Raw genomic sequence first — 1133003 nt, 5'->3', positions numbered from 1 at the left:
ATGTAATGTCTCATGTTATTTTGGTTTACCAGGGTACTCATCGAAGATAGCCTGATTGAACCCCAAGAACTTTATATGAGGTGGTTTGTGCGATCAAATTTATGGAACACTGGCTGTATACAGGGCTGACCTTGTGCATTAACTTTGTACAGCAACTATCACACTGACAGTGTTAACAAGAGTGCAAGAGAGCATAATGTGAAGAGTAGCATTGTGTGCAGAACTGCGAGGGGCCTATTTTGAACACATGTTGTGATGAAAGGTGCAAACAGTATTTTTACATATTATGATTTTCCTCTCCATATATATGTTCGTGGTACATGCAGTAACCTAATATACAGCAGAGTATGTATCTGAAGCACCTGGTGCATGTTGGAGAATAAACCATATTAGCTTGATAATTGTGACTCAGTATTAGGCATTTGAGGTTGTTCAAATGTAACAATGCCACATTGTTAGCTTCCAGCACATCAAGGCAATTCTTCCAACAAAATTCTGACACCTCAGCATTAGTCCATTAGTAGTTCATACAGAATCACCATAATCTTGTTATGGTAAAATCAATTTGCACAAACTTATCGGTCTGTATAACAGTTACCATGTTCTCCATTTTCTCTTTGCTATTCACCAATATTAGAAGTTTATTTCTCAAAGTTATACTGTACAATCTTCTACAGAACCTCAGTTGAAGCAGTTCAACTCTTCGTAGATGGTGTATGATTATTTTAATATAATTTCTATTTACTGCATTATGTTCATCAATTTCCTTACCATTTATCATATGGACAAACAAGCAGTAGCAGTAGCAGGGTATGATAACCGAGTGTAACAGTCGTTGGCTTCTTACCAAGGCAGCTGCAGTTCATATCCTAATCAATATTTGTGATATTTTTGAAATGAACGGTCTCGTCTCTGTGGTTCAGATTCTGCATAAAATGGCAAGTCCTGTGGCTCTGATCATAGTATCAACAGTTGTGTAAAACTACAAGTTTGCTTGCATTTTTGTTTAACAAAAATCCACATTCTCCCTTGCTGTAAAGACATATGTTCACAAGGTGTGACTTTTGTCTTCTTATAACATACACGATTTGAAAGTGGGAATTTGTCAGTTTTATTTGTTGCAAGCTCAATATTGATCAATATGAAGGTTTTCTACCTCTTGTCTTGAATGCATAGGACTTGTTCCAAATAAACTGTAATTTTTTTTAAAGGTTCGGGCACATTTTGTTAGTATAGCCTTCACCATTAGAGTCTTTGATGGTTATGTCTAGGAGCATGATTTTTTCGCATAAATTTATGTTCGATTTCACGAAAAGGAAATAATTTTTCGTGCTATTTCACGAAATAGGGCTGACCCCATCGCTTCAGTTTTGCGTTAATCATTTCCTAAAATTATTTACACAAAGTTTAATTTGTGAGATTATTTATGTGAAAGACAGATAAATGAATAAAGAGAAACAATATTGATAATCATTCATTATTCCTTATCTAATCTTGATTAGAACTATAATATAGCTCTAATCAAGATTACATTACAAATTACCCTTTCACCCTACATGGCCGTAGCTTTCACTCTATATGGCCATACCATTAAGGGATTTTATAGCATATTAATATGAAGAGATACTTCTGTCGAAATGAGAAATCCTTATTCTGTTTCTGATATTGGAATACAATTTCAAGATCGTTATTTTCCATAAATATCGCTGCATTTTTGCACTTATCGCAAAATAAGTAAATTTTGCTTTAAATTGGCCTTGTCGCTTTAATTTGCTGTAATTTACGAAAACAAAGTCACTAATTTCTTAACCAGAATCATATGATTCGTTATGATATCTCAAAATCGCTTCAAAATATTTCTTGTCGCGCTTATTGTTAATGCGAAAAAATCATGCCTCTAGTTACGTTCCTTATCTTGAAATGCCAACATACAGGAATAGCTCCTGTAAGTTTTGAATGACTTGTTCCTTCAAGTGCCTGTAATTGATTGTTGACTAATATTTACGGAGTGTGTTGTTGAGGTTTCCATAATGATCAAATGTCATTTAGTGATAATTTAGTCATAATTGATCAAGTTAAATATTGCATGTTCATTGAGGAATGGATGTATGGATGTATAGATAGAAGGATGCAGTAGTACCACTTAATGAAGTATGAATGTGTAAATAATATTTCTTATAAAGACATGCATTCAACTGTTTGTTATATAAGGATTAAATTGTACCATTCTGTAGTAATTTTTTTAGGGTCACCTAATTATTTTTACATGAGAGTAATACAATTAGTTTCAAGGCTTATCATTATTTATTTTCCAGAAATGCAAGAATGTTGAGAACACTGTAGACAAATTCTGTTGTTCAAGTATGTATTTTGTGTATGGTCTTAGCTTCCATTTGTTTTACATGGCCCCACAAGACAAAATCCAGGGGCGTATGATCAGGTGATCTGACGGGCCAGGGGACAGGTTTTCACCAGCCTATTCATTATTATTCTTATTATAATCATCATAAAATATCAAAGCCATCTCAGTAAACAGTGCTGATGATAATATTTATTATTAATCACAAATAGTCGTATCAGCACACTATTTTAAATCCAAAACTGGTTTTTGGACTCTAAGGTCCATCATCAGTGTTCAAATTGTTTACATCAAAAATTATTCTCCGTTGTACTGATACATAAATACCAGATGATCCACCTGCCCTTTGCGATGTAGTTTTATGCAACATGCTGCGTTTACTACAGTTCTGAAATACATCAATCCATCTCCTTAAACTGGGTTAAATGAGATGTGTAATTAAGGGCTAGAAGATGACAGGAATCAAGAATGCCACTATTAATTCATTATGGGTACCCTGTATGAATCCATAAAATGAGCACAGATACAGAGAAAACTTACCTTACAACCAACTGGAGGTGCGCGCGCGCGCGCACGCACACACACGTGCAGACACACGCACACACCAGGAACAGGTACTGTGTAGGCTGGGAATGCCTGCTGCATGTCAAACCTCACAATAGCTTACTTGGCAGGGGTGTGGTCGAAGATGTGATAGTGGGCAGTGCTCAAGGGTACAGAGGTTCAAATCCTACGTAAGTAATTGTTCATTTTATTTTTCCACCAACTGTCTGGGATGATGCAAAGAATGATTTGTTTATTTGGCCCTGTAAAGGACCGTTGGTATTGTTGTATATGGTATGGAGCTGGTTTGGAAGAGGCTATGAAACATGCGAGCGGATTTCAGTTACCTATGTCGTTTAATGCAGCACCTGCTCGAACTGACGACCTCTGTTGTCGATACAGAGCTGTGTGCGATGTTGTAAGGGCCGCCTGGCACGTTACAGCATCTCCAGTGTAATGGATCGGCATGCCTCAGTGAGAGCTGTCTAAAGTGTCCAGGATTGGCCAGCTCCTTTGCATACACCATTTGTTTTACATGGCCCCACAGGACAAAATCCAGGGGCGTATGATCAGGTGATCTGACGGGCCAGGGAACAGGTCTTCGCCGGCCTATTCGTTTATCAAGATACGTCAAATGGAGATGGTTCTGAGCGACCACCGCTGCGTGTGGTGGAGCTCTGTCACATTGAAATCACATCCTGCAGCAGTCAAGGAGGGGCACATGTTCCAACAATGCAGATAGTGTTCTCCTGTCGGATGGCCTTGAAAGAAATAGGGGCCAATGAGGTAATCACTCATGATGTCACACCATACTTACACCATACTGTAAATGAAAAGCTGCCTGTTGTACCCTATGGTGATTATCCACACTCCATCAGTGCATATTATGGTGATTAATGGTTGCATTGTTGTGGAACAGTGCTTTGTCCGTAAATAATAATAATAATAATAATAATAATAATAATAATAATAATAATAATAATAATAATAATTGTCCTTAAATAAGATGGTCCTAAAAAGGCAGGATCGGTATCCCATGCTGTATGGTCCATTGACAGAACGCCACCTGGGCTTCAAAATCCTGACCATGGAACTCCTGGCATAAGTGCAGATGGCATGGGTGAAACCGTTGGGTATGCAATATCTGCATAACAGACTTCCTGTCTCCTGTAAAATTGCTCTTGTGCTAGTAGGAGGGTTATGCTGGATAGTGTCCAACATAACTCCTTCATTGTGAGCAGACATCACGGGATGATCTCAGAACAGGCTGTATCCTTCCCAGTGATGTAGTAGACCGCAGACATCTTTCCACACTCCAAAATGTCATGCCTGTTGGTTGTCGTCTATCCAGTTAACGTTCTTAATACAGGTGTTGTGTCTGGTATGCATTCTTTCTAGCTTCTCCATAGATGAAGTAACATATCCACATATTCATCACTGGAATACATCACAAGGAAGTGAATAAGCTTTGTGTTTTGTTGTGATTTGTCTCGAAGGAGGGGAGTTCGCACAGCTACATACCTACCTGCCATTGCGTGTTGATATAATTCTAATGGGCACACATTGCTCCACCTTTGTCCTAAGAAGCTTGGAACATATAAGGTAGGTAACTTGCTGCCTGGTGTCCTGGCCACGAACCATCACATCCTTATCGTCATCCAACCCAGCTTCATACCCTATGCCATGACACCAATGGCCCTTTACAGGGCCAAATAAACAAATCAGTTTGTGGAAACTATCAAGTATGCAACCTTGCCACATCTCAGGCAATTCATGGTAAAAGAAAAATAAAATGAAATGACTTATGTAGGATTTGAACCACTATACCCTTGAGCATTGTCCTCTATGACATCTCCATCTGCATCCCTGCCAAGTGAGCTATTGCAAGGTTTGATATGCAGCGGGCAGTTCCCGGCCTATACAGTACCTGTTCCTGGTCTGTGTGTGCACCACCTATTGTAACCATGTTGCAGTAAGTCTGAATGAGGTCTCCAGAGTCTGGAAAACCTACCTGCCATTGCATGTTATTGTTTACCCTACCTGTGCCCTACAAAGCTTGGAACATGTACAACGCAGTTAACTGGTTGCCGGTGTCCTAGCCAGAGACCATCATCTCCTGTTGTTAGGTACAGTTTCCTTGTATCTGTGCTTGCTTTACAGGTTCGTTCGGGGGTACTTTTAATGAATTAATAGTGGTGCTCACAATTCCTGCTATCTTCTAGCCCGTAATGACACATCTCGTTATATTAGCCCCAGTTTAGCAAGAGAGACCGATGTATTTCAGAATTATAGTAAACATGTCGAGTAATTTAATTTGCAATTATTTCAATGTCCTGAGGGAAGAAACGTTAAGATGGGCAAATAAACTACTGCAGACATCTGGACACTCGAGTCCTTATGTATTTGAATTTTTCCATTTCGTGTCTTAATTTTTTTAAAATGGTTTTATATCACTCGAACACTTACTGGCTTTTGCTGACTGTAAGATCGGGAAGGTGGCAGGTATGGTAGGCCTACAGCCCTGGTATTTGCCCTGTGCGAAAATGGGAAAACTAACTTCAGGGCTGCCAGTGCTATGGTTAAAGCCTACCATATCCCAAATACTAGCATACAGGTACGCGATCAATACAGTGTTGTCTGTTGTTTTCAGCGTTATTCGTAGCATATGCATGAATTGAAACTACTCTCATGACCGTTACTGTGAGCATTATTATTACAGGATGTTATAATATTGATTATTATAGTTTTGTATTGTATTGTGAATAATATAGTGTTGAATCCTCATTTATTCAAATGTTTTATGAGCTCCACGGATGTTATGTGTGGTTAAGAAATAATATCTCTAAAATTGTATGATGAGAACCGGTCTTAATGCACTAACTACTGAACTTAAACCTTGACTGGTCACATGGTAAACTCTTGCCAACCATATTTTCTGAACCTGTCATTATGAGATGGTAGCTGTTAAATACCAATATACTTCTCTGTAGTTAGCACACTCAGGATTCACATATTTTTAAACTTTATTTGATATTTCATCCCAAAACCATATTGAAATCACAGTTACAAGATGTGTGTATTCCCAGTGTCAAAACAAATCTTTAATATTGTAGCTAATATGACCATTATTTATGTACTATAATGTTTCATTTAGATCTATAATTATTTATTTTGTGCTCGCTTAGTGTTTAGTAGTATTATAGTTCTTGAATAGTGTTTATTCACTTTGCTTCTCTATCATATCTGCAATGTCACAGACATAATCGTGCCAAACAAGTGTACAATTTACTCATCTTCATCTTCTACTACCGGTACTTACATTTACATACATCACACTACAAACCATCACGGAAAGACACAGTAATGAATATATCCTTCCCCATAGGTTTGGTGTCAGGAAAGAGATCCTGCTGTAAAAGCTAGGCCTAATCCACACATAATGCCAACCCCAAGTAGTTGGGAATGTGTGAGGAAAAAGAAGTGCATCAATCTTATTTTTGTTTGGGAATTCCTCTTAATCTTCTTCTAGTTTATATGGAATCAGAAAAGTTTGAGTATTCATTGGTAAGGTGGATATCTGTGACATGTTAGCGCATAGAGCTTTTGTAAGTGATTTCAAAAGAAAAGTTATCTTTGGATTTTTTGAATTAGACTAAAATAAAATGTGGCCATTGATTCCAGCTATGTTTAGCAACATAGATCGTACAACCATGGCCCATCTTTTCGTTTCTGGAGCAACTCCGTACTTACTGTTTCTTTGTTCTATTTCCACCATTGAGATCAGTCATAAGGAGGATTCCAATAAGAGTACAAAGTTCTTCCCTGCATGTTTCTTTTGTATTCCTACCTGGAGAATATGTTTTGTGACAACAAGTCATGAATGTGTCAGTTTGTGTACTACTTTCATCATTCATTTCACCATGTACAGTTTTGTTGAAAGCTATCACTTATTGCATAATGTCCTCAACGTATCTCTTTGGTCTTGGTGCTTGTGCTTTCATTAGCCCAATTAATTTGGCCATTTTCTTCAACTTAGGGACTACTTTTCATCACCACTTATAGGTTCGGTTCCATTTCTGAATCACTGTTATAATATCTTACTGTATTTCTTTTTTTTTTTTTTTAATCACCCAACTTCCTCTTCATCAGATATTTCATTGAGACTTTCTACTGCATTTGCATTTTTTAGAACCCTTTGGAGTTCCTCATTGTGGATCCTTCAGTGAACTTAAAAAAAAATCTGGCAAATAGTTGTTGATAGATGCAAAGAGATTTTCACCCCAACAACACTAGTAACTCACTTACATTGCTCGTTATGTGGTTGACTCTGTCAACCAAAAGGAGCAGTGAATAAAATAACCTGAATAGCTATTGGTGTATGACATCCTGCTGGTAGCACTAGTCATATAAGCAGTTAGTTTGTGAGTACGGAGATTAATAGTTGCACAACAGAGGGCATTTTAAGTATCAGATAAAAAATGGATTGTGGTTGACTCAGTACATCAATGCATTCAGTTGAGGGTTAATTCTAAGTTTGTACAGACAAATGATTATGCTTTTTCACTTATTTACATGCCCATCTAATGATATTCCTTGTTTATCACTAATGATGCAGAAAATGTTAAATATGAGATTCAGGGCTGATGTATCATTGGCGTCCTTGCATTAATTACTCTCATGGGTTTTGATCTCTGGCTTCTACCTTTCATTAAGTTGTGTGGTGGTATAGCCTAAGATGTTTCATATAGTAACTAAATTAACAAGGTTAGCATCTTGCTACGTGTTCTATAACTGGAAATATGCTGTGATAATTTTTGTACCATCCATGCTTTTTAAATGATGATGACATTAGTAAGGCTAGCGGCTTGATAATTGTTCGATAATGAACAGTATGCTGTGATAATTTGTTTACATTTTGAATGACAATGAAATTTATTTTGGAGCCTTATTTAGTCTCAGTTAGCCTTAATTTATTTTTACATTATAAGTAAATTCTGTTTTCAAATGAGAGAACTTGAAATAATTGTATCATTAATTAGTTTTACTTTCATGAGCTGAAGATGTGGACCTCTGACATAGCTGTTAATGTTTCCAATTATGAAAAGCAATAAGCATTGATCTTTGGTTCAGTCTTGCTGAACATTTTTAGCTCTCTTCTGATTGGAATAAATCAAGATGGTTCAATAAGTAAGGTAAAAATACCCATCATTGTGTAAATGTTTCCAAGTTGTACATAAGCATACATGTATAATACACAGTGTGGAGTTGGTACATATTATTTTTACAGATAGTCACCATACCTGCCTGATTATTTGTTTTAATTATATACCACGGCACGTATCTCTGCATAGAAGAAATCAGATTAAGTGCCAGATGTCATAACGTGATGCTTTGCTGAACTTCACCATCAGGTCATAATCCTCCTCCACTTGATGCTTCGTCTACGGTCTAGAAATATACTTTAGTGCCACATCACATCCTCGAGTTACGCTGTTTTTTTTTCGAGAGTGTAATCCTGATGTAAACATGGTATATGTACACATTCGTGGAAGAAAGAATTGTGATTTGCTGAGCGTGTATTATCAAGTCTCGTGTTCAGACGTACAGCGCTCGGCATTGCGTACAACAGTACGAAGATTTGAACTTCTGACTAAACATATTTCTGTGTACAATACCTAAGTTGGACGAGGAACACGTTTTGAGGTGTTTGAAACTAATCAGAGGAGTTTAAAGGGAGATATTCTGCTGAAGTATGAGGAATTATTCATTTATTTATTTATTTATTTATTTATTTATTTATTTATTTATTTATTTATTTATTTATTTATTTATTTATTTATTTTCTTTCGGAATAGCCTGTGTAAAAAAACCACACACACTAAGGCTACAACACAAAATTACACATGTAGGAAGGTTTACGTTAGGGCATCTGTCTGGATTGTCCCCCCGATAGACTCTAACGTAATATAATACCAATAAGCCAAAAAACTAACATTTGAGTAGAGTTCCTGTCCTGATATAACATAATCGAGCATGTCAGCCGGAACTGTTGATAATCCTGTAACAACATCTATCGAAAAGGAACAACTCAGAAAGACAAGAAATACGGGCAATCGTGGACATAACAAAAATAAGAAGTCCTTGCATACCAGTACTGTATATGTTTACCTTTCTTAGTCCTGAAGATGCTCAATTCCTTCCATATTACATCTCATTACTGTCACTGTGTGATCAGTTGCTGCTATTCTGGGCGCTATCAATGATGATAAACCTCTCCAAAACATCATATTTTAAGCCGTCTAGCTACCACATCTCGTAGTCTTCTTTCTTTGTGTGTCGAATGCAGTCCATCCATTTATCTGCGGTCACATTTTCAAGGGAGACCTTCTGCACAATATTTCCTAATTTCACATAAATATTCCCGTCTCCACAGCACAATATCTTCTCTAACCATTAATACAGGTTTACATTCTTTTTTAACAAACAGGAAGCCTATGTCTTTTAAAAGCCTGTACAGCATAGTTAAACTGTGTAATACTTCGTGTAAAGTAGCTGGTTCATTCTGAAAAAAAGAATTTGCGAATTTTCTTTTTAATTCAATTTTTGAAGATATTTCGACCCTTTGAGATCGTTCACGTCCCTTTCTGGGCATTGTTATTTTCCCTGTCTTTCTAAACTATGCCCATACCACACAACTCTGCACTTAGTTCCTCTACCTCTTTTACTGCTAAATCTGGATTCTGTTCACGTAGTTTATTGAACACATTCACAATACACTGAGCTCTTACATACTTCACAACAAGCGATGGCCCTACCTCTTGCTCTATTTCCCTCACTATGATTACTGACTCACTGGCGGCTTATGTAAGATGCAAAACCTTAACTCCACTCTGTACAGCTTGGGGCTTCCCCAGCAATACGAGGAGACTTCCCATGTTACACCACACCGTGTGCGTCTTCATTTCACGTTATTTAATCACTGTTTTATAAACAAGTGCAAATATACATGTATATGATAAACATATTTTAATTTGATTACATATTCTTCAAACTCTCTAAATATAATAAAATAAAAATTAATGTGACGTACTACCTCTCTTTGAGCTCATATACAGTTGATGAGTGCGACGGTTGCTTATCAATAAACTAAATCTATGTCCACGTGCAAAGGCAAGCTGCTCCGCCTATTTGTTTGTTTCAGGATTAGGGGAGAGTGGGACACATTGAACTGGAAAAAATTACTGCTGCTCATCCAGTAATTTTAATACAGACCTGCGGTTTTCTCCCTTTTGAAGTTCATTCATTCAAGTATCAAATGCCCTTATATGAATACACTATGAATAGTAGTTTCTAAGCTGCATGGGGCCGATGACCTTCGATGTTAGGCCCCTTTAAACAACAAGCACCATCATCATCATCATCATCATCATCATCATCATCATCATCATCATCATCATCATCATCATCATCTAAGCTGCATGTCTTTAAATAAAATTAGGTAAATGGTTCATTCAGCCCCACCCTTGGGGTACCATGAACCAGTCTACAGAGTTTCATTAGAAGAACTTAATTACAGAGTTATTTCCAAATTTAATGTAATCTTCACATACAATCCTCTTATAAATCATATAACTAAGCATACAGGCATTCAACCATGCATACACATTTGAAATTAACGGACTTCAATGGACTGGAAGTTAATTCCAAATTTGAAGTATGATATTTGCCTCTTTGTCAACCCCTTTTCAGTAGGATTTGGCAGCACATATACTATATTGTTTGCTGGAACAGATGCCTCATCCCTTACCTGAGGAAAAAATAACTTTCCACCCATTTTCCACTCTTTTTCAAAAATGACACCTGATAGTCGCCTGCATCATCCTTCGGTTTCATTATTTTCCCCACATAGTAAACATACTTTGTTTTTCAGTTCAAACTTGGTCAGAACAAAATCATCTGTTTCTGAAGATTTGTCCAAATCCTCAAAGTTGTATTCGGATTCATCAAACTCATCCAGGTTGGCATCGCTCTCTTCGTACTGAACTTCACTGTCCTCTTCCTCAGATTCCTGCTCATAAAGCTTCCGTTTGACCTTTTTTATGGGATGTTTTTGTGGCTTTCGACAAATTTTTCTCCAGTGTATCGGTTACAATTAAACTTCGCCCTTTCTTGCGTTTAGGCCTGCTCTTCTTTCTGTTCTCAGATTTTGGATATCCTCAAATTACTTATGGAGAAAATCCTTTAGGAAAAGATGTTTGAGTAGGCCTATCTTGCTGCTGATCCTGTGACAGGCTAACGCTGCTAGAATTAGCATCTGACATTCCATTATTTTCCTCAACTCTGTTTGTCACCTCACTGACCATATAATCTTCATTGGTGAATATGTCTTTATCAAAAGGAAAAGTTCCAGTTTTTTGAAAGGCAGAACATACGTTAGAGGGTGTCATAGATTTGTCATGAGCAATTTTAACACATGCAGCTACATTGAAAATTGTAAGAAGAATACCGTTACTTTGTAGGAGTTTTGGAATTTAGTGCAGAGTAATAACTTCCCTTGAATGAAGAGAACACGCACACATCTAGAGGCTGCAGTTTGTTTGAGGTATGTGGGGGTGTAGTCAGCATAACAACTCCATTGGCCTTTGCTAAATCTATTTCGTCAATAGACAGCTGGCTTTCGTGATTGTCTAAAATCAGAAGCGAAGGATTATCTTTGCTACTACTGGATTTATGAATGACATCCACAAAGAGTTCACTGTTCATCCAGCCGGTGTTTGTAGCTAATCCGAGGATGCCTGTCAGTGCACTACTTGTCATATGTTGCTTAAAATTTACTTGAGGAAATACCATTGCTGGGGGCAAGAAAGTACCATTCACACTAATTATGCAGCAGGTAGTGACCAAGACACCACGTTCACCACTAGTAGCTTGAGAAACCTGTTTGGTTCCTTTCTGTGCCACAATCTTTGGAAGTCTCTCTGGTACAGTTGAGGTACTGGTTTAATCTAAATTAAAGACCCTGGTACCATCAGCAAACTCAGGATACCTCCAGTACAGTTCTTTCAAGTTGTTGAAGAAAGTCGAAACATTATACCGATTAAAAGGCGTTGCCCTGGACAAGCTGCAGCCTTCTGGGGTTCGGATACTTAAACTAGGATTTTGTTTCATGAACCCATATAACTAGTCCACACCTGTCATTCCCTCATTCCAGTTCCCTGGAATTATCAGACCATTTTTCACAGCCAGCTCACACGCTAAGCGCCAGCATGTTTTGGTGTCAACACAGTAAATACCTTACGATTGTCATAGTTTGGTGTCAATCTTCCACCAGAATCACTTTTCATTTTTTGGATGTATCGTCGAAGAGTAGGGTAAGGTATTGAATGAGATTTAGCTGCTTGGTGAACCGACATTCCAGTATTCAGAACATCCTGTACAGCATCTTGCATTACATCGCAGTGGCGTATCCTGGAATCTCCACTGAGGCATGCAACTAGTAACCATGCAGTTAACATAATGTATTAAGTAAATTTCAATTCTACTCACCCTAATTACATGTAGGTGAACTCGAGCCAAACAGTTTTACTGTAAGTTTCTGGATTGAACGTGCGTACACAATTGTTTTTTTCTGTTTTTAAATTTCTGAGCGTCCGCCTCTGTGGTGTAGTGGTTAGTGTTATTAGCTGCCACCCCGGAGGCCCGGGTTCGATTCCCGGCTCTGCGCCTCTGTGGTGTAGTGGTTAGTGTTATTAGCTGCCACCCCGGAGGCCCGGGTTCGATTCCCGGCTCTGCCACGAAATTTGAAAAGTGGTACGAGAGCTGGAACGGGGTCCACTCAGCCTCGGGAGGTCAACTGAGTAGAGGTGGATTCGATTCCCACCTCAGCCATCCTCGAAGTGGTTTTCCGTGGTTTCCCACTTCTCCTCTAGGCAAATGCCGGGATGGTACCTAACTTCAGGCCACGGCCGCTTCCTTCCCTCTTTCTTGTCTATCCCTTTCAATCTTCCCATCCCCTGCAAGGCCCCTGTTCAGCATAGCAGGTGACGCAGCCTGGACGAGGCACTGGTCATCCTCCCCAGTTGTATCCCCCGACCCAGAGTCTGAAGGTCCAGGACACTACCCTTGAGGCGGTAGAGGAGGGATCCCTCGCTGAGTCCGAGGGAAAAGCCAACCCTGGATGGTAAGCAGATTAAGAAGAAGAAATTTAGGAGGGAAAGTAGAGGTCTCCCGGCTTTAACTATTTGAATCTTTTCATCAAATGAACGGCCAGTAAATGGCTTTTCAAACTGATTTACAATTATATCCGTTTTAGACTCTTCGATCGTTAATACCACATGTGCGCAAAATATAATAAAACACCGAAAACGACGAATAGCATAGGAACAGCACACACAGAATAAACTCACTAATCAGCAAAAAACACAATGAATTAACTCACTAGTTAGCCACAACTCAAGCATTTGTGGTAAGTCACCCCAGCGGCATTGGTCAGTTTCACCACGAGGGGGGGGGGGTAATCTGTGGGTCCCGTTCGCTGTAAACATGCCGACTTTCTCCAAGTTGCTAACAGATGGCAGAGGGTAGCACGGGTATGGGGTGACAAATTCTGACTAAGTTTCAATTGCAGCGACATCGTTTGGAGGGTTTCAGAACTACGTCTGCCACCGAATGCAATTTTAAGATTGAATGCCTTACATCCTTAACTCCTCCATTTGCTGTCTCTTTCTTCCTAGAGTGGAATAGACGGCGAGACTACACCAGCACCACACGTAGTCAAGCATCGGAACTAGTACAGTTGCGCGGACCTTTTGAACTTCTGAGAGATGAAATCGTTGATATTTGACTTGAAACAACCTAAGATCGTACATCAGACAGTTCTTTGTGTTATCATAACGCATGCAATGAATGCCTTGCATTCAAGGAGAATACGCCCCTGTTACATCGTGACTAGTTTTACCTCTACCTGTCTTTCTGTGATATGTACGAACCATCTTCAAGCCTGATAAAAGAAAATAAGACTAGTTAAATTATGTAAATGAATAGACATTACCAGCACCTAAGTATTTACCCATGCTGAGAAACCCACAAAAGGACACATGGTATTTAAAACCAAACCAAACCAAACCCCATGGTACTACAGCCCTTGAAGGGCCTTGGCCTACCAAGCGACCGCTGCTCAGCCCGAAGGCCTGCAGATTACGAGGTGTCGTGTGGTCAGCACGACGAATCCTCCCGGCCGTTATTCTTGGCTTTCTAGACCGGGGCCGCTATCTCACCGTCAGATAGCTCCTCAATTCTAATCACTTAGGCTGAGTGGACCTCGAACCAGTCCTCAGGTCCAGGTAAAAATCCGTGACCTGGCCGGGGCCTCCGCGTAAGAGGCAGGCACGCTACCGCTACACCACGGGGCCGGCTTCACACATGGTATTTAGGGAAAATTAAATCACTTCAGGGGCACAATGAACCATGGCTCATTATGCCCCGGGAGAGCTTGGCTCAATTTTCTCCAGCAGTACATATTTTATACAAAGCTATTTTGAGGTTATGTGTGAACAGTGTTCATGTTTTAAGATATATAACATTAAAACACAATTCTGATGTTATTATAATCATTTACTTAAACTGATTTGCAACCAATCATTTGCCACCAAATGTTAATCTACCAAGTTCTCAGAAAATTACTTCACTGAAGCCGTAACCAAATAACACATGCAGAGAGCTAATGGCGGTAACCAGATGTTGCAGAAACAATATGCAAGTAGGTAGAGCAGGTCTGCCAACATACCCAAAGTGAGAAAATAATTTCTTTATTATATACTGAAGTTATGTAACCTGGTTCATAGTGCCCCATGGTTCAATGTGCCCCACTTTCCCCTAAACTCTCTTAAAGAGAAGCACAGCTGTTTCAGAGCTGTGGAGTTATCGTGCAGCGATAACTCTGGTCGTTATCTATGACTTTTTCTGGTGTTTGTGCCAATTAGACCTAGAACTCAGAGCACATTACACACAATTTTTCTGCCAACTCCACCATTTTACAACTGTTGTGAAGTGCGGTCTAATGCCTGTTAGGGAACGTGATGGTGTACTTCCTCTGACTTGGCCCTAAATTGAAATGAACTAAGGAAGAGTACACATGTGAGAGATCTTGTTATCCTGCTTCTTGAACCACCTGTATTTAATTCTCTTTGTGATGCAAACTGTGGATCTTAAATTTTATAATGGCTTTATAATATTTACTCTAGTGTATGTATCACAAGATAATCTAAATAAAGCTACCCATGGCAAGTGATGTTTATTTAGAGTGTTTCTACCTTAATTCTTACTGATGTTACTGAAGCTAATACAACATTTCCTCTTATACAAATGCAACTTAGCTAGCTGCGTAGTATAATTGGCTAAACACATACCTTCTTAGCTCAAGGTTGTAGGATCACATCCAGAAAACGTCGCTTGACACCGAGTGAGATGGCAATATGATGGCCATGACAAAAATGGCGGACTTTGAGGTGACGCTGTGAGTGTGCTCCGTGTTTATCCCACGCTAACTGCATTTATAACCACATATATAGTCCGTACGTCGTGTGAAAAGCGGTGTGAAGTAGTAACTAGTGTATGTTGGAAGATGCCTTCAGTCAAAGGTGCACATGAAAGACTGGATAAATTTGAAGCGGCTGTGAACAGGTTCGAGGCACGCCTAGAACTTGTTGATGGCTCCCAAGCTTCCAGCACAACCAACCCTGCTGGTAACTCCCTAGCTTCCTTGAGGCAGAAATTCATGGAATTTAGGTCCGCGATAACCAGTGAACTCAAGTTGCTTAGAGATTAACTAAACAGTCTTTAACATAAACTGGAGGAACAAGACGAGCTATTGGATGTGGCAGAGCAGTACAGTAGAAGAAACTGCTTGCTGATACATGGTATCGCCGAGGAGCCAAATGAAGACATTTATAGAAAAGTGAAGGACGTGTTCTCCAAACATCTAAAGTTGGAAGTGCCCATGGAAGGGATCGACAGAATCCACCGAATTGGAAAGCCTCAGAGGACAGCAGCAGAGGTACTAACAGCGGGTAAGCGGCCCATTGTCGTCAGGTTCGCTCGCTACTGGGAACGTGAGCGCTTGTGGGGTGCTAAGCCCAAGGTCAAAGACACGAAAATCCTGATCACTGAACCGCTGACAAGAACACGTAGGCAATTTTAAATTCTGCACGGGACCGATTCGGCATGAGAAATCTGTGGTCACTAGATGGTCGTATCGTAGTTCTGCTTCCAGACGGCACTAAGAAGATTATTACCACGAATGCGGATTTGAAATCTATAAAGTTTTAGTGGGATAAACGATAACAACTATGTTTCTTGTAATATTGTTGTTATTATTATAGTGTTCATAAGAATGTGTGAATGTGTGTGTAAGTGCCAGCAAGTGATTGTCAGCTATCTCATTCTCCAGGAAGTTGAGGTGAGTTCCCTTCTATTAAATAGCATGCATTATTATGTTACAATCTACTTGTTGGAATTCTTAGTATTCAGCTGGACAGTTATTGTGCTCCTGGACCTGACCTTGGCAGTGACGGTATCATTAATCCCTCCCTCCCGGGCTCTCCCTTCTCAGCAGGTACTTTGTTGAAACAAGCATTGTCGTCCTTTTCTCAAAGCCTACAGTGTTGCCATGTAAATGCTCTTGCTGTTTCGGCGCATTACCACGAAATGCAAGCAATACTAACGGAACATAATTTGCATATACCGGTACTTTGCATCTCTGAAACCTGGCTGACTCCTAGCATTCCGTCCTCCATGGTTGATATCGATCGATATGATCTAATACGTTTCGATCGATCGGATGGTAGGCGTGGAGGCGGGCCAGCGATTTACTGTAGAAATTATCTAAAGAGCAGAGTGATATGTACATCTTCCTAGGGTGTACGAACACGGCCGGAATTCATGTTCGTCGAAGTAAATATTTACAGACAAAAGGTGACGATTTCTGTCATATACAAACCGTCTGGTATAACAGATATGGTCGAATTCGAAACGTATTTACTAGACTTCCAGGCTATTTATGAACACATAATCATTATGGGTGACTTTAACTCTAACCATTCCAAAAAAATTTTCAAGCAAACTTTTTACGTCCTTTACTTTGGCGGGATTCAAGTTTACTCCTGGCAATAATTCAGGTGGCATTAGCATATCTCGCAGGCGTTTTCCCTTTTTCATTACGGATTTTCCTAAACCGATGTCTGAGTTGTAATGAGGTTCTCCCCATAAGGGTGACATTTCTCAGTGAGTCTGCTAATAACAAATCGTTTCATTGAAGAAAATTCAAAGTGCCAAGATGCAGGCATTTTCATCATATTTTCAAAAACCATTTTCCAATTGTTCACCGAGCAGTCTCTGCCAAACTTGAAGACTTCAGCATGTTTGCTAAAGATGTCTTCATATTCTGCTGGATTACAGATTATAGGGCATTTCCGTATCTCTCTCGACTTGAACAAATACCCTGTCAGAGGGTAGAAATGAGTGGCCTGTCATAGGAAAGACCAATTCAACACTTTCTATATTAGGCGGAGCTGTATGTGTCAAGAAATATGAGCACATTGCAATCATTGTAGAATTGCGGTTCTGTCCTCCGCAGCCATCCGCACGAATTCGTATAGTAGTGAAGTTTGACAAATCAGTTTGTGATGATGGTAAACTGCAGATGACGTTTCATTAGACCCCTTGTTGAATTCATGCTCCAGCCATGTGTATGTAAAAACATTCTCTTTTGTCAACTTGGCATGTGAGGTACCCCTCACAGTGGTAAAATTATAGGTGTACAATTGGCGAATGTAACAGCCAATTTGATCTGGAACTTTTGGATTCACAAGATTCTTTTGGCAGTCAAATGAAAATATTGCCATGCTGTCCCTTTCTTCTTGGAGCTTTTTGAAAAAAGCTGCAGCCCTTAGTTTGTGTACTCTAAGTTCCAAGATTAAATCATTCTTAAGTGATACGTTCGAATTTTCATGTTTAATTTTCTCCTTGAGCTCTAATGCACTTTGAGCAAGCGTCAGTAAGTGGTGTTCCGAATCCTATGTTGTTGCAACGCGTAAAAATTTCACGGAAGAACCACCGCTTCACCCTGAGTTCTTCAGGTGATTTCTTGTTATACATTTTGTAAAGCTTAGCGATGCTTAAATTTCTGGGTAGATACTGTCTGACCAGTGACTTTCCGCGGCAATAGTGACTTTCACAACACTGCAAACCTTCAATGAAACGTTGCACGGAGTGCCTCTTTTCAGTGTACTCTGGTTTGATCCTAGCTCCTCCCCTCTTTTCTATTGGAATTTTCCCTGTCGTGAAGTGATTTCTGGCAATCCTCTGAACCCGATCTTTGCTGACATGCAATACATTCAAGAATGTCTTTTGGCAGACCTGAATATGAAACTGTTCTGTATTAGCAAGTTTTATATACCTTCCACAAAAGAGCAATATTTTCGGTCATCTTAATACACTCTATTCACAGCACAAAACTGCATGAAAGACTAACACAGTTTAAGAACAACTCAAAGAGTGGAAAGACTGGCATAAAACGCGGGTAAATTATAGCGTGAGTCACGAGCTGAAATTATCAATTCCTATTGGTTGATTGTATATGGCGAGTTTTGGAACGACAAGCGCCGTGGATAAGGCGAGTTATGGAACAATAGCCTAAGTTTGGTGACGGATTTCTATGGGAAATGGCGAGTTTTGGTGCTTAATTTTGTGATAGAACTATCACAAACATAATCAAGAAGGCAATGCTACCTCTAACTCATTTTTTTTAAATGGATAAGACGAGTTTTGGAACGGACCGCCTCAAATATTCAACCTACCCCAGTTAACTGCACCGACTCACCACCCTCCCTTCCAGTCAATCCACCATTCACATTTCAGTGTCACAGAAAATAAGGTTAAAAAGGCTTTGTACTCGATTAAATCAAAGGCTGCAGGTGTAGATGATATTACTTTTATACGTAACATTGTGGGTGTTGTCCTGCCTATACTGACGCACATACTGAGCTACTGTTTACTAAACGGAACTTTCCCAACTGTCTAGAAAACAGCCAATATTATACCGGCACCTGAGAGTTTAGCCCCACAATCACCCTATGACTATCGTCCTGTGTCCATACTCCTTGCGCTTTATAAAGCCTTTGAACGTTTAGTATACGAGCAAGTTCTGGAGTACCTAAATAAAAATGCTCTTTTGGACCCTTTGAAGTCTGTATTTAAGAAGGGTCACAGTACCGCGACAGCACTTTTGAAGGTTACTGAAGACATTAGAAACGTTATGGAAAAACGACTGCTCACTATATTTATCCTTCTTGACTTCAGTAGCGCTTTTGACACTAGAAATTCAGACTGTGATAAAGAAAATGGAACTTCTAAATTTCGACCTGGCTGCGCTTAAGTTTTCTAGTTCTTATTTGAGTAACCGTCAACAGGGTGTAACAGTAAACGACAAGGCGTCTAAATGGAAAATGAAACTTAGTGGTGCCCAACAGGGCAGTATTCTACGGCCCTTACTTTTCTGTATTTATATCGATGACATACCATCTGTGACAGGAAATAACACACACCACTTCCATGTTGACGATCTTCAAATTTATCGACACTGCAAGACTTTAGACTTAGATGAAACAATACAAGATATTAACAGTGACCTCCGACGACTCAGTATATTTGCACAACGAAATTCTCATTTACTAAACTCCACAAAATCTCAGGCAATCATAATTGGATCACGAAAATTACTGAACTGCTCAAATAGGCAATCATAATTGAATCACGAAAATTACTGAACTGCTCAAATAGTGTTGCAACCACGCCTATCCTACGGAATGGTAACATTATTCCCTACAATTAAACTGTTAAAAATCTGGGCGTAATTATGAATGAAACACTTGATTGGTCTGATCACACGAATAAAATCTGTAAAAAGGTTTTTGGAGTGTTTCACCCTCTTAAATGACAAAAGGATGTATTTCCATTTGAGCTAAAGGCCAAACTAATACAGACACTGGTTCTCCCTATTCTTGATAATTGTGACGTTGTTCTAGTTGATATGACGAGAGAAGAAACACCTAAACTTCAACGAGCACTGAATTCCTGCATGCGTTTTATTTACAATATCGGGTACGGTGTTCATATCACCCCATACTACACTGACTTAGCAAATGTCATGGGATAGCGTGTGGGGCCTCCTCTGGCCCTGCGAACTGCAGTGAGACGCCGTGGAAGTGAGTCGACAAGTCCCTGGTAGTCATCTGGACGCAGCTGACACCAAATCGTTTGCAGAGCGGCCGCCAGTGCTGGTCTGTTCGTGAGTGCAGGATCCATGGCACGGAGCCTGCGTTCCAAGACATCCCAGATATGCTCGATAGGGTTCATATCGGGGCTCCTGGGTGGCCATGGCAGTCGTTGGATCTCCGCTGCATGTTACTGGAACCATTCCCGGGCGACGTGGGAGCGATGTGGCGGCGCGTTATCATCTTAAATCACCGCAGAACCGTCTGGGCGCTGGAAAGCCAAAAATGGGTGGAGATGGTCTCCGAGCAGCTGAACATACCGCTTCCATTCAAAGTCTCTTCCAGAACAACTAGGGGCCCCATTCCATACCAGGAAAATGCACAACAGACCATAACAGAGACACCAGCGCCCTCGACCACACCTTCGAGGCAGGCAGGACCCAACGCTTCATGTGGCCTGCGCCATACACGGTGCCTCCCATCGGCATGGTGCAGTTGAATTCGTGATTAGTCCGACCATATCACGTTACGCCATTGTTGCAGTGTCCATCCCTGGTGACTGGCGACAAATGCGCGTCGTTGTGCCCAATGACGCTGGGTTAACAGTGGCACCCGTGTGCGGCGCCGGCTCCCATACCCCATAGAACCCATGTTCCTACGGATTGTCCACTGGGAGACGTGTCTAGCACGGTCTGTGTTGAATTGAGCCGTGATTTGTTGCACGGTTGCCCGTCTGTCACTATTGACAATCCGTTTTAGATGTCGCCGGTCACGGTCATCGAGGGTGGCTGGACGGCCGGTCGTTCGTCTGTTGTGGACGGTGACACCCGCATTCAATCATTCACGATACATCCTGGACACGGTTGATCGTGCGAAGCCGAATTCCCGCACCACTTCCGAAATCGCACTTCCCATCCGTCGGGCACCGACCACCATACACCGTTCGAACGGTGTCAGCTCACGACGATGTTCCATGTTACACCTGTCACATGCGCAGCCAATGCTCACAAGTAGTGATGGGCAGTCTGAGACGAGGTCTCGAGATTTCTCGGGATTTCTCGAGACATTATTTCTCGCGAGAAATTTCGAGAGATCTCGAGAACGTTGTCCCCGCATTGTGCAGCGAGCAGCGGGTCGTAGGTCTACAGGTAGTCGAAGGTGAATGTTGTTCGTGCCGAGTATGCGAATAGCCAACCACGGGCCTTCTCAATTTCGTACATACGTGTCAACAAACGATTAGAGCGTTCATTTCTACCCAGGTCTATTTTGACGCAGTATTACATAATTATAAAGGATACGAATTCTGGCATTGTATGCACTGATAGGTACACGAATGAGTGGTTTAAGTACAGAACATGACGGCTGCTGTAGGTACACGTAGGGTACCTGGATACTAGAGGCGAGCATTAGTCGAACTCGAGACGAGGCAAGATGCGCCTTGCTACATATGCAACCACCATTACGCATGAGTGGAATGTGTAATCTAAAATGCTTCAGTTTGCTCCAATTCTTTCGACAGGTGTACATCGTTATCAGACCCCACATTCAATAACATATGAAGACTGCTTGTTTACCGATATTTTAGTGACGAAGGAAATAATTCCTTACAATATTATAGAGCAGGGCCTCTCAAACGCCCAAAATCTCACGCGTGCAGAGCGAGGCGCAAGAGCTCCGTGCACTGCGCATCGCTGCCGCTCGGCATGGCTCGGATCAACGCTTCGTCTCTGGGCTACTCGGCTAAGCTCGGCTCAACTCGCCTATACTCGGCTCAAGTCAGCCCGGATTTGGAGCGCTACGGGGCAAGTGGGGCAGAGGGAGACAGGCGGAGCGAGCGAGACAGGCGTGAGGAAAGAGAGAGTAAGCGCTATTGCTCCAAATCGAGGAGTGGGGGTCTGCACTCTGGTCAACCAAGCCAAGTCGTCTTTTGCACCGTGCACAGTGCATGCACCACGCGCATGCACCCTGAGAGGCCCTGTTATAGAGTATTCGCGTCATAATTAGGTACTTCGATATATGACGGTGCAATGTGAAATTGTGTCTAGTTGTACGCGAAAACTTGAAGACGATGTCCGAAACGCAACGTAAGTCGTGGATGTCTGTTATTTTGAAGAGATGTCACATAGCACAGCCCGCTGTGTTGCTTATTCAAAAGAAGTAAAGTACGTCGGCAGAAATACTTCTGGGATGATCCGGCACTTACAAACGCATAATATAAATGAAGAGGACTCGTCACAGAACACCGCCGGCCCGGTCTGCATCACAAGAAGCTACTCTGCCGACAACGATTGTGAGGCATCCAGGTTGGTTTACATCCTAATAACAGTTATTAACAAATTATACGGGTTATTCAGCTAAGAGGTCCACCTGACATAACTCGTGAACAGTTTAAGATACTGGCATTCTGTCTTCACTTTCGTTAATGGTATTAAGGAGCTCATAGGTCAACATGCAGTGCTGTCCTAGGCTTTTGGCAAAATTTATCGTAACACACGTTTCCATATGAGAACTGATGATGATAACTAGCAAGGTTACACACGTCGCCCAGCTCGCAGCACACGAGAATCGGTCTCGAGAGCGTTGCCCATCACCCCTGCTGAAAGAATTGGAACAAAGTCGGATATTTTAGATTACACGTTCCACTCAAGTGTAATGGGGGTTGCATATGTAGCAAAGCACATCTTCCCCGTCTCAGGTTCGAATAATGCACGCCTCTAGTATCCAAGTAGGTGTACATCCTATCTACAGTGTTATTCACAAATTATGCATGGTTATTCAGCTAAGATGTCCACCACAAATAAATCGTGAACAGTTTAAGATACTGACATTCTGTTTTCTCTTTCGTTAATGGTATTAAGGGGTTCGTAGTTGAACATGCAGTACTTTTCCAGGCTTTTGACAAAATGTATTGGCTCACACGTTTTCATATGAGAACGTTATTTCACGCAATAACTGCCAATGATATACTATCAAGTTTACTGTCGTAGTTACTGGTACGTCGCACAGCTTGCACTTTAGGCGGATCGGTCTCGAGATTCTCGCGAGAGTCTCGAGATCTGCGACGTCAGTCTCGAGAGTCTCGAGCGAGAGCGTAGCCCATCACTTTTCACAAGGTCTCCCATACAACTGCCGCTGGCACAGGGGGCGTGTGGTGCGCAGACAACACTATCCGCTATCCCATGACATTTGCTCAGTCAGTGTATTAGGCTCTCTCATGGCTGAAGCCTGATAAGCGTCGGCAGCTACACATTTTTACGATGGTGCTTAGAGTGTTAACTGAAAGTCAGCCACTGTATATTTCTTCTAAAATCACCTTCTTATCATCAGTTCACAACTTAAATGCACGTTCCAGATCCTCTCTTTCTATTCCAGTACACCGCACAAATAAAATTAATATACTGTATCGTTTGTAGTGACCGGCGCCAGATTATGAAATTCCCTGCCAGCTCAGGTCAGAGAAACTAGCTCTTTACAAAGATTCAAGGTCACCTGCCGAGACTACCTGCTGAGAACAGCTGACTAAATGGTTGAAGTATGAATGTGTACGTGCCTGAGGATTAGTCATTATTAAGAGTTTTTAATATTAATTAGTTTTAGTATTAACTTAGTAATTTATTTACATTTATTCTCAATTCTACTTATTTGTAGTCTTAACTATTTTAAGTATCTCAGTATATTATTTAAGATTTTGATTAGTATGTGGTTAATTAAGTTATAGGCCAGTATTTATCTGGTGTGAAGATGGAAAACTATGGAAGAGAAACTTTAGGGCTGCAGAAAGTGAGGCTGGAACCCAACATCTCCCGAATGCAAGTTCACAGCTATGCAACCCTATCATATTTATTTATTTATTTATTTATTTATTTATTTATTTATTTATTTATTTATTTATTTATTTATTTATTTATCCCTTTTTTACACTGGGGAAGTTAGGGCTCGAGGCCCTCTCTTCCACTTAAGGTCACGATCGCTTCCCTCCCAATTCTAGCCTTGTCCTACCTCAGCGTTGCCATATGACTTATCTGTGTCAGTGCAACGTAAAACAAATAGCAAGAAAATAGAAAGGATATTTTAACTCAACATTTAGTTCTTGGAGTCCCAGAACTCCTAATATCTGCACAAAACACATGTGAAATTTACTTTTGACTTTTAACATCTGTCCGTAATTCGTGTAGCCTCTGTTTTCAGTCCTTGCACATAATACACTCTTGGTATGGAAGTCCTTATATTTTCATTACATTACTCGTCTATACAGAAACTTTCATGAACATCTGTTTAATTTATTGTTCGTATCGCGACTTGGTTTGAGAAGTATCGAGCTTCTCCAAATTCAGTTTCCGTTTGGTAGATCGAAGGTTTTTTCTTTATTTTGAGCACTTGTTTTCCAGAGCTAATTTGTAGGGAGTGGCAGTGATTTCTTCAGAACTTCGTTGTTTTCGACCACTTATGGAATATACATAAATGACATTCACTTCTTTCTGGCTGCAGACATTTTCTTGTGCCTGGTAAAGTGGCTTTGTCAATTATTTGCTTCAGCAAATTTCGATACCTGAAATTTGCAGTGAACACTTGCTTTAAACGGTCTTTGCTATGGTCATCTGGCTGTGGAAAGCTTCCGTCCATCCAATATTGGACAGTTAAGCTAGCCTACTCCATATTTATTAGGCATAAAAAGGCTTTTATTTTCTTCCCTATATCTTCAAGCTGCATTCTTGAGTGTATGGCATGTGTCTTGGGTTTTCCTTCTATACACGCGAACCGTGTACGTGTACGTTACATAAATAGCAATAAAAATGTGTATGCGGCGTTTTTATATATCGCCTAGCAAGTGGGAAATTAATCATGTCAAATAGTTCGCTTAAGACATGCTCTTCGTTCCGAAGATACACATTTCATATTGTAATAGTCCAGACCAGGGGTCTTTAAATGGTGGACTCCTGTCAGGATCTGGACCCCGATGCCTTTTTTCCCGGACCTGTTCGGTTTACACGATGTCAAGAGTAGGACAGAAAGGGAAAACATTACAAATATTTTAAAGAACGATGTAGAACCCATGCGTGCCCTGGCCTAAAACAGTATTTTTTCCATAAATGACAGAACCGAATATTGATGAAATAAGAGTGAGCAGGTTTCCTATTTGCTCCACAAATGACATTGGGTGTTTATTCTGATTTTTCTCTAGTCTGCAGCCTCTTCCCTACCTCAGTTAGTAGTTAGCTCTTGCTTGCTCTGCACATGAATTCAAAAATAACGGGTGTAAGTTTTATTTTAGTGAAGTTTTATGTGATGAATGTCTACAAGAGACGTAAGGTGAACTCTGAAAATTGAATCTTGAAGCCTGAAAGGGAACTGCATTTTTTAGGTTTGCCTAAACATAGAGACGCAAAACTGACATGTTTAATATGCGGTCAGACAGTTGCTTTGATTAAGAGTGGAAATTTAACCCAACATTTCAACAGTAATCATTTCAGTTACGACCAACTATTTCCATCTGGCAGTGATGCAAGAAACCGGGAAGTTAAACAGTTGAAAGCTTCACTAGAGGCAGGTCAAGGTGTATGAGACGAGTTACCAAAGGCAACACAGGCGTCCTTAAATGTATCCTGGATTTTAGGTAGGGCAAAAAAATCATATGTCAGCTCAGAAACTATGAAAGTGTCTCTTGTTGAAACGTCAGCCCGTTACTTCCTAAGCGGTGCGAATGTGATTCAAGTCGTGAAAAGAATACAAGTTGTCTGCTTCTACAAATGTGCGCAGGGTGGAATTGTTATCAACGGATGTTCGTACTAAACTGAAGCAGGAAATGAATGGCGCCCCTATGTGCTCTGTGGCTCTGGACGAATCTTCAGAAAGGACCGACTGCGCTCAACTGTGGTATATATTCGTTTCTTTACTGGTGTTCGACTTGTGAAAGAATCGTTTGGCTTCAAGACTGCTGAATGCTTTCGTGCGGAGTACATATTGCTGTTGCACCTGCAAAAACCATTATGTGAAATATTTTAGCTTAGAAATTTGGTCGGTAATGGATCAGTATTGTCAAGGAATCCTCGTTCTTCATAATATATGTGCTGCGGGTCAGTCTTTCTCACATAGCGGTTTCCGCAGGCGCAACGGCGATGTATCAGACACGCTGCACCATTATGTCAGAGTGTGACATGAAATGCGAAAATCTGTTATCGGTAGCAACAGATGGTGGGTATTCTTGCATGGGCAATAGTGGCCTGGCACATCATATGTGAGATCAAAATAGTAATCTTGTGTTTTACCACTGCATAATTCGCCAAATTGCATTGTGCAGTCAGTTGTCTCCTGAGTTGTCTGATGTTTGAGTACAGTCATTCGTATACTTATTTTTCACGTGAGGGATCATCATTGACACACACACACTCCAGAACCTTCCTTGAGGAACTTGGTGCCATTCCGCAGTTCTTTTGATTTACAACAATGTTAGCTGGCTTAGCGAAGGAAACACGATTCTTTGAACTGAGAGACTAAATCAGAAGTGGACACAATGGGTGTGCCGTTAATGACAGTAACGAGAAATGTCAATTCATCAACTTCCTTGACGAAAAAGAAAAAATCCAGCAGGTTGATTTCTTGAGTGACATATGCTACCACTTACTGTAAATAATCTTGCCACTATATCACAGGGACCAAGAATTTGGTACATGAACCTCATGATGCTGTACGACTCTTTCGAGGTACTGTAAGTTAGATCTTTTTATTCGTGATCTGAGGGAGGATGAAATTAATTTTCCTTAACTTCGTTCGGTATCTTGTGACGAAGGTTTGTTCCGAATATTGTACCAGCTGAAGAAAGAATAATGGTGTACCAAAGCAATTGAGTTGTGAAACTTTCGCAAGGGAGAAGATGGAAATGCTACAGCTGTAGATGACAGAAAAATGGACAGAGAAAATTGATACGTCATTTTGCGCAAGTTTTCGAAATACAGTACATGCTAACAATTGTGGGGTCAAGATGTGTACGAATTTATTTATGATTTCCAACATGAATATCCTCAGATCCAGAATAACTAATGAATATTTGAGTGACTGCTTAATCTTTGCTAGAACTTCGTACACTACACACTTATAAAAGATTTTACAAAACGAGACATGCCATTTCTCTCACTGATGCGGTTGGGTGTGCGAAATGTGTATTTCAAACGGGCATATTGTCTCTGATTTAATAATATTATTGATCTAAGCTCTTATCTCTATGTGCATTTATTGTATGTATTCACTCCACTGGTTGAAATTTTAAAAATGCGTAGAAGTACCGTGCTGATTGATACTAATGTACACTATGTTTACTTTTATCTATAATTATTCGGAGACACCAATCACCGTAAGCAAGAACAGCACATGTCTTACTCAACCAAATATTTGGACCGTACAACCCCATTATTGCAATATTACCATCAATCCGGACCACAGAAAAAATAATTGAAGACCCCTGGTCCAGACTATGCCAAGGGACAAGTTTGGCACCGAGTGACGACCATGCCCCGCATAGGATTGGGAACTAAAACTAAGTGATGTCCTTGAGTAGAGGCCAGAAGCAGAGTCCTGCAGTGAGGCTCACCGCGCAGCACTCGTAAACCCACGGAGTCTGGCAGCCCAACCCATGCAGTGCCGTCCTCTTCTGACGCGACCGCTTACTGGCCCACAGTACTGGTTCCACTTAGCCCACCGCACTGGGCGGGCTGAGTAGTCTACCCTGACTACTTCCTCGCAATTACGCGTGCGCCGTTTACAACGTAATGTTCATTTCACACTTCTATTCGGATCGCTCGCTATACGAATTCCCGTACGCTAACGACAAATTTTAAAGTCCGCTAATCGAAGTTTGAAATAAAACGATAAAGATATTTTCTGCACTGAAATAATAATAATAATAGAGCACGAGCAGAATATTCATTAGAAACTCTAATATTCGTCCGCAATTGGCATCACGTTAACTGAAAATGAATCTAAATAACACAAAGCATATTTAAGGTGGTGGTGATAATTGTTTTAAGAGGAGGTACAACTGCGCAACCATTCTCTATTAACGCTAATCAGAGAGAAAAAATGGAAAGGATCCGACACTTCAAAAAATGAAGATATCGGCCAAAGAAGGTTAATGCAACGAAAGGAGTGAAAATGAGACTCCCTACGCTTCGGATGTCCTAATACCGTCGCAGTCGGAAAAGAACAAGAGTTGACCAAGGGAGATCGGATAGGATAGAGGAAAGTGAGGAGCCTTGCCCAAGTAAGTGGAATCAATGCAGGACCCATGATCACCAATTTACACTCCCAAGTTAAGAGTCACTGGGTCCCCTTTTAGTCGCCTCTTACGACAGGCAGGGGATACCGTGGGTATTGTTCTACCGGCTCCACCCATAGGGGATGCATATTCAAGGGGCCTCTCTCGCGCTGAACTAAAACACAAACTAAAACGATATGGAAAAAACCTGAACACGGCTTGTACTTAGTTGATGTGGATAGTTTATTGGTCATTGATTATTGGTGGTGGAATTACTGTGTGTAAAAAGAAGAGCATCAACATTGTCTTGTGCAGAGGAGCCCAACATGCGTTGAGAATGAAGCGCACTGAACTGAAATTTCTCTCTGAAGCTGAACTTGATGCTGGAAATTTTGGAACGTTTTGTCTATTTGTTGTGCAATAGGATGCTATATATTCCTCCACTGCACAGTTTTGGTTTTAATGTATTTCCAGCTCATCTCATGGAATAGGACCACCTTCAACGTCAGCCCACGAAGCAAATTTCGTTATTTTGGCAGATTGTCGAATAGTCCTGGAGTTTGATGACCCGGGAAGTCTAAAATGTTCGTGATTCATACACGCCTTGTTCAGATCGTTCAGTACACAAAATGAACGTCTTTCCCATCACTGTCAACTACAGGCTTGAATACCGACCAAATACGACTTTTGATATTCGGATCCGGTTCAGAAGTCTTGTATTGTCTGGTTTCTAGTTTCTCCTTTACTTCACGTCTTTTTGCCAAGGTTTCTTTTCTTTTGAAGCCACAGTCCGCATTCATTTTCGAAAACAGGATGGACGAGAAAGTCAAATAGAAAACCACAGCAAACGTGATGTCTCCACTCGACCGTAATGCGACATACTCCGCTGACACGCAGTACAGCAGTCAGCCCATAGAACTACCACAGCGCTGTCCTTGGCTCACCGCGTACGAACGACATAGCGCTGCCCAGCCCGACCCGTGCGATGACGTCACGGGCTTCGTTAAGGCTCTGGGCTTCGTATATTCGAACCTTCTAAACCCCATTTCCGTCTATTGGCGAAGCAGATCATGGGCTAGGCCGCTGTGCAGGACTCTGGCCAGAAGTCACACTATGAAGCACATGGTTATGTGGGTTTTACATCCCTCTGTACGCTGATCGCTGATACTACAAATCAGGAATCATAATATTTGTTTTCAGGACTCTATAACATAAAACCTATGCAAATTATTGTAAGAAATGCAATGAAAAGTGAGATATGTCTGTTTAAAATGCAAATACTGGAAAGGGAACATGTTCCGTTCTACACAAGTGCCCATGTTCTCGCAACTAGCTGGCTTCTAAAGAGACAAATTACTTCAATATTCTCCAAATAATACCTGTGATGCAGGAGCATAGCCAGAGGCGGGGGGGGGGGTTAGAACCCCCTTCCCCTCCATGAAATTTTTACATAAGAAAATACAGAAGCTGACAATAAACAAGTTAAAGTCGACCCAATGGGTTGGCTCTTTTTAACATTCACAGAGACGTAATGTAAAACGAACAGATCTCTTGATTGTAATCTGAACATACCATTCGCTGTCTTGAAAGTGGGATAGGGTGGTTGATCCTATGTCCGGTCGCCTTTGCTACCAGAAATTTACCTGGTGCCTATTTCTTTGCTGGCTGAGTGAACCTCAGGATCATGTACCTCTTCAGATTTCTCATTTTATCTCCAGATGGGCAATCCAACCCACATCATTCTGTGAGGACCTTCTACTCCTTCAACGTCTGAAAAATCATAGAGCCGTGCTGAGTAGCTCGGACGGAAGAGCGCTGGCCTTTTGAGCCCAGCTTGTCAGGTTCGATCCTGGCTCAGTCCGGTGGTATTTGAAGGTACTCAAGTACGTGAGCCTCGTGTCGGTAGATTTTCTGGCACGTAAAAGAACTCCTACGGGACAAAATTCTAGCGCCTTGGCGTCTCCGAAAACCGTAAAAAAGCAGCTAGTGGGGCGTAAAAACTATTATCTTTATTATTAAAGAAAATGACCCAAGTTACTTTGAACGGACGTTGTACTGTAGCACATTGCAGTGGTTGGGAGAAGATGTAGGAGGTACTGTTAAAATCACTCAACATTATGTTGAAAGAGGCTCCAGATGGATTGTTACTGTACTGCACCTTTATGACGTTTGTTCTCCGGCATGCAATCTCCTCGGAAGGCCTTCCAGATCGCAGGCAGAATTGCACGTTTGGCAAGGGATTGAATGCTGACACTGGTAGCCCAACACTTCTTAGGAACAAGAGTCTAGCAATTCTTTCTACCAGAAGACGATTCATTTTCTTAGTAAACTAAATGTTCTTTAGCATTCTGAAGTAAAATCCGCAACAGAATCTATAATTTGCACCAAACTACAAGGTGCTGGTTGTTACACGTTGGTGTCAATAAATTCCCTGAAGATATGGAGGTAGTTTTGCTTGTCATCAAGAGGGAAATATACCGGGCGAGTTGGCCGTGCGATTAGGGGCGGGCAGCTGTGGGCTTGCATCCAGGAGATAGTGGGTTTGAACCCCACTGTCGGCAGCCCTGAAGATGGTTTTCAGTGGTTTCCTATGTTCACACCAGGCAAATGCTGGGGCTGTAACTTAATTAAGGCCACGGCCGCTTCCTTCCCACTCCTAGGCCCTTCCTATCCCTTCGTCGCCATGAGACCTCTCTGTGTCGGTGCGACGTAAATCAAATTCTAAGAAAAAGAAAGAATTATTCACACAACTTGTAGATGCTTGTATTATACAGCTGGAAAGAGTTAGATTTCGCCCTAGGAAGTTGCATTGCAACAGTGATAACTTCATACCTCCTGTACCAATCTGACACCACTGCACTGCATAAATAAATCATTGCAGCGGAATTCTTAAGGCGCCACACCACAATATTAGGGTGAACTAGCCAATTAGAGGACAAGCCGCGATATTTTGAAATTAATGAATCACAGCAGCGGAATTCTTGAGTTACCACACTGAAGTGTGGTGTGAACAAGCCGCAAGCCGGGAAATTGTGAAATTAACTAATCACATCTGAGCAACTGTTGAGTTGGATGTCCATAGTTTTCAAGAAAACTAAACATCGGGGACATGTTTCAATAAAGGGAATAAAATGCAATTGAAAATGTCAAAATATTTGTAACAATAACTCTAGCCTAACTAAAAGGGTTTCCAAAACCTAAGAAATAATTTCAATGTTTGATAAAGATGACAGGTGTATTTTCAATTCGAGGTACATTTTTTGTGGTAAGCTAACAGCATATTTTTATTTATGTTGGTGTGACGAACCAGCTCATACCAGCCCTACTACAGCATTGCTGTTGAGCGAAAACACTACACTGCGCTTAGCCAGCCAGACATGTCTGTTGCTTTGACGCTACCATTCGATCCACCTTTCATGCCTGGCATCGGCATACTGCCTTTTTCAGACATCTAAGTCATGTATGCGCAAATACCAAACCATTCAGCCCTCAAGGTTAGCAAACACCATGTAGTTCGCAAAGAACCGGTGGATGGAAGCACAACCGGACAATGCGTTCAGTGGTGTTTGCTGCATGTTTTATATGTACTTTACACTAAAATAAAAGATAATGAATTACACGATTTCACATTTAATTACACTTCCTTTACATTTGTAATACTTTACTAAAATCTAGAGACGTACATTCAACCGCACAAAAATTGACCGGTAAATACATATTTAATTTTATACATTCTCGGAACGCGAGGATTGTAAACTGTGGATAGCCGGTGGCCGAAGATATGATACTTGGAATCGTACTACCTGCATAATACGTTTGTTCACCGTGGTTTAAATGAACGTATTTTGAAAGGACGTCATTTTATGCGTTGGCTATTTTTTTTACAACTTGTTTCTCGTCGCACCGGCATAGATAGGTCTGATTGCGGCTATGCAGTAGGCAAGGGCTGGGAGCGACCATGGCCTTAATTTATGATGCTTGTTTTTTATAGGGGCTTAACATCTAAGGTCGTCGGCCCATGGCCTTAATTAAGATACAACCCTAGCTTTTGCCTGGTGTGGAAATAGAAAATCACGGAAAACCATCTTCAGGGCTACCGACAGTGGGGTTCGAACCCACTATCTCCCGAATGCAAGCTAACAGCTGCGCTACTCAAACCGCACAGCCGCATGCTCGGTCGACCAATTTTTGTGTGGGTGGGTGTACACTGTCAAACGGGATCTGTATTTTGACTTGGCATAGTTTTCGTGAAAAATGTTACTCACACAACGAAATAGAAGCAAGAAATAGCCAAACATTCGGCTACAAATCTTAATTTCGCCGAGCTGAGTAGCTCAGGTGATAGAGCAATGGCCTTCTGAGCCCAACTTGGCAGGTTCGATCCTCGCTCAGTCCGGTGGTTTTGAAGGGGCTCAAATACGTCGGCCTAGTGTCGGTACATTTACTGACACGTAAAAAGGTATCCTGCGGGACGAAATTCCGGCGCCTCGGCGTCTTAGAAAACCATAAACATGTAATTTGGGGGACATTAAAGCAACAACATTATTAACCTTTTTTTGCTAGTGGCTTTACGTCGCACCGACACAGATAAGTCTAATGGCGACGATGGGATAGGAAAGGCCTAGGAGTTGGAAGGAAGCTATTTTTTTGCTAGTGGCTTTACGTCGCACCGACACAGATAGGTCTTATGGCGACGATGGGATAGGAAAGGCCTAGGAGATGGAAGGAAGCGGCCGTGGCCTTAATTAAGGTACACCCCCAGCATTTGCCTGGTGTGAAAATGGGAAACCACGGAAAACCATCTTCAGGGCTGCCGATAGTGGGATTCGAACCTACTATCTCCCGGATGCAAGCTCACAGCCGCACGCCTCTACGCGCACGGCCAACTCGCCCGGTTTGGAAGGAAGCGGCCGTGTCCTTAACTAAGGTACAGCCCCACCATTTGCCTGGTGTGAAAATGGGAAACCACGGAAAACCATCTTCAGGGCTGCTGGCAGTGGGATTCGAACCCACTATCTCGCGGACGAAAGCTCACACCCGCGCGCCCTTAACCGCACGGTCAACTCGTCCGGTCATTATTAATCTTAATTTCGAGTGCTTAGCAACTGCAACGTATTTGAATATATTTGCACCTATCTTATCGTGTTAAAGATGCTCTAAACTGCCTGTTGCTGTCTCTTGATGGATCCGGTACTTCTTGCATTTGTTTCTTGGCACAGGCCAGAGTAAAATGTAGTTTCCACTGAAGTTTCATCTCACACATAGCTGTGGCAGGATGGAAGCTACGGCGGTATGGGTGGTGCTGAGTAATGACATTCGGAACACTACTGGTGTATGGAAGAGTTAAGAAAGGTGTTACTCAGAGGGTCCGTCGTGGTTCAATAGCACTTTCTGGCTTAGTGAATAAAATAATGGTAAACTACCTCACTCCTAATCTTGCCTAGTATGCCTAATTTTGGCGTCGTTATCGGTTTGTGTGGTTTTCCTATAACCGCCAAACCTCTAGTGGTGCTATTTGAGAATCTAACCAGCCCCTGAACTGAAGGCATAACAGACAGATCTTTAAATGTCAACCTTTCTTGACTAATTTTTATTCGATCTTGAAAACCAGTCTTAGCAGCATGCCACTGGGCGGGAACACAGAGGAAGATTTGTAGCCACGTAATACCCTTTGACTGCACACCCCTGGTCTCTTGATGAGTATTCATGAGATGACATTTGCTTGTAGATTCATGGAGTCGGACGTGAAATTAAATGAAATGTGGAATACGATGTTCAAGCTCGCTCGTGACTCATTCCGTGATGTCTTGAGTAGTTGACCCGTGAGATCGCTGACACAGACGTACAGTATATGCTGGTGTACAACTGTCATTCGAAGGACAGTCTTCTGTAATTTCTATAGGCTATAACTTTGTCAACAATAATCAACATGAGTCCGGGCCTGTCTCCTGTATACTGTGTTACCTAGCCTGGTCAACTCTATTAAGTCTTGCATGGCCGTTGTGCTTCTTGATGGATAACCTCAGTTCTTGACTTTTCTTCTTGTTTGTGGTGGTGAGGGTTCAGGTATTGCCATATTACGTCAGGATAGGATGTCTGCATCCTTTATTCATTCAGTGCACTCTGGAGCCACATCAATATGGAATCTGGGTAGAGAATTTGGAACCTGTGTATCACCTTATCGAACTGTCTTAATATTTCTGTAGTAACTTCGAAAATGTCCCTATCCTTTCCAAAACACGACCCATTTCCTTCTTCTCAAGTTTTTCTCCTTAAAATTACGTTACCTCTACGAGGTCCAAGGGTTGATTAGCAGTCTCCCGCTCAGCTGGTCCATATTCCATTTACAGCGCTGACACAGATGAATGACACTTTAGTGTGAAAGGTGGAACTGGGTACGTTCAACATCATTAGGCTAATTGACATAAGGAAGACCAGTCCCGCTCTAAACCTTCCTGGAAGTGGTTTTCTATAATTTCGCGCTCGAACTCGACGTGAATGGTAAGATATTATCTAAACATCCTTCCCATTTCTCTACAAATACATTCGCTATACGGAGATCACAACCGGGCGAGTTGGCCGTGCGCGTAGAGGCGCGCGGCTGTGAGCTTGCATCCGGGAGATAGTAGATTCGAATCCCACTATCGGCAGCCCTGAAGATGGTTTTCCGTGGTTTCCCATTTTCACACCAGGCAAATGCTGGGGCTGTACCTTAATTAAGGCCACGGCCGCTTCCTTCCAACTCCTAGGCCTTTCCTATCCCACGTCGCCATAAGACCTATCTGTGTCTGTGCGACGTAAAGCCCCTAGCAAAAAAAACAAACGGAGATCACACTATACGGGGTATTTGTCCACGCTGTTCGAAGTCCCAAAAACGAAACACCTCGACAACAACAAAAGTATTCAGTACGGACAATAGGTAGATACGCACACATCCCCATGAACGTTACAGGGGCAGTGTTTTCCATTTGTAGTGCTAGTGAATGCAGTATGGTTCCGGAAACAAGCCGTGAGGAAGCCTCTGAGAATGAACTATGTTGGATAGAACCTTGTGTTGTGTGTCCGAGTAATAGAAAATGCTCTGTGGTTAGCTTCTCCGTACGTACATACATAGACCTACATAGGGTGAATTGCGTAAAACTACCACCGTGAGTCCAATCCAATCAATACTGATCTGCATTTAGGGCAGTCGCCCAGGTGGCAGATTCCCTATCTGTTGCTTTCCTAGCCTTTTCCGAAATGATTTCAAAGAAATTGGAAATTTATTGAACATCTCCCTTGGTAAGTTATTCCAATCCCTAACTCCCCTTCCTATAAATGAATATTTGCCCTAGTTTGTCCTCTTGAATTCCAACTTTATCTTCATATTGTGATCTTTCCTACTTTTATAAACGCCATTCAAACCTATTCGTCTACTAATGTCATTCCATGCCATCTCTCCGCTGACAGCTCGGAACATACCGCTTAGTCGAGCAGCTCTTCTTCTTTCTCTCAATTCTTCCCATACATATATTTGAAACGAGATGTGCAATTGATGCGCTGTTTTCACAAAATGGAAGTTGATACAGGGGCTCACAAATATAGCCCATACAGCGATTCCAGCAATGCTCGAAAAGTTTTTTTGGAGTTCTAAGTTTATGTTTTCTTATAAAGAACAATGCCTATTAACACAAAGAAAGTAAAAGTAGTGATGGTGAGAATCACAATGAATTTTATTGTAGGGGCCCTGGAACAAAATAGTTGATGAAATATATAATTTCCATCTGGGAGGCTGTTTGCTTCAGTTGACCGTCCATTGTTAGGATATGTGTGGCTCCCTCAGCCGAACCGGTGAGTTCGTTATTGTTTACGTTTTTTTGTCGTGTAATACGGATTGCATTACGACTTCCTAGTCAGTACACTGTAGTATTGCACTGAAGGAAGTCGTGTGGGATAGGCTAGATGCGATCGTATTTACAAACGCGGAATAAGCCGACATGATCCTAGTGTATGGTGAATGTAGAAAGAATGCCATACCTTCGTACAATGTGTACGCTGAGAAATATCTGATGCGTGTTACCCATCTCGATGCTTATTTGCGAATCTTTGATCAACTACGTGAAAATGGAAGTGTTACACCTCGAAAACGTTCCCGAAATAAACAAGTGACAGGAAAAGTGGGTGAAATTAATGTTCTAGTAGATCTTGCTGTAGATCCCTACATTAGTTCCCGGCTGTCGCGAGGATAAATGACATTAGTCAGGCAAGTGCACTACTGTTTTGCACCGTCATATGTTCCATCCATACCCAGCTCGATAGCTGCAGTCGCTTAAGTGCGGCCAGTATCCAGTATTCGGGAGATAGTGGGTTCGAACCCCAATGTCGGCAGTCCTGAAAATTGTTTTCATTGGTTTCCCATTTTCACGCCAGGCAAATACTGGGACTGTACCTCAATTAAGGCCACGTCCGCTTCCTTCCCACTCCTAGCCCTTTCCTATCCCATCGTCGCCATAGGACCTATCTGTGCGACGTAAAAGCCAATTATTTTAAAATTGTAGGTTCCGTCCGTGCCATGTCCCTCTCCGTCAACAGCTACATGGATACGATTTTTCATAAACCTGTCAGATTTTGTGGAGGGTTATTAAGACATGATACACGGGAGATGTCATGCATTTTCTTTACGGTCGGAGCAACTTTTACAATTCATGGCTAAGTCAACCTTAGAAAAATGCACGATTGGTCTGTAAACAATTCCCATTGGCTTCCTCAAGCGGAGCGACAACGTCCGTGGAACTTTAAGGTGTGGTGCGGAATAGTGGGTCATTATCTCGACAGCTTGTCTTGAACAAATGTTTTGCCGATCGCTGGATTTTGCGAAGAAGACCCGTAGGCTGGCCAGTCAGTTCCCCGATTTGACACCTCTAGATATTTTTCTGTAAGGAAAGGTAAAGAATGTTGTCTGCAAGGATATATCGACAACACTGGACGACATGAAACGCTGTATTGGAGCAGCCTGTACGGGCATTTCTTCTGAAATGCCACGTCATGTGCAGCGATCTTTACGTGAAAGACTGGAAGCATGTATTTTGGCTCACGGTCATAATTGTGAGCACAACTTGTAATCGTACACCTACGGGCGAGGTAGGCACACGTACCTACCTTAGTAGTGGTCGGTCAACTGGAGCATACACCACTAGAATGACGATACCGAGCTCGATAGCTGCTGTCGCTTAAGTGCGGCCAGTATCCAGTAATCAGGAGATAGTGGGTTCGAGCCCCACTGTCGGCAGCCCTGAAGATGGTTTTCCGTGGTTTCCCATTTTCACACCAGGCAAATGCCGGGGCTGCACCTTAATTAAGGCCACGGCCGCTTCCTTCCACTTCCTAGGCCTTTCCTATCCCATAGTCGCCATAAGACCTATCTGTGTCGGTGCGACGTAAAGCAAATAGGCAAAAAAGAAGAATGACGATATTTCATGAACTATTTGTACTACGACTCTTCAACAAAAGCCATTGTAATTCTAATTGTCCCTTCTTTTGTTTTCTTAAAGTTAGCAGGCATTTTTCCATTTAAAAACATAAACTTATTGCTCGAGCCAACGGCCGTAGCCGTGTTGAAACACCGGATCCCGTGAGATCTCCGAAGTTAAGCAACATTGGGCGTGGTCAGGAGTTGGATGGGTTGCCACGCGCTGTTGGAGAGGGGTAAGGGAATGGAGGAGCGGAAAGGAACTGGCCACTCTACCGCACGTAAACTCCGGCTCAGGAACACCTCTGCGGAGGTTCGGACCTGCCTTCGGGCAGAGTAACCCTTACCTTTCCCTATTGCTCGAAAACGACTTTATCACAGCTAAACAACTCGTACTGTTTAGCTTCCTCGCTCAATTTGATCTGTACAGGTAATCCAGCTAAAAGGAGCAGATAGTTCAATTCACAAAAATCCGAACTCATACAGTACACTCTTGTTGACAATTCATAGTACATCTGCTGGCCGACTTACAGTATATTGAGATATCGACGTGGCGAACAGCACGTATCGTCTGCGGTAGCCTGCTAATCTATGGCGAGGGGTATTTCGTCATTTATTTGGAGTGGTATACTATGAGTGCCAAATCTTCTCCAACTACAGGTTCAATCATTATCTAATCGCTGTCAAAATCCGTTGCCAGGCAACGGTATTGAGTTATTTATCATGACATAACAGACAGGGAGAAAAGGTGTGCCTCTTAAGCCTGATGTTGCAGGTGTCAAATGAAACCTTCTGGAACAGTGGTTCCCAAACTTTCCAGTCCGCGGACCCCGTGACGCAGTGAGTTCTTCCAACTCACTGATGAGTATCTGTAGCGTCCAACACGTTCCTTGCTTCTGCATAACTGGATAGACTGAGAAAGCAAATCTGTCGTGTACGTTCAATTTTATGGTGTATGGAGCAGCGATGTTTATATGCAGCATGGGTCATGGACAGGGGAATGGGATTTCTGTTGAGACAGATAGTACGACAGAGCTTACTACTAGATTTCCTGGTCCGTCGGTAATACGCCACTTGTCAACCTTGGTCGTTATCTTTGATAGCACTGTTTACTTCCAGGTGTACGCTCAATTCTGTGAGCCACTGTATATTCGAGATATTCCTCGTCGCGACTCAGTTGTAACAGAGGCAAATGTGCGTGCCTTAGGGACAACCTTCCTCATAGCAATATATACTGGTACTGTATATGTCGACTGCAGGTCGAAACTAACTAATGCGTAGAAAGAGTCAAATATATGTTGTTGGTGTTCAGGGGAAAAGTGTCGAAAACATTTATTCTTATACGGACATGCTCCAAATGTGGGACATTTCTTTGGAACTACATTTCCTTTACTGTGTATGTATTCTTCCTCTTTCGATCGCTTTTCTTTTCGAATGTTCCGTGCCTATAGTTTTTCATTCCGGACCCGTTTTCTTCCTCGCCGAAGTTCATTAGCGGTAGCAGTACTACGATCTCCCTCCGATGTATCCGTGATTGATGTAGTCGGTGTGGTATCATTTCGTGTACCGGATTGATTGGGCTCTTATAACATGATACGTAACTCATCCGATGCATTACTCATACGCCGGCTGGGTGGGCAAGGTGTACATTCTACTTCCGAGTCATCGGTATTAGTTTCAGATCCAAATATTTCTGAAATGGAAATGTTTTAGACGGGTACTTATTCGCAAAATTGTTCATATCACGTAATTAAGGAACTATTAGTCCGACAACGCAACATAACAGGGCCGATTACCTACATGTTAGGCCCTTTTAAACGAAATACCATCATCATCATCGTCATCATCATCATCATCAGTGGATGAGCTATGTATGCTCTAAAACAATGGGTGCTGAGTCAGCATTTTCCCACGAGGTCATTGACCCTCGTTGAGTAGTAAGGCAATGTACAGTCTAACGCGAGGTCATTGAACCCTACCTGAGTAGTAAGGCAATGTACGTTCCAAAGCATTGAACGTGGAATAACGTCATGACCTTGCGTACGAGAGCAAGCCTAACCTCACAGACTCCATTAGAGGGGCCTAATTTGTCAGGGAATGATCTGGGGCGCTTTTGACCCCCTAGGTGAGGTTATGACGACATACGCATACGTACGAGTGCAATACTAACCTCGCTGGCCAACCTGGAGTGCTTTTGACCGCTAGATGAGGTCATGACGTCATGCCCTTACGTACGAGGGCAATGCTAACCTCACGGGCCACTTTGGATGAACCGAATCGGACGGGTCTCCCTTGAAGGAGCCGAGTCGGAAAGGTCACGGACCCCTTTGGAGGGGCCGAATCGATCGGGCGTCCATGGAGGAGCCACAAATCGGTTAGGTGACCTGCAGATGAGGTTAAGATGTCATTATGACGTGTTAACTTAACCTTGCGCACGAACGCTAACCTAAACTCACACACACAGGCTCCCCATGGAGGAGTCCAATCGGTTAGATGACTGGTAGTTGAGGTTATGACGTGTTAACCTAACCTCGCTACGAGGAACGCTAACCTAACCTCAGACGGGTTCCTCGTGGAGGAGCCGAACTAGTGAGGTGACTTGTAGATGTGGTTAACACGTGTGTTAACCTAACGTTGGCTACGAACGGTAACCTAACCTCACACAGGTTCTTTGTCATTTCCCCCCTGGAGTAGTGATGGAGCTGTGACGTAATAAGCGCAGGCGATTTAAAAATGCATGCTTATCTTTACAATCGCCCTCTAGTATACATCAGCCTCCCCACTTTAAGAATACATGCGAACATCAAGAAGTACTCACTTTCTCCACCGGAGCGGTGCAAGCGTGGCCAGTCAGAACGAGCGGCACGCAGTTCCCCACAGCTGTTAGGCCTACATTCTGATGATTTTCCTGTTGATCGGCTTACTGTTTAAGTATTTCACCCTCTCAAAACGTTCAGTCACTTCATCTCCAATGTTTTTTTAAGATACTCGGGATAAGAGTTTTGCAGATTACCTGACCTAATTTCTCAGCATGATTAGAACTGTCATTTGAGTTGCACTTTAAAATCTCCGAACTCTTCAAAACAGGCAGAACTACGGTAGTTAAAGTCGTAACAGCTCCAGTATTAACAAATTTTGCAGCTTCACACACGAAATCATGAACAATGTTTATAATCCACACCAACCGTTCTGATGGATAGAAGAAGACATTACACCGATCTTGCTTAAAAATTATGTCCATTAGTGGAGAACTACATTTTTCTTGTTGAATTAGGCTACGGAATGATTCACAAGTTACTTCTTTTCTTATTTCCTTCACAACGAAACCTCTGAGGAAAGCAAGCGATGCAAGTTTAATAGACACTACCTCCAGACCTGTAAAAGAAATAAGGGTATTAAGTAATAACAGTATGGTTATTATTTAGAATATTGTTATCTAATAACCAACCGTAAATACATTTTGTAAAAGTGAGTATACGTACAATGCGGCTTGTGAAGATTTTGCAGGATTTCTGTCACTATTCCTGGAATGTTAGGGATCACTTCCGATGGGACTGATTGAGATGACTTGACACAGCTAATAACATTCATCTCACGAGTATGCTGATTTCGCCGTTTCAAAGGAATTCCTATCTTCACTATTTTGTTGAGGGCAAGTACTACAGCCCTTGAATCCAGCATGTCATTGTTGCCTGGTAAGCTCTCCTCAAAGTGCTAAAGAACCTTTTCTAGGGAATCGCTGTTAAATACTCTAGTTAGCACAAAATAAAAGCCAGACGACAATAAGTATCGGATACAGAGAACTGTAGAACACGTAGTTAGCCGAATAGCCTCGTAAGTTTCATTGCTGAGAAAACTCGCTCCTTGCTCATGGCATGCTTCCTTCACATCCTCAAGATATACCAGAAACTCACTCTCCAGCCAGTGAAGCCTGTCATCATCTGTGTTGAAAAAATGGACCTTGTCTGGGCAAAACTTAGCGTTGTTGTGACTGCTAACGTTATGGATATTGAACCATTTCAGAATCATTTTCATGAAGTGTATAGTCGCTGTGCAGTCTTGGAACAAATGGGCTTTTGGATGTCCAGAATGTTTTTGGAGATATTCCAGAGCTGTTATTACTGGTGTAGAAAATATGTCCTTCGCTCGTTTCACTTTCATTTTTTCTATGCTGTTTGGGCTTACATGTTTTCGAGTCAGAAAGCGACAGGTTTTACCACTTGACTTGCTTGCAATTCATATAAATTCTTCACGTGAGAGCCACTTATTGTGTCTTCTCCGTCAAACATGGTCTTCTCTAAAAATGTGATTCTTACGTTCTAATGTAGCATTGGTCAAATGCAAGAAATAAGGGTCGGTTCTGGTTATTTGGGTGAGTAATTTGTGGCTTCAAAATCTTGCTATTGGAAAGTCGTCTTATCATATTGACATTGGTCTTATTATCGGAAACTAGTCGTATTACAAGAAATCCACAAGCCTCAATCTCTCTGTTAACAGACAGTGTCAGATTATACAGTCCCTTGCCTGAGATTCGTTTGGTAAAGAAGTACGCGGCTGGAAGTCTGTACTTAGTGCATAACCCCAATATCATAAAACAAACCAAATTATTGGCGAGAATTTCAGATTCCCTCACATTCTTGACGTTCTTAATTTCGGATATAGTACTATCTGGAACAGATGTGGTTTTGTGATCAAAGAAAGTATCTAGCTTTTTGTCATATTGCAATTGCTGTTTTATTGCCATTTCATTCACTATCAAGGAACATACTCATTTAGCCTCATTCAAACGTTCAGATTCTAAGGTTAATCTCTCTTTCACAAGGTTCGTAACTCCTGTGTCGCATGAAGTATCACCCAAATACCTGGGCAATGTGCTCTTAGAAGGCAATATGCATTCCCAAACTATACTGTGTTATACCGTGGATTCTGTCCATCTCAGAGAGCATTTCTCAAAGTTCGCCTATTTGTTCAAGAAGGAATGAAGACTTCGCATTTGAGGGATCATGCTCGGCTGTTTTAATTATTCGTGACAAGGCTTTATGATAATTATTGTTATAAATCTCCAACTCTTGATTAGTTTTATTCATTTGGTTTTCAAGCCGTGAAAGTTTAGCCCACGCTCTCCACAATTTTAGTCGCAATTTATTTGTTTCTATTTTGAGTAGCTTCTCGTCTAAAATGTCGCACTGGACATCAACGGAACGATGAAAGTCATGATTTGCGGGACACTCGTGCAGGGAAACATTTGAAGTATTACTTTCGTCACAGCTTGGCTCAGTTGATTCATATTTCCGTTTCTTACCTTTGGGAATGACTGAATGTTTTATAATAGGTCTACGTTCTGCTTTGATCTGTTGGACTTTGTAGGATAAGAAGGGAAAACAGAGGGAACAGCAGCATCCTGCAGTTTCTTAATTTTCAATCCAGGTCGATAGCCTGACTCACGAAAATGAAGGCTACACACCACAGATGATATAGAATTTAAATTGGGCCTGAAGTCTGCTCTTGATATAGCTTTAAGCCATTGTTCTCTGAGGTCAGTTCGGTTGGGAAATTCGTGAAATGATACTCCTTTCACTTTACTACTCCGGCTTAGCAAGGCACGCAGCAATACACCATTGCTATTGATATATAGAAACCTGCAATAGGACATTAATATGCCAAGTTAATGTACCCTATGGCAAGATCGTAAGCAATAACTAATTAAAGCAAATATGTTACGATAGCCTTCAGTGAAGTAAGAAATTAGATTAAAAGGGTATGAGAAACTCGAACAGTGCGCGAGATTTAAGCATGTCTTGTAATTACTTCTTTTAATAAATTACTACCATTACATACCTTCTTATGATGAAATAAATAGTCTTTACTTCCACTAATATCACAACTCAACAAAATCTCAGTAAACTACACAAAGAAACGACACTCTAACGTGCCTTCAGCGCGGGTCTCGTCCACGCTTCTAGCGCCACAGCGGCCAAAGTAGTCCCTACGTGATATTCGCAAAGAAGCACGTAAGCCGAGCGAAGTGGGAAGGCTGAGAGGTATACTAGAGGGCGATGTCTTTACATAACCGAACGCGCAGGCCTTCTCCTGACAGCTCTGACGACACAGCGTGACAAATGTCTATCAGATCCCGCTACATACATATCTGTGCGCTCTCGTGGCGGCTTTGTGAGTTACCGGACGATTTAAAAACGCATGCTTATCTTTATACAACCAAACGCGCAGGCCTTCTCGTGACAGAGCCGTGACGTCACCGCGTGGGTGATTTAAAATGCGGACTGCTGGCTAAGGGTGCATGACGTTGTAACAACCTAACGTGCGTCCATTCCTTTTCCCGTTTCTCTACGGTGTTGGGTTTGTGGTAGGATGAATCCGTTAAGATGGATTTTTTATAACCGGATGCCCTTTCTGACGTCAATCCCATCAGGAGAGATAATAAGGTGAAATGAATGACATGATATATGATAGTAGGAAGGGAGAGGGTAAAACCCGGTAGTGGCACATAGCCATCTCCTGTCGAATAGCATCGAGAGGTCTGCTCAAGGCTTGACGTCTCCATCCGACGGACAAATCATCATCAATAGCGCTATATGCCCTCACTCCATATGAGCACTGCGGAGAGGATTGGAATTTAATCAAGACTTTTATGGGCACGCAATCTAGTCATTAGAAATTGTATACAACCACTTACCACCGGGTGAGTTGGCCGTGCGGTTAGATGCGCGCGTCTGTGAGCTTGCATCCGGGAGATAGTGGGTTCGAATTCCACTGTCGGCAGCCCTTAAGATGGTTTTCCGTGGTTTCCCATTTTCACACCAGGCAAATGCTGGGGCTGTAACTTAATTAAGGCTACGGCCGCTTCCTTCCAACTCCAAGGCCTTTCCTATCCCATCGCCGCCATAAGACATATCTGTGTCCCTGCGACGTAAATACACCAGCAAAAAAGTAGCAACCACCTACCTTACCCTGCCAGGCTGAATGGCTCCGACGGTTGGCACACAATATATTAATTAGAAATTGTGTACTACCACCTACCTTACCCTGCCACGCTGAATGGCTGGGACGATTGAGACGCTGGCCTTCCGTCGCAAACTTTGCAGGTTTTGATCCTGGCTCAGTTGTGTGGGAGGGGTGAGGGGATACATATCAGCACACTCACGCGGCGTCTTCGTGAGTCTTCCCGCTGGAGACGTAAGAGTGCGCTCTTACGACGACTTACTGAGGTAGTAGAATAACTACAACTGACCCTCTGTTAAAAGTAGAACTGATCGTCACGTGAATACGTGTTTCAATGCATTTTCTTTAAAATCTATCTTTCTTATGCAAGATATAGCATGTTACAAGTAACCTTTTATGCGCATGTACATCAGCTCGGGGGTACACTCTGACGGTGAGTTTGCAAGTTACTGTAAAACGGATTACTCACACACTCTGTTAGCCGTGGGAGAAAGTAGGGTTGAGGGGTGCACTATCTATCTAAATAAATGACAAGCAGTACTTCATCCTTCGGATAGGTGTCGCATGCATGTATGCATGACGGATGACATAGGCGTTATTTTTAAACTTTTGCATGTATTTGTTTAGAAGCAAGGGGATACTGTGCGGTCGACATCGAAAAGAACAAGAGATGACTAAGGGAGGCTGGATGAGAGCGTGGTAAGAGACGAACAGCAGTTATGATAAGAAGAGAACTAGAAGTTCTTCAGCCTACATCTTCATAAAAAAAATGGTGACGACTAGGAAATATTTGATAGGTGTAAGGAAGCAAAGGGAATGCAATAAGAAGAACATTTTAATGGTAATGAAATATTTATTGTGTAAATATTTACAAAATTAAACACACTACTACCGTTTATACTACAGTCTTTGTTATGCTGCCCACAAGGTTGCTGTTCTCCTTAACATCTCACAGTGAAGAGGTAGCATGCTTCCAAAATTGTAATGCCCCCTGAGACATTCCAATTAAACAAAATATTTATTGTATATGAAATTAAGTTTTCAAAATATATTATACTATGCTTGTTGTGCTTCGCAAAGGAGTTGATGCAGTTCTTACCTTGATGTCATCCATGTGTTTACTTCCTTTCTGAATCATTATCAGGTACTGTAAAGAAGGGAAAAGTTCATCCGTACACTGTCTACAGTTTACAATCTTCGGATTAGGTATATCGCAATCGCATTCGATGTGATTTTCACTTCGATGCTTGTAGTGTCGTCGACAGCGTCTGCACGAAGCTACTGTAGAGAGGTAGGATGTCCCAAAAACATCTACGAAAGGAGCTGCGTACGTAGATAAAAATCTCAGTGGTAAACAATGAATCAGATGTTTTGGCATTTGATATGCGGTTCTATGTTTATAGAACATCTTAATAGCCTCACTTGAGTGAGGTAAATAAGATGTACCGTATTAGTTTCTCTGGTAGGCGAACAGGATGATCATTCTCAGTTTTGTTTGTTATCAAAACGATTGTCTGTAACTGTGTTGTCTTATTCTTCTTTCCGTTACTTAGTGTACGGTGTAGAAGCACACACTAATGAGCATGATGAAGGGCTATCCTTATTTACAGTCTTGTAACAATATTCGTTAGTGGGTGGTAAGTGACATCACTCATATGCATAATAAGACAATAGGCTGTTGTGTTAGTAGGAATATTTTCAGGTGTTTCAAATTCTAAACGAATATCGACATGAGATTCTTTTATAGATTCTTCATGACAAGAACAGTCTATAACTACAATCGGTGTTTTATTTTTAAATTCTTCAGGCTAAAATAAGGGACGATCTTCTTTCTGATAATACAATGATTGGAATTTACAAACCATGTTATAGAGCAACCCAAATTTATTTGTGACAAAATTAATGTCCATGTTTTCGTAGGGACACGTAATTCCGTTGAGTTATATTCTAATATTTCTTAATTTACAGTGATCAAACTGTAAGCTATCTTTTTCATGGTTGAATTTGCGATGGGTTTGAAATCCACAAACAAAGGCTTTTTAGTAAAACGTGACCTTTTAACAGCGCAGGTATTTGTAGGTGGTAACACTGGATACTCATGCAGCTCCCAAGTTCGAAAACGTATAGGTAATGGTGTATCATTTTCTACAATCTTGAGCAATCGAAGTTCTCTCGATCAGAAAATGTTATATGTGGAATCTTCTACAATGTACGATGAAGAGTAATTTTCGAGTCTACTGGTGATTCTGCTGCTTTAAAAGAATTGTAATCACTTCCATCACGAATAAGAATTGCTCTTGTTTTGCGTTGATGATAATACGTCTAAAATCATCAGCAAAGCCGAGAATATCTTTTAATGATAACATACCAGAAAATGTACCGCCCTGATTAATCATCCACTTGTTATTAGCTTTCGGGCACCATCCTGCCATCCGTAAAAGATTACTTTCTTCATCACTATAAGAAGGGTAGAGTTTCATTACACTTGTGATAACAACATTCTTCGATCTATCTATTTCCACATTATTTTCTTCATAGTGCGCTTCAGGAAAGAGAAAAGCTAGACCATGGTTGTTTAGCTGAGATGTGCTTGGTCCACTTCCATCTGCCTTATCTAGGCGTCCTTCAACATAGAGGTAGCTTTCGTGTGGTAGGGTGTATACATCTTGCTGATTAGTGATAAAGCCAATTTCATCATTGTTATTGAGTCCAAACGTAAGAAGTCGATAGGAATGAAGCTCATCTCGTACTACACCTTCATGAGTTCCTACTGTGTTCAAAACATCTAGCATTTCTTCCATTTTGTTGTAGTAACGTATAAAATAATCTAGGAGAATCTTCTTAAGGTCATCTGTTAACTCGCTGAGTCTTCGCAAACATTTAGTATGTCTCCTGAATGTACAGCACACCGTGTTTTATAGATTTTTTCGTACTGGTTTAAGATGACGTTTGTAAGCTACGTACGTACAAATGTCGATCTAAATTAATGAGCTGATTATGTTTTTTTCACAAGCCTAAGTGTGATGTTACTAATGTGTTTTACACACACAGGATGATAAAAAAACTACTGACAGTTTCTCACGAATAGTATAACCACTTTCCTATGTAATAATGAAGTTGTGCTAGACGTGTGAAGGTTGTTGATTACTATACAAGTCTGTAATAATATTACAAGTGATGTTTACATGATGATCATCGAAGAGTGTTATAGGTTGATCAGACTCGTAAGGTACGTTAGGTATGAGCTCTCTTGGTGAAAATCCAAGCAAAGGTCCAATCGAATCAGGTTGTGATTTGAGGTCATTCTTGAATGAAGACTCAATAACACATTTATGTGTAATGTTGCTCACTGTAATCGAGAACTTGTAATTATTATTACTAAAACTCTCATCACTAAACTGTTCAATTAACGTACTTTCAATGTAGTCATGAATATCGTCTACTGAATAACTGCCTGACAGTAGCGTTAGCACATACTCATCGTAATAGAACTTGTTTACGCCATCACGCACATTATAGATTTTATTGTAGCTTCCAAACGACACAATTCAAAGACTATGTGGCTGATGACCGAGTTCGGTCGGTGGTTTAAAGTAGACGGTTGTTTCGGGCCCTTCTGCGCGTACAGCGAAGTTTCTTATACCGTTGGTCATCACGTGCACACGGATGCTCTTTGTCTACTGTCTGGGTTTGATATAAGAACATAAGACATAATCGTCCGCACATGCGTGTATTGAATTTTTGCACACGGGTTTTATTGTAAACAATGTTTGCACTGCTTCCGAAATAACGTATGAGCTCAAATGGAGGAGATAAGTCTCCATAGCTATAGAAATACAATACTTTAGATTTACGTTTTGCGTAGACAACGTAATGAGTTCCAGGTCCGCGAGTGTTGTCTAAGTTAATTACAGCATTCTCACGTTCACGTGGGCATGCTAGTGTTTGATCGTGCATATACACACCGCGAAAATAATGAATTCCTAGTTGTTTAGCAATCGTAAAAACTTCTTCGTGGGTTAGAGGTCGATGTGGCAGTATATTCAGTACACGTTTTTGGTGATATGTATGGCGCTAGCTTCATGTGTACGCATTTGCGTCGTAATGCAATTGCCTCCATTGTCTTGTTATGGCGTTCACTCTCTTTCATTTGTTGCTTCGCTTCTTCTACAGGCTTAACAGTCCCTAAAGCTGCTAGTCCAGCAAACAGCACAGGAAAAAGTCCTCCTCGTTTTGGTACAGGAATAATTCGTGCACGTTTACAAAACATTGCTCTACACTATGGAGAAATTCTCGTTCTTGCTGCGTGTAGTGCCTTAATAATGGCTACTCGCGGATTGTATTCCCCTGGAGTAGCTTTTCGTGCAAACTTTACAACTTCTTTCCATCCAACAGTTTTAGTTTTCTTCTTCATAACGTTTGGATATCGTTGTTTCACCATTCTGTACACGACTTCACTCGTCAAGAGCGATTTATGAACTGACAGTTACTTGTTGTTTCATTTATATATATTACTATGGGCTACTTTATTGTTCAGTTAACATGAAGATTATGAAGAAGCGGGACTCTACCTGTTAGTGACATAGTGTCACATCTGTTACCCACTTCTGGTACAACTACACAAAAACGTCATGGAACGTTGTTTCCTTTTACTATTCGATGTATTATACCTGACCCATCGGAATGCGGGAAGCCAAATCCTTTTCTCATACTCATTACCCCTTTAAATGGCATACGTTTCGAGAATATTTATGTTTTCGCAAAGTCACTCTATCAACCACTATATGCTATTATACAAATTGTAATGCACGATCTGGTTAAAGATGGTTTGAAATATTTTCAATATAATGCACGTGAGCAAGTACCATCACCGGATGATGTGCTTCCCAATTCTATTATGGTCTTTGACGATGTCGCTACAGAATAGTAACACGTTATTCGCGCATAATTTAGTATGGGACGACATACAAATGTATATTGCTTCTATTTATGTCAAACTTATTATCGTGTGCCTATGCAGTTAATGCGTATTTTAAACGTCTAAGTAACAATTGTCGTGAACATTGTAATTTTGACTCATGACCTGTTATGTTCACAATAAAGTAAATCTTTCTCTCTCTCTCTCTCTCTCTCTCTATATATATATATATATATATATATATATATATATATATATATATATATATATATATATATTGTACCGGGAACACCGCTACGAGAGAAGTCCGAAGTATGTTTGTTGAACTTCGCGCGAGGTGGAAGGTAGGCAGCCCGCCGAACGCAGTGACGTACCCAGCGAGTGACGTGGCCGCCGTAAGCCAGCTATCCGCTACCATATATGGTAATGATCCAGCTCGTCCTCAAAAGTACATTTTGAGCTAATTTATCGCTATTTTGACACTGCCAACTTAAAAGCCTTTACAATGGACATCATCTCTTAAGATTTCAAGAAAATCCACCGAGTATTATAGAAGTTATAAGGGTAGATAGTACCCGAGTTCTAGAGACTTCCATGCGAACGTGTATAAAAGGAGGCCCACCCGACCTACGAATTCGGTGTCTGTCACTCCGCCGTCTCTGTGACACGGGTGACAAGAGAAGTGTTGTGCGTGTCGAACTTCTAGTCGACAGTTTGCGAAATCCAAGTTCGGTATTTTCTCTAAGCGTTGTGCCTGAATGGGACTTTACTTTTGAGAGCATCGTATTGGAACTTTGTCATATTGCCACATTGGGACTTTGTTTTTTTCGTGTGTCGTGATTGGACTTTGATGTTTTCTTAAAGTGCCATATAAGAACTTTGTTTTTTTTCTGAAGCGTCTCATTGAACCTTAGTTATTTTCGCCAAGTGTCGCGATAAGACTTTATTATTTTCTTAAGGTGACGTACTGGAACATTGTCATCGGAACTTTATTTTCTTCGAGTGTCGTGTTGGGACTTTAATATTTCGACACGTTGGAACTTTATTTTCTTCGAGTGTCGTGTTGGGACTTTAACATTTCGACACCACGGAACTTTATTTTCTTCGAGTGTCGTGTTGGGACTTTAACATTTTGGCACATTGGAACTTTGTTATTGGAACTTTGTTTTTTTTGAAGTGCTGCACAGGGACTTATGTTTTGATTCTTAAAGACTGTGACAATTCAGAATACGCATATCGCGTTCCCAGAAAGCCTAGAACTTTCCAGTATTTTGAGTGGTCCATAATTTATGAAGTCAGACTTTTTCTTTCAAATATTATTTTCTTTAATGGCTATTCACTTCGCCTGTTAATGCAACAGGACAGTTTCCGAGTGCTACTTATTCAGTTCATTGTCAATATGTTTTAAATCTTCAGAACTATGCATTTAGGACTGCAGTGACAGTAATCCTCTAGAACATTCTGACTTATAGTGAGTTTGCATTATGAACTTGCATTTCTACCAGTACTTGTTCTTCGAGTGATTATTCCAGAACGTTTTGATTTAATATCTAGAGTGCAATAACCATAATTAAAGGGTCATATCTGTTCAGACAGCGCCCTGAATGTGTGGAGTGCCGTGCAGGAAATTCAAGTGTGAATTACGTCTTGAATCGAACCCAGGAACGTGTGCCAATCTTCGAGACATTCCAGAACGTCGGGACATTCCAGAACGTCGAGACACTTCCAGAACCTCCAGACATTCCAGAACTCCTCATCCGAGCAGGTGTGGTCCCTGCCCAGTCAATGTCCAGCACCATCCCAGGACTTGGAGGTACCAACCAGCCACGACACTTCCACGCTGCTGTACGAAGGTGATATGAACTTGCTTTTGATGATCAATAAACTCAATTTATCAAAATGATCTCTCAAATTGATGACTATACCTCTCTCTGTACCAGCTCCAATGATAAAGCCACTCCCTAGGTTAAGAATCATGCTCGTTCATTTAATATCAAGCGCCTTAAAGATATGAACACATTTTTACGGGTACAGAGAGGAGGTAGTATACGTGGCGCCCACCTTTAGGGGCCAGATTTCATTGGAGCTTAACATGAAAGACTTACATACAGCTCAAACTATGGTGACTAAATTCAATCAGAATAGGAGTGTTTTCAAATTTCAGTGGACACTAACTTAACTGAAATATAAGTGCATATTATAAGTGATTTGGTAGAGGTGATTTGCAAAGACTTGGTTTAATTAATGTGTGTTGAAATATTGGCACTAGGACTTAAGACTTTGAACTTTTGACTGAATGCAAGTTTCGAAAATCTTAAAAATATTTTTTTGAAGTGTGTCAATCATTATTTCTGTACTTGGTACTAGCGTTATATATTTTAATAAAATGGAGGAGATTATGGCAGCGATTGAAGCCTTTAGGCTTAGTATGAAAGTAGCAAATGAAAACTTAGAACACCGACTTACTGAGTCCAGTTCTAATCTTGAACAGTCATTGAGAGAACAATTAAATGAGTCTAGTTCTAATCTTGAACGTCAACTTAATGAATCTAGTTCTAATCTTGAACGTCAACTTAATGAATCCAGTTCCAACCTTGAACGTCAATTTAGGGAATCCGTAGTTCAAATTAATGCTGAAGTAGATAAGAAGTTTGTAGAAGCGAATGCCAACCTAGAACAAAGGCTTACTCAGGCTGGTGCTCGCATTGAACAAAAATTTAAAGAGTCCAACGCTAGGGTAGATGAAAAATTTTCCGAAATCAATGACCAATTGAAAAGTAACATGGAGGTCATGAAAGAAGAAATTAAAACCCAAGTTGTAGCTCTTCTTAAAGATGACTTCAAAGCCATTCTCCCCACTTCTCAGGCATTTGCTAAAGAGATGGAAGGCTTAAAAACTCAGTTACAGGAATCACATTCACAATTATCTTTAGCCCAGGTTAAAATAGCCTCTATTCAGGAGAACCTTAGAGATACGCTTAAAAATGACATTCAAAGAGTAAACAACGAAGTCATTCTTCTAAAGAGTAAACAGGGAGAGTTTGATAAAAAATTTACATCTCAATTAGATACTACACACACTCAGGTTACGCGTATATGTCGAGACGTATCCGAATTAAAAAAGGATCTCCAAGATGAAGTTAAAGTAGTAGAAGATACTATTAAACAACAGGTGAAGGATGTTAAAACAGAACTACAAGGACAGATAGAAACCCTTGGTAGTAAAGTCTCTAATTTAGAACTGAAGGATACTCCCTTATTTTCTTCTAGTCTATTAAAAACTAATGAAAACGCAAACATTACCACTATCATCCGAATGACCGATGAAAAACCTGCTAAATTCTCTGGGAAGGAGGAATACACCGCTAGGGAATTTTTACTCAACACTGAAGAATATTTTCAAGAAAATGAAATCAGTCCTGATCGACAGCTTCGTGTCGTTTCCAAGTTACTAGAGGGACGCGCTCTATCATTGTATTCCGCTTTTAAATCTTGCTTTAACACTTATTCTGAATTCAAGGAAGCTCTATTGAAGCGTTTTTGGAATTCAGAGACGCAACATTTAATTAAGTTGCAGTTGTATGCTAAGAAGTACAATACTTCTATAAACACATCCCGTTACTCAGATTATTTCATCGGGCAACTTAAGAAGATGCAATTTTTGGATCCACCATTGCCTGAGCAAGAGCTGATCCAGGCGATCACGTTGCAATTCCCAGCCCAAGTTCAGGAGATTTTGGTAGCTGCTAACATACAATCTTTAGAACAAATGGATGGGATACTTCGTAGATTGGACACAGCCCACGCTCAATGTTTACCGAAAGAGAGTAAGACTAAAGAAATGACTACCAGTCCTGTCGCCATTGTGACACAAGGACGTCCAGATCCGGAAGTACCAGAGGAACGGCCTACATCACGAAACACACCTACCCGATATCGAGGGTATAAAGGACGGCCGGACCGAGGGAAAGTGCCATACCAAAATAGATTAATATGGAAAAAGCCAACAGAGGCCCAACAAGTAGAGGATAGGGTTTCTTATCGAGATGAATTGAATAGACGATGGCGAGATACTCAAGAGTACTTGAAAGAACAGCGAAAGGGCGACGATCAAGAAGGAGCCGCCTCGCTAGAGTATCAGCAAGCCGCTGGTAAGAAAAACGAAACGCCTGCCCCGAACCCTAACACAACGGGTGCAAAAAAAACTCCAATGTTTTCTTAAGAAGATTGCCTGAAAATGGAAGGAGGGAAGAGCCGCTCCCCGTAACTCAGGTACATTATTGGCACGTAGAGGACTCGGAACTGCTCCATGAAAACATGACACCGTCTAGGCCAAGAATCTAACGTAGCCTGCCAGTAATCACCATTAGGGTTGGCAATATTAAAGTTATGTCACTGGTAGATTCAGGAGCTCAAGCCTCACTTATTTCAGCCAGACTATTAGAAGCCATAAAGGAGAGACGTGATGTACTTGTGATGCCTTTTTCCCAACTTAGGATCAAAGGGATTGTTCCAGATAAGTGCATTAAATGTAAACTACAGACTTTTATGGAATTCGTCGTGGGACATGTTCAATTTGAGCATGTTTTTCTAGTAATCTCTCAGATGAAATTCAATGTTATCCTTGGATCGGATTTTCTCATCAAATATGGAGGAGTGATTGATTACACAGCAAATGTCATTACATTTTATAACGTTGACCCTGTAGAATTACAGCTGATCGAAGGAGACGACGGTCGGATACAAGGGATAGATACCCCGCAAGAAGAATTCGATGTTGGAAATAGCGATGCTGCGCCAGTCGGAGATGAAGAGGGTGATCCCGAAGAAGTGGGACCCGTCGAAGATGTACCCCTGATAGATGAGATGTACGACGACGGTCCAGACTATGTCAGCTCCGTAATCAGTGTGATTGAAGACCCAGTGGCCAACAAAGACGTTGCGGATTCAGTCAAGGAAATCTTCGAAACTTATCCAGACGTGTTCAATGATAAACCCGGAGAGATCCGAGATTTTAAATATCATTTAGATGTCAAGGATACTTCCACTTATAAAAAACGTCCCTATTCCATAGTATGGAGATGCAGAGCATAAGCAAGAACACACATCATGGAACCGCCGAGGGAATATATAATGCTTCTAACTTAAAAACATACTTCGAGAGAGAAGCCTAAAGAAAATCCTTGTCGAATTTTCTTTGCCCTAAGAGGGGGGGACATGTACCGGGAACACCGCTACGAGAGAAGTCCGAAGTATGTTTGTTGAACTTCGCGCGAGGTGGAAGGTAGGCAGCCCGCCGAACGCAGTGACGTACCCAGCGAGTGACGTGGCCGCCGTAAGCCAGCTATCCGCTACCATATATGGTAATGATCCAGTTCGTCCTCAAAAGTACATTTTGAGCTAATTTATCGCTATTTTGACACTGCCAACTTAAAAGCCTTTACAATGGACATCATCTCTTAAGATTTCAAGAAAATCCACCGAGTATTATAGAAGTTATAAGGGTAGATAGTACCCGAGTTCTAGAGACTTCCATGCGAACGTGTATAAAAGGAGGCCCACCCGACCTACGAATTCGGTGTCTGTCACTCCGCCGTCTCTGTGACACGGGTGACAAGTGAAGTGTTGTGCGTGTCGAACTTCTAGTCGACAGTCTGCGAAATCCAAGTTCGGTATTTTCTCTAAGCGTTGTATCAGGACTTTATCATATTCTTGAAGTGCCTGAATGGGACTTTACTTTTGAGAGCATCGTATTGGAACTTTGTCATATTGCCACATTGGGACTTTGTTTTTTTCGTGTGTCGTGATTGGACTTTGATGTTTTCTGAAAGTGCCATATAAGAACTTTGTTTTTTTTCTGAAGCGTCTCATTGAACCTTACTTATTTTCGCCAAGTATCGCGATAAGACTTTATTATTTTCTTAAGGTGACGTACTGGAACATTGTCATCGGAACTTTATTTTCTTCGAGTGTCGTGTTGGGACTTAATATTTCGACACCACGGAACTTTATTTTCTTCGAGTGTCGTGTTGGGACTTTAACATTTTGGCACATTGGAACTTTGTTATTGGAACTTTGTTTTTTTTGAAGTGCTGCACAGGGACTTATGTTTTGATTCTTAAAGACTGTGACAATTCAGAATACGCATATCGCGTTCCCAGAAAGCCTAGAACTTTCCAGTATTTTGAGTGATCCATAATTTATGAAGTCAGACTTTTTCTTTCAAATATTATTTTCTTTAATGGCTATTCACTTCGCCTATTAATGCAACAGGACAGTTTCCGAGTGCTACTTATTCAGTTCATTGCCAATATGTTTTAAATCTTCAGAACTATGCATTTAGGACTGCAGTGACAGTAATCCTCTAGAACGTTCTGACTTATAGTGAGCTTGCATTATGAACTTGCATTTCTACCAGTACTTGTTCTTCGAGTGATTATTCCAGAACGTTTTGATTTAATATCTAGAGTGCAATAACCATAATTAAAGGGTCATATCTGTTCAGACAGCGCCCTGAATGTGTGGAGTGCCGTGCAGGAAATTCAAGTGTGAATTACGTCTCGAATCGAACCCAGGAACGTGTGCCAATCTTCGAGACATTCCAGAACGTCGAGACACTTCCAGAACCTCCAGACATTCCAGAACTCCTCATCCGAGCAGGTGTGGTCCCTGCCCAGTCAATGTCCAGCACCATCCCAGGACTTGGAGGTACCAACCAGCCACGACACTTCCACGCTGCTGTACGAAGGTGATATGAACTTGCTTTTGATGATCAATAAACTCAATTTATCAAAATGATCTCTCAAATTGATGACTATACTTCTCTCTGTACCAGCTCCAATGATAAAGCCACTCCCTAGGTTAAGAATCATGCTCGTTCATTTAATATCAAGCTCCTTAAAGATATGAACACATTTTTACGGGTACAATATATATATAAGAGTTTTGTCTGTACATTGCCCAGAATTTGAAAAGAATGGTATTTCTGTATCGGTCATGTCCACAGTAACAAAGAAATGCATTTTTTTTACTTTTCCGTAATTTCTGTCTGTCTGTCTATCTGTCAGTATGTATGTACACGCATCACGAGAAAACGGCTGAAGAGAATTTAATGAAAATCGGAATGTGAAGTCGGGTGATGAACCTCTACAATCTAGGCTATAAAATATTTTATTCACTCTGAGTGAAATGGTAGTTTAGGGGAAGGCCTGAAATTTAATTCTCAAATATTCATGTTATTGGTGGTCGTGTCTTAATGAAAATCGGTATGCAAAGTCGCGGTAATAAGTCGATATAATCTAGGCCATAAATAATTGTATTTACGCTGAGTGAAATGGTAGTTTAGGGGAAAGCCTGATATGCAATTCTCAAATAAGTTATTCATATTATTAGTGGTCGTATCGATAAATACTACATAACTAACATAACTTTAGTTATGTCGTAAGTTAGTAGTAGTTATGTAAGAAGTTATTAAATTTCCGATCACTTATGTCTTGTACATTGTTACCATACCGCATATAATCACAGAGATTTTCATGAATTTGGATTTTTGTTACTAAGCCCATATCAGCGCCGAGTCACGAGAAAATGGGTAAACAGAATTTAGTGAAAATAGGTATGCAAAGTCTGCGAATAAGGAACTACCGTCTACGATATAAATAATTTTGTAAGACGCCCTAATATCACAGAGTCGAAAGAAAACTAATGTGAAAGCCTGCAATATAGCAAGCTCATAAACTTTATCAACAATAACATTACATTGACCATTGTTTGTTGTGATGTGCTTTTTGTCTTCTGTTTCCACTCATCCCCGATAGATAGGATTACTGCAGTGTACCGAGGTTATTTTAATTTGCTTTATGTCGCACCGACGCTGGTAGGTCTTATGGCGACGATGGGATAGGAAAGGAATAGGGGTGTGAAGGAAGCGGCCTAGGCTTTAATTAAGATGCAGTGTTGTGTGACTGGTGTGAAAATGGGAAACCACGGAATACCATCTTCAGGGATGGCGGAAGTGGGGTTCGAATCCACTATCTCCCGGATGCGAGCTCACAGCTGCGCGCCTCTATCCACACTGCCAACTCGCCTGGTCATGCCGAGTGTAACAGCCTGCCTGTATATTGGCGGGAAGTAGCTGGGGAGTTAGATAACTTTCTTCTTTAGCATGCCATTCCTCTGGTTCATACATTTTCCGATATTATTGGTACGTAACACACGGGTTCATTATAGCATTCGAGCTATTCAATCCCTACTCGGAGGCACTGATTGGAATGTGTAGTGTGAATATTTAACGGAATAATGACAGAGGAGTGTTCACGGCAGTCTGCGACCTGGTTATTCCAGCTCTGGAACTTTGGACTCTTAGATCGGCACCGTAGTACTCTTCGTTGAAAATGAGAAAGTGTGCGGTTTTTTATTTGATCGAGTATTTTATATGATAACATTGCTTTCAATCGCTACATTCCTACTGACATTTTTGTAATGACCTATGTTGAATTCAGTTAGGAAAACCACCAAATCAGTCTTTCTGAGAATCCCGTAGCGAAGCACGGGTACATCAGCTAATAAATAAATAAACTCAAATATTATTATGCTTTTTCGGCAAGATGAGCGCAAAATGTGACATATGTATGATGATCATGTTAACACTGATATGACATTCAATGACTTTAAACGTAGGTGTGCTACATGCTGGTCATCACATCGTTACGTCTTTTTAGTTATTGATAAAGAAAGTGATGTTCATTATGGACGATATTGCATGGGTTTGGATAATTTTATATGCATCAACACAGAGTTACAGACCCCACTTGATCAAAAACCGTCATCACGACAACATCCAGTCAAGAGATTACACAACATATAATCCGTGCTCAAAACAAAATTCGACGAAAATTTAAAGAGCTTAAACGTGTTCAACCAGACACTGATTTATTTCTGAAAACGCAACTAGGTACACCACTGAAAGAAAATTTTAATTCTACTTCATTGCCCAAGTCTACTACAAATTATGTTTCTATGCAAACATCTCATGATAAAGAGAAACAAGAACAAGAAAAGCCTGAATAAGAAGAAAAAGAAGAAGAGGAGCAGAATGAAGAAAAGGAGGAGGATAGGGATGAAGAAGGGGATGAGGAAGAAGGACTTAACGATACTTCACCACCTAAGCGAGTTAATTTTTAATCACATATGTTATTGTTGAAGCATCTACTTCATCAACGCAAGATCTACCTTCTTTGACTAAGGTTATGATCACACCGGAGTATCGTAATCAGTTGAAGACTTTTATTCAAAATACCTATGGATCTATCTTTGTTCTTAGGGGCAAAAGATCTCTATAGGTCGACGTCCCGAACAAATAGCATTTTAAAATATCTTTGCTCTTTATATAGGAAAACGCTTTACAGGACAAACTGACACAACCTACGGTATTCGCTATGAAGACGACTCTTTCTGGATAGGTAATGCAAATGTTAAGATTAATGGCAACAGTCTCATCGTAAAAGGTGTTACCTATAAACCTACAAAAGTTACCTTAGAACTTCTTTTCTCACGAATACCTGACAAGGATATAGTTTAACAAGATGATTTTAAAAATATAAAGTAATTCTTTTTGCTACTGACGCAACACGACGTGATTACCAGAGAACACAAGCTGTAAATGCAAATAAGAGTCGCAAATATCGAGAGTTTATTTCTAAGCTGTTTCCGTCGCCTGAATCGACTGCACGTGCTCTTAATATTATCTACAAGCCTTTATTGCCGCATGTAGACGTAAGGTGCTGGAATGACCCTAACTTACTTGTAGAACGATTACAATTGCAACTCCAAAGAGCTTCGCAAGATGCTGGTCACACACGTCATAAAAAAAAATTCTAGATACAGAGAAAGAATTACGTCATGCGGGGAATTATTTAGTAATGGCTCGTCAGGATAAGACCTCACCCGTAAAGATAAGCATCGCACACAAGTCACATAAACTAGCTCGTCTCAACTACTATCGCAGACGCGTTATTACACGTGGTAAAGGCGATCTCTGGCAAGCAGACTGAATAGAACTGATTCCATATGCCCCTGGCAATAAGGGGTATAAGTATCTACTTACTGTCATCGATGTGTACTCTAAATTTGCTTTTGCACAACCTGTGCGTTCTAAGACAGCAGCTCAAGTTAAGGATGCATTTAAACATATTGTTCGACAGTCAAGACGCTACCCAAGGCTTCTTCAAACCGATGAAGGTAAATGGTCTTACAACGAGAATGTTTCTTCGTACCTCAAGTTACTTAGCATTCATCACTATCTGTACAGCAGTCTCAAGGCAAGTGTTTTAGAACGCTTTAATTGTACATTCAAGACAATGATGTGGCGAGAATTTACAGCAAATTGTTCTTATCGTTGGACTGAACTGCTAGCAAGACTCGTGTCTACCTACGATACACCTCTTCGCACTATCGGCACAAAGCCACATCTTGTCACTAAGAATACATCACGCTTAGATGCTATTCATCTTGGCAAATGCAGCAAGTGCTGTAGTTACACCTATGTCAGAACTGATTCCGACAAATGTCGCTATGAGGTGCCACTCCATACCGCTTCGTACAAGATCTTATATTAGTTTCGTAAACATTAGTAAGTGATAATGAAGTGGTTATAATATATTCACAGTCATTCATTGCAGTTTTAACGTGCTTGGGTGTGCTGGAATCGACAATATTTCGGTCAGTAGAATTACTTCCACGTTATCACTGGCTTTTAGTCACTGATTCCACTTGTATGGTGTCATCTGTCCCCGTCATCTGTTTAGCTTATAATCTCCTCGGAGAATGACGCCTCTAATGTAGATGTATCTTGCAATACGGCAAATGAATCGTGAAATAAAATAGAACTCTAATCAAATGGATTTCCATCAGGCCCAAATTGATCTCTCAGTGTACCGTAGCTACAGTGTTAAGATCTCTTTCGTCAGGCTTTGAATCATGAGTCCCACCAACAGTTAGTTAACACCCAATTTGAAATGATGGAGTATTTACCATTAATATTTTCATTTGTATTAAATAATAAATATCTTAGGTACCGGCATGCATTTAATATAAGCCTGCTGAATAATAAATGTCGATTTTTCATTGATTTTTTATGTTATTATATTCTTTAATCGGTGACGTGACGTGTAATAAATTCCCAATAAACATAAAACATATAGACTTAATTAAAAATCTTGCAGAGAACTGTAGGTTATGTCATCTTATCTGTGTCAACGCACTTCACACCCTGAGTCAGGATTAGCTCGCCACGTTCGATTGAAACTCTCAAGTGGTCTTCATGTCAGCAGTTGTCAATGCATGTTGCGTGGTCAGTGTAAGTAAAACATCTCAAATTACTAGTCCGTTGCAGTTATTTTCAGTTCGAGGATTACATTAGGGAACTACAGTACTAATGAAAAATTGAGTGATATGGCTATTTTCTTTTGGCTATTGGAGAACGCAGTTTGTTATGCTTTCGTGTTGTCCAAGTTGTGCCATGAAAGCCCGGAAAAAGTGGAATTCTTGAAGGGTTTGGCATCTGATCAGGCGAAATTACATGTCAAAGGAGAATAATAAATGAGTGAGTTCCCAGAGGGATGCGAGCAGGAATAAGCAACATTTTGCACGTATGACTCGGCGTCGAGGTACGGAAGAAAAACTGAAGAAACGGCAATCTTGCTGTACATATCCAGCATCCTTGAAGAGATAAACGGCATATGCGTGTTTTAATTAGGAGTTTTCGGTTTGTTTGCAGTCTACTAAAAGAACCTGCGAGAGTTGCAGCGTGAACAAATGGATATCGCACCATCAGTGCAGAACTTCAGTGCCGGAATGATAGGTTCCAAAGTGCTGCACGTTTTCATTTATGTGATTCTTTTCGTTTACACTCGGTGTGTTCTGGATCAGTGAAACGTGATCTGTTTGGTAATTGCTATGTATTTTTATAATTTTACTGACGACAACGATCAAGGTGAAATTTTAGACAATGTTTGCGCACTGTGAATAAGAAAGGACGAGACATATATCTAATATTTGCATTATTACATCGTACATATATCCATATTATGAGAGATTGTTACATGCTAATCAGATTGATTGAGATAACTGTGCATATATTTGTCAACTAATTTTCATTTAGAAAACTTCTGCTAGTAAAAGTAACTAGATATTACCAAAATAACCCTAAAATCATTTGCGTAGAGACGTCTATTGTAGGACGACAGATACTAAACATGAGGATATTATTACCAGAGCTTATAAATCTGGACTTAAGTTTCCGGAAACTCATGAAAGTTAACAGCGCAGTTAAAGTTACAACTCAGAGGTAACTGTGGTGTACCAGAAACCGGCCATTAATATCAGATAAAAGTGATATGCTATCTTTACTATACAACTGTTTCTTTCACACTATTGTCATTTCGACACTGCCATTTACATATGTTCTTCACCTCCCGGCATGCACTGCGACGCAACCAATCAAAGAGCATGCACACCTGGCGTGAAGACTGTTTAATTGTTTCTCCATTATGCTCCTTGAGAAGAGTTTAAAATGATGGATATCCTAATTCATGCATGACGATAATTTCACATGTTGATGGTAAATACCCAACCATTCCTACTTTCCACAACCCTTTAAAAAAACAAGATCTGCTCTTGACAAATGAGCGTTCATGATAATAGCTAGAAAGCGATAAGGTATTCCTTTTCCTTCCCACTGCAGACCTAATTTTTTCTGTCCAATGTGTCCGCTTTTTGTCTTCATCTGTTTGAAAACAGTAAGGAAAGAGTGGGCTAAATACTAAACTGACGAGTTTTGGAGTCCACAATACAGTGCAATCTAACACAGTCACCTCATTGAACACAAATGTGTTTCCGTTCATTTTAAAGCCTCGTACATCAACTATTAATGTTCTTGTTATGATGGAATAAAGCGCTCTGCGCTCTACTCTTTACCACAGTACCTTATAGACTAAAGAAAATATTTTCACTTATAGCATATATAGAGGCTTGAGTTTACTAGAGAGTTTTAGGAGGAGGAAGAGAAGGAAGAGGAGGAACGTTGGGAGTTATTTGTCCGTCGAATGGAGACGTAAAGCCTTGACCCGACCTCTCGATGTTATTCGACAGGAGAAGGCGATGTGCCACTACCGGGTTTTACCCTCTCCCTTCCTACTATCATGCATCATGTCATTTATTTCATATTATTATATTCCATGATGAGGTTGACGTCAGAAGCGGCATCCGTTTATAAAATTCGATCTTGACAGGTCCAACCCGTGTCCCGTTTCTCTACAGTGTCGTGTATTAGGTGAGGTTTACCTGCAAAGTTTGCGACGGAAGGCCAGCGTCTCAACCGTCTGAGCCATTCAGCCTGGCAGGGTAAGGTAGGTGGTGGTATACAATTTCTAATTACTAGATTGTGTGCCAACCGTCTGAGCCATTCAGCGTGGCAGGGTAAGGTAGGTGGTTGTATACAATTTCTAATTACTAGATTGTGTGCCCATAAAGCCTTGATTAAATACCAATTCTCTCCCCAGTGCTCGTATGGAGTAAGGGCATATAACGCTGTTGATGGTGGTTTGTCCGTCGGATGGAGACGTCAAGCCTTGAGCAGACCTCTCGATGCTATTCGACAGGAGAATGCTATGAGCCACTACCGGGTTTTAACCTCTCCCTTCCTACTATCATATATCATGTCGTTCATTTCATCTTGTTACCTTCCCTGATGAGGTTGACGTCAGGAAGGGCATCCGGTTATAAACAATCCATCTTAACCGACTCATCACACCACAAACTCAACATCGTAGAGAAACGTTAGGTTATAACGTCATGCACATTTAGCCAGCAGTCCGCATTTCAAATCACCCTCGCTGTGACGTCACAGCTCTGTCAGGAGAAGGCATGCATTTTTAAATCGCCCGCGCTTATTACGTCACAGTTCCGTCAATATTCCAAGGTACGGCAAAGAGCCTGTGTGATGTTAGGTTACCGTTCGTGGCCAAGGTTAGGTTAACACACGTGTTAACCACACCTACAAGTAACCTCACTAGTTCGGCTCCTCCAAGGGGAACCCGTCTGAGGTTAGCGTTCCTCGGAGCGAGGTTAGGTTAACATGTCATAATCTCAACTAGCAGTCACCTAACCGATTGGGCTCCTCCATGGGGAGCCTGTGTGTGTGAGGTTCGATTAGCGTTCGTGCGCAGGGTTAGGTTAACCCGTCATAATGACATCTTAACCTCATCTTTATGTCACCTAATCGATTTGTAGCTCCTCCAAAGGGGTCCGTGACATTTCCGATTCGGTTTCTCCAAGGGTGGCCCCTCCGATTCGGTTCCTCAAGGCCCGTGAGGTTAGCATTACCCTCATACGTAAGGGCATGATGTCATAACGTCACCTAGCGGTCAAAACACTCCAGGTTGGCCCGTGAGGTTAGCATTGCCCTCGTATGTATGCGTATGACGTCATAACCTCACCTAGGGGTTCGAAAGCACCTCTTATCATTCCCTAACTAATTAGACCCCTCCAATGGAGTCTGTGAGGTAAGGCTTGCTCTCGTACACAAGGTTATGACGTTATTCCGCGTTCAATGGTTTATAACGTACATTGCCTTACTAAAGTAGGGTTCAATGACCACGCGTTGGAATGTACATTGCCTTTCTACTCAACTAGGGGTCAATGACCTCGTGGGAAAATACTGACTCAGCATGCATAGCTCATCTACTATCTTAAGGAACAAGACACCATCTTTATCTTGAAATGCGGCTTCAACAGAGTCATCAGAGCATATTGTTGTTCAGTAGCACACACACACAAATGAACGTTCCACGTGTGTGTCGGCCACAATGCTGCTAGCATCTATTGCATTTGTCTCTTTCACTGGCTGTCACGTGCTGTATGATGCATGGTACTGTACGATGTACCACCGGCCTACTTTCTATGCATAAACTGAGCAATAATGGCCTATGTGGCATACGCCATTATTGCGTTCGGTTTATTATGGAACTTCACGGTGCACAAACAAGATCGTATGCTACCACGTTGTGCATGTTGTCCAAACACATTTGTGGCCATTGCAGGACATGAGGGTATTGTATAAAGGGACATTATGTGTGAATATCTTTAATTGTTTTCCAAAATGTGGGTCAGGCCATTATCGCACTGATAGCCTCATTTAAGGAAGCCTTAATTTATTGATCTTGAGGGTGAAGGGGAGCCGATCTTCATGCTGCGTTTTGTAGTACAGTCGAAAGCAGGAAAGGAAGTAAGCAATATTGCCTGTAGTCTGCCAAGTTGGGATGAGCTTGAACTGGACAGGAGTGCAGCAGCCTGCCTGTAGTGTTGTTTACGTACGACCAGCTTACCTGCCTGCTGTCCAGGCAAGCATAGGCAAGTTGAAAGCGGAATCTGTACACCTCTGTAGACTACCAAACGTCAGCTAGTTGTAATTGTGAAAACTCGAGTTTTAATGAACGGTCAGTTGAAGGTTCTGCCAAACGGTATTCTTGTAGCATAAGAGAGAGGTTGGTTGAAAGCCCGTCAACAAGAGGATTCCCAAAAATCACTTCCATCCTTCACTGTGAAATATTTCCTAGCTGCAAGTAAAATTACTACAAATGTGACTCGAGAACGTTGAGGATCTCCTCATATCTGGGCGAAATCTGCACCGAAAGAGAATTGCTCGAAGATTTCAGACACCAATCTCCCATTCCACAGTTTCAGATCTTTTATTATTCCTTTGGTTTTGGATGCTAGTTCCCTCAGGCTTAAACAAGCGTGTATTCAGGTGGATGAAGATACCAGTAACGTATGATAGCTTAAAAATCCAGTGAAGTTGCACATTTTAAGGCCGAAGTTGGAATCAAACTAAGAGAGCTTGAGTTCATTCCTCAGTTCAACAAATCCGTCCAGTATGTTTCCACGGGAAAGTCATCTTACTTCACAGTACATTGACAATTTATTCTGGCCACTCCCCATTTCTTCACAGATTATACCAAATAATAAAGAATTTAAAAGGGTGCGATTTAATGAAATTCACAAGGCACAATTCGTCAAGGCAACTATTGATTTGGTGGTCGCTTCTTTGCTGTTAACGCATCTCTGTTGATACAGCAATCAACCACACTACGAACTGTGCTATAGTTTATATCACAGCAACTAGTCCATATTTCCTTCCACAAATCAATTGTCAATCACGAAATTATTCACAAACTTAAACAAATCTGCTGATGTGGCATGTGGTGATAAATATTTACAAGAAGTAAAATTCTCATGCAATTTATTTTCATAAACATACAGGATGAAAGCAATTGAATCTGCATTATTCACAATGGCAGTCGTTTTATCTAACTACATTCTCACAACAAGAAATACTAAGGTAGAGCGTATAGCACGACCAGGGATTGTACCAAGAAAACAAGAATAATAGGAACCAGATCACTTACCGTGCAATCCCAATAGAAGGTCGTCGCAATTTGTAGAAGCAACAGGGCCAAGAGACCAGGCGAATCAATAAAACAAATAAATTAGCTAAAGGCTGGAATAATAACTACGGAATAAATTTGAAAGAAAAGAAAACTTTAATTAACAAAATCTTCAAAAGAAAAATAACCGACCTCTCAAACTACAATTGATTAAAAATTTAAATGTTGCAACTGGATCAATTAAAAGGGAAAATTAACTGAAAATTAAACCATCAAGGTCGATGCATTAATTAAAGAGAATCAAATGACAATTAAAAGCTATAAATTCTCAGTTACAGTCTTGAAGATGAAAACTTCTCCAATGACAATCTCGGTCATACTCTACCAACCCATATTACTTCAGTAATCTTCAAGAAATAATCCAAATGAAGGTACATAATCCACAAGAAGGATTAACTAAGAGAACATTACATCAGAAACCGAAACTTAAATCACTTGAATATCACCAAACAGCAACCGGGCCACCACAAGGCGACAAAATCAAGACCATTACATCACACGGTTCTAGCCGTCAATAATCAACTCAGATCCTCGCCTGTCACAGGCAACAGGACAACGCCCACCCACGTGTGCATTCTATTACATCGTACAGAAACAAAACAGAGTCACCGTAATTCAAAATGGCTACGCCAGTACCGAGTAGCCCAAAGAAAAGTTTTCATCTTAACAATATTCAAACATTACCTAACACCCTCGTATAGGTTTGAAAAATTTAGTAATCAGAAAATTATATTATTATTATTAAAAGGGAAATAAGAAAAATGAATTAGGTTGCATCGATACTACATACATATTTAGTTTAGCGAGGAGCTCCCCAAATATAAAAACTTGCTTCATGCGCATGAAATCTTAAGTAACAGAACCAAAAGTTAAAATTAATATCATAGTTACCATCGAACCTTGAAACCCCAAATCTAGATTGAATTTTACAAGCTCATAACCAGACCAGTAGGAAAAGTCCTTCACTTTAAATACACAAAACAAATGTCCGAAACATTAAATATTCCATTTCTCAGATATCATAGCCATAAATTTTCTCCATGTCTTCAAACGTCATGATTAGTAGTTTCTTCGGCGATATCAACCCAGTTCAGAAGTACATATGAATCTACTTACGAGGTCGGCTAGTTAGAAGTGAATAATCTTTTCAAATGACAAACCAAACTACGAGCCTAAGGCTCAGGTGGGAATCCTTTAACCCGGATCGAAATTCACCAACATCTTCTTTTCTTGAATAATTAACTTGTCGTTAAACCACAACCAAGAGCTTAGCTTCAGAGCGTCTCTTCAATTCAGTCCCAAGAATTAAAAAAACAAAAACGCTCAGACATCATTGTCGAGCACGGTGCCTCGCCAGGTAAACTTCACGTTTCGCAGACAGATCGCAGCACACACTAGCCACCTCGTGTTTCTATAACCAAGTCCACCGCAAGATGGCTCCCCATGCGCAAATCCGAGAAGGGACCATGGTATCTCGAACTCTTAATTCGTGGACACGCACAACATAATATTAAACTATATAAATGGAATCCAATATATGTAGTTCTAAGGTAATGGAGTAATACAACTCCATTACAACATAGCAAAAATATGCAATTTTTAATTCTTTTTATCTAAGTCTTCCGAACATTTTCGGCAATTTCATCTCTTATTATATGATAATTAAACTGAACTCAAAGACCTTACGTTTCTCACCCACAACGCCGAGGCCATCATCTGAGCAGCGGGTTTATTTATTCTTCGTCAATAGTGTGTGTCATTCCTTTTTCAGCGATGAGTAGAGACACTTCATATGCATTACTGTCACCGCTGATTGTGTACCTATTTATTTCGTTGCGCTACTAAACAGTTTTGCCTTAAACCGTTTGTGTATTTTAAAACAAAATCTGGGTGTTTTGTCTGCATTAGCTGGGAGAGTTTTGCTGATTTTATGGTTTAATTTGATAGAGCCAGAGCAACCAGCTGAATCTTTTCTGCCGTGGATCAAAACAAAATCTACCAATTTTGGTGCCAAACCAGCTACCTACTGTATAATACTTTATTGCTGATCACAGATTCCTCGCTCAGTCCGAGGGAAAAAAACAGACCTTGGAGGGTAAATAGATAAAGAAGAAGGAGAAGAAGAAGAAGAAGAAGATGGCAGACAACACCACTATACCGCGTGGTTCACCAGCCCCTTATTTTATCGGTGGTAGGTAACCCAACTAACGCGTATATCATAGTCATCCGAAAAACATTAGTACCTGCTCTGTTATGGCTTTAATACAACTATATCGTTTATATAATGCTCGCGAATATGGTAGACACCATTAGCGGCAGTGTTATTTCTATTATTTAAGCTCTAATGAATGTGTAAAACGATCACAGCTGCGAATAACACTATCTTACGTTTGGACAGGAAGTGTCTATAAAGACTACAACCTGCTAACTCTGCACCAGGGCTCGCGGTAGCGATGGTGGCTAAATCACGCATCAGTGCTATTGTATCAACCACGATGTCTGATAGTAGGTTCGATTTGCAGCCTGGTACACTTTTTTTTCGATTAACGCCGTTTGCAGTGACTGTAATATGGCCAGATGTCGTGCTATTCCAAAGAGTAGGGATATTTTTATTTGGTCCTGAATAGGACCGCATTTTTCCGATGTTACGTAGCCAGGTTGGACTACGACATGACGGTCTGTAGGTAGGGAGTAGGGTACCTGGTATATTCAGTGTAACAAGTGTTCGAAAAGTTGATCGCCTTGGTTTATGCAGATTTCAGCATGACGTTTTAAAGACATTCTTGCACTTTGTAACATGTCAGGTGTAACAGTTTGGCATGCCTCGGTGATCAGTTGTTGAAGGTACCCAGGATCTTCAGGCTACTGTTTTAGTGACTCCACAGGAAGAAGTCAAGTGGCGTTAGATCGGGTGATCTGGCTGGCCAGTGAACAGGTCCTCCTCTTCCTATCCATTTATTTGGATATGAAGTATGAAGATGGTTCCGGACGACTACTGATCCGTGAGGTGGAGCCCCGTCCTGTTAAAACCACATTCGTAATCGCTCACGCAGTGGCACGTTCTCCAGCAACTGTGGGAGTTAATTTTGAAGATAATGAATGTAGTGTGCTCCCGTTAGATGTCCGTCGAAGAAATATGGTCCGATGAGATAGTCATCCAAGATTCCACACCAGACATTTATTCCCCACTGCACTTGAAATGGGCCCTATCTTACCCAATGTGCATTCTCCGTGCACCAATAGTACATATTGTGCCGAATCACGACGCCATTGTTGTGAAATCGTGATTTGTCTGAAAACATGGCTACGCTACTGGTCAACCTGCGTAATGCCCATTGGCAAAATGTTAATCTAGTATCGAAATCACGTCTGAAGAGCTGCTCGTGTAACTGCAGATGGTATGGGCTAAATTCATTGTTATGCAGTATACCCATGACTGATGATCGGCTAATGTTAGTCTGTTGTGCAAATGTCTGAGTACTAATATGAGGGTTATTATGGACAGCGTCCAAAAGAGCCTCTTCATGTGGAGCAGACGTTATAGGAGCATCTCTAACGGGAGGTACCCTTCCATGTGTCAGTGTTGACCGCAATCTTTTTTCAAGGTTTCGGAACGTATTAGTAGTCGGTAGTCTTCTCTCAGGAAAACGTCGTGATTGGGACGTTGTGACTGGACTGCGTTCTGCCTTGTTTCCCCATAAATGAGCAACATATCAATGTATTCGTCACTGGAATACATCGTGAGTGAATGAATACGTGATGTGAAGTGACCTGGGTCCGCCTCTGTGGTGTAGTGGTTAGCGTGATTAGGTGCCACCCCCGGAGGCCCCGGTTCGATCCCGGCTCTGCCACAAAATTTGTAAAGTGGTATGAGGGCTAGAACGGGGTCCACTCAGCCTCGCGAGGTCAACTGAGTAGAGATGGGTTCGATTCCCACCTCAGCCATCCTGGAAGTGGTTTCCCATTTCTCCTCCAGGCAAATGCCGGAATGGTATCTAACTTAAAGCCACAGCCGCTTCCTTCCCTCTCCCTTGTCTATCCCTTCCAATCTTCCCATCCCCCACCAGGCCCCTGTTCAGCATAGCAGGTGAGGCCGCCTGGGTGAGGTACTGGCCATCCTCCCCAGTTGTATCCCCGACCCAGTGTCTGAAGCTACATCCACCCTTGTATGAGTCGAATTGAACCACACTGGGCTTGAGTATTCTGCCGCAAAGAAACTGAGAGACAAAGCAGATTTCCTCAATACTGTTGGAGGTGCGTCCCACTTGGTCGAGCGAAGTTTACGGAAGATATTGTTCCGGGCTGAGAACTTTTGTCCAGTATGAGTATTTGTGCAGTGTGTCCTGTATGTCAGGGTGACTCGAAAGTACTTTGGTAAAAAATAATGCTCCAATCGCCACCCATCCCATTCCACATTCAAGTGCCTGTTAGCTTCCCGGTTCCTAAGATGAAATGCTCATACCTGGGCCTTAGCAGGGTTTTGAACTAACAGATTTTTCTCATAATTTGATAGTTCTCCAAGTGAGGCAGCCATTATCCCTCCAATAGTCTGGAAATCATCACCTTGGACAGCCAAAGCCAGATCATCGTCTTAAATGTAGCTCGTAGTGAGAGGGGGTCGTGGTTGGTCATTCGTATTGTACCAGTAAACGATAACCCCAACTAACTTGTTATTTAAAAGAGCATGGATGAAAGTTCGCAAGGCGTCTCCCAGGAAAAAATAGCTAGGGCTTGGTACAGGAGAGTAGGTTCTATGTGCAATAAGTGGAGATGTATTTTGAATATTTAATTTATTAAAAAATATTGGCAAGTGGAAATTCATATAACCTTGGTGCAGTGAACCGCCATCTCCCGAATCGCCTTCCCGAATGGTTTTCCAGGAAAACTCGTACTCCCAGGATCCTCTCGTCACCATGGAATTGGACTCGTACTCCCAAGTCCACTTAGCAGCACAGAATCGAACGCGTACCTCGTTCCTGAAGGTCCCGAATTTCTCGAAGATCTGCGGCGATCTTGATGCGGGGTAATCACTCGTGACTTAACATTATACGAGTGTCTACAGTCGTACAGTCCCACGACACGTTCGTAATCACCTGATACCAAAGACTGACTTTACCAGGCGAGTTGGTCCTGTGGTTAGAGGTAGTAATGGGCAGTCTGAGACGAGGTCTCAAGATTTCTGGAGATTTCTCGAGACTAGCGCAGGCCCTATTTCTCGCGAGAAATTTCGAGATATCTCGAGAGTGTTTTCCCCGCATTGTGTGGCGAGAAGCGTGTTGTAGGCCTACAGGTACACGGAGCTGAATGTTGTTTATCCGGAGCATGTGAATAGCAAACCATGCGCCTTCTCCATTCAGTAAATACGTGTCAACAAGCGACTAGGACGTTCGTTTCTACCGGTGTCTATTTTGACTCTGTATAACATAATTATAAAGGATACGCATTCTGGCATTGTGTGCAGTGGCAAGTACACGAATTAATAGGATAAGTACAGAAAATGATGGCTTCTGTAGGTACACCTACCCCCCTTGGATACTAAAGGCGTGCATTACTCGAGACGAGGCGAGATTCACCTTGCTGCATATGCAACCACCATTACGCATGAGATGAACGTGTAATTTACAATGCCTGAGTTTTCCCAAATTATTTCGACAGGTAGATGTACATCGTTATCAGACCCTACATTCAATATCATATTACCACTGCTTGTGTTTACCAATATTTTGGTGACAGAGGAAGTAATTCCTTAATATGTTATAGAGTATTTGCGTCGTAATTAGGTACTTCGGTATATGACAGTGCAATTGTCTAACATTGTACGCGACAATTTTAAGACGATGTCCGAAACACAACGTAAGTCGCTGATGTAGGTTATTTTGAAGAGATGCCACATAGCACAGTCCGCTGTGTTGTTTATTCAAAAGAAGTAAAACACGTCAGCAAATTATCTTCTGGGATGATCCGGCGCTGAAAAACACATAATATCACTGAAGGTAGTGCTGGGCAGTCTGAGACGAGGTCTCGTGATTTCTCGAGACTAGCGCAGGCACTATTCCTCGCGAGAAATGTCGAGAGATCTCGAGACCGTTGTCCTCGCATTGTACAGAGAGCAGCGTGTCGTAGGTTCACAAATAGAAGGAGCTGAATGTTGTTTGTTTGGAGTAGGCGAGTAACCAACCACGAGCGTTCTCCATTCCGTAAATGCGCGTCAGCAAGCGACTAGGCCGTTCATTTTTACAGAGGTCTGTTATAAAGGATACTCATACTGGCATTGTATGCAGCGGCAAGTACACAAATTAGTGGGCTAAATACAGAAACTGGCGGCTACTGTACGTCCTACATCGTTATCACTAAATTTATCAGACCCCACATGCAATGCCCATTTGACCAGTGCTTGTATGTACCGACATGACGGTGACGAAGGAAAGAATTCCTTACATTATTATAGAGTATTCGCGTCATAATCAGATACTTCGGCATACGACTGTGCAATATGTTGATTGGTCTAATTGTACGCGATACCTTTCAGACGATATCCGAAACGCAACGTAAGTCGTGGATTTGGGGTTATTTTGAAGACACGCCACATAGCACAGTTCGCTGTGTTGTTTGTTCCAAAGAACTGAAATACGTCAGCAGAAATACTTCTGGCATGATCCGGCACTTAAAAGCACGTACATCTCAGTGAACAGGTAGAGAAACAAGTTCATAGTGAAGTAGCTGCCGCAGTGCATGTTTTCTTGACCACCGACATGTGGACATCGATGAACTGTGAATCGTACATGACCGTAACAAGTCTCCACAATGAATGGGCCATGCAGAGTATATCGCTCGAAACATTTCGATTTCGCCAGAGACACACGGTGTTGAATATTAGTGAAGCACTGGATACTGTAATTACAGACTGGGGGATAGGTGGAAAAGTAATATCAGTTGTTACGGATAATGCTGCCAACATGACAGCTGCTATGCATTTGGCCCTTAGCGGAGGTCAGGGTGTGCAACACGGGTCATGCTTAACGTAGCTATAAAGAAAGTTCTTGTGAGCAATGAAGTGTTATCAGCCGTACGGGAAAAATCGAGAAAAATAGTGTCATACTTCAAGTCCAGCTGCACTGCTAAGGAGAAACTAACAGAGACACAAAAACAGCTTGAAAACCCTGAACACAAGCTCATTCAGGAGGTGGAAATGTTTAGGAAGCTGCGGGAGTAATAGTAGTGTATTGCAGCCTGTATGGCAGGTCTCCGTGCAGGCATTGAATGTCTGTCGCATAAAGAATGGCATCTTCTAAATGAAGCCCTCCAGATATTGCAGCCATTTGAACACATTACCGCAGAGATGTCAACAGAACAGCATATTTCGATATCTAACTAATGTTATACCTATCTACAGGCAACTTCATTTGGCGCTGTCAAGGGGAGGCGGGAAAACAGGGACAGCGCACCAATTCGAGAATGACTTGCGGGAATCCGTAAATATAAAGCTAGGTGACCGTGAAACCTATCTCCTATTCGCCACCGCGACCATTCTCGACCCTCGTTTCAAAGCGTTGCCATTCACGGACGAACATCATGCGACAAGCGCAGTGGAATATTTGACGACACAGTGTACGGCTGTACTGATCAATACATTGAGTCATATATATCAGATACCTCAACCAGTGAGCAATGCACGCCATCATCATCCGATGTATTTTCAGTATGGGCATCATATGAAACAGAAGCCATAACGCTGCAGCCGATGCTGCTGTAGAGATGCAGCGTTAATTTGGAGAAGCCTGTGTTCAGCGCACAGACAATCCTCTACAATACTGACGCTGTAACAAGAGCCGATATCCAACATCGAGTGATTTACCCAGGAAACACCTCTCCATACCGGCTACATCAGTTTCGTGTGAAGAGATTTTTTCCAAGATTGGTTTTGTGATTAATAAACACAGAAATAAGTTGCATCGGAATCTCATAGATAAACTTATATTTTTGAATAAGCATTATGTGGCTGAGACGGTGTAATCAAGTTGCATTGTGATGAAGAAGTCCACATTATTGTTACTAATTAATTATTCATTCCATAAAGCAGTTTGGTGGGACAATGTATTGCAGATGTTTGGGGCATATACAGTATAATTTCATAAGTATTTATAAATTAAATTAATGAGAAGGTTATTCGCATTAGGAGGTATATTGTACAGTAAATGTGTTGTTGTTGTATTCTAACACAAAGAATATTGTATGTGGTCTCATGTGTGTGAAACATTTACATCGTAAATTATTTCATCACATAATTATCGAATGTTATTCCTTCATTGTCTGGTTTTCACCTTGCAGTTCATGACGTATGTTAACGTCTGGTTTGCAGTCAAATCTTCTGTTTGTGATATGTTCAAAGAACCCAGCCGAGTAAATAAATAAATAAATAAATCAATCAATCAATCAATCAATCAATCAATCAATCAATCAATCAATCAATCAATCAATCAATCAATCAATCAATCAATCAATCAATCAATCAATCAATCAATCAATCAATCAATCAATCAATCAATCAATCAATCAATCAATCAATCAATCAATCGATCAATCAATCAATCAATCAATCAATCAATCAATCAATCAATCAATCAATCAATCAATCAATCAATCAATCAATCAATCAATCAATCAATCAATCAATCAATCAATCAATCAATCAATCAATCAATCAATCAATCAATCAATCAATCAATCAATCAATCAATCAATCAATCAATCAATCAATCAATCAATCAATCAATCAATCAATCAATCAATCAATCAATCAATCAATCAATCAATAATGCTTTCGCGCTCAATATTCCTCATATAAAACGAATTTGGCCGTAATACTCTTATTCAAGTCGACCCAGTAAAGCAATAATTTATGTACGAGAACTCTTGGATTATAGAGGTCGTCCTAATGCCAAGTTAGTCATGACTAGAGGCCGGGTTTGGAGGTACAGTAGTAATGGTATTTGTGTTTTATACCGAGCGTGGTATGGTAAGGCATTTAATTTGACCTCGGTTCTTAAGCCATAAGTTCTAAACATTTCTCGTGGTTATACTGTAGCCCTATGGTGAATAACGTTTCAGAACTTATGCAGCAGGATTTTAACAAAGAAATGTTGGTGCACACGTTACCATATGAGAACATTTCACGCAATAACTGCTTATGATATACCATCAAGTTTACACTCGTACTTACTGGGACGTCGCATAATCTTAGCACAGGAGAATGATTGGTCTCGAGAGCAACCCTGTCGAAAGAATTGGAGCAAACTCGGGCATTTTAGATTACACGTTCGACTCATACGTAATGATGGTTGCATATGCAGCAAGACACGTCTTGCCCCGTCTAAAGTTCAAGTACTGCACGCCTGTATTACATCCCATCTACTGTAGAGTTATTCACAAATTATGCATGATTATTCAGCTAAGATGTCACATCAATTGATTCGTGAACAGTTTAAGATACTGAGATTCTGTTTTCACTTTCGTTAATGGGTTCATAATTGAACATGCATGACTTTTCCAGGCTTTTGCCGAAATTTATCTGCAGACACGTTTCCATATGAGAACATTATTTCACGCATAACTGCTTATGATATACTATGGAGCTTACACTCGTACTTACTGGAACGTCACACAAATCGCAGCACAGGAGAACCGGCATCGAGATTCTCGCGAGAGTCTCGAGATCTGTGACGTCAGTCTGGAGAGTCTCGAACGAGAGCATTGCCCATCACTAGTTAGAGGCGCGTGGCTGTGAGCTTTCATCCGGGAGATAGTGGGTTCGAATCACACTGTCGGCAGCCCTGAAGATGATTTTCCCGTGGTTTCCAATTTTCACACCAGGCAAACGCTGGGGCTGTACCTTAGTTAAGACCACGGCCTCTTCCTTCCAACTCCTAGGCCTTTCCTATCCCATTGTCGCCATAAGACCTATCTGTGTCGATGCAACGTAAAGCCTCTAGCCAAAAAAACTGACTTTAATTGATGTATGCGCACAACACGCAGTTTGAAGTATGCCAAAACTTAACTTGACACTTGCAGACAGAATTTATTGAATGTTAAACTGAATGCCGTTCATTTGTAGTGCACTGTCTGTGCTTACTTGCCACAACGAATAATAATATTGTCGAACTTGACACAAAAATTGCTATTTAAGAGTTTAACCGTAAGACACTGCTAATAGCGATGAAATAAATAATAACGTGTCAGTCACTCTTAGCATAGTGAGTCTCGTAAAATAATAAAGTCACTAAAGAATATTTAGAAGTAATTATATACAAGTATGAGCAGAAATCAGTTCGAATCCAGTTAAGATAAACACCATGATGGATTATCAGTTTACGTCGCTTACTTTTAACAGTGCGGTTGGCACAGTTTATCGTACTCAAAATTTATCACCAGTTAAGGGGCACTTGAGTGTTGAGTTGCAAAAATAGGGCAACACTTGTGTTATCACGATTAAATATTTTAAACACCTTAAAAATATCACAGTTACTGAAATAATGTTTTAACACTTGCATAACAATGGAGTGAGTTAAACACTTCACTTGGGTTTGGACCGAAGAAAAATTAAGTAGCGTAGTTTGAGAATTACACGCAGTTCGGTTCTCGACGTGAGAACTTACACGTCGCGCTTGATAATTACTACGTTGTCACTCGACTCTACTGTTGACAGACAGAATAACAGAGGGTCTGGCCATGCAGAGACCTTGTCGAAGAATGCTTGTCTATTGCTGTGTAGCCCCGCCTTTTAAATGGTCAAGGCCTACACGTCATACGATAACGTGATTATTTTTAAGGTGGATTTGCTCGAAAATCTCTCGATGGATTTTTCTTGACATTTGATGTTGATGATGATGATGATGATGATGCTTGTTGTTTAAAGGGGCCTAACATCCAGGTCATCGGCCCCTTTCTTGAGATACCGGGCGAGTTGGCCGTGCGCGTAGAGGCGTGCGGCTGTGAGCTTGCATCCGGGAGATAGTAGGTTCGAATCCCACTATTGGCAGCCCTGAAAATGGTTTTCCGTGGTTTCCCATTTTCACACCAGGCAAATGCTGGGGCTGTACCTTAATTAAGGCCACGGCCGCTTCCTTCCAACTCCTAGGCCTTTCCTATCCCATCATCGCCATAAGACCTATCTGTGTCGGTGCGACGTAAAGCCCCTAGCAAAAAAAAAAAAACTTTCTTGAGATTTGATAATGGAGACGTTCTTGTAATTGGCTGCAGAATGGCGTATCTCCCAAGACGATAGACCATTATTAAAGAAGTTTTCTAAATCTCTAAATTGCAAGTTCTCGAATGAGTGATTCATTTTTCCAGAAATCCAGTCCTTGTCAAGGCAAGTTGATGTGTTTGGGCGGGTTAGTCTACCTCGCTCCTGCATCTACGTCATTCACAGCTGTTTGTACACATGCTCGCTCGTTCTAGCTGATGTTAACACATCGAGTTTGGAGTTCTCGGCGCGCGTGATGATTAACCGACATCGCTCTTAATAAATTCGGCATGTACCGTGCGTTCCTGGTACAGTATCTATGTTAAAGAGCATAGGGACAGAAAACTACCCTGTGGAAGGCCACTGTTTTGGACTCTCTATATACAATTCCTGCCTTGGAACTCAATAAGAAACCTGCGGTTCTGTAAGAGAGTCTCAATGATCTTTGTGAAACCATACTCCTTTGTTATGTAGTAAAGCTTCTGTGGTGCACCGTATCACATGCCGCAGTAAGGTCCACGAAGACCACGCTAGTTACCATGCGTTTCTCCATCCATCCTCAATGTAGTGGGTGAGATTTAAGACCCGTGATGTACAGTTCCTACCCGATCTTAGACTTGCTTGTTCCGGGTTTCTACCTTCGAAGTCATGTGCTCAAACAGGGTCGTCGCAAATATCTTATAGAGGTGACACAACATTGATATCAACCCATAGCTTCTGTCATCTGATACATCTTTACATGGTTTCAGGATGGCAATCACTCAGGTCTTTCTCCAAACTTTTGGTATTTGTTTACTCCTTAGGCAGTTCCTGAAGAAAGAAACAACGAACTCCTTCGCCATGGTACCGAAGTATTTAATCTGCTGCACTCTCATATCATCCAAACCGTTGCCTTTCCTGTCTTGGAATTCTTGATAGTTCCTTCTAGTTCATTCATGGTGATGTCTTCTGTGAGGTCACTAGTCTCCATGTCGGGTTGTCTTTCGAAATTTGCTCTGCTTATGCGTCCTCCAATGTTTCCGGCGAGCAAAATTGACCAGCAATAGCATCCGAAGACAAGTTGATATGCACCGGGGCTTTAGTGAAGTCATTGTTAAGCCTCTTCAAGAGTGTCCACGCCTTCTGGCAATTCTCGGACATATCCAGTCCTTCGAGCGTGGAAAGTCAACGCTCTCTTTTGTTCGCGGCTAATGCTATTGATAAAACCTATCCTTTACGAACGTTCTCTTCTCCAAATGGGTATCGATCAAATAATTCTATATATTCAGGTAACAGAACTGACATGTCTCTATTGAGTCCAGTAACGTAGTTCGTGCCGCATCCTCGAGGAGTCGATAGTCTTGAGCTCTCCTTCAAAGCTTCCACAAACAGATCGTAATCGTCTGTGGAGTTACCTATGTCAGAATACAGATCGATCTTTGAGCCACCGAGCTCGATAGCTACAGTCGCTTATGTGCGGCCAGTATCCAGTAATCGGGAGATAGTGGGTTCGAGCCCTACTGTCGGCAGCCCTGAAGATGGTTTTCTGTGGTTTCCCATTTTCACACCAGGCAAATGCTGGGGCTGTACCTTAACTAAGGCCACGGCCGCTTCCTTCCAATTCCTAGGCCTTTCCTATCACATCGTCTCCATAAGACCTATCGACCTATCTGTGTTGGTGCGACGTAAAGCAAATAGCAAAAAAAAAAAATATTTGACCTACGCAGCCTCTGCCCGGATTTCATCTGCCGCGGAGTGTATGGATCCCACTAAACCGAGTGAGCACTGGGCATGGAAGAAGTGGCTTTGCGATGCATTCTTGGGTCCTTCGACCTTCTCCGAGCTCTGACTCTGGTCAAGAATAGCAGGCAATGCGATATATCACCTCAGGTGCCCACATAGTGACTTCCGCAGAACTATCGACGACCTTCTGACAGCTTCAACAACGGCTATTCAGTGGCCGCAACAACTGGATAGCCTAGTTTAATTTTCAATTTTCATCTGTTAATTTATATAACTTATTTACTTATACTTTACATTATTTCTGTGTTTTTAATTTTTTTTTGTATATTTCTGTATTGCAGATCTCTCTCTCGATTTCTACTTTATGTTTTACCTTGACTTTGGTTTGTAAATTATGTGTTGTTTTCTATAATGTTTCCTTATTTGTGCGCGGCTCAACTTGTACCACAAGCTAAAAAAAATGATATTAAAACCTATATCAGATATAGCATCTTCCCAAAATATAGTGAACAATTTCCAGTCAGCTTTCTTGAAATTAAATCGTCTGCGGAAAGGTACACACATGGGGCGCACTGCCGCAATAACCTGACATATTATTGGTCGGTGCTGCGAAATTGGTATAGGGGGGCCGTCACCCTTCACACACTGCTGAACGATTCCTTCGCTAACAAAAATTAGGTATGGATTTTATCCCCGCTTCCATCGCCCGCTGTTAAAAGAAGGCAATTTAGGCGTCATGGATCCAAAGTAGCTAATTAGTCCCTGCCCACTCCAACACTGCCTCTCCATCTTCCTTGTTGTGTTCGTATCCCCATACAGAACTATGGCTGTTGAAATCTCCAATCGCGATATGAACAATCTGACTGTTGTAATTCCGTGGCCACTGGAAGTGGAATACAATGCCAGGTGGTTTATACACAGATGAAACGGAACACTGATTCAGCTCAACTGTAAGAATATCTACACCAACATCCCCGCGCGAAATGTCAGTGAGCAGGACAGCGATACCCGGCTTAACAAAAATGACACTACCATAACATTGATTCGGTGTCTCTACCATTAAGTGCATACCGGTAACTCTTGGACGACGCTGATTACTGTCTCGATGCGTTCCTTGAACACAAAGGATATCACAACCATGTATTCTACAAAGGTTCTGCAAAACTTCTTTTACCGAAGACATTCCCTCGACATTTATGGACATAATTGTCCACAATAAGGCTTACTAAATAAAATAAAACTTCTGATGAAAGATCAAGTTGTCAAATTACATGTGTGATGGAACATATATCCCCCCCCCGCATTATATACCGCCATATATCATTACGTCTATTCTGTGTTAAATTATTCAGATTGTATGTTAAATAAAGAAGCATACCGAGCTTGATAGCTGCAGTCTCTTAAGTGCGGCCAGTATCCAGTATTCGGGAGATAGTGTGATCGAACACCACTGTCGACAGTCCTGAAGATGGTTTTCCGGGATTTCCCATTTTCACACCAGAAAACTGCTGGGGCTGTACCGTAATCAAGGCCACGCTCGAGTCCTTCCCACTTCTAGCCCCTTCCTGTCTCATAGTCGCCATAAGACCTATCTGTGTCTGTGCGACGAAAAACCAATTGTAAGAAAGTGCTTATTGCGTCTCGTTAGCTCTATATAAGAGAAAATTTAAATGGCATCATCACAGTCTGTATCGACTCCACAATCAGACAATAAGAATAAGGTTTTGGAGATTATCAAGTCCGTGTGGTTTGGATTGCATCTAAAACAAGAAGTCCATGGCCTTTACAACGTCATCACCATTCACTTCCTTTGTTATCAAGTTCAATTAAATTATGAATCTCATTGAGAGACGGGAATCGAACCCGGGTCTGCGGGGGTGGCAGCTAATCACATAAACCACTACACCACAGAGGCGGATATTTACTTAACTTATTTATATAACTACGCGCTATTCCTATGCTTATGCATTCACATAGACGGCAGTGTCTCTCACTTCATATATTTCGTTGTGTGTGCTCCCGAGTACAGAATTTCATTCCAAAGCCGGTTCTTCCTTATTGATCCCACCCCAACGTCATCCTTCCTGTGATTGCTCAGATGTCAATGCTGACAGATACTGTATCATTTGATCTGCCTTGGAGGTTATTTGAAAGGCTCCTGCCTTATCGCTTCCATCTCGGCTCAATGGTCTGGGGATCATGGGCGGTTTTTGGAGGATTTTCTAGGTAGGATACAATAAGTTAATCTTCAAAGTCGATCAGAGATAAACTTTCCCCATTGCTAAGTACACTCACATTCACAACTACATATACAGTATATATGGAGACATAACGAGCAGTGATACAACTGAAGACCCGTGCGGTTAACGGCGCACAGCTGTGAGCTCGCATCCGGGAGATAGTGGGTTCGAACTCCACTGTCGGTAGCCCTGAAGATGGTTTTCCGTCGTTTCAAATTTTCACACCAGGCAAATGCAAACGCCACGGCCGATTCCTTCCCATTTCTAGGCCTTTCCTATCCCATCGTCGCCATAAGACCTATCTGTGTCGGTACAAGGTAAAGCAAATAGCAAAAAAAAAAAAAAAAAAAAAAAAAAACTGAAGACTGCAGCATCATTGGTTTACAATACAGTATATTCCGTAAGAAAGAAGGAAGGATTCACAAGAGAGATATTTGGACCAAACCATGGGTGTTTCTGTTCTGTTTCTTCATTTTTAGAAAATAATAATAATAATAATAATAATAATAATAATAATAATAATAATAATAATAATAATAATAATAAAAATAGAAAAATACTTTCAGGCAATTGGAACCCCACAGGAAATTATTCAAGATTGACTCCAGTTCAAAAAAGCAGTCAACAACCATAATTTTGGTGAGATAATGAATACGAGGACCAATAAATCATGGACTGAAGATCGAAGGAAAATATTCAGTGCCCAGATGAAGAGATTTTGGAAGAAGAAAAATCAACATCAGCTGGATAAGTTCTGTCGCGCTCCTCAGATAGGCATAACGCTGTAAATAAATAAATAAATAAATAAATAAATAAATAAATAAATAAATAAATAAATAAATAAATAAATAAATAAATAAATAAATAAATAAATAAATAATGTTATTGATTTTACGTCCCAATAACTACTATCACGGTTTTTTGAGATGACAAAGTAACGTAGGTTATCGTCCTGCATGTGGTCTTTTACGTGTTTGATTATTATTATTATTATTATTATTATTATTATTATTATTATTATTATTATTATTAAAATAGCATAAGCAAAATTATGTACTGACATCCAGAATGGCTATATAATTTACCGTGCTAGATGTCAAATCAAACCAAACTCTATGGCACAACAGCCCCGAAGGGGCTTGGCCTACCAAGCGACCGCTGCTCAGCCCGAAGGCCTGCTGGGTACGAGGTGTCGCGTGGTCAGCACGAGAATCCTCTCGGCTCTTATTCTTGGCTTTCTAGACCGGGGCCGTCATCTTACAGTCAAACAGCTCCTCCATTGTAATCACGTAGGTTGAGGGGACCTCGAACCAGTCCTCAGACTTGGTCGGGAATCGAACCTGCGATCTCCTGGGCCGGCCGTGTTAGCTGTCACTGTCAGAAAATCAATATATTCTCCGGTATGCCCGGCTTTTGCACTGTCACTAGTCTGTATGTTGAACGGTTTGCCACTCAGCATATTTTGATGAAGATATTTCACCCTCACTTATGCAGGGTGTCACAGCCAATCCAGATTGGATTGAAGATCGTCCGTATCGCTCAAGGCCGATCAAAACCAGCGTGGTTTCTTCCGTATTTAGGGTGAACTTCGGCATTTTGAAGGCCGATTTAGTTACCCATCTTCATTCCATGAGCTGAGGACGTTGAATTCGTCTTCTAAGAGAGCTTTTTGGGGTAGAAATGGCTGGATGTCTAGATCTGAGTCTGCTTCGTTCCACAAGCGGTATGTTATTTAATATTGGAAGCTGATGGTAATATGATAATCTTTTACGAGCCTGTGAATCTACCGGCACGGGGTTGAAGTACCTGAGCACCTTGAAATACCACCGAACTAAGCCAGGATCAAAGCTGCTATGTTGAACTCAGAAATCCAGCGATTTGCCGTCCGACCGATGGAACCTGGCATGCAGAAATGAACCAGTCTCATGCAGGGGGAAAATCAAATTAACTGAAAGCAGATACAGTACCATGTTCTCCGTTCTGCTGAAGATAAATGTGTGATTTGCACTTGAGAATATTCCCTTGTTCTGATCTGTATAGCAAAGCGTTATTATAAATTCAACCCTTTCCGAACTGGATATATACCCACAAGTAGAAAGAGATAAGAAGCTGTCCGGCCGAGGCGGTAAAGGGGTGCTCGGTTCGCCCGGAAGGACGTGGGTTCGAATCCCCGCCAGGAAGTCGTAAAATTTAAGAAACGAGATTTCCACTTCCGTAGGTGCATGTGGCCCTGAGGTTCACTCAGCCTACACCAAAAATGAGTACCAGGTTAATTCCTGGGGGCAAAGGCGGCCGGGTGTAGGGCTAACCACTCTAACCCATCACGTGCCGAGGTTAACAATGGTGGAAGCCTTTACCTTCCACTCCTCCAAGGGCCTTCATGGCCTGTATGGAGGTGAGTTTGCTTGCTTCATGTATCGCATATCTATTTTTACGAACGAGATGCTATGATGTCCATTTATCCACTTATGACTATGACTATTTATACCGCCAATAAGACACATTTCTATAAAATAAAATGCCATTTATCCACTTCGATTACTACTAATAATAATAATAATAACGGCATGTGACCTCCGGAGAGACTTGGTGCAGGTCTTTCGAGTTGACGACTGACAGGCGACCTGCGCCTCGATGAGGATGGTGCCATATCTGTGATGAAGATTCTAATGCTTAAGACGGCACACACACCCAGCACCCGAGCCATCGCAATTAACCATTGAAGGTTAAAATCTCCGACCCAGTCGGGAATCGAATCTGGGACACCTTCGATCAAATTTCAGCATGCTAACCATTTAGCCATGGAGCCGGACATTTATTCACTCATAAATATGAAGAGACGAGATTTGCATTTCCTAATGCATGCTCCACCATATTTGTAAACGATTGATTGCTCGCTCTTTCACCAGATCTCGATAGATAGCATTGTGTTACGAAACGCAGATGGAGAGGAGTCCATAAGCACGTAAGGATCTCTTAAAAAGTTATAAACTGATATGAAACATTATAAAGGAACTACACCATAATTGACTCTAACTGTGAATGGAATCACAAGATCATCAGCCCATATATGTTCAACGTCCCCTTAACTATCGAATTTAAGAAATCTAAGAAACGAGCCTTGAAAATGTTCTCATTAAGGCTCCAGTAAATCTCAGCTGCACCAGGGTTCGAACCTCCACCCTTGTATACAAGAAGTGGGTGCCTAACAAACAGAAGTACTGTCTGGATCCCCTTAATATTGTCACACCACTGATACTAATCATATAATATATAGCGTATTGCACAGCCCACCTGCCCCTTAACTTAATTACCAAGTATCGATAAAGTCTGTTTAGTCATTTTCACGTGATATTGAGAACAAACAAACAAACAAACAAACAAACAAACAAACAAACAAACAAACAAACAAACAAACAAACAAACAAACAAACAAACAAACAAACAAACAAACAAACAAACAAACAAACAAACAAACAAACAAACAAACAAACAAACAAACGAACGAACGAACAAATCTACTAACTGATCAACTAACTACCGAATTGACTGGCTAACTAACTAGCTAACTAAATTGAACTGAACCTTCTTTCGACTTATGACCGAGATAAAAACGAAGTAGGAGACAGCAATTTGAAGCAGTGACCTGCAACAAAGCGAGCGCAGCATTTTATCATACTCCCGTCACGAATGCACTGAGAAGATGGGTTGTGATTTTCACGAGAGCTACCTAATGTTACAGATGAATAACGAAGTAACGTTCATAACGAGCGCTCCTGGGAAATGAGAGCGATATGGTGTAGCTGAATGCTCCTGCAGCTCTGACCAGTAGGTCTATACTAATTTAGCATCAATATAAATGTTGATGATGCTAGAATAATGTCGACCTCAAGTAGAAGCTCAGACACTGCTTCTGCTGATGGTAAGAGAATGCAAGGCACTATGTGAAAATTATATGCTGAAAAAAGATTAAATCAAAGAGAGTTTATAGTAACAGAAAAAAATGGAAAAAAAAGCAGTTAGAAGCTCTGTTTGGACTGAATTCGGATAGGTAAGGGTTGATAATACTTTCAAATATACGGGATTTATCCAGTGCCTCTCATATATAGGGTATTTCATGTAAACTCAGACCGATCGCACCGTGTTTGTACTCCGCGCTACGGCAGCTGCTTCAGCCGAACTTACGTCGCGCGCGGCCGCACTGATTTAAGCGTGTATACGATCTTATAAGAGATGCTGGAAGTGTCGTCCTTATTGGATTATACAGGCACTGTATCTGGTAACCACATTCTGAATGACGCGAGCGAGTTCTGCCACTGTAATGCTTCTGATTTCTTTCGTAATATTTTCTTTCAGTTTCTACAATGCGTGAGGATTTTTTCGATATACTTTTTTCTTTCAGTTTACCCCACAAGTAAAAATCACACGAGGGGGGAAATAGACTAGCACTAATCACCCTGTCTGCAAACACTTCCGAGATTATAAGAAGGGAATCTTCTGCTGCATGAGCAGGGGCTGAATCTTGCTGACCGGGCGAGTTGGTCGTGTGGTTAGGAGCGCACAGCTGTGAGCTCGCATCCGGGAGATAGTGGGTTCGAACCCCACTGTCGGCATCCCTGAAGATGGTTTTCCGTAGTTTCCCATTTTCACACCAGGCAAATGCTGGGGCTGTACCTTAATTAAGGCCACGGCCGCTTCCTTCCCATTCCTAGGCCTTTCCTATCCCATCGTCGCCATAAGACCTATCTGTGTCGGTGCGACGTAACACAACTAGCAAAAAAAATCTTGTTGAAACTACTCACGAGAGTTTTCCTTTTTCCGTTAACTAATGGAAGAACGGCGTCAAAATGCCATGTTGATAGCTCTCTACATTTACTGTCGTCTCGAAAAAAATAGGCCCAATTATTCGTCTTGCACTAACAGCACACCAACACCAATTTCCTATCATAATGAGCGACTTCATAAACACCACTAGGACTTTCTGCACACCAATAGTGAAAGTTATAACTGTTCAAACGACCATTAAGATGAAAGCAGGCTTCATCCGAAAAGAACACAAACTGTGGGTCGAATAAACCAATCATTCAATGATGCAAGGTAGCACTCACAATATCTCACCCTTGTGGCTGGATCAACAGGTTTTAAATAATGAGCCCTCGTAAACTTGTACGGTTTGATGTGTAACAGCTTTGTAGCTCTCTGTGCAGAAGAAACCGAAACCTCTACTTGTTGTTGTAATTTTATGAGTGATTTATTCGGTGACGGTTCAAGATTCGCACTAATGCCATGTAGCTTTTCCTCTGTTAAAACTGTTCGTGTGCGCACATGTTTCTTTATTGAGCACTGTAGATATGACGTACACGATTCCAACTGTCATCGGGACTGTCACCAATCAAGCTAGTGATCCCGGACCGAGCTCGATAACTGCAATCGCTTAAGTGCGGGCAGTATCGAGTATTCGGGATATAGTGGGTTTGAACCCCACTGTCGGCAGCCCTGAAGATGGTTTGCCGTGGTTTCCCATTTTCGCATCCGGCAAATGCTGGGGCTGTACCTTAATTAAGGTCACGGACGCTACCTTCCTACTCCTAGCTCTTTCCTGTCCCATCGTCGCCATATGACCTATCTGTGTCGGTGCGACGTAAAGCAATTTGTAAAAAAAAGAAAAATCCCGAAGTCTGTGGATTAAACACTAATTTCGCTGATTTTTGAAATTTTCTTTCTCACTCCTTCTCATCCCCAATACCGATGGGAGCTGAAGGTGGATTTCAAAGGCGTCCAGAGCGTCACTATTCATCTCAGCGATCCAGAAAACTATGGATTCGACGACGCTTATACTGGTTGTTTTCGATCATTTTTACGCGTCAACCCACACCCCACATTATATTTTTCTGAAAATAAGTTCTACGTGGTATTAAATTTGGTTGAAATTGACGCACACAATATTCATTTATAGGACGAGGATTAAGGAATTGGAATAATTTGTCAAGGGAAATGTTCGGTAAAATGTTTTAAAATGTTTAAGAAAAGGCTTGGTAAACAACTGATAGGGAATCTGCCACCTGGGCGACAGCCCTAAATCCCGATCGCTGATGGTTGGTTGATTGATTGATTGATTGAAATAAATGCGCCCTGATTTTGGATTATTGGACAGCATGTAAGTACACCGCTTGTTTGGAATATATCCCTCAGGGGACGACCATAGAACTTTTTTCAAATTCTCCCTATGACTATAGACATGATTCGACCCCTCCATAGATTCTTTTCTAGTCAATCGAATGCACCACACAGGCAACTAACGGACATATTGACATCGTGTAACCTTCTACATTTTTAAGCGTTTCAGAGGGATAGTATTCTGAAATGACAGTGCTTTGTTCAGTTCCAGTTTTGTTCACAAAAGTTGTTAGTATTCTATAATAGTGGGAAAATACACATTCTGAATATCGTAAATGGTCTATCTCTTCCAGGTTTGTAATCTCGTCCTTGTAACAGTCCAGGCTTCTCCAGCCCTACTAATTTAATATAATATCATTTTACGCGATATCATTTGATATCAAGTTTATCCGCCATCGGCAATTATTTGTAATAACATATTTATTCAACGTCAATAATTTGTAATCAAGGCTTTTTGGAATCATATTGTATATAGGATAACATCGTTTTATTATTTAAATTATTATATTATGTAGGATAAGAATTCATTATGTTGTAAATACGGTCAATATGTTGAGACATAGCTGTTTTCATTTCATCTCATATTTGTGCATACGGAGGGTTATTCTTGAAGCTTGGGATTTTGCGTGAGTCATGGGTTTATTTTATGACCAAGGCTAGTAAACAGCGACCCGTGCGCGAGGCTTGCAAGCTGGTCAGCTATATCATCGCCACGCCTTCTGGACTTGTCGAGGAAGAGAAGGGGAGTTGATGCTTCTATCTATCGAATCAGATACTTCGTTGTATATGAGTTTTGAGATTGAACTGTTACCAAGAGTGGGGGTGAGCTCGGACCTTACAACCTTACAAACTAACTACGAGATACTCCATCACTACTACTTCTACTGTGAACATCTACTTTGATTTTTGGAACAGTGTGTGGTCGCTCCGCGACATAGTTATTTTTGTACAATGTATTATCGCTTCGATACAGTACTCAGCTGCGGTAATGTTATCGGATCTGCGTGAAACGAAACAAGCTTACGGCTTGTGTTATTTTCAGTAAATATTATGGACGAAGAACTATGTTTAGTTCAAGTCTACGTAATTTTGGTACAAGTCTGTACCGTATAAATAGTATAGCTCAGTTGGATTGAGATTTCTACTAATATGGAAAAATTCATATCTCTGAATTTTCTCCTCATACGATCAACGCTGATCAGTTTTTACAAGTATAGGGCCAATGTCTAATTTAAAGACTAGGCATGTAGGGAGTGTTAGTCCAGATAGCCCGTACCATATCAGAGAAGGAAGGAAGGATGTCCATGGAGCAAAGTCTACATCGAGAAGGAGAGAACGAGTAACCACGGAAACCAGATGACGTCAACGAAAGCTGCAATTGGTGAGCTTCAATTAGATAAAGCAAGCAATAGTAAATTCAGTAAATTAAATTATAAATTCCTCCACGCTTTAAGGAAACTTTTCCGATTCATCTCATTTTTTTGTATAATAAATTAATTTGTATTTAATATTGCGTTAATGTTCTTTCTTAAGCGATACTTAATGGTTAATTATTTAAAATCCTACCCCTGTGATTTAAGTATAAGTCTCTATGCTAGTAAATATAAATTTTGGTTTACAGTTTTATTTAAAACTGTAACCATGGCGCCCAAACATTACATAGAGAAATGGGGAACCATGGAATGTTAATTGTTTCTATTTGCGTGGCAATTTGCGGGCAACCCACAAATAGTTTATTTAATATTCATGTGTCCCAAGATAATAACTTCCCTTTTGATATTACTTCAGTGTTGGAATTGCTCTTTTTCACATCATACTCGCTACATCTCTTTTCTGGTTCCAAGATATTAGATGGGAGGCTTTCAGCACATTAAGACGAAGTCTTCAAGTACTTTGAACCGAAAACTCACTCTACCATCAATTCTCACTGCATCCCAATTGTCAACATAAATATTTTTGATTGACGACGGCCTCCCAGTGTAAAATGATCGTATTGGTTACGTTATCGGCTGCAGACCTGCCGCGTTCAGACGGTTACGGTTACACTCATAATCCCATAACCGCACAGTTAGACTAACATCATTTACCTTGGTACTGTGACATATACCTTCTCTAGATTTATGAAATGTAACTGTCTATGCTTCTCGTAGCAATATTTTAATTATTTGAAGCGTACTGAAAATCTGCTCCTGACATCCTCCCTGTGGTCCGAAGGCACACTTGTTTTCATCTAACTTAATTTCTAGTATTCCTATAAGCTGTTATACTAGAAATATAATTTTAGGATTTCGAAATGAATGAATAATTGGTATTTGTGCGATTAGAAACTGAAACGTAAGTTTCAAATAATTTCTGAAAATTATTGAAATTAAAAAAAGGACTCATCCAAACTTACCTGGTCCGTGGGTGAAAAACTGTTGCAGTAAACCACTATGGTCTGCTTATGTTGGTAATCGTAATGCTGTGAAAGTTGTTGGGGAACTGTGATTTGTGTTTTGAAAACGAATAGAATCCCGGGCATTACAGAAGTCAGGAAGGGTATCCGGTCATAAAACTTGGCCATTCAATATCAATTATCTGCCCGAATAATATGTAAAAAAAGCTAAGAAGAACAATTGTGTCCGGTATCGTTGCGAAACAAGAAAATATTTTTTCTCAGCGATAACGACTATTTTGCATCCTGTATAAATATTGGCTTATTAGGCAAGTGTCTGGCAATACATTCTCGGAATCCTTAGACGAAATAACGTTAAATATTAAGTAAGGCCCTCATGAATCACTTTTAAATAAAATTGGGTCAATTTCCCAAGTAATCGCGCCATGCCGCACACTTACAAAAGATATGTGAAGGGCGTTCTAAACAAACTCACAATCCTGTCTTATATATTTTTTTGCTAGTGTCTTTACGCCGCACCGACACAGATAGGTATTATGGCGACTATGGGATAGCAAAGGCCTAGGAGTTGAAAGGAAGCGGCCGTGGCCTTAATTAAGGTACAGCCCCAGCATTCGCCTGGTGTGAAAATGGGAAACCACGGAAAACCATCTTCAGGGCTGCCGACAGTGGAATTCGAACCCACTATCTACCGGATGCAAGCTCACAGCCGCGCGCCCCTAACCGCACGGCCAACTCGTCCGGTCCTGTCTACTTTAAGAGAGCTTTAAGTGAAATTCGAAATGGGAGGCTTTCCATTCGGAAGGTACCTGAAGTGCATGTGGTTCTCAAAACATTTGAGTTTCGTTAGTATGTGAAGGTCTATCAAGAATATTGTTAATATGTTTGTGTAGCATATTCAGTGGGCACATTAGAAAGAAACAGGCTTCAAAAAATAATTTTAAATTTAATAATTCAAAGTTTTCATGGATGAATATTATTAAAATTAAACATTTAGAGCTTTTTTTATGCTAGTTGCTTTACGTCGCACCGACACAGGTAGGTCTTGTGGCGACGATGGGACAGGGAAGGGCTAGGAGTGAGAAGGAAGCGGCCGTGGCCTTAATTAAGGTACAGCCCCAGCATTTGCCTGGTGTGAAAATGGAAAACCACGGAAAACCATTTTCAGGGCTGCCAACAGTGGGTTTCGAACCTACGATCTCCCGAATACTGGATACAGGCCGCACTTAAGCGACTGCAGCTATCGAGCTCGGTCATTTAGAGCTTTAAAATGAAGCGTATGAACATACAAAATAATTTTAACAAATTCTATGAATACATATGCTTCATTGTTCCTTTTTAATAAAATGATGAATGTTTGCACAACCTTTAAAATTGCAAACACCGACTCTCAACTCTTATAACCTTCGACTCCCCACTACCCAAGTTCAAGGTTGAAGATGCTTTCCCGCTTAAGGCTTGCAGTTTGTTGCACGCACATTTTCGTAGACTTCTTTATTATTTAGACTTTGAAACAAACATTTCTAAATGAGTCATCAGTCATCACACTCAGCACATAGTAATAAACACAATACCGAACATGAGTGAGTGGATAAATCGGTTGCTACACGAGCTGCTGGTCTTCGCTGAGAGTGCAGAGGGAGCCTTCATTACGCGCGACTGAATCCAGGAGCAGATACTCGCGAGTACACATCTTATAACCACTGCCGCAGACTGATATAAAGTAACAACGACAGCGAAGGGGCAACTTAAATCCTTCCGCCTCTGTTAATGGAAGGAATTATAAGTTCTTTAGTTAAGATAAGTTAGACGTCAGCTCAGAAGCCAGAGACTAGCATTACAAAACATACCTCGGAGACAGTTGTTAGTGATTTTTATCTTTGAGACGTGATTTAAATGGTGCCTATATGCTCTTTTCTGTCAGAAGTTGTGACAGCTGACATAAGAATGTAGAGGATTGTGCATACTTACCTGCTAGTTATCATATAAAGGATCAGGAAGTGAAGCGTGTTAATAACATTAACGATCTTGGTATTATTTTTAGTAATCAAACTGGTCTATCTTTCAATGAGCACGTGTTAACAACGTCATCAAGGCGTTTAAAACGTTAGGCTTCCTCAAAAGAAATCGCAAGAGTTTTAAATCTGTTGTTCTATTGAAATCCCTGTATTTCTCGCTTATACGATCTAGTCTAGGGTACTGCTCTGAAGTGTGGATCCCTTCACAGCCTTAGAGCGACTACAGATCAGATTCTCAAAATGGACCAGTAAAATGTGTTTGGGTATCAAGCTGTCATCGATAGATTATGATTTGTTTTGTACAAAGATGCGTATTGAGTCTCTTAGAACCAGGCGCAGGTATGTCAACGCACGTTTCATACACAAATGTATCGGTATTTTCCTTGACTGTACCAATTTACTCCAGTTGCTACCAATTCATGTTCCTTCCCGCAATACCCGACAGGCTGTCACCTTTCACTTACCCAGGTTCATAACGGAATCACACAGGAACTCTTGGTTTATGCAGGCCCTAAGATCCCTGAACGAAATTAGCGGGATGGTGGATGTATTTCACTTGTCAGCTAGTGGAATTCGCAGACATCTTATGGACGCTTTATAGACAGAGTGTTCCTTGTATCTTGATCTGCACATTTGGTAACTGAAAGTTATACTCCCTTCCTTCTTTCGGTCATTTCAATTGTATAAACACTTTTCTGTTTTCATAATTTTTCTTCCTTATGTGTTTTGTAAATATATATTATATATTTCTTAGTTATAATTAGTAGTAGTAGTAAGTTCTGTTAATATTGTTATTATTTGAATGTGTTACATCATCTGTAATTGGAGAATTAATAACTCTGTTGATGATAAATAAACAAATCAAATCAAATTTATTTTCATTGCTATTGATATTTCGTATTCATCCCACAAATTTTATCTATCATACCCATGTTATTTTACATAATATAATAGTCTTTATCTTCCCATACTTCCATTTTAATGTCAACGTCTGTGTGATGGGCAAGTTCAGTCACCCCTTTAACAAAGATTCGTACTGATGTGCTCCATATCCAACGTTCTATCAGGTGAACAACTCTCACATGAGACAGGAAATGACGGTCATTTAGTGACCAGTGATATTGTATATTTTTAAGTACGCCCTTATCGTTTCAGTTGAAGTAGAAGGGACATTTTCCATGTTTAAGGCTCTCTTAGCCGACAATCGTCAAAGTTTCAGTTTTAAAAACTTACATTAAGTGTTTATTGTATACTACAATTCATTAAGTGAAAATCAAAAATAACAAGTAATTGATGAAACCGCATATTCTAAGTTTAAAAATGTATTACAATTATTTAGATAAAATTAATAGAAAGTTACATAATATCATGTTCGGTCTTCTACGTGGGTACACTTGAATTAAATTATGAGTGTGACATTTAATGTTTACTAGACTAAATAATGAAAAAATCGAAATATGTCTTCCAATTAAACAAATTTATAATATACAATTTATTTTTAGGTATTGTTTGTGTTTGTAGGACTTTTTGAAGGATTTTTAGGTCATAAATGCCTTATTTATATGACAGGTTTTGGTAATGCATTGGTTAAAAAATCCTAGCCTTATTTATTACCCTCTTACAGCATTTTCTATTGCATAAATTGTCACCTTAAGGTCACAATTTTGGACATGTCTACCTCGTAAGACATGTCGTATTTAATCTATGTATAACTAATTGTTTATTTATTGTACGGAATAATAACAAAAATGTAACTGAAATCAAACATAAAAAGAGCAATGAAAATACATAAAATGTACAGTGACGAAGTCACAGAGAAAAGTCCAGGTTTAAGATGTAATTAATAAATAATTAATTTGCCATGAAAAAGAGTGGAAGTTCACCATGGTACGCTCGTAAGGGGCACTCTTGGCTGTTGTGTTGGATGGTCTGTCGTGCCGCACCACAGTTGCAGTAAAATTAAACAGTAAGTATGTGCTTTAAATGACTATTTAGTATATAGCCTAGGTGACACGGAAGTGGTTAAATTCCAGAGCCAAATGTGAAGTCAAACTGTCCTTTTACTCAACTTTTGCTTGTTTGTTTGTCTCTAAATATGTATCTGCGTTCGGTTATACCGTTGCCTACGAGATACACAAGGCCGGGAAATACAGCACTCTACTCGTCCTCGAGATACTCCCGCAAGTGCCGCTGGAGTTCTTTACTGATCTGTCTCGCCCGCTCATTGCAACACGTTCGAATATGAAAAACTATAAATATTAATTAAAACTAGTAATTTCAGAAGGCAGCAAACAGATATGAGATCAAAGATAGACCAAGAGCAATTGTTTGACTTATTTTCTACAACGTATTTCTTGCAATATGCTTAAACGAAATAAGTAATTCACGAAAGAAGCAGAGAAATCTGATAGCGAGTTTGTCACTTCTTACCGATTACTTTAATTGTGCCTCAGAGTATCCTATAAGCGGATCGAGATTGCGGTCATAAATAACTTTGGGTTCAATCGTCCTTTCACCAATTATCAGCGATCCAATCTTTTCCTCCGCACATCTGATATTTTGACATTCGTATTGAAGCCGCTGTTTGGTGAGCGATGTTATGCCCGTTACGCAAATATTTAGCGTCGTTTCACCGTATTTCTCTTTTTTTCTCCCGTAAAATTAAATTTATGTTCGCCTCTGTGGTGTAGTGGTTAGTGTGATTAGTTGTCACCCCCGGAGGTCTGGGTTCGATTCCCGGCCCTGCCACGAAATTTGAAAAGTGGTGCGAGGGCTGGAACGGAGTCCACTCAGCCTCGGGAGGTCAACTGAGTAGAGGTGGGTTCGATTCCCACCTCAGCCATCCTGGAAGTGGTTTTCCGTGGTTTCCCACTTCTCTTCCTGGGAAATGCCAGGATAGTACCTAACTTAAGGCTACGGCCGCTTCCTTCCCTCTTCCCAGCCTGTCCTTTCCACTCTTCCCATCCCTCCACAAGGCCCCTGTTCAGCATAGCAGGTGAGGCTGCCTCGGCAAGGTACTGGTCATCCTCCCCAGCTGTACCCCCCGACCCAAAGTCTGGTGCTCCAGGACACTACCCTTGAGGCGGTAGAGGTGAGATCCCTCGCTGAGTCCGAGGGAAAAACCGACCCTGGAGGGTAAACGGATGAAGAAAGAAGAAGGAAATTAAATTCGTTCTAACAGGAATAAAGCTCCTAAATGACCAATTTTAGCATGCTTTTCAATTTGGTTTGCTTTTTGGTCAAGTTCAGATATCGTAAAAAAATTCTGATTTCATTACCCGTATCCTACTTCTCAATTTACAGATTATTTTCTGTAATCTGGTATTTAATTTTCTCATCCGTATATTTTTTAGATTTAACAGAGATGCTCGTAGACTTTCCTTGATATAGAAACGAGACTTTTACTCATTTTTCGTTTGTGGCTGACGTATGAAGATATGGTATGTTCATCGTTATCTGAATCGGAACTTTTACTAAATTTTGATGGTAATACATCATTTTTGGGAGCTGGACGCTTCCTGCGTTTGACATTTTCCTGTTTGTGAACAGGATACACAATGAAAACAGAAGGAAGTTTAGTTGATGTGCTTACACTGAAATCTGTTTTATGCGAAGAATTGTTAGGTACCTAAAGAGATTCTACTATATAACCTTGCGTAGAAATAATTTGCTTCCATTTATCTCTTAAACCGCACTCGGAAAGGAAACTATGGAACGTCAATTTTCATGCTTTTTTAGTGTCATCCGAAATACAGAGAGGTACACAACAGTGCACCTTCTTCTCAACCTCACAGACACTCACCGACGGATACAATATTCACAATAAATTGCACAAAATCAACACAGCATCACAATTATGCCGCATATCACAATGTTAAAAGTCCGCCAAGAACAGAACGGAAACATGACATCTAGCGGCCAAACTGTGAACACGGTCGGGCCGCTTTTTCAGCGACAAATTAGTAGCTATGTCCCGGCCTTGTATATCTCCTAGGCAACGGTTATACATGGAAAACTGCTGGAAAGATTATTTGCTATTTTCCACCTAACGATAAAGCAAATAATGCTGTGTATAAAACTACCTCAATTAAACAGCTAAAATGTGTCACGTCTTCGCCTATGCGAACAAAATTAGTTTGCGAATGTAAATTTTAAAACAATAATGAGGGCAGTATCATTATTTCCATGTAAGTGGAGATCGGAAGGAACTGTATTTAACTTCCACATTTCTTAAGAGTAAGTCCAAATGGGGACTAAAAAAATGATACCATTTCGACTTCCATATTTTTGGAAATATTATAACTCGTCGGTGATTAAGAAATAAACATTAACATCTACGAACGAGTATTTTTAACATTAGTCACCACCGGAAATATTACGTCCCAGGAATTTTCGTCTAACCTCAGCCATTGAAGGTTTACCCAAGGTTTAACAAATCCACCTCTCGACAATAGCTAAAGCTGTTACTCCTTTTTGTCCCCCTTAGTGATTTTTTTTAGGAAACTTAAATGACACAGTAGCTCGAATTCGCAAAACCTGGTCGACGCAGGCGGAGCCGTGGGCAAAAGCTAGTATCTGATTAAAAAATTTCATTTACGACATGAGAGGTAGAAACTGTCCGCTTCTATGTTGTAGTGGTTAGCGTCATTAGCTGCCATCCCCAGAGGCTGTGGTTCGATCCCCGGCTCTGCCACGAAATTTGAAAAGTGGTACGAGGGCTGGAACGGGATCCACTCAGCCTCGGGAGGTCAACTGAGTAGAGGGGGTTCGATTTCCACCTTAGCCATCGTCGAAGGGATTTTCCGTGGTTTACCACTTCTCCTCCTGGCAAATGCCGGGATGGTACCTAACTTAAGGCCACGGCCGCTTCCTTCCCTCTTCCTTGTCTATCCCTTCCGATATTCCCATTCCCCCACAAGGCCCCTGTTCAGCATACCAGGTGAGGCCGCCTGGGTGAGTTGCTGGTCTTTTCCCCAGTTGCATTCCCCGGACCGAAAGTATCACGCTCGAGGAAACTGCCCTTGTGGCGGTAGGGGTGGAATTCCACTCTGAGTCCGAGGCAAAAACCAACCCTGGGGGGTAACCAGATGAAGAAGAAGAAGAAGAAGAAGAAGAAGAAGAAGTGAAATAAATAAAATAAATAAATAAATAAATAAATAAATAAATAAATAAATAAATAAATAAATAAATAAATAAATAAATAAATAAATAAATGAAGGCTTTGGACTCCAACGGGACCTGCAAGTGGAAAGCTAGCTACCTTGTAGTTTTAGCTGACTGTTAACATGCCTATCATAGTCACGGAAACTCGTGACCATTACGAAGGACGCGGCTTCCCTTTCAAAACTCGCACATGTTTTGACCGGGTTTCGACCCGTGACAGTCTTGCTAAGAAACTAGTGTTTGTAATCCACAGGTATCACGTCATTCAGGATGTAAATTATATCTATTAACCATAACATGAGTTATGGTTTATAGTTTATAGTTTATAGCTTATAGTTTATATTTGCAATAATCCGTATGTTTCCTATTCGTTCGAGGACTAATAGTAATTAATTGCAATTAATAATATTTTGGTCCGCCTCTGTGGTGTAGTGGTTAGTGTGATTAGTTGCCACCCCCGGAGGCCCGGGTTCGATTCCCAGCTCTGCCACGAAATTTGAAAAGTGGTTCGAAGGCTGGAACGGGGTTCACTGTGCCTCGGGCGGTCAATTGAGTAGAGGTGGGTTCGATTCCCACCTCAGCCATCCTGGAAGTGGTTTTCTGTGGTTTCCCCCACTTCTCCTCCAGGCAAATGCTGGGATGGTACCTAACTTAAGGCCACGGCCGCTTCCTTCCCTCTTCCTTGTCTATCCCTTCCACACTTCCCAACCCCCACAAGGCCCCTGTTCAGTATAGCAGGTGAGGCCGCCTCGGCGAGGTACTGGTCATCCTCTCCAGTTGTGCCCCGACCCAGATTCTGAAGCTCCAGGACACTGCCGTTGAGGCGGTAGGGGTGGGATCCCTCGCTGAGTCCGAGGGAAAAACCGACCCAGGAGGGTAAACAGATAAAGAAGAAGAAGCAGAAGAATAATATTTTGAAGTATTGATAACGGGAGTTTGACTTCACAACTTAACTTTATCCTAACAGTTACTTACCGCTAGTTATTTAAAGCAGCCCTATTAGTAGTTTTATTGTTGTCTAGCTGCACTACTCGCGCTGACGGATTGGTGATATTTCCATGTCAGCAATGCTCACCAGTGATGGACTAAGCGCCTCCGCAGCGTAACGGTTAGTGCTATTAGCTGCCGTTCTCGGTGCACCGGGTTCAATTACTGGTACTGACAGATATTTAAGATTTGTAAGAGGTCTGGTATGTGGTTAGAATGGTGCAGGCAGCTCAGCTCCATTGCGGGTGTGCCTAAAAGAGCTGCACCCCCTCGAGAGTAGGGCACGAATTTACTTTACGGTAGAAATGTATGGTTTGTGTGAACCCCAATGTCAACAGACCTGAATATGCTTTTCCGTGTCTTCCCATGAACATATCAGGAAAACAGCAAATATATATATACTAGCAAGATACCCGTGCTTCGCTACGGTATTATACTGAAATTTATAATTGAATGTTTATTGTTTTATATATAATCCGCCAAAATTCGCGATCTGATTGGTTTTTTGGGCGAATCCGCCAAAATTCGCGATCTGACTCGTTTTCTAATAGATTACGGCAAGATACCTCCCATTTTTAATCTTTCTTTCCAGCAATCGATTTCGTACTTCCCGGGGTAGGTCCAGGTATTCCACCCGGTCAGTCGGGTCTCTAAATCTTTGCCATTTTTCCTATAAGCATTTTTAATATGGATCAAATCTTTCAGGCGATACGGCGTGGTGTTGTCTTGGGTGCCTTGACGGTACTGAACCCGTGGCCGGACTGCATTCTTAGACATTACCCGTCCAGGGCCCGTTTCCAGCGCGGTCCGCACATTTGACGACGGTCCAGAACATTATTATTATTATTATTATTATTATTATTATTATTATTATTATTATTATTATTATTATTATTATTATTATTATTATTATTATTATTATTATTATTATTATTATTATTATTATTATTACGTATGTTCTGGACCTCACAGCAAGATTCAAGACCGCTACTTGGCGGTAAATTACATCTGCTACCATTGTCATTGTTGACAAAGTGACCAGCACCATTGTCGCGCGTAGGCAAGTGTGCGGGATTTCTGGCGAGACGAATGACATACTTCCGTGCATTATTGACCTTATTATAGAGGTGAACAATTTCACGGTCAATCTCATTCCTATCGTTTATTTCAAATGTGTTTAAATTTTTATTCATATGCCAGGAGAATTTACTGTAATCTAAGAACGTTCTGCGAAGGAAAAGATGGCTGTTGAAAACGAACCCAGGAAAGATTTTAAAAAATCGTTTTGTGATCAGAATAAGTACATCGAAAATCTACAGCCTGTTTCCAGTCATTCGACAGGGTCAGGAATGGAATGAATAAAGCCCCATCTAGCGGCGACTATAGGAATTGTGCCGGCTGCCGAAGCACTCATCTGGGGCAATGATCGATGAATGACAAATGAAATGAAATATTGGACAGTGTTGCTGGAGTGAATGATGACAGGGAAAACCGAAGTATCCGGAGAAAAACCTGTCCCGCCTCCGTTTAGTCCAGCACGAATGCTACATGGAGTGACCGGGATTTGAACCACTGAACCCAGCTGTGAGAGGCCGGCGCGCTGCCGCCTGAGCAACGGAGGCTCCTTATAAGTACATTATGAACAGTAAAATCAATTGGTCTCACCTCCTATTACACCCCACCGCAGTTACGTTTATTTACCCCCCTCCCAAAAAAAAGAAGGCAAGTTTCTTTATGTTTAAAGGAGATTCCAAACACCAGTGTTCACGTCTATTACCTTCAGATTTGTGATATAAGTATCCCCATAAAAATAATTAACTTTTTTCACTTCCTTTCACACTCCTCCCCCTCCCCCTAAGTGTATTTTCCAGCAAAATATACTTGTTTCTTTAATAGTAAAGGATCTACTAAATAGCAATTATCACGACTCAGTCTTTGATTTATGTGTCCTCATGAAAGGAATTCAACTCTTTTTCACTCCCGCCCCCAAGATGGTTTTCCCCCCAAAACGCATTTTCCTTTGTTTTTAAAGGAGATCAAAATACCAATTTTCACGTCCGTAACAACTGTAGATTTTATTAGATGTACGTATTCTCATACAATTAAGTCAATTAATTTTTCAATTCTTTCACCCCTCCCCCTTCATTGGATTTTTCGAGAATACGTGTTTCTTTACTTTTAAAGCGGATTCCAAATATCAAATTTCACGTCTGTAACATCTTCATTTTTGAGATATCAGTCGCCTAATTAAAAGAATTCAGCACGATTTTCAGTCCCATTTACCCCCCCCCCCCCGCCTACCAAGTCGTATTTCCGAAAACTAAAAATACACGTTTCTTGATTTTTAATAGAGATAAAAATACCATTTTTCACTTCTGTAATATGTTAAGTTTTTTGAGATATACTGTAGAAATTGTCATTTTAAAGTTTCACCCCTTCTTAGTTCCCCTTAATTGGAGTTTCGAAAAACAAATCACCTATGTTTCTTTACATTTACAGGAGATTCCAAATACCCACTTTTTACCTCTGTAACATTTTACGTTTCTCAGATATTCTGTAGATACAGTCTTTCAAAAAATTCACCTCAATTTGTCACCCTGTTTAACCGCCATTAATTGGATTTTCCAAAAGAAAATACGTGTTTCTTAATTTTTTAAAAGAGATCCCATATACAAATTTTCAGTTCTGTAATATCTTCAGTTTCTGAGATATATGTATCCTCATTAAAGGCATTCAACCCATTATTCACCCTTTTACACCCCTCCTATTGGGATTTACAGGTAACAAAAAATATGTTTTCCTTTATTTTTAAAGGAGATTCTAAATACCAATGTTTACATCTGTAAACTTTTAAAGTTTGAAGATATAGACACACTCATTTTAAAAATCCACCCCCCTTTTCACCCCCCTTATTTGGATTTTCCAAAAACGAAAAAATACCTATTTCCTTATTATTAAAGTAGATCCCAAATACCAATTTTCAGGTCTGTAATATCTTCAGGTTCTGAAATATAAGTAGCCTCATTAAAGACATTCAACCGGTTTTTCACCCTTTTCCACTCTTCCTATTGGGATTTTTCGAAAACAAAAAAATACGTTTTTCTTTATTTTTAAAGGAGATTCTAAATACCAATTTTTACATCTATAAACTTTAAAAGTTTTGAGATATAGATACACTCATTTTAAAAATTCACCCCGTTTCAGCCCCCATTAATTGGATTTTCCAAAAACAAACAAAACATACGTGTTTCTTTATTTTTAAAGGAGATCCCAAACACCAATTTTCAGGCCTGTAATATCTTCAGTTTCTGAGATACAAGTATCCTCGTTAAAGGCATTCAAACCATTTTTCACCCCTTTTCACCCCTCCTATTGGGATTTTCCAAAAACAAAAAATACGTATTTCTTTGTTTTTAATGAAGATTCTAAATACCAATTTTTACATCTGTAAACTTTAAAAGTTCTCATATATAGATGCACTCATTTCAAAAATTAACCCCCTTTTCACCCCCCATTAATTGGAGTTTCCAAAAACAAAAAATACGTGTTTCTTTATTTTTGAAAGAGATCCCAAACACCAATTTTCAGGCCTGTAATATCTTCAGTTTCTGAGATATAAGTATCCTCATTAAAGGCATTCAAACCATTCTTCACCCCCTTTCACTTCTTCTACTGGGATTTTCCGAAAACAAAAAAATACGTGTTTCTTTATTTTTAATGAAGATTCTAAATACCAATTTTTACATCTGTAAACTTTAAAAGTTCTGAGATATAGATGCACTCATTTTAAAAATTCACCCCCTTTTCACCCTCCCATTAATTGAATTTTCCAAAAACAAAAAATTACGTGTTTCTTCATTTTTAAAAGAAATCAAAAGTACCAATTTTCAGGTCTGTAATATCTTCAGTTACTGAGATATAAGTACCGGTATCCCGATTAAAGGCATTCAACCCCTTTTTCACCATTTTTCACCCCTCCTATTGGGATTTTCCGAAAACAAAAATATACGTGTTTCCTTATTTTTAAAGAAGATTCTAAATGCCAATTTTTACATCTGTAAACTTTTAAAGTTTTGAGATATAGATACACTCATTTTAAAATTTCATCCTCCCTTTTCACGCCCTTAGCGACGGAATATCCAAAAATCCTCTCTTAGCGAGCACCTACATCTTAATATGAATATATCTCCAAAATTTCATTTCTTTATGTCCAGTAGTTTTGGCTCGGCGATGATGAATCAGTCAGTCAGTCAGTCAGTCAGTCAGTCAGTCAGTCAGTCAGGACAAGTTATTTTATATATATATATAAATGCGATATAAAATGATGGAAATGGATATTTTTACAACTTCTGTTATTTACAGACATTAGGAGGAAGTAATAGAGGACGCCTAGCCGAGGCGGTAAAGGCGCGTTCGTTTGACTCGGAAGGATGTGGGTTCAATATTTTCACTTCACGGGCAGCACATCGCCGGTTCACATCGTTCGCTCAGCGAACACCAAAAATGAGTGTCAGCTTAATTCCTGGGCGCAGAGGCGGCCATACGTAGAGCTAACCACCCTACCCGACTAAGTGTCGAGTCTACGAATAATGGAAGCCTCCAAGGGCCTTCATGGTCTGTACGGGAATAGCTTCTCTATTAGGAAGAACTAATATTAGCGGAAAAATTTAACATCTGTGAAAATGTAAAAATCGCAATTATCTCAAAGATGGTTTCTTCGTATGTAAAAAAACACGCGGAACATAAAATAGTAGAAATGATTATTTTTGCCAAAGTTTTATAATGTGTAGTTTTTTAATATCAACCAATATCCTGTTTTGGTCCCATGAATCCGGCTAGGCCACTATATACTAATAAATAACCTAGTGCATAAGCCGGCTGCCCTGAACTTAAATACCAAATTCCGAGTTGTTTCCCGTGATGTACAAACAAACAAAAAAACAAACAAACAAACAAACAAACAAACAAACAAACAAACAAACAAACAAACTAACTAACTAACTAACTAACTAACTAACTAACTAACTAACTAACTAACTAACTAACTAACTAACTAACCAACTAACAAAATAGGCACAGACAGAAAATAACAGAACTGAACCTACTTTCGACTTTTGTGTAGGCCAACCTAATCTATCTATATATATAAAAGAACATGTCCTGACTGACTGACTGACTGACTGACTGACTGACTGACTAACTGACTGACTGACTGACTGACTGACTGACTGACTGACTGACTGACTGACTGATTCATCATCGCCGAGCCAAAACTACTGGGTATAAAGAAATGAAATTTTGAGGATGCATTTATATTAAGAGTGTAGGTGCTCACTAAGGAAGGATTTTCGGGTATTCCGTCGATAAGAGGGTGAAAAGGGGAGTGATATTTTTAAATAAGGATATCCATATCTCAAAAACTTCAACGTTTACAGGCATAAAAATTTGTATTTGGAATCTTTAAAAATAAAGAAACACCTGTTTTTTGTTTTCGCAAAATCCCATTAAGGGGGGTTGAAAAAGGGGGAAAATTGGTTGAATACCTTTTATGAGGATACTCATGTCTCAAAAACTGAAGATGTTTCAGGCATGAAAATTGGTATTTGGAATCTCCTTTAAAAATAAAGAAACATGTAATTTTTGTTTTTGAAAAATCCAATGAATAGGGGGTGAACGGGAGTGACAAACGGGGTGGAATTTAAAAAAATATATATATAGGACTACAATATATCTCAGACACTTAACATGTCACAGAGTTGAAAACTGGTACTTGGAATCTCCTGTAAAAGTAAAAAAAAACAGATAATTTGTTTTCGGAACATCCACTTAAGGGAAACTGAAAAAGGGGTGAATTTTTAAAATGGACATATCTACAGAACATCTATGGTTCATGTTTGTGGATTACTGTAGTCATGTCCTAGTTCGTGAACCATGGGCAACGGCTGAGTGGTCTGGTAAGTGGTCCTGAGAGTCTGGATACCAGTTGCTATGGAATGGGAGTGGGCATGTCGGACATATTCTGAGTCGTGGCCCTCCTTGTGCTCAGGCGGCTAGGACTATACAATTCACCGGTGGTCCATAACCCGTTAGAGGAGAGATCCTCACTTGGACTATGTGCAAGTAGGGTAGCATCCTGCTTCATGAATTTACCGAGCTCAGAATATTTTAAGCAAGCCTCGGACCTGTGGGAGTAATGGAGTCCCACTCCCATTTGACAGACGAGGGCCTCCTCGGAAACAACTTGGCGAACGAAATGGAATTCGATGGGGAGCTATCAATATTAATGGGGCTTGTACCGGGCGGTACACCTCCACTCCGCTAATTTAAAATGTGCGCCAGTTGAAACTCCTCTGCTGGAGGAAGTCTGAACTTTATCTACGTTATTAATTCTCTACTTTCTCAGAAGATGTCACTACCTGTAAATTTTGGAGTTTTAGAACTGTGTCACTTTTGATGTGTTTTTGTTTCGCTTGAAGTAAGAAGTGTGAACTTTCTCTTCTAGAGGACACTACTGAAGATCTACAATAGTGCAACCTAGTGCGGAGTCAAAGAACTTTTTTTTTGGAGAAAATTTAATTTCAAGAGTTTGTTCTTTGTTAAATTTCTTTCTGTCATTGTTTAAGTTGGCAATATTTACCCCTTTCTTCCCCTTGTTATGAATGTATCCAATCCCGAATTTCTTCTATTAATTTCTGACCAATCTGGTGTATCTTCCCCCAACTTGAATCTGTTGCGGGGTCCTACCCAATAAAGAGTTTGTGGGAGGGTGTTTTCTTTCCCCTAACGCCTAGAACCTTCCGCGAGAGGATATAAACTGCTGATTTTCGGGTCTCCGGGCCACTTCTGTTCCATCTTTCAGTGTGTTAAGTACATAGCAGGGGGCGGGAAGCGCCTCTTTCTTCGGCAGCGGTCAACAACAAGGTAATGGCCGATTAATAACTTCTTTCTTTGCTAGCTCAGCAGTTTAACTTTCGGGGCGGGTTCTAAGCGTTCAACCATGTAACCTTTTCCTAAAATGTAACTACTCTTTTCATATATTCCCTTTTAAAACGAAATATCGGGATAGAGAGTGCTTAACCCTCTCGAGCTCCCACTCACATCGTCTTGAGGTGAACTTATTTTTCTCAACCAATTCTTCCGTAATGTAATGTAAATTGCTATTAAGTCACCTCTGTAGTATGGGATTAGCCCTTGTATTAACGGCCTAGTGCCAAGTAGGTCTTAAGCAAAGTGTATTAGGAGTGCAAATTCGCCTCCTCTCAAATTGTATTTTAGAGGTCATGTATTAACCTTCTTGTCATTTAACAGACCTCAGTAGGTTGGGTATTTTACCCCTGTGTATTTGTCCTTTGAGGACAGCTTAAAGGTGGAGTTCGGAGTGGCCTATGATAGGCTTGTATTTTAGGGGGAAGTTGCCCTTTCTTGAAAATTGTGTTTCTGCCTCAAGGAGGCTTTTGGGTGTAATTGGAAGCAAATGTTTCTGGCATGTTTGGGGGTTTTCGGCCCCTTTGTTGTATGGTGTTCATTGTAAGGTTGGGCTCATTGCTCAAGAATTATGTTTCTGACTTTTGAAGCCCCAAATGGGGTACCTATGTAAATGTATTTTTCAATCGTGTTTCGGCTACTAAGTACCTGTTCTATTTGTTGTTACCTAATTTCAAAAAGAAAATATAACCTGGTTAAATTTTAAAATTAATTTCACTTTAGTAGCTTGAGACCTATTCACCACCCAGCACCTTCTTTCATGCATAACTACCACAAAAACACGGTAACAAGTGGTAGCAGAGCGTGGTTGAATGGGTCTCAATTTAGCCCCTTTTGACGGCTAAATATTGTTTGTTCCGAACTCTAACTATTTTCCCAGTTGCTGGAATTTTTTGAGTTTTTCAAAATTGTTCTGTCACCATGCCCGGCCCTCGCGATGTTCTCCATCTTAATTATTTGCGCAAAGAGGAGTTGATCTATGAATTAACTATCAGAAATGTGCAATCTGGAGGCACGGTTGCAGTAGACACTAACAAGCTTAGAGAGTCCCTAGATTTGCCCATTTCCATCCCCAATTTGGGAGAGAAAGAAATTGATGACTCTCTTTCCACGATCGTCGAGAATATTACTGGGCTAGCTTCTGTAGTTAGTTTTTTTGATGAAAATGATCCGTCTCCGAATCAAATTAAGCGTGTGCAAGGCAGGCTATATCATTTTTCGAATAGGGTTAACGATCTGTTGTCTCTAAAACTGAATGACGTTCAGAGGAAGGAAGCTAGTACGCTCCTGGAAAATATTTCCGAATTATCTAGTAAGGTCACTCTATTGTTGACTGGGGAAGTTCCTCCCAAATCTGATCAACCCACCATTGTGAATGCAGGTAGTGAGGAAGCGCCTCCCAAGGGAGAAGTTAATAGGATAACCGTTGCTGCTCAAACTATCCCTGCCCCATTGGACAACGAATCTGAACGTCGTGCATCATTGAGTAACATCCGTTCTGAATTAACTTCCTTGCCATTGAAACCTTTACCTACTATGTCACCTGGGTTTAGCAGCTTGCCTCATCCATTGGCAATGTTGCTCAGAGGTATTTCTAAGTTTTCTGTTAATACCACCAGTGATGAAATTTCATTTTTAAGATTTCTAGTTGAATTTCAGGATCATGCCCTTGTGTTTTCTCTTTCTCCATGTCAAATTTTGCAAATTATTTATCCGTATGCTATTGGTATTCTCTCAGATAAAATCGTAAGAGCCATTGCCGAGCAATCATCTATTGAGGATTTCCATGCCCATTTGCTAGCTAATTTCATCCCGGCTAGGGCTAGGTCCTCCCTTATTCAGAAGTACTATTATCGTGTACAGCGCTTGGATGAAAACTTGGCTGATTTCATACAGGACATTAAGTTTTACACTAGGGTGTTTGCCCTTCATTTTCCTGAAGATCAGATTGTACAGGCTATTGTAGAAGGCATTTCACCATCTTATAGGTCATACTTGTGTTTCGCGGCGTGCCCGCAAACTTTCTCTGAACTTGAAGCGTTGGCCGTCTCAGCGGAAGGAGTTAGGTACGCCGATTCCTTGCGTGTGGCAAAAAAACCTCCTCCTTCGTTTAGTAATACTCGGCCTCCACCTCGCCGACCAGTCACACCCCGTAAATGTTATGCTTGCGGGTCGCCTGACCATCTTCGCAATAAATGTCCATTGGTCAAAAGTAGTAGGGCAAATAATGGAGCTGGTTCAGCACAAGGCTGTTTTAAATGTGGGGCCTTCTCACATATCGCCAAGAATTGCCCAAACTCGAATAGCACCCCCTCCTGCTCAACTTCTGGTGCAAATTCGACCTATGCCAATAATAAAAGGTGACTAGTGGCTTCGGCTGAGTCGACTAATCCATCTTCCCGAGACTCAGCCCCTGGTAAACAGGTTGTAAATGCAGAGAACGATCAGCCTTCAAATTCATCTTTTGAATGCCCTAAAGAATGTCTTAGGATTGCGGCGGATACCCCCGCACCTGTTCCTTTTCTTAAGATTGAGTTAAATAACGAGCCTATAACAGCTCTCTTAGATTCAGGCAGTGTTTGTTCGATTATTTCGGCTGAATGGTATTCTAAATTGGAATCGGTTTGTAAACTTCCTGACTATGTCTCTTCTCCTGTTCAATACGTTTCGGCTAATTCATCTCCATTAGAAATTCTAGGTTCCTTACTGGTCAAGATTCGTATTTTTAAGTTTACATGGAAAGTTAAATTGTTTGTGGCCAAGCAATTGTCTTGCCCCATTATATTGGGAGCTGACTTTATTTCTCACACTGGTCTTGTGCTCGATCTCCAGTCTAGGTCGTGCACATTCAAATTTGCTTCTAATTGTAAAATCCCACTATTAAAGTGTAATTCTGTGTCATGTTCGTCTATTTCGCCTACCCAGGATGAGATGTTGTTAGACCTTAGACATCTAACTGAGGAGCAGGCTGATAGTATTCGCAAACTGTGTCAGTCATTTCCCGAGGTGTTCTCTGATACTCTTGGTGTTACTGACCTTATTGAATACAAAATTGAGGTCACGGATTCGATTCTTGTCCGTTTTCCACCTTATAGGCTATCTCCACCTAAAATGAAGGCTCTGAAAGAAATCATCGATCAGATGCTGAAGGACGGTATTATTAGGCCCTCTAAGTCAGCGTATTCTTCACCTATTTTTTTGGTCCCGAAACTCCAAGGAGGCTTCAGGCCTGTCATTGATTACAGGGCTCTCAATCGGAAGGTGGTGTTGCAATCTGTGCCCCTTCCTGACCTTCATTCTTGTTTTTCATGGTTTCGTAAGGCCAAGTTCTTCACCATCTTGGACTTGAATCAGGCCTATAATCAAATTCCCCTTGCCGAAGAGTCTAAACATCTTACAGCGTTTGCCACGGACTGGAATTTATTCGAATACAACCGCGTGCCTTTCGGGCTCCCCACGGGAGCAGCTGTACTCACTAGGCTACTAGATAGGGTCTTCTCCGACATCAAATTTGAGTACTTATATCACTATTTAGATGATGTCGTCGTATTTTCAGAGACTTTTGAAGAACATCTAGATCATCTGCGAGAAGTTCTCGACCGCCTTCGTAAGGCTGGGTTAACGGTTAAGTTGTCCAAGGTTGCCTTTGCTAAGCCCTCTATGTCTTTCCTAGGGCATATTGTGTCACCTGATGGTGTAGCAGTCGATCATTCTAGAACACAGGCCATTCGTGATTTTAAACCTCCCAAGGACATTAAAGGTATCGCCAGGTTCATTGGTATGGTGAATTTCTTCAGGAAGTTTATTCCTAACTTCGCTAATAGAGCGGCGCCCTTAAACATTCTTCGTAGGAAAGGCATCAAATTCGAGTGGGGACCTTCTCAACAAGCCGCTTTTGAAGACCTTAAATTAGCTCTTTGTAATGCCCCTGTACTTGCTATGCCTGATTTCTCGAAGACATTCATTGTCCAAACCGACGCATCGTCGTCAGCAGTAGCTGCAGTCCTTCTTCAAGAGACTGAACTAGGGAGGCGACCCATCGCCTATGCATCTAGGACTTTGTCGGCTCAAGAAGCCAAGTATTCCATCTATGAGCTCGAAGGTTTGGCAGTCTTATTCGCCTTAGAGAAGTTCCGTCTCTATCTGGAACATGTTAAATTCGACCTGGAGACAGATAATCAAGCCTTAAGCTGGGTCTTAGGTAGGCCGCGTCGTACTGGTCGTATAGCCCGCTGGGCCATCCGTATTTCTGCCTTCCAGGTTGATGTTAGACATATCAGAGGTACCGAAAATGTTGTTGCTGATGGACTCAGCCGTATGTTTTCAAACGACGTCGAGACCCAAGAACCGGTCGACAGTTCATCACCTCCCGAGTCCATACTATCTGATGTTAATGCCATCTTAACGGATGCCCCCATGCTCTTTAGGGATATCGAGAAATACCAACGTGAAGATCCGACGCTGGCTCCGATAATGGAAACCCTTTCTTCTGGGGAACATGTTGTCCCTTATGTTCTGAGGAATGGTGTTCTATGCTGCCCTTCGAGGCATGATAAGATGATGAAGGTTGTTGTTCCAGCGGTTCTTGTACCTATGATCTTCAAATATTATCATGAGACCCCATTAGGGGGGCATCTTGGAATCTGTAAAACTCGTGAAAAGATTCGTGAAATGTTCATCTGGAAAGGTATGGACGGTGAAATCCGTGAACTAGTAAAGGCTTGTAAATCCTGTTTGATTAGTAAACCAACCATGTCCACCAAGGTAGGCCTCTTGTCTTCTCAGCAAGCGTTGCGCCCCATGGAACGCCTGTATATTGATTACGTAGGACCATTCCCCCAGTCAAAGGGTAATGCCAACAAGTTCATCCTTGTGTGTGTGGATGGTTTTACCAGATTTTCTTGGTTATTTCCGACTAAGCTGGCTACCGCTCAGTCTACAATTACTTGCTTAAATTCTATTTTTGCTTCTTTTGGTCCGTGCCAATATATTGTATCTGATAATGCTAAGGCTTTTACATCTAATCTTTTTCGTAAATTCTGTTTTGACTTGTCCATCTCTCATGTAACTACTTCTGCTTATTACCCTCAACCATCTCTGGCTGAACGGGTTAATCGTAATCTCAGGTCCGCACTGATTGCCTATCATCATGATGATCATTCCAGGTGGGACACGTCCCTGCATTGGTTAGCTTTTGCTTTGAATTCAGCGGTTCATGAATCACATAAATTCACTCCAGCTTCTTTGATGTTTAAGTTTGTTCCCAACACGCCGCTCTCTAACCTCTGGTCTCTGAGTGACATTCTGCCTGAGACAATAGATCCGGATAATATTAAAGATCTTTGGAAGAAGGCTAAAGCTAATCTTAAAGTATCTCATGAAAAGGTTAGAGAAAGGTATGATCGTGGACGGAGACCCACCCCTTTAAAGATAGGTGATCAAGTAATGGTCAAAAATTTTGTTCCCGCGGGCAAGCTTGCCCCCAGATTCCATGGGCCATGTGTTATTCTCGATTTCCTTACGCCAGTTACGTTGTTAGTAAGCAATCCAGCCACCGAGAGGATATTTAGGGTTCACCTGTCACAGGTGAAACCAGTGTAAATTTTGTGTCAACTTGCTTCATATAATTTGAAAGGAATATGAAGGTTATATTTTTTTTGAGTTACACTCTTAAGGCATTCTGCTCCTTCTATTTTATTTTATATGTAAGCATTTCTTGTAAACCTCCCCCGATTGTTAAACTGCCATCCTGTCCTTGCCACGGCCATTACCACGCTCCCGTCTCCTGCTCCACTACACACAGTGGCTGGCTTAGATGAAATGCCATGGATATCTGCACGCCGCTGGCCCCTCAATCTCTCTACATGCCTGTGCCCTCAAAAGAAACATGATGGTCCAACACAATTCTGCGGCCTAGCTTTAATGTTTCAGTGCCCCCGCAGCCGCGCGGCGCTGTGCCACGGCTGAGTTCGAGGACGGGCCCCCTCGGCCCCAGCGAGGACGACATGTGCACGGCGAGCCGGAGCTCTCCTCCCGGCCAAGGCTGATGTGCGGCGCACGACCTGCTACTTGCCCGCAGCCTGTATATGTTCACCGCGGGCGCGGCGTGCTTCAACACCTCTGCTCCCCTCATAGTGCGGGCGAGCGGTATCTCAGGGTACTTGAGGGGTCCGAGCGGCCTCCTTTGGACGCAAGCCGCAACGGCCGGTTTGGCCATCCCACTTCATCACCATCAACTACATGAACAGTTACTATAAGTAATGACTACACTTGGGAATTTAACTGCAATATTTGGTGGACAATGCAAAATTTTTCATCACCTTTAAGTATTAAAAGTTTATCTTCGGAACTCAACTTCTACAAACATAAAGACTGTACTTCACCTGCAACAACAAATGTTGAAACTAAATCAAACCAAATTAAGAAATCTTATAAATGCTTCTGCAATCAATCTTCATATCCACAGCATAACTTGGACCTTGTTTCAAACAATTTCATGTGTCACCCCTGGAGGAACTTTTGGGGGGGGGAGGTCTGTACCGGGCGGTACACCTCCACTCCGCTAATTTAAAATGTGCGCCAGTTGAAACTCCTCTGCTGGAGGAAGTCTGAACTTTATCTACGCTATTAATTCTCTACTTTCTCAGAAGATGTCACTACCTGTAAATTTTGGAGTTTTAGAACTGTGTCACTTTTGATGTGTTTTTGTTTCGCTTGAAGTAAGAAGTGTGAACTTTCTCTTCTAGAGGACACTACTGAAGATCTACAATAGTGCAACCTAGTGCGGAGTCAAAGAACTTTTTTTTTGGAGAAAATTTAATTTCAAGAGTTTGTTCTTTGTTAAATTTCTTTCTGTCATTGTTTAAGTTGGCAATATTTACCCCTTTCTTCCCCTTGTTATGAATGTATCCAATCCCGAATTTCTTCTATTAATTTCTGACCAATCTGGTGTATCTTCCCCCAACTTGAATCTGTTGCGGGGTCCTACCCAATAAAGAGTTTGTGGGAGGGTGTTTTCTTTCCCCTAACGCCTAGAACCTTCCGCGAGAGGATATAAACTGCTGATTTTCGGGTCTCCGGGCCACTTCTGTTCCATCTTTCAGTGTGTTAAGTACATAGCAGGGGGCGGGATGCGCCTCTTTCTTCGGCAGCGGTCAACAACAAGGTAATGGCCGATTAATAACTTCTTTCTTTGCTAGCTCAGCAGTTTAACTTTCGGGGCGGGTTCTAAGCGTTCAACCATGTAACCTTTTCCTAAAATGTAACTACTCTTTTCATATATTCCCTTTTAAAACGAAATATCGGGATAGAGAGTGCTTAACCCTCTCGAGCTCCCACTCACATCGTCTTGAGGTGAACTTATTTTTCTCAACCAATTCTTCCGTAATGTAATGTAAATTGCTATTAAGTCACCTCTGTAGTATGGGATTAGCCCTTGTATTAACGGCCTAGTGCCAAGTAGGTCTTAAGCAAAGTGTATTAGGAGTGCAAATTCGCCTCCTCTCAAATTGTATTTTAGAGGTCATGTATTAACCTTCTTGTCATTTAACAGACCTCAGTAGGTTGGGTATTTTACCCCTGTGTATTTGTCCTTTGAGGACAGCTTAAAGGTGGAGTTCGGAGTGGCCTATGATAGGCTTGTATTTTAGGGGGAAGTTGCCCTTTCTTGAAAATTGTGTTTCTGCCTCAAGGAGGCTTTTGGGTGTAATTGGAAGCAAATGTTTCTGGCATGTTTGGGGGTTTTCGGCCCCTTTGTTGTATGGTGTTCATTGTAAGGTTGGGCTCATTGCTCAAGAATTATGTTTCTGACTTTTGAAGCCCCAAATGGGGTACCTATGTAAATGTATTTTTCAATCGTGTTTCGGCTACTAAGTACCTGTTCTATTTGTTGTTACCTAATTTCAAAAAGAAAATATAACCTGGTTAAATTTTAAAATTAATTTCACTTTAGTAGCTTGAGACCTATTCACCACCCAGCACCTTCTTTCATGCATAACTACCACAAAAACACGGTAACAAGTGGTAGCAGAGCGTGGTTGAATGGGTCTCAATTTAGCCCCTTTTGACGGCTAAATATTGTTTGTTCCGAACTCTAACTATTTTCCCAGTTGCTGGAATTTTTTGAGTTTTTCAAAATTGTTCTGTCACCATGCCCGGCCCTCGCGATGTTCTCCATCTTAATTATTTGCGCAAAGAGGAGTTGATCTATGAATTAACTATCAGAAATGTGCAATCTGGAGGCACGGTTGCAGTAGACACTAACAAGCTTAGAGAGTCCCTAGATTTGCCCATTTCCATCCCCAATTTGGGAGAGAAAGAAATTGATGACTCTCTTTCCACGATCGTCGAGAATATTACTGGGCTAGCTTCTGTAGTTAGTTTTTTTGATGAAAATGATCCGTCTCCGAATCAAATTAAGCGTGTGCAAGGCAGGCTATATCATTTTTCGAATAGGGTTAACGATCTGTTGTCTCTAAAACTGAATGACGTTCAGAGGAAGGAAGCTAGTACGCTCCTGGAAAATATTTCCGAATTATCTAGTAAGGTCACTCTATTGTTGACTGGGGAAGTTCCTCCCAAATCTGATCAACCCACCATTGTGAATGCAGGTAGTGAGGAAGCGCCTCCCAAGGGAGAAGTTAATAGGATAACCGTTGCTGCTCAAACTATCCCTGCCCCATTGGACAACGAATCTGAACGTCGTGCATCATTGAGTAACATCCGTTCTGAATTAACTTCCTTGCCATTGAAACCTTTACCTACTATGTCACCTGGGTTTAGCAGCTTGCCTCATCCATTGGCAATGTTGCTCAGAGGTATTTCTAAGTTTTCTGTTAATACCACCAGTGATGAAATTTCATTTTTAAGATTTCTAGTTGAATTTCAGGATCATGCCCTTGTGTTTTCTCTTTCTCCATGTCAAATTTTGCAAATTATTTATCCGTATGCTATTGGTATTCTCTCAGATAAAATCGTAAGAGCCATTGCCGAGCAATCATCTATTGAGGATTTCCATGCCCATTTGCTAGCTAATTTCATCCCGGCTAGGGCTAGGTCCTCCCTTATTCAGAAGTACTATTATCGTGTACAGCGCTTGGATGAAAACTTGGCTGATTTCATACAGGACATTAAGTTTTACACTAGGGTGTTTGCCCTTCATTTTCCTGAAGATCAGATTGTACAGGCTATTGTAGAAGGCATTTCACCATCTTATAGGTCATACTTGTGTTTCGCGGCGTGCCCGCAAACTTTCTCTGAACTTGAAGCGTTGGCCGTCTCAGCGGAAGGAGTTAGGTACGCCGATTCCTTGCGTGTGGCAAAAAAACCTCCTCCTTCGTTTAGTAATACTCGGCCTCCACCTCGCCGACCAGTCACACCCCGTAAATGTTATGCTTGCGGGTCGCCTGACCATCTTCGCAATAAATGTCCATTGGTCAAAAGTAGTAGGGCAAATAATGGAGCTGGTTCAGCACAAGGCTGTTTTAAATGTGGGGCCTTCTCACATATCGCCAAGAATTGCCCAAACTCGAATAGCACCCCCTCCTGCTCAACTTCTGGTGCAAATTCGACCTATGCCAATAATAAAAGGTGACTAGTGGCTTCGGCTGAGTCGACTAATCCATCTTCCCGAGACTCAGCCCCTGGTAAACAGGTTGTAAATGCAGAGAACGATCAGCCTTCAAATTCATCTTTTGAATGCCCTAAAGAATGTCTTAGGATTGCGGCGGATACCCCCGCACCTGTTCCTTTTCTTAAGATTGAGTTAAATAACGAGCCTATAACAGCTCTCTTAGATTCAGGCAGTGTTTGTTCGATTATTTCGGCTGAATGGTATTCTAAATTGGAATCGGTTTGTAAACTTCCTGACTATGTCTCTTCTCCTGTTCAATACGTTTCGGCTAATTCATCTCCATTAGAAATTCTAGGTTCCTTACTGGTCAAGATTCGTATTTTTAAGTTTACATGGAAAGTTAAATTGTTTGTGGCCAAGCAATTGTCTTGCCCCATTATATTGGGAGCTGACTTTATTTCTCACACTGGTCTTGTGCTCGATCTCCAGTCTAGGTCGTGCACATTCAAATTTGCTTCTAATTGTAAAATCCCACTATTAAAGTGTAATTCTGTGTCATGTTCGTCTATTTCGCCTACCCAGGATGAGATGTTGTTAGACCTTAGACATCTAACTGAGGAGCAGGCTGATAGTATTCGCAAACTGTGTCAGTCATTTCCCGAGGTGTTCTCTGATACTCTTGGTGTTACTGACCTTATTGAATACAAAATTGAGGTCACGGATTCGATTCTTGTCCGTTTTCCACCTTATAGGCTATCTCCACCTAAAATGAAGGCTCTGAAAGAAATCATCGATCAGATGCTGAAGGACGGTATTATTAGGCCCTCTAAGTCAGCGTATTCTTCACCTATTTTTTTGGTCCCGAAACTCCAAGGAGGCTTCAGGCCTGTCATTGATTACAGGGCTCTCAATCGGAAGGTGGTGTTGCAATCTGTGCCCCTTCCTGACCTTCATTCTTGTTTTTCATGGTTTCGTAAGGCCAAGTTCTTCACCATCTTGGACTTGAATCAGGCCTATAATCAAATTCCCCTTGCCGAAGAGTCTAAACATCTTACAGCGTTTGCCACGGACTGGAATTTATTCGAATACAACCGCGTGCCTTTCGGGCTCCCCACGGGAGCAGCTGTACTCACTAGGCTACTAGATAGGGTCTTCTCCGACATCAAATTTGAGTACTTATATCACTATTTAGATGATGTCGTCGTATTTTCAGAGACTTTTGAAGAACATCTAGATCATCTGCGAGAAGTTCTCGACCGCCTTCGTAAGGCTGGGTTAACGGTTAAGTTGTCCAAGGTTGCCTTTGCTAAGCCCTCTATGTCTTTCCTAGGGCATATTGTGTCACCTGATGGTGTAGCAGTCGATCATTCTAGAACACAGGCCATTCGTGATTTTAAACCTCCCAAGGACATTAAAGGTATCGCCAGGTTCATTGGTATGGTGAATTTCTTCAGGAAGTTTATTCCTAACTTCGCTAATAGAGCGGCGCCCTTAAACATTCTTCGTAGGAAAGGCATCAAATTCGAGTGGGGACCTTCTCAACAAGCCGCTTTTGAAGACCTTAAATTAGCTCTTTGTAATGCCCCTGTACTTGCTATGCCTGATTTCTCGAAGACATTCATTGTCCAAACCGACGCATCGTCGTCAGCAGTAGCTGCAGTCCTTCTTCAAGAGACTGAACTAGGGAGGCGACCCATCGCCTATGCATCTAGGACTTTGTCGGCTCAAGAAGCCAAGTATTCCATCTATGAGCTCGAAGGTTTGGCAGTCTTATTCGCCTTAGAGAAGTTCCGTCTCTATCTGGAACATGTTAAATTCGACCTGGAGACAGATAATCAAGCCTTAAGCTGGGTCTTAGGTAGGCCGCGTCGTACTGGTCGTATAGCCCGCTGGGCCATCCGTATTTCTGCCTTCCAGGTTGATGTTAGACATATCAGAGGTACCGAAAATGTTGTTGCTGATGGACTCAGCCGTATGTTTTCAAACGACGTCGAGACCCAAGAACCGGTCGACAGTTCATCACCTCCCGAGTCCATACTATCTGATGTTAATGCCATCTTAACGGATGCCCCCATGCTCTTTAGGGATATCGAGAAATACCAACGTGAAGATCCGACGCTGGCTCCGATAATGGAAACCCTTTCTTCTGGGGAACATGTTGTCCCTTATGTTCTGAGGAATGGTGTTCTATGCTGCCCTTCGAGGCATGATAAGATGATGAAGGTTGTTGTTCCAGCGGTTCTTGTACCTATGATCTTCAAATATTATCATGAGACCCCATTAGGGGGGCATCTTGGAATCTGTAAAACTCGTGAAAAGATTCGTGAAATGTTCATCTGGAAAGGTATGGACGGTGAAATCCGTGAACTAGTAAAGGCTTGTAAATCCTGTTTGATTAGTAAACCAACCATGTCCACCAAGGTAGGCCTCTTGTCTTCTCAGCAAGCGTTGCGCCCCATGGAACGCCTGTATATTGATTACGTAGGACCATTCCCCCAGTCAAAGGGTAATGCCAACAAGTTCATCCTTGTGTGTGTGGATGGTTTTACCAGATTTTCTTGGTTATTTCCGACTAAGCTGGCTACCGCTCAGTCTACAATTACTTGCTTAAATTCTATTTTTGCTTCTTTTGGTCCGTGCCAATATATTGTATCTGATAATGCTAAGGCTTTTACATCTAATCTTTTTCGTAAATTCTGTTTTGACTTGTCCATCTCTCATGTAACTACTTCTGCTTATTACCCTCAACCATCTCTGGCTGAACGGGTTAATCGTAATCTCAGGTCCGCACTGATTGCCTATCATCATGATGATCATTCCAGGTGGGACACGTCCCTGCATTGGTTAGCTTTTGCTTTGAATTCAGCGGTTCATGAATCACATAAATTCACTCCAGCTTCTTTGATGTTTAAGTTTGTTCCCAACACGCCGCTCTCTAACCTCTGGTCTCTGAGTGACATTCTGCCTGAGACAATAGATCCGGATAATATTAAAGATCTTTGGAAGAAGGCTAAAGCTAATCTTAAAGTATCTCATGAAAAGGTTAGAGAAAGGTATGATCGTGGACGGAGACCCACCCCTTTAAAGATAGGTGATCAAGTAATGGTCAAAAATTTTGTTCCCGCGGGCAAGCTTGCCCCCAGATTCCATGGGCCATGTGTTATTCTCGATTTCCTTACGCCAGTTACGTTGTTAGTAAGCAATCCAGCCACCGAGAGGATATTTAGGGTTCACCTGTCACAGGTGAAACCAGTGTAAATTTTGTGTCAACTTGCTTCATATAATTTGAAAGGAATATGAAGGTTATATTTTTTTTGAGTTACACTCTTAAGGCATTCTGCTCCTTCTATTTTATTTTATATGTAAGCATTTCTTGTAAACCTCCCCCGATTGTTAAACTGCCATCCTGTCCTTGCCACGGCCATTACCACGCTCCCGTCTCCTGCTCCACTACACACAGTGGCTGGCTTAGATGAAATGCCATGGATATCTGCACGCCGCTGGCCCCTCAATCTCTCTACATGCCTGTGCCCTCAAAAGAAACATGATGGTCCAACACAATTCTGCGGCCTAGCTTTAATGTTTCAGTGCCCCCGCAGCCGCGCGGCGCTGTGCCACGGCTGAGTTCGAGGACGGGCCCCCTCGGCCCCAGCGAGGACGACATGTGCACGGCGAGCCGGAGCTCTCCTCCCGGCCAAGGCTGATGTGCGGCGCACGACCTGCTACTTGCCCGCAGCCTGTATATGTTCACCGCGGGCGCGGCGTGCTTCAACACCTCTGCTCCCCTCATAGTGCGGGCGAGCGGTATCTCAGGGTACTTGAGGGGTCCGAGCGGCCTCCTTTGGACGCAAGCCGCAACGGCCGGTTTGGCCATCCCACTTCATCACCATCAACTACATGAACAGTTACTATAAGTAATGACTACACTTGGGAATTTAACTGCAATATTTGGTGGACAATGCAAAATTTTTCATCACCTTTAAGTATTAAAAGTTTATCTTCGGAACTCAACTTCTACAAACATAAAGACTGTACTTCACCTGCAACAACAAATGTTGAAACTAAATCAAACCAAATTAAGAAATCTTATAAATGCTTCTGCAATCAATCTTCATATCCACAGCATAACTTGGACCTTGTTTCAAACAATTTCATGTGTCACCCCTGGAGGAACTTTTGGGGGGGGGGAGGTCTGTACCGGGCGGTACACCTCCACTCCGCTAATTTAAAATGTGCGCCAGTTGAAACTCCTCTGCTGGAGGAAGTCTGAACTTTATCTACGCTATTAATTCTCTACTTTCTCAGAAGATGTCACTACCTGTAAATTTTGGAGTTTTAGAACTGTGTCACTTTTGATGTGTTTTTGTTTCGCTTGAAGTAAGAAGTGTGAACTTTCTCTTCTAGAGGACACTACTGAAGATCTACAATAGTGCAACCTAGTGCGGAGTCAAAGAACTTTTTTTTTGGAGAAAATTTAATTTCAAGAGTTTGTTCTTTGTTAAATTTCTTTCTGTCATTGTTTAAGTTGGCAATATTTACCCCTTTCTTCCCCTTGTTATGAATGTATCCAATCCCGAATTTCTTCTATTAATTTCTGACCAATCTGGTGTATCTTCCCCCAACTTGAATCTGTTGCGGGGTCCTACCCAATAAAGAGTTTGTGGGAGGGTGTTTTCTTTCCCCTAACGCCTAGAACCTTCCGCGAGAGGATATAAACTGCTGATTTTCGGGTCTCCGGGCCACTTCTGTTCCATCTTTCAGTGTGTTAAGTACATAGCAGGGGGCGGGATGCGCCTCTTTCTTCGGCAGCGGTCAACAACAAGGTAATGGCCGATTAATAACTTCTTTCTTTGCTAGCTCAGCAGTTTAACTTTCGGGGCGGGTTCTAAGCGTTCAACCATGTAACCTTTTCCTAAAATGTAACTACTCTTTTCATATATTCCCTTTTAAAACGAAATATCGGGATAGAGAGTGCTTAACCCTCTCGAGCTCCCACTCACATCGTCTTGAGGTGAACTTATTTTTCTCAACCAATTCTTCCGTAATGTAATGTAAATTGCTATTAAGTCACCTCTGTAGTATGGGATTAGCCCTTGTATTAACGGCCTAGTGCCAAGTAGGTCTTAAGCAAAGTGTATTAGGAGTGCAAATTCGCCTCCTCTCAAATTGTATTTTAGAGGTCATGTATTAACCTTCTTGTCATTTAACAGACCTCAGTAGGTTGGGTATTTTACCCCTGTGTATTTGTCCTTTGAGGACAGCTTAAAGGTGGAGTTCGGAGTGGCCTATGATAGGCTTGTATTTTAGGGGGAAGTTGCCCTTTCTTGAAAATTGTGTTTCTGCCTCAAGGAGGCTTTTGGGTGTAATTGGAAGCAAATGTTTCTGGCATGTTTGGGGGTTTTCGGCCCCTTTGTTGTATGGTGTTCATTGTAAGGTTGGGCTCATTGCTCAAGAATTATGTTTCTGACTTTTGAAGCCCCAAATGGGGTACCTATGTAAATGTATTTTTCAATCGTGTTTCGGCTACTAAGTACCTGTTCTATTTGTTGTTACCTAATTTCAAAAAGAAAATATAACCTGGTTAAATTTTAAAATTAATTTCACTTTAGTAGCTTGAGACCTATTCACCACCCAGCACCTTCTTTCATGCATAACTACCACAAAAACACGGTAACAGGGCTTATGGAAGAAAGAAGGTAGAACTGGCTGAGTCAGCAAAGAGGATGCATCTGGATGTGCTGGGAGTAAGTGATATTCGGGTAAGGGGAGATAATGAGGAAGAGATAGGAGATTATAAAGTGTACTTGACGGGTGTTAGAAAGGGAAGGACAGAGTCTGGGGTAGGGCTCTTTATCAGTAGTACCATTGCACGCAACATAGTTTCTGTTAGGCACGTAAATGAGCGAATGATGTGGGTAGATTTGTCAGTGGGAGGAATTAGGACAAGAATTGTGTCCGTGTATTCACCATGTGAGGGTGCAGATGAGGATGAAGTTGACAAGTTTTATGAAGCATTGAGTGACATCGTGGTCAGGGTCAACAGCAAAGATAGAATAGTGCTAATGGGCGATTTCAATGCGAGAGTTGGGAATAGAACTGAAGGATACGAAAGGGTGATTAGTAAATGTGGGGAAGATATGGAAGCTAATAGGAATGGGAAGCGTTTGCTGGACTTCTGTGCTAGTATGGATTTAGCTGTTACGAATACATTCTTCAAGCATAAGGCTATTCACCGCTACATATGGTAGGCTAGGGGTACCAGACCCATAATAGACTATATCTTAACCGACTTTGAATTCAGGAAATCTGTTAGGAATGTACGAGTTTTCCGCGGATTTTTCGATGATACAGACCACTATCTGATCCGTAGTGAACTAAGTATCTCTAGGACTAGGGTAGAGAAAGTGAAATCTGTCTGCAAACGAATAAGGGTAGAAACTCTCCAGGACGAGGAAATTAGACAGAAGTACATAGATATGATTAGTGAGAAGTTTCGAACAGTAGACAGTAAGCAGGTTCAGGATATAGAAAGTGAATGGGTGGCATACAGGGATGCTGTAATAGAAACAGCAAGGGAATGCCTAGGAACAACTGTGTGTAAAGATGGGAAAAGGCGAACATCTTGGTGGAATGATGAAGTGAGAGCAGCCTGTAAACGTAAAAAGGAGGCTTATCAGAAATGGCTCCAAACAAGGGCCGAGGCACACAGGGATTTTTACGTAGATAAAGAAACAGAGCGAAACAAATAGTTGTTGAATCCAAAAAGAAGTCGTGGGAAGATTTTGGTAATAACCTGGGAAGGCTAGGTCAAGCAGCAGGGATACCTTTCTGGACAGTAATAAAGAATCTTAGGAAGGGAGGGAAAAAGGAAATGAACAGTGTTTTGAGTAATTCAGGTGAACTCATAATAGATTCCAGGGAATCACTGGAGAGGTGGAGGGAATATTTTGAACATCTTCTCAATGTAAAAGGAAATCATCATGGTGGTGTTGCAAACAGCCAAGCTCATGGGGAGGAGGAAAATGATGTTGGTGAAATTATGCTTGAGGAAGTGGAAAGGATAGTAAATAAACTCCATTGTCATAAGGCAGCAGGAATAGATGAAATTGGACCTGAAATGGTGAAGTATAGTGGGAAGGCAGGGATGAAATGGCTTCATAGAGTGGTAAGATTAGCGTGGAGTGTTGGTAAGGTACCTTCAGATTGGAAAAAAGCAGTAATTGCACCTATCTATAAGCAAGGGAACAGGAAGGATTGCAACAACTATCGAGGTATCTCATTGATTAGTATACCAGGCAAATTATTCACTGGCATCTTGGAAGGGAGGGTGCGATCTGTCGTTGAGAGGAAGTTGGATGAAAACCAGTGTGGTTTCAGACCACAGAGAGGCTGTCAGGATCAGATTTTCAGTATGCGCCAGGTAATTGAAAAATGTTACGAGAGGAACAGGCAGTTGTGTTTATGTTTCGTAGATCTAGAGAAGGCATATGACAGGGTACCGAGGGAAAAGATGTTCACTATACTGGGGGACTATGGAATTAAAGGTAGATTATTAAAATCAATCAAAGGCATTTACATTGATAATTGGGCTTCTGTGAGAATTGATGGTAGAATGAGTTCTTGATTCAGGGTACTTACAGGAGTTAGACAAGGCTGTAATCTTTCACCTTTGCTGTTCGTAGTTTACATGGATCATCTGCTGAAAGGTATAAAATGGAAGGGAGGGATTCAGTTAGGTGGAAATGTAGTAAACAGTTTGACCTATGCTGACGACTTGGTCTTAATGGCAGACTGTGCCGAAAGCCTGCAGTCTAATATCTTGGAACTTAAAAATAGGTGCAATGAGTATGGTATGAAAATTAGCCTCTCGAAGACTAAATTGATGTCAGTAGGTAAGAAATTCAACAGAATTGAATGTCACGTTGGTGATACAAAGCTAGAACAGGTCGATAATTTCAAGTGTTTAGGTTGTGTGTTCTCCCAGGATGGTAATATAGTAAGTGAGATTGAATCAAGGTGTCGTAAAGCTAATGCAGTGAGCTCGCAGTTGCGATCAGCAGTATTCTGTAAGAAGGAAGTCAGCTCCCAGACGAAACTATTTTTACATCGATCTGTTTTCAGACCAACTTTGCTTTACGGGAGTGAAAGGTGGGTGGACTCAGGATATCTTATTCATAAGTTAGAAGTAACAGACATGAAAGTAGCAAGAATGATTGCTGGTACAAACAGGTGGGAACAATGGCAGGAGGGTACTCGGACTGAGGAGATAAAGGCTAATTTAGGAATTAACTCGATGGGTGAAGCTGTAGGCATAAACCGGCTTAGGTGGTGTGGTCATGTGAGGCGAATGGAGGAGGATAGGTTACCTAGGAGAATAATGGACTCTGCTATGGAGGGTAGGAGAAGTAGAGGGAGACCAAGACGACGATGGTTAGACTCGGTTTCTAACGATTTAAAGATAAGAGGTATAGAACTAAATGAGGCCACAACACTAGTTGCAAATCGAGGATTATGGCGACGTTTAGTAAATTCTCAGAGGCTTACAGACTGAACGCTGAAAGGCATACTAGTCTATAATGATAATGTATGTATGTATGTATGTACAGAACATCTCAAAAACTTAACATTTTAAAGGTATGAAAATTGGTATTTTAATTTTTAAAACTAAGAAACATGTATTTTTTTGTTTTCGGAAGAAACCGCATAAGGCGCTGAAAAAGGAGTTGAATTATTTTCATGAAGATATTACATCTCAAAAACGGAAGATGTTACAGACATAAACATTTGTATTTGGGACCTTCTTTCGAAATAAAGAAATACCTATTCTTTTGTCTTCGGAAAAAACACTTACGGGGGGGGGGGGGGTGAGGGCGTGATTGAATTGAAACATTAGTTGATTTCTTTGTATGAGGATACTCATATCTCAAAACTAAGGATGTTACAGATGTGAAAATTGGTATTTGTAATCTCTTTTAAAAACAAAGAAGAATGTTTTTCTTGTTTTTGGAAAATCAATTTAAGGAGGTTTGAAAATAAGTAAAGGAGTTGAATTCCGTGCATGAGGATACTTATATCTTAAAAACTGAGGCTGTCAAAGTCGTCATAGTTGGTATTTTGAATTTCCTTTCAAAATAAAGAAACACGTAATTTTTGTTTTCGGAAAGTCAACTTAAGGGGGAGAGGGGTGAGAGGAAGTGAAGATGAATTTGAATTCTTTTTATGAGAATATTTATATCTCAAAAACTGAAGGTTGCAGATTGAAAATTGGTATTTGGAATCACTTTTAAAAATAAAGGGTCACGTGTTTGGGGGGGGGGGTAAGGGAATTGTATTCTTTCATGGGGATGCTTATATCTCAAAAAGTAAAGACGTTACAGACGTGAAAATTGGTATTTGGAATCACCTTTAAAAATAATGAAACACGTATGTTTTTGCTTTCAGAAATTCCATTTAAGGGGCTGAAATGGATTGAAAAATCGGGCGAATTTTTAAAAATTATTATCGGTATAGCTACTATATATGTCAAGAACTTAACACTTTAGAGACAAGAAACATGGTAGTTGGAAAGTCCTTTAAAAATACAGGAACAGTTACGTTTTTGTTTTCGGAAAAGGCACTTAACGGAGGTAAAAGGATGTTGATGAGTGAGTTGAATTATATTTATGAGGATACTTACATCTCAAAAAATGAAAATGTTTTAGACATGAAAATTGGTATTTGGAATCTCCTTTAAAAATACAGAAACGTGTATTTTTTCGACTTGAGACAAGACTGTTTCTCACATGTACATTTCTGTGTCGCATGGTCGTCTTAGCCCCAAAAAGCAATACCTCAAACGTGATTTACGAAGATTTTCTGGGACAAATGAAACTGTATTCTTCGGTGAGTTTTTATACTTTAGAACTTTCAGATAATGTCTTCGTACAGTGCCGAGGAACGATTGCTTTTATCAAACTACGAAATCGACGCGAGTGAAGCCGCGGGTAACTGCTAGTTAAAAATAAAGAAACATGTATTTTTTGTTTTCTGAAAAACCACTCGTGTGGAGGGGTAAAAGTGACTGAAAATGGGGTTGAATTTTTTTTTTGCTAGGGGCTTTACGTCGCACCGACACAGATAGGTCTTATGGCGACGATTGAATTCTTTTAATTAGGATACTGATATCTCAAAAGCTGAAGATGTTACAGAAGTGAAATTTAGTACTTGGAATCCCCTTTAAAAATAAAGGAATAAGTAATTTTGTTTTCGGAAATCCCCCTAAAGGGGGAGAGAAATTGAAAAATTAGTTGAATTATTTGTATGAGGATACAATTATCTCAAAAACGAAAGATTTTGCAGACGTGAAAATGGGTATCTTTAATCTCCTTTAAAATTAAAGAAACACGTATTCTCGGAAAATGCAATGAAGTCGGGAGGGGGGATGGGGGAGGTGAAAGATTAAAAAAATAATTGAATTAATTGTAAGAGGATACTTACATCTAATAAAAACTAAAGTTGTTACAGACGTGAAAATTGGTATTTGGATCTCCTTTAAGAACAAAGAAAAAACGTTTGGGGGGAAATGATCTTGGAGGGTGGGGGTGAAAAGTGTTGAATTCCTTTTAAGAGGACACATACCTCAAAAACTGAAGATGTTGGAGTCTTGATAGTTGGTATTTAGAAGATCCTTTACTATTAAAGAAGCAAGTATTTTTAACGGGAAATTCACTTAGGAGGGTGTGGGGGTGGGGGGAGTGTGAAAGGAAGTGAAAGAAAGTGAATTCTTTTTATGGGGATACTTACATCTCAGAAATGAAGGTAACAGACGTGAACATTGGTATTTGGAATCTCCCTTAAACATAAGGAAACACGCCTTCTGTTTTTTGGGCGGAGGGGGAGGGGGGCGTGTGAATCAACTTAACGGCGGTTGGGTGAAAAAGGCGTTGAGACCAATTGATTTTACTGTTCATAATACACTTATTCTGATCATAAACTGATCATTTTTACTTCCCTGCGTTCGTTTTCAAGAACCATCTTTTCGTTTGGAGAACATAAAGTTAGATTACAGTAGATTCTCCTGGCATATAAATAAAAATTTAAACACATTTGAAATAAGCGATAGGAATGATATTGACCGTGCAATTGTTCAGCTCTATAACAAGGTCAATAATGCACGGAAGTATATCATTCGTGTCGCCAGAAATCTCGCGTATTTGCCTACGCGGGACGATGGTGCTGGTCATATTGTAAGCAATGACAGTGGCAGCAGATGTAATTTACCGCCAAGTAGCAGTCTTGCATCTTGCTGTGGGTTCGAGACCATCAATAATAATAATAATAATAATAATATTAATAATAATAATAATAATAATAATAATAATGTACCGGGAGGTACACCCCAAAGCCGCGCATTCAAATTCAGCGCCTAAATGAACTCCTATATTGGTAAAACATTGAAACTGAAACTACACCAACTTAGAACTTTACTCAGAAGATGTCACCACAGAAATATTGAGTGACTGTGTTATTGTGAAGTTTCCTAAACTGACTGAATTTCCACTGGTTTTTTTGCCTCATTAAGAAGTTTGGACTTTCTTCCACAGATGACATTACCAAAAAACTATGATCACGCACCCTGGTGCAAGGTGTAAGAAGTTATAATTTAAAGAAGTTTTGTATTTCTAGGTTTTTGTAACTGATTGATGTTTATTTATTTTTGGGTTGGCAATATTTCCTTTTTATTTCCGCCAGTTTTGAATCTAGCCAATTACTAATTTTTGTCATTAATTTTCCACCTATCACAGGCTTCTTGTTCGATTCTGAGTGTTACTTTTGAAATCTACAAATAAAATTGAGAGGGTGTGGCTGGTTTAGTCTTGAATGATCTCGATCCTTCCCTGAGGGTTTATAAACTGCGGTTTTTCTCGTTTTTTGGCCAATTGATCGACGTCTATCTGAGCGAGAGTGTTAAGCAGGGTGCGGGCGGCCTCTTTCGTCGGCAGCTAGAACATCTACAAGGTAATGGCCACATAACTTCATTCCTTCTTGCTAACTCCGCAGTTTAACCCGAGGGAAAGGGCCGACTCTTTAGTATGTAACAACTTTCTAAAATGTAACTTTCTTCCGGTTAACGTTAAAACTTCATAAAATCTTTAACTATAAACCGGGGATAGAGAGTGATGTACCCTCTCGAGCTCCCTTTCATCTTGGTTTGGGTTGACTACGTTTTTCCCTAACTGTTTTTCCTACTATAACGTGTTAATGTAATTTCTATACGAGTCACCTCAGTAGTTTGGGAATAGCCCCTGTTTCATCGGTCTAGAGTCCCTTAGGTTATCTTAGTGTTCATATCTAGGAGTGCAAGTATACGCCTCCATTCATTTTGTGTTCGGGCTATTAATTTAACCTGTTATTCTTATTCCACGAAGGCCCAGTAGGTTGGGTATTGAATACCCCTGTAAAAATAAGTTCCATTTGTAAATGTTGGTTTGAGAGACCAGAGATTGATGTAATGTTGCCTTGAGTAGGCAGTAAGGAACCGAGAGCCTGTTAGCTCTTTCTCAAATTTTGTTATTGTAAAGTGTGCCTCTGGAAGGCTAGATATTGTTAATTTTAGGAGCAAGTGCTCTTTGAATTAGGGGATTTCTTCACTTTACTAAAGTTGTTCTTTTTTGAATAGTAAATTTGAGCTGGGAGCTCAAGAATTGTAAAACGAGGGGCTTGAAGCCCAAAATCTGACACATTCACCAATCTTGTACATTTCCTTGACTTGTTTTATGATTGTCATTGTACCTGATGCTTCATTATTATGAAAAATGGTTAAGTTTGAGGTTCTGAAAATATAACCTTCAGTTTAAGTTTTTAATTAATGTTGATATTGTAGTTAGACCCATTCAAGCCCGCACCTTCTTTCATCACCTCTGCGTTCCACAGATACCCCGGAACAACAACAACAACAACAACAACAATAATAATAATAGTATTCTGGACCGTCGTCAAAATGTGCGGACCGCGCTGAAAACGGGTCCTGGCCGGGTAATGACTACGAATACAGTCCGGCCGCGTGTTCAGTACCGCCAAGGCACCCAAGACGACACCACGCCGGATCTCTTCAAGGAATTGATCCATATTAAAAATGCTTATAGGAAAAGATGGCAAAGATTTAGGGACCCAACTGACCGGGTGGAATACCTGGAACTAGCCCGGGAAGTACTAAATCGATTGCTGGAAAGAAGGATTGAAAAATGGGAGGAACTTTGCCTTAATCTCTCAGAAAACGAGTCAGATCGCAAATTTTAGCAGATTCTCTCAGAAAACGAGTTAGATCTCTAATTTTGGCGGATTATATATAAAACGTTAAACATTCAATTATAAATTTCATTATAATACCGTAGCGAAGCACGGGTATCTTGCTAGTTCGAGATGTAAACGAAATATGGTATGAGGTAGAAATTTGTTGTGCACAGACAAAATTATAATTTTATTTGGTACCTAAATATGAGAGGGCAGAATGCAATTATGGATATATTCATAATGAAGGTGTGACAGTCTAGAAATCGTATTTATTCCGATAATTCGAGCACGTCTGTACATTCATCATGAAATCCAGACAACACAGCGCATTAATATTCACGAACTCGAGGGACCACCGTCAGCTATCATTGATTTGGTGTGCTATGGTTTCGAATTGCATTTCCAAGTATTGTGCATTTCTCACGCCTAGAGTCACTTCCATCCCAACAATGAATTACATTTACACGTGTCAGAGCAGATATCAGGTCCATTTCACACAGATGTTAAGAACATGGGTTTGATGGCCACCGTGCACACAGGCCCTAAGTTACTACATGATTCGTAGGTTCACGGCCGTCGGTGTTATTAAATCTTAATATACAATTTACCTGCTCCATTAGGTTATGTAATAGAACCAGGCACATATTTCATTTGAAATCAGTTGGGCTGAGTGGCTCAGACGGTAAAACATTGGGCTTCTGAGTCCAACATCGTGGGTTCGAGCCTCGCTCAGTCCGGTGATATTTGCAGGTGCTTCAGTACGCCAACTTTTGTCGGTGAATTTATCGGCAGGTTAAACTACTCACGCGGGCAAATTTTCACCTCGGTGTCTTCGACAACCGTAGAAGTAGTTAGTGGACGTAAAGTTGTTGTTGTTGTTATTATTATTAATGTCCGACTCCTTGGTTGAATGGCCAGCTATGAGACCTTCGGTTCAGAGGGTCTCGTATTCGATTCCGGGCCGGGTCGGAGATTTTAATAGAGTGTTATTCATTATTCTGTCTCGGAGGCTGGCTGTTTGTGTTTGTTCCAACTCTCTCCTCTTCATATTCAGACAACACACCACACCACCAACTACCAAAGAAACACGCAATAGTGATTACATCCCTCCATATAGATTTGCCGTCAGGAAGGGCATCCGACTGTACAACAGGAAAAATCCACATGTGCAACACAGTTCTCACCCGCGACCTCATAGGTGTGGGAAAAGCGACAGAAGAATATTACTATTATTATTGTTCCGGAGTATCCGTGGAACGCAGAGGTGAAAGAAGGTGCCGGGGTGAATGGGTCTAACTACAATGACCAGAATTGAATTAATACTTCAACAAAGGTTATATTTTTTCATTAAGAAGAAACTTAACAAATTTCCACAAGGGAAAAATAACAATCAGGGACAATGCCAAGCTAGAAACTAGATTAGGAAAAATTCAAGATTCAGAACCTTAACACTTTGGGCTTTAAGCTCCTTGTTTTACAATATTACAAATGGAAGAAGAATTACTTGGTTAAGGGCAGAACTCCCCAATTCACGGAGCACTTGCTCCCCAAAATACAATTTCTAGCCTTCTAGAGGCACTCTTTACAATTACAAAACTTGAGAAATCGATAACCGGCTCTCCGTTTCTTTCAGCTTCCTCGAGGCAACCTCAAAAATCTTACACTCTCTGGCCTTCCATGGCTCCACTTACATTTTGAAACAGGGGTATCTCGTACCCAACCTATAGGGCCTATGTGGAAACGAACAGGTTAATGAAATGGCCCAACACACAATCTGAATGGAGGCTTACACTGCGCTCCGAGATAGTCAGAACTTAAAATCCTGAGGTGCTTTAGGCCGACGAAACAGGGGCTATTCCCAAACTACTGAGGTGACTCGTATATAATTTACTTTAATACATCACAGGCAGAAAACCGTTACAAAACGTAGTCACCTCAAACGAAGATGAAGGGGAGCTCGAGAGGGTACATTACTCTCTATCCCCGATTTACAGTTAAAGACTTTATGAAATGTTTACATCAGCTGGAGGAAAGTTACATTTAAAAACTGTTGTCACATACTAAAGAGTCGGACCTTTCCCTCGGGTTAAACTGCGGAGGTAGCAAGAAAGAATAAAGTTATGTGGCCTTATAGATGTTCTAGCTGCTGACGAAAGAGGCCTCCCGCCTCCTGCTTAACACACACACTCCGAAAGGTGATGATGAATTAGCCAAGAAACGTGAAAAGCCGCAGTTTATAAACCCTCAGGGAAGATTCGAGATCATTCAAGACTAAACTAACCACACTCTCTCAATTTTATTGGTAGATTTCAAAAGTAACACTCAGAATCGAACAAGAAATCTGGATAGGTGGAAAATTAATTACAGAAATTAGGGATTGGCTGGATTAAAAACTGGCGGAAAGAAAAAGGAAATATTGCCAACTCAAAAATAAATGAACATCAATCAGTTACAAAAACCTAGAAAAACCTTTAAATTATAACTTCTTACACTTCGCACCAGGGTGCATGATCATAGTCTTTAGTAGTGTCATCTGTGGAAGAATGTCCAAACTTCTTGATGAATAGCAAACAAAACAAGGATAAACAGTTTAGGCAACTGCACAATAACAAAATTACATCATATTTCTGTGGTGACATCTTCTGAGTAAAGTTCTAAGTTGGTGTCGTTTCAGTTTCACTGTTTTACCAATAGAGGGGTTGGTTTAGGCGCTGAATTTGAATGCGCGGCATTGGGGTGTACCTCCCGGTGTTATTATTAAGGCTAGTAATAATGTTGGAATTACGAACTGAATACCCTAGCACGCATGATGTAATACTAAACAGCGATCATTACTCTGGTAGTGGACTGTAGTTTGGTTATGCACGTGATTAGACCATAGGGCCGAGACATTCATCAATATTACACGTAATAAAACTTGTATTTAAATTATTCATGCTTAGCACATTGGAGACCGTGTCTTAAGGTGGCATATGGGTAGGCAGACCGCCATATTTTGAAGGTTTATAAAAAATTGTAGAAAATAGTAGGTAGGTTGCAATTGTTTTACGTATATATTATCAAAAAATTAAAAGTGTTTATTCTACAGATTAAAAAGTTGCATTAAGATCTATTGAATACTTTTCACATTACATAATTTCCAACGGCATGTCTTTTGCAACAACAACAAAATCTGACCAAAAAGTCTTACATTTAATGATCTTGAGAGTGGAATAGTTTGAAGCATTCAAGGACACAAAGTGCTACATAACACATTGGATACCATCAGCATGTCACTTTTCTCGTTACTTTCCCTTTTTCCGATTTTCCTTTATCTGCACAGGCTTTGCAAGTGCATCCAAATCACCAAAATTACGGTACTCGGCGAATGTGAATCAGTCCCTGCCTTTGAATTATCATCGCTTGCGTCACTTCGTTCTAAATGAATCTCCAGTCATATGAAGATCATGAAACATTAGCTAAATAAACTACAAAGAGCAACATCATACCTGGGTGGAACATGATAGAATACCTTCATCACTAACATGAGGTTCGAAATCAGGGTCTAGACCTGAATCATCTACCTCTTCTTCTGAACCATTGTCATCAAAAATCTCTATAATTCCATTTTCATTCAATGATCCAATCATAATAGCATAAACAAAACGCAGTCTAAACACTTCGCACAATGTAAACAAACTCCGAAAGCGCGCGCTTTGAACAACTGGAAGCGAGGCTGGAAGCATGGAGTGTAGAAGTGAACTCGATCAAAAATAAGCTGCTATAAGTTCAAGAAAACAACGACAGAGGACACAAACGCACGGTATAGCTGTTATAAAAGTTTTTTAAAGTGGTAGGTATAGTTTCCGCCCGATTCTCGTCGTGGCTGTGTTGAAAATATAACAAATACGAGGGCCCGAGTTAGCCTCGGGCGCGGTCAGTCTGCGCTGTTACCCCACCCCGATACACACTCGGGCTCGGTCTCCAATGTGTTAACAAAATGCACAAACACTATTTACACCTTAAAGAATAAAATGGAATGCCTGTATGGCTATTGATTGAGACCATGTGGCCGTGAATGCGTGTCTAGACGACATGTTGTCGCTATCAAGTTTGTCTTGTCGATGCCGGAAACCAGATGCATTCTGGTCACTCAAACGAGACGCTGACAAGAGCGCGCTCTGTATAAATTTCCTCTGAGAGGACAAAACATTCTCCCCTCTGTTGATTGCATTCCATCAAGACAAAATACAGTTTCAATGGAAATAACACTAATATAAAAATACGAAAATGTCACCAGAATACAAGCACATCAAAAATAGTGCACTTAAATTAACTTCAGTCATTAATAAATTAACATGGATAAAGTGAAACGTAACTATACACTGGTGTGCAGGTTGATGCATTCAGTTTTGTTCACACCTCCACAATAAAAGCTATTGAATTGTTCATCTTAAATGCAACATTACACGCCAATCAACCAACTGACACTGTATGGAATCATATTGACATTAAAAAACACTACTCGATGGGAAGGGGACACAATTTCACTATTGGTCTCTTGAAATTTCCATAAGCAGTTTTTATGGTGACTGCTCGCACAAGTCCATCGGAACCTGGGTGAAGTTCTTCGACCACACCTAATCTCCACTGAAGTGGGGGTAAATTGTCCCCCTTGATAACTACCACTGATCCACGTCGTATATGGTTTGCTGGGAGGTCCACTTTGGCCTGTTTTGTAGTTGGGTTAAGTATTCCTTATGCCGTCTGGTCCAAAAGTGTTGTACCATTTGCTGCAACCGTTTCAATACTTAAAGTTTATTACTAGGTTAATTTAATTTCGTGTGGCTATTTCTAGCCGAGTGCAGCCCTTGTAAGACTGACCCTCCGATGAGGGTGGGCGGCAACTACCATGTGTAGGTAACTGCGTGTTATGTGTGGTGTATGAGTTGAAGGAATGTTGGGGACAGCACAAACACCCAGCCCCCGGACCATTGTAATTAACCAATAAAATTTAAAATCCCCGACCGGATCGGGAATGAAACCCGGGACCCTCTGGACCTAAGGCCAGTACGCTGACCTTTCAGCCAACGAGTCGGACTATTGCTAGGTACAAGTGTCAGATTGGATTCAAGAGAGGAATTTAAACTGCTTCTGGCAAGAAAATGACCTGGCGTTGAGGGTTGAGGATCAGTAGGATCTGAGGATAGGACTGTAGGTGGACGAGAATTTAAACAGGCTTCAATTTGATTGAGCACATGACTAAGTTCTTCATATGTTAACGATGAATTTCCGACAACTCAATGCAAATCATATTTGACTGACTTGATGCCAGCTTCCCATGATCCTCCAAAATGGGGTGAACGAGGTGGAATGTAGAGCCAGTTGATACCCTTGTTTGTCAGATTGCTTACAACTTCCTCTTGATGCTGCTGTGATGCCATGAATTGGCGAAGATCTTTTAATTCTTTATCAGCTCCAATAAATGTAGTAGCATTGTCGCTGTAGATATCTCCGGGCTTTCCTCTTCTGGCTATGAAACGGCGAAGTGCGGCTAAGAAGGCATCTGTGGTAAGACTGCTGACTACTTCCACATGTACAGCTTTCGTCGTGAAGCAAACAAATAGTGCGATGTATGCCTTCATACGGACATTGCTCCTCTTGTTAATTGGGCGAAGTAGAATTGGACCTCCATAATCAATGCCATAAACACTGAATGGACGTGCTGGTTGAACTCTGTGCTCAGGATAGTTAGCCATGAGTTGATGACTAGTTACGTCTTTCAATTTGTAACATGTTACGCATTTGTATACTTGCTATCTGGCTACGTTTCTCCTTTCAAAATGCAATAACGTTGACGAAGGATTGCTAACAACAATTCTGGTCCCGCATGAGAGAGTTTAAAGTGTTCATGTTTGACAATTAGATTTGTCAAGTGATGTTTTGATGGTAATAAAATTTGATGTTTTGTTGAGAATGGGAGCGACATGTTCTTCAATCTACCAACAAATCTAAGTACATTATTATGTAGAAATGGACAGAGATTTTTCAGCTGACTCTTCCTCGATACAGTGCCTTCCTTCTGTAAGTCTTTGATTTCTTCACTGAATGACTCCGCCTGAGCTATGCGAATGCATGACATTAATGATGACTGAAGTTCTTGAAATGACAAGGGTCCCATTCGTTTATTGTTTGGCTGTTTGGAGTTGTGAGTGAATCTGCTACAATATGCCAGAACTCTTTGTAGTTTTGTCGGTGAAGAAAATCTTTCGATGATGTCATTGCCTTTAATGACAAGTAATGTTGCTACTGTTCACTGTTCCAATGTGGTGTGACAACTTCCATCGATGACTTGGGGCTGCGGCAGGTTAAGCTGATGCGCTGACAAGCATGATGGACCTGACCACCACAATGTGGACTGTTATAACTCTTGAGGTTCAACTCCTCGAGAAATTAAATATTCAGGGTTTTTGTGAGATGAAACTTGATGCCAATCTTTGACATTACTTAATTGCTGAATTTCTGCTACTCTGTTGACTACAAATGTTTTCCAACGCGACGAAGGAGAAGCCAACCATGATACAACACTGGTAGAATCTGTCCACAAATGAGTTTCATTAATTTCAAGATTTAAAATTGGAATGGATTTTTAAGTAATTGAACCAACAATGCAGCTGCAAGCAATTCAAGGCGAGGGAGTGTAACCCGTTTGACTGGAGCCGTTCTGGATTTTGAGCACAACAACTTGACACTTACTTCTCCCTGTTGATTGATTGATCGAAGGTAGATGCAAGCTCCGTATGCTGTTTGAGAGGCGTCTCAGAAACAATGCACTTGAATGTGACAACACACACCTGCTCCTAAAACATGTCTATTCCCTGAATGTTTTCAATGAGTGTCAAATTGTTCTGAAACACCTTCCATTCTACAGCTAAGTCTTCAAGTAATATTTGATCCTAATCGAGATTGTGTAACCACAATTTCTGGAGGGAAATGTATATTATTACTAATGGGCTGATGAGTCCTAATGGATCAAAAATTGAAGCTGCTGTTGATGTAGTGGTGCGTTTAGTAATGTCACTATTCCCTAGAATGTGTTAGATTCTGTTTGCTACTAAGAATTTATCTGTCGTAGGGTACCATGATAATCCTAAATCTTGTATGGTGTCATCATTATCGAACTGGAAAGGTAAGTTAATTTCTCTGTCTTCAGGTGGAACAGCAGAAAGTACCATAGCTTGATGATTTGAGCACCATTTCCTGATGGCAAAAGCACCTTTGTTGAGTAAAATTATGAGTTTAGTTTGCAATTGTAATGCTTCAGCGATGTTGGACGCACCACGCAGGGCATTGTCAACATAAAAATTCCATTGTAAAACCATTGATGCCAATGGAAGTGAAGATGCTTCATCTTATGCCAATTGTTTGAGGCACTGTGTTGCCAAATATGGAGCTGAAGCTGTGCCATACGTGACAGTCAATAATTCGTAAGTCTTGATAGCTGTTTGTGGCGATGCCCTCCAAAGAATTCTTTGCAACCGTGTGTCATTTTCATGAACCCGAGCTTGTCTGCACAGTTTTGTGATGTCTCCAGTAAGTGCAATGTTTTGTCCTGAATCTCAACACAATGGAATAAAGGCCTTGTTGTATAGTAGGCCCTACTAACAATGTATCATTAAGTGACACTCCAGTAGTGGTTCTGGCTGATGCATCAGAAACTACTCTGACTGAGGTAGTTGTGCTTTGTTCAAATACTGAATGGTGTGGCAAGTAATAATGTTCAGAATCATCGGCTACATGTAGGCCTACCTCCCTCATGTGACATATCTGTTCATACTCGGTCATGAAGTTCGCATACTGTTCATGCAATACTGGATTTTTCTCGAATTTTGCTTCCAGTTGGTAAAATCTTTATTTTGCATATCACGAGAAATGCCCAAGGGAGAATGAGTTGCTGTACGAAGTAACCTGACAACGAATCGTCCTTCAGGAGTGCGTGTGTGTTATCCTTGAAGTGATGTAAACACTGTCGTTCTTCCTGAGTTTTAGGTTTGGTGTGCAATTCTTCTATTTCCCAAAATTTACGAAGTGGCGTGTCGAGTTGACCTTCCTTTTTGACAAAGAGAGAAGTGACTGTGTTGCATGCGGGATGGCTGTTTGACTGAGGGCATTTGCCAGAAATTATCCAACCCAGATGAGAGTCCTGCTGTACCACGTAATCACCTGCACGTTTTTTCCCATCTGCCTTTAAAATGTTAAAAAACAGCTCTGCGCCAATGATTAAATCTACCTTGCCTGGACTGTAGAATTTATGATCGGCTAGTGTGTTGTCACTACGTAGGTTCCACGATTTGTAATCTAACTCCATGGAAGGCATTTCTCCTGTGATGGCAGGAACCACTAAACAATTTATGTTAGTGTTAAAATCTGATGCTGTGGACTGGAGGTGAATATCTACACTGTGTTTCAGAGTTGATGAAGAGTTGTTAATGCCTACAATAGAAGTGTTGTCTTCTTTACATTTTGAATTTAATCTGTTGATATTTAGTGATGAGATGAGTTTGACTCCCACTGTCCAAGAGTCCTCGAACCTCACGAAATTTTCCACTGTGATTCTTGATTTTGACAATAACTTTGGATATCAACACATAAGAGGCTTGCAGTGGTGTCTCAACGGCGCACTAGGCACCAGCGTCTTGCAAAGTTGTAGAAATCCAATTGATGAGCCCACTGCTACACTGGGGCGAAATGCTGGTAATTTCACGAATGAAGAAGCCTAAACAGCGTAAATGATTTTAACATTTGCAATCGATGAAACTGAATTATGGTTTCCTTCTAGGAACCTTATTTAGAGATATAAAGGCCAAAGACAGGCATGTATACAAGTGGAGGTACGTGTTTCCCCCAGTGCACCGTCACTGCATTGTCCTACATAAGAAGCTTGCAGTGGTGTCTCAACGGCGCACTAGCCGCCAGCGTCTCGGAAAGGTGTAGCAATCCAACTGATGAGCCCACTACCACACTGGGGCGAAACGCTGGTAACTTCATGATTGAAAAAGCCTAAAGAGTTTAAATGTTTTAACAACACGCATGGTTTGTTTCTAGCACATGGATTTTCATTCTTGGTAGTTGTGTGAACGCTAGCAAATACCACCTTGTTGTTAGAAGTTGTTTCCTTTGTTGTGCTAGATGTGTGATTTTCAAGATGTAGTAATGTGTTGTGGGCCTTGTTGCATTTGTGAAAGTGACTGGATGTACACTCTGACGTTTCATGTGATGCTTTAAGACAATTTACACAGAGTTTATTGTCACGAGCATATTGAATGCTATTTGATACTGTTAACTTGAGAAATGTTTCACGTGCAAAACGTCCTGGTGCATGATCTTGTTCACAAGAAGAGCACTGATTTTTAATGCATGCACTATGTGTACAGGATGACAGTTCTTTCTTGTGTGAGCTTTCTTTTTTTACCGCGCACCTTGACTTGGCTGACAGACATTTGCATGCTTTCAAGGACTTGGCAGCGATGTGTTTGAGGTTGGAATTTTTTCTGGAGTCGGTTTCTAGTTCTCAGCCCCTCCTGGTTTCATAATCAAGATGATCAACAACATGTTGTGACAATATAACTTCTTTGAGAGGAGTATCTAATTTCATTGCTTTAAGTGCTTGTAAGTTACTTGAGAATGTGCCAATAAATTGCCTGAGATCTTCGCAGGTTTTATTTTCCACTGTTGCAATGTTTAAGATTTCTCTAACATGCTTTGCTGCTATAAGTCTCTTGTTTTGAAATCGATCACAAAAGAGGTTCCAAACTACCGTATAGTTTGTTTCAATAGTTGGAAGGTTCTGAATTAATGCTTTAGCTGAACCCTGAACTGCTCCTAGTAAGTACTGAAATTTCTGAGTGGATGCTAGACTGGAATTTTCATGCACCAATAGTTTGAAATTATCTTCAAACGACATCCAGTCTTCATAGTTACCACTAAACATGGGTAGTTTCATCGCGAGTAATTTGATGTTGATAGTTTCGTGCGAAGAATGTGAAGTGTTACCTGTGGTACTACCGGCATTTTCGTGTTGGTCTGGCGACAATAATACCTTGCATTTTTTGCCTTCAAACTGTACACAGTGTCATCTACTTCATCTCTGTCTACACCATGATCTCGTTTACTATCTTCCACCTCAAGCTGCGATTGAACTAATTGGTATGTGCTTTCTAAATAAATAAGTGCTTCATATGTGACCCTAATTTAAGGTTTTGAGTAGTGTCGTACTTTTCGACAAATCTTTTGATTTTTGTGATTCTACCTTTCAGATAACCCAGTTGCTTGATTAGCTTTGCGATTTCGTTCTCATCCATCGTAAAGCACCGACTCACACAAATGTAAATAATGCAAGATAAATGCAATTAAAAGGAATATGACCTTGTAAAGTGAAGAGTCCCACGTTGCATTGTATGATGTGTCACACGCGTTTCACTTTTACCGTGTAATATCGGGCCCGGAAATGGACCAAACAACGTTGGAATGACAAACTGAATACTGTAGCACACATGCTGTAATACTAAACAGCGATCATTACTCTGGTAGTGGACTGTAGTTTGGTTATGCACGTGATTAGACTATAGAGCCGAGTCATTCACCAATATTACACGTAATAAGCCTTTTATTTAAATTATTCATGATTAACAAAATGCAAAAACACTATTAACACCTTAAAGAATAAAATTAAATACCTGTATGGCTATTGATTGATTAAGTTTGAGGCCACGTGGCCGTGAATGCGTGTCTAGAAGACATATTGTCGCTGTCAAGTCTGTCTTGTCGATGCCGGAAACCAGATGCATTCTGGTCACTCAAACGAGACGCTGACAAGAGCGCGCTCTGTATACATTTTCTCTGAGAGGACGAAACAATTATTATTATTATTATTATTATTATTATTATTATTATTATTATTATTATTATTATTATTATATGAATACACTGCTTTACTGCATAGGTGGTGCACTTTACAAAAGAGTTGTTTGTACGAAAAAGAACTAATACATATTATTATAGCTTCAAAGCTCAGAAAATTAAAAAAAAATGTCACACTTGGATCTAGCAGACCGTTTCCTACTATAACTACTCTTGTACTGATGGTACAGGCAGTGCTGAACACGTCTCGCAGTGTCTGCATGGACACGAATCAACATTTCAGGTCTCACGATTTCTTTGTTTTAATTGGTCATCATTTTTTGGCTCAGTTTCGTACACATTTGATTTGATACATCCCCACAGATATATGTCCAGAGGGAGTGAGATCAGGCGATTGTGGTGGCCACTGCCAGGGTCTACCACGACCTATCCACCATTTAGGATATCGTGCATCAAGATGTTCCCTAACGGCTTGAATGTGGTGGGGTGGTGCACCATCATGCTGAAACAAATGTTACAGTACTAGCTGCAGTGGAATATCTTCTAGAATGTTTTTCTACAGAAAAGTCGATCTCTAAATATTCCAGATAACGCCTACCGGTGAGCCTAGGGGCTATAAAAACAAGCTTAATGATGTAGTCTCTCAGAATATAGCACCGCACATTAATCCCCCACTAGAGTTAGCATATGCTGCGCTCGAACCTGAATACTTAGAGTGGAGATTGTGGGTGTGGGCGGTGGAATCATTCGAAAAGTAACGTTCATCGCTCCACAGGCTATTCATGATAAGGAGTGGATCTTGTTTTAATGCCGTGACCATTTTCGGCAATATGAAAAATGAAATGGCGTATGGCTTTTAGTGCCGGGAGTGTCCGAGGACAAGTTCGGCTCGCCAGGTGCAGGTCTTTTGATTTGACACCCGTAGGTGACCTGCGCGTCGTGATGAGGATGAAATGATTATGAAGACGACACATACACCCAGCCCCAGTGTCAGAGAAATTAACCAATTAAGGTTAAAATTCCCGACCCTGCCGGGAATCGAACCCGGGACCCTCGTGACCAAAGGCCAGCACGCTAACCATTTAGCCATGGGGCCGGATTTCGGCAATATGTTACCCTGTGATAAAAATCACCTCCATGGAGTTGCTGATGTAGGTGCGCCTTATATGGGTGCCATATTCTCTCCTTCAGGGTCCTTGAAATTTAGGATACTCCTTGCTCATCTGAAGCTCTTCTTTGTCTTATGCAACATTAAACATTTGCACGTATGCATTAGTATTTTATCATCAGAGTAAAGTGTAGTTCATTCCGGCCCCGCAGTGTAGGGGGCAACGCGGACGCCTGTCACCCGGCGGCCCCGAGTTCGATTCCCGACTGGGTCAGGGTTTTTTAATTGTAAATGATTAATATCCCTGGCCTGGGGACTGGGTGTTTGTGTCGTCCTTAACGTTTTTCCTCACATTCAACACTGTACACTTCCTCCATTCCAATTACACGCAGGTTCATATCACATGGTGCAAGTAGGGGCAAAATATCTCTATAGATCGATGCCCCGAACAAATAGAAAAAATAAAAAAAAAGTAAAAAGAGGTGAAGTTCAACTTACCGTGTGAAGGATTGCGTTCAACGTATTGCAGTGCATTATACACAATGTCAGTATCGTTGCAGACTGGTCTGTCCCTGCTGTTATGTGCCTTGATCTATCCTTTAGCTCTGAATTGCAGCTCTGTTCGGCGATATACATGCTTAGAAGGCAGACGTCTATTCGAAAACTTCTGCGCGTACCGTCTGCGAGCTTCGGCTGTATTCCGACCAGATTTTCCATAGAATAAAATGATGTCTGTGTATTCGTCGTTGCTGAACACACTAGCCGTTGCCGATATGCAGCTAGCAAATGTAGTGCTGCTGTACACGCATGCACAAAAATGGTGCTCCAACATAAACAATCAACACTGCCCCACTCCAGTACTGAAAAGGAGGGAAGGGAGTGAACAGATGGTGCTGAATGCACAGTGTGTGTATTGCTACACATCCACCACCGTGCCCATTTCAGCCACAGCAGTTTTTAGCGGGCTGTCTACCTGCAGCAATGCGTTAAGTAAGGAGGTGGGGGACGCCATGCTTTGTTTATATCGGGACACTATTGCTGTGCATGCGTGTACCATATAGCAGCCTAGTACTATGAGGTCGAAAACAAGGTTTACTGATGCAACGGGGAGCATTAGACGGGTAGCGCTGAGGAACCTGCTGCGAGCTACCATCCCGTTTTTTCTTTTCATATTCTGACGTAACCTGCAAGCTGGAAGTATTGCCTCTATAAAAATCAGTTTCTAGATATCCCATTTAGCGCTGGTATATTGGGTGGCTTAATAGCCACTTACTTTTTTCGGAGATAGGCAACCCAACTAACGCGTATATCATAGTCACCCGTAAAACATTAGTACCTGCTTCCTTTCCTTTCTTAGTCCGTTTACCATCCAATGTTGCATTTCTCTCGGACTCAGTGAGGGGTCCCACCTCTACCGCCTCAAGGGCAGTGTCCTGGAGCGTGTGACTTTGGGTCGGGAAATACAACTGGGGAGGAGGACCTGTACCTAGCCCAGGCGGACTCACTTGCTATATTGAACAGGGGATCGGGGGAATGGGAAAAATGGAAGGGAGAGGGAATGAAGAGGTCGTGGCCTTAAGTTACGTAGGTAGGCCTACCATCCCGGCATTTGCCTGGAGGAGAAGTGGGAAAACACGGAAAACAGCTTCGAGGATGGCTGAGGTGGGAATCGAACACCTTCTCCCCTCTTCTCAGTTGAGACAGAACCGGAAATCGAACCCGGGTCTCCGGTGATGACAGCTAACAACACTAACCTCTACAGGCAAATGGCGGGATGGTACCTAACTTTAGGCCACGGCCGCTTACTTCCCTCTTCCTTGTCTATCCCTTCCAGTCGTCTCCCCCCCCCAAAAGAAAAGGCCCCTGTTCAGCATAGCAGGTGAGGCCGCCTGGGCCAGGGCCTGGTCCTGGGCAAGGTACCGCTCCTCCTCCCCAGTTGTATCCCCGATTCAAAGTCTCACGCTCCAGGACACTGCCCTTCAGGTGGTAGAGGTGGGATCTCCCGCTGAGTCCGAGGTACGAGCCAACCCTGGAGGGTAAACAGATTAGGAAATAAAGAAAGAAAGAAAGAAAGAAAGAAAGAAAGAAAGAAAGAAAGAAAGGAAATCAGAAACAAAGAAAGATATCATCCTGTTCCAAAGAGTGAATTTTTATTTGGTCCTGAAGAGGAGATGGTACGTAGCCAGTTTGGACTATGACATAGGTAGGATATACGGTAACCTGTATATTGAGTGTAACAGGTTTATGCAAGTTTCAGCATGACGTTTTAAAGACATTCTTACACTTTGTAACATGTCAGGTGTTTACAGCTCGGCATGCCTCGGTGATCAGTTGCCAAAGGTAACCAGGATCTTCAGGTTCCTGTAAATACACTACCTGCTTTAAATGACCCCACAGAAAGAGGTCAAGTGACGTTAGATCGGGTGATCTGGTGGGGCAGAGAACGGGACCGCCACTTCCTATCCATTTATTTGGATATGAGGCATGAAGATGGTTCCGGACGACTACTGATAAATGAGGTGGGGCCTTGTCCTGTTGAAGCCACATTCGTAATCGCTCGCGCATTGGCACGTTCTCCAGAAACTGTGGGAGTTCATTTTGAAGGAAATGAAGGCAAAGTGCTTCCGTTAGACGTCTGTTGAAGAAATATGGTCCGATGAGGTAGTCACCTAAGGTCCCAAACCAGACATTTACTCCCCATTGCACTTAAAAATGGGCCCTGTCGTACCCAATGAGGATTCTCCGCACTCCAATAGTGGATATTGTGCCGATTCATGTCGCCATTGTTGTGAAATTGTGATTCGACTGAAAATAGGACTCTGAACAAAAAGGTTGCATTATTGATCACACTGCGTAATGCCCATTGAAAAAAACGTTACCCTAGCATCGAAATGACGTCCATGGAGCTGCTGGTATAACTGCAGAGAGTATGGGTGAAATTTATTGTTATGCAGTATACGCATGACTGATGACCGGCTGTTGTGCAAATGTCTATGTACTAATATGAGGGTTATTCTGGACAGCGTCCAAAACAGCCTCTTCATTTGGACCAGATGTTATAGGAGCATCTCTAACGGGAGGTACCCTTTCAATTGATCCAATCAGGAGAGACATGTAATCACGCGAACTAATAGTACTTACGAGTGAACCTTAAAGTGGGGCACATAGGCTTCATGTATCTGGTAATGATATTATTCCAAATGCAATGCAATTGGCTTAACGTCGCACCGACATAGATAGGTCTATTGGCGACGATGGGATAGGAAAGACCTAGGAGTTGAAAGGAAGCGGCTGTGGCCTTAATTAAGGTACAGCCCCAGCATTTGCCTGGTGTGAAAATGGAAAACAACGGAAAACCATCTTCAGGGCTGCCGACAGTGGGGCTCGAACCCACTATCTCCCGGGTGCAAGCTCACAGCTGCGCGATCCTAACCGCACGGCCAACTCGCCCGGTATATTCTAAATGGAAGAAATACATAACATTTCTATAAACAACGCACACTAGTGAAATACATTCTCTAGGACCATTATAAAACACCAGAAAACATTATTTTTGTGGATTTATTACATTTAATGAAATTGTAGCATACGATTTCTGTAAAAAAAATTGCAAGAACAGATTGAAGTAGGCTGACTAAAAGTTGCAAAAGATTTTGAAGTGCAAAGGGTTAATATGGCCAAGAGATTGAGGAAAACCATAAGAATAAGAGACAGCTGCGTGTGTTTTGTGGGTGTAGAAAACCTCGAGAAATGAGGAGGCCATACGGATCGACGCTGGAATCAAATGTTGCTTATTATAAGCAACCGAATATATTTATGCCAATACCCGGAAAAATCCCTTTGACGACCATCCATGGAACGATTGGGGGAGTTGATCATTTCCGGTATTTTGGCGAATGTGTTCATCCCAAAGGTAGAATCGGCACCTCTCTCATAGAAGTATGTCCAAAACTCAACGCAGCCTGTCAACCATCGCTCAACCGATACAGCTAGAAGTGCATTTCGAAGACTGCCAAGATCCGTGACTACAGAACTCTTGCCAGAACCTAGTTTCTATACGCAACAGAGAGACTGTTAATGAACAGGAAAGGTACCGTGTAGATCTGGAAGTAGATAAACAGGTAGACAAATATATAGATAGAGAGATAGATAGATAGATAGATAGATAGATAGATAAATATATTTATTTATCATTAACAGGTTATTTGCCAAATTACAGATGATTCAATAAATTAATATATACAACAAATACACTTTAGATAAATAACACTAATTTCCTAAAATAACAACCAAGTTTAAGCTAAGTCTAGAGATATTTATATACACATATTTACGCCACCTTACATAAATAAAAGAAGAAAAGAATAAAAATGAATGTCCTTAAATAATTGTCATGAATAAACTGCATCAAGAGACATTTACAAACACATATTTATATATTTTACAGAGAATACCGGTACCTTACATTCATGAGGTCGTTGGGGAGCGTCTAATTTTAGACGGGGGGTGAGTGAAACAGGTCCGCTGATTCACCCACCTCATTAAGTGATTATAGTGCCCTCAGCAGCCATGAGTTTGCTCGAGTTACAGTTCTCACTTTAGGCAGATGAAAAAGTTTAAAGCCATGTTCTTAGGAAAGTTCATGGATCCGAAATACCCTCTGAAGGAACCTACCGACTGAAAGTGAACAGTGAATTCTACCGACAGTCGGCAATGGCTAACACCGGCAAGTGACGAAAGTGGCTGAAGTTCTACGGACACATTTCACGAACGGACAACAACAGGTTATTTGCCCAATTGTAGACGATTCAATAAAACAATATATAAAACAAATACACCTTGGAAGAACTTCTCACAGATTATGTTGTAAGACTTTGACTGGATTACGCTGTATTTCTGATCATGATGTCCTAGATCACTGGAAATTCTGTTACATATTTAATTCTTGGTCCCGCCACTCAAAAGTACTAAGTCCCAAACACCACTCTCACAGGAGAGAAAACAAGAATTTTTTCTTTGCTACTTGTTTTACGTCGCACCGACACAGATAGGTCTTATGGCGACGATGAGATAGGAAAGGGCTAGAAGTGGGAAGGAAGCGGCCCTGGCTTTAATGATGGTACAGCCCCAGCATTTGAATGGTGTGAAAATGGGAAACCATGGAAAACCATCTTCAGGGCTGCCGACAGTGGGGTTCGAACCCACTATCTCCCGTATGCAAGCTCACAGCTGCGCGCCCCTAACCGCACGGCCAAGTCACCCGGTATAAGAATTATTAGCCATGCTCAAGGGATAATGGGAACGAAAGCGAATTCCCAAAAATAACTTTGTCATAAGTGCTCCCAAGTGGCCTTATAACTTATCAATAAGAATACGGAAAATCGAAGAGCAGTGAGAGTTGATAGCAGAATAAGTTTATGGTTAAAAGTACTATTGTTAAAGTATACAACCAAGGGTATAATTATTCATCCTTATTGTACATAATTACCGTGGATCATCTACTACAATATAAGAAAGAGCAGGGAGGCAGTAAGGGCGTGCTTTGTTCATCCACAAGGACGTGGTTTCAATTCCCCGTCAGGAAGCTGAGAAATTTAGAAACGATACCTTCACGTTAGGAGAGGCATTAGGCTCTGGAATGTACTAAGTTTTCAATAAAAATGAGAATAAGTTTAATTCTCGGAGGCAAGGACAGTCAAACACTTAAGCACTTAATGCCTCTCGCTTTCTATCTATGTCGGTGCGACGTAAAGCAACTTGTGAAGAAAAGAAAACCACTCCCACTCTTCCCGAGGACCTCATGGTTTGTATTGATGGAGAACGATAGCACACCTAGAAGTATTATGAACTCTGTGTAGAAGACCAAGAGGATCGGGAATACCAACGAACACAGCGCTACGGATGGACTCGGTCAAAACTTTCATAGCGGACCGGTCTCACCCCTGCGTATATTCTCACTCAAGAACCAACAACGCGTAGCAAACAGAATGCAACCAAATATGGTGGTTCAATACCAGGTATCAAAAATACCTATATAAATTATGTTTTTGCTCTTATTTACGGATTAGTTTAGCTACTTCATTTTAAGAGACCAATTCCTACGGTTTTGTATATTTTTCCTTCTGATTTAAGATATGCATTTTGTCCTTACCTGGTACTGTTTCGTTACTAGTTGAATGTCGCACTAACACATCGAAGGTTTTGGCTACGGAAGGATAGGAAAGAGCTAGGACTGGGAAGGAATTGGCCGTGGCCTTAATTAAGGCACCGTCCCAGCATTGCCTGGTCTAAAATTGAGAAACTATGGATAATCATATTCAGGGCTGCCGACGATGGGATTCAAACCCACCATCTCCCGAATGCAAGCTCACAGCTGAGTGACCCTAACCACAAGGCCAGTTCGCTTGGTGGTACTGGTTCTTAAGTGACAGTATAAACTGAGTCCATAGGAACTAGTGATTCGAAACTGTAAGATTAATGGTATGAGTGCAAGTAACATGGCTCTGCTTCTCGTTTCATTCTTCTAGTGTTTGTACTAATTAGTACCATTGAAAGAAGGAGTTCCGTGTTCGCCATTTTATATACACATTATATCAAAATGATTATAAAATAAGAAATGATTAGGATTTTTTTGCTAGTGGTTTACCTCGTACCAACACATGAAAGATTTTCGGTGACCCAAGGATGGGAAAGGGCTAAGACTGGGAAGGAAGTGGTCGTGGCCTTAATTAAGGTTCAGCGCCAGCATTTGTTTGGCGTGAAAATTGGAAACCACGGAAAAACCACAGGGCTGCCGACAGTTGTATTCGAACCTAACATCTCTCAAATGCAAGCTCAAATCTACGCGACCAGAACCGCACGGCCAACTCGCTCGGTAGGATAATATTTAAGCATGTAAATATGTTTGGAAAATTGGTACAAAGTAACTGTATTAACGCTGTTCAGAAGTATAATTTTAAAGTATGTGGAAACGTTTCAATAATTTTGTAGTGATAAATTTATTATTATTATTATTATTATTATTATTATTATTATTATTATTATTATTATTATTATTATTATTATTATTATTATTATTGTTACGGAGTTTTGGTGGACCAGCAGAGGTGAAAGAAGGTGCTAGGTGGAATAGGTCTCAATTACGAAATTTAAAGTTAATTTAAAATTTAACAAAGGTTATATTTTCTTTTCAAGATCAAGAAATAACAAGCACAACAGGCACCCAGTAGCATATCAACAAATTAAGAAAGTACAATTACAGTTTGTTACTGGATTTGGGCTTCGAGCCCCAGACTCACAATCCTTGAGCAATGAGCCCAACTTTATCTATATACAAAGTTCAACAAAGGGGCAGAAAACCCCAATCATGCCAAGGAGCACTTGCTCCCAATTACCCAGTAAAGCCTCCTCGTGGCACACAGAAAATCCACTTTTAAGAAAGAGCAAACCCGCTCTCAAAGTTCACGCCTATTCAAAGGCCACACCAAACTCCACCTTCAATCTGCCCTCCAGGCGCACAAGAACAGGGGTAACAATACCCAACCTACTGAGGCCTATTCAGTAAAGAAACAGGTCAATTACATGGCCCAAAATTCTGAGTTGAATGGAGGCGTAACTTGCACTCCTAATAAATTTTTAAAACCTATTTGGCACTAGGCCACTTATGCAAGGGCTAATCCCATACTAAAGAGGTGACTTGTATAAGAAGACTTAATTACATTAAGAAAGGAAGAAACGGTTGTGAAAACAAAGTCACCTCAAAACAATAGGAGTGGGAGCTCGAGAGGGTTAGGCACTCTATCCAAATTTATAGTTAAAGAGCCAAAATTTACCAAATGTCTATTACATTTTAAAGATAGGTTACATTAGAAAGGTTTCGAACCTGCCCCGCGGGTTAAACTGCTGAGTTAGCAAGAATTGAAGTTATTAAAAGGCCATTACTTTATGGATGAACTGCTGCCCGAAGAAAGAGGCGCTTCCCGCCCCCTGCTACATAATCACACTAGGATAGATGTTACTGAAGTGGCGAGGAGACCAGAAAATCAGCAGTTTATAAACCCTCGTGGAACATTCGAGACCTTCCATGAATGATTACAACCCGCCCATACATTTTTATTGGTCGGCAAAATATTACAAGTCAAAACTGAAAATGACATCTAGGATTGGTGGAAAATTAATTACAAAAAATACTCATTGGTCAAATTCAAAACTGGCGGAAAGAAAAGGGTTATACTACCAACCCAACCAATGTCTGAAAGAAATTTAACAAAGAACAAACTTATGAATACCAAATTTCTTCAAAAAAAAGTTCCTTCACTTCGCACTAGGGTGCAAAATTGTAGTTCTTAAGTAGTGCCATCTAGAAGAGAATGTTCACACTTCTTACTACAGAGCAAACAAATACACATCGAAACAGACATAGTTCAGAACACTTCAAAATTTACAGTAGAGACATCTTCCGAGAAACTTTTGATTTAATACAGATTGTTAAAGTTCATGCTTCCTCCTGTAGAGCGATTTCAACTGGCGCAATATTTGAATTCGCGGCGTGGAGGTGTACCGCCCGGTACAGACCTACCCCCCCCAAAAGTCCTTCCAAAGTGGTGACACAGGAGAAAACAAAAAATTTGTTTTTTTAAAAAAAGTCCAAGTTATGATGTTGATATAGAAATTAATTGCAGAAGGATTCACAAAAAAAGGACATACATTTTTCCGTATCTGAAGTTTTCTTAAATTGGTTTTATCCAGTTTCAAAATTCTTTGTAGTAGCTTGTGATGAAATGTCTTTATGCTTGTAGTAGTTGAATTCAGAAAGAAAACTTTTAATTCTTGAAAGAGAAAAAAGGAATTTTCTAAGTCCACCAGATGTTGATGTTTTAATCCAAAAACGTAGTAATTGTTGATATGAAATGTCCATGTAGCTGATTAAGTACATTAGTTGCCTATTACTTTGATGGCGAGACCAGCCGCAGCAGCTTGTGTCCAGAGGAGGCCGCTCGGACCCCTCAAGTACCCTGAGATACCGCTCTCCCGCACTATGAGAGGGGTAGTGGTGGTGAAGCACGCCGCACACGCGACGACTGTTTACAGACCGCGGGCAGTTTGCAGGTGGTGCGCCGCACATCAGCCTTGGCCGGGAGGAGGGCTCCGGCTTGCCGTACACAGGTTGACCTCACTGGAGTAGATCGGGCCCGTGCTCCACTACAGTAGCGGCACGGCGCCACACGGCTGCGGGGGCACTGAAACATTAAGATCTCGGCGGCAGAATATTGTTGGACCATAACGATTTTAGGGTACAGTCTTTGTGGTGAGGCTGAGGGGCCAGCGGCGTGGAGGTTTTTATTTCATTTTAATTAGCCACTGATGTGTTTGAGCAGGAGACGGGAGCATGGTAATGGCCATGGCGAGGACAGGATAGCAGTTTAACTGGTCGGGGGAGGTTGTACATTGAATTTTTAAATACAAGGAACCTAATTCAAGGGGCAGAAGGCCTAAAAGTGAAACCAAAAAATATAACCTTCCGAATTCTTTCAAAAAGTAAAAGAAAAAACAACAAAAAAACAGCTAAGTTAGCGCGGAAGTTACACAGGTTTCACCTGCGACAGGTGAATCCTAAATATCCTCTCGGTGGCTGGATTGCTTAGTAACAACGTCACCGGGGTAAGGAAATCTAAAATAATGCACGGCCCATGAAATCTGGGGGCAAGCTTGCCCGCGGGAACAAAATTTTTGACCATCACCTGGTCACCTACCTTCAAATGGGTGGGTCTACGTCCACGATCATATCTTTCCCTAACCTTTTCATGAGACACTTTAAGATTGGCTTTAGCCTTCTTCCAAAGATCTTTAATATTCTCCGGATCTATTGTCTCAGGTAGAATGTCACTCAGAGACCAAAGGTTAGAGAGCGGCGTGTTGGGAACAAACTTAAACATCAACGAAGCTGGAGTAAACTTATGAGATTCATGAACCGCCGAATTCAAAGCAAAAGCTAACCAATGCAGGGACGTGTCCCACCTAGAATGATCTTCATGATGATAGGCAATAAGAGACGACCTCAAGTTACGATTGACCCGTTCAGCAAGAGAAGTTTGAGGATAGTAAGCAGAAGTAGTCACATGAGATATGGACAGATCAAAACAGAATTTACGAAAGAGATTGGATGTGAAAGCTTTAGCATTATCAGACACTATATATTGGCAAGGACCAAAAGAAGCAAAAATGGAATTCAAACAAGAAATGGTGGACTGAGCGGTAGCCAGCTTAGTCGGAAATAACCATGAAAATCTAGTGAAGCCATCTACACACACAAGGATGAATTTATTGGCATTCCCCTTTGACTGGGGGAAGGGTCCGACGTAGTCGATATACAGACAGTCCATTGGGCGCGATGCTTGATGAGAAGACAATAGGCCTACCTTGGTGGACATGGTGGGTTTACTAAGCAAGCAAGATTTACAAGCTTTTACCAATTCACGGATTTCTCCGTCCATACCCTTCCAGATGAACATTTCACGAATCTTTTCACGGGTTTTGAAGATGCCTAAATGCCCCCCTAATGGGGTCTCATGATAGTACTTGAAGATCATTGGTACAAGAACAGCTGGAACTACAACTTTCATTTTTTTATCATGCCTCGACGGGCAACATAAAACACCATTCCTCAATACATAAGGGACGACATGTTCCCCAGAAGAAAGGGTTTCCATGATAGGGGCCAGCGTCGGATCTTCACGTTGATATTTCTCAAGATCCCTAAACAACATGGGAGCATCAGTCAAAATGGCATTAACCTCGGGTCGTATGGACTCGGGAGGTGAAGAACTATCGACCAGTTCATGGGTCTCTACATCATTGGAAAACATACGGCTTAGTCCGTCAGCAACCACGTTTTCAGTACCACAATATGCCTCACGTCAAACTGGAAGGCAGAAATTCTAATGGCCCAGCGGGCTATACGACCCGTACGACGCGGCCTAGCTAAGACCCAGCTTAAGGCTTGGTTATCTGTCTCCAAGTCGAATTTGACATGTTCCAGATAGAGACGGAACTTTTCTAAAGCAAATAAGACTGTCAAACCTTCGAGCTCATAGATGGAATATTTGGCTTCTTGAGCCGATAGAGTCCTAGAGGCATAGGCGATGGGACGCCTCCCTAGTTCAGTCTCTTGAAGAAGGACTGCCGCTACTGCGGACTACGACGCGTCGGTTTGGACGATGAATTTCTTCGAGAAATCAGGCATAGCAAGAACAGGGGCATTACAGAGAGCTAATTTAAGATCTTCAAAAGCGGCTTGTTGAGAAGGTCCCCACTCAAATTTGACGCCTTTCCTACGAAGAAGGTTCAAGGGCGCCGCTCTGTTAGCGAAGTTAGGAATAAATTTCCTGAAGAAATTCACCATGCCAATGAACCTAGCAATACCTTTGATGTCCTTAGGAGGCTTGAAGTCACGGATGGCCTGTGTTCTAGAGTGATCGACTGCAACACCATCGGGCGACACAATATGCCCTAGGAATGACATAGAAGGCTTAGCGAAGGCGACCTTGGACAACTTCACAGTTAACCCAGCCTTACGAAGGCGATTGAGAACTTCTTTCAGATGATCTAGGTGTTCTTCGAAGGTCTCCGAAAATACGACATCATCAAGATAGTGGTACAAATACTCAAACTTGATGTCGGAGAAGACCCTATCTAGCAGTCTCGTAAGCACAGCTGCTCCCGTGGGGAGCCTGAAAGGCACGCGGTTGTATTCATACAAATTCCAATCCGTGGCAAACGCTGTAAGATGTTTAGATTATTCAGCAAGAGGAATTTGATTATAAGCCTGATTAAGATCCAAGATGGTAAAGAACTTAGCCTTTCGAAACCATGAAAAACAAGAGTGAAGGTCTGGAAGGGGCACAGATTGTAACACCACCTTCCGATTGAGAGCCCTATAATCAATCACAGGCCTGAAGCCACCTTGCGGTTTCGGAACAAGGAAAATAGGGCGATGAATACGCTGACTTAGAGGGTCGAATAATGCCATCCTTCAACATCTGATCAATGATCTCCTTCAGAGCCTTCATTTTGGGCGGAGATAGCCTATACGGTGGAAATCGGACGGGGATGGAATCCGTAACCTCAATCTTGTATTCAGTAAGGTCAGTAACACCAAGAGTATCCGAGAACACCTCTGGAAACGACTGACACAACTTACGAATACTATCAGCCTGCTCCTCAGGTAGATGTCTAAGATCTAACAACATCTCATCCTGGGTAGGCGAAACAGATGAACAGGACACAGAACCACATTTAAGTAAGGGGATTTTACAATTAGAAGCAAATTTTAATGTGCACGACTTGCTCTGAAGATCGAGCACTAGACCAGTGTGAGATATGAAGTCTGTTCCCAATATAATGGGGCAGGACAAGTGCTTAGCCACAAACAATTTAACTTTCCAAGTAAATTTAGAAATACGAATTTTGGCATTTAAGGAGCCTAAAATTTCTAATGGAGAAGAATTAGCCGAAACATATTGAACCGAAGACGAGCAATAGTCAGGAAGTTTACAAACAGATTTCAATTTCGAATAGCATTCAGCCGAAATAATAGAACAAACACTGCCAGAATCTAAAAGAGCAGTTACAGGCTCATTATTTAATTCAATTTTGAGAAAAGGAACAGGTGCGGGGGTATCCGCCGCAATCCTAAGACATTCTTTAGGGCCTTCAAAAGCTAAATTCGAAAACTGAGTTTTCCTTGGGAATTCGGCAGTTTTACTTGGGGCTGAGCCTCGGAAGGTCGACCCAGCCGAAGCCACTAGTCACTTGTTATTATTGGCCTTGGTGGAAGTTGCACCAGAAGTTGAGCAGGAGGGGGTGCTATTCGAATTTGGGCAATTCTTGGCTATATGGGAAAACGCGCCGCATTTAAAACAGCCTTGAGATGACCGTGCTCCATTCCTTGTCCCACTAGACTTGATCAATGGACATGTATTGCGAAGATGGTCAGGCGACCCGCAAGCGTAACATTTACGGGGTGTGACGGGTCGGCAAGGTGGAGGCCGAAAACTACTAGAGGATGGAGGGGGTTCTCTTGCGACACGCAAGGTATCGGCGTATCTAACTCCTTCGGCTGAGACAGCCATAGCCTCTAACTCGGCAAAAGTTTGCGGACGCGACGCAAAACACAAGTATGATCGGTATGATGGAGAAATACCTTCCACTATGGCCTGAACAATTTGATCTTCGGGAAGATGAATGGCAAATACCCTAGTATAGAATTTGATGTCTTGTATGAAGTCTGCCAGGTTTTCATCAAGACGCTGCACTCTATAATAATACTTCTGAATTAGAGATGACCTAGCTCGAGCTGGAATAAAATTAGCTAACAGATTGGCGAGGGAAGTCTTCTATGGATGACTGTTCGGCAATTGCCCTAACTATTTTGTCCTATAGAACACCAATAGAATACGGGTAAATAATCTGAAGGATTTGACACGGAGAAAGAGAAAAAACAAGGGCATGGTCTTGGAACTCAACTAAAAATCTTAGGAATGAAATAACGTCGCTTGTGGAGTTAACGGAAAACTTTGAAATCCCTCTGAGTAACATAGCTAGTGGATGGGGTAAACTGCTGAAACTAGGTGACATAGTAGAAAGGGGCCTAAGTGGCGGAGAAGCAGATTCCGAAGGTGCCCTATTTAACACAAAGGGTGGAATGGACGTGCGACGATCGGACTCAGTTTCTAATGGGACAGATGTTCGTTGGGTAGTCACCTCAGTACTACTTCCTTCCTCTTTAGAGGAATCCTCCACATTTACGATATTTACAACCATAGGTTGGTCGACTTTGGGAATTGCAGATCCAGATAACAACTGACTAACTTACTAGACATTTTGGACAAGTTTTCGGCAAGGGCACTAGCTTCCTTACCCTGAAGGTCATTTAACTTCAGAGACAATAGATCACATACCCTGTTATAAAAGTGGTACAACCTGGCCTGTACTCTTTTGAGTTGCTTAGGAGATGGATCACTTACTTCAAAAAACTAACTACAGATGGTAGCTCAGTGGTATTATCATTGATCGTGGAGAGAGCGTCGTCAATCTCTTTCTCTCCCAAAGTCGGGATGGTAATAGGCAAATCAAGGGAATCTTTTAGCTTATTAGTGTCTATCGCAACCGTGCCTCCAGATTGAACATTTATAATGGTTAATTCATAGATTAATTCCTCCTAGCGCAAGTAGCCGGGATGGAGGACTTCGCGAGAGCCGGACATGATGACAAAAAATTAACAGTTTTGAAAAATGTGAAAAAAAAGTCCAGCGACAGAGAAAATTGTTAGAGTTCGAAAGCAAAGCAATGTTTAGCTGTCAAAAGGGGCTAAATTGAGACCCATTCAACCACGCTCTGCTACCACTTGTTACGGAGTTTTGGTGGACCAGCAGAGGTGAAAGAAGGTGCTAGGTGGAATAGGTCTCAATTACGAAATTTAAAGTTAATTTAAAATTTAACGAAGGTTATATTTTCTTTTCAAGATCAAGAAATAACAAGTACAACAGGCACCCAGCAGCACATCAACAAATTAAGAAAGTACAATTACAGTTTGTTACTGGATTTGGGCTTCGAGCCCCAGACTCACAATCCTTGAGCAATGAGCCCAACTTTACCTATATACAAAGTTCAACAAAGGGACAGAAAACCCCAATCATGCCAAGGAGCACTTGCTCCCAATTACCCATTAAAGCCTCCTTGAGGCACACAGAAAATCCACTTTTAAGAAAGAGCAAACCCGCTCTCAAAGTTCACGCCTATTCAAAGGCCACACCAAACTCCACCTTCAATCTGCCCTCCAGGCGCACAAGAACAGGGGTAACAATACCCAACCTACTGAGGCCTATTCAGTAAAGAAACAGGTCAATTACATGGCCCAAAATTCTGAGTTGAATGGAGGCGTAACTTGCACTCCTAATAAATTTTTAAAACCTATTTGGCACTAGGCCACTTATGCAAGGGCTAATCCCATACTAAAGAGGTGACTTGTATAAGAAGACTTAATTACATTAAGAAAGGAAGAAACGGTTGTGAAAACAAAGTCACCTCAAAACAAGAGTGGGAGCTCGAGAGGGTTAGGCACTCTCTATCCCAATTTATGGTTAAAGAGCCAAAATTTACCAAATGTCTATTACATTTTAAAGATAGGTTACATTAGAAAGGTTTCGAACCTGCCCCGCGGGTTAAACTGCTGAGCTAGCAAGAAATGAAGTTATTAAAAGGCCATTACCTTATGGATGAACTGCTGCCCGAAGAAAGAGGCGCTTCCCGCCCCCTGCTACATAATCACACTAGGATAGATGTTACTGAAGTGGCAAGGAGACCAGAAAATCAGCAGTTTATAAACCCTCGTGGAACATTCGAGACCTTTCATGAATGATTACAACCCGCCCATAAATTTTTATTGGTCGGCAAAAGATTACAAGTCGAAACTGAAGAAGACATCTAGGATTGGTGGAAAATTAATTGCAAAAAAATACTCATTGGTCAAATTCAAAACTGGCGGAAAGGGGAGTGTTATACTACCAACCCAACCAATGACTGAAAGAAATTTAACAAAGAACAAACTTATGAATACCAAATTTCTTCAAAAAAAAGTTCCTTCACTTCGCACTAGGGTGCACAATTGTAGTTCTTAAGTAGTGCCATCTAGAAGAGAATGTTCACACTTCTTACTACAGAGCAAACAAATACACATCGAAACAGACATAGTTCAGAACACTTCAAAATTTACAGTAGAGACATCTTCCGAGAAACTTTTGATTTAATACAGAATGTTAAAGTTCAGGCTTCCTCCTGTAGAGGGATTTCAACTGGCGCAATATTTGAATTCGCGGCGTGGAGGTGTACCGCCCGGTATAATTATTATTATTATTATTATTATTATTATTATTATTATTATTATTATTATTATTATTATTATTATTATTATTATTATTATTATTTGCTTTACGTCGCATTGCCGCAGACAGGTCTTACGGCGACGACGGAATAGAGAAGGGCTAGGAGTGGGATGGAATCTTTTTTTTTTTTTTTTTTTTTTTTGCTATTTGCTTTACCTCGCACCGACACAGATATGTCTTGTGGCGACGATGGGATAGGAAAGGTCTAGGAAGTGGAAGGAAGCGGCCGTGGCCTTAATTAACGTACAGCCCCGGCATTTGCCTGGTGTGAAAATGGGAAACCTTGGAAAACCATCTTCAGGGCTGCCCACAGTGGGGCTCGAACCCACTATCTCCCGATTACTGGATACTGGCCGCACTTAAGCGACTGCAGGTATCGAGCTCGGTGGGATGGAATCAACTGTGGCCTTGATTAATATGCAACTCTATCATTTGGCGAGTGTGAACTATCTCCTGAATGCAAGCTGATAGCAATGTGACCCAAACCGCGCAACCACTCGTTTGGTAATTTATTTTTATTTTTATTAATATATAAAACATAATAACTGTTTAATTTCAATGGGAAAGTAAATACATTAACATGAAATATCATTGCTGTATAGACATAAATATTTTATTACCTCTCGGCAGTATTGGCATCCCCCAAACTTTTGCGCTCTGGGCTCAGGTTCATCGGAGCCGATTATAAATCCGGTGTTGTGTCTCGCAGTACTCTACCTACCGACATACCTCCAAATCCTACTTCCTGTTCCCTCCTAATGAAACGCTTTGTTGTGAAATTGAATGGGCTTCGAGAGCCTGTTGTGCCATTCGAGGTTCGGTACAATTAATCGCAATAAATATTGGAGTGCTCGCAATCAATGAAAGACCTCCTACGGCTGAGGGACTATTAAAGGTGACGACATGAACGATCGCAACCGCTTGTTAAAAGTCCTCTATTTGCATCCCATGAGTGAGTTTAAATAGAAACCTTTTCACTGGACTATCGCTACCGTGTTCTACACTTGTGTATGAAAACTTCCTGGCTTCTATTCCCGACTGCTTTAAAGGATTCTCAGTCTCTCGAACAGAACTGGGAATTGGCGGGTTTGTTTCCCCACTTTTGGCCAAAAGGTACATGTTCCTGTATTTTTAAAGGACTTTTCAAATACAAAGTTTCTTGTGTCTAACATGTTAAGTTTTTGACATATAATGTAGATATACTGGTACTCATCTTCAAAATTCACACGCTTTTCCAATTCTTTTCAGTCCCTTAACTTGATTTTCCGAAAACAAAAAAATACGTGTTTCTTTATTTTTAAAGGAGATTCCAAATACTAATTTTGACGTCTGTAACATCTTCATTTTTTGAGATACTTTATTATTTTTCTCCAGATCTACAGTAACGAATACCCATTTGATCCCTTAAATGAGAAAAATAACAATGTTCAGCCTAAGCCAAAATTCACTCTTCAAACTCCACATACTGTACACGAAAGAGTTTATGTACAGATGTTCCATGGAGGAGGATGTCACTCCAGTATATATATTTAGCTCAGAAACAATTAGCAAATAAGGAAATTCCATGTTTTCTAGCCCAGTTCATCCTTGACGGGTCCAGTTGTAGCCTTCTTCTCCTTTCACCACCAACGAATTTCAACAGATAGTGAACCCACCGTGCCTAAAGTGAAGTACGCTTGGTGAGTTGGCCGTGTGGTTACGGGTGCGCAGCCCTGAGTTTGCTACCGGGAGATACGGGGTTCGAATCCCACTGTCGGCAACCCTGAAGGTGGTTTTCAATTTTTTCCCATCTTCACACCAGGTAAATTCTGGGGCTGTACCTTAATTAAGGCCACCGCCGCTTCCTTCCCACTCCTAGGCCTTTCCTATACCTTCGTCGCCATAAAACGTATCTGTGTCGGTTTCGACATAAGGGAAATTGTAAAATAAAATAAAATAAAATGAAGTGCAGTGGAGGAGTAAAAATAAGAAATTATGTGAAAGAGTTCGGTGAAGAGATTTAGTACTGACGGAACAATTCTATTTTTTTTAAAGAGTCTGAAGTTAAGGTAGCGGCTGTGAATGTGAATGCAGAGCCTACTGTAGCTCTGTCAGTTTGCTGTAATATCGCTCATCCCTTTTTGGTACTTAAAACGTTTAATGTTAATAATATTCTCAATATTTGCTACTTATCACTAAATTCCATAAGTCATATTTTATGATTCTTCGGTCATAGTTAGCTAGTTTTTAGAGCATATTTAGTACTTCTTTATGTCATAAACTTTCGAACCCTACATTACAAACCGCGTTCGAATATCTGGTGCTATCTCACACATCCTGCATATGCTAACCACTAACACATGTATTTTTTTTAACTTGAAGCGTTCCAGATAGAAATATATCATCTCCTCAATGATGTGCGCGAACTAGAGAACCTCTCAGTATGCTTTACTTAACGCTATCAGTATTGGGCAGATTTCCAAGTTGTAAATTCATTGTCTAATAGTGTCGCACCAAACACGATCTATGCTCGGTTCATATTTTCCGAGCATGGCCATGACCCAAGTTTGCTTTTCAAAGGCGAGGAGAGCTTCGTTCGTTCGTTCGACCTTGCCCCTTGATACTCGTTCCTTCACGCGCTGTCACAGGTAGAAGTGCTCGCCTCCCTCCGTTCATGTTTAGCCGTACTCTATTAAGTTTGTCTTGCGTACCTTTATCTCTCGAAACATGACTTTTTACCTAAATGGGAATGAAAGTGGCAATAGTTAAACTCATACTTTTAGACTGTTTTTACGCTATACCGGACTGGGGCTGCCTCGTATTTAAGCAGAACTGCAAATAATACAGTAAAGCTGAGACAGGCAACGCATACCCAGCGGCATTCAAACAGTAAGGGAAACGTTTGATCTCCCTAGCCACTCATTGGCCTAGCAGGGGCTGATTTATGACGGTAGGGGGCTTTAAAACGGTACTTCTCATTCCCCAACAGAAATCCTTACAGCTCTCTTGCCAATGCACTTCTTAAGTAGATGTCGGTCTCTTTTTTCATCTCAGACACTTTGCACGTGCTTTGTTCGCTGTTTGAAAGTCTTGGATTATTTCTTTGCTTTGTCAATTAATAATTTTGTGAAGTGTATTGCGTTTCACTTAGCTTCCAGCAATAATGTGGAGACCGTAGGAATGACCCCTGGAAATTAACGCATCAGAAAATCCTGAATTAAATGTGCCAGTGCACGCAAACGATCCTCAACCGAGCACCTGTAGCAGTGATATTCCACCGAGTAGTACTGGTTCCGTGTCCGCGAGTGACACTCAGCCGGCTAGCAGTGGTTCCTCGCCCGCGAGTGACACTCAGCCGGGTAGCAGTGGTTCGTCGTCCGCGAGTGACACTCAGCCGGGTAGCAGTGGTTCCTCGCCCGTGAGTGATACTCAGTCGGGTAGCAGTGGTTCCTAGCCCGCGAGTGATACTCAGCCGGCCAGCAGTGGTTCCTCGCCCGCGAGTGATACTCAGCCGGCTAGCAGTGGTTCCTCGCCCGCGAGTGACACTCAGCCGGCTAGCAGTGGTTCCTCGCCCGCGAGTGATACTCAGCCGGCTAGCAGTGGTTCCTCGCCCGCGAGTGACACTCAGCCGGCTAGCAGTGGTTCCTAGCCCGCGAGTGACACTCAGCCGCGTAGCAGTGGTTCCTCGCCCGCGAGTGATACTCAGCCGGGTAGCAGTGGTTCCTAGCCCGCGAGTGATACTCAGCCGGGTAGCAGTGGTTCCTCGCCCGCGAGTGATACTCAGCCGGCTAGCAGTGGTTCCTCGCCCGCGAGTGACACTCAGCCGGCTAGCAGTGGTTCCTCGCCCGCGAGTGATACTCAGCCGGGTAGCAGTGGTTCCTAGCCCGCGAGTGATACTCAGCCGGGTAGCAGTGGTTCCTCGCCCGCAAGTGATACTCAGCCGGCTAGCAGTGGTTCCTCGCCCGCGAGTGACACTCAGCCGGCTAGCAGTGGTTCCTCGCCCGCGAGTGATACTCAGCCGGGTAGCAGTGGTTCCTCGCCCGCGAGTGATACTCGACAGAGTAGCAGTGGTTCCTCGCCCGCGAGTGATACTCAGCCGGCTAGCAGTGGTTCCTCGCCCGCGAGTGACACTCAGCCGGCTAGCAGTGGTTCCTCGCCCGCGAGTGATACTCAGCCGGGTAGCAGTGGTTCCTCGCCCGCGAGTGATACTCAGCCGGGTAGCAGTGGTTCCTCGCCCGCGAGTGATACTCAGCCGGGTAGCAGTGGTTCCTCGCCCGCGAGTGATACTCGACAGAGTAGCAGTGGTTCCTCGCCCGCGAGTGATACTCAGCCGGGTAGCAGTGGTTCCTCGCCCGTGAGTGACACTCGGCCGGGTACCAGTGGCTCTGTACCTGCGAGTGATATTCAACCGAGTAGCAGTGGTCCCGTGCCCGCGAGTGACAGACAGCCGAGTAGTAGTAGTTCCGCGGAGAAATGAAAGGCGACTAAAACTTTAAGCAAGCAAAGTCAACGGCTGGTATGAAACGCATTCGAATACGTTATGAAGAAGAACGCACACAAGGGTTATATTTCGGAGACAGCTAAAATGTTGAATATTAATAGGAAAACTATAAGTAAAATGGTAAAGAGGGGACCTGCAACTCCGATAAGTGTGGTAATAATAGGGTTATTTTTAATAAAATTGATGTTTTTTGCTCTGACTTGGTGAAACGCGAGGTATATACATTCTTTACTAAAGGTAAGTCAGCAACCGTACAGGAACTGTTAAAACATTTGAAAAATGTGTGTGGCTTTCCTTATGAAAAATCTACTCTACGACAGCTGTTGATAAAACTTGGGCTTTGTTTCCGTATTCTGAGCGACAGAAAACATATTGTAATGGAATCTGCTGGAATAGTCCCTTGGCGATATAAATTCATAGACCGTCTGCGGAAGTAGATGAAACTGGGTGCGATACTCATGACATTGTGAAGAAAGGGTGGGTTGATGGAACTTGTAATTGCATGTTGAAAGCACCAACATCGCGAGGCAAGCGTATTATGGTATTGCATGCTGGAGGCAGTGAGGGCTGGGTTGAGAATTGCCTTTATTTGTCGACTAAAACATCGGAGACTGTAAAGCTGATAGCCATGACGAAATGACAGCTCAAGTTTTCGAAAACTGGTTAAGTCACATCTTCTGCAGAACCTACCACGTGACCGAAAATGGGTAATCGTGACGGACAACGCAAGCTATCATTCGCGGCAGCTGATTAGGTTCCCTTCCATGAACACTAATATTAAGGACATTATTAGTTTATGGAGTACAATAACATTCCCGTGCCAAAACCTATACCCATCAAGGCAGTTATGTTGCAGGAAATCAAATCAGCCAATATCAGTAAAAGGTACGCTGTAGAGGATATCGCAACCTCATGTGGATACGAAGTGTTGAGACTCCCTCGATGTCACTGTATTACAAACCCCATAGAAATGATCTGGTCTCAAAAGACGGCGTATGTTAGGAAAAATAATGTTACCCCAACTTTGAGTGTTAGTGTGTGTCAACTTCTGCGTGAATGAGCTGGAACGATCGGTCATGAGAAGTGGCCTGCTTGTGTTCGACGCACCGTTAAGACAGAAGAGAAGTACATAAAACGCGACACGGATAGCAACCAAGATGAATTTGTGGATTCACCTAGCAGACAATGACGAGGACGACGAATAGAGGTAAAGTAAATACTGCATTTTCTAAAATAGCTAAGTTTACTTTCTATTTTATGTCCGAACTACATACTCCGATATTTATTATTATTATTATTATTATTATTATTATTATTATTATTATTATTATTATTCCAGTCTATAGTTCGTGATTTTACTTTTCCTTTACCGGGCGAGTTGGCCGCGCGGTCAGGGGCGCGCAGCTGTGCGTTTGCATGCGGGTGATAATGGGTTCAAGCCCCACTGTCGGAAGCTCTGGAGATGGTTCTCCATGGTTTCCCATTTTCATACCAGGAAAATGCTGTGGAAGTACCTTAATTAAGGCTACGGCTACTTCCTTCCCATTCCTAGGCCTTTCCTAGCCCATCGTCGCCATAACACCTATCTGTGTTGGTGCGACGTAAAAGAAATTGAAAAAAATTGTTGTACTTTTCCTTTCTTTACTGAAAGCGAGACACTTAATATTTTAATAGGCCTACTTTGATATCAATTTAAGTTTAGTATTTTTTTTTGCTAGGGGCTTTACGTCACACCGACACAGATAGGTCTTATGGCGACGATGGGATAGGAAAGGGCTAGGAGTTGGAAGGAAGTGGCCGTGGCCTTAATTAAGGTACAGACCCAGGATTTGCCTGGTGTGAAAATGGGAAACCACGGAAAACCATCTTCAGGGCTGCCGATAGTGGGATTCGAACCTACTATCTCCCGGATGCAAGCTCACAGCCGCGCGCCTCTACGCGCACGGCCAACTCGCCCGGTAGTTTAGTATTTTAGGACACCTATTTGTATGCACGAAGCCCAGGAGATAACTTTCAGTTTTGAAAATATGTGTGGTATTCCAAATGTAATTTGTGCAATAGATACAACGCACATTCCAACTTTACCCCGAACAGAAGGTTATCGTGATTTTCTTAATCGCCCGGGCTGACCGTCTTATAATATGATTGCAGTTGCTGATCATTTATGCAGGTAAATATATTTACTGGCTTATTATATTTGTTATTTCGACAGAACTTTAATGATGATGATTTTGTCAGAACAAACATGGAGTGTGTGCGTTTTCAATACGATCTCAGTACGATCCACGTTTACATGGAACTCAATTCGAACCGAGTACGATACGATCCCAGATTTTACGGTATCGACCTTGAGACTCATTCCGAACTGAGTCCCCGTTTACATGGCGTTTTCAATACGGGAAGGGTACTCAGATCGACCTGAATCCTGCATGTAAACGTACTAATTGGATCGGGCGATACAACTGGAGAGGATGACCAGTATCTCGCCCAGGCGGCCTCACCTGTTATGCTGAACAGAGCCCTTGGTGGGGGATGGGAAGATTGGAAGGGATAGACAAGGAAGAGGGAGGACGCGGCCATGGCCTTAAGTTAGGTACCATCCCGGCATTTGCCTACGGGAGAAGTGGGAAACCACAGAAAACCACTTCCAGGATGGCTGAGGTGGGAATCCAACCCATCTCTACTCAGTTGACCTCCCGAGGCTGAGTGAACTCTGTTCCAGCCCTTGTACCAGTTTTCTAATTGCGTGGCAGAGCCGGGAATCGAACCCGGGCCTCCTGGAGTGGCAGCTAATCACACTAACCACTACACCACAGAGACGGACTGTAACTGTAGTTACAGTTACAGTGTATAAATAGCCTCTTATTTCCTGGGTTGTAATTGCCACATATATTACAGTTTTAGTAGAAATGTAGTACATTACTTAACGATAATACCCCCCCCACCCATGGCACTACAGCCCCAGAAGGGCCTTGGCCTACCAAGCGACCGCTGCTCAGCCCGAAAGCCTGCAGATTACGAGGTGTCGTGTGGGCAGCACGACGAATCCTCTCGGCCGTTATTCTTGGCTTTCTAGACCGGGGCCGCTATCTCACCGTTAGATAGCTTCTCAATTCTAATCACGTAGGCTGAGTGGACCTCGAACTAGCCCTCAGTTCCAGGTAAAAATCGCTGACTTGGCCGGGAATCAAACCCGGGGCCTCCGGGTAAGAGGCAGGCACGCTACCCCTACACCACGGAGCCGGCTAACGATAATAGAGTTTCTTGTTATTTCTGTAAGCTATAAAAATGTGACACTGAAAATGTTGGTGCAACACCCAGCTTCAGATACCACCAGCCGCCACTGTCATAAACTAATTATTTATTCTTAAAGTCCGGCTCCATGGCTAAATGGTTAGCGTGCTGGCCTTTGGTCACAAGGGTCCCGGGTTCGATTCCCGACAGGGTCGAGAATTTTAACCATAATATTGGTTAATTCCCCTGGTACGATGACTGGATGTATGCGTTCTTCATCATAATTTCATCCTCATCACGACGCACAGGTCGCCTACGGGCGTCATATCAAAAGACCTGCACCTGGCGAACCCAATTCCTCGGACACCTCCCAGCACTAAAAGCCATACGTCCTTTCATTTCATTTATTGTTATGACTGTTACAAATTAATAACAAGTCATTGACTTGGTCTGGGTCTAGCTGACTCCTACGACCCGTTAAAAGCAGTGCAGCTTTACTAAAGTTCCATTCGCTTCTTTCACTGGTTGCTGGAATGCACAACATACGTCTGGCAGTCACTTCCAGAGTCGGAAGACTGATTACATGCTCCTTCCACCAGCGCAGTAGGTCGTCATCATCTTCACCAGCATTCATATCGTAGTACATCCCTACTTCGTCACGAGCAGCCGAGCTGTCGCTTAACCACTCACTGAATTTGTTCTTTTTCTCCAGAGGCTCTTGTATTCTGGTCGAAGCATGCACAATGCGACGTGAAGGATCTACAGAGAGAAAAAAGGTAAAATTAGAAATATAGAGATGCCAGATCGATGTTGGAATACAATTACTTAAATAACTACACACAGCAAGTTATATTACGAGTTCGAACCCCACTGTCGGCAGCCCTTAAGATGGTTTTCAGTGGTTTCCCGTTTTCACACCAGGCAAATGCTGGGGCTATACCTTAATTAAGGCCACGGCCGCTTCCTTCTCACTCCTAGGCCTTTCTTATCCCATCGTCGCCATAAAACCTATCTGTGTTGGTGCGACGTAAATCAAAACTGTAAAATAAAATGTCAAAATGATATTACGAACTTGATGTATCAGATGTAATACAGATACGTCTGACTTCGTCCATTGAGGCCTTCCTTAAACCTTCTTCTAACATTTTCAGGTGGCGAAACGGAGGCCATTTACATGTGTCAATTTTGTGTACAGTTGTTTTTTTTTTTGCTATTTGCTTTACGTCGCACCGACACAGATATGTCTTATGGCGACGATGGGATGGGAAAGGACTAGGAAGTGGAAGGAAGCGGCCGTGGCCTTAATTAAGGTACAGCCCCGGCATTTGCCTGGTGTGAAAATGGGAAACCACGGAAAACCATCTTCAGGGCTCGAACCCACGATCTCCCGATTACTGGATACTGGCCGCACTTAAGCGACTGCAGCTATCGAACTCGGTATGTGTACAGTTTTGATCTGTACCTTTTCACTTAAGATTTTGTGAGCTCCGATGTTTATTTTATGGATTTCCTGAAAGTAAACTCAAGGTTGAATCCACCTCTGTGGTATAGTGGTTAGTGTGAGTAGCTACCACACCCGGAGGCCCGGGTTCGTTTTCCGACTCTGCCACGAAATTTGAAAAGTTGTACGAGGGCTGTAAAAGGATCCGCTCAGCCTCGGGAGGCCAACTGCGTAGATGGGTTTCGATTCCCACCTAGCCATCCCGGAAGTTTCTCCGTGGTTTCTCACTTCTCCTCCAGGCAAATGTCGGGATGGTACCTAACTTAAGGCCACGGCCGCTTCCGTCCCTCTTTCTTGTCTATACCTTCCTATCTTCCCATCCCCCACAAGGCCCCTATTCAGCATAGCAGGTGAGGCCGCCTGGGCGAGGTACTGGTCCTCTTCCTCAGTTGTATCCACCGACCCTAAGTCCCCCACTCCAGGACACTGCCCTTGAGACGATAGAGGTTGGATCCCTCGCCGAGTCCGAGGGAAATACCAACCCTGGATTATAAAGGGATTAAGAAAGAAAGAAAGAAAGAAAGAAAGAAAGAAAGAAGAATATCTAGTTTCAACGTAATATTAAGGTAATTACTATATGCATATTACTTAAGTGACATAAACTGCAGTAGTAAATCATTAACAAATTACTCACAGTCTGATTCACTGACTGATCAGTGCTGCCGCAGTTTATGGAACTATGAGAGCACTGAGTGAATTGTTGGTGCTGCTTCATGTTGCAGGTCATCTGTTGCTTCTTTGAGTGGTTTAATGAAAGATACCATTTGTTTTGCAACCTCATAACTGAAGCCATCTACATTTTGCAAGGCATTATGGTTTTGCAACAATTTGATCATACTGCTTAAAAACAGACTGTAACATCCTCATTACTTCTTGCTGTACCGTTGTTTGAAGTTGAGCAGCATGACCACTTTTTTCCAGATATATCACCACAGCCTTTGTGGCGTTTATTGTGTATACAAATACAGTAGCATCTTCTACAAGAAATCTCGTCTCACAATATACGTGCGCAAGTACAGTGAGCAGCACATGGTAGACGTTTATGATCTTCAAAAGCTTTCTTTGTTTGAACCCTGATCTGTTACGAAAAACATGTCTTTATAATCACACTGAGGAATGTTTAACTCGGACATTCTTTCGTAAAAGTCCTAAATTATACTTTCACTTATTTTCTTTGTATCCTGAATTTTTTTATTAAAAAACACATTAGTGAACAGTTTCCACTCTCTGTCTATACGCTGGGTAGTCAGCGTCAGATAATGGATCTGGTCCACTGATCTCTATACTTGGACCGCTGATGGCAGTTCTCCGCTGCAGGAGAAAGTACGCCAAGTTGAGCGCGCGGTCCGCCATGTTGGTGTACCCATCCTAGAGCTCTCCTTATGGGGAAGCAATGATGATATAATAATTTTTAAATCGCAATTAATGGCGCATTGGAATAACTAAAAATATAGGAACATGTTCACTCAAAGCAGAAGGACATTGGGAACACCGACAAGTCATTCCGAGGTCAGCAAATCTCCAGAGTAGCAATAAAAATGAGTGTATAATAACGGCCGACAAATATTAACTTAGGTGCTGAATACATGCAATTAACGATCGGTTACACAATAAGAGTTAAAAACAGTTTCTGGAAATATTGGTGTAAATTTTATGCATGTATGTCACGAAATTATGCATTCTTAAGTGGAGGTATGACTGAATTGTTCGTATTTAGAGCCAAAAACTCTGGTTTTTTTATTCATGCAAAAATAGCCATGTGCTTCCTCTTTCAGAAAATGTTTTTATTTTAGTAATTCCGGCTTGTTTAAAGCTTGTAGAAGCCATTTAATATGAGCCAGCAGGACGTTTAAAAGCCCAGAACCACACCCACTTTACTGTGTGTTTTTCGCTAGATATTCAAGTATTTCGCGGCGTATTTGCCGTAGTACACTTAGGCATGCTAACAGCCACTTGTTTACTACGTAATCGATACAATTACGTTATGTTAGGAAATATTATAATTTGAACTGACGGAGAGAATGTCATACCTCTTCAAAATTGTACTCAATTTATATCTGCCACACATGCATACTTTGAAAGTTTAAATATATTATGTATTTGTATTATTTACATTTAGGAATTCGTATTTGTGTTAATCTTAGTAGTACACGAATGGCTCTCTTGTTTGTTTATATTTTACTAACATACAGAATTAACATGTGATTTCAATTCAGCGAGGGAAATATCTAAACTAGTGATTTTTCATTGATGTATTTCATCTTAATTCCTTTGTAAATGTGTGGGGTATTGCCATAACACATCACAGAACACCCGTGGAACTACAATCAAGAGGCCTGGCGTCCCTGAACTAAGCATAAACAAAGCAAGCGCGCTCCTCGTGGTCTACTGCACCGTGCGCTCGCTGCCATCTTACTACGCCAGTCACCTTATATTCGGCTTACTGCTACCCAAGCTACCAGCTATCCATGTATAGAGATCAGTGATCTGGTCGTACTGGTCAGTCTGCATATCAGCAGTAGCCGAGCAGCATTTGTCGTGCATGGAAGAGATAATCAAAGACATTACTTCACTTCATATTTCATCTGCCTTTGCTTGGATGTTTTTTACTAATGGTGGAAGAATGTGGTAACACGATCAACAACAGGGCTATCTAATTTTCCAAAATTAGCAACGATATTAATCAGTTCTTGCCCTAATTATTTAATGCCTCATCCGGCAACAGCGTTAAACGGTCGCAAATCTTTGGCACACATTTAAACACCCGCGCTATTTATGGATTACTTTGTATTGCCGGGAAATGCTTGGCGAGAAGCGCTAGCATTAAATTTGCAAACGTGCTTTTATAAATGAGTTGTAGGCCTACAGGATTTATGTGTTTTATTTACAAGTTGGTTTACGTCGCACCGACACAGATAAGTCTTACGGCGACGGTGGGATAGGAAAGGACTAGGAGTGGAAAAGAAGCGGTCACGGTCTTAATTAAGGTTTGCCTGGTGTAAAATGGAAAACCACGGAAAACCAACTTCAGGACTGTCGACGGTGTGGTTCGAACCCACTATCCCCCGAATACTGGATACTGACTACAGCTATCGAGCTTGGTGATTTATATGTTAACAGTGCATTGCACGTTTCACAGAAAACAAACCCTGTGTGCTGACTGTCTGTAGTGACCACAAGCTGGAACTTCTTGCAAACATTAGAACTGAACCCATCTGTCATGATTAGTTTATATTCACTGTTCTGAATTTTTGACTCTAACGCTGCCCGTCGATTCACGCGGCATGGTGAATTTCAGCTCAAAACTAATGATTAGCTCAACCATTCCATCGCAATTTTGTACCTCCAGATTCCCGGCCTTTGCTCTTTGTAAACAAGGAATTACCCATATCTGGATGAACCACAATTCTTCCAACGTCAGTAAAGCATGCGATGTCATCCTCCCTTGTCAGCAAACTTCGCTTCGTACATGCCCTCTCGAACGAATTTGGGCAAACTCAAGCATTTTATGTTACACGTTCTACTCATGAGTTATGATGGTTGCATATACAGCAAGGCACATAGTGCTCCGTCTTGTTAACCCGACTCAGGTTCGAACAATGCACGCCACTACAGTGTAGTGAACTATAGAGACACCGCCTCGGAGTAACATATCAAGGGGCATTATTCATCCTCTTTTGTTTGTTTGCTAGTTGCTTTACGTCGCACCGACACAGATAGGTCTTATGGCGACGATAGCACAGGGAAGGGTTAGTAGTGAGAAGGAAGCGGCCGTGGCCTTAATTAAGGCTAGCTACTTGGTTTACGTCGCACCGACACAGATAGGTCTTATGGCGACGATGGGACAGGGAAGGGCTAGGAGTGGGAAGGAAGCGGCCGTGGCCTTAATTAAGGTACAGCCCCAGCATTTGCCTGGTGTGAAAATGGGAAACCACGGAAAACCATCTTCAGGGCTGCCGATAGTGGGGTTCGAACCTACTATCTCCCGAATACTGGATACTGGCCGCACTTAAGCGACTGCAGCTATCGAGCTCGGTTCTTAATTAAGGTACAGCCCCAGCATTTGCCTGGTGTGAAAATGGGAAACCACGGAAAACCATTTTCAGGACTGCCGACAGTGGGGTTCGAACCTACTATCTCCCGAATACTGGATACTGGCCGCACTTAAACGACTGCAGCTATCGAGCTCGGTTTATTCATCCTCAAAGCAGGAAAATAATTTATAACGTGCTAAAATCTTGTAAAGAAGAGAAGAAAAAGAGAGGTTTAATTTTACTCTGCATAAAGCAAATGACCGGGCGAATTGGCCGTGCGGTTAGGGGCGCGCAGTTTTGAGCTTGCATCCGGCAGATAGTGGGTTCGAGCCCCACTGTCGGCAGCCCTGAAGATGGTTTTCCGTGGTTTCCTATTTTCACACCAGGCAAATGCTGAGGTTGTACCTTAATTAAGACCACGGCCGATTACTTCCCACTCCTAGGCCTTCCTATCCCACCATCTCCATAAGACCTATCTGTGCCGGTGGGACGTAAAGTAATTTGTAAAAAATAAAGCAAATGAACGGTTAGCAAAAGCTCTGGGTATGAGTGAGAAATTACAATATTGTTCATGACATTATTGTATGCAGCAAAGAAGAAAACTAATATCCATGGAACGAAAGCTGCATTTAGAGAATATTAAAGGGAAGTAGAAAGGGAAAAAGTTACTGCTAATTGTATCTTGAACGTTCTATTAAATTACGCATTATTCAGACCGAAGACCTTTGAAGCGAATGGCCTCGTGGTGCCCATGGTCGTTAAGGCGCAAGTCTCTATAATCTGACGCCGTAGTTAACCGATTCAAGCCCCGTTGGTGGAAGAAAAGGTCAGCATCAGAATGTTGTCTGGCATGGTATGAAAGGTGCTGGTATACAATTTCCAATCACTAGATTGCGTGCCAAAAGCCTGAATTTAATTCCAAACCATTCCGCAGTGTTCACACGGCGTTATCGAATAGACTATGATGCTTTTGATAGTGATTCATCCGTCGGATGGGGACGTTAAGCCTTGAGCAGACATCTTGGTGTTATTCGACAGGAGTACCAACACCGGGTTTCATCCTCTCCCAACCTCATCACGATCATCATCTCTTTCCCTTTCCCCCCCCCCTCTCTCTCTCTCTCTCACACACACACACATGCACACACGCACGCACGCGCGCAAGTCGCCTATGGGAGTCAAATGGAAAGACCTTCACTAGGTGAGCAGAACATGTCCCCAGTCACTCTCGGCATTAAAAGCCATACGTTAAAATTAAGAAAAAAGAAGAACTTTATGGGTACCGGAAAAAGGGAGAATTTTTTATATCCTGCGCTGGGTGTCTGTCTTTCTAGACGTATACAATTTTGTTACTTTGGTCCCTTTCTTGTCCCATTCCCACGGGCTCCCATTCCTAACAAGTACACGTCACATTGTACGCCCTACCATTATGCATTGTATTTCTATTTATTGTGACCGAGCTCGATAGATGCAGTCGCTTAAGTGCGGTCAGTATCCAGTAATCGGGAGATAGTGGGTTCGAGCCCCCACTGTCGGCAGCCCTGAAGATGGTTTTCCGTGGTTTCCCATTTTCACACCTTAATTAAGGCCATGGCCGCTTCCTTCCACTTCTTAGACCTTTCCTATCCCATCGTCGCCATAAGGCATATCTGTGTCGGTGCGACGTAAAGCAAAATAGCAAAAAAAAAAAAAATTCTTGGGAACACCTTAACCCGCAGGAATCAATTGGAGATCATTAGAAATATAAACGCATCACTAGTGACGTCATATCGTCGCTACTATGTCAAAACCGCGAATGTGACAATGCTCCTTCTATCCATTATTTCCCCTACCGGTCACGCCTCCCTGTCGCATATTGATATGCAGTCCATTAGAACAATTTTCGTTGAGTTCATTTACCTATGCGCATGTGTAAAGGAAAATGAACCTTAAACACATCATGCTGTAGGAATGGGTAACTACGTGATGCAAACATATGTTCCTACAGTACGGTTCAGTAAGGTTCATTTTCGTTTATAGACACGCATAGGGAAAAGAACTCAACGAAAATTGTTCTGATGGACCGCATATCTGGAAGGCGTGACCCGTTTTAAGGGAAATAATGGATGGAAAGAGCATTGTCACATTCGCAGTTTTGGCAGAACAGGGACGATATCAAATCTGTAATGAATCATGAAATAGGTAACCGAATTGAATGCAAACGAGTAGCCTGTTGCACCCTCTGTGGTTATCTGGGGAGAGTCACATATATGGTACGGGTTGTGGACAGGTACAACCCCAAATATCTATGCAAATATCACAGCAAAAGAGGAAACTTGATATTCGTTTGCGTTCTTACCTATTACTGGCTCTTCTCATATAACTTATCACCAGACCCACAGTTTTATGAGCAATTTCAAACACTTGGACGAGACGGTCCATTTCGCAAATATCACTTTCATTACTCGGGTTTCAAGGCACGACCGCTTTAGCGAGCAGATAGATGCTATAAACTCAGCTATCACGCCCCATGTGAAGTGTGTGCTCAGCCTTTACGTGTGGTAGAGTGATACCTCTCTTTCCGCTTTTCTGTCGTGAATCGTATCAAAGGAGTTTCCATTTTCCTCACGGCTTGGACATCCACGTATGATAGGACTTGATGAAGTGTCTATTACTGTATTAGGGCAGCGGTGGTCTTCCAGATTAATGCAAGGTCGAGGCAGATGTAGCACAGTGATTTGTTCACTAGATTCCTACAAAACCGGTCCTGAGTCGGATGCAAGAGGTTTTCGAAATGAAAAGTCACATCCCAGTGGTACGGATTTAAAAAAAAAATCTGTTGGTCGACTGCTTACGACTTATGGTGGTTAGGTGTAAAATTTCACGCAAGTTTCTCATTAGAAAAACTTTATTTTATTTTATTGGATATTTCTTGTACATTTGAATAACATTATGTAATGTATAGTGCACCCGTCCAAGTCTAAGTCCTATCCAGCATTGATCTCAGGGGTGTTTTTTAAACAAATAAAAACATAAAATTAAAAAAAAAACAATGTTGGAATCTCCAATTTAAATATGGGCGTCAATAAATTAGTGCTACAGGGTTGAACGTGGCGCGCAAATTATTAACTTTAAAGCTCATCATTTTAAAAAATTATACTAACACAGATCACAAGGGATAATTGGGCGGCTCCCTTCTAGAAAAAGGGGACGGATATTTAAACGGCCACCAAGAGTTTACCGTTCCACAATAACAAGAACTTGGAACTGTGTCCTTGCAAATGTTTAAGTAGCACTTTATTTAAAGAATTGGAACATACACATCATTTGTTAATTCTTATTTGCCCCTTATTTGGCAAATCATTCCAGAAATGTTACATAAATAAATTTGACCCATCCACTTGGGTGGTTGAACCGTTGATTGCGGAGGGTTGAAACCGCGACCCTCGTGATAATACTGCGACAAATGTGGTTGAGACCCGTACCTGTTGGAAAGGTGAGCGCGAGCACATAAAACATCGTCACCTTCACCTTTCCCGAGATGAGACCAACCCGGGATTTTACAATACCATCCAGGGTTCCTACCCGAGATATGCTACTGTTAACGGAAGGGAAACGACAAGGGGACACTAACCTAAACATACATATGTAGGGGTATGCCATCAATATTATCATAATCTTAGCTTACTATTTACAGCATCTTTTCATTATTACTTCATTTCGCCAGCTGACTTCCCTTTCCACTGTCAATATATCATCCGAATTAATCCTTCATAATTTATTATTATTATTATTATTATTATTATTATTATTATTATTATTATTATTATTATTATTATTATTATTATTATTATTATTATAATCATTGGAGATCATTATTATCTTAACCCGTAATCATCATAAATTTAGTATTTTGATTTCATTTTTCACCATGATTATAATTCTCAATAATTATCAATTGTTTCACAGCCGTTATATATTACTGCTACTATTAATCTACATCCTTTACGGTTCCGATCCTGTTTGGCACGTGGCGATCAGTTAATTCACGATTTACTTGTATTACAATATTTAAATTTTTAATTTCCAATCTTTAGAATTTAGGTACCCATGTTAAATCCCATATGAATAACCAAGATCCGATTTCATATCGGTCGGGACACAATACCGGTAGTCGAACCAAAACCTTACTTTATTTCGTACTGTCATTCATTTATGGGACACCATGTTATCCCAAGCCAGATCTCAAATCCTATCGCACCTCGCGGCTGGGAATCTCCACCCAGTCCCTACGAGTGCTAAATTATACCTTCCTTCTCATTTGAAGTCCATTTATTCCTCTGGAACTCTTCAAATCATTTTATTCATTAATCCTCGGTGCGTGGACTCTTCTGCCACTCATAAGACTGGGATCGGCATATAACATCGACGCAGACCTCGGAATTAATCTATTTCATCATCAACATCAGTACGATTCAATTTTATCTCACGCCGGATTCTTGTCCCGCACGACTTCCATAATCAAAATGAGCTTAACCCACTCTGGGCCTTCAACACAGTGTCTCTATCACTTCTAAAACAGTATTGTGATTACCGTATTTAAGCGAATAATCCCCGCCATCGAGTAATCCCTGCACCCTAACTTTAGGAAGGCTGATTTTGAAAAAAAATAATGCCAACATTGACTCAAATAAAACCCGCACCCCAATTTCGTGCCTAATTTTTTTTAAATATGCGGGTATTGCTCGCGTAAATACAGTATTATTGAGCCCAGAAACATTACTAATAATTATTTAAATCAATTTTACTAACCGAATTAAAGACTTCCACGTGCCACATGTTATCTCCACATTTAATTAAATTTGAAATTATTCTGTAACTCCGGCCTGTGCCTTATTGACAAAGTATTATTATTGCACACTCATTTAGACATAACCCGTGTCCATTTCTCACTTCGATATTTCTCATGATTATTGATGTCTACTGGTAAAAATTTCACGGCACAAATAATCATTGATATTAACATTCAAAACAATCGGACATCGTTCCAGTCTTACAATATTGAAATTTACTGGCAACCCTCTACCTCTGGATAACCGTACAACATGGCTTAATATCTACAAAATCTGTGAGAAACTGACCAAAGTCAGACAAACACATCTGGACCACTTCTAACATGAATTTTAATTTATCTATAAGTGAATCATGCTCCTTCATAATTAATAATGAACGCATCAAGCACTTGAAAAATACAAAACCAACCCTAATCTACTGTACTAAATTACACAAGAATAAAAAAGAGTAGCCGCCTCTGTGGTGTAGTGGTTAGCGTGATTAGCTGCCACCCCCGGAGGTCCGGGTTCGATTCCCGGCTCTGCCACGAAATTTGAAAAGTGGTACGAGGGCTGGAACGGGGTCCACTCAGCCTCGGGAGGTCAACTGAGTAGAGGTGGGTTCGATTCCCACCTCAGCCATCCTCGAAGTGGTTTTCCGTGGTTTCCCACTTCACCTCCAGGCGAATGCCGGGATGGTACCTAACTTAAGGCCACGGCCGCTTCCTTCCCTCATCCTTGCCTATCCCTTCCAATATTCCCATCCCCCTACAAGGCCCCTGTTCACCATAGCAGGTGAGGCCGCCTGGGGGAAGTACTGGTCATACTCCCCAGTTGTATCCCCCGACCAAGAGTCTGAAGCTCCAGGACACTGCCCTTGAGGCGGTAGAGGTGGGATCCCTCGCTGAGTCCGAGGGAAAAGCCGAACCTGGAGGGTAAACAGATGATGATGATGATGATGATGATAAAAAAGAGTGCTTGATACAATTATTTACATAGACCACAAGTTCAAGCCACCGGCAGGTCTGCATATATAGTCAAATGGGGAAATTGGAACTGCTCACTCTAACGTGACCTTTCGCGATCTCGTTGAGGGTGTGAAACTCACATAAATACCAGTTCAGGCGACTGATAAGACACTCTGTGAGAATGTTATTAGAACCGTCACTCCGTCAGTACGTGTAAACTACTCTGTGAAATGTATTCTAGCCATCGCTACGTCAGTACGTGTCATCAGGCACTCTTTAAAATGTTGTTCGAAGCTGTTACTACGTCTTTATGATAGGGGGATTATTGCCTATCTATCTGAACGACTCGCACGTCGTAATGAGGATGAAATTATGATGAAGGCGACACATACACACAACCCCCGTGCCAGTGAACGGCGGTTATTTTATACGGGTAGAATTCAAGTCCTTTCCTTACAGCTTTGTTTGCTGTAAACTTGGAGTTTCCGGAATCCTGTGTTAACTTGTGCGCTGATTTTGTAGGACCACGCAGATTATGTCCAAGGTTTGATCAAGTTTATCATCCATTAAATCGAAAGCCTACTACTTCTTGGTACGTCGTGAACTGTCTAGCCAGTGGAACTGTCTATCTATCTGAATAATATGAGCCGTGAAGCGGCTCGCTTCACGTTCAAGTTACCATATTAAATTATATGATTTTCCCCCGCTAACACTAACAAATCTACATAAACAAATTGGGATTGGTACTCAACTCTGCCTGTTGTTTGCTATGCCGAACGAAGAGCCCCATGTCCCTTTCCGGCTTAGCCCTGGATACTGGTAGCTTTCATGTCAGCTTGAAGTAGTAATCCAGTGCACTTTGGAAATTTGCACCATTTTTTCACTTATTAAACGTTTAACATTTTGACAATTTACACTGAGAGCTATTTTAAATAACAATTTACACTTCTGGCCTTCTATCTGACCCGCTTAATTTACACATTCATTCTTCTCGGCACTTTAGTAACCGGTGATATATCGTGATCACCTTATCGGCCCGGCGCTCACTCGTTCGAATGTGGCACTTACGTAATATCAACGTCCGCGCGACTGACCAGGTATCTCCCGTATCTGAAAATCTGCAGGCAAAACTTCATGGTTCCAGAATTTTCTTTCCTCAATCCTAACACAGTAAATTTCACTTTCACCGAGCTCGATAGCTGCAGTCGCTTAAGTGCGGCCAGTATCCAGTATTCGGGAGATAGTAGGTTCGAACCCCACTGTCGGCAGCCCTGAAAATGGTTTTCCTTGGTTTCCCATTTTCACACCGGGCAAATGCTGGGGCTGTACCTTAATTAAGGCCACGGCCGCTTCCTTCACACTCCTAGCCCTTTCCTGTCCCATCGTCGCCATAAGATCTATCTGTGTCGGTGCGACGTAAAGCAAATAGCAAAAAAAAAAAAATCACTTTCACTCATTTTTGCAAACGTTTGTAATTGATAGCTAGATGCCGGTAGGCAATTACTGCTGGTAACGATACATGTATGGAGGCAATAAGTCCCTCTATCATAAAGACGCAGTAACAGCTTCGAACAACATTTTACAGAGTGCCTGATGACACGTACTGACGTAGCGATGGCTAGAATAAATTTCAGAGTAGTTTACACGTACTGACGTATTGACGGTTCTGATAACATTCTCACAGAGTGTGTCTTATCAGTCGCCTGAACTGGTATTAATGTGAGTTTCACACCCTCTCCGAGTTCACGAGAGGTCACGTTAGAGTGAGCAGTTTCAATTTCCCCATTTGACTATATGCAGACCTGCCGGTGGGGCTTGAACTTGTGGTTCATCTGTGTGATTATACACTTCTTGCTTCTGTGTAAAATCTCAACGCATTTCGATCGCTGGTAATTATAATACTTAAGATTTTTTGCTCCTGTATTTTTGGCGAGAACATTCACGCCATTATTCACGTCCATTGCTTTAAACCATTCAGAGAACAGAGTCACTGATTTCTGATAATTACAACATTAAATCTCCATTAATTGAAAATGAAAACCTAAAACCTGTTTTCCAGTCATTGACCGGGTCAGGAATGTAATGAATGAAGCAGATATAGGCTGTTAGTACGATGGGGTCGCCACTCCCAAAGTGATTTATTAATGACTGATAGATGCTATGAAATGAGAATGGAGAGTGTTGCTGGAATGAAAGATGACAGGGAAAACCGGAGCACCCGGAGAAAAACCTGTCCCACCTCCGCTTTGTCCAGCACAAATCTCACATGGAGTTACCGGGATTTGAACCACGGTATCCAGCGGTGAGAGGCCGACGCGCTGCCGTCTGAGCCACGGAGGCCTCCATTAATTATCAACTTTTAATATTAAGTCATACTTCTAAACTTTTCCTCATTATTCTCGCTACAATTACGAATCAAATCATAAACAGTTTTGCGATTCAGACTTGCGGAATTAGGAAATTGCGTACACTAAAATCGTGTTCCATCACGTACACTCTCCCATCAGTAATGTCCGGCTGTACGGTTAGCGTGCTGGCCTTTGGTCACAGGGGTCCCGAGTTCGATTCCCGACAGGATCTGGAATTTTAATCATAATTGGTTAATTCCACTGGCATGGGGGTTGTGTGTATGTGTCGTCTTCATCATCATGTCATCCTCATCACGACGTGCAACTCGCGTACGGGAGTCAAATCAAAAGACTTGCATCTGGCGAGCCAAAATTGTCCTTGGACAACCCGGCACCAAAGGCCATAACTCATTTCATACTTTTCCCCTTCAGTAGTGAACATTAACCTTTTTGCAGTTTGCTTTACGTCGCACCGACACAGATAGGTCTTATGGCGACGATGGGAGAGGAAAGGGCTAGAGGTGGGATGGAAGCGGCTGTGGCCTTAGTTAAGGTACTACCCCAGCATTTTCCTGGCGTGAGAATGGAAAACCACGGAAAACCATCTTCAGGGATGCCGACAGTGGGGTTCAAACTCACTATCTCCCAAATACTGGTCACTTGGAACATTAACTTTTCACGAGCATTCTCTCACACTGTCACCTATATTCTGTCTAAACGCACGCACACACCATTTTTCAATGCTCACTCTTCTTCCGGAGGATATCTATCCTTCACATTCACTTTCTTTACCTTTGCCATCCAAGGAAGTGCCAATAACCCGGCTTAGCTACTGCAGCCAAATTAATGTTTTCTCCATCAGCAGACCATGACTAGTCTCACATCGGAGAAGATGCCATGGTGCACTGTATTTCGTATATAATACTTTTGCCGTATCGTACGTATGCCTTGCGTATGTCAAGGCATATAACTGATATATTATCAACTGGCCGATTAATTGAAGATCTCATTCTTCACGTGTTTCAGTATACAGCTGTCAAAAATAAAAATGATCGCATTCGTGAACAGTGAATATTTCCTATGTTCCACTTCGCATCACGGTGCGGTTACACAATCCATGCGCTCGTAGATGAACTATGGTGTTTAACGAGGAGTCGTTCAATATTTGCTTCTCACGGAACAATGGCAAAGCGCTCAATTAATAAAACAAAGGTTGTGAGATCGAGCTTTTTTTTTTCTATTTGCTTTACGTCGCACCGACACAGATAGGTTTTATGGCGACGATGGGACAGGGAAGGCCTATGAGTGGGAAGGAAGCGGCTGTGGCCTTAATTAAGGTACAACCCCAACATTTGCCTGGTGTGAAAATGGGAAACCACGGAAAACCATCTTCAGGGCTGCCGACAGTGGGGTTCGAACCCACTATCTCCCGGATGCAAGCTCACAGCTGCGCAACCCTAACCGCACGGCCAACTCGCCCGGTAGCTTTGTTTAAGCTATCTTTTTATATGCCTTGACATACGCAAGGCATGCGTACGATATAGTACACACAAATCATTTGAATATGAAATACATTGCGCCAAGGAGTTATCAGCGGTATAAACAATATACCGCCTCTGTGTTGTAGCGGTTAGCGTGATTAGATGCCACCCCCGGAGGCCCGGGTTCGATTCCCAGCTCTAGCACGAAATTTGAAAATTGGTACGTGAGCTGGAACGGAGTCCACTCAACCTCGGAAGGCCAACTGCGTAGAGGTTTTCGATTCCCATCTAGCCATCCTCGACGTTTTTTCCGTGGTTTCTCACTTCTCCTCCAGGCTAATGTCGGGATGGTACCTAACTTAAATGATATAGATGTTGATTCCCATAGGGAATCTGAAATATTTGTCCTTAATGAGCAAATTTATAATACCAATATAAATGGTCCGTTATTGGACATTATAAATTTTCCAGCTAGCTCATTCTTGGTTGCCAGCGTTTCGCCCTCGTGTGCCATCTTGCCTGCTTGGCCATCAGATTTTTAGTGATGAGACAAAGTCTCTTAGTGCATTGGCACTGCCGGTGGCTCCAGTTAGCCTACGCAGTGGCCTCCACGGTATGCACTAGCCAGCGTATTGGTAGGTGTGCTAGGTACCAACTGATGAGCCCGCCCTGGCACACGAGGGCGAAACCCTGGCAACCAAGAATGAGCTAGCTAGAAAATTTATAATGTCCAATAACGGACCATTTATATTGGTATTATAAATTTGCTCATTCAGGACAAATATTTCAGATTCCCTATGGGAATCAACATCTATATCATCTGATGGCCAAGCAGGCATCAATTTTTAGTGATGAGACAAAGTCTCTTAGTGCATTGGCACTGCCGGTGGCTCCAGTTAGCCTACGCAGTGGCCTCCACGGTATGCACTAGCCAGCGTATTGGTAGGTGTGCTAGGTACCAACTGATGAGCCCGCTCTGGCACACGAGGGCGAAACGCTGGCAACCAAGAATGAGCTAGCTGGAAAATTTATAATGTCCAATAACGGACCACTTATATTGGTATTACCTAACTTAAAGCCAAGGCCGCTTCCTTCCCTCTTCCTTGTCTATACCTTCCTATCTTCCCACAAGGCCCCTGTTAAGCATAGCAGGTTAGGCCACCTGGGCGAGGTATTGGTCATCCTTCCCATTTGTATCCCACCCAAAGTCTCACGCTCCAGGACACTGCCCTTGAGGTGGTAGAGCTGGGATATCTCGCTGAGTCCGAGGGAAAACCAACCCTGTAATAATAATGTTATTTGCTTAACGTCCCACTAACTACTTTTACGGTCTTCGGAGACGCCGAGGTGCCGGAATTTAGTCCCGCAGGAGTTCTTTTACGTGCCAGTAAATCTACCGACACGAGGCTGTCGTATTTGAGCACCTTCAAATACCACCGGACTGAGCCTGGATCGAACCTGCCAAGCTGGGGTCAGAAAGCCAGCGCCTCAACCGTCTGAGCCACTCAGCCCGGCAAACCAACCCTGGAAGGTAAACGGATCAAGAAAGAAAGAAAGAAAGAAGGAAAGAAAGAAAGAAAGAAATATAAACAATATAATTATTAAGTTTCGAACAATATAGATGCATGATACTGTGTTATATTTTTCTTCTTGTATTAGTGTATTGCACTACCTTGTAAATAAATAACGTAAGAAGGAGTGACGAGGATTTGAAGGTAGGACGTCGACATCGAAATACCGACGTTCTGCCGACTGAGCTATACGGCATTTAATTCGCACTGATTCAATTCAGCGCATTCGCAGAAACACTACACTTAACATTCATTCAGTTTATATTCTGATTCGAAATAAACTTTCAACCTGTTAGATGTTGAGTACAGAATGAAAACGGCCAACGCGATTATCTCCACTGTTACCAGATAACCTGTGTGTCTTACTGGTGCCCTCCTCACGAGACTGACAAGAGGACACAGCTATGGTGTTATCGATTTCGTTCAAACTTTGGGAGCTTTATCTGCGTCAAAAATAAACACATACGTGTCCGACAGTTTGTGCCAATAGAAACCGGTACTTATGAAATGAAAATGAAAATCCACAGCCTGTTTCCAGTCATTTGATCGGGTCAGTAATGGAATGAATAAAGCCCCCATCTAGCGGCGAGGATAGGAATTGTGCCGGCTGCCGAGGCTGGTCACACTCCTCTGGGCCAATGATTAACGAATCACAGATGAAATGAAATGATTGTGGAGAGTGTTGCTGGAATGAAACATGACAGGGAATCCCGGAGTACCCGGAGAAAAACCTGTCCCGCCTCAGCTTTGTCCAGCACAAACCTCACATGGAGTGACCGGGATTTGAACCGCGGAACCCAGCTGTGAGAGGCCGGCGCGCTGCCGTCCGAGCCACGGAGCCTTAGAAATCGGTACTTACACGAGGAGAAAATGGCGTTTTAAATTTATCAAACTGCATACCAGTTGGCAATTTGCAGGCCGGTATTTGTAGCACCGTTGGTTTAGGAGTCAGCGTCCGCGACATCCACAAGGGTATCTCGTGCTCGAGACGCAACAGGGATTTAATATTTACCTTCTCTTTTATTTTCTATTCCCCTTCTCTTCTTTCTTTTATCACTTACCGTATACAGTATGTTTTGTCTTGCGGACTTACTGTAGGAAATACGCTGACTAAATGCTAGATATATCTTTGCAGTCGTTCTATGCTGCCATTTCCCCTACTTTCTTACAGATAAAGGATAAAAATAGAAAAACAAGACACAGAAAAGAAAAGATGATGTCCAAACAAGACGACTGCTGCCTTCCAGAAGATCTGGGAGATCGTGGGTTCGAGTCCCACTGTCGGCAGCCCTGAAGATGGTTTTCCGTGGTTTCCCATTTTCACACCAGGCAAATGCTGGGGCTGTACCTTAATTAAGGCCACGGCTGCTTCCTTCCCTGTCCCATCGTCGCCATAAGACATATCTGTGTCGGTGCGACGTAAAACAAGTAGCAACAACAACAACAACATTCAGTCAAAGAGCCGGATGCTATCACACAAAGTAACAAAGTTTATGTCTGGAAGTGTAAAATATGTCGCAACATTCTGAAGTGCAATTGCGAACTCAAACTGTAGATTAATGTGCAGCTAGTCGCCATTTTCTTCCTGTTATCATCACACGGTCACTAAAGATTTCCCCTTTCCAAATGTTTCTTCTGGTAGGGAGCGTGATCACCCCCGCCTCCCACCCCCCAGCCGCCCCTCGCCAAGCCGCGCCCGCCCCTCACGCCTCGACTCGCCTCGCCGCAGCACCAGTCGCCTCTTTGCCGTCGTTACGGTCTGTCACGGGGAGCGAACAGCTGCTATCACATTGTGGACCTGAGGGCCAGGACCTTGTAGGACACCTCATCGGCCCCTGAGTAAGGTAGGAATCGATAAAACATCAAAAGGGATCAATTATTGTGTTCTACATGTTTCGAATTTCCCTGTTAACTCGGCATTCTGCACTGAAAGTATTTATCTGGCTGTAAATTAGCACGAACATCTGGTGTTGATTACCTGACTAACGCGCCCTGGAATAAATTTGTGATACGCTCCTCTCCGTATTTACCTGGGCTATTCATTCGCGGGAACATATGGTATCTCGAGAAGGCTAATTGCATTTTTGCGTGTCATCTAGTTGACAATGTGTCAAGCCAGGTGTAATAGCGGTACGTTTAAGATACGAGCTTGTGGCGATATTTTACTGATTCAACTCAGAACTTTGATCCTATATTATAGGTCCGCTCACTCTACCGTACTAACATCATGGTTTCGTATGTATCTATAGTGATGCATCGATTGTTCATGTTTGAAGACTTTTTTATTGTTCAATTTGCTTTAAGTCGCACGGACACAGATAGGTCTTATGGCGACGATGGGATAGGAAAGGGCTGGGAGTGAAAAGGAGGCGGCCGTGGCCTTAATCATGGTACATCCCCAGCATTTGCCTGGTGTGAAAATGGGAACCCACGGAAAACCATCTTTAGGGCTAGCGGCAATGTTTAAAGAATTAATCAACTTATGGTTTACCGTGTGTGACAATATCTGTGTACAATGTTATCATGTGTATGTGCGTGCGTGTATAGGGACTGAGATGATTGATACACTACCACGCTCAGAGAGCCAATTTGTTTAACGAAAATGTTCTGATGAAGCCGAAGGTGAGGTACAGGGGCTTGCCTCGAAACTGGACTCGCTCTGCTAACGTTGACATTTGGTTTGCACTCCAAATCGGGGAAAAACAGCTGACAAAATAAACGAGTTAAAATCTCACTTTCTGACATTCTACTAGTGGCTTTCCGTGGTTTTTCCCTGTAACACTAAACAGATGTCGCAATGTTATAATAATTTCGTGTGGCTATTTCTAGCCGAGTGCAGCCCTTGTAGGCAGACCCTCCGATGAGGGTGGGCGGCATCTGCCATGTGTAGGTAACTGCGTGTTATTGTGGTGGAGGATAGTGTAATGTGTGGTGTGTGAGTTGCAGGGATGTTGGGGACAGCACAAACACCCAGTCCCCGGGCCATTGGAATTAACCAATGAAGGTTAAAATCCCCGACCCGGCCGGGAATCGAACCCTGGACCCTCTGAACCGAAGGCTAGTACGCTGACCATTCAGCCAACGAGTCGGACGCCGCAATATTACTCAGCCTATATGTTCCAGCTAGCCTCACTTTATTAAAGAAGGCGTACCGCTGAATCAGGACGCTGGCCACTAAAAGCATGGCAGTCAGGGCAAACAGCTGCTAGTGACGTACTTTATCCTAGGTCAGTGTGTTGTATGCACAGACGTCTGTACAGTATAAACAGAACATTGCAACCGTGGAATACTTGTAAATGAAGGTTCCTTCGTTTAATTCATATTGCATGCAAAATTGAAAACAACGTCTTTAATTAGGTATCTCGTAATGAGGTTACGAGAAAATGTATTAAAAAGTAACAAGCATCCTGATTGCATAAATGTCTTCCCCCTTAAAATAAAACGAATGCGTATGCCTGGATAATTTTCATACTCTTGTGGAAAAAGACAGGGGTAGAGGAGAACGTTTGTACAATGATACATATAAAACCAACAGCAACAGCCCCGAAGGGCCATGGCCTACCAAGCGACCGCTGCTCAGCTCCGAAGACCGCAGATTTTGAGGTGCCGTGTGGTCAGCACGACGAATCCTCCCCGCCGTTATTCTCTGCTTTCTAGACCGGGGCCGCCATCTCACCGTAAGATAGCTCCCCAATTTTAATCACGTAGGCTAAGTGGACCTCGATTCAGCCTTCAGATCCAGATAAAAATCACTGACCTGGTTAGGAATCGAGCCCGGGGCCTCCGGGTAAGAGGCAGGCACGCTGCCCCAACACCGCAGGGCCGGCACAATGATACGTATAAATATATTAATTCAGAACCGGTTTTCGGATACTTAGTTTCATCCTCAGTGAGTATATAAAATTAAAATATTAAACTCCACATAATCGTAATTAATATAACTCTTAATAGGTAGATAATAAAATGTATGAGACTAAACAAATACTAAACGAAATATTTCCCTTGCATGTACTGCATTGTGGCTGTTCTAATCTTGTTTCGATTATTTTGACCCCAACATTTCTTTGAATATTTAGTTTTATATTAAAGGAAGTTACAAATTCTAAGACTCCTCCTTAAATTGTTGTCAGTGAGCTTTTTCAGTACCGAGTGTTTAGCATCTTTAGCAGAGTAATTCTCTGTTCACTGCCTTCTAAAGGTTACGGGAGAGCTGACCACGACAAAACAGTCTGGTCCTTGCCACCAAATGACTCAGTTAGTCATGCCTGCACTAAAGACATCACAGCCACGGACTCCACACACTTTCAGATTATGGCGAATATTGACCATATGTCAAAAGGTACCAACAACAGCAATAAGTTAATAATAATAATAATAATAATAATAATAATAATAATAATAATAATAATAATAATAATAATAATTTCTTGCCCAATTATGCGAAATGAACAATGCAGTACGTCACAGATGGTAATTTTTGTCGCTTGAGAACCTCAAAGTCGATGACAAAAATTTCGAGAATCTCATTATAGGGTGGTTATACATTTCCATTTCAAATTCGAAGGGTTTGTAGAAGGGAAAGAATAGGTGTCATTTTGAATAGGAACCGATGTTCGGAAACATCCGATTTCCGTGTTCCTTGTACAACAAATTCAAGTCAGTCTTTAAATCTCTCGCTTCTGTTGGGTGAAGGAGCGCTTACATCTTCTTTCTTAAGTCTTAATCTGTTTACCCTCCAGGGTTGGTTTTTCCCTCGGACTCAGCGAGGGATCCCACCTCTATCACCTGAAGGGCAGTGACCTGGGGCATGAGACTTTGGGTCAAGATTACAACTGGGGGGAAGGCCCAGTACATAGCCCAGGTGGCCTGACCTGTTGTGCTGAACAGGAGCCTTGCTGGGGATGGGAAGATTGGAAAGGAAAAACAAGGAAGAGGGAAGGAAGCGGCCTTGACCTTAAGTTAGGTACCACCCCGGCATTTGCCTGGTGAAGTGAGAAACCACGGAAGACCACTTCGATGATGGCTGAGGTGGGAATAGAACCCCCTCTACTCAGTTGACCTCGCGAGGCTGAGTGTACTCCGTTCCAGCCCTCGTACTACGTTTCAAATTTCGTGCAGAGCCGGGAATCGAAGCCGGGCATCCGTGGAGTGGCAGCTGAACACACTAACAACTACACTATAGAGGCGGACGCGTTTACATCTACACGGTATTTCCCCGATGATAAATGCTTTCAAGGACTCGGGAGAACGATACATATATCAACACAGAGTTGGCCGTGCGGTTAGGGTCACTGTAAGCTTGCATTCGGCAGATAGTGGGTTCGAATTCCACCGTCGGCAGCCCTAGAGGTGATTTTCCGTGGCTTCCAATTTTTACTCCAGGAAAATTCTGGGAGTGTAATGTAATTAAGGTCACGGCCCTATCTTACCAATCCTAACCTTCTGCCATCCCTCCGTTGCCGAAAACGCTTGATGTGTTAGTGCGACACTAAACAAGTAGAAAAATAAAATATCAGTCTGAGATAGGAAATACCCGCCAGGAAATGTCTGTCACTGGGTAAAATCCAAATGTTTTGCTGGGTAATTTTAAACGTGAGATTTAAAAACGAAATAATCTTTGCATGGAGTTTTAATGCCTCTTTTTAGCCGCACTGCATTCACACGCTACGAAGTCATGTACAACAGCTGTTCAAAATAGCGTCCCCCTGCTTCGACAATATCACAGTAAGTTCTAGCGCATCTGGCGTCGTTCTAGCAATGTCACTAGTAGATAAGATTCGCACCAGGTGCTCCTTATCAGTCCCTACAAGTGTCTAGCAGACAACTCTACAAGGAGAAATCAGTTGGGATCAGATCAGACGGACGAGGAGGCCACGCAACAGAATCTCCGCTTCTTATCCACTTTTCCAGGAACGTCTGGTTAAAGTGTTCTCGAGTAGCCTGTGAATTGGGCTGGGGCCGCATCATGTTGAATCCGCAGGCGCTGACAAATTGCAAACTACGAAAAACGGCGGTGGAGTATAAGATGAGACTGAGACGTTTCTGGATCGGCGTTCCTTATCTGATATTGATACATGTACCCTTCTCCAGCATTCCTGAAAGTCATCATGATCATCATCATCATCATCATCTTCACAGAAATACTCTGTATATATCAAGTGTACATGTACTTGTATGCAACCGGTTGACAAGATGCGGGGTGCTGTTGGCACGTCATGTCTACCCTGCCTCTCACACTACTGCTACGAAAAGTGACAAAAGGAATACGTTTCTTTTATTCTGCCTTTAATATTAGACATTTCTGCCAAGTTAGTGAACGGTCGAATTCACTAATGTGTTACTGTCATCAAGCTAAGTGACGGAGACCCAGATTCAATTATACATTTTCTACATTAACGCTAGCACTGTACACTTCACTATACTGGAATACTTTGTGATTCACGGCGGTTAAACTCAACTATGAGGTATTCTATCAGGATTTGCTCTGTTTTGTGCTAGAGTTCTGCATAAACTGGTTTAGAATCTGTTTTACTTCGTCTTCAACCGCCCAACGAACATAATGCGACGATTATACTCGGCCAAGCGTTTAATAGTGGCCGGTCTTGGCCGTATACCGTCGCTTAAAAAAACACTGTTAAGTAGCTAACGGAATACTCAAAAGCGTCGGTTCACTATCACGTAACTAGCATGGACAAATAAGTACAGAAATTATGTTTATCCTCGTAGTTACAAATTAAGTTAGCTTATTTTATTCATAATAAGAGAGCAATTTCTAAGACTTCAGGACAATTTTTACAGTTTTATATGTTTTTATCCTTCTGGTGTGAAATTTCCATTTTGTTCCTTAGCGGTGCTATAGGTTATATCTAAGATTAATATTATACCTGAGGGTAAATTGATTCTAAATATATTTGCCGCTTCTCGTTCCATTCTTGTAGCGCGTTTACACAGTTTACATTCACTAGAAAACGAGTTCTCTGTCCACACTTTTATACATTTATTATCCGCCCCACACCACTCCCTTCTCCAACATACTATATAGTAATTACTACGTTGTTGTTGTTGTTGTTGTTGTTGTTGTTGTTGTTGTTGTTGTTGGTGGTGGTGGTGGTGGTGGTGGTACTAATCCACGGCAAAGAAGCCAATTACCTGGCAGGACACATTTGACAGTTACAGAAGATTCCACATAATCAGACACGTCCAGATTTTTTGATTGCATCCGGGAGATAGTGGGTTCGAATCCCACTGTCGGCAGCCCTGAAGAGGGTTTTCCGTGGTTTCCCATTTTCACACCAGGCAAATGCTGGGGCTGTACCTTAATTAAGGCCACGGCCGCTTCCTTCCAACTCCTAGGCCTTTCCTGTCCCATCGTCGCCATCAAACCTATCTGTGTCGGTGCGACGTAAAGTTACTAGCAAAAAAAAGATTTTTCGAACCACGAAAACGTGTGGTGTCTGCCAATACAGTCTGGGTCAGACTTTTATTTAATCTGTGGCCTACATACTCTGTCTTGCAGGGCTCTAACATGTTGACCAATTCTAAGAATATGCATATGAGAAGTTGAAGTATTTCTCGGAATTCGAACACTTATTCTCCTGCATTTGGATCGTCGCTTTTTTTTGCCAGTCGCTTAACTTCGCACCGACACAGATAGGTCTTATGGCGACGATGGGACAGGGAAGGGCTAGGAGTGGGAAGGAAGCGGCCGTGGCCTTAATTAAGGTACAGCCCCAGCATTTTCCTGGTGTGAAAATGGGAAACCACGGAAAACCATTTTCAGGGCTGCCGACAGTGGGGTTCGAACCTGTTATCTCCCGAATACTGGATACTGGCCGCACTTAAGCGACTGCAGCTATCGAGCTCGGTCATTTGGATCGTCAAGAGACTAATATCTTTCATAATACTAAAGGACTTCGGCAATAATTTCTAGTGACGTTATCTATTCTGATGCAGCTCTTAACAGGCAGATCCTCCGACAATAGTGGGCGGCAAATGTCGTGTGCGGCGTGATGGAACTGTGGGAGTTGCAGGACGTTGGGACACCACAAAGACTCAGTTCTTGAGCCAAGGAAATTAAATTTTTAACATTAATATCCTTCGACCCAGCGTGGAATTGAACCCAGAGCCTCTAAGACAAAAGATCAAGAAGCTAACCGTTCATCTACGGAGCTGGATAAAGACTTATGTGAAGTAGAAGGAATCTAGGATGTATCTCAAATATCAGTGGTTGCGTATTATGTTAATAAAATTTCAGGTGAAATAACCGCGTGGGAAAGGGTTTAACTACACATGTACAGGTACTATAAACAGGATGACTATGATTTGAGGAGTATTATGTACACTGAAGGAAATTTTAAAAGAGACACAAAAAATGATGGGAACCAAGTCAGGCAAGTAATCACGACGCAGTAAAAGTATAATTATTCTAAGTTATACATGCACCCAGGAACCATGAAAAGTGAAATATTTCTCATACGATTTTACGAAAGTCGAAATAATATTTTGAAATAATATGATCCGCTCAGTACAGTAATAGGGCATTTTTAGTGACATTAAATTACTTAAATTGTCCGCCTCTGTGGTGTAGTGGTTAGCGTGATTAGCTGCCACCCCCGGAGGCCCGGGTTCGATTCCCGGCTCTGCCACGAAATTTGAAAAGTGGTACGAGGGCTGGAACGGGGTCCACTCAGCCTCGGGAGGTCAACTGAGTAGAGGTGGGTTCGATTCCCACCTCAGCCATCCTGGAAGTGGTTTTCCGTGGTTTCCCACTTCTCCTCCAGGCGAATGCCGGGATGGTACCTAACTTAAGGCCACGGCCGCTTCCTTCCCTCTTCCTTGCCTATCCCTTCCAATCTTCCCATCTCCACCAAGGCCCCTGTTCAGCATAGCAGGTGAGGCCGCCTGGGCGAGGTACTGGTCATACTCCCCAGTTGTATCCCCCGACCAAGAGTCTGAAGCTCCAGGACACTGCCCTTGAGGCGGTAGAGGTGGGATCCCTCGCTATGTCCGAGGGAAAAACCGAACCTGGAGGGTAAACAGATGATGATGATGAAATTACTTAAATTAAATGATGAAATATTGTAACTGCAGGAGACTAATCCTTTTATAAGAAATATAGTGTATTATAGATAAAAACGTGTGGCAAATTGCAGATTTTCATATTAAGTGGTCCTTCACCTGAAATCTTGCTCCATCATTCTACTGAAACTGAGCTCAGTCTATCCAGTGTTGTCGTAAGTGCCATATTTGCAGAGTATCTAACAACGAACTTCCATTGTACCCAACGTAACTAGATATTTACAGCGATATTTGAGTGGACAAAATACGATTCCAAACGACACTCGCTTTCAAAGTCGTATTTACGCCAGGAAAACATACAGTATGATTTGATTTCTCAGGAAGAAAGAGCATGTGGAAAAACACGAAACCGCTCGAACTCCGTACTCTTCATATAACAACTTAGGTAGAAATATTCATTCAGTTAGCATGAAAAAATACTCCAGAAACGATTAAACAGATACGTTTGAATATGTATCGGTTATTTTTAAAGCCCCGTAAGTCACCCATGTTCTCTTTTTGTAAGAAAATTAACTCATTGTTCTATAGCCTACAGAAATATCGTATGTTTGGTCTACGGCATGGATGTAAGAACACTATGAACATCAACGTGTGCGCGCGCATAAGACCATGGTCTTATTTAAGGTACAGCCCCGGCATATGGCTGGTGTGAGAATGGGAAATGATGAACAACCACCATCAGGGCTGCCGACGGTGGGATTCGAATCCATTACCTCCTGAATGTATGGTCACAGCTACGTGGCGCGAACCTCGAAGCTAACTTGTTCGATGTCCCGAAACTCCTTAAGTCGATGACTGACAGGGTTTCTCTACGTAACTATGATGGCATTGTTGACTATAAAACCTGGTGGCCTCCACTATTCGAGAATACTCTCTTGTCCTTCGAATCTCATAAAGTCAGTTTCTCGGGATATGAATGAAAGTAACATTTCAGGTACCGGGCGAGTTGGCCGTGGGGTTAGAGGCGCATGGCTGTGAGCTTGCATCCGGGAGATAGTGGGTTCGAATCCCACTGTCGGCAGCCCTGAAGATGGTTTTCCGTGGTTTCCCATTTTCACACCAGGCAAATGCTGGGGCTTACCTTAATTAAGGCCACGGCCGCTTCCTTCCAACTCCTAGGTCTTTCCTATCCCTTCGTCGCCATAAGATATATCTGTGTGGGTGCGACGTAAAACCACTAGCAAAAAAATAATTATAACCATTTCGTATACTTCAGGGACCATATTTGTGTAGTTAGAGATCATCTGTATATTAATGGCCTTATAAGCTGCAACTTTACGCTCCTTAACAGTATATCACTGGGACTGTGATGCAAAATAAAATGAAATGGCGTATAGCTTTTAGTGCCGGGAGTGTCCGAAGACATGTTCGGCTCGCCAGGTGCAAGTCTTTCGAGTTGACTCCCGTAGGCGACCTGCGCGTCGTGATGAGGATGAAATGATGATGAAGACAACACATACACCCAGCCTCCGTGCCATTGGAATTAACCTATTAAGGTTAAAATCCCCGACCCGGCCGGGAATCGAACCCGGGACCCTCTGAACCGAAGGCCAGTACGCTGACCGTTCAGCCAACGAGTCGGACACTGTGATGCAAGAAAAAATGTGCACTTACAGTCTTCCAATTAATGCAAAAAAAGGAGGATTTAAAACAAATTGAAGGATAACTACCCAATGAAGTAGAAATTCAAAGATTCTAGGGAAATATGAATGATATCATTATCACACAGTAAAATGGACTGAAAGGAATTATCATTTATTAAACATTTTCTGTGTACTGTAGTTTCATACAACACATTTTCTCTGAAGTTTCTTAGCACGATCTATATAGGCTACAGTATATAAAGTAAGTTTTGTTTCTACATTGCGCAGACTTTAAAAAGAATGATATTCCTGTATCGGTCGTGTCCACAGTAACAATAAAATGTACTTTTTAATTTTCCTTTTTCTCTGTATATATGCATGTATGTATGTTTGTATGTATGTATGCGCATTAAGAAAACTGGTTGAAAAATCGATTGAAAAGTCGGGGAATGAGGCATTACACTCTAGGCTATAAATAGTTTTATTCAAGTTGGATGAGATTGTAGTTTCGGGGAAGGCGCCTGAAAAATGGAAATCCATACCCTGTTTCTAGTCATTCGAACGGATCAGGAATGGAATTAATGAAGACCCCCATCTAACGGTGGGTATAGGAATTGTGCCGGCTGCCGAAGCCTTTCACACTCCTCTGCTGCGATGATTAATGATTGACAGATGAAATGATGTCGGAGTGTGTTGCTGGAATGAATGGTGACAGGGAAAACCGGAGTGTCCGGAGAAAAACCTGTTCCAACTCCGCTTTGTCGAGCACAAATCTCACATAGTGACTGGGATTTGAACCACGGAACCTAGTGATGAGAGGCCGGCGTTCTGCCGCCTGAGCCATGGAGGCTCTGGGAAGGCGCCTAAAATTGAATTTGTAAATACCTATGTTATTGGTCCTACCGAAAAGTAGTACATAACAAAAGTTATAGAGAATAATTTCCGATCATTTATGTCTTAGAGAATGTTATCGTATCGACTATGATAATAGATTTCATGAGTTTGTACTTCAGTTCCTTAGTCCATATAAAGATCTTCATTGGGGTAATCACATAAATGGGATTGTAAATAAAGGGTACAGATCTCTGCACATGGTTATGAGGGTGTTTAGGGGTTGTAGTAAGGATGTAAAAGAGAGGGCATATAAGTCTCTTGTAAGACCCCAACTAGAGTATGGTTCCAGTGTATGGGACCCTCACCAGGATTACCTGATTCAAGAACTGGAAAAAATCCAAAGAAAAGCAGCTCGATTTATTCTGGGCGATTTCCGACAAAAGAGTAGCGTTACAAAAACGTTGCAAAGTTTGAGCTGGGAGGAATTGAGAGAAAGAAGGAGAGCTGCTCGATTGAGTGGTATGTTCCGAGTTGTCAGCGGAGAGATGGCGTGGAATGTCATTAGTAGACGAATAACTTTGAGTGGCGTTTATAAAAGTAGGAATGATCACAATATGAAGATAAAGTTGGAATTCAAGAGGACAAACTGGGGCAAATATTCAATAGGAAGAGGAGTTAGGGATTGGAATAACTTATCAAGGGTGATGTTCAATGAATTTCCAATTTCTTTGAAATCATTTAGGAAAAGGCTAAAAAAGCAACAGATAGGGAATCTGCCACCTGGGCGACTGCCCTAAATGCAGATCAGTTTTGATTGAAAAAACGCCGATAAACTGGTGATGGTTTTTGCCATGGTTGTATTAAAGTGTAAACCATGTGGCCACCGGTCCATATCGATTAGGAAAATTGTGAAGATGATTATAAAACATCGAAAAAATCGTAAAGGAAGAATCGCTTAATTAACGAATAAGACAAGAGAGAGTCAAGAAGGGCGGCCTTTCTTTACCCACACATTAGATGCTTTAATATTACAGAGTCGGAAGAAAACTAAATGTGAAGGCCTGCAATATCAAAAGCTCAAAAACTGATCAACAATAACGTTACTTTGACCGTTGCTGTGATGTACTTTGTATCTTCTGCTGCCACTCATCTCCGATAGATGGGATTGCTGCTGCGTCCCGAGTAAAGCAGCATGCCGGAATATTGGCGGAAAGTAGGTATGGAGTTACATAACTCTGCACGCGCTATATTATTGTTCCGTCAATGATGGATATACAGCTAGATCATTCATTCTTCTTCTTCTTCCTCTGCCGATTTCCCCACCTCTGTGGGGTCGCGGGTGCGAACTGTGTTGCACATGTGGTTTTGGCCCTGTTTTCCGGCCGGATGCCCTTCTTGACGCCAACCCTATATGGAGGGATATAATCACTGTTGCGTGTTTCTGTGGTGGTTGGTAGTGTGGTATGTTGTGTGAATATGGAGAGTAAAGTGTTGAGACAAACACAAACACGCAGTCCCCCGGCCAGAAGATTAATCGGAGGCGATTAAAATCCCCGACCGAAGGCCTCAACGCTGACCATTCAGCCAATGAGTCGGACATTACATTACTAACTGAAATGTGAATCATTTTCTGAGGAGGAGAACAATTTAATTAAACATATTGTTGTGATAGATACGTATCAATTTAAAACTGGAATCTGAATGTATTGTTCATTTATATACGCTGCACCGGGCGAATTAGCCGTGCGGTTAGGGGCGCGCAGCTGTGAGGTCGCATCCGGGAGATAGTGGATTCGAATCTCACTGTCGGTAGCCCTGAAGATGGTTTTCCGTGGTTTCCCATTTTCACACCAGGCAAATGCTGAGGCTGTACCTTAATTAAGACCACGGCCGCTTCCTTCCCATTCCTAGGCAGTTCCTGTTCCATCGTCGCCATAAGACCTATCTGTGCCGGTGCGACGTAAAACAAAATAGCAAGATGAAGTATATACACTAGCCTGACAAAAAGAAGTTAAGCACCCAGAAGAAGTGGTCCAATATTATCCTATTTCGGCATTCATGCATACCATTGATGTGTGAGTAAATAAAATTTCCAAGGATTTCCAAGGATGTGTAGAACGCTTACCAGAGTGCATTGGTGACAGTCAAGCGAGAAGTTCAGAGAGGACTACGTACAGTACGAAGCACCCACGATGCCTCGCAGACGCGTTAGACACCATATCCACCAACTGACGGCATTGTGGGACTGCATGAGACTGGTTGGTCGTATCGTGCAAATGCCAGGCATGTGGGCCATTCAGATGTCACAGCGGCCGATGTTCGACTCAACGGGGTACATGAGGGAACCCAATCACGTCGTGCAGGTTCGGGTCTACCTAGAAACACCACCCCGAGGAAAATGATGAAATGGGGTATTAATTTTTTTTTGCTAGGGGCTTTACGTCGCACCGACACAGATAGGTCTTATGGCGACGATGGGATTGGAAAGGCCTAGGAGTTGGAAGGAAGCGGCCGTGGCCTTAATTAAGGTACAGCCCCAGCATTTGCCTGGTGTGAAAATGGGAAACCACGGAAAACCATATTCAGGGCTGCCGATAGTGGGATTCGAACCTACTATCTCCCGGATGCAAGCTCACAGCCGCGCGCCTCTACGCGCACGGCGGTATTAATTTTAGTGCCGGGAGTGTCCGAGAACATGTTCGGATCGCCAGGTGCAGGTCTTTTGATTTGACACCTGTAGGCGACCTGCGCGTCGTGATGAGGATGAAATGATGATGAAGACGACACATACACCCAGCTCCCGTGCCAGCGAAATTAACCAATGATGGATACAATTCCCGACCTTGCCGGGAATTGAACACGGGCCCCCTGTGACCAAAGACTAGCACGCTAACCATTTAGCCGTTATCCGCGAGCATATACTGGAGACTGCAACATCCCGTGAATTCGCGCACAGTGTCCCGATGACTCACATCCGCCGGATTGGGGTCCTACCACCCAATGCGTCCGTTGCCATTGACACCAGAACACCAACGCCTGCGTTTCGAGTGGTGCTTTGCCCGGGAGGCATGGGCAGAGGACGACTGACATCGCATCAGGTTCGGTGATGAGCCGCGCTTCTCTACAACCTCCGATGACCACCGTGTGAGGGTTTGGCAGCGTCGAGGGCAGAGGGCAGATACTGCCCATATTGTGGAAAGACACACAGGCGTAATCCCTGGCATCATGGTGCAGGAAGCCGTAGGATCTGCGTTCAAGACACCTCTAATAGTGCTTCGGCAGTCTTTGATGGCACAGCGATACGTCACAGATATTCTGCGTCTGTACGTCCTACCCCTGATGGTACAGCAACTTGGGACAGTGTTCTAACAAGATAATGCACCTCCACACACTGCCTAGAGCAGGGATGGCGAACCTTTTCCAACTGGTGTGCCATTTAAGTCTGGTTTATTATTCTCAACTGTCTACTGTGCCACTTGTTATTTTCCTTTGGAATGGCTACCCCACCCCCAAATCCCCCATCCCCTCACACCCCCACCGGCTTCCATCCCTAATTCCAAATTATGTTTCATAATAATATGTTATTACATGTATATTGTAAAGTATTACATTTGATTTCATGTTCCGTGGCCGTACCTTGCCAATACCGCACAAATACATTTTTAAATTTGTAAGCGTTAAAGATACCAAATATTATTTATAAAAAAGTATATTAAGTACCCACTGTAACACACTTCGTCATTAAGTATTATTAGATATAGAGTCCGACTCGTTGGCTGAACGGTCAGCGTACTGGCCTTCGGTTCAGAGGGTCCCGGGTTCGATTCCCGGCCGGGTCGGGGATTTTAACCTTCATTGGTTAATTCAAATGGCCCGGGGGCTGGGTGTTTGTGTTGTCCCCAACATCCCTGCAACTCACACACCACACATAACACTATCCTCCACCACAATAACACGCAGTTACCTACACATGGCAGATGCCGCCCACCCTCATCGGAGGGTCTGCCTTACAAGGGCTGCACTCGGCTAGAAATAGCCACACGAAATTATTATTATTATTAGATATAGAAATAAAAATTTCTAATATTGCCAAAGGACTTTATGTGAAATATCGTTCTCAACTTTAGTGTGAAACTTGTTGCTGAATCATAGTAGCCATGTCATTTATGTCTTCATTAACAAGCAAGAAGCACTTAGGTCTGAACCAAGATGGTTTCTAACTGTTGACGTTCACTGTAGAAAATAGATGCTCGCAGGCGTATGGGTAAGTAGCGCTGTATCAAGTTTCTTCATGACCGAGGCTGTTCCACTGTTCAAAGTATTAAATTCTCCCGTTTCTCGAAAGAGTATGCAGCATCAAAAGCACACTTGTTTTTCACCAATGCTTTACAAACTTGTACGAATTTCTTCACCCATGTACTGCTTTCTTAAAATTCAGTCAATTCCATTTCTAAACTGTCAGTATCTAACCACTCAAAAAATTGACCTTAATATCACTCTTGTGTGCAATATGAGGCTTTGAAATGAAGTGCGACAGTTTTTACAAATCTCGAAATTTGGATAATCTCTTTGACAACTATTTGTCTTACAAAATTCAAAATAATAAACAGTTACACAACACACACAAGCCAAACTCACTAGTTGACTGATGTGGGTGAGTGAATGCCTCGCCGGCTGCATCTGACATTTATCTCTATCAGTGTTGCCACAATGCACGTCCGAATAGAACTTGAATTTAGATTTTAGGTACTTATTTCTTTAACCTGAAACACTATGACTATACGATGCATGAGATATTATAGTCTATAGAACAAGACGTGCATAAAAACGTTTGTATGTGCATGTGGTGTGCCACCGAAATCGTGTTTGCGTGGCATAGGTTCACCATCCCTGGCCTAGAGCATGTTCAGGTCCTTCCGTCGTCAGCAAGATCCCCGGACCTCTCCATCATTTTTTTACAAGCTGCTTTACGTCGCAACGGCACAGATAGGTCTTATGGCGACGATGGGATACGAACAGTCTAGGATTGTTAAGGAAGCGGCCGTGACCGTAATTAAGGTACAGCCCCAGCGTCTCCCGGATGCAAGCTCACAGCTGCGCGCCCCTAACCGCACGGCCAACTCGCCCGGTTCTCCATCATTGAACACGTGTGGGATGACATTGGAAGGGGATTCCGTCGCAGTACCAACCTCCCTTATCCGGAGGGACAGCTGCAACAACTGTGGATGAACTTGCCTCAGGAGAGGATCCAAAGGCTTTTTGACATCATTCCGAACCGCAAAAGGGCATACATTGTGGCCGGAGGTGAGGGGGGGGGGATGCGACACCCTAAGGACCTGGCGCCAACATTCCACCCGTAACTGCCAACGGCCTCGTCTTTTTCATTCCGTATTATAATCTATATAATATATAAAATAACTTGTCCTGACTGACTGACTGACTGACTGACTGACTGACTGACTGATCATCACCGTGCCAAAACTAGTGGACATAAAGAAATGACATTTTGTAGATACATTCATATTGCAATGTAGGTGCTCACGAAGGGAGGATTTTTGGATATTCTGCCGCTAAAGGGGTGAGAAGGGGAGTGAATTTTTAAAATGCGTATATCTCAAAAACGTAACATGTTACAGACGTAGAAATTGGTATTTGGAATCTCCTGTAAAAGTAAAGGAACACGCATAATTTGTCTCCTGAAAGTCCACTTAAGGGGAAGTATTAAAGGGGGTAAATTTTTATAATGAGCATATATACAGTATATATAAAAAACCTAACACGTTACAGACGTGAAAATTGGTATTTGGAATCTCCTTTAAAAATAAAGAAACACGCATTCTTCTGGGGTGGCGTGTTAGTACATCAACTTATGAGGGGTGTAAAAAGGGTTGAATACTTTTTATGGGGATGCAAATAGGAAGTGGACTTAAAACAATACACCGGTAAGGGGTTTTGACTGGGGAATGAGGAATGATGACAAAAATATTCGTTTATATTGCACCCATAAGCGATTTTGCCTAATTTAATTCATAATAAAATTGAATATTTCACATATGAGATACCACAGTGAGGCTGTGAAACTAGCAGGCACAAAGGAACTTTCTGGCGCCAGTCAGACGGCGAGAGAATCCACGAAACTCTTCTCTAGACACGACCAGATTGTAAACCACCCATCCAATAAATTTTATGACACCGCCGGGGAGTGGTCACTTGCTGTTCGTTCTCATGAGAAAAGCACGCGGTGAAGCCTGACCTATTTAGCTAGGACAATAGAGGACCAACGACAGTAACCGCCAATTCGTGGGAGGAAGCGGATGCACCACGTTTTGGAAGAGCGCGAAAGTCTCAGCCAATCAGAATATTCTAAATTTGAATGAGCTGTCATACCGGGAGATCTACTATCAGTATCTCGCGATCTGAAGCCCGATGTGGTAGTGAAAAACAGTGTCCTAACTTCTTTATAATATTTGGTGAATTATCAGTGCCAATCTGTGGTTAATCAGTGCCTAATTAATAAAATTCAACTTCGAACGGAGGAGTAATAGAACCCAGAATAAGGAGCCATCATGGCTGAACGAGGCCATCCACCGGAAGAAAATAACACCAGTGACGCGCATCATCGTGTGGATTATTCTATGATCATTTCCCGCGGCGCAATATCACATGTGAGTCGGACAGAATTTAGGAAGTTTTGAGTATAAATTTTGAAAACCATAACCTACGGATGTACGAGAAAGCGCTCCTGAGGACTAGATTATTACGCCACATCCCTTCCACGGAACTATTTTCCTGGTGGTGGGAGGAAATTTTATAAAACCCAGCAACCACAGGGTCGAACTCTCAGTCGAATTCTCAGTTACTCTCAGTTAACTCTCAGTGTTTTGAGTCTTACTCAGTTCTTCGCACTCAGTGTTTTGAGTTCTCAGTGTGAATCAACTCTCAGTGTCTTCGAAGTTCTCAGTTCACAGTTGTTTTGAATACTCCCAGTTATTGTCTTGAGTACTTTAGTGTTATTTCAGTATTCTTAGTGAATCTACGTTTTGACAGAGTGACAGAGTGTGTCAGCAAAATGCATTTTAGTCAACTTTATTTTGGCTGGTACGAAAGCGATTAGACACTTGTAGGCATTTTAGGAAGCCTTGTATTATTTACTTGGGAGAATATGCATTTCATAAAATGAACACTTTCACAGACTTTTACTGTAAATGCAGGGAGTGTAGGCAAGAATTACACTTTCAACTTAAATGAACTCACATTACTAGTCGAGGGAAACAAATTCATGTTCCAGCAGATTTACATAAAAACATTTCTAACCAGTGGGGAGTGTTACATGTGAGATCAGTATATAATTTTCTCCACAACATAAACGGTATTTAGCTTGTTTCTACCATTCTACAAACTGTTTGGCAAGCTAGATGTTTACAGGCAGAAACTAGTAAGACAAACGGGAAGGTGATTGACTTTATTCAATGGAGGCCGCAACAGCAGACCTTGAGGGAACAGTTATGCCCCAGTAGGGTTAACGTACTATAAGCTGTAGGTAAATAGAGCTGAGGGATCGTCGGAAGGCCAGCAGGTGTTTGCAGGTAAAGAGCGAGGCGACCTTCATCTACACAACAGGCAGGAGGCTGCAGTGGCATCTTCTAAACTTTCACTGGAGTGAGAGAAATGCGAGTGTTTTTGTGCTAATATAATCGTGTGTCACGGCATGGCAAGAATGTGTCAAATTTGCGTGTGTAATAAAAATATGGAATACCACATCACCTTGAAGATGGAATTCTAATTTACACCATGACCGGGACCGGTGGGTGAACTGACCTGCTTCCACCATACAGGTATGAGCATAATTAAATCATGTAAATAATATGTAGGACCGTGGCAAAATCGATGATCAGTGTAGTTTAGAGTACTAGGTAGGGTTGTAAATAATTCACAGTTTTATAATACTGCTAGGAATAATAATAATAATAATAATAATAACAATAATAATAATAATAACAGTAATAATAATAATAATAATAATAATAATAATAATAATAATAATGTTTATGTTGCACTTTCAGATAGGCTTATTTTTGTGCACTTTGTTTAAGTAGATGTTTGTTTGCGTGTCTTCATGGTTTATTTCTGTAGTATGTCATTTTGACAGTTAGGCAGCTTTTGATTTTTGATCTACGAGTGTAATGTCAGTTTATTATTATTATTTCATCTGGATTTTAGATCGATGGTTTTTGAGTCACATATTTTTGTTGGAGTTTTGATGTTATGGACACCGTCGCGATGATTTCAAGGTTTATTTTCATGGTTTTTGCGCATTTCAGTTTGTTTATGTTGCGGAGTCATCCTTCAGATGACCGGTTTTGTTGGTATTTATCCCGCGTATTTTTGCGACGATTTTTGGTTAGACGCGAATATTTTTCTGTAGTTGCGGTTGCGCACGTTTCAACATTTGTGTTTTGAGAGGCAATCTCGTCACTTGTTTTTTTTTTATAGTAACAATGAGCGCCATTGATGAGTCAGCTCTGTGATTTTTGTGATGTGTTAACAGTGAATGATCGAGAGATCGAGCTAGATGATTAATATCCCTGATGATCTACGTTGATGATGGAAATATGATATTTGAACCATGTCTTGAATTTACATGAGAAGTCGTAATGTGCACGACAGATATTTTTGCCCGCCGGGTACGAGCGAGGCTGTATTGTGGGAATAATGAATTATAATGACGTCGCGAATTAATGAGGAAATAGAAGTGTGAAATGAAGAATTTAACCACGTGCGTTAAATCTGTTACGACATGGGTATGATACTACAGGCAGGAGCCTGTATTTGTTAAATAATTCCAGGGAGAATAGATGCTCGACAAATAATGCTAGCCAGTGTACAATGTGGACAGAGCGACGAGTCAATGTGTTTTGAATATTTATGTAGAGTCACGGATAACGTGAAATAGAACAGTAAATTTTTCCATCAAGGTTAAATAATATTATGTCCAGACAGTTGTCGTCTGAAACTTGAGATTGCCGTCAAATTCGCAATATTTTGCTACTCGCAGCGGGGTATGTTTTCTGGTAACTCCGAGTTTGTTTTGCGCATTTCTATCCTTGTTAATTTCCAGTAGGCCGCGATGGTGGGATCCAGTTTGTTATTGTTTTCTTTCTGAGTGCACCTTTGACCGTTATTTGTAGGACGCAAGCGTATGTGAATTATTTATATTTTGTTGTTGTAAATAGATAAGTGTAGCTAGGCTAGTTTGTTTTGATTTCTGTATTTTTTATCGGAGCAGATTTCTCCGTTAGTTAACGTAATGATGTAAATTAGATGTTAGATGTTAGGTTTATAGGTCATCGATTCTGTCACAGTCGAAATAGTAGTGGTATGCTCATACCAGGCATCCAAGTAATTACCAAACTTTCTTTTAAAATCCACTACATTTTTATTTTGAAATGAAGCGATCTTTAAATAAACCAATTGTATAAAACTGCCGCAAGAAATGGTAAATAAGATGGTATCTGCCTCCATCTAGTGGTGATACCACAAATATGAATTTATAATGAAATGCAGTTAGCGGCAAAGTCAATAGAAATTTTAATGTACAAAGATCGCTGTCATTCGATAATGTTAACATCAGGCACTTGGCCTAATTTTGTTTTATTTTAAGAGTCCAGTCTATCACAGGCAAGCAAGTGGAGTCTAACGTAGATGAGTGGTTGGATACACTCAGAGTGATGTTTCGATAATTGATTTGTTTAATCATGAGGTGTTGTATAAGACAACGGTTATGTAGGAAATGAAAGAGATGTTCATGGTTGTTTCGTTCTGTTTTCTAAGAATTATTTCCTTAAGTGATACACTTGCTTAGTGCAGTCCAAGATGATTTAAATTTTGGGTATTTTTACCAAATGAGCAACCTGTTATAAACATTTAATAACTCTGATAAGTCAGTGGATTGATCGACGTAACAGAATTTAATTTACTTTATTGTGAGTCAACTATTTTAAATTCATTAATTTATTTTTTGAGAGATAGTTTCTCTGTTATATAATTTTTGTATTTCAAGTAGGTGGTCGTTCTGACCAGAGTTTTATACAGAGTCATTTTTATTCAACTTGAAGACAATGTCAAGATAGTCTGGCATATTTTAATTAAGGTGTTTGACCTTCAGTCAGTTTATTCAGGCAGTTTATGTTTGTTTTGTAAGGCAGACCTTCAATTTTTAATATTTTATTTAGTCACTTTTATTTTCATTTGTTTACATTTTTCACTAGTTCAATCTACGTCCATTTTAGCACTTTGCATTTTATTTGAATAAATTAGTCTTTTATTTAAATTTTAATTCAGTCTTGGGTACCGTCATTTTAGTTAGTTTACCCCTTCTTTTCATCTCCTTCACTCCTCTATCAGCGGGTGGCCTCTCCGGGGATATCGAACGGGCACGACTGAGAAAGAAGAGTCTACATGCAGCGGTGAGTATGATTTATATGTCATTTATTACAGGAGCAGCCGGCGCAAAGAAGAAAGAAGAGATCACCACAGTTGGTGCCTTAAAAGGGCACAATATGAAACCGTTAGAATTACGAAGTTAAAATGTCAAATGATATCCCAGGTGTTAAGTAACAGAAGGTTTGAAACAAATTTACCCCTTAGAGAGTTAAATATGGGTTAAGATCTGGAAACAAATATATTAATACGTTTCTCCGAAACGGTTTAACGTACGAAGACAAAATTCCAAATAGGGGTATATATTTTAAATCCTAGGTGTGAAATGGGAAATATGTTTAAACATTCCACCGCTAAAGTGTCAAATGAGGGTAATTCCATAAGCTAAATTATTCATCCCTCCAAAACCGTTTGGCCTACAAAGTTGTAATTTTACGAGACGGATTTTCTTTTATGTCCTAGGTGTAAAATTACCGTATACTTCAAAACATTTCTCCCGTAATTTTAATGAAAATGAAGTGAAAACCTACAACCTGTTTTCCAGTCATTGACCGGGTCAGGGATGTGATGAATGAAACGGGTATAGGCTATTAGTACGATGGGGTCGCCACTCCTAAAGTGATTTATTAATGACTGATAAATGCTATGAAATGATAATGGAGAGTTTTGCTGGAATGAAAGATGACAGGGAAAACCGGAGTACCCGGAGAAAAACCTGTCCCGCCTCCGCTTTGTCCAGCACAAATCTCACCAGGTTTTGAACCACGGTATCCAGCGGTGAGAGGCCGACGCGCTGCCGTCTGAGCCACGGAGGCCGTAAGAAGTAAAAAAACACTAAAACACAATATCTATTGTTCCGAAACTGTTTCAGGCACGAAAATAACTTTTTTTTTTGAAGGGTTGTCTTCTATATCCCAGATGTTAATAAATATTTCGAAACATACACCCCTTAAAAATGTATTCATTCCTCCATTACTGTTCAACGTACAAAATCAAAATTTCACAGGTTGGTCGCTTTTACGTCCTAGATGTTAAATCAGACATTGTTTAAAACATCCAAATTCTTCCGTACGGCGTTCAAGTGAGGGGTGAATTATAAAATAAACAATCATTCCCCCAAAACTGTTTGACGTACGAACTGAGGATGTATTTTACAGGCTCAGCTGAGGGTGGACTCTCCAGTATCTTAAACACTGAATAATAACTTTCATTTTAAAGCCGTTGCGAAGCACAGGTATCTTGCTAGTCATTCAATAAAGGTTGCTATTGGCTTTACGTCGCACCGACACAGATATGTCTTATGGCGACGATGGGATAGGAAAGGCCTAGGAAGTGGAAGAAAGCGGCCGTGGCCTTAATTAAGGTACAGCCCCGGCATTTGCCTGGTGTGAAAATGGGAAACCATGGAAAACCATCTTCAGGGCTGCCGACAGTTAGGCTCGAACCCACTATCTCCCGATTACTGGACACTGGCCGCACTTAAGCGACTGCAGCTATCCAGCTCGGTATTCAATAAAGGAACATGTTCTTTCAGCATATACAGTTTCATTCACTTTCAACTCCTTCTGGGTGCTTAATTTTATTGTCAGGCAGTGTATAGTGATCGAACATTCATCATCAAGGGACGAGCACTTGTTCACTTCCAGTTTTCCATTCCTCGCTTTCAGAACTTACCAAGTAGGCTATGCTTTTTACGAGAGTGGATATATAGATGAAGAACCTGCTCCATTCACGACTCGTAAACAGTAGTGTTTTGATAGTACCGGTGGCAACTCCGATGCTTGTAAAACGCTGCCTTTTACGCAGTGTACTCGTTGTATAAATGATTAAGGTTATCCTGCTGTTATTGATGTGCACAGACATGTAACACAAAACTGAAGAGATTCAAAATGCATTAGCCAAATCATATCTGCATTTCCTTAATATGTGGTTACATGACATATGAAGCCTGACGACTTTTCAGTGCATGGACATCCGCGAAAGCGAATGCGAACTTCACTTTTGAAGTCCACAATGTGTCTGCTTTCTACGTGCAGAGTTTCATTAAGTTGCTCATTTACACCCGTACACTTCACTCGTGGCAACGGCCGTAGCCGTGTTGAAACACTGGATCCCGTGAGATCTCCGAAGTTAAGCAACATTGGGCGTGGTCAGGAGTTGGATGGGTTGCCACGTGCTGTTGGTGGGGGGTAAGGGAATGGAGGAGTGGAAAGGAACTGGCCACCCTACCGCACGTAAACTCCGGCTCAGGAACACCTCTGCGGAGGTTCGGACCTGCCTTCGGGCAGAATAACCCTTACCTTTACTTCACTCGTGAGTCTCTCAGCTCAGCAACTGAGAATTAACACTCCTCAGGCAATTTTATACTGTGTATATAGTCCGGCTCCATGGTTAAATGGTTAGCATGCTGGCCTTTGGTCACAGGGCTTCCGGGTTCGATTCCCGGCAGGGTCCGGAATTTTAACCATCATTGGTTAATTTCGCTGGTACGGGGGCTGGGTGTATGTGTTGTCTTCATCATCATTTCAATCTCATCATGAGGCGCAGGTCGCCTACGGGAGTTAAATTGAAAGACCTGCACCTGGCGAGCCGAACTTGTCCTCAGACATTCCCGGCACTAAAAGCCACACGCCACTTCATTTCATTCACTGTGTATATAGAAAGGGTTTATCCACTATTTTATGGCGTTATAAAGGGTTATAAACTGGTGTGCTTGCACTATGAATGACGTGGAATAAGGAATATAAAAGCTATTTCTTGAGCTTTGTAAATGAGGGCTAGATGGACGACAGTGTAAGCTAGCAAGAAAGAGCGCAAGGTGTCGCGATTTCCATGACACCAACTGTACAGCCTCTACCATAATTGCAGTGTGTAAGGAGGCGCTGTTTTATTAGTACGTACTGTACTCTTTTCTCGGAGATTAATCAGTGTCAAGACTCTCCAGCTCTTTCCTCGCAAAGCAATGAACTCTTTGACGTGTTCACTACAGTCCTAAATGAACTGGATGATATATCCAACCCCGTAAGTCGAGAATTGTAGACTTATGAAAAAGCGAATAATAATAATAATAATAATAATAATAATAATAATAATAATAATAATTATAACAATAATATAATTTGCTAATGGTTTAACGTCACACTAACACATCGAAGGTTTTCGGAGACGGAAGAATAGGAAAGAGGTGGGATTGGGAAGGTAGCGGCTGTTGCCTTAATTAAGGTACACGCCGAGCATTTGCCTTGTGTGAAAATGGGAAACCAAGGAAAACCAGCTAGCAATCAATCGTACATGATTATGCTAATAACTTCTGCAAACAGTAAGCTTCGATCTCCTTTGCATGTGTTGGTTGCGAAGTAAAAATGGAAAGTTTCCTGAATACTTTTCAGATCCATTTGAAGTAATCAAGGCCTTTGTACGGTATATACAAGAGCAAATACGGCGAAAAGCCGCCATCACGACTTTCGTCACGACGTCCTTTTTCAAGCGGGCAAAGAAGAAATTAAACTCCTGATTGGTGACTCCTAGAGTTGGTATAGTAATAGAGATGGAGTTAACACTTCTTACTTTAGGAAACGCCGATTTTTCATTGGAAAAATGCCTGGAAAATATATTGATCTTGTTCAATCTCTTGAAGTGTATTTTTCCCTTCATACAGAAATGGTGTCAAGCACATTACACACACGACGGTTCTCTCATCCTATCACCAGATTGCAATAAATGGCACAGGGATAATGTAATCATCTTCCTGGTGAGGTCGAACAATCGAACTCCTGGCAAGGAGGACAATGATGTTGGTAAAATTACGCTTGAGGAAGTGGAAAGGATGGTAAACAAAGTGCACTGTCATAAGGCAGCAGGAATACATGAAATTAGACCTTGAAATGGTGAAATATATTGGGAGGCAGGGAGGAAATGGCTTCATAGACATAAGAGTACTAAGATTAGCAGCGAGTGTTAATATGGTACCTTCTACAAAAGCAGTAATTGCACCCATCCATAAACAAGGGAACAGGAATTATTGCATCTATAGAGGTATACGAGGCAAGTTGTTCACTGGGATTTTGGAAGGGAGGGTGCGATCAGTGGTCGAGAGGAAGTTCGATAAAAACCAGTGTTTTTTCAGACCACAGAGGGGCTGTCAGGACAAATACAGTAGAGACAATACGCGACACTCTGCGAGATATCGAGGGACAGCGATTAGAGCTCTGTCTAGCGGAGTGACCTGAGAGTTACTAATTCTTTCATAAGAGCACGTGTATTTGTTTGTGAAGTTTTTGGGGTTATTTATGCGTTTACATTAAGTGGACATAAGTAAATAGTAGCGAGTGTCATTCCTTTATATCTCCTGTCAATATGAGTGGAAAGATATGTGCTGCGTTTGGCTGCAATAACTATGAAGTGCAGGATTCGCGGTCTTTCTTCCGTTTCCCTCGTGACAATAAAATGTAAGTAAATACTGTGTTTGCATATATATTCTTCCAGTTACAAGGATATTTTTATAGAAGGCCTACTTCCTAAACTTCTGACCTGCGCGACCCATATTTTAACTGGCTTAAAATATATTAAGCTTATTTTATTGTACAGTGCAGCAATTAACCTTCAATACCGATGTGTTGTTGTAGGTGTGATCTGTGTGTGGGTTTTGATTTAATTCAGGAAAATGTATATGCATATGTGTGTGGCTGGTTGTGTTCCAAGTTACCCCATTTGGAATGCCGTAATGCGTTGTCAAGCACTGAAGAAAATATGGGTGATTTAAGAAATGTGATGATGATGCAAACTTGCTTTACCCTAATGTAATGGCAAGTATTGCTTATAGGGAAATTTTGAATGTTTTAAGGCTAAATTTATATACTTTCTTTCTGTTAGTAGGCTTTATGTTAAAAGGAAAATTGTCCAGCTCTTAAATGTAAATTCATTGAATCATGTGTGTAAGGAATGTGCCGATATTTTTGTTGACAAGTGTTTTAATATAATGATACAATGCTTTTAAATGAGAAAAAAGAAATATCTAGCCGTGAACGTTCAGGCAGGAATTCTAAAGCTAAAAAAGTAATGCATAAATGAAAGATCAAGCCCTTTCACAGCAGTCCATTTCACGTCTTGATTATATGTCTAATTTCAGTCTTTAAAAAATAACCTGTTAAATAATTCTTCATTCATTTACCCAGAATTGCTTTAACAACTTTGAAGTTAATATTTTAGCAACACTTCCTTTCTGGACGTAATTTATTTATCCATTTCCGTATATACATTTCCATTGATATTTGAATTTAGCGCGAATTTTCAGGTCAAGCCACTAGGAGCGCCACTTGCAAATTGTCTCCCATTTTAACAAGGCTAAATCCGGAAGTGTCGCGTATTGTCTCTACTGTATTTGGTTAGGATCAGACTTTCAGTATGCGCCACCTAACTGAAGAATGTTACGAAAGGAGTAGACAGTTATATTTATGTTTCGTAGGTCTAGAGAAGGCACGTGACAGAGTAGCCTACCGAGGGAAAAGGTGTTCTCTGTACTGGGGGACTATGGGGTTTAGGGTAGAATATTAAAATAAGTCAAAGGCATTTAGAGTGTCTATTGGGCTGTAGTGAAAATTGATGGTAGAATGAGTTCTTGGTTCAATGTACTTAACATGGGTTGGAAAAGGCTGTAATCTTTCACTTTTGTTGTTCATAGTTTACAGTGATCATCTGCTGAAAGGTATTAAGTAGCAGGGAGGGATTCACTTAGGTGAAAACGCAATAGGCCTAAGCAATCTGCCCTATAACGGCGAATTGTATTAATGGCGTACTATGCCGAAGGCCTGCAGTCTAATATCTTGGAACTTGGAAATAGATGGAATGAGTATGATATGATAATTATCTTTTCCAAGACTAAATTGATGTCAGTAAGTAAGAAATCCAAGTAAATCCAGTAAGAAAGAAATTCCCGGTACTGCCAGAAATTTTTTGGGGAGTAATTATCGCAGCGGATTACCTGCTGGATTCCTACCCGGAAGGCTAAGGTTCGAATCCATACCGCAACTGGATTGAGATTTTAATCTCCAAAATCACGTGGCGTTCAGAAGGGCATCCGGCCTAAAACCCCCGGTCAAAGCCAAAATGATCCCGCGGGCTCCATAGAGCCCAGATATAACTGTTTTATGCTGAAAAAGCTTTTATATAACCGGCTCCTTGGCTGAATGATCAGCGTACTGACCTTCATTTCAGAGGGGCCCCAGGTTCGATTCCCGGCCGGATGGAGGATTTTAACTGCGCACGATTAATTACTCTGGCTCAGGGACTGGTTGTTTGTGTTAGTATTAATACACTTCTCTTCATCTTCGTACAATACATCACACTACCAACCACCACAGAAAAACAAATTAGAGAATACTGTACATTCCTCCACATATGCTAAGGCTGGCGTCAAGAAGGACATCCGGCCGTAAACGTGGTCCAGATCCAGATCAAGTGAAGACAAAAATAATTTGAGAACAAGGCTAGGAAGGAAAGGAAGATCTGTGTACCAAATCATATGAATATACTCTATACTAAGTAATATAAAATAACATTACTGACAATTTTTTTACACTTGGCTTTACGTCGCACCGACACAAGAAATGGAAATGGCGTATAGCTTTTAGTGCCGAGAGTATCCAAGGACAAGTTCGGCACGCCAAACGCAGGTCTTTTGATTTGACACCCGTAGACGACCTGCGCGTCGTGATGAGGATGAAATGATAATGAAGACGTAACATACATCCAGCCCCGTGCCAGCGAAATTAACCAATTGTAGTTAAAATTCCCGGCCCTGCCGGGAATCAAACCCGGGACCTATGTGACCAAAGGTCAGTACGCTAACCATTTAGCCATGGAGCCGTACGCACCGACACAGATATGTCTTATGCCGACAATGGGATAGGAAAGGGCTAAGGGTGGGAAGGAAGCGTCCGTGGCCTTAAGGTACAGCCCCAAAATTTGCCTGGTGTGAAAATGGGAAACCACGGAAAATCATCTTCAGGGCTGCTAACAGTGAGGTTCGAACCCACTCTCTTCCGAATGCGAGCTCACAGCTGCGCGCTCCTAACCACAGGGCCAACTCGCTCGGTTTACAAACAATTTCTTTTTACTTAAATCACATTAAAACTGTTAAAATTTGTTTTCATATTCCCATATAAAATAACATTCTTCACGGAACAGGAGGTTTCTGCCCTGGTAGTACTTGCTCCCCGCTGTTCCTCAGCGTCCTGATTTTATTCGGAGATGGTGTATGCAAGTTTTCAACTCAGACTCGTAAAAATAGATTCTGCTACATTATTCTGGGCGGGTGGGTTGGTCCATATGCCCCTTCCCTCTCCCTCCCTCTTGTCATGGGTTCACTCGTTTTACTCATAGTGCGGACGTAGAAAGCCTCTCTTTCCATACATTGAGAGATGATTGAATATCGGAGTCCACTAATAGCGGCCCTCTACTCCAGCAGAAATGCTGTGGGTTTAAATTCCCTTTATCTGTTAATGGTGTTAATCGAATCCGAGCCGCCTGAATTTCGATTTAAAAGGATGCTTTAACGTGCCAGTAAATTTATTGATATATTTAAACATTGCAGTTGTTCCTATACATGTGACTAGCTTTACAAATATGTACAGTAAATCTGAATTTAAATTGAAAAATCTGAAAATTAATATTCATTAAATAAAATACACAATCGTCGAACCTTGTACTCACACTTACTTCTTACCTGCTTACTTACACATACGTTATTTGAAGGGCGCCAGCTACCACTCAGTGCAGCAATAATAGAATGAGAATCTTGACTATCTCTAGGGTGTGGGGTAATAAGCTTACTTTTGACAACATACCATATAAGTTCTGGGAAAAGGAGATTGGCGTTCGGTTTCCCCATTAAATTTGAGGTTAAGAAATTCTACTGTATAAATGAAACGAAAGATTAATTTGATTGAACAAAATATATTCTTGAAATTATATATAAAAAATAGTAAGTCTTGTTACGATAAAACAGATGAGAATATGAAATTAAGACATTGCAACTGAAAGAAACTAGGCATGAATTTGAATTCTTCTTGACCGGACATTTAACAATTTATACGAAATATATCCCTCACTGTTTCACTTGACTGTACCTTCAACACTTTGAGTGTAATTACGGCGTATTCCTTAGATCTGCTGTTTACTGTAGATGTGTCAAGCCTAATTTGGTGATGTATCCATGTGACTGCTTCTTCTGCATCCTGATGACTACTTGGTAAGTCTATCCTTCTTTGACTTCGTGGTAAGCCTTCCCGTCCGTATCTTCAACTAAGAGACCGACCAACTGTAACCTCATTCTCTCAATGACCAATGAGTACTGAATCACTGAGTCCTCTCCTTCCCGTAGACTCCCGTTGACTTAATGACCGACTGAGGCCTCTGCATCTCGTTCACACTCCGACCAACTGTCGCCTCTCCTTCCGATTGAATAATGACAGACGCTACAATATGCAGCCACCTTTTATAGACGTTGGTTGACGCACCTACGTAACCTCCAGAAATAACAATAATCTACTCCCACCTCGCGACAGACATTACATGCAATGGTGAAATAGCCTGGGGCTCCCTAGGAAACTCAAAGACCGTGAGCGCATCGCTAAATACTCACGATGACGTAGCTATGACTCTGCATTTACTCCAGCAGTATTGCACAATGTAGCAATGTCATATCCACATCTGATATACAGCAACTCTTTACTGTACATGTATTTAGTGTTAATCTACACACACGTATATATGCATACACTTAACTACAATCACGCAAGCGACAAGCATTGCAGAATAGAATTGAACAAGAATGATAATACAACAGTAGTAATCTCACAGATAAAATAATAATAATACGGACATAATAATATTAATGATACAATAATAATAATAATAATAATAATAATAACACAGATAAAATAATAATAATAATAATAATAATAATAATAATAATAATAATAATAATAATAATAATAATAATAATAATAATAATAATAATAATAATAATAATAATAAAATACAGATATCATTTTGTAACGGGATTTGAACCGTTACAACATCTTTAAACAGAGCCCGGGTTCAGTCTTGGAAAATGGACAGATGAGACAAGCGTCACGTCAGCTGTGCCGTATGTTTCATTTATACTGCGGAATTTACTCGTAGGTGCAGCAGATTCTTCTCACTTCTCTATTCATTGCGGTCTGAATTCAAACATATTACTGAACTGGGCTAGACGCCAAATGTTATTGGAACACAGTGCACGGAATCTCTTGGGAGAGATTATATTTTAAAGTCTTTTCTGGAGGTGATTTAACGTCGCGCTAACGCATGCATGGCATTTAGTGGTCCACGATCCACAAGTGGTCCTTGCCTTTAGCGCCTTTAGTCCGTCATTCCTTCATACCGGGCGAGTTGGCCGTGCAGTCCGGGACGCGCAGCTGTGAGCTTGCATCCGGAAGATAGTGGGTTCGAACCCCACTGTCGGCAGCCCTGAAGATGGTTTTCCGTGGTTTCCCAGTTTCACACCAGGCAAATGCTGAGGCTGTACCTTAATTTTTTTTGCTATTTGCTTTACGTCGCACCGACACAGATAGGTCTTATGGCGACGATGGGATAGGAAAGGCCTAGGAGTTGGAAGGAAGCGGCCGTGGCCTTAATTAAGGTACAGCCCCAGCATTTGCCTGGTGTGAAAATGGGAAACCACGGAAAACCATCTTCAGGGCTGCCGACAGTGGAGCTCGAACCCACGATCTCCCGGATGCAAGCTCACAGCCACGCGCCTCTACGCGCGCGGCCAACTCGCCCGGTGTGTACCTTAATTAAGGCCACGGCCGCTTCCTTCACATTTCTAAGCTTTTTCTATCCCATCGTCGCCATAACACGTCGGTGCGACGTAAAAAAAACAAAAAAACACTCACATTGTTTCATACAAACTTTAAAACCAAAAAACCAAACCCCACGGCACTTAACGCCCTTGAAAGGGCTTTGGCCTGCCCAGCGACCGCTGCTCAGCCCGAAGGCCTGTAGATTACGAGGGGCCGTGTGGTCAGCACGACGCATCCTCTCGGCCATTATTCTGGGCTTTCTAGACCGGGACCGCCATCTCACCGTCAGATAGCTCCTCAATTGTAATCACGTAGGCTGAGTGGACCTCGAACCAGCCCTCAGGTCGAGAGAAAAATCCCTGACCTAGCCGGGAATCGAGCCCGGGACCTCCGGGCGAGAGCAGGCACGCACGCTACCCCTACACCACGGGGTCGGCTCATACAAACTTTACAGAGTTTATGTAGATATATTCAAACAGTTTTCAGTGTCCAAGCTCAAGAAATTAAAATTACTTGCAGATAACCGTTTGTCTATATTCACTGCTACTTAGTCCTGTAAGCAAATGTTTTCGTAATGTAGGTCCTTGGCTAAATGCTCAGCGTAGTTCTGTTCGGTTCAGAATGCCCGGGTTCGATTCCCGGCCAGATCGGAGATTTTAACCTTGGCCCGGGAACTGAGTGTTGGTACTGTCCCCAGCATCACTGCAACTCACACAGACTATCCTCTGCTACAACAACACGCAGTATCTTATACACGGCAGATGCAGCCAACCCTCGTTGAAGGGTCCACCTTACCAGGCTAGCAGTAGCCACGCGAAATTATTAATAACTATTTTCTAAAATGAATCATGCCATGTTGAAGTACAAATTTCGTTTGACTGACCAACATCTGTTGGCTTACTTGAAAATGATGGTGATGAATATTGATTTTACGTCACACAAATAATTTTCTGTACGGATTGCAAGCTGATTATCAAGAGATTCAGTGTTCTCCCATCCGTGCACTAACACATGAAGGGTTTTCATCGACGTAAGGATGATAAAAAGGTAACGATAGGGAAAGAAACAGCAGTGACCTTAATTGTTTGGTTTGAAAACTGGAAGCCACGAAAAACCAACTTCAGGGCTGCCCATTGTGGGGTTGGTAACGACTACCTGCCGAATGCAAGCTAATAGCTACACGGCCCGAACCGCTTTGTATTATTATTATTATTATTATTATTATTATTATTATTATTATTATTATTATTATTATTATTATTATTATTGAAGTTGCTTTACGTAGCATCGACACAGGTAGGTTTTATGCCGACGATGGGACAGGAACGGGCTAGGAGTGGGAGGGGAGCGGCCGTGGCCTTAATGAAGGCACAGCCCCAGCATTTGCCTGGTGTGAAAATGGGAAACCACGGAAAACCATCTTCAGGGCTGACGACTGGAGGGTTCGAACCCACTACCTCCCGAACACTGGATACTGACCTAGCAAGGTGAGTATGTGAGAATTTATGCATATTTAAGAACCTTAGATTGTCAGACTCATTGACTGAATGGTCAGCGTTGAGGCCTTCAGTTCAGAGGGTCCCGGGTTCAATTCCCGGTCGGGTCGGGGATTTTAATCTCCTTTGATTAATTCTTCTGTCTCGGGTAATGGGTGTTTATGTTTGTCCCAAAATTCTCCTCTCCATATTCAGACAACACACCACTCTACCAACCACCACTTAAATACTCAATAGTGATTACCTCCATCCACATTGGGTTGGGGTCAGGAAGGACCCCCCCATGGCACTGCAGCCCTTGAAGGGCCTTGGCCTATTAAGCGACCGCTGCTCAACCCGAAGGCCTGCAGATTACGAGGTGTCGTGTGGTCAGCACGACGAATCCACTCGGCCGTTATTCTTGGCTTTCGAGACCGGGGCCGCTATCTCACCGTCAGATAGCTCCTCAATTCTAATCACGTAGGCTGAGTGGACCTCGAACCAGCGCTCAGGTCCAGGTAAAAATCCCTGACCTGGCCGGGAATCGTACCCGGGGCCTCCGGGTAAGAGGCAGACACGCTACTCCTACACTACGGGGCCGGCGGTCAGGAAGGACACCCAGCCGTAAAACTGGGCGAAATCCACATGTGCGACCTCACAAGTGTGAGAAAAAAATATTATTTATCAACCTTAAATTCATGTAAAGTTGTAGTTGTGGTAAATTGTACTTCACGATTCTCTTCTGAAAATAAAAAAGGAAGAAGGAAAACAACGCAACAACCCTTAAAATATTTGAACTACATAGGTTCAAATAATTATACTTTTATTTAACTTTTAAAACGTTAAACCAGAAATTAAGTTTGCAAGGTAATAAAACAATAACCTATTTTTACCTTTATAATCACATTAATGGGTTTCATGTATTTCAATTTACACTGAGAATTTATGTATTGATATTTTTGAAACGACAGCGGATTATTTTCCCGTTACTATCCAGTCGCGTCAAGCCATAAAACGGCGGTATGTATCACTGTACCCGTCCGTCTGTTCCTTCCCTCTGTCCTCTGGCATGAAACTCCATGTCCAAAATCAGTTTTCCTCCTTATAACAGATTGAGAAAACTACTCCCTGTTAATAACTATCAAAGCACGCGCTTCGTTTCAAAACTCTGACAGGAATATTCCTAATCTGCACGGAGGGATAGTCACTAAAGTTCCATACTCCATGTGTAATTTGCAATAATACCATAACCATAATGAAAACCATAATCTCAAAATCAGCTATGAGGGGAACAATTTGGCGAGCCTCTCACAAAATTTCACGGATCCCCAGGGGATTTGTGGTCCACTAGAGAAACGATGCAATAGACATACCGACTATCTTGTCTTCTTTACTGTAGTACACCGTCCGCACGAAGTGCTACTGTGTCTAATAACTTGAAGCGAACGTAAGGAATAACTTCAGTTCCCTTCGTGTGGTTTCTTATTGGTACTGTCACTGTGAAACGGCATGTTTTCATGCGGCTTAGTACATAGCTAAAAAAAGGTCCGAATCAAGCACGACTTTGAGCTAAGCTTAACCGACGCCAGGGCACCAGAAAGCAGGTTTGAAACAAAACACTCAGTACAGTACTTTATTCCAACATTGTAAATGGTATTCAAATATAGCAAAATATACACACCGATGAGCCACTACATTATGACCACCTACCTAATACGATGTAGGACAACGTTTTGCTCATAGAACCGCGGTATCAACTCAGCGAGGTGGCGGAACATATCCTGGGGTACCTGGTACCATAACCGCAACAGCATGTCCTCCAATTGGCGCAAACTGCTGGGTGGATGTAGTACGAAGCAGTTTCTCAAATTCGAATGACAAATGTTAGATGTTCTTCGAACCCGTCCTTTATAATCCTAGCAGTGTGGCAATGCGTATTGGGCTGTTGGAACTGGCAGTCACCATCAGGGAACACCGTTGACATGAAAAGATGGACTTGTTTCCCAGTAATGTTCATATACCGCAGGGCCTCTCAGGGTGCATGCACCAGTGCATTGCGCTGTGCATGATGCAAAAGACGACTTCGCTTGGTTGACCAGAGTGCAGATCCCAACTCCTCGATTTGGAGCAATAGCGCTGTTTCTCGCCTTCCCCACGCCTGTCTCCTTGTTACTCACTTGCTCCGTAGCGCTCCAAATCCGAGCCGAGTTGAGTCGAGATTAGCCGAGTCATCCCGAGACGAAGCGTTGGTCCGAGCTGAGCCGAGTGGGGCTTATGCACTGTGCAGTTTGCATGCGTGAGATTTTGGGCGTATGAGAGGCCCGTATATAATGGATAGATGTTAGAGAATGGTATAACGGAATAATGGTTCCCCGTGTGTCCCATGAAGACATCGCCCATGTCGTCACACGTCCTCCACCAGTCGGTCCCCACCCGACTGTGCCATAGCCTCCGACGGAAATCGGCATACACGCGCTCGGCCGTCGACGCGATGAACCAGGAATCTGGGTTCACCGAACCAGGTGACCTTTTGCCAATCATCCACACTCTAGTGGCTTGATTTTAAGCCCACCTCAGCGCTGCATTCACACAGCCTTCGGGTGCGACTGGATCGTCAACTCCGCAGTCCCATGCGAAGCAGTGTTTGATGAACCGTGAGCCAGAAAACATTGGCCTGGCCATCACCTTTGCACCTGTTGGCAATTTCTCGAAAGTCTCCGATGGCCTCTGGCATTAATGATCCGCTGACGACATAGGGCTAGACGAGGCTTCGCTGTTTGCCTATCGTTATACTATCTGCGATACGTACTCACAATAGCGGCACAAGAGCAACCCACAAACGGCGCCGTTTCAGAGATGCTGGTACCACGGCGCCGTGCCAAAACAATTTTCCCTCTATCAAACGCGGAGAGATCGTCCTCTTTCGGCATTATTAGGCCGGAGACACTACTAACAGCAAGCCTTTAGACCTGTCCCATACTGTATATCATAGTTGCGCCAGAAAAAACCGCCTTGTGACCACTATGTATTGGAGAAATAGTGACCTGCAGTACGTATCTCGTTAAGAATAAGAATTCATTGAGTATCGTCGCACACTTTTGATCTTCAGATGACAGATTCTTACCAGCCAAAGTTCTAAGCAGAATATTTTCACACAGTTTTTCGCAGGCGCAACGACGGTATACCATGCTACTAGCATGTCACGTGTTACTTTTCCAGCCCCAGGCGCACTAAATGTTTCCGGGTTGAAGTTGTCATGATGCAACGTTCATCGGTGTATTCTACAATCATGACAAATAGATGACGAAGTGTAAATTGAGGGCCAGGGAACTGAATTGATTTTCCCAGAATTTTATAAGTTATGTTCCCAACGTCGATATCCAGGTTTACAGAATCAATTCAAGGTTAGACGACAGTCATGCGAGAAAAATATCGACGCAGATAAAACATTACAGCATAGAACGAACTATACACATTTTAAAACGTATTTCCTTGACCTCAGGTTTTAAGATGACCGGGGAGGTGAAAAGATATGTACCCCTCACATAGTAGTGGAAAGGACTTGCACGTTCTGATTTGACGATCAGTTTGTTTGAGAAATTCGTTAATGCCACGATAGACTTAAACTGGGCGATTTAAGAGATGATACTACGGCGTTCGGAGTCTCTGTGACTCAGGCCGCAGCGTGCCGGCTCCTCACCGCTGGGTTTCGTCGTTCAAATCCCGGCCACTACACGTGAAATTTGTGCCGGACGAACTGGAGGTGGGACAGGTTTTTTTCCAGGTACTGCGGTTTTCCCTGTCATCTGTCATTCCACTCATTCATTCATTCATTAGAATAAGAATGAGAAAATTTATTTTCTAAATTATGGAATGCGTATGTTAGAGTATGCAGAATAGCATCAGGGCAATGTGAACATGTAAAAACTGAAAACTGACTTAATAAGTTTTGTTCGTACACCCACTATATAAATATACATGTTCCGGACTGAGTGGCTCAGACGGTTAAGGCGCTGGCTTCCTGAGCCTAAGTTGGCAGGTGAAGGTGCCATAATACGTCAGCCCCTGCCGATAGAATTACCAGCATGTAATAGAACTCCGGCGGGACAAAACACTGGCAACTCATCATCGAAAATAGTAAAATAATTTAGCGAGAAGTTATTAAATATACATGTATCATAACTGAAATTATATTTATTCACACCAATAACATATCTCTTATTTTACGTATAATCACAAGACTATATTCGACATTTCGTAATATTTGTCTCAATAAGGAATTAATAATAATCAATTGGCGTTTATTAATCACAAATAAACTGGGTTTTATCAATCAAATGAAATGAAATGAAATGAAATGAAATGAAATGAAATCAATGTTCTGCATTTGGGGTGGTTGCCCAGGTGGCAGATTCCCTATCACTTGTTTACCTCACATTTACATTTATTTGTAATTGCTTATCTAGCTTTTTCTTAAATATTTTCAACGAACTTGGAAATTTATCGAACATTTTCCTAGATAATTTATTCCAATCACTTACTCTTAGCCCTATAAATGAACATTTGCACCAATCTGTCCTCGTGGATTCCAAATTTATCTTCATATTAATGACTTCCTACTTTTTTCTGTTTGCTCTTACGTCGCACCGACACAGATAGGTCTTACGGTGACGATGGGATAGATAGATAGATAGATAGATAGATAGATAGATAGATAGATAGATAGATAGATAGATAGATAGATAGATAGATAAATGTCTTTATTGGCGTAGTTAAGGCCATTGGGCCTTCTCTTACACTAAACCAATTAGTATACATTAAAGTCATAAGTAATACTACAGTAATTGATACTAGAAGACACAATAGAAGACACAATTAAAACACAATCAAAACACAACTGAAATAAAATTCCACCACAGTGAGGCATACATACAACAGCAATAATAATAATAATAATAATTGTACCGGGCGGTACACCTCTACACCGTTTATTTAAAAGTTGCGCCAGTTGAAACTCCTCTTCTGGAGGAAGGTTGAACTTTATCTATTCTATTAATTCTCTACTTTCTCAGAAGATGTCACCACGTGGAAAATTTTGAGTTTTTGAACTGTGTCACTTTTGATGTGTTTTTGTTTCGCTTGAAGTAAGAAGTGTGAACTTTCTCTTCTAGAGGACACTACTGAAGATCAACAATAGTGCGACCTAGTGCGGAGTTAAAGAACTATTTTGTTGGAGAAATTTTTATTTCAAGAGTTTGTTCTTTGTTAAATTTCCTTCTGTCATTGTTTAAGTTGGCTGTATACCCCTCTTTTTCCCCTTAGTTTGGATCTAGCCAATCCCGAATTTCTTTAATTAATTTTCCACCAATAATGTGTTTCTTTTTCCTCTATGTAGGGGTTTCTTTTCCCGAACCAATAAAGATTTTGTGGGAGGGTGTTTTCTTTCCCCTAACGCCTAGAATCTTCCGCGAGAGGATATAAACTGCTGATTTTGGGGTCTCCGGGCCACTTCTGTTCCATCTTTCAGTGTATTAAGTACATAGCAGGAGGCGGGAAGCGCCTCTTTCTTCTTCAGCCGTTCAACACCAGGTAATGACCTATTAATAACTTCTTTTCTTGCTAGGTCGGCAGTTTAACTCTCGCGGCGGGTTCGAAGCGTTTTCCATCATGTAACCTTTTCCTAAAATGTAACTACTCTTTTCTTCTATTCTCTTGTAAAGCTATATTATGGGATAGAGAGTGCTAACCCTCTCGAGTTCCCACTTACATCGTCTTGAGGTGAACTTATTTTTCTCAACCAATTCTCCCGTAATGTAATGTAAATTGCCATTAAGTCACCTCTGTAGTATGGGATTAGCCCTTGTATTAACGGCCTAGTGCCAAGTAGGTCTTAAGCAAAGTGTATTAGGAGTGCAAGTTCGCCTCCTCTCAAGTTGTATTTTAGAGGTCATGTATTAATCTTTTCTCACCTAATAGACCTCAGTAGGTTGGGTATTTTACCCCTGTGTATATGTCCTTTGAGGACAACTTGAAAGTTGAGTTTGGTGTGGCCTGGGAGAGGCTTAACTTTAAGAGCGATTGGCTCTTTTCTAAAACTGAGAGTTGTATGCCTTGAGGAGGCTTTGCTGTGTAATTTGGAGCAAGGGCTCCAGGGTTTGATTGGGGCCTTCTGCCCCTTTGTTGAAATTGGTATATCGTAAAGTTGAACTAGTTGCTCAAGAATTGTGTTTTCAGGGCTCGAAGCCCAAATTCTTTAATCCCTGTAATTGTACATTTCAAGTTGTATTTCGGCTACTAAGTACCTGTTCTATTTGTTGTTACCTAATTTTGAAAAGAAAATATAACCTTGTTAAATTTTAAAATTTAATTTCTCTTTAGTAGCTTGAGACCTATTCACCACCCAGCACCTTCTTTCATGCTTAACTACCACAAAAACAACGGTAACAAGTGGTAGCAGAGCGTGGTTGAATGGGTCTCAATTTAGCCCCTTTTGACGGCTAAACATTGCTTTGATCCGAACTCTAACAATTTTCTTAGTTGCTGGAATTTTTTGAGTTTTTCAAAATTGTTCTGTCATCATGCCCGGCCCTCGCGATGTTCTCCTCCTTAACTACTTGCGCAAAGAGGAGTTGATATATGAGTTAACTATCAGAAACGTTCAATCTGGAGGCACGGTTGCAATAGACACTAACAAGCTTAGAGAGTCCCTTGATTTGCCCATTTCCATCCCCAATTTGGGAGAGAAAGAAATTGATGACTCTCTTTCCACGATTGTCGAGAATATTACTGGGCTAGCATCGGTAGTCAGCTTTTTTGATGAAAACGACCCATCTCCTAATCAAATTAAGCGTGTGCAAGGCAGGCTGTATCACTTTGCAAATAGAGTTAATGATCTATTGTCTCTAAAGGTGAATGACGTTCAGAGGAAGCAAGCTAATACGCTCCTTGAAACTATTTCTGAATTGTCTAATAAGGTCACTCAATTGCTAACCGGCGAAGCTCCTCCCAAAACTGATCAACCCGCCACGGTGAATGTAGGTAACGAGGAAGAGCCTCCTCAGGGAGAAGTCAATAGGATAACCGTTGCTGCTCAAACTATCTCTGCCCCATCGAACAACGAATCTGAACGCCGTGCGTCATTGAGTAACATCCGCTCTGAATTAACTTCTTTGCCCTTGAAACCTTTAACGACTATGTCACCTGGGTTCAGCAGCTTGCCTCATCCATTGGCAATGTTGCTTAGAGGTATCTCTAAGTTTTCCGTCAACACCACCAGTGACGTAATTTCATTTTTAAGATTTCTAGTGGAATTTCAGGATCATGCCCTTGTGTTTTCTCTTTCCCCATGTCAAATTTTGCAAATTATCTATCCTTATGCTATTGGTGTCCTATCTGACAAAATAGTTAGAGCCATCGCCGAGCAATCTTCTATTGAGGATTTCCATGCCCATTTGCTAGCTAACTTCATCCCGGCTAGGGCCAGGTCCTCCCTTATTCAGAAATACTATTATCGGGTACAGCGCTTGGATGAAAACCTGGCAGACTTCATCCAAGATATTAAGTTTTATACTAGGGTGTTTGCTCTGCACTTTCCTGAAGATCAGATTGTGCAGGCTATTGTAGAAGGTATTTCGCCATCCTACAGGTCATATTTGTGTTTCGCGGCGTGTCCGCAAACCTTCTCTGAACTTGAAGCATTGGCCGTCTCAGCGGAAGGAGTTAGATACGCCGATTCTTTGCGTGTCGCGAAAGAACCCCCACCTTCCTTTAGTAACACTCGGCCTCCACCTCGCCGACCAGTCAATCCCCGTAAATGTTATGCTTGCGGGTCGCCTGACCATCTGCGGAATAAATGTCCTCTGATTAAGTCAAGTGGGACAAGGAATGGAGCAGAGTCATCACAAGGCTGTTTTAAGTGTGGGGCCTTCTCACATATCGCCAAGAATTGCCCAAACTCAAATAGCACCCCCTCCTGCTCAACTTCGGGTGCAAATTCCAGCTATGCCAATAATAAAAAGTGACTAGTGGCGTCGGCTGAGCCGACTAATCCATATTCCCGAGACTCAGCCCCTAGTAAACAGGTTGTAAATGCAGAGAACGACCAGCCTTCAAATTCATCTTTTGAATGCCCTAAAGAGTGTCTTAGGATTGCGGCGGATACCCCCGCACCTGTTCCTTTTCTTAAGATTGAGTTAAATAACGAGCCTATAACAGCTCTCTTAGATTCAGGCAGTGTTTGTTCCATTATTTCGGCTGATTGGTATTCTAAATTGAAATCTGTTTGTAAACTCCCTGACTATGTCTCTTCTCCTGTTCAATACGTTTCGGCTAATTCATCTCCATTAGAAATTCTAGGTTCCTTACTGGTCAAAATTCGTGTTTTTAAGTTTACATGGAAAGTTAAATTATTTGTGGCCAAGCAATTGTCTTGCCCCATTATATTGGGAGCGGACTTTATTTCTCACACTGGTCTTGTGCTCGATCTCCAGTCTAGGTCGTGCACATTCAAATTTGCTTCTAATTGTAAAATCCCCCTATTAAAGTGTAATTCTGTATCATGTTCATCTATTTCGCCTACCCAGGATGAGATGTTGTTAGACCTTAGACATCTACCTGAGGAGCAGGCTGATAGTATTCGCAAACTGTGTCAGTCGTTTCCCGAGGTGTTCTCTGATACTCTTGGTGTTACTGACCTTATTGAATACAAAATTGAGGTTACGGATTCGATTCCTGTCCGTTTTCCACCGTATAGGCTATCTCCACCTAAAATGAAGGCTCTGAAAGAAATCATCGATCAGATGTTGAAGGATGGTATTATTAGGCCCTCTAAGTCAGCATATTCTTCGCCTATTTTTCTAGTCCCGAAACCCCAAGGAGGCTTCAGGCCTGTCATTGATTACAGGGCTCTCAATCGGAAGGTGGTGTTGCAATCTGTGCCCCTTCCCGACCTTCATTCTTGCTTTTCATGGTTTCGAAAGGCCAAGTTCTTCACTATCTTGGACTTGAATCAGGCCTATAATCAAATTCCCCTTGCCGAGGAGTCTAAACATCTTACAGCGTTTGCCACGGACTGGAACTTATACGAATACAACCGCGTGCCTTTCGGGCTCCCCACGGGGGCAGCTGTGCTCACTAGGCTACTAGATAGGGTCTTCTCCGACATCAAATTTGAGTACTTATATCACTACTTGGATGATGTCGTCGTATTTTCCGAGACTTTTGAAGAACATCTAGATCATCTGCGAGAAGTTCTGAATCGCCTTCGTAAGGCTGGGTTAACTGTCAAGTTGTCCAAGGTTGCCTTTGCTAAGCCCTCTATGTCATTCCTAGGGCATATTGTGTCACCCGATGGGGTAGCTGTCGATCATTCTAGAACACAGGCCATCCGTGATTTTAAACCTCCTAAGGACATCAAAGGTATCGCTAGATTCATTGGTATGGTGAATTTCTTCAGGAAGTTTATTCCTAACTTCGCTAATAGAGCGGCGCCCTTAAACCTTCTTCGTAGGAAAGGCATCAAATTCGAGTGGGGACCTTCTCAACAAGCCGCTTTCGAAGATCTTAAATTAGCTCTCTGTAATGCCCCTGTACTTGCTATGCCTGATTTCTCGAAGAAATTCATCGTCCAAACGGACGCGTCGTCGTCAGCAGTAGCTGCAGTTCTTCTTCAAGAGACTGAACTAGGGAGGCGACCCATCGCCTATGCGTCTAGGACATTGTCAGCTCAAGAAGCAAAGTACTCCATATATGAGCTTGAAGGTTTGGCAGTCTTATTCGCCTTAGAAAAGTTCCGTCTCTATCTGGAACACGTCAAATTCGATCTGGAGACAGATAATCAAGCCTTAAGCTGGGTCTTAGGTAGGCCGCGTCGTACAGGTCGTATAGCCCGTTGGGCCATCCGTATTTCTGCCTTCCAATTTGATGTACGACATATCAGAGGTACCGAAAATGTTGTTGCTGATGGACTCAGCCGTATGTTTCATAACGACGTCGAATCCCACGAACCGGTCGACAGTTCATCACCTTCCGAGTCCATACTATCCGAGGTTAATGCCATCCTAACAGATGCTCCCATGCTTTTTAGGGATATCGAGAAATACCAACGTGAAGATTCGACGCTGGCTCCGATAATGGAAACCCTTTCTTCTGGGGAGCATGTCGTCCCTTATGTTCTGAGGAATGGTGTTCTATGTTGCCCTTCGAGGCATGATAAGTTGATGAAAGTTGTTGTTCCAGCGGTTCTTGTACCTATGATCTTCAAATACTATCATGAGACCCCATTGGGGGGGCATCTTGGAATCTTTAAAACTCGTGAAAAGATTCGTGAAATGTTCATATGGAAAGGTATGGACGGTGAAATTCGTGAACTTGTAAAAGCTTGTAAATCTTGTTTGCTCAGTAAACCCACCATGTCCACTAAAGTAGGCCTTTTGTCTTCTCATCAAGCGTCGCGCCCCATGGAACGCCTGTATATTGATTATGTCGGACCCTTCCCCCAGTCAAAGGGCAATGCCAACAAGTTCATCTTTGTGTGTGTAGATGGTTTTACAAGATTTTCCTGGTTATTTCCGACTAAGCTGGCTACCGCTCAGTCAACCATTACTTGCTTAAATTCTATTTTTGCTTCTTTTGGTCCGTGTCAATATATTGTATCTGATAATGCTAAGGCTTTTACATCTAATTTATTTCGTAAATTCTGTTTTGACTTGTCCATCTCTCATGTAACTACATCTGCTTATTATCCTCAACCATCTCTGGCTGAACGGGTTAACCGTAATCTCAGGTCCGCACTCATTGCCTATCATCATGAAGATCCTTCCAGGTGGGACACGTCCCTGCATTGGATAGCTTTTGCTTTGAATTCGGCGGTTCATGAATCTCACAAGTTTACTCCAGCTTCCTTGATGTTCACGTTTGTTCCCAACTCGCCGCTCTCTAACCTCTGGTCTTTGAATGACATTCTACCCGAGACAATAGATCCGGATAACATTAAAGATCTTTGGAAGAAGGCTAAAGCCAATCTTAAAGTGTCTCATGAAAAGGTTAGGGAAAGGTATGATCGTGGACGGAGACCCACCACTTTGAAGGTAGGTGACCAGGTTATGGTCAAAAATTTTGTTCCCGCGGGCAAGCTTGCCCCCAGATTTCATGGGCCTTGTATCATTCTCGATTTTCTTACGCCGGTTACCTTATTGCTAAGTAATCCAGCCACCGAGAGGATATTTAGGGTTCATCTGTCCCAGGTGAAACCGGTGTAATTTCTGTGTTAACTTGCTTCATAGTATTTTGAAAGGATATGAAGGTTATATTTTTTTTGAGTTTCACTTTTAAGGCATTCTGCCCCTTCTGTAATATTTTGGTTTTAGATGTAAGCCTTATGTAAAACCTGCCCCGACCCGTTAAACTGCCATCCTGTTCTTGCCACGGCCATTACCACGCTCCCGTCTCCTGCTCCACCTTACACTGTGGCTTCATAATAGTAAATGCCATGGATATCTACACGCCGCTGGCCCCTCAACCTCTCCACAAGCCTGTACCCTCAAAGAAGATGATAGTCCAACACAATTCTGCCGCCTAGCTTTAATGTTTCAGCGCCCCCGCAGCCGCGCAGCGCCGTGCAGCGACTGGGGAGGGGGATGGGCCCCCTCCTCTCCAGCGAGGACGACATGTGCACGGCGAGCCGGAGCTCTTCTCCCGGCCAAGGCTGATGTGCGGCGCACGACCTGCTACATGCCCGCAGCCTGTATCTGTTCACCGCGGGCGCGGCGTACTTCAACACCTCTGCTCCCCTCATAGTGCGGGCGAGCGGTATCTCAGGTTACTTGAGGGGTCCGAGCGGCCTCCGTTGGACGCAAGCTGCAACGGCCGGTCTGGCCATCCGACTCAATCTACATCAACTACATGGACAGTCACCATAAGCAATAATTACATTTGGGAATTTAACAACAATATTTGGTGGACATTGCAAAACTTTTCTTCACTTTTAAGCATTAAAGGTTTATCTTCAGAAATTCAACTCCTACAACAGAAAAACTTTACTGCACCGGCAACAACAAAATTTTGAAATTGCAACCAAATTACTAAAATCTTATAAATGCTTCCGCAATTAATCTTAATATCAACATCAAAACTTGGACCTTATTTTGGAAACAAAGTTTATGTTCTTCTGTGTTACCCCTTGGAGGAACTTTTGGGGGGGGAGGTCTGTACCGGGCGGTACACCTCTACACCGTTTATTTAAAAGTTGCGCCAGTTGAAACTCCTCTTCTGGAGGAAGGTTGAACTTTATCTATTCTATTAATTCTCTACTTTCTCAGAAGATGTCACCACGTGGAAAATTTTGAGTTTTTGAACTGTGTCACTTTTGATGTGTTTTTGTTTCGCTTGAAGTAAGAAGTGTGAACTTTCTCTTCTAGAGGACACTACTGAAGATCAACAATAGTGCGACCTAGTGCGGAGTTAAAGAACTATTTTGTTGGAGAAATTTTTATTTCAAGAGTTTGTTCTTTGTTAAATTTCCTTCTGTCATTGTTTAAGTTGGCTGTATACCCCTCTTTTTCCCCTTAGTTTGGATCTAGCCAATCCCGAATTTCTTTAATTAATTTTCCACCAATAATGTGTTTCTTTTTCCTCTATGTAGGGGTTTCTTTTCCCGAACCAATAAAGATTTTGTGGGAGGGTGTTTTCTTTCCCCTAACGCCTAGAATCTTCCGCGAGAGGATATAAACTGCTGATTTTGGGGTCTCCGGGCCACTTCTGTTCCATCTTTCAGTGTATTAAGTACATAGCAGGAGGCGGGAAGCGCCTCTTTCTTCTTCAGCCGTTCAACACCAGGTAATGACCTATTAATAACTTCTTTTCTTGCTAGGTCGGCAGTTTAACTCTCGCGGCGGGTTCGAAGCGTTTTCCATCATGTAACCTTTTCCTAAAATGTAACTACTCTTTTCTTCTATTCTCTTGTAAAGCTATATTATGGGATAGAGAGTGCTAACCCTCTCGAGTTCCCACTTACATCGTCTTGAGGTGAACTTATTTTTCTCAACCAATTCTCCCGTAATGTAATGTAAATTGCCATTAAGTCACCTCTGTAGTATGGGATTAGCCCTTGTATTAACGGCCTAGTGCCAAGTAGGTCTTAAGCAAAGTGTATTAGGAGTGCAAGTTCGCCTCCTCTCAAGTTGTATTTTAGAGGTCATGTATTAATCTTTTCTCACCTAATAGACCTCAGTAGGTTGGGTATTTTACCCCTGTGTATATGTCCTTTGAGGACAACTTGAAAGTTGAGTTTGGTGTGGCCTGGGAGAGGCTTAACTTTAAGAGCGATTGGCTCTTTTCTAAAACTGAGAGTTGTATGCCTTGAGGAGGCTTTGCTGTGTAATTTGGAGCAAGGGCTCCAGGGTTTGATTGGGGCCTTCTGCCCCTTTGTTGAAATTGGTATATCGTAAAGTTGAACTAGTTGCTCAAGAATTGTGTTTTCAGGGCTCGAAGCCCAAATTCTTTAATCCCTGTAATTGTACATTTCAAGTTGTATTTCGGCTACTAAGTACCTGTTCTATTTGTTGTTACCTAATTTTGAAAAGAAAATATAACCTTGTTAAATTTTAAAATTTAATTTCTCTTTAGTAGCTTGAGACCTATTCACCACCCAGCACCTTCTTTCATGCTTAACTACCACAAAAACAACGGTAACAATAATAATAATAATAATAATAATAATAATAATAATAATAATAATAATAATAGTAATAATAGCTAGTTATGATATTGTAGTAGCACGATCACTGAAAGGCCAGAAATTCACAGGTCACTCGCATCCTGTTATACCTCTTAACACTCTTTTAAATGACACTGTAGTTGGTATTCCTCTGACGTCGTCCGGTAAACGATTCCATTCTCGTGCGGCAGACACCGAGAAGGAGCTGTTATATGCGGCAGTTAGATGGTGAGGGATGATGAGCAGGTTGGATGTTTGAGCCCTTGTATGTCTGTCATGAACATTCGAGAAGTAATGGAAACGTGAAGAAAGGTAAGATGGGGAAGATGTAGTAAGAACTCGATGGAGGAGAGACAAAGTATGATGGTTACGACGAACATGGAGTCGCGACCACTCTAATTTTAGGAAAGATGGTGACACGTGGTCAAATTTTCCTAAATTGCATATGTATCTCACACATGCATTTTGAGCGCGCTGTAGCCTTAGGGAAAATTGCGGCCTGACGTCATTGAAAACAACATCACAATAGTCAAAATATGGCACTACATGGGCTTCAATTAATTTCTTTTTAAGCTTTATTGGGAATATATGTTTATATTTATATAAAGAATGTAAAGCTGAGTAAACTTTTTGACAGATATGTAAGACATGTGCAGACCAAGTCATGCGATCGTCCATAATAACACCGAGATTCTTCACTTGTGATACAAAAGGAATTGGAACATCCTGCAGGATTACTCTTGGCAACGGACATTTAGTTATACTTGTTATTTGACTTTGATGGCCAAGAAGGATTACTTGAGACTTTGTAGGGTTCAATGTCAGGCCGTGCTCAGCAGACCAATCACTAACAGATTGTAAGTCAATATTTAGTAAGTCGATATTTTTCTGGAGGTTTCATGCTGTAGAGTCGGTGTAGAGTTGAAGATCGTCAGCGTACATATGGTATTTGCAATGTCTTAAATTGGATGATATGTCATTCACAAGGAGTGCGAAAAGAAGAGGACCAAGTACAGAGCCTTGAGGGACTCCTCTCTTCACGTGGCGCCACGAGGAAATGATTCCATTATTACCTTTCACACATTGTTGGAATGGGAAGGAAGCGGCCGTGGCCTTAATTAAGGTACAGCCCCTGCATTTACCTGGTGTGAAAATGGGAAACCACGGAAAACCACCTTCAGGGCTGCTGACAGTGGGGTTCAAACCCACTATCTCCCGGATGCAAACTCACAGCTGCGCGCCCCTAACCGCACGGTCAACTCTCCCGGTTTTCCTACTTTTAAAGGCTCCACTCAAGCTTATACTTCTACTTATGTCATTCCACGCCAACTCACCATTGGCAGCTCGAAACATACCACATCTCGTCTCCTTACGCACAAGTCTTCCCAGCCCAAAGTTTGCAACATCTTAATAACACTAGTCCTTTGTCGGAAATCTCTCAGAACATATCTTGCTGCTTTCCTTTGATGTTTTTCTAGTTTTCGTATCAAGTAGTCCTGGTGAGAGTTCCATACTCTGGAGCCATACTCTAACTGGGGCCTTACCAGAGACTTAAACGCCTTCTCCTTTACATCCTTACTACAACTCCTAGTTACTATCATAACCATGTGAAGAGATTTGTAATCTTTGTAACTACCTCGTTAATGTGATTACTCCAATGAAGATCATTCCTTATATTAACACCTAGCTACTTACATTGTTACCCATGAGACACTATCACCCCATTAACACAGTTATTGCATAATTACCAGTGCTATTAACTTGCACGAAAGGAATTATGACTCTTATTTCTTTCTTAATCTGTTTACCCTCCAGTTTCCGGCTCCATGGCTAAATGGTGAGCGTAGTGGCCTTTGGGCACAGGGATCCTGGGTTCGATTCCCGGCAGGGTCGGGAATTTTAACCATCATTGGTTAATTTCGCTGGCACGGGGGCTGGGTGTATGTGTCGACTTCATTATCATTTCATACTCATCACGACGCTCAATTTGCTTATGGGTGTCAAATCAAAAGACCTGCACAGGGCGAGTTCGCCGTGCGGTTAGAGGCGCGCTGCTGTGAGCTTGCATCCGGGAGATAGTGGATTTGAATCCCAATGTCGGCAGCCCTGAAGGTGGTTTCCCGTGGTTTCCCATTCTCACACCTGGCAAATGCTGGGGCTGTACCTTAATTAAGGCGACGGCCGATTCCTTCCAACTCCTAGGCCTTTCCTTTCCCATCGTCGCCATAAGACGTATCTGTGTCGGTGCGACGTAAAGCGAATAGTAAAAGGGATACATGATACTTGAGAAATAAGTTTCTTTTTTGTCGAGTCAACTAATACTGTTTAATAATGTTAGGTGTTCAACTACTGTTGTGAAACCATCATTCACAGTCGTCGAAAGGGACACTAAACTTACTCGCCATCTAGCCGCGAGATACGTTGTTGGGAAAGGAGTATCAATTTTTTTTTGCATCATTACTTGTGTAGCACCCTTTGTCTTCTTCATGTTCCGTACCCATGAGACAAGAGCGTTGAGGTTGAATTGTGATCTCTCTGAGCAGGAAAGGAATCCACTTTTATAAGATCCTAGGGGAGAATTTCGGATGGATTCGAGTATACTCGTGGCTAATTTCGAAATATTTTGAATATCCAGATGTAAATTCAAACATGGATTGGTACAGTGGAATGCCCAGTAAACTGGAGGGAATTATCTTGTTATTCCCTTGGCCAAAGATGGAAAGATTGCGCTAGACCGTGGGAAGATACAAAGCCACACGGATATGTCGACATATTGGGAGAAAATTATTTATCCAATCTACATATTTGCATTTTAGCCGTTTAGAGGCAAATTAAAATTATAAAATCATGAGATTCATATTCATTGAATTTTTCTGAACATTATGGATATCAACAACAAAGGAGAGACCCGTGGGATAATGGAATTGTCTAATATGGTGCAATCTTTATATCACTTCTCGCGCCAAAAAGCGGATACACTAGTATTGACGACTGAGGCCCGGAAGTCAAGACCTGTGTTTCTCTTGGTCACTTATGTGCGGATGGTGTCGGATACCGAAGATTAGTCATCGTAAGAGTGATACCAGCGTAGAAGGAGTATGGTAAGAACTGGTGGAGTATGAAATGAAATAAATACTCATTATCGTGTGAATATAATATTTGCCAGTGTTTGGCGAGGGAAAAAATATAAAATCAACGGCTTATCTCGGCACGCTAATTTCAATACATTCCTTTTGCCTGTTAAATGTTTCGGTTGGTGTAAATATGCAAGTAGGAATAAGAAGTGAATTGATAATAAATTGTTATAAGTGTACAGTGTTTTATGTAGATATCATATAAAGGTAAGCGTATCCAAGAAGAGACGTGTGAAATAACATTGAAGATTCATATATATTTGTTAAGCATTGAAATTTTCAGTGTGTAGAATGTAAGGAATAAATTGATTAATGTTGTTAATTAAGAATCTCCGAGAATAAATGTGTGAAATGTGCATAGTGTGCGTCAACATGGCGTGTTAAGCCATGATTGAGCGTTCGGCGAACGGCAATGTCTGATAATATGCCATTGCTCACCAGTAATCGAGGTGGATGACATGATTTGTATTCTCTAATGTGTATTCTGCATCCTTATGTTCTGTGTAAATAAGGGCTGAAGTTTCAGGCCTATAGTTTGTTGTTTTTCTTTGCTTTTGTGAAAGTATTTAGTGCTATGTGGCAGAGATGTTTCGCGTGTAGTCGGTAATGAGAAGTTTGCGTAGATTTTATGTTATAATCCCAAAATGTCAGACTATTATTTTAAATCGGATTAAAGAAAGTATCAGATAAAGGTGAGTTCTATGCCAGTTTATCGTTAAGGAATTATTGCGTCAAGGTTTCGTGTCAAATTACAATGTTAAATGTAGTTGAATGTAGGTAAATTTTGTTTTGTAGGTATCGGATAGAGATATCGTAATGTCTAAATTAAGTCAAGATCGGTGTGATATTCCTGTCATTTAAAATTAGATATTTGTTAGAAGTTCGTTCTAGTAGTTTACGTAATTTCAATACGACGGCGAATTCGTGAAATAAGCCACGATATATAAATGAAATATAAAATGAAATGAGATCAAGGTGGGCCACATAAAATTGTGAAGAAAAATATTCTGAGATCAAATATAAATCCAATAGTCACGATGAGGAAAAGACGAACCAGTAAAGACAGTGTTAAATAAATGAGTGGAGTTGAATTTCGGAATGACCGAGCTTGATAGCTGCAGTCGCTTAAGTGCGGCCAGTATCCAGTATTCGGGAGATAGTGGGTTCGAACCCCACTGTCGGCAGCCCTGAATATGGTTTTCCGTGGTTTCCCATTTTCACACCAGGCAAATGCTGGAGCTGTACCTTAATTTAGGCCACGGCTGCTTACTTTCCATTCCTAGCCCTTTCCTATCCCATCGTCGCCATAAGACATCGTCGCCATAAGACATGTCTGTGTCGGTACGACGTAAAACAAATTGTAAAAAAGAAAAAAACAAGTACGGGATGAAATAATAGTGAATGAGTTCGGGGATGATGCCTGAGGAAATAATGTGTTAGGATGTCTTGAAAGGCATTTACAATGTCCAGGGTTCGAAGACCGTTTGGTTCAAGGAATTACATGATCTCAAAAAGGTTAGATGTTATGAGAAACAAATTCATTTGAAATGAGTGTATAATAATCCTGCTTGTTTCAAAGAGATTATTTCCATGTAGAACTATCGCAGGTGTAAAAAAGACAAGTGTAACATGACTAGAAGGACTGGCAAGCTGTTAGCCCGAAGGGATGATACTTTTAGAATACTGTGAGCCCGTTATCAGACGATTGACTGGGAATATTTAAGAAGGTGAAAAGAAATAATAATATTATATAAACCTCGTAAATGGTACACACGATATTTTGTGTACTGGATTAATGGTTTTTGAGAGGTGGAAAAGATTGTTACAGTGAAATCTTGACCCAGTTAGTTTGTTGTTGCAGTATATTATTAGTGTGTGTTGTGGCGAAGTTATCGAATGGTACAGGTAAATGACGGCACTCGCCTGTCACGCACCAACAGTTGGGATTTGTGGTTTAGTTATTAGGTGGTGTCAGTTCTGGTTGTCTGATGGACCTTCATGTTATTTGAGTTGTACAGCAGTGGTCTGTTAAAACGTAGTGATTGCGGCTGGACTCATACGTATTTTTATTAGTTGGTTAGTGTACCACTCGGATAGCTATAAGTAATGTTAATATTTTAGGGTTAAAATGACGTAACGATTCAGAAAATATTTTCTCGTGTCATTATTTCCATACCTTGTAATAGCAAAGAATTAACATACACCACGGGAGAGATCACTAGTTTACAAAATTAGTTTATGTTTGATGATAGTTGTTTTAGTGACACTCACGAGTTCAATTACATGGTTACTTCAGTCTGCAATGATCAGTGTACGGTTTATTTTCAATGTTCATTATTCAATTAGATGGTTAGCTCAGTCTGCAATGATCAGTGTCCTGTTTATTTTCAATGTTCATTATCCATGTTAGATGGTTAAATCAGTCTGCGAGGATTTGTGATTAGTTTATTTCAGTGAGTTAACATTTTGTGGATAATCATGACATGATCAGTTTAGTCTGCGATGATAGTGCGTTGGCTAGATTTTATTGGTGTTGATCATTGATGTTACATGTTTGAGATAGAATTTAATTCTGTTTTTGATAGTACCGATCATAGTTTTTGAGTAGCACATTTCTCCAATAGTCAAGATGATGGCTGTGATTACTGAAATAAGTAACAAATCGTTCTTCTATATGAGTGAGACGTTTCTCCTTGTTTCTTACTACAGTAGTGGTCGTGATTATTATAGTGAAGTATATTTTCCACATTTTGATGAAAACCATTTGCTTAATAAGTTCGTTGCTATTGATGACATGGTTCTTATTATGACACCGTCCATTGACGTTACTCTTTTCAGTTTGGTTTTGTCGGTACCGTTCATAAACGGTCGGATTAAATTAATTTAATTATTATTTATGAAGTGATAAGGTTATTTTTCAGAAATCCGTGCTTATTGGTTTATTCAATTTAAATTAGTCTATTATAATGTAACATAACCTGAAAGTTATTTGTGTGTTAACTTAAATGCAAACTCAAGCTTTTAATTACATTTTATAAATATTGCAGTTCAGTGGAACAATATTTTACATAATTTCAAATAATTAATTAATACACTAACTTTATTTCTGGGTGTCTGGTTGTGACACAACATGGTGTGATCACGTGTTTTACAGAGATCTCAGGGATTGTTAACATTGAATTTTGGAGCACCATGCCTTGCCAGGGAGCAAGTTAACTTGCGAAGTAAATGCTTTTTCTGTGTATAATTAACCGGTTCAAATATAACCGGAGGTTGTTTCGGTTCAATTAAGGGTCCATTCGGTGGTTGATAATATCCTGCGTGGTATTTTGTGATCGGTGGATAACCATAGTAAAAGAAAAATTCGGGGCCCGGTTACGGAAACTGAATCTTCTCGGACCAAGTGAATCGACCAATGGCGTTACTTGCAATCCGATAACAATTTTCAGGATTTTCTCTTTTCATTTTTTGTTTTTTAATTCTACTCTGGAATGGCAATTACCATTTAACTTAACTAATGAGAAATAAAACTAATTTTTCTGAGGTCTTCATTTTTATCCATATTTGTGTCAAATTTTCTGTCAGCTGTTTCGTTAATACAAAAAAATATTCGACGCTTCATATCTATTGGACATTGCCGACTCGTTGGCTGAACGGTCAGCGTACTGGCCTTCGGTTCAGAGGGTCCCGGGTTCGATTCCCGGCCGGGTCGCGGATTCTAACCTTAATTGGTTAATTCCAATGGCACGGGGTCTGGATGTATGTGTTGTCTTCATCATCATTTCATCCTCATCACGACGCGCAGGTCGCCTGCGGGTGTCAAATAGAAAGACCTGCACCTGGTGAGCCGAACCCGTCCTGGGATATCCCGGCACTAAAAGCCATACGACATTTCATTTATTGGACATAGTATTAATTCTTTTATAATAAATCCATTTTAGCCCACTTCTTGAATTTTACATCAAGTGATAATTAGATATCCTTGTGCCACCCACCGATTGATGTCAACAAGTGACTGAAGAACCCGCAACCCCCTGAGAACGGAAGAATCTACATTTTCAAGAGCCAGAGGCAGATGTTGACAACTGGTAAGCAAGGGAGCTGTTGGTCTAAGAGAAAGTGAACTCTCACGATCACAAATGAGTGTCAATTTGTTCAGAAACAGGTTAGCCAAGGATATCCACGTTTTACGTGCCTTGGACCTTCTATTTTATACCACATGGACGTGACATTCGATTTCAAAGAGTCCAGATTCTTTGGCCGCTATTCGAACTTCAGCCGTCTTGGTGAGAAACCAGTGATTATGCCGTGCCCCTAACCACTATGGCTTGATTTACCTGCCACAACCGATACCTTTGCGTACAATGCACTTAAAATGAAACAGAATAGTCAGACTACTTAGTTGAATGGCTAGCATACTGGTCTTGGGTTCTGATGACCCCAGGTTCAATTCTCGGCCGGGCCAAGGATTTTAAATGGTTAATTCCTCTGGCTCATGGACTGAGCGTTTGTGTTCATCGTAATACACTTCTCGTCAGGTAAGTACAACACAGTACACAATCAACCATCACAGAAACATGAAATAGAGAATAGATCCCACCGTACAATATTATGAAGGGCACCCATCCGTAAAGCAGTCACGTCCATATCACGTGCCGACCCCAACAAATTGGAAAAAGATAAGAATAGAAGATAATCTAACATTTTTAAGACATGAAATACGGTTTTTCACAACGGTGAACACATCCTTATGGAGGATATCCTACCTACATAGCCATGCGAAGAGATTAATTTGATGATGGAGCTTTACATTACGACAAAAATTCACCACCTCCATTGAAATGCTATCCATGTAACGAACTAAAGTCCTAATCCGAAATAAGGCCTTCTTTTTGCTCTTAATATCTGGCTGGTAATTTGAATTTAGCAACCACTTGCTAATTATTTCGTTCCATGGAAAACGGCAAACCAGAACCCAATCAATGTAAAATAGACTTCGCTATTGACGAATTTAATTGAAATTACTTTGGAGCTAGTTGATGAATGTGAGCCAACAGGTGAAATGCAAATGCCGCATTTCACGTACACCATTGTCTACGCAAGGACAATACACATGGAGCACAGACAACATTTGAACTCGACTACATACGTCTATACACTTTCAATAACCAATAACCAAGGTATTGTCTATGGATCTGAATTATTGTCAGGTATAATTATTCAAGCTTGAGTCCTGCATAAATTGGTTTAGACTCGGTTCGACTTTAACTGGTCAGCGAACATAAGGCCACGGTTGTACCCAGCAAAACGTTTCATAACAAACCCGTCATTTCTCGCGTATACCGTCGCTTAAGAAACAACACACCGGGCGAGTTGGCCGCGCGGTTAGGAGCGCGGAGCTGTGAGCTTGCATCCGGTAGATAGTGGGTTCGAACCCCACTGTCGGCAGCCCTGAAGATGGTTTTCCGCGGTTTCCCTTTTTCACACCAGGCAAATGCTGGGGCTGTACCTTAATTTTTTTTTTTACTATTTGCTTTACGTCGCACCGACACAGATATGTCTTACGGCGACGATGGGATAGGAAAGGCCTAGGAATTGGAAGGAAGCGGCCGTGGCCTTAATTAAGGTACAGCCCCGGCATTTGCCTGGTGTGAAAATGGGAAACCACGGAAAACCATCTTCAGGGCTGCCGACAGTGGGGCTCGAACCCACGATCTCCCGATTACTGGATACTGGCCGCACTTAAGCGACTGCAGCTATCGAGCTCGGTGTATGTACCTTAATTAAGGCCACGGCCGCTTCCTTCCCATTCCTAGGCCTTTCCTATCCCATCGTCGCCATAAGACCTATCTGTGTCGGTGCGACGTAAGATAAATAGAAAAAATAAGAAACAACACCTCGTAGTTAACAGAATACAGCCAAATGCGGCGGTTCTTATATCTTGTAACTAACATGGACAAAGACGAACAGAAATTACGTTTTTTAGTTTTGGTCGAGCTATTTCATCATAACCAGGGCTAAGATTATGATGATATGTCATCTTTTAATTGGTTCACTGCAGACATTGCTAACCTGTACATAAATCCTGATCGTAGTTCGCACGTTGTAGACATGCTAATTTATTAGATCATTTTTGTCATTTTTGCCATTTTTATTTTTAGGTAATTTTCTAAAATTGTACGTCATTATTTGGTCATTTTTCGGAATTTATAAGGCTATTTTTTAATTGAGTAATTTTCTTACATGTTTGAGGATTTTGAAGCATTTACGCGCGTGGAATTGGATAATATCTCAACTTTAAGTGAGGATGAATATGGATTTCTGAGAATCTTCACAACGCTATGTCAATCTGGGGACTACAGAATCTTTGTTCACCACTTCCCTCTTAGAAATATCCTCATTCCAGGAGAGATATCTCCAACTGGAGAAGTATTTCCCGTGAACAGTCGAGATTTCTGAAGAATTGGAGCAAAGTTCTCTGCGAAACGAAAACAATTTCACCTTGCTTTCTTGACATGGCAAAAGACCAGAAGCTTATTATAATATCTACAGGGTGTCGCAAACCTTTTGGGTCAAATTGAAACAGGTGATAGTGGGTCCACAACCGATTATATTGAGATAGGGAACCAATGGTCGGATATGCATATTTATTGTGTGATGGATATACACAGTGTAAGCATATGTGTCGCACTCTCGAAAAGATCCCGGGTGTCTATACACTGGAAGAGGCAGTGGTTGATGAACAGCGTACACTCCTGACCACCAAATTGTCGTACTGTACACAACTTAGCCCATGGCACGTGTGTCATGTGACGACCGCATGCATCGAACCGGCGCATTAGCCTGTGCCGCACGCACACTATTGGTGTCAGTTGTCCATTGCATCAGATAGCTTTTGATGTGTCCATGATGAGGTGTGTTACTGTGTACAGTGCATGACGCATAGTCAAAGATGGAACGTTACTCGTCACGAGAGTTGGCAGACATGCAGGATGTAGTGCCCGTAAAGCAGCACGAATGTACAGAGAGCGCTTTCCCAACAGGCGTCATCCTAATTGGAAGAAGTTTATATCCGTGGATACCAACAAATACAGTAGAGACAATACGCGCCACTTCCGGATTTAGCCTTGTTAAAATGGAGTGGCGCTCCTAGTGGCTTGACCTGAAAATTCGCGCTAAATTCAAATATCAATGGAAATTTATGTACGGAAATGGATAAATAAATTACGTCTAGAAAGAAAGTGTTACTCAGATATTAACTTCAAAGTTGTTAAAGCAATTCTGGATAAATGAATGAAGAATTATTTAACAGGTTATTATTTAAAGACTGAAATTAGACATAAAACCAAGATGTGAAATGGACTGCTGGGAAAGGGCTTGATCTTTCATTTATGCATTACTTTTTTAGCTTTAGAATTCCTGCCTGAACGTTCACGGCTAGATTTTTCTTTTTTCTCATTTAGAAGCATTGTATCATCATATTAAAACTCTTGTCAACAAAAATATCGGCACATTCCTTACACACATGATTCAATGAATTTACATTTAAGAGCTGGACAATTTTCCTTTTAACTTGAAGCCTACTAACAGAAAGAAAATCTATACATTTAGCCTCAAAAACATTCAAACTTTCCCTATAAGCAATACTTGCCATAATGCCATTACATTAGGGTAAAGCAAATTTGCATCATCATATTGTTTCAACAAAATATGTACATTTCTTAAATCACCCATATTTTCTTCAGTGCTTGACAACGCATTACGGCATTCCAAATGGGGTAACTTGGAATACAACCAGCCACACTCATATGCATATGTATTTTCCGGAATTAAATCAAACCCACAGATCACACCTACAACAACCCATCGGTATTGAAGGTCAACTGCTGCACTATACAATAAAATATGCGTATTATATTTTAAGCCAGTTAAAATTTGGGTCGAGGAGGTCAGAAGATTATGAAGTACTATAAACATCTCTTTGTCACTGGAAGAATATATATGCAAACACAATATTACTTACATTTTCTTGTCACGAGGGAAACGGAACAAAGACCGCGCATTCTTCTCTACTTCATAGTTATTGCAGCCAAACAAAGCACATACCTTTCCCCTCATGTTGAGAGGAGATATCAAGGAATGACACACGCTACTGTTTAATTATGTCAACTCACTGAAAACTCATAAATAACACCAAAACCTTCACACACAAATACACGTGCTCTTATGACAGAATCAGTTGTTCTTAGGTCAATCCGCTAGAGAGAGCTCTAATAGCTGTCCCTCGATGTCTCGCTGAGTGTCTCGTATTGTCTCTACTGTATTTGATACCATCTTAAGAGAGACGGGGTCGTTCACGCCACAGAGAGCGGGTCAAGTTTTCCGCCACAGACATGTCCGAACACCATAATTTGAGGAGATGCTTTAGGATCGTGTGGCCGATCACCCGTCATCTTGCCCGTGAAATGGACACTTCGAAGGTACAGTGTGGAGGGTACTGGCGGAACAGGTATTACACCCCTGTCATAAGGAACGTGTGAAAGCACTGGGACCAACGGATTTTGAGCCCCGCGTTCACTTCTGCCAATGGGTTATCCACCGCTATGCTGTAGTGCCGAACTTTGTACAGGTTGTATTGTTCACGGATGAGGCCTTTTTCACCCGTGATGGTATTTTCAGCAGCCGCAACAGCCATGTCTGGAGTGAGGACAGTCCCCAAGCCACCCACATCGGTGACCAACAGCAACTATTCTCTGTCAACGTATGGGCGGGCAATGTCCAAGATCACCTAATAGGACCTTATTTGCTGCCTCCCCGTTTTACCGGTCCACGTTACCTGGTGCTCATGCGAGCTGTGTTGCCACAGTTCCAGCCCACTTTGATGTTAGTGTCCACGAGCACCTGGCATCGTTGGATTGGAGGTGGGAGGTCCTGTCCCATGGCCAGCGCGATCACCGGATCACACACCTGGGCTTTTTCCTCTGGGGTTACGTCAAGTCGTTGGTGCATGAAACCCCCATAGAAACGGATGAAGGCCTGCTTGCTAGGGTTCAAGCTACCTGTCTTCTGGTTCAACAGACACCAGGGACCTTTGAGAGAGTGTGGCAGACCGTTGCCATGCATCCATTGAGACTGGCGGTTGTCACTTCGAACATTTTTTTTGCTATGGGCTTTACGTCGCACCGACACCGATAGGTCTTATGGCGACGATAGGATATGAAAGGCCTAGGAGTTGGAAGGAAGCGGCATTGGCCTTAAATAAAGTACAGCCCCAGCATTTGCCTGTGTGAAAATGGGAAACCACGGAAAACCATCTTCAGGGCTGCCGAGAGTAGGATTCGAACCAACTATCTCGCGGATGCAAGCTCACAGCTGCGCGCCCCTGACCGCACGGCCAACTCGCCCGGTACTTCGAACAATTGCTAGAGCTACGTTGTTGTTATGCGGCGTACGCTGTGTGTATCCATAACACAATAAATATATGCACTTCCGACCATTGGTTCCCTATCTCAGTGTAATAGGTTTTGGACCCACTATCACCTGTTTCAATTTGACTCAAAAGATTTGAGACATCCTGTATTGCATACAGGCTATACCAAATCGATTAATAAATCGATTGTAAAATTTCATTTACAATTTGTGTCTAAGTTTTCGGATCATTTTACTGAATTTTTGTGGTCATTTTATAGATAATTTTTTAAATATTTTAGGTCCTCAAAATCCTGGCCCTGATTTATTGTTAAATCTTCTGGACCATTTTGCAATATTTAATATGCACTGTTCTTTCTGGAGTAAAACGTTCATTCTGTCCTTAAATGGCACTGGGTTTTAAGCTGCGATATACTCTTGCTTGTGTCTTTGGATATTTGCTATTCCTAACTCGTACCTGTACAGTTCTAAATTTCATAATAATGCACTTTTTGCATTCTTAATATATTTTAAATGCGTTAACAAAGTGTAAGTCTACATCTTACTCCCGTTTCCTGATACGGGATCAAGGATGAGATGAAATAAAATTTTATGATCTAGTTTCTACGGCCGGATACCCTCCCTGAAACAAACTTCAGTTAGGGAGATGGTGATAATGAACTGAATGTTGGTGAATGAAATCGAGTATGGAGGTGAAAGGAGTCGGCTGTGGCATTTGCCTGGAAGTGAAAATGGGAAACCACAGAAAACCATTCTCTGGACCAGCGACTCTGGGGTTCGAACCCATTCGTCTGCCGAATACAGATTTCTTTTTACTATTGCTTTACGTCGCACCGACACAGATTGGTGTTATGGTGACGATGTAATAGGAATGCGCTAGGAGTGGGATGGAAACGTCCGTGGTCTTGATTGAAGTAAAGCCCCAGCCAGCATATATCTTGTGTGAAAATTGAAAACCATTTCAGGGCTACAGCCAGTGGGCATCGAACCCACTATCTCTCGACTGCAAGCCGACAGCTACGCGACTCAAACCGTGCAGTCGCTCGCTCGATGCTAAATATGGAGCTTCGTAGTGCGTTAACACGCGCAGCTAATTCACTCGGTAATTGTGGTAAAAAAATAATTATATTAATTAATGACTAGTGTGTAAAAATTGAAAAAAATCATTTTCATAATAACAATAATAACAAAAATTACCGTATCGTATGGCTATGGTGGTGGTGGTGGTGGTGGTGGTGTACTACAGTATTCTACGATAAACACGTGAATTACCTGAAGGGACCCATTCGAGAGAGACATAAACAGACTCGGCCGAATCCTTCATATTCGGTTGTATTATACAATAAAATGATATGGCGTATGGCTTTTAGAGCCGGAGATCCCAGGACGGGTTCGACTCACCAGGTGCAGGTCTTTTTATTTGACTCCAGTAGGCGACCTGCGCGTCGTGATGAGGATGAAATGATGATGAAGACAACACATACAACCAGCCCCCGTGCTAGGGGAATTAACCAATGAAGGTTAAAATCATCGACCCTGCCGGGAATCGAACGCGGGACCCCTCTGACCAAAGGTCTTCACGCTAACCATTTAGGCATGGAGCCGGACGTAGTATATAATTATTTTACTGCACAGAACTTTTTTTCGGTTTTATGACATAGACTGGCATCAGACGAAATAGTCCATGTATGGGCAAACCCGAAGCACTTGATACGTAACCCGCAAAGCCAGCAAATACTACCTGATTTGGGATGAACCGATGAGGCACAAATCGACAACGATTACTGTGTTGGTTGCTGATTCTTCGACAAATACTGTTTGCAATTTGTATGTACAATTTACTACAGATTACAAAAATTTACTTTTAATTGCATATCCTGTACATTTGCTATTATTTCATTAAAATCTAGGTTCATTTCGGCCACCGACCATTATTCTGGCTTACGATAAAAAAGTGTGACCGTCGAATGATTTCTGACCTTCCGCAATGCCATTCTCGTTGTTTCCGCGAACGTCAAGAACCACTAGATGTTCGCGAACCAGAATTATCTATTCATGTTTTAATCTAAGTTCTCCATACTCGGTCACTCAGGACTCTAATTCATGTTTTCCCAAAGTAAAAGAGACTCTCAGTGTCTCGACTAAATGTTCCAAGTTCAAAATCCGGATAGAGCATTATTTAAGGTAAAAGAGGAACAAGTCGATCCAGTGCCTTCTTTCACTGACTGAGTTATGATGTTACATCTAATGGAATTAACGGATGTAGTTTAAAAATGAAACCATTCCTGATAAATAAGTAAAATAAACTCATATGAAATCAATTAATTCCTGCACCGTACTTTGCATTGGGTACTTAAACCTCAAAAGGGTGTTATGGGGTCCCTTTCAACACCAGTGAAGTTGTATACCCTTACCTCTTTCTCTGTTCGTCATTCTAAACGGTTTCTTACAAAATCTCATCGACAATAACATTCAACTACCTCACCCACACTCCTACAGATCTCTCAGTTAAAATACTAACCGATGTCCTTAATGAATGTAGCATTACTGTATAATCTCATAAATGAAATATATTATTCCCAATATAGTAAAATAATAAATAAATACCACACGACCAAAAATACTCAAGCTAATTCACCTAATCGTCGCTGCCGGGACAAAACCTCTTATGCGATAATATTTTTGGAGATATACTGACCCGCAGCACATACATTATAAAGAGCGAGAATGTCTTGACCATATTCACACAATATTGCACCTTAGATGACAGAACCTTACCGGCCAAAGTTCTGAGCTAAACTATTTCACATAAGAGGTTTTGTCCCGGCAGCGACGTAATTTTTATAAGAAAATTAACAGTACAGAATACTCAACGATTGGAATATAGAAGAATCACAATTTTATGTTAAGAGGGCTTAAAAATGATGAAATCACACAAAAATAAAGTACAATGTCAGACTATTAAATATACGTACTTAATCGTCTCCCAAGATCCCAACCATATAACCAAAATCATAATAATCTAATCACAAGTGCACGGATATACAAAACTGCTAAAGAATGTGGTTACTGGGCAAAGAGCCAACGCAAAGCCCAATAAACGACCCGAAGGAGAAGAAGAAGATGCCAAATGTTGATTCGTCTGTGTTCTCTGTGCACAGCCACAATTTCGCACGGTGCAACGCCGTAAGTCTTTTTTTTAGTTTGGTTTGAATATTGGGCATTTATGACTCCTTGGCTTGATTCCCAGCCGGGACAAGTTTTTAATCTTAAATGTTTTATTACCTTGGTTTGGGGACTGGTATTTGTGCTGTCCTTAACATTCCTGCAACTCACACACTACACAAAACACTATGCTCCACCACAATAACTCGTAGATTCCTATACACGGCAGATGCCGCCCACCCTCGTCGGGGGATCTGCCTTACAAGAGAAGCACCAGGCTAGCAATAGCCATACGAAATAATAATAATAATAATAATAATAATAATAATAATAATAATAAAACCTTTTTATAATATCCTTCTTTTTTCCTTTTGTTATTCCAGCGTTGCAGCGGGGTCTGCATAGTCTGTGTGATATCCAAATGTAAAAACACAGTTTACCTTAGGCAGCCGTAGCGAACACACATCGTCCTGTGCTAGCGGAGCGACCCGGTGAACGTATGTGAACAAATGAGTATCTTTTTTTTTTTTTGTTAGGGGCTTTACGTCCACCGACACAGATAGGTCTTATGGCGACGATTGGATAGGAAAGGTCTAGGAGTTGGAAGGAAGCGGCCGTGGCCTTAATTAAGGTACAGCCCCAGCATTTGCCTGGTGTGAAAATGGGAAACCACGGAAAACCATTTTCAGGGCTGCCGATAGTGGGATTCGAACCTACTATCTCCCGGATGCAAATGAGTATCTGTTCGTTTCAAAACTTGATGAAGAGTCTGTATAACCAGTGTATTAGCATAGGGTTATAATTAATTTATTCACCCACCTTGAACAATGGAGAAACCACCCGATAAAGGGCCAAGTTTTAAAGACTGCATTACAGATTTGTTATGAAGACCCTCAACAACATCTCGTCAACAACTGCTACCCCATACACTGAACAACTGCAACAGCCACAGCAGCAGAAATATTCAGATTATCAGCTCCAAGACAACTTGGCATGCGAACCTGATTATTGTATATCAAATAACCCACCACTACAGTCACCTAATACAGGTATTGGGGACAATCGGTCTAATTTTGCTACTGAATGTGATCCCCAAATTAAACGGTTTTGCTGAAATGAACGTAATAATGACACCGAAAGTGATTCAATGTTATTCGATTCTACTTCCAGGCCTGAAACCACAGACACCCCTGAGAGTACAATCATCTTGTATTCCACTGCCAGACCACGTAATACTCGTCTCAGTTGTCCAGTCAGACCACAGCTCATCTTAAGAACAATAACAAACCAAAGAACAACACTAACCGTTACAGCCGTCTAGACAATGGCTCTTGCTGCGTAATATTAGAAAGTTTAGGGCAGTCCTTTGGATATCTGCACTCCATGGCAATGGGAATAATATCAAGCGAACGTTTTTTTTTTTTTTACGGAGGTCCCCGTAGCCCGCTCTCCCGCCGTGACCATCGACTCAATCTATATGGCCTCCGACATGCTATTAATTTCTAAGAAGAAAAGAGATAGCTGGGTAGAGTGGGAAGTGATACAAGGAGTATCTGCCTGTTTCCATGTCAGACACGTTACCAGGCGAGATTGTGTTAGGTATATGGTGTTGAAGTATGCTATTGAAGGGTCAGGGAAAAAACACATAGGCAGAAAGAAGAAAGAGCCTACATGTAAAACCTGACATCTTTTGGAGAGCACATGCAAGGATGTGGGCTGGAAAAAGACCAGAGCTTGTGTTAGTTAGGAACAGGTAACCTGCACAAAACAAAAACCCATTCCTCGCCATTCCATCGCCTGGGGATCAGTCCGTCTAGACACTGCTGTGACTAGCGCGGTCCTTGCCGGCTGCGGAGCCATGCGTCGAGTACCACTAGGGCCCGTCGCACGGCTCCACCTCCTTGGGGTACCTCGTACCCTGTCTCCGATCCCGGAGAATGAGGCCAAGCCCGCCGAGGCGGGTGCCTCCTGGAAGGGGGTGGGTCATGGCGCCGGGCCTCCTTCCTCTCTGCCCGCGCCATGGCCCGGTAGGCAGGGCAACTTCGATGGGGGGCCGGGTGGCCCCCCGAGCAGTTGGCGCACACCGGCACCTCCCTAAGTGCTGCACAGGCCGTGTAGTGGTGATCACCACCACAGCGGTTGCACCTCACCTCGAGCCCACAGCTGACCTGACGGTGGCTCCACCTCAGACAGCGTAAACACTGCAAGAGCTGCTGAGGGGGACGTTTAACTCTCACCTGACTGCCGCTACCCGCTGAGGTCCTCTCCTGATTGGCTCATCGGTTGACTGCTGTCCTGGGAGCAGTCTTGGGTTGCGGCTCGGCGGCCCTCTCCTGAAGAGCCGGCGTCGCCTTCTGCTTCCTGGTCCGGCGTTGTCTTCCCGGGGGTTTCTTCTCGGCAGGGGAAGAGGCCTCGTCCTGGTGGCCCTCCTCCCGGCCTGGTGACCCCGGGGTAGCTGGTGGCTCCGCTGCGTCGCCGTCTTCTTCCTTCTCCTGGCTGGCGGCGGTGGCGTCGGTCGGTGCTAGCTCTCGACTGCGTTCCCGGTCCTGTGGGGCGCACATCGAGGTCTGCAGCTCGACAGACTTGCAGGCAGGCTGGGCCTATTCAGCAGCCTCAGAACGCCAGGGGGCGTCCTTCTCCACTGCTGTGCTGCTCTCCACCATCACGGGCGCTTTCCTGGTTTGCGCCCGGGTAACAGGCCCTTCCTGGTAGGCCTGTGTCTGCGACCACTTCGCCTTGGTAGGTGGTCGACGATCCTGGTTGGCTGCCTTGTTGGTCTGCGTGTACTTCGTAAAGTACAGCTTTCCAACTGGGGTCGCGCCGTCGCGTCGCTCGGGAGCGCCGCCGTCGTCCTCGTTCCCCGGCTCCGTCTGCGTGGCTGCCTCGTGGTAGCTTGGGACGTCCTGGTGCTCCCTGAGTCCTGGTAGCCGGGCAACCTGGAACTGCTGGGACGCGCTCTCCTCGTAGGCCTTGAAGCTGGCTGCGTCGTTAGGGCGAATGATGATCGCCCACTCAGGGACCATATGGCCGATGATCGGCAGGAGTGGCTCTCCGATGGACTCCGCGGTCGCATTGAGGTGGTCGAATACTCGGAGCGTCCCCTGGTGGTTGTCTTCCCTCCACCGGTTGAACCTCACCAGCCCCGGTAGTTCATAGCGGGGGACATCCACCGTATAGAGCGCGTCTTGTAGCTTCTCGAAGGCTGCCTCGTAGTCGTGGTAGACGAGTCTCACTGGTAGGGTCGGCTTCTCCATCCTGGTCCTCCTGAAATTAAACTCTTGGAAGAGAAACGCGAGCACTTAGAAGTGCTCAGCTCAGACAAAGCTCTTTCGAAGTCGTACTAATAAGTACAGCAGCCCGGTTAGCATTTAAGAAGTACTGTGCGCCTGGCAAGGAGAGAGAAAGCAGAGCGAGAGGCACGTACGTCCTTCCGCTTCGACAGTCAGCTCGTCCTTCATCAAGCGAGCGTCTTGCCTGTAAGCAGGACATAGTAAATACCAATTCTGCAGGAATAAACAGGTTACTATTGAAACTACCACTAGTGTTGTAGCGAATCGCTCTGTAGAATCGAAACTCCTACAGCAGAGGAACTAACATCGCACCGCACCACACCATGCACAGACAGGGTATAATCAAGAACGTTGACGTGATGCATTGCGAGGAGGAAATAGTAAAGGAAATACAGAGTGCCTTTCGTGTAGTAAAAGTGAAGCGTTTTACAAAACAGAATGTAGCGAATGAAAGACTGTATAAAGATCAATAACTATCTATTTACTTATTTTCCGTGCTCAGTGCCAGCCTGAATATATTTATATTCATGGAACTAGATGTGCAGTATTCCCGTAAGGTTTACCTGTCATTCAATGTCAAAAGTGTCTCGGGTATAATCATGCTGCTTCTGCTTGCCGATCAGCCGTACGCTGCAGTCCGTGAGCAGGGCCCCATTCAACAAGAGTGCTCGAGCAGCATGCCACCTTACCGCGTCCACTGTCACATTTCACGCTTGTCAATATATAGAAGCTTGCCCACCGTAAGCGCAATTTCTGTGCTAGACATGCCTGTGTACGAGAGCGCAAGTTGCTTCCCCTCAGTCGGCTTGTACTTCCCCACGTTGCTGACTCAGGGCTGCGCACGCATAGCGGTGATAGGCTCCAGTTATCTATTTTGGTCCACAAGTAATGGTTGAGACATTTAGCTGTAGCATAAGGACTGACACAGTAGTTCATTAGTGTGTGTTTGTGTTTGTGTACTTGCGTATCAACATGGTTGCTCGAAGAGATGCTGCTCTTATCATAGCCTATTACCTTTAAGTATATAAAAGCATGACGTATTGATACAGAGGCGATATAGTAGCGGCACAGTATTCGGTATTATTCTGCTTCATAATTATTCATAGGAATGTAGAGCATGTTAAACCTATAAACAGTACATGCCCATTATTCTGTACTGCATTGTTTATGGCAACCTTTAAAGTAATTATATATTATCCTTGTACACGGTGATTCCAAAGCATGCTGTTTAGCGCATTTCATACAAACCCCGTGTTGGACACATTTAATTATGTATGTCCTAATATAAATGCATTGTACGGAGTAACGTAGTTACGAAAGTGTAATGTACAATCCTCCAGGCTTGCGCTATCTGATTACGTCCTGGGCTAGCGCTCGTGACAGCTGTTTCTCGTGCACGTAGAGTTGTCAGCTCGTAACCTTGAAATGGCTTAGATAGACTGTCCTGAACACAAGAAGTGGACTTAACGTTAAACACGTCATGGCTCACCATTTATATCACGCAAGAGTGCTCGTAACTTGTACCAAACCAGGGTACACACGTCCACAGTAAACCAATCTGTTACATGTTGGCGAATGCAAGATGAATTCCCCTCCTTACCCACTTCTAACTCAACTGTATTATAACAGACTGGAATAAAACACTTTTCTCCCCATAGTAAAAAAACAGCATTTAAATACCACGGGCCATACAGTATCAGCGTCAGCCCATTTGGCTGCCTCAGCACAGGCTACAACACGTCAAATTAACCTGCTTAACTCGATCAAACAAACACGGTGACCTGTTCGTGCTCAGCCCACACTTGTACACTATTCAACACTTCCTTCAAACTCTGAACGTACTTATATCCCTCAGCACCTGCCAGTAACGCCTGTTTCGCACAATCTGTAACCCCCACCAGCACCGCACTCAAGCATACTTCGCCCAGCCAAAAGCATTCCCCAAATGTGTACAGTCATCGCCATCGAATATTTTAAATCAAGATGCAATACGTCAAATGATCACTAACGTCTTCAATGTGGAAGATTGTCTTCACATTTTTACAATGGAATGCGCGAACTGCTAAGTAAATCGAGAGTCCCTACAACGAGAGCTACGCACCCGAAACATTCAAATTGCTCTTCTCTGTGAGACGCGACTTCGGCCCCGAGTAGTAGTGACATATAGAGGTTACCACATTTCACGGAACGATATATGAGATGGAGACGGAGGCGTAGTAATACTCTGCAATATCATTTAATAACATTACAGTCGATCATGCAAATATACCAAGTTTTGAAACACTTGCAGCCTGAGTGGAAGTGCTCCAGAGACATCTCATGGTAGTTCCAATATATTGACTCCGAAGGACTATAATTAGCGCAAGAAGATAGAACTGATTAATTAGTCACCTAGAGCTTCCCTACGTACTTTTCGGAGATTTCAACCCACCCAATACTGTCTGGGGATGTGAAATGTATGGCCCATACCGGAACACACTTTTGGTTCTAATTGAAGATAACAGTTTAATTATCCTTAACGACGGATCACCAATCCTAGTATCGGTCCCGGACCAAAGAAAATCTTCAAGAGATCTTACTTCTTCTCCCCACCAATAGCCACAAATTACACGGATTTACAAGGGGTAGATATCTGACATGATGTTTACTGTTTCCAGTGCTCTCATGCTGATTCAAATATGAAAATCGTTTTGCTCTATCACGTCAGATTTTGAAGATGCTGACAGTTTTATTTTTCATGCAGCAGCGCTCATCGATAATTTGTTCATAGTTTTTCGTTATTTTTCATGCAAAGCCGAATATTTTCATTTGCATCATATTTATTTTCAGTGACAGTGGATGTTATGGGGCCCACAGGTTGCATAAATTCATCAGATCTCTTTTGCTACTTGTGCTGTTATGTAGCAAATACGCGCCATGTGGTGCATTTGCATTAATCTTAGCTAAAGCCATGTTCTCTAGCACGCCTAGTAGCAATCAATGCTCCAGTGAAACTTCTGTCTGCGAGTTTGTTTCATTGATACAATGTTAAACGTTTGTAAATGGTTGATGTCGTGTATCTCAAGAACGATGGGTGAAAGGGACAAATGGTTTGCGTATTTTGAATCATATTTCAGTTGTCTTAGAACGCGTGTTGGATACCAAGATATCCACTGAAAGTCATTTTTTGTTGATCAGTGTTATCAGCAGAAAACCCTACCAGATACTATGGGCTCCAGCCATTATCCAATATAAATTTCTAACACACACCAAATTACATCAACCTGCTTCGAAGTATAATTTTCAAAGAGCAGATTGGATTAAATACAGGTAGTGTAGAGCTAATTTAGATACTGAAACTATCATTCCAGATCCATTACAAGAATACGAGGCATTTCTACGTCTCATCAACTTAGCAGCGTCGCTAGCCTTCCCACAAGTAAGACAGACCAACAATTACAATAGAGGTATTTCCTTGTTAAAAATTACCTACAAGATCCACTCTGTAGCCCAGCTCAATATAATCGCCATACGGCTAGACTCACAATTAGGGGAATAGCAAGCTGGTTTCCGTAAGACTAGATCTTGCCCAGAACAGGTACGCAGTATTAAGGCAGTTCTCAATTACAAAAGCCGAGGTGGACATCCCTGGGTGGTGGTCCTAGTAGATTTTCGGAAAGCTTACGAATCTGTGGAGAGACACCATTTTCTCCATACTATGGGAATTCGGTCTGGATGTGAAGACGCTACGATTAGTTCAAGCCACTCTGAGGAACACTACGTCCAAGGTCAGGTTCAGAGGTGAACTATCCGAAAGCTAAATAAAATTCAGGAAACTCAATCGTCAGAAATTACCAGTGTTCGCTCCAGTGCGGCATGGGCTCTTCAGTTGGATGCCGCACCTTCACAGGACACTGGTCGGCTAACACGCCGGTAGCGACACCACTGCAATCTATACATGTGATAAGCACAATGCAGTGCCGACGTACTAGGAAAGAATTGTATCTCCACTTGCTATATGTGCCCTCCCGGGCTAGCATGACCAATCAGAACAGGAGTTATACAGGGTGACGGTCTCTCCTGCATTCTCTTCAACTGTGTCCTGGAAAAGATCATTAGGGAATGGAGAACGATCTCATTGTCCCATGCCTACCCTTGCTGATGACCTCATTCTATTGGCGAACAATATAGAGGAGGCTACCTACTACTTAGTCTTTATAGTGTAGTGGTTAAGACTGGCTTGCCGATCAACATCTAGAAGACTGAATTTATGACCAATATCAAGGAGGCTACTTCTACATTTCCTCTCACAGACGCTACCATACGAGAAATACCTACAGCTAAGTACTCGGGAGAATGGATCTCTGCGAATCAGAGCGAGAACCTAGCCATAGATGCCAGATGTACAAAGTTTGAAAGGGCTTACCACTCCTGTCGCAGTATCTATTCATTTAAGTGCCTCTCCAAGAACCTCAAACTCAGACACTACAACTCGGTCGTCAAACCATCTGTTCTGTATGCTTCCGAGTGCCTTGTAATGGCCAGGAAGGGCCCATTCAGAAAGCTAGAGTTAAGAGAGGAAGATCCTGAGGAGGATATTAGGACCAATCAGAGAGGAAGGAGGCATTTACAGAATCTGCCATAATGATGAACTGTATGAACATCAAGAGGACATCGTCACGTCTATAAGGAAAAGGCGCCTGACCTTTTATGAACACTTGGCCCGTCTGGATTCCGAAAGACTCACCAGCAGGATATTCACAGTAACAGGAAGAGGCAAGGCTTCTAAGAACAAATGGATCACATCAGTTAAGTCGGATATGCAACAACTAGGTATCCCACTGGGAAAAACTCATGACTGTTCCGTCAAGCCATCCGACACGGAGTTTTCCCAACGTCCCTTACAAGTAAGAAGATTACATTGCATGTGATAAATATAATCTTGTATTGATTAGATGGTAAATTCAATAAATTAACTTACTGATATTATTCCATTCAAGTAAGAAGATTACAGGAACTAAGTGGACAGAAGAGAGAAAGCTGGCTCATAGTCAGCAAAATAAGGAGTAGTGGTAGAAGGAACAAGAAATAACTTTACCGAAGATTCGATACGAGCCCCGTGGTCCTCAGTAGGCCTAAACGACAAAGAAGAAGAAGAAAGGTGTCGAATTAGAAAAGTACAGATACTTTGGCTGAAATTTCTACACATGAGGAAATATGGTGAATTTCCTTTTAAAGTGAGCTACGAGTGCCCACTTCAAATCTCTTATATAACGTACATATTTATACGATATGATATGTATATAATAAGTTGTAAATGGCATCCTTGGTATTTCGTATTTTATTTCAATTAAAATTCAATGTCCTACAAGCGAAAACAGAGTTTTATTTCTCTTTACTGTGAAAATGTGAAAAAAGCTAGTCACAATGACTCACCACTTCACAGAATATGCTATAACAGAATGGCGGTGAACAATATGAAGCTAAATTTCGGCTGCAACGAGCAATATATTCTCTATCAGCTCACTCATGATTTAGGAACTAAGAAAAGTTAAAAATATGATCAATTAGCCAGTAATTAAGCTTGTAGTGATTATTGCACAAAGTTGTTGCTATCCTTGCCGTCATCATGTTCATTTCTTTATTTCTCACTATCATTAATCCAATCTCATTATGATAATATAACTAATTAGTATATATACTGCTATATTTAAAATTTTTAAAGTATGCTGTAATTGGGGACTTGTTCTCTCTGTTGTATGCTTTTCATTAAAATGAATGAATGAATGAATGAATGAATGAATGAATGAATGAATAAATGATTAAATAAATAAATAACTTAACGCGTATTAATGGATTGCCTAACTTCAAAATTATAAGAGGTAGCTGGTTCACCTGGTATATATTTCTATATATATCATATATTAGCTTCCCTTGTTCCTTGTGTTGTGAAATGATTTTATATTCATGTTTCATGCATTTTCTAACCTTGTTTGTGTGCCACTCGTAAGTAATTTAATGAATACGTTAAATATTATTTTACACATATCGTATTTACAATTCTCATGAAAATTGCAATTGGGAGTTGTGACTTTTTTTGTGTTCAAAGCCAATAAAAATAAATAAATAACAAAAACTAACTATGATGTAAAAATTGCACATCCGTGAACCAGCAACTGCTGGTGAAATGAAAGACTTTATTTGCGGATTAATTCAATATTCCTGTAACAATTGGTCTACTCATTTAGTATTACATGGAGAAGCCTTGCTAGTAATGACTGTCTCGAATAGAGTTGCACCGGGCGAGTTAGCCGTGCGGTTAGGGGCACACAGCTGTGAGCTTGAATCCGGGAGATGTCGGCAGCAACTAAGATGGTTTTCCATGGTTTCCCATTTTCACACCAGGCAAATGCTGGGGCTGAACCTTAAGTAAGGCAACGGCCGCTTTCTTCCCACTCCTAGGCCTCTCCTATCCCATCGTCGCCGTAAAACCTATCCGTGTCGACACGACGTAAAGCAAATTGAATAAAAAGAGAGAAAAATAAATTGCAAATAGTCTTGGTACAGCGCCAGGGAGCGCATGAGATCGGTTGTCACCGCATGTTTACTACTAGACTGAAGGTAATGTGTTAGGAAGTAGGCACTCTTCACGATATACCGTTTCTTCACTCCCAATATCGGGAAGTCCTTTTATGTTTTAATAATTTGAAAAAATTACGATCAGTATTTTTCACAGAAAAACCTAGTTTGCTGCTCCCATTAAATATTTTAAAAAAATGGTGTTCGAAAGGTGCGTAACTTAGCTACCTGATATTTGTGGTCATTTGAATAGTCTTAACGCCGTTTATGCAAGCGAAGGAAGAACGTATCCTTACATAAAAGAACGAAGTAAGTGGATTCTTATGAAAGATCAAAAGATATAAACCAAAAATTGAAACTGATGATCTTGATCTACATTCTCCCTTAGTTTATACTGATCCTAAGATAGCTTTCACCCCCTGCGGGTGGGGGACGCACATGTAGAATACACCCACGGTATCCCCTGCCTGTCGTAAGAGGCGACTACAAGGGGCGACCAAGGGATGATTGAATTAGAACCGTGAAACTACTCTTGATTCGTACCATCATGCGGGGAACACCATGGGTTGCATGTACTTGCGAGTAGTATCACTAAATTGGAACGAAATAGGTTTGTGATTAGTTGCAGTAAAAAGCCTGGGCTGGTGGATTCCAGTACCCGTGCGTTGTACCCATGTGAGCAACACCGCGGGTCTGGGCGTAGCCTGTGAGTTGTACCGCTATATGAGCGGCACCGTGGGTCAGCCTTGCCTGTGATTGGTACCCACTATGTGAGGAACACCACGGGAATACCGGCGCCCGTGACTAGTACACCTAGGTGAGTAACCTTACCGGTTTGCGTTGGCTATGAGTGGCGCCGTTGTGTGAGAAACACCATAGGTCTGCGTTCCCTGTACGAATTGCAATACTTGTGAGTAGTACCATCTTGTGTGGAACACCGTGAGTCTTCGCTACTTTTGATCAGTACCCCAAAATGACAAATACCATGGTTCTACTTTACTCGCGACGTGTACCTTTCTGTGGGGCCTTAGACGTGAATTTAGCACCGATTCAGACATCAAGCATCATTGTGCTTTATAAATGGTCCCTTGGTCAGTAATACTCTCATTAACTACCTTCTTTTTGAGTCTGATCCACTGTTTTTTTTGTAGGGTTCATGTCCATCCATTCATTCTTCATGACATTTTGTTTTATTTTGGTCAGTGGATGAATTTGAATTTTTTGTTACTTCATTTCGTACCATTAGGGGCCGATGACCTCGATGTTAGGCCCCTTTAAACAACAAGCATCATCATCATCATCAAGATAGCTTTCTGCTGATTTTAGAGGATATTTTGTTTTTTGGGAACGTTTCTCTTCTTCAGTATGAACTAATGTGACTAGGTCCGCAATCCTTTTACTTAACTATTTGAGACAAATTATACATACTGTTAACAGAAGCAGACGAGTTTACTTAACTCTGAAGCTAAAATTTAGGGGGATACACCTCAGAGAATATGGAAAGTTCCCTGAATTTGGCCCGTTCTAAAGCACCATGTTCAATTTCATATGCAAATATCAAGTTCTTCTCACCGGCTGCATAACTCGGTTAACAATGCACTTATCTCTTGTGCTTTTAGTAATAATGATGTTATTGGCTTTACGTCCCACTAATTACTTTTACGGTTTTCGGAGACGCCGAGGTGCCGGAATTTAGTTCCACAGGTGTTCTTTTACGTGCCAGTAAATCTACCGACACGAGGCTGCCATATTTGAGCACCTTCATATACCACCGGACTGAGCTAGGATCGAACCTGCCAAGTTGGTGTCAGAAGGCCAGCGCCTCAACCGTCTCAGCCACTCAGCCCGGTTCTTGTGCTTTTAGGTTGAAAGATCGAATTCCGGTGTAGTTCATTGTCATTCAAGATTGCTTAAATGCCAGAGTCCCATTTCAGTAGCCTACGTTAAACGGTACGTTAAGGAGCCCCTTTCCAGGAGTCCCGTGTCTGTGTTTCCAACTGGGTAGGACGGTTTAAGGTCTGTTAGTGGACTGCGATGCGCGTGCTGCAACCCTCACAATATTGCTAGCTAATTCCCGGAAGAATAATGAATTGGCTGCTGAGCTTGACTTGACTTTTCAGAGAGAAGTTAATCAGATAAGGTCGATTAATTTGTCTTCCATTAGAGAGAAAACTTTTTTTACTGCAGTGAATTCTTTTGTAATTCAGTTACAAGTGACTACAGTCGGGGAGCTGTGCTTCGTTCACTCTGAGAGAAGGACGGAGAGAGCCTGCGAGTATTGTGAACGATAGGTTTGTAGATCGTAGGTACCATAGACTAAATAATATTAACATAACGTTCAGGAATGATAGATTGTAAAATGTTGGCTGACATCATCCTTACAGCTCAGAGCAATTCCGAAGCTCTCCGACGGAGGTCCGCCACTTTTATTTTCACAAACTTTGAGGCGGACCATATCCATTTAAGGGTATTCTACAGTGTTATGGGAAACAAAAGTGTTGTGACTGTCGTAGAAGTTTAATTTCCGATGTCAACTTCTGTCCAGATGATTCCAGGCTGGACTTATGACTCTGGAACAGGGCTGATGCAACCTTGTGAGGACATGGTGTCGTGGGTAAAGAGAAATTGCATGAAAACGATTTGGTCCCTCACCTTACACTGCCCCAAGAAAGACAGCCGTCCTTCAGTAGACCGTAGCCCTGCAAAAGTTACTGAGCAATCAGTTTTGTGTTTATTTAGCTTCATGCTAAATTTTTCTTTAACCGGCCCCGTGGTGTAGAGGTAGCGTGCCTGCCTCTTACCCGGAGGCCTCGGGTTCAATTCCCGGCCAGGTCAGGGATTTTTACCTGGATATAACGGCTGGTTCGAGGTCCACTCAGCCTACGTGATTACAAAAATTGAGGAGCTATCTGACGGTGAGATAGCGGCCTCGGTCTAGAAAGCCAAGAATAACGGCTGGGACGATTCGTCGTGCTGACCACACGACAGCTCCTAGTCTGCAGGCCGTCGGGCTGAGCAGCGGTCGCTTGGTAGGCGAAGACCCTTCAGGTTAGGTTAGGTTTATATTTTCTTTCTCTGTGCCTCTTTTTCAGTTCATCATTTTTGCTAGCGGCTTAAGATCGTACTAACATAGAAGGTGTCCGTCTAGTTGGCTGAATGGCCAGCGTACCGGCCTTCGGTTCGGAGGTTCCCGGGTTCGATTCCCGGCCGGGTCGATGATTTTAACCTTCATTGGTTAATTCCAATGGCCCGGGGGCTGGGTGTTTGTGCTGTCCCCAACATATCTGCAACTCACACACCACACATAACACTATCCTCCACCACAATAACACGCAGTTACCTACACATGACAGATGCCGCCCAACCTCATCGGAGGGTCTGCCTTACAAGGGTTGCAGTCGGCTATAAATTGCCACACGAAATTATTATTGTACCGGGCGGTACACCTCTACTCTGTTTATTTAAAAGTTGCGCCAGTTGAAACTCCTCTTCTGGAGGAAGGTTGAACTTTATCTATTCTATTAATTCTCTACCTTCTCAGAAGATGTCACCACGTGGAAAATTTTGAGTTTTTGAACTGTGTCAGTTTTGATGTGGTTTTGTTTCGCTTGAAGTAAGAAGTGTGAACTTTCTCTTCTAGAGGACACTACTGAAGATCAACAATAGTGCGACCTAGTGCGGAGTTAAAGAACTATTTTGTTGGAGAAATTTTTATTTCAAGAGTTTGTTCTTTGTTAAATTTCCTTCTGTCATTGTTTAAGTTGGCTGTATACCCCTCTTTTTCCCCTTAGTTTGGATCTAGCCAATCCCGAATTTATTTAATTAATTTTCCACCAATAATGTGTTTCTTTTTCCTCTATGTAGGGGTTTCTTTTCCCTAGCCAATAAAGATTTTGTGGGAGGGTGTTTTCTTTCCCCTAACGCCTAGAATCTTCCGCGAGAGGATATAAACTGCTGATTTTGGGGTCTCCGGGCCACTTCTGTTCCATCTTTCAGTGTATTAAGTACATAGCAGGAGGCGGGAAGCGCCTCTTTCTTCTTCAGCCGTTCAACACCAGGTAATGGCCTATTAATAACTTCTTTTCTTGCTAGGTCGGCAGTTTAACACTCGCGGCGGGTTCGAAGCATTTCCATCATGTAACCTTTTCCTAAAATGTAATTACTCTTTTCATCTTTTTCTTGTAAAGCTACATATTGGGATAGAGAGTGCTAACCCTCTCGAGCTCCCACTCACATTTGTTTGAGGTGAACTTATTTTCTCAAACTATTCTTCGTTTATGTAATGTAAAGTGTTCTTCTCTAAGTCACCTCTGTAGTATGGGATTAGCCCTTGCGTTAGTGGCCCAGAGCCAGATTAGGTTTTAAAAACAAAGTGTATTAGGAGTGCAAGTTCGCCTCCTCTCAAATTGTTATTTTAGAGGTCATGTAATCAACCTTCTTTTCATGTAATAGACCTCCGTAGTTTGGGTATTTTACCCCTGTAAATACGTCCTTAGAGGACAGCTTGAAGGTAGAGTTTGATGTGGCCTTGTGATAGGCTTACAATTTTGAGAGCGGATCGCTCTTTGAAATTTGTTTCTGTATGCCTCGTGCAGGCTTTATGTGTGATGTTTGGAGCCAGTGCTCCTGGGCATGAATGGGGTTTTCTGCCCCTTGGCTAAAATTTTCTTTGGGAGTAAGGCGGGGCTGATTGCCCAAGAGTTATGAAGTAAGGGCACTGAGCCCGAACCCAGTAATCTTGTACCTACATTTTTGCTACTCTGTACCTGTTATGATTGTTATCTCTTGTCTTTGAAAAGAAAATATAACCTAGTTAAATTTTAAATTAATTGTACATTGCACGTTAATTTCGTAGCTTGAAACCCATTCACACCCGCACCTTCTTTCACCTCTACCTACCACGGATATCTCCGTAACAAGTGGTAGCAGAGCGTGGTTGAATGGGTCTCAATTTTGCCCCTTTTGACGGCTAAACATTGCTTTGATTCGAACTCTAACAATTTTCTCAGTTGCTGGAATTTTTTGAGTTTTTCAAAATTGTTCTGTCATCATGCCCGGCCCTCGCGATGTTCTCCTCCTTAACTACTTGCGCAAAGAGGAGTTGATATATGAGTTAACTATCAGAAACGTTCAATCTGGAGGCACGGTTGCAATAGATACTAACAAGCTTAGAGAGTCCCTTGATTTGCCCATTTCCATCCCCAATTTGGGAGAGAAAGGAATTGATGATTCTCTTTCCACGATCGTCGAGAATATTACTGGGCTAGCATCGGTAGTCAGCTTTTTTGATGAAAACGACCCATCTCCTAATCAAATTAAGCGTGTGCAAGGCAGGCTGTATCACTTTGCAAATAGAGTTAATGATCTATTGTCTCTAAAGGTGAATGACGTTCAGAGGAAGCAAGCTAATACGCTCCTTGAAACTATTTCTGAATTGTCTAATAAGGTCACTCAATTGCTAACCGGCGAAGCTCCTCCCAAAACTGATCAACCCGCCACGGTGAATGTAGGTAACGAGGAAGAGCCTCCTCAGGGAGAAGTCAATAGGATAACCGTTGCTGCTCAAACTATCTCTGCCCCATCGAACAACGAATCTGAACGCCGTGCGTCATTGAGTAACATCCGCTCTGAATTAACTTCCTTGCCCTTGAAACCTTTAACGACTATGTCACCTGGGTTCAGCAGCTTGCCTCATCCATTGGCAATGTTGCTTAGAGGTATCTCTAAGTTTGCCGTCAACACCACCAGTGACGTAATTTCATTTTTAAGATTTCTAGTGGAATTTCAGGATCATGCCCTTGTGTTTTCTCTTTCCCCATGTCAAATTTTGCAAATTATCTATCCTTATGCTATTGGTGTTCTATCTGACAAAATAGTTAGAGCCATTGCCGAGCAATCTTCTATTGAGGATTTCCATGCCCATTTGCTAGCTAACTTCATCCCGGCTAGGGCAAGGTCCTCCCTTATTCAGAAATACTATTATCGGGTACAGCGCTTGGATGAAAACCTGGCAGACTTCATCCAAGATATTAAGTTTTATACTAGGGTGTTTGCTCTCCACTTCCCTGAGGATCAGATCGTGCAAGCTATTGTCGAAGGGATTTCACCACCCTACAGGTCATATTTGTGTTTCGCGGCGTGCCCGCAAACCTTCTCTGAACTGGAAGCATTAGCCGTCTCTGCGGAAGGAGTTAGGTATGCCGATTCCTTGCGTGTGGCGAAAGAACCCCCGCCTTCCTTTAGTAACACTCGGCCTCCACCTCGCCGACCAGTCAATCCCCGTAAATGTTATGCTTGTGGGTCGCCTGACCATCTGCGGAATAAGTGTCCTCTGATCAAGTCAAGTGGGACAAGGAATGGAGCAGGGTCATCACAAGGCTGTTTTAAGTGTGGGGCCTTCTCACATATCGCCAAGAATTGCCCAAACTCAAATAGCACCCCCTCCTGCTCAACTTCTGGTGCAAATTCCAGCTATGCCAATAATAAAAAGTGACTAGTGGCGTCGGCTGAGCCGACTAATCCATCTTCCCGAGACTCAGCCCCTAGTAAACAGGTTGTAAATGCAGAGAACGACCAGCCTTCAAATTCATCGTTTGAATGCCCTAAAGAGTGTCTTAGGATTGCGGCGGATACCCCCGCACCTGTTCCTTTTCTTAAGATTGAGTTAAATAACGAGCCTATAACAGCTCTCTTAGATTCAGGCAGTGTTTGTTCTATTATTTCGGCTGATTGGTATTCTAAATTGAAATCTGTCTGTAAACTCCCTGACTATGTCTCTTCTCCTGTTCAATACGTTTCGGCTAATTCATCTCCATTAGAAATTCTAGGTTCCTTACTGGTCAAAATTCGTGTTTTTAAGTTTACATGGAAAGTTAAATTGTTTGTGGCCAAGCAATTGTCTTGCCCCATTATATTGGGAGCTGACTTTATTTCTCACACTGGTCTTGTGCTCGATCTCCAGAGTAGGTCGTGCACATTCAAATTTGCGTCCAATTGTAGAATTCCCTTGTTAAAGTGTCATTCTGTATCCTGTTCATCTATTTCGCCTACCCAGGATGAGATGTTGTTAGACCTTAGACATCTACCTGAGGAGCAGGCTGATAGTATTCGCAAACTGTGTCAGTCGTTTCCCGAGGTGTTCTCTGATACTCTTGGTGTTACTGACCTTATTGAATACAAAATTGAGGTTACGGATTCGATTCCTGTCCGTTTTCCACCGTATAGGCTATCTCCACCTAAAATGAAGGCTCTGAAAGAAATCATCGATCAGATGTTGAAGGATGGTATTATTAGGCCCTCTAAGTCAGCGTATTCTTCGCCTATTTTTCTAGTCCCGAAACCCCAAGGAGGCTTCAGGCCTGTCATTGATTACAGGGCTCTCAATCGGAAGGTGGTGTTGCAATCTGTGCCCCTTCCCGACCTTCATTCTTGCTTTTCATGGTTTCGTAAGGCCAAGTTCTTCACCATCTTGGACTTGAATCAGGCCTATAATCAAATTCCCCTTGCCGAGGAGTCTAAACATCTTACAGCGTTTGCCACGGACTGGAACTTATACGAATACAACCGCGTGCCTTTCGGGCTCCCCACGGGGGCAGCTGTGCTCACTAGGCTACTAGATAGGGTCTTCTCCGACATCAAATTTGAGTACTTATATCACTACTTGGATGATGTCGTCGTATTTTCCGAGACTTTTGAAGAACATCTAGATCATCTGCGAGAAGTTCTGAATCGCCTTCGTAAGGCTGGGTTAACTGTCAAGTTGTCCAAGGTTGCCTTTGCTAAGCCCTCTATGTCATTCCTAGGGCATATTGTGTCACCCGATGGGGTAGCTGTCGATCATTCTAGAACACAGGCCATCCGTGATTTTAAACCTCCTAAGGACATCAAAGGTATCGCTAGATTCATTGGTATGGTGAATTTCTTCAGGAAGTTTATTCCTAACTTCGCTAATAGAGCGGCGCCCTTAAACCTTCTTCGTAGGAAAGGCATCAAATTCGAGTGGGGACCTTCTCAACAAGCCGCTTTCGAAGATCTTAAATTAGCTCTCTGTAATGCCCCTGTACTTGCTATGCCTGATTTCTCGAAGAAATTCATCGTCCAAACGGACGCGTCGTCGTCAGCTGTAGCTGCAGTCCTTCTTCAAGAGACTGAACTAGGGAGGCGTCCCATCGCCTATGCATCTAGGACTCTATCGGTTCAAGAAGCCAAGTATTCCATCTATGAGCTCGAAGGGTTGGCAGTCTTATTCGCCTTAGAAAAGTTCCGTCTCTATCTGGAACATGTCAAATTCGACCTGGAGACAGATAATCAAGCCTTAAGCTGGGTCTTAGGTAGGCCGCGTCGTACTGGTCGTATAGCCCGTTGGGCCATCCGTATTTCTGCCTTCCAATTTGATGTACGACATATCAGAGGTACCGAAAATGCTGTTGCTGATGGACTCAGCCGTATGTTTCATAACGAGGTCGAGACCCATGAACCGGTCGACAGTTCATCACCTTCCGAGTCCATACTATCCGATGTTAATGCCATCTTAACAGATGCTCCCATGCTTTTTAGGGATATTGAGAAATACCAACGTGAAGATCCGACGCTGGCTCCTATAATGGAAACCCTTTCTTCTGGGGAACATGCTGTCCCTTATGTTCTGAGGAATGGTGTTCTATGTTGCCCTTCGAGGCATGATAAGTTGATGAAAGTTGTTGTTCCAGCGGTTCTTGTACCTATGATCTTCAAATACTATCATGAGACCCCATTGGGGGGGCATCTTGGAATCTTTAAAACTCGTGAAAAGATTCGTGAAATGTTCATATGGAAAGGTATGGACGGTGAAATCCGTGAACTTGTAAAAGCTTGTAAATCTTGTTTGCTCAGTAAACCCACAATGTCCACTAAAGTAGGCCTTTTGTCTTCTCATCAAGCGTCGCGCCCCATGGAACGCCTGTATATTGATTATGTCGGACCCTTCCCCCAGTCAAAGGGCAATGCCAACAAGTTCATCTTTGTGTGTGTAGATGGTTTTACAAGATTTTCCTGGTTATTTCCGACTAAGCTGGCTACCGCTCAGTCTACAATTACTTGCTTAAATTCTATTTTTGCTTCTTTTGGTCCGTGTCAATATATTGTATCTGATAATGCTAAGGCTTTTACATCTAATTTATTTCGTAAATTCTGTTTTGACTTGTCCATCTCTCATGTAACTACATCTGCTTATTATCCTCAACCATCTCTGGCTGAACGGGTTAACCGTAATCTCAGGTCCGCACTCATTGCCTATCATCATGAAGATCCTTCCAGGTGGGACACGTCCCTGCATTGGATAGCTTTTGCTTTGAATTCGGCGGTTCATGAATCTCACAAGTTTACTCCAACTTCCTTGATGTTCAAGTTTGTTCCCAACTCGCCGCTCTCTAACCTCTGGTCTTTGAATGACATTCTACCCGAGACAATAGATCCGGATAACATTAAAGATCTTTGGAAGAAGGCTAAAGCCAATCTTAAAGTGTCTCATGAAAAGGTTAGGGAAAGGTATGATCGTGGACGGAGACCCACCACTTTGAAGGTAGGTGACCAGGTTATGGTCAAAAATTTTGTTCCCGCGGGCAAGCTTGCCCCCAGATTTCATGGGCCTTGTATCATTCTCGATTTTCTTACGCCGGTTACCTTATTGCTAAGTAATCCAGCCACCGAGAGGATATTTAGAGTTCATCTGTCCCAGGTGAAACCGGTGTAATTTCTGTGTTAACTTGCTCCATATTATTTTGAAAGGATATGAAGGTTATATTTTTTTTGAGTTTCACTTTTAAGGCTTTCTGCCCCTTCTGTAATATTTTGGTTTTAGATGTAAGCCTTGTGTAAAACCTGCCCCGACCCGTTAAACTGCCATCCTGTTCTTGCCACGGCCATTACCACGCTCCCGTCTCCTGCTCCACCTTACACTGTGGCTTCATAATAGTAAATGCCATGGATATCTACACGCCGCTGGCCCCTCAACCTCTCCACAAGCCTGTACCCTCAAAGAAGATGATAGTCCAACACAATTCTGCCGCCTAGCTTTAATGTTTCAGCGCCCCCGCAGCCGCGCAGCGCCGTGCAGCGACTGGGGAGGGGGATGGGCCCCCTCCTCTCCAGCGAGGACGACATGTGCACGGCGAGCCGGAGCTCTCCCCCTGGCCAAGGCTGATGTGCGGCGCACGTCCTGCTACATGCCCGCAGCCTGTATCTGTTCACCGCGGGCGCGGCGTACTTCAACTCCTCTGCTCCCCTCATAGTGCGGGCGAGCGGTATCTCAGGGTACTTGAGGGGTCCGAGCGGCCTCCGTTGGACGCAAGCTGCAACGGCCGGTCTGGCCATCCGACTCAATCTACATCAACTACATGGACAGTCACCATAAGCAATAATTACATTTGGGAATTTAACAACAATATTTGGTGGACATTGCAAAACTTTTCTTCACTTTTAAGCATTAAAGGTTTATCTTCAGAAATTCAACTACTACAACAGAAAAACTTTACTGCACCTGCAACAATAAAATTTTGAAATTGCAACCAACCAAATTACTAAAATCTTATAAATGCTTCCGCAATTAATCTTAATATCAACATCAAAACTTGGACCTTATTTTGGAAACAAAGCTTATGTTCTTCTGTGTTACCCCTTGGAGGAACTTTTGGGGGGGGGAGGTCTGTACCGGGCGGTACACCTCTACTCTGTTTATTTAAAAGTTGCGCCAGTTGAAACTCCTCTTCTGGAGGAAGGTTGAACTTTATCTATTCTATTAATTCTCTACCTTCTCAGAAGATGTCACCACGTGGAAAATTTTGAGTTTTTGAACTGTGTCAGTTTTGATGTGGTTTTGTTTCGCTTGAAGTAAGAAGTGTGAACTTTCTCTTCTAGAGGACACTACTGAAGATCAACAATAGTGCGACCTAGTGCGGAGTTAAAGAACTATTTTGTTGGAGAAATTTTTATTTCAAGAGTTTGTTCTTTGTTAAATTTCCTTCTGTCATTGTTTAAGTTGGCTGTATACCCCTCTTTTTCCCCTTAGTTTGGATCTAGCCAATCCCGAATTTATTTAATTAATTTTCCACCAATAATGTGTTTCTTTTTCCTCTATGTAGGGGTTTCTTTTCCCTAGCCAATAAAGATTTTGTGGGAGGGTGTTTTCTTTCCCCTAACGCCTAGAATCTTCCGCGAGAGGATATAAACTGCTGATTTTGGGGTCTCCGGGCCACTTCTGTTCCATCTTTCAGTGTATTAAGTACATAGCAGGAGGCGGGAAGCGCCTCTTTCTTCTTCAGCCGTTCAACACCAGGTAATGGCCTATTAATAACTTCTTTTCTTGCTAGGTCGGCAGTTTAACACTCGCGGCGGGTTCGAAGCATTTCCATCATGTAACCTTTTCCTAAAATGTAATTACTCTTTTCATCTTTTTCTTGTAAAGCTACATATTGGGATAGAGAGTGCTAACCCTCTCGAGCTCCCACTCACATTTGTTTGAGGTGAACTTATTTTCTCAAACTATTCTTCGTTTATGTAATGTAAAGTGTTCTTCTCTAAGTCACCTCTGTAGTATGGGATTAGCCCTTGCGTTAGTGGCCCAGAGCCAGATTAGGTTTTAAAAACAAAGTGTATTAGGAGTGCAAGTTCGCCTCCTCTCAAATTGTTATTTTAGAGGTCATGTAATCAACCTTCTTTTCATGTAATAGACCTCCGTAGTTTGGGTATTTTACCCCTGTAAATACGTCCTTAGAGGACAGCTTGAAGGTAGAGTTTGATGTGGCCTTGTGATAGGCTTACAATTTTGAGAGCGGATCGCTCTTTGAAATTTGTTTCTGTATGCCTCGTGCAGGCTTTATGTGTGATGTTTGGAGCCAGTGCTCCTGGGCATGAATGGGGTTTTCTGCCCCTTGGCTAAAATTTTCTTTGGGAGTAAGGCGGGGCTGATTGCCCAAGAGTTATGAAGTAAGGGCACTGAGCCCGAACCCAGTAATCTTGTACCTACATTTTTGCTACTCTGTACCTGTTATGATTGTTATCTCTTGTCTTTGAAAAGAAAATATAACCTAGTTAAATTTTAAATTAATTGTACATTGCACGTTAATTTCGTAGCTTGAAACCCATTCACACCCGCACCTTCTTTCACCTCTACCTACCACGGATATCTCCGTAACAATTATTATCGAAGGTGACGCAAGGGTAGGAAGTGAAGGTAGTAGCCTCGGTCTTCATTAAGGCAGAGCTTGGCGTTAACATGCTAAACCACGGAAAAAATCTATTTTGATCTGCCGACGGTGTCTCCAGTTCATCTACTGTTTCGGCTAAATACAGGGAGGTCGAAAACAACGTGAATCGCGTATATCAGCATCAGAGGGTTGGTCATACTGATAATTTGAAAGAAATAATTCGGTATCCCTCGCCGTTGTAATTTCATCAAGTGCTGAAATTAGCCAGTCACATCACTTCACGGGCGAATTCAAAGGGACTTAGCGAGGCTCTGTCGGTAAATCTGCACGTGGCTTAAGGCCGGGATGAGAATAAAACTTCACCAGGGGATGGGCTTCAACAGGGACCTCCGAGCTGACAGGATTGCAACAAAGCAAGTACACTACGGAGACACTGGCTGAAACCCACGGTGTGTTTGTGTTTGATGGCTCTCAAGCCGGTCTTAAGTCACGGTGTGTTTCTGTTTGATGCTGATTTCTCAGCATGGCTCTCAAGCCGGTCTTAAGTCACGGTGTGTTTCTGTTTGATGCTGATTTCTCAGCATGGCTCTCAAGCCGGTCTTAAGTCACGGTGTGTTTCTGTTTGATGCTGATTTCTCAGCATGGCTCTCAAGCCGGTCTTAAGTCACGGTGTGTTTCTGTTTGATGCTGATTTCTCAGCATGGCTCTCAAGCCGGTCTTAAGTCACGGTGTGTTTCTGTTTGATGCTGATTTCTCAGCATGGCTCTCAAGCCGGTCTTAAACCACGGTGTGTTTGTGTTTGATGCTGATTTCTCAGCATGGCTCTCAAGCCGGTCTTAAACCACGGTGTGTTTGTGTTTGATGCTGATTTCTCGGCTCGGCTCTCTAGCGGCTCTTAAACCACGGTGTGTTTGTGTTTGATGCTGATTTCTCGGCATGGCTCTCAAGCCGGTCTTAAGCACGTGCAGATTTATCAACACCGCCGTGCAAATCCCATATGAATTCGCCCGCATAGCGATCTGATTGCCTGAATTCAGCAGCTGATAAAACTACGAAGGTGACAGGTATGGAATTACTTCTTTCAAATTATCTATCAGCATGACCAAACCTCTAACACTCATACATCCAGTTTACGTTATTTCTGACCATACTGTATACAGGGAATAAAGTAGTATGTGGGATCCACACCAGCAATGGACAGGAGACATCAAATCAGAGGGAAAAGCCTATATGAACATGCGACATTTTGAATCGCATTTCCGAGTTGGCTTGCAGTATTGGTAGACATGCTTGGACCATCTGCGGCTTGAACACAAGCATGCAGTTGTAGTCTCGGGAAATCTGGTACTCTTTCAAACGTACCGGGAGTCTGTGGGGATCTTAGGCAGCCATCTTGCGTTTTATTCAACAAACTCCAAGAATTGCGCTTCGAGGGCGACCGTTCGACATTAACCTATCAACCAAGTCTTTCACTCGCTTTTGAAACGCCCTTGTATTTAGCAGTCATTCGTGTAATCGTTCTTTGGATGATGACTATTGGGAAAATGTTCGGCGTACAGACAGACGTCTTGCTTCTGCTGGATTACATTCGGCGAGTCCATACAACAAATGCATATCTGTTATATCCTGGTTTAAATGAGTCGTCTATCTGCAATACCGGCCATTTCCAAATGGTAAAATTTCTTCAGGAAACCGATACAAATACAGTATATAAAATCTAAATAATGAGATTTAAAATTACTTTTATTTGCGTAATCGCTTATAAGTAGCATTGAGTCCGGCTCCATGGCTAAATGGTTAGCGTGCTGGCCTTTGACCACTGGGGTCCCGGGTTCGATTCCCGGCAGGGTCTGGAATTTTAACCTTAATTGGTTAATTTCGCTGGCATGGGGACTGGGTGTATGTGTCGTCTTCATCATCATTTCATCCTCATCACGACGCGCAGGTCGCCTAAGGGAGTCAAATCAAAAGACCTGCATCTGGCGAGCCGAACTTGTCCTCGGACACTCCCGGCACTAAAAACCATACGCCATTTCCATTTCAGTAACATTGTAATTAATGTTGCAGAATACCTGTGTTTTATTTGGAGATGGCTGGTTTTGCAAATAGACGGCTCCATTTTGTCTCGTCTGGCACGCAACATCGTACGATCTGCTTTTGATAAGCGTACAATGTGGAATGAACCACCTAGTAAATAGCTCGCGTGGTTCCGAGTATGGTGTGGCTGAAAGTGTACACACATCAGTCTGTATAAGGCGAATCAGTGACCGTTTGCGTGCCTCTGCTTCCCCACTAATGGGCAAGGTCCAGCAGTACGAGCGCCCTAATGAGAACTCGTAAAGGAGGAACAGTCTGCTTTCCGTCGCACGGACACATGTAGGTCTTATGGCGACAATGGAATAGGAGTGGGAAGTAGTAATAATAATAATAATAATAATAATAATAATAATAATAATAATAATAATAATAATAATAATAATAATAATAATAATTGTTCCGGGGATTTTTGTGGAACACAGAGGTGAAAGAAGGTGCCGGGGTGAATGGATCTAACTACAATTGAATTTAAAACGTAAACTGAAGGTTATATTTTCAAAACACAAAATTTAACAATTTTACAGGTACAAGTAGCAATCATTAAACAGATGGGGAAAAATCCAAGATTTAGAATCTTAACTCTTTGGGATTTATGCCCCTAGTTTTACATATCCTGAGCTACTAGCTCAAATTTACAAAAGAGCACAAATTTATACAAGGGCAGAAATCCCCTAATTCAAAGAGCACTTACTCCCAAAATTACAACATCTAGCCTTCAAGAGGCATTCATTAATCTTACCAAAACTTTGAAAAAGAGCTAACAGGCTCTCAGTTTTCCCAGCCTATTCAAGGCGACATCAACTTACAATTTCTGGATTATACAGGGGTATTTAATACACAACCTACTGGGCCTTCATGGAACAAGAATAACGGCTAAATAAATGGCCCGAACACAAAAATGAATGGAGGCGAAAACTTGCACTCCTAGATATGAACACTTAAAACCTAAAGGGCACTAGGTCGATGAAACAGGGGCTATTCCCAAACTATGGAGGTGTCTCGTATAAGAATAAATTAAAACATTACGGAAAGGAAAAAAAAAAAAAAACAGTTACAAAACGTAGTCACCTCAAACCAAGATGAAGGGGAGCTCGAGAGGGTACATCACCCTCTATCCCCGATTTACAGTTAAAGATTTTATGAAGTTATTACATAAGCCGGCAGAAAGTTACATTTTTAAAAATGAAGGTTACATGGTTAACGGTTTCGGACCTTTCCCTCGGGTTAAACTGCGGAGCTAGCAAGAAATAAAGATGTTATGTGGCCATTATCCTGTCGATGTACTGCTGCCTGATGAAAGAGGCCGCCCGCCTGCTGCTTTGACACACACACTCAGTAAGATGACGATCAATTGGCCAAGAGACGTGAAAATCCGCAGTTTATAAACCCTCGGGGAAAGTTCCAGACCATTAAAGATTAAACTAGTTACAACCTCTCATATTTATTGGTCAGTTTAAAAGTTACACTCAAAATCGAAGAAGAAGACTGTGATTGGTAGAAAATAAATTACAGAAATTAGGGATTGGCTGGATTCAAAACTTGCGGAAATAAATAGGAAATATTGCCAACCCAAAAATAAATGAACATCAATAAATAAATAAATCTTATGAATACAAAACATCTTTGAATTATAAGTTCTTGTACCTAGGACCAGGGTGCATGATCATAGTTTTTTAGTAGTGTCATCTATGAGAGAATGTCCAAACTTCTTGATGAATGGAAAACAAAACAAGTAGATATTCACACAGTTCAGGAAACTTCACAATAACAAAATTACATCAGATTTTAGTGGTGACATCTTCTGAGTAAAGCTCTAAGCAGGTATAGTTTCAGTTTCACTGTTTCACCAATAGAGGAGTTCATTTAAGCGCTAGATTTAAATGCGCGGCTTTGGGGTATACCTCCCGGTACAGTAATAATAGTAATAATAATAATAATAATAATAATAATAATAATAATAATAATAATAATAATAATAATAATTGTACCGGGGGTACACCTTTTCTGTCCTGTTAAACTGCGCGCCTTCTATAAGACTATCTGTGTTACGGAACTTGAACTAATGTAATGCAAGATACTTGAGTTTGCAACTGTTAGATGTCTCTACCATCGGCCTAAGTGCCCCCCCTCTGTCGGGATTAAGGGCAATTAATTCTTTAGGGAATGTCAATTTTTGTTTGTGACGATTGTTTTGTTCTTATGTTAAGGTTGTCAATAATTCTGACCCCCTCAAACTCCCGTATCTAGCAACCAATCAGAAATTTTGTAATTTTTTTCTCTAGTTAATCAGAAATGGGAGTGTGTACAGGCATCCAGCCTATCTGTAAAGAGTTCTGGAAACTTCACCTCGAAATGCTATAAAAGAAGGGCGTTTTGAGGCCGTATTGCCAGTTTCATCGTTCCATTTCTCTGAGTCCGGCGTGTTATTTGGAAGCAGTGGCCGTAGATCGGCGTTCGGAAGGCCCAGCTAAACAAGGTAATGGCAGAATTTTCTTAAAAATGTGATGGCTTCGGCAGACAACTTGAGGTGGGGGAAGGTTTGAAACCTCTTTCGTTTTATGTAAAGTTCTAATTAAACGTTCTAAATGTAGATTTTCTGCAAGTCTGAGAATTCTGTTCAAATCCAGGCTGGGAAACGTGTAAACTAAGGTAACAAAGTGTGATTACACTCCGTTGATCCCCATTCAACTTGGTATGGGGTTGTAAAATTTTCGAAACCTCTAAATTCTTAACACAGATTTGACATTTAATATTTCTCGTTTATCCACCCCTCTGTAGAATAGGCTTAGCCTCTGCAACTCCAGGCCATAAACCCACTTAGGGTTTTAAGAGTTTTTCTAAAAGGAGTGAAAGTGTTTCCCCTCCTAGCCTTTTGTCCATGGCCGATCATGTTAAATCCCTTTCCTTTTACACTAAGGCCATTTAGAACGGGTGCTCATTGCCCCTGTTTAAATTGTAATTATTTATTGACCAATGTGTACCAAACTGTTGAGCAGAAGTGACTGTAAAGTTTATTAGGCATTACCTTGTAAGAAAGTTGTGCCTCTGAGAGGCTGGATGTTATCAACTTTTGGATTCAAACTTCTAGACGATGTAAGTGAGTGGAGCAACCATGCTGTTATAAAATAGTGTACCTGTTCAGAGCTATAATGCTCATCCCTTGTATATTGTCGTGTTCATAATTATCTCTATTCCTTGTACCTGATTTTTGGACTTAGAGTCCGCTGTTGTTATTAGAGCCGACGAGATCATTTTTAATATATTTGACTGTGATTTGTTCCAAATATTCTATATATCCAATTATAAAATAAAGAAGGGAAAGAAATTAAATTTCAAAATTTAGTCTTTAACTTACGCTCTGGCCATTTCCTTGTTTGCCCATTCACCCCGGTACCTTCTTACACCTCTGCGTTCCACTATATTCCCGGAATAATAATAATAATAATAATAATAATAATAATAATAATAATAATAATAATAATAATAATAAATTATATATTATATATTTATTTACATATTTAAATATTATTATTGTTATTATTATTATTATTATTATTATTATTATTATTATTATTATTATAGATTTTACTTACCACTAACTAATTTTGACGGTTTTCGGAGACGCTGAGGTGCTGGAATTTAGTTCCGCAGGAGTTCTTTTGCGTGCCAGTACATCTACCAACACGAGGCTGACCTATTTGAGCGCCTTCAAATATCACCGGACTGAGCTAGTATTGAACCTACCAAGGGGCTTAGAAGGCCAGCGCCTCAACGATCTGAGCCACTTATCCCAGATTGGAAGGAAGTGGCCATGGTCTTAATTAAAGTACAGCCCCAGCGTTTGCCTGGTGTGAAAATGGGAAACCTCGGAAAACCATCTTCAATGCTGCCGACATTGGGGTTCGAACGCACTATCTCCCGAATGCAAGCTCACAGCTGCGCGACCCTAACCGCACGGCCAACTCGCTCGGTGAAGCGAGGTACAATGGGACGTAGGTTTATATGGAGTTTTGTCTTTTTTTTTGATGACTTCTATCCGCTGGTGAAGTGGGTCCCACATATTGCAGCACACCCAGTATATGAGTGTTTCCCATATAAAAGATCAGAACTATGTCTTAAGTAAGAGTGCGACAGAAAGAAAGAAGCACATTATCATAAAGATTCCTTCGTTGGTTAATACACGCGGGTTTGTCCACACTTTGCCAACAAAGAGTGTACATTATGCTTTCAGAAATAATTTAACTTGTTATGTTTAGTCCTCAGGCTGGTTGGATCCTCAACAGTTCCGCCATCAGCTGTCATAGATGGCCTAGGCATCACTGAAGAGGCGTACTAGGGAAATGAGGAGTGAGATAGTTTCCCGTTGCTTTCCTCACCGAGCCAGAAGTTGCTATTACATATCAGTCTGCCAAGCCCACTGAAATGCATGCACCAACTGACCCTATGAGCGATATTTTCACACCATTCATAGCAGGGACTTGCTGTATAAGGAATGGCATTACTAGCATCACTCATACCTCAGTCACTTTCATTTTGTCAAAGCCAAGGATAAAGCTGAGACAGATCAATGAAAGTAACAAAATTGCTCTAGCGCATACCAGAAGACTTAGTGCACAGTAAACACTAGGTCTCGCCAGCAAAGGCACAATATAAATGGTAGCATTAGCTAAAAATTACCATAAGAGCTGCTTGTCAATTTCGTGACAAAATAGAACAACCGAAGTTTATTTCAGAAGGACAAAAATGTACCCTCATGAGTTGTCAGGTTCCTGGCTACTCAGAGTGGTAGTGAGTTTTACTGTAGACTGTTATAAAGCTACTATATACAGTTATTTAAACTGCGGCATGAAACATTGATAGCCTATGGAGATGATGAACTGGAGGGCTCTATAAATTACCCTCAGTTACTGCTTAATCCTTCACACCACACGTCTTTGCGCAAGTACTCTAATTGCATAGAGGAGTCTGTAAACGCACTTTTCTAGGCTCTCATCCTATAATTTACAATACTTCATTCCTAACACAAATTTCAAACTTCTTCATGTCCAGCAGAATGATTTACGAATATTATTTCTCTGTTGACAATGGATATTTCTTTACCATAAGCCCATGGTAGCACCCCATACCCTTCGGCTCGGTAGTAAATTTTTTGGAACAAATTAAATAATATCAGATTTTATTTGAAGTAATTGCATTTCGACTGAGACCCGTATGACCGCCAAAATGTATGTATAGGCTCAATCAAATATTTCACGAGAATCCTGAAATGCAACTGAAAGAAATTCAGTGCATTGTTAAGTAATTATTCTAGGAAACATCTACCAGATTAAATAAGGGTCAGGCTGAGTGGGTCAGACTGTTGAGGCGCTGGCCTTCTAACCCCAACTTGGCAGGTTCGATCCTGGCTCAGTCCGGTGGTATTTGAAGGTGCTCAAATACGCCAGCCTCGTGGCGATAGATTTACTGGCACGTAAAAGGACACCTACGTGTCTAAATTCCGGCACCTAGGCGTCTCCGAAAACCGTAAAAGTAGTTAGTGAGACGTAAAGCAAATAACATTATTTTATTATTATAAAATAAGAAATCACCGCAGGGTATCTTCCTTCCGTGTACAGTATCATGGCCTGTTTCAGTCGTGGGAAGCAAAAATGCCACCGGAATGCGTACAATGCAAGCGTTAAGTTCTGGGCAGATGAAGCAATAACTGCAGGTTCAGTAAGTAAAGACAATAAATAGGCACCGAGCTCGAAGGTTGCAGTGGCTTAAATGTGGCCAGTGGGGGTAGTGGGTTCGAACTCCACTGTCGTCAACGCTGGTTTTCCATGCTTCCTCATTTTCACACTAGTCAAATGCTGGGTCTGTAACTTAATATAGGCCACGGCCACTTCCTTCCCACTCCAAACCCTTTCCTATCCCATCGTCGCCATAAGACCTATCTGTGTCGGTGCGACGTAAAGCAAAAAAAGTGTGCATCAGGTACAGTTTATATTCGTGACTAGATGACTACAGTATGTCCGAGTGTAAATCTTTACTCCTTTCAAATATTTGTATTTTGTAAATGCAGTCATAGGATAACGAGATAAAGGAAAACATGCTAATATTTGATATACTTAAGCATATGATGTATTTATATCATGATTTATTATTTAGATAATAATAATAAATGTAAACATCATCGTCCTTTGTACATGAAATTGAAACAAAATTTTAGGTTATCACGTCTGTTTATTAATTATTATTATTATTACTATTATTATTATTATTATTATTATTATTATTATTATTATTATTATTATTATTATTATTATTATTATTATTATTATTATTATTACAGCAATAATAAGAAGCAGAGCATTCTCTCTTTCGTGCGTGAAAAAGAAGAAAACAAAAATAAATATTGATAACTTGTGGGTAATTATTTAATAGACGCCATAATTCACTCAGTGTCAACCTCCAATCAATGCTGTCCTGCAGCTAGCGTTGCGAGAGGATTGTCCTTGGAGCTCTGGGCACAAAGAGCTACAGGCAGAGCCTTGTGGTTAAACAAGAGCGAGTGCTACCAGTGGCCGTTTAGCCAACGCTGGCCTACGTATCCTACATGCCACGTGAAAGTGAAATCTCTCTGACGAGCACTTGAACATATATATTTATTATGATACTGTGCATTTCTCATTACGTACAATTTGATGGTTCTCTCTCGATATTTATAAAAATACAGCACTCCGTACCAACTTCGAGCGAGCTGCAGGTGATGGGCTTCCGAGCGATGCACGAGTGCAAAGTGTTGTCTCCCGTCACTCACTACTAAGCAGTGTGCTCCTTACCCTTCGCTCGAGATTACAGTTGACTGTTGATGATGAAAACCTACAACCTGTTTTCCAGTCATTGACTGGGTCAAGGATGGAATGAATGACGCAGATATACTGTAGGCTATTAGTACGATGGGGTCGCCACTCCCAAAGTGATTATTAATGACTGATAGATGCTGTGAAATGAGAATAAAGAGTGTTTCTGGAATGAAAGATGACAGGGAAAACCGGAGTACCCGGAGAAAAATCTGTCCCTCCTCCGCTTTGTCCAGCACAAATCTCACATGGAGTGACCGGGATTAGTGCCATGGTATCCAGCGGTGAGAGGCTGACGCGCTGCCGTCATAGCCACGGAGGCTCACAGTTGACTGTTAAATACTTCAATTATGAACGGTAATTATTTCCCTTAATTAACGTTTTGAGATCTTCCAGATTAACAGTTGTTTACCACCAACAAACACCAATGGTGGGGGTCATCAACTGACCCCACGATTTTCATGTAATTTTCTTTCGTTACGCCATATGAATTGTTTTTATTATTCAGATCTGGAAATTCAACATATTGTAGAACTCTGTTATAATGACACCCAAGGGACCAGGAAAATTGTGTCGTTATAAAAGAGTGTCATAGTAACCGAGATTCGTATTGAACCCTTAAACTTATCTTTCCATCGTTGGTCGTCGGCCTCGGCTGCTTCAATAGAGCAATATCGAACTTTAGATCTTGGGGTCGTAGCGTTTTTTTTAATGTCACTACATTGACCAAGCGATGGGGTTCAGAAGAGAGCCTAACTACTTTAAATGAGGAGAAAAAATGTGCATACTAAAATATTTATTCAAATTAAATCACAACAATTTTTTATTAAATTAGCCATAAAAGTCACTTAATAATTTTACATTTAACACAGTCACAATATATAACGTGAGTGTTATCTTTATATTATTCCTTAACATTATGTTTCAAAGAATGAAAATGTATTAAAAATTCGTGGACAGCAAAAACCAGAAAACGAAAATAAGACATGAAAATGGGGTACCATTAATAGAAACGATAACTGAGAGTTAATCCACACGATCCGTGGAAAATCTGACCTTCAACAAGTAGAATTCCAGATTTACATTTAATTAAGGTCTACTATCCTATCGGATTTGTAACATCCCCCGAATGGACCCTTCATCGCACCAAATCGACTATCAGTTGGTTTGGATAGGTTGCGAAATATTACTAAAAAGCATGGTGTTCATTACAAGTTAATAGCCATTGTCATAAGCAACAATAAAATTCCACCATATATTGTCATCTCATGACACCCTTAAGTTACAGAATAATCCCGATGCTGAAACATGCATCACCCCAAACAGATGTTCAGAAGGAACCAACAATACTTGATCCGAAGGGATCTTACGTTACGTCGTCCTGAAGGAACAAAACTGCGAAATTGCAGGAAGGCAGTAATTCATTATGCATTTAGAAGAAATGCAAAACAGTGAAGTTACAGAAAAGTGATAAGTCACTTGAAAATTTTCTTACTAAGAAAACTGTCAGGTCATAAAGTAATTAAGTTATGTCGTTAGGTTTGTTAACGTACAAGTCGACAATCCAAACAAATGAAAAGAAATATTTCCAGTTTCCTATAACTACGACTACCATTACAAAATCTGTCTACCTACACTTGTCCCATTAAACTAAACTACAAGTAATCGGTAGACCAACGTCTCACCTAAATAAAGTGAATAACGAAAAAATGAAAATAAAATATACATTAACAGCTGACGAATCGAAACCACATTCGCAGCGTAAATCCTACATAAATCAACTAAGTGTCAACACACGGTACTATCAATATATATACCGGTCATCCGAACAAGGAACCTAAAAGTAAAGAAAGAGAAAAAGAGAAAACGAAAGTTCATCGCACTTGAACACGCACGGCTAAGCAGTAATTATCAGTGTCCATTAGCTAGGTTTCTACGTGGGACAACCATTGCATTCATGCCACTACGGATGCAACGCTATCATGGGAACACCTTCAGGCTAGTAAGAATTATGTCGAAACATGGCCTGAATAATACCTGCTAACATCCTTTCTCATTCGCATTCACTACTGCAAACACTACCATCGTTCAAGTCGTTTCGCAAAAATAACTAACCTATGACTTGACTATATACAGACGATGTCCTAATCTTGTCGTTGAGCCTAAGTTACAATGTCCACTCATCCTTAAATTATATAAAACACGCAGCATCCTAAATCTATCGTTGTACCAACGTTATGGTGTCTACACCTCATTTACACTGTCAGGTGAAATCGAAGCTTCCAACACAATCCCGTATATTTAAATCTAATCCTCGTTGAAATTCTAACACAATGAAATGAAATTCGCCACAGAATGAACTCGAACCTGGGAATATAACTGTGTCCATTTCTTACAATAAAGCAAGAAATCGAAATCAAACAACATGTCCGAATAGTTTAATCCATTTCTCAATACAATCTCAAGACATGCAGTGAAGTTCGATAAATAAAAACAAACTCAACTCTCGTTTGATTTTACGTAATATCACTGAAAACAGTAATCACTACCATCACGATATCCACGGCATAACTCAAGTATGAGGCTCCAAATGGCCTTTCATCTCAAAGTTCCAAACATGTATCACCGTGAACTATACAGTGAAGTAACTTTTCATCAATCTACTCAAGCTAAATTATCATTCTAATAAAATTCAATTTTCACACCCGCAATAATTCTAGTCAGCGATAATTTCGCCTCGTAAAAATACAGAATAGAACTCAATTGACAATAATCAGTTTTTTGATAGGGGCTTTACGTCGCACCGACACAGATAGGTCTTATGGCGACGATGGGATAGGAAAGGCCTAGGAGATGGAAGGAAGCGGCCGTGGCCTTAATTAAGGTACATCCCCAGCATTTGCCTGGTGTGTAAATGGGAAACCACGGAAAACCATCTTCAGGCCTGCCGATAGTGGGATTCGAACCTACTATCTCCCGGATGCAAGCTCACAGCCGCGCGCCTCTACGCGCACGGCCAACTCGCCCGGTAATCAGTTATTACCTCGACTGTTTGTCAGAATGCACTTTGATCGTGAGGTCGACTATCACAAAATGCACTTTGCTGGTACAAAATAGAATCGTTACTTGGACTTAATTGCCAAGACCTACGGTCTCATATAAAATAGTAATCATGGGAGAACATCAACTTGTACTTGAAATGGGAGTTATAACGCTTACACTTGGTTTTGGCCACCTCTAAATTCGTCAACTGTCTTGGATTGCTTACAGGACATCGTCATCTTACACAGCCTGTCTCATAAATGTTACCTCTTAACATATACCCTGTCAAAAAATTCCTCTCCGTCAAAAAACAGGGCCTCTTATTCTCAGCCTCTTGTTCATTATACATCATTCATTAAATAATACAAGCTTACTCTGCCTTTAACATCTTCCTAACTATTCTCATAATATTTCATTTCCATTACAATCCATTTCTTCCTGTTCGAAAGATTTTCAAATACATGTAATCCCATGACCAACAACTTTATATGAATCTCACAATTAACTTCTTTACGTTTTTCTGGCCTCAAGAGCAGAATAGCATACCCTGATTTTCTATATCACAAATACACCGTGTCACAAAATTTAGTTTTCCATAAATAAATGCCAAATTTATCGAACTTCACTGGATTTCGGTATAAATCACAAATGTCGGTTGACGTTACTGCTGAAGACATATTCTAACATCTCAAATCTATCCGGATGTGAATATTATTATTATTTCAGATAATTTGATATTTGACTTTATCACGCTCACAACGGCTATTTATCGTTAGCAGCATTGTAACTTTATTGGCCTGAACATTATTTAATTGATTTTCATGACAATATTTAAACTTCGCCTATTACATTTTCCAATAGAAATGTAAATGCATTTTAAAGCTTCACGCACTGACATGAATAATAGGCACTTCGCCTCAACATCGCAATACACTTAATTTTTATACACGCCACATATTAATTTAACGGGACAAGCATTTACATTTCTAACTACAACATGATATTTAAAATAGAGAGACCTTGTAACTGCGTCGTATACATGGGGTTAATCCTGGCTCTATTTGGGCCAGCTTGCCTCACACACTTAGCCCTTCATATATGCAGAGCACATTCTTACTCTTTATTCTATATAACTTATGATTACACAGATTCTACACTTTAATTGATCTAACACACGTAAATAATGACTTTTTCTAGACACACACAATATGTACAACTGCCTCGTTTCGAGCCGAGGTCTTTCGTCTATGAGAACCTTCCATTCCCCTATGCCAGGTGTTTAAAAGATGTGAAACCCGAAGTTTATCTCTGCCAGACTATAGTTCCCTTTAGAGATTACAAAAACACAGTAATTCACGAAAGCTATCTATGAATTTGCTGTTTCCATTCGCTGTTTCAATTAATACTTTTCTTTTGCTATTTAACACTTGGTAAAATATTCTGTCTCGAACCAACAAATTGTATGAATCTCACAAGTTTATTGAAGGAACAGTTGAAGACCTGTACTTGATATTAGAGCGACGCAGGTCCACCCTCGCGAACAATGAAAAAGTGATTAAATCGGTGTCTGAGGTGGGGGTGTGTAGAGATTTCCTAGGGACGCTTTCCTGGTCGTGTTGTATTGTGGTGTAATCATACAATTTGATAACCACTGGACCAATTTCTTTGAGACTCACCCCAAAAATTCCACCTAACTTTCAAGTCATGATGGTGTTATTTGCTTATTTTTCTCGTTCCTTTAACGGGCGTAATTCATTAATTTCGTGCAGGTGATTTCGCGCGCCCATTCTGATTGCGTGTCCTTGACATGCGCTAATCTCACGGCCAACATAGATGCCAATTTCTCTTCAGGCAAAATTAAATACATTTCCACCTGTGGACTTTAGCTTCATCAAATATTTCTTACAATTCTTAATTACTTATTTCTTTGTTACTGATAGTGCCGCAATCTGTCGCAATGAAGGTTTTTATTTAGAAGCTCAGTATTAATTACCCAAGGTCAGCCGAAGTGTTCCGACTTCGTTCGAATGGGTGGGCCGCTTCCCACGGTGACTTGTCACGCCATGGAATGTGAGATGAGCTTGCAGTAAAGAATTACGGTTGCACTCGTAGTTGCATCTTGTAGTTGCAATTTTCTAGTTGCAATATTTAACATGGTAGAATTATGGGTTCAGTATTATCAGTGTAGTAAGGTGGAAAATGAAAAATAGGCTACAGTAACATAAAGTTAATTAGGATTCATCCACGTCGCTCCATGCAGATTTTCTTAGCCACTTAATTTTCGAACTATTCTGTTCAAATGCAGCAACAATCTTATCCTTGCTCTTCCAAATCGTTTGGACTGTGATATTAACAAGGCCAAATTTGCTGCACACGTCAGCTTTTAAAATTCCATTCTCAATTTTGTGAATCACCATAGGTTTTTCTTCCAACGTTAAAACTTTCTTTTTAGTAGTCATACTGCGTTAAAATGCGTGCACTTACTGTTAGAGGAAACTCGAAACTGACCGGGGCGCAAGAATTCGGCAGGTTACAATGGGGTGGGGAATCCGCCTGCATTCCCGAGGTATGTGACAAAAGGGGACAGGAACGAATTTGCCAGGTTGCCACGTTTCAACAAAATATTTCTTAAAATACTTTGGTTCTTAGAACATCTTATTCCACACTGAGGTTGAAAATGACGTTATATGCGAGGTAGACGCATATATGTTTGTCGTATTAAGCAAGACTGAAAAACACATTTCTTTCTTATGTCCGTACTACAGAAAACATGACGTTATAGACGAGTTGTCGCTTAAACCGATGTCGTTATAACAAAGTTCAACTGTATTACTTTTTCTGTTAGGTTTTTATGAAATGTGATGAATAAACCAGTATTTCAATGAAATTTTCATTGTTAGGAAAAAATTATTAAAACTTTGTGCTAGTATTAAGAGGTGTAGAGAGTTACTTTTGACTATCAGCAGGGTAAAACATATATTTTTATGCCCTAAAAATTCATCGATATCCAAAAGTTATGAACACTTACGAATGAGTCAAGGAATAAGATAAATATTTCCATACCTTCATCAGTTTCGTCTGAATCACTGTCTATACGTAACCTCTTTAGTAGGGAGCAATGTATTTTGCAAGTAAATTCACTGTTGGAGCTTCCGAATCTTTTTTCAATTTCTCTCTCAGTCATTCTCGGCCATTTTTGAATTTGGGATGAAAACAGAACTATTACTTCTTCGCCCGCACTATTTTCCGACTGACTGTCTGTTCCGGTTTCACATTCAAATACAATAGCAATAACGCAACAAAGACTTATCACGGGACGCTCTCATTGTTATCAGCCCACGGAGTAACCGTCAGAGACAAATGCTTCAATTGTTAAAAATAAATTAAGCAATCAAATGAGTTACGGCCAATAAATGCCACTGGGGAGAATGACTGCCCCCCCCCCCTCCCTGTTTGGTATGCAACTGTTAAGTAAAAGGCTCATGCTTGTATCTAGAAGTGCGTTAAAGTACGTTAAAGGTGAGCTATTGATCGCTGCATCCCGTATTCTCTTCTGAACTAGTTCCCACGTGTGAGGACAAATGCATTTCATTCCCGGAATATCAATTTAATTTGAATTTCCAAATTATTTTATTACGAATGTGTTCTCAGGTCTTGTGTTCGTAATCCCACTGACCATCCACATTCTTTAACCACTTTCGTGGCCTTTGATGAGAAACGTTCTGCGAAAATATCATCTACAGTTTCAGGTATACGTACTATACATGAAGAACGGAGATGCTGAAAACCAGAACAGATTACGTTGTGGTTATACAGCCTTTTCTAGCGAAAAATTACTTGGTAACTCGAGTGACGTTCGCTTTCTGAACCATCTACTTATCACCACAAATCGTACCACAAAACAAAAATCTGGTGTCTGATGTTTTGAACATGGCCCTTCAAGGGCTGTGGTGCCATGGGGTTTGGTTTAGTTTGGTTTTCTATGCGGTATTATTAACATATTGTGAATTCTTTTGTTAACTGTTTTCTGTTTAATTTTTTTTTCTTTTGGGTACTTCAAGAAGCTATTGTCGGGTGATTATTGCATCTTCATGTAGTGTAGGTGTTTTAGTTTCTGCGAAAAAGTAAACTCCAGCCTTTCTTCTTCGTTTTATCTTATTCTCTTAAGATAGAAATGCATTACTGGAGATTACGAGCCGACAGCTACCTCAGTTCTTACAAAGAAATAACAAAACACAAAAAAGAGAGTCTTTGTCGCAGTAGGTAGTGAAGAAATGGGGTCTGGATAATGGCTCGAATGAGTCTTCTTGACTAGGTAGATGTAAGCCTTTACCACTACATACCAGATTCGAATGTCGGACACAGAGTAGGAGGCAAGTGGTTATTGTCCTGCATCTCTGGTGTTCCCAGTTACTTTCACGCGAACATCAGAGTTCCTCAGATTTGTTTTCGGAGTTATGCGAAGTATTTTCCATGATGGTAGGTAGTCCGACGTGCCTATATCTAATGAGAGGAAATGCATACGATGTGCACATAGTTCGTCTTGACATCCATGGAAAGTGTATTACAACTCTTTATAAAATCAACCCGTCAATCTTGTATCCATATTCCAAGAGCTATCGGGAGATTCAATTGTTTGCTGCATTAGCTAGCGAACTTTCATTACTACTGAAATACGATATCCCCTAACCATTGCTAGCTGGATCTTCATCCCTGATTATTATTATTCGGACAGTAAAATTCAGCCATCCCTGTTAATAGTCCACCCTTGTTACTGTTATCGCCATCTAACATCCTTGTCCTGCCGCGAGTGTGACTTCGCCAACGGCTTTCCTTTGAAATTAGTCTACCCCTTCTTACGCTACACTGCGCGATATCTTGCCCCACCTCTTAGAATTTCTTGCACCGAGCTCGATAGCTGCAGTCGCTTAAGTGCGGCCAGTATCCAGTAATCGGGAGATAGTGGGTTCGAATCAAACTGTCGGCAGCCCTGAAGATGGTTTTCCGTGGTTTCCCATTTTCACACCAGGCAAATGCTGGGGCTGTACCTTAATTAAGGCCACGGCCGCTTCCTTCCCATTCCTAGGCCTTTCCTATCCCATCGTCGCCATAAGACATATCTATGTCGGTGCGACGTAAAGCAAATTGAAAAAAAAAGAATTTCTTGCAGTGATAAATGTCGATTTCGGGGTTTGTACCCCTTCCTGGATTGTGAAAATGGCACTAACTGTGTCCAATCAGCGGTCAGTCTGCTGATTATAAAAAGACCGTCAGTTCGCATAGCTCATGACTCTTGTACTCCATCGGAACTTGGACACTCTCTGCGCGTGTCCGTAGAGCCGCGGCATGGCTGGTGGAGTGGCTTAACCAAAACTTATCCCGCAGCTCCTCTCCTCGTTAAGGAATATATTTTATAGGTTATTAAATCATTATGTAGGAATTGTGTAAGTTGTTATGGTAGAACTTTGTCCGACTCGTTGGCTGAATGGTCAGCGTATTGGCCATCCGTTCAGAGGGTCCCGGGTTCGATTCCCGGCCGGGTCGGGGATTTTAATCGCTTCTGATTAATTCTTCTGGCCCGGGGACTGGGTGTTTGTGTCCGTCCCAATATTCTCCTCTTTATATTCAGACAACAAACCACACTACCAACCACCAAAAACACGCAATAGTGATTACATCCCTCCATACAGGGTTGGCGTCAGGAAGGGCATCCGGCCGTAAAACAGGGCCAAATCCACATGTGCGATGCAGTTCGCACCCACGACCCCCAGGTGTGGGGAGAAAGCGGTAGGAAAAGATGAAGAAGTTACGGTAGGACTTTCGGGTTCTTTAACCAAATTAAGTGAAGAAATATTAAATTCCATTTAGCAGATACTAGGACGAGTTTCCTGTTGCCACGTGGCCCAACAAGTACTGTAGGTCTTAGGAAGTGAAAAGGATGTTCGACTGATTTGCCCTTGGTATCCTCCATTCTTTATCCTTTACAGCGACCTTCATTAACCGTTTTTCATTTAGCTGTCTTTCACGTAGTTGCAACGTAGGTTGGTTTATCCCCTGATTAAATTGGGCACTCGTGCCCCATTGACAACGGCCGTAGCCATGTTGAAACACCGGATCCCGTGAGATCTCTGAAGTTAAGCAACATTGGGCGTGGTCAAGATTTGGATGGGTTGCTACGCGCTGTTGTTGGAGAGTAAGGGAGTGGTTTCTCTCTCAGGTCATTCTCCTTTTGGGATCTCATGTTATATTGAACATGTTATCTTTTGCTGAATTTGCCCTTTTCTAATACTATCCCCCCCCCCTGTTTTCGTGTAAATTTTTACTTCTGCCTGTAATGTAGTATGAGATCAGCTTTTGCATCCTAGGGAACAAATCCCGGCGAGGATTTGATTAGTCTAACCATTTTCTAAGCTCCAAATTTTGAAGTAACTGAGAAGTAATACACGAAAATTATTTTGCGGTAGCCGGGCGGAGTAGCTCAGACGGTAGAGCGCTGGCCTTCTCAGCCCAGCATGGCAAGTTCGATCCTGGTTCAGTCCGGTGGTATTTGAAGGTACTCAAATACGTCAGCCTCATGTCGGTAATTTTATGGGCACATAAAAGAACACCCGTGGGACAAAATTCTGGCACCTCGGCGTCTTCGAAAACAGAAAAAATAGGCAGTGGAAGGTAGGATTATTATTATTATTATTATTATTATTATTATTATTATTATTATTATTATTATTATTATTATTATTGCGGTACGTGAATGTACTGGACTGAAATATGTATGCGGTTAAATAGGGCTTATAAGTTCACTCGGTCTGCATACCTTCTTTCTTAAGAGCTTTCATACCGGGCGAGTTGGCCGTGCGGTTAGGGGCGCGCAGCTGTGAGCTTCCATCCAGGAGATAGTGGGTTGGAACCCCACTGTCGGCAGCCCTGAAGATTGCTTTCCGTGGTTTCCTACTTTCACACCAGGCAAATGGTGGGGTTGTACCTTCATTAAGGCTACGGGCGCTTCCTTCCCATTTCTAGGCCTTTCCTTTGACATCGTCGCCATAAGACCTATCTGTGTCGATGTGGTGCAGTAGTAGTAGTTAGTAGCTCTCATTGCTCTGTGAGCAAAGTCATTTAAACAATTTGTGGAGACTGGATCTCTGATTGTAATTAACTTAAATTAATTGTTGTTTCGGTACGCTCACTAATATTTTATCTCGTCTAAGTATTTTTTACTCTTATATTGTAGTCATCATCATCATCATCATCTGTTTACCCTCCAGGTTCGGCTTTTTCCCTCGGACTCAGCGAGGGATCCCACCTCTACCGCCTCAAGGGCAGTGTCCTGGAGCTTCAGACTCTTGGTCGGGGGATACAACTGGGGAGAATGACCAGTACCTCGCCCAGGCGGCCTCACCTGCTATGCTGAACAGGGGCCTTGTGGAGGGATGGGAAGGTTGGAAGGGATAGACAAGGAAGAGGGAAGGAAGCGGCCGTGGCCTTAAGTTAGGTACCATCCCGGCATTCGCCTGGAGGAGAAGTGGGAAACCACGGAAAACCACTTCGAGGATGGCTGAGGTGGGAATCGAACCCGCCTCTACTCAGTTGACCTCCCGAGGCTGAGTGGACCCCGTTCCAGCCCTCGTACCACTTTTCAAATTTTCGTGGCAGAGCCGGGAATCGAACCCGGACCTCCGGGGGTGGCAGCTAATCACGCTAACCACTACACCACAGAGGCGGACCTTATATTGTAGTAATATTATTAATATTAAACAGAAAGAACAAAATCAAAGTTTTTAAATACATATATGCTAAAACTGAAGTGTATTCTTCTTCTTGCAACTATCTCCATCAGCCCCGAGGCCCTGACGTTTCCTTAATCCTACATTCTGCTGTAAAAATTACTTTTTAAAAATATTTTTCAAGGACCTGCTTTCAGGTTTATAATAATAAACATTGACTCTCAGTGGCCATTATAATGTACAGTCGTTCAAAAAGTGCTTTCCGGAGATTGTGACAATCCTGCAGATGCTATTCCGTGGTTTTCTTTACACTAATTTCCGCTCCTAGCCCATTCCAGTCTCATCGTCGCCGTAAAACCCACCTGTGTAGATGCGACGTAAAGCAAACTGTAATAAAACAAAACAAAAACACACATGGCACCGTGAAAGATTCTTGTAGATACACTTCCTCTCAGAAACAATTGGTTCTATAGATATGTTTGTTGTAGATATCCACAGGGCTTTTATCTACATGGGAAGTGACTGGATAATAATTACAACGAAGTCTCATAAAATATTAAATGCGAGGAACACACAATACACGTGCTGCTACCCCCACTACATTATAAATATTTAAGGGCACCTTGAGGTGAGTCCTGCATGTTTTAAAGCCCATTTGTAAGTTCATGTGTAAAAGAGGTTTTTCTTTAAGACTACCAAAGTTTGTTCACCTTCTAACACCAACTAGGGAAACATACATGCATTATATCAACCTATCGTCCGGCTCCATGGCTAAATGGTTAGCGTGCTGGCCTTAGGTCACAGGAGTCCCGGGTTCGATTCCCAGCAGGGTCGGAAATTTTAACCATAATTGGTTAATTTCGCTGGCACGGGGACTGGGAGTATGTGTCGTCTTCGTCACCATTTCATCCTCATAACGACGCGCAGGTCGCCTACGGGTGTCAAATCAGAAGGTCTGCACCCGGCGAGCCCCAACATGTCCTCGGACACTCCCGGTACTAAAAGCTATACGCCATTTAATTTCATCAACCTATCTTCCTTAGTTCATCAACAGGGTCGCTGAAAAATTAAAATTACTGACACAACTTCAGGTACAGTTTCCAGAAAGATATTAATTGGAGTCATAATTTATTATTTTTGCGCAACTACAATAATGTGTTACAAGTGTATTCAAAAATTATTTTACCCTATTAAAATGGACTCTCCGCAAGAAAACATCCCTTCCCTAAAAGGTGTGTAGTTGATTAATGCCATAATACTTACTTTTGGGATTGGTAAAAAACAAAATGTGTATTTTGATGACTTTCTTTCACGTCCAGGAGCCCTTAACTACACAATTATGAGTGATATTCACTTTAGAAGTTACAAAATTTGAGGACATTGGTGATATCTCCAACGGAAACCTGCCGGACCATTTGATCATACATGTATGTATGTTGGGTATTCAGCCCGAAGGCTGGTTTGATCCTCTGCAGCTCCGCCAACAGCAGTCATAAATAGCCTAGGCGTTACTGAAGAGGTGCACTCTCAGCTACTTTGTTTAATCTGCCAATTAACCAAGTCCTTGAAAAAATAATGGATACCGGAAATATTGTATATAAATCTAAACAAATTTGTGCATATGCAGATGATGTAGTGTTAATGGCCAGGAATGATAGATATTTGAAGGAAATGTTTCTTGAAATGGAGGAAGCAGGAAAACGGATGGGATTGGAGGTGAATGACAGTAAATCTAAGTACAGTATATGCATGTGACTGTTATAGAGGGCAGAAGAAGTCAAGATAATCTGACAATAAATGGCCATAATTTTGAGAATGTCCGAAGTTTGGAGACCAGCCGCTCAGGATCGAAGTAGATGGCGGACTATCGTAGAAGAGGCCAAGGCTCACACAGGGCTGTAGCGCCGGATAAGTAAGTAAGTAAGTAAGTAAGTAAGTAAGTTACTGAAGAGGCGTACTAGGGAAATGAGGAGTGAGGTAGTTTCCCGTTGTTTTCCTCACAGAGCCAGCCGTTGCTATTACATATCAGTCTGCCAAGCCCACTGAAATGCATGCACCAACCGACCCTATGAGGGAACACCATTCATAACAGGGACTGGCTGCATAAGGAATGGTATTACTAGCATCACTCATACCTCAGTCACTTTCATATTGTCAAAGCCAAGGATGAGACTGAGACAGGTCAATGAAAGTAAAAAAATTGTTATAGCCCATACCAGAAGACTTAGTGCACTGTAAACACTACATCTCGCCAGCAAAGGCATTGATCACACATTGCCCAAGAAAATTTGTAGAGATTTTGGAAAGCGGTAAAGTGTTGAAATGTCTTGGAATGGGCATGCGATTGCACTGGTGGATGTTCCACAGTGAGAAGTATTTTCATACCACAAAATATGACAAATAATGATGGGCGTTAAAACATCTTAGCGTACACGTACTATGAAGAAATATCATTTTAAATGGTGTAACATTAGACGACAGTTTCTCTTCGACGAGTTCTGTGCAAACAACTGCAAAACGCATGGCTTCAAATCTCGACGGGACATGCCCCCTTTTTCTAGCTCATCTTGTTGAGATGTTGCTTTTAGGTTCTCGTTTTTCCTCTGTCACTATTTTCAGAATATTTATAGTTGTAGTTAGCGAGAAGCTCTCTGCCTGCGACCCGTTACCAGCTACAAGATTTATAGCCCTAGCGCACGTTCTCATTGAAAACTTCGGATGTTGATGTGTCTGGGAGCAAACTGCTCTTCCGTTCGATAACCTCACCTGAGGTGAGAGCCCAGTCACTCTTGACTGAATAGAATACTCCTCTAGCTCAATCATGGACGACCAGAAAATGAGGATAGAGTATTGGATTATTGTAATCATAACTAATACATGCAGTTAGCTTTTGTAATACAAAATATTAAAGATAGTACAAACAGCAAATTGCTACAAACATAATTGAAATAAAATTAACTAGTATATATTCCATAAATATTGGTTGGACGTATGTTTAAAAGTTAGACAAAGGTAGACGTTTATGTATTTCCTAGGAGTCATAGAGTCTCATATCGAGCGAGTTCGAATGCTGGGTTAGAATCTCACTGTCGGGAGCCCTGAAGATGGTTTTTCGTTGATTCCCATTTTCACGTCGGGCTGTACCTTAATTAAGACTACGACCGCTTCCTTCTAACTCCTAGGCCTTTCCTGTCACATCGTCGCCATAAGATCTAACTTTGTCGGTGCGACGTAAAGCCACGAGCAAAAAAAAGTGTCCATTCGCCGAATATCGTCTCGTTCCAACAGCTCATCCACCTGCGTTGTTCGATGTAGTCCTGCAATATCATCCAATGAAAATGAAGTCAGGGCCGAATACACCCCTCAAAGGATGCACATGGGAAAGAAGTACACTGCTACAATAACTTTGACCGGTGAGTGTACTTGGTCAAAGATTTGGAGGTCGGTACGCCCTTGCAATCTTATACGTCCCTACACCACAACACTTGGATCCCCAAAATGATCATGTTCGACAATGTTCCTGGGTGTATTTCGTGTTCCCATCTCTCGCCGGATGAGGGTACGTCTAGAATCACTACTCAGACTGAATCTGCACATGCTCTTGGCACCGTCACAAACGGTGCTGCCCATGTGCGGGTGTGAACGGAACACAAACAAACAGACCACCACCATACAGTCGCCGTGCCACTGTGGAGCGTGTTTGGGTGCCCTTGCAATTGCACACGCTGTTTGGCGTGAGTCTCTTCTTGCCTGTTGCACAATGTAGTGGTCATCTGCTGCTGTAGTTGACCGGGGTCGACCCCCACTCTCCTATGGGCAGCAGTGCCTGTAGTTCGGAATGCTCTCCATGCACGTGGAACAATTCTGTGAGCGATACGAAGCTCCTGGGTTACACTCGTCACACTTCGTCCTTCTTCCAGTGTCCCGATGATTCTTCCCCGTGTAAAGTCATATAAATGTTGTATCCGGGCCATGCTGTAATGAATAACACCACCACAGTGCACCGTAAGAGCTCGCCGATTGACTCGGTCTTGTCCCGTTACTTCAACTGCCTCGTTGCCCGGCTCCATGCCTAATTGGTTAGCGTGCTGGCCTTTGGTCACCGGGGTCCCGGGTTCGATTCCCAGCAAGGTCGGGAATTTTAACCATAATTGGTTAATTTCGCTGGCAGGGAGGCTGGGAGTATGTGTCGTCTTCATCATCATTTCAGCCTCGTCACGACGCGCAGGTCGCCTAAGGACGTCAAATCAAAAGACCTGCATCTGGCGAGCCGAACTTGTCCTCGGACACTCCCGGCACAAAAAGCCATACGCCATTTCATTTCATTTCAACTGCCTCGTTTTGTGGTGCCAGGCCCGTTTGGCGTTTTAGTTGCGCTGAACTCACGCCAGCTTTCTATGCACGTGGAGGAGACCCCTGACAACATGTACCGCACTTCCATTAATGTCCGGCTTCATGTCTAAATGCTTAGTATGCTGGCCTTTAGTCACAGGAGTCCCGGGTTCGATTCCAGACAGGGTCTGGAATTTAAACCATCATTGGTTAATTTTACTGGCACGGGGGCTGGGTGCATGTGTCGTCTTCATCATCACTGCATCCTTATCTCGACGCGCAGGTCGCCTAAGGGAGCCGAATCAAAAGACCTGCACCTGGCGAGCTGAACTTGTCATCGGACACTCCCGGCACTAAAAACCATACGCCATTTCTTTCATTAATTTCCACCGAGTAGTTGATATGTTATATTGCTTTATCCATTTCGTCCTTACGTTTTGCACAGCAGTGTATTATTCTGACAAGTAGGCTAGAACTGAAGAGTGCTTGAATACGAGCCATATGTCTATAGACCCGCTGGCACGTTAAAGGACCTCTTTTACAGGATAATATTCACGTACACCAGCGCCTGTTTTAACCAATGGTAGTTGAAGCGTTAGAATTAGGGGGAGACTCGGCTGAATCCGCAATATTAAGGCAAAATTATAATAGATATATAGATAGATAGACAGATAGTCTTTATTGGCGTAGTTAAGGCCAATAGGCCTTCTCTTACACTAAACCAATTTTGTACATTGGAATAATAATGCTATCGTAATTGGTACTAAATAAAGCAGTTACTCTAACACAATAGAAATATTCTATAACGGAAATAGAATTGCATCCCAGTGAGATATACGTGCTGTAGTTACACGATTGTAATATTAATAATAATACGACCGAGCAAGTGGTCGCGTGGTTTTGGTCACGTAGCTTTATGCTTGCTTTCGGGAGATAGTGGGTTCGAGCTCCGCTGTCGGCAGCCCTGAGGATGGGTTTCCGTGGTTTCCCATTTTCACACCCGGGAAATGCTGGGGCTTTACCTTAATATAGGCCATGGTCGTTTCCTTCCCACTTGTAGGACATTTCCTATCCTATCAGCGCCATAAGACCTATCTGTGTCGATGCGACGTAAAGCAAATAAATTGAAAAAAAAAGATCAATGAAAAACTAGAACTGCAGAGTTCACCCTATCCTGCTGTATCACTTAACGCTCCTTTAAATTACACTGTGGTTGATATTCCTTTGACGTCATCCGGTAAACTGTTCCATTCTCGTGGGACCGGAACAGAGAATGGGTTGTAATATGTGGCAGTTCGACGGCGAGAAATGACGAGCAGTTTGATGTTTGAGACCTTGTATCTGTGCTACAAACATTCGGAAAAATAGTTAAGATGGGGGAGATGTAGTAAGAACTCGGTGGAGGAGAGATGAAGTATGGTTCCGAAGAACATGGAGTCGCCATCACTCTAATTCTTGCAAGATGACGACACACGGTCATATTCTCTTAAATTGCATGCATTTTGACCGAGCTGCAGCCTTAGGGGCAATTCTGGTCTAACATCATTTTAAACAACAATACAATCAGTAAAATGGTGCAGTACAAGAACTGTGTGTTTATATAGAGAACGTAGTGCTGAGAAAACCTTTTGGCAGGTATGTATGACAGCTGCAGACTAAGTCATGCGTTTGTCCATGATAACGCCGATATTCTTCACTTGTGATTCAAAAGGAATTGGAAAGTCTTGAAGGATTACTCTAGGCATTTGATTTTATGGTCAAGAAGGGTTACTTGCGACTTTAATTTCAGGCCATGAGCTGCAGACCATTCACTAACAGCCTGTAGGTCAATGTTTAGTAAGTCGATATTTTGGTGAAGGTCTCGTACTGTGGAGTCTATGTAGAGTTGAAGGTCGTCAACTCACATATGGTATTAGCAGTGCCTTACATTCTATGGAATGTCATTCACAATGACTGCGAAATGAAGAGGTCCGAATGCAGATCCTTGCGGAACTCCTCTGTTCAAGTGGCGCCACGAGGAATGACACGTTTTGCGAATGATTATCAAAATAATTTTTATCCACTTGAGCTACTGTTAGTTAAGATGTATTTATTTAGTGCTTCAAAAACAAGATGATAATTTACTGTGTCAATTCATTCACTTAATTGTAATTGTACCGTGACTTATTTGAATTGTTTCTTGTATCTCCGAAGAGGAGCCTAGGGCATCAATGAACTTCCGCCACCGGACTCTGTTCTGCGCCATCGTTCTGATCTCAATCCAGGTCTTCCCTCCTTGCTCCATCCCTTCCGCTAATACATTCCTCCTCCGTGTATTCCTTGGTTTGTTGTTGCTAGTTGCTTTACGTCGCACCGACACAGATAGGTCTTATTGCGACGATGGGACAGGAAAGGGCTGGGAGTGGGAAGTAAGCGGCCGTGGCCTTAATTAAGGTACAGCCCCAGCATTTGCCTGGTGTGAAAATGGGAAACCACGGACAACCATTTTCAGAGCTGCTGATAGTGGGGTTCGAACCTACTATCTCCCGAATACTGGATACTGGGCGCACTTAAGCGACTGCAGCTATCGAGCTCGGTATTCCTTGGTTTACCTCTCCTCCTGATATCTTGTGGGTTCCATGCCAGGGCTTGTCTTGTTATGTTGTCTTTATCGAGCTATAATGTATGCCCAGTCCACTTCAATTTCCTACGACGCATCTCAATGTCAGTGGTTGTTTGATGGGTATGAACTTCGGAAAGTGTATGTCATCAGTTTTTGTGTATATATTATACATGTTTATTGTAAAAGGTTAATAGAGTAATAAAAGGTGTTTGATTAAAAAAAAAAATGGGTTCTTCTCCACAGCTCTTCAGTGGAGATTACTTGTGGCAACATATCCTCAGGATATTCCTCAAACTTCTGTTCACAAATGTTTGGAGTCTACTAATCAGTTGTTTGTTAGTCATCCAAGTTTTATACCCATACAGCAGTACTGATTTGACATTTGTTTTAAAGATGCATAGTTTGGTATAGGTGTTATGTTACCTTTATTTCAAGATTGGTATAATTTTAGCCTTATTTATTCTATTTCCTGTATCCTCTATAGTTCCTCCCTCAGTGGTGGATTGTACTTCCCAGGTAGCAAAACTGCTTGACTTGTTCGATCTCTTGGTTTCCTGAAATAATTGTGCCTTATTTCGGTTATTGTAGCGCATGTCCTTGGTTTTCTTTCCATTGATCTTGAATTCCACCTCTGATGCTTAGGTTTTAAAATCATTCATCTTTGCTTCCATATCCTTAAAACTCCTGGCTAGCAAACACAAGTCATGCATGAAGTCCAAGTACTCCAACCTGTCTGTCAGTCTCCATTGAATTCCTCTTCGGCGATCCATAGCCTTCTTCATCATAATATCCAGCACCATGAGAAACAGTATAGGTGACAACAAACATCCTTGCTTAACACCTGTGTTTACTGGGCTGGGCTCAGTTAATATCCCTTGATGTAAAACTTCACATGTGTAGTTCTCATACATTTCTTGAATTATCTTTATAATTTTCTTCGGAATCCCAAAATTTTTCATGGCTTTCCACATCTTCCTCATTACACTATCAAACGCCTTTTCAAAGTCTGCGAATAGTAGATACAGTGACGATTGCAGTTGCGTGGATTGTTCTATAATTATGCGCAGTGTATTGATCTAGCCTGTACAGGAATGAACTTCCCTAAATCCTGCTTCTACTTTCCTCAGCCTTGAATTAACTCGCTGTTTTATCCTTTCTAGAATTACTCGTGAGAGTACCTTACTTGGTATCGAAAGGAGGGTGTTCCCTCTCCAGTTATCACATTCTAATCAATCTCATTTCTTCTCTTGCTTAATCAACAGTCCTATCTTCCAGTATGTGGGGATCTTCTTCTCTTCCCAGATCTTCTTGAATTTGGGAACAGAGTCTCAACTGAAGTACCCATAACCAGTTTCAAGGCCTCCGTTGCGATATTGCCCATACCTGAGGCTTTGGCATTCTTTACTTGTTTAATGGCCTTTTGAATCTCTGTTTTCGATGGTGGTTCTGTACTGATAGCAACATCTTCCAGCTCTTCTTCTGCCATCACATCTGTCTCCTCTTCCTCGAATGTTTCAGGATTCAAAATCTCCAGAAAGTATTATCTCCATCTCTATAGCTGTTCCTTTTGTGTGGACAGTAATCTCCCACCTTTGGCTTTCACTGGTTTATCTGATCTAGAAAACTTTCCTGTTAATCTCTTGGTAATGTGGTAAAAGTTCCTACATTCATTGTTTCGTGATGCCGTCTCTGCTTGTGTTGCAAGATTATTGATAAATTCTCGTTTGTCACGTGGAAAATTACTCTTCACTGTTTTGTTAAGTTGATTAAAATCTGTTCTAGCTTGTATGTTCTTTTCTCGTGTTCTTGCGGCAATGAGTCTTTTCTTGCATTCCTACCTTTTATTCACGGCTTCCCATGTCTCAGAAGTAATCCATTCCTCTCTCCTCTTGCCTAGGACCTTTTCACAGGTATTAATTTAGGTACTCACTATGCTCTTCCAATTATGTTCAATATCCTGTCTTTCTTCATCCTCTCTTAGCTTTCCGAATCGGTTATTCTAGTGGAAAATATTGTTTCACATCCTTATCCTTCAGTTTATCAAATTCGTACTTTATCATCCTCTTTTGATGTATGTGCCTAGTACTTGCAATCATATATCGGAGCGTAGCTACTACTAAAGGGTCACTTCCCATATCTGCCTCCTCTTGTTCCTCACGTCCAACAGGGAGGTTCGCCATGTCACCATGGTCGACCTGATTCTCCGTTCTATGGTCAGGGGAAACCCGTGTCACTTTATGGCAGTTCTTATGAGGGAAGATAGTGCCTCGTGTTACCGACCTGTGGTTACTACAAAGTTCAATAAGTCTTTCGCCATTCTCATTTCTATTACATATACCATGCCTTCCCATTATATTTTCCACTCCTTAGTTATCATAGCCAACTTTCGAATTCAGGTCACCCTTCATGACCAAAATATCTCTTTTCTTTGCCTTTAACAGGGTTCGATGTATCTGACCATAAAATTTATCCTTTTCTTCTTCTCCTCCTGCCTCTGTCGGTGCATAAAATTGCACCATTGTAATTGGTCTAACTCGTGATGCAAATCGAACTACTACAATCCTATCTGAGACTGGGTACCATTCTGTCAAACTCTTCCTGGTCTTTTTGGTGACCAGAAATCCATCACCACCTCTGTGTTCTTCTTTTCTTCTTGAGTACAGCAGCGTATCCCCTTCCTGGGTCCTTATCTCACCGACCCATTCCATCTCGTCTCACCCAAACCCAGTGTGTCCAACCTGTATCGCTTCATCTCCATAGATACTTCAGCCAGTCTTCCTACCTGCCACATTGCACATTCCACATTCCAGTTCTCGTGTCCGATTCTCGTGCTCTCAGCACACAAATCCTGATGTTGGGGCTGCCTAATAAATAGCCAGGCCTACTGATTTTCTGTCGGGGTTTCTACTTTTAGTCTTTGAAGTTCCCACTTCTAACTACAAAGCAGCAGTTCCTGTTCTGTTTTCCCAGAATAGGATGGTTGTTTCATCCGTCAGTCCCACTTCTCGGCCTTCACTGCAGTTGAGGTCTCCACACGAACCCTGGGTAGGGACCCTTACATGGGACTATCAGCCGGGTCAGCTGACCAAGGTTTTAAAAAAGGTGTAACTCCTCTCTCACTCGCCCTTAGTCCTAACTTGTGACAGGAAGAGCCTGGTGGGGATGTAATCCTAATACTTAGCCTAAATCTACAGTAGTCGGGTAATTCCATAGCAGAGTACGTCTAATTCCGTAGTATTCCGTGAATTCATTGCTGACAACGCTGCAAATATTACTACTTAAATGTAATAATAAATATTTTAGAAGTACTCACGCTAAGGAAGCCCGTCTTCCAAACACAGAAAACAGAGTAAGTACTGACGTTTCTTGATTCTACCAACAAAACACAATTTACAACCTTTAGCATCAGAGTACACTATGTTTAGAGTATGAAATAAGCCTATCATACCACCACCTCACGCTGCGGTAAAGCAACAGTAAAGTCGCATTTCAATTACTGCGGAGTCAGCCTTACTGCAGATTTAGCTGAGTCTCCCCTATCACTTCAAAGCTGTGTCATGATAGTCGATGACAACATGTGTATATGGAAAGGCACGGGTCAAAGGGACTCAAGCCGATGCTTTCATGGAATCACAAACAGTGTGAGTTAGCTACGTGGCACAAATCGTGTGGCTATGAGCTTGCATTCGGGAGAAGGTAGGTTCGAACCCCATATTTTTCAAGTGCTGAGGTGAACCATGATGAAAACCGTGGTGTATAACACCCCAACACTCGCGCTGCATAAAATATTTGTATGTTAGGTAACGTTAAACTACTGGAAAGACACCGTAAATCTTGGACGTGTTTTCAATCAGTTTGGCCTAGAAAGCAATTGGTGACATTCTGGTATTTTCTAATATTACTTTCACATCTGGTGAAAGAAATGAACACGAGTTTTTTAATATAGAACATTTTTCGGGGGCTTCTTTGTTGTTGACAAAAGCCACACACGCACATCGTTATCAACAGTCGTTATAGTGCATGAATGTACTCTGATGTGGTAATCGTTACTATACACCATTGTTAAGTAAAACGTGAGTGTAAAGAAGCCTATTTATACAGGGTGTCTCCGTGATGATTTGATTATTGTTTGGTCGGAGGAGCTATACCAGATGAATGGAGAGTTGCTATAGTAGCTCCTGTGTATAAAGAAAAGGGTGATAGACATAAAGCTGAAATTACAGGCCAGTAAGTTTGGCATGCATTGTATGTAAGCTTTGGGAAGGCATTCTTTCTGATTATATTAGACATGTTTGTGAAATTAATAATTGGTTCGATAGAAGGCAGTTCGGTTTTGGGAAAGGTTATTCCACTGAAGCTCAACTTGTAGGATTCCAGCAAGATATAGCAGATATCTTGGATTCTGGAGGTCAAATGGACTGTATCGCGATTGACCTGTCTATAGCATTTGATAGGGTGGATCATGGGAGACTACTGGCAAAAATGAGTGCAATTGGACGAGACAAAAGAGTGACTGAATGGGTTGCTATATTTCTAGAAAATTGATCTCAGATAATTAGAGTAGGTGAAGCTTTATCTGACACTGTAATAATTAAGAGGGGAATTCCTCAAGGCAGTATTATCGGACCTTTATATTTTCTTATATATATAAATGATATGAGTAAAGGAGTGGAATCAGAGGTAAGGCTTTTTGCGGATGATGTTATTCTCTATAGAGTAATAAATAAGTTACAAGATTGTGACCAACTGCAACGTGACCTCGAAAATGTTGTGAGATGGACAGCAGGCAATGGTATGTTGATAAACGGGGTTAAAAGTCAGGTTGTGAGTTTCACAAATAGGAAAAGTCCTCTCAGTTTTAATTACAGCGTTGATGGGGTGAAAGTTCCTTTTGGGGATCATTATAAGTATCTAGGTGTTAATATAGGGAAAGATCTTCATTGGGGTAATCACATAAATGGGATTGTAAATAAAGGGTACAGATCTCTGCACATGGTTATGAGGGTGTTTATGGGTCGTAGTAAGGATGTAATTGGAGAGGGCATATAAGTCTCCGGTATGACCCCAACTATAGTATGATTCCAGTGTATGGGACCCTCACCAGGATTACCTGATTCAAGAACTGGAAAAAACCAAAGAAAAGCAGCTCGATTTGTTCTGGGTGATTTCCGACAAAAGAGTAGCGTTACAAAAATGTTGCAAAGTTTGGGCTGGGAAGAATTGAGAGAAGGAAGGAGAGCTGCTCGACTAAGTGGTATGTTCCGAGCTGTCAGCGGAGAAATGGCGTGGAATGACATTGGTAGACGAATAAGTTTGAGTGGCGTTTATAAAAGTAGGAAAGATCATAATATGAAGATAAAGTTGGAATTAAAGAGGACAAACTGGGGCAAATATTCATTTATAGGAAGGGGAGTTAGGGAATGGAATAACTTGTCAAGGGAGATGTTCAATAAATTTCCAATTTCTTTGAAATCATTCGGGAAAAGGCTAGGAAAACAACAGATAGGGAATCTGCCACCTGGGCGACTGCCCTAAATGCAGATCAGTATTTATTGATTGATTGATTGATTGATTGATTGATTGATTGATTGATTGATTGATTGATTGATGTTACAAACTTTCAGGAATGATGGAGGAATGCAAATGGATCAATTTGAGATAAGGAACCATATTGCGGAAACGATCGAGTCAAAAGTTAAGGAAGTTTCACAATTTTCTCCATTTACAACAAATGTTCGAAATAGTGTCCCCCTGCCTCAATGAAGTCATGGCATCGTCGCACAAAGTTCTGTCGCACCCGTTTGAATATCCGCGGTGTCGTTTGAACAGCGTCGGAGGCAGCGAAATTCTTGCCAAGAGATCCTCTTCGGTCTCGACAGGTGTCTCATGCACAAGGCTCTTCACATGGCCCCACAAGAAGAAATCAAATAGAGTGAGACCTGGTGAACGAGCGGGCCACTTAAAAGGGCCTCCTATTCCTATCCACTTTGCAAGGAATGTCCGATCCATGTGTTCATGAACCCGCAGTCCAAGGTGAGGTGGCGGTCCATCATGTCGCAACGACATCTGTTGACGAAGGGCAAGTAGGATGTGTTCCAGGAACGTGGGTAGTACATCTCTGAGCATCACTGCGTTCACTGCTGCGGGGAGGAAGAAGAAACGGGCCTACTACGTAATCATTGATTATGCCTGCCCACACGTTGACTGAAGGTTTGTGCTGATGGCTCTTCACAGCTGTAGCGTCGAGATTCTCATCGGCCCAAACATAACTATTGTGACTATTTAGCATTCCGTCTGTGGGGAAACAGGCCTAATCTGTGAAAAGCACATACGCAGGAAAGAGAGGATCGACTGCAAGGCGCTGCAAGATCCATTGGCTGAACACGAATCTAGGTGCGAAGTCAGCAGGACACAAAACGTGCACTTTCCGTGGATGGTAGGGGTGTAGGTGCATTTCACGTAATACTCGCCCCACAGTCATATGCGAAACATTAATTTCACATGTAACTGCTCGAGTGCTGATTGCAAACGCCTGATCCACGTGAGCAAGCATTGCATCTTCTATGTCGGGAGTCCGTGCAATGCCCTGTTTCACTTAATCGTTGGAACAGTCGTGGAAACATGGTGTGAGCGGGATGTCTCCTACGTGCAGCTTCCATTTGCTTACCCGTACAGGAACACCATAACTGCAAGTTCTGTAACCGGGTACAACTCCATTTGGATAGGGCTGACCAACGTACCACTTCAACACATAAACACAGACTGAAGTCTCCAGTACAGACATCACACTCCGATCACGTCAGTACACAGTACGTCATCTACATTGGAGTAGTTGAGTTATTATCCTAGCCTCTTCTGCTCGTCGGGTGGAGTGGGATGAGACCAATTTGTGCTTTAACTTTTGAATGCCGGCCGCAGTGGTGTAGTGGATACGGCGTTGGTCCACTAATCCCAAGTTAACGGGTTCAAACCCGACTGAAGTCGGTGGCTTTAAGGGGTGTTTAAAAGTGACAAGCCCATGTCGTTGGCTTCCGGCACGTTAAAGAACTACTGTGCGACAAAATTCTGACAAACCGGCGTCTGTTAAGAACGGACGGACGTTAAACAACTTGTTTTAATAATAACTTTTGAATCGAACGTTCCCGGAGTACGCTTCCTTATCTCAAATTGATTGATTTGCCGTCCTCCATGATTCCTGAAAGTTTGTGACATCATCCCGGATACATCCGGTATATAACACCTTTCGTTTACCTATTGTACATTTTAAATAATTTTATGGAATATAATATTATTCTGTTAGAATAAATAGTAATGGTAATAGTGGTTTCTCATGGACAAAGTAGCTGGGTGTTCACACTAGCTAAAACAGACAGAAAAGTAAACAAGAGAGTAACTCACCTTATAAATTAAACAAGCTCCCCGATACACAATCCCACCTAATAACTGAAGAATTATAGTTATTCTCAAAACGCTCGCGCAACAAAATTAGAGTAAGAACGTAATAATCCTTCTCTCTACACATTGTTGTCCGGGCGCGCGCTACTCCATTCTTTCCTGTGGACCGGCAACAGAAGCACACCTACCATGAGAAGTAGGATGAAATATAAATACCTGTAAATGGTTCTAGGACTCTGTTTTCATCCTTATTTCCTTATTTGTCCATCCATGAACCTCACTGTCACTACTATCACTGGCATCTTCACTCGTATTATTGTCGCCGTGAACAGACTCGCCTGAACTGAATGTCGCACTTTCATTTCCGCGCGTATATTTCGATGTTGGCGGACACACATCTTCACAATCACCAATACTTACACTTTCGCAATAACTAGGGACATCAGATAAACTACCAACATGCAATGCAATGACAATACACTCGTCCACGCGGTTCTGAGGGTTATGAAACCACGCTTCCTGTGCCGAAAGCATTGTCCAGGAAATAATATATCTATCTAAATTCCGATCAACAAAGACTTTAGTTTGTAAATATTTCGATTAATAATCGGCGGAGAGAATAAAATCACTAAAGAATGAAGCAATGTGAAAAAAACGTTAATTTACGTAGCCGCGCACCAATACGAAACTACGTTACTTAATGTGTTTATGTGGTTATAACGCAACTTTCAAATCACGAACACAGGTTGGCACTCCAATAGTAAACACAAATGGTGCGGTACTACATAATAACTGGAGCGTGTTCATGCTGTCTGTGAGTATCAAGTTAAGACCAAGTCACTAAAAAGGAACTGCACAAGTATTAACCTAACAATTTCCGAGTAGTTGGAATCATTTATATTCATATAGTACAATAGGCTAATTCATGAAATCAGGTAACATATTTTTTCTTAAATTGTAGAATTCACTGACAATAGTGCAATACGATATTTGGATGAGAACTGTAATGATTGGGAACAGTCTACTTCTTCCACCGCTTTTCCCACACCTTGTGGGGTCACGGGTGCGAACTGTGTCGCACGTGTGGGTTTGATCATCTTCTACGGCTGGATGCCCTTCCTAACACCAACCCTATGTGCAGGGATGTAATTACTATTGCGTGTTTCTGTGGTAGTTGGTAATGTGGAGTGTTGTCTGAATTTGAAGAGGAGTGTGTTGGCAGAAACCAAAATAATTAATCAGACGCAATTAAAATCTACGACCCGGTCGGGAATCAAATCCGGGATCCCGTGAACCGAAGGCTTCAACGCTGACAGTTCAGCCAACGAGTCGGATAATGATTGAGTACAGTACCCGGCATTATGTGCAGGCAAATATGGGCTCACAGTGTAACGGTTCAAATCCCGTTACAAGATGATATCTGTATTTTTATTATTGTATGATTTTATCTGTAGGCTATATTATTATTATTATTATTATTATTATTATTATTATTATTATTATTATTATTATGTCAGTATTATTATTATTTTATCTGTGATATTGTTACTATTATTGTAATTATCCGTTTTATTCAATTCGATTTTGCAATTGCCTGTTGCTTGCAAGATTCTACTTAGATGTATGCATATATACGTATGTGTAGTATAACACTCAATACCTGTACAGTGAGAATTGTTGTATATATCAGAGATTGGGTATGACGTTGGTGCATTGTGCAATATTGTTGGCGATTCTGCCAAGTCATCGCCAAGTCTTGGCTACGTCATCGTATTTATTTAGATATGCGCTCAGAAAGTCGATCGCCGCAGGGCTATTTCACCACTGTATGTAATATCTGTCGCGTAGGTGGGAGTATGTCATTGTTATTTCTGGAGATTACGTAGCTGTGTCAACCAACGTCTATATAAGGTAGCTCCATATTGTAGCGTCAGTCATTACTTATACGGATGCAGTACAGTGAAGTAGTCTACTAGATCAAGAGGCCTTAGTTGGTCCGTCAACCAGTGTGAACGAGAGATGGTGAAGACTCAGTGAGCCATTATTGGTCATTGAGAGAGTGAGATCAAATGGTTGGTCCGTCACTTAGTGGAAGACGCGGACGCAAGGCTTACCAAGGAGTCAGAGAGGGCAACCCTGGACCCTCCAAGAGGTCATACCATATTGACTTACAAAGAAGTCAGATGATATGGAGAAGAAGCAGTCACAAGGATGTATCACCAAGTTAGGCGTGACACATCTACAGTAAACACCAGATCAAAGGAATACGTCGTAATTACACACAAAGTGTTGAAGGTACAGTCAAGTGAATCAGTGAGGGAAATATTTCGTATAAATTGTTAAATGTCCGGTCAAGAAGAATTCAAATTCATGCCTAGTTTCTTTCAGTTGCAATGTCATAATTTCATATTTTCATCTGTTTTATCGCAACAAGACTCACTATTTTTTGATATATTATTTAAAGAATATATATTGTTCTATCAAACGAATTCATAGTTTCATTTCATTGACAGTAAAATATCTTAACCTCAAAATTAATGGGGAAACCGAACGCCAATCTCCTTTTCCCAGAACTTATATGGTATGTTGTCAAAAGTAAGCTTATTACCCCACACCCTAGAGATAGTCAAGAGTCTCATTCTATTATTGCTGTACTGAGTGACAGCTGGCGCCCTTCAAATAACGTATGTGTAAGTAAGCAGGTAACAAGTAAATGTGAGTACAAGGTTCGACGAGTGTGTATTTTATATAATTAATATTAATTGTCATAATTTCCATTTTAAATGCAGATATACAGATTTTTCAAGTTAAATGCAGTTTTATAATATTTGTAAATTTAGTCAGCGAGTCAGGAACATGTCTTACAAAGTGGCTCCGCAACGTGGTGCACGAAGAAATTCAGAATTTGTTCTGAATGACAGCATATCATAGGTTCATTTGGGAAGAGTATGCACATTTAAGCCAACGGAATTATTACCGGTAAATTTCAGGACTATAATATTGTGATATTTATTTGTATTTTGGGGATATGTCAAGGGATTTGAAGAGGGAAATTAATTTGAGATCGCGTACTATCACTAGTGAACCAAAGATGGACAAGGAAGACAATAACAAGTCATGTGACGACGAGGTCATTGCTTCTGCGGACATCCAAGGTGAAATTCAGAGTAGGGAGCAGGTGAATACGATGGAACCTTCTGAGGAAATTCAGGAAAGTGCAGAAATTGAGAAGCACACTGAAACTCAAAAAGAAATCGCGGGGGGAATGAACCAAGATAATGTAAGTTTGCTGCTGGCCAGATTTACAGCGATGGAAGAAAAGATTGATACTAGTAGTGAAAATATTCAGAAACGAATGGAGGAAAAGATTGATACTAGTAGTGAAAATAATAAAAAAGAGATGAAAGAATTTTTAGTAGTCGTGAAAACAGTCAGAAACGTATGGAGGAAAAGATTGATACGAGTAGTGAAAATAATAAAGAGATGAAAGAATTAATTAGTACTAATAATGAAAATAATATGAAAGAGAATAAAGAGATGAAAGAATTAATTAGTACTAATAATGAAAATAATATGAAAGAGATGAAAGAGATGAAAGATTTTTTTAGTACTAATAATGAAAATTGTAATAAACAGATTAACTCTCTAAGTAGTAAAATCGAAGAATTGATTAATGGTAACAGTGCGATTAATGGTAAAATAGATGCTTTAAGTGAATCACTAAATTATAAAATAGATACTAAGATAGTAGAGGTAACTAGTCAAATATGCAAGTTAGAAAATAAGTTAAAGAGTGTGTTGACCTTAGAGAAGAAATGGAGTTGAATCGGAGCGAGCTTCATACTCAAATTGAGCATGTCAAAGGAACATGTACGAACAAGATCGTACTGTTAAGTAATAAAATTTCGAGTAGTCAGGAAGAAATTCATAAGGTAGTCGAGAAAAGATTGGACAAAATTTACAATGCAGTTAGGGAAGATACGAGGGAACAGATTAGTAGAATTGAACAAATTGAAAGCAAACTTGTGGAGGTCACTGAACTACGGAACGAACAGGAAACGCTATCACAGCAGGTAAGAGAAAGAGAGGAAGAATTGAAGGAAGAAGTGAGAATAGTGGAAGAGAATTCTGAGAGAGCAGCGGAAGAAGAAGAAGAAGAAGAAGAAGTTGTAAACTGCCAGGAAGTGATACGGCAGGAAGGTGGAGGTGAGACGGCGGGAGAAATGATAGTAGCGAGTGGTTTGTTCAGTAGGGATCGTGATTTAACCAAGTTTTCTGGAAAACAATTTAATCCTATAGAATTTGTAAAAGTAGTTGAGAAAAGATTTGCTAGTAAGTTGAGGAATAATAATGTTATTGAATGGGAATACGTACTGGAAATCTTGTCGAATGTTTTTATCGGTGAAAGTAGAATATGGTTTCGAGTATACTGGAATAATTTGTCTAATTTAGGAGAGATTAAAGGCAAATTCATTGATAGGCTTTGGAAAGAATGTGTGCAAGGGCGCGCGCGAGAGAGAGAGCGCATGATGTCTAGGGAAAGTAGTATAGTAGAGAGAAGGGGGAAAATGTTAGCCGTGTATCAGAGGAGAGGGGGTGATCATGATCCGCAGAGGATTAATAGTTGTGTTGATGGTGATAGTGGTCAGAAGAGTAACGAGAGAGAATCGGAAGATGGGAGGCGTATGGATTTGAGTTGTGAGAGAGAGGGTCAGAGGAGTAATCGGAGAGAATCGGAAGATGGGAGGCGTATGTATTTGAGTTATGAGAGAGGTCAGAGGAGTAATCAAAGAGAATCGGAAGATGGGAGGCGTACGGATTTGAGTTATCAGAGAGACTATGATAGTCTTAATATGAATGTTATCCAGGTGTCGTCATCGAGTCAGAGTATTTCAAATTCACAGGGAATCGGGTAAGTTACCGGTAAGTGGACAGGCTGAAGGTAGAAAATGAACAGGTATTTAGTATAAGTAGTTATGTAGTGAAAGTAGATTTAAGAATAGTGTGATTGTGACCTAAGTAATGTTAAGTGAGATATTTAAGTAATGACGTAGTCGTAGATAATGAAGTAATTAATGGTAGTAGTAAGTTCGACGTAAGAAGTGTTCTGGTAAGCGATGTAAGTACTTGTAATGCCGAGAATATGACGTAAGTAGTGAGGTAGTAACTCCGATGATGGAAATTGTGATATGAAGAAGGTAAGTGAAGGTACTACCAGATCTTATAACAGCCGTTGGGTGAGTCAAAGTGAGTAAATAAAATGACAGCGGTACCGATCATAATTGAAGATAATTGTAAGTTTCAGCCATGCCTTTTTGTACCAAAACTTGTGTATTCAGTTATTTTAGGAGCTGACTTGGTTGCAAATCATGGAGGTAGAGTAGACTTTAATTTAGGTAGTGTGTGTTTGTTCTATGAGGAAACTAGCAAAGAAGTACGTGTTAATTATGGTGGTCTGAGGTAAGTGTGTTGGTGACGTGTGTTCTTTGAAATATATGAGAGGTAAGTGAAGAGGTTCCTAGTGAGAGGAAATGTGTTGAGGTATGTTACGTGTCTATAACGACCAGGATCTGAGGGATCGTCGGTATGAGGCAGTGACGTGAGGTAATTTGAGTGAATTACAGAGGAGTAATTGTGTTCGATGTTAGGTAAGCATCGAGAGGTATTTAGTGGTAAGTGAGGAAGAACACGTATATGAACATAACCTTGTAGTATATGACCATTCATTATTTGTGGGAGGTAAGTACCCTATTCAACTTAAAAATGCTAGTGAAGTCTAAGAACAAATAAACATTATGCTGGATTACGGAATAATTGAACCATCTTGTAGCCATAGTGTTGATTCTTTAATTATTGCTGCCAAGGAGGATGTGATTTATTGAGAGATGTAAGTTAATAAGGGCAAAATTGATTCAGTTTGAGTGACAGAGTGCTACTCAGAGTTCCATTTTCATCATCTGCAGAGGCGGGAAATATGTCTAAATTCTTTCTTTTGTATCAGGGGTATTTCACTATTGTGAGCCGTATCGGGAAGTGTGCATATTCCTTAAAAGATCAGGAAGGGAAGATTGTCGGTACTTACAACATTAAGAACTTAAAGAAGTATTTCACGTGAGATTTGTTGAAATAAGATTAAGATGATTAATTTTTGTAAGAAACTGGCAAAGTAAAACTAACATCTGCGATTGGCGTGTGAACCAAGTGTCGTATTGGTGTATTGGAAGAATAAGTGCTACATTGTCATGTACTGTGTGACAAAAAAAAAACGGAGAACAGGACATTGGACAGTTATCTGCGATAACAATATGCGAGAACAGTTCTCATATAAGTGATATTTCACAAAAAGTTTTTATATGTTAAAAAAAAGAAGAATGTAGTGTAATCATTTAAAATTATTTGTATGTGTTAAATTGAGTGCTGTACTCTTGTGATTTGTATGAGAGAAAAAGAGAATGGGACACTGAACAGTTATCTACGATGGCAATGTGCGAGAAAAAAAATTCTCATATTTGTGATATTTTATAAAATGTATGGATGTAGAAAAAGAAAATTATTGCTGTATACTCATTTAAATTGTTTATATGTGTCAGTGTTATATTTATATTATGTTGTTCATAAATCAATCGATTCTTTGTTCTTCGATTTATTTATGAGGGAGGCGAATTGTAACGGTTCAAATCCCGTTACAAGATGATATCTGTATTTTTATTATTGTATGATTTTATCTGTAGGCTATATTATTATTATTATTATTATTATTATTATTATTATTATTATTATTATTATTATTATGTCAGTATTATTATTATTTTATCTGTGATATTGTTACTATTATTGTAATTATCCGTTTTATTCAATTCGATTTTGCAATTGCCTGTTGCTTGCAAGATTCTACTTAGATGTATGCATATATACGTATGTGTAGTATAACACTCAATACCTGTACAGTGAGAATTGTTGTATATATCAGAGATTGGGTATGACGTTGGTGCATTGTGCAATATTGTTGGCGATTCTGCCAAGTCATCGCCAAGTCTTGGCTACGTCATCGTATTTATTTAGATATGCGCTCAGAAAGTCGATCGCCGCAGGGCTATTTCACCACTGTATGTAATATCTGTCGCGTAGGTGGGAGTATGTCATTGTTATTTCTGGAGATTACGTAGCTGTGTCAACCAACGTCTATATAAGGTAGCTCCATATTGTAGCGTCAGTCATTACTTATACGGATGCAGTACAGTGAAGTAGTCTACTAGATCAAGAGGCCTTAGTTGGTCCGTCAACCAGTGTGAACGAGAGATGGTGAAGACTCAGTGAGCCATTATTGGTCATTGAGAGAGTGAGATCAAATGGTTGGTCCGTCACTTAGTGGAAGACGCGGACGCAAGGCTTACCAAGGAGTCAGAGAGGGCAACCCTGGACCCGCCAAGAGGTCATACCATATTGACTTACAAAGAAGTCAGGTGATATGGAGAAGCAGCAGTCACAAGGATGTATCACCAAGTTAGGCGTGACACATCTACAGTAAACACCAGATCAAAGGAATACGTCGTAATTACACACAAAGTGTTGAAGGTACAGTCAAGTGAATCAGTGAGGGAAATATTTCGTATAAATTGTTAAATGTCCGGTCAAGAAGAATTCAAATTCATGCCTAGTTTCTTTCAGTTGCAATGTCATAATTTCATATTTTCATCTGTTTTATCGCAACAAGACTCACTATTTTTTGATATATTATTTAAAGAATATATATTGTTCTATCAAACGAATTCATAGTTTCATTTCATTGACAGTAAAATATCTTAACCTCAAAATTAATGGGGAAACCGAACGCCAATCTCCTTTTCCCAGAACTTATATGGTATGTTGTCAAAAGTAAGCTTATTACCCCACACCCTAGAGATAGTCAAGAGTCTCATTCTATTATTGCTGTACTGAGTGACAGCTGGCGCCCTTCAAATAACGTATGTGTAAGTAAGCAGGTAACAAGTAAATGTGAGTACAAGGTTCGACGAGTGTGTATTTTATATAATTAATATTAATTGTCATAATTCCCATTTTAAATGCAGATATACAGATTTTTCAAGTTAAATGCAGTTTTATAATATTTGTAAATTTAGTCAGCGAGTCAGGAACATGTCTTACAACAGTTTCGCAACATTGCACGCTCCCCCCATCGGCAGACAACAGAATTGTTTACTCACAAGCCTGGTCATACGCACGAAACTACGAAACTGACAAATGGTGACCTCCTTACTGGTTCACGACAACTTGTACCTCTGCAGGATAACTCAAAATCTGTGTTCCCAATTACCGCACAAGCAGCATTTGCTCCTAAGCAACCCAGTTATGCAAACTGCCGAACATTGCAGTCTTCACACACTTGTGGTTGCCTGGCAGGAGCGCTATATTGTAGTTTGATTGCACAGCTAAAACTGACATTTAAAACCAACAACTGGTTCACGAAAACTATACTTAAGTGTCGGTTTTGGGAAATAATTTTATCAAAAGTAATATCACCGAAATAATGCGGGTGTTCACGTGCTTCTGTGATTTTATGCACAAGGTGCTACTGAAACACTTTGAAAACCTGGTAGTTAATTCTTGGGATGAGTGAAAGTTCCTATAATAATAATAATAATAATAATAATAATAATAATAATAATAATAATAATAATAATACTGTACCAGATAGGGGCATGAACCAAGGACTAGGGATCAAGTGAACGCGCATTTCTTTGTCTGGGAGCGAGTCCGCGGGAACACCAATGCGGGGGCTAGGGAGTATTTCCCCCAAGCAGAGCTAGGGAATCCCTGCATGAAAAGAACGGAGCTGTTACGCCGCCCACATGTTGTTTGTAAGTGGGAGAGTGAAACTTTTAGCATCGTCATCTTTGAACTATCTTTAAAACAACTTGGCCAAGTTCGTTTTCTATATCGAAGAAGTTAATGATTTTAATAATCTGTACAACGATTCAAAAGAGCTGCTCGTGATTTGTTAATTTATTTGGAGTGTGTGACGTCCTTTATGGTGATAATCTCCTGTTAAAGAAGGAATATATGATTATATAACAGTGAAAAGTTGCAGAGGCTATGTGTTAAATGTCTTGACACCCACTTGACAGGATGAATCCCGTGAGTGAGCTGAAAAATGAGGACTGTTATTTATACATTACTGGAGATTCTGCGATCAAATTTCGTCCGGGCGAGTCTTAATCATATTATAAGATCACTGGTCACCTGATTGTCGCACTATTGCGCCTCTAATACACCCGTAGAACGGTGCGTATGGGAAATTTGAGACGGGGAAACTTCTCAGCTAATAAAAGGTGTAGGAAGTGTCATCGCTGGGCAGTCTGCGTCTTTATCTCGTGAGAAACACATGTGTGACCGTCTCGAGTAACAGTTTCCTTTGTACGTGAACTTTATTTTAAAGAATAGTGGTAATGTCTGAAACAATCGGTGCATGAGAAGAAGTGATATCGGTGATGTATAAGAGTGCGCGTTCGGGTTATTTGGTCGTAATTCAGAGAACGAACTTGAACTGAGATTATTATCATCACCGTCATCACTTAAAGCAAGGAAGGGATGATTGGAACCCTTATAATAACAGTTATAGTCAGCAGAGACATACGGTTTGACACCAAGACGTGTCCATACTAAATTACATGTGGGCGTTTAATTAATAACCCTGTATTACTATTTCTGATCCCGAGACCTTGAATAAAAAATCGGGCCGTAAAGTGCGCGTTTGAAGCAGACGTACGTATTGGGCCTAACGTTGTGTTTTGTGCCGTAGTTACTAAAGAGATTCCAGTGCCAAGTATTATGGAGTTTCATCCTAGGATTTCCATTTCGCACCTTGTCAACATAGCAGTCTACATGGAAGATATGAAAGAGTAAATCTACCAATGGACGTCCCGTAGTTATCCGATGTATCGTGGAGATGAGGCTGAGTACATCCGTTTTACTAGCATGACTCGTATCACAACGGAATATCCATTTAAAGTTCATTAATTTGCAAATAATAATTTATAGGGTTTCTTTCATTTAATATGTAAATTGCCAATTAAGGGCATAGTGTTCAATTAGTAACAAGTCTGAGTGAATTAGATTTTCTAAATACCGTATATTTTATTTTATTTTTTATTTGGGAATTTATCTCGGGTTTGTTTTTACATAGTTTGACTTTGTGTAGAATGGTTAGTGCCAGTAGTGTCCACTGGAAAGTTCTTTTAACCCCTTCCGGCCCTTAGCGACCGAAAGCGCCCGACTGTTCATTTAGCCTTCCGGTCCTTAGCCCCCGAAAGCGCCCGGCTGCATTATCTGCATTCGTCTGCGATCTGTGCGATATTTTTTTATTTTTCTCATCAGTGAAGTGTTTATAAGGCATTTATGAACACGCAGTGCAATCTACAAGTCTTAGGGAATAAAGGAAGAGAGATAATCTATCTTGACGTTGCCTAGGCAACGGTCTTGAACTTCCGCGAGCGCGGGTCAGCTGTTTCGTTAGTAAACATGGCGGGATTGAATATCGCGTATATTGAAACTGAGCTGAATATGGGCGAAAAATGTGACACAGAATCCTTGAGTAGGGGTGCAGGTGAATTTTTAATGAGTGAATAATGTATCAACGAAGATAATTTTAGTGATAGCAGTGATATGAATGAAAACGAATATCGATAAATCGGACCTGATGGCGATGCCACGGCAATTCAGGTAACACAAATATTACGTTTCGTTACTCCGAATGATTAAATGGATGATGTTGAACCTGCGCATAATTCGAAAAGTGTATTAGGGGAAAGAGATTGTATTTTACGTATGTTAGGAGGAGAAAAACTATTCAGTGACATAGCCTATTGCGCATATAACAATGCAGCCTTCAAACAGTCGCATTCCGGTAAGATAAAAACAGAATGGGAAGATACTTGCCCAGATGAAATAAAATCTTATATACGTGGGCATCATTCCACTTCCAAAATCACGTGATTATTGGTTTTGAAGGATTCATACAACATGGGAATGTGACAAATGCAGACTGTCTCTGTGTCGAGTATCACGAGGAGGAGGGGGGGGGGGGTGAAAAACACATTATGACTCAATAAACAGAGAAATCGATGTGATGGTATATTTTCTAATGTTGTTGAAAATTTGAATTCATTGTGATCAATAGTTTTTACTGTATTTAACTTTTCCTGAAACAATACGATCTGTTTCAGTTTTTGCTAAATAATAGGTTGAAACTTGGGGATACGCGGAGTGAAAATGCGGGCGGAAAAGGGTTAAGTTGACTGGAACTCAACCAGTTGTATCGTGCATGCGAGTAGTATTTTGAATGTAGTTTAGTCATCGGATGAAAGGAGTGCCGGAGTGAGTCGTCGTGAGGTTCGAACCATGTCCTCCCATGTAGCTAGGCGAGAGACGGAGATTTTAAATTCGATCATCAATTAAATAAATGGCTATGAGTTGAGAAGGTAGTGATGTCATCCGAAGAACTTAGTAGAATCTTTGATGGAAGTATTTTAATAGCCAATTGTTTGGTAGTGAATGTTTGTGTCAATGCATAGGGAGAAATGTAACATAGAGATACAGTATAGATTGGAAGCCGGGACTCTGAGTTGGAAATATTGAACACCCGCCTTGAAATGGAATACGAGATGGAATGCCTCAATTAATTTGTGTTTTAACGGGATAAGTATGAGTTTATAAGCAACGATGATATGAAAGCCGCGAAGTCAGATTAAATATATATTTGAGAATGAAGTATATGAGCCCAAGTTGCTAATGGAGAGATTTGAAGATGTGTGTCGGCTGCCTGACTTGAGGAGCCATATATTCCTTGTGACAGGGACACGCCCACAAGTGGGACCCCTGTAAAATGAAGAGTGAGCGATATTTTTTTTGTGACGCGAAACATTTGTAGACATTTGGGTCCCGTTTTTAAGACATGAGATTTATGTGTTTATGTGCTTCATTAGGAAGGTTATCTTTCTTTTAAAGTACTTTGATCAGAGATAGACTCAGTGAGTTAGTGTAATGCAGCCATTTTCGACGGAATATGGTAATTAGGATTTTCAGTGCACATCTGCGGAGTCGAGTGATGACTTGTTCGAGCCGTGGAGATCCGTGTTCATTTGTATCAGTTGTGTTATGTTTGTTTCAATGTGGTGAGTTTGTTTTATGTTGATTTGCCAACGTAAGTTTTAATCCTGGGTTTGATTGTATGTGCTGTGTTCGATTCTGAACCAGAGCATTTCGTGTTGAAATATCCTGTGTGTTTAGTACTGTAGGTGAGATTCTACATGGGTTTGTTATTATTATTTGTACAGGTTAGATGTAGATTAGGATTCACTCAGACTTGTGTGTAAGTTTCCCCCATGTTAATTTTGAGTGACCGAGCTCGATAGCTGCAGTCGCTTAAGTGCGGCCAGTATCCAGTATTCGGGAGATAGTGGGTTCGAACCCCACTGTCGGCAGCCCTGAAGATGGTTTTCCGGGGTTTCCCATTTTCACACCAGGCAAATGCTGGGGCTGTACCTTAATTAAGGCCACGACCGCTTCCTTCCCAGTCCTAGCCCTTTCCTGTCCCATCGTCGCCATAAGACCTATATGTGTCGGTGCGACGTAAAGCCACTAGCAAAAAAGAAATTTTGAGTGATTTTATTTGCTAATTGTTCCGTATATGCGAGGTCATGATAAAGTTATGATATCAGGGGGTTTACTTAATCTCGTCTTCAATCTAAATTGAAACAATCTTCAACATGTTAGCTGCGGAATTTGTAATTATTCATGTACCGGTATATTCAATATGGTTATTTTGCATCAGATTCCACAATCATCGGGAGGATTTGATTTTAATATATTCAAAATATTGTTCTCATTCGGTTTTAGCTATATGAAACCCGTATTCTCCTACACTTTATGACGCTAATTTATTTGTATATATTTATTATGACCACTTGATATATAATCCAGTTAATGACCCTGTAGGTTCATCGCCGGAGACCCCAATGGCCAGGGGCCGGGTGCAATAATAATAATAATAATAATAATAATAATAATAATAATAATAATAATAATAATAATAATAATAATAATAATAATAATAATAATAATTCGATTCCCACCTCAGCCATCCTTGAAGTAGTTTTTCCGTGGTTTTCCACTTCTGCTTCAGGCAAATTCGGGATGACACCTAACTTAAGGCCACGGCCGCTTCCTTGCCTCTTCCTTATCTATCCCTTCCGACCATCCCATCCTCCCATAAGGCCTCTGTTCTGCGAAGCAGGTGAGGCCGCTTGGGCGATATACTGGTATCCAGTATTCGGGACATAGTAGGTTCGAACCCCACTGTCGGCAGCCCTGAAGATGGTTTCCGTGGTTTCTCATTTTCACACCAGGCAAATGCTGGGGCTGTACCTTAATTAAGGCCACGGCCGCTTCCCTCCCACTCCTAGCCCTTCCCTGTCCTGTCGTCGCCATAAGACCTATCTGTGTCGGTGCGACGTAAAGCAACTAGCTAGCGATATACTGGCCCTACTCCCAAGTTGTATCTCCGCTCCAGGACACTGCCCTTGAGGTGGTAGAGGTGTGATTCCTCTCTGAGTCCGGGGGAAAACCAACCCTGGACGGCAAGCGGATTAAGAAATAAAGGAGGTAAGAAATATAGTAATATTAATAATAATACGGTACATTATACTGTAAATCATATTTTTCATGTTTATCATGTCATTGTTATGGTTTTATTTTCGATGTGGCTTTACGTCACACCGACAGAGATAGATCTTATGGCGATGATTGGAGAGGAAAGGGCTAGGAGTGGGAAGGTAGCGGCCGTGGCCTTAATTAAGGTACAGTCCCAGCATTTGCCTAGTGTGAAAATGGGGAACCACGGAAAACCAATTTCAGGATTGCCGACAGTGGGGTTCGAACCCACTATCTCCCGAATGCAAGCTCACAGCTGCGCGTCCCTAACCACACGGCCAACCAGCTCGTTACATTGTTATGGACATTATATTCAACGCATGATATTTTCATGAAAACACACTGACATTTTTGTGACTGTCTTATCTTTGGGCTCCAGCGTCATTTGGTGTTAACTGATAAAGGATAGTGCTCTTTTACTTTGGTCCTAATCAAATTAACCCACTATAAGTATATATATGGTATAGTTTACACTGAATATAAAACTGTTGAAGTGAGAAAATTAACTGTGTGTTAGTCTTCTTCTGACATTCAATCACAGATCAATAAAACACCCGATTTCAAGCAGGAATTGGTAAGAAAAGACAGTATCATCGCTGCGAGCTGTGTAAGAACTTGGAAGACTTCAGACAATTATAAAACAGCAGGAGGTCTTCTTGTTAAATGCTGACTGGGAGATGTGTTACTTTCAGAAACAAAGAGAGAGAAATGTTGCGAAAATGTCGTTCCAGTAATTAACTTTTTATTTACTAGCATTTGTACCCGTTCTTCGCACGTGAATTTGCAGTAGATTACATGTTTTCTTCAGGAATTTATGCGAAGTAACATGGCTCTATTCACACGTTCAATGCTACATGTTGAAATTACATTTTCATACGAAAGCGCGTGGTAGGAACGTGAAATATGATATGCATATATGAAAGTCGAGAGAGAATGAGGAAGATTTCCAAATATATTGTACGGTACAGTTCCTGGTCCGAAGTTATGCGAAATTCTCCATGGATCTCAAGTTGCATATTGTATCTCTGGCCAGTGGCGAGGAGCTCTGACGTTGATGATAACTCCCTTAATATCTGCCCTATCGAAAAGAGTAAGATGGCTCTTTGCCCACCTTGAAGTGACATGCACGATATGTCCCACGAAGCTTGGACTAAAAATAAGATATTTAGGAATCATTTGCGTTATTATACGCCGTACGATAAATACGTACATGGCCTAAAGGAAAGGAAATAACATATTTTTAAACGTGTGTTATATACAGTCTTCTGATAGACTTAATGTTAACGAAAATATATGAGAGTAATCTTCCTATTTATACCAACTCTCTGAGGTTACCACGACATCATATGCACCTGATAACACAATACTAAGTAATTAGATTCCAAATATAGAGTTTGGTTGAAATGAGTTCGGCAGTTTTCCACTTTTACGAACAGAAAGACAGATAGACAGACGGAAGGACGGAGTTAATTTTCAAGACGAGCGAAATATTATGCATCCTCTGAGTTTCTCCTCTTATGGATCCTTTAAATAACTGTACGTCTGCGAGGGAGTCCGTCACTGGCTGCAGAGCATGAAGCCCATGCAAAATAGTAATTTTCTCTGTCATTTGAAGAGTAAGCGAAATTATGTGCATAACAAACGTGGGGCGTTTTACATTTATTCTACAGATTTTACATATAATAAATGGTGCAAGAGAAAACTCAAAAGAAAACTCTTGTGTTCTCCCAACAAACCCGCAATCTATTCAGTGATTTTTAAATGATATGCATACTGAAACCTGCTCCTGGATAATTAGACGCTAAACATTAAGTTTGGTCGAGATCTATTCAACCGTTTAGCGTGATGATGAAACAAAGAAAGAAACAGACATGAAAGCTAAAATTTACTAATACGATGTTTAGTTGACGTAGAAACGATAAATATATTAACATTTGGCGAAATAAATTACATTACAGACAGCGGACACCCTACAACTTTGTTTATAAGATTGAGAATAGACCGTAGAATGAGTTTTCGATTCAAAGTAGTTGCAGGAGTTAGACAATCCTGGAATCTTTCACCATTGTCGATTATATTTTGCACATATCATTTACTGAAACGTGTTAAATGGGAGAGAGGGATTGAACTGGACTGAAACATACACTGACTGACAGAGCAAATGCAACACCAAGAAGGAGTGGTCAGAACTTTATATGCCAATTGCAGGGTAGACTGACGTCACTGAGGTGTGCTCGTGATGTGAAATGCGCCGCTGTGCTGCGCACGTAGCGAACGATAAATGGGACACGGCGTTGGCGAATGGCCCACTTCGTACCGTGATTTCTCAGCCGACAGTCATTGTATAACGTGTTGTCGTGTGCCACAGGACACGTGTATAGCTAAGAATGCCAGGCCGCCGTCAACGGAGGCATTTCCAGCAGACAGACGACTTTACGAGGGGTATGGTGATCGGGCTGAGAAGGGCAGGTTGGTCGCTTCGTCAAATCGCAGCCGATACCCATAGGGATGTGTCCACGGTGCAGCGCCTGTGGCGAAGATGGTTGGCGCAGGGACATGTGGCACGTGCGAGGGGTCCAGGCGCAGCCCGAGTGACGTCAGCACGCGAAGATCGGCGCATCCGCCGCCATGCGGTGGCAGCCCCGCACGCCACGCCAACCGCCATTCTTCAGCATGTGCAAGACACCCTGGCTGTTCCAATATCGACCAGAACAATTTCCCGTCGATTGGTTGAAGGAGGCCTGCACTCCCGGCGTCCGCTCAGAAGACTACCATTGACTCCACAGCATAGACGTGCACGCCTGGCATGGTGCCGGGCTAGAGCGACTTGGATGAGAGAATGGCGGAACGTCGTGTTCTCCGATGAGTCACGCTTCTGTTCTGTCAGTGATAATCACCGCAGACGAGTTTGGCGTCGGCGTGGAGAAAGGTCAAATCCGGCAGTAACTGTGGAGCGCCCTACCGCTAGACAACGCGGCATCATGGTTTGGGGCGCTATTGCGTATGATTCCACGTCACCTCTAGTACGTATTCAAGGCACGTTAAATGCCCACCGCTACGTGCAGCATGTGCTGCGGCCGGTGGCACTCCCGTACCTTCAGGGGCTGCCCAATGCTCTGTTTCAGCAGGATAATGCCCGCCCACACACTGCTCGCATCTCCCAACAGGCTCTACGAGGTGTACAGATGCTTCCGTTGCCAGCGTACTCTCCGGATCTCTCACCAATCGAACACGTGTGGGATCTCATTGGACGCCATTTGCAAACTCTGCCCCACCCTCGTACGGACGACCAACTGTGGCAAATGGTTGACAGAGAATGGAGAACCATCCCTCAGGACACCATCCGCACTCTTATTGACTCTGTACCTCGACGTGTTTCTGCGTGCATCGCCGCTCGCGGTGGTCCTACATCCTACTGAGTCGATGCCGTGCGCATTGTGTAACCTGCATATCGGTTTGAAATAAACATCAATTATTCATCCGTGCCGTCTCTGTTTTTTCCCCAACTTTCATCCCTTTCGAACCACTCCTCCTTGGTGTTGCATTGTCACTGTCAGTCAGTGTACATACTAAGGAGCTTGGCCTATATACCTTCTTTGCGTCAACGGGCACTTTGTGGTTTTCTTTTTTCTTTTTTTTTTTTTGCTAGTGATTTTACGTCCTACCGACGCAGATAGGTCTTATGGTGACGATGGGATAGGATAGGCCTAGGAGTTGGAAGGAAGCGGCCGTGGCCTTAATTAAGGTACAGCCCCAGCATTTTCCTGGTGTGAAAATGGGAAACCACGGAAAACCACCTTCATGGCTGCCGACAGTGGGATTCGAACCCTCTATCTCCCGGATGCAAGCTCACAGTCGCGAGCCCCTAACCGCATGGCCAACTCGCCTGGTGCCTTGTGTTTTACATGGACTTTTCCTACTGTCATTTCTATCCTTGGAGGCGATTGTTGAATCTAAAAATGATTACTATTATTACGGCTATACCACAAACACTAGAAGCACATGTTTCTGGTGTAGCCCAACTGAAGACCAACTAGAACTGATATAACCTTCGAATCTCCGCTGATATGCCACTGAAATGTTGGGTAGTTCATCACTTGCATGAGGATCTCCATGGATCCGATGTCTACCTAAAACCAGTAGTATGAGCTATAAGGATTGATGGTTTCTTGTTACCTTTGTATAACAGGCCTTTCCTATCCCATCGTCGCCGTAAGACCTATCTGTGTCGGTGCGACGGAAAGCAAATAGCAAAAAAAAAAAAAAAAAAAAGGATAGGACAAATCTTTAGACCCCCAGGACTTGTTCTTTTGGTTTTTGAGGGAAGGATAGGTGGTAAGAACGGTAGGGATAGACCAAGGTATGAATATGACAAGCAGATTAGAGCAGAAGTATTTACAGTATATATATATATATATATATATGTATATATACACTGACTGACAGAGCAAATGCAACACCAAGAAGGAGAGGTCAGAACTTTATGCCAATTGCAGGGTAGACTGACGTCACTGAGGTATGCTCATGATGTGAAATGCGCCGCTGTGCTGCGCACGTAGCGAACGATAAATGGGACACGGCGTTGGCGAATGGCCCACTTCGTACCGTGATTTCTCAGCCGACAGTCATTGTAGAACGTGTTGTCGTGTGCCACAGGACACGTGTATAGCTAAGAATGCCAGGCCGCCGTCAACGGACGCATTTCCAGCAGACAGACGACTTTACGAGGGGTATGGTGATCGGGCTGAGAAGGGCAGGTTGGTCGATTCGTCAAATCGCAGCCGATACCCATAGGGATGTGTCCACGGTGCAGCGCCTGTGGCGAAGATGGTTGGCGCAGGGACATGTGGCACGTGCGAGGGGTCCAGGCGCAGCCCGAGTGACGTCAGCACGCGAGGATCGGCTCATCCGCCGCCAAGCGGTGGCAGCCCTGCACGCCACGTCAACCGCCATTCTTCAGCATGTGCAAGACACCCTGGCTGTTCCAATACCGACCAGAACAATTTCCCGTCGATTGGTTGAAGGAGGCCTGCATTCCCGGCGTCCGCTCAGAAGACTACCATTGACTCCACAGCATAGACGTGCACGCCTGGCATGGTGCCGGGCTAGAGCGACTTGTATGAGGGAATGGCAGAACGTCGTGTTCTCCGATGAGTCACGCTTCTGTTCTGTCAGTGATAGTCACCACAGACGAGTGTGGCGTCGGCGTGGAGAAAGGTCAAATCCGGCAGTAACTGTGGAGCGCCCTACCGCTAGACAACGCGGCATCATGGTTTGGGGCGCTATTGCGTATGATTCCACGTCACCTCTAGTGCATATTCAAGGCACGTTAAATGCCCACCGCTACGTGCAGCATGTGCTGCGGCCGGTGGCACTCCCGTACCTTCAGGGGCTGCCCAATGCTCTGTTTCAGCAGGATAATGCCCGCCCACACACTGCTCGCATCTCCCAACAGGCTCTACGAGGTGTACAGATGCTTCCGTGGCCAGCGTACTCTCCGGATCTCTCATCAATCGAACAAGTGTGGGATCTCATTGGACGCCGTTTGCAAACTCTGCCCCAGCCTCGTACGGACGACCAACTGTGGCAAATGGTTGACAGAGAATGGAGAACCATCCCTCAGGACACCATCCGCACTCTTATTGATTCTGTACCTCGACGTGTTTCTGCGTGCATCGCCGCTCGCGGTGGTCCTACATCCTACTGAGTCGATGGCGTGCGCATTGTGTAACCTGCATATCGGTTTGAAATAAACATCAATTATTCGTCCGTGCCGTCTCTGTTTTTTCCCCAACTTTCATCCCTTTCGAACCACTCCTTCTTGGTGTTGCATTTGCTCTGTCAGTCAGTGTATATATATATTTAGTATTTATTCTTGAACATAACAGGCGTTCAGCGCCCAAATACATGTTCACAATAAAAAGTTAATAATAATAATAATAATAATAATAATAATAATAATAATAATAATAATAATAATAATAATAATAATAATAATAATAAATATCAATAATAATAATCTACAAATAATACTAAACTGAAGCTCTATATACTAACTAGCTACCTGAATGAAATACTCCTTAACTACGCTAACATACTAAATATATCCTATACAAGATCATTTTATCTGTAAAAGTCACAGACTCCTCGTTCCAGCACACTCATCACGTGTCCTTATGCACTCATCAACTTGCGTCACATTCATGGTTCCCTGACATACTCCCTATAAATACCAAAACAACGCTAGTCAGCAATTACATTCCATCCTGCCATATCACAAACAAACAGTCCCTACCTTTACAAAATCACACATCATTTACCCAACTCCACCCACTCCACTATGTACCCAATACCAGTACTCCCCTCACCATTAATTTTATCATACTATCTCCATCCAGTGCATATCATCAAATTATTAAACATGCTTACCATAACACCCGTGTCCACCCTCTTACTCTGCCTCTTTCATTTTGTTTTCACAGGTCTTCTTTACCGCACATAGATACCTGTTCAACTCGCCTCCGTTTTCCCACTGCTTCATAATCCCCCTTAAAATAGCCTTTGAGCAGAAGCAGGATGTAATAGTTACGTAGAAATGAAAATATTAACCCAGGATACAGTGGCATGGAGAGGTAGCAGGTGTATGCATAAGTTTCTGCCGGTTTTGTAGTAAAGAAAACACGTAATTTTCAAGGGAAATTAATTTTTTGTTTTTTCAAAATATTAGCCATGGGCTTCTACAGACGTCGCTTATCTTTCATGTAAGAACTGTCAGAACCATGTCTCACATGTTCTAATCGTTGGAGCGTGTTCACCATATGTTTCTACCAGGAAATGATGACTTTCCACAGCCTTTTACTTTTGATTAAATAAGAAAAGCAATGCGTGCCACAAATGTTCTTTTTCAGGCACAAACGTCGACATGATCACTGAATGACACAACACAGACGGTAGTGTTTGGCGGACTCTAGTTGTGTGTGTTGGTAGGATAACGTCAGACGAACAAACTGACGTATGTGTCAAATTCATACGCTGCGTACTGTTCTCTAGCGCCATCTCTTAGTGAAACCGGAAAAGACTTATGCATACACCTGGTACATCAAACCAGTCTATGAACTGATGACTCAAGCAACAGCAACAACACACTTGATTTTGTTCAGTAACCAAATCACTGAAACCGGTCTAATCATAATAATAAATAAGTTATAATTAAAGTACCGGTAAACTGCATTTGAATAACCAATCTTACAATTACCCCCCCCCCTCCTGCGTCCCATTAACTAGTTTTGTTATTTTCGGAGACTCCTAATGTAGAAATATGTAAATTAAGAGTGCAATATGATTACTTACATTCATGTATCAAGATAATTTGGTTTACAATAAACGCATACTCTCTCCTCAGTTTCTGGAGATCCGTAACTAATATTCAATTCTAATCTAGTACAGAATCATTTAACTCGTTAGGTTTCTTTCATGACGATGTTTTAATTAACTTCTCATCCTGTGCTCCACTGGATCCGGCTCACTTCCTGGTATGATATTCCTTCAATCGATTCCCAACAGGCTGAAGGTGAACCTTTATCCAATAGTAATGAATACAATCGATTACCTTCAGGCCATGCGTTCTCATTTAGAAACCTCATGAGAAATTTCTGCATTACCTTCTATCCTGACAGACGGATATGCTAAGGTACCTGACGTTATATGAACCTTCCGTTGGTCGTGGAGTGAGCGCGGCTCCCACATTTATTTCCCTTTTGTTGTTGGTTTATCATTGCACCAACTCAGTCGGTTCTTGTAATCCAGTGGTTAGGTAAACAAAAAACAATGACTTACCATGAAAACGGTGGCGCAGTCTTATGGATATGTCTTATGACTTGGTCCTCCAATAAAAATACAAGTGTTCGACCTTGGCACACTTAAGAGATGTTACATAAATTTCAAATTTCTTTGACATCATCACCACCTTGGCGATAGACTTAAATGCAGATCAGTGGTGATTAACTGATGATTAAAGCCCGTATTTTTATGCAGTAACAGTTTAGACAGCAAACTAATTAGGTTAGTAGAAAGTGTCGGCCTCCCGCTCTTCCATAATGTAGCAAGAGTAAGATAAATTTTAGGGGTCCTGATGGGCCGTACCCCTAATGTTTATGCAAGCCCCATAGCATAGTCGTTGTGAAGGTAATCTATACTTGCTACTCGCTTCAGTAAGTTTGCATTCTAAGCTATTGATGCATAAAAATCCGGGCTCTACTGATGATTGTGCATGCGACGTCGTTAAAAATCTGCGAAGAATCACGAATAAGTCTGATTTCCTTAAATCTCATTTTTAGTGCGTTTTAGAAGAAACGTGACTATTACCATTTCTGTAGATAGTGAAATTGTTTTCAGGTTTCACGTATAATATTGTTTCGTAACCGTAAGAGGCACTGAGACAACTTTTTAGTTTCTACACTAAAAATAATAGTTCTTCTGATTCACGGCAACCTTTCCAAGGTACGTACAACCTCGTTTTATTCTGCTTTCATCCTTCTACCAAGTGACAGTATGGTTAAAAGATTGTGGGAAAATTTGACGGGGGATATCTACTGCACAATGTTAGATGAGATCGCAGCGAATGTTTCTCAGCCGTATTCTCTCCTGACCTCCTTCCTAGTTAGCTGGGGTTGGCACCAGTCCTATATTTACGGCCGGAGTCCCATAGTGACGCCAATGCTGTGGAAGGGTGTATTCTCTATTGCGTTTTCCTTTGGTGGTTATTAGTGCGATATGTTGAAAGAAAATGAAGATATGTATTTAGATGAACACAGAATCCCAGTCTCTGAGTTACAGAAATTAATCAAACGTGGCTAAAATGCCCGGTGCGCCTGGAATCGAAACCAGGGCCTTTGAAACGAATGCTAATAAGCTGACCATTCAGCCAAGGAGCCGAACATCGGAATGTTTCACAGCCAATTTCGAGAAATATGTAGGATATACATCATCATCATGGTGTAAATGGCACACCCGGTTATAGTCTTCGATTCTAACCCCGTTGAATATTATCATAGAATCACTAAAAGCGCTGAAAGAATTCGACCTTCAAGAATTCATACTCCTGTTGAGGTTAAGCTTGATGTGAATGTGTTTCCATGTATTCTACAATAATTTCTTCGAGAAATGAAGAAACAAATCACGCTTTACTTCTATGTTTCGAAATAAATTTCAAAGAGCGGACATGATAAAAACAGGCTGTAGAAGATGGGAATGTGCTAATATGGAGTAGTCAGCAAAGTATTATTCCTGTCCTCTGAATACGATGCTGTCAACATGAACGGTGAAGGCGTTGGCGTTTTAGTTTTCTGGCTACTTTAGCTCCAGGTAGCTTCTATTTACGAAAAACCGGGAGTTGTAAATTGGGCGATGTATTGTGCTCCAAAAAGTACTGTAACTACAATAAAGTTGTTCAGAACGTCCTCTTTCTTCATGCTGTACTGTGACAAAAGTTCAGAACTTTTCAGTGAGGAAAAAATGTTTTTTACCTCACTTCAGAAGCACCCATTCGTGAATGAGTTGGTTCACGTGTTCCGAGATCCAGATGTCAATTGACAATGTGGTTCGAGTCCACTGTCTCCCAAATGCAGAGTCATAGCTGTGCGCCCCAAACCGCACGGCTAGTTTTCTCGGCCATATTCGTTATAAAAGTTTCTGATATTTACTGGCATTGTGATGTTCGTAGTTATCATTTCAAATATTAATAAATGCAGTTATTTCGCAGCTACTTGTGAGATATGTCGTTTTCCATCATAAGCCAAATTTGATAGCTCCTTTAAGTAGATGATCGAGATAAGGAAAGTATATAACACGAAATGTGTAAGTATTTCTATTCTTTACTAAAATGGTAATAGTAATTCTTTCCCAAAATCTACTGAAATTGAAATATTCAAGGAAAAATAAATTTTCTAGACGAAATTTGCAGTTTTTTTTTTCATATTTCGACCTAACTTGTTTGCTCCGCTTATCAGAACCTGTTTAATATATGGAGAAGTTGAAATGCATTAAACTATTAGGGATTTTTCTTTTTTCTATAAAATCCTCTAAAATTCGCTGAAATGTGATATTTAGCCCAAACTAAATGTATTCGTGATTTTTCAATTTATAAAATCGCGTCGCGTGGACAAGCGCACCGAGATCGAAAATTTGTATGTTTTATTAGGAGACGAAGTAATAAAACACACTAAAAAATCAAAACTACTGGCCCTTTTTCATGGTATGAATACCTGTTTTCTGGATTATTATGGTGACAACTGGAGAATACAAGGCTACAACTGGGAAGGAAGTGACTGTGGCCTTAAGGTACAACCACAGAATTTACATGGTTTGAAAAGGGGAAACCACCGCAAACCATCTTCAGTGCTTCCGACAGTGGAATTCGAACCCATCTTCTCCCGAATGCAATCTAACAACTGGCTGGGGCCAACCGGTTCGGTATTATTATTATTATTATTATTATTATTATTATTATTATTATTATTATTATTATTATTATTATTATTATTATTATTATATAATTGACTGTAAATATTACTGCAGTATTTGCTGTTCTTTTTCATTTTAAGGGCACGGAATATTGTAGTCATTAACTCCGTGAACTTGACGTGTACTAGTTTAGTATGATAACCTATGGTGTAGAATATTCATTTCCTTCCTGTTAAACCTTTAGTGCACACTATTATTTATCTATAATTTCAATCATTTTTCTCCTGTTGTTACATTAGTGTATCACTTATCTGCAGGGAATTTAACAAAATAATGTATGGCTGTGTAAAATGCTGAAAATTGATGTCAACTTCAGTGACCACAACTTTGTAGGAGATGCCAATAATATTCTTTTAAAGATGATTTTAGCCCTATTAGCCATACAGCCAGTAAATTATTCAACGTTTACAATTTATGTAAATGATTGTTTTTTAATAATATTGTTGGCGTAAGTAAACAAACGACAGTGCTTGCAGCAGCCTTTTTACAAACACACATTCACTGGATGCTCTAAAATTCACCGTTTATTATTTTATATTCTCATGTCATAAAGCCGATATAATACTGGGACCATACGCCAAATTGGTATAACGTATGGGACCTATTTGGTCAAGAGTCAAATGCCACCTCATCTAGAAAATCTCAGAAACAAATATATTACTAACTGAAGGGTGAACAAATGCCCTTCAGACCGTGTGAGGGTCGACCGCACATCCCTCCGTTCCTGTAGTCGCAACATCTGGCCTCACAGAGCCATGGTACATTCGCGGCAAAAATAAAATAAAATTCTAATACTAACTTACAGGCATATCAGAACTTAGGGGAAGTAAGGATGCTATCAAGACTACGACAAATTAGAATAGCAAAAGAAATATCTTTTTGAACATATTTAATCACTCTTGGTAAAACACACACAAAATAGTAACCCTGAATAATAATAATATACATGTCGACCAAACAATTAACTAAAATCGGAGGTATGACTCCGCTCAATTTTCAATTCCACGTTCTATGAATGATCTTTCTTTTATTTCTGGACCATACGATAAGCACACCGATCCCTTGAACACTAATTTGAAATATTCCCTAATACATATATTTATTTGTAAATGCGATGGTTTATCGTTAACCTATTTCCTCTACATTGGAAGAAAGCATACTATACACCCGAATTCTGGAGCCAACTTTGAATGATCGCCTAACGAAATGATAAAAATCCTAAATAATGCCATATAATGCAAATACATATGGACAAAAATACAGACATGTTAGGTCCGGCTTTCGAACCCTCATTGCACAGAGTAACAACCCAAACAACGGGGCAGAACCCGCTTTCAAAGTCGGACACACCCACACAAGAACAAAATAACTATTGAAGAACAACGTAAAATAATATATATATACACAATGCACAGCTCCTCTGGTAAGAGAAAAATGTGAATCGCTGTATTTCGTGGGAAACTCCGTTTGACGAAAATACTGGGTTCGTCTTGGGACTCAAATCGATGTTCTTCTGCACGTCGCCAGGGTCGGGTCACTGAAATCCCTACCTATTCATTTTATAAAAGAAAAAACACATATTTTAATCTGCCGTTCAAAGAAATCATATTCCCATACAGAATCGAACATAATGTAACTGGGAATACAAATACAGATCTCATTCTGTTAACAACGGGCTTCTTTACTTTTCGCAGTAAGGTCTGACATATTGCACTTAAGAAAATGGAAATTGCAACACCATGAAGGCATTGGTCGTTTGTGTTGATTTTCAAGATATGAAACGATGCCATGTAGGTATGTGAACGATCAAAGTTTGAGGCCCTTAGGATTGTTGCTACAGGTTTCCCCACGTGATTGGTTGCGGAGGAATCAACTCCAGTATACGGACTCAGGTGTAGCGTAGTTGACTTGCAGTCTGTGCAGTGAAGTGTTCCCCGTCAAACATGCCTCGACGACAGAGAAGAGCACGCTATCAACAACTGTCGCCGTTTGAGAGGGCTCGGATAATTGGGCTGTGTGAGGCTGGATTATCGCTAAGGACTGTTGCTGCACGTGTTGGTCGACAGGCATCTACGGTACAACGTGTATGGCAGCAGTGGTCAAATGAAGGTACCCACACTCGTAGACCTGGCACAGGCCCAGCGTGACATACAACTATCAGAGAGGATCGCCGCATCATTCAGATTGTCCGGATGGAATCCCATGCAACAGCAGTGCAAATTCGAGCAGCTGTGGCACCCCACGTTACACAACAAACAGTTGGTAATCGCCTGTGTGCAGCTGGCTTACGAACCCGTGTCCCTGCAGAAGGTGTTCCATTGACCCCACAACAGCGACGTGTAAGGCTGGCCTGGTGTCAACGTGGGTCGACGAATGGTATAGTGTCGTCTTTAGTGATGAATCGCGCTTCTGTCTTGCCCGCAGTGATCGCCGGAATCGTGTGCGCCGACGTACCGGGGAGAGGGGCCGCCCAGATCTTATTGTCGAGAGGCACGCAGGGCCAACACCAAGCATTATGGTCTGGGGAGCTATTGGATTTAATGTGAAATCACAATTAGTGCTTGTTGAGGGCACTATGACTGCTCGACAGTACGTTGATAGGGTACTCAATCCAGTGGTTGTCTCTGTGATGGCGAACATTACTAATGGGATGTTTCAGCAGGAAAATGCCCGGTTTCACACTGCACGTATCTCCAGAGAAGCTCTCCACGACATCACAACCTTAGAATGACCTGCCAGATCCCCGAACCTCAGTCCTATTGAGCATGTGTGGGTCATGATGGGTCGACAACTGGCCAACCGTCGTCAGCCACCCACAACTCAGGAACAACTGACCCGTGCAGTGCAGCAAGCATGGGCCACAATTCCTCAGGAAGCGATCCAGGGCCTTATTGACTCCATGCCTCGACGAATTCATCAATGTATTGCAGCTCGTGGTGGGCATATCCTGTATTGATTGTTGTCCAAACTTGCGGCCAGAGGGACCTGAAAGTGTAATCATCGAATCAGAACAGAACACTCGTCCTGTGTGTTCAATTACTGCAATGTAGCACCACTCCTTCTGGGTGTTGCAATTTCCATTTTCTTCAGTGTAAATCCTTTCTGTAGAGCTTGTCCTACAAACGACACGGACGGAGATGTCTCCCTCCTTCCGGTATGTATCATGTCACTTGGTCACCACTCCTTCCTGAAAGGCTAGCCACACATCCTTTTATATAACACAAAACCCTATTTAAAACAGCAACATTCTAAATCCTCTTAAACATCGGGGTAGTCTTCATTTCAACCACAATTAATACAATTATTCTTGCGTACTCTACTCATACGCCTATCTTACATCAAGTCAAACCTTCATTTATCCTTACAATCCACATAATTTAATCGCGAAAGACCTGAGTTCAAACTCGCCGAACGCACAAAAAGTAAGCACACGGTTTTCTCCTAACCTATAAAGAACACATCATTAAGATAAATAACGTTGCCATTATCAACGGTATACGGAGAGATTGTCCTAAAATTAAATTCCCTATCTAGTTTGGGGGACATGTAATCGAGCCCCAGGCATGTCACACAACACACAGTATTCATACAGCCAATTATACTATTCTGCGAACATGCAAACTTTCCTTAAAATAAGAGTGTTTTGCTAGTCCATATATTTACACACATGTCAGCGAAGCCATATAGATGACCGTATCTTCATGCATTAAGGACTTGAAATAAAATGCCCCAAATACAGAGAAAAACCGGTTGAAATCCTAGACCAAATAACACTTTACCTTCATTAACTAAAGCACTCTAAAACTTTATTAGGATTGTCTTATTCATTAACCCATGCTCATGCTTTACTATCAATTGGAATTACCTATACCTGAAAATGATATCATGCTCCAAAGTTTCTCCCTCATCAGCATTATTTCTACACATGAAATACGGTGACCGACTCATAGTTTCAAATATCCATATTTATCTATCACAACTCTACCCTACGTTATTTACATTTTTATTAGAAATTAAATCCCGCATTACAACACTACATAATACTCCAAGTCAGTGTACTTAATATAAGGATGCCCATGGTTCGACCCTCGGAGAGGCCCCTGGTGGATGGTTTAGGACTGCATGTTAATGGCACGGATCACTGGTTCGAAGTTTCCTCTTCCGACCTCCGTCTGCGAATCAATAGTCTTAGGTTGGATCCACTGGAACAGGCTAGTACAATCAAATGTTCCATTAACCAGGTCTTCCTTCATCACTTGCACTTAACATTGAAGTTATGGTGGAATTTATTTAATTTTCCTCCGACACTGGCACGGTTAATATTGAAGTTATTTCTCCTACACTGCTCCGACAACGTTTATAGAGATCTACCTACTCCTCAGCACAGTTTATAGAGAACAATCTATCTCGCGTTTAACAGCGCGATACACAGCCTCCATGGGTACTACTGAAATGCAATCGTTCTATAACCACTTTATTTAGCACACTGTCTCCACATCACCGGGATTTTCACATTCTCCGTTCGCAAATAATATGTGTAGACAATATGTAACGGATACAAATTGTTTCTTCTTATACTACATTGCGACACAAGTCATTATCACTCCCGCACAAATGAAATACATTATCTGCAGACACATGACACGACCGCGCGTCTGCTCCCCTCGAACGCTCGTTAGGGGTTAGGTTGTCTCCACTCTAATTTCAATATCTGGTGTTCCAATTGTCTTCTAACATTGGCGATCGGTCAAAACGTGTAGCTTATAATTCCATGGCAGATTATCACATGCGGAGGGTATTTCGATCGCTGATTAGATTAATATCTTTGTTAAAATAGGGATTTCCCTTCCTGAGCCTGATGCCACTGCTAGTTTGGCTACTCTACTGACGCCTACCTTATCCTCTGCGACGCAATTTGAATAATGCTGAATTTTAATAATCCATTATAATTTTGTCAGAGGTCTAAAATGCTCACGTATGACTCGCCGATCGTTTACTTACGAGGGAACACATACATGTGTTACACTCGGATTCGGTTGAAATTTGGTAGGTATATTCGTGGGAGGCAGTAGAATGCTAAAGTGAAAACTGCATGTGACCAGCGCAAGTTTAAACGCCAAAATTGAACAAATAAATAATCGTAAAATTAGAAGTGCAGCGGGAGTATCGGGGTGTCGCGGAGAGGTATGGAGGAGCGAAGCAGCGGACGTGAATCAAAGGGGCTGCGTCGAGCTGCGCCAGCAGCCAAGCAGCGTATAGTTAGCGCGTTCCCCGTAACTTCCCAATCAGATGTGCAAAACGTAAATATGAAAACAGCACATGAAACAAGTGTACAAAGGACGATGTTTGAACAACGATGCCAATAAGGTTTGAAAAATTACGAGTAACAAGAACTCGTCAGGGAAAATACTTTGTGACCAGAACTCGATAAAAAAGTTGCAATAGAGTAAACTTAGCATTAAATGGCAGGTGTGCTATCGTGGCGTACTGGGTTGTATCAATTCCTGGAGAAGTATTGGATGTACTTTTGATGGGTGCATTAAGTTGTCGAAGGGTGAAATATTGTAGGAGAGTGTGGTGTGGTGGTTGTGAAAAACCTGCAGGTGGGAACTCAGGGGTATCAAATGATGATTTAGGTGGGCCAATGGAATCGGCGAAATGTTCAACCAGCATCGAATTACATTTGGTGAGGTTCGTTTATTTTTAAATTTTATAACGGCCAGTTATAATTCTACGGGAGATTGGTTCGAATCCCACCGTCGGCAGCCCTGAAGATGGTTTTCCGTGATTTCCCATTTGCACACCAGGCAATTAAGACACCGGCCGCTATCATACAATTCCAAGTCCTTCCCCACCTTTGAGTCGCCGAAATCCTTCGGCGTGTTAGTGCGTCTTTAAACCACTAGCAAAAATAAAGGAATAAAAAATTCAAGACCCAACACTAACTTTATAACGTGAAGTGAAATTTCTAAAACAATTTTCACGAGATTTTAAAACTGAAATTATTTAGCAACCATATTTACATTTTCTACCGTTCGGCTTCTTTACCGAACAGCCAGCGTGGTGTTCATCATTTCAGATGGCGCGGGTTCGATTCCCGGCTGGGCCGGGGACTTAAACTGTGCCTGGTTAATTCCTTTAGCCCGGAAAGTAGGTATTTGTGTTCGTTTTAATACGCATCTTCATTTCATACAACACAATTCTACGGGAGATGGTGGGTTCGAAACCCACCGTCGGCAGCCCTGAAGATGGTTTTCCGTGATTTCCCATTTGCACACCAGGCAATTAAGACACCGGCCGCTATCATACAATTCCAAGTCCTTCCCCACCTTTGAGTCGCCGAAATTCTTCGGCGTGTTAGTGCGTCTTTAAAACACTAGCAAAAATAAAGGAATAAAAAATTCGGCCGTTAACTTGATAATAGTAACGACCCAGGTTATTTCTGCAGCTGAAGTGAAAATTTACCGAAAACCAGTTCCAGTTCGGCCTATAGGAAGTTCGATTCCACATGAGTACGAAGTTGGGGCCCATGACCTCTATGTTTGGCCACTTAAAGTAGCAATAACCGCCATTAAGCATCATTCTGAATACCCAGTCCTTTCTCATTCTGCCAGGTGGTAAGTAGGTCTTCATATTATTGACTGCCGCTTGATGAACACGAATGTAGTACAATCTTGAACTTTATTGCCATTAACTATTTAATGAAGAGATAGGGAACAGATTTATTTGAATTACATTTGATTCACACTCGAATTACGTAACTAAATTACAGAGAGATTGACTGTAATAACTCGGAAGCGTTCACGTCGTACGCAGGTGCAGCGGGAACGTATCCCAGAGCGCCAGGCGGATCGACTCCTTTGCCGGTCATAAAATATCAAGATAAAAAAGCTTCATGATAACGCGTATCGTTTATTGCAGCCGATATCCCTTCCTGATATAAATAGCTCCGAGATTTAGGAGAAAATCTATGGATGGCCGCCACACTAAGCTTGGAACAGTAAACACGTAATGAGTCGGCTTATTTCGTGAGCGCCTTTTTGTATGCCAGGTAAACCACACATAGCTCAGGTTTAACTTCATAGTAGTCTACCAATTCAGTCGTGCAGGTTAGTTTTAAAAAGTTCTGGCCGGTACCGATTCGCATTCGCGCTTCAACCCGGGCATGTACGGGTCTCTCAGAGTGTTCCTACTTTTTCTGTTGCTGTGGTTGGCCAGCACGTCCCAGGCCCAGATCTCATCGATGCAAAAGTAGAATCAAAACTCGCTTTGGAAAGTGTGATTCTGCGAGTTCCTCAAAAAAAAAAAAAAAAAAAAAAAAACTTATGTGGGGTCTGCTTCCTTGCATTTCGCCGTCAGTTTATCCCCGTCTTCAGCGTTTATGGGATGAACAGTTGCAGCTCTCATGTCCTCCCTGAAGGCAGTCCATCCACTACAATTTTAGATCGGCCTCGAGGCAGTTGTCCATCTGGGCTGTTTTAAAATGTTCCACATACGTGTGTAATGTAGAGAAATGACATGCTGGAAGCAGATCAAATAAACTACAGTACGTCCTCCATATGGGGTTGGCGTCAGGAAGGCATCCGGTCGTAAAACAGGGCCAAATCTACATGTGCGACACGGTTCGCACCCGCGACTCCACAGATGTGGGAACAGCGGTGGAAGAAGAAGATCAAATAAACTATCTTACTAATTTTATTTAATATAAATTGTTCTAGTTATGTTAAAAATACCAGCAGTATCATTTTTGGTCATTATTTGGCTCTCCCTGTCCAAAGAATTAGTTAAGTTATTTAACATACTTCACTTTTGTCATTCGTTGTGTCAAATAATGGACAAACTTGCTCAATAAACAACTTACACCTAACTAGCACGATTGCGTTGGGATTTTCCAGAAAACTTATGGCAAAAGGATTTTTAAGTACCTTTTCTCCTTTGCAGATCTTGTACCATTCCCAAAACATTATTTGCAAGAAAAATTATAACGAAAGTGTTTTTAGGTGGGGCTGAACCTGACAGCGTCAGTATGATATTCGTCATAATGCATCATTTATTTGATTTGACTATTGTAGAGGAATTCCACTTATGACTGTCATTTTCTGCAAAATTTCGCAAAACATTTGCTTAAATTGTGTTGTGGGCTAAAATTAGAATATTCATCGTACGAAGTAGTATTTGATAGAGGAAGTTATACAGTTAAGGTATATGAGTCGTTTAGTTGCAAAAGCAGGCAAAGCATAAATACATTTTTCAGGAGAAATATAAGACAATACAGTATAACTCCATTGTATGAACAAGTTGAGAAAACATAGGACTACCCTGGTAGTTAGGGTTGGGTCGTTCATGATTAAGAAACGTATCACTTTCCACTGATGTAAATACGGAACTTAAAAGGCAAAGGAAAATGTCTACCTTATCGACTGATATGAGGAGATTATAGTTACAGTATGATGATAGACCATAGCCAAGGTGCTTGTGCGTGTGTCGTGTGCGCATGCATGAGTATCATTATAAGGGCACTGATACAAATACATTATGTTGATATTCTGATAGCAACACCGGTAGGCCCTACACTATAAAGTCTTACATTAAATTAGAGAACAAGAAAAATATGATCAAGGTAAATAAATAGTTTTTCGCCGAAAGTTATGTTCAGATTACAGTGTTAGAAATCAATCAATCACTACTGATCTGCATTTAGGGCAGTCGCCCAGGTGGCAGATTCCCAAACTGTTGTTTTCCCAGCCTTTTCTTAAATGATTGCAAAGAAATTGGAAATTTATTGAACATCTCCCTTGGTAAATTATTACAATTCCCAACTCCCCCTCCTATAAACGAATATTTGCCCGTCCTCTTGAATTCCAGCTTTATCTTCATATTGTGATCTTTCCTGCTTTTAAAGTCATCACTCAAACTTTTTCGCCTACTGATGTCATTCCACGCCATCTCTCCACTAACAGCTCGGAACATACCACTTAGTTAAGCAGCTCGTCTCCTTTCTCCCAAGTCTTCCCAGCCAATACTTTGCAACATTTTTGTAACGCTACTCCTTTGTTGGAAATCACCCAGAACAAATCGAGCTGCTTTTCTGTGGATTTTTCCAGCTCTTGAGTCAAGTAATCCTGGGGAGGGTCCCATACTGGAATCATACTCCAGTTGGGGGTCTTACCAGAGACTTATATACCCTCACCTTTAACATCCTTCATAATACCTTCATAACCATGTGCAGAGATCTGTACCCTTTATTTACAATCATATTTATGTGATTACCCCAACGACGATCTTTCCTTATATTAACAACTAGGTACTTACAATGATCTCCAACGGGAACGTTCACACCATCAACGCAGTAATTAAAACTGAGAGAACTTTTCCTATTTCTGAAACTCACAACCTGACTTTTAACCCCGTTCACCATCATACCATTGCCTACTGTCCATCTCACAACATTATCGAGGTCATTTTTCAGTTGCTCACAATCTCGTACCTTACGTATTACTCTGTACAGAATAACAATATCTGCAAAAAGCCTTGTGTAGAATCCACCTTCCGAGGTTTCTTAGAAAATAGACTCAAGAGATCTGTTGGGTTTACAATGATGTCTGCGAATGTTCAAACAGCCAGCCTATTTGTCGACTTTCACTTGTTTGTCAGTTTCTGTTTATTTTTGGTCACCATTCCATGGGGGGGGGGCCTAACCCACAGTAACCCGCCCCCTTGGCTACGCTCCTGAACGCAGAAAACTTGTTTCCATTAATAATGGAATTTTATATTTTGCTCTGATTTCGTTGGCTTTGAATTTGCCGCGAAGACTTTTCAACTTGAGTTGTGTTCCTGCCGCCATTGACTGTTATTCAGGTTTGCGATACGGATGAATGAATACTGACCTCCCGGAGAACCATCTCTTGTAGTTTGCGCGAAGGTCAAGAACCAGTTGTGATTAGTGAACCTAAGTGCCTTAGACCATTGTCATTCCATGAACAGATAAACATCAGGGAAGTGAGAGAAGTCGTGCCGTTTCAGGGTAAGTGGGGTGAGAGGTAAGCATTGCTGTCACGCATGTGCCTCTCTCAAGTCTTAAGGCCTAACAATAAACACCTGTTCCCGTCCGTGGTGACTCTTGAGAATTGAGGCGTTGTTGTGAATTTTAAAGTGGTAGTACAATTATTGTGCCTTATTTACACATTTACTATAATTAAAAGTACTGCATAGTGAACAGCTTAATAATGAACATTGATCTGATTTTTCTGTTACGGCTTATGTTTGTAATGAAGTGAAATGTCGTATGGCTTTTTGAGCCGAGAGGGTCCGAGGACAAATTCGGCTCGCCAGCTGCAGGTCTTTTGATTTGAAGCCTGTAGGCGACCTGCGCGTCGTGATGAGGATGATATGATAATGAAGACGACAAATACACCCAGCCCCCATGCCAGTGAAATTAACCAATGCCAGTTAAAATTCCCGACCTTGCCGGGAATCGAACCCAGGACCCCTGTGACCAAAGGCCAGCACGCTAACCAATAGCCATGGAGCCGGCCATGTTTGTAATGAGTACATAATCTGCTACTCCTGCCGTACCTACAAGCTGCCCTCAGATGCAGATAGTCTGTCTGTTAGGTCATCAGCCCAGAGGCTGGTTGGATCCTCAAATAGCACCACCAAAGTTTATGCGGTTATAAGGAAACCCCAAAAACGAATGGCAGCACCAAAATGAGGCGTACTAGGCAAGAAGAGGAGTGAGGTAGTTTGCCACTGCTTTCCTCACTGGACCAGAAGGTGCTTTTGCAGCACGACTGATCCTATGAGCAGCACCGTTTATAACACTCAGATGCACTAGTCGTGCTCTGAATGTCATTACTCAGCACCACCCATACCCCAGCAGCTTCCATATTGTCACAGCCATGGATGTTGACTGGGACTTCGGTGGAAGCTACACTTTACTCTGGCCTGTGCCAAGAGATGGATGCAAAAGTACTGTATCCATCAAGAAATGACAGCAGGTATAACGTATCTTGCGCTAACTGTGTAATTTCATCATATCAGAATATATCTACAGCACTACTTTACTGTTTCGTATTCGAATGCCATGTGGAATGAGGAAGATACAGTTTCAGGGAAATCGCACCCTCAAAAGCTATTTCTGTAAGCCCATTGTTTATTGCGTTCTTGACGACTGAACCCTTATCAGGTACCCTTATCAGGCAATTTAGCACTTTTAGCAGGACAGACTTGATATGACCCTCAGGGCTAACCAGCTTCGCTTATAGAGGGGTGACCAAGATAGAGGGGAAATGAGGCTCTACCTCAAACCCATCCTGAAAAGTTATAAGGACAATAGGCTACATGTATATGTGCTTTTGTGGTATTAACTATTTCAGTGACGTTTCTGTACGAATGGGATCTTCGATTCAGTGCGGTCTGTGCCAGATATGGTTTCACGAAGTATATGTGGGAACAGCATGGAAGCGTGCTTTTTTGTCTGGCAAATGTGTTGTAAAACAATATGAAATGTAAATAGTCATGTACCGTGCATGTGTTAAGGGAATAGTGGGGAACGAAACCGTCGTAACTGGCAAAAATATGATGTCCGGAAAATAGCAGACTATGTTTCAGTAATGTCCGAATTTAAGAGCATCTGTTCCTATTATCGGAGGGTCTGCCTGACCGAGGCGGTAAAGGCGTGGGTTCGAATCCCCGTCAGGAAGCCGTAAAATTTAAGAAACGAGATTTCCACTTGCGGAGGTGCACATGTCCCTGAGGTTCACTCAGCCTAGACCAAAAATGAATACCAGGTTAATTCCTGGGGGCAAAGGCGGCCGGGCGTAGAGCTAACCACTGTACCCCATCAAGTGCCGAGGTAACGGATAGTGGGAGCCTTTACCTTCCACCCCTCCAAGGGGCCTTCATGGCCTGAACGGAGGTGACTTTGCTTTGCTATGCTTTTTTGTTCCTATTATCGGACGTTTTCAATCAATTTTTAAAATATGATTTTTATGTAAGACTTGGTCTTAATGGCAGACTGTGCCGAAAGCCTGCAGTCTAATATCTTGGAACTTGAAAATAGGTGCAATGAGTATGGTATAAAAATTAGTCTCTCGAAGACTAAATTGATGTCAGTAAGAAATTCAACAGAATTGAATGTCAGATTGGTGATACAAAGCTAGAACTGGTCGATCATTTCAAGTATTTAGGTTGTGTGTTCTCCCAGGATGGTAATCTAGTAAGTGAGATTGAATCAAGGTGTCGTAAAGCTAATGCAGTGAGCTCGCAGTTGCGATCAACAGTATTCTGTAAGAAGGAAGTCAGCTCCCAGACGAAACTATCTTTAGATCGGTCTCTTTTCAGACCAACTTTGTTTTACGGGAGCGAAAGCTGGGTGGACTCAGGATATCTTATTCATAAGTTAGAAGTAACAGACATGAAAGTAGCAAGAATGATTGCTGGTACAAACAGGTGGGAACAACGGCAGGAGGGTACTCGGAATGAGGAGATAAAGGCTAATTTAGGAATTAATTCGATGGATGAAGCTGTACGCATAAACCGGCTTCGGTGGTGGGGTCATGTGAGGCGAATGGAGGAGGATAGGTTACCTAGGAGAATAATGGACTCTGCTATGGGGGGTAAGAGAAGTAGAGGGAGATCAAGACGACGATGGTTAGACTCGGTTTCTAACGATTTAACGATTAGAGGTATAGAACTAAATGAGGCCACAACACTAGTTGCATATCGAGGATTGTGGCGACGTTTAGTAAATTCACAGAGGCTTGCAGACTGAACGCTGAAAGGCATAACAGTCTATAATGATAATGTATGTATGTAATATTATATAAAAGTTATTAAACCCACTAGTATCATTAAAGCATATAATATGAAACTATATATTTCAGTGGTAGAAATATTCACTGCTATGTGCTATATCCGACAACATCTGAATCGTCGGGATATAGGGCCCCTACCCTATGGAACGAACCATTTCATTTACCTAAATTACGTAATTTACGTAAGTGTATCAGGTGTACTCGTTGAATGTATTAAAGCAACCTTAGCCTGAAGTTCCACATGACACTTCGTATTATGATCATAGCAAGAGACATTCATCTTTAAGTGGAATCCAAACTAAAGAGACGTTACCTTTAATTTCAGAAATGCCACCTGTATTGACCAGAATTTGAAACTTACCTCCTTGGTGAGTGGCTAGTTATCACGCTCCCTAGTGTAATATTTATTTATTTATTTATTTATTTATTTATTTATTTATTTATTTATTTATTTATTTATTTATTTATTTATTTATGTATTTATTTATTTATTTATTTATTGTTCAACAGGCATTTCTGCAGACTTACAGTACATTTCCATTTCTTATTTCTAATGTAACAAATAATACACAATAAAAATTTAAATATGAAACCTAATAGGCCTACTATACTTATTAACTATGGTTAGTGGTAAGTGTGTGTTTCAACTTACTATTTTAATTTCTCCTAAAGTATACATTGTTTATCTAAATTAATCTAAGGAATAAAATTATTCATGGTACACAAGTACGGTACTCTAATTTATGTATTCACTCTGCGTGAGCTCCCTTCTGAATGACGTTAAGAAAATACTCTCCTCGTCAAATATGTATACGTTTGGCATTTTATTAATTGACTGCCATATGGTGTTTAAAGGTGAATCCATATCATGATTTATGTTTGACCTCTTCATAAAGAAAGTCGAATTATTTCTGTTACTTCCAAACGGTGCATAGACCTACAAGTTTATTTGGTGGAGTAACTCTCGGTTATCTGCTTTACCTTTGAGAATTCTATGTAGGTATTTCACACTCGTTAATGTTCTCCTAGAATGCAACTTATCAATACAAAAATGTATTATTAAGTCATTATATACCGCATATTTTGAGCTAGATTTAGACGTACAGAAATACAAATATCTTAGAAATTTAGCTTCAACATTTTATATTCCTTTTATCTCCTTCCAGGAGAAAGGAAAGCATTGTAACCGTCCAGGCTTCTCCAGCCCTACTAATGTAATATAATATCATTTTACGCGATATCATTTGATATCAAGTTTATCCGCCATCGGCAATTATTTGTAATAACATATTTATTCAACGTCAATCATTTGTAATCAAGGCCTTTTGGAATCATATTGTATATATGATAACATCGTTTTATTATTTAAATTATTATATTATGTAGGATAAGAATTCATTATGTTGTAAATACGGTCAATATGTTGAGACAGTTGTTTTCATTTCATCTCATGTTTGTGTATACGGAGGGTTATTCTTGAAGCTTGGGATTTTGCGTGAGTCATGGGTTTATTTTATGACCAAGGCTAGTAAACAGAGACCCGTGCGCGAGGCTTGCAAGCTGGTCAGCTACATCATCGCCACGCCTTCTGGACTTGTCGAGGAAGAAGAAAAGGGGAGTTGATGCTTCGATCTATCGAATCAGATACTTCGTTGTATATGAGTTTTGAGATTGAACTGTTACCAAAAGTGGGGGTGAGCCCGGATATATACTGATTCTCAACACGAGAACGGGACCTAACAACCTTACGACCTTACAACCTTTCAACCTAACTACGTGTACTCCATCACTAGTACTTCTACTGTGAACATCTACTTTGAACGACGTGATTTGATATTTGAAACAGTGTGTGGTCGCTCCGCGACATAGTTATTTTTGTACAATGTGTTGTCGCTTCGATACAGTACTTAGATTCGGTTATGTTATCGGATCTACGAGAAACGAAACAAGCTTATGGCTTGTGTGATATTCAGTAAATATTGTGGACGAAGAACTATGTTTAGTTCAAGTCTACGGAATTTTGGTACAAGTCTGTACAGTATAAATAGTATAGCTCAGTTGGATTGAGATTTCTAGTAATATGGAAAAATTCATATCTCTGAATTTTCTCCTCTTACGATCAACGCTGATCAGTTTTTACAAGTATAGGGCCAATGTCTATTTTAAAGACTAGGCAAGCAGGGAGTGCTAGTCCAGATAGCCCGTACCATATCAGAGAAAGAAGGAAGGATGTCCATGGAGCAAATTCAACATCGAGAAGAAGAGAACGAATAACCACGGAAACCAGATGACTTCAACGGAAGCTGCAATTGGTGAGCTTCAATTAGATAAAGCAAGCAATAAGTAAATTCAGTAAATTAAATTCTAAATTCCTCCACGCTTTAAGGAAACTTTTCCGATTCATCTCATTTTTTTGTATAATAAATTCATTTGTATTTAATATTGCGTTAATTTTCTTTCTTAAGCGATACTTAATGGTTAATTATTTAAAATCCTACCCCTGTGATTTAAGTATAAGTCTCTATGCTAGTAAATATAAATTTTGGTTTACAGTTTTATATAAAACTGTAACCATGGCGCCCAAACATTACATAGAGAAATGGGGAACCATGGAATGTTAATTGTTTCTATTTGCGTGGCAATTTGCGGGCAAGCCACAAATAGTTTATTTAATATTCATGTGTCCCAAGATAATAACTTTCATCTCCTCAAGAGTTTTGACAAGAGGGAACAGTTACAGCATTAACGAGCAATAATTTAGGGAACCTTGACAATCTTCTTTCTAATTGCGTAGCCAACACCATTCAAATATCGCGGAAGAGCAAAAATTATTTAACTGTCGCTATATTCTTAGATAATTGAAGAGATAGTTCAAATATGAGTCATTATTGCGAATAAGTTTACTTGTAGACTCAGTGTGTATGACCTCCATGTGGGACAAGACAAACAAGAACTGGTCCTCTCTAGGGAGACGACCATCTTTGCCGGCCGGGTCTCGGAAGCCGGTGAAAGCCAGTGCAGCTATGCTGCAGGCTGTGAGGTCAGATGGTAATGAAACTGGTGTAAACAATGGGATGGAGGGTTGCCATTTATAAGACAAGGGAAATCGGAACAACTTTTCTGAATTCATGCTGGACATGGTTAGAGAGATAAATAATAACCTACGTACAAATATAAGAAACGATATTTTTTTACATGATTTATCATACTAGTCATATTTTTCTGACTATTTTTGGCCTACATCCCAGCAAGTTATTATTAAAACTGTGGTCAGGATGAAAAATATCCACTCCATATAACCATTAAGAATAGGAATGTAGAACTAAAACTCGGCTAGTTTCAGTAGTTCTTAAATTGCTCAAGAATTTTGCGTGATTGGAAAACGAAATCAACTTCGCGTCAACTTGCTTATTTTTTTAACTGTCAATTCCCCCTCTCCCCCATCCACTTATTTCTGCACATAGTGTTGTTTCAAGCACTCTGACTTAATGAGTAATAAAAATAAAAAAGCAAACAACGTCGTCTTCTTTATCCGATGACATGATTTCTTTGTAGTGATAAGCAGTAAATTGCCATATTCATAGTAAATTGTAAAGTCAGGATTTTTCCATTTTCATAGTTTTCTGGTAGTACACTTTTCTCTACAAGCAGAATCGGGACAATCCGGACTTTTCGGAACGTATTGCAACCCTAACAAGGTGTAGTAATTTGATTGGTGCCTTGGTAGCTGAGTTGTCATGTCATCGTCTTCTCGTTACGGGAGCCGTGGTTCGAATTAGGTGGGATTTTTGGAACGAGAAATCGCAGCCATATGGTCCATGTAAAAATGGAGGGTCCGCATATAATAGCTACATCAACAATCACATTTTTAATTTCGTGTGGCTATTACTAGCCGAATGCAGCCCTTGTAAGGCAGACCCTCCGATGAGGGTGGGCGGCATCTGCCATGTGTAGGTAACTCCGTGTTATTGTGCTGGAGGATAGTGTTATGTGTGGTGTGTGAGTTGCAGGAATGTTGGGGACAGCACAAACACCCAGCCTCCGGGCCATTGGAATTAACCAATGAAGGTTAAAATCCCCGACCCGGCCGGGAATCGAACCCGGGACCCTCTGAACCGAAGGCCAGTAAGCTGAAACAATCACATAACACTACTAGTCTCGATTTGTTTGCATTGATGCTTCTTGAAAATTAACTTACACGACTTATCATTTGGATTTTAGCACACACTATTCCTTCAGTTGGTATAAAGATAGAGAACATGGTGCACATATGAAAAATAATGCAAATTTATTTATGTGAGAGTGTAAAAAAGGTAAGTTTCCCTAATATTTTGCGGAGATGGGGAGATGGTAGATTGCCTTCTCTTTACCTGAGAGTGAATGCACCACTGTAACAACTCCCTCCTCTCTTCTCATCTGCAGACATAGGATTGTCAGTAACATACGCTGAGAAAAAATAGAGTCATCAAACTTAAAATGTGTTTAAAACATTAAATGCTGACTTCTATAATCGGGCATGAATTTAAAATAAACAGCCTTTACAAACTCAAGTCAAGAAACCTCTCCTTGCAGAAGTTGAAGTATATTATTTTGTAAAAAAACAATTATTTGCGCAAAATATATTTATTCCTTTACTCCAGGTTTCTAAGTGGACCATTTGTGTCTCTCTGTGTTTATTTAAGAAATTCAGTGAAGAGATTCATATTTGGATGACTGGCGTTGAAAACACTGTTAAGTTTCCTACAGAAATGTTAGCAGTTGGTGTTATAAAAATGTAACAAACGGTTACCACCCGCGTTTCATACTTTGGGGTATATCGTAGGATATTTAGTATCGATAGCGCGTAGATAACTGTTGTTGAGTTTGGTATATCTCATTGTCCAAGGGTCAGAAATAACTTTGAATAGCTGAACACTTGGCTGCAGGAGACACGCGGGCCTCTTTACGACTAGCGTAGCCGTTTGCGTTGGTTGAGAAGATGAATTGCTGTCTTGTTTTCTTCTTTACATGGACACATGAGTAATATGGTTTTGCCGATTCTGTTTAGGTAGTAGAGGAATTTCTCATGGTTGGATAGAAATTGTGTTGTGATAAATGAGGGGAGTATGTAGGTATGCCATTGGCAATGGATATCTGGAAAGAACAGTTTTGTGGATGGGGCTTTCGGAGAGGATATTTACAATCAATTCGAGGTGTGTCTCTTAGTTTCTGCTTACATACGGATAATGAAGTTTATCGTATGTGATAATCTCCTGTCAATGTGGAATCCTTCTTAGCTAGAAATTCGGCTCGGTCATTTTCGTAACGCTCTCTGTATCCTTGGATCCAGCGAAGTGTGATTTCGTTGGTTTCAAGTACAAGTAATTGTACTGATTGCAGGGTTGGTGGATTCACTGGATGAGGTAGCATTTAGCCCAGCTTCTGAGTCAACGTGTATCGCATATCTGTCGTTTGTTTCCGTGGTGTGATGTATTTAGTTAACAGCCATCTGAATTCCTTGTATTTGTGCTTGAAACCCTGTACATTGCGGATTGATTTTGAGTAAATTTATGAAGTACGGTTGAAGGTAACCATGCCTTCTCCCAATTTTCCCTTCGTGTTGGAATCCATAGCGTAGTTACCTTCCCCTCCAAATCCTGATAGCTCAACACAGATTTCCAAATCCTGGAGTCCTACTGCTTTGACTGGTGTTTCTACCTCCAGTATTTCCAGAATAACAGCAGAGAGTCTGAAACCTCGTTTAAGTGTCCAGATGTCATTTCTCAGCCTGTGTTCTAACTCTATAGGAATAATGTTGTCAGTCACTTTTAGTGCCTCGTTAGAAACAGAACGATAGGCTTCAGTCATAAGAATTAAGATCTGGCTTTGCAGGTTCATCAGAGTTTCCAGTTGCATTTTGTATCTTATTTAGTTATCAAAGGAAGGAGGCAATACGGACGGATGGTGGCCAATCGGTTTGGAAGAAAGTCCCCGCGATGTCGAGAACATTGGATAGGGATGTCGAGTATATCGCGCGTTTTCCTATACAGCGGCACGACGTACTGATTCCATATGGGCTCTCTGTCAAAGAAAACAAGTAAGATTGTTGGAGTCATCAGTCCATAGACCGATTTGATACAGTTTTTCCATGCCACCCTATCAATTGCTAACATTTTCATTTCTACATAACTACTACATACTATATCTGCTCTAATCTGCTTGTCATATTCGCATCTTGGTCTACCCTACCGCACCTACACTTTCCTCAAAAAGCAACTGTACAAGACCTCGGTCAATTTCTTCTGGTCAAATTTATCCAAATCGGTCTCCTCTCACCAATTCTATTCAGTATCTCTTCAGTTGTGATTCTATGTACTCATTTCACCTTCAGCATTCATCTGTAACACCACATTTCGAAAGCTTCTATTCTCTTTCTTTCTGAGCTAACTATCGTCTATGTTTCACTTCCATACAATGCCACGCTCCACGAACATCTTTCTAATTCCGATATCAATGTTCGAGGTGAACAAATTTCTTTTCTTAAGAAAGGCCTTCCTTGCTTGTTCTAGTCTGGATTTTATATCTCCTTGCTTCTGTCATCATTAGTTATTTCACTACCCAAGTAACAATAGTTATCTACTTCCTTTAAGACTTCATGTCCTAATCTAATATTTCTTCCATCACCTGACTTTGTTCAACCGTACTCCATTACTTTTGTTTTGGACTTACTTATTTTCACCTTGTATTTCTTCCCAAAGACTGTCCATATCATTCAGCAATTTTTCCATAATTCTTGCAGAGTCAGATAAAATAACAATATCATCGGCAAATCTCAGGGTTTTGATTTCCTCTCCTTGAACTTTGATATCCTTTCCAAATTCCTCTTTGATTTCCTTTATTGCCTGTTCTATGTAAACATTGAAAAGGAGGGGGTCAAACTACAGCCTTGCCTCACTCATTTCTGGATTGCTGCTTCTTTTTCAAAGCCCTCTATTCTTATCACTGCAGACTGATTTTTATATAGATTGTAAATAATTCTCCTCTCTCGGTATCTGATCCCGATCACCTACAGAATCTCAAACAGCTTGGTCCAATCAACATTATCGAATGCCTTTTATAGATCTACGAACGCCATGTATGTGGGCTTGTCTTTTTTAATTCGGTCCTCTAAGATCAGAGAGAAAGTCAGGATTGCTTCACGTGCTCCCACATTTCTTCTGAAGCAAAATTGATCTCCCAACTCAGTTTCAACTTGTCTTTCCATTCTTATGTAAATAATACGTGTTAAAATGTTGCAGGCGTGAGATACCAAACTAATGGTGCGGTAGTTTTCACACTTGTCAGCACTGGCTTTCTTGGGAATAGGTATAACAACATTCTGCCGAAAATCAGATGGCACTTCTCCTGTATCATATATCTTAAAGACTAAACGGAATAACCTCTCCATGCTGGTTTCTCCGAAGGCAGTCAGTAATTCTGAGGGTATGTTATCAATTCCCGGTACCTTGTTCCTACTTAGGTCTGGGCCGATGACCTTAGATGTCATGCCCCTTTAAACAACAATCATCAACACCTACTTAGCTCTCTCAAAGCTCTGTCGAATTCTGACTTCAAAACTGGGTCTCCCATGTCATCAGCATTAACAGTCTCTTCTTGTTCCAGAACCAAATCATCTACGCCATTACCTTGATGCAACTGCTTGATATGTTCCCGCCATCTTTCTGACTTCTTTCCCTAGAAGTGGTTTTCCATCTGAGCTTTTAATATTCATACCCCTACTTTTACTTTCTTCAAAGGTTTCCTTGATTTTCCTCTATGCAGCATCTTCCTTTCCTAGGGCCATACAACCTTCAACATCCTTGTACTTCACTTTCATCCATTCTTCCTTAACTGTCCTGCACTTTCTATCTACTTCATTCTTTATTCACCTGCATTCTTTTCTGCCCTCCTCATTTTTTGCATTCTTGTACTTTCGGCGTTCGTCAATCAGGTCTAGTATTTGATGATGATGTTTGTTGTTTAAAGGGGCCTAACATCTCAGGTCATCGGCCCGGTCTAGTATTTCTTGAGTTATCCACTGTTTCTTAGGTGATCTTTTCTTTCTTCCTAACGTTTCTTCAGCAGCCTTACTGATCTCATTCTTCATGACTACCCATTCTTCCTCTACTGTGTTTCTTTCAGCCTTTTCATTTAGTCCCTGTGCTACATGTTCCTTGAAACAATCCCTCACACTATTTTCTTTTAACTTGTCTAGATCACATCTCCGTGCATTCTTTCCTTTCTTCAATTTCTTCAACTTCAGATGGCATTTCATGACCAACAGGTTGTGGTCAGAGTCTACGTCCGCTCCTGGGAATGCCTTGCAATCCAACACCTGGTTTCTAAATCTCTGCCTAATCATAATGCAATCTATTTGATACCTTCCAATGTCTCCAGGTCTCGTCCATGTATACAGCCATCGTTTGTGGTGTTTGAACTAAGTGTTAGCCAGGACTAAATTGTGATCGGTGCAGAATTCAACCATCCGGCTTCCTCTCATATTCCTTTGTCCCAATCCGAATTCTCCTACTGTATTACCTTCTCTTCCTTGGCCTACCACTGCATTCCAGTCTCCCATCACAATTAGATTCTCATCACTTTGTACATATTGTATTAAATCTTCTATCTCTTCATATATTCTTTCGATTTCTTCATCATCCGTTGAACTAGTAGGCATATAGACCTGCACTATTGTTGTGGGAATTGGTTTGGTGTCTATCTTGACGATAATAATCCTTTCACTATGCTGGTCATGGTAGCTTGCCCGCTGCCCTATTTTCTTATTCATTATTGAACCTACTCCTGCATTTCCCCATTTTGATTTTGTGTTGATAATTCTGTAGTCGCCTGACCAAAAATCCTGCTCTTCCTGCCAACGTACTTCACTTATACCACCTACATCTAACTTTAGTCTATCCATCTCCCTTTTCAGATTCTCTAACATACCACAGCGATTCAAACTTCTAACATTCCACGCTCCTACTCCCAGAATGTCAGTATCCATCTTCCTGATGATTGTCCCCTCTTGTGTAGTTCCCACCCGGAGATCCGAATGAGGGACTATTTTAACTCCGGAATATTTTACCCGGGAGGAAACCATCATCAGTACATCATTCATACAGAGAGAGCTGGATGCCCTCGGGAGTTAGTTACGGCTGTAGTTTCCCGTTGCTTTCAGCCGTGTAGCAGTATCGACACAGCTAAGCCATGCTAACTATTGTTACAAGACCATATCAGTCAATCATCTAGACTTCTGCCCTTGTAACTTCCAAAAGGCTGCTACCCCCCTTTCGATGAACCATTCGTTAGTCTGGTCTCTCGACAGATAGCCATCCGATATGGTTGCACTGTGGCTCGGCTACCTGCTTCATTGGGACACGCAAGCCTCTCCACCGCGGCAAGGTCACATGGTTCGCAGTCCATTTGAATACCTGACTCTCTAGTTCCCTGTGTGGACTAGTGGTCGAGTGTCGGCCTCCGGGTCTCAACGTCGCGATTTTAAACCCGGTAGAGGTAGTAGGACTTTCGAAGCTCGGACAGAAGTCCATTCCACACTCCATGCCGTACAATGTTGGCATGTAAAAGATATCTGGTGACACATTTGATGTTTACCAGACGAAAGTAATTAAAACCCAGCCATAGACGCCCAAGAAAGATTCGGTTAATCTGCCTAGAGTAAATGGAAATTTCTGAACTGACGAACAGGCAGCCAGATGGCGCCAAATTAAAATGCCTGCTCATGGTAGCTAAAGCCATAATATTTATTTATTTATTTATTTATTTATTTATTTATTTATTTATTTATTTATTTATTTATTTATTTATTTATTTATTTAATACAGTCTACAACAGAGCATTGCTCCTAATACAGTAGACTAATTAAAGAAATCACTGAGTGAATATTACAAAGAGGCAATATAAGTACATAGAAACATAAAGAAAATCTAATTGTAGAGCCATTTATGTATATCTAATGTATCATAGCCATATATAACTTTATAGTGACATGCACAGTCATTTATAGAAAATTATTAAATTAAGTTTCAGTAAGTTATATATATTATCTAAACAGAAATGGCAATATTGGCAACAAAGAACAAAAATATAAACATATGTCTTAAAAGCACAGTTATATAAATCAAATGAAATAAATCTACAGATTGTCATTCGGATTTTATACTCTGAAGAGTTCGTTGATGAAAACAAGAAATTTAGAAAATATAAAATCTAAGTCAATGTCAGTGCCCTTTAATATCAAATTATTTAATGCTCCGCACATTCTCTGCAGTGGGGAATTTTTATGGCAGAGAATTTTTCTTCGATTACAATAAAAAAATGCCTAAGACGTAAGCTAGATGTTTTCACATCAAAATTAAACTGTTCAAGGAAAACGCTATTGTGCAATATGCCAAGGTCACATTTGTTTAGAAAAAACTGCGATATTTCTCTTCGATTTTTTAAAAAGACAAAATTAAAATTACGTAGGTTACTTTATGATATTCTGTCCAAATTATAAGAACGATTATATCGTTTAAAGTATATGAATGTCAAATATTTGTTTTGTATTTTCTCCAGGTTATGAATAACTTATGTGATTTAAGTATGGCATCCAAACTACAGAGGTATTTTCCAGACGACTTTTTAATGAAGAATTAAGGAGAGTTGAAATTGAGGTCGGCTCTTGTAAAACGGTGCTATTTCTTATAATAAATTCTTATAATAATTCTTATAATAAATATTGGTGTAGGGGTAGCATGCCTGCCTCTCACCCGGAGGCCCCGGGTTCGATTCCCGGCCAAGTGAGGGGTTTTTACCTGACCTGAGGGCTGGTTCGAGGTCCACTCAGCCTACGTGATTAGAATTGAGGAGCTGTCTGATGGTGAGATAGCGGCCCCGGTCTAGAAAGCCAAGAATAAGGGCCGAGAAGATTCGTCGTGCTGACCACATGACACCTCGTAATCTGCAGACCTTCGGGCTGAGCAGCGGGCGCTTGGTAGGCCAAGGCCCTTCAAGGGCTGTAGTGCCATGGGGTTTGGTTTGGTTTGGTTTTTAGTTTCTACAAACCAGACAGAAATTGGGTCGGTTTGAAAACCACCAGGCCCCATATTTTGTACGTGAACAAGTAAATACAGGTCAAGATGAAGAACTCCGATTTATTTCAGCAACACTCCTTTCTTATTCGACCTAATCACCAACGTTATTAAAACCCTTTTCAGACGTAGAACGGGTTTCTAACTTTCTCGACGATAGAAAGTGGCACCCTGGTAATCAAACACCACATCACCCCATGTTGGACAGACATCACTTTCTCCCCCAATACAAACAGAATCCTCCTATAAATATTGATAGGTTCCATATTACTTGTCGCCAGTTGCGGAGTGGGCTTCGGCTGGTACGACGGCTCTGCACTCCGACCGACCAACCGAGCAGAGAGTGTGTGGTCGCGACTCTGCCGTGGATCTACGCCTCTGCATTCGTGAGACGGACAGGGGTGGTCCCCACCGTCAGCTGTCCTGCGAATGGTTTTCCGTGGTTTTCCATTCTCTACACTAAGGTGAATGCCGGGACAGTTCCTAGTATAGGCCACGGCTGCCAACCCCCTCACCTTCTCCGCAAATCTCCTTCACCGTAACAATTCTCCTGGCCTGAGAGACGGCGTCACCGTCTAAGAGGCCCGCCTCCCACTTCAGGGGAGAAATGGAAACATTTTATTAATAGTAGCCATGTCATTTTTACGCTGAAAGCGAATCAATATGCAGACTTCCCGTTACCACTCGTTCATTAGCCGCTATTTTACAGGGTCCGGTAGAATGTTAATATGCGTCCTACAGTAACACTGCGTAGTGAGTGTAAAGTACGAGAGCTATAACTGATAGACAACATAATGCCACTGTATCACACAATAACACAACTCTACAGCATTAATCCGAACTCCACCGAAAAACATTCAGAGGTTGTTCAGGGATACCTCAGGAGTATATTGGTATAAGAGACCCGTGGTCTCCGGTGGGTCGTTAGAGTAATATGTTTTATTCAGTTTGTTACTCCAGTCGTCGTTGTTTCTATGAAAATATCTTTACAATGGTATTACGCAATACGGTAACGAAAACGTAAACACAAAACACAGACAACCCTCAGACGAAACACGTACACTTTTTTCACAGTTTGTTCTGTCAGTGTACTGTACAGTACAATACGTAAACATTGCAGGACTGTTCCCTTACAGGCAACAACTCAGTTTCCTTGGCGTCCGGTACGTTAAAGAAGTCCTGCGGAAAAAAACTCCGACACCCAGGCGTCTGTCAAGAAGTAGCACTTAGAACGGTCGTAAAAGGAATATTATTATTATTGTTATTATTATTATTATTATTATTATTATTATTATTATTATTATTATTATTAGTATGATACAGATAAAAAGCTAATTGGGACCACAAACCAAACGAAATGCAATTACTCTGTAATAAACCACCGGCGACCACGGGTCCCTTATACAAATACTCTTAGAAAGTATCCCTGAAAAACCTCCGAAAATTTGTCGGTGAAGTTGGGGTTCACTCTGTACACAAACCGCGCGTCTTAACGCGCTATGGCTATGAAGCCAAGCTCTGCATTCGGGAGACGAATGGTTTCAAACCCCACCGTCGGCTGTCCTGAGAATGGTTTTTTCCATTTTCACTTTCAGGTAAATAGCCCCTGTGGGTGAGGGCGGTTGAATAACACCCACGGTATCCCCTGCCTGTCGTAAGACGTAACTAAATGGGGCCCCAGGGGCTCCTAACTTGGAAGTGTGGGTTGGCGACCAAGGGGCCCTTAGCTGAGTATTGGCATTGCTTCCCCTTACTTATACCAGGCTCCTTAATTTCACCTATCCTATTCGACCTCCCTTGGTCAACACTTGTTCTGCGCGTCTACTGTACGAAAACTGGTGCAAATATTTAACGAAACAAGAGCGTTATTTCAGGTGTGTTTTTCTTCTCTCTGTTCTAGTGATTTTTAACCATTCTTTACTTACTTTACTTGTCGTCCAAATGTTATCTTTTTGCTGTAACATTTTAATCATTGATGGCCAAATATCCTAAGTACGAAGGCCATATACAAATTTAAAAACTTCAAGTAGAAAAAAGCTTGGACTTCGTTCATGTGGCTCTTCTATTTAATAATAGTCATGTATCTTTGACACCATTGAGCTATCGATTTTAAGAGGCACCAGATTGGCGGGATTTTGCTTTTAAAGTAGGTTCATTCATCTGCCACTAAATATCCTGGTACGAGCCTCTCTCATTTATGCACTCTTAAGTGCCAACAGATTGTGTTGCGATTCGATCCTATAATCATGAGCGTAAAAGATGAAGGGATATTTTGGTAATTGACTCTTTTTTTGTGAATTTATGCCGATGTAACACGCTATGTTGGTGAATCAACTGCGCATTTTCTTCTTGAGCAAATGTTACCTCCTGAGAGTTATATCTCTTAATCGAATCCTACGGTGGACCATCGTTCTAGGCGTTGCATGCTTGCCTCTCACTCTGAGGCTCTGGATTCGAATACTTGCAAGGTCAACGGTTTTTCCGTGGATTTGAGGGATGGCTCGAGGTAAAAAAAATTGAGGAGCTTTCTGACTGTGAGATAGCAGCCCCTGCATACAAAGCCAAGAATAACGTCCGAAAGAAATCGTCCCACGGATCACGTGCCTCGTTTTAATGTAGGGCAGCGATCGTTTGGTAGGCCAACCCCCGTCAGGGTTGTCACGCCATTCGGTTTACTTTGGTTTGGTTTGGGTAGTCGTATCTTACGTGATATTTTACACCAATTTCTTTTGCATATAGCCTGATGTAGGCTTCCCCATGCAATTTAAAACCGTACAAGAGTCAGTAAATCCCTTCTTAAAAACACTGTACCGTTTAAGTTGGTTCGGAGTTCACTGCTCTAATGAATTTTATGAGATTTTAATGTACTGTACTGTACAAATTCTGTCCACCCCTATAGCCGAGGACTGCGTATCTGATGTTGTGTTTGAGTCATCAGTCCATAGACTGGTTTGATGCAGCTCTCCATGCCACTCTATCCTGCGCTAACCTTTTCATTTCTACGTAACTATTGCATCCTACATCTGCTCTAATCTGCTTGTCATATTCATACCTTGGTCTACCCCTACCGTTCTTACCACCTACACTTCCTTCAAAAACCAACTGAACAAGTCCTGGGTGTCTTAAGATGTGTCTTATCATTCTATCTCTTCTTTTCGTCAAATTTAGCCAAATCGATCTTCTCTCACCAATTCGATTCAGTATCTCTTCATTCGTGATTCGATCTACCCATCTCACCTTCAGCATTCTTCTGTAACACCACATTTAAAAGCTTCTATTCTCTTTCTTTCTGAGCTAGTTATCGTCCATGTTTCACTTCCATACAATGCCACGCTCCACACGAAAGTCTTCAAAAACATCTTTCTAATTCCGATATCAATGTTTGATGTGAGCAAATTTCTTTTCTTAAGAAAGCTCTTCCTTGCTTGTGCTAGTCTGCATTTTATGTCCTCCTTACTTCTGCCATCGTTAGTTATTTTACTACCCAAGTAACAATATTCATCTACTTCCTTTAAGACTTCATTTCCTAATCTAATATTTCCTACACCACCTGTCTTCGTTCGACTGCACTCCATTACTTTTGTTTTGGACTTATTTATTTTCATCTTGTACTCCTTACCCAAGACTTCATCCATACCATTCAGCAACTTCTCGAGATCTTCTGCAGTCTCAGATAAAATAACAAAATCATCGGCAAATCTCAAGGTTTTGATTTCCTCTCCTTGGACTGTGATTCCATTTCCAAATTTCTCTTTGATTTCCTTTACTGCCTGATCTATGTAAACATTGAAAAGGAGAGGGGACAAACTGCAGCCTTGCCTCACTCCTTTCTGGATTGCTGCTTCTTTTTCAAAGCCCTCGATCCTTATCACTGCAGACTGATTTTTATACAGATTGTAGATAATTCTTCGTTCTCGGTATCTGATCCCTATCATCTTCAGAATCATAAATAGCTTGGTCCAATCAACATTATCGAATGCCTTTTCTAGATCTACGAATGCCATGTACGTGGGCTTGTCCTTCTTGATTCGATCCTCTAAGATCAGACGTAAAGTCAGGATTGCTTCACGTGTGCCTACATTTCTTCTGAAGCCAAATTGATCTTCTCCCAACTCAGCTTCTACTTGTTTTTCCATTCTTCTGTAAATAATACGTGTTAAAATTCTGCAGGCATGAGATACTAAACTAATGGTGCGGTAGGTTTCACACCTGTCAGCACCGGCTTTCTTGGGAATAGGTATAACAACATTCTTCCGAAAATCGGATGGCACTTCTCCTGTCTCATACATCTTGCACACTAAATGAAATAACCTTGCCATGCTGGTTTCTTCTAAGGCAGTCAGTAATTCAGAGGGAATGTCATCAATTCCAGGTGCCTTGTTCCTATTGAGGTTACTCACAGCTCTGTCAAACTCTGACCTCAAAATTGGGTCTCCCATTTCATCAGCATCAACAGCCTCTTCATGTTCCAGAACCAAATTATTTACATCTTTACCTTGATACAACTGTTGGATATGCTCCTGCCATCTTTCTGATTTGTCTTCTTTCCCTAGAAGTGGCTTTCCATCTGAGCTCTTAATATTCATACACCTAGATTTCCTTTCTCCAAAGGTTTCCTTGATTTTTCCTGTATGCAGCATCTCCATTACCCAGGACCATACAGCCTTCGACATCCTTGCACTTCTCCTTCAGCCATTCTTCCTTAGCTACCTTGCACTTTCTATCCACTTGATTCTTTAATCGCCTGTATTCTTTTCTGCCCTCTTCATTTCTAGCATTCTTGTATTTTCGTCGTTCATCAATCAGGTCTAGTATCTCCTGAGTTATCCACTGATTCTTAGTTGATCTTTTCTTCCTTCCTAACATTTCTTCAGCAGCCCTACTAACTTCATTCTTGATGACTCTCCACTCTTCCTCTATAGTGTTTCCTTCAGCCTTTTCATTTAGTCCTTGTGCAATATGCTCCTTGAAACAATCCCTCACATTCTTTTCTTTCAACTTGTCTAGATCCCATCGTTTTGCAGTCTTTCCTTTCTTCAATTTCTTCAACTTCAGATGGCATTTCATGACCAACAAGTTATGGTCAGAGTCCACGTCTGCTCCTGGGAAAGTTTTGCAATCCAACACCTGGTTTCTGAATCTCTGCCTAATCATAATGAAGTCTATTTGATACCTTCCTGTGTCTCCAGGTCTCGTCCACGTATACAGCCGTCGTTTGTGGTGTTTGAACCAAGTATTGGCAAGGACTAAATTATGATCAGTGCAGAATTCAACCAGCCGACTTCCTCTTTCGTTTCTTTGTCCCAATCCAAATTCTCCTACTGTATTACCTTCTCTTCCTTGGCCTACCACTGCATTCCAGTCTCCCATCACAATTAGATTCTCGTCACCTTTTACATATTGTATTAAATCTTCTATCTCCTCATATATTCTTTCGTTTTCTTCATCATCCGCTGAACTAGTAGGCATATAGACCTGCACTATTGTGGTGGGCATTGGTTTGGTGTCTATCTTGACGACAATAATTATTTCACTATGCTGGTCGTAGTAGCTTACCCGCTGCCCTATTTTCTTATTCATTATTAAACCAACTCCTGCATTTCCCCTGTTTGATTTTGTGTTGATAATTCGGTAGTCGCCTGACCAAAAATCTTGTTCTTCCTGCCAACGTACTTCACTTATACCAACTACATCTAACTTTAGCCTATCCATCTCCCTTTTCAGGTTCTCTAACCTACCACAACGATTCAAACTTCTAACATTCCACACTCCGACTCGCAGAATGTCAATGTCCATCTTCCTGATGATCGCCCCCTCTCGTGTAGTCCCCACCCGGAGATCCGAATGGGGGACTAGTTTACCTCCGGAATATTTTACCCGGGAGGAAGCCATCATCAGTACATCATTCATACAGAGAGAGCTGCATGTCCTCGGGAGTTAGTTACGGCTGTAGTTTCCCGTTGCTTTCAGCCGTGTAGCAGTATCAACACAGCTAAGCAATGTTGAGTATTATTACAAGGCCGTATCAGTCAATCATCTAGACTGCCGCCCTTGCAACTATCGAAAGGCTGCTACCCCCCTTTCGATGAACCATTCGTTAGTCTGGTCTCTCAACAGATACCCATCCGATATGGTTGCACCTGCGGCTCGGCTATCTGCATCATTGGGACACGCAAGCCTCCCCACCGCGGCAAGGTCACATGGTTCGCAGAGGAGGGCGTATCTGATAGGTCCAAGAAACAATGTTCTTTTGAGGAGAATGGGCGGTCGCAATATCACAGAAGAGGTGATAACATAGGACCAAAATTACCAGACATGTAATGACTGTAAGATTTATTTACTTTACGTCGCACCGGCACAGATAATCTTACGGCGCCGTTGGGACAGGAAAGTGCTAGGAGTGGGAAGGATTCAATCCTACCCTTGATTAAGGTACAGCCAGGTGTGAAAACAGGAAACCATGGGAAACTGTATTCAGGACTGCCAACAGTGGGGTTCGAACCCACTATCTGTTGAAAGTAAGCTGACAGCTACGTGGCACAAACCGGGCAGCCACTCGCTTGGTATCTGTACGATTAATGCTACTGTATAAGCGAAGGGTTCTGTTCCAATTCCGAATGATTTAACTATTTTACATTTTGTATTCTCACAGTATTTTCGTTGTACAATATTAACAAACATAATTTTATTGTAACTTGTGGGCGAGGGTAGGCAAATACACACAACTGGTAGCGTTTATTATTATTATTATTATTATTATTATTATTATTATTATTATTATTATTATTCTTTTTCTACCTCATTTTCTCACACATGTGGGGTCGCGGGTGCGAACTGCATCACACATATGTGGATTTGGTCCTGTTTTACGGCCGTATGCTCTTCCTGACGCCAACCCTATATGGAGGGATATAATCACTATTGCGTGTTTCTGAGGTGGTTGTTAGTGTGGTACGTTGTCTGAACATGATGAGGAAAGTGTTGGGACGGGCACATACACCCAGTCCCCGAGCCAGAGGAATTAATCAGAAGCGATTAAAATCACCGACCCGGCTGGGAATCGAACCTGGGACCCTCTGAACCGAAAGCTAGTACGCTGACCATTCAGCCAACGAGTCGGAACTGGTATCGTTTACTCTAAGATGTGTTAAAAAACTAGTAAAGTTAAGTCATGTCCTCTTCCCGAGGTGAGTTGCATGTAGGCCTACCGTTTTAACCACACACCAAGCCTCCTGCCATTCTTCAATTTCTGGCAGTACCGGGAACCGAACCTGGGCACAGAGGACGGCAGCTAATAGTGCTAAGCGTTATGCTACGGAGGTGAACACTAACTAACTAATGATTGCTTATACAACTACACGGGCACACAATACGCTCGTTCAGTCACACTAGTTATTCACTCTGACACTTACAAGCTAAATCAATTACTCTACACACACTTTTGCAACTATCACCTGTACCCTAGGGCAGTTTACTGTTCAACTCATTCAACTCACTGTACGACCACCATGGCCGCATGGTTCAGTTCAGTCTCACACTTTTGAACGTGGTACACAGCTTGTACGCTTACGGTGGTCTTCATTCTAAGTCCTTCATCGCTCAGCTGCACTGTTCCGCATTACCTCCTTATTGTTGGTTTGTTAGCAATTAATTAAAGTACTTCAAGCCTTGTACCTATGAAATAGTCTATTACTGGACAACTTGGGAGATATTTTCACGTTAGATTATAAACAGTGAGTTGCATAAATCCGAAGAACGTCTTAGTCACACGGCGTTTCTGTAGTAGTGCTTGTAAATGAGTGTTTGGATCTCCACTAGGGAAGATGGTTGTTGTTGATGATTTAGTTTACATGCTTGGGAAAACCAGGGACGTTTCCAGACTATTAATTCAGTTAACTTTCCTACGTATAACTTATGTACATCCGGTGATATTGTTGTGTTTGTAATTATTATTGTGACAGGCGTCTCAGAGTCTGAATAAGGCCCTACCCCACCATTTTTCGGGGGAAGGAGAGGAAAGTGTAGAACAAGATCTATATTTAAGATTGTCATAGTCAGAGCAGAGATCAGAAACTTGGATGTTTGGATAGGAAAGGTTAGGTCACCTGTCTAACCTAGCAGCAGGTTTTGAGTCCTATTGAGTTAATTCGCAGTGGAAGAGGAAACGTGCTCGCACAGATTACTTCGTTAATCGGCTTAAAGGAACACAAAAGCCCTAGTTATTGCTCTCAGACGAATTAGGAAGAAGGCTGATTGTAAAATGGAATATCACAATGAAATACGTATGTTATGTCTGTTATCAGCCGAATACTAATATGAGAATTAAATCGTCTCTCATATACAATAAAACCTTTCTGTAGTGAATCCGGTGATTTAGGAATCACTTCATGAAGAAATACGTGGAGATAACACCTTCAGTCCATCCTTTTGTTCCATATTTCTGTTTATTGTAGTTTATGTAAGCTATTCTACTTCAGAGTGTTCCTCTCCTCAGATATTTATGCATGCTACATTTTAGATGGCCAATATAAAAGCTTTATTCTGTTTAGACCTTAGCGCATCCAACCGTGTGCAGTACACGTCATCATATTTCACAATCGGCCGCGAAAAGGGAATGAATGTTCCCCAGTCGCATTATGGGCCGACCGTCTGATTGAGAAAAGGCGCTGAAAAGATTAAATATTAACCTGCAAGAGCTGGCGGTGGGTTATTTTCACCTGAACATTATTAGATATTTTTTCCTAACTTCAGTATTATTGATTATAACTAAAGCCCGGATTTTTATGCAGTAACAGTTTAGACTGCAAACTAATTAGGTTAGTAGGAAGTGTCAGCCTCCCGCTCTTCCATAATGTAGCAAGAGTAACATAAATCGTAGGGGTCCTGATGGGCCGTACCCCTAATGTTTATGCAAGCCCCATAGCATAGTCGTTGTGAAGGTAATCTAAACTTGCTACTCGCTTCAGTAAGTTTGCATTCTAAGCTATTAATGCATTAAAATCCGGACTCTAATTATAACTAACATTTGGCCACTTGGTAGTATTATAATGAGCGAGGTGGCTTTGTGGTTAGTGTCATGTAGCTGTGAGCTTTCATTCAGGATATGATCGGTTCGAATCCCACTGTCGGTAGCTCTGAGGATGGTTTTCCGTCGTTTCCGATTTTTTTTGCTAGTTGTTTTACGTCGCACCGACACAGATAGGTCTTACGGCGTTTCCTATTTTCGCACTGAGAAAATATTGGAGCTGTGCCTTAAGTATGGCTACGACCAATACCTTCTCAATCCTAGACCTTTTCCATCCTTGCGTCGTCCAACCATTCGATGAGTTAATGTGACGTTAAACCACTAGCAAAACAAGTATTTAGAACAATTTCCTCAACTTTAACATTTCACTAGACGGACACAAACTAACATGTAGGCCTACATAGGTGAGTAAAATTGGACTCGCCATTTAACATCAGACACAAGGTGCAGTGAACATGTCTTCCCTTTCCTCTTCCACACATGTCAACACACTGATAATTTCAATGGTATTGTAGGAGTAGTGCGCTCCTGTGATGTAGTGGATAGTGTGATTAGCTGCCACTCCCGAAGGCCCGGGTTCGATTGCCGGCTATGCCACGAAATTTGAAAAGTGGTACGAGGACTGGAACGCGATCCACTCAGCCTCTGGAGGTCAACTGAATAGGGGAGGTTCCATTCCCGCCTCAGTCATCCTCGAAGGGGTTTTCTGTGGTTTCCCACTTCTTCCCGAGGCAAATGCCGGGATAGTACGTAACATAAGGCCACGGCCGCTTCCTTTCCTTTTCCTTGTCTATCCCTTACGATCTTCACATCCTCCCCACAAGGCTCCTCTCCAGCATAGAAGGTAAGACCGTCTGGGCGAGATTCTGGTCCTCCTTCTCAGTTGTATCACCGACAAAATGTCTTATGCTCCAGGACACTGCCCTTGAGGCGGTAGAGGTGGGATCCCTCGCTAGGTCCGAAGGAATAACCAACCCTGGACGGTAAACGGGCTCTTGCCGGGCTGAGTGGCTCAGACGGTTAAGGCGATGGCCTTCTAACCCCAACTTGGCAGGTTCGATCCTGGCTCAGTCCGGTGGTATTTGAAGGTGCTCAAATACGACAGCCTCGTGTCGGTAGATTTACTGGCACGTAAAAGAACTCCTGCGGGACTAAATTCCGGCACCTCGGCGTCTCCGAAGACCGTAAAAGTAGTTAGTGGGACGTAAAACAAATAACATTATTATTATTATTATTATTATTATGGTAAACGGGCTCAGCAACGGTCGCTCTGTAGGCCAAGGCCCGTCAGGGTTCTAGTGCCATGGGAGGGGGGTGTCTAGAAACGAACACTGTTGTATGTTTTGGACAACATACACTATATCAAAACGGCAACAATCTGATGAGAGTTCCAGTGATTCTCTAGATAATCACCATCACCGTTCAGATGTTTCTCCGAACGCTGAAAGATTTTTTTATACTCTTTGCAATGAAGGACACTGTTTACTGGTTGAACTATTCATTCACGGGATCACGAACCATTTGATCGGTGGTGAAACGCTTACTCTTCAAGACTTTCTTCAGCAGACCAAATACGTAACCGTTGCAAGGGGAAATATGTTAGGTATAAGGCCGGTGATCCATAAGACCTCAGCGAAAGCAGCGCCGACTCTCCAATGTTACGTTAGCGGCTTGTTGACGTACCGTGGAGCTAAAGCACCCTTCGGGACAGTTTCGCTGGTCAAAGCACCTCTTTTGCATAAGAATTGGATCGTGTACGTGATATTAGTTTCGACGTAACCATTAAACACAAGTGTTATTTCAGCGTTTTCTGATCCTTAGCGGATGCGTGTCTTAGTGACCTCCTTACTTATTCTTCGCTCTTTAGACTGGGGGCGCCATCTCACCGTCAGATAGCTCCTCAATTGTAATCACGTAGGCTGAGTGCATCTGAGATCCATGTAAAAATCCCTGCTTAACTTACCGTCAATGGGTAAGATCATCATCCTCCACGGTAATCTATACTTCTCCATTCACCTGACAGGATCCCACCAGCGAAGCCATTTCATATGCACTTCATCAGTCATTACTAACTTCGCCTTTATATCCTCAATGGAAGTGATTTCTTGCCATTGTGCCAACCTACATGTACCGGCAATCATTCTGTCTTCCTTCAAGGCTGTTACTCCCAGTTTATTAATAACATATCCCGAGTTCACCTCGCTTTCACCCCACACAGCATAATCGGCCCGAGAACGGGGCTACTTAGAAGTTTCTTCTGAAAGCTTTATTATCCTATATAGAGACCGTTGATAGCAACTTCGAGCTTACTACATAAGCTTTGATACATCTTTATGAATAATAATAATAATAATAATAATAATAATAATAATAATTTAATCTAATATGTATTTGTAATATATTAGTAACGTGAATAGCGTTAGAATGTGGGTAAAAAGTCTTGATTTATATTAAAAACGAGTTCTTTGCTAGAACAACATGATATTTCTTTATTTTTATTTCTCTAGAAGTGTCCTAGATAATGATGTAATAAGACTAAAAACCAAACCAAATCCCATGGTGCAACAGCCCCGAAGGGCCTTGGCCTACCAAGCGACCGCTGCTCAGCCCGAAAGCCTGCAGGTTACAAGGTGTCTTGTGGTCAGCATGACGACTCCTCACGGCCGTTATTCTTCGCTCTTTAGACTGGGGCCGCCATCTCACCGTCAGATAGCTCCTCAATTGTAATCACGTAGGCTGAGTGCATCTGAGATCCATGTAAAAATCCCTGACCTTTCCGTGAATCGAACCCGGGGCCTCGGGGTAAGGGGCAGGCACGCTACCCTTACACTGCAGGGCCGGCGATGTAATTAGACTATGTGCAGTAATTGTCTTGCCACTTGGTAGCCTTTTCCACACTACTTTATACACATATTTTTATCTTGAAAATGGAAAATGATATGCGGAATTGTGACACAAATTTCATGGTGATATTTTCATCTCATTAGCTGGTTAACTGTTAAAAGTTCACCGGTAAAATAATTTAACGCTACAGCTCGTTCGTTACTCGACCCTCAGACTAAAATGTGGCTCTCGTGGTGCCGCATGAACTCCGGCGAGCTCAGAAGAACAAAATATTGATTACGTAACTCCTCGTACCTCAGCTGTTCACCTGCAAATCGACCACACAAAGGAAGCTGCACCGGTCAGAGGTCCGAAGTTAGAATTCTGACGCCAGAATTTCATTCTGAATATGACTTACCCCAGGAATTTCTAAAAGGGAAGTGCGATTTATTTGAAGTCCATTCTAACTAATAACGATTTTTAACCTTTCAATAACTATTATTTTCCTCATGGATAGAAAAATATATTTGAAGGAAAATTTTACTTCTTGGAAGAGTCTCAAAACGAGAACCATACTTACAAAAATACTTTTTAAAATATTATTGACAGTTATTACGGATCTGAGTTCATGATCAAGCTGCTCTGAAATACGTATTGCTTAATTCTGTTTATAACTAGGCCTATACGTTGTTCGAAATGAAAATTATATCAAAGATGGGTAAATGTTTAACATTACATAACGTACAAGTTGTGTTTATAAATTTCGGTGATTGATACCGTAACACAAAGCAAGCAGAAGCTAGGAACAAAATACGTTTGGTCGCCTTCAAAGTACTCTCCATTGGCCAAAATACAGTTTCAGCAACGTGTATTCAGGTGCTGGAAACTGGCAGCAAAGGCGTGTTCTGGAATAGATCGCACTGAGTCACACCTCTTTGGATGTCCAGTATGTTAGCACAATATGTGCCTTTCAAGATTCCCTTGACGTGGGGAAACTAAACTAAGTCTGCAGGCACCAGATCTGGGAAGTACTGTGGATGTTCGAGAACAGTTACGCGGTGCATAGCAAAAGTTGAGCACATGGATCGCAGTGTGTGGGCGGGCGTTGTCGTGGAGGAGACTCCACTTTTTAGTCCTGCACAATGCTGGCCGAACATGCTGGATGCGTAGCACTAGCCATTTCAAAATGTCTACGTAGAATGCGGCGTTGACAGTTTGACCCTCCGGTACGATTTCCCGGTGGCTCATGCCGTTGCAGGCGACCAGCAGTGTCTTCATCCTGCGCTTACGGAGGCGGCTCTTCCTGGGACGTGGGGAACCCGGTGAACACCATGACATTGATGTCACTTGGTCACCGGATTGAACTAGTAGCAGCAACACTCATCGCCTGTGATGATGGTATTCAGAAAAGATTGATCTCGGTTACACGTGCCAATGAAATCTCCAGTAATTTCTATCCGTGTTATCTTCTGCTCGTCATTCAATGTGCGCTACTTTAATTAAGGCCACGGCCGCTTCCTTCCCACTCCTAGCCTTTTCGTATCCCATCGACGCCATAAAACTTATCTATGTCGGTGCGATGTAAAAAAACTTTTAAACAGAAAACAAAAAAATCATAACTGTAAGAATTTCCTGTCCATCCCGAAAGCGTTTGAACCAGTCGTCGAGATATTTTTGCTTCCGGCTTCTGCTCCGTATACTTGCACTAACATCGCATGCATCTCCGTCACCGTGTTTCCCAATTTGTAACAAAATTTGATGTTTATGCGTTGTTCCATTGCACTGTGACACGAGTATTCACACCCACCACGTTCGACTGGCCACAGCAGACTAAGCTGCTTTAGCTCCGTGGGTTCAACGCTACGTGGCGCTTCTCTAGATGCCTCTCTATTCTCATAGGCATGCACGCAGGGTTACCACACATCGACATTGTCATATCATTCCAGCTACCGTACTTTCTAGACACACCTTGTATGTAAATTTGAAAAGTTAAAAATAATAAAACGAGACATAAGTCCAACCATGCTTGCAAACTGCTGTGTATTTGGTCTTCCGCTTTCAGCAAGGTCCGATAAATAGCACCGCGCTTCGAAAAAACAGAAACGGAGAAGCAAAGAGAATATAACAAGAAGTCATGAATCCATGCAAACACGTCAAAAATGTATACACACCGGCATAATATTAAAAAATGCACAGAAGCTGTGTACTTTATAATAGACGCTGGGTATGAATGAGCGAAGAGACGCCAGGGTGTCGGAAGTTTTTTCCTCAGGACAACTTTAACGTGCCGGAAACCAAGGTCATTCAGGTGTCACATGGAAACAATGTGAAATGTCACGCGATTCCATCTGACAATAAACCCGCTGACTTGGGAACATGACAACTAACCTTCTGTACCTATGAAGTCAGCCAAAGACATAGATTGACTGGCGGAATTCACATAGAACTGATCACCATGAAGTTGAAAGCAATTACTATAAAACGTCTCTAAGACATACTGGAGATGTTGTCGAGCTGTTGCTACTTGGATCATGCTGCTGACCAACGTTGTACTGCCATATTGTACGGTGCTGGAGCTCATCATATTTTTACGCTTAGGAGGAGGGACCAGACAATTTTAATATAAAACAAGAAATCCGAGAAATCCCACTCCCTTACGCAGACTTTCTCCCCATTATCCGTATGAAAGCACGAAGAAAATGGTCAGCGGAATGGACTACAAAGGATCTGCACAAAGGACGATGCTATGCTGCACTTCAAGATAATATTCATACAAAACCATGGTTTGCCAGCATCAAACTCACCAGACGTCAGCTTACATCATTAATGCGCATGAGACTCGTACACGGTTGTTATGCCAACCATTTCCACCGTACGAAAGTGCTGGACTCCCCCACGTGTGGATGTGACCCCCCGTGTGTTGCAGATTTGAACTATGTTTTATTTGTTTGTACAAAGTACAGTGCAGCACGAGCAGTGATGCTCACAAAACTGATTAAAATTAGAACTCCACTTCGTACAAGCGTGCCAATTCTAGTTTCTTCTATCAACCAGAGTGTATATATAATTATAGCAGAATTCCTCACAAATAGTGATTTAAAATATAATTGATATTGTTTTTAAATTTTACTCATCTTGTTTAATCAAATTTTGTATTGATTTTATGACACCAAAAATACAACATCATGATGTCGGAGCATCAAGGGAATGTGTGTTTTGAAAGAGACTGTCTCAGGTGATGCTTTCTATCTACTTTCATCAACTGACTTATTATAAAACTGGCATTTCTTTCAGGTGGCAGTCATATGTATATATGCATTGTTTTGTGACTTGTAAATGTTTAACAGCTTTCTGGCTGTATGGCTGATAGGGCTAAAAGCCAACTAAATAAATAAATAAATAAATAAATATAATAAATTATAATACATTGTATTACGAAAGTATAGATGTACTACATGACATGACGATACATTAGCATCTCAAGGTAATAGAATATATATATTCTGTTTGTCAACACCTTAGTGTGACCATTTCGCTACACGAGTTCTGTTATCACGTGTTAAACAATGTGTTCTCAACCATGAGGCATGTCCATGAAGTTTGTTGAACAGTAGTGAAGATATATGTGCTATTGAATGTCTGCTTTTGGTAGGAGATATGGTGATATTCATCAAGCTGAAACCCATTTCGCACCCAGCTGAACTGCACAGTACGAGTTTTGCGCAGTTCATTACCTTATTGAGTTCTTCAGGGACATAGCGACTGTTGTCAATGTTGTCTCGAAAAGCATTCTTGACCTTGATTTGATTTAGCGTAAGCCTTTTTCTAAACTGCTCTACCTCCTCTTCACCATACCCTGAGGTTAATACGGAGGGCCACTGATCACATTCAAGGGCTTTGACTGGATTCAAGAACACTTCAAATTCAACATTTCTATAATCAATTGATGCTGACGTAGACACGTGGCTGTAAATAGTCTCGTCGCCAGGTTGTTTGCCACACTAGACAAAAGTTATTGTTGTTTAATGGAAATCACCTTCGGTTTTTTAAGTTAATTTAATTCTCGATCGCTATTTGTGCCACAAAGACTCGCTTGCCAGGCTTCCCTTTTGAGATATTCAGTGAAGTGAACGCAACGCTTAATTATTTTGTACCGGGCGAGTTGGCCGTGCGGTTAGGAGCGCGCAGCTGTGTACTCGCATCCGGGAGACAGTGGGTTCGAACCCCACTGTCGGCAGCCCTGAAGATGGTTTTCCATGGTTTCCCATTCTCACACCAGGCAAATGATGGGGCTGTACATTAATTAAGGCCACGGCCGCTTCCTTCCCATTCCTAGGCCTTTCCTGTCCCATCGTCGCCATAAGACCTATCTGTGTCGGTGCGACGTAAAGCAACTAGCAAAAAAAAAATATATATTTTGTGTCCGTAGAATGTATAGATATTTCTATTTCGTAACCTTTTAGAAAGAATGTATAGTTCTGCTGAAATGTCGCACATTATTGCCAAATTCAGTAAGAAATGCCTGGTTGAAGAGACTCATCAATAAGCAGTTGTACGTATTTCTGTCAGTGGACGACCTGCTCATAACTCCATTTGACCTTTTAAAAAGATCTGAAAAAAGAGAAATGTACAATCCGTACAGCTTAAACTTACAGGAATGAACTGCCCACCCATGCGGTGGTTAAAATATGGACAATTTTATTCGTACCTTGATCGAAGTCTGTAGTTCAGTCAGCTAACTGGCGCAGTTCACTCGTGACTGCTGTACAAAGTGCATGGCTTATCCATGAATATTTGAAGAAGGCTAACACCACCTGACACATCAACGGAACTGGCTAAAGCTAAGTCTATTCTGTGATTCATACAATGCCAAATTATTAATATTTGCATTCTGGGATGAAGATTTCTGGCTTACTCCAGATTGTTTACCAAATATAACACTAGTGGCATCGCTTTTAAATTCTGCCAAATGTTGTTTGGTACTCGCTACCAAACCCGTGTTCATCAAGCCAGCATAACAAACTCTGAAATATAGTCTCATACATTTGACCAGAATTTCTAGAACATATAAGAATAAATAGTAATGTGATTGTTCCTTTGGTTTTTCACATTTCAAATAGACTACAAATACTGATTTTTAACTTGGGCTGGTAAATTCATTAATAATAACTAATATTTTCCCAGATGCATAATTTATTTTCCTCACGATCCATGCTTTAATTTCTTTAGAGACACGTTTTGTAATCTCAACAGCACTCTATGAAACATAACAAACACGAAACGAGGCAAGTTTGCGTAGTTAAGTGGCTATCCAGTCACTGGCCTCTCTCTCCACCCCTTTCCAAGCCACGCATTCTCTCAACTTCTGAACTTGTTCCGATTTTCTGAAGGATAAAAGGAAGCATGTAGTAACAGTCGGACTGCATATAAAACATAATCCCTAAATATTCTGACACTAAATAAGGTATTGTTAACCTGGAAATTATTGTGGTGTCACAACAGATTTTTAAACCTGAACAGCAGTGTTAGATCTCCACTGTAACCTTGCTGTTCACTGACTGCTTATGTGGAGCAGATCCTATAGCTGCTGGCTTGTCACTGCTGCCATCGATGGTCGGGCCGGGGTTTGTACCCGGCACTGCTGCTGACCTATTTGAGCACTTTCAAATACCACCGGACTGAGATGGGTTCAAACCAATCATTTAGGGCTCAGAAGGCAAGCGCTTCACTGCTTGAACCACTCAGCCTCAGCTAAATGAATTAAACACGGATGAAACCCTCTGCCCGGCCGGGAATCGAATCCTAAGGACACTATGGTGACCATTCAGCCAAGGAGCGAGACATGATGTAACGTAGGTGTTTTTAACAGATGGTCCGCGGACCGCATGAGGTCCACGAAGCCGCTTTTTTCGCCCAGTGATTGTTTTGAAAAATATTTAAAGAAATACGAAGAAAATATACGAAAAATATTTCATATCTTCTTGAAAATATTTATTAATTTTGAGACCCATTGTAGATCCAAGTGAGAACTAATTCATTCTTTAATATTATTTACTGTTTTTATGTATTCACTTGATATGAATAGAGTATAATTATTGATTGATCTTTTTAAACATTTTAATCCAAAATTTGGGGGAAAATAAGCCCTCACAAATGTCAGTGTAATGGGATCCATTGCAAATCATGAACTCCACACCAACCTCAGTCGTATTCAATCAAGCATACAGTGAATACCAAAAAATAGTTTCATTTCCATCGGTGTAGAAGGCGGTTTCAGTTTTTCATTCTTTTGTTGGTAGCACTGGCTGGCACACAGTGCTGCACTTTTCAGGGAAGTACTCTTCGAAGTACATTGCTGGAATTTTAGGCTCTTGTAACTGAATACCAGTGTACTCTCCACAAGGAAGATCTTTGGATATGGACCAGACAAGAAAACTGATTAGATTATTTTGAACTGTTCTCTGCCCGTGGCGCAACAGCCCCGAAAGGCTATGGCGTACTCAGCTCGAAGGCCTACAGATTATGAGACGTCGTGTGGTCAGCTAGACGAACCCTCTCGGCCGTTATTCTCGGCTTTCTAGACCGAATTTGAAACTGATATCCAGCGAAAAAATACCCAAACTTAAGACAAATTGGACTAAAAATGACTTCAGTGTTTGGGAGCACGTACGTTACGTGAAAATGTTCCTTTCTATGAAATTAAGTTAAAAACCAGTACAGAAGTTGACTTACAGATTCTTCTTTGGTGCACCTTATGAGATTATCGACAACAGAGGTGGCTGTGCACATTCTGTTTCCACGAACCTACTACGCTGGCGTAGCAGGGGGAGAGGTGATACTCCCACGTGGCGCGTCCCAGGTGGCGGATAGGGGGGTCTTAACCGGCTTGCCGGTGGACTTGACGGAAATAAAATACATCTCGTGGACCAAACACACAACCCCCTGTGGGTGGGGGACGCAGACGAAGAATACACCCACGGTATCCCCTGCCTGTCGTAAGAGGCGACTAAAAGGGGCGACCAAGGGACGATTGTCCTAGAACCATGAAACTACTTGTGATTAGTACCACCACGCGGAGAGCATCATGGGTCGCTTTTACTTGCGCGTATTACCACTATATTAGGTACCAAATAGGTTTGTGATTAGTAGCACACAGGAGCACCATGCGGTCGGCCTTTGCAGTACCTGTGATTAGTACCACCGTATGAGCAGGACCATGGGATGATTTCTGCCTTGCCCGTGATTAGTACCCACTATATGAGGAACACCACGGGATAGTGCAGGTCCCTGTGGTTAGTACTCTTATGTGATGAACACCATAGGTTTGCGTTGCCTGTAAATGGCGCCGCAATGTGAGGAACACCATAGGTCTGTATTATATGTCGAATATCATAACCTGTGAGTAGTACAATAATGTGTGGAATACCACGAGTCTCTGCTACTTTTGATTAGTACCGCAACGTGACAAATACTATGGTTCTACGTTCCTAGCGATCAGTACCGTTATGAGGGGCCGATAACTTGGATTTTGGATCCTCTTAGACTGCAAGCATCATCGATTCAGTGTAATGCTATACCAGCAGTCCCTTGGTCAGTATTAGTATCGTTTTACGTCAGTTTCTGTGAATGTAAGCCATTGCGGGTCGCATCCACTGATTGTTTTAAATTCATATCCATCCATTCATTCTTCGTCCTCACGTTTTGAATTCTGGTCAGTGGAGGATTTTGAACTTTTAATTTGTCATTCCATTTCGTCTCATTTCGTACCATTAGGGGCCGATGACCTCGATGTTAGGCCCCTTTAAACAACAAGCATCATCATCACCACATTCTGTTCATTGGTAGATGCAGCTAATCGACCATATTACTGCCACTAAATTCTCGTTTATGAAATTTTGTTTAGACTGTATTATTAATTTCGGTTTGTCTCTAGGTTATTTATTTCCTTTTTGCCTTTTTCAAATACTAATTAAAATGAAGTGACTTTGCTGAGTGCACTTCTTCAAAATTCAATTGTTCGGCTATAATAGTTTTGTTTACCTTTAATTTAAATATTTTATGCAATGATAAAAATAATATTGTTTTAAGCAAATTAAGAGGTTTAAACCTTCGTTTCAACTGAACTATGGATATTATTTCATACTGGTAACTATGTTCTATTTGCAAGATTTTATGAAAATTGGCCTGTTATTAAAGTGCGACCCGTGATCTTGTCTAAGCTTTCCAATGTGGCCCGCGAGGCATTACAAGTTGGAAAACCCTGATAAAACTTATAGCAAACATGCAAAGAACTCCCTTTTCTGTTTAAACCACTGACATGAAATTTAAAAGAAAAGCGTACAATAAATACCAAAGAATACTTTAATTTCCATCGGTGTAGGAGGCGGTTTCAGTTCTTCATTCTTATGTTGGTAGTACTGGCTGATACACAGTGCTACACTTACGAATACATAAAGCTTCGAAAGAGTAAACACAACTTTTTAATGTGATGATAAAAGTATCGTACATTGAAAGATTAAATTTAGTCCTCTTAGAATTTTTAACCTACTGGCAGCACTTTAGTCTTGGAAATGACTTTCATACTACACTCGTTGCATATCTTTTGAAGCTCCACCGTGTTAGATTGCAGGCTTTCAGCACAGTCTGTCATTAAGAGCAAGTCGTCGGTGTATGTCAGTGTACTTACTATATTTCTACCCAACTGATAGAGCACCCGTAGCGAGCACAAGAAGCTTTGATCTGAGACTTTACTCCCGTTCCCCATTACCCTACAGGAATAAAGCGAGTATAGTAGCTTATCTTGCGAAGTTTAATTAAAATGTGCCGCCGCAAAGGGCTTCTCATGTTACCGAATATTAATATGATGACTGACAGGTATTGAACGGTGAAATGTACTCATTTAAAAATAGCCAGACATTATGTGTAAACTGTACAGAGTTCAAGATGGCTCTGTTACTTAAAATGCCCGTCCTGTTTTAATATACATTGTGTGTACGATTCTTTCAAAGGTATTGTATCGTGAAATATTTTCCTACATACATTTCTCAGGAATGAAATATGTCTGAATCAAGCAATCGTGCTGTTAAGGAGACCTTGGCGAGGGAACGTATTCGAAGTTTGTTCTATTTCAAAATTCACTTCAAAATAGTTAGTCTCCTGATTGCCGTAAAATTTAGCGCATTTATTTGAAAATCTGTTTGAAATCTTTTTACTAAATACTTACAGTATACAACACACCTTTTAGTTCAAGAAATATCATCGTTTTATTCTTTTTTCAGATATTTCAAATTACGCAAGCATTTTAAGTACATATTTTTAACAAAGTATTTCGTAAAGCAGCACCAAATGTCACAAGTAATATTATATGCACATAATTTCACTCTACTAATTTTTATTGATTTAGAACCATAAACAATGGAAAATTTCATTTAAAATATATGTACTGTAAAATTACTCCACACTTTTGAAATATTTACAATTTTGTTACGGTACATGTGCTAAATTTCATTTTCGGTTCCGTATTTACTTAAATATATTTTTAAAAATTATTAATAATAATTTACATATACAATCCACCTGTTCAATACAATAAAATATTACCACTTACATTAAAAAGTCCGTCTGAACTTTATACCTAAGGGCATGTTTCGACCTGTGTTAAGGTCATCTTCAGCTCCATGTGCAAGAAATAAGACATACATATAAAACAGTAGTACATGATAATTACACTAATAAGAAAGAAATAAGTTCAAATTTGTTTAAAATATTTATCATTCTTCAGTCTTGCTGTGTTTAAAATTAGTGCAGATTTGACTAGAAATAAGTCCAGAGTTGAACAAAAAGTGGTTGGCTAGAGGAGTATCGTTAAGATCAGGTGGACTGTTTTCAATGTAAATGTCAAATATTATCGTTCATCAATGTCGGAACAGAGTGAAATTTAAGCTCTGTATTTCTTCAACGAAAAATAAAAACGTTGATCAGGTTTCTAAAAGGTAAAAAAAAAAAAAAAAAAAAAAATACGAAGCATGACAACGAGAAAAATTTGAAGAAACACATTTATTAAATAAAATGCCGAAACATTCTCTCTCTCTCCGCCCCGTACCTAAGTCGTAAGTTGGGGACTGCTCAGAGATTATGTTCACTAGGGGAAGCGGCGGATGAGTGGGGTAATGAGTTGGAGGACGATGAGTCGCACAAGTATTATGTGTTGCGGAAAACTTGCTTGTTTGCTGATTCAGATCTCTTTCAATTATTATATGAACAAGAATGTTAGTCTTTCCCTGAATTTCGTTGAGATTGTTGTGGTTTTCTCACTGATTTAAAATGAAACAGAACGAAAATATTCATGAAATAAAATATTCAGTCGTCGGACTATGTACTCACACTTAGTACTTACCTAATTACTTAAACATACAATTGTTGGTGGGCGCCAGCTACAAATAAATATAACGATAATAGAATGAGAATTTTGAATATCTCTAGGGTGTGAGGCAATAAGCTTACTTTGACAGCACAACATATAGGTTCTGGGAAAAGGACACTGAAGTTTGGTTTCCCTACTAAAATTTGAGGTTACCTAATCTACCCTTGAAATAAAAATAATTGTATTTGACACTAAACAAAACATATTATTTAAATTTATAATTTAAATGGCGAGGTTTGCTGCGATAATATAGATGATAATATAAAATTATGAAATTAGAACTGAAAGAAACTCTAGGCATTAAAATTTGAAATCCTCTTGAACGGACATTTAAAAGTTGTACAAGAAATTTATCCCTCACTGGTTCACTTAACAGTACCTTCAACACTTTGAGTGTTATTACGACGTATTCCTTTGAGTTGGTATCAGTTGTAGGTATCTCAAACTTAATTTGGTGAAGTATCGTTTTAGTTTCACAAACGAGATATAGCATGGCTTGAAATTATATACACACTTCACAATCTACTTTGCAAGTAATTCACTGATAACTGTTAGTCTGCATTACGACGACTCAATATTCGGCTGTCACCGAACTGACACAAGAACTCTACCGAACAGATACACGAAACACACTCCGAACATATAATCCATTTGGTCACTGACGAATACGTATCCATATCACTGCTCTATCTTCAACTGACTGACTGACTGACCAACTGTGGCCTCACTCTCCATACGACTGACTATCTCACTGTTCACAATCCGTCTCCTTCCGATTGACTTCTACTGACTCCTATTGACTGTTCACCATCCATCTCACTAACCGACTCACTGAGAGTCCACTTCCATCTGATTAGCCGCTGTAGGATATTGCAGCTTATATAGACATTAGTTGTCACACCCACGTCATCCCTAAAAGAATACATGACGTCACTCCCACCCAGCTCCAAAGTGCTACAGACTGTGATGAAATAGCCTCAGGCAAAGTAGGAACCCCCTGAATTATTTCATGCTGCTAAATGCATACAATAACAGGGCGATGGCTCTACAGTTACTGTAAAAGTATTACACCGTATGTTGTTATGACTTAAAAGTTTAACAAAATATATCCATATCTGATATTAGGCAGCAACTCTCACTCTACATAAGTTTAACGCCAACACACACACACACACACACACACACACACACACACACACACACACACACACACACACACACACATACACACACACACACACACACACACATATATATATATATATATATATATATATATATATACGTAATAAATTAAATACAATAACGCAAGAGATAATTTATTAATACATAGCGAAATCAGATTACAGAATTGAATCAAACAATAATAGTTACAATAATAGTAATAATAATACTGCAGATACAATAATAATAATAATAATAATAATAATAATAATAATAGATACAATAATAATACAGATAAATATTTGTAACGGGATTTGAACCGTTACATTGTGAATGGGGCTCGATTTTTGATGGAGGTTTAAGTGAATGTTTAATAATGTCCCTTTCCTTGGCCGTGTGCAGGATATCTAGATCTTTATCTATAAATGAAAATGAGTGATTTTAATGTCTCACGTGTTCACTTATAGCGGAAAACTTCCTGTATTTAGCTACATTAAAATGTTCTTTGTAACGGATTACATTAAAATGTCCTTTATAACGGATTAGAAAATTCCTTCCGGTCTGTTCGATATAGGTGGCTGGTATGACACTGATTACACGTTATATTATATGTATATATTTGTTAGATTTATTAAGAGTATTCGTGTTATAAATAAGTTTGGAGGCGGCGTTATTTGTTCTGAAAGCGATGTTGAGGTTGTGCTTTTTTAAAGATGTTTGAGATTTGGTAAAATTTATTATTATTAAAAGTAAATGTAAGTATATATTTTTCTCCTTCTTTCCTTTTGTCAGTGTGGTAATGGGTTTACTTTTTTTAAATTTAAATGTTGTCGACGAAATTGCTGTTGTAGCCATTATTACGTGCTAAGGTATAGATAATGTTGATTTTTTACTTGTAAGCCTTCTTGGACATGTGGATGTTCAGCGCTCTATATAACATGCTATAAAATGTAGCCTCCACCCAGGCACCCGTAGTAAGCCTTGAGCAGGCCCCTTGGTGCTATTCGACTGTAGTAGGCTATGAGCCGGCACTGGGTTTCACCCTCTCCCTTCCTACTATCATATATCACGTCATTGATTTGATCTCATTAACTCCTCTGATGAGGCTGACGTCAGGAAGGGCATCCGGTCGTAAACACTCGCTACGAAGATTCATCTCACATCGTACCCGATCCCGTGGAGAAACGGGAGAATGGTTGTACATACATACATACATACATACATACATACATACATGTGGTCAGAAACAAAGTTAACCGGATATATGAGCGCGTAAAAGGGTTGGTCATGCTGATAAATAATTGAAAAAATAATTCGATACCTCGTGGCGTCGTCATTTTACCAGCTGCTGAAGTTAGCCAATCAGATCACTTCGCGGGCAAATTCAAATGGGCTTTGCAAGGCGGTGTTGCTAAGTCTGTACGTGACTTACGGCCGGCTTGAGAGTCAGGCCGAGAAATCAGAATCAAACACATAACACACTGTGGGTTTCAACCAGTGCCACCTGTAAATTCGGAGGCCCGTGTTCAAACCTCTCCACCGGAAAGCGTTTCCTCTTCGACTGGAGCTCTCAAGCTGGTCTTAAACCACGTACAGATTATTTCTTGCTGTGCAATCACTCACAAAATTTATGCATAGGATGATTCTTTCACACCAAGCCTAATTTTATGAGGAAAATAGGACAACAAAGGACCAAAATCCATTTCCCATGAGAAAATAAACACTTTTTTCAGCACACTTGTACAATTATTTCATGTAGGATTACCTACATGTTCAGAATGGGAAGAGGATTAAAAAATCAGCAAATCTTCGACATTGGATAAACTGTAGACTATTTATTTATTTGTTATAAGTCGGTACAGAGTTCTCCTCCACATTCAACAAACATCATGCATGAACTGAATAAATGAATGGCTGCATGGATGAATAAACACTTCTCTCCCAGTCATGGATAACCACCAACTGATAAGGGAGCATTCTAAATTAAATGCGTTGATGAATGAGTGCATGAATGAATTTATGAGTGACTGAATGGACGAATTAAATGTACTCGGCCTAAAGCTACGAAGCACCAGCAACTACGGGGGAATTATCCCACTCTCCCATTCAGAGTGAATGAATGGAATTCATTCACGCATGAAAAGCAAAGGAAACTCTTCACTCCCAGTAACGGATAATCAGTAACTGCGGAGAGAGCCCTCATTATTGATAGAGTGAACGGATGAATGAATGAATGAATGAATGAATGAATGAATGAATGAATGAATGAATGAATGAATGAATGAATGGATAATTGGTTGAATTGATGGAGTAATGAATGATGAATAATGTTCTTATCCTACAACTACAGAACATTAGCAGCTGAGGAAGAAATATTCCATCTATGGGACCGTGACCCATCACATGCAATTTAACATTTATTTACATTATGGAATACTAACAACAACAATACAGTAATACTAATACTCACTCTACTAATTACCACTATTGGCAGATTTTTAACTAACGGATTCATAACTCAAACATCTATCTATCCGTAGTCTGCTCTACCCGCATTACAGTATCTTGCAACTTTCTTCTATGTACATTTCTAATTACAATTAATGACTTACTGAGATTACTAGGCTTATACCATTCTTTGGGTATCATCCTAATAATTCTATAGCCATTCTCATCCTCACTTACCATATGTTGTTAACTGCTGTTCAGAAATTTCCTTCTTACCGCTAGGGTTTCTTTACAGGATTTCAGCGAATGAAATTCTTCTCTATGCTCGCTACATAGAAGGGACCTTACTGTATCCTTCCCCTAATCCATCCCTTATTCTCATAAATTCCCATCAACCACAAGATCGAACATCGGGTCTCTCTTCTATTTACATTCACAGTATTTATGCTCATGCCCTGTCTTATCCAATTGAACTCTGAGAGGGTCGCCCTGTTCCAACATTCCGATACCATCCCTGTCTTTGCACATCCCTAAGTCGTATAATTATTTTACTCGTCGATACCTCCAACTTCTGGAGGTCCTTCTCCCAATAATTTCCGAATTCCAACCTGTCTAATATACATTTAACTTTAGTTAGCCAGTACTCTCCCTGAATATTTTCTCTCTGATATTGATATGCAATCTGCAGAAGCTCACCATCCTCTTTTCTTTTCAATCTTAACAAATATTTCGGAATTCTCTGAATAATATCTACTTGAATACTTTCATCACATATTAATCTTACTCCACAGTTTGCTCTACAAGTTGGTAACCCCATTATAATTTTACAAAACTTGCTTGTCACCTGATTGAGCACCTCACACTGTTTCTCTACTCCCCAAAGTTCATCTCCATATAACATTCGATTTTTCACCACAGTTTGCCAGACATTTCTCTGAACTTTATAATCTATATTTGGGAATTTATTTTCAAGAATTCTAATTACAGATAATGAGGCAAGACCTTTCCATTCTGCTTGTTTTATCTGGTGGACCCATTTCGCGTTATTTCCTATATATACAATTACCAAATACTCTAATCTATTCGCTACCTCAGCTTGTCATCCATCTATAGCCCATTGTTCATTCTTTGCTCGTTTACAACCCTTTTTTACAAATCAGAACTTTCGTCTTGGAGATGTTAATTTTAATGACCATTTTTTGAAACCTCTGCCACAGCATTGATACTCCTTTGCATGCCTCCGGCCATTAACACCATCAGCAGGACATTAGCCTAAAAATAGGCCTGGTATTTCATGATTTACTAAAACTGGACAGGTCCACTTATCTTCTTCATGTTTAATTAATATATCATTGATACATAACAAAAATAAAATACGAGATAGCTTATACTCTTGTTTCAAACACAATTTAGATTCTATTCGACCACATACTACCCCATCACCTACCCTAATACTACTTTGCACTCCTCCAAAAATCGGTTCAATTGCTTGTATCATGTTCCTAGACATCCCTAATAGGCGTACCTTCCCGACCAATGCACCCCTGCTGACTGTGTCAAAGGCCTTTTCAAAATCTGTAGCTGTTATACATAATTTTCCTGTAAGCAGTACCAACGTACCCGCAGTGACCCTTGTAGGAAACTTGCTGGGTTCAACTTGCCAAGAAGAATCTGGGCTTCGTTGAACAGAGTGCGGAGCGGTCTTGGAAGATGCACTTTCTGGCTCCACAGATTGCGACTGCTGTGACGTGGCTCAGACAGTCCACCATGTTGTAATGATGTGCCAACTTCGGAGCTTCCAGGGAGGATACCACAAACTTCATGCAGCAAGTGAAGAGGCAGTGAATTGGCTAAATTCTCTGGACATTAAGTTATAAGTTATATTACCATCAATTGATCCTTTGTCCGATTGTTGTTCTATCTACTTTAAGTGTATATAGTTTTAAGTGTATATATATACCAGGTGGCTCCCGGACGCCGTACTTTCTACTTACAAATGTCCCGCATGCATAAGTGATGTGTGGGGTGTCTACCACCTACTTTTAACAGGGGAACGACTGCCAGCGGGCAGGTTACGTCAGAATATGAAGAGATAAGAAACAGAGTCACACTCGCAGCATGTTACTCAGCGTTCCCGGTCGAATGCACCCCTTGCATTAGTAAACATCGTTTTCGACCGCATACTTCTAGGCTGGTGTATGGTACAGCCGCACTATATTTACTGTCTGCTTATCGACAATGGCTAGTGTGTTCAGCAGCGATGAATACACATACATTACTTTTAACTGGACTGCCAAGTCGGAATACAACCGAAGCTCCAAACAGACATCTGCCGTCTACACACGTATTTCACCGAACAGTACCGTGTTTGTTTCATACAAGCAACTCTTTCATCGCGTGGAATGTCTACACGTGTATAAATTAACATGTTATTAAATTTCCTTTTCTGCATCTTTGGCGTGTTACCAAACAGTTGCGGCGATTAGGGGGTGGGGTGAGAAGGGAAAGTCGCCCCCGCCCCTCGCCACTTTGTGGAGTAAACATTACATATTCACTTTAGCCACCTGGACCTAGGAATTATTATTATTTGTTTTGCTAATTGCTTTACGTCGCACCGACACAGATAGGACTTATGGCGACGATGGGATAGGAAAGGCCTAGGAGTTGGAAGGAAGCGGCCGTGGCCTTAATTAAGGTACAGCGCCAGCATTTGCGTGGTGTGAAAATGGGAAACCACGGAAAACCATCTTCAGGGCTGCCCACAGTGGGATTCGATCCCACGATCTCCCGGATGCAAGCTCACAGTCAATTAGTTTTAAAAGAAACGTTATCTGCACAAGCCTTTGTGTCTTATCTGCTAATTCTTTCCTTTATTTTCTTTAATTTTATTAACATAATGTTTGGCGGAAATAAGCACCAAATGCCGTTCGTCGCGGCTAACCGATTTGTATAGCGCTACGGCAAGTAGTGGAGACTTTGCATTTGCTGTGGGGAAGGGTAGTAGGGGTATAATGTTTTTGCCAAGGTCGTGGACACTGAGTTATAATTCACCCGTATGACGCACGCATTCGTCAGTCTGGCAGCCTCTTCAGTGTCTGTTAGTTCCTTAGTGTGTATTAAAATACTAAATAACTTTTAATTGCATGATCATGCCGTACTTCTATTTAATTGTACCGGCTGAGCTATCCGTGGAGTTAGGGCCGCGCAGCTGCGAGCTCGCACCCGGGTGATAGTGGTTTCGAATCCCACTGCCGGCAGCCCTGAAGACGGTTCTCCGTGGTTTCCCATTTTCACACCAGGCAAATGCTGGGGCTGCACCTTAATTAAGGCCACGGCCGCTTCCATCTCATTCCTAGACCATTCCCGTCCCATCGTCGCCATAAGACCTATTGTGTCGGTGCGACGTAAAGCAAAATAGTAGAATATTTTTTTACAATTGGTTTTACGTCGCAACGACACAGATAGGAATTGTGGCTACGATGAGACAGGGAAGGGCTACGCGTGGAAAGAAAACGGCCATGGCCTTAAATAAGGTACAGCCCCAGCATTTGCCTGGTGTGAAAATGGGAAACCACGGAAAACCGTCTTCAGGGCTGCCGGCAGTGGAATTCGAAACCACTATCACCCGGGTGCGAGCTCGCAGCTGCGCGGCCCTAACTCCACGGCTAGCTCAGCCGGTACAATTAAATAGAAGTACGGCATGATCATGCAATTAAAAGTTATTTAGTATTTTAATACACACTAAGGAACTAACAGACACTGAAGAGGCTGCCAGACTGACGAATGCGTGCGTCATACGGGTGAATTATAACTCAGTGTCCACGACCTTGGCAAAAACATTGTACCCCTACTACCGTTCCCCACAGCACATGCAAAGTCTCCACTACTTGCCGTAGCGCTATACAAATCGGTTAGCCGCGACGAACGGCATTTGGTGCTTATTTCCGCCAAACATTATGTTAATAAAATTAAAGAAAATAAAGGAAAGAATTAGCAGATAAGACACAAAGGCTTGTACAGATAACGTTTCTTTTAAAACTAATTGACTGTGAGCTTGCATCCGGGAGATCGTGGGTTCGAATCCCACTGTGGGCAGCCCTGAAGATGGTTTTCCGTGGTTTCCCATTTTCACACCACGCAAATGCTGGCGCTGAACCTTAATTAAGGCCACGGCTGCTTCCTTCCAACTCCTAGGCCTTTCCTATCCCATCGTCGCCATAAGTCCTATCTGTGTCGGTGCGACGTAAAGCAATTAGCAAAAAAAATAATAATTCCTAGTTCCAGGTGGCTAAAGTGAATATGTAATGTTTACTCCACAAAGTGGCGAGGGCCGGGCTGAGTGGCTCAGACGGTTAAGGCGCTGGCTTTCTAACCCCAACTTGGCAGGTTCGATCCTGGCTAAGTCCGGTGGTATTTCAAGGTGCTCAAATACGACAGCCCCGTGTCGGTAGATTGACTGGCACGTTAAAGGACTCCTGCGGGACTAAATTCCGGCACGTCGGCGTCTCCGAAGACCTTAAAAAGTAGTTAGTGGGACGTAAAGCAAATAACATTATTAAAGTGGCGAGGGGCGGGGGCGACTTTCCCTTCTCGCCCCACCCCCTAATCGCCGCAACTGTTTGGTAACACGCCAAAGATGCAGAAAAGGAAATTTAATAACATGTTAATTTATACACGTGTAGACATTCCACGCGATGAAAGAGTTGCTTGTATGAAACAAACACGGTACTGTTCGGTGAAATACGTGTGTAGACGGCAGATGTCTGTTTGGAGCTTCGGTTGTATTCCGACCTGGCAGTCCAGTTAAAAGTAATGTATGTGTATTCATCGCTGCTGAACACACTAGCCATTGTCGATAAGCAGACAGTAAATATAGTGCGGCTGTACCATACACCAGCCTAGAAGTATGCGGTCGAAAACGATGTTTACTAATGCAAGGGGTGCATTCGACCGGGAACGCTGAGTAACATGCTGCGAGTGTGACTCTGTTTCTTATCTCTTCATATTCTGACGTAACCTGCCCGCTGGCAGTCGTTCCCCTGTTAAAAGTAGGTGGTAGACACCCCACACATCACTTATGCATGCGGGACATTTATAAGTAGAAAGTACGGCGTCCGGGAGTCACCTGGTATATATAGTTTCTCTGTAACCTCTTTACGCCATACGAAATATAAAAACCGTAAAATATGGCATATGCCTGTTCTCCGGCTTCACCAACATGCATTATTCTATGCCGTTGTCTGAAATATTTCTTGGCATAATAGACTACAGCCGTGCTTGATCTTACTCTATATATTTCGTTACGTGTGGACTAAGAACTGGGAAAAATCAAATGACAGTGCTTTAGGGAACTCTGTGTACCTTATTTTGGTGCACGATATGTACTTTATAAAAAAAAGCACCCGTACATTCCTTCCCCTTTCCTCCACTATTAATATTCTTATTGTAATATTTCGTGGTATGTCTCTTGTCTATGGAAAAACTCTATGGGTAACCTTGGCGTTCTTTGTATTTTACCCCGGTGGCTTGTTAGGTATCTAAGCTAAGAAAGCAAACTTTGTCGAGGCTTTTATTATATTTGTGCTTAGTCCCATATTTTTTTGATAGCGATATAAACGCTTTATTCTTATATTAATTTGTGATAACACTAGCCATGATATTCAAGTGATCTATTCTATGTTATAAAACAAATTTAAGTTTAAGTAGGTAATAACGATCACCAACTTTTGTCTCCTATTCAACTAAAACCTTTTGCTTGATTGATGTTTACGCCAGTGCAGATTACTGAAAGCGTATACATTTATATATATATTTTTTTTACTTCTGCTTAAGTAAATGATAACCATTACCAAGATTTGTCTGCTATCTCAATCAAAGCTTTCCCTTGATGTTTCATGGTCTAATTTCAGGTGGTTTTCTCCACTTTCTCATGTACCTTGAGATCAGGTTTGGCTGTTTCAAAATTTGAGTGTCACATTGAACAACTTAGTTAAATAATACTTGTTCTATTATAACTATTTCGATCCTAGGTGTTAAAGCGTGACAAGTATGGTAGGGGTATTTTTTAAAAGTTAGCCCTGCTATATTGCCTGTTACACACTTTTATGAGAAACCTTTATCCCATAAGTGCCCACTTCATTATATAATCCATACTCATAATATTCAAGAAATCATTACAGCAGCAAGCAAGCATTGGCTGAACTGCTTACTACATTTCAACGTTTCTGAATCCTTCCCTGCTCTTTTATACCTTTCAGAAAATAAACAAAAAGGAAAAGGAAATCAAAGTCATCTCCGTACAGGCCATGAAGGCCCTTGGATGGGTGGAAGGTAAAAGCTTCCATTTTCCGTAATCTCACCCCTTGGTTGGGTAGAGTGGTTAACTTTCCGCCCGGCCGTCGTTGCCCCCAGGAATTACCCTGGTACTTAGTTTTGGTGTAGGCTGAGTAAACCTCAGGGCCATGTGCACCTGCGGAAGCGGACATCTCGTTTTGTTACATTTTTCGACTTCCTGACGGGGAATCGAACAAACGATCGATAATAATTGACATTTGTATTGAAAACAGTCCACTTGATGTCGACGATAATTCTCCAGCCAGCCAGTTTTTGTTCAACTCTGGACTTATTTCCAGTCAAATCACCACTGATTTTAATCACAGCAAGACTGGGGAATAAAGAACAGAATATTAATATATTCTCGAAACATGTACTTATATATCATTATGTATTTGATGTATTAGCAAATATACTACAGATCATTCCACGTTAAGAAAACAGTAGGCCTATTGCTCTTACAAAGGGTGAACTCACCCCCTCTTAGACACCCATAATTCCTCGTGTTTAAAGGATATTATAATGTATTTTACATCGTATTACGAAAGAAAGAACAAAGGATGAGGCATATTTTGCACGTGCGTTATTAAAACAACTAATGGAGCTTTCCTATTTCGTAAATACATTCGCAGGGAGGAAGCGCAGTGGTGTGAACAGCCATAGCTCTGTTGCCTTCCATCATTTTCCTTTGTCACTCCGGTTGGTACATGTAACGATTAATTCGTTATTCTGTGAATCCTGGCGGCTTATTACTCTTGTAGAGAAGTCTGTTTATGTGATCCTTATGTTTCTTAGTTTTTATATCATTGCATACTTGTCTTGTGTTGAGGGAGTGTTATGTAATTAATTAGCCTACGCGTCAGATTTCTTTCTTTAATATTAATACAGTGATTTATTTACTTTATGGATGATTTTGAGTAAGAAACAAAAGTAAACTTTTCGTATTTTCTTCCCACTTTTATCTTGAACTTACAAACTGAGTTTCACAAAATGTATGTGCCGCCGTTTCCCCGCTATGCTGTGATTTCTAAACCCTCAGTCCCCTTGAGTACACAAAAAGAATTTTCAGCTTAGACTCTTCTCCCTTTCATCTTGAACTTAGGATACCGAGTTTCACAAATTTACTTGTCAAAATTTTCCCTTCATGCTGTTGGTCAGAGTCCTTTAATATGGCAACCTTGTTATCATAAGAGCGATACTGTTTTCCTTACATGGAATGATCTATAAGCTTTGAATTTTATTGACAAAGTGGATCTTTAAATAATTAATAACAGTGACTTAAGTCAATACGGACCATTGGTGGACATTATGGTCGAAATTACAGATTCTCTTCATGAGCTCGGTTATTCACGAAGCAACAGAAATACTTCCTTTAAGTTGAGAAGATTTTAAAAAAAACTCCTTACACTTGTCCAGTGACTTCCTGGGATCTGTTATGAGTTGTCCGGTTCCATGGCTAAATGGTTAGCATGCTGGCCTTTGGGTCAAGGGTTCCCGGTTCCAGGGTTAAACTCCAGGCTGGGTTGGGGATTCTTTAATTGGTTAATTACTTTAACTCTGGGGCTGGGTGTTTGTGCCGTGTTCAGCATTACATTTCGTCTTAGGTATGGCCTCATTCTCATAGACGCGCAGGTCGCCTATATGGCGTCACTCGTAGGACCTGCACCAGGCCTCTATGGAGGCCGTTATATATTATGAGTTCACCTGAATTACCCAAAACACTATTCATTTCCTTTTTTCCCTCCCGTTCTAAGATTCTTTATTACTGTCCAGGAAGGTTTCCCTGCCGCTTGACCTCGCATTTCCAAGTTATTACCGAAATCTTTCCACGACTTCTTCTTGGATTCAACAGTTATTTGTTTCGCTTTTTTCTTCCATCTACTTTACGCGCAATTCCCTGTCTGCATCAGTTCTTGTTTGGATCCATTTCTGATATACTACCCTTTTACGTTTGCAAGCGACACCTCATTTCATCATTCTAACAAGATGCAAGCAAGCAACACATAAAAATCGAATAAAACCCTTTCATCTTCATTTACAGAATCAGCATCCTCCTGTTGATTGTCAAGTTCCAGCAATCTGCCTGTAGTAGCATTGCGATCAACTCGTCTTTTATATGGGGGATCCAACAGCGTCGCGTTCTCTTCAATGTCTTTGCACAGCGCATAAATTGCATCCAGCAGTAACTGTCTTACTGCCACAGTTCCCGATCCTTAATGTGATTGCTTCTGAAGGTAACATTGCTATTGTCCCTGTAGCAGAAATTACGGCAAGTATCACGAGATCAAAAATCTTCTTCTTATTCCAAGTCGTTTTCTTAGTTTCTTGGAGTAAGTGCATGTGTATGAATTTGGCTAAGTCTTACGGCCGGATGCCGTTGCTGACGCCAATCATACGCGAAGGAATGTAATCACAGTCGCGTGTTTCTGTGCTGGTTAGTAGTGTGATATACCGTCTGCAGATGAAGATGTGTATTGAGACGAACACAAACACATATAGGAATTATCGATACACAGTTAAAATCCCCGACCCGGCCGGAAATCGAACCCGGAGCCCTCTGAACCGAAGGCCACTACGCTGGCCATTCAGCCAAGCAGCAAAACTCAGATCAAAAGTATTTAATCTTTCAATAAATAAATATGCTCCCATTGTGATACTGTAAAATTAACTAGAAAGGTGAGATTGGAGGAAGTTCACGAAGTCATTGTAGCATATGAAGAGCTGAATTCCCTCTTGTAGATTCATCTTCAATCAGGTGGTATTGTGGTAGAGAAATGCTTCTGTGCGGCTTTGATAACCTTTGTGGACTCTGAAGAAAGTTTTTTAACTTCTAAGTGATTCACTACATAATGCAATGAGATTCGAAGTATTCGTTGTAATGAAAAGTCCCCGTTTCGAAACACGATGGAGTATATGAGCTACGTACGGCAAGTGCGTAAGTTTTCCATATATTATATATTTGCTTAACGTCGCACCGACACAAATGGGTCTTATGGCGACGATGGGATAGGATAGGTCTAGGAATGGGAAGCAAGCGGCCGTGGCTTTCAGCAAGGTACAGCCCCAGCATTTACCTGGTGTGAAAATGGGAAACAATGAAAAACCATCTTCGGGGCTGCGGACAGAAGGGCTCAAACCCACTACCTCCCGGATGCAAGCTCACAGCTGCGCGCCCCTAACCGCACGGCAAACTCGCCCGGTTTTCTCTATATCATAGCACTATGTTAAGGGAATTTCACGAATCACAGCCACTATTTTATTCGTTAAACTCCGAGTTTTTTATGTCTCCTTCAAGAAATGTGCAGTATTTTCTACTCTGTGACTCACTTTTTCAAATAGCATTACTTCAATGTACATACGCTGAAGGTTATTACTGTGGTCTATAAGGTGAACAGTGATAAATAATCGTTGGATGCTGATGTTGTCCGCTAGTCCGTCGTAACGACTATGCTATCTGCATTTCGTAGCTCATCTTTCACTCTTCTTTACACTCTTCATACAATTTTGGTATGACGTGATTTGATAAGTGCATGCGATCAGGCTTATTGCATCTACGTTCAAGGTACTGAATAAACTCCTGCAATGCATCACCTTCGACAGTGCTACATGGCTGGTTTCTTCATATCTATGGAAAACGAAGCAAATAATGTCAGAAATTAGAACAATACCACGTTGACGATCAACTCTAAGTTATAATTCAGAACCTTTATTCGCACTCGTGCACGACTTTTAAGGAAATTTGTAATTGTGACATAGGGACGCCAGACTATTTGCAGAAATATAAGGAAGGGAGGCTACTTTTATTATGGGGTGGGAATCTGTCTTAGAAACGGACCAATGTCTTGCTACGTGCCGTTTCGACAGATCAGCAAAAATATGAGGAAGGGAGCTCGCTATTATTATTCGATCGGCGATCTGGCTTGGAAACACATACAGTTTCTTGCTACCGGCTATTTAGAAGCTCATGGAATACATATGTTCCTCGCGACCACTTTATAAAGTGCTATTTGTGACAAATTGGCAATATATATGAATTACAAATTGCTCTATTAACAGCGTATCGAAAACGTACCGACCTCATGAGCAGTGGTATCGTTCCGTGTCGATATGCCTTGAGTATCGAGACAATATCTTTATATAATAATTCCGGCTCTATAGCTAAATGGTCAGGGTCCCGGGTTCGATTCTCGGCTATTTTAACAATCACAGGTTAATTCCGATGCTTCGGGGTCTGTGTGTGTGTGTGTGTGTGTGTGTGTGTGTGTGTGTGTGTGTGTGCCGTCTAAAGCATTAGAATTGTTATCATAGGTAGGGCCCCAATCTCATAAACGCGCAGGTCGTTTATAAGGCATCAACTCGAAAGACATGCACCAGATCTCTCTGGAGGAAAGACGCAACAATAATAATAATAATAATAATAATAATAATAATAATAATAATAATAATAATAATAATAATACCGGTTTACAAAGCCAAGAGTAACGGCCCACCTCGTAATCTGCAGGTTTTGGGGATGAGCAGCGGTCGCTTGGTAGGCCAAGGCCCTTCAAGGGCTGTAGTGCCATGGGGCAATAATAATAATAATAATAATAATAATAATAATAATAATAATAATAATAATAATAATAATAATATACAATACATACAGTATCATAATAGGCCGTTATGCCTTTCAGCGTTCAGTTTTCAAGCCACTGTGAATTTACTAAACATCGCCACAAGCCTCTATTTGTTGCAACTAGTGCTGTGGGCTCATTTAGTTCTATATCTGTTATTTTTTAATCGTTAGAAATCGAATCTAACCAACGTCGTCTTCTTTTTTTTTTTTTTTTTTTTTTTTTTTTTTGCTAGTTACCTTACGTCGCACCGACACAGATAGGTCTTATGGCGACGGTGGGACAGGGAAGGGCTGGGAGTGAGAAGGAAGCGGCCGTGGCCTTAATTAAGGTACAGCCCCAGCATTTGCCTGGTGTGAAAATGGGAAAACCATCTTCAAGGCTTCCATGTACTTCTAATTTTCTCGTCGTGGAGATTTTCTACGCTTATTCCTTTGCAGACAAATTTCACTTTCTCTATCCTAGGCCTAGAGATATTTGGTTCACTACAGATCAGATAGTGGTCTGTATCATCGAAAAATCCCTGAAATACTCGTACATTCGAAATCGGTGAAGATATAATCTATTATGGATCTGGTACCCCTAGCCTCCCATGTGTAGCGGTGAATAGCCTTATGCTTGAAGAATGTATTCGTAACTGCTAAACCCATACTAGCACAGACGTCCAGCAAACGCTTCCCATTCCCATTAGCTTCCATATCTTCCGCACATTTACCAATTACCCTTTCACATCCTTCAGTTCTATTTCCAACTCTCTCAATGAAATCGTCCATTAGCACTATCCTATCCTTGCTGTTGACCCTGACCACGATGTCACTCAATGCTTCATAAAACTTGTCAACTTCATCCTCATCTGCACCCGCACATGGCGATTACACTGAGACAATTCTCGTTCTAATTCCTACAACTGCCAAATCTAACCACATCATTAGCTCATTTACGTGCCTTACAGAAACTATGTTGCGTGCTATAGTATTCCAGATAAAGAGCCATACCCCACAATCTGCCTTCCCTCTTTAAGACCCGTCAAGTACACTTATAATCTCCTATTTCTTCCTCGTTATCTCCCCTTACCCGAATATATTTACTCCTAGCATATCCAGATGCATCCTCTTTGGTGACTCAGCCAGTTCTACTTTCTTTCTTCCATAAGCCCCATTAAAATTGATAACTCCCCATCGAATTCTATTTCGTTCACCCAGCTGTTTAAGGAGTCCCTCGCCTGTCAAATGGGAGTGGGACTCCGTTACTCCCATAGGTCCGAGGCTTGCTTAAAATGTTCTGAGCTCGGTAAATTCATGAAGCATGATGCTACCCTACTTACACATAGTCCAACTGAGGATCTCTCCTCTAACGGGTAAGGGAACACCGGTGAATTGTATAGTTCTAGCCGCCTGAGCAAAAGGAGGACCATGGCTCAGAATATGTTCGACATGTCCACTCCCATTCCATAGCAACTGGTATCCCGACACTCAGGGCCTCTGACTAGGCCACTCAGCCGTTGCCCATGGTTCACGAACTACGACGTGACTACAGTAACCCAATAATAATAATAATAATAATAATAATAATAATAATAATAATAATAATAATAATAATAATAATAATAATAATAATAATAATAATAATAATAATAATAATAATAATAATAATTTTATTTGCTTTACGTCCCACTACCTACATTTACGGTTTTTCGGAGATTCGGAGGTGCCAGAATTTAGTCCCGCAGGTGTTCTTTTACCTATTAGTAAATCTACCGACATAAGGCTAACGTATTTGAGCACCTTCAAATAACACCGGGCTGTGCCAGGATTAAACCTGCGAAGCTGGGGTCAGAAGGCCAGCGCCTCAATCATCTGAGCCACTCAGCCAGGCTCTGATCTACTTAGCCCTGCATCGAAAGGTTAAGGAGCATGCAATAATTGAAGGGGGAAATACTCCAGTTCTCGGAAGAGTGGCCCTGGAGGGAAACCAATTAAAGACGTTCCATCTAACACAGATGTCATTGGGTTATCAATGAGAGCCATTAGCGACTTACTGTCCCAGCTTGCTCCGTACCGAGATCAATAGGTGTGTTCGCTCAGAGCGTGTCCAGTACCGCGCGGGTCTGCCCCCTCATCTCACTCCAAGGCTAAGATTCTTCAGATCACGACTGTGATTGACCTGCAGCAACAAACTTCGTGTGCTTCATTGGATGACCAGCAGTGCAGTTCCAGTTGTAAAGTCGTCATTGCACATTCCATAAAATACTAAATCAGTGCCTGAACGCATATTTTTATTATGAATGGGAAGACCAGTTTTTCTGGGTTCCTAAAGGAGACAATGGGACATTATTTTGATCTTATTGTAAATACTGCACACTTGAGAGCTGGAGAGGAAAGATTGAATTTGCAGCTCGAATTAATTTCAGTGCAGAAAGATACGCTTTTCTAAATATCTGTTTCACTGTAATGTTGATGTAGATATATTGAAACACTTTTCAGTTGATAAAAATATTAAATTAAGATTATCTTCAGCTAAACTTTGGCTTTGTTTGCTTTTACTGATTTCTGTGAGCAATTGTTCTCACAAACACTGTACAAAATCAAAACACTGATACCCATTTGACTGACGAACATCTGTTGGCTTTCACTGAAATCAACCCAGATTTTAGTAAAATAATTGCAAATGTAGGAAAAAGTAATTAAAAGGAAAACATTGTAAATTATTTTAACTGTTGTCTGAAGTACAGAGTGACCCAAACGTCCGTTAACATTTGACAAGGCAATACGTCACGGAATACTGGAGGTAGACAGGTAATAATTGACACACATGATTGACATGACATGGGGTTTCATTGACACCAAAATAAAGTACAGTAAAGCTTCACTAACAGTGGTTTTCTGGTAACGTCATCATGTCGCGATTGCAGGCGCATCTGACGCCCTCTCTCACGACGGCTCCTTTTATAGAGTACACGGGTCTCATGTGGCATCACTGACGTGTTGCTGTCCATCGCCATCTGTTGGCCTGTTTGTGCACTCGCTGTTGGTGTCAATAAAACCCCATGTCATGTCAAGCACGTGTAGCCATTTGTACTTGACATATTGCTGTCCATCGCCATCTGTTGATCATTTTTGTACCTTATTTTGGTGTCCATGGAACACCATGTCATGAAAATCATGTGTGTCATTTATTACCACTCTACCTCGAGCATTCCGTGAAATATTGCCTCGTTAAATGTTAACAGACTTTTGGGTCACTCTGTACATACAGGGTGAGCCGAGTAAATCAGCTTTAGAGGGTTGGCAATGCTGATAAATAATTTGAAATAAATAATTCGGTATTTCGCACCGTTGTCATTTTATCAGCTGCTGAAGTTAGCCAATCCGATCACTTCGCGGGCGAATTCAATTTTCCTCTAACCGATGCTATTCACAATGGCCCTCAAACGCTCGGTTGGATGGCCTGCTCCAACCCATGGTAACGATCGAAGAGAAGTAGAATTCAAATTCTAAATGAGTAGTAGTAGGCACACATTCCATTCGACAGGCCAAAAACTAATGACACTCGTTAGAAATCAGAAGATTTGTTACACTTGGGTGATTCAGCGAGCAAACTGGGAATGAAAGTGTTAGAGCTTGTTTAAGGAGCAGCTAGTACTTTATAATGTGTGAAAAGTGTTCATTGTCATGTAAAGCACATTTGTTCATCAGGTAAACCATTTCACTTACCATAGTTTCTGTTATTCACAAAATGAGCGATTGACGTGAATACATTTGATGTTTTTCGGAATTGTATTTAGAAATATTTCAGTGTGTTCCAGTGCGTGAGTGAACTGTTCAAGATGATAGAGAAATGTCTTATAAGTCATTGATTTAACAGTGCAACCAAAGAGCATTAGAAAGGGAAGGATATGAGTTTGTAATGGAACATTCACTGGATTATTTATTTATTTATTTATTTATTTATTTATTTATTTATTTATTTATTTATTTATCCCAGGCACGGATGACCGCCAACTGAGGAGGGAGTATTCACTTATTGTAGTCATAACGATTTCATAGAGTTACTTATTGATAGTACTGCAAAATACCAAAGATATTCAAATTAGCGAAATGTTAACAACAAATGCTTAAAATATATGATAGGTACCCAATAAATGTTACTTAAAAGTTAGACAACCTTGGCCGTCTGAGGTATATCGTTGTCCTTAACCAAGTTATACAGTCCACGATACCTCCTTCTGTATATTCTTACGGCATGTGAATGGACGAAGAAAGTGAACAGAATCCCCACGCCCTCAAGCATGGATGACCATCAACTGTGAGAGAGAGCATCCGCCCTTCGCAATCATTACAATGTCCGACTCGTTGGCTGAATGGTCAGCGTACTGGCCTTCGGTTCAGAGGGTCCCGGGTTCGATTCCGGCCGGTTCGGGGATTTTAACCTCCATTGGTAGATTCCAATGGCCCGGAGGCTGGGTGTTTGTGCTGTCTCCAACATCCCTGCAACTCACACACCACACATAACACTCTCCACCACTCGACCTCCTGCATGGTAACCCAAAACTCTATCCACTGCACCAACTGTACAGTACGACTAACTCCTGTTGACAGAGGTAGTTACCATACATGTGGTTACAGTGTTGCCAGATTGCTACTCTTCAGCGTCGTTTTTCTGCCGGATATACTCGCAAGACGAAATTTTGTAAGAGACATGTTTTTATTGCTGGCATGTGAGGAGTCGTGCTGCGACGCCCGAGTGCGCGAATTACGCTTCACCCTGTATAATAATTGCAATCACATACAACTAGTTTTGTTAATTTCAGAAAATACCAAACATAGTCCTAGTCCAATTAACAACCTGTGACTAAAAAGTAGGAATTAAATAAGCTAAGGAAAGGGAAGATGCATGTGTTCCTAGACAGTAGAGATTGCTGAACGTCTAGGACAAAATAAATTTTATTTAGTGTTGTGACACTCAAATAATAATAAAGGGAAAATGTAACGCATGTATCAAACTTAATGAATTGCAATAATTATAGGAGTAAAACATAACGCATGCAACAAACTAAATGAACTGCAATAATTATAAGAGGAAAATGTAACGCATGTATCAAACTTCATGGTAAGGTAAGGGTTATTCTGCCCGAAGGCAGGTCCGAACCTCCGCAGAGGTGTTCCTGAGCCAGAGTTTACGTGCGGTAGGATGGCCAGTTCCTTTCCGCTCCTCCATTCTCTTACCCCCTCCAACAGCGCGTGGCAACCCATCCAACTCCTGACCACGCCCAATGTTGCTTAACTTCGGAGATCTCACGAGATCCGGTGTTTCAACACGGCTACGGCCGATGGCTCAAACATCATGAATTGCAATAATTATCAGAGGAAAATGTAACGCATGTAAGAAACTTAATGAATTACAATAAGTATAAGAGGAAAATGTAACGCATGCAACAAAGTAAATGAATTGCAACAATTATAAGAGGAAAATATAACGCATGTAACAAACCAAATGAATTGGAATAATTATAAGAGGAAAATGTAACGCATGTAACAAACTTAATGAATTGGAATAATTATAAGAGGAAAATGTAACGCATATAACAAACTTAATGAATTACAATAATTATAAGAGGAAAATGTAATGCATGTATCAGACTTAATGAATTGCAATAATTGTAAGAGGAAAATGTAACGCATGTAACAAACTTAATGAATTACAATAATTATAAGAGGAAAATGTAACGCATGTATCAAACTTAATGAATTGCAATAATTATAAGAGGAAAATGTAACGCATGTAACAAACCAAATGAATTGCTATGATTATAAGAGGAAAATGTAACGCATGTAACAAACTTAATGAATTACAATAATTATAAGAGAAAAATGTAACGCATGTATCAAACTTAATGAATTGCAATAATTATAAGAGGGAAGTGTAACGCATGTATCGAACTTAATGAATTGCAGTAATTATAAGAGGAAAATGTAACGCATGTATCAAACTTAATGAATTGCAATAATTATAAGAGGAAAATGTAACGCATGTATCAGACTTAATGAATTGCAATAATTATAAGAGGAAAATGTAACGCATGTATCGAACTTAATGAATTGCAGTAATTATAAGAGGAAAATGTAATGCATGTATCAGACTTAATGAATTGCAATAAAAGAGTGCTCTCTCTTAGTTTCAGGCTATCCGGAACCTGGGGATGGGGGTACTCTATTCTATTCTAACAACCTGTCACAAAACATGATTAAACTGTAATTTTCTGATACAGTAAATATTCCATGAACGTTATTTAGATAACATTGAAAATTAGACAACCTTACCTTTCTAAGTAGTGATGTAAGGAAGGCACTGGCACCGTGCTTTGACACCGGTGCCAGAGACGGTACGGTAGGCACGGTGCCACGATTTAAAATGAACCAGTGCCAGTGGCACTGCCATAGAAATAAGTCTGTGAAACGCTTACAAGAATAAAACGGTTTTTGACTTGAATATTGACCTTATTTATACCGTTAGTAAGGACAAGAACACACCTCCATCAAGTCCGCTTTTACATGAGTAAATCGAACAGTATGGCGGGCACTGGCGGCTGGCGCTGTTGGCACTGTTGCAGAACGAAGCACTGTATGTGGCCACGTGACTGCCTGCTGCCAACGACACGGCACGTACAGGCCAGTGCTTCTCAGATCCGTGCCCGTGTCAATGGCAGTGCCAGTGCCAGGACAGATCGCTTCTACAGTAGGTACCTACTGGTCACCCCGAAGTACCAAGTGTTGCCGCACTGTGTCACATTATGCTTTATTCTCTTTCGTTATATTACGGATTGTTTTGAATTCCATGTCAGTGGCAGAAAGACGAAAATCTAACACTTTGTGGAGGAATTTCAGTCCGGATGATAAAAATCGGTACATAGCAGTGTGAGATATTTGTAAATCTTGCATATCGTTCAGATCGATGATAACATGTTCAAAACGGCATATGCTTCGTCGTACCTGGAAGACCCCTTAATAGCCAGGCAGGTAGATCCGTAAAAATGCTGGTTGGGAAGAAAGCTTCAGTATCCCAACCTTTATTATTTAGCTGTCCGGAAGTTGTGTGTTGTAGCAACATCCGCGCCTGCCGAAGGTGTGTTTTCGAAAGCTGGTCAAATTTTCACTAACAGATTGTCAGCGAATGAATTGAAAAATACTGTTCTTGAATGTGATTGGAAAACTTATTTGAGGTTAATTTTGTAGTATTTTGCATGTAAATTTTGACCAACAGACGAAACAGACTGCCAGCGAATAAAGTGAAAAATACTGTTCTTGAATGTGAATAGAAAACTTATTTGAGGATTATTTTGTAGTATTTTGCATGTAAATATTAATATAAATTACGGTATATCTATGTGTAGTTCCTTTTTTTGTCAATACATGCAGCATAAACGTTTTTATACGAGTCCAATGAATAAGTAGTCATCGTCGCACTTACAGTGCCACGGCACCGGTGCTTTGGCACGGTGACGCGCTTGGCACTGGCACTGCGCATACCAGTGCCAGCAGAGGCACTGGAATTTGCATCACTATTTCTAAGGCATTTCCTGGAACTGAAACAAGTTATAGAGTCCAGGAAACTCCCGTATGCATATTCTTACTACATGTGAATGAATGAAGGCAACGAACAGAACAGAACAACTAGGGGAGAGAGCATCCGCCCATCGCACTCACATGTAGCTAATTTTGTGTTCGTAAAAGATATCACATTTATTCCTACTAACAACCTGTTACAACACATGATTAAATTATAATTTACTGATACAGTACCTATTCTGTGAAAGTTACTTTGGAGTTAGACGTCCTTAGCCCTCCAGAGAAAAGTGCTGAGGAAGAAAAGAGCATACAGGGAAAGAAGGTGCTCATCAACATATCTGCAGGGAAAGAAGGAGCTCATTGTATTCTTCTCGTGCTCATTATACGATCATCAGAGGTTAGATAAGCAGAACAGATATTTTATTTGATAAAAATTAAGACATAAGGAGAAACCAAAAAGTCAATGTGAATTTGAGGCGATTTGCTTCGACTGTGGGAGAAATTTGGCTGTACCTAACATCTCCACGTATGACGTCTACTACAGGAGACAGTAATCTGTGTTTTCATTTAACGTCCATGTATTTTCCACTTCCAAAAGTGTTTTCATGTGTATCCTGACGATGAAGGCGAATAGGTAAATGTTCCATCACTTCATCTACAACCATTCTGATGTAATGCACCTGAATATGGTCTGCGACTCGTGTAGTGGACAACAGAAGAACTTCACTTTCTTTCGGTTCCTATTCAGTATGGTGAATGTTGAGAAGAAAATCGTAACTTTTCCAGTAATGGACCATTTCTATCTTGAGAACGATAAGAACATCGGTTTGATGAATTCAAAAGCTTTGGATCTCTATTATCAAAACCGCTTGTTAAAAGCCCCCATATTTCGACCAGACAATGTTTTAGAGTTGGAAGAATTTCTTGGATGAGAGGTATGCGAAGAAATCACCATTTCCACCCCTAACAGTAAGATCCATAGAGGACCGTTGTTGAGTTCACGGACCACTTACAACGGAGCTTGGGAATGCGTCTCCATAGCTACGAAATGGAAGAGACATGTTGCCTCCAATCATCCCGATGGTCAGTTTGATCTGCCAAAGGAAGCTTATGACAGGAAGTGTAGCACGAAAACAACGATAAAAACACACATATGTGTGACCAAAGATTAAAATTCTCGAATGAGGGTTGGAAAAAGTTTACTAAGCCACGTGAGATCAGCTGTCCGATGTGAGAGACAGTAGGCCAGACCACAAAAGCTAAAAATATATGCTGAGGATGTCGTAACGCTGACAGCTTGTACTCAAATATCTCCAAGCCATCTAACTGACCAGCAGTCAGTCGTCTTAGTAACCCAAGGTTATAATGGGCTCTACATGCAATCTTTTATTATTAATTAGACCAGTTGTCAATATCTACCAAAAATCATGTAAAACTCTCTAGTACGAAGTCACTGAACGGAGTAACCGTGTTATAAACAGAAATTTACATTGTTCAGTGCTGTTCAATTATTTTAAATGGAATCGGAAATCTAGGAGAAATCAGTTATTACTGTTACTCGACTTGAAATTCTATACAATTACAGCATTGGCATGAAGTGACTGGATATCCACTTAAAGTAACTATAAACTTGGATGGACCGGGCGAGTTGGCCGTGCGCGTAGAGGTGCGCGGCTGTGAGCTTGCATCCGGGAGATAGTAGGTTCGAATCCCACTATCGGCAGCCCTGAAGATGGTTTTCCGTGGTTTCCCATTTTCACACCAGGCAAATGCTGGGGCTGTACCTTAATTAAGGCCGCTTCCTTCCAACTCCTAGGCCTTTCCTATCCCATCGTTGCCATAAGACCTATCTGTGTCGGTGCGACGTAAAGCCCCTAGCAAAAAAAAAAACTTGGATGCAATAACTCAACTTCAATTTCCCAGTCCTGTCGTGAGATATGTTCTAGCGTGTGGAAATTTCCTCGGCTGATAAATCTGAAAGCCACGGAAGACAATTTCATTGTCCGTAAAATACAAACTGTTCGTTATAAATGCTGTTAACTGGACTTCTCCACTGTTCAAAATAAGTATAATGCTTATTTCAATCCATCTATATGTACTCTTGCAGAAGAAAAACCTGAGCAAACACATGTATGGAAGATACAGCGCCAAACTTTGAATAAGTACTGTATATACCGATGCTACGGTATTTCTTAATGAAATATTTATTATTATTATTATTATTATTATTATTATTATTATTATTATTATTATTATTATTACTTTTATTCTTTTTATTGGCTTTTGTCCTGCTGGATCATGAACCGGCACTTAACAAAATTGGAGGTGCCATCTAGACGTAAATTGGTTTTTTTGCTTCTGTGTTCATAGTGCCTTGCCAACGCTGCCTTCGTCGGGCCCTTGGCCGATGTACATCAACTTTCAGTTTGTGTACAGTACTCACTACGGTAGACCGTGCTGTTCGTAAGGTGTGGCCATATCTCCGAGGACGTCTTTCTCGAAGTTCAGCATAGATGCATGCATGCAACACCCATCTACTGTGTTATGTCATCAATATTGTTCCACATCACCTTCATGGAGTACACTGCGCTTTTAGCATACCCCAGATCGAGAAGTCAATCGGGGTAAGATCAGGAATACGTAAAGGCCATTCAACACGACCCAATCTGAAAATCGATTCATCCATTTATATCTCACAATCAGTCCAAAGCGAGGCAGTGCCCCATCTTGCTTCCTTATTAACTTTCCCCGAATTGGCAGCCGGTGTTCAAAAATTGGACTGTGTTCTAGTTCCCTTAACACTTGGCGAAGTATTTGTAGGTAACTTTCAGTATTCACTGTAACATTATCAAGTAGGTTCCGATGATACCACCTTCAAAAATTCCTACCCAAACAGTAACACCTGGAGCGTTTAACTCTATCACCGCATGTGGATTCGTAATATCTCAGTAAACACAGTTGTGTCCATTCACTGTATAATTCAGCTTAAAAGTAGCTTCGTCACTCCAAAGAATGCTCTAGTAAAATTGTGGATCGGCTTCTTGTATTGCATACCATTTATAGAATTCTGTACGCCTAGCAGGATTATTTTTATCTAGGACTTGGAGTAAAGTGGGCTTACAGGATCTAAACTTCAAAGATTTCTGCATCCTTTGCGGGATTTTTGAGTTTATCCATGTTCATTGGACGCTTTTTCTGTTGATCTATTAAGTCACTGCACAAAACAACGCGCAACGCTGTTTGAAAAACGTTCCGAAGTGGTTATTTTTACAAGTACATTAATGAACCAGTCAGCTCATCAAATGTGCGTTTAAATCCTACATTTACTGATGTGTTGAAAAAATTGAAAATTGATAGTGCACCTGGATACCAGGTCCTAACAATAGCATTGTATTAAAAACAGAGCCCTAAAAAAACTCTGTTCTGTGACAGAACTGATAAGCCATATAGGCTAGGATTTACCTGTTGAATGTAAACACATATCACTGTTCATGCAAAATTATGTTTTTGTTCATTTTGCTCAGTTACTTGAATGCAAGAAATACTTGCCGAATACTGATAGAGGTAAGCTATATACAATTAAGTAGTGATGCTGTTTATATCCAACAGTATTGAGTCAGACTCTTGGGTCTTCACTTCGTAGAAACTAAACGCTGTTTTCACATGTTTTAGAAACTTTAAAAATTACTGATATGGAATTCAACACAGCGAGTACAGTAATCAACCATCAGTTAGCATTTCACCACATTCTATCCATGTGTGTGGAGTGGCTCCAAATTCGAGGATTTCCCAGCAAATATTTGACTCCAGCTTCATTTAAAGGTTCTTCGACATTTTTAAGGAATTCATAGACATATGCTTGGAAGAACCTGAAGCTTCAAGTCACTCAGCATTTTTCCAGTATCTCATATTTTCATCAATCAAACCGGACTCCTTTCTCCTTTTACTCAGATGACATTAGACATGTGTGTGAGTTTCTGAAAATAATGGCAGAAATTTTGAAAATGACGTCGTTCTACACTAATTGTCCAAAAATTACAGGCATCCACCAAGTATCTTGTTGGTCAAAGTCTGAATGTCACTATGACCTACATTCGTTGTGGTATCGATTCCACTAGCCCTTGATTGTGTTCCTGAGGGATACAATACCACGTCTACAGGATAGGATTACGCCTTGCAATTCCCACAGATTGGTAGGTGGAGGAGATCGTGCTTGAACCACCCGTTCTACCTCATCCCCTAAGTGGTCAGCGGATTGAAACAGGGGACGATTGAGCACTTGCGGGATGAGGCAAAAATAGGGCTCATGTGGGGAGATTTTCCATACTTGATGCTAATGCCTAGGTTTTCGAGTCCTGTGTCTGGCAAATGGATGAAAATGGTGGATCCTACATTTTTCTTTTTTACCCTGGTGAATTCAGAAATTATGGGCGAAATTTTCAGCTAAGAATTTGGTGTAGCCATTGCATTATACAGGGTGATTCCTTAGCAATGTCACAAAAACAAATATATGTCGAACATACTGTAAATCAATGTACTGTATTTACGACTTTCTAATTTGATACACTTATACCAAAAGGTCACAACAGTTGTGAAAAACAGTCCAGTCCTCCATACGCTTACAATAGCGGACTCTACAAACTACATACCTGCCGGACAGGTTACACCACGGTGGTCTTCAAGTTTTCTGGTGTGATTTTTATAAAAGTCTCCGTAACGTTTCGTCGCGGATCTTGCAGATCGATAAGTTTTTAACCATTCACGATAAAGCGTAGGAGTATAAGGACCAGGAAATTTGGGGGCAAACGACTAGATCTACCACGGCCTCACCACTCGTCAGTAAACTTTTGGTTAAGGAATTCACATTCGTGAGCCCGAGTGCCATCTTGTTGACAAATTAGATGTTTTGCTCCAACTGTGGTATGAAAAATTGTTCCATGTCAAACACAAACAGTACATTTCTAAAAAAAAGTACACTGTGTGATGGGAAACGTTGCACCGCACATTCACTTCAGGGCTACACATTTCGATCTCGTGGGCGAAATGTGCATTTTCCGTTACCCAAATGCCTGCATTGTGTGTGTCAACACGATTGCTGACGTGAAAGTTAGCTTAAACAAAAGCGAGCAGCCGAGGAGTGAAGTCGCGTGGTGCAGTGCGTGCCAAAACATGGTCGGTATTGAGCAGTACCGGGCCGCGATTGGGAAATGGCAGGTGAAGTAGAGGAAGGAGACCAAGAATGGACGGGTGTTAAGAAAAGAAGGAGTAAAAAGGGGTGAAGCGGTGCTGGTAGTGACAGTGATAGCGGTGTTGCTGGTTATTGGGGGTGGGGGGTGGAATTAAACCCAGGCCCAAATACCAGCGGAAAATTCAGCATGGAGGACTTGGCAGCACTTAAGGTGGTAGTGAGTGAAGTAATGCAGGAAAAGTGTCAATGGGATAAGGTACAGGAAATAAAGGACATGTTGGAGGAGCAGAGAAAGGAGATAGGGAACATGAAGAAATGGCTAGAAACGAAGACTGAGGAATCGAACAGGAGAGTGGACAACAATGAGAAGGAAATAGAGTTACTAAGAGGGAAAGTGAAACATCTGGAAGAGGAGGTGATGATGATGAAGAGAGAAGCGGAGGGGTACAGTCAGGAGAGAATGAAGAAAGCCATATTTATATATGGTGTGGAGGAAGGTGAGAGGGAAGGCAAGATTGACCTGATATCCAAGGTGATAGAGGTCATACGGGATAGGATGAAGATAAACTTCAGTGAAGTGGACATAGACGATGTGGAGAGAGTGGGAAAAACTAAAAGGACGGAGGCCAATTAGGGTAAAAATTTTCTCAACCCTAATGGCAGCAATTGTGATTAGAAACGGTAATAATTTACAGGTCCAGAAAGTAGGGGTGAAAACAGACATGGGATAGGAAGGAAGTGAAAATATGAAGATTTTGAACAGACACCTGTGGAGAGCGAGAAATCAGGGACTAAAGGCCCGAATAAGAGGTCAGAGGTTGGTGGTAACAGACGGAAGATGGGTTAGGGAGCACTCAGTGGCGAAGCTGAAGGAGATGGACGAACTCGTTAGTTCTGAGGGAGGAGGGACGACAAGGCAAGATGGAAGGAAGAAAGAAGTAACAACGAGGAGTGGAGCCGAGGAAGGAGAGGAGATCGACTCAGGTGAGAACGGACAGTGCAGTGTGGATACAGAAGATCGGAACAGTGAAGGGGTGAGTGAGGGTGAGCAGCAAGAAGCTTAACCAAAAGATGCGCTCCACACGGACATGGCAAAAAACAACAACTCAGCCTCTCTACTCTCACAAACTGCTTAATCATATTAAAACATTGAAAAAAGAAAGTCGCACCGTGCATTCAAGAACGCTAATTTTCATGACGTTCCAAATGGAGCACCCTGTTCTTTGTAAACAACAGAAAATTTATACATGTCCGTATGCCGCACTTTATTTGTATATTGAATTCGGCTGAACATTCATTCTGTTGCTCGATGAGAGCCGCTTTCACAGGGTAGAAAACGCTCCAACGAAAAATGTGAAGCCACTTTAATTACATGTATTGATGTGTTACAAATTACACCGTAAATAACTCAAAGTAAAACATTGATCGAACCTAACGAGGACCACTACAACAGTGTTTACTGATTACCATGCCCCAAAATTACTCAAAAATACGAAGGGAACATGTAGAAGACATTTAAAAACGAGTGATTCACGTACCGAATATAGAGTGAGTCAAGCGATGATACGTAAATAATTTTAATCTACTTCAGTTCCAAAAAAATGCTTATTTAGAAAACAGAAAATATGAAAGTGAAAATCCACAACGTATTTCCAGTCATTCTACCAGGTCAGGAATGGAATGAATGAAGTCCCCCATCTTGCGGAGTGGATAGGAATTGTGCCGGCTCCCGAAGCCTGTCGCGCTCCTCTGGGAGCAATGATTAATGGCTGACAGATGAAATGAAATGAAATTGGAGGGTGTTGCTAGAATGAATGATGATAGGGAAAACCGGAATACCCGGAAAATAACCTGTCCCGCCTCTGCTTTGTCCAGCACAAATCTCACATGGAGTGACCGGGATTTGAACCACGGAACCCAGCGGTGAGAGGCCGGCGCGCTGCCGCCTGAGCCACGGAGGCTCAGAAAACAGAAAAGATATACGTCGAGAGCCATTAACACAACTCGATGTAGTGAATTAGGAAGCAAACGGTGGAATTATCACAGATGTTTTAACAGTGCGTATTAATTTAATTTTTATTTTACATCCTCGACAGATACGAGTACATGGATATCCTTATTACACGAAATTAATTTTTCTAAATTGGTGGCACGTTTCACAATGGTTATCTCCGCACAAAAAACTCCACCTTGTACAAGGACTGTTCCTGAGAAAAGAACGTTTCAGGACAATACGTATGGATACAATGTTAGTTATTTTTTGCCAGTTGATTTACATCGCACCGACGCAGATGTCTTATGGCGACGATGGGATAGGAAAGGCCTAAGAGTTGGAAGGAAATGGTCGTAGCCTTAATTAAGGTACATCCCCAACATTTTTCTGGTGTGAAAACCATCTTCAGGGCTGCCGACACTGGGATTCGAACCCACGATCTCCCGGATGCAAGTTCACAGCCGCGTGCCCCTGATCGCACGGCCAGCTCACCCGGTGGATGCAATGTTAGTAGCCTGGAGGTTTCTATGTTTCATTTTCAGCAGATATGCCATCTTAGACAGTAATATCTGTTCCTAGTCTGATTGACTTTCCATAATCCTCATACATTTCATAACGTTCTTAGGAGCTGATTATCAGTGGCCACTCCTGACTTCTGGTTTAGGGGATGTAACCGAAAAAAATAGAAACATCAACGCAAACGGACCGTCATTCCAAACACATTTTTCAAGAGAAATCAACAAACAAGGCCAACAGAAAATTTTATTTAAAATCTCACACCCACCAATCCAATGGTCTGTTTCATAAATAGTTCTGTTGAAATGACGAACACAATACTTAAGTTGTGTAGTTACACTCAGAGTTGGACGCGGTTGTCCTTCATTTATAATTCTGCTTTTCTCCTTAAAAGAAAGCATATTAAATGTTTCTCTTAATAATCCTTCCATTGCACAATGGTTAGAATAATTCAATTGGGATTGCGCAGTATAAACGCGTGACTCTGGCGCTCCTACATCCATGCCTCATGAACTACTCTCTGATCGGTGTGATGTCATGTCAAAATCGCATCATTCCCGCATTTTCTTTGTTTGCTATTTACACTACAAGCACACGAAACTAAATTATTTATAATACTATAACACACATTTGTCATGTATCATCATTTTTAGCACAAGAAAAGAACCGATCACAAGCAGGAACTCCAGTATTTCAGGAAATAACAAATAAATCCCGGCCACTCTCGATAACTTACAGGATTCCAGCTTGCACCGTCCTCTTGACGGATGTGGCTGTTCGTTCCGCATTCCAACCCCACGGAAGAGATTAACAACCAACAAAGGTTCAATTCTAGTGCTGCCATCTCTGGAGTAGTTTGGCAACCATCCACGCTCATTACTTCCATCTCTGAGTATCGATAACTGTGCGTTTGAATTTTATATAAATAACTTCCATGAAAATATGAACAATGAATATTTATTTTTCGTTGAAAATACAAAGACTCTAACACATCAATTGCATGTATGGGAAATTCGCCACTGCTGATTATACACCTTTTCTGGCTCTGATTTGTTACTCAGCGAAACCGAACACACGATCAATGCAGAACTGCTACAATGCACTACGGAGCACCGCCATTCGCGTATTTATTAGTATTGGGTAAGGTGGCATTATATAATAGCAGTACACAAAAGGTGGATGAGACGAGTTTTGGTGGAAGCTATGGCATAGATCAGGCACATTTTGCGTTTAATATCAAAAATGACCTGAAAAACTTTATATTTAACTGTAGATTTCTGGGCTCTGTGGAAGCGGGATCAGGCAAGTATTGTACAGTCTGAGAATGTGGGCAGGTTGAGGAAGCACAAAGTATGAAATTCCATACTTAGCTCTATTTTGGATTTGGCGATATTTGCACTTGATGGACTCGTATACTTAAAAATGTTCTCTAAAAGTACACCCCTTTTCATGCTATCAAATATTTCGCAGATTCAGTAGTGATAGATCACTTGATCCAAATGAAGCATATACATACCAGATACAAATTAACATTCAAATATACCTCGTGTGTTTTCAATAGTAATCGAAGTTTACCGATCTGTCAAAGTATGTTCTCAGTGTCTTCGATTGTATAAAAGTATCCCGAAGACACAGCTGTGGAGGTGTTTCTGAAATATTTGATTAGTGTCCGTTCAAAAGGCGCTATTTCCACCGTAATAATGTTAAAGAAATACAGAAGAAAAGGTATAATAAAAAGTTCATGGAACTCTTTTTTGCAAGCTGCTTTACGTCACACCGACACAGAGAGGTATTATGGCGACTATGGGACAGGGAGGAGCAAAGAGTGGGAAGGAAGCGGCCGTGGCCTTAATTAGGTACAGCCCCAGCATTTGCATGGTGTAAGAAATGGGAAACAACGGAAAACCATTTTCAGGACTGCCGATAGTGGGGTCCGAACCCACTATCTCTCAGATGCAAGCTCACACCTGCCCGCACCTAACCGCACGGCCAGCTCGCCCTGTAAAGTTAAATCTTAGCCGAGAAGACGCTGCGAGAGCTATCGCGTTAATCAAGTATGGATGAAGCATTTGTCACGCCGCTAATGTTGTCGGTACGCCATTTGGAAGTACTCAAGTGTGGTTTATGACGATTCACTGAAATCGGTACCCATCAGAGACGATGTGGATCAGGCCGTCGGAGGTCTGCAACTGCTTGGGATGACAGGATACAGGTCTGTGATATCGCCACACTATCGCGGTCCAGGTCAGAAAGAGTCTCGAGGCAATATAAAACGTCGCTGGAAGTAAAAGGACTGACAATAAGAGAAGACTTTTGAAAATCAATTTGAGGTCGATAAGACCGGGCAATGGTTTACAGCTTATTTCCCACCACCGAGCAGTGAGATTAGAATCTGTGTGCCAGTATCAGAACTGGCCCAGTGGTCAATGGTGCTCTTCACAGATGAGTCACGATTTTGTCTCCAGTCACCTAATGGTAGAGGGAGTACGGAGAAGGATTGGGAAGCGATATTTTCCCGTAATACGTCCGAGCCATTTGGAGGTGGCTTTATCATGATTTGGGGTGTACCAACTTTAAGGCGCGAACGGTATTTGTCGTCATTGATGGAGGAACTTTGAATGCAACCGTTGCATTGATGAGGTATTGAGAGCATGAATCTCCTGTACTGTATTTGTTGACGAAAACTTCAGATTGATGCACGACAACACCCACCCTCATGTCACTTGCTGTGTAAAATTCAGGAAACTCCATCGTCAAATATTACAAGTGTTTCACCCCAGTGCACCATGGGCTCATCAGCTGCATGCCGCACCTCCCCGAGACACTAGCCGGCTAGCACGCCATTAGGGAAAAATAAACATTTTTGTGTTTTTCGGAAGAGGGTACGCGAAGCCTACTCCGCCCGCCCCCCACTCCCCGCGTGGCGATCAGCACAATCTACACTACCATCGACGTGTTGTTAATTGTAAGAAGAGAAAGAAACAGCAGGGAGGATTGGGAGTAAATGATACTGAATGAAGTACCTGCTTGTCCCCATACTAAGGTCTGATGAGTTGATGAAGTATCATAGCGGTGTATTCGGGTGGTAAGGGTCAGGACAAAACCACATAGGCAGAAATAGAAAAATGCATAGATCTCAAAGTTTGGAAATCAGGGCGCACGTCGGTGGACAAGAGAACCAGTGAATGTGACAGTTTCAACACCAGCCAACATTGCCCGGGTCGAACAGGTCATCCAAGGAAACAAATACATCACATTTACGGAAATGGAGGTAGCCACAGGAATTTGCCGAAACACCCTACAGCAGGTTGTACACGGCCACTTACAGTTGGTGAAGGCGTCATCCACGTGGGTGCCTAGACTCTTGTCTGCAGACAAAAAGCAGAGGCGTGCGGACGTATGCAGAGAACTTCTGCAACCCCATGAGAAAGATCCAGCCGACTTCATGGCTGGGTTTGTGAATGATGATTAGACATGGCTCCATAACCATGAGCCTTGTTTTCAAACCTTCCACCCAGTTGGAATCTGTTTTCCGTAACGGCTCATGTTCTTCACAGGCTGCCACCAAGTGCCGATGAATTTCTGCAGTGGTCACGCCTTCCTTCCATAGGAACCAAGTTGTATAGCGCTGTCCCTGACGGTTGCTTTCCATGTTGTCTTTTCCTACGCTGACAGTGTTGTTTATGAAATGGCTATGACGAGTGCATTCGTTGGCCCCTGCTGCTACCAAACGGTGGAACAAGATACTAGTTACACGTCACCACCTTCAAAAAGTGAAATCCATACTCGGACGACAAAAAATAAAGTGTAAAACAATATAGTACGCCCGTCGTATATGCAAATAATTATTATTATTTTCTCATTTATAGTGGAGGGGGAAGGGCCGTAGTTTGAATTGAATCCTAAATTGCCAAGTAGGCTATGGAATATAATCAGAGTCCAATTAGGGTCAAACCTTTCTGTGTCAGATGTGTCCCGTCAGAAAATTCCTTTGTTTGCCGTACAATCGTACCATCACCATTACAAACAACAACATAGTCATACGGTATGGGGCCCTGTCTGTTTTAATTGCTATTATGCGTGAGAAAATAACTTTTCTTCCAATTATTATACATTAGGCATTAATTTAGAACAAGAATTCGTCGCCATAAGACCTGTCTGTCAGTGTGACGTAAAACAAATTGTAACAACAGAACAAGAATTGAACCCCGATAATAATATGAATTTTTCAGTTATGAGTTACGAATGGCAAATGTTTACGGAGAGAATCGATGTCGTCGCTTAGGTACAACCGCCGCGTAAGAACAAAATGTAAAGTTTACGCCAAAAGGAAATAAATATATAAAACTGTAAAACTGATCCAGAATTCTTAGCAATTAGTCTCTTACCGGGCGAGTTGGCCGTGCGCGTAGAGGCGCGCGGCTGTGAGCTTGCATCCGGGAGATAGTAGGTTCGAATCCCACTATCGGCAGCCCTGAAAATGGTTTTCCGTGGTTTCCCATTTTCATACCAGGCAAATGCTGGGGCTGTACCTTAATTAAGGCCACGGCCGCTTCCTTCCAACTCCTAGGTCTTTCCTATCCCATCGTCGCCATAAGACCTATCTGTGTCGGTGCGACGTAAAGCCCCTAGCAAAAAAAAAATTAGTCTCTTACAATAAAATAGCTCAACTAATTTTTAAAGTAAGAGAAAACACCATTTCTTTGCGTACTTGTCCATGTTACACAATAGTGAACTGCTGCATTTGGCTGTATTCTGTTAGCTACACGGTGTTGTTTCGTAAATGACTGTACATGAAAGGGTAAGATCGGTCCGCTACGAAATTTTTGTCCTATTACAACCTTCGCGTTATGGCCACCGGGCTAGTGGAAGCCGAAGTGGATCTAAATCGGTTTACGCAGCACTCTAGTTGAAATCTCGATTAATATATGCGACTTTTTTAACAAAATTATGTGGCATCTACGTAGATGGAAACGAAGTGACGGTAACTACGTTTCCCCAAGAACACGAAATAACTTGGCACAGCATGCCGACCACACCGTTTTGGCCACCTTCAGGAGAGGCGGGTTTAATATGACACACGGCTAGGTGGAGCGAACAACGTTAATTAATTTTGCGCCCTAGGCGATCTTGTTTGGGGAAGTTTAACATTTAATAGAAGAAGAGTATGATTGGTTTAGGAGTGACCTGTAGCAGACGGAAAGGAAGACTTTCATAGCTCTAGAATAGGGGTCTCCAAATGGCGGCCCGCGGGCCGCATGTGGCCCGTGAAGCTATTTCTTGCGACCCGCGAGGACTTCATAAGTGTATTTTAAGAAATGTGAAGAAAAATTTACAAAAAATATTTGATAGCTCGTTCAAAAATGAATTCATTTTTATATCCAGTATAGACCACAGTCAGAACTAATTCATTCTTTAATATTATCTCATGTTTTTTAGTATTCATTTGCGCTGAATAGATTCTTTGATTTAGTGAAATGAAAATCCAAGCTATTCCGGAAAATGAGCCCTCAAAAGCACTAGTACTAGGTCTGCTTTTTTTTTTTTTTTGCTAGTTGCTTTACGTCGCACCGACACAGATAGGTCTTATGGCGACGATGGGATATGAAACGGCTAGGAGTGGGATGGAAGCGGCCGTCGCCTTAATAAAGGTACAGCTCCAGCATTTGCCTGGTGTGAAAATGGGAAACCACGGAAAACATTTTTCAGTTCTAGGTCTTAACAATTATAAAAATGGCCGTGGGATCTATACCAATTCTTGAACTGCATGTCAACCTCACTGTGGCCTTTTTATTCAACGTACCATGCAATGAATACCAAGAAAAACTTCAAAAGCCATTGGTGTAAAAAGCGGTTTCATTTCTTCGTTCTTCTCACATTGGCAGTATTGGCTGGTGCACAGTGAAAACTTTTAGGGAAGTACTCCTGGAAGTACAATGTTGGGATTTTAGGCTCTTATAAATGTATAGCATTGTCCCCTTCACACTACTACCACTAAATTGTCCTTTTTGTTTTAACTACATTATTAATTTCAGTTTGTCTTTCGTTTTACTTTTTTTAAATTTGTCAAATATTAATTCAAATGAACTGACATTGCTGGGTGCACTTCTTCTAAATTCAATTGTCCTTCGTATAATAGTGATTACTGTTAATTTCACTCTTTTATGCAATCGTAAAATAGTTTTTAAGCAGTTAAAGTTATTAAACGTTCCTTTCAATTTCATATTATTTTGTATACTGGTACCTCTGTCCTATTTGCGAAATTTTACGAAAATTAGCCTATTATTAAAGTGCGGCCCGCAGTCATGCTTCAGGTTTCCAATGTGGCCCTTGAGTTCTTACTAATTGGAAACCCCTGCTCTAGAACATCAAGTTGAAATGTTCGATAATCATCATTCCTCATATGTAGTAGCAACATAAATACCGTACATACTATCCCCTTCTTCCGGGGTCGCTCAGTCGGCGGATCGCGAGTCCCACGGGTGCAACGTTCCCAGGGCCGATTTTGCTATATCAGGACAGTTCTTTCAAATTTATTTTTCTCAGGGCATAGGTGATTGGATAGGTAACACTGCCACAATGAAATACGTAACTAAATAACAATGAATATTTATTAATAACAACAGCCTGGACATCAGGAAGAAAGAATATACAATATGAGCAAACCTCTGAACTTAATCCAATGAATATAAAAAAAACGCATTTACAAAATGTGCCTCTTGGTTTCCTTAAATTACAATTTGAGTATTTCTCGTATTCATTATTCTCAAATTCTTCTTCTGGTATCAATGTCAAATCAATATGATTGTAACATCAAACAAATTAAACTGATATTAGTGAAAATGCATATTATTATTGGATAATAGTATATCCAGAACATATCCATTTGCCCATAATACATCACCTTGAAATTGAGCATTCTAACATTTTCAAGTAGTTCACTTCAGCAAGAATAATCTCCTTTCAGTCGCTTTGCTATTAATTATTAATTTATTTATTTAACATTTAATTATTCCTTTATTTATTAAATCGAAATTTCTCTTTTAATTCCTATTCCACACTATTATTATTATTATTATTGTACATCTTTACAAAATTTTTAAATCAACAAGGATTTAAATGTTTAGGATTTCAATAAGCTCCTTAATTATGCTTATTTTAATATCCTAGCTTAGCCTCTCCTGTTCCTGGTTAATTATCGGTAAAATTTTACTCCTATTCTCATTTTTACGTTACAATTTAACCCTACTCTATACACATTAAATGGTTTACGCGCTTTTATTTTATTTTATTCCAATACATTATCTGATATTATAATTTATCATACTGATGACTCAATTCCTATAAAGTTGGGCTCCAGAAAGATACTCTTGCATTCGATACTTTACTCATGAATTAATAACTAATCATTTAGGTTTCTTAATAGCTCTTCGATTCCTGCATTTACAGATCGTTAAATTTCCTTTTATTTTTAATGGCTAAATCCTCACTTAACACGTTACCATATTTTTTGATTCCACTTAAATTCTTTCATATAAGGTTTCTATAATTCTGGATTCAAATTCTTACATATAAGATTTTTTAATTTTTTATAATTTTGATTCCATTCAAATTCTTTGGCTTATTCTCTTCCTTCTCAGATCTCGTTTGATTGTATTCCTCCGTTTAATCACCAGTAATCCTTCCATTAACTAAATTAATCATTAACTGAGAAATAGAACACAATCCCAATCAAAAAAACAAAAACATTCTAAATTCAGCAATATCAGAATCATCACAATGAGAGTACACATAGAATTCACCAAAAATGAATCCTAGAACATAAAGTACACTGGTGCCAAATATCTCGCGATCATACAGTCCCCTCGAGTTTTATGGAAATAGATTTATGACCGTACGTGTTTTTATAACAATGATAATAATAATAATAATAATAATAATAATAATAATAATAATATTATCTCGAACCCTCGAATTCCATAGAAGATCGTACAGTAATGACATACACGACTCATAGCAATGAATAGCAGTTTAACGCGAAGACAAATGACCACGATCAGATGAACGTAAACCATCAAAACCACACACCGTCACGAATACTTCGGAGAATACACATTTTCGAACTCATGGGATCATTTCAAACTCATCGTATCACATTAAATTCTGTTGTTGAGTTATCAGATTATTATTATTATTATCCCTAAAGGCAATAACTATGGCTATGACTATAACCATGACTATCACCAAGACCAACGTGTACACTAGCGGTCACTACGCTGTCACTCTCCTCATTAAAATAAACTATCACTCACACAAACTTTTACGTCTCAACAACATTATTAAATCCTCCGTCCTAATCATTATTTTTAATTCTATGTTTATTATTCTCAATTACAACATTTCGAAGAAATACACCGTGTGGCTGATAAATGAATGAGATCCATTTATGGTCAGATTTTATATTCAGAATACATCTCAAACTGTATAAATACTTTAGTTAGATCATTGCTTTAAGGTCGGTTACTAAATTTTATTATTACCATCTTGATTATTAACAAGATATCTCATTATTATTGTTTTACGATTATTATTATGGCCTCAATATACCAGTAATAAATCTTCGAAGATCTTAAACAATTCACATACACCATCAATGAATCAATGAAATACATGCTCTACTCTACCAGCACCATAATAAAAAATACAACTCTAACTAATAGCAGAAATTAATTACTCAATAATACAATCATAATACGAATCTACAGAAAGAAAGAATATTGTCAAATGGGTACTTATGGTTTCGATGTAGACCTCTGCGTCTGGAACGTAGATGTAAATACAGGTCCGCTTTCGATTACGGCGGATCGTAGACGTACAGGTTCATTGCGCTGGCTCACGCAACCTCGGCTTAGAAGTTCATGACGTCGGCGTAATTAGATGATGTGGAGTTACGGCGATAATCCCGTGAAGTTTCCGTGGAAATTCTCACTCGTTGATCCATGATGAAAGATCGGGCTCTTGTAGTCGGGCTGAAACTAAAATTTACCTTAGATGTTTGCTACACCTGTTATACTTCACTAATTTGTGCACTATAATACTTAACTGGTGCAACGATGTACAACATTCGCTGTCCTATTTCCCTCGTACTATTAAATAATGTACTGCATCTACTACTGGTCGATCCTTAGCTTATGTGTTCTACAGTGGCTCAACAATTCGTTAAATACTTGAACTGTCACCCTATTGTAATCTCTATTGTATGCTTTTAGACTTTCACTCGGAGAAATGTTCTCTGGTCGACGGCTTAACTGTTCCAAATATATTCCAGAATAAAATAGTTCCCATAAAATCGTGGAATAATTCTCAAATTCGAAGACCAAATACGAACTTGTTAGGAATATCCCAAGTAAAGTTCACAAACGAGGTAGGAAATACTCGAAGTTTCCAGACCTATCACTTCGACCACGTTGCATCATGGCATTTCTAAAGAACGTACCAGAATATGCGGCAATCGGGATCTAATAAGAATACTGTGTTCTCACACTGTTCAAATTCAACTCAACTTATTCCCTCGACGTTCCGCGTGACTAATATAATGTTCGTCTCGACATATCTCTTCGACGTTCTCACAGAAGATTAATGTCATATAATATTCCTCTCTCGACCAACTTACAAGTAAAAAGGTGTCGTAATCCATATATTAGGATTCCTATTGGTTAAAGGTAATATTTTATTGTGATTCGTCCTTCCTTGTAAGGTAAAGATTAGAAGAATTCCTTGCAACTTTATTCTGTTAATTTTCTATGCCATCAATTAATGCGAAATTTCTCAAATTGAAATAGGTAACTTCAAACCTCTATGCATTTTACTTTACACAAGATAATAATAATAATTTCGTGTGGCTATTTCTAGCCGAGTGCAGCCCTTGTAAGGCAGACCCTCCGATGAGGGTGGGTGGCATCTGCCATTTGTAGGTAACTGCGTGTTATTGTGGTTGAGGATAGTGTTATGTGTGGTGTGTGAGTTGCAGGGATGTTGGGGACAGCACAAACACCCAGCCCCCGAGCCACTGGAATTAACCAATTAAGGTTAAAATCCCCGACCCGGCCGGGAATCGAACCCGGGACTCTCTGAACCGAAGGCCAGTACGCTGACCATTCAGCCAACGAGTCGGACTACACAAGATAATTAACACAAGAAAACCCTTCCTACACATGGGGGTATGAGGTTCTATTCCAGGCTGTGAACACTTCACAAGATGAGGCACAGTCACGAAATTATTTAAAAACATGTACACTTACATCTGTAAAAGGGAGTACTTGCTTCAACCAAACATTAATACAAATCACATGCATTACAGAAAAGACATGCAGTTCCCACACTATCGAAAATTTCCTAAGAAATTCACCAGCTGGACGGTATAAGCAAATAACACTACCTTTCCCAATCTCGCAAGCACTCTCCATTATTTATATCTAGCTATTCCCCGTCTTAATTAATTATGAAAATAGATACAATTTCATTAATTAAACCCTCGGAGATTATAATGGCATGCAAATATCCCTAACCGTAGCTCACTCCGGCGGTCTTCCTACTGAAAAATTCCGGACTTGGATATAGCCCATATTACATCTAAGCTAAGCTTATTTACGTAATTATTTACTAACTAACACATCCTTTGTGCATTCACTAATTCTACAAAGTGTATGTTAGTGGTCTACTTATGTGGGTGATAGAGTTGTCCACTGTCCCAGCCGATGGAAAGCTCATGTACAGGTTTACACGTCCATCACGTCTGCGATGCAAACTTGGATGTCATTCCTGGGTTCAGTCCCCGGTTGACGCTCCATCCTGTTGATCATCATCCCAGGGTAACTGCTGCTGAAGATGAAGAGTCCGTTTAAAACACTTCTGAAGAAACAGCATCAATATTCACCGGTATAGGGAACACACTCCTCCCAGCACTGTTTATGCTTCCATAAACTCACTCCTACAAACTTAATTCTATTTCACTGTTATTAATTCCTTCCCTTTTCCTTCTAAGATGAACAACTTAAATCCCTACATTCATGATAATATAATGTGTGCGTTGGATTAACGTTTATAATTCGTGAACTTTCAATCTTTCTAAAGCGCAAATCCCAATCTTACTCTGGACTACCATTCCCAGTATTATTATTTATTATGCATTACTCATACGAGTGTCTCAACGCGAATCACGTAGCTTCAATATTTTAAATTCAATAATTTCCCTGATTGGTCACATCGATTCCAGTCAAAAATTACACTGTTTCTGTAGTTCATCTCACTACAACTCCCTCTGCGCACGAAGGGATAATTCTCCCGCTGAATGATACGTCCGACCACACGGGCACTAGTTCAGGAACTGTCCCTCTGGTCAGGCATCTTTACTCTTAAATAAACTCACCCCAAGCCACGCGAACGCGGTACTCGACTCCCCACCCTAAGTTTCATTATAGGTGATCTCTCGGCTCCCCACCCTAATTTTCATTATAGGTGATCTCTCGGCTCCCCACCCTAATTTTCATTATAAGTGATCTCTCGGCTCTCCACCCTAATTTTCTTTATAGTTGATCTCTCGGCTCCCCACCCTAATTTTCATTATAGGTGATCTCTCGGCTCCCCACCCTAATTTTCATTATAGGTGATCTCTCGGCTCCCCACCCTTATTTTCATTATAGGTGATCTAGGAGTTGTACAATATCGGCGATGCGACCAAACTCTAGCTCATGACTAGACCTGGGATTTTAGGTTCTAAAAAAATTAGTTTTAGGCGCCTAAAATAGGCTTTTAAAACAAGTAAATAGGCTTTCAAAGAGAAAATAGGCACTTAAAATATGTTTAAAAATGTGTGGATAGGCAGGAAATAGACTTTAAATATTAGTCTACAATATACACTTAAACTGTAACGTGGTACTTTTTTTACTTTAACAAACGTGGTATCCCTATTCTTAACCGAAATAACTGCAAAATTAAGACAGAATAAAAAAAAACATTTATCAAAAACAATATAAAAAAGTCATGTGTCAAAAAAGTTATGGATTATATGATATATCATTATCAGTACTGATCTAAGTCCGGCTCCATGGCTAAATGGTTAGCGAGCTGGCCGTTGGTCGCAGGGGTCCCGGGTTCGATTCCCGGCAGGGTCGGGAATTTTAACCTTAATTGGTTAATTTCTCTGGCACAGGGACTGGGTGTATGTATCGTCCTCATCATCATTTCATCCTCATCACGGCGCGTAGGTCGCCTACGGGCGACAAATCAAAAGACCCGCACCTGGCGAGCCGAACATGTCCTCGGACACTCCCGGCACTAAAAAGCCATACGCCATTTCATTTCATTTAGTACTGATCTAAAACCTTAATACTAAAATCACTGTACACAATTACAGCACTGTAGGCATCCAATAACGGCATAAACGCGAATGGAGTATGTGTTTATTATTTGTGAGGAACAGTCCTACAGTACTTTCATTCGTAGTTTGCTTTAGTACATAACGATAATCTTCTCCAAATTTTCCACAGTCAGGCTGTGTCTTTTGTCTGTTAAAATCAGTTTGAAAGCAGAGAAAGACCGCTCCACACTCACAGATGTTAGAGGGGCATAGGAAAATTTACCTACGATTTTCAATTCAATTTCACTTGCTAAGTCTACCTTTTCCCCATCCATTACCTGATGTACCCTTTTCAGCACTGAACAACCTGGGCTCTTCTTCAGTACACTAGACCACTTGTCTCTTATTTTATCCCCTACTTTGCCCCTAGCACTTTGTATCCTATTCTCAGCTTCCTCAATTACAGAAAATTGCTGTTTGAGACTGTTTCCTTTTTCCTCCATTTTTGTAATGGTGACTGGAAGAAATGAAAAATTTGCCTGAATATACGCAATGTCTCTCTGAACACTGGAACAATCATTTAATAGCTCTTTGGCAGACGACACACATGCAGAGTTGTCCGTTAAAGGCAAATTGTCTGTCACAGTCATGATTTCCTCAAGATGTTCTGCATGATACAGGGCAGCTTCCATCCAGGAACCCCAACGGGTGATGATTGGATGTGGTGGAAGGGGAATAGAGGGGAGTTTCTCTCGAAAGATGGCTATTCTTGATGGAGCCTTACAGAACACTTTCTTCATTGTTGAAATGAGAGTGTTTACTGCAGGAAACTCGGCCCTAGCTGTTTCTGCGAATCTATGCAAGGCATGGGCCATGCAAGTAACATGAATTAAAGAAGGATAGAAAGTTTAGAGGAGAGGTGCAGTGGCAATCATGTAGTAAGCAGCATCGGAGACAAGGAGAAGGACTTTAGAATCATCAACACTCCCAGGATACAACAATATCAACCCTTGTTGATGAAGTATGCAATGCTTTGACTATTGACTTTCTCAAGCTGTTTAGAGCAAAGAAGGTGAGCGGTAGATGCCTGATTGGGTTCCAGTTTTCCTACTATAAGGTTAGCAATGTACCTGCCCACAGAGTCGGTGGTTTCGTCCACACACAACCATATGCAAGACTCCCCAATATCCTCCCTGACTGACAAAATGACCTCATTGTAACAAATATCTAAGTAGTTTTTCTTTAATGTAGATGCTGATGTGATGTGCTGCTTGGTGTATTGCTGTAAAAAAATCTCTGAAAACCGGATTATGCACAGCATTCCAGGGGATATTTGCTGCAACTAGGGCTCTACACATATCAGCATAGAAACCATTATGGTTTGTAGGAGATATAGTTTGTGTGAGCAGAGTCTGTCTAATGTTACTTTTCTGGCTGCTTTCGCTTTGTGACTGGCAGTATCTGCATGCTGCTGAAGGTGGCATTTTTTCTCATGTGAAATCTAAAACCCAATAAAGTGATGTCAATTAGAGACTAAGATGAGGAATAGAATAGCATAAAGAAAACTGGAACACATCTTGAACCCCTTGTCCAATTACCTGTATGTTTGCAATAAAGTAATAAATAAATAAATAAATAAATAAATAAATACATCTCCAATGCAAACTGCGTTCAGTCCGCAGGTCCCTGTGAATTAAATAAGCGCCTCAACAAAGCTTTGAGTACTTGATTAGTTCTACACCTCTTACATGGCACAATTAAAAACAGAGTTTCTCGTTGCCTTGGTCTTCCCCTGTTCCTCTCATCTTCCATGTTCAACTCCATTATGTCATAGGTATCCTTCATCTCATCATTACGAGTACCCTCATGTCGTGGTTCCCAACTGCTCGTGCCAGCGATCATTCTTATTACTTTCATATCGGTTACTTCAAATTAGGAATAAGATGTTTTGAGCCACCCAGCTTTCGCTCCCGTACAGCGACGTCGGACTGAAAACATACCGAAGCCAAAATAGTTTAATTTATGAGCTGCCTTCTTTCTTACAGCCGCCCCTGTGGTGTTGGGGTAGCGTGCCTGCCTCTTACCCGGAGGCTCCAGGTTCGATTCCCGGCCAGCTCAGGGATTTTAACCTGAATCTGAGGACTGGATCGAGGTCCACTCAGCCTACGTGATAAGAATTGAGGAGCTATCTGACGATGAGATAGCGGCCCCGATTTAGAAAGCCAAGAATAACGGCTAAGAGGATTCGTCGTGCTGACCATATGACACCTCGTAATCTGCAGGCCTTCAGGCTGAGCAGCTGGCGCCTGGTAGGCCATGGCAATTCAGGGCTGTAGTGCCATGGGGTTCGGTTTCTATCTTCTTTCTTACAGAATACCGGTAGTAGCTCACTGCATTAGCTTTGCTGCATTTTGATTCAATTTCTCTTATTATACCACCAACCTGGGAGAACAGGCATCCTAAGTAACGCAAGTATTTCATGTGTTCCAGTTTTGCATTCCCGAACTGACTTCTAGTCCTCTTAATTTCCTTCCCTACTGACATCTCTTTAACCTTGGAAATGCTGCATCAGTTTTCAGGTTCGAAGATATTGAATTGCAGGCTTTCAGCACAGAAAGTATATTGTTCATATGCTGAATAGCATACACTATCATGAAACATTTCTACAATAAATTTTGAATAATGTTTTTAACCATGTCTGAAACATGAATGTTATGGAAAATGAGCAACACGTACTGCATATGACAGTAGGACGTAGAGAGTAGCTCACACGTTAGAACGCCGGTTTTCTTAGCTCCAGTTGGGGTGTTCAATCACGGGTCAGTCCAGAAGTATTTCACGCTGTTCAAATACTTCAGCCTTATGTCGGTATATTTACTGACACGTACCAGAACTACTGCGGGAATAAATTCCGGCGTCCCTGAAAACTGTAAAAGTAGTCGGTATATTCTATAAAGGAAATAAATTAAACCTGCAATTACTGAACGTGTTATCTACATAGCTGTCTGATTTCAGGAGATTGTGAGTTCGAACCCCCCACTATCGGCAGCCATGAGGATAGTGTTTTATGGTTTCCCGTTTCACACCAGGAAAATGATGGGAATGCACCTTAGTTAAGGCTACGGTCACTTCCTTCCCAATTCTAGCCTCTTCCTATCCCACCGCTGCAAAATCTTATACGAGTTAGTGTGTTGTTAAAACAACAGCAGCCGGGCTGAGTGGCTCAGACGGTTAAGGCGCTGGCCTTCTAACCCCAACTTGGCAGGTTCGGTCCTGGCTCAGTCTGGTGGTATTTGAAGGTGCTCAAATACGACAGCCCCGTGTCGGTAGATTTACTGGCACGTAAAAGAACTCCTGCGGGACTAAATTCCGGCACCTCGGCATCTCCGAAGACCTTGAAAAGTAGTTAGTGGAACGTAAAGCAAATAACATTATTATTAAAACAACAGCAGCCGGACTCAGTGACTCAGACGGCTGAGGGGCTAGGCTTCTGACCCCAGCTTGGCAGGTGTGATCCTGGCTCAGTCCGGTGGTATTTCAAGGTGCTTAGATACGTCCCCCCTTCTCCAACTGCATCAATCCACCAAACCCGCCGAATCTCCTGGCCAGAAAGAAGTCGTTCCCTAGGTCCTAGGCCAAATACGTCAGTCTCGTGTCGGTAGATTCACTGGCACTTAAAGGAACACCTGCGGGACTTAATTCCGGTAAGTCGGCGTCTCTGAAAACCGTGAAAAGGAGTAGTTAACGGAACGTAAAGCCAATATTATTATTATTATTATTATTATTATTATTATTATTATTATTTAAAACGGTAGCAGTAAATCAAATCAAACCAAAAGCAAATACCATGGCACCACCGCTCAGACTGATGGCGGTGACGCGTGGTCAGGCCGATGAATCTTCTCGGTCGTTATTCTTGGTTTGCTAGATTTTAGCTACTATCTGTCCGTCAGATAGCCCCTCAACTGTCCTAACGAAAACTGAATGGATCTCAAACCAGCCCCCCCCCCCACATCCAATTAAAATTAGTTTTGCATAATGTGTTTAGATTCGGTCCGACTTTTACCAGCCAGCAAATATAATACGATGGTTGTACTCGGCTAAACTTTTAAAGCGGACCTGTCTTTCCCCTGCGTGTACCGTCACTTTAGAAACACCACCACGTACCAAACGGAATAGTCATATGCTACACTTCAATATCATGTTACTAACATTGAAAAACATGTTCCAAAGTATTTTTCTCCTAATTATTAGTTGATTTGTTTCGTTTTAAGAGAAGAATTGCTAAGACTTCTGGACCTGTCAGCTTGCACGCGCTAGATATCGGGTTCGAACCCCACTTTACATTAAGACATGGTCACTTCCCTCCCAGCCCTAATGCTGTCCTATCCGGTCGTCACTGTAAGACGTCAGGGCCACATAAAACATATGACAAGAAAAATTTTCTGGGCCATTCTTACGGTTTGGTGTTTTCCCTGCTGGTGTAAATTTTTCAGTTTGTTGTTACGTGGTACATGTTCCTAGTTATTTTCTGAAAACTCCATTCTTCCCTTGACTACAAAGTCGTTTATTATTTAATAACAAACACAAATCGTTGTATTGTCATACATTTTAACAAGATTTAAAAGTAGCAGGCAGTAGTCACATTGCAAAGATGCCGCTTATTGACACGACGAGCGGTTACCTGTAAAAACTACGCGTAAGCGTGCAAAAGAAAGTAAGTGTTTCGAGTAGGGAATTATGCCGCAAACATCATATAAAATCAGAAATAATCCGAAACGAGAAGTAATTCCACCGTTGAAGGGTTAAGCGACGATAGAGATTGTGCCCATAACCATTATTTTGTGATTCGTAACTGTATGGTAAATGTTATAACAGATATATTTTTGTTCTAAATAATGCACTTTTTGAATTCTCATTACCTTGTTATAAGAACGTTATTATTCTTTTTTTCTATTTTGCTTTACGTCGCACCGACACAGATAGGTCTTATGGCGACGATGGGACGGGAAAGGCCTAGGAATGGGAAGGTAACGGCTTTGGCATTTACCTGGTGTGAAAATGGGAAACCACGGAAAACCATCTTCAGGGCTGCCGACAGTGGGGTTCGAACCCACTATCTCCCGGATGCGAGCTCACAGCTGCGCGCTCCTAACCGCACGCCCAACTCGCCCGGTCGTTATTATATTAATTAAAGACCTATTTTCTCACTCATAGCAGTTAAGAGAAAAAAGCACCATGCAATACCGTATGGCTATGATGTGGTGGTGGTGGTGGTGGTATGCTACTTCAACAAGAGTCACAAGGGATACATTGGGACACATTTGATGGAGGCAGAAAAAACTCGGTCGGATCTTCAATTATCGGCTGTAGTATCTAATACTCCTTCAGAGAAACGTCTGGGGTTTGCCGATATAGCCGGGTGTCAAACTATTTCATTTAATGTAATATGGTCTTCACAGCTGGTCATGCAGGACTCCATTAAAAATCCCTGACCTGGCCAGGAATCGAACCTGGGGCCTAGTGGTAAGAGACAGGTGTGCTGAACCTAGACCGTGAGGCCTGCAATATATATACATAAAATTATCCGATATAATTAGAATGATTGTAACTTAAAGGTATACTAGATCATCAGCCTTGGGGTTAAGAATAAAATGCAGTAATATACCTTTGCGAGATGACTATGATATAGACTGCAATTGGTAGGGAGAAAATATCCTTGGCGGGAATATAATGTTACACTGCCTGACAAAAAAAAAAAAAAAAACTTTAGCGCCCAGAAGAAATGGTCGGATGTCAATGTAACTTCGTACACGCACACTCGAAATCTTTAGTATCTCGTAGACAGAAATATTCATTTCAGAAAAGAAATCAGTACAGCCCTCAGAACCACCCAGTACCTGCTTACACACGCTCTCTCATTGGTCAAATCCATTAGACGCGTCAACACATGCACATATCTGAAGAGTGAGGGGGTGTGGAGAAAACGAAGTACGATTAAATCTAGCATAAACGAAACACACGCGGAGGGGGAGGTACTTGCTTCCCCGCCTGCCCACTCGTCTCACTGGTTCAACAATCAAGGGAGAGGGGAATGAAGGGAAGAACCACACAGCTCCTTCAAGGCAACAGACGTATCTGTATGTCAACTTATTGAGGGTCAAATTCTCCAGTCTCTTTGTCATTCTTGTGTGCGAAGTCTGACGGAAATGTTAGCGGTCTCGACTATGACTTCATTATCAAATGGCATCCCGCTCAACCACTGTAAGAAAGAATGACCCTTATTTTCGTCAAGTTAAGTACTACTACTACTACTACCAATAATAATAATAATAATAATAATAATAATAATAATAGTAATAATAATTTTATACTCAAAAACCAAAGTAAAAATAACCTGGCATAAAATAATTACGATTATCAGAGACGCAAGGGCGTTTGCAAACCCGTTCCGATGAAGTTATTGTCAGTGCTGATCAAGCAATTGAATGCCATATATTGGGGTGAGATTACATCGTGTACACTCCATCACAATTAAATTACAGTTAATTAATTGTTTTCCTTGACTAGGGAAAGCTAGTATATCCAGAACATTTAACCATAGAAACATCTTAATCAGTTCCCGAAACAATGGAGTTGGGAGTGGCCTCTCAGTGCGCAACGGGGCTACACCTCCTGGAAGACGAACACATGTGACGTTGCGTTGGTTACTTCTCCTTCATCCTCAGAGTGGCCAAAATCTTCGCCCAAACGTTACTTGCTTCCTTTTCCACCCGGAAATCTTGTGATCGCGATTGCACACACCATTGGCGGGTATGTAAATGATTAGAGTTGCAATTCTCCGTGACAGATAGAATGACCACCAGAGTGCATTATTCTTGTTCGTGTTTAGTGCTATTTCAAAGCTTGAGAGGGTATGCAAGGGGCATGAACAGCTTCAGAGGTTGAGTGATCACTGTGATGGAGACGGAGATGCCGCCTAATCGTGTGAGACAGCGTTATCAGCAACTGGGAGAGTTTAAAATGTGTCTCATTGTGGGTCTTCATTTGGCCGCCTGGTCGAATCATGCAATATTCAGATTTGTGGGGCATTCGGGTGTGACAGTGGCCCGATGTTGGACTGCGTGGGAACGTGAGGGCAGACATACCCGTCGTCAAGGTTTCGGTCGACCACGTCCGACCACAACAAGGGAGGATCGCCGGGCACATCGTAACACCTTCACATCTGTGCCTGCTATCCGAGAACAAGTAATGGACTCCCTGCAACATTCTCTGTCATCCCGCACCATTGGTCGGAGGCTGGCTGCAGCCGGACTAGGATATTACCGTGCAATGCGTAGGCTGTCGTTAACACCACGACACAAACGGCTGCGTTTGGAGTGGTGCCGTGACCGGGAAGCATTGACTGCTGATGGATGGCGTCGCATTGTGTACAGCGATGAAGCACACTGCCCCGGATGACCATTGTCTGCGAGTATGGCGGCGACCTTGGGAGAGGTCCCATTCTTCCAGTGTTTTGGCACAGCGGTGTTACTCCTGGCATCATGCTGTGTGCAGCCATCGTGTGTGACTTCAGGTCACGGCTGGTAGTGATTAAGACTACTCTGACGTCATAAGGGTACGTCATGTAGTTCCTGCGTCCTCATGCGGCAGTATCGTGGTGCCATTTTTCAACACAGCACGTGTCTTTGTGAACTGTCTGCGTGATGTTGAGGTACTCCCGTAGCTGCCCCGATAAAACATGTATGGGGCCAGCTCGGACGTCAACTCCGTCCCTGTGCCCGTATCCAGGATATCAAGGGCCAGTTACAACAGTTGTGAGCCAGATTGCCACAGGAGATGATAAAACGGCTTTGTGACACCTTTCCGAAGCGAATCAGTGCATGCATTGAGGCCAGAGAGGGTACAGCGTCATAGAGATAAGTGGGCGGGTATTACGACTCGATTTTGTATACCTAAAATAACATTACATATCCTGTCAACACGTGCAGTTTCATTTCGTCCCACCTCCCATTCTGGGTGCTTCAATTCTTTTGTCAGACAGTGTATCTATCAAACATGTCTTCAATTGAAGACATGGCTGGAAGAACTGGCTAACCCACTTTTCCAAATGGAGAAAAATGAAAGATTTATTAATTAAACTGATGCACCCGCTCATGCAGCGGTCAGTGCCAAGTTATCCCGGTAGCTCTTGATTTCTTCTCAGGGTATTCCATTTTCCGCTCATAAAATCTGTGATTTTATATATATAATTATTTTACGTGGTTTCGAATGAGAATTTGTCCGCTGGAATATGCACCACAGGAGTATCTACATGCACAAGTTCGAACCAGTAACCAATAACTTCAAAAGAAACTCTTTCCGATTGTAGAACTAGTCAATTGCTTATTTCTATGAAACTTATTAACTAACTTACAACTAGACGTTACCTGAACAGAAATTAAAACACAGTCACTTACTAAGAAAAAAATATAAGATTATTTATTGACTAAAATAATGTTTGATGTTAGATGAAGTGAAATCTGGGTAGTATTAATTGATTAATATTTAATCATTGAAAGACTAGAGTCAGCGCTGGCTCAAATAAAATAAAATAATTAAAGCTTAAAATATGCTTACATTCTCTCATAACTAATGTTCAAATTCATATTAATACATGTCTCAATATTCGTAGCCATGTTCCGAAAAGTATTTCATTTTCACAAATTATATTCTAGATCACTGAGCAATCAAGGAATCAAATAAAATATACATTGTGAATACTGTCCCGTTAATTATTAAAATTATCCTCACAACATATAAGTCGTCATGCTGAGATAAAATAAGTGATTCGTTAACTTGAAAAACGTCATAAAATTACATCGGAAAGACTAAGATTGTAAACGCGAATCTGTTCATATTTTCACGTAATGATTTCCCAAATATACTCTTGTGTGAGTATTAAATCGTAAAAGTGTTCACCAACTTTCCATTCATAAATTAATCATTCATAGATCTGCACTCTGATTATTTGGTCACATATTTCGAGTACGCACAAGTAACAACTCACGGGCTAAGACAATACCCCCCTAAAGCCTACGACATATGGCTCCTAACTAACCATTATTATATTCTTCATATTTAAAATACTCGAATAGAAAACATATTGCATGAAAAGAAATAAACATCTAACTAAATTTTTCAAGTAGTTTCAAATCCACACACTCCTCTATTAATGGCTCAATGTGCTCTAGCGTTCTGCTCTATCTCAATACTTCATATGTATACGAGCTATTCAACTTATATGGATAGTATAGAATGAAATTATTGTAACGTCACCGCACCACGAAATATTATATGTATACTAAGTCATGAGTCTAGTAAACTGTACATTAAAGTACACTCTTATTCATAGTACCTGTTATTTACCAATGTCAGACATAAATATAACTGTCACGATACACTATTCTACCATAATGCTTGTCTATCTTACCTTAAAATGGTCATCTGCGCGATGTTCTCTCCTTGTCATATACTTTCAAATATGGCACAGAAACTCACCTTAAAATTCTAATATAACGTTATCTCGTCGAATGGCAATTCTTACACTTCCCGTAGAACATAAACAAACCTCTACACTTTAACTATTCATCAATATACTCCAATAAATAGTCACATTTCAACACTATTCCAAAGATACTTTAACATAACACTGGCTTTCATATAGCCGTATGCATATAGCGATTACTCCCAAAACTATATGCTAAATATACTAGAATTGCCTTGTAAAAATACGTAGTCAATAACCTTTATCTTAACACCAGTAGTACGAGTTCAATGCCCTCTTTCTATGAAGAAAGGAATACTTAATTTGACAATAATCATTGTATCGCGCAGGTACTTCGTGACGTAATCTATATTCAGGTAAGCGAGATTAATCGAAATTTCACTAGCAAATTAGACTCATTGCTTCTAGGTATTCACAAGTAACACTTCCACCCTTTATCCAAACTAGTTTCCACTGTAAGTATTCAAATGCGGTAACCTGTATATGTCATATTATCATTCTAATTCTACACTTCCATCTTATCTTAAAATCTTAGATATCTCACACTTCACTTTATATTACACACGCGTTCTTAATTACTCCAAAAATATCACCAAATATTCAGCACATGCCAAGTTAGATTGAGGGTGCAGATTACAAGAAACTACTCTGCTAAAGAAATGTATGGACTTAGCTCGTCAGTTGCTACGTCTGATCTGGTTGTTGCTCCATCCTTCGGTTGCGGCTAGACCCTCAGATCGGATCTGGATCTCTGGTTGGATTGCACACTCATGGTCATCAGCTGGTCACATGGCTCGCCGGTCCACTCCTTCTCGTCCGGTCCTTTGGCTGGCCGGTGCTCATCCACGTCATCATGTCCACTGATTGGCCGGTCCAATCATCCACAGCTGGTCCTCTGGCTCGACGGTGCATATCCCCAGTTCAGTCCATCTTGTTAATTTAGCAGACAGTTATCATCTTGAATCTGTAGACCACGAAAAGAATTCCATTTGCGCAATTAGTCATGATATATTCCACATTTCAATTATTTATAGATATCGTCGAAGTTTTTCTTTGCTCTGAAAATTTCTCCGTAAAATAGTTATTAGATTTACTGCTACGGTAGTTACTATCCTCTCGTACGAAGTTATCAATATTGAAAAATGGTGAATTCCTATCCCTTTGATCGTAGAGTGGCTCCTCACTAATCCAAGTCAATCATATATCACCAAAAATTATTTATATATATATTTTTTGGCTCTTTTCATAGCATACACCGGTGAATAATTTAATCGTATGCTATCGCCGATTATAAATAATCAATATTCTCCACAGTAGCCAAGAATATTCTTTAAATACGTAGCTCCGCTCGTTTCTGCGTCTTATTTCTGCGAATGTTATTTCTTGAGTATTTTCTTAAACAATCCTTCCGCTGCTATATTTTTTTTAAAACAATTCAAAATGAGCCTCTACTGTTCTGCAGTATCTTCGAAAATTATCCGTTCCGTGATGTACATAGCCTCCTATACGCTGCATTAATATGAAGTTCATTGCCTTAGTAGATCGCATGGGCCATACCTTCCTACGCCGCCATTTTGTAGTTGGTCTTCGAGATGCGAACGGGCACACTGATAAAATAAAAAATCACGGCAAGAGAACCAGATTTTTTGTTTTAAGCCGTGTGTGTTTGCAGCATTGTGCCCACAATTTGCCATTTGGGCTCATCAGTTGGGAAACAGCTTTTGGGTTGCCCTATTTCCGTGGTGTTTAGATCTGCGACCGGAGCATTATTTGGCAAATAAATAATTTTATTTATATTTTTGAATATCATATTCAAACAGATAGCATACTATTATATTTATTACGTAAGACCTCTCTTGGGGAACCTATAGCCCTATGTTTGAATACCTGAATAGTAAAAAGAAAACAGTAAGTATTTGAAGGATTGTTTGGATTCTAACAACATGTATCTTGTATAAACAAAGTATTGCTGTTCACTACTAACTCTAAACTATCCATTAAAGATTTCATCTAGCACTTTTTTTAACTTTATTGTACATTTCCGTCTTTTATTTCTGCCATTGTTTCTCTTTACATCCTAAGTTGTTCGCACTAACATACAACTGTTGACGTGGTTGTTACTTATTCGTTTAATAAAATTAATAGATTATGTATTATCATGTTAACATTTTTATTTTGTAAAAGCTGTAATTATTGCTATTTTCAAACTTTAAAACAGCTATTAATTAATTTCTGTTAATATTAGTATTTCCCCGTCTAGAAAGCCAAGAATAACGGCCGAGAGGATTCGTCGTGCCGACCACACGACACCTCGTAATCTGCAGCCCTTCGGGCTGAGCATTCTGATGGTAAAATGTTTTTCGACCAACGGGACTTGAACCGGGTAACCTCGGTGTCAGCTGGCTAAGCCATAGATGCTGCAATGTTACGCTTTCTCTACTCGCTGAACCTGCCGTTGTTGCGTCATCTGCCCTGAACTTTCACGCCTGCCCTATCTGCGTTATAGCAACATTTGAGTTTGCCATAATTGGTCTTTCTATTCGTCTCCCAAACATAGTGTTAAATACTGGCGAATTTAACTGAGATTTAGTGGAAAAACAGCTCCTGGCGACCTCAAGGGCATTCCGCCTTAAAACTCCGGAAAAGTCCTAAACTCATCATGAATGCTCCGTCGTCCATACATAAACGCGAGGAGGTGGCGTTGAAAAGAAAAATAATTTATTTTAACTTCCTGTATCTTGTTTTCAGCTTTGTAATGTACTAATTCACACCCTAGTTCAGATAACCTTAAGATAAGGTTCATTACAATTGTTCTAGCTATTCATAAATCATAGTTAGAGTTCCAGACAGGAATTCACCATGGCTATAATTATTTTCTTCGACCGGAACACGGAGAATCATTAATAAATAAACAAGTTTGAGTGGAGAGCTCGTCTACCACTCTCTGCTGTCCTTGTCGGCTCTGCAAATATTGAACTGCGCTCCTGTGTTGGCTGGAGGCCAGATGAGATTTAATGCATTTACTGGTAGCTCATTGTTGTGTCCGGGATGGGAAACGCTCAGCGCAACTTCTCTATTTGCTTTTCAAACTAAGTTTTAATGCAAGTCTGCTTATTTACGCAGAGTAATGTGCGACTCTCTTACATAATTAGATAGTGAGTTCCTGAAGTAATCTCGCACATCATAAGTGTTGTCTAAGTTATCTAAATATGTTAAAATATCAAATTAAACTCATTTTTATCACCTGTACTCAAACTGTACTAATTGAGAACGTATACTGCAGGTCTTAATAAATTGGCGAACCGGTTCCTTCTTTGGAACCGAGCTCGATAGCTGCAGTCGCTTAAGTGCGGCCAGTATCCAGTATTCGGGAGATAGTGAGTTCGAACCCCACTGTCGGCAGCCCTGAAGATGGTTTTCCGTGGTTTCCTATTTTTACACCAAGCAAATGCTGGGGCTGTACCTTAATTAAGGCCACGGACGCTTCCTTCCCACTCCTAGCCCTTTCCTGTCCCATCGTCGCCATAAGACCTATCTGTGTCGGTGCGACGTAAAGCAACTTGCCTTCTTTGGTAGACGAAAATGGAACGAGAAAATCATTGGTCCACTGCACCGACAAGACGTGAGTTCAATACTCGGGGACGCAAAGCACCGCTCAAAAGAGAAGAATAATTCGTTATGCCTTTCTGAAATTATTCCTAAACTTGTTAATTGTATCGTCAGCTGGTGAAACCTGCTTTGTGTTTTTATAAGGAGAGAAAGAAACTTATGCCCAGCTCGTATTACTGTACTAGGCGGGATTGAAAAGTGAGAAAACAAAGATTCTAAATTCCAGTAGGTGTTTATTAGAAGAATATATAGTGGTTCACTTGAAAGGGTGCTACATATTGTTACGCAAAAACCACCGCGTGTGTTATCGCTCTTCTTTATTTCAGGTTGACGCAATAAATGCACACACACACACACACACACACACACACACACACACACACACACACAATTCTACTCAACCATGAATGGCAACACTCATTATATGCTGGCTATTTACAAATCCCTGCCCTCTTCATACAGCAGGCGGTCCGGCTCGTTGGAATTACCTGAGAGGGCTATAATACTATTCACAGGCTCACCCTACTTTCACTTTTCCAAATCCATTCACCGCACACAGCAATTGCGTGCAGACAGCTAGGTTTGAATACAGGGCTGGTGGCCACAAAACACGATGACTGTTCCTTGGCTAAACTTCGGAGAAGTCCAGTAATTCACACAGTCAAACACAATGAACAACTAAACACTGACAACTATACAGCAGGAGCTCAACAGTGCCTACCAGCAGGAAAATACTCACAACAATGACTGGTCCAATTACATTGACGACAGCTACCTCTACGAGACACCTGTACTGTAGTGCTCATAAACACACACAGGCTTTAATCGCATTATCCCGTTCCGCACGCGACGATACCAGCTCCGGTGGGACACTGATGGCGGCCAACACTACCGCAGCCGTCTTTAGTCCAGCTACTCACTCGACACTCCGACGCAGCAACAATAAGAACTCGCCGCCAACCTAGCCAAGCCACCGAACCCCAACACACTGACTCCACCTGTCTGAGTCCAACTCGGACTAACTGTTCGCGGCTAGCCTCCTCCTTATAGTGCGGATGATGAGTACCGGAATATTCGCGATGTGGCTAGAGGCGGAATATTACCGCTGCATCTCGCAGAAACGCACGGGGAAACCAGACGAAGAGAACAAAACACGGGAAGGCTAGCGCCATACCCTCCAAGCCGGCTGGGAGATCGTCTGTCGTCTGACACACTAGTTCCTTGCAAGAAGTACCGAGAGGCTACCACAGGGCTGGAACGTAACACTATGCAGTCCATAACACAACCTGCTTTTAAGTCGTGTAACATTGTACGTATACCTCTGGTCTTATACAGCATTCAGTGAATACAACGAACGCCTCAATATATTTAATTAAATCAGGTTATTGGGATACAGTCCCCTCTAATGCATCTTCACAAGTTGTCCTTCAGTCTTGTGTAACCTTCAAGCTAACCATAAATTACAGCCTGAAATCAAACCCTAGTCCGCATGGTAACCACAACATCCTAGTGATGATGTATGAATTTCCTAATGACTGAAGAGGAAACGGTTTGGGCTGGACCAGTCTGATGGCAATGAAAGTTGGTAGGATTGTCAATTTAAACAGCATATGATAGCTTGTTAAGAAGGAAGCCAGTGTCCACTTAGTTAATGTAACTTTAATGCTTTTAAGTCTGTCTAAAACACAAATTATAACACATAACACATATAACATACTTGTAAATAAGTACACATTATTAAACAAAGAATGACAATCATATTTCGTTCTAAATCATCATCAGATTCTATCAAATCACTTTAAATCATGCGTATATATGTACAACATTGTCTTCGTTGGTAAACTCGTCAATAACTGAGAGATGGTGATATTATGAACAAGTATGTCTACGTTGCGTAAACTCGTCAATAACTGAGAGATGGTGATATTATGAACAAGTACTAAATAATTATTGTATTAGTTTTCAACCGTCACTAAATTAACTTACAGGAATGTATCTGTACTTACCTAAATGAGTAGTCCGTCACCTTCAACAACTGCCCGGCCTTGTCGAGTAGCCAAGCAGACGGATGAGTTGAAAATTCTGAGGGCAATAAACTCTATTCCTTGCAGAGGAGTGGGTATGTTCCTTCTTCATATTATAGTGTATTTTTGTGTATTACGGAGTAAATGCATGTTAATGATTTTGATTAAACGAAAGAATTTAATTGAATTGAAAAGGATTTTGTAAGACATTATTTTTAATGATAAACAACCTAACAAAACCGTCTCGAGCAGCGAAAAACGCTGCATAAATTCAGAGAATTTACTACAGATAAGAATTTCCTAACCCACATCCCAGACATTTAAGTCAGAGTATCCGCTTGTGTGATTCATTAAGCGTTAATGCAAAAAATGTAAATGTTGAGATATAATTAAGTAGGACAAAGACGGGGAATTATTGACATTCTAAAATTTGTGTGACGTAACGTGAAAAAAATCTGTAATGGAAGTGACGTAACAAAATGTTATACCTAGCAACAGTGACACTGAGAAGTGCACGGGGTGTAAATTTGTATAAACAGTGTGTTAAAATAGAAGGTACTAGTTTGAGATACGTAGTACAACAGCCAACAAGATCTACGCTGCATTAAGTCGGCCGTGGTAGTACTATAATTCAGATCAATGCCCCCCTCCCCTCTTGAGGTACGCACTGTAGACATAATATGTAAATTCACAGGCTCCTGTTTAGGCTATGTTTTATAGCTGGCGGTCATCTGAAATTAGCAGCCGTTGATGTTTTACTTAGTAACAGTGACTGAGTCCGCCTCTGTGGTGTAATGGTTAGTATGATTAGTTGCCACCCCCGGAGGCCCAGATTCGATTCCCGACTCTGCCACGAAATTTGAAAAGTGGTATGAGGGCTGGAACGGGGTCCACTCAGCCTCGGCAGGTCAACTGAGTAGAGGTGCGTTCGATTCCCACCTCTACCATCCTGGAAGTGGTTTTCCGTGGTTTCCCACTTCTCCTCCAGGCAAATGCCGGGATGGTACCTAACTTAAGGCTACGGCAGCTTCCTTCCCTCTTCCTTGTCTATCCTTTCCAATCTCCCCATCCCCCACAAAGGCCCCTGTTCAGCATAGCAGGTGAGACCACCTGGGCGAGGTACTGGTCATTCTCCCCAGTTGTATCACTCGACCCAGAGTCTCAATCTCCAGAACACTGCCCTTGAGGCGGTAGAGGTGCGATCCCTCGCTGAGTCCGAGGGAAAAACCAACCCTGGAGGGTAAACAGATTAAGAAAGAAAGAACAGTGACTGAGAGGTGAACGGGCTGTAGATTTGTATAAACAATTCAGTAGGGTCTGTATATATAGAGCGTGTCGAAATATAAGGCACTCGTACATTTCAATAAATTATGTATTATGTATATATATATTTATTAAATATATTCAAGATCACTTGCGTTTAGCAGAGGGAAAATTTAATTTAGCAGTTTATTTCAAAAAGGTTTCAAATGGGAGGAGGAAGATGGACTAGACATAATGTATAACGTGTACAAAAATGTTTAAAAGAGGGCCTGAGAAAAGAAGCAACAAGTGAGAAGTATTTCATTATCCCCTTTCAATTAATGTTTTTAATGTGATCATTAAGGTTGGTTTGGATAGCTTTCTTGCGTTCTAAATTTCGATTGATTCCTTAACATTCAAAGATTTGGTTTACACTGACTGACAGACAGACAGTGAGAATGCAACACCAAGGAGGAGTGGTTCGAAAGGGATGAAAGTTGGGGAAAGAACAGAGACGGCACGGATGAATAATTGATGTTTATTTCAAACCGATATGCAGGTTACACAATGCGCACGGCATCGACACAGTAGGATGTAGGACCACCGCGAGCGGCGATGCACGCAGATACACGTCGAGGTACAGAGTCAATAAGAGTGCGGATGGTGTCCTGAGGGATGGTTCTCCATTCTCTGTCAACCATTTGCCACAGTTGGTCGTCCGTACGAGGCTGGGGCAGAGTTTGCAAACGGCGTCCAATGAGATCCCACACGTGTTCGATTGGTGAGAGATCCGGAGAGTACGCTGGCCACGGAAGCATCTGTACACCTCGTAGAGCCTGTTGGGAGATGCGAGCAGTGTGTGGGCGGGCATTATCCTGCTGAAACAGAGCATTGGGCAGCCCCTGAAGGTACGGGAGTGCCACCGGCCGCAGCACATGCTGCACGTAGCGGTGGGCATTTAACGTGCCTTGAATACGCACTAGAGGTGACGTGGAATCATACGCAATAGCGCCCCAAACCATGATGCCGCGTTGTCTAGCGGTAGGGCGCTCCACAGTTACTGCCGGATTTGACCTTTCTCCACGCCGACGCCACACTCGTCTGCGGTGACTATCACTGACAGAACAGAAGCGTGACTCATCGGAGAACACGACGTTCCGCCATTCCCTCATCCAAGTCGCTCTAGCCCGGCACCATGCCAGGCGTGCACGTCTATGCTGTGGAGTCAATGGTAGTCTTATGAGCGGACGCCGGGAGTGCAGGCCTCCTTCAACCAATCGACGGGAAATTGTTCTGGTCGATATTGGAACAGCCAGGGTGTCTTGCACATGCTGAAGAATGGCGGTTGACGTGGCGTGCGGGGCTGCCACCGCTTGGCGGCGGATGCGCCGATCCTCGCGTGCTGACGTCACTCGGGCTGCGCCTGGACCCCTCGCACGTGCCACATGTCCCTGCGCCAACCATCTTCGCCACAGGCGCTGCACCGTGGACACATCCCTATGGGTATCGGCTGCGATTTGACGAAGCGACCAACCTGCCCTTCTCAGCCCGATCACCATACCCCTCGTAAAGTCGTCTGTCTGCTGGAAATGCCTCCGTTGACGGCGGCCTGGCATTCTTAGCTATACACGTGTCCTGTGGTACACGACAACACGTTCTACAATGACTGTCGGCTGAGAAATCACGGTACGAAGTGGGCCATTCGCCAACGCCGTGTCCCATTTATCGTTCGCTACGTGCACAGCACAGCGGCGCATTTCACATCATGAGCATACCTCAGTGACGTCAGTCTACCCTGCAATTGGCATAAAGTTCTGATTACTCCTTCTTGGTGTTGCATTTGCTCTGTCAGTCAGTGTATTTTCGACTCTGTTGCGTAGAGAATGGGGGGGAGTAGGGGTGGGTTGTAGGCCATGATTCTTTCCTTTGTAGAGGGGAGGAGTAATTTGCTTCTTCATTTTATAATGTATTCTTGCGTATTATGGAGTAAATGCAAATCATTCATTTTTATTAATTAAAAGTAGTGAATTGAATTAAAGAGTATCTTGTAGAACATCGTTTTAGTGACAAATATTAAACCTAGGAAATGTCTCGAGTGGCTAAAGACGCTGGGTAAAGTCAGAGAATTTACTACAAATAAAAATAACCTAAACCACATTCCAGACATTTAAGTGAGATTAGCCTCCTGTGGAATTCATTAAGTGCTAATCGAAAAAGTGTAAATGTTGTTCAGAATTGAAATAGGGCAAAGAGGGGGAGGGGGGTTAAATGTGTATGATCATTCAGGTTGGTTTGGTTAGCGTCACTGCGATGTAAATTTCGATTGCTTCTTTAATATTCAAAGATTTGTCTGAATTGGAGAAGCGGTCTTTTTTTGTCTAGGTTGCATTTGTTGATGTACCTTTGCAGTGTGTTGTTCATTCTAAGATCTTGTTTTTTGAAAATATTATCTATTTTGTATGTGTTCTTCACGTAATTGAGAACAATGTATTTTTCTCTTTCATGTGTGGTTTTCTCGTGCTTTTCCTTTGTATGTTTATTAGTTTATCTACTGTGTGTGTAGGAATGGTGTTTTATTTCGAGATTTGTTTTATTATCTGTATTTCTTCATTGAGATTCGTTGTTCTCATTGGTATGGAAATTGCTCTGTGTATCATTGTATTCAATCCTGCTACTTTGTGTGTGGTATGGGTGGTTGGATTCGTTGTCTAATAGTGTATGGTGTCTGAGTGGGCTTTCTGTATATTTGGTGTGACAGGTTGTCATTATTTGTACTCATTTTGATGTCTAAAAGGTTTATTTTCTTGTTATTTTCTGGTTCCATTGTGAATTTCATTGACTTGTGTAAAGAATTAAGTATTTTCAATATCTGTTGTGCGTTTGTGACGTCATTATCAGCTAAAATCTACCTATGTTTGCTTCTACTTTTTTAGCAACTATTTTAACAAATGAACTATATCAAGTCAAAAGTCAGGTCCCATTTGAGTGTCGAGTATCTGATGGCACAGCTGAAAATAGCTTTTACTGAAATAAACCTAGATTTTAGTGAAATAATTGCAAACGTAGAAGAAATGTGATTCAAAATAAAATCTAATTTATTATTTGTTTAATGTTATTCTAAAATACATACAAGAATCAGTAACCGCCACTGCGCTCATTGTCCGTTTGGGCCTCCACCTGCCGGTTCGTTCCGAACAACGTGGTGCCCGCTGGCTTTGCAGGCTGCTTATCAAGTGGTTCGGGATTTGCTCATGCATGCCCCAGTGACATCACACGTCAACATGTACCCGCACACCTTCTTTCGCCAGTACTGCCTGGCTGTTTGAAACAGCGAAGCACGCAAGCACAAGTTGTGGGCCTGCACCTCTAGAATACACAGTTTACTATATAGTCGATGAGCAGCTGCGGGGGCGGGAGGAACGCGTGGGTGGCTGTCGCCATGGCAACATTAGCCACATTATCACCACCGCTACATATAGCTCACTTACCGTACCCAAATACTATTTCTATACAAATGGACGGATATCCAAGTCATAACATGCAATGGAACACTTATGCTGGACCGTCTCTTTATCTTTATTCTCCAGGAATCGCTTTCCTCTTTGCTTGCATGTACTTCCTTTCACATTCTGAAGAAAGGTATCCGCTCCGTAAGATTCTGGTGATACCCCTGCCAAAGATATACATTTCCAGAATTAAGTACAAGTATTATTATTATTATTATTATTATTATTATTATTATTATTATTATTATTATTATTATTATTATTATTATTATTATTATTATTATTATTATTATTTGACAGTCATATCAGCACACAATTGTTAAGTTCAGAACCGGTGTTAAGACCCTAAAATGAATCATCAGTAATTAAAAATTATTTATATCATATTAATCCACATAGGAGTGTCGTCGAGATAAAATGCAGCCAAGATGAAATAAACTGCTAAATAACTAAGAGAAACGAATGACGGATACTGTAAGAATCTAACGCTAGATCTTAAGCATTTGTGTTATGACATAACGTACCATTGGCTGGACATGTCACTTAAGCTGTAAGACAGGTAATAAACAGAGGTTCAGCTTCGAGGTGGAGTGTGCTAGTAGCACTCATATTACCTCCTCTCAAGGTTGAAAACAATATGTTACTAATAGCAGTTTCATTCCAAATCTTATCAGGTTCTATTTTTTCTGCGCCATAAATAAAGCAATCTATTCACGGATATTTTATTCTAAATAACTTAGCCTTTTTCAATACCTTGAAAATTATGGTTGTTATTGTAAACATCTTCTGCGGAAGCTGACTGGGTAAATGTTGTATTCTATAGACTTAAAGTGTTCTTGGTATCGCTGGATCAGTGTTCGCCCAGTCCTTCCTATATAAATAATTTTAAAATCGTTTTAAGTGAGCCAATATACTCCCGAGTCAGTATAAACATAATTTTTGTTGGCAGTATTTGATACGCAGATTTGTTCTGATGTTTTATTTTGTAGTTCCAAATGCTGTTTTATCTTCAATTCCTTGAAGATATTTGCAATTTTTTTAAATATCACTTCCAATATGTGTAAATGTTACGTAATGTTTACCATATAAATCTTTTTTAAAATAATTTTTATTGGCTTATTTTATGTGTTTCTTATGTACAGTTCTGTCCACCGTTTCTGGGCTGTTTACATTCCCTTTTAAAATTTGTTTTATTATTTTGATTCCTTTCAATTTCTTTTCTTTGATCATAGGAATTCTTATCATTCTATTAATGTAGCAACATGCTGCTTGTTTGTAGATTGCTGGGCGATTAGAATTTTTGTTAACGGTGGTAATAGATTGTGTGGGCTTTCTAAAAATATCTAAATCTGCATTGTTATTGTTTTTTATCAATGTAAGATATAGTTATTTTCCATTGTAAATGTGATGTTATTCTCAAGTGAATTTAAGAAGCCCAGAATTTTCCGGGAATAATGAGGTCTTCGTTTAAAAATACCACCATGTCGTCAACGTAAAGGATCTGAAGTCATATTTCGTTGTGGTATGCGTTTAAAACGGATTTTTGAAGGTTACTTAAGTAAATATCGGCTACAAAATCTGATAGAGGTTCTCCCATAGGAATATGTGTCTTTTGTTTGTAGTATTTCCCATTAAAAGTGAAATAATTGTTATTTAGTATTAAATCAAATACATGTATGGTTTCATTCAACTCTGTTTGACTTAATTTGTCTGGTTTGTTTATATTTTCTTCTATTATATCTATGATCTCTTTAATGGGAATATGAGAATAACGTTAGTCACGTCATAGGATAGTGATATGGTTTATTCATTTATTTCCGTTGTCTGTGCTTTATTTTCTTACAGGTTGTTTTGCATCGCACGGACACAGATAGCTCATATGGCGACGATGGGATAGAAAAAGGCTAGTTGTGAGAAGGATGCGGCCATGGCCTTAATTCATGTACAGCCCCAACATTTGCCTAGTGTGAAAATGGGAAACCACGGAAAATCATCTTCAGGGCTGCAGACAGTGGGGTTCGAACCCACTATTTCCCGAATTGTTTGTGTCTTAGAAATCGCTTCTAGTGTGTTCGATATTAATTTATTTATTCCATTCGTATATACATTACCTTACAAAGAAAGTTAAGCACCCAGAAGGAGAGGTTGAAAGTGAATGAAACTACATATCCTGAAACACCATGTGCCTTTAATGAACTGATTACAATATGGGATGAAAGAGACAAGGCCGTTGGTAGTTACAGGTGGAATGTTGGCGCCAGGTCAGTAGGGTGTCGCACCACCACTGGCCGCAATGCATGCCCTTATGCGGTTCGAAATGGTTTCAAACAGCCTTTGGATCCTCTCCTGAAGCATGATCGTCCACAGTTGTTGCAGTTGTCCCTCCATATCCCACAGGTTGTTACTGGGACGGAGTCCTCTTCCACTGTCATCCGACACGTGTTCAAAGATGGAGAAGTCCGGGATCTTGCTGGCCACGGGAGGATTTCAACATTGTCTAGGCAGTTCATACACACACGTGCTGTGTGTGGACGTGCATTATATTGTTGGAACATTGTCCTAGGGTGCTGTGCATATTGGCTAGTTCGTGCGGACGCAGAATGTCTGTGACGTATAGCTGTGCCGTCAAAATCTGCCGAAGGACTATTAGAAGTGACCTGAACACATTTCCTATGGATCCGCACACCATGATGCCAGGGATTACGCCTGTGTGTCTTTCCACAATACGGGCAGGATCTGCCCTCGACGCCGCCAAACACGCACACGATGGTCATCGAAGTTTATGGAGAAGCAGGACTCATCATTGAAGACAATGCGACGACAGTCGTCTTCTGTCCGTACTTCCCGGGCAAGGAACCACTCCAAACGCAGGCTTTGGTCTTCTGGTGTCAATGGCAACCGACACACGAGGTGTTAGAACCTCAATCCGGCGGATGCGAGTCGTCGAGACACTGTGGGAACTCACAGGATGTTGTCGAGCAGAGGTGCTCAGCTGGGCGCCAATTGCAGCCGGGATGGCCTGACGTACATGCGGGCACCTTACCTACCAAGCATATCACAGTGAAGAGAGAGAGAGCAAACACATTTAGAGCGATGTGGGGCGGTGAAGTTCGATTTAACTGCAAAGCTCTCCTGCACTACTCAACGAAATGTTGATTGCGCTACCGTACACTATTTAAAAATCAAAACATTATAATGGCCAAAAAGCCGACCTTTTCAAGACGTTCTGATCTGATTTTGACGTACTGTGAATGATATGTCATATAAAGATAAGTATACAATGGAATAAACGGATAATTCCAGGAATATTCATCAAAAGGAACTATTTATAGGCCTTCACCTGACAGGGGTCCGTGGGTGTACAGAAGAATGAAGGAAATGTTCCAACGAATAGTATATTTAATTAATGACAATCATTAGCGTGTGTTTAACACGGGGCTAGATTTTTTAACATAGATAAAAATACAATATTAAGAACAGTTATAACTGTGATATATAAAGGATTGAGAAACTAACCTCACTGGGAGGTGAAATGTAATTAAACAATGGCTTATGACAAGCTACGATCAAAAAACTAATACCGGTACATCTTTAAAAGGAATTACAAATTAGAACTTTAACAAGAATAGAATAACAACGGTAGGTACCTGAAAATACGGAAGATCGATAAGTAGAGGATTAATCTTTCTTTCTTCAAATATTACAAAGATTTAACAATTTACATACTCACAGTATATAGTGTACCCGCTCAAAGCCTGAGTCCCAACCAGCATTTATCTCAGAGAGTGTTACAGTCCGAATCTATCGCAACTAATACAAAATAAAAAATATTTTGAGATGTAAGATCTCAAACTAAATGTAAGGGCGCCATCCACTCAGTACTACAGGGTTGAACGGGACACTCTAATTCTTAACATTAAGGTTCATCATAAAACTTACAAATTATATAATTATTCAGATCAAAGGGAAATTATGAAGGCTCCATCCTAGGGATGGGGACGGATATTTAAACGGTCACCAAGGGTTTACTATTCTACAAGAACAAGAACCTGGAACTGTTTCCTTGCAAATGCTAAAGGAGCATTTTATTTAAGTAAACAAAATAAATTTACACACAACAAAATCTGTTGACCCTTGATTTGCCGGTAATTTGGCAAATTATTTCTGAAAAATAATTACATAATATTTATCACTTCTGACCACCCTTCCATTTGGGTGGTGGAACCGTTGATATCTGAAGGTATCAGATATACCTTCGTTAACACCATGACCATATTTGGTCGTGGACCAATTACCTGTTGGCTAAGTGGGCGCGATCACATGAACCATGTTATCGCCTCCACTTTGATTGAGATGAGACCAGCCCGGGAAACTACAAACTCTCCCTGGGTTCCTAACCAAGATATGCTAATCGTTAGTTGAAGGAAACGACAGAGGGACTCTAACCTAATGGTCCAGATGTAGGGATTTGCCTTCATTTTACAACTATTAACTTAACTTATTATTCACAACAACGTGACATTATTACGTTAATTCGCCAGCTGACTTCCCTAGTATCATCCATAATCAGCATCCGAAATAAAAAATAAAATATATTATTATTATTATTATTATTATTATTATTATTATTATTATTATTATTATTTAAAAAATTAATTTCGCTTGTTACACGGTAGTCCACTCTATAAATGTTCATCGCATAACCCCTTTCACAATTTCAATTTATTTTGGCACTAATCAATCCAGACATGATTTACTTGGAATATTATTATTATTATTAATATTCTTATTCTCTCGAGAATTTTGTTTTTTTTATTCCCCATCTTTATAATTTAGTCACATACGTTCTCTCCCAAACAGAAATCACCAAGATCCGAATTCACATCGGTCGGGACATAATAGTGTTCGAACCCGCAACCTTATTTTCGTACTGTCGTTAATTCATGGAGACCATATGCTCCTAAGGCAATTCTCAAATCCCATAACACCTCGCAGTTGGGCAAATACCTCCAATCTCTGCAAGTGTGAAATTATTCCTTCCCTTTCCATTTTGAAGTCCATTTATCCATCTTAACTCTTCAAAACATTTTCATTAATTAACCCTCGGTGTGTGGACTCTCTTCTGCCACTCATATCACCGGTATAGAAATACAACCTCTATGTAGGCCTTAAGATCCATCTATTTCTTCATCAACATCAGTACAATTCACTTTCATTTCGGGCCGGATTTCTGTCCCACAAAACTCCAAATCTCAACTTTTGGCTCAAATCACTCTGGGCCTCAAACATAGCGTGACCATATTATCAAAATGCATATCTCGTTTCTACCAAAATTACTTATGATTATTATGGAGTCCAAAAACGTTAAATCAACAATTAGTGTTAAAATCGGATTCAATGCCCAAATTAAATATTCATGCCACATAATATCTCCACATTTAAATTACTTTAATTTGCAATCATTCTATCCAACTAGGCCCGTGCGTTTATTCTCAAAGATTATTATTAAACACGCCTTTACACATTACCCAATATTAATGTAATACTTCGACACTTGTACAGATTATTATTTTGTCCACTGGCGAACTTCGCGATATTTACAAAAAAATCAATGGACTTCATTCCGTCCCACAACAATTTAAATCACTTTGCAACCCTACCTCTGGATTATCTTAACAACATGCCTTAATATCTATAAAAGTTCCGATAACGGAAAAACACTTTGGAAGCACTTCTAAATGAATATTAACATTACGTGAAACGTGCTCCATATCATATCAAACAACTCAAGCACTTGAATGAACAAATAAACCCTACTCTACTCTATTTAATAATCAAAATTATGATGAGTGCTTGATCTAATTATGTACATATTAATTTGTCCCTTTGTCTATCTATCTTTGAATTTATACGAGCCGGAAACGGCTCGTTTCACAATTAAGTTACATGATAAATTAATATGATTTCCTCCCCCTAACGATAGCAATCTACAAATATTTTAAAAGGTTACTCATCTCTGCCCTTGTAGTCTGCTAAGCCGGACGAGAAGCACAGGCCCCGTCCAGTCTTAGCCCTGCATCCTACTGGTTTTCATGCCAGCTTGAAGAAGTAATCCAATGCACTTTTCAGATTTACACATTAATTTTCAAGATTTAAAATTTTATTATTTTAACAAATGTACACACACTAATATTGAACTGAAACTTTACACTTCTGGCCTTTATCTGACCCGCCTAATTCATACACATATTCTTCATTCCTTCCCCGGCACTAAGGAAGTTGTGACACCTCGATATCACATTCGAACGGCCCGGCGCGCACTTGATTTTCCCGTCTCACGTGCGTGTAGCTGACCAGGTATCAGTTTATAATCGACTATTACTGGGTGAAATACACCGAACCCTCGTGACCGTTCTCACGTAACGTACTTCCTAATCTGTTGGTAGAATCTCACACTCCGTAAGTTATGCTTTACTGAGTCCTGTCTATTTGAAACACTTCATACTAGTATACTGCTCAAGACTGTAATATGAGCTACATCACGTCATGAATCACTGTACTATGTAACAATATAATACTTCGAACCCTACTCCACGAGTAAGTACACACACGCACCCCTGGCGTAATCACGGCTCGAACAAAATATCAGAAGTTGTCACGCACCCCAGGCGTGGTATCAGCCCGAGCACTTTGTCAGAAGTAGTTGTCAGTCCTTGTCCACGACCTCATATTTATACTTGTATCCCTTCTCTTCCGAGTTCACCGGAGGTCATCTTGGGACGCGCAGTCCCGATCTCTTCATATGACACTTTGCGGTTTGGCCCGTGGCTTTAATATATGATCCAATGATGTAATTATGTTCTCAAATGCTCTATACCAATTCTCAATTATTATCGTTCGCTGGTAATCGTTATATTTGCGAATTTCCCGGCTCGGGATTTCGCGCTATATTGTGGCGTCCTTGGCCGGTAGCCAATCAATGAATAGCGTCCATGAATTCTCAGAATTACACCATGCAATCTCCCGCAATTATTAACTTTTTATAAGTTTTATAATATACTAAGGCTCCTTAATTCCACCTTATTATAAATTAATAACTCACTTCCTTATATCAATTTAATCCATGGAGTTAGCCTCGCTAGTGCTTTTTACAATACGAAGTTGTCGCCTTGCTTTGGTCAAGTGAATTTTTCCATTGGTCCACACCAACCACGGGACCGGGAAGGCTCATATTTTTTTCTTCAAGTGCCAACCTCACGTTCAACTCCCGCTAGTACATGGAGAAACCCTGCCATCATTTCTGAGAAATCTGCACCCGGCTCTTTGCGCTGTTGCCACTACCTATTCTGCCCGGGGCTATGAAAACTTTGGCAATAAATTATCCTCTCTCTTTCCTCGTCGTCACAATTTCTGAGAATTCTAATTCTGTCACTCATTGTGTTTCTTAATCTTATTGGAGACAACAGTCCGTGGCCAGTTTCACCATACCATCTCGGCCTGGCCTGCTCTTACTGTATGTACAGTAAGATATTCTTTATTCTGAAAATGAAATATATATTCCTCCATAAATAATTACAATTGCATGACGCTTATCACACCCCCACCAGGGCGCAATAGACAATGCACAATTATAGAAATATAGTAAGATCTGAACATATTCAAATGAAGAATGACACGCTGTTTACACGAGTAGCCATGACACATAACAGTCCAGCCAACTTGAGCACACCGAGCTCGATAGCTGCAGTCGCTTAAGCGCAGCCAGTATCCAGTAATCAGGAGAGAGTGGGTTCGAGCCCCACTGTCGGCAGCCCTGAAGATGGTTTTCCGTGGTTTCCCATTTTCACACCAGGCACACCTTACTTAAGGCCCCGGCCGCTTCCTTCTAATCCCTGGGCCTTTCCTATCCCACCGTCGCCACAAGACCTACCTGTGTCGGTGCGACGTAAAGCAAATAGCCAAAAAAATAGCAACTTGAGCACAAGATATACAGGTGTTCCAACTCTTCAAAGAAAAAAGAAGGGAGCTCACTACGTTCAGTGCATCGGCGCGACAGGCAAAGTCCAGAGTTCGATTGTATGTCTTATGATCGAAACCACGAACTGAAGATTTAGGAAAAAGAAAAAAAAGGGGGTATAACAACACGAAAAGAGAGCAGAAAAATTTAGTAGTCCATCATGGATTAGGTGCTAAGGATGACCTACCACTTCAGAAAAAGCCAAAATCTGGATTAAAACTTTATAAGAAAAACAGAACTGGGAAATACCAGCTTACACAGAAAGTCGCAAGGTCTCTTCCCGTACATGGGTCATCGATGATACTTCAGCAGGAATGATGTGAAAGGTCGTCATGCAGACGAAGTCGACATAGGTTCCAGTCTCGAACAAATCCGATGTACACTGACAGAGAGTGAAGTGATGGCCGAGAATTTATAGACAGAAATATGTTACGTAGACAGACGTAATGGTAGGGGTGAAGGAGGAAAGAGACTGGAAAGTTCAAGAATATAGCTGAAGTTGAAGACGCGTTTAGCGTATATAGAATTGTAGAGATCTGGGGATGGAAGTAAGATAACAAATGTGTGCCAGTATATATTGGTAGCAGAAGGTAAGAGAATATTACAATTTTACTTAGCTCGATATTGAAACAGGAACGCCCGTACTGCAGCTCTGTGGAGAGAATGGATTAACGCCAAGGCGTGCACGGTTCATGCTTTAGAGAGTACGAGAGAAGGGTGGTGAAATGAGTTCATATTTAAAGTGGAACTTGAAGTTTATTCAAAAAATGCATAGAAATTATATCACCTTTTACAGACGAATGGTTCCAATGTCCTCAAAGATGTGGAGAGGGCGTCGTCCTGCGACGTCGGCGTCGTCCCACGGCGATTGTTAGCCCTTGATGTTGAAGGAGACTCGAACATGGGCGGTCGTCTGACGATAGTGCAGCGTGGAATAGTTGTTTAGCTTTGTATTCCACTAAGTCCCATGAAAGGAGCAGAGAAATGTAAAACTTTCGCACAGAATGTCAATAGAATCTGATATGACACTTCTCTACCGCACTGCTCTGCAAATTATGGCGAGACACTGTTTACTGGCCGAATAAGTTCCACTATCAATGGTGTTGGACGCACATTTGAAAAAAGAGATGAATTCAAAATCACAGTTCTGTGAGAATGATTAATATTGTTCGTGCAGTAGTCACTATCGAACTTGAAGTGATAGGCAATGAAATAATCTGGATCTTTCTGAGATACAATGGTTTACCACTTCACTTAATCTCAGTGCAAAAGAAAATAAATTAAGTCCTTCGGACACAGTCTCTGCACTGTTTGTAGTGAGTACATGCAATGTTCTAGCGCACACACACGTAGAAATAAATTAAAGTTTCTGCGAAGACAGAAAAGAAATAGTGTATGACACAGTCTCGTGAAAAAGAACCAAGTTCTGTTATGACTCAGTCTTAACAAAAATCACGTAATTTCTCAGAGGTAAATTTTCCACTGAGGCACAATATTACACGTAAATGTAGACACAGTCTTTATGCGAGGAATTAACATAGTCCCTTGAAAAGAAATAAAGGCACCGTATTTCACGAATCAGCAGTCTTTGAAAGGAAATATCGGCACAGTCTTATGTTAGCACGGTAAATAATTTTGTGTGGCTATTTCTAGCCGAGTGCAGCCCTTGTAAGGCAGACCCTCCGATGAGGGTGGGCGGCATCTGCCATATGTAGGTAACTGCGTGTTATTGTGGTGGAGGATAGTGTTACGTGTTGTGTGTGAGTTGCAGGGATGTTGGGGACAGCACAACGCCCAGCCCCCGGGCCATTGGAATTAACCAATTAAGGTTAAAATCCCCAACCCGGCCGGGAATCGAACCCAGGACCCTCTGAACCGAAGGCCAGTACGCTGACCATTCAGCCAACGAGTCGGACTGTTAGCACGGTTATGCGAAATGAATTAACGCAGTCTTTTGAAAATGAAGGGTGGCACAGTCTTATGAAAGAAAATGTCGACACTGATTTTTCACGGGGTGAATTGACACAGTCTTTATAAGGAAGGTTGGCACTATCCTTTATGAAACAAATTGACACTGTCCATAAAGAGAATTTTACTTTCACTAGGGCACAATTTTACAAAATAGCCTAACACAGTCTCTTGTAGAGGAAACAACTAAAGCACAGTCTTTATTTCCTAAGTCCTTTAAGCAGAGTTTCAAAATATCAAGTGATTAGTGTACTGTCTCTTCAATTACACAATTCACAAATAATGCTACTAGGCTCGACAGACCGATATTATCAGTGAATAAGCTTTCGCTTACACGCGAAGTTGGAGTCCACAGAGAAGGCTTTCAACGCTCGCATTACGTACTTTCAAACCCCGGTCCTTAGCCGGACAGAGTAACGAACTGTATCATATCAGCGAGACGACTGGTTCATGACGAAGAACTGTGACACACACTGTGACACACTGACGCACTCTGATCTCCTCGAGGCTGGCGACGCCCTTAAATTACTCAAGGTCGGACGGCGGGACTGGAAATATGAGCTTCTAAAAAACGTCATATCTCGGCCATTCTTCCGCCGACTTTAATGAAATTTTGGGTAGTAGCATTTGTTGTCCAGGCCTACAAGGTAACGTTATCCAAAAAACGATCTGACCTTCCGTTTGTGATGAAACGACATAGAATCAAATAGAACTTTCGGTGTGGCGTCACTTGGCCTTGGCTGGCACTCTGTAGCAGCGCTTACTTGCATGCTGTCCCCCATGATGCCTGCGCGCTCGGCGCTCGTTATGAATCCATACAGTCGGGTGCTAGTGCGTTCTTCTCAAGAAATACATGAACGCGAATGCTCGCAGGGCATTCCCGTTTCAATATAAACAGTCAGTTTTAGTTCCTTATATTGATACATTCAAAGAAAACTGATGTTGTTGATGATGTTTGTTGTTTGCTGTTTAAAGGGGCCTAACATCGAAGTGACACGTTATAATTTTTATGTTGCAGTGTAATAATCGTGGTCGCCACGACATTCACATAATTTGATTGCCCACCCGAATTAATTGTATATATACATGTATCATGTATCATATGTAATTTTATTCATTATTAACGTCCATCATCATCATTTTTGTAATTGTACGTAAGAACGAGATATAATTTTTAATTGTAATATATTCGAATATTCCGTGGTAATGTCAATTCAGGTCTAGCGCTAACAGGCTACTTTATCTCGCAATAGTCCAGGAAGGTTAATTTTGGATGGTTCTTGGAAACGTACGCTACAGCAAGAGGAAGATACCTAATTTCGTTGTTGCGACGCTAAAATTACCCCATATCATGTGCTCCTATCAGGGGAGCTTTTTCTGTCAAGGACAGACACTTCATCTATATATCGAGAGGGTAGTGACGTATATCGGCTCTCATTGGAACGAGATGTCATGTGACACCAAGGGCGGAAGTGGGAATCTGAAGAGGATTTATATAGATCTACACGGCGTGGTGAAGTTCATTCCTCTTCATTCTGTATTCTGCATTCTGCATCCGACTCTGCTATTTGGGTGCATCGCTTACGGTGTGCTTATACTCAACATTTCTTATTGGCTCTGTGAGACTTACTCAGTTTATTTAGAAAGACAAGTTCGTATAATATAGAAGGACTGGATGTTTTCCGTTCTCTCTATTCAATTAATTCCGATGTGGAATTTCACATTGTAAGGCTGGTACTATGGTTTTGGTACTCAGCAAAATAGAGAGTGATAGATTCAGGGTGGAATCCATTCCATGAAGCAGATGACGAGGATGATGCTGTTGGAAGAGGGACGACAACGATCAACCACGGAAGCAGACTACGAGAAGATCAACTCCGGTGAGCATTAGTAATCCCTGTTAACGCAAGTCCGCGCGTGTAGTAATGAATTGTAATCTCAGTCAGTAATTTTTAATTTTGGTAAAAACTCGGTTTTACGTAATTTCATCTTTTTTAAATAAAACTTTTTTCTTTTTACGTCGTTAAATAATTGACTTTTTAATAGGTTCCCTATGTTTTTCCACATGGTATTTAATGGTTAGTATCCCTATACCTCACGACCGAGATAGTCTCATTAAATTATGTTTAGTACTTTTTATATCTAAATTCGGTTTCAAATTACATTTAATTTCGAAGCCTGGCGTCCAGCGTGCAATTGTTTTTAATTATCTATATCGAGTGTTTGATCCGTTACATTATGACACCATAACGTGGGGCGCGAAAACCATTAAATACGATATAGGGAACGGCAAATCTGAAGATATGGTCTGTGTTTTCTTAAGGGGCGAAAATTCTATCAATAAATTTCAATATTTCAGTATATGTTTGATGTTTGAGAATCATGGCAGATCAAACGCAAGTTATGATGTTACGTGATGGTAGTGTGCTTAGAGGTGGTTCGTCAACTAACGATAAAGACATGGTAGATGAGTCTCTGGAGGAGATGAGAGTAGATAAGACAGATAACCAGGCTCAACATGATGACTCAGAGGGTAATAAATGGGGGGGCGGAGCGGAGGTTATCCCTACCACCGAAGAAAATAGCACTGAGTTAAGAGGTTTTATACAGTCTATGTTTAAAGAGTTAAATAAGGAGTTGAAGGATCAGGGGAAGAAAATCAATGAAAAATTAGAGCAGCAGGGGAAGGAAATTAAGGCAGACCTAGAGAAAACTAAGAAAGAGCTATGTGACGAACTTAGAGAGTACAAAGCAGAAACTGATAAAAAAATGAAGGAACATAGTAAGGAAATAAGCGAGCTGTTAAAAAAGAGTAAGAATTGCGGTAAACGGTTAGAGGAACAGAATGAGAAGACTGAACAACATAAGAGAGAGGTGGATAAGAAGTTCGTAGAACATAAAAGCGAAGTTTTAGAAGTTATTGGGAAGGAAAATAATAAAACTAGGGAGAGAGTAGAAACACGGGAAAGTGAAATTAATGCGTTAAGAAACAAACAGACAAGCGTGTTAAGTGAGATAGAAGGTAGAGATATGAAAGTTGAGGAGAGAGTCAATAATGTAGAAGCGAAGCTGAGACGGGAGATACGAGAGAAACAAGGTAGCTGTGATGGGATGAAACACGGAGGAAATTACGTAAGAGAAGAGGAATTACCGAAGTTTAACGGGAAACAAACCAACCCATTGGACTTCCTTAACCTTATTCAGAAGCGGTTTGAGCGAAACATAAATGAGGGGTATATTGAATGGGAGCAGGTTTTGGAAATTATTAGCAGTGCTTTCGTGGGAGAAACGAGACCCTGGTTCGTGGTGTACCGTAACAGTATGAAAGACCTCAACGAGTTCCAGAATAAATTTAAAGAAAATACTGGAGCGAGACAATTCAAAGTGGTGAGAGGGAAAGAGTCGTTTTTGACAAGTTTAGGGCGAATGAGGGGGTATCCATGACGGAGTACTTCTTGGCTCACGTCATGATATGCCAGAATTTAGCTGGGATAGCGACGGATACTGACGTAGTAAGGCTACTACTCAGGCATTTTCCTGAACGAGTAAGAACTGCAGCGGTAATGCAGAAAACTAGCACTATTCAGGAGATGGAACAGCTGCTCACTAAATTTGATGGGTTGGGAAATATGGAGAGTAGAAACGGGAACGCGCCAGTTTATGCCCCGCAGTATGAGCGCAGGGAAAACCGTAGGCAGTCGAACTACGAAAATAGAAATCAAGGAAACCCTAGGAGTAACGGGAACCAACAACGAGCGGATCAGCAAGCAGGTAACCGACAGGTGGATAGGAATGTGAGCACTAGCGAGACGAACGGTCAGGGCCAAGTAAGACATTTAAACTAAGTACGGGCTGTAATTGAGGGTCTGTATTTCAGCCGTATCCGCCGATAACCCGAAGTTGTGTTATGGAGTTATCGTATGACCTAGATGTAAGAGATGATTTAATGTTTGAGCCACAGCAGGAATATATTAATAAACAGGAGCAAGTGGTTAATCCCATTGTTAAGTTAGAAGTATGGGGGGCGGGTGTTCAGGCACTTATTGACTCAGGTAGTCAGAGATCATGCGTTAGTTATGAGTGGTATATGAGTTTTGTACAACGAGGTATTTATGTGGAGGAAATGCCAGTTAAGACTACGTATAATAACACTGCTATTGGCAAGAAGTTCAAACAAGTGTGTAAGCAGGTGGCATTACCTATAAGTATTGCTGGTTCTATTATGGTTCAGATATGTTTAGTTATTCCGCATCTTGTGTTTAATGTCATCTTGGGATGTGACTGGCTGACGTCACACTCAGCACAGTTAGATTACAAAGAAGCTGTGCTTAACTTAACGTGGAACGAGACTCATATTAAAGTCAATTTTGAGGGTGATATTCAGGGGAAACAGGGTGATCGTGCCATGGGGTGTGTTGTCAGGATTTCACAAGCTATCGAGGAAGCTAGAGAGAGCTTCAGGGAAGAAGAAGTTAGTGAGAGCTTCGTTCTATGTCATGTGTTGGTTGATAAGGGTCAAAAGGACGCATTATGGGAAGCTGTGAGCAAGAGTTGCTTGGAGGAAGGATGGCAAGACGAGTTGTTGGCAGTGTTGCTTGAACACGTCAATGTATTTTCTGTGAAACCTGGCCTAACTCATGTGTATGAGCATTCTTTTTCTGTACTGGATAGTAGTCCTTTTAGTGGACCGAGGTATGGCATTCCACACAAGTTTTCCAAAGCAGTAGACGAGCAAATACAAAGTATACTATCAGACGGTGTGATAGAGCCATCATGTAGTCAGAACTCTAATCCTCTTATTATTGTCTCTAAAAATGATGATTGTGTGAGGCTGTGCATCGATGGGCGCGAGAAGAATAAGAGGAAACGGGGGGATCAATTAAAGTCTCAGACGATTGAGGAGCTCATTCAGAGTTTTCATGGGAAAAGCTGGTTCTCTACGGTTGATGTCAGTAGTAGTTTCTGGCAGATACCACTGAGAAAGGAAGATAGGCATCTCACTGCTTTCAGTCATAGGTATAATTTATACCAGTTCACTCGAGTACCGTATGGGACAAAAACCTCCTCTTCGGCGTTGATTAGAGCATTAAATATTGCTTTAGGTCGGGACACTGGTGAGTTTGCCACGGTTTATATCGATGACCTTGTAATAGGCTCCTGCACATTTGAAGAGCACTTAGACCATTTGGAGAGGGTTTTTGTGAAGCTCGAACGCGCTGGATTTACTCTTAAACTCTCAAAATGTGTCTTTGCGAGGCATGTGGTCACATTTTTGGGACACCGTGTGTCTGCAGCGGGAGTAACGCCTGAGAGTACGAGAATCGAGAAAATCTTGAATACCAGTACCCCAAGAAATATCAAGGAACTTAGGTCTTACATTGGGGTATGCAATTTTTTTAGACGGTTCGTACTGAGATACGCTTATTTACTTGAGCCGTTCAGGGAACTCTTAAAAATCGGCAGTAAATGGAAATGGACTGAAAATCATGATACTGCATTAAGGAAGCTAAAAGAAGGATTCAGGCAGGCTGTTGTACTCAAGTACCCTACGGAGAATGGGAAATATGTTTTACTAACTGATTCATCGCTGTGTGGAGTGGCAGGAGCCCTATGTCAAGAAGACGAAGATGGAAATTTAGGAATTATATCCTTAGCGTCTAGAGGGTTGAGTGCTGAACTGGAATTTCTGAGTATTGTGTATTCGCTTAGCAAGTTTAGGATGTATGTGCTGGGCACTAAATTTGAAATAAGGACGGACCATCATGCTTTATCCTTTATTTCTACTTGTAAGTTATCTTCAAATAGAGTTAGTAGGTGGATACTGGCTTTACAGGAATATGACTTTACGGTGTCTCATATTAAAGGAAAGAACAATGTCCTTGCCGATCTTCTGTCCAGGGATCAGACCTTATGTAAAGAAGGAGAGATCCTTAAGCCACAGGAAGGCATATTAGTCTGTGCGTGCCTCTGCAAGGACAATGAACCTGCTCTGAAAAGATTGCGTAACTTGTTAGTAGAGCAATCAAAAGACGATGAATATCAGGAACCATTGTCTGTACTTCTGGAAAGTGAGCAAGCTACGGTGACACGCGGTCGACACACTATAAATTAGTCAACGGGTTTTTAGCTAGACAGTGTAGCGAAGACAAATGGGCAATATGTGTACCCAAATCGCTCCGTGTTCTATTGGTATGGTTTATCCACTGTGAATTAGGGCATTACGGTTCAAGTAAAGTTCTATATGAGAGCCAGCAGAACTTTATCTGGGACAAGATGGGCAGAGAAATCAGGAAAATTCTGGCCACTTGTGACTTGTGTCAGCGGAGAAAATTCCGAACCGTTACCTGGAGGGGCCACGTCAAACGGTAGTTTCTAAAACGACGGGAGACTTGGTATGTGTGGATTTATTTGGGACCCTTGTTAAAGGACAATTCGGCTTTTAGTACGTTTTTGTCATGATTGATGCGTTCTCGAAGTTGGTCAGATTGTACGCTATGGGGAAAGCAACAGGAAAAGCTTGTAGCCGTATAATCCGGCAGAAGTACATACCTGAACTTGGTACTCCTTGTCGCATACTTTCTGATAGCGGACCACAGTTTACTTCGAGAAAATGGAAGTCGGTTATGAATGATTTAGGAATTACTGATGTTCAGTCATCTGTTAGAAATCCTCAAGGTAACATGAGTGAACGGGTCATGCGTGAATTAGGCCGTATGTTTAGAGCTCTGGTACATGAAAAGCATTCTGCCTGGGTGGCGCAACTATCGCTCATCGAGAAATGGATTAATGCTGTCCAACACGATAGTACCAGACTCACACCTCTACAGGTTCATTTCGGTAGGAAACCCCAGAATGAACTGGTGAGGGTATTAGGCATTACTGAGGAACCTCAGCGGGACGCCGAATTTTACGTGAGACTGGCCAGGGAAAATATAGTAAAATCTGGCGAGGCGCGTAAGAAACAGCAGAAACGCAGGGTAATGGATGAGTTTGAGGTAGGTGACCTTGTGCTTTTAAGAGTACCCATGCAGTCCTGCAGTGAGGAAAAAGTCATCAAGAAGTTCTTTCTTTTCTATCAGGGGCCGTACAGTATCCATAAGAGGTTGGGACCTTGTGCCTATAAACTAGCTGACGGGGAAAATGTTTTACTTGGGTCCTACAACATTCGTAGTTTGCGGAGGTATGTGACAAACGAAGGCGAGCATATAGAATGTAAATAACGGGAAGTCAGCCTGGTTACTGTGTCAAGGTGTTAGTGTGTTTGTGTATCAGCTGTGTATATGTAAGAAGTGGATTTTCCGGAGTATGTCTGTAGACAGGTGAGGGGCGTGGTGTGCTGTCTGTTGTGATCTCACTGTACTGCTGCGCGCGTGAGTCATGTCAATCGGCGCATATGTGATGCGATGGTTTTTTTGTTTTTTTAAATGTAAAAGAATTCAGACTTGCCCAATAGGAATACCTACGTAAAAAAGTTTGTTTTTGTAAAATAGAGTTATTGCAGGAGAATATGTGCCATGAGAGGACTTGCGGTAGCACGGTTACATGTTCCAACGGCGTGTGGGTGAACGTGTGTAACAGTGCTTGTAGGGTCATGTGTGAGGATGCACTTGGTATTGGATGACACCAGGTGAAATGATGATCTCACATATGGAATAGCGTGTGGTTGCGCTATATGTTGTTGGGCCATTTTAACCTGGTGAAAACAATCTTGAAACTAATGAACGCTTCAGTGTGAAGAAATCAGAGATGTGTATAGTGGTATTTTTAGGTATGTTTTTTGTAATTGTGTAATGTGTGAATTTTTGATGGAAGGTGAAGGACAGTTGAACACTCGAGAGCGTGGAGGCTGAAATATATGTATATATAGTTGGCATGTTAAAGTCGAGAGGAGTGTAAATTTGACAAAGTGTGAATGATGATTCGGTGTATGACAAACCAGTATATTTTCTATGTTGTATATAAATAGGTTGTGAGTGATTCCGACATTATGTGTTCCGCATGTCAGAATCAGGGGGGCGAATGTAATAATCGTGGTCGCCACGACATTCACATAATTTGATTGCCCACCCGAATTAATTGTATATATCATGAATCATATGTAATTTTATTCATTATTAACGTCCATCATCATCATTTTTGTAATTGTACGTAAGAACGAGATATAATTTTTAATTGTAATATATTCGAATATGCCGTGGTAATGTCAATTCAGGTCTTGCTCTAACAGGCTACTTGTATCTCGCAATAGTCCAGGAAGGTTAATTTTGGATGGTTCTTGGAAACGTACGCAACAGCGAGAGGAAGATACCTAATTTCGTTGTTGCGACGCTAAAATTACCCCATATCACGTGCTCCTATCAGGGGAGCTTTTTCTGTCAAGGACAGACACTTCATCTATATATCGAGAGGGTAGTGACGGATATCGGCTCTCATTGGAACGAGATGTCATGTGACACCAAGGGAGGAAGTGGGAATCTGAAGAGGATTTATGTAGATCTACACGGCGTGGTGAAGTTCATTCCTCTTCATTCTGTATTCTGCATTCTGCATCCGACTCTGCTATTTGGGTGCATCGCTTACGATGTGCTTATACTCAACATTTCTTATCGGCTCTGTGAGACTTACTCAGTTTATTTAGAAAGACAAGTTCGTATAATATAGAAGGACTGGATGTTTTCCGTTCGCTCTATTCAATTAATTCCGATGTGGAATTTCACATTGTAAGGCTGGTACTATGGTTTTGGTACTCAGCAAAATAGAGAGTGATAGATTCAGGGTGGAATCCATTCCATGAAGCAGATGACGAGGATGATGCTGTTGGAAGAGGGACGACAACGATCAACCACGGAAGCAGACTACGAGAAGATCAACTCCGGTGAGCATTAGTAATCCCTGTTAACGCAAGTCCGCGCGTGTAGTAATGAATTGTAATCTCAGTCAGTAATTTTTAATTTTGGTAAAAACTCGGTTTTACGTAATTTCATCTTTTTTTAAATAAAACTTTTTTCTTTTTACGTCGTTAAATAATTGACTGTTTAATAGGTTCCCTATGTTTTTCCACATGGTATTTAATGGTTAGTATCCCTATACCTCACGACCGAGATAGTCTCACTAAATTATGTTTAGTACTTTTTATATCTAAATTCGGTTTCAAATTGCATTTAATTTCGAAGCCTGGCGTCCAGCGTGCAATTGTTTTTAATTATCTATATCGGGTGTTTGATCCGTTACAACAGTTTACAAAGATACGGGATTTAAGAGTATGGGCTACGATTTACAATTCCTTGGATGTAAATGACAGTATTTCCATTTAAAAACATAAGGCACTTGCTATTCATTCAGAAAAATGTATTTTTAATTTCAACAAGATGTCCTGACTAATTGACTGACTGATTCATCATCGCCGATCCAAAACTACTGACAAAATGAAATTAAATTTTGGGGCTATATATTAGAGTGTAGGTGCTCACTAACGGCGAATTTTTGGATATTCCGTCGCTAAATGGGTGAAAAGGTGGGTGAATTTTTTTTCTGCAATTTGCTTTACGTCGCACCGACACAGATATATCGTACGGGGACGATGGGATAGGAAAGGCCTAGGAATTGGAATGAAGTGGCCGTAATTAAGGTACAGCCCCGGCATTTGCCTGGTGTGAAAATGGGAAACCACGGAAAACCATCTTCAGGGCTGCCGACAGTGGGGCTCGAACCCACTATCCCCCGATTACTGGATACTGGGCGCACTTAAGCGACTGCAGCTATCGAGCTCGGTGGTGAAATGTTTAAATGAGTACATGTATATATCTCAAAAACTTTAAAGTTTACAGACGTAGAAATTGGCATTTGTCATCTTTAAATAAAGAAACACGTATTTTTTGTTTTGAAAAACCCCATTCACGGGGATGAAAATAGGTGAAAAATGTGTGGAATACCTTTTGAGTGTACTTATATCTCAAAAACTGAAGATGTTACAGACATGAAAATTGGTATTTGGAATCTCCTTTAAAAATAAAGAAACACGTACTTTGTTTTTGGAAAATTCAGTTAACGGGGTGGGGTGGGGGCGTGAACAGGAGTGACAGACAGGGTGAATTTTAAAATAAGTATATCTACAGTACATCTCAGGAACGTAAATTGTTGCAGGCATGAAGATTGGTATTTGGAATCTCCTGTAAAGGTAAAGAAACACAGATAATTTGTTTTCGGAAAATCCACTTAAGGAGGGCTGATAGAGAAGATGAATTTTTAAAATGAGCATATCTAGAGTATATCTCAAAAACCTAACATGTTACAGACGTGGATTTTTAATCTCTTTTAAAAATAAAGAAACATGTATTTTTAATTCGAAAGAGACACTTAAGGTGGGGGGGGGGGTAAAAAGGACTGAGAAGGGGATTGAATTATTTTTATTAGGATACCAATATCTCAGAAACTGAAGATGTTACAGACGTAAAAAATTGGTATTTGTAATCTCCTTTAAAAATAAAGAAATATGTATTTTTTGTTTTAGGAAAAATCACTTAGGGGGATGAAAGAATTGAAGAATTAGTTGAATTCCTTGTATGAGGATACTTACATCACAAAAACTAAAGATATTGCAGATGGGAAAATTGGTATTTGGAATTTCCCTTAAAAATAAAGAAACATGTACCTTTTTTCGGAAAATCCACTTAAGGGGGTAGGGGAATGAATTAAAAAATGGGTTAAATTATTTGTATGAGGATAATTATATCACAAAACTAAGGATGTTACATACGTGAAATTAATGTGGTATCTGGAATCTCCTTTAAAAATAAAGAAACGCGCATTGTTAGTTCGGGGAAAATCAACCTAACAGGCGGGGCTGGGGGGGGGGGCTGAAAAAGGAGTTGAATTCTTTTTATGAGGATACTTATATCTCAAAACCTGAAGATGTTACAAACGAAAATTTGTATTTGGAATCTTCTTTCAGAGTAAAGAAACACGAATTCTTCTGTTTTCAGAATATCCACTTAAGGAGGGGGTGAATGAATTGAAAAATTAGTTGAACTATTCGTATGAGGAATCCTATATCTCAAAAACTAAAGATGTTACAGGCGTGAAAATTGGTATTTGGAATCTTCTTTAAAATTAAAGAAACACATACTTATATTTTTTTATTTTTGGAAAATCGACTTAATGGGGTGGGTGAAAATAAGTAAAGGAGTTGAATTCTGTTCATGAGGATAATTATATCTCAAAAACTGAAGATGTTACATACATACATACATGAAAGTTGGTATTTTGAATCTACATTAATATAAAGAAATACGTACCTTTTGTTTTCGGAAAGTCCGCTTAAGGGGGTAGTGGGTGGATAGAAGTGAAGAAGTTGAATACTTTTTATGAGGATACTTATATCTCAAAAACTGAAGATGTTGCAAACGTGAAAATTGGTATTAGGACTCTTTTAAAATAAACATGGGTGCTCATCTTTCGGAAAATCCAGTTAGGTGGGTGTGGGGCTCGGGGAAGGCCTGATAAAGGGGTGAATTATTTTTATGGGGAAGATATTACAGATGTGGGAATAGGTATTTGGAATCTCCTTAAAAAAATATAAACATGTTTTTTCTCGACTTGAGAGAAAACCGTTTCTCAAATGTACGTTCGTTCGTAATCTGTTTACCCTCCAGGGTCGGTTTTTCCCTCGGACTCAGCGAGGGATCCCACCTCTACCGCCTCAAGGGCAGTGTCCTGGAGATTCAGACTTTGTGTCGGGGATACAACTGGGGAGAATGACCAGTAACTCGCCCAGGCGGCCTCACCTGCTATGCTGAACAGGGGCCTAGTGGAGGGATGGGAAGATTGGATGGGACAGGCAAGGAAGAGGGAAGGAAGCGGCCGTGGCCTTCAGTTAGGTACCATCCCGGCATTCGCCTGGAGGAGAAGTGGAAAACCACGGAAAAACACTTCCAGGATGGCTGAGGTGGGAATCGAACCCACCTCTACTCAGTTGACCTCCCAAGGCTGAGAGGACCCCGTTCCAGTCCTCGTACCACTTTTCAAATTTCGTGGCAGAGCCGGGAATCGAACCCGGACCTCTGGGGGTGGCAGGTAATCACGCTAACCGCTACACCACAGAGGCGGACTTCTCAAATGTACGGTTGTAACTAAAGAAACATGGGTGTTCTTCTTTCGGAAAATCCACTTAGGTGGATGTGGAACTCGCGGAAGGCCTGATAAAAGGGTGAATTATTTTTATGGGGAAGATATTACAGATGTGGGAATAGGTACTTGGAATCTCCTTTAAAAAATATAAACATGTTTTTTCTCGACTTGAGAGAAAACCGTTTCTCAAATGTATGGTTCTATGTTGCATGGTCATCTTAGCCCCAAAAAGCAATACCACAAACGTGGTTTAGGAAGAGTTTCTGGGGTACGGTAAATGAAACTCTATTTTCCGGTGAGTTTTTACACTTCAGGGATTTTCGGACAATGTATTTGTGCAATAACGAGGAAGGATTATTTTTATGAAATTACGAAATCCACGCGAGCGAAGCCGTGGGTAATTGCTAGTACTTATATAATTGAACAATTTTATTGCTTGATTTTGCACAGTGTTGTGACTTTGCCTGTTCACTTAATTTCTGAAAATATAATCTAAATCTTATGAGGCGTCCGGTAATAATAGATAGCCTCTAAACGGCGGGGGATTTTCATCACGAGTGAGGGCAGAGGTATTTGTTATCCAAGATTAAATTACAACGACATTGTTAATATATCTACCAAATAAATGTACAGTATGCCTTCAACTAAATAATCTGACTGATAACTGATGTTATTTCCGGTAAGCATGATTGGACTGTTCGTTAGTTCATCAGATAATTTAAATCCTAACAACCACAAGCCATAGCCTCTCCAGTTTAACCCCGTATTATGTTAGATATGTTTCTAAAAGCATCTCTTAAAATATAATAGTGAACGTTATAATTCATTACATACAGTACAAAAATATTTGAGGCTGTAGGCCTAACTGTTTATTATATCCGGTCAAAATACATCAACTGCACTGATCATATATAACTTATTTCTTACAACGTAAGTTGAAAATGACGTGGATTTCTGCCCTCATTCCTTCATTATTTTTTGCCTCCATTTCAAAATCGGGTCTCGCCGCAGTGATGGAGACTGACTGGGAGAACTTCGCCCAACCTTCACTGCCTGTGATGTAACTACAACGCCACTGTCACTGAATAGCATACGCACATCGGCTGCCCGCCAGTCCGCTTCCATTACTGGGCACCCGCGGGACGATATTATGGGATCCCGCAATGCTTGGCGCACCGTACGACGGTCCTCCCTCGGGGTGGTTTTTCTTGGTCGATCCGAACCTGCACGACGTGATTGGGTGTCCTCATGTACCCATTGATTACAACATCGTGCCACTGTGACAAACGAATGGCCCACATGCCTGGCAATTGCACGACACGACCAAGCAGCCTCATGCAGTCCCAAAATGCGGCCTCTGTCAAATGCTGTCAGTTTGTTGATAGGCTGTCTAACGCGTCTGCAAGGCATGGCGGGTGCTTCGTACTGCACATAATCCTCTCTGCACATCTTGCTTAACTGTCTGACTCACAGCCGTTGACTGGTAACAGCTCAGGACGGTGCCATCACGAGTGCAGTCTGGTGGGAACATGACTGTTTCTTGAAAATCTAACCACTTACTCACACATCAATGGTATGCATGTATACCGAAATGGGATAATATTGGACCACTCTTTCTGGGTGCTTTACTTTTTTGTCAGGCAGTGTATTTTATGTATGGTAGATGTTTGAGTAAAATTCTTGACAATCAAAATGTGGAGTTGTTCCTACATTTTAAAATAGGTCTGACAGGGTGGTTTTCTTTGTGATTCTTTTTTTTTGGGGGGGGCCTTTTTACGTAGGTCATCTTGGATTCATCGGGACTATTTTTATATTTCTCTTTTTCATCAGTTATAAACTATTTACTTTAAACTGTATTTTATTCTTGTGTTTAAATTCTTCGTTGGATCGTTCTTTATTTCTTTTGCTGTTCGTTTCTATAAATTAATTTTTTGGAAACAGTCGTCCTTTTTGAGGACGACAGTAACGTTGTCCTTGTCTATTTTTTTACAATTAGACCATTGCTTTTAATTTTAGATTTAAGATTAGTTATAATTTTCTGTGTAATGTTTTTCTTGTTTCCTTTGACTGGTTTATTTTTAATATTCTCACTTTCATTTGCTACTAAGTGCCATACAGTTTCCTTTTTATTATCAGGTATTTTTATAAATGCTGTTTCAGTGTCCGTTATTAACTGTTTTAATGTAGTATTATTACGTTCTTGTTTGAAATTGTGTTTGAGGCCTATATTTAGTAGGTTGGTTTTTCTGGGCTTCTTAAATTCCTTTCACATTAGGCTACATTTATAATGGGAAAAGGAAATTACAGTACATTGAATTTTTGGATCTCACAGTGATAAAAAACATCAACAAGGTACATTTTGAAATATTTAGAAAACCCACCCAATCTATTGCGACTATTAACCTAAATTCTAATCATCCAGGAACCCATTATCAAACAGCATACAATAGCTACCTTAATAAAATTCTAAGAAACCCCATGAGCAAAGAAAATTAATTGAAAGAAATCAAAATAACAAAACAAATTTTAAAAGACAACGTATACATCCCAGAAGTGGTAGATATACTTAAACGTAAAAATAAAAGTAAGCAAAAATGTATATTTTAAACATTACGTAACATTTACACACATTGGAAGTGATATTATTAAAATTGCAAATACAGTATCTTAAAGAAATGGAAGTTATAAAACAGCCTTTAGAACTAAAAATAAAATATCAGATCAAATCTACAATTCTTTCACTTGCAGTCTCTAACAAATATAGGAGATCCGTTTATCCAGCTCAAACGGGACGAGGTCCAATTTAGCTGGCCTAAAATCCGTATAATCCGTAATATTTGCTAATAGCATAAATGGCAGAGTTTATATACGTGTTATCGAGAGCCTCCGTGCTCAGGTGGCAGCGCGCCGGCCCCTCACCGCTGGATACTATGGTTCAAATCCCGGTCACTCCATGTGAGATTTGTGCTGGGCAAAGCGGAGCCGGGACAGGTTTTTCTCCGGGTACTCCGGCTTTCCCTGTCATCTCTCATTCCAGCACCACTCTCCATTAACATTTCAGTGCATCTGTCAGCCATTCATCATCGCCCCAGAGGAGTGCGACAGGCTTCGGCAGCCGGCACATTTCCTATCCTCGACGCTAGATGTGAGCTTCATTCATTCCATTCCTGACCCGGTTGAATGACTGGAAACAGGCTGTGAATTTTCATTTTCGTATACATGTTATCGCACATTTAATCCAATTTTACGACACTATCAACAACAGCACAAAGCAAAAAAGTATCTAAAAGTGACAATGAACTCGAATACCGTACCTACAGTACAAATTCGATCGCAATTATATATCAGATCAATATATTAAAGCAGTGGCGAACTACAACAATGGAATATCCACATAAAATGCTTTTTGACTATATTCACTCATTTCATTTTAATTTCACTTCTTGTTTAAAATACATTCAGTGGCAGAGAATCGGTGGTACAACTCATTAAAAATGAACGTAATCTGTTTGGTATTTGTTCCAGTCTACATGACCGAATGTGTTTATTTCCGTGATTATAATGGAAGATTTCGCAACGCGACCTCTTTACCATTTTTCAGTTTTGTGCGTAACGTTGACGTTTTATACCTGGAAGTACAGTATGTAATTCGTTTTGATGATACATTTAGAAATAGAATATCGTAATATCGCTTATTTCTCCTCTAAAAATATACTGTTCTTTCAAAGTAAATTTGGTTTCACGAACAGAGAAGCATAGCACATTAGCTTTCTTAAAACAATTGTTTTTCATCAACAGCATTTCGTCAACCAAACAAAATTCTTTGATTCTACTTTTCTTTTTAACAATCTGCTTTACACCGCATGGTCATTTCTTCCTTGATTAATTTCAGAAAACTAGACGCAGCGATGAGAGGCCGACGTGAGGCCGTCTGAGTCCTGTTGGGAGCCCTTGTGTTCCAATGAGTGTTTGCAATAATTGGCACTAGGACAGGGAAGGTACTGTGACATTGAAGGCCGAGAGTACGGTTGATACGGGGTGGAGTGAGGGGGAGCAGGAGAAGCGAAACAATAGCTTCGGCGAATTGTTGAAGCTCAGGACAAGGAGGCTCCTTGGAAAGAGGATAGAAGCTGGCTAACAATGAAGAAGACGCGCAGAATGATCTGGAAGTGTAAACTAAGAGAAACTTCCACTGGCTTATATAAAAAACGAAGCCGGTGAGAGTCTTGAGTCAGTTACGAGACGTTCACGAGTCTGTCTTGAATCAGTTTACGAGACGTTCACGGGTCAACCTTGAGTCAGTTACTAGACGGTCACGAGTTACTTTGAGTCAGTTACTAGACAGGCACGAGTCACTTTGAGACGGTTACGAGATGGTCAAAAGGCAGTGAATCGTGATCTGGTGTGCTTCAGCGAGGATTAAGATAGCCTTGATAACGTGAAGTGCAGCGAGTTGTGAAGAGAACTGCTCTGGTACCGAAACAACATTGTGAGAGGCCGATTGGAGAGTAGGAGTTCGACGCACCGGTAGACTGTGTATTTGACCACGTTCGAGAGTACAAACTGTACTAGGGACCGATGGCCTTAGATGTTAGGCCTCTTTAAACAACAAGCATCATCATCATCATCATCATCATCATCATCATCATCATCATAAACTGTACTCGAACTCTAGTAGACTTTTAAATACCTGTAAATAGTAGTTTAATAAAGGCTGTAGTCGTGTAAGATAGTGAAAATTGCTCTTGAGTCAAGTCGGAGAAGTCCTTTACCAGTCGTTTGCAATTCATTAGAGAAATATTCATGCCAATTTGCTAACCGCTATCGGTAGTCTAAGAGGGCGTATCAGCTTGAACGTGTGGGTAGGGCCTAAGTGCATCTCCATGAAACCCGAGGTAAAAATATTCCTCAAAATATCACGAACGTGCGGAACATCAGTACATGCATCCTATAACATAAGCAAAGTTTATAATTAAGTATGACAGTTTTCATGGAAATTTGTTTCCAATGTAACTAATAGAAATATTGCAATGTCCTTTATGCAGGGCGGGTTTCTCCCATTGCCTAATATACAATGTGTAAATCACGAACCTCGACTGGGGGTGCGTCATGGTGACAAATTAAAACCGTCGCTGCAGCACTGTTTGTCTACCCCACAGCAAAGACATAGAGTAGCAGCGTTTCCAAATTAGTCCTACAGGATTTGCAGTGAAGGCCATGTATGTCCAGTTATCAACGAGGTCAGCGGTGAGGATTAAAACATTACTCAATTTCTTTTGTTGTATTTATGGACGATATTCAGTTATTGCATATACTGTCCAGTGATCAATTTTATATACTTTTCATATCTATAAAACCACAACTGTGTAGTAAAGTCTTAGCTAAGCTTAGAAATAAGATAGGAAATAATGTATACGTTACTCCTTTGACGAACACAGTCATCGCTGGTACTGTACGACTTTCTTGTAGGGTAAGCCAACCAGTGCTGCAGGGACGTATTTTCATTATTTTCACTATGACGCACGCACCGGAGAGGGTTTCGACTGAAACCATTTATACTAGGGTTTATGAGGTACTGTACCAGGAAGGCATAGGTCCTGGCACATACGAGTTATAAATCTTTATTCATGAGCGAACGGCTAAATTACGACGTACAAACAGCTCTGCGAGAGAAGGTTCTCGTTCTCACTGCACTGCGTGACGGAGACCACATGAGTGGAGCAAGGTCAAGTGACGTCAGCACTGCCTGTAGCTTCCCTCCCCCCAGAATTCTCTCGTAACCATTTTTAAACTTTTCAACGACTGGATCAATAAATTCGAGACCAACACTAAATTGTAGCCCATATTTTAAAAGTACAACCCTGCAAATTTGAGATCAATCCGTCCACTGGTTTCCAAGAAGTGTTATCACCCCTTCATCACCCGACTCAGAGTGCTGCTCGCAGCCGGATATAAATAGGTCAACGAACCGAGAGTATAGCCAGTGACAGTGTGTTCTTCGATTATGAAAGAACGACAGTATGCTCCGTCGCGATCCGCGAAAACGTAGAAGTCACACTCGAACACTTTGAAATTGTGCGAAGACCTCGCAAGTAAAGTTTCTACCGCGTCGTGACGAATGAAGTGTTATAACATTTTCTCCGACTAAATCATCACGATATAATATTTAGGAGTATGTCAACCGAGTGAAGCTACAAAGGAAATTGTGAATTGAAGCATAATTGGAGATTTAAGTATTTCATTTACCAGTTAACGATATTGTGGACTTTGTCGCTTTCACGTAATTCTGAACTTTATCATTGAATGTGACAGTATTCTAAGACATTGCGTGTGATAAACTAAACTTCTGATTTATGACCATTTAAATGATTATTAAACGCATTTCTCATATTCTAGTACAATTGTGAACTGTGTGAGATATTATTCCACCAAACATTTAACCAATAACAGGGCTAAATGTGACTATTTTTTCGTGCGTATTCTCGAACTTTCGATCACTACTACGAGAAACTATCTGAATTAAAAAACTTTTCATGGCAATATTCAGTCGTACGGACTCGTGTTATGCAAATTCAATCATAAAATCTTCTTAATCTATGAACAGTAATGTTCCCGAGACTTTTGTAGAGACTGTTGTTAATGACATTTTTTCAAGTGTTTCACGGACTGTGATGATTATTCTAGGTCGAACCTTAAGACATAATCAGTGACTATTATGAACTGTGACAGTATTCAATCCTTATTCTATAAACTGTGTGTGTGAAAAACTGTGTTTTCCGTTTTGAAAACGATCGTAAGTCATTACTTTATTAATCTGACTTACGAACCATACTGTAGCATAGACTGTGATATTCTACGTCATGTATTCAACATCGTAAAACAAACGTGAGAACACGAACTGTGCAATTGAGACTTTTGCCAGTGTATAATACCAATCTTAATAATAATTGAGAGCTCTATAGTCCATTATTTGTGCCAACTGAACTTTCCGTGTTCCGACATTATCTCTCCAAAACATCGGAAATCTTGGCAAAGAGTTGTGAGATTCTGCTGCGTCGAACGTCGTTTCCAGCGTGGGATTAACGTGGTTTCTTCGATCATGATACCCATCGAGGGGCGTCGACGAGGGATATTAACGTGGTATCTTCAATGAACTGACTTATCACGCTGCTGGTGCTGAGTTCGAGCCTTGGCTGCACGCTGCAGAATGTTCCATTCGCCAAGCCGCAGGACAGCACTACACCAACACTTATAAGCAGATTCCAGGTGATTTTCTTATATTTTGAGTGCATAAATCCACTTAAACTTTAACTGACTTTTAACAAAGCACTCAATCATAGTGCTCCATCCAACAACAGAAAATTTTTTCGTGTGAATTTCAGCTTGCTATTCATAATAATTCAAGAAGGCTTCATGTCTTGCTTTTTGAACTGTAAATTATTCTTTAAAATCTTGTATAACTTGAAGTAATTTCACATAGATGAACTCTAGGGTTTGCAAGTGCATTATTTTATTTTATTTTCTCATAAAATCAACTTAGATGAACTGTAGGAATATACAGCAAGTAATCAAATATTTTTTATTTGAACTTATTCATGGAAGTGTGTTAATATTATGTTCAAAAATATTACAAAAACTGTAGGTCTGCATCACAAGTGATGGACTTCATGAAATTCAATGTGCAAAGTGTTATTCTGGTATTTAAATCCATTTATGAGATCTTAGATGAACTGTAGGGTGTTTACGATCTCTAAAAGAGTGATATTTATTTTTGGACATTTCTAATCAAGCGGATGTCTCAGAATCCAACAGCATCGATATTTTATTTTGCATTTTTGGAAATATTGACTGAAAATTTAATTTTTACGATTCAACTGCGGGTGATTTGCATGAAAAATTGTCAAAGATTCTACATCTGTTATTCGCCCTGTGATACTATCCATCTCTGTACCTACTCCAATTAGTAACCGAACACTACCTGAGATCCTTCCCATGCTCTGCCCCCATAAACTTTTCTTGGCACAGTACCCACCACATTCAAAGGAAGTTAGTCACTAGAATGTATATAGTTGTTCATACGAACATTATTTCGTTATAAAAAATGAAAATGTCATGAATATTTCATATTCTATTTTACACTTTGCAAACGTTATAGAATTTTTATGCTGATACCTCACACATCCCTGATATTTAGCACATTGTTTACACCGTGGGTATCACAGAGATGCACTTAGGCCCTATCCGCACGTTCAGGGTGATACCTTCTCTTAGGGTACCGATAGAGGTTTGTAAATTGGCACGAATGTTTCTCTAATGAAGTGCTAAAGCCTGGAAAACATTTTGACTGATGTTACTCAAGGGCAGTTTTCACTAATTAATCGGCTACACTAGCGCTCTGAGTAGTCAATTTAGTTTTAAGAACCCTGAAAGCGGACCAGGCTACTAAACTGTGACCAACAGTTTAAGCAAAAAAATGGAGAATATTATCTTGTGAATACTTACTGTGGTAACTGTTATCACTTACTATACGTTCAAGACAGTGAATTACTGATAATTACAGGCCAAAGAGTTCAACTTCATTAATGAGCTTCATGTGGTAGGTTGAAATGAAATTGACCGGGTGAGTGGGCCGTGCCATTAGGGGCGCGCAGCTGTGAGCTTGTATCCAGGAGATAGTGGGTTCGAGCCCCACCATCGGCAGCCCTGAAGATGGTTTCCCGTGGTTTCCCATTTTCACACCAGGCAAATGCTGGGGCACCCTAAGTCCACGGCCGCTTCGTTCCCACTCCTAGGCATCTCCTATCCTGTCGTCGCCATAAGACCTATCAGTGTCGGTGCGACATAAAAGATATTGAAAAGAAAGGAATTGTTACAAATTATTCTAATTCTCTAAAGAGGTGTTGAACTATTGGCTGCTCCTACCAGCTCCTTTGCGCATCTTGTTTCAAGTTCCTTCTTGTAATTAGTGTACAAACGAGCTATACGAGCTGAACAAGCCCCAAGGACGCACCACACTTATTGTTACTTCCTTCATAAAGAGCATACCTGCCACGTTCGTTCTGTGTGTCTTCCTACTTAACTCTTAAAACTTCTACTCAGGGGAGTATTCAGATGTAATCAATACATGTCTGTCCATATTTATGGAGAGTTAACATTCTGGTTCGAAACTTAGGCTTCAAAAGTAGTGTTAGTAATTGTTGCAACAACCACTTCTAGTACGACTGAGATTTGTATTTTAAACCACCTTGTTTCTGACATATTCCGGAGGTTCAGCACACCACGTTCCAAAATATTTATTTATTTATTTATTTATTTATTTATTTATTTATTTATTTATTTATTTATTTATTTATTTATTTATTTATTTATTTATTTATTTATTTTATGTTGTTACCTGTCATTGAAGGGTTGTTTTTTGTAACTGCAGCATTAGTGGCATCTAACGGAGATGAGTGGTAGCATAAGAGACAAAGCACCCCTCAGCTAACAACAATAGCCAATCAATGTAAAGTTGTTGTCAATACGTTTTAGGAGCTTAGGATACTGCTGGCCATCACACTTTGTTTCCCTCCGGCTCGGCAGTATTTGGGCTTCCAAACTCCCTAATCCCCATTTGTGATAATTTTTCCCCCTAATTCTCGAGGAATCATACCTTCGTGCTTTTCTTCTCATTTCGATAATCTTTTTCGTTATCTTCTTGAAGAATAGAGGTTATGGCCATACTATTTGCAGCTTATAAAACTATTACGACTGGGCGAGTTGGCCGTGCGGTTAGGGGCGCGCAGCTGTGAGCTTGCATCCGGGAAATAATGGGTTCGAACCCGACTGTCGGCAGCCCTGAAGATGGTTTTCCGTGGTTTCCCATTTTCACACCTGGCAAATCCTGGGGCTTTACCTTAGTGACGGCCACGGCCGCTTTCTTCATATTCCTAGGCCTTTCCTATCATCGCCATAAACCTATTTGTACCGAGCTCGATAGCTGCAGTCGCTTAAATGCGGCCAGTATCCAGTAATCGGGAGATAGTGGATTCGAGCCCCACTGTCGGCAGCCCTGAAGATGGTTTTCCGTGGTTTCCCATTTTCACACCGGGCAAATCCTGGGGCTGTACCTTAATTAAGGCCACGGCCGCTTCCTTCCAATTCCTAGGCCTTTCCTATCCGATCGTCGCCATAAGACATATCTGTTCGGTGCGACGTAAAGCAAATAGCAAAAAACCTAGCTGTGTCCGTGCGACGTAAAACAAATAGCAAAAAAAAAAAAAAAACCTATTACCATAACCACCACAGCTAGATCGTTACCATGATGACTGAACAGTATTTCGACGTCAGCGATGCTCACTGTTGGTAGAACTGGTAACAAACATTGAAGTTCTTGGATATATTCATTATTGTTGCTCGCCCGGTAAAAATATATCATCTATCAATTATTGAGAATTACAGTTTTTGTTACCGAGCAAGTTGGCCGTGCGGTTAGGGACGCGCAGCTGTGACCTTACATTCGGGAGATAGTAGGTTCGAATCCCCACAGCCGGCTGCCCTGAAAATGGTTTTCCGTGGTTTCCCATCTTCACACCACGCCTTCTCCCCACTCCCAGCTCTTTCCTGTACAATGGTCGCCATAAGACCTATCTATGTCAGTGCGAGGTAAAGCCAATTGTTAATAATAATAATAATAATAATAATAATAATAATAATAATAATAATAATAATGATAATAATAATAATAATAATAATAATAGTAATGAAAATAATATAATAATAATAATAAGTCCAATATTTCCGGAGATAATTGGAAGTTTGTGAAAAATATAATAATCGAGAATATCTCTGTTATTATTCCTCCCACGGTAAAAAAAAGGAAAACACGAGAGACATCAGATCGGAAATTACATTTTACAAAATTTACACAATTGTTATTAGGTTCACTTTTTCTATATCGCTAATATTATTGGTGAAATCTGACGTTTCCTGTTTGGATTCCCTAATATTGCTACGCTGCTGTGGCTCAGGGCAGGCTTGAGATGTCAGGGCTTAGGGCGAAGGAGAGATAGAGGGAGAGAGAGAGAGAGAATGAGGGAGGGAGGGAGAGGGAGGGAGGGAGGTGTACGAACAGGAAATTTTATGAGACATAGAAAGAATATTCAAGAATAAGGAAAATGAGCCTTTTAAGATTTTTTTTTTTTTTTGAATGTTCTTCACGTCGCACCAACATAGATAGGTCTTATGGCGACGATGGGATAGGAAAGGCCTAGGAGTAGAAAGGAAGCGGCTCTGGCCTTGATTAAGTTGCATCCCCAGCATTTGCCTGGTGTGAAAATGAGAAAACACGGAGAACCTTCTTCAGGGCTGCCGACAGTATGGTTCAAACCCACTATCTCCCGGATGCAGCTCACAAATACGCGCCCCTACCCGCACGGCCACCTCGCCTGGTTTTAAGAAAATAATACACCAAAATAAAACTGTTCTTTTATATGCATTTAGGTGGACACCTGCCATTTCTTTGATTGCACCAACTTAGTGATGTTACTGAAAATTGTTTCAGTAGAGTGAATGCGTAACCCTGCTTCCAACGCAACATCGGACAAACACGGCCTAGTTTTACTCTTATTCAGTTCTCTTAGAAATTTCATTGGAGCATTCTCAAAATTTACAGAAAAAAGACGTCATAAAATGTTAAATTCAGGTGACATGTTTTAGATATTTCTAAACCTTTCTCGCATTGTTTAAGGACTTCACATTTACTATTAGAGTTACAGTCGCAAAAGTCACATCGTTTCAAATTTTGCCTTGAAAAACATTTAAATCACTGAAATGGTTCGCAATGGCGGCTAAAAATGCGAGGTAAACAACTGAGCGTGTGCGTACTTCTATCGCCACAGCGACCGTGAGAGTACTGGGCAGACACGCAGCTTCCTAGCCCTCAAACGCCGAGTTGGAAGAGCCTGACTATCCCTGAAACTAAATGCCCAGTTTCGAGAAATTCTTTTAAGCCTTTTTTCCGTGAGTCGAATCAGCTGAACAGACAGGCGAAAATTGAACTGAAACCATTTCCGACCTTTGTACAGTTAATCCCACAAAAATGCAAATGGATACACTTTTGATGTGTACAAACACAATTATAGGTTTATTTGCATAGATGGCTTTTGTTGACGTGTTAGCACAGTAGCTTGGCTACCAGATGACCGAGGTGCGAATAGCTATGGATCCTGAGAAATCATGTGCTGTTATTGAAATAAACCTCGAAGTGAAACAGTCCTTCCATTCGTTTTTTCTTACCGCATAACGATCTACGTAACTCAAATTTTGCGTTGGAAGTGTTTATGTCGAGAAAAATGTTTTCCACATCATACACATATATTTACAAAGTGTTTAAGTGAAAGGAAAGAACGGTTTGTTATTCGGCTGATAAAGTCAGATTCCAAATTAAGTGCACCAGTATTGAGGCAACTCGCGGAGGATCGAACTGGAGAGACCAGAATCCCTCGGAAAAGGCCGTATGTAAGTACGGTATAAAAAACAGACGGCTTATATTGACATTCGCTAAGGAGCGTATAAATAAGGAGAAAGAATTCTGGAATGATGTTATCTGGTCTGATGAGACAAAAATAAACCTATCTTGGGTCAGAGAGCATCCACAGAATATGGAGAAAAGTTGATACGGACAATGATGTGGCGAATACACTCCCAACTGTCAAATATGGTTGTGGGTCTGTAATGTTTTGGGGCTGTATGTCAGCCAGAGGTGTGCGTAACATACATTTCATTGACGGAATAATGAACAAGGAGGGTTATAATGCAATCCTGAGGGAAAACGTGAAGCAGAGTGCCGAAAATACGGGGATGCCACCTGTTTATATACTCCAGCATAATAATGAACCAAAACACACTGCTGATATTAAAAAGACATGGTTGATCTGGAACAGTCCTAAGCAGGTTAGAACACCCACCCAGACTCCGGATTAAAATACCATCGAACATATTTAAGCTACATCGAAGAGGAATCTCCGTAGGCAGCGTGTGTGTACAAAGGATGAACTTAAAAGTGTGATTCTTCAGGAATGGCAGAAAATCAGCCCCGACATGTGCAAGAAATTAGTGTATTCTATGCGGCGACGATGTCAGGCAATTAGAAAGGCTTTGGGACACTCCACTAGATACTAACATGTTCCAGGAACCCTTTATTTTCTTGTTTATTTCAAGTGTTCAGTTTGCTTGTACGAATAGGAATGATACAAGATTATGGGCGCGCTTTTCTTGGTTACAAGCTGTATGTTCTGTTAACATGATTGCTAACAGATACAGTAGATATATGTTTTATGAAAGCTTTGTTTAATATATGTTCAGTGAATAAAATCCTTTTCAGTTTATTATTTTCTGGCAGTGCGTTGAATTACTAAAGCAAACAGCCCGTACGAATAGAATAGGTACATACTGTATACCAAACGAGTATTTCGAGGCCCTACGGCGATGCATACTTCGTAGTAGATTGGGTGTCCGGCTCCATGGCTAAATGTTTAGCGTGCTGGCCTTTGGTCACAGGGGTCCCGGGTTCGATTCCCGGCAGGGTCAGGAAGTTTAACCTTAATTGGTTAATTTCACTGGCACGGGGGCTGGGTGTATGTGTCGTCTTCATCATCATTTCATCCTCATCACGACGCGCAGGTCACCTACGGGAGTCAAATCAAAAAGACCTGCATCTGGCGAGCCGAACTTGTCCTCCGACACTCCCGGCACTAAAAGCCATACGCCATTTCATTTCAGTAGATTGGGTGGTCTACCTGGTCCGCTGTAGGAAGCTCTTATTGTCATGCGCGTAACGGCTACACGCAATAATGTAATGTTGGAGAAGTTGCCGGGTTGCAGGGGCTGCAGACTAACCGGACTCGATTTGCTAAAACAGCGTGGGAGGACCCTGCTTATCGCTCTGGGAACCAACAGCTCTAGCTCGTAAACAATGTTTAATCAAAGGCATAGCAATGGAACGGCAACGTATCGAATGACTAATTTGTGGATATCGTCGTTGCGCCTGGAAATACTCCCGTGTGACATGTTCAGGGTAGAAATACTGACCCGCAGCACATGGATCACTTGGAACGAAAATTGAAGCCTGCCCTCAAAGAATGTTTGGACAAATAGATATTTTCATGGTATAAGCTTGTATATCATCTAAGGAATAACTTGGTACCAGAAGGTTACTCTTATATTTAAAAAAATGAGAGAGAAATTTTTGTTTGAAAATTGGCTTCCGTGGAAGAATGTTGTACATCAACAAACATGGCCGAGTCAGTAATATGAGTGTGTCACCTCGATCGATGTTAACACTGAATGAGAGGAGGAAGAGAAAGATTCATCAAACTGAACTGGAAGGACAACGTACACAAACGAATGAGGGATAGTGGAAGAAGCTATACATCAACATCAGGGTCTATAGCAAAGCAAAGTCACCACCGTACAGGCCATGAAGGCCTTGGAGGAGTGGAAGGTAAAGGTTTCCACCCTTGTTAACCTCGGCACGTGATGAGGTATAGTGGTTAGCCTTTGCCCCCAGGAATTAACCTGGTACTCATTTTTGGTGTAGGCTGAGTGAACCTCAGGGCCATATGCACCTCCAGAAGTGGAAATCTCGCTTCTTAAATTTTACGACTTCCTGACGGGGATTCGAACCCACGTCCTTCCGGGCAAACCGAGCACGCCTTTACCGCCTCAGCCAGGCAGCCCCTCATCAGGGCCTATAGTGGAAGAAAATCAACGACCAACTCGGGTCAGGGAAGAAGGATGTATATCACGTAGCCAGTTGTTTAAGGAATATATTCACGTAACGTGATTTTCATAAGAATACGCCAGATTATATGTTTACTATTTTAAAAACGAGTTTATTACCGAAATATTTGTTTCCATTTAGGCCCGAGTGTTTTAAGGAAACTAGAAGACAGGCAATTTTATATGGACTTGCCATCTATAAGACGTGGAGAGTAATGTTTGCAGGTATTATGGTAATTGTATGTTTGAAGTTTATTAAATACACTGACTGGCAGAGCAAATGCAACACCAAGGAGGAGTGGTTCGAAAGGGATGAAAGTTGGGGAAAAAACAGAGACGGCACGGATGAATAATTGATGTTTATTTCAAACCGATATGCAGGTTACACAATGCGCACGGCATCGACTCAGTAGGATGTAGGACCACCGCGAGCGGCGATGCACGCAGAAACACGTCGAAGTACAGAGTCAATAAGAGTGCGGATGGTGTCCTGAGGGATGGTTCTCCATTCTCTGTCAACCATTTGCCACAGTTGGTCGTCCGTACGAGGCTGGGACAGAGTTTGCAAACGGCGTCTAATGAGATCCCACACGTGTTCGATTGGTGAGAGATCCGGAGAGTACGCTGGCCACGGAAGCATCTGTCCACCTCGTAGAGCCTGTTGGGAGATGCGAGCAGTGTGTGGGCGGGCATTATCCTGCTGAAACAGAGCATTGGGCAGCCCCTGAAGGTACGGGAGTGCCACCGGCCGCAGCACATGCTGCACGTAGCGGTGGGCATTTAACGTGCCTTGAATACGCACTAGAGGTGACGTGGAATCATACGCAATAGCGCCCCAAACCATGATGCCGCGTTGTCTAGCGGTAGGGCGCTCCACAGTTACTGCCGGATTTGACCTTTCTCCACGCCGACGCCACACTCGTCTGCGGTGACTATCAGTGACAGAACAGAAGCGTGACTCATCGGAGAACACGACGTTCCGCCATTCCCTCATCCAAGTCGCTCTAGCCCGGCACCATGCCAGGCGTGCACGTCTATGCTGTGGAGTCAATGGTAGTCTTCTGAGCGGACGCCGGGAGTGCAGGCCTCCTTCAAGCAATCGACGGGAAATTGTTCTGGTCGATATTGGAACAGCCAGGGTGTCTTGCACATGCTGAAGAATGGCGGTTGACGTGGCGTGCGGGGCTGCCACAGCTTGGCGGCGGATGCGCCGATCCTCGCGTCCTGACGTCACTCGGGCTGCGCCTGGACCCCTCGCACGTGCCACATGTCCCTGCGCCAACCATCTTCGCCACAGGCGCTGCACCGTGGACACATCCCTATGGGTATCGGCTGCGATTTGACGAAGCGACCAACCTGCCCTTCCTAGCCCGATCACCATGCCCCTCGTAAAGTCGTCTGTCTGCTGGAAATGCCTCCGTTGACGGCGGCCTGGCATTCTTAGCTATACACGTGTCCTGTGGCACACGACAACACGTTCTACAATGACTGTCGGATGAGAAATCACGGTACGAAGTGGGCCATTCGCCAACGCCGTGTCCCATTTATCGTTCGCTACGTGCGCAGCACAGCGGCGCATTTCACATCATGAGCATACCTCAGTGACGTCAGTCTACCCTGCAATTGGCATAAAGTTCTGACCACTCCTTCTTGGTGTTGCATTTGCTCTGTCAGTCAGTGTATATACATATTAACATGTAGGTGCCCGCTAAGAGAGGATTTTTGGATATTCCTTCGCTAAGGGGATGAAAAGGGGGTTGAAATTTTAAAATGAGTGTATCTATATCTCTAAACGTTAAAAGTTTAGAGATGTAAAAATTGGTATTTAGAATCTTATTTAAAAATAGGGAAACACGTATTTTTTGTTTTCAGAAAATCCCAATAGGACGGGTGAAAAACGGTGAAAAAGTGGTTGAATGCCTTTAATCAGGATACCGGTATTGATATCTCAGAAACTGAAGATATTACAAAAGTGAAAATTGGTACTTTTGATCTCTTTTAAAAATAACGAAACACGTATTTTTTGTTTTTGGAAAATAGAATGAATGGGAGGGTGAAAAGGGGGGTGAATTTTTAAAATGAGTGCATATATATCTCAAAACATTTAAAGTTTACATATGTAAAAATTGGTATTTAGAAACTTCATTAAAAATAAAGAAACACGTATTTTTTGTTTTCGGAAAATCCCAATAGGAGGGGTGAAAAGGGGTGAAAAATGGGTTGAATGCCTTTAATGCGGATACTTATATCTCAGAAAATGAAGATATTACAAAAGTGAAAATTGGTGTTTGGGATCTCCTTTAAAAATAAAGAAACACGTATTTTTTGTTTTTGGAAAATCCAATTAATGGGAAGGTGAAAAACGGGGGGGGGGGTGAATTTTTAAAATGAGTGCATCTATATCTCAATACTTTTGAAGTTTGCATATGTAAAAATTGGTATTTAGAATCTTCATTAAAAATAAAGAAACACGTATTTTTTGTTTTCGGAAAATCCCAATAGGAGGGGTGAAAAGGGGTGAAAAATGGGTTGAATGCCTTTAATGCGGATACTTATATCTCAGAAAGTGAAGATATTACAGACTTGAAAATTGGTGTTTGGGATCTCCTTTAAAAATAAAGAAACACGTATTTTTTGTTTTTGGAAAATCCAATTAATGGGAAGGTGAAAAAGGGGGGGGGGTGAATTTTTAAAATGAGTGCATCTATATCTCAACACTTTTAATGTTTACATATGTAAAAATTGGTTTTTAGAATCTTCATTAAAAATAAAGAAACACGTATTTTTTGTTTTCGGAAAATCCCAATGGGAGGGGTGGAAAGGGGTGAAAAATGGGTTGAATGCTTTTAATGAGGATACTTATATCTCAGAAACTGAAGATATTACAGACCTGAAAATTGGTGTTTGGGATCTCCTTTAAAAATAAAGAAACAGGTATTTTTGTTGTTGGAAAATCGAATTAATGGGGGGGGGCGTGTTGAAAAGGGGCTGAATTTTTAAAATGAGTGTATCTATATCTCAAAACTTTTAAAGTTTATAGATGTAAATATTGGTATTTAGAAACTCCTTTAAGAATAAAGACACACGTATTTTTTGTTTTCGGAAAATCCCAATGGGAGGGGTGGAAAGGGGTGAAAAATGGGTTGAATGCTTTTAATGAGGATACTTATATCTCAGAAACTGAAGATATTACAGACCTGAAAATTAGTGTTTGGGATCTCCTTTAAAAATAAAGAAACATGTATTTTTGTTTTTGGAAAAATCAATTGATGGCGGTTAAACAGGAGTGACAAATTGGGGTGAATGTTTTGAAAGACTATATCTACAGAATATCTGAGAAACGTAAAAAGTTACAGACGTAAAAAGTGGGTATTTGGAATCTCCTGTAAATGTAAAGAAACATAGGTGAATTGTTTTTGGAAACTCCACTTAAGGGGAACTAAAAAGGGGTGAAATTTTAAAATGAGAATTTCGACAGTATATCTAAAAAAATTAACATGTTACAGAAGTGGAAAATGGTACTTTTTATCTCTATTAAAAATAAAGAAACGTGTATCATTAGTTTTCGGAAATACCACTTGGGTGGAGGGGGGGGAGCGACTGAAAATGGTGTTGAATTATTTTAATTAGGCTACTGATATCTCAAAAGTGAAGATGTTACAGACGTGAAAGTTGATATTTGGAATCTGCTTTAAAAGTAAAGAAACACGTATTCACGGAAAATCCAATAAAGTGGGGGGGGGGAGTTGAAAGAATTGAAAAATTAATTGAATTAATTTTATGATGATACTTACATCTAATAAAAACTAAAGGTGTTACAGACGTGAACATTGGTATTTGGATCTCCTTTGAAAGCAAAGAAAAACGCGTTTTGGGGGAAACCATCTTGGGGAGGGGGAGTGAAAAGGAGTTGAATTCATTTCATGAGGACACATACATCAAAAACTGAAGAAGTTCGAATCGTAATAATTGGTATTTAGAAGATCCTTTACTATTAAAGAAACAAGTACTTTTGCCGGAAAATTCACATAGGGGGAGGGAGTGTGAAAGGAAGTGAAGGAAAGTGAATTATTTTTATGGGGATACTTATATCTCAAAACTGAAGGTAATAGACGGGAACATTGGTGTTTGGAATCTGCTTTAAACATAAAGAAACACGCCTTCCTTTAATTTTTTTTTGGTGGGGGTGGGGGTCCGTAAATAAACTTAAAGGCAATGGGGTGTAAAAGGAGGTGAGACCAATTGATTTTACTGTTCATAATGTACTTATAAGGAGCCTCCGTTGCTCAGGCGGCAGCGCGCCGGCCTCTCACGGCTGGGTTCCATGGTTCAAATCCCGGTCACTCCATGTGACATTCCTGCTGGACAAAACGGAGGCGGGACAGGTTTTTCTCCGGATACTCCGGTTTTCCCTGTCATCATTCATTCCAGCAACACTGTCCAATATAAATTCATTTCATTTGTCATTCATCGATCATTGCCCCAGAGGAGTGCTTCGGGAGCCGGCACAATTCCTGATGTCGCCGCTAAATGGGGCTTTATTCATTCCATTCCTGACCCTATCGAATGACTGGAAACAGGCCTTAGATTTTCGATGTACTAATTCTGATCATAAATCGATCATTTTTAACTTTCCTGGGTTCGTTTTCAACAGCCATCTTTTCCTTCGGGGAACGTTCTTAGATTACAGTAGATTCTCCTGACATATAAATAAAAATTTAAACACATTTGAAATAAACAATAGGATTTGACCCATATTAAAATGCTTATAGGAAAGGATGGCAAAGATTTAGGGACCCAACTGACCGGGTGGAATACCTGGAACTAGCCCGGGAAGTACGAAATCGATTGCTGGAAGGAAAGATTGAAAATGGGAGGAAACTTGCCGTAATCTATTAGAAAACGAGTCAGATCGCGAATTTTGGCGGATTCTCACAGAAAATGAGTCAGATCGCGAATTTCGCGGATTATATATCTAAAAGAATAAGCATTCAATTATAAATTTCAGTATAATACCGTAGCGAAGCACGGGTATCTTGCTAGTTAATTTATATAATGAAAATATACCATGCCTACTTTATAGATATATCTTACCATCTGTCCGAATCCCACTTAAAGAACCAGAGACTACGTGGTGGGTAAAACTGACATTTATTTATTTGCTTATTGTAAACATAACAGGACATGAGCCCCAATTACAATGCTCTTGACAATTTTCACTTACATGTAAAATCATTCGCTAGAGTATTCTTAAAATTACTTTCCAATGACACACACGTCACATTAAAAAAAATCATGAAGGATAATATGACTAATATTACAGTATTAATGAATACTAATTAAGATTTAATATAGCGCTGCTGTGAGCTTGCATTTGGGAGAGAATGGCTTCGAATCCCACTGTTGGCAGACCTGAAGGTGGTTTTCCGTGGTTTCCCATTTTCACACCAGGCAAATGCTGGCAAAATTTGACGCATTCTGAGAATGGCCAAACTATTTTTGCACTGGAACAAGTGTTACTTGTGTACCCTTATATGTCCCTTAATTAAAGCCACGGCCGTTTCCTCCACACTCCTAGCCCTTTCCTTTCCCATTGTCACCGTAAGACCTATCTGTGTCTGTGCGACGTAAAGGAACTTGTAAAAAAAAGTAATGTTATCCATGATGATGTTTGGATATATCCCTGTCTTTTCCTTACCTTGAGAGAACTTTGTTTTATCCGAGCCGTGAAGTCCGGTGAGTGCGAAACATTTCTCAAGGGTGAAATGAAAACCACGTCCTTGTAGATTTTATAGCTTCTGAAGAATGCTAATGAAGTGAATGCTAGATTTTTGAAGTAAAATTGGCGTTGATAACGTGAGTAGAACTCCCAAGAGTTCTAGACGCTTAAACTAGTTTTAAAATTCGTGGCAGAGCTGAGAATCTAAGCTCGACTATTTGGGCAGGAAGTTACCTTGCTAAGTTCGTAACTATCGGACGTGTATTGAATGTAGACGTATGATGATATAGTTCAGTGGAATAAAGAGAAATCGTCTCAGAAAAGTTTCTACGTGCACCGATTCTCGAACGGAGCTGTCAGTCACCACACCAAGTGTACTGTACGAAATAATGTATAGTTTAATTTTAAGAATGATACAATTGTTTCCTCATTCCTTTCTTATTTAGCAGGTTTGAGTGACGTAGACACTATAACATTAACTTTCTTAGCCTAAGTTGACGAGTTCGATCCCGGTTCATTCCGATGTTATTTGAAGGTGCTCAAATATTCCAACCTCGTGTCAAAAGATTTACCGGCCCATTGGCTAGATAACTCTTGCGGTACAAAATATCCGATACCTCGGCGTCTCCGAAAACGGTAAGGGGTAGTTAGGTGGACGTAAAATTATTATTAATTATTATGAATTATTGTAATAATAATAATAATAATAATAATAATAATAATAATAATAATAATAATAATAATAATAATATTTCCCTCCATCGAAATAGTCGGGCACCTTAACAACTAGGAAGCCGGGGGTTATGTGATTGGAAGCTGCCGATGCATCAACTGTATCCGGACTGCTATATTTTCTCCACTTTTCCCACACTACCTCCGAGAAAATCATCTGCGAAGACGACTGCTGCCCGGGCTGTAGAAATTGGAAACCCACGTGATCAGCGTGACGGCATCATTAACTGTATTGTTTGACTTCAGTGACCGGGTCCACTGCCTCTCACATCACATAGAACGTCAGTCTGTCTCACGAAGCTGAGGACAAAATTCTGTTCCAGCCCTCAGTCCTGAATTGAAAAATTTGTACTGACTCGGAATCGAACTCAGGGCCCCAAGGTAAGAGACGGGCAAACTACTCGTACACCGCGGGGTTGGCATTCACTAGTACACAGAGACATGTAATGGATCCACTACACCACCAAAAATTGTGCGCTATTTTGTAATGATAACATGTATTTTTTTTAGTGTGTTGGGCATGACCCTTGGATTACAGCTCTACCAGTTGACAGATAATGCTTGCCCAGTTGTACTTCCTCTTAAAACAGTAATCACCACCACTTTAGCAGTTGACCGCCCGGTAAGTTTGTCAACCTCTGTGTTAAACACAGAAACTTACGACTGTTTTCCGATATTGTCAATGTGAAGGGGAACGCGGAAAAATCCTCAAATTTACGGCAACATTTGACGCATTCTGAGAATGACCAAAATACATTTGCACTGGAACAACTGTTACTTAATGTTACATTTATTTTGTACTTCAACACGTTTTCAATTAATTCACTTAATTGTGATTGTAATACATCGGGTAAATACGCAGCAGACTGAGTAATTCCACAGCATGGTATGGCTAATTTCGCAGTAGTCCGTGAATTCATTGCCAATAGCACTGAAAATAATTTTACTTGAATGTAATAATGAATATTGTAGAAATATTCACGTTAAAAGCAAAGTAAACAGGATTTTTACTGAAGTTCCTTGATGCTACCACCAAAGGGATCTACCGCACAATTTACAGATTTTACCATCAGACTACAAGTTCACTGCATATAGTGTTACTTAATTTTCCCAAATCTAGATTTTCAGCAGACGTGGGATTTCTCAAATGACCGAATAAATTCGACGTCGTAGTGTGGAAATAACGTAACTAAAGCATTGAATATTACAGGAGAGACAAAACAACACTTTTAAGAATAATTGATGAAATTCCGGTTATGGATGGAAGGAAATGTATTATTTCTTTAAGAAAAAACCTCACATACAAAGGAAATATAATTTTTATAAAGCATGCTTAGAAAGTTCTTCGAACCTAACCCAGGTCATTATATTATGGCAATAATTTTTAGATGCGTATGCGTGTAACCAATCGAGCTGAAGTTTTTAATGTCTTTAAAAAGAAATAAAACATTTTTTAACTATTTCACTGCTTTCATTATATATTTCCTCTTTCTCGTCTGTTTGATTCTGATTTTAACAACAACAAAAAATGGAAATTTGTGCGTTCTTCAAACAGTACGAAAAAAGGTTGAAGTTTTATTCACAACCCAGTTCTTATCAGGCAATACGTTTATTTCGAATGAAATATGCAACCATGCTTTGTGCTTGCGAGTTACTTACAAAATATTTAAAACTAAGTTATATACAGTGAGTTAAGTGACTGTTCGGATCTGTGTTGCGATCTTTTGTCACAGAGTAGAAGAAAGAATTTGCTATCGATTGGTGAAGAAACCTAAAAAGTGTCAAATATTTTGGTTATTTTTGTTTTACACTAAGCCCGCAATTTTTCTGTTGGACCCTCCGTTATTCCTGAGTTACAGGGGGCGTAATTAATGCAGTGGCATAGCTGCTCGCTTTGCACCCGGGTAACTGCGGTTAGAGTCCCGATTGATCCTGAAATGTAATTCTAACATGAAAAGTAAACCGGAGTCGGAAATTCGGCCTTAAATTCCCAGCCAGAAACAAAAATGGTCCTGCGTGGCTCTAAAGACCCCAGAAACAAGAGGAAAGTTTTGATCTGATCCCAGTAAACGGGGAAGCCAAAAAGAATGAGTTACTCGGGTTATTCTTAATGCTGGTCGAAGAGTACATTCTTATACCCCGAGCCCCTTGTTACCCTGTAGCTGTGACTGTCAAACGTTTCATCCTCACAGCACCAGAACAGTGAAGTCGAGGTAATCGCACGTCCCACCCACTCAAATATCTGTCAAGACCATAAGCGCGTCAGTTACAGGGGTCTGTGTTCACATGTCTATTATATCTCTCGTTCTGTGTTAGATTGCAGGTAGCTCATAACACTGAAAGAGTTAAGTGGCGCGAGATTGTCTAGTTGAGAATCGTACACCTACAGAACATCTACTGATCGAAGAACGACCTGCAAACGTTTTAACCTTTATAAGTTGGAAATTCATCACTACCGAACATCATGAACAAGACACGAGATGTGCAACTCTTGAATAAAGAAAAAGGCTTCGCTATTTGTCTTCTATTCACCTTGAAATTCTTTGAAAAGAATTGCATTCTTATTAAGCTGTTCATTTAACAATTTTAAATTACGTTTCCTGTTCAGTCTAAACGAAATATAATGGAAAATCTCATTGTTTCAACATTCGACTGTTGTAACGTAAATCCACAGCCTGTTTGCAGTCATTCGACCGGGTCAGGAATGGAATGAATAAAGCCCCCATCTAGCGGCAAGGATAGGAAATGTGCCGGCTGCCGAAGCCTGTCGCACTCCTCTGGGGCAATGATTAATGACTGACGAATGAAATGAAATGTTAACAGAGAGTGGTGCTGGAATGAGAGATGACAGGGAAAACCGGAGTACCCGGAGATAAACCTGTCCTGCCTCCCCTTTGTTCAGCACAAATCTCACATGGAGTGACCGGGATTTGAAGCACGGTATCCAGCGGTGAGAGACCGGCGCGCTGGCCTTTGAGCCACGGAGGCTACTATTGTAACGTGGTTCTCAAAAATACAAAAACTGAACTTCGTAATGAAATACGACAAGCACAGGGTGTCTATATAAGATTTCCCTGTAATCTGAAATATTCTGACCATGTAAACCAATCATACGGTGAACTCGAAGTGGCTTCGCTTAGAAGACAAGACGCACGCTACATACTTAAAATATACGGCATTGAACCCTTAAATTTCTTTCCCTATCCTGCCTATACGAAATCTTCCCGAACACTATCAGAAGATTGTTAGAGTGCTAATCACGAGACTGCTCGTTATTCTTAAACACAAATTCTCAAGATGGGATGAGTAACTGAGATGACAGAGAACTCAAGGTGGCAGGATCAACGTGGGCTCAAGTCCGGTGATATTTGAAGGTGCTCAAGTACGGTAGTCTCGTGTCGGTAACCGTAAAAGTAGTGATAACACTATTATTATAAACCAAACCCAAACCCCATGGCGCAACAGCCCCGAAGGACCATGGCCTTCCAAGCGACCGCTGCTCAGCCTGAAGGCTTACAGATTACGAGGTGTCGTGTGGTCAGCACGACGGATCCTTTCGGCCGTTATTCTTGGCTTTCCATACCGTGGCCGCTATCTCACCGTCAGATAGATCCTCAATTGTTATTATTATTATTATTATTATTATTATTATTATTATTATTATTATTATATTATTATTATTATTACAAATCCTCAACAGCCTCCAACAACAACAACAACCCCTGTACTGTAACCCTCCGTGAATGATACTCCCTTAAGGTGTAGATTTAAACAAACCGACTGTCTTACGTATACTATTGAAACTGTAAATTCTTTACTAACCTTCGTTTAAGTTCGTGGGAACTGCTTTTTTTTTTGCTTTACGTCGCACCGACACAGGTATGTCTTATGGCGACGATGGGAGAGGAATGGCCTAGGAATTGGAAGAAAGCGGCCGTGGCCTTAATTAAGGTACAGCCCCGGCATTTGCCTGGTGTGAAAATGGGAAACCACGGAAAACCATCTTCAGGGCTGCCGACAGTGGGGCTCGAACCCACTATCTCCCGATTACTGGATACTGGCCGCACTTAAGCGACTGCAACTATCGAGATCGGTAGGAACTGCTTTTGGCTGTCGATATTTTACGTTGCTCGATTATCTTAGTTAATACTTTTTACGTTATTTTCTTCTCACAGACCTAAAGTACATACAAATCGTCATAAAATGCAGTTTCTCATCTCATATTTTTGGTGTAGATGGTCTATGTAGGGACATAAACGTGCTCAAAATATCTCCTTCGGCATTAGCTCGTGCAACGCAGCAGACATTATTATTATTATTATTATTATTATTATTATTATTATTATTATTATTATTATTATTATTATTATTATTATTATTATTATTATTATTATTGTTGTTGTTGTTGTACAGGGAGGTACACCTCAACCCCGCACATTTAAAAGAAGCGCCTTAACGAAATCTATCTATCAAATAAAACGTGAAACAGCTACGGCATGAAGTTGGGACACTGACCAGAAGATGTCACCATTGAATTATTGAGTAATGTGTTATTTTGATGGTGCCTAAACTGACTGGATTTATTTTTGTTTTGTTTTGGTTTACGTCAAGAAGTTTGAACTTTTCTCCACAGATGTCATCACACAAAATGAGGTGATACACTCTGGTGCAAGGTAGAAGAATAAGTGATTTAAAGAAATTTTGTGTTTATAGGTTTTCACAACTAAACTAACCTTCATTTATTTCTATATTTCAAGCTTTGCAACACTTCCTTCTCATTCCGCCAGCTTTTGAATCTGGCCAATCACACATTTTCTGTAATTATTTTTCAGCACCTGCACCTTTTGAACTTGCCAACAAAAATGAGAGGGTGTGTCCGGATTTAGTCCAGAACCCTCTCGAATCATCCCCTCGGGTATATAAGCTGCGGCTTTTCCAGCTACCTTGTCTTATTGATCGTCGTCTTACTGAGTGTGTGTGTTAAGACAGGAGGTAGGGCACCTCATTCTTCGCCAGGCAGTTCAACAGCCAAGGTAATGGCCACCAGTTTTATTTTTCTGTAGCTACCTCCGCAGAACTACACGAGGGGAAGGTTCTAATTTCTAACTATATAACCACCTGTTTTGTAAAATGTAAACCTTATTTCGGCTAATGTAAATTTCATAAAGACTTAAATTGTAAATCGGGGATAGAGAGTGCGGTACCCTCTCGAGTTCCCCTTCAATTTAGTTTGAGGTGACTACGATTTTGTAACTGTTTCTCTTTTCTGCAAAGCGTTAAATTAACCTTCATTCTAGTCACCTCAGTAGCTTGGGATTAGCCTCTGCATCATCGGGCCGAGAGCCAAATTAGGGTTTTGTACTTAATTTCCTAGGAGCGCAAGTGTACGCCTCCATTCATTTTGTGTTCGGGCCAGTAATTTAACCTGTTCTTCTTTCCACGAAGGCTCAGTAGTTTGGGTAATAGATACCCCTGTGTAAATATTGTAAATTGTAGGTTGGGCTTAGAGAGGCCAGAAATTGTAAGAATTTGTGTAATGTTGCCTTGAGTAGGCTGTACGAAATTGGGAGCCAGTCTCCTTTGTTGAATTCAGAGAGATTGTAAATTCTTTCTGGTTTTGTGTAATATTGTGTGGGGCCTTTGGAAGGCCGTATTTGTAACGTTTGGAGCAAAGTGCTCTTGAATTGGGAGATTCTCCCCTCGTCCAAATAAACGCAACATTTGCGATATTGTAAACTTGTGAATTTGGAGCTGGAAGCTCAGCACTTGTAAATTCCAAACTGCTATTTGTAACTGTAACCTTGTTATTTCACCTAGTGAAAAGTTTGTTAAGTTTGTGATTTGAAAACAAATACATCCTTGATTTAAAGTTTTAAGTTAATCTTTGATATAGTAGATAGACCTATTCAGCCCGCACCTTTTTTCACCTCTCTGCGATTCACAAAACCACGGTGACAATTCTTCTTCTTCTTCTTCTTCTTATTATTATTATTATTATTATTATTATTATTATTATTATTATTATTATTATTATTATTATTATTATTATTATTGCTGCTGCAACTATCGAGGTAGTTCAGTGATCAGCATACCAGGCAAGGTGTTCACTCGCATTCTGGGAGGGATGGTGTGAGTAATGGTCAAGAGTAAATTGGATGAAAACCTGCGTGGTTTCAAACCACGGAGGGCTGTCAGGATCGGATTTTCAGTATGCGCTAAGTAACTGAAAAATATTTGTCCGGCCTCGCGGTGTAGGGGGCAACGTGTCCGCCTGTCACGCGGTGGCCCCGGATTCGATTCCCGGCCGGGTTAGGGGTTTGTAATTGTAATTGGGGACTGGGTGTTTGTGTCGTCCTTAACGTTCATTTCCTCACATTCAACACTTTTTACTTCCGCCATTTACATAATACACGCAGGTTCCTCACATATGTTGCAAGTAGGGGCAAGAGATCTTCATAGGTCGACGCCCCGAATAAATAACATTTTAAAAAACTGAAAAATGTTGCGAGAGGAATAGACAGTTGTGTTTATGTTTCATAGATCAAAGAAGGCATATGACAAAATACCGAGGGAAAAGATGTTAGCCGTACTGAAAGATTGTGGTATTAATGGTAGAGTATTAAAGACAATCGAAGGTATTTATGAACTACTATTCTTCAATTTTGGAAACAGCCTCCCCCTGCAGTATTAAACAGTGAAACAGAACAATGTCCTCATTTGCTGCAATTGTAAGGAACAGAAATCTCAAAGGTTAGAAACATGTTTACGTAGCAAGTATTGAGGGCAATAAATGTGTCAGCGCTGCACATTAGGCGACAAGACAACTGACTTGAGTTTCCTCCACGGAATACTAAATGGGCATTACCGCTCGGAATATTTTGTCTTACTCTTCTCCCTTCGCACGCCTCCTCGCTCCACCAGAATCAAAGACCTTCTCCACATTCACCACGCTCGGTATACAATAATCCAACGATCCTTTCTTATCAGTCTCCCAAATCTTTTTAATAATATTAATAAGAGACAAGAGCTTGATACAGCTTCAAGTAAAAGTATATTCCAGTGGTATGTAAATAAAAGGAGTAAGTTGCTGTGTAGTGAAATGGTGTATGGCTTTTAGTGCCGGGAGTGTCCGAGGACATGGGTGCGGGTCTTTCGATTTGACGCCCGTAAACGTAGGGATCAAATGATGATGAAGTCGACACATACACCCAGCCCTAGTGTCAGCGAAATTAACCAATGATGGTTAAAATTCCCTACCCTGCCGGGAATCGAACCTGGGGCCCCTGTGACCAAAGACCAGCACGCTAACCATTTAGCCATGGAGCCAGACTAGCTTTGTAGTGGATATACCGCCATCTTGACTTTCGGCGATTTGAGTATGAACATTGATATACTGATGGTTTTTGATTTGGACAGCTGTTATTAATATTCTGTGTACCTGATCTTGTTACTCATCTATTATATTTATTATATTTTATTACGAAAGTTATGTATGTATGTTGGGTATTCAGCCCGAAGGCTGGTTTGATCCTCTGCAGCTCCGCCAACAGCTGTCATAAATAGCCTAGGCGTCACTGAAGAGGCGTACTAGGGAAATGAGGAGTGAGGTAGTTCCCCGTTACTTTCATCACCGAGCCAGCCGTTGCTATTACATAACAGTATGCCAAGCCCACTGAAATGCATGCACCAACCGACCCTATGAGCGATATTTTCACACCATTCATAACAGGGACTGGCTGCATAAGGAATGGTATTACTAGCATCACTCATACCTCAGTCACTTTCATATTGTCAAAGCCAAGGATGAGACTGAGACAGGTCAATGAAAGTAACAAATTTGATATAGCCCATACCAGAAGACATAGTGCACTGTAAACACTACATCTCGCCAACAAAGGCACACGAAAGTTAACATTTGTTTATTAGTCTGTTGACAGTATAAGTGAAATGCGCTTAGTGCAGCTGTATCGTGTGCTTTGAGAATAAATAAATAAATAAATAAATAAATAAATAAATAAATAAATAAATAAATAAATAAATAAAAAATAAATAAATAAATAAATACAGTTCAACACTTCTTGCATATCATTCAACACATGAAAAAAGTTACTGAAAATAATCTGAATTATTGTGGACAGGCATCATATTATTGCGCGATGAAATGAAATGGCGTATGGCTTTTAGCGCCGGGAGTGTCCGAGGACATGTTCGGCTCGCCCGGTTCAGGTCTTTTGACTTGACTCCCGTAGGCAACCTGCGCGTCGTGATGAGGATGAAATGATGATGAAGACGACACATACACCCAGCCCCCGTGCCAGAGTAATTAACCAATGATGGTTAAAATTCCCGACCTTGCCCGGAATCGAACCCAGGACCCCTGTGGCCAGCACGCTAACCATTTAGCCATGGAGCGGAACAACATTAGGCCTCAGTCACCCAACGACACAGATAAATTACTTCAGCGCTACTACTGAGAGGTACAGGACCATTCGGTTCTAAACCGAACCACAGCCATCTTTTTTTTTTTTTTTTTTTTTTTTTTTTTTTGCAAGTTGCTTTACGTCGCACCGACACAGATAGGTCTTATGGCGACGATGGGACAGGGAAGAGCTAGGAGTGGGAAGGAAGCGGTCGTGGCCTTAATTAAGGTGCCTGGTGTGAAAATGGGAAACCACGGAAAACCATTTTCAGGGCTGCCGACAGTGGGGTTCGAACCTACTATCTCCCGAATACTGGATACTGGCCGCACTTAAGCGACTGCAGCCATCGAGCTCGGTCAGCCATCTTTTAGTACTTTTGAAGACGAGTAGGTTCGTCATGTCCCTACGTAAGGTACTGGACCCTAATATCTTCGGGTCCCATTTCCTCGATGTTCGGCCCGTTAAAAAAAGCAGACCTCATCATTATCGTCATTACTATCATCATCTGATCCCTTGTATATCGAGATAAGTGTCTTGGTATAAAGTTAAAACAAATAAAGAGCCAAAGTGCATTTCGTTATTGAGGAGAGTCATTTTAAAATTTGAAAATTTCTTCAGTTTTATGGACAATTAATATACATTAGTATTTAAATTCAATACATAACTGTAGATGATGATAACATTAATTCAAAAGTAGTTTCCAGATTTTTGAAAATGTATCTAACTGTGTCACAACTACAAAGTATTACGAGGAAGAACGGCTAACTGCAAAGTTCACAGTAGTGAAATTCATGAACGGTCATTAACATGTAATTCTAATTAATGTAACTTTAAGGCTTTTCAGTCTGTCAAAAACACTAATTATAACATACACAACACTATTTAATGTTTTCGTCGGACTGGGAAACTTCTTCTTCTTCTTCTTCTTCTTCTTCTTCTTCTTCTTCTTCTTCTTCTTCTACTTCTTAATCTGTTTACCCTCCAGGGTCGGTATTTCTATCGGACTCAGCGAGGGATCCCACCTCTACCGCCTCAAGGGCAGTGTCCTGGAGCTTCAGACATTGGGTCGGGGGATACCACTGGGAAGAATGATCAGTACCTAGCCCAGGCGGCCTCACCTGCTATGATGAACAGGGGCCTTGCGGGGGGGGGAGGGAAGATTGGAAGGGATGGACAAGGAAGTGTCCGTGTAGCCTTAAGTTAGGTACCATCCCAGCATTTGCCTGGAGAAGTGGGAAACCACGGAAAACCACTTCCAGGATGGCTGAGGTGGGAATCGAACCCACCTCTACTCAGTTGACCTCCCGAGGCTGAGTGGACTCCGTTCCAGCCCTCGTACCACTTTTGAAATATCGTGGCAGAGCCGGGAATCGAACCCGGACCTCCGGGGGTGGCAGCTAATCACGCTAACCACTACACCACAGAGGCGGACCGGGAAACATTAACTAAGTCAACACTGGAAAATATGGCTTCATTCTTAACAAATCGTCCATAAACACTTCACAGAGTACACAAAGTTAATGAATACATTGTTACGCGAAGGACAATTAATATTATGCTCCTATATAAATAGATAGTGGAAAGCCTCCGTGGCTCAGGTGGCAGTGCTTCGGCCTCTCACCGCTGGGTTCCGTGATTCAAATCCCGGTCACTCCATGTGAGATTTGTGCTGGACAAAGCGGAGGCGGGACAGGTTTTTCTCCAGGCACTCCGGTTTTCCCTGTCATCTATCATTCTAGCAACACCCTCCACTATCATTTCATTTCATCTGTCAGGCATTATGCATTGCCCCAGAGGAGTGCGACAGGCTTCGGCAGCCGGCACAATTTCTATCCTCGCCGCAAGATGGGGGCTTCATTCATTCCATCCCTGACGCGGTCACTGACTGGAAAACAGGTTGTAGGTTTTCATTTTTCCTATAAATGATAGTGATAACCATGACTTTTCTTAATAGTAATAATTTGTTAACCGTGCGAGTTGGCCCTGCGGTTAGGGGCGCGCAGCTGTAAGCTTGCATACGGGAGACAGTGGGTTCGAGCCCCACTGTCGGCAGACCTGAAGATGGTTTTCCATGGTTTCCCATTTTCACACCAGACAAATGCTGGGGCTCTACCTTAATTAAGGCCACGGCCGTTTCCTTCCCACTCCTAGACTTTTCCTATCCTGTCATCCCCATAAGACCTATCTGTGTCGGTGTGACGTAAAACAAATTGTAAAGAGTTAAGAAGGAAGCCATACTTTCCAGTGTTGATTTAGTCAAATGAGACATGAAAACTTTCCAGCCTGTCAAATACACACAATGTCACTATAAATCATAACACTATAAACATACCTGTAAAAAATACACACTGTTTTACAAAGAATGACATGTTTCATTTCACAAGAACATCCTCAGATTATATCAAATCACTTATATCATGATTTTATGAGAACTCATCCACCACCGTATTAAGCCAAACCAAACCAAACCAAACCACATGACGCAACAGCCCCGAAGGACCATGGCCTACCAAGCGACCGCTGCATAGCCCGAAGGCTTACAGATTACGAGGTGTCGTGTGGTCAGCACGACGGATCCTCTCGGCCGTTATTTTTGGCTTTCCATACCGGGGCCGTTATCTCACCGTCAAATAACTCCTCATTTGTAATCACGTAGGCTGAGTGGACTTCGAACCAGCCCTCAGATGCGGGTAAAAATCCCTGACCTGGCCGGGAATCGAATTCGGGGCCTCCGGGTAAGAGGCAGGCACGCTACCCCTACATCGCGGGGCCGGCTATCACCGTATGAACATAATGAAGAAATGTACTTATCCGAATTGCCGGATTCGTTGTCTCCAAACATTATTTCACGACTGTGGTCAAGGAGAGGCTAGTGGAAGGTTTTGGGTAAAGCATGTTGTTTCGCGGAGAGGGGTTGGGGAAGCTGGGGAGGGGCGAGTGGAACGTTGTGGTTCCTTCCTATTGGATAAGAGAGAGCAGGTCAGATCCTTCTCCATGTTATAATCAGCATACTGTACCGTGGAGAGGGGATGGGGAGTTAGGGGTGGAGCTATGAGTGTGTTGTGCAACTTTCCTTCATCTACTGGTGGGGGGAGGCATTTTATGGTAATAAGGTCAGAGAAAAACTACAAAGGCCCATAATAAAATCCAGTCTTTGAATTTCTTTTCTTTGCGCTCTATTTGTATTTATGGTCTTTGTTGTAATAAGCTTTGTCTTCGGCACCACAGAATGAGATCAGACGCTGAAGGTCAAGTACCCTTTTCTCATATATTGGAAATGTGTATGAAATGTAAAAATACTTATTTTGTGAGATAGACGTCATCACACGCAAATATGTCAAAATAATGGGGGGAATACTATTTGAATTACCATAGAAATGCAGACACGGAAATATGTGGATGCGGGGACTTGCGAACAGTAAGGTTTATTGCTACGTGAGAGGTGTCTGATCAAATTCAAGAACATTTCCATACCGGAGATGTGTGGACACCACCTTCGCGAGGGCTTCAGGAGGCGCAACCCCGTGGCTCACAGATTAAGCGCTAGCGAAGCGAATTATGACCAGCTAGTTTCTTCACTAATGCTTGTGGGTATAATTCTTGGATGCTTAAAGCAATGTGTAATTGATACAACTAATAAAGTCCGATTCCCGTCACACTTTACACCGGCTTTGGATAGTCAAAATGATTATCATTTTGGCGTGCTTAAAATATGCTTAAATGGCTTCATAATTAAATACAACTGTATGCATATTTTTAAATAAGTAAATAAATAAATACATGAAATAAATAAATATTCGAAAATTGCAGCGCTGATCAGGCTTTGCCAATATATGTATTAACTTGAAAATCTGCAAGGAGGCGGTTGTCTTAGTAGATGATTATAAAAATTGTCAGAACATTAAATAGTGTGGAATGTTCCCAATAGAGTTTATTAGAATTTCTGAATCTGGGAAGCGGCTTTCAAGCAGGACCTAATGTTACTTGTCGCTTAATATTTATTTATAGTTTTCTCAATCCCGTCGTCCAGCGGAGAAAGGCACCAAACAACAAATGCTGTTGAAGGGTGGCACAAGAAAAATCAATGGTATTACGGAAACCCTCACTCTAGAGTAACCTATTTGGTGGAATGCCTGACATGGGAAGCGCAACTCAAACGGTATGTACATGAAGCTAGAGATCAATCCTGGGGGGGACAAGAGGAAGAAAAAAATAGTTGAATCATCTCAACATCAGGATAAGCATGACGAGTAACAAGAAGAATAAGAAGAAGAAGATCTCAAGATATACTTACTATGAAATCAGGCTGAGTTTTTACCTTAAGACGTCATGGCAGAAATATGTACTACATCTAAACAAGATCTACCTTCCTTGTCTGAGGTCACGATCACATCAGATTACCATGATCAGTTAAAATAATTTATTCGAAACACCTACCGTTCACACTTCTCTCTTTACATACAGAATTTCTTTAAAGGACAAACTGACCCAACTACGGTATTCGCCATGAAGATTAATGACAACAGTCCTGTCGTAAAGGGTCTAACATAACCCGATCGGGGTAAGGTTTTACACATATCAACCTACCAAAGATCTACCAAAGATCTCGTAGAACTCCTCCTCACGAATATCTGAACAGAATATCATTTTGTACGATGATTTTTAAGAAATAGAAATCGATTCTTTCTTCCATTGCAATAGGGATATCCTCATTCTGTAGCCATGTATCCACAAAGTACACTAGTGTCCAAAAGTTAAACACAATCACTAAACGAGGCCATGCCGCCTGATAGGAATGTCATACGGATTGCTGAACAAACGGAAGCTGACTCACACATTATATGTCACACAACTTCTCCAAAAAAATAGGGTCAGAAAAGTTCTGATACTTAAGGTACACCTGTGACAACAACTAAAAAACTTGGCAATGTCTTCCACAAGAAAATATGCTGTTAATAGGGTGTATGGTTAACCCTAACGGCCACACATGCTTCGCAGCGACGTGCTCTCTATCAGTTGGTCCAAGAGCTCTTGTGGCAGTCGATCCCATTCCTCCGAAAGGGCAATGCGAATATCTTGGCGGGTCCTTGGTGGAGGCTGACGGGATGCAATTCGCCTCTCCAATGCATCCCAGGATTGTTCTATAGTATTCATATCCGCAGACCTCGCTGGCCAATCCATGCGATGAATATCTTCCCCAGCCAGAAATTCATCCACGAGAGCTGCGCGGTGCGGTAGGGCATTATCATACATCAAGAGGAAGTCTAGACGAACCGCACTTCTGAAAAGTCGAACATGTGGTCTCAGTACCCCCATCCCTGTATCTCTGAGGGTTAACAGTGTTCCACGGACCACCCATGAAGATGTGCAGGTCCGTACGGCCATTCAACATGATGCCGCTCCATACCATGACGCCACCACCACCACCATACTGGTCCCGTTCTACGATGTTCCTGTGGTTCTATCGGCTACCCGGTTCTCTCCAGATTAATGTGCGACGGAAATCGTTCTGCAAACTGAAGCGGGATTCATCTGTGAAGAGCACATGCCTCCATTCATTCGTGATCCAGTTTCGATGTTGACGGCTCCACAGTAAACGGGCCCGTCTCTGTGCTGCAGTGAGTGGGACGCACACCGCTGGACGTCGGGCAAACAGCCCATCTGTTCTGAGTCTCCGGTACACAGTTTGCCAGGAAACGGCAACCCCCGAGACGGCTGCAAACTCCGCCAACAATTGTCTTGCAGGTGCACTCCGATTTCGTCGGGCGGTTAAGGCTAGATATCAGTCCTGCTGTGGGGTGGTTACCCTTGGTCGACCTGGTACTGGCCTACCACTAATACCTCCTGTGTCTCGAAATCGTCTCCAAAGCCTGGAAATGACACTTTGTGGCACATTCAAGGATACGGTGACTTCGGTCTGTATCTGGCCTGCTCCCAGGCGGCCGAGTATTCTACCCTGCAAAAAAGGGGTACAAATGGCGTCGTGGTGCCATTATGTTGTCACGGTCACCGTGAGGCTACACTCCGCACACTACAACAGGGCAAACACGACTGAGGGAACATGAGGCACAGGTACTGGCTGTGTTTACCTTGCGGTTACACAGCTAGTCAAAGCAGGGAACACTCCTTTCATATACAGAGCGAACAAGAAAGGTTGGTAGGTGCATATATCGTGCGATTTGCGTCTATTTCCTGTTGCCCTGCTTACTCGTAACTTATGCTTAACTTTTGGACACTAATGTAGTAAAAAACCCTGTGGGTGGGGGACGCAGACGAAGAATACACCCACGGTATCCCCTGCCTGCCGTAAGAGGCGACCGAAAGGTGAGACCAAGGGATGATTGAATTAGAACCATGAAACTACTTGTGATTAGTACCATCACGCGGGAAAGCCATGGGTCGCTTTACTTGCGAGTAGTACCACTATATTAGGTACACAATAGGTTTGTGATTAGTAGCAGCAGAGAGTGGTTCACTGTGGGTTTCCTGTACCTGTGATTAGTACCACTATATGCGGAACATCACGGGCTTATGTTGCCTGTGATTTGTGCCATTATGTGAAAAACACCACGGGTCTGGGCGTTGTCTGTGTTTAGTACCACTATATGAGCGACACTGTTGGTCTGCGTTGCCTGGGATTTGTACCCACTATGTGAGGAACACCACGGAATAGTACGTGTCCCTGTGATTAGTACACCTATGTGAGGTGCACCATGGGTTTGCGTTGCCTACGAGTGGCGCCATTATGTGAGAAACACCATAGGCCTGCGTTACCTGTACGACGTACAATACTTGTCAGTAGTACCATACTGTTTGGAACACCGTGAGTTTACGCTACCTTCGATTAGTACCGCAACTTGAGAAATACCATGGTTCTACTTTACTAGCGAAAAGTGCCGTTATGGGGGACCGTTGGCCGGGATATTGAACCCCTTTAGATAATATGCATCCTCGATTCAGGATTGTGTTTTGGAAGCAGTCCCTTGGTCAGTAATATTGTTTCTGGGAAGGCGAGGCATTGCGGGTCGGGTCAACTGATTGTTTTAAATTCATATTCATCCACTGATTCTTCATCATCACGTTTTGAATTCTGGTCACTGGATGAATTTTGTACTCTTAAACTGTCATTGCATTTCGTCTTAATTTCGTACCATTAGGGGCCGATGACCTAGATGTTAGGCCCCTTTAAACAACAAGCATCATCATCATCAAAGTAGTAAAAATGCAGAAGGTTTTTGGTCATCAGAAGCTTGAACATGAATCTCTAGCCATTTTTAATTCGCCTCCTCCATTTTGCACATGCAAGCTGTGCACACATGGTGACAAAAAGTCCTGCATCTTCATTCTGACGGTAATACTCAGTTAGATCCAGATCTTGAACTTTCCTCCATAGACACTTTTTCATATGGAGGTAACATCCACTTACTTCATTCTAGACGAAGGGTCAATATCGCCGCTGCCCCAAAATCAACATTCACTGTACTTGGACGCCACTGAGAAATTGTTTCTTTAATCAGGCGGAACATGCGAACATAGGTTTCTTCCTTCATATTAGTGAGCAGGGCAAAGAAAACGGAGTAAACGTTTGATTCATCACTCAGGCCTCCTAAATTCACGTGTATGATGTAGACTTGTGCAAACTGTTTGCTGCAGTTCTTAAATGTGCCATCCATAAAAATGAGAAGACTCTTTCGAACTTTATTTTCCTTACTTTCCACTAAAATTCAGAATATCTTGTCCATCGTGTTCTAGAAGGAAACAGCTGCCGTCGCCCATTTTAACATATTCTCAAAAAGAACAATGTCAAGACGTTTATTGAGATCTTGTTGGCTTCCACACACTGTACTGCACCGGTGCCACAATGCCCTCTTCAAAATTCCTGAGTGGGACATTACTGTGACAAAATCACAATCTTTACTGTGAAGAAGTGGGGAAATTAAGACGATGCTGACAAAAGGGATACTGTGTTTACATTGCTCTTACGGACTAACTCTGGAGAGCTTTCACTGGAGCTTTTGCGTTTATATTGCTCTTATGAAACTAACTCTGGGGAGCTGGCATAGGGCCTACTGCGTTCACATTGGTCCTATAGGACTAACTCTCGGAAGCTGGACCAGGGCTAGTGAGTAAGATGGCTACTCTACATTGGGATTATGGGAATACTTGGTACGCAGCTAGCGAGCAGGAAGGACGCTATACATTAGTCTTAAGGAACTAACTCTGGGGAGATGGGCCAGGGATAATGGGCAAGATGGCTGCTATACATTTGTCTTACGGGAATAACTCTGGGAGACTGTGTTAGGCCTACACGGGGTCTCACAACTTGTAACTTAGGACCTCTAGCTGAGTCTAGCATTAACTCTTACTTTTTGATGAGCTCTTTTATTTGTCCTATCTAGCCTCCTCTGAGTGGGGAAACGGGGATTCAGTTTCCAGCTGGTTTACGGATTTTATTTAACGGGCGCTAATGCGCATACATTGCTGGCACGGCGAATAATGCGCATATATTGCTGGCGCAAGGGCTAATACCTACACATTGCTGGTCCAACGGGTTATCTACACACATTGCTGACATAAGGGTGCTACATTGCTCTTATCACAAGGGCTAATGCGTACACATTGCTTTTATCACAACGGCTAATGCGTACACGTGCTGGCAGAGAAGCTATTGCGAACATATTGCTCTAATCACAGGGGCTAACGCACGTCCATCCCTTTTATGAGGCTAACCCTTAGGGCCTGGCAAAGGGCTACTGCGTTTACATTGCTCGACTACTTAGGATGTCTCTCCTCCTTTAGCGTTCTTGAGACCGGCTATGCAATAGAGGTGGAGTTAACACCCTGAGGGGAAGGTAATAATAAAGGAGTCTGCAACATTATAGCTACTCATTCCACCATATGCTACAGAAGGGTGGATTTGGTGGGGCTGGGAATGTATCAGACGTAGGAAAGTGTTTAGGGTGCCACGCTGAACCGTAGAGAAAGAGAGAGCGCTCTTACAGGCGAGATCTTGCTTTAAGAGCTACTACCAAATAATACCCGTATGACGTAATTCCTCTGCCTCATGCCCTGTTTGGCCAGCATCTTGAGAGGAACCCCTGTGGGTGGGAGACGCAGACGAGGAATACACCCACGGTATCTCCTGTCTGTCGTAAGAGGCGACTAAAAGGGGCGACCAAGGGATGATTGAATTAGAACCATGATACTACTTGTAATTGGTACAGTCACGCGAGGAACACCGTGGGTCGCCTTTACTTGCGAGTAGTACCACTATGTTAGACAGACAATAGGTTTGTGATTAGTAGCAACAGAAGGTGAATAAGTATGGGTTTTACAGTATCCGTGATTAGTACCACAATATGCAGAACACCACGGGCTTACGTTGCCTGTGCTTAGTAACATAGTGAGAAACATCACAGGTCTGGGCGTTGCTTGTGTAGTACCACTGCATGAGCGACACCGTGGGTATGCGTTGCCTGCGATTAGTACCCACTATTTGAGGAAAACACGGGATAGTACGAGTCCCTGTGATTAGTAAACCTATGTGAGAAACACCATGGGTTTGCGTTGCTTATGAGTGGCGCCGTAATGTGAGAAACACCGTAGGTCTGCGTTACCTGTGCGTACCAGTGAGTAGTACCACAATGTGTGGAACACCGTAATTCTAAGTTACTCATGATCAGTACCGCTGCATGAGAAATACCATAGCTCTTAATTTCCTAGGGATAAGTACCATTATGAGGGGCCGTTGACCTGGATTTTAGAACCCTTTAGAAAACAAGCATCACCGATTCAGGGTTGTGCTTTGAAAGCAGTCCTTTGTTCAGTATATACTATTGTTTTAAGATAGCTTCTGGGAATTGCAGATCGAATCCACTGATTGTTTTAAGTTCATGATCATTGTTCAACGTCTCTTCTTTTTTTTAATTCTAGTCAGTGGATTAATTTTGGAATTATTTTTAACATTCAATATTGCGATCTGGATCCACTGATAATTTTAAATTCATATTCATCCATTCATTCTTCATCATCACGTTTTGAATTCTGGTCAGTGGATGAGTTTTGTACTTTTAAATTGTAATTACATTTCGTCTCATTAAGGGCCGAAGACCTAGGCCCCTTTAAACAACAAGCATCATCATCGTCATCATCATCTTGAGAGGCTTTTAGCAGTTCCAGAAGTTCTAAAAGTAGGCTGGTATTGTTCCAGTATGCCACGTCTACGTAGGGTAACAGAGGCTTGTAGACGACATTGAGACCATGTGCAAGTAGCTGATGTGTAGGAAGCAGCTTAGAAGTAAAATTTACCGAGCTCGATAGCTGCAGTCGCTTAAGTGCGGCCAGTATCCAGTATTCGGGAGATAGTAGGTTCGAACCCCACTGTCGGCATCCCTGAAGATGGTTTTCCGTGGTTTCCCATTTTCACACCAGGCAAATGCTGGGGCTGTACCTTAATTAAGGCCACGGCCGCTTCCTTCCCACTCCCAGCCCTTCCCTGTCCCATCGTCGCCATAAGACCTATCTGTGTCGGTGCGACGTAAAGCAAAAAAAAAGTAAAATTTCGATACTTGCGACTCTTATTTCATTCAGAGATCCTGACCTCTTGTAATTACGTCGAATAGCGTCAGTAGAAGAAAGAATCGATTTCTATTTCTTAAAATCATCGTGAAAAATGATATTCTATTCAGATATTCGTGAGGAGGAGTTCTACGAGATCTTTGGTAGGTTGATATGTTAGACCCTTTACGACAAGACTGTTGATTAATCTTAATGTCAGTATTACCTATACGAAAACAATCGTCTTCATAGCGAATACCGTAGTTGGGTCAGTTTGTCCTTTAAAGAATTTCTGTATGTAAGGAGAGAAATGTGAACTGTAGGTGTTTCGAATAAATTCTTTTAACTGATCATGTAATCTGATGTGATCAGACAAGGAAGGTAGATCTTGTTTAGATGTAGTACATATTTCTGCCATGACGTCTTAACGTAAAACTCAGACTGATTTCATAGTAAGTATACGGTGAGATATTCTTCTCCTTCTCCTTCTTCTTCTTCTTCTTATTATTATTACTCGTCATGCTTCTCCTGATGTTGAGATGATTGAACGGTGACAGAAACATTTGTAGGCTTAGACCGTGAGGTATCGAGCTCAATAACTGCAGTCGCTTAAGTGCGGCCAGTATCCAGTATTCGGGAGATGGTGGGTTCGAACCCCACAGTCGGCAGCCCTGAAGACGGTTTTCCGTGGTTTCCTATTTTCACACCAAGCAAATGCTGGGGATGTACCTTAAATAAGACCACGGCCGATTCATTCCCACTCCTAGCCCTTTCCTGTTCCATCGTCGCCATAAGACCTCTTTGTGTCGGTGCGACGTAAAGCAACTTGTAAAAAAGAGAGACCGTGAGGTACAATATTATAAAGCTCTTGTAAAGGTGCAGCGAGATTCATTTTCAAAAAGAAATCGGTACCTGCTCGATCATATTTGAGCTCCTTAAGAGTATCAATCAGTCATTACTGATCTGCATTTAGGGCAGTCGCCCAGGTGGCAGATTCCCTATCTGTTGTTTTCCTATCCTTTTCTTAAATGATGCAAAGAAATTGGAAATTCATTGAACATCTCCTTAGGTAAGTTATTCCAAACCCTAACTCCCCTTCGTGCAAATGAATATTTGTCCCAATTTGTCATCTTGAATTCCAACTTTATCTTCATATTGTCGTATTTCCTACTTTTAAAGACACCACTCAAACTTATTCGTCTACTGATGTCATTCCACGCCATCTCTCCACTGACAGTTCGGAACAACCACTTAGTCGAGCAGCTCGTCTCCTTTCTCCAAAGTCTTCTCAGCCAATATTTGGCAACATTTATGTAACGCTACTCTTTTGTCGGAAATCACCTAGAACAAATCGAGCTGCTTTTCTTTGGATGTTTTCCAGTTCTTGGATCATGTATTCCTGGTGAGGGTCCCATACACTGGAACCATACTCTAGTTGGGATCTTACCAGAGACTTATGCCCTCTCCTTTATATCCTTACTACAATCCCTAAATATCCTCATAATCATATGCAGAGATCTGTACCCTTCATTTACATTCCCATTTATGTGATTACCCAAATGGAGATCTTTCTATATATTAACACCTAGGTAAGTACTTACAATGATCCCCAAAAGGAACTTTCACCCTATCAACGCAGTAATTAAAACTGAGAGGACTTTTCCTATTTGAGAAACTCACAACCTGACTTTGAACCCCGTTTATCATCATACCGTTGTCTACTGTCCGTCTTACAACATTATCGAGGTCATTTTGCAGTTGCTCACAATCTTGTAACTTTTTTTTTGCTCTATACAGAAGAAGATCATCCACACAAAAAGCCTTATCTCTAATTCCACTTCCTTACACATATAATTTATATTAATCTCAGAAAATGTAAATGTCCAATAATACTGCCTTGAGGAATTCTCATCCTTAATTATTACAGGGTCAGATAAAACTTCGCCTACTCTAATTCTCTGAGATTTATTTTCTAGAAATATTGCCACCCATTAAGTTACTCTTTTGTCTAGTCCAGTTGCACTCATTTTTGTCAGTAGTCTCCCATGATCTACCCTATGAAATGCCTCAGGTAGGTCAATCTCGATACAGCCTATTTGACCTCCTGAATCCAAGATATCTGCTATATCTTGCTGGCTTCCTACAAGATGTGCTTCAGCGGAATAACATTTTCTAAACCCGAACTGCCTTCTATCGAACCAGTTATAAATTTCGCAAACATGTCTAATACATTAAGAAAGAATGCTTTCCCAAAGCTTACATGCAATGCATGTCAAACTGACAGGCTTTGTCTATCACCCTTTCCTTTATAGACAGGGCTACTATAGAAAGTGTCCATTCATTTGGAATAGCTCCTTCATGCAAACAATAATCAAATAAGTACTTCATATATGGTACTATCCAGAGGAGTGCGACAGACTTCGGCAGCCGGCAAAATTCCTATCCTCACCGCTAGTTGGGGGGTTCATTCATGCCATTCCTGACCCGGTCAAATGACTGGAAACAGGCTGTGGACTTTTATATACGGTACTATATCCCAACCCATTGTCTTTGGTATATCCCCGGAAAACTTATCAGTTCCAGCTGCTTTTCTACTTTTCAAATTTTGTATCTTATTGTAAATGTCGTTATCAAAGGTAAATTTTAATACTTCTTTTCAGTATTAGTCACCTCCCCTATCTGGACATTAACCTTGTAACCAACATTCTTTACATACTGCTGACTGAATGCTTCTGCCTTTTGAAGATCCTCGCATACACACTCCCCTTGCTCATCAATGATTCCTGGAACGTACTTCTTGGAACCTCTTTCTGCCTTAAAGTACCTATACATACCCTTCCATTTTTCACTAAAATTTGTATGACTGCCAGTTACGCTTGTCATCATGTTATCCTTATCCGGCTTCTTTGCTAGATTCTATATCCTAGTAAGTTCCTTCAATTACTCCTTACTTCCGAAATTGTTTTGTGTACGGATGATACTTTGCGTAATCTCTTTACTTGATGTTGGAGAAGCTACACCACTAGCTTCTTCATGAGTTCACCCGTTATACGCGCTGTTAACTGACTTCTACAGTGTTTACACTGAAAAATTGTACTATACGATATCTTATTACGTCTCTTGGCATAGGTCCAGAGAAACTTTTCCCTCATTCCTTGCAATCATAACTGAATAAGTTGCACCATGATAGACGTTTTCTACTATTTCTTTCTGTTGAGGGGAGAGACAGTGGCGAGCAGCAGCATGCTTTCGCTTCGAAAGTCTTCATAGCACATTCAAGCCAACAAAATCAGTTCCTAAATAATTGCAAATGTAAAAATAAATGTAACGAAGATTAAAATAGTATAATTTATTATCCGTTCACTGCAGCCTAAAGAAGTCTAAGTCTAATTTGCCTATAAATCAACAACCACCACTTTTGGCCTCCATCTTCTGGTTCGTTCCGAATTACGTGGTGTTGCTTATGGAGTAGTTCAGGATTTGCCAATACATGATCTCTGTCATGATTTAAGCCTTTAATATAATTGTAGATAAGAGGTGAAGGAAACACTGATATGCTACGGCTTTTAAAAGACAGCATTATTATTTCACGAGTAGTATTAACTGTAAACCCTATTGTTATGTACCTTCAGCCTTTCTTTGTTGTTTATTCATGTTATGTCACTACTGAATAAGCACAACTTTAGTTTAATTTCAAACGTTCTGTGACATTAGTTAAATGTCACGTTTTAAATCCTACAATGTTATCTGATAATATTTACGTACACATGAAATGAAATGGCGTATGGCTTTTATTGCCGGGAGATCCCAGGACGGGTTCGGCTCGCCAGGTGCAGGTCTTTTGATTTGACTCCCGTAGGCGACCTGCGGGTCGTAATGAGGATGAAATGATGATGAAGACAACACATACACCCAGCCCCGTGCCAAGGAAATTAACCAATGATGGTTAAAATTCCCCACCCTGCCAGGAATCGAACCCGGGACCCCTGTGACCAAAGGCCAGCACGTTAACCATTTAGCCATGGAGCCGGACTACGTACACATTAGAGAGAATATCTAGATGTCAGAAAAGATGAAGGTTTTCTGCATGTAGTGGGCTTACGGTTGATTCATAGCGTGCGGCTTGAACGGCTGGTTAGTGATTCATTTGAATGGGGCGGTCCACGGATAGCGAATTGAGGTTGTTTGAAGATATTTCATTTTCTCGAGAACATTTTGTTGGATTTTGAAAATACAGTAAGCATACCCCCGAATTGACAATGCCCATGAATAGAATGTTAAGCGTAGAAAAATGTTTCCTTTTCGGAAGAAAACAAAGGTGGCGCCATTATTTCAGCAGATATTGCCACTCTCGAAAAGAACTGCAAATTCCGCTATGAGCTCCTTGGTGACATTAATAAAAGCGAAAACAAATGTTCGATATACAGTTACTCCCATAAATATTCGGTCACTCTAATTTTTGACACACTTTTATTGGATAATTGTTCTTACACTCTAACGATAATGTATAATACAACGAAACATGTAGGAAAACATAATACAACGTTATAGACACATTGTGATGTAAGTCAAACTCTTCTGGCAGTCATTAGTACGCCATCTCTCGTACATTTAAATAAAAGCAGTAATTCCCGTGCCGACTCAAAAATATTCGGCCACTGTACATAAAACCACCATAAACTCGCATAATTCACAACCCGGTTACACAATCAGTACTTTGTTTGTCCACCTTGATGTTTTATGACCTCTTACAGTCGATTCGGCATACTGGCGATAACTTTTTTTATATAATCAGGGCTTAATGCCGCCCATTCTTGTAGCAGTCTCCTCTTCAAGTCTGTGAGGGAACTTGTCGGCCGGAATTGCAGTGCTACCTTCATTTGACTCCACATATTCTCGCTGGAGTTCAGGTCAGGTGATTGTGGTGGAATCACCAAAACCTTCGGGCAGTTGTACAGCAACCACTCCCTGACAAGTTACAACTTGTGCTTGAGGTCGTTATCTTGGTAGAATTAGAAAGTTTGCTATATACCAAGTTGTTCCGCAGATTGTCGCAAATTGTTTTTGAGGATAGCCAAATAGCCCTCTTTTGTCAAAATATGTTCAGTGAAACTCAATGCACCAACCCCGTTCGATGAAACACATCCCAACACCATTTCACTTCCTCCTTCATGTTTTACCATTGCTTGTAAATTGCTTGTTTTCAGTTCCTCGTGACGTTTCCGCCACACCAATTGTTTTCCATCTGACCCAAACACGTTGAACTTTGACTCATCAACAAATAACACATCCTCTCACCAAGCACTGGGTTTGCTTACGTAGGTTTTGCGAACTCTAACCGCTTCTTTTTATATACTGCGCTAATGAATGGGTTCCTCCTAGACCTTCTCCCAAGTAACACATTCCTTCGCAGTGCTCTTCGCACGGTTTCAGTACTCACTTTCTTTCTACAGTCCTCTAACACAGCTGCTACCACTTTCTGAGCACTAATTTTTGGATTTCGTTTAGCATTCCGAAGCACAGACTGTTTCTGTCGTTCTGTCAGCCTTCTTGGTCTGCCTGTGTGAGGAACTGAATCAATTCTGTTTTCATTTTTGAATCGTCTGATTATGTCTCCAACTATTATTCTGCTATGTTAAGCATCTGCGATATCTTTCTATGCGATTTACCTCGAGCATGATGGAATATCACGTACTGGCGTTCTTCAAACGCGGTATTGTGTTGTCTTTTGCGCCCTATTTGATACCTGTCCGCAACACTGCAGCGAATGAGTTCGGCACGACGTGTCTTGCGGCAACGCATTTCTGATCTGAAAGTTTTGCAACGCTATCTGCCCTGTCTCTGTCAATGAACACAACGGCAATCCTGGCCTTTCCGGGTGACCGAATATATTTGAGGCGTGTCATTTCACCCATGTGAGCAACATCCTTTCTTTTACAGCATAATGTAAATCAAAGCTCCCTGATTCCTCTTCGGCATAAGCAACCACATGTAGTTCCATTACTTAGACACACTTGGTTTCACATCCTGCTCATGGTTGCGTTATTGTCATCACCTTTTCGCGGATTTTATCAGTGGCCGAATATTTATGGGAATAACTGTATTTAACGGTTTATGAGTTGTCTGGGGGGAACATCTCAGCTGACTCACGCTGTACACGCTTGCCAGGCTCATAAACATGGATGGTCGTCATCGCTATGGGGAGAAAAAATTGGTGCAGAGACCACTTTGTAGCTGAACTTTCCATCTAATTCAACATTGTACCAGCACCATGCCGATCATTACTAGTAAGTATATAGCTGCAAGTTGTGCAGCAAGCAAATACACTGAAGAAAATGGAAATTGCAACATCCAGAAGGAGTGGTGCTACATTGCTGCAATTGAACACGCAGGACGAGTGTTCAGTTGTGATTCGATGATAACACTTTCAGGTCCCTCTGTCCGCAAGTTTGGACAACAATCAATACAGGATGTGCCCATCACGAGCTGCAATACATTGATGAATTCGTCGAGGCATGGAGTCAATAAGGCCCTGGATCGCTTCCTGGGGAATTGTGGCCCATGCTTGCTGCAAAGCACGGGTCAGTTGTTCCAGAGTTGTGGGTGGCTGAGGACGGTTGGCCAGTTGTCGACCCATCATGTCCCACACATCCGCAATAGGACTGAGGTTCGGGGATCTGGCGGGCTATTCTAAGGCTGTGATGTCGTGGAGAGCTTCTCTGGAGATGCGTGCAGTGTGAACCCGGGCATTGTCCTGCGGAAACATCCCATTAGCAATGTTCGCCATCGTAGGGACAACCACTGGATTGAGTACCCTATCAACCTACTGTCAAGCAGTCATAGTGCCCTCAACAAGCACTAATTGTGATTTCACATTAAAGCCAATAGCTCCCCAGACCATAATGCTTGGTGTTGGCCCTGTGTGCCTCTTGACAATAAGATCTGGGCGGCCCCTCTCCCCGGTACGTCGACGCACACGATTCCGGCGATCACTGCGGGCAAGACAGAAGCGCGATTCATCACTAAAGACGGCCCTATGCCATTCGTCGACCCACGTCGATCTTTTTCGACACCAGGCCAGCCTTACACTTCGCTGTTGTGGGGTCAATGGAACACCTTCTGCAGGGACACGGGCTCGTAAGCCAGCTGCACGCAGGCGATTACCAACTGTTTGTTGTGTAACGTGGGGTGCCACAGCTGCTCGAATTTGCGCTACTGTTTCATGGGGTTCCATCTGGGCCATCCGAATGATGCGGCGATCCTCTCTCACAGTTGTCTGTCGCGCTGGGCCTGTGCCAGGTCTACGAGTGTGGGTACCTTCATTTGACCACTGCTGCTCTGTCGTCGAGGCATGTTTGACGGGGAACACTTCACTGCACAGACTGCAAGTCAACTACGCTACACCGGAGTCCGTATACTGGAGTTGATTCCTCCGCGACCAATCACGTAGGGAGACCTGTAGCAACAATCCAATGGGTCTGAAACTTTGATCGTTTACATACCTACATGGCATCGTTCCATATCTTGAAAATCAACACAAACGACCAATGCCTTCATGGTGTTGCAATTTCCATTTTCTTAAGTGTATCTCTAATCCACAGCGTTATGACTTATTGCTTTTGCGTCGCACCGTCACAGATAGGTCTTATGACGACGATAGGAGAGGAAAGGACTAGGAGTGGGGAAAAATTTGTCGTGCCTTAATTAAGGCACCGTACGGCCAACTCGCTTGGTGATCCACAGTTTAATAGTATGTTGAAAATCGTGATTTATATCACAATCTACCCAAAGCATACTGTGTTAGTGACAGATCCTAATATTCTGTTCTTGATAAATACTATCCCTTTAACACGTTCACTCCCGTACCCGACCTAAGTCGGATGCTGTAGTAAATATCGCTTGTGATACCCCGCGTCCCAAAGTCATTCCAGGGAGGTCAAGACGCGAATGTTACTTATGGAGCCGCCATGTTGATTCTTAAAGTGAGCGTAACCAAAGGCAAGTGTATTCGAATTTAGAGCATTTAGGTACCAAACAATGAAATAAAACGACTATTTTCGATGTAGAATTTAATTGGGCACCTATTGTTTATGTATATATAACCCCATAACACTTAAATGACATGATTTTTTTTTTCATTTCTTCAGAAGCATGCATCAGCAGAAGTGCTCATTACACTCTTTGACTTCCTTTCATTGACAGACATGGAAATACCAATATAATGGTCCGTTATTGGACATTATAAATTTTCCAGCTAACTCATTCTTGGTTGCCTGCGTTTCGCCCTCGTGTGCTAAGTTAGGCTCGTCAGTTGGGACTTAGCACACCACCCAAGACGCAAGGCTAGTGCATACCGGGGAGGCCACTGCATAGGCTATTTGAAGCCACCAGCAGTGCCAATGCACTAAGAGAGCTATGTCTCATTTCCTAAAATAGATGCCTGCTTGGCCATCAAATGATGTGGATGTTGATTCCCATAGGGAACCTAAAATATTTGTCCTGAATGAGTAAATTTAAAATACCAATATAATGGTCCGTTATTGGACATTATAAATTTTCCAGCTAACTCATTCTTGGTTGCCTGCGTTTCGCCCTCGTGTGCTAAGTTAGGCACCTCTGTTATATTATGATTACATGGAATACTGAACTCAGAGTACTTGAAGACAATTGTAGTAATTACCTCCAGCATTTCCTTTATTAAGGAAGTAGTTATTGGTACTGCGTTTCTAACAGGTTACCCCAGCATTTTGACAAACATTGAATGCCTCTTGAGTTTAGTGCATTAAATTAAGTTTGATAACTGTTGTTATCCATTCATGTGGTAATTTCTTTGGGTTCTGAGGCAACACATATAGAACAAGAGAGATATTCTTAGCTGCTCTAACTAGTTTATGGATAACCACTGGAGCTAAATAGTACAAAGTGATGGTGGTGATTATTGTTTTAAGAAGCACTACAACTGGGGAAACGCCCTCTATTAACAATAATCAGAAGGAAAAAATGGAAGTTATCCGATACTTCGAAAATTGAAGGTATCGGCCAAAGAAAGACAAAGGCCACGAAGTTCGTGAAAATGAAAGACTCCCGTAGGCCTCGAATGATCTAATACCGTCGGAAAAAAACAAGTGTTGACCACGGGAGATCGGATGGGATAGAAAAAGTGAGTAGCCTGGCACAAGTAAGTGAAAGCAATGCCAGGACTCAGCTAAGGGTCTCGTGATCGTCAACCCACGCTCCCAAGTTAAGACTGCCCGGGGCCCCATTTCGTCGCATCTTACGGCCATGGATATATTCTACCGCCCCCACAAAATGGCACAAAGGCGACATCTGAATTATGTTTATGTCAACATCATTTGAAAACTGGTGATCATAATTTATAGGGTCACAGTATTCAGTTGGCTTTCGGCAAGAAAAAAGTAATCATCATCATCATCATCATCATCATCATCATCATAAGAAGAAGAAGAACACAGAGCATGTGGCTGTGCGGTTTGGGTCACGTAGCTCTCGATTTGCATTCGGAAGGTAGTGGGTTCGAATCCCACTGTCAGCAGCCCTGAAGATGATTTTCCGTGGTTTCACATTTTACACGTGTCAAATGCTGGGGCTGTTCATTAATTAAGACCACGGTCGGTTCCTTCCCACTCCTAAGCCATCGTGGCCATAAAACCTATCTGTGTGTGTGTGCGACGTGAAGCAAACTGTAAATAAAGAAGACTACTTAGGCATTATGTGAATATTGGGCTACACTTATCATTCGAATTACATCCCTCACCTTTATAGGAGTAGTATAATACACATGTGGTAGATAACTTCAAACCAGTTTGTATAGGCTTTCACAATCTTTATCCCTGTGGGTGGGGGTGTTATACCCTGCCTGTCCTAAGTGGTGACTTAAAGGGGCCCCAGGGTCTCTTAACTTGTAGGCGCGGGTTGGTGACCACATAGCCCTGAGATGAGTCCTAGTATATTTTTCAGTTACTTGCGCCAGGCTCCTTACTTTAATATTTCCCAACCGACCGCTCCTGGATAGTTAACTCGAAAAAAACACAAATAATATTATTATACAGTTCCTATTACCTTTGTTGCTACAGCGAGCAAGTGGCCGTGCGGTTAGAGTCGCGCAGCTGTGAGCTTGCATTCGGGAGATAGTGGGTTTGAACCCCACTGTCGGCAGCCCTGAAGATGATTTTCCGTGGTTTCCTATTATCACCCGAGGCAAATGCTGAAGCTGTACCTTAATTCTGGCCACGGCCGCTTCCTTCCCACTCCTAACCCATCGTGGCCATAAGACCTATCTGTGTCTCTGCGGCGTAAAGCAAATTGTAAAAATAAAATACACCTTTATTGCTTCTGTTAAAAATCTTTGTTTGGGAAGTTTCCTGGAATACTTCAAAGATTTGGCTGAATTAGGAATATTTTTGGGATGGAGTTCCACCTGTTTGTTTTCATCTATCTACCTCTTCTGTTCACACTACGATTCATTAGAAGTATGTCAAGAAAATACATATTGAAATCCATAAATGTAAAAAATCGTTCATATAAACATATGATTCTTCAGGAATAATTTCTATGAAATAACTTACTAACCTCCAAGACTGAATTATATGTAGGTTGGCATTTATCACGCCTGGAATTTTGAACCGAACCCACTGAGTTCACCATTGCTTAACACTGGAAAGCGAAAACATTCTAATATCGAAAGTTGACTTATTCTGACAATTTGGTGTAGCACAGTATCCTTTTCCTTAAAAAAAAGTGCAAATACATTTCACATTATCACATCAGGCTCGCTCACTTTATAACGATACTTAAGGCTCAATATGACCGTCACCGCAAAGGATTGTGGTATTACCCCCACTGAAGTGCTTTTTTTTTAAACAAATACGTGTTGATTTTACTTTTAAAAGGGATTAAAAATAACAATTTTTACGTCTGTAGCGGGTTAAGTTTTTGATATATACTTTATATATGCTCATTTTAAAAATTTACCCCCATTAACACCTCCCCTTAAGTGGATTTTCACAAAACAAATTATGCGTGTTCCTCCACTTTTAGAGGAGATTCCAAATACCAATTTTCACGTCTAGCATGTTATTTTTTAAGATATAATCATTTTAAGAATTCACCCCCATTGTCACTCCTGTTCACCACCCCTTAGTCCGGTTCAGTGGCTAATTGGTTAGCGTGCTGGCCTTTGGTCATAGAGTTCCCGGGTTCGGTTCCCGGGAGGGTCAGGAATTTTAACCATCATTGGTTAACTTCGCTGGCGCGGGGGCTGGGTGTATGTGTCGTCTTCATCATCATTTCATTCTCATCACGACGCGCAGGTCGCCTATGGGAGTCAAGTCAGAAGACCTGTACCCGGCGAGCCGAACATGTTCTCGGAAACTCCCGGCGCTAAAAGCCATACGCCATTTCATTTTACCACCCCTTACGTGGATTTTCCTAAAACAAACAATACGTGTTTCTTTAATTTTAAAGAAGATACCGAATACCAATTTTCATGACTATAACCTTCAGTTTTCGAGATGTAGATGCACTCATTTTAAAAATTCACCCCCCCCCTTTCACCCCCTTACCGACGGAATATCCGAAAATCATCCCTTAGTGAGCACCTAAATTTTAATATGAATATATCCCCAACATTTCATTTTTAATGTCCAGTAGTTTTGGCTCGGCGATGGTGAGTCAGTCAGTCAGTCAGTCAGTCAGTCAGTCAGTCAGGACAAGTTATTATATATATATATACTTGCAATTACCCGTGGCTTCGCTCGCGTGGATTTCGTAATTTGATCAAAGCAATCGTTCCTCGGCATTGTAGTAAGACATTATATGAAAATTCCTGAAGTATAAAAACTCACCGAAAATTTAGTTTCATTTACCCCAGAAATTCTTTGTAAACCATGTTTGTCGTATTACCTTTTGGGGCTAAGACGACCATGCGACACAGAAATTTACATGTGAGAAACAGTCTTGTCTCACGTCTAAAAAATAAATACATGTTTCTTTATTTTAAAAGGAGATTCCAAATACATATTCCCACACCTGTAATATCTCCAATTTTTGAGATATACATAAGTATCCTCATATAAAGAATTCACCCCCTTGATCAGTGCTTTCCCCACCCCCACCCCCATCTATGTGTATTTTCCGAAAACAAAAATACATGTTTCTTAATTTTTAAAAGAGATTCCAAATGCCAATTTTCACGTCTGTGACATTTTCAGTTTTTAAGATATAAGATATAAGTATCCTCATAAAAAATAATTCAACTATTTTTCACTTCATTTCACCCCCAGTTAAGTGCCTTCTCCGAAATCAAAAAGGTACATGTTCCTGTATTTTTAAAGGACTTTCCAAATACCAAGTTTCTTGTCTCTAACATGTTCAGTTTTTGACATATAATGTAGATGTACCGATACTCCTTTTAAACAATTCATCCGCTTTTCCAATTATTTTCAGCCCCTTAACTGGATTTTCCGAAAACAAAAAATACGTGTTTCATTATTTTTAAAGGAGATTCCAAATACCAGTTTTCATGTCTGTACGTCTGTAACACCTTCAGTTTTGGGGTAAATGTGTACTCTTAAGAATAATCAACTTCTTTTTCTTGACTTCTTTCCCCCCTCTCCCGCCTTAAGTGGACTTTCCGAAAACAAAAAAAATACATTTTTTTAATTTTGATAGGAGATTCGAAATACCAACTTTCACGTCTGTAACAGTTCAGTTTTTAAGATAAAGTATCCTCATAAACATATTACAACTCCTTATTTACGGTACTTATTTCCAACCCCACACCCCTTACGTCGATTTTACGAAGAAAACAAATGCGTGTTTCTTTAGTTTGAAAGGAGATTCCAAATACTAATTTTCACGTCTGTAACATCTTTATTTTTTTAGATATAAGTATCCTCATACAAAGAATTCAACAAATTTTTCAATTCATTCACCCTCCATAAGTGGATTTTCAGAAAACAAAAGAACGCGTGTTTCTTTACTTTGAAAGAAGATTCCAAATACAAATGTTCATGCCTGTAACATCTTCAGTTTTTGAGATATAAGTACCTTCATTAAAAGAATTCAACACCTTTTTCCCCCCACCCCCTCCAAAAATGCGTGTTACTTTGTTTTTAAAGGAGATTCCAAATACAAATTTTCACGCGTGTAACCTTAACCTTTTGAGATCTAAGTTGTACGTAAAAATAATTAGATTTTTCACTTCCTTTTACCCTCCCTCTTAAGTGAATTTTCTGAAACCAAAAATACTTTTTTTATTTATAAAGGAGCTTCCAAATGCGAATTATCACGACTGTAACATCTTCAGTTTTGAGATACTGGTACATGTATCCTCATAAAAAAAAAGAATTAAACTCCTTTTTCATCGTCCCCGCCCCAAGTTGATTTCCCCCAGAAAATGCGTGTTCCTTTATTTTTAAAGGAGATCCCAAATACTAATTTTCATGTCTGTAACATATTTAGTTTTTGAGATGTAAGTATCCTCATACAGAGAATTCAAATTATTTTACCGAGCTCGATTGCTGCAGTCGCTTAAGTGCGGCCAGTATCCAGTATTCGGGAGATAGTGGGTTCGAACCCCACTGTTAGCAGCCCTGAAGATGGTTTTCCGTGGTTTTCACTGTACCTTAATTAAGGCCACGGCCGCTTCCTTCACAGTCCTAGCCCTTTCCTGTCCCATCGTCGCCATAAGACACATCTGTGTCGGTGCGACGTAAAGCCAATAGCAAAAAAAGAGAATTTTTCAATTCATTCACCCCCTTAAGTAGATTTTCCAAAGACAAAATATTACGTGTTTCTTTACTTTGAAAGAAAATTCCAAATACAAATTTCCATGTCTGTAACATCTTCAATTTTTGAGATATAAGTATCTTCATGAAAAGAATTCAACTCGTTTTTCACTCCACCCCCGCCCGTTAAGTTGGTTACCGCCTACCCAAGAAACGCGTGTTTCTTTATTCTTAAAGGAGATTCCAAATACCAGTTTCCACGTCTGTAACCTTCAGTTTTGAAATATAAGTTTCACCAGAAAAATAATTATTTTTTTAACTTCCTTTCACACTTCCCATTCAAGTGATTTTTTTTATAAACAAACAGTAAGTTACCCGTTTCTTTAAAAGAGCTTCCAAATATCAATTATCACGACTGTAACATCTTCAGTTTTTGAGATATATGTATTTTCGTAAAAGGAATTCATCTCCGTTTTCATCCCCCCCTACCAAGTTGATTTCCCCCCCCCCCCAATTGCGAGTTCCTGTATTTTTAAAGGAGATTCCAAATACCAGTTTTCACGTTTGTAACATCCTTAGATTGTTGGTATACATACATACATTCTCATGTAAATAATTCAAATAATTTTTCAATTCCTTCACCCCCTCCCCGTTAAGGTTTTTTTGCCGAAAACCAAAGAATACGTGTTTCCTTATTATTAAAGTAGATTCCAAATACGAATTTTCACGTCTGCAACATGTTAAGTTTTTGAGATATGTTGTAGATAATCTAATTTTCAAAATTCACCCCTTTTTCACTTCCCCTTAAGTGGATTTTCCGAAAAAAATACGTTTCTTTAATTTTACAGGAAATTCCAAATACCAGTTTTCAAATCTTTAATATGTCACGTGTCTGAGATAATTTGTAGATATAGTCTTTTTTAAATTTCACCCAGTTTGTCACTCCTGTTCACCCCCTATTCATCGGATTATCTAAAAACAAAAAAATACATGTTTCTTTATTTTCAAAGGAGATTCCAAATACCAATTTTCATGTCTGTAACACCTTCAGTTTTTGAGACATAAATCTCCTCATAATAGGTGTTCAACCGCTTTTCCCCCTTTCTCATCCCTCCTAATGAGATTTTCCGAAAGAATACGCGTTTCTTTATTTTTAAAAGAGATTCCAAATACCAATTTTTACGTCTGTAAACTTTTAAGTTTTTGAGATATACATATCCTCATTTTAAAATTCACCCCCCTTTTCACCCCCTTAGCGATGGAATATCCAAAATTCCTGCCTTAGTGAGCAGCTACACCCTAATATAAAATAATGTATCCCCAAAATTTCATTTCTTTATGTCCAGTAGTTTTGGCTGGGCGATGATGAATCAGTCAGTCAGTCAGTCAGTCAGTCAGTCAGTCGGGACACATTATTTTATATATATAGATTTCTACTTTATTTTTATTGATTGAGTAATATCACGTGTGAACCAAACTGGATAATTGGATTTTCGAGTGACTTTCTGCTTTGGAACGCAGTTTTCGAAGCATTTGTGCAGCGATGTATAAAAGAAATCAACAGCAGGGTCAATATTTTTGAAGAAATACAATAAACTCCAGCCAAAGTCTCGTATGTTACAATGTAGCTGCAAGAAATCAGCCTTTTTAAAATTATAATATTCGCGATTAATTCTCGGAGGCAATGGAACATTTATATAGGCAACTTTAAAATAGACCTATCAGTGTATTTCTCAAGTGCATATGCAAATTCATTCTACGTCATCATCAGCGTGTTATTTTTCAGCAATTAATCACTATCGCTGATTTTACAACAAAAGGAGTCTTCTTCCTCTTCTGCTACCGCTTTTCCCAGATCTGTGAGGTCGCGGGTGCGAACTGTGTCGTGCATGAGGACTTGGCCTCGTTTTACGGCCGGATGTTCTTCCTGACGCCAACCATATATGGGTGGATGTAATCGCTGTTGCGTGTTTCTGTGGTAGTTGGTGGTATAGTGTGTTGTCTGAATATGAAGAGTAAAGTATGGGACAAACACAAACACCCAGTCCCCATGTCAGAAGAATTAATCAGACATGATTAAAATCCCCAATCCGGCCGGGAATCAAACCCGGCACCCTCTGAACCAAAGGCCTTAAAGCTGACCATTCAGCCAATGAGTCGAACTTTACAAGAAAATTATTATTACAGTTAAATTTAGGTTAAGTTAATTAACAACTCGCCAAATTTTCTTTGAAATCTGTTGGTCCAACCCAAATAGTTCCCTTGTGAGACATTGATTTAGCTCTTGCGGTTCCTGATGGTAGTGTACCTTGGAGAATGGAATGTTAACTGACAGCTGGCAAGGTGCTATATTTATACAGGTATTTCGAAGTACACTTTTGTTGCAGAATCGTACACTTACTAGCCTGTATACTGTATTTTTGGATTCAAGAAAGCTTACTTTATTCAGATCAGTGAGAAACCAAAACGTGAACTGTCTAATGACATTTCACATCCAGGTACGCTTAAAATAACTGAAAGTCAACGACACGCAGTTGTCACGTTTACGAGTAAATATCGTCATATTCTAACTCACCCGGGCTCGAATCCATTATCTTGGGAATGGAATGACAAATTAGTCACTAAGACCTGTACGAATAGATTACATCTTAATGAAATATTTTTAAAATGCTGAAGTAATGAAATGAGGTCCAAGATATGTTTTACGGTCTGTACGTTCACCCCCTTTTCGAGAAATTGTGCTTCAGGGCGTGGTAAGCTTTAAACGTAATAATCGTAAATGTTGTAATGAGTGTTCCAGTCTTATCCTATTTAGAATAATTACTCATTTTTATAACCCAGGATTCCTTCCCAGTTCCTGCTAACTGACAGAGGAGACCATGTAATTACAACACCTTGCTGGAGAAGTCCGTTTCTACCAAGCTTTTAGCAGTTTACTTAACCGGAGTCTCGCAGTGCTGTTAATTACCCCATTTAGTAAGACACGCTTAATCTCCTGAGATGAGATGACACGAACACGGTCACCTCGATGTCATTAATTAGCATTACGGTACCTTAAACGTTACCCAGAAAGGGAATTAAAACACACAAAGACTAATTTGGAAGTAATGGAGGAGGGACACTCACAGAAGTAGGAATGCCGAATTTAGAGTCCTCTATGTATACTTCTCGCTCAATGCATGCCACAACGAGCTTCAATCCATTAGTAATCTACGTGAATGATGTATTGAGGGAACGCACTCCAGCATAAATTGCATTATTTCGAATGTTACATAACAGTAATTTCGTGTGGCAAGAGTACAGCATGTATTACATAATTAAAAGTTCAATAATAATAATAATAATAATAATAATAATAATAATAATAATAATAATAATAATAATAATAATAATAATAATTGCACCAGGGGTAGACATTCGCCGGGTATTTAAACTGCGCTCCTTCTCCACTATGGCCACATATGACAGTGACCAAGAACGTTTAAGACTTTCTAAAACTTTCTTCTCCGATGGTTAGATGGCGTTGCCATCTATTTTCTAGCGATCTCTAGTGGTCTAAGACCAAATTAATTTAAGAATATATTTAATTTGTTGTAGTTGATAAACCTTCTTTCTGCTTAATGTTTTTTATATTCCGAAGTTGTCAACACTTAACCTGGTTTTTCTTCTAATATAATCTGCCTATTTCATGCATGTAACTAAGATCTCTAGCCAATCATACCCGGGGAGTGTTTGGAAATTTAGCCTATCAGCGCTCTGGATTTTAATTTAATCTAGAACTTTTCTCCGCGGAGCTATTTAAGGAGAACGGTTTAGGGCCGTCTTGTCTGATTTTCACCGGTGTTTGAGAGTGTGACTTAACGGAGGTTAGAGGGGACCAGGAGGTAGGGCGTGGCTGGCTTGAAGAAGAACCAGTGCTAACAGGTAATGGCAGAATTTGCCTAAACATGTGATTGTGCCGGCATGAGTTTTTAGGTGACGATTTCAGCAGTTTTCCTTAAAATCGAATATGTAATCTTTTCTTTTTGGGGGCTGAAATGTAGGACCTTCTACGCAGTCATCCGACTCTATTTTTATTCCCTATTGGGAAAACATTTAATGTGAAGAAGCACGAGTGGTGTCCTTCGGAACTCTCCCGTTCTACTTTCGAGCTGAGTGACTAAGGTTTTCAACCACTAAATTTTGGAAATTTGTCTCTGGCTTTAAACGTTCCCCTTAACTTACCCTTTGAGTATGGGATTATCCTCTTTGTCATCGGGCCTTAAGGCCACTTATGTTCTTGTCTTCTAAAGAACATCCTTCTAAGAAGTGCTGGTGTTTCGCCTCCTTGCCTTTTGTTCATGGCCTGTTTTGTTGTAACCGTTTCTTTTGCTTCTTAAGACCTAGTAGAAGGGGGTAATATGCCCCTGTATATTCTTTATTGTTTTACGGTAACCGTGTCTACGTTTAGGTTCCCTTGGGGAACAGTACTTTACCTGTATGTGGAACTTTAAAATGATAAGCCCACCATGGGCCAACCTGTGTATGAACACTCTAGTTGTTACCAGTGTAATTGAAATGCATATAGCAACATACGGCTTGACTGAATCTAGCCTCTATATATTCGGCGCTCAGACTCTTTAATGTGTACCTGTTCGGAGCAACTATGCTCTTTCACATTACTGTACCTGTCAGAGGCAATTATGCTCTTTCATATATAGATTAACGATTGGGGAGTATCTCCCAATTAATACTGTACTTAATTAAGGACCTTAAAGTCCAATGTAGTATTGGAGCTGATGAGCTCGCTGTTAATGTGATTATCACCAAGTAATATTTCAACAGTTTCTTGTTATTGTCGTTATATTACTACTCTGAATTTTAAGAAAGGAAAGAACTAAAATTTCCAATTATTATTAAGGTAAATTGTTGCTCTAAGTCCAGCCACTCACCCCAGGCGCTTCCTATTCCTCTGCGTTTCACGATAAGTCCCTGGTAATAATAAAAATAAATTATTATTATTATTATTATTATTATTATTATTATTATTATATTTCGTGCGGCTATTGCTAGCCTGGTACTTCTCTTACAAGGCAGACCCTGCCGTGCAAAGGCAACTTTATGTTATTGTGCTGGAGGATAGTGTTGTGTGTGGTGTATGAGTTGCGAGAACGTTGCAGACAGCACAAACATCTTTTTCTCGAGCCAAGAGAATTAACCATTTAAGATCGAATTTCCCCGACCCGGCTGGGAATCGAATCCGGGAACTTCTGTACTACGCTATTTCGCCAAGGAGCTGGACATTTCGAAAAGTGAATCATGAATGATGTATTAATTGCCAACGCCAGAGAGCCACCAGCTCACCCCTGAAATAAACTTACTTTTATAACCGATTATCATAAATAGTGAAATATTTTCCATACCACTCGCGTGAACAGCCATTGCCCCTGCCACTGGCTGAAATTTATACACTGTGAGATCATTCGCAGAATTCAACACATAGATGTAATTATTAACTGCGTCCAGGGGGCGATGACTTAGGTGTTAGGCTTCTTTTAACAACAACGATCATCATCGTCATCATCATCATCATCGCTAACTCAGGTACAATAAAAAATCCTAAGCAACCTAAGCCTAATCCCAAAGAGCGTTTTCTAAATTGAAGTACAGGGTTCTAACTCACTATATCCCGAATTCAAAGAGCTTCATCCAGTTATCGTGGCTGGGGTGCGTTTTCCGTAGTTCTATCCTGAGAGACGTCCTGTTGAATCCTTTTTTGCGGTCATCTCATTTCCCAATTCTTTCTTTTCAAAGTTTTGCCTCCTCCACATTCCACGAGGCTGATGGACGGCAAGCATTATTCCCTGGAGGCCGTGGGAACGCAAGAGGAATGTTAGTAAACCCCCAGGAGAGATAACTGGATGCATCAAGCAGACAGTTTGAACGAGATCAAGTGACTCAAGACAGGAATACTTGGAAATGTATGGTAGAATCCTTCATTCAGAAGTCAATAGCTGAAGTCTGAAGAGGAAGAACCGTTCTGAATTATTCTTGAACTACAGTAGCACATTGTGAACAATAAAAGCTTTTATCACTCGTTTCATCACCATACAACACACTTGCTCAGTGGAATAAAGGCCCGTGAAATTAACAACCCTTTACAGACTCGAAATAGACTTTTAACGTATTAGGTCGTGTCGAGTACATCCTTGCTGTACATGCCAAAGAGATATCAAGTACAGAGCAAAAATGCCCATCCAGACACCAGTGAGAACCAAACTCATTGGCTATTGGTTAAGAGATGTCAAGTAGAGAACATAAATGGCCATCCGGACACCAGTGGTCACCGGACTCATTGTCTTAAGAGATGCCAAGTAGAGAACAAGAATGGCGATCCGGACACCAGTGGTCACCGAACTCATTGTCTTAAGAGATGCCAAGTAGAGAACATAAATGGCCATCCGGTCACCGAACTCATTGTCTTAAGAGATGTCAAGTAGAGAACATAAATGGCCATCCGGACACCAGTGGTCACCGAACTCATTGTCTTAAGAGATGCCAAGTAGAGAACAAGAATGGCGATCCGGACACCAGTGGTCACCGGACTCATTGCCTTAAGAGATGCCAAGTAGAGAACAAGAATGGCGATCCGGACACCAGTGGTCACCGGACTCATTGTCTTAAGAGATGCCAAGTAGAGAACATAAATGGCCATCCGGACACCAGTGGTCACCGAACTCATTGTCTTAAGAGATGCCAAGTAGAGAACATAAATGGCCATCCGGACACCAGTGGTCACCGAACTCATTGTCTTAAGAGATGTCAAGTAGAGAACATAAATGGCCATCCGGACACCAGTGGTCACCGGACTCATTGTCTTAAGAGATGCCAAGTAGAGAACAAGAATGGCGATCCGGACACCAGTGGTCACCGAACTCATTGCCTTAAGAGATGCCAAGTAGAGAACAAGAATGGCGATCCGGACACCAGTGGTCACCGGACTCATTGTCTTAAGAGATGCCAAGTAGAGAACAAGAATGGCGATCCGGACACCAGTGGTCACCGAACTCATTGTCTTAAGAGATGTCAAGTAGAGAACAAGAATGGCGATCCGGACACCAGTGGTCACCGAACTCATTGTCTTAAGAGATGTCAAGTAGAGAACAAGAATGGCGATCCGGACACCAGTGGTCACCGAACTCATTGGCCATTCAGAACTGATGTGTGCTTGTCCACAGACAGTAGCGCCTGACAACATACCTACTGTGGCCCCTTCGAAGTTTCTATGGACAGATACTTCGATTCTTTACTAATCTAAGAATTGAAGGTGTTATTAAAACTAAGCCATTTATGAAAGAAATTTTTACTACTTCAACGGATAAACGCGTTCAAGACACTTTGTTTTTTTACAGCTCTTCAGCGTGATGACACGTCTGCGACGGTAGGTGTGACGAGGTGGCCTATTAAACTCCTGTGCGAAGTTTACCTCTACAATTGAGATCTTGCTTTTGATGATCCATTACTCAATAATACCCGTATGACGTAATTCCTCATTTCTAGAATCTCTAGGACTCAGGTAGGTTATAAGACTCAACTAGTTACAAGAGGCCTTCAGAGGCCTTCAGAATTTGCGGACGTTCTACGAGTAGGTTGGGATCGTTTCAGTATGATACGTCTATGTAGGGTAACAGAGACTTGAGACCGTTTGGAGATAGTTAATGTGAAAGAAACGGGAGAACTTGTTTCTATGTAGTCGAATTCAAAACCTCCTGTAAAGGTATACCGAGATCTGTCACCAAGAAGAAATCAGTATCTGGTTAAATACGTTCGAGCTCTTTAAATATATGTCGAATATTGTTTTGTGTGAGGATGATGCTTTCCGTAATCTCTTTGAGTGATGTTGATAAACGACTTTTGGTTCTACACCTTTATCATAAGCATTGCAGTATGCCAGTCTCAGCTAGGTTATAAGACTCAACTAGTTACAAGAATTGCAGTATGCCAGTCTCAGCTAGGTTATAAGACTGAGCTAGTTACAAGCATTGCAGTATGCCAGTCTCAGCTAGGTTATAAGACTCACCTAGTTACAAGAATTGCAGTATGCCAGTCTCAGCTAGGTTATAAGACACAGCTAGTTACAAGAATTGCAGTATGCCAGACTCAGGTAGGTTATAAGACTCAACTAGTTACAAGAATTGCAGTATCCCAGACTCAGGTAGGTTATAAGACTCAGCTAGTTACAAGCATTGCAGTTTACCAGACTCAACTATGTTGTTAGACTGAGCTAGTTACAAGCATTGCAATATGCCAGTCTCAGCTAGGTTATAAGACTCAGCTAGTTACAAGCATTGCAGTTTGCCAGACTCAGGTAGGTTATAAGAGTCAGCTAGCTGAAAGCATTGCAGTATGTCAGACTCAGCTGTATGCTACACATCCTGGCTCTCACAGACAGAGGATGATGGTATTCACAAATGTATATGTTAAGTGTTCACTGTGAGATCATACGACCCTTCTGCACACAGAAGGAAGAGTGTATTGTCGGTCATAACAACTACGTTACAGATAATAATAATAATAATAATATGCGCACCCTAGCTGACGATATTAAGATGCGGCCCTAGCATTTTTGCTTTGCACACAGAAGAGAGGTAGTGGTGTCGGTTATGACGAGGTACAGTTTGTCCCGCAGTCGACATGCATATGCACGGTGTTTTCGTAATCTCATGCTGATTCGCTGCATAACCACGAGGCGGTCAATTACTCGAGATTGTGTGTCGTAGGAAGCCATGAAGCGATACGTTTGTTGCAAGAGCACATGTGGCTGAAGGTACAGCAGAATTAATTAGATGTGCTGTAACTGCAGAATGGCCCCATATTTTTCCAAATGTCCACAGGTAAGGCTACGACTATTTCCAACGGGATTCTGCCACAGCTCATACTGCACATGATGCTTTGCAAGACATAGAGGCGGTTTTTGATAATAGGATAACATCGAAAGGGTTATGCTCCCCCCCCCCCACCTGGCACCCCCGATCATAAAGTGTGCTACTTTTATCTGTGGGTGAACCTAAAAAATAAAGTTTACACAAATAATCCTCACACCATAGATGAACTTTAAAAATATAAGAACAGTGATTATGACAATTACGCAACAGGAATATATGCGTGTGAATAGTAATTTCATTAGGAGATGCCAGGAATGTTTGAATGCTGAAGGACACCACTTTCAACACCGCCTGCAAGAAAAGGTTAGTACTCATGATAAAGGATATTGGGTGCATGAATAAGCAATAAGTGTAATAAAACCGGTAATAGAATACACAGGAGATTATGAATATCATCATCATCATCATCATCATCATCATCTGTTTACCCTCCAGGTTTGGTTTTTCCCTCGGACTTAGCGAGGGATCCCACCTCAAGGGCAGTGTCCTGGAGCTTCAGACTCTCTTGGTCGGGGATACAACTGGGGAGTATGACCAGTACCTCGCCCAGGCGGCCTCACCTGCTATGCTGAACAGGGGCCTTGTGGAGGGATGGGAAGATTGGAAGGGATAGGCAAGGAAGAGGGAAGGAAGCGGCCGTGGCCTTAAGTTAGGTACCATCCCGGCATTCGCCTGGAAGAGAAGTGGGAAACCACGGAAAACCACTTCCAGGATGGCTGAGGTGGGAATCGAACCCACCTCTACTCAGTTGACCTCCCGAGGCTGAGTGGACCCCGTTCCAGCCCTCGTACCACTTTTCAAATTTCGTGGCAGAGCCGGGAATCGAACCCGGGCCTCCGGGGGTGGCAGCTAATCACGCTAACCACTACACCACAGAGGCGGACGATTATGAATATACCGCTCGGAACATGCATGTTGTCTCCCGGCCCCGGTGGGAGAGAAGCACACTGTATTAACAACTGACGTACAGATAATACTTGTACATACACACACGAAAAAGAATTGCATACTTTCGAAAAGAAAAAGGTGAATGTCAGCCTTGGTGACTTCTCTTGACGAACACTTTTTCTCTTAAGAAGCGATCACGATATAAAGCACTTATCCTAGCAACATTATAAGAGGAATAGTGATGTCGGTCATAGAGAGGTGCAGTTAATAATCAGATCAGATCATATACAGGGTGAAGCGAAATTCGCGCACTCGGGCGTCACAGCGCGACTCCTCACATGCCAGCAATAAAAAAATGTCTCTCACAAAAGTTCGTCCTGCGAGTATATCCGGCAGAAAAAGAACGTTGAAGAGTGGCAATCTGGCAACATTGTAACCACATGTAGGGTAACTACCTCTGTCAGCACTCAAAAGCCGTGCTGTGCAGTTGGTGCAGTGGATAGAGTTGTGGGCAAGCATGCGGGAGGTCGAGGCCGTCGATCCCGGTTTCAGGCGTATTTATTTTATTTCGTAAATGTAGTCCAGTCCGCCTCTGTGGTGTAGTGGTTAGCGTGATTAGCTGCCACCCCCGGAGGCCCGGGTTCGATTCCCGGCTCTGCCACGAAATTTGAAAAGTGGTACGAGGGCTGGAACGGGGTCCACTCAGCCTCGGGAGGTCAACTGAGTAGAGGTGGGTTCGATTCCCACCTCAGCCATCCTGAAAGTGGTTTTCCGTGGTTTCCCACTTCTCCTCCAGGCGAATGCCGGGATGGTACCTAACATAAGGCCACGGCCGCTTCCTTCCCTCTTCCTTGCCTATCCCTTCCAATCTTCCCATCCCTCCACAAGGCCCCTGTTCAGCATAGCAGGTGAAGCCACCTGGGCGAGGTACTGGTCATACTCCCCAGTTGTATCCCCGACCAAGAGTCTGAAGCTCCAGGACACTGCTGCCCGTGAGGCGGTAGAGGTGGGATCCCTCGCTAAGTCCGAGGGAAAAACCGAACCTGGAGGGTAAACGGATGATGATGATGATGATGATGAAATGTAGTCCAGATGGTATGGTATCTGGCATCTTAACCGTCAACAGCGATTGCAGCGCGTCCTGTAGAAACCATTTGCACTTACATACTCCTATTCTAGAAATGGACGAACATTCGTTTTCATTGGTCAGCTTTGAAAGACGCCCTTTCCACGTCGTGGGCGTGAATTTTGTTCGCACCTCTTCATCTACTAATGCGTTACAACGTGTTCAGCTTTACTAAATTTTGTAAATTTAGGACACATGTGACCTAAGAAACGTTGTCTTACTGTATTACAGTATGTAGTGTCCGATGGAAATTAGCAAATAAAAAAGTGCGCCTCAACCCAGGATCGAACCCTCGAGCTCCTGCATGCTGTCTGTCCACTGTCCACTGCACCAACTGTACAGCATCGGTAGGATGTGCTGACAGAGGTAGTTACCCTACATATGGTTACAGTGTTGCCAGATTGCCACTCTTCAACGTTCTTTTTCTGCAGGATATACTCGCAGGGCGAACTTTTGTGAGAGACATTTTTTATTGCTGGCATGTGAGGAGTCGCGCTGCGACGCCCGAGTGCGCGAATTTCGCTTCATCCTGTATTTTGAAAAGAGGTTCGATAGCTGTCGAGCCGAATTTTTGAATCTCAAACAAATATGCCTAAGATATGACATGATTATTAAGTAAACGTGATTGTAGTCTTTACACAGAAGAAATAAATTGAGGACACTGCACATAATTGCAATGAACGCATAGGTTGCGATAAATGCCGCGAGGTTAGCATTAGAATGCTGTCTAGCCAATTTTTTAATCATAAGCAAATTGTGTAAGGACTGCCATAATTGGGTTCGATTCCCGGCCAGATCAGGGATTTTTATCTGGACCTGAGGGCTGGTTCGAAGTCCACTCAGCCTACGTGATTAGAATTGAGGAGCTATCTGACGGTGAGATAGCGGCCCCGGTCTAGAAAGCCAAGAATGACGGCCGAGAGGATTCGTCGTGCTGACCACACAACACCTCGTAATCTGTAGCCCTTCGGGCTGAGCAGCGGTCGCTTGGTAGGCCAAGGCCATTCAAGGGCGGTAGTGCCATGGGGTTTGATTTTATGATTGTGAAGTGATCGTGGTTGATATCTTTGCACACAAGAAATTAATTGGGGTCACTGCACGTGATTGCTATGAATAATAATTTCGAATTAATACGTTACTTATGTATGTTCTAGTCAGCAAAACAGGTCACGCATGAATTTAAGCGCCGAGGTGTCAGAATTTTGTCTCTCGGGAGTTTTTACGTGCCAGTAAATCTACCGACACGAGGCTGGCGTATTTGCGAACCTTCAAATACCTCCAGATTGAGCCAGGATCGAAAGTGCAAAATTGGGATCAGAAGGCCAGCGCCTCAACCATCTGAGCCACTCAGCCCGGACACACCATATATATGTATATTGTTAATTTTTCTTTTGTTCCGATAGACTGTTCAGCGTTGCATTCACTTTCTTTCAAATCAAGCTCAGTTCAGTTGTCATCTCATCAAACTGATCTCTGCTAAAATGAAAATATTTCTTAAATTCGGCATCAGAAAATTCACTACTTAACACGAACATGGCACGACTAATTCTTCTCTTTAAATAGTTGCTCATCCCTCTAGGTTTTATCTTCTTTCCAGTAGTTAAAAATCACATAAAGTTTAATAATTCATCATCTGATTCGGATTCCAAATGCAACGCACGGGAGTGCGGGTGTGAAATTTTGATGTTTGAGACCATTGGGTAATATATTCGTCTTAAAATAATTCAACTCAAACATAATTTTCTTATTACTGACAAAGTGCTCCACTAGTTCTGTTCTATGTGAAAGGTAAGTAAATACTTCTTCTGCAACTACAGCTATGCAATTTACTTATACTCTAAGAAAATAACTTGTAGGATTGTGCCGAAGTTCTTTCGGTCATATCTTTAGCGTAAGACCATTCAGTTTCAATTTACGTTTGTATTTCTAAAGCACATTTAGTGTTTTGTCATTCGAGCCTTCCCATTTCATTCCACCAAATGATTACTCGCTCAGTCTTCGTTGCTTCAGTCCACGAACGCTCCCAGCACTTCACATTTCAGTCAGCGCTGGGCGGATAGTATATGCTTCTCCTTGGACGAGTTGCCAGATCGAAGAGCAGGCGATTGGGACGTTACAGTAGATTACTTTCTTTGCATCGCTTTAACATAGTTGCCTAGTTGTTCGTCTTTTGTCCTGCCTCCGCCTTGTCCAGCACAAATCTTACATGGAGTGACCGGGGTTTGAACCACGATATCCAGCGGTGAAATACCGACGCGCTGCCGCCTGAGCCATGGAGACTTAGATGTTTATCTAATATTTTCTTAAATTATGTCATATAAGTTGGAATGTATCGAACCTCTCCCTCGGTAAATTATTCCAATCTTCAAGTCCTCTCATAAATACGGATCCGAAGTTCAAACATTTGCATGTATTTTTCCTGTAATTGTATGAATATGCTGCTAATGATTCATGCAAATCACTAATATCTGAGCAGAATATGACCAATTTTATTCTGCATAAAAATGCATATTTTGTCTTTTTAATCGATGCATCATATTTTGGGTTTTATGCCCAAAATAACATATTAAAAGTTATCAATTTTATTATGCTTAAAAATGCATGCCCTGGCATTTTCTACTAATGTGTAATATGTTCCGCGAGTGCAAGGAATGTGATTGATGACAGCGATGACTCATAGATAAGAGGGCTCATTCAGATAAGAAATGAGCATTTAGCTTATTATGCTTCAGCACTCTGTGGTGTAGTGGTTAGCGTGATTAGCTGCCACCCCCGGAGGTCCGGGTTCGATTCCTGGCTCTGCCACGAAATTTGAAAAGTGGTACGAGGGCTGGAACGGGGTCCACTCAGCCTCGGGAGGTCAACTGAGTAGAGGTGGGTTCGATTCCCACCTCAGCCATCCTGGAAGTGGTTTTCCGTGGTTTCCCACTTCTCCTCCAGGCGAATGCCGGGATGGTACCTAACTTAAGGCCACGGCCGCTTCCTTCCCTCTTCCTTGCCTATCCCTTCCAATCTTCCCATCCCTCCACAAGGCCCCTGTTCAGCATAGCAGGTGAGGCCGCCTGGGCGAGGTACTGGTCATACTCCCCAGTTGTATCCCCCGACCAAGAGTCTGAAGCTCCAGGACCCCGCCCTTGAGGCGGTAGAGGTGGGATCCCTCGCTAAGTCCGAGGGAAAAACCGAACCTGGAGGGTAAACAGATGATGATGATGATGATGATGCTTCAGCAAAGAGCAGCAGAATAGCGAGCAGGGAAGCATGGCTCACCAACGATACTTGATTGGTGATGCGTCTATGATGCAATCTTGGTGTTTCCCCACACTCGCTTGGCAATCATATTTACCAATCTTTTTATTTTACACTACACCAAGTGGTTTTGAGGTTATTGTTTAGCTACAAGAAATTGAAAAGGAAATACTGCTTGTATAGGGAATTAGCTACTTTTTGAAGTATTTTAGCTACACAAAATTGATTTGCCGTTTTCGGCATAGGGATTTAACTATTTTTCCATGACTAAGAAGCGGCTTACTCTTTATGGAGGTTGACAACACTGTTGGGAATCACAGTGTAAGGGTTTCACGTGGCAAATCACTCTTATGTAATAGCAGTTGTGCAGCTTCGGTAGCAGCTGATTGGATATTTCGTTTAGCCCAGTTGTCTTAACAGTGCTGAGTGCGGTGCCTGTGAGTTGTGGAACGTGACTGTGTTACGTTTGTGTGTACATTGTTGCTTAATATTCACACAGTGTACATCATGCCGAAAACTAAATTAAGTAGTGCAGGTAGGCTTAAAGGCTAACAAGAAGAGTATTTTTTCTGAAATTATTCTACAGATTCTAAAATGCTATATTGTAAGGCATGCGATAAGAAAGTAGGTAGTGAAGAACGGTATCAAGTATTGCAGCATATAAACACTTCCAAACATAAGGAGTCAGCCGCTGACCTCAACAATCCAACACTCAGAAATTTCCTTCACAAAAACCCCAATGAAATTATTCCAGATGAAAGCACTTCACACAAAATTTATGTCAGCTGGTGTTACGAGAAAGTAATGTCCAATATTCAGAAGTCTTTAAGAAGTGAATACGTATGGGTTAGTGTCGTGCAAAACACACTCTATGATCGGATCATATTTGTCGAGTATGGCTATGACCGAAGTTCGCTTCTCACAGGCGAGGCGAGCTATGGTCGTTCGACCTTGCCACTTCATACTCGCTCCTGCACGCGCTGTCTCAGTCACAGGAAGAAGTGCTCGTCTCCCCTCGTTCTTGTTTAGCCGTACTCTGCTGTTTGTCTCGCGCACCTTTATCTATTGAAACATTCGCTTTTGCCTCAATGGTGGACTTCTGACTGGGCATGTAACTGTCAATACTTAAACTCGTACTTTTAGGCTGTGATTCTACAATATACTGAACTCGGGCGGCCTCGTATATACAGGTAAGCAATACTGGAAAATAATATAGTAAATATTGCTGCTGTCGAAGAAATTGTTAATGAATTGCACGTGCTGTCACGTGTATTCCTCCTGGCTAGTATACTTTACTGCTATTATGCGGAAACTAAATACACATTATTAATGCATATTCACTAATAACTATACCAAACACATTTTATATCAACTGTCCTAGTTAAGTCATTATAGCACATAAAGTTAAACATAAACCTCAAAAGTAATTAAAAAATTCCTCTTTGTTCAAGGTTTTCTATGGCTAGTGCACAAACTCTAGCTCCGAACTGGGAATTCATTGCAAACTAATTACATATTGGTCTGATGGTTATGAATTAATAACAAGTCATTGAGTTGGTGTGGGTCTAATTGAGTCCTACGATTCGTTAAAGGCATTCCAGCTTCACTAAAGTTTCTTTCGCTACTTGCAGTGGTTGCTGGGATCCACAACGTTCGTCTGGCAATTATTGACAGACTAGGCAGACTGATTTCGTGTTCCTTCCACCATCGCAGTAGGTCGTCATCATCTTCACCAGCATTCATATTGCAGTACATCCCTACTTCGTCGCCAGCAGCTGAGCTGTCGCTTATCCACTCACTGAATTTGATCTTCTTCTTCTTTGGAGACTCTTTTAGGCTGGTCGATGCATGCGCAGTGCGACGTGAAGTATCTACAGAGAGAAAAATATAAAATTAGAAATAAAGAAAATTAACATGATGTCCGATGGACGTTGCAATACAATCACTTACGTAACTACGCACAGCAAATTATATTACGAACCTGGTATGTCATATGTTATACAGATACGCCTGAGTTCGTCCATTACGCCCTTCCTTTCATCTTCTTCTAACATTTTCAGGTGGCGAAACGGAGGCATAGAAATATGGCTATTTTGTGTACAGTTGAGACCTGTACCTTTTCACTTAATAGCTTGTGAGCTCTGATTTTTATTTTACAGATTTACTGAAAGTAAAATCAGTGTTCAACATAATATTAATGTAATCACTAGATGCATATTACTTGAGTGACAGAAACTGAAGAAATCAATCATTAACAAATACCTCACTGTCTGAGCAGTGCTGCCGCAGTGTATGGAACCACAATAGCACTAAGTGAATTGTTGGTGCTGTGTCATGTTCCAGATCATCGGTTACTTCTTTGAATGGTTTAAGGAAAGCTACAATCTCTTCTGCAACCTCATAACTGAAGCCATATGACTTTTGTAAGGCATTATGATTTCGCAACAGTGCAACAATTTGATCATACTGCTTAAAAACAGACTGTAACATAGAATAGAGACTATTCCACCTCGTCATTACTTCTTGCCGTACCGTTGTTTGAAACTGGGCAGCAAGACCACTTTTTTCAAATACCTAACTACTGCCTTTTGTGGCGTTTATTGTGTTTGCAGATACTGGAGCATCTTCCACAAGGAACCTCGTGTCATCAAATACGTGCGCAAGTGCTGTATTTATGCAGTGAGCAGCACAAGGCAGACGTCTATGACCTTCGAAAGCTTTCTTTATGTTTGAACCCTGATCTGTTACAAAAACATGTCTTTATAATCACACTGAGGAATGTTTAACTCGGACATTCTTTCACGAACTTCCTCAATTATACTTGCACTTGTTTTCTTTGTATTTGGAAATTTTGTAGTAAAAAACACATTACTGATGAGCTTCCACTCTCTGTCTATACGCTGCGTAGTCAGTGTCAGATAATGGGTTTAGTTGTATCGGTCAGTCCGCATATCAACAGTAGCCAAGAAACATTTGTCGTGCATAGCAGAAATAATCAGCGGCATTATTTCGCTTCGTATTTCATCTGCCTTTGCTTGGACGTTTCTACTGATGGTGGAAGGATGCGGTAACACATCAACAATCTACTTTTCCAAAATTAGCACCAATATTAATCAGTTCCTGCCCTAATTCTTTAAAGCCTTCTCCGGCAACAGTGTTTAATGGTCGTACATCTTCTTTTCCTGCTAGCTGCTTAACGTCGCACCGACACAGATAGGTCTTACGGCGACGATGGGACAGGAAAGGGCCAGGAGTGGGAAGGAAGCGGCCGTGGCCTTAATTAAGGTACAGCCCCAGCATTTGCCTGGTGTGAAAATAGGAAACCACGGAAAACCATTTTCAGGGCTGCCGACAGTGGGGCTCGAACCTACTATCTCCCGAGTACTGGATACTGGCCACACTTAAGCGACTGCAGCTATCGAGCTCGGTCGAAAATCTTTGGCACACATGAAAACACAGGCGCTATTTATGGTTTGCTTTGTAATGTCAGGCAATAATTGGCGAGAAAAAGCCAGTATTAAATCGTGAAACGTGTTTTTAAATGAACTGTACTGGGTTTACATGTTAACAGTGTATTGCACATTTCACAGGAAACATAACCTGTCTGCTGACTATCTTCAGTGGCCACAAGCAGGAACTTCTTCCAAACATCAGAACTGAGCCCATCTCTCTTGATCAGTTTATATTCACTGCTTTGAATTTTAACCATAACGCTGTGCGTCTATTCACGTGGCATGGTGAACTTCACCTCAAAACTAACGGTTAACTCAACCATTCTTTCGCCCTTTTATACCTCCGAATTCCCGGGCTTTGCCCTTTATAAACAAGGGCTTCCCTATATCTGGAGAAACCACATTGCTTGTAACGTCAGTAACGCAAGCAAGGCGATCCTCCGTAGCCAGCAACATGCCCTGTCGAGCGAATTGGAGCAAACTCGGGCATTTTAGCTTACACGCTCCACTCATGCGTGTTACTGGTTGCATATGCAGCAAGGCACATGATGATGTGCCTTGGTTACCCGTCTCAAGTTCGAATAATGCACGCCGCTAGTATGGGTTAGTGTTGACGAAGCAACGGACTTTGAAGGTCGTTTTGTAACGAATACAGTAGATGGAGCCATTAGGAAAGAACATCTAACTACCCCTTATCTTCTTAACGTAGGTCACTAACAACACAACAGTAACTCAGTTTGCCATTGATTCAAAGTAACTGTTGTGGTCTGGTTGTATTAGGTACAACAGTGCACTCCTTATGGTAACGGTCGCAGCTAGTTACGTGATTAAATCTAGGAAAAAGTTAAAATGTACTTTCCCTAATTTAATTCACTTAACACGCCATACACATGGAATCCATCGCAGAGGAGAGACTATCGTTCGTGCTACCCATTAGTGGACACGTTAGTGTCGTCTTTTAAGAAAATATTTGTTCAGATATGAATAACAATAGCACCTGATATTCCCTTACCACCACAACGTATTTTACTGCCCTGGTGATCACGGCTTGAGGCTCCGCTCTATTATTCTGAACATTTACCGAAAAGTAGAGAAGTTGTAAAAGAACTAGATCCCAATGAAGCAGCGTCTATTGAGCTGGCTCAGTAAACATTCTCAATCAAAGCATTAGAAAGTAACCTTGTGTTTATAACAGATCCCTTTCATTGTATTCCTAAAGCGTTTTTGGAAGCAGTCGGGATTCTTTTACACCAGTCATTTGCAAAATTTGACAAAACCGTATCCAGTTCAAAAACACTTCCAGGGATTGTAGGAGAAGCAGTGAAACTAAAATTAACAAACATTCACTCCAAAAATCCTGCGTACAATGTACTGCTTGAAAAATTTTCATTTTGTAGAAGGCAAAGCACCCATAACACCAACAGAAGAGCCATTATTTACACAACAGTTTGAAGTATTTGGGAATGCCCCTGTCACTTCATGCGATGTAGAAAGGCGTTTTTCGCGTTACAAATATTTGCTGAGGGACAACAGCCGAAAATTGACCCAGGAAAGCATCAGTCACTCCCTAGTTCTTAATTGTAATAATGAAGAATTCACCGATGATGAGCATGGCACTTCAAAATCCACGGAATAACGACGTAAGTTAAAAACAATTTTATTTTTTGCAAATGATCTCGAATTCATAATGCGTATTTAGCTACACTTTAGGGCATAAATGCATGTATGTTTATACACTTTTCAGGACATGAACTTCCGATACCTACTCGTCTTGTGCTAATTTTCCCTTTTGAATTCTAATCTTATCTTCATATGATTATTCCTACTTTTAAGAACTCTGATGTGAAGCTTCCACGGTATCTAGAATTATTTAGTTCTTTCGGGTTGAACCGTGTTGTTGTTTTCTGTACATTCCGTACAGCTTGCCGACGTTTCGAATACATTACAGTATTATTTGTCAAGGCGACAGAAATACCCCTACTCGATCCGAGGCAATCAGTCTCCCAGGCGCTAATCGATCCTCGTACTAATGTCACTTCACGCCACTTCGCCGGTTGCTCGATAGTCAAGCAGCTCGTCTTCGCAGCCTAATAGTCGCCAAAGTTTCGTAGCACTTCTCTTTTGTCGTAAATCACGCGGAACAAATGGTGCTGGCTTTCTTTAGAGCTTTTTCCAGTTCTCAAATCAAGTAACATTGTTGTTGTTGCTTGAGTCATCACTCCGTAGAGTGATTTCATGCAGCCCCCCTCCCCATGCCACATGCCACCCTATCCTGTGCTATTATTTCATTTTTACGAAATTAGTACGTCCTACATCTGATCTGATCTGTTTGTCAATTTCATACCTTGGTCTACCCCTACCATTCATACCGCCTAAACTTCCCTTAAAAACTAACTGAATAAATCCTGAGAGTCGTCAGATGTGTCCTGTCATTCTGTCTCTTCCTCTGGTCAAATTTAGCCAAATCGGAAACCTCTCACTAACTCGGTTCAGTATATACTGTATCAATTCGTAATTCGATCTGCCAATCTCCCCTTCAGCATTCTTCTGTAACACCATATTTCAAAAGCTTCAATTTTCTTTCATTCTGAGCGAGTTATCGTTCATGTTTCATTCCATGCAATTCTACGCTCCAAATGAAAGTCTTCAAAAACATCTTTCTAATTCTTATACAATGTTCGAAGTGAGCAAATGACTTACCTTAAGAAAGGCCTTCCTTGCTTGTGCTTGCCTGCACCTTCCTTACTTCTAGCACAGTTAGTTATTTTACTACGCAACTAACAATATTTATCTACTTCCTTCAAGACTTCAGTTCATAATGTATTTCTACATCGCCTGATGCTGTTCGACTCCACCCCATTACATTTCTTTTCGGCTTATTTATTTTCATCATGTACTCCTTCCCCAACACTCTGTCCAAACCATTCAGAAATTTCTCCAGATCTTCTGCAGTCTCAGATAAATTAACAATATCATCGGCTAATGTCAGGGTTTTGATTTCCTCTCCTTACATTGGAATGCAGCATTGCTTTGCCCCTTTCTAGATTGCTGCTTCTTTTCCAATGGCCTCGATTCTTACCACTGCAGACTGATTTTTATGCAGATTGTGGAAAATCCTTCGTTCTCGGTATCTGAACCCAATCACCTTCAGAATCTCAAACAGCTTGGTCCAATCAATTATCGAATGCATTTTCTAGATCTACGAATTCCATATACGTGGGATTTACCTTCTTAATTCGGTCCGCTGCGATCACACATAAAGTCGGGATTTCTTCACGTGTTCCTACATTTCTTCCGAAACCAAATTGACCTTCTCCCAACTCAGTTTCTACTTGTATTTCCATTCTTCTGTAAATATTAAGTGTTCAAATTTTGTAGGCGTGAAATACTAAACTAATTGTGTGGTAGTTTTCACACTTGTCAGCACCGGCTTTCTTGGGAACGGGTATAACAACATTCTGCAGAAATATGGATGGCACTTTTCCTATATTTTACTTCTTACACACTAAAAGAAATAACCTCGCCATAATGGTTTCTCATAAGGCAGTCGGTAATTCAGAGGGAATGTCATCAATTCCAGGTGCCTTGTTTTCAGGTCTCTTAATGCTATGTCGAATTCTGACCTCGAAATTGCGTATTCCATTTCATCAGCATCAACAGCCTCTTCTTGTTCCAGAACCACATCATCTACTTCTGTACATGGATACAACTGTTGTACATGTTCCTGCCATCTTTATGCCTTGTCTTGTTTCCCTAGAAATGGTTTTCCATCTGAGCTCTTAATATTCACACGCCTAATTTTCCTCTCTCCAAAGGTTTCCTTGATTTTCCTATATGCAGCATCCACCTTTCCTAGGACCAGACAACCTTCAGCATCCTTGATCTTCTCTTTAAGCCATTCCTCCTTAACTGCCCTGCACTTGCTATCCACTTCATTCTTTAATCGCCTGTATTCTCTTCTGTCCTCATTTTTTTGCATTCTTGTACTTTCGTCGTTCCACAATCAGTTCTATTATCTCCTGAGTTAGCCATTGATTCATAGTTGACCTTTCGTTTCTTCCTAACTTTTCTACAGCAGCCATGCAGACCTTATTCTTCATGACTGTCCATTCTTCCTCTATTGTTTTTCCTTCTGCCTTTTAATTTCGTCCTCGTGCAACATGTTCTTTGAAACAATCCCTCACACTCTTTTCTTTAACTTGTCTAGACACCATATCCTTCAATTCCTTCCTTTCTTCAATTTCTTCAACTTCAGATGGAATTTCATGACCACCAAGTTGTGGTCAGAGTCCAGGTCTGCTCCTCGGAAAAACTTCCAAATCTCTTCCTAATCATACTGAAGTCTATTTGTTACCCTTCAGTGTCTCCAAGTTTTGTTCACATATACAGCCGTCGTTTGTTGTGTATGAAACAAGTATTAGCAAGGACTAAATTATGATCTTTGCATAACTCAACCAGCTGACTTCGTCTTTCATTCCTTTGTCCCAATCCAAATTCTCCTACTGTATTACCTTCTCTTCCCTATCAAACCACTGCATTCAGATTTCCCATCCCAATTAGATTCTCGTCAGCTTGTACATATTGTATTAAATCTTATATCTCTTCATATATTCTTTCGATTTCTTCATCACGCACTGAAGTAGTAGGTATATAGACCTGCACTATTGTGGTGGGCATAGGCTTGGTGTCTGTCTGGAGGACAATAATCCTTTCCCTATGCTGGTCGTAGTAGCTTTCCCTCTTCCATATTTATTTATTAATTATTAATCCAACTCCTGCATTTCCCCTGTCTGATTTTGTGTTGATAATTCTGTAGTCGCCTGACCAAAAATTATGCTCTTCCTGCCAACTTACTTCACTTATACCAACTACATCTAACTTTAGACTTTCCATCTCCCTTACCAGATTCTCTAACCTACCACAACGATTCAGGCTTCTAATATTCCACGCTCCGACTCTCAGAATGTCGGTATCCATCTTCCTGATGATTGCCCCCTTTCGTGTAGCGCCAACCGTAGATCCGTATGGGGGACTATTTTACCTACGGAATATTTTACTTGGTGGAATGTCGTTATCATTATATCATTCATACAGGGAGAGATCTGTATGTCCTCGGGAGTTAGTTATGGCGGTAGTTTCCCGTTGCTTTCAGCCATGTAGCAGTATCAACACACCTAAGCCATGTTATTACCACGAGGCTATAGTAGTCAATCATCTAGACTCCCACCCTTGCAACTTCCGAAAGGCCACTATCCCAATTTCGACGAAACGTTCGTTAGTCTGGTCTGTTGACAGATACCCTGCCTGCGGCTCCGTTATCTTCTTTACTGGGACACAAAAGCCTCTCCACTGCGGCAAGATTACATGGTTCGCAGGGGATGGTAATTTTAATAAGGTTCCCATACACTGGAATTGAGGTCTTACCAGCGATTTACCGTATATTAACACATTGGTACTTAATGATATTCATGAGGTATCCCTCTCTTACATCACCACGGTAATGAGAACTGAGAAGACTTTTCCGAGTGGTGAAACTTATAACCTGACTTTTCACCCCATATACCACTATACTATTGTTTGCTGTCCATCTTATAACGTCATCGAGGTCTTTTTGCAGTCATTCAGAATCCTGTAACATATTTATTATTCTCTACAGTAAAACATGATCCGCAAAAATCCTCATCTGTTGTTCTAGTTCTACTCATATATATATATATATATATACCGTATAATAAAACAAAGATCCTATAATACTGCCTTGAAGAAGCCCCCTCTTACTACAGGGTCAGATAATCCTTCACCTACTCTAATTCTCCGAATTCTGTTCTAGAAAATAGCCACCATACAATCACTCTTTTGTCTAGTCCAAGAGCCCTCATTTTCGTCAGTAGTCTCTCAAGATCTACCTTATTATTATTATTATTATTATTATTATTATTATTATTATTATTATTATTATTATTATTATTATTATTATTATTATTATTATTATAATATTCATGCATATATATATAAGAATATTTGAAGCTGAAAGGTCTCCATGTTAGATACTAGTAATTTAGATTGTACAGGCAGTTGGGAAACGTACTGCTATTTCGAAGTTTGGAAAAACATCCAGGGAAACTTTGGTGAGTCATACGAAGAGTCCAAGTCATGAGACATGGATATCCTGAAGTCAGCCTCGTAGCTAGCTACGAACCCAAAGTCAAACTTCGGGCATGGTCGGTATATAGCCACGTGTTACCATAGTACAGGAAATCTCTCGCGCATGAATAGACAGTCACGTCTGCACGAGCAAGATGTCGAGACGGAGCGGGGATAAAGAAGGCTACTTGCACTTCGGAAGGACGCGATCCAGGGACTATTAATCTTGAACAGTATAGTGAACAATTTGGTTACTATTATTGTGAATATTGACGAGTGAACGATTGATTATGGACGATCGGAGCAGTGTTGTAGTTTACTTGCTAATAATTATAGAGACCAAGCTCGATGGCTGCAGTCTGTTATGTGCGGCCAGTATCCAGTATTCGGGAGATAGTGGGTTCGAACCCCACTCTCGGCAGCCCTGAAGATTGTTTTCCGTGGTTTCCCATTTTCACACCAGGCAAATGCTGGGGCTGTACCTTAATTAAGGCCACGGCCACTTCCTTCCCAGTCCTAGCCCTTTCCTGTCCCATCGTCGCCATAAGACCTATCTGTGTCGGTGCGACGTAAAGCCAATAGCAAAAAAATAAAATTATAGAACTCTTGTGCTAGTGTACTGATCTAGTACATGTACTTGGTCTTCTGTATCTCATGGCAACTTCCGATAATCTATGGCCTGGTTTCAAGACATAGACCTACAGCGTATGTATGTGTGTGTGTGTGTGTGTGTGTGTGTGTGTGTGTGTGTGTGTGTGTGTGCAAGCGAAAGTGTGTCTAAAACTGAGTGTTAGCGTCAGTGCATAAAGGGGTAGAGTATCAATGTGGCACACCATGTGTTGATGGTGAGAGCCGGCCATTTTTGTGGGTAAAAAAAAGCAGTGAAGGGCAATATAACATATACCAGGTGGCTCTAGACCGCCGTACTTTCTACTTACAATTTTCTCACATGCACTAGTATTTGATGGGATGCCTAATCACTTGCTTTCGAAGGAGTGCTACAACGTGCTGCATTGTGGATGTTGTGAAACTAATAGAAGTCATTTTACTGCACACGTTCCATAATAGGGTGCATTTGTAAATTCGCCAAACGTGGAGAAAAGAAAATTTAATAACCTATTAATTTATACACGTGTAGACATTCAACTCTGTAAAAGAGTTGTCTGTATGAAACAAAAACTAATAGTGTTCGGCGAAATACGTGTGTAGAAGGCAGACGTCTGTTTGGATCTTCGGCTGCATTCTCGCCAGATTCTCCACCGATTTTTTTTGCTAGGGGCTTTACGTCGCACCGACACAGATAGGTCTTATGGCGACGATGGGATGGGAAAGGACTAGGAGTTGGAAGGAAGCGGCCGTGGCCTTAATTAAGGTACAGCCCCAGCATTTGCCTGGTGTGGAAATGGGAAACCACGGAAAACCATCTTCAGGGCTGCCGATAGTGGGATTCGAACCTACTATCTCCCGGATGCAAGCTCACAGCCGCGCGCCTCTACGCGCACGGCCAACTCGCCCGGTCTCCACCGATTAAAATGATGTCTGTATTCGTCGTTGCAGAACACACTAGCCATTGCCGATATGTAGACAGCAAATGGAGTGCTGCTGTACACTAGTACATACACCAGCCTAGTACTATGCGGTCGTAAATATTTACTAATCCAAGGGGTTGCATTAGATGGGTAGAGCTGAGGAACATGCTGCGAGGGACCGTACGGTTGTCCTACTTCATATTCTGACGCAATCTGCCTGCTGGTAGTAGTGCCCCTGTGAAAATCAGTTAGTAGATATCCCATTCATCATTTGTGCATGCGGAAGATTTATAAGTAGAAGGCCGGCGCTCGTCAACGGGATCACCACAAATAATAGTGCAGTGCTCGCTGCTTTTTATTCTAGGATTATTGAATGTATTATGGAGTCTTCTAGCAGTTGTAAATATGTATTGAGTGCATTGCTACTTTGTATTTGTTGTATGTCGATGAAAAACTAATGCACAAATTACGGTTAGCCTAGGTCAGAATATAGATAGTTTATTTCATATTAGTGTAAAGTTATTGGAAAATCTAGGTGCATTTTCTACCTGTTTGATCGGTTTCAGTACCCAGCTTTATGTACACCCCCTGGGAAAGAGAATTATCAAGATCTATCAACATTCGAGGGATCCATTTTGGTGAACTCTGGCGCCCAAATTCCGGACATTTCAGTTAATTATAACCGGGCGAGTTGGCCGTGCGGTTAGGGTCGCACAGCTGTGAGCTTGCATCCGGGAGATAGTGGGTTCGAATCCCAATGTCGGCACCTCCGAAGATGTTTGCTGTGGTTTCCCATGTTCACACCACGCAAATGCTGGGGCTGGACCTTAATTAAGGCCATGGCCGCTTCCTTCCCACTCCTAGGCCTTTCCTATCCCATCGCCGCCATATGACCTACCTGTTTCGGTGCGACGTAAAGCAAATAGCAAACAATATATATTTATCATTTCATTTATTTTATTTTACTTATTCATAATTATATGATTACTACTACTGTATATCATACTATACATAGATCATATATATTACACCCTTTTGCATGTTGAATCTTGATCTAACAGGGTATCAAGTTGTAAAATACTGTGGTATAATAAAGTGGGTGTATAAATGATTAGGACAGTTCATAAAATGAGTACTCTTGGAAGGTTCTTAAAATAGATGATGACAGCCGCCATATACGTGTGGTTCACGAGGGAGAACTGGCTGACCCACCCCAAGATCCCAAGATGACCCTAGGGATCTGGCCCTTGATTTTCGGGAAAATAACATAAAATAACAGCATACCATATGGTTATATTGATATTGTTGTTGGTGTTGTTGTTACTAGAGCTCGCGGGGTGGTTTGAATTCCACGTGAAAATATATGTTTCAGCTGATGTAAAAATATTGTTAACAGTCGTTAACACACCACGGTGAAATATTCTTATTCCATTAGTGGCCACTTAGTCAACTCCTCCATGGCATCGTGCAACGGCTAGTAATGCCAAACATAATAACTACTACTTTGAACATAGAAAAATGTAGAGGCTGGGATTCGAACCTCAACTTACAGCTACAGTATTTAGCACTATCCATCCGTTTTAATGGATGAGATATTATTTCACTGGTCAGCCCGACTAAGCTGCTACACCCCACTGTTTGAGCAGGTCGTATTACCTCCACTTATCGATTAGGTATATTATTGACGGGGTTATCGGAGAGATAGCTGCTCTTTTATCATCTAGAAACAATTTACTGAGTAATTTGTTGTTTATAGGTTATGCGGATCTTAATGATGTCTACAAGTCAGGTAATATGTATGTTTCCGTTGCATGACCAGTACTGAATAGGTTTACCCTGATTGGTAAGTCCCCAATGTGGCGGATTCTTCGATTTTAGCTAGCGGCCAAATTTCGTGTGGTTGAGATTACAAATGCGTACAGAAATGATGTTATTTCTCTTACTTACGAATTAGTTGAACAGGTTCATTACAAGAGACCAATTATTGCTGCAACTTCTGGATTATTTAACACTTGTATGTGTTTCCTTTTTCTTCGGTGTAAAAGTTACATTGGTTCTTACTCGTAACTGTAAGACTGTTATTACCGGAGAGATCTATTCTTTTTTTTTTTTTTGCTAGAGGCTTTACGTCGCACCGACACAGATAGGTCTTATGGCGACGATGGGATAGGAAAGGCCTAGGAGTTGGAAGGAAGTGGCCGTGGCCTTAATTAATGTACAGCCCCAGCATTTGCCTGGTGTGAAAATGGGAAACCACGGAAAACTATCTTCAGGGCTGCCGATAGTGGGATTCGAACCTACTATCTCCCGGATGCAAGTTCACAGCCGCGCGCCTCTACGCGCACGGCCAACTCGCCCGGTAGATCTATGCTTGTCCTAAATAATTTAAATAAGACACTTCTTATATTCTCATTGTGTTAGAAATAGTTGTGCTACTTAATAACTGGAGTACAATAATTAATTGGTGTTAATGGTACGATTCTGGAGATATCAAGTGAATTACATTGAGGGCACACATTCCATACAGACAGAAATGCCCGAACATAAAGTGACTCGGGTGAATCTTTCATACCTGATTGTGTTTTACAATACTTCTCCAAAAAACGTTTCGCGATTTGCCGATATAGTCGGGCGTCAGATTATTTAATATATACATATTGAATCATACAAGTTGTTAGTGCGGTGTGTTGTATGGAGATTAAGAGAGATATATTAAGAAGAAGAAAATCAACCAGTCCGCGAGCAAGAGGAATTGAATGTACATAGTTAAAATTTCCGACCCGGTAGGTAATCAAACCTGGTGCACTGTGAACTGAAAGCTAGTAAGCTGGAGATTCTGTGAAGGATCCGGGCACTCCTTGCTGTACATTGGACATGACACTCACACAAATACTGCTGTCTTTGGTTTCTAATACAGAAATAAAAGTTAAAACCGCTTTCACCAGCGGAATTATGAACGTCTCATTCATCTTTAGATCTAATTATCGAATTAACGTCGTGTGGTAGACTTGTTCAGAAACAGATACGTCACCAGAACAACCATTTGATATGTAGCGTCCACTGCCCACGCTCCACGTCGCTGTTGCTAGGCGACCAATCCGCTGGAGAGGCCATAATAGTGATATCCATCAGAAAGAGAGCGACTGTGCTCGTTTCCACACTCTTATTAACCTGTTTCTCCGCCTTAAGCCGATCACTTTCCCTCTTTCATTCCTCTATCAATGAATTAGCTCTCAGCAGGCGGTAGATAGATCTTGCAATTGTGACGCAAACAACCGATAGAGGATGTTCTCCCTCACCCCTTTCGTGCCATAGTTAAGTTTTAAGTACATGCGAGATAGATTGTACAAAATGGTTTGAAGAGTAACGTAATGACATCTTCACCCTCGTCCGGCTCCATGGCTAAATGGTTAGCGTGCTGGCCTTTGGTCACAGGGGTCCCGGGTTCGATTCCCGGAAGGGTCTGGAAATTTAACCATAATTGGTTAATTTCACTGACACGGGGGTTGGGTGTATGTGTCGTCTTCATCATCATTTCATTCTCATCACGACGCGCAGGTCGCCTACGGGAGTCAAATTGAAAGACCTGCATCTGGCGAGCCGAACTTGTCCTCGGACAATCCCGGCACTAAAAGCCACACGCCTTTTCATTTCATGTCATCTTCACCCTCTATCCTTTATTTATTTATTTATTTATTTATTTATTTATTTATTTATTTATTTATTTATTTAAGCATATGCAGATAATACCGGGCTGAGTGACTCAGACGGTTGACGCGCTGGCCTTCTGACCCCAACTTGACAGGTTCGATCCTGGCTCAGTCCGGTGGTATTTGAAGGTGCTCAAAACGTCAGTCTCATCGGCAGATTTATTGGCACGTAAATGAAATCCTGTGGGAGCAAATTTGGGCACCTCGGCGTCTCCGAAACCGTACAAGTAGCTCGTGGGACTTAAAGCCATTATTATTATTATTATTATTATTATTATTATTATTATTATTATTATTATTATTATTATTATTATTATTATTCTATGCAGATACAGGTACGATGTACGCCATTTTTCACTGATTATGTAACAATATAAAAGACGAGCTGCTCGACTAAGTGGTATGGTCCAAGCTGTCAGTGGAGAGATGGCGTGGAATGAAATCAGTAGACGAATATGTTTGAGTGATGTCTTTAAAAGTAGGAAAGTTCACAATATGAAGATAAAGCTGAAATTTAAGAGGACAAATTGTGGCAAATATTCGTTCATAGGAAGGGGAGTTATGGATGGGAATAACTTACCAAGGGAGATGTTCAATTAATTTCCAATTTCTTTGCGATCATTTAAGAAAAGGCTAGGAAAACAACAGATAGGGAATCTGCCACCTAGGCGACTGCCCTAAATGCAGATCAGTAGTGATGATGATGATGATGATGATGATGATGATGATGATGATGATGATGATGATGATGATGATGATTAATAAAACAAACAATGGGATATAACATTTAGGCAATTTAATATTAACGAGTTGTTTAGAAATTAAATAAAAAGAAAGAATCAAGGGAAAATAGGTATAAACGTGTCCATGTCATTAATAACGTTCTGTTAGCTACTCGGCTAAACGGTCAGCGTAACGGCCTTATGTTTAGAGGGAGCAGGGTTCGATTCCCAACCAAGTCGGGTAATTTGGTTAATTCCTCTAGCTCGAGGGCGGGGTGTTTGTGTTATTCTTAGTACTCCCCATCTTCATTTACATATACTACATCACACTTCAAGCCACCGCAGAAAACGCAATAATAAATATATTGCTCCATGTAGAACTGGCGTCAGGAAAGGTATATGACAATAAAATTAGGCCCAAGCCATAAAAGTAACGACTCCACGTAATAGGAAAATGTCCAGTAAGAAGAAGGAAAGATAATTAGTGAAGTTCTGGTGTAAAGAAGTGGAATCGGAGATAAGGCTTTTCGCAGATGATGTTATTCTGTACAGAGTAATAAGTAAGTTACAAGATTGTGAGCGGCTGCAGGGTAACCTCGATAATGTTGTGAGATGGACAGTGGGCAATGGTATGTTGATAACGGGGTTAAAAGTCAGGTTGTGAGTTTCACAAATAGGAAAATCCCTCTCAGTTTTAATTACAGTGTTGATGGGGTGAAAGTTCCTTTTGGTGATTATTGTAAGTACCTAGGTGTTAATATAAGAAAAGACCTTCATTGGGGTAATCAAATAAATATGATTGTTAATAAAGGGTACAGATATCTGCACATGGTTATGCGGGTATTTAGGGGTTGTAGTAAGGATGTAAGGGAGAGGGCATATAAGTCTCTGGTAAGATCCCAACTAGAGTATGGTTCCAGTGTATGGGACCCTCACCAGGATTATTTGATTTAAGAACTGGAAAAAATCCAAAGAAAAGCAGCTCGATTTGTTATGGCTGATTTCCGACAAAAGAGTAGTGTTACAAAAATGTTGCACAGTTTGGGCTGGGAAGACTTGGGAGAAAGGAGACGAGCTGCTCGACTAAGTGGTATGTTCCGAGATGTCAATGGAGAGATGGCCTGGGAGGACATCAGTAGACGAATAAGTTTGAGTGCTGTCTTTAAAAGTAGGAACGATCACAATATGAAGATAAAGTTGGAATTCAAGAGGACAAATTGGGGCAAATATTCTTTTATAGGAAGGGGAGTTAGGGATTGGAATAACTTACCAAGGGAAATGTTCAATAATTTTCCAATTTCTTTGCGATTATTTAAGAAAAGGATAGGAAAGAAAAAGATAGGGAATCTGCCACCTGGGCGACTGCCCTAATTGCAGATCAGTAGTGATTGTTAATTGTCAATAGAAAATTAAGAGCCTACTCCTTAATCTGTACATATTTCAGTTTAGTTTTGAAAAGCACAAATTTCGTGCAGGGTATTTGTTGTTCTTCGAAGTCGGTAGAATATGAAGAGTTGTTACAGTGTTAGTCGCACACGCGAAACATACAGTAGTGGTCTATTAAGGATTCTACGACCATGAACATTCAATGGAAAATGATGTGCATGTAAAAGTACCGTCAAAAATTCTATGAAAATTCTATCTGTGTATTGCAGACGTTTACTCAGGTCTAAGATGTGTGGGGATAGTATAATTTCCTCGGTATGAAATTGCCTCAGGACAGAATTACGAGATTTCAAAATGTACGCATTGGAGTGCATTGGAGTCCAATCGGCACTCCATGTCATACGATGTTGGCATGTGAAAGATCTCTGGTGATACATTTGGTGTTCACCCGACAAAATTCATCAAATTCCAGGGGACCTCGTGGAAAGGGATTTATATGGTCAATATGATAATAGAATTTTGCTTACTGTCATGAATTATTCCAAGAGTGACAGCTCCAGACCAAATGAAGAACAGAAATCAGTAATAGAAAGGACTTAATCCCAGAAGTATAATTTAAGGGCATTTAAAGCTGCCTCTGTGGATCAGTGGTAGAGTGTCGGCCTCCGGATCCCAAGATAGCGGGTTCAAACCCGGCAGAGGTAGTCGGATTTTTGAAGGGCGGAAAAAGTCCAATCGGCACTCCATGTCATACGATGTTGGCATGTGAAAGATCTCTGGTGATACATTTGGTGTTCACCCGACAAAATTCATCAAATCTCAGCCATAGACGCCCAAGAGAGTTTCTGCTTACTCGGTCTGCCATCTAGTGGGCCTAGGGTAAAACGGAACGTCGAAATTGACGAGCAGACAGCCAGATGGCGTCAAATTGAAATGTCTGCACCCGGTAGCTGAGGCCATACGATTATTATTTATTATTAGGGCATTTAAGTCCCAAAGTTCAGTGAATCCGAAAACAATTCCAGGGGACCTCGTGGAAAGGGATTTATATGGTCAATATGATAATAGAATTTTGCTTACTGTCATGAATTATTCCAAGACCTTTGACCAGAGTAACAGGCTTAATTCGAATGTCATTTATTTCATACCAGTAGATAAGTTCACGTTCACTTAGGCATTTTGACATTTTAAAACTTTTTTGTATGCATTTTGAGTTTCAATCTAGTCACCCAGTCGTAGCAATCTAGGAACGCGTCCCTGTGTGTCAGCCATCTTCTGAGCGACATCTCGTCTTCAGTAAACCGCTGGGTAAAATTTCGTGAAATTTTACACGGACATTCCCATGGGTGCTGCACGTGATTCACTATGTTTTAATTCAAGATACGAAACTATAATATAATTAATACAAAATAATGAAAATGTCATGGTGTCTGTTTATTTCCTGCCCATTAACGCCAAAATTACAGGACGAACTGAACTGAAATTTGGTACGGATATATCTCAGATATTCATTTCAAACAAAATCCTATTGTTGAAAATGAAAATCCACAGCCTGTTTCAATAATAATAATAATAATAATAATAATAATAATAATAATAATAATAATAATAATAATAATAATAATAATGTTACTGGCTTTATGTCCCACTAACTACCTTTTTGGTTTTCGGAGACGCAGAGGTGCCGAAATTTCGTCCCACAGGAGTACTTTGTTCTTTCACGTTTCAGTAAATCTACCGATACGAGGCTGACGTATTTGAGCACCTTCAAATACCATCGGACTGAGCCAGGATTGAACCTGCCAATTTGGGGTCAGAAGGCCAGCGCCTCAACCGTCTGAGCTACTCAGCCTGGCACAGCCTGTTTCCAGTCATTTGACCGGGTCAGGAATGGAATGAATGAAGCCCCCTTCTTGCGGTGAGGATAGGAATTGTGCCGACTGCCGAAGCCTGTCGCACTCCTGTGATGTTCATTTCAGGGGTAAATCACGCGTCAGTCCTATTGTAAATATTTTCTCCGTCTGTTTTATTTCGCCCACGCGGTATTGTTACAAGCAGACATATAGGCTATTCATCTTGCAACCAAGGTTGTCTCCAGAGCAATAAGTGTACCCGGCAATTTTCACTCCGTAGTAAACAGACCCTGTCAGAATTGTAGTTAATTCCAGGACCTAAAGGGTCAAGGAGAAAGATGTTGAAGACTTAAAGGCAGCCAGTATATAGCAGCCCTCACTGTTAAAATTATTGTGATATGGAAGCCCGATATCGCAACCTATGAGATACGCCCTTCGGAATCGAGCTAGCTTTCAGAAGGGACGCTTCTTTTTCCTGTCAGTGGTGTTGGTAGGATCATTCTGCAGCACCTTATAAGTAGAATCACTGAGGATCTCCTCAATTTTGTTGTTATAATCAGCCAGAGTGAATGGCTCAGACGGTTGAGGCGCTGGCCTTCTGACCCCAACTTAGCTTTTTCGATCCTGGCTCCGTCCGGTGGTATTTGAAGGTAGTTAAATACGTCAGCCTCGTGTCGGTAAATTTACTGGAATATAAAAGAACTCCTGTGGGACTAAATTCCGGCACCTCGTCGTCTCCGAAAACTATTAAAGTAGTTAGTGGGACGTAAAGCCAATAACATTATTATTGTTGTTGTAATCAGCTGTATCCATCACCGCAGGGGGATTGCCTTTATCAGTTTCTGAGACCACCACGTCTTCGTTCCTTTTCAGCTCTTTCAGAGCATGCCTCTCTTTAGAAGTGACGTTAGGGCGAGGAGGCTTTAATTGCCTAATAATAGTAGCGGTTTCAAGACGAACCTTCTCAGCGATATGATCTTATCTGATAGGCGTTTTCTAGAAGCTTCAACAATACAGATGATCACCTCAGGCGGGAGATTAAAAGGAGAAATCGCCGTTCATCATGACAGTCAAATTATTATTGATTTTACAAGAAAAATCAATTGCGAGGCTATAGAATATCTCAATAATTTTATTCTTATGTTGTTTCAATGTTTTCATTCCCCACCCTGAAGGGGTGGGGCGGGCCACCTAGAGGGTGTCGCCCTCTCTGGCAATAATTTTACCAAAAAAAATGAGACGTACTGAGTAAGCCATGTCTGCCCTTCGTAGTTGAGTATTCAACATCTTTCTCCTTGACTCTGGAGGCCCTGGAATGAACTAACACTTCTGGCATGGTCTTTCTGTCCTTAGTCCGCTTACAGTGGACTTACAATATTGTCAGTGAGAGGTTTCACTGATATTGCTCTGTAGACGATCTTGTTTGCAAGACTGAAACGCGTCACCTTGATAGCTGAAGTATGCTCTGTCTCTACTGCTACTATTCATCTCCGCTAGAGGACAGTACTGATGCACGACTAATCCTTCAACGACGGGAACAACAACTACAGTAAATATTTAATCAGTGTGAGAGATTATTTCAAATTTTGCAACTAAATTCATAGTAGAATCATATACTCCTGCATTAGATTTATCTTTTCGTTGAATGTTGCCTTGCATGCAGCCCCTTCTTATCCACAACTTTTTTGTTTACAAGTATAGCAGCAGAGAAATCAGCATGTACCAACCCTTATCTATCGACCCTCGACTGCTGTTTTTCTTTGTATATGTCCTTCGCAATGTCATCCAACAAACTCACGACCCGCCTCATCATTTTTTCGGCTGGCTGGCCCTCAGCTCATCGCCAACTCAGCCGGCCCAAGGAACAATAAATAGGCAGACGCGTAGTTGGCTGTCGCCTTCCACCTCCACCATGGCTTTCGCTCTCATCACTGGCGTGGACATCACCTACGACGATCATTTCATCCTCGCTTAACTTCACAAGTCTGGCTCCTCCATCTGTAAAATTACCCGGGTCCAGGATCGTTCAACGTTACGCCCTTCGACGCTGGTACTGGCTTACCTACGTTATCCAGTTGACATAGACACCCTGGTACCCACCGGCATAACCATCAATGGCAGACTTCATGCTGTGGCGTCTCCTCCGGAGTCCATTTATCAGCAAATGCACTCTAATCCTTCCGCCATTCCCTATATCTACTCTCAGGCTCCCCTTCCAGCCCCCATTGTCACAACGTCCATCCTCATCACTACTACTACTACAACTGCCAGCACCATCACTACTACTGCCAATACTTCCCCGTCCATTTCTACCTTTCTTACTACGAGTAGCCACCTCTCTCCTATTATGTCCACACCCGCCGCGTCCCTCTCTGCCTCTATACCCAGTCCCCATCAGCCCTCTGCCAACTTCCCGGATGACACCACTACAGCTCAACTAACCTCTCACGAACAAGCACCCGCTGAAACAGCCCATCACACGTCTTCCTCTATGAGCTGTGTCATCCGTGGCGTCGATCTAGCTATCACCGAACGGACCATACTGACTGAACTCCAACTGGAGGCGTCCCGGCCCGTCGTGCGTATCGTATATTCAACCTCAATGGCCCAACATACATGATTCGCCTACAACTCCCATCTACAGCCGACGTAGACCGCCTGATCACCAACGGCGCCCATCTCCAAGGGCGAACATACCGAGTGGAGCACTTCCGCTCCCCACCCCGTATCGCACGCTCCCCTTCTCCTAACCCTCCTCACAGCCCGCCACCCGCCCCGACACCCTCCCCACCAACGCAACCTGTTTACCTACCCTCTTTGCAACCCCCATTTTCTTTGCCACCTCTCCCGATATTGGACCTCCTTCGTCATCTCGCCACCTCAATAACCAACATCACAACCACCCTCTACTATCTCCTGTCGCAACACTACCCTAGTTCCTTCAACTTCACATCGAACCCGTATACTGTCCCATCACCATACATGTAAATCTCTAGTTTGTAATGCTATGTACTCCTTCTCTTTCTCGTATGCGCGCCCGAGATACGCAAACCCATGTTCATTCTTTTTCCAATAAACAGGACCTAGTGAGGGTTTAACTGCTCGGGGGGTGCGATGGCGGGTCTCTCTCCTGGGGTCCCCTTGTGGTTGCCTAACCCCTGCGCCAACCTCACGTACTTCTGCATTATATATGTACAACACATACCTTCAACGTGTGCTTTGTTTCTCCAAACTTTTTTCCCTCTACGGCCAAAGTGCTGCTCGTTCAGCTGACGGCCCGTCTGCCACTGCTGTGACAGGAATGAAATAACTTATTTCGCTTCGCTTCGCAATGTATAATGTGCATGTTCATAGAAGATTAAAATGTGCACTATACCAGGAAATGTACGACTTCTTTTGAGCAATGTAGTATGAAAACTTGGTCATCTATAATATACTTTCATGTTATTAGTACAGAGCCTCCGTGGCTCAGGCGGCAGCGCGATGGCCTTTCACCGCTGGGTTCCGTGGTTCAAATCCCGGTTACCGCATGAAAGATTTGTGCTGGACAAAGCGGAGGTGGGACTGGCTGGAAAAGGCTGAGAATTTTCATGTTATTAATACAATATTTTATTAGCTCAAGCTAGAAAAATGTCGGATTCCTGTTCAGAATCACTCGTTTAGTCATGCTAAAGGCAGCCTATGTAAGAACGGCAGGCGTATAGCTATGTTCTCATGACTTAAATGATAATCCGACCAAGTTTCATTGTAATCAATGGCTTATATACACCACGTTCCACATACAACTACAGCAATCAATTACTACTTTATGTACGTAAATATATGATATTATTGTTACGTGATAGAGGGATAGATAAATAAAAAAACTGGCAGCGTGTACTTCTAAAATGTATTGACTACAGAAGGCCGTTCGGGATTTCTGGTGACGAGTTTGAAGGCCGCTGATGGCTTTGTTACCAACGTGAGCACGGGAAAACGGGAAGTGATGATTCACGTCTCTACTGAGAACGTGTGTGTAGAGTTTCGTGACATTAGCTGCAACGATGCCTAAGCGGATTAACCCCTACTGGGAAGGCTACAGAACAGCCCTTTCCGATGCTATATACAGGTTGTAAGGGGTATACGTGCAGATATTTCTTGTAGCAATAGAGAACGATGTGAGGAACCGCTATACAGTATATCAAACTTTTAGTAATCCTCGGAAGTTACCGCAAAGGGAGAGGATGATATTAGAATAGGTAATATGCCTTGTTCGTATGAAAGAATAGCTTTCCTTCGGCGACAGGCAAGTTACGCGCCATAATTGCCAAACTGGTTTCTGTTTATGTTTAAGAGCAAATGTAATGCCACAACAGCTTAACGCTACCGATACAATGCCACGAGATGTTACGTAAGATTCTTGCCAAACTGGTTTTACCTCTTTTAATTTTGTTTATTGTTTACATAATGTAATTCAGTTCAATAATTCGAGAAATATTGTAAGTGTATAGAACTATTTGTTTTTAAGTTGGTCAGTAAAATTTCATGTTCCCAACAACCTTCAGTGACACTTGCATACACGCCCTGTATGGGATATCCTTGGTAACACTAATGCACTTCCACTGAAAACCTGGAACTTATATTCAGAACTGATTTAGACACTTACCGAAAGCCGGGATTAAACGTTTACTTTGTATCAAGGACCAGTGTTACCGTCTGATATAAGAGAGGAATCCAGTGACTGTTGTCTGTGTGGGCTGGTTCCTCTGATGGAAGATGTAGTACACACTCGCTGCTGTCACCCACACTATGGTGTTGTTTGTTGTGCGGAAAATTCCAACGTCAGGATCCGTTCTTGTAAGGTTGGTTGCGGTGTGATTTGTAATAGACGACAGATCCTTGAAAAAGTCCAGCTCCATACATCTGCGGCTCTTGTGCAGGATGTGATACGGTGATAGAGGGTGTCCGTTTGTGTGTAGTATTCGCAGACGTTGGTGTCGGGTCGCTCGTGTCGATATAGTTTGTCCCGAGTAGGGTGTATTTCATGTACTAAGAACCACAGTGCCTCCTTCCAGTGCAAGGGTAGCCACTTGTTATGAACGTTACGCCATACCATATTCAATCGCCGTAAGGGGTACTTAACCTGTACGGCAGGTGACCTTGTGTGTTGGGTCATTATGCATGCGTATAATTCCCTCGTTGTTATTTCTGCCTTGCGAGCCTGGTGGTTGTATTGAGAAAGTCCTTCTATGAAGACGATAATTCGTCTGAGAGGTGCCGTTGTTTGACCGCCATGTGGGAAACTGTCATTATCATTCAGGACCTAATTCAAGACTGATTTTGCATGGTTATTGTTGGGTGATGTCTTGCATAGAATTAAGTTGCGTGCTAGTAAGCCAGTGCATTTGGATTCGATGCAGGCAATACCTAGTCCGCCTTGCGAGGTTTCTCGGTATAGTTGCGTTCTTGCTATTCTGTAGGGTTGTTCTTTCCACAAATAATACCCCATGCTCAACGTCATTTGCTTCAAAATAACTGTGGGTGCTGGAAGAATTTGAGCGAGGTACCACAATTTACTGAGTATGAAGGTGTTAATAACCCATACCTTTTGTATTACATTTAGATGTCGGAGGTGGTATGCATTTATCGCTGTCCGCACTATGTGTAGCTGTTTGCTCCAATTCTCCGTGATCATGGCTTGGAAGTTGTTGCAAAAAGTAATGCCTAGCATTTTGATCCTGTCGACGGTGGCTATCCATGATGTTACTCGTGGCCAGGCGGCAAATTGCAACAGTGCCGATTTTCTTACATTTAATTGGGCACTAGAGTATAGTTCATAAGTCTGGATGATGTTTTTTAGTGTGTCGATCTGAGATGCGTTACTTATTATAACGGAGACGTCATCTGAATACACTTGTGCACTAATCTTTGACTGTCCTAGCTGGAAGTTGATCCACTAGTTGTCTTATAAATAGTTCGATGCTTAGGGCAAATAAAATGGTTGACAGCGGACATCCATGTCGTATGGACTTCTTAATTTGTATCGGTTTGGTTAGGTAACCATTTACTTGTATTCCAGAAGTAGCTCATTGATACAGACTTTGCAGTGTTGCTGTTGGTCTGCGGGGGAAGGCGAATTTACGGAGTACTGACCACAAGTATTTATGTGAAACTCTATCAAATGCCTGGGCGAAGTCTAAGTTGAGAAGCGCGGCTTGTGTTATAGGTTCTATGCTAATGTGTAAGATGAAATGAAATGAAAACGGAGGCTGGAAACTCACAAGCACTTCTAGGATAAGACCAAAGAAAATACCTAAGGGGACATAAGGCCCCCATGGCTGAGTGGATAAGCCATACTACTCGGTGAATAAGAAAGACGAAATTAAAGTTCGAAAGGAGTGAAGAGAAATTTTAAAAATAGAAAACTTAGTCACCAGGAAACAAAGTGAAAAGGGGAAACCATGGCACACACTCGTGCGTCATTACATTTTTAAAAACATCCATCAGAGATGGTTATATTAAGTCCGAACACTGCCTAGAAAACTTAAATTTTAATTATAAAAGAAAGGAAAGAACTACATTAAAGTAAACTCAGGTCAATCTGACCGTTACATGCTAAGAGGGAACGCTGGAATCTTCCCTTTATTCACACGTAAATAATGTTCACATAGATGAAAATTCTGCCTTTACCTTGTGATGCCACCTTCTCACGCCACCCCCGCCTGAGGATCTCCCGAGGAAGACTTCCTCAGTTACGTAGAACACTCAAAGATACGATGCAAATAGACGCCCAGCTCAAAAACTCACAGTACTTATAGAGGGGCTGGCTGATATATGTAAAACAATTATGGAACGAGCAGTTTTATTGGTGGACACTAGCATTATAAGAAAGAATCTAACTGGTTGATAAATCTTGGAATAGTGGTGACAACTCCAACATAACTAATAAACAACTGAAGAGTTATCAGGTTACCAATTTCCAAACATAAATATTCTCGATATATATATATATATATATATATTTGTTTTTTTTTTTTTTGTTTTTTTTTGCTATTTGCTTTACGTCGCACCGACACACATAAGTCTTATGGCGACAATGTGATAGGAAAGGCCTAGGAGTGGGAAGGAAGTGGCCGTGGTCTTCGTTAAGGTACAACCCTGGCATTTTCCTGGTGTGAAAATAGGAAACCACGGAAAACCATCTTCAGGGCTGTCGACAGTGGGGTTCGAACTCACTATCTCCCCGACGCAAGCTCACAGCCGCGCGCCCCTAACCGCACGGCCAACTCGCCCGATCTCGATAAGTTAGTAACAGAACATAACACTAGGTAGAACTAGAAAATCAGTAGTGGAGACATCTTGTGAAAATATTTTGAATTTCCTGGACCTGGTAAGATGTTACCTTTCTCAGTTAGATTACACTACAGTCACGTGGAATAGCGGGATTCAAACTCAAAATCAGCTTTACTATTGTATCTTGTATTATTATTATTATTATTATTATTATTATTATTATTATTATTATTATCATTATTATTATTCATATACGTGCACATGTACATGGTGCTACATCCATGTTAAAATAATGGGCGCAAAATATTGTCTTCCTAGGGGCCCCAAGTAGCCTAATTCGATCTTATGAAACCTAAACTCCTCCGTTTGCCTCACATGACTCCATCACTACCACCGAAGTCGGGTTATACGCACAGCTTCATTCGTCGAGTTAATTTCTGATTTAGCCTTTATCTCGTAATTCCGAGTACCACCGGGCGAGTTGGCCGTGCGGTTAGGGGCGCGCGGCTGTGAGCTTGAATCTGGGTGATAGTGGGTTCGAATCCCATTGTCGGCAGACCTGAAGATGGTTTTCCGTGGTTTCCCATTTTCACGCCAGGCAAAATGCTGGGCTATACCTTAATTAAGGCCACGGCCGCTTCCTTCCAACTCCTAGGCCTTTCATATCCCATCGTCGCCATAAGACCTATCTGTGTCGGTGCGACGTAAAGCCACTAGAAAAAAAAATCCGAGTACCCTCCTGTTATTGTTCCCACGTGTTTGTACCAATAATCACTTTCGCTGCTTTCAAGTCTGCTATTTCCAACTTATTAATAATATATCCACAGTCCAGCTACCTTTCACTCCTGTACAATAAGATCTGTTTGAAGACAGGCAGATGTAATAATAATAATAATAATAATAATAATAATAATAATAATAATAATAATAATAATAATAATAATAATGCAGAGCATCTTCGTCATAGATCTGTAAGACAGACCTTTTGTCTTGGCAGCCTTCCTAGCCTACGACTTCAAATTTAGTCAAATTTAGTTGAACGTAGGTACGCCAAGCTCCCAGAAGAAATTAATTCGAACCGTTTCGGCAAACTCACAATCAAGTTTACTGTGGATCATCTTCTCCCTTAGCTACCTGTGACCCAATCTCTGTATTATACAGCTGTATTTGTAACTTTTCTTTCAACTGTATGCCTAGGAGTATCCAATAGGTGGCCACTCGTTTTGTTCCAGGATGGTAGCCTCCGCGGTACTGGGAGCTGCCACTGGCACAGGACTGGCGCTTGTTGTTGCCATGACCATTGTTGTGTGGCGCTACTACGCGGCACGGCGACATGGAAAGGACTGGAGCCAGCTCGAGCGCTTGGGTGACGCTGAATGGCGCCGACCTCGCTGTACAGGTGCAGTTTACACTGTGTCCCAGAAGGTAGGTCCTCAAAGCAATGTAGTGTGATCATATTTAGGTTTTCGGTATGTTCCAAGAATGGCTCATGGTCAAAATAAGTAAAATTTGAAACAAGGAAGCAAGCATGTAGTTATGTATTAATGTTGATATCGTGATCTTAGCCGCGTTACTTCAAGTTAAATGAGGAATCCGAATTACAAGAATGTGACTTTTCATGTAAAAAATCCACATCATCACAGTAGAATTTAAATTACAATGAAACCTCCCCTAACGAAAAAGCCTTCACCAAGTGGACAGATCCTTATGTGGACAATAATTTGAAAAATCGTTTTTATTTTTATAAGGACCTGTTAAAACAAATCTGATGTAAATGAACATCTCGAACCCCAAACAGTTGAGTGTCCCCAATTATTGCCTTCAGTGAACATTTTACGTACGGTATTGTATTTTAACCGTCAACAAGTGAAACTAGACATTTTGGAGGAATGTGAATGATTTAACTGCCATCCTGCAGAGAACTTGAAATTCGTTTTGACTCTTCGTGCGGCTCGTTAATTTTATAAAGTCAATCAATCAATCAATCAATCAATTGATTGATTGATTGATTGATTGGTTTTTATAAAATTAAATAATTTCAAAGAACCTGAAAATTTATCGATCATCTCCCTTGGTAAATTTTTCCGGTCCGGTCTCTATCTCCTCTTCGTACAAACGAATATCTGCTCAATTTGTCCTCTTGAATTCCAGCGTTATCTTTATATTTGTGATCTTTCCTACTTTTAAAAACACTAATCAAACTTATTCGTCGACTAGCATTATTTCACGCCGTCTCTCCACTAATAGCTCGGAACATAGCGCCTAGTCGTTCGGCTCGTCTCCTTTCTCTCAAGTCTTCTCAGAGCAAAGTTTCCATTATTTTCATTACGCTATTCTTTTCTCGGAAATCACCCAGAACAAATCGAGCTGCTTTCCTTTTGATTCTTTCAGTTCTCGTATCAAGTAATCTGGTGAGGGTCCCATACACTGAAACCATACTCTCGTTGTGGTCTTACCAATGACTTATATGCCCTCCTCTTTACATCTTTGCTACAACCCCTAAATACGCTCAAAGCCATGTGAAGAGATCTGTAACCTTTATTCACAGTCCCGATTATATGATGACCCTAATGAAAATCTTTCCTTATATTAACACCAAGGTACTTACAGTGATCCCCGTGAGAAATATTCACCGCATCAACCCAATTAAAACTAAAAGGACTTTTCCTATTTGTGAAAATCACTACCCGACTTTTCACTCCATTTACCACCTGTACATACCTGTTTTCACATTCCTCAACAACACATCCCACAGATGTTTACATTTGGATTTACCTTCTTCCACTGATCATAACTACTTTTTTAACTCCCTCATGCCTGTCTTGTCAACCATATGGTACGGCCTAACAGTCCTACTTTTACAACATTTCTTTCTATCGCATTTACTTTCAGGTTCGTGACATCTTATACTATCGTTACGTCAGTTTCGCTATAGAGCTCATCTGATTTGACCAGAACCATGTCCAGAATATTCTTCCATCTAGTTGGTTTCATCACTTTCTGATTCAGCTTTCCTTCCCATGTTAACTTCTTTGCAATTCATTGGTCGTGCTTCCTGTCATGTGCATTACCTTCTAAATTGACATTTGGCAAATTGAGATCACTCACCCAAATCCAGTTCCATTCCGTGTCGTTTCCCACATAGCTGATTATTTTATCAAATAATGCCGCATCAGCGTAAGCGCCATCTTTTCCACATCTGTACACCCCAGAAACATCAAGTTGCCTATTATCTTTAGAGATGAGCCTTACATTAAGAATTTCATTAACTTTTTCGTAGCTTAAAATTCTTCTTTCATCAGTATGAATACTCCCCCTTCTATCGTTCATATCCTGTCTACATCAATCATTCCAGGTCCGTGAAAACATTTCCGCATCCATAATATCACTTCTCAGCCATGATTGAACTCGTATTATAATATCTGGTAAATATATAAGTATTACATTACTTACAGTAATTCTGTTCCCACACCTGCACGACCGAGTATGAAGACTAATGTCATGCACGCTCTTCTGACTTAATACCCTGGACATGTTTACCTTTGAAGACACGTAAGGTATTTCGCGTATTGGATTGCCGTTGATTACGAACCAACTAAAAAGACCGATAACCCTGCAATTATGCGTTTCCGTACCCATGTCGTAAGTTTTCCTCCCTCTATATGAGGAATCCATCCTGATATTTTTCCGTTGAATGTTTAAACATCCTGTATATTTTGAATAAGTTGTTTTCCTCCTCGGTCCATTTATACAAGTAAAAACATCAAATAGTCCGACGTCCTGACGTAGTTTCTGATTGCTTTGATTTGGATTAGCCTAGGTAGGTGCAGGGCAGACGAACACAAACTAAGGCTCCGTCAAGAAAACAATCGAGTTAGAATTTGATTTGGTACTCACGTAGGGACAAGGAAAAGAAAAGCAGAAGGTTAAATAAAAGGTGAAAACATTCGAAAGTGGTATTTTTGGCCTTCTAGATATTTACAGTATAGAGAGTACAACTTCGTTGTAAAAATGCCATCATTGTGAAAAAGGAGTATTTAAGGACACTCAAGTCACGAAGGTGCTCTTTGGAAGGACACGCCCACGTTTACAGAGTTTTACATATGAACCTATAATTAGGAAACTCTTAGAGATAGACTTCTGAACTCACTCCCTTTCTCCTCGGTTAAGCGCACATTTTTTTGTTGGTAACTGTGAAAAGTTCTGATATCGTTTGTTTGTGTTTACAAAATCGTATTACATGTCGTGTTGTCGTGATATTGTGTTTTGGTAAAAGAAAGTACAGTATAAGTGAAGTAGTTATACATGGAAAGCTCACCGTGTAAATGAGGTTCGTTTAGGTGAAATGCGCATGATTCAAATGTGGTAAAGGTTCATGTTGCAGAAAACACCTCCATGTTGAACTTGGACCTGACGAAAGCATTACAGGTCCATCAAGTTCTTCAAAGAAATTATTTAATTCTCAGCAACGTTTAGAATGTATGTGGAGACGTGTGAAATCAAAAATATGTGAAAGTGGTAAGCTTTGGTCCTGTAATGTGGTAGTTGACATTGACTTTTAGCTCACCCGGATCTTTTAAAACAGTGTGTACATCGAAAAACTCGTAATGCTAACGAAGCATTCAATAACGTTCTGACCGAGCTCGATAGCTGCAGTCGCTTAAGTGCGGCCAGTATCCAGTATTCGGGAGATAGTAGGTTCGAACCCCACTGTCGGCAGCCCTGAAAATGGTTTTCCGTGGTTTCCCATTTTCACACCAGGCAAATGCTGGGGCTGTACCTTAATTAAGGCCACGGCCGCTTCCTTCCAACTCCTAGCCCTTCCCTGTCCCATCGTCGCCGTAAGACCTATCTGTGTCGGTGCGACGTAGAGCAACTAACAAATAAAAATTAAAAAAAAACGTTCTGTGGTCCAGAATTCCAAAAGCAGTTGTCGTTGATTCTAAAACACTACAGCTAGAGTTCTATGATGCTATGGTACCATTTAAAGATGAAGATATTGCCAGGGTTAGACTGCTGCAGAAGTTAAACATTCAGTCAGGATACAACTCAGTGATCATTCTGAATGTGTTGAATGAAATTGTCTTTAATAAAGCAGACTTAGTAATGGAAGAGATGACAATTATAGCCAGAAGAAGGAAGAAGAACCTAAAAGTGGCCAAGGAGAACAAAAAAGTAGGCTAATCAAAGGTATGCGGTAAGAATATTATAAGAATTGCCTGTACCGAGCTCGATAGCTGCAGTCGCTTAAGTGCGGCCAGTATCCAGTATTCTGGAGATAGTAGGTTCGAACCCCACTGTCGGCAGCCCTGAAGAGGGTTTTCCGTGGTTTCCCCATTTTCATACCAGGCAAATGCTGGGGCTGTACCTTAATTAAGGCCACGGCTGCTTCCTTCCCACTCCTAGCTCTTTCCTGTCCCATCGTCGCCGTAAGACCTATCTGTGTCGGTGCGACGTAAAGCAACTAGCCAAAAAAAAAAGAATTGCCTGAAGTAAAACATTGTATTGTAACAAATTAGTATCGTTTTTCTCTGTTACCATGTGTATGCATAATTTTTTGCCAAATTTTGTGGTAAAGAAAACACGTAAATTTCAACGGAAACTCATTTTTTGTTTATTCAAAATATTGGCCATCGGCTTCTACACACTTCGCCCATCTTTCATGTAAGTTATGAAAACCAAGAATTGGTCATTTACAATTTTGAGCTTCAAGCTCCTAATTTACAAGGTCCCAACATCGCTAATGTTGCGTTTAGTTAGGTAGACAAGTAGAGAAATCTCCCAAAACACAATTTTCAAGAGCACTTTGCTCCAACAGTTACAATTTACGGCCTTCCAAAGACACTACTCAATAGTACACAAATATCTATTACATTACAACAAAAGAGCTTACATGCTCTACAACTTCTACCAAGGAGACAGCGCTCCTGAGCTCTTACGGCCAACTCAAGGCAACCATTAACTATTAAAAGTCGGAAAAGAGCGGCTCTGTTCAATACAGTTACACCTTCAGGCCTCTCTACGCACATCCTGCACTTTATAATACCATATGAATTACCTTTTAGTTTACACAGGGTATCTAGTACCCATTCTACTGGGCTTTCGTGAAAAAGAACAGGTTAAATTACTGGCCCAAACTCAAAAATGTATGGAGGCGTACACTTGCGCTCCTAAGAAACAAGGTTAAAACCCTACTTGGGCTAGCAGCCCGACGATGCAGAGGCTAATCCCACACTACTGAGGTGACTAGAAGGACAAATTAATTTATGATTTACAAGAGGAAAACGGTTACCAAATCGTAGTCACCTCAAGATTAATTGAAGGGTAATTCGAGAGGGTAACGCACTCTCTATCCTCGATTCACAGTTCAAGTCCTTAGGAATTGCATGAAATTTTACATGAGAAGGAAGAAAGTTTACATTTTAGGGATGACTGTTGCATAGTTAAAGACTGGAACCTTCCCCTCGAGTTCAGCTTGCGGAGATAACTACAGAGATAAACAAACCGGTGGCCATTACCTGGGCTGATGTTCTGCCTGCCGAAGAGTGAGGACCCCCGTCTCCTCTCTTAACACACACACTCAGTAATTCGGCGGTCAATAAGACAAGTTAACTTGAAAAAGTGACAGCTTTTATACTCGAGAGGAAGCTTCGAGAAGGCTCTGAACTAAATCCGGACACACCCTCTTATTTTTATTGGATAAACAAAAGTTACAAGAAGCCTATGATTGAGTGAAAAATAAATACAGAAAATTTGTGATTGGCCAGACTCCAAAGCTGGCGGGATGAGAAGGAAGTGTTGCAAACCTTGAAGTATCCAAAATGAGGAAAGTCAATTCAGTTCAGAAAACCTATAAACACAAAACGTTTTTAAATTTCTACTTATTTCACTTTGCACCAGAGTGCATGACCTCAGTTCTTTCATAGAGACATATGTGGAGAAAAGTCCAAATTTCTTGAAATAGTTGTTGCAACCAGTGATACACCAAAACAAAACAAAGAAATCCAATCAGTTTAGGAGACTTTAAAATAACACATTACTCCATCATTTAGTACGGACATCTTTTGATCAACGTCCCAACTTCTTGTACTAGATGTTTTAACTTTTCTATGATAGATAGCGTTCTTCAAGGCGCTTCGTTTAAATATACGGGATTGAGGTGTACCTCCCGGTACAATTATTATTATTATTATTATTATTATTATTATTATTATCTATCTTAATCTGTTTACCCTCCAGGGTTGGCTTTTCCCTCGGACTCGGCGAGGGATCCCACCTCTACCGCCTCAAGGGCAGTGTCCTGGAGTTTGAGACTTTGGGTCGGGGATACAACTGGGGAGAATGACCAGTACCTCGCCCAGGCGGCCTCACCTGCTATGCTGAACAGGGGCCTTGTGGAGGGATGGGAAGATTGGAAGGGATAGACAAGGAAGAGGGAAGGAAGCGGCCGTGGCCTTAAGTGAGGTACCATCCCGGCATTTGCCTGGAGGAGAAGTGGGAAACCACGGAAAACCACTTCCAGGATGGCTGAGGTGGGAATCGAACCCACCTCTACTCAGTTGACCTCCCGAGGCTGAGTGGACCCCGTTCCAGCCCTCGTACCACTTTTCAAATTTCGTGGCAGAGCCGGGAATCGAACCCGGACCTCCGGGGGTGGCAGCTAATCACGCTAACCACTACACCACAGAGGCGGACTATTATTATTATTATTATTATTATTATTATTATTATTATTATTATTATTATTATTATTATTATTATTATTATGCCCTACTATGTTCTAATAGAAATGAAAACTGCCGTATAGTTAAATGCTGAAATATCTAAAGGCTTACCGAACACAAGGATAACATACGTATATAGCAGGCAAGTTACTATGTTATAAAATCACTACACTACAATTCTCAACTGCACTTAAGCGTATCCTAATTATAACAGATTAACTGAAACAACAGAACTGGACATAAGACTAAAATACTTGGTACTTATATAGTCGAGTTATTATTCTTTTTCTACCAACGAGCTAACAGAAGAGAGATTTTAACCCTACCAGACAAATATTGCACAATGATACTGCAATCACGATATTTTTAATGTTATAACTACACTACAATGATTCTAAACTGCGCTTAGACATATCTTAAGTACAATTGGTTAATTTAAACAACGGAAATGTAGTTAAGACTAAATCCTTATTAGAAAATACTTTCGTTTTATTTCTACAAGCTAACAGAAATGGCAACTGCTCTTAAATGCTGAAAGAAGTATAAATTACGCCGGAGACTTGACCTACTCAGAACTACAATTAAGTTATCGGAATACAGGAATGAGCTGATTTTTTCTTGACTACACTATAACCTTTGCCCTCGACCATAGGTAGCTAACAATGCAACATTTGAATACGAAGAGCGGCATTAGCCGATAACAATACAACTCTTAACTATTTTGCCAATGAAATACTGTATATTCAATTGAATTTCTTTCTTTACACAAGACTCAGAATGGTATCATATTACTTAAAGAAATTATTACCTTTGTGATAGGTGGAACAGGCGAATCTCTCTTGGAGATATTCTGTCTATTTCCTGTACGAGTGTAAACGCTTGAGACGCCAATGTGCCAGAATTTTGTCCCACAGGAGTTCTTGTATGTGCCGGTAACTCTACCGACTCGAGGCTGGAGCACCACAGGACAGAGTCGTGCTTGAAGCCATCAACTTCGGCTCCAGTAGCTAGCGTTCTACCGTCTGAACCACTCAGTCTACGTCTGCTCTTACGAGTTAAATTTCATTGATACATGCTGGCAATGTTAAATACGACAGCAATAAACAACCACAGATAATTGAGAGACATGACTACTTCATGGTTATTATCACAGCATCCCGCTTTCAATTCTGAGAAGTAACAACCTCACTTTAGTGTGATTAGCTGCCACCCCCGGAGGCCTGGGTTCGATTCCCGGCTCTGCCACGAAATTTGAAAAATGGTACGAGGGCCGGAACGGGGTCGACTCAGGCACGGGAAGACAATGAGTAGAGAGGGGTTCGATTCCCACCTCAGCCATCATCGAAGTAGTTTCCCACTTCTCCAGGCAAATGCCGGGATGGTACCTAACTTAACCACGACCGCTTCTTTCCCTCTTATTTGTCTATCCGTTCGAATCATCCCATACCCTACAAGGCCCCTCTTCAGCATAGCAGGTGAGGCCGCCTGGTCGAGGTACTGGTCCTCCTCCCCAGCTCTATCCCCCGACCCAAAGTCTCATGCTCCAGGACACTCCCCTTGAGGGGGTAGAGGTGGGATCCCTCGTTGAGTCCGAGGGAAAATGCAACCCTGGACAGTAAACAGGCTACAACTAGCCTGGTGTAAGGCAGACCCTCCGACGAGTGTGGGCGGCATCTGCCGTGTATAAGAAACTCCGATTTCTTGTGGTGAAGGACAGTGTTGTGTGTAGTGTATGAGTTGCTGGGAAATTGTCGACAGCACAAACGCCCAGTGCCCGAACCAAGGAAATGAACCATTTAAGATTAAAATCGCCGACCTGAACGGAAATCGAACCCGGTGCCCTCTGAAACCACCCACCCACAATCACAGAGAGAGAAAGAGAGAAGGCTACGCGATACGTATCGAAACACATTTTCGCAGCCCTGAAGATACTCTTTTCATAAATTCCCATTTTCATACTAGGCAAGTGATGGGTCCGTACTAAATTGAGATAATGCTATAATGCTATGAGATAATGCATAATGATTTTAGCTCCTGATTAGACACATTTTATAGAGTTCTATGGCTCAAGCGGCAACGCGCAGGCTTCTCACCACTGGGTTTCGTGGTTCAAATCCCGATCACACCATTTCTGCTAATGAAATGAAAGCCTACAAAGCGGAGGCGGGACAGGTTTTTCTCTGGATAGGTACTCCGGTCTTTCCTGTCATCTTTCATTCCAGCAACGTTTCATTTCATCTGTCAGTCATTAATCATTGACCCAGAGGAGTCCGAAAGGTTTCGGCAGCCGGCCGAATTCGTATCCTCCGATGGGGGCTATATTTATTCCATTCCTGAGCCGGTCGAATGACCAGAAGCAGGTTGTGGATTTTCATTGGACAACTTCTGAAAATGTTGTTTTATGAAAATCCGTCTACCGGTAATTGAATTTCCTGTGAACAGTGGAGTTTAATTCTTATAAGAGATAGGGTGGTACTAAATAAGTATAGAAAAAAAGATTAGAAATTTCACTATCCAATGTAAAAACAAGATGAAACTCACACAAATGCTCAGTCTAGTTTTAAATGTCGATAAATAAATAGTACCGTACCGGTAGGCCTACTCTTTAAAAATATAAAATATAGGAGAAGCAATGCTACTGTTGATGACCAATTTATATTACAATCCCAGGACTGGTGACCTGGATGTTAGGCCCCTTTAAACCACAAGCATCATCATCATATTACAATGCTCTGTATCATGCAGCTTGCATCATCTATGGCCCAAAGCTAGAACTACTCTTCTCTGCCGCACCGCCGTCTCGATCCTCTTAATCGAGACGGCGGTGCTCTGCCGGAAGTGAGCGAAGATGCAACCAGACGTGACGTGTGATCTACCAGGTACGGTAACCTTTCTCGCATCGAAGAAGCAATATGCTCCAACAACATTCTTGTGTACACGAAGTTAAATATTTTCATTTTCATTTGGAATATTACTCCATTTCTATTCACTGAGAATAGCTGGTCCATGTCGTGTTTCTTTCTTGAGGTAATTCGGAAATCTTCAATTTCGTGTGAGAATGTGACGTACGAACAGCTGATCCGTAACAGCTGTAGCCAACAACATGGAGCTCTCAGTTTGTTTTCATGCTGTTTTTACCTCGAGGCAGTTGGTTAGTATGTACAGTATTTATTCAGTCTAGTGTTATATTAGTGTATCCAAGCGTATTGATTTTGTTTGACTTATCTTTGTGATGTGTGATTTCAGACAGCAGATACTGGTTTGTGTACATCGAATGTGGGATCGAGAATTTCGCGTGCCGGTCTACATGTATTATTACTGGTGAGCGAAACTTTGATACTTTAAGTGTGCGGCTTTAAATGTTTTTTTTTTCCCCACCCATTTTCAAAATAATTAGTTGGCTACTTAATTTTTGAAGTTTTAAAATTACAAGTAGCCTATAATATAATAGGCATATTTTTAATGTGTAAAACGGTAGTTTGCCAATGTGGTTTGTTGCTTTTTTGAAATGATAAAATTAACGTACATTTGCAAGTGGAAATGATTCAGCTGGCTTTTCTAAATATTGGAGAACCTTAACAATGTATTTTAAATATCACAGAAGTTACTACAGAGGTTGACTTACGTTGTTACCTTTGATTTATAGGAACGTTGACTGTTCCTTAACTACCGGTATACACATTCCTGTCCTGTGCTTACCTGTTCCTGTTTGTTCTCATACTACATGTAATTTATAGGATAATGCCCTTAGCTCCTAATTAGACAAGTTCTGAAAATGTTGTTTTATGAAAATATGTTTTACTGAATTTCCTGTTTACAATGGAATGAGCATATTCAAAAGTGATGCCTGTTTTTATTCTTGTAATAATACATTGCATGTATACTGTAGTACTAAATGTGTATAAATTTTCTTTTTCCAGATTATATGCATGGCATATGAAAGTGTCTAACTCTGGAGATGAAGCTGATGTTACTAAGAATGTAAGTTTGATAAGGTAAAACTACACGTGGGTGGATGCCATTGAGCTACATGTTGCTGAGGCCAGCTAGTGCTTCATTGCCGCTTAGCATAAGAAATAATGATTGTTTAATGTGTAGGCCTATACTCGTCCACATGATTGAAGTAGGTTTTTTTTACGTCACACCGACACAGATAGGTCTTATGGTGCTGATGGGATAGGAAATGGCTAGGAGTGGGAAGGAAACTATTTCAGGGCTGCCGACAGTGGGGTTGGAACCTATCATCTTCCAAATGCAAGCTCACAGCTGTGCGCCCCTAACCACATAGCCAACTCGCTCGGTGACTGAAGTCTAACTGCCTTGTTTTACTTGGCTTATCTTCTGTAATTAGACCAGTAATGAACCAACCACCAGAATTTAACCATTGTGGACCAATGGTAGTGAATTAAAACAAACAAAACACACATGCACAAAGCCTAACCGCTGAAAGCAGACCAATCATCTGTCACTTTGTACAAATGCACTGTGACAGTTTTAACAAGATCAGGACTTATTTCAGAACAAAACTGTCTTTTCAAAACCTAGATAATAGTAATGTATGTTCCTCAAATTACTGTTTTATGATGTGTAGTTGCTTTCTGAAAATTTCAAATAATAGACCTGCACATAATGCAGTCACAACGTATAAACACTTTTAAAAGTAAATAAGAAACTACATCCTATCTTTACTGATATTTCTGCTTGCTGTTGAACTCCTCAGCAATTTATTTTGTGTCGAGAAAATGACAAAAATACAGGCATGTAAATTAATAGTTTGTTTTCAGCATCAGTTCACTTTCTAGTGTTGCCATTGACAAACGGTTTCTCTCAACTCATCAGAGTTCCTTTACTAAGTTCTTGCATTGATTGACACGGAACTGATATCCGACCACTTTTATATCGTCAGTTATGTTGGCTTCAAAACATTACTTCCAATTAAAACCTCACATTTTTGTAGACTATCACCGAGTGGAGTGGCTATGGAGTCAAAAAAAAAAAAAAATGCTGCCTTTGAGAGACGAGTGGATTCGAACCCCATCGTTGGCTGTCCTGGGAATATTTTGCTGTGGTTTTCCATTTTTACTTCCAAGGAAATGACAGAACAGTTCTTATTCATAGCCATAGGCCACAGCTGATTCCTTCCACCTCCTTACCCATTCTCCATCATTCATTTCATCTTCATTAAATCCTCAACTGAAGCTTGAGCAAAAGTTGCCACCCTAGGTTTGTAACATTATAAGGAAGTATAAATAATGCAAATCTTGCTTGAAATTCCTTACAGAGGAGAGATGTGTACGTAGCGATGTCTAAGAACATACCAGCCTGCCCCCAGAAGTACGTTTACTTTTGTAACCTAATAAAGAGCAGCACCTGCCATTGTCCATTGCTAAGTACCAGTAGTTACTTACATTCCTATTGGCTAAAGTGAAAAGGGATTCTCATCAGTGATGATAATTAGATTGAGTTACCAACCCAGGCAATCAATCAATCAATACTGATCTGCATTTAGGGCAGTCGCCCAGGTGGCAGATTCCCTATTTGTTGTTTTCCTAGCCTTTTCCTAAATGATTTCAAAGAAATTGGAAATTTATTGAACATCTCTCTTGGTAAGTTATTCCAATCCCTAACTCCCCTTCCTATAAATGAATATTTGCCCCAGTTTGTCCTCTTGAATTCCAACTTTATCTTCATATTGTGATCTTTCCTACTTTTATAAACGCCATTCAAACTTATTCGTCTACTAATGTCATTCCACGCCATCTCTCCGCTGACAGCCCGAAACATACCACTTAGTCGAGCAGCTCTTCTTCTTTCTCTCAATTCTTCCCAACCCAAACATTGCAACATTTTTGTAACGCTACTCTTTTGTCGGAAATCGCCCAGAACAAATCGAGCTGCTTTTCTTTGGATTTTTTCCAGTTCTTGAATCAGGTAATCCTGGTGAGGGTCCCATACACTGGAACCATACTCTAGTTGGGGTCTTACCAGAGACTTATATGCCCTCTCCTTTACATCCTTACTACAACCCCTAAACACCCTCATAACCATGTGCAGAGATCTGTACCCTTTATTTACAATCCCATTTATGTGATTACCCCGATGAAGATCTTTCCTTATATTAACACCTAGATACTTACAATGATCCCCAAAAGGAACTTTCACCCCATCAATGCAGTAATTAAAACTGAGAGGACTTTTCCTACTTGTAAAACTCACAACCTGACTTTTAACCCCGTTTATCAACATACCATTGCCTGCTGTCCATCTCACAACATTTTCGAGGTCACATTGCAGTTGCTCACAATCTTGTAACTTATTTATCACTCTATAGAGAATAACATCATCCGCAAAAAGCCTTACCTCCGATTCCACTCCTTTACTCATATCATTTATATATATAAGAAAACATAAAGGTCCGATAATACTGCCTTGAGGAATTCCCCTCTTAATTATTACAGGGTCAGATAAAGCTTCACCTACTCTAATTCTCTGAGATCTATTTTCTAGAAATATAGCAACCCATTCAGTCACTCTTTTGTCTAGTCCAATTGCACTCATTTTTGCCAGTAGTCTCCCATGATCCACCCTATCAAATGCTTTAGACAGGTCAATCGCGATACAGTCCATTTGACCTCCTGAATCCAAGATATCTGCTATATCTTGCTGGAATCCTACAAGTTGAGCTTCAGTGGAATAACCTTTCCTAAAACCGAATTGCCTTCTATCGAACCAGTTATTAATTTCACAAACATGTCTAATATAATCAGAAAGAATGCCTTCCCAAAGCTTACATACAATGCATGTCAAACTTACTGGCCTGTAATTTTCAGCTTTATGTCTATCACCCTTTCCTTTATACACAGGGGCAACTATAGCAACTCTCCATTCATCTGGTATAGCTCCTCTGACCAAACAATAATCAAATAAGTACTTCAGATATGGTACTATATCCCAACCCATTGTCTTTAGTATATCCCCAGAAATCTGATCAATTCCAGTCGCTTTTCTAGTTTTTAACTTTTGTATCTTATTGTAAATGTCATTGTTATCATATGTAAATTTTATTACTTCTTTGGCCTTAGTCTCCTCCTCTATCTCGACATTATCCTTGTAACCAACAATCTTTACATACTGCTGACTGAATACTTCTGCCTTTTGAAGATCCTCACATACACACTCCCCTTGTTCATTAATTATTCCTGGAATGTCCTTCTTGGAACCTGTTTCTGCCTTAAAATACCTATACATACCCTTCCATTTTTCACTAAAATTTGTATGACTGCCAATTATGCTTGCCATCATATTATCCTTAGCTGCCTTCTTTGCTAGATTCAATTTTCTAGTAAGTTCCTTCAATTTCTCCTTACTTCCACAGCCATTTCTAACTCTATTTCTTTCCAGTCTGCACCTCCTTCTTAGTCTCTTTATTTCTCTATTATAATAAGGTGGGTCTTTACGATTCCTTACCACCCTTAATGGTACAAACCTGTTTTCGCATTCCTCAACAATTTCTTTAAACCCATCCCAGAGTCTGTTTACATTTATATTTACCGTTTTCCACCGATCATAGCTACTTTTTAGAAACTGCCTCATGCCTGCTTTATCAGCCATGTGGTACTGCCTAACAGTCCTACTTTTAAGACCTTCCTTTCTATCACATTTATTTTTAACTACCACAAAAACAGCTTCATGATCACTAATACCATCTATTACTTCAGTTTCCCTATAGAGCTCATCTGGTTTTATCAGCACGACATCCAGGATATTTTTCCCTCTGGTTGGTTCCATCACTCTGAATCAGCTGTCCTTCCCATATTAACTTATTTGCCATTTGTTGGTCATGCTTTCTGTCGTTCGCATTTCCTTCCCAATTGACATCTGGCAAATTCAGATCTCCCGCTACAATCACATTTCTTTCCATGTCGTTTCCCACATAGCTGACTATCCTATCAAATAATTCTGAATCCGCGTCAGTGCTACCCTTTCCCGATCTGTACACTCCAAATATATCAAGTTGCCTATTATCTTTAGAAATGAGCCTTACACCTAGAATTTCATGTGTCTCATCTTTAACTTTTTCGTAGCTTACAAATTCTTCTTTCACCAGAATGAACACTCCGCCTCCCACCCTTCCTATCCTATCTCTACGATACACACTCCAGTGCCGTGAGAAAATTTCTGCATCCATTATATCATTTCTCAGCCATGATTCAACTCCTATTACAATATCTGGTGAATATATATCTATTAAATTACTTAATTCTATTCCTTTCCTTACAATACTTCTACAGTTCAACACTAACAATTTTATGTCATCCCTACTTGATTTCCAGTTCCCTGTTCCCTTATCACCGCTCCCTAGGCCATCCCGTTTCCCTGAATGTACCTCCCTATTACCCTTCCAAACAAATTTCCTAACTTATACGTACCACTGCGGTTTAAATGAAGGCCATCTGAGCGCAGATCCCTATCTCCTACCCATCCATTTGGATCTAGAAATTTCACTCCCAGTTTCCCACATACCCACTCCATAGTCTCATTTAAATCCCCAATCACCCTCCAGTCAGTATCCCTTCTACACAGTATTCCACTAATAACAATCTCCGCTTTCTTAAACTTCACCCGTGCTGCATTTACCAGATCCCACACATCTCCAACTATGTTGGTACTTATATCAGCTTGCCTTACGTTGTTGGTACCAACGTGAAACACTACCACCTTCTCCTTCCCCTCCTCTCTCTCTTCTACTTTCCTCAACATCTGCCTCAACCTAATTCCTGGATAACACTCTACCCTGGTACCCTTTCCTCCACACACTTTCCCCACGTGTCTAACGATGGAATCTCCCATGACCAGAGCCTCAACCCTACCCACCTTGTTTGATCCCCTCCCCTCCTGGTCAGCCCTATCTTTCCTGATAACTGCAGAAGCTACTTCCTCCTCCCTTTTCTCCTCCCCATGACCCTGTTCCACCTGTCTTTTCCTATCACCTACTCTACATTTTCCTTTCCTACCTTTTCCCTTCCTCCTACTCCCACACATCTCAGCAACAGTTCCCTGTCCCTCATCTTCCCTCTGTTGTTCTACCTGGAGTGACTCGTACCGATTTTGCACAGACACCTGTCCTGAATTCTGATCCTGAATAGAGCTCTTAGCCTGCAATCTCCTTCCCCTTAGAACATTAGACCACCTGTCTTCTACAACTCCTCCCTTTCCTTCCCCTCCCTCTTGTACACCTACTGTAACCTGTACGTTGTTTGAGGGAGTCCTATCTTCCTTCCTGTCTTCTGTGAGAATCCTAATTATCTCCCTCAAACTTTCCAACTCCTCCCTCATACCCCTCAATGCCTCGCCACACCTACAGAAACTACACTCGCGCTCCTTAGCCATTCTTTACGGGGGGGAAAAATGAAATTAAAAATAAAATAACTTATTTGCAAAAAATAAATGAATGGAGGGATATATTGTCTGGGATAGTACACAACAATAAGGTAATTAATATACGACTACACTACAATACTACTTAGTCGTGCTCTATTTTTTTATCCTACAACCCCTGACAGGATAAAAACTGCTGTTAATTACTGAATATCGAAAGTAATAGCCTACACAAGAACTACACAATTCCAAACTGCAGTTAAGCCTATTCTAATTACAACAACAGTATTTTAGTACGAGTTTCTACGGATACCTCTACTACACCAGTACTACACAAATATTTTACAATAATAAAATAATCACACTAAATTCTAATAGGATATTACTCGTATACTACTGTACAGTACACTACAGTAATGTTAAACTACTTTCAGACGTATCCTAATTACGGAACCGTACCGTATGTCACTAAACTAAGCACAACAGAAATGAAATTTGCAAGAACTACTGTACTCAAAGATTACCAACGAAGCTAAATGCTTAGACAAATTATTATTAGTATTACGGTCTAATAGATACACACGAAAAATAACACACGAATATAGCAGGCAAGATACGGCACTATCTAAATGTACTGTATCTATACTACAATGTATCTACACTACACTACACTGCGTTTGGTTAAATGCTTAAGTATCGAAAAGATTGCCGTACACGAAGAAAAACACGAATATAACTGGCAAGATACTATCTAATATATTATACCTTATCTTCACTACAATTCTACTGAAATGTGGTTATGTGATTATTACAGCTGGTGGATTACTATTATTTTCCCTACTCCACGGGACGGGGACGGAGAATAAAAGTGTCCTTAATTAGGCCTACTGAAAAATACGAGGTTGTCTACAGTAATTTCTCAAATATTTCTATCAAAACTACTAACTACTACTATTCCAGGGACTTGAACTGCAATTACTGGGATATATGAACTTTATTATTATTAGCTAACCGCTCATAAATACTGAAAGATCGAGGGAGCGAAATATAAATTACGGATACTTTAACTACCTACTTAGAAGTACCAATGAATGGAATACAAGATCAGCTGATTTTTATTGATATTTACTTGACTACACTACACCCTTTGTTCACAACTTAGCCAACAATGCAATATTTGAATATGAGGACCGACAATAATCAATAACAATACAACGACTGTTAACTACACCGTGTAATCTCTTTAACTTCTTTTTAAATGGAGGTTTACAGGCGTATCGTGGTTTTTTTTTAATGTAGTAAATTATTACCTTCGCGATAGTTTGAACGGATATCTATACGAAATACCGGAGAAGTTGCTGCAGAAGTTACGGTACTATTCCTTATGATAACCTACCTTTGTAAGTATAACCAACGAACCTACAGATATTTACAAATATTTTTAAAGTTAATATTATTACCTAAAGTATTTCCTAAACCTAAAATCGAAACAAGGTACACCTAGCTAGCCTACTTAACCTAGAAAACGTAATTTACTGAAGACCAACTGAATTACTTGTTACAAAATTTAAATAAATGTCACTACTCCCAATTTCTACCAACAAGCACTAAACACCACTATATAAACAGCACTAAATGAATCAGATATACACAAAATTTAGCTATTTCAATAGGTTTTCACTACTTTATCACTACAATAATGCAAGAGCTCTCTCAACAGCCAACCGTTCTCAAGCGCATCCAACAATGCAGAATAAAAGCACAAATAAATAGAACATATAAAGGAAACAGTGTGGAAAACAGAACAGCAGATATTTGCGGGAACGTGTCAAATCCAATACACAGCACTCGCCGACATAGAATGCTCTGCTATTGCCCTAGGTCAGGGATGGCAAACCTATGATGCATGCCATTAGATGACACGCGAAGACGACTTCTGTGGCACGTCAGACAACATACTCATATATTTTAAGGTTTTGAACATGTAATAAGCAGGTCGAAAATCTAGCAACATAGCATATTTCAACACTTTAATAAAAAAAGTATGTTACAATTCTATGGCCATATTTATTACAGACGGGCTGAGTGGCTCAGACGGTTGAGGTTCTGGCCTTCTGACCCCAACATGGCAGGTTCGATCCTCGCTCAGGCCAGTGGTATTTGAAGGTGCTCAAATACGTCAGCCTCGCGTTGGTAGATTTATCGGCACGTAAAAGAACTCCTGTGGGTCAAAATTCCGGCACCAGGGCGTCTCCGAAAACTGTCAAAAAGTAGTTAGTGGGACAAAAACAATAAGTTATTTTTATTATTATATTTATTACACTTTTTATCAGGTAAAAAAAATTATACTTTATTCTTAAACTTGACTGTTTTAAAAATGTAATTTTCAGTGATGTTGCAAATTAAAATCATGAAACATTCAATCGAATGGATTCATATATAATGCAGTCTAACACCTAAATGAAGTGAAATGGGAGGGGGGAGGTTCATGATGATTTTACAGGAAAATAACTGATGGCACACTAGACAGTAAAAAAGTAATGACAAAGACCTTAATTGACACGCTAGTCCGTAAAGGTTTGCCATCCCTGCCCGAGGTGAAATAGAATGCGCTGTTATCGTTGGGGAACTAAAAGCTGCTTTCACACCCATAACCTGGGGCTTATGCCCCCGAACTCCCTCGGTCACAGTCCATTGGTTTTGTCACTTACAAGGGGGCATTCCCTACTCATCACCACCGATTTCGCTCAAATTTTTAGAACATGCAGGGCTTCGCTAGAAATGAAAGTACCTGAAGTTGGAACTCCAGATGGCCAATCGTATAGAAAATAAAAATATAAATGTTGACATGGTTCTCGCACCATATAAGCCACTTACGTTAGTGTGCATGCCGAGCAGTTGTTGGAGTAGCGGTAAGAGCTCAGAATGGTAATACGATTGCGGTGGGTGCAACTCCCTGTGTGGAGACTGTTTTTTTTTTTTTTCTGTCAACTTTGATATTATTCATGTTCCAATTAAGCAACGAGGTGAATAATTCATTTTATTTATTTATACACAAAAGGCATAGAAAAGGTAAAAAATTGAGATTTCATTGTCAGACTTTTTCCTTCCTGCGTCAAGAATCAATTGTCTGTGTGCAGCCGCCGGGAGAAACCTTCACTTGTCAGGTGAAAACGAATCTTACAGCGAAACGACTATTCACGTTTATGGCACATTCCCCAAGGAGGAGAGATAGCCAATAAAGAAGAAAAAGAAGAATTTCTGTGTGAGCACGTCGGCAAAGTTCGCAACTCCAAATTTTCTACAATTATGCGCTCATTAAAAAAATGACGTCCTATATGCCTTTTGCATATATTTAAATAAATTAAATAAATTAAAATAAATGAATAATATAAACATTGAGAAAAATGTTCTCGACACAGGGAGTCGAACCCACCGCCATCGAATTACTAGTCCAAGCTTTTACCGCTACGCCAAGAACTGCTCGGCGTGCGCACTAATGTAAATGGCTTATGCGGTGCGAGAGCCGCGTCAACATTTTTATTTTCTATACGCTTGGCCATCTGGAGTTCCCACTTTGGGTACTTTCATTTCTAGCCAAGCCCTGCATGTTCTATAAATATGAGCGAAATCGGTGGTGACGATTGTAAGTGGACCTAACCAATCCAGACCAATCGCTTTGTCACTGACCCGAATTATGAATTAATTCGGCTTTTTAGCCACTGTCCAACATAGAATATGCTGCTATTGCCCTGCAGAATGGTAGAAATGTGAAAGCCGCTTCACAGTCCAATGGTTTTGTCACTAGCTGGAATGGTTTTGTTAATTCAACTACAGAATAATCTTAGTTCCTCAGTAAACAGGTTGGCAGTATTGTTGACCGTCTGACCCCTGCGCGAGAAGTAAACAAACGAGTCATTCCGCGCGTAGCTGAATGTAGTGAGTATTGGGTGGCACGGCGTAAACTATTAATGAAGTTTGCATTGGGAAGATCATCTGGCCATTATGTCATGTAATTTAATCTCGCCTCATTCCCAACCCCATATTAGGACACTGGACAAAGGGGTATGTACACATACACACATTCTTCTAGATCTAGACTATTAGTAGAAACTAAATTATGTGAAACTATCTACTTGGGAATAATAAGGATATTTACCAATCTTGGCTGGTTTTAATCAGGATGCAGGTTCTCAGCAGATAAATTGGGAGAATCCTGTCTAAATCAGGATATCTGTCAATCCTGAATGAGATGCATTACCTGTTATACAGTATATCATGGCATATTATTAATGCTATCACTTAAGTCAAAGCTGTCTGTGGCACTGCACAAACATCATACCACTAGATGTAACTTGAAAATACCTATGTTGGGACACTCCCCCTTTGTGTGTTAGCCGTGATTGGCCATTGAAGTGGATTTAGTATTTAAGGTAGTGTGACTGTTGATCTTCAACATGTGAACGACACACATCTCCTCTCCGTACCATCCTGGGACTCTGCACAGGTATTATTCTTAAATATTTATATGAGTAGCACCAAACTTCCTAGTGTTGTAACATTCAGGGGGATCTTTGATGCCAAAGTGTTAAAAGAAACTAGAGCAGATTAAGCAGAACTTCTGTATTGTCCCATCAGTGTGTGATGGAGGACGATGCTCTCTTGTTGTTATCGCCTTACCCACTTGGTCAGACAGTGCTACCAACCATTACTGAGGCAGAGTTTCTTCATTCGTCTGTGAACGTCCTGGGTGACCAAAAAAAGTAGTCTCAGCAAATAGCTCCACAAAGGTACTACTTGTAACATATCAGTTGTCACAACAGCAGCAGCAACAAGAACAAGAAGTAACTTAGTCATTCATAAGTATTGTTTACAACTTTTTATTGTTTCACAGCTGATCATGAAATACCGTTACATCTGTGTTGAATTCTGGGAGTGACTCTGTTAGTTACCAAATTCATATCAGCCAATAACGGTAGAAGGGACCCTGGCATTAATTAAGGTACAACCCCAGCTTTTGCCTGGTGTGAAAATGGGAAACCAGGTTCCAGACAGTGGGGTTGGAACCAAATGCAAGCTGATAGCTGTGTGTCCCAAACTATGCAGCCTCTTGCTCGGTTAAAATTGTACTATCCGGCTCTCAATCTTAATAACATTAGAATTAAGGTTAAATGATGTAAATCTTACCTGGAAATACTTGTAGAGGAGTGATGTGGTAATTACGTTTCCCAGAGGCTCTCTAACCCACCCACAGAAGTACATTTACTTTTATAAGTATAATGATATATGCACCATTGTCCATAAGTTCAGCAGCTAGTACACTGCCATTGGCTGAGACATATAATGGGAAATGACACCATTCCAAGAAATCAACACAGATGTTCTACCTACCCTTGCAGAAGAAACATCGTATATCAGGAGGTGTGCACGCCTGTAAATAAAAGCTAATTCACAATAACAGTATTTTCCTGTGAAACATACCTTAATGCATTGGATAGTGTAGTTCATTAATTTATGTTTGTTCCACTATCGAACGAAAGTAGAATGCACTGCTGTTACCCTAGGGGAAAGTGTTGCTTAACCTCAGCCCAATGACTAGCCAGACCTAACCAATCCTAACCAATGGTTTTTGCCACTAGCCAAACATAAGAATCTTGTTGCTAGTTTCTAAGTTGGCAGCCTTGTGCAGATCGTATCCAAAGGAAATAAACAAAAGAGTCATGCTGCAGCTAGATGCATGTGCTTCAAGTGGTACCTTGAGGGCCGGATAGTAAAATTTTGCCTTAAATTTGTGTAGGTGTGTGTGAATTTTATCACCATTGGTTTAGGAGTTTTTATTGTGTAGTAGTTGGTAATGACATCTATCTAGGTAAGTATATGCACTGAAATATGAAAGTGATGCCACATTGAATAATTTCAGTGAATTCACCCTGCTACTGAGGAAAATTTCCTCTTTCATCATGTTTGACTGTTAGAGAACAGATACTATTTAGTGTGGGTTTGGCATGTCCCCAGCAGTGGTCCTGAATGCTTCTCCCTCCTCCCTACATGTAATTTGAGGGAGGATTTATAAGATTCGTCTTCTTAAATTTTGTGGGTTTTCTCTGAATTTACTATATCATTCCTTCATCCACCTACTTTGGAAAATGTCTGTAGTTTTATGATATTTTACTATAACAGTAAAGTTACGTGGGGCACATTGGTGGGTCCTCAACAGTGGGAATGAATACTTCTATCTCCCATATGTCATACGAGGTAAGATTTATATGATTCCATATCCCAAGTTATGTATTACAACGTGGGGGACAGTACTGAATTTCTACCGCAGATTCATTGTTATAGTGAATAAATGTGGGTGTTTGACTTTAGACCAAGTATGTCAAAATGCTGGATTGTGTTGAGTCTTATGTTTCATTTGTCTTCATCTTATGCAAGAAGAGCTGAGTAGTTCTGGTTCCATTGTTAGCTTTGGTATAAAATTCAGTAACAGTACAACAGATAAAATACAAAAATGAAAAAGCTGAATCTTGTAAATCTTACCTCGTATTACACGCAGGAGATTAGAATGTTCAGTACCAATGCTGGGGACACACCAATCCACCCTAAATATTATCTTTACTTGCATAGTAAACCACCATGAAACTGAAGATACTTTCCAAAGTAGCCAGATGAAAGAACACAGCTATTGGCTGAAATTATTCAATATCCTATCACACTCAATTCAGTACAGATACTTACCTTGATAGATGTCATTACCGACTATGGCGCATTAAAAACTCAAAACCAGTGATGGTAAATTAATCTACACTTACACTCTCTCTCTCTCTTAGTGTAACCTCATAGGCTGTAAGGAAACCAATAGCTTCACTTCAAAACCTGTTGACAGTTGGTAGCATTGTCACGTGACCTTAGTAAACTGTTAAGAACAGACCATCATCCTCCTTGCCTGCCTTAGCATACTCTCCTGGTGCAAGTCTTGTACCGTTACTGAAGAACTACCCTGGCTTTCTGAGCCCAAGTTGTCAGGTTCATTCCTGGCTCAGTCTGGTGGTATTTGCAGGTGCTCAGATGCGTCGGCCTCATGTTATTAGATTTACCGGGTGGGATGGAAAATCTTATTATTTATTCGCCCGCCTGGTGGCCATGATCATCAGGGCATTGAAGTCTAAACGGTCTGACACTGTGGTTAGCCGGTTCAAGTCCTGTGGGTGGAAGAAAATTTCAACATCAGAATGTTGGTCGGCAGGGCAGGGGAAGTGGTGGTATACAATTTCCAATCACTAGATTGCGTACCAAAAGCCTGGATTAAATTCCAAACCTCTCCGCAGTACTCGTATGGAGTAAGGGTATGTGACGCCATTGATGGTGAATTGTCCATCGGATGTAGACTTTAAGCCTTGAGCGGACCCCTTAGTGCTGTTCGAGAGGAGTAGGCTATGTGCCAGCACCGAGTGTCACCTCTCCCTTCCTACTGTCATATATCACGTCATTCATTTCATTTCATTTCATTAACGCCTCTGATGAGGTTGATGTCAGGAAGGGCATCCTGCCATAAAAAAAACCACCACAACAGATTAATCTCGCCTAATAGGCTATCCACCCCCGTAAAGAAATGGAACAAGGGTTGGACAAACTTTATTATTAATTATTATTATTTAATCCTTTGCATGTTGGGATTTTGTTTTTTGGAGAAGTATGATGGTTTCTAGTTTTTAGACAGGGTTTGTTAATTTTTTTCAAATGTATATACCAATCTTTCGCATGTTTTGTTTAGCTTCTGAGATTCAGATGAAGTTTGATTATTCCCAGATTTTTGATGAGATTTATTTCATTAATTTTATGGAACGCTTGACCCTGACATATTTTTTTACCCACCAATTTATATATACATTGTTATTTAATGGGGAAACAAGTAGGCTATACTGCACAAGGTGGTAGGGGTATGCCTACCAATTTCAACATTCCTGTAAGTGCTGCCCCTAGCAGCAAAAGTGGAATTCTACATTTCCTGTGGGTGAGTTAATTTAATTTTGTTGGATGACATGAAGTGCACCACCGGAGATATTAACATGCCAACAACGATTTGGTGTGCCAAAATTTCTGACAGCCCTTCAGAAATTGACAACCTTAGTTGGGATCAAACCCGAAAGCTTGGGATCCTGAGTCGGACACACTACCAATGACAGCAAGGCAGCTGTTACTGTACTGGTATACATGACATAAGATTGTTACACAGGTGGGAGCACTGAGGATGTGACCATTTTGGCAGTGATTCAATACCGTCTGGCGAAATTATATTGGTCACTGCCAGGGTGGGATGGAATCTGAATAAAGCCACTCATTGAATTAGCATGCTCACACACACATGAATTAATGGTTATGAATTTCATGTTTTTGGTCCGTATTGAACTGAGAATAATATATAAGTAAGAATAATAACGTAAACGTTTCCACCTTTTCAATACTAAAATATATTCACAAAATTATAAATTACACGGTACTAGTTTCGACCCATCTAGGGGTCATCATCAGCTGTATTGGAGCAAAGATCACTTTTGGCGAAATCTTAAGAAAATGTTATTTTAAAGAATAACAAGTGAAATGAGATGTTATTATGGTAATAGTTAATAATACAAGGAATATACGTACTAAGAGGTTTTTAACAAAGAATAAAGTATAAATGGGTTGTTGTAAAAATTATAATTATGGAAATCAGTAAGTTCTTGTATTGAAATGACATATATAAAATTATATATGGCTTAGGAAGAGGGCTTAAGGTGGGGCTGAAGGGTGCGGGAGAAAGTGTAATTGTCTTGGAAAAGTACCTTTGATTAAATTTAGGATATTTTATTGCGTTAGTGTACACTAACAGGGTTTCAGCCATCGGCCAACACATGCAAGATTATAACCATAATTTCACCAATATTGAACAAGACATGGACATCCTCGTATTAGCAAACAAGGGCCCTTTACTCAACATAATGGAAAATTACTACATACACCTAGACCAATACTTTAATGCCAGTCACAATCTCAATGAAATCTCAGAGAAACCCAACATACTTTTCGATCTATTTATCACTTTCCTCAGAAACAATAATGCAGCCAACCTAAACTCAATCCTAAATTTAATCAAAGGTACTTTTCCAAGACAATTACACTTTCTCCCGCACCCTTCAGCCCCACCTTAAGCCCTCTTCCTAAGCCATATATAATTTTATATATGTCATTTCAATACAAGAACTTACTGATTTCCATGATTATAATTTTTACAACACCCCATTTATACTTTATTCTTTGTTAAAAACCTCTTAGCATCCGGGAGATAGTAGGTTCGAATCCCACTATCGGCAGCCCTGAAGATGGTTTTCCGTGGTTTCCCATTTTCACACCAGGCAAATGCTGGGGCTGTACCTCAATTAAGGCCACGGCCGCTTCCTTCCAACTCCTAGGCCTTTCCTATCCCATCGTCGCCATAAGACCTATCTGTGTCGGTGCGACGTAAAGCCACTAGCAAACAAACAAAAAAACCTCTTAGTATGTATATTCCTTGTATTATTAACTATTACCATAATAACATCTCATTTCACTTGTTATTCTTTAAAATAACATTTTCTTAAGATTTCGCCAAAAGTGATCTTTGCTCCAATACGGCTGATGATGACCCCTAGATGGGTCGAAACTAGTACCGTGTAATTTATAATTTTGTGAATATATTTTAGTATTGAAAAGGTGGAAACGTTTACGTTGTTATTATTCTTACTTACATATGAATTGCTATTTTTGATTTAGAATATATGATTTTGGTGCTGTATTTCAGGAGACTTATCGTTGGGATGCTTCAGAATTAATATTAAACATATCTCAACTACCTTTGTTGCCTTCATTGTTTTTCAAAGTCGTTGAAAGTTGGTATCTTCCTCCGATTTCTATAACATCAATATTTTATCTCAGTATTTCAATGTTTGGATCAATCAATCATTGAGTCGTCATTGATCTGCAATTAGGGCTGTTGCCCAGGTGGCAGATTCCTTGTAGATTGTTTAGCTAGTCTTTTCTTAAATGATTTCAAAGAACTTGGAAATTTATAGAACATTTGCCTGGTTACTATTCCAGTCCTTAATTCCTCTTCCTACAAATGAATATTTTCCCCAATTTGTCATTTTAAATTCTAACTTTATCTTCATATTGTGATCTTTCCTAACTTTAAAGGCTCCATTCAAGGTTATTTATCTACTAATGTCATGCCATGCCATCTCTACATACCGCTTAGTTGAGCAGCTTTTCTCCTTACTTCCTAATCTTTTCCAGCCCAATGATTATAACATTTTTGTAACTCTACTCATGTGTCTGAAATAGCCCAGAACAAATCCTGCTGCTTTCCTTTGGATCCTTTTCCAGCTCTATAATCAAGTAATCCTGGTCAGGGTCGCATACACTAGAACCATACTCAATTTGGGATCTTACCAGAGACTTACACGCCCTCTCTGTTACATCCTTACTACAACCCCTAAATACCCTCATAAGCGTATCGAGATATCTGTAACCTTTAGTTACAACCCCTCTAATGTGATTATGCCAGTGTTTATCTTTCTTTATATTAACACCTAGGTACTTACAGCAGCCCCATAATTAAAAATGAAGGGACTTTCCCTCTTGGTGAAACTTACAGCCTGACTTTTAACCCCTTTTACTATCATACTGTTGTCTGCTGTCCATTTCACATCATTGGCTTTTTTTTTTTTTGTACAGCCGCTCATAATCTTGTGACATTTATTACTCCATACAGTACAAACTTATCCACAAAAGGCCTTATCTCTGATTCCATTTCTTTATTTGTATCATATATATATATATTCAATTTATCACAGTAACTACGTGACACATCGTAATTGAATTTCCACTAATATGAGATTAGTGACAACGGAAACACACACAAAAAAATATGAAATGATAATACCTTACCTATATCCAGCAGAGTACTTTCATACTGAACACGCAGTCTTAATTTCTCACACATAACTGTTGTTCACAACTATGCAGCACTCCACTACTGTAAACTACTGTAGTTAAAGAAATCAAAATGAAAGAGAAGTACACAAAGACCTAATTGCATCAAGATTCACTACTACTGTTACAACAGCCCTTGGAATGAGCCATGATGGGTCAAAACAAGATAACGAAGGAGCTATTTTAGTTTTAAACAGCTGTGTGATAGCTACAGTATTACTGTTTAGATCCTTCTGGTATGCAAGCTACCTGAATCTCCGGGAATTCTGTAGCTGCCGAGTTCCCCCAGAGTTGCTCAGTAAGCCCATCCCTCATGTAAGTACACAGCAATAAACACTATTGCTTGCTATGCTTACACAACTGTTCAATCTTCATATGGCAGTAACAGGTGTTCCCAACTACTTTTATCCTTGATTATCGTAGTACCAGGAGGAATGCACACCACTGAGATTTGAAAAGGCAATCATAATGGGGAGATTTATCGTTAATACAAGTATAGTTCAATCAAGAGGAATTTCACATTGAATTAATGGAATAAATGCCAGGAACAGAAGGTTTTATCGTTACAGAAGGGATTATCATTTTATTGGTAATTGTGTAGAGATTTTACTTCATATCCACCCCTACAGCTGTTGCTGGGAAACTGCATATCTGACTGGCCCAAACAGCCACTTCTATTTGAGAGAAACTGGCAAAGTTGTATCACAGAAGACGTGATAGTTTGCCAAAGTAGGTCAGGGCCCTGATCCTGGTATATAACAAAAAAAAAAGTCTAATAATACATTGATAAAATACAAATTTTAACTATTTAAAAATAATCATTAAGATTATTTTATGTCCATTGAAACAAATCACCCCCACCTGCACGGTTGCTAGGTAACATTGTCTGACCGTCCATCCATCTTATTGATTACTTTTAAATGGTTAAAATTTGTATTTTATCAATGTGTTATTAGAAGATTTTTCGTTATACAGTATATACCGGGATCAGGGCCCTGACCTACCTTGGATTAAGTTACTTCTAGCTGATGATGCTCACTAAGCGTGAGGGAAACATGTCCCAATTATAATATGTATTAATGGTTTTATCCTAAATATAAAGGATTGTCATGTATTGGAAAGGTAGTTTTTATTAATATAATAACTTCTTATTCTGAAATCCAATACAGTTTTATAATGAGATTCATAACTTGCAAATCAGATACAGTGCCATAACTGAAATACTTATTTGATAACTGTTTGCATGAATGAACTATACCAAATACATGGAGAATTACTATAGAAGCCCCAGTGAGCATCATCAGCTAGAAGTAACTTAATCCAAGGTAGGTCAGGGCCCTGATCCCGGTATATACTGTATAACGAAAAATCTTCTAATAACACATTGATAAAATACAAATTTTAACCATTTAAAAGTGATAAACATAAAACACATAATTAGAGGTCAGTCAGCTTAACATATGTTGCATGTAAGATCTCGGAAAGCATTGTTTCTGATTAAATTAGAAACATTTGCAAAATTACTACCTGATTAATAAGAACGTTAGAGATATAGTAAAAGAGGAGTCAATGCAGAACAGGCTACAGGTAGGAAAGGATACCCAGGGAGATGCACAAAATGGAGATAACAGAAAAATAACCAAGAGGTGGGCCAGGAAAAAGGTGGATAAAAGGAGTGGAGATGTGTGTGAAGAGGAGAGGAATGGGCAAGAGTGAAGACAGAGAAGTGGTGGGAAGACAAAAGGAGACATAGAGGGTATGTTCCAAGCGGACCTGGCCAGCAGCTGGTAAATACATATGATGATGATCTGGTTTGATAGAAGGCAGTTCAGGTTTAGGAAAGGTTATACCAGTGAGGCTCAGCTTGTACAATTCCAGCAAGACACAGCAGATGTTTTAGATTTAGGAGGTAAAATGGGCTGTATTTCTATTATATATCCAAGGCTTTAGATAGGTTAGATCAGGGATGGTGAATCTTTTCCAACTAATGTCCCACTTTGGGTGCGGGTCAAAAACTGGAAATGAAATAACATGAAATATTATAATATTATTGGCATTGCTCTATTTAAATCAGCTTGTATTATTGTTATTTTATTTTCAAAATTTCATGTTGTCGGCTACCGAAGTTCCTGCCGCAATATGCGTGTACAATTTAAATAGTGGTGCCTGATCTGTACAGGTGCTTGTTTTACTTTTTCTCTTATATCTAACATTTATATTTTTCCTTACAAGACTTGCATTTTCTCTGGAAGTACCAGTTCCTTTATCATTGAAATTTCAGCAAGAGTTCTTTCATAGTGGTGCATCAGTTTGAACTAAAAGAAATTAGTAAGATTTCCACTATCAATAATTTTTGTAACCCTTCAGAAAAAAAAGTATTAAAGAAGGAAATTGTACAGAAAAATAACTTTGCAAAGTAATGTACTCATTGCTCCATAAATGTATTGTATATGGCAAAAATTGCATTCATATTCATTTTTATGGTTCCAGGTGTATTAACCAGTAGTGGTGGTTAGTACCCCCTTAAGTGAAAAAGAACCATATTATGTTCTCCAAGATACTGCTATGGAGCATACAGCCAATACAAGGTGTCCGGGTTAAAGGTATAGTAATATAAAATGTAATAAATTGAGAAGTAATGGAGATATTTACTGGTGATTTGTTTGTATAAGTAGGGTAACTAAAATTTTTTTTTTCTGTGTTCGCTTGCAGCAGGTGGTACCATGTGCCCATGCGCATAACTGTGTTGTTCATGAGAAACGCATGCACCAGTAGCCATGTAGACTCCACAGCTGAAGGTGTTCTGTGTGTTTTCTCTCACGGAGCTAAAATCTATTACACTGGTACCACGTAGATTTCAGCATGAGTATGGACTCCTACCAACTGACAATTTTCCCACTTACGTAACAATCAAGAAATGGGACGGGCACCTTCGGGAATCTGGGAGCTTGTTGTCAATGTCGAACCACCATGCCAAGCATGCAGTTCCAGAGGCTACTGTTGAATTAATCCAAGAATTCTTCAAGTGGGGCCCTTGTAAGTCAATCCAACAAGCAAGTAGGTACAAACTACAGCTTCATCAGAAAATCAAACCTCGGAACAGGCCGCGACGAAAGGCACTCAGACAATTCTGGCAAAAATTGATGGAAACGAGGCATTCCTCAATTCTGTCTGTTTCTCGGACGAGGCTACATTCCCTACTGCCTTCACGGTAAACAAGCACAATTGCCGCATAAGCGGAACTGAATCCCCCTCCCCACCTAGAGATAGAGTATGAACAGGACTCTCCGAGAGTGAGTGTGTGGCGTGGATTGTTGAAAGACAGGGTTATAGGCCCGTTCGTCTTCGCGGAGTCTACAGTTAATGAAACACATTACCTAGACATGTTGGAGCTGTATGTTGTGCCACAAATTCCTGGTGACGTGATCTTTCAGCAAGATGGTGCACCATGCCATTATGCGAAAATTGTGAGGGATTTCTTGACTCATGAGGTCCCAGATCTCTGAATTAGGAGAGGTAGTCCATTAATTGTTTTGCCCTCTAGAAGCCCGACCCTGACATTACGCCACTTGATTTCTTTCTCTGGGGGTTTGTCAAGAATCGAGTGTACCAGATGCCAGTTCGTAATCTACCAGATCTGCAGCATCACATTCGTGCAGCTATCGCAGTTTTATGCCTACAATGCTGCAGAACACGTGGAGATAAGTGGAATACAGATTAGATGTCTGTCGCGCCACTGATGGTGCGCATATCAACGTATATTAGGTGTGTAAAGAAACATTTTGAGTTACCCTATTTGTAGAAACAAACTGCCAATAAATATCTCAACTAGTTCTCAAGTTATTAAAGTTTATATTATTATACCTTTAACCCAGACAGCCTTTATTTCTCTTCGGTCTATTGAATTGGAGGCTTGGATCATGTCTAGAAGGTTATTGTCTCCATGGGCACTCAATCTATCGCTGTATAATTTTTAAATTTGGAGATCTGTAAAAGGTAGCATCCCCGAAACAAATTCTCATGGAGTGGAAGAGTTAATTGCCAAGTCAGAATTGCATTGATTTTAAGTTCATTTTTTAAAAGAATCTGTCGGTTATGCATGGAAATGAGTATTCAAGTCCTTCTGGCTCTTTACTGAATAAGGTGAGTTAGTCGAGGTACACCAATATGTATATATGATGAACATTTTACTTCAAGTAAGTTTTCCGGACTCCCAAGACGTAGTACAGTCTCTCTTGTCCATCTTGATGAATAGGTGGGGAGGAATGGATAATCAGAATAATCTGTTCAATTTGTTCTCATGGTATTTTTATGTTCTTGAAGTCTGTACCGGTAACTTTCTTCTGAACTTAACTTCTGGCATTTTTATGTCGAATATCCACACTAATTCTCCAGAGTAAACTATAAATGTCAAATGTAATGTATTTGTGCTTCATAATGGCATGAAGGTTTCTGTTGATTCAAGTGCTGTTTGATAAGGAATATGGAATTGAGGTACAGTCTCTTCCATCTCGCCACTGTCGTTATTGTCCACGGTCAACAATTTGCCACTTTAAAGTCTTTGAATTATTGTGTTATGGTGGTCCACAGTGGGTGGAAGAACCATATATGTACTTGCGGCACAAATCAGTACAAATGGGAAATGATACAAACATTTTAAATGTTACGCTGTGCATACCAGTTTAAATGACTGCATATTAATGAGGACATTTTAAAGGACGAATAACGATGACCACATAAAGGCAAATCCTCGAGTATATTTAGTAAAGTGGAACCTCGATTGTCCATTCCCGGGAACTATGTTTCCCCATATTATTTGTTCAAATTACGTGGTCCCATGAGCATTCTCATTAAATCATGTTTTAAAAATCCTGCATTATCTGTTCCTCTAAGAGATTATTTCCTGGATCAACCGTCCTGAAATTTCAGTCCCATCAACACTAAATCCTCAATCAACCGGGTTCTTTTTGTGTGTATTTTCTTTTTTCGAGAGCCAGCCCCGCGGTGTAGGGGTAGCGTGCCTGCCTCTTACCCGGAGGCCCCAGGTTCACTCCCAGCCAGGTTAGGGATTTTTACCTCCATCTGAGGGCTGGTTCAAGGTCCACTCAGCCTACGTGATTACAATTGAGGAGCTATCTGATGGTGAGATGGTGGCCCTGGTCTCGAAAACCAAGAATAACAGCCAAGGGGATCCGTCGTACTGACCACACGACACCTCGTAATCTGCAGGTCTTCGGGCTGAGCAGCAGTCGCTTGGTAGGCCATGACCCTTTGGGGCTGTTGCACCATGGGGTTTGGTTCTTATGTTTTTTGTTTTGGTGGGTTTTTTTTTTTTTGAGACACGGTATCTTACAAAAGGATGGCTACGACATTACTGGTAACGTCCTGTCATTGCAGTGATTAGAGCAAGTACTATACTGGGGAAGCGATTGGCAATGAACTTGCCTAAGGGACCATCTTAGCATCTCATTCGGCTGGTATTATTTAGGCAATCCTCGGAAATCATAGACCAGAGTGTGTCCACAACAATTGGAAGAAGACAGTGCATTTCGACAGTTTTACTAGAAGATGGAATGAGTTTCGTCAAATGTTCGTACTTTTAAAACATTTACATTATGTCCCGGGTTAGATGTTTGTTTCGCTTATCTTTTTTTTTTTTTTTACTATTTGCTTTACGTCGCACCGACACAGATAGGTCTTATAGGAGTGGGAAGGAAGCAGCCGTGGCCTTAATTAAGGTACAGCCCCAGCATTTGCCAGGTGTGAAAATGGGAAACCATGGATAACCATCTTCAGGGCTGCCAACAGTGGGGCTAGAACCCACTATCTCCCGATTACTGGATACTGGCCGCACTTAAGCGACTGCAGCTATTGAGCTCAGTGTTTCGATTATATCACCGAACAGATTTTCGGCACTTCCGTCCCTATACAATCAATAGGTTTTCAAACAGGAATCAAACGATTATGTTCTTGAGATCAGAACGGATGTTGCACTTTACATAACTGAAGTCACGGAAGGTCTTGGGATTGCCTATTACTGTTTTGGTTTTGATATAAGGCGGGGACTTTTATGTCAAAATGTCCTTATCAATACTGCAGTTATTTTATGCCGGTAAGCACAGCGTAACATTTAAAAAGTTTTGTTTACATTTTCTCTCTCTCCCTCTTTTTCCTCTAGGCGTTTTAACGAAATAAATACCGGACGAGTTGGCCATGCGGTCAAGGGCATGTGGTTGTGAGCTTGCATCCGGGAGATAGTGGGTTCGAATCCCACTGCCGGCAGCCCTGAAGATGGTTTTCCGTGGTTTCCTATTTTCACAACAGGCAAATGCTGGGGCTGTACCTTTATTAAGGCCACGGCCACTTCCTTCCAAATCCTAGGCCTTTCCTATCCCATCATCGCCATAAGACCTATCTGTGTCAGTGCGACGTAGAGCAAATGGTAAAAAAAAAGATATAAGCGAAACAAACATCTAACCCAGGACATAATGTAAATGTTTTAAAAGTACGAACATTTGACGAAACTCATTCCATCTTCTAGTAAAACTGTCAAAATGCATTGTCTTCTTCCAATTGTTGTGGACACACTCTGGTCTATGATTTCCGAGGATTGCCTAAATAATACCAGCCGAATGAGATGCTAAGATGGTCCCTTAGGCAATTTCAGTGCCAATCGCTTCCCCAGTATAGTACTTGCTCTAATCACTGCAATGACAGGACGTTACCGGTAATGTCGTAGCCATCCTTTTGTAAGATAATGTTTCTCGAAAAAATGATTGAGGGATTCTGGGAATAACTGTCTGATTTCTCCCCGTAATATGTCTCACGTCAACTTCATTGTACTGAAATTTCATTATAATGCTTTTGTCCTCATGGATATTGATTCTTGGTGCCATGTACTATTGTATAACTGTCCCTTTCCAAATGCCGGGCAGTATAGTGCATATTCATAATATTGAGACTGATCATCATAAATGATAGATCCCTCACACAAGTCTTTCCTCCACTGGCATCTCAGAAACAATATTATTTGTCTGAATCTGTAGTTTTTCTTTTCAGAGTTTTATAGGAGTAGAGCATCTATAACTCTGAGTACAAGGCTACCAAATACTACTTGAATAGAATTTCCCACCAGGGTCATCTTTTGTGCCTTTTTGGTCATTACAGAAAGACAATATAAAGATGCAAAGAAAGCAGATGAAGCTGTCAACCTCCATATAGCTATACATGAACTAAAGTCTCCTGTAACAAGTAGCCACATTTTATATTAACTAAGAATTTTCAATGGAAATAACCCACCCACACACAGAGCAAAGCCAATGCATTCTATCTATAAGGCATTACTAGATTCTGTCCAGCTCCATGGCTTAATGGTTAGCATGCTGGCCTTTGGTCACAGGGGTCCAGGGTTCAATTCCTGGCAGGGCCAGAAATTTTAACTACCATTGGTTAATTTATTCTGCACGGGTGCCTGGGTGTATGTATTGTCTTCATCATTTCATCCTCATCACGACGCGAAGGTTGCCTACTGATGACAAATCAAAAGACCTGCACCTGGTGAGCCGAACATGTCCTCGGACACTCCCGGCCCTGAAAAAGCCATAGGCCATTTCATTTACTAGTTTCTGTCATACCCTTTTTTAACATTTTCTATTTCTGTAATTTATTTTAACTAGTAATATTTATAGGTGCTAGTAGCGTAATTTTAGCCAGTCTCATGGTCTAGGGACAGCTCAGGCTCAGGTTTCAATTCCTGCTCAGGTCAGAGATTTCTTCCTGAATCTGAGGGCCACTTCAGGGTCCACTTGGTGTGTAAGAGAACAATTGAAGAGCTATTTGATGGTAACATAGCAGCAGCAGTCAAGAAAACCAAGAATAGAGCCCAAGAGGATTTGCCATGCTGACCATGCTTCACCTCGTAATCAGTAGGCCTTTCGGCTGAGAAGCGGTTGCTTGGTAGGCGAAGGCCCTTCAGAGCTGTTGCACCATGTTTTTTAGTTAGCTTCATTTTGAGGTTATCAGAAATGGCATATCTGTAACCTACTTCATTTATTGATCATATAATAATGGTGAGGAGGCAAGCATGATTATTGTTCACTTAAGCTGCCCAAGAAGGCATACATTATTTTCTAGAGGTGAAGTATTTTTGAACCCCACATTGTCTAAATATTCATGTCTAGTATGGAAGATAGCTGTAATCCTTGGGAATTATATTATTTAAGAGACAAAAATGGGAAATTCATGTGGACTATTTATTCATTACTCGGTAGGGGTGCTACATTTAGAATGAGGTCCTGTATCTCATGCTACTGTAGGAGAATTTGAACATTTCAAAGGTGTTTGTGACAGTATTTGCCACATTGTCTCTCATTACTGTTGATTCCCATTCAAATATAGGACATGGCCAGTTAGTGTCCATATTAAATCAGTTGGGCTGCACTGTTATTTCGTAACTGCCTTGTTGTGTTTGGCTAGAGAGTAGGAAGTAGGTTTATCATAAACTCAGGAAATACACTCTTGCCTTCCTGCATTCTACAGTAGCAGGTTGGTTAACAGAGCACTAAAATGAGGCTTACTGAGCACGTGGCAGTATGTTTTTGGGGAGCATAGCTGTAAGCTTACATGTGGGAGATAGTGGGTTCGAACCCCTTGTCACCAGCCCTGATGATGGTTTTCTGTGGTTTCCCATTTTCACATGAGACAAATGCTGGGGCTGTACCTTAAGGCCACATTCGCTTCCTTCTCATTCCTAGCCCTTTCCTGTCTCATCGTTGCCATAAGACCTATCTGTGTTAGTGCAACATAAAGAAAATTGTAATTAAAACATGAGACGTATGATAAGGAGGTAAGTAATGTTTGTTACAGTAAGCAAAAAAAGAATTAGTTTGTGTTACTGGGACAACATTTATAATTATGAGTTATGACTAATGACAGTTTATTTATTTTTATTAGTATTCTAATTTTTGCTTGCATTTTAGTACAATAATTTAGTTTGCTGTTGTTGAAAGAAAGACTACTTTTCCATCTCATGTAGGCATTAAGGCAAAGAATGAATTTTATTTTGCAAAGTTCTTTCTGAAATGTAAGAAAAATTTCATTTATTCTAAAACATGTATTAAGCCTCAGCAGAAGAATAATATGACCTAACCTAAGTATAATTTTGGACTAGATTTTTAAACATATCATACCACAGGAGAGATCAGAGGTTTTATTTTCACAGATATTGATTGCTGCGGTCTTACAAATGGTGTAGTGAGAGGACTGACCTTCAAGTTCTGGACACAGACTTATGACAAATTGAGAGTGGAAGTAGTAGATGATAGGCCGTTTCCCATGTACACCATTTATTTTTATTTAATGTGTGAAATGCAAATTACCTCTGAGTCTAAATAATTCATTGCTGTGTTTGTTCCAAATATGTTCTTATAACATCATTTTCATTAATTTTTAATTGACTATCCATTATGTCTGGTACATTTTCTGACACAAAAGGTTTAAATTTAAAAATCTCCTGTTTACAAGCACAACCAAAATGAAGGAGCACATTATTATCGAGATATCATTGCTAGTTAATACACGCAGATTTATCTAACATGGTTATTTTTACTACTGTACGGTCCCTGATAGTAATTATCGAGGAACACTGCAGGGTGGTGGGATATGCACACATTTTAGTACCCTTTAACATGTTTTTGACTATAAGTAATGATCATGGGGACAAAGATGTTATAGTGACCTGCATGTTTTATTACATGTTTAAAGGAATAGTTTAGTTTTATTAGGTTTTCCTAATTTGTTCCACATTTTTCCTTCTTTGCCTAATAAGATGTTAATGAAGTCTCTTTCAGGTAATGTGTACCTATGAACTTATACCATTCTGTATTAGGAATATAGTTTTGAGTTTCATTACCAGTAAGGAACCCCCCCCCCCCCCCCCCCCGTGTTGTGTGTTGTCAATGCACATTTTTTTTATTTTTAACACTGTTAGGAACATGTGTCTGATAACTTGGTGTGATTCTGGTCTTCACTGCAGTATGTATTTGAACAGTATCAGAGTTTCTGTATAGTACTTAATGTACTGTAAAGTGATATTCTTCCTTTTGCCCAATCTGGTAAATAAACACTTCGCTTTATTTATTTCTGTAGTAATAAAATTTGATACTTGTCGCATAAGCCTCATTTCTGACAATCGTCTGCAACTGTAATTCAAGCGTATCATTATTGTGACTGTATATTTAATATTATTTGTCTGTGTTTTCAGGTACAGTATGTTGTTCTACTTCTTTTCAATTGAGCTTTGTTTCATCATTTATTTCAAATTGCTATGTTGAAAGTAATGCTTTCCATAGACAATTAGTGGTAAGTATTCATGTGACTTTGTTATTCATTGTTTAATAACAGTATCAGCAAATGTGTTTATAGAATACTGTACTACCTATATGAATAAAATTGGTTTACTTATCAAAGTTGTTTCTTACTTACATAAAAGACATGAAAGAAAAGATCCTTAATCCTCTGTTGAAAATAATCTCCTGCAAGGAATTATGTAACCTATATGCGCACATCAAAAAAGAGTTTTGCATGACCCCTCTGTGTCATTCAAGTGTGTTATTTTGGCCTGTAGTAGGCAGACTAAAGAGATGGCCCTTCGGATGTTTGTAAATATACAGCAGTACATAACCCCCAACCAACAGGCAGAATGCCACACACAAATGGGAGACAGTATTTCTGTTAAAGTTGTAGCACTAGTGTTGAAGCACTAGAGATGTGTTCTGAGCAGTGTAGTAAGCATCTACTGTAGAATGGCACAAATAACAATATATACATGTGAACTTATACGCATAATCACATTGTCAAAAGGGGCAGTTGCTGAGTGTGTATGCCATAATCAAAGTGATTTGCTTTGAACATTAAAGCAGTGCAGGGAGACAGGAACTGTTGATGTCTTTCCTGGCACAGGTCATCCAAGGGCTACAGCTGAAACCAGTGATCATTACCATTCAATTTCAGCTCGGTGAATCCATGAACACAATGTCACTGTGCTGAATAATGGTCTTTGGGCTGCCACAGGTCGCTGTTTCAACTTGAACTGTGAGAAACAGGTTGTGTAAGGAACAACTCCACTATCGATGGCCATGGCAAGGCCCAGCTCTCAAACCTAGACATTCTGAGGCATTTGTACAAGTGGGTCCAACATTATGCTAAATGGTCTCTTCAGAATTGGCTTAAAGTTCTTTTCCAAGCACTAGTGTTATGTAAGCCTTGTTTCTGACAATCGTCGACAGCATGTTTGGAGGCATTCTGGTCAGGCCCAGAACGTGCAGCAAGGCTGCTGTTGCCTGTTGTTTCAGGATGGCATTATGTGGGGCCACCATACACCACTTCCAGTCATGCAGGGCAGTGTTATGGCTGTATGATAAAGGGACAACACTCCAACCCGCAGTGACACCATATCACACCTGCAGCATGTTCACCACCTAATGGAGACAGATTATGCACACTGCATGTCCTGTGAATGGGTCCATTGTCAACTCGAAGATTTCATGTATCATATTTTGTTCACAGAATGGCATTTTCAGTTTTCACAACACGGATGTGTGGTCGGAGAACAATCCCCATGCAATGAGATGTTCCCACTGCCAGGTTCAGTTTTCCATTAATGTTTGATTTGGGATGTTCGGAGGCATTATTATAGGACCTGTGGTATTACCTCATAGACTAACAAATCTTATCTACAGCTTCTGGAAGCCACTCTACCACTACTACTAGAGGATTTGGATGCCACCTATCTACAGCAATGCATTGGGCGTTTGGGCCCTATGGGCTGGCCGGTAAGAAGTTGCGATCTAAACTCCTTAGATTACTACTTTTGGAGGTTTCATGAAATCGAAGGTGTATCCCAGAGAAGTGAAAAAACTGTAGGAACATGTCTTGAAAGCTGCTCAGGTCATCAGCCAAAACCACATGTACTGAGATGAGTTCAAGGGAATTTTCTCCGAAGGTGTCGAGCATGTACTAACCGCCAATGGTGGGCATTTAGAACACCTGCTGTAACAATATACACCGTCGTCAAACTGCCAAATCTCTTACAAACCGTGACCCCTCAGGAAAAAATGAGATAAAACGGAGTGTAATAGAAACAATCCCAGTGGTATCGCTGCTTGCTTCTCACCAAGGCAGTTCGTGTTTGATTCCCGGCCAATACATGTGGAATTTACGAAAGGAAATGTCGCGTCCCATGGGTTTCACTAGTAGATATGGGAACGTTCTAGACATTTGAAACTGACTAGTACATGACGGGATGCATTGCTTCAGTAGCTACATTGAAATGGCGTATGGCTTTTAGTGCCGGGAGTGACCGAGGACATGTTTGGTTCGCCAAGTACCGGTCTTTTGATTTGACTCCCATAGGCGACCTGCGCATCGTGATGAGGATGAAATGATGACGAAGATGACACATGCACCCAGTCCCGGTGCCAGCGAAATCAGCTAATGATAGTTAAAATTCCCGACCCTGCCGGGAATCGAATCTGGGACCCCTGAGACCAAAGGCCAGCACGCTAACCATTTAGCCATAGAGCCGGACAGTTGCTACATTAACGCTGCATTAGTGAACAGTAACGCGTTATCGAATTGCTTCTGCAACAGTTCGATTCCATTTGTTTACGCACCTATTCCTTACTCGTCGCTCTCTATCTAAATATCTTCAATAAAACACCACCAGGGTTTCAGGGTGCAATGGTACATCGAATGCTGTACGACCACTGATGTATAGAGATCAGTGTGTACGACTGAAAGGTGAAATGACAGAAACTGGGATTTTCTATGAACTTACTTGGACGAACGTGGTGATCATCCTTGTTTGGACAATGACGCTGCGAGTGCTGTCATCAGGCTTACCTTCGCACAGACACTACTGCAGTGATTGATCGTCTAGCAAGCTACTGAGCAGCACAATCGCCTTTAGTGATTATCTGCACCATCACTGCGAATGCCCAGTATGTCAATGATGTTCTGAGGAAATATGGATGAATTTTGGATAGAAAAGTATGATTTATGGATAGCTTTTCCTCAGGATACCGTTTTATCCTTTTCCAGACTTCAGGGTGTACCAATCAGCGATAGTCAGACAACACACCGATTTATTTTCCTTACCGTATATACGACAGCGAATATATTCATCATTATAGACAAACCACAACAGCGTCGTTATGTTCCGATATTTATGAAGAGCGGAGCCTCCGTGGCTCAGACGGCAGCGCGTCGGCCTCTCATCGCTGGATACCGTGGTACGAATACCGGTCACTCCATGTGAGATTTGTGCTGGACAAAGCGGAGGCCGGACAGGTTTTTCTCCGGGTACTCCGGTTTTCCCGGTCATCTTTCATTCCAGCAACACTCTCCATTATCATTTCATAGCATTTATCACTCATTAATAAAATCACCTTGGGAGTGGCGACTCCATTGTAATGACAGCCTATATATGATTCATTCATTCCATCCCTGACCCTGTCATTGACTGGAAAACAGGTTGTAGGTTTTCATTCATTTATGAAGAGCGGTACTGTGCATTGTGCTTTAGACTGCAAGTATCTTTCATACATCAAGTGAGGTATAATATTTTAAATATAGTCACATATAACCTAGCTCGCCTGGTGGCCATGATCGTTAAGGCGTCGAAGTTTAAACGGTCTGACACCATGGTTACCAAGGTTCGTGTCCCGTTGGTCGAAAAAAAAAATCACCATCGAAATGTAGGCCAGCAGGATAGGGAAAGAACTTGTATACAATTTCTAATCATAGATCGCGTGCCAAAAGCCTGGATTAAATTCCAAACCTCTCCACAGTGCTCATATGGAGTGAGAGCGTATGACGCTGTTGATGGTGATTCGTCCGTCGAATGGGGGTGTTAAGCCTTGAGCAGACCCCTTGGTGCTATTCGACAGGCGTGGGGTATGTGCTAGCACCGGGTTTCAACCTCTCCCTTCCTACTATCATACATCACTCTCATCCATTTCAACTCATTAACTTCTCTGATGAGGTTGACGCCAGGAAGGGCATCTGGTCATTAAAACCCGCCTTTCATCTCACCTCATACCCGACTCCGTAGAGAAACGCGACAAGGGCTGGACAAACAGTAATATATATCCTAATTTCGAAAAGAACGACGTGTGTTTATTGTTACTCTAGGAAGCTCTATTCTAAAACCCATTTACTAATTTTGAAAAGATACCTGGCGATTTGGCCGCGCGGCTGTGAGCTTGCATCCGGGAGATAGTGGGTTCGAATCCCACCGCCGGTAGCCCTGAAGATGGCTTTCCGCCGTGGTTTTCCATTTTCACTTTACGTCGCACCGACACAGGTAGGTCTTATGGCGACGATGGGAGAGGAAAAACCTAGGAGTTGGAAGGTATCGGCCGTGGCGTTAATTAAGGCATGTGATCATAAAGCGTATCATCCCATAAGTATGAAAATCCACAGCCTGTTCCAGTCATTTGATCGGATGAGGAATGGAATAATTGAAGCCCCTACCTAGTGGCGAGGATAGGAATTGTGCCGGCTGCCGAAGCCTGACGCCACTCCTCTAGGAGCAATGTTTAACGACAGGCAGATTAAATTATATTGGAGAGTGTTGCTGGAATGAAAGATGACAGTGAAAACCGGAATACCCAGAGAAAAACCTATCCCGCCTCGGTCCTGTCCAGCACAAATCTCACATGGGGTGACCGGGATTTGAACCACGGAACCCAGCGGTGAGATTTCGGTGCGCTGCCGCCTGAGCCACGGAGGCTTCTAACGGATCTTAATTATAATTGTATAAAATATTGTCTACATTAATTGGTAGAGTAACGGTATTTTGAGCTCTCTGAATGCTAAGCCAAATGTGAAGATTAGTAAGGTGAAGGATGGGAGGAAGAGCTTAGAAAGATTTTAGAAACGTCATCATGAAATTCTTCTTTACAGTCCGTTAACTTCCCTGACGTAAGAGTTATACAGGGTCAACATTTTACTCAGGCCCATTTGCAGCTGCACAGTGACCTCGGGAACGCACATCTCGTTTGCCGACACCGCAGTCGTTAAAGCGAGCGGACGCGTATACACTTTCATGCATCAGCATAAAGCAGATGGACGAACAAGGCTACTTGGGTAACATTATACAAACATTTAGCGTCTTAACAAGTTGTCATCAACACCTTGCAACACTTCTTTTGAAATGTTGGCTGTTACTCAAGCCGAACTGAACAGCGCTGGAGTACCGCTGTTGAGCAAAAAAATTACATAAATTAAAAAATTAAAAGCCAGAGAGACTAAGTACACACAGCTCGCTTGTCCGCTGACGAATAGCGAAAAGCTTGGCATGCAAGGTCAGCCCAGTACAAGGAAGTGGGGAAGCGGCCCGCAGAAGGGACTGAAACAGAAGGGCGAGTGGTACATGCCCAAGGCTACGGTGAAGCTATAGGCGGGCCCGAGTAAAATGACGAACCTGTATGATCATCATAATTGCGAATGTCCTATATGAATTGTCGACTTTGTTCAGCTGCTTCACGTTGCATGTGGAAGCATGCCTATCATATTTACAACACCTTGTTCACGACAACAGTAAATTAATATTTCTTCGTTCAGAGAAGCTCACAGTTTTAAGACATTATTGATATCATGGTAATAGCCAAGGGACCTCCAGTTTCACTTTTAATCCGGAATATTGGGACGTGATTCTCCAAACAAAAGAGCCCCACATATATTGGTCGGAATTCGAACCATGGACGCCTTGGAGAGAAACCTATGAGTATGTCACTCGTTTTATTGTTCATTCTCAACCTTGTGAAGAAAAAGCAAGTCATTGTTGTTGCCAAGAGAAGAAAAAGATGGGAAAGTTACTATAAAAACTGGGGGACGGGACCTTGAAGTTGTGGAAATCTTCAAGTAATTGGAGAGTGAACTGATGCGGGATGCTGTATTGGACATGAAGATCACTGATCACTAAAAGCGCACAACAGTGAAAGGAGAAACATGATCTGAAGAAGTAAGTACGAAGGAAGTGTAGAGAGGATGTAGCTGTGTTACTGCCCGTATGTGTCCGCCTACGTAGCGTAACGGTTAGTGTTATTAGCTGCCGTCCTCGGACACCTGGGTTCGATTACCGATACTGGCAGAAATTTAAGAATGGAAGGAGGGCTGGTATGTTGTTAAAATGGTACATGCAGCTCACCTCCATTGGGGGGGGGGGCGGTGCCTGAAAAAAGCTGCACCACCTCGGGATGAGGACACGAGAGTTTGTTTCACTGCCCATACATACTGTACCAGGAGAAATAAGGCATGAGGGTTTGTCAAAGGGGTGTCAGGTTCTTCTGGAGCGGTACAGAGAGAGGTATGCGAAATGATAGTAAATTTTTTTAAATAACATTTATTCCCTTCATTGAACACGAACGGTTGATATACTACCATTTCTCTTGATAATAGACTTACAAAGAAAATGGCTAGCTTTCGTGGAAATGATTGAAAGTAAAATGTTTATCACGCACATAGGCTTGTCAAAATGACGAACTTTTCTCCAAGTCCTTAGAATTTCTCTTAAATAAACATAAATTATGTCTTAAGGTGCCTAACGAATTCTTCTGATGTCTTTCTTGATAATAAGTTCATTTTTAGTGAACAGAAATTGATTAAATGAAATATTCTATCACTCGTAATGTGAATTCTATTTAGAGTTTGTAGCACTTGAGACGCAAACCTTTGCTTACAGTTTATCTAAATGTTTAACACTGAAATTTGCAAGAAATGTGAAATAGAAAATTAAGTTGGCTTGTAAAATTCAATCCTGTCCTTTAAACAACTGCGTTACACTCGAAAGATTTCCAGTTAGAATTTATAGTGTTCGTTGAGCTACCCATTCCAAAATCACTGATTTTACCGTTCCACAAGTAGAAAGTTAGTCTGGTGGAACCACAAAGTTTTAAAGCACTTATATCACCTGTATTACTGGAACACTGGACTGGACTAGAGAACATGTAGTTCAGCGAACTACACGTTGAGTCCCCTTGTAGTCGGATGTCGTGGTGCCCACCATGGTACCACGTTTGATTCCCTCGTCGAACCACGGTCCGATGTCCGACGTCGAACCAAGTCGTCTTTCCCTCGTTGACAGGTGTAGATGATTACGATAGGCATTCGTCAGGATTTATCGTATTCAAAATATAGTTGTAGAACACGACGGAGTTCAACTGAATATCTTTAACTTTGGGGAGTGACCTATTTAATATAGGACATTATTTGATAAAGTGCACACAAGTGGACTGGAAATCATAATCCGTAACATGCCTAATCCTATCATCCGTAATTAATGTCACTCGGATATCACAGTTTATTGAAAGCACAGTTCCATTACTCGTAAGTAATATCACTCGGATATCACAGTGTATCTATAGCACAGTTCAATTATCCGTAAATCATGTCACTCGGAGATTACAATTTATTGAAGGCATAGTTTATTCTGAATAAACATGAGTGTCGTTACTTGGGAACGAAATCAAATTTAAAGTAGTGTCACTAGAAACAGAGTTTGTTTACAAAATTGTATTTCACAAATGCTGTTGCAGAAATCAAATCTGATCGTAGAGCTCATTTCACACGTAATTTTACAAGTGTCTGCACGCAATGATAAAGTCTACTCATGAAGACGAATTGTAAGTCTCGTAATATTTAAAAGTATTAACACACGACAATAAAGTCCATTCGTGAACATAACAGTTTGAAAATTCAGTGTTTGAACGTGAAAAAGAGAATATGCAACTCAATGTCTCACACTCACCACGAATGTATCACAATTTAACACAGTCTTTAAATGTACACGTTAAAGTACGATTGCGGAACAGTCTATTTCAGAGGGCTAGGTAGTTCGTAATTCTCTAAGAAATGTTCTCAATTCACCCACGATTGTTTGTATTAAAAGCTTTAAGTAGCTTCTATTCGAATACTGTCACTTGTTTAATTACTTTCATCTTAAACTGTGGTTAGAAACAAAGTCAATAACTACAACCATCACAAGTCACTGTGATATTCAATCGAAATGTTTCTAAGTGTCGTAGCACTCACTGAATTCACAAGTCCATATTCAATCGAAAAGTTTCTAAGTGTCGTAGCACTCGCTAAATTTACAAGTCGAACGCCGAGTATTAATTCACTCTCACCATCCCGCATAGGCTACGGCTATGAGTGCTGAACTTGAACTACTGGTGACCCAGTTGTTGTTCAAATGTTTTCATTCCCCACCCAGAAGGGGTGGGGCGGGCCACCTAAAGGGTAACGCCCTCTCTCTGGCCAAGAGATTGGACGGGTTTGGGAAGATGTGATAAAATTAGGGAGACGGGTAAAAGGCGATTTAATTAAGAGAGGAGATGTGTAAGCGGGGTATAGTCATATATAGTGCTTTATTAACAGAATTACAAATACAAGTGCTTTATAACTGAGTTGAAAAGAAGGGAAGGTTTAAGCTAGGTTTAAGGGATAAAATGAAGGGCAGAGGAGGAAAATTTGACAAGTGAAGTGAGGAGAAGGCGAAGGATGACAAAGGTAGATGGTGGTGGTAAAAAATAACCGGGTTTGGGTGGGGGTGGATAAGGTCGGAGATCTGGAATAGGTGGGTGGGGAGATGGGGCAGGCCGGGGACGGCGACGAGGTGTTGCAGGGTTCGTCGAAGGTTGAGGAGGAGAACGTGACTGTTCAACTCGGTGGTGGCGGCCGTTGAGCTGCATCGCGTGGTTGATAAGTTGTTGAACATATTTGAGTGTAGGAAGCTGGAGTCTCATGAGATACGCGGGTCCATCTGCTTTGAAAATCCGGAACGCTCGGCGAACGGGTAATCCTGCTTGGCGAAGTTCATGGACTATGGCTGCAGGTGATATGTTAGGGTCCACACCGCGAACGATGCAGCTGTAGACGGTAGAGCGGTCAGACTGCGGCGATGACGATGGTGGATGTTCTGTAGCTGCAGGCGTGACATTGGCAGTTCCCTCGGCAGGTGCTGAAGTAATGTAGTCAAGGGACGTAGTTGGTCAGGGGTGGGAGAGATGGGATGATTAGACGTCATGATGGGGAGGGGATATGACATAACTGAAGGGGTTATGGGAATGTTGGTTGAGGTGTGAGTAGAAGTGGTGGTGATGCTAGGAGTAGTGGTGTGAACAGTAGTGATGTAGCCAGAGGAGAAGGGATGGGATAATGTTGGAGGGGGCGGGGTTGCTGCAGGCGATTCGGCGGTGACCGGCGTATCGGGTGCGGTGAGAAGTAGTTGAGCCATGATGTTCTGATGAGTAGCTTCGACTCAATGGAGGCGGCCGTGGATACACGCCCCGTTGTCTGAAAGGTCGAAGTAGACATCTGAAGAAGAGGTAGGGAAATACAGAAGAACATCAGGCGATGGTACCGGGCCGGTGGAGAGTCTGGAAGCAGAATGGACGCCCGCCGGGCGAAGTTCCGCGAGGATGTCTTCATCGGTGAGAGCAAGGTTAACATCACGAACCAGGAGAGTGTACATGTTGTGCAAGCCAACTTCCAGTTTGGTGTCTGGCCACTTTGCTTGATTGAGGTCGGCTGGGTGCGAATTAAAGGTGCGGCATCACCCGGCCGGAAAAACAGGCGTTGCTTGGGAGCAGTGTAGAGTCCTGGACAGAGATCTGTGTGACGGGCGATAAGTGAAGTCGGTGACCCTGTCGAAACAGATCTCTTTTATATCCACTAGCCGAGAAAATTATATTTCTATTTCATTGAATATCTTATAATTGCATGGGTCGATTTTCACCAAATTTACAGGGGTTGACGTTTGAACTATGGGCTACAAGGTGATGTGGTTTTTAAATTGAAATTTCAACGGGTTTAGATTTTAGAAAATGCTCTGTCAAGTTCTAGATCGCTACGCCTTGTTCACGTGCTATTACGTCATCGGCAACGTGTAACAGGTGAGGTGGACTGCTCGCTGAATGCCTGGCCGTGCCGTGTCGTTGAGAACTCAAAACTCTGGCCATACCGTTACAAATATCAGACTTTATAAAATTATATTACAGGTGACCAATGGTTCCTGGTACGATACATACATACAATACATACGTACATACATACATACATACATAGCAAATACAAGTATACTGACGAAGAGACAGAATAGTAAGGTCGAGGCCAGTGAGATGAAATTTCTAAGAAGTGTAGTAGGAAAGAAAACAAGGCCCAGGGTACGAAATGTGTATGTTAGAAAGGATATCGGTGTAGAAAAGCTTTCAGACAGAATGGAGATAAATAAGCTGAGACTGTCTGGACATGTTAAGAGGATGGAAGAGAGAAGGATTCCGAAGCGGATGATGGCGGCCAAGACTGAAGGAAGGAGAACGGGAAGACGATCCAGACTAAGGTGTTGTACTCAATCAAGAACAGCATGAGAAGGAACCCTTTCTACAACACTGTCGAGGGCCAGCAATGGTGGTTGGATATAGGAAGACGAAAATATGCATTTAACACCCCGACTCGATTGGAACTGGAAAAGATAAATTTATTATTATCTTTATTATTTGAAATCCTCCGTGGCTCAGGCGGCAGCGCGCCGGCCTCTCACCGCTGGGTCCCGTTGTTCAAATCCCGGTCACTCCATGTGAGATTTGTGCTGGACCAAGCGGAGGCGGGACAGGTTTTCCCCAGGGAAATCCGGTTTTCCCTGTCATTTCATTCCAGCAACACTCTCCAGTATCATTTCATTTCATCTGTCATTCATTCATCATTGCCCCAGAGGAGTGGGACAGGCTACGGCAGCCGGCACAATTCCTATCCTCGCCGTTGGATGGGGGCTTCATTCATCCATTCCTGACCCGCTCGAATGACTGACAACAGGCTGTGGAATTTCATTATCATTATTATTTAAATTTATGGTTCGTGGTGTGCCCCCTGTGGGTGTGGGACGCACATGTAGAATACATCCGCGGAATTCCCTGCCTGTCGTAACGGGCGACCTAGGCGCGGGCATGGATTGGGGTTTGATATCATGTGCTGGACCTCCTGTGGATAGGAGGGGATGAATACATTCACAGGTAATCCCTGCCTGTTGTAGAAGGCGACTGAAAGGGTCATGTGGTCATGGTCCCCTCTTTATTTTTTATTTGTTTTGAAGGTTAGTTGTAGACCGATTCAAAATTTTTGATGTGCGTGCTTCTCGAAGATGGGCCTCTTACGTGTGCGATTACTCCAGAAATCCCGTATTTGTAACCACCCAGGGATCGGCGGATGGGAGCATCATGTAACCTTTCAGTAGTATCCGCCTGACAACACAGGTCCCCGCACAGCCGAATGCCAAAAGGACATATTATTATTGTTTATTTCCCTCTATATTTAGTGCTCTGCACACGCTATGGGGTACATGCTATTGCGGATGTCTGGAGGGAGTCCTAGTGCCCATTGCCTCAGTCATCCCGTATTAAGCATCATCCACCTATGACCTATGACCAGGTGGGTATTGCCTTGGCTGCTTGGTTCGGCTACAGAGACCCCTGATCGGAATGGGTGGCATTCGGGGAGAATGATTTCGGTCATGGCTTCGAAACGTCATCGACCTGCCCAAGGTGGTCCCCCACCGAAGTCTTTGATTCCTTGAGGGTTTCAACTCCCTGTGAACATCCACTAAGAACCCCACTGGAAGCAGTTGCGGTGTGGGTACCGCTGCCTGTCATAGCAACAGTGTGTAACGTTTATTATTTTCTACCAGGCCAGCCTCCTAACATAAATGATGTCACTGACCTTATAGATCAGCTTCCAACACCCTTCCTCTTATTTGCGATTTTAACGCCCATCACCCCATATGGGGCTGTGAGACGCCCTGTTCCAGGGGAAGAAAGCTGGAAACATTAGTAACAGAGCTGGATTTTGAACAGAGGGGAACCAACTCACTCACATATTCTCACATAGACATAAGTCTATGCAGCCGAACTTTGGTTCGGCTTTTTCGGTGGAATACACACGATGATCTCTGTGACAGTGGCCGTTTTCTCATTATCCTTACTTTCTTGAAACAAAAATCCGTCGAGTCTCCTCCTCGATGGATCGATGGATTCTTAAACATGCAGATTGGCCAAAATTTACACCACTAGCTGTCTGTAACGACGAGACCAGGCGGACTGTAGACGACGAAATAACTTACATAACACAAGTTACTCTTGCGGCTGCTGAGGAGACAATTCCATCCTTTTCAGGGACTATTCGCCGAAAACTCGTTCCTTGGTGGAATGAAGAAATTGCAGCAGCTATCAAGGAACGCTGTCGCGCTCATAAATGTTATCGTAGGCAGCCTACTGTGGTCAACACGGTAACATATAAAAAGGTCCGCACTAAGGCGCGAGCTTTTATTCGCCAAAGTAAGAAAGCTTCGTGGGAGAAAGATGTGTCGTCTATAACGTCACATACTGCATCATCTCAAGTGTGGACTAAACTTCGTCGTATTTCGCGTATCCAAGGATCATCTTCTGTACCGGGAATTTCCATTGCAGGCAGTATCGTCACTGAACCAATCTCGATTGCTAACCATCTAGCTAGTCATTTCGCGGATGTATCTGGCTCCGGGAATTACCATCGTGATTTCCTCGCTATGAAGCGGGAGGCAGAACATCACCACCTTAGTTTTGCTACTCAAGCTTCAGAGGACTATGCCGTTTCCTTTAAGGAGTGGGAACTTCACAGCGCTTTGCAAGGACACGTCTCCTGGGCCAGACAATGTCCATAATCGGACGTTGAAACACCTTAATGAGGATACTCTATAAATATCTCCTTCGTGTGTTCTACGGAATCTGGATAGAGGATAAGTTTCCCTCTCAGTGGCGATAGGGCATAAACATTCCTGTCCTTAAGCCTGACAAAAATCCAAAGTATGCAGGAAGTTACAGACCCATTTGTCTCAAGAACTGTCTGTGTAAGCTATTTCAGAGGATGGTAAATCGCCGACTTGTGTGGTGTGTGGAGAAGCAAGGACTTTTGTCCGGGTACCAATGTGGTTTTCGAGCCGCTCGCTCAACCACTGGCCACTTGGTATGCCCGGAGAGTTCTATCCAGGATGCGTTTCTCCGCAAACAGCATTTGGTGGCTGTTTTCTTTGACTTAGAAAAGGCCTATGACACCACATGACGATATGGTATCCTTTCAGTCCTGCATCAGTGGAGATTCCGTGGTTACTTGCCTGTGTTTATTGCGAATTTTTTGTCCTTCAGTCTATTCCGTGTCCGAGTAGGGAGGGCATATTCACAATACCACGTTCGAGAAAATTGAGTTCCACAGAGATCGGTTCTTAGTATCACTCTGTTCCCGATTACCATAAACGGTATTGTCGCTGCTGCTGATTCAGCAGTAATACCGTCGCTATATGTGGACGATTTTGCTCTACACTATAGCTCGCGTAATATGGCAGTCGCAAAGCGACAATTACAGCAAGCTATTAGGAGAGTGGAACAGTGGACCTTAGAACATGGCTTTCGGTTTTCAACCGCAAAGACCTCTGCTGTTCACTTTTGCCGGCAACGCACTTTTCACTCGCATCCTGAGCTTTATTTAGGAAATGTCGCTTTTCCCGTAGTTGACAGTTACCAATTTCTTGGGCTCCTTTTCGATAGCAAATTTTCGTGGGAACCATACGTGCAGCAGTTAAAAGTGCAATGCACCAAGAAGCTGAAAATTTTGATGTTTCTTAGCAGCACTAATTGGGGGGCTGAGCGCGCGGTGCTCCTACGATTTTATAGGGCATACATTTTATCCAGGTTACACTACGGCAGTGCAGCATATGTCTCAGCAAGACTAAGCGTAATTGCGAAACTGAACAGCATCCATCACAGCGGGGTTATGTTGGCGACGGGAGCTTTTCGAACAAGCGCAATTGCTGGCCGGCTCGCTGAATCTGGTGTGCCGCCTTTACACCTGAGGCGCCAGTAAATGCTTCTGGCGTATGCTGCAAATTTGCGACAGATGCCACTTCACCCAAGCTATCCTTGCGTATTCAACAATGGGCACCGTCGGCTGTACGCTGCTTATCCTCGACAAACGCGGCCGGTTGGAATACGCTTGGATAGCAGATACAGATCGTTTCACGTACCTTCGGTTCCTTGCCTTGTCAGACAACCAAGTGGGGTACCTCCGTGGATAATACGACGACCTGACATAATCCTGGATCTGCACACTGGCCTGATGGAAAACACGAACTCTTCGATATATCGGAGGCTCTTCTTGTCCGTTGTTGGCCGGTATCCAGGGTCAGTCGATGTTTACACGAATGGTTCGAGAACAGCACGAAGATGGCTGTGCGTTCGTTGTCGACACTGATAGGTTTCTTCTTGCTCTCCCGGAAACCTGTAGTGTTTACACAGCAGAGCTCTATGCTATCTATGAAGCTCTGCGGTGCGGATTGCCCGATGAGCGCCGACACTTTCTTCTGTGTACTGACTCCTTTAGCTCGCTTGAGGCTATTGATACCTGTTTTCCTCGGCACCCTCTGGTGCAGCGGATCCAGGACCTGCTGGCCGGATGTTCGGATGTCGGCACCAAAATCACGTTTATGTGGATCCCAAGCCACATATGTGTAGAGGGAAAAGAGTTAGCAGATAGGGCTGCCAAGAAGGCTGTTACACAGCCCCCGTCGCCCGACAAGGTTCCAGCAAGTGATATTCGCTCTCATCTGAGACATTTGGTTATGTCCCATTGGGAGATGTAGTGGCAGGGCACTCCACTTCCAAATAAGGTGGGAGTGACAAAAGGTACAACGAAGGTATGGAGGACTTCCCTTCGGGTTTCTCGGAGGGAAGCAGTGGTATTATGTCGTCTTCGCATCGGCCACGGTATACCAACGCACTCCCATTTACTGAAAGGAGAACCCCTCGGGTGTGTACTTGCGGTGATCATTTTACCATGGTACACATCCTTACGGAGTGCGTGGACCTGGTCGATCTGCACCGTAGGCTAGCACTCCCGAGTACTCATCCTGCGAGATGTCGAGCAGTCAGCAGACCTCTTCATCCGTTTTGTGAGGGATAGTGTTTTTTTAATCGTGTGCAATAATGTCCGCTGTCTTAGTATATTTGTGTTCTCTGCCCTTTTATCGCATCAACTCTATTTTAGTTCGTGTTTACGTATTTCAATGCGTTATTTTAACTTCTTCATGAATTATATATCTGTACTTCCAGGCAATGCCTTATTCATTTCTCACCTCTATTTTCTATAATTGTACAATGACTGACAGTGACAATGCAACACCAAGGAGGAGTGGTTCGAAAGGGATGAAAGTTGGGGAAAAAACAGAGACGGCACGGACGAATAATTGATGTTTATTTCAAACCGATATGCAGGTTACACAATGCGCACGGCATCGACTCAGTAGGATGTAGGACCACCGCGAGCGGCGATGCACGCAGAAACACGTCGACGTACAGAGTCAATAAGAGTGCGGATGGTGTCCAGAGGGATGGTTCTCCATTCTCTGTCAACCATTTGCCACAATTGGTCGTCCGTACGAGGCTGGGGCAGAGTTTGCAAACGGCGTCCAATGAGATCCCACACGTGTTCGATTGGTGAGAGATCCGGAGAGTACGCTGGCCACGGAAGCATCTGTACACCTCGTAGAGCCTGTTGGGAGATGCGAGCAGTGTGTGGGCGGGCATTATCCTGCTGCAACAGAGCATTGGGCAGCCCCTGAAGGTACGGGAGTGCCACCGGCCGCAGCACATGCTGCACGTAGCGGTGGGCATTTAACGTGCCTTGAATACGCACTAGAGGTGACGTGGAATCATACGCAATAGCGCCCCAAACCATGATGCCGCGTTGTCTAGCGGTGGGGCGCTCCACAGTTACTGCCGGATTTGACCTTTCTCCACGCCGACGCCACACTCGTCTGCGGTGACTATCACTGACAGAACAGAAGCGTGACTCATCGGAGAACACGACGTTCCGCCATTCCCTCATCCAAGTCGCTCTAGCCCGGCACCATGCCAGGCGTGCACGTCTATGCTGTGGAGTCAATGGTAGTCTTCTGAGCGGACGCCGGGAGTGCAGGCCTCCTTCAACCAATCGACGGGAAATTGTTCTGGTCGATATTGGAACAGCCAGGGTGTCTTGCACATGCTGAAGAATGGCGGTTGACGTGGCGTGCGGGGCTGCCACCGCTTGGCGGCGGATGCGCCGATCCTCGCGTGCTGACGTCACTCGGGCTGCGCCTGGACCCCTCGCACGTGCCACATGTCCCTGCGCCAACCATCTTCGCCACAGGCGCTGCACCGTGGACACATCCCTATGGGTATCGGCTGCGATTTGACGAAGCGACCAACCTGCCCTTCTCAACCCGATCACCATACCCCTCGTGAAGTCGTCTGTCTGCTGGAAATGCCTCCGTTGACGGCGGCCTGGCATTCTTAGCTATACACGTGTCCTGTGGCACACGACAACACGTTCTACAATGACTGTCGGCTGAGAAATCACGGTACGAAGTGGGCCATTCGCCAACGCCGTGTCCCATTTATCGTTCGCTACGTGCGCAGCACAGCGGCGCATTTCACATCATGAGCATACCTCAGTGACGTCAGTCTACCCTGCAATTGGCATAAAGTTCTGACCACTCCTTCTTGGTGTTGCATTTGCTCTGTCAGTCAGTGTATTAGAAAATAAGTTATTGCGAATTAGATCCACTGATTGTTTTAGTCTCATAATCATTTTTCATCACCTTTTATTTTAAACTCTAGTCAGTGGATACGATTTAAAATTTTAATTATCAAATCATGTCGTCCATCTCGTACCCAATACTTGTGCGTAGTACCATAATGTTTGGAACACCGTGAGTTTACGCTACCTTTGATTAGTAACGCAACCTGAGAAATACCATGGTTCTCCTTTACTAGCGATACGTGCCATTATGAGGGACCGTTGACATGGACATTGCACTCCTTCAGACAACAAGCATCATCGATTCAGGATCGTGCTTTGGCAACAGTCCCTTTGTCCGTAATATTGTTTCTGGTCAGGTGAGGCATTGCTGGTCGGATCAACTGATTGTTTTAAATTCATACTCATTCATCCATTCTTCATCATCACGTTCTGATTTCTGGTCAGTGGATGAATTTTAGTACTTTTAAATTGTCATTGCATTTTGTCTCATTTCGTACCATTAGTGCCCAATGACCTAGATGTTAGGCCCCTTAAAACAACAAGCATCATCATCATCATCGGATCGTAGTGTGGGTTACTGTAGTCATGTCCTCGTTCGTGAACCATGGGCAACGGCCGAATGTAGCCTATATAGTGCTGAGAGACGGGATACGAGTTACTATGGAATGGGAGTGGGAATCTCGGACTTATTGTGAGTCTTGGCCCTCCTTGAGGTCAGGCGGCTAGGACTATACAATCCACCGTGGTCCCTAACCCGTTAGATGAGGAATTCTAACTGGGGCTATAGGCTCCGTGCGCTAATGGGAGAAATGCATCGCTGCGCTACGAGTGGCGAACATTGTAAGTTGACTAAATAACAACAGTGAGATTTCAATGTGTTTTATGCAACAGCAATTGGCCAAAATATTCCAAACTTGCATAAAGTGGACATGTATTAAGTTTACAAGAAAAACAGTTCGCAGGAAATATCAACAGAGCAATAACTGCAAATGTGATAAGAAAGAAAGATTGATTCACTAGATACCCTATCACTTCACGGTAGAGGCTACGCAGTAATATATGTATTAGTAGTGATGATAACAAGATTAATGTTCATACTCAAATTCAACAATTCTGCCTTAAGAAAAATATCCTTGGTCTATTTCTAATAGGTACCATGTTAGCGTAGGTTAAGGCGGCCATACACAAGGTTCGGCCTGAACAGTCCAATCGTTGAGGAATTCCCCAACGTGTGTGGCGGTGTCCTTGAGGCCGTGCTGGGTGCGAGAGATCCAAAAATCCCGAACAAAATTCGATTCTTTTCCGCTTTGAGGCCAAGCAGGTCGGATTTTCCCAGTCTCTTGCTGCGTGTATGTGTAGACGACAGAAGGCCTTGAGGATTTGTGAAGTGAAGTGACTGTCGGAAGTGTCCTATTTCGTCATGCCTCGAGAACTTTAAACAGAATTTATACAAATATACCAGAATGAACCTTGCTTGTGGCAAGCGAGTTCAAAACATTACCATGATATTTCCTCAAGGAAATCCTCTCTGTGTGTGGGCGAGGGTTCAGTTGAGGAAATCCCCAAGGAAATTCCGGAGGATTTTTCCTTGATGATTTCCTGTACGTGTATGGCTAGCTTTAATGCTGCTAGTGAGGCGATTAATTTTCAATTTAAATTTTACATATTTTTAAACGTAATCATGTTTTCTAAGGAAGGTCTTGGTAACAATTGTTATTAACTTATTTCATAAAGGCGAATGATTGTTTCCATGAAATGTAAGCATATTTCAGCTTTTATTTACGCAGCTTGCTGAGAACATGTTTCCTCGCTTACTGATCGACTTTGTGAGTGGTCTCGACCTCGCATCTCAAACGTAGGGAAATTATTGAAGAATTGGAAAAATCCACGACTATCTTCATCATATCGCTCACTGTCCTTGATATCCTGCTTGTACAAGACTATGGAAAGGATGATTAAGCATCGATTAGAATGGTATGTAGAACATCACAAGCTGCTATCACCTCAACAAATGGGTTTTCGACGTGGGAAATGTACAAAACAATAGATACACGTGTACATCTAATTACAGGCATCCAACTTGGTCTGAGCAATAACAATTACGTTGTAGCATTGTGCACTGATTTGTCTTCTGCGTATGATAGCGTGCTTATTCCCGTCGTAGAAGACTAATTACGCTTCCTTCATCTCCCAGAAGACTTTATTGGGAACCTCACTTGCCTTCTACAAGACAGACATCTCATCATGTTCACAATGGCATGGCGATTGGTCCTAGAATGATATCCCAAGGTTTTCAACAAGGCTTTATCTTGGCTCCGTTGCTTTTTAACATTTACACAGCAGACCTCACACCTATATTTTCTCCTGAGATACAAGTTCTTCAGTATGCTGATGTTATGTGCATTTATGCAGAATCTGAATCCTTCGACATGTATCAAGAACAGATGACGGTTGTCATGAGGACATTCACTCCTTGGCTTCATAACCATGGTTTAAGGATATCAGCAGGAAAATTAGCAGTCTGTATCTACACTCGACATTCGGGACCCCCACTTGACACGCTTCATTTGGGTACCTAATTATTTCCCTACAAGGTGGGGTTGCCTAATCTAGCAATTCTCATCGATCATAAATTGACATTGTCTCCACATATTCATCACGTCCTCCTTAAATGTGATACTTCAGTCAATATCTTACGAGCCATAAGTGGCTCTTGGTGGGGCTTTAATCCGAAAATTGCGCTGCTTTTGTACAGATCCTTGATTCGACCTCTCCTGGATTATGGAAGTGGATGATTGGGTACGGCCTCCAAAGCACTGTTAACTAAACTAGACAAATGTCAGTATAAGGCCCTTAGACTATGCATAGGAGCAATGCAGTCATCACCTACAAATGCTCTGCTAGTTGAAACACGTGAACCTCATCTCCATCTACGAAGGCAGTATCTAGCGGGGAAATATATTTTCAAACTATCTTAGAGGTGAAGCTTCTACGGTGTGAAGAATTATTTAGTTTATTTTCCGGGTTGAACCGGGTTGTTGTTTGTACATCACGTACAGTTTGTCGACGTTTCGAATACATTGCAGTATTCTTTGTCAAGGCGACTGACTGTGATTGCTGCCTGGGAGACTGATTACCTCGGATCGAGTAGGGGTATTTCAGTCGTCTTGACAAAGAATACTGCAAGGTATTCGAAACGCCGGCAAACTGTACGTGATGATAGGATAGGAAAAGACAAGTGGAACAGGGTCATGGGAAGGAGAAAAGGGGTTAAGAAGTAGCTTCTGCAGCTATCAGGAAATATAGGGCTGACCAGGAGGGGAGGGGATCAAATGAGGTGGGTAGGGTTGAGGCTCTGGTCATGGGGGATTCCATCGTTAGACACGTGGGGAAAGTGTGTGGAGGAAAGGGAACCAGGGTAGAATGTTATCCAGGAATTAGGTTGAGGCAGATGTTGAGGAAAGTAGAAGAGAGGGAGGAGGGGAAGGAGAAGGTGGTAGTGTTTCACGTTGGTACCAACAACGTAAGGCAAGCTGATATAAGTACCAACATAGTTGGATATGTGTGGGATCTGGTAAATCCAGCACGGATGAAGTTTAAGAAAGCGGAGATTGTTATTAGTGCAATACTGTGTAGGAGGGATACTGACTGGAGGGTAATTGGGGATTTAAATGAGACTATGGAGTGGGTATGTGGGAAACTGGTAGTGAAATTTCTAGATCCTAATGGGTGGGTAGGAGATAGGGATCTGCGCTCAGATGGCCTTCACATAAACCGCAGTGGTACGTATAAGTTAGGAAATTTGTTTGGAAGGGTAATGGGGAGGTGCATTCAGGGAAACGGGGTGGCCTAGGGAACAGGGAACTGGAAATCAAGTAGGGATGACATAAAATTGTTAGTGTTGAATTGTAGAAGTATTGTAAAGAAAGGAATAGAATAAAGTAATTTAAGAGATATATATTTACCAGATATTGCAGTAGGAGTTGAATCATGGCTGAGAAATGATATAATGGATGCAGAAATTTTCTCACGGCACTGGAGTGTGTATCGTAGAGATAGGATAGGAATGGTAGGAGGGGGAGTATTCATTCTGGTGAAAGAAGAATTTGTAAGCTACGAAAAAGTTGAAGACGAGACACGTGGAATTCTAGGCGTAAGGCTCATTTCTAAAGATAATAGGCAACTTGATATATTTGGAGTGCACAGACCGGGAAAGGGTAGCACTGACGTGGATTCGGAATTATTTGATAGGATAGTCGGCTATGTGGGAAACGACATGGAAAAAATGTGATAGTAGCAGGGGCTCTGAATTTGTCAGATGTCAGTTGGGAAGGAAATGCTAACAACAGGAAGCATGAGCAACAAATGGCAAATAAGTTAATATGGGAAGGACAGCTGATTCAGAAAGTGACGGAACCAACCAGAGGGAAAAATATCCTGGATGTGGTGCTGATAAAGCCAGATGAGCTCTATAGGGAAACTGAAGTAATAGATGGTATTAGTGATCATGAAGCTGCTTTTGTCGTAGTTAAAAATAAATGTGATAGAAAGGAAGGTCTTAAAAGTAGGACTATTAGGCAGTACCATATGGCTGATAAAGCAGGCATGAGTTTCTAAAAAGTAACTATGATCGGTGGAAAACGGTAAATAAAAATGTAAACAGACTCTGGGATAGGTTTAAAGAAATTGTTGAGGAATGCGAAAACAGGTTTTTACCTTTAAGGGTGGTAAGGAATGGTAAGGACCCACCTTATTATAATAGAGAAATAAAGAGACTAAGAAGGAGGTGCAGACTGGAAAGAAATAGAGTTAGAAGTGGCTGTGGAACTAAGGAGAAATTGAAGGAACTTACTAGAAAATTGAATCTAGCAAAGAAGGCAGCTAAGGATAACATGATGGCAAGCATAATTGGCAGTCATACAAATTTTAGTGAAAATGGAAGGGTATGTATAGGTATTTTAAGGCAGAAACAGGTTCCAAGAAGGGCATTCCAGGAATAGTTAATGAACAAGGAGAGTGTGTATGTGAGGATCTTCAAAAGGCAGAAGTATTCAGTCAGCAGTATGTAAAGATTGTTGGTTACAAGGATAATGTTGAGATAGAGGAAGAGACTACGGCCAAAGAAGTAATAAAATTTACATATGATAACAATGACATTTACAATAAGATACAAAAGTTGAAAACTAGAAAAGCGGCTGGAATTGATCAGATTTCTGGGGATATACTAAAGACAATGGGTTGGGATATAGTACCATATCTGAAGTACGTATTTTATTATTCTTTGGTCCGAAGAGCTATACCAGGTGAATGGAGAGTTGCTATAGAAAGCCCTGTGTATAAAGAGAAGGGTGATAGACATAAAGCTGAAAATTACAGGCCAGTAAGTTTGACATGCATTGTATGTAACCTTTGGGAAGGCATTCTTTCTGATTATATTAGACACGTTTGTGAAATTAATAAGTGGTTCAATAGAAGGCAGTTCGGTTTTGGGAAAGGTTATTCCACTGAAACTCAACTTGTAGGATTCCAGCAAGATATAGCAGATATCTTGGATTCTGGAGGTCAAATGGACTGTATCGCGATTGATCTGTCTAAAGCATTTGATAGGGTGGATCATGGGAGACTACTGGCAAAAATGAGTGCATTTGGACTAGACAGAAAAGTGACTGAATGGGTTGCTATAGTTCTAGAAAATAGATCTCAGAGAATTAGAGTAGGTGAAGCTTTATCTGACCCTGTAATAATTAAGAGGGGAATTCCTCAAGGCAGTATTATCGGACCTTTATGTTTTCTTATATATATAAATAATATGAGTAAAGGAGTGGAATCTGAGGTAAGGCTTTTTGCGGATGATGTTATTCTCTATAGAGTAATAAATAAGTTAGAAGATTGTGAGCAACTGCAGCGTGACCTCGAAAATGTTGTGAGATGGACAGCAGGCAATAGTATGTTGGTAAAGGGGGTTAAAAGTCAGGTTGTGAGTTTTACAAATAGGAAAAGTCCCCTCAGTTTTAATTATTGCGTTGATGGGGTGAAAGTTCCTTTTGGGGATCATTGTAAGTATCTAGGTGTTAATATAAGGACAGATCTTCATTGGGGTAATCACATAAATGGGATTTGTAAATAAAGGGTACAGATCTCTGCACATGGTTATGAGGGTGTTTAGGGGTTGTAGTAAGGATGTAAAGGAGAGGGCATATAAGTCTCTGGTAAGACCCCAATTAGAGTATGGTTCCAGTGTATGGGACCCTCACCAGGATTACCTGATTCAAGAACTAGAAAAAATCCAAAGAAAAGCAGCTCGATTTGTTCTGGGTGATTTCCGACAAAAGAGTAGCGTTAAAAATGTTGCAAAGTTTGGGTTGGGAGGAATTGAGAGAAAGGAGAAGAGCTGCTTGACTAAGTGGTATGTTCCGAGCTGTCAGCGGAGAGATGGCGTGGAATGAGATTAGTAGACGAATACGTTTAAGTGGCGTTTATAAAAGTAGGAAAGATCACAATATGAAGATAAATTTGGAATTCAGGAGGACAAATTGGGGAAAATATTCATTTATAGGAAGGGGAGTTAGGGATTGGAATAACTTACCAAGGGAGACCTTCAATAAACTTCCAATTTCTTTGAAATCATTTAGGAAAAGGCTAGGAAAACAACAGATAGGGAATCTGCCACCTGGGCGACTGCCCTAAATGCAGATCAGTATTGATTGATTGATTGATTGATTGATTGATTGATTGATTGATTGATTGATTGATTGATTGATTGATTGATTGATTGATTGATTGATGTACAAACAACGACACGGTTCAACCCGTAAAATAAACTTAATAATATTTTCAAACTGTTTCAATGCAGGAAGTCTCCAATACTCCACAATATATCCAAGCTGACTACCCTAGTACTGACTTCACGCTATTGGAGAAAAATCGTCAACCGATCCTAGTGGATGAAATTACCAATCTCAGTGGTTGCAGACGTATTATAAGCACTGTTTAATGCAGGAACTGTTCTTTTAAATCACGATTAAGAACCTGGATATACGACTAGAGACATCATTTGAGATCACTGTGAACTGCAACGATGTCAGCCTGAAACGTTACTTGGCAGAATGGCCACACGCCTGACATATCTATACAGATGGATCAAAGGACCGTAATACAGTGGGTAGTGCCTATATCGATGTTCAATCAGGCAGCTGTGGCAAGTTCAAGCTACCTTTGACAGCATCCATATTTACGTCTGAGCTTACAGCCATTTTGGGGCCCTCGAATACGCTGCAAGTCCTCCTGAGCGGTGGATTGTGGTGTTGTTCGATTCCAGATCAGCACTGCAGAGTCCACAAACCATTAACTCACAGACAACATCCGTGATTCTCGTATACGAGATTATTGCAGTGGTACATCATCTTGAGACACAGGGGAAGAAAGTTTCATTTTTTTTTTGGGTAAAAGCCCATGTAGGAATCTCAAGCAATGAACTAGCAGACAAAGCAGCACGATCTGCTGCCACTGAAGGCCAATAGACATACACTACAGTTCCAGCATCGGATTACACCTCCTTGCTTCGTCGACGGCAATTGACGGCATGGAACAACGAGTGGCGTGGTACCTCCCAATAACGTGGAAAACACTATGCCGCTATCCATCCAGATATTCCGAACGTTCTTTGGCAACATAAGTGTCCTTATTCGCGTCAATTCATCAGAGTAATCCAAGAATTAAGTTTCATCATGGTTGTATCTCTCAGCACCTGTACAAAATCCAAGTACTACGATCTCCCTTCTGTTCATGTTCAGCTGATACAGTTGCCGATCATTCTTTGGATGTCCACACCACTTTGTTCGCACTGCGTGACTACTACAAAATGTATTGGCATTGGGATACCAATTACCACCTATCCTTTCGTCAATTCTCCACAAAAGTGACCAATCTGCTTACTTTGAGTTTTATATACATTTCTTTCTGACACTGGACTGCGAATCTAAGACCTTCACCTAGCATGGATCTTACTCTATCAGAACTGCAACACTCCTATCCCCTTCTGATCCATGGCCTACTCACGTGTACCACTGGATGTCCTCATGGGCCTTATGATGAGAAGACGAATCCATCTCCCCTGTATCCGAGCAACAAATAAAATAAATAAATAAATAAATAAATAAATAAATAAATAAATAAATAAATAAATAAATAAATAAATAAATAAATAAATAAATAAATAAATAAATAAATAAATAAATAAATAAATAAGTTCCTATAAATCCCTTTCGTACATAATTCACTGGCTGAGTGGGCTATGCCAAAAAAACGTAGAGAAAGAGAAATACAACAGGGGGAAGAAAGTAGACGATCTTTTTCTGATAAAAAGGTTCAGGCTTGATGTTGGACCTACTGAAATTCCTTATTTTCAAACCGCATGTACGCTATCAAAAATTCTGCATGAGAAGAACAATTCAGAATGGCTTAAAGTTGCCAATAAGTGATTATTTATATGCTGTGTCTGTATTTATAATAATGATCAAGTCCACCTCTGTAATATAACGATTAGCGCTACTAGCTGACATCCTCGGGGGGCGGGCTTGAATCCTGACACTGCCAGAAACGATCGGCAGTAAGGCTGGTTATGGTTAAAACGGTGCATGCAGCTAATTTCTAATAGCGGGGGGAGGGGTGCTTGAAAATAAATGCACCACCTCGGGACGAGAACATGAATTTACAGATGTAAAATGTGGTAATTCTCTGAGCTATTGTTATTGCGTAATGCAGGCCTATTTCTGTAATTATATTTGTATGCTGCCTTTCCAAATCCATTTAGTTAGGTTGTGACGGAATACTATAAAATTGCACGCTTTGGTCTGTAGTTCAGTACGGTATATTATTATTATTATTATTATTATTATTATTATTATTATTATTATTATTATTATTATTATTATTATTATTATTATTATTATTGTTACCGTGTTTTGCGGTAGTTATGCGTGAAAGAAGGTGCGGGTTGGTGAACAGGTCTCAAGCTACGAAAGTAAAATTAATTTAAAATTTAACAAGGTTATATTTTCTTTTCAAAAGAAATAACAAGCATGGCAGGTACAGAGTAGCAAGTCAAAAGGTAGTTACAATATTTACGGGATTTGGGCTTCGCGCCCCGACTTCACAATGCTTGGGCAATCAGCCCAACCTTACTTCAAAATAAGAATTAACAGAGGGGCAGAAAACCCCATTCATGCTCAGGAGCACTTGCTCCAATTTACACCGAAAAGCCTCCTCGAGGCATACAACACTCAATTTTCGAAAAAGAGCCACTCGCTCTCAACTTTAAGCCTCTCAAAGGCCACACCAAACTCCACCTTCAAGTTGTCCTCTCTGGACATAGACACAGGGGTAACATACCCAACCTACTGAGGTCTATTAAATGAAAAAGGGTAATTACATGACCTCTAAAATAACAATTTGAGAGGAGGCGATCTGCACTCCTAATGTATTTGTTTCAAAACCTAATTTGGCTCTAGGCCACTGATGCAAGGGCTAATCCCATACTACGGAGGTGACTTTAGAAAAGAAACAAATTTACATAATGTTAAGGAAGAATAGGTTGAGAAAATAAGTTCACCTCAAAACAATATGAGTGGGAGCTCGAGAGGGTTAAGCACTCTCTATCCCAATATGTAGTTTAAAAGATAGAATAGATACCAGTTTCTTTACATTTTAAGGAAGGTTACATAATGGAAAAACTTCGGACCCGCCCCGAGAGTTAAACTGCTGAGCAAGCAAGAAAAGAAGTAATTAATCGGCCATTACCTGGTTGTTGACCGCTGCCGGAGAAAGAGGCGCTTCCCGCCCCCTGCTATGTACTTTACACACTGAAAGATGGAACAGAAGTGGCACAGAGACCCAAAAATCAGCAGTTTATATCCTCTCGCGGAAAGTTCGAGGCGTTTAGGCGAAGAAAACACCCGCCCACAATCACTTTATTGGGTAGGGTACAGCAACATATCCCAGTTGGGGGAAGATACATCGGATTGGTCAGAAATTAATTAAAGAAATTCGAGATTGGCTAAATACAAAACAAGGGGAAAGAGAGGGGTATACAGCCAACTTAAACAATAACAGAAAGAAATTTAACAAGAAACAAACTTTTGAAATAAATATTTCTCCAAAAAAAAAAGTTCTTTCACTCCGCACTAGGGTGCACTATTGTTGATCTTCAGTAGTGTCCTCTAGAAGAGAAAGTTCACACTTCTTACTACAAGCAAAACAAAAATACGTCGAAAATGACACAGTTCAAAAACTCCACATTTTCCACGTAGTGACATCTTCTGGGAAACTTGAAAATTAATACCGTCAATAAAGTTCAGACTTCCTCCAGCAGAGGAGTTTCAATTGGCGCACATTTTAAATTAGCGGCGTGGAGGTGTACCGCCCGGTACAATTATTATTATTATTATTATTATTATTATTATTATTATTATTATTATTATTATTATTATTATTATTATTGTACCGGGCGGTACACCTCTACACCGTTTATTTAAAAGTTGCGCCAGTTGAAACTCCTCTTCTGGAGGAAGGTTGAACTTTATCTATTCTATTAATTCTCTACTTTCTCAGAAGATGTCACCACGTGGAAAATTTTGAGTTTTTGAACTATGTCACTTTTGATGTGTTTTTGTTTCGCTTGAAGTAAGAAGTGTGAACTTTCTCTTCTAGAGGACACTACGGAAGATCAACAATAGTGCGACCTAGTGCGGAGTCAAAGAACTATTTTGTTGGAGAAATTTTTATTTCAAAAGTTTGTTTCTTGTTAAATTTCTTTCTGTTATTGTTTAAGTTGGCTGTATACCCCTCTTTTTCCCCTTAGTTTGGATCTAGCCAATCCCGAATTTCTTTAATTAATTTTCCACCAATTATGTGTTTCTTCTTCATCTGGGTAGGGGTTTCTTTTCCCGAACCAATAAAGATTTTGTGGGAGGGTGTTTTCTTTCCCCTAACGCCTAGAAACTTCCGCGAGAGTATATAAACTGCTGATTTTGGGGTCTCCGGGCCACTTCTGTTCCATCTTTTAGTGTATTAAGTACATAGCAGGAGGCGGGAAGCGCCTCTTTCTTCTTCTGCCGTTCAACACCAGGTAATGGCCTATTAATAACTTCTTTTCTTGCTAGGTCGGCAGTTTAACACTCGCGGCGGGTTCGAAGCATTTCCATCATGTAACCTTTTCCTAAAATGTAATTACTCTTTTCATCTTTTTCTTGTAAAGCTACATATTGGGATAGAGAGTGCTAACCCTCTCGAGCTCCCACTCACATTTGTTTTGAGGTGAACTTATTTTCTCAAACTATTCTTCGTTTATGTAATGTAAAGTGTTCTTCTCTAAGTCACCTCTGTAGTATGGGATTAGCCCTTGCGTTAGTGGCCCCAGAGCCAGATTAGGTTTTAAAAACAAAGTGTATTAGGAGTGCAAGTTCGCCTCCTCTCAAATTGTTATTTTAGAGGTCATGTAATCAACCTTCTTTTCATGTAATAGACCTCCGTAGTTTGGGTATTTTACCCCTGTAAATACGTCCTTAGAGGACAGCTTGAAGGTAGAGTTTGGTGTGGCCTTGTGATAGGCTTACAATTTTGAGAGCGGCTCGCTCTTTGAAATTTGTTTCTGTATGCCTCGTGCAGGCTTTATGTGTAATGTTTGGAGCCAGTGCTCCTGGGCATGAATGGGGTTTTCTGCCCCTTGGCTAAAATTTTCTTTGGGAGTAAGGCGGGGCTGATTGCCCAAGAGTTATGAAGTAAGGGCACTGAGCCCGAACCCAGTAATCTTGTACCTACATTTTTGCTACTCTGTACCTGTTATGATTGTTATCTCTTGTTTTTGAAAAGAAAATATAACCTAGTTAAATTTTAAATTAATTGTACATTGCACGTTAATTTCGTAGCTTGAAACCCATTCACACCCGCACCTTCTTTCACCTCTACCTACCACGGATATCTCCGTAACAAGTGGTAGCAGAGCGTGGTTGAATGGGTCTCAATTTAGCCCCTTTTGACGGCTAAACATTGCTTTAATTCGAACTCTAACAATTTTCTCAGTTGCTGGAATTTTTTGAGTTTTTCAAAATTGTTCTGTCATCATGCCCGGCCCTCGCGATGTTCTCCTCCTTAACTACTTGCGCAAAGAGGAGTTGATATATGAGTTAACTATCAGAAACGTTCAATCTGGAGGCACGGTTGCAATAGATACTAACAAGCTTAGAGAGTCCCTTGATTTGCCCATTTCCATCCCCAATTTGGGAGAGAAAGAAATTGATGACTCTCTTTCCACGATTGTCGAGAATATTACTGGGCTAGCATCGGTAGTCAGCTTTTTTGATGAAAACGATCCATCTCCTAATCAAATTAAGCGTGTGCAAGGCAGGCTGTATCACTTTGCAAATAGAGTTAATGATCTGTTGTCTCTAAAGGTGAATGACGTTCAGAGGAAGCAAGCTAATACGCTCCTTGAAACTATTTCTGAATTGTCTAATAAGGTCACTCAATTGCTAACCGGCGAAGCTCCTCCCAAAACTGATCAACCCGCCACGGTGAATGTAGGTAACGAGGAAGAGCCTCCTCAGGGAGAAGTCAATAGGATAACCGTTGCTGCTCAGACTATCTCTGCCCCATCGAACAACGAATCTGAACGCCGTGCGTCATTGAGTAACATCCGCTCTGAATTAACTTCTTTGCCATTGAAACCTTTAACGACTATGTCACCTGGGTTCAGCAGCTTGCCCCATCCATTGGCAATGTTGCTTAGAGGTATCTCTAAGTTTTCCGTCAACACCACCAGTGACGTAATTTCATTTTTAAGATTTCTAGTGGAATTTCAGGATCATGCCCTTGTGTTTTCTCTTTCCCCATGTCAAATTTTGCAAATTATCTATCCTTATGCTATTGGTGTCCTATCTGACAAAATAGTTAGAGCCATCGCTGAGCAATCTTCTATTGAGGATTTCCATGCCCATTTGCTAGCTAACTTCATCCCGGCTAGGGCCAGGTCCTCCCTTATTCAGAAATACTATTATCGGGTACAGCGCTTGGATGAAAATCTGGCAGACTTCATCCAAGATATTAAGTTTTATACTAGGGTGTTTGCTCTCCACTTCCCTGAGGATCAGATCGTGCAAGCTATTGTCGAAGGGATTTCACCACCCTACAGGTCATATTTGTGTTTCGCGGCGTGCCCGCAAACCTTCTCTGAACTGGAAGCATTAGCCGTCTCTGCGGAAGGAGTTAGGTATGCCGATTCCTTGCGTGTGGCGAAAGAACCCCCGCCTTCCTTTAGTAACACTCGGCCTCCACCTCGCCGACCAGTCAATCGCCGTAAATGTTATGCTTGCGGGTCGCCTGACCATCTGCGGAATAAGTGTCCTCTGATTAAGTCAAGTGGGACAAGGAATGGAGCAGGGTCATCACAAGGCTGTTTTAAGTGTGGGACCTTCTCACATATCGCCAAGAATTGCCCAAACTCAAATAGCACCCCCTCCTGCTCAACTTCTGGTGCAAATTCCAGCTATGCCAATAATAAAATGTGACTAGTGGCGTCGGCTGAGCCGACTAATCCATCTTCCCGAGACTCAGCCCCTAGTAAACAGGTTGTAAATGCAGAGAACGACCAGCCTTCAAATTCATCTTTTGAATGCCCTAAAGAGTGTCTTAGGATTGCGGCGGATACCCCCGCACCTGTTCCTTTTCTTAAGATTGAGTTAAATAACGAGCCTATAACAGCTCTCTTAGATTCAGGCAGTGTTTGTTCCATTATTTCGGCTGATTGGTATTCTAAATTGAAATCTGTTTGTAAACTCCCTGACTATGTCTCTTCTCCTGTTCAATACGTTTCGGCTAATTCATCTCCATTAGAAATTCTAGGTTCCTTACTGGTCAAAATTCGTGTTTTTAAGTTTACATGGAAAGTTAAATTGTTTGTGGCCAAGCAATTGTCTTGCCCCATTATATTGGGAGCTGACCTTATTTCTCACACTGGTCTTGTGCTCGATCTCCAGAGTAGGTCGTGCACATTCAAATTTGCGTCCAATTGTAGAATTCCCTTGTTAAAGTGTAATTCTGTATCCTGTTCATCTATTTCGCCTACCCAGGATGAGATGTTGTTAGACCTTAGACATCTACCTGAGGAGCAGGCTGATAGTATTCGCAAACTGTGTCAGTCGTTTCCCGAGGTGTTCTCTGATACTCTTGGTGTTACTGACCTTATTGAATACAAAATTGAGGTTACGGATTCGATTCCTGTCCGTTTTCCACCGTATAGGCTATCTCCACCTAAAATGAAGGCTCTGAAAGAAATCATCGATCAGATGTTGAAGGATGGTATTATTAGGCCCTCTAAGTCAGCGTATTCTTCGCCTATTTTTCTAGTCCCGAAACCCCAAGGAGGCTTTAGGCCTGTCATTGATTACAGGGCTCTCAATCGGAAGGTGGTGTTGCAATCTGTGCCCCTTCCCGACCTTCATTCTTGCTTTTCATGGTTTAGAAAGGCCAAGTTCTTCACTATCTTGGACTTGAATCAGGCCTATAATCAAATTCCCCTTGCCGAGGAGTCTAAACATCTTACAGCGTTTGCCACGGACTGGAATTTATACGAATACAACCGCGTGCCTTTCGGGCTCCCCACGGGGGCAGCTGTGCTCACTAGACTACTAGATAGGGTCTTCTCCGACATCAAATTTGAGTACTTATATCACTACTTGGATGATGTCGTCGTATTTTCCGAGACTTTTGAAGAACATCTAGATCATCTGCGAGAAGTTCTGAATCGCCTTAGTAAGGCTGGGTTAACTGTCAAGTTGTCCAAGGTTACCTTTGCTAAGCCCTCTATGTCATTCCTAGGGCATATTGTGTCACCCGATGGGGTAGCTGTCGATCATTCTAGAACACAGGCCATCCGTGATTTTAAACCTCCTAAGGACATCAAAGGTATCGCTAGATTCATTGGTATGGTGAATTTCTTCAGGAAGTTTATTCCTAACTTCGCTAATAGAGCGGCGCCCTTAAACCTTCTTCGTAGGAAAGGCATCAAATTCGAGTGGGGACCTTCTCAACAAGCCGCTTTCGAAGATCTTAAATTAGCTCTCTGTAATGCCCCTGTACTTGCTATGCCTGATTTCTCGAAGAAATTCATCGTCCAAACGGACGCGTCGTCGTCAGCTGTAGCTGCAGTCCTTCTTCAAGAGACTGAACTAGGGAGGCGTCCCATCGCCTATGCATCTAGGACTCTATCGGTTCAAGAAGCCAAGTATTCCATCTATGAGCTCGAAGGGTTGGCAGTCTTATTCGCCTTAGAAAAGTTCCGTCTCTATCTGGAACATGTCAAATTCGACCTGGAGACAGATAATCAAGCCTTAAGCTGGGTCTTAGGTAGGCCGCGTCGTACTGGTCGTATAGCCCGTTGGGCCATCCGTATTTCTGCTTTCCAATTTGATGTACGACATATCAGAGGTACCGAAAATGTTGTGGCTGATGGACTCAGCCGTATGTTTTCAAACGAGGTCGAGACCCATGAACCGGTCGACAGTTCATCACCTTCCGAGTCCATACTATCCGAGGTTAATGCCATCCTAACCGATGCTCCCATGCTCTTTAGAGATATCGAGAAATACCAACGTGAAGATCCTACGCTGGCTCCGATAATGGAAACCCTTTCTTCTGGGGAACATGCTGTCCCTTATGTTCTGAGGAATGGTGTTCTATGTTGCCCTTCGAGGCATGATAAGTTGATGAAAGTTGTTGTTCCAGCGGTTCTTGTACCTATGATCTTCAAATACTATCATGAGACCCCATTGGGGGGGCATCTTGGAATCTTTAAAACTCGTGAAAAGATTCGTGAAATGTTCATATGGAAAGGTATGGACGGTGAAATCCGTGAACTTGTAAAAGCTTGTAAATCTTGTTTGCTCAGTAAACCCACCATGTCCACTAAAGTAGGCCTTTTGTCTTCTCATCAAGCGTCGCGCCCCATGGAACGCCTGTATATTGATTATGTGGGACCCTTCCCCCAGTCAAAGGGCAATGCCAACAAGTTCATCTTTGTGTGTGTAGATGGTTTTACAAGATTTTCCTGGTTATTTCCGACTAAGCTGGCTACCGCTCAGTCAACCATTACTTGCTTAAATTCTATTTTTGCTTCTTTTGGTCCGTGTCAATATATTGTATCTGATAATGCTAAGGCGTTCACATCAAATTTATTTCGTAAATTCTGTTTTGACTTGTCCATCTCTCATGTAACTACTTCTGCTTATTACCCTCAACCTTCTCTGGCTGAACGGGTTAACCGTAATCTCAGGTCCGCACTCATTGCCTATCATCATGAAGATCCTTCCAGGTGGGACACGTCCCTGCATTGGATAGCTTTTGCTTTGAATTCGGCGGTTCATGAATCTCACAAGTTTACTCCAGCTCCCTTGATGTTCAAGTTTGTTCCCAACTCGCCGCTCTCTAACCTCTGGTCTTTGAATGACATTCTACCCGAGACAATAGATCCGGATAACATTAAAGATCTTTGGAAGAAGGCTAAAGCCAATCTTAAAGTGTCTCATGAAAAGGTTAGGGAAAGGTATGATCGTGGACGGAGACCCACCACTTTGAAGGTAGGTGACCAGGTTATGGTCAAAAATTTTGTTCCCGCGGGCAAGCTTGCCCCCAGATTTCATGGGCCTTGTATCATTCTCGATTTTCTTACGCCGGTTACCTTATTGCTAAGTAATCCAGCCACCGAGAGGATATTTAGAGTTCACCTGTCCCAGGTGAAACCGGTGTAATTTCTGTGTTAACTTGCTTCATATTATTTTGAAAGGATATGAAGGTTATATTTTTTTTTGAGTTTCACTTTTAAGGCATTCTGCCCCTTCTGTAATATTTTGGTTTTAGATGTAAGCCTTGTGTAAAACCTGCCCCGACCCGTTAAACTGCCATCCTGTTCTTGCCACGGCCATTACCACGCTCTAGTCTCCTGCTTCACCTTACACTGTGGCTTCATAATAGTAAATGCCATGGATATCTACACGCCGCTGGCCCCTCAACCTCTCCACAAGCCTGTACCCTCAAAGAAGATGATAGTCCAACACAATTCTGCCGCCTAGCTTTAATGTTTCAGCGCCCCCGCAGCCGCGCAGCGCCGTGCAGCGACTGGGGAGGGGGATGGGCCCCCTCCTCTCCAGCGAGGACGACATGTGCACGGCGAGCCGGAGCTCTCCCCCCGGCCAAGGCTGATGTGCGGCGCACGTCCTGCTACATGCCCGCAGCCTGTATCTGTTCACCGCGGGCGCGGCGTACTTCAACACCTCTGCTCCCCTCATAGTGCGGGCGAGCGGTATCTCAGGGTACTTAAGGGGTCCGAGCGGCCTCCTTTTGGACGCAAGCTGCAACGGCCGGTCCGGCCATCCAACTTCATCAACATCAACTACATGGACAGTTACTATAAGAGATAACTACATTTGGGAATTTAACAACAATATTTGGTGGACATTGCAAAACTTTTCTTCACTTTTAAGCATTAAAGGTTTATCTTCAGAAATTCAACTACTACAACAGAAAAACTTTACTGCACCTGCAACAACAAAATGTTGAAATTGCAACCAACCAAATTACTAAAATCTTATAAATGCTTCCGCAATTAATCTTAATATCAACATCAAAACTTGGACCTTATTTTGGAAACAAAGCTTATGTTCTTCTGTGTTACCCCTTGGAGGAACTTTTGGGGGGGGAGGTCTGTACCGGGCGGTACACCTCTACACCGTTTATTTAAAAGTTGCGCCAGTTGAAACTCCTCTTCTGGAGGAAGGTTGAACTTTATCTATTCTATTAATTCTCTACTTTCTCAGAAGATGTCACCACGTGGAAAATTTTGAGTTTTTGAACTATGTCACTTTTGATGTGTTTTTGTTTCGCTTGAAGTAAGAAGTGTGAACTTTCTCTTCTAGAGGACACTACGGAAGATCAACAATAGTGCGACCTAGTGCGGAGTCAAAGAACTATTTTGTTGGAGAAATTTTTATTTCAAAAGTTTGTTTCTTGTTAAATTTCTTTCTGTTATTGTTTAAGTTGGCTGTATACCCCTCTTTTTCCCCTTAGTTTGGATCTAGCCAATCCCGAATTTCTTTAATTAATTTTCCACCAATTATGTGTTTCTTCTTCATCTGGGTAGGGGTTTCTTTTCCCGAACCAATAAAGATTTTGTGGGAGGGTGTTTTCTTTCCCCTAACGCCTAGAAACTTCCGCGAGAGTATATAAACTGCTGATTTTGGGGTCTCCGGGCCACTTCTGTTCCATCTTTTAGTGTATTAAGTACATAGCAGGAGGCGGGAAGCGCCTCTTTCTTCTTCTGCCGTTCAACACCAGGTAATGGCCTATTAATAACTTCTTTTCTTGCTAGGTCGGCAGTTTAACACTCGCGGCGGGTTCGAAGCATTTCCATCATGTAACCTTTTCCTAAAATGTAATTACTCTTTTCATCTTTTTCTTGTAAAGCTACATATTGGGATAGAGAGTGCTAACCCTCTCGAGCTCCCACTCACATTTGTTTTGAGGTGAACTTATTTTCTCAAACTATTCTTCGTTTATGTAATGTAAAGTGTTCTTCTCTAAGTCACCTCTGTAGTATGGGATTAGCCCTTGCGTTAGTGGCCCCAGAGCCAGATTAGGTTTTAAAAACAAAGTGTATTAGGAGTGCAAGTTCGCCTCCTCTCAAATTGTTATTTTAGAGGTCATGTAATCAACCTTCTTTTCATGTAATAGACCTCCGTAGTTTGGGTATTTTACCCCTGTAAATACGTCCTTAGAGGACAGCTTGAAGGTAGAGTTTGGTGTGGCCTTGTGATAGGCTTACAATTTTGAGAGCGGCTCGCTCTTTGAAATTTGTTTCTGTATGCCTCGTGCAGGCTTTATGTGTAATGTTTGGAGCCAGTGCTCCTGGGCATGAATGGGGTTTTCTGCCCCTTGGCTAAAATTTTCTTTGGGAGTAAGGCGGGGCTGATTGCCCAAGAGTTATGAAGTAAGGGCACTGAGCCCGAACCCAGTAATCTTGTACCTACATTTTTGCTACTCTGTACCTGTTATGATTGTTATCTCTTGTTTTTGAAAAGAAAATATAACCTAGTTAAATTTTAAATTAATTGTACATTGCACGTTAATTTCGTAGCTTGAAACCCATTCACACCCGCACCTTCTTTCACCTCTACCTACCACGGATATCTCCGTAACAATTATTAATAATATAATTATTATTATTATTATTATTATTATTATTATTATTATTATTATACCGGCTATAATAAAGACTGTGGCAATAGAATATAATGTGTAGGCCCTACCTATTATTATGATGTGTGTGTGTGTGCTTTAAAAAAGATGGCCTACTGCAGCTTACTTTGCAAATGTAACATTGCTGTAATCATTTGTTTGTAATTGTTAACCTATTTGTAAAATGGTTAAAATAGATTTTGTAAAGAGTTGTTTTGTATTCATTAAAATCTAATGAATCCCGAATTACTTCTTGTGATTTACTGCTGAGACCCAGCGTCTTTTCGAATGCATTTCATGAGGTCGTGAAGGAAATCTCCGTATCGCAGTACCTATTAGCGCAGCCAACACCAAGCATATATTTCTGCCCGAACGTTATGACATTAAAAAATAATTATCTGAAGACAGCACTGTAAAGCGATTCCTCTTCTTCTTAATTTATTTATTGGGTTCTGCTTTCGCGTTTTACCCAGCCACTAGTCTTTTTTATCGAGTATGATACATTAATTGTAACGAGGGAAAGAGAAGAAATTATCTGAAAAAACATACGTACTGTGTCAACAAAAATTGAACTAGGGATAGAGAATGTACAGGAACAGAAGGTTCTACTCTTCACTCTAGTGTGATCTGTCATGGTGGCTATCTACATCACAAACATGACCGGATACACACATAGGGAATGTGGTCTGATGTTCTAATAATGGCTTCAAACAAAAACACAGAAAGGGATTCAGCGATGGAGGGCCACTGTACAATGATTGAATATGTGTATGTAAACATAACAAACGCGGTCAGCTGTTGATGAAAGTGCCTCTAATTATTTCTCGTAATTTTCACCCGCAGCAGCACATGGCTATACGCACGGAGCCTACATGCAAGTAGGGTCGCATCCTGCTTCACAGAATATTGACAGAGCACGCTCCGAACGTTTTAATCATGTGTCGACCTATGTGTATAACAGGAGTCCCGCTTCCATTTGACAGGCGAGGTTCTTCTTGGAAACAACTTGGCGAACGAAATGGAATTCGATGGGGCGCTATCAATATAAACGGGGCGAATGGAAAAAAGAAAGTAGAGCTAGCTGAGTCAGCAAATGGAGTGCGTCTGGATGTGTTAGGAGTTAATGATGATTGGGTAAGGGGATAACGAGGAAATGATAGGAGATCATAAAGTATTCTTAACATGTGTTGAAAAAGGAAGGGCCGAGTGTGGGGTAGGACTGTTCATCAGGAATACTATTGCTCGCAACATAGTTCCTGTCGGGTACGTAAATGAGCGAATGGTGTGGATAGATGTGGTTGTTGGAAGAATCAGGACGAGACATGTTTCAGTCTATTCACCATATGAGGGTGCAGATAAAGATGAAGTCGACAAGTTTTATGAAGCACTGAGTGACATCGTAGTCAGTCAACAACAAGTATAGGATAGTGCTAATGCGCGATTTCAACCCGAGAGTTGGAAATAGAACTCAAGGATACGAAAAGGTGGTGGGTAAATGTGGGGAAGATATGGAAGCTAATAAGATCGGGAAGCGTTTACTGGACTTCTGTACTAGTATGGGATTAGCAGTTACGAATACATTCTTTAGGCATAAGGCTATTCACCGATAAGCATGGGAGAGAAGGGACACCAGATCTATAAGAGACTATATTGTAATAGACTTTGAATTCTGGAAATCTCTTTAGGTATGTGCGGGTATTCCGGAAAATTTTTGATGATACAGACCAGTATCTGATCTGTAGTTAACTAGATATCTCTAGGCCTAGGATAGAGAAAGTGAAATCTGTCTGCAAACGAACAAGGGTAGAAAATCTCCCGGATGAGGAAATTAGACAGACGTTCATGGATATAATTAGTGAAAAGTTCCAAACAATAGACAGTAAGAAGGTTCAGGATATAGAAAGAGAAATGTGTCATGCAGGGATGTTATAGTAGAAACAGCACCGGAATGCCTGGGAACAACTGTGTGTCAAGATGGAAAATAGCTAACATCTTGGTGGAATGATGAAGTGAGGGCAGCTTGTAAATGGAAAGCGTATCAGAAATGGCTCCAGACAAGGACTGATACAGACAGTGAGTTGTACGTAGATGAATGAAACAGATCGAAACAAGAACAAGTTGAATACAAGAAGTCGTCTGGGGAAGATTTCGGTAATAACTTGGAAAGGCTAGGTCAAGCGGCAATGAAACATTTCTGAACAGTAATAAATAATTAGAAAGGGACGGATGAAGGAAATGAATAGTGTTTTGGTTAAATCAGGTGAACTCGTAATAGCTCCCGGGAAATCACTGGACAGGTGGGAGGAATATTTTGAAAATCTTCTCAGCCTAAAAGGAAATCTTTCTGGCGACGTCGCGAACAACAGAGCTCATGGGTAGGAGTATAACGATGTTGGTGAAATTACGATTGAGGAAGTGGAAAGGATGGTAAATAAACTACACTGTCAGAAAGCGGGAGGAATGGGTGAATTGAGACCTGAAATGGTGAAATATAGTGGGAAAGCAGGGATAAAATTGCTTCATACTGTAATAAGATTAGCATGGAGTATTAGTAAGGTAACTTCTGATTGGACAAAGACAGTAATTGCACCTATCTGCAAGCAAGGGAACCGAAAGGATTGCAACAACTATCGAGGTACGGTACTGTATTTCATTGATCAGCATACGAGGCAGCGTGCTCACTGACATTTTGGGAGGGAGGGTGGGATGAGTGGTTGAGAGGGAGTTGAAAGAAAACTACTGTGGTTTCAGACAACAGAGGGGCTGTCAGGATCAGATTGTCAGTATGCGCCAGGTAGTTGAAAAATGCTACGAGAACTTACACTGACTGACAGAGCAAATGCAACACCAAGGAGGAGTGGTTCGAAAGGGATGAAAGTTGGGGAAAAACAGAGTCGGCACGGAAGAATAATTGATGTTTATTTCAAACCGATATGCAGGTTACACAATGCGCACGGCATCGACTCAGTAGGATGTAGGACCACCGCGAGCGGCGATGCACGCAGAAACACGTCGAGGTACAGAGTCAATAAGAGTGCGGATGGTGTCCTGAGGGATGGTTCTCCATTCTCTGTCAACCATTTGCCACAGTTGGTCGTCCGTACGAGGCTGGGGCAGAGTTTGCAAACGGCGTCCAATGAGATCCCACACGTGTTCGATTGGTGAGAGATCCGGAGAGTACGCTGGCCACGGAAGCATCTGTACACCTCGTAGAGCCTGTTGGGAGATGCGAGCAGTGTGTGGGCGGGCATTATCCTGCTGAAACAGAGCATTGGGCAGCCCCTGAAGGTACGGGAGTGCCACCGGCCGCAGCACATGCTGCACGTAGCGGTGGGCATTTAACGTGCCTTGAATACGCACTAGAGGTGACGTGGAATCATACGCAATAGCACCCCAAACCATGATGCCGCGTTGTCTAGCGGTAGGGCGCTCCACAATTACTGCCGGATTTGACCTTTCTCCACGCCGACGCCACACTCGTCTGCGGTGACTATCACTGACAGAACAGAAGCGTGACTCATCGGAGAACACGACGTTCCGCCATTCCCTCATCCAAGTCGCTCTAGCCCGGCACCATGCCAGGCGTGCACGTCTATGCTGTGGAGTCAATGGTAGTCTTCTGAGCGGACGCCGGGAGTGCAGGCCTCCTTCAACCAATCGACGGGAAATTGTTCTGGTCGATATTGGAACAGCCAGGGTGTCTTGCACATGCTGAAGAATGGCGGTTGACGTGGCGTGCGGGGCTGCCACCGCTTGGCGGCGGATGCGCCGATCCTCGCGTGCTGACGTTACTCGGGCTGCGCCTGGACCCCTCGCACGTGCCACATGTCCCTGCGCCAACCATTTTCGCCACAGGTGCTGCACCGTGGACACATCCCTATGGGTATCGGCTGCGATTTGACGAAGCGACCAACCTGCCCTTCTCAGCCCGATCACCATACCCCTCGTAAAGTCGTCTGTCTGCTGTTGACGGCGGCCTGGCATTCTTAGCTATACACGTGTCCTGTGGCACACGACAACACGTTCTACAATGACTGTCGGCTGAGAAATCACGGTACGAAGTGGGCCATTCGCCAACGCCGTGTCCCATTTATCGTTCGCTACGTGCGCAGCACAGCGGCGCATTTCACATCATGGGCATACCTCAGTGACGTCAGTCTACCCTGCAATTGGCGTAAAGTTCTGACCACTCCTTCTTGGTGTTGCATTTGCTCTGTCAGTCAGTGTATGTTTTGTAGATCTAGACAAGGCATAATATGACAAAGTACCGAGGGAAAAATACGTTAGCCGTACTGGGGGACTATGGAATTAAGGGTAGATTATTTTAAACAATCAAAGGTATTTGTGGTGACAATTGGGCTGCAGTGGGAATTGATGGTAGAATTAGTTCTTGATTAAGGTTTTTGCAGGGGTTAGGCAAGGTTGTAATCTTTCACCTATGATGTTCATTATTTTATATGGATCATCTACTGAAAGATACAAAGTTTCAGTGAGGGATTCAATTATGCAGTTTGGCTTATGCGGATGACTTGTTTATAATGCCTGATTGTGCTGAAAGCCTGCAGTGTAATGTCTTCGAACTTGGAAATAGGTGCAATGAAAATTAACCTTTTCAAGACTAAGGTTATATCACTAAGTAGGACACCTAAGAGAACTGAAAGACACATTGGGAAAACAAAGCCGGAATAGGTAAATCATTTCAGGTATTTAGGGTGTGTATTCTCGCAGCATGGTAGTGTGAGACTGAATCAAAGCTAATTAATTGATCTCGCAGTTGCGATCAATAGTATTTTGTAAGAAAGATGTCAGCTCCCGTGCGAAACTATCTTTACACCGGTATGTTTTCAGACCAAATTTGCATTACGGCAGTGGGGTGAATTTAGGATATATCATTCATAAGTTAGAAGTAACAAACATGATATGCTTCGGTGGTGGGGTCATGTGAGTCGAATGGAGGGAGGTAGGTTACCCAGGTGAATAATGGTCTCGGTTATGAAGGGTTATAGTAATACAGGAAGATCAATAGGACGATGATTAAACGCAGTTTCTAATGACTTAAATATAAGAGGTATAAGAGGTATAGGACTAAAAAAGGCCACAGAGGTAGTGACAGATTTGGATTGTGGAGGAGTTTAGTAAAATCACCGAGGCTTGCAAACTGAACGCTGACAGGCATAGCAGTCTATAATGAAGGTGCATGTTATTTAAACCTTAGTTCGACGTGACTCGGAAGCGACATATGTTTAACAAAACTTTCCCTCCTGGGAGTTGAGATAACAAGAAACAAATGGTGCAAGCAGAAGCGCTATTTGCCAAGAGGATATGATGAATGTAAGGTAAGGTAAGGTAAGGGTGTATTCTGCCCGAAGGCAGGTCCGAACCTCCGCAGAGGTGTGCCTGAGCCGGAGTTTACGTACGGTAGGGTGACCACTTCCTTTCCGCTCCTCCATTCCCTTACCCCCCACCAAGAGTGCGTGGCAACCCATCCAAATCTTGACCACGCCCAATGTTGCTTAACTTCGGTGATCTCGCGGGATCCGGTGTTTCAACACGGCTACGGCCGTTGGCTGATGAATGTAAGTAGTATCATATATATTGAGAACGAAAGACGTACATTGTCAACAAGTTATGATCTTTGTTCATATCTTCCTACAAAATTATTCTTATAGTACTCAACGATCGTTAAGTATTCAGCTCGAAGGTTAATTGGATCCTCAAATAGCGCCATCAAATGTTATGTTGTTATAGGGTAACCACAAAAGCGGAAGGCGGCGCAATAATGACGCTTACAACGCATGCTGAAAAGTGAGGAAATAACCATTGCTCTCATCAGTGGGCGCGACCGGCACTATGCGTAGCGTCTTTCATAACTCGTGCTCTGAACGACATTACTCAGGAGCTTCCATACTGTCACAGCCAGAAATGAGATTGAGATTTCGGTGGAAGCTACATTTTGCTCTGGCTGTGTCAAGAGAAAGATTCGTTACGTTTAGAAAAAACGAACATCAGAGAAAGAAAAGTAAAAATGTTCAAAAATGAATTTATCTTGACAACATGAGTACTGCTTGAAAACTAATTCATCCCACTCAAATCGAAAAGTGCCTAGACTTTCAAACCAATAGAGTACGGTACCTTAAGCATGTAGTTCGTTAGGCTAAGAAAGATAATTAAAACCGAGCGAGTTGGCTGCGTAGCTGTTAGCTTGCATTAGAGAGATAGTGGGTTCAAACCCCCAACAACGGCAGCCCTCAATAGGATATTCTGTTGTTTCTCATTTTCACAGCAGGCAATGCTGTGGCTGAACCTTAATTAAGGCCACGGGCCTTTCCTTTCCGCTCCTATGCTGTCGCTATAAGACCTATTTGTGTCGGTGTGACGTAACGCAACTTGTAAAGAAAAAATATCTATGTATTCAAACGGAGCAAATTTTTTTTTTTTTTCAATTTGCTTTACGTCGCATCGACACAGATAGGTCTTACGGGGACGGTGGGACAGGAAAGGCCTAGGAGTGGGAAGGAAGCTGCCGTGGCATTAATTAAGGTGCAGCCCCAGCATTTTCCTGGTGTAAAAATGGGAAACCATGGAAAACCATCTTCAGGGCTGCCGACAGAGGTGTTCGAACCCACTATCTCCCTGATGCAAGCTCACAGTCGCGTGCCCTTAACCGCACGGCCAACTCGCCCGGTACAGGGATTTGTAATAGTGCATCTGAAAGAATGGCTAAACCTACTGGGCTTGGAATGGTCTCAAAGTAATTTTATGCAGGCATAAGGCACACAATTTGAAAACAGCTGGTGAACTAGTAATTGAATTACTGTAAACTGAGTGGAGAGGTTTCTGCCTTTATCACAGCAGGAAGCCAAACGAGTGCTAAATTTTTAACTGTAAATTAACTGGAGAGTTTTCTTTTTTAATCACAGTACAGACGGCCAAAAGAGTACTAAATTGTTAACTCTAAATTAAATGGAGAGTTTTCTCTCTTTATCACAGCAGGAAGCCAAATGAGTGCTAAATTTTAACTGTAAATTAACTGGAGAGTTTTCTTTTTTAATCGCAGTACAGATGGTCAAAAGAGTATTAAATTGTAAACTCTAAATTAACTGGAGAGTTTTCTCTCTTTATCGCAGAAAAGAAGGTCAAACGGGTACTAAATTGTTAGCTGTAAATTAACTGGAGAGTTTTTCTCTTTATAACAGAACAGAAGGCCAAACGAGTACTAAATTGTTGAATCCAAATTACCTGGAGAGTTAATAACAGTTATAACAGCACAGAAGGCCAAACGGGTACTAAATTGTTGAATCCAAATTACCTGGAGAGTTAATAACAGTTATAAGAGCACAGAAGGCCAAACGAGTACTAAATTGTTGAATCCAAATTACCTGGAGAGTTAATAACAGTTATAACAGAACAGAAGGCCAAACGAGTACTAAATTGTTGAATCCAAATTACCTGGAGAGTTAATAACAGTTATAACAGAACAGAAGGCCAAACGAGTACTAAATTGTTAACTGTAAACTGAGTGTACAGTTCTCTCTCTTCATCATGGAACAGGGATCTGACTCATTGGCTGAATGGTCAGCGTACTGACCTTCGGTTCAGAATGTCCCGGGTTCGATTCCCGGCCGGGTCGGAGATTTTAACCTTCATTATTGGTTAATTCCAATGGCCCAGGGGGCTGGGTGTTCATGCTGTTCCTAGCATCCCTGCAACTCACACACAACACATAACACTATCCTCCGCCACAATAACACGCAGTTACCTACACATGGCAGATGCCGCTCTACCTCATCGAAGGGTCTGCCTTACAAGGGATGCGATCGGCTAGAAATAGCCACACGAAATTATTATGGAACAGAGGCCAGACGAGGTAACTGTAAACCGAGTGGACAGTTTTCTCTCTATCACAGAGCAGGAAGTCATAGGAGTTAACTGTAAACTGAATGGCTATCCTCATTTAAAATGTATTTTTCTCCGACGAGTACCACACACGATTACTCAAATAAGATGGATAGAAACTACACAGTATAACTATTTTGCGCAGCCTGGAAGATATTCAAGGATTCGGCAGAGTAACGAACATCCGGTCTCATATGGGAAATGACACGCGCATTCAAAGCAGCTCACATTTGGCAATTATTACTGGCCGACCATCGGATGCAAAGCGAATGAAGACCAAGAAAGGAAAATGCATGTGATGATGCTTGTTGTTTTAAGTGGCCTAACATCGAAGGTCATCGGCCCAAGGAAGGAAAATGTAATCAAGTTAATCCCTTCGTTTCGCCCATTAAAGCAATCACTACGTTACACAGTAACCGTCTCTGTCATTAGCTTCATCAACGCTTCCCCGCCAGTCTTTGTTACCTTTTGACGTGGCATGTGCATAGTGAGTAGAGTTATTGCTTATAAAATAGAGAAAAGAGGTGCAGCAAATATGTTGACATTTAGTTTTCCGAGAATAAAGTGATGCCATTAGGGACGAAACCCAAGAGGATGGAAGTCTGATCGAGAATATGAAACTGGAACAGGTGGGCCATTTCAAGTAATTGCAATGTGTATTCTCCGAGGATGTTTAGTGAAACTGAATCAATATGCAGGAAATCTAATGGAGCGAGCTCTCAGTTGCGATCAACGATATTCTATAGGAAAGAAGTCAGCTTTAGGACGAAACTACCTTTACATCAGTCTATTTTCAGACCGACCTTGATGTACGGGAGTGAAAGCTGTCTTGACTCAGGACATATTATTCATAAGTTGGAAGTAACAGACATGAAAGGAGAGAGGATGATTGCTGGTACAAACAAGAGGGAACATGGCAGGGGGTACTCTGAATGAGAAGCCAAAGGCTGTCACGATTAAACGCGTCAACAGTAGGTGATTATTAGATTCTGTTATTTATGGTAAGGAAAGCAAAGTAAAACTGAAGCGACGGTGGTAAGACTCAGCTTTTAATGACATGATATGTGGCACTAAATGAAGCCACATAGCTTGTTGCAAATAGAGGATTGTGGAAGCGCATAGTAAATTCACGTAGGGTTGTATACTGAGCGCTGAAGGACATAACACTCTATAACCAAGAAGTTGGTTTTATCTATCCATCTATCTTTGAATTAACTCAGTTTTATTTCAATAATAATAATAATAATAATAATAATAATAATAATAATAATAATAATAATAATAATAATAATAATAATAATAATAATAATAATAATAATAATAATGCGGTTCATGGTGTGGGTTACTGTAGTCACGTCCTAGCTCGTGAACCATGGGCAACGGCTGAGTGGCCTAGTAAGTGGTCCTGAGAGTCGGGATACCAGTTGCTATGGAATGGGAGTGGGCATCTCGATCATATTCTGAGTCATGGCCCTCCCTGTGCTCAGGCGGCTAGGACTATACAATCCACCGGTGGTCCGTAACACGTTAGAGGAGAGATCCTCACTTGGACTATGTGTAAGTAGGGTAGCATCCTGCTTCATGAATTTACCGAGCTCAGAACATTTTAAGCAAGCTTCGGACGTATGGGAGTAACGGAGTCCCACTCCTATTTGACAGGCGAGGGACTCCTTGGAAACAATTTGGCGAACGAAATGGAATTCGATGGGGAGCTATCAATATTAATGGGGCTTATGGAAGAAAGAAAGAAAGAAAGAAAGAAAGAAAGAAAGTAGAACTGCCTGAGTCAGCAAAGAGGATGAATCTGGATGTACTAGGAGTAAGTAATATTCGGGTAAGGGGAGATAACGAGGAAGAGATAGGAGATTATAAATCGTACTTGACGGGTGTTAGAAAGGGAAGGGCAAAGTTTGGTGTAGGGCTGTTCATCAGGAATACCATTGCACGCAACATAGTTTCTGTTAGGCACATAAATGAGCGAATGATGTGGGTAGATTTGTCAGTGGGAGGAATTAAGACAAGAATTGTGTCCGTGTATTCACCATGTGAGGGTGCAGATGAGGATGAAGTTGACAAGTTTTATGAAGCATTGAGTGACATCGTGGTCAGGGTCAACAGCAAGGATAGAATAGTGCTAATGGGCGATTTCAATGCGAGAGTTGCTAATAGAACTGAAGGATACGAAAGATTAATTGGTAAATGTGGGGAAGATATGGAAGCTAATGGGAATGGGAAGCGTTTGCTGGACTTCTGTGCTAGTATGGGTTTAGCAGTTACGAATACATTCTTCAAGCATAAGGCTATTCACCGCTACACATCGGAGGCTAGGGGTACCAGACCCATAAGAGACTATGTCTTAACCGACTTCGAATTCAGGAAATCTGTTAGGAATGTACGAGTTTCCGGGGATTTTTCGATGATACAGACCATTATCTGATCTGTAGTGAACTAAGCATCTCTAGGACTAGGGTAGAGAAAGTGAAATCTGTCTGCAAACGAATAAGGGTAGAAAACCTTCAGGACAAGGAAATTAGACAGAAGTACATGGATATGATCAGTGAGAAGTTTCGAACAGTGGACAGTAAGCAGGTTCAGGATATAGAAAGAGAATGGGTGGCATACAGGGATGCTGTAGTAGAAACAGCAAGTGAATGCCTAGGAACAACTGTGTGTAAAGATGGTAAAAGGCTAAAAGGCGAACATCTTGGTGGAACGAAGAAGTGAGAGCAGCTTGTAAACGTAAAAAGAAGGCTAATCAGAGATGGCTCCAAACAAGGGCCGAGACAGACAGGGATTTGTACGTAGATGAACGAAACAGAGCGAAACAAATAGTTGTTGAATCCAAAAAGAAGTCGTGGGAAGATTTTGGTAATAACCTGGAAAGGCTAGGTCAAGGAGCAGGGAAACCTTTCTGGACAGTAATAAAGAATCTTAGGAGGGGAGGGAAAAAGGAAATGAACAGTGTTTTGAGTAATTCAGGTGAACTCATAATAGATCCCAGGGAATCTCTGGAGAGGTGGAGGGAATATTTTGAACATCTTCTCCACATAAAAGGAGATCTGGTGGTGTTGTGAACAGCCAAGCTCATGGGGAGGAGGAAAATGATGATGGTGAAATTACACTTGAGGAAGTGGAAAAGATGGTAAATAAACTCCATTGTCATAAAGCATCAGGAATAGATGAAATTAGACCTGAAATGGTGAAGTACAGTGGGAAGGCGGGGATGAAATGGCTTCATAGAGTAGTAACATTAGCATGGAGTGTTGGTAAGGTACCTTCAGATTGGACAAAAGCAGTAATTGCACCTATCTATAAACAAGGGAACAGGAAGGATTGCAACAACTATCGAGATATCTCATTGATTAGCGTACCAGGCAAAGTATTCACTGGCATCTTGGAAGGGAGGGTGCGATCAGTAGTTGAGAGGAAGTTGGATGAAAACCAGTGTAGTTTCAGACCACAGAGGGGCTGTCTGGATCAGATTTTCAGTATGCGCCAGGTAATTGAGAAATGCTACGAGAGGAATAGGCAGTTGTGTTTATGTTTCGAAGATCTAGAGAAAGCATATGACAGGGTACCGAGGGAAAAGATGTTCGCCATAGTGGGGGATTATGGAATTAAAGGCAGATTATTAAAATCAATCAAAGGCATTTATGTTGACAATTGGGCTTCAGCGAGAATTGATGGTAGAATTAGTTCTTGGTCCAGGGTACTTACAGGTGTTAGACAAGGCTGTAATTTTTCACCTCTGCTGTTCGTAGTTTACATGGATAATCTGCTGAAAGGTATAAAATGGCAGGGAGGGATTCAGTTAGGTGGAAATGTAGTAAGCAGTCTAGCCTATGCTGACGACTTGGTCATAATGGCAGATTGTGCTGAAAGCCTGCAGTCTAATATCTTGGAACTTGAAAATAGGTGCAATGAGTATGATATGAAAATTAGCCTTTCGAAGGCTAATTTGAAGTCAGTAGGTAAGAAACAGACCTGAATGTCAGATTGGTGATACAAAGCTAGAACAGGCCGATAATTTCAAGTATTTAGGTTGTGTGTTCTCCCAGAATGGGGGTATAGTAAGTGAGATTGAATCAAGGTGTAGTGAAGCAAATGCAGTGAGCTCGCAGTTGCGATCAGTAGTATTCTGTAAGAAGGAAGTCAGCTCCCAGACGAAACTATCTTTATATCGGTCTGTTTACAGACTAACTTTGCTTTACGGGAGCAAAAGCTGGGTGGACTCAGGATATCTTATTCATAAGTTAGAAGTAACAGACATGAAAGTAGCGAGAATGATTGCTGGTACAAACAGGTGGGAACAATGGCAGGAATGTACTCGGAATGAGGAGATAAAGACTAATTTAGGAATGAACTCGATAGATGAAGCTGTACGCATAAACCGGCTTCGGTGGTGGGGTCATGTGAGGCGCATGGAGGAGGATAGGTTACGTAGGAGAATAATGGACTCAGTTATGGAGGGTAAGAGAAGTAGAGGGAGACCAAGACCACGATGGTTAGACTCAGTTTATAACGATTTAAGGATAAGAGGTAGGTCGTATAGAACTAAATGAGGCCACAGAACTAGTTGCAAATAGAGTATTGTGGCGACGTTTAGTACACTCACAGAGGCTTGCAGACTGAACGCTGAAAGGCATACCGGTCTTTAATGATAATGTATAATAATAATAATAATAATAATAATAATAATAATAATAATAATAATAATAATAATAATAATAATAATAATAATAATAATAATAATAATAATAATAATAATAATGTGTTTACGTCCCACTCGCCAATTCTACGGTTTTCTGAGACGCCGCAGTTTGGTCCCGCAGGAGTTTTTTACGTGCCAGTAAATCTGTCGACACAAGGCTGACGTATTTGAGCACCCTCAAATACCACCGGACTGAGCCAGGATCGAACCTGCCAAGTTGGTGTCTGAAGACCAGCGCCTCAACCGTCTGAGCCACTTAGCTCGGCAGTTTTCTTACATATGTAAATTATAAATCACCCGTGCCATGTGCTTTTAATTCCCTGTCCTACTTTCTATTAGATATTCAATATATGAGCACATGTCACAGGCAGAGCTGGTCAGAAATGGAGCTTCAAATGCATGCTTTGTTCCTCTTCGTCGAGAAAAGGATTGCTTTTGAATATTTGATCCCTTTATGGAGATATCAGTTTCCTTGAGTCATGCGATAAGACTCTGTAAGACAGCTTGCTTCCTGACGTTTGTTCTCAATTTTTAATGTTCCTTGAGACCTTTCTTAGTGGCTTCCTTGGAGATATGCCATGTACTGCAGTATCTATGATCGTTCTCAGTGTCTCGTACTTCTTCCAATTTAATAAAAAGTGTGTCCTCGCTTTTTACAGCAATAATGTCCGGCTCCATGACTAAATGGATGGCGTACATGGCTTTGGTCACATGGGACCCGGTTTCGATTCCCGGCAGGGTCGGGAATTTTAATCATAATTGATTAATTCTGCTGGCACGGGGGCTGGGTGTATGTGTTGTCTTCATCATCATTTCATCCTCATCATGACGCGCAGGTCGCCTACGTGTGTCAAATCAAAATATCTTCATCTGGCGAGCCGAACTTGTCCTCGGGCACTCCCGGCACTAAATGCCATACGCCATTTCATTTCATTTAGAGCAATAATTCTACCATGGGGATGAAACTGCTTCAGAAACAGCCAATCCTGCTCTACAGTGTATTTCAACCTACCTCTGTGATGGACCAAATTTTACTTTATATTCGTATCCCGACAAGCTGTCTAAGTTTGGATCATTAACTTCTTCAAGAAATAGGAAAGCTATGTCATTATCCCTGAGAAAATCCTGAAGGAGAGCTCACGTGGTCAAACTTTTGACGCCGCCAACATTGACGGTGGTGATACAAGGTAGGAGAGTCATCTCCAGAAAGTGGAGAATCAAAGTAATTGTAGTAAAAATCTTTCTGCTAGGAGGGTTTGATTAAGCTGATCTGGTCAATACACTTGCACTTCTAGAATGGTCTCCTCTTTCTGTTATTTAAGCCTACTGAATGAATGAATGAATGAATTAATGAATGAATGAATGAATGAATGAATGAATTTATTGAACTGAACATAACAGGCTTTCGCCCAGTTACAATGTTCCAATAAAATAAACACTCACAGACTATTTATAGCTAGACACTAACTACTTACTACTTAACTACTTCTAAATCTACTTTGTAGCATCCTGCACATGGGCGGATCGCCAGCTCCACATGCAGCACACCACCTAACTAAACTAACTACTTTACTACATGAATATGCTACTTAACTACTTCTAAATCTACTTTGTAGCATCTTGCACATGGGCGGATCGCCAGCTCCACATTCAACACACCACCTAACTAAACTAACTACTTTACTACATGAATATATACTAAATCTATCCTAAATCTGTCTGGCCGCGACATCACCCCTGGTGAGGAACTGCTACCACCCTTCCCTGGGATGTCACGACCAGACATGTCTCATGAGGCTCGGAAACCGATACCTCATAGACCCTTTAAGCTGTCAATGTTATTTCCTCACCACTCCTTCCTGTAACAACCCACATGTGAGCGGATTGCCTAGCTCTACATGTAGGCTATCACACCTATATTTCACTGCCGAGACGGATTCCATAACTCGGCTCATCTTTCACTGTCTCATTGACAACTTACTTCCTCTAACCTAACACTATTCACTACTTTACTCTACATGTGCAGACGTACCGAATCAACACTTTAGCTTGAGATAGGTCAGGCCTATCCCCGCCTCTTCCAACTCCACTGTACGTCATCAGCCAAAAACAAATAAACTAACAAAACCAAACTAAAATAAAACGGGCAGACAAACAACCAACAATCTCATTAGAAGGTAGCCAAAACAAACTAACTAACAAAACCAAAGAAAATAAAACAGGCAGACAAACAACAATACCTAAGGAACAAGGGAACAAAACTGAACAGATATGAAAAACGAAAATAATACTAAACTTATAATTATTGTCGCCCTTAGTTATTAGTGAGTTAATATAATGTTCCATATCTGTGAATCAAAGTTGTTTTATGTACATACATGATTACAAAACTTCGTTATTATTAACCCATACAGAGATGATACTTCAGAGATAACTACTCTCCGTATGTTTTCTTCTACTGACTATAATCAATTTTAAACTTCTTATTCATTGTACGTGTAACTGTTCGATTTGGAGTCTCCCTCTTCCAACTTCGGTCGTCCGAAGTAGGAGAGCCGAGACTTGGTTCATCCTGAAATACTAGCATGCATTCCTGTATGTGTAGCTTAAGTGTCCCATAATATCCTTTTAACCATGTGTACTCGTGCTGATTACGCTGTTTCATCATATTTTTTTTTCAGCAGCATGTGCCCCTTCCCTCATGCACTAATTTCATTTTTTCTCCCACAAGCTTTTTATAATTGTGAATAATTTTGATAGTTTCCCTGGCCTTCTCCATTCCCTGTTTATTAATTTGACAAGAGTATAGTACTCAGATTCTCTTTCCATTTTTTTTATCTCTTCCGCTTCCAAGTATTTAACCCGTAATGTTCTTGTACTTTCACACTGTCTCAAGAAATGTGCATTTCCTAACTCCTTTTCACACAATAAACATGTATTTGCGACTTCTGTAAATGCCTTATTTTTATAAACTCCCATCAACCACCATATCATTCCCCTGTATTCTCTTTTAGTTAATTTATCATGTATTATTTTCATACCTGGGTATATATTCATGAATTCCTCCAGAGTTCTCCTATTATTACCCTCAGCTCTTAGCCTTTGTATTTCTATATCTGCTACCCTCTGTGCCACTCTCCCACAGACTTTTCTTTCTTCTAAATCGTTGTCCCAATAGTTCCCCATCCCAATTCCTTCTAGTATTTTCTTTAAGTTGCCCGCCCAGTACCCATCCTGATACCTCATTTGGTGTCGGTAAGCTATATCTAGAATTTCTCCCCCTCCTCCCCTTTTTAACCTAAACCAATATTTTATTAATCTCTTAATTATATCCACTTTTATATTAATGTCAGTACACATTAATCTTGCTCCACTATTCGCTGTACATATTGGTAAGCCTGTAATTATTTTTGTTACCGTGTTTTTGTGGTAGTTATGCATGAAAGAAGGTGCTGGGTGGTGAATAGGTCTCAAGCTACTAAAGTGAAATTAATTTTAAAATTTAACAAGGTTATATTTTCTTTTCAAAATTAGGTAACAACAAATAGAACAGGTACTTAGTAGCCGAAACACGATTGAAAAATACATTTACATAGGTACCCCATTTGGGGCTTCAAAAGTCAGAAACATAATTCTTGAGCAATGAGCCCAACCTCACAATGAACACCATACAACAAAGGGGCCGAAAACCCCCAAACATGCCAGAAACATTTGCTTCCAATTACACCCAAAAGCCTCCTTGAGGCAGAAGCACAATTTTCAAGAAAGGGCAACTTCCCCCTAAAATACAAGCCTATCATAGGCCACTCCAAACTCCACTTTTAAGCTGTCCTCCAAGGACGTATACACAGGGGTAAAATACCCAACCTACTGAGGTCTGTTAAATGACAAGAAGGTTAATGCATGACCTCTAAAATACAATTTGAGAGGAGGCGAACTTGCACTCCCAATACACTTTGCTTAAGACCTACTTGGCACTAGGCCGTTAATACAAGGGCTAATCCCATACTACAGAGGTGACTTAATAGCAATTTACATTACATTACGGAAGAATTGGTTGAGAAAAATAAGTTCACCTCAAGACGATGTGAGTGGGAGCTCGAGAGGGTTAAGCACTCTCTATCCCGATATGTCGTTTTAAAAGAGAATATATGAAAAGAGTAGTTACATTTTTAGGAAAAGGTTACATGGTTGAACGCTTAGAACCCGCCCCGAAAGTTAAACTGCTGAGCTAGCAAAGAAAGAAGTTATTAATCGGCCATTACCTTGTTGTTGACCGCTGCCGAAGAAAGAGGCGCTTCCCGCCCCCTGCTATGTACTTAACACACTGAAAGATGGAACAGAAGTGGCCCGGAGACCCGAAAATCAGCAGTTTATATCCTCTCGCGGAAGGTTCTAGGCGTTAGGGGAAAGAAAACACCCTCCCACAAACTCTTTATTGGGTAGGACCCCGCAACAGATTCAAGTTGGGGGAAGATACACCAGATTGGTCAGAAATTAATAGAAGAAATTTGGGATTGGATACATTCATAACAAGGGGAAGAAAGGGGTAAATATTGCCAACTTAAACAATGACAGAAAGAAATTTAACAAAGAACAAACTCTTGAAATTAAATTTTCTCCAAAAAAATAGTTCTTTGACTCCGCACTAGGTTGCACTATTGTAGATCTTCAGTAGTGTCCTCTAGAAGAGAAAGTTCACACTTCTTACTTCAAGTGAAACAAAACCACAACAAAAATGACACAGTTCAAAAACTCAAAATTTTCCACGTGGTGACATCTTCTGAGAAAGTAGAGAATTAATAGCGTAGATAAAGTTCAGACTTCCTCCAGCAGAGGAGTTTCAACTGGCGCACATTTTAAATTAGCGGAGTGGAGGTGTACCGCCCGGTACAGACCTCCCCCCCCAAAAGTTCCTCCCGGGGTGACACATGAAATTGTTTGAAAACAAGGTCCAAGTTTTGATGTAGAAATGGAGATTAATTGCCAAAAAAAAAAATTTATAAGGTTTTCTTAATTTGGTTTGATTTGGTTTCAAAATTTGTTCTTGCAGATGAAGAATAGTTTTTAAGTTTGTAGAAGTAGAATTCTGAGGATAAACTTTTAATACTTAAAAGTGATGAAAAATTTTGCAATGTCCACCAAATATTGCTGTTGAATTCCCAAGTGTAGTCATTACTTATAGTAACTGTTCATGTAGTAGATGGTGATGAAGTGGGATGGCCAGACCGGCCGTTGCGGTTTGCGTCCAAAGGAGGCCGCTCGGACCCCTCAAGTACCCTGAGATACCGCTCGCCCGCACTATGAGGGGAGCAGGGGTGTTGAAGCACGCCGCGCCCGCGGTGAACATATACAGGCTGCGGGCAAGTAGCAGGTCGTGCGCCGCACATCAGCCTTGGCCGGGAGGAGAGCTCCGGCTCGCCGTGCACACGTCGTCCTCGCTGGGGCCGAGGGGGCCCGTCCTCTGCTCCAGTTGCTGCACGGCGCCGCGCGGCTGCGGGGGCACTGAAACATTAAAGCTTGGCGGCAGAATTGTGTTGGACCATCATCTTTTTTTTTTAAGGGCACAGGCTTGGTGAGGAGGTTGAGGGGTCAGCGGCGTGCAGATATCCATGGCATTTACTCAAATCAAGCCACAGTGTGTATTGAAGCAGGATACGGGAGCGTGGTAATGGCCGAGGCAAGGACAGAATGGCAGTTTAACGGATCGGGGAAGGTTTTACACGAGGCTTACATATAACCAAAATATTATAGAAGGGGCAGAAAGCCTTAAAAGTTGAACTCAAAAAAAATATAACCTTCATATTCCTTTCAAATTATATGAAGCAAGTTGACACAAAATTTACACTGGTTTCACCTGTGACAGGTGAACCCTAAATATCCTCTCGGTGGCTGGATTGCTTACTAACAACGTAACTGGCGTAAGAAAATCGAGAATGATACAAGGCCCATGAAATCTGGGGGCAAGCTTGCCCGCGGGAACAAAATTCTTGACCATTACCTGGTCACCTACATTCAAAGTGGTGGGTCTCCGTCCACGATCATACCTTTCCCTAACCTTTTCATGAGATACCTTAAGATTGGCTTTAGCCTTCTTCCAAAGATCTTTAATATTATCCGGATCTATTGTCTCGGGTAGAATGTCACTCAGAGACCAGAGGTTAGAGAGCGGCGAGTTGGGAACAAACTTGAACATCAAAGAAGCTGGAGTGAATTTATGTGATTCATGAACCGCCGAATTCAAAGCAAAAGCTAACCAATGCAGGGACGTGTCCCACCTGGAATGATCATCATGATGATAGGCAATCAGTGCGGACCTGAGGTTACGATTAACCCGTTCAGCCAGAGATGGTTGAGGGTAATACGCAGAAGTAGTTACATGAGAGATGGATAAGTCAAAACAGAATTTACGAAATAAATTAGATGTAAAAGCCTTAGCATTATCAGATACAATATATTGGCACGGACCAAAAGAAGCAAAAATAGAATTTAGGCAAGTAATGGTAGACTGAGCGGTAGCCAGCTTAGTCGGAAATAACCAAGAAAATCTGGTAAAACCATCTACACATACAAGGATGAATTTGTTGGCATTTCCCTTCGACTGGGGGAAGGGTCCTACATAATCAATATACAGGCGTTCCATGGGGCGCGATGCTTGATGCGAAGACAAATGGCCTACCTTGGTGGACATGGTGGGTTTACTAATCAAACAGGATTTACAAGCCTTTACTAGTTCACGGATTTCACCGTCCATACCTTTCCAGATGAACATTTCACGAATCTTTTCGCGAGTTTTAAAGATTCCAAGATGCCCCCCTAATGGGGTCTCATGATAGTACTTGAAGATCATAGGCACAAGAACAGCTGGAACGACAACCTTCATCATCTTGTCATGCCTCGAAGGGCAACATAAAACACCATTCCTCAGAACATAAGGGACAACATGTTCCCCAGAAGAAAGGGTTTCCATTATCGGAGCCAGCGTCGGATCTTCATGTTGGTATTTCTCGATATCCCTAAAGAGCATGGGGGCATCAGTTAAAAAGGCATTAACATCAAATAGTGTGGACTCGGGAGGTGATGAACGGTCGACCGGTTCATGGTCCTCAACGTCGTTTGAAAACATACGGCTGAGTCCATCAGCAACAACATTTTCAGTACCTCTGATATGCCTGACATCGAATTGGAAGGCAGAAATACGGATGGCCCAACGGGCTATACGACCAGTACGACGCGGCCTACCTAAGACCCAGCTTAAGGCTTGATTATCTGTCTCCAGGTCGAATTTGACATGTTCCAGATAGAGACGGAACTTTTCTAAGGCAAATAAGACTGCCAACCCTTCGAGCTCATAGATGGAATACTTGGCTTCTTGAGCCGATAGAGTCCTAGATGCATAGGCGATGGGTCGCCTCCCTAGTTCAGTCTCTTGAAGAAGGACTGCAGCTACAGCTGCCGATGACGCGTCCGTTTGGACGATGAATTTCTTTGAGAAATCAGGCATAGCAAGGACAGGGGCATTACAGAGAGCTAATTTCAGATCTTCAAAAGCGGCTTGTTGAGCAGATCCCCACTCGAATTTGATGCCTTTCCTACGAAGAAGGTTTAAGGGCGCCGCTCTATTAGCAAAGTTAGGAATGAACTTTCTGAAGAAATTCACCATACCAATGAACCTGGCGATACCTTTAATGTCCTTGGGAGGTTTAAAATCACGGATGGCCTGTGTTCTAGAATGATCGACTGCTACACCATCGGGTGACACAATATGCCCTAGGAATGACATAGAGGGCTTAGCAAAGGCAACCTTGGACAACTTAACAGTTAACCCAGCCTTACGAAGGCGATCGAGAACTTCTCGCAGATGATCTAGATGTTCTTCAAAAGTCTCTGAAAATACGACGACATCATCCAAGTAGTGATATAAGTACTCGAATTTGATGTCGGAGAAGACCCTATCTAGTAGCCTAGTGAGTACAGCTGCTCCGGTGGGGAGCCCGAAAGGCACGCGGTTGTATTCGTATAAATTCCAGTCCGTAGCAAACGCTGTAAGATGTTTAGACTCTTCGGCAAGGGGAATTTGATTATAGGCCTGATTCAAGTCCAAGATAGTAAAGAACTTGGCCTTACGAAACCATGAAAAACAAGAATGAAGGTCGGGAAGGGGCACAGATTGTAACACCACCTTCCGATTGAGAGCCCTGTAATCAATGACAGGCCTGAAGCCTCCTTGGGGTTTCGGGACCAAAAAAATAGGCGAAGAATACGCTGACTTAGAGGGCCTAATAATACCGTCCTTCAACATCTGATCGATGATTTCTTTCAGAGCCTTCATTTTAGGTGGAGATAGCCTATAAGGTGGAAAACGGACCGGAATCGAATCCGTGACCTCAATTTTGTATTCAATAAGGTCAGTAACACCAAGAGTATCAGAGAACACCTCGGGAAACGACTGACACAGTTTGCGAATACTATCAGCCTGCTCCTCAGGTAGATGTCTAAGGTCTAACAACATCTCATCCTGGGTAGGCGAAATAGAAGAACATGACACAGAATTACACTTTAATAGTGGTATTTTACAACTAGAAGCAAATTTGAATGTGCACGACCTAGACTGGAGATCGAGCACAAGACCAGTGTGAGAAATAAAGTCAGCTCCCAATATAATGGGGCAAGACAATTGCTTGGCCACAAACAATTTAACTTTCCATGTAAACTTAAAAATACGAATTTTGACCAGTAAGGAACCTAGAATTTCTAATGGAGATGAATTAGCCGATACGTATTGAACAGGAGAAGAGACATAGTCAGGAAGTTTACAAACCGTTTTCAATTTAGAATACCATTCAGCCGAAATAATCGAACAAACACTTCCTGAATCTAAGAGTGCTGTTATAGGCTCGTTATTTAATTCAATCTTAAGAAAAGGAACAGGTGCGGGGGTATCCGCCGCAATCCTAAGACATTCTTTAGGGCATTCAAAAGATGAATTTGAAGGCTGATCGTTCTCTAAATTTACAACCTGTTTACCAGGGGCTGAGTCTCGGGAAGATGGATTAGTCGACTCAGCCGAAGCCACTAGTCACTTTTTATTATTGGCATAGGTAGAATTTGCACCAGAAGTTGAGCAGGAGGGGGTGCTATTCGAGTTTGGGCAATTCTTGGCGATATGTGAGAAGGCCCCACATTTAAAACAGCCTTGTGCTGAACCAGCTCCATTATTTGCCCTACTACTTTTGACCAATGGACATTTATTGCGAAGATGGTCAGGCGACCCGCAAGCATAACATTTACGGGGTGTGACTGGTCGGCGAGGTGGAGGCCGAGTATTACTAAACGAAGGAGGGGGTTCTTTTGCCACACGCAAGGAATCGGCGTACCTAACTCCTTCCGCTGAGACGGCCAACGCTTCAAGTTCAGAGAAAGTTTGCGGGCACGCCGCGAAACACAAGTATGACCTATAAGATGGTGAAATGCCTTCTACAATAGCCTGTACAATCTGATCTTCAGGAAAATGAAGGGCAAACACCCTAGTGTAAAACTTAATGTCCTGTATGAAATCAGCCAAGTTTTCATCCAAGCGCTGTACACGATAATAGTACTTCTGAATAAGGGAGGACCTGGCCCTAGCCGGGATGAAATTAGCTAGCAAATGGGCATGGAAATCCTCAATAGATGATTGCTCGGCAATGGCTCTTACGATTTTATCTGAGAGAATACCAATAGCATACGGATAGATGATTTGCAAAATTTGACATGGAGAAAGAGAAAACACAAGGGCATGATCCTGAAATTCAACTAGAAATCTTAAAAATGAAATTACATCACTGGTGGTATTAACAGAAAACTTAGAAATACCTCTGAGCAACATTGCCAATGGATGAGGCAAGCTGCTAAACCCAGGTGACATAGTAGGTAAAGGTTTCAATGACAAGGAAGTTAATTCAGAACGGATGTTACTCAACGATGCACGGCGTTCAGGCTCGTTGTCCAATGGGGCAGGGATAGTTTGAGCAGCAACGGTTATCCTATTAACTTCTCCCTTGGGAGGCGCTTCCTCACTACCAGAATTCACTATGGTGGGTTGATCAGATTTGGGAGGAACTTCCCCAGTTAACAATTGAGTGACCTTACTAGATAATTCGGAAATATTTTCCAGGAGCGTACTAGCTTCCTTCCTCTGAACGTCATTCAGTTTTAGAGACAACAGATCGTTAACCCTATTCGAAAAATGATATAGCCTACCTTGCACACGCTTAATTTGATTCGGAGACGGATCATTTTCATCAAAAAAACTAACTACAGAAGCTAGCCCAGTAATATTCTCGACGATCGTGGAAAGAGAGTCATCAATTTCTTTCTCTCCCAAATTGGGGATGGAAATGGGCAAATCTAGGGACTCTCTAAGCTTGTTAGTGTCTACTGCAACCGTGCCTCCAGATTGCACATTTCTGATAGTTAATTCATAGATCAACTCCTCCTTGCGCAAATAGTTAAGATGAAGAACATCGCGAGGGCCGGGCATGGTGACAGAACAATTTTGAAAAACTCAAAAAATTCCAGCAACTGGGAAAATAGTTAGAGTTCGGAACAAACAATGTTTAGCCGTCAAAAGTGGCTAAATTGAGACCCATTCAACCACGCTCTGCTACCACTTGTTACCGTGTTTTTGAGGTAGTTATGCATGAAAGAAGGTGCTGGGTGGTGAATAGGTCTCAAGCTACTAAAGTGAAATTAATTTTAAAATTTAACAAGGTTATATTTTCTTTTCAAAATTAGGTAACAACAAATAGAACAGGTACTTAGTAGCCGAAACACGATTGAAAAATACATTTACATAGGTACCCCATTTGGGGCTTCAAAAGTCAGAAACATAATTCTTGAGCAATGAGCCCAACCTCATAATGAACACCATACAACAAAGGGGCCGAAAACCCCCAAACATGCCAGAAACATTTGCTTCCAATTACACCCAAAAGCCTCCTTGAGGCAGAAGCACAATTTTCAAGAAAGGGCAACTTCCCCCTAAAATACAAGCCTATCATAGGCCACTCCAAACTCCACTTTTAAGCTGTCCTCCAAGGACGTATACACAGGGGTAAAATACCCAACCTACTGAGGTCTGTTAAATGACAAGAAGGTTAATGCATGACCTCTAAAATACAATTTGAGAGGAGGCGAACTTGCACTCCCAATACACTTTGCTTAAGACCTACTTGGCACTAGGCCGTTAATACAAGGGCTAATCCCATACTACAGAGGTGACTTAATAGCAATTTACATTACATTACGGAAGAATTGGTTGAGAAAAATAAGTTCACCTCAAGACGATGTGAGTGGGAGCTCGAGAGGGTTAAGCACTCTCTATCCCGATATGTCGTTTTAAAAGAGAATATATGAAAAGAGTAGTTACATTTTAGGAAAAGGTTACATGGTTGAACGCTTAGAACCCGCCCCGAAAGTTAAACTGCTGAGCTAGCAAAGAAAGAAGTTATTAATCGGCCATTACCTTGTTGTTGACCGCTGCCGAAGAAAGAGGCGCTTCCCGCCCCCTGCTATGTACTTAACACACTGAAAGATGGAACAGAAGTGGCCCGGAGACCCGAAAATCAGCAGTTTATATCCTCTCGCGGAAGGTTCTAGGCGTTAGGGGAAAGAAAACACCCTCCCACAAACTCTTTATTGGGTAGGACCCCGCAACAGATTCAAGTTGGGGGAAGATACACCAGATTGGTCAGAAATTAATAGAAGAAATTCGGGATTGGATACATTCATAACAAGGGGAAGAAAGGGGTAAATATTGCCAACTTAAACAATGACAGAAAGAAATTTAACAAAGAACAAACTCTTGAAATTAAATTTTCTCCAAAAAAATAGTTCTTTGACTCCGCACTAGGTTGCACTATTGTAGATCTTCAGTAGTGTCCTCTAGAAGAGAAAGTTCACACTTCTTACTTCAAGTGAAACAAAACCACAACAAAAATGACACAGTTCAAAAACTCAAAATTTTCCACGTGGTGACATCTTCTGAGAAAGTAGAGAATTAATAGCGTAGATAAAGTTCAGACTTCCTCCAGCAGAGGAGTTTCAACTGGCGCACATTTTAAATTAGCGGAGTGGAGGTGTACCGCCCGGTACAATTTTAATAAATCTACTAGTGACTGAATCGAGCATTACTATTTCCTTTTCTGTGCCCCATACTTCTGAACCGTATATCATTTTAGATTTAATCACAGCGTTGTATACATTTCTTTGTACCCTAAAATCAATATTAGGCATCCTGTTATCTAATATTCTTATACTAGCTAGGGCTGCTGTACCAATCAGTTTTGCTCTCTTGACGTGTTCAGACCAATTTCCATTTCCTGATATGATAATTCCTAAATATTCTAACTTATTAACTACTTCCAGATTTACTCCTTCAAGATACCATTTTTCCTTTTTTGCTAATTTGTTCCCTTTTTTGCACACCATTACTCTAGTTTTCTGTGCGTTAATTTTCATATTCCACTCTTTACAGTACTTCTCGATACCATCAATACTTTTTTGCATTGCAACTGGCGTTAGTGTGAACAGGAGTATGTCGTCAGCAAAGACAAGACCAGGAATATCCTGATTTTCTAAACACGGCAGTGCTAATCTTTCCTCAACTTCAAATTCTAGTATATCGTTAATGAACAATAAAAATAAAATCGGTGACAATTTACATCCCTGTTTCAAACCCATTTTAGAAATAATATCTCCTACTACTACTCCTTCTTTGACTCTCACAGTACACTTTACTTCAGCATATATCTTTTCTATAGCCCTTATCATTTTACATGACACTCCTACTTGTCTCAATCTAGTAACGACTGCCCCCCTGTTCACAGTATCGAATGCTTTTTCTAAATCTATTGATGTAATATAGAGCTTTCCACGTTTTTTCTTTACATATTTGTCAATAAGAGTTCTCACAATAAAAACATTATCTGGTGTTGTTCTCCCTCTTCTGAAGCCACTTTGAAATTTCGAGAGGATTGAATGTCTCTCTGCCCAGTTCCTTAGTCTATTTTCTAGTATACCCGTATATACTTTCCCCAATGTATCAAATAAGGTAATTCCCCTATAGTTTCCTGGATTTAATCTATCCCCTTTATTTTTGTATATAGGGCATATAATCCCCTCTTTCCAAGCTTTTGGAAAGATCCCTTTCTCGAATATTTTATTGAATATCTTTGTCAAAATTTCCAACATGCCGCTTCGTTCTCCCACCTCTTTCCAAAATTCATATGTGATACCTGAAATTGCTCCTGATTTTCCCTTTTTGGCTCGTTGTAACAGATTCCTTATTTCATGAGTCGAAATAGCCTCATCTAATTCAGGCAGAGTGACACTCAAACCCCTCGAAACAGTAATCCCCTCATGCTGAGCTCTCCATGTGTCTTCTTTATTCAATAATTTCTCGAAATACTGGACCCATGTACTATGACTTATATTGGTCCCCCCAGAGCCCGACTTCTTTTTGGTTATTTGATTTATTTTATCCCATACTTTCCTACTGTCATTGTCCTTGCACTTTTTATTTATATCTGCAGCCAACTTTTGTTGCCATTCCAACTTCGTCTTTCTTAACAATTCTCTGTATTCTTTCCTTCTTTTACAAAATTCGTTTCTAGCTACTTGACCACCATCCACCCTGTATATCCTAAGTGCCTTCATAACTTGTGACTTTTTCTTTACACATTCTGTATTATACCATCCACCTCTTATCTGCGTTTTACTTGGATTTTGCCTCATACCTTTTCCTGCCATTCCTATTAAATTTTCTATCCTGGTTAGGGCTTCCTCCACTCTATTCTCTTCTATCAATTTTACAATACCTATTTTCCAAATCTCAAAATTTTCTCCATTGAAGTACTCTCTGAATTCATTTCCTAATTCTTCTCTCCAACGATACCTAGCTATTTTCCTCTCCTGTACGCTATCGTAAACGATCTCTTGCGCTCCTATCTCTTGAATAATTAATTTTATAGTTACTGGCATATGATTTGCCTCTGCCCAATCCTTAATGCTTATCTCTTTGATAGTTTGCAAACTATCCCTACAGCATACAACTAGGTCAATTGTACTACCCCCATTTCCTACTATATAGGTTAGTTTTCCACTCTCATCTCCAAACCACCACCCATTCAATATATAAAGCTCCTCTACCGCGCATAACTCTAGTAGTTTTTCTCCATTTCTGTTACATTCTTTATCCTGACTATTTCTATTAACTAGTAATACCCCGTCCTCAAGTTGACTGGTTTCTTGTCCCCTATCCTCGCGTTAAGATCGCCCATAATAATTCGTCTAATTTCTGTCGCTAAATTCTCAAAAAAATCATTCTGCGCAAATGGAGAGCTCAAAGGTGGATTATATATAAAAGCTATACATATTTCATTCCTCCAATTAACCCTATCTAATATTCTTATCCAGATTAATTCCTTAAACTCAGATTCTAACCGCTGTATTCTATCTTTTAAGTTGTTTTTGATAACCACTGAAATTCCGCCCGATATCCTTCCTCTATTGGACCTCCTTGATCCATATTGACTCCATACGATACACCCTTCTATCTTTAAGTCTTTCTTGTAATCATCCCAAGTTTCTACAAGCCCAAGGATGTCCATTTCTTCCAGTAGCTCTTTAAAGTCTTCGTTACCTATTTTGCTCCATACTCCTTCAATGTTAACACATGATACCTTTAACTCTAGTTATTTTTTACTTCTATGTTCTAAACTCCCTGACTTACTTCTAGTTATTCTAGATCTTTCCACTTCCATTATACTTCCCTCCGGAGAGCAAATAACGTCCTTCTCAGATAGTTCTTCTGTGAGTTTTAATCTACTACCTGAACCCATCCCCTTCTTCTGAAAAAAGTCTTTTAGACTCACTGACCTACGCCTGGAAGTATCCTCAGCTCCTCCACGCGGCGCCGCTGTTGACATCCGGCTCGCCTCGTCGTTCCTCCCACTGTTATTTAACTTCGCTGGAAGATCTTTCCCAGCCAGAGTCTTGGTTCTGTCATCAGGTGTGCCGCTACTTCCTGGATTCGTGTCGACTCGACAGTCAGCTGTTTGTCCATCCTCCTCCACTAGGTGTTCGTCCCTCTGCCGTCTTCTGTTCCTCTGTAGAGTATGCAGATCGCTGTTGTCATCAGATTGTACGTTATCAGCCACTGTGCAGGCAGCTGACTGACACATTCCTTCCTCTACAGGCCGTTGCACTTCCTGGTGTGATGAACTCAACTGTCTATCCATTTCTCGTAGCTGTGCAATTGACCAGATCCGCGACCAGTTACTGTCACCTACTATAAGACGTTTGCCTCTTATGTATGCTTTTAGTCCACAGTTCCTAGCTTTTACTAGGTGAAATCGCAAGACTCTCTGTTCTATGATTGTCTCTTTATCCATATCTCTTCTTACCCAAATCCTTTCTCCTTTCAAGTTCTTCCCATTGAGGATAATTTTGTTCGCCTTCAAAGCAGAAATCAACTTAACCTTAATAGGTCTTTTCCCTTTGACTCTCCCCAGCCTATATATTTCATCAATATCTTCTTCTTTACAATTTATCTTGATATGGTTATTTATAATATCCAACACTTTATTCGTTAGATCATTCGAATCCTCCTTTTCCTTCTCTGGAATGCCGTATATGAAAATATTTTTCCTCTTTGCGTCCTGGATAGTCATTTTCAGTTGCCACTTTAATTTATCAGTTTCTCCTTCAATCTCCTTCATATTCGACTTCAATAATTCTATTTCCCTAGAGTTTTCCACCACCTTTTCTGTCATAATTCTTCTCTCTTCTTTTATACAGTCTTTCATTTCTGTCATGTCATTTCTCAGCTCGCGAATTAACTCCCTCGTTTGCTCAAACTGGCAAGCATCTCTGACTATTTCCCTAATCTTATCTATGTCCTCCCAGCTCAATGAACCCGTTGGTCCAGGGTTCATTTCTATGCCTCCTATTATCAGAAGAATTGCCACCACTGCTGCTACCATCATAGTTCCCTCAAGCCCAGATTTTCGTAAATGCACCTTATCACTTGGCGTACACACACACACTTCACTCGCCCGTGCCATCGACCTATGGCCGCGCGATATTGCTCTAAAGCAATATTCATACTTCTCACTCAGCACTCACTGCACAATACAACCTCTCGCTTCGCTAGCTCGATTACAACTGATTTAAGCCTACTGCGTTAAGTACTCATCTTTTGGGTGCTGTACGGTTTTGATTCGTCACGTCCAACGTATTTGTTGACACCTTTCATCTGTAAGTTGTGAGACTCCTTGTTACTGCCTGTCATATTCGTGGTAGTCTTGTCACCTGCTAACGAGGTTTCTTCACTGTCACTAACACTCGGTCATGTTGTTGTGTTAGGATTAATTACAGGGTCAGGAATGGGTGAATTTTCTGAATCTGGTGTAAACTCCATGTCTTCACTGAGAAAAGAAGCGGACTTTGTTTGTATATTGTCTGTGATTGGATGGTTTTTGAAATCTGGGTTTTTATTCTATTTTGTGAACTGAGTGTCTTCTGTTGTTACATGGGTGTCTTCCTCAATTTCCATTTTCTCAGACCATGTTTTTCGTGTCGTTGTTGTACTCCCAAAGTTGTCACTGCAAAGTGTCATTATTGCTTCTCCCGTACTACGAGGTAAAGATGTGTCCTCTATGCTGTCAGCTAGTTTGCAGGTTTCTTTAAACTCGTGTTGTTTATCCGGAATGTGAGTAATACTCTCTAATACGACTGGGTATTCAGGCGAGAGAGCTCCTACTCCTGCATCTGTTGTATTGCTTTGTGTACTGCTCCCATCAGGCTCCACCACTGCAGAGCTGTATGTTTGTTTTCCACGCAGCGCGGGACGGGCTTTCCTATTGGGACAATCTATTTGGAGGTAAAAAATGAAATGGCGTATGGCTTTTAGTCCTGGGAGTGTCCGAGAATATGTTCGGCTCGCCAGGTGCAGGTCTTTTGATTTGACTCCCGTCGGTGACCTGCACGTCGTGATGAGTATGAAATGATGATGAAGACGACACATGCACCCAGCCCCCGTGCCAGCAGAATTAACCAATTATGGTTAAAATTCACAATCCTTCCGGGAATCGAAACCGGGACCCATGTGACCAAAGCCAAGTATGCCAACCATTTAGTCATGGGGCCGGACTATTTGGAGGTGTGTTGTCTATTTGGAGTAGAAACATGATTTTGATTGTCCTTCGTACGCAGTAGAATTCTACAATCATTTATCATAAGCTGAGGCGGGATAGGGTACTTAATTTCTATTTTTACAATCCGTATGCCATTACTTACATCGGCGAATTTGTAGGCTTCATTCCACCGTTCTTCATAAATGTCCTTGGCTACTCCATATGTAGTTAAAGTGTCCGCTGCCGTAATCGTTACTTTAGTGGTATCACCATTAACCAAACGGAAAGTTTTCACTCCTTTGTGATGTACTAGAAGGTTTTCATCAAGAATCACATATACTAGTTTTATGTACACAATATTTTTCCCGTTATTTAACTGTATTGCATTCACTTGGTCTCTGTGAAATTTGATTTCGTTACTAATCCATCGATGGATTTCTAAAGCTGAGGGCCTATTATTCTTGTCTTCGAAAACATATTTTATGGTGTTTTTATTGATACTTGCCATGATTTAACATAGAATTAAGACTACACATATTATATATTAGGAAAACGCACTCCGCGACAACCACACAGTACCTACACTCCGCTTGCCGTGTTATCTCGGCCGAGGTTACTCACGAACATATTGATAACGAAGAAACTGTGCATAATTCAATTGAGAACAACTTACAACTTGCAACTTTTTCAAATATTTATTAAGGAAGGAGAAGGCCATTTCGAGCACTTGATTCATATATCAGCTGACTGTACGTCAAGAAATCTGATGTTCATCCACAGTCCCTTCTCGTGCCTCCGGCTATGAAAGCTGCTTCCGCTATAAACAGGCCTTCTAAGGGCTGCTGTACTGAATATGCAAACATACTGGAGTACATCGGAATATATTGCATCTTTATCGTTGACGTACTATGACCATTCAGCTTCATCTTACACCTAGGCATTCGCGCTAATGTGCACGTAAATACACTAAGGCCGCGTGCACACCGAGCGCGCTTCACATAGTGTGTCGCGTGTTGCTCAACGCTAAGCGTCACGCTAAGCATAACCGGTGCTTTGTTCCTAAGCCAGGTGTTACACCGTCCGCGCTCTGCTGCGCTAAATGCCTATCTTACACCTAAGCGAAGCGCCAGACAACGCGCAGTGTTGGTTAATTGCTTAGCGTTACCTAGCTGGTTCTGAAGCTATGGAAAAGAAATTATTCGTGCAGTGTTTCAAAGAGAACAAGTATGGAACCGAAGACACAAAAACTATAAAAATGTAACTGTTTTGCAAAATAAGTGGACTTAAGTATCTACAACAGTTTTACTGCATTCCTACAGTAAACATATACAGTAATATTACTTCTACTGTCACACTTTACTGGGCTTAATATTGTGACAGGATGAAATTGCGTATGGATTTTAGTGTCGGAAGTGAAATGATTATGAATACACGCACACACCCAGTCTCCGTGCCAATGGAATTTACTAATTATGATTACAATTCCCGACTCTGCCGGGAATCGAACCCGGGACTCCTACGACCAAATTGCATAGAATTCCCAGACTTTGTCATATCGGTGTATAATTTTGCCAATGGACACTGGTAACATGAACAATATCACTCTGCAGGTTACTAGTGGGCTTGCTTCCATCCGGGAGATCGTGGGTTCGAATCCCACTGTCGGCAGCCCTGAAGATGCTTTTCAGTGGTTTCCCATTTTTACACCAGGCAAATGCTGGGGCTGTACCTTAATTAAGGCCACGGCCACTTCCTTCGAACTCCTAGGCCTTTCCTATCCTATCGTCGCCATAAGACCTATCTGTGTCGGTGCGACGTAAAGCCCCTAGCAAAAAAAGTAGTGGGCTTGGGAGTAAATATTTCTGTTTATGAATTACATTTGTCACAGATTTACTCCACTTTTGTTACGATTATAAATTATGTATGCTAATTGTAACAATATTGCAAAATACTATTTATAATTATTATATAAAGAGCGTGATTTAGTCGAAAATTTAATTTCCATGAGTTTGCTGCCCGGTGTTCCTAGATAATTGGGAAAAGTGAATTTCTCCCAATACTTCTCCGACCGAGCTCGATAGTTGCATTCGCTTAAGTGCGGCCAGTATCCAGTATTCGGGAGATAGTAGGTTCTTACCCCACTGTCGGCAGCCCTGAAAATGGTTTTCCGTGGTTTCCCATTTTCACACCAGGCAAATGGTGGGGCTGTACCTTAATTAAGGCCACGGCCGCTTCCTTCCCACTCCTAGCCCTTTCCTGTCCCATCGTCGCCGTTAGACCTGTCTGTGTCGGTGCGACGTAAAACAACTAGCAAAAAAAAAAAAAAATACTTCTCTGCTACTTGTCGCCACATTTCAGTAGCAGGGTTTGGAAGGTCAAAGGTATTTTTTGTCATTCTTAAGTAATCATAAAATTTATCGCGATAAAGTCTTGCATCTCTGTACAAACGATGGGATTTTCCGAAAGTAATTCGTTTTGCATTAAATTCATGAACCCATTTTCGATTTTTCTTTCTAATTTTCGATTTTAGGTAACTGTTATCCATCAGTAAACTGTTCCTTGTGTATACTTGGATAACGGCATTAGTTTGTGACCACCATCAAACGCCTCGCACCAAACTAATCTGAGAGCACGGCGTAGAGTTTTCGGTGTGAACAGCAAGCACGCCTTGCGCTATGCATAGCACTTCACGCTACACGCAACACACTATGCGAAGTGCACTCGGTGTGCACGCGGCCTAACACATTATTATGCCTGTTGACATACCATGGCAGATAATTGCCATTGGTCTTCATTATTGGGGCTGACAAACTGTAGGATTGAAAGACATGCATAAAGATATTCCACCAGCACAGAGTTTGAACCTCGTCAGAATACACAACACACCGTTTGGCGTTAACTACCGCGACCATGGAGAAGCTTGTTGCAATTGTCCTTATTCCGTATAATTTCAGTTCAACCAGTTTCTTATCAACACGGATTGATGCTTCTGTACGCGTAGCCCGGTTCTATGCTTTCATTCATTATTGCTTTCTTGTTGTTGGTTTGTCAGCAACGAATAAATGTATTTCAAGCCATACACCTACATGAGAAATTATCGGATGGCAGGGGAGATATTTTCATGCTATTATATAAACTGCGAGTTGCATAAATACGAAGAAATAGGGGCGGCTGATTCATCCGGTTTACATTTCCGACCTCAATGGTGCAATGGTTTAGTAACGTTCATTCTGTTCCCAACTTCGCAGATTCGAACCTGACTTGAGATAGGTTGTATTTGAGGATGCTTAAATGGGACAAATGTGTGTCAGACTTCCGACACATTCAATAACTCCTATGAGACAGTATTCAGACACTCTGGGGTCTCTTGAAATCTATCGCTGTTGAAGGGACGTTAAGTAAGTTAAACAACAAACAACTGGGGTAATTGTTAGGACCGAAATTTAAAAACAATCTGTATTTTCACGCCAGGATATAAACTGCGGGTTGCATAAATGTGCCTATGAACATATGTCCTGCAATGCGTTGTTACTCAGTTACATGCAATGGAGTTACTGGACGTACATTAGCCATATTACAGATGCTCGAAGTGTCCACTATGAGCAGTCTCAACATGGACCGGCGAAGCACTGCACAAGCGTTATGGAGATGCTGCTCCAGGTTGTTGATGGCATTAACCAGGAGACCGGGCAGACAAATTCAGTGATCCAGCGTCATGGGAAGCTTTTGTCTAAAACCTGCCGTACATGCCAGCTGAAATGCGCTGGGGCTCCATCATGCATGAACGACATGGCACGGCGAATTACTACGAGCACATTTTCCAGTAGTACAGGCAGTGTGTCCGTCAAGGTCAGATACGCCGGTCCTTTCAGTCGTGGGAGTAACATGTATGGGCCGAGTAGTTGATAATGGATAAATCCACCATACATTGCGTCCAAAGCGCTGTGACAACCGTATCAGGGGGGATTTTCAACTACCCACGCCCGTGTGTTAGGCAAGTTTTTAATGCCATTTCCTCCAAATTGGCCTCGACGGTGAAGGAAAGGGACAACGGGCGACAAGAGCATCAGTATTGTAGTGGCCATGAGCAACGCCTGTTTCTCAATATTAATGCATTGTAAGGACAATTGTTCATCAGGACATTTTTCCTTGTTTTGATCTCTCACCCTTTTTTTTTTACAACTGGCTTTACGTCGCACCGACACAAATAGGTCTTATGGCGACGATGGCGTAGGAAAGGCCTAGGAGTGGAAAGGAAGCAGTCGTGGCCTTAATTAAGGTATAGCCCCAGCATTTGCCTGGTGTGAAATTGGGAAACCTACCGAGCTCGATAGCTGCAGTCGCTTAAGTGTGGCCAGTATCCATTATTCAGGAGATAGTAGGTTCGAACCCCACTGTCGGCAGCCCTGAAGATGGTTTTCCGTGGTTTCTCATTTTCACACCAGGAAAATGCTGGGGCTGTACCTTAATTAAGGCCACGGCCAGTTCCTTCCCAGTCCTAGCCCTTTCCTTCCCCATCGTTGCCATAAGACATATCTGTGTCGGTGCGACGTAAAGCCAATATAAAAAAATGGGAACCACGGGAAACCATCTTCAGGGCTGCCGACAGTTGGGCTCGATCCCACTATCTTCCGGATGCAAGCTCACAGCTGCGCACCTCTAACCGCACGGCCAACTCCCCCAGTCTCTCGCTCTCTCTCTCTCTCCCTGTACATATATGAGCCAACTAAGACGTTCTCAATTAACTCATAAACCATTAAAGATATCGAACATGAATTTTCATTTTTAGTAATGTTACTAAGGGGCTTATAACAGAATACCGATATGTGCCGAGATAACAGAACTGACACTGTAATTTTCAAATGGAACTACGGTGTCTTCTGCACCTAACATTAAGATTTATGTACATTGTAAATTCAGGGGGGAAATTATTTTCAAAATCCGACGAGTACTTCTCGAGGAAACGGAATGTCTTCAAACGTGCTTCTTCTCCAGCCGTAGGCCGCCCTATTCGAAAGAATCTCTAATAAGGCGGCCATGGCACGTGTTATGTACAGTATAAATCCTGAGCCTGTTGACATACAGTGACCGTTGAACTTCATCGCACACCTAGCTATACGCGCTAATATACACGTAAATACACTAAACCATTGTATGACTTAAAGCATTTAATATTGTCGTAGGTAACACATAAAGAAAACACGTATATGCGACGGCTCCTAAGGCACAACATGATTATACTGACGTGGAAGTGTTAAGGGGACCAAGAACCAACGGGTAACCTGGACGATTTTTTGTTTCAATTTCCCGTCGACTGATGTGTAATACATGTAATTCCAGAATTTAAACGCTTAAATCCTACAGGAAATCCTTCATTTTTAATATTTAGTGCATGTTTGTATACTTCAATTTGGCTACGCCCCCGTTAGCATGAAGATACTTCGTTCCTTTCATAAGGTACTTATCCACGAGTTTTTGCGTCAGATTTCTGAATGTACCCGTAATTTAAAGAGGAGTTTACGTAGCTGAAGTTGGCCATACTGTCATCAATGTTCTGTGTTTTGTTTTCACACAGGGAATTGGTTTGCTTTTCCCCAAAGCACAGGAAGTTTTTGTGTTTTGATCTAAATTACAAGTTATCCGGGTTGAAAAATGAGAAATGTAAAGAAATTCGGTCAAAGAAAGACATATGGAAACCAGCATAAGAACAAGAAAACATCTTTAATTAGAAATAAATATGTTGGTACATATAGTGGAAGTGAAAAAGTTAGTGAAGTAAATGATGTTGAAAGTGAGGTTGTAAAAAAGTTTGGCTCATGTCCAAATGATTGTACAGCTACTGCTTCAAGTGCATCAAACAGGAAACTATCGTCTTCAAGAACTCTTTACAGTGAATTTGGTGATAGTGTAGATTTAAATAAAGTGACAACAGGTTTTCAATTCGTAGATATTGAAATGCTGTCAGAAGCCCTGAGACAATTTGTACAGTGTAAATTTTTTAATAATGAAGGGCAAGAAATTAGCTGATGGCAAGGCTATTGGAGGATTAAATAGATTATCTGGTAGTGAAATTAACAAGTTGCAGGATTATTATGGTAAAGCCATAAGAGAAAATGTGTATGATTAGGAAAAGATGAGGAAAGCAGTATGGAGCACATATTTACATAAGCTCTCAACAGATGATCGGCCTCAACATGGAATGTGCCCTACAGCTTCATGGTGCAAGTATAATTCTGCTAAAAGGGCAATCTACAAACATCATTGTCTGCCTGAGGCCATTTCAGAAGTAATAAAACCTGTATATCGGGACTTGGCTCATCCAGACCTTCTAAGAAAATGTTTGCATGGTCAAACCCAGAACCCGAATGAGTCATTTAACAATGTGATATGGACTGAAATACCCAAGATTGTGTTTGTTGGGTATAATACCCTAAAAATGGGGGCACTGGAAAGTGTTCTCTCCTTTAACATAGGAAACATTGGAAGAACACAAGTACTTAACCATCTAGGGATTGAACCAGGTCTGAACACCATCAAGCAGCTTCAGATAATGGACAACGTGCGCAAGAAATACGCGGATAGACAAGAAGAACAGATGGCAAAGGAAGCAAGAAAGAAGAGGAGAGGATCCAAGAGGAAGAATGAAGATATGGATGATTCTGAGTATGGAGCCGGGAAGTTTTAAACCACAAGAAGTGTGTTTTCTCTACTACCTAAACTTTTCTCTGAACAATAATTTTTTTGGTTGTGGGGTGCTCATCTTGGAAACTACTAATGATACCAGTGTGAAATTCGTATCACCTTTAAAACCAACCCTGCCCTCCATGTTAAACACAAATTCATTATTTAACAATGGAAACTTTCTAGCTAAAAATATATATACCGGTATGTGTAAAAAATGGTGAATTTTTTTGCTTATCAGAAAAAGTAAACAATAAAAAACATTCGACTTTTTTGTTAAAATGCATTTAACATGGAGGCAAAGGCTGCTGGAATAACCATACCAAATTTCACTGCTTTATCTGCAGTAGTTTGGAAGATGAGCAACCCCAAGTTGAGCAAATTTAGCATTGCTCATATAGGGAGTATTTTTTTTTTTAATATAGATTTATTGATCAAGTAAATTACAGATTTTTTAATGTTACATCTTCAAAGAAATACTGTAATTCTGGTACGGACTGGATTGTCTTTTTAAAAATGCTGTTTACGTGTTACATGTTAGACATACCTAAGAAGTGATACAAACTAGTTTCACAGAGTATTCTAGACAAAGACATTACTGTACTGTGTTCAAATTTCTCTCTGTTGAGGTTTTAGAGTCCGTAATGTATCCGAAATTCCTGTGGCACTTTCGTAATTCCTGTAACAAAACCAACAAAGACGTCAACAACAAAGTACTACTTATCACAAATCACTTAGATAATGTCCACACACGTCGTTGACTCAGGGAGCAACAAACTTCCATCTTGTTCGCTTCAGGTATGCACCGTAAAGTTCCTTGTCCAGCTGTCCATCAGTAGTCATTATAAAATGGATAGTGTGTCCAATTATCCATAGTGAAGAATTGTGCTTTGTCCTTGGGGTAAGGAGGTAATCTGGTCTTATGAATTGGTCATCTCTATTGATTGTGAAGTTCAGTTGGTGAAGAAACACTTTGGCTTGCATATACACCGGTCTGACCCTCATACAAGTGGTCAGTCTGTGAAGTATTGAGTCATGTTGAGTACAATATGAGCAGGAGTCCGAATCAGTCATTCGTATTCGATATAGCCGTTCTTTTGTGGGTACAATGTCATGGACTACCATATACCATGTAGATCGCACTTTAGCAGGGAGATGAGGGGCACTAATGTTTTTCCAAAGTTGTTTAAAGTCGGTGTTTGAAGGCACTTGTTGAAATAAACGCATAAGTGGTGTAGGTGTTAGACGAAATAAATCAGTATAAACCCGACGTGTTAATTGTACTTCTGATACGAACTTGGCTTCCGTCAAATAGCACCATTCTTGCAAATAAATTCGGAGATACTTCAGGGCAGACGGGACAATCCGAAGATCAGGTGGATTGCGCAAGTCCGTCACAGTAGACCAGTGTTTCAGCCAAGCAGATGAGAAGCTCCGATGGTTCATTTCTATTTTTCTTCCACGACTCAAGAAGAGGGCTTGACATTTAATGATGACGTTTACCAACCCAAGTCCACCAGCTGTTGGTGGAAGACACAAGGTAGTTATCGGTACGCGGAAGATATTGCCACGCCATATGTACCAGGAACTAGCACATATTATCTGTCTAGCAAACGTTGCAGGCAGTGGTAGTACTTGTGCAAGATACCAGCATTGTGATAGAAGGTATGTGTGGACAGTCCAGATCCTTTGGATTAGAGAGAGGTCTCGGCAGTAGAGTTCTTTTGCATAGACTTTTATCTTGTTGACAACAGGTCCCCAGTTTTGTTGATTCATGTCACTGGTCTTTCGAGTGTAATGTATTCCAAGCAGTGGCGGCTCGTGGATATCAGCAGTGGGGGGCGCACCTTAGTTTCATAATTCCACAAAATATCTCAAGTTCTTCAAAACATGTTATCAAGGTACACACTATACGGTGCAATGCATATGCAATTGTTTTGATTATGATGATTGTTGATTATTATTATTATTATTATTATTATTATTATTATTATTATTATTTCGAATGGGCCACCAGAGGACCACGTGCCAATTTCAATTCCTTCTTCTTTGTTCTTTCCTTTTCTTCCAGTACGCTTTCATCTGTTCACTATGTTTCTTCTTTCTGTCTTCAGACCACTTTGAACCAGTCTTTTTTACTTTCCTACCTTGGAATCCTTCTATTTTCAATACTTTTTCCCGAAAGCCTTCTCTATTATTTTTTTCTTCTGTTGTTATATTGGTTTTTTTCTAAATCCTTTCTTACTTCATTGACCCAGCTTGTCGTTGATTTCTTACCCCACAAATATCTGAAAATCTTACTGGATAATCTACTATCTTGTATTCGATATAAATGTCCTAAAAACATAAGTCTCCTTTTCCTCATTACATCTGATATATTTTCTATTTTTTGATATATTTCAGCATTACTTCGTAATTTCCAACCTTCTGCTGTGTTTTGTGGGCCTAATATTTTCCTCATGATTCGCCTTTCTAGTATTTCTAGCTTATCTAAATTATAGTTTAATGCCAGACATTCGCTTGCATATAGGCATTCTGGCTTCACTACTGTGTTGTAATGCCTTATTTTTGCATTTTTGGATATGCATCTTTTATTGTAGATATCTTTGGTGACTCCATTATTATTATTATTATTATTATTATTATTATTATTATTATTATTATTATTATTATTATTATTATATGCCTTTACTGGCAGGACCTAGTGTTTACAGTGCACTATGTCTTCTGGTGTGGGCTAGAGCAATTTTGTTACTTTCATTGATCTGTCTCTGTCTTATCCTTGGCTTTGACAATATGAAAGTGACTGAGCTATGAGCGATGCTAGTAATTCCATTCCTTCTGCAGTCAGTCCCTGCTAAGAATGGTGTGAAAATGTTGCTCATAGGGTCGGTTTGTGTGTGCATTTCAGTGGGCTTGGCAGACTGATATGTAACAGCAACTTCTGGCTCAGTGAGGAAAGGAACGGGAAACTACCTCACTCCTCATTTCCCTAGTATGCCTCTTCAGTGATGCCTAGGCCATCTATGACAGCTGATGGCAGAGCTGTTGAGGATCCAACCAGCCTTAGGGCTGAAGACTGAACATACATACAGATATATTATTATTATTATATTATTATTATTATTATTCATTTATTCATAATAATAATAATAATAATAATATTTGTCTGTTCTTGTCCACCATAGAGTTATGTTTACGAATAGTTTCGTTGTAGTGATCACTTACACAAGACACGACATTGACTTCACCAAGCATTTCAAAGTCCATGGTACTATTGATATCACCCCTGTGGTGATCCATTTATCTCCTTTCCTAGAACGGGAGAATAGCAGGTTAGGAAAGCAGTAAAAGGTTTCTGAGACATCACTTTCACATATCCGCGAGTTCTTGTTACATACGTCAGGAGTCTTTGGAAAGCCCTATTTTCATTTTTCTTTGTCTCCGGTTTTTTCAACGAGAAGTCTGGTGTCGGCCTAAAACACTCCTTCAGTTCGACTTTCTTCTCGATGGAAAGAGAAGAAAACGTTAGTTCTTTAATATGTTCGACGGTAATCATACTGTACGAAGTGCATACATAACACTACGCCTACATATAAATCACAACCTTTCTCGTAATTTCACATTGCCACAGTCACCTCACGAGATCATTCATCAACACAAAGTTAAACATCGCGCTCTCCAGTGAGTATGGCCAACATGAGTCAAGTGCGAGGAGCCAGTAGTTACAGTCGTTACTCGTTTCGTTAGTTAATAATCCTAAAAATTACAAGACAATTTTAAATGTATACCGGCACATTTAACTCAGGTAAGTGCCTCAGTAAAATAGTTCCTAGTTTTAGGAGAGAAATGGCATAAACTGACCCCTGTTAAATAGAAATCAGATCACCAATGTTTCGGGTAGGTTGGCTGCAACCATGGGCCGCGGCAGAAACGCGCCGGAATCTCCGTTAGAACAGCACATCTCTACTGCGCCTCTGATTGGCTCCCTCAAGGCCAGTCAAGCGAGACTCGGGAATATTTGGTCCGCTGTAAGAGAGCGCCCTCGTGCGTACTGCGTAGGGCCAGCAGCGCATCGCGCCGCAGCACAGTGCAACTCGCGCCCTTGATAATAATCTTATAGTAAAATATTTCCCTTTTTAACATTTAAGATTAAAATTCCCGAATTTAATGGAACCCCGTGGGGGGCGCGCGCCTTAGCGCCTCCCAAACGAGCCGCCACTGATTCCAAGTATCTTGTGTGATTCTACCGTTTGTAGCGGTGGGAGTTGAGGTAATGATGCCCAGTCTCCTAGCGGAATCACTTTCGATTTACGATAGTTAATAGACAACCCAGATACTGCACTGAACTGTGCGAGAGCATTTCGCATGTGGAGTATATCGTTATCCGATGATAATATTACACTGACGTCATCCGCGTAAGCAGCTACCGCGAGCTTTGCACTTCCTTGTGTTATTCCTCCTATTTCTTTATGCAGCTTGCAAATGAGAGGATTTATGGCCAAGGTAAACAGCACCATCGAAGCCGGACATCCTTGTTTTACTGACCTCTTAATGGGAATGGTTTTAGTGTGAAAGCCATTAATTTGCAAAATCGCAGATACGTTTGTGTATAGGCACTGAATGTAAGAGATAAATGTGGGACTAAGACCATGCCACTTTAAGCAGTTTAGCAGATACTGATGATTCACACTGTCAAACGCACGCTGGTAGTCTAAGGACACTAGTAAGCTCTGTGAATGAGTGCGTTCCGTGGACGCCACGTAATCACGCAGCGAACAGGTAACATCAAAAATTGTTCGTCCAGGCACTCCACAGTGTTGTGCAGGGTGAATGATGGAGGATAATAATGGTCGTAATCTGTTGACGAGAATTCTGGCTAATATTTTGTAGTCGTAAGTAAGGAGGGTAATTGGGCGATAGTCATTGACAGTGATAGCTGTAGAGAACTTCTTTATCAGTACAACAATCCCTCGACGATGTGATTCACAGAGTTGTTTCCTCTGTAACACAGTGTTCAGGACGCAGGTGAGGTCTTCTCCAATTATCGGCCAGCAGGTAGAGTAAAATTCCTGAGGTATTCCATCAATCCCAGGTGTTCTTGAGCTCTTCCCTTGTCGTATCGCTTTTAAAACCTCTTCCTTGGTTATGGGTCCTTCAAGGCTTGAGTTATCCTCTTCTCTGAGCGGTGGAGGCTTACAGTCAGCAAAAAAATTAATTTCATTGTCGTGGGTGGGCTCGGCATCAAACAGTTGTCGATAAAAGGAATCGAAAGCCTTACTTATAGTCGGTTGTGTTATGTACTCTTGTCCTTCTGGGTCCTGAACTTTCAATATGAGAGATGATCTGCGGCGCTTGAAGTCCTTCATTAAATGATAAAGATTGATCCGTTCATTTTCGATTGGTTCGTTGACCCGACTGCGTATTTTGAGTCCCTGCAGTCGTTTGTGATATATAGAAAGTATTTTTGCTTTATAGCGGCTGATTTTACTTCTTCTCTCTGGTGATGGCTGGTAGTTTTCTTGTAAGTCATAAATACACCTAAAATAAAGGTTTATTAGACGTTCTTCGTCTTGATAAAGTTCGTAAGATTTTCGCTTAAAGAAATACTTTATTTGCGGCTTTACATACCGATCCCACCAATCAGCACAATCTTGATATCTAATCTTTCTTTTACTCCATTCTGACCAAAGCAATTTCAGCTCTTCAAGGATACTAGAATTTTGAAGACAGGTTACATTCATCTTCCAGTAAGAGCGTCCTCTAGGTATAAAATTTATATTTAATCTTATACGTAGGATAACAGCTTCATGATCAGAAAATGTGACTGGTACTACTTCTACACGACTTATGTCATTAGCTAAATTTTGAGGAACATAAAATCGATCCAGTCTTGCTGCTGAATTTGAAGAAAAGAAAGTAAATCCTGGGGTATTATGTTTTAGCACCCAAGGATCACACATTTGGAGATTTGTAACTAAAGTCTGTAAGCTGCTGCTCGGCTTAAAGGGACCTGTACAATCTACTGCACGCAGTACACAGTTAAAATCACCCCCCATCACATAATGCGTAGGCAAGGAGCGAAGTAAATATGTTAAGTCCGACTGGAAGAATTCGTTCCTTTCCTGGCGTTTATTACTCCCAGATGGTGCATAAACATTGTAAAACAGGTAATCTTGAAATCTGCCACTCATTCCACGACCAGAGGGAAGCTTCTCTATGGATTGCAGTTCAATACCTGACTTAGTAAGGATAGCAGTACCTAGGTTATCACTACCAGTATTTACATAGGCATTATAGTTTAATACTGAAGAAAAATCATTGATGGAGACCTCCTGTAGCATTACAAGATCTATATCATGACACTGTAGAAATTTCAGCAGAGCATGCATTTTAGTTGGGGATGAATTATTGTTGAAGTTGACTGTCCCCACTGTTAGTGTGAGGGTCATGACACTACAACAGAGAGAAAAATAGAATGCAGTCCACATATTGATATTCTGTCAAACTATTTCTTCGTAGTCGGGGGAGGTAATCCTTGCTTACTCGTTCCTGTCTTATACGGATGGTTTCGTTGTTTACTAGCTAACTTGCTTACTTTTTGCTGACCGGGGTTACATTTTGTTACATCAAGCGATATTTCTGCTACTGGGTCCTCACTCCGCAATACTTCCTCCTCCAGGTCCATCTGATGGTTCCACGATCCGAGAGTGGGAGGATGCTGTTCAGTGATCACAGACCTATCCATATCAGACGAAGATAATGTACTTTCCGGAGGGCGCTGGCTCTCAGCTTCAGACCTTGTCAAAGGTTGAAGAGTGATGGGCATTGTATCAAGTTGTTGGTCTTCCTGTCTCAGCGTATTTGTGATCGCGTTATTTTCTTCTATGGTTCTTTTATCTGATACGTGTATGTCCCTGATATCTAATGTTTCTTCTACTGATACGGTATCTGAGTCTGTACTGTCATTTGAAGGTAATGGAAATTGGTCCCCTGCAGGTGCGTTAGCTATATCCTGTGAATCGGCTGTTAACACTAGTGTGTTTACTATGTCCATATGTTCTAACTTATTGTCATGACTTGAGCCAGGTGTTGTAGGGTTGACGTTGCTATCTGTGCTACTTTCCACTGCACCGTTCGCTACCCTGCTCTGCACGGACGTTGGTTTGTTTACATCCGTGAGAGCGGGTTCTCTATCTGACCGCGCACTGTCAAATGAGGGAGGTTTGAATAGATCGCTCAATGTGAAGCGTGATCTAGATGCCGTCGATGGTTTGCTGTTAGTAAATCTAGTGGGACAATTAGTCCGAATATGAGAACAACTTCCACATGAAAAACAATGTTGCTCCTGTCCGGGATAGGTTACATATGCCTCATAACCCGCTACATTGAGGGTTGAAGGAATAGGCTTTTCAATTGACATCTGAACTACCCTTATTCCTGTATCGACTTGATAGCGGTATCTGTTTGACCACTTCTCGTTTTCTATCTGTTGTACCTTGCCATAATTCTGCAATACGTACTGTACCCGCTCGTTTGGTACTTCCGGCGGTATATTCATTAAGCGTACAGTGATAAGTTCTATTTCACCGGGCATGATTGTAACTGTTACTGAATCGCCATTCATTAATGTCAGAGAATTTGTACCTCTAAAGGAATGTAAGTACTTCTGGTAGCTTCTGTCATTATTAAATTTGAGATAGGCTGCATTCTGTTTTCCAACTAGTTGAATTGTTTGTAGTTCATCATCACATACCTTTAGAACGTCTTCTATCCACTGGTGAATTTCGTGGGCTGTTGGTCTTTGTTGCTCCTTGCCAAATACAACTTTCAGGGTGTTTTGCCGTGTAATTTTGGATGCCATGTTTCCTAACTGTACTTGTTCAATAACTGCAACTTCAAATGAACAAACACTCACACTACCGTCCTCGTCAAGTTAGCAGGGCCCGGCCAGACAACCTGCTTGGCCGGCTGTACAAGCAAGACTAGAGTATTTGGTCCCCTTAATAATTCCCCTTATTACGTAGTTTTTGCCTCTTTTGTTTATTTGTATTATGTTATTTTAAAAAATACAACTTAGGTTTAATTTCAAACATTCAGTGACAGTAGTTAAATGCCACGTTTTAAATCATACAGAATGTATATGCACTTTAGAGCAAATACCTATCTGTGAGAAGAAGGTGAAGGATCACTGCATGTCAACAGGCTCAGGATTCATTTTTAGGGCGTACCATAGCATCTTGGTTACTGATTTGTTTGAATAGAATGCTCCACGCTTGGTCAATGAAGTATGTTTGACGACTTACCATTTATTCGAGAACAACTTGTGGGATACAAAAAATCATTACCGGTATATTGGTAGATTTTAACACTCTGAAAAAGAATTGTACGTTCTGTTTTGAAACCCTTATTAATACTACTAAAAGTTAAAACAGATTTTCGATATCTTTAACTGTTTGTGAGCTATTTAAGGTGAAAAAAACTTTTCTAACTCACTCTGTATGCAGGATGTAAGGGAAAGTTATACCTAAAACGTGGGGAGGTGTATAGGAACTGTATTTGCTACAAATATGGTATGGCTGTCTACGCCCTGTTCTTGTCCAGAAGGACCAAAACCAGTGTTCCCGTTTTGCTTTACGTCGCACGCCTGGCGAGTGTTTGTAAACACACACACACTCATTGCGCATGGATGGCCGCCTGAAAAGAATCATGGCGCGCGCGCGCGTGTGTGTTGTAAACATCAAGTTGCATAACCAGTGCCTCTGTGGTGTAGTGGTTAGCGTGATTAGTTGCCACCCCCGGAGGTCCGGGTTCGATTCCCGGCTCTGCCACGAAATTTGAAAAGTGGTACGAGGGCTGGAACGGGGTCCACTCAGCCTCGGGAGGTCAACTGAGTAGAGGTGGGTTCGATCCCCACCTCAGCCATCCTCGAAGTGGTTTTCCGTGGTTTCCCACTTCACCTCCAGGCGAATGCCAGGATGGTACCTCACTTAAGGCCACGGCCGCTTCCTTCCCTCATCCTTGCCTATCCCTTCCAATCTTCCCATCCCCCTACAAGGCCCCTGTTCACCATAGCAGGTGAGGCCGCCTGGGCGAGGTACCGGTCATACTCCCCAGTTGTATCCCCGACCAAGAGTCTGAAGCTCCAGGACACTGCCCTTGAGGCGGTAGAGGTGGGATCCCTCGCTGAGTCCGAGGGAAAAGCCAAACCTGGAGGGTAAACAGATGATGATGATGATGATGATGATGATGATGATGATGATGATGCATAACCAGTTCATTCGCTTGTTGTGCTTCAATCCACTACTCGGACATTCGTCCAGTTATGTTGCGTTCGTCACAACCGGTCACGACTGCAATAATTCGCAACATACGGAAGTAACACACTGTACTACGGCGCATGTTCATGACTATTGTATTACTTTACATAACAATATTGTTTTTTCAACGTAACCTCACAGTACCTGAAGTATTTCTGAAAAATAAATAAATAGTTTTCACGTATGCTTTGAAAATGCCATTCACTGTTATGATAGCGATATAACACTGAATATCCTGCATATGCGCCTCCGTGGCTCAGACGGCAGCGCGTCGGCCTCTCACTGCTGGATACCGTGGTTCAAATCCCGGTGACTCCATGTGAGATTTGTGCTGGACAAAGCGGAGGCGGGACAGGTTTTTCTCCGGATACTCCGGTTTTCCCTGTCATCTTTCATTCCAGCAACACTCTCCATTATCATTTCATAGCATTTATCATTCATTAATAAATCACTTTGGGAGTGGCGACCCCATTGTAATAACAGCCTATATATATGTTTCATTCATTACATCCCTGACTCGGTCAATGACTGGAAAACAGGTTGTAGGTTTTCATTTTTCATCCTGCATATGCACGTTTAAATATGCACCGATTGTACAATTTTGTGCAACGATATGTTATACTCTAATAGTACGCTAATAATGACACCTCCTTCAAGTTCATGACGTTGACTGTACTCTGAAGTGGCATCCTTAATGGCTTCAACAGAGTAACAGAAAGCAGCCACTGATAGTTTGACCCATATCTACGTTGTGCTTGTTCGATTACCACCCTCGTTACGTTGTATTCACTGCCACTACACTTGGATCAATGAAAACGCAATGCTAATCAATTTATCAATATTTTGTGTCAGAAACTTAGCCGCTTACCACTACCTCCCCATGGCGTTTCAATATTTATGAACAAAAGTAGGCTATATACTACGGCATTTACCTAACCAACATTTCGCTCAGAATGATCCAATTAGGTCTAATATTTCCAGAAGAAGTCGAAGTGAACATTCTTCTTTAAATCAGATGAAAACGGTTCAGGAAAAGTTAGCCATGGCATGGGGATATTCTCTTAACGGGATAATTTATTAGATCCAATGTAAAATTTATAAAGTTCCTCTTCTTAAGAGCCATTCTATAAGCAATTTGACAGAGTACGGTGCCATTCAAAGTAAATACTCAGCAATATGCCTGCTTCCATAGCCGGGTGTACTAAACACACCACGAGAGTATCGGAGGCCACGATAATTCTCAGAGTAGAATTTCCTAAGTTATGACGTATCGATTGAGCACACCTGTTGAGATACTCTAATTTCGTGCAATCTCAACGAATCTAAAATTATAAATTTATAGCATGACTACCCAGCGATATACTGTTTTGGTTTCTAGGAACAGACAGGGACCATTTTTTCCTCGTGTACGTGAAGGAAAGAAAGAGCAAAGTCAGCATTGAAGGCCCTTGAAGGGTTAGAAGGTAAAGGTTTCCACTATCCCTAACCTCGACACCTTGGTGGAGTGGAGTGGTCAATTCTAAGCCCGGCCACCTTCGCCTCCACGAATTAACCTGGTACTCATTTTTGGTGCCGAGCTGAGCGGCTCAGACGGTTGAGGAGCTGGCCTTTTGATCCTAACTGGGCAGTTTCTATCCTGGCTCAGTGCGGTGGTATTTGAAGGTGCTCAAATACGTCACCTTCGTGTCGGTAGATTTACTGGCACGTGAAATAACTTCTGCAGGACAACATTCCGGTACCTCGGCGTCTCGGTGTTGCCTGAGTGAACCTCAGGGCAATCTATATCTCCGGAAGTGGAAATCTAGTTTCTTAAATTTTCAATTTCCTGAGGGGGAACCAAACCCACGTCGTTCCGGGTGACCCGTGATGCCAGGCAGTGCCATTTCGGAACCTAAGACCAAGGACTGCGGCTACTCCAGTGTCACGTCCAAAGTGATAAACAAAACAAAACAAAACAAAACAAAACAAAACAAAACAAAACAAAACAAAACAAAACAAAACAAAACAAAACAAAACAAAACAAAACAAAACAAAACAAAACAAAACAAAACAAAACAAAACAAAACAAAACAAAACAAAACAAAACAAAACAAAACAAAACAAAACAAAACAAAACAAAACAAAACAAAACAAAACAAAACAAAACAAAACAAAACAAAACAAAACAAAACAAAACAAAACAAAACAAAACAAAACAAAACAAAACAAAACAAAACAAAACAAAACAAAACAAAACAAAACAAAACAAAACAAAACAAAACAAAACAAAACAAAACAAAACAAAACAAAACAAAACAAAACAAAACAAAACAAAACAAAACAAAACAAAACAAAACAAAACAAAACAAAACAAAACAAAACAAAAGAAAAGAAAAGAAAAGAAAAGAAAAGAAAAGAAAAGAAAAGAAAAGAAAAGAAAAGAAAAGAAAACAAAAGAAAAGAAAAGAAAAGAAAAGAAAAGAAAAGTTGCAGAGAGCATCCAGTTTATTCAACAAGTACACGAGAGCGATGGCCATTTGTAGCTTTGAAAGAAAACTACAACAGTTTTGTCACAACAAACAATTTCTTAGTGTTTGCTGATTGTCACACAGTAGCATGACCAAGTTGCTGCTGTTCAAATGATCAGTTTGGAAAGTTTCGCGGGTCTTTTTGAGAGTAAGAAGAGACATCTTATAAAAATGTGGTCTGTCTGTTCTGAGGCTGGTGAGATCGTCAAAATAGCACCGCCGATGTTATAGGGAAACCATAAATCTGTCCGACTCTTTGGCTGAATGATCAGCGTACTGCCCTTCGCTTCAGAGGGTCCAGGGTTCGATTCCGGGCCGGGTCGGTGTTTTTAATCGCTTGTGATTAATTCTTCTGGCTCGAGCACTGGGTGTTTGTGTCCGTCACAACACTCTCCTCTTCACACCACACTACCAACCACCACAGAAACACGCAATAGTGATTACATCCTTCCATATAGTGTTGGGGTCAGGAAGGGCATCCGGCCGTAAAACAGGGCAAAATCCACATGTGCGCTGCAGTTTTTACCCGCGACCCCACAGGTGTGGGAAAAGAGGTAGGAAAAGAAGAAGAAGGGAAACCATAAATCCAGTGGAGGTGCCATAATGAGGCGTACAAGACAAGATGAGATGTAAGGTAGTCTGTCACTGCTTTCCTCACTGGGACAGAAAGTGCTATTGCAGTACCGTTCATAACATACAGACACAGTAGATGTGCTCTGAATGTCATACTCATTACTCATCACCACCCGTACCTCCGTAGCATGCATACTGTCACAGCAATAAGTGAGCCTGAGACTTTGGTAGTGGTAAATTTTGCTCTGGCCTGTGCCAAGAAACAGTAGGAAAAATAATGCATCCATGCAAAAATAGCAAAAGGCAGAAATAATCCTGTACAGCCGGGCTGAGTGTCTTAGACGGTTGAGGCGCTGGCCTTCTAAACCCAACTTGGCAGGTTCGATCCTGGTTCAGTGCGGTGGTATATGAAGGTGCTCAAATGCGCCAGCCTCGTCGGTAGATTTACTGGCACATAAAAGAACTCCCGCGGCGGGACTGGATTCCAGCACCTCGGCGTCTACGAAAACCGTCAAAAGTAGTTAGTGAGGCGTAAAAAAATAATATTATTAGTATTATTAATTCGGTACGTTATTGAAAGTAGAAATGGAGCACATGGTCTTGAAATGTTCAACAGTTCTGAAGTGAAATCATACTGAGAATTTGTAATTTTTCCGAAGCGATTGAGAACACAACTTCAAAATTAGCTGTAATTACTGGACTGCTTCATAAAGTAGCGCTTACATAGACAGCCGAGAGTCAAAAGTCGAGAATCTCGGACTCAAAAGTCAAAGAGATAACTCAGAGGTGAGCAGGATTGCCCCTCTGACATCCCCAGGAGCTACAGTGACATTGGTAGGCTACTAATATTTTCTCTTGCTGGGGCTGCTGAGTAGGAATCAGATACCACCGCGCTATTTGAAACAACGCTGAAAAACCAGCTGAAATAATATTTCAACAGTAGTTCTTTGAGACAGATAATTTTTATCTAGAAGCAAAGTCATCTCCGTACAGGTCATGAAGGCCCTTGGAGGGGTGGACGGTAAAGGCTTCCACCATTCGTAACCTCGGCACTCGATGGGGTAGAGTGGTTAGCTCTATCCCCGGCCGCCTTTGCCCCCAGGAATTAACCTGGTACTCATTTTTGGTGTAGGCTGAGTGAACACCAGGGCCATGTGCACCTCCGGAAGTGGAAATCTCGTTTCTTAAATTTTACGTCTTCCTGACGGGGATTCGAACCCACGTACTTCCCGGCGAACCGAGCACTCCTTTCCCGCCTCGGCCAGGGAGCCCCTTATTTTTTATCTAGAGCTCTGCTTAATCGAATATGAAGACAATAGAAGAAATGAAATAGCCTGGCGCCCGGCTATATCGGCAAACCATCAAACGTTTCTGTGGAGCTGTATTGTGTACTACAACCGAGTAGGAAAGATTCGGTCCTTCCTGTCTGTCTCAAACGTGTCCCTTCAGGTAGCTCCTTGTTTGTCGTAGAATCGTACCGCCACCAACAATAACAACGTAGTCATACGGTGGATTTATTCTGTTTTAATTGCTAGAATGAGTGATACAATAATTGTGTTCTAATTATTATACACTAGCCCTCAATTAATGTACCTGTAATACATTTGTTAACACAATTTGAATACAAAAAGTGTATTGTAATTAGCTCAGCAGCTTACCAGATTGCTTCCTACTCAGAGGGATGAAGTTCAAATTCCGACCAATCCTGGCTTGAGATTTTCATCTCAAAATTCACGTGGTGTCAGGAAGGGCATCCGGCGTTAAGTCCCCAGTCAAATCCAAATTGAGCCTGGGCGGCTCTAGCGACCCCGAAAATAGCTAGGATAAGTTGAAGAAAGTTTCAAAAATTTATCTTATTGGTAAGAGTTCCGAATCGCCCTCCCTAATTCGCACTGCGGTTTAAAATTCTGCTGCACCTTGTTTCCGTATATCTACATCCGCGGCAATTCTGCTGCACCTTGTTTCCGTATATGTACGTCCGCGGCAATTCTGCTGCACCTTGTTTCCGTATATGTACGTCCGCGGCAATTCTGCTGCACCTTGTTTCCGTATATGTACGTCCGCGGCAATTCTTTGGGTTGCCCAGCTGAGCGCTGAGCGCTGAGTTTTCAAACGGATCGCTCCGCCTTGGGGGATCGTCAATCCACGTCGGCGGATGCAAAATGGACCACCGCTGGTCCGTGGTCCTACAGCTCTGCACTCCGATCGGACAACCAAGCAGAGGAGGGGTGGCTCTACGCTTCTGTATTCGGGAGACAGAGAGGGGTTAGTAGTAGTCGTCAACCCAACAAGTTTCCTTTTCTTCCGAAAATAATGTTTCTATATTATCAGATCCACCAGAGTGTCACGGTACCGAGTTCTTTAGATACACAGACCTACTCTGCAGTACGCTGGATTGCCGCATCTGGCAAGTGCATACTTTGCAGTATACTGGGTTGCTACACCTGTCTTGTGTCCGGCTCCATGGCTAAATGGTTAGCGTGGTGGCCTTTGGTCACAGGGGTTCTAGGTTCGATTCCCGGCGGGGTCGGGGATTTTAACCTTAATTGGTTAATTTTGCTGGCACGGGGATTGGGTGTATGTGCCGTCTTCATCATCATTTCATCCTCATCAATACCCACAGGTCGCCTACGGGAGTCAAATCCAAAGACCTGCACCTGGCGAACCGAATTTGTCATCGGACGCTCCCGGCACTAAAAGCCATACGCCATTTCATTTTTACCTGTTTGGTGCATACTCTGCAGTATTCCAGGTTGCTACACATGACAGGCATATTCGTATGGACAGAAAAGTGAAAAGAAAATCACAATATGTATGGATATCGCTGCATGTTGAATGACAAGAAATGTTCAAAGTAGCCTCCTTCCTTTCCCGTACACAATGGTACTCTTCTCATTATGCTCCCTTACACTCTTGTTAACAATGCCAGTGTTATGACTGCTGTTGCTACACGATGTTTACGCATAAGATCATCCCTATTTGCAGGCAATGTTGCGTACAATTGATGCAGAAAATAACCCCTTAACAAGTCCGTGGTATCGGTAGTTAAACCGGGCGTACTTGGAGGCGTAACCTAGTGAATTAAAAAAAAAACATACGCACATTGACGACATTTAAGTAACATAATTCACGCTCAGATGTTCGGCGATTCACTCAAAGAAATATTCGCGATAGGCATGGTCATCTGATTGCAGGCGCTGAGTTGTGTACCGTTTGAGTGCGTACCAGTACAGACGATGTTCAGGAATTCTATGTACTTTAACATGATATATTCCCTATGTTTGTGCCACAGCTGTAGTACGTGTATGAGGTTCTGCAGCAACAGCTTCTCTCACCATATGAGTCGTATACTTCCAAAAGGGGTCTTCTCCATACGGCGGACTTTATGGATATTTGAGAAAAACTGTTTTTAAGCTTGAATATAATTTAAACTTTAAAAAATTGGACGTATTTGAAAAGTTCGTCCCTGCCAAAATGCGATGGATATAATTAAAATAATTGATTTTCAGCACTTTTTATAAAATATTGATTTTTAAAATGGATAAGATCTCGTTTAGAAACCTCCTGTGTCGTAGGGAAGGTTTGGAACAATCAACTGTGGATAAAGTCACTAATGGAACAAAAAAAAAAAAAATACACGTAACCATTATTATCAAGCATATTTAATTAATATTAAAGTACTTACATATTGCAAGAACAGTCATCTCAAGGCAATATAACTGGAAGAGAAATATTTGCTACTTTGTGAAACTCATCAAATTAATAATTAGGAACAACAGTAAAATGTTTGGACAAAATATTGGAAATTAAATGAAAAAAAGTGTGAATATCTTATATTCGCAAATCAATGTCATCTTCTTAAACATTTTCACATAAAACATAGTTAACATGAGCTTCTTCAAAATGTTCTCCATTCCTCAATATCTCTTGAATTTTCATTAAATCAGAGTCTCTCTTCAATCATCCGATCGTCTTCACAATGTTTCCTCAGGTCTGCAATATTCCTTCAACTTCTCTGCTTTGACAAGTATTCCAATTGACAGTTTTCCTGGGACGATGCTTGTGGTCAGTTTTACTTTCTTAACGAGCCTTTTGAATACACCACAATCAGTCCTGTAGGATGTTCCTCCATTCATTAGGATATTACCACATCTTTTGATGATTGGAGCTTAAAACACCAAGAGCCTTGTGCTTTCAAGCTTGCACTTATTTGACGCTTCCAGTCGTACACTGGCACTGAATCTGAACCAAATACGAACAAAGTACCATGGTCAGAACATATTTCTTCATAATCATGCGGATCTGTTATAGTGTTTACTTTCCTAATGAAATGAAAAAGCGTAAGGCTTTTAGTGCTGGTATGTGACCGAGGACTTCGGTCCGCCAGATGTAGGTCTTTTGATTTGACACCCGTAGGCGACCTGCGCGTCGTGATGAGGATGAAATGATGATGGAGACGACACATATACCCAGTCCCCGTGCCAGGGGAATTAACCAATTATGGTTAAAATTCCCGACCTGCCGGGAATCGAACCTGGATCCCCTGTGGCCAAAGACCAGCACGCTAACGATTTAGCCATGAAGCCGAACACCTTCCTAATAACTTTCTCTAAGCGAGCGAATACTCGGTCCGGTGGAATGAAAGACTGACCCGTAACTAGGAAGATAAGTTCTACACCAACACTGTAATTAAAATGCAGAGCACTTATCGTCTTAACGAAACTTTCAGCCTGTCTTTTTACCTCGTTTACAATCATGCCACTGTCTGCTGTTCATCTCGAAACATTGTAGAGGTACCTTAGCAGTCACTCATTAATCCTGTACCTTATTTATTACTCTATATTCTTCTCGAACGTTTTAACCATTCGAAAGCATGTGAATCATGACACAACACGGATCAACGGGAGATCCTTTAAAAAACTACCTGTAACATAAAACTAAGGTATACAGAAATTTTAATGGAAATCTCTTTAACGCCATCCGTAAACTACTGTTCAATTCTGAAAAATAAAATGAAGGTGTTTTGAGAAAAGGTTAAGTAATGAATATAAGAACTATTTAGATAAGCTGTTGGTATTCTATTAGACATAAATAATACCAGAGCTCTTACCTGTACAACATTTACCTGTGTCTTTCCCAATTATTATTTGGACCAACACATTACTATTTACATCCAAGTCGATAAATATTTAGTTACTTTCATAGATAACTGCTTGCTGTCCGTCAATGCAAATAAACTGTCATTATAAATTAGCACTTCGTTGCCCATTTTTCCAACGACAATACTATTGTAGGTACTTCTACCAACGCAGAGGCAAATAATATTGAAATAACACTCAGTAGTGTGCAATAAACTAAAATTAGAAAGGAGAAGGTCTGTTACGGAATACAGTTCAATAACAGCTACCGCATTAACCAGGGAAAAGGATCATTTTGGTACGAGCGGAATAAGGAACCTTTTGAAACAAACAGGATGTCAGATAAGGGACTTTTTGGAACAAACTCCGAATTTTATTATGCAATGACATTAAAATGGGTTCATAATCCATGCTGATTTTCGTGCAAGCTTTCAATAGGATGGCGCTAGTATCACTAACTCAAAAAAATATAAATTTTGGAGAAGGCCCCTTTTGGAACTAGACGACTCATATTCCCTTCCTCCTGATCCTTTTGCCGTGTCCTCGATGGGCAAGTTGCTACATGAATTGTACCATGTTGGCGTATTCTCTTCACTACATTTCGGATTATACTGGAATTTGGATGTCGTCTTTCTGGATATCGCTGTACCTAAAGTGTAGCTATATGTCCTTCACTGCGATGACACACTCCGAATATAAGTTGCTTATCTACAAGTTCGTCATTCGTATAATGTGGTCGTTCTGTAGTTGTGGATTTGACCAGACTGAATATATACAGGGTGTTAGGTGTATACCTGCAGATATTTCTTCTAGCAATAGAGAACGATGTGACGAACCACTATATATCAAACTTTTAGTAATCCTCGGAAGTTATTTTCGAGAGCAAAAATATACGATGTTTTTAGAATAGGTAGTATGACTTGTTCTTGTGAATGAATAGCTTCGCATTGGGAACAGGCGAGTCACGCGCCATTCGTGCCAAACTGGTTTCTGTTTATGTTTACAAGCAAGTGTGCTACTGTAACAGCTGAACGCTGCCAATGTATTGCACGAGATGTTACGTAACATACTTGTCAAACTGGTTTTATGTTTAAGAGCCACTGAGCTATGATAACAGCTGAAGGTGACTACTACAGTAGTGTATGCCATATTACGTTACATTCTCGCCAGACTGGGTTCGTTGTTGTCAGTATTTAGTTTCCGTCTTAGGGGCTTCAGACAACCCTGGTCATCGGTTTCGGACCCTGAAGATGTACCGAATTCTCAGCGTTAATACTGGTTCATTTGCTGTTTTGTCATTTAGGGGGTTGGGATATCTGTGGTCATCAGCCCCGTGGTCTAGTGAGTATGGAAATGACCTGAAAACCTGTATCGGTGCGGGACCAGTACGACTGATATAATTATTGGTTGGGATAAGCGCGCCAGGACGTGAAATACGGTACGATCCCCGTTGTGCATTGCGTAAAGGTAGAAGAAAGATGGCAGTTCCTTACGCCAACGAAAACAGTCATGGGATGCCCAAATGAGTAGCATCGGAATTGAATTATCGAAACACATCGAACGTTTAGTTTCAAATGAATAATGGACATGTTATACAACTAAATAAATTAAACGTACCTATATTTCGTACCTCCTTCCGGGCTGAGTGGCTCAGACGGTTGAGGTGCAGGCCTTTTGACTCCAACTTCTGGCCCAGTCCGGTGGTATTTGAAGGTGCTCAAATACACGTCAGCCTCGTGTCGGCAGATTTTCTGGTACATAAGAAGAACTCGTGCGGGACTAAATTCGGGCACCTCAGCGTCTCAGAAAACCGTAGAAGTAGTTTTTTGCTATTTTGCTTTACGTCGCACCGACACAGATAGGTCTTCTTGCTAGGGGCTTTACGTCGCACCGACACAGATAGGTCTTATGGCGACGATGGGATGGGAAAGGCCTAGGAGTTGGAAGGAAGCGGCCGTGGCCTTAATTAAAGTACAGCCCCAGCATTTGCCTGGTATGAAAATGGGAAACCACGGAAAACCATCTTCAGGGCTGCCGACAGTGGGGCTCGAACCCACTATCTTCCGATTACTGGATACTGGCAACACTTAAGCGACTGCAGCTATCGAGCTCGGTGTAGTTAGTGGGACGTAAAGCAATTATTATTATTATTATTATTATTATTATTATTATTATTATTATCAGGTACCGTAATTAAAAGCTGAAATACGTGGAAGAAAATAGTAAAATACGCGTGGTTTAAGAGGAAACAAGATGAAATGTATGTCACGTGAGTTAGCATCGGACGCAGTAGTTACCTACAGATTACTATGCTTAAGACGAGAACCAGGTCAAGCTCGTGGGGATGAGTCAGCTGTAATCTCGTACTGGGTATAAACATCAAACATACACATCAACAAATCTAAGAAACATAATCAAGGTTACGCGTTAGAGAGATGTAGCTATTAACCTGAACGCCAGGCCGACTGTCGCTTTCATGAGTACAGATGAGTTATCAAATTATACACAATCCACAGATATCGAAGGTATCTAAGAAGATTCCGCCACAACTATATTACATTTTACTATGATGGTGCTAATAACAAATCGCAGCAGCTATTGGCTTTACGTCGCACCTACACAGATAGGCCTTATGGCGACGATGGGACTGGAAAGGCTAGGACAGGGAAGGAAGCGGACGTGGCCTTAATTAAGGTATAGCCCCAGCATTTTCCTGGTGTAAAAATGGGAAACCACGGAAAACCGTCTTCTGGGCTGCCGAGAGAGGGGTTCGAGCCCACTATCTCACGAATAATGGACACTGGCCACGCTGAAATGAAATGTCGTATGGCTTTTAGTGCCGGGAGTGTCCGAGGACAAGTTCGGCTCGCCAGAAGCAGGTCTTTCGATTTGACACTCGTAGGCGACCTGCGTGTCGTAATGAGAATGAATTGATGATGAGACAACACACACACCCAGCCCCCGTGCCGGCAAAATTAACCTTTGATGGTTAGAATTCGCGACCCCGCTGCGTATCGAACCCGGGACCCCTGTGATCAAGGACCAGCACGCTAACCATTTAGCCAAGGAGCCGGCCTGAAAGCCGGTGATGTTGTGGTACATAAGCACCTGTATCCACGACCTGCGCGTCGTGATGAGAATGAAATGATGATGAAGATGGCATATACACCCAGTTCCCGTGCCAGCAAAATTAACCAATTAAGGTTAAATTCCCGACCCTGCCGGGAATCGAACCCGGGACCCCTGTGACCAAAGGCCAGCACGCTAACCATTTAGCCATGGAGCCGGACTTAAGCGATTGCAGCTATCGAGCTCGGTAAATCGCAACAGATTACGCTACTGCGTGTTAAGATGATGTCGGTAGAATAAGACATAAGGCTGTAGTAGAAGAAGTGGCAGAAGAAGGTAACGAGAGCCACATGGTCAAGCAGTACAGAGCCGAACAAAGCGCACATTAGTGACACAGACATAAGAGTGGCGTGGTCGTAGGAACTACAGTCGCATGAGTAACACTCTGTTGTAGAAAAATAACTACCATACAGTACGGGCTCCGTAATTCCAGGTGGACGGTAACAAGACTATCTCGAATAGAAAAGTACGGATTTACGAACGTACACGAAAACGCCTGTGAACAACAAAATGTACCTATGTTAAACATTACAGTACAACAGTTTAGAAAACAAAAACATACAGATTGCCTTACACTAAAAGAAATTCTAATTTTTCTTTTGTAAATTAACAAAACACTCTAGGCAACCTTCTTAAGTTAAATGTTAACTTATACTTCCTATTTCAGTAATGATGAATATAAAACAATTATTTTATTGAATATTTATACGTGATGATGATGATGATGATGATGACGACGATGATGATGATGATGATTGCTGTCTTAATGTCATCGGCCCTTAAAATCAAAGTGTCCTCTGTTTTAACTCGTAGCGAATAAAAAACAAAATATAAATTGCTCAAAGCCTTTCCCGATAGATTCATGAAGGGCGACCCGTGTTCTGTTCTGCCACACGATACACTAGCAGCATATCATGGTATTCGTGGTATTCATACACTGGCATTATTCAAGTAATACTACTGATTCTACTACTACGAAGTAACTCGCGTACTAGTACAGACGATAATTCGCATCTCTGACAGCTGTTATTCAGGTCAAGGTCAGACAGACCGGTTTCATGTAGGGGCGGGGAACCCGTCCAGCCACATCCCCTTCCCTAGGTACAGCAGACAACGGAATCGGCACGCGACACGTTTAGTGCTTTTGTCGAACTGCTTACGTGGAATATTTTCCCACAGTGCGATTTCAATATCATGGTCTTTTGGGAGTGCAACTCGCCGTATGCAGAAACATCCCGCGTTGACGTCTGTGTAAATAAAGTTTATTACGTCAACGAAAGAATGCATGGGATATGATTTCCAAGTGAGTAGTATCGGAACTGAAATGTCAAAACACATCGAACGTTTTACTTCATACAAGTAAGGGACATGTTATGAACATAAATGAATTAGACGTACCTTCCTTTCGTGCTTCCAACCGAAGAGAACTTTAAATGTAAATGAAAGCCTTCTAGCTTACTGCTGATTTTGCAGTGCCTATTAAACGTATCAAAATAAACGTTGCCAGGCTGAGTGGCTCAGACTGTTCAAGCACTGGTTTCATGAACTTAGCAGGCTCGATCCTGGCTCAGTCCGCTGGTATTTCAAGGTGCTCAAATACGACCGCTTCTGATCGGTAGATTACAGGCACGTTAAAGAATACCTGTGGGCAAAATTCCGACACCGCGCGTCTCCATTGGCACGTAAAGATGTATTATTATTATTATTATTATTATTATTATTATTATTATTATTATTATTATTATTATTATTATTATTATTATTATTATTACTGGGCGAGTTGGCCGTGCGATTAGGAGCGCGCAGCTGTCAGCTTGCATCCGTCGAAAAGCGAGTAACAATATTATTATAAAAACTGTGTTAGTCTATTATTACTAACTATTATGAAAATAAAAGTTAATCGCCCCACTCAAACATCGTAGCTCGTAATCTGTCAGAAAACACTAAAGAAAATAGTGAACTTTTAACAGGTCCGAATTATTATTAATATTATAATTGCAGACATGTCTCCGAAATTACCGAAACATGTACTTACAAATTGTTTTACGTCGCACCGACACAAATAGGTCTTACGGCAACGATGGGAGAGAAAAGGGATACAAGTGGGAAGGAAGCGTTCGAAGTCTAATAAAGGTACAGTCCCAGCATTTCCCTGATGTGAAAATGGGAAACTACGAAAAACCATCTTCCTGGCTGCCGACAGTGGAGTTCGAACCCACTATCACTAGAATACAAGCTCACAGCTGCGCGCCCCTAACCGCACGATCAACTTACTCTAAGCTCCAATGGCGGTCTGAGTAGCTCGGACGATAGAGCGCTGGTCTTCTGATCCCACCTTGGCAGGTTCGATGGCGGCTCAGTTCGGTGGTATTTGAAGGTGCTGAAATACGCCTGTCTCGTGTCTGTGGATTTACTTGCATTTAAAAAAGTACTGCGGTACAAAATTCTGGCACTTCAGCGTCTCCGAAAACCGTGAAAATTAGTTAGTGAAACGTTAAGATATTAGTAGTAGTAGTAGTAGTAGTAGTAGTAGTAGTAGTAGTAGTAGTAGTAACATTATTATTACGGAAGTTTTAATTAAACGGGTCCGTTACATTACCTATCGGCACTTACTGTCCAGTAATTAGCCTTCTGTCCACCTCTGTGGTATAGTGGTTAGTGTGATTAGTTGCCACCCCCCAGAGGCCCGTGTTCCATTCCCAGCTCCGCCACGAAATTTGAAAAGTGATACGAAGGCTGGAACGGGGTCCATTAAGCCTCGGGAGGTCAAATGAGTAGAGGTGGTTCGATTCCCACCTCAGCCATCCTGAAAGTGGTTTCCCGTAGTTTTCCACTTCTCCAGGCAAATGCCGGGATGGTACCTAACTTAAGGCCACGGCCGCTTCCTTCCCTCTTCCTTGTCTATCCCTTCCAATCTCCCCATTCCCCCGCAAGGCCCCTGATCAGCATAGAAGGTGAGGCCGCCTGGACGGGGTACTGGTCATTCTCCCCAGTTGTATCCCCCGACCCAATGTCTCACGCTCCAGGACACTGCCCTTGAGGCGGTAGAGGTGAGTCCGGAAACCAACCCTGGAGGGTAAACAGATTAGGAAAATGTCTCACGCTCCAGGACACTGCCCTTGAGGCGGTAGTGGTGAGTCCGGAAACCAACCCTGGAGGGTAAACAGATTAGGAAAAAGAAGAATAAGCCTTCTATTAGAAATGCCCGGCGGCAATTCCACAGTAGACCGAGCTCGATAGCTGCAGTCGCTTAAGTGCGGCCAGTATCCAGTATTCGGTAGATAGCAGGTTCGAACACCACTGTCGGCGGCCCTGAAGATGGTTTTCCGTGGTTTTCCATTTTCACACCAGGCAAATGCTGGGGCTGTACCTTAATTAAGGCCACGGCCGCTTCCTTCCCACTCCTAGCCCTTTCCTGTCCCATCGTCGCCATAAGACCTATCTGTCTCGGTGCGACGTAAAGTAACTAGCAAAGCAAATCCACAGTAGCTATTTTTCCTTCGAGTAATGTTCACGCATATTTGCAGCTACGGTTTTTGAAATCTGTCTCATTAATAACAGTATGACTGAATACTTACAACCTTTTCTTTCAGTGTCCACCGTCCTTTCACTGACCTGAAAAGTTTATGAATAAGCATAGAAAACTCGCATTGTCTATTGTCAGAAATTCATCGTGGACTGTCGCAATAAGAGCACAGAAATGTTGCGCTCATTTTTAATTTACTTATTAACTATTTCCTTTCATTTTGTCAGCTGGGATCACTGAGTAATGCCATTGACGTCTTAAAAATCACACACAACTACACAATACTTGATTCGCATGTATGTGCTGGTACGTATCTTCGAGGTCACTGTAAGAATTCTGTGTACATTTCACACAGAGTACCCTAGACCGCTTTTCGAGTACAGCAAGTGGCTTGGCACGTGAGCCATCCTCTCCTACTTGCCAAGGCTTTAGGGGAAGTGCACAACAACATGCGTTGGCCTGCGATAAGAAACAGGTTCAACAAGCCCTATACTCTGCTACTGTGCTTCCACTACGCGTGGACAGAATGACGTAACCGGCATATCCTGCTACGGCCGTTCAAAACACATTAGGTCCTGAAATATTTGGCTCAGTTATGGGCAAACTAATAGGACAAGGTAAAAAGTACATAGCATATATTGTGAGATGTATTTTTCTTTGCCGTCTAGCTTAATATCTGCACGTATACCCCTAACACCCTGTATACGTTTGGGCTCTTTATAATCTGAGCGATACACGCGGTAATTTGTGTTTTCGCTTAGTCTGCGACTCCTAGAAACACTCGGCAACTTTTCCGACTTTACATTGTTGCGTTTTGCCCTATCATGCATCTAAGAGAAATCACGTACGTCGGACCAGCTAGACCATTCATTCTACTGTGGAGTAGTTTGTCTTTGAAGCACCGGCTACAGTACTGACCAAATTATCCCCAAATAGTGCACTCTTGTCATTTACAACAGGAAATTAGAAAGAGGTAACTCATTGGAGTGGCAATGCTTAACTAATTAGGGGAGATAGTTGGCAAACAGTGGTGGAGGAATGTTTAAGAGTAGTTTAGCAACCTGCTGAAGTAGTCATAGCTCTTCTTGCTTCTATTTTATGCATGACGTACAAAAATACCGTCCAATAATCATAGGTCGTGATAAAAGGGATTAGGACAATTAAACTGAGAATGGCAGTCAACCCATTCACCCGCAAATTTCATCCGGATTCTCAACTCGGGAAACAAAGGTAATGGAGCTTTGCAGTAATAACTTACCAAGTAAGAGCCTTTGTGGTCGTTCTTCTTGGTCTCGCTCCCAGATTTACTTTCGAAGGATGATAGAAATTGAGAAGGTATTAAGTAGAAATCTGACCTTCCGTTTGTGAAGGCTCTGGGCGTTTCATGACCCTTACACACGGGTAAAATGTGTTTCACATGATAGGCATAACTTAATACGTTGCACAGAGATTCAGTATTGCAATCTAGCTCGATAAAATTATTTTATCCAATAAAACACAAAAATGAGTCAATGAAATTATTAGGAACTATAATTTATAGTATCTTAATTATTTAGTTATGTTCCAGCATAAAACCAGTATTCCAAAGAACCACTTAAAGACGTACAGCGGGGTTTTTCTCGGATGGCTGCTAGAAATTCGTGTTTTTCCACCGACTCTAGTGTAAGCGCTTATCAGTCAACTAAATATAGTAGAAGGGAGTCGCTTGTCTTCCGGTGTAAACCTATGTAAACCTACTCGAAGTCCGATTCGTTGGCTGAACGGTCAGCGTACTGGCCTTCGGTTCAGAGGGTCCCGGGTTCGATTCCCGGCCGGGTCTGGGATTTTAACCTTAATTGGTTAATTCCAGTGGCACGGGGGCTGGGTGTATGTGTTGTCTTCATCATCATTTCATCCTCATCACGACGCGCAGGTCGCCTATGGGAGTCAAATAGAAAGACCTGCATCTGGCGAGCCAAACCCGTCCTGGGATATCCCGGCACTAAAAGCCATACGACATTTCATTTCAGCCGATTCGAATATGGATTTCTTATAATGAATTCCTTAAAAGAAGGTATGTACTTTATATAACTGTACAATTTTGCATTATTACCTACTATTTAAGGGAGAGTTGGCTCACTTAAGACAGGACAGTAAAACGTGCGTGATTCATGTGTTTTTCTGTGTTTCTGCGGGATAATTTCGTTTTTACCAAAAGATATGTAATCCTTAGAATATATTTAATATGATTGTGTCTGCTGGAACCTTTCACCCTCATGTATGTGTTTATTTTTCTCAAGGGAAGCAGCTGATCGTATCACGGAGAGTTAATAAGGAACTTTCCTGCATAGTACGCACTGTTTCCTCTGGTTATGACTGGATAATTACTGCAAAGAAACTGCTGAGTTATACGTATCTTTGCATAACTAGAACCCAATGCCAGTAACTGTTCACAACATTTTGATACATGGGCCACCAGTAGTTAAACAAATTTTACTACGAATCGGACAAATGTCTGAAGATGTCCAGGGGTCTAGACACAAAAAATTCATAACATTTCGATCGGAATGAAAAGTTCAAGAGTAAATATGAACATCGATATACTCAATAGTGTATTAGTATCTTCAGATCCACTAATTAATCCGTTAATGGCAGAGGAAACCTTCAGACGAAAAATACTACATCATGAAATTAAGGAATTGTTAGGGGTATCAGATTATACAGCTTCTTCAACATCTAACCAGGAGTACACGAGTTCAGAATGTCATGTCACACAATCTGATACTTACTGAGAATAAGGGTCTGGACATTGTAAATTAATTTGACATACATCGGCATCTAGATTCATTAATAATTATAATTCTATTTTAGTTTGCTTCAGTTTTCAGATTAGATTAACATTATGACGAGGTGGGAACTTAGATGCAATCAGTATACATGTGATTATGTATTATTGTGACTCATTTATGTGTTTTATTGCATAAAATAATTTTGCCGCCGTAGATTGCAATATTGGACCACTGTGCATTGAGCGGCTCCTTTCAATGCATTTAAGGGACGTTTGGGCCATCATTGCTCACTAGTCCCAGTTGAATCCGGATGAACATTGAAAGTTAGAAGATTGTATTCTCTCTTCGTTTCAATTGCCTTGTGGCCTATGATTATTGGACAGCACTTTTCACACTGCTAGCACAATAGTGTAGAGCAAAGGTGGACACAGTCTGGCTCAATGGACAGCGCTCCAGCTCAGGCAGGTAAAGGAGTAGTGACACGGAAAGTACAGCGGCCTGCAGTTACAACTAATGAAGGGGCGCATATCTAAATAGGTTTTCTTTTTTTGCTAGTGGCTTTACGTCACACCGACACAGATAGACCTTACGGCGACGATGCGATAGGAAAAGGCCTAAGGCTGCGTGCACACCGAGCGCGCTTCGCATAGTGTCTCGCGTGTTGTTCAACGCTAAGCGTCACGCTAAGCATAACCAGTGCTTTGTTCCTAAGCCAGGTGTTCACACCGTCCGCGTTCTGCTGCGCTGAGCGCCTATCTTACAGCTAAGCGAAGCGCCAGACAACGCGCAGTGTTGGTTAATTGCTTAGCGTTACCTAGCTTGTTCTGAAGCTATAGAAGAAGAAATTATTCATGTTGTGTTTCAAAGAGAAGAAATATGGAACCCAAGACACCAAAAATATAAAAAAATGTAACTGTTTTGCAAAATAAGTGGACTTATGTATCTACAACAGTTTTACTGCATTCATACAGTAAACATATACAGTAATATTACTTCTACTGTCACACTTTACTGGGCTTAACATTGTGACAGGATGAAACTGCATATGAATTTTAGTGTCGGAAGTGTCCGAGGAAAAGTTCGGCCTGCCAGGTGCAGGTCTTTCGAATCGACGCCAGTAGGTGACTTGCGTCGTGATGAGGATGAAATGATCATGAATACACACATACACCCAGCCCCCGTGCCAATGGAGTTTACAAATTTTGATTACGATTCCCGACGATTCCCGGGACTCCTGTGACCAAAGGCCAGTACGGTAACCATTTAGCCATGTAGTCGAACACTTTGCGACAAAGTGCGTTGAATCTCCCAGACTCTGTAACATCGGGTTATAATTTTGCCAATGGAGGGTGGTAACACTCTGCAGGCTAGTAGTGGGCTTGGAAATAAATATTTCTGTTTATGTACTTTTGTTACGACGGTAAATTGTGTATGCTAAGTTTAACAATATTGCTGAATGCTATTTATTATATAAAGAGCGTGATTTATCCACAAATTTAATTTCGACGTGTTTGCTGCCCGGTGCTCCTAGACAATTGGGAAAATTGAATTTCTCGCAATACTTCTCTGCTACTTGTCGCCACATTTCAGTAGCAGGGTTTGGAAGGTCAAAGGTATTTTTTGTCATTCTTAAGTAATCATAAAATTTTTCGCGATAAAGTCTTGCATCTCTGTACAACGATGGAATTCTCCGAAATTAATTCGTTCTTCATTAAATTAATGAACCCACTTTCGATTCTTCTTTCTAATTTTCAATTTTAGATAGCTGTCATCCATCAGTAAACTGTTTCTAGTGTACTTGGATAATGGCATTAAATTGTGACCACCCTAAAACGCCTCGCACCAAACTAAGCTGTGAGCACGGCGTAGAGTTTTCGGTGTGAACAGCAAGCACCCCTTGCGCTATGCATAGCACTTCACGCTACACGCGACACACTATGCGAAGCGCGCTCGGTCTGCACGCGGCCTAAGAGTGGAAAGGAAGCGGCCATGGCCTTAATTAAGGTACAGCCCCCAGCATTTGCCTGGTGTGAAAATAGGAAACCACGGAAAACCACCTTCAGGGCTGCCGACAGTGGGGTTCGAACCCACTATCTCCCGGATGCAAGCACACAGCTGCGCGCCCCTAACCGCACGGCCATCTCGCCCGGTGTTTAGGAATAACGAATTTGTTTAATGTTTTATTACAGGGTAATTCTTCTTACATGTAGAGGCTGCCCAAAGTCAAAGTGGACACAATACAGTGAATATTGGTTAATAACAAATCGTTTGTAAAGAACTCGTAAAATTGAAAGAATGTGAAATTGGATCTTCAATTTTAAAGAATTATAAAAACCATTTACTGAAGTTAAAAGCTACAACAACATTTAAAACGTTATAAGAACAGCTTGAGAAACAATTCCTACAAAACTTAAAATATAAGTATGATTCGGACTAGAGGCCAGTTGATCTTATTCCGATGAGACGTCTCAAAATGAGGATAGACCTCGTGAGAGCTTTTAGCCCCCAGTCTATGAGCTCATCAGTGCTGATTCCGAAGGCTCTCACAATGAACGACGAGCGAACTGTACGGTTGTAATGCGTAAACGTAATATACACGGCCAGGTGCAATGCTGTGGCTATGCTTGCGCCTTGACTCCACATTTATCGCCATCTAGTCTTTACAGCACAAACTATTAGATGTCACTTTCTCTCGGCTCTTACAGCACTCAAGGAGGGGGACTCTCTCATTGCCCACCTATGGCGTAGGGGTATCATATCTGCCTCTTACTCGGAGGACTCGGGTTCAATTCAAGACCAGTGTAGCAATTGTAATTCTGGACTCAAAGCTAGAATGGGTTTCACTCAGCCTCGCGAGACCAGTTGAGAAGCTGTCTGATACGAGAGGCAGGTGACTCGATCGTGCCAAGCTCTAAGACTGATGATATCGCGCTGACCACGTGCAACACCAGTATATGCAGACAATCTGACTGGGGAGCAGTCGTCTTCGCAGCCCAAAGCCCTAATGGGCTGTTGCGCCACTGTTTTTAATTTCTCATTTTTCGCATATCCTGTATAAACAGACCAACTCTACACAAATGCAATGTAATTAAAACTGAAATTGAAGAAAACAGTTTGAATTCGGAATACTTCATTATAATTTAGAAAAAAGTGAACCAGTTTCCTTAAGAGTATTACTATCTTTTTTATAACTTAAGTTATGTCATGTTGCTGCATGTGTTCCTTATGTGCCTGCAGCGAGGAAATTCCCGCCTTTCTCTCTCAAGCCGGTCTTCTTCATTACCTTTAAGAGCTTCCGCTGGCTAATGAACCGAGAACAGAACCATTCAAGCGGGTGATAGGGAGTCTCACAGTATTACTTGTCTTTTGATTGTTCCACACGGAGTGATATTCTTGGGTGATTGCAACCTATTCAAACAATGCTTATCTTTATATAGTTGTTAGTTTATGGTGAGCTATCACAAAAATCCACGCCGTGAATTTATTGGGAAAGGTTTCCGAATAAAAACAGTAGATCTACGAAATCCAAGATAGTTTCTAGTAGAAGCCCAACCTAACACTCGTCTACCAAATCACCGAGCTCGATAGCTGCAGTCGCTTAAGTGCGGCCAGTATCCAGTAATTGGGAGATAGTGGGTTCGAGCCCCACTGTCGGCAGCCCTGAAGATGGTTTTCCGTGGTTTCCCATTTTCACACCAGGCAAATGCCGGGGGTGTACCTTAATTAAGGCCACGGCCGCTTCCTTCCACTTCCTAGACCTTTCCTGTCCCATCGTCGCCATAAGACATATCTGTGTCGGTGCGACGTAAAGCAAATAGCGTCTACCAAATTTGCGTTGACAATACCATGAACAAATTGGCACGGGATAAGGGATTGTACTGGATACGAGCGTTATACAGAGTGGAAGGTAAATGATGCACCAAATTAACACAAATCTTGGGGGGAGGATCGCAATGCCGCCGACTTCAGATCTGTGGCTTACACCGGTCTCGAGGAAAGTCGTCATTTTGGGAACTGCAAGAATTGCAAGGCCGCGGCTGGCCATAGCTACTGATAAGGCTGACGGGGAACGCACGCAAATAACAACAGGCATAAACCCTCTTTACGAAGGAACGACTAGCAGTAGCGCAGTGACCGGGTTTTGTGACAGTACAGGTCATATCTTCACGCTTTAAACTTAACAAACGTAATGAGCGTTCGGTAATTATTCAGTAATATGACATTGAGCGTAACTTGGCCTATTCCAAGTATGATGATGTTTTTTTTTTGCTAATTGTTTTAAGTCGCACCGACACAGATAGGTCTTACGGCGACGATGGGACAGGAAAGGTCTCGGAGTGGGAAGGAAGCGACCGTGGCCTTAATTAAGGTACAGCCCCAGCATTTGCCTGGTGTGAAAATGGGAAACCACGGAAAACCATTTTCAGGGCTGCCGACAGTGGGGTTCGAACCTACTATCTCCCGAATACTGGATACTGGCCGCACTTAAGCGACTGCAGCTATCGAGCTCGGTTATGATGATGTTGATAATGATAATCATCAACATGATGATTCCTGCCGTTTATTTGTACCATGAAGGTGAAAATTGAAAACAACGGAGCACTATCTTCAAGATGGACGGCAATGGGATTCAAACCAATCACCATTCGAGTGCAACAAACTGCGTCATGCTGCTAGGGTTGGGCAGCCCGTTAATAAATAATACCATAATGAGAACACAACTGTCCGGCTGCATAGCTGAATGGCAAGCGCACTAGCTTTCCGTCCTTGAGGTCCCCGGTTTGATTCCCGTCTGGGCCAGGGATTATTATATTAACAAGTGCATTTCTATGGCTCGGGAACACTGCGTTTCTGTCTTCTTCGCTTGTACGCAGCACACAACAAAACGACATGACACTCACCCCCACCACAATAACACGCATAATTTGTCCTGCAATGATTGGCGTCAAGGTCACCGGGCCGTAAAACTATACTAAGTCTCCTATTAACTCTCATCGCGCAGGAGAAACGAGATAAAATGGAGTGTAATGCAAACAATCCCAGTTGAACCGCTGCCCGGTTCTCATCAAGGCAGTCTGGGTTTGATTCTCGGCCAATGCATGTGGGATTTACGAAAGGAAATATCACGTCGTATGGGCCTAATTCCACTTAAGAATGGAAGTCCCGTTGCTTATGACCACAAAAGTAATAGTCACATAAAACTCTAAGCGTAGTTTACATTTTTGATAGAAATAATGAGAACACAACGGCAAAGCGTTTGTGCGCCTTTTAGAGAGTGACACAGTCGACCAGATTGGTCATGACAAATGGTGCACATTGTTACAGCGTATGTTGGAAATGCCCATCATTGGCCGGAATACATGCTCGGGACCTTCGAATAAAATTATCTCGAACCCATTTCAAAACCTCGTGGTTTTGGCTGATGTCCCGGGCAGCTTCCAAGACACGTTCCAGGAGCTCCAGCAGGATTTCCACTTCTCTGCAATACACCTTAGATTTCATGTAACCACCCCCACCCCCTCCAAGAAAAAGTAATTTAAGGGATTTAGATCGACACTTCTTGCCGGCCAGCCAATAGGGCCCAAACGCTGCGTTCAGGTGGTGACGCACTGCGTTGGTAATGTGCGCGGTTGCTCCACCCTGTTGGAACCACATGTGCCGTCTGATATGCAGTGGAACGTAGTGGTAGAGTGGCTCGCAGAAACCGTAGGTGAGATACGGCAGTCAGTCTATGAGGTAATAACACAGATCTTATGAAAATGCCTCCCAACATCCCTGTCCACGCATTAATGGAATACCGAACGTGGTAGTGGGAACTTCTCATGGCATGGGGATCGTTTTCCGACCGCACACGCATGTTGTAAAAACTGACCATGGCATTCCTCTAAACGAGTCATCGTCTTCCGGTTGACGATGGACGCATTCACAGGAGGCCATGCGCGGTGCACAATCTCACTCCGATAGGGGCTGAACACGCTCCAGATACGGATGTTGCCAGTCTTCCCGTAATGTTTGTAGGCCGGTCCATTTTGACACTCCTACCACTGTCGTGATTTTGCGAGTATTACTCAAGTGGTCTTTTGCAATAAGTTATAAAATGCGGTCCTCTGCGCGAACGTAACATCTAAGCCCAACAGATTCACGCCTAGGCATGATATTTCCAATGTCAGCTATTCTCTTGAAGTGAAGCTATTGACCTAGAGAGGTCAGCCTATGGACTAGGATAGAGAGTCTCTCGCTAGAAGGGACAAAATGAAAGGCTGATAAAACTTGGGCAAGCGCATTTCTTTACAATACCAGTTTATTTCCTTTTTTCTCCATTCTGTAGAACTGAACTAGATGCGAGAGGTGAAAACATTCATTTTGAGCGATCGTCGGGTAACGTGGACGTCATTCACAGTCAGTCGTTTGTCCTTTCTGTCATATGTATACTTCTTATGGAAGGGTTTAAGAGTGGCAGGAGGGCTGGTGTGTATGTGTAGCTCACCTCCGATGGGTCAGTGCCTAAAAAGGGCAGCACAAACTCGGGAAGAGGACACAAATTTACTTTTTCTAAAATGTTGCAAACTTTGGACTGGACGAGCTGCTCGACTAAACGGTATATTCCGAGCTGTTAGCAGAGATATGGCATGGAATGACATTAGTAAGCATTAGTAAGTGAATATGCATGAATAGAGGTTTTGGAAGTAAGAATATTCATAATGTGAAGGTAAAGTTGGAATTTAAGAGGGCGGCTTGGGACAAATGCTCGTCTATAGCAAGAGGAATTAGGGATTGGAATATTTTACCAAGGAAGATATTCGATAAATATCCAACTTCATTGAAATCATAAAGAAAATATTAGGTATACAACTGATAGGCAGTCTGCCGTTTTGGTGGCTGCCCTAAATGCAGATCAATGGAAATTGATTGAATGATTGACAGTTATTATTGTAGGAAAAGTTATAAAATGGAGATAAAGCTAGAATTCAAAAGGAAAAACTGGGGCAAATACTCGTTTATAGGAAGGGGGATTAGGGACTGGAATAATTTATCGACGACCGGGCGAGTTGGCCGTGCGGTTAGGGGCAAATGCTGGGGCTGTACCTTAATTAAGGCCACGGCCGCTTCCTTCCAACTCCTAGGCCTTTTCTATCCCATCGTAGCCATAAGACCTATCTGTGTCGGTGCGACGTAAAGCCACTAGAAAAAAAAATTATCGACGGAGATTTTGATAAATTTTCAAATTCTTTGATATCATTTAAGAAAAGTATAAGTAAACAATTGATAAGAAATCTGCTACCGAGCTCGATAGCTGCAGTCGCTTAAGTGCGGCCAGTATCCAGTATTCGGGAGATCATGGGTTCGAACCCCACTGTCGGCAACCCTGAAGATGGTTTTCCGTGGTTTCCCATTTTCACACCAGGCAAATGCTGGGGCTGTACCTTAATTAAGGCCACGGCCGCTTCCTTCCCACTCCTAGCCCCTTCCTGCCTCATCGTCGCCATAAGACCTGTCTGTGTCGGTGCGACGTAAAGCAAACAACAACAAAAAAGAAAGGAATCTACTACCTGGGGGAAACCCTAAATTCAGATCGATTGTGAATGATTCATCGTACGACGATATGGAGCCCTCCTTTCCGGAAATCGTTCGGCGTACATCTCTGCAGATGCATCTTTTCCTACTACCCGTGTCCAAATATGCGTATTCCCTCGATGAGAACTGTGCCATGTGTCAACGGTATTGTGTTCACTAGCCATGTCCGGGTTGTAAACATTACGTCACAGGACGCTCCTCCCGTCCCAACGAGGCTGCCGACATTGGGCACCGTGCGCTTCATTGTAGCTGCGTTGCAACATGTTCTTTGCTGCATTCAAGTAATAACTTCTAAACTCTTTACCGCTACACGCAACGAGATACAGGCAAGTAACCAAGAAACATAAGTGCATGTACACTCCATCGTCTTGTATTTCGCGCCATTAACCCTTTACGTCACTGACTTCATTGTGATAATATAGCGTAATGATACAAGCTACAAACTGGTGCTTCAGTATATATTGGAAGACTTATATAGTCGCTATTATAGCTGAACGCGTATGATGTCCTCGTGATCGCCATGTACACGTATGTACAGAAAATTCGATCCGTTTTCTTAGATCGCAATAGTATTTTCTCCTCCGTAAATGTTCTACATTTACCTAATACTTGGCTCAATCTAGCCCTTACTGCTTCTCTCTGAGACTGGCTTGGAGTAAATACTAGGAAAAAAACAATTTAACGGTGTTATGTTCGATGTGAAATGCAGGTAAAGTCAGGAGTAGCCTTCCTTAACGGATTTTATTGCATAAACAAAATAAAGAGAGGTGGTCTTGTCCAATCTGATATGATTATAATCGGACATGTACAGGGAGAGGCGAGAATGTATTGGACATTGTATTAAAAATGTTGGCATTTGATTTGTAATGCCTTTGATGTTATTTATTTATTTATTTATTTATTTATTTATTTATTTATTTATTTATTTATTTATTTATTTATTTATTTATTTATTTTATAAGTTAAATATTGTATTACTTGAACTTATTGCCCATTATCACGAAAGGAAATAATGTTACATGTGTAAATTAAAGACTCGTTTAACTTTTGCATTCGGTACCTCAGCAGTTCTATTTATCCTTTTACATCAGCGGTTCTCAAAATGTGGTCCACGAAATATTAGAGTGCTTTATTCTGTTAAGCCGAGCAAATGTATGCAGTGACCACCAAACAAGAGTTTACGGCAACTTAAGCGAGACGCACGTAGCGGGAAGACGGGAAGGGCCCTTCAGGTCCTTTTCGCTGTTCTCTTCGGCAAGAAGGAATTACGAAGAAGCCTCATCATGAAAAGAAACAGCTGAAAAGCCGGCAACGACTTTTTCTTTTCATACCGTAATGTCATATAAACTGCTGAAAATGATTTCAATTTTCGTTTATCCAGACCTGGCATCGTCGAGGAAACACACGTCGTAATTCGTCTTCTGTTATTTCACTTACCACCAGTCGCGTAGCCAGGATCGACCGATGGGAGGTTATAGTTACAAAATGATGAAAAAAATGAAATGGCGTATGGCTTTTAGTGCCGGGAGTGTCCGAGGACGAGTTCGGCTCGCTAGGTGCAAGTCTTTTTATTTGACTCACGTAGGCGACCTGCGCGTCGTGATGAAGATGAAATGATGATGGCGGCGACACATACACGCAGCCCTTGTGTCAGCGAAATTAACCAATTATGGTTAAAATTCCCGACCCCGACGGGAATCGAACCCGGGACTCCTGTGATCAAAGGCCAGCACGCTGACCATTCACCCATGGAACCGGACTACAAAATGATGATAGAACATAATGAAGGTGTTTGGCGTGTGTGGTTCGCACATGCATGAATGTCGTCATACAGACATTAATACATGTGAGTTACGTTGATATTCAGGTTGCGGTAGAATACGAAATCTAACATTAAAATACATAACAAGAACAATATGATCGAGGTCAACAGTTGTACAGCGAATGGTATGTTCAGATTACATTCTAAAATACAACTCTCGAGACTTCTTAGAAAATAGATTCAAGAGATCTGTTGGTTTTACAAATTATGCCTCCGTGAAATTTCAAAAGAGCCAGTCCATTGAGTCAACTTTCACTTGTTTATTGTTAATTTCTGTTTACTTTCTTTTGTAAAAATTCCGTGGGATGAGGGGCGGGGGGTGTTCCAACCCCGAGTAACACCCATGGCTTTGTCTGGCCCCGCGGTGTAGGGGGCTGGGTCAGGGGCTTTAAATTGTAAATGATTAATATCCCTGGCCTGGGGACTGGGTGTTTGGGTCGTCCTTAACGTTCCTTTCCTCACATTCAACACTCTACACTTCCTTCATATATCATGGTGCAAGAAGGGGCAAAAGATTTCAATAGGTGTTTTCCGCGAACAAATAGTATTTATAAAACCATGGCTACGCCCCTGGTTATCACTCTCGAAATTTCGTTTTTCAGGGTCTCAGCTCTCTGCGGTTTGTTCTGATGGCTTTCTCTTTCAAATTTACCTATTTCAGTCGTACATAGTGAAATGAAATGAAAAGGCATATGGTTTTTAGTGGCGGGGGTATCCGAGGACTTGTTCGGCTCTCCAGGTGTACATATTTTATTTAACGCCCGTATGTGACCTGCGCGTCGTGATGAGGATGAAATGGTGATGAAGACGACACCCAGCCCCCGTGCCAGAGGAATACACCAATGATGTTTAAAATTCCCGACCCTGCCGGGAATCGAACCCGCGACCACTGTGACCAAAGGTCAACACGCTAACCATTTAGCCATGGATTCGGACGTCATATATACTAGGATATGAAGAGTGATATCCTCCTCCTCCGCACACCGTACTGCGTAAAATAATAATAATAATTCTGACGGGATTTCCGTGGCTCACAGAGGTAGAAGAAGTACCTGGGGTGAATGGGTGGACAAGGAATTAGCAAGAGCATAATTCAACACAACAAATTTTGAAAATGTCTTTCCTTCCTTTTTTTCTAATTTAAAATTGATAAATAGAAAATCTGAAAGAACAATAACAATCTTATAATGAGCTCATCAGCTCCAACAACAATAACTTAAAGTCCAAAAATGAGGTATAAAACTTGAGAAAATTACAAATGCAAATATACACAGAAAATCGCTCTTGGCAATTACGAGATTTGCAAGAGCACAATTTGCTCGCATCCTTTACACTGCAAGGGAATCCGCGCTTCAACTATATCATATTCCAGCCTCGCAGAGACATCAGTTTTGAATAGAGCACTTTCAACCTGTCGGTTGTCCTTAATTAAAGTATCGTTGCCCTGATGTGGGCTCATTTACTGCTCAACAGTTTGTAACACACTGTTCCAGAAACAATTACCTAATAAACAGGGACAATGAGTGCCCATACTAAATGGTCTTAATGTAAAAGGAAAAGGCTGAACATGATTGGCCATAAACAAAAGGCTAGGAGACAAAACACTTGCACTCCTAGAAATATTTCAAATTCTGAGTGGGCTTATGGCCCAATGATACAGAGGCTAAGCCTATTCTACACGGGGTGACTAAATGAGAAACAATAAATACCAAGAGGGTGTTAAGAATTTTCGGGGTTATTCTTTATTCTTTATTCAAATAGTTATTTCATTCCTGCCCGGTAAGGGGCAGGCGGGCCACCAGCTAAACATGTAGCTCTTTGGCCGGTGAGTACAGAAAAGTAGAATTTTGGAACACATACATAGAAGTATGTCTCGTACATACTGAAAACAAAACACAGTCAAATACAGATTGAAACAGAGAAAATGTAAAACATACCCAAGTATATAACAAGGAAATAGTATGCGATTTCTTCCATGTCAGTCTATTTTTCATTGATTTCGGTTGGCACACAAAATATAAACACACAACACATCGTACTGAGAGAGAAATGTCTTCAGTTCATCTTGACGTACGATACGAAAAACACTATGGTGGAAGCAGAAGAAAATGAACGAACACTAGTGGAACAATGAGGACGCGAAAAGCACAGAATGATGGAAAATGAACACGGATAGAGATGACACTGGTAGTGTCGTAAAGCACTCAGACACAGATATTGGAGGCCGGTACCACTGCCGCGAGGAGCATCATAATATCCAGTAAAAGAAAAGTTAGAATAAAGAGGCAGTGGGACAGAGGGGGAAGTTACGTGATAGGGGTGGGGAAAAGGTAAGAGATAGCAAGAGAGCGGTCATTATTAAGGATAGCGGTGGCAAGAGGAGAAAGGTTGAGGGCTTCTTTAATCGCAGAATGATTGATGGCTAGGGCAGATTGTAAGTATTTGAGACGAAGATCATGGACATGAGTAAGGATGGTGGGGAAAGAATAAAGAGGTTGGAAGTCAGCAGAAGGGGTGTCAAAGGGGAGATGGTATGCAATACGCATAGCATGTCTGTCAAGTTTAAGCAAGGTTACGTATTGCTGTCTGTCAGCTGTGAGCCAGGTCAATGAACTGTATGTTACGACAGGTCGGATAAAGGATTTATAAACTGTGAGGTTTTGGGAAGGACGGAGGCCCCACGTTTTACCAGTAAGAATACGGAGGGCTCGGAAGCGTTGAAGGGCACGTTTGTAGACTTGTGTTAAATGATGTTGTCAATGAAGGTTGTTCTGGAACTGAATACGAAGGTAGATTAGGGTATTAGTTTCTGTTAGTGGAGTATTATACAACGTTAAAAGAACTCGGTGACGGGGTCTAGTGAGGTAGGATTTTTTCCGAAACACAATAAATTGGGTCTTGGTGGGATTAACAGCAATATGCCAGGCGTCGAACCAGGATTCAAGAAGGGAGAGGTAGGTCTGTAAATAACGGGTAAGAGTAACAGTAGTAGGTGTAAGTGCAAGGATAGCCAAATCATCGGCATATTGATAGAGTCTTAAAGGGGGGTCGGGATGTGGGATATCATAAGTATATAAAATATATAAAAGGGGGGAAAGGGGGGAACCTTGGGCTACGCCCGCAGTCATACGAAAGGAGTAAGAACGGGTACCACGGATGAGGATCTGTGCTGATCGATGTTGAAGATAGTTGAAAATAAATCGAATGATAGTGATAGGAATGGGAAGATGGCGTAACTTGCAACCCAGCATGCCAGACTGAATCAAAAGCCTTATTCACATCGAGGCAAACTAAATCGGCAGTTTTACGGGGGCGAAGATAGGCATTGAGAGAAGAGGCGATGTGAAAGAGGTGATCTTGAGTGGAATAATGGGATCGAAAACCGGCTTGAGAGGATGGAATAAGACCTAGAGTGTCGAGATAGGAGGAAAGTCTCCTACTCAGAATCCCTTCTAGGATCTTGCTGAGGACAGGAAGTAGGGAGATTGGGCGATAAGACCGAATGTCAGATGGGAGTTTATGGGGTTTTAGGAATAAAAGAAGATTGGCGTTACCCCAATGATCGGGGTACGCGCCAGTATAGAGAATGTAGGTGTAAATAATGCTAAGAAGATTAAAAAGAATAGTAGGGGCTTCTTGAATATGACGATATGAGATGGTATCTGAGCCAGGGGAGGTGTTTTTTCGATGTTTCAGGAAAAGCCGGATATCATTGGGTGTAATGGGAGCATTTAATGAATGAGTATAATCAACATGAGAAAAATGAAGGAATGAAGGTTGAAGTTCAGGGAGGTTAGGATCAGAGTAAGCAATGATGGTGGGTTCGTGAGGGTGATGGAAATTAGGGGCGTGGGAGGGGGAAAACACAGTTTGATAATAGTCAGCGAAAAGATTAGCCTTGTCTTGGTCAGTTTGTGGATGATTGGGGGGATGTGTAATAGGGTAGCGAGGAAGAGGGTTGGTAGTTTTAGTCAGTTGTCGAAAAGTCGGCCAAAAACGTCGAGGGTCGTGATAATCAGCTAGCTCAGTACACTTGTCCATCCACATTTTACGTTTAATAGCTTTAATATATGAGCGCGCGTTGCGTAAAATTCGGCGGTGTTGTTGAGCGTAGTAGGGTCCTTGGTTCGAGTATATGCAGTAAAGTAGTCATGAGCTAGCTGCAATAAACGGATAGCTTTGGGGGGTATAGGAGGTTTGGAGGGGTGATAGGAGTGACGAGGAATATGAAGAGAATCTGCGGTAAGGATAGCTCGCTCTATTTTAGAAATTAAGGCGAATAGAGTGGGAATATTAGTAGGCGGTACAGCATCACTGAGTAAGTTAGTTAGAGTAGTGCGATAAGCATTCCAATTAGTGTGATTGAAACGACGAGTAGGGGGAGGGCGAGGAGGGGGTAAAGTCTGACGGGGAAGAATACCAGGAAAGGTGAGAAGGGCTAGGGCGTGATCGCTACATATAGAAACGAGCTGCTGGATAGTGATGGATGTGGCAAGGGAGGGAGAAAGAAGGAGGGCATCACGGGTAGAATTATTGGCTGGGAGGGTGTGGAAAGGAAAATGGAAGCTCATGCCCCGGAGAGACGTACATAAATTAGTGAACTCGGAGATTTGAGTAGGAGTATAAGAAGTAACATTAAGATCTGCAACTATAATATACTCAGAAACTTTAGCGTCTACGTATTTAATAAAATCAGAGGGAATGAAAGGTTTAGACGGTATGTAGATAGTAGCTACCGTAATGGTTTTCTGAGGAGTAATTACTTCTAGTATTAGATGAAAATGAAAACCTACAACCTGTTTTCCAGTCATTGACCGGGTCGGGGATGTAATGAATGAAGCAGGTATAGGCTGTTAGTACGATGGGGTCGCCACTCCCAAAGTGATTTATATTAATGAGTGCTAGATGCTATGAAATGAGAATGGAGTGTTGCTGGAATGAAAGATGACAGGGAAAACCGCAGTACCCGGAGAAAAATCTGTCCCACCTCCGCTTTGTCCAGCACAAATCTCACATGGAGTGACCGGGATTTGAACCACGGTATCCAGCGGTGAGAGGCCGACGCGCTGCCGTCTTAGCCTCGGAGGCTCACTCTAGTATTAGATATTCAGAGAAATTAGTAGGGAAGTGAAAGTAATGCTGAATAACAGTAAAATCCCGTCTGACGCCGATAGCCACGCCACCACGGGCTTGAGTCGGACGATCAGCGCGATAGAAAGTAAACCGGGGGAATTGAGGCATTTGGGCCGGCGTCAGAAATGTCTCATTCAGAACAAAAATATCCGGGGCATACAATGAAAGGGAGGTGTCCAGCAGCGGCCGATTGGACTTAAGAGATCTTATGTTGGCATAGTAGAGCTTCAATACGATAACGCATATTTTAGAAATTAGGGCGAATAGAGTGGGAATATTAGTAGGCGGTCCAGCATCACTGAGTAAGTTAGTGAGAGTAGTACCCGGATAAAAACCTGTCCCACCTCCGCATTTTATTCCCCGAGTACGCCACGTCGACATGAGTGTTCAAAAGCAATCGAGCCGCTAGCTGGATCTGATTTAGGATGTGTGGGCGATGGAAGAGGAGGACGTTCTGAACACCATCGTAATAAAACGAATGATGTTCTCAGAACTCGGGGAGGGGAGGGAGGAGGAAGAGGCAGGAGTAGGTAGGTCTTGAGATTGAACAGGGACAACGGTTTCAGGATGATCAGGTTCAGGAGCAGGTTTGGAACGACATTTATAACTCAAAGCAGGATGATTTTGATTACAATTAACACATTTTGGATTCGACTTATTGGGACAAGCATGAGTAGGATGCTACTCACGTGAACAGATGGCACATACCTCCGGATGAACACATGGTGTCCCTGGGGCGTGGTCGAACCTCTGGCATGTCCCGGATCTTCTGAGGTGGTGATGTTCTGGAGGGTTCCACCCGATGGCGCCGGGCGTAGATCATGGCGCTGTCACGTAGCAGGGCGTCGAGCGTCGAGACGTCGCCTGATAGAATGCGAAACAATGAAGTGGGTCCTTGAGCATTCCGAATACGGATGACTCGGTAGATGTGGTGGCCCTCGAGTTGGACTTGAGCAGCCACCTCATCGTCGGTGTAGTCTCGGTCGACTCCATAAGCAACCACAGATAGAATTGTTGCTGGTCGGGTGGGCGGTGCAGGACGTTGTGCTGGACGCTGTGTGGTGACATTAGTGGCCCGTGCATGTGGCCCCAGTTGATGAGCTCCGATGTTATTCGTGAAGTGATGGTAAAATGGTTGGCAGGTTTTAAGATTATAACCATCTCTCGTCCGTTGGATTTCCAGTTTATAATCCTGAAGATTTGGCGTGAATTTTGCAATTAGTTGATAGATGCACCTGACGTTGGCCTTGGTGATGTCCAGATTTGTAATCTTTATCAGATAGAAAGGCGGTTGAACAGTTGGCTGGAGCGTTGGAGTAACAATACTGCGCTGGCGAATATTAGGAGGTATTGCTAGGTTTTGCGCCGCTTGAGCATAACTACGTACATGTGCAGGCTGGTCCAACAGGTTGGGCAGTTGGTGGGTGGTCGATGATCCAGGGCCCAGCAAATGGATCCCAAGGTCCATTCCAGAAGATTCCAGACAATCATTAGATCCCGGTGAGGTTTCGACAGAGCCTGGAGAACGTTGTATCAGGAATTGTGTCGGACAAATTCTTTTCCTTTCTCCATCAGGACTTCCCGAACCAGACTCCGATAAACGACGAGGTTGTTTTATGTGAGTAGCTTCCATGTCCTTCGGTGGCGACCTGGGCAAACGTGATCGCGCAGGTGATGGCGGCGGTGAAGGAGTCATCGCGTAACTTCCAGAAACTTCCTGATAATGTAGACGTAAGACTGTCGAAGGGTAGAGATTCCGGCCCGATCATATACTGTAGACTGAGTGCCTGTTCGGGGTTAGAAACTTTAGTCACCCCATGCCAAGTTGAATGGGAATCAACTGAGAGTAATCACTCTTTGTTCCCTTACATTACATATTTCCCAGTAGGAAAAAAAGAGTCCTCAGACTACAGCACCACACTTCACTGAAAGCCACCATAAACCTCATGAACTTTACTTAAGAAACTTTCTTGGAAATGCAGCCATGTAAGAATGCACTACGCGAGGGGTCGCATGAGGGCAATATGCCGCGGCAGATGCGAGAGTGAAAGAAAACTTAAACTACTCCGGAACGCAGCAGGCAGTTCACTGACGATAATCAACGTCAGGCGAGAGAGACGGAGGGGAGGGATGACACGAGAGCCGTAAACCCTACAGCGGCTAGCAACGAAATTATTAACAAATATTTAAAAGTGCGGCAAATTTCTGCGGGTTCCACCTCTCGCGTGTTAATAAAATATGTAGCCCTAATGCAATTCAATCATCTTTGACCCGTTCCTAAACTTGTGCTAATAATTCCAGCATTTAAGACAGAACAAGTTATTGCCGATAAATATGAGATTTCATAATCACTAAACTGACAATAACCTCAACAAATGCACATGTTAAGTAGAGAATAGAACTGTACAACTATTTATTGATTAACTTACAAGAAAATAAACTAACAACGAAAATAATATTCAGGAAACACACACGTAAATAATTACATAAACCAGCAACAAATAACACAGGTAACACAGTACCACTCCGAATTATATCACAAAAGCGACTGAGAACAAGCCAACACAGGTGGCGACAGCTTCTTTAAATGTGGCATCTCTGTTATCGTTGCCATAGCAACAGACCATGTTCGAGCAGCGTTAGTTGACTTTTTCTCGCCGGTGGCGCTAAACGTCAAACTCCAACTCTCGTGGGCCCAACTATACATAACGTAAGACTACACTTGTCCCTTTGGGCCGTTCCACACCTAGTTTATACAAACTTTTTTTCCATAGCTGGCCCATCTCTTGTGTTTGCTCTGGCTCAAAGGTTGCCAGTCAATTCGTTTGTCAAAGTGCGACAGAATTCCAAACGAGATTCTGGCTTCAGTTTGTCGTCCTTCCGTCGCAGTCTACCTATAAAAGATAGAACATTTTTACAATAAGAGCCAAATTTTGTCAACAACAGACTACTATCAAACAGTCTGAAACAATATATCGAGTAAATTTCCTTCTCAAGCAGCTGTTTAGAGTAAAAATAATTCTGACCCACCACCTTCTAGAGTTCCAGGTCAGAAGGCCTTAATAATGATAGATTAACACAGCAGAGAGTATTTTCTTCACATATCTAACCAATAACGATCAATATTCATTTCAGAGGTAATGAGAAGTATCCGTAAAATTTTCGACGTACATTTTCGACTTAACGTGTTTAGCCCAGTTTTACGACCAGATGCCCTTTTTAATGCCAACTACGTGGATGGACATGTATTCACTTTTGTAGTCTTCTATGGTGGCTGGTAGTGTATTTTATTGAGTGTAAATAGAAAGGTCTGTATGAAGACGAAAAAGACATAGTCCTTGAGCCAGAAGAATTAATGAGACGCGACTAAAATCTACTGCCCAGGACCCTCCGGACCGAATGCCGCTACGCTGGCCATTCATCTAAGAAGCCGAATTTGCTCATGAAAAGTGACTTACAAAGTAATTTAACAGTAAATCAAGTAAATTTTCCCTTCATTAAGCTGTTTAGATTAAACGCCATAATTGACCAGTTTCGCACACATTTACCATGTGATTCAGCCGCCCCTTCGAATGTAGTTTTATGCAACCCGCAGTATCCCTCCCGTACTAAAAAAACATCTACCCTGTCGGTATGCTCGGACAACACAACCGGATATCTTGGTATTTACCGCCTGAACATGATAGGACGTCGCAATATTAACTTTCTATCTTTCTTAGTCCGTTTACCCGTCAGGGTTGGTTTTTCCCTCGGACTCAGCGAGGGATCCCACCACTACCGCCTCAAGGGCAGTGTCCTGGAGCTTCAGACTCTGGGTCTGGGGATACAACTGTGGAGGATGGCCAGTACCTCTCCCAGGCAGCCTCACCTGCTATGCTGAACAGGGGCCTTATGGGGGATGGGGAGCTTGGAAGGGATAGACAAGGAAGAGGGAAGGAAGCGGCCGTGGCCTTAAGTTAGGTACCGTCCCGGCATTTGCCTGGAGGAGAAGTGGGAAACCACGGAAAACCACTTACAGGATTGCAGAGGAGGGAATCGAACCCCCCTCTACTCAGTTGACCTCCTGAGGCTGAGTGGACCCCGTTCCAGTCCTCGTAGCACTTTTCAAATTGCGTGGCAGAGCCGTGAATCGAACCCGGGCCTCTGGGGGTGGAGGCTAATCACATTAACCACTACACCACAGAGGAGGACGGCCGGACATACACGGACCGTAAAATATTGGTAACACCACTGCTCTGGCAATGTTTTATCACAGCAAATGCTCGATATGTTGACCGTTTTCATTTAGCATATTCGGGCCCGGTGTCCAATAGATCGTCTTGCGCGCTGAAGTATTCCAGGTGTAATTGCTCGGCAGGCATCCGGTATGAGTTGCCGGAGCTGTCGGGGTTTTGCGGCGCTACACTATAAACAACGTTCTTCAAATGCCCCCACAAGAAGAAGTCTAACAGCGTTAAAACCGGCGATCTGGCGGGCCAAGGAACAGGGCCTCCTCGTCCTATCAATTTCTCTGGCAGTTCCTCGTTCAGATGGTTACGAACGGGCAAAGTCGAATGTGGTGGAGCTCCATCCTGTTGCAACCACATCGTCAAACGATCGTGCGAGGGCACATCCTCCAGCAGCAGTGGGAGTTCCTGACGCAGAAAGTGCAGGTAGCAAGGGCTCGTCAAATGGCCCTCAAGAAAATAAGGTCCAATCAGGCGATGCCCTAAAGTTCCACACCACACATTCACTCCCCATCGCACCTGATGGGCCGCCTTTCGCACCCAGTGAGGATTGTCCAGACTCCAATAGTGCATGTTGTAGTGATTGCCGTTCCCATTATTGTGGAAGCACGATTCATCCGAGAACAAGGTGTGGGATGCAAATGCTGCATCATTGTCCAGCCTGCCTAATCGCCACCGACATAACTCCATTCGAGCCTCGAAATCCTGCCCATGGAGCTCTCGATGTAGCTCAAGATAGTATGCGTGGGTGTTATGTTCATGCAGTATTCGCCAGACGGTTGGCTGACTGGTGTTCACCTGCTGTGCAATCGCCCCTGCACTGATGTGTGGATTCTTACGAGCTGCCTCATAACGGCCTCTTCAGTTTCATCCGATGTAACGGACCTATCTCGGACTGGTAGCTGTTTGGAAATAAATCCTGTTGTCCTTAGGCGTTTTTTAACACAGCGGAATGTCATAGCAGCCGGGTGTCGCTTGTTGGGATACCGTTCGTGGTACAGACGTAGTACCTCGCACGAGTTTTGTCTTTCTTCGCCATAAATGACGAGCATGTCAATGTATTCCTCTGAGGAAAACATGCCGAATGACAGCAGAGATTACATTCAGCCCTAACCAGCGGAGTATGCGCAGGGCACAAGATGAATAACAGAGTTGTTCTACAGTTTGGATGTGGCAAACGTGGGCCTGTGTTCACGTAATCAAACATCATACCGATGCAAAAATATTTGAACGATGCAGGATTCGAACCGCCAATGACACATTCCGTCGATTGTTAAGCTAACGCCTAACCTTATCCGCTACCCTACACTGCTGGGAACATGCTGGCTGTACGTCGAGAGTAGAGTAGATACGCCATCCGGTTCGATGTTTAAGACTTTGATTAGTGCACTGTCATCTTCTCTTCCTTCTTCTTCTTCTTCTTCTTCTTTATCCGTTTACCCACCAGGGTCGGTTTTTCCCTCGGACTCAACGAGGGATCCAACCTTTACCGCCTCAAGGGCAGTGTCCTGGATCTTCAGACTCTGGGTCGAGAGATACAACTGGGTAGTGTGACCAGTACATCGCCCAGGCCCCTCACATGCTATGCTGAACAGGTGCCTTGCGCGTGGGGGTAGGGGGATGGGAACATTAGAAGGGATAGACAAGGAAGAGGTAAGGAAGCAGCCGGGGAGAAGTGGGAAACCACGGAAAACCATTTCCAGGATGGCTGAGGTGGGAATCTAACACACCTCCTCTCATTTGACCTCGCGAGGCTGAGTGGACCCCGTTTCAGCCCTCGTACCACTTTTCAAATTTCGTGGGAGAGCCGGGAATCGAACCCGGGCCTCCGGGGGTAGCAGTTAATCACACTAACCACTACACCACAGACGCGGACATTAGTGTACTGTCACCTAGTTTAATGCATTGATTTCGCTCTTCCTTACACACGGCACATAGTTGAATGATTAAACGTCCCACATGATTTCAAAGCGTCACGTTTTGCGAGCGGGCGACCTAACCTGTCGGTAGGGTACAGAATCATGTGCAAAATATGCTCATAGGACATTAGTACCATACAGGGGAATAGCCACCTTATCATATTGTCGCACGTTAGTTGGTTTGCATAAAACTACTTTGGAAGAAACGGCTGAATAACACGGAAGCTAGGATTAAATAGGGCGGGGGGAGGGGGGAGGAAATACTAAATTTAGCGTATCGGAACCATCCTCAGATGAAACATCCACACGAAGATTACTGGGTAAGCGAGGTGAAGATGATGCTAGATATAATAACAAAGGAATACTGCTAGGGTCCGCCTCTGTGGTGTAGTGGTTAGTGTGATCAGCTGCCACCCCCGGAGGGCCGCGTTCGATTCCCGGCTCTGCCACGAAATTTGAAAAGTGGTACGAGGGCTGAAACGGGGTCCATTCAGCCTCCGGAGGTCAACTGAGTAGAGGTGGGATCGATTCCCACCTCAGCCATCCTGGAAGTGGTTTTCCGTGGTTTCCCACTTCTCCTCCAGGCAAATGCCGGGATGGTACATAACTTCAGGCCACAGCCGCTTCCTTCCCTCTTCCTGGTCTATCCCTTCCAAACTTCCTATCCCCCGCCCCCAACAAGGCCCCTGTTCAGCATAGTAGGTGAGGCCGGTTGGTTTTTGGTTGGTTGTTTGGATTTTCCTTCGGACTAAGTTAGGCATCCCACTTCTATCGCCTCAAGGACAGTGTCCTGGAGCGTGAGATGTGGGGTATGGGGATAAATTTCGGGAGGAGGATCAGTACCTCACCCGGGCGGCCTCACCTGCTATGCTGAACAGGGCCTCGCAGAGGGGTGTGTAGATTGGAAGGGATAGACAAGGAAGAGGGAAGGAACCGGCCGTGGCCTTAAGTTAGATACCATCCCCGCATTTGCCTGGAGGAGAAGTGGAAAACCACGGAAAAACACTTCGAGGATGGCTGAGGTGGGAATCGAACCCGCCTCCACAAAGTTGACCCCCCGAGGCTCAGTGGACCCCGTTTCATCCCTCGTACCACTTTTCAAATTTCGTGGCAGAGCCGGGAATAGAATCCGGGCCTCAGGGTGGCAGCTAATCACGCTAACCACTACACCACAGAAGCGGATAAAACTATTTTACAATTGGCAAAAAGAAAAACATTTTTCCGAGGTTCAGATGCCAAGAATCATATCACGAGATTAAAAGTGCACTACAACTTTAAGCCGAGTTATTAATCAAAATAAAAGCCGTCATAGGCTACCTACTCTCGAGTACCCTAGAGAAACCCCCGTCGAGGTAAGTGGCTCCATGCAGCATGTCGACCGGGAAACTTCTCTGCAGAACACAAGTGCTTTGATGTTGGGTGGGGATGAGCCGGGTGGGACGGATTTGCCAGGTCTCTGAGGACAGACAACTGCTGCCACACATCGCTAAAATGACGTCATTTAGACATAGTGTACTGTATCTCCAAACTGTACAAAAAAGTACCCTGCTGTGTTACTCCGAAACCGAGCCACAGAACTCAATGTAACTTCTATACCCACCGGAGCAGGCATGGCAAATTGAGCTCATAGGTGGCAATGGCTGTTCTACAGTGATAGGTTTGACAGACAGGCCCCCGTAACCCTCGCAACGCAGTGCAAGGTGGGACAAGGAGGCTGTATGCTGTGATGTGTGCGTTTAAATCGATGTAAACTCAAATGTCCGCCTCTGTGGTGTAGTGGTCAGTGTGATTAGCTGGCACCCCCGAAGGCCCGGGTTCGATTCCCGGCTTTGCCATGAAATTTGAAAGGTGGTGCGAGGGCTGGAACGGGGTCCACTCAGCCTCGGGAGGTCAAATGAGTAGAAGTGGGTTCGATTCCCACCTCAGCCATCCTCAAAGTGGTTTTCCGTGGTTTCCCACTTCTCCTCCAGGAAAATGTCGGGTTGGTATCTAACTTTAGGCCACGGCCGCTTCCTTCCCCCTTCCTTGTCTATCCCTTCCAATCCACCCATCCCCCACCTAGGCTCCTGTTCAGCATAGCAGGTGAGGCCGCCTGAGCGATGTACTGGACATTCTCCCCCGTTGTATCCCCCGACCCAATGTCTGACGCTTCAGGACACTGCCCTTGAGGTGATAGAGGTGGGATCCCTCGCTGAGTCCGAGGGAAAAGCTAACCCTGGAGGGTAAACAGATAAAGTGAGTAAGTAAGCCCAAATATTCAAAGACATGTGGAGTCAAAGCAATCGAAACAAAATTAGTAAAATCACAATATATACATGGGGGAAAGTTAGTTTCGTTATTGTTCTATTTATTTATTTATTTATTTATTTATTTATTTACTTTTACAAGTAAGTTTATTAATCTAAGTTTACTTTCTGTATTAAGTTACCTGACTCTGAATAAAAATAAACTACTCTTTATTTATGATTATTGAACATAAAGTAGTCCGTCTCTGTGGTGTAGTGGTTAGCGTGATTAGCTGCCACCCCCGGAGGTCCGGGTTCGATTCCCGGCTCTGCCACGAAATTTGAAAAGTGGTACGAGGGCTGGAAAGGGGTCCACTCAGCCTCGGGAGGTCAACTGATTAGAGGTGGGTTCGATTCCCACCTCAGCCATCCTGGAAGTGGTTTTCCGTGGTTTCCCACTTCTCTTCCAGGCAAATGCCGGGATGGTACCTAACTTAAGGCCACGGCCGCTTCCTTCCCCCCTTCCTTGTCTATCCCTTCCAATCTTCCCCATCCCCCGCAAGGCCCCCGTTCAGCGTAGCAGGTGAGGCCGCCTGGGCGAGGTACTGGTCATTCTCCCCAGTTGTATCCCCCGACCAAGAGTCTGAAGCTCCAGGACACTGCCCTTGAGGCGGTAGAGGTGGGATCCCTCGCTGAGTCCGAGGGAAAAACCGAACCTGGAGGGTAAACAGATGATGATGATGATGATAATGAACATAAAGTATTTATTAATTTCTTATTTAGAGAAATGTTACGAAATGTCAAATTGTTTCTTGTGAACGTACGATAACTAAAATATTTATGTAACTGTTGTATAAGAAGTACAATTTCAATTAACAAACAACACACCGAGCGAGTTAGCCGTGCAGTTAGGGGCGCGCAGCTGTCAGCTTGCATTTGGGAGATAGTAGTTCGAACCCCAATGTCGGCAACCCTGAAGGTGTTTTTCCGTGGTTTCTCATTTTCATACCAGGCACATGCTGGAGCTGTACATTAATTAGGGCCACAGCAGCTTCGTTCCCACTCCTAGCCTTTTCTGATTCCATCGTCACCATATGACCTATCTGTGCCGGTGCGACCTAAAGCCAATTATAAAGGTAATAAACATGTTACTTTACTCACAAGTTCTCCACATCCCTCTTTCCACAAGAAAATGAAGAATATATATCGTGTATAAGCATTCACCATTATTTTGAGGGGGAATCATTTATACAATCATCATCATCATCATCATCATCATCATCATCATCTGTGTACCCTCCAGGTTCGGCTTTTCCCTCGGACTCAGCGAGGGATCCCATCGCTACCGCCTCAAGGGCAGTGTCCTGGAGCTTCAGACTCTTGGTCGGGGATACAACTGGGGAGAATGATCAGTACCTCGCCCAGGCGGCCTCACCTGCTATGCTGAACAGGGGCCTTGTGGAGGGATGGGAAGATTGGAAGGGATAGGCAAGGAAGAGGGAAGGAAGCGGCCGTGGCCTTAACTTAGGTACCATCCCGGCATTCGCCTGGAGGAGAAGTGGGAAACCACGGAAAACCACTTCCAGGATGGCTGAGGTGGGAATCGAACCCACCTCTACTCAGTTGACCTCCCGAGGCTGAGTGGACCCCGTTCCAGCCCTCGTACCACTTTTCAAATTTCGTGGCAGAGCCGGGAATCGAACCCGGACCTCCGGGGGTGGCAGCTAATCACACTAATCACTACACCACAGAGGCGGACACTTATACAATAAGAATATAAATTATCACATTTTCTCCGAAATCCGATTATATGAAATTTATTTAAATATGAACGAAAATAATTGTTCTTATTATATTTTTTGAACTGAACGTAAGAACTTCCCTTTGTAAGTATCAGATGTTTATAACGTTCTATGTATACTGCAGAAATGACTGTGCATAGCACACTGACCCAGCATGAAGTAGGTCACCAGCAGCCGGATACAATGGTTGCCATGCTGGAAGCAACCCTGTATTAGTGGCCAGCGTCCTTGACAGGTCGAACCCGGGCCTCCGGGGGTTGCAGCTAATCACGCTAACCACTACAGCACAGTGGTGTGAAAATTGGAAACCAGGGAAACCACCTAGTTGTTTCTCGTTCTTCCTGCGAGTGAAGTCACTGGCGGTAATTCAAATGCGTTAATCCGTGAGCACTGCAGTAACGGCGAACGTGGTCGGGCGTACAATGTAGGTCTCAGTAAGTAACGTCCTATGTCATGCAAATGCTGGTGTCGTATTTGCTGTTACATTATGGTTAAACGATAGTGATCTGTTGACTGTGCAGTGTGCACTAGTCCGGTTGATCAGAATAATGTAGATTCCGTACACCCATATGTTGCATTTGCTATATTAGCAGTACGTATGTAATAACATAGTTTAAGTAATGGTTGTATGCCAGGACGAGTGAAGATGTATTCCGTACAATATTCTTACTCTTACGTATACGCAGTATATGCACCTCTGAACACAGACGTCTCAAGAGATACGCGTTTGAATTCCTTTCTAACTGCAGAAGGTCTGTCACCGTCCTGTCTCTTAGAGGACCGGCAATCGGCGCTTTAATGTGACACGCTTGGCTTTATACAAATCGCTAACAATTTTCGCCTGTATTTCCGCATAAAGCTGAAGCATATGTACATGGAACACATCACAGAGGGTGTGATATAGTTGTTCCAAACTAGATATTTCTTTCTTTCTTAATCTGTTTACCCTCCAGGGTTGGCTTTTCCCTCGGACTTAGCGAGGGATCCCACCTCTACCGCCTCAAGGGCAGTGTCCTGGAGCGTGAGACTTTGAGTCAGGGATACAACTGGGGAGAATGACCAATACCTCGCCCAGGCGGCCTCACCTGCTCTGCTGAACAGGGGCCTTATGGGGGGATGGGAAGATTGGAAGGGATAGACAAGGAAGATGGAAGGAAGCGGCCGTGGCCTTAAGTTAGGTACCATCCCGGCATTTGCCTGGAGGAGAAGTGGGAAACCACGGAAAACCACTTCCAGGATGACTGAGGTGGGAATCGAACCCTCCTCTACTCAGTTGACCTCAGGAGGCTAAGTGGACTCCGTTCCAGCCCTCGTACCACTTTTCAAATTTCGTGGCAGAGCCGGGAATCGAACCCGGGCCTCCGCGGGTGGCAGCTAATCACACAAACCACTACACCACAGAGGCGGACTCCAACCTACATATTCTAATCAAAATCGGGCCTATTCAGGAGTTTGTCTGTAACGCAAATATGACACATTTTATTACTTACATCCGACAAAGTGCGGCGTGATGGAAATTCGTATGGACCGGGCGAGTTGGCCGTGTGGTCAGAGGCACGCGGCTGTGAGCTTGCATCCGGGAGATAGTGGGTTCGAGCCCCACTATCGGCAGCCCTGAAGATCTTTTTCCGTGGTTTCTCATCTTCTCACCATTCAAATGCTGGGACTGTACCTTAATTAAGACCACGGCCGCTTCCTTCCAACTCCTAGGCCTTTCCTATCCCATCGTCGCCATAAGACCTATCTGTGTTGGTGCGACGTAAAGCAAGTAGCAAAAAAACTCGTATGGAGGGTTTAATTTACTTACGAACGTGTTAAACACTTTGTCCAGCAGAATTCATGAAGTTCACCTGTCAGTTGCCAGGTAAAGAGTGGTGAAAGTCTTCCTTTTCCGCAGTGTTACGATCGTATACTGCATCAGGGACGTTGTTATGACTACAAGATCAAGATTCTCGTTGAGGGTCCTTTAGTGTAGCTATTACACCAGCGTGGAATAAACCTTACCACACAGCTTATAGTTCTCGTTTTCTTGTTTCCTTCACATACATAAAAATATGCGAGGTATCAGATTGCTTTCTTGGCATTTTAATCAGTGTTCTAGTACTCAACACATCGACCGAGTGGCTGCGCGGTTTGGGTCACGTAACTGTCAGATTGCATTCGTGAGATAGTGGGTTTGAGCCCCACTGTCGGTAGCTCTGAAGAGGGTTTTCCGTGGTTTAACATTTTCGCGCCAGACAAATGCTGGGACTACCTTAATCGTGGACACCGTCGCTTCATTCCCACTCCTAGGCCGTTCCTACACCATGGTTGCCATAAAACCTACCGGCGTCGTTGCGACGTAAAGCAAATTGTTAAAAAAGTAATTCACCACGCCGCTAGCACATCCGCTCCGCACCACTACTGCAACTGCAAGCGAGCACATACGCCGCTAGCACATCCGCTCCGCACCACTACTGCAACTGCAAGCGAGCACACACGCCGCTAGCACATCCGCTCCGCACCACTACTGCAACTGCAAGCGAGCACACACGCCGCTAGCACCTCCGCTCCGCACCACTACTGCAACTGCAAGCGAGCACACACGCCGCTAGCACATCCGCTCCGCACCACTACTGCAACTGCAAGCGAGCACACACGCCGCTAGCACATCCGCTCCGCACCACTACTGCAACTGCAAGCGAGCACACACGCCGCTAGCACATCCGCTCCGCACCACTACTGCAACTGCAAGCGAGCACACACGTCGCTAGCACCTCCGCTCCGCACCACTACTGCAACTGCAAGCGAGCACACACGTCGCTAGCACATCCGCTCCGCACCACTACTGCAACTGCAAGCGAGCACACACGTCGCTAGCACATCCGCTCCGCACCACTACTGCAACTGCAAGCGAGCACACACGCCGCTAGCACATCCGCTCCGCACCACTACTGCAACTGCAAGCGAGCATACACGCCGCTAGCACATCCGCTCCGCACCACTACTGCAACTGCAAGCGAGCACACACGTCGCTAGCACCTCCGCTCCGCACCACTACTGCAACTGCAAGCGAGCACACACGCCGCTAGCACATCCGCTCCGCACCACTACTGCAACTGCAAGCGAGCACACACGCCGCTAGCACCTCCGCTCCGCACCACTACTGCAACTGCAAGCGAGCACACACGTCGCTAGCACATCCGCTCCGCACCACTACTGCAACTGCATGCGAGCACACACGCCGCTAGCACCTCCGCTCCGCACCACTACTGCAACTGCAAGCGAGCACACACGTCGCTAGCACATCCGCTCCGCACCACTACTGCAACTGCAAGCGAGCACACACGCCGCTAGCACCTCCGCTCCGCACCACTACTGCAACTGCAAGCGAGCACACACGCCGCTAGCACCTCCGCTCCGCACCACTACTGCAACTGCAAGCGAGCACACACGCCGTACAGTTCCCCGTCCTCCTCTCACCCTCCGGAGACACGATTGGTTCCTCAGCAACACTTTACTACCAGATGTAGCGCTGCACTGTCTGACTCGTTGGCTGAATGGTCAGAGTACAGGTGTTCGTTTCAGATGGTCTCGGATTCGATTCCCGGCCGGGTCGGGGATTTTAACCTTCATTGGTTAACTCCATTGGCTCGGGGACTGGGCGTTTGTGCTGTCCCCAACATTCCTGCAACTCACAGACTACACATAACACTATCTTCCGCTACAATAACACGCAGTTACCTACACATGGCAGATGCCGCCCACCCTCATCGGAGGGTCTGTCTTACAAGGGCTGCACTCGGCTAGAAATAGCCACACGAAATTAAAGCGCTGCACTTCCACATCCGTTTGCAATCATAGGATGTACTGCTCCGCTCCCTGCACTACACACGCCAATGAATCGGAACCTGGCCACAACTGCGAGGACGGTTCAGTGAATAGGGCAACAGGACCTCACGGCGTTAATACACGCATTTCTTCAATAGTATGGACTTGGTTCCTATTATTATTACACATGGTCCTTATAGTTTTGTAAGTACTTATTTTACGGTATCTGAAATGGAAAAAATCGGCGTCAAATGCCCGACATCAGGATAAGACGGCTCGTTGAAACTCCACTGTCGGTTCCAAGGATGGATATTAGTCAGTACTGCGTTTGAACAGGATAGTGCAGTGCCTCCCAGTGGCAACATCGTAACAACTCACGCAGCTGAGTGAATGTGACCTGGTGTTACCGTGTACCAGTATGATATCTGTTCACAACAACTCAGATTTGTTTTTTTACAATTCCCTTTATGTCGCACCGACGCAGATGGGTCTTACGGCGACGATGGGATAGGGAGGGCTAGGAGTGCAAAGGAAGCGACCGTGGCCTTAATTGAATCGTTTGTTTTTAAAAGGACACTTATTCACAATTTCGTGAAATTAAGTTAACACGTTCAGTATGCATTTTACGCTATAATAATGATAATCGTATGGACTCAGCTACCGTGTGCAGACATTTCAATTTGACGCCATCTGGCTGTCTGCTCGTCAATTTCAACGTTCTGTTTCACTCTAGGCCTACTAGATGGCAGACCGAGAAAACCGAAACTCTCTTGGGCGTCTATGGCTGAGATTTAACGAATTTTGTCGGATAAACACCAAACGTGTCACCAGAGATCTTTTACATGCCGAGATCGTACGACATGGAGTGTCGAATTGACTTTTTTCGCCCTTCAAAAATCCGACTACTCCTGCCGGGTTTGAACCCGTTATCTTGGGATCCGGAGGCCGACACTCTATCACTGACCCACAGAGGCTAAATGCATCTCTTGTGAATAAAAGGCAGTTCTACCTGCAAAACGGTGTTTATTTTTAAAAGGGCACCTCTTACATATTTGTGCCGTTTTAAAAATAAATGAATGATAACATACAGTTACTCCAAATAGGGGACACATACGTCTCCCCTGTGATCGAGATTTCGGAGTTATAAAAAGATCTTTGTGAAAAATCAACCGAGTGTATACACCAGAAGAATATGCTAAAAAATTGCAGAATCAAGTAAATCTGGTAAATTTATTGTAAAACTGATGAAGACCGCCTCTATGGTGTAGTGGTGAGTGTGATTACATGCCACCCCCAGAGGCTCGGGTTCGATTCCCGGCTCTGCCATGAAATTTGAAAAGTGGTATGAGGGCTGGAACGGGGTTCACTCAGCCTCGGGAGGTCAACTGAGTAGAGGGGGGTTCAATTCCCTCCTCAGCCATCCTCGAAGTGGTTTTCCGTGGTTTCCCACTTCTCCTCCAGGCAAATGCCGGGATGGTACCTAACTTAAGGCCACGGCCGCTTCCTTCCCTCTTCCTTGTCTATCCCTTCCAAACTTCCAATCCCCCAACAAGGCCCCTGTTCAGCAGAGCAGGGGAGGCCGCCTGGGCGAGGTACTGGTCATTCTCCCCAGTTGTATCCACATAACCAGAGTCTGAAGCTCCAGGACACTGCCCTTGAGGCAGTAGAGGTGGGATCTCTCGCTGAGTTCGAGGGATAAACCAACCCTGGAAGGTAAACAGATTACGAACGAACTGATGAAGACTTAAGACATCAATGATTATAAATGGTGCTGGACAAAGAATTATAAGAAAGATGTACTTTCTGCAGAGTGTTTGAGGAAAGGTGTTCCCAAATAACAAAAACAATCTTTTGCAATCAGCCAATTTTCACACTTCGTGTACAGTCGAAAAGCACCAGGAACCGTAGTGTCGTACACGTGCATTGCTGGACTTCTAAGGAACACCTTCAAACTGCTGTGCATTATATTTTTCAATGTCACCGGAATTTTTTTAATGTCCAGATCACATACATGTACATTTTGGTATTTGATGTCGAGATCCTTATCTTTGTTTTGAGGCGATTATGCCAACTTCAAAAGCTTACACTCAGAGAACACATATTGATTCAACGAAACTTCAAGACGTCAACAAGGTCATGCAGTACATCCCTCACGAGTACGAAGAATTTTACAAGGACATTCTGACATGGCCAACAAATGACTGTGAACATTGTGGACTTTGATACTATTAATACCGATCTCGATAGCTGCAGTCGCTTAAGTGTGGCCAGTATCCAGTATTAGACAGGTGGTGAGTGTCAGCAGACCTGAAGATGGTTTTCCATGGTTTCCCATTTTCACACTAGGCAAATTCTGGGGCTGTACATTAAGGCCATGGCCGCTTCCTTCCAACTCCTATTCCTTCCTCTCCCATCTTCGCCATAAGACCTATCTGTGTCGGCGCGACATAAAGCAACTTTGGTCCTATTAAGGGGCCGATGACCTCGATGTTAGGCCCCTTTAAACAACAAGCATAATCATCATCATCATCAATTATTCCTGTAGGCAGCAAAATAATTTTATTTATTTTTAAAAGGACACATGTCCATTGACTTTAACACTCTTTATTGGGAAGAAACATGTTCATGTTTGTATGAATCATATTCTAAACAGCATTATGTACCTACTCTGTACGGGAAAAATAAAATAAGATAAATATGTGAAGTGTACTCATTCCTTTGTTTTTCCTGAAAAATTGTCTCATGTAAGCCCCTTTAAAAACAAACGATTCAATTAAAGTAGTGTCACAGCATTTGCCTGGTGCGAAAATGGGAAATCACGGAAACCATTTTTAGGGCTTCCGAAGTGGGGTTCCAACCCACTATCTCCTGAATGCAAGCTGTTAGCTACGTGACCCAAACTACGCAGCCACCTGATCGATTCAGATCATTTTCTGTCATGACTTGAGAATCCGATGTGCCTCACAGATGCAAAAATATAATCACACTACCAATCTAAACGTTTGACCACATTTCCTTCACCCCATCACCTACGAACTGAGGTTTTCGATTAATATTATGAGCGGACTTATGGTCATGAAGGGAACCAGCTATATAACTGTTCTTTCTTTCTTTATTTCTTTGTTAATTTGCTTACCCTCAAGGGTTGGCTTTTCCCTCGGACTTAGCGAGGGATCCCAACTCTACCGCCTCAAGGGCAGTGTCCTGGAGCGTGAGACTTTGGGTGGTCGGGGTATACAACTGGGGAGGATGACCAGTACCTCGCCCAGGCGGCCTCACCTGCTATGCTGAATAGGGGCCTTGGTGGGGGGATGGGATGAGTGGAAGCGATAGACAAGGAAGAGGGAAGGAAGCGGCCATGGTCTTAAGTTAGGTGCCATCCCGGCATTTTGCCTGGAGGAGAAGTGGGAAACCACGGAAAACCACATCCAGGATAGCTGAGGTGGGAATCGAACCCACCTCTACTCAGTTGTCCTCCCGAGGCTGAGTGGACCCCGTTCCAGCCCTCGTACTACTTTTCAAATTTCGTGGCAGATCCGGGAATCGAACCTGGGCCTCCGAGGGTGGCAGCTAATCACACTAACCACTACACCACAGAGGCGGACACTGTTCTTTCTTTTCTTTGAAATTGGAACAAAATAGTGAAAAATTCACAAGTGTGTTCCCTTTATAACTTTACTTATTGAACAACCTTCGTACATTAGGAAAATGATCATGACCATGTGTAAGCAACCAGGAGAGGTATGGAAAACCCGGAAACAGTAAACATCCACCGAAGAACTGTATCTGCGTTTGGAGTGACTGGAGACTCTGGTAAGGAAAGGTAAGATAAGGGTTATTCTGCCCGAAGGCAGGTCCGAACCTCCGCAGAGGTGTTCCTGAGCCGGAGTTTACGTGCGGTAGGGTGGAGTAAGGAAAGGGTGCCATGAATATGTAGACGGTCGAATGTCAGCGAGATACGAAGCTTCGTAGGTCGTCAACCAACATGAGACGGATTCTTCTATACGCTGGAGAAATGGTGATGAGGGACAGACGCGTGACTTTGACACAGAGAGGTGCAGTAATGAACCTTCTCCCTCGATTGGGCAAGTAACTACATTCACCTGTCACTGCGAGCAGCTTTCATTGCACAGGTTGGTGTAACGGTGCCAGGTAATAATAGTAATATTAATAAATAATAATAATAATAATAATAATAATAATAATAATAATAATAACAATAATCATCATCATCATCATCATCGCGTACATCGAGCGAGTTGACGCGGTTAGAGTCACATACTCGTAGCTGTGAGTTTGCAGTCGGAAGATTGTTGGTTCTAACCCCACTGTCGGCAGCCCTGGAGATTGCTTTCCATGGTTTCCCATTTTTTCTGTAGGCAAATGCCGGGATTATACCCTATTTTAGGCCACTGTCGCCATAGGAGCTGTCTCAGTCAGTGCGACGTGAATCCAAAAGCGAAGTAAGATATAATACTGTATGACCTCGGGAGAGGTCTGTTGCAGATTTTTTAAGCTGACGTCCATGCTCGACATGCGCGTCTGTGAGGATGAAATCTAATGTTGAAGACGGCAAAAATAGACGGTCCTCGAGCCGGAGGAATTAACCAACAAAAGTTAAAATCCCCGACCCGGTCGGGAATCAAATCTGGGGCCCCTTGAACCAAAGAACAGCAGCCTTCGATGGCATATTCCTATTCTTATTCTTTATCGGTTTACCCTCCAAGGTCGGTTTTCCCCTCGGACTCAGCGAGGGATCCCACCTCTACCACCTCAAGGGCAGTGTCATGGAGCTTCAGACTCTGAGTCGGGGATACAACTGGGGAGGATGACCAGTACCTTGCCCAGGTGGCCACACCTGCTATGCTGAACAGGGGCCTTGCGAGGGAGATGTGAAGATTGGAAAGGATAGACATGGAAGAGGGAAGGAAGCGGTCGTGGCCTTAAGTTAGGTACCATCCCGGCATTTGCCTGGAGGAGAAATGGGAAACCTCGGAAAACCGCTTCCAGGATGGTTGAGGTGGGAATCGAACCCACCTCTACTCAGATGACCTCCCGAAGCTGAGTGGACCGCGTTCCAGCCCTCGTACCACTTTTCAAATTTCGTGGCAGAGCCGGGAATCGAACCCGAGCCTCCGGGGGTGGCAGCTGATCACACTAACCACTACACCACAGAGGCGGACGCATATTCTTATTCACCAAAATAAATAAATTATATCCCATTCTGAAGTTGTTCAGTGAATTTATGTCTACATTCGTGTTTTACATGCGCAAGCTAGGATGGTGTCCATGTGTGTTCTTGTTGTGGTAAATTGAAGTTTCTCTTGAGATGATGTCAAGCGCAAGCTAGGATCATTTCCATGTATGTTGGTTTTTGTTGTAGTTGTGGTAAAGTGAAGTGTTCTTGAGGTCATATTGCAGAGGTAATGTCATTTCGGTAGTTATACTATCTCATAGATTGTCGTAAATACATGGGGAGAAATATCAAATAGGGTGTGCAGACTTTCGCGCCATTGTGTTAAAATATGAATCATCAGATAAAGGCCAGCTAATATTGTTTTACGAATTGTATCAGTTGTCGACAAACCCTGGTAGTTGATTTAAGAATTAGTACAAAGATAGTATTAGACGGTGCGACGTGTCTGAAAGAAGAGCAAGCCTGTTCGTATGACGTTAGGCACGAGCTGAGCCAGTAATTCAATGTTGCCTATACAGCCGGCGCTGTGAATGCGGAAGTGGGGATCAGTCAGCTGTAGCGCTCTCGATGACAATTTCGTGCGTTCTCTTGATATTAGCGTCTTTGAAAAATATGTGGAAATTCTACAAGATCTTCAACAATTTGAGTCCAGGTTTCAAGGCGTAGAAATATTTTCTTCTACGTTTAGCTCTTTGGAATCCCATGTTCAGTGGATGCCAAAAGTGTTCCTACCAGGTACCAAATGGAAGTTCGCCTCCGTAGCGTAACGGTTAGTGTTATTAGCTGCCGTCCTCGGGGGCCCGGGTTCGATTCCCGGTACTGCCAGAAATTTAAGAATGGCAGGAGGGCTGGTATGTGGTTGAAATGGTACATGCAGCTCACCTCCAATGGGGGTGTGCCTAAAAAGAGCTGCACCACATCAGGATGAGGACACGAGTTTACTTTTACCAAATGGAACAGTTAAATTTACAATGCAACGATTGTTGAAGGACAAGTATAAACACAAGGAGGAATTGGCTGATTTTTTAGGAATGTCCCTCAAACCAGATTTCCCAGGCTGTATGTATCTGCTGCATCTTCACGGTTCGGCACATTAAGTATGAAAAATTCCTTTCTGTTATGAAACTTGGTAAGTTCAAATCCCGATGTACCTTGCCAGATTACAACCTAACATGCAATCTTAGATTACAAATTGCCCAAACATTACATCCTAACACCTGGCACTTCCCTCGCTATTCCCGTCAAACACTCTTCAATATATAACAGATCCTTCATTGTGGCTGGGTCACGGCTTTGGAATTCACTCCCAGCTGCTGTCAGGAACTCAGACTCAACATCGAAATTTAAGACTGCATGTAGAGATTACCTGTTGAATACCGCTGATTGTTTCATGTGTATGATGACGTATGATAGGTTGTGTGATTGTGATTATTATTATTATTATTATTATTATTATTATTATTATTATTATTATTATTATTATTATTATTATTATAGCGTAATGTACATAATATTTAGCTTCTTACTCATGTACATAGATCACTTTTATGGCCATACTTATATTTCCATTTACTTTATTACTTATTGTGTTCTCTTTATGCATTGCTTATTTTTTCCAGTTTGTATCTTACTTTTCATTATGACATTAACTCTTTCTCATTATCTATACTCTCCGAATTTTATTCTATTTTATTTGTTGAACTCTGCTTTCTTTCTTCATTATATGTTGTCCAAATCTGTAATTTTTAGCTTATCTTTGATTTTATGATAGAATAGTACTTTTTTTTATACAGGGTTATTCACCTAACATGTTACACGCAAATAACTTCTAAACCATTAAAGATATCAGCATTCTGTTTTCATATTCGTAAATGGTACGCAGGGGCTTATAAAATAACGTACTACTTAGTCTCATGGGGTGATTAACAACCGAGATATTGATACTAAGTCCATATTTTTAAATGAAATGGCACAAATTTATACAGCTTATTTAAAAGTTCATCTGCGTACAAGTTCAAATATGTAAGCATTTTGAAAATCGGACAATTACTTTTTGAGATATAAATAAGAACAGCATGCGCGGTTTGGCACGCTGCATCAGACGGCGTGAAGTCGGGCAAGGACATATTGAGGCGCAAGCTGCTTCCTGGCCTTGATTCCAGCCACAGAACGGATACCAGGCATGTACTGTAAACATAATGTGATGTACCGTAACATACCCTGGGTGTGCAACGTTATTGTATTACTGGCGAACACACAACGGGGAAGGGAGATTAAAGTTGTATTGTTTTGTTTTGACATGTAATAGGCTGCACTCAGTTTAGCGTTTTTTCTGACGGGTGGGAATGGGAAGGATTTCGAAAGAAAGTCGGCCGTGGCCTATCACAAAGGTACCTATCCGGTATTTGCCTGATGTTGAACATGGGACACCATGAAAATCAATGTCAGGTTGGGCGAGGCAGGACTCGAACCTACGCTCTCCCGAATGTACGCTACTACAGTCGCGCTGGAGCTCTGCGGAGATTAATGCGCGTAAAATAAAACATAAATAATAGTGTTGCTGCCATCTCATTACGATCAGCTCTGAACATTTGCTTTTCTAGAAGGAGGTCTTCCGGTGTTTTGTGTTACGTTTATTTCTCAACTCATAGAGTAGTATGAACTGTACACTAAAACCAGTGACAATTATAGCTTTCGTTATGTTCCTTTCAAGGCAAAGTACTTATTTTATTCGTTTTAAACATATCAACCCTTTCTGTCCTGTCATGTGTTCGCCTTTCATACACACTTTGCAAACCCATCACATGTATACGAGGTGCTTACATGCCTGGTACCTATTCTGTGGCTGAACTCACTCCCAGGAAACTGCTTGCCCGACTTCACGCCGCGTGATGCGGCATGCAAAACAGCGCATGCTGTTCTTACTTATATCTCAAAAAGTAATTGTCCGATTTTGAAAATACTTACATATTTGAACTTGTATGCAAATGTACTTTTAAAGCAGCTGTATAAATGTGTGCCGTTCCATTTAAAAATATGGAGTTAGTATCAATATCTCGGTTGTTAATCACCCCATGAGACTAAGTAGCACGTTAGTTTACAAGATCATGCGTACCATTTACGAATATGAAAACAGAATGCTGATATCTTTAATGGTTTAGAAGTTATTTGCGTGTAACATGTTAGGTGAATAACCCTGTATATGTATTATCTGTAGATTAATTATGTGGTTAAGTGTAAGAGAGGGCCACGAGCCCTAACTTCGCCACTGCTAAAGTCAATAAATAAATAAATAAATAAATAAATAAATAAATAAATAAATAAATAAATAAACTGGTTAAAGAAAACGAAACAGAAAACGCAGGAAAATGTTCTGTATGGTTCACTTCTAAATTGCAGAGAAAACTGTATTATTCACTGTTACTTTTGCATTGTAACATGGCTATCCATAACATAAACTAGAATTGTCATATATCTTCTCGTAACGTAGAGCCGAAATGCAATTGTTTATAATCTGTAACCAATTGCGTAATTCAAAGAGTCAGCATAAAAATTACGATATCCAAGACGTCAGTTGTTTAATTAACACCAGAGCTGCTAACCGTTTCTCCTACATCGCTGCATCCCGCACGTCTCAAACCATTTCCTCTTCCCGTGTGGTTGCAAGAAAGCAAGGCAGAGTGCGATGACGTCACAGAGTGATCTCCTATTTACTGCGAGCACGTACAGTAGAGTGAGGTGACGTCACACAGGCAATTCCTGTCCTCCACTGAATGAGCAGATCGCTAATGCCCATTGCACTAGTGTTATATTAGGACCTAGACTTGAATAGCCAAGTGTTTCAATTTTTATTCGGCTACGCATTTATGGAGCAGCGTAAAGTTTCCCTTTATTAAGTTATTCTATCGAGAGATTATCCAACGTGTCAGATAGTGTGTATTACTGCCAAGGGGTGTCTTATGTCGTAAACCATAGGTCTGTGTTGTTATTACCATCCACGTCCATGATTATTATCTGTATAAACCCGATTGTCATCATAGAGGAATTCCTACTGCACTGAAGTAAACATCTTCTGAGTTACGTGTGTTATTTCCGTAGGAAAGATAAATAGTGTAATATTTTGGATTTTATCCTTTGGGTTGTGATAACAACGTTGGTAGAGTTTGCGGATCCTAGCAGTTGCAATTTTAGAATTCTTCTGGTATAGTAAGAGCATTATTTGTTTGTTTTCTTAATGTCACCGCAGTTTTTGTTAATGTCCAGATGACATACATGTACATTTAGGTATGTGATGTCGAGATCCTGGTCTTTGTTTTGGTACGATTGTGACAGCTATCAGCGGTTCTGATGCACAGGGTCTCCCAAATAAACTAAGACCGAACGCACCCCACCGTGTTTGAAGACGGAAATGGAATGGAATACTCATCTAAGGAAACTTCGAATAAATTACTCAATGCCTGGCATCGAAATCTTAACGCTTGCATAATTTCTGTTAAACGACTAGGTTCACCAGTGTCTATTCGAGACTGTATCAAGGAGCGTTCCCGGACGCAAATTGAAGAAGAATGGTATATTACCAAAAGGCAACGGGGAAAACAATACGCTGCAGTACAACCATACCCTCCTCACTCAGCTCGATTCTCCAAATAGAATATTTGTTGCCGATACGTCACTTCTCTTATTCGCATGAGGTTCAATCACGGCAGTTTTGCAGATCATCTCTACCGGATAGGAGTCCTAAACTCGCGTTACTCTTCCTGCGACTGCGAAGCAATCGCTGACCTCAACCACATCTTCTCGTGCCATCTTTATAATGTACAGCGGAAAAAATTCATAACTACTTTACTTTCATTGAACTTCCAGCTACCACTCAACATACAGTGCATTTTATCCTCCCAAAAAACAGAGGTGTATAATGTTATCGCCATATTCATGAAATACACCAATTTAAGACTATTAAAGTTTGACGTGATACAACATCGGAAAAAAGAACTGAACATACTACAATTGCAGTGTTTTAATTTCTTATTCTTCTCTGTGTATGTGTGTGTGAGCATTCAGTAAGGGCTCAGAACGTAATCCCAGTACAATAATATGGAAGATTCATATGTGTCTATGTATTCTCAGTGTATATTCTCTATTCTAATTCTATTCTAGCTGGCTGTTTGGTCTAGTACCTAAAGCCAATAATTTAAAAAGAATTCTGTTAAAGTTTAGTGTATTGCCTTATGACAGTAGATTTTTGTGTGTTAACCCTGTTTGCCTGAGTGTAGTTACAGCTGATTTTCTTCCACATTGACATATTTCCCTTCTTTCGTTACACGTTCCCAAGATGATTGGCCCCATAATTATATTCCTATTACGAACTGATCACACCTGAGTTTTGAGATAGTCTCGAGCATTAGTAACTTTCTTTCGCTATTGGTTTTACATCGTACTGACACAGATAGGTCTTATGGCGACGATGGGATAGGAAAGGCCTAGGAGTTGGAAGGAAGCGGGTTCGTTACGTCGAATTTATTTCAATGGCAGATATTGATGAATGCCTGAAGTCTATTGTCTTGGAGCTTGAAAAGAGGTTTAATAAGTATGACATGAAATTACCATTTCCAATGGAAGGAAGAATCATAAGAGCAACGAAAGCCAGGCAGTGAATATGAAACTGAAACAGGTGGATCATATCAGGTATTTAGGATAAATATTCCCCCTGAATGGTAGTACAATAATATAAAATGAATTAGGATGCTCCAAAGCTAATGCAGTGAGCTCACAGCTATGATCAGCAAGGAAGAAGTCAGCTTCTGGACGACATTTTCTTTATATTGGTCTTCTTTCAGACCGGCTTCACTGTACGGGTGTACGGGGGTGAACGTTGAATGGACTCAGCATATCTCACCTTAATTAAGGCCATGGCCGCTTCCTTCCAACTACTAGGCCTTTCCTATCCCATCGGCGCCATAAGACCTATCTGTATCGGTACGACGTATGGCAACATTTAAAAATAGAATAGAACAGAACAGAACTAAACCAGGAAATAGTAATAGTTATGTTCTTGAAACTCAAAGAATTTGGCGGTGTTTTAGTCTTTTCAGAGGAATCTGTCCTGTAATCGATAGTACACGTTATAGTCGACTTGATTTTGTTATCAGTTTGTATACCGCCGTCGTAAGATTATTTTTTAAGAGTGGTAATTTTCTATAACTCTTATTAGAGTGAATGTCAGGTCACTACCTTGTCCAGCACAATTATTCAGCAATCTATTTAATATATTTAGAGACGATTAATTTAATACACCGTGTTTAAACAAATACCCGATGGTCAAAAAACTCAAAGGAGATAATGAATGACGTACATAACCTCATCAATGCTGGTTATGAGTCCTTGACTGTATGATGCAAATTACAACCCTACAGTATAACTTCATTAACTTTGGAAATATATGGAACATGGGTGGCTGAGTGTTTATTTACAAAGCCCATGGAAAATAAAACCAGAAAAATGATTTATTGTTTTCATCAATGATATTATCGTATCGCTGACCATGCTTGGCTGTAGTCAAACCCAGGTCACTCGGTACAGCAGTACCATGGAAAAAATTTATTCATGGCCACATACTGTCCCCATATGTCTATAAAAGTTATTAAACCGGGCGAGATGGCCGTGCGGTTAGAGGCGCACATCCCCGATATAGTGGGTTTGGACCTCACTCTCGGCCGCCCTGAAGATGGTCCTCCGTGGTTTCCCATTTTCACACCAGGCACATGCTGGGGCTGTACCTTAATTGAAGTCATGACCACTTCCTTCCCACTCCTAGCCCTTTCCTCTTCTAACGTCGCCATTAGAACTATCTGTATCGGTGTGACGTAAAAGCAATCGTAAAAAACCACAAATATTTGCCCTAGCACCATGACGATGTTTATTGCTTGTCATCTGTCATTTATGACCACTTTCCAAAACACAAGTGTCACCGAGCGAGTTGGCCGTAAGGTTGGGATCACGTAGTAGTGATCTTCCGTTCGGGGGATTGTGGGTTCAAATCACACAGTCGGCAGCCCTGAATATTGATTTCCATGGTTTCCCATTTTCACATCAGGCAAATGCTGAGGCTGTACCTTAATGAAGGCCACGGACGGTACCTTCCCAATCGTAGCCCTTTCCCATTTTTCCGTCGCTGAAAACCTTTGATGTGATAATGTGACGTAAAACCACTAGCAAATAGGCATAAGAGTCATTCATTTGTTAAATGGCATGGCAGTCAACGTTTCACGTTTAGAAACGTGAACAATACGGAAGGAAAAACATAATCATATATTTCTCCTATTTAAATAGGCTTAGGCCCGAGTGCATTCGATGTATAGCGTGTTTTACAAGAAAATGCTGAAATTTCATCCAAAAGTTAACACTGCAATCGTAGACATTTTCGCGCCCTTGGTTGAATGGTCAGCGTAACGGGGTCCCATGTGTTCATTTACACACAGTACACCACACACCATACACCACACCGCCAGCTACCACAGAAGCCAGTAATAAATGAATACTTTTCTCCACACAAAGCTGGCATCCGACCTAAAAACTGGAAATAGTCCACCTACTGTACGCGATGCAGACTGTATCCGCAAAGCACCAGGGCGAGGGGTAAGCGGCGGAGAAATAGTAATACTAGGATAAGTTTCACAGCTAAATAATCGCAATTTTGAAAGGATTATACAATTGTGTCTTCTTTGTAAATCGCATGATGATTTTAAGCAAATTCGACCTTTTTTAAAATGTTCACTTAGAAAGCCACCTTTTTTGTTATTGGCTTTACGTCGCACCGACACGGATAGGTCTTATGGCGACGATGAGGGAGGAAGGGGCTAGGAGTGGGAAGGAAGCGGCCGTGGCCTTAATTAAGGTACAGCCCCAGCCTTTGCCTGGTGTGAAAATGGGAAACCACGGAAAACCAACTTCAGGGCTGCCGACAGTGGGGTTCGAACCCACGATCTCCCGAATACTGGGTACTGGCCGCACTTAAGCGACTGCAGCTATCGAGCTCGGTAAAAAGCCACCTTTTAGGATGTTATGTAGAGTTACCTCGTTGGCTTTATTCTGCGCCATTTTGTACAGATGCTACTAATTCTCCTGTCGGTTTTCAGATTTGTTTCCTTACTCATAGTACTACAGAAAGCAACACGCGCACTCATCACTTCATGGTCCGGCTCTATGGCTAAATGGTTAGCGTGCTGGCCTTTGGTCCCGGGTTCAATTCCCGGCAGGTTCGGGAATTTTAACCTTCATTGGTTAATTTCTCTGGCACGGGGACTGGTTGTATGTGTCGTCTTCATCATCATTTCATCCTCATCACGACGCGCAGGTCGCCTAAGTGTGTCAAATCAAAAGACCTGCACCTGGCGAGCCGAACATGTTCTCGGACACTCCCGGCGCTAAAAGCCATACGCCATTTCATTTCATTTCATTTCATTTCATTTCATCACTGCATGGCTTACTGTATCTGCATTGGTTCGAACAAAGTCCACTTCGTCTAGCAATCAACGCACGTCTCTTCCTCAACTGACGTATCTTCATTTTCGAACATGTCATTAAATTTGCTCAGATTACATACCCCAAAGCAACGCCAAGTAAATTGTTTTATTAATTAACCTATACCCAGCAGTGATGTATCTGCTCTAGTTTAATAGCATGTTGTTGTTGTTGTTGTTGTTGTTTGAGTCATTAGTCCATACACTGGTTTGATGCAGCTCTTCATGCCGCCCTATCCTCTGCTATTCTTGTTATTTCTACGTACCTACACTCATGCTCATAAATTAAGGATAATTGCATATTGTGGTGCCACACAATGCGGCACTACACAGAACTGGCGCTAATAGCACAGGCACATAGTGAACACAAACGAAACATATCTGTAAGTCCACGGTATTGGTGTAAAGTTGAGAAAACCGTCCCAAAACACATGTGCTACAAAACACCACTGTTCCTGCGCATTGTACTCCGACATCAATATAGGATATGATCACCATGCACACCTACACAGGCCGCACAACGGGTTGGCATACTCTGGATCAGGGGGTCGAGCTGCTGCGGGGTATAGCCTCCCATTCTTACACCAGTGCCTGTCGGAGCTCCTGAAGTGTCCTAGGGGTTTGAAGACGTGCAGCGATACGTCGACCGAGAGCATCCCAGACGAGCTCGATGGGGTTTAGGTCTGGAGAACAGGCAGGCCACTCCATTCGCCGGATATCTTCTGTTTCACGGTACTCCTCCACAATGGCAGCTCGGTGGGGCCGTGCGTTATCATCCATCAGGAGGAAGGTGGGACCCACTGCACCTCTCAAAAGGTGGACATACTGGTGCAAAATGACGTCCCGATACACCTGACCTGTTACAGTTCCTCTGCCAAAGACATGCAGGGGTGTACGTGCACCAATCATAATCCCCCCCCCCCACACCATCAAACCACTACCTCCATACAGGTCCCTTTCAAGGACATTACGGGGTTGGTATCTGGTTCCTGGTTCACACCATAAGAGAACCCGGCAAGAATCACTGTTCAGACTATACCTGGATTCGTCCGTGAACATAACCGGGACCACTGTTCCAATGACCATGCATTGTGTTCTTGACACCAGGCTTTACGGGCTCTCCTGTGAACAGGGGTCAGTGGAATGCACCTTGTAGGTCTCCGGGCGAATAAACCATGTCTGTTCAGTCGTCTGTAGACTGTGTGTCTGGAGACAAGTGATCCAGTGGCTGTGGCAAGGTTCCGAGCAAGGCTACCTGCAGTACTCCGTGGCCATCTGCGGGCACTGATGGTCAGATATCGGTCTTCTTGTTGTGTTGTACACTGCGGACGTCCCGTACTGTAGCGCCTGGACACGTTTCCCGTCTGCTGGAATCGTTGCCATAATCTTGAGATCACACTTTGCGGAACACGGAGGGCCCGTGTTACGACCTGCTGTGTTTGACCAGCCTCCAGTCGCCCTATTATTCTTCCCCTCATAACGTCATCAATATGTGTTCGTTGAGCCATTTTCACCACACAGTCACCACTAGCACGTCTGAAAACATCTGCACACTTACTCGCTGCACCGTACTCTAACATGCACCAACATACCTCTACGTATTTGGACTGCTGCCAGCGCCACCGTGCGACGACCGCAGGTCAAATGCACCACATGGTCATACCCCGAGGTGATTTAAAACCGCAAACCGCCCACCATAGCGTTGTTTCACTATGTATCAGCATTATCCTTAATTTCTGAGCATGAGTGTACTACATCCTACACCTGCCCTAATCTGCTTGTCATATTCATACCTTGGTCTACCTCTATCATTCTTACCGCCTACACATCCCTCAAAAACCAGCTGCACAACTCCTGGGTATCTTAATAGGTGTCCTATCTTTCTCTCCTTCTGGTTAAATTTATCCAAATCGATCTCCTCTCACCTATTCGATTCACTATCTCTTCATTCGTGATTCGATCTATCCATCTCACCTTCAGCAATCTTCTGTAACACCACACTTCAAAATCTTCTGTTCTCTTCCTTTCTGAGCTAGTTATCGCCCATGTTTCCCTTCATTGCAATGCCATGCTCCAACGAAAGTCTTCAAAAACATCTTTCTAATTCCTATATCAATATTCGAAGCGAGCAAATTTCTTTTCGTAAGAAAGGCCTTCTTTGCTTGTGCTAGTCTGCATTGTAGTATGTCCTCCTTACTTCTACCACCATTAGTTATTTTACGACCCAAGTAACAATCTTCATCTACTTCCATTAAGACTTATTTCCGAATATAATATTTCCTGCATCACCTAACTTCGTTCTAATGCACTCCATTACTTTTGTTTTGGATTTATTTTCATCTTGTATTCCTTACACAAGAATCTGTTTATACCATTCAGCAATTTCACCATATCTTCAGCAGTATCAGATAAAATAACAATATCATCAGCAAATCTCAAGGATTTGATTTCCTCCGATTGGATTGTGATTCTCTTGCCATTTTCCTCTTTGTTTTCCTTTACTGCCTGTTCTATACGAACATTGAAACGGAGGGGGAACTGTAACCTTGCCTCACTCCTTTCTGAATTGCTGCATCTTTTTCAAAGCCCTCGATTCTTATCACTACAGACTAATTTTTATACAGATTGTAGATCATTCTTCGTTCTCGGTATCTGATCCTGATCACCTTCAGAATCTCAAATAGCTTGGTCCAATCAACATTATCGAATGCCTTTTCTAGATATACGAACGCCATGTATGTGGGCTTGTCCGTCTTTGTTCGATCCTCTAAGATCAGATCTAAGGTCAGGATTGCTTCATGAGTTGCTACATTTATTCTGAAGCCAAATTTATCTTCTCCCAACTCAGTTTCAACTTGTTTTTCCATTCTTCTGTAAATAATAACATATTGGAATGCAATAGAGAACAGTACATATGTTGGCGATCTTGTGTCCTATTGTACTAAACCTTTCACATATAACTAGCAAACCTTTAAAAAGGCGTGTTCAATTTCCTGTAACCTGTAAGCAGGTAAACGCTAATATTCTCCACGGATTCATCCATGAGAACAACAGTGTTCTGGTCGCGGTTTCATTCCCACCAAATTTCGGTATAAATAAACAAGCTTGTATGTAGTTTTACCTGACTCTTGATATCGTGATAATAGCCACGATGTCTCCATTTTTGACGTGGAAATCAAACCATATGAACTTGCTTTTCTCGTTTCAAAATTCCGAAATGTATTGGGTGAAATAAGTATGTGTAGAGCCTTGCTGCTCTAGATCATGCATGCGCACTCAATGACTCAAGAGCCACAAGTGGTTGTAGACCCGTCAAGTCAGGAGATCACAGTTAGTCTCGCAAGACTGAGAATGAAGGCCATAATTTAAATTAAATAGTCTGGCACCCGGCTATATCGGCAAATCGTGTAACGTTTATGTGATGCAGTACTGTATACTGCAACATAGTATGAAAGTTACGGCCGAGTCCGTTGATATTCGATCCTTTCTGCCTCTGTCAAATGTGTCCCCAACGAACGATTGGCTACGTTGTTCGGGTTAGTTGGTTGTGAACTTGCATTCGAGAGATAGTGGGTGCGAACCCCACTGTGAAGAAGGTTTTCCGCGGTTTCCCATTTTCACACCAGGCAAATAGTTCGGCTGTTCCTTAATTAACGATATCTCTGACATATGTACTGTTCTCTGTTGCATTCTTTTTCAGTCCTATCTCTTTCTTATTCCATCGTCACTAAGTAATCTGAACTGAGCCGGGCTGAGTGGCTCAACTGTAGAGCGCTGGCCTTCTGAATGAAAGTTGATAGTTTCGATCGTGGCTCAGTAAGTGGTATTTGAAAGTGCTCAAATATCGTAGCCTCGTGTCGGTAGATTTACCCGCACGTAAAATAACTCCTGCGGAACAAACATTCCGGTACATCGGCGTCTCCGAAAACAGTAAAAGTAGTTAGTGGGAAGTAAATCCAATAATAATAATAATAATAATAATAATAATAATAATAATAATAATAAAGCTCTTCTGTATAGGACCTCCCTTTCATCACTAGCGTATCCCCAATCTCCTGGAACCGAGCTCGATAGCTGCAGTCGCTTAAGTGCGGCCAGTATCCAGTATTCGGGAGATAGTAGGTTCGAACCCCACTGTCGGCAGCCCTGAAAATGGTTTTCCGTGGTTTCCCATTTTCACACCAGGCAAATGCTGGGGCTGTACCTTAATTAAGGCCACGGCCGCTTCCTTCCCACTCCTAGCCTTTTCCTGTCCCATCGTCGCCATAAGACCTATCTGTGTCGGTGCAACGTAAAGCAACTAGCAAAAAAAAAAAAATCTCCTGGAAACCGCAGAACGTTTTGACGAGTTGCCTGAATCTTCCGGAACCTCCATCTCCGTCAAGTCTAACCTCACTTCTCCAAACAATTTCAGCTCTGTTTTCCCCTTCCTGAAGAATTCAAAGATTATCTTCGTTAGTCTATTACTGTCCATCCACAACAAATGTCCCTAGAACTGTAACCTTGTCTTCCTCATCACTTCAACTACTCCTGCTCTTTGATGCAATTCTTTGTTAGATTTGAGTCTCCTTTTCCCATATTTAATTTTTTTTTTTTTTTTTTTTTTGCTAGTTGCCTTACGTCGCACCGACACAGATAGGTATTATGGCGACGATGGGATAGGAAAGGGCTGGGAGTTGGAAGGAAGTGGCCGTGGCCTTAATTGAGGTACAGCCCCAGCATTTGCCTGGTGTGAAAATGGGAAACCACGGAAAACCATTTTCAGGGCTGCCGACAGTAGGGTTGGAACCTACTATCTCCCGAATACTGGATACTGGCCGCACTTAAGCATTTTTAAATTTGGTCCCAGAATTTTTCTTTCTCACTTCCGGATATCTTCAAGTCCACATCATGTTTCCGCTGAGTAGAGGCCCTCGGTTTTTTGTTTTTTGTCTTGTTTCTTACAATTTGGTTTACGTCGCGCCGACACAGATAGATTTTATGGCGAAGATGGGATAGGAAAGACCTAGGAGTGGGAACGAAACGGCCGTGGCCTTCATTAAGTACAGCACCAGCATTTGCTTGCTGTGAAAATGGAAACCATCTTCAGGGTTGCCGACAGAGGGGCACGAATCCACTATCTCCCGGATGCAAGCTCACAGCTGCGCGCCTCTAACCGCACGGCCAACTCGACCAGTTAACTCACGTTTAGCAACGGCGTCTAGATGTCTGAATTTAGTCCCATAAGATAAAAATTATAACTTTTAATATTAGTATTGAATGTAACAGGCAGTGTCACGCAAGACCACTTGGTGATAACTAGGCGTGTTACACTGTGCGGGCATTCTCCTCATTATAAGGACTGCGGTGCATCTCACTAGACGATGGTCCTGTGCCGTGATTTTTCCCTTACAAGGAAGCTCAACAGTGCCTTGTGCTCGCCATTAATGAATACGCCTATAGGGTGTTTCGCATCAGAAAAATAATAATGAAAGGTTCCGAAGCACTATTTGGTACTTGTAAGGAGTGTGTGGCTTACGACTAACTCCCTAAGTAGTAAATCTAATCCATATATATACATAATTGAAAGGAAGGTTCTCGTCACCCCTCTCCCTGGTGTATGGACTCGCCCAGCTGTGGAGGGGTAGCAGCCCAGCCCAACCTGTTGAATCGCCCAGTCAACCAGGTCTCTTCGATCCCGTAGCTTCACCTCGCGGACAGAACAAATATAAGCTATCTTTCATGAATCATTCAACTCATATATTTCAAATGCGTTCCAGCAGTGCAGTGTCATTTTGTGATTGAAGCTACAGCTCAGTAGAATGTGAGACGGATCAAAAGTGGGGAACTTGTCTGTGTACTGACTTTGTTTATGTTGCATCTCAAGTTGAAAGTTTCCATAACACTGTTATGTAAACCGAAATTTAATGGTTGAAGGGACAAATTGATATGATATACTTCGCTCCTCGGCAGGTGGCGCAGACAGTTTTTCGGGATAGTACACGCGATTGTTGCATGGAGGGGTCGTGTTAATGTTTTTTTTTAATTTCCTGGACTCATTTCAGAAATCAAAATGTTTTCATGTTAATTATAACTTCTCTCTGAAAAGTATCTAACATTTTGCCTAAAATCCTTGAAGCAGTATCTGTATTTTCACTAAGTATGATTTTAAATTAATTACCTCCTGCTGTAGATATGATTTTTGACACAATTTTAGGAAGAATATTTTGCATTGTTGACAGGTTCTTTTATAAAATTCCAAGATGATTACTTTTCACCGTCACGTTACTGTCTTTGATTGCGTGTTTCATCATCATAAATTAAATTAAAGATCACTATCGCACTTCCTAAGCGTATAACACCAAAGTAATAGTACCGGTAATAATTAAATCAAAGACAACGACCATCATATCAGTATAAACGATCATGAATAAAAGTAAATCTTGATGCAAGGGGCCTATTGTCAGCCTAAGAGAGCAATATATATAAGAATGAAACTTCAAATTATCTCATATCAGAACAACACTTAACTGTAAATTGTAGGCCTACTGGTCATTGTAATATGTATTGTTTGCATACGCGCAGAATTATAATCGCAAGAGATATGTGTGCACATCCCCCTCTAAGACAAAACCACAGTTGGGCTTTAACTAAGTCAGGTGAGAAAAACCTAAGTAAACAGAACCCCACTTTGTTTGACGTAGGAAACTCACGTGCGCGCTTTAGCTTGTCCTGCAGACTAGAGCCTACATTCATCTCCAAGGTGAAGACAATAAATGATGGCTTGTTAAAAGACAATCACATGTAATACTTGATTTAAACATTTCGAAAACGCTATGCACTAAAAGAAGACTTAACATTTCCTACGCCATTTATCATGAAAATCCTTTAGTTAAAGGCCTATTGACAATCATTAAACTCCAAATAATAAATACTTTTGGAACAGAAAGCTATGCACAATCAGAGCAATTAGATGATACGCTTCTTACGCTTCTTCCCGGTAATTACTCTAAATTTTTGGTGTAATATAAGACACTAGTATAAATATTTTTTAGACCTACCAATTGTTAATTTAATGCTTAGTTAGTGCCAGTCTGTAGACGCATCTTTCTCAAATTACGAAAATTATTCATAGTCGAACCACAAGCTAGAGTAAACCTTCTAGTTATTCCAATTTTGATTAAGAAATTTGTCAAAACCTAAAGCTGTGAAACCATGAGTGGCTCCGGAAGTGGCCTTGGTCCCGCAGGAATTTGGATCACACATAAAGGTCTAGAGACCTGGGCCCGCATTGCAAAGGAGCGGAGTTTATTAGGGGGTAAGAGTTCTGCATCCAATGAGCCTAGCCCCTCAGCCAGTCCACAGCGTCATGCTCAGGTAAGAACAATGCCTTATTAAGATCTATGTCCTTTCCCCACTTATGTTCAGTAATTTTTCTCTTGTTAAGAGGTGCGTATCCTACTAATCTATACTAATATTATCCTATAAGGATGAATTTGTATGTATTTGGAGGGCAAACTTGGCAATCACACAAACAATTTCAATAATACTTTGACGATTAGAAAGCTTATTTTCTCAGGATTATTATAGGCCTTATTAATTAAAGTAGCTTGCCTGGGGTACAGGAGAGTTTTAAAAAGCAGAGTAAGTCTGCAATATAGTGCGTCTGGAATCCGTGAAATAGAATACGTTGCCTGAAATGTAAGAATTCAGTTTTCTACAAGGAACGTTCCTTCCTAACTGGAAACATACTTTTCTTACTTTTGGTGCATGCTTTGTCCGATAAAAACTAAAATAAGGGATATGATGTTAGTCTTGTTATAGAAGAAGCGTACAGTATCTGCGGGATTTAGAATTGATTTTCCTACTGAAAAATGCATATGTAGTTTCTTCATAACTAACAGTTTGCTACACAATTGCACTTTAACCATGTTAAAGGAGCATTTCGAGCATGAAGTTTAGGGCACTCTCACGTACAAGTGGGTGGTTAAGAGTGAAAATCGTTATTAATGGATGACATTAGTGGCATTTTTCTTTTGCTATTGGCTTTACGTCGCACCGACACAGATAAGTCTTATGGTGACGATGGGACAGGAAAGGGCTAGGACTGGGAAGGAAGCGGCCGTGGCCTTAATTAAGGTACAGCCCCAGCATTTTCCTGGTGTGAAAATGGGAAACCATGGAAAACCATCTTCAGGGCTGCCGACAGTTACATTAGTGGCAGAAGTCCAACAATCGTTACAAATTTTCACTCTATGAAAGAAAGTTTGTGGCGAAAACCAGAGGCAATGAAAGAAAATGTAAGTCTTGGACCCTTAATAGAGAATACATTGTCTGATCTGTTAGAAGTATAAGTAATGTTTCCTCGCTACTGTTGTGGACACTAACTGATAGAGAGGTGAAATTACATAGGATGTAATCAGAGGTAAGTTATTACAGGACTGTTCCCGATTGTTACCGAAAGTGCTTACATCTAATGAATTCTGCCTTCAACGCGGGGGGAGCCACGGAAACTGCTCCTTAGAAATGAAAAGAGAGACCGTACTTTGGGCACCGTGCTCTATCAAGTCGAGCGTTATGTTAAGGACGCAGTAAAATGCATATTTATTAGGCTACCACGATCTTTTCAAGATGAGAATAGACATGATCGTGTATATTTATAAAATATAGTGGCAATGGTTATTATTTTGATTGTGAGTTGAAGTTTCTAATTAATCAACATTTGGGATAGCCGGCAAAACGTGTCCTCTATCGTGTGACAAATTTCATATCTGATGAGAGATCACGTAAGTCTTCGGATATATATTCCCTTGTACAATTGGCTTTACATCACACCGAAACAGATAGGTCTTATGACGACGATGGGATAGGAAAGGGTTAAGAATAGGAATACTCAAATGCTGGGGCTGTACCTTAATTAAGGTCACGGCCGCTTCCTTCCAACTCCTAGGCCTTTCCTATCCCATCGTCGCCATAAGACCTATCTGTGTCAGTGCGACGTAAAGCCACTTGCAAAAAAGAAAAAAAGGGAAGAAGCTACCGTGACCTTAATTAAGGTTCAGTCCCAGCATTTGCTGGTGTGAAAACGGGAAACCACGAAAATCCATCTCCAAGGCTTCCGACAGTGGTGTTCGAACCCACTATCTTCCGAATGCAAGCTCACAGCCGCACGCTCCTAACCGCGCGGCCACGCTTGGTCGTATATTTAGGCAAAGACCTAAATAATATAATGGAAAGTAATAAAGTAGCATAATTTCCGAGAAAGAAAGATTTAAATGTTAATAAACGCCATAAAAATGTTGTTTAGTTGGTGCAGTATTTCACAAACGATCTAAATTGTTGCCGTATTCCTGTTCTCAAAGACTGCAGGTGCCTAATTATTGCAAGGGGTTGTAGGTTGCTCGAGCAACGATATCATCCTGATTTGCTTAATTATGCCTATTTTATCTGCCTGTTAATTGTTGTTCAAAAACTGTATGGTAAGTGTGAGAGAGGGACACTGTGAGTGTTTTCTATACATCTCAATATATAAAAGATATCATGCTTTCAGTTGACAACCGAGAATAATAGGTACATTTCTAGCATGTTCATGTGTGTGTAATTAGGTAAGATAACAGTTACCGGATGTAAATCTGCATCTGTAAGGACATTATTTCAGAACAGAGAAACCGCAGTTCTATTTCAGAGGAACATGTACTTTACTATACCGGGCGAGTTGGCCGTGTGGTTAGGGGCGCGCAACTGTAAGCATGCATCCGGGAGATAGTGGGTTCGAGCCCAACTGTCGCCAGCCATGAAGATGGTTTTCCATGGTCCCCCATTTTCAAACCGGGAAAATGCTGGGGCTGTACCTTAATTAAGGCCAAACCGAGTTCGATAGCTGAAGTCGCTTAAGTGCGGCCAGTATCCAGTGTTCGGGAGATAGTAGGTTCGAACCCCACTGTTGGCAGCCCTGAAAATGGTTTTTCGTGGGTTCCCATTTTCACACCAGGCAAATGGTGGAGCTGTACCTTAATTAAGGCCACAGCCGCTTCCTTCCCACTCCTAGCCCTTTCCTGTCCCATCGTCGCCATAAGACCTCTCTGTGTCGGTGCGACGTAAAGCTAAATTGTAAAAAAAAAGTACTCTACTGTAACAGTGAAATGTACTAAAATTGAACTATCTTGACAAAATATAAGCTAATTTCCAGAAGATTCTTCTTTTTGCTATTGGCTTCACGTTGCACCGACATAGAGAGGTCTTATGGCGACGATGGGATAGGAAATGCCTAGGAGTTGGAAGGAAGCGGCTGTGGCCTTAATTAAGGTATAGTCCCAGCATTTGCCTGGTGTGAAAATGGGAAACCACGTAAAACCATCTTCAGGGCTGCCAACAGTGGGATTCGAACCTACTTCTCCCGGATGCTAGTTCACAGCCGCGTGCCCTTAACCGCACGGCCAACTCGCCCGGTTCCAGAAGATTTCTTGAAATTTAATACATTAACTTTCTAATCTCAATATGTGTATCATAATTACTTCATGGTAGGTTATCGTTTTTGGCTGTTGATATTTATTTATATACGTATGGATATAAATACCTAACCATTGTATAAATATCTTCAACTCACTTAATTCATGTCACTTCCAGTTTCTCACCCAGAAATCACCATACGGAAATGTCACTCTAACAACTAACTTGGGCTCCTCTTTTCATTTTCTAGTATAGCAGAAGATAAAATGCACATGCTAGACTCTGAAAGGTATTTTTCTTTTTTGCTATTTGTTTAACGTCGCACTAACACATCGAAGGTTTTCGGCGACGGAAGGGTGGGAGAATGGGAAGGTAGCGGCCGTGGCCTTCATTAAGGTACAGCCCCAGCATTTGCCTGGTGTGAAAATGGGAAACCACGGAAAACCATCTTCAGGGCTGCCGACAGTGGGGTTTCTTACCCACTATCTCCCGAATTCAAGCTCACAGCTGCGCGACCTTAACCGCTCGGCCACTTGCTCTGTTCAGAAAGGTCTAACAGCTAGTGTGGGGTAAGGCAGGGCTAGGAATGGGAAAGAAGCGGCCGTGTCTGTAATTAAGGGACGGCCTCAGCACATGCCTGGTGCGAAAACGGGAAACCACGCAAAACTATTTTCAGGCCTACCGACAGCTGGGTTCGATCCCGTCACCTCCCCAATACAAACTAACAGCTACACGGCCAACTCGCTCTGTTCTAATTTTCTTTCAGATAGAATTATAAAAATATTTCCCAGCTTCATGAGGACATTTGGAAGATAAAATGAACGCATGTTGCAAGTATTTATTTTAAGTATTTCAAATGACCGGTAATTGGACATCGAGACATGTGAGAGCACTGAATTATGCTGGGTTGTATTTTTCACCTTACTCGATATTATGCTCCACGACAGAACTAGGGACCTGAACCGTTCAGAGTTGCTGTTCCGTGAGTGGTCTTCTACTCACTGTCCCAAATCTTGGCCCACCGAGCTCGATAGCTGCAGTCGCTTAAGTACGGGAGATAGTGGGTTCGAAACACCTGTCGGCAGCCCTGAAGATGATTTTCCGTGGTTTCCCATGTTCACACCAGGCAAATGATGGAACTTTTCTCATTACTTATCCCCATTTCCAAGTCAAAGATAAAACGAATTTTTGGAGAGAGAATGTCTGCTAAATTAAGTCAATTTATTGTCAAGGGATAGTTGCAGATACGAAGACGAAACTTTCAGCGTAAAGCGATAATGGTTCCAGTACAGTATGGTGTGAAATATTCAGTTTTATAACTGCCGTAGTTAGTGATGCGGCGGTCGGAAGCTGGGTTAGGGACCGCCTATAATGTACACAACCAACTATCGACAGACTATTTGCAAAACCGATACATATTTGGAAACTCGACAATGATATGTGTACACAATAAACACACAATAGATGGCTATTAGTTTGTGTCACTCTGTAATTGTTTCAATCTCTCACTGACTCTTCATTACACATTACCATGCATTTTATTAAGGTACGAACTATTTTATAATATTGCGTGTTGTGAGCTTTACAATGAAACTGGTTCATGTTATGTGCTACCATATGGTGTGTTCTCCGCTGCATGCAGTTGAAGCAATTTCAGACTGACACAAACCAATAACAATGAGTTTCTTATATCCACATGTCACTTCCGGTTCCCGAAACATATATCGATACTGCAAATAATTAATTCGACTATTGATTTTATACTATATAAGCATCCGAAAAGACCGAGCGGTTAGGTTCGCGCAGCTGTGACCTTGCATTAGGGAGACAGTGTGTTCAAATCCTACCGTTGGCGGCAATGAAGATGTTTTTCCGTGGTTTCCCATTTTCGTATGTATATATGTTGGGTATTCAGCCCAAAGGCTGGTTTGATCCTCTGCAGCTCCGCCAACAGCTGTCATAAATAGCCTAGGCGTCACTGTAGAGGCGTACTAGGGAAATGAGGAGTGAGGTAGTTTCCCGTTGCTTTCCTCACCGAGCCAACCGCTGCTATTACACATCAGTCTGCCAGGCCCACTGAAATGCATGCACCAACCGACCTATGAGCGATATTTTCACACCATTCATAACAGGGACTGGCTGCATAAGGAATGGTATTACTAGCATCACTCATACCTCAATCACTTTCACATTGTTAAAGCCAAAGATGAGACTGAGACAGGTCAATGAAAGTAACAAATTTGATATAGCCCATACCAGAAGACATAGTGCACTGGAAACACTACATCTCGCCAGCAAAGGCATTTCCACACCAGGCAAATGCTGGGGCTGTACCTTAATTAAGGCCACGACCACTAACTTCTCATCCTTCAGTCGCCGAAAACACTCGATGTGTTAGTGCAACGTTAAATATGCAACAAAAACAGAAGAAAAACAAGAACAACACTGTAAAAGTAGGTAGTTCTATGTACAGTAAAACCAATAACATTATTAATATTAACATTATAAGCACCCCCTCCCCACTCCCATCTCAGCCAGGTAACCTTTTTCCAATCATCCACAGTCATGTGGCAATGATTTTGTGCCCACCTTACGCACAGATTTCGGTGGAGTGCAGTCAACATTGGGGTGTGCCAGGGGCGTGGACTCCACAGTCCCACGCGCAGCAGTGTTTGATGAACCGTGTGCTGAGAAACATTATTCTGATCTTCACCGTTGTACCTTTTAGCGATATCTCGAGCTGTGAGCTGCGGTCACTCCGAACAATGCGCGACAGGCTCCGCTGACCTCCACAGCGGCACGAGAGCAGCCCGCAGGCAGCGCCGTTTCAGAGATGTTGGAATTAAGATACCGTGCCATACCAATTTGCCCTCTATCATATGCGGAGGGATCGGATCTGACGACGGAGATATTACTAACACAGAGAGAGCTGGCCGTGCGGTTAAGGGAGCGAAGCTATGAGCTTGCATTCGGGAGATAGTGGGTTCGAACCCCACTCTCGGCGGCTCTGAAGATGGTTTTGCATGGTTTCCCACTTTGACGAAAGGCAAATGCTGGGGCTGTACCTTAATTAAGGTCACGACCCACCTCCTTCCTACTCTCAATCCTTTCCTTATCCCACCGTCGCCATAAGACTTATCTGTCTCGGTGCGTCCTAAAGCAACTTGTAGAAAAGAAACGTTACTAACAGCAAGTCCTTACCATACTACCAGCATGTCACGTGTTACCCTCCCCTTTACAGGTGCGCTTATAAATCGCAGCTACTTGCAATTCATTGCAGTGATACACACCAAATGATATAAGGAGCAAATCAAATAGTTTGTCACTCGTATAACGTGACTGGGCAAGTTGGCCGTGTGGTTAGGGGTGCGCACCTGTAAGCTTGCATCCGGGAGATAGTGGGTTCGAACCCTACTCTTGGCAGAACCGAAAATGGTTTTCCGTGGTTTACCATGTTCGCACTAGGCAAGTGCTGGAGTTGTACCTTAATTAAGGCTACGGCCGCTTCTTTCCCACTCTCCCATCGTCGCCATATAACCTCTCTGTGTCGGTGTGACGTAAAACAAATTTTAAAAAATAACCGTATAAGGTGGCAGTTACATTGCTATGCATTTGACTAGGCTGAATTCTTAAGGGCTAGAGCTGTTTGTACCCCAAGCAATGCATAGAGTTCTCATGTGGTGTTTCAGAAAATTGAGTTCCCGGTTTGTCTTCACCCCCTGCAACATTCGTCAACTCCTCTGAATTAACGTTGTTGGGTGTAGCCGTTTCGTGTATAACATGGAAGCTCCTAGAGCGGAGCCAGTAGATCACTCATTCTACTGAGGAATAAGTATCTGAAACACCTGCTACATCCATATATTATACAGGGGACCGGGTGAATTGGCCGTGCGGTTAGAGGCGCGCGGCTGTGAGCTTGCATCCGGGAGATAGTGGGTTCGAACCCCACAGTCGGCAGCCCTGAAGATGGTTTTCCGTGGTTTCCCGTTTTCACACCAGGCTGTACCTTAAGCCACGACCACTTCCTTCCAAGTCCTAGGCCTCTCCTATACCATCGTCGCCATAAGACCTGTCTGTGTCGGTGCGGCGTAAAACCACTAGCAAAAAACAGCTATAAGGGGCGAATAGCTATCATACAGGGGTGCTGTTACTTAGGATCAGATGCCTACCGTATGGGGGCCCAATTGGTGTCGCACAGCTATCCATCACACACAGTGCCAGCTGGTAACGCATGGCTGTCTAACACACATGAACACACTAGGCTCACACCAATGTCTAACACTCGGGGACGAAGTCGGAACCGCTCTACTGCTTTCAAAACACAGATGCAACGTTACGCACAGTTGCCCAGCTATCAGAGGTACAGTTGGTAACTCATACGGTACGTACCTACAACACACAAACGCTGTACGTTACGCAGAGCTGCCTAACACACAGGGGCACACATATTGCTACCTTACTCACTGGCGTAAAGTGGGTTGCGCACAGCTGCCTAGGTTTCAGGGGCACTGTTGCTAACCCGCCGATTCCTGAACACACGAATGCAATAGATCACACAAAGCTGCTTAATATGCAGGGGCACAGCCAATGTTTCTCATTAGTGCTGGGAGTGGAGCAGTTGGTCCTATGAACGCAGCAGTGCGAGTGCAGTACCACAGCCGGTATTTTCCGATAGTTCTCCGGTTTAATATAGTGGCGCATACTGACAACGGTATATTCAATATTTTTAATTCTCTTACTGCACTCATTCTCCTCCAGCTACTATGAAAACAAAACGTTTGACATTAAAATACTCAGTTAAGGACATTAATAACATAGAAGTGGTTATTTAAATATAATATTTACTATTTTCAGTACCGTACCGTTCTTTGTTTTTGAAAAGAAGTATTTTACTGTATCATAACTATAATATAGAACTATATAGACTTCTGAAATTAATGTTATATTAGATTTTAATTCCACCAAGTCAGAATCTGAGATATGTAAGTTACTAAACTGTCTGTATATTTTATCGCATAAAGCCGGCCCCGCGGTGTTAGGGTAGCGTGCCTGCCTCTTACACGGTGGACCCAGGATCGAATCCCGGCCAGGCCAGGGATTTTTACATGGATCTGAGGGTTGGTTCGAGGTCCAATCAGCCTGTGTGATGACAATTGGGGAGCTATCCGACGATGAGATAGTGGCCTCGGTTTACAAAGGTAAGAATAACGGCCGAGAGGATTCGTCGTACCGACCACATGGCACCTCGTAATCTGCAGGCCCTCGGGCTGAGCAGCGGTCGTTTGGCAGGCCATGGCCTTTCGGGGCTGTTCTACCATGGAGTTTGATCTGGTTTATCGTATCAACTTTCATGTCTGTGAAGGGTGTTTAATACAGTACACTCCTGATTACCTGTAAGCAGGTCATCCTACTGATTTGTGCACGACATTTTAAGGCAGTCCTCGTGAAGGTTTTCTAATTGCGCATTTTAAAGCTTTGTAAGGAAAATCTCTGAAAAACAAAAAGTAAAGGAAATAAAGTACGATTTTGCGATATAAAATGTCTAAATCACGAACATATGCCGGATGGTTCATCAGCCCCTTATTTTATCGGAGATAGGCAACCCAAATAACGTTTATAACTAAAGATCCTTATAATTTACTTTTATAAACACCAAATTACCTGAAGTTTCTTCTTATGGTCGATAAGGCTCTCCGCTACTATGTGTCATCACTGTAAATTGATCCACGGGCCTAGCAGAGGAAAAACTCTTTCTTTCTTAATCATCTTACCCTCCAGGGTTGGCTATTCGCTCGGAATCAGCGAGTTATCGCACCTCTGCTGCCTCAAGGGCAGTGTCCTGGAGCATGAGACATTGGATCGTGGGATACAACTGGGGAGGACGACCAATACCTCGCCCAGGCGGTCTTACCTGCAATGCCGAACAGGGGCCTTGTGGGGGAATAGGAAGATTGGAAGGGATAGACAAGGAAAAGGGAAAGATGCGGCTGTGGCCTTAAGTTAGGTACCATCCCGGCATTTGCCTGGAGGGGAAGTGGGAAACCACGGAAAACCACTTGCAGGATGGCTGAGGTAGGAATCGAACCCACCTCTATTCAGCTGACCTCCCCAGGCTGAGTGGACCCCGTTCCAGCCCTCGTACCACTTTTCAAATTTCGTGGTAGAGCCGGGAATCGAACCCGGGCCTCCCGGGGTGGCAGCTAATCACACTAACCACTCCACCACAGAGGCGGACAGAGGAAAACTACTACGCACAATTCCGCGCCAAATACTGAGGACCATTCTGCAAACATGTGATTTATTGTACCTTGAAATTAAACAGGTACCTGCAATATGATTTAATTAATAGGTTATGCCACGTGTTCTGTAATGTAAAGAAGTTAAATGAACACTGTAAAACACCACTGAAGACTTTGACACGGATATTAACTTTCGAGGTGGAACGGCCATACCTCTAACTAAGGTCACCGGGCGAGTTGGCCGTGCGCGTAGAGGCGCGCGGCTGTGAGCTTGCATCCGGGAGATAGTAGGTTCGAATCCCACTATCGGCAGCCCTGAAAATGGTTTTCCGTGGTTTCCCATTTTCACACCAGGCAAATGCTGGGGCTGTACCTTAGTTAAGGCCACGGCCGCTTCCTTCCAACTCCTAGGCCTTTCCTATCCCATCGTCGCCATAAGACCTATCTGTGTCGGCGCGACGTAAAGCCCCTAGCAAAAAAAAAAAAACTAAGGTCACATTTGCTGACTTCGTGGCTGAAGCGGATAAGGGCTGGAGCACAAGGTGTGTGTGAATATCGACAGCGTAGTGGCTCGAGTCCAGCATGAGGCAAATCTTTTGAACGGCAGAGGTGCTTCATTTTAGCGGGGATACAATAATAATCAATATTTATTTGCTATTGGTTTTAACGGGTACGGTCTTTCCCTTAAGGATGGGTGGGGGAAGGATTGGGAAGGAAATCGGCCTTGGTCTTTTATTAACGTACCGTCCAAGCATTTTCCTGGTGGGAAATGAGAAGCTGAGGAAAACCATCTTAAGGACGGCCAGCATGGGATTCGAATCCACAACCTCTCGACTCCAGTGCATACAAATAATAATCCACAATGGTCAGGTCACATCGCAGCATTTACTCATTTCCTCACGGTATATTCCTATGAAGGGTAGGTTGAATTGATGCTAATTTATGGAGAATGTAGGGTCGAATTACTATGTATGCCACGTACTCCGTAATGGTAAAAAGGTAAAGGAACACTGAAAAGCATTTTTGAAGAATTTGACACGCATATTAACTTTCTATGCGGAACGGCCGTACTTAAGATGTGATCCTTTAGCATCCTTATAGCCCTTCGTAGTCTTTGTGGCTAAGTCGTTTAAGGTCCATTGACGCAAAGTGTCCAAAAACCAGTAATGTAGTTGTTCGATTCCAACCTTCTGCATGTTTTTTTATTCTTGACCGACAGAGAAGAAGAATTGGGTTTACGTCGCACCGACACAGATAGGTCTTATGACGACGATGGGATAGGAAAGGCCTGGGAGTGGTAAGGAAGCGCCTGTGGCCTTAATTAAGTTACAGCCCCAGAATTTGCCTGATGTGGAAATGGGAAACCACGGAAAACCATCTTCAGGACTGGCGACAGTGAGGCTTGAAGTTGACCGTTAGATCTTGCCCCATTTTAACGAACACACAATGTTATGCAAAGTTCCCAAGTCACATCACAGCACACATTCATTCACTCACGGTGTATTTCAGTTACGAGTACGTTCATATGTTGCTCTTTATGGGGAAACAAGGCATAACGCAGTGAAGATGCAACGTCTCTATCACGAGGGTTTTCCCGACAGAAGACTACCGACTACCAATATGTTCCGAAACCTTTACACACACGGCATTCCCTTGCTATTTCTACTACAGCATCGCTGAATGCCACCCATTTTCTTTCTATATCCTGAACTTGCTTACTGTCCACTGTTCCAAACTTCTCACTAATCATATCGATGTACTTCTATCTAATTTCCTCGTCCTGGAGATTTTTTACCCTTATCCGTTTGCAGACAGATTTCACTTTCTCTATCCTAGGCCTAGAGGTAATCACACTGTCGGCAGCCCTGAAGATGGTTTTGCGTGGTATCCCATTTTCACACCAGGCAAATGCTGGGGCCGTACCTTACTTAAAGCCACGGTTACTTCCTTCCAACTCCTAGGCCTTTCCTATCCCATCGTCGCCATAAGACCTATCTGTGTCGGTGCGACGTAAAGCAAATAGCAAAGAAAAAACTCAGAATATGTCCGAGATGCCCTCTCCCATTCCATAGCAACTAGTATCCCGATTCTCAGGACCACTTACTGGAACACTCATCCGTTGCCCATGGTTCACGAACTAGGACATGACTACAGTAACCCACACCATGAACCGTCTGAATTATTTCACACGTTAAAATTTAAAACGAAACAAAACTCGCCCATTTTTTCCCTTGTGAACGTGTCTTCTAATTTTATTCTTACGAGCGTGGTTGACCATCAAACATTTTGACTGCACAATACCATCACAATATGCTATGTATGGAATATGTTCAGTATATGCGTTTATCAACAAAGCGTGATTCATGCAGGAGGACAATACACTGGACATCACAGCGAGTGGCGGAACTCTATGTCTAATACCCAAACATTTGAAACACTTCAATATCTCCAAATGTACTCGTCTGATATGTACCTTCTTCACACGTACGCAGTAGACTACACAAAGCTGCCTAACACTCAGCGGCGCAGTTGGTAATTCACGGAAATCATCTTCACTGGGTTACATACGGCTGTGTGGCACTCATACGATAACGCATAGTACCTATCACACACTGACACGACGGGTTGCGCACAGTCTCTGCACAGTTTGTCATTAAAACCAATTCGTCGACATAGGTCAAACTGTTTACTATATTTCCATCTAACTGAATCCCTCCCTGCCATTTTATACTTTTCGGTAAATTCCCAATGTAAACTATGAACAACAAAAGTGAAGGATTACAGCCTTGTCTAACCCATGTAACAACCTTTAACCAAAAGGTTTTGGTTTATTTTTGCATCAGGATAGTACTGGATTTCCGTGATTTACTACATCAGAGGGCGAATGCTGCGATGGTGAAAAAATATAGGCCGTAATCATTTCTCTCCCTACCGTAGTTGCAATCAATTATAAATACACATATGAATAAGATAATAATAATAATAATAATAATAATAATAATAATAATAATAATAATATCGATTTTTACGCTGAATTAACTGCTTTTTACGGAGATGCCGAGATGCCGGAAATTTGGTCCGCAGATTCGATCCTGCCTCAGTCCGGTGGTATTTGAAGATATTCAAATACGCCAGTCTCGTATCTGTGGATACACATTTTCACCTACACACAACAGATGATCCTACAAACCAGCACAAGAAACACGACATCGTAAATACATCCATCCACCCCAGGTAATTGAGAAGGGCCAGATTGAAGAGATTAAGAAGGTGAAATGAGTGCAATGTTCTATTGAAATGCTCCCTTGTATTAGAGGGTGAAGAAAATGTTCGTAGTTCTAATTCCGCAGATCACAGGTGGACCAAATCTCACTGCATCCTAATTGTGAACATAAATGCCTTTGATTGTTTGTAATAATCTTCCAGAAATCTCATAATCCCTCAGTACGGGTAACATCCTTTCCCTCGGTACTCTGTCATATGCCTTCTCTGTATTATTATTATTATTATTATTATTATTATTATTATTATTATTATTATTATTGATTAGGATAACTCCATTGTGTTTCATGTTTTAATTGCGTTTATAAAACAAAGCAGTTGATGGATGCATTGATTTCACATGGAACTAGATTTGTCTCGAACAGAGCTGCCATTGTTAATTTTAATTTTAATTCCCTTTGATGATAGCAAAAACCCGGTTTTGAGTGTATTAGTGTGGCCACTCATCAGTTGAATGCAGCTGTTGGATCTAGCTGTTAGTATAATTGCTGCTCTCCCAGCTGTCCGAGTTTCGATTCCCGGCTCTGTGATGTATTTATAACTGATTTGAGAGACTTAAACATAGTGTACCCAGCTTCAATTAATTTCATTCAGGAGAGTACTGGATTTCCGTGATTTACTACTTCATGAGAGGGCGAATGCTGCGATGGTGAAAAAATATAGGCCGCAATCATTTTTCTCCATACTGTAGTTACAATCAATTATAAATACTAATATGAATAAGATAATAATAATGTTATCGATTCTTACGTCGCACTAACTATTTTTCGGAGACGCTGAGGTGTCGGAATTTTGGTCCAGAGATTCGATCCTGCCTCAGTGCGGTGGTATTTGAAGTTGGTCAAATATGCCACTCTCGTATCTGTGGATTTGCTGGCACGTTAAAGAACTCTTGCTGGACACAATTCCACCACCTAGGCGCCTCCAAAAACCATTGAAAAGTACTTAGTTGGACGTGACACCAATATTATTATTATTATTATTATTATTCGGTTCCTTCACTGAGTGGTCAGAATCCTTCGGTTCATTACGATCTGGGTTTGATTCCCGGGATTGTCAAGGATTTAACCATGCTTGGTTAATTCCTCTTGCTCGGAGGCTATGTCTTTATGTTCGTCTCGATACACATTTTCACCTACATACAACAGATGGCCGTACAAACCACTACAAGAAACACGAAATCGTGAATACATCCCTCCACCCCAGGTAATTGAGAAGGGCCAGGGAGAAGAGGATAAGAATGTGAAATGAATGTACTGTTTAATTGAAATGCTCCCTTGTATTAGAGGGTAAAGAAAATGTTCGTAGTTCTAAAACAGTTTCCAAATAAATGTCTGGAAGTGATGGAATTTTTATACTACCAAGTCATAGTTGCTGATGTTTGTGAAAACTGCCTGATAACCTGTGACACTCCATTCTACCTATTCTAATTGATATGGAAAAAACCTCATAAGTCCGCCTCTGTGGTGTAGTGGTTAGTGTGATTAGCTGCCACCCCCGGAGGCCCAGGTTCGATTCCCGGCTCTGCCACGAAATTTGAAAAGTGGTACGAGGGCTGGAACGGGGTCCACTCAGCCTCGGGAGGTCAACTGAGTAGAGGGGGGTTCGATTTCCATCTAATCCATCCTGGAAGTGGTTTTCCGTTGTTTCCCACTTCTCCTCCCGGTAAATGCTGAGATGGTACCTAACTTAAGGCCACGGCCGTTTCCTTCCCTCTTCCTTGTCTCTCCCTTCCACACTTTCCACCCCCCCCCCGCACAAGGCCCCTGTTCAGCAAATTAGGTGAGGCCGCCTGGGGGAGGTACTGGTCATCCTCCTCAGTTGTATCCCCAACCCAAAGTCAGAAGCTCCAGGACACTGCCCTTGAGGCGGTAGAGGTGGGATCCCTCGCTGAGTCCGAGGGAAAAGCCGACCCTGGAGGGCAAAGAGATTAAGAAGAAGAAGAAGAAGAAGGAGAAGAAGAAAAACCTCGTGTATTTGTGAATTTGCTCCTCGTATAAATTTGTAGATTCTGTGTTGTTGGAACTAATGTTATCTGGAGAATCAATATATAAGTATTAACGGGTATGGTTGGATATGATATACATTTGCAATTCAAATTTCACTTTGAAAGTTTAATTTCCTCAAAAAACAATCAAGAAACGTGAATTTACAACATGCTGTCTTAAACACACAAAATAGACCAGAAATATCAGATACATATTTCATCGTTCAGAATGAAAATGTGACGTTGTCTATGAAATGTCACTAGTTTGGTCATAAAGGTTATAATAATAAAATTCAAGGAAACTTTACCATAGACCGAGAGAGCTGGCCGTGCATTGTGGAGATAGTGGGTTCGAACCCCATTGTCGGCAGCTCTGAAGATGGTTTCCCGTGGTTTCCCATGTTCACACCAGGCAAATGCTGGGGCTGTACCTTAATGAAGGCCACGGCCGCTTCCTTCCAACTCCTAGGCCTTTCCCATCCCATCGTCGCCATAAGACCTATCTGTGTCGGTGCGACGTAAAACCCCTAGCAAAAAAAAAAAAGTAGAAAAGTTTGTCATTACAAATGACATGTTGTTGGTATAACTCTGAAACATGACGTTCTCAACTGAAAGGAGTATAATGGAGTAGCATGGAAGTTACAATGTAAACAAAAGCACCGACCGGTACGTAGGCTGACGGTGAAAATGAATAATGTGAGTATAATGCCTGGATTGTAAGGAAGAACTAGTCTTTGAGATGTCACACTACGATTCTGTTCCCAGTTTGCGTACGATAGCTGGTCTAATGTACATTACAAGCGTGAAAACCGTACATGCCCAGACTAATGTTTAATGCTGTTTAAGGTGATGAGAATACGCATGAAGATTCGCCGTGCAGTAGCTAGAGCTTGAGGTAAGATTGAGACAGTTGAGCCACAGTTCTACAGTCGAGTGTCGGCTGACCCGACGGGTTGCTAATTTAGGAGTAGCATGGAAGTTACAATGTAAACAAAAACATCGACCGGTATGTAGGGTAACGGTGAAAATGAATAATGTGACAGCAGGGGTGGGATTAAGGGAGCGGCGCGGCTTCAGAGCTGGACGAGGTAATTACGAGGTGAACCCAAGTTTTCAGATTTACCTTGTTGTTAGCGACGTTGACAAGTTCGTTTTTCTCAAAATAGTTAACAAATATACCTATTGGTATAACAATTAATTAAGTATATAAACAAGATAAAGTAAAGTGGGTTCCAAACCAAACTCCATGGCACTACCGCCCTTGAAGGGCCTTGGCCTACCAAGCGACCGCTGCTCAGCCCGAAGGCCTGCAGATTACGAGGTCTCGTGTAGTCAGCACGGCCGTTATTCTTGGTTTTCTAGACCCGGGCCACTATCTCACCGTCAGATAACTCCTCAATTCTAATCACGTGGGCTGAGTTGCCCTTGAACCAGCCTTCAGGGCCAGGAATCGAACCCGGAGCCTCCGGGTAAGAGGCAGGCACGCTACTCCTACACCTCGGGGACGGCGTAAAGTGGATTCAGAAATAGATAAACTCAGTATAATTAACAACTGTAAGCTAGTTAACAAGATACGTGCTTTCAGGCCACTGGGAGATTTCTAAGGAGAATGAGTGCGCAAATATTTTTAGAGTCCAGTTTTACTAGTTAAATCTGGTAAGACTCTAAAGTCTTGATTATTCAAAAATATGAACCACTAAACAGTTCCAGCAATAACACACCAATTGGACATTCTTCTTTCAAATTCAGGAGCTAGGCTCATTCTACATAATTGTCCAGGGAAAAAACACCAAACTAGAAGGAGGAATAGGTTTATAAAATGTCTAGAGTTATCAAAAGGCTTGTAGTTCTGAAAATTACAGCAATACCAATAGAATGGCATAAGAATGGGACACGAGTTTAATCAGTATATAAATCGAAACTATGCTGCGACTAGGACGAACGAAAATTAAAATCCTAAACGGTTAATGAAGGTTAAATTTAGAAAATCCCTAGTCGCAGTAAAAGTAAAGGAACGAGGGTACAGAGGGTTAAATACTCGCACATCCTCTTGAAATTCTAATCCGGACGTTAGGGCCTTGCCTTGCCTTCTTGCCTTATTATCTGCTAAATGACGTAAATATTTGTACACAGTGTGATTGGAAGATTGCGAAAGTCCTACGCTAAGAGTTACATAATACGTATAGTTTAATTTAAAAGCCTGTAAAATATCTCTCTTAACCAGGGAGGAGTCGCGTCGAACGTAGGAGTGTGTTAGATATCGACATTTGCCTTTATCTTGCCAGTAGCCCTCCACGCGACGTTTGAGTTCTGTTTCGCACGAAGAGAGGGCCAAGAAAATCACCACTGTGTCACTGGATCACCTTTCTGTAGCTGACTGGGCACAGTTAGTGCCATCTTATTTACGCATGAAAAAGGGGCAGCAGTCCCAAAAACTAAATTTTCATGGCAATATGGGGTTCCGTACGTTTCCTGTTAGATAGCGTGCAGTATAGTGCATGAACGGCAGGCTCCTTGCATGTGAAACAATAGGTCAAGTCTCAGTGATAGTTACACCAAGTTCTTGCGGTTACTGGTAGATGGCAGTAGACTAAATACAGGAAAGGCCGTACCGGGCGAGTTGGCCGTGCGCGTAGAGGCGCGCGGCTGTGAGCTTGCATCCGGGAGATCGTGGGTTTCAATCCCACTGTCGGCAGCCCTGAAGATGGTTTTCCGTGGTTTCCCATTTTCACACCAGGCAAATGCTGGGGCTGTACCTTAATTAAGGCCGCTTCCTTCCAATTCCTAGGCCTTTCCTATCCCATCGTCGCCATAAGACCTATCTGAGTCGGTGCGATGTAAAGCCCGTAGCAAAAAGAAGTATTTTCACGTTGCAAATAATACTGTGTTATATTTACAAACACTGTGTTTTTGACTATCAACTAGGGCACGAAAACTGTTCATTTTAATATTAGTTGGGTTATTACGTCAGTGTACGATGTTGCCTATATTATTCTTAACGGTGAACTGTCCTAATGTTACACGTCCGAGTGGAAGAATGACGTTTGATACTGAACAATCGACTCGGCGTTTTGTTTACGTCGTGTCTTTCATGCTACTTCTGCATCATCTGCCTATCGTGTTTTGTTTGCGTCGTGTCTTCCGTGATACTATTACATTACCAGCCCGGAGGGTTTTGTTTACGTTGTGTCCTCTGTGCTACTCCTACATTACCAGGTGGTCGCTGTCAGCCGACAGTCAACTGTGTAATTGTGATCCATCCTCTCAACTTTATCTCAGCCACAAGCTTCTCCACGCATATTTTCACAACTCCCTCCACGGCACTTAACGCCCTTGAAAGGGCTCTGGCCTGTCCAGCGACCGCTGCTCAGCCCGAAGGCCTGCAGATTACGAGGGCCCGTGTGGTCAGCACGACGCATCTTCTCGGCCGTTATTATGGGCTTTCGAGACCGGGGCCGCCACCTCAGCGTCAGATAGCTCCTCAATTCTAATCACGCAGGGTGAGTGGACCTTGAACCAGCCCTCAGGTCGAGAGAAAAATCCCTGACCTGGGCGGGATCGAAACCGGGGCCTCCGGGCGAGAGGCAGGCACGCTACCCCTACACCACGGGGGCCGGCAATTTCACAACTAACAACGTGAAATAAACAGTATTAAATATTAGTCTGCTCAGGTAAGGTTTTCACTTTTGATGTGTTCATTAGCTCAGCTATCAGTCTGCACCCTTTGAACGTAATCGGAGTCTAAGATCTCCACGATCTCCCTTGGCAGTATGTCAAATACAATGCAACTATTTCCTTTAAAAGTGTATCACAGTCAGAGGTTATTTACACGTAGAGCGGTATTCTGTGATTATTTTATTTACTCGCATCAGCAACTTACTAACCAAACTAAATACAGCTATACGTACATTGAGATTAAAGACTGACTAAATTCATCACTCAGATAGTTTTTATCCAGAATCGTACCACACCTTGGGCATTGTCACTGACAAGCATCAAGTCCTATTCAGAAAAGGAAGACGGACACAGAGGGCATTGACATGTGTTTCACAACCTGTTCTTCACCACATATCTTCGTTCCTCCCAGAAAAACCGCTGTGTGATAATATTTCAGCTTAGAACTCTGACCAGAAAGGTTCTGTCACCTAAGGTTCAGTATTGCATGAACTGTATTAACGAAGTTTTGTTTCAAAGTGCTACATGTGCTGCGGGTCAGTATTCCTCCCCTGAACTTTGTCACATTGCAGTATTTCAAGGCGCAACGACGATATGCAGCTGTGTCATCTAATGTGAAACCCCACTGTTTAAGAGCAGGTTTTGACCTCCCAACACCAGTTTTAAACTGTTAAGGGACTTCCCTGCAATCCAGTCCTTGTCACAGCAAGCCCAAAGATATCCGTGTGGTTCCATTCAGATTGGATGACTTTATTTCCACAGAAGTTTTGCGTTATCGAAACCTCCTTGTAGCGTAGAAGTACGGAGGAGCCTTCGTTTGGACTACAGTGAGTCGGTTAATAACCACACAACGGGTGGACTTCTTTGTCGTCAGCCTGCCGCCTTTCAGACCTATTTTTTCCATAGTTAAAAAATACAGTTTTAAATGAAATTTGACTTCCTGAAAGGACACAAAATTAGCATCTCTTTTGAAAATAAATTCCTGGCACTTCCTCCGACATACATGACAGGTCCTTATCCATGTAAAAGTTGGATGGAAAGATGTCGTTGCCTATTCTTAACCACGACTGTACATTGTACAAAGGGTAAATTATATCCAAAGTATCTGTCCTGTAACGAAATATGACATTTAGTAAGTTATAAAATCTAATGAACGGGGATTTCTTCACTTTGTGCATGTTCCCCCAAGTTTCAAGCTGCTGTTCACTTCTACTTTTTCCCTACTATTTCCCTACGATTTTTTTACGTCGTACCGACACTGGTAGGTCTTACGGAGATGGTGGTATAGGAAAGGGAAGGAAACAACTGTGTCCTGAATTAAGGCACAGTCCCAACATTTTCCTGGTGTGAACATGGGAAAACGCGGAAAACCATCTTCAGGGCTGCCAACAATGGGATTAGAACCACTATCTCCCGAAAGCAAAATAACAGCTACGTGACGCAAACCGCGTAGCCAACTCGATCTTATACTTTCACTAAGCCCGGATAGATGACACTGTGTTATGTAGAACAGGGAATACGTAAAATTGTAAACTGAGAAGTATTAGAAGTACAAATTGCTGAGTACATTATAATGGACATTGGGTCCGAGTGAGTTCAGACGTTCATTGTCAGCAGCAACTTCTCGACGAATGCTTGGAGGTGCAATGCCAGCTGTATAAGGCTAAACGTTGGAGACTCTACCATTAGCCAAGATGGTCGGTTCCAGTCACGTCCAGATCCCCGTAAGTGAAGCGCTGTTTACGTTGTTGTCCCAAACCTGAAATCATTTTGAAGTCCAGTGAAGTACTTTGTCCTCGGTAAGATTATCCTTAAGAAAACAGCTTAAAGACACTGGGTGCTCTTTGGTTACAAAAAGCAATGCCTTTGTACAATATAGAAGCACGAAGGTATCAGTAACGTATCAAATTGAATGTAGACTCTTTCCATGAAGCTGAACATAACGTAATTCTCTCCTTTTGACGACACTTTAGTAATGGATTGATAGTAGAAGTCATTGATTGCTTAAATTATTTGGAATTTTTGTAGTTGCAGCAAAGCGATTGTAGTCCACAATATTCTGTACGAAAGAAGGCAGCTCTCCGACGGAACTATCTTTACATCGGTCTGTTTTCAGGCCATTTCGCCGTAGGAGAGAGAAGGTTGCGTGGACTCAGGATATCTTATTCATAACTTGTAAGTAACGACAATGGAAGTAATGAGAATGATTGCTGGTACAAACAGGTGGGAACAATAGCAGGAGAGTACGCGGAATGAGGAGATACAATATCTCAGTTAAGAATAAACTCTATAGATTACGCTTTTCGCGTAAATCGGCTTCTGTGCTGGTATCTCGAGAGGCGAAAGAAGGAGGATATTTTATCAAGGAGAATAATGGACTCGAGCATAGATGGTAAGATAAGCAGAGGGATAAAAACGCGATGATGGTTATACTCGGTTGTTTTATGAGTTGATGATAAAGAGTAAATGAGGATACGAAATCAGTTGCAAATAGAGCATCGCTGAGACGCTTAGTTAGTTTACAGAGTTTTGCAGACTGAATGTTGAAATGTACAACAGTCGGTTGGAATTTAGGAGTGTGTAAATATGAGCGACGTGTCGTAAGATTTGCTGGAGGCTTAACGTCACACTAACACACACACATACAGTTTTTCGGCGACGATGGGATAGAGCTAAGAGTGGGAAGGGAGTGGCCGTGGCCTTAATTAAGGTACTTCCCGGCATAAGCCTAGTGTGAAACTGGGGAAGCCACTGAAAACCATCTTCAATTTTGTCTTCAGTGCGGTTTGAACCCAGGCCTGAATGTATGTTACTGCTACGTGACTCGTTCCACATAGCTATCTCCCCCATTATTATTATTATTATTATTATTATTATTATTATTATTATTATTATTATTATTATTATTATTATTATCTTCCACTTTCCAAACCAAAATGTCTTACAATAGACCCGTTTAAGTTGGAACATACAGGTTTCAATGAAACTTGGTCGATTGATCAATGAACGTATCTTAAAATTAATGGTGATAATAATTTTGCAGTAAAATCAATGGCAGTGTTATAATTAATTATCACTGAAAATAGCTGGGTGGTTCGAAAAAAATTATCCCATGATGTACAACAACCTCTAAAAATTTACCAATAGATCTACTGTATTTTAAGTTACATAAAGCACTTTCTTGTTATCGATAATGACATTTTGACTGCACGAACAGAAATTCACGCTCTACAGATAATATATATTACTAACATGTTTGTACAGTAAACGAAAATATTAGGGTTTTAATACTTCTGTGTCGTTTAATGTTTAATGGAAGCTAAAATATTATGTTCTCTGGTATGATATTTTCATCATCCATATATACACATGCATGTTACTAATACACTGACTGACAGAGCAAATGCAACACCAAGAAGGAGTGGTCAGAACTTTATGCCAATTGCAGGGTAGACTGACGTCACTGAGGTATGCTCATGATGTGAAATGCGCCGCTGTGCTGCGCACGTAGCGAACGATAAATGGGACACGGCGTTGGCGAATGGCCCACTTCGTACCGTGATTTCTCAGCCGACAGTCATTGTAGAACGTGTTGTCGTGTGCCACAGGACACGTGTATAGCTAAGAATGCCAGGCCACCGTCAACGGAGGCATTTCCAGCAGACAGACGACTTTACGAGGGGTATGGTGATCGGGCTGCGAAGGGCAGGTTGGTCGCTTCGTCAAATCGCAGCCGATACCCATAGGGATGTGTCCACGGTGCAGCGCCTGTGGCGAAGATGGTTGGCGCAGGGACATGTGGCACGTGCGAGGGGTCCAGGCGCAGCCCGAGTGACGTCAGCACGCGAGGATCGGCGCATCCGCCGCCAAGCGGTGGCAGCCCCGCACGCCACGTCAACCGCCATTCTTCAGCATGTGCAAAACACCCTGGCTGTTCCAATATCGACCAGAACAATTTCCCGTCGATTGGTTGAAGGAGGCCTGCACTCCCGGCGTCCGCTCAGAAGACTACCATTGACTCCACAGCATAGACGTGCACGCCTGGCATGGTGCCGGGCTAGAGCGACTTGGATGAGGGAATGGCGGAACGTCGTGTTCTCCGATGAGTCACGCTTCTGTTCTGTCAGTGATAGTCACCGCAGACGAGTGTGGCGTCGGCGTGGAGAAAGGTCAAATCCGGCAGTAACTGTGGAGCGCCCTACCGCTAGACAACGCGGCATCATGGTTTGGGGCGCTATTGCGTATGATTCCACGTCACCTCTAGTGCGTATTCAAGGTACGTTAAATGCCCACCGCTACGTGCAGCATGTGCTGCGGCCGGTGGCACTCCCGTACCTTCAGGGGCTGCCCAATGCTCTGTTTCAGCAGGATAATGCCCGCCCACACACTGCTCGCATCTCCCAACAGGCTCTACGAGGTGTACAGATGCTTCCGTGGCCAGCGTACTCTCCGGATCTCTCACCAATCGAACACGTGTGGGATCTCATTGGACGCCGTTTGCAAACTCTGCCTCAGCCTCGTACGGACGACCAACTGTGGCAAATGGTTGACAGAGAATGGAGAACCATCCCTCAGGACACCATCCGCACTCTTATTGACTCTGTACCTCGACGTGTTTCTGCGTGCATCGCCGCTCGCGGTGGTCCTACATCCTACTGAGTCGATGCCGTGCGCATTGTGTAACCTGCATATCGGTTTGAAATAAACATCAATTATTCGTCCGTGCCGTCTCTGTTTTTCCCCAACTTTCATCCCTTTCGAACCACTCCTTCTTTGTGTTGCATTTGCTCTCTCAGTCAGTGTATAATCGTCACCGAGCTCGATAGCTGCAGTCGCTTAAGTGCGGCCAGTATCCAGTATTCGGGAGATAGTAGGTTCGAACCCCACTGTCGGCGGCCCTGAAGATGGTTTCCCGTGGTTTCCCGTTTTCACACCAGGCAAATGCTGGGGCTGTACCTTAATTAAGGCCACGGCCGCTTCCTTCCAAGTCCCAGCCCTATCCTGTCCCATCGTCGCCATAAGACATATCTGTGTCGGTGCGACGTAAAGCCAATAGTAACAAATATGTATATATAAATGTCTATTATATAAAACGAGGGAATTGCTCGATTTCTGTTCAGAATCCCACATTCTGTAAAACTGTGGAGATTCTACTTACCCATTGTGGGTGGGGGACGCAGGCTAGAAAACACTCCCGGTATCCCCTGCCTGTCGTAAGAGGCGACTAAAAGGGGCGACCTAGGTGCGGATATGGATTGCGGTTTGGTATTATGTGTTGGACCCCCTGTGGATGGGAGGGGCTGAATACATTCATACGTAATCCCTGCTTGTCGTAGAAGGCGACTAAAAGGGCAATATGGTCATCGGTCCCCTTTTTAATTTTATTTTTTGAGGGTTAGTTGTAGACCGATTCAAAATTCTTCATGTGCGTGTTGCTCGGAGATGGGCCTCTTACGCCCGAAAGCCCGCTCGTGACCGCCCAGGAATATTGCGGGTGGGAGCGCCATGTACCCGTTCAGTAGTATCCGTCTGACAACACAGGTCCCCGCACAGCCGAATGCCAGAAGGGACATATTATTAATTGTTTTTTATCTTTTCCTCTATATTTATTACTCTGTACACGCTATGGGGTACATGCTGTTGCGGGTGACTCGAGGGAGTCCTAGTGCTCATTGCCTCATTCATTCCGTATTAGGCATCGTACAACATCGGACCCCGGGCAATAACTGCTACGACCAGGTGGGTATTGCCTTGGCTGCTTTATTCGGCTACAGAGTCACCTGATCAGTGTGGGTGGCATTTGGGCAGGATGATTTCGGGCATGGCTTCGAAACCTCTTCGACCTGCCTAAGGTGGTCCCCCAACCGAAGTCTTTAACTTTTGATTTCTTGAGGGGTTCAACCCCCTGGGAATAAGTGCAGCGTGAACGAATGGGATCCAGCTTCATTAGATTTCTGGTTGCTACCAGAACTGATGGGAGTGACTTCAAGCTGGTAAAGTCTATTTTGTTTAGTAGGCACATAGAAGGTGTCTACGGCGAACTTGAAGATCTGAAAAAAATGCGCAACGATAGTTTGTTGTTAAAGATGCGCACTGCCGTGCAAGTTGATCGGTTGCTCAAGTGCAACCACTTTGGCTATATTCCCGTCAAAGTTGAGGAACGCAAGAACTTGAATCTGGTTCGTGGAGTTATCTTCCGCCGAGATCTCACCTTGAACACTGACGATGAGTTGATGGAACACATGAAGCACCATGGCGTGAAACACGTCCGGCGCATTATGCGCAAAGTCAACGGTGAAGACGTTGCCACGGGTGCGTTCAATTTCTCCTTCAAACTGTCAGTGTTATCAGAAAAAGTCAAGGTAAAGACATATCGCTGCGATGTGAGGTCGTACATACCGCCTTCCATGCGCTGCTATCAATGTCAGAGGTTCGGGCATATGGTATCTCGTTGCTCGAATCCGTCTGCATGTGGTACAAGTGGCAGAGGAGCTCACGGCGCGGAAGAGCGCACAACTCCTTACAGGTGCACTAATTGCCCTGGTCTTCATTCACCCCGAGATCGGAACTGTCCGGTATATCTCGGTGAGAAGAAGATCCTGGAGATCAACACCCTGGATCGTCTTTCCTGCGAGGAAGCACGCCGTAAGTTCAGTTCTGTGGGTGATACCACCAAGACGCTAGACTACATGAAGATAGCACAGAGTCTTACAGGTTCGTCTTTTGCTTCTTCTAAACCTGTTGCGATCGCTGCGCCCAAGGCGGCTGTTGCTCCTGCGAGCAAACCCGCAAAGGGTAAAAGCTCGAAGGGGGGGGGGGACCACCCCACCTTCAACCACAAACCCGCCTGTGATGGCTGGGACTCCTAAGCCCCAGCCAAGAGGTCGGCGAAAGCCGTTCCCAGGCCGGCGGAGGTGGCATCGTCGGCCAGGACTGGGAAATCACCTTCTAGCCCGCCTAAACAAGAAAAGAAGACGGAGAAGAGGAGTGCCCTTATCAGGCGCTCTCGCACTTCTCCTGCGAGTGTGAAATTATGCCCTCAATTTGGAGGGTATGAATCAGCGCGAGCAGGTACGCCTGCTGAAAAACCTGCGCGGTCCCCCAGTAGGAGGACATCCCGCCCTCCAAAAACGTCGAAGTTCCGGGCGTCAGTCCCCTCGTCCGTCGACAAAGGAATGGACGTCGAGCTTTCATCTACATCTACGGTTGTAAATGTTGATGTTAGTGCTTAGGTTTTAAGTATAACTTAACACTCATCCTTTCTCAGTCCACACAATGTCGCTGTTACAGGAGAATTGTACCGGCTATAGCAGGCATCTTGCTGAGCTGCCCCAGCTTGCATTCAGGAAACTAATCTCAGACCTGGTCATCATACGGTCTTGAGAAATTTCAGACTATACTCGACAGAACAACATTGTGCTAACTGTTCTTCCGCTAGCGTTGGCATTCTTGTCCGTTCTGATACCTATACTGAAGAGGTACCACTAAGAACCCTGCGGAAGGCTGTAGCAGTTCGCGTTCCGCTGCCTGTAATAGCAACAGTGTGTAATGTTTATTCCCCACCAGGCCAGCCTCTTGATATAAATGATGTAACTGATCTTATAGATCAGCTTCCACCTCCCTTACTCCTATTGGGCGATTTTAACGCCCATCAACCTATACGGGCCTCTAAACGCCTTGCCCCAGGGGAAGGGAGTTGGAAACATTAGCAAGAGATCTGGATTTATGAATTTTGAATACAGGTGAACGAACTCAGTTCAGTGTACGTTACGGCACATACTCTCGCATAGACGTCAGTCTATGCAGGCGAACGCTCGTTCCCCTGTTTCGGTGGAATACACACGATGATATCCGTGACAGTGACCATTTTCCCATTTTTTTAGTTGAAACAGAAATCCGTCGATTCTTAAACATGCTGATTGGCCAAAGTCCACATCACTAGCTGTCTTTAACGACCTGACCAGGCGGAGCGTAGACGGCGATATCAGGTACACAACACAAGTTATTCTTCCTGCTGCTGAGGAGTCCATTCCATCTTTTTCAGGGACTCCTCGCCGAAAACCCGTTCTTTGGTGGAACGAAGAAATTGCAGCAGCTATCAAAGAATGCCGTCTCGCTCATAAACGCTATCGTAGACAGCCTAATGTGGTCAATTTGGTAACATTTAAGAAACTCCGCGCTAACGCACGAGTTCTAATTCGACAGAGTAAGAAAGCTTCGTGGGCGAGGTATGTGTCGCCTATGACGTATATACCCCGTCATCTCAAGTGTGGACTAAACTTCGGCGTATTTGGGGTATCCAAGGATCATCGTCTGTACCGGGAATTTCCATTGGGAACATTATTGTCACTGAACCACTCTCGATTGCTAACCATCTAGCCAGTCATTTCGCGGATGTGTCTGGCTCTGGGAATTACCATTGTGATTTCCTCGCTCTGAAGCGGGGGCAGAACGTCATCACCTTAATTATGCCACTCAAGCTTCAGAGGACTTTAACGTGCCCTATACGGAGTGGGAACAACGCAGCGCCTTGGCGCTTTGCAACGGCACGTCTCCTGGACCTGACAATGTCCATAACCAGATGTTGAAACACCTTAGTGAGGATAGTCTGTTATATCTCCTTCGTGTGTTCAACCGAATCTGGATAGGGGGTGAGTTTCCATCTCAATGGCGAGAGGGCATAGTCATTCCTGTCCTCAAGCCTGACAAAAATCCTAAGTATGCAGGAAGTTACAGACCCATTTGTCTCAAGAACTGTCTGTGTAAGCTATTTCAGAGGATGGCAAATCGCCGACTTGTGTGGTGTCCGGAGAAACAAGGACTTTTGTCCGAGCACCAATGTGGTTTTCGAGCCGCTCGCTCGACCACTGACCACTTGGTACGCCTGGAGAGTTCAATCCAGGATGCATTTCTCCGCAAATAACATTTGGTGGCTGTTTTCTTTGACTTAGAAAAGGCTTATGACACCACATTGCGATATGGTATCCTTTCAGTCCTGCATCAATGGAGATTCCGAGGTCACTTGCCGGTATTTATTGCGAATTTTTGTCCCTCCGTCTATTCCGTGTCCGAGTAGGGAGGGCATATTTAAAATACCACTTCAATAAAATGAAGTCCCACAGGGATCGGTTCTCAGTGTCACTCTGTTCGCGAATGCCATAAACGGTATTGTCGCTGCTGCTGGTTCAGCAGTAATACCGTCGCTGTATGTGGACGATTTTGCTCTGCATTACAGCTCGCACAATATAGCACTCGCAGACCGAGAATTACAGCAAGCTATTAGGAGAGTTGAACAGTGTACTTTAGAACATGGCTTTGGGTTTTCAGCCGTAAAGACTTCTGTTGTGCACTGTTGCCGGAACCGCACGTGCACTGTTGCCGGAACCTCACTCTTCACTCGCATCCTGAGCTTTATTTAGGAAATGTCGCTCTTCCCATAGTTGACACTTGCCGATTTCTTGGGCTCCTTTTGGATAGGAAATTATCGCGGGAGCACCATGTGCGGCAGTTAAAAATGCAATGCACTAAGAAGTTGAATATTTTGAAGTTTCTTAACAGTACTAATTAGGGGGCTGACCGCACGGTGCTCCTACGATTGTACAGGGCACATATTTCATCCAGCTTAGACTACGGAAGTGCAGCATATGGATCAGCAAGGCAAAGCGTCCTTGCGAAACTGAATAGCATCCACCACAGCGGGGTTATGTTGGCAATGGGTGATGTTCGAACAAGCCCCATTGCTAGCCTTCTCGCTGAGTCTGGTGTGCCGCCTTTACACCTGAGGCACCAGCAAATGCTTCTGTCCTATGCTACAAATTTGCGACAGATGCCACTTCACCAAAGCTATCCGTGCGTATTCCAAAATGGAAACCGTCGGCTGTACGCTGCTTATCCTCGAGCAACGCGGCCGGTTGGAATCCGCTTGGATAGCAGTCACAGATTATTTGACGTACTTTCGGTTCCCTGCCTTGTCAGGCAACCAAGTGGGGTACCTCCGTAGATACGACCTGCAGTAATCCTAGATCTGCACACTGGCCCGAAGGTAAACACGGACCCTTCGATATATCGCAGGCTCTTCCTGTCCGTTGTTGGCCGCTATCCAGGTTCAGTCGTCGTCTACACGGATGGTTCCAGGGCAGAAACGAAAGTGAACTTGCATTAGTTGTCGATAATGATAGGATTCTTCTTGCATTTCCGGAAACCTGCAGTGTGTACGCAGCAGAGCTCTATGCTATCTGTGGAGCTGTGCGGTACGCATTGTCCGATGAGCACCGACACTTTCCGCTGTGTCCTGACTCTTTGACCTCCCTACAGTCTATTGATACCTGTTTCCCTCGGCACCGTCTGGTGCAGGGGATCCAGGATCTGCTGGCCAGGTGTTCGTATGCCGGTACCAGAATCACGTTTATGTGGCTCCCAAGCCACATGGGTGTAGAGGGAAACGGGTTAGCAGATAGGGCTGCCAAGGAGGCTGTTACACAGCCCCCGTTGCCTTACAAGGTTCCAGCAAGTGATATTCGTTCTCAGCTGAGACATTTGGTTATATCCCTTTGGGAGATTGAGTGGCAGGCCACTCCACTTTCAAATAAGCTGAGAGCGATAAAAGGCACAACGAAGGTATGGAGGACTTCCCTTCGGGCTTCTTGGAGGGAAGCAGTGGTATTATGTTGTCTTCGGATCGGTCACGGTGTAGTAACGCTCTCCTACTTACTGAAAGGAGAACCCCCTCCTGTGTGTACTTGCGGTGATCATCTTCCCGTGGAACACATCCTGACGGAGTGCGTGAACCTAGTCGATCTGCGCCGCAGTCTAAAACTCCCGAGTACCATCTTCCTCATCCTGCGAGATGACGAGCAGTCAGCCGACCTCGTCATCTGTTTTATGAGGGATAGTGGTTTGTTTTATTGCATATAAATGTAGTGTTTCGTATTAGTCTTTGTAGTATTGTTCACTACGTTATATTAATGTGACTCTGTTTTAGTTTGTGTTTGTGTATTTTAATGGGGTTTTTAATATTCATTTCCATTATATAATATTGAATTTTAAGGCAATATCTTATTCTAACATAACCTATCATCTTTCATTTTACCGAAAACAAGGCTTTGCGAATTAGATTCACTGATTATTTTAATTTCACCATCATTATTAACCTTCATTTGTTTTAAATTCTAGTCAGTGGATACATTTTAAAATTTTGATTATCATATCATGTCGTCTATCCCGTTCCATTAGGGGCCGATGACCTTAGATATTAGGCCCCTTTAAACAACAAGCATAATCATAATCATCATCATCATCGAGATTCTATGTAACAACAGCAGGCCTATGCCGATTTTCTGATGTCTTACTTATCATCCCATCAAGTTTCATTGCAGTTGGTCTCGTCTAAATCAAACAGTAATAATCATAATAATAATAATAATAATAATAATAATAATAATAATAATAATAATAATAATAATAATAATAATAATAATAATAATAATAATAATCGTTTTACATCCCACTAATTACTTTTACGGTTTTCGGAAACTCCGAGGTGCCGGAATTTTGCCCAACAGGATTTCTTTTACGTGCCAGTAAATCTACTTACACGAGGCTGGTATATTTGAGCACCTTCAAATACCACCAGAGTGAGCCGGGAGTTACTGAGCTACTCAGGTGGCAGGAATAGATTTACAATAATACTAAATTATGACTCCTATGGAATTTTATAATAATAATAATATTAAAAAGAACCAAGGCGGGAAAGGACATTAGTGGCCATGACCTGCCAAGACGACTGCTGCAAGCAGAGAGGCTACTAGAGTGGCACGTGGACAGTGTGGCGACATCCTGAGCGCCATCATTTAGCTTTCACGACTGAGTACACTGCCTCTCAAATAGCTCTTCAGTTGATATCACGAGGCTGAGTGAAACCTGCTATTGTTCAGAATTAAAAATCCCTGGACTGGCTGGGAATCGAACCCAAGGCCTCCAAGAAGCAAACACTCACACTATCCCTATAGCGTGGGTCTGGGTAATAATAACATTAATTGAAGACTGTTGATGCCATAATCATAATCACGGGACAATCAGTTACTCTTCGAATCCGAACCACAGGAATGTAAATTTTCATCTACAAAATCCCAGATGCATTGGCTGGTAACGAACCCCAGCCACCTTGGTAAGAGGTCAGTGGTAAAACCACATGCCGTAATTGATGCTGATGATTGTTGTTTTCTAGGTTATTGACCCAGTGTTTAATACTGGTTGTGGTGCGTCAGGTAAACGTGGAAAGGCGACCAGACCACATGGCGTTAAATTCCTGATGGGCCAAGTGACCCGATGGCCTGCAGATTGCGAGGTGGCGTGTGATCAGTGCTTTCTAGACAGAGGCCGCTAACTTACCCTCAGATAGCTCCACAGTTGTTTTCCCGTAGGCTGATTGAACGTAGAACCAGCCCTCATATCCAGGCAGAATCCCTGACCTGGCCAGGAATGGAACCTGGGGCTTCCCGGTAAGAGAGAGCCTGGCTGGCTGGCGGGTAAATGTGGCTAATCTACAAAACACATGTCTAGAAGACACGCGTTGGTACCTGAATCTCCCCATAAACTATAATCGATCTACGAACACTCGATGAGACACTTACTATTCTAAGCAATGCAATTGTACAGATGAACAATAAAAAAATGTCGCATATCTGGAGACGTGAAATATAAGGAAGTCCTCTTCGGCTATGTTCGGCTTTGTACAGTCAGCTGGATGCGTCATGCATAACGGCCCGTAGTTCTCACTCACTGCATCAGCCTCTCTCACTCTAGCCCAGCCCCTCTCTATTCCCGTCGTAGCATGCACTTGCATACAGAGCACTATGAAATTATAAACCCACGTAACGCAGTGGGTTAGCTGTGGGTTACGAAATTCGTGCCTATCGTAACAGCTAACTTTGGAATCCTTGCGTGAACGATTTTCTTCTCTTCTCGAATGAATACACCGTGATGACGTCAGGCAACGAACCCCCCAAATTTGGCCGAGCTAACTTCGATTCTAAATACTTCACTCCAGTCTGACATGGCACATATATTATTCACTTGCGTCAAGACAACAAGTATTGGCTGTCCTCCAACATGGCAGTTTTATCATTCGTGAGGCAGCGATTCGGTTAGCGGTGCTCAGAGATGGATAGTGGATACAGCAGTGGTGAATATCAGGAGACATTGGACGTCTTCCGTGCACTGGTTCAAAGTGGATTTCTTCTCAAGAAGATGACATAGGTTAGTTGAAACCTCACAGGAGTATCCGTTCTTAAACTCGGCGCAGCTCATGCAGGCGACCAATTTTTATGGATGTCAGTACGCGGTCCATAAACGATTACGAGATGCCGGACTCCATTCCAGAAAAGCTGCCACTAAAGGGTCTCTCTCCGATGAACAAATTGTCGATCGGTGAGTCTATGCCGAGATGGAATCAAATCGTAATGGAACCCTGTGATCATGTGTGAAGAGACATTTCAGTGGAGCCCGATACGACAAAAGATACAATGCCAAGTGTTAATGCAGTGGTCGCATATCTGTGTCGTATTGGGGATGAACATCTTAGATGGGGCTGGATTGCTTCATCGATAGATGAGTTACACATCAGTCCACTTGGACATTCTACATAATATTATGTTTCAGAGTGTGAGAGAGCGTTATCCAGATGTGGCAATACAGTTCGTGCAATACACACGTGCGGTCGTGTTGAGGAATCCATTGAACTCCTCAATTGGATCCCTCGTGCTCCAGACTCGAGCCCCCATTGAACTAGTGTGGGCAAGATGGAAACGTCATATAAAGAAACACTGGTCTCACCCTCTTACTTATATATCCCATAAACTCTTCTCAGTACGTTCAATTTAACTACATGTAATGTTTTAGATTACAATAAACGAATACGCTCCCCCCAGTTGGTGGTCATCCGTGACTGGGAGAGAAGCGTATTCATTCATTCATTCATTCATTCATTCATTCATTCATTCATTCATTCATTCATTCATAAACTCTTCTTGGAGGTATTTTTCATAATTAGACAAACTTAGATTTATGAGGTATTTCCTAGACTTTAACTAAGTCATAGAGTCTACAATACCTAATTATGTATATCCTTGCCACTAGATACACACGTCTTCTCTGATTTCACGTTACTTAAATTTCTTGTTCAGCATTCCTCTCACAATATTAAACATCTTTGTTCTTCAGCGTGGTTTCTTCCTTTCTCTATTTAATAACTTAGCACGGGTATAAAGTTCGAGTTCATTTTCAATTTTACCTATCTCTTCCCCATCTTTATATTATTTTCTGAATTTTATAGTTTCTTCAGTAGATATTCTATTTCCGTATCCTTATTGCGTAAAATATATTCTTCTTCCTGGTCTTTCCCAATTACCTGAGATCGACACTTTTATGGATTTAGTCCTGCTTCTCTGAAGCCAACCCTATGTAGTGAAAGTATTCATTATGGAATGTTTCTGTGGTGACTTGTAGTGTGATGTGATCTGCGTAAATGAAGATGTGTATTAACACGAACATTAACACCCAGTCTCCGAACCAGAGGAATTAACGGAACTAACTTTACGCAGTATAATTCCCAGCCCCAGCTGGGAATGGAACCCGGAGCTCTCTGAACCGAAGGTCATTACGAGAACCATTCAGCTAAATAGCCGAAAACTGGATAAATATTTATGGCTTTTCCTTACTCTTACCTCGTATGGCTTTATTCTTTACTCCCGTCAACTACAAGATTATCCCTCTCATTTCTTTTTCAGTAAAATTTCGGTCCTTACTTTCAAATTTTTACAATAGTAGGATATTGTAAGATAAAATATAACAGAATATCACTGCGATAATGCAAAATATTTGCGCTCTTGCCTTTATAAAGACTTCCCATTTTTAAATCTCTTAACTCTTTTGAATGCCCATGTCGGGTTTCTCTGAATGATTTGACAATGGCTGAAATAGGCTAAGTTTAGAAGAAGAAATTTATTAAGTTAATGAACGTTCATCGAAGAAACGTGTTTTCTTTCTTTCTTTCTTTCTTTCTTTCTTTCTTTCATAATCCGCTTACCCTCCAGGGTTGGTTTTACCCTCGGAATTAGCGAGGGATCCCACCTCGACCGCCTCAAGGGCAGTATTCCGGAGCATGAGACTTTGGATTGGGGATACAACTGGGGAGGAGGACCAGTACCTCGCCCAGACGGCCTCACTTACTCTCCTGATTGGAGGATGGGAAGATTGGAAGGGATAGACAAGGAAGAGGGAAGGAAGCGGCCGTGGCCTCAAGTTAGGTACCATCCCGGTATTTTCCCTCAGAAGTTGGAAACCACGGAAAACCCCTTCGAGGATGGTTGAGGAGGGTATTGAACTCTCCGCTACTCAGTTGACCCCCTGAGGCTGAGTGGACCCTGTTCCAGCCCTCGTACCATTTTTCAAATTTCGTGGCAGAGCCGGGAATTGAATCCGGGCCTCCGGAGGTGGCAGCTAATCACACTAACCACTACACCACAGAGGACGACAGGGGCCCTTTTACCGGAAGTAAACAACCGCCTGATGAGTTCCCATAGATTCATTCACTACTAACTCCTCTTCACAATACTCATGAAAGTAACGCTTATCATTATTCCCGATAATCTATATATATAAAATAAGAGTTTAGTCTGTACATTGTTCATAATTTGAAAATAATGGTATTTCTGTATCGGTCATGTCCATAGTAACAAGGAAATGCATTTTTTACTTTTCCGTAATGTCTGTCTGTCTGTCTGTCTGTCTGTCTGTCTGTCTGTCTGTCTGTCTGTCTGTCTGTCTGTCTGTCTGTCTGTCTGTCTGTCTGTCTGTCTGTCTGTCTGTACACGCATTACGATAAAACGGACGAAGAGAATTTAATGAAAATCGGTACGTGAAATTGGGGGATGAGCCACTACAATCTAGGCTGTAAATCATTTTACTCACGCTAAGTGAAATGGTAGTTTAAAGGAAGGTCTAAAATTGAATTCTCAAATATTTATATTATTAGTGGTCTTATCGATAAATACTACAAAACTAAAGTTATATAGAATTAAATTTCCAATCATTTATGTCATACATTGTGAGCGTACCGGCTTTGATAACACAGATATTCATGAATTTGTATTTCTGTTACCAAGTCCATATCAACGCCGAGCCACGAGAAAATGGGTTAACAGAATTTAATGAAAGTCGGTATGTATATTCGGGGAATAAGAAACTACAGTCTAAGTTATAAACAATTTTATTCGCCCTGCATGAAATTGTAGTTTAGGGGAAGGCGTCTAAAATTTAATTTTTAAATACCTATGTTATTGGTCCTATCGAAATGTACTACATAACAAAAGTTATATAGAATACAATTTCCGACCATTTATGTTTTATTCAATTTTACCGTACCGACTATGATAAGAGTGGTATTTCAGAGTCGGAAGAAAACTAAATGTGAAGGCCTACAATACTGAAAGCGCATAACATTCATCAACAATAACATTATGATGGGATTACTGCTGCGTACCGAGTATAACAGCCTGACTGAATATTGGCGGGAACTAGCTGGGGAGTTAGAAAACTTCCTTCTTTAGCACGCCATTCCTCTGGTTCATACATTTTCTGATACCGTACTGCTGGTACGTAACTCACTGTTTCGTCATAGTATTCCAGCTATTCGATCCATAATCTGACGCGCTGTTTTGAATGAGCAGTGTGCACTCTTAAGGCAGAGGATCACTTAGTAGTAGTAGTAGTAGTAGTAGTAGTAGTAGTAGTAGTAGTAGTAGTAGTAGTAGTAGTAGTAGTAGTATGACCTGGTCTAGAATTACAATTTAGGCACATTCCAAATTATAGCACCACAATTCACTAAATAACTCAAAATTCAACCCTGAAAAGAGCCGTTTCTTAAAAAGAGCTTCTTCATCTTCACTTTCATTAAATTCTATATTCATTTTATTCAAAATTAGCAGTGAAGAGGGGGTTTCTCCTCTGGCTTGGAGGAAAAAATTGCCTCCAAGTCAGATAGATTTCTCCACCCCCAGTGTAGTGAATTGATACTTTCCGACTCATCGGGTACTCTTAGGAAACAGATTAGTAAAAGGGCATAGTTTTTGCCCTGGGACTCTCCAATATTCGACCCCCCTCTCCGATAAAAGATTAAGAATGTTCACGGATCACGGCTGTCTGCGGCCTGGTCATTCCAGCTCTGAAACTTTGGACTGTTATATCGGCAGCGTAGTAGGCCTACTGTACGTTAAAAGTGAGAAAATGTGTTGTTTTTAATTTGATCGAGTATTTCATGTGAAATTGCTTTTACTCGCGCAATTCCTACTGACGTCATTGTAATGACCTATGTTCATTTCCGTTAGGAAAACCACTAAAACAGTCTTTCTGAGGATGTAAAAAGGCAGGTGGAGAGTGAGTGTCTGCCATTATAATGCAATTCCCCAAACTGATTGTGACTGATAGTAGGCAAGTGGGCCTACCATTACATAGAAAATTCCCTAACGCAGTCTTCATATGAGAAAATACATTTGGTGATTTCTACGTCGCGTTTTCAGGGTAACATTAAGAGCTATGCAAATTAATACAGTCTTGTTCACAACGTCTACTCTACCTAACCTACAATTCTGTATACAGTGTAGAATTCCGTAGCGAAGCACGGTTACATCAGCTAGTATGTCAAATATTATCCTCTATCATGCTTTCATTACACCAGTGCGGAGACATATAGGAAGACAGAAGACAACTGTCATGAACACAAGTGATAGAATTATCGTAATAATGATGTAAAATGATCAATCGAATCGACTGTCGTCTAAACAGGGCACTGTTATATGTTGAACCATGGAACTGCAGTGACAAGCTCAAGTCGGGACTGGGAGCGAATATGACGTTGGAAATCCGAGTAAAATCTTGAGTGGGAAAGTGGAAAATATGTTGACTTCCGACTTAACTTGGACGTGGGATGAAAAAGGTTAAATATTGCACTAGTGAGACAGATACAAATCCTACTACCATCCCGAATAGATATATTCATACAAGCCTCGGAAGGCCCTTGGAGGAGTGGAAGGTAAATGCTTTCACTCTCCGTGACCTCGGCACGAAGTGAAATAAAGTGATTAGCTGTATGCCGGGCCACTAACCTCGGCACGAAGTGAAATAGAGTGATAAGCCTTTTCTCTCTCTCTCTCTCTCTCTCTCCGCTCAGGTTCCTTACCTACAGTAAGTAAGGAAAATTAAGACTAGTTGTCTCTTACCTCTTTTACCGGACCCATACACCTCAGAAGTCTTAAGTTTGTCTAATTATGAAAGATACGTCCAAGAATGGTTAATGAGATATATAAGCAAATTATTCTTGTAACTTTTTGCCAGCTTGAATATCTTTAGCATTGTTTATTATAAACGTCCGATTGGTTGGCTGAATGGTCAGCGTACTGGCCTCTTCGGTTCGGAGGGTGTCGGGTTCGATTCCCGGCCGGGTCGTGGATTTGAACCTTAATTGGTTAATTCCAACGGCTCGTGGGCTGGGTGTGTGTGGCGTATTCACATTAGAAATCACCCTAGGTAGGGTCCTCATCTTCATCTTCACAAACATGCAGATCGCCTAATAGGCCGTCTACTAAACAAATACCTGCACTAGGCCTCTCCGGAGGCCATACGCCATTTATTTATTATAAACAAAACACCCCTATACCACAACATGAAACACGTTAGTGAATCCAAGTTGCTCACCCAGGAGCAATTTGCTCTCGTTATTCACTTCTTTAATTGCGTGAAATAAAGCCACCATACTGCCCCATGACTGGAACCCACCACCACTTTGACTATGAGGTGCCCTGGGACCAGGTGACATGTGATGTGCTAGCCACCACAGCAAGCACAACGCGTCGTATCCTGGTCGCATTTCATTAAAGGGGGAAGTAGAGCACAGTATACAAGTAAACACGTCTACAGTACTTCCGAGCCTCACCACACCATGCCACAGGTGCTACAAACCCAGAAGCTTTTGATATATTTAATCTTTAATTAGTGAATCAAGGGAAGGTGGACGCTATACCTGCATGTTTTAAAGACATTTTTTATGTTCATATCTAAGAAACTGTGTTTTCCAAGACTCGCAAAATGCGTGCATACTGTCAACTATCTCTCTTTCTTAATTCTACACTGCAGGAAAAATACCATGCAACATCCTCAAGGATTGTGGTCAGTGGCACCACGGTATGTGCATACTGAGGGGGTGTTGTGTTAGTGATTCATTTTTCACGGACATCGGCAATCAGATGGCGCTTAAGATACCTGTCCGAGCGCACGAAGTTTTGACTCTTCAGGCAGTAACTGTGCTGAGTTTAAAGGCGGACAGTGCTTGCAACATTAATTCTAGGGTACAACCATGCCCCGCCGACGAGTACATGCTCCTGCTCAACAACTGCAGCCATTTGAACGGGGTTGCATTGTGGGCTTGCGGGAAGCTGGGTGGACGTATCGACGGATTGCTGTACATGTTGAGCACAATGTATCGGTGTTCTGTCGCTGCTTTCGGCCGTGGTGTGTGGAACATTCCCACACCCGTAGACCAGACTCCGGACGTCCGCGTAGTACAGACGCTCGTCAAGATCGACGCATTGTGCGAACAGCGATGGCCGATCGAACATCGTCCAGGCACAAAATCCGGTCACAGTTTGCACCTGCTGTGTCACCATGGACCAATGGGAACCGTCTGCTTGCAGCAGGATTAAGATCACGTGTACCTCTGGCCAGGCTATCCTCGACACCACGACACGGCCAAGCACGGCTACTCTGGTGTCGTGAAAGAGTCGACTGCAGAAGGGAATGGTGCTCTGTTGTCTTCAGTGACGAGAGCAGGTTCTGTCTGTATGCAAGTGATGGACGTACACGTGTACGGCGTAGACCTGGTGAGCGGCCTATTCCAGAGTGCATTCGCCCACGACATCCAGGTTCCACCCCAGGCTTCATGGTATGGTACTTACAACTTGCGGTCACAGTTGGAGTTTATGCAGGGTAATGTAACCAGTTCACGCTACATTGCACAGATAGCTGTTGCCCTGCTACTGTAATTTCTTCGACAGGAAGATGATGTGCCTTTTCAGCAGGACAATGCGCGTCCACGTACAGCTCCTGGGACGCAACGTGTTCTACGTTGTGTACAAGTGCCCTGGCCACAAGATCACCAAACCTCTCGCCAATTGAACACGCATGTGACATGATGAAGCGGGAACTTTGCGTTCTCCAGAAACTGCAAGAACCATTGCTGAATTGCATCAAAAGGTGCAAGATACTTGGGACAATCTATCGCAGGATGCCATTCGGCACCTTTATGATCGTCCCCATGCGCGAATACACACGCCTGCATAGCCACCAAACGGATGGGGGGGTTAGCGGTGTGCACTGTATATTGATGCGACTGTTTGGACACCCTTCTCTGTGACATGTGTATTTCATTTGGTCTGAATTTATAATCATATACTCCTGCAAAAATGAACTACTTGTCACATCGCTTGTGAATAAATTGACTTTGTCCTTGAGGATATTGCATGTTTTTTTCCGGCAGTGTACAATAGGGTGCAAATAGAAGCAAGTAATATTTAAAATTTTAGATGTTTGCAAAAATTTTAAATACACTTCTCACGGAAGAGATTACTTGATGAATCGTAAATCTTTTTGTGCAAGCAAACAACACTAATACGTAAGGACATACAAGTGTGCCCAAAGGTATTTTACTCTATTAAAGTGGGCTCCCAAAAAGAAAATATATTCCTCTCAAAAATGTGTCACACTACTTATATTTTAGGGGGGAATGTATACTTTTCAAAAGACTTCTTTATAGTTTTTACATAATTAAATATTTTTGCCGAGTTAATTGCTGTGTCTGTTAGTTCCTGATAAGTGTGTACCCATCTACATATATAAAAAATAGCTTGTCCTGACTGACTGACTGCTGACTGACTGACTGATTCATCATCGCCGAGCCAAAACTACTGGACATAAAGAAATCAAATTTTGGCGATATATTCATATTATGATGTAGGTACTCACTAAGAGAGGATTTTTGGATATTCCTTCGGTAAGGGGGTGAAAATGGGGGTGACATTTTAAAATGAGTGTATCTATATCTCAAAACTTTAAAAGTTTACAGATGTAAAATTGGCATTTAGAATCTTCTTTAAAAATAAGGAAACACGTATTTTTTTTGTTTTCAGAAAATCCCAATATGAGGGACGACAAAGGGTGAAAATGGGGGAAAACGGGTTGAATGCTTTTAATCAGGATACCGGTACTTATATCTCAGAAACTGAAGATATTACAGACCTGAAAATTGGTACTTTTGATCTCTTTTAAAAATAAAGAAGCACATATTTTTTTGTTTTTGTAAAATCCAATTAATGGGAGGGTGAAAAGGGGGTGAATTTTTAAAATGAGTGAATCTATATCTCCAAACTTTTAAAGTTTGCAGATGTAAAAATTGGTATTTAGAATCTTCATTAAAAATAAGGAAACACGTATTCCTTTGTTTTCGGAAAATCGCAATAGGAGGAGTGAAAAGGGGTGAAAAATGGGTTGAATGCCTTTAATGAGGCTGCTAATATCTCAGAAACTGAAGATATTACAGACCTGAAAATTGGTACTTTTGATCTCTTTTAAAAATAAAGAAGCACATATTTTTTTGTTTCTGGAAAATCCAATTAAGGGAGGGGTTGAAAAGGGGGTAATATTTTAAAATGAGTGTATCTATATCTCAAAACTTTTAAAGGTTATAGATGTAAAAATTGGTATTTAGAATCTCAATTAAAAATAAAGAAACACGTATATTTTGTTTTCGGAAAATCGTAATAGGAAGGGTGGTAAAGGTTGAAAAATGGGTCGAATGCATTTCATGAGTCTACTTATATTTCAGAACCTGAAGATATTACAGACCTGAAAATTGGTGTTTGGGATCTCCTTAAAAAATAAAGAAACACGTATTTTTCTTTTTGTGGAAAATCCAATTAATGGGGGTGAAAAGGGGGGTGATTTTTTAAAATGAGTGTATCTATATCTCAAAACTTTTTAAGTTTATAGATGTAAAAATTGGTATTTAGACTCTCCTTTAAAAATAAAGAAACACGTATTCTTTTGTTTTCGGAAAATCCCAATAGGAAGGGTGTAAAAGGGTGAATAATGGGTTGAATGCCTTTCATGAGGCTACTTATATTTCAGAACCCGAAGATATTACAGACCTGAAAAATTGGTATTTTGGATCTACTTTAAAAGTAAAGAAACACGTATTTTTTCGTTTTTGGAAAATCCAAATATTGGGGGGTGAAAAGGAGGGGTGAATTTTTTAAAATGAGTGTGTCTACATCAAAAAAATTTAAAATTTACAGATGTAAAAATTGGTAGTTAGAATCTCCTCTAAAAATAAAGGAACGCGTATTTTTTGTTTCCTGTAAATCCTAATAGGAGGGGTGTAAAAGTGTGAAAAATGGGTTGAATGCCTTAATTGAGGATACACATATCTCAGAAACGAAAGATATTACAGAACTGATAATTTGCATATGGGATCTCCTTAAAAAATAAAGAAACACGCATTTTTTAGTTTTTGGAAAAGCCAATTAATGGTGGTTAAACAGGAGTGAAAAAATTGGGGTGAATTTTTTGAAAGACTATATCCAGAGAATATCTTGGAAACGTAAAATGTTACAGACGTAAAGAGTGGGTGTAAATCTCCTGTAAATGTAAAGAAATATAGGTGATTTGTTTTGGAAACTCCACTTAAGGGGAACTCAAAAGGGGTGACATTTTAAAATGAGAATTTTTACAGTATATCTAAAAAAACTTAACATGTTACAGAAGTTAAAAATGGAATTTTTTTATCTCTATTAAATATAAAGAAACGTTTACTTTTAGTTTTCGGAAATACCACTTGGGTGGAGGGGGGGGAGTAAAAGTGACTGAAAATGGTGATGAATTCTTTTAATTAGGCTACTGATATCTCAAAAATGAAGATGTTACAGACGTGAAATTTGATATTTGCAATCTGCTTTAAAAGTAAAGAAACATGTATTCTCGGAAAATCCAATGAAGGGGGGGGGGGGGGTGTGAAAGAATTGAAAAATTAATTGACTGAATTGTATGAGAATACATACATCTAATAAAAACTAAAGTTGTTACAGACGTGAAAATTCTTATTTGCACCTCCTTTAAAAACAAAGAAGAACGCGTTTTGGTGGGGAAACCATCTTGGAGGGCGGGAGTGTAAAGGAGTTGAATTCCTTTCATGAGGACACATAAATCGAAAACTGAAGAAGTTAGAGTCGTGATAATTGGTATTTAGAAGATCCTTTACTATCAAAGAAACAAATGTTATTTGCGGGAAAATTCACTTAAGGCGGGGGGGGGGGGATTATTGTGAAATGAAGTGAAAAAAGTGAATTATTTTTATGGGGATACTTATATCACAAAACTGAAGGTAATAGACGTGAACATTGGTGTTTGGAATCTCCCTTGAACATAAAGAAACAAGCATTCTTTTAATTTTTTTGGTGGGGGGAGGGTGGCGGTAAATAAACTTAACGGCGGTGGGGTGTAGAAGGAGGTGAGGCCAATTGATTTTACTGTTATTAATGTACTTATAAGGATCCTCCGTTGCTCAGGCGGCAGCGCGCCGGCCTCTCACAGCTGGGTTCCGTGGTTCAAATCCCGGTCACTCCATGTGGTATTCGTGCTGGACAAAATGGAGGCGGGACAGGTTCTTCTCCGGATACTCCGGTTTTCCCTGTCATCAGCCATTCCAGCAACACATAATAGTAATAATAATAATAATAATAATAATAATAATATTCCGGACCGTCGTCAAATGTGCGGACCGCGCTGGAAACGGCTCCTGGACGGGTAATGACTAAGAATGCAGTCCGGCCGCGGGTTCAGTGCCGCCAAGGCACCCAATATGACACCACGCCGGATCTCCTGAAGGATTTTATCCATATTAAAAATATTATAGGAAAAGATGGCAAAGATTTACGGACCCAACTGACCGGGAGGAATACCTGAGCCTAGCCCGGGAAGTACGAAATCGATTGCTGGAAAAGAAGATTTAAAAGTGGGAGGAAACGTGCCGTAAAATCATAGAAAACCAGTCAGATCGGGAATTTTGGTGGATTCTCGCAGAAAACGAGTCAGATCGCGAATTTCGGCGGATTATATGTCTAATACAATAAGCATTCAATTATAAATTTCAGTATAATACCGTAGCGAAGCACGGGTATCTTGCTAGTCTATATATCTATATATATAAAATAACTTGTCCTGACTGACTGACTGACTGACTGACTGACTGACTGACTGACTGACTGACTGACTGACTGACTGATTCATCATCGCCGAGCCAAAACTACTGGACATAAGGAAATGAAATTTTGGGAATATATTCATATTAAGATGTAGGTGCTCGCTAAGAGAGGATTTTTGGATATTCCGTCGCTAAGGGGGTGAAAAGGGGGGTGAAATTTTAAAAAGAGTGTATCTATATCTCAAAACTTTAAAAGTTTACAGATGTAAAAATTGGTATTTAGAATCTTCTTTTAAAATAAGGATACACGTACTTTTTGTTTTCTGAAAACCCCAATAGGAGGGGTGAAAAAGGGTGAAAATGGGGAAAAATGGGTTGAATGCCTTCGATCAGGATACCGGTACTTATATCTCAGAAACTGAAGATATTACAGACATCAAAATTGGTACTTTTGATCTCTTTTAAAAATAAAGAAACACGTATATATTTTTTTTTTGGAAAATCCATTTAATGGGAGGGTGAAAAGTGGGTGAATTTTTAAAATGAGTGAATCTATATCTCCAAACTTTTAAAGTTTGCAGATGTAAGAACTGGTATTTAGAATCTTCATTAAAAATAAAGAAACACGTATTATTTGTTTTCGGAAAATCGCAATAGGAGGAGTGAAAAGGGGTGGAAAAAGGGTTGAATGTCTTTAATGAGGCTACTTACATCTCAGAAACTGAAGATATTACAGACCTGAAAATCGGTGTTTGGGATCTCCTTTAAAAATAAAGAAACACGTATTTTTTTGTTTCTGGAAAATCCAATTAAAGGAGGGGGTGAAAAGGGGGTAATATTTTAAAATTAGTGTATCTATATCTCAAAACTTTTAAAGGTTATAGATGTGAAAATTGGTATTTAGAATCTCCTTTAAAAATAAAGAAACACGTATATTTTGTTTTCGGAAAATCCTAATAGGAACGGTGGAAAAGGTTGAAAAAGCGGTCGAATGCCTTTCATGAGTCTACTTATATTTCAGAACCTGGAGATATTACAAACCTGAAAATTGGTGTTTTGGATCTCCTTTAAAAAAGAAACACGTATTTTTTGTTTTTGGAAAATCCAATTAGTGGGGGGTGAAAAGGGGGTGATTTTTAAAAATTTGTGTATCTATATCTCAAAACTTTTAAAGTTTATAGATGTAAAAATTGGTATTTAGAATCTCCTTTAAAAATAAAGAAACACGTATTTTTTAGTTTTTTTAAAATCCAATGAATGGCGGTTAAACAAGAGTGACAAATTGGGGTGAATTTTTTGAAAGACTTTATCTACAGAATATCTTGGAAACGTAAAATGTTACAGACGTAAAAAGTGGGTGTTTGGAATCTCCTGTTAATGTAAAGAAACATAGGTGATTTGTTTTTGGAAACTCCACTTAAGGGGAACTCAAAAGGGGTGAAATTTTAAAATGAGAATTTTTACAGTATATCTAAAAAAACTCAACATGTTACAGAAGTGAAAAATGGTATTTTTTATCTCTATTAAACATAAAGAAACGTGTATTTTTAGTTTTCGGAAATATCACTTGGGTGGAAGGGGGGGGGTAAAAGTCACTGAAAATGGTGCTGAATTCTTTTAATTAGGCTACTGATATATCAAAATATCTCAAAACTGAAGGTAATAGACGTGAACATTGGTGTTTGGAATCTCCTTTAAACATAAAGAAACAAGCCTTCTTTTAATTTTTTTTTGGGGGGGTGGCGGTAAATAAACTTAACGGCGGTGGGGTGTAGAAGGAGGTGAGACCAATTGATTTTACTGTTATTAATGTACTTATAAGGATCCTCCGTTGCTCAGGCGGCAGCGCGCCGGCCTCTCACAGCTGGGTTCCGTGGTTCAAATCCCGGTCACTCCATGTGACATTCGTGCTGGACAAAACGGAGGCGGGACAGGTTTTTCTCCGGATACTCCGGTTTTCCCTGTCATCAGCCATTCCAGCAACACATAATAATAATAATAATAATAATAATAATAATAATAATAATTTCGTGTGGCTATTTCTAGCCGAGTGCAGCCTTTGTAAGGCAGACCCTCCATTGAGGGTGGGCGGCATCTGCCATATGTAGTTAACTGCGTGTTGTTGTGGTGGAGGATAGTGTTATGTGTGGTGTGTGAGTTGCAGGGATGTTGAGGACAGCACAAACACCCAGCCCCCGGGCCATTGGAATTAACCAATGAAGGTTAAAATCCCCGACCTGCCCGGGAATCGAACCCGGGACCCTCTGAACCGAAGGCCAGTATGCTGACCATTCAGCCAACGAGTCGGACATAATAATAATAATAATAATAATAATAATAATAATAATAATAATAATAATAATAATAATAATAATAATAATAATGTTCCGGACCGTCGTCAAATGTGCGGACCGCGCTGGTAACGGCTCCTGGACGGGTAATGACTAAGAATGCAGTCCGGCCGCGGGTTCAGTGCCGCCAAGGCACCCAATATGACACCACGCCGGATCTCCTGAAGGATTTTATCCATATTAAAATTGATTAAAGGAAAAGATGGCAAAGATTTACGGACCCAACTGACCAGGAGGAATACCTGAGCCTAGCCCGGGAAGTACGAAATCGATTGCTGGAAAGGAAGATTGAAAAATGGGAGGAAACGTGCTGTAAAATAATAGAAAACGAGTCAGATCTGGAATTTTGGTGGATTCTCGCAGAAAACGATTCAGATCGCGAATTTCGGCGGATTATATATCTAAAACAATAAGCATTCAATTATAAATTTCAGTATAATACCGTAGCGAAGCACGGGTATCTTGCTAGTCTATATATATATAAAGTAGCTTGTCCTGACTGACTGACTGATTCATCATCGCCGAGCCAAAACTACTGGACATAGAGAAATGAAATTTTGGAGATATATTCATATTAGGATGTAGGTGCTCGCTAAGAGAGGATTTTTGGATATTCCGTCGCTAAGGGGGTGAAAAGGGGGGTGAAATTTTAAAATGAGTGTGTCTATATCTCAAAACTTTAAAAGATTACAGATGTGAAAATTGGTATTTAGAATCTTCTTTAAAAATAAGGAAACACGTATTTTTTTGTTTTGAGACAATCCGAATAGGAGGGGCACAAAAGGGTGAAAAAGGGGTTGAATGCCTTTAATCGGGATACCGGTACTTATATCTCAGAAACTGAAGATATTACAGACATGAAAATTGGTACTTTTGATCTCTTTTAAAAAAGAAACACGTATTTTTTTGTTTGGGGGAAATCCAATTAATGGGAGGGTGAAAAGGGGGTGAATTTTTAAAATGGGTGCATCTATATCTCAAAACTCTTAAAGTTTACAGATGTAAAAATTGGTACTTAGAATCTTCATTAAAAACAAAGAAACACGTATTTTTTTGTTTTCGGAAAATCCCAATAGGAGGGGTGAAAAGGGGTGAAAACTTGGTTGAATGACTTTCATGAGGATACTTATATCTCAGAAACTGAAGATATTACAGACCTGAAAATTGGCGTTTAGGATCTCCTTTAAAAATAAAGAAATACATATTTTTTGTTTTTGGAAAATCCAATTCATGGGGGGTGTGAAAAGGGGGTGAATTTTTAAAATGAGTCTATCTATATCTCAAAACTTTTAAAGTTTAAAGATGTAAAAATTGGCATTTAGAATCTCCTTTAAAAATAAAGAAACACGTATTTTTTTGTTTTCGGAAAATCCCAATTGGAAGGGTGGAAAAGGGTGAAAAAGCGGTTGAATGCCTTTAATGAGGCTACTTATATTTCAGAACCTGAAGATATTACAGACCTGAAAATTGGTATTTGGGATTTACTTTAAAAATAAAGAAACAAGTATTTTTTTGATTTTGGAAAATCCAAATATTGGAGGGTGAAAAGGGGGGTGAATTTTTAAAATGAGTGTGTCTACATCTTAAAACTTTAAAAGTTTACAGATGTAAAAAAAATGGTATTTAGAATCTTCTTTAAAAATACAAGAACACGTATTTTTTGCTTTCTTTAAATCCCAATAGGAGGGGTGTAAATGGGTGAATAATGGGATGAATGCCTTTAATAAGGATACATATATCTCAGAAACTGAAAATATTACGGAACTGAAAATTTGTATATGGGAGCTCCTTTAAAAATAAGGAAACACGTATTTTTTTGTTTTTTGGAAAATCCAATTAATGGGGGTTAAACAGGAGTGACAAACTGGGGTGAATTTTTTGAAAGACTATATCTACAGAATATCTGAGAAACGTAAAATGTTATAGACGTAAAAAGTGGGTATTTGGAATCTCCTGTAAATGTAAAGAAAGATAGGTGATTTGTTTTCGGGAACTCCACGTAAGGGGAAATAAAAAGGGGTGAAATTTTAAAAAGCGAATTTCTACAGTATATCTCAAAAACTTAACATGTTACAGAAGTGAAAAATGGTATTTTTATCTCTATTAAAAATAAAGAAACGTGTATTTTCAGCTTTCGGAAATACCACTTGGGTGGTAGGGGGGGGGGTAAAAGTGACTGAAAATGGTGTTGAATTCTTTTAATTAGGCTACTGATATCTCAAAAATGAAGATATTACAGACGTGAAATCTGCTTTGGAATCTGCTTTAAAAGTAAAGAAACACGTATTCTCGGAAAATCCAATGAAGGGAGGGGGGGGGTGGGGGGTGAAAGAATTGAAAAATTAATTGAATTAATTGTATGAGAATACATACATCTAATAGAAACTAAAGTTGTTACGGACGTGAAAATTGGTATTTGAATCTCCTTAAACAAAGAAAAACGCGTTTGGGGGGCGGGAGTGAAAAGGAGTTGAATTCCTTTCATGAAGACACATAAATCAAAAACTGAAGAAGTTAGAGTCGTGATAATTACTATTTAGAAGATCCTTTACTATTAAGGAAACAAGTATATTTTGCCGGAAAATTCACTTACGGGGTGGGGGGGAGGGGAGTGTGAAAGGAAGTGAAAATAAAGTGAATTATTTTTATGGGGATACTTATATCTCAAAACTGAATGTAACAGATGTGAACATTGGTGTTTGGAATATCTTTTAAACATAAAGAAACACGTCTTCTATTTTTGGGGGGGGGGTGTGTGTAAATAAACTTAACGGCGGTGGGGTGTAAAAGGAGGTGAGATCAATTGATTTTACTGTTCATAATGTACTTAAGGAGCCTCCGTTGCTCAGGCGGCAGCACGCCGGCCTCTCGCAGCTGGGTTCCGTGGTTCAAATCCCGGTCACTCCATGTGACATTCGTGCTGGACAAAACGGAGGCGGGACAGGTTTTTCTCCGGATACTTCGATTTTCTCTCTCATCATTCATTCCAGCAACACTGTCCAATATTTCATTTCATTTGTCATTCAACGATCATTGCCCCAGAGGTGTGCTTCGGCAGCCGGCACAATTCCTATTGTCGCTGCTAGATGGGGCTTTATTCATTCCATTCCTGACCCTGTCGAATGACTGGAAACAGGCTATATAGTTTAGATGTACTTATTCTGATCATAAACCGATCATTTTTAATCTTTCCTGGGCTGGTTTTCAACAGCCATCTTTTCCTTCGGAGAACGTTCTTAGATTACAGTAGATCCTCCTGGCATGTAAATAAAAATTTAAACACATTTGAAATAAACGATAGGAATGAGATGGACCGTCAAATTGTTCACCTCTATAATAAGGTCAACAATGCACGGAAGTATGTCATTGGTATCGCCAGAAATCCCGCACACTTGCCTACGCGCGACGATGGTGCTGGTCACATTGTAACAATGACACTGGCAGCAGATGTAATTTACCGCCAAGTAGCGATCTTGCAGCTTGCTGTGGGGTTCAGAACATCTTTTAATAATAATAATAATAATAATAATAATAATAATAATAATAATAATAATAATAATGTTCTGGACCGTTGTCAAATGTGCGGACCCCCCTGGAAAATGGTCCTGGACGGGTAATGACTAAGAATGCAGTCCGGCCGCGGGTTCAGTACCGCCAAGGCACCCAATATGACACCACGCCGGATCTCCTGAAGGATTTGATCCATATTAAAAACGCTTATAGGAAAAGATGGCAAAGATTTAGGGACCCAACTGACGGGGTGGAATATCTGGACCTAGCCCGGGAAGTACGAAATCGATTGCTGGAAAGAAAGATTGAAAAATGTGAGGAAACATACCGTAATCTATTAGAAAACGAGCCAGATCGCGAATTTTGGCGGATTCTCGCAGAAAACGAGTCAGATCGCGAATTTCGGCGGATTATATATCTAAAACAATTAGCATTCAATTATAAATTTCAGTATAATACCGTAGCGAAGCACGGGTATCTTGCTAGTACAGTATAAAATAGCTTGTCCTGACTGACTGACTGACTGATTCATCATCGCCGAGCCGAAACTACTGGACATAAAGAAATGAAATTTTGAAGATATATTCATATTAAGAACTAGGTGCTCGCTAAGAGAGGGTTTTTGGATATTCCGTCGCTAAGGGGGTGAAAAGGGGGGTGAAATTTTAAAATCAGTGTATCTATATCTCTATACTTTAAAAGTTTACAGAGGTAAAAATTGGTATTTAGAATCTTCATTAAAAATTAAGAAACACGTATTTTTTTGTTTTCGGAAAATCCGAATAGGAGGGGTGAAAAGGGGTGAAAAAGTGGTTGAATGCCTTTAATGAGGCTACTTATATTTCAGAACCTGAAGATATTACAGACCTGAAAATTGGTGTTTGGGATCTCCTTTAAGAATAAAGAAACACGTATTTTTCCAATTAATGGGGGGTGAAAAGGGGGTGAATTTTTAAAATGAGTGTATCTATATCTCAAAACTTTTAAAGATTATAGATGTAAAAATGGGTATTTAGAATCTCCTTTAAAAGTAAAGAAACACGTATCCTTTGTTTCTGAAAATCCCAATAGGAAGGGTGGAAAAGGGTGAAAAATGGGTTGAATGCTTTTAATGAGGCTACTTATATTTCAGAACCTGAAGATATTACAGACCTGAAAATTGGCATTTGGGATCTACTTTAAAAATAAAGAAACAGGTATTTTTTCGTTTTTGGAAAAATCAAATAATGGGGGGTGAAAAGGGGGTGAATTTTTAAAATGAGTGTGTCTACATCCTAAAACTTTAAAGGTTTACAGATGTAAAAAATTGGTATTTAGAATCTCCTTTAAAAATAAAGGAACACGTATTTTTTGTTTTCCGTAAATCGCAATAGGAGGGGTGTAAAATTGTGAATAATGGGTTGAATGCCTTTAATGAGGATACATACATCTCAGAAACTGAAGAATTACAGAACTGAAAATTTGTATATGGGATCTCCTTAAAAAATAAAGAAACGCATTTTTTTGAAAATCCAATTAATGGCGGTTAAACAGGAGTGACAAATTGGGGTGAATTTTTTGAAAGACTATATCTACAGAATATCTGAGAAACGTAAAATGTTACAGACGTAAAAAGTGTGTATTTGGAATCTCCTGTAAATGTAAAGAAACATAGGTGATTTGTTTTTGGAAACTCCATTTAAGGGGAACTAAAAGGGGGTGAAATTTAATAATGAGAATTTCTACAGTATCTCAAAAAAACTCAACACGTTACAGAAGTAAAAGAATGGTATTTTTAATCTCTATTAAAGATAAAGAAACGTGTACTTTTAGTTTTCGGAAATAACACTTGGGTGGAGGGGGGCGGTAAAAGTGACTGAAAATGGTGTTGAATTATTTAATTGGGCTACTGATATCTCAAAAGTGAAGATGTTACAGACGTGAAATTTGATATTTGGAATCTTCTTTAAAATTAAAGAAACACGTATTCTCGGAAAATCCAATGAAAGGGGGAGGGGTGAAAGAATTGAAAAATTAATTGACTTAATTGGATGAGAATACATACATATAATAAAAACTAAAGTTGTTATAGACGTGACCATTGGTATTTGGATCTCCTTTAAAAACAAAGAAAAACGCGTTTTGGGGGAACCCATCTTGGGGGGGCGGGAGTGAAAAAAGTTGAATTCCTTTCATGAGGACACATAAATAAAAAACTGAAGAACTTAGAGTCGTGATAATTGGTATTTAGAATATCCTTTACTATTAAAGAAACAGTATTTTTCCGGATAATTCACTTGGGGGGGGGGGGAGGAGTGTTCAAGGAAGTGAAAGAAAGTTAATTTTTTATGGGGATACTTATATCTCAAAACTGAAGGTAATAGACGTGAACATTGGTGTTTGGAATCTCCGTTAAACATAAAGAAACACGCCTTCTTTTAATTTTTTTGGCGGGGGGTGTTAATAAACTTAACGGCGGTGGGGTGTAAAAAGAGGTGAGACCAATTGATTTTACTGTTCATAATGTACTTATGAGGAACCTCCGTTGCTCAGGCGGCAGCGCGCCGGGCTCTCACAGCTGGGTTCCGTGTTCCAATCCCGGTCACTCCATGTGACATTCGTGCTGGACAAAACGGAGGCGGGACAGATTTTTCTCCGTTTAGTCCGATTTTTCCTGTCATCATTCATTCCAGCATCACTGTCCAATATTTCATTTCATTTGTCATTCATCATTGCCCCAGAGGAGTGCTTCGGCAGCCGGCACAATTCCTATTGCCGCCGCTAGATGGGGCTTTATTCATTCCATTCCTGACCCTGTCGAATGTCTGGAAAAAAGCTGTAGATTTTCGATGTACTTATTCTGATCATAAATGGATCATTCTTAATCTTTCCTGAATTCGTTTTCAACAGCCATATTTTCCTTCGGAGAACGTTCTTCGATTACAGTAGATTCTCCTGGCATATAAATAAAAATTTAAACACATTTGAAATATACGATAGGAATGCGATTGACCGTTAAATTGTTCACCTCTATAATAAGGTCAATAATACACGGAAGTCAGTCATTCGTATCGTCAGAAAACCCGCACACTTGCCTACCCGCGACAATGGTGTTGGCCACATTGTCAACAATGACAATGGCAGCAGATGTAATTTACCGCCAAATAGCGGTCTTGCATCTTGCTCAGGGGTCCAGAACATCTAATAATAATAATAATAATAATAATAATAATAATAATAATAATAATAATAATAATAATAATAATAATAATGTTCTGGACCGTCGTCAAATGTGTGGACCGCGCGGGAAACGGGTCCTGGACGGGTAATGACTAAGAATGCAGTCCGGCGGCCAAGGCACCCAAGACGACACCACGCCGGATCTCCTGAAGGATTTGATCCATATTAAAAATGCTTATAGGAAAAAATCTTTGGATTTAGGGACCCAGCTGACCGGGTGGAATACCTGGACCTACCCCGGGAAGTACGAAATCGATTGCTGGAAAAAGGGATTGAAAAATGGGAGGAAACTTGCCGTAATCTATTAGAAAACGGATTCTCGCAGAAAACGAGTCGGATCGCGAATTTCGGCGGATTATATATCTAAAACAATAAGCATTCAATTATAAATTTCAGTGTAATACCGTAGCGAAGCACGGGTATCTTGCTAGTAAATTAATTAACGTCACTTTAGGAAATCCTATGTCAGCTGAGAACTGAAGGGGAGAGGCAGTGGTGCCACCATGTTGAAATAACTATTTAAAATACAGGAACGTACACATATTGTTTTTTTATTTGGGAGAGCTTACTCTGTTCAAAGAAGTGAAATTCAAATTGTGTTTTTAATTACTCTTCACGCCCGTGTACACTTAATAGAAGAATCCGAAGCAGCGCATGAGCGAAACCTTTCAGTACTACCCACTTTTCTTTTTCTTATTATGAATACGCTCACTACATATTTTTTTCGAAATGTAACTTGTTTGCATAATCTTCCCAAAATTATAATTTTTATCAACTAAAATTGCGCCACAAACGTATAACTAAATGAGAGACGTAGGTCAACTTAACAATTATAGCAAATTTAAATTACTGTATATTCTCATAAGTATTCACCCTACCCAAGAATTATTAAGAATTCTTACTAATCGTGACAACATCCCTCCCCAATCGCAAAATCTTTCATCCGGAAGGAAACAATTAAGGGGACACAGAATGCCCTATGCTTACAATGTTAAATCATGTTTCACAAAGGCACATTTTTCTAAAATCCTATTACAGCTATCAATTTGAAAATTACGCAGCATGTACATACATATCTTGGCTTGGTACTGAAATAACTGGTTTTGGGTAATATGAAATACTTTCTGATTTTTGAATTATTATTTGGAAGTTACAAATTTTGGCAATTTTTTGCCACTTTTTACTCTCATAAAATACTTAATATCTGACCTACAACAATTATAATTCTTTCAGCATGTGCACAACAACATTAGAAAGTAACCCTGAAAGTTTGAATCCTCTGTATCTCACACAACCTTAGAAAATGTTCCTTATGTATTAAAAAACAATTAATTTCAGGAAATGGACTTTAAAGTCACAGCTTCAGTGCATGCCTGCTCCATACCTTGGATTATCTTTATCCTCTCCCATTTCATCTTCTAGGCTTCTCTTACTAGCTCTTCTGACTTGTCTGGCTTTCTGGTGCAAGTTTTTAACAGCCATTTCAGCATATCTCAGTCTTTCCAAGTCGAGTTGCAGCATGGCGTCACGGGTATGAGAGCCAATGCCCAGCCCCAGTCTTTGCGTAACTCTACTGTAAAATTAGCGAAGTAAAATTAAATTACTGTTTTAGAAGGTGTGAGAGAATAAGCGGTCGCTTTGTAGGCCAAGGCCCTTCAAGGGCTGTTGTACCAAGGGGTTTGGAGTTGTAATGAAATGAGGAATCCATTGTAGACTGAAAATTGTTGGTATTCATACTATTCATATATGGAACAAATATTAAAATAATTCTGGTCTGTGTGTTGCGACAGTATTTTGATTCAATAAAGATAACGGTATGCACTGGAACAAAGTGAATTGGGTTTCGTAGTGTTTGGTTATATGGAAATTAATCAAATATAACGGTCCACAAATAACATAGTAATTAATTTCTCATTCCAAAGTCATGTTTGGTTACTCCACTCCAAACTTCGCATTTGCGTGCAATGCTGAATGTCGGTAGAAATTTCTGATACTCCGAACAGGCCCCAGTCCCTATTAGTTTGGATTAGCGAGGTACTGCTGTACATAAACTTACTTCCGTACACTTCCTCGCACAATTTCACTTCACGCCCTTGAAAATACTGACAAAAGCATGCTTAAACCCACCAGTACCAACACAACGGCCTTTGATGGAAGAGACCCATAAATACTACTTGCATTTCCCATCGTTCAGTTTCTGCTGTTACTGAGCCGTTTCCGTCGTAGGAAGGAAACTGTTGTGCCATTATGAATACTGAAACAGTTCCCGAAATGAAATGAAATGAAATGAAATGAAATGGCGTGTGGCTTTTAGTGCCGTGAGTGTCCGAGGACATGTTCGGCTCACCAGGTGCAGGTCTTTTGATTTGACTCCTGTGGGTGACCTGCGCGTCTTGATGAGGATGAAATGATGATGACGACACATACACCCAGCCCCCGTGCCAGCGAAATTAACTAATGATGGTTAAAATTCCCGCCCCTGCCGGGAATCGAACCCGGGACCCCTGTGACCAGAGGCCAGCACGCTAACCATTTAGCCAGGGAGCCGGAACAGTTCCCGAATATATCGATGTTAGTGTTATCATTCATTTCATTAGTAGTTTGTTCGCCCGGATATTTCCTTGTCAAATTTGCAGCCAATTTTGGTGGCTATCATGGCATGGGATTTTCGCACGTTATTTTGTAGTCACACCAAGAAAATTGACACTAAATCTTATAAGAACGACAAGTAATAATAATACTTTCTGTGATTCGCAGTGGTTGATTTCCATTTTGCTCTGGTTTCTTGTGGTGGTGGTGTTGGAGAAGTCAGTATCATTTCTTGGAGTAATGTTTTGTTCAGTAGAAGATCAGTCATTGAGCTAGAAAATATTTCCCATCAGCCAAAAATACAGTATGTCTTATGATTAGTGAAACGCGGCTTGTCTTGTAAGGTGCAAATATGGAGAGAAAAATAGACAGGAACAAAGACACACACAAACACAGATATGTATGTGGAGTGCTCTCTAAATATGATCATATTCCAGCTACGAGGTAATGTACAGTAAATATGTAAAATATATAAATATATACGACAGTCATTTACCTTGGCTACTCCGACTCGTTGGCTGAACGGTCAGCGTACTGGCCTTCGGTTCAGAGGGTCCCGGGTTCGATTCCCGGCCGGGTCGGGGATTTTAACCTTAATTGGTTAATTCCAATGGCACGGGGGCAGGGTGTATGTGTTGTCCTCATCATCATTTCATCCTCATCACGACGCGCAGGTCGCCTACAGGAGTCAATTAGAAAGACCTGCACCTGGCGAGCCGAACCCGTCCTGGGATATCCCGGCATTAAAAGCCATACGACATTTCATTTCATTTACCTTGGCTTAGCTAAGTGAACACTTACCTACATTACTTGTCTTGGAAATTGTCTTGATTATAAATTCCTTCTCTGAAATTTAATAATAATAATAATAACAGATGCCTAACTGAGTGACTCAGACAATAGAACGCTGGCTTCCTGTACCTTAGAGCGGCGGGTTCAATCTCTGCTTAGCTCAGCGGTACTTAAAGGTGCTAAAATAGATTTGCTGGCACACAAAAGAACAGTGGGACAAACATTTTGGCATCTCGGCGTCTCCGTACACGTCATTAAGTATTATTTATTTACTTATTTTGTAAGTATTTATTTATTATTTATTTATTTATTATTTATTTATTTATTTATTTATTTATTTATTTATTTATTTATTTATTTATTTATTTATTTATTTATTTATTATTCCGTTGCAGATTGCCACAAGACAAACAATCCCAGGGACAATTATAATGATATCTATTATTGGATGGTCCGGCGGCCACCACCACCTTCAGCGTCAGAGAGACGACCTTCTCACGGAATGTACTGACTACAGTCCATGCTTAACCTCACATGAAGTCACATAGCGGGCAATGTGAAATGTGTGCTGCTGGCTACGTACGCACGCTAAACCTCACAGCTCACGCGGTTATACGAAAATTAAATTTTAGACTTTCCCCTGAACTGTTATTTCAGCTAGCGTGAATAAAATGATTTATAGCTTACGTAGTAGCCCTTTATTCCTAATCTTTACATTACAAGTTTTATTGCATTCTATTCAATCATATTCCTGTAGACACTAACTTCTGTATGTAGACCTGTCTCTAATTTACACTTCAATGAGCGCGCCGATAATGCTTTATACTTTTCGTAAAGATAAGATGTAAACCTCTAGTTAAGGCTTAAGTCTTCCGGAGTAAAGCATGGTAACTGTGTTCTTGCAAGGTCGTGAGAGTATGTATTAATTCTCAGCAAAATCCTCTTACATTAAATTTCCTGTGTCATCAAATTCTTGCGTCCGGCTCCATGGCTGAATGGTCAGCGCAGTGCTCTTCGGTTCAGACGGCCCCGGGTTCAATTCCCGGCCGCGTCTGCGATTTTAACCTAAAATGAATTTTAACTTCTAATTATTTTCGCTCAGGATTGGGTATTTGAATTGCAGAATAGGTGGAAGAGGCTGAGAAGGAGTATAGAGCCCCTTCCAGTAGCAGAATTACATGAATCCTATACATGGCAAATGCCACCCACCCTCATGAGAGGGTCTGCCTTACACGGGCTGCACCCGGCTATAAATACACGAAATTATTATTGTATCAAATTCTTGCAAAGCCATTGCACCTAACTGCTCGTAGAGGAAGTTAAATTTACAGTTCAATAGAGGGGAAACATACGTTAAATTCAACCCAAGATTTTAGCAAGCAATTAAGTAGTTATCATGCTTGTCTTCAGCTCAAGGGAGTGCCGGGTTCGTTTCTCAGGCGGATCATGAATTTTAACTTCTAATCCTTTTCGCTCAGGATTGGGTATTTGAATTGCAGAATAGCTGGAAGAGGCTGAGGAGGAGTATAGAGCCCCTTCCAGTAGCAGAATTGCATTAATCCTACAAGAATCGAACCCTTGAACTCCAGCTCAGAAAGCGCTAACCATGAAACCACTTCAGCCGGTTTCAAACTCGAGCCTGTAGGGTTAAAGTTAGCTAAGGAGTCGAACTCTAGTCTGCGAGGTTAGATAAGAAGGGCCTGTAAGGTTAGGGTTAGCCAAGGAGTTGTACTCGAAGTTACAAGTTGTGACCGCTGAAGTAGCTCTCTAGAGTTAGGCTCATAAGAACGGATTAGTTCTAACGCCATATCCCTGCTCACATAATAACAAAGTGTAGCCACCGTCTTGTTCAGAAGTGCTTGCTCACCTCCGTGTCCCTGTGGTTGCCGTGTACCATGCCTCATCAGAAAAATATATAACCGCCATCTTGTCTAGTATAGTGGTTAAGTATGGGATAGAATACAAGCCTGTTAGGTTAAGATTGCACGGTTAGCCTGCGCTTCGAAATTGGGTCTGTCAGGTAAAGGCCCCCTGTGAGGGTGAACCTAGCGTTGAATCCAGGTCTTCAAGGTTAAGCTTGCATTCTTATATGGTTATAACTGGTGTCGAGCTTTGAGTCTGTAAGGCTTCGTAATGATGTCGGTTGTTAGGCTAAACTTGCACTCTTGGGCATCGAACTTGGGTCTGTAAAATTGGCGCCCTTGTGAGGTTAAGCCTGGAGTCGAATCCAAGCCTGTGAGATTACTTTTCCACACGTAGCCAGCAACACACATTTCTAATCGCCCGTCAAGTGACGACATGTGAGGTTAAACGGGCACTCATAGTCAGCACATTCCTTGAGGAGGAGGTCGCCTCTCAGGCGCTGGGCTTGGAGCTGGCCACCGGACCATCCAATTTCTACTACTATTATGTAACATTTTGTCATCCCTTCCCGATCAGAAACGCCAAGTAATACGTCTGATATCATTACGCAGATCAGTTGGCACTCGAATATCTACAGTCCACAGGCCAGCTGTAGTCTTGCATAATTTACCTAAAAGATAATATGATCTACGATTGTCCCGATTGTCTAGCTCTTTGGCTCAATGGTCAGCGTGCTGACCTTCGTTTCAGAAGGATCCGATTTTGATTCCCATGTAGCGGAGTTTAAATGCGTAATGACTCATTCCTCCGACTACGATTTTGTGGTCGTCTTAACACACATACAGCACATTACAGTACCAAACAACCACAGAAGCATGCAATAGTAAATACATCCCTCTACGTACGACTGGTGGCAGGAACGACATTCGGTCGTGAAATTGAGCCAAATCTACGTGAAGTGCTGACTGCAATAACTATGAAAAAGGCCAGGAAAAGGAAGAATAAGATATAGTTTCTAACCACCAACTCTTGCAGTAGGTCGCCTTTTTCTTTCCTTATCCTCGGTCGTGTCCCTGCTTACCTAGGTTCATTCATGTCTCGTGTAGATTTCTGATGCAGCTTTTACCATTTCACTTAAAATATACTTTTGTCAATATCACCTCCTGTTTCTCGGTACATTTATACGTGGGCGGGTTGAAAAGTAACACACCATATTAATGAGCAGGAAAACAAGCAATTATGCGCAAAGACACAGGTTTTATCTATTCTTCAACCCATGAACCAAGTATCTCGATACATTTCTCCCATTGTGACACCAAGATGAATATTGCTAGTTCATAGAACTCCGTTTCCTAGGAGTACAGCGAGACGACCTATTTCACTTCTTCATCTGAACCAAAGTGTTGACTTCCAGCGAATTCCTTCAGTGGTCCGAATAGGTGAAAGCCAGATCGAAACGTTGGAGATCCTGTTCGAACAAACATTGAGATGTATGGGTGGGAGATAATCATCCATCATACAGTCGTGAACTTTCCACCGCCTTTCACCTCTCTGGACCACTGATGAAGTACGTAGCAGGTCAATGCTTCCCTTCAGACGAAGAAGTAATATCGGTCGTACGCAGGTGGTTATACTCCCAGGGAACGGAGTTCTATGAACGAGCCCGTGTTCAGCTTGGTGTCACTATGGGAGAAATTAATCGTGAGACTGTGTTCATGTATTTGAAAAATACGTGCAACCTATACATTTTCTGCAAATATTTTGTTTTTGCTTTCCCTACTCATTAAATATTTAATTAAAAACGCTGCGCGTTACTTTTCGTTCTGCCCTCGTATCTGTGAAAATCTTCCTTATGAACATGAAGCCCTGAATTCAATCACTTTAGTATCAGGAAGTTGTGAAAGCCTAAAGGAAAAGAGTAATTTTGTCTGTGAACTACTTTCTTTCTTGTGAAATACTGGAAAGTGAAGAACAGAATGCATTATATTAGCTTTATTGCTCTCGAGATCCATAACTCACATTTTATTACCAGCTTGGGATAATGAATAGCCAATGTACTTTTACTCGTCAACCTGCTCCGATTATATAAGCTTCCCTTGGTACCAAAATGCTTTACGACATTCAATATACTTTTCCCTTGACACTTTGTCATGCGATTTCTGTAGATCTTCAGAACATAAAAATCTCCGAAAACCGTAAGAGCAGGTAGCGGGAAGTAAAATCAATAACATTATTATCAGAACATAAACATTCCGTGTATGTCCTTTGTACATAACAATCAATTACTCATGAAAGAAAAATGAAACCGCGCTGCGCTACAGCCCTTACAGCTGTTCAGCTCAAAGCCCTATAGATTAAGAGGTAACGCGTGGTGGGCACGGCGAATATTCCACCATTATTCTTGGCTTTGTACACCGAGGCTGCTGTTTCGCCGTCAGATACCTCCTCCAATAGTTCTCACACAGACTGAGTGGACCCCAAACCAGCTCTCAAATCGAGGTAGAAATCTCTGACCTGGCCTTGAATCGATCCAGGGACCTCCTGGTGTGGTATGTTGTGTGAATGTGTGTATGAGTGTGTTGATACTAACACAAACACCCAACACGACTGGGAATTCAATCCGGCATCCGCGGAACCGAAAGCTTCAACGCTGAACATTCAGCCAAATAACTATGATAATAATAATGTTACACTATTGGTTTTACGTCCCGACAGTGGGGTTCGAACTGACTATCTCCCGAATACTGGATACTGGCCGCACTTAAGCGACTGCAGCTATCGAGCTCAGTCATAAGTGATTTGGAGGGAAGAATGCTCTATTCAAGAATCATTTATTGTACTCCTGTTACACTACTAACATGATTTGTAAATTTGCTCATTTTTGATGTTACTAGTGTTCTTGTTCTTGTTTTATGGGTACCGCTGAAAAAAGAAGATAAGTTTTCATTCCGGCGGGCGGGATCATTTAGTTACTTGGGTGTTTACCTCCTGTCTCCAGTATAGCCGAACTGAATCCAGGCACAATTGGTTCGTATTAAAGACGAATTACTTGAATGAATAGTGTTCGTCTCACAGTTCAACCCACTGCAGCCTCTCCACCAGTCAACCTGTTCAGCATGGTTCGCCCACGACCTCACCAGGGTGTCTGTGTCAAAATAAAAATAATTCCCGAAAAAAGCAAGTTTTGCTGTAACTCTTGAGTAGTATAAAGCTAGTTTTTGGAAAACTCTCATATCTGTACAGATTACTACAGCAGCAAAAATCAAGTTCTTCAAACCATCATATAGATTTCTTCAATATGAACGTGAATCAATAAAGGTTTTTTTTTTTTGCAAAAAGTTTCCTAATTGTGTCAAGCTAAGAACAGCGAGAAAGGATGCCTTCCTGTGATACATGCTCTGGTAGAGAGAGTTGCTAATAGTGCCACAAAAGAAGTCATAAAGTATATAACATATTTTGGTAGTTCATTATAGATTCCTACATGACCGATCATGACGACCATAGATTTAATGAAATTATCTGACGCCCGGCTGCATCGGCAAACCTCCAAACGTTTATGTCAAGTTTTATTGTGTACTACAGCCGAGTATGCGAGTCTACTTATGTTCGATCCTTTCTGTGTCAAATGTTTATTTAGCTAATTCACTTATTCACCATAGAATCGAGCCACCACTAACACCACCACCATCACCATCACCACCACCAACAACAACGACAACAATACTGTGGATGGTGAGGGAAGGATATTAAGTGTATCAAGGGGCGAACATAGGTCTCGTTTCTTCAGTGGTTTTTAAACAATACATCAAGAGTAGAACGAGAAGCAGCAAATATTAGAACCAAGTTACCCTCAGTTATAACATTAATGTTACAGATACGGGCTATGCATGCAAATGCAAATGGATATCATTTTTATCGACGCCAAGAAACCAGTACAGCAAAAGGACAAGACGCAAAATTTACACCCAAAAAAAACCGTTAGAATGATCCAGAAACGTATGGAAGTTTATTTACCCATTACTCCCGATCCCTGATACGGAGTTGGGGATAAGATGAGATGAAATGATATGGCATGTTTCACGGTCAGATGCTCCGCCTGTCGCCAATCTCACTTAAGGAACTAATGAAGATGAAATGAATGACGGTAAATGAAACTGGGTAAGGAGGCATTTTACAGGAAGTAACCCACCTTCCCGAATGCAGAGCTTGGCTCATATCCCTAGTGCGTTAATACGTACGACCTCCCCGCTTGTTTTTTTGTAATGAAATAACTAATTTGTAAGTAAGGAAATCCACCGATTTCTTGTACACATTTGCCAAATTATCCACGTGATATTAAACCACTACGTTAGGCTGAATTATGTTGGCTACGAGTTGTTTTTTGAGCGACGGTATACGCCAGGTCAAAAATCGATCAAATATTATATATTTGACTGAACAACTGTCGCGGTATGTGCGTTAGCCGGTCGAAGTCGAATCTAGACAAAATCACTTCGTACGGGAGTCTAGTTCAACAAAAAAGGTAACAAGATGCTTCATACTTATATTTTCCATATTTCATTGCAGTTTACAGAAAAAAACAAAGAAAAGTAGGTACACCACGGCGATTAGTCAGCATCTTCTACCTCGTATCATAATGTTCCAGCCTCACTTGTAAGGTGACGGGGCTGCAGGACATATTGTCGAGTATTGAGGTGCGTTGCAGGATCCTATACCCCTTGCAAAGAACATATCAACGCATGTATTGAGGTGCGTTGCAGGATCCTAATATTCCTTGTAAAGAACAAATCAACACATGTATTGAGGATTGACGTGCGTTGCAGGATGCTGACACACGTTGTAAAGAACATATCAACACATGTATTCAGGTGCGTTGCAGGATCCTATACTCCTTGTAAACAACATATCAACACAGGTATTGAGGTGCGTTACAAGATCTTAATACTCCTTGTAAAGAACATATCAACGCATGTATTGAGGTGCGTTGCAGGATCCTAATATTCCTCGTAAAGAACATATCAACACATGTATTGAGGATTGAGGTGCGTTGCAGGATGCTGATACTCCTTGTAAAGAACATATGAACACATCTACTGAGGTGCGTTGCAGGATGCTGATACTCCTTGTAAAGAACATATCAACACATGTATTGAGGTGCGTTGCAGGATCCTAGTACTCCTTGTAAGGAACGTGGTGGTCAAGATTTGGATGGGTTGCCATGCGCTGTTGTTGAGGGTAAGGGAATGGTTTAGCGGAAAGGAACTGGCCACCCTACCGTACGTAAACTCCATCTCAGGCGCACCTCTGCAGAAGTTCGGACCTGCCTTCGGGCAGAATACACCCTTACCTTACCTTTGAATAGTAATAAGCCTTTTATTAAAGGTAAACAGCAAAATACGTCTAAATACATAAATAACAGTAGTCTACCTATTTCGTTCTTGAAGCAGTTATCCCTCCATTAGCAATGTCTTCAAAATCACAGGATATTTAGTCAGCTTCAAGTAATTCCACCTCATATTGTCTGTCTTTAGAGCCTCCGTGGCTCAGGCGGCAGCGCGCCGGCCTCTCACCACTGAGTCCGTGGTTCAAATCCCAGTCACTCCATGTGAGATTTGTGCTGGACAAGCGGAGGCGGGACAGGTTTTTTCCGGGTACTCCGGTTTCCCTGTCATAATACATTCAAGCAACACTCTCCAGTATCACTTCATTTGATATGTCATTCATTAATCATTGCCCCAGAGGAGTGCGACAGGCTTCGGCAGCCGGCACCATTCCTATCCTCGCCGCTAAATGGAGGCTAGATTCAGTCCATTCCTGACCCGGTCGAATGACTGGAAACAGGCTGTGGATTTTCATTTCCTCTGTCTTTCATTTTTCATTGTTTTGATTACTTCTTCGAGCTGTGGCCGTATGCCTTCAAAGGAAAGTCGAGTTGCTAATCAAGCAATGTCACTATTTTACATCTGTGTAAACATAAAACAATACAGTACACCTGAACACGTTATTTTCCACAACAGTGAACCTCAGACATTTTATCAACGCGCCGCCACGCCCAGCTCTTATCGGTAAATCATCAAACGTTTCTATGAAGTGGTCTTGTATACTTGAACAGAATGAAAGATCCGGCCGAGCCGTTCATACTCTGCTATAATGTACAATACCGATCCACAGAAACGTTTAGTAGTTTACCTATATTGCCGGGCGTCAGATTATTTCCTTCTGTGGTCTCCATACTTGGCCATGCAGAACTCTCACCCGGGCCTTACCTGGACATCGAAGTGTCGGAGATACTTTCGAGCCGGGAGTATTATTACTATCATTAGCTTATTAGTTGAAATAATACATGGTACTTGCTCTCCACCTCTGATAATTACAAGTTCGAGTGAAGATGCAGGCCTCGGGTAGGCAGCCTTTACGAAAGAAATATTTTGCGCAAAATGTGATCATCATATCTGGAAAATACTAATTTGAAGTTACCGAATCTATATAGGCTACTTGATGTCGTGACATAGGAGTGAAAAGGCTAGGACATGCTGTAAGGATAGAGATGACAGAATATCAAGAAGGGCGGTTGAGTCCAAACCAGGAGGAAGTCGATCTTTTGGAAGACCAGCTCTAATATGGTTGTAGAACGTGGAGGGTGATCTGAAAATGTCAGGTATGACAGGTAATTCTTATGGAGACTAAGGGCCATAATGGCACCAAATGAAAGAAGATTGAAGATGTAATCCTCCAGAAGGTAGGATGCTCTTCTGATTTTATCGCACCGGGCGCGCAGCTGTGAACTTGCATTCAGGAGATAGTGGGTTCGAGCTCCATTGTCAGCAGCCCTAAAGATGGTTCTTCGTGGTTTCCCATTTTCACACCAGGCAAATGCTGGGGCTTTGCCTTAAGTAAGGCCACGGCTGCTTTCTTCCCAGTCCTAGCCCTTTCCTCTCCCATCGTCGCCATAAGACCTATCTGTGTCGGTGCGACGTAAAGCAAATAGCAATAGTGATTTAACGCAAGGTTGCATGAAACATGATGAAGAGTTGTTTGAAAGAAATTTATCATGCGCACCAAAATGACGATGACTGCCAGAGGATGATTATGAAACATACTAGAGTCATTACGCCTCTAACTCGACTATTACCTACACTTAACTGCATTTTCTTGAATAATTTAGTTAAGTGTTTGCACACTGCTTGTCACGCAAACCACTGACCTTTAAGGGTAACAGCGCATGGAAGTAGGCCCAGCGAGATATTACTTAAGTGCTCTGACAGTGGGGATGAGAACTTACTCCCGGGTATAATTGCATGGGATGAAAATCAACTCCACTCCTCATATTACCTCACTCTCAAGTACGTCAACAAAACAGAGGCAAGTAACATGCTCGTTTCTGGAGATCAACTAGACGCTGCTTTCTTAAGAACTTCCCACGCTTGTTCATGTCGAAGTTCAACGTCACGAGATATTCAAAGCTAATTTTCTTTTTTTGCTAGTTGCTTTACGTCGCACCGACACAGATAGGTCTTATGGCGACGATGGAACAGGGGAGGGCTAGGAGTGGGAAGGAAGCGGCCGTGGCCTTAATTAAGGTACAGCCCCAGCATTTTGCCTGGTGTGAAAATGGGAAACCACGGAAAACCATTTTCAGGGCTGCCGACAGTGGGGTTCGAACCTACTATCTCCCGAATACTGGATACTGGCCGCACTTAAGCGACTGCAGCTATCGAGCTCGGTTTCAAAGCTAATATCCTCAAAAGATAGAAATGGCGGAGTTAAATTAATAATAATAATAATAATAATAATAATAATAATAATAATAATAATAGTAACATAATTTATTGGTTATAGGTCCCACTAACTACTTTTATAGCTTTCGGAGACGCCGAGCTAAAGAAATTTTGTCCCACACGAGTTCTTTTACGTGCGATTAAATCTACTGACACCAGGCTGGCCTATTCGAGGACCTGCAAATACTACCGGCCTGAACTAGGATCGAACCTGCCAACTTAGACTCAGAAGGCCAGCGCTGTACCGTATGAGCTGCTCAGGAGTTTATAAAATCCATTAACATCAATACGTGTAACAAATGACGAGAGATACTTTCGTTGGTAGCAGTGTCAACTTCCCTTAACAATTTTTTTTACCACGTATTCAGTTAAATAGTTTTATCAATATAAGATAATTAACGTGTTTGACTTAGTATTTACCGATGGTTTTCTGTTCTGTATGTCATCTTCACGTGCTATTTATAATAATCCAAGTTTTTAGAATAATTTCTTCATTTACCTGGACTTTTTCATAACACACAGATATAATAATAATGATAATAATATTGTTATTACATACTACTAACTTCTTTTGACGGTCTTCGGAAATGCCGAGTTGCCGGAATTTTGTCTCTAAAGAGTACATTAACGTGCCAGGAAATCTACCGACACGAGGCTGATGTATCTGAGCACCTTCAAATACCACCGGACTGAGCCAGGATCGAACCTGCTAAGTTGGGGTCAGAAGGCCAGCGCTCAACAGTCTGAGCCACTCAGCCCGGCTTTGTAAGTTTGTAGAGAGCACTGTATACACGTAAGTAATTCAATAGCGTGTTTACAATACGGCACATGTTGCAGCCTACTGTCTGTGTTCAGCATTGCGTGACCTATGCCATTTCAGGTGAACACTGGTGTTACTTGGAACAGTTCAGTACCACCTTACGTTTCATGTGCAATGTGCATTTCTCATTTTGATCGAGCCAGAATTGTGGCATTGCCTCAGAGTGGACACACACAAGCAGCAGTATACAAAGTGTTGTGTTAAAAACTTGGAAAATATAGCGTGAGACAAATGTGTGTGACTAACACATTGAGGGAAGGTCAACCAAATTGACAACGCCACGTCAAGGTCGGTAAATCCGAATAACAGCACAGAGAACATCAACTTCGATTGCTCAATAATTATGAGATGACTTCTTGTGGGCAACTGAGGTCCATGTATCTGCACAAACTTTACGGAATCGGCCGCACAGTGCCCACTTAAGGTCGTTTCGACCGATTCGACTTGTTCCACTAGAGAATTATAATCGTGTTTAGAGAAGTTGGGAAGCTTGATGAATGGTGTTATGTCATGTTTTCAGATGAAACACGGGTATGACTTAGGCCAGATACACGACGATAATGGGTGTGGAGAACTAAAGAACGCGATAGAAAGTATCAGCGTGTTCAAGAGTTGTGGCAGTGGTTGGGGGGGGGCTGGGATTATGTATGACCTTCCTATACCTTTGATATCATTTCGAGGGAACTAACTGCCTGGTATACCGATGACTTTCTTTGACAATTTGTACAAAATTTCAGATATCAGAAGTGGAGAATTCAATTTCGGCGACGATAATCATCCTCTCTTGGAGGAGCATCAGTGATGAAATTCATGAAGGTGATGGGTATCAAACATATAAATTTGCCAGCTAATTCGTTGGACATGAACTGCATGGGTCAGGTTGAAAATGGCTGTTTTTGATCGTTCACAACCTCCACAGTCACTCTCAGACCTCCTTGGATTTGCCCAGAGGGAATGGAACTTTCCTCCTCAAGATGACGTCAATGTACTGATCGCAAGCACGCCACTGCGGATCCTAAACTTGAACAGTCAGAGGAGGCTATACATAGTACTATGGCAGACGAGTGACGGAGGGATATCTTTCACTGAAAACCTACAACCTGTTTTCCAGTCAATGACTGGGTCAGGGATGGAATGAATGAATCCCCCATCTTGAGGCGACGATAGGAGTTGTGCCGGCTGCCGAAGCCTATCGCACTCCTCCGGGGAAATGATTAATGACTGACAGATGAAATGAAATGATAGTGGAGAGTGTTAATGGAATGAAAGATGACAGGGAAAACCGGAGTACCCGGAGAAAAACCTGTCCCGCCTCCGCTTTGTCCAGCACAAATTTCACATGGAGTGACCGGGATTTGAACCACGGAACCCAGCGGTGAGAGACCGACGCGCTGCCATTCGAGGCACGGAGGCTTACGATATCTTTCACTAAAAACAAAAATTGTAATGTTTTTCATTTCCGTTTGTAAAAGTTTACGTTGCCAGGCTGTGTGTCTCTGTGATACAATAAATAACATCTGTAACTTTATTATTGCAATGCATACTTGAGAGTCCAAATCTGTGGTGTATATTTTAAAGTAACACAATACAATTTATACTGAAAATTATATTTTTGACTACCCAGATACAATTTCATGTTCTACAAACCTCCAACATTCAGTATGGGCATATCGAAATATATGACTTCAATACTTCTGTATACCGGGCGAGTTGGCCGTGCGGTTAGGGACGCGGAGCTGGTGGGCTTGCATCCGGGAAATAGTAGGCTCAAACCCCAATGTCGGCAGCCCTGAAAATGGTTTTCCGTGGTTTCCCATTTTCACATCAGGCAAATGCTGGGGCACCTTAAGGCCACGGCCGCTTCCTTCCCACTCCCAGCCCTTTCCTATCCCATCGTCGCCATAAGACCTATCTGTGTAGGCGCGACATAAAACAAATTATAAGAAGAATACTTCTGTATGTTTTACAATGGGAGCTAAAATATTGTGTATTATGAAACTTTAGTAATCTATATAAAAACCTACATATTATTATTATTATTATTATTATTATTATTATTATTATTATTATTATTATTATTATTATTATTATTATTATTATTATTATTGTTTATCAGACGTCATCACGTAGTTGCTCTAGGGAGCAGGCGCTACTTGCTCTGCTCTGGACGGCTGGCTGTCGCGTGAGAAGAAAGCAACAGACAGGCGGGTTGCAAACCGTGGCGGGACTTGCAGTAACGGCACGGGAATAACGTTACCATCTGAACAATAGCAACAACACCAGTCTACAATATAATAATAATAATAATAATAATAATAATAATAATAATAATAATAATAATAATAATAATAATAATAATAATAATAATAATAATAGTAATTTGAAGCATGGACCATGCGGAACGAACAGGGCACAGATTAATTTATTCATCGACAAAGACAAATACAGCAGTGTGCAATATGTCCTGAATAAATACATTTTCACAATTAAGTAACTGAAGTTTTGGGATAGGCCTACGTGCATTTAATAAAAGAAAATATAGGCTTGAAAGTCATGTGGCGTGAGAATAATGTGTACCCCCACTGGCCTTCAGTACGAATTACGTCATGCGCTTCCCCTCCATGCTCCCTCAGTTGCTCTCGTTCCTCAACAGCGAGGAGCAGACTGGCTCTGAAGCTGTTTCGCTCTGAGTTGACGCTAAGCTGGTTTATAACTCAAACGAGGGAACTGCTGAATACATGTATAGAATCGCTCATTTTATCATGCTATGGGCAGTCTATATAACGACAGGAACGTAATAATGCTCTAATGCCTTAATTATTAATCCTACCTAGTTTCTTTTTTTTTCTATTTGCTTTACGTCGCGCCGACACAGATAGGTCTTATGGCGACGATGGGATAGGAAACGCCTAGGAATTGGAAGGAAGCGGCCGTGGCCTTCATTAAGGTACAGCCCCAGCATTTGCCTGGAGTAAAAATGGGAAACCACGGAAAACCATCTTCAGGGCTGCCGACAGTGGGGCTCGAACCCACTATCTCCCGATTACTGGATACTGGCCGCACTTAAGCGACTGCAGCTATCGAGCTCGGTCTACCTAGTTTCACTGCAATCGGTTTAGTCCAACAATTCCCTTATTAGACTGAACCAAACAGCTGAAGATATTAGAGGCCTGTATATTCAGAATGACTAGACTCGATTCGACTTTGACCGGTCAGCGAACATCGTTCTATGATTGTACAGTCATTCATTTCATTCACTCATTTCGTGTTTTTCTCTTACTTAAAATTCATGTCCGCCTCTGTGGTGTAGTGGTTAGCGTGATTGGCTGCCACCCCCGGAGGTCCGGGTTCGATTCCCGGCTCTGCCACGAAATTTGAAAAGTGGTACGAAGGCTGGAACGGGGTCCACTCAGCCTCGTGAGGTCAACTGAGTAGAGGTGGGTTCGATTCCCACCTCAGCCATCCTGGAAGTGGTTTTCCGTGGTTTCCCACTTCTCCTCCAGGCGAATGCCGGGATGGTACCTACCTTAAGGCCACGGCCGCTTCCTTCCCTCGTCCTTGCCTATCCCTTCCAATCTTCCCATCCCTCCACAAGGCCCCTGTTCAGCTTAGCAGGTGAGGCCGCTTGGGCGAGGAACTGGTCATTCTCCCCAGTTGTATCCCCCGACCAAGAGTCTGCAGCTCCAGGACACTGCCCTTGAGGCGGTAGAGGTGGGATCCCTCGCTGAGTCCGAGGGAAAAGCCGAACCTGGAGGGTAACCAGATGATGATGATGATGATGATGATGATGATGACTTAAAATTCATTTCAGCGATTTCATTTTAAGAGGTCAGTTCTTGAGACTTCTGGGATATTTTTACAGTTTTATATGTTTCTTTCCTTCTGGTGTAAAATTAGAATGTTGTTCTTACGTGTTACTGGTTCTTAAGCGTTGATACAGATGATGTCGATTGGAATTTGCTGTTCGTAAATCATTACTCTTAGACTAAAGTCATGCCTGGGGGAAAGTATTCTAGTATTGAAAATCCACAACATGTTTCCAGTCATTTTACCAGGTTAGGAATGGAATGAATGAAGCTCCATCTAGCGGCGAGGATACGAATTGTGCCGGCTGCGGAAGCATGACGCACTCCTCTGGGGCAATGATTAATGACTGACAGATGAAATTATATTGGAGAGTTTTGCTGGTATGAAATATGACAGGGAAAGCCGGAGTACCCGGAGAAAAACCTGTCCCACCTCCGCTTTGTCCAGCACAAATCTCACATGGAGTGACCGGGATTTGAACCACGGTACCCAGCGGTGAGAGGCTGGCGTGCTGCCGCCTGAGCCACGAAGGCTTATTCTAGTGTTAAATGAATTAAATGGTGCACTTCTTATATTCTCACAGAGCTCATTGTGTAACAAAACAATAGTATTAATTAATGATTAGTGTATTGAAACAAAAGTTCTCATTCACTATAGGAATTACTACAGAAAAAAGCATACTGTATGACTATGCAGTTGTTAGTAGTGGTGGTGGTGGTGGTGGTGGTGGTGTGTCTCTACGACAAAGATATATCTGAAGAGAGAGATTTGACACTGACAGGAAGGAGTGAACATGAATGGACCCTTTCAAATCTATCATACTCGGTTGTAGAATAGGCCGACGGAACTACTTCACAGAAACGTTTGGTGGTTTGCCGATATACCCGGGGGTTAGACATCTTCGTTTAACCTATGATCTTAATATTCGATCATGGAGGGTTCTAAAAGGTATGAATAAAATGTGCAATTAACCATGATTACTTAAATTGTAATAAATACATCCCCTAGTTCAAGGTGTTATTGCCCCACAGGAGGGTCTGGGGACATTCTGTCATCTTCATTCAAGTGTAGTGGTGAAGGGAAGCTGACGACACATTTTACTGCGGTGTCTGAGTATTTGGTCAGTGAGTGTGATAGGTATTCCAGAACCTGAAATGAGGTACAGTCAATCAACTTAAACCTGGGACCGCACAAAATAGTTGCTAGTGGAGAACGTTACAAGCCGGATTCGGTATTTCCTAGACGTCAAGCGTGCAGTGAACTCGTATACTTAATCATGACAGGAAGCCTTATGCTATTTTCTTATAACGGTGTGGAAAAATGAATTTTAATTATGAGAAAAACTGTAAGAGATGTAGTTATGATATTCGGGTCACAGAAACGCATGTTTCGAGAAACTGAACTCCACAAAATTTTTGACTGCATAATACTTTTATGTGGCAACGTCGAAAACTTTTCTAACATTTAGTCACATACAGTATTTGTATTATCTTATTCTTCTTATACCTCTTATTATTATTATTTTTCATCTTTATCTTTTTACCCTCCAGGGTCGGTTTTTCCCTCGGACTCGGCGAGGAATCCCACCTCTAGCACCTCAAGGCTAGTGTCCTGGAGTTTCAGACTATGGGTCGGGGAATACAACTGGGGAGGATGATCAGTACTTCCCCCAGGCGGCCTCACCTGCTATGCTGAACAGGGGTCTTGCGGGGGTTTGGGAAGTTTGGATGGGATAGACATGGAAGAGGGAAGGAAGCGGCCGTGGCCTTAAGTTAGGTACCATCCCATCATTAGCCTGGAGGAGAAGTGGTAACCCACGGAAAACCACTTCCAGGATGGCTGAGGTGGGAATCGAACCCACCTCTACGCAGTTGACCTCCCGAGGCTGAGTGGACCCCGTTCCAGCCCTCATACCACTTTTCAAATTGGTGGCCGAGCCGGGAATCGTACTCGGTTCTAAGGGGGTGGCAGCTAATCACACTACCCACTACACCACAGAGGCGAAGATTTGTATATCTTCTTCTTCTTTATCTATTTACCCTGCAGGGTCGGTTCTTCCCTCGGACTCAGCGAGAGATCCCACCTTTACCGCCTCAAGGGCAGTGTCCTGGAGCTGCAGAATCTGGGTCGGGAGATACAACTGGGGAGGATGACCAGTACCACGCCCAGGCGGCCTCACCTGCTATGCTGAACATGGGCCTTCCGGGGGGATGGGAAGATTGGAACGGATAGACAAGGAAGAGTGAAGGAAGCGGCCGTGGCTTTAAGTTAGGTAAGTAATAATAATAATAACTTAAATGTTTCCACCTTTTCAATACAATATATTCACAAGATTACAAAATTATACGGTACTAGTTTCGACCCATCTAGGGGTCATCATCAGCCGTATTGGAGCAAAGATCATTTGTGGCGAAATCCTAAGACAATATTATTTTAAAGAATAACAAGTGAAATGAGATGTTATGGTAATAGTTAATAATACAAGGAATATACATAATAAGAGGTTTTTAACAAAGAATAAAGTATAAATGGGGTGTTGTAAAAATTATAATCATGGAAATCAGTAAGTTCTTGTATTGAAATGAAATATGGCTTAGGAAGAGGGCTTAAGGTGGGGCTGAAGGGTGCGGGAATCGCAAAATTCAACGGCTTCAGCAATCATTTTATAGAAAGGATAATCAATAAACACAAACATCGCCCAAAAACTACCCTCAAAAAAGAAATAACCAAACCTCTAACATTTTCCACCTTCACGTTCAACAATGATATCTACAAGTTAACCAACATCTTTAAGAAACAAGGCGTTAAAATAGCCTTCAAAACCAACAATAAGAACATGAATGTTTTATACAATACTTCACACATCAACAAGACCAGCAGTTTTTTAAAATCAGGAGTTTATAGGATCAAATGTACCACCTGTAAAAAAAACCTACATCGGGCAAACCGGGAGAAACTTCATTATCAGATACCACGAGCACACTAACGCAATAAAATACAACAAGTTTTCAGCCATCGGCCAACACATGCAAGATTATAACCATAATTTCACCAATATTGAACAAGACATGGACATCCTCGTATTAGCAAACAAGGGCCCTTTACTGAACATAATGGAAAATTACTACATACACCTAGACCAATACTTTAATGCCAGTCACAATCTCAATGAAATCTCAGAGAAACCCAACATACTCTTCGATCTATTTATCACTTTCCTCAGAAACAATAATGCAGCCAACCTAAACTCAATCCTAAATTTAATCAAAGGTACTTTTCCAAGACAATTACACTTTCTCCCGCACCCTTCAGCCCCACCTTAAGCCCTCTTCCTAAGCCATATTTCATTTCAATACAAGAACTTACTGATTTCCATGATTATAATTTTTACAACACCCCATTTATACTTTATTCTTTGTTAAAAACCTCTTATTATGTATATTCCTTGTATTATTAACTATTACCATAACATCTCATTTCACTTGTTATTCTTTAAAATAATATTGTCTTAGGATTTCGCCACAAATGATCTTTGCTCCAATACGGCTGATGATGACCCCTAGATGGGTCGAAACTAGTACCGTATAATTTTGTAATCTTGTGAATATATTGTATTGAAAAGGTGGAAACATTTAAGTTATTATTATTATTACTTATATATTGTTCAATACGGACCAAAAACATGAAATTCATAACTTAAGTTAGGTACCATCCCGTCATTTGCCTGGAGGAGAAGTGGGAGACCACGGAAAACCACTTCCAGGATGGCTGAGGTGGGAATCGAACCCACCTCTACGCAGTTGACCTCCCGAGGCTGAGTGGACCCCGTTCCAGCCCTCGTACCACTTTTCAAATTTCGTGGCAGAGCCGGGAATCGATCCCGGGCCTCCGGGAGTGGCAGCTAATCACACTAACCACTTCACCACAGAGGCGGACCATTTGTATTATCATGTGTAATTAAAACTGTTATTTTGCAGAAATACATAATTATGTACGGTCTACAAACATGTGCCATTTTAGTGACACGGTGATCCGCGTTATTTCCCCGCCCCGCAGGGACTCACAATAGATGTAACGTGAAAGATAAACACCACGCCCTGAGCTGAGTGTGGTATTGTTTAAAACTAAACGTTTTGGGCTCCTCTTGTTTGGCCTCCTTTGCTCAACTCAACTACAGGAATCCATTTCAGAGGATGGCCGACGATATAATTCGAATTTCCCGTCTCGCGGATCGGTGTGTTGTGGCAACCGTGGCCAGTGCTTAAATAGCCTGCTCAAAACTATCATAGTCGGTAATTTAAGAAGATTTTAAGCCTAAAATTAATGCAACTGCCCGGGTCGGATAATTACGTCAATGGAGGCTCGCACACTGGCTTGGAACACTGGAAAGGACAAAACGAGTAGCTATGGAGAAAGCATTCAGATTGCATCCGGGAGATAGTAGGTTCGAATCCCACTATCGGCAGCCCTGAAGATGGTTTTCCGTGGTTTCCCATTTTCACACCAGGCAAATGCTGGGGCTGTACCTTAATTAAGGCCACGGCCGCTTCCTTCCAACTCCTAGGCCTTTCCTATCCCATCGTCGCCATAAGACCTATCTGTGTCGGTGCGACGTAAAGCCCCTAGCAAAAAAAAAAAGCATTCAGATCTCACATAAAAACGTACCATTATAACAGTGATACGTTTCAGCTCGGATATGTTGAGTTTATTTCCAATAAACTGTGAAGATGAATTTAAAAAAATGAAAGCCGTGCGCGTAGAGGCGCGCGGCTGTGAGCTTGCATCCGGGAGATAGTAGGTTCGAATCCCACTATCGGCAGCCCTGAAAATGGTTTTCCGTGGCTTCCCATTTTCACACCAGGCAAATGCTGGGGCTGTACCTTAATTAAGGCCACGGCCGCTTCCTTCCAACTCCTAGGCCTTTCCTATCCCATCGTCGCCATAAGACCTATCTGTGTCGGTGCGACGTAAAGCCCCTAGCAAAAAAAAATGAAATACCGAGCTTGATAGCTGCAGTCGCTTATGTGCTGCCAGTATCCAGTGTTCGGGAGATAGTAGATTCGAACCCCACTGTCGGCAGCCCTGAAGATGGTCTTCCGTGGTTTCCCATTTTCACACCAAGCAAATGCTGGGGCTGTACCTTAATTAAGGCCACGGCCGCTTCCTTCCCACCCCTAGCCCTTCGCTGTCCCATCGTCGCCATAAGATCTATCTGTGTCGGTGCGACGTAAAGCAACTAGCAAAAAAAAAAACATGAAATAACTTGAAATAGAATTTCTCACTGTAGTTCATTCTTCCTTAGTGGGTTGCTAATTTTCCGTGATATCTGCTGTTTTAAGTATAATTTGCTGTATTTTAAGCACGTTGAAATATCTACAAAGAAGTTGTGATTTGCCATAGCTCTATACCGGGTGGTTCACTAGCCCCTTCTTTTTTTCTGAGGTAGGTAACGCAAGTAACGTGCATATCCTTGTCATCTGAAAAACATTAGTACCTGCTCCTTTATGGCCCTAGTACAAATATGCCGTGTATATAATGCTTGCGAATATGGTAGAAATCATTAGCGGCAGTGTTATTTAAATTTTTTAAACTATGGTGAACGTGTAAAACGATTACAGCTGCGAATAACTCTGTCTTACAGGAAGTGTCTATAAGGACTACAATGTGCTAGCTATGCTCGCGGTACCCATAGCTAAGGTGGCATATCACTGCTACTGTCTGTGTGGTAGTATGTTCGATTCGCAGGCTTGTGCACTTATTTTCCGATTAACACCGTTACAGTGATTGTAATATGGTCACATGTCATCCTGTTCCGTGCCGGCTCTGTGGTGTAGTGGTTAGTGTGATTAGCTGCTACCCCTGGAGGCCCGGGTTCGATTCCCGGCTCTGCCACGAAATTTGAAAAGTGGTACCAGGGCTGGAACGGGGTCCACTCAGCCTTGGGAGGTCAACTGAGTAGAGGTGGGTTCGATTCCCACCTCAGCCATCCTGGAGTGGTTTTCCGTGACAAATGCCGGGATGGTACGTTAGTAAAAGACCAAGGCCGATTTCCTTCCCAATCCTTCCCCCGCCCATCCTTAAGGGAAAGACGCACAATCAGAGTGCATCCCTTAAAACCAATAGTAAAGAACGTTGATTATCCTTGTACCCCCGCTAAAATGGAACACTTCTGTCGTTCAGAACATTTGCCTAATGCTGGATTCAAAGCATTACTCTGCCGATACTCAATTACTTTGTGCTCCAGCTGTTAACCGATTCAGCCACGAAGTCAACACACTGTACATGATACTCGCTAGAGGTTTAGTACTTAAGTAAGACCGACCCACCTCGAAAGTTAGTATCCGTGTCAAAGACTTGAAAGATGTTTTACAAAGTTCATTTGATTCCCTTACATTACAGAACACGTGGCATAACCTACCAATTCGATCGTACTACGGGTACCTGTTTTATTTCAAGGCGCATTAAATCACATGTTTGCAGAATGGTCCCTAGTATTTGAATTGTGCGGAATTGTGCATAGTAGTTTTTCCTTTGCTAGGTCCATGGATCATTTTATGAGATGACACGCGGGTAGCGGATAACCTTATCGACTTTAAGGAGAAATTTCAAATTATTTAATGTTCATAAAAGTAAATTATAAGGATCTTTATGTTGTACATGTTATCTCGGTTGCCTATCTCCGAAAAAAAAACTATCGGCTGGTGAACCACACTGTATATAGCTACTAAGTTTCCAACGCTTTTCAGTAACTATTATAATATTTATCACCATTTTGTGCTGATGTTGGAAGTGGTAGACGCGAATTTCGACTTCTTCCTAAATACAAGAAAATACCTCTGCTCCAGGTATGTAATAGTGTTTAATTACGAGAGGTGAATGTCGGTACTTTTATCGGTACATAAAATAAACCCCACGGGATAAAATTCCGACAGCACAATGCCTGTGAAGATCGCAATGAATTCGCTGTGTCATTAATATGTTGTCCTTTTTCTTGTCCCCTACTTACCTTATTATTCTTATTTAATGATTTATTCATTAATAGCTGCAACAGGTCTTCTTCTTCTTCTTCATCTGTTTACCCGTCAGGGTCGGTTTTCCCCTCGAACTTGAGAGTTATTTAATACTTAAAGGGTGTGGGGTAATAAGCTTACTTTTGACAACATACCATATAAGTTCTGGGAAAAGGAGATTGGCGTTCGGTTTCCCCATTAAATTTGAGGTTAAGAAATTCTACTGTTTAAATAAAACGATGAATTAATTTGATGGAACAAAATATATTCTTGAAATAATTTCAATAAAAATAGTGAGAACTGCTGCGATTAAACAGATGAGAATATAAAATTATGACATTGCAACTGAAAGAAACTAGGCATGAGTTTGAATTCTTCTTGACCGGACATTTAACAATTATACACGAAATTTATCCCTCACTGGTTCACTTGACTGTACCTTCAACACTTTGAGTGCAATTACGACGTATTCCTTTGATATGGTGTTTACTGTAGATGTATGAAGACTAATTTGGTGATGTATCCTTTTTGTTTCACTGACAACTCAGTATCCATGTGACTGCTTCTTCTCCATCGAGAGGACTTCTTTGTAAGTCTGTCCTGTATGCCTTCATGGTAAGTGTATCCCTCTGACTGAACTGACCGACTGAGGTCTCACCTTCCACTTGACTCCATCACTGTTCACCTTCCACTTTACTTCTTCTCTCTTCACCTTCCGTTTGATTAATGACTAATGACCGACTGAGGCCTCTCCTCGTTCAGTTAATGACCAACTGTGGCCTCTCCTTCCAATAGAATAATGACTGACGCTACAATATGCAGCCACCTTTTATAGACGTTAGTGGAAACACCTATGCAATCTCCAGAAATAACTATGATCTACTCCCACCTCGCGACAAATGTTTCACACTATGGCGAAATCGCCCGCGGCACCCTAGTAGGTATCTCCAAGAACGTGAGCTCACCGATAAATCAGCACGAACCGGGCGAGTTAGCCGTGCGCGTAGAGGCGCGCGGCTGTGAGCTTGCATCCGGGAGATAGTAGGTTCGAATCCCACTATCAGGAGCCCTGAAAATGGTTTTCCGTAGTTTCCCATTTTCACACCAGGCAAATGCTGGGGCTGTACCTTAATTAAGGCCACGGCCGCTTCCTTCCAACTCCTAGGCCTTTCCTATCCCATCGTCGCCATAAGACCTATCTGTGTAAAGCCCTTAGCAAAAAAATAAGCACGATGACGTAGCGATGACTTGGCAGTAACGCCAGCAGTATTGCACAATGTAGCAATGTCATATCCACATCTCATATACAGCAACTCTTACTCTGCATGTTTTTAGTGTTAATCTACACGCACGTATATATGCATACATTTAACTACAATCACGCAAGTGACAAGCATTGCAGAATTGAATTGAACAAAAATAATAGTTACAATAATAGTAATAATATCACAGATAATAATAATAATAATATCACAGATGAAATGATCATAATAATAAAAATACAGTTATCATATTGTTACGGGATTTGAACCGTTACAAACTCAGCGAGGGATCACACCTCTGCCGCCTCAAGGGCAGTGTCCTGGAGCTTCAGACTATGGGTGGGGGATACAACGTGGGGGAATGACCAGTAGCACATCTAGGCGGCCTCACATGCTATGCCGAACAGGGGCCTTGTGGGAGGATGGGAAGATTCGAAGGAATAGACAAGGAAGAGGGATGGAAGCGGCCGTGGCCTAAACTTAGGTACCATCCCGGCATTTGCCTGGAGGAGAAGTGGGAAACCACGGAAAACCACTTCCAGGGTGGCTGAGGTGGGAATCTAACCCACCTCTACTCATTTTACCTCCCGAGGCTGAGTGGACCCCGTTCCAGCCCTCGTACCACTTTTTAAATTTCGTGTCAGAGCCGGGAATTGAACTCGAGTCTCCGGGGATGGCAGCTAATCACACAAACCACTACACCACCGAGGCGGCATTATTATTATTATTATTATTATTATTATTATTATTATTATTATTATTATTATTGGTTCAACACTTTTCACAGTACCTAGAGGTCCATCTAAATCACAATTTTTTACTTAAAATTTCGAAACGACATTAGTGCTGCCCAGCCATATTATCTGCAGAAATTGCGCTGTAACGTGGTCATTCTGACCATATTCTGTCCTCTTTATTATCTTCTCTGTATACTATTATCTTTATTTTAAATCATTTTATTTGCGTTACGTCCCACTAACTACGTTTACGATTTACGGAGACTCTGAGGTGCCAAAATTAAGTCCCGCAGGAGTTCTTTTACGTACCAATAAATCTACCGACACGAGGCTGACTTATTTGAGTGCCTTCAAATACCACCGGACTGTGCCCGGATTGAACCTGCCAAGCTGAGTTCAGAAGGCCAGCGCCTCAACCGTCTGAGCCACTCAGCCTGGCTATTCTTGTTTCATTATTTATTAATGAAATAATTGCAACAGGTCTTTACTCTGACTTGACTATCGTCAGATATCATCTGACCAACAATGAGTGAGTGAGTGGACGTGTGCTAGTACGACTCCGTATTTTGTGAAAGTTTAAGGGCGCGTGCACACCGAGCGCGCTTCGCATAGTGTGTCGCGTGTAGCGTGAAATGCTATGCTTAGCTGTAAGGTAGGCGTTCAGCGCAACAGAGCGCGGACGGTGTGAACACCTGGGTTAGGAACAAAGCTTGCTTGCTTGCTTGCTTGCTGATGCTTATGGGCTGTGTCTACGACATTTCACCCAGTCAATACTCGCTTACTCATGTAAACACACTAGTATAAATGAAAAACATTCAGTTCAATAATTGATGCTTGAGCTTGCAAGTAGAAAAACACAAAACACGGAACTTCACTATATCACATAACAACCCCATTTTGCTAAAGTAGACTGTTGTCATACGGGAAACTTCCAATCTTGCAATCACACTGCGTCTAAAGCTTCACCCACACGAAGAATCCAAAATAGCACTCACAAGTAATACACTAATGATATGAGGAATCACTCATATGGAACCTTGAAAAGCATGAGTAATTCTCACACTATATTACAGACAGAATTATAACACGATATTGGCTTCATCTAGAAACAAATTTAGCACTCGAATAATCTCGACTGTAGGATTACAGAGCAAACAAGAAACACTGGTAGGAAAAACCTGCTTGAGTCGCTTGAGGTTAGTCAGAAGTTTTTTACGGGGGTTAGCATATAAAGAACATTCAAAGAAAACGTGGTTGGAGTCGCCATTACGGATATTTGTACCACACAAACAGTTTGTATCCTGCGTTAAATGGAAACGTGATCGATATTGTGGTGTAAGGGCATGATTAAACCGTAACCGAATGATGTTAGTAATATGTCGTCTAGTATAAGATGCTCGTATAAACCATGGTTTAACCAAAAGTGTTGGTTGTAAGTGATAATAAAAGTTACCTTTGACTTGTGCAGTCTGTCGGAAGAAATTCTGCCATTCTTGACACCCCTCCTGTCGGATAACAACTACATAATCAGAAGCTGGAACAATATTGTTAGTATTCGGAACAGGAACAAAGCACTAGTTATGCGTAGCGTGACTCTTAGCGTTGAGCAACACGCGACACACTATGCGAAGCGCGCTCGGTGTGCACGGAGCCTAACAGTGAAGAAAGCGCTACAGTGGAGAGCGACTCGTCTTAACCTTATAAATAAGTTCCAAAGACAAGGTACGTAATTACAAAAGTGTGTTACTTGTTGTATATAACAGAGTATTCATTAAAAACTGTTGTTAAGAATCAGTGAATGCCGTTTCGAGTGTTTATTAACGGTGACAAGTGAAAGACGATTTTAGAGTGCAGAACTGCCAACTCTTGCACCGTGTTACTGCGCGCTCGTAGTAACACTCCCTTTCACCAGTAGCGCTAGGATATCAGAGTAGGAGTACGTGGCATCCACAGAGGGCAGCACTATGAGTGTGTGCGTTGTGTGTTCTAAGAGCATCTTACGTCAGGATACACTTGGAAAAATAAAGTGCGGGCTATGCAGCAACTGGTTCCATAGTACTTGTGCAGGCTTCAAGGACGAAGGTGAACTCTCAAAAATTATTAAACAGAAATGGTATTGTAAAAAATGCTTAACAACAAAGTACACAGACAAAGAGAGTGTAGTAAATGATACTCCCAACTTGGAGCAAATTTTCAGCCTTCTCATGGAAATTAACAGTGAGGTGAAGAGTTGGACATCTGTTCGGGACACTATGATGGAATTACAACAACAAACAAAAATAATTGAAGGTGACGTTAAATCTAGCTCATGAGAAGCTAGACGAGAACGCTCTTCTGATTAAACAGCAATATCAGATGATCGAAAATTGCATGAAGACAATAACAGAACTCAAGAATGAAAACTCTCATCTCAAGAAACAGTTAGCTGATGCAACAATGCTGATCGATGACCTTGTACGATATGGGAGAAGGAACACTGTGGAAATTCATGGGATCCCGGAAGTTGCGAATGAAAACATAGTTGATATTGTTAAAACGGTGGGTCGCAATCTGGATCTGGACATCCACGATCAAATGATCGACACCTGTCATCGGCTGAAGAAGTCTCAACACCAAAAAATGCTGGAATAGTAGCAAAATTTGTTAGACGTATTGATAAGGACAATTTTATGGAACGATGTAAGGTAAAGAGGAATTTGAACACGGCAGACATTGGATTCACATTCAGGGACCCTATTTACGTAAACCATAGTTTAACAGTACTCAGAAGGAAGTTGTTCTCCGAAGCTAGAAAAATCAAGAAAGAAAAAAATTATGCCTATGTGTGGGTTGACAGGTCAGGTGCAATTTTGAAAAAGCAAGTGGATGATAGATATATTTATACGGTAAAATCAGTTGAAGACCTGGCCACTTTGTCATAAAATTTACGATGTCTATCAAATTTACTTTTTAATTATTCTTCAGTATGTCTAGTAGCAAATATATTTCAATATACTATCAAAATGTGCGAGGTCTAAACACAAAAACAAATATATTTTATAACAACATATTATCATCTGAATATGAAATTGTCATCCTCACAGAAACCTGGTTGAAGGAGAGTGTATACGATGGTGAGCTTTTTGATAACAGATATAATGTGTACAGATGGGATCGAAAGTTTGCTAGAGCAGGTGGTGGAGTTTTAATTGCCGTGAAGGATTATTTAACCGTTAATAGAATTGAATTCATAAGAGAAAATATAGAATATATTGTCATAAAATTGTACATAGGGGGCTATACTTACTATATCAGCACAATTTATTTTTCGCCTAATTCTAAACTGGAAACATACTTGTCTCTTTACGAACTATTTGATGAATGTCCAGATATTCAATTTAATAGGATAATAATAGCTGGAGATTTTAACCTACCAGCAATAAGTGATAATCAATATGACTTAACGCAGGGAGGTCCCTGTTACCGGGCTCTAGCAAATCTTTCTCTCCTATCACGATCTTAAATCAATGAACTGTGTTAAGAACCATAACGGAAGGACACCCGACTTAATATTGACCAATATAATTAACGTTAACGTTACAAAAAATGATTTTCCGTTGGTTAGTGGAGATTTTCATCATCCTTCCCTCTTTATAGATTTTGAAACTCGTTATAAAACGAATAAAATTGATAACCCTGAAAGAATTATGCACAATTTCTCAAAAGCACACTTTCATAGTCTCTACAAAATGCTTGAAAGAGAAAACTGGGATCATCTAAAAAACATTAAAAACCCTAATGAAGCTTTAAAATACTTCCATAATGTTTTTGACAAGATATTGGACAAAACTGTTCCATAAATGAAAATAAAAACCGGGAAGACGTATCCACCTTGGTTTACGAAGGAAATTATTGAAACCGTAAACTTAAAGGAATATTATCGGAAACGTACGAAGAATTCGGTATACAATAAGATCATATTTAAAGACACGAGAAAGCTTTCGAAAACATTGATAGAAAATGCATACAAAACGTTCCAAAGAAGTTCCGAAGAACTTATAAATATACATCCTTCATCATTTTGGAATTATATTAAAAATAAACGGAAAAATTCATCAATCCCCGGGGTTATGACTTTAAATGGTGAACCTTTACGAAGCGCTAAGCAAATAGCTGATGGCTTTGCCACATATTTCAGCAAGGTATATGTAAGTAATAGTTACAAGGGTAATTATCAGGTGGAATCTTCCATGAAAACAAACTCTTCACTCCCAGTGTCACATGTAGGTGAAAAGGAATATATTCAGGCTATAAAGAAACTTAAATCTACTAAGTCAACTGGACCAGATGGGATTCCTCCTTACAAAGTTAAGAGTTGTTCAGATATATTAATGGAACCATTATGTTACATATTTAATCTTATAATAGATACAGGTGTGATCCCAGAAATGTGGAAAACGTCAAGAGTATGCCCGATATATAAAGCCAGAGATCATTCAGATGTACAAAATTACAGACCCATTTCCATAATATGTGCCTTCGTAAAAGTTTTCGAAACAATTATTTATTTCCGGATTTTTAATCATGTTGAAAGCTACATTTCACCTTATCAGCATGGATTCTATCCTGGTAGGTCAACTATCACAAACCTATCAAATCTAGTTCAAGATGTGGCTAATGCTTTAAACAGTCATAAATCCGTTGATGTGATTTATACGGACTTCGAGAAAGCGTTTGACAGGATTGATCACAGTGTGCTTCTTAGAAAACTATCTGGATTTGGATTTAACAATCCTATGCTAAAACTTATCTCCTCCTATTTACATAACAGATACCAGTTTGTAACCTATCATCAGACCAAATCCTTTGTGTTCAATGTTAATTCAGGTGTACCTCAAGGTTCAAATTTAGGACCACTGCTGTTTATGTTATTTATAAATGATTTGCCAGATGTTGTTGTAAATTCCAAATGTCTCATGTTTGCTGACGATCTTAAGTTGTACAAGGAGGTATCACATGTTAGTGACTGCATTTCTCTAAGCCGGGACATTGAGAAAATCTACATGTGGAGCGTCAAGAATAAAATCACATTTAATATCAGCAAATGCTTCGTGATGACTTATTCTACGGCGAATGATCCTTTTCAGTGCGAATACTTCATGAACGGACAGAATCTAAAACGAGTTGAGTCCGTAACTGACTTAGGAGTTACAATGAGTAGTAACTTATCATTCAGTGCACATATTGAAATAATAGTAAATGCAGCACTGAAACAACTAGGTTTTATCGTACGAAACGGCAAGGACTTAAATAACATTAATACTTTATGTGTTCTCTATAACTCATTCGTGAGGTCAAAATTAGAATATGCATCCGTTATATGGATGCCAAATTACAAATCTTACATAAATAAAATTGAAAAGTTTCAAAAGAGATTCTTGCGGTTTATTTATTACAAGAAGCATAATCAGTCAGCATATAGGTTGAGAATATCATATCGTCACTTATTAGAAGAATTTAGATACAATTCATTAAGCGCTCGCCGAGAATTATACCAACAACTGTTTCTCCACAAAATTATAAATGGCGTTATAGATAGTGGTGATCTACTAGCCAGAATAAATTTTAATGTAAACTAATCTAACTTACGTAACCGAACGTACTTTTACAATCCCTTATCCAACATATTAATTCATAAACATTCGCCATTAGTAAGGATGTGTATTATGTTTAATGACTTATTCAGAAACCACGACATAGATCTCTCAATGTCCCTAACAGATTTCAAAAATGTTTACTGATTTTCTTTAGTGAATACACATAAACAATCTTAACAAACAGTATCTTATAAAAAGAAAATAGAATTCATTACACTGTCTCTTTGTCAATAACCCAAATGTAATTTAATTGTCTATAAACTCCGAGATATTTTTACACTCTTAATCATGCACCTGACCTGTTCACATATGTATGTGCTTGTACATAAAGTTTTAGCTCTTCCTACTTATGTAATCAGGAGTCAGCAATTGCAGCACTATCTAATCCTGATCTGTATATAACCTATTGTTGTTTTTGTCATTTGTCCCTCTAAATTTGTTTATTATAATTTTTCAAAATTTGTTGTTAATTTTTCGTGATATTTTTTCTGTTTTGCAATGTGTATTATTGTACTATATTGTGTAGTGTCTGTTGTAATTGGAGTGCAACTCTGTTACAGACATATGTCATAAATAAATAAATAAATCTGCTTAAGTGTCTTTGTCGAGAAGTATTTTTAAGAGAGGAAAGTTCAAAAATATGTTACATGTTCATCGCATTCTCCCTCCTCATTGGCGTATGGTCACTGGGAGGTACTCGAGGCACCCTTCTCGCCTTATCATATTGGCTGATTCAAATGGTATTGGTCGATGGATGCAGAGTAGGTTTCGGCCCTTGGGTTTCGTCCCTTAAGAGGCCACGGCTTGTCCGTGGTCCAACAGCTCTGTACTCTGACTGGCCAACCGAGCAGAGGAAAGTTGGCCACGGCCTCTGCATTCGGGAGACGGGCCTGGGGCACAGGGCTGGACTTCACGCCTGGCCCCACCCGTCGGCTGTCCTGAGAATGGTTTCCCGTGGTTTTCCATTCTCCTGCACTAAGGCGAATGCCGGGACAGTTCGTAGTGTAGGCCACGGCCGCCTACCCCCTCACCTTCTCCGCACATCTCCTTCACTGTAACAACTCTCCTGGCCTGAGAGACGGCATAACCGTCTAAGAGGCCCGCCTCCCCCTTCAGGGGAGGAATGAAAACGTTTCAGTAGTAGTAGTAGTAGTAGTAGTAGTAGTAGTAGTAGTAGAAATGGCATCCTGGTCCCAAGAGCAAAGGCACAGCTATAATATAGTTGGGGACAAATCATAACGACCTCGCCTCACACCACTACTTTCCAGCGGCAGCTCGGTGTCTATTAGTGACTAATAGGATTTACTACCTCTGCTGCAGCCATAGATGCCAAATCGGCTACTGCACTCTACACGAAGAAAGGGTAAATGCTACAGAGAGTGAGGAAGAAAGTGTTTTGGCAGCCTCGCCAAAACAAACAAGGATCACTTAGAGCTCATTAACTCAGCAGGGTGCAGGGTGGGATTTACAGCTGGCTTCCAGCTCGCTTCTAGGAACTGAGGTCGTCATGTTTTGTCCTCAACTATACTTACGTTAGCAGTAATTTCAACGTAACTCTGGACAATCCAACACTGCTGTCTCGGTTATTGACGCGTGAAGTTGGGTATAACATTCTAACGAAGCTCCTCAATTATATCAAAATGAAAACCGATTTTTCCACAATTTCTTAATAGAAAAATTTCGGACTAAATGTTTCTTTATTGATTTCTTTCTTTCTTTCTTAATCTGCTTACCCTCCAAGGTCGGTTTTTCCCTCGGACTCGACGAGGGATCACACCTCTACCGTCTCAAGGGCAGTGTCCTGGAGTTTCAGACTCTGGGTCGGGGGATACAACTGGGGCGGCCTCACCTGCTATGCTAAACAGGTGCCTTGCGGCGGGGGGGGGGGGAGATTGGAAGGGATAGGCAAGGAAGAGGGAAGAAAGCGGCCGTGGCCTTAAGTTAGGTACCATCCCGGCATTTGTCTGGAGGAGAAGTGCGAAACCACGGAAAACCACTTCCAGGATGGCTGAGGTGGGAATCGAAACCACCTCTACTCAGTTGACCTCCCGAGGCTGAGTGGACCCCGTTCCAGCCCTCGTACACTTTTCAAATTTCATGCAAAGCCAAGAATCGGACCCAGGCCTCAGGGGGTGGCAGCTAATCACACTAACTACTACACCACAGAGGCGGACACCGATTTTTCTACAGTTTCTTAATCAAGAAATTTCGGACTAAATGTTTCTTTATTGATTTAGATATTGAAAATTAACAAATATAACTTATTGAAAAAGATAAGTTGGATGTACCTTGCTTAATTTGATAGAAATATTTAAATAATGTTCTATTTACTTATTTATTTATTTATTTATTTATTTATTTATTTATTTATGTATTTATTTATTTATTTATATATTAAATCTTACTGTTTCTTAATGGCTCCACTATATTTTGTTTCCGTCTCTTAGTACAGACCAGAAAAACTGTACCTTCCACCGAAGTCTCAGTTTCACGCCTGTGACGGTATGGGAACTGCTAAGGTGTTGGAGCGCGATTTGTGCGTCCGAATGATATGAAAGGTGCTACTCATAGGTCCAGTCATGCTGAAACACTACTTTCTGGTTCAGTGAGGAAAGCAGTGGCAAACAACTCACTACTCACCGTACCTACTGCAACTCATTATTGCGCCGCAATCGGTTTTTACGGCTTCCCTACAATCGGTTGACCGATGGTGATGCTATCTAAGAATCCAAATAGCACCCGATCTGGTTACCAAACTGATATTCCATCTGTGATCTGGAGAACGCTTCGGCGAGCCGTGTAGGTTATCCCAGTCATCTGCGGTCTTTATGCATGAACTACTGCTTGAACATCTTCTCAGGTCTCGAAAGTTGTTTGTAGCTCTTAAACGTCCGTGCTGAAACAAAGATTCATCATGCTTTTGAGGGTATTGTGATTATTGAGACCTTAACAACTCTCCTGCCCGTAATTCACCAAGGCGAGTAAGAGCTTTCATCTTGGTTTAATGCTAAGAAACCAGTTAAATTTTTATTTACCAACGATGACTACCTCGGATAACGGGTATTATCTCAGTTTAAAATTTTACCGGAGAAAGTTCGATCGATAAAATAGGAAATCTAAGATGGCAACTCGTAGAAGACTGGAATATTTAATTCAATGATAAAATCATAGGGGCGATGAATATGTTCAAGATTATGCAATAAAACGTCCTAGGTGGATAAAAGGAACGCGCTACATACTTTGAGGACTACGATGACATTGATTTTAAGGTTATCTAAAGCTTCGACTCTGTTAGTGTTATCCTTGATTGAACATAACCTGAAATTCCCAACGTATAGGTAGGCCTAAGATGAATTCTCCATTGTATCTTATATCTTGTATGCTAGACGACTGTATGATTTTTTAATGAAGAACTAAGGAAACAAACAATATTTTTGAGTGAAATTTACAACCTTCTTCTTTTCCTTCCGCTTTTTCCCACACCTGTCGGGTCGCGGGTGCGAAATGTGTCGCACATGTGGAGTTGACCCTGTTTTGCGGCCGGATGCCCTTCCTCACGCCAACCCTATATGGAGGGATGTAATCACTATTGCGAGTTTCTGTGGCGGTTGGTAGTGTGTTGTCTGAATATGATGAGGAGAGTGTTGATACGGACACATACACCCAGTCTCCGAACCAGAAGAATCAATCAGAAGCGATTAAAATCCCCGACCCGGCCGAGAATCGAACCCAGGACCCTCTGAACCGTAGGCCAGTGTGCTGACCATTCAGCCGACGAGTCGGACTGAGTGAAATTTACAATGTGTAGGCTATAACTTGTTTTCTTACTCTATGATATTTATGTTTTCTGCCACGAAATTTAATAAGAAACCCTTCTCTTGGAAGGTCATATTAGGCTTCTTTCTTCGTTTCTGGTTAATGGCGAGCATAATTTATCATAAATTATTTTGATACGCCGAACGTAATTAAAAATTTGTTTTCATTTTGATATTGGCGGCAGGACGTAGTAATTTGTTTTCCGTGCGTCAGTATGAAAAATTTAAGGTTTAAATTCAGACTGAAACGAAAACTTAATTTTAGAAAACCGAGATAATAAATCCTGTGGTGAAAACAGAAGTGAGCGTTATCCATGCCAAGTTTTGGATGTCTAAGATAACAGCAAATACAACTGACGTTCGTGACTACGGGCCGTAGTGACACCCTGTATTAACTACACCGTCAAGTTTCGATAGCAATGTGTTGGCATTTCACACATCAAGCTCAGTTAGCAATAATAAGAAATATGACTAAGAAGCCATAAACCGAATTGATATCATGGCTACTACTTCGATCGATCTTAGTGGAGTGTGGGTGCATAGTAGGGCTAGTGATACCCAGGAACTCTGGTACCCGTAATACACAGGTACTTGATCACTCAAAACATGATTCTCGTATTAACCAGGCACTCGTTCCTGACAATTTTGCAATCCATAATCTTATAACGAGGAGGATGAATAAAGAACAGTGATTTCAAAATCTTCGTACTAATTCAACGCGTGATAAAGTAATGTTTGTGTTCTAAAATAAATGTCACCTGATGTAATACACTGAAGAAAATAGAAATTGCAGCACCCAGAAGGAGTGGTGCTACATTGCTGCAATTGAACATGTAGGACGAGTGTTCGGTTGTGCTTCGATGATTACACTTTCAGGTCCCTTTGACCGCAAGTTTGGACAACAATCAATACAGGATGTGCCCACTACGAGCTGCAATACATTGATGAATTCGTTGAGGCATGGTGTCAATAAGGCCTTGGATCGCTTGCTGAGGAATTGTGGCCCATGCTTGCTGCACTGCACAGGTCATTTGTTCCAGAGTTGTGGGTGACTGAGGACGGTTGGCCAGTTGTCGACCCATCATGTCCCACACATGCTCAATAGGACTGAGGTCCGGGGATCTCGCGGCCCATTCTAAGGTTGTGATGTCGTGGAGAGCTTCTCTGGAGATGCGTGCAGTGTGAACCCGGGCATTGTCCTGCTGAAACATCCCATTAGCAATGTTCGCCATCATAAGGACAACCACTGGATTGAGTACCCTATCAACGTACTGTCGAGCAGTCATAGTGCCCTCAACAAGCACTAATTGTGATTTCACATTAAAGCCAATAGCTCCCCAGACCATAATGCTTGGTGGTGGCCCTGTGTGCCTCTCGACAATAAGATCTGGGCGGCCCCTCTCCCCGGTACGTCGGCGCACACGATTCCGGCGATCACTGCGGGCAAGACAGAAGCGCGATTCATCACTAAAGACGACCCTATGCCATTCGTCGACCCACGTCGGTCTTTCTCGACACCAGGCCAGCCTTACACGTTGTTGTTGTGGGGTTAATGGAACACCTTCTGCAGAGACACGGGCTCGTAAGCCAGCTGCACGCAGCCGATTACGAACTGTTTGTTGTGTAACGTGGGGTGCCACAGCTGTTCGAATTTGCGCTGCTGTTGCATGGGGTTCCTTCCGGGCCATCCGAATGATGTGGCGATCCTCTCTCACAGTTGTCTGTAGCGCTGGACCTGTGCCAGGCCTACGAGTGTGGGTACCTTAATTTGACCACTGCTGCCATACACGTTGTACCGTAGATGCCTGTCGGCCAACACATGCAGCAACAGTCCTTAGCGATAATCCAGCCTCACACAGCCCAATTATCCGAGCCCTCTCAAACGGCGACAGTTGTTGATAGCGTGCTCTTCTCTGTCGTCGAGGCATTTTTGACGGGAAACACTTCACTGCACAGATTGCAAGTCAACTACGCTACACCAGAGTCCGTATACTGGAGTTGATTCCTCCGAAACCAATCACGTGGGGAGACCTGTAGCAACAATCCAATGGGTCTGAAACTTTGATCGTTTACATACCCTCATGGCATCGTTCCATATCTTGAAAATCAACACAAACGACCAATGCCTTCATGGTGTTGCAATTTCCATTTTCTTAAGTGTAGTTGTGACATGAATGCCACGCGATTCCCGTGGTTTTCCTATTTTCACACCAGCCAAATGTTGGGGATGCGCCTTAATTAAAGCCACGGTCGCTTTCTTCCACTCCTAGCCCTTTCGTATCCCACCTTCGCCATAAGGCCTATCCGTGTCGGTGCGACGTAAAGCGAATTGAAAATATGAATGACATATGAATACCGATATAAAAGGGTTTTTATATTGTTTGTTTATATTCTTTCTTATATATCCACCACTTTGAACAGGTGAAATGTTCCTTTTGGAAAGTAAGGAATGCGCCTCTCTCCCATAAATGAGTTGAAATAATAGTATTTTAGTCGTAGACAATTTTGTTTAGACTTCAGGATGGTATTTTATTAAAAATATATATATTGTATACGCCTACACTTTAAACTGGCGGCCACGCATTACATAATTTGATTCACAAAAAAGTCATACTGGTCCAATATTTATACATTCCAAAGAGTGGACGAATCTGTCGAATAGCTGAGTTGACTATCTCTAAATAGATTGCAAACAAATCAGTTTAATTCTACAAAACTTATATCTTCTAAATAATAAACTATTCACTAGCATTTTACGAAGGCTCCGTTTCCTAACAAGTAAATTAATGTTCTTTGGGGTCATGGAGCTGGGTTTAGAGAGAGAGAGAGAGAGAGAGAGAGAGAGGAGGAGCAGAGAAACCGTTTCGCAGGGGAATCAGAAACGAGTGCCTGGATTTTCGGATATCCGTACCCAGTGTAATGGATACCTAAGTATTTTCACTTCAAGGGACTGCCGTAACGGGTACCTGCTCAATTACGCGGGTCTCAATCATTATCGCATCCCGTGAGATCTCCGAAGTTAAGCAACATTTGGCGTGGTCAAGATTTAGATGGGTTGTCACAAGCTGTTGGTGGGGGGTAAGGGAATGGAGGAGCGGAAAGGGACTGGCCACCCTACCGCACGTAAACTCCGGCTCAGGCACACCTATGCGGAGGTTCGGACCTGCCTTCAGGCAGAATACGTACACTCGTATCTTACCATCATTCGCCGTAGTGCACAGCGCAGAAGTAACAGTTATTCTAAACCAACGTGCGAAAGACATGATTGGATGGTTTGGGACTTTTGTTCAAACGCCAGCCACTCATAATAGATCGAAGTTCTGTGTACCTGGTTTTAATAAAATAAAATTCAATGGGTTTCAGGATGGTGTTTTGAGCTCTGCATGAGTTTCTGATTTCACTTGCAGCAAACAACATGAGCACAGCTTTGATGGGTCTTGGCCTACCAAGCGGCCGCTGCTCAGCCCAATGATCTACAGATTACGAGGTGCCGCGTGGTCAACGTAACGAATCCTTTTGCCATTGCATCGTCTGATTGCACCTCCGCTCTAACCACGTAGGCGGAATGGACCACGAAACAGTCCTTAGAACCAGGTAAAAATCGCCCACCTGACCGGGAATCAAACCCATGGCCTCCGGTAAGAGACAGACACGCTACGCCTAGACTGTGGGGCCGGCGTGACAAACAAATAGTCGCTGTCAAATCAAACCTTCCATTCAAAAATATAGACGTTTATGAATAACAGATGTGGGAAAAGCAGTAGAGAATTTATTTATTTATTTATTTATTTATTTATTTATTTATTTATTTATTTATTTATTTATTTATTTATTTATTTATTTATTTATTTATTTATTTATTTATTTATTTATTTATTTATTTATCTACGTTTTATCTTATCTAACACTGAATAAAAGTGAAAATAAGTGCATTCATTTATCATTAATTTCTTATTTAGAGGAACATTGTTTCAATTGAAGCTAACGGAAGTGTTATTTACCTCAACTTATCTTAAGCACGTTAAAAGTAAACTTCAATTTATTTATAAATGCCACATGATAATGGAAGGTATGTACATTTAGAAACTAATATTGTTTTCTTCGTTTGTTCTAGGTGAGTAGCAGTGTCACACTGTAGAAGAAAACGTGTCCTCTGTGAGTTACGCAGAACGAGTATTTTATTAGTATGAATATGTAGACTAGTAATAAAACTGATAATAAAACCAAGTAATGTATTCAATTTCATCTCTAAAGCTCATTATAGTAAATGAAGTATCTAATCGTAATTTTAAATGATATTTACATTTTATAATAATGTATCATCCACTTAACGACGACTCTGTTACTTCATTTAACAGCATGTCAACCGATCTTGTGATACGTCGGTAGATTCAAAGTGGGTTGTTGTCCCATATGCTCTGTACTCTGACCGGACAACCGAGCATAGGAAAGTTGGTCGCAGCTCTACCGTGGCTCTACGCCTCTGCATTCGGGAGACGGGTCTGGGGCACAGTGCCGGACTTCACGCCTGGTCCCACCCGTCGGCTGTCTTGAGAATGGTTCTCCGTGGTTTTCCATTCTCCTGCACTAAGGCGAATGCCGGGACAGTTCGTAGTATAGGCCACGGCCGCCTGCCCCCTCACCTTCTCCGCACATCTCCTTCACCGTAACAAATCTCCCGGCCTGAGGTTCGGCGTCACCGTCTAAGAGGCCCGCTTCCCCCTTCAGGGGAGGAATGAAAACGTTTAGTAGTTAGATCTTGTGATAAAATGGCAAAATGTTGCTATACTTGCTTATAAAATGCTGAAATTTTTTAAATACAATTTTGACTTGAAAGTTGGTGTTAAAATATCGTACAATGAGAGTTTCTGGGAAAATTATACGAAATGGATATTGTGTAGGTCTGCAAGCTTCATGAAGTAGTCAGTCCGTTTCCTTGTTTAGCGCGTATTTTGCAACTCGTTTCTAAGTAAAGAGTTAATGTAGTTGACTTCCACTTCGTAATCACCATCCCCGGGGTTAAAAGTCTTGCTACAATTGTTGATTTTTTTTCAGTTTGTAACGTTTCTCGTCTAATTATTTGTACAAGATTCGAAATTCGTACACGTAGACAAAAGTGAGATTCCACAAGACATGTTAATATTCAGGAAGTATGTTTCAAGTGACAAATAAGAATTACCGGGCGAGTTGGCCGTGCGGTTAGGAGCGCACAGCTATGAGCTTGCATCCGGGAGATAGTGGGTTCGAACCCCATTGTCGGCAGCCCTGAAAACGGTTTTCCGTGGTTTCCCATTTTCACACCAGGCAAATGCTGGGGCTGTACCTTAATTAAGGCGACGGTCATTTCCTTCCCAGTCCTAGCCCTTTCCTATTCCAACGTCGCCATATGTCCTATCTGTGTCGGTGCAACGTAAAGCAAATAGCAAAAAAAAAAAAAAAATTACCTTCTACTCTCCACCAGGTTGAGCAAATTTTTGTACCGAGCGAGTTTGCCATGCGGTTACAGTCGCATAGCTATGATCTAACATTCGGGAGATGATGGGTTCGAATCCCACCATCGGCAGCGCTGAATATGGTCTTCCGTAATTTTCCACTTTCACACCAGGCAAACACTGGGGGGGGGGTGTACCGTAATTAAGGCCACGGCCGCTACCTTCCCAATCCTAGCCTTTTCCCCATACTTTCGTCGCCAAAATCCTTCCATGTGTTAGTGTGACGTTAAACCACTTCGTACTACCACCAACATCATCATAGTCTTACCGTGTGATTTTTTTTTCTGTTTCAATTGCTGTAATTAGTGAGAAAATAATTTTGTTTAATTAGTCTATACTAGTCATTAATAAATATTATTACACTGCTCGACAAGAAATCGAAGCACCCAGAAGAAATGGTGGGATGTCAATGTAACTTGGTACACGTACACACCATTGGCGGGTATGTAAATGATTAGAGTTTCAATTCCCAGTGACAGGTAGAATGATCACCAGAGTGCATTATTTTTATTCGTGTTTAGTGCTACTTTCTAGCTTGGGAGGCTATACAAGGGGTATGAAGAGCGTCAGATGTGGATGATCACTGATCACTGTGAAGGACACGGGGATGCCGCCTACTCGTGTGAGACAGCGTTATCAGCACCTGACAGGGCCTCCATTTGGCCGGCTGGTCAAATCATGCAATATCCAGATTTGTGGATGTGACAGTAGCCCGATGTTGGACAGCATGGAAACGTGAGGGCAGGCATACTCGCCGTCAAGGTTCCGGTCGACCACGTCTGACCACCACAAGGGAGAATCGCCGTATTGTGCACCAAGCACATCGTAACATCTGCACCTACCATCCGAGAACAAGTAATGGACTCCCTGCAACATTCTCTGTCATCCCGCACCAGACTAACAGCAGCCAGACTAGGATATTACCGTCCAATACGTAGACTGCCGTTTTTCTGCTCGGAATGCAGAGCTGTTGAACCACGGACCAGCCGTGGCCGAGATCCACTCTGCATCTACCGACTCTTCGAACTAGTCTTAAATTTTAGACGGAGCTGTAAATCGAACCAAGGCCAAGCTATAATGTTAACAGCTATACCGCAGAAGTGGCTTCAAACTTCTGGAAGTACCGTAGTTAGTTGGGCGAAGGGGCTGAGCGCTCTTGTTTGTATTGCTACACTATAGTACTGAGAATATACGCAGGCCCTCTCTTACCTATATATAGAGCACACTAGAATAAAAAACCCACATCCGCTAATTCCGGATCACCTGGAACATGGGAGAGAGAGCATTCATTTATTGCAGTCCATTTTTGTATATGCATTTGAATTTTGTTCTTCTTCTTCATCTGTTTACCCTTCAGAGTCCGATTTTTCCCTCGGACTCAGCGAGGGATCCCACCTCTATAGCCTCAAGGGCAGTGTCCTGGAGCTTCAGACTCTGGATAGGGAGATACAACTGGGGAGGATGATCAGTACCTCGCCCAGGTGGATTCACCTGCTATGCTGAACAGGGGTCTTGCGAATTCCCTTGTTCATTTTCTTTTAAATCTATTACAACATTTGCTTTACGTCGCACCGACACAGATAGGTCTTGTGGCGTACTACAACATTAAATTATACTTAAACCCAATAGTGTTTGTTACATCTTCTACTAATTTTTACATTTTCCTTTTGTCTTAGGTGTTGCATATTATTCAATTGTTAAGTTAGTGCTTGTTTTGTTTTCTTTAACTTTCGTTTGCTACAACTGTTTTAGATTACAACATAATTGCTGTTCTTTCCGGTGCAATCTACCGTTCATTTATTAATGCTACCATTGTATGGAATTCTCGCTTTCTATTTTACTTTGCATTCACTACCGGGCCAATGGCCGTACCCGTGTTAAAACACCGGATCCCGTGAGATGTCCGAAGTTAAGCAACATTGGGCGTGGTCAAGATTTGGATGGCTTGCCACGCGCTGTTGGTAGGGGGTAAGGGAATGGAGGAGCGGAAAGAAACTGGCCACCGTACCGTACCGTACCGTACCGTACGTAAACTCCGGTTCAGGCACACCTCTGAGGAGGTTCGGAGCAGCCTTCGGGCAGAATACACCCTTACCTTACTTACACTACCCAGATATTTAACTTTAGAGTCAGTCTCCCTACATATTCTCAAAAGATGAGCACATTCCATTCATTCTGCACAGATTAAAGAATGATTTTCGACATGTTCCCCTCAGACTCTTATTCTTATATATACATACTGCAGCTACCCGCGGCTTAGCTCGCGGGGATTTGGTAAAATAATAAAAATAGTCGTTCCTCGGTACTGTACTAAGACATTATTTCAAAATCCCTAAAGTATAAACATTCACCGAGAAACTGAGTTTCATTTACCCCGGAAACTCTTTGTAAACTACGCTTGTGTTACTGCCTTTTGGGGCTAAGAAGACCATGCAATATAGAACGGTACATATGAGAAACAGTCTTCTCTGAAATCGAAAAAAAAAAATGTTTATTTTTAAAGGAGACTCCAAATAACAATCTCCACGTCGTAACATTTTCAGTTTTTGAGATAGGCTATGTCCGCCTCTGTGGTGTAGTGGTCAGCGTGATTAGCTGCCACCCCCGGAGGACCGGGTTCGATTCCCGGCTCTGCCACGAAATTTGAAAAGTGGTACGAGGGCTGGAACGGGGTCCATTCAGCCTCGGGAGGTCAACTGAGTAGAGGTGGGTTCGATTCCCACCTCAGCCATCCTGGAAGTGGTTTTCCGTGGTTTCCCACTTCTCCTCCAGGCAAATGCCGGGATGGTACCTAACTTAAGGCCACGGCCGCTTCCTTCCCTCTTCCTTGCCTGTCCCATCCAATCGCCCCATCCCTCCACAAGGCCCCTGTTCAGTATAGCAGGTGAGGCCGCCTGGGCGAGGTACTGGTCATTCTCCCCAGTTGTATCCCCCGACCCAAAGTCTGAAACTCCAGGACACTGCCCTTGAGGCGGTAGAGGTGGGATCCCTCGCTTAGTCCGAGGGAAAAACCGACCCTGGAGGATAAACAGATTAAGAAGAAGAAGAGATAGGGTATAAGAATCCCCATAAAAAGAATTCAACCCCTTTATCAGTTCTTCCCACTTTCCGAAAACATAAAGAAATACATGTTTCTTTACTTTTAAAGGAGATTCCAAATACTAATTTTCCCGTCTGTAACATCATCAGTTTGTGAGATATAAGTATCCCCATAAAAGTAATTCAACTCCCCCTCCCCAATTTAACGGGTAGGAAAGATGGGGGATCTTTCCTACCCGTTAAATTGATTTTCCCCTCCCCAAAAGTGCATGTTTCTTTAGGAGATTCCAAATACCAATTTTATGTTTGTAATATTTTAAGTGTTTGAGATGTAGATATCCTCATTTTAAAAATTCACTCCCCTTTTCACCCCCTTAGCGAAGGAATATCCAAAAATCCTCCCTTAGTGAGCACCTACACCCTAATGTAAATATATCCCCAAAATTTCATTCCTCTATGTCCAGTAGTTTATGCTCGGCGATGATGAGTCAGTCAGTCAGTCAGTCAGTCAGTCAGTCAGTCAGGACATGTTATTTTATATAGATAGATAGATTAAACCCCACACCATGCCACTTACTTCTCAATTCGTAACCCTTTCTTTCTTTCTTAACAAATTTTGAATAATTTAACAGAATTCGAATAATTTTTCTTTTGTTCTTACATTCCACCATGAACATATGTTTCTTAATATTATTATTATTATTTACAATTTGCTTTACGTAGCGCCAACACAGATAGGTCTTGCGGCGACGGGGATAGAAAAGGGCCAGGAGTGGTGTAACTATTTTCATGACTACCAATAAATAATTTCTTGAATATCATAAAATATATCATAAATAAAAATATGTAAATAAATAACATTACTCAAAAGCTTCATAAAATACTTGAAATAAATTAATAAAATATTTAATCGAAATGTCCGTAGTATGGGCGCCAGAGTTCACCAGAATGGATCCCTCGAATTTTGATAGAGCATGATAAACTTTATATCCCAGGGCGTGTACATAATGCTGCGTACTGGTACATCTGCTGCAGGCCTTACCTAACCTCCTGAAAACGACTAAATAGGTAGGAACTGCACCTAGGTGCATCAATAACTCCACTGATTCTAAAATAGCTAACTATATTCTTAACAAAATCCGTGAATGAGCACCTCATCAACACACAAAATTATACATATAATACACACACAAAACATTGCTGGAAGACTCCATATTTACAACAACAACAATAATGAAAACCGTGGGAAAACGAAAGCGAGAACTAAGCTACCATCTGTAGATAGTCCGATGAACAATGTACATATATGTAGATAAATACCCTTCACTGTCTCTGTATCAATACTACTTGCCAATTGTCATAATCAGCACTTCTAACATCACACAGATACTGTACCTCGTAATACTGTGTTCACAGACTTTAACACTTGTTGTAAAGATATATACATTTAAGTAACACACGCTTATCGATCCTGAACATAAATTATGGAAAGTCTGAGATAGCTTTCACCAACATATAATGCCAGGCCGCCACAAGTGCTACAATACTTAATGCGCAAGCACTCTCCACAATCAGCCACTTTCCAGGAACATAACAAGAATACACTCCACGAACGTTTGAAGTCCAATCCATTCCAGCCGTGTCACTCCAGTACGGTGTATCAGCACCACTTCCTTCCCGTACAGTGCGTCAGTTGTGGTTGTAGTAGTAGTGGTTTCTTTCCGCTGTGATGTCGAAGTTTATATAAAGACCTCGGCATTCCCCTTCCTCTCACATGATACGTCTTGATTGGTCCTTGCCAGCCAATTATGAGTGATGCTCATGTCAAGATCATGCCCTGAACATCTTCTTGCTCCCAAGACAATAACAAACTCTGGGGTATATTACATGAGCCGTCAAACTTTCCTAGTACCACAACAAGCTCATCTCCTCAGACTGGGATATATACATGACTCATAGAACTTCCCGACAACAAGTACATCTCAACAAACACTGGGATGTCCGCATGAGTCATACAAATTACCAGAGTCCAATATAGCAATGTTTTCCCACTCGTGCAAAACAAATTACTCATACCTACATATGTGGATATCTCCCAGCTTACAAAGATAAATGACAAAATGTGCAAATGAAATACTGATAATAATAATAATAATAATAATAATAATAATAATAAATCGAATACTGACAATAATATCTCTAACTTATACATACAGTGCGAGGGTGTGATATATGTACTATCACAGTGGGAAGGATGCGGCTGCAGCCTTAATTAAAAGTACAGCCCCAGCATTTGCTTGGTGTGGAAATCGCAAACCACGGATAACCATCTTCAGAGCTATCGACAGTAGGTTTCGAGCCCACTATCTCCCGGATGCAAGCTCACAGCTGCGCGCCCCTAACCGCACGGCCAACTCGCTAGGTCTTCTCAATATATTTCCCTGTAAAACAATAGTTACTTTCTTACTCATCTTATCTTCGTTCTTGATCCCAAAACTCTCCCATTCCTATTCTGTTTAGCATCTTTTATTTTACTTTGCTTAGCCAGTAATAACCAATGAAATGTTTCATCTGATGTTTTACCTGTATATAACACTAGCAATTACCCGCGGCTTCGCTCGCGTGGATTTCATAATTTGATTAATGTAATCTTTCCCCGGCATTGTACTAAGACATTATCTGAAAATTCGTAAAGTATAAAAACTCACTCAAAAAGTGAATTTCATTTACCCCAGAAATTAATTGAAAACCATGTTTTTGGTATTACCTTTTGGGGCTAAGACGACCATGCGACATAGAACTGTACGTGTGAGAAACAGTATTCTCTCAAGTCCAAAAGAAATGAATACCTGTTTCTTTATTTTTAAAGGAGATTCCAAATACCTATTCCCACATCTGTTATATCTTCAGTTTTTGAGATATACATAAGTATCCCCATAAAATGAATTCAACCCCTTGATCAATCCTTCCCCACCCCCATCTAAGTGTATTTTCCGAAAACAAAAATACATGTTTCTTTATTTTTAAAGGAGATTCCAAATAAGAATGTTCACGTATGTAACATCTTCAGTTCTTAAGATATAAGTATCCTTATAAAAATAATTCAACTATTTTTCACTTCTTTTCAGCCCCCCATCGCCCCCCCCCCAAATGCCTTCGCCGAAAACAAAATGGTACATGTTCCTGTATTTTTAAAGGACATTCCAAATACCAAATTTCTTGTCTCTAACATGTTAAGTTTTGTCATATAATGTAGATATACCGGTACTCATTTTTAAAATTCACACGCTTTTCCAATTCTTTCCAGCCCCTTAACTGGATTTTCCGAGAACAAAAAATACGTGTTTCATTATTTTAAATGATTCCAAATACCCGTTTTCAAGTCTGTACGTCTGTAACACCTTGAGGTTTTCAGATAAATGTATACTCATAAAAATAATTCAACTTCTTCTTCTTCTTCACTTCTTTCCAACCCTCTCCCGCCTTAAGCGGACTTTACGAAAACAAAAAATACGTGCTTCTTTATTTCGAAAGGAAATTCGAAATACCAACTTTCACGTCTGTAAAGGCTTTATTTTATAAGATAAACTAGCAAGATACCCGTGCTTCGCTACGGTATTATACTGAAATTTATAATTGAATGCTTATTGTTTTAGATATATAATCCGCCGAAATTCGCGGTCTGACTCGTTTTCTGCGAGAACCCACCAAAATTCCCGATCTGACTCGTTTTCTATTAGATTACGGCACGTTTCCTCCCATTTTTCGATCTTCCTTTCCAGCAATCGATTTCGTACTTCCCGGGCTAGGCTCAGGTATTCCTCCGGGTCAGATGGGTCCGTAAATCTTTGCCATCTTTTCCTATAATCATTTTTAATATGGATAAAATCCTTCAGGAGATCCGGCGTGGTGTCATATTGGGTGCCTAGAAGGCACTGAAGCCGCGGCCGGACTGCATTCTTAGTCATTACCCGTCCAGGAGCCGTTTCCAGCGCGGTCCGCACATTTGACGACGGTCCGGAACATTATTATTATTATTATTATTATTATTATTATTATTATTATTATTATGTGTTGCTGGAATGGATGATGACAGGAAAACCGGAGTATCCGGAGAAAAACCTGTCCCGCCTCCGTTTTGTCCAGCACGAATGTCACATGGAGTGAATGGGATTTGAACCACGGAACCCAGCTGTGAGAGGCCGGCGCGCTGCCGAGGATCCTTATAAGTACATTAAGAACAGTAAAATCAATTGGTCTCACCTCCTTCTACACCCCACCGCCGTTAAGTTTATTTACCGGCACCCCCCCCGCCCCAAAAAAATTAAAAGAAGGCTTGTTTCTTATGTTTAAAGAAGATTTCAAACACCAATGTTCACATCTATTACCTTCAGTTTTGAGATATAAGCATCCCCATAAAAATAATTTACTTTTTTAACTTCATTTCACACTACTCCCCCCCCCCCCTAAGTGAATTTTCCCGCAAAAAATACTTGTTTCTTTAATAGTAAAGGATCTTCTAAATACCAATTTTCACGACTCTAACTTCTTCAGTTTTTGATTTATGTGTCCTCATGAAAGGAATTCAACTCCTTTACACTCCCGCCCTCCAAGATGGTTTCCCCCCAAAACGCGTTTTTCTTTGTTTTTAAAGGAGATCCAAATACGAATTTTCACGTCTGTAACAACTTTAGTTTTTATTAGATGTATGTATTCTCATTCAATTAATTCAATTAATTTTTTGAATTCTTTCACCCCCCCCCCCTTCATTGGATTTTCCGAGAATACGTGTTTCTTTATTTTTAAAGCAGATTGCAAATATCAAATTTCACGTCTGTAACATCTTCATTTTTGAGATATCAGTAGCCTAATTAAAAGAATTCAACACCATTTTCAGTCACTTTTACCCCCCCCCCTCCACCCAAGTGGTATTTCCGAAAGCTAAAAATGCACGTTTCTTTGTGTTTTATAGAGATAAAAAACCATTTTTCACTTCTGTAACATGTTAAGTTTTTGAGATAAACTGTAAAAATTCTCATTTTAAAATTTCACCCCTTTTGAGTTCCCCTTAAGTGGAGTTTCCAAACACAAATCACAAATCACCTATGTTTCTTTAGATTTACAGGAGATTACAAACACCTACTTTTTACGTCTGTAACATTTAACGTTTCCAAGATATTCTGTAGATATAGTCTTTCAAAAATTCACCCAATTTGTCACTCCTGTTTAACCGCCATTAATTGGATTTTCCAAAACTAAAAAATACATGTTTCTTTATTTTTAAAGGAGATCCCATATACAAATTTTCAGTTCTGTAATATCTTTCGTTTCTGAGATATATGTATCCTCATTAAAGGCATTCAACCCATTTTTCACCCTTTTACACCCCTCCTATTGGGATTTACAGGAAACAAAAAATACATTTTCCTTTATTTTTAGAGGACATTCTAACTACCAATTTTTACATCTCTAAATTTTAAAGTTTTAAGATGTATACACACTCATTTTAAAAAATTTACCCTCCCCCTTTTTACCCCCCAATATTTGGATTTTCCAAAAACGAAAAAATACGTGTGTTTATTTATTTTTAAAGGAGATTCTAAATACCAATTTTCACATATATAACCTTTAAACATTTTGAGATAGATACACTAATTTTAAAATATTACTCCCTTTTCACCCCCCCCCCCTAAGTTGGATTTTCCAGAAACAAAAAAATACGTGTTTCTTTATTTTTAACGGAGATCCCAAACACCAATTTTCAGGTCTGTAATATCTTCAGTTTCTGATATATAAGTAGCCTCATTAAAGGCATTCAACCACTTTTTAGCCCCTTTTCACTCCTCCTATTGCGATTTTCCGAAAACCAAAAAATACGTGTTCCTTTATTTTTAATGAAGGTTCTAAATACCAATTTTTACATCTGCAAACTTTAAAGGTTTGGAGATATAGATTCACTCATTTTAAAAATTCACCCCCTTTTCACCCCCCCATTAATTGGATTTTCCAAAAACAAAAAAATACGTGTTTCTTTATTTTTAAAAGAGGTCAAAAGTACCAATTTTCAGGTCTGTAATATCTTCAGTTTCTGAGATATAGGTACCGGTATCCTGATTAAAGGCATTCAACCCATTTTTCCCCATTTTCACCCTTTTTTACCCCTCCTATTGGGATTTTCTGAAAACAAAAAAATACGTGTTTCCTTATTTTTAAAGAAGATTCTAAATACCAATTTTTACATCTGTAAACTTTTAAAGTTTTGAGATATAGAGCAACTCATTTTAAAATTTCACCCCCGTTTTCACCCCCTTAGCGAAGGAATATCCAAAAATCCTCTCTTAGCGAGCACCTACGTCATAATATGAATATATCCCCAAAATTTCATCTCTTTATGTCCAGTAGTTTAAGCTCGGCGATGATGAATCAGTCAGTCAGGACAAGCTACTTTATATATATACTAGCAATTACCCGCGGCTTCGCTCGCGTGGATTTCATAATTTGATTAATGTAATCTTTCCCCGGCATTGTACTAAGACATTATCTGAAAATTCGTAAAGTATAAAAACTCACTCAAAAAGTGAATTTCATTTACCCCAGAAATTAATTGAAAACCATGTTTTTGGTATTACCTTTTGGGGCTAAGACGACCATGCGACATAGAACTGTACGTGTGAGAAACAGTATTCTCTCAAGTCCAAAAGAAATGAATACCTGTTTCTTTATTTTTAAAGGAGATTCCAAATACCTATTCCCACATCTGTTATATCTTCAGTTTTTGAGATATACATAAGTATCCCCATAAAATGAATTCAACCCCTTGATCAATCCTTCCCCACCCCCATCTAAGTGTATTTTCCGAAAACAAAAATACATGTTTCTTTATTTTTAAAGGAGATTCCAAATAAGAATGTTCACGTATGTAACATCTTCAGTTCTTAAGATATAAGTATCCTTATAAAAATAATTCAACTATTTTTCACTTCTTTTCAGCCCCCCATCGCCCCCCCCCCCAAATGCCTTCGCCGAAAACAAAATGGTACATGTTCCTGTATTTTTAAAGGACATTCCAAATACCAAATTTCTTGTCTCTAACATGTTAAGTTTTGTCATATAATGTAGATATACCGGTACTCATTTTTAAAATTCACACGCTTTTCCAATTCTTTCCAGCCCCTTAACTGGATTTTCCGAGAACAAAAAATACGTGTTTCATTATTTTAAATGATTCCAAATACCCGTTTTCAAGTCTGTACGTCTGTAACACCTTGAGGTTTTCAGATAAATGTATACTCATAAAAATAATTCAACTTCTTCTTCTTCTTCACTTCTTTCCAACCCTCTCCCGCCTTAAGCGGACTTTACGAAAACAAAAAATACGTGCTTCTTTATTTCGAAAGGAAATTCGAAATACCAACTTTCACGTCTGTAAAGGCTTTATTTTATAAGATAAACTAGCAAGATACCCGTGCTTCGCTACGGTATTATACTGAAATTTATAATTGAATGCTTATTGTTTTAGATATATAATCCGCCGAAATTCGCGGTCTGACTCGTTTTCTGCGAGAACCCACCAAAATTCCCGATCTGACTCGTTTTCTATTAGATTACGGCACGTTTCCTCCCATTTTTCGATCTTCCTTTCCAGCAATCGATTTCGTACTTCCCGGGCTAGGCTCAGGTATTCCTCCGGGTCAGATGGGTCCGTAAATCTTTGCCATCTTTTCCTATAATCATTTTTAATATGGATAAAATCCTTCAGGAGATCCGGCGTGGTGTCATATTGGGTGCCTAGAAGGCACTGAAGCCGCGGCCGGACTGCATTCTTAGTCATTACCCGTCCAGGAGCCGTTTCCAGCGCGGTCCGCACATTTGACGACGGTCCGGAACATTATTATTATTATTATTATTATTATTATTATTATTATTATTATTATTATGTGTTGCTGGAATGGATGATGACAGGAAAACCGGAGTATCCGGAGAAAAACCTGTCCCGCCTCCGTTTTGTCCAGCACGAATGTCACATGGAGTGAATGGGATTTGAACCACGGAACCCAGCTGTGAGAGGCCGGCGCGCTGCCGAGGATCCTTATAAGTACATTAAGAACAGTAAAATCAATTGGTCTCACCTCCTTCTACACCCCACCGCCGTTAAGTTTATTTACCGGCACCCCCCCGCCCCAAAAAAATTAAAAGAAGGCTTGTTTCTTATGTTTAAAGAAGATTTCAAACACCAATGTTCACATCTATTACCTTCAGTTTTGAGATATAAGCATCCCCATAAAAATAATTTACTTTTTTAACTTCATTTCACACTACTCCCCCCCCCCCTAAGTGAATTTTCCCGCAAAAAATACTTGTTTCTTTAATAGTAAAGGATCTTCTAAATACCAATTTTCACGACTCTAACTTCTTCAGTTTTTGATTTATGTGTCCTCATGAAAGGAATTCAACTCCTTTACACTCCCGCCCTCCAAGATGGTTTCCCCCCAAAACGCGTTTTTCTTTGTTTTTAAAGGAGATCCAAATACGAATTTTCACGTCTGTAACAACTTTAGTTTTTATTAGATGTATGTATTCTCATTCAATTAATTCAATTAATTTTTTGAATTCTTTCACCCCCCCCCTTCATTGGATTTTCCGAGAATACGTGTTTCTTTATTTTTAAAGCAGATTGCAAATATCAAATTTCACGTCTGTAACATCTTCATTTTTGAGATATCAGTAGCCTAATTAAAAGAATTCAACACCATTTTCAGTCACTTTTACCCCCCCCCCTCCACCCAAGTGGTATTTCCGAAAGCTAAAAATGCACGTTTCTTTGTGTTTTATAGAGATAAAAAACCATTTTTCACTTCTGTAACATGTTAAGTTTTTGAGATAAACTGTAAAAATTCTCATTTTAAAATTTCACCCCTTTTGAGTTCCCCTTAAGTGGAGTTTCCAAACACAAATCACAAATCACCTATGTTTCTTTAGATTTACAGGAGATTACAAACACCTACTTTTTACGTCTGTAACATTTAACGTTTCCAAGATATTCTGTAGATATAGTCTTTCAAAAATTCACCCAATTTGTCACTCCTGTTTAACCGCCATTAATTGGATTTTCCAAAACTAAAAAATACATGTTTCTTTATTTTTAAAGGAGATCCCATATACAAATTTTCAGTTCTGTAATATCTTTCGTTTCTGAGATATATGTATCCTCATTAAAGGCATTCAACCCATTTTTCACCCTTTTACACCCCTCCTATTGGGATTTACAGGAAACAAAAAATACATTTTCCTTTATTTTTAGAGGACATTCTAACTACCAATTTTTACATCTCTAAATTTTAAAGTTTTAAGATGTATACACACTCATTTTAAAAAATTTACCCTCCCCCTTTTTACCCCCCAATATTTGGATTTTCCAAAAACGAAAAAATACGTGTGTTTATTTATTTTTAAAGGAGATTCTAAATACCAATTTTCACATATATAACCTTTAAACATTTTGAGATAGATACACTAATTTTAAAATATTACTCCCTTTTCACCCCCCCCCCCTAAGTTGGATTTTCCAGAAACAAAAAAATACGTGTTTCTTTATTTTTAACGGAGATCCCAAACACCAATTTTCAGGTCTGTAATATCTTCAGTTTCTGATATATAAGTAGCCTCATTAAAGGCATTCAACCACTTTTTAGCCCCTTTTCACTCCTCCTATTGCGATTTTCCGAAAACCAAAAAATACGTGTTCCTTTATTTTTAATGAAGGTTCTAAATACCAATTTTTACATCTGCAAACTTTAAAGGTTTGGAGATATAGATTCACTCATTTTAAAAATTCACCCCCTTTTCACCCCCCCATTAATTGGATTTTCCAAAAACAAAAAAATACGTGTTTCTTTATTTTTAAAAGAGGTCAAAAGTACCAATTTTCAGGTCTGTAATATCTTCAGTTTCTGAGATATAGGTACCGGTATCCTGATTAAAGGCATTCAACCCATTTTTCCCCATTTTCACCCTTTTTTACCCCTCCTATTGGGATTTTCTGAAAACAAAAAAATACGTGTTTCCTTATTTTTAAAGAAGATTCTAAATACCAATTTTTACATCTGTAAACTTTTAAAGTTTTGAGATATAGAGCAACACATTTTAAAATTTCACCCCCGTTTTCACCCCCTTAGCGAAGGAATATCCAAAAATCCTCTCTTAGCGAGCACCTACGTCATAATATGAATATATCCCCAAAATTTCATCTCTTTATGTCCAGTAGTTTAAGCTCGGCGATGATGAATCAGTCAGTCAGGACAAGCTACTTTATATATATATAGATAGATATACTAGCAAGATACCCGTGCTTCGCTACGGTATTATACTGAAATTTATAATTGAATGCTTATTGTTTTAGATATATAATCCGCCGAAATTCGCGATCTGACTCGTTTTCTATTATTTTACAGCACGTTTCCTCCCATTTTTCAATATTCCTTTCCAGCAATCGATTTCGTACTTCCCGGGCTAGGCTCAGGTATTCCTCCTGGTCAGTTGGGTCCGTAAATCTTTGCCATCTTTTCCTTTAATCATTTTTAATATGGATAAAATCCTTCAGGAGATCCGGCGTGGTGTCATATTGGGTGATATGGCGGCACTGAACCCGCGGCCGGACTGCATTCTTAGTCATTACCCGTCCAGGAGCCGTTGCCAGCGCGGTCCGCACATTTGACGACGGTCCGGAACATTATTATTATTATTATTATTATTATTATTATTATTATTATTATTATTATTATGTGTTGCTGGAATGGCTGATGACAGGGAAAACCGGAGTATCCGGAGAAAAACCTGTCCCGCCTCCGTTTTGTCCAGCACGAATGTCACATGGAGTGACCGGGATTTGAACCACGGAACCCAGCTTTGAGAGGCCGGCGCGGTGCCGCCTGAGCAACGGAGGATCCTTGTAAGTACATTAATAACAGTAAAATCAATTGGTCTCACCTCCTTCTACACCCCACCGCCGTTAAGTTTATTTACCGCCAACCCCCCCCCCCCAACAAAAAGAAATGAAAAGAAGGCTTGTTTCTTTATGTTTAAGGGAGATTCCAAACACCAATGTTCACGTCTCTTACCTTCAGTTTTGAGATATAAGTATCCCCATAAAAGTAATTTACTTTTTTCACTTCATTTCACACTACCCCCCCCCCCCCTAAATGAACTTTCCCGAAAAAAATACTTGTTTCTTTAATAGTAAAGGATCTTCTGAATACCAATTATCACGACTCTAACTTCTTCAGTTTTTGATTTATGTGTCCTCATGAAAGGAATTCAACTACTTTACACTCCCGCCCTCCAAGATGGTTTCCCGCCCAAACCGCGTTTTTCTTTGTTTTTAAAGGAGATCCAAATACGAATTTTCACATCTGTAATAACTTTAGTTTTTATTAGATGTATGTATTCTCATACAATTAAGCCAATTTATTTTTCAATTCTTTCACCCCTCCCCCTCCCGCTTCATTGGATTTTAAGAGAATACGTGTATTTTTACTTTTAAAGCAGATTGAAAATATCAAATTTCACGTCTGTAAAATCTTCATTTTTGATATATCAGTAGCCTAATTAAAAGAATTCAACACCATTTTCAGTCACTTTAACCCCCCCCCCTCCACCCAGGTGATATTTCCGAAAACTAAAAATACACGTTTCTTTATGTTTAATAGAGATAAAAAATACCATTTTTCACTTCTGTAACATGTTGAGTTTTTTAGATATACTGTAAAAATTCTCATTTCAAAATTTCACCCCTTTTGAGTTCCCCTTAAGTGGAGTTTCCAAAAACAAATCACCTATGTTTCTTTACATTTACAGGAGATTCCAAACACCCACTTTTTACGTCTGTAACATTTTACGTTTCCAAGATATTCTGTAGATATAGTCTTTCAAAAATTCACCCCAATTTGTCACTCCTGTTTAACCGCCATTAATTGGATTTTCCGAAAACAAAATATACGTGTTTCTTTATTTTTAAAGGAGATTCTAAATACCAATTTTCACATCTATAACCTTTAAAAGTTTTGAGATATAGATACACTCATTTTAAAATATTACCCCCTTTTCAACCCTCCCTTAATTGGATTTTCCAGAAACAAAAAATACGTGTTTCTTTATTATTAAAGGAGATCCCAAACACCGATTTTCAGGTCTGTAATATCTTCAGTTTCTGACATATAAGTAACCTCATTAAAGGCATTCAACCCTTTTTCCACCCCTTTTCAGTCCTCCTATTGCGATTTTCCGAAAACAGAAAAATACGTGTTTCTTTATTTTTAATGAAGATTCTAAATACCAGTTTTTACATCTGCAAACTTTAAAAGTTTGGAGATAGAGATTCACCCATTTTAAAAATTCACCCCCTTTTCACCCTCCCATTAATTGGATTTCCCCAAAACAAAAAAATACGTGTTTCTTTATTTTTAAAAGGGATCAAAAGTACCAATTTTCATGTCTGTAATATCTTCAGTTTCTGAGATATAAGTACCGGTATACCGATTAAAGGCATTCAACCTTTTTTCACCCTTTTTCGCCCCTCCTATTGGGATTGTCTCAAAACAAAAAAATACGTGTTTCCTTATTTTTAAAGAAGATTCTAAATACCAATTTTCACATCTGTACACTTTTAAAGTTTTGAGATATAAACACACTCATTTTAAAATTTCACCCCCCTTTTCACCCCCTTAGCGACGGAATATCCAAAAATCCTCTCTTAGCGAGCACCTACATCTCAATATGAATATATCTCCAAAATTTCATTTCTTTATGTCCAGTAGTTTTGGCTCGGCGATGATGAATCAGTCAGTCAGTCAGTCAGTCAGTCAGGACAAGCTACTTTATATATATAGATAGATTATCCTCATAAACATATTTCAACTCCCTATTTACTTATTTTCAACCCCACACCCCTTACGAGGATTTTCCGAAAAACAAATGCGTGTTTCTTTATTTTTAAAGGAGATTCCAAATACTAATTTTCACGTCTGTAACATATTCAGTTTTGAGATATAGGTATCATAAAAGTAATTCAACTCATCCCCCCCCCCCCCCGGAAAATGCGTGTTTCTTTATTATTAAAGGAGATTCAAAATACCTATTTTCACTTCTGTAATATCTTTAGGTTTTGAGTTATAAGTATCTTCATACAAGGAATTCAACTAATTTTTCAATTAATTCACCATCCTTAAGTTGATTTTCCGAAGAAAAAAGAGCACGTGTTTTTTTGTTGTATTTTTTTTTTTTTTTTTGAACGAAGATTCCAAATACAAATATTCATACCTCTAACATCTGCGGTTTTTGAGATAGAAGTATCCTCATAAAAAGAATTCAAATCCTTTTTCATCCCAGCCCGTTAAGTTGATTCCCCCCTCCTCCTCCAAAAAATGCGCGTTTATTTTTAAAGGAGATTCCAAATACATATTTTCACGTGTGTAACATCTTTAGTTTTTGAGATATAAGTATCATCATACAAATAATTCAACCAATTTTTTAATGAATTCACCCCCTTTAATTGGATTTTCCAACGACAAAAGATTACGTGTTTTTTTACTTTGAAAGAAAATGCCAAATACAAATTTTCATGTCTGTAACATCTTCAGATTTTGAGAAATAGGTATCGTCTTGAAAAGAATTCAACACATTTTTCACTCCACCCCCGCCCGAAAAATTTGATTTCACCCCACCCAAAGAATGCGTGTTTATTTTTCAAGGAGTTTCCACATACCAATTTCCACGTCTGTAACCTTCAGTTTTGAGATATAAGTCTCTCCAAAAAAGAATTAAATTTTTCCACTCCCTTTTACTCCCCGCTTAAGTGAATTTTTCATAACTAAACAGTACCCATTTTTAAAAGCGCTTCCAAATATGAATTATCACGACTGTAACATTTTCAGTTTTTGAGATATATGTATCCTCGTAAAAGGAATTCATCTCCGTTTTCATCCCCCCTCTTACCAAGTTGATTCCACTCCATCCGAAACGCGTGTTTCTTTTTTTTAAAGGAGATTCCAAATACCAGTTTTCACGTTTGTGTCATCTTTAGAATTTTTTGGTATATATATTCATACAAATTATTCAACTAATTTTTCAATATAGTCACCCCTCCCCCTTAAGGGTCGTTCCGTAAACGAAAGAATACGTGCTTCCTTATTTTTAAAGGAGAGTCCAAGTACCAACTTTCACGTCTGCAACATATTACGTTTTTGAGATATACTGTAGATATGCTAATTTTAAAAATTCACCCCCTTTTTCAGTTCCCCTTAAGTGGATTTTCCGAAAAACACTATTTATGTCTCTTTACTTGTACAGAAAATTCTAAATACCAGTTTTCAAATCTGTAATATGTTACGTGCCTGATATAATTTGCAGACATAGCCTTTTTTAAAATTCACCCCATTTGTCACTCCTGTTCACCCCCTATTTATCGGATTATCCAAAAACACAAAAATACATATTTCTTTATTCTCAAAGGAGATTCCAAATATCAATTTTCTTGTCCGTAACATCTTCAGTTTTTGAGACATAAGTCTACTCATAAAAGGTGTTCAACCAACTTTCCCCCCTTTTTCACCCCCCTTAATGGAATTTTCCGAAAAAAATACGTGTTTCTTTATTTTTAAAGGAGATTCCAAATACCAATTTTTACGCCTGTAAACTTATAAGTTTTTGAGATATAGATATCCCCATTTTAAAAATTCACCCCAAATGCTGGGGCTGTACCTTAATTAAGGCCACGGCCGCTTCCTTCCAACTCCTAGGCCTTTCCTATCCCATCGTCGCCATAAGACCTATCTGTGTCGGCGCGACGTAAAGCCCCTAGCAAAAAAAATTCACCCCCCTTTTCATACCCTTAGCGATGGAATATCCAAAAATCCTCCCTTAGCGAGCACTTACATATTAGTATGAATGTATCCCCAAAATTTCATTTCATTATGTCGAGTAGTTTTGGCTTAGCGATGATGAATCGGTCAGTCAGTCAGTTAGTCAGGACAAGTTACTTTATATATATATATATATATATATATATAGATTAGGGAACTTAGCCGATGTACAGTACCGGCCATAAATATTTGACATTCATATTTTCGACCGCAGATAGCGAAAATAAACCCATGATGCTAAACAAACAGGAGACTGGTTCGTTACTTTACCTGCTTGTGTCTAAGTAGAAAATTCAGTGTTGTTTATGTTTCGAACCTAGGAGTAAAGTGGGGCCAACCTTTTACGCGCAGATCGTAAGTATATTGACGTATGAGATTTTACTCATAACAATGATTTACTTACGTCTTATTTCCAGCTCTTTCTTTCTACCAGACAGATGCTGCAATGGGGAAAAAGAAAAAGATCTTACGCAAGCAGTGTTTGCGGCTTTGAAGAGAGGCAGAAACCAAGCACAAGTTGCAAAAGACTTTGGCCTTTCTAGCCAAATTGCAATTATTTGAAACAGAGTCTATAAAAACCGCGGAACACTTTTAAATAAGCCTAGATCTGGTCACCCTAGAATTATTACCCCTTCTGTTAATTGACTCATTCGAAGGCAATGTGTTACTGATTCTCGTGCGGGGCTAGTAGCTGTTCGTAATACTGTAATTTAGAAGACAATTATAAGATGAAACTTGGCTTAACTACTATCACACGGTACCACAAACACCAAGGTTTAATGGGCCGACGAGCAAGCAAGAAGCCCTTGATTTCAACAAAGAACAGGAAGAAATCTGGTGCCTGGACGAACAAGGAAGGAGTGAAAGTACCCGTGTAGCGATGAGAGTAACCTCAATATGTTTAACTCGATGGAAATTTTGTCAAACGTCCAGTTGACACACACAATGATGTACGGTACCAAAAATCCAGAGTAAGACATGGTGGTCATAAAATGGCTTGGGGCAGCTTTTCTAGAACTGGAGTTGTTCCGCTCGTAAAAATTGATGGCATCTGGGATCAATTTGTATATGGCAGGATCTTTGAACAACATATGGTATAGTATGCTAACCAAAACATGCCTCGTTGTTGGTTGTATCAGCATGACAATGATCCCAAACATACCTCAAGTTTGTCAAAACATGTCTCATCAAGAAAAGAGTCAGGGTTACTGATTGGGCAAGTCAAAGCTCTGACCTAAGCCCAATTGAACATCTATGGGAGGAACTCCAAAGGCGTGTTAAATGCAAGACGTACACAAACAAGGAGGCATATTTCGAAGCTTAGGGTGAAGAATGGTCCAAATTTCCTGTCTCATGACATGAGAAATTGGTGGACTCAATGCCAAATCGATTTACAGCAGTTGTACAAGCAAATGGCTACCCGACTAAATACTAGTTGATACGAAGTACATATTAACTTCTAGAATCGTTTTCTTGCTTACTTATATGTGTCAAAATATTTATGGTCTCATGCATTATTATAGTGTAATTATTTGTGTTATAAATTTACGTTTGTATGAATGTGATGGTTTGGTTGGGCGTAGAAATGGTCAAATTATTAGCTTTGCACAAGTGTACGCATTATGTTAATAAACAACGAGACCAGAGCAAAATACAGGGTGACCCAAAAGTCTGTTAAGATTTGACGAGGCAATACTTCACGGAATACTGGAGGTAGAGAGGTACACAATATGACCAGCAGATGGTGCTTCATGCGATACACAAGCAATAATAAATTAGCATAACAATTGAGGTTTAGCATAGACTATGTTAGCTATAACACATGCTGAACATGTCGGCCATCATTCATCAACAATACCTGTAGTCGAGGGACAATGTTGTGAACAGCACTGTGCAGCATATCCATCGGTATGGTGAGAAATTGCCGTCAGATGTTGTCCTTTAGTATCCCTAATGGGCCCGATGATCGCGGTAGACTTGTGACTGCAGGCAACCCCACAACCAATAATCACACGGATTGAGGTCGGGGGATCCGGGGGCCAAGCATGACATGCCGCGATTGCAGGCGCATCTGACGCTCTCTCCCACAACAGATCCTTGTATACCCTACACGGGTATCATGCGGTATCACTGACGTGTTGCTGTCCAACGCCATTAGGGAAGAGCTAAGAGAATTCGTCAGGCTGGGAATATAAAGCTGGAAGAGGTAGATCATTTCAAGTATTTAGGATGTCTATTCTCCCAGAATGGGAGTATAGAGAATTTGAATCAAGGTGCAAAAAAGCTAATGCAGTGAGCTCGCAGTTTCGTTCAACAGTATTCTGTAAGAAAGAAGTCAGCTCCCTGATAAAACTATATTTACACCGGTTTGTTTTCAGACCAACTTCGCTTTACTGGAGTGAAAGCTGGGTAGACTCAGGATATCTTATTCATAACTAGGTTGTAAATAAAGGCTACATATCTCATCATGTGGTTAGGAGGGTATTTGCGAATTGTAGTAAGGATGCAAAGGGAAGGGTGTTAAGTCTCTGGTATGACCCCAATTAGAGTGTGGTTCCAGTGTATGGGACTCACACCAGGAATACCTGATACGAGAACTGGCAAAGGAAAGCAGCATGATTTGTTCTGGGTGATTTCCGACAAAAGGGTAGTGTTACATACGTGTTGCAAGCTTTGTACTGGGAAGACTCTGGAGTAAGGAGACGAGCTGCTTGACTAAGTGGTATGTTCCGAGCTGTCAGTGGAGAGATGGCGAGGAGTGACATTAGTAGACGAATATGCTTGCGTGGAACTTTTAAAGGTAGGAACGATCATAATATGAAGATAAAAACTGGAATCGAAAAGGACGAATTGGGGAAAATATTCATTTATAGGAAGAGGAGTATGGGAATGGAATAATTTCTCAAGGGAAATATTCTTCTTCTTCCTCTTCTTCTTCTTCTTCTTCTCCTTTCGCCTTTCTCACACCTGTGGGGACGCGGGTGTGAACTGTGTCACACACACACACATATATATGTATGTATGTATGTATGTATGTATGTATGTATGTATGTATGTGTATTTGGCCCTGTTTTACGACCGGATGCCCTTCCTGACGCCAACCCTATATGGACTATTGCGTGTTTTTGTGGTGGTTGGTTGCGTAGTGTGTTGTCCGAATATGAAGAGGAGTGTGTTGGAACAAACACAAACGGCCAGTCCCCGAGCCAGAAGAATTAATCAAACGCGATTAAAATCCCCTACCCAGCCGGGAATCGAGCCTGGAACCCTCTGAACAGAAGGCCTCAACGCTAACCATACAGCTAAGGAGTCGGACTGTTTATCAAGGGAAATGTTCAATAAATTTCCTAGTTCTTGGAATCATTTCAGAAGCAAATACGTAAACAGTTGCCACCTGATGAATGACGATTGATTGAATCGGATGGCATGGGACGAGTCAAGCGATGTTATGAACTCATTACGAACACATCATCTGTTAAAAGCCTTTGGGAGACAAAGTTTTGATTTCAATTCGCAGAAGTTGGGGAAATGGGATTTGTTTCCGCAGTAACTGAAAGCGCTCTTTTGTCTCAAACTCCCAACCGCGTATTCTAGAGATGAACATGTGAGTCGTGTGTATTCTTACAAAACATCACTTTAACAGTCAAAGGTAAACCTTTCAGAGCATGTAGATGAACCTATGTGACCACCCATATTCAATTAAAAAGTGTGTGATTAAGGAACAGAAAAATCGGGCTGAGAAGCTCAGTCGGTAGAACGTTGGCCTTCTGATCTCAAGTTGGCTCAGTCCGGTTGTATTTGAATGTACTCAGCCTCGTGTTGGTAGATTTACCGGCACGTAAAAGAACTCATGTGGGACAAAATTCCGGTCCTTCGGCGTCTCCGAAAACCATAAGAGTAAAAATCATTTAAGCTCTTTAGAAATTTTCAATCGTGAAATTACCAGCCCCCAGTGTGGTAGTGGGCTCATCAGTTGGATTGCTACACCTTTCCGAGACGCTGGTGGCTAGTGCGCCGTTGAGACACCACTGCAAGCCTCTTGTGTAGGACAATGCAGTGACGGTCCCCTAGGGGAAGCATGTGCCTCCACATGTATACATGCCTGCCTGTGGCCTTTATATCAGAAAGCTCTTGAAAAGCCTCAAAAGCTTAATTAAATGTTTTTAACATTTTCAGTCGATGAAATTAAATTATGGTTTCCTTGTAGGAACCTTATTTTTGAAACTGAATGAATCGTTAACTGCGGCAAGAGTTGAAGAATTCGTCTTACAAGAAGACCTTTCTGTTGTGTCACCACCAGCTCGATTCATTTTCAATATACGTGCGGGCCATAACGAGGACTTCCACCAGTTCAAATTCCAAGGCACAACTCCCACCCAACTCCGAGGAAATGAAATTTTGATATTTAAAGAGTGTTTCGCAAGACCAGTGCGCGACATTTTCCTACAACGAACACACAGCGCAACGAACAAGCTCTCCGCGTGACAAGATCGAGATTCACGGATCGAATCTCGTCTCCTCTGCAGGGTTCTTGTGTGTTGCGGTTTTTTACAATCATTATCGCCCTGGTTCATGTAGCAACATAACTCTTACCATATGCACCGTATTATAAATTACAGGCGACAAATATATCGACGAAAGCTCTTGAAAAAGAAGATACGAATTATTCTGTCGCAGTCCTCCACCCAAATATAAGAAGTTCAAATGCTCGGTAATCCAGTTCCGATTCCATGAGACAACATTTCCATAAAGATGCGACGGTATGAGCTTGTCAGGGAGCCTGTCACCAGGCATTTTAGAGCTGCTGCCAGCAGGTAGTTGGGCAGCTCCTGACCTGGAGAACGGACACCTTGTGTAGCCGCTCTGGAGAACATACGCTACGTTCCTTTCTGCATTAACTCCCAGAAATATAGACAGCCTCATCTGCCAACTGCACCGTACCGATGGTCTCCATCTCCGTTGAAGTTGCCATTAAGGACTTCATGTGTGTTGGGTCCGCGAGAGCTATTTTATTGGCCAATCCCTGAAGATGGCCGACTTACTGATGAGGTCAGCATAAGGATACACGCAGTCTGGGTGAAGTGGCGAATGACAAAGAGCGTCGGCACCTGTGACCGCCGGATGAAGGACCATCTGAAATCTGATATCTACCGGACTGTCGCTCTCTATGTTACCGAGTGTTGGCTAGCTACACAGGAGGTAGAACACCAACTAAGCGTCATGGAGCTTGGACAGCTGGCATCACTAGACTGGCTCACATTTCAAACGATGGTATTAGGAAAAGTTTTGGCCTTGCACCGATCCAGAAGAAAATGCAGGAAAGCCGACTGCGCGGGTTTGGGCATGAGTTGCGTGCAAAGGGCAATACATTGGCTAAGTCAGCGTATACATTGGAAGTGTCTGGAAAGAGGCGCAAGGGACCACCAAGACGGCGATGGACCGATACAGTGCACAGCGACCTGAAACCTGTAAAACTACATCCAGACATGGCCCGAAACCGAATTCAATGGAGACAACGAATCCACACAGCGGACCCTGCCAACACGTGGGACAAACGCTAAAGGAGAAGAAGAAGAAGAAGAAAATAATTACCGGAGTAGCTCTTGAAACAATCAATGTTTATCAAAAGTGTACTCATATTTTCACTTTTTAACATCGGATTGTCCACAGAGAAGAAGATGACAGTGGGCATATTAGTCGACCAGTATTGTTAAATACATATTAGTGCACATTTTTGATGTATTTTACAGTAAATGCAAATAACATATAAACTGATCTTAAAAACGGTAACAAACGTAAACGTTGCGGAGGTAAGGTTCACGAGCTTATGAAATAGGGAGTATGGTTGTTGCGCTGCACGCGCGCTGAGGAAGTGCGAAATGCGTCGCGTGCTGGTCTTGCGAAGAACTCTCGACTATCCAAATTGCATTTTCTCGGAACTGGTTGGAAGTTATGCCTTACAGTATGAATAAGTGAAATTTCTCGCCATGGCTTGCACGTATATCGGTGGGGACACGTTGACAAGGTCTCATTGTTAGTAGATAAAAGTGAGAAAAAAGAGCAGTGTTCAGTTATGAAACAAATGTCAGGTGTAAACTATATATTGTACCCTTGGGAATGTCGAATTAGCGGTAATCTTCTCTATCACTCTTCTGCAACGGCACTCTGTTGATAAAATATACTTATCGTCTGAGAGTCTCGCCTGCTTGGGGCGCGACCGGTTCGGTATTCTTCTGGTACATAAGGATACTAAGTACTACGGGTACTATCACTACTAAATGAGAATGGACCAGGTTAAAATTTTACTAATTAATTTATTCAAATCGAAATTAATTAAAAATCAAAAATCTTTAGTAGGCAATTAAAATCATAAAATGGACTCGGACTGTAAAATAGCCATCATTAGCTCGATTACGCCATAAGCAAGAATTCTCCATAATCGATTGATTAAATTGAAATTAATTATTGACACCACAGATGTGCAATACAGACTAAAGACCGACGTAACCTAGTTACCTATATCTACAATGCCAAATACAATAATTATTACATAAGAGAACTCTGAGCAGTGTTCAAGTTATATTTAGTTTAATTGAAAGATATCAAAAATTAAAATCACAAAAGGAATTTAAAAACCAAACCAAACCCCGTGGCACTACAGCCCTTGAAGGGCCTTGGCCTACCAAGCGACCGCTGCTCAGCCCGAAAGCCTGCAGATTACGAGGTGTCGTGTAGTCATCACGACGAATCCTCACGGCCGTTATTTTTGGCTTTCTAGACCGGGGCCGCTATCTCACCGTCAGATAGCTCCTCAGTTCTAATCACATAGGCTGAGTGGACCTCGAACCAGCCCTCAGGTCAAGGTGAAAATCCCTGTCCTGGCCGGGAATCGAAGCCGGGGACTCCAGGTAAGAGGTAGGCACGCTACCCCTACACCATAGGGCCGGCACAAAAGGAATGGCATTGACTTATGTGAATTGGCACTGCTCCGATAAATAATTAGGAGTTTCCTGAGAACACACCTGAGTTTGGGAGTTTGCTGCTCTCTGTTATCTCATTATTATTTAAATTAGCATAACATTAAATATGGTCCGAACTCATCCTTCATGATCTCGTATCAGAAAGATACTCAAACAAAAATTTTAGCCATGAGCATTTCATGATCGCTGTGTTTTCACCATGGATTCCCTAAGTTACAAATTCACATAAAGAAATCAACTGAACAGATCTGCCTAACAATTACATTTTTTCATTACACATTCATATGTTTAACCCTGACGGGTTTGCATGGTTCGCATACCTTTTTCCCCAATTATAAACAAATGTCTTAAGTCTACTTCTTTACACTTACAGTCCTAATTATTTACAATTCTTCAGAGGCCTGTTCAGTGACTTAATTATTAAGTTGCCAAGTTGTCTTCCTGTCCTAAGATTATTGACCTCATATTTACATTAGAGCGTGGGTGAATCCTCCCACGTTGAACAATAAAACAAACTACGTGACAAAATGAAAGAGACAGCTAAACTTCAGTTATCCTATTTCTACCATCTAAACACACTCCTGAAGGATAAGACATCCTATCATATCTAATATATAGTATTTACATCACGCAACAAGATCACCTACAAAATTGAGTGTAACTTCTATCTCAGATGCTGAAGGCACCTGTCATTCAAAGGACTGAATGTCACCAAGTGTTCTACAGATTTCCCTCATCACAGTGACTATGGTAACATCTCACCGTGGACGGTGTGCGTGACCAAGTCCAATTTCCTCATATCATGGTCACTCTTATAATTTTAAAAAAATCTGAAACGTCGCTTAACTTCAACATCAAAGAAAATCAAGTAAAAAAAATAGGCCTGAAAATACGTCCGGTTGAAAGATCCTCATAACTTATCCAATAGGCTACTCATCCTTCCATGACAAAAATTACGAATGAAAAATCAATCAAAATTCCTGGACAGAAATAAATAAACATGATTTAACCTCCGCAGCAAATGTTACTGTGTCATGGATTATTATTATTACTATTCACAGGTGTAATTTTCAGAGAATAACATAATTGGGTATCAATTTAACTCTGCTTCATATCAGAGTACACAATCTGGAATCCATTCAATATCGATTAAATATTCACAGTGCATCTGGATGTGAGTACAGCGGTCTTATCTCATGTATTCGAGCCTTCTTTTTAAGCAGACATCTGCCTTTCTTTGTTACTCAGCGGGTAGTCCCTCTTTATTTCATTACATTTTTCCACGTAGATTCTTATTTTCTCGTATTATTTCATCGAAGCTTCATTAATATTCTTTCTTTATTCGTAGACATTCACTGACTAGCTCATCGCACGTTAACCAGGAGCATTTCTACTGGTACCTCAACGTATTATTTCCTCCTCTTGCAGGGATTCCTTTCTTTCTTTCTCATTTTCCTTGTTTATTTTTCGATATTTTCATTTATATCAGACCTCAACTCACTTCGACACATCTAATCGGCACCATATTTATTCTACTCAGTGTTACATAAACAATCCAACACATTTCTAATTTATTTCTTACATGTTCCAAGTTATTTTATTATTTCATGGTCAAACAAATGACAGATCCTATCAGGGATATCAATATCCACCTATTCTGACGTTATGTTGGAAACCTCTTAAAATTACAACTGAGAGTCAGTTAAATCGCTCCTGCAAATCGCAACGGCAGTATTATTATTATTATTATTATTATTATTATTATTATTATTATTATTATTATTATTATTATATGATTTTTACAAATTTTCATAAATAGTTACTGTTAATCTCGTCGTCGAAAAACATCTTGACAGTTTTCATTATTATTGTTGCGATCCATCACTATAAAATTAACATTCGCAACACAACATATTATTATTGTTACTATTTGACTGCTTCTTGTTAATTTTAATATGGGTTATAAATTCTGGACACGGAGATATAAATTTGGATCATTAAACGATACAGGAGACGTTTCAACACCTTGCACACAATGAAATCAATACGCGTTAAGCAAATAGATGATTTAATGTTGGGCCCTCAACATTAATTCACGCCACGTTCGCAATTTGTGGTACGTGACATACTATTTTACGTTTAAAGCAAATATTAGCTGTCCTTTACGAAACCCTAAAATAAATCAAAATAGGCATAATTATCTCTAGCGGATGACAGCGTGGTCACGGCTATAGCTAATTATTTACACATTAATTAAAACAACATTTCAATGATCTGGTACTCGCATTTTCCAAGCTGCCGCAGTCAGGCTATCCCATGCGGTCCATGGCACCTTCCTTGGGTCCAATCCATACTAAATAACGTTGTCGTGGTGAAGACTGGTGTATATCCAACCTGGCACATTTTACACTTATGACAAACACCTTATTTATACACTAGAAACACTCATCTTCAACTTAATTCTAAGCTCTAATATTATTATTTATTCTAACACACTCCTGGGGACGGCCCCGCTCTATCAGCGTAATTTGTGACACTGTCCTATATTTACCTAACTTCCTATCAGCTGGTCTGATATGGGGCAAACTGGCCCTCTTAAAATCTCGGTCATATCTGCTACTTCTCACGGCTGGGTAGGAATTATTCTCACTCTGCCTGTTACCGTTCATTGTCCTCTGCTGGTTTGGTCCAAGGAATGTCCGTAATGAGCTTAAGGACATGCGCCCGCACTTGAAATATGGCTGACCACACAAGGGATTTACCAAACTGCACCCTCTTTACCTGCTCAATCTTCCGTTAGCCTTTGCGGAATGTTATTCTGTCCACCTCACTGTTTCAAAACAAACCGGCTACTTGTAGTTCTCCCATTGACTCAAGACTGTCCCAGGCAATAGCAAGTTATTACGTTAAGAAATTCCTCTCGTCGCCATAAGACCTATCTGTGTCGGTGCGACGTAAAGCCCCTAGCAAAAAAAAAAAAAAAAGAAATTCCTCCACTTAAAGCCTATTTTCTCCTCGGCGAGTGAATAAATATAGTTTATGAATATTCACTTACATTTTTCAATTACTGTATCTTGTTACGAGATATGACGTTCCCTTGAATTCGCTTGAACATGCACACGTACTGTACTGCACGTTGGACTTCACTTATGGACTGAACTCAACTGCTCAACTGATGGAAAATGAATGGTTGAAGTGTACTCACGAGAGTGCTGATGACAAAGTAGTGCCGATGAAATGGCGTATGGCTTTTAGTGCCGGGAGTGTCCGAGGACATGTTCGGCTCGCCAGGTGCAGGTCTTTTGAATTGACTCCCGTAGGCGACCTGCGCGTAGTGATGAGGATGAAATGATGATGAAGACGACACACACACACACACACACAGACCCAGTCCCCGTGCCAGAGAAATTAACCAATTAAGGTTAAAATTCCCGATCCCGCCGTGAATCGAACCCGGGACCCCTGTGACCAATGGCAAGCACGCTAACCATTTAGCCACGGAGCCGGACAACAGTGTCGATAAAAAGTGCTAGTGCCCTCCTGGTTCTTTTCACGTCTGTTATAAGCCTTCGGTCTGACTACGTGATTCTATTATTATTTCTATTTGCTTTACGTCGCACCGACACAGATAGGTCTTATGGCGACGATGGGATGTGAAAGGCCTAGGAAGTGGAAGGAAGCGGCCGTGGCCTTAATTAAGGTACAGCCCCGGCATTTGCCTGGTGTGAAAATGGGAAACCACGGAAAACCATCTTCAGGGCTGCCGACAGTGGGGCTCGAACCCACGATCTCCCGATTACTGGATACTGGCCGCACTTAAGCGACTGCAGCTATCGAGCTCGGTACTACGTGATTCTAACTCAACTCCTGGTGATATTACGGAACGTCACAAATTAATCCAATGGCCTCATTAAGTTGTCAATCGGTGCCCGTGGTTCCTTATTTTTATTGTATCACGGTACGGAGTTGAAAGTATGAGTACCATCGTGCCGTTTTGTATAATTCCTTGGCGTTGGTTCAATTAAACGAACGTCGGCCATTTGCTTGATGGCGCAACTAGTGTTGCTTCCGCTATCCACACGTGATCAGTCGCTCACAAGGGCTATTATTCCACCTACGTTGTAATTAATTTAACTGCGTCCACCAAAAATTAGCTTCGCTCTAATACAGTTATTAGAAGCCCAGTGGATGTGCAATCTTTCACAAACTCACGAGATAGACTAAAATATTCCCAGCGGGAATTTCATCGGTTAAGAATGGAGCAATCTGATTGGTTGCGCCATTTTACTACGGGATCTACTCGTCTAATTCCAAAGATTTCAGCTATTCTCTGTCCGTTTCGTATATCTTAAGTTTCTCTGTCTAACATAGATGCGTGGAAAATTTCCAAAGAATGTTCTCAAGGTGTGGCGAGCGGCAGTTCCCAAAATATAGCGGGCGGAAGTTCTCAGGCAATAGCAGGCTAAGTGCATTTTATGACAATTGTTTAACAACCCCTACCAGAACGTGCCTTACCTCTTCAAAGGTGGCTAAATGTTCCACGTTGGTGGGCTGTGACCATACTGCAGTTCTTGCTAAAATTGTCGAGTGTAACATTAATACACAGAATCTAATGAATTAATATATTCCACCATATCGCCTAAGGCAATTTGTATGCAGTATGTAGTGGCTTCCAATCCTTATATAGAGAGTTCATTTCACTAATGCAAAAAATATTTCACCCAACTATTTACCACATGTAGTACGTACAAACTGAAACTTTGGAAACGTCATTAAATATATATGTGGTGTTAGTTAATGACAGGAACAGAATCACTGTGGTAAAGATAAACACTTGTGAAGTCCGACGCAAAAGCAAGGTACCTTTTCAGGTAACTGGTACAAAACCTGTGCCTCGTCAATATCTGGGAAGATTACATCAATATGAAATTAAGTGAGATATTTAAATTGCTTTCTTTTATTTCTTGCTTACTATTTTACTGATTTACAAAAAACATGTATAACGTTACACATTAAAAATATAAAAAACAAATTATGCTTATAATTTTTAACAGTATTTGTAGGAGAAACTAGCATGGGAATAAACGGCAACATAAGATTTGAAATGTATAAATTACAGGTGGTCTACTAAAATATTACACGAACGTTCTTTGTTTTAATAAAAATAAGTTGAAATCATTCCGACGAAATTAAACTCGGATCTCTATAATATAAACTAACATGCAATGTTTAGGATAAGACCTCGGAGGGAGGAGGAAAGGCAGTAAGAAGATATATTAAATGCGGCAGTTCAATATTGCATAACTAACATCGAGAAATACGTACAGAAATGATATTTTTTGTCATACTCACACATTAGTTCAGCTATTTCATTACAAAAGAGCAGGTCCGAAGTCTTCTAAAACATGTTTACAGTTTGATATGTTTTTTCTTCCTTCTGGTGTAAAATGTGCATTTTACCCTTACGTGGTACTTACTACTTCTTAACCTACGATATAGATTGCGTCCACAGGCATTTACAATTCTTAATTTGTAACTGTAAGATTAATATTGTTATCGTGGTTTCCCATTTTCACACCAGGCAAATGCTGGGGCTGTGCCTTAATTAAGGCCACGGCCGCTTCCTTCCAACTCCTAGGCATTTCCTATCCCATCGTCACCATAACACCTATCTGTGTCGGTGCGACGTAAAGCCAATAGCAAAAAAATATTTTTATAACCGAGAGGAATATATTCTTGTTCTAAATTATTTAAATAATGCATGTTTTGTATTTGTATTCTCAATGTGCATCGAGAATTGACGGTAGAATAAGTCCTTGGTTCAATGTACTCACAGGGGTTGGACACAGACAGGAAGGGCCGACCATAGAACACACTCGGCCGGATCTTTTATACCCGGTTGTAGTATACAATACCGCTTCACAGAAACGTTTGGTGATTTTTTTCCTAAATACCAGAGCTTAATACATGTAGTGTTTAATTTAATCTATGGTCTTCACACTCGGTCACGCAGAACTCTCGATCGAATTCCGGCTAATGCAAGTGTCACATTCTATATGTTCCGATTCCGCGTAAAACAGAAGATCCATGGCTATGATCACAATATCAAGAGTCACGTAGAAGTATGAGCTCCTTGAGTTATTGTAGCACAACCACTGGAATACTCCTGAAATTAGAATTATCATATTGCCTATCTCCCTAGACAGTTACATCGCATTATGAAGTGGCAGTGTGAGTGATTTAGAACAGGATATTACGACATTTCCAAGACTTCTTCCTGTGTGAGCTCAGCTGGCTAATAATGTCATCTCTCTTCTCTCCCGCTATTGGCTTACTTGAGGTCGGGAGGGTGGGGGGAAGAAGGTGGTTCATTTATCGTAACCTTTACCCTAAAGTTAGAAGTCCAACAAATTCCGTACCTGTCCTACAACTGAACGTCCTGCCCGACGCCGGGAGGAACTTCTTAAAATTCCTCAAAATCTTCCTGTTTCAGAAATTCAAAACATTCAGTGTTTTTAGAATAATGTATTTTCCAGTGGTGAATGAATGAACAAATTAGTAAGTACTGTAGCTTGATCACATGGACAATTATTGCTTTTGGAAACCAAAAAAATGTAATAGCAGTCGCTTAATTGCGGCCAGTATCCAGTAATCGGGAGATAGTGGGTTCGAGCCCCACTGTCGGCAGCCCTGAAGATGGTTTTCCGTGGTTTCCCATTTTCACACCAGGCAAATGCCGGGGCTATACCTTAATTAAGGCCACGGCCGCTTCTTTCCACTTCCTAGACCTTTCCTATCCCATCATCGCCATAAGACATATCTGTGTCGGTGCGATGTAAAGCAAATAGCACAAAAAATGTAATAAACCAATTTCTTTTACAAACCGGTTCACGCCGTGCAATGTTGCCTCTAATGATAAGTGGATGAGATATTTTAGTCTGCAATATATGAAACCTGCCACTCTGAGTTGTTGAAAATTTCAGAATTTTTTTCCCTGTTCCTGCACTTAATACAAATGTAAAGTAGGTTTCTCATCGATTTCCGCTCAATGAAAAGATGAGAGAAGCACACTGTTGATAGACTCTGAGACGGTATACTTGCAGAGAGTTCTATGATTATGTTTTAAGGAAGCCAGATATTTCGCCGCCAACCAGCATGTTCCTTAATATGAATGATGATACCGAGCGAATTGGCCTTCCAGTTAGGGTCGTGCAGCTGTGAGCTTGCATTCGGGACATAGTGGGTTCGAACCTCACTGTCGGCAGCCCTGAAGATGGCTTTCTGTGGTTTCCCATTTTTTACACCAGGAAAATGCTGGGACTGTAGGCCTACCTTGATTAAGGCCAGGACCGCTTCTTTCCCACTCTTAGCCCTTTCCTGCCTCTCCATCGCCATAAGACCTCCCTGTGCCACTGCGACGTAAAGCCAATTGTAAACAAGAATCAATGTTGTTTTACGGTAAAAGTAGGACTGCTTTAAATACAATATTGCTTATCGCTTTCAGTGTATAATTTACTAATGTCCTACATTTTAGAGCATTAAGTCCTACATTCCGCTGAAAGCAAAAAATTAACCCTACTTTACACGTACGTTTACGTCTAATTAGCACAAGATCTTAAATACTGTTGCTTTTGGTGTTATTGTTTTCGATGATGTTGATGATGACCCTGACTGATTAAAGAATGTCGAGGTCATCCATCATATCTATTTACCACGTGTCGTGGGGTTAATGTGAAAGTAATGTAACTACAAGGATTGACGCGTTTAGCCTGTTATGCTCATAGAGCAGGCTTTCCCAAACTTTTCCTCATTGACGCCCCTTGAGCATATCGTACTTATGTGCTAGGGCCCTTAGCCACAGAACATAACACTGCATTCGGTAAACAAAAGGCAGAATTTGGTAATGGTACCATATTTCATTTTATTCGTATAATTTAGGACTAATATTTACTTACCGTGAAAGCTTAATTTAACTTCATTTATATTAACGTATCCACAAAGACGCACACGAGATGCTGTCAGTTGGTAGAATCATTTTATTTACATGTATCTACAAATTAAATACACATATAACCTTGATCGCTGCTGTCACAACAAAACACTCACATCACAAACCGCCATTTAAAGACAAGTGCCAATCGCTGCACATCGAAAATACAACCTTGGAACACAAATAAAACAGTTGACTGCTTAAAAGCATGTCCACACCTTGCTACACAGTAACTCTCTTCCAACAACTCACTTAACAGTATCTCGTCGTAACCAATAAACTCTCTCGTCACCGTCAAGATCGTCTCCTTAGTATATATGTGCCTGGCCAGGCTTTCAGAAAGATACATTACAAAAAAAAACTACCATCGTGAAAATTCTAGAGTGCAAATACATAGATTATAATGTATGGAATATTTTCAATCGTTCTTGTGCCTATCACCATTCTAGAAGTTACAGTGGGTTTTTCACAAATATGGATTACAATTTATACAGTATATACAGGTAAAAATAAACTATATACAGGTTCTTACATTAATTGAACTGATATAAATGTCTGTATACAGTGCATGTTACATGACATAACCTCACACACAATACGATCATTCGACTAAGTAAATAATAATAATAACAATAATAACAATAATGTACATCTCCTCATAGCCATACATAAAAGTAATGATAATAATAATAATAACCATAATCGTAAAATAATAATAATAATAATAATAACGATCGTAGAATAATAATAATAATAATAATAATAATAATAATAATAATAATAATAATAATAATAATAATAATAATAATAATTTGAGCTCGACGTTTGCATTAGTTACCCATGACTGAGAGAATATTGTTTTCAAGTTATAACTGTTTATCGCACTTGTGTCAATATAAAGGTACTTTACACATGCACAGGAATTATTAAAAAATGTGACACCTGGCTAATAATTACAACAGTATGGATCTGGAATCTTCTTGAAAAAGTTCACTTGTTGCGATTGTTGGTTGTATGGTGCTGTTTTCCGAAGACCAAGCGTTTTACAAGCTTAGTCACTCGAACCGAAGATCAGCTTCCACATTAGTTCTGTTCGTTTACTCCGTTTTCATTTGTTTGAGAGCAGAAAAGGTATACTCACACAGGTATGTTGTCATGAAAGGCATTTGACGCAGTATTTCCTTTAGTATTGTAGGTTATAGGGGTTATCATGAATACAGAAGTCGATCAGAGACGTGGAGTTGTGATACATTCATGGAACTTCCTGGAGCTAAACAGGCCACTCCATCTATTTCTCCATCCATATCATACTATTTTCACTTTCTCTCTGCCAATATACTTCGGCTAGTTGATCTTCCTCAAGGGAGGGCAGTTCATGTTTAGTTTCAAAGGAGCGATTTCTGATCCACGAGATTTTCTCAACCGAAGGCGGAAAATATGGTCTGAGTCTGGATACTAGCAATTCTAAGTGTCTCACAATTACATCACTTTCACTGTCTTGTAGTATTACCTCTTTTTCCGCTGCTGACTTGTACTATCTATCGGCCAAGTTTAGAATTACATATACTCTATGTAAGTTATACAAGAGAGAAGACACAATTACTAAATTTAGTAGAATTATCAATGAATTATCTGGGTACAATAACATTTCGCTCTTTAAGTACTTACAATTTACATTATTATTGATGACCCCTCGGATTACCGCCGCCCCCCCCCCCCAGCGGTATTCGTATATGGAATATCGACACTTCTATATTTAAAAATATCTCTTTGTCCCTCCTGAAATGTTCAAGATATCTAGCTACGTTACTGTCATACTAAACACTACGTGTGTTTGTGTTTCCGGGTAAACTTATCGAGATATTAGCATTATTATTGTTGTTTTTACTCATTAGTTGGAGCTTAAATTGAGCAAGGTGTTACGCAGTCGTTGCACGGTGCGTCTGGATGAGTGAGAACAAGCAATATTGATAAGGATATCACCACATTGACCACGTAGCAGACAATCTGGCTGGGCCGTAATTAAGGTTCGACTTGGTGTGAAAACGGGAAAACACGGAAAACCATTTTCAGGGCTGCAGTCAGTAAGGTTCGAACCCACCAGCACCCAAATATTATTACTGAGAGGTGGCTGCAAGAGACATAGCGTTGCGCAGCTTCCTAACCTCAGATGACTGTTAAAGTCCAACTTATTTCTTTCAAGACCTACTCCAGAGAATTGTAAGGTAATCAAGATTTTAACATATACCAACTTGTATGCCATGTAATATCAAATTAACACCAGCGTATTTCTTGTCTAAAGTATGGTCACAATGGTGTTTTTGACCAATATTTTTACATTTATTTCAAGATGCATACACATTAAGGTAATAATTATTGGCGTATGGCCTCCGGAGAGGCCTAGTGCAGGTCTTTTTCTAGTAGATTGCCTATTAGGCCCTACCTAGGATGATTTCTAATGTTGAATACGCCACACACACCCAGCCCCCGAGCCACTGGATTTAACCAATTAAGGTTAAAATCCACGAGCCGGCGGGGAATCAAACCCGGGACCCTCTGAACCGAAGGCCAGTACGCTGACCATTCAGCCAACAAGTCGGACTACACATTAAGGTGGCATTGTTTAATGTTTTAATCGGCACAAGGACAGGACAAGTTAACAAGACTCATCCAGTGTCTTTTAAATTACATTAATATATATCCCTGTTCTATTTTTGTTTTTGAACTGTGGATGAAGATGCCCGTATGAGAACGAAACCTGTACCAAGAAGTTAATGTTATTCTGAAGGAAATAAATGTGATTTGTATTATAAAGGTGAAATTCTCCTAAAAGTACCATAACAGATGTTAAGGTCGACAATGCGGGCATAATAATGATTCATTTCTGGTAATTAGTTTCTCAATCCAGTTCACTTAAATCCAGTTGTATGCAAGGAATTTCTGGCATTACAGAGTACCGTCACATCTTTTCTTAAGTTTCTAAAAAACTGTGATTTACTGACAGAAAAATGTGTTATGGAACCATCGAAAAACAAAACGCATACCAGAATAGTGATGTCCAAAACAATACATTTCTCCTAAACATGGTTACCCTTAAGCCAAGGTATTAAAATCAAGTCCCAAAAGAAAAATAATAAGTTAATCACAGTTCCATCAAAATTGTGATATTACTGGGATTATTTTACCTTAATCCGAAATAAGACACATAAATAGAGACCCTGTCGTTTAAATACGACACACTACAACGGCATCATATACGAAATAAATAAATAGCGGGTAGAAAATAAGAAACTGAACGTCATATAATTCTACAAAGTATGCTTCATAGAAACTCCAAAAAAATGTTGAAAACAAGCTGGATATTAGATTGATTGAAGTCGAATTTTATCAGTAAGCTTGTGGGTAATAAGTGTTGAAGGTAAAGATCACTACCTTAATAATAAGAATAATAACAAACTGAACGGTCTTCGAACAACACTCATCAACGCACGGCACAAATAAAACCATCACTGAACATTACACGATCACCACAAATCAACGCAAATTTCCCTATACCATACAACATTGAGGAATCTTGTGATATTCAGCACAATTTCATTTGCTCATTAACTCTCATACAAATTGTGTCATCCTACTTCGTGTGTTCTATACATAGACTTTACGTTTTCTTGAACTTACCTCTTCATATCTACTCTGCATATGTTTCGACGTCTATTCCTTCACTCACTCCAGCTGAAATTTGACTGGTCGCCATATTGGAGGCTCAACTATTTCCTTCGTTTTGGTATTACGCCATCTGCTCACCTGTTTGCCATGCTCGTACCTTAAGCCTATATATTCTCGCCCCCTTTTGGCTATTTTGGCAGGTGGAATCGAGACTGTAATGAGTACATAGGACCTCGTCACGGCATGAGAGCTTTCTCTGCCCCATCTCTCTGCCGTGTATTTTGAGGTGAGAGACATGGAGACTATTTTATCTCAATTTTAACTTAAATCTTTCCTACGGGTGCGTTGGTGGAATTTTGGGGAGTGGTCTGCGCGTTGTGGGCAGTCAAGAAGACTTTCAGTAAAAAAAACTACGTTATCCGTGTCAAATTACATAACGGAAACTGAATGGCCGCCTTCCATAACCTCTTTATCATGCCTGACGTACATTTCGCGTGGTGTTTTCCTGGATCCTACCTTTCCCATCCTGGCACATTTTAAATTGTAGGTTATACTAGTTTTGTATTCTGTACAAGGTTTCTCTTTTCATGTATCACACCTTTACACACACTTTTGTTATTAAGCAGGTTGCTAACACCACTCTTGGTACTAAATATGTATTATGACCCCTTGGAATAGGTTTTCTCTTTTCATGTAGCCTATCACATTCTTACCCACAATTCTATTATTACGCAGGTTGTTATCACTACCATTGGTTTTAAATATAACTATTATATTCATAACTATTATATTTGCAAAATGTTGTTTATCATCAGCTGTGTCTTGGCAAATTAATGTATTAAAAACTGTAAATGTTAAATTAATTTATACAGATTTGTACACTTCATTTTATTTGTACAGTCCTCCTTCAAGCCATCGTTGAAAATCTTATCAAATTGTTGTTGCTTGATCATAAATTGTTAGATTTTCCGCTGGTTCGAAAAGAAAAATAAATATATAGGCCTAATGTTTTTTGAGATGCCATTATCTTGCTCTTGCTGTTATATTCATTCGGTCTTAACGGTCCTCTTTCTCTAACTTTGAGCCCGTCTTATTTTTCTTTTTATTTCCACTGAGCATATATGCATATTTCACTGGGATTCTACTGAATTCCCCATTAGAGTGATAACCTTACTTTGATTACACTAAAGTTACCCCTAAGGTGACGTTACAAAATTCGACACCACCATTACTGAATAATTAACATTGCTTAAGACACAATTCAAATATCATCTAAAAAAACCCACCTTTGCCCTGAAGAACAAATACTCAGCTGTGACAGAAACAATGACTACGTTAACTACCAAAAATAAACGTGAAATATGATCTCACTTGAATGTAATGCAGTGTTATCGATAGAAGATAACACAACCAAAATAAACAGCAAAATACCACCTCGCAAAGTTCACGCCATAATAAATCGACTTGGTCGTGAAATTCTACACGACGATACTATAGACACTATAAAAAACTAACTACTGTGATACATTTATTGGCACGGGGTTTCCTACATTACCACGAAAATAAGAAGCATTTGACAAGAAAACTACATTCCGTTAATCACCATGGATAAGTCTTCCATACACTTTCCAACTGTACAATAACAAATACCTACATGCCGATTCAAGTAGTCGTCTGCTCATCATGATGGATCCTTCAAGTCGGATCGGAGCACTTTTCTATGTTTAACCATACTATGCTCCATACAGCGATGTTTTATTTCACGTCAGTAGCAAGAGAAAAGTATGTTCTGGAGCAACGGGTGCTGAATCAGCATTTTCCCACGCTGAGTCAGCATTTCGTTCTAATAGTAGGAAAAGAAGAGTTTTGGACCAATGGGTCCAGTAGTAGGACAATAACGTTTTTGAATGGGGTTAATGACCTCTGAGTGAGGTTAGGACGTGAAATAACGTTACAACCTTATGTACGAGGGCAATACTATTCTCACTGGGTCCCAATTGGTCAGGACAATGGCTGCAATGACCTGGGTTTTTTAACCCCTAGATGAGGTTAAGAAGTCATAATAACGTCATAACCTTACGTATGAAGGTAATCCTAACACCACGGGCTCCCCCTGGAGGAGGCGAATCGGTTAGGTGACCTGTAGATAAGGATAAGACGTTATTATGACATCTTAACCTAACCTTGCGCACGAATGCTAACCTAACCTCAGACAGGCTCTTTACCGACTTCCCTTGGAGGAGCCGATTCGGTGAGGTGACGTATAGATGAGGTAAGGACGACAGTATGACGTGTTAACCTAACCTTGCGAATGAACTCCTGAGGTAATTTCAAGCGTCAACTTCACATTACAATTACACGGGATTGAATAAACGTATGATCTTTTGAATTGTGCTAACACTAATAGAGGTGCTTTCATTTAAAAGTCCTAAATACAACAGATAATCTGCCTGTGAAGGCTGTTTTTCAAAATACCTTGTGGTTTAAAAATTATTACCGGTGGTAATGTTAGGTGACTCGCCTTGTAGATGTCAAAAACACATTCGAATATTGTTCTTGACTTTCAGTATGGAAACTTAGTGATGATTTGCCAGCGCAGAGAGTCTGTAGACACAGACATCCTCAGTGAGAGAATAAAATGTAACAAATCGGTATATTACATTCCGCGAGCAAATGCAATTCACATTCAACCTTTGTTTTCAGGGTGTAGTTGTTTCAGAATCCCTGAGGGACACACACATATGAACTTATCTGAAAGAAAATAAGTTCCATTATACAAATATTATGCACTGAACGAATCTATCATCAGATATACGGAGTGTGTGATGTTGGGTTGGGGGTCGAGGTTCGTGATAAGCTAGTGGCTAAGCTGCTACCTTCCCACCCGGAAGGCTGAGTCTCGGATCCCGGTCAATCCTGGATTGAGAGTTTCCGCCTCTAAACCCCAAGCCAAAGCCGAAATGAGCGTGGGTGGCTGAAGAAAAAGTAGTAAGAGAGAGAGAGAGAGAGTGTGTGTGTGTGTATGGTGTGTGTGTGTGTGTGTGTGCGTGCGCGAAAGGGATACCGAAAGTAAGGTCCAAATGCCACAACGAACCCTCCGTGACTTTTGGCCTGGCCCGTGGTCATTACTCCAACAATAACATTTATTCAGTGATTGTAAATCTTCGTGTGTAAACAAAGCGCAAAGAGAGAGGTAACTTCTTACACATCATCGGTAAAAGTAAAAATCATTGTGCTACTTCTTTTACTTTGTGAGTCCCACAGGGATCGGTTCTCAGTGGCATTCTGTTCCCGATTGCCATAAACGGTATTGTCGCTGCTGCTGGTTCAGCAGTAATACCGTCGCTATATAGACAATTTTTCACTGCATTATAGCTCACAAAATATGGCGACATTTACAGTAAGCAATTAGGAGAGTGGAACAGTGGACCTTAGAACAAAGGTTTCGGTTTTCAACCACAAAGACCTCTGTTGCGCACTTTTGCCGGAAGCGCACTCTTCACTTTCATCCGGAGCTTTATTTAGGGAATGTCGCTCTTCCCATAGTTGACACTTACCGATTTCTTGGGCTCCTTTTCGATAGAAATTTATCGTGAGAGCCACACGTGCGGCATTTAAAAGCGAAATGGGCTAAGAAGCTTAATATCTTAAAGTTTCTAAGCGGCACTACTTGGGGGGGGGGGGGGGGGAGCAGACCGCACGGTGCTTCTACGATTTTATAGGGCACATATTTATCCAGATTAAACTACGGCAGTGCAGTATATGGATCAGCAAAGCAAAGCGTCCTAGCCAAACTGAATAGCATTCACCACAGCGGAGTTAGGTTACGTACAAGCCCCATTGCTAGCCTGCCCGCTGAATCTGGTGTACTGCCTTTACACATGCGGTGCCAACAAATGCTTCTGTCCTATGCTGTAATTTTGGGACGGATGCCACTTCACCCAAGCTATCCTTGCGTATTCCACAATGGAAGTCGCTGCTTACCTTCGAGCAACGCAACCGTTTGGAATACGCTTGGATAGCAGTCACAGATTATTTGATGTACCTTCGGTTCCTTGTCTTGTCAGACGACCAAGTAGGGTACCCCCTTGGATAATACAACGACCTGAAATCATTCTATGTTTGCACACCGGCCCGAAGGAAAATACAGACCCCCCACCCCCATTTATCGGAGACTCTTCCTGTCCGTTGTTGGCCGGTACTCTGATTCGGTCGTTGTTTTCACGGATGGTTCGAGGGCAGACGCGGAAGTAGGCTGTGCGTTCATTGTTGACAATGACGGGTTTCTTTTTCCTCTACCAAAAATCTGTATTGTGTACACAGAAGAGCTCTATGCCATCTGTGAAGCTCTGCAGTACGCACTGCCCGATGAACGCCGACAATTTCTGCTGTGTACCGACTCCTTGAGCGCGCTACAATCTATAAATAAATGTTTCCCTCAGCACCCTCTGGTGCAGCGGATCCAGGACTTGCTGACCGGGTATTCGGATGCCGGCACCGGAATTAAGTTTATGTGGCTCCCTAGCCACGTGGGTGTAGAGGGAAAAGAGTTAGCTGATAAGGCTGCCAAGGAGGCTTTTACCTTGCCCTTGTTGCCTTACAGGGTTCCAGCCGGTGACATTCGCTCTCAGCAGAGACATCTGGTTATGTCCTATTGGGGGATGGAATGGCAGGCCACCCCTCTCCCAAATAAGGTGAGAGCGATAAAAGGAGCTACGAAGGTATAGAAGACTTCGCTTCGCGCTTCTCGGAGAGAAGCAGTGGTATTATGTCGTCTTCGGATTGGCCATGGCATAGTAACGCAGTCCTACCTACTGAAGGGTGAACACCCCCCAGTGTGTACTTGCGGCGGTCATCCAACCGTGGTACACATCCTTACAGAGTGCGTGGACCTGGCCAATCTGCGCCGTAGTCTAACACTGCCGAGTGCCATTTCCCTCATCCTACGAGATGACGAGCAGTCAGCAGACGTCGTCATCCGTTTTATGAGGGATACTGGTCTTTTTTATCGTGTGTAATAATTTTCTTTGCATTAGTGTATTTTTGTTAACTAAGTTTTTATCTGATTGACCCTATTTTAGTTCGTGTTTGTGTATTTTAATGTGTTATTTTAACTCCTAACTTGGAATATATACAGGGTGAACAAAAAATGCGATTCCTCATCCCATGGCAAGACAAAAGTTTCTATAGCCAAATCGGATCTGGTGCTATTGGAAAACGAGTCGAAAACGAGAAGCTGGCAACAGTGTCATATCCTGCAGCGCATCAGAATGTAATAGAAAAATGTGCATCATCCCGCTCTACCGTACCCGCCGTCGCAGCTCAATGAGTAGACGGCTGGGTTATTAAACCCACATGCACCATGGAGCTACGGCTCGAAACTACGTCAGGTTGTTGTTATTTTTCTTTTGTGTGTGTGACGTCAGGTCCCTAGTTCCCGTCGTATAACTGCGTTTGTAAGCATGGCATCCTGTTGTCACATGACAATAGTCCAACACATGACAGTGTGATCCATTCAACTGAATGCATGCGTCGACTAACCACGCAGTGCACAACCATAACTGATCCTGTCAAGTGCATGTAGGGCGGCTTCCTGATGGCGTACACAAACGGCGAATACGTCGATATGTTTTTAGTGTTGGATGCATCCGATAACCAAGCTTCTGCTGCTGCTCGTGAATATGCAGCAAGGTACCCTCAAAGAGTGTTTTTCGTCGCCTTGAGCGACGCTTGCGGGAAACCGGTAATCTTCGTCTGCAAGTAGTGGACAGAGGTCGTTCAAGGGCTAGACGTACTCCACAAACAGAGGACGACATTCTTGAATCCGTTCACCAGTCACCTCGACGAAGTACCCGTGATACTACAAGGCAGCTCCAGGTATCTCAAACACTGGTTGTTGACGTGTTGCACGCCGAAAAACTTCATCCATATCATTACACCTTAACTGAACACCAGCGGCCAAAATACAACATTCAACGTGTACAGTTCTCTGAATTGCTTTTGCAACAAGTTGAAGATAACGAACATTTTATATATTTTCAACCATCACAACAGCCGTTATTGGTCTTACCATAACCCACATGTCACCCGTGAACGTGGCTTTCAGGCACGCTTTGGCATAAACCCGTGGGCTGGAATCGTGGGAGGAGTGCTTTTAAGCCCTTACCTATTGCCGGAAAAGTTGAATGCGCCCCGCTATCGTACGTTTCTGGGCACTATTTTGCCTGACGCTTTAGAAAACGTTCCACTTGGTGTTCGGCGACAGCTAGAATGGTTTCATCATGATGGTGCACCGCCGCACTTTGGAATGACTGTGCGTAACTGGTTAAATGAAGCGTTTCCAGGGAAATGGATAGGTCGTGGAGGTCCAATATTCTGGCCTCCACGTTCCCTGACCTTATTCCGCTTGATTTTTATTTGTGGGGACACTTAAAGGAACATATTTATAGTACTCCACCCATGGATGTGCAAGGCCTAATAGCGCGCGTGCATGCTGCATCGGCAATTGTGGATGCAGGTGTGTTGCGTAGGGTCCGGCAAAGTATGCTCCAGCGAGTGGCGAAGTGTTTGCAAATGCTTTAAGCATCTGCTGTGAAGTGAACGTTGTTCGTAAGTGTACGTACCGGCTCTGTGAAGATAAGACTGGACGTCACACGTACACTATGGAATTATTGTGCGTAGTATAATGGGCAATCCAGTGTAGCCTACCTACTGTACTGTATTGGGTTTCCTTGTACCGCATTGGATAGAGATGATGTTACTGTATCCACTATGATGTTCTACGTATCGGCTTTATTTGTGCCATGGACGAAACAAAGTGGTCGTTTACGTCTGTAAGAAGTTCATGTTATGTTTGAATGTTTAAATAAAGGTAACTGTAACGGTAAGACAAAACATAGTGTATTGCATAGTGGAGGTGTACATTGGATACAATTTGATACATTAACTGAAAAAAATTGGCGCGAACGCGACTCGAACATTGGCTACATTTATTCACGTGACGTAGGCATGCGAATATTTTCCTCCTCCTAAATCATGCGTGTGAATGATGTGGTTTTAGACACCACATTATACCATCTTCAGAGCTCATTGCAATGGCGTTATCAGCATCAGCATCATCTGTTTAACAGTTTTGATATTAAACGTTGAAGGTAGGATATTTTTCCAATACTCAACATTTTACAGAAATGTTATGAGAAAACTATTTACGTTAGGAACTTCATTTCTTTACACATATATAGATAATACTACGTAGAATACAGTAATAAAACTTTCAGATTTTATTTATTTATTTATTTATTTATTTATTTATTTATTTATTTATTTATTTATTTATTTATTTATTTATTCTGGAAATGTTTATATTAAATATGACCACCATTCCCTCATTAAAATACTATTTAGAAAATCACTATGATTTCCTTTTCAAAGTAGGAGACGGACTGCGTTCACAAAGCTTTCGGGGTTAGACTGTAATTATATGGAAGTGAGTTTATTTGTTCAGCTTTGGAAACACGTGTCTGAACTTGTGCAACCCTACACGAACACTTAATCTCTGCGCACTTCAATTGAACACGAGCTGCACTGCTTTCCGCTTGTCCTGTAGTGCACCTACGTGTTTCTTGTGGGGGCTCAATCTCATCACAATAATCCATTATTAATCCTTTATTCGCATGGCATTCACGGCCCATACATTTGACAAAGGAGATTTTTCCACCTGCCGAAACTAAAAGCGTTGATGTATTTAAATATATTTTCCATTGTGGATTTAAAATAAAATTAACACGGTGTTGATTATGTCATTAATATAGTTAACTACCCACATGATTTATATATTACCAAAACCACATTTCATTTTATGTCTCCGAGGATAACTGAAATATGGGCCTTGAAATTCTTCTTCCTCCTCCTCCTCTTCTTCCTCATGTTCTTCTTAATCTGTCTACCCTCCAGGGTTGGTTTTTCCCTCGGATTCAGTGAGGGATCAACCGCCTCAAGGGCAGTATCATGGAGCGTGAGACATTGGGTAGGAGATACAACTGGGGAGGAGGATCAGTGCCTCGCCCAGGCTGCTTCACCTGCAATGCTGAACAGGGGCCTAGTGCGGGGGATGGGAAGATTGGAAGGGATAGACAAAGAAGAGGGAAGGAAGCGGCCGTGGCCTTAAGTTAGGTGCCATCCCAGCATTTGACTGGAGGAGAAGTGGAAAACCACTTCGAGGATGGCTGAGGTGGGAACTGAACTCTCCTCTACTCAGTTGACCTCCCGAGGCTGAGTGGACCCCGTTCCAGCCCTCGTACCACTTTTCAAATTTCGTGGCAGAGCCAGGAAACAAACCCAGACCTTCGGGAGTGGTAGGTAATCACGCTAACCACTACATCACAGAGGCGGACGCCTTGAAATTCTCGAAAAATAATATTACACGACAAATGTAAGGATTTTTTTCTGTAAGCGTTAATACAGTATTATTTACATAATTTTGATTTTAAAGCTTTTGGACATCTATTCTAAAATTTTCGTAATTTAAAAAACACAACTTCCCTTTCTGCACACTTTCGTCCAACTTGACGCGGACTGTCCCAAATGCAAGTACGTATCTACAGGCCGTACCGCGCAGTCAGTTCGTTACGTGCTGAAGTAGCTGAGGAGAATATGATAGTCAACCCGTACACACCCACCGAGCTATTATGTACATCGATTTTGAAGCTTGTATTTGGCTGCAGAAATCATTTAGAGACCTCAAGAAGTGTAGTGCACAATTACGCACTTCAGATACTGTACGCGCACCTTTAGTGAAAGAGTTTTGTACTCGGTGAGGAGTAAGAATGAAGCACTGCCGGTTCCGGTAAATACTGCCAACTGAATGGAAATGAATTCTGAATTGAATCGATAATATGATCGATCGATATGAATTTTCTAAACCTTTATTATCTTAACGCCAACAACTGTGTCACACACGCAATATATAATTCTATATAATATTTCCCGATGCGAATCTTGTTCCTAGCATGAATTCTATAGTTTGGCTTTGCTGTGTAAACAACAACAGTACGAGTACTTAAAGTGTCCGCCAGATGTCGCACAGCGATGATAAGCGATTCTTAGTTTGTGTTTCAAAAGTTGCCAATACGAATCTCGAAGATAACCGAAGTCGATCGATTCAGCACTAGGGTGAAAATCTATCGCTAAAAAGTGCGCAGATAGTAGACAACATGTTGGCACCAGTGCTGCCATCCAGACTGTGTAATACAGAACTACAACACGCTCAAGAGGAAGTAGATGGCCATCACTCATCGTGTTATTAGGATACAAATTGTGATTTTTATAACCTATAAAACCGTGTAATTTGGAGTTGTTGCTGATTATGTAGTAAAATTGTGTGGTATCTGCCGTACATAGTTATATTATCTAATGTTATTCTAAGATACCAAATCTCAAACCATTATGCACATCACAATTTTAGATTTTTATTTCACTTTTCATAAAACAATTATTTGATTGCATTCTGTAGAGCAGGGCCTCTCCTGGTGCATGCACTGTGCACGGTTCAAAAGACGACTTCGCTTGGTTGACCAGAGTGCAGACCCCCCCCCCCCCCCCCCACTCCTCCATTTGGACCAATAGCGCTTACTTTCTCTTTCCTCACGCCTGTCTCACTCGCTCCGCTTGTCTCCCTCTGCCCCACTTGCGCCGTAGCGCTCCAAATCCGGGCTGACTTGAGCTGAGTATAGCCGAGTAGAGCCGAGCTTAGTCGAGTAGCCCAGAGACGAAGCGTTGATCCGAGCCATGTCGAGCGGCACCGATGCACAGTGCACGGAGCTCTTGCGCCTCGATCTGCACGCGTGAGATTTTGGGCGTTTGAGAGGCCCTGCTGTGGAGCATTATGATAATAAAACCACTTTAAAATACTTTTTATTTTACATAAAAGTTCAGTTTTAAGGGATTAAGCACAGGAACTGATTTAAGGTACTGTTTCAGCATTTTATTGAGTGAAATCTACACAGTAGAATTTCCTGTGAAGAACCACACTCACGACAGCAGTCGCAAGTTAGCGTGGTGCAGGATTGAATCACTAAGCTTTGTCTTGAGACTTGTTTCAAAGCGTACCTCAGCCGATACTCGCCAGAATTATCGCGAAATTCATACTGTCAGATATATCGACATTTTAAAAATGATTTATTTTTGCTACGAGTTGTCCTGGTCCTTGGATGAATGGTCAGCGAACTGGCATTCTTCTCCAGAGGGCACCAGGTTAGATTCCCAGTCGGGACGAGGATTATAACAGTATACGGTGAATTCCTTGTCTGTTTGTGTTTGTGTTGTTACGCTTCCTTTCACATGTACACCAAACCATACCATAAAGCAACAGAAAAATACCCTATAGTGGACAGGTCTCTCCACATAGTGTTGGCGTCGGGAATGGCCGATTGCTTATCAATTTTCGACCCCAATAAAGTAGGGGAAAAGGGTAAAAATAATAAGAATAAGAAGAAATAATTTGCCGGGCTGAGTAGCTTGGACGGTTGATGCGCTGGCTTACTGACCCCAACCTGGCAGGCTCGATCCTGGCTCAGTCCGGTGGTGTTTGAAGGTGCTCAAATATGTCAACCTCGCATCGGTTACTGGCACGTAAAAGAACTCCTACGGGACAAAATTTCGGCATATCAGCGTCTCCGAAAACCGTAAAAGTAGTTAGTGAGACGCAAAAACCAATGGCATTAACAAGAAATCATCAAGGGAAACCGTTAAAATGTCTGTGTGAGATTAGGTTAGCGTTCGTCGGAGTAAGGTTAGAGATTAACACGTCATAATGACGTCCTAACCTCAACTACCGGTCACCTGACGGATTTGGCTCCTGCAAGGGGAGTCGGTAAAGAGCCTGTTTGAGGTTAGGTTAGCGTCCGTGAGCAAGGTTGGGTTAAGACATCATAATAACGTCTTAACCTTATCGACATGTCGACTGACCGATTGCCTTCGTACGTGAAGTTGTGACGTTATTATGACGTCTTAACCTCACCTAGGTGTCAAAAATCCCCAGGTCATTGCAGCCATTGTCCTGATCAACTGGGCTCCTCCAAGGGAGACTGTGAGGTTAGGATCACCCTCAAAAGTATGCTTATAACGTTATTTCACATCTTAACCTCACCTAGAGGTCACTGATCCCATTCACAACCGTCATTATGCTACCACTAGACCCATTGTTCCAAAACCCTTGTTCTTTTACTACTAGGAAAAATGTGCTGATTCATCATCCATCGTTCCAGAACAAACTTTGCTCATACCACTCACGTCTCGACTTGATCTCCATTACTGAGGCGATCACCATATAACCACGTCCTGTAATAGTGCATCGGTGGATGATTTCGTATTTATGGAAGGTCTAGGAGTTACCGTCACTTTAATTAATGGCGTGATGACTGGTTTCATTGTACACTTAAGGAATATTTTAATAACAGCACTATGTGCACATTTCTACAGTTTATTCATGATGGTGCCCCTTAGTCGTCCCATTAGAACGTTCGAGTGCAACTGAATTCACTATACACTGCAGCTTTGTATTGGCTTGCTGCTTGCGCAATCTAACCACCACGTTGCTGTTTTATTTTTTATTTTTGCTAGAGGCTTTACGTCACACCGACACCGATCTGTCTTATGGCGACGATGGGATAGGAAAAGCCCAGAAGTTGGAAGGAAGCGGCCGTGGCCTTAATTAAGGTACAGCATTTGCTTAGTGTGAAAATGGGAAACCACGGAAAACCATCTTCAGGGCTCCCGACAGTGGGATTCGAACCCACTATCTCCCGGATGCAAGCTCACAGTCGCGCGCTCCTAACCGCACGGCCAACTCGCCCGGTAAGCTGGTTTATTACTTTGCTTATTAAGCACATGGCTGGCATTACATCGTTTGTTACCACACTACTGTACATAATAATCACGGCAAGGTGATCCGAAGATCCAACGTATCCACCTGCATACATGTCCATGTATATCTCTACTAGAGGATTACAGCTCGGTACTGTAGGACACAACTCACTCTCATTGAACTTGAGAATATAAAAACTATTCTCCCGAGCGAGTTGGCCGTGCGGTTAGGGGTACGAAGCTGGTTTTCCATGGTTATCCATTTTCCATGGTTATCCATTTTCACACCAGGCAAATGCTGGGACTGTACCTTACCTAAAGCCTCGGCCACTTCCTTCCCACTCCTAGCCCTTTCCTATCCCATCGTCGCCATGAAACGTATCTGTGTCGGTGTGACGTAAAGACAATTGCAAAAAAAAACCTGTTCTCTGTGATTTACCTCTCTAATTGAGTAATGCTTCATACACAAAACGACGAATTCCTAAGCCACAGTCAGCCTTAATTGAGACACTCTTGACACGATGTGCCGGACTGACCACGGATAACCACGACACGTGGTAACCAGAGCAAGTATTAGCCAACATAACTCTGATAACTATCCAAGACAAATAATCGTTAAGACAAATAGAACAACTGTGTAATTTATAACCTGTGTTCAGCTGTTCTGTACGCGTACGACACTGAACCACTGACATTGGTTGATTCACGTTATGACGTAGCTTTCCACTTCAATTCACTGAAGTATTATGATTAGTCGTTTATAAGGCTTAAAATTGTACAGAACTGTGGCTTAAACTAAAACATATGATCCACATTCACATCACGTTATTACTGATTGTTCTGACCGTAAACAGCGCAAAATCACCCTCCAGTCCATGTCAAATTTGTATTGTGCAATATATTTCAGCTGTGAGCTCGCATACGAGAGATAGTGGGTTCGACCCCACTGTCGACAGCCCTGGAGATGGTTTTCCGTGGTTTCCCATTTTCACACCAGACAAATGCTGGGGCTAAACCTTAATTAAGGCCACGGCCGCTTCCTTCCTATTCCTAGGCCTTTCCTGGCCCATCGTCGCCATAAGACCTAACTGTGTCGGTGCGACGTCAGGCAAGTAGCAAATATATACATATTTCACTTCACCATATTTTGTTGATTTCCACCTATAAAATGGGAGATACCCCACTCACTCTAGATCGGATGCTATATACGGATTCAGTGCGCTACTTTCTTTTTTCATAGGGTTCATAAGTTGATAAGCAACCGGAAACAGGAAGTTGTGTTGACTTCTGATTGGCTTCCATTACCAGATTAACCGTTCTGTACCCTCTCTACAAGAGGCATATGTTGACAGATGTTCACGTCTGTTTTGAATTAATGTTAGCACAGGTTAGCACAATTGCAGCATCTGCCAGTGAATGAGAAAGAGGTTTCCCTCACAAGGCAAACTTCCCAATCGAGCTCCGAGATATCGAGATTATCCTTGGTGAACAAGCAGTATTATATGTTCCACGCAAAATTTCACCTGCGTATGACGAAGTGTTTCGGAGCACTAAGAGGAAGGACAACTTGAAGTGAAATACGTAAAACTTTAACACAGTTATTTGTTTTATGACTTTTTAGCTTATTGAATATATGTGGAATAGTAAAACATAATAAGTTCTACGATAAAAACAATTCTGTATTATATTACACAATAATTAATTATCCACTTTCTCCAAAGTAAGAGGCTCACATTCGTCACAATAAAGACTGTCTAGTTTTTGAACTCTCCATCCTTGATTGCGAAGAAGGCTATAATACAAATCAAAATTCCAGCAAGATATAGCAGATATCTTGGATTCAGGAGGTCAAATGGACTGTATCGCGATTGACCTGTCTAAAGCATTTGATAGGGTGGATCATGGGTGAATACTGGCAAAAATGAGTGCAATTGGACTAGACAAAAGAGTGACTGAATGGGTTGCTATATTTCTAGAAAATAGATCTCAGAGAATTAGAGTAGGCGAAGCTTTATCTGACCCTGTAGTAATTAAGAGGGGAATTCCTCAAAGCCGTATTATCGGACCTTTATGTTTTCTTATATATAAATGATATGAGTAAAGAAGTGGAATCGGAGGTAAGGCTTTTTGCGGATGATGTTATTCTCTACAGAGTAATAAATAAGTTACAAGATTGTGAGCAGCTGCAACGTGACCTCGAAAATGTTGTGAGGTAATAATTTCGTGTGGCTATTTCTAGCCGAGTGCAGCCCTTGTAAGGCAGACCCTCCGATGAGGGTGGGCGGCATCTGCCATGTGTAGGTAACTGCGTGTTATTGTGCTGGAGGATAGTATTATGTGTGGTGTGTGAGTTGCAGGGATGTTGGGGACATCACAAACACCCAGCCCCCGGGCCACTGGAATGAACCAATTAAGGTTAAAATCCCCGACCCGGCCGGGGATCGAACCCGGGACCCTCTGAACCGAAGGCCAGTACGCTGACCATTCAGCCAACGAGTCGGACATGTTGTGAGGTGGACAGCAGGCAATGGTATCTTGATAAACGGGGTTAAAAGTCAGGTTGTGAGTTTCACAAAAAAGGAAAAGTCCTCTCAGTTTTAATTACTGCGTTGATGGGGTGAAAGTTCCTTTTGGGGATCATTGTAAGTATCTAGGTGTTAATATAAGGAAAGATCTTCATTGGGGTAACCACATAAATGGGATTGTTAATAAAGGGTACAGATCTCTGCACATGGTTATGAGGGTGTTAAGGGGTTGTAGTAAGGATGTAAAGGAGAGGGCATATAAGTCTCTGGTAAGACCCCAACTAGAGTATGGTTCCAGTGTATGGGACCCTCACCAGGATTACCTGATTCAAGAACTGAAAAAAATCCAAAGAAAAGCAGCTCGATTTGTTCTGGGTGATTTCCGACAAAAGAGTAGCGTTACAAAAATGTTCCAAAGTTTGGGCTGGGAAGACTTGGGAGAAAGAAGACGAGCTGCTCGACTAAGTGGTATGTACCTGGCTGTCAGTGGAGTGATGGCGTGGAATGACATTAGTAGACGAATAAGTTTGAGTGACGTGTATAAAAGTAGGAAAGATCACAATATGAATATAAAGTTGGAATACAAGAGGACAAACTGGGGCAAATATTCATGTATAGGAAGGGGAGTTAGGGATTGGAATAACTTACCAAGGGAGACGTTCAATAAATTTCCAATTTCTTTGAAATCATTTAGGAAAAGGGCAGGAAAGCAACAGATAGGGAATCTGCCACCTGGGCGACTGCCCTAAATGCAGCTCAGTAGTGATTGATTGATTGATTGATTGATTGATTGATTGATTGATTGATTGATTGATTGATTGATTGATTGATTGATTGATTGATTGATTGATTGATTGATTGATTGATTGATTGATTGATTGATTGATTGATTGATTGATTGATTGATTGATTGATTGATTGATTGATTGATTGATTGACAAATGGTACTATCTGTAAATACGATTTGTAAACACATGACCAAAATCAGTATTCCAATAGCAGAGAACTTTCCCAAAATACAGCACTACATAAAACGTTCATTGCTGCTCCTCTCTTTGCCGAAAGCCTACTTCACATCTTCAAAACCTATTTGTTTCAGCTCATTTAACCAAACCTAGCAATATTTACTTTCTCAATCTCCTCATTGTATCTTGTAAGAAGAGCAGATAACGTCAAGTGTGTTTCTTAGCTTTGAAATACACTCATTTTCAAAAGACATACATTTTCGCACCGTGAAGGAGCCATCGCAGGGGCTCGTAAGTAGGTACTGACACAGAACATGATAGTATAAAGACAATATCAAAATATTTTACCACACCAACCATTTTGTTACCGGGTAACAAACACTTGCAGGATGCACTTAGAATTGTGTTGGGCCACGTGTAGCATGGAGACAGGTGACCATAGCACCGAGAATGGAGGCATACAGACGTCGAATATTCTCATCAGGAACACCCTCCAAATATACCGTAGGTACCGCTGGATGAATTTGCCGTCCTGTCTGGTCCCAAACGTTCTCGATAGGCGAGATATTTGTTGAAGGAAGCATGTTGACATCACGAACGAAGACCAGAAATGCCCGTAGTGTGTGAGGACGGGCATTATCCTGCTGGAAAATGAGGTTGCCAAGCTGCACTAGGAAGAGAAGCACACAAGGTCGCAGAATTTCCTGGACGTATCGCCGCACTGACAGAATTCCTTCAATCACAACCTATGGGGAGCGGGGATCGCAATAAATGGCACCCTACACCACGACATCTCTACAATCGAACATGAATAACTACGCTGACCAGGACGTCTCCAAACCCAAACTCGATGGTTGTCTGTTTCCAGAAAAGAGCGTGACTTATTGCTGAAAGCCACTCGTAACAACTTTTCAAGCTGTTGTGCTACCCGTTGCTGGCAGAAGATCAAGCATGCTCGGATAGACATAAGTAGAAGTAAGGGATGCCGCGACGACGGACCCTGTCCTGCTAGCCGCCTTGATATCGCACTGGGGAACACAGGCTTATCCCCAGCTGCCGTGACACGTCTCTGAATGGTGCGCAGCGACGTGCTTGGTGTGCTTACTGCGTGTCGCACGATGAAACGATCCTCCCTGCTGGTGGTCCGCCCGAGTCTACCCGAGCCTTCTCGACGCATTTATACAGTCACCTTCCCGCTGCGTCCAACACCGACGCACGCTGTGGACAGAATGGTTCAGACTGGGGGCATGGCACCGAAATGTCCATCCTCCCTCTTTTAGTCCGATGATGCGGCCTCTCTCAAACACATCTAGCTGGTCAAAGGCTCGTCGAATATACCGTCAAGGCATGCTGCGTTTTCACTCAGTTTAGCTCAGTGGCTCAGAGAGCTTCTAAGGCCTTATTCCGTATTTATTTATTTATTTATTTATTTATTTATTTATTTATTTATTTATTTATTTATTTATTTATTTATTTATTTATTTATTTATTTATTTGTTTGACGTATGCTCACGTCCGTAGGTTTAACATTAAAGTACCCTACATGTACCCCCGGATGGTGCTAAGCGAGCAACAGCGAACAGGGGACCAGACATATTTCTCTCCTGGTCAAGATACAGTATTAATGAACATGGCCTTATTCGGTGTCTTGCATTTACGAATGAGTGAGGGACATTTATGCCCCTAATGGCACTTCCACGCAAGCAATCAGCATTAATCGCAAATCGAACACATATCAGCCTATGATAGTACTGTGTGGCAACCTTCGCTGTACTTGCGCGATTTGTTCATGATGCGCACTTTTTTTCCAAATAAGTGTATTTTTACCGCCGCGATAAAAGTTCACAACGTCAAGCCCCTCATTGGCAGGTACTCGCACAACAAATGTTAGAGAAGTTACCGACGAATCGCAGTGTTGGAAGAGGGTCGATTAGGAAAGGTTGCTTGTTAGACAAATCTTACAGTAACTTAATCTAGGTCATCCCTCTCTGTAGCTAGACACGTTCGTCTAGATAGCAGGACCTTCTCTCGCCCATTTGAACCATAGAAAATGTACGGAATCATGGCTTCTCCGGGGTCGTTACTCTGCAATTTATACAAAAAGCAAGAAGCGATCTAAAGACGACAAGGGGATATCATGGTGTGAAAGTTCTTGTAATAACATATCATGGTAAGCACCGGCACCTTTTCTTCGAGAAAGAGAACACTGGATCCATATATTATTCTTGTCGCACGTTAAGCATAAAACGATCATTAATGTTAGCTATAATTTCCCTCAAGCTAAACTGAGCACTGAACCTTCGAGGGAATACAAGCGGTCATTCAGTCTTCATCTAATAGTAGCCTACATTTCATAGTCAATAAATGGAGCACGTATAGAATCAATACCTTCCCTACGAACGAATGGACGACCTTGAGCTAGCACCGAATCGTGGGAAACATTTATTGATGATAATATTACTGTAATTATTGCATCGAAGCATTTGTCGTAAATAAGGGCCTCCTCAAATCCACCTCGAGAGAAGTATTAAAGAGGTTAGCAGTTTTCCTTACAAACCACACATGTAATTACTGTTAACTTTCAGCAGGTCGCGTGACTATAAAGCAATCTCCCGTTCTTTTCCTTACTAAAGTTATAGACCAGCTGTATATTCACTATGTTTAAATTATATGTAGTTAGTTTATAAATTGCATTATTTCTCTATATATGCGTTAACCTACAAATAACTGTACTACGAAATATCAAATAAATTATTATTATTATTATTATTATTATTATTATTATTATTATTATTATTATTATTATTATTATTATTATTATTATTATTGTACGTGTATGTATGTTGAGTACTCATTCCGAAGGCTGGTTGTATCGCCAATAGTTCCACCATCAAGTGGCATTGGTAGTCACGGCGTCAATAAGAGGTGCACTGGGGAAGGAAGAGTGAAGTAGTTCACCGTTGCTTTCCTCACCGAGCCATAAGGTGCTCTTATATATCGTTCTACCAAGCTCAATAAAATGCATACAAAAATTGACCCTATGAGCAACACTTGAGGTGCCTAGAAGCAAAATCAGCGATCTCCACTTTGGAAAATTTTACAGTAGAAGCAAAAAGCTTTTAGAGGTGTTCATGGAATGAAAATTCGATCAGTAACTATTTGGTTACGCGAATTGACATCAGAAAAGCAATCGTACATAATATTTTTATTGTAAAGCAACTGTGAGACAAGGTAATGGAGCTTTTAATTTGGACATTGCTCTTTTGGTTCTCATATGTAGATTTCGCTGACTTTGCACCTCAGATGGGGAAGAAAGTCAGGTTTCTAGTAGAGCTCTGAATTTATTTGAAGGCTTAAAATTTAAATGTGGATTACAACAGATTATTACAGGTGCAATAAAGCATATTCTGAAATAGTATTTCACAAAATCAACACTCCCAGTTTTTTGCGTCTGTTTTGTGGGACTGCATAAAGATTAAAACTTAAGTTATCTTCTATACACAAATTCTGGAGACTCTTCCATTAGTTTACATGCACAGTCATTATTGTCTGCCTCGTTAGGCAAATCGGGTGGATTGAAATTGTCAGCTAGAGGCTTGTAAAAATCCAATTTTTCATTCTGACGCCAGTTCTCACTAGAGTGAATTTCAAGGAGACGTTTGACATCAGCTGTCTTCTTAGGATTGATAAGGTTTTGTTGCTGTGGTTGGATGAGTTTCGGAACCATTTGAGCAATATGGGTGTCCTTTCTTGTTATATATTAAATGAGCCTATGTCTAGCATGTAGAAGTTCTCACCTCTCACGAGTATATTGCGTTTGCTGTTGGTAGGTCTCTTCAGTATGTATCTCTTGCAGGCAGAACACTTGAAATGCTAAGCATTTAGAGGCTTCGGTATCTTCTGTGCTTCTGATTTCCAATCAAATATTTCACAGTCTTCTGTGCCAACCTTCACTATTTTTGAATGTTTTGAGATTATTTCGAAGTACTCCTCAGGATTTCCTATTACCTGCCTTTTTAAAATATATTTTGAACACAACTCAAAGAGTCTGTCAGGTGGGATAAAAGAGTGGCCTCGAATTGGAAAATACATATCAACCCCGTGGACGTATGAGGGTGTTTGGAGTAGCCAATTTGCAACCATAGTGAGCAGAGTTCTGTTTTTATCCTGCCCTCCACAGCCGGCAGCAAATAAACGGATCTTCCTAATTCCTTCCAGGTTTATGTTCTTCAGAGAATGGAATAGACAGGAAGCAATTTCATTAGATCCTTTTTTTATGAACATTACCTGTCCATACATAAGTAGTGCAGTTGCGAGGATTGAGTTTGTTATAAGAGGAACCAACAACCACCGAGAAGTTGTAGAGAGATCTGCCGACGGTAGTATGTTTCTTGGTTAGGAATTTGAGGGAGAGGCAGGTTCTTCTGGCAGTCAAATGATAGGGTTCAAGTTTCTTCAAGTTTCTCTTTTAAGAGAGAATAAAATGCCTTTGCTCACTTTTTATGAATCTGTCTCTGTGCTTCAGTCTGAAGTTTGAATTCGATGCATGCAGAGCTCATATCAACTCTGGGACTTCCAAACCCAATATTAAATTGAGTATTAAATATGTACCGAAAATAACTTTCTTTCACCTGTAACTCCAAATCAGTCTCCATTGTACATCCGATGAAGTAAAGTAATATTCAAGTGAGACGGCAAATATGTTTTCCCTCTAGGTGAATGACAGTAGTGAAGTTCACTGCAGGTCAGGGATGATACAAATTTCATCACAGCCTCTTTTATTGCTTGAAATTTCCGAGTGAAGTGATCTCCTCCGTTTTTCAGTTGGAACATTTCCGGCGTGAAAAACAGTTTGGTTACAAATTCAACTCTAGCTTGTGTTACCTGCATAATCCCCAGAAAAGCCTTCTGGCGTACAGGTACTACATCATTAGTGTCATATTTCCTCACAAAGTATTTTGTTCGGAAAGAGTTTCCTCTGTAAGTACCTGTTGATGACCTCTTTCTGGCTGCGGATGCCACTTTACAATACTGTAATAGAAAGGTATTTTCACTGGATCTATATTTATTTACATAGAACAGCTTATGGAAGTCTCAGCACTGCTTCATGGACAAGGCTGAACATCGAAAGCTTTTTGTAGTGTGTCCACATTTCTGGAAATCTGGTGGTTTCGGAGGCCCAAACTTGTAAAACAACGAATAATGTTTAATGATAGGTGTAGGTGTTTATTTATTATAAATTATCAACATAACCTACGTGGTTGTCATTATTGATATGAGGAGTGAAAGTTTTCTTAGAATGATTGAATGAATGGATGGATAAATATATAAACAACTATTTATATGTTTGATTAATATCCAATAGTAATTGTGAAACTAGTTTTAAAAAATAAAGCAAATAAAACAGTACAATACGTAAGAATAATTGAACTAACCTCCGCTTTTTAGCTTTTGACCTCTTCCATTTGTCAGGCTGAGATTTTCCCTTCCTTGCTTTGAAAGGCGATACTGGTGTTATTTCTGCCTAGTTATACATTTTACAGGAACTATTAGAATTTTATAATAGCTACTATCATTAATTCACTCAGGGGAAGCACCAAAAACAAAAAACATACCACAATGTCATACTGTACTGTAAAGAAGATAAAAGAGATGGCTGACAGTCACATGGCCAAATGGGATCTCTGATTGGCCAAAGTGGATCTTGCAGGCTTTGCTTCTAACCCCAATTTTCAATCGGGGAACTAACCCACTTTTGCTTCTTATAACCGTTGGATATTGCTAGAAAACATCAAGGAGAATCCATTACTGCAATAAGACAAGTTTTGAAAAAATGGAGATTGCTGACTTTGCTTCTAGGCACCTCACTTTCATATCATTCACCGCAGAGACTACCTGCATACCAAATGATGTTATTAGTAACACTCAAACCTCAGTCACTTTCAGAACATCAAAGCCAAGGATGAGACTGAGACAGCAGAATGAAAGTAACAAATTTAATGCAGCCCACACCAGGAGAAAGAGTTCGCCCTGCACACTATATCTCACCTGTGAGATATATGAGCAGATTATTATTATTATTATTATTATTATTATTATTATTATTATTATTATTATTATTATTATTATTATTATTATTATTATTATTAATGAAAATCCACAGCCTGTTTCCAGTCATTCGACCGGGTCAGGAATGGAATGAATGAAGCCCTATCTAGCGGCGAGGATGGGAATTGTGCCGGCTGCCGAAGCCTGTCGCACTCCTCTGAGGCAATGATTAATGAATGACAGATGAAATGGAATGATATTGGAGAGCGTTGCTGGAATGAAATATGACAGGGAAAACCGGAGTACCCGGAGAAAAACCTGCCCTGCCTCCGCTTTGTCCAGCACAAATCTCACATGGAGTGACCGGGATTTGAACCACGGGAACCCAGCGGTGAGAGGCCGGCGCGCTGCCGCCCTAGCCACGGAGGCTCTCTATTATTATTATTATTATTATTATTATTATTATTATTATTATTATTATTATTATTATTATTATTATTATTATTATTATTCAAAGACGCGCAATTCACCCGTGCGTGTTGATTCGAAAGACCTGCACCGATCCTCTCCGGAGATTTTACACCATTTTATTCTTATTATTATTATTATTACCAAGCGAAGTGGCCGGCGTGTTAACGCGCTACGGCTATGCAGCCAAGGTCTGCATTCAGGAGACGCGTGAGTTCGAACCCCACCGTTAGCTGTCCTGAAAATTGTTTTCTGTGGTTTCCCATTTTCACTTCCACACAAATGCCGGTACATTTCCTATTCATAGGCCACAGCCGATTCCTTTCATCTCCTTACCCAAATTTCATTCACTATCATTCATTTCATCTGCATTAACTCCTCAACTGAGGTTGGCATCAGGAAGGGCATCCGGCCCTAAACATGCCAAATACATTCACCTTACCTCATCCCCGACACATTATTATTATTATTATTATTATTATTATTATTATTATTATTATTATTATTATTATTATTATTATTATTATTATTATTATTATTATTATTATTATTATTATTATTATTATTACGGGGATACCGCGGTGGACAGAGGTGAAAGAAGGTGCGGGCATAAATGGGTCAAAATAGAACAATCAGAAGATTAATTTAAAACATTGAAATTATAGCTATATTTTCTTTCTCAGCTATCTTTTCAGAAAGTAAACTTTACAGTTCAGGTACAGAAGTTCACAAGACCGTGTAACAATTTTAGAAAATCAAATAACAATTAATTAACAACTTTGAGCTTGAGGCTCCCTCACTATACATTCTCCATGTGCGCTGCGGCTCCTTTCAAAAAACAGTTCAAGGAGACGGACCTCTCGAGTCCTTTTATACCACTAGGATTCAAAGAGCACCTGTGCTCCACAAAATTATGTAGGAGTCTAGGTGGCTATTTTCCGAACATTACAACATTACAGCCTTCCAAAAGCACCATTCAACATTTACATTAACACCTCTGCATTCATAGAGAGAGCATCAATGCTCTATGAAATTTACACTTCGAGATCTATCTCCAGAAATTTCCAGGCCTATCAAAGGCTCAACCTACATCTTACAAATTCTTAGATGCTCAATAGTCTAACATCTTTACACCAAAAGGAATAAAGTAAAATTTCACGGGGGTATTGAATGCCCATTCTACCGGGCCTTTGTGAAAAACAATAGATTAAAGTTACTGGCCCGAAAATGAAAGTTGCATGGAGGCGAACACTTCCACTCCTTGAAAATTGAAATGGAAGTGTAAAACCCTATTTGGGTTATGGCCCAAAGTTACAGAGGGTAAGCCTATACTACCGAGGTGACTGGATAGAGAAAATATTTAACTTACAAAGATTACAAACTGAAAAATGTTACAAAATCATAGTCACCTCCAAATCAATTTGATAGGGAACAGGAGGAGTTAGGTCACTCTCTATTCCCTGATTACGTTTAAGTTCCTTTGACTTGTTTGACATTTACATTTGAACTTAGAATTTACATTTCAGAAAATTAAAGTTACATAGTTAAAAATCGGAAACCTTCCCCTCGAGCTAGCTTTCAAATACTATCACTTAATAAAATCCGGACTGCCATTACCTTGAATTGATGGACTGCTCGAAGATGGGCGAGGCACCCCGCCTCTTCCGTAAACACACACACTAGACTAGAGCGATGAATAAGACTCCCTGGTCGAAAATGTGCCAGCTTTTATACCCGAGAGAAAAGCTCTAGGGAGCTCTGGACTAAGGCCCGACACACCCCCAATTCTTATTGGGTAATTAAATAAATACTAGACATAATTTGATTGGCTGAAAAATAAATATACAAAATTTTCTATTGGCCAATATCTTAGGTTGGCGGGAAGAGATCGAAGTATTGTCAACTTTAACATACCAAAAAAAAAAGCAGAATCAACTCAGTGTAGTAAACATTAAAATAAAATAATACTTAACAATTTTAATTATTCCTCTTCACACCAGAGGGCATAACATAGTTTGTAGTAGAGACATCTGTTGGCCAGAGTTCAGACTTCTTGCGCTAGTTGTAGCGAGTTTTAGAGTTAAGATGACATTTTCCAAGGCGCTTCATTTGAATGAACGTGCCTGGTGTACATTCCGGTACAATTATTATTATTATTATTATTATTATTATTATTATTATTATTATTATTATTATTATTATTATTATTATTATTATTATTATTATTCAGGTACCTCCCGGTGGGGAATCACAAGTTATTAGCAGGAAACAAATCGTCCATAACCAATGAGAGAGACAATATCCCTGGAATTCGAACAAAAGGAAATCTCATTTCGATTACGGCTAATGAACTAGCCTATGACAACAGATCTTAGACCTGCAACCTCACTGATTTCTTTCATTCCTTATCATCTCCTGAACTCCATTGTCTGGTGACCTCAGGATGTAAAGGATGGTTTGTGATGTCACGTCCTGTCAGTGAAGCGAATTCGAGACGTCGAGCGAAAGTTATCCACGTCTTTTGTATACCCATGAGTCTGTCAAGTGCAAAAGCTGGCCTTTGTAAGTGAAATGATTTGCCACAAAGCAATCAGATTTATCAGGCATCAAGAAGATGTTATAATCTCCCTTCAGCATTCGTGCTTACACATACATTATCTCAGTCTGAAATAACACAGTGGTACTGTAAATAGCAATTAACATTTGGATATGGTAAACTTTGCCTGCGACAGTTGTGAATATAAGTTTTGGTAGAAACACGATACTCAGTTGCAATAAAGTACAGTCAATATCTCATACTCTTTATTATGATTGCTTTTTGACGACCGGGCGAGTTGGTCGTGCGGTTAGAGGCGCGCGGCTGTGAGCTTGCATCCGGGAGTTAGTGGGTTCGAATCCCACTGTCGGCAGCCCTGAAGATGGTTTTCCGTGGTTTCCTGTTATCACACCAGGCAAATGCTGGGGCTGTACCTTAATTAAGACCACGGTCGCTTCCTTCCCACTCCTAGCCCTTTCCTAACCCACCGTCGCCATAAGACCTATCTGTGTCGGTGCGACGTAAAGCCACTAGGAAAAATCAAAAGCTTTTTGACGATAACAAAGACTTCTTACATCATCACTCGCTTTCTTCATTTTTTTTTTTTTTTTGCTAGGGGCTTTACGTCGCACCGACACAGATAGGTCTTATGGCGACGGTGGGTTAGGAAAGGGCTAGGAGTGGGAAGGAAGCGACCGTGGCCTTAATTAAGGTACAGCCCCAGCATTTGCCTGATGTGAAAATGGGAAACCACGGAAAACCATCTTCAGGGCTGCCGATAGTGGGATTCGAACCTACTATCTCCCGGATGCAAGCTCACAGCCGCGCGCCTCTACGCGCACGGCCAACTCGCCCGGTTTTCTTCATTTTTGAGCGTCGTGAACCCATTAACTACGTTTCACCATCCTGGATAGTTTTCAGCTCTTCTTGAGGTCTGCTGAAGAGGCAAACCAGCGAGCTTATTAATTTGGTCAATCTATCTGCACTCTGTCCTTTCCCTTGGTCTTATTCCTTCCACCTTCTCTTGGATGATGCATTCTTCAATATTTTCTCCATCTCTTCTCGTGATGTGCCCGAAGAACTTACAGATCTTACGATTCACTCGGATAGAAAGATATTTGAATATGTGGAGTTGCTTAGTGATGGACATATTGGTTCTGTTTTCAGTCCGCTGTACACGCAGCATTCTGCGCCAACATCACATCTCGAAGGAATCGATGCGTTTTTTTTTTTCTCTGACCTATAGGCCCCATGCTTCACAACCATATAGAAATACGGAGAAAATAAGAACTTCAACAAAGTGAATCGTCGTGTTGTTTGTTACTGCTCTATTCTTCCAGATTCTGGTGAGTTTTTTCAAACTAACTCTCCCTAAGTTGATCCGTCCCATTATTTCTGCCTCACAACTTCCCGTATCATAGACGGTTGATCCAAAATAGACAAAATCGTGTACTCCCTCTGGTCCCCAAAATTTATCTGTGAGCTGAATCTGTGCTCCTTGGTCAATTATCATTACTTTGGACTTATTAAGGTTATTGCTTTGTCCGTACACTGTGCTCAAATTTTTCACTCTTGCTGGTAAGTCAGCAAATTCATCTTCGCTTCTGTCAAGGAGAGTGGTGTCGTCATCAAATCTTAAATTATTAAAATTTTTGCCACCGATTTATATGCCTGCTGTCCAATCTTCAAGAGATTTGCTGATGACATGATTGTTTACAATGGTATGTAATTAATTATATCTTATTAGGTACTTCGGAATGAACTTTACTTGACAAAATTATATATAAATTGTGGTTGAATTTCAGTGTCCTAAAAATTAAAATAACTACACAGAGAGGTGGGATATTTTTAGTTTGTGAAACCACTATTTACAATTGCATGCCGTTATGCATCAGTAGACTAAGCGCCATTTGACGAAAATTGAGATTTTAGCGCCATCTTGTAGAGGAAGACTTGAACTATTTATAAAAAAAATCCCCATTGCATTACAAGAGGCCGTTAATTGTTAGTAAACAGAAAACCTAAGCGACAAAGCGGGAATCAGTAAAAATGTAAATCGCATCAGTAGACTAAGCGACTTTCCAGTTTGCATCATTACACCAAGCGCCACATTCCTCACATTGCGCGCGGATGGCAGCGAGGGAGCCCGCCATTTTTACGCGGTGATACATTGAGTGGTTTATCAAGTGACGAAGTTCAGCGATGTATCAAGTACTTCCAAAAGTAAGGAGAAGGACAATGCTACTGATGCAGCTTGCTAAGAAAGTTGCATCTGAGAATCATTCTCTAGAATTCGATGGTGAATCTCAGGAAGTAAATCTAAATAAGTCAAGGCAGGGATGACCACGGGAAAGTAGAGTTCCCTTTCACCAGGCATTAATACCTCTGTGGCCAAAGAGAAAACCTATCTCTGAAGCCAAACTAAGAGACTTTGGTTCGCTGATGCACTTAATACCTGCAGACGCCAAACAATTTTACTAGAATCTTCAAGCAGATTCTGACAATGTGGATGACGTGGATGGATTTAATGGAGATCCTGATTTCGAGATTGAATGAACTGAGAGCAACAATCTTATTACCTGTCCAGTGATTTGTGTGTATTTATGGGATAAAATATCTATAATCACATTTTATGTCTCAAGCAGAACAAAACTTACCCATAGGCTTAAAAATATCACGTCAATGTTGTACTCTCAGAATATAATAGGCCTATCGTGAAGGAAAATCCATTCAAAAATTGTACAGACTACAATGGCTCGTGTCTTACCATTTGTATTTGACTCAAATAAGTTGAAATTCCTCAAATCAGTAAGTCGTTATAGCAACGACTTTAGAGAATAGCTTCCCTTCTAGAATTTCTCCATCTAAAACTTAAATAATGTACCGGAGTTGTGGCGCGGCTCGTGGTGGATCAAGCACTTAGCGGGCCTTTTCAGACAGTAGGAGATTCAGTTTTTAATCATGGCTGCCGCCACGTTATATTTTTTGAAGTTTTACTCAGTAGATACTCAACAGTTGGGGGTTATTGGTGTAGCATCGTGATACATTATTCGCGCTTGAGAAAAACCTTAAATTGCATCAGTAGACTAAGCGCCATTTCTTCAAGAAAATCTATGTAGTGCGAGTATAAAAATGTTGAAATTTGGTGAGAAGGTACAATCTATTATCCTACAACACCAGCAATACCATATTTAGCAAAATTATGTTCGCTCGAATTTACACAGAGAACCAAATTTAAACGCGATTATCTCGCAACCAACTTTTGGCGCTTGGTCTAGTGATGCATAACGGCATCCAATTACTTACAAGTTTACTCGCATTTGAGTTTTCCACTTCACACAGTTTGTGGCCACGAACGAGGTCAAACACTGAGGCCTCTTGGGCAATGAACACGGCCTTTTACAACGCAGTTCACTTCACATCTCAACACACTTCGCTTAACCAAGACCGTCTTACTTTCGCCGATGTACTCCCGAACGACTCGCGAACATCCCGGATCATTCCGGGTACATTTCCAGCATCTTCTAACGAGCTTCTTTATCGCATACCTGAACAATCTCCGGGGATATTGTTTTGCTCGCTGCTGAAAAGTTATAAGTTGTTTGACGCAAGTTTTCCTCTTTTGTGTTGCCCATATTGGAGTTGCCGCATCGGGGATGTCGCGGAGATTCCACGTACAGGATAATCCTCACCATCTACGTTCACGTTCCCTCCTGTCTTGCCTTATATGATCTGTTGGATCAGTCTCTGTTTATAATTTCGGAACTTGTGACCGGAAAAGCCCGCCTTCCTGCGTGTCGCGACGGTTAACACAGGTTTTTTCGTGTACAAACTGACCGCTCGCGCGCGGCTGAGCCAAAGCTGACTTTCCCCACACCCGCTGTCTGGTTCGCTTCTTGTTCTTCACTTCCCACTCTCTAAGCATTAGTCCGTGTTCGTTTGCGAATATGGGCAGACAGTTACCTTTAGAGCAATATATTTTTGTAAGTAAATGTTATTATAAATATGAATCTGCGCGTCGCGTTCGTGCTGTGTTTATCAGATGGTTTCGCGGGCAATTGCCTCCTTCCAGAACTTCAATTCACGATCTTGTGAATAAGTTTGAGACTACTGGTTCGATTATAAACCAGAAACGCACGCGAAGGTATGCAGTGTTAAGAGAAGGAAAATTAGACGAAATTGACGCAAAACTTCAACGTTCGCCACAAAAATCAATATCGAAATTAGCTCAGCAACTTGGGGTTTCAGTGACTTCTGCACATAGAGCAACAAATTTATTAAAACTCAAACCTTACAAATTCACATGTGTTCATAATTGAATCGGTCATTTGAGAAACGAAACATGTCCAGTAATTTTACGTCCCCACATCACCCTTTTTCAAAAACTTTTTTAAATGATCAGATTGTTTACAAACGATCTGATAAATAGTTAGTATAAACACCAGACAAATTCGAAACATTAAAAGCTCTAGACATTTTTTTTCTACTTTTCTCAAAACTAGTAGTAGCGGACATGTGTTCTTTCTCAAATAACCGATTCACGTGTGTGTTATTGCGAGTGGTTTCTGTCTTCAGTCAATCGGAATGTGTTCAACCAGTACAGTGCCTGCTTAGCTTGTGGGAGGTCGACATGTCCAGCATTTGCTATGACGTAAGTGTTCAGTTTAGTTTCTTATGTTGTATATGTAGAATTAGAGTTTTAGGAAGCAAAGACAGAGTAGAGGCTGGCTGTGGCCAAATGGGCCGCGGGTGTGGTGAAAGCCAGCTGGCCTTGGCTCAGCCACGTGCGAGCGGTCAGGTTTTATACGGAAAACCCTGTACATCTCATGATATCCCGGCACGACGTTGGTGATATAGTCTACATTCTGCGATACACTCACATGTCAAAAGCCTGCAGTCGGTTCATGACGAAGTCTTCGGTGTCACACACAACTACACGACACGTCATGGTTGTTCACAAGACGTTATAATTTCAAAAACATACTCCTTTACAGTGCTGACTCTGGTTTTGATTCCTAAATCTGTGTCCTAATTCTTGTGTTAGGTACTTGAAATGTAACAACCTTTCAAAATTGTTTCCGTCCAGGGATGGAGGTTTTCTATTTGTTAATTTCATCGTTACTATCAGTATCATTCTAAGAAGTTACATTTTTGTGATATTTTCCTCCCAATTACCATCAAACTCTTTTTAACCCGCTTCATTCGTGTTGGTGTTCAGAATGCTAGAATGCTGTGTTCAGTGGCTTAACGCTAGGGCCTTCAAGGCCTGCAATGCAGTTGGCCCGGTGCTTAAGGGGCCCACAGACTTCCCCGGTAAAAGTAAATAAATCGGGTAAAGTTATTTGAGAACTTGAGAACAATTACACTGAAATGATTGGGGGAAAGGGTATATACAGGATGTAGACAAAGAATATGCGAAGAAGACTGTAGGTATGGGACACGAGGTGGGTAGCTTGGTGCATATCACAGGATCCCTGTGGAATTATTAAAACAAGTATATTTTACACATCCATCAAACACACCTAATACATTCAAAGATATGAGTTTCATTGTTGTTTCCGTATTGAACTGAGATCACAGAGATGAGTTATTTATAAGGTTCAACCTATTCAATACTAATTACGGGTTGTATAGATGTTATTCACAACATTTATTTAACATCGGACCGGTTTCGACATTTAAATATCATCATCAGCCATAAAACAAATCACAGACAAATGAGCAAGGACACATTAATTCAAACTGGTGTAGTTATACATTTAAATATATACATTAAAAGTCTGTATACGTCTTTGGACGTTTGAAATATGTACATTAAAGTCTGTATACGTCTTTGGACATTTGGACTTTTAATGTACATATTTCAATGTATTACTACACCAATTTTAATTAATGTGTCCTTGCTCATTTGTCTGTGTTTTGTTTTATGGCTGATGATGACATTTAAATGTCGCAACCGGTCCCATATTAAATAAATGTAGTGAATAACATCTATACAACACGTAATTAGTATTGAATAGGTTGAACCTTATAAATAACTCATCTCTGACACCTAATACATAACAAAAATCCTCCTTACAAATATTTACACTGTATAGGTAACTTCGATTTGTGCTAGTTCAATGTGTGTCTGCTCCGTAACCCCATCGTCTGTCATCGCTTCTAATCCCATACCCCTCGTCCCGTTAAGGGTAGCGGTAGGAAGCTCCCAACCTAGTGGACAGTGGGGATACAAAGGAGCACTGCAATAATCTGATCTCTGGTGAGGACCTGCTAAAATCAAGTTAGAGCAAGGCGGCATGGTTAAATATAACACTAACAATCAAACAGCCACCAACAACAGTCTTGTAATTCATAAAAGCAAGGTAGTTCAGATGGTATTCCGGAAAGGGGGTAGAATCACAGCTAATGATAGAATACAATGTGGTGGGGAAGATCTACAAATTGTAAATTCATTCAAATCTCCAGGTATCACGTTTCAGCCCTCAGCTTCCTCATTCAGAAGCCATGTAAAAGAAAGATCCTTGACAGCCATCAAAAGTATATATGATACTAGCGATAAGTACCATTATGAGGGGCCGTTGACCTGGATTTTGGCCCCCTTTAGACGTCAAGTATCATCGTTTCATGATTGTGCTTTAGAAGCAGTCCCGTGGTCAGCAATACTATTGTTTTAAGATAGTTTCTGGGAATGTGGAGCATTGCGGGTCGGATCCACTGATTGTATCACATTTTAATCGCTAATTGCAGAAACCACCTAAGAGCACTTTTTCAAACTGTTGGGAAAATGAAAAAAAACTGTGTGGGAGCATAAGTAGAAGTCTGATCTCCTTCTAATTTTTAAAATTAAACTTCAATGTGCTAGAGAAGTGTAGTAAACAAGAGATAAGTTTTAAACATTTTTAAATGCCACAAATAATTTTTTTAAATTTTCACTTAGGTTGTTTCTGAAATAAACAACTTTTCCTGTTCATTTTTGTAGCAATTATTTAAAAAACAGCGAATTGATTAATCTGTGCAAGTTTTAAGATGAAAGGTTACGTAAATAACACCGTTCTATTCATACAAAATTTAATAGACATCAGTTAATGAACCACAAAATACAAATTGGAACAGTAAAACCCTTTCTGGCTTTATTCAGCCTCTGGCATATCATCAGCAGGTTCTCTCTCAGTTGTCAGCCACTGAATGATGCTGCCATAAAAGTCTTCATAACCAACGGTGTAGTCCATTCATTTTGCCAAGTCTTCTACTTTCTTTTTTGTTGATTGGAACCTAAAATAAAAAAATTGCGTTGTGCAGAACCCATTAAAAGTTTTTAAATTATTATAGGCTACAAAATGTTCTTACTTTCTCAATAATTTTATATCCCTTTAATAATATTATTGTAATCAACTTACCTTTCCCTTCTCGAATGGTAGCTCAGGTGGGCTGTGAGTTTTCAATTGTGCGAACGTAGATGAAAATCCTCCAATAAACGCCTTTGCCACAACTTGTCCTGAAGTATCTTTATAGTACAGAAACTGTTTGTTACTAGAAACCTTGAATGGCTTCTTACGTTCTCTTGGTACTTCCCTGCCTGATGTTTCATTAGAGTTTGTTATTTTCCTGTACGATATAGGCCACCAACTTAAGACATCGTCCGAGGTAAGGTGATAAACGGTAAAACGTCCAGACACACTTGCCTTGCTCAGCATACTCATCTGGAGTATAAATTCTGACCACCTTCCTCAAGAGCCGTTTAATACTTCCAAAATCACTGTCACAAGGCGAAAAAGAGTGGCCACGGACAGGGAAGTTATGCGTAATCGTCTCAAACTGACCTCTGTCACAGAGATTCAATAAGAAACGCACAACTGTGTGATTCTGTGTGAGTCACAAAACAGGTTATCCTAACAGGGCCACCAACCGTCATGAGTGGAGGAATGAATTTACCGCAGAAAGAACCTAAGCGACGGCGCTTAGGTTCTTTCTGAAATAAACGCATTATTTATACAGCTGCCTAAAACCATTGCTTGTATGGAATATGGTTTGTTTCCTCATACTTGTAAAGCGTCACTTAGGTGGTTTCTGAAATAAACGATTCATTTATATTCATTCATGCATTATTCATCATCATGTTTTGAATTCTAGTCAGTGGATGATTTTGGACTTTTAGATTGTCATTACATTTCGTCTCATTTCGTTCCCTTAGGGGCCGATGACCTAGATGGTAGGCCCTTTAAAACAACAAGCATCATCATCATCATCATCATCATTAGCATCTATTTGGATGAGGCCTGGTTTCATCTTAATGGTCGTGTGAACAATCATAACTCTCGCTATTAGCGTGATGAAAATCCTAGTGGTGTTTATGAAGTCCCTCATTATGGTAGGAAGATTGGTGTTTGGTGTGCTGTTAGTGCAAGACGAATAATTGGGCCTATTGTTTTCGAGACGACAGTAAATGTAGACAGGTACCTAGGTGACATTTTGACGCCGTTCTTCCGGGGGCGATTTCAACAAGATTCAGCCCCTGCTCATACAGCAGAAGATTCCTTCTTTACAATCTCGGAAGTTTTTGCAGACCGAGTCATCAATGCTGGTCTACTTCCCCCTCGTTCCCCAGATCTAACAATGTGTGGTTTTTACTTGTGGGTTAAACTGAAAGAAAAAGTGTATCGAACAAATCCTCACACATTGGAGTAACTAAGAAAAACATTACGAATGGAATCAGAAACATTACAGTGGCAGAACTCACTCGTGTCAGCCAGAATGTAGTTACCAGATACAATGCGTGTATAACCCAGGAAGGACGACACTTTCAGCATCTTTTTCAAAGTAACATTTCATATAAGATTGTATATACGCTTAAAACAGGGCGGCTGCGTTCGGCTGAGGCAACTGCCGTAGCGCAGCGTACAAACGCCGTACGTTCGATCTGAGTTTATATGAGAGACTCAGTGCATCAGAACCGCTGATAGCTGCCACAATCGTACCAAAACAAAGACCAGGATCTCGACATCACATACCAAAATGTACCTGTATGTCATCTGGACATTAACAAAAACTGCGGTGACATTAAGAAAACAAACAAATAATGTTCTTACTATACCAGAAGAATTCTAAAATTGCAACTGCTAGGATCCGCAAACTCTACCAACGTTGTTATCACAACCCAAAGGATAAAATCCAAAATATTACACTATTTATCTTTCCTACGGAAATAACACACGTAACTCAGAAGATGTTTACTTCAGTGCAGTAGGAATTCCTCTATGATGACAATCGGGTTTATACAAATAACTAGCTGTAGTACCCGGCGTAGCCCGGATCGTTTTTGAATGTTTACCTAAGAGTTTTGCTGCCTTTTAATTATGTGTCAAGTGATTTTTTATAGAATTCCTTTTTGAGATGTTGATTTTATGATATATAATGGGTAGTTTTAGAGTTATTTACATGCGTTTGATTTCAAGTTTGAGATTATTTAATTCGCGAGTAAAACTTTGACCTTGTGGAAGCTTAAATTGACTGGGAAGTATCTGATCCTTTCAAAAAAAAAAGTAGTGATAACTATATGTATTTACCGCCGCACTATAGGTATGATGTACACGATTTCAACTGTCCTTGAGACTGTCGCAAATGAACCTTGCGACCCCAAAATCGGTGGAAATGATGGAATCTCGGTCATTTTAGACTATTTACTCTTCATTCCCTCCCACTGGTGGCTGAACGTGGACTTAAACGGCATCCAGAGCGTCACAATCCCTCTCAGCGACATATATAGTACATTCATCATTATTAGTGTTCTGCCATATGGCAGGTCTTCACATGGCAGCTCTCCACGCAGTCCTGTCTCTTGCCACCCTGTTTGTTTCCTCATACTTGTATTCTATCCTGATGCCGTCCGCCATGTGATATCTTCTCCGTCCTCTTTGTCTTTTTCCATTTACCGTTCCTTCTATAGCATTAATATCGCTTATATTTCATTATGTTTACTTGCCATTCACTCCCATTCCTCAACACCAGCAGAGGTTGGGATGTTTCATCTGCGTAGTACTTTTTTTCAGATGGTAAGTCATATATGTGTACCAAGTTCCGTTGAGAGCTATTCTGGAAAATACCCACATACACTTCCATTATGTCGGTTATTTTTACATTCATTTTCAGCTCTTCCCAAAATCCAGACTACTTGCGGATGAAGTATGACTTAACCATCCACAGTGTCGTAACAGTAAGTCATGTGTATACCAATTTTGTATGAGGGCTGTGCTGGAAGAAACACACATACATTCATAATTTGTGTCATTTTGGACATTTTCTTTTACCACCCCTTTTCATCTTCATGCAGATGGGGGCTGAACATGGACTTCAACGACATCCGGATTGTCATTATTCACCTCAGTGATGCCGAAAACTATGGACTGTACATTAATATTTATCTTTGTCTATTATATTTTTATATTTCACCGCTCTTTCTGTGTTTTTTATCATTCACGCTTACCCCTAGGGTTGCTAGGGGTATCTTATCCCCATAGTATTTTTTTACCGGGCGATTTGGCATTGCGGTTAGAGGCGCGCAGCTGTGAGCTTGGAACTGGGAGATGGTGGGTTCGAGCCCCACTGTCGGCAGCCCTGAAGATGATTTTCTGTGGTTTCCCATTTTCACACCTGGCAAATGCTGGGACTGTACCTTAATTAAGACCAAATCGATTCCTTCCCACACATAGGCCTTTCCTATACCGTCGTCGCCAAAATAGCTATCTGGGTCGGTGAGATGTAAAGCAAGTTGTTACAAAAATCTTCCAGATAGTAAGTGACATGAGTACCAAGTATGGTTGAGAGGTATGCTTTAACATACACACCTACGACCTTAAACTCGGTCATACCGGGCGAATTGGCCGTGCGGTTAAGGGCGCACAGCTGTGAGCTTCCATCCGGGAGGTGGCGGGTTCGAACCCCACTGTCAGCAGCCCTGAATATGGCTTTCCGTGGTTCTCTCACTTTTACACCAGGGGAAATGCTGGGGTTGTTCCTGAATTAAGGCCACGGCCGTATCCTTCCCATTCCTACGCCTTTTCTATCCCATCGTCTCCATAAGACCTACCTGTGTCGGTGCGACGTAAAGCAAATAGCAAAAAATAAAAATAACTCGCTCACTTTGGATATTTTCTTTTCCTCACCCGCTCTCGCCCTACCCTCCTGCCTCTGAACATTGTCTTAAATGGCATCCAGAGTGTCACAGTTCATCTCAGTGTCCCCAAAAACTACGGATTCGACACAAATATATATATATATTTCACTCCCTCCCCTAGTGGCTCTAGAGTCTCTTACTCCAAACAGTACTTTTTCCAGATAATAACGTATACCAGTGTTGGTTGATACCTACGCTGGAACGTACATACGTCCACTATCTCGGTTATTTTAGGCAAATATTTTTTAACCTTTCTGAACCCCTATGCCAAAGGGGCGGAACTTGGACTGTAAAAAATTTCTGAGTGTCACTATTAATGACAGCGACCCCGAAAAATGTGGGATCAACACAATTTCCGATTTTTATATCTCACCCCCCTAGGGTGCTAGAGGATTCTTATCCCCACGTGGTAGTAAGTCATATGTGTACCAAGTTTGGTAGAAATCACTCCAGTAGTCCTGAAAAGTATGGTTCGAGACTAATATCGGTAGTTTTAGATATATTTATATTTCACTCCATTCCCAACAGCATTTTTCACAGATAGTAAGTAATATTTGTACCAAATTTAGTGGACAGCTATGCTGGAAAATGCACACATACATCCATAATCTCGGTCATTTTGTTAATTATATTATTTCACCCTTTCTCACCCCTATACCAAAGGGGGCTGAACTTGGGCTTAAAAAATCCGAAGTGTCACTGTTCATCTTAGTGACCTCCAAAACTTTGTATTTGACACACTTTTCGATTATTTTTGTATTCCACTCGCCACTCACACCTCACCACACAGAGGGATGAACTTGGACTTATAAAAAACCCGGAGTGCCACTATTCATCTCAGCGACCCTGCAAACTATGGATTCGACACTATTTTCGATTATTTTTGTATTTCACTCTCCCTAACCCCACATCCCGAATGGTTCTGAAGTTGGACATTAAAAAAATCCAGAGTGTCACTGTTAATCTCAGTGACCCCGAAAACTATGGATTCGACACTATTTTCGATTATTTTTTTATCTCATCCCCACTTGGCCTCCACCACTAAGGAATAAAAAATCCGAAGTGTCACTGTTCATCTCAGCGACGCCGAAAACTATGGATTCGACACTATTTTCGATTAGTTTTATATTTCAATCACCCCTACCACTAAGGGGGGTGAACTTGGACTTCTAAAAATTTCAGAGTGTCACCATTCATCACAGTGACCCCGATATCAGTGGATTCGACACTGTTTTCGATTACTTTTACATCTAACTCCCCCAAATAGGGCTTAACTTTGACTTTAAAAATCCGGAGTGTTGCTATTCATCTCAGTGACCCCAAAAATTAGGGATTCGACACTATTATCGTTTAATTTTGTATCTCATCCCTCCTTGACCCCCACCAATAAGTGATAAAATATCCGGAGTGTAATTATTCATCTCAGCAACCCCGAAAAGTACGGATTCGAAACTATTTTCGATTATTTTTACTTCCCCCACCCCCCGATACTTACCCACTTACAATGACATTTATATATAGGGTAGATGGATTACTTAGACTCGTCTTTGATCGTTGGGAACCCCCAGTTGCTATTCGTTAGGAGTGGGTGATAACTCGTGTCGTTGTACTGTTGATATTCTACATTTTTCCCAGTTTCTTAAATATTTTACACATCTAATACACAGCTACATTCTTCAAACTGGGCAGACCAATCAAAGTTGGTCCTATGACTTGAAAGTACATCTTGATCACGGCATGTTGGATTGATATTTCCAAATAACAGGCATAAGAATGAATCTCTTATCAAGAAAGGTACTTTATAAAACATGGCAGCGTGTTGCCATCCTCCTCTACACAGCATTTATTATCGGACTACATGGTATAGCGTAAGATGCTGTCGCCTAGCGACAATCTGTCCATCAAGTCGATTCAATCTTGGTCAATCTTGGTGCGGCTTTGCAATTACATAAAATTACCTAAAATTACTCATCATAAGAAAACTACCCATCAGATGTCATTCAAACCACTTCATAATCCCTCTCAGATGTAATAAGAACAAACTGTGAAAATTTCAGCGAAATCGGTCCAGTAGTTTTTAAGTCTATTTATCTCAAATATACCAACATCCAATTTTATATATAGAGAGATATTTTAATATTTCACCCCATTTCCGATCCCGCCCGTATGTGTGTGTTACCCTACAGTTTTCTTTTCCAAACAGTAAGTCATAATGTGTTTACCATACCGATTGGGAACGAACTTTGACTTAAACGGCATTCAGAGTGCCACAGTTAATCTCAGCTACACCAAAGCCTATAAATCGATCACTAATATCGTCATTTTCGGATTTTTAAGTCTCACCCCCTTCCTTTAGGGGTGCTAGGGGTTTCTTGCCCCTACAGTAGTTTTTCCCGATAGTAAGTTATTTGGTTGAGAGCTATGCTGGAACATACACACATTCACCCGTAATCTCTGTAATTTGCGACATTTTCTCACTTCTCACCCCCTGTGCCATGGGGACAGAACGTGGACTTTTCATTTTTATATAATTATATAGAAGACTAGCAAATGTACCCGTGCTTCGCTACGGCGTTCAACATTGTATTCGAATATCGAAGTAAACAGTGTACATGCAGTAAATAAGATTGTTTTAAAATTGCATCTCTCTTAGCGTTATGCGAGAAAGAGCATGGGGATGTCCCCATACGTTGTTTCCAATGTAAAGTGTTTGTTACGGATTTGTGATATAACGGCAGGCTCACTTGCCTACTGCCATTCACAATCGAGTTGGGAAGTTTACATTATAATTGGAGGCCCCATTGCCTACTGCGCGGTCACAATCAAGTTGGGAGTGTTCGTTACAATGGCAGGCCCCATTTCCTACTCCCAAACAGATTACAGTCGAGGAGATTTTATTATAATGGCAGGCAAATTCCCTACCACCATTCAAAATTGAGTTGTGCCGTTATCATTATAATGTCAGGCCGATTTTCCTACTGCCAGCCAGCTTACTGCCAGTCACACCAAGTTGGTGAGTTTCCATCAAAATAGCAGGCCACTATGCCTAATGCTAGTCACATTTTAGATGAGGACATTTGTTTATAATGGCGGGCAACCTTGCCTTCTGCCAAACACAATCGGGTAGGGAAGTTTTACACAAAACTGCATGTTCACTTGCCTTCTGCAAGTCAAATCGAGAAGCGAACTATTCATTACAATTGTAGACCTTCCTTACTAATGACAGTTACACAGGAATTGGAGAAGGGCCCTTTTATACAGCCAGTCAAAGTCGGTGTGGGAGGTACTGATTACATTAGCAGACCCACCCTTTCTCGATCGCTACAAATCGACATCAGTGAATATATATAGATCGACATACGAAAGTATATGCGTGGTTACAATATTGAAGACCTTGATTTACAGATTAACTGCTACTAAACGTACGTCATATCGACAAAGAATTATACTATAAGACACGCCGGATTTAGTGCCCTAAATGGCTGGTCCTATGATATGTCATCTATTCTAGGGTCAGACTGAGTTAGAAACGTGGAACAGGGTAACGTTTTTGTAAGACTATCTCACATTACATTACTTTTCGGATAATTATGTGACAGCTACATACATAGCATTTGGCTCACATATGGCTACTGGGTGGGCCAATTTTCGTGAAGAGTTTGAAGATTCTGTATTTCATGTAAGTAATCGAAAGTATGAATTATGCTTGTGAAAATTCCAAACTGACTTAACATCGATTAATAGAGAAAAATCAAGCGTAAAAGGGATACAGATATGGCAAAAAGTCATAAGACCAAGGTTGTAGATCATTCCAAATTGAACGGAGATTGTGCAATCTGTTATGTGATAGGAATTTCCGAAGGTCTGCACCATCATTAAAATTGCCTGCATATTTTGATATTCTTCGGGGATAAAAAGTGAAAAATGTAATAATCTAGGATGTTTTCCGTTCGTTACAGGCTAAAACGTATAATTTTGTCAAATTTCAATTATCTTCTTTTTTTCTTCTGGCAGATTATGCCGTAATCTGGATTTTGGGCAAGGCGGTTAAAAATTAGGACTTTCAGGAAACTAAACAAAAAATTGTGCAGATGGTCATTATTACCCCTTTAATGGAAAGCTGTACGAAAATTTCGCCAAAATAGTCAGTGTAGTGGCACACAGTCGTTACGATTTGATTTATATAAATAAGGAATCTGCTCCATGTAAAACACCTTTGTGGCTATGTCCGCTGGACTTAACCTGCAAAACTGACCATTCATGGTATCTCCCTTATTAATCCTCCTGACGAAAAAATGCACATGAAAAAATGGTTTAGAGGTGGAATTCCATCACGTTTGGTCGATTTCCAGTCAGGTTGGTCTTGTTCTGTATATATTGTGGAAGAGTAAAATCACCATTTCGGTTCCCTATAAACCGCCAGTCCATTCCGGAACATGAAATGTTATTTACGTTTAATACCTACCTTTGGACAGGTGGATGCTAAATATGAATTTTGGTTCGAATGTCTTCAGTAGTTTTCCAGTTGTAAGGAATACGCTTTACACGCACCCGGTCGTGAGTTAAGTCCGATGGGACTTGTACAGAAAAACGGTCCGTTAATGATATCTCCCTTATTAATCCTCGTATCGAAATGATGCACATGAGAAAAAAGGTTTAGAAATTAATTTCTACCAAGGCAGGTAGATTTAAATTAACGTTGGTTGTGTATATTTTGTGGAAGTGCAAAATCCAGTTTCTGTTTCGTATAAACCCCCAGTCAGTTCAGGGATTTAGAAACAATATTTGCCCTAAAACCTGTCAAGGACAGGCGTATTCTAAATATGAGTCTTGGTGGAAATACATCCAGTAGTTTGTAGCACTCGCGTACATACGGCGTAATTAAGGAAGAAAATAATACAGTTAAGAAAGTTGAAACTAATAGAAAATGTATTATAACTGAGGACAGCCGGATAACGACAAATATGTAAATGCCAAGTGAATGTATTGGAAAATCAAATGCCCCTCAATAAATTATGCTAGTGTGAGTTATGGATATAATAAAGCGGTGACAGAGGAGAAATTTAGGTCCAGTGATTCCTAGGTAAATAAATAATAATAAGATGACTAATGGTGTTATTACTTAATCTATTCGAGGGCGGTTATAACAACCAACGATATTCCGCCAATATCCCGCAGGTAGGCCGATTGACGCCTATCTTGTCTTCTACCCAAGGAACAACCACGAATTTAAAAGCATGATGAGAAAAATGGCAATACGTTACTTCCCTGCTGGCATGCAGTCAGAAACTTTGCCATGGTAACCTGTAGGTTCGTTGTCGGTCTGTCTGTCACTCAATGCAGAGCATGATACCAGCGGACAATTGTAAATTTCTCCGTCATGTGAAGAGTAAGGTAAATTATGAACATAACGAAAGTTGTTTATAATGAAGAGACGTTTCCCGTACGGTGAATGAAGTTTACAGAAAATCAATAGTATAAGAGACAATGGAGGAAAACCATTCTGGTTTTCCTATAAACCCCCCGTCTTTTCAAAGATTTTAAAATGATATGCATATCGAAACCTTCCCCGGGATGAGTATACTCTAAATATGAAGTTTGGTTGAGATCTATCAAGCCGTTTCGACGTGATGGTGGAAAAACCATTCTGGTTTTCCTATAAACCCCCCGTATATTCAAAGATTTTAAAATGATATACATATCGAAACCTTCCCCGGGATGAGTATACTCTAAATATGAAGTTTGGTTGAGATCTATCCAGCCGTTTCGACGTGATGGTGGAAAAACCATTCTGATTTTCCTATAAACCCCCCGTCTATTCAAAGATTTTAAAATGATATGCATGTCAAACCTTCCCCGGGATGAGTATACTCTAAATATGAAGTTTGGTTGAGATCTATCTAGCCGTTTCGACGTGATGGTGGAAAAACCACTCTGGTTTTCCTATAAAACCCCCGTATATTCAAAGATTTTAAAATGGTATGCATATCAAAACCTTCCCCGGGATGAGTATACTCTAAATATTAAGTTTGGTCGAGATCTATCCAGCCGTTTCGACGTGATGGTGGAAAAACCATTCTGGTATTCCTATAAACCCCCCGTCTATTCAAAGATTTTAAAATGATATGCACATCGAAACCTTCCCCGGGATGGGTATGCTCTAAATATGAAGTTTGGTTGAAATCTATCCAGCCGTTTCGACGTGATGTTGGAACAGACAAACAAACAAACAGACAGACAAACAGACAAACAGACAAACAGACAAACAAACAGACACGAAACGTAAAAACCACCGATTCGGTCTTGAGTTGACCTAAAACGGATAAATATCTGAAAAATTGGCAAAACAAAAGAAATTACAGACAGCGGACCCCCTACAATTTTATTTATATAGATAAAAGCAGAAATCAGTTTTAAGAAACACATCATAATCATCACATACTGTTGGGTAGGCAACCCGCTGATCAGACTTGTCTTGCGGTTTGCTTATCTTTCCCTACTTTCTTTTTCACCCCTTCTCATCCCCAGTGCCGAACTACCAATCAGATTTAGTTCAAACCACTTCATAATCCCTCTCAGATGTATAAGAACAAACTGTGAAAATTTCAGCGAAATCGGTCCAGTAGTTTTTGAGTCTATTAACTTCAAATATACCAACATCCAATTTTATATATATAGATTAGTGAACCAATGCGACTATAATTAGCTACGGCCAATGTTGTTGGTTGAGTCATCAATCCATAGACTGGTTTGATGCAGCTGTCCATACCAGCCTAACATTTTCATTTCTTCGTAACTACTGCATCCTACATCTGCTCTAATCTGATTTTCATATTCATACCTTGGTATACCCCTCCGTTCTTACCGGCTACACTTTCTTCAAAAACCAACTGAACAAGTCCTGGGTTCTCTTCTTCTCATCAAATTTGGCCAAATCGATTTCTTCTCACCAATTTGATGCAGTATCTCAGTTGACATCCCGAGGCCGAGTGGACCCCGTTCCAGCCCTCGTACCACTTTTCAAATTTCGTGGCAAGCCGGGAAACTAACCCGGGCCTCCGGGGGTGGCAGCTAATCACACTAACCACTACACCACAGAGGCGAACAGGAAATGCAGTTTCTTAATTTTATTATGACACTAGCGAATGTACCCGTGCTTCGCTACGGTATTCTACATTGTATTTGAATATCGACGTAAATAGTGTACATGCAGTAAATAAGATTGTTTTAAAATTGCATGTCTCTTAGCGTTATCCGAGAAAGAGAATGGGGAGGTCCCCGTACGTTGTTTCCAATGTAAAAAGGTTGTTATGTATTTGTGATATAACGGCAGGCTCACTTGTCTACTGCCATTCACAATCGAGTTGGGAAGTTTACATTATAATTGCAGGCCCCATTGCCTACTACGCGGACAGAATCGATTTGGGGAGTATCGTTAAAATGGCAGCCCCCTTTCCTACTTCCAGACAGATTACAGTTGAGGAGTTTTTATTATAATGGCAGGCAATTACCCTACTATCACTCGAAGTTGAGTTGTGCAGTTATCATTATAATGCCAGGTCCATTTTCCTACTTCCAGCTACCTTACTGCCAGTCACACCAAGTTGGTGAGTTTCCATCAAAATAGCGGGCCACTATGCCTAATGAAAGTCACATTTTAGATGAGGACATTTCTTTATAATGGCGGGCACCCTTGCCTACTGCCAAACACAATCGGGTAGGGGAGTTATAAACAAAACTGCATGCTCACTTGCCTTCTGCAAGTCAAATCGAGTAGGGAACTATTCATTACAATTGTAGGCCTTCCTTACACAGGAGCTGGAGAAGGAACCCTTTCCTACTGCCAGTCAAAGTCGGTGTGGGGAGTACTGATTACAATATCAGACCCACCCTTTCTCGATAGCTAAAAATCGACATCAGTGAATATATATAGATCGACATACGAAAGTATATGCGTGTTTACAATATTGAAGACCTTCATTTACAGATTAACTGCTACTAAACGTACGTCATATCGACAAAGGATTATACCATAAGACACGCCGGATTTAGTGGCCTAAATGGCTGGTCATATGATATGTCATCTATTCTTGGGTCAGATTGAGTTAGAAACGTGGAACAGGGTAAAGGTTTGGTAAGATTATCTCACATTACATTACCTTTCGGATAATTATGTGACAGCTACATACATAGCATTTGGCTCACATATGCCTACTGGGTGGGCCGATTTTCGTGAAGAGTATGATGATTCTGTATTTCATATATGTAACTGAAAGTATGAATTATGCATGTGAAAATTCCAAATTGACTTAACATCGATTAATAGAGAAAAATCAAACGTAAATGGGATACAGATACGGCAAAAGTCAAAAGACCAAGGTTGTAGATCATTCCAAATTGAACGGAGATTGTGCAATCCGTTATGTGATAGGAATTTCCGAAGGTCTGCACCATCATTAAAATTGCCTGCATATTTCGATATTCTTCGGGGATAAAAAGTGAAAAATGTAATGATCTGGGATGTATTCCGTTCGTTACAGGCGAAAAGGTATAATTTTGTCAAATTTCAATTATCTTCTTTTTCTTCTGGCAGATTATGCCGCAATCTGGATTTTGGGCGAGGCGGATAAAAATTAGGACTTTCAGGAAACTAAACCAAAAATTATGGAGATGATCATTATTACCCCTTATAACGGAATGCTGTACGAAAATTTCGCCAAAATAGTCAGTGTAGAGGCACACAGTCGTTACGATTTGATTTATATAGATAAGGAATCTGCTCCATGTAAAACACCTTTTGGGCTATGTCCGCTGGACTTAACCTGCAAAAGTGACCATTTATGAAAAGTGCACATGAAGAAAAAGGTTTAGAGGTGGAATTCCATCACGTTTGGTCGATTTCCAGTTAGGTTGGTCTTGTTCTGTATATATTGTGGAAGAGTAAAATCACCATTTCGGTTCCCTATAAACCGCCAGTCCATTCCGGAACATGAAATGTTATTTACGTTTAAAACCTACCTTTGGACAGGTGGATGCTAAATATAAATTTTGGTTCGAATGTCTTCAGTAGTTTTCAAGTTGTAAGGAATACGTTTTACACGCACCCGCTCGTGAGTTAAGTCCGATGTGACTTGTACAGAAAAACGGTCCGTTAATGATATCTCCCTTATTAATCCTGGTATCGAAATGATGCACATGAGAAAAAAGTTTATAAATTAATTTCTACCAAGACAGGTAGATTTAAATTAACGTTGGTTGTGTATATTTTGTGGAAGTGCAAAATTACTGTTTCGGTTTCGTATAAACCCCCAGTCAGTTCAGGGATTTTGAAACAATATTTTCCCTAAAACCTATCAAGGACAGGTGTATTCTAAATATGAGTCTTGGTGGAAATACATCCAGTAGTTTGTAGCATTCGCGTACATACGGCGTAATTAAGGAAGAAAATAATACAGTTAAGAAAGTTGAAAGTAATAGAAAATGGATTATAACTGAGGACAGCCGGATAACGACAAATATGTAAATGCCAAGTTAACGTATTGGAAAATCAAATCCCCTCAATAAATTATGCTAGTGTGTGTTATGGATATAATAAAGCGGTAACAGAGGAGAAATTTAGATCCAGTGATTCCTAGGTAAACAAATAATAATAAGATGACTAATGGTGTTATTACCTAATCTATTCGAGGGCGGTTATAACATCCAACGATATTCCGCCAATATCCCGCAGATAGGCCGATTGACGCCTCTCTTGCCTTCTACCCGAGGAACAACCACGAATTTAAAAGCATGATGAGGAAAATGGCAATACGTTACTTCCCTGCTGGCATGCAGTCAGAGACGTTGCCATGGTAACCTGTAGGTTCGTTGTCGTTCTGTCGGTCACTCAATGCAGAGCATGATACCAGCGGAAAATTGTAAATTTCTCCGTCATGTGAAGAGTAAGGTAAATTATGAACATAACGAAAGTTGTTTATAATGAAGAGACGTTTCACGTACGGTAAACTAAGTTTACAGAAAATCAATAGTATAAGAGAAAATGGAGGAAAACCATTCTGTTTTTCCTGTAAAACCCCGTCTATTCAAATATTTTAAAATAATATGCATACAGAAACCTTCCCCGGGAGGAGTATACTCTAAATATGAAGTTTAGTTGAGATCTATCCAGCCGTTTCGAAGTGATGGTGGAAAAACCACTCAGGTTTTCCTATAAACCCCCCGTCTATTCAAACATTTTAAAATGATATGCATATCGAATCCTTCCGCGGGATGAGTGTACTCTAAATATGAAGTTTGGTTGTGATCTATCCAGCCGTTTCGACGTGATGGTGGAGAAACCATTCTGGTTTTCCTATAAACCCCCCGTGTATTCAAAGATTTTAAAATGATATGCATATCGAAACCTTGCCCGGGTTGAGTATACTCTAAATATGTAGTTTGGTTGAGATCTATCCAGCCGTTTCGACGTGATGGTGGAAAAACCATTCTGGTTTTCCTATAAACCCCCCGTATATTCAAAGATTTTAAAACAATATGCATATCGAAACCTTCCCCGGGATGAGTATACTGTAAATATGAAGTTTGGTTGAGATCTATCCAGCCGTTTCGACGTGATGGTGGAACAGACAAACAAACAGACAGACAAACAAACAGACAAACAGACAAACAGACAAACAAACAGACACGAAACGTAAAAACCACCGTTTCGGTCTTGAGTCGACCTAAAACGGATAAATATCTGAAAAATTGGCAAAACAAAAGAAATTACAGACAGCGGACCCCCTACAATTTTATTTATATAGACATTTGTGTACAGATAATTAAAGAAAATATTTAAGTTTGAAATTTGAAAATAAAATATAAAAGTAAATGAATAAAATTTCTCATAAACTGAATGCACAGAACTGTTTCACTATGTCTTGACAAGGTACCTCAAATATCTGAAATGTAAAGATTGAGGCCTGAATACAACACGTTGGTTTTCAAAATATACCATTAAAATCATATTAAAAACTCAAAATTCAAGAATCATTGCAGTTCTGGACTTAAAATTTGGCAATTGCTGCATATGTACATGATAAACCTGATTTGAAAACAAGCTTGAAATTGACGAACTACAGGAAAAGTTAATTTTTGAGTAAAAATGGAATGGCGTATGGCTTTTATTGCCGGGAGTGTCCGATGACAAGTTCGGCTCGCCACATGCAGGTCTTTTGATTTGACGCTCGTAGGCGACCTGCGCGTAGTGATGAGGATAAAATTATGATGAAGACGACACATACACCCAGCCCCCGTGCGAGTGAAATTAACCAATGATTGTTAAAATTCCCGACCCTGCCGGGTATTGAACCCGGGACCCCTGTGACCAAGGGCAAGCACGCTAACCATTTAGCCATGGAGCTGAACACTTTTTGAGTGGAGTCTTACCTTGAATGTGATTTGTTATTATTTTCATCCCTGTTGTTCAGCTAGTTGATGTTAACAATAAGCGAAGTTTGCTTGTCTTGGAACTTATAGTTTCTTTGATACGGACCTACAAATGGACCTTAATATGTAGGTTTCCAGTCCAGATTCCCTTAAGCCTGAAAGTGCTACTAGGTACAGATCAGTCTGCTAAGCCCACTGACTGACATGTACACATAAACCGGCTCCCTGAGCGACAGTGTTCTACAGCACTCGCCACACAGCCTCGCTGCATAACGAATGTGCTGCTATCGTCGCGCATACCTCGGTCACTGTTATGTTGTGAAGACGAAGTTCAGACTGAGGCCAATCAACGAAAACAACAAACTTCTTCTAGCCAGTAGCAGAAGACATTGTAAACACTATATCTGATCAGAGATGGACCTCGGTAAGAGTGAAACGTAATTTAATTTCACATCTCCGTCAGGAGAGCCTCCGTGGCTCAGCGGCAACGCGCCGGCCTCTCACCGCCAGGTTCCGTGGTTCAAATCTCGGTCACTCCATGTGACATTTGTGCTGGACAAAGTGGAGGCGGGACGAGTTTTTCTCCGGGTACTCCGGTTTTTCCTGTCATATTTCATGCCAGCAACACTCCACATTATCGGTTCATTTCATCTGTCATTCATTAATCATTGCCCCAGACGAGTGCGACAGGCTTCGGCAGCCAGCAAAATTCCTATCCTTGCCGCTAGATGGGGGTTTCATTCATTCCATTCCTGACCTGGTCGAATGACTGGAAACAGGCTGTGGATTTTCATTTTTAATCTCCATTAGGGTACGAGAAAAATCGACGAGTAATAATAAATTCAAAACATGGTTCCTAAAATAGTTTCCCACAGAAATGGATCACAAATTTGCATAGTTTAAGACTGTCAACACCAAATAAATTTACACTTGATTTTATCTTACGTCCGCCTCTGGGGTGTAGTGGTTAATGTGATTAGCTGCCACCTCCGGAGGCCCGGGTTCGATTCCCAGCTCTGCCACAAAATTTGAAAAGTCGTACGAGGGCTGGAACGGGGTCCACTCAGCCTCGGGAGGTCAACCGAGTAGAGGTGGGTTCGATTCCCACCTCAGCCATCCTGGAAGTTTTCCGTGGTTTCCTATTTCTCCTCCATGCAAATGCCGGGTGGTACCTAACTTAAGGCCACGGCCTCTTCCTTCCCTCTTCCTTGTCTATCACTTCCAAACGTTCCATCCCCCCGCAAGGCCCCTGTTCAGCATAGCAGGTGAGGCCGCCTGGGCGAGGTATTGGTCATCCTCCCCAGTTGTATCCCCGACCCAGAGTCTGAAGCTCCACGACACTGCCCTTGAGGTTTAGAGGTGGGATCCCTAGCTGAGTCCGAGGGAAAACCGACCCTGGAGAGTAAACAGATAAAGAAGAAGAAGAAGATTTAATCTTACACCAACATCTCTCGAAAACATCCACGCCGAGAAATTTAAGAAAACTATATTCCTTTTTGATATACAGGTTGATCGAAACTCCACCAACAAACATTCGGACGTTGTTCAGGGATACCGTCTAGAAGCAGTGTACAAGTATGACAGAAAACCGTGGGTGGGAGACACTGGCAAGTAGTTCCGACAAAACAGTAGCGTTACAAAAATGCTGCAAAGTATGGACTGGGAAGAATTGAGAGAAAGAAGGAGAGCTGCTCGACTAAGTGGTATGTTCCGCGCTGTCAGCGGAGAGATGGCGTGGAATGACATTAGTGGACGAATAAGTTTGAGTGGTGTTTATAAAAGTAGCCAAGATCACAATATGAAGATAAAGTTGGAATTCAAGAGGACATATTGGGGCAAATATTCATTTATAGGAAGGGGAGTTAGGGATTGGAATAACTTACCAAAGGAGATGTTCAATAAATTTCCAATTTCTTTGAAATCATTTAGGAAAAGACTAGGAAAACAACAGATAGGGAATCTACCACCTGGGCGACTGCCCTAAATGCAGATCAGTACTTATTGATTGATTGATTGATTGATTGATTGATTGATTGATTGATTGATTGATTGATTGATTGATTGATTGATTGATTGATTGATTGATTGATTGATTGATTGATTGATTGATTGATTGATTGATTGATTGATTGATTGATTGATTGATTGATTGATTGATTGATTGATTGATTGATTGATTGATTGATTGATTGATTGATTGATTGATTGATTGATTGATTGATTGATTGATTGATTGATTGATTGATTGATTGATTGAGACGAACACGATTATGTGTCATGTATAATGCTTATAGGAATAAGCCAGCTTAGGGAGAGTTAAGCATTCGACTGGAAAAGCCGTGTTACATAAGTAGGACAGATCATCAGCATGAAGTAAAATGTAGACCGCAGAAAACTAACTATGGTAAATAGTCGTTCGTAAATCGGGGAGTTGAGTATTGGAATGCATCACCTGCAGCTGTCTTAGAGCATTTTCTCTAAAATGTAAGATGCTCCAAAAATAGGCTCCAGCATTCCGTAAATTGTGTGTAAATTTCTGTGTTTGTGTCATATTTTAATCCAATGCTCAGCCCACTGTAAATCTTAGTATTAAGGCATCTGAGCTATTTAAGGTATGTGTGAATTTGTATACGATGATCATGGATTTAGAAAGTTAAACTAGTAGTATTTCTTGTAATATTTCCTTTACATGGAATTGCTTGTTGTACTCGTTGTTGTTGTTGTTGTTGTTATTGGGTAATTATGTTTAAATTTACTTCATTATTGCACTACTGTATGTGACCACCGTCACCGGGATATTTTCCAATTACGATGTATTTGTTAATAATAATGTTATTTTTTACGTCCGTCCTAAATGATAGTTCCCTGGCAGACGCCGGGGTGTCGGGATTTCGTTCCGCAGGAGTTCTTCAACGTGCCGGAAGCCAACGACACTGAATTGTTACCTTTAAAACACCCTTTAACTATATATATTAGACTTTTTCATTGTTGTGAAGGTATTTTCACTGACACAAGGATGATTGGGGTAACAAACAGAATAAATAATAATTATATTATTAATGTGTAACGAGCACCGAGCAAGTTGGCCGTGAGGTTAGGGGCGCGCAGCTTCATTCGGTAGATCGTGGGTTCGAACCCCACTGTCGGCAACACTGAAGATGGTTTTTCGTGGTTTCCTATGTCCTTAGCTAAGGCCATGTCCGCTTCCTTCCCACTCATGTCCCTTTCCTATCCCATCGTCGCCCTATCGGTTTCGCTGCTATATAAGGCCAATTGTAAAAAAGCTAAATTTTAAAAAAGTGTTATTTATTTATTTATTTATTTATTTATTTATTTATTTATTTATTTATTTATTTATTTATTTATTTATTTATTTATCCGTGTCCAAAATCACTACAGTATATTTACAACTACTCTATTTACACTTTGTTTTTCCAGTATTCAACTGTCGAGATGGCACATTCATTGGCTTCAACCAAATCCTTCATACTACATGGTTTAGGCAGATTTCTACAGATGAGAAGGTGTCCATGATCTTGCTTTTCACCACACTCACACAAATCTTGATCACCATACCCCCACCTTTTCAGGTTGGTTTTACAACGTGTCACTCCAGATCTTAATCTGTTAAGTGTTCAGGTGAGGAAGGGTTAGTAAGTTTTCAAAAATTTCGTTAAATATCAGTAAAATTAATCTTGACATCCACTTCCAGTTTCTTCTTCAATAATCTGGTGAAGACAGACTTTCACAATGAATCATCCGATTTACAATGGCGTTACAATTTAGATGTGGTTGGTGTTGCATCGACATAACGGGTAACACGTATAACACTTTATTTTTAATACACAATTTTATTATTATTATTATTATTATTATTATTATTATTATTATTATTATTATTACACTTATTCACAAGGAGTAGATACCTGACATGATGTTTACTGTTTCTAGTGCAGTTTTCCATGCTGATTTCAAAACTAGAAACCGTTTGGTTCTATCCCGTCAGGGTTTGAAGATATTGAGGACGTTTCATTTTTCATGGAACAGCGTTCAGCGAGAATTGTTTTCATTGCCTTGCATTATTTTTCATACAAAGCCGAACATTTTCATTTGCTTCTTTTTCATTATCAGTGACAGTGGACATTATTACGTCCAGAGGTCGAACAAATTCACCAAATCTGTTTTGCTACGTGTTAGACTATGTACCAGACAAATTCAATGTGCCATGTGATGCATTTGCACTAATCTTAGCTAAAAGGCATGTTCATTAGTGTTCCATGAGCCAATCAGTGATGTAGTAAAATCTCTGTCTGTGAGTTGTTTTTCCGTGATGCATTGCTAAACATACGTAAATGGTTGAAATGAAATGAAATGTCGTATGGCTTTTAGTGCCGGGATATCCCAGGACGGGTTCGGCTCGCCAGGTGCAGGTCTTTCTATTTGACTCCCGTAGGCGACCTGCGCGTCGTGATGAGGATGAAATGGTGATGAAGACAACACATACACCCAGCCCCCGTGCCATTGGAATAAACCAATTAAGGTTAAAATCCCCGACCCGGCCGGGAATCGAACTCGGGACCCTCTGAACCGAAGGGCAGTACGCTGACCGTTCAGCCAACGAGTCGGACACGTAAATGGTTGATATCGTATATCTCAAGAACGGTGGGTAATAGAGACAACTGGTTTGCATATTTTGTATGTTCCATCTGTCCTAGAACGCGTGGTGGATACCAAGATAAATGCCGAAAGTCATTTTTGTTGATCAGTGGTATTATTATTATTATTATTATTATTATTATTATTATTATTATTATTATTATTAAAATAATTCTCTTTTGCCTTCATGTGTCGGGGTAACCTCATTTCCATCACTCGCATCTGTTCTCCCGTGATCTTTTCATCTCCACCACTGTTTTCGCACGCTTCTCTCCCGTTCTTCCCATGAGAAGCGTCGTCTTCCTCACCCAGCTCTTACTTCCATTCGAATTTCAAAGAACTGCTTTGTTTTTCTTTTAGCAAGTCCGTACGACTTCAATAACTGATGTCCAACACCTTCCATCACGGAATATATCGCCTTATAGTCTTCGTATCCCTGGCAGTGATCATGCTCAGATATTTGCCTTATAGTGATAGACTCTCCGTCCCTTACAACGTAAACATGAGCATGATTGTGCTTCTATGTACCTGCATTTCTGTTTTGATGGTTATACAATAGTACTACTCATTGAGTAGGAAACTGATACCATGTTTTCAATTTTGTTTATCACCTCTATTCTTGTTTATGGAAGTTATTTATGTGATAACACAAAGTATACATGAACACAACGACTGAAGGAATTATGGAAGATGCAGTAGCTTGTCATAAGGATGGCAAACTGTTGATGAGTTGACGATGAATACGTTACAATACCGTCCTTGTTAACGGTCAATGAACAGACTTGTTGCTATATATTGTACCAGAACAGGTACGAGAGAGTTGCAGCAAGCACGATAGTCATGACAACCGCCTATTGATGACGAGCATTGCCCAAAGACAGTCTGTTGTACGCACAGACGTCTCTACAGTATAAACAGTACACTATAACGTTGAGACACTTATAAATTAAAGTTCTCACGTTCAATTCATATATTTTTCTTAGCCTTTTTTTTTTCAATTTATTGGGACAGCGCTTGTTGTGGGTTTGGCCAAGTTTTACAGCCGAGTGCTCTTCATGACCCCAACTCTGTGTGGAGGTATATATTCAATATCCCGTGTTTCTGTGGTGGTTCATAGTGTGTTGTATTTACATGAAGAGAAGTGTGCGTTAAGACGGACACAAGTACTCAGTCCCCGGGCCAGAGGAATTAATCATATGCAGTTAAAATCCTTGGATCAACCGAGAATCGAACCCACCGTCCCATGAACCGAAGGTCAGTACGCTGACCATTAAGCCAAGGAACCGGGACGTTCACTTCATATCGTACTGTAAAAATAAAAACAACAGGTTCGGATACATTTAAATAGATTTCGCGTTATGGGATTACAGAGAAACTTTGATAATAAACATACTTATTTTATAAATTATTTTCCTCTCAAAATATTTATGAAGGTGTGTAAATAACGGATAATTTACACATTTTTGTGGAAAGAGAGTTGGTGAGGGAAGGACTAGTGTATAAGGACAAATATTTAATGACTAAGCATAGATCATTAACATAAATATTTAAGTTAACGTATATTCTCATGAATATGTTTGACATGTCGTAAAGTTTCTCTCTATAAGATATAATCATAAATAAATGGTCTTCAGCAACCAGAAAAAATAAAATAAAAAATCGCGTGTATTCATAGTCAAGTGATATAACCGTAAGAAGAATAGAATACTCCCAACCCCTATTTCCGTATCGCCTAAAAATCGGGAGAGAGCATTCATTTATTGCAATCCATTTGTTAGATACATGCATTAAGTTATCCTTTTTAGAAATAATTTTACTATTACGACATTAAATATTATACTTAAATCTAATCATGTTTATATTCATTCCACAAATTATTATCCCTTTTTCATTTTCTTTTTATTTCCATTTTATCCTAGATGTAGTACGAGGGCAAATCGAAAAGTAAGTTACACTAGCTCGCCGCGAGAGCACGCTGTGTGTCGTGACCGTGGCCAATGCGGAGCAAGCTACAGTAACTGCTGACACGTCCGGTAGGAACGATGGTGTGGTATACCGTCGTGTTTTGTGTGCAGAGCGGGCTAGACTCAATGACGCGAAACTGGATGTTTACTCCAAATTGAAGGTGCGTGCAACTATTAGATTTCTAAGGGATAAACGCCTCAATTGCACGGGCATTCATCGTGACATCACTGTGGCATATGGTGAGCTAGCGATTTCTCGCCCAGGTATTGTAAAGTGGTGTGAGCAATTTGACGCTGGACACACGGATCTCACGGACGAATATCGCGAAGCCAGGCCCGCAACGTCCAATACGGTTGCAAATGTTGACCGTGTGGATGGGATCATTAGAGAGAACTGGCGCATAACACTGCAGGAAATTGCGAGCATGCTGAACATTTCGTACGGAAGTGTGTTCTCTATTGTTCACCAGCACCTTGGATTTCGTAAACTGTGGCAAAGATGGGTCCCACTTCTGCTCACCGATGTTCACAAGGGACAACGTTTCCAATCGTCACTGGCATTTTCGCAACGGTATTCTGTGAAGAGAAACGAGTTTCTGCGGCGAATCATCACAGGGGATGAAACGTGCGTCCACCACTTCACCCCCGAAACAAAGAGATCATCGATGGAATGGGTGCACACCACATTACCACCACGAAAGAAGGCCAAGATCCAACCTTCAGCAGGAAAGGTAATGGCGACAGTGTTCTTTGACATGGAGGTTGTGGTGCACGTAGAATTTATGCCGAAAGGCACGAGAATCTACTCGGCTTCGTACTGTCAAACGTTGAACCGTTTGCGCATTTCATAGAATTTCGATAATACTCTTTAGTCTTACATTCTGCGATAATCATCTGCTTCTCAATAACTTTCACTCTAATCATTACTTTCTTCCTGAATGTCTTATCTTTGCTCTGAATCTCTTTACCCCAGTAATCTCCCATTCCTGTTCTGTCGAGTATTCTTTTGACTTTAATTAGCTAATAATCATCATCATTTAAATGTTTCATCTGATTTTGGTATGCTAAATTCAATATTTCCCTCCTATCTCCTCTTCTTAATTTTAACCAGTATTTTATTACATTTCTAGCTATATCTGATTGAATGCTTTTAGAATAGGATACTCCCATCCCCTAGTTCCGGATCGCTAGGACTCAGGAGAGAGTAATCATTTATTGAAATCCAAATTATTTTTGATACGCGCCTGATTTTCTTATTACAGTCAATGTATCTATTGCTACCTTAAATGTAACAATTACGCCTAATCACTATTTACACCAAATCCCTAAGTTGTAGTTTCTAATATTTTATTTATTTCTGTTCTAGACGTTTTTTATAGTCTAGAACAACGTGCATTCATTGATATTAGTACAGGTATTTATTTATGTCACAAGTCTGAACAGAGTATGCTTAGCTTACAACAAACATTATGAATTAATTGAATGACTGTATGAATGAATGAACAAATGAATGAATCAATGAATGAATGAACGTATTAATTGTCTGACTGGCTTGTATACAAACATGCACGACTGAATGAACGCCCCTGTCTCCCAGTCACGGATAACTATCAACTGGGGGGAGAGCACTTAATGCCTATATCTTCACATAGTCCAATAACTCCGCTATTGGCTGTATATTCCGGAAGACCCATAATTATTTTGCAGAATTTATAACTTATTACATCCAGTTCTTTTCTATCTACTTCAGTATTCCATATTTCTGTCCCCATAGAATGTTCTTGATATCACCAGCACATAAAAAAATATTTTTATGTAACTTGAATTTCGTATTTCGCATCTTCCTCTCTAAACACCTTGTGCTTGATTAATTTCATTTCATTTCATTTCATTTACCGCGTGTTATTTGTTCAATCCACATCCCATTCGATGTTTTTATAATTCCTAAATATTCTGTTTAATTGATCACTTCTAATTCTACACCTTCTAACCGCAATCACCTTTCTCTTTAATGTTTTTTTTTGCATACCATTAATGTATGACGGCATGCTGAGCGGCCGCACCTTCGTTGAATCGCTTACCACCCAGGTGCTCTTCAACTATCCGAAGAGATGGAATTCACTGGGTACGAGGTCAGGGCTCCAAGGAGGATGGTCCAGTACGTCCCACCGCAAGCACCGTAACAATTCACGCGAGCTGTTGGCTGCGTGTGGCCTGGCGTTGTCGTGCAGCAACAGCATGCCTATTTTTCTGGGAATAGTTAGCAGCAAACGCCCCAGTGTTTCACAAAGAAGGTGATCAGGGATAAGTTATTATTGGACTGTTCAATATTTTTACCAACAGTGTTCAAATGTAATTCTAACTTCAACACGGGCGCAACCGCGGGGACTGCTAGTTTTTAATAATTTCTTAATTAAGTGAATTTCTTCATTGTTACTGTGCTATACATTTTTTTAGTATTCGCGAGCACTTGCTCAATTAAAATGCAATATATCTAAGGTGCTATTTGCTCCAGAAAACTGTTAATATAACCTGCTATTTTAATTGAGTTGACACTGAGAAGAATAACTTCCTTCTTTTTTTTGCTAAGGGCTTTACGTCGCACCGACACGGATAGGTCTTACGGCGACGATGGGATAGGAAAGGCCTAGGATTTGGAAGGAAGCGGCCGTGGCCTTAATTAAGGTACAGCCTCAGCATTTGCCTGGTGTGAAAAAACTTCCTTCTTAGAAAACCAGAAGGCTGTGGTTGGACTGAATTATATCAGACATAGCGTTGCGTAAGGTGACTGCATTCGTTGCTTTGTTACAATTTCCTGCCGGGCTGAGTGGCTCAGACGGTTGAGGCGCTGGCCTTCTGACCCCAACTTGGCAGGTTCGATCCTGGCTCAGTCTGGTGGTATTTGAAGGTGCTCAAATACGTCAGCCTCGTGTCGGTAGATTTACTGGCACGTAAAAGAACTCCTGCGAGACTAAATTCCGGCACCTCGGCGTCTCCGAAAACCGTAAAAGTCGTTAGTGAGAGGTAAAGCAAATAACATTATTATTATTATTATTATTATTATTATTATTATTATTATTATTATTATTATTATTATTATTATTATTATTATTATTATTATTATTATTATTATTATTATTATTATTATTACAATTTCCTAATTTGCATTCAACTAGGTAACAACGTATGATAGCATTTATATTTCGCAAACGGCATAGTAATGTGACTGCAATTGCTGAAAATCCATTTTCTTGAAATAGTTCCCCCTTTCTCGGGAACTGCTTCAGTTACAACTTCAAAATTGTTACTATTTATAGACAGCATTACATTGGTAGTGTGGATCTACGATGGGAGAAGTAGGAAAATAATGTCACCATGAAAAATACAATTGAATGGAAATATAAATAAATGATATATTATAATTTTAAAATCTTATTTCTTACAAAAGATATCGTCAAGAAAAAAAGGCAGTGAATATGTAAGATATGATTATATATCCTGTAAAGAATATCGTATGTTTTATTAAATAATTATAGAGGAAACGGGGTATATATTTTTTAAATTTCATATTGGCGGTATAGATCCTATATAATTCTCTTAATGGTCTCAGGCTAAGTTGAGCGGTCACTTCCAGAGTCGCAAAATCCCTCGGTTACTCTTACATTATAACGAAAAACATGACCACTTGTCCGTAGATAATAAATATAATGAGCCTACGAATGAGAGGTTGTGTGACGCAGAACAGAGTACACAGTTTGTGAGTAACGTACTGGAAAAGTAGAACTCCTGAGCTACCTAAACATTGACTCCAAGATTCTAGCAAAATTTATGCCGTAAATGAATGTTTTTTGCACGGCACGGTCAACTTGTCATGATACAGTATTTCCTTAAAAGATTAGCCCACATGATCATCAATACGGGATGTGCTAAGACTGGCTCCATACAAATGTCGGATCTAAATTATTTGATGCCACAACCACAGTACCATAATCCTTATAATCAGACAGAATGTGAATTTATACATCTGAGGCGTTGAAAGCAAAACTGGCTCAAGTCGTAATCGGTAACGTCTGAGATACGTAAAGTATTGAAAAACCTGGTGAAATGTTGAAACATAAATTACGGTGTTACGAGGTTAAGAAAGGATTTTTCGTATGGTAATCGTTAAATGTTATAAATCCAAAGGCTTCACCGATATGCAGGATGTTCCCATACATGTGATAAGTACTGGAGGTGGGGATAGTACACCCCAAAACAACACATAAGTCCCTATGAATATGTATCCCACGGTCGATCAGTTACGAATTACACCTCTTTTAGATATTAGCCTAGTTCATATTTAAGATTAAGTTTGGAGCATCCAGTTACGAACATTGCAATATTCATCGTGCCCAACAATCAATTAGGTGATGTGTTGAGGCGTGCATTCAGGCGCCTGGTGGACATTTTGAGGACTTCTTGTATGATAATCCAGTATCTCTGATGGTACGCCAGCATGGTGACAGCTACTCCACATGGGATGTGCCAGGTTTGTACTATCTACGCTTCATGTACAATGTTCTGAAGTCTGTGGCTCGTGAACGATCGAACGTACGACATGTGTTCATCGGGACTTTTTGTGTTGTTTTTGTGTGTACTATCCACCCCCGAATACTTGCCACATGTTTGATCACACCCAATATTTCACCTTAGTATGGAATTACATAAATCATGAATACATTGTAGAAACATTAACATATTTTGATGATGATGCTTGTTGTTTTAAGGGGCCTAACATCGAAGGTCATCGGCCCCTTAACATATTTTGTTTGCCACAATGATTATATTAAAGTGATAAAATAATAATAATAATAAAAATATATGTCTACATCATAGTTCCATTTCCTGATACGGTGTTGGAGATGAGGTGAGATTAAATTATGGGGTATTTTTTACGTCCAGATGCCCTTCCTGGCACAATCTTCAGTTGAGGAGTTAACGAAAATGAAATGAATGATGCAGAATGAAATTTAGTAAAGAGGTGGAACGAATCGGCTGTGGCCTATAAACTGAAACTGTTGCGGCATTTGTCTTGGAAGCGAAAATGGGAAACCAAGGAAAATCACTCTCATCACAGCTAACGGTGGGTTTCGAACCCACTCATCTCCCCAATGCTACTACCAGTATTTCCTGTTGGCCGTGCGGAGAGTGGCGCACAGCTATGAGCTTGCAATCGGAAGATAGCGGGTTCGAACCCCACTGTCAGCAGCCCTGTAGGTAGTTTTCTGTGCTTTCCCATTTTCACATCAGGCAAATGCTGGGGCTGTATCTTAATTAAGGCCGTGGTCGCTTCCTTCCCACTCATAGCCCTTTCCTATCCCATCGTCGCCATAAGACCTATCCCCACCGAGCTCGATAGCTGCAGTCGCTTAAGTGCGGCTAGTGTCCGGTAATCGGGAGATAGTGGGTTAGAACCCCGCTGTCGGCAGCCCTGAAGATGGTTTACCGTGGTTTCCCATTTTCACACCAGGCAAATCCTGGGGTTGTACCTTAATTAAGGCCACGGCCGCTTCCTTCCCACTCCTAGCCCCTTCCTGTCCCATCGTCGCCATAAGACCCATCTGTGTCAGTGCGACGTAAAGCAACTTGCAAAAATAACCCTATCCCCAACCCAAATTCTCACGCTCCAGGACACTGCCTTTGAGGTGGTAGAAGAGGGATCCCTCGCTGAGTCTGAGGGTAAAACCAACCCTGTAGGGTAAACGGATTAAGAAATAGAGAACAAAACAGACAATATCCGTCGTAAACTATTTGCTTTACGTTCCACTAACAAGTTTTACGGATTTCGGAGAAGCCAAGGTGCCGGAATTCAGTCCCGCACGAGTCCTTTTACGTGCCAGCGGATCTACCGACACGAGGCTGACGTATTTAAGCACCTTCAAATACCACTGGACTGAGCCAGGTTCGAACCTGCCAAGTTGGTGTCAGAAGGCCAGCGCTCAATCGTCTGAGCCACTCAGCCCGGCTCTCTATCTTCAAATCACCGTAAATATTAAGATATCTGACAAACCACAAGGGCTGGTATGTAGGTAAAATGGTACGTGCAGCTCATCTCCATCGGAGGTGTGCCTGGAAAAACTGTACCCCTCGGGATTAGAACACAAGTTTTTATGTCCATGGCTAAATGGTTAGCTAGTGGTCGCCTTCGGTCCAAGGGGTCCCAGATTCGAATCCCGGCTGCGTCTGGCATTCATTGGTTAATTCCGATGGTTCCGAGACTGGGTGTGTGTGCCGTCTTCAGCATTAGATTTCATGATATGTAGCCTAAGACTCCATTCTCACAGACGCGCAGGTCGCCCCTCAGGCGTCAATTCGAAAGACCTACACCAGGCCTCTCTGGAGGCCACGCGCCATTTTTTATACTAAATTCAAACTTAATTGACTGTCTACATAACTTACAAACAACTTTAAATTTGAAAATGTAGTCTATTGCGAATTCTTTTAATCGTTGAGAAACTAACATCAGTTTAAATAAAACCGGGCGAGTTGGCCGTGCGGTTAGGGGCGCGCGGATGTGAGGTTGCTCCGGGAGATAGTGGGTTCGAATCTCACTGTCGACAGCCCTGTAGATGGTTTTCCGTGGTTTCTCATTTTTACTCCAGGCAAATGGTAGGGCTGTACCTTAATTAAGGCCACGGCCGCTTCCTTCCATCTCCTAGGCCTTTCCTATCTCATCGTCACCATAAGACCTATCTGTGTCGGTGCGACGTAAAGCCACTAGCGAAAAAGTTTAAATAAATAGAAAGTCGATTTCAGTGTCGGTGTTACAGACTAATTAGTTGTATAAAGGAGTTACAAAGTTATCAGACGTAGTTGCATTCAGAACGTTACAAGTTAAGATTTCTCTCCTTCGTTCGCCCAGACGAGACAGATTTGTTGCTCTTTTATAATTCTGTGTGTGTTTGGAAGTATGAGGGGCAGTGCTAGCATACATATAGGAATAAATCCGTTTCTATTGATCTGGAATTATCAACAAGGCATATTTATAATGCTGCAATCATTAAGTTACATCACCGAGTGGACTGGCTTTGGCTTAATAGTTTCTCATTTGGGTTTTAAACCCTGATAATAGTTTTCCGTGGTTTTCCATTCTCACTTCAAGGCAAATGCCGGGGCATTTTCTGTTTATAGGCCACAGCTAATCCACTTTCCTTCATCCTGCACAGCGCCTCAAATCACCACACATCTTCTGGCCAGAGAGAGGGGGTCCCCCTCTAAGAGGCCCCGTACCCCTTCAGGATATGAAAGCAAAAAAACCCGAGCTCGATAGCTGTAGTCGCTTAATTACGGCCAGTATCCAGTATTCTGGAGATAGTGGGTTCGAACCCCACTGTCGACAGCCCTGAAGATGGTTTTCCGTGGTTTCCCATTTTCACACCAGGCAAATGCTGGGGCTGTACCTAATTAAGGCCACGGCTGCTTCCTTCCCACTCCTAGCTTCTTCCTGTCCCATCGTCGCCGTAAGACCTGTCTGTGTCGGAACGACGTATAGCAACTTGCAAAAAAAAATGCAAAAACAGTAAAAGAAATCAGTTTTTCAATTATTGAAAAATTATTGAACTGCCTGTGTAATATGTTCTGTGATTGGGTAGAAGCTTGGTGGTGCTTATTCGAAATGTTTAAAGCTACATCTGGACATTCATTATTAAACCATTAAATACAAGTCTTCCGTGCACCTTCTGACATCGGCTGAACGTTTTAATTCCCGAAATAAATAATACTATATCATAGAGATTCTTTGATTAATTAATACATTGAGGTTTGTCTACACCTTGACAAAAACAGGGTGCATTTGTGTGCTTTCGGGACGAGTTTAAATGAAAATGTTTAACAAAATCGCTCTAATCGCTGCCTATTACTTTCCTGCCATAGTAGAACTAAAACACTGACAAGTAAGTGCTCTCAACTCGGCCAGGGGTCACCGAACCGGAGTTTACTTGAGGAAGGGTGGCCAGTTCCTTTCCGTTCGTCCTCTAGCCAACAGTACGTGGGCTACCCACGCCAGTTGTTGCATAACTTCGGAAATCTCACGGGATCCGGTGTTTCAACATTGCTACGCCGTTCGCTGCAATAGAACTATGCAAATATATGTGTGTTGAACAAATGTCTATGAACGAGTAAGACAAGAAACATTCTATCACGAAGGTCACCAACATGCAAGGCCTACAAGAAAGACAGGCCCGGGCGAGCGAAGTCACGTGACCCATCCAGTCTTCGCCGAACAACTGCGCTTAAATCAATGATCCTTGGATTTCCTCACGTGAATAAACTAGCTTTTTTTAATTTTACAAGTATTAGTACACTGTAACACTAATCTCTGCATCTTACACGGTCAGCTACATTACGAATCGCGAGTGACTGAAATCAAAGGAATCGTCGTGAAATATGCAGGGGAAATAAACAGCTTAATGATTGAAAGGTAACTCTAGACATTTTTATTTTAATCAAATAACTAGTACAATTCTTCGTGATTGGAAATTTTACTTTTTTTATTAATTTGACATATACAGATTAGATCAATTAATTAAGTACATTTCATTAAATGCACTTCATTCACATTTGTTTCTGCATGAGAAAACAAAAAAATTACTTACGAACTTACCCCACTTTCCCATTGCCCTAGCTTCTCTATTCGGTCCTACTGGAAGAATGCTCACAACGTGGAATAACATTCTTTTGCTGTATTTGCTCATTGATATTTCCATGAGTGCACTACAGTTGATGTCTCTGAGAGAAAAGTGGAAGGTCTGGAGAAGGTAATAATTGATTATTTTTGAAAGTGGTAAAATAATTACTGCCAACAATAATTTCTGAAAATCATTAATAACACAGGAGAAAGGTACACCAAAATAAAGGAAACAAACCGGAGTTGAGGACCAAAATCATACTCAGAAAGTTTGAAATATTTTACAAGATTAGGTATGAAACTCATATTTTAATTTCATGATAATATGAACTGAAAAATATTATGACCCTGACCCTGAATTTAGTTCCCTACTCTGGTAACTAATTGAGTCAGCATTCATGCTGAAATTAAACAATGGAACTTGTTGCACATACATTTATTTACAATCTAAGTTTAAACACGGCCATTCCATATAAAATTGGGCCAAGGTCATATAAAATTTGCCAATAAAAATACAGTTATTTAGGATTGCCATCCCCCACGCCCCGTATAAAGCTGTTTTAACTTTCTTAAGTTTCCTGTCAACATTACATCTTTATCAATCACTTTCATTCTTTACAAAATTATTCAACATTATTTTACAACCACGATCACTAAGATTTACAAGTTTTATGGCCACTTTGCAGGAACACAAACAAAATTCTTCAGAATCCTTTACCATTCTACTATTGATATCTTTCAGATAGTTGGTCAGTATCTGTGAAGTCAGTCTCTGCAAAAGTCACAGCTGATTCATGCAAGCTAAAAATTTGCCCTTAAAATTATCATCTATGATCTGCATTACAAACCATACAACACAAATTGCAATTAAAGACAGTTCTGAAGCTAACATAAGCTTACCTCTGTCTAATGTCTAAATTAATTTGAACTCAGGTGATATTTCAACATCCACAGTTTCTTACTGCCAGCCATGAGACACATAATTCAAAATTTTGCTGTTGTATTTCATGCCAGACTACCAACGAGCTAGAAAGAGGACTATAGATTGGCTATTGGACCGCCATATTTGAATCTACTTGAACGCCGCGTCCACCACATTGAGTAGTAGGGCAAGGCCGGTTCTAAAACAATGGGAGCTGAGTCAGCATTTTCCCATAAGGTCATTGACCCCTAGTCAATGACGTCACGGCAATGACGTCATACCTTACCTACGTGAGCACGTCTAACCTCACGTAGGTAAGGTTATGACGCCTTAGTGAAGTCTTAATTCATTGACGTCATTATGATGTCATTATTATGTCAGACCTTACGTACGTGAGTAGGTCTAACCTCACGTAGTAAGGTTATAACGCCATAATGACGTCAAACCTACCTTGTAAACACGTACACTAACCTAACCTCAATGGGTTAAGTTAGGGAACCGAGGTTTTTGCTTTGGGTGGGTGGAGAATGTCCTCTCCTCCCTCCCTACCAACAATAGGGGGATGGGTGAGTGAGATATTGCTCTCTCTCTCTCTCTCTCTCTCTCTCTCTCTCTCTCTCTCTCTCTCTCCCTAGAGGTCCACCGTCTTGGTGGTCCCCTACCAAAAATATTGCCTAGCTAAGAAGCCAGGCGCAGCCCTCATGCGAGAGAGTGAGAAAGAATTCACTTTTTTACGGGGGGCCCCCGTTGCCGCTCCCCCGTCGTGGCAATCGACTCAATCTACATTGCCTCCGACATGCTATTAGTTTCTAAGTAGAAAGAGATAGCTGGGAAGAGTGGGAAATGATACAAGGAGTATCTGCCTGTTTCCATGTTAGACACGTTACCAGGCGAGTTTGTATTGGTAGGATTGTATTGAAGGGTCAGGGAAAAACCACATAGGCAGAAAAGAGAAAGAGCCTACATGTAAAACCTGACATCTTTTGGATAGCACATGCAAGGATGTGGGCTGGAAAAGTCCAGAGGTTTTGTTAGTTAGGAGTATGTGTCATGCAATCATAACCATTTTCCTAGCTTTTGTCAATTATTATGGGGAATCAATTCTTCTTGTCACTGCCTGGTGCGGCTCGGGTTCGCTGGCGTCTGGGCTTTGGGCCACAGGTTAGTCCCTTGGTCCAACAGCCAGGGGTCCCTGGTGCCAAGTCTCCTTTAAGGAGAAGAGGAGTAGAACCAAGCCTTACTTAGGGTAAGGGGCTTTTTCTTTCTCGCCTGATGACGTCCTTTCTTTGCGGTGTTGGTGGCACACACTTGTCTCTGCAACTACATACATACATACATACATACATACATACATACATACATACATACATACATACATACATCATTATCATATATAATTATACTTGTTCTTGGTAGAGTGCGGGCCGCTCTTCCACTCTCATGTCCTATAAAGCAAGTAAACCATTAAATAGTTAAATGTTAGCTGCTGGAGTGGGTTTTCTGTCCACTCCCTTGTCACTGGCAGGAGGTGGCGGTGGATTGGGTCGTCTCTTATCATGGCTGTGTTGCCTTCGTCATGGTCTGTTTCTTCTATCAATCCTCCCTCGCTTGATTCCCTGTAATGGCTAGATCTGTAACACGACACGACCACGACCACGACCACGACCACGGACACGACACGACACGACACGACACGACACGACACGACACGACACGACACGACACGATCTAGGACCAGGGTGTAGGTAAACATACACATACATACAGTATATACAGGTGTTTGTAGTGCAGTGCGTGTGCTTATTATTAGGTGAAGCACTGTAGTGAGTTAGTGTCAGCTTAGGAGGGGGGGGGACGTTTCTGGACACCCGGCCTCCTTAGGGTACGTTTATGCTGCAGCCTGGCTGCTGGCAGATCGCCAAGCCTCGCTTCTCGATGTTAGGCGATGATGAAACAAACCAATGGATCTCAATCGGTGCTTTTACCCTGGAGCCCGGCTCATAGCTGCGCTGATGGCTGCTATCCTCGCCACATCCATGGTCTCAAACACGTTTGATTTTCGAGCCTGGCTCATCGCCGGCTATCCTGTAACTTGGACTGTGATTGGTTATTTCAAGGCCACCCGCTCCCCCACTCTTCCTCTCTTCGCACTCTATACACACGTTCAGTGATCACTTGCTCACTTGCTATCTGAACCTGTCTTCGAACGCAATGCGATTTTGAACCAGCGGCATGTCCAAGAGGTTCATATGTGATAAAAGGAGTGACGAGATGACGATCGGCCAGTAGACCTTTTTCTACGTTTTATGAGGGAGAGTGGCTTGTTTTATTACGTTTAACCTCTTCAGTGGCACGCCCGAAAAATTCTCGGGTTGCGCACGCTTGCTCATAACGTCACCGCCCGAGAACTTCTCGTTTAGCTGTAGTGTTCATTTCGCGATCGCCCAATAATTTTTCGGGTACTGAAATCTCTTTGGAAAATGTTTTCCAGCATTCTCAACAGATGGCGGAAGGGTTTCCAGCTGTATTCATGATGTCTCTGGCCTAAAATATGCCTTATCTTCTCTCTGGCCAGCTGACGAGGTAATCAGAAATGGCGAGCGCGAAACGGAAAAGATGACTGTCTGAAGACAAAATAAGGAATTACATCAAAGATGAATCTCTATCATCATCATATTCTTTATTCTTTTTCCAGATCTACATAGTATGTATATGATCCATTTATGTGGAGAAAAAATAACAATTCTTACCTAAACCAGCTCACAAAAGGAAAAGGAAAATACTGTCACCTGATAAACAAACAGACACATGAACAAAAACAAAAAAACAAAAAATGGCAATAGGCAGAATAAACACTGCCGCCTGACCCGAGATCAACCCTTATTGATAGTCTGTTGGCCGTGGCAGAAATGTAGTCTGGGAGTATAATAATCAGAAACTAAAACAATAACGCATTGCTGCATATAGATATTAAACAAAAACATATTGCTATGTAGAGTGCGAACTAAACCCATAACACATTGCTGTGGAGAGTGTCTACACAATAACATATTGCTATGTAGGTTGCAATATTGTAAGCAGACGGTGTCTGTTCTTTAAACACGCGGCATGTCTCTTCCGGCCTGGTACGTTATTCAGCACAATCTTTTCTAAACACTGACCTTCCTGCATTTCTACTTACATTGCAAACCCAGCTATCTTGTTACCTCCATTGCCGTGTCCTTGAGCACTCTCTCTCCTCCCCTTTCATTGTTACCTCCACTACCGTGTCGCTGTGCACTTTTTCTCCTTACGTTTCATTGCTATTGTCCATTCTTGAATACCACTGCCTCGCTACACTTATTTACTTTTATCCACACACAGTTCACCTCCTACTAATTTAATACTTGATCACTCTTGTTTCAACTGCAAATAACACACATCTTCCACTATTCCCTTTACCTTAAACACTTTACTTGCTGTTACTACTTGTTTTTTTACTTCTTGTCATTACACCTACGTCCAGGTTACTCGTCTTCTCCCACATTTCTTTCAGGCTCAAGCTCCTCCCTTTTACCAAGCCACCCCGTGCTTCTGTCTTCTCCCTTTCACTCCGTTTATGTGCACTCGTCGCGTCTTGTGGTTCCTCCCCCCCCCCCCCCATTCACTCCGTGTTTCTTCCTTTCGTCTCTGGCACCGAACTCCGACCTCATCTCCTCAATCATCGTCTTGGACTCCCTCCTCATCTCTTCACCGATAACCTGTATGATCTTCTCTACCGTGATGTCTCCTTCTCGTTGCGAGCTCTTTTCTAATGCCCTATTTTCCTTGGTGTTTCCTTTGTTTCCATGCCCGTCTTCACCAACTATACTATCTGTAGTTCGCATTTCTTCCACCCTCTTCCCCATTACCATTTCCTTCTCATTCTGCTCCATTTCACGTAATTTCGTTACTGTCCAATATTTGGTCCATTGACCATTGGTTACCACTAATAACTGACCGTTGATGTAGGCTCTTAACCCTTGCAATCGCGCCCGGACCAAATGTCTTTTCAGGGTGTTTATATTATTGATCCCATCTCTTCCCATATCTCTTTTAATCCAAATTTTTGCTCCCTGTATATTATCCGCTCCTCTTATCACTATTTCCGCCATCAGGGTAGAAAACAACTTCATTTTTATCGGTCTGTTACCCCGTGCTTTACCTACCCTTCCCACATCGTCAATATCAGCTTCGCTAAAATTAATTTTCATCATTTTTTGGATGACTTCCACCACTTTGTATATAGTCAGCACTTTGTCCTCACCTTTTTCTTCCGGCACCCCATATATGAATAAGCATTTATTCCTGCGTTCTTGGTTACCATCTTCTACTGCTGACTTCAACTTTACCATCTCTTCCTCCATCTTCCTTATTTTCGTCTTGAGTGATGTAATTTCTCTCTCGTTAGTTTCCACTTTGTCATTGTTTCCTCCGTTTTTCCCTGTATCCATCGCCTTATATTTTCAAGTTCGTTCACTTGTTCCTTCATCACATTTTTAATCTGTTCAAACGGGCAAACTTCTTCTACAACTTATTTGACCACTTTTCTTATGACCTCCACGTCTTCCCAGTTCATGTTGCCACTGTGAGTCGGACCGGGATTTGTTTCCACACCCCCTATAATTAACAATACCATAATCACCGCTGCCACCTGTATTATCTCACCCATCATTCTCGTTTCTACTTTACCTCCTTCACTCCAAGCTGTTTCCATCTTCCATCTTCCCTGCCATCTTCCAATAACCACCCGATATTGGTCCACACCAATCATCTTCCTCTTCCCTCCCATCTTTCTTCCCACTCGCCGCACACACTGCGCTCCCGCTCTACCGGCACTGTCAGCTCCGAACGTCTGCTTCCGTCCGCTGCTTAGGTAAGACTGATGAATCTCTAAGTGACATTAGTATTTCTGATAGTAGTGATAATGATTCTTCGAATGATTACCTTCTTATAATTTATAGTGAAAGTGAAGAAGATATTACGTCAGAAACTAAGGTGATGGTAGGAGATGTTGAATATACATTCGTGTGGAAAAGTTGTAAGCCGGGGGATAATGTGCGATCTAATATAATTCCATTTACAGGAAATCCTCGTGTGAGGGTTGGATTATTACCAGAGGTGAGTGCGATTGACTGCTTTGAACTGTTTCTAAACGGATGAAATTGTAAATTTGACAGTGACCGAAAAAAAATTCGTAGGCCCTATGCTAAAAGTAAATAAATAAATCTCCGCATGCAAGGGCACAGTTCTGGAAAGGAGCAAACTCTTACAAAATTTGGCAGTTTATTACGTTAGTGTTGTTGGGAATAATACAAAAGCCTGAAATAAAAATGTATTGCTCACAGGACAGTATTCTCAAAACACCAATATTTTATGAAACTATGAAACTATAGACAATGAGCAAATGACCCGATACGATTTATGTACATAAAAAATCTATTACAGGGAAACGGTTCCATAAACGCGTTGAAAAAAGTGCCCGATGATGATGATAATAATAATAATAATAATAATAAATAATAATAATAATAATAATAATAATAATAATAATAAAAGGTAATTTAAAAAATTCTACCAGTTCATGTAGTTCTGATAATGTGCAGCAACAGCTGCTATCATAGCGTTTACCAGTACAAAAGAAAAGGTGTGATATACAGAAAAAGACGCTGAACAAGCCACTTACACAGTTGTTTACCGCATTTTCCCAACCTTCTTTCTATGGCAGAAGACGAAGCTTTTGGAGCCTTTTATAATGGATTTACAGAGCGAGTAGACTACACGGTTTAGGTCACGTAGCTGTTAGCTTGTATTCGGGAGATGGTGGTTTCAAACCCCGCTGTCGGCAGTCCTGAAGAGAGTTTTCGGTGGTTTCTCATTTTCACACCGAGCAAATGCTGGGGTTGTTCGTCATTAAAGTCCACGATCGCTCCCGTCCTAGTCCTGACCTATCCTATCCCATAGTCACCGTAAGACCAATGTAGGCGCGACGTAAAAAATTGCAAAAAGAAAGTACTGGGTTAAACTTCGTTTACAACTCATCTCTCGTTTCGGCACGAGTTCATGACACTAGTTCATCAACATATTTTATAATATCGGGTCCCAGTGTATGTAGCTATACATACCTAAACATCTAGAAATACACCGAGCTACCTAGCAGTCACGGCGCTTTTTATAAATGATGGTTTTGAAGTATTAGTTTTCGATATGTAAATGCGTCATTGTAAACATATTTTAGGAATAGTTAAGAATGTGAGTGACGAGCTGGTGAAAGGGACAGTGGGAGAGAAGAAAGCGAAATAACGATATACAGGGACAATATTTTATCTGTTTGAGAGGATTCTCACTTGCCTGGTCACCCGCGCTGCGAGCCTGTCTCCCGCCAAGCAATTTGCCGTCATGCGCTTCTCGGCGCCACAAGCTCCCCTCTCATGCAATCTGCTGAGAGCTTTATCAGTTTAGTCAAGTATTCACATGTTTTGTGCTCGGTGTGTTTTTGTTTCTTTTTTTGCTATTTGCTTTACGTCGCACCGACACAGATAGGTCTTATGGCGACGATGGGATAGGAAAGGCCTAGGAATGGGAAGGAAGTGGCCGTGGCCTTAATTAAGGTACAGCCCCAGCATTTGCCTGGTGTGAAAATGGTAAACCACGGAAAACCATCCTCAGGGCTGCCGACAGTGGGGTTCGATTCCACTACCGGATACTGGCCGCACTTAAGCGACTGCAGCTATCGAGCTCGGTGGTGTGTTGTTTCAATGCCACTTTCATTACGTGAGCGTGTTTATATGCATAATACCTTCATGAAGTACAGGAAATCTTGTGGGAAAGCACGCGCTGGCCGCATTACGGCAGAGTGCTTTGAGGGAGACAGGCCCGCATCGCAGGCGACCCAGTGAGTGAGGATCCGCCGAATAGATAAGATAATGTCCCTGTAGTTTTGCTATTTATAATTACTTACCAAGGTGCGGTTCGGAGCTATAAGAGGTAAGAGGTATAATGAACGTTCCTCCCAAAAGATGACCTGCAACTGCTCTGTGACTTCAGCTCCCCACCTCTACAGCGTGGATTCGATGTTCGGTCAATGCGTGTGGAATTTACAAGTTTCATTGGTTCGGAAATCACACAAAGTACAACGTGCCGTGACTTCTGAGAGTAAGATTTACATTTATAGCCACGTTAAACTACAACTTGCGTCTTACTGAATACATGAGTACCGAGCAAGTTGGCCGTGCGATTAGGGGCGCGCAGCTGTGAGCTTGCATCCGGGAGATAGTGACTTCGAGCCCCACTGTCAGCACCTCTGAAAATGGTTTTCCGTGGTTTCCCATTTTCACACCAGACAAATACTGGGGATGTACCTTAATTATGGCCACGGCCTCTTCCTTCCCATTCCTAGCCCTTTCCTATCCCATCGTCGCCATGCGACCTATCTGTGTCGGTGCAAAAATATAATTTTCATACCCGAAGGAATTAAAATGATAAATTTATACGAACACACACACACGAGAAATGCACATTCCAATTATAGTAACCAAAACACAAGGACCGTCACAATATTAAGAAATAAAATCGTTCCTAGGGCCAAATAATTTACTGCTATTTACAACTCAACCGTCCATCGCAGACCTACTTACAATAGCCACACTGACTGACGAGAGTTATAAACAGCCTCGAAACTTCAGTATGGTATTTAGAGTTTAGATAAGGGGGACATCATTTTTATCGCATCTTCGCTGACTACTGGGTTCCCAGAACTGGATAATCACTTCAAAAGCCTTGTTGATTGTTGTGAGTGGCAGCAACGGATGGTTATTATTGGAACAACGGAAGTGTGTATATAAGGATCTACAGGAGGCAGAAATATTCAGTCAGCGGTATTGAAAGATTGTTGGCTATAAGGATAATGTCCAGATAGAGGAGGTGACTAATACTAACGAAGTATTGAGATTCACCTACGATGACAAAGTCATTTAAATAAGGTGAAAATGTTGAAAACTAGAAAATCAGCTGGAACTGATAAGATTTATGAGGTTATACTAAAGACAATGAGTTGAGATGTAGTACCATATCTGAAGTATTTGATTACTGTTTGCATGAAGGAGATATACTAAATTAATGGTTAATTGCTAGCCCCTGTGTATAACTGTATTATGGAAAAGAAGATAAACATAAAGCTGAAAATTATAGGCCACTCAGTTTGACATGTGTTGTATGTAATACAAATAATACTGTAGCTTTATCAATATGTAAAATCACTCTTCACGTACTGAATTAAGGAATAGTCAAGGACCCCTCACAAGCCATGGGCCCGCCCGCCCCGCGGAGTCAGTGGGGTCCTTATCGCCTCCACTGTGTAACGGTACACAGGAACATGATACTGGAAAGTATCCATTTGTCCCATCCCTAGAGGAATACTACCCGTAGGATCAGTAGTAATAAAGTAATCATTAACTCTTCTGACTCACTGAGGAAATCAATTACAAACTACCTCACACCACATATTGCTTGGTGTTCCTTATGTAGAATTGTCATGGGTTTTTGAGATTCCTTCCTAGCCACATATTCCACAGCGATGTTTTCTTCGAAGCGACCAATCAGCCTCCTAGTTGGAACCTAAGAATATAGCAAACCAATATAATAATAATAACGACAATAATATAATGTGTTGTTATGGAAGAATTGGGCAACACACTTTTGAGAATCCGAGGCACGTTCTGCTTTCTCGTGCCTTTTAGTTTTTGTGTGAAGAGTAACGCCTGCACTTCCACTATGGGCGAGCGAAATGTAACGTTAGACAGCGTACAAAATGCTTCATATTCTGTTCGTGAACGCTTGAAACTTTTGTGCGAAAAGTAACGCCTGCACTTCCACTACGGGCGAGCGAAATATAACATTAGACGGCGTACAAAATGCTTCATATTCTGTTCGTGAACGCTTGAAACAGCTATACTTTTCTTGAAGAACATCCGTAATTTTACACTTCCACTTCGCATTGTAGTCATTGGGCAAGTGGTTAGCTACCAAGAATGAAAACACGACGCGGGACTCAAAAAACAACATAAAACACAAACAGCGCCAAAGAGCATTGCACTACTTACCAAAGAGTCTACTAATCTGTACAAAAGTACGGACAGAGTTAACGCCTGTTCCAAGAAGGACATTCCAGGAATCGCTAATGAATAACGGAAGTGTGTATATGAGGATCTGCAGGAGGCAGAAGTATTCAGTCAGCGGTATTGAAAGATTGTTGGCTATAAGGATAATGTCCAGATAGAGCAGGTGACTAATACTAACGAAGTATTGAAATTCACCTACGATGACAAAGTCACTTAAATAAGGTACAAAAGTTGAAAACTAGAAAATCAGCTGGAACTGATAAGATTTCTGGGGTTATACTAAAGACAATGAGTTGAGATGTAGTACCATATCTGAAGTATTTGATTACTGTTTGCATGAAGGAGCTATTGCAGGATACTATCCTCATTTTTCCGTATTGAAAGTCAGTTAAAGGAGAACAATAAAACTTTGATATCCACCTATTCAATACTTTAAAAGCAATTATTAAATTAGGATCTCATCCTTATTTTATTGCTAAATTATTAAAAACATAGGACATGTTTCGTTCAATTTTTGAACATCTTAAGCTATACACATTTTTAACAATGTTAAAACCGGTAACATTATTCTAATAACTTGCACTTATTGTTTACTGCTAACAGACTTAATCATAATAACTATTAAAATTCTTTTGAATATAAAACATTATATATTACGTCGTCTTATTAAAACAATATTACTATTTGTAGTGTTTGAAACTTTAAAATCTTGTTCTAATATTTGAAATACAATGTCACAAGTTAGTCATATATAAATACATTTACAATCTGTTAACGTTGTTGAATATCTTAAAATTATTTGTTGGAATACACAGTAAAATATTTTTGTTACTATTGGCGTGAGCTTTACCACACGTTGTGCCTTATGGATATAAAATCTTAGTGCACTCTCAAAACAGCTGAGTTTAGGCGTGACTATCATTCTTTTCGTCCGTAAATTAACAAAATGAAGCACACTGTTGATTATTGGTTATAAATTTGTCGTACCTTAAATATTTAACGTCCAATTGTTCAAATTCACGACTTGCTTGTAGACTTTACCTGTGTAGAGCAATTCAACAAACGTTAGCAAGAACTCAGTCAAATGGGGACAGTCAAGTTTTGATGATAAGCAAGTGGTAACAAAATCATTAATAGAGTGAAATCGAAACTAGCCACTAACCTTATTCTGATCAAAATGAAAAACCAAAATTCGCAACATTTACATTCACCAACCCAGCAGTATACCAAATCACGAATCCGATCAAAAAACGGCAAATCAATATTGCATTTAGAACACAAAATACAAATAGAAATATATTTTTCAACCACAATAGTGTAAATTCACGCAACAACAAATACCAAAGTTCAGGAATCTATAAGCTAATTTGCTCAGATTGTGGTGTTCCTTACGTTGTCCAAACTGGCAGAAGTTTTATAACTAGATATTTGGAACATGTAAACGCAGCTAAACATAACAAATTTTCCGCGATGAGTAATCATATGCAAGAAAAAGGACACCATTTCACCACAATAGAAAAAGATTTAAAAATAATCAGAAAGGTCGATAAAGGAAAATTAATGAATGAGCTGGGGAACATACATATTTAACTAGACAAATACTTCAATAAAAGTAAAAACCTGAACGACGAAATAGGAATCAAAAACCCATTAATAGAACAAATTCCGAAGTTAATACTAACATTCAAACTCAATAGCACAAAACTGACAAATAATTTTATCCTGATTAACAACAATAGTCAATCTACGAATATACAAACACCCCTCCACAGAAATTCTGAACATTCCCCTCCAAGAATCACATCATTCGCTAGAACACCGCCCTCTGTTACCTCCCCTCCCAATGCCCCGCAGATACGGAGACACACATACAACACGAGGAGCACAAGTAGTCGTCAAACAGCTGAGTGCACTAATGTAAATGCAGGCAGAAGTAGAAAGGGTAAGTGCTGATCCTTCAACATTAGCTTCTGCAACTTTTAACACCATCTAACATATTTTAACAAAAATATGTTCCTGTTACAGAGATGTCAACAAACTTACTTTCGTAAAATTCGATGAAGTTACCACTTGCTTATCATCAAAACTTTACTGTCCCTATTTGACTGAGTTCTTGGTAACGTTTGTAGAATTGCTCTACACTGGTAAAGTCTACAAGCAAGTCGTGAATTTGAACAATTGGACGTTAAATATTTAAAGTACGACAAATTTATAACCAGTAATCAACAGTGTGCTTCATTTTGTTAATTTACGGGCGAAAAGAATGTTAGTCACTCCTAAACTCAGCTGTTTTGAGAGTGCACTAAGATTTTATATCCATAAGGTACAACGTGTGGTAAAGCTCACGCCAATAGTAACAAAAAGATTTTAATTTGTATTCCAACAAATAATTTTAAGATATTCAACAACTTTAACAGATTGTAAATGTATTTATATATGACTAATTTGTGACATTGTATTTCAAATATTAGAACAAGATTTTAAAGTTTCAAACACTACAAATAGTAATATTGTTTTAATAAGACGACGTAATATATAATGTTTTATATTCAAAAGAATTTTAATAGTTATTATGATTAAGTCTGTTAGCAGTAAACAATAAGTGCAAGTTATTAGAATAATGTTACCGGTTTTAACCTTGTTAAAAATGTGTATAGCTGAAGGTGTTCAAAAATTGAACGAAACATGTCCTATGTTTTTAATAATTTAGCAATAAAATAAGGATGAGATCCTAATTTTATAATTGCTTTTAAAGTACTGAATAGGTGGAAATCAAAGTTTTATTGTTCTCCTTTGAAGGAGCTATACCAAATTAATGGTTAATTGCTAGCCCCTGTGTATAAATGTATAATGGAAAGGAAGATAAACATAAGGCTGAAAATTATAGGCCACTCAGTTTGACATGTGTTGCATGTAAACTTTGCGAAAGCATTCCTTCTGATTATAACCTCACCGGACAAAAAAATTAATCGCCCTACTGCACACGCAAAGATGGATCGTTAAGCCAGTACGATGTAGAAACGAACGTGCCCGTGCTCAACCGCATGCGCACTGCCTCTACGTGAGCATAAGGAAATAGCGATCAGTGAAACACTGATGTTTCAAGCAGACAGTGCACGTCAGCATGGGTAGATGTGAGGATGACAGAGTGACAAAAAGGGGAAATCGTGTTTGGCCGTGCCCATGGCCATACGGTGCGTGAAGTTGCTGGAATATTTGGTGTTTCGCAGTGAACCTTTTCAACGTGTCTACATGCAGTGGTGTATTACACGTGCCCTCGAAATACATCGTCAGAAATGTGGTCGGAAAAAGATCCTGGCTGAAAAGCACCGGAGACGCGTTTCACGGTTGTGAATCAAAATCGCTTCCAAACCCGACAGGAATTTCTGCATTGATTGAATGACGGTCCATCCCAAACTGTTCGCGAGAGAACATTGCGACGGGAACTGCATGCAATGAACATTTGGAGTCGGTCACCTCGCAAGAGGCCATCGCTCACACAGGCACATAAAGATGCGCGTCTTCAATGGGCTAGAAGTCATCGAACATGGACCAGTTGTTTTAAATGGCGGAACGTAATGTGGTCTGACTAACCACGTTCTTGCCTGTATTCCAGTGATGCACGTCGTCGAGTGGACCGAAGACCAAATGAAGCATTTCATCCTGGATGTGTGCAACGTCAGGTTCAAACCATAAGTGTGTCGGTGATATTTTGGGGCTGTTTTTCGTATCATGGGTTAGCCCCGCTCACTGAGGTGACCACTAACATGAACCAGTATGTTTGTTTAAACATTCTGGAGGCACAACTGTTGCCTTTCATTCAACATCTGCATGATGAGTATGGTACGGATACTCCGGTTTTTCAATATGAAAACACCAAAGTTAATCGGGCTGGACGCATGACTGGTTTTTGTGAACACGCCCCCACCCAATTACATCTCGATTGGTCTGCAAAATCACCTGACTTGAACTCCATTGAAAATCTGTTGGACATGTTGAAACAGCGTGTACAACGCCGACATCAGCATCCCCGCAATTTGGTGGTATTGCGCGATCATAATCTCAGCGAGTGGCTCAATCTGGATGCAACGTACCTTCACAACTTTGTGGACTCATTCCTAGACGAATCCAGGGCGGTTATCAAGTCCAGAGGTGATATGTTGCTTTTAATGATTTCTCCAGGGCTTACTAATTTTTTTCCGGTGAGCTTATTAGACATGTTTGCGAAATTAAGAGCTGAATTGACAGAAGACAGTTCGGGTTTAGGAAAGGTTATTCCACTCAAGCTCAACTGATAGTTTTCCAGCAAGGTATAGCAGATATCTTAGATTCAGGAGCTCAAATGGACTGTATCGCGATTGATCTATCTGAGGTGTTTGATAGGGTAGATCATGGGATACTACTGGAAAAAATGAGTGCAATCGGGCTGGCTGAATAGATGGGTATATTTCTAGAAAATAGTAGTCAGAGAATTAGAGTAGGTGAAGCATTATCTGTCCTGTAATCTTGAAGGCAGTATTATCTATTACTTGTATAAATGACCGTGCGAGTTGGCCGTGCGATGCGGAGAGTGCAGCTGTGAGCTGATATCCGGAAGATAGTGGGTTCGAAACTCATTGTCGGCAGCCCTGAAAATTGTTCTCCGTGGTTTCCCATTTTCACGTCAGGCAAATTCTGAAGCTGTGTCGTAATTAAGGCCACGGCCGCATCGTTCCCACTCCTAGCCCATTCCTACCCCATCCTAGATAGGGATTTTTGCGGATTTTGTTATACGGCATAGAGTAATACATAAATCAAATGGTTGTGAGCGACTGCAAAAAGACCTCAACAATGTTGTGAGCTGGACAGCAGGCAATGGTATGATTATAAACGGAGTTAAAAGTCAGGTTGTGTGTTTCACAAATAGGAAAAGTCCTCTCGGTTTTAATTACTGCGTTAATGGGGTGAAAGTTCCTTATGGGGATCATTGTAAGTACCTAGGTATTAATACGATGAAAGACTTCATTGGGGTAATCACACAAACGGGAATGTAAGTAAAGGTTACAGATCTCTTCACATGGTTATGAGTGTATTTAGGGGTTTTAGTAAGGATGAAACTCTTGGCTGGGAAGACTTGGGAGAAAGGGGACGAGCTGCTCGACTAAGAGGTGTGTTCCGAGGCGTCAGTGGAGAGATGGCATGGAATGACATTAGTATACGAATAAGTTTGTGTTGTGTTTTCGAAAGTAGAAACGATCACAATATGAAGATACAGTTGGAATTCAGGAGGACAAATTGGGGCAAATGTTCGTTTATAAGAAGAGGAATTAGGGATTGAAATAATGCGCCACGGGATATTCAATATTCGATAAATTTCCAAATTCTTTGCAATTATTTAAGAAGTCTAGGTAAACAACAGACAGGGAATCTGCCACCTGGGCGACTGTTCGAAATGCAGATCAGTGGTGATTGATTGATAGAGCGCTGGCCCACTGAGCTCATGTTGGCGGGTTCTCTCCCAACTCATTGTGATGGGATTTGGTGGTGCTCGAATACATCAGCATCGTGTCGGTACATCTACCGACACGTAAAAGAAATAGTTAGTGGGGCGTTAATCCTATAGCATTTTAGAAATAAAGTCAGTATAATCAACATTTTAAATTGGGACATCCCAAGTAAACGTTTGAAATAACACTCTCATGATCATAAAAACCAGAACACCTTGAAATACTAGAGATAGGAAGTGCACATTCACAGGACATGTGCATTAGTATGTTCTGAAGAAATGATTAGCATTTGAACGATGTCGGCCCTCAGGTTCAAGGTCAACATCTATATCTCGGCGCACCACCACCGACTGGTAAAATGTGCCTGCAGCTCTCGTTGTCGTTATAAACCAAAGGTGATGGATCAGTGTCACTTGAGTAGATGAGCAGGATACCTTGCAGACGTATGCGAGAACCGTACCGTCAAATGAGTGAGTTTGAAAGAGGGCGCATTATTGGTATGAGAGAATGTGATGCATCCATCCGGGAAATTGCTGCTCGTGTGGGATGAAGTGTGTCGGCAGTGCAACGGGTGTGTATTGAATGGTTTACAAAAGGCCGTAGAACACGATGAGATGGGTCTGGTAGCACCACCCAGACCACATCCCGAGAAGATCGGCACCTCATCCGAATGGCATTGCAGGACAGATTTGCGTCCTCCTCGGCTCTGGCGCAACAGTGGAACAGTGTAAGACATCGTACACTATCAGGAGTGACAGTCCGTCGCCATTTATTACGGTCTGGGTTACCGGCACGTCGTCTACTTCTCCGCCTATATTTGACTAATGTGCATAAACATACTAGACTTCAATGGCATATGGAACGACGTCACTGGGGTAAGGAATGACAGCAGGTAGTATTTTCGGACGAATCCAGGTTCTGTTTGTTTGAAAATGATGGCCGCATTTTGGTTCGCCGCAGACAGGAGGAGAGGGATCACATTGACTGCATTCGCACAAGACATACAGCGCCAAATTATGGCCTTATGGTGTGAAGTGCTACTGGGTAAATCCACAAATTACAGTTGGTGCTTGTCCAGGGCACTGTGACCAGTTTGACCTGCGTGAATGACATCCTACGACCCGTAGCCATACCTTTTCTGTACGACACCCCAGACGCCATACTTCAGCATGACAATGCGCAACCAAATGTTGCTGCACGAACACGTGTCTTCTGGTTGTCACAGGATGTCAGACTCTTGGCCTGGCCCGCACTATCACCGGACTTGTCGCCAATCGGAAATGTATGGGATATGGTGAAACGACGGGTGCGGCGCTGTGACCCAGTGGCAACCACCAAAGATGAACTGTGGAACCAGGTGAATGGAGCATGGATGACTAGACCCCAGGACGCCATTCGCGCCCTTATACGCGTCGATGCCATCACGCATGGAACAAGTGCTCATGCAGGACCAAGTGCCTACTAGGCAACAGGATACATGCTGAACCTAGTTGACTGAAATGCTAATCGTTTCTGCAGAACATACTAATGAACATGTCCTGTGAATATGAACTTCCTATCTCTAGTCTTTCAAGGTGTTCTGCTTTTTATGAACATGAGTGTATATTTAGTCATGAAATGCTCCCGAAACACATCAGCACATTTATTTCTTAAATTAAACGAAAATTGTAAAACAATATAAATTTCAGGATAAATACCTTATTTTTCTTATTAGTGTTTCAACGGCTCACTAACACATCGGTTTTCAGTGACGCGAGAGTGGGAATGTAGCGGCCGTGGCCTTAGTTAAGGTACAGCTCGAGCTTTTGCATGGTGTGAAAATGGGAAACCACGGTAAACCATGTTCAGGGCTGCCGACGGTGGGATTCGAACCCACTATGTCCCGAATACAAGCTCACAAGTACGCGACCCTAATCGCGTGGCCAACTCCCTCAGTGGGGCAAATACCTATCCCAACGGACTTTTGTGGACACATGAGAACTCTATCGAAATTGAGACGGTCTCAGATATTACGGAATTAATGGTAGCCATAAAAGTAGTAATAATAATAGGACGCAGGAAAACAGAGGCGAACCGTGAAAATAGCAGGCGCGGCACGTGCCACAAACGTGAGTGGCCCAGGTGCACGGAGTAGTAATCTTCACCCAGTTTAGTAAAGGACGGGTGATTGTGGACAAATTAATGGTCGGGAGTGTCCGTGATTTCCTGTAATTGTGTTGACAAGTGGTGAACTTTGACCTTTGACTGGAGAGATAGAGAGGAAGGAGCTGTGCGCAGGCGAGGTGCGGGTAGCCCGGGCCAAGGGGACCCACGATCAATAGCGACGTCTTCCTCTGGCCTCGCCCCTTTGGTAGACCTCACCTAACCACATGGGACAGTAAGAAGGTGGATCTGCCGCAACGTCCTACTCAAAATGAGCTTATAACTTATAAAAGTTTTAAAAAAAGTAGAATCTGAAGGTTCCTTTACACTGTAGGACTTGGCAGTTACTGTAGGTCGTGAGCACAGCTGCTCATCCCCAATGACCTACGACACAGCCAGTTCCGGCAACAAGCCTCGCTCATATATCCTGGTGCGCAGGTAAATAAAACAATGTCCAGTGGCGTAGCCTGTCTTTTATTTTAGTTTTTTGCTAGTGGTTTAACGTCGTACTAACACATCGAAGGTTTACGCCGGCGGAACGATAGGTAAGGGCTAGAATTGGGAAGGTGGTGGCCGTGGCAATATATATATTAAGGTACAGCCCTGGTACGATTTCGGGAAGCTATGAAAATCCATCTTCAGTGTTGCCGACGGTGGGGTTGGAACCCACCACCTCCCGAATACAAGTTCACAGCTACGTGAACCACCGCACGGCCAACTCGCTCGTTACAGCGTATTTCATTGCGAACTTGCCACCGAGGTTCAAGAATGCTGGCACAGTAACAGTGAGGGGCCCTTGTCAGTTGGTGGACCGAAAAGTAACGCACTATATTTTTACGATATATTTAATGGGTAGGATCAAAATCATGCACAAAAACTACAGGCTTTATCTATTTTTCAACATATGAAGTTAGCCTCTCGAGAAATTTCTCCTATCGTGACATCAATTAAATACGCCTCGTTCATAGAACTCGGTTCCATGAGATTATAGCAACCTGCGCACGACCTATTTTACACCTTCATCTGAAGAGATGCGCTGACCTCCAAGGAATTTCTTCATTAGTCCAAAGAGGAAAACATCAGACTCAAACGTTGTGGCTTCTGTGCGACCAAAAATGAAAAGTAGGCTGGGAGGTACTCAGTTATACACCATAGAGTCCAGAACTTGACACCATCTGACTATCACATATACTGAGTAAGCTGCTCCCTCAATATCCTTCGACATGTTTTCAGTGGTCAACGTCTATCAGAAGGTCTCCCATGGATCTTTGTAAACCAAGTAACAGCAGTTTAACAAAGAACACTTAACGACCTCTGCTCACGAATTAATACTCTCAAGGAAACTCCAAGACCCATATACTTCCGCCCCTAATCCTGCTATCCCAAATCAGCAAAAGAACCTGAAGCACTAGAGGAAGAAGAAGAGGAGGGGGAAGAAGAAGAAACACCGGAGGATATTACCTTACCTTGCAAATGCGGCACCCAAACCACCACACCACCGTCCTTAACCCAAATCAAACATCTAACCATAGCAAAAGAGATCCAAACAGACCCAGTAAACATACACCCTGCAGCCACAGAGCCCAACCAAACCAACTCCTCACAGCTAAATAATACACAAACCTCACCACAATCCCTACCCATGCCACAGTCACAAACACACCCTCCAACAGCCAATGAAACCATCACCACCCAGAATCGAACCCGTAACAACCGTACCAAACCTCGCCCACAAACATCACTTATATTCATGTGTTATAATTGCCTCCAGTTAAACCATTCAGCAGCAAAGTGTCCAAATCAAACCCGTTGCAACAGATGTGGTTATCACCACCAATCACACTGTCTGCCCAGTTGCTCGAGATCAGGCCAAATGTGCCAATTGCAAAGGCCAACACGCCGCATCATATCCTTGTTGTCCATTCATCAAAAAAGCCATAGCTAGCAAGAATCCCCCCCCCCCCACAACAGTCTCACCAACAAATACCGTCTCTATTAAACCTCAACCTCAGCCCCCCCACTACCACACATCAGTTAAAGCGCAACGCACAAATCATCCCCACCATAGAACTTCTCAAAACCTTCCTCTCTCTGCTAACCAGCTCCACATAAAACAAGTCCCACCCCCCTCCCCAGAAACACTGCATGTCCTAACAACTCACTACGCATCCCTAAATTAATACCATCTAATTTCATCAGACGACCAGCACCCTCCTAAGCATAAAGTCTCCTTGCCACCACCATATTTCAATCACCTCACATTCGTCACCCATTACCTTTCCGAAATACTGGAATTGTATACCAAATTAAATCACTAAATCTATGCTGTAATGGAAAACACGTCAAGATGAGACAAAGGACCCAATGAGGTCGGCGATCTCAATGAAATCAACAGCTGCCACTGTTCAAGCGGCAGCAGTCGCTCCGCGAGGCTCAGGCTCAAAGAACACTATAAAGTCGTGGACTGGAAATTACACAACAATAACCATGCGCCAGTGGCGAGTATATAGATAGTATATAAGGTACCCTCTGTAATTGATATATTTCTTACACGTTTTTTCGCAGAATTTTACCATTATATCCATAGTTTTCCAGGTTACGCTGCAAACAAGTATGTTGTTAATATTGTTGGTTTTTACGTCCCACTATTTTTTTCGGTTTTCGGAGACACGGAGGTGACGGAATTTTGTCCTGCAGGAGTCCTTTTTATGTGCCAGTAAATCTATCGACACGAGGCTGATGTATTTGCGCACCTTTAAATACCACCGGACTGAGCCAGGATCGAACCTGCCAAGTTGGGCTCAGAAAGCCAGTGGCTCAACCGTCCGATGAAGTATGCATTCACCAGGCAAGTTACACTGCAAGTACATGGACAACAAGAACTTGACCACGTATCTCTGAAAGTCTAGGGGCACCTAGCTAATTATGAGTCTCAGGAACAAGCCATGGCAAAAGCATACGTGAAGGGGGTGAGGAAACACGCATGTTTATGTTCTTAGAAGCTACGGCCCTCTCAGCGTGAGAACTGTCACAAGACATCATTATTCTCCATTCGAGAACTCATAATCCTTTCTCTTAATTCACATTCTTTCAGTGCAGTCAAAGTGTACTTGCCGGTTGCTATGTGAAGCGCGCATTATTTTCAGTGAGCAAATTAATTTACGTCCTCTGTGGTGTGGTGTTTAGTGTGATTAGGCCCGGGTTCGATTCCCGGCTCTGCCACGAAATTTAAAAAGTGGTACGAGGGCTCGAACGAGGTCCACTCAGCCTCGGGAGGTCAACTGAGTAGACGGGGTTCGATTCCCACCTCAGCCATCCTCGAAGTGGTTTTCCGTGGTTTCCCATTTCTGCTCCAGGCAAATGCCGGGATGGTACGTGACTTAAGGCCACGGCCTCTTCCTTCCTTCCTTCTTCCTTGTCTATCCCTTCCAATCTTCCCATCCCCCCACAAGGCCCCTGTTCAGCAAGCTCACAGCTGCAAGCTCCAAACCGCATGGCTAACTCGCTCGATGTTGGTCAAATTACGCTTGAGGAAGTGGAAAGGATGGTAAATAAACTCCATGTTCATAAGACAGCAGGAATAGATGAAATTAGATTTGAAATGGTGAAATATAGTGGGAAGGCAGGGATAAAATGGCATGAAATGTTAGTAAGGTATCGTATGATTGGACAAAAATAGTAATCCAACCTATGTACTGTATAAGCAACGGAACAAGGAGGATTGCAACAACTATCGAGATATCTCGTTAAGTATACCAGGCAAGATGGTGAGTGGGATTTTGGAAGGGAGGGTGAAATCATTGGTTGAGAGGAAGTTAGATGACAGCCAGTGTGGTTTCATACCACAGAGGGGCTCTCACGATCAGATTTTCAGTATACGCCAGGTAACTGAAAAATGCTACGAGAGGAATGGACAGTTATATTTATGCTTCGTATATCTAGATAATAATAATAATAATAATAATAATAATAATAATAATAATAATAATAATAATAATGATGTTATTTTATTTTACGTCCCACTAATTACTTTTTAAAGTTTTCTGAGACGCCGAGATGTCGGAGTTTAGTCCCGCAGGAGTTCTTTTACTTGTTAGTCAATCTACCAACACGAGACTGACGTATTGAGCACCTTCAAACACCACCGGGCTGAGCCAGGATCGAACCTGAGAAGTTGGGGTCAGATGGCCAACGCCTCAACCGTCTGAGCCACTCAGACCGGCAAAGATCTAGAGAAGACATATGACAGGGTACCGAGGGAAACGATGTTCGTCGTACTGGGGGAATGTAGGATGAAGGGTAGATTATTAAAGTCAATCAAAATCATTTATGTTGACAATTGGGCCTCAGTGAGAATTGATAGTGGAATGAGTTCTTGGTTCAAGGTACTTACAAGAGAGTTAAACAAGGCTGTAATATTTCGCCTTTGTTGTCTATAGTTTACATGGGTCATCTGCTGAAAGGTATTAAGTGTCAGGAAGGGATTCAGTAAGGTGAAAATGTAGTAAGCAGTCTGGTCTATGCTGACGACTTGGTTTAAACGAATGTGACCATATTTTCTCAAGCTGAAAACGGGACACTTATCAACTGACTTAAAAAAGTATTATTTGGTCTATAAGTTAAAACAAATAGAAAACTATAAGCCTGCTTATCTATTTATTACAAACATAAGGCAAAATTATTACAATAGGCCTAGTGAATACAGAACATTTAAAGCATTACAGTTACTATAAAAATCGCATACATTTTACATCATGTTATACAGTTAGCCTAGAGGACATATTTTTCTGAAGAATGGATTTTCTTCATAAGTTTCTTATTTTGCTTCAAGTAATTGAAAAACTCAAAGTAACTGTATTTTATATTGACTTTGGTAAACAACAATGCTTTCAGCGTTCCAACTTTTAATTGGGTTTTTTCTTATGTCCATATTTTGTTCACACTTGCAAAAACTCTCTCTATAGGTGCATTAGTACCTGGCAAGAATAACTCAAATTCTATAACCGTAGAAAAAGTACTGAATGATAGTTTTTGAGAAGAGAAAAACTGAAACATTTCTACCCATCTCAGATGGGCTTCTTTTCCTTCATTATTCCGTTGAGTGATTTTGTCTGCAGTAGCAAATTGCTTAACATAAACCAATTCACTGAAAATAGCATTATCATCAACATATGATTCTCCACATACAATTTTATTCGCAGGTATACATATTTCAACATCATTCCATTTCAGGACATTGTTAAGCAAGATCCATTCAAATTTCTTATATACTTCAAATCTGTCAGTCCAGACTTTTTAAGTACTGAATGCATGAATCATAGAAACTATTAGCATTTTTTTGGAAATCCTCTACTTTCACCTTACCCTCATCTTGTAGTTCATGCAAAGCACATTTTACAACATCTGGGATAAAATTGTTCTGCTTTTTCTGAGTCATATTTACTTTCAACATAGAAAGTGCCATAGCTACTTAAACTCCTGTTGTTAACTCACCTTCTACCTGGAGAACTGCCTGGTGGAAAGTTGTAGCTTGGTTGTGCAGAAAAAGAAGAACAATTTTCGCCAATGGATTTTCAAAAACATCTTTCATTATCATTGGACATTTTTCCTGGCTCAGAAAATATGACCTCAGTCCTTCAAAAATTGCAAGATCTCTTCCAAGTGCTGGCATCAACGCTAACCACCTGGTGTTACTATAACCTAACAATTTCCTCTACTCAATCTCAGCAAAATTGCAGAAATCCTTTAGTGATTCTACTCTAATAGTGTATGAGTGAAAATGGTAATATATTTTGTGAGTAACAAGTTCTGCGTCGATAGGTAAACAATCAGCAGCAGTCTTAATTGTGTTGTGCACTATATGCGCTGCACATCCAAGGCCAAGGATTTCACGATGTAATAACATCCTAAGTTTGTGGAAAACATTTCTGAATCCCTTACGTGCTGCCCCATCAAAATTACTATTAGTATTGTCACCACAGAATGCAATTATCTTGTTGTTAAGATTGTTTTTTGCAAACACGTCAATCAGATAATCGGTAACAATATCTGCTGTTTCGCCAGGAGGTTCATTAATTTCCAAAATTCGAACACGGACACCCTGTAGTGATAAAAGGTACCTAACCATAACAGGAAAATTATTTTTCTCCCCATGATTAGAAGCATCTGTAAACACTGTAACAGACCTGACTTCATTCAATTCCTTCTGCAATATTTCATAAGAATGAGGTGCAAGTATGTTTACACCAATGGCCTCACAATTCGTACGACCGCAAGAGAATTTCTGTTCAAACCAATTTCTTATTAGTTTCGAAAGTTATGATTTTCTTCAACCATGTGGTAAGTCTAGGCTCCTTCAATTGCAGCCAAGTGCAGTTCACGGTCTCTTGCTGAAGTTGGCCGAAAAAATGAAGTTACACTTTAGGATGACGATGTCGCAATTTCTGCGTTTTTATGCTTCCTTGATTTTAGATGTTGTTCAATGTCGCTTTTCCCTCCATGGGACACAGAGAATTCGGTGTTACAAATGGGGTAACGAATATCACAATCACAATCGGTCAGTGTTTTCTTTATGAACGTGTAGCCTACCTACGATAGAAAATAAGTATTTGTTGATCTCTACATAATTACTGGGAGTCGAATTGCATCAAATTCGCTATAAATTCTAAGTTAATAAGGCAGTTACCTTTCTTGCAACGCAGTAGTGAACATACATTTTCGTTTCGGCATCTTTAATCCTGCATCATACGACACTCCAACTGCTGTTGTTGAGAGAATTAACCAGGGACTCGCTTCAAGCAAGGAAAACAAATGCAGGCAGAGAAGCAGGGTTGTCATATTTGTTGTTGCTCATAACGAATATTGTCACAGCCTCCTATATTCCCTCTTTACTCTTAGTTGTTATGGACATAAAAACAGTAAATAAAATGAAATGGCGTATGGCTTTTTTAGTGCCGGGAGTGTCCGAGGACAAGTTCGGCTCGCCAGATGCAGGTCTTTATATTTGACTCCCGTAGGCGACCTACGCGTCGTGATGAGGATGAAATGATGGTGAAGGCGACACATACACCCAACCCCCGTGCCAGGGAAATTAACCAATTAAGGTTAAAATTCCCGACCCTGCCGGGAATCGAACCCGGGACCCCTGTGACCAAAGGCCAGCAAGCTAACCATTTAGCCATGGAGCCGGACATAAAAACAATTACCTTGCCATACACGAATTTCAGTATCTATAATAATTTAAAATATTACGTTGACGAAAATAGAGACTAAAATTAAAATTTATTTCCTAACAAAACGGGACAAAGAGGCGTCCCGTCAAAATCTGTCGGGATACCGGAACAACGGGTTGAAAAACGGTACTTTTCCATTCAAAACGGGACGTCTGATCACTTTATCTTAACGGCAGATTTTACCGAAAGCCTGCAGTCTAATATCTTGGAACTTGAAAATAGGTGAAATGAGTATGGTATGAAAATTAGCCTTTCCAAGACTAATTGATGTCAGCAGGTTAGAAATCCAAGGGAACCGAATGTTAGATTGGGGATACAAAGATGGAACTGGTAGATAGTTACAAGTATTGATGAAATAAATAAATAAATAAATAAATAAATAAATAAATAAATCTCCATTGATCTGCATTTAGGGTAATCGCCCAGATGTCAGGACATTTATTGAACATCTCCCTTGGTAAATTATTCCACTCTTTAACTTCCCTTCCTGTAAACGAATATTTGTCCCAATTTTTCCTCCTGAACTCCAACTTTATCTTAATATTGTGATCTTTCCCATTTTTAAAGATACCACTCAAACTTATTCGTATAGTAATATCATTCCACGCCATCTCTCCACCGACAGCTCGGAACCTACCTCTTAATCGAGGATCTCGTCACCTTTCTCCCAGGTCTTCCCAGCCCAAACTACTTTCTTGTCGGAAATCAGCTTGAACAAATCGAGCTGCTTATCTTTGGATTTTTCCAGTTCTCGAATCAAGTACTCCTGGATTTAGGATGTGTAGGCTATAGTGATATTGAATCAAGGTGCAGCAAAGAGAATGCTGTGAGCTTGCAGCTGTATTTTTTTACACCTTGCTTTACGTCGCACCGACACAGATAGGTCTTATAGAGACGATGAGAGAGGAAAAGGCTAGGTGTGGGAAGGATGCGGCCGTGGCCTTAATTAAGGTACTTCCCCAACATTTCTCTGGTGTGAAAATGCAAAAAGACGGGCAACCATCTTCAGGGCTGCCGACAGTGGGTTCGACCCAAGAATCTCCCGAATGCGAGCTCACGGCGAAACAATCTTTACATCGCCCTGTTTTCAAACCATCATTGCTTTACGGGGGTGAAAGCTGGTTGGACTCAGGATATCTTATTCATAAGTTAAAACTAACAGACTTAAAAGTAGCGAGAATGATTGATAGTACAAACAGGTGGGAACAATGGCAGGAAGGTACTCGGTATGAGGATATAAAGGCTAAGTTAGGAATGAACTTGATGGATGAAGCTGTATGCATAAACCGCTTTTGGTGGTGGTATCATGTTAGGCGAAAGGAGGAGAATAATAGACTCTGTTACGGAGGGTAAGAAGAGTAGAGGAAGACCAAGATGACGATGGTTAGACCCGGTTTCTAACGATTTCAAGATAAGAGGTATATAATTAAATAAGGTGACAGAACGAGTCACATACCGTGTGATTCTGCTGCCCCTTCTGCAACCCGCAATATTAATTCCGTCCTGAAAACATCTGCCCTGCCGGTATGCTCAGACAACACAACCGGATATCTTGGTATTTACCGCCTCACCATGATAGGACGCCGTAATATTATACTCGTATTAAACACTGGGTCCGCCTCTGTGGTGTAGTGGTTAGCGTGATTAGCTGCCACCCTCGGAGGCCCGGGTTCGATTCCCGGCTCTGCCACGAAATTTGAAAAGTGGTACGAGGGCTGGAACGGGGTCCACTCAGCCTCGGGAGGTCAACTGAGTAGAGGTGGGTTCGATTCCCACCTCAGCCATCCTGGAAGTGGTTTTCCGTGGTTTCCCACTTCTCCTCCAGGCGAATGCCGGGATGGTACATAACTTAAGGCCACGGCCGCTTCCTTCCCTCTTCCTTGCCTATCCCTTCCAATCTTCCCATCCCTCCACAAGGCCCCTGTTCAGCATAGCAGGTGAGGCCGCCTGGGCGAGGTACTGGTCATTCTCCCTAGTTGTATCCCCCGACCAAGAGTCTGAAGCTCCAGGACACTGCCCTTGAGGTGGTAGAGGTGGGATCCCTCGCTGAGTCCGAGGGAAAAACCGAACCTGGAGGGTAAACGGATGATGATGATGATGATGATGATGATGATTAAACACTGGAAGGCATGCATGTGCCTTCTAGATCATATGAACCTGACGCGTCGGCGAAACACTAAATTGATATTGTGTTCGCAGTAAACCTAATACTTGCTATAAGCTGCACAGTGTGCCGTACGGAACCGTAGTGGAGTTGGTAAAGGCGCAGCGGAGAGGACCTACGTGTGAGGTGGGAGGTACGAGTCAGGGCCGAAGATTCCATATTTCTGAAATATTTGTTTAATACGTACCGCATGTAATGTAAGTTCAATATCCACTTTCATGCAAGTTGTGCATGAATGAATGTGTTTGTGGCCGAAAGAAGGACCGATTAGTTTGCAGGCCGGACACATACGGACCGGAAATAATAGGAACACAACTATCCCGACAATCTTTAATCGCAGCAAATGTTCAATATGATGACCGTTTGGTTTATGCACATTCCGGCCCGGTGTCCAATAATAGATCGTATTGCGCACTGAAGCATTCCAGGTGTAATTGCTCGGCACGCGTCCGTGATGAGCTGCCGGAACTGGTTGGGTTTTCCGGTGCTTGAGTGTAAAAAACGTTCTTCAAATGCGCCCACAAGAAGAAGTCTAACGGCGATAAATCCGGTGCTCTGGCGGGCCAGGAAGAGGGCCTCCTCGTCCTATCCATTTCCCTGGTACTTCCTCGTTCAAATGGTTACGAACAGGTAAAGTCGAATGTGGCGGAGCTCCATTCTGTTACAACCACATCGTCAAACGATCGTGCAATGGCACATCCTCCAGCAACAGTAGGAGTTCCTGACGCAGAAAGTGCAGGTAGCGTGGGCCCGTCCAATGGCCCTCAAAGAAATAAGGGACCGGGCGAGTTGGCCGTGCGGTTAGGGGCGCGCAGCTGTGGGTTCGAACCCCACTGTCGGCAGCCCTGAAGGTTGTTTTCCGTAATTTCCCATTTTCACACCAGACAAATGCTGGGGGCTGTACCTTAATTAAGGCCACAGCCGCTTCTTCCCATTCCTAGGCCTTTCCTGCCCCATCGTCGTCATAAGACCTATCTGCATCGGTGTGACGTAAAGCAAATAGAGAGAAAAAAAAGAAATAAGGTCCAATCAGGCGATCCCCCAAGAATCCACACCACACATTCACTCCCCATTGTACTTGATGGGCCGCCTGTCGCACCCAGTGAGGATTGTCCGGACTTTAATAGTGCATGTTGTGGCAATTGGCGTTCGTATTATTGTGGAAGCGCGATTCGTCCGAGAACAAGATATGCGATACGAATGCTGCATCATTGTCCAGCCTGCTTAATAGCCACCGACATAACTCCATTCTAACTTCGAAACCCCACCCATGGAGCTCTTGGTGTAGCTCTGGATGGTATGGGTGAAATTTATGTTCATGCAGTATTCGGTCACAGTGGTCCCGGGTTCGATTCCTAGTAGAGTCGGGAATTTTAACCATCAATGGTTAATTTCGCTGGCATGGAAGCTGGGTGTATGTGTCGTCTTCATCATCATTTCATCCTTATCCCAACGCGCAGGTCACCTACCAACGTCAAATCAAAAGACCTGCACCTGGCGAGCCGATCTTGTCCTCGGGCTCTCCCGGCACTGAAAGCCGTACGCCACTTAATTTCAATAGAAATCTAGAATGAACACTGATGTCTTTGCACTGAATAAGTTATTTAGGTTTAAATAGAGACTTCGGTGCTCCAGGTACCGGCATTTCAGTACATCTTGCAGACCCTCGTCCTTCTGCTTCGTAATTGTCAGATCAAGTCAAAACTTCAAAATTTCTCGCCAGTTATTTCTTGGTGACACAGCCGGCTAATACTAAAATGGAATTAGCGAGTTGTGGAATGTTCTCACACACACGCCATTTGCGTTACTTTTCATTTTACTGTACCTATTTTTCGTCAATCTATGTACTGTACATCACTTGGCCCAGTGGTCCGCAGAGAGCGGAGCGCGTTAGACGTCTCAGTGTTGTTTACGTTAAGCAAGAACACAGCAGTGTACACTTTCCACCGAGTCGTGCTAATATTCTCTGAGATATTAGTGTTTTGATTTAGTTAAATGTTAAGTTTAGAAGAAACCATGCACAGCGTTCGGATAAACACTCTGAAATGCAGTTTCCAGCGAAGTTATACAAGGCCAACAGCAGCGGAAATACACACCTGGGTTTCTGAAACACTACAAGTAAACATCGACCAGCTAGCAGCTCTCAACTGGATGCCCCGGCTAATGCAGTATATACCAAGGTAATTTCATCAACCATTATGGAGAGAATATTACATAAATTTGAAACAGGTTGCACACTCCAACATTTAGTGGGGAGACAGTACAGGCAATTATTGAAGCAGCTGGAATTGAGGCGACTAGAGTTCGTCTGTTTAATATTCCCCCCCCCCCCCCGAATTGCCCAATGAATAAATCAGAAATTATTTCACGAAATACGGTAATGTTAAAGACATGTTTGTGAATCAAGGTCCCAGTTCTACAGTCTACCAGTTCTCAATGGTATTCGACAAATAAAAATTCAGTTAAAGCAGCAGAGTCCATCCTTAGTAACCATAGAGGGGTTCAGGGGACAAGTCATATGAGGGACAACGTTACGTTACGTTATCACGTTTTCATTCCCCACCCTGAAGGGGGGGTGGGGCGGGCCTTTAGAGAAAGACGCTCTCGCTCGGGCCGGGAGATGCGAAGAGAACTGGGAGGTGTGAGAAATGAGGAAGATGGGTAGTGCGTTATGAAGAAGTTAAGGAGATGAGAATAACGGATATGTAGGTTATTTAGTGCTTTGTGGACAGATTTACAAATACTTGTATAGGCGAGAAGCCAAGGAGGGAAGGTTTAACCAAGGTTGCAAGGGACAAGATGAGGTGCAAGGAAGAGAAGTTAACAAGAGAAGTGAGTAGGAGGCTAAGGAGGTGAGAGGTCGGCGATGGTGGCGAAAAGTAACGGGGTGGGGGGTGGATAAGGTCGGAGATGTGGACTCGGTATGTGAGGAGGAGGGGCAGACCGGGGACGGCGACGAGGTGTGGTACGTCGTGGCGAGGTTTGGGTTGGCGAGCGAGATGGTTCAACTCGATGGTGGCGGCCATAGAGGTTTATCCCGTTGTCGATGAGGCGTTGAGTGTCTTCGGAAGTTGGAAGATGGAGTCTGACTAAGAAGGTCGGACCGTCGACGTTGTGGATGCGAAACGCTCTTCGCACGGGCAGTCCCGACTGGCGGAGTTCCTGGGCGATGACGTCAGCTGGTATACTTGGTTTCACACCGCGAACGACGCAGCTATACAGGATATTACGGTCCGAAGGCGGCGGCGTCGATGGTGGACGTAACATACTTCCAGGAGTATCAGGAGTAATAGTTCCCTCGGCAGGTGGCTGAAGAGATGTGCTCTGGGGACGTGATATATCACGGGTGGGAGGGATGGAGAGAGAAGACATCATAAGGGGGAAAAGATGGGACATCGTTGTGGTGGTAATAGGAGTGTTGAGTGAGGTGTGCGCAGAGGTAGTAGTGGTGGTGGTGGTAGTAGTAATGGTAGTAACGGGGGTGGTGTAACTAGAGGACGCGTGTACTGGTGGTGACGGGGATGGAGGGGTTGCGATGGGCGAAGCGGCTGTAACAGGCGCGTTGTCCATGAGCTGCGCGAAGACGTTGGAAGGAGTAGATTCCACACCGTGAAGGTGATGAACACACCATTATCGTGAATGTTGAAGTAGGCATCTGCAGAGTCGATATACAGAAGTACATCCGGTGATGCTGCGTGGCCGTCGTAGAGTAGTGCGGCATTATGAAAGCCGAGGATGAGCAAATCGGTCTGGATGGCCTCGTCGGAGATCGCAAGGTCAACATCACGGACTATACAGGTATAATACATGGCGGGAAGGCTGACTTCCAACTTGGTGTCTGGCCAATATGCTTTGTTGAGTCGGCTGGGTGCGATGTTAGAGTTGCTGCGTCACCCGGCCGAATCAAAAATAGTTTGGTATGGGTAATGGAGAAGACAGTCCACTGTAGAGACAGACGACGAAGGCCCCCGAGGGACAAGAAAAAGCCTGTGCTATATACAACGCCCCGGATCACCTGTGCCATTGACTGTCTCTGCCGTGCGGGCAATGTTTTGAGATAGCCAACATCACTTGCCACACTATCCCGTCCCTATGTACCCACAATAGCAACCACTCTCCAGTCTGACTTACAGTTGACGAATGGAACATTTCCTCCACTCGTAAACAAGTCTAACACAGATGACCTTGCCACACTGGACTCACAACCGCAACCTGTAGTAATCACTAGGGATGGGCTGCGAACGGAGTCGCGAAGAGTCGAGACTGCTACCTCTGGAACCAAGACCAACTACAATATCTCAGACCTTAACCGACCTATCGAAACTGTTCATAATGGCGGCAGCTGGAGTGCTAGCATGCGTTTGTTTTGATTTGTGTAAGCCATGTTGTTACCAAATATTTACGGAAATTTGAAAATATTTAATCGTACATTATATTTATTTATAGTCTTAAGAAGGTTACAGATCATCTTTCAGTGCCGTAAGAAGCTGTTTGTTCTCAAAGAGCTTATTTATTCCAACAATATCAGTGATGATAACGTTAATGTTGATTCTCGTGTTCTTCTCTGAAAGTTTTTTCTTCATTTTTAGTTACCTATGCAATATGTTTATAGTTTAATGTGCTGTGTGCCTGGATGAGTAAGAGCTTCAATGTTCCCATTTCCAAAAGATCCAGTATTAAGACAACATTGGGTTAAGAGCATTCGTAAGGAAAACTTCGAACCGAATCATAGGACTAATAATGTTGTGTGGATTAATCATTTTTGAAATCAAATGTACTGTCAGGGAAGACATTATATACCCATAGAAGGTGGTGATCTAATTCGAGTGCCGCGCAAACTTCCGAAGTTTAAACTAATGATGCCTATCCTAGCATTTGCCTTATCAGCCAACGTACCTTACTACAAAGAACATTAAATCAGTCCCAGAAATCATGACTAAATTTTATGATTTAGAGACTAAGTTATTCTTAAACCGTGGTGCAAGAATGATGTAATCAATTTTCAACGTTTTACAATGAACATGCGAAAACTAAACCTAACCCCATTTCGCGTGGAGTGAACATGAGGATTATGGTTTTTTATGTATAAAATACAATTATACCATCAATTCTGGTGAGTTTTAAGCTGACGAGGGCTTTAGATGGTCATGTGTATCATACAAATATCGCTTGTACCTACTCAACAATACAGGTGGATTTTGGAGGGTTGAAATTTTATTGGAGAAATTTGTTTGCGTGTTTTACATAATGGGCTGTGATTAATGGTGGTGTTACATGTAAGGTTGATAATGTACTTTGTTGATATCTATATATCGTATATGCTGACCGGAGATTCATATGTGAAATGATTTTATACTCTGTGTCTGTTTCAACCTGACGTTGATACAATAATGCTCCCTTCGTTATTTTCCCCTCTGAAATTTCATTTAGACTTACAATACGCTATTAACGCTACTTTTTGTCTTTAATTACTCATATTTTGAGTTAGTGAGTTGCATTTCATGACGTTCGACTTGTGATATTTTCTTTAGGTGACTCGAAATAAACATGCAAAACTTTCCCTGAACCTCTCATATCGCACACCGATGTCCGCCATGTTTATTCTGGATTACGGTCTGATGTAATTGTAGTTGGTCTTTCTGGAACCGACACTCTCGACTCCAGTGTCGATTCCACTGATGCAGTAACGCCATCTTTCAACTATTGTCGGAACTGCTTAGAATTATAGTTCCACGTTCCTCCCTTGGTAACTCGTGATACGATGAATACAAGATGATTATTAGCCAGCAAACATTAAATATTGTTTCGGGATTTTATCATCGTTGGTGTTAATGTTGTAGGTCTATTTTGGCGACGATGGTGATAATGATGACGATAATTGTAGTGATAAGAATAATCAGACAGTATACTTTTACATAATCGCCAATATTGACTTCAACCAGTTCAGCTCCCCGGTGTAGGGGGCAACGCTTGTGCCTGTCAACCGGCGGTGCCGGGTTCGATTCTCCGCCGGGTTAGGTCTTTAAATTGTAAATGATTAACACCTCTGGCCTGGGGCATAATACAGAAAAAAAGAAGCGAGTGCTTAGAGTATGATTTTACAACAAATATTTTACCAAACATTGTGCGTCATAATAGCCGCCTCCGCAGTCTAGGGAGGCCCCGGGATCGATTCCGGCCAGGTCAGGGATTTTTACCTGTATCTCAGGTTTCGTGATCACGTTGAGGCAGGGACCGGGTCTAGAAAGCCAAGAATAACGGTCGAGAGGATTCGTCGTGCTGAACACACGTTACCTCGTAATCTACTGGCCTTCGAGCTGGGCAGAGGTCACTTGGTAGGCCAAGGCTTACCAGGGCTGTCGGAAAAAGGGGCTTTTGTGTATACTACTACTACTACTAACAACAACAACAACAACAACAACGATAATAATAATAATAATAATAATAATAATAATAATAATAATAACAATCAACAAGACTTAACGTGGTCCTTGAATTATAATCATAACCTACAACCTGTTTTCCAGTCAGTGACCGGGTCAGGAATGGAATGAATGAATTGTACCGGTTGCCGAGGCCTGTCGCACTCCTCTGGGGCAATGATGAATGACTGACAGATAAAATGAATTGATGTTGGAGAGTGTTGCTAGAATGGAAGATGACAGGAAAAATCGGAGTACACGGAGAAAAACAAATCTGACGTGGAGTGACCGGGATTTGAACCACGGAATCCAGCGGTGAGAGGCCAACGTGCTGCCGCCTTAGCCACGGAGGCTTTTAGTGGAGTAATCTATGTTCGAATTATGTTAGAGGATTTACCCATATTAGATTTGTTTTCACCGTTCATGTGCAATTCATAATGATTTACCATCGATATCTGTTTATCAATTTCCTGATCACGACAAGTAAAGACGTGAAATTAAATGTCCGTGGTCTGCTATGGCGATATTTTCTGACATGACACGTTTAATTTTATTTCAGCTACACCATTACGCTCGTCGTCTTCGTTAACGATATCGTACTTTACAATACTCTCAAAAAAACCCAATGGGCAAATGAGCAGCAACATGTATGATATTTCATGTTATTTTCCGCGTCTCGACACGCAAGTGGCCCCGCAATGAGAGTCAACTTCGCCTGGAGTCGTGAGGCTTCATGCGAAGCGACCATGCGGCCCCGCAATGCGCATCAAGTTAACTTGGAGTCGAGAGGCTTCATGCGAACCGAGACCGGTGTTCGGAGTCGATGGAGTCGACGCTCTCGATTCCAGGCTTGAGTCGCGCCCATCCCTAGTAATCACTGTACTTGATGGGGAACAACTCGCACCTGAGAGCGGAATAGCTAGCCCTGTTAATGTGTCATCAGATGAAATGCACACGCTCACCACACTAGAGCCCGCTTGAAGCCACGTACCACAACAAACTACAGACCAACATATGAAAGCTTATCATTCCACAATACAATAAGGTCCTTTGAATATTGAAAATACTGCCCAATTCAGTAAAGAGCACGTCACACACAAGAAAATTAAATTTGCGGAGGAAGTTAACACCCCCCCGGTCGACACACCAGCTGATCTATCAGAAGATTCCGATAGCTCTATAACGACCAAAACTCGTAAATGCCAATCGCAACAAGTTAGTCCCAAAGACCCACGGTCATACAAGGGAAACACACTTTCAGCGAATCGAAATAAATCTAGTTCCACCAAAAATAATACGACCAAGGACACGCAAGGATCTCAGCATAAAGAGAGGACCAGTACGTGAAGAATTGGATACATTAAACAGTTGCCAATTTTAAGGATAATTTCATTTCAATTCCACAAGGTCTCACTATGTTTTGGATCTGCCAGTTGTTCACGCTTTTCAGCCTCCTGGCCGTTGTGTTGAATCACCAGCACACCACCACGACCGATTTACCATTTCATCTTGACGTTAATCGTGTACAGAGCACAAGTGACGCCTACTTTCCTCAGATAATTTTGAGTACTTTTGCTACAGCAAACATCAATGGCATTTTGAGCGTAATGAAGTGGTCACTCATTAAGAATTATCTTAGAGACAATGACATTGATATTTTATTTCTCCAAGAAGTGTGTACCTACAATTTAGATATGTTAAGCCCATTCGACTACTATGTTAATTTAGGAGAGGATACTCGAGGAACAGCTATTTTGTATAGACCTGGTCTTGACTTTCAAGACTTCGTTGCACATCCAGACGGTCAGCGTGCTCTCCGCTCGCCATGAACACCTTGTACTCATATACAGTCCATCAGGAGCGCAAAACAGACTAGAACGAGAAAAGTTTTTGGAAGACCACCACATTCATCTCACACGGGGAACGAATATTATACCTGCAGGTAATTTCAACTGCGTACTCCACCCCAAGGATCGAACCCGATCCAATATTTAAACACTAGAATTACGTTGAATTCACTTTTTAGCCACAATTCAGCATCCAGACTTGACAGAGTTCATCTCTCTTACTCAATGTCCACTATTAAACACAGAATATCCGTCATCCCAGTCCCTTTCTCTGACCATCATTCAATACTCTTTTAATTACGTGTTGGCACGCTTGGAAGAGGATATTGGAAGTTGAACAATAAACGTCTAAAGACTCCAGATTCTACAGAAGAATTTTACACGATGTGGGAACGAATAGGCGACAGGAAACGGAATTAGTCCTCACAACTCCTCTGGTGGATTCATGCGGCTAAATCTGGCATACGGCCTTTCTTCCGAAATTTGTCTTTTCATAAAGCTCTGGAACGAAAGCACACTCGGCAATTCTACGAACAAGTCTTACATGACTACAGTCGTGCGCAACAGCATGGACATGACGTAGGCATAAATTAACAGAAATTAAGCGTATACGCTGTCAGATGAAAGAACAAGGTATATAGGGTGTACAGGCACGCACATGCATTCCTTCCTTAGAGAAGAAGACGAAAATACGTCGTGATACCACATCGCCAAAGAGAAGGGTAGAAGTAGGATAAAGTAATCTCGAAACTACAAACCACAGGGGTTTCACTACAGGAATTGGCAATATTATTCAAGTGGCAACTGATCATTTTGAACTTGCTATTGCTCTGGACTCCATACAACAAAGCACACCAGCCCAAACCTTTTTACAACCTATCCAGAAACAACTTTCTATAGATGAAATCCAGCGACTAGAGAGCAACATACAACAAGAGGAACTGTTACAAGCTATCAACGACGCATGTTGTAAAAAAATCACCCGGCCCTGATGGTCTTTCTTACGAATTTTACAAATCTTATTGGCAATACATAAAGGACGACTTAGTATTACTTTTCCAAGAAATATTCACAAATGAATAACAGATCAACAGTTTCTCTGAAGGAATAATGGTGTTAGTACCTAAGATTAAGTCACCCAAATCCTTGTCGGATTACCGTCCATTAACTCTAACTAATACTGATTATAAGCTGTTTGCAAAAATTCTTGCCAAACGCTTACGAATCACCTGACCTAATAAGGTTTCGTGCAGCATAACGTGTTGAATAACTCCAATATCATGCATGGCCTCTCAAATCTACGTAATTTCGTGCTGCACATGTCATCTCAACCCAACAGATCTGCTGCACTGGTCAGCATAGACATTCAACAAGCCTTTCACGGCGTTAAATATTCTTATCTATGGTCTGTTCTAAGAAGATTTGCTTTCCCAGACGGGATAATCACAACACTACGGAACTTATACAGCAATGCAACATCCAGACTACAAATTAATGGCTTCCTCTTCAAAACAATCCACTTCACAAATCAATTGGACAAGGCTGTCCACTCTCCACAGTCCTCTTCGCCATCTGTGTGGAACCATTCATTAGATAATTAACTTTGAAGTTTCCAGGAATACATCTGGGTTCAACGTCCTTACAAGCGCACGTCTATGCGGACGACATCACTATTATATTGACACAACCCAAACAGCTAGACGACTTAAGACTGGTCATAGACGACTATCAACATCATTCTGGAGCAAAAAATTATTCCACACGTATCTGCAGCACTACCATTCGGGCCCTGGCCTACACAAGATCAATGGATTCCCTCTGCCGAAACACATACAATTCTTGGAATAGCATTTTCTGCGAATTTGATTAAAATGATTGATGACAACTGGGGAAATTTGCTCAATACAGTTCGCGCTGTCCTATTTGCTTAACACCTTACAATCCTCAATATATGCCAAAAGGTCTGGACAGTTAACACATTTGCACTCAGTAAACTGTGGTACGTAGCGTAGATTTTACCTTCACCGCCCATAATAATTAAGAAAATCGACCTAGCTATAGGATACTGCCTTTGGAGAGGACAACAGTATAAAATCGCCAGAACACAATGGTACCAAAGCATGGAGTGTGGAGGGTTAGGACTAGTTTCTGTAGAAGTTAAATGCACTGCACTGGCCGCGTGAAATATTACTAATTATGAGCGCCGACCAGATGGTGATTATGCTAAAGCGGTTCTGAATAATGTTATCCGAAGTGTGGCCTTTCCCACTTCCCATCGTAATTTGCCACTGCATTTCAAACGAATTTTGAGCTTTATAGATAACCTTCAACGAACTTCAATAGACCCAACTTCAGTTATAAGAACAAAACTCATATATACCCATACAATGAACCGGAATACTAAGCCACCTACACTACAGGCAATGTATCCTTAGCGACAATGGAAACTGATATGGATTAATATTGCTAATAAATGGGTTCCTCTTCATTGGAAAGCAACCCTATATCTAACAATCAATGAAACTATACCAACAAAGGATAAGTTATTCCGCCATGGACGATCTGACTCCAATAAATGTGAACAATGTCAACAAAGAGATAACTTAATACATCGTGTTAAGTCTCTTTTCTTATTTGCTTTACGTCGCAACGACACAGATAGGTCTTGCGGCGACGATGGGATAGGAAAGGCCTAGGAATGGTAAGGAAGCGGCTGTGGCCTTAATTAAGGTACAGCCCCAGCATTGGCCTGGTGTGAAAATGGGAAACCACGGAAAACCATCTTCTGGGCTGCCAACAGTGGGGTTCGAACCCACTATCTCCCGAATGCGAGCTCACAGCTGCGAGCTCCTAAACGCACGGCCAACTTCCCCGATATATGTTAAGTAACTGTGGACATATCGGCGTCGTCGTTCGCAAAAATATGCAAAAAATACTTAAAATGACTCCAAATCCCATCTTAGAATATCGACTCATCAATATAGGATATGCATTCATCCCGACCACGGTCGACAACGCAGTTCTCTGGCTAACTTCAGCAACCATTCACTTCATTATGGAACACCGACGGAAACCAAGACAGTTGAACATAAGAACATTTCAGCAACACATGCGGATGGAAAGATGGAAATATAAGTGTAATAAGAAGATATCAACAGGGTTTGGTTCATCCTTATACCAGTTTTAATTCATAGCGTAACAGTATTTGAATATTGTAATTATCCTATCAGTATAATGTGCTAATGTGACACGGGCTGCTTAACGAACTGGCAATAATAAAAATTAAGTTAAAAAGTGATCACTTCTTGTCATATTTTTGTTATCATAAGGAACCGGGACGATGAACTTTAGACAATGTATCTCATCGGTATTATTGTATACATTTTACATGTTTATTGTAAAAGGTTAATTTCGTAATAAACAAGTGAAAAACTTGGCGACAAATTAACACTTCGATCAACACTCTCATCTGATTGCATGCCCATTTTGTTGAAGAGAAATTAAATAAACTTAACTAATTGACAGGTGGAAACATCAGAACACTTGACTCGAGTAATAATGAACACCCATTTTAAATTTGTAACATTGCTGCTGTAGCTCGCGCAGGAAATTAATGAAACACAGACTTTTGCTTCAAGATTTTTCAGACTTTTGGAATACTAATGCCATCAGTTGCAATATGCAAATACGGATCTAGGACCCTTCATGGACCTTTGTTCCGAAAATAACTTCAAACAACAACAAAAGTAATATAGACGCTTGTTGGCGTATACGCTTCAAATCTATATGATAACGTTTTGCTTTATTTTCGTCCTGTTTGTACTCGGGAACTTGAATTTTCAGCCTTTTATTTTTGTGTTGGGAAGTACACACTGGAACAAGGAAGCTTTAACAAACAATATCCACTGGCATACGCCGAACACCCCACCAATCTTCGCTATACCGGTCGAGTTGACCGTGCGGTTAGAGACGCGCAGCTGTGAGCTTGTATCCCGGAGAGAGTGGATTCGAGCCCCACTGCCGGCAGACCTGAAGATGGTTTTCCGTGGTTTCCCATCTTCACACCAGGAAAATGCTGGGCCTGTACCTTAATTAAGGACACGGCCCATTACTTCCCACCCCTAGGCCTTTCCTATCCAATCGTCGGTATAAGACCTAGCGGTGTCGGTGCGACGTAAAGCAAGTTGGAGAAAAATCTTCGCTCTATGGTGCATCAGTCATCCGTTGACAAAATGCGCGTGTGGTTCAACAAATAAACAACGAAGTTCTACAGAAACAAAGCAGAGCTTCTGTAAAATCCATATGAGTGGTTGAATTACCTGCAATAGTAAGTGCATTTGGGATTGATTCCTGCCAGGATCGAGAAGAAAGCGGCTATGGCCCGCATGAGAGTGGGACACGGGTTGGAATATATTCCTCTTCTCACAATTCGACAATTCCCATACAAGATAGTGCAATATTGCTAATCATTTTTATAGCACCTTCGAAAAGTACAGAACGTTTATTTATGTCCTTTTTGCACAATTATTACGTATTTCGCAATTACTCTGCACGAATCGTACACAGTCTTTCAAATCAGTCTCTTTTCTTACTTCCTTGGCTACGACCCTGGCTGCTTCCCTAAACATTTCTAATCCCTCCCTGTTCTCCACTGTCCTTACCTTTCCCCTAAGCACGTATATTCCTTCACTGTGTTCACCTCTCTGCCTTTCCTCTTCCCTGGCTATGTCCATGGTTGCTTTCCTAAGCATTTCCATTCTCTCCCTGTTGTCCACGGCTCTTTCCTTTTCACTATGCACGACCACTCCTTCACTATGTTCACCTCCCTGCCTTTCCTCACTCAACCCACTGGTTCCCTTTGTTCTTTCCTTATCACCACGCCCATCTTCTCCGGCAATGCTTTCTATAACTTGCCCTTCGTCCACTCTCTTCCCCATCACTTCTTGCTTCAGGCTCTCTTCTAATACCCTAATTTCGTCACTGACCAGAATCTGACCCGACAACCATTGGTTACCACTTATTGCTGACCCCTAATGTGTGCTCTTAATCCTTGCAGTCTGGCCCTCACTAAATGTTTCTTTAGGATATTTAGATTCTTATTCCCTTCTCTTCCCAAGTCTCTCTCAATCCAAATTTTTTACTCTGTAGATTACCCGCGTTTCTTATTACAATTTCAGCCATCAAAGTGGATAACAACTTCACTTTTATCGGCCTGTTACCATGTGCTTTACCCATCCTTTCCACATCACCTATATAAACTTCGCTGAAGTTAATTTTAATTCTGTTTTGGATGACTTCCACGACTTTATAAATTGTCCCCACTTTGTCCTCTCCCTTTTCTTCCGACACTCCATATATAAATAAGCAATTCTTCCTGCGTTCCTGACTACTGTCTTCTATTTCTATCTTCAGCTTCAACACCCCATCTTCCATATTCCTTATTTTCTCTCTGAGTAACACAATTTCCCTCTCGCTGCTCCCCACTTTTTGTCATTGTTTCGTCTGTTTTTCCCTGGATCCATTTCCTCATATTTTTGAACTCCTTCACTTGTTACTGTATCATATTTTAATATATTCAAACGGGAAAACTTCTTCCACGACCTCCTTTACCACCCTCCTTATGACATCCACATCTTCCCAGCTCATGTTGCCACTGAAAATCGGGCCGGGGTTTACTTCCACACCTACTATAACTAGCAGTACCATAATCATCGTTGCCACCAACATCATCTCAACCTTCATTCCCGTTTCCACTTTACCTCCTTCTCTTTTGTCTTTTTCATTCTTCCTTCTCCCCTGCCGTCTTCCGATGACTACCCGATATTGTTCCACACCAATAATTTTTCTCGTCACTCTCGGCTTCCCTCTTGCACTCACCGCTCACACTCCACTCCCGCTCTACCGGCATACTCGACCCAGCACGTCCGTACGCGATGCTTACTTAGGTTAGACTGATCTGCCGTAATTCATCCACTACATAAGAAAGGACAGATAACAGATGTGAACAAGTACCATTTCATATCTCTTCTACCAATAACTTACAAGATCCTCTCAAAAACTCTACAGAATAGGACGGAACAACAAATCGATCCACAACTGGAGGAATACCAAGGAGGTTTCAGAAAGGGACGATCATGCGCTGAGCAGATTATGAATCTGAAGTCCATCCTTTCATATATGAAACTCAGGAACAGAGAATTCATGGTGACCTTTGTTGATTTTAGGAAATCGTCCGACTCAGTTGATCGAACCACCCTATTACAAATCCTCAAAGAGTTTGACTTAGATAACAAGAGAAAAGCAATTATCCTGCAAACCCTGACTAACACCACCTCCAAAGTGAGAGGAGAGATGTCTGATGCCTTTGAAATCCGGACAAGAGTAATGCAAGGAGATGGGCTATCACCTCCTCTCTTCAACTGTGTTTTAGAAAAAGTCATCCGAGAATGGCGGAAAGAAATGAAAAGTTCAGGGGTAGAAAATGGTGTAAGACTAGGCTACAAGTATATGAATCTTACAATCGACTGTCTAGCCATTGCAGATTATCTAGTGACCTTTTGAGACTCCATTGATACGGCAGAAGAACAGCTTAACCAACTGAAGACTCAAGCATTGAAGGCTGGGCTTCAAATCCCCTTTGAGAAGACGCACTTCGTGACAAACATAAAATCAGCGCCAAGGGAACTGGAGTTCGGACCAGGAAAAATTAAGCAGGCAGAAAATTTTAATACCTCTGTGAATTGATAGAGCCTAACCTATCAGAGAAAGAAGATTTCGTGTCACGCATTAACAAAATGGAAATGGCCTACCAACTAACCAAAGACATCTACAATAAGAGATCGATATCCTTAAACGCCAAAATTAGACATTACTGCACTGTTATTCGACCAGAGACTCTGTATGCGGCAGAGACTCTTACAATGAACAAGAAAGGTCTAATGGAAAAACTAGAGGCTAAAGAAAGGAAAATTTTGAGAAAAATCCTGGGTCCCATGAAAGAAAACAGCGAGTACAGAAGGCGTCACAACCACGAATTATACAAGCACGTGGAGAAGATGAGTGACACGATTCGAAAAAAGAAGGATTGCATTTTATAGCCATGTGACTCGAATGAGCCCAGGCAGGATATCTAAACGGATACTTTCAAGATAAGAATACCAAAGGGGCATGGTTCACAGAAGTTCAGAATGATCTACGAGAAATGGAAATTTCTCCTAAAGATATCCAGGAGTGTGTTCCGCTTAAGGAAAAGCTACGTGCGCACAAAGGTTTCCAGGAAAAGCCGAAGCTGAAGACAGGGAAGACGTGGACGCAAGAGAGAAAAGAACAACACCGAAGACGAAAGTAGGAGCATTGGGTGGCAGTTAAACTTCGGTAAAGGAGACAGTTGAACTGACGTGGTCCCTAATGTGCCGAAACGAAGAAAGAAAGAATAATAATAGTAATACGAATACTGACAATAATATCTCTTACATCTGAATACAGTGCGAGGGTGTGATGTATGTTCTATCACAATGTATAAAACTCTATCAATCAAATATAAAAATTCTCCAAAACATGAAGGGGAGAAGAATTGCAAAAACCATTAAGGTTAGATGCTCCAAATGCCAGCAGGACTCTTCTTTTCCATTCAAAAAGACTTCTCAAAAGTATGAATAATGAATAAATATCAAACCAATTGTCCGTTTCGTGGCCAGGCCCTGAACAGTCTTCAAACAGAATACCAGTTCGAGACAGGAACTTGTCAAAGTTCCTAAGGAACATGTCCTTGAGTCGTAATATAGAACACAGAAGGCAAGATACCTAAGCCGGTGTGCAGTGCTGGCAACCAAATTGTAATGCTGTGTGTTACATGCTGCCGGCTGAGGTACCAGGCAGGAAACCAGCCTTTTTGTTTCGGAGAGGGCAAAGCGAAGTACATACAAAAAAGCAGAAGAGACAGAAACCAGAATTACCTAACTGAAGTAAGAATAAACATATTAAATTCAAAATATTAAACATAAGACTTAATAGAATATATGTAGAAAGTGTTAAATAATCATCGAAAAGAACATAACTAATATTAAACAGTATGGCCAGTAAGAAAACAGAAGGTGAAGAAAAAGAGCCGCTGATGGATACACGACATCATCCGGTAAGAATAGCGAATGAAGTTGCCGCAGACGTGGAAAATATGACGCAGTAAGGGTAAACCAATGAGAAAATTAGGTAATTGTGGAAGGTGGAATACGTATTTGACAAACAGAGAAGTGTGGTAGTAAACAGTGAACCGCCGACAGGACAGGCCGCGTCAACAGCCACTTCGTAAAGGATAAATTAAAATGAAGTGAGGAAGACAATCCCAAATACAATAAACTAGTAATAATATGAATTTTGATTATAAAAGGTACTGTATATTCTGTATATCAAAAGGCAATTTAGAGTAACCTAACTTTCAGAGCCTTCATGGAAGCACGAGCAGCCTTCGCCCACAGTGGCAGCAGGTTGAAGGATGTTGTCCACGTACACCACACCAGTCATGTTACCCTGGATAGGAATTAGGGGCATGATTTCCCCCTCCCCCAAGAGGCGGATCCAGGAGTCTCGAAAGGAGGTGGGGGTGGGTTGGGGGCAAAATTATTTTTTAACATACCATACCACAAAGCAAACACAACGAGTTTACATTTTGTATTAAAGAGAAAAGAGGGAACCGTACTAAGAGATTACAACAAGTAGGGTCCGAGTATATAAGACAGAGCCTGTACACTATCTGCTCAATAGTATCCGTACACCCCTCTGTCCACGTAAACTGCAGCCTAGATTTCGCTAAAAAAAATAGGTGACTGAGGCTAGATGTTGTTCGCTGTTACGAGATACCTGTAGAATGGTTGGAGCAAGGGAGCTTAATAGCTTAATTACTACAAACGTGGATTGGTTATTGGTTGCCATATCAATAAGCAATCAGTCAGGTTCATTTTTGCTCTTCTCAAGTAGCCCAAGTCGACTGTCGAGACATGATTGTTAAAAAACAAGAAGGCGCACCCGCAACAAAACCACGGCCGGGTAAGCCACATTTGTAGGCCGACCGGGACCGCCGTGCATTGAGGGTGGTACGAGAAAATCGGATGACATGGTGTGATGCCATCCGCCGTGAATTTGTCAGTGCCACTAATTGTGCAGCTAGCACCATGAATGTGCACCGAGAGACATGAGGACTGGGGTTCAAGGCTCAGACACCGTCCCTAAACTGCATAGTTTGCCGGTGAACGCTAAGCGCTGCATTCGGTAAATATAAGGAGCGCCGCCACTGCTCCGTGGACGACTGAAGACGCGTGATTTAGGATTATGAATCACGCTGAGGTGAAATGAAGGGAGTGTTTTGGGTCTGACAAATGCCGGTCAAAATGTATATGCCAGCCCGCACATAGCCCAGAGTAAAATTTGGCGGATTTCGGGTGACTGAGTGCGGGTGTTATTAGTGAAGGGGCTTGGGCCTCTCGTAATACTACAGAGCATGTTGAAGACACTACGGAACACGTTGAAGACGGAAGGATATAAGGACATTTTGACCAGCTGCGTGTTGCCTATTGGAGAAGAATACTACGGAGGTGATCGCTGTATGTTCCAACGTCATGATGCTCCCTGCCATAAAGCAGGTTGTGTTTATTAGTGGTTTTTGGAAAATAAGCTTCCAGAAATGGACTGACTAGCCCATAGCCCCAACGTCAGTTCTACCGAACACCTCCGGGATGAACAATAACGGCTACATCTACCCAGACCGCAACAAGCTATATCATCAGCTATGCTTGCTGCAGTACTGCGGGTAATATGGTCTGCCAATCGCCCGGTGACGTTCGGACATCTGGAGACACAATTTACACAGAGTTAGAGCTGCAATATAGGTCCTTGTCTGAATAGGGCCCCGGGTCCGATTCCCTGACGGGCCGGAGATTTTAAATCCATTACGTTGATTCCTCTGCCTCGTGGGTTGGACGTTTGTGTTCGTCTTAAAACACATCTTCATTTACATACAATACATCACGCCACAAACCACCACATACATAATAGCGAATACATCGTATAGTGTTATTCATCACCCTAAATCCACATAGGGTTGGTGCCAGGAAAGTTATCCGGCCATAAAAGATGGGTTAAATCCATACAACATGCCGGCCCCAGGGAACTGGGAAAAGGCCAGAAAGAAGAAAACAGGCCCCACATTAATGACGACTACAGAGCAGTATATCCGAGGAACACTTACGAGAACAATTTCAAGTAGGTTCAGATACTATTGATCAGATACCGGTAGTGTATACTGTACTATAGTTCTGGCTCGAAATTATAGCATTTCTGCCAGGATTCTTTGCCGTTAATAACATATATTCACGTACCAATTAAAAGTAGGCTGCAGTAAGAAACCAGGTTTCTTTTGGGCTTTACTATTTTCAAACTGTTGTAAAATTTTGTGTGTACGGCCAACATTACCAATCTTAAATACAGTATACGTCGAAGTGAGTGTGACTACATACATATATTCTCTCCATTACAATCCCCATTTTCATTTTGAAAACTTTGCAATCCTACTTGTCGGATATATCCGTTGTGCGCACCAATTATTCAGGATTCTTTATAGGAGACTCGCTTACCATTGAATGTCTTGAATTCACGAAGCCTTGAACTACACATTCGTATTCATTTTTTGCTTGATCGGTTGTAAATCAACAGGTTTAGGCTTGTAGTCCTGTATAGAAAATCAAGAATAATGGCCGAGAGGATTCGTCGCACTGACCATGTATCACCTCGTAATCTGCAGGCCTTCGGACTGAGGAGCGGTCGCTTGGTAGGACAAGGTCCGTCAAGACTGTAGTGCCATGTGGTTTGGTTTGTTTTTTCAGGCTTGTGGTGAGTTCACCTACACAATGTTTCGCAAATAGCTGTCGGTGGGGAACTCTGGCAGTTGAAGGGGCTTCTGGTATTTGCCGCCATGCACTTGCTGCACGCATGAATTATATAGTAAATTGTGTCACATCAATCTGTTTTCGTGCGAGTACTGTTAATTTAATATTCCAAGTGTTGACAAGAAAGTATCTTTCTGGAGTTGAAATTTGGAAGTATGGCTGGCTCACGTATCCACTTAGTGGGCGGAGCCCCGCAACAAATTTCCTGTTTTGCTAGTGGTTTAACGTCGGAATAATAAATTTAGATTTTCCGCGACAATAGGACAGCAGAGGAGTTGGTCTGTGAAGGAAGTAGCCACAGCCTTAATTATGGCACAGCCCCAGCAGTTAGCAGAGTATGACGATAAGAAACCACGAAAAACAATCTTCAGAGTCACCGATGGTGGGGTTCAAACTAGAGTCCTGCATGAACCGGTTTCGGCTCATTTCGACATCGACCGGTCAACGAACGAAGTGCAGTCGTACGCATAAGCTAGAAGATTTGTTTCGAAGGGTTATAGGGAGATACGTTGAGGGAAACGGGATGGACTAGGGAGCGGTGATAAGAATAGATCCGGGTTGGGATATAGTACCATATCTGAAGTAGGCCTACTTCATTACTGTCTGCATGAAGGAGCCATACCACATGGCTGATCAGTTGCTTTCTTTTTTTTAGAATTTGCTTTACGTCGCATCGACACAGATAGGTCTTACGGCGACGATGGGATAGGAAACGGCTAAGAGTGGAAAGGAAGCGGCCCCAACATTTGCCTGGCATGAAAATGGGAAACCACGGAAAAGTATCATCAGCGCTGCCGACAGTGGGGTTCGAAACCACTACGTCCCGGATGCAAGCTCACAGCAGCGCACCACTAACCGCACGGCCAACTCGCCCGGTGTGAGTTGCTATAGCAGCCCCTGTGTATAAAGGAAAGGGTGATTAATATAAAGCCGAAAATTACAAGCCAGTCAGTTTGACATCTGTTGCATGTAAGCTTTGGGAAATAATTTTTTTCTGATTACATTAGACGTGTTTTCGAAATTACTAACTGGTGTGATAGAAGGCAGTTCGGGTTTAAGAAAAGTTATTCCAGTGAAGTGTAGCTTGTAGGATTACCGCAAGATATAGCAGAAATTTTAGATTCAGGATATAAAATTTACTGTATCGCGATTTGCCTACCGAAGGCGTTTGATAGTGCAGATCGTGGAAGACTGCTGGCAAAGATGAGAGCAATTGGAAAAGACAAAAGTGTGACTGAATGGGTCGCTATATTTCTATAAAACAGAACTCAGAGAATTAGAGTAGGTGAAGCATTATATGATCCCGTAATCATTAATGGGGACATTCCTCAGGGCAGCATTACTGGATCTTTATGCTTTCTTGCATATATATAATATGAGTAACGAACTGCCGATGATGTTATATTGTATAGGGCAATAAATATTTCAAGATTGTGAGCGACTGCAGAAAGACCTCGACAATGTTGTGAGATGGACAGCAGGCAATGGTATGATGATATACGGGTTAGAATGTGAGGTTGTGAGTTTCACGAAGAGGTAAAGTCCTTTCACATAGACGGAATTGTATATAAGGTTGACAGATCTCTTCACATAATTATGAGGGTATTTAGGGTTTGTAGTAATGATTTAAAGGAGAGGGCATATAAGTATCTGGTAAGACCGCAATTAGATTAAGGTTCCAGTGTATGGGATCCTCGCCAGGATTACTTGATTCGAGAACTGGAAAAATCCAAAGTGCAGCTCAGTTTGTTCTGACTAATTTCCGACAAATGGGTAGCGTTACGAAAATGTTGTTAAGTTTGGGCTGGGAAGACTTAGGAGAAAGGAGCTGAACTGTTCGACAAAGTGGTATGTTCCGAGCTCTCAGTGGAGAGATGGCGTGGAATGACATTAGTAGATGAATAAGTTTGAGTAGTGTTTTTAAAAATAGGAATGATCAATATGAAGATAAATCTAAAACAGAATACAAATTTCATGCTTCAATATCGCGTGCACAACTTACGTGAGAAATCACGTACGGTACAGAAGTAATGTTTCTTTCCTACTTACGATTTACTTCAGCTATTTCATTTTATGTTACAAATTGTAAGACTTCTGGAATATCTTACAGATGTATACGTTGTTTTCCTTGTTTTTTTGCTTTTGTTTTGCTGGTTTTCCATTTTGGTTAAATGTTTACGTACGATATAAATTGTATCCACAGATATGTACGATTCATATTTCGTAACTGTAAGATTAGTGAAATAAACGGGGGTCTAGTCTTGTAAATTATTTAAATAATACGCTTTTTGTATTTTTCATTGTGTTAAGAAAAATAATTAAGACAAAAAACTGTTATATCTTGCTAAGTTCAGGGATACGCTAACTAGCCTGTGGTGACTTAATAATTCATTCAAGGAATACCTTTATTATTTCACACATAAAACACGAACATAAATTATTGTCCACATTTCTATTCATAAACACATATTAGTTATAGTGGTTTATGATTTTTGTACCGGGAGGTACACCTCAACGCCGCGCATTCAAAATCATTCAAAATCAAAATCGGTCAAAAGGTGAAACTGAAACTACACGAACTTGGAAATTTAATCAAAAGCTGTCTCCACTGAAATATTAAGTAATGTTGTTATTGTGCAGTTTCCTAAACTGACTGAATTTCTCCTTGTTTTATTTTGCTATGCATCAAGAAGTTTGGACATTTTTCTACAGATGACACTACTAAAATCTATGATCATGCACTCTGGTGCAAAGTGAAAGAACTTATAACTTAAAGAAGTTTTGTATTTCTAGGTTTTCCATAAGTGATCTATGTTCATTTAGTTTTGGGTTGGCAACCTTCCTTTTTCTTTCCGCCAGTTTTGAATCTGGCCAATCAAAAATTTCTGTAATTAATTTTCAACCTATCACAGGCTTTTTGTTCGATTTTGAGTGTAACTTTGAGATTCACCAATTAAATTGAGGGGGTGTGGCTGGTTTAGTCTTGAATGATCTCGAACCTTCCCTGAGGGTTTATAAACTGCGGCCTTTCCCGTTTCCTGGCCAATTGATCGTCGTCTTTCTGTGTGTGGGTGTTAGGCAGGAGGCGGGCTCGTCTCTTTCTTCAGTCAGCAGAACATCTACAAGGTAATGGCCACATAATTCCATCTTTCTCGCTGTAGCCGCAAATTATTCCGAGGGGAAGGTCCGAATCTTTAACTATGTAACCGTACTTTTCTAAAATGTAACTTTTCTTTCGGCTAATGTACGTGTAAAACTTCATAAAATCTTTGATTGTAAATCGGGGATAGAGAGTGAGTTACCCTCTCGAGCTCCCCTTGATCTTGATTTGAGGTGTCTGCGATTTAGCAACCTTTGTTGTAATGTATTACAGTTATTTCCATGCGTGCCACCACAATTAGTTTGGGATTAGCCCCTGTTTCATCGGCCGAGAGCCCAGAAAGTTTTAATTTTTCATCGTCTGGGAGTGCAATGTACGCCTCCATTCAGTTTGTGCTCGAGCCGTTTATTTAACCTGTTCTTTGTCGCAAAGGCCCGGTAGGTTGAGTACTAGATACCCCTGTATAAAATCATTCTCTATTTGTAAGTGGTGCCTTGAGAAGCCAGAGATTGCAAGTTTTGATGTTGCCTTGAGTAGACTGGAAGAAACTGAGAGCCTGTAAGCTCTTTTCAAAGTTTTGTAACAGTAAAATGTGCCTTTGGGAGGCTATATATGTTGTAATTTAGGGAGCAAGTGCTCTTGAATTAGGGGATTTCTGCCCATAACTAAATAATACCATTTCCATTTGTAAAATTGTAAAACTAGGGGCTTGAAGCCCAGAATCTGTAAAAAATCACTAATCTTGGATTTTCCTAGTCTTGTTTCATGATTGCGTTGTACCTGATATACTGTTATGTTCACTCAGTGAAAAATGTTGTTAAGTTTCTTTTTGGAAAAGAAATATAACCTTTTAAAGTTTTAACTCAACTTTGTAGATAGACCCATTCACCCCGGCACCTTCTTTAACCTCTTTCTGCTCCACGGGTATCCCCGTAACAATTTTCACTGTATCTCACTGTATATACGTATAGCTGAACAAGTCCTGGATGTCTCAAGATGTGTTCTTGAAATGTATTTTTCTTCTGGTCAAATTTCTTCCAATTGTTCTTCTCTTACCAACATGAGCCAGTATCCCTTCATTACCCATTTCAACTTCAGTATTATTCTGTGATACTACTTTTTAAATGTTCTATCTTCTTTCTATTATGGCTACTTTCCGTATTTCCTATCCTCGCTCCACACATACGTATTCAGGAACAAGTTTTAATAAGCATATCCACGTTTGAAGTGCTGTACGCCGAGCTGAGTGGCTCAGAGGCCAAGTGGCGGGTCCCAGTTTAGTGCACTGGAATTTGAAGGTGCTCGAATACGTCAGTCTTGTGTCGGTAGATTTACAGACGTGTAAAAGAACTCCTGTGGGACAACATTCCGGCACCACCGTGTCTCTAAATATCGTAAAAGCTGTTAGTGGGACGTAAAATATGTATTCATTCATTCATAAAATTATAATTTTTGCCCTTATGGACAGTGTTTGAACTCGAATATCTCATGATGACATAATTTCCACTTCTTTCCCTTCTTCCTCTTCTCTTCCCAAAATCTCTTCATCCTTTGCCTGTGCTCCTGGTTTTCTTTTTGTTCTCTCCACAGTGTTCCTGTCTTCTACTTCTCATTTACTATAAATTTTGTATTTTCATTTTGTTTCTGAATTCTTTTCTGTCTCCCATCATTTGCCTGTTGATCCCCACCTGCCATAAGTCTTCCTCTATTTCAGGATACCAATTTGTTTTCTTGCTTGAACGGTTTACTGTATCAAAAATTTTCCTTGTAAGTCTGTTGTTGTCCATTCTCTGTATGTGCCCATAGAAAGTTAGTCTGCGCGTCCTGGTCATGTCTGTGAGTCTGTCAGTGTGCTGGTACAGCTCTTCGGTAGGTCGTTTCATCCATATGCCATCTCTGTGTTAATATTTTCCTGAGAATTTTACGTTCTATTTTTTGCTGTCTCCATGACACCTGATGCTCCAATTGTGGTGGTTCCTGACGCATACAATGCTTCTGGTAATACGACTGTTTTGTAGTGCCTATGTTTGGTCTGTCTTGATATGCTTTTCTTATTATAGTGTGACCATGTGTGTTTGTATGCTTTCTAGAGTTTTTCTTTTCGTTCTGTATTAGACACCTTGTTTCATCCTCTTTTGTATGTATTTCCCGAAATACTTTTTAAAAAATACTCTTTTTACGAATCCATATACAGTATGGATGGTGTACACATTGTTGTTCTGTCGTTCCATGTATTGGGTCTTCTCGTAAGATATCTGTAGACCTGTTTTGGCAGCTATTTCATGCAAGCGTTCCAGTGCTTCATTTGCCTCATATATATTATTGCTGAGTATAGGTATGCCATCTGGAAATGCCAGACATTTGATGACTTTTTTTTTCACGTGTTCTTCCCAGCTGTATTCCTGTAACTAGTTTCTTCCACAGCTTGATAATCTTGTCTGGCACCATGTCGAACAAGATTGGTGAGACCCCATCTCCTTGTCGGACACCTGTCTGTATCTGGAAGGGTTCTGAAATTCCTTTTCTAATCTATGTGGGTGCCTAAAATACTTCCATAATGCGAAATATATTATTATTAATTAATAATAATTAATTATTACTATTATTATTAATACTAATAATATACGTTTGAGGTAAGAAAATGTATATTTTTGAAAGGATTTTCCTTATATGGCAAGTGCAAGATATGTCCTCCTTACTTTTGACACCATGATTATTTTTCTACCAAATAGCAACATCCGTTGATTTTCGCTAAGGTTTCGCCAATTATTCATAGTTTCTCCGAAAGTATTCCTGCCTAAGTAATACAATTTCTAGAAAGGTACATATTGGCATATTCCATTATATTGCAAATATTTGCATGAAAATTAGAAGAATTTGGGGTATAACATTCTTTAAATGAAATGATCCATTGTTGATTGTTCTGAAAGTAGTACGAGGAAATGCAATGCATATGACATTACTAATTTTGAAATCTGTTATTGCTTCATGAAATATTTTCTGAAAACTATGTGGGTGCCTGAAATACCTCCCTAATGAGAAATGTTTGACAAGTACGTTAACATATGATCTAAAAATGCACTGTCCATTGTAGATTAGTTACATATTTTTAATAGCAGTGCCACATTTCGTAACAGTAAAGAGATTCCTTTTGTTTAGAAAATCCACTTCAAAGTAATTTACGTCTGACTAGGTTCTCACATCCAGGTCCCATTATAATAGAGACATGAGTAGATACTAGTAGAGAAGCAGTGGGCTTTCCCCGGCCCTCCAATCAGAGGCCGCGCAGGGGGTCACGTGACTGCTGAGTCAGCAGCGCGCGAAATTTGAATTCCACGTGCTCTTGTTTGTAAACAAAGCCACGTGGTCTTGTTTTCAAACAAAGCCACGTGCTTTCTTGACAGCTGTAAGCTGCCATCTTTAAACAAGAGAGCATTGCTAACCTCAGTGCTGCCATCTTTACGGCACTGAACTTCATGGCTGCCACCTTATGCACGTAGGCGCGCGATATTTGAAATTCCACGTGATTTTTTGACAGATGTCATCTTTAACCACGTGGGCATGGTAGGCTAGCCTAAGTAAGAAGTTTAGTACGATAGTCGATGTGTACACGTATTGACAGACGATCGATGCACGCTCTGGTGGAAAGAAAGTTTAGTCGATGCATCGATGCGCGTTCTGGTGGAAAAGTTTAGTACGATAGTCGATGCATGCATAATCCATAGGCGAAGTGTGCACACTCTAGTAGTAGAAAATAAAAATCTTACCATACTGCTGCTACGTTAGGCGGGATGTTAAACATGGCTGTTGATAGTGCTGTTGAGAGAGCATCGCTAACTTCAGTGCTGGCATCTTGACGGGGCTAAAACCTCATAGCTGGTACCTTATGCACGTGGTAGCGGGCAATTTGAAATTCCACGTGCTTTTTTGACAACTGTCAGCTGCTATCTTTAAACAAGATAAAACCTCATAGCTGCCACCTTATGCGTGTGGTGGCGGACAATTTGAAATTCCACGTGCTTTATCTGACAGCTGTCATCTTTTAACCACGTGGGACATGGACTTCAAACATGGCTAACTTCAGTGCTGCTATGTTAGCAAACCTAAACATTGACTGCTGCCACCTTATGCATGTGGTGTGGCGGGCAATTTAAAAAGAAAACTACATGCTTTTTAACATATGTCAAGATAACAGCCACCATCCTTAACCACATGCACTTGTTTTGATATGACTTACTTGAGTGCTGCTATCTTGACGGAGCTAAACCTTATTGCTACTACATTATGGCGCGGAATTTAAATTAATCTTGACGGGACTTAGCCACGTCGCGGGACATAGCCACGGGGTCTAACTATAGGCAAGCTGCCATTCTCAACCTACTACCATCTTAGTTATAAAGCAAGCTGCCCTTGTCGACATACTACTATCTTATAGCAAGCTTCTTTTTTTCACATACAACGGGTACTTACCATCTTATAGCGAGCTGTCTGTCGAGGCTTAGCCGCGTTTCTCCTCCTAACAGCGAGACGAATATCATTTGCCTAGTGCGAAAAATCAGAAACTGCAGAAACACATATTGCGCTAACCGCGTAGCCAATTCACTCGGTAAACGCAAACGTAGGAAATATGAATACAGCAAAGACACAACTTCTATCATTTGCCTAGTGCGAAAATCTTAAACCTCGGAAACACATATTGCGCTAACCGCGTAATCAACTAGCTCGGTGAACGCTAATTTACAAAATATGAATACAGCTAAGATACATCTTGTATCACTTGCCTTGTGCGAAAGTACGCCTGGTAATCGCAAATTTAGAAAATATGAATACAGCAAAAATACAATTTCTGTCATTTGCCTAGTGCCAAAATGAGAAACCGCGGAAACACATATTGCGCTAACCGCGCAGCTAACACGCTCGATAAACGCAAATTTACAAATTATGAATACAGCAAAGATACACCTTCTATTATTTGCCTAGTGCGAAAATGAGAAACCGCGGAAACACATATTGCGCTAACCACGTAGCCAACTCGCTCGGTAAACTCAAATTTAAAAATATGAATACAGCAAAGGTAAAACCTCTATCATTTTGCCTAGTGCGAAAATCAGAAACCGCGGAAACACATATTGCGGTAACCGCGTAGCCAACTCGCTCGATCAACGCTAATTTACAAAATATAAATACAGCTACGGTACATCTTCCATCATTTGCCTAGTACGAAAATCAGAAACAGCGGAAACACATATTGCTCTAACCGCGTAGCCAACTCGCTCGGTAAACGCAAATTACAAAATATGAATACAGCAAAGATACAACTTCTATTATTTGCCTGGTGTGAAAATGAGAAACCGCGGAAACGCATATTGCGCTAGTCGCGCAGCTAACACGCTCGGTAAACGCAAATTTACAAAATATGAATACAGCTAAGGTACACCTTTTATCATTTGCCTAGTGCGAAAACAGGAACCGCGGAAACATACTGCGCTAACCACGCAGCTAACACGCTCGGTGATCGCAAAATTACAAAATACGAATACAGCTAAGGTACATCATCCATCATTTGCCTAGTGCGAAAATCAGAAACCGCGGAAACACATATTGCGCTAACCGCGCAGCTAACACCCTCGGTGATTGCAAATTTACAAAATATTAATACAGAACAACACGGGTTATCGAGCAGGCATGCAGTTAGCTTCTACGTAAAAATACCTACTCCTTATTTTATATGCTGTTCACAGAAAAAATGAACACTGATATACGCACACACATCACTCCTTTATCGTAAAACAGAACACACGGACAAGAATGTTGCGAGATAGCCCTTACATTTTATTACGCTCACTTTATACCACTTACACACGAGTTTTAATTTACTCTACACAGATATACGAATTATCTAAGATACTTACGTGTAAAAAGGAGGGGAAAAGATGCAATCATAATTTTTTGTATGTATACGTGTAGTCTGCGCCAAGTGATAAGAGCAAATGAAAGCAAAACTGTGAGATCCTGCTATTGCTTGCAAACGTGAGCGGAAGTCACTCGGCAACGCAGCAAAATACTCATGACCTTGTCCTGACATAGACAAGTAAGATACACATTCAGTTTGAAATGAAATAACATTGGATAATATAATTAATATTTATTTCTAGAGATTAAGGATAGAAATTACTGGAATAGGATAGTTTGTAAGGCCGAGTTCGCAGGAAGTTGATACTAGCTCAAGCTCTAATCGGTAACAGCTTATTATTAAAATAGCCTGTGTAGTTTAGGCGACAACGCACTAGGCTCTATGGTATCCCTTGCCTGACGTAACAAGTAACTAAAATCTATCAGCTCTGCACTTACAGTATCCTCTGCCCCGGCTATGCAACATATTCCCAGTTATTTTCGCTTTTAATGGATTTCAGTAGATGACGAATTCTAGACTGAGCTAGGATCGAACCCCTTCCCTGCCGTACGAAGTAACTAAAAAGAAGTATATATAGTATTCCCTGCCGGTTGTCTATTCCTGATAAACACTGCCGGTATTGCCTGACGTCAGTCACGAGCGAGACATCGGGAAGTGCGGACGTGTGAATGAGCTGAGGTGCGCAATATGGGAATAACGCTACAGCAATACAGGCTAAGAATTGGAAGATGGCATGGTGCAAGGCAGTGTTGGAAGGAAGGTGGAGTTGAGAGAGGAAGAGAAATTAGTGGTTATAAAGGACTGTTGGAGATTATGTTGTGTGCGACGGTTATTGCGACGCTGCTGGTGGTAGGAGGTATAGAAAAGAATCCGGGTCCAAACCAGGGACCGTTCGGCTGGGAGGAGCTTGAAGAGATCAAGAGAGTGGTGAAGGAAGCAAGCAAAGGAGAAGAAATTAAGGAAATGATGCAGGAACACCAGGCAACCCAAATGAAGGAGATGAAGGACTTAAAAAGTTTTATAAAAGAAGGAATTGGAGGTGTAAATGACAAGTTAGCGGAGATAGAAGATGAGGTAGGGAGCTTGAAAAAGAAGGTGGTGGTACTGGAAGAGGAATTAACAGCAATGAAGAGAGAAGTGAGGTTAGCGAGGAACGAATCGGCAAGAAAAAATGTGTTTGTGTATGGTGTACCTGAGGAAGGAACAGAATCAAAAGTGGAATTAGTATTTAAAGTGGTGGACATAGTTTCGAACAAAATGAAGATAAACTTTTCTGAAGTTGATATAGATGATATATATAGAGTGGGAAGGAATAAGGGACATAGGCCGGTGAAGTTAAGATTAATATCAACCCTGATGGCTGATATACTTCTGAGGAATGCTGGAAATTTGAAAGGATCGAACATTTATTTGAAGGCTGATATAGAGAAAGAAGACAGGATGCGGTTGGATGTCTATAAGCGGCATATGTGGCGTGCTAGAGCGCAGGGATTGCGAGTCAAGATAGTGGGGAGGTGTCTGGTTACTTCAGGCAGAAATTGGTCGCGATCGTGGACACAGGAGGAACTGCTGAGGATGGAAAAATGTGAGGAGGAAATGAGTTGCAGAAATCGAGAGCAGGGCGACATCAGTACGGAGAAGGAAGAGAGAAGAGGGGACTGCGGTGTCAGCGGGCAGGTAGCGAAGACAGCAGAGTCCTTGGTGAGTCAGAACAGCCCAGGAAGGAGTGAATCAACAAGTAGGACACTAGACCGAAGTGAAGTGGATACAGGTAGTGAAGAGGTGACGGGAAGGGAAAGGAGTCAGGGTAGTGACTCAACCTCCCCGAATAGGAATAATGCAGAAATAAACCTGGAGAGAAAGCAGGCATTAAATAAGGCGAGATCCTTAAGTTTAAAAGATCTATGGGGTGGGAAAAAAGGCTCTGGCACGGAAAAGGGGAAGGATGGGGGAGAGAAGAAAGAGAGGGATGGGGTGGAGTCAAAAGGAAGAATCACGAGAAGTAAGGGGGGAAGTGGTGAAATGCAGAAGTATAGGGAGGGAGGGGGAGGAAATAAATAACTAGATATGGTGATAGGGATGCTGAATATTGAGGGGTTGATGGGGAAGTTAGGGAATAAGGAAATTGTGGATTTAGTGAAAGATTTTGAGATTATTGCTCTAGTAGAGACGTGGTTAGGGAAGGGGGTTGAAATTACATGGGACGGTTATAGAGTAGTTAACGTGTAAAGGAAAAAAATAGGGAAGAGGGGCCGAAACCCAGGGGGCATAGTAGTTTTAATAAGAAATGAGATAGCTGAATGGGTGGAGACGTTACAGACTAGGGTAGAAGGGGTAGTGTGGTTGAGAGTAAAAATGGGGAAGGGGGCAGCGGAAGCAATTTGTCTGGCACTGCTTTATAACCATCCGAGCGATTCAGTGTATGCAAATAAACATTTTTTTGACGAACTGATTGAAGAAATAAACACAATTAAAGGAATGTATGTAGAAGATGGGATGATTTTATTGGGGGATTGGAATGCGAGAGTGAGCAATAGAGTACCGGTATACGGGAAAGAAGTAAAAGTAGACGGGGTACTGCAAAGGAAGAGTAAGGATAATGTTGTAAATAGTTATGGAGAAAGGTTATTAGAGTTATGTGCTCTAGAACATTTATTTATTTTAAATGGGTGGATGAAGGGGGATAGTATGGGTGATTTGACGTATATTACAACAAATGGAGGGAGTGTGGTGGACATAGGAATAAGCTCAGAGATAGCGTTAAGGAGAATAATAAGTTTTGAGGTGTTAGAATATGGGTTGATAGAACATATGCCTATCAAAATAAAATTGAGAACTTTGGTTGCTGATGAGAAGGGAAAGATGGAGGAAAGTAAGGAGAGGTACAGGAATGGAGGATGGAAGTATGGGATGATAATACTAAAGAGAAATTAAGACGGCATTTGAAAGAGGAGGGAGATATATTAAGGGTAGGAATTGAAAGGGCGGTAGAAGGGAATGATATGGATAACGTGTTAAAATTAATTGAACTCCCTGTATGGAGGGTGGGGAAGAAAGTGAGGAGAAGGGTAGAGGGAAAAATAATAAAATGAATGGATGGTTTGATGAAGACTGTAGGAGAAAACGTGAGGTTGTAATGAGAGCCCTAGCGGAGTATAGGAAGGAGGGTGTGCAAGAGAAAAGGAAGGAATATTGTAAATTGAGAAGGGAATATAAGGAGGTATTGAATGAGAAGAAAAGAGGATGGAAGGAGGCGGAAGCTGAAAAAATAAATATATATTGTAGAGAGAAGAAATTATTTATAAAAGATTTATAAAGATTGGCCGAAAAATCAAAACAAATTGCCTGGGTTTTGCTGACGATTTAGCATTACTAGCAGTGGACATAAAAGAAGCAAAAACCCGGATATCAGAACTTCAAAACATTGCAAATAAAATTGGCCTCAAAATATCATTTGAAAAAACAGAAATTATGCCCCAAAAACCAACACAGCTAAAAGAAGTCACCATAAATGGTAATAAAATCAAAATAGTTTAAATATCTTGGAGAAGTAATAACACATAACTTAAATGAAAAAATCTCAATCCAAGTAAGAACAAATAGATTAGCTAAAGCACAAAAATTAACATGGGATATCTACAAAAAGAAATGTCTATCAATAAATACAAAAATAAAACACTACAACACAGTTATAAAACCGGAAGCTACATATGCAGCAGAAACACTCTTTTACCTGAATAAACAATCAAAGACTGACAGACTTCAGAAAATTGAAAGGAGGATTGGAAGAACCTGTATCAACAAAAAATATCAGAAAGATGGACAGTGGCGGTTAATACCTAACAAAGTCGTGTACAAAGAGCTAGGACCCATTACAGATACTATGCGTAAGAGGAGACTGGGATTCTTTGGACATATCATGAGGATGCAGGACTCGAGACTTCTGAAACAACTAGTACAACACAATCTCGTCTCAAAAAATACCACAACAGGATGTAAATGGATCAGAGAAGTAAGAGAGGATCTGAAGGAAATAGGCCTTACAACAGAAGACACCAAAAATAAGATAAAATTGAATACAAAACTCAAGAATACAAACCTCCGCTTTACCCTTACACAAAACAAACCAACAACACGCACATTTTCAACTGAGGAAAGGGCACGAAGATCGGAGCGTCTGAAGAAGTACTGGGAGGACCGCAAAGCCCGAACAATCCCTTCAAAGAGACCTGAACGACGGACTGACTAAAGTGATCCTATGTGGTCATAAAAGAAGAAGAAGAAGAAGAAGAAGAGAGAAGAAATTTGAGAGGATTTGGGAGTCAATAAACAAGATCAGAAGAACGAAACCGAAGGGGAAGGGGGATAAAATAGGAGAAAACGAGGCATTTTAAAAGGCATTTAGAAGGGGAGAGGAAATTGGGTAGAGAAATAGACAAGTCACAAATTGGAAGGGAACTGGAAGTAGGCATTACAATATTGGATGGGGAGATAACAAGGCAGGAGGTAATTACAGTATTAAAAAATGCTAGACCCAAGGCTGCAGGAGGTGTGAATGGTATTTCCAATAGTGTATGGAAAGAGGTAGGGGCAAATGAACCGATGTTGAGAGGGATTGTGAAATTCTTTAATAGGTTGCTGGAAACGGGGAAATTTCCTAGAGAATGGAGGAAGGGGGTATTATGCCCTATTTATAAAAATAAAGGAGCTAGTAGTGATCCAAACAACTATAGAGGAATTACACTCCTAGACTCGCTGTCAAAGGTGTACACAGGGGTTTTGGCGAATAGGATAACAAATTGGGCGGAACAGTACGGTAGGATATCTGAGTTCCAAAATGGATTTAGGAAAGGATGTAATACAGTTGATAATGTTTGGATTCTGGACACTTTGATTACAAAGTATGTGAGGATAGCAGGGCGTAAATTATTTATAGCAGCGATTGACTTAGAAAAAGCCTTTGATACGGTCAGTAGGGAGGCGCTATTTTTGAGGTTAGGGGAGGTTGGAATGTCGAAAAAAATGAGGGTGGCAATTGAAACTATTTATGAGGAAGTGTTTGTGATGATTAAATTGCAGGATGGAAGGTTGAGTAAGTGTTTTGAATCGAAAAGCGGGGTGAGACAGGGATGTAAGCTATCCCCGATATTATTTATAAATAATATTTTAGAGGGTCATGGTGGAGACGCATGGCAATGCCCTTGGGTAGGGAAAATGGAGGTTCCGGGGTAGCTATTCGCGGATGACCTATTGATTTTGGCTTTGACGGCAAATGGGTTGCAAAAAGGGTTGGACAAGGTAGTTGAATATACTAGGAAATGGTCTCTCAGAGTAAATGTAAGAAAGACTCAGATATTGGTGTGTAGGAAAAGGGGTGGGAGAAAGAATAAGGAAGTCTGGAGGCTGGAGCAGGAAGAAATTAAACCAGGGGGAAAAATTGAGTACCTAGGTGTAATAATTAGTAAGAATGCTTCTTGGAAAAATCAGTGTAAGAAGGCAAAACTTAAAGGAAGAGGAGCGCTTGCGGTAGTAGGGGTATTAGAAAAGAAATTTCCAGACGTTAAATACAAAATTCAGAAAACGGTGTTTAAATCACTGGTAATGGGCAAAATGCTATTTGGGGTTGAAGTATGGGGAATGGAGGAAGACAGGAGTGAACTAAACCAGGTGGTGGCGAAATTTAGCAAGATCATGATGGACCTACCGAATTGTACAGCCAATGCCGAGGCCAGATTAGTCTGTAAAGAATCGATAGAGGTTGAAATAGCTAAGAAGGTGTTCAAGTACTGGATTAGATTGGAGGAAGGGAAGGGTGGGGCGTTAGTACAAGAAACGTTTAATTTTCAGAAAGGTATGACGAATGAAGGTTACTGGGTGAATAAGTGCAAAAAATGGTTACAAAAGATTGGATTGGGGGTATATGGAGAGGTCTGGGGGGATGGTAGGAATTAATGGGTATGGGAAAGGATAAAGGGAAGACTACTAGATATTGAAAGACAGAGCTTAATAGGGGAATGTAGAGAGAGAGTCTCTTTATCAGTATTAAATAAATTGGTGGAAGTAATAAACCCGAAAACGGAGTTTGAGGGTAGAAGGGATAAGAGAGGTTTGTACTGGTGGGTATTGGGTGTTCCGAGGAATAGGGGATGGGTAGGTAGTGAGAATAGGGATAGAGGTGTGTTATGTGGAGAGAAGTGGGAGGACCTGCATATTTTTAATCAATGCCGACCTTTGGCGGAGATAAAGATCAAACTACTAAGTAAGAAGGAGCTGCATATGGTAGGGGAAAGCTATAAGATAACATCTTGGTTATGTAGAGAGTGGGAGAAAGGAACGAATATAGCGAAATTCTTAAATGTGGCCAGAGCTATATTTATAAAGAAATTGAGGGAGTAACAGGGGTTGTGCAGATAATGTGGTTCGTGCTGAGGGAGAAAGGGGGAAGGCATTCTGCTCAGAGGAATGGATATCCGCCCTGAGCAAATGCGGGAAGGGTATCATGGTAATCATGATATCAGAAGAGGGGGCTGTAGTGTTAGGGGAAAGGGGGAGAGCACCTTGCCCTGTGGAAAGGTGATCCGCCTGGGGCAAAGGGAAAGCCTGAGAAAGTTAGGTAAGCGTTGAGAAAAGGGGAGGTTGAGTAGGTTTGAGGGTAGTGTAAAGCTTAGGTGGAAGTAAAAAAAAGCGAGTTGACTGAGTGAACTAATGGACTTGGAATGGAGTACTGTCTGTTGGTGTGTAAATGAGGAGTGAAAAAAATGGATTGTTTGTGAGGAGGGAGTATAAAGAAGGTATATGTGATAGAATTGAGATACATTAAGTGGGAATGTAGTTAAGGAGAAAATGTTGGCAGTATGGAAATTATGAAAGTAGGTCAAAAAATTTAATGGTGTAAATGCCTTGATGAGGGGTGTAAAATTGAGGGATTCTTGATGTTTATGTATTAAGTTTAATAGGATGGAAGAAATGAGATCTAACAGTTTGATGTAATTGAGGTGTTGTAGACTGAGAAGACGGAGTGAACTAATGGATTTGGAATGGAAACTGCTTGTTTGTGTGTAAGTGAAATGTTAATGTAAAATGATTGTTAGTTGATGTTTAAGTCTGAAGCTTAATAAGGTGAGACGGTTTGATATGTGAAGTGTGGTGCGGTAGGTGGAGAAGACTGAGTGAACTAATGGACTTAGAATGAAAAAAGTTTGTCTGTGTAAAAAAAAGTGTTAATTGTTTTAGGTGCGTTGATGAGGGATTTTAAATGGTTGTTAGCTGATGTTTAAGTCTTAAGTTTTATAAGGTGAGATGTAGAGAGCGGGAGTAGTGCGTGAGAGGTGAGGGTGACGTATCAAGGGAAGAGGGAGGGGTGGGGGACTTGACCCCACTCCAAAGAAGTTAGACTTGAGCATGTCTGCACGGAAATGGAAAGGATAGGGAAGGTAGTGTGCTGACAATGGACAAGAGTATGTGTGACGTACATAGCGGAAGTGTGTTGCAGGCCACCTGTTGGGTCTGGTTTCAGCCAGGGTGGCTTGTAACACATGATAAGGAAAGGAACACAGTGTTTGTCAGCGAGGGCCGGTGAGATACGATACCAGTTCTCACGTGGCAAGGCTGGTGGCTGCTGTAGACGGGTTGGTGGGCGTGTGTTCCATGCCAGGGCTGTTGCAGCGACTAGTCTAATTAATTTTTTTATTATTTTTTAGGTGGTAGTCAGGGGTTGGGCTTTGGGTAGTTAGTAGTGCGATATCGTCCTGCATGTGTGCTGGCTATCCGCGTACGTGTGGGATGATACTGAGTAGATGTAGAGGTAGTAAATGTAGTTAAGTAGTTTTAAGAGAGATGTAGTTGCTATTATTGCTTGTTTTCCTTTGTTTCGCTCTGTCTGTCTTTATTGCCTGTAAGCCGATGGTGTACACTAGGGTGGGCAATAAAGATATGTATGTATGTATGTATGTATGTATGTATGTATGTATGTATGTATGTATGTATGTATGTATGTATGTATGTATGTATGTATGTATGTATGTATGTATGTATGTATGTATGTATGTATACTTGCCTGACGTAAGAGGTAACTAAAATGCACTGTCTATAAGTTCTCCACCTACAGTATCTTCTACCTATTGTAAGAGGCGACTAAAAGGCGCTCTCAACTTACGAGTACCCCTTCCCTGTCGTACGAGGTAGCTAAAAAGGATTATCTATGGGCACAGTATCCCCTGCCAGTCGTAAGAGGTAAATCGGGAATTGTGTTTGAGCAGCGGTTGCTTGGTAGACTCTGGGCTCGATTCCTGGTAAGGACAGATTTCTACTTAAGAACTGCTTCGTGCAGGCCTTCGGGCTAAAGCAGCGGTAGACAGTTACTCGCTAAGAACAAAGATTCTTTACCTAAGCGCTAGTCACCGTTCTAGAAGATAGTGCGTTCAAATCCTGTAGTTTTACACTAGGTAAATGTTGCGGGTTGTAATCATCGCTAGAACAGCACAATTCTTATGTTTGCAATTAGATAGGGCTTTCGTACCCGGCTATGTAACATATTCCGAGTTATTTTCGCTTTAAACTGGATTTTAGTAGATGCAGAATTCTAGACTGAGCTAGGATCGAACCTCTTTGCAGGCTAAACAGCAGTCGCTCAGTAGCTCCCCCCCCCCTTCGGGAGGCTGTTGCGCTACTCGTCGTGCTGATGACATGTTACCTTATAATTTTAGTAGACTAAGTGCTACAGATTTTAGAATCGATCCGAGTTACAAGCATCCGCTTGGAAGAAGGCTTTCCAACACTACTTAGAAGAGGAGAGAAGCGTAATCTGTCCGTAAAACTTGGCGAAATAAAGAGGAGAACGGGAAGAGACTAGGGCAAATGAGAAGGGAAGGGGCATCTTAAGTCTAATAAGGAGAAGGGAATGTAAAGGGAAAACGTAGCTATGCCTCCTCCTTATCACATACCCCTTCTCTCCTCCTCCTCCTCCTCGTAATTAGACGCAGTTTTACAGATAAATAGGCAGTGTAAAACATCCATTATGTTTATGTGTAATCTTTGTAGTGTAAGTTGTTCAAGACTTGACAATCTTCAACGACATAAAGCTGTAAAGCATAACTTCGGAATATGTGCATGCAAACAATGTACTGCTATATTCAACAGACCTGATAATCTCACACGACATGTAAATTCTAAACACATTTGTTTACCAGTAGAACGCTTAAAATCTTTAACAAACGATGTATCATCGTCTCAGCTTACTGCTACTAACCTCACACCACCAGATAAAGAGCAGATGCATAAGGAAGGAAAAGAAGAACTCAACGTTTCAGAGCTTTTTGATTCTATGCCGACAACATGTTCTGTAAGTGTGCAAACATCTGAAGATTCTATTCAATCAAACCATGAAGCACAACAAGTTTTTCCACATCATCTGTCTAGCAAAACTCTGTTACCCTATGCAGATGTAAGATACTGTAGAGACGTTAACTTGTTCGTTGAACAATTACAACTCCTAAGAGCTTATCAAGGTGTTTGATACACAGTGTATGAACGAGAGATTCAAGAAATAGAAGACGAATTACGTCGTAGGTGTATTATTGTGTAAAGACACACAACAAGGATGTTACTGTTATATTACATGTAGAAATAGTAAATAAATATTTTAAAATTCTCTACTTATTGCATTTCATTTTCACCTATCGTAAAGGCTTGAGTTTACATTGTTAACGAATATGCATGACTATGTTGACGCTATCGTTGGAGAGGAGTGATTGTGCTGCCCTCTATAACGCCACGCTATCGGATACAAATCTGTAGGAGGAGAGGAATAAGAGGAGGGTATTAAGGTAACCCCGTAACTTTAAGAAGGAAGACAAGGAGGAGGAGGGGTGGATTGTGCTGTCTTCTATAACGTTACGCTGTCGGGTACAGAACTGTGAGGAGGGACTGTGTTATCTTCCGTAACTGTAAGGAGGAGGGTCTGTGCTGCCCTCTGTATCGTCTCGCTGTTAAAATGAGGAACGCCGCTAAGCCTCGACAGAGGAGGAGGGATTGTGCTGTCATCTATAACGTTACGCTGTTGGATACAGAACTGTAGGAGGAGAAGGGACTGTGCTGTCTTCTGTATCGTCTCGCTGTTAGGAGGAGGAACGCGGCTAAGCCTCGACACTGTAAGAGGAGGAAGGACTGTGCTGTCATCTGTATCGTCTCACTGTTAGGAGGAGGAAGGCGGCTAAGCCCCGATAGAGGAGGATGGATTGAGCTGGCCTCTATTACTGAGGAGGATAGTCCAGCAAGGTTAGACCCCTCGTAGGTGGTGTTGAGGAGGAGAGATTGTGTTGTCCTCTATAACGTTACGCTGTTGGATACAGAACTGTAGGAGGAGGAGGGACTGTGCTGTGTTCTGTATCGTCTGGCTGTTAGGAGGAGGAACGCAACTAAGCCTGGACAGGCAGCTTGCTATAAGATGGGAAGTATGTAAAGAAACAGATGCTTGCTATAAGATAGTAGTATGTCGACAAGGGCAGCTTGCTTTATAACTAAGATGGTAGTAGGTTGAGAAGAGCAGCTTGCCTGTAGTGTGACCCCTGGTTATGTCCCGCGACGTGGCTAAGTCCCGTCAAGATCAATTTAAATTCCGCACCATAAGGTAGTAGCAAAAAGATTTAGCTCCGTCAAGATAGCAGCACTCAAGTAAGTCATGTTCAAAATAAGTGCATGTGCTTAATGTTGGCGACTATTATCTTGACAGATGTTAAAAAAACCATGTAGTTTTCTTTTTAAATTGCCCGCCACACCACATGCATAACGTGGCAGCAGTCAAGGTTTAGATTTGTTAATATAGCAGCACTGAAGTTAGCCATGTTTAAAGTCCATGTCCCACGTGGTTAAAAGATGACAGCTGTCAGAAAAAAGCACGTGGAGTTTCAAACAGCCCGCCACCACATGCATAAGGTGGCAGCAATAGGGTTTTAGCCCCGTCAAGATACCAACACGATGCTCTCTTGTTTAAAGATAGCAGCTGACAGCTGTCAAAAAAGCACGTGGTATTTCAAATTGATCGCTACCACGTGCATGAGGTTTTAGCCCCGTCAAGATGCCAGCACTGAAGTTAGCGATGCTCTCTTAACAGCACTATCAATAGCCATGTTTAAAATGCCGCCTAACGTAGCAGCAGTAAGGTGTTTTTTTCTACTACTAGAGTGTGCACAGATCGCCTATCGATTATGCATGCACCGACTATCGTACTAAACTTTTTCCACCAGAGCGCGCATCGATTCATCGACTAAACATTTTTTCCACCAGAGCATGCATCGATCGTCTGTCAATATGTATACACATCGACTATCGTACTAAACTTCTTCCGCCAGAGTGTGCAAACATCGCATGTTCGCGCGCACCTCCTCTATCCACTGCTTATCGATCTCCTATAATGCGCGCGCAATGCATGCTGATCTATGCATTCCCCCACTCGCTCAACGTGTGATGTTTGGGACATCACGGCATGTATTAAATTATTGAACTGTATAATTAATTGATAAGGTGTACATATTTAATCACTGGTAGGTCATTTTTAAATTAATATATATATATATATAAAATAACTTGTCCTGACTGACTGACTGACTGATTCATCATCGCCGAGCCAAAACTACTCGACATAAAGAAATGAAATTTTGGGGATATATTCACATTATGATGTAGGTGCTCGCTAAGAAAGGATTTTTGGATATTCCTTCAGTAAGGGGGTGAAAAGGGGGGGTGAAATTTTAAAATGAGTGTATCTATATCTCAAAACTTTAAACGTTTATAGATGTGAAAATTGGTATTTAGAATCTTCTTTAAAAATAAGGAAACACGTATTTTTTGTTTTCAGAAAATCCCATTAGGAGGGGTGAAAAAGGGTGAAAATGGGGGAAGAAAGGTTGAATGCCTTTAATCAGGATACCGGTACTTATATATCAGAAACTGAATATATTATAGACCTCAAAATTGGTACTTTTGATCTCTTTTAAAAATAAAGAAACACGTATTTTTTTGTTTTTGGAAAATCCAATTAATCGGAGGGTGAAAAGGGGGTGAATTTATAAAATGAGTGAATCTATATCTCGAAACTTTTAAAGTTTGCTGATGTAAAAATTGGTATTTAGAATCTTCATTAAAAATAAAGAAACATGTATTTTTTTGTTTTCGGAAAATCGCAATAGGAGTGAAAAGGGGTGAAAATGGGTTGAATGCCTTTAATGAGGCTACTTATATCTCAGAAACTGAAGATATTACAGACCTGAAAATTGGTGTTTGGGATCTCCTTTAAAAATAAAGGAGCACTTATTTTTTTGTTTCTGGAAAACCCAATTAAGGGGGGTGAAAAGGGGGGTAATATTTTAAAATGAGTGTATCTATATCTCAAAACTTTTAAAGGTTATAGATGTAGAAATTGGTATTTAGAATCTCCTTTAAGAATAAAGAAACACGTATTTTTTTGTTTTCGGAAAATCTCAATAGGAGGAGTGAAAAGGGGGTGAAAAATGGGTTGAATGCCTTTAATGAGGCACTTATATTTCAGAACCTGAAGATATTACAGACCTGAAAATTGGTGTTTGGGATCTCCTTTAAAAATAAAGAAACACGTATTTTTTTGTTTGTGGAAAATCCAATTAATGGGGGGGTGAAAGGGGGGTGATTTTTTAAAATGAGTGCATCTATATCTCAAAACTTTTAAAGTTTATAGATGTAAAAATTGGTATTTAGAATCCTTTAAAAATAAAGAAACACGTATTCTTTTGTTTTCGGAAAATCCCAATAGGAAGGGTGTAAAAGGGTGAAAAATGGGTTGAATTCCTTTAATGAGGCTACTTATATTTCAGAAACTGAAGATATTACAGACCTGAAAATTGGTATTTTGGATCTACTTTAAAAGTAAAGAAACACGTATTTTTTTCGTTTTTGGAAAATTCAAATATTGGGGGGTGAAAAGGGGGGGTGAATTTTTTAAAATGAGTGCGTCTACATCTTAAAACTTTAAAATTTACAGATGTAAAAATTGGTAGTTAGAATCTCCTCTAAAAATAAAGGAACACGTATTTTTTTGTTTCCTGTAAATCCTAATAGGAGGGGTGTAAAAGGGGTGAAAAATGGGTTGAATGCCTTTATCGGGGATACATATATCTCAGAAACCAAAGAAATTACAGAACTGAAAATTTGTATATGGGATCTCCTTTAAAAATAAAGAAACACGTAATTCTTAGTTTTTGGGAAATCCAATTAATGGCGGTTAAACAGGAGTGACAAATTGGGGTGAATTTTTTGAAAGACTATATCTACAGAATATCTTGGAAACGTAAAATGTTACAGACGTAAAAAGTGGGTGTTTGGAATCTCCTGTAAATGTAAATAAATATAGGTGATTTGTTTTTGGAAACTCCACTTAAGGGGAACTCAAAAGGGGTGAAATTTTAAAATGAGAATTATTACAGTATATCTAAAAAAAACTTAACATGTTACAGAAGTGAAGGTATTTTTTATCTCTATTAAACATAAAGAAACGTGTGTTTTTAGTTTTCGGAAATACCACTTGGGTGGAGGGGAGTAGTAAAAGTGACTGAAAATGGTGTTGAATTCTTTTAATTAGGCTACTGATATCACAAAAATGAAGACGTTACAGACGTGAAATTTGATATTTGCAATCTGCTTTAAAAGTAAAGAAACATGTATTCTCGGAAAATCCAATGAAGGGGAGGGGGGGAAGAATTGAAAAATTAATTGGCTTAATTGTATGAGAATACATACATCTAATAAAAACTAAAGTTGTTACAGACGTGAAAATTCGTATTTGGATCTCCTTTAAAAACAAAGAAAAGCGCGTTTTGGTGGGGAAACCATCTTGGAGGGCGGGAGTGTAAAGGAGTTGAATTCCTTTCATGAGGACACATAAATCAAAAACTGAAGAAGTTAGAGTCGTGATCATTGGTATTTAAGAAGATCCTTTACTATTAAAGAAACAAGTATTTTTTTGCGGGAAAGTTCACTTAGGGGGGGGGGAGTATTGTGATATGAAGTGCAGAAAGTAAATTATTTTTATTGGGATACTTATATCTCAAAACTGAAGGTAATAGACGTGAACATTGGTGTTTGGAATCTCCCTTAAACATAAAGAAACAAGCATTCTTTAAATTTTTGGGCCGGGCTGAGTGGCTCAGACGGTTTAAGGCGCTGGCCTTCTAACCCCAACTTGGCAGGTTCGATCCTGGCTCAGTCCGGTGGTATTTGAAGGTGCTCAAATACGACAGCCCCGTGTCGGTAGATTTACTGGCACGTAAAAGAACTCCAGCGGGACAAAATTCCGGCACCTCGGCATCTCCGAAGACCGTAAACGTAGTTAGTGGGACATAAAGCAAATAACATTATTATTATTATTATTATTATTATTATTATTATTATTATTATTATTATTATTATTAAATTTTTTGGGGGGCGGCGGTAAATAAACTTAACGGCGGTGGGGTGTAGAAGTAGGCGAGACCAATTGATTTTAGCTGTTATTAATGTACTTATAAGGATCCTCCGTTGCTCAGGCGGCAGCGCGCCGGCCTCTCACAGCTGGGTTCTCTGGTTCAAATCCCGGTCACTCCATGTGACATTCGTGCTGGACAAAAAGGGTGGCGGGACAGGTTTTTCTCCCGATACTCCGGTTTTCCCTGTCATCAGCCATTCCAGCAACACATAATAGTAATAATAATAATAATAATAATAATATTCCGGACCGTCGTCAAATGTGCGGACCGCGCTGGAAACGGCTCCTGGACGGGTAATGACTAAGAATGCAGTCCGGCCGCGGGTTCAGTGCCGCCAATGCACCCAATATGACACCACGCCGGATCTCCTGAAGGATTTTATCCATATAAAAAATGATTATAGGAAAAGATGGCAAAGATTTACGGACCCATCTGACCGGGAGGAATACTTGAGCCTAGCCCGGGAAGTACGAAATCGATTGCTGGAAAGGAAGATTGAAAAATGGGAGGAAACGTGCCGTAAAATAATAGAAAACCAGTCAGATCGGAAATTTTGGTGGATTCTTGCAGAAAACGAGTCAGATCGTGAATTTCGTCGGATTATATATCTAAAACAATAAGCATTCAATTATAAATTTCAGTATAATACCGTAGCGAAGCACGGGTATCTTGCTAGTATATATCTATATATATATAGGGTTTTAATCATCCATTTCACATCATCATTTCATTTCTTTGTATCGCGGCTATAACGTATTCTGAACGAACAACTTATTGTGCAAAGTATTTCAACATCATTCGTATTAATAGCTTGCAGTAAATATTCCAATAGCCGTAGTGAGGTGACCAGAGTCAGCAGGCTAATTTCAGCCCATTACCAGGAAATGGTCATCAAGCTTACGAGAGACCGTACCCCTTCCATACTATGAAGAGACAGTTGGAAACTTATTAACGCCTACTTTTCGAAGTTCGCTACCTGACGCTTCGTTTCCGCGGGAAAGTTCAACCTATGTGAATGGACGTAATGAAACAACATGATGGATTCACAGCAATATATAGGAGAAGGGATAAGACATCAAATCTTACTGGACCATGTGATATGGCTGATAGAGGGAGACTTTGAACCTATATACTCCGACGACAAGGGCTGGAGAGGGAAACTAACACTCAGACATTCTTACTTGAAGGACGATCCGAATCTATCATCGGAGAAGATTTTAACTTAGTTCACTTCGCATCTGAATAGTGTTCTACTCAAAAGTTACTCTCATTGGTACCTGTTATCTCAACGACGAGAGGTAAAGTCAACGGGAGACCGATTTTCACTGGTATAGGGCAGGAGAGATTTTGTTATGAATTTAGTTACGCTACATTTCCTTAATAGGCCTACAGAAGAATACAAGTGTATTCTCTCCATGAACGTAAAACATAGTGGTTTTGCTATTAAAATTAGGACTCATTACGACTTTATATAAGGAGTACAGTAGGAAGTGCTAAAGGCAGGAAAAGTCGTAGAACAGCTAGTGTACTATGCACAAAGCAGAAGTAGGACTGGAACCCACAAAAACAGATGACGCCGCCTGTACGAGAGATCCATCAATCAACAGCTGCTACATACATCGTATACAGATAAGAGTCTACAAATGGTGAGCTAATGGCAGAAATTACTGCAAGTCTACGCATTACAATTTATGTTCTTAGAGTTTATTTCATTCAATTTTTCTTTTGCTTCCGTAAGTTCAGATTTCGTTAATACGCCGTTACGTCACGTTCCTCATCCTAATAAATAGCTGTTTTAATTTGTACTTTCTCAAATTATTATTAATGATCCTTAACTTCCAAGTAAGTGTACTTAATGGTTTGTGTTCCGTCACCTCACCCCTGGGAGTTTTTAGAGTCTCATTACGTATTATTATTATCATTATTAATTATCAACTATCGTTTTCAACCCATAAGCTTGAAGGATGGCGCCCATAGGATATTGTTTATGGAGAAACAATGAGATATCATTTATTTATATTAATATTAAGGTGACCTGCCACGTCATAATTTTGTCACACATCTGTGGGCAGAGTGGGTACGTCACAAACGTAGACATAAATACAGGTGCAAGTCAAAGTTTTCCTCACTTGCCTCGTAAGAGGCGGCCGTGCCCTGGCCAGGGCAATGTTCTTTGTAGAGTAGACATCGCTACGGTGGTGGACCTCTAGGGAGAGATAGAGAGACAGAGAGAGAGAGAGCATATCTCTCACTCACCCGTCCCTTATTTTTGGTAAGGGGAGATTGGGGCAAAAGGACTACCTCTTTAAGCCCCCCTACTCCCCTGAATTCAATAAAGCATAACCATTTACTTAGGTTAGCCTACCATGCCCACGTGGTTAAAGATGACAGCTGTCAAAAAAGCACGTGGAATTTCAAATTTCGCGCGCCCACGTGCATAAGGTGGCAGCGATGAAGTTTAGTGCCGTAAAGATGGCAGCACTGAGGTTAGCAATACTCTCTTGTTTAAAGATGGCAGCTGACAGCTATCAAAAAGAACGTGGCTTTGTTTACAAACAACAGGACGTGGAATTCAAATTTCGCGCGCTAACTCAGTAGTCACGTGACCTGCTGCGCGCCCTCTGATTGGGGAGCCGTGGGAACCCCATTGCTCCTCTACTGATACTACGTTGAAAAGGAGAAAGATTAACACCTGGAAAGTTGAATATGTTTACTTCATTTTAGAGCAGGCACAGCAAGCTGAGCCATAGGTGGCATTGACCACAGCCGTGGTCAGTCCCTTCTAGCATCGTTGGTTAGACAGACATCTCTCCCGTAAGTCCATAATCCGCACAACACACTGAAAGGTAGGACAGGAAGGTCCCGTGTTGTGACGGCTGCGTTTAAATCAATATGAAACGAAATATCCAAAGAATTTGAAGACAAAGAATTCAAACATCACAATATATATACAAGAGGAAAGTTAGTTTCGTGTTTGTTTTATTTATTCATTTTGCAAGGCCAAACTATTTATCTACGTTTTCTACTACCTTGCTCTGAATAGTAGTAAAATCTTATTTATTTGTGAATACTGAAGCCCATTAATTTATTACCACTGTAATTTGTTATTAAGAGAAACATTATGAAATGTCTCGTAAATGAACGTTTAATAAAATATTTATATTAATGATATCCGATCAATATGATTTCGGTTATTAAACACATATCTTTATACACAAATTCCTCCCTTCCTGTTCTCTCTTTCCACGAGAAAATGGAAGTATCTATTATTTATACGCTGTAATTTTTCAACTCATTTACAAGCATTCCTTATCATCGATTATTAAGTAAATATCATTATTTTTGTATTCATTTTCGTCATCGAGTTTCACTTTTAATTATTTATCGCCCACGCCATTTCATTAACCATGCATAATATAATATTAGAGTTGATCATATATGTGTTCAGAATTAACGGTAAAAAACTTGTATACACGGTGAGATTTGTTGAAGAACATAAGATGTTTAACTGTAAGTAATTCAGAAGTTGGTATAATAGCACAGGCAGGTATTTATAGTAAGGAGTGTTTACATACATCGGAATATCAATTGCTCAAGGGCAAGGCCGCACACGACACCACGAGGCTAACAGTTACGGTAGCGTGGGGACGCTGAGAAGAAGCGGGAAGATTACAAATAACGCGTCACCACGTGTGAGTTAGAACGGAGACACTATTAGGTGGCTGAATGAGGAATGTCGAAAGGGGGAGACTCGTGGTAGGAGAGGCCACGTGACCGTGCGAAGTGATTAAAGGGCTTGCATCCCTTGGAGAGGTACCTCTTATTTGTGCTCAACTGAAGGATGTTCTTGATCTGTCCTGATCTCATCTGAATGTTACGTCACGATCTGAACTGAGACTTATATTCTTACTGGTCTTACATAGCTTTTTCATCATGGCAATGAATATGCCAAGTCTTTCATTGACAAATGCAAGGCTAGTTTATGGGATGGAATTAAGTCACCAACATGAAATTAGATCGACAGAACTAGTTCGACAATATGCGCTTACATAAGCGGAAAAACTACATGCAGCCCAGTTGAGGTCATTGATGTCCACAGCCGGAGGGAAGTTCGAGTAGTGCCCCGTGCTAACACAAGTCAATGGAGCTATACCACATTTCACGAAGAGGAAAAATATTCCGGCGGAGTTTACTTTCAAGCAAATGTTCGTAGATCCTTCTTTCATTGATATTTCAGGTTTATTTAAATTTGAATGATGTTACAACGGCAAATCTCACAATTTCTTATTTTAATTCACACAACATAATTTTGTTTTGTTATAAAATGCAGTACATTAATTCGCGTAAAAAAGCCCTAAATAATCCTAAATTCAGGGTGGGAATCCAACCACCATATCCTCTTCCGAAAAATGTATCATGATCTGTTGTCATGTAAGCTATTACCCTACACCTTTCAGATAAGATAGGAGTCATTCTCTATCTAACTGTCATTTTTATTAGTGACTGGTGCACATGAACTAATAAAGTATCTGAATAACTGTTTAATGTGTATTGATCAATTTAAGAACTGTAATAATAAGAGGGTACTCTATGGTAAATAATAATTATAACCAATTCAATTCCAGCAAGAGTAAAGCCGTAGGTTATAGAGTTACGCACAACAGTGTGGTCAATACGTTAGTGTGTTCTCAGGAATACCACAACGCATATGTAATCTTTTAAAGGGGGAAATCATGTATACACTAAGATTGTTTATTATCACAGTTTCTCCACGATCCCGTTATGTGAAATATATTTAAAAGTGAATGGAGGTACATTTTTGAATTACAATATAAACTGAACATAACAATTACACCAAGGTCATAGTGATTTGTTTACACCGTGCATACAGAGTGAAGCACATCACCACCAGCCATTTTACCATGACTGCCTTGCTTGTCTCAACTCCATCGTAGTGGCCAGCGTTCTTGACAGGCTTGTTCTAGCTTAAACCTAACAGCACCTTGAATCACAAGAAAGTATTGTGTGTGTGTTGCAGGAGTTCAATGTGGCGAAGGCGCAGCACATCGTGCAGCCACTGTCCACAGTGGCGCCTCACACCGTGACGCCGGACATGCCTCGGTCTCATGTCGATGCTTACCCTACGCTCACTCATCAGTCTAAGTCATACCCAGGCGGGCAGCCTCGTCTCGCCAGGACGCCATCGGTCTCGTCCCAAGGGAGCCTTGACACCGGCATCTCCAGACAGGTAAGAAATATTTACTGAATTTTTAATTAAAAGTTCTCATGCCAGGAAAAAGCAAATACGAGATGCTCTGTTTGCAATCGTTTCATCTATAAACTCTGGTTACACGGTCGTGCAGTTGTAAGTTTGCATTTGGGAGATGGTGATTTGAATCCAACTGTAAGCACCCGTGAAGCTAGTTTTCCGTGGTTTTTCATTTTCATATGTGTTGTTGTTTTTGTTTGGGTCATCAGTCCATAGACTGGTCTCATGCAGCTATCTATGGCACCCTATCATATGCTACCTTTTTCATTTGTACGGAACTACTTCATCCTACATCTGCTCTAATCTATTTGTCATACCCATACCATGGTCCATCCCTGCCATTTTACAGCCTACAATTCTCTCAAAAACTAACTAAACAAGTCCTGGATGTGTTCTATCATTATATCCCTTATTCTGTTCTAGTTACCCAAATCGTCCTCCTTACATCAATTCGATTCAGTATCTCTTTGCTCGAGATTCAATCTACTCGCCTCACCTTCAGCATTCTTCTGTAACACCACATTTCACAAGCTTCTATTCTCTTTCTTTCCGAGCTAGTTATCGTCAATATTTCACTTCCATCTAATGCTACACTCCAGACGAAAGTCTTCAAAACATCTTTCTAATTCCTACATCAATGTTTGAAGTGAGCAAATTTCATTTCTTAAAAAAGGCCTTCCTTGCTTGTGCTAGTCTGCATTTTATGTCCTCCTTACTTCTGTTATTATTAGTTATTCTACTAAACCAAACCAAACCCCATGGCAGTACAGCCCTTGAAGGGCCTTGGCCTACAAAGCGACCGCTACTCAGCCTGAAGGCCTGCAGATTACGAGGTGTCATGTGGTCAGCACGACGAATCCTCTCGGCCATTATTCTTGGTTTTCTAGACCGGGGCCGCTATCTCACCGTCAGTTAGCTCCTCAATTCTAATCACGTAGGCTGAGTGGACCTCGAACCAGCCCTCAAATCCAGGTAAAAATCCCTGACCTGGGCGGGAATCGAACCCGAGGCCTCCGGGTAAGAGTCAGGCACGCTACCCCTACACTACGGGGCCTGCACAGTTATTCTAGTACCCAAGTAAAATTATTCATCTAAAATACTTCCTTTAAGACAGGGCCTCTCAGGATACATGCGCCTGGTGCATGCACTGTGCACGGTGCAAAAGACGACTTCGCTTGGTTGACCAGAGTGTATGCACCCCCCCCCCCCCACTCCTCGACTTGGAGCAATAGCGCTGTCTCTCTCTTTCCCCACGCCTGTCTCGCTCGCTCTCCCTGTCTCCCTCTTCCTCACATGCTCCGTAGCGCTCCAAATCCGAGCCGAGTTGAGCCGAGCTTAGCCGAGTAGCCCAGAGACAAAGCGTTGGTCCGAACCGAGCCGAATGGAACCGATGCACTGTGCACAGGAACTCTGCGCCGCTGTCTGCACGCGTGAGATTTTGGGCGTTTGAGAGGCCCTGAATTGAGACTTCATTTCCTAATCTAATATTTCCTGCATCACGTGACTTCATTCGATCGCATTCGATTACTTTTGACTTGTATTTATTTAGTTTCGCTAGTACTCATTTTCCAACACTGTATCCATACCATTCAGCAATTTCCCCAGATCGTCTGCAGACTGATATATATATATATATTTTTTTTTTTTTTTTTTTTTTTTTTTTGCAAATTGCTTTACGTCGCACCGACACAGATAGTCTTGTGGCGACGAAGGGACAGAAAAGGCCTAGGAGTGGGAACGAAGCGGCAGTGGCCTTAATTAAGATACAGCCCTAGCATTTGCCTGGTGTGAAAATGGGAAACCACGGAAAACCATTTTTAGGGCTGCCGACAGTAGGGTTCGAACCCACTATCTCCTGGATTAGAGCTCACAGCTGCGTGCCCCTAAACGCACAGCCAACTCGCCCGGTCTCAAATACAATAGCAGTATCATCTTCAAATCGCAGAGTTCTGATTGCCTCTCCTTGGATTGTGTTTCCTTTCCCAAATTCTTCTTTGATTTTATTTAACACCTGTTCTATATATGCAACGAAAAGTAGAGGGGACAAACTGCAGCCTTGCCTTACTCCTTTCTGGTTTGATGATTCTTTTTATAGCTTTCGATTTTGATAACTGCACGCTGATTTTTGTACAGATTGTAAATAATTCTTCTTTCTCGGTATCTGATCCCGATCACCTACAGAATCTCAAATAGCTAGATCCAATCAACATTATCGAACGCCTTTTCTAGATCTACGAATGCCATGTACTTGGGCTTGTCTTTTTTAATTCGATCCTTTAAGATCAGAAGTAAAGTCAGGATTGGTTCACATGTTCCTGCATTTCTTCTGAAGCCAAACTGATCTACCAAATCAGTTCCAGCTTGTCTTTTAATTATTCCACAAATAATACGGGTTAAAATGTTGTAATCGTGAGATATTAAACTAATGGTGAGCTGATTTCTTTGGAATAGGTATAACAACATTCTGTCCAAAATCGAATGGTGCTTTTCCTGCTACATATACACTAAATGAAATATCCGCCCCATGCTGGTTTCTCCTAAGGCGGTCAGTAATTCTGAGGGTATGTCATCAATTCCAAGTGCCTTGTTCCTATTTCGATCCCTCAAACCTCTGCCGAATTCTGACCTCCAAATTGGGTCTCCCATTTCATTAGCATTAACAGCCTCTTCTTGTTCTAGACCCGTATGAAATACTTTTTTCCCTTGGTGCAATTATTTAATATGTTCCTGCCATCTTCCTGCCTTGTCTTCTTTCCCTAGAAGTGGTTTTCCATCTGAGCTCTTAATATTCATACACCTAGTTTTCCTTTCCTGTATGCAGCATCTACCTTTCCTACAACCATACAACCTACAAACATCCTTGCACTTCTCTTCCAGCCATTTTCCTTAGCTGACCTGCACGTTCTATCTACTTCATTATTTTCTGCCCTCCTCATTTTTTGCATTATTGTACTTTTGCCGTTCATCAATCAGGTATAATATCTCCTGAATTATCCACTGTCTCTTTCTTGATTTTGCCTTCATTCGCTAGCCCTTCTGATCTCATTCTTAACGACTGTCCACTCTACATCAATTGTGTTTCCTTCAGATTTTTCATGTAGTCCTTATGCAACATATTCCTTGAAAAAATCCCTCACACTCATTTCTATCATGTAATCTAGATCCTATCTTCTTGGATTCTTTCGTTTCTTCAACTTCTTCAACTTCAGATGACAATTTGTGACCGTCAAGTTGTGGTCAGTGTCCACGTCAGCTCCTATGAAGGACTTGCATACCAACACTTGGTTTCTGAATCTCTGACTAATCACAATCCCTCCTGTCGGACAGATATCGAACCTGATGGGTTTACCGTCACTATGTGTATCAGGCATTAGTCTGCAGTGCATACTGAAAACATATTTGAGGTACCATGACATACCGTATGCAGTGTGAAATAGTAATATGCCAAACGTCTTTGAACAATGTATATGAAAATGCCTCCCCTGTGAACCATGTAACCTTGCCGTTGTTTTAGCAGTATTATCACAGCTAACTCATGATAAGTATCGATTATTACAAGCCCATATCGGCCAATCATCTAGACTACAGTCCTTGCAGTTTCCAAAAGGCAACTACCCATTTTTCGATGAGCCAGGTCTCGTCCACGTATACAGCCATCGTTTGTGGTGTTTGAAGCAAGTATTAGCAGGGAATAAATTATGATTCGCACAGAATTCAACCAGCCGACTTCCTCTTTCATTCGTTTGTCCCAGTCCAAATTCTCCTACGACATTACCTTCCCTTCCTCGGCCTATCACTGCATTCCAGTCTCCCATCACAATTACATTCTCGTCTCCTTTTATACATTGTATTAAATCTTCTATCTCTTCATATATTTCGATTTCTTCAACATCTGCTGAGCTAGTAGACATACAGACCTGCACTATTTTGGTGGGCATTGGCTTGGTATCTATCTTGACAACCATAATTATTTCACTATGCTGGTCGTATCAGCTTACCGTTGCCCTATTTTCTTATACATTATTAAACCAACTCCTGCATTTCCCATGTTTGATTTTGTGTTGATAATTCTGTAGTCGCCTGACCAAGAATCCTGCTCTTTCTATCAACGTACTTCACTTATACCTACTGCATCTAATTTTACTCTATCCTTTCCTCATCATATTCTCTAACCTACCACAACGATTCAAACTTCTAACATTCCACGCTCCTACTCGCAGAATGTCAGGATTCATCTTCCTGATGATTGCCCCCTCCCGTGTAGTCCTCACCAGTAGATCCCAATGGGGGACTATTTTACCTTCGGAATATTTTACTCGCGGGAGAATTCATCATAAGTACACCATTCATTCAAACAGAGAGAGCTGCATGTTCTCGGTATTTAGTTACGGCTGTAGTTTCCCGTTGCTTTTAGCCATGTAGCAATATTATCACAGCTAAGCCATGACAACTATTATTACAAGCCCATATCGGCCAATCATCTGGACTACCGCCCTTGTAGTTTCCGAAAGGCTGCTACCCCTTTTTCGATGAGCCATTAGTTAATCTGGTCTCTCGACAGATACCCATCCGATATGGTTGCACCTAGAGTTCGGTTATCTCCTTCATTTGGACGCCCAAATTTCCCACCGCGGCAAGGTCACATGGTTCACAGGGGAGGCATTTCCATATACAGTGTTCAAAGACGTTTCGCATATTACTATTTCACACTGTATATGTCACGGTAGCTCAACTATGTTTTCAGTATACACTGTAGATGCACATAGTGGCACTAAACCCATCAGGTTCGATATTTGTCCGACAGGTCGGTCAGTTTAACATCATCGCTTGAAAAGGAAAAATCAATGGTGTATAGACAGTACGTGTAGATCTGAGGTAAATATGGCATGAATACTCATTTCTACTACTGTCATTGGAATATTATGACATCGCTGCAAGAAGGATGGCGACAAGTGGATGTCATAGGTCGCGTTGGAGTGAGCCAGTGATGTCTACAGAGTATAAAAAATTCCGGGGAAAGAAGCGGTTGCTGATCGACAACGGAGAGGACGCCTGCAATACAACCCACAGGATCGGTTATTGTCGCTTTCAGGACGTTGTAGAACCTCAACTACTGCCAACTCGTTCTGCCAGGATCTTCGGAGAGCCAACAGAGTGAATATGTCGGATCAGAGAGTGTGAAATCGTCTGCACGACGGAAGACTGCTATCGAGGACGCCTGTGCCAAACGCCGTTCTTAAACCACAACAAGCGGCATCTCGTGTGAACTGAGCAATAATTTACAGCCCGTAGCTCTTTTCTGATGAGATCACCTTAAGCTTGCACCCACACAGCAGGATCATCAGAGTCTGGAGACGATCCGGTGCGAGATGGAAATAGCTCTCTGCCCTGGAGTGCCATCAGCAGCAAGGGCAATTCTTCATGTTTTGGGATAGGATCCTTGTTTAGTCGGCGTACGCCTCGTATGCTTCGTCGTGTTCAAGCATGCCTCGGGGCTCGAGGTAACTATGCGTGGTATTGATCTGTCACATAATGAACAATTTTGAGCGCGTTCTATTGTTTCCCGCAGGTATGCTTTTCTCGGAAACAATTGAACCTATAGATAAAATCTTCGTCGTGAGTATCTACATGGGAGGTGAATTATTTTTTTGAAATCATTAAAACTAAGTGTGATAAAATTTTAAATGCGATGAAAATACAGTACCTTGCGCTAATTATTTTTTGAATGACTATGCGTTTACGCACTCAGAAAAATAAAAGGAGCACTAAACCAGAATACGCAAAACCTTTTTTGAGCAGTGTATTATTCCAGGATAGTCCTACTCCCTGACTGAATGACTTTCGGTTCAGAGAACCCCGGGCTCGATTCTCGGCCTGGAAGCGGATTTTAGTCGCGTCTAATTAAATTGCCTAGCTCGCGGGTTGGGTGTTTGTGTTCGTCAAATACCCATCTTTATTTACATACAACACACCGGACCATAGAAACACTCAAGAGTGAATACATCCCTCCACACATGGTTACTCCAAGAAGGGCTTAATCCACGTTATGGTCGACTCCAGGTAATTGGCAAAATAGCCAGGAAATAAAAGAAAGAAGAGGATCGCAGGATAACATCATGGTGATAGAAGTCGAATCAAGGTGTAGAACAGCTAAGTACGTAGAGGTCAACGATGGCACAAACAGGGGGGTTACAATGAAGGGCAGCCCTGAAGACGGGTTTCCGTGGTTTCCCATTTTCACACCAGGCAAATGCTGGGGCTGTACCTTAATTAAGGCCACGGCCGCTTCCTTCCCACTCCTAGCCCTTCCCTGCCCCATCGTCGCCATAAGACCTATCTGTGTCCGTGCGACGTAAAGCAACTAGCAAAAAAAAAAAAAAAACAATGAAGGGAAGATATCGGTACTGATATGTTAGGGATGAATTCTTCACTGAAGCTGTGCTTCCGTTGTGCACTCACCTGGGGCGGAAAGAGGAGCCTAAGTTAGTAAGGAGATTTATGTATGCGACCATGGAACCGAGCGCAATGGTCGCGCGTGTTAACGCGCTACGACTATGGACGGAGACTCTGCATTGGGTTTAAATCACACCGCTGCTAAATCAGTACAGATTTTTGATTCGTAGTTTTTTCTTTTCATTTAAAGTAGACAGAACGTTTGCATAGCCAGTGCTTTTAACCACTGCCATGAAACTAAGTGTGTGAGGAAATAAAATGAACATTACAAAGTTTGTTACTATGTACAAGTGTTTCATTATTCTAACAAGAGTACTGCAAGATATTTGGCTGTGAAGAAGAGGAAAAACATGGTGATTCACTGTAACGGAGAGTACAAAACTAGTTTTTCTAAACATTTGGAAACATTACTTTTTAAGTAACTGACAAATTAATCCATTGTGTGTGCTATTCGAATAATTAGCCAGGTTGAGTTTTAGAGATATTTCTACAGTTTAATTTAACATAGTGACTTGGGGTTATCTCAAAATATATCCATTTGCTTAGAAAATCGGCCAACTGGGTTAACATTACCATTTTAAGAACTGCTTGATTTCTAATTTTTTGAAAATACGACATGATCATTATATTATTTGTAACCATTTTAAGATCTGAACCTCTTGATAATGAATCACAGAACAGGAAAACAAAATTTTGTGGTCAAAATCTCTGAACTAAAGGCTAAATATCCATCCATTCCGGCCATAAAGTAGCCTACTGTTTCAGAGCAGCGAAGTGCTGCTTTTAACGAAGCATGTATGAAATGCAACGAAAATGGTGGGGGAAACGAAATAATGTATCTTCTTTATAGCATGAAACTGATCTGAAAAAGTGTGAATGTGCCCCTCCCCCCTACCTCGACCTGGAAGAGATCCTGCGGGCGCCCATGGCTGCATTCATCAAAGAATGTCACCTGGCGGTGTGACTCAATACAGTTCCACTTTCCACATTATTTTAAAGATCGCAAACATATCAAATTCGACAGAGTAAGAAATAAACAAACGAACTCCTAGCAGGCAGCTCTACGCGACTGTATCTTGTGATCAGCAGACGCCGGGAAGTCAGAACTTCATTCTGCAGGAACTTTTTAACGTGCTGGAGGCAAATGACTCACGAAGTTGTCGCATTTTAATATCCTCAAATGCCAGCGACCTCATCCGGTTTAGAAACCGCTTGCTTGGGAACAGAAGGCCAATGAACAACTACAGGTGCTGTTGACTTTACGTCGCACCACCTAAGACATGTCTTATGACGACGATGTGACAGTGCAGTTCTAGGACTGGGAAGGAAGCGACCCTGGCCGTAATTAAAGTACAGCCCCAGCACTTGCGTTGTGTGAAAAATGGGAAAAGGCGGAAAACGATCTTCAGGGCTGATATGGAGATGTACTTCAGAATTAGAAATAATGTACAATTACAGTAGCTGTCTTAAGGGAGAACTTAGAGCATGTACGATAAACAATAAGGCAGGAAAGACACCGTGTATTATTGTGACTGGTATTTACTCTTCACGCCATATTAGCCGGTTAATTTGTGAACATTTCGCAGAGAGAAAGTAATCGAACCTACTATTTTAGGTCACGCTAAAATTTCACGTTTCCATCAAAGGGTGGAGGGGGATAAAATCGATGGTGCTAGAGTAGTTCCATATCAAGGGGGAGGAGGTTGGTCAGAAGATGTCAATACTGTATGCATTTTGTATTTTAAGTACTTGCCCGAGCTTGTTGTTGCATTTTGGAGGTTTAGTATTCCTATTCATCTGTCCGGCTCCTTGGCTCAATCGTCAGCGAGCTGGACTTCGGTTCAGAGGCCCCGGGTTCGACTCTCGTTTGGGTCGGGGATTTTAACTGACTCTGGTTAGTTCCTCTTGTTCGGAGACAAAGCTTTTGTGTCCGTACATATGATACACGACTCTATATTGCCAACCACCACAGAAATATGAAATAGTGAAAACTGACCATTCAGCCAAAGAGACAGACGGACGCAATCACCCGTGAACTTGGAAAAATACACCACCCCTATATCTGCCCAGAGTTGAAATGAACAACTTCAAGGGTTGTTGACAATGTTTCTCTCATCCTTCTAGTTGGATTTCCAAGTGAACACCCCCTGTCCTGGAATAACATAATACGAGGGTAAATCAAAAAGTAAGTTACACTTTCCAAGTTATCGCCATTTATAAAACCACCTACACATAAGCACCACGGCTATGACAACGTACACTGTAAGTTCACTTTTCCACATAGTCCCCAAGATACTGTAAACATTTCCGGAACGGTCAACCAACTTATCGATTCCGGATGCGTAGAAATCGCCTCCAGCGCCATGTAGCCAACTGGAGACAGCTGTTTTCACCTCCTCATCGTGTCGGAATCGTCGTCCACCGAGATTCTTTTCCAGCTTACCGAACACGTGATGATCGCATGGCACTAAGTCTGGACTGTATGTAGGATGTTGTCATACCTCCCGCTTAAATCGTTGCAGCAGTTCAGACGTTTGGCGAGCCGTGTGAAGTGTTGCTTTATCGTGCTACAAAATCACACCGGCGCTCAATTTTCTCCACCGCTTTTCTTTAATTGCCTTACGCAAGCGGTTCAGTGTTTGATAATACGAAGCTGAATTGATTGTCGTGCCTTTCGGGATGAATTCCACGTGCACCACAACCTCCTTGTCAAAGAACACTGTTGCCATTACATTTCCTGCTGAAGGTTGGACCTTGGCCTTCTTTCGTGGTGGTGTGGTGTGCACCCGTTCCATCGATGTTCTCTTTGTTTCGGGGGTGAAGTGGTGGACCCACGTTTCATCTTCTGTGATGATTAGCCGCAGAATCTCGTTCCCCTCCACAGAATACCGTTGCAGAAATGCCAGTGGCGATTGGAAACGTTGTCCCTTGCAGAGTCCTGCACAGCGGCCCAGCCCATGAGCTGCTCCGGCAATAGACGGCAATGGGCTTTAGCAGGCTCGAACATGAAAAGCCCGTGACGTCATCGCACGGGTCGGGCTGGGCAGCGCTATGTCGTTCGTACGCGGTGAGCCAAGGACAGTGCTGTGGTAGATCTATAGGCTGATTGCTCTACAGCGTGTCAGCGGAGTGCGTTGCATTACCGTCGAGTGGAGACCATCACGTTTGCTGTGCGTTTTCTATTTGACTTCCTCGTCCATCCTGTTTTCGGAAATGAATGAGGACTGTGACTTCAAAAGAAAACAAACCTTGGCAAGAAATCGTGTAGTAAAGGAAAAACTAGAAACCGGACAATACGACACTTCTGAACCGGATCTGAACATCAAAAGTCGTATTTGGTCGGTATTCAAGCCTGTAGTTGACAGTGATGGGAAAGACGTTCATTTTGTATACTGAACGATCTGAACAAGGCGTGTATGAATCACGAACAATTCAGACTTCCCGGGTCATCAAACTCCAGGACTATTGGATAATCTGCCGAAATTTGCTTCGTGGGCTCACATTGAAGGTGGTCCTATTCCATCAGATGAGCTGGAAATACACTGACTGACAGAGCAAATGCAACACCAAGAAGGAGTGGTTCGAAAGGGATGAAAGTTGGGGAAAAAACAGAGACGGCACGGACGAATAATTGATGTTTATTTCAAACCGATATGCAGGTTACACAATGCGCACGGCATCGACTCAGTAGGATGTAGGACCACCGCGAGCGGCGATGCACGCAGAAACACGTCGAGGTACAGAGTCAATAAGAGTGCGGATGGTGTCCTGAGGGATGGTTCTCCATTCTCTGTCAACCATTTGCCACAGTTGGTCGTCCGTACGAGGCTGGGGCAGAGTTTGCAAACGGCGTCCAATGAGATCCCACACGTGTTCGATTGGTGAGAGATCCGGAGAGTACGCTGGCCACGGAAGCATCTGTACACCTCGTAGAGCCTGTTGCGAGATGCGAGCAGTGTGTGGGCGGGCATTATCCTGCTGAAACAGAGCATTGGGCAGCCCCTGAAGGTACGGGAGTGCCACCGGCCGCAGCACATGCTGCACGTAGCGGTGGGCATTTAACGTGCCTTGAATACGCACTAGAGGTGACGTGGAATCATACGCAATAGCGCTCCAAACCATGATGCCGCGTTGTCTAGCGGTAGGGCGCTCCACACTTACTGCCGGATTTGACCTTTCTCCACGCCGACGCCACACTCGTCTGCGGTGACTATCACTGACAGAACAGAAGCGTGACTCATCGGAGAACATCCAAGTCGCTCTAGCCCGGCACCATGCCAGGCGTGCACGTCTATGCTGTGGAGTCAATGGTAGTCTTCTGAGCGGACGCCGGGAGTGCAGGCCTCCTTCAACCAATCGACGGGAAATTGTTCTGGTCGATATTGGAACAGCCAGGGTGTCTTGCACATGCTGAAGAATGGCGGTTGACGTGGCGTGCGGGGGTGCCACCGCTTGGCGGCGGATGCGCCGATCCTCGCGTGCTGACGTCACTCGGGCTGCGCCTGGACCCCTCGCACGTGCCACATGTCCCTGCGCCAACCATCTTCGCCACAAGCGCTGCACCGTGGACACATCCCTATGGGTATCGGCTGCGATTTTACGAAGCGACCAACCTGCCCTTCTCAGCCCGATCACCATACCCCTCGTAAAGTCGTCTGTCTGCTGGAAATGCCTCCGTTGACGGCGGCCTGGCATTCTTAGCTATACACGTGTCCTGTGGCACACGACAACACGTTCTACAATGACTGTCGGCTGAGAAATCACGGTACGAAGTGGGCCATTCGCCAACGCCGTGTCCCATTTATCGTTCGCTACGTGCGCAGCACAGCGGCGCATTTCACATCATGAGCATACCTCAGTGACGTCAGTCTACCCTGCAATTGGCATAAAGTTCTGACCACTCCTTCTTGGTGTTGCATTCGCTCTGTCAGTCAGTGTACATTTAAACCAAAACTGTGCAGTGGAAGAATATGTATGTTCAGTCGGTCGTCAGCCCGAAGGCTGGTTGGATCCTCAACAGCTCCGCCATCAGCTGTCATAGATGGCCTAGGCATCACTGAAGAGGCGTACTAGGGAAATGAGGAGTGAGGTAGTTTCCCGTTGCTTTCCACACCGGGCCAGAAGTTGCTATTACATATCAGTCTGCCAAGCCCACTGAAATGCATGCATCAACCGACCCTATGAGCAACATTTTCACACCATTCATAGCAGGGACAGGCTGCAAAAGGAATGGCATTACTAGCATCGCTCATACCTCAGTCACAGAATATATAGCATCCTATTGGACAACAAATAGACAAAACGTTCCAAAATTTCAAGCATCAAGTTCAGCTTCAGAGAGAAAATTCAGTTCAGTTCGCTTCATCCTCAACGCATGTTGGGCTCCTCTGCACAGAGACAATGTTGATGCTCTTCTTTTTACTCACAGTAATTCCACCACCAATGACCAATAAACTAGCCACATCAACTAAGTACAAGCCGTGTTCAGGTTTTTTCCATGTCGTTTTAGTTTGTATTTTAGTTCAGCGCGAGAGAGGCCCCTTGAATATACATCCCCTGTGGGTGGAGCCGATCGAACAATACCCACGGTATCCCCTGCCTGTCGTAAGAGGCGACTAAATGGGGACCCAGTGACTCTTAACTTGGGAGTGTAAACTGGCGACCATGGGTCCTGCATTGATTCCACTTACTTGGGCAAGGCTGCTCACTTTCATCTATCCTATTCGATCTCCCTTGGTCAACTCTTGTTCTTTTCCGACCTCGACGGTATTAGGGCATCCGAGGCGTAGGGAGTCTCATTTCCACGCCTTTCGTTACCTATGTCTTTCTGTGGCCGATATCTTCTTTTTTCGAAGTGTCGATTCCCTTCCATTTTTTCTCTCTGATTAGCGTCAATAGAGGAAGGTTTCCCAGTTGTACCTCCTCTTAAAACAATCACCACCACCACCTTGAATATGCTTCGTGCTATTTAGATTCATTTTCATTTGACTTTATGCGAATTGCGGACGATTATTAGAGTTTCTAATGAAGATTCTGTTTGTGTTTTTATTATTATTATTATTATTATTATTATTATTATTATTATAATTATTATTATTATTATTATTATTATTATTATTATTATTATTATTATTATTAATTCCAATGGCCCGGGGGCTGGGAGTTTGTGCTGTCCTCCACCACAATAACACGCAGTTACCTAAACATGGCATATGCCGCCCACCCTCATCGGAGGGTCTGCCTTAGAAGGACTGCACTTGGCTAGAAATGCGTTTGTTGTTTGAGTCATCAGTCCATAGACTGGTTTGATGCAGCTGTCTATGCCACCCTCTGCTGTGCTAACATTTCCATTTCTATGTAACCATTGCATCCTACATCTGCTCGAATAATCTGCTTGTCATATTCATACCTTGGTCTACAACTACACTTCCTTCAAAAACCAACTGAACAAGTCCTGGGTGTCTTAAGATGTGGCCTATCATTCTATCTCTTCTCTCAAATTTAGCCAAATCGATCTCCTCTCACCAATTCGATTCAGTATCTCTTCATTCGTGATTCGATCTATCCATCTCACCTTCAGCATTCTTCTGTAACGCCACATTTCAAAAGCTTCTATTCTCTTTATTTCTGAGCTATTTATCGTCCATGCTTCACTTCCGTACAATGCCACGCTCCAGATAAGTCTTCAGAAACATCTTTCTAATTCCTATATCAATGTTTGAAGTGAGCAAATTTATTTTCTTAAGAAAGCTCTTCCTTGCTTGTACTAGTCTTCATTTTATGTCCTCCTTACTTCTGCCATTGTTAGTTATTTTACTACCCAAGTAACAATACTCATCTACCTCCTTTAAGACTTCATTTCCTAATCTAATATTTCCTGCATCAGCTGCCTTCGTCCGACTGCACTCCATTACTTTTGTTTTGGACTTATTTATTTTCATCTTGAACTCCTTACCCAAGACTTCGTCCATACCATTCAGCAGCTTCTCGAGATCTTCTGCAGTCTCGATTAACATCTCAAGGTTTTGATTTCCCCTCCTTGGATTGTGATTCCCTTTCCAAATTACCCTTTGATTTCCTTTACTGCCTGTTCTATGTAAACATTGAAAAGGAGGGGGGACGAACTGCAGTCTTGCCTCACTCCTTTCTGGATTGCTGCCTCTTTTTCAAAGCCCACGATTTTTATCACTGCAGACTGATTTTTATACAGATTTTAGATTCTTCTTCGTTCTCGATATCTGATCCCACTCACCTTCAGAATATTAACTAGCTTGGTGCAATCAACATTATCGAATGCCTTTTCTAAATCTCCGAATGCCATGTACGTGCACTTTTCCTTCCTAATTCGATCCTCTAAGATCAGACGTAAAGTCAGGATTGCTTCACGTGTTCCTACATTTCTTCTAAAGCCAAACTGATCTTCTCCCAACTCAGCTTCAGCTTGTCTTAGAACAGTGGTGACAACTCCAATATAACAAATAAACAACAGAAGAGTAATCAGGTTACCAAACCTCCAAATATATAGGAGTACGTAACACGAGGTAGCACTAGAGACATCTGATCAGTTTACGTAGAACTTCTTGGATATGACATAGTTTACTGCGGCAGTTCAAACTTAGAGAGAGACCTAACTAATGGCACTATTATTATTATTATTATTATTATTATTATTATTATTATTATTATTATTATTATTACACCGGGCGAGTTGGCCGTGCGGTTAGGAGCGCGCAGCTGTGAGCTCGCATCCGCTAGATAGTGGGTTTGAACCCCACTGTCGGCAGCCCTGAAGATGGTTTTCCGTGGTTTCCCATTTTCACACGAGGCAAATGCTGGGGCTGTACCTTAATTAAGGCCACGGCCGCTTCCTTCCCATTCCTAGGCCTTTCCTGTCTCATCGTCGCCATAAGACCTATCTGTGTCGGTGTGACGTAAAACAAATAGCAAAAAAATTATTATTACATCGACGTTCCACCACCCGTCAACAAACAGATCACCTCCGTGATGCAGGAACACTCAGATGTCAGTCGTACAATATGACGGTCTTTAATTTGACATTTCACTTTCCTCACTCTTAACATTCAAGTGACTCGCTGGACAGCCTGTGCTCTTGGTATGTCTCCCATATCACTGGCTCTCAGCCTGTAGGAAATTAGAAAGAAGTCCTTCGGATCAAGAGCTAGCTGCCATCGATTGAGGAGGAAGAGGAACGGTTTATTAGATCAGAAGTCCATAAAATAGGACACGAAACCATATGAATGTCCCTCATATCGGCAAGGGAACTGATTTTATCGGACTAGATCGGACTAGTGAAACAGGGTAAGATGATCAATTAAGACATCATAAACTAAATGGTAAAATGGTAAAATAATATATTAGTTTTGTTTTGCAAACCAAGTAGGGCGTTTCTAGAGAACGAGTATAAAAGCTATATTTTGTATTTAATCTCGTTTACTGATACGGGGTGGGCGATGAGGTGAGATGAAATTATAGCCTATGGTATGTTTTTGCGGCCAGATATCCTTCCTGATGCCAGCCTCAGGTGATGAACTAATGAAGATCAAATGAATAATGCTGAATGAAATTGGGTAAGGAAGTGGAAGGAATAGTCTGTGGCTATGAGTAGGAACGGTCCCGGCATTTACCCGGAAGTGAAAATGAGAAACCACAGAAAACCATTTGCAGGATGACCCACTCATCCCCCAAATGCAAACCTTGGCGCCGCTCGGTAACGAATGTAGAAAATGATACATGAAGAGAGTATGTGTACAGCAGCATTCGTAATGGTTAATTCCAACTTGGTTAATCCTCCATCAAATATGACACATTAGACCGCAGGGGAAGGTTAACCAGCCAGCATTTGGGTAGTTACTGATTTAGAGGAGAGGGCATATACGTCTCTGATAAGACCCGAACTAGAGTATGGTTCCAGTGTATGGGACCCTCACCAGGATTACTTGATTCAAGAACTGGAAAAAATCCAAAGAAGAGCAGCTCGATTTGTTCTGGGTGATTTCCGACAAAAGAGTAGCGTTACAAAAATGTTGCAAAGTTTGGGCTGGGAAGACCTGGGAGAAAGAAGACGAGCTGCTCGACTAAGTGGTATGTTCCGAGCTGTCAGTGGAGAGGTGGCGTGGAATGACATCAGTAGACGAATATGTTTGAGTGATGTCTTTAAAAGTAGGAAAGATCACAATATGAAGATAAAGCTGGAATTCAAGAGGGCAAATTGGGGCAAATATTCGTTTATAGGTAGGGGAGTTAGGGATTCGAATAACTTACCAAGGGAGACGTTCAATAAATTCCCAATTTCTTTGCGATCATTTAAGAAAAGACTAAGAAAACAACATATAATAATGTTATTTGCTTTACGTCCCACTAACTACTTTTTAAGGTCTTCGGAGACGCTGAGGTGCCGGAATTTAGTCCCGCAGGAGATCTTTTACGTGCCAGTAAATCTACCGACACGGGGCTGTCGTATTTGTGCACCTTCAAGAAAACAACAGATAGGGAATCTGCCACCTGGGCGACTGCCCTAAATGCAGATGAGTAGTGATTGATTTTGATTGATAGACACCAGCGAGTAATATGGGGCCGAAAACACAGAAGGTAAGGCAGTCCGCAGCATAGTTTCTCTAACAAGGGAAGCCTTGCAGACCTCCCGACGACAAACATCACTAACCCTTCTAGAGTGAACATGCTAGAGCGGCATTTCACAATCAACCTCAACCCGTAAAACAAAGCGTATGAAAGCAAGGCCCGCGACTGGAATATTTAGAGGCTTGTACCAAAAAGATTGTACCTGACGGTCATTATGTTATTATATGATACAGCGCATGCGTGGCAGGTGCCCTGCCCAATTCAGGGCATGGACCTTTTCCTGTGTTTACGAGTACCTGTATACTATCTGCGCACTTTTTAGCGATAGATTTACACCCTAGTGCTGAAGCGGTCGACCTCGGCAATCTTCGAGATTCGTACTGGCAATCTTTGAAACACAAACTATGAATCGCTTATGCATTGCTGTGCGACGTCTGGCGTACACTTTACGTACTAGCACTGTTGTTATTTACTCAGCAAAGCCAAACTATAGAATTCACTCTAGGAATAAGATTCGCATCGAGAAATGTTATATAATGTTTGTGTGACACAGTTGTTGGCTTAAAATAACAAAGGTTTAGAAAATTCATATCGATCGATCATATCGATTCAATTCAGATTTCATTTCCATTCAGTTGGCAGTACTAACGGAACCGGAAGAGCTCCCTCCTTACTCCTCAAACCCGTACACAAATCTATCGCTAAAAAGTGCGCAGATAGTACTACAGTGTGTTCAGCAAAATGACTTGTAATGCCCATGCTGTGGTACAGAAACTGGTGAATAAGGTGATGTCGAATTACCAAGACGACAACACATTTCCAACATATGAAGACCTCAGGGGTAAAAAGTGATGTTTTCAGGGTTTTTTGTTGTAAACAGTTATATCCAATATGAAGTTTCTTTTAATTCAAGAAGTACCGGGCGAGTTGGCCGAGCGGTTAGGGGCGTGCAGCTGTAATCTTGCATCCGGGAGATAGTGGGTTCGAGCCCCACTGTCGGTCGGCAGCCCTGAAGATAGTTCTCCGTGGTTTCCCATTTTCACATCAGGCAAATGCTGGGGCTGTACCTTAATTAAGGCCACGGCCGATTCCTTCCCACTCCTAGCCCTTTCTTATCCCATCGTCGCCATAAGACCTATCTGTGTCGGTGCGACGTAAAGCAAGTTGTAAAAAATATATATTCAAGAAGTTAGTCGATTTAACAAGAGATGGCAGCGTAATTCAGCTTCATTTTCATAACAAGCCACATGTCTCTGCAGTAAACAATCACATTCCACATTTTCAAGATGGCGGATCATGTTCTTGAAGACGTGCTTTTTTTCTAAAGAAAATCTCATTTAGGGTAAACAAAACACTGAATATGAGAATATTATTGACAGAGATAATAGTTTAAATGATCTTGATTGCACTTAAATCCTAGAAGATGACAGAAGTTCATCAGATTATAGTGAACAGATACTTTTTCTAGATGGCTATCAGCTGTGTTTACAATGTTGTTTTGAATGTTGGTTGTAACTGTTTACATGCTGTGATATAAAATGTCGTTTGCAAAAGTATTATTATTATTATTATTATTATTATTATTATTATTATTATTATTATTATTATTATTATTATTATTATTATTATTATTATTATTATTATTATTATTATTCTTTCTTCGTTATGCCCATCCATAGAGCGCGTTTGAACTTGTTAGTTGGTTTGATGGTTTGTGCCTTCTTATCCTCCTAAAATCTTTTCATGAATGCACTGTGTTGCATCTTGCGTTCTGTCGACCACTTCCTACCAGTTGTCTTTTTTGGTTTCTCCCTAAATTTATGATTGGCTACTTTTATTCTAAAAGCTCCACGATTTTCCATGATGTCGTCTGTGATATTTATTTCTTGGAGGTCCGCCTTAGTTTCTTCTAGCCATTTTATTTTGACCTTCTTTGAGTTGATTACTTTGAATAATCTTTTAGTTAGTCTGTCGCTGTTCATTCTGTAGATATGGCCATAGAAATTAAGGCCCCTTTTCCGTACGGCATCAGTAAACCTGTCGGTGAAGGAGTAGAGGTCCGCTGTTCTCCTCTTAATCCACATTCCATTTTCTCTCGTAGGACCGTAAATTTCCTGAGAATTTTCCGCTCCTGCTTTTCAATTTCTGTAATTTTAGAGTGACCACCTAAGCATATGATTTCTGAGGCATATAAAGCTTCGGGCAATACAACTGTCTTGTAGTGTCGTAATTTTGCATTACGCGAGATGACTCTTTTGTTGTAGTAATTCCACGTCAGTCTGTATGCCCTTATGTAGTTTGGTGTTTCTTTCTACATTGGCACTACTGTCTAATCCTGATGGTAGTATAATTTCTCCAAGGTATTTGAAGGAGGGCACCTGTGAAATTGTGCCGTTTTCCATCTCTAGCGGAGTTCTTTTGCTATTTTGACGTAGATTTTCCATGTACTTGGTTTTCTCGTAGGATATCTGGAGGCCTGCCTTTGATGCTATATTGTGTAGTCTCTGTATAGCATACCTTGTTTCATCCTTGGTCTTAGTAATGATTGCGAGATCATCAGCAAATGCTAAACATTTCACATTGACCTTGCTTCCCAAATTTCCGATGTTCACACCCTTGATATCATTTTCCCACTCTCTAATAACTTTGTCTAGAACTAAGTTAAACAGAATAGGGGAGATGCTGTCACCTTGACGAACGCCCGTACATATTTCAAAAGGCTCAGAGATTTCTCCAAGGAATTTCACTTTAGAGGTCGTATTTGTGAGGGTCTGCTGGATAAGTGCTCTGGTCTTCTTGTCCACTCTGAGTTCTTCTAGAGTATCAAATACTGTCTGTCTGTCCACAGAGTCATACGCCTTCTTAAAATCCACAAAGGTGACGATCGTGCTGGCACTTCGGCGAATCCTTAATATCGTCTTCAAGTTCCATATTTGTTCTGCACATGACCGACCTTTCCTGAAACCCACTTGGTACTCGCCAATCAGGTGATCTGTCTGTTTTTCTAACCGGTTCAAGAGAGCTTTGGAAAGAATTTTTTATGCGATTGGCAGTAGAGATATGCCTCTATAGTTGTTTGGATCTGCCTTGTCACCTTTCTTGTGCAATGGGTGTATTAATGCACACTTCCAATCCTGTGGAATCATTTCCGTTTACCATATTTCTACTAGGATTGCATGAATTTTGCTTACAAGATCATCTCCAAGTTTACACATCTCCGCAGTGATGCCGTCCTCTCCAGGAGCTTTATTATTTTTAAGCGATCGTATGATCTCTGCTGTTTCCTGTGTTGTCGGTGGCTGTGAATCGGGGTTGGGCATGGGCTTTTCAAAGTTCAGTCTTTCCTTTGGAGGATCACAATTGAGGAGGTCTCGGAAGCAGTCAGCTAGAATGGTGCAGTTCTCTTTGGTATTCGTTTCTAATGTTCCATTTGCTCGACGGAAACATAAAGATGGTGGTTGATAACTAGATAAATTCTCACGGAAGGTCTTGTAGAAATTCCTGGAGTTGTTTCTAAGGAAATCTTGTTCGATTTCTATGAGTCTATTTTTGTCATAGGCTCGTTTCTCCCTGCGGATTATTTTTGAGGAGATTTTCTGAAATTTTAGGAATGTCTCCCATCTCTTAGTTGTTTGATGTCCATTCCACTGATTCCATGCTTTCAACCGTTCATCAATGGCTTTATCACAGGTCGTGTTCCTCCACCTATGTTTGCGTTTCCTTGGAGGCTGTCCTAATTTCATGGCTGATGTCTGAAGTGTTTTACGAAGGCCTGGCCAGTCCTTGGGGTCCTGCTCACGCATGTCTTGTAGAAAGGTCGTGGCGTTCTGTCGAAGACATTCTGGATCAACTCTTAGAGATTTTTTGTGTTTAGGTCTGCATCTGTTGGGTTGGAATCTCACTTTGATTTGTGTTAGGTAGTGGTCCGAGTCGACAACTCCCTTCCGTACTCTAACATTTTGGATCTCACACATATTCTTTCTGGAGATTGCGACGTGATCGATCTGGAATTCGCCCAATAACTGGTTTGGTGATTTCCACGTTTTCTTCTTATGTGGGGGTCTCGCAAATTGCGTAGACATTAGTTTTAAGACAAAGGTTTTACAGAAGTCTATAAGACGTTCTCCGTTCTTATTATTATTATTAAATCACAAATACGCATACTACTAACTGTTGTCATTATACTGACATTTTATTAACATAACCGTTCTTTGCACGTCATTTACGCGGCTCTGTGAGTTATAACATTTTACACTTGTTGATGTACCAGTACTTCATATGTAGCTTACAAAATTAGTTTACCTGCCATTTTCTTAAAAATAATTGTGTAACTGTATCAATGTGAAATTTAAAATGAACGTACGGTAATCTCTTTAACATAGTGGGCAGGGTAATTGAGGCGATAGAGCGCTGGCCTCCTGAACTCTATTTGGTGGGTTCGATCCCAATTCAGCCCGGTGGTAATTGAAGGTGCTCAAATACGTCAGCCTCGTGTCTGTAGATTTATCGGCACGTAAAAAAGCTCATCTGGGACAACATTCCGGCACCTCGGCGTATTCGAAAACCGCAAAAGTAGTTGGCGGAACGTAAAAGCAATAACATTATTATTTATCCTCTAACTTAGTTCATTTTGTTAAACGTAATAGTCTACATTTAGCAGTTTTCTTTCTTTCGTAGGGTCAGAACTTCAGAAATTGAGATGGTTTCTTCTATTGTCAGTTCTTCTCTGCTTTATCAATACTGCATGTAAGCAATTAAACTCTCAAACTGATAGGCACATTCAATGTTTAATATACTGTAATTACCTACAATACTGTCCGGCTGCATGGCTAAATGGTTAGCGTGCTGGCCTTTGGTCACAGGGGTCCCGGGTTCGATTCCCGACAGGGTCGGGAATTTTAACCATCATTGGTTAATTTCGCTGGCATGGGGGCTGGGTGTATGTGTCGTCTTCATCATCATTTCATCCTCATCACGACGCGCAGGTCGCCGAACTTGTCCTTGGACACTCCCGGCACTAAAAGCCATACGCCATTTCACTTACCTATAATACTGGCTCTGTATGCATTTTTTCTCTAGGATGTTATAAAGAAGGATTACATGTACCATTGTATTGAGTAAGATGTTTCAAAGATTAAAAAATGTAGCAGTAAATATTTTGTAAAAATCCATTCCTTTATATCTCAGAACTTACAAAATGTGGGTTGTCATTATTTACCCCCGAAGTCGCTCCTGCTCCAAAACCACGAATGTGACAATGCTCTTCCTATCCATTATTTCCCTTAAGACTGGTCACGCCTCCCAGCCACATATGTATATACAGTCCATCAGAATAATATTCTTTGAGTTCTTTTTCCTATGCGCATGTGTAAAGCACATCATAGTTAGAGGTTCCGCGATCTGCATACACCTTTGGGAGCCGGCTTTTTTGATGGAGGGGGAACATCATTTGATGGTACTAACATTTCTCTTTTAATTTTCATGACTACCCAACTCCAAAGAATGTACTACCATTACGGAGAAAAATATTCATGATTACTTGCAGAATGTTCATTCATTTACTGATACATTTAATTTTACGGCTTGTCTCATCTTGCCAGTTATATTACGAAGAGTGAAATACTACCGGTACCTACCTTTGTTGAAATGAAGTCTGTTTAAACCCTTGAAATAATTCGCCACCACAGTGTTATCTAATAGCAAGGTGCCAACCCGGAGCAGTAACATTTCAATACAAATTGTTAAGCCAGGTCTTTTCTTTCGCATCCTGCAATACAAGGTCGTCCCAAAGACAGTGATAGTCCAAGAGACGAGAGGGTGTGATTTACAGCTGCGCTTGGGGGCGAAAAATCTAAATAACAACTCTATAATAGAATAAAACCATAACCGAGTGTCATATTTCTACTTTTAATCACATTCAAAAATCAGAGATGGCAATAATAGCAATGGCAAAAAACTAGCCAAGGATTTTAGGCCTAAAAGCTCGTTCATTCACTTCATACGAGAGAGAATGTTCTCGATCGTTGGATATAACTATACCTAAAGTCCTGACCATTTACACAAAAGAGAGAGTAATATACGTACCCCCAATTTTAAACTACGTTGTTTGAAGACTTAACATTAACAGTAAATTGATGTTGTGTTACTTAATCACAAATGAACACCGTTTTATTTTACCATGCATTTCTCCTGCATTTCAGCTTTTTGGGCTTTCTTTCTATTGAACAAAAGCATCACAACTATACTGTAGTCTCTGAAAATGTTTGCATGTAAGAATTTCAAACATCTACACAGTTTCAAAAGTTCCGTATTTATATTGATGACTGTAGCGGAGGGAGCTTTTTGCGTAACGGCTGACAGTGAGATTTCAACAATGCCCCATTCGCTGTAGTGATTCTCTCGCAGACAGTGGCGCTGGTACTATCTCTAGTGCCTCTATGGCCTCAGTGACGCAGCTCCTCCAGTACACGCTTATAGGCCAGCCGTGCTGCAAGGTGTGCAGTGCATACAGAACCTTATGGGCGACTCTTAGCCACCTATCGGAGAAAGATGTAGTTACTTGAGCGGCTCGGATGCTTTCAATCTAATGTTCTGGAGTTCACAGATCCAAACAAGGTTGCCAGGTCACCAGTATCTGAATGGGTATCGGTCTTTGGCTCGATAACAATACACAATACGAAAGATGGAATCGCTGATTGCTATTATACTTCATTCTGGTGGTTCTGCAGCTCTGCAGATCATATTATAAAGTCCCGCCTGCTGCTGTCACTTTCCAGGGGGCACGTACCCCACAGCTTAAGGTATGCTACGGACGTGAGGAACCTTATCCCCGTTTCAGAACATTTGTTATATATAGCATTTATCGATAGGACCAGTATTAACGTAGATACTTGAGAATATTTTTAGATCTTCCCTAAACTACTATTTGACCCAGCGTGGATAAAATTATCTATAGACTAAATTGTAGTGCCTACTCTCTTGGCCTTAAAAACGAATTTTCATTTAATTCTGTTTGGCATTTTTCTCGAGATGCATGACAGACAGATGACAGACAGATTTAAAAATCTCATTTTCGTCTTATTCTGGACATGGCCGAATAAAAATTAAAAATTTTAAAAATCCTGACCGAAGTGGAGACAAAAATCTTATTTTATTTATAAAACCGTATATACGCGAATAATCCCCGCATATTTTAAAAAAATTGGGTCACGAAATTGGGGTGCGGGTTTTATTTGCGTCAAGTTTGGCTATATCACGTAGCAGTGTGCGGAGAAGCAGAATCCGCGAAAACTGGCGATGCGACAGTTGGCTCATAATATTATAATCAATTCGTACGCACCTAACAATATTGTCAATGCCGATGAAACCACATTTTTTTCAAATGCCGAGCCCAAACGGACTTGTGGCACTGGACTGTTTTGCAATTCAGACGGAAGCGAAAGACTTCCTCCCCTCGTCGAAGGAAAGTTCGATAAGCACAAATTTTAAGGGCGTCAGGCACTTTCCGTGCAAGTACAAGGCATCTCAAAATACAAACAGTATAATAAACAAAAAAATAAAGCACTTGCGCAGGGCAGCCAGCATAATTTGTCCTCGTCTTTGAATCGTGTTTTTTTTTTCTCGTTGCGTGAGGTCATGTTTGCCAGTGATTTATCCAAGCGCATTATTTGAATAATGTAAATGCAATTGTTGAACACATTCGAAAATAGTTTTTTTTTTCATGGTATTTGAAAGGTTGAAACTGTGACTCAAGGCAAATACACCTTGCATTAATGGGTCTTAGAATAATTTGTTACCCGGCAAGGATTGGCATTTCTGAATTGGTACGAGAGAAGTGCCATGGCGGGAAATCGTACAAGGTGAGTCACTGTACTGTAGTGCAATGCAAACGGAAGCGAGAGAGAGATATAACCTACAGGCCTAATCCACTTATAAACTTGTCCCAAGCTCATTTACTCGCGAAAGTCCTCTTTTATGATATATAAGACTGGTAGCTGGACGTAACGCGCGAACAAAGTCCATCAAATACAAAGAAGAAGAAGAAGAAGAAGAAGAAGCAGCGAGAGACATCCTACTTCCTCCTCTCGTCATAGGAAAGTTTGACAAACCACGACGCTTTAACGGCATCGGATACGTTCCGTGCTAGCACAAGCCATCTAAAATGCATATAGTAGAGTAATTCAGTGGATAAAGCACTTGCACAGGGGAGCCAGCATAAATTTCTCCTCGCCTTTGAATAATTATTTTTCTTTCGTTGCTTGAGGTTATGTTTGTCAGTTAATTATCCAAGTGCATTATTTGAATACTGTAAACACACCTTGTTGGATACATTTTGGAAATAATTCTTTATGTCATTTGAAAGTTTAAAACTCTGAATCAATGTTAATTGCATGCAGTACTGTAATGGGTATTAGAATACTTTTTGTCGCGGCGAGGGTTGGCATATCTGAATTACAAGTTGGCGATTAATTCGAAATCACGTAATTCAAAGTCCGATTTCTGCGTTCCAAAGACTTCGAATTAACGAGGTTTTACTGTATCTCAAAAATAACATCCGAGTATAAAGAGACCGCGTGTGAGAATTTTTTTTAGACGTGGAATGACGAATTTGTAAGTAATTTAGGAGAGGATTCTAGTGATACGAGAGACAAAGTGTCTTCCGATCTACAGGGAATCGAGCCTATTGCAAGTTCCGATTAATGAAACATGTGTCACGTAAGTTGACCTACTTGCTAATTTTCATGCCAAATATACTTCATAGCAGTGATAGTGTATTTTATCATCTCAGGCAAAGCAGCTATATCCGCAAATTTACATGTTCATATTTACGTAAAGACCACGTGGACCTCGCGGAGTGATATAAAACATTTGTTTATGCCTACGTTACTCTTTCATTGGAAGGAATTTTAGTTCCTTTCATTTTTTCCAAAATCAGCCTTCCTAAAATTAGGGTGCGGGGATAATTCGCGTAAATACGGTAATACCCTTCGATGGAGAAACAGTGATAGGAGGAAACAAACTGAAATGCTTTAATGAGTCCAGTAATAGTAATAATAATAATAATAATAATAATAATAATAATAATATAATGGCGTATGGCCTGCGAAAAGGCCCGGTGTAGGTCTTTTTCGAGTAGACGGCCTAGGGGTGACCTGCATGTCTGTGAGGATGGGGCTCTACCTAAGATGATTTCTAATGTTGAAGACATCCAAATACTTAGCCCCTAAGCCAGACGAATGAACCAATCAAGGTTGAAATCGGCTATCTGGCCGGAAATCGAACCCGGGACACCTTGGACCAAAGGCCAGCATGCTAACAATTTAACCATAGAGTATACGTCAGGGATAGTCTTGAAATTAAAGAAGCCAGTTTGAATGAAGATAATGTTCTGAATCGCTGGTGGGAAGGGGATAGGGAAGGAAAGTTGACATATGTCACAGCACAGGGAGGAAGCGTCATTGCTTTAGTAATTAGCTAGAAAGATATGTTAGGGAGAATTAGGAGGATTGAAATAGGAGAGTGGGTGAAATCCCAACACGCACCAGTCTGGGTGATGATAGAAAGAAACGAGGGAGAGATGGAGAGAAAAAGAGGAGTGTTGAGAAGGGTAGAAGTTACATTAAACATAAATGGTCAGTGAATGTAAAAGAGGAAGTAGATGCCCTTATAAAAATGAACTGCAATTAATTAGGTGTGGATGGGAAGAAGCGCTGAGGGGAGACTATATTGGGAGAGCGTTGGAATTAATTGAATACCCAATTAAAAGGGTAGCACAGATTGACAGAGGTATAAGAAGAAAGACGAGAGGGGAATACAACGAGGCGTGCAAGGAGTTAAGGAAAATAGTCATGAAGTCGCTAGAAGAATATAGAAAAACGGAGGGAGTGCAGAAAGACAAGTTTTCTGTAAGCTAAGAAAAGAATATAAACTTAAATTTGCTGGGAGGAAGAAATTTTGGATGAGGGAATAACCTGAGTCAATAAGTAGGGAATGCAGGATGAATCAACCCGAGAGAGTATGGGACAAAAATAGAATTAATAAGGGGAGTAAGAGGTTTGATAAACCGAGTATTAATTATGACCAATGGGTGGACTACTTCCGAGAAATATTAGGAGGAAAGAATAAATGGAATTACTGTATATAGGGGAGAGGTTTTGTGGAGAAATATAGATGTACAGATATGTGAGCTTGATAAAGAAATATCTAAAGAGGAAGTACTGGGGGTGATAGTTAAACCTAAGAGTAGGTCAGCGGGAGAAGCAATGGTATCAACAGCTTGTTTTGGAAAGAAATAGGTAAACACAGACAGATGATAGCGGGCATAGTAAAACTATTCAACAGCATTTTTGATAGTGGTAGGTTTCCAAAAGAGTAGAAAATAGGGATTATATGCCAAATATATAAGAAGAAAGGTGGCAAGAATCTTCCGAGTAATTATAGAGGTATAACATTACTAGACTCCCTGAGTAAGATTTACACAGGAGTACTAGCGAATAGACTGAGAGACTGGGTGGAAGAGGAGTCGATACTTTCAATTTTTCAGGGTGGTTTTAGAAACGGCAGAAGGACGACAGATAATATAATGACAGTGGAGATGATCCTGGAAAAATATCTGAGTAAGGAAGGAGGTAAAGTATATCTAGCGACCATAGATTTTGAAAAAGCGTTCGATACAGTGTGTAGAAGAGTGTTAATAGAAAAATTAGGAAGGGTGGGGGTGTAAAGAAAGATTATCCGATTGATTGAGGCGATTTACGACAATGTCTATTGTTGTATTAAGCTGGAACTGGAAATGAAACTGGAAGAAATCTGATAGATTGTAAGATATTGCAGAGTGTTGGTGGAATGAAAGATGACAGGGAAAACCGAAATACCCAGAGAAAAACCTGTCTGCCTCCACTTTGTCCAGCACAAATCTCACATGGATTGGCCGGGATTTGAACCCATGGTATCCAGCGGCGAGAGACCGGCGCGCTGCCGCCTGAGACACGGAGGCCGATGATTAGTAAATGAAGCTCCTAAATTACCACTAAGGAAATGTAAAACAGATATGATCACTACTGCCTGGACTTTTAAAATAATAATATAATAATCTTCCTGACCTTTTCCCTAATAACAATAATAATAGCTATTATTATCATTATATCGCAGACAGCTGGTATCGCTATGTCTACGCAGACAATCAGAATTGTATCTGTGGAAACCACCTACACTCAAAAGATCGTTGGCGAGCACCTGGACGTAAAGTCCAGCACCGTGGCGCCAGATTATTATTATTATTATTATTATTATTATTATTATTATTATTATTATTATTATTATTATTATTATTATTATTATTATTATTATTTAACGTCTCTTCAATTGCTTTAGGGTGTCGGTATTTTGTGCCGCAGGAGTTCTTCAGCATGATGAAAGCCAACGACAATCATTTGCCACATTTTAAGCTCCCTCAAATGACACCATCCTCAGCCAGGATTGAACCGACTATCTTGGGAACAGAATGACTAATCGAATGCACCACTGAAATTACGTATATTAAAAAATAAATGGATCCATTAAATTGTTAAAAGTAGGTTCGTGTTCTCGGATTTCTCGATATGGAGTTTTACCGGTAGGTACAGTACTCCCAATTCGGGTTCTAGATTATTTTTTAAACATATTGGGTGAAATTTACTGCTCAAAAACAAACTTGCATGCGAAAATCACGATTTTTCCTCTGTTTCTATTGAACAAGGAATTTGTCATATTGTTATGAATAAAACTCCATCTGTTTCATTACTCTAATTTATTTCAGGATGACCTAATAAATGCACGCACACATATTTAAACACACGCAATTCTGACCAGTTGTGAATGGCCACACTAATTACAGTCTATTTACAAATCTCTCTTCTGTACACACGGTAGGAGGTCGAGCCCGCCCGTCTACCTGCGGACGCTTAAGCCTCACTTGCACTTTCCCGAGTCCAGTCAATCAACTCATACAGCGGCTGTGCGTAGATAGCTGGATTTGAATACAGTGTCACTGGCTATACAACACACGACGACGGTTCGTCGGTTCGAACTCCAATGATAGTCCGGTACTTCACACAATCACATGAAGTGAACGACAATCAGCAACAGCACAACAGTATCCAACAGCAGGACGATGCTCACGATAACGAATATTAACACACGTCCAATTATCCTCACACTCACGATAACTTCTTCAATCGCTGATTCACGGCGGTTCTCAATCCACAGAAGTACACACACACACAGTATTCTGTCGCCTCAAGTTACACATTCACTGGTCTCTCCGACACTACAACAACAGCTCCTGGTTCAGACCTCGGTGGGACACTAGCGACAGCCAACATCTCTGTCGCCCTCAGCCCAGCCACCAAACCCCAACTCACTGAGTGTAACACAGGCTTCACCTCGCAGCCCAACTGTCGCTCACTCTAACACTGACTCCCACACGGAGTCCAACTCTGACTCCGAGTCCAACAATGACTGACTCTCCGGGGCTCGTCTCCCTTTTTATAGCTCGCGTAATTTGATCGAGAAATTTCACGATGTCACTGGAGGCAGAACATTCCCGTTGAATCTCAAAGAAACTCACAGGTAAGTCGGCCGCCGAGAACAATACACGGGAAGGCCGGTCCCACCCCACAGGCCGGCTGGGAGATTCTAGGTCGTCTGAGTCACCAGCCCCTTCCTGGAAAGACCTAAAGAGCTACCACGGGGCTGACACGTAACAATATTTTCGAAGTGTGACTAAGGAAATCTTATTTAGCGGTTACGGTAAAGAAGCGGACCATCGCCATCGCCAGTTCCCTTGTAGGCACTCTTGATATTAGAAATATCCATTAAGACGCGAGGAATAAGATAAAGTGCGAAAATTCTCCATTCTTGTATTACACACCTCAAAAAAGTGTTGCACCACCTGTATTTTTTGTGTTCGTAAAGGATGTTTGATCTAAGAGTTCTTGCATGACAGACAGACGTCCGAATGACGAGTAATGCTACCTGTTAAACCTGTTAGTAGACGTTGAGGTAACACGTGCAGTCTCAGAACAGTGCAGAAAAATACACTGTTACTGTCACCTTTCGACACATAATGACAAGAGCACATTTACATCCTGTGCAGTATGTGAACTTGTCTCGACGAGTACGTACGCACATAGTGACATCCGTCAGCAAGGCCCCTCTGTCAGGGCATATGCCGGTCGTTTTTGTATACGCCATAGCAACGCTGTCAGGACATACAGCCGCTATCGCGTGACACAAAATGTTGAAGGTCGTCTTAGCAGTATTCATCCGGTGTCAACGACAGCAGCTGACGACCATTACGTGCGAATCCTGGCTCGAAGGAATCCGGCAGGACTGCAACATAACTGCGTAATGCTTTATCGCAGGCAGCTGATAACGCTGTGTTCCCTCAGACAATCAGAAATCGTCTCCGTGGAGACCACCTACACTCAAGAGATCGTTGGCGAGTACCTGCACGTAAACTCCAACACCGTGAAGCCAGATGCAGATGGACAAGGGAGCACTTGGACCGGATTCTAGAAGAATGACGGTGGGTTCTCTTCACGGATGAATGCCGAATTTATCTGACGACGGATAATCTTTGGAGGAGGGTTTGGAGAGAGCGTGGTGAAGCCAGACGAGTCCTGTCCGCCGTCCCACATGCCCATCAGGGAGGCGAATCCGTCATGTTTTAGGCTGGTACTCATCGCCGTAGAGGACAATATGACTGATTGTCTACACAATACCGGAACAGAATCCTCGGGCCCACTGTTCAACCATACCAACGATATTTCGGCGATATATTCGTTCTGCAAGATGACAACGCGCACCCGCACCGCTCCAATCTTTTGAACCTCTTCCCCAGAGAGGCCACATCCATCGGATGAACTGGCCTGCGGTGTCTCCGGACATGTCTGCGATATGCTAAAACAGGCAGTGTGGCGACGAAGAATGAATCCACCTCTCATCCTGGCCGACCTACGGAGGGTTGCTGTCGAAGCGTGGGACAGGATCGACCGGGAGAGCCTCAACCGCCCCGTGGACAGCATTCCACGACGGGTGCGATCGTGCTTCTCTGCACAAGGTAAGGACCACCATACTGAGAGGCGGAATCAGATTCCCACGTTCGATAGGCGGATGCACGTTGCCGAAGAATAGTGTTTGTGTTGCGTCTGTCGTTGCTTTATATGTACATCAGTTGTGTTATGCTTGACATAAAGTGTGTATTTGCATCCCATGCATAACCTAGAAACCTGGAACTCCAGGTGGGGCAAAATTTAATTTGAGGCGTGTATTACTCAAAATATTAAACACTGAATAGTACACTATATATGACTATAATAGCATATGTCAACCATGTTTATAGGGTAATCGAGGAGTGACGACGCCATACCTGACGTCATAAAGTGTTAGAACGACAGGTAATTTATATCCAAAACCAAGTTCGAAATTTTGCTATTGTGCATCTGCGGCGAATTTAATTAACAATTCTCCAGGGATAATGTATTTCGTGACGTCGTACAAGCTATTTTATATCTGTTTTTAAACTCAGCAGTTGGCAATTTATATTTATTTGCGTCATAAACAGGGTCGCCAACATTCACCCTATTAAAATGAGGCGTATATTACTCAAGATATGAAACATTGAATAGTGCACCATATACATGGTGGCGCACGAATAGTTAACACATTTAATTTTAGAATAATAACTTTATTTTTCAAAGAACACTAATGAAATTTTATACGCAGGTAGCTTCGACCCTGGAAATACAATTCACTCTATCACATGTTTAATGTGGCCTCCACTGCGGCGGGCATCCTCTTCAAGACGAGTACGCATCTTTCTGACGACTTTGCGGCACAGGTCTTCATGAATTTCACCGCACAGCTGCACAATCCGAGCACACATTTACACGCGGCTTTGAGGTCTTGAAGCGAAGAGTTTTCTTTTCAAAAAGACCCATAAAGGAAATCACAGGGATTTAAATCTGGGCTTAATGGAGGCCAGAAGGATCCGCCATTATTGTTGTACTGTGAGTAACGATAAGACATTAGACGATCACCAAATGCTCCCCTCAAAAACTCAAGAAAATCGTTAGCTGCGTGAGGTGTTGCACGATCTTGTACAAATCACTGCGTATGGATAGGAAGTTCTGTAGCGAGATGTTCAGGCATAAATTCATTATCCAGTATGCCTTTGTATCGCTATACATTAACTGTCTGACTGAAGAAAAATGGTCCAATTAACCCATGACTTTACAGAGCTACCACACACTCACTTTCTCCCCATACGTATTTTTTTCATAAATAATGCCTGGTTTTCTGTAGCCAAAAACCGCAAATTTTGTTTATTAACTGTCTCGGTGAGATGAAAATAAGCTTCATCAGAGAACCAAGTGTTAAACAGTACTTCATCTTTGTCTTGAGTCCATAAGGAGCACTGCAATCTCTTCTGCCTGTGAAAATCGGTTAGCTTGTATAGTACAGTCATTTTGTACGGGTACAATTGAAGGTTACCGTGAAACATTCTTTGAACTGAATGGCGCGATATTCCACTTTATCTTGAAGCTCCCCATGTTGACTTGTGTGGGCTGCGCTGCAGCATGGCGACCCTCAGCGCATCGATGTTTTCAGGAGACCGAACTGCTGGTGCACGTGGTCGCTTTTCTTCCTTCACACTGCCTTGTTCTTCGAAAGTTTCTGTGTGAGCGAAGGATGGTGTTCCTTGCTGGTGCCCACCTAGTCTGAAATACAGCTCGAAATTTCCTTTGTGCCGCCGTAACACTCTTTGATTCGCAATAATAGATAACTGTTCTGGCGTGCTGCTGAACGGAGAGTCGGCCGTGGTCGGCGATGGAAGGAAGCTCTCTGGAATGCAGGCATTGGAGACAAAGTAGCAGTGTCACCTCTACAGTTATTTACATGAAACAGGGAAGGTGCGCGCGAAATTCGAACAACATAGTATGTATTTTGCATTTTATATTTGCTTATCAAATGTGTCAGCTACTCGTGCGCCACCCTGTATTAGCATGAGAGCACATGTCAACCATGTTTACATGGTAGTCGAGGAGTGACGAGTTTCTGGTGTCACGGCATTATTTTAGAGGCGTATATTTGAGATGCCGATACTGTTCTACACATGTCCGTTTATAGCTTTTTCAGAATGTTGAAGCTTTGACAGTTCAAACACGTGGTTGGTCGATATGCGATGATACAATTGAAACATTGTGGAATTATCGTGTAAATACCTAACTTTGTCTGGTGTAATTAATGTAGAGTACATATCAAATGAAAAGGAAGAATGTTACTAGTGTAATTTTCCACTGGGGACGAAAATTCTCAAGTGTTAAAACTTGGATTGTCAATCAATCAATCAATCAATCAATCAAACAAACAAACAAACAAACAATCATCTGCATCTGCATTTAGGGCCGACGCCCAGGGTACAGATTCCCTATCACTTGTTTACCAAGGTGTTCTGAATATGTGTCGGATTATTAGTGTTTTTAACAAGAAATACATAATTTAAACGTCCAGTGCATTATGAGTGTTGTATTACAATTTAATTCGTTTTACCAAGTGATTTTGAAGTGCTGTTCTTAATCTCGAGTCGTTTCTAACAGTGTTACGTATCAAAATCGTAAGTAGTAATGTTCCAAATTCACAAGTGTTAAAAATTGGACTGTCCTGAATATGTGTCGGATTATCAGTACTTCTGCACGACTTTCTGGTGTCACGGCATTATTTTAGAAGCTTATATGTGAGACGTAATTGCTTTAAAACGGCTTTACATAGTTTTAGATTCAGTACATACTGTAACATTTTGCTATTTATGTGTGACGTCATAGAACAATATTTCGAGGTTGCGTCACCAAAGGCATCCGGCCGTAAAACTATGCTAAACCTAAATATAGTGCTGACCACAGATAAGTGAGGAAAAGGCCCGATACCCACGAAAATATCTCATGAATGTCTCATGAATGCGCCGCTATGCAATTTACGCATAAACGTGGATATAATAGTTCACCCTTAATTTTCGAAGGATTTTCAGTTCCGTTTGTTTCACAACAGCTTTACCTTGGTGTACTACCAGATCATAAATTAACGTGGAAACAACATGTATCGATGATTAGACAAAAAGCTGATAGCTTTATTAAAATCTTACGCACGGTTGCACGTAGAAGCTGGGGAGCTGATCCCAAAACTGTTATTATCTTATACCGTGCCACTGTCCGAGATATAATGGATTACGGTGCATTTTTTTATCGATATGGCAACCGCCGCCAAACTCGCACACTTAAATGCTATTCAGTTCCAAGCATTGCGAGTATGTTTAGGCGCACTCAAAACCACCCCTACTAACGCATTACTGATTGAAACGGGCGAATATCCTGTATAGATAAGCAGACAGACTCTCGCTACCGAGTATGTACTGTGTAGAGATGAGAAGAATGCAAGAATGAGGAATGTGGCCTGCAAGCACGAACTTCCTGTTATGCCCAGACAGATTGGCTCTTATCTGCTCGTATCTGCTACACGAAAACATCGACTCACGCTTTGCTGTTTGCTGGATTACAACTGACAAGAGCGAAGAGCTGCCAGTAGAAGATAATATAAAGTCACCTGGATAGTAGCGGAGTTGCTATGGTAACCATTGCGTCACTGGCTCTGCTGGTGAAAACCCCTTCGCCCCGTGCCTCAGCGGGCAAGTGCATTCTTCTGATCTCCCAACAATACTCAAGCATTTTACGCTAGCATAATCTCCACTCATTCCCAAGTTGAAACTCTTGCATGAATATTATTCACAGCAGTCTCCTCGTGGGAAACGAACCCCTGCCATATACAACGCTTATAAGTCCATTCGTACGCAGCGAATTGAATTTCTACGTATGCCCAAACTTCCTATGTATTCCATTCCTTATGAGAGTTTGTGTTTCATACCATCCATTATTTTTCCTTCGATTGATTTTTTCCCAAGTAAAACACAAAGTTATTATCATCCCTCCTCTGAATTTAAACATGTTCGAATCTCCTTCTCTGAGTTTGAAGTTAGCATTTATACCGATGGTGCTAAATCTGTACATGGCACTTCTCGAGTTTCACCTCCTCATATTTACCGCAGAATTATTCGCAATACGTCAAGCTCTCCTTCTAAATAAGAATAATTCCTATAAAATGGCTACTATATATAGGGCCTACGGATGCTAAAAATGTTTTACAAGCCTTACTCTCTAAATCGCCTTCATTTAATTGGCATTTATATAATGTGAAATATTTACTATATTCCCTTGAACACGCTGGTGCGTATATCACCTTAGTATGGATACCTGGCCATGCGGGAATTCCTGGCAAAGAGAAAGCTGATTTTGCCGCTAAACAAGCAAGCAATCAATCTACTTCACCTATCTCCATTGCGATTCCACCCTTATATTTCCTATCACCGACTCATATTGAAGCCTATCAGAAATGGCCATATGAATGGCAAAATTCTTCTTGTAAAAAAAGGTCATTTGTATTATCATCTCCAACCTACAATCCCTCTTAAACCTTGGTACTTTTACGAATCTTATACAAGACGTCACATCACAAATATCATCCGCTTTCGTTTCAACCGTGCCTTAACTCCTCAATATAATACCCGTTTTCATCTTGCCCAACAAGCTCACTGTGTGTGTGAACAGTTTAACGGTGATAGCAGTCACATCATCTTTCAAAGTCCGGCCTACGATGTACCTAGAAGAAATTTCTTATCTTGTTTAGTGAAGATGGCTATTTATACTCTTGCCTACCAGCTTATCTTGCTTATTATCAATACTTTCTCCTACTCTCATTGACAGTTTAAATAAGTTTCTTGATGACGCTCAAATAGTGTTGTAATAGTACTCATAGCCTAACTGTGGCCAAGTATTTTCACTGTTAAACGTCTCTCACAATGCATTATTCGTCTGAGTGTAATCTTCCCCACATAAATAGTGAATTACATGTGTTACGTGTGTTAATTACATACTATGCCATTATTGGCTTATTATTAACCTTTGCCACGTGCATATTACTCCAGAATTCATCTTCCGCTATATGAATGAGTGTATTTATTAACAAGGTTATAGTGACTGGACGATAATTAATGGAGTCCAACCCACCCACTCTAGAAGAAGAAGAAGAATAAAATTAGAAGTCGATGCAGGATATACTGATCGGAGTTGTGATCTCTCAGTATTTTCATCGTGGAGTGGACTCATCCCTCATCTTTCGTTAATACAAACCCAAGTCACATTAATTTTAATCTCGCCAATGGCATGTTTACAGGTGGAACTGGTGGGATTAAAAATGGCAGTGGCCTAGGGGTCTCGTGAGGAACAGCGAATATCGGGCGCGCTGCCTGTTCTTTGGCGGTGAGGAACATCATTGCAATTGTATACCCCAGCAGCAAACCCGCACCGTAAGATCTAATACGGAGGAGGTCTAGGAGAGACTAATTTTATTGGACTCTGAAGTAAACTTGATCTTCGGTCAATTTTCTGGCATGGTCTCCAAGATATTTCTCCCTCTCCTCAATGTAGTCGATTGGCGAATGGAACAATTGTATTCCCGAATCATTACACTACCTACGTCCTCTAGGAAGCGTATATCACGGTTAGAGACAGTCAACATTCGTGACTCGCGAAATCGCAAAAAAAAAAAACTTAAAACCAAATAAACATAGTTTAAAACGTGGTTCACATAAGAAAATCATGTATTATCACGTTTTCACTCGCGAAAAATCGCAAAAATCATGTGAATCGTGAGTTTAGCATATTGTCTGTCGTCATTCGGGAAAAGACGCAAATTTTCAGCAGTTAATAAATACATTATCTACATTTGGAAATTTTAGAAGTTCTGTTTGAAAAATGCACAAGGTTTCGAATGCTGGCGCTAGATTTTGTGAGCTGAAATGGTTCGTAAATGGTTTGATAGGTGACAGATGCTATCGAAGAAGTACGTATAAGACTATTGATCGTCGATCGATAAATGCCGTCTCTTGTGCAGTGGCGTTCTTCCTGTATCTTGGCTTGCATTGCTATCGTCATTTCTGTTTTTAGCCTTCTGTGATCCAGAACGCTCTGTCATGCCGCCGAAAGTAAGTTTGGAAGAACGACTGAAACAATTTTCGCAAGATAGCATGACGAAGTCAGAAAATTGAATGAATGAATAAATGAATGAATGAATGAATGAATGAATGAATGAATGAATGAATGAATACTGATCTGCATTTAGGGCAGTCGCCCAGGTGGCAGATTCCCTATCTGTTGCTTTCCTAGCCTTTTCCTAAATGATTTCAAAGAAATTGGAAATTCATTGAACGTCTCCCTTGGTAAGTTATTCCAATCCCTAACTCCCCTTCCTATAAATGAATATTTGCCCCAGTTTGTCCTCTTGAATTCCAACTTCATCTTCATATTGTGATCTTTCCTACTTTTATAAACGCAATTCAAACTTATTCGTCTACTAATGTCATTCCACGCCATCTCTCCGCTGACAGCTCGGAACATACCACTTAGTCGAGCAGCTCTTCTTCTTTCTCTGAAATCTTCACAACCCAAACTTTGCAACATTTTTGTAACGCTACTCTTTTGTCGGAAATCACCCAGAACAAATCGAGCTGCTTTTCTCTGCATTTTTTCCAGTTCTTGAATCAGGTTATCCTGGTGAGGGTCCCATACACTGGAACCATACTCTAGTTGGGGTCTTACCAGAGACTTATATGCCCTCTCCTTTACATCCTTACTACAAACCCTAAACACCCTCATAACCATGTGCAGAGATCTGTACCCTTTATTTACAATCCCATTTATGTGATTACCCCAATGAAGATCGTTCCGTATATTAACACCCAGATACCTACAATGATCCCCAAAAGGAACTTTCACCTCATCAACGCAGTAATTAAAACTGAGAGGACTTTTCCTATTTGTGAAACTCACAACCTGACTTTTAACCCCGTTTATCAACATACCATTGCCTGCTGTCCATCTCACAACATTTTCGAGGTCACGTTGCAGTTGCTCACAATCTTGTAACTTATTTATCACTCTATAGAGAATAACATCATCTGCAAAAAGCCTAACCTCTGATTCCACTCCTTTACATATATCATTTATATATATAAGAAAACATAAAGGTCCGATAACACTGCCTTGAGGAAGTCCCCTCTTAATTATTACAGGGTCAGATAAAGCTTCACCTACTCTAATTCTCTGAGATCTATTTTCTAGAAATATAGCAACCCATTCGGTCACTCTTTTGTCTAGTCCAATTGCACTCATTTTTGCCAGTAGTCTCCCATGATCCACCCTATCAAATGCTTTAGACAGGTCCATCGCGATACAGTCCATTTGACCTCCAGAATCCAAGACATCTGCTATATCTTGCTGGAATCCTACAAGTTGAGCTTCAGTGGAACAACATTTCCTAAAACCGAACTGCCTTCTATCGAACCAGTTGTTAATTTCACAAACATGTCTAATATAATCAGAAAGAATGCCTTCCCGAAGCTTACGTACAATGCATGTCAAACTGGCCTGTAATTTTCAGCTTTATGTCTATCACCTTTTCCTTTATACACAGGGGCTACAGTAGCAACTCTCCATTCATCTGGTATAGCTCCTCCGACCAACAATAATCAAATAAGTACTTCAGATATGGTACTATATCCCAACCCATTGTCTTTAGTATATCCCCAGAAATCTGATCAACTCCAGCCGCTTTTCTAGTTTTCAACTTTTGTATCTTACTGTAAATGTCATTGTTATCATATGTAAATTTTATTACTTCTTTGGCCTTAGTCTCCTCTTCTATCTCGACATTATCCTTGTAACCAACAATCTTTACATACTGCTGACTGAATACTTCTGCCTTTTGAAGATCCTCATATACACACTCCCCCTGTTCATTAATTATTCCTGGAATGTCCTTCTTGGAACCTGTTTCTGCCTTAAAATACCTATACATACCCTTCCATTTTTCACTAAAATTTGTATGACTGCCAATTATGCTTGCCATCATGTTATCCTTAGCTGCTTTCTTTGCTAGATTCAATTTTCTAGTAAGTTCCTTCAATTTCTCCTTACTTCCACAGCCATTTCTAACTCTATTTCTTTCCAGTCTGCACCTCCTTCTTAGTCTCTTTATTTCTCTTTTATAATAAGGTGGGTCTTTACCATTCCTTACCACCCTTAAACGTACAAACCTGCTTTCGCATTCCTCAACAATTTCTTTAAACCCATCCCAGAGTCTGTTTACATTTTTATTTACCGTTTTCCACCGATCATAGTTACTTTTTAGAAACTGCCTCATGCCTGCTTTATCAGCCATATGGTACTGCCAAATAGTCCTAATTTTAAGACCTTCCTTTCTATCGCATTTATTTTTAACTACCACAAAAACGGCTTCATGATCACTAATACCATCTATTACTTCAGTTTCCCTATAGAGCTCATCTGGTTTTATCAGTACCACATCCAGGATATTTTTCCCTCTGGTTGGTTCCATCACTTTCTGAATCAGCTGTCCTTCCCATATTAACTTATTTGCCACTTTTTGGTCATGCTTCCTGTCGTTCGCATTTCCTTCCCAATTGACATCTGGCAAATTCAGATCTCCCGCTACAATCACATTTCTTTCCATGTCGTTTCCCACATAGCTGACTATCCTATCAAATAATTCCGAATCCACATCAGTGCTACCCTTTCCCGATCTGTACACTCCAAATATATCAAGTTGCCTATTATCTTTAGAAATGAGCCTTACACCTAGAATTTCATGTGTCTCATCTTTAACTTTTTCGTAGCTTACAAATTGTTCTTTCACCAGGATGAACACTCCCCCTCCCACCATTCCTATCCTGTCTCTACGATACACACTCCAGTGCGGTGAGAAAATTTCTGCATCCATTATATCATTCTCAGCCATGATTCAACTCCTATTACTATATCTAGTAAATATATATCTATTAAATTACTTAATTCCATTCCTTTCTTTTCAATACTTCTACAGTTCAACACTAACAATGTTATGTCATCCCTACTTGATTTCCAGTTCCCTGTTCCCTTATCACCGCTCTCTAGGCCATCCCGTTTCCCTGAATGTACCTCCCTATTACCCTTCCAAACAAATTTCCTAACTTATACGTACCACTGCGGTTTAAATGAAGGCCATCTGAGCGCAGATACCTATCTCCTACCCACCCATTAGGATCTAGAAATTTCACTCCCAGTTTCCCACATACCCACTCCATAGTCTCATTTAAATCCCCAATCACCCTCCAGTCAGTATCCCTCCTACACAGCATTCCAATAATAACAATCTCTGCTTTCTTAAACTTCACCCGTGCTGCATTTACCAGATCCCACACATCTCCAACTATGTTGGTACTTATATCAGCTTGCCTTACGTTGTTGGTACCAACGTGAAACACTACCACCTTCTCCTTCCCCTCCTCCCTCTCTTCTACTTTCCTCAACATCTGCCTCAACCTAATTCCTGGATAACATTCTACCCTGGTTCCCTTTCCTCCACACACTTTCCCCACGTGTCTAACGATGGAATCCCCCATGACCAGAGCCTCAACCCTACCCACCTCATTTGATCCCCTCCCCTCCTGGTCAGCCCTGTCTTTCCTGATAGCTGCAGATGCTACTTCCTCCTCACTTTTCTCCTTCCCATAACCCTATTCCACCTGTCCTTTCCTATCCTCTACTCTACATTTCCCTTTCCTACCTTTTCCCTTCCTCCCAGTTCCACACATCTCACCAACAGTTCCCTGTCCCTCATCTTCCCTCTGTTCTTCTACCTGGAGTGACTCGTACCGATTTCGCACAGACACCTGTCCTGAATTCTGATCCTGAATAGAGCCCTTAGCCTGCAATTTCCTTCCCCTTAGAACATTAGACCACCTGTCTTCTACAACTCCCCCTTTCCTTCCCCTCCCTCTTGTACACCTACTGTACCCTGTACATTGTTTGAGGGAGTCCTATCTTCCTTCCTGTCTTCTGTGAGAATCCTAATTATCTTCCTCAAACTTTCCAACTCCTCCCTCATACCCCTCAATGCCTCGCCACACCCACAGTTCGTACACTCGCGCTCCCTAGCCATTCTTTACGGAAAAATTGAAATTAAAAATAAAATAACTTATTTGCAAAAAATAAATGAAAATAAATAAATTTGATGTTGTGTAGTTACCGCAAAAAGCGGGTAGCATGGGAGACATCCAATGGTTTGAAGAAGCATATTGCTAGTAAAAACCAGTATGCTGCAGCGAACGCGCGTAAACAATAACGCACGGTGTTTGAAACTGTGGAAGGAGCAAAGGTGCCGGTAACTACCTGTTTTAGGTTATGTTCCGCAATCTTCTTCAGTACTGAATATCAAATATTATAGTTATTTTATTTATAACCAGTACGTTGTGTTTGTTATAGGTGCAACCTTAGCAAAAAGCGTATCATATTTTATTTTGAGTTAACAATAATTGGAGTGCGTTTAAAGTTAATTTACTTTATTCTGGGAAACTTGATTTCTAGGAAACAAAAGTGGACTTCATCACTTCCTCCGTAGAAATTATGATTTCCGTGAATATTCCGCTGGAAAAAGTCGGCCATCCGTCATTTAAAGCGTGGGTAAAACAAAACGTGTTTAGTGGAGGAGATTTTCCTTGAAGCAGCGTTCTAAGACGATAATGTCTGCCCTCCCTTGCAATGAAGAGGAAAAGAGCAACAAGAGAAAAATGTTGCAATATTGTCTGATGAAATGGCCGACAAGTTAGGTAGAGCTGTTTTTGTAATACGTTTTGGCCACGGTCGAACCCTATAGCACGCAACAACAGTATGTAGCAGCAATGACCTGTCTCGATGAAGTGAACGATCGAAGTTGTGCTCGAGGTATTACAGAGGCGCTGCAAGATATGGAGGTGTCCTTTGAAAATGATGTAGCTTTCATAAATGACTCTACAACGTACCGGTACATGACTTCATGCTTTCAGGGTCTCTCTATGCTTTTGCTAGAAGCTGCGGTCCGCGTTGAGAGTTGAACGCACAAACTAAATTTGGTTGGTGTACCGTAGTTCTTAAAAATATCTTCCATCTTTAAATGAGATTGTGCTGTCAGTAAAGGGAATTTTTGATCATGCAAGAAAGAAGAGACATTTTTTCAGCACGTTCTACAGCTGGAAGGCTCCAAGGCAGGTCTATTCCCTCTCCCTGTTCCAACTAAGTGGAACTCTTGGCTGGAATCAGTAGAATGGTTGGCAGACAACTGGAAAATTCTCTTTGAATTCCTTCAATCAGACCAAAAGGAAGCTTTCAGTGCTGCGTCTGCGCACATCCATACCTTGAATGAATATGAACGGAAAATCATTCATGCAGAGGCTATTTTTGTTAAGTCACTGTCTTCTCTCCTCAAGCCAATGCTCACTAATTTTGAGACAAACTCTAAGCCAACCGCTGAAGAAGTTTACCCTAAGCTGAAACACTTTAAGAAACGACTAGCAGTAGTTTCGGAGGGTACTTCCAGTGATGTGTTGGATCAGAACTTAAGGTGAGCTGAAAAGCCAACACAAAGAGAGGGCTGTCATTGAAATGAAGAGGGCTGCAATGAAAATGGAGGTTAAACTATACAAATTAATGCAGGGAGATCCTCTTCGTAAACTTCTTCAACCGATATCAGATCTGTTTTACAAACAGAATTTGTCAAGCATTGATGCAACTGAAAGCAGCTTGGAACCTCTCTTTGACCAGGTGCCAACCTTAAAGAATCTATCACCTGATGTAGCAGTACATGCATACAGTAAACTGAAGGTCATAGTTAAAAATAGAATTGTACTTTCAGTGCAAGAAGGTTTGCCGGTGTTTTGTGAAGATCATAGTGATTTTGTGGACGCAGCACTCCAAGCATATGGGATCCAGTTTCTAATGTTGACTGTGAACGGTTACTTTTTCACATTTCTCGTGTGTGCTAACAAATAGAATAACAAACCGTACAATGACAAACTTAGAACTGTTGCCTGCGTACAACTTTGAATGTTAAATAATGTAATGTATCTTATAGTTGATGTCAACGTTAAAACTTTGAATATATAACTTTAAAATGTCAGGAAATTTTCGTTTTCACTAGCCCTTTTTATTCAAGAATTTTGACTGGCTCTAGTCTTGGTTGAGGACGACAAATGTCTCTATGTCCTACATATCTCCTAGGCAGAGTTCAATTAAAATGCCTTTCCAGCTAGCGTACTCGTATCTAAACACAAAGCAAACCTGTGGCTCAACAGCTCATTACAGCCTCGGCCTAACAAGACGACTGCTGCACAACTAGAAAGCCTCCAGAAACTGGAGTTGAATGTGGTCAGCGTGACTACATCCTCGGCCGTATTACTTGGCCTCCTTGTCCGAGCCCGATGCTTCTCGTACTAGACAGCTCGTCGTTGGTCTTATCAGGCTGAGTGAATTCCGTTCCAGTCCTCAGTCCAGAAATAAAATCCCTGGTGTGACTCGAAATCGAAGCCGGAGCCTCCGGGTAAGAGATGGGCACGCTACCCCCTACACATCGGGGCTGGCCTTATTTCTACCCGCAGCCACAAATAAGAGAAGAATGTAACGTAATATCTCTATATAATCTAAAACGTTTATTTAACTCTCATATTTATTTTCAGTCATCCATATCATTAAATTGTGAGCAAAGTCATCTCGGTATAGCCCTTGAAGGTGTATCCGTTATCCGTAACCCTATCACTGCTCCAATTGGATCGCAATTAAAACACCAGAAGATCGCTGCACGCCTGCCGTGTTACACAGGCTGTCCACAGCATGACAAAATGCGTGATTCAGAACAGAAATCCGGCAGTTTTCTCGTTGTGCTACTAAAATATTATATTAATAGCATTCGCGTTTATTTATAGATGAACAAGATTTCATTCTACATAATAGTGTAGATTCCATTATAAACGATACAGAAGTATTGAAACCCTAATATTTTGATATTGTTACGAATAAAACACTGTCTGATTTATCAATCTAATTCAATGCAGGATGACCCAATTAGTACACACACACACACACAATTATATGCACCGTGGATGACCACACTCCACTAATTGCTGTCTATTTACAAGTCTCTAGTCCTCACACAAGAGGACGTCCGGTTCGCTGGTATTACCTGGGACAGCGATAACCCTGATAGACAGCTTTTTATTTTACAATTGGCTTTACGTCGCACCGACACAGATAAGTCTTTTGGCGACGACGGAATGGGAAAGGGCTGGGAGTGGGAATGAAGTGGCCGTGGCTTTAATTAAGGTAAAAATCCCTGCATTTGCTTGGTGTCAAAATGGGAAGCCACGGAAAACCAGGGCTGCCGACAGTGGAGTTCGATTCCACTATCTCCCGAGTGCAAGCTCACAGCTGCGTGCCCCTAACCGTACGGCCAACTCGCACGGTCTAATAGATCACATTTCACTTGGTTCTTCCCGCAGTCACTTCACACAGCAGCCGCACGATGACATGTTCCAACATAGGGCTGTTGACTATCAAAACACACGGTTGCTGTTCACTTGGTTCGACTCCAGACGAATCCAATGACTCATACAGTCAACTCAATTAACTCACAGTCAACGTGACAGCTCCACACACACTGACCTACTCAACACGTATCACTAAATAACGAGAACAGAGCTAACCAGCACTCCTCTCCAACACTACGACGGCACTCACTACTCACAACACCGCCAACACTAATCACTAGGGCTCGGATTTATATGCACTAAAAACTCCAAAAATATGCATGCATATATGCACTAAAAATGTCGAAAATATGCACTAAGAATAAAACAAAATACAATTACCAAACACATTATTTAATTTTAACTCAGTGTTAAATTGATAAACAAGTTTCATTCCTTGGCATGCATGGCAGTAGGTTTCAACCATTTTTCATGTTTTCAGGGGTCAATGACTTTCTGTTGTTAGGCAGAATTAATGTATACGCTGAAAATGATCGTTCTACGTCGACGAACGTAACTGGGTAATAAATGTATACCGGCACTAACTGCTCGGAATATTCTTCTGGCAAAGACTAGGGCAAGGCACTTTTACAGTTTAATCCAGTTTAATCCAGTTTAATCTGGTCAAATACTGCAATAGACGAAGAGCAAGTTAACAGATGAACGCACGTGTTTAAGCAAACCTTGGGAGGCTACTGCAAGGAGAAGGAGAAAGGAATGTCAGAAAGAAGGAAATTGCTGGTGTGAAAAGCGTCATTATATATCTACCTACTTGTATTGCGACACTGAAAGAAGTTTCCTTGATCAAGGAAGGTTTCTCATATTACCAAGTGATGTGCAACATACAGAGCTCATTATTTCTTCCATTTCGTTCATAAATCATGGTTAATCGATCACACATAAGAGAAAAATACGTATGTATATGCACTAACGTTCAAAATATGCACTTACGTTCAAAATATGCATTTGCATATGCACATATGCATTTTTAAAAAGTCCGGGCCCTACTAATCACTGAACAGCGACCACACAACAACTCCGACGACAGTTGCCCAACTCCAAAATCTCTTGTCCAAGGCTAGTCTCCTTTCATATTCCCGCTGATCAAGTACCGGAATCTTCGCGGTGTGGCCGGAGAAATAATATTCTCGTTTCGTCTTCCAGAAGGTTTACTGAGAAACCGGACAAAGCAACATAAGGAGAGGCCGGCTACGTCATCGGGCCGGCTGGGAGGTTTCCGGCTTGATTTACACTTAGCCCTTCCAGGAAAAAACGAAAGGCTACGAGAGGACCGACGGTAATCTAAGCACATTTTATGTAACTTTCACATAGAACTCTCGGAGTACTTCTACAGTGCATACGCTAGCTCATTCTTCGTCATCATTAGCCAAATGCTCCGAGCAACCCAACTATTTTTTAGCTAATTATTACACTACCGCATATTTTACGGGACGTGTCATTAACACAGTGGCTTCGCGACTTTCCGCCCAGACAGCCAAGGTTCGAATCCCGGTCGACCCTGGGTTGGAATTTACTCCTGAAAAATCAGGTGGCGCCAGGAAGGGTACCCAGATGTAAAAACCCCAACCAAAACCAAAATTAGCCTGGGTGGCTCCAGAGACCCCAGAAATACCCGGAATAAGCTAAGAAAGCTCATCACTAAGCTTAGGATAAGTTTATTGATCATTCATCCAAATGTCATTGAAATCTGTGTAGTCCAACACAAGTGGCACGGAGTGGTTAACTCTGTGCGTGGCCACCTTTGCCGCCATGAAATAAACTGCTACTCGTTTCCGGTGTAGGTTGATTGAGCCCCAAGGCCATGCGGAATTCAAGAAGTACAGGAATAGTTTCTAAATTTTTGGGTAACCTGACGAGGAATCGAACCCACTTCCTTACATGTAGTACCCTACCGTATTATCAACAGATACAAATACAAGCTACCGAGCGAGCTGGCCGTACAGTTAAGGCCACGCAGCTGTGAGCTTGCATTCGGGAGATAGTGGGTTCGAACCCCACTGTCGGGCGCCCCGATGATGCTCTTCCGTGGTTTCCCATTTTCACACCAGGCAAATGCTGCAGATGTGTCTTAATTGATTCCACGGCCGCTTCCTTCGCACTCCTAGCCCTTTCCCATCCCACTGTCGCCATAAGACCTATCTGTAACGGTGCGACGTAAAGGAAATTGTTGACAAACACAAGCCATTTTTCATCGGTAAAGAAACTAATCCCGTGGCCGAACAGCCCATTGGGATACTTCAGCTTGCCAAGATGACTGATACTCGGTACCATGTGATCAGCATGACTTTCTCAGCCAAGTTGCGCGGTCCTGACAATAATAATAATAATAATAATAATAATAATAATAATAATAATAATAATAATAATAATAATAATAATAATAATAATAATAATAATAAGTCTCCGTGGCTCAGGTGACAGCGCGCCGGCATCTCACCCCTTGATACCGTGGTTCAAATCCCGGTCACTCCATGTGAGATTTGTGCTGGAAAGAAGCGTAGGCCGGACAGGTTTTTCTCCGCGTAATTCTCTGTCACCTTTCATTCCAGCAACACTCTCCATTAATATTTCATTTCATCCAGTCATTTACCATTGCCCCGGAGGAGTGCGACAGGCTTCGGCAGCCGGCATATTTCCTATCCCCGCCGCTAGATGGGGCTTCATTCATTCCATTCCTGACCCGGTCAAATGACTGGAAACAGGCTGTGGATTTTCATTTTCTTTTCAATAATAATAATAATAATAATAATAATAATAATAATAATAACCTGTTTAATATCCGTTCAATAGTCGGTTATCAATCGCAACAGACACCAGATTACCGTGCGAGTTGCTGCGCGGTTCGCGTCACGTAACTCTGAGCTATCATTCGAGAGATGGTGGGTTCGAACCCCACTATCGGCAGCCTGAAGATTGATTTCCGTTGTTTCCCATTTTCACGTCAAGTAAAGGTTGGGCCCGTACCTCAATTAAGGCCACGGGCGTTACCTTCCCAGTCCTAGCCCTTCCCTTTCCTTGAGTCGCCGAAAACCTTACATGTGTTCGTGCTACATTAAGCCACAAGCAATAAAAACTAAAATTAAAAAGAAAAGAAGCGGCCGGGGGGGGGGGGTAAGACATCAGAGTGCTGGAATTCTTGTCCTGAAAATGGATACACTATATCTAATGACATATGTCACTCACATTAGAGCACTCCTAATTGGAAACAGACTGTGCTGGGATTTCATCTGACAACCTTAGGTTCAGGAGACGAATGCCTAAATAACTGTTCACACACACACACACATATGATGTTGAGCTGTGATGCATGCAAGGGATTTGAGACACGGTGGGAAGGGAATGGAAGGAAAGGAGCACCATTCCGGCAATTGACCAGGCAGTGGTATCGCTATGAAATGTTACGTGAGTGGTATCGTGGGGTATGTGGTACCCACTAAAACAATGTACTGTACAACACATTTAATGAACAACAAAGAAATTATGAATAGTAACACAGTGTCACTAGGATCTTCTTGAATTGACACAAAACAACAGAAACAAAAACCATCTCATTGTAACAGAGTAACAATGTCTTATAAAATATGTCACAATTCACACATGGGAAAATTCAGCTCACACTTCCTCTTCTCCCATGACCTGAATACACTGTGCACACATGGGCTTTATGTGTTCCACACACAAGGAAACATCACACTTCACACACCTATAATAGGATTTTCGGTCCTTGTCTCGTGGGCAGTAGTGACAGTGCCGCATTGGTGAGGTCTTCTTCGCTGCCGGTTCTCCTGTACTTGGCGTCTCGGAACTACTGCTCTTGACTTTACTGACTAATTCCCGCAGCAGATTCGTCAATTATTGTTGTCGTTTCTGAATCTGTCCTTGAAGGAGCTGCAGGGAAAGATCCTTCAAAAATATCCTTCTTACAACTTCTTGTTTAGAGTTGGCCTCAAATACAATCTTTGCATTTATTGCTGCTACGTTCAGCATTGAGAAAAATACTGTGAGGGGCCATCTTCTGCTGTTTCTTGCAACATTATATGTTGCTGATAGTTCATAAACAACATCTACACCACCTTTAGTTGTGTTGTAGAATGTATTCATTTCAGTTTTGGCTTTCTCTCCTGTCGAAGCATCGATACTGGCATCGTGGTGCATTGTAGACAACATGAGTACAACTTTACCCTTTATGGCTACATATGACACCAGTGTTGTGTTGCCTGAAAATCCAAACACACTTGAATATTCACGTCTGTTACTTGTATTGAGAAAGTCAGGAGGGATTTCTCTCTTGTTGCGCATAATGTTCCTATCAAAGTTACTCTGTGCTTTTCTAGTAATATCTGAGCTAAGCTGTAGCTTGTAAACCAATTGTCAGTGGTCAGATTCCTCCCTGATTTTGATATAGGGATTATCATGCACTCAACCAGGTCTTGGACTTTGTTACTCTGCTGGAATGGGCCTTTTGGTTACTCGCCCACATATATTTCAAGCTTTGCGGTGTAAAACATCCTTGCGTCTACTAATGCAAATACCTTTATGCCATATTTGGCAGGTTTATTAGGCATATAGATCCGAAATGGGCAATGTCCTCTGAAAGCCTCAGCCTTCTCATCCAGTGTTACATACTCTCCCAAGGAATAGTGTTTTTCACAATTGGCAACAAAAGTTTCGAAAACTGCACGAATATGGGTCATTTTATCCATTTCTTTTCTAGCAGCCCTTGTTATAGGATTATCAAATCTTAGATGGTTAAGCAAAAATCGGAAACGGTTCAGGCTCATGACAGACCTCAAAATTTCTATGCCTGTTCCATCAGTTGCCCACAGTTCTTCTAGATTTACATGATTGGCCCTCTTTGTATCAGCTAGATAGAGAATACCAAAAACTGCCATTATTGCACATTCATCTGTATCTCGCGTGACAGATTGACATGTACCATAATTCTGTCTCTGACTGAGTATTCTCTTATTAGTGCAGATTACAATTTGTTGCATTATATCTGCCGATATAAAAAGTGAGAAACATTCTAATAGTGTTTTCGCCCTTTTTGCATCTCCTATAACCCCTGATAAGTGAGTTACAATATTGTGCCTACGCGTTTGAACATTAGATTGGGGGCACTCTTTTTTCCATTTCATAATACCATCTTTCCCTAGAAAATAGTTCGTAGAATTGTCTTCACGTTCGATTTTGACTCGACACCATCCAGTTCTGATTCACTGTCGTGGTCACTTGTATATACAAAATCCGCATCATTGTCTGAATCAGAATCAACAGCCTCCTCCTCCTCCTCTTCTTCCAACCACTTCGCAATTCTCTTTGCATGATCAGCATGGAGATCCATCTGTAAGCTTTGAAATGAAAAAGAAGTGATAACTAAGCGCGATATCCAAGGCGATAAGTGAGTAAAGTTATTGAATGATACAAATGAGGATGTGGTTTTATTTTGGAACTCCGTTTTTATCAAATATATTGTGTGAAATTCATTAAACCCTTACCATGCATTTGTCCTGTTTTACGGACGCGAGTAGTATCGTGGGGTGTGAGATACCCGGCACACGTTCAGACTTGTCACAAAGAAAGCTCACTTGAAACTAATTCCCGGAAGTACGATTCATATGCTCTCAAGGTCGCTGCCTGCAGCTATACAAGTTTTGAATCTAGCAGCTCCCACCCTCTGTGAGAAACAAATGAAACTGAGTCCACCTGTGTATGTCACACCCCACGATACCACCGCCAGGTTGATAAAAGTTGAAGTAGGAGACCAACAATGTTTGAGAGTAGAATTCAAACCCACATCTCTTCCTTGACAACATGTTCCAGACCCTCCGTCTAGTCTTAATATGTTCGCTGAGTATTTTTTTCTTCCCTCCTCATCCGCGTGCTGAAGAATGATTCTTAACTTTACAACTAGGAAATTTTTAATTTATTTTTTCTATCGGTTTTAAGTCGCACTGACTCACAGGTCTTATCGCGACGGTAAAACAGGAGAGGGAAGAAAGCGACCGTAGCCTTTTTCAGCTATAGTCCCAGAATTTGATTGGCCAACTAGGATATCGCCGACGAGCTGTTCTTCACAGGTGCCGACAGAACCCCTTTCAGAGAGCAAACAACGAATGAAAACCAAGGTGACGCATATGCCAATGCAGATGAAGTTCAAGATGGGGTCGAACCGTACTACTACCCAGGGTGGCAGGTTTTATAGGTGTGACAAAATCATAAAACATGAACAATAAATACATGGTTTACAATTGATGAATTAAACTTGTTTCTTTTCTATGTATATATACAGCCTCCGTGGCTCAGACGGCAGCGCGCCGGCCTCTCACCGCTGGGTTCCGTGGTTCAAATCTCGGTCACTCCATGTGAGATTTATGCTTGACAAAGCGGAGTCGGGACAGGTTTTTCTCCGGGTACTCCGTTCTTTCCTGTCATCTTTCATTCCAGCAACACTCTCCATTACCATTTCATTTCATCTGCCATTCATAAATCATTGCCCCAGAGGAGTGCGACAGGCTTCGGCAGCCGACACAGTTCCTATCCTCACCGCTAGATGGGGGCTTCATTCATTCCATTCCTGACCTGGTCGAATGACTGGAAACAGGCTGTGGATTTTCATTTTTTCCTATTTAGATACCCGTACATTGATAGAAACGATTTCAAATCATCATCATCATCATCATCATCATCATGATCATGATCACCATCATCATCGTAGCCATAGTCATTATCGTCATCGCCATCCTTGTTGTGCTACTGACGCTGTTGTTCTTGTTCTTGGAGAAATATCTCTTGTGCATTTGTAAGCATTTAAATTTTTAAAAAGGTTATTATGTTGCCATTAAACAGTGTGAGAGTGAATAAGCAGACATGTGGTAGCCACAGAGGTCTGCCAATGCATATTAAAAAAACGGGTGAAAGTGTGAAGGGATGGGCGCAATTCAGCAAAGCTCCTGTGCCAATGTACATGTTTGATGCTACATTTGCTACTCTGTTAATTATCAATTCTGTGGTATTTATTTGTTTCTTATTTTTCCAGGGACACCGCGGTTCCTCTCCTCAGATCCGCACTTTTGCTCCAGATGGCCGTACTACCAGCACGTCAGCTCTACATCGCTCATCGGGCGACTCCAGCTGCGTCTCCAGTCGTTCACCATCTCCAGCATCTTGTCACAGAGCAGCTTCTCTGGACATGCGCTGCTCATCCCCATGTGGTTCCACAGGTGAACTGCGGACACCATCACCATCACAGTCATCTCTAGCCTCGTTGACAGATCGGGGTGGTTCGGCCTCGTCAGCGTGTAACTCTCCAGGCCCTCCGCCTTCTCCCCGAGGAGCAGCTCTTACCCGCTGTCTGTCACCGCTGCTGATTCCACCACCAGGATCTAGCTCTCGAGTTCTCGGTGCAGCTTCAGACCCACCTGGACCCCCTGCTTCACCCTTGGGAGCGCTCCAGCCAGACCTCTACCAACGTCGTGATGGTCCACTATTTCTTGGGAACCAGCGAGGAGGTCCAAGTCTAGGACGACTGCACTTACGACTCAAGTACGACTTCGACCGCTCCGATCTTCAAGTGCACCTTATAGAAGGTCAGCCTCTATCTTCTTTCAATCAATCAATCAATCAATCAATCAATCAATCAATCAATCAATCAATCAATCAATCAATCAATCAATCAATCAGGCAATCAATCAATTAATTTATTATTTATTTAGAGAATGATGCATACAAGACAATAAAAAATACATTTTCAGAAGACACAATTTACAGCATTAGGATCATATTTTAAATATTTGGATTGAATGGTTTGTAATCCATGCAATTGCTTCAGGAGTAGCTGAGTGGACTTCATCCAAGGAACTGGGATACGAGTATGGAAGGCCCTCGTGCACGATATGCTCGATAGTCTATATTTCATAACCACAGTCTCATCAAGGAGAATCTATCCAACCCCACTGATGTAGGGCTGTGCCATTTCAAGCAGTGCTACACTGAATTCTATTCAGTCTTGACCAGAATGTCAGAAACAGGTTGAAACCAGCTAGTTTTGTGGTAGGGTCACAGATTTGAATGAGGCCACAAGATGATGAGTTTAACCATTTTTCTCTCCAGGTTGGACTGAGTGGATGTAAGATCCACAGCCATTTTGCATGTCGGTTTTCAGGATTGACCAATCAATCAATCAATCAATCAATCAACTATCCCTGATCTGCATTTAGGACTGTTAACCAGGAGGCAGATTCCCTAATCATTGCTTATCTAGTCTTTCCTTAAATCATTTCAAAAAACTTGGAAATGTATCAAAGTTCCCCTTGACAAATCATTCCAATCCATAATATTCATCTTACTACAAATGCATAATAGTTCCAATTAGTCCTCTTGAGTTCTAACTTTACCTTTCCTACCTGTTAAAGCTCTAGTGAAGGTCGTTTGTCTACTAATGTCATTCCACACACTCTCTCCCCTGACAGCTCAAAACATACCACTTATCAAAGTTTATAATGTTCATGTTCCGTATTGATGACAATATAATTATTGAAGACAAATGAGGTAACTCACCAAATCAATACAATATAAAATTAGTAATTAATTTTTCACCAATTACTTTTAATTTTACACAAGTGTTCAACAAATTATTTATAGATCTTCAAGGCAGTGATTTATATTTATTGAAGTATATCAACAGATCGTAAGAAATTTCAAGTGTTGTGTTACATCCTCAAGACAGTGACATATTTTAGTGGATAAAGAATATTAGATCATAACTATTTTCAAGTATTATCCTATCCATTTTTGTTATATGTATGGCCAATTAGTTTTTTAAGTGTTTTAAGATCTTATGGCTGATGATGGCCTAATATCAAGAGGCCAAAACTAGGACCATAATTAAAATAAATTGAAGGTATAATTTTATATTGTATTGATTAGGTGGACTACCTCATTTATCTACAATAACAAACCACTTAGTTGAGAAGCTCATTTCTTTACTCCCAAGTCCTCCCAGTCCAAAGTTTACAAAATGTTTACAACCTTACTCTTTTGTTTGAAATCACGTAGAACAAATCATGCTGCTTTCCTTTGGAGCTTTTCCAGTTCTCGTATGTATCAAGTAATCCTGGTGTGGGTCCCATACACTGGAACCATGCTCTCACTCAGCTCTTACTAGAGACTTATATACTAGATGAATCTGCTGCACCGGGCTTGATTCTTCTTTGCCATACACTAAGCAACAGTCGCCTTTAATCACTTACCGCACCATCACCTTTGCGAAAACATGTATGCAACAGGTATTTACACAACGAATCAAACTGTCGTATGGTTATGTAAAAAGTATGTACCAATTTTAAGCTTTCAGAAGGGTGTGGAATGAACACTGAAAGCGATGGCACACTGATAGAAAACGTGTGCATTTGTGAAGTGGAAGTAGTTGTCCATCTAGTACACTTTCCGGTAAACTGCTGGCTGGAGTCGCAGTTGTGTCATAAGTAAAGTGGGGTGCTGCTAATACAACTGCAGTTGGTAGATGGGTTCGAATCCCATTTGAGCCCGATAATTTTATTTGTACTTTGAGAATCGTACACAAAGCCATTGTATACGAATACCCTGATCGGTCGGTCGGTGTTCTAGGCCATCAGGGCTGCTTATGTAGATGTTTTATAAGCAGGGCTGGACGAGGACAGAATGGTTGGGGGTTTGAATCCGCTTGACTGAACAGCAGCCTGTTAGTGCAGTAAGTGTTCGAACAGATGGCTTTCTGCAGTAATGCACATTTCAACATGCCGTTGAACTGACATTTGGACTCATTTGTGGATGATATGGATTCACACACTTCTGTAATAAGGTTTCGAAGGCTTTTGGGATTTTCTAGCTGCTGAGCATACACTTCAAATAGCCTCATAGGAAGAAATCTAGTGGTGTCAAATCGGGCGATCTAGCAGACCAGGTGACATGTCCCCTTTCCTATCCATCGACCATGGTGTGTAGCATTCAGGTAGTTGTTAACATCTGCTGACATGTGAGGGTGAGCTACATCGTGTTGATACCACGTGGTTACTCGCTCACCCAGGGGCACGTCCTCTAGCAGCAATGGAAGTTGGTCTTGAAGAAACTGTAGGTACTGGGTTCCTGTCAAATGATCCTCAAAGAAATATGGTCCAATTAGGTGATCACCCAGTACACCACACCAGGCATTTACTCCCCATCATGCCTAAAATGCTGCCTGCCTTACCCAGTGGAGATTTTCAAAACTCCAGTAGTGCATATTATGATAATACACAGAGCCATTATTATGAAATCATTACTTGTCCAAAAATAAAGTCTGAGATGCAAACGTGGGATCATTTGCCACTTGCGATAGTATCCACACATAGACCAACTACAGGAAAAGATACGCGAAACAAGGCCTGGTTTGGCAAGGAAAAAGGTCATCTTTCATCAGGACAACGCTCCGCCGCACACAAGTGTTATTGCCATGGCAAAACTTCATGAACTGGGGCACGAATTGTTGCCACATCCACCTTATTCACCTGATTTGGCACCATCAGACTTTCATCTATTCCCCAAGCTGAAAATTTTCCTCGGTGGACGGAGATTTTCTACAAGGGAAGAACTGACAGCCAAATTGGAGAGGTATTTTGCAGGCCTGGAGAAATCTCATTTTCGAGATGGGATCAAGGCATTGGAACATCGCTGGACCAAATGCATTAGTCTACAGGGAGACTATGCTGAAAAATAAAAGCAGTTCCACCGAGGTAAGATACTTAATTCTAGTACATTCCGAGAACTCTTCACACCACCTACGTAAGTACACCTAATCCACTACCTGATGTTGGCAAACAATGCATGTTGTGTAGCTTTGGGTCCGCTTCCATTCAGGAGTAATATTAAGCCATAATCCATAGCATGAGCCAACCAGAGGTCAGGAACATTGTGATCCACACCGTCCGCCCTGTGATACATTGGGAGGGCCCAGTGTTGCATGTTTTTATTTCTTTGCAAACATTGCATTCTATTTGTTGAATGCCGCACCATTGGCCTTGTGCTTAATCCTTGAAGCTCATGATATGAACAAAATTATTTTGTTACAGTGAGTTTCAAACCCACCACCCAAACACGGACGTGGTACCATCTCCATACTTAGTCTATTACACCACCGTGACTGTTGCCTCAAGCTTATATGTAAAACTAATTACCACTTCACAAACTCTCACACATTTTCTATCAGTATGCCATTGCTTTTAGCATTAATTCCATATCCTAACGGAAGCTTATAATTGGCACGTACTTTTTACATAACTGTATGACAGTTTGATGCATGCGTAAATACCTGTCGCATACATGTTTTTGCAAAAGTCTTGCTGTGATGGTGCAGTAAGTGCTTTTGAAGATGACTATAGCTTTGTATATGGGGCAAAGGAGAATTGAACATCACACCAGTGACATTTGTTGAGATTCCGAACAACAGAAAAAGTCAGGCGCAGCAGACTCACCTTGTATAAATATTATAAGATCTCTGAAAACCTTAGTCTTGGACTGCACCATGGGCTCATGTAAACTCCACCATGTGCAGTATGTGACTATGGTTGTGAATGAAACTAGGGAATAGATCTTCAGCATAAATTTCATAATAACAGAAACCTGCCCCTAGAAATATATTTACTTTTATAGGAAAACATCAGAAATCATGAGACATTTTCAATATCTGCCTCTGGCATCAGCAGCCACTGCCATTGGCTGAAATAGATCAAATATGGCATCGCCACCAGAATTCAACACAGGTAGATGTCATTACCTACTACCAAGCAATATAAACTTCTAAGTAATGTCTTTTCAGTTAGGTCAATGTCTGACATGAAACAGTGCTCCCACTCCTTCTGAGTGCACCCCTGACATGTTAGACCAATGGGTTTTATCACTAGCCAGGATGCCCATAGACCAATAAAGAAAGAGAGCTCCAGCAACAGCTGGTGACGTTGTGTGAAAAACTGAGTAAGGTGCTTGCAAAAGCAGAGAATCATCCTCCGTGCTGCATGTGTGCTACTGCAGTGCACCCAAGCATTGCAGGTTTAGGACCTATTCCTTAGTTATATTGTGGTTTCATAATTGGCCTACACAATATTTTAGGTCTTCAGGAATGCAACGCTTAGTCTGATCCTATTTTTGATTGATATTCTATCCACATTAGAGCAGCCAAACTTGTAATTTTTCATGGCTGTACCTCTAATTTTTCATGAAATCTGAAACACAAGGACATGATTTTCAATTTCAAAAATCTTACATGCAGTAGCAGAAGATTTCAGCAGTGTGAGAAGCCAGTGAAAATGTCACTCCTTCCTTTGCTTTGACATTATGCTGCACCGATGGGTGCCATATAGAAAAAAATATATCATTTAGAATAGTTGATATGTTCTCCATCCCCACCGTATTGAGCATTCTTTGGATGCACTCAGGCAGGGCCATCCAGGGATAAGAGGGGCACATGTCATGGGGCCCAAGAAGTTTAATGGATTGATTGATTAATTAATTGGAAGGCCAATAAACATAGTGCCAGCTAAAATAATATGCGTAGGCCTACTGTATTTAATTATATAGGGTGAAGCGAAATTCGCGCACTCGGGAGTCACAGCGCGACTCCTCACATGCCAGCAATAAAAAAAATGTCTCTCACAATCCTGCGAGTATATCCGGGAGAAAAAGGTCGTTAAAGAGTGGCAATCTGGCAACACTGTAACCACATGTAGGGTAACTACCTCTGTCAGCACATATTAGTCGTGCTATACAGTTGGTGCATTGGATAGAGTTTTCAGTTAGCATGCAGGAGGTCGAGGGTCAATTCTGGGTTGAGGCGTACGTTTTTATTTCGTAAATGTAGTCCAGGTGGTATGGTATCTGGCATCTTAATAGTCAATAGCGATTGCAGCGGGTCCTCTAGAAAGCATTTGCACTTACATACTACGACCCTAGAAATGGACGAACATTCGTTTTCATAGGTCAGCTTTGAAAGACGCCCTTTCCACGCGGTGGGCGTGAATTTATTCGCACTACTTCATCTACTAGATGCATTACAATGTGTTCAGCATTACTAAATTCTGTAAATGTAGGATACATGTGACCTAAGAAACGGTGTCTTACTGTATTACAGTATGTAATGTCCGATGGAAATTAGCAAATAAAAAACGCACCTCAACCCAGGATCGAAGCCTATTATATTGCACGTGTCACTGCTGTGGGGTAATCACGTGTCATACTGACTTGTTATCACATTACATGGCCCAGCATATGCTCCTCATGTCTCAGAAAATGAATTAGCCTCTTTTACGCTTTTTTTTAATATGCTGGGCCGAGAAGTTGAGATGATTGAAGCACTGACCTTCTTACCTCAACTTGGGAGGTTCGATCCTGGCCCAGTCCAGTGGTATTTGAAGGTGCTCAAATATCTCAGCCTCATGTCGGTAGATTTACTGACACGTAAAAGAACTCCTGCAGGACTAAATTCCGGCACCTCGGCACCTCCGAAAACCGTAAAAGTAGTTAGTGGGATATAAAGACAATAACAGTTTTTTAAACATAAGTGCAATTTCTATTCTATGTGAATCTTTCTTTTGCAGCTCACGATCTGGCGGGAAGTGATCAAGGTGGTTTCAGTGACCCATATGTTCGACTCAGTCTGGTACCTGCCATAGATACCCGCAAACGACAAACATCTATTCATCGTAACAATCCAAACCCGTTCTTTGATGAGCATTTCAAATTCCCTGTGTCCCATGATGATCTGCAGGATAAAGCTCTGGTGTTGCAGGTAATTTCAATTTCAATATGGTACTTTCTTCTTGTTGCTTCCTTTTGAAGGAATAGAATAACAATTCACCATTTTAATGCTTTGTTTTTATGAGTGTCCTGGTGAGGGCAACCATAGAATAGGATCAGAAAACATGCCTCAGAATCTGAATTAACACATCTTATACAATACACTAATGTTACTGAGATGAACAAGGTAAATCATCACTACCAAATCAGATGATTAGCATTGCTGATCTCTGTTGGTAGGCACAGAGTCTGATTCCTGTCTTGCATTCCTATTCCTATTAGAAAATTTCTCACTTCAGCAGAAGTTTGTGTATCCCATTGTGCAAGGTCTAAGTTACACAGACTGTAGAGTGCCGTTCTTCTGAGTTCAAGTTGCCGGACTTGATCCCGACTCTGCCTGGTGGGATTTGCAGGTGCTCAAATATATCAGTCTCATGTTGGTAGATTTACTGGCATGTAAAAGAACACAGAAAACCGCAAAAGTAGTTAGATGTAAGGCCAATAACATTATTATTTTACTCCATACTCATTCCTTCTCAATCCATACACAAAGATTTTGTATTCTGTTCTCATTGACATAGAACTCCTAACCTATGCACAAGGATTTTCTATACTGTTCCATGTTACTGGACTCCCTACATATACTTGAACTTCATTTGTTTACTAGCAAGATACCCGTGCTTCGCTACGGTATTATACTGAAATGTATAATTGAATGCTTATTGTTTTATATATAATCCGCCGAAATTCGCGATCTGACTCGTTCTCTGAGAGAATCCGCCAAAATTCGCGATCTGACTCGTTTTCTAATAGATTACGGCAAGTTTCCTCCCATCCTTCAATCTTTCTTTCCAGCAATCGATTTCGTACCTCCCGGGCTAGGTCCAGGTATTCCACCCGGCCAGTTCGGTCCCTAAATCTTTTCCATCTTTTCCTATAAGCATTTTTGATATATATCAAATCCTTCAGCAGATACAGGGTGGTGTCGTCTTGGGTGCCTTGGCAGTACTGAACCCGCGGTCGGACTGCATTCTTAGTCATTACCCGTCCAGGACCCGTTTCCAGCGCGGTCCGCACATTTGACGACGGTCCAGAACATTATTATTATTATTATTATTATTATTATTATTATTATTATTATTATTATTATTATTATTATTATTATTATTATCATGTTCTGGACCCCACAGCAAGATGCAAGACCGCTACTTGGCGGTAAATTACATGTGCTGCCATTGTCATTGTTGAGAATATGACCAGCACCATTGTCGCGCGTAAGCAAGTGTGCGGGATTTCTGGCGATACGAATGACATACTTCCGTGCATTATTGACCTTATTATAGAGGTGAACAATAGGACGGTCAATCTCATTCCTATCGTGTATTTCAAATGTGTTTAAATTTTTATTTATATGCCAGGAGAATCTACTGTAATCTAAGAACGTTCTCCGAAGGAAAAGATGGCTCTTGAAAACGAACCCAGGAAACATTAATAATGATCGGTTTATAATCAGAATAAGTACATCGAAAATCTACAGCCTGTTTCCAGTCATTCCACAGGGTCAGGAAAGGAATGAATAAAGCCCCCATCTAGCGGCGACAGTTGGAATTGTGCCGGCTGCCGAAACCTGTCGCACTCCTCTGGGGCAATGATTAATGAATGACAAATGAAATGAAATGATATTGGACAGTGTTGCTGGAATGAATGGTAACAGGAAAAACATGTCCCGCTTCCGTTTTGTCCAGCACGAATGTCACATGTAGAGACCAGGATTTCAACCACGGAACCCAGCTGTGAGAAGCCGGCGCGATGCCGCCTGAGCAACGGAGGCTCCTCATAAATACATTATGAACAGTAAAATCAATTGGTCTCACCTCCGTTTACACCACACCGCCGTTAAGTTTATTTACACACCCCCCCCCCCAAAAAAAAACTAAATGAAGGCGTGTTTCTTTATGTTTAAAGGAGATTCCAAACACCAATGTTCACGTCTATTAACTTTAGTTTTCAGATAAAAATAATTCACCTTTTTCAATTTCACACTCCCCCCCCCCAAGTGAATTTTCCGGCAAAAAATACTTGTTTCTTTAATAGAAAAGGATCGCCTAAATACCAATTATCACGACCCTAACTTCTTCAGTTTTTTTATTTATGTGTCCTGATGAAAGGAATTCAATTCCTTTTCACTCCCGCCCCCAAAGATGATTCCCCCCCCCACCTAAACAGGTCTTTCTTTGTTTTTAAAGGAGAACCAAATATCAATTTTCACGTCTGTAGGCCCTAACAACTTTAGTTTTTATTAGATGTTAGTATTCTCATACAATTAAGTCAATTAATTTTACATTCTTTCAATTCCCCCCCCCCCCCGCATTCATTGGATTTTCCGACAATAGGTGTTTTTTTTACTTTTAAAGCATATGCCAAATATCAAATTTCACGTCTGTAACAACTTCATTTTTGAGATAACAGTAGCCTAATTAAAATAATTCAACACCATTTTCAGTCCCTTTTACCCCCCCTCTCCACCCAAGTGGTATTTCCGAAAACTAAAAATACACGTTTCTTTATTTTTAACAGAGATAAAGATACCATTTTTCACTTCTGTAACAAGTTAAGTTTTTGAGATATACTGTATAAAAATTAACCCCCCTTTGTCATCCCCCATTAATTGGATTTTCCAAAAGAAAAAATAATGTTTCTTTATTTTGAAAGGAGATCCCAAATACCAATTTTCAGGTCTGTAATGTCTTCAGTTTCTGAGATTTAAGTATCCTCATTAAAGGCATTCAACCCCTGTTTCACCCCTCCTATTGGGATTTTCCGAAAACAAAAAAAAATTAGTGTTCCTTTCTTTTTAGAGCAGATTCTAAATACTGAAAACTTTTAAATTTTTAAGATATAGACACACTCATTTTAAAAATTCACCCCCCTTTTCATCCCCCATTATTTGGATATTCCAAGAACGAAAAAAATACGTGTTTCCTTATTTTTAAAGTGGATCCCCAATACCAATTTTCAGGTCTGAAATATCTTCAGGTTCTGAAATATAAGTAGCCTCATTAAAGGCATTCAACCCTTTTTTCACCCTTTTCCACCCTTCCTATCGGGATTTTCCGAAAACAAAAAATACGTGTTTCTTTATTTTTAAAGGAGATTCTAAATACCATATTTTACATCTATAAACTTTAAAAGTTTTGCGATATATATACACTCATTTTAAAAATTCACCCCCCTTTCAACCCCCATTAATTGGATTTTCCAAAAACAAAAAATACGTGTTTCCTTATTTTTGAAGGAGATCCCAAATACTAAAATTCACGTCTGTAATATCTTCAGTTTCTGTGATATAAGTATCCTCATTAAAGGCATTCAACCCATTTTTCACCCCTTTTGACCCCTCCTATTGGGATTTTCCCAAAACAAAAAAATACGTGATTTTTTATTTGTAATGAAGATTCTAAATACCAATTTTTACATCTGTAAACTTTAAAAGTTTTGAGATATAGATGCACTCATTTTAAAACTTCACCCCCCTTTTTACTCTCCCATTAATTGGATTTTCCAAAAACAAAAAAATTCGTGTTTCTTTATTTTTAAGAGAGATCAAAAGTACCAATTTTCAGGTCTGTAATATCTTCAGTTTCTGAGATATACGTACCGGTATCCTGATTAAAGGCATTCAACCACTTTTTAACCCTTTTTCACCCCTCCTATTGTCCGGCTCCATAGCTAAATGGTTAGCGTGCTGGCCTTTGGTCACAGGGGTCCCGGGTTCGATTCCTGGCAGGGTCGGGAATTTTACCCATGATTGGTTAATTTCACTGGCACTGGGGCTGGGTGTATGTGTCGTCTTCATCATCATTTCATCATCACGACGCGCAGGTCACCTACGGGTGTCAAATCAAAAGACCTGCACCTGGCGAGCCGAACATGTCCACGGCCACTCCCGGCACTAAAAGCCATACGCCATTTCATTTCATTTTTACCCCTCCTATTGGGATTTTCCGAAAACAAAAAATACGTGTTTCCTTATTTGTAAAGAAGATTCTAAATACCATTTTTTACATCTGTAAACTTTTAAAGTTTTGAGATATAGATACACTCATTTTACAATTTCACCCCCCTTTTTCACCCCCTTAGCGACGGAATATCCAAAAATCCTCTCTTAGCGAACACCTACGTCTTAATATAAATGTATCCCCAAAGTTTCATTTCTTTATGTCCAGTAGTTTTGGCTCGGCGATGATGAATCAGTCAGTCAGTCAGGATAAGTTCTTTTATATATATAGATTGGTGACAAAAAGTCCCATGAGCCTCTGGCTCGTGATAGGGACAATACAGTACATACTTTTTTAAGGCGACACAATAATTACATTTCATACACAATAGCTTTTCCTGTAAAGTGACAAGTACATTTTTGGATAACTGCCTTTTTTTTTTTTTACATGGTAGAATCATAGTTTTTCAGAAGTATATTCAGATATTGCATGGTTGTAATATATTGAATATGGACAATATATATATTATTGCATTAAATAAAGCAAGTTATACAGAAATTATATTGAGATATCTGTAAAAGAGTAATATTCCTTCAGTTTTTTCTTAAAGCATATAACCGATTTAGAGTTCTTTATAACAGGAGGCAACACATTGTATTCCCTAAACATTGATGATTCTATGCCTTTCACTCCATACTTTACTGAATTAGAGTGAGAGGGATATATCCTTAATGATCCTCTAGTTTCATATCCATGAATTTCACTAAAATGGGAGAAGTTAACAGTAGAATGGGTTAATTTCCTGTCTAGCTTATACATAAAGACTGCTGATGATAATGCAATTTGTTTATGGAATTGCAGAATATTTGACTCTGAAAAAACTTCATGTGACGGTTTGAGGAAGGGGAATCCATACATGATTTTGATGGCTCTTTTTTGTAGGATTTCCAAATTATTAATGTAATCTTTCCTACATCTTCCCCAAATAAAGCTTGTGTATGTTAGATGTGGGTGGATCATTGCATAATATATGCCCTTCAATTGTTGATGAGAAAAATTACTGTATCTTAATCTGTGCATTATTCCTATCAAAGGGGTAATTTTGCTGATTACATAATCAATATGGCTTTTCCAGGAAAGTGTTGAATCTAATATTATACCAATATTTAGCTGAGTTGACTCGCTCTATTACTTGGTCCTTTAGGGTAACAGTGTTAGCCGCTGTGATCTTATGGGCTGTTTTATGAAAGATTAAGTATTTTGTTTTAGTCACATTTATGATCATTTTTGAGATAAAGCCCAGCACGATAACTTGTCCAAGTCACAATTTATATCTTCCATAATTTGCGTTTCACGTAGTCCTTTGTAAGTTATTAAGATATCATCGGCAAATACTTCACATTTTTCCTTTAGTGTTAAAGATTGTATGTCATTAATATAAATCAAGAATAGAATAGGACCTAGTACTGAGCCCTGCGGTACTCTTGTTTTTGTTTGCTGCTTAGAGCTTTTAGTATCGTTAATCATCACATATTGTGTTCGGTTTGATAAATAATTTTGGAACCATTTGTGTGCTAAACCCCTAATTCCTGCTAATTTTAACTTATTCAGAAGTATTTTGTGGTCAACCAGGTCAAATGCTTTTTTAAGATATATGAGTAGCCCTGCTGCTAATTTATTTTCATCTAAGGTCTTTTGAACATCTATTACTGTATCAAATACAGCATTATCAGTTCCTCTATTTGGGAGAAACCCATATTGATTATTGGAAAAGTAATTAGTTTTACACAGAAAATTTACCAATCTAATTTTTACTACCATTTCTATGAGTTTCCCAATTGCAGATAATATACTAATTGGTCTGTAATTGGATGGATCTGTGTTATCTCCTGATTTAAAAATAAGTACAATTCTGGCACATTTGAGTAATTGGGGTATTTCTCCACTGAGAATTGAACGGTTAATAATTTCCACAATATATGGCACTAAACTTTCAACACAGGTTTTTAACATGACATTGGTTATTTTATCTTCTGTTAAATTATTTTTATTTTTTAGAGAAGTGATAATTTTTAGCACTTCACATTCATCAGTTGGAGACATGAAAATACTATTAGTTTGATTTTCAGCTGTTGTGCTGCCATGAACCTGCTCATCTTCAGGAAGACCTTTTCTTATATTTTCAGCTACGTTAATGTATAGTTCATTTAGATTATTGCATATGTCCTCTGTGTTTGTAATGCTGACGTCATTTACCACCAGATGGCTGATTTCATGTTTATGTACAAGCTTCCTATTTAACACTTCATTGACTACATACCATGTTTCTTTTTGGTTTTTGCAATTCTGTAATCTGTGTTCATAATACCTTTTTTGTAACTCTCTCTTCAATTTGGTTATTTTATTACTGATTCTTTTGTACTCTTCAATTACTTCCGCAGAGGGTTTTTTTTACTTTAGTTTTTGAAAACAGTGAGTCTTTGACGTGAATCAGTGTTAGTAATTCTTGGGTAACCCAAGGTTTTATGGGAATGTCTTTGGGGTTCTTTCTTTTTATTGAAATTGAGCTGGTTTCAATTCCTGTGCTAATATACTCAATAAATTTATTATAATAAGTGTTTATATCCATTTCCTCACAGTTAAATTTATTTTGTAGGATATACTGATTTAATTTGTTGTAATTTACCAATTGCTTACCACTATCTTTGACTATTGGTACTACTGGAACTGATTTTTCACTAGAAATTTCACATACCAGTAGGTAGTGATCACTTAAGTTATTTGTTATATTGAATACATGACATTTTTTACTACTATTTGTGACAAGTATGTGATCAATTAATGTGGAGGTTGTTTTCGTTACTCTAGTTGGGTATTTGTTATTACATGTTATATAGCCGTAAGTTGTTATTAAATTGTCATACAAAGTTCTGTTTCTGGAGGTTGAAAGCAAGTCTATATTTGTATCTCCAAGTATTATTGAAGTATGCCCTGAACTACTATTTAGGATATTTTCTAGGTCAAACATAAAACTTGGCGAGTTACTTTCCTGTGGGTTATAAGTGGTAATGATTTCATATCTTTGATTTCCTTTTGTAATCATGACTTGCAGTATGCTATGAGATTTATTTATTTCATTTATGACATTGCTTTTCCATTTGTTTGAAACATAAAGCGAAACACCCCCACCTATCTGCTCCCTTACCACATGATGAGAAGTGTAGTTTTTTTATTTCAAAAGCGTGGGTTAGTTTGTTGGTTAACCAATTTTCAGAGATTGCAAGAATATCTACTTCTTTAATCTGATCTAAGATAATTTGGATATCATCAAATTTATTTTTCATGCTTTGTGCATTTATGTGTAGGCGTTTCAAATCACATGATCTACTTTCTAAAACTCTATCTTTAATATAATTATTTAGGGTTTCACATTTAAATTCGTCTACTTTAAGAAATTTGTTTTCAGGTTCCATGTTTGGTTATGTAAGAACAAAAATTTGAAATTAAGAAAAGAAAGCTTGGAATTGAAGCGGGTACAACACAAGGAAAGGTTACCTCGTTGTTTCTAGATCAGCTGAAGCGAACAAGTACATGCAGAACTTCAGGGTTTGCCACTAGCATCGAAGGACCGTCCTGGAACTTACGGATATACACTTTACAGTCCCTGACCCATGTGCCAAATATTTTCCCCTGTTTCCGTAGCTCGCGGCATTTTTTGGCGAGGGTCTCATTCCTAGGCGTTAAGTGCTCGTTGATAAAGATGTTATTAACCGTACTATATCCGATTTCGTTCGTTTTTAGTGTCTTTTTTTGTCGTCTGCTGCTGAGGATTTCTTCTTTCTTCCATCGATTAACAAACTTCACGATGATAGGTTGTGGTCCAGGTTTCGTGGATGGAAGTCTGTGTGCAGCGTCAATATTTTCGGGATTTATATCGACTCCCAGTGCCTTGCCAACTTCAGTTACTTTCTGGAATACTTTTTCATCCTTTTCAGCTGGAACTCCATACACTAGTAAATTGTTTTTGCGTTGATACTGCTTCAAGACTTCTAGCTCGTTCACGGCTGCCGTTGTCGCAATTTCCGCAGTTTTCTTATCTTTCCTCAAAGTGTCTAGTTCGTTCTTGAGGTCATCATATTTTTCGGAAAGAAAGGTTGCTAATTTCCGTAATTTTTTGTTTTCTTCCGTTAGTACTTTGAGGGACTCTTCAAGTTGTTGGGAAAAGTTCGCCATAACCTCATTTATGTTAGGTTGTGCAATGCAGTCTTCACGTTTATACGACCATTGGAATTGTTCTTCCTTACGGAAATTTTGCAGAGTTTCTTTGTTCATTTTTACACACGTTACGTGGAACCAACGTTCGCATTTACCATCACAGCCTAGAGCCTGTTGATTGTTTTTTATTTTCTTGCCACACGGGGAGCACACGAACACCATGATGTTGTTTACGGTATCTTATTTATTTCGTTGTAGCTGTTTGAGTGCTAATTCGATTTCGTTTTAATGGTTTCCTGAGTTAAATGTTACTGATCTGCAGTATCTTCCTGAAGAATTGTGGATATTACTCACATAATTTTTTTTTTTTTTTTTTTTTTTTTTTGTTACTTCACTTAATATATCACACACTCACTGCCGCCATTTTGTTTTGACCTACACATGAATTTTTATGTACTGATCCCATTGTTGCAGGTGTCCTATCTCCAATTGAGATTTTGTATCCCATTCCATTGTACAGAACTCCCCACTCTGTTTCCATCGTTACAGAAACAACAATCAACAGCCCACACCTGCCTTACTACTGTACGGTACATTGGTTTTACAAAACTCCTGCAGAAGTTATTCTGTGGCATCATCTCAGAAGTTTTCTATTCCACATAATAAAACCCTCTATCATACATACTGAAATACATTATGGCATCACTTTTTGCTGTTTAGTAGTAGACCTGTATAACTTCTATGCAGGAATAAAGGAGTTATATGGCCCAACTCACTCCTCCTCTGGTACACTGAAAGCTGTTGATAATGCTACCACTATTATAGTCAAGAAATCCTAGAACTTTGGAAAGAATATTTCTCCACTCTTCTCAATCGGAGTTCAAATGCTGTTGAAGAGTTTCTCGACTGTGTGTCTCTACATCCCGAACAACCATGAATGGCTCTTCTGAAAACATTCAAGGAATTCAATGCTGCTCTCAGTAAACTGAAACCTGGCAAGGCTCCTGGTCCAAGATAACATTCCTCTGGAACTGATTCAAAGTGAAGGCCTACCTCTAAAGACCAGACTTCATACTCTTATCCTCTTAATATGGGAAGCCTGCAAAGTACCTGGTGACCTTAAAAATGCCACTATCGTTACTCTTTTCAAAAAAGGTGATTGTAGTGTTTGTGGCAACTATCGTGGTGTAACATTGCTATCTATAACAGGTAAAATTCTTGCTAGAATTTTGCCCAGTTGTCTGCAGATTATTTCTGAGAGGATCCTACCCGAGTCGCAGTGTGGTTTTCAAACGTCCAGAGGCACAACAAATATGATCTTCTATGCAAGAAAATCCACGAAAAATGTAGAGAGCAACAGACTCCTTTATACCTAGTGTTCTGTGATCTGGAAAAGGCTTTTGACTCAGTCCCGAGACCAGCTATGTGGACAGTACTTAAACACTTTGGCTGTCCACAGCATTTTTGTAGATCTAGTCAAGGCTCTTCATGATAACATGTCTGAGCAAGTTGTTCATCAAAATATTATCTCTGATCCATTTTCAATCATTCATGGATTGAAACAAGGATGTGTGCTAGCTCCAACACACTTTACCTAGCTACCATGCTATATGGAACATCTACAGACAACCAAGGTGAAAAGGTCAGATATCGCTTCAATGGGGACTGTTCAATCTGGCTAGACTTCTCTCCCAAAAGATTTCTTTCATTATGGAATTGCAATGTGCAGTTGATGCTGTCGCACCTGCTCTCACACCTGAAGAGCTGCAACAGTCAGTCAGTTGTTTCAAGAGTGCTTGTGATCATTTTGGTCTCTCCATTAATGTTCAGAAAACCAAAGTACTCTCTCAGCCTGCACCTGGATCAAACCTCCCACCTTTCAGTATCTCCATTGTGGATACTCCACTGGAGCAGGTCGACCACTTTTTATATATCTAAGAAGTATTCTCTCAAAAAATTCTAATTGCTCACAAGATGTTGATAGGAGAATTCGTGCTGCCCACTCAGCATTTGGACGTTTATCCCGTTATGGCTTGATGAATAAGAACCTTACAATGCACACCAAGATCATGGTTTACCATGCTGTTGTCATATCACACTGCTTTACGATTGTGAAACGTGGACCCTCTACCATCAGGATATCAAAAACTAGAACGCTTCCATCTGCAACATCAAGTGGGAAGACCAGGTCACCAACCTTGCACTTCTTGAGAAAGCGCATGCTATAAGCATTGAGGCTACCATCATTGGCCACCATCTCAGATGGATAGGGCATGTCCATCGCATGAGTGAAATCAGGCTTCGTCAACTTCTGCATCGTGAACTCTGTTCCAACACAAGACCTCATGGAGGCCTTTTGAGATGTTTCAAGGATCAGCTAAAGCATACTATGAAAAGATCTGGAATTAACATGCAATCCTGGACACACTTGCTGAGAATCGTACACTTTGGTGCCACACTGTTTCAACATCGGCTTCAGTGTTTGAAGAGGAATGACGATGATGTGAAGAGGATAAATGACAAGCACAAATGTTCCGTCAAGCTCAGTTCCGCCCGCCCCCAACAATTTCATGTGATCTCTCACTGAGAGCTTCGCTGCTATCAAAGTCAGTCAGAACCCTTAACAATGCTGAACGCAGTCTTCGGTGAAACGTTGGGACATTCACTTGCTCCTGGACCACGGCCTACAAGCCCGGAAAATGCTGACATGATTTGTAACACCGGCCGTGAAAGCCTCAATTGCTACATTCTCTCATTCAGTTCAACCCTAGTAAATATGTGGACTTATGACTACTTCGAGGTTGTCATTTTGCAATTGGTACCGAAAGCAAGAAGAAATTTAGAGACAACAAAGGTACATTGGAGGATAAGTAGGTTTTCTTCTTTGTTATTGGTTTTATGTCACTCTGACACAGATAGGTGGTACCTTTCCTTCCAGAAAAAGATCAATGAGCATAGTAGTAAAATTCCCACACTGACAAATGCTTATTTGTAATCAAATCAAATGATTGTTATAGACTAAGGGAAAGAAGGTCTACAACTATCCATTATATACTCCACAACAACTGCTATCTGACTACTTTGAATGAAGAAACAGTTCTGCATAGAATGTGGGAGATCAGAGAAGCATTAAAATGATGATAATAATAAACACTGATTAGTTATCCTGAAACATTCATATAGCTTGTACAAGACTGTGCATATTGAATACAATGATAGCAGCAAGTTGCTCCAGTCTGCAAGTACCTCGTTGTCCTTTCACACTTCATTATGCATTCTGTGTACCTATTGCAGACACTGTACCCCTGCAGTTTTGATCATGTCTGCATTCATTTCATCTACTCCTGGCAATGCTCACAATCAACCAGTGTCAGTAATCAACAGAGAATCTGTAGGACAAATTATATTTCACTGTGTAACAGAGGGAAACTGTCCCACAGACACACGTACTTTACAATCAAACTTTGTATGTGATTCTGCTATGAAAATGTTTGTCTATATCATTAATAAGGGGCTCCCGGTCTAGAAAGCCAAGAATAACAGCTGAGAGGATTCGTCGTGCTGACCACACGACACCTCGTAATCTGCAGCTCTTCGGGTTGAGCAGTGGTCGTTTGGTAGGCCAAGGCCCTTGAAGGGCTGTAGTGCCATGGGGGGGGGGGGTTATTAGTAAGGGGCTGCCTGGCCGAGGCGGTAAAGGCGTGCTTGGTTTACCCGGGAGGATGTGGGTTTGAATCCCTGTCAGGAAGTCGTAAGTTTTAAGAAAGGAGATTTCCACTTCCGGAGGTGCACATGGCCCTGAGGTTCACTCAGCCTACACCAAAAATGAGTCCCAGGTTAATTCTTGGGGGCAAAGGTGGCCAGGCATTGAGCTATCCACTCTGCCCCATCAAGTGCTGAGTTGAAGCCTTTACCTTCCACCCCTCCAAGGGCCTTCATGGCCTGTACGGAGATGACTTTGCTTTTATATATATATATATCATTAGTAGCTTTGCGATTACAAATATCATTCAGAGTAAGATGCAGTATAAGTGATTATTAACATTAACTAACATTCTTGGCTGTCATGTAACCATGCCACATGAAACATGCTTGATTGCTTATATCAGTAGCTACAAAATAAGTGTTGTCTTTCAATAGCATATACTTAGTCTGTAAGCCAAATATTTTTCTCTCAACTCCTAAGTTTTGATGATGTTGCTTTCTTCATTCTCATGAAAATTAACATTCAAAGCTTCATTCAATTTATTAGCAAATAATAAATGTTCAGATTTCTTATTTCTTGCAAATATGCTTTTTATACCTGTAATGATGGGACTATGATAATGATAAAATATATTTTAGAAAACAGACCTATCAAATTTTTGTTGAGTAATTTATTTTCCTTGTAGGTTTTCGACTATGACCGCTTCTCACGCAATGATGTTGTAGGTGAAGTTCGTATGTGTATGTCTGAGTTTGACGTGACATCCAGTGTGGAAATCTGGGGTGAGATAACCAAAAATAAGAAAGTAAGTAATCATTCAACCAACTTCATATATCTTACTAAAAATATATATTAGGTTGTTATGAATTGTTCCATCACTTTTTAAGTATCCTCAAAGGTTAGATGATTTGAGACAGGCCATACTTAATATTACCCTCTCTGAAAGTCAAAGGAGAAATCAAAGGAATAAGAGTTACCAATCAACCAAATTTACTCATGAGTGCAATTCGACGAATGCAGTAACAAGACTTTTCATTGCATAATTATATTCAACTCCAGCATTTATGATTAACTGAAAGTTTGGCCTGAGTACTTTTTCCACGTAGTCCCCATACATGTCTGAGATTTGGTCCAATGGTAAAGCATATCTTCTGTACCAGTACAAAAGAAATCAGTGTCAAGAGCCTGAAGCTAAAACATGATGTCTTTCTGAACATCATCATTGGTAGCAATCACCCTCAATCCAGTCCCTTTTTCAATGATTTGAAGTGATGGAGATCACTCAGTGATGGTCAGGCCTGCAGGGAGGATGGCTCAGCACCTCTCGGTTATTGTACCTATGTGATGTTTTGAACATCACAACATGTACAAAATTATCAAACTATGTAATTCATTGGGAAGATGTATATATTAATTGGTGGTAGGTCATTCTAAATTATTATGTTTATATATATCTATACATATAAAATAAGAGTTTTGTCTGTACATTGCGCAGAATTTGAAAAGAATTGTATTTCTGTTTCGGTCATGTCCACAGTAACAAGAAAATGCATTTTTTACTTTTCTGTAATGTCTGTCTGTCTGTCTGTCTGTCTGTCTGTCTGTCTGTCTGTCTGTCTGTCTGTCTGTCTGTCTGTCTGTCTGTCTGTCTGTCTGTCTGTCTGTCTGTCTGTCTGTCTGTCTGTATGTACACGCATCACGAGAAAACGGCTGAAGAGAATTTTATGAAAATCGGAATGTAAAGTCGGGTGATGAACCGCTACAATCTAGGCTATAAATTATTTTAATAAATTATTTTAATCACGCTGAGTGAAATGGTAGTTTAGGGGAAGGCCTGAAATTTATTCTCAAATATTTATGTTATTAATGGTCGTGTCTTAATGAAAATCGCTAGACAAAGATGTAAAATAAGTCGCTACAATATAGGCTATACACGCTGAGAAAAATGGTAGTTTAGGGGATGGCCTAAAATTTAATTGTCAAATATTTATTTTATTAGTGGTCGTATCTTCACGAAAATTGGTACGCAAAGTCGGGGAATAGGTCGCTATAATCTAGGCTATCAATAATGTTATTCGCACTGAGTGAAATGGTAGTTTAGGGGAAGGCCTGAAATGCAATCTATACGTATAAAATAAGAGTTTTGTCACAGCTGCACGCCCCTAACCACACGGCCAACTCGCTTGGTCGTACCGACTGTAACAGCCTGCCTGTATATTGGTGGGAAGTAGCTGGGGTATAAGATAACTTTCTTCTTTAGCATGCCATTCCTCTGGTTCATACATTTTCTGATATATCTGGTACGTAACACACTGGTTCATCATAGTATTCGAGCTATACAATCCCTACACTGAGGTACTGATTGGAATGAGTAGTGTGCATATTTAACGAAATATTGACAGAGGAGTGTTCACAGCAGTCTGCGACCTGGTTATTCCAGCTCTGGAACTTTGGACTCTTAGATCGGCACCGTAGTACTGTTCGTTGAAAGTGAGAAAGTGTGAGGTTTTTCATTTGATTGAGTATTTTATATGATAACATTGCTTTCAATCGCTACATTCCTACTGACGTTTTTGTAATGACCTATGTTGAATTCAGTTATGAATACCACCAAGTCAGTCTCTCTGAGAATCCCGTAGCGAAGCACGGGTACATCAGCTAGTATATATATATATGGTTTTTAGTCATCCATTTCACATTATCATCTCATTTCTTTGTATCATGGCAATAACGTATTCTGAACAAACTAATTCTTGAGTAAGGTATTACAACATCACCTGTATTAATAGCTTGCAGTAAATTTCCAGTAGCGGAGGTCAGGTGACCAGACACAACATGCTAATATTAGCCCTTTGCCAGGAAAAAGACATCATGAAACTTGCAATATTGCTTACCCCACTCCATATTCCGAAGGGACAGTTGTTTATCATCCTAATAAATAATTATTTTAATTGATATTTTCATAAATTCTTATTAATGATCCTTAATTTCCAAGTTAGTGTGTACTTAATCATTAGTGTTCTGTCACCCCACCTCTGGGAGTATTTAGAGTTTCATTACGTATCATTATTATTATTATTATTATTATTATTATTATTATTATTATTATTATTATTATTATTATTATTATTATTTATCAGCTATCGTTTTCAAGCCATAAGATTGAAGGCTGGTGCCCATGGGATATTGTATATGGAGAAGTAAATGAGCGAGCATTTATTTCTATTAAAATTAAGGTGACCTGGCATGTCACATATTAATACCAATATAAATGGTCCATTATTGGACATTATAAATTTTCCAGCTAACTCATTCTTGGTTGCCAGCATTTCGCCCTCGTGTGCTAGGGTGGGCTCATCATGAGTTAGCTGGAAAATTTATAATGTCCAATAACGGACCATTTATATTGGTATTATAAATTTACTCATTCAGGACAAATATTTCAGATTCCCTGTGGGAATCAACATCTATATCATGTCACATATTGTCGCACATCTTTGGGCAAGAGTGGGTACATAATACCCTATATAGCAACTTACGCAAGTCATGGCTGAGTATGCCCTGCCATTATCGTGCAGTAATATAATACTGTTTTGCAGTAGCCCAGGTAATTTGTGAAAAATTATTAATTGCAACCAGCTTAGTGAGTCACTACACTGGTCAGCACTCCTCAACTGTAGACAATGTAACATTTACCATAACCTTCTTCACTAATGGAGTTGATTAAAATTTCTTAAATAATGGCGATAAGGTTGCCATGCTGGCTCTATCTCAAGAGACGCATGATATTCTCGTATTTTATTTCTTGTAACAAACCACACTCACATCTCATAGTTCTGTGCCCTGTACAGGTGTCCCAACAATTTGTAGTGAAATTTGTCCCCAACAATATGTACCACATTAATAATATCCCAAGATGGGAACTGGAAATCCCAACAATTCATCCCTATTACTTAGTAACAAAATGAAGCACTAAAATTTAAGATGGATGTCCATCAATGACTCATTATTTCTAAAAAAGGAATGTCCTAAACTGCTTTAGAATGGCTTCCTTTATATTAGATATTATGCATGAGAAACCACACCCAGGTGACTGGAGTGGGACGTTGATATCGATGATGATGATGATGCATGAGAAAGTAAAACTAAGTGGAGGTGTGAAAAAAAGAAATTAACATTCAGCACGAGTCCATTTTGCAGTCACCACTCTTGAGGCATATACACTCCTGATTGTAGGAAAAGTCAAGCAACTGAGGTAATGAGTGCATTAAAGAAGCTGAACAGATTTCTAATGAGAAGACCTCCTCTACAATACTGTAAATCAGTATGTTGCATGTACATTAAGTGAGACATATCTGAAACTTCCCAAGACTAAAATTATTAGAAAGAACCTATTCAGTGTGTAAGGACAAGACATTTACCAAAATCCTAGAAATTTAGAAAATTTTCCATACCTAGATTTTGAGTAGAGAAGAATGGATGCCAATGACTTCTGAAATTTGATCAAGAACCCAAATTACCATAGTTATTTTCACCCCTTGTGAATATATCCGAAAATTATTAATGTGGTACAAATTGTTGGGGATAAATTTCAAACTTGAGACAAACTGTCACACTACGAATTGTCAGGACACCTGCACTGGGCACAGTACCATGAGATGAGAGTGTAGTTTGCTACAAACAATGAAAGATGATAACATCATGTGTCTCCAAAGATAGAGCTAGCATATAGCTAGATACATAATATATTGCCATTATTATTAAATTTTAATCAACTCCATTAGTGAAGAAGGTGATGGTAAATGTTACATTGTCTACAGTTGAGGAGTGCTGACCAGTGTAGTGACTCATTAAGCTGGTTGCAATTAATAATTTTTCACAAATTACTTGGGGTGCTGCAAAACAGTATTATATTGCTGCACGATAATGTCAGGGCATACTCAGCCATGACTTGCATGAGTTGCTATAGTAGGTACTACAACCAGGAGGTACTGAGCCATCTTCCCTGCAGCCCTGACCATCACTGAGTGATCTCCATCACTTCAGATCACTGAAAATGGGACTGGATTGAGGGTGATTGCTACCTTTAGATCTGCTCCACATAATATGTCAATTTTATGTTCACGAAAATGTGCAGGGTGAGTGGTTTTCTTCACGCCCTGGGAACTCCGGACACACATCATTTTCTTCCACTTTTCCCACACCCTGGGATCATTGGTGTAAACTGTGTCATACATGTGAGCTTGGCCTCATTTTATAACTCCCTTCCCATCTAACACCAACCCTATATGGAGGGTTATATTCACTATTGCGCATTTCTGTGGTGGCTGGTAGTGTGGTGTGCTGTGTGCCAATGAAGAGGAGTGTTTTGGGACAAACCCATCCAGTCCCCAAGTCAGAACCACACTTGGTTAAAATCCCCATCAGAGACAGGGATCAAAACCAGGGCCCTCTGAACTGAAGGCCTCGATGATGATAAATTAGCCAAGGAGCTGGATTCTGGAGAAACATGTGGGATCAAAGTTTCTCTTTGAGACAAATAGTCTGGAATGGATTAGCTCAGTATAAAATTCTCCTCAGAACAAATAGTCTGGGATGGATTATATAGATACAAATGTATTGGGACGAATTGTCCTAACTTCCCAGTACAAGACACAACCTTAAGCTAGTACCTTAGTAAACGCTTATGAATTGCCTTAGATAGATAGATAAAGAATGGGTGAACCCTGCCTTCGCAGGGCTCCACACGTAGGTCTGTGAAGACCCTTTGTGTCCCTTAAACAGGTTTGCCTAGTCCAGTCCTAGTGCTCCTATAAAGGATACCAGTGTCCGGATGTTGGCATTCCTGATGTCTTCCAGGCTCATGAAATGTGAGCCAAGGTATCGATGTCTAGTGCTTGCAAGAGTCTTGCACTGACATAACACATGCGCGGAGGTCTCCTCCTCCCTACCGCATCTTCTACACATCGGATCCTGACTGATTTTCATAATGTGTAGGTGTCTTTGTAAGGTATTGCGGCCTGTCAACAGTCCAACTACCATTCGCTTTCTGGTCCTATTCAAATTTATCAGGACCTTTTTATAACTTTGGCTAGGCCCTTTGATAAGTTCACGTGCCTGCCTTGCTATAGTGTTAACCTCTTCCAAATGTCTAAGTGAGACTGGTTTGTCCACTGGGATATTACCAGTTTCACGCGTTGGAGTGACACTCCCAGGAAGGGCTCTGGTCCTATGAAAGGACCTTTTGAGCCTTGTTTCACTAGTTTATCAGCTTCTTCATTTCCACTGATACCTGTGTGCCCAGGGACCCATAATAGGGTAACTGAGCTAAGTTCACACAGCTGGTCTAACATCCTTTGGCATTCCCATACCATTTTTGATGTTGTTTTAACTACACATAGTGCTTTTAACACTGCCTGGCTATCGCTGCAAATAGTGATGCATCTTCTGTGTCCAGGGATGTTCCATATATATACAGCACAGGCCAGTATTGCGTATACTTCGGCCTGGAAAACAGTAGCATATTTACCTATAGGTAGGGAGAGCCTTGTCTTAGGCCCCCAGACCCCGGTGCCTGTGCCCGTCTCTGTCCGCGAGCCATCTGTGTACCATGTACAGCCCCCAGACCTAAGACAGGCCCCAGCATCCGCGGCCCACTCCTCCCTTGTGGGTATCACAATTTATAATTCAAATTAAAACTAGGCTTCATCAGGTCCCCGATCATCATTGTCGTAGGGGAGGTCTGGTGAAGCCTTGTGAGAATAGAGGCATGACCTCTATTCGGATTCTTGAAGGACCATCCTCCGAGTGACCAGAGGCGGTAGGCACTCATTCCCGCTATTTCCTTAACATATAAATGTTAGGGGGGAAGACCTAGGATGGCCTCCATTGCACATAATGGTGTAGTATCCAGTGCCCCTGTTATTCCTAGACACGCAAGTCTTTGGACACTGTTTAACTTGGTGGTCACAGTTTTACTCTCCGAACCTGGCCACCAGACTAAAGATGCGTAGGTGATCGTGGGCCATACAATAGAAATATAGAGCCACTGGACCACCTTAGGTCCTAGGCCCCAAGTCTTTCCGATGGCCCTGCAACAGGCCCACATCTTGCAAGCCTTATCCACCTTATGGTCTATGTGTTTCTTCCAACTCAGTCTTGCCTCAAGGATTACCCCTAGGTACTTAACTGAGGTTGTCTTAACTAATCTTTTCCCAAATAGGAAAGGCTCTGACAGTCCCTCTAGCCTCCTCCTCCTGGTAAACACCACGAGCTCCGTCTTGTCGGGATTAACCGACAAGTCCGTGTCGTGGCACCATCTTTCCACCCTACGTAGGGAGCTCTGTACGAGCTCTGAAACCGTACTGGGGAGATTTCCCACTGCCATCAGGCTAATGTCATCAGCATAGCCTTGGGCGTGAATTCCTCCAACATTTAACCTGGTAAGTAGTTCATCCACTACGAGACACCATAATGTTGGTGATAATACCCCTCCCTGTGGACACCCCCTGTCTATATTAGCTCTCAACATAACTGCGTTGAGGGTAAACAGAACTTGACAGCCCTGCAGTGAGGCCATAATCCATTTTATGAGCATGAATTGCCTTATGCCTGATATAAGCACTCTCAGCTGCATCCTATTACACAATGTTCATGGTGATGTTGAGTTTGCCTGTTATATCACAAACTTGAATATATCGGTTCATCTTATTGGTAGCCAGCTGCTTTACTTCATTCCAGGTTTTCCCAGCTTCCATGGCTTCTTCAACAGCTCTCCTCCAGGTTCTCGGGCAACCATGTCTCCACACACTGTGTGGATTCCATTCCTGTGCAGACATTTAAATAGCTCCATGCATATACCAGACATTTACTTTCCTTAATGTAGACATTAATTGGTTTACTGCCTTCCACAGATTCTCGTTTCATATTACATCCAGCCATCTCACATTTACAACTTGGTGCAGGCACTGGTTAATAAAGACTTGTAGTTGTTTTACTATCTGTTTTGTGGCCTTCCTAGTTAGACAGTCATACAAAAGAACTGCCTTCATAGAGGGGACGTTATGAGCCAAATCTGGAAGGCAAATTGAACTTTGTGCAGCTGTACTACATTTGGCATAACAAGAACATCTCAAGAAGATCAAACCTTTGACTGCTACACTAAACACACATAACAACATATAGGGCAATAGACACTAATTCATGCAGATTCCCAGGGATAAATTTTGTGATTAACCAATAATCACCCAGAAAACAAGAAAAATAAAGCTAACAAAGAGATTATACCCCTTTGAGACTTGCGTATCTTGCTATCTACACACTATACATGATATCAAAATGCATGCTGTTGAATTATCTAGAAAGTTAAATTATCATATTAATGCGACATTTGACGGATTTTCATGCTAAGATAATGTTGAAAATTTCGTAGTGTCCTTCCACTCAGGGATACCCCTCGCACATAGGCACGATCTCATAGTTGTAGGTACTGCGTTCTGTCCGGCGAAAATGAAGTGGGCATGTAACATAAACACCTTGAAAGTAAAGCACTATAGTATGAGGAATACATTAATCTAAGAAATAATAAGATTGGATTTTTAACAGATTCAAAACACAATTTTAATCACTGAAAGTTCATTGGTGAAAAATTCTGTACACACATGAGATGCCAAACAATTGCCTATGCAGCAATTTTTAAGATATGGTACACTTAACTTATCGCATGGGTAATGCCATTATGTCTTTATGAGTTTGTTATTCACTGTTGAATTGCATTCAGACATTCCCAAGCCAAAACCACTCAACACTGCATATATTACAAATTCACTGCCAAGTATTAGTGACCTTTCCCTTTCGCTTGATACTGATATCATTTGGATATCCACTTTATTACACGAGTCAATGACCTTGTTTGCCCTATGGCAGATATACCATCCACTTATTATTGTAAAAGAAACACCATAAATTACACAAAGACGTTGGCATCTCTAGTGATTTTTATGTTTGCGATTTTGAGAATATTTAATAAGTACGTTTGACATAAATCATCAAATTACCTAGTCATGAAAATCCAACCGTCGCCTATTACTAATGATTCCTATAACATCACATTACACATTACCACACTACCAAATACACGTGCCTCTCCAGGATCCCTGAAGATCGTTACTTGTGCCCTGTTCATTACAGATGGCAATGATAGAGAATTTACCTATGCCCCTAACTGAGCGTCACTCTTCACTTACTCATCTCTGGCTAATATGACTACATTTATTTGATAGCGTTTATAGCCTCTTGTAGCTGCACATGAGCTAAACATAACACAATCATCTTTAGTTCTCTGTAATCACTGCATCACTACACACTGATGATTACAAGTAGCTTGACCTGATCTCTATAAAAAAATATTTGCCCCAATTTGTCCTCTTGAATTCCAAATTTATCTTCATATTGTGATCTTTCCTACTTTTAAAGATACCACCCAAACTTATTCGTCTACTGATGTCATTCCATGCCATCTCTCCACTGACAGCTCGGAGCATATTGGTACCACTTGGGATCTTACCAGAGAATTACATATCCTCTCCTTTACATCCTTACTACAACCCCTAAATACCCTCATAACCATGTGCAGAGATATGTACCCTTTATTTACAATCATATTTATGTGATTACCCCTATGAAGATCTTTCCTTATATTAACACCTAAGTACTTACAATGATCCCCAAGAGGAACTTTCACCCCATCAATGCAGTAATTAATACTGACAGGACTTTTCCTATTTGTGAAACTCACAACCTGACTTTTAACCCCGTTTATCATCATACCATCTATGAAAAGTTACCCTATTATATCGCTGAATTGTAGTGATCATAGACATTTATTGGAAAATATACCACAATTCCAAGAACAAAATATCAAAAAAATTATGTTGATTGTATAAAATCCAACTGAATAATGTTCTTTTCAACCAGTTATGTCCATCATGACTTTCTTGAAGTAAATTAATAAAGCATGTTGCAAGTAAGTTAGAAATCCTAAAGTCCTTTCTATTATCACTTGTGATTTCAGAGTATGTTTTCTACGTAAATTAAATAAAGTAAATGTTGTAACTCCTTCTTGTGAACACATAAAACTATTTGTACTCAAATATAAAACACTTGAAATTAAATCCGATCTTCTGGTATAAAGTTCTAAGTATTGTCCTATTTTACGTAACTTATTATAAACTTTATGTGAATATTGCAAATTAAGAGTTTATGGTACATTTTTACTATAAATGAAGCACTGAATTGAAATTCTAAAGTTCCAACAAGTGAGAACATACGATATTATGAGTGCACACTATCTTTGAAAAGTCTGTCTTTACCATTAAGTATTGTAAAGCGCTAATTTTCCAAGTTTAGCTTCGTGAGGAGCTCGATGATGAGGTAGGCCTCCCTGTAGGTGTCCTCCCCAGGTCGGTACTGCACCAGCAGCGCAGGGGTGGCGTGGTTCAGTGGGACGGTCCTGTGGTCGACCTAGAGAACAATCTCCCCTACTGCATCCTTGAAGTTCTCTGGTAGGTCGTCTCGAAGTTCCATCGTACCTGTCGCTTCCTGAAATAAAAACCTGAAAGAGAATAGCACTAACAAGTGCTTCCTGACAATGCTCATACTGCGTACTTAAAAGTACAGACAGTAGACAATGCTCTTTCGGAGATGTAATAACAAGTACAGCTACCTGACTAGTACTGCGAAAGTACAGAGCGCCTGGCAAGGAGAGAGAGAGCGAGTGAGAGGAACACGTCCTTCCACTACGGCTGTCGAACTCGTCCTCGGTGGGTGGTTTGCTACAGTCCGGTCCGCTGCTTATATTCCGTAAGGCCAAGGTTACTCGCCACGTCACGAGGAAAAATGTGGTTTCTTTCTCGCTTATATCTCTTGAACGCCTTGATGGAATTTATTGAGATTGACATATGTTTGCCTTCAGAACACTAGCTACTCAACGAGGTATGTCTCATTTCTTTATCCTCATCGGTTAAAAAGTTGGGATTTTTTTCCAATACATTCGAGAGAAAGGCATACAACATGTGGCACTGACATCACCCACAGGTTCATCGCTCATGACGTGTCCTGCTTGCCACGAGGAACTTCGTATCGAGCTCATATAAGATGTTGGGCACATGAACACATATTATTGCCGTCCTTTTCCAAATATTACATCAACTTTAAAATAATGTACCTGGCTAAAACAGTTCCTGGTACAGTATGTATGTATGTAGTACCAAGCTTGATAGCTGCAGTCACTTAAGTGCGGCCAGTATCCAGTATTCAGGAAATAATGGGTTCAAACTCCACTGTCGGCAGCCTTGAAGATCGTTTTCCATGGTTCCCCATTCTCACACCAGGAAAATGCAGGGGCTGTACATTAATTTAGGCCACGGCCACTTCCTTCCCACTCCTAGCCCTTTTCCATCCCATTATCACCATAAGACCTATCTGTGTCGGTGCAACGTAAAGTAGCTTGTCTTGTATGTATGTATGGATGGATGGATGTATGTATGTATGTATGTATGTATGTATGTATGTATGTATGTATGTATGTATGTATGTATGTATGTATGTATGTATGTATGTAGTACCGAGCTTGATAGCTGCAGTTGCTTAAGTGCGGCCAATATCCAGTATTCAGGAGATAATGGGTTCGAACTCCACTGTAGGCAGCCTTGAAGATGATTTTCCATGGTTTCCCATTTTCACACCAGAAAAATTCTAGGGCTGTACAGTAATTTAGGCCACGGCCACTTCCTTTCCACTCCTAGCCCTTTTCCATCCCATCATCACCATAAGACATATCTATGTTGGTGCACGTAAAGCAACTTGTCTTGTTTGTATGTATGTATGTATGCATTTATGTATGTATTTATTTATTGCGCTTCACTGCAAGAGTTGTGTATCATCTCAGAAAGAAGGTTGAACATACTTTGCCAATTTTAAAATGTGTGTGATAAAAAGTATGTATGTATATATTTGGCATAATTAAGTTTTATTAACAAATTCCTGTTGCAGCCACCTGAAGAAAAGCAAGAGGTTCTGCTTTCTCTGAGTTACCTGCCATCCGCTGAGCGACTCACTGTGGTATTGCTTAAGGCACGTAACCTGTTTTTACCACAACACAAGGATAACATAGGTAAACAGACCTGATTAATTTATTAATTCTGCTTCAAAAAGACATGAATCAGTAGTTCAAATACTGTTCAGTCAACTGAGGTAACTTTAGCCGCATTTCAAGGTTTCGAAATTCTAACAAGAAAATAACTGTGAAAGTGAATTTAGATGAAGTGGATGATATCTCACACATGTGTTCTTCACATGAACAAACCAAAAGAAATCCTTTGGACTCCATTACCTTGCTTAACCCTGCAGTGGTCGCACAAAATTCTATGTCATAGAAGCTTGTGTAGTTCTGAGAAATGCCATTTTATTTCTGAGGCAATTATCCTATCCCAAGTTTTGAATAAGGCTTTACATTAATTTCAGGACATTTTAAGAGGAAGAATATAAAATACTCAATCTAGTTTATTGATTTAAAAGCAGTTAGCAATAGATATTTAACACTTCTTGTACAAGATATGAAAAAAAAATCTTGCAAGCAGACTTGTATTTCCCACAAGGGTACAAAATCTGTCATTATGTAAAATAAACATTCTAAAGCACCGTAAATAAACACTAGCCCATGTTCAACCAGGTCAAATGAAATTTCATACCCAAGCACAGTGACAAATTAATAATATACAATCTCTACAAATACAGCATATAGCCTGAACAAATTGAAATCACTCTGCACAGTGGAGAACACATTAAGCACAGTCTGAACAAATTTTCTGGGCATTTCCCACAAGATCTGCAAGTATATTTTGTGGCCGTGTTTTTTGAACAGCTGCATTTGTTACACCTTTTACCCTTGGTACTGGGACCAGCTTCTGTCATTTCTTGTTCAATAGTTTTATGCCACTTATCTCGCCCTAGGAAATGATCACTGTCATTTTCACCTGCTTCATCAGTACTGTCTGCATCTTTTTTCTGTGTCTGTACTTTTGCTTCTGGTTTCTAAAAGATCCTCTCATCACTCTCATCACCATAAAATCCACCTTCCGTCATCATCATCCTCAAGCAAACATTGCACAATCTTTCTGTCGTCAAGTCAATCAAGGTTATATCTCCTCTCCTTTCCACTCATTTTCAGCCCTAAAAATATGAGACATTTAAGTTTTAACAAGAAACCATCCAGTCTAAGACATTCTGAAGAAGAAGAAGTGCAGCAATAATACTGTAGACAATACTTCAGAACGGGAACTTATTTTGTAGTAGTGAAGTATGCTTGGTGTCTATCAGATGCTTTTGACATGGGTCTAACAATGACTCGTTACACTTACACTGGTGCACTGATGAATTATTATGTTGGTTATGAATAGTTACTTGAAAGGTAGATGGCATTTCCAGTCAGCAGCCTGGGTCATTTCCTTGTAACGATAGAAATAAAGTATTAAGGTGTGTCTCACATGCCATGCGATCACTCCAAGGAAAAAGATGAATAAATTGTGGTTGAAGTTTTCCCAGATTTGGGATAATTACAGCCAATGTCAGTCTAAAATGGAATACAAAGTTATTCTCTACAAACCGTGTGTCTCACATGCCATGCGATCACTCCAAGGAAAAAGATGAATAAATTGTGGTTGAAGTTTTCCCAGATTTGGGATAACTACAGCCAATGTCAGTCTAAAATGGAATACAAAGTTATTCTCTACAAACACTGCTTCAGCAACTTAAATCAGTAGGAAACATTTCAAAGTACAAAAGTGTTTGCAGCCTTAAAGATTGTGTGTAAACTGTCACACTCATCATTTCATTAGCACGAAGGAATGAAACAAATGTGTTCATAGAATTTTAAAAATTTATTTTGAATGTTTAATTTCTATAAAGTTCACTCATGAAAGCATTGCATTATTAAGTTAAAAATCTTTTATTGAAGTCGATCTCTTAAATATGCTATTGAATATGGTACAAAAACATATTAACACAGACCTGCATAGACTAATAAAACAAAAATGTCCTGGGACCTGCATACCTTTCAGATGCCTTCTATGATTATTATTATTATTATTATTATTATTATTATTATTATTATTATTATTATTATTATTATTATAAATATTGATTTTACCTTCCATTATCTGCTATCTCTCTTTTTTCTTGTAACTGTGCAACAAGGTCAAAGTTACTCACAACAGGAAATCAACACAATTTTATTTAAAGGTGATTCATGTGAGCCCTATTCAATATTACCACTAAAGATTTGGAAAACATATTGCCATATACTTACCTAATAAGCCAAGATTTAATACAGGGCGCAAAAACTGTTGCTGCTGTAGAATAACTCTTTTGCAACAATGCACACTACACTATTTAAGTTTATTTCTTATAGCTCTCTTAACTGTAAGAAAGGTTGAAAATGTAAAACACAGATGTTGACAGATCTCTCTACCAGTATCTGACTGCATGATTTTAAATTAATGTTAGTACTAAGTTCTAGATGGCAGTTGAGAATAAGTGACTTAGAAACAGAATGGCCAAAGTTTTCAAAAGAATATGATACAAACTGATAAACTGAAAACATTACAATCATTATTACTGCCTCAGTTTAGGAAATGTTAAATGTCATAGCTCACAAAGTCTCAATTTTCAATTCTGCATTCATAGTAAGGGCCTTATTGTTGAGATCAAGAACTCCTCTGTATTGACAAGCTAAATTATACCTACATACCAGTGTAATATACTGTCAGCTAATCATCTTATTTGTTATTGGGTGACATATTAATTTTCCAGATCCCTTTGTAAAGGTCTATTTGTTGAATGGTGGAAAGAGAATCAAGAAGAAGAAGACAGCAGCACGGAAGGGTAACAGTAATCCAGTGTGGAATGAAGCACTATCCTTTAATGTGGCATCATCTAGCCTATCGCAAGCAGCTATTGAGGTGAGACATTTAAATTATTTGTAATGCAAGCACTACAAAAGAAAAAATATATAATTTATTAATCATATAGTATATTCCAACATACTCATCATCGGCTTTAACTTGTTTCTGAGTAATTAGCTTCTTCCAATGAATTCACTCCTGTCTGTGGATGTACTTTCAATGGTTGAACAGACCAATTCTAGCATGGAATAAACATCCACACAGATTGTAAGAAGTATTCCATATTGAAGGATGTTCCCCCAGCTCTTCAACCAACTTAAATCTACTAATAAGTTCATTCCATCTATCCTAAAACACTGCAAGCTCATGTAAACTAAAACCAGCAAGTAGTTTGAATCAAGACGGACAATCAAATTCCGTGTTCCACTAACACACGGTAACAATTCTAATTTAGACCCAAGATCTCTCTTAAATACTAAGCACCTCAGGCCAGTGTATAATTTCAGCTGTTTACCAAACATTTCATGTGATGTGTGGTTGTAATAGTCAACAAGTCTACGTTTTGTTTTTGTTTTTTTAAAAAGGTTCTCATATTCCGGTTGATTATGACAAGACCGCTCGACAAGTCTATGCCAAGTTGTGTAAACATACGACGGCATTTTTACTCAGATCCAAGAACATTAACCCTGGAGTGGTCGCATGGATTTTGTCAATATTAATGGTCGCACCAGGTCTCTCAGACCCATTTTTTCTCAGTGTTTTACTATTAGATTTTTATACTTTATTTCCAATTACAGTATTATAGGGCATTATTTAGTTTATTTTAATGCAGTTTACATACCTATAATATTTAACTATCCTGTTTCTTTACCAAAAAGTGTATTTTTATAATTACACTGCAAAACTGATTGTTTTCTGTTAACTTGTGAAAGGTAGAACATGGTAAGAGTAAAATGTATTTTAAATATTATTTCTTCATTTTTCCTGCATTTACATGCACAAAGTAACACTTTCATCTATTTTCTACACAGTCTTAATAAAACATATTTTTGAGAATTTCACACTTGAACTATTGGTATAAAAATATGAATTTTTTTTTAGGTATGTGTGAATTATGTGTCATAATTCATAAAATAAAAATCAAATTAGTTTTAGAAACACATCCAAGTACAGGGAAACATCACTTTAATCTGTTTCTATGGACATTCTGCAGCCTAGTTGTCCATGATCTCCGCAAATGAAATTTTGGCACTTGGGGCAGGTGAAGGATGTCTTCCTGTCTTTGTTTGCTGTGTGAAAATGATATATTTTTCTTTTCCTGGGAAATTCTATGGCAGGTGCTTGCACAGGGTAGTTATACCCAGAATTAGCTTCATCCATCGTTACACAGAAGAAAGTGTACTAAACTAACAATGCGAAGTTTGACACCAAAGACCAACGTTAACAGTCGCACCGGGTCTGCGAGTCCCTGAACAGCCTGTACACTCAAAGTTTCCAAGGCAACTGAGGGCAGGCTACTGTGTTCGGTTGAAGGTCGGGAGCCAAGAAGCTACCAGGGAGGCGGAAGCGTTCAGTGCATTCCAACAACAGGAACACCAATAAGTACGTCCGCCCGGGTCTTGTAGACCCATCGTGACCACTCCAGGGTTAAAGTGCCAAGTGTTTCGCATTGGTGTATAAACTTTCAATCAATTAATTCCAACTGCATTCATGCATTAGTTTCCAGTAGATAGAAGCAGGACCAGCAGTTCTATTCTCTGTTCCACGAACACATGACCATTTGTGGAACCAAAAACCAGAACTTTTAAATACCAAGTGGTTTATCTTTGTACATTCAATGCAGATATATTTCACTAGTTTAGTCAGGGGAAGCAGGACAGTCAAACCCATACACATTCTTGTAACGCCAATATTTCATATAGTTATAAGTTGTTTTCATTTGAATGTGTGTGTTTTCAAACAATACATGTGTTCCCAGTATTCCGTGTACATGAACGCGCGACAGTTTAGGCTAGAACTATGTCTTTGTACATTTTGCTTCATTGTGTGCATTTCATCCAATCTTTTTTAGACAGAAACAGGACTGTCAAATCCAAGAATGCTCTTAGAGAGCCAAGTTTCCACACCATTATAAGTGTCCTTATTGTGTTTTGTATGTATTTTCAACCAGTGCATGTAATTCCAGTGTTCCGTGTTCTATAACACAAGACTGTTAGAGCCAGAACTGGGAACTTTCTAAGCTCCAAGTTCTGCTTGCCAAGTGTACGTTGCATTTCAAGGTAATGTCTATCAACTCAATGATGTGTTTCCATGCAATCAACTATAGGTACATGGTTTTTCATTATGATAATTGTTTTCAGATTCCCCTTAATTTAATTTTCACCAAGAACTGATGATGACTCCAAGGGAGTTGAAACCGGTCTTCTTATAATGAAATATATTTTTGCAATGTGTTGAATGGTGGAACATCCCTCAAACTCTACATTATTTGTTGGAGGAGGGCAAGGTTGTGCTGCACAGAGTTTTTGTGCTTCCCTCCTAGCCTATTCAAATCTGCATCATTCCTCTGCAAACAGTTTGGCAACAGCAGGGATGACCCAGCACCAAATTGTACGGTCTTGAGCAAACGTGTCCCAGGTTTGTGGATTGAGACCTGTCATCTTCACAGTGTGTTTAAGCTGGTCATTGTAGCACCTCGTGGGGGCTCCACAAGGTCTGGTGCCGGAACAAAGTTCACCATACTGCCCCCATTATTGCCTGGCTAAGCCCAGCCGGTGAGCGAGAGATCCCGAGGTGGACCGTTCGTTCATGGCTTCGTTTCTAGAGGCATTTAAAGGAGGAGGAGGAGGAGGGGGAGAAGGAGGAGGAGAAGGAGGAGGAGTGTATATCTTGCCCCAATGGGAGGTAACAGCTATGGGGTCAACGATATAGTTTGAACTTTAAGTGGTTGATCTGCATCATAAAAACAAACAAATATGTGTTCAAAGATTTATGTCACTTACTCTTATTTAATGAGAAAATGGCTCTTTAAATTTAACAGCCTGTGTACCAGGGGGATCAAATATAAATGGGATTTTTTTAAATTTCAATTCATTTATTGAAAAACACAAGGCAATTACAGTTTATTTTTCCACATAGTTTCCTGCTTTGGAAATGCATTTGTACCAGCGTATGGGCTGCTTTTTGATGCCCTCATTGTGAAAAGAACAAGGTCGTGTCACCGGCCAGTTGCACACTAAGTCTTCCACACTCTCGTCATCTTCAAATCGTTGCCCTCCTAGAGCTTCTTTAAGCGGTCCGAACAAATGAAAATCGCAGGGCGATAACTCTGGGCTGTAAGGAGGATGATCAAGTGTCTTCTTCTTGTCTTCTCCGTACAGGCCATGAAGGCCCTTGGAGGGGTGGAACGTAAAGGCTACCACTATCCATAACCTCGGCACTTGATGGGGTAGAGTGGTTAGGTCTATGCCTGGCTGCCTTTGCCCCCAGGAAATAACCTGGTATTCATTTTTGGGATAGGCTGAGTGAACCTCAGGGCCATATACACCTCCGGAAGTGGCAATCTCATTTCTTAAATTTTACGACTTCCTGACGGGGATGATCAAGTGTAGTCCAGTGCATTTCCTGTAGCTTGGAGACAGTTAGAGTATGAGGCCGTGCATTGTCGAATCAGTTGGTATAGATGTTGATTGTCCCGAATGAGTAAATTTATGATATCAACATAGTTGGTCCGTAATTGGAAATTATAAATTTTCCAGCTAACTCATTCCTGGTTGCCAGCGTTTCGCCCCAGTGTGCTAAGTTGGGCTCATCAGTTGGAAAATTTGTAATGTCCAGTAACTGACCAACTACGTTGGCATTAGAATCAGTTGGTCTCGTCTTTTGCGGCAATATGCAACCCTCGCCTTGTTCAACAGCTTGCAGTAGTAAGCAGCATTGATTGTGTGTCGCTCATGCAAAAAATCAATCAGCAAAATGCTTCGACAATCGGAAAGAACGGTTGCAAGAATCTTGCCAGCTGATAGTCGAGTCTTGGCTTTCACTGGTGCTGCCTGCCCTTTCCTCCACCACTCCTTACACACACGCCTCCTTGACAATGTTTGATCACCAAACTGTGCAGTCAATCTCTGGAAAATTTCCGCCACTATAACTCCTTCACGAGCAAGGAATTTTATAATTATGCGTTGCGCAGTGGAGGGGTGGACCTGTTGCTCCGACATTGTGAGCATTACTGATGAAACGGCGGGAAATATCTAACAGCATGCTCACCCCACTCTTAACGGTCCCGCCTAAGCATAGCAGAAGCGTGGAGCCAGTCCTACCAACTGTTGATGTTCAGGAACAAAAATCCCGTTTACATCTGATCCACCTTCGTACCTGTTGGCAATTTTCTGGTTTAATGTTCAGCATTTGCTGGTTTAATGTTTACCATCTCTGACATACACAGGGTTTAGTTGACTGCAACATTCTAGTTCAACATCGGCCAAAGGTGAAGTATGCCCAGTCATGTCTGTTGATGGGGAACACTTGTTCTGAGCCTATAAACTAATTTTGGAAAACAAGCACCATAGTTTTTCTCTAGAAAATTCAGAGAAGGTATTAGTAATTTATTGCAAAGGCAACTACAACATGAACATACATACATACATACATTATCATTATAGACTGTTATGCCTTTCAGCGTTCAGTCTGCAAGCCTCTGAGAATTTACTAAACGTCGCCACAATCCTCGATTTGCAACTAGTGTTGTGGCCTCATTTAGTTCTATACCTCTTATCTTTAAATCGTTAGAAACAGAGTCTAACCATCATCATCTTGGTCTCCCTCTACTTCTCTTACCCTCCATAACAGAGTCCATTATTCTCCTAGGTAACCTATCCTCCTCCATTCGCCTCACATGACCCCACCACCGAAGCCGGTTTATGCGTACAGCTTCATCCATCGAGTTCATTCCTAAATTAGCCTTTATCTCCTCATTCCGAGTTCCCTCCTGCCATTGTTCCCACCTGTTTGTACCAGCAATCATTCTTGCTACTTTCATGTCTGTTACTTCTAACTTATGAATAAGATATCTTGAGTCCACCCAGCTTTTGCTCCCATAAAGCAAAGTTGGTCTGAAAACAGACCGATGTAAAGATAGTTTCGTCTGGGAGCTGACTTCCTTCTTACAGAATACTGCTGATCGCAACTGCGAGCTCACTGCATTAGCTTTACTACACCTTGATTCAATCTCACTTACTATATTACCATCCTGGGAAAACACACAACCTAAATACTTGAAATTATCGACCTGTTCTAGCTTTGTATCACCAATCTGACATTCAATTCTGTTGGATTTCTTACCTACTGACATCAATTTAGTCTTCGAGAGGCTAATTTTCATACCATACTCATTGCACCTATTTTCAAGTTCCAAGATGTTAGACTGCAGGCTTTTGGCACAGTCTGCCATTAAGACCAAGTCGTCAGCATAGGCCAGGCTGCTTACTACATTTCCACCTAACTGAATCCCTCCCTGCCATTTTATACCTTTCAGCATATGATCCATGTAAACTACAAACAGCAAAGGTGAAAGATTACAGCCTTGTCTAACTCCTGTAAGTACCCTGAACCAAGAACTCATTCTACCATCAATTCTCACTGAAGCCCAATTGTCAACATAAATGCCTTTGATTGATTTTAATAATCTACCTTTAATTCCATAGTCCCCCAGTATAGCGAACATCTTTTCCCTCGGTACCCTGTCGTATGCTTTCTCTAGATCTACGAAACATAAATACAACTGCCTATTCCTCTCGTAGCATTTTTCAATTACCTGGCGCATACTGAAAATCTGATCCTGACAGCCTCTCTGTGGTCTGAAACCACACTGGTTTTCATCCAACTTCCTCTCTGAACATTTGAAAACATTCATTGCTTCATTTTTTGTGGAGCTTTAAATACATTTATGTATATACATATTATTTCAAGTGACAGTACTTTTGAGAAAGTTTAATCTCTTATATAAACACAGTTTGGACACTCAAGTACTATTTTCTGTAGTCTACAACACTATGTATAGGTCTAATAATAGTTTATTTGTATACACCAATAAATTTGCTAACATGTAAACATAGTACCAATTTGTTTTATGTGTATAGGGTTTCTCTCCTGTACTTTTAAAGCCTATTTAATGCTTTATAAAGCCAGAATTAGTACCTGAAAGAGCATATGAGGCGTCTAGTATCAAAACCGGCCAAGTCACTCAAGGCATATTTTTCAATATGGACGAAAAACCTGTAGAGACAAAGCAATGATGGTCAGAAAAAGATTTTTTTTCACAGTTATATCCTTAATGGTTTAATATTTAAGTTCTGTTGTTTTGAGAAATCTAACTCATAATTAACCCATCTTTTTTGTTAATTTAAATTTTGACTTGGCCGTTTTTGTTGCAATTTTGTACAATTTCACAAGGTATGAAAGTAAATTTTTCAGTTCACCACTTGGAACAATATCCACGTTAGAGCACACAATAATGACAAAATACGAGCACACCGGAAATAGGATTGCTTTGGCGCCAATAACGGTAAGAAGCCCGCGAATACGTAAATCAGTGTTGCAAATGAACAAAAAACAAAATATTGTGACTTCAAAGAATATACATTACGAGGAACGATTTTGCCTACTGATATTATCACATTGTTGCTTAATGCAACAACACAAAGTTCCAGACAATAATGCTGCATCATAAAGATTGTCGCTCGTTCCTTGACTTGGCCGGTTTTGAATTCACTGGCTGCATGACTTGGCCGATTCTGTTGCACGACCGAGAATTCAGTGCTCTATAACATGAAGACATGGACGATTTTAAAGCATATTCTTGTTTCACCTGATAGTGCTATACTTCTACTTCAAATTTATAACCTTAACTCATTTTCGTAAATTTTGTGACTTGGCCGGTTTTGATACTAGACGCCTCATATTTTAGGTGCCTAACAGAAATCTTTTAGGACCTAAAAATTTGTGGTCTAATTATTAGTATGGATATTTAAGTCCACATTGAGTTATATAGATTTAATTAAAACTCTTCACTAGCTTGCACATTAATTGCCATTTTTTAGAGCCTCTATTAAGAACAATGGCAAAGAATAATAAATCAAAGATTACATAAAGTAGCAAGTAAGACCGTACAATAATATACTACTTGTTTAGTTCACCAGCAGCTCAAAAGGGGGTCACTCCACCACATACTCCCTCCCCAGTGACAACGGAGAGGTATTTGGCAGGAAACAGAACAGTTCAACCTGAACGAGATTGGGTATTTTTTATTCTATTCTTTTATTGTCACTGGTAGTCAGGTGATCAGTTGTGGTGTTGAAAGTAGTAGCACACTTGGCAGGAGAAGGGTTGTAGTCACTGTCCAAAAGGAATGTGGGTTTGAGTCTGTCGATAGAAACAGTTTGTTAGCCATGAGCTGTGTCGACTACAAAACACTTAGTAGAGCAGGAAATCACCTTGAATGGTCCATCATATACTGGGTTGAATGTTGTGCAAGGGGCATCATGCCGAATCATGCGAGGAACTGAGGAGGTCGGAATGGACAAAAGGACTCATTGCCGTAAAGACCGAACATGGTCTTTTAGATTGAGGATGAAGGAGGGAACATCTGTTGCCATATTTTGTTCTTCGAGATAGTCAGCTGGTAGGCAAACTGGCTCTCAATAAACTAATGTAGCTGGTGTAGATGCCAGAGGTAGTATAAGAAATGATCGAAGTCCCAGTAAAACAGCTGGTAGTTGGAAGACCCAGCTGTCTGATGGTTGTGCACAAAGTGCTGTTTTGAGCTGTTGGTGCCATCGTTTGATTTTTCCATTAGTTGCCGGATGATAGGCTGTTGTCTTAATATAAGTACCGCCTAGAATTCTCATAAGGTTGCTGAATAACGAACAGTCAAATTGTTTGCCTCGATCTGTTGTGATGATACACGGTACACCAAACCTAGCTATCCATGTGTGGAGAAGAGCCTCTGGCCAGCTGAAGAAGCGATCTATATTGGTGAGCAGGTAGTGGAAACCCTCAAATGGAAGAAGGGGGCCTACGATGTTAATGTGAATGTGGGAGAAACTTCGATCTACTGGAGCAAATGTACCAATGGAGCTGTTGGTGTGTCTGGTCACCTTGAAATGCTGGCATCGTACACAAGTATTAGCCCATAATCTCACACCTTTTTTGAGTGATGGCCAAACGTACCGTTTTTGTATTAATCGGACGGATGCACTGATGCCTGGTGAGACATATTGTGTAGTGCATCAAATGATTGTTTGGGAAACTGTTCTGGTAAGTATGGCTGGATATTTCCAGTAGAAATATCAACAGTTAACTCATTTCCTAATGGTAGACACACATTTTTAAATTTCAGAGAAGTATCTTTTATCTGCAATAATGAATGAAGTTCCTAGTCGATTAATTGTCTTTGGGCTACATCGTCAAATGATAATTGTGATGGACTAAGATAGATGAGATGCGTGAACAGAAGTCAGCTGGACTATTGTCCTTGCCTTGACTAATAAAGTCCAACTGTCGTAGCTGTCTGGATAATGCTTTGTCTGAACATTGCTGGAAGGCAGATGTCAGAGGTTTGTGGTCTGTATGAAGTGTGAAGTTCCTACCTTCCAGCAAATAACGGAAGTATTTAATTGCTGAATATGCTGCGAGTAATTCCTGGTCATATGTGCTGTACTGGTTTAGTGTCTCACTTAGAGTCTTTGAGTAAAATCCTAAGGGTTCTAGTTTTGATTACGAATCTGGTTGAATGATACTCCCATGGTGAAATCAGAAGCATCAACCGTCAATATGAATGGTAGGTCACGTGACGGATGGGCCAAGAGGGTTGCATTTGCGATTTTGTGCTTCAAATGTTCGAAGGCTTGCACTGCCTCTGCTGTCCACGGAACTTTTCTGCGGTCACACTTGCCGTATCTTTGCAAAGACTGAGTTGCAGCAGTGGTAGATAGTGAACAACGATAGAAATTTACCAAACCAAGGAATCAACGGAATTTGGAGATATTGATAGGTTGTAGAAAAGAGAGAATAGCTTCGACACGATTGTTGACTGGTTTGATACCTGCAGATGTTACACAGTATCCTAAGAATGAAATTTCAGAAACCCCAAAAATGTACTTTGTTAGGTTCACATTGATGCAATATTTATGTAAATGTTCCAGCAGGATTCTAAAGTGGCGTTCATGTTCCAGGTCATTTTCAAATGCTATGAGGATATCATCCAAGTAACAGAAAACAAAGTCCAGATCTCGAAGAATAGAGTCAATGTACCTCTGAAATGGCTGCATGGCGAAGTCCAAACGGAAGTTTGAGGAATTTGAATAAACCAAACGGGGTTATAACAGCAGTTTTTGGTATATCATTTTCTGCTATGGGAATAAGATGAAATATATGTATCAAGTCGATGTTGGAAAATACTGTTTTACCTGATAGGCGACTGTTGAAGTCCTTCAGGTGTGAAATTGGGTATCGATCTGGTACAGTAATTGCTTTGAGAGCCCTGTAATCTCCACATGGGCACCAGGATCCATTAGCCTTGGGTACTAAATGAAGAGGACTGGACCACGGACTGTTGGAAGGTCTGCAGATGCCTAGATCTGCTGGAATTCCATCTTGGCTGGGCTAGCTTGTCAGGTGGCAACCGTCAAGCTTTAGCTGTAACTTGATGGCCTACTGTTGAAATGGTATGGAAAAATTGGATATCTGGTGCACAGAAGTTGGCCTGTCGTGAAGCAAGTTTGGATATTCCTTAAGAATGGCTGAATATTTATTATGAGGATCTAACAGGAGTATACTTTCAGTGGTTGAATTCTGTGCTGAAGTTGCGATTGTTGAAAAGTTAGTAGTACTATCAATGAGACGTTTGTGTTTGATGTCAACTAGCAGTGCGTAATCATTGAGGAAATTGGAACCAAGAATAGGTTGTTGGACAAATACAATGAGAAGAATACTTCCACCTAATCAATACTTATTTTATTAAATTAAAACTACAGGACTCGTTTCGACCTTTCTAGGTCATCTTCAGCTGGTCACACAATCACATATAACATATCATGCAATCATAAAACATTACTATATCTAACAAAGAATGTCATACAACGATAACATTTCAAATTATTCTCATGATTGGGGGCAATTGTTGAATTGGAAACTTGGTATTCACTGTCTTTTCATTAATAACATATCAAAAAACATGTTCATAAAAGTTTAGATTATTCATAGGCATGAGTTTTTCTGAACTTAGGTGCTAGTTTTGTAAAACATGTATGGTAATACAGAAAGAGCATGTGCATTGATCACAATTTGTTAGTCTTATGGGATGTTGGGCTTGTGGGTTGCACTTCCTTGTCTCCTGAACCTTCAGTTGTACACTGTGATAGAATCTTGTGCCCGATGTTAATTTGCCTTAATTTTTAAAAATGAATTAGTTCTGTCCTTGAAGTCTTGATAAATAGACATTATTATGAACACTTAATAATAACTGTAGAGATAAAACATGTGTTAAAATTCAATGACCTGGCTTGTGGGTATAAATTACACTTTAAAATGTCAGGTTCTCAAGTATAAGTTTTATGTCACAATATATATACGAAACATAAAAATACATGTCAATGCTGAAACGCAATATATGAGATTGTGTGAACTCAGTTGAGACTTCAGAGGAAAATGTAGATTTCTAAGGCGTGCACACATAAAATCCGTGCTGTTTGTGTTGGAGGGTAAATCGTAATGTCCTGTGTTGAATTATGCTGTGTGGCATTTGACTGGAGTAGAGGCTCCTTCCCTTCACAGTTGTGTATGGATGTAACAATTATCTGTGAAAGATAAAAGTGAAAGGTGAGTAATTCAATTTTAGTAATTGGGAATGCCTATTAGTCATGTGAAATGAATGTGTATGTATGTACTTACTGCTGTTGTTGATTTTATATTGTGTGTAGCTTGGCAGCACGTTGTGCACTGCTCCGTGTTCATCTTGAGCTAATGTTAGTTGCTGTGAGGGGGAGGGGCGGAGGGGCAGGAGGAGTAGCTGTTGAGGGGGTAGTGGTGGAGCTGGGCGTGTCTTTAAGTGGTTCTTTGACGCGTGTCAAGTTTTGTTTGATGATTCTTTGAAGATAAGCGTTTTTTAAGGAAGGAATGATTGTGTTAAAGATGATGTTTATTTTATCTGTAATTTTAAAAAAATTAGAATTAGGGTTGGTATATTGATCTAAAGTAATGCAAAATTCCTCTGTTATATTGAGCAAGGGGCCCTTGGGGTTTATACTTAGGATCTGCATGTCATTTTTAATGCTTGTGAATTTATGTTTGTAGTCTTCGATGTGTTGACCTATGGAAGAAAAGCGATTATGTTTTATGGCATTGAAGTGCTCGTTGTAGCGGGTTAAAAAATTTCTACCAGTACGTCCGATGTAGCTGGCTTCGCAGTTATTGCATTTCATATGGTACACTCCTGAATGACTATATTTATTATTATTGTTGATCGATTTGGTGTTGTGCAGAATGTTGGCATTATTATGTGCAGTTTTATATGCTATTTTCAGGTTGTGTTTTTTAAAAAATGTTGGTTATAGGATATATATGTGTATTATTGAAGGTAAAGAGCACATAGTCTTTCTTGGATTTGTCTGTTCTGGTTAACTTTGATTTAGGCTGATGTTTTATTTTGTGGATAATTTCTTTCTTATACCCATTATGTTTGGCTATTTTGTAAATTAAGCCAAAATTAACATCGGGCACAAGGTTCTATCACAGTGTACAACTGAAGGTTCAGGAGACAAGGAAGTGTAACCCACAAGCCCAACATTCCATAAGACTAACAAATTGTGATCAATGCACATGCTCTTTCTGTGTTACCATACATGTTTTACAAAGCTAGCATCCAAGTTCAGAAAATCTCATGCCTATGAAAAATCTAAACTTTTATGAATATGTTTTTATGTATGTTATTCATGAAAAGACAGTGAATACCAAGTTTCCAATTCGAAGATTGTCCCCAGTCATGAGAATAATTTGATATGTTATCGTCCTATGACATTCTTTGTTAGATATAGTAATGTTTTATGATTGCATGATATGTTATATGTGATTGTGTGACCAGCTGAAGATGATCTAGAAAGGTCAAAACAGGCACTGTAGTTTTAATTTAATAAAATAAGTATTGATTAGGTGGAAGTCTTCTTCTCATTGTATTTGTGTATAATATCAATACGGAAATGAAACTTATTGATTACGATAGGTTGTTGGACATCAGCGATAGTGAATGGCCAGTGGAATGCACGTCTCAAACCTAAATTAACTTTGATTAGGCGTTCACCGTAAGTGTGAATGGGTGTTCCATTTGCAGCATACAGAATTCATTTAGAAGTCCTGTGTTTGTCTTGAACAGCAGGGGGAATCGCAGACACGTCCGCTCCTGTATCCACCAAAAAATGTGTACCAGAAGAATGGCCGGTGATATATAAGTGGCAAGAAGTAATTTGGCCCACATTGCTATGTGCCGCATATAACGAGGAGCCTGAGCATTTTCCGAAGCAGAAGGAAGCTGTGCACTAAAGGAGCAGGGTGCGACACATTTTTTTGCCTTTTCACGGTATTTGAGATACCAACATAATGTACTATCTGGATGGTATTTTTGACGATGAGATGAACATGATCTTGGACGAGAACGTAATCGATTTTGATTCTCAAACATACTGTTGATTGATAGCGACAGTCGTTCGATTTGTGCCTCTAAACGGGAGATCTGATCGAGTTGTGGCAAAGATGATTCGGTAATAGATGGGGTTGACTGTACGGCAGATATGTAAGATGTAGGGTTAGAATCATCTAATATGCGGTCAGCCATAATAGCTATGTTGTCTAGTGTGTCATTTGATGAGGCTAAGTTTAAGGGTAGTTGTTGCATGAAAATTGTGCGTAAAAAGGAATCTCTTACTTAGCTTCCAGTGAGGACACGCATTTCTTGTAACAGCTGGCTGGGTTTCTTGTCCCCTAGTTCAAGTTCTGTTACGAGTTTTGTAACCTTCCGGCTTTCAAATTCCTCGAATTCTCCTATTAGGTGTGTTTTAAGTTCCGTGAAAGGTGTGTTAGAGGTGTGGTAAAGAAATCACTCAGTAGTTCTGCAACGTCCAGTTCAAGTGAGCCTATAACGTAATTAAATTTTATAAGCTCAGCAGTGATAAGAGTGATACTGAGCTTTTATTTGGACTAACCAGATTGTAATGTTTTTAAGCCATATAGGCAGAATTTTAACTGCAACTCGCGCTATTTGTTCATTGTCTGTAGGCATGTTGTCATGTGGCATTGCAGTATTTGTGGTGTCACTAGTTGACATGGCAATAATATATATGGAATATTATTAGATCACACTATGTACACTGCACTGGTACCATACGATAGACGTCGGAGTCACCACTATGGATATTTAATTCCACAGTGAGTTGTATAGATTTAATTAAAACTCTTCACTAGCTTTCACATTAGTTGCCATTTTTTAGAACCTCTATTAACAAGAATGGCAAAGACTAATAAATCAAATATTATATAAAGGAGCAAGTAAGATCGTCCAATAATATACTATTTGTTTAGTTCACCAGCAGCTCACCAGGGGGCCACTCCACCACATTAGTATGGATTTGTAGCCGCACTCGGCCCCCAGATGGAACACACTGCAGCTGTCCAGCTGTTGCAGCTGGAGTCAATTAAAAGCAAAAGATAGACCCTCACACCCTGGAAGAATTTAGACTACCCCACTCCTAACGGTCCCGCCTACCAAATGTTGATTTTCAGGAACAAAAATCCTGTTTATATCTCATTGACCTTTGTACCTGTTGGCAATTTGCTGGTTTAATGTTCAGCATTTGCTGATTTATTCAGTATCTCTGACATACACAGAGTTTAGTTGATTGCAACATTCTAGTTCAACATCAGCCAAAGGTGAAGTATGCCCAGTCATGTCTGTTGATGGGGAATACTCATTCTCACCTTATTAACTGATTTTGGAAAACAAGCACCATAGTTTTTCTCTAGAAAATTCAGAGAAGGTATTAGTAATTTATTGCAAAGGCAACTACAGTGTGAACATTTGAAAATATTAATTGCTTCAATTTTTGTGGAGCTTTAAATACATTTATGTATATACATATTATTTCAAGTGACAGTACTTTTGAGAAAGTTTAATCTCTTATATAAACACAGTTTGGACATTCAAGTACTATTTTCTGTAGTCTGCAACACTATGTGTAGGTCTAATGTTAGTTTATTTGTATTCGCCAATAAATTTGCTAATATGCTATTTCATTGCTATTTCATGTTTTATAAAGCCAAAATGAATACCTGAAAGAGCATATTTTAGGTGTCTAAAAGAAATCTTGTAGGACCTAAAAATGTGTGGTCTAATTATTAGTATGGATTTGTAGCCACACTCAGCCCCCAGATGGAACACATTGCAGCTGTCATTTCTGGAGTCAATTTAAAGCAAAAGATAGACCCTCATACCCTGGGAGAATTTAGACTTAATATCTGTCATGAAATTGCCAGTGTTAATCAACACAAAATGATTAAATGAGCAATGGAAAGAAATGAATAAGTGACAAAACAGGTCATATATAGGCCTAGAAAGATAGAAACATATTAGAAATACAAAAAGACAGACTACATACAATGACAGGTCAGCAACGGAAAAGTGAGCAACAGAAAGAGGAGACAAGGCATTACAGTTTGGTCCTTGGCATACAGTATATGTCGGCCAAACAAAATGAAATTTCCACACCAGGACAAAGAACACAAAAACACAATTAGACACGATCAACATTCAGTCTTCTGTGAACACTTATATGACAACTGCCACCTTTTCACAAACATCAGCACAGATCTTCAAATATTACACATCACAATAAAAATTAAACAAAACAACCTCAATGAACACGCACTCCTGAAAAGTTCCTTATTATTCACTCTACTAAATTAAGTCCAAAGATCAATAAAGCATGCTTCACTCTTCTTTTAAACTTTAGATGTTATTAATTCACTAAATCACAATAAGACATTCCAAAATAATTTCCCATTAAATAATTTCAAACACAAAATCAAATAGAATATAAATACATTTCCACCAAAAAGTGGAAAGTAATGGGCGGAACCAACCAAATGGCTGACACCAAGTACCACGTGACGCAGTGCAGATTTGACAGCCGAGAGAAAAGGGTATACAATAGATGGAGTGCAATGAGATAAGTTCAGGAAACGGAGGCAATGAACATGGAATTTTAAAATATTTTAAAATGCTTGTGCACATGTTCATAATTATCACCCATATTTCATCAGCAGTATTTACACACATATAAATTGCACAATAAAGGGGATATGGTAGAATATGATGTTCTTTCAGGTATTTTCTAGTATTTCTTAATCTTGCAATAGTTTTGATAGACTGGAGAACTTAAATGTTATATATCTCAACAAATATTCAAAATTGTTCCACACACAATGCTACTCATCTCATTATGTTCTTTTGCACACTAGTTAGCATTGCTGGTGTGATAGCTGCTATTGCTGCTTAAAGTTTATGCATGAGGTCAGCCCTGTTTGTGGGCAATGTTGCCAAATTATTGATACCGGAAATATATAGTGCAAATATAATCAAATTAACACTTTAAAAATATTATGTACATATTACAAATTATTTTCCAAAAGAGGCATGTTACTCAGGAAGCCAGACTTTTACCAACTAAGCATACAAGATGGTAATTTTAAACACCAGCTCAGGCCCAATTTTAATATTGTATGTGTAACAGTTCAGGTCCACTTTTAATATTTTAATTGTACATGTATAGGGTTTATTTATTAGGACTGTTCATTTTAGATTAATAACAATAGCAATGCCACACATGACAAAATTCGACTAGTGGACTTTAGATTCACTAATTATAGTATTATAGAGTGAGAGGTTTCTTGCCAGTTTTGTCAAATAATTTGTAATATGTACATAATATTTTTAAAGTGTTCATTTGATTGTATTTGCTCTATATATTGTCAATTTTAGTCCATGACTGATGATGACCCATAAAGGGGCCGAAGCCAGTCCCATTGTATAAGTCCGGGCTGGCCACAACGAGGCTCGCGAGCCGCATGCGACTCTTGAGTCAGTCTCGTGCGGCTCTTGACACCAAGATTAGACTAAAATTAATTGATGTAATTAATGGAAACTAACAACATCTAGCGGCCGGCGGCAGTCAGTAGCAGCGATGTACGGCTTAACATTATTAGCGCTGTAAGTCAGTGGTGAAAGATGGGAGGTGAATACAGTTCTGGGGCCTTCCGTTAGATAGTGCCTTGAGCACGAGAGTATGTCAGCGAGTCAATGTCGTGATGTGAAGCCAATCGCGTTCACATGTAGGCAGTGTGCTGTTTCAGTACAGTTGTGGCCTGGTGTCCGAACAGTTGCGGTGCTGTCTAAGAAGCGTAAATATGAAGAGGAGAATCAAGCTTTTAATACCGACTGGGAGGAAGAATTCGTTGTTGTAGAAAGAAATAGTAAGCCAATGTGTCTTTTGTGTCAAATAACTGTCACAGTTCAAAGCCAGTAATATAAAACGCCATCATGACATTAACCACAGTGGTTTCAATAAAGATTTTCCTGTTGGCTGTTTCCTGTTGAAATCACTAAAGGAAAAACTTCATGGCCAGAGTAGGGTTATGTCAATTTTTACCAAGGAAGCAGATTTGACTACAGAAGCTGGCCTCTTCCTGGCTTTTAATATTGCAAAAAGCAGAAAAGCCTTACACAGAGGGGGAGCTTATTAAGAAGAATATGGCACAAGTTATTCCTGTTTTAGAACCCAAAAACAAGAAACTGCAGAAACTAATCAACGAAATGCCCGCTGCTAGACACACAGTAGAGAGGCAAGTTTCTGTTATTAGTGTGGATATGTTAAGTAATTTACAAAATAATCTAAGCGAGTTCTCAGCAGAAAGTTTGGCTCTGGACAAGTCTACTGATATCAAAGATAAACCACAACCATGGGCGCCCGCAGGATCTTTTCCAGGAGGAGGCACATTAACAATTTTCTTGAATATAAAAACCAATATAACGTCAGCAACATTAAATTGTTTACAGAAACTTCCAGTTATAACATATGCTAGATGACTGTCAGTAATTTCAGTTTATGAAATAATCTGGTATGATATTAAACAATTCAACATCAACATCTTTAGAATTCCAGGGGGCGCCCATGACCACAACTAGCCATATTTGTGAGGTATGTATCAAAGGACTTGGAGGTGGTTGAAGAACTTTAGACCTGGTTACTTTGAAGGATACTACTTGTGGTTGTGCCATTAAAGAAGTCTGGATGGTGTTTTACAGAAAAACTCTGTGCCTATCGGTAATATTGTCAGCATTGCTACCGATAGTGCACCATCTGTGACTGGCAAGGAACAAGGGCTTTTTGGGCTTTTAAATGCTGACACATCATTTGCTGATTTACTACCTGTACATTGTATTATTCACAGATAACATTCAGCAGCAAAATATTTTCAGTACCCACATATTATGCAGGTAGATCTAAAAATTGTGAACTCTGTTCGCTCAAGTGCCAAAACACACCGACAGTTCAAATATTTTTATAGAAGATATGAACAATTATGAACTTCGTGATGAGGTACCTTGGTACTGCTTAGTAAGATGGCTATCAGTAAGCAATGTTTTTGGCAGATTTTTTTAATTACTTGATCCCATCAAACAGTTTATGGAAGAAAAAGAAAAAATCTGTCCCTGAATTTAATGATCCCCAGTGGCTGTTAGATTTGGCTTTTTTTACAGATGTGGTCTAGCATTTATAAACAATAAACATATCTTTATAAGGAAGAGAAAAACTTATTTCTGATTTGGCTCAGACTGTATTTAGCTTTCATAGCAAGTTAAAAGCTTCTGGGAAATACCTTCAGACTAAAATATTTGATCACTTCAAATGTTTGAAGGAAATTACTGAAAGCCCTACTGACGTTCAGGTGGAAACTGAAGATTGCATGTGTAAATTTTCTGGCCTTGCTGAAGAAATCAATGGCAAATTGAATGATTTGAGATCACTTAAACCTTCATTTTCATTCCCTGAAAATCCTTTTGCTGTTGATGTTGTGGGCGATGGCTGTCCTATTTCATCACCAATAACAAAGCATACAGCAGCTGTAGAATTGGAGCTACTAGAACTGCAAGAGGATGAAGGATTAAAAGGACTCAAATGAAGTGGCATTTCTACCATAGAATTTTGGAAGAATGTTCCAGAAGGAAAATACCCACTAACAGAAGTGTGTGCTAAGAGACTTATCTCAATCTTTGGGACTACTTATGTGTGTGTGAATCACTGTACTCAATGCTTTAATTCATTAAATCTAAATATCAATCTGAACTAACTGATGAACATTTAAGTGAACTTGTGCAAACTGCATAATGTTCTGTGTAGTGCAGAAAATAAATATTCCTTCATTTGTTATAAAATTCATTTCATTTTCTAAACATGTTCCCAATTTTGTCTCCTAAATTTGCAGCTCCCAAAATTAAAGTTAGTGGCCACCCCTGGTATAAGTGATTTGGCATCATATTAAATGGTATTGAATAGGTGGACCTTCATTTTAATTTCTTATTAATGTCAGTGTAAAATCATGCGATATGGGAGGTGTAACCTAATAAATCGAAACAGCACAAGGTAAATTTACAACATTTATGCAACAATGTAATTTATGTTCAGGTTTGTGCTACTCATTTTTGCAGCAATCCACTAATAGAAGCCTTGCAGGCACAGCCATCAAGTGCTGAGCGGTGTGCCATTTGAACGGATGTCAGTGCAGATTATATTTAATAATTCTATGTTCTTTAACATGATGTATTCCCATTGTGTACACCAGAGTCTTGTACTTATATGCAGAAACAGTTTCTCTAACCATTTTCACTTCCTTCAGATCCCTTTGCCGGGTTCTCAATGGCCAAGTTGCCACATGAAGTGTACTATGTTCACATAGACTCTTCTTTACATTCTGGAACATACTGTGATTTGGATGTCATCTGAACAGATATCACTGTGAATAAAACATGACTACTTGTTTTCATTGCAATGACACACTCCAAATATAAGCAGCATGCCTACGTGTTCGTATTCGTATAACGTGGCCATTCCATTTTTATGCATTTGACTAAACGGAATCATTATGTGCTAGAGCTGTTTGTACCCTGAGCAGTACACACAAAGCCCTCACGTGTTGTTTCAGTAAATTAAATTCCCAATCTGCAGACCCTGCAGAATTTGGCAATTGTCTCTGATTATAGCTTGTTGAATATAGCTGGTTCATGCATTACAATGAAAGCTCTCACAGTGGACTAGATAGACCACCATTCTACAGTACAAAATATATCTTGAAGCACCTGGTACATTCTACAAATAGTAGTGGTACCATAGTTCAAATGCAATCTTGCAAAATTTTCATGACTGATACTTTAATTCCTAGGAGCGCGCAGTGTGAGCTTGCATCCGGGAGATAGTGGGTTCGAACCCCACTGTCGGCAGCCCTGAAGATGGTTTTCCGTGGTTTCCCATTTCCACACCAGGCATCTTAATTAAGGCCATGGCCACTTCCTTCCCACTCCTAGGCCTTTCACTATCACAAGCGTCACTTTATGATGAACCATTAACTTGACTTAGTGTTTTTGTATTCTTACAGGTATGTGTAATGGACCAGGGTAATGATTTGATTGGTAGCAATCCTCTTCTGGGATGTAGCATCATAGGATTGCATGAAGGTGGAGCTGAGAGAGACCATTGGAGTGATATGATGCAGAGCCCCCGCAAAGCAGTTGCCATGTGGCATACATTGCGGTAAAGGTGAATCACCATGAATCTCTTGGAATAGTTTGCTAAAAGTCTTCTGTAAAACGGAAGGCATGTATTATTTCAATGCCTTTCCATCCACATTTCACCATCACATTCCACAGTGATAACACAAGCTAGAAAGGCAAATGAAATAAGTCTATCTTTTATTACAAAATGAAAATATTAAATTGAGTCCTTTTTTTATTTTAGATATGACAACATAAGGAAAGTCTGATAATAGTATAAATCTTTGCATAACATTTTTAAGACATAATTTGCCATAGATATTTGTGGAACTATATACATATACACATATTTAAATATATATTTGTAAGAAAATGCTGTATCCAAATTGTGTAGTCATTTGCATTGGTAAAAAATTTGCTCATATAGTGACAACTTAGATTGTGTCACTATAATTTGCAGGGGAAAAGGAAAAGAAAGTCACCTAATGCAGAAAAGCCACTCCAGGTAACAGTTTAAATGAAGAGAGTAAAATGTCAAACACAGGATCAAAGTTAGGCCTTTGCACCACCTCATAGAGACTTAAGATGTATTTTAAGCAAATTATGTAGTGTAGCCAGAATTAGATCGCATTTGTATACTTATATGTAACATGTGAAGTTTAACATAATACATATATAAATATTGTATGTGATTATAAACTATGTATAATAAAAAATATTATCCATGATTTGAAGCATAGATGTGTTTGCAGTGGTGTTATGTTTATCATTGGACATAATCATGTATAGAAATATTGAACATCACCTGTAGCATTAGGAGCCATTATAGGAAATATAAGTTAAGTTATGTATGCTCATATATATATAGATGCATTAAGATACACACACATTAAATATAAAATGTACTCAGCACTTGTATTGCAGGAAATTGATTATATTTGTCACATAACCAAGTATTCGTTAAAATTATTTTATAATAATAATATTTATCAGAAACAGAGAAAATAAGAAGGCTGTACAAACATCAACATGTACATATCAGTTCTACAGTTGAAGATTCAGTACAACAGTAACTTCTAAGCCCTCCCTAGGTCAAAACTGAGATACCTGTTCTATGTATTATCATTATGAATGTAATATTTGAATATTTTGAGATTAGGTCAAATGGATCTCTAGATCATGCCTTAGTGGAACATGTTACCATTGAGAGTCTTGCTTTTAGGTCACATTTAGTTCCCACTGAATGTGGGATGTCTATAACAACACATTTGTTGGTGTAGACATTACTGCAAAGGAATATCAATCAGACAGTATATGATTAATAGAGAATGTGGTATAAATGAGGACTTGTGCTCTAGAAACACAATGAAGATGAAATGGAATAGATAAGAGCACAGTTTCCAATGACAAAACCGTCCAGAAGAAGCACTGGCTATGGTGCGGACTTCTGCCGAGAAATGTTCACAGTCTATAAGAAAATGAGGTTTGGGAAGCTCATTTTTTTTTCCACAGGTGACCAAAGAATTTAATGAAAACCTTGTTACTGTAAGCAAATTGGAACAGCTTCAATGTAATTGTCCTGTATGGGTGCATTTCTCTGCTATATACTTCAAAATAATGAAGAAAACTTATTTTATCTCTAGTGTGTAACATCTATAGTTTAGACATAGCTTAGTATTCTTCACTAGAATTCCATACGTAAGTACTGATTTATTTTGTCTAAAATCAGTGAAGTCTATGATGGACGAAGTAGCTGCTGGTATGTTTTCTCAGGTAATCTGATTTCCTGTCTAAATAATCAATTGTTCCTTCACAATATTTTCCATCATTAATTTCAGTTTTGTTTGAAACATTATGGCAGTTCTCTCGAGTATGGTAAATACTCTGGACGTTCATGAAACCTAACTTGATAAGAAACTGTAAGCAGCATCAAGAGTTGTTTGTTTGTCGATGTATTGTGGAAAACACATAGTTCTCAAATGGTGTATGTTTTAGCAATTTATTACTAATGGCAGGAAATAATTGGTTTTCTGCCAGTTTAAGAAATTTGTCAAGTTCCTTAAGTTCAAGATTTCATGAATATGTACTTATATTTAGATAGAGCACTTTAACAGTGTATTTCCTAACCAGTTATGTGTAAAGTAACATGTGTGCTACAGAGATGGCATAGTCGCTGGCCATAGCTGACTTGTTGAGTGAGAAGTATTTTTATTTTTAATGTTGTATGTCTGTTGTTTGGAAAAATAAAATGGCATAATCAAGCAAAGAAGATTCAATGTTGGTTGATATAGTGAATTAGGATTCTCAAATTATTTAGTCCTCAAATACAAACTGTAAAATATGTGATTGGGTTTATTCTATTCTTTTTATTATAAGGGAAATAACACCAAGATCATCAGTCTCAATTTACCACTTATTATGTTGTTCATTAAACCAAATTATTGAGGACTATTATTTTGCTCTTTAATACAAGGATGAAAGAAGAGTCTATAATATTTGAGGCCTCCCATTCCAAAACTCATTAACTCCTATTGGGGAAAATTTTCAGAAAACACAAAAAAATGTTTCCAGGCTGCTATGACATTGACCAGCAGCACAAATGGCCTAGCTCTGTTAAGAAGGCATTACTAATAAAAATTCATCTAAGGAATCCTGTCAAAAGTGAAGAAGAGAAATGGAGTTAATGAGTTTTGGAATGACAGAATCGAGAAAGAAAGTCATGGAATGACAGCATGTGGAGAAGGACAGGTTAGGAATGACTACTCAAGTAAAGAGAATCACCATTGCCCACCAATTGTAAAACATATGCTACAAGAAAAATCAATATTAAAAGGAAATAATTATGAAAGTCACAAAATGTATTTAATGCTTAATACAGCACATATCTACAGAAAAATTCATGAAATGGTACCACAGAATGTTCACACCAATACCAGTCTGCAACATCAAAACACTGATTGGTATTTCAATTCCTGAAAAGAGTAAAATGCATTGAATGCTGGAAGACAAACACCTTAGATTTGTAGGTCCTGATCCTGAGTAACATCAGTGTGTTTACAATACAAACTTTCTTTGCCATCACAAACGTCACTTTGTGATGGAAGTTCAATTTTATTAAAGAGATTTTTTTTAAACTGATGTTTATCTTCAGCCCACTTCTCACCAAAATGACTGGCCAGTATGGTCTTGATGTCCGTAACTTTCACTAGATTCAGTACCACACTTTTTGGCACAAGTTCACGGGTGCAGTCACCAAACCACCTCCCTCTCTTCATCACAGATTTACCTTGCCCTATGTTAGTATTATAGTGGGGTTCTCCAGAGACAACTACCAAGCCTAATGATGTGTTTTCAATAATGAATCTCTTGGCTGATACAAACTTGACATGCTAATTTGCAGGTAACTTCAAAACTCGGAGTGCATATTCTTTCCAGTCTTTCACATCACAATAACCACCTATCCATACAACCTTCCCAAATTTGTGAAGCACATTCTGATACTGTGTTGGATTGCAAATCACTGGTATATTAGTTAGGACTTTATTGATGTTACCAAAAACTATGTCTGAAGGTAAAAAAAATAAAAAAAAAAATAGTTCCCACAAAAAGGGAAAATCAGTTCAATACATTTCAAATTTCCTAGCCCCCATTTTACCCCCCACACTCATCTGCATATAGTCTAACAGTAGAACAATGTATCAAATCAAATTCAGTTAAACAATGCCACTGGTCACCTTAGATTTGTAAGTCCTGATCCTAAGTAACATACAAACTTTCTTCGCCATCACAAACATCACTTTATGATGAATCTTCAACTTGATTGTACTCTCTAGTAGTAATGTTCCTGAAGAAGATTTTCTTTACCCGCTGAAAACTAGAGGGTACCTTAGGACTATACAAGGTGAAGCAAAATTTGCGCACTCAGGCATCGCAGCGCGACTCCTCACATGCCAGCAATAAAAAAAATGTCTCTCACAAACTTTCGTCCTGCGAGTATATCCAACAGAAAAAAGGACGTTGAAGAGTGGCAATCTGGCAACACTGTAACCACATGTAGGGTAATTACCTCTAATTACCTCTGTCAGCACATATTATTCATGCTGTACAGTTGGTGCAGTGGATAGAGTTTTGGGTTAACATGCAGGAGGTCGAGGGGTCGATCCTGGGTTGAGGCGTATGTTTTTTATTTCGTAAATGTAGTCCAGGTGGTATGGTATCTGGCATCTTAATCGTCAACAGTGATTGCAGCGGGTCCTCTAGAAACCATTTGCACTTACATACTACGATCCTAGAAATGGACGAACAATTGTTTTCAGTGGTCAGCTTTGAAAGACGCCCTTTCCACGTCGTAGGCGTGAATTTATTCGCACCACTTCATCTACTAGACACGAAACCTGTTTTCTTTGCACCCTCCTCCAATGGTCCCATAGATTATTACCAACTATTATTCTTGCCCCTTTCAGGTCCATTACATTTCGTTAGGGCCTTACGTTACCAGTAGGCCTAGCAATGTGCTTTGCGAATAATGTTCAAACTTGATTACAATTTGTATGTGTTATCACCATTGTCCCACTAATTTTGCATTTCAACATTGTGTCTGGTAACCGCATGCTGCTTAGTATGAATCTCAATGCATTATTATTATTATTATTATTATTCTATCAGTGGGATTGTGGAAACATCACGTCTATTACTGTTAGGGAAACAGTGTAATTCGAAACTGACCATGTCACAAGTAGTGGTGTTGGGATGAACCATGCAGAACAATATCTGTCAGAGGGGTAATGTGCATTAGGTGGAACAGCGCGCAGGACTGGTGATGTGTTTTATTATGTAGTGTATGTGCTGTCCACCAGACAGGGACTAGTGGCGAGTGGAATAACACGCGTGTGACAGACTCCAATGTACATGCATACACGTATTGAATGTCCTTCTTGTAAACTTCTAAACCAGTGTGGCAGACGTATGGCATACACAAATGATGAATATGTGGATATGCTTCTGGTCCTTGGTGCATCTGATAACCGGGCTGGTGTTGCCACTCATGAATATGCTGCTAGATATCTTCGTCGACACCATCCAGATAAAAATGTGTTTCGTCATCTGGAGCTGCGCCTTCGGGAGTCAGGTTCTCTCCTTCCACCATCGCGTGACAGAGGTCGTCCACGGACTCACCATATTTCAGCTACTGAGGAAGCTATTCTGGAGGTCATACACCAAGAACCTCAGCGAAGTACACGTAGCATAGCAAGGCAGCTGCATGTCTTGCAATGCACGGTCGTTAACATGCTGCACGAGCATGGGCTGCACCCTTATCATTATTCTTTCACGCAGCACCTGCATCCTGCAGATCGCCATCAGTGGATGCAATTCTGTGAATGGTTCCAACAACAGCAGGAAGCCAACGATGATTTTGAGAACACTGTACTATGGTCGGATGAAGCAGCATTAACTCCTGAGGGTGTCTTCAATATGCACAATGCCCACCATTGGTGTGAGGTTAACTCGCACGTCTCCTGCAACCGTGGATATCAAGTTCGCTTTGGTATCAACGTCTGAGCTGGAATACTGGGTGACAGGTGTTTGGGCCCCTACAGGTTGTCTCACCGGTTGACTGCACGAAGGTACCATGCATTTCTCTCAAACTATCTGCCTGATGCGCTGGAAGATATTCCACTACATGTTCGGCAGAGGATATGGTTCCAACATGATGGTGCATCTCCACACTCTGGAATTAATGTGCGATAGTATTTGGACAGAACATTTCCAGCGAAATGGCTCGGACGTGGAGGTCCAGTTGTATGGACACCGTGTTCACCTGACCTAAATCCCCTGGATTTCTTCCCGTGGGGATACCTGAAGGAGTACATGTACTCTACTCCGCCGACAAATGTGGAAGAACTGGTAGCGCACGTTGATGCTGCTCTTGTTACTGCGAAGGTCCAGAGCTGTATGATTCGGCGGGTTGCGCAATGTTTGGACGTGCTACATCTGAGTGCTCATAACAATTCCATGTAGTATGTAAATGACAAGTACAGTAGATGTTGTGTTGTTGTACTGTGCTATCATCTTTAGCATCTCGAAAGTGATATTGTTTGTGTAGTTATTCTGTCCTATGACAGGTCATTTGTTTCAACTATCTATTTCTTATTTGTCGAACCACATATTTGTTGTGTTCAGCATCACAAAATGTTGTAAATGTAGGATACATGTGACCTACTGTATTACAGTATGTAATGTCGATGGAAATTAGCAAATTAAAAAATGCGCTTCGACCTAGGATCAAACTCTCGACCTCCTACATGCTAACTCAAAACTCTATCCACTGCACCAACTGTACAGCATGACTAATATGTGCTGACAGAGGTAGTTACCATACATGTGGTTACAGTGTTGCCAGATTGCCACTCTTCAACGTCACAGGACAAACTTTTGCGAGACATTTTTTATTGCTGGCATGTGAGGAGTCATGCTGTGATGCCCGAGTGTGTGAATTTCGCTTCACCCTGTATGTTCTGTGTAGTTTGCTGATTGACGTCACCAGGTAAATAATGCCTAATGAGAGCCTTCCTTCGTCATTAATGCGTTTCTATTCATTTAAGAGATCATACAAAGCTTCATATGCTTTTCCTTTGCTCCTCATCCACGTGTTGAATTTATGCTCCACCACAATTTTCCCATGGCATATGTCCAGTTGCAATTCTGTGCAATTCTGTGAACCCTATCTTTAGATACATGCAGAATATTAAGAAATGCTGACTGGCAGACCTGAACTTGAAATCTGTCTGCTTTTTATAACTTCACAAAGTACCTAACACACCTTTATTATTACCTTCACCAGAACCACAATGTTTCTTTGCTATATGAACTGTGGAGTGTTCCAGAATGAATGAATCTTAGTCTATTTTATTCTATTTAGAGGAAAAGTTTGAGTGAAAACCTTTGACGTCCTTCATCTTCAATTTTCTGCATTTCAATGTTTTACCATTATGTTTGCATACTGGGTAGACTGGTGGTTCTATAGGAGAATTAGTGTAAACAATTAAACAATATTAAGCAAACAGAGGACTGCACTCTAAATGATGCTGCAATAATGCATAATGGACTGGTATGTAGCAACACTCATTGTCATTTTCTTAGTTGTTTTATTCCATTTACTCGGATCACTCATTCTTTATCATCCTTGCGCTACAGGGGATGGTGTTACAGTTTTGTCGCAATTCATTTTTCATAATATGTTTTTTTTAATTATGTCAGTTTCAATAGAAAATATTCAGCACAGCAACAGTAACACATTTTGTAATACAGGCCATAGAAAATCACATCACATGACTGCATTGCATTAAATTCATTGGCTGTTCAGATATGGCAGGTTTTGGAACAATATTGGCAATGGAATTAGCGAGTTCTGGAATGATCACCAAGTTTCAAAACACTATTACGATAGGTGATGACAGGCTTTGGAACAGTATTTTTATTTTTCTAGTTAGCTATGTTGAAGACTTACCAAATGCAGTAGGTAACTCAATTACTTTTACTTTTTTTAAATTTCTAGAATGGAAATGAAATGTCCTATGGCTTTTAGTGCCAGGATATCCCAGGACGGGTTCGGCTCGCCAGGTGCAGGTTTTTCTATTTGACTCCCGTAGGCGACCTGCGCGACTAGAATGGAGTTAGTGATTTTTCAAATGGAAGGCCTTATTTATGAACATAATAGTCTACAAAATGTTCAAGTAGCATTTCAACCATCTATCTTACTAGTCTCCATTGCTACATAAGCAGTATATTTTTCTTTTTGTTTTCTATGGGACTTTAACATTTCTAATGAAAATAATGGAGTGAAATATGAAAAAAAAAATGTTTTTTTTTACACAAGTTGTTTTACGTTGCACCGACACAGATAGGTCTTATGGCGATGATTGGACAGGAAATGGCTGGGAGTGGGAAGTGGGTGTGGCCTTATTAAGGCATAGCCCCAGCATTTGCTTGGTGTGAAAATGGGAAACCATAGAAAACCATCTTCAGCACTGCCGACAGTGGGATTCGAACCCACTATCTTCCAAATACTGGATACTGGCTGCACTTAAGCGACTGCAGATGCCAAGCTCGGTGAAAAATGTTTGAAAATGTTAATTACTGCAATGAGTCAGTTCACAGAGTAAGCATAGAAATATTAACAATGTTGAGAAAAATTGAAGGATGGTATATTAAAATTAAATATGAGTAATGTCGGTACATCATCACCTCTGTCATCATAATGCAATGCTTAATAGTTCTCTTCATAATATAAAATCATTTTTCTGGTAGCAAAAACATATGTGTGTATGAACCAATAGGAACATGTCTGTCTGTTAGGTCTGTTAGGTCATCAGCCCATAGGCTGGTTGGATCCTCAAATAGCACCACCAAAGGTTATGTGGTTATAAGGAAACCCCACAAACCAATGGCAGCACCAAAATGAGGCGTACTAGGCAAGATGAGGAGTGAGGTAGTTTGCCATTGCTTTCCTCACTGGGTCAGAAAGTACTATTGCAGCACGACTGACCCTATGAGCAGCACCTTTCATAACACTCAGATGCACTAGTCGTGCTCCGAATGTCATTTCTCAGCACTACCCATACCCCAGCAACTTCCATATTGTCACAGCCATGGATGTTGACTGGGACTTCGGTGGAAGCTACACTTTACTCTGGCCATAGGAATGTGAATGATAATTGTTAGAGGGAGCAGCCTCTATCACCAGGTGACTTGTCTCATGGATCCAGTTACTTTTAGGGTATTTCACTTCTATTTATCATGCAGTAGTAACTACAGTATACTAATATTATCTATGTAAAAAAGTACACTAGTAATTCTATAAGGTACGAGTTTGCCCTTGTTGTCAATACAAAGTCTCCAGATACAGTCTACAGTACTTCAGACTATTCAATGCAATAATGGTCAAACCCAGTAGATTGCATGACATACTTTGATGTAATTACAAAAGTTACAGCAAAAAGGTAAATACTTTTATGCTTATAGAACAAATTAGAATAAATATCACAGGTTATTTTCTGTTAAGCTACTTTTCCACAACATCATGACTATTGTTGAGGCACTGCTACAAAATTCCTTCAAACAAGTACCATGGTGTCATACTCTCTGTTTCCTAACTGGAGAGACAGAATTATCTGATCAGTTAGTTGTCCAAATGAACACTGTAGGGATTTCCTCCATCTGACAGTTTCTTCTGGAGTTAAAGGTTGTTCAAGCAAAGTTGACTATACTGCCTTTATTTTCTAACCAAGGCATCAAGATAATGAGGTGTCTTACTTTCCATTTACTCCATTGCCTCAACGCCAAAAAGCGACTTATAACTGATTTTAATTTTACTTTACCTCATCACAGAAAGCAGTTTCTTACAACATTGGTTAGTCCTACAATGCATCTTTCAGTTGATCATTTTTCTCTCATTGAGCATTTTTTTTATTTCATGTAGAAAGGGGTTAAAACCACTTGGTCACCAAATCAGGCTGTGGATAATCTCTGTTCCCCATCAAAATGAGGTGATGAGGTTTCTTGAGACCAAACAGTAGGGTACAGTCAAGCATGGTCAAGAAATTTAATAATGCCATCACACAGCATTCCACTTTGTATTTTGAATTGCATTTTATAACGTTTTTATAATGTTTCACAATAAACAGCTTGCATTTATTTGTTGTGTCTAGGGACACAAATTTCACTTGCCCTAAGACAGGTAAACATTATGTTTGCAAAGGAAAATATATCCAAATTCATTATTACCTTCTAACATGGAATATGTCTCAACAGTATCGAGTGTTGATCTGATTCAGGCATGATTTCTCACCACCTGTCACAAGATGACACAATATTTCATCCTCTTTCTCATTTCTGAAATGTCAAAGCACACACAAACATGCATTTCTTTGCAAACATCTTAGACAGGCCTACGCCTAACTGTTTAGGAAAGAGCAGAAATTGTGAAGTGTCTGTTCACAAAAGTGTTTTTTATTGACATTATTCATAAATCACCTACTATCTCATCACTAATGTTTTCTTTTTCTTTACTGAGCAACTGAAACTATATTATCATGCCATTACTAGTCTTACATCTAACAGATCCAATCAAATTACTGCATCATACTAATTTGTTTATTGTAGACCATATAAAAGTTAATTATACACCATATTTCATAGCTAATAACTCATTCAACTTTCTGAAACATGTTAAAGCCCAGTAACAAATTTTTAAATACCACAAATACCTTATTGAATGGTCTATCTTGCTTACTAGAGAATAAAGAAAGTAACTGCATACAATCAAACACAATTTCAACACCATGTGTGTAACATGACCAAACCAACATGACTTTCCAAATATACTTTGTAAGTCTACTGCCAAAGTGAAATAGTTGGAACAAGACTTATTTCATTGACATAAAAGAAAAAAAAACTCCTTTCCAGGTCACTGTGAAAAAAATAAGATTTCTGCAGCTTCGAGGATGAATTATTCTTTTTTTATTTTTTATTATTGATTTAGGTTACGGTTGTGTTAAGCATCTTCCTTGAAGTTCACAGTGCAAGAAATCATTTCCTGACTGATATTAGCCATCTGTGTATCCAGAGTTAATAACAGTTTTGGGCTGATATGAGCCAGATATGCATAAAATAATTGTGAAACTACACAATGAAAAAAATATGGTACCTCTTGGTTATTCTCAATAAATGTTTACCAGCAATATCAATTCATATGAGCATCCGTGGCTCAGACGGCAGCGCGTCGGCCTCTCACCGCTGGATACCGTGCTTCAAATCCTGGTGACTCCATGTGAGATTTGTGCTGGACAAAGCGGAGGCAGGACAGGTTTTTCTCCGGGTACTCCGGTTTTCCCTGTCGTCTTTCATTCCAGCAACACTCTCCATTATCATTTCATAGCATTTATCACTCATTAATAAATCACCTTGGGAGTGGCGACCCCATTGTAATAACAGCCTATATATGTTTCATTCATTACATCCCTGACCCGATCAATGACTGGAAAACAGGTTGTAGGTTTTCATTTTCATCAATTCATATATGATACAAAAAAATGGCTTGTGCAGTATATGCTGAAAAGACATTTCTAAAGTTACCTGGACAAAACTGCAGTCTGTCTTGACAATCTAGTAGTTCCCATTGAAACTCTCTGAGCTCAATTCCTGCCAGATGGGCCTCTGTAGAATCACCTTTGTTTATGCGGATGTCTCCTAGCAGACATGGCAATATATTTATTTTTACAGGGCAAGACCTGGAAGGGTTGGCGTCCTTCCTCCATGCCACATGTTGATAAAACGAGAGTGCAGTCACCGTTAAACCATTTCTGTATGGCCATAGAAAACCCAATAACTTTGGTGAATGGATAATCAGATAGAAAAACAATAAAACTTCCCCCATTACAGTAAGTATTGAAAATGCACTCGCCCAGCCTGTAGACAAGTGTTGTAGTGTGTGTGGTGATATTCCAGTTCACTCTCTGCAATTCAGCCTCATGAATCTACAAAATTTTGGTGCAAATTTGCATTTTAAAATCTACAGCACATGAAAATATGCTGTTTTAATACTTAATTCAGAAGCCATGAAACACACTAAACCAATCAGTTACTGCTGTATAAGAAACAATCATGCTGTACACTGTATGGAAATTTATCGCAGACAAGCTGAGACCATGACATCACTGGGCAAGCTATATGGGTCAAGTGCCTGCTGCATCATCCACTCATACAGACACTGCACAGGGAATAACCAATAACTCACCTGTCGCTCACACTGTATATTCAATTCTATACACCGAAAGTAATGCCACAAGTTCTTAACAGTAAAAGTTCAAGTCACAGCCAGTAGTAACTTCACACTACCATCCTAGCAGTACACTACCTCACTACTCATTAAAAGTGGTGATTCTCCTGCAATAACATTAGTAGCGATGACACCAGCTGCCACATGGTACACAATGGAGGGCCTTGGAACTATGCCAGCTGCCACAACTACCTAGCCTTGTACCATGATACCTAGTGAACATCTTGGGAACTACTTGAAGAAAATAAGAAAATTATGTAGGAAAACTGGCAGTTCAAAGATTGCTATTTTTCTGAGGACCTTCAGGTTGTATGCTTTAAGGTGAGGGATTGCTTACTGAAATCTGTTGAGCAGTTTTCAATCAATCAATCAATCAATCAATCAATCAATCAATCAATCAATGTTTTTTTACGATTTGCTTTACACCACACTGACACAGATAGGTCTTAGGACGACAATGGGAAAAGAAAGGGGTAGGAGTGGGAAGGAAGTAGCTGTGGCCTTAATAAAGGTACAGCCCCAGCATTTGCCTGGTGTGAAAATGGGAAACCTAGGGGCCGATGACCTCCGATGTTAGGCCCCTTTAAACAACAAGCATCATCATCATCAAAATGGGAAACCACATTTCATCACCTTCAGGACTGCCAACAGTGGGGTTTGAACCCACTATCTCCCAAACACAAGCTCACAGCTGAGAGACCATAATCATAAAGCCAACTCGCTCGATTTGAAATTTCATCGTACTACTCTACTACATTGACAAATTGAAGATACGTAATGAACAGCTGGTTTAAAACTTAACCTAACTGGGTCTAAGCTACAGTACCCTCTATAGCCATTTCTAATGGTACAATTCTTGTGAACTTTGACATTGCCAGGTACGGTAGTCCACATAAATCAAGTCAAGAAAATCACAATATTTTGTGTTCGACCATATTCAGCCATTTCCATCATTTTGGAAAAATAACAATCATATATGTAGTAGTGATAGTGGTGGTGGTGGAGACGGTTGTTGTTTCAAAGTGTTCATAAATTCTTCATAATGTTAATCAAAGAAGGAAATGGAAGTGTTCTTATTTCATGAAGGGTAAAGATATCAAGTAAAGAAAGAGAGGGGCCATCAAGGGTGGAAAAAGTGACAGAATCCAAGAACATTCATACTGGGGTCAGAAAGTAACAAGAGTTGAACATAGGAAGTCAAATGTGAAAAGTGTCCACAGAAATCTGGTACCAGTTAGTGGAAACAGTGCCATAAGTCCAGAAACTATCATCTCAAGGGTCAAGGTGTGACATCTTACTTGCCACTGTCAATTCATTTCTGTTCATAAATTACAGTTTTGAGAAATTCAGCAAACCCATTAATAACAACTCCATTCTTATTTATTATTTGATGATAAGAGCAACTTTCTAAATAATAGTCTGACTGAAGACACTTTTTACCTGAAAAAAAAAAAGGAAAAGATAAACAAAATACCCCAAAACAAGAACCACTAAATATAACACAAACTGACAGACAACAGGATGTGGAAGGTGCTTGACAACCTTACCAGAAACATAACTTGGTGGTGCTTGTACTTTTGAATAAGACTATCAGGTTTCTTAATCCATCTATGCACTTGGAATCCACCACTGGTACAAACCTAGCTGAGAATATAGTTCAAGGACTAGGGAATGACATATTGATGCATGGTCAAGGATATGATGCTGCTGCATTGATGTGCATTCCCATTAGACCAGTTGTAAACATTAGAAGTAGTCCTATATATAAAACGGCTAAATTTGTACACACATTTTAAAAGAAATATTACAGTTTTAGTGTAGATACTAGTTTCTGCAATACTATAGATTTTTGTAACAGGACAAAAATGTAAGTTTATCAGAACAGAATACAATCCATAGCTTTGATGTTAAGGATATGTACTTGAACATCCCGGTCACTGAGAATATCAACATTGTTAAGGATAACTTAAACATATACAGCCCATTGAGTAAAGTAGAAATAGATGAATTCATCAACTTATTAAGGTTCACATTAGAAAACAACTATTTTACTTTTAATAATAATGTGTACAAACAAATTAAAGGGTTGGCCATGGGATAACCAGTGTCTGGTATCCTTGTGGACATATATTTGGACCATATGGAATCTAATAAAATAGTAGGCAAAATAAGAGGTTTGGATTTATGGTTGAGGTTTGTTGATGATATGTTCGTTGTCATTGCATGTTATAAATCTCATTCCGTATTGACGGTTATCACTTTACAAATAACAAGTATTTATAACATCCTCCTTTTCAATACAAAGGATGAAAAGGAGGATCTTATAACTACTTTTTATTTGTAAAGTTCGTTATCATTAACGAACAGGAGCTCAAACCAAACAAGCTGTTAGACCAGTTAAATAACTTAGATAAACATATAATGTTTATAATCAAATCGGAGGACAATAAAAGTCTGAACTATCTAGATGGAACAGTAACTAGAAATAATAAAAACCTGGTTTACCAGGTATTCAGAAAGCCTACACATACAGATGTTATAATCAGGAAATATTCGAAACACCTGGGACAACACAAGAAAGTGGCATTTTACAGCATGATCAATAGAGCAGTAAATATACCATCAGATAAAAATGAATTTAATAAAGAGATAAACATCATCCAAGATATTGCCAGAAGAAATGGTTACCCTAAGAGTTACGTCAATAGGATAAAGAGTAAGGTCATGATTAAAACTAAGACTTTACCTGTAGATAGGAAAGAAAAGAAGAACTTTGCTACATTCACTTATATACAGTAATAAACAATCATACAGCTTGGCTAAACTGTTTAGGAAACACAGTATCTACGTATCCTTTAGAACAGGTAGTAATAATAATAATAATAATAATAATAATAATAATAATAATAATAATAATTTTAAAATGTTATTCAATTCGAATAGCATGAACACCAATAGTATTTTCAGTAAGTCGGGAGTATACAAACTGACATGTCAAGACTGCAAAAAAAAAGTATGCAGGACAGTCGGAAAGAAGTGTGATGGTACGCTATAAAGAGCATGTGAACACAAGAAGATATTCCAGATACTCTGCCACGTGTGAACTTATGTATGAAAACAACCAACATTTCACTAATATTGAACAGGATATGGTTTTATTTCATCCATTAAATAAAGGTGAACAAATGAATGCCCTTGAGATATTAGAAATTTACAAGTTACTAAAATTTGATAGTGAAAATAACCTTAATGAACACATGGCAGAGGATAATCAGTTACCGGTATTTAAATTTTTGACCCAATATTCTAGTAAGTGGGAAAAAGAGAAGGAGGGAAAGCACGTAAGAGGGGGAACATGATGGTAACAACACGTAGACTGTATTCTACACTCCTCTTTCCCTCCACTGCATTTCCCACTCCAACTCCGCAATCTGTCGTCGAACAACTTCAGTTGCCTTTATATCCCTCTGACAGTCGCATGTCAACCTTGTGCTTCCACTTGTTTTATAACATCGGTAAGTTTTAATCATTTTCTTACGTGCTGTACTCTCATTTTGTTTATGTTATACTCTCGCACTTGCATTCTCTATTTTACCTTTCCTTCTTACAGACAATATGAAGTTCATGTCAACCTGGCAGCATAAACATCTATTACCTGAGGGGATCGTCTTGACAACTTGGTTTCACACCATTTTATAATATTTTTAATATCATCTAATTTGAATTTGATTAGGGAGTATTGAATCAACAAGGACATATTGACATCACATTGCAACAGTGCTCAGAGCTCTACATTTTATCCACACAAACATCCACCTACTGTGTTTATATTGAGATGACAAGATGGAATTTAATTCCATGCCACTATTCATCAATTTTGAATATGTCATATTGTACATGTCACAGTTTTAGCTTTCTTAGCAGGGCGCCCCCTGTTTCATTAGGTCTTATTGTAATATATGAATTTTAACCTATAAAGTTGAAGAAGAGAATAAACATACCGTATATATTCTCAAAACATGTACTAGATATAATGTAAATGTGAATTGTAAATAAATGTTTAATACATAGTATTGACTAGGCAGATTATCCATCTCTCTATTTACTGTGATTAAGTCAATACGGATTCAATACTGATCATTATGGTCAAGATAATTAATAAAAAGAAAAAACAGTACTGTCTAATATTCTTACTTTTACAACTTTCCTTTCTATCAGATTTATTTTTAACTCTAACAAAAACATCTTCATGATCATTTATACCATCTATCATTTCAGTTTCTCTTCAGAGCTTATCTAGTTTTATCAGGACCACATTCAGAAAATTCTTCCTTCTAGTTGGTTCCACCATGGCTGATGAGAGCTGTTCTTCTTTCTGATCTGTTAATGTTGTCTAATAATGTTCTGGCGTTCCATCATCATCATTTTCCAACTCCAGTTTACCGGGTGTGGTGTACAAGCGCTCATCATCTCTTCTTGCCTGCATACATCTTTCTGACTTGACTGTAAAAGTCTGATGCTTTCTGTGTCCTGCTGAGTATTTCCTGCTTGACAGTGTTGTCTTCAGAGATTGTGCTTCCGAGGTACTTGAAGTGAGAAACTGATTCTAGTTTTGCTCCTGCAAAATGAGGTTTCAGTTTGTTCCTCTCCTGTTGATGGTCCTTTCCACAGTCTTTGTTTTGCTTATCATCAACTCATATTTATTGAACATGTTGTTTCACTCAGTCAGTTTTTTTCTGTACTTCAGCTTCTGTTTCTCTCCATAACAGCACATCATCAGCAAATACCAGGGCAATTGGTCTGCAGACCATTTTCTTGATAGACTTTGTGATCTTGTCCATTACTATTATGAACAAGAGTGGTGATAAGGCACTTCCTTGTTAGACATGTTCTTTGTCTCAAACTATTTTGATCTTCCATTGCCCATCTGAACACAGCTGTAGCAATTCTGGTATAGCATCTTCACCTTGTCAATCATGTACTTTGGCACCTTGAGGTCTTCCAGGCATTCCCAGATCTTGTTCCGAGGGACACTGTCATAGGCCTTTTCAATGTCCAAAAATGTAATCACAAGATTCTTTCCATGTTCCCAGTACGTTTCTGTCCTTCCAAAATTCACTTATTTACTATTTGTATCAGGAGTAGGTATAGCTAAAGAAGATAGTTCAATGAAGAAACAGATCATTTGTTTGGAGTGTGGAGATTCTTTCTGGTTCACTGAACATCAGAACAATGACTGGAAAAGTGATGGAAATTGTGGAATTAATGAGAGGAAGGAGGATGGACATATTTTGCTTACAGGAAACTAAATGGCAGTGCCAGCAAGCAAGAGCAAGGGAACTGGGGGGGGGGGGGGGAGGTTTCAAGCTATTCTATGTAACTCACGATAGCAGTAGAAATGACATTGGCATTATACTAAGCCCTAGACTGAAGGAGAGAGTTATAGAAGTAACTAGAACAGCAGACAAGATTACAGCATTGTGCATAACTTTGAGAGGTGGAGCTTTAAGTATAGTAAGTGTACATACACCACAGTCAGGATATAATGATGAAGAGAAAGATGCATTTTGGGATATCCTGAGTTGCAGAATAAAAAGTGCACCACAAACCAATAAGTTAATAATATGTGGTGACCTAAATGGACACGTGGGAGAGAGCAATGAGGATTCTGAGAGATAGTACAGGGTGCACAAGGACTGGGTGTGTGAAATGATGAAGGCCAGATGATTACCGACTTTGCAATTGATGCTGATCTTGCAATACTGAACATCTTCATTAAGAAGCTGCTAAACCAAAGAATAACCTACAAAAGCAGAGGTAGAGAATCACAAATTGACTACATTCTTTATCATAGATTGGATATGAGGTACGGTAAATAAAGGTTTGCAAGATGCTGCCGAGAGAGGTGGTGAACCAGCAACATAGGCCTGTTGCGTACTGCGCTCAGTGGCAGCAATTAGGAGAGTCATTGGTCTGCTGTCCATTTTCTTGATAAACTTTATGACCTTGTCCATTACTACTACATTTTTATTCTATTTTACCTGCCTGAATAGGTGCAAGTACACATCCTTGCTTGAGTCCATTTGTGATTGGAAATTCTTCTGAGATATAATTCTGATACAGTACCTGACCAACCATACCATCATGGAGAGCTTGGATCACACCAACCAAATGCTCGGGGCAACCAAAGCGCCTCAAAACCATCCACATAGCATTTTGTGGAACCATATCAAAGGCCTTTTCAAGGTCATAGAACACTAAGAACAGAGGTGTCATTTCTTATCAGCACTTCTCCAGGAGTTGTCTTGCGCAGAAGATCATGTCAATTTTACCACAAGAGGCATGTACCCCACGCTGAGATTCAGGTAGTAACCTCTCAGAAACAACATGAAATCGATTCAGTAAGATTCTAGCAAATATTTTTCCAGCTATAGACAGCAGGGATATACCACAGTAGTTTCTGCAGATACTGCGATCATCTTTCTTGAAGATTGTAACTATTCTGGAGTTTTTCATGCCAGCAGGAACATATTTGGTTTCAGGGATTAGAAGAATCTGATAGAAAAGCCTGATTTTTAGAGGTGAGCCTACACTTTGAATGAGTTCAAGAGGAATGTTGTCTGATCCTGGAGCCTTCCCTGTTTTCATTCTGCTGAGAGCTTTGATAAACTTTTGGAAGGTTGGAGGAGTGTCCATCCAGGTATGTTGAGGAACATGTTGAAGAAAATCTTCAGCAACAGCAGAACTATGGTTCAAGAGTGAGCTGAAGTGCTCCTTCCGTCGTTTCAAGATGTCCTGCCTGTCTGTGAGAATGGTGGTATTATCAACAGCTTTCAGAGTTTCTGATGATGAGTGGACAGGACCATACAGCTCTTTCAGTCCTGCGTAAAAGTTGCATAAGTCCCTGATACCTGAGAATTTCTGAAGTTCCTTGGCTTTTTGCTGCCATCAGTTGTTCCTTATTTCTCCGATTTCAGACTGACACTTCTGTTTTAGTTCTTGAAAACACATTTTCTTCTTTCTGGAGGATGGATCTTGAGAAAAGGATAGGCATCCTGTTTCGCCTTGATGAGGGTCAAGATTTCTTCATTGTTATTATCAAACCAGTCTTGTCTCTTCCTTTTCTCATAGCCAATGACTTTCTGTGCAGACTCTTTAATGAAAGTGTGGTCCATTCACATTCTACATCCTTTGTGTTGTGAGTTAGTTGTTCTAGAACAGAGTTTTGGTATTCTGTGGCATCGCTATCAAGTTGAAGCTTAGAGGTGTTGAACTTCTTCCTTGTTGGATTCGTGAAGTGGGTTCGTGGCTTTTTATGGATGTTAATCCTGAATCAACTAATAAGAAGTTTATGATCTGTCCAGCAGTCATCAATATTCCAGGCTGTTTTCATGATTAGGGCATCACTCTTGTCGCACTGTGGGATGATGACATAATCTACGAGTATCATATGCCAATGTTTAGAGGGTGGATGCATCCATGTGGTCTTCAAGTGATTTGGCAGTTGGAATTGGGTATTGGTGATAAAGAGCTCATGCTCAGCACACAGACCAAGAAGTAACAGACCATTAGTATTGCAGTTTCCAGTTCCACGTTTACCCATGACTTTTCCCCATAAGAGGTTGTCTCTCCCCACTCTGGCGTTGAAATCTCCTAGTAGTGCAAGCTTGTCTGTAGCAGGCACCTTGGTGAGGACTATGTTCAGTTGGTAGTAGAAGCAGTTCTTAGAATCCTCGTCATCCTTAAGAGTGGGTCATATGAAGAGATGAGAGTAATGAATCTGCCTCCTGCAAGAGGTATGCGGAGAGTCATGAGTCTTTCATTTACTGTGATGGGAGCGAGTCGATGATCATTCACCAATTTGGTCTTTACTGCAAAACCCAGACTATGGATGCGATGTTCATTTTCCTCCTTTCCTTTCCTTTCCAGAAGATGGTGTAGCCTGATGAAGCCTCAATGATTTTTCCTTCTCCCATGAATCTGGTTTCCCTCAGGGCGATGATATCAATGTTGAGTCTCTTCAGCTCATGGCTGATGAGAGCTGTTCTTCTTTCTGTTCTGTTATCATTGTCTAATAATGTTCTGGTGTTTCATGCACCAATAGTGATGAACGTAGATTTTTTTCTTTCATGATTTCGACCACAAGTTGGGGTAACCCTCTGAGTGCAGTTTCCCAGACAGGTTTTGAAAGTGATTACCGATGTTTAGCCCACATTTTCTAGGGCCTTCTCCATTCAGGATGGGGAGCGGTGGTCCTAAATAGGCCTACCCAGTCACAGGTGCAGAACCGGATCCCTGAGTAATCACAGGGTCTCTGAAGGAGCCACGTTTCAACAACTGTTTCAGCAGCTTTTTCAAAACATCTGGATCAACATAAACCCTTTAGACACCTGACAATTCTTAGCTGACTACAAGGAAAGGAAGAAACATTAGCATCACAGTCTGTCTGAATACATGTACAATAGGATGCATGTTTCAATAAATTGATCCTGAAATTAGAGGTTACAATAAATCACTGAAATCATCATATACATTTACTCAAATGGTAAGAAACACACAGCACTTGGCTATGGTAACAAAAAACAATTGCATTTCTTTTTTACAAAGCTTACAAAAGTTAGCAAAATATTTACTGTACTTCTAATGCTTAAAAATTTGTTTTGTCTACAGTATCCTTAAAATAACAAATCAAAAATGCTATCAGTGCTATGAAATAGAATTTTTTTACAGTTTGGTTAAGTTAAGCTCATTAGATAACAGTAGCCTACAAATCAGATCAAAATGTTCCAAGGTACACTATGCTCGAGGTACAACAGTCTCCCCTGTCATAGACAGTATACAATATGATACATTTAATTTAGGATAACTGATCTGAAGCAATACAGAACTGTTATTTGGGCATAAAATAAAAACTCTCAAATGTCTCCCACTTTTGATAGCAACATCATCATCATCATCTTCGGTTTGCCCTTCTAGCAAGCCGGGTAAGGTGTTTGAAAACATGCGTCTTCCAAAGTTGCCTATTCAAAAAGATCTTGTTGTCCATGACAGATTCCCAATTCCACCCTCTTTTCTCCACACCCCTCAGTTGGTCCATCCATCTTCTTGGTCTTCCAGCTGGTCAAAATCAAATCAAATCAAATCAAAATGTCTTTATTTGCAAATGAGGTGTCTACCTCGGTGGCAAATAGTACACTAAAATACATTATTGTCAAGCACTAAATATTAAATTAACAAGAGAAGAAAATTTTCCTATAATACAATATTATACAATTTATGCTAACATTTTTTTTCTATTAAACACACAGCTCATCCTTAATAAATTTACATTGTTTACAAAATTCTACTTATAATATCTCCTATACTACTTACAAATATAGTCAACTGATATACAGTATGTGGAATTACTTCAAATGATACTGTACAACTGGTATAAGATTAAGATTTACATTGCATTTATTTACTTTTTTTTTTCTTTACCCATTCTGGAACCTAAGTAGCATAACGACTTGCTGCGTCTTAACCAGAGCCCCTTTTGCCACCACTTTTCAGAGTTCCTGAAGGGCCTTCACCGCTACCGTAGCAGTCCCAGGGCCCTCGAAGTCCCCACTGTACTTCACCCCTACAGGCAGTCCCCTACTTTGGCTATCCAAACTCCTTAGACCAGGGGATGGAATTAATTTATTCACACACTTTTTTTTTTAAATTTACAATAACCTGCACTGGTTGAATGCCCTCTAACACTTCATTTATTTTCTCTGTTGCTGTTTATTCTCTTCTTGAATATCTGGACAGATTTTGGAAAAGGATCAAACACTACCCCTGGTAAACTGTTCCACTCCTTCACACCCTTCCCAATGAATGAAAATTTATCCCAATCGCTTCTGCTAAAATTCCTTCTAATTTTATATTTGTGGTCAGTCCTGCCGATATAATTATTTTCCAACTGAAGCCTCTCACGGATATCTCCCCATGCTGCTTCTCCTGTATAGGCTCTATATAATCCTGTAAGTCTAGTTTTCTCCCTTCTCTTACTTAAAGTTTCCCACCCTAGTTCCTTTAACATTTCTGATACACTACTCTTTCTCCTGAAATCCCGTTACAAATCTTGCTGCTTTCCTCTGCACACTATCTATTTCTTTTATTAGGTATTCTTGGTGAGGATCCCAAACACTGTTTGCATATTCCAATAATGGACGAACCATACTTACGTAACTTTTCTCTTTTAATTCTTTGTTGCATCCTTTAAGTAGCCTCATTATGACATAGAACGATCTGTATGCTTTCCCAACAATGTCATCCACATGACCCTTCCAGTGCAAATTACTTTCAAATCTCACACCTAAGTATTTGCACTTGTCATCTTTTGGGATAACTACCCCATCCAAAGTATATTCAAATTCAGTTTTAAAACTCCTGTTTGTAAATATTGTAACAGTTGATTTGCCTGCATTACCCTTCATATTATTCTCTTCAACCCATTGCTGGATACTCTCAAGGTCCCTTTGTAATTCTAAACAATCCTCAATGGTATTTATTTCCCTATAAACAATTATGTCATCTGCATAAAATCTTATTTTTGATGTTATATTATTCCCTAAATCATTTACGTATATTAAGAAAAGTAACAGACTGATTATACTACCCTGTGCAATTCCCTTCCAAACTTTCTCTTCCTGCGATACGTTATTTCCTACTTTGACTTTCTGAACCTTTGAATTTAGAAATGTTTTTACCCAACGTGTAACCCTTACATCCAATCCTATTCCCTCCAATTTCTTTAATAATATTCCATGTTCCACTCTATCAAAGGCTTTGGAAAGATCTATGGCTATGCAATCTAACTGGCCTCCTGAATCCAATTGGTCTGATATGTCCTGCTGAAATCCCACCAGTTGTGCCTCACAAGAAAATTTCTTTCTAAATCTATACTGGCTCCTCATGAACCAATTTTTATCATCACATATCCCTCTGATGTACTTTGATATTAAACTCTCCAGTATTTTACAAACTATACTGGTCAGGCTGATTGGTCTGTAGTTCTCTGGTTTCCTTTTATCACCCTTTCCTTTATAAATTGGTATTATTATAGATTCCTTCCATTCCTTTGGTATTACACTATTATTTATGACATAGTCAAAGAGAAATTTTAAATAAGGCACTATGTACCACCCCATTGCCTTTAACACCTCCCCAGTAATTTGATCACTTCCTGCTGCTTTTCCTTGCTGGAGCAGTTGGATTTCTCTGAAAATATCTTCATTTGTGAATGAGAAGCTTCTTGTTTCCCTGTGTCTCTCCCTCTCTGTCTTCTGTTTCCAACTCCTGACAATCATCTACTGAATCTCTGAATTCCCTACTAAAGAGGTTTGCTTTCTCAGTATCTGTTAAATAGTGTTCACCCCCTTCTCCCACCATTGTAAGAATTTGGATTCCTTTTCCTTTTTGATTCCTGATATATGAATACAGCTTTTTCCATTTCCCTTTGTGGTCATTATGCTCTTGAAGAATGCCATTCATATAATTCTCTTTTGCTCCCTTTTTCACTCTATTCAGTTCCCTCATTAGCTCTTTTCTACTTTCTCTACTCTCCCTACCTTCTTTGATTTTCCTGTTTACTATTCTACATTTTCTTTTTAATTTTCTTATTTCCCTTGTATAATAAACAGGGTCTGAGGTCATTTTACCCTTCTTAACAGGTACAAATCTCTTCTCTCCTTCCCAAATGATTCCTTTGAATTTAGCCCAAAGTGTATCCACATTACTCCCTTCACTTATCCAACAACTGAATTGTGATTTAAGGTAAGTCCCAAATTCATCAACTTTAGTTTTTCTGTACAATTTCTTGTCTTGTGTGACCCTCTTATTAAGCCTTTTTGGTACCAGTCCCACATCCATTATTACAGCCTTATGGTCACCTATTCCTTCAATTACCTCAGTTTTATCAACAATTTCCCATGGTTTAACCAAGAATACATCTAGTAAGTTATTGAGACGAGTTGATTCTTGTACTACCTGTGTAAATCCTCCCTCCCAAATTAACTTATTTGCCAGTTTCTGTTCATGGGCTTCACTTGCAGCTCCATTCCATTCAATCTCCGGCAAGTTTAGATCTCCCCCAATTATTACCACATCATTATTATTGTTTTTATGAGTATAATCTATTATTTTCTCAAATATTTCCATGTCTCTTTCCTCTCTTCCAGGCCTGTATGTTCCTATAATTCCCACCTCCTTCATATTATCACAAATTAATTTTATCCCTAATATTTCAATCCTTTCATCGGTAAACCATTCATGTGAACAATAAGTTTCCTTCACCAGAATAAACACCCCCTCCATTTTTATCTTCTCGGTCTCTACGATAGACTGTGTACCCTTCTGGAAATACTTCTCTATTAGGGCCTACCCACCCCTTCTCTCAACCACGATTCCACTCCTATCACCACATCAGTCTCATAAGATTCCATCAATGTACCGAATTTTAATTGTTTATTTACTACACTCTGACAGTTTACCAAGAGCAATCTCAGACCTGCTTCCTCCCTAAAACTTGACTGTTGCAATTGGGTAACTTGAAATTCCTTACTTTCCTGAGTTTCATTTTCTAGTTGGCTGAGCCAGCTTGAAGTACAGCTGGCTCTTTCTACTAGTTTTCATGGTCAGTATTATAACTCAAGGGAGTTGCCTTTTTTACAGCACATATCTTAAGATTAATAAAATCTAGAACAATATTTGCTATCTTTCGTTTACCTGAATTGTTTAGATGAAGGCCATGCTTTGTGCAACAGTGTCTCTCGAAACTCCTGCTATCAATTACCTGTATATTACGAAAATGTTTACAAATTTTAACCATATCTGTATTAACTTTGTCCACTTCAATGTTCACACACGAGTCTCTAATCAAATCATGCCTGTGGGGCACGTTCACTACAAAAATGTTAGTGTGAGTCAGCTTACCTAGTGTACATTTAACTTCAGAAATGACATTCTTAGCGTCGTTCGTCCCGCCGATGATCACTACTGCATCACGACTTCCGAGATTTCTTGCCGCCTGCTCCGTGTTTTCCAATACCTTCTTCATTGGGGCCCCGGGATAGACGACAGCCGATGCTGCAATATCTTTATTGTTCATTTTCTCCGCAATTCCCCTCGCCTGGCTATCACCAAATATAAGAATGTTCGACACTTTCGCCGGTGCACTGTGTGGGATTTTAGGCCTAACTTTGCCGCTTCTCGTAACGGATTTTGCGCTATACGTTTGACTGCTTCCCGTACGGATACCTTGCATATCACTTACTTCCCTCAGGGCTGAAAATCAATTTTTGGTGTCAATTACAAAATTGTCCTTATTTAAGTGTACACTTTTCCTCCTAAAATCTGAAGCAACTTGACACCACGCGCTAGAATTCACAGAGCCACCTGTGTTCTGAGTGTTTACCGGTACCGGTACTTTCGATTCCAGTAAACGTACCTTCTCCTTTAAAATCTCATTCTCCGCTTTTAATGCTTGTAAATCCTGTTGCAATAAAGAGAGAATTACAAGTACATTATCATTACCTCCATCCTCTAAGGAATGAGACGCCAGCGATTCGTTGTCCGTTGTAGGCCTAGGTTTGTTACCGCTATTCAAATTGCTCTCGCCACAGCTAACACAGGTCCAAGTATCTTCATTTTTAGCAAAACCAACACTACATATACACTCAAAATGGTACCAAATTAAACACTTTTCACACTAGATACCATTCTTCACTCGCTTCTTGTTTACACCACACTTATTCCCGATTATTTCGAAAGAGAACCGGGAGCTATCTTCACTTACATTCTTCGCTGACGCCATCTTGTCTTGGACAGTGTTCTACCTGTTATTCTCTTTTCCAAATAAGCTTATGGTAACCTTGTGCTATTCATTCGTTTAACATGCCCAAACCATTTAAGTGTAGATGACCTAGGTCTAAATGAATCGATGGAGGAAAGACTTTTGTAAGCTTTGTAACACATGATCAAGTCATGTCTTTTGGAGGGCAGTTCTAAGAAATTTCATTTCACAGGCTTGAAACCTACTACAATCCTTTGATGTTAGTGTGCAGGTTTCCAGAGAATATGTAAGGATGGGAATGAAATATGACTTGTACAGGGTCATTTTTGCTCTTTGTGGGACCTTCTCATCCCATAGTAGGTGTCTAACGATACTGTAAAAGTCAGAGCCATTGGTTACCGGTACTCTGTTTGTTATTTCCATCTCAGCTCTATTCCTAAATATCTGAATTGGTGTACTACTTCAACTTGGTGGTCATGTATTTTTATGTTGCATTCTGTATTATGTCTGCTGATTTTCAACGCTACTGTTTTTGATGGGTTCAACTTCATTCTATAATCATCTTATATCATGCATTCAGATTATTTTGCACTCCCTCCTCTGTTTCATCCCATATTACCACATCATCTGCAAACACCAGAGCCTGAAGATCTTTATTACCTTTTCCTTTTAGTTCCTGTAAAATGGTATCCATAACTGCTTTGAATAGAAGAGGTGATAAGGCACTTCCCTGTTGTACTCCTTTGGTTGTATCGAACCATTCAGAGCAACAGTGGAACCAAAACAGTAGCCTATGTTTAGGGGACAATGAAATTTGGAGTATAAAAGCTGTTTAGGTAAAACTAATTTGATAACCTGTTGTAGCGTATATGCAATTGTATTTATTTAGGTCTCTGACATAGATGCCCCAACCCTTACACAATACCTTCCTGAGGTGAG

At 41.2% G+C, this 1133003-nt stretch overlaps 1 protein-coding gene and 2 long non-coding RNA genes across 3 annotated transcripts; all 3 read left to right on the top strand.

Moving 5' to 3' along the window:
• The first annotated feature begins 8684 nt into the window (after nucleotides 1-8684).
• On the top strand, nucleotides 8685-15197 carry LOC137498550 (uncharacterized). The gene is made up of 2 exons (XR_011017837.1): nucleotides 8685-12599; nucleotides 12670-15197. It is a non-coding gene; the product is annotated as an uncharacterized lncRNA (long non-coding RNA).
• A 166959-nt stretch (nucleotides 15198-182156) lies between these two features.
• Sytbeta (Synaptotagmin beta) lies at nucleotides 182157-1106748 on the top strand. Its single transcript, XM_068226251.1, has 13 exons — nucleotides 182157-182239; nucleotides 549222-549360; nucleotides 757454-757493; nucleotides 909198-909206; nucleotides 970914-970939; nucleotides 1002009-1002218; nucleotides 1005915-1005917; nucleotides 1052894-1053443; nucleotides 1059462-1059652; nucleotides 1072265-1072384; nucleotides 1083631-1083751; nucleotides 1086448-1086596; nucleotides 1106295-1106748. Exons 2-13 carry the CDS (start codon nucleotides 549223-549225, stop codon nucleotides 1106451-1106453), a joined length of 1716 nt encoding a protein of 571 aa, XP_068082352.1. The 5' UTR covers nucleotides 182157-182239; nucleotide 549222; the 3' UTR covers nucleotides 1106454-1106748.
• On the top strand, nucleotides 558596-579934 carry LOC136864361 (uncharacterized). Its single transcript, XR_011017836.1, has 5 exons — nucleotides 558596-558864; nucleotides 558960-559034; nucleotides 559634-559694; nucleotides 578592-578704; nucleotides 578814-579934. It is a non-coding gene; the product is annotated as an uncharacterized lncRNA (long non-coding RNA).
• Nucleotides 1106749-1133003: the final 26255 nt, after the last annotated feature.

Source organism: Anabrus simplex, chromosome 2, assembly GCF_040414725.1.
Source record: "Anabrus simplex isolate iqAnaSimp1 chromosome 2, ASM4041472v1, whole genome shotgun sequence".
Classification (NCBI taxonomy): Eukaryota; Metazoa; Arthropoda; class Insecta; order Orthoptera; family Tettigoniidae; genus Anabrus; species Anabrus simplex.
This window is presented reverse-complemented; position numbering and strand designations above follow the sequence as displayed.

Bases quoted from the DNA above. Each gene is read 5' to 3' on its own strand.
- Sytbeta (XM_068226251.1), top strand. From the start codon at position 549,223: ATGGTAGCCTCCGCGGTACTGGGAGCTGCCACTGGCACAGGACTGGCG. The intron at 970,940-1,002,008 runs GCAATTTAGAGT...TGTGTGTTGCAG, and splicing joins TATATTCTGTATATCAAAAG to GAGTTCAATGTGGCGAAGGC. The intron at 1,086,597-1,106,294 runs GTGAGACATTTA...GTATTCTTACAG, and splicing joins TATCGCAAGCAGCTATTGAG to GTATGTGTAATGGACCAGGG.